Source organism: Syngnathus typhle, linkage group LG18, assembly GCF_033458585.1.
Source record: "Syngnathus typhle isolate RoL2023-S1 ecotype Sweden linkage group LG18, RoL_Styp_1.0, whole genome shotgun sequence".
In the NCBI taxonomy this organism is placed as follows: Eukaryota; Metazoa; Chordata; class Actinopteri; order Syngnathiformes; family Syngnathidae; genus Syngnathus; species Syngnathus typhle.
Window position 1 is genome coordinate 5,274,592 of NC_083755.1, and position 931,271 is coordinate 6,205,862.

General features: G+C 45.7%; 112 protein-coding genes, 10 long non-coding RNA genes and 12 other non-coding genes across 259 annotated transcripts; 67 read left to right on the top strand and 67 right to left on the bottom strand.

The window, feature by feature from the left end:
• The first annotated feature begins 3,403 nt into the window (after window positions 1-3,403).
• qki2 (QKI, KH domain containing, RNA binding 2) lies at window positions 3,404-14,531 on the top strand. 4 transcript variants are annotated; one of them, XM_061264644.1, is made up of 9 exons: window positions 3,404-3,545; window positions 4,591-4,739; window positions 5,769-5,885; window positions 7,871-8,014; window positions 8,834-8,921; window positions 9,101-9,385; window positions 9,673-9,696; window positions 11,325-11,402; window positions 13,256-14,531. In XM_061264644.1, exons 1-9 carry the CDS (start codon window positions 3,404-3,406, stop codon window positions 13,276-13,278), a joined length of 1,050 nt encoding a protein of 349 aa, XP_061120628.1. In that variant the 3' UTR covers window positions 13,279-14,531. The 4 variants fall into 4 exon arrangements, with proteins under 4 accessions (XP_061120628.1, XP_061120629.1, XP_061120630.1 ...); XM_061264645.1 differs by having other exon boundaries at window positions 11,328-11,402; XM_061264646.1 differs by lacking the exon at window positions 9,673-9,696.
• A 4,014-nt stretch (window positions 14,532-18,545) lies between these two features.
• Window positions 18,546-20,124, top strand: timm23a (translocase of inner mitochondrial membrane 23 homolog a (yeast)). The gene is made up of 7 exons (XM_061264930.1): window positions 18,546-18,901; window positions 18,996-19,054; window positions 19,133-19,226; window positions 19,324-19,408; window positions 19,491-19,549; window positions 19,623-19,733; window positions 19,801-20,124. The coding sequence occupies exons 1-7, from the start codon at window positions 18,796-18,798 to the stop codon at window positions 19,923-19,925; spliced, it is 639 nt and encodes a 212-aa protein (XP_061120914.1). The 5' UTR covers window positions 18,546-18,795; the 3' UTR covers window positions 19,926-20,124.
• A 15-nt stretch (window positions 20,125-20,139) lies between these two features.
• zgc:112285 (uncharacterized protein LOC561476 homolog) lies at window positions 20,140-21,401 on the bottom strand. The gene is made up of 6 exons (XM_061264931.1): window positions 21,305-21,401; window positions 21,134-21,243; window positions 20,970-21,064; window positions 20,628-20,908; window positions 20,392-20,555; window positions 20,140-20,323 (listed from the first exon to the last, which is right to left on the bottom strand). The coding sequence occupies exons 1-6, from the start codon at window positions 21,399-21,401 to the stop codon at window positions 20,144-20,146; spliced, it is 927 nt and encodes a 308-aa protein (XP_061120915.1). The 3' UTR covers window positions 20,140-20,143.
• Window positions 21,402-25,015: 3,614 nt separating this feature from the next.
• On the top strand, window positions 25,016-26,675 carry syt15 (synaptotagmin XV). The gene is made up of 7 exons (XM_061264893.1): window positions 25,016-25,209; window positions 25,269-25,390; window positions 25,455-25,735; window positions 25,799-25,966; window positions 26,066-26,174; window positions 26,243-26,428; window positions 26,536-26,675. The coding sequence occupies exons 1-7, from the start codon at window positions 25,016-25,018 to the stop codon at window positions 26,673-26,675; spliced, it is 1,200 nt and encodes a 399-aa protein (XP_061120877.1).
• Window positions 26,676-26,916: 241 nt separating this feature from the next.
• nat9 (N-acetyltransferase 9 (GCN5-related, putative)) lies at window positions 26,917-28,994 on the top strand. Its single transcript, XM_061264832.1, has 6 exons — window positions 26,917-27,090; window positions 27,402-27,511; window positions 27,579-27,719; window positions 27,782-27,841; window positions 27,984-28,078; window positions 28,183-28,994. Exons 1-6 carry the CDS (start codon window positions 27,014-27,016, stop codon window positions 28,351-28,353), a joined length of 654 nt encoding a protein of 217 aa, XP_061120816.1. The 5' UTR covers window positions 26,917-27,013; the 3' UTR covers window positions 28,354-28,994.
• Window positions 28,428-30,613, bottom strand: lrrc59 (leucine rich repeat containing 59). Of its 2 annotated transcripts, none has more exons than XM_061264830.1 (8): window positions 30,439-30,613; window positions 30,256-30,362; window positions 30,100-30,159; window positions 29,689-29,847; window positions 29,505-29,609; window positions 29,359-29,431; window positions 29,087-29,296; window positions 28,428-28,865 (listed from the first exon to the last, which is right to left on the bottom strand). In XM_061264830.1, the coding sequence occupies exons 2-8, from the start codon at window positions 30,355-30,357 to the stop codon at window positions 28,582-28,584; spliced, it is 993 nt and encodes a 330-aa protein (XP_061120814.1). In that variant the 5' UTR covers window positions 30,358-30,362; window positions 30,439-30,613; the 3' UTR covers window positions 28,428-28,581. The 2 variants fall into 2 exon arrangements, with proteins under 2 accessions (XP_061120814.1, XP_061120813.1); XM_061264829.1 differs by having other exon boundaries at window positions 30,256-30,366.
• A 184-nt stretch (window positions 30,614-30,797) lies between these two features.
• LOC133143103 (5-hydroxytryptamine receptor 3A-like) lies at window positions 30,798-33,393 on the bottom strand. The gene is made up of 10 exons (XM_061264861.1): window positions 33,320-33,393; window positions 33,083-33,243; window positions 32,661-32,705; window positions 32,466-32,575; window positions 32,162-32,331; window positions 31,901-32,052; window positions 31,625-31,835; window positions 31,420-31,548; window positions 31,255-31,325; window positions 30,798-31,185 (listed from the first exon to the last, which is right to left on the bottom strand). The coding sequence occupies exons 1-10, from the start codon at window positions 33,366-33,368 to the stop codon at window positions 30,955-30,957; spliced, it is 1,329 nt and encodes a 442-aa protein (XP_061120845.1). The 5' UTR covers window positions 33,369-33,393; the 3' UTR covers window positions 30,798-30,954.
• Window positions 33,394-33,816: 423 nt separating this feature from the next.
• On the bottom strand, window positions 33,817-42,341 carry rnf157 (ring finger protein 157). 5 transcript variants are annotated; one of them, XM_061304648.1, is made up of 20 exons: window positions 41,562-42,120; window positions 40,854-40,999; window positions 40,548-40,666; window positions 39,561-39,649; window positions 39,245-39,394; window positions 39,055-39,172; window positions 38,912-38,978; window positions 38,791-38,834; window positions 38,673-38,720; window positions 38,527-38,598; window positions 38,287-38,446; window positions 38,096-38,208; window positions 37,800-38,029; window positions 37,625-37,727; window positions 37,446-37,554; window positions 36,885-37,102; window positions 36,693-36,743; window positions 36,576-36,624; window positions 36,232-36,342; window positions 33,817-35,588 (listed from the first exon to the last, which is right to left on the bottom strand). In XM_061304648.1, exons 3-20 carry the CDS (start codon window positions 40,638-40,640, stop codon window positions 35,464-35,466), a joined length of 1,950 nt encoding a protein of 649 aa, XP_061160632.1. In that variant the 5' UTR covers window positions 40,641-40,666; window positions 40,854-40,999; window positions 41,562-42,120; the 3' UTR covers window positions 33,817-35,463. The 5 variants fall into 5 exon arrangements, with proteins under 5 accessions (XP_061160632.1, XP_061160629.1, XP_061160627.1 ...); XM_061304644.1 differs by lacking the exon at window positions 40,854-40,999 and adding an exon at window positions 35,742-35,776 and having other exon boundaries at window positions 35,450-35,588; window positions 41,562-42,341; XM_061304645.1 differs by lacking the exon at window positions 40,854-40,999 and having other exon boundaries at window positions 36,885-37,003; window positions 41,562-42,121.
• Window positions 42,342-42,422: 81 nt separating this feature from the next.
• srsf2a (serine and arginine rich splicing factor 2a) lies at window positions 42,423-45,224 on the top strand. Of its 4 annotated transcripts, XR_009718762.1 has the most exons (4): window positions 42,424-42,952; window positions 43,255-43,555; window positions 44,316-44,412; window positions 44,813-45,224. XR_009718762.1 is itself a non-coding variant. In XM_061304654.1 (3 exons), exons 1-2 carry the CDS (start codon window positions 42,627-42,629, stop codon window positions 43,529-43,531), a joined length of 603 nt encoding a protein of 200 aa, XP_061160638.1. In that variant the 5' UTR covers window positions 42,423-42,626; the 3' UTR covers window positions 43,532-43,555; window positions 43,836-45,224. The 4 variants fall into 4 exon arrangements, 3 of the variants coding, with proteins under 3 accessions (XP_061160638.1, XP_061160637.1, XP_061160636.1); XM_061304654.1 differs by having other exon boundaries at window positions 42,423-42,952; window positions 43,836-45,224; XM_061304653.1 differs by having other exon boundaries at window positions 44,316-45,224.
• A 271-nt stretch (window positions 45,225-45,495) lies between these two features.
• Window positions 45,496-48,139, top strand: LOC133171348 (matrix-remodeling-associated protein 7-like). 3 transcript variants are annotated; one of them, XM_061304650.1, is made up of 5 exons: window positions 45,496-46,124; window positions 46,590-46,742; window positions 46,824-46,857; window positions 47,037-47,145; window positions 47,786-48,139. In XM_061304650.1, the coding sequence occupies exons 1-5, from the start codon at window positions 45,849-45,851 to the stop codon at window positions 47,898-47,900; spliced, it is 687 nt and encodes a 228-aa protein (XP_061160634.1). In that variant the 5' UTR covers window positions 45,496-45,848; the 3' UTR covers window positions 47,901-48,139. The 3 variants fall into 3 exon arrangements, with proteins under 3 accessions (XP_061160634.1, XP_061160635.1, XP_061160633.1); XM_061304651.1 differs by lacking the exon at window positions 46,590-46,742; XM_061304649.1 differs by having other exon boundaries at window positions 45,498-46,124; window positions 46,590-46,857.
• Window positions 48,140-49,057: 918 nt separating this feature from the next.
• LOC133142602 (alpha-N-acetylgalactosaminide alpha-2,6-sialyltransferase 2-like) lies at window positions 49,058-52,527 on the top strand. Its single transcript, XM_061263925.1, has 9 exons — window positions 49,058-49,255; window positions 49,728-49,968; window positions 50,026-50,188; window positions 50,255-50,417; window positions 51,210-51,348; window positions 51,414-51,517; window positions 51,713-51,796; window positions 51,871-51,970; window positions 52,041-52,527. The coding sequence occupies exons 1-9, from the start codon at window positions 49,158-49,160 to the stop codon at window positions 52,254-52,256; spliced, it is 1,308 nt and encodes a 435-aa protein (XP_061119909.1). The 5' UTR covers window positions 49,058-49,157; the 3' UTR covers window positions 52,257-52,527.
• Window positions 52,528-52,668: 141 nt separating this feature from the next.
• On the top strand, window positions 52,669-59,674 carry trim8b (tripartite motif containing 8b). Its single transcript, XM_061263924.1, has 5 exons — window positions 52,669-55,061; window positions 57,122-57,217; window positions 57,293-57,558; window positions 57,626-57,741; window positions 57,817-59,674. Exons 1-5 carry the CDS (start codon window positions 54,456-54,458, stop codon window positions 58,476-58,478), a joined length of 1,746 nt encoding a protein of 581 aa, XP_061119908.1. The 5' UTR covers window positions 52,669-54,455; the 3' UTR covers window positions 58,479-59,674.
• Window positions 59,675-60,416: 742 nt separating this feature from the next.
• On the bottom strand, window positions 60,417-62,538 carry arl3b (ADP ribosylation factor like GTPase 3b). Its single transcript, XM_061304767.1, has 6 exons — window positions 62,378-62,538; window positions 61,824-61,967; window positions 61,581-61,697; window positions 61,456-61,506; window positions 61,161-61,346; window positions 60,417-61,070 (listed from the first exon to the last, which is right to left on the bottom strand). Exons 1-6 carry the CDS (start codon window positions 62,378-62,380, stop codon window positions 61,023-61,025), a joined length of 549 nt encoding a protein of 182 aa, XP_061160751.1. The 5' UTR covers window positions 62,381-62,538; the 3' UTR covers window positions 60,417-61,022.
• Window positions 62,539-63,089: 551 nt separating this feature from the next.
• On the top strand, window positions 63,090-67,375 carry sfxn2 (sideroflexin 2). Of its 3 annotated transcripts, none has more exons than XM_061304764.1 (14): window positions 63,090-63,332; window positions 63,658-63,693; window positions 64,446-64,521; window positions 64,846-65,048; window positions 65,124-65,294; window positions 65,371-65,469; window positions 65,542-65,617; window positions 65,675-65,760; window positions 65,944-66,004; window positions 66,077-66,143; window positions 66,210-66,259; window positions 66,337-66,386; window positions 66,479-66,526; window positions 66,777-67,375. In XM_061304764.1, the coding sequence occupies exons 4-14, from the start codon at window positions 64,891-64,893 to the stop codon at window positions 66,874-66,876; spliced, it is 966 nt and encodes a 321-aa protein (XP_061160748.1). In that variant the 5' UTR covers window positions 63,090-63,332; window positions 63,658-63,693; window positions 64,446-64,521; window positions 64,846-64,890; the 3' UTR covers window positions 66,877-67,375. The 3 variants fall into 3 exon arrangements, with proteins under 3 accessions (XP_061160748.1, XP_061160749.1, XP_061160746.1); XM_061304765.1 differs by lacking the exon at window positions 63,090-63,332 and adding an exon at window positions 63,953-64,006 and having other exon boundaries at window positions 63,389-63,693; XM_061304762.1 differs by lacking the exon at window positions 63,090-63,332 and having other exon boundaries at window positions 63,390-63,693.
• Window positions 67,376-67,737: 362 nt separating this feature from the next.
• timp2a (TIMP metallopeptidase inhibitor 2a) lies at window positions 67,738-74,403 on the top strand. Its single transcript, XM_061304766.1, has 5 exons — window positions 67,738-68,095; window positions 71,663-71,763; window positions 71,826-71,934; window positions 72,140-72,264; window positions 72,334-74,403. Exons 1-5 carry the CDS (start codon window positions 67,966-67,968, stop codon window positions 72,529-72,531), a joined length of 663 nt encoding a protein of 220 aa, XP_061160750.1. The 5' UTR covers window positions 67,738-67,965; the 3' UTR covers window positions 72,532-74,403.
• Window positions 74,404-76,159: 1,756 nt separating this feature from the next.
• On the top strand, window positions 76,160-83,889 carry LOC133171225 (cytohesin-1-like). 3 transcript variants are annotated; one of them, XM_061304383.1, is made up of 12 exons: window positions 76,160-76,457; window positions 79,916-79,998; window positions 80,837-80,901; window positions 81,140-81,206; window positions 81,315-81,433; window positions 81,541-81,734; window positions 81,810-81,958; window positions 82,203-82,315; window positions 82,706-82,784; window positions 82,851-82,922; window positions 83,003-83,157; window positions 83,422-83,889. In XM_061304383.1, the coding sequence occupies exons 1-12, from the start codon at window positions 76,361-76,363 to the stop codon at window positions 83,498-83,500; spliced, it is 1,272 nt and encodes a 423-aa protein (XP_061160367.1). In that variant the 5' UTR covers window positions 76,160-76,360; the 3' UTR covers window positions 83,501-83,889. The 3 variants fall into 3 exon arrangements, with proteins under 3 accessions (XP_061160367.1, XP_061160369.1, XP_061160368.1); XM_061304385.1 differs by lacking the exon at window positions 76,160-76,457 and adding an exon at window positions 77,699-77,900; XM_061304384.1 differs by lacking the exon at window positions 76,160-76,457 and adding an exon at window positions 79,133-79,291.
• On the bottom strand, window positions 83,349-91,006 carry LOC133171223 (CDP-diacylglycerol--glycerol-3-phosphate 3-phosphatidyltransferase, mitochondrial). Of its 2 annotated transcripts, none has more exons than XM_061304381.1 (11): window positions 90,873-91,006; window positions 89,929-90,124; window positions 89,618-89,695; window positions 87,975-88,074; window positions 87,703-87,892; window positions 87,448-87,626; window positions 86,387-86,589; window positions 85,843-86,134; window positions 85,527-85,597; window positions 85,317-85,437; window positions 83,349-84,209 (listed from the first exon to the last, which is right to left on the bottom strand). In XM_061304381.1, the coding sequence occupies exons 1-10, from the start codon at window positions 91,004-91,006 to the stop codon at window positions 85,318-85,320; spliced, it is 1,563 nt and encodes a 520-aa protein (XP_061160365.1). In that variant the 3' UTR covers window positions 83,349-84,209; window position 85,317. The 2 variants fall into 2 exon arrangements, with proteins under 2 accessions (XP_061160365.1, XP_061160364.1); XM_061304380.1 differs by having other exon boundaries at window positions 85,527-85,675.
• Window positions 89,521-97,081, top strand: socs3b (suppressor of cytokine signaling 3b). 4 transcript variants are annotated; one of them, XM_061304390.1, is made up of 3 exons: window positions 89,521-89,718; window positions 93,149-93,434; window positions 94,045-97,081. In XM_061304390.1, the coding sequence occupies exons 2-3, from the start codon at window positions 93,306-93,308 to the stop codon at window positions 94,558-94,560; spliced, it is 645 nt and encodes a 214-aa protein (XP_061160374.1). In that variant the 5' UTR covers window positions 89,521-89,718; window positions 93,149-93,305; the 3' UTR covers window positions 94,561-97,081. The 4 variants fall into 4 exon arrangements, with proteins under 4 accessions (XP_061160374.1, XP_061160373.1, XP_061160372.1 ...); XM_061304389.1 differs by lacking the exon at window positions 89,521-89,718 and adding an exon at window positions 90,941-91,079; XM_061304388.1 differs by lacking the exon at window positions 89,521-89,718 and adding an exon at window positions 92,021-92,352.
• Window positions 97,082-97,226: 145 nt separating this feature from the next.
• On the top strand, window positions 97,227-102,989 carry tha1 (threonine aldolase 1). Its single transcript, XM_061304382.1, has 7 exons — window positions 97,227-101,104; window positions 101,515-101,598; window positions 101,693-101,781; window positions 101,894-102,079; window positions 102,194-102,331; window positions 102,412-102,604; window positions 102,675-102,989. The coding sequence occupies exons 1-7, from the start codon at window positions 100,804-100,806 to the stop codon at window positions 102,971-102,973; spliced, it is 1,290 nt and encodes a 429-aa protein (XP_061160366.1). The 5' UTR covers window positions 97,227-100,803; the 3' UTR covers window positions 102,974-102,989.
• Window positions 102,990-103,454: 465 nt separating this feature from the next.
• Window positions 103,455-103,536, bottom strand: trnal-uag (transfer RNA leucine (anticodon UAG)). Its single transcript has one exon. It is a non-coding gene; the product is annotated as a tRNA-Leu (tRNA).
• A 517-nt stretch (window positions 103,537-104,053) lies between these two features.
• eef2k (eukaryotic elongation factor 2 kinase) lies at window positions 104,054-111,161 on the top strand. 5 transcript variants are annotated; one of them, XM_061264655.1, is made up of 19 exons: window positions 104,055-104,312; window positions 104,890-105,138; window positions 105,611-105,667; window positions 106,415-106,515; window positions 107,363-107,423; window positions 107,489-107,526; window positions 107,595-107,766; window positions 107,838-107,987; window positions 108,056-108,188; window positions 108,251-108,378; window positions 108,452-108,650; window positions 108,766-108,833; window positions 108,899-108,976; window positions 109,090-109,146; window positions 109,633-109,764; window positions 109,853-110,041; window positions 110,114-110,238; window positions 110,356-110,534; window positions 110,715-111,161. In XM_061264655.1, exons 2-19 carry the CDS (start codon window positions 104,896-104,898, stop codon window positions 110,822-110,824), a joined length of 2,220 nt encoding a protein of 739 aa, XP_061120639.1. In that variant the 5' UTR covers window positions 104,055-104,312; window positions 104,890-104,895; the 3' UTR covers window positions 110,825-111,161. The 5 variants fall into 5 exon arrangements, with proteins under 5 accessions (XP_061120643.1, XP_061120639.1, XP_061120642.1 ...); XM_061264654.1 differs by having other exon boundaries at window positions 104,056-104,317; XM_061264658.1 differs by lacking the exon at window positions 109,090-109,146 and having other exon boundaries at window positions 104,055-104,317.
• Window positions 111,162-111,443: 282 nt separating this feature from the next.
• On the top strand, window positions 111,444-111,525 carry trnal-aag (transfer RNA leucine (anticodon AAG)). The gene has a single exon. It is a non-coding gene; the product is annotated as a tRNA-Leu (tRNA).
• A 138-nt stretch (window positions 111,526-111,663) lies between these two features.
• On the top strand, window positions 111,664-117,955 carry polr3e (polymerase (RNA) III (DNA directed) polypeptide E). Its single transcript, XM_061264704.1, has 21 exons — window positions 111,664-111,818; window positions 112,688-112,763; window positions 112,844-112,894; window positions 113,017-113,094; window positions 113,168-113,283; window positions 113,524-113,606; window positions 113,778-113,885; window positions 113,959-114,008; window positions 114,110-114,229; window positions 114,307-114,392; window positions 114,698-114,742; window positions 114,822-114,913; window positions 115,081-115,201; window positions 115,273-115,354; window positions 115,505-115,564; window positions 115,690-115,847; window positions 115,918-115,979; window positions 116,206-116,654; window positions 116,966-117,043; window positions 117,163-117,285; window positions 117,373-117,955. Exons 2-21 carry the CDS (start codon window positions 112,725-112,727, stop codon window positions 117,427-117,429), a joined length of 2,058 nt encoding a protein of 685 aa, XP_061120688.1. The 5' UTR covers window positions 111,664-111,818; window positions 112,688-112,724; the 3' UTR covers window positions 117,430-117,955.
• Window positions 117,956-127,109: 9,154 nt separating this feature from the next.
• Window positions 127,110-131,717, bottom strand: LOC133143112 (uncharacterized). Of its 3 annotated transcripts, XR_009710364.1 has the most exons (5): window positions 131,366-131,717; window positions 130,474-131,295; window positions 129,045-130,271; window positions 128,001-128,986; window positions 127,110-127,949 (listed from the first exon to the last, which is right to left on the bottom strand). It is a non-coding gene; the product is annotated as an uncharacterized LOC133143112 (long non-coding RNA). The 3 variants fall into 3 exon arrangements; XR_009710362.1 differs by having other exon boundaries at window positions 128,001-130,271; window positions 131,366-131,716; XR_009710363.1 differs by having other exon boundaries at window positions 127,110-127,929; window positions 128,001-130,271; window positions 131,366-131,715.
• Window positions 131,718-131,851: 134 nt separating this feature from the next.
• LOC133143110 (rho GTPase-activating protein 44-like) lies at window positions 131,852-147,674 on the bottom strand. Of its 5 annotated transcripts, XM_061264870.1 has the most exons (23): window positions 147,562-147,674; window positions 147,145-147,234; window positions 146,133-146,524; window positions 141,261-141,300; window positions 141,052-141,171; window positions 140,799-140,875; window positions 140,599-140,710; window positions 140,334-140,410; window positions 140,134-140,251; window positions 139,987-140,055; window positions 139,839-139,920; window positions 139,605-139,732; window positions 139,385-139,496; window positions 139,218-139,299; window positions 139,061-139,141; window positions 138,487-138,600; window positions 137,949-138,040; window positions 137,693-137,873; window positions 135,571-136,059; window positions 134,805-134,911; window positions 134,343-134,726; window positions 134,162-134,198; window positions 133,189-133,329 (listed from the first exon to the last, which is right to left on the bottom strand). In XM_061264870.1, exons 3-22 carry the CDS (start codon window positions 146,183-146,185, stop codon window positions 134,191-134,193), a joined length of 2,526 nt encoding a protein of 841 aa, XP_061120854.1. In that variant the 5' UTR covers window positions 146,186-146,524; window positions 147,145-147,234; window positions 147,562-147,674; the 3' UTR covers window positions 133,189-133,329; window positions 134,162-134,190. The 5 variants fall into 5 exon arrangements, with proteins under 5 accessions (XP_061120853.1, XP_061120856.1, XP_061120855.1 ...); XM_061264869.1 differs by lacking the exon at window positions 134,162-134,198 and having other exon boundaries at window positions 131,852-133,329; XM_061264872.1 differs by lacking the exons at window positions 134,162-134,198; window positions 147,145-147,234; window positions 147,562-147,674 and adding exons at window positions 136,739-136,930; window positions 137,185-137,202 and having other exon boundaries at window positions 131,852-133,329; window positions 146,133-146,783.
• stx4 (syntaxin 4) lies at window positions 146,757-149,967 on the top strand. Its single transcript, XM_061264873.1, has 10 exons — window positions 146,757-146,974; window positions 147,592-147,696; window positions 147,772-147,871; window positions 147,966-148,040; window positions 148,206-148,276; window positions 148,375-148,483; window positions 148,570-148,643; window positions 148,906-149,043; window positions 149,129-149,239; window positions 149,308-149,967. The coding sequence occupies exons 1-10, from the start codon at window positions 146,945-146,947 to the stop codon at window positions 149,383-149,385; spliced, it is 891 nt and encodes a 296-aa protein (XP_061120857.1). The 5' UTR covers window positions 146,757-146,944; the 3' UTR covers window positions 149,386-149,967.
• srcap (Snf2-related CREBBP activator protein) lies at window positions 147,314-168,957 on the bottom strand. Of its 2 annotated transcripts, XR_009710361.1 has the most exons (34): window positions 168,728-168,957; window positions 167,352-167,428; window positions 164,854-167,159; window positions 164,344-164,574; window positions 163,906-164,232; window positions 163,588-163,780; window positions 162,878-163,047; window positions 162,626-162,719; window positions 162,402-162,491; window positions 162,080-162,259; window positions 161,792-162,003; window positions 161,524-161,701; window positions 161,303-161,439; window positions 161,061-161,230; window positions 160,616-160,945; window positions 160,352-160,538; window positions 160,098-160,267; window positions 159,804-159,994; window positions 159,432-159,647; window positions 158,996-159,154; window positions 158,776-158,904; window positions 158,327-158,644; window positions 157,878-158,098; window positions 157,334-157,650; window positions 156,922-157,124; window positions 156,539-156,708; window positions 156,161-156,357; window positions 155,894-156,008; window positions 155,688-155,813; window positions 155,389-155,565; window positions 155,173-155,256; window positions 152,877-155,084; window positions 149,284-149,489; window positions 147,314-149,175 (listed from the first exon to the last, which is right to left on the bottom strand). XR_009710361.1 is itself a non-coding variant. In XM_061264867.1 (32 exons), the coding sequence occupies exons 3-32, from the start codon at window positions 166,942-166,944 to the stop codon at window positions 151,125-151,127; spliced, it is 11,343 nt and encodes a 3,780-aa protein (XP_061120851.1). In that variant the 5' UTR covers window positions 166,945-167,159; window positions 167,352-167,428; window positions 168,728-168,956; the 3' UTR covers window positions 150,275-151,124. The 2 variants fall into 2 exon arrangements, 1 of the variants encoding a protein (XP_061120851.1); XM_061264867.1 differs by lacking the exons at window positions 147,314-149,175; window positions 149,284-149,489 and having other exon boundaries at window positions 150,275-155,084; window positions 168,728-168,956.
• Window positions 168,958-169,584: 627 nt separating this feature from the next.
• On the bottom strand, window positions 169,585-180,301 carry fbrs (fibrosin). 5 transcript variants are annotated; one of them, XM_061263966.1, is made up of 18 exons: window positions 178,543-180,301; window positions 177,398-177,574; window positions 177,151-177,177; window positions 177,004-177,033; window positions 176,886-176,934; window positions 176,301-176,637; window positions 176,011-176,234; window positions 175,623-175,918; window positions 175,499-175,543; window positions 174,883-174,984; window positions 174,573-174,686; window positions 174,385-174,423; window positions 173,827-173,898; window positions 173,582-173,735; window positions 173,292-173,372; window positions 173,125-173,208; window positions 172,773-172,989; window positions 169,585-172,678 (listed from the first exon to the last, which is right to left on the bottom strand). In XM_061263966.1, the coding sequence occupies exons 1-18, from the start codon at window positions 178,843-178,845 to the stop codon at window positions 171,115-171,117; spliced, it is 3,915 nt and encodes a 1,304-aa protein (XP_061119950.1). In that variant the 5' UTR covers window positions 178,846-180,301; the 3' UTR covers window positions 169,585-171,114. The 5 variants fall into 5 exon arrangements, with proteins under 5 accessions (XP_061119950.1, XP_061119951.1, XP_061119949.1 ...); XM_061263967.1 differs by having other exon boundaries at window positions 172,773-172,992; window positions 174,573-174,656; window positions 178,543-180,300; XM_061263965.1 differs by having other exon boundaries at window positions 172,773-172,992; window positions 178,543-180,300.
• Window positions 180,302-180,542: 241 nt separating this feature from the next.
• Window positions 180,543-182,388, bottom strand: mrm1 (mitochondrial rRNA methyltransferase 1 homolog (S. cerevisiae)). The gene has a single exon (XM_061264969.1). The coding sequence runs from the start codon at window positions 182,218-182,220 to the stop codon at window positions 181,162-181,164; it is 1,059 nt and encodes a 352-aa protein (XP_061120953.1). The 5' UTR covers window positions 182,221-182,388; the 3' UTR covers window positions 180,543-181,161.
• A 227-nt stretch (window positions 182,389-182,615) lies between these two features.
• Window positions 182,616-184,666, top strand: chmp2a (charged multivesicular body protein 2A). Its single transcript, XM_061304845.1, has 6 exons — window positions 182,616-182,763; window positions 183,284-183,451; window positions 183,532-183,711; window positions 183,799-183,929; window positions 183,991-184,052; window positions 184,161-184,666. Exons 2-6 carry the CDS (start codon window positions 183,284-183,286, stop codon window positions 184,280-184,282), a joined length of 663 nt encoding a protein of 220 aa, XP_061160829.1. The 5' UTR covers window positions 182,616-182,763; the 3' UTR covers window positions 184,283-184,666.
• msl1b (MSL complex subunit 1b) lies at window positions 184,533-189,280 on the bottom strand. Of its 2 annotated transcripts, none has more exons than XM_061304838.1 (9): window positions 189,127-189,280; window positions 187,676-188,281; window positions 187,157-187,356; window positions 186,713-187,023; window positions 186,523-186,647; window positions 186,374-186,441; window positions 185,986-186,110; window positions 185,844-185,916; window positions 184,533-185,707 (listed from the first exon to the last, which is right to left on the bottom strand). In XM_061304838.1, the coding sequence occupies exons 2-9, from the start codon at window positions 188,243-188,245 to the stop codon at window positions 185,617-185,619; spliced, it is 1,563 nt and encodes a 520-aa protein (XP_061160822.1). In that variant the 5' UTR covers window positions 188,246-188,281; window positions 189,127-189,280; the 3' UTR covers window positions 184,533-185,616. The 2 variants fall into 2 exon arrangements, with proteins under 2 accessions (XP_061160822.1, XP_061160823.1); XM_061304839.1 differs by lacking the exon at window positions 189,127-189,280 and adding an exon at window positions 188,413-189,109.
• A 300-nt stretch (window positions 189,281-189,580) lies between these two features.
• On the top strand, window positions 189,581-191,754 carry snf8 (SNF8 subunit of ESCRT-II). The gene is made up of 8 exons (XM_061304843.1): window positions 189,581-189,935; window positions 190,180-190,230; window positions 190,317-190,455; window positions 190,527-190,631; window positions 190,705-190,777; window positions 190,870-191,011; window positions 191,086-191,160; window positions 191,224-191,754. The coding sequence occupies exons 1-8, from the start codon at window positions 189,882-189,884 to the stop codon at window positions 191,359-191,361; spliced, it is 777 nt and encodes a 258-aa protein (XP_061160827.1). The 5' UTR covers window positions 189,581-189,881; the 3' UTR covers window positions 191,362-191,754.
• calcoco2 (calcium binding and coiled-coil domain 2) lies at window positions 191,674-196,927 on the bottom strand. 3 transcript variants are annotated; one of them, XM_061304842.1, is made up of 11 exons: window positions 196,689-196,926; window positions 196,214-196,358; window positions 195,872-195,974; window positions 195,322-195,386; window positions 192,859-192,984; window positions 192,691-192,795; window positions 192,521-192,631; window positions 192,339-192,455; window positions 192,148-192,271; window positions 192,044-192,075; window positions 191,674-191,980 (listed from the first exon to the last, which is right to left on the bottom strand). In XM_061304842.1, exons 2-11 carry the CDS (start codon window positions 196,355-196,357, stop codon window positions 191,816-191,818), a joined length of 1,092 nt encoding a protein of 363 aa, XP_061160826.1. In that variant the 5' UTR covers window position 196,358; window positions 196,689-196,926; the 3' UTR covers window positions 191,674-191,815. The 3 variants fall into 3 exon arrangements, with proteins under 3 accessions (XP_061160826.1, XP_061160824.1, XP_061160825.1); XM_061304840.1 differs by having other exon boundaries at window positions 195,214-195,386; window positions 196,689-196,924; XM_061304841.1 differs by lacking the exon at window positions 192,044-192,075 and having other exon boundaries at window positions 195,214-195,386; window positions 196,689-196,927.
• trnaw-cca (transfer RNA tryptophan (anticodon CCA)) lies at window positions 193,078-193,149 on the bottom strand. Its single transcript has one exon. It is a non-coding gene; the product is annotated as a tRNA-Trp (tRNA).
• Window positions 193,322-193,393, bottom strand: trnaw-cca (transfer RNA tryptophan (anticodon CCA)). Its single transcript has one exon. It is a non-coding gene; the product is annotated as a tRNA-Trp (tRNA).
• On the bottom strand, window positions 193,570-193,641 carry trnaw-cca (transfer RNA tryptophan (anticodon CCA)). The gene has a single exon. It is a non-coding gene; the product is annotated as a tRNA-Trp (tRNA).
• Window positions 193,816-193,887, bottom strand: trnaw-cca (transfer RNA tryptophan (anticodon CCA)). Its single transcript has one exon. It is a non-coding gene; the product is annotated as a tRNA-Trp (tRNA).
• trnaw-cca (transfer RNA tryptophan (anticodon CCA)) lies at window positions 194,064-194,135 on the bottom strand. Its single transcript has one exon. It is a non-coding gene; the product is annotated as a tRNA-Trp (tRNA).
• trnaw-cca (transfer RNA tryptophan (anticodon CCA)) lies at window positions 194,338-194,409 on the bottom strand. Its single transcript has one exon. It is a non-coding gene; the product is annotated as a tRNA-Trp (tRNA).
• trnaw-cca (transfer RNA tryptophan (anticodon CCA)) lies at window positions 194,590-194,661 on the bottom strand. The gene has a single exon. It is a non-coding gene; the product is annotated as a tRNA-Trp (tRNA).
• On the bottom strand, window positions 194,838-194,909 carry trnaw-cca (transfer RNA tryptophan (anticodon CCA)). Its single transcript has one exon. It is a non-coding gene; the product is annotated as a tRNA-Trp (tRNA).
• On the bottom strand, window positions 195,059-195,130 carry trnaw-cca (transfer RNA tryptophan (anticodon CCA)). Its single transcript has one exon. It is a non-coding gene; the product is annotated as a tRNA-Trp (tRNA).
• Window positions 196,928-197,842: 915 nt separating the features above from the next.
• Window positions 197,843-204,709, top strand: ttll6 (tubulin tyrosine ligase-like family, member 6). The gene is made up of 18 exons (XM_061264602.1): window positions 197,843-197,971; window positions 198,646-198,850; window positions 198,993-199,124; window positions 199,259-199,369; window positions 199,429-199,469; window positions 199,532-199,647; window positions 199,764-199,894; window positions 199,965-200,121; window positions 200,230-200,373; window positions 200,438-200,523; window positions 200,593-200,818; window positions 200,879-201,057; window positions 201,146-201,334; window positions 201,793-201,937; window positions 202,453-202,659; window positions 202,728-202,793; window positions 203,502-203,616; window positions 204,008-204,709. Exons 4-18 carry the CDS (start codon window positions 199,260-199,262, stop codon window positions 204,196-204,198), a joined length of 2,103 nt encoding a protein of 700 aa, XP_061120586.1. The 5' UTR covers window positions 197,843-197,971; window positions 198,646-198,850; window positions 198,993-199,124; window position 199,259; the 3' UTR covers window positions 204,199-204,709.
• A 2,147-nt stretch (window positions 204,710-206,856) lies between these two features.
• hoxb6b (homeobox B6b) lies at window positions 206,857-208,718 on the top strand. The gene is made up of 2 exons (XM_061264443.1): window positions 206,857-207,469; window positions 208,140-208,718. The coding sequence occupies exons 1-2, from the start codon at window positions 207,007-207,009 to the stop codon at window positions 208,400-208,402; spliced, it is 726 nt and encodes a 241-aa protein (XP_061120427.1). The 5' UTR covers window positions 206,857-207,006; the 3' UTR covers window positions 208,403-208,718.
• A 333-nt stretch (window positions 208,719-209,051) lies between these two features.
• Window positions 209,052-210,631, top strand: hoxb5b (homeobox B5b). Its single transcript, XM_061264439.1, has 2 exons — window positions 209,052-209,820; window positions 209,886-210,631. The coding sequence occupies exons 1-2, from the start codon at window positions 209,223-209,225 to the stop codon at window positions 210,131-210,133; spliced, it is 846 nt and encodes a 281-aa protein (XP_061120423.1). The 5' UTR covers window positions 209,052-209,222; the 3' UTR covers window positions 210,134-210,631.
• Window positions 210,632-215,267: 4,636 nt separating this feature from the next.
• Window positions 215,268-216,177, top strand: LOC133143244 (homeobox protein Hox-D3-like). The gene is made up of 2 exons (XM_061265086.1): window positions 215,268-215,473; window positions 215,534-216,177. Exons 1-2 carry the CDS (start codon window positions 215,320-215,322, stop codon window positions 216,061-216,063), a joined length of 684 nt encoding a protein of 227 aa, XP_061121070.1. The 5' UTR covers window positions 215,268-215,319; the 3' UTR covers window positions 216,064-216,177.
• An 872-nt stretch (window positions 216,178-217,049) lies between these two features.
• LOC133143243 (homeobox protein Hox-B1b-like) lies at window positions 217,050-218,360 on the top strand. Of its 2 annotated transcripts, none has more exons than XM_061265084.1 (2): window positions 217,050-217,614; window positions 217,742-218,360. In XM_061265084.1, the coding sequence occupies exons 1-2, from the start codon at window positions 217,137-217,139 to the stop codon at window positions 218,041-218,043; spliced, it is 780 nt and encodes a 259-aa protein (XP_061121068.1). In that variant the 5' UTR covers window positions 217,050-217,136; the 3' UTR covers window positions 218,044-218,360. The 2 variants fall into 2 exon arrangements, with proteins under 2 accessions (XP_061121068.1, XP_061121069.1); XM_061265085.1 differs by having other exon boundaries at window positions 217,745-218,355.
• Window positions 218,361-224,904: 6,544 nt separating this feature from the next.
• On the top strand, window positions 224,905-249,228 carry skap1 (src kinase associated phosphoprotein 1). 2 transcript variants are annotated; one of them, XM_061265052.1, is made up of 13 exons: window positions 224,905-225,071; window positions 225,708-225,813; window positions 226,150-226,175; window positions 226,394-226,510; window positions 236,259-236,339; window positions 236,482-236,565; window positions 236,642-236,766; window positions 236,864-236,927; window positions 237,645-237,857; window positions 239,457-239,510; window positions 239,594-239,700; window positions 246,058-246,160; window positions 248,572-249,228. In XM_061265052.1, exons 1-12 carry the CDS (start codon window positions 225,032-225,034, stop codon window positions 246,148-246,150), a joined length of 1,110 nt encoding a protein of 369 aa, XP_061121036.1. In that variant the 5' UTR covers window positions 224,905-225,031; the 3' UTR covers window positions 246,151-246,160; window positions 248,572-249,228. The 2 variants fall into 2 exon arrangements, with proteins under 2 accessions (XP_061121036.1, XP_061121037.1); XM_061265053.1 differs by having other exon boundaries at window positions 239,597-239,700.
• On the bottom strand, window positions 246,410-250,414 carry snx11 (sorting nexin 11). 2 transcript variants are annotated; one of them, XM_061265051.1, is made up of 7 exons: window positions 250,275-250,414; window positions 249,329-249,433; window positions 248,913-248,999; window positions 248,351-248,451; window positions 248,111-248,206; window positions 247,817-248,044; window positions 246,410-247,708 (listed from the first exon to the last, which is right to left on the bottom strand). In XM_061265051.1, the coding sequence occupies exons 2-7, from the start codon at window positions 249,341-249,343 to the stop codon at window positions 247,075-247,077; spliced, it is 1,161 nt and encodes a 386-aa protein (XP_061121035.1). In that variant the 5' UTR covers window positions 249,344-249,433; window positions 250,275-250,414; the 3' UTR covers window positions 246,410-247,074. The 2 variants fall into 2 exon arrangements, with proteins under 2 accessions (XP_061121035.1, XP_061121034.1); XM_061265050.1 differs by lacking the exon at window positions 250,275-250,414 and adding an exon at window positions 250,085-250,268.
• On the top strand, window positions 250,346-254,312 carry cbx1b (chromobox homolog 1b (HP1 beta homolog Drosophila)). 2 transcript variants are annotated; one of them, XM_061265055.1, is made up of 7 exons: window positions 250,346-250,487; window positions 251,759-251,847; window positions 251,952-252,033; window positions 252,234-252,390; window positions 252,490-252,643; window positions 253,614-253,708; window positions 253,859-254,312. In XM_061265055.1, the coding sequence occupies exons 3-7, from the start codon at window positions 251,985-251,987 to the stop codon at window positions 253,998-254,000; spliced, it is 597 nt and encodes a 198-aa protein (XP_061121039.1). In that variant the 5' UTR covers window positions 250,346-250,487; window positions 251,759-251,847; window positions 251,952-251,984; the 3' UTR covers window positions 254,001-254,312. The 2 variants fall into 2 exon arrangements, with proteins under 2 accessions (XP_061121039.1, XP_061121038.1); XM_061265054.1 differs by lacking the exon at window positions 250,346-250,487 and adding an exon at window positions 250,715-250,911.
• A 221-nt stretch (window positions 254,313-254,533) lies between these two features.
• nfe2l1b (nfe2 like bZIP transcription factor 1b) lies at window positions 254,534-261,063 on the bottom strand. Of its 3 annotated transcripts, none has more exons than XM_061265047.1 (7): window positions 260,880-261,063; window positions 259,279-260,028; window positions 258,924-259,118; window positions 258,692-258,781; window positions 258,402-258,533; window positions 257,648-258,289; window positions 254,534-257,553 (listed from the first exon to the last, which is right to left on the bottom strand). In XM_061265047.1, the coding sequence occupies exons 2-7, from the start codon at window positions 259,825-259,827 to the stop codon at window positions 256,909-256,911; spliced, it is 2,253 nt and encodes a 750-aa protein (XP_061121031.1). In that variant the 5' UTR covers window positions 259,828-260,028; window positions 260,880-261,063; the 3' UTR covers window positions 254,534-256,908. The 3 variants fall into 3 exon arrangements, with proteins under 3 accessions (XP_061121031.1, XP_061121032.1, XP_061121030.1); XM_061265048.1 differs by having other exon boundaries at window positions 258,692-258,742; window positions 258,924-259,151; XM_061265046.1 differs by having other exon boundaries at window positions 258,924-259,151.
• Window positions 261,064-261,634: 571 nt separating this feature from the next.
• cdk5rap3 (CDK5 regulatory subunit associated protein 3) lies at window positions 261,635-264,662 on the bottom strand. Its single transcript, XM_061265049.1, has 14 exons — window positions 264,520-264,662; window positions 264,382-264,427; window positions 264,031-264,162; window positions 263,828-263,928; window positions 263,702-263,750; window positions 263,428-263,606; window positions 263,224-263,360; window positions 263,010-263,154; window positions 262,844-262,939; window positions 262,640-262,718; window positions 262,486-262,574; window positions 262,119-262,324; window positions 261,819-261,990; window positions 261,635-261,744 (listed from the first exon to the last, which is right to left on the bottom strand). Exons 1-14 carry the CDS (start codon window positions 264,523-264,525, stop codon window positions 261,679-261,681), a joined length of 1,503 nt encoding a protein of 500 aa, XP_061121033.1. The 5' UTR covers window positions 264,526-264,662; the 3' UTR covers window positions 261,635-261,678.
• Window positions 263,036-267,264, top strand: LOC133143221 (proline-rich protein 15-like protein A). Its single transcript, XM_061265056.1, has 5 exons — window positions 263,036-263,164; window positions 265,119-265,240; window positions 265,394-265,430; window positions 265,498-265,755; window positions 266,717-267,264. Exon 5 carries the CDS (start codon window positions 266,742-266,744, stop codon window positions 267,039-267,041), a length of 300 nt encoding a protein of 99 aa, XP_061121040.1. The 5' UTR covers window positions 263,036-263,164; window positions 265,119-265,240; window positions 265,394-265,430; window positions 265,498-265,755; window positions 266,717-266,741; the 3' UTR covers window positions 267,042-267,264.
• Window positions 267,265-267,902: 638 nt separating this feature from the next.
• On the bottom strand, window positions 267,903-273,190 carry si:ch211-183d21.1 (uncharacterized). 2 transcript variants are annotated; one of them, XM_061265058.1, is made up of 13 exons: window positions 273,002-273,190; window positions 271,926-272,462; window positions 271,542-271,837; window positions 271,295-271,475; window positions 270,843-270,982; window positions 270,092-270,660; window positions 269,759-270,032; window positions 269,495-269,687; window positions 269,242-269,426; window positions 269,078-269,164; window positions 268,856-269,014; window positions 268,688-268,781; window positions 267,903-268,610 (listed from the first exon to the last, which is right to left on the bottom strand). In XM_061265058.1, exons 2-13 carry the CDS (start codon window positions 272,450-272,452, stop codon window positions 268,547-268,549), a joined length of 2,769 nt encoding a protein of 922 aa, XP_061121042.1. In that variant the 5' UTR covers window positions 272,453-272,462; window positions 273,002-273,190; the 3' UTR covers window positions 267,903-268,546. The 2 variants fall into 2 exon arrangements, with proteins under 2 accessions (XP_061121042.1, XP_061121043.1); XM_061265059.1 differs by having other exon boundaries at window positions 270,092-270,657; window positions 273,002-273,189.
• Window positions 273,191-281,575: 8,385 nt separating this feature from the next.
• sbk1 (SH3 domain binding kinase 1) lies at window positions 281,576-284,832 on the bottom strand. Its single transcript, XM_061264953.1, has 4 exons — window positions 284,825-284,832; window positions 283,656-283,906; window positions 283,377-283,579; window positions 281,576-283,116 (listed from the first exon to the last, which is right to left on the bottom strand). The coding sequence occupies exons 1-4, from the start codon at window positions 284,830-284,832 to the stop codon at window positions 282,286-282,288; spliced, it is 1,293 nt and encodes a 430-aa protein (XP_061120937.1). The 3' UTR covers window positions 281,576-282,285.
• Window positions 284,833-288,549: 3,717 nt separating this feature from the next.
• LOC133142630 (retinol dehydrogenase 13-like) lies at window positions 288,550-290,690 on the top strand. Its single transcript, XM_061264003.1, has 7 exons — window positions 288,550-288,719; window positions 288,967-289,085; window positions 289,196-289,351; window positions 289,415-289,519; window positions 289,618-289,830; window positions 289,937-290,038; window positions 290,174-290,690. Exons 1-7 carry the CDS (start codon window positions 288,655-288,657, stop codon window positions 290,479-290,481), a joined length of 1,068 nt encoding a protein of 355 aa, XP_061119987.1. The 5' UTR covers window positions 288,550-288,654; the 3' UTR covers window positions 290,482-290,690.
• Window positions 290,691-291,206: 516 nt separating this feature from the next.
• Window positions 291,207-293,761, top strand: decr2 (2,4-dienoyl CoA reductase 2, peroxisomal). Of its 4 annotated transcripts, XM_061264006.1 has the most exons (11): window positions 291,207-291,257; window positions 291,350-291,388; window positions 291,663-291,764; window positions 291,854-291,922; window positions 292,015-292,066; window positions 292,127-292,262; window positions 292,418-292,542; window positions 292,619-292,712; window positions 292,781-292,885; window positions 292,955-293,207; window positions 293,422-293,761. In XM_061264006.1, the coding sequence occupies exons 3-10, from the start codon at window positions 291,664-291,666 to the stop codon at window positions 293,173-293,175; spliced, it is 903 nt and encodes a 300-aa protein (XP_061119990.1). In that variant the 5' UTR covers window positions 291,207-291,257; window positions 291,350-291,388; window position 291,663; the 3' UTR covers window positions 293,176-293,207; window positions 293,422-293,761. The 4 variants fall into 4 exon arrangements, with proteins under 4 accessions (XP_061119990.1, XP_061119989.1, XP_061119988.1 ...); XM_061264005.1 differs by having other exon boundaries at window positions 291,246-291,388; XM_061264004.1 differs by lacking the exon at window positions 291,207-291,257 and having other exon boundaries at window positions 291,264-291,388; window positions 292,955-293,143.
• Window positions 293,762-294,743: 982 nt separating this feature from the next.
• LOC133142632 (uncharacterized) lies at window positions 294,744-295,981 on the bottom strand. Its single transcript, XR_009710227.1, has 3 exons — window positions 295,870-295,981; window positions 295,691-295,797; window positions 294,744-295,606 (listed from the first exon to the last, which is right to left on the bottom strand). It is a non-coding gene; the product is annotated as an uncharacterized LOC133142632 (long non-coding RNA).
• On the top strand, window positions 295,502-308,197 carry rab11fip3 (RAB11 family interacting protein 3 (class II)). Its single transcript, XM_061264002.1, has 14 exons — window positions 295,502-296,893; window positions 298,824-298,917; window positions 299,420-299,496; window positions 300,736-300,908; window positions 302,555-302,755; window positions 303,482-303,619; window positions 304,161-304,196; window positions 304,257-304,350; window positions 304,423-304,667; window positions 304,795-304,876; window positions 304,962-305,099; window positions 305,170-305,325; window positions 305,396-305,536; window positions 305,611-308,197. The coding sequence occupies exons 1-14, from the start codon at window positions 295,502-295,504 to the stop codon at window positions 305,722-305,724; spliced, it is 3,081 nt and encodes a 1,026-aa protein (XP_061119986.1). The 3' UTR covers window positions 305,725-308,197.
• Window positions 308,198-308,481: 284 nt separating this feature from the next.
• telo2 (TEL2, telomere maintenance 2, homolog (S. cerevisiae)) lies at window positions 308,482-314,125 on the top strand. Of its 2 annotated transcripts, XM_061263931.1 has the most exons (21): window positions 308,482-308,621; window positions 309,078-309,419; window positions 309,498-309,775; window positions 309,863-309,931; window positions 310,154-310,301; window positions 310,383-310,485; window positions 310,555-310,623; window positions 310,734-310,875; window positions 310,955-311,091; window positions 311,155-311,240; window positions 311,370-311,447; window positions 311,595-311,683; window positions 311,751-311,842; window positions 312,080-312,196; window positions 312,298-312,369; window positions 312,449-312,607; window positions 312,677-312,768; window positions 312,852-312,951; window positions 313,034-313,098; window positions 313,186-313,301; window positions 313,592-314,125. In XM_061263931.1, exons 2-21 carry the CDS (start codon window positions 309,094-309,096, stop codon window positions 313,711-313,713), a joined length of 2,460 nt encoding a protein of 819 aa, XP_061119915.1. In that variant the 5' UTR covers window positions 308,482-308,621; window positions 309,078-309,093; the 3' UTR covers window positions 313,714-314,125. The 2 variants fall into 2 exon arrangements, 1 of the variants encoding a protein (XP_061119915.1); XR_009710224.1 differs by lacking the exons at window positions 313,034-313,098; window positions 313,186-313,301; window positions 313,592-314,125 and having other exon boundaries at window positions 312,449-312,602.
• ift140 (intraflagellar transport 140 homolog (Chlamydomonas)) lies at window positions 313,775-330,470 on the top strand. Of its 3 annotated transcripts, XM_061263929.1 has the most exons (33): window positions 314,530-314,886; window positions 315,334-315,493; window positions 315,586-315,807; window positions 315,917-316,038; window positions 316,100-316,230; window positions 316,364-316,539; window positions 316,619-316,710; window positions 316,794-316,900; window positions 316,985-317,127; window positions 317,190-317,393; window positions 317,530-317,602; window positions 317,803-317,894; window positions 317,979-318,106; window positions 318,176-318,293; window positions 318,368-318,489; window positions 318,571-318,706; window positions 318,800-318,931; window positions 319,430-319,644; window positions 325,564-325,741; window positions 325,817-326,007; window positions 326,349-326,444; window positions 326,516-326,648; window positions 326,718-326,861; window positions 326,963-327,091; window positions 327,294-327,476; window positions 327,537-327,740; window positions 327,900-328,109; window positions 328,184-328,347; window positions 328,430-328,571; window positions 328,645-329,102; window positions 329,274-329,385; window positions 329,862-330,057; window positions 330,143-330,470. In XM_061263929.1, exons 2-30 carry the CDS (start codon window positions 315,347-315,349, stop codon window positions 328,825-328,827), a joined length of 4,317 nt encoding a protein of 1,438 aa, XP_061119913.1. In that variant the 5' UTR covers window positions 314,530-314,886; window positions 315,334-315,346; the 3' UTR covers window positions 328,828-329,102; window positions 329,274-329,385; window positions 329,862-330,057; window positions 330,143-330,470. The 3 variants fall into 3 exon arrangements, with proteins under 3 accessions (XP_061119914.1, XP_061119913.1, XP_061119912.1); XM_061263930.1 differs by lacking the exon at window positions 314,530-314,886 and adding an exon at window positions 313,775-313,908 and having other exon boundaries at window positions 328,645-329,385; XM_061263928.1 differs by having other exon boundaries at window positions 328,645-329,385.
• Window positions 320,248-325,263, bottom strand: tmem204 (transmembrane protein 204). Its single transcript, XM_061263932.1, has 3 exons — window positions 323,989-325,263; window positions 323,608-323,763; window positions 320,248-321,207 (listed from the first exon to the last, which is right to left on the bottom strand). The coding sequence occupies exons 1-3, from the start codon at window positions 324,266-324,268 to the stop codon at window positions 320,963-320,965; spliced, it is 681 nt and encodes a 226-aa protein (XP_061119916.1). The 5' UTR covers window positions 324,269-325,263; the 3' UTR covers window positions 320,248-320,962.
• A 5,005-nt stretch (window positions 330,471-335,475) lies between the features above and the next one.
• On the bottom strand, window positions 335,476-339,843 carry metrn (meteorin, glial cell differentiation regulator). The gene is made up of 4 exons (XM_061263922.1): window positions 339,527-339,843; window positions 338,341-338,783; window positions 337,144-337,203; window positions 335,476-336,824 (listed from the first exon to the last, which is right to left on the bottom strand). Exons 1-4 carry the CDS (start codon window positions 339,613-339,615, stop codon window positions 336,511-336,513), a joined length of 906 nt encoding a protein of 301 aa, XP_061119906.1. The 5' UTR covers window positions 339,616-339,843; the 3' UTR covers window positions 335,476-336,510.
• Window positions 336,747-340,300, top strand: LOC133142600 (uncharacterized). The gene is made up of 3 exons (XR_009710223.1): window positions 336,747-336,879; window positions 336,946-337,051; window positions 340,147-340,300. It is a non-coding gene; the product is annotated as an uncharacterized LOC133142600 (long non-coding RNA).
• Window positions 340,301-343,734: 3,434 nt separating this feature from the next.
• stub1 (STIP1 homology and U-Box containing protein 1) lies at window positions 343,735-352,520 on the top strand. 3 transcript variants are annotated; one of them, XM_061263918.1, is made up of 10 exons: window positions 343,735-343,751; window positions 344,677-344,745; window positions 346,454-346,516; window positions 348,759-348,990; window positions 349,072-349,270; window positions 349,358-349,523; window positions 349,606-349,681; window positions 349,764-349,820; window positions 349,976-350,092; window positions 350,943-352,520. In XM_061263918.1, coding segments are annotated over exons 1-10 (1,107 nt in total). In that variant the 5' UTR covers window positions 343,735-343,749; the 3' UTR covers window positions 351,069-352,520. The 3 variants fall into 3 exon arrangements, with proteins under 3 accessions (XP_061119902.1, XP_061119903.1, XP_061119905.1); XM_061263919.1 differs by lacking the exons at window positions 343,735-343,751; window positions 344,677-344,745; window positions 346,454-346,516 and adding an exon at window positions 348,021-348,178; XM_061263921.1 differs by lacking the exons at window positions 343,735-343,751; window positions 344,677-344,745; window positions 346,454-346,516 and adding an exon at window positions 348,031-348,182.
• A 137-nt stretch (window positions 352,521-352,657) lies between these two features.
• crp1 (C-reactive protein 1) lies at window positions 352,658-354,795 on the top strand. The gene is made up of 3 exons (XM_061263923.1): window positions 352,658-353,494; window positions 353,560-353,626; window positions 353,797-354,795. The coding sequence occupies exons 1-3, from the start codon at window positions 353,483-353,485 to the stop codon at window positions 354,405-354,407; spliced, it is 690 nt and encodes a 229-aa protein (XP_061119907.1). The 5' UTR covers window positions 352,658-353,482; the 3' UTR covers window positions 354,408-354,795.
• A 10,275-nt stretch (window positions 354,796-365,070) lies between these two features.
• Window positions 365,071-369,857, top strand: prr35 (proline rich 35). Its single transcript, XM_061265082.1, has 4 exons — window positions 365,071-365,116; window positions 365,831-365,882; window positions 367,259-368,684; window positions 368,815-369,857. The coding sequence occupies exons 3-4, from the start codon at window positions 367,390-367,392 to the stop codon at window positions 369,587-369,589; spliced, it is 2,070 nt and encodes a 689-aa protein (XP_061121066.1). The 5' UTR covers window positions 365,071-365,116; window positions 365,831-365,882; window positions 367,259-367,389; the 3' UTR covers window positions 369,590-369,857.
• Window positions 369,858-371,042: 1,185 nt separating this feature from the next.
• Window positions 371,043-375,402, top strand: LOC133143185 (uncharacterized). Of its 4 annotated transcripts, none has more exons than XR_009710376.1 (5): window positions 371,043-371,157; window positions 371,228-372,027; window positions 372,228-373,453; window positions 373,512-374,503; window positions 374,580-375,402. It is a non-coding gene; the product is annotated as an uncharacterized LOC133143185 (long non-coding RNA). The 4 variants fall into 4 exon arrangements; XR_009710374.1 differs by having other exon boundaries at window positions 372,228-373,436; XR_009710375.1 differs by having other exon boundaries at window positions 372,228-373,432.
• A 4,097-nt stretch (window positions 375,403-379,499) lies between these two features.
• Window positions 379,500-401,360, bottom strand: mpp2b (MAGUK p55 scaffold protein 2b). 3 transcript variants are annotated; one of them, XM_061265008.1, is made up of 19 exons: window positions 401,073-401,132; window positions 398,058-398,133; window positions 397,169-397,231; window positions 396,771-397,077; window positions 394,048-394,148; window positions 393,419-393,571; window positions 393,174-393,329; window positions 392,869-393,096; window positions 392,002-392,133; window positions 391,823-391,925; window positions 390,977-391,045; window positions 390,743-390,904; window positions 390,456-390,658; window positions 390,245-390,373; window positions 388,143-390,172; window positions 383,717-388,069; window positions 381,463-383,646; window positions 380,397-381,385; window positions 379,500-380,318 (listed from the first exon to the last, which is right to left on the bottom strand). In XM_061265008.1, the coding sequence occupies exons 4-15, from the start codon at window positions 396,889-396,891 to the stop codon at window positions 389,996-389,998; spliced, it is 1,734 nt and encodes a 577-aa protein (XP_061120992.1). In that variant the 5' UTR covers window positions 396,892-397,077; window positions 397,169-397,231; window positions 398,058-398,133; window positions 401,073-401,132; the 3' UTR covers window positions 379,500-380,318; window positions 380,397-381,385; window positions 381,463-383,646; window positions 383,717-388,069; window positions 388,143-389,995. The 3 variants fall into 3 exon arrangements, with proteins under 3 accessions (XP_061120992.1, XP_061120989.1, XP_061120991.1); XM_061265005.1 differs by lacking the exons at window positions 396,771-397,077; window positions 397,169-397,231 and having other exon boundaries at window positions 401,073-401,360; XM_061265007.1 differs by lacking the exons at window positions 396,771-397,077; window positions 397,169-397,231; window positions 398,058-398,133; window positions 401,073-401,132 and adding an exon at window positions 397,738-398,048.
• On the top strand, window positions 384,808-389,559 carry abi3b (ABI family, member 3b). 4 transcript variants are annotated; one of them, XM_061265026.1, is made up of 7 exons: window positions 384,808-384,943; window positions 385,164-385,331; window positions 385,425-385,750; window positions 385,832-387,318; window positions 387,846-387,885; window positions 388,206-388,431; window positions 388,701-389,559. In XM_061265026.1, exons 1-4 carry the CDS (start codon window positions 384,809-384,811, stop codon window positions 386,238-386,240), a joined length of 1,038 nt encoding a protein of 345 aa, XP_061121010.1. In that variant the 5' UTR covers window position 384,808; the 3' UTR covers window positions 386,241-387,318; window positions 387,846-387,885; window positions 388,206-388,431; window positions 388,701-389,559. The 4 variants fall into 4 exon arrangements, with proteins under 4 accessions (XP_061121010.1, XP_061121011.1, XP_061121012.1 ...); XM_061265027.1 differs by having other exon boundaries at window positions 385,425-385,604; window positions 385,650-385,750; window positions 387,846-388,431; XM_061265028.1 differs by having other exon boundaries at window positions 385,425-385,604; window positions 385,680-385,750; window positions 387,846-388,431.
• A 163-nt stretch (window positions 401,361-401,523) lies between the features above and the next one.
• pyyb (peptide YYb) lies at window positions 401,524-407,255 on the bottom strand. Its single transcript, XM_061265044.1, has 4 exons — window positions 403,021-407,255; window positions 402,714-402,904; window positions 402,102-402,182; window positions 401,524-401,791 (listed from the first exon to the last, which is right to left on the bottom strand). The coding sequence occupies exons 2-4, from the start codon at window positions 402,890-402,892 to the stop codon at window positions 401,767-401,769; spliced, it is 285 nt and encodes a 94-aa protein (XP_061121028.1). The 5' UTR covers window positions 402,893-402,904; window positions 403,021-407,255; the 3' UTR covers window positions 401,524-401,766.
• Window positions 407,256-407,404: 149 nt separating this feature from the next.
• tut1 (terminal uridylyl transferase 1, U6 snRNA-specific) lies at window positions 407,405-412,071 on the bottom strand. Its single transcript, XM_061264991.1, has 10 exons — window positions 411,843-412,071; window positions 411,427-411,617; window positions 411,142-411,348; window positions 410,910-411,024; window positions 410,648-410,772; window positions 410,355-410,581; window positions 410,163-410,272; window positions 409,610-409,732; window positions 409,315-409,407; window positions 407,405-408,960 (listed from the first exon to the last, which is right to left on the bottom strand). The coding sequence occupies exons 1-10, from the start codon at window positions 411,916-411,918 to the stop codon at window positions 407,870-407,872; spliced, it is 2,358 nt and encodes a 785-aa protein (XP_061120975.1). The 5' UTR covers window positions 411,919-412,071; the 3' UTR covers window positions 407,405-407,869.
• A 478-nt stretch (window positions 412,072-412,549) lies between these two features.
• On the bottom strand, window positions 412,550-419,641 carry mki67 (marker of proliferation Ki-67). Of its 3 annotated transcripts, XM_061264978.1 has the most exons (15): window positions 419,453-419,641; window positions 419,051-419,153; window positions 418,769-418,850; window positions 418,534-418,649; window positions 418,124-418,269; window positions 417,629-417,841; window positions 417,324-417,550; window positions 416,644-417,232; window positions 416,375-416,505; window positions 416,127-416,304; window positions 415,913-416,056; window positions 415,055-415,830; window positions 414,846-414,969; window positions 414,446-414,772; window positions 412,550-414,352 (listed from the first exon to the last, which is right to left on the bottom strand). In XM_061264978.1, exons 2-15 carry the CDS (start codon window positions 419,137-419,139, stop codon window positions 412,809-412,811), a joined length of 4,686 nt encoding a protein of 1,561 aa, XP_061120962.1. In that variant the 5' UTR covers window positions 419,140-419,153; window positions 419,453-419,641; the 3' UTR covers window positions 412,550-412,808. The 3 variants fall into 3 exon arrangements, with proteins under 3 accessions (XP_061120962.1, XP_061120961.1, XP_061120963.1); XM_061264977.1 differs by having other exon boundaries at window positions 417,629-418,269; XM_061264979.1 differs by lacking the exons at window positions 418,534-418,649; window positions 418,769-418,850; window positions 419,051-419,153 and having other exon boundaries at window positions 417,629-418,269.
• A 1,332-nt stretch (window positions 419,642-420,973) lies between these two features.
• On the bottom strand, window positions 420,974-493,035 carry raraa (retinoic acid receptor, alpha a). 8 transcript variants are annotated; one of them, XM_061265016.1, is made up of 14 exons: window positions 492,769-493,035; window positions 492,604-492,679; window positions 489,340-489,735; window positions 480,706-480,775; window positions 471,348-471,473; window positions 461,191-461,428; window positions 460,874-461,045; window positions 430,502-430,650; window positions 426,986-427,127; window positions 423,394-423,554; window positions 423,143-423,319; window positions 422,822-423,026; window positions 422,587-422,745; window positions 420,974-422,518 (listed from the first exon to the last, which is right to left on the bottom strand). In XM_061265016.1, exons 7-14 carry the CDS (start codon window positions 461,025-461,027, stop codon window positions 422,322-422,324), a joined length of 1,344 nt encoding a protein of 447 aa, XP_061121000.1. In that variant the 5' UTR covers window positions 461,028-461,045; window positions 461,191-461,428; window positions 471,348-471,473; window positions 480,706-480,775; window positions 489,340-489,735; window positions 492,604-492,679; window positions 492,769-493,035; the 3' UTR covers window positions 420,974-422,321. The 8 variants fall into 8 exon arrangements, with proteins under 8 accessions (XP_061121000.1, XP_061121001.1, XP_061120998.1 ...); XM_061265017.1 differs by lacking the exon at window positions 480,706-480,775 and adding an exon at window positions 487,390-487,532; XM_061265014.1 differs by lacking the exon at window positions 480,706-480,775.
• On the top strand, window positions 487,953-493,795 carry LOC133143213 (uncharacterized). Its single transcript, XR_009710380.1, has 3 exons — window positions 487,953-488,330; window positions 493,083-493,107; window positions 493,266-493,795. It is a non-coding gene; the product is annotated as an uncharacterized LOC133143213 (long non-coding RNA).
• A 6,605-nt stretch (window positions 493,796-500,400) lies between these two features.
• Window positions 500,401-510,241, top strand: gpx9 (glutathione peroxidase 9). Of its 6 annotated transcripts, none has more exons than XM_061265036.1 (7): window positions 500,401-500,452; window positions 504,381-504,454; window positions 509,167-509,262; window positions 509,435-509,528; window positions 509,604-509,734; window positions 509,809-509,939; window positions 510,013-510,241. In XM_061265036.1, exons 4-7 carry the CDS (start codon window positions 509,456-509,458, stop codon window positions 510,068-510,070), a joined length of 393 nt encoding a protein of 130 aa, XP_061121020.1. In that variant the 5' UTR covers window positions 500,401-500,452; window positions 504,381-504,454; window positions 509,167-509,262; window positions 509,435-509,455; the 3' UTR covers window positions 510,071-510,241. The 6 variants fall into 6 exon arrangements, with proteins under 6 accessions (XP_061121020.1, XP_061121023.1, XP_061121021.1 ...); XM_061265037.1 differs by lacking the exon at window positions 500,401-500,452 and adding an exon at window positions 501,537-501,742; XM_061265035.1 differs by lacking the exon at window positions 500,401-500,452 and adding an exon at window positions 502,159-502,365.
• Window positions 510,242-510,491: 250 nt separating this feature from the next.
• ndufb8 (NADH:ubiquinone oxidoreductase subunit B8) lies at window positions 510,492-511,830 on the top strand. Its single transcript, XM_061265041.1, has 5 exons — window positions 510,492-510,639; window positions 510,853-510,979; window positions 511,162-511,261; window positions 511,355-511,510; window positions 511,680-511,830. Exons 1-5 carry the CDS (start codon window positions 510,549-510,551, stop codon window positions 511,770-511,772), a joined length of 567 nt encoding a protein of 188 aa, XP_061121025.1. The 5' UTR covers window positions 510,492-510,548; the 3' UTR covers window positions 511,773-511,830.
• A 162-nt stretch (window positions 511,831-511,992) lies between these two features.
• On the top strand, window positions 511,993-530,066 carry sec31b (SEC31 homolog B, COPII coat complex component). 5 transcript variants are annotated; one of them, XM_061264985.1, is made up of 28 exons: window positions 511,993-512,111; window positions 512,793-512,889; window positions 512,980-513,103; window positions 513,185-513,380; window positions 513,474-513,569; window positions 513,655-513,795; window positions 513,876-514,018; window positions 514,116-514,215; window positions 514,285-514,446; window positions 514,563-514,715; window positions 514,790-515,020; window positions 515,117-515,191; window positions 515,537-515,629; window positions 515,749-515,860; window positions 515,935-516,113; window positions 516,199-516,325; window positions 516,399-516,544; window positions 516,918-517,091; window positions 517,174-517,302; window positions 517,432-517,612; window positions 517,683-518,075; window positions 518,183-518,221; window positions 518,555-518,613; window positions 518,734-518,859; window positions 518,931-519,050; window positions 519,324-519,395; window positions 521,897-521,959; window positions 530,040-530,066. In XM_061264985.1, exons 2-28 carry the CDS (start codon window positions 512,811-512,813, stop codon window positions 530,049-530,051), a joined length of 3,525 nt encoding a protein of 1,174 aa, XP_061120969.1. In that variant the 5' UTR covers window positions 511,993-512,111; window positions 512,793-512,810; the 3' UTR covers window positions 530,052-530,066. The 5 variants fall into 5 exon arrangements, with proteins under 5 accessions (XP_061120969.1, XP_061120964.1, XP_061120967.1 ...); XM_061264980.1 differs by lacking the exon at window positions 530,040-530,066 and having other exon boundaries at window positions 521,897-525,000; XM_061264983.1 differs by lacking the exons at window positions 521,897-521,959; window positions 530,040-530,066 and adding an exon at window positions 519,854-520,676.
• On the bottom strand, window positions 524,524-529,051 carry scd (stearoyl-CoA desaturase (delta-9-desaturase)). Its single transcript, XM_061265032.1, has 6 exons — window positions 528,892-529,051; window positions 528,440-528,720; window positions 526,991-527,121; window positions 526,710-526,915; window positions 526,078-526,310; window positions 524,524-525,906 (listed from the first exon to the last, which is right to left on the bottom strand). The coding sequence occupies exons 2-6, from the start codon at window positions 528,681-528,683 to the stop codon at window positions 525,707-525,709; spliced, it is 1,014 nt and encodes a 337-aa protein (XP_061121016.1). The 5' UTR covers window positions 528,684-528,720; window positions 528,892-529,051; the 3' UTR covers window positions 524,524-525,706.
• dnajb12b (DnaJ heat shock protein family (Hsp40) member B12b) lies at window positions 530,055-535,508 on the top strand. Its single transcript, XM_061265022.1, has 9 exons — window positions 530,055-530,307; window positions 530,938-531,106; window positions 531,192-531,337; window positions 531,409-531,576; window positions 531,647-531,717; window positions 531,966-532,075; window positions 532,152-532,324; window positions 532,392-532,545; window positions 532,808-535,508. Exons 1-8 carry the CDS (start codon window positions 530,175-530,177, stop codon window positions 532,511-532,513), a joined length of 1,092 nt encoding a protein of 363 aa, XP_061121006.1. The 5' UTR covers window positions 530,055-530,174; the 3' UTR covers window positions 532,514-532,545; window positions 532,808-535,508.
• ddit4 (DNA-damage-inducible transcript 4) lies at window positions 534,437-536,300 on the bottom strand. Its single transcript, XM_061265040.1, has 3 exons — window positions 536,145-536,300; window positions 535,344-535,506; window positions 534,437-535,229 (listed from the first exon to the last, which is right to left on the bottom strand). Exons 2-3 carry the CDS (start codon window positions 535,501-535,503, stop codon window positions 534,757-534,759), a joined length of 633 nt encoding a protein of 210 aa, XP_061121024.1. The 5' UTR covers window positions 535,504-535,506; window positions 536,145-536,300; the 3' UTR covers window positions 534,437-534,756.
• A 2,668-nt stretch (window positions 536,301-538,968) lies between these two features.
• Window positions 538,969-540,073, bottom strand: anapc16 (anaphase promoting complex subunit 16). 2 transcript variants are annotated; one of them, XM_061265042.1, is made up of 4 exons: window positions 539,933-540,073; window positions 539,590-539,734; window positions 539,233-539,307; window positions 538,969-539,165 (listed from the first exon to the last, which is right to left on the bottom strand). In XM_061265042.1, exons 2-4 carry the CDS (start codon window positions 539,729-539,731, stop codon window positions 539,056-539,058), a joined length of 327 nt encoding a protein of 108 aa, XP_061121026.1. In that variant the 5' UTR covers window positions 539,732-539,734; window positions 539,933-540,073; the 3' UTR covers window positions 538,969-539,055. The 2 variants fall into 2 exon arrangements, with proteins under 2 accessions (XP_061121026.1, XP_061121027.1); XM_061265043.1 differs by having other exon boundaries at window positions 539,914-540,052.
• Window positions 540,074-540,151: 78 nt separating this feature from the next.
• ascc1 (activating signal cointegrator 1 complex subunit 1) lies at window positions 540,152-542,852 on the top strand. 2 transcript variants are annotated; one of them, XM_061265024.1, is made up of 10 exons: window positions 540,152-540,287; window positions 540,375-540,477; window positions 540,556-540,653; window positions 540,735-540,913; window positions 540,982-541,115; window positions 541,191-541,310; window positions 541,376-541,500; window positions 542,200-542,273; window positions 542,560-542,677; window positions 542,765-542,852. In XM_061265024.1, exons 1-9 carry the CDS (start codon window positions 540,170-540,172, stop codon window positions 542,674-542,676), a joined length of 1,068 nt encoding a protein of 355 aa, XP_061121008.1. In that variant the 5' UTR covers window positions 540,152-540,169; the 3' UTR covers window position 542,677; window positions 542,765-542,852. The 2 variants fall into 2 exon arrangements, with proteins under 2 accessions (XP_061121008.1, XP_061121007.1); XM_061265023.1 differs by having other exon boundaries at window positions 542,560-542,852.
• A 200-nt stretch (window positions 542,853-543,052) lies between these two features.
• LOC133143203 (nuclear distribution protein nudE-like 1-A) lies at window positions 543,053-546,563 on the bottom strand. Of its 3 annotated transcripts, none has more exons than XM_061265030.1 (9): window positions 546,443-546,563; window positions 545,899-545,995; window positions 545,506-545,659; window positions 545,191-545,339; window positions 544,982-545,118; window positions 544,730-544,864; window positions 544,536-544,630; window positions 544,320-544,462; window positions 543,053-544,147 (listed from the first exon to the last, which is right to left on the bottom strand). In XM_061265030.1, exons 2-9 carry the CDS (start codon window positions 545,982-545,984, stop codon window positions 544,054-544,056), a joined length of 993 nt encoding a protein of 330 aa, XP_061121014.1. In that variant the 5' UTR covers window positions 545,985-545,995; window positions 546,443-546,563; the 3' UTR covers window positions 543,053-544,053. The 3 variants fall into 3 exon arrangements, with proteins under 3 accessions (XP_061121014.1, XP_061121013.1, XP_061121015.1); XM_061265029.1 differs by having other exon boundaries at window positions 544,697-544,864; XM_061265031.1 differs by having other exon boundaries at window positions 544,316-544,462; window positions 544,697-544,864.
• LOC133143212 (uncharacterized) lies at window positions 545,173-549,285 on the top strand. The gene is made up of 5 exons (XR_009710379.1): window positions 545,173-545,314; window positions 545,396-545,820; window positions 547,157-547,328; window positions 547,399-548,265; window positions 548,336-549,285. It is a non-coding gene; the product is annotated as an uncharacterized LOC133143212 (long non-coding RNA).
• A 1,263-nt stretch (window positions 549,286-550,548) lies between these two features.
• On the bottom strand, window positions 550,549-560,926 carry LOC133143197 (cerebellar degeneration-related protein 2-like). 4 transcript variants are annotated; one of them, XM_061265009.1, is made up of 14 exons: window positions 560,787-560,926; window positions 560,594-560,697; window positions 559,288-559,505; window positions 558,229-558,362; window positions 557,138-557,197; window positions 556,040-556,142; window positions 555,926-555,958; window positions 555,810-555,863; window positions 555,010-555,103; window positions 554,436-554,548; window positions 553,786-553,934; window positions 553,509-553,658; window positions 552,610-552,838; window positions 550,549-552,529 (listed from the first exon to the last, which is right to left on the bottom strand). In XM_061265009.1, exons 5-14 carry the CDS (start codon window positions 557,176-557,178, stop codon window positions 551,996-551,998), a joined length of 1,500 nt encoding a protein of 499 aa, XP_061120993.1. In that variant the 5' UTR covers window positions 557,179-557,197; window positions 558,229-558,362; window positions 559,288-559,505; window positions 560,594-560,697; window positions 560,787-560,926; the 3' UTR covers window positions 550,549-551,995. The 4 variants fall into 4 exon arrangements, with proteins under 4 accessions (XP_061120993.1, XP_061120995.1, XP_061120994.1 ...); XM_061265011.1 differs by having other exon boundaries at window positions 550,550-552,529; window positions 556,040-556,137; XM_061265010.1 differs by lacking the exon at window positions 555,810-555,863 and having other exon boundaries at window positions 550,550-552,529.
• Window positions 557,640-564,418, top strand: si:ch73-127m5.1 (neurotrypsin). Its single transcript, XM_061264990.1, has 14 exons — window positions 557,640-557,852; window positions 559,267-559,309; window positions 560,472-560,714; window positions 560,810-560,948; window positions 561,026-561,204; window positions 561,342-561,489; window positions 561,610-561,788; window positions 562,019-562,160; window positions 562,289-562,509; window positions 562,657-562,798; window positions 562,970-563,260; window positions 563,475-563,597; window positions 563,677-563,939; window positions 564,030-564,418. Exons 1-14 carry the CDS (start codon window positions 557,775-557,777, stop codon window positions 564,416-564,418), a joined length of 2,580 nt encoding a protein of 859 aa, XP_061120974.1. The 5' UTR covers window positions 557,640-557,774.
• A 2,082-nt stretch (window positions 564,419-566,500) lies between these two features.
• Window positions 566,501-592,671, bottom strand: LOC133143195 (calcium/calmodulin-dependent protein kinase type II subunit gamma). 12 transcript variants are annotated; one of them, XM_061264992.1, is made up of 24 exons: window positions 592,543-592,671; window positions 589,989-590,208; window positions 588,172-588,266; window positions 583,889-583,948; window positions 582,934-582,988; window positions 582,731-582,796; window positions 581,694-581,766; window positions 580,508-580,610; window positions 579,821-579,904; window positions 579,359-579,453; window positions 578,936-579,058; window positions 578,737-578,820; window positions 578,377-578,419; window positions 577,671-577,733; window positions 575,003-575,043; window positions 574,418-574,501; window positions 573,240-573,284; window positions 573,109-573,154; window positions 572,861-572,941; window positions 570,992-571,141; window positions 570,355-570,430; window positions 570,188-570,282; window positions 569,750-569,986; window positions 566,501-569,417 (listed from the first exon to the last, which is right to left on the bottom strand). In XM_061264992.1, exons 2-23 carry the CDS (start codon window positions 590,051-590,053, stop codon window positions 569,754-569,756), a joined length of 1,860 nt encoding a protein of 619 aa, XP_061120976.1. In that variant the 5' UTR covers window positions 590,054-590,208; window positions 592,543-592,671; the 3' UTR covers window positions 566,501-569,417; window positions 569,750-569,753. The 12 variants fall into 12 exon arrangements, with proteins under 12 accessions (XP_061120976.1, XP_061120977.1, XP_061120978.1 ...); XM_061264993.1 differs by having other exon boundaries at window positions 566,501-569,460; XM_061264994.1 differs by lacking the exon at window positions 577,671-577,733.
• Window positions 592,672-593,981: 1,310 nt separating this feature from the next.
• On the bottom strand, window positions 593,982-603,998 carry sec24c (SEC24 homolog C, COPII coat complex component). Of its 5 annotated transcripts, none has more exons than XR_009710378.1 (25): window positions 603,824-603,998; window positions 602,579-602,755; window positions 602,285-602,365; window positions 601,976-602,105; window positions 601,732-601,898; window positions 600,994-601,569; window positions 600,765-600,919; window positions 599,823-599,931; window positions 599,632-599,759; window positions 599,406-599,544; window positions 599,206-599,321; window positions 599,013-599,137; window positions 598,643-598,834; window positions 598,474-598,567; window positions 598,286-598,402; window positions 598,005-598,175; window positions 597,828-597,924; window positions 597,314-597,459; window positions 597,101-597,239; window positions 596,901-597,019; window positions 596,559-596,738; window positions 596,303-596,488; window positions 596,092-596,181; window positions 595,494-595,885; window positions 593,982-594,054 (listed from the first exon to the last, which is right to left on the bottom strand). XR_009710378.1 is itself a non-coding variant. In XM_061264986.1 (24 exons), exons 2-24 carry the CDS (start codon window positions 602,745-602,747, stop codon window positions 595,745-595,747), a joined length of 3,567 nt encoding a protein of 1,188 aa, XP_061120970.1. In that variant the 5' UTR covers window positions 602,748-602,755; window positions 603,824-603,998; the 3' UTR covers window positions 593,982-595,744. The 5 variants fall into 5 exon arrangements, 3 of the variants coding, with proteins under 3 accessions (XP_061120970.1, XP_061120972.1, XP_061120973.1); XR_009710377.1 differs by having other exon boundaries at window positions 594,914-595,885; XM_061264986.1 differs by having other exon boundaries at window positions 593,982-595,885.
• Window positions 603,999-604,722: 724 nt separating this feature from the next.
• LOC133142892 (uncharacterized) lies at window positions 604,723-606,290 on the bottom strand. Its single transcript, XR_009710295.1, has 3 exons — window positions 606,154-606,290; window positions 605,585-605,682; window positions 604,723-604,859 (listed from the first exon to the last, which is right to left on the bottom strand). It is a non-coding gene; the product is annotated as an uncharacterized LOC133142892 (long non-coding RNA).
• Window positions 604,742-611,716, top strand: synpo2lb (synaptopodin 2-like b). The gene is made up of 4 exons (XM_061264507.1): window positions 604,742-604,874; window positions 605,973-606,358; window positions 606,541-606,908; window positions 608,754-611,716. Exons 1-4 carry the CDS (start codon window positions 604,773-604,775, stop codon window positions 611,069-611,071), a joined length of 3,174 nt encoding a protein of 1,057 aa, XP_061120491.1. The 5' UTR covers window positions 604,742-604,772; the 3' UTR covers window positions 611,072-611,716.
• A 1,091-nt stretch (window positions 611,717-612,807) lies between these two features.
• Window positions 612,808-616,618, top strand: myoz1b (myozenin 1b). Of its 2 annotated transcripts, none has more exons than XM_061264509.1 (6): window positions 612,808-612,977; window positions 614,120-614,206; window positions 615,125-615,291; window positions 615,356-615,422; window positions 615,535-615,715; window positions 616,150-616,618. In XM_061264509.1, exons 2-6 carry the CDS (start codon window positions 614,122-614,124, stop codon window positions 616,382-616,384), a joined length of 735 nt encoding a protein of 244 aa, XP_061120493.1. In that variant the 5' UTR covers window positions 612,808-612,977; window positions 614,120-614,121; the 3' UTR covers window positions 616,385-616,618. The 2 variants fall into 2 exon arrangements, with proteins under 2 accessions (XP_061120493.1, XP_061120492.1); XM_061264508.1 differs by having other exon boundaries at window positions 612,809-612,977; window positions 615,353-615,422.
• Window positions 616,619-617,118: 500 nt separating this feature from the next.
• usp54b (ubiquitin specific peptidase 54b) lies at window positions 617,119-640,284 on the top strand. The gene is made up of 20 exons (XM_061264821.1): window positions 617,119-617,258; window positions 622,101-622,574; window positions 623,680-623,772; window positions 625,569-625,703; window positions 625,819-625,932; window positions 626,012-626,094; window positions 626,160-626,265; window positions 628,419-628,565; window positions 630,449-630,598; window positions 630,891-631,083; window positions 631,664-631,846; window positions 632,011-632,230; window positions 632,312-632,689; window positions 632,762-632,889; window positions 633,129-633,281; window positions 635,254-635,407; window positions 636,986-637,665; window positions 637,750-637,877; window positions 637,965-638,102; window positions 638,483-640,284. Exons 2-20 carry the CDS (start codon window positions 622,419-622,421, stop codon window positions 638,567-638,569), a joined length of 3,426 nt encoding a protein of 1,141 aa, XP_061120805.1. The 5' UTR covers window positions 617,119-617,258; window positions 622,101-622,418; the 3' UTR covers window positions 638,570-640,284.
• A 12,228-nt stretch (window positions 640,285-652,512) lies between these two features.
• Window positions 652,513-656,993, bottom strand: meox1 (mesenchyme homeobox 1). Its single transcript, XM_061264820.1, has 3 exons — window positions 656,180-656,993; window positions 654,205-654,377; window positions 652,513-652,942 (listed from the first exon to the last, which is right to left on the bottom strand). The coding sequence occupies exons 1-3, from the start codon at window positions 656,667-656,669 to the stop codon at window positions 652,820-652,822; spliced, it is 786 nt and encodes a 261-aa protein (XP_061120804.1). The 5' UTR covers window positions 656,670-656,993; the 3' UTR covers window positions 652,513-652,819.
• Window positions 656,994-683,957: 26,964 nt separating this feature from the next.
• On the bottom strand, window positions 683,958-687,903 carry sost (sclerostin). Its single transcript, XM_061264860.1, has 2 exons — window positions 687,595-687,903; window positions 683,958-685,342 (listed from the first exon to the last, which is right to left on the bottom strand). Exons 1-2 carry the CDS (start codon window positions 687,800-687,802, stop codon window positions 684,927-684,929), a joined length of 624 nt encoding a protein of 207 aa, XP_061120844.1. The 5' UTR covers window positions 687,803-687,903; the 3' UTR covers window positions 683,958-684,926.
• A 5,731-nt stretch (window positions 687,904-693,634) lies between these two features.
• dusp3a (dual specificity phosphatase 3a) lies at window positions 693,635-700,013 on the bottom strand. Of its 2 annotated transcripts, XM_061264597.1 has the most exons (4): window positions 699,674-700,013; window positions 697,519-697,751; window positions 696,653-696,858; window positions 693,635-694,125 (listed from the first exon to the last, which is right to left on the bottom strand). In XM_061264597.1, exons 1-4 carry the CDS (start codon window positions 699,865-699,867, stop codon window positions 694,111-694,113), a joined length of 648 nt encoding a protein of 215 aa, XP_061120581.1. In that variant the 5' UTR covers window positions 699,868-700,013; the 3' UTR covers window positions 693,635-694,110. The 2 variants fall into 2 exon arrangements, with proteins under 2 accessions (XP_061120581.1, XP_061120580.1); XM_061264596.1 differs by having other exon boundaries at window positions 693,635-696,858.
• A 6,682-nt stretch (window positions 700,014-706,695) lies between these two features.
• arl4d (ADP-ribosylation factor-like 4D) lies at window positions 706,696-709,503 on the bottom strand. The gene is made up of 2 exons (XM_061264859.1): window positions 708,865-709,503; window positions 706,696-708,282 (listed from the first exon to the last, which is right to left on the bottom strand). Exon 2 carries the CDS (start codon window positions 708,196-708,198, stop codon window positions 707,593-707,595), a length of 606 nt encoding a protein of 201 aa, XP_061120843.1. The 5' UTR covers window positions 708,199-708,282; window positions 708,865-709,503; the 3' UTR covers window positions 706,696-707,592.
• A 2,807-nt stretch (window positions 709,504-712,310) lies between these two features.
• On the bottom strand, window positions 712,311-715,268 carry tmem106a (transmembrane protein 106A). Its single transcript, XM_061264064.1, has 8 exons — window positions 715,036-715,268; window positions 713,982-714,163; window positions 713,774-713,837; window positions 713,548-713,701; window positions 713,139-713,279; window positions 713,010-713,053; window positions 712,891-712,944; window positions 712,311-712,821 (listed from the first exon to the last, which is right to left on the bottom strand). The coding sequence occupies exons 2-8, from the start codon at window positions 714,136-714,138 to the stop codon at window positions 712,713-712,715; spliced, it is 723 nt and encodes a 240-aa protein (XP_061120048.1). The 5' UTR covers window positions 714,139-714,163; window positions 715,036-715,268; the 3' UTR covers window positions 712,311-712,712.
• Window positions 715,269-715,438: 170 nt separating this feature from the next.
• On the bottom strand, window positions 715,439-722,521 carry nbr1a (NBR1 autophagy cargo receptor a). 2 transcript variants are annotated; one of them, XM_061264063.1, is made up of 22 exons: window positions 722,280-722,521; window positions 721,981-722,043; window positions 721,881-721,899; window positions 721,728-721,750; window positions 721,179-721,361; window positions 720,786-720,863; window positions 720,448-720,716; window positions 720,261-720,380; window positions 719,901-720,191; window positions 719,380-719,539; window positions 718,807-719,055; window positions 718,626-718,742; window positions 718,482-718,557; window positions 718,291-718,392; window positions 718,036-718,221; window positions 717,869-717,958; window positions 717,693-717,778; window positions 717,220-717,608; window positions 717,070-717,146; window positions 716,854-716,941; window positions 716,680-716,771; window positions 715,439-716,593 (listed from the first exon to the last, which is right to left on the bottom strand). In XM_061264063.1, exons 1-22 carry the CDS (start codon window positions 722,379-722,381, stop codon window positions 716,463-716,465), a joined length of 2,991 nt encoding a protein of 996 aa, XP_061120047.1. In that variant the 5' UTR covers window positions 722,382-722,521; the 3' UTR covers window positions 715,439-716,462. The 2 variants fall into 2 exon arrangements, with proteins under 2 accessions (XP_061120047.1, XP_061120046.1); XM_061264062.1 differs by having other exon boundaries at window positions 716,680-716,779; window positions 722,280-722,520.
• Window positions 722,522-722,574: 53 nt separating this feature from the next.
• Window positions 722,575-725,000, top strand: psme3 (proteasome activator subunit 3). The gene is made up of 10 exons (XM_061264898.1): window positions 722,575-722,740; window positions 723,112-723,144; window positions 723,211-723,273; window positions 723,394-723,498; window positions 723,577-723,625; window positions 723,698-723,816; window positions 723,888-724,024; window positions 724,093-724,147; window positions 724,234-724,320; window positions 724,381-725,000. Exons 1-10 carry the CDS (start codon window positions 722,699-722,701, stop codon window positions 724,459-724,461), a joined length of 771 nt encoding a protein of 256 aa, XP_061120882.1. The 5' UTR covers window positions 722,575-722,698; the 3' UTR covers window positions 724,462-725,000.
• A 638-nt stretch (window positions 725,001-725,638) lies between these two features.
• Window positions 725,639-728,293, bottom strand: g6pc1a.1 (glucose-6-phosphatase catalytic subunit 1a, tandem duplicate 1). Its single transcript, XM_061264348.1, has 5 exons — window positions 727,440-728,293; window positions 727,268-727,377; window positions 727,063-727,168; window positions 726,875-726,990; window positions 725,639-726,815 (listed from the first exon to the last, which is right to left on the bottom strand). Exons 1-5 carry the CDS (start codon window positions 727,655-727,657, stop codon window positions 726,322-726,324), a joined length of 1,044 nt encoding a protein of 347 aa, XP_061120332.1. The 5' UTR covers window positions 727,658-728,293; the 3' UTR covers window positions 725,639-726,321.
• Window positions 728,294-728,484: 191 nt separating this feature from the next.
• g6pc1a.2 (glucose-6-phosphatase catalytic subunit 1a, tandem duplicate 2) lies at window positions 728,485-730,297 on the top strand. Its single transcript, XM_061265083.1, has 5 exons — window positions 728,485-728,739; window positions 728,803-728,912; window positions 728,985-729,102; window positions 729,309-729,424; window positions 729,504-730,297. The coding sequence occupies exons 1-5, from the start codon at window positions 728,507-728,509 to the stop codon at window positions 730,007-730,009; spliced, it is 1,083 nt and encodes a 360-aa protein (XP_061121067.1). The 5' UTR covers window positions 728,485-728,506; the 3' UTR covers window positions 730,010-730,297.
• Window positions 730,298-731,038: 741 nt separating this feature from the next.
• Window positions 731,039-768,240, bottom strand: LOC133171314 (ankyrin-3-like). Its single transcript, XM_061304567.1, is given in 47 exon segments — window positions 731,039-732,135; window positions 732,137-732,238; window positions 732,324-732,369; window positions 732,781-733,087; window positions 733,271-733,405; window positions 733,478-733,574; window positions 733,646-734,168; window positions 736,616-736,759; window positions 736,834-736,965; window positions 737,712-737,786; window positions 746,254-746,335; window positions 747,105-747,227; window positions 747,385-747,510; window positions 747,588-747,816; window positions 747,883-747,979; window positions 748,048-748,255; window positions 748,328-748,539; window positions 748,600-748,754; window positions 750,253-750,477; window positions 750,983-751,089; window positions 751,395-751,497; window positions 752,456-752,579; window positions 753,484-753,519; window positions 754,165-754,224; window positions 754,376-754,448; window positions 754,640-754,735; window positions 754,821-754,919; window positions 755,017-755,115; window positions 755,197-755,295; window positions 755,362-755,559; window positions 755,824-755,922; window positions 756,005-756,103; window positions 756,173-756,370; window positions 756,598-756,696; window positions 757,171-757,269; window positions 757,363-757,461; window positions 757,854-758,051; window positions 758,116-758,214; window positions 758,295-758,393; window positions 758,600-758,698; window positions 759,484-759,507; window positions 759,723-759,908; window positions 759,977-760,075; window positions 760,356-760,454; window positions 760,530-760,628; window positions 760,714-760,815; window positions 768,008-768,240. Coding segments are annotated over 47 exon segments (6,174 nt in total). The 5' UTR covers window positions 768,074-768,240; the 3' UTR covers window positions 731,039-731,936.
• A 4,667-nt stretch (window positions 768,241-772,907) lies between these two features.
• Window positions 772,908-776,835, bottom strand: acsl5 (acyl-CoA synthetase long chain family member 5). Its single transcript, XM_061304566.1, has 20 exons — window positions 776,762-776,835; window positions 776,097-776,268; window positions 775,927-776,038; window positions 775,795-775,859; window positions 775,613-775,714; window positions 775,456-775,555; window positions 775,159-775,337; window positions 775,055-775,087; window positions 774,915-774,966; window positions 774,775-774,848; window positions 774,615-774,692; window positions 774,407-774,541; window positions 774,197-774,331; window positions 774,042-774,137; window positions 773,820-773,981; window positions 773,634-773,750; window positions 773,418-773,561; window positions 773,255-773,356; window positions 773,113-773,184; window positions 772,908-773,044 (listed from the first exon to the last, which is right to left on the bottom strand). The coding sequence occupies exons 2-20, from the start codon at window positions 776,250-776,252 to the stop codon at window positions 772,913-772,915; spliced, it is 2,046 nt and encodes a 681-aa protein (XP_061160550.1). The 5' UTR covers window positions 776,253-776,268; window positions 776,762-776,835; the 3' UTR covers window positions 772,908-772,912.
• A 775-nt stretch (window positions 776,836-777,610) lies between these two features.
• On the top strand, window positions 777,611-783,143 carry gucy2g (guanylate cyclase 2g). Its single transcript, XM_061264954.1, has 22 exons — window positions 777,611-777,955; window positions 778,016-778,364; window positions 778,431-778,540; window positions 778,667-778,840; window positions 778,894-779,038; window positions 779,095-779,230; window positions 779,305-779,408; window positions 779,483-779,649; window positions 779,712-779,852; window positions 779,922-780,005; window positions 780,070-780,174; window positions 780,238-780,309; window positions 780,378-780,546; window positions 780,793-780,948; window positions 781,014-781,188; window positions 781,338-781,478; window positions 781,535-781,727; window positions 781,794-781,968; window positions 782,033-782,131; window positions 782,205-782,296; window positions 782,364-782,468; window positions 782,534-783,143. The coding sequence occupies exons 1-22, from the start codon at window positions 777,611-777,613 to the stop codon at window positions 782,600-782,602; spliced, it is 3,306 nt and encodes a 1,101-aa protein (XP_061120938.1). The 3' UTR covers window positions 782,603-783,143.
• On the bottom strand, window positions 782,621-784,869 carry tectb (tectorin beta). The gene is made up of 9 exons (XM_061265128.1): window positions 784,806-784,869; window positions 784,440-784,630; window positions 783,744-783,895; window positions 783,613-783,685; window positions 783,357-783,544; window positions 783,093-783,255; window positions 782,951-783,029; window positions 782,832-782,864; window positions 782,621-782,755 (listed from the first exon to the last, which is right to left on the bottom strand). The coding sequence occupies exons 1-9, from the start codon at window positions 784,867-784,869 to the stop codon at window positions 782,676-782,678; spliced, it is 1,023 nt and encodes a 340-aa protein (XP_061121112.1). The 3' UTR covers window positions 782,621-782,675.
• A 515-nt stretch (window positions 784,870-785,384) lies between these two features.
• On the bottom strand, window positions 785,385-788,638 carry LOC133143091 (dickkopf-related protein 3-like). Of its 4 annotated transcripts, none has more exons than XM_061264851.1 (6): window positions 788,499-788,638; window positions 788,247-788,392; window positions 786,214-787,878; window positions 785,973-786,147; window positions 785,699-785,900; window positions 785,385-785,605 (listed from the first exon to the last, which is right to left on the bottom strand). In XM_061264851.1, exons 3-6 carry the CDS (start codon window positions 786,364-786,366, stop codon window positions 785,545-785,547), a joined length of 591 nt encoding a protein of 196 aa, XP_061120835.1. In that variant the 5' UTR covers window positions 786,367-787,878; window positions 788,247-788,392; window positions 788,499-788,638; the 3' UTR covers window positions 785,385-785,544. The 4 variants fall into 4 exon arrangements, with proteins under 4 accessions (XP_061120835.1, XP_061120836.1, XP_061120833.1 ...); XM_061264852.1 differs by having other exon boundaries at window positions 786,214-786,355; window positions 787,762-788,392; XM_061264849.1 differs by having other exon boundaries at window positions 786,214-788,392.
• plxdc1 (plexin domain containing 1) lies at window positions 788,611-792,908 on the top strand. The gene is made up of 13 exons (XM_061264848.1): window positions 788,611-788,745; window positions 790,180-790,283; window positions 790,689-790,832; window positions 790,896-790,965; window positions 791,041-791,163; window positions 791,233-791,351; window positions 791,408-791,507; window positions 791,652-791,747; window positions 791,810-791,891; window positions 791,951-792,011; window positions 792,074-792,191; window positions 792,252-792,400; window positions 792,474-792,908. The coding sequence occupies exons 1-13, from the start codon at window positions 788,676-788,678 to the stop codon at window positions 792,597-792,599; spliced, it is 1,362 nt and encodes a 453-aa protein (XP_061120832.1). The 5' UTR covers window positions 788,611-788,675; the 3' UTR covers window positions 792,600-792,908.
• A 591-nt stretch (window positions 792,909-793,499) lies between these two features.
• Window positions 793,500-793,571, bottom strand: trnac-gca (transfer RNA cysteine (anticodon GCA)). The gene has a single exon. It is a non-coding gene; the product is annotated as a tRNA-Cys (tRNA).
• An 888-nt stretch (window positions 793,572-794,459) lies between these two features.
• Window positions 794,460-797,263, top strand: LOC133143048 (LIM and SH3 domain protein 1-like). Of its 2 annotated transcripts, XM_061264789.1 has the most exons (8): window positions 794,465-794,619; window positions 794,776-794,899; window positions 795,219-795,313; window positions 795,391-795,475; window positions 795,822-795,929; window positions 796,456-796,525; window positions 796,618-796,694; window positions 796,839-797,263. In XM_061264789.1, exons 3-8 carry the CDS (start codon window positions 795,258-795,260, stop codon window positions 797,010-797,012), a joined length of 570 nt encoding a protein of 189 aa, XP_061120773.1. In that variant the 5' UTR covers window positions 794,465-794,619; window positions 794,776-794,899; window positions 795,219-795,257; the 3' UTR covers window positions 797,013-797,263. The 2 variants fall into 2 exon arrangements, with proteins under 2 accessions (XP_061120772.1, XP_061120773.1); XM_061264788.1 differs by lacking the exon at window positions 794,776-794,899 and having other exon boundaries at window positions 794,460-794,619.
• On the bottom strand, window positions 797,176-800,395 carry LOC133143047 (kelch domain-containing protein 1-like). Its single transcript, XM_061264787.1, has 13 exons — window positions 800,159-800,395; window positions 799,723-799,793; window positions 799,525-799,642; window positions 799,350-799,462; window positions 799,183-799,273; window positions 799,018-799,116; window positions 798,810-798,884; window positions 798,677-798,735; window positions 798,502-798,614; window positions 798,361-798,433; window positions 798,105-798,189; window positions 797,647-797,726; window positions 797,176-797,520 (listed from the first exon to the last, which is right to left on the bottom strand). Exons 1-13 carry the CDS (start codon window positions 800,255-800,257, stop codon window positions 797,391-797,393), a joined length of 1,206 nt encoding a protein of 401 aa, XP_061120771.1. The 5' UTR covers window positions 800,258-800,395; the 3' UTR covers window positions 797,176-797,390.
• Window positions 800,396-800,817: 422 nt separating this feature from the next.
• Window positions 800,818-806,349, bottom strand: plekhm1 (pleckstrin homology domain containing, family M (with RUN domain) member 1). The gene is made up of 12 exons (XM_061264748.1): window positions 806,138-806,349; window positions 805,460-805,549; window positions 804,873-805,102; window positions 804,184-804,795; window positions 803,777-804,065; window positions 803,475-803,637; window positions 802,276-803,211; window positions 802,069-802,214; window positions 801,818-802,011; window positions 801,685-801,748; window positions 801,448-801,605; window positions 800,818-801,381 (listed from the first exon to the last, which is right to left on the bottom strand). The coding sequence occupies exons 2-12, from the start codon at window positions 805,511-805,513 to the stop codon at window positions 801,273-801,275; spliced, it is 2,955 nt and encodes a 984-aa protein (XP_061120732.1). The 5' UTR covers window positions 805,514-805,549; window positions 806,138-806,349; the 3' UTR covers window positions 800,818-801,272.
• Window positions 806,350-806,677: 328 nt separating this feature from the next.
• cd79b (CD79b molecule, immunoglobulin-associated beta) lies at window positions 806,678-808,109 on the bottom strand. Its single transcript, XM_061264128.1, has 5 exons — window positions 807,938-808,109; window positions 807,462-807,770; window positions 807,267-807,385; window positions 807,112-807,165; window positions 806,678-807,047 (listed from the first exon to the last, which is right to left on the bottom strand). The coding sequence occupies exons 1-5, from the start codon at window positions 808,107-808,109 to the stop codon at window positions 806,952-806,954; spliced, it is 750 nt and encodes a 249-aa protein (XP_061120112.1). The 3' UTR covers window positions 806,678-806,951.
• Window positions 808,110-808,284: 175 nt separating this feature from the next.
• Window positions 808,285-819,484, bottom strand: scn4aa (sodium channel, voltage-gated, type IV, alpha, a). 3 transcript variants are annotated; one of them, XM_061264123.1, is made up of 28 exons: window positions 819,343-819,460; window positions 819,225-819,259; window positions 817,141-817,459; window positions 816,919-817,039; window positions 816,757-816,844; window positions 816,564-816,692; window positions 816,380-816,471; window positions 816,039-816,314; window positions 815,912-815,975; window positions 815,688-815,829; window positions 815,399-815,596; window positions 815,178-815,321; window positions 814,997-815,105; window positions 814,411-814,649; window positions 814,169-814,342; window positions 813,747-814,103; window positions 812,785-813,186; window positions 812,675-812,716; window positions 812,459-812,594; window positions 812,242-812,396; window positions 812,004-812,177; window positions 811,820-811,942; window positions 811,308-811,589; window positions 811,183-811,236; window positions 810,978-811,115; window positions 810,806-810,910; window positions 810,402-810,672; window positions 808,285-810,330 (listed from the first exon to the last, which is right to left on the bottom strand). In XM_061264123.1, the coding sequence occupies exons 3-28, from the start codon at window positions 817,408-817,410 to the stop codon at window positions 809,081-809,083; spliced, it is 5,535 nt and encodes a 1,844-aa protein (XP_061120107.1). In that variant the 5' UTR covers window positions 817,411-817,459; window positions 819,225-819,259; window positions 819,343-819,460; the 3' UTR covers window positions 808,285-809,080. The 3 variants fall into 3 exon arrangements, with proteins under 3 accessions (XP_061120107.1, XP_061120106.1, XP_061120108.1); XM_061264122.1 differs by lacking the exon at window positions 819,225-819,259 and having other exon boundaries at window positions 819,343-819,484; XM_061264124.1 differs by lacking the exons at window positions 815,912-815,975; window positions 816,039-816,314; window positions 816,380-816,471; ... (4 more) ...; window positions 819,225-819,259; window positions 819,343-819,460 and having other exon boundaries at window positions 815,399-815,619; window positions 815,688-815,814.
• dydc2 (DPY30 domain containing 2) lies at window positions 819,419-822,974 on the top strand. Of its 3 annotated transcripts, none has more exons than XM_061264125.1 (7): window positions 819,419-819,559; window positions 820,301-820,454; window positions 820,596-820,700; window positions 820,896-821,015; window positions 821,191-821,292; window positions 821,435-822,637; window positions 822,839-822,974. In XM_061264125.1, the coding sequence occupies exons 2-7, from the start codon at window positions 820,308-820,310 to the stop codon at window positions 822,866-822,868; spliced, it is 1,707 nt and encodes a 568-aa protein (XP_061120109.1). In that variant the 5' UTR covers window positions 819,419-819,559; window positions 820,301-820,307; the 3' UTR covers window positions 822,869-822,974. The 3 variants fall into 3 exon arrangements, with proteins under 3 accessions (XP_061120109.1, XP_061120110.1, XP_061120111.1); XM_061264126.1 differs by lacking the exon at window positions 819,419-819,559 and adding an exon at window positions 820,153-820,233; XM_061264127.1 differs by lacking the exon at window positions 819,419-819,559 and adding an exon at window positions 820,155-820,196.
• On the bottom strand, window positions 821,013-824,220 carry LOC133142690 (uncharacterized). The gene is made up of 3 exons (XR_009710235.1): window positions 824,079-824,220; window positions 821,408-822,706; window positions 821,013-821,335 (listed from the first exon to the last, which is right to left on the bottom strand). It is a non-coding gene; the product is annotated as an uncharacterized LOC133142690 (long non-coding RNA).
• Window positions 823,347-824,843, top strand: LOC133142689 (peroxiredoxin-like 2A). Its single transcript, XM_061264129.1, has 5 exons — window positions 823,347-823,642; window positions 823,960-824,051; window positions 824,117-824,257; window positions 824,337-824,501; window positions 824,569-824,843. The coding sequence occupies exons 1-5, from the start codon at window positions 823,498-823,500 to the stop codon at window positions 824,653-824,655; spliced, it is 630 nt and encodes a 209-aa protein (XP_061120113.1). The 5' UTR covers window positions 823,347-823,497; the 3' UTR covers window positions 824,656-824,843.
• A 242-nt stretch (window positions 824,844-825,085) lies between these two features.
• On the top strand, window positions 825,086-830,754 carry LOC133142723 (PDZ domain-containing protein 7-like). 5 transcript variants are annotated; one of them, XM_061264190.1, is made up of 18 exons: window positions 825,086-825,195; window positions 825,254-825,302; window positions 825,632-825,997; window positions 826,066-826,203; window positions 826,267-826,441; window positions 826,528-826,704; window positions 826,764-826,911; window positions 827,252-827,312; window positions 827,381-827,558; window positions 827,633-827,841; window positions 827,903-828,061; window positions 828,153-828,280; window positions 828,355-828,446; window positions 828,536-828,627; window positions 828,692-828,763; window positions 828,898-829,236; window positions 829,315-829,415; window positions 829,477-830,754. In XM_061264190.1, the coding sequence occupies exons 3-18, from the start codon at window positions 825,829-825,831 to the stop codon at window positions 829,648-829,650; spliced, it is 2,412 nt and encodes an 803-aa protein (XP_061120174.1). In that variant the 5' UTR covers window positions 825,086-825,195; window positions 825,254-825,302; window positions 825,632-825,828; the 3' UTR covers window positions 829,651-830,754. The 5 variants fall into 5 exon arrangements, with proteins under 5 accessions (XP_061120174.1, XP_061120179.1, XP_061120175.1 ...); XM_061264195.1 differs by having other exon boundaries at window positions 825,636-825,997; XM_061264191.1 differs by having other exon boundaries at window positions 825,096-825,302; window positions 825,632-825,715; window positions 825,771-825,997.
• Window positions 825,664-828,932, bottom strand: LOC133142726 (uncharacterized). The gene is made up of 4 exons (XR_009710251.1): window positions 828,670-828,932; window positions 826,748-826,875; window positions 826,094-826,653; window positions 825,664-825,988 (listed from the first exon to the last, which is right to left on the bottom strand). It is a non-coding gene; the product is annotated as an uncharacterized LOC133142726 (long non-coding RNA).
• Window positions 829,688-833,052, bottom strand: LOC133142725 (leucine zipper putative tumor suppressor 2 homolog). The gene is made up of 5 exons (XM_061264197.1): window positions 832,623-833,052; window positions 832,018-832,545; window positions 831,765-831,887; window positions 831,545-831,691; window positions 829,688-831,421 (listed from the first exon to the last, which is right to left on the bottom strand). Exons 1-5 carry the CDS (start codon window positions 832,758-832,760, stop codon window positions 830,735-830,737), a joined length of 1,623 nt encoding a protein of 540 aa, XP_061120181.1. The 5' UTR covers window positions 832,761-833,052; the 3' UTR covers window positions 829,688-830,734.
• A 2,238-nt stretch (window positions 833,053-835,290) lies between these two features.
• On the bottom strand, window positions 835,291-839,829 carry twnk (twinkle mtDNA helicase). The gene is made up of 6 exons (XM_061264196.1): window positions 839,743-839,829; window positions 838,861-839,479; window positions 838,065-838,767; window positions 837,371-837,719; window positions 837,165-837,306; window positions 835,291-837,079 (listed from the first exon to the last, which is right to left on the bottom strand). The coding sequence occupies exons 2-6, from the start codon at window positions 839,458-839,460 to the stop codon at window positions 836,759-836,761; spliced, it is 2,115 nt and encodes a 704-aa protein (XP_061120180.1). The 5' UTR covers window positions 839,461-839,479; window positions 839,743-839,829; the 3' UTR covers window positions 835,291-836,758.
• Window positions 839,830-840,449: 620 nt separating this feature from the next.
• Window positions 840,450-841,289, top strand: mrpl43 (mitochondrial ribosomal protein L43). The gene is made up of 3 exons (XM_061263858.1): window positions 840,450-840,709; window positions 840,769-840,875; window positions 841,044-841,289. Exons 1-3 carry the CDS (start codon window positions 840,579-840,581, stop codon window positions 841,244-841,246), a joined length of 441 nt encoding a protein of 146 aa, XP_061119842.1. The 5' UTR covers window positions 840,450-840,578; the 3' UTR covers window positions 841,247-841,289.
• Window positions 841,290-841,803: 514 nt separating this feature from the next.
• mfsd13a (major facilitator superfamily domain containing 13A) lies at window positions 841,804-845,248 on the top strand. Of its 3 annotated transcripts, XM_061263856.1 has the most exons (11): window positions 841,832-841,964; window positions 842,214-842,263; window positions 842,357-842,411; window positions 842,610-842,833; window positions 842,893-842,972; window positions 843,065-843,514; window positions 843,593-843,713; window positions 843,801-843,897; window positions 843,988-844,159; window positions 844,230-844,423; window positions 844,499-845,248. In XM_061263856.1, exons 3-11 carry the CDS (start codon window positions 842,360-842,362, stop codon window positions 844,738-844,740), a joined length of 1,632 nt encoding a protein of 543 aa, XP_061119840.1. In that variant the 5' UTR covers window positions 841,832-841,964; window positions 842,214-842,263; window positions 842,357-842,359; the 3' UTR covers window positions 844,741-845,248. The 3 variants fall into 3 exon arrangements, with proteins under 3 accessions (XP_061119841.1, XP_061119839.1, XP_061119840.1); XM_061263855.1 differs by lacking the exon at window positions 842,214-842,263 and having other exon boundaries at window positions 841,811-841,964; XM_061263857.1 differs by lacking the exons at window positions 842,214-842,263; window positions 842,357-842,411 and having other exon boundaries at window positions 841,804-841,964.
• Window positions 845,249-845,416: 168 nt separating this feature from the next.
• Window positions 845,417-854,224, top strand: arhgap27 (Rho GTPase activating protein 27). The gene is made up of 17 exons (XM_061263854.1): window positions 845,417-845,566; window positions 846,074-846,486; window positions 850,042-850,434; window positions 850,662-850,886; window positions 850,970-851,215; window positions 851,368-851,454; window positions 851,858-851,925; window positions 852,032-852,119; window positions 852,281-852,382; window positions 852,448-852,546; window positions 852,630-852,726; window positions 852,794-852,925; window positions 853,002-853,100; window positions 853,182-853,259; window positions 853,320-853,451; window positions 853,531-853,636; window positions 853,734-854,224. The coding sequence occupies exons 2-17, from the start codon at window positions 846,109-846,111 to the stop codon at window positions 853,909-853,911; spliced, it is 2,508 nt and encodes an 835-aa protein (XP_061119838.1). The 5' UTR covers window positions 845,417-845,566; window positions 846,074-846,108; the 3' UTR covers window positions 853,912-854,224.
• A 383-nt stretch (window positions 854,225-854,607) lies between these two features.
• vps25 (vacuolar protein sorting 25 homolog) lies at window positions 854,608-856,248 on the top strand. Its single transcript, XM_061264809.1, has 6 exons — window positions 854,608-854,720; window positions 855,068-855,213; window positions 855,430-855,483; window positions 855,551-855,639; window positions 855,746-855,821; window positions 855,916-856,248. The coding sequence occupies exons 1-6, from the start codon at window positions 854,674-854,676 to the stop codon at window positions 856,026-856,028; spliced, it is 525 nt and encodes a 174-aa protein (XP_061120793.1). The 5' UTR covers window positions 854,608-854,673; the 3' UTR covers window positions 856,029-856,248.
• Window positions 856,249-856,386: 138 nt separating this feature from the next.
• wnk4a (WNK lysine deficient protein kinase 4a) lies at window positions 856,387-869,762 on the top strand. Its single transcript, XM_061264803.1, has 22 exons — window positions 856,387-856,639; window positions 856,787-856,863; window positions 856,992-857,537; window positions 861,235-861,407; window positions 861,674-861,894; window positions 861,965-862,122; window positions 862,616-862,704; window positions 862,767-862,983; window positions 863,322-863,628; window positions 863,773-863,903; window positions 863,996-864,069; window positions 864,127-864,262; window positions 864,329-864,445; window positions 865,011-865,184; window positions 865,407-865,461; window positions 865,528-865,659; window positions 865,918-866,600; window positions 866,669-866,747; window positions 867,501-867,924; window positions 868,051-868,259; window positions 868,344-868,435; window positions 868,504-869,762. Exons 3-22 carry the CDS (start codon window positions 857,031-857,033, stop codon window positions 868,504-868,506), a joined length of 3,981 nt encoding a protein of 1,326 aa, XP_061120787.1. The 5' UTR covers window positions 856,387-856,639; window positions 856,787-856,863; window positions 856,992-857,030; the 3' UTR covers window positions 868,507-869,762.
• On the bottom strand, window positions 869,287-870,690 carry LOC133143060 (cytochrome c oxidase assembly factor 3 homolog, mitochondrial). The gene is made up of 2 exons (XM_061264810.1): window positions 870,408-870,690; window positions 869,287-869,976 (listed from the first exon to the last, which is right to left on the bottom strand). Exons 1-2 carry the CDS (start codon window positions 870,601-870,603, stop codon window positions 869,879-869,881), a joined length of 294 nt encoding a protein of 97 aa, XP_061120794.1. The 5' UTR covers window positions 870,604-870,690; the 3' UTR covers window positions 869,287-869,878.
• Window positions 870,691-870,715: 25 nt separating this feature from the next.
• Window positions 870,716-875,326, top strand: cntd1 (cyclin N-terminal domain containing 1). The gene is made up of 10 exons (XM_061264805.1): window positions 870,716-870,854; window positions 870,935-871,112; window positions 871,786-871,861; window positions 871,986-872,148; window positions 872,210-872,372; window positions 872,485-872,629; window positions 872,722-872,818; window positions 872,885-873,310; window positions 874,643-874,824; window positions 875,194-875,326. The coding sequence occupies exons 2-8, from the start codon at window positions 870,968-870,970 to the stop codon at window positions 872,987-872,989; spliced, it is 894 nt and encodes a 297-aa protein (XP_061120789.1). The 5' UTR covers window positions 870,716-870,854; window positions 870,935-870,967; the 3' UTR covers window positions 872,990-873,310; window positions 874,643-874,824; window positions 875,194-875,326.
• A 69-nt stretch (window positions 875,327-875,395) lies between these two features.
• tanc2b (tetratricopeptide repeat, ankyrin repeat and coiled-coil containing 2b) lies at window positions 875,396-913,462 on the top strand. 6 transcript variants are annotated; one of them, XM_061264800.1, is made up of 30 exons: window positions 875,396-875,601; window positions 882,172-882,273; window positions 887,040-887,111; window positions 887,903-888,100; window positions 893,711-893,815; window positions 897,742-897,890; window positions 899,251-899,434; window positions 899,514-899,768; window positions 901,359-901,490; window positions 902,517-902,555; window positions 903,076-903,354; window positions 903,436-903,560; window positions 904,415-904,646; window positions 904,717-905,165; window positions 905,236-905,403; window positions 905,476-905,636; window positions 905,797-905,905; window positions 905,989-906,111; window positions 906,195-906,431; window positions 906,500-906,706; window positions 906,859-906,952; window positions 907,031-907,164; window positions 907,227-907,350; window positions 907,414-907,589; window positions 907,656-907,788; window positions 908,329-908,358; window positions 909,198-909,289; window positions 909,442-909,588; window positions 909,651-909,751; window positions 909,848-913,462. In XM_061264800.1, exons 2-30 carry the CDS (start codon window positions 882,207-882,209, stop codon window positions 911,910-911,912), a joined length of 6,387 nt encoding a protein of 2,128 aa, XP_061120784.1. In that variant the 5' UTR covers window positions 875,396-875,601; window positions 882,172-882,206; the 3' UTR covers window positions 911,913-913,462. The 6 variants fall into 6 exon arrangements, with proteins under 6 accessions (XP_061120784.1, XP_061120785.1, XP_061120780.1 ...); XM_061264801.1 differs by having other exon boundaries at window positions 903,079-903,354; XM_061264796.1 differs by lacking the exons at window positions 875,396-875,601; window positions 882,172-882,273 and adding an exon at window positions 883,951-884,230 and having other exon boundaries at window positions 899,248-899,434.
• Window positions 913,463-913,516: 54 nt separating this feature from the next.
• g6pc3 (glucose-6-phosphatase catalytic subunit 3) lies at window positions 913,517-916,391 on the bottom strand. The gene is made up of 6 exons (XM_061264804.1): window positions 915,970-916,391; window positions 915,290-915,396; window positions 915,115-915,205; window positions 914,687-914,805; window positions 914,406-914,547; window positions 913,517-914,002 (listed from the first exon to the last, which is right to left on the bottom strand). Exons 1-6 carry the CDS (start codon window positions 916,185-916,187, stop codon window positions 913,660-913,662), a joined length of 1,020 nt encoding a protein of 339 aa, XP_061120788.1. The 5' UTR covers window positions 916,188-916,391; the 3' UTR covers window positions 913,517-913,659.
• A 99-nt stretch (window positions 916,392-916,490) lies between these two features.
• lsm12b (LSM12 homolog b) lies at window positions 916,491-920,319 on the top strand. The gene is made up of 5 exons (XM_061264808.1): window positions 916,491-916,655; window positions 918,011-918,144; window positions 918,431-918,540; window positions 918,615-918,741; window positions 919,628-920,319. Exons 1-5 carry the CDS (start codon window positions 916,502-916,504, stop codon window positions 919,718-919,720), a joined length of 618 nt encoding a protein of 205 aa, XP_061120792.1. The 5' UTR covers window positions 916,491-916,501; the 3' UTR covers window positions 919,721-920,319.
• Window positions 920,320-920,755: 436 nt separating this feature from the next.
• Window positions 920,756-922,508, bottom strand: tmem101 (transmembrane protein 101). Its single transcript, XM_061264806.1, has 4 exons — window positions 922,344-922,508; window positions 921,646-921,826; window positions 921,430-921,576; window positions 920,756-921,302 (listed from the first exon to the last, which is right to left on the bottom strand). The coding sequence occupies exons 1-4, from the start codon at window positions 922,472-922,474 to the stop codon at window positions 920,994-920,996; spliced, it is 768 nt and encodes a 255-aa protein (XP_061120790.1). The 5' UTR covers window positions 922,475-922,508; the 3' UTR covers window positions 920,756-920,993.
• A 117-nt stretch (window positions 922,509-922,625) lies between these two features.
• Window positions 922,626-923,725, top strand: gngt2b (guanine nucleotide binding protein (G protein), gamma transducing activity polypeptide 2b). Of its 2 annotated transcripts, none has more exons than XM_061264812.1 (3): window positions 922,626-923,224; window positions 923,299-923,383; window positions 923,477-923,725. In XM_061264812.1, exons 2-3 carry the CDS (start codon window positions 923,300-923,302, stop codon window positions 923,603-923,605), a joined length of 213 nt encoding a protein of 70 aa, XP_061120796.1. In that variant the 5' UTR covers window positions 922,626-923,224; window position 923,299; the 3' UTR covers window positions 923,606-923,725. The 2 variants fall into 2 exon arrangements, with proteins under 2 accessions (XP_061120796.1, XP_061120795.1); XM_061264811.1 differs by having other exon boundaries at window positions 922,629-923,224; window positions 923,295-923,383.
• A 630-nt stretch (window positions 923,726-924,355) lies between these two features.
• Window positions 924,356-928,444, top strand: LOC133143250 (uncharacterized). The gene is made up of 4 exons (XR_009710389.1): window positions 924,356-924,457; window positions 924,528-926,572; window positions 926,637-927,523; window positions 927,595-928,444. It is a non-coding gene; the product is annotated as an uncharacterized LOC133143250 (long non-coding RNA).
• The last annotated feature ends 2,827 nt before the right edge of the window (window positions 928,445-931,271 follow it).

Genomic DNA, 931,271 nt, shown 5'->3' on the forward strand with positions numbered 1-931,271 from the left:
AGCTGAAAATGAACCAAAATGTTTGATTAAGTCATCATTGACAGATACTTATTTGGGCATTTATGACTTGTCTAGGTATTTAGTTCATTGCTGTCCCCTGATGCAGTGAGCATGAAAGAGGCCGTCGGTATTTCAGTTGCTTCCAAAGCACATAAAAAGCAGGACTGAGTCAATAAGGAGCCTAATCGGATTTGAGATTAGCTTGAGTCCCCGTCAGCCAGGTGAGTGGCTGATGTCCAACCGCAAGCACTTATGCGTCACATATTGGACATGCAAGAGTTAGGGAGCGGAAGGCCCACGGGGGAAATAAAAAACAGGGAGTGGAGTTGACTTAATGCCACCAGCCATCTGTTTGTTTATTTATAGGGAAAAGTATTTCCCTAGATTATTGAATACATTACATCCAATATATATAAAAATATTTTTAAATTAAATCCAGAGTAAGCAATTATTTAACTAGCGAGTTTAATAATTTTATTTTTATACGGAAAGGTGCTGCCATGACCTTGTCGCTATGTCGCCCCCTGTAGGCGTTTGTAGGTAATGCACTGAAACGTTTACTTGGTTTGAGCTTGTTGTTTTAGAAATCAACGGCAACAATTTGCCACATCTACATTTTAAAACACTCACCTTTTCTGTGTTTTCCTCATTTTTGTTTCTTCTTCCACATCTTGACCCGAGACAGTTGCACCCATTGTCCACAAGAAGGCGTCTTTTTACAAGCCTTCACTATGAAACACAAATGTGGAAAAGTAAAGACACTTTATTTCAAAAGTCAAATCATGTCAAGTTTATTTATATTACCCTAAATACAGAAACACAAATTCGTTGGCATTGATAGGACAAACAGGAGACAGGCAGTCAATATTTTTGCCCTTTTTATTTTGAATATTTGTGTTATTCATATTAAACTTAAAATGTTTTCAAATCCCATCAAGATATTTCTTTTACATTTTTTACCTGAAATATTTAGGTTAGTCAGACGTAAAAGTCCTGAAATATGAAGGGACATCTTAATTATGGACACAGTATACACTAAAATAATTATTTAATTCAGTTAGGATTTAAAATATTTAAGTGGATTGAATCTATGTGAAAATTAATTTGTATTTCAAAACGTGTTTAAAAAAACAGATAACATAGCCTTGTTGACTTTCTCGACATTTGGATGGTGTATCTATTGGGTTCCGCTGGCTCTTACATATATGACATACTTGCATGTTAGCGTTCCTATGACGTAAACATTAGATGGAAGATCAATTTTTGGCACTTATACATAAAACGTCATCGGTTATTTGTAGATATGCTTGACGGTAGCTGATTATTTTTGAACAAGGTCTTTCAGAACTCACAAGGAGCTATAAATTATTCAGCGTGTAATGACGTATGTAGGGAGTATATACTATATGTCTTGGCAGCTCCAGCGTGAATGACATGTGCTTGAAGTATGATGAGTGAAGGGGTGGGTGTGAGGGCGGCAGGGGGTCTCGAGCTGCTTGACCTTCGTCCAAATGGTTCGGGGCACGCCGGGTCTCACAACAACCATCGCGTCTCACTTTACGCCTCGTCCCGGCTGAATAAATATGGCCGATTGAAAGCTAAGCAACAGAGAGAGGACGAGCGGGAGGCCCGTGACTGGTGGATGTGTGGCGAGTTGCTCAGAGGGGCATTGTTGGGGAGCCATGAGAGGACAATGCACAGCCCCCGCCCTGAATACTCGCCATACCAGCTGACCAGCCATTACCATGCTGCCCCGTCACAATTGACACACACAGATATAGACAAGGCTGTATCCAACCCTCAAGCAGCCACACACATTTATTGTCTCACCTACGTGCGTGCGCTTGTGATTTACAGCACGTTATGTTTAGACTCTCGCACCTATCTGTTCCTTCAGCGCTGACATTTCAGGCAGCCACCCAGCGAGAACAAGCGCACACTTTGCGCCGCTTTGTTAGTTCAGCAAAGCGTCCACCTGGTTGCACAGCCGCAGGACTTCGGGGTGTGCCGCCCCACTGGCCTTATTTCACTGGAAAGACAACAGAAGATTGAACACATTATCATCACTTTTTTGTCTTAGACAATAAGATAAACTATACAGTGCAACAACTATCCAGAATAATCAAACTAGCTATCAAGCGAAAGCATGATGGTTAGTTATAGTTACCTGTGCTATGTTATTTTTAAATGTTGCTTATGATATTGTAAAACAGTAGTCTCTGTCAACACAAGTTATCAAGCCAGACCATAACATTCATATCTGATAGTTATCCTAGTTCCTAATGCTAAGATTCTTAAATGTTTTGCATCATGTTGAAATTCAATTTATCAATATATTGATTGATCACGTGGCTAGTTATAGAGATCGAACTGTACAATATATATCTAGTAAAGCTAATTAGCTAATATACTGTATAATTAGCTGGTTTGCTATGCTATCGCTATGCATACTTATGTTAAAATGTATCATGATACAGCGAACCTCTTCATATTTGTCCTTTAACATTCACGAATTCACATATTCACATTTTTAACTAATCCTACATTATTTGCGACAATACGCACTCACATATTTCCCGTTTTTCCAAAGGGGCTTCATTCATAAAGCTAGTTAGCCAGCTATGCTAAATAAAGAAAGACAATGTATCAGTAAGTCAAAATATAAATTAAAAGTGAAGAATATTTATGTTAAATCAATAAAAAAAAAAGTGTTGTAGTTCGTAAAGTAACAGTATGCTAATCGATGTCGCAGGCTAGCTAACCTTCGCGCTAAAGTAGCGCGCGCGCGCGCCCCAGGTCGAATTAACGCGACAGTTGAGGTGAAGCAACAGATGCGCATACCTTCACGTTCGCTCGTACGTATTGTGCGTGCGCGTGCGCGACGCCACACGGAAGGGAGGGGAGGAGGCGTTTGTAGTATGCGCTTCTCAATGGGGAGCGCGAGCACGAGCCTCCACCCCTCGGGCGTTGGCGGTGACGCGCGGCGCGCTCCCCAGAGCCCCACTCGTGCTCACCCGCACTACTGTAATCATATGATAGCGATCCGGGGTCCGAAACACCGCAGCCGACACCAACTTGTTCGCGGTCCACTTCGAACAACTCTCAAGGGAACTTTTTCTCCCACCCCCTCCCTTAAAAACAACTTTGGAGTCGCCGGGGGTGGTCGAGGAGGGGCTCGCATCATCCGGAGACGAGTTGGGCTCGGAACCGAGCAGGGGGGGGGCGGCTGTGATTTGAAGAATAGCCGCTTGAGAGACACGCTCGTCGGACGGAAGACCCGTGGTGTCCGTTTGGAGACTTTTTTGTTTGTTTGCTTGTTTGATAAACCCCCCCACCATCGCTCCACCATCCAATATTTTTGTAATAAATCAAACCAGAGTGCTTTTGCATCGACGCTTCAGCCATGGTCGGGGAGACAGAGGTGAAGGAGCGACCCAAGTCCAACCCGGACTATTTAATGCAGCTGATGAACGATCGGAAGGTTATGAGTTCATTGCCAAACTTCAGCGGCATCTTCACGCATCTGGAGCGGCTGCTGGATGAAGGTAAGGTGGGTGGGACAGGGGGGGGTCTCGAGCGTGTCAGTTTGAACAAATCAAATGCGACATTTTTAAAGTTGACATCTCATATAAAATGCTATTTTCTGTGCTTTATCAGTTACGCACATGCTGAGTGAATGAGTGAGCGTGTGAGTGAGCGAGTGAGTTGGTGATGGGAACAAACAGACAGTTGTTAGTCTTTGCCAGTGACCTAATGCGCAGGCTTATGGTGGGAGTGATGCAGCCCATCCCTGTACTGGAACGACACAACATGTCACTGGGCAACTTGTTCCATTTCCAATTTGCAATAGTGTCCTTTTGTCATCTGCAATCTATTTTGTTTTTCAAGCTTGCTGCTCTTGGAAAGAAACCAATTGTTACAACTGGTCAAGTGACAGTCATTATTTTAAAAACACAAAAGCCACGCCACATGTTAGCGTGAGAGCCACGTTTAGAATCAAAGTGGCCCGTGTTCGGCGTGTTCTGGCCTGGCCAGAGTTATGTGGACAGGCGCCCAGATCAGACACCCGCACACACTTTAGTCCATATTCTGACGACACACGCTGTACTGTGTATCAAATGTTGCTAATTGACATGACGACTATTCATTTGTAACATGAAACTAAACACGTCTCAAAGTGTGTCCACGCATGACCCAAAAGCGGAGGGTCACAATAGGTTGTTAAGGGTTGCTGAGGTCAGACGATATTTGCACCTCAAGGCGAGCCATTGGCTCGTGTTTGTGTGCGTGAGTGCGCTCGGCATGCAAGCACTTATTATTGCGCCGGGGTGTCATTACAGAGGCATTGTGGGCCGCCGGGTCGAGCCTAAACAAACATTACAAGCATGACAGTGTTTTAATGGGGCCTCGTAAGAGCAGACATTGCACGTTTTTTTCAAAATGAGCAAATCTGTTCTGTCCAGTTTCGTTATTGGGTCACACTGAACTCCCGAACATATTTACTGGGTTAAAAGGGAACAGCATGTGTCAACATAGCAGGAGAAATTGTCAGCGCTGTCTCATGAGTCACTTTTTTTTCTCGCCCGGCAGAAATCGGGCGGGTACGCAAGGACATGTACAACGACACGGTGAACGGAGGCATGTTCAACGGACGCGATATGGAGGAACTGCCCGAAGCCGTCGGACCCGTGGCCCAGCTGCAAGAGAAGCTCTACGTGCCGGTCAAAGAGTACCCCGACGTGAGTTAGGGACGGCGGGTGACCTTCGAACTTTTCTACCAGTTGTTTACTTTTCCCTTTTATCTCCTGTCGGTGGCGTTAGGGAGGACGAAAATTCAATTGGGCCTCCCTCAACCCATTTTAAATTTCAGGAGACAATTAAGACGCCATCATAATAAGAAATGACGCAATTTCTTAAAATCAATATGCGAAATGTGCCAAAATAGTAAGAAATTAATTTCTAGAATTAGCTGTGATGTCATAAAAAGGTGACAAGCCCAAGAAATGGTTTTGACTTCATCCTAAAAAGTCAAAACACTGTATTCATTTCCCCAGTTTTGTTTGCTGATAAATTCTGATTATTTATGCCGTTTTCCCCAGCGTGACGTCGTATCTCATCCATATTTAGAGGCGTTTAAATAGATGGATTAAGCCTTCTCCCCTGCCGTAAATATTCGGCCCGCGTGCATCCGGCACATCGTCGCCACTGCTGCCAAGTACAGTTAAGTACTCCAATATGAGTCGTGTTGATCCAGATTGAAGGGCTCACATGATTTCTTTGCAATAATTTATAGTTTTTTTTTATTCCTTACCCTTCACTTCCCCTCCTCCACGCATCAGCTCGCCAATCAGCCAGTACAATGACAGGCTGTCCTCACTCACATGACGGCGAGGCAAACGCTTGAGATCAAGGTTAAATTTAGTCGGAGCCGCTCGTCTCTATCGGTGTGTACGCGACCATGTGAGTCAGAGGTCAGCGCGCCATCGACGTGTAGCCACTGTGGAAGTATTGTGCGTGCGCTTGTGTGTTTGTACCGTGTGTGAGACGAGTATACACACACACACGGGCCAGCTGTCTTGTTAATCACTCAGTCGCCGTGACAGATAAGGTTAAGCGAGCGCCGCCGTCCTCTCATGCCACCTATAATGATCTATTTTTGGGTCTCGCTTGGTAACGCAAACACATCACACAAGCCGACCCCAAGTGGGCTCGTGTCATATGCGACCACCTTGATGTTATTTTTATTTATTTTTTGCTTTGGTCCACAGTTTAATTTTGTCGGGAGGATCCTAGGCCCGCGAGGACTGACAGCCAAACAGCTGGAGGCGGAGACCGGCTGCAAGATCATGGTGCGCGGGAAAGGCTCAATGAGGGACAAGAAGAAGGTACGCGCCGCTCTTTAACGGTCTCCAGGGTCGTTAGCGGATCTTGTTTTATTGCGTTTACTAAAAAGGATCTCATATTAAAGGATCTGTTAACTGTGGCTCCAGGGCTCCCCCTTGAGTTGTGACATCATCTCATCAGTTCCCCCAAAGAAGCCTGGCTAATGGACAGGCTAAGCGCTAACAGGATATTTTATTGTTTATTCTTTGTCATTGGACAATTTCTAAAAACGTCAATTAGGAGCAATTATGAAGCATCCTTGATAGAAGTTAAAGAATCCAATGAATGCAACGGTTCTGCTTGTCCTTAATTTATGGCAGGAATGTTTGCGTGCATGATTTAATTGAATTTATTGAAAGGAGTCACGAAAGGAAACTACTCCCCTGATTTGTCCAACCATAGCAAGTCACAATGAATAGCAAAACATTTCAAATGTATTACTTAAAGGTTAAAACTAACTATTTCTGCTTAAAGGTGACATTGCGTTTATCAGGTCAATAGCGAGGTCTCACTTCCCGTTCTCACACAAAATGTTTTTTTCTTCGACACGCTCAAAATAATTGTAATGACTCATGCGAAAAAATGTCCAGACATCACAAGTCAAGATTGCACAATAGACGATCGTCGGAAATGGGCGAAACTACAGAACCGAATAAAATTGGGGGTTGCCTTCAGGGAGCGTTTGAAATCACAGTTTTCCTCACATCTCTATCCCTTTATCCATCTTTCCATGTATAGTCGCCACCCACAATGTGATTTCACTTTGTCCCGCTGTTTCGTCCATCTGTCTTTTCTTCCCTCTCCCCTGTTGTCTCCTCCCGTTGGCTGGTTCCAGCTTTCCAAACGGCAGGTGGAGCAAGTCCAGCATTCCATGCGACGCCCCCCACCCACCTCTCTTTCTCTCCCTTCCTCTCTCTCTAGAACATTCCCTACCCCGCACACCCTCTGAGAGACACACACACAGAGGAAGGAAAACAGAAACACAGTGGGAGAGGAGGCCAAGAGAAAGATGTTGACTTTTTAGTGCTCTTCAAAACGATACATCTCACTTGACAAAACATTCGCAGAGCGGGCCGTCTCTCAACCCAGCGTGCACGCCCCACACTGCGACGGACGCTTTCGTAACTTCTTTTTCCGCCAGCATGTGGTTGCAGCCAATATTCGTCTCCTATTACCTTTTTTTTCTTTTTTTTTCCAAGTTATGAAATATGAACTAGAGTCGAGATGCTAAAATTGTTCACGATCCTTTGCCTCAATGGTGTTAGTGTTTAGCTTGGCCTTGTTTATCAAAGTATTTAGTGCAATGCATCCATTTTCTTTTTTTTTTTACTGCTCATGAAGAGCCTATCAAAAGTGACACTGGGATTTACTCGCACTTTATGCAAAGAGCCAATGGTGCAATTTTTCTTAATGACATCATAACATTTTTTATCACAAGCTAACGCAACAAGCTTAACCTAATGCAACCCGATTGTGTCACAGTCTTCCGAGATAAATGACACAATAATAAGGGTGTCGGAGCAATGATGAGGTGTCAAAAAAATTTGCGAGAAGGCTTCGTCATTTGGGGAGTTTCAAAAAGTTGCACAAGTTATTTCTAATCAACATGCCTTTGTTTCTTGTAATCATATCTCATTATTAACACTGAAAAACACATCACAGTCGGGATCAGGTGACGACCAATCACGGGTCACCTCTTTACTAACTTTGGTCATGTGACGGTCATTATGTCAAGAGCAAGTGCCAAAATGGCCTCTGCGATGGATAAATGGATTTTGCCTCTTAATTCATATTGAATGAAACACAATATGAAACTTTTTTTTTTTTTTTTTACTTGACTTCCTATTTAAAATGGGTCACATTGCCCCGTAACATAACAGGATTAAAAAAAAAAAAAATCAGAGTCTCATTACATGTAGCTCGTGAATGGGAAAGGGCCCACGCCGTGCATACAAACCAAGCGTGCTTGTTTGTGTACTCCCTCCAGGAGGAGATGAACCGAGGCAAGCCCAACTGGGAGCACCTGAGCGAGGACCTTCATGTCCTGATCTCAGTGGAGGACACGCACAACCGCGCCAAGATCAAGCTGCAGCGGGCCATCAACGAAGTCAAGAAACTCCTCATCCCCGCTGTGAGTATCCGAAACAAAACGGGGATGAGGGTTTAGCATTTTGGTATGCACGGAAGGGGGGGGGGGGGGGGGTTGGATGGGATTGTCGGTCCAAAAGTGTGTGTGTGTGAGTATGTGTAAGGGGTTAGGGTAATTAGGGAACACGCACAAAAAGGGGTTGCCACGGCAACACCGGGTTGTTTGAAAGGCTGCGCGAATGAATGGCGAGTCTGTTCACTCGTTCTCCCCACTCCATCACTCCTTTCACTCGTTCACAACTCACTTCATTCCAAACGACCGGCTACAATATTCCTTTTTTCTCCCCCCCACCACCACCCCAATCTTTTTTCGTCGTCATTGTTGTACGTGCACAAGGGCCCGTTTTGATTGGAGTCCTCCGCATCGCTCGAATTCTCCGGCGCCACCTACATAGGCCCCGCCCTCCCTCCGCTGCTCACATGTGGAATATCGCACACGCATAAGCGTAGATTGCGAAATCGCTTCCTCTTGCAACAACTGGGTCAGAATGAAAAGATCAGCGGGGGGAATTCTATTGCCGTCGAGGCGGAAAGGTTAAGGCCGTCAGACGTCGTGGTCGCCAGGAGCACCGGCACCTTTTCATTCCCTGTTAGCGTTCATGTGCGCTGGGCTCCGACTAACAATACGTGTTGGCTTAACCGGCGCAACTTTGCCTTGAAGCAGTAAATCAGAGCTAACGTGCAACTAGCTTGTTGGACACACAGTGTCTAGCTGGCGCTATCGTATGTGTTCTTCCTGTATATCTGGGAGAAGTCTCATTGTTGTGGTGGCGTCCATTTTGAGATGTGTGTCTTTGCGTAGGCTGAAGGCGAGGACAACTTGAAGAAAATGCAGCTGATGGAGTTGGCCATTCTCAATGGAACCTACAGAGACGCCAATGTCAAGACACGTAAGGATCACAGCACAGGATAGGAGGGACCGCGAGGGTCTTTCACAGGAGACCACTGTATATACAAACAATGCCTCTGTTCCTTGTAACATAGACTGCTTGTCCCTTCTTCGTCCCCTGTCCATTGTGTTTAGGTGTGGGTGCGTACACACAATCATTGTGCATCTTGTGTCCCGCAGCTACCGCCGGGTTCCCACTCGGCACCCCGCAGGCCCCTCGCATCATCACAGGCCCCACGCCCGTCCTGCCACCTGCCTTGCGCAACCCCGCCCCCGTGACCACGCCGACGCTCATGCCTCTGATCCGTCAGATCCAGAGCTCCGCCCTCGTGCCGGGCGGCAACCCGCATCCGGCGCTGCTTCCCCAAGGACCCGAGTCAGGGATCATCTACACGCCCTACGAGTACCCCTACACATTGACGCCCTCCATATTGGAATACCCCATCGACTCGACCGGCGTATTAGGTAAATAATCGCCACGGTTCATCATGTTCCTACATGGACAATGGGTGTATTATGAGACCTCGATACTTGGCTCCAAATCATCAACCCAAAAAGCGCACGCAGATATTAGGATCAGAATTTACGAGTTCTGGAAACTCTGCTGTGAGCTCCAGCTTTACAGATGCCTCGTTTGATTCCTCGGCTTTTACTCGATCAATGATGACAATGCAGCCATCAGTGTCCAGCTCTCGTAATACATCCGTCTACGTGTATCCTCCGCATGCAGAAGCTTATCGTCGGGCTAATAGTCCCTTCGTCCTGTGTTTTCGCAGGTATGGCTTTCCCAACCAAAGGCTAAGCGATTAGCTATACGTCTTAGCGCACACGGACTGGCTTGCAGAGACCCCCCCTCCCCATCTCCCCGACCTCTCCCCTTCCAGAACCAACACCCCAATCCCACCACCCCTTCCCTTTTAAACGCTTCCAGTTTGCTACGGAGCAAAAGCTCGCAGCTTGCTCACACTGTCGGACGACAGATTCCTCGCGCTATAGTCGAGTGTCCATGCCTTCTTCTCGCTCGTGACTTCTATTAGCTGACTAGCGTGGTGGTGTGATGCCTTCAATTCTAACCTTTTCTTCTTCAAAAAAAAAATATTCCGCTTATAATTGTAACATTTTTTTTCTAGCGTAGATGTTCTAGCGCGCTTTTTGTGATTTAATATATCTTTTTTTCTAAAAAAGACAATTTTATTCATTCCAGTGCCTCATCAGTGTGATTTTGAAGCTACTAGTGAAACTTTATTTTGGATAGAAAGTAGTGGTTTGGATTCATTTTTAGAGAACAGAAGACCACAACACGATATGACGGTCCTCTTTGAATGACTTAACCCTCCTGTTATGTATGAACGCTTATCACTTATGGCTGAGGTGAAATAAGGTGTGTGTGTATGTGTGTGTGTGACAGAATAGAATTGACCGTTTCTGACGTCTCGTTTTTAGCCTGTTGCGTCACTGCCAGGTTATGTATGAGAAAGGAGGTATTTGCAAATTATTTTTTAATATATAGGAAAAATGAAGGCCAGCACCTCGAAATCCCAGTTTAATAAATGCAAATTATTATTATTTTTTTATATATAAAAAAGAAGTTAAGCTTGAGTAAGGCCAGCATAAGAATTCTTTTATTCTGCAATTGTTGTCTTTGTCCCTTACCAAGAATGTTTATGGGTCAATGTGACCCACTCTATGCGTAATCAACATGTAAAAAAAACGTGTATATTTTTAAATTATTATTTTTTAAGGCCAGAAAAGGGAAGACTAGAGAAGTACATTTTTCTACAAAATAAATTTTTGAAGTGATCAGTTTGACCCGCAGAATAATAAGAATCTTAAAACGGGTTGATTTGAAGGGCGGCTCGGTGGCGCACTTGGGTAGCACGTCCGCCTCACAGTTAGGAGGGTGCGGGTTCGATTTCACCTCCGGCCCTCCCTGTGTGGAGTTTGCATGTTCTCCCCGGGCCCGCGTGGGTTTTCTCCGGGCACTCCGGTTTCCTCCCACATCCCAAAAACATGCTTGGTAGGCCGATTGAACACTCCAAATTGTCCCTAGGTGTGCGTGCGAGTGCAAATGGTTGTTTGTCTCTGTGTGCCCTGCGATTGGCTGGCAACCGGTTCAGGGTGTCCCCCGCCTACTGCCCGATGACGGCTGGGATAGGCTCCAGCACGCCCGCGACCCCAGTGGGGACTAAGCGGTACAGAAAATGGATGGATGGATGGGTTGATTTGACCCACATCATAACAGGAGGGTTAAAATCTTCAACCAACCGACCCCCCCCCCATCCCACCCACCCCCTTTTGTGCACGTTGTCAAATCTCCCAGAAGTGGCGGCTGACGTTGTGATGTGTCTTTTCTGATGAGTAACCTTCTGTATTCTGTTTTGGCCAACGTCATCGCGCTTGTTAGCAGGTGCCATGACCGCTAAGGTACGCCGCCAAGACAAGAGAATCCATCCTTACCAAAGGGTAGTGACCACAGACAGAGGTTAGTTAGCTCACCAGCCACTTTGTGTGTGTGTGTGTGTGCGTGCGTGTGTGCATGCAGACCAAGGGACCAGTTATTGTGAGTTTGTCTTAGCATGGCATGCCAAGATCAAATGTGAAAACAGTCTTGTTGCAGTAAGGGTGACATTTTGGGAGGAGCCATGTCAGGATGAGGGGGGGTGCGCTTATTTCTTCTTCGATAACCTAGGCGGCCCGTCTTAATTAGTGTGAATCACTCCATTCATGTGACTCCCTTCCTTGTGACTCCTGGACTTGGGAGTCCTTTTTTTTTTTCCTTTTTTAAATCTCTGCTACTTCTTTTTACCCAGTACGTCCTTTGGGAACCTATTATTTATACAAGATTTCATTCCACTAAGTTCCCGTATTTTGGTGTGAATGATCAAAAGTGTTGTGCCCAATGACTACACGTCACTTAATCCCGTTTTACTACTAAAACACAGCGTGTGATGACTACTGAAGTCTGTGTTCCAAGCTCTTTTTTTTTTTTTTTTTTTTTTTGGTATGAAATACTATTGTTTGTGGTCTTATCAGTCGCCCACTGGACTTTATCATTGGGACTGTTTACATCTTTCATATTATATTTCCTAGCCAGAGTGGTGCTGTTGCCATGTATTTAGCTGCAAAGAAAAGAAAAATACATTTGTATATAGGGATTTTAAAGTGCTTATATGAAGCTAATGGAACAAAATCGCTTGAAAGTATTTGTAGGTTGTTTTTTTTTAGTTTGTACATTTTTATTTTTACGGTATGCTTTTTATAGATGAAGTGTCTCCATGTAAAACTTCTATTCCGAGTGTGTAGCTTCCACTGTTCCCTGGAAGGCGGCGTTGTTGCTCTAGTGTGTGTGCTTTTGTTTTCGTTTTTGATTTTGTTGTTTTTAAAAGATGAGGTGACCTTCTCAATGCACAGGCCTCATGACTGTTTTATGCAATATAGACATGGACTAGCTAGCTGCAATATGTATGTGTGTGAGCGGTGGTGCTCCTGTTGTACAAAACAAGCAACGGAAAGAAAAAAAAACAACACTAAAAGGCAATAAAGACGACTATTGAGAACAAAATAAATCTCCAAAGACAACCTAAAGACTCTAAATTCTTGTAGTTAGACTGTCTATTTTGAAATCACCATCTTTTAACCTCTCATTGCTGTCTCTTACTATGGCACCTCTCTGCTCACAGTAGCCATTAGTCGCTCTGCTAATACTTCCTAGCCGATGGAGCAAAAGCATAAACGATATTAATAATATTCAGTCAGCCTTACTCGCAAATCTAGCTACTTACAACGAGAGGGTCACGCTCTCACTTACATGTAATCATGCCGTCCGTGCTTACCCAAAGTGCAGGTGGTGATAAATCTGCAACCACATGGACAAATGATATGCCGTAATCACAAAAATGCAAATTTTCATGGGGAAATTATGCGACTAATAAAGTTTTTGTGAAAAGGAAAAACATTTTCACAAAAGGGTACATAAATACACTGAGATAGAGTAATCATTTTTTCGATACACTTTAATGATCACACCCCCACATGTGCACTTTGGGTAACCACAGCGTCTCCTCCTCTGCCTCATGGTTTCACCGTCTGGTAGCATGGGTAGCGTCACGGTAGCGGCGGTCACATGACGCTGGGGGCAGCAAAGCATCTGCCCCTAGCACCGTGTGAAACCGCCGTAAAAAAAAAAAAAAAATGCCTTGTTGTCATCCCGACGCCACTAGCTGAAACTAATCTCTCTTCTATCTTTTGTTTTTCTTTTTATGTCCCCTTCTGTGTGCCCTCTTTTTTTTGTTTCCGTTTCCTTTCCTGGTCTGTCTGTGTCCCGTCTAACTTTAGCTGCCACGGCAACTAACCCATGACACCTTTTCCACCCACTGATGACCCCCCGACCCCAACCCGTTGGCCAATTTCCCCTCACTCCCGGCCCCACTGCCCCCATCCCTCCGCGCCCCATCCCAATTCGGCTCAGCCAACCAGAAGCCGGCGCCGGGAGCGACCCTTCGGTCTAACCAGCAGCGGATGGCGGTGGTGATAACCCAGCAGGGATCGATGTTTTAGCCCACGTGCCTTCCTCTTGCATATCGCCCACCATCACCATTGTGGGGGTCCAAACGAGCTCCTGCATAAGCAATAATTATTACTCTTTTATAACTCAACTACTGAAGACGCTAATTGTTTTCACCCTGCACTCAAACTATCCACAGAGAGAGGTGTTGATTAGTCTGCATTCTACTTCATTTCCAGCAACAAACAAATGCTAACAGCATTTGATAAATTCTTCGATGTAAATACCCAACCACACGGCAGGACGATCCTTATCGTTAGCATACCAACTGTTATCTTTCATTTGAAAAAAAACGCTAATTAACAGGCCTGGATAAAAAATATTTATACATCATTATTTTATGATAACGCACAATCTCACATCTAAATAATACCAACAACAGAGATTAAAACAGTTCCACTAAGGTTTTATTTTATATGATTTGATTAATCCTTCCTTTAAAGAAAAACAAAAAAAAGAAACTCAAGGCTTGAAATGTTCCTCGGTTTCTTTTAAATGTCACTAACGTTTTAAGGAGTGCCTTATTGAATTTTATGCTTCTGTTAACCTCGTCAAGTGAAGTAAAATGCCAACAAGGCGAATCCTCTCTCTCGCTCCGCAAAAAAAAAAAAAAAGTGAAATCTAAAAAGGCCAAAGTATCGGAGTCATCAAGTCAAGCATTCTAATGCTTCTTTCGCAAGTCTGTGAAACAACACGCCGGGTTTAAATGCCAAGTTGAAAGGAAGCTTGCACAACAACTGAACAAAAGTGCCTTTAAAAAAAAAACTCACCAGTATTACATTTATATTACAATTTACCTCTTTACTGCCCAATCCCTCCCTAAGTGCCACACAGTATTAACGCACTGATGTCTTTTCACTTATGTGTGAGGATGGAACACTGTTATATGATTTTTTTTTTTAGCCCGCACATATTATATAAACGAGCACATGCAACACAGCCAACCGAGGCCTTGGTATCAAACATCAGGGGGTCGTGACACCTGTAATGAGTTTATATGTATTTTTATATGCTATTTTGTATATTAAATGAACTTTTCAGAGTTGATGCCTTCCTATATATATCTATGTCCTGAAATACTGGATATGTTTTATGTGTTAACTGGAGCCTTGGAGATGAACACCACCGCTTGCCTCTTGTGCCTTTGTTTTATTTTTATTTTTTGACAATTAACAGTGTAGTTCCATATTAATCTGCCCTTCAGCAGCCACTGTATAGGCTCTACTAAACATTTCTGTGTTTAACCACTTAATTGTATCTGTCTTTTTGAGAGGGGGGGTTCTTGAAAAAAAAATAGCTATGGTAACGATGGACTCTTTAACATTGTGAACAGGAATAACATTGTAATCATTAAAGTTGTAAAAACTAACCAACTTTGTTGCTTCTCTCACTCTCTCTGTAGCACTTAATTATGCAAATGAGCTTCCTTTCTGCATACTAATCACCAAAAACAAGGGCTTTCCACACAATAAAAACACACACCCCTTGAGATGAAATGCAGGGAAAAGGCCATGAAAGTTCCGTCCCACTTCCCTCTTTTTCTTGTCTTCTCTCCATCCTGTCTCCCTCTAAAAGAGGGCATTGCACATATTTGTGCAATAAGAGAGAACAAAACACACCCGGGCTCGCCATGGTTTCTGCGAGGCATGCACATGTATAACAAGGAGGTGGGGGCGAGTGTCAGGTTTGAAATGTCGAGGGAATATAAGGGAAATTGATTACGCAAGCGCGCCCTGAAACATCTGCGCAGGATCACAGCGAGTAGTGCAACTCCTACAACAACAGCTGGTCCAGAGATTCGAGGCGAAGACGGGAGCATCATCATCACGCGTTTGTCCCAGCTTCGACTTTATGGGGCTGAGATTTTATGGCGTCCAATTTTGCAACCTTGTTCCGACCACGCGATATCATGAAAATTTTAAATTATCAGCAAATCAGTCTTGAAATTTGCTTGTAATAGGATAAAATGGCCACTTTAATCCAACATGGCCGACTTCTTGAGTCTTAAATGAAACTGACTTTGGAGGCTACTTTTCTCAAAATGGTTGCTTCAAACAAAACTTGGATTTACTTCTTTTTTTTTTTAAGTATGGGAAAGTCTTTAAAGAAGGATAAAGACAATAAGCACTTTCAAGAGGGGCCTTCTTGGCACACATTGCTCGGGCCCTGGACGTAAAAATATAGTCACGTCCCGTGCGCTTAAAACAAAGTTTCCCTTTAAATCCCAAAGTTAAACAACAACACAGCGTTTTCGGCGGTGAATGCAGCCATGGGTGGCTCATTCGTCCTCTGCCTGCCCTTCCTGCTTTCATTGTGGAGTTTTTGTTGGGGTGGGGGGGCTGGAGAGGGGGTGGCGGGGGCTTGATATTGAACTTCAGGCTTGGAGTTGAGCCTGCTTCACCCCCCTCCCCTGATCACTGAGAGAGAAAGAACATAATGTGACCGCCGCTGACAGTCCTCTGGACAGGAAGATAGCACTAAAGGGAAAGGCTTTTGGGTTTTTTTTTTTCTAAGAGGGGTGTGAGTGGCTGGGAAGGGGGGTTCCGTGCATGTTTTGGGATGGGTGTGTGCACTGTTGTCTCTTTTTCCTGTTTTCAATCGTCTTCTAAGCCTCTGGTTCCATTTCTCAGGAAGCGCAATAATGTTCTCCGGTCAATTTGACCTGAGGCGGGTTTGAATTGTCAGAAAGAAAACATACATTTCTTTGTTAACTTGGGAAGAAAAACTCACAATTGAAAAAGACAAGTTTATTTTACTCGTGGCCTTCGCTAGGCTAAACATGGTCTTGTACTTATTATTCTGCAATATGAATTAAGAATAAAACTCCACCTGTTTTTATCCATCTGGGGAGCGGCCATTTTGAGTGAAAACAGATTTCACCCATCAACACAAAAAATCGGTGGACATATCTACAATGCTAGGACACTTAAAAAGGTCTAAAGAACATATGGCTGAATTTGGACAGAACCATTTTGGTTTGGAGCAACCATTTTGGGCTTCATTCTGTCAATTTGCTCCGACGGAAGCGAGCTTTCATTTGTGTTGTATTTCTTTAACTTTCAAACGGGTTAATCTGACAACACAAGGGGGGTTAAATCGCTTCGCTAATATATTCTGCAGTCAGCTCCGGCCAGCGAGCCAACACACACCAAGGCTCCCACCACAATCAAAGAGTGTGTGTGTATGTGTGTGACAGGTTGATTTAGACTGCTATGCATTCTCCACATAATGAACAGCTCTACATTTCCTCCGCTCGGTAAATATTTGATGCGGCGGAATGATTTTTTAGCAGCAACGACGAGGTTGGTGGGGAGAAAAAAAAAAGTATTTAAAATCTGCAATCTTCGCTCTCACCCTTGTCCTCTTCCCATGTAAATAAGCCCCCCCCCCACCAAAGAAACTCCACACACCCCTCAGTGAAGGCAGTTTAAAGACCCAACACTGTCTCCCCGGCAACCAGCATACACTGGGGTCCTGTCGTGGCCTCCCCTTGTCTTTTGTGTTTGGGAGCTCAGAGAGAGAGAGACAGAGAAAAGGGTAGAAAGACAGGAGGAAAAGGAGAGAATGAAAGACAGTGAGGGGATGAAAACAAAAATAAAAGATGACATCACGGCTATGTTGCAAAAAAAAAAAAAAAATGATGAGGATTATAGACAGCACCCCCTCCTCCCAACGGATGCAGAATAAGAACGAAAGAGAGAGAGAGAGTGGGAGAGTGAGGCCCCGGGGCCTGAATGGGGCATTGTGGGAAGACAGTGGGCACACTGGGCAGCAACACAGAGAACACTAACTCACAGATGATGCCAGAGAGTCTGAAAAACACCCACACTGGGCGACAATGGCAAACTTCATCGCTCCACTTGGCCCCTTGTGAATACACACACACATACACACTCTCTGTCACAAACTCACACACACACAATGGCAGAATACCCGGCTAAGATGCCGTGTTATTCGGGAAATTCGGCAGCGCCACACTGAATTCCTTCAGTGGCGCTTTGAGCAGCAGATGGGCCTCCAGGGGGGCCCGCGGTTTTAAAACGTGCACGTATGGGAGCGTGCGTGTGGTCCATTGCATAATGCGGAAAAAAAAAAAGGTGTGAAAAGGCCTACTGACATGTACCCAAGTAAAACACCTTCTCTGCATCATGTTAAGCAAAGAAAACTGTTAAACAGGTTAAACAGAAAGACAGTGGAGCTAATTAACATAACATTTCTCTACCAATTACATGATTATCTTGGCAGGACACAGTTCTAGAGTGAACCACTTTGATTTAGTGCAAGCATCATATCAAAGCCCTAGGGTAAGCAGAGCTGCAATGTTAGCACAGATTATCTTCTGTTAATAATATACTGTAAATTCAGATAAGTTGTGTATGTGGTACTACTATGAAGCAACTCTGCAGAAACTGAAAGAAAATGGAAGGTCTACCTTGTGGTAAAAGTTTGGAAGTTATATTAAAGTTATTAAAGTTATATCTGCACAACCATTCAAAATTTTTGGACACACTAGTAACTGAATGAAAAACTATCAGTGCTAATGTACGTATGGTTTGAAAAAAAATACAGGTCAGTGAATAGTTGGCGAGATAAGGAAATTGTACGTTATTAAAATGCTTTCTTTTGTTATCAATATAGCTGACAAACACAGATTAGTGAAATGTGTAGGGTATGGCGCCCTCTTGTGGTAGATATGTAGTAAACAAACAATACTGAGACAAGTTTCAAATTTATGCAGTGCACACTTTTAAAAAAAACGGTGTGTTTTAAATGAATAAATGCTTGAATTCTACATAAATATCTCACAATATTAAGAAAAAATATTATTATTGAGTTTTTGGGCATCGGGCTACCTGCCGTAATTCATCCTCACCTGCCGTAAAACAGATGTAATATTCATGGCTACTAAAGTGAACGAGACTTACCTTAAACTGTGTGAAAACGCCTTTCGTGGTTCACTTACCTTACTTATGGGCGTGAAACTTCAATATTTCAACTTCTATCTTCTACAACACCGTGCTCTCCTTCTCTCTTGGTGACACCGGGTTGGTGACGTAAGTTGACAAAATCGCTTTACGGCAAGAGCGTGCGGCTAATGTGTGTGGAGGTCAGAGGCAAGACAGAACAGCGAGTTCTTGATACAAATATGCTGCTTTCTTAAAAAAATAGAAACGAGCCACCAACTATAATATTCTTTTTATTATATTGACGTTGATCACAACAGTTCAGCGTGGATCATCTAAGTCGTTACATCATAATTAGCGTTTCTTAGCCAAAGCCTTTTTTTTTTTTTCCCACCATCCACCTAAACATGGACAACAACCCACAAGGCTCCGGGGGACTGAAGGCGAGTCTCGGTGGTCTCTTCGGAGGTGGATCACCTGAATATTCCAACACGGAGCTCTCCGGTGTTCCATGTAAGCAACCTGGTACCTCCACTGCTAGCTTAGCAACTCACCGGCTAGCATGCTAAAATCAGTGTTGACGATTGCATTGTTTTTGTCATTTTAGTGACTGGAATGAGCCCTTTGTCGCCTTACCTTAACGTCGACCCTCGTTACTTAATTCAGGTAATGCAGAAATTCACATGAGACAATGTACTGTGATGAAATTGTGATAAAACAATGTCAATAATTGTGTGTTTTCAGGATACAGACGAGTTCATTCTGCCTACAGGCGCCAATAAGACAAGAGGAAGGTTCGAGCTGGCTTTCTTCACAATCGGAGGTTCTTGCATCACAGGTAAATGGATCTTGAAGCGACTCGTCGGCAATTCAACTTCACATTCCGACACACAACTGTTGTGTTATGTTACAAATTGCCCTTTGTTTTATTACAGGAGCTTCTTTTGGTGCTTTAAATGGTCTCAGGATGGGCCTGAAGGAAACCAGAGACATGGCTTGGTCCAAACCTCGAAATGTACAGTGAGTATGGCTCCGAGTGTTCTGTATCATCTTAGTTCATGCAGCAGAGATAAGATGATGAAATGTTCTGTTGTCTCACCAGGATCATCAACATGGTGACAAGGCAAGGTGCTTCGTGGGCCAACACTTTGGGTTCAGTCGGTAAGACCCAACGCGGTCTTATTATGCAAACAATGTCGTTTATGCGCCATTGACATCTGTTATTGTGTCGCAGCCTTGTTGTACAGCGCGTTCGGCGTGGTGATCGAGAAGGTCAGAGGAGCTGAGGACGACATCAACACAATAGCAGCCGGCACGCTGACGGGGATGCTCTTCAAGGCAGCGGGTATGTCTCGAGTAAACCCAATTAATAAAACAGGATGAATAATATCTGACTATCTCTGCTTTGGCAGGCGGCGTCAAGGGTGTGGCCCGTGGGGGTCTGGCCGGTCTGGCCTTGTCTGGGGCCTACGCCGTCTACAACAACTGGGAGCATCTGACGGGAACGTCGTCACCGTCCTCCTCTAGGCTTTACTGAATTCCTCCTCCTCCTTTTCCTCTGATGTTAGGGCCAAATTATCTGCAAGTGGATCTTCTCATGATGAACTTTGCCTTACAGTCGGTTCTACTCTTGTATTTATTTCACCGTGATTGTCATCAGAAGCTGAACACGAATGCGTGTCTCCCGTTATTTGATGTAATAGTTGAGAAATACCATTAAAAAAAAGCAAACATTTTATTGTTGTGGAAGCGACGTCAGTGCAGGAAGAAGTCTCGGATGCGTGTGGCCTCGATCCAAGGGATGTAAGCGGCGGTGCGGGTGAAGACGCTGGGTTTGTTCTCGACCGTGCAGCCGATGGGGCCGAAGCTCACCACGCCATGGACCTCCCAATGCTCGCGGCCCAGCTGGCACAAAAGAGGCCCTCCAGAATCCCCCTGAGAAGAACGCCGCTCTGATTTATAATTTGCCCCCCCGCCCCTCACGAGGGAACACAGAAGCCAACCTGACAGGCGGCGGGCGGATCCTCGATGTCCCTAAAGCCAGCGCAGATCATGGAGTCTCGCACGCGGTCACCCCAGAACTTCTTCTGCCGACAGGTTTTGAAGTCGATGATGGGGAGGCGGGCTTGGTTGAGAGCCTCTGCCAGGGAAACGTTTTCCTTCCCACCTGATGTATTTCAACAAAACATCTGTCTACTTTTCCCCAAACAAAGATCTTTTCGAGTTCCTTCAGACTCACCCCGAGTGTCACCCCAGCCCGTCACCCAGCAGTAGTGTCCCGGCTTAAGGCTGGTCTGCTTGCGCGGCAGGCAGGCGTAGCGGATGAAGTTGGACGGGAGGATGTCAACGGCTGCCTTCACCAAAGCGATGTCATAGTCCAGCTCGCTATGCGCCGGGTAGCGGAAATTCTCATGCCGGTAGATGCGCTTCACTGGGAAGACCCTCTCGGCCGTTTCGGAGCGCCTCAGCCGATGTTTGCCAAGCACGATCCTCCACGAGCCGGCGTCCTCAGCTTTTCCCCTGAAAAATCGGTTTTAATCCCTTGAGTCTCTAACAGAACCAAAATGTGCTTTTTATCTACTTTTGGAAGCAGTGAGCAGCAGTGAGGATCCAATTCTTGTGGATCAAAGTTCCTCCACAGACGTGAATGTGATGTTTACTACCTCTGGGTCGAACCTGACAAACAACAGAAGAAGAAGCCTCAGTAGGTGCATTATTAATTACTAATATTCATTTTTCAAATACCTGCAGAGAGACTTGCCAAGGCCAGGAATGCGGTCTAGCCTCGTTGCCCGACACGATCCTCTCGACCATGTTGGGTTTGAAGTAGGCCATCCCGCAATCTTTGGGCCAATCTGGGAAAAAAAAACAACATGTCAACCCTGTTGGGATTTTAATATGTGTGTGTATTCTCACCCAGGTGTAAGACCTTATGCTGCTTGCCAGGCGTGTACGTAGCCTCCCGCAGCAGCGGCAGCAGCAGCAAACACACCACATGAAGCGCGGCGGCCATTGTTTTCCGTGCAAAAATCATCAGGCCGCGCGCAACCCGCCGTTTTTATAGCAGCAGGTACACGCGCACACAAACACACAATGAGTTGGATCACAACAAGGCGCTGGATTGTTCTCCTGCTGTGATGACTTTTCACACAAAAAAAAAAAAGAAAAAAAAAAGCCTTTTCACACACATACAGTAGTAGTCGTGAACACAAACATCATGTCAGGTGATGTACTACAGTGGCATAGTGACCTTTAAATGACCTCTGGGGATAAACAACACTAACATTTGTGTATTTTATGGACAAAAAGTGAACCACCCCTTTAAAATAAAAACACTTTTGCGCTTCTACCGATCATATGATAATGTGAAAGTATAGAAAAGGCTATCTGGAAATCACCAGTGAGTTTTTGCTGTTTTTTTTTGTTGTTTTTTTTACTCTGAATGGGAATGTGCACGCTCATCTGAAACACTGAATGGTCGCAGCACCTCAATACGGTTCAACAAGCTGACTGTCGTTAAAGAGCAGAATATTAGGTACACCCGCATCATCGAACTAGGCCATGGCTGTTATTCTTGTAATAGTAGAAGGTCGTGATGATATTTAGAAAATATTATAAAATATTATAAAAGCGGTGCAAAGTTCAACACCACTTGTGCTAAACGCAATTAATTTGTTTATCTACTTTTTTTTTTAATTAAACAGCTAGCATCACCCAACGAACTGAAACAAACGTTCTATCACAAATCAAGTTTGATCACAATAAAATCATGGAATTATGCATAAATGATAACATACAAAATAAATAAAATAATACAGAAATGCCAAATATTATTATAAGAAATATAGGGTGGACCAGAATTCATGATGATATCGGTTATGTTACGCCAACAACATTGTGCTGCTCTTATTGCTGTTCCCTGTTTGGCCACATGAGGGCAGTATAATACAGGCAGACGGCTAAATTAAGTTAGTAAACTTCAACCGTGAGTGGCAATACAGAGATTGAATGTTCTTTTTTGTAGAATTGTTAATTATTAGCAACTCTCTGCAACATTTTGTAATGGATTTTCTTGTTTTGCATTTGTTAAGAAATCGATTAGTGCCTGTGCAAAGAGCAGCAATAGAGCAGCCATGTACATTTAGTACATTAATAACAAAACATCACTTTCAATGTGACTTGTGTAATAAAATGCAAAGTGCAAAACAGTGTATCTTCATGTACCACAATGTTGCAATTCTAAAATGTTGCTGTTGAGACCTTTTATCAACTCTCAATTTTTTTTTTTTTTTTTTACATTGCATATTTGAAATCTGTTGCGCTGCAGTAATCAGTGAATTTACTCAACATCTTCTGTCTTAGTCTTCCTTTTTCGAGCCTCCACACCACCCTGGTCTTAGTGACCTAATAACACTCCTCTTCCGTATGGTCCCACGCGAGAGCGAGGGGGATTTTGGGATGTTGTCATTTACCGCGTCTCCTTCCTCCTCCTTTTCGGCTCCTTTGTCTTGTATCATCTCCTCTCCGTTGTCTGGAGGAGTGGCGTCGGGGAGCACCACAGGAGGAGGAGCAGGAGCTTTGCTCTTCTTCTTCGAGGGTCGTTTGACAGTTTGGGGGCTGTTGTGGAGTTCCAGGTGCTTCCGTATGGCCGCGGTCAACATTTCCGGCTCCAGGGTTGCGCCGTGGACGTCCCACGTCATTCCGTCCTCGTCCCACTGCACCTGCTTCATGCTGCCCCGCCTCCTACCCCCCGGCTCCTTCTTCTCCTCGCCGGCCTGAGTCTTAAGGCACGACCTTCTACGCCCCAGAACGTCTTTCAGCTTCTCGTCCTCCTCGCTCTCGCTCGGCGGGATCATGCTGGAGGAGGGTGACACCAGGTTAGAGTTGGAGTCCACAGAGGCCTTCAGGTCCAGTTTGGATCCGGGAGGCGAGCCCAGTAGAGAGTGGGAGGTGTTACTGTGGATATCCAACCATGAACCCGTGGGGGACAGCGTCTGCACGGCGGCGTCCACCATTTTCTGCTGGGACTTTTCCTTGAAGATGGGCTCCCTTTCAGCTCCTCCTCTGGAGCATCTGCACCCCTCATCCAGAAGCGAGTCACTCAGCGAGGAGACCAGAGGCGACCTCCTTGGCTGCGGTTGCCACGGCAACTGGAGGTGGCACACCGAAGCTTCTTCATCCAGTTCTCGCTCCTCATCCACTGAAGTTGACACCTGAACTTGGCCATCGGATATCTGGGGCGTCTCCTCATCGGGGAGGCATCCAGGGGATGGTGAGACGCCTTCCTCTGAGCACACGGACGACGCCATTGGGGAGGGATACTGAAAATAAAGCAAGCGGTTACCGCCGGAGGTGTCATCTTCTGTACTCCTCACCCGAAAGAAGGGCTCAGGAGGCAGGGTGGTGGATGCCAGGGGGGACCCTGGAGAGTCTCCGTGCTCAGGTATCAGCGTGGTAGCGGACTCCAGAGGGGACGCCGGGGACAAGGCGTATTGTTCCACGGATGGCAAAGTGGGTGTCAGCAGCGGGGAGATGAACGGGGAGATGAATGGCGAGGAGGTGAGAGTGGTCGAAGAGCTAGAAGGGGCGCAGCAGGCCACGTCCTTGGCCAGGCTGCCGGGTCGCGACGCGCTGCCGCCCCACACCACCGTGTCGGGCGTGCTGCTCCGGCTGTGCACGCTGCCTCCGCCACTGCAACGGCTCCAGCGCCGCATGTTGGCCACCAGCCGCTCGCTGATAGCGGCCGGGTTGTTGCCATCCGACGACTGCAGGCTGCCCACGCGCCGCCACCCGTGCAGCTCCTGCAGGGTGCCCCGTTCGACGTTGGCGCTGGAGCTGCGGCATAGATCCAGGCCGGTCCATATCGGGTCACGCTTGAAAACATCCATGGAGCTCTTGGAGACTGAGAAGATGGGTGTGTTGGCATCACCGTCGTCCATCGGTCCTTCCGTCAAGATGGAGTAGGACACGGATGGACTGACGGAACAACACACTGCCGGGTAGATTTCGGAATGGGGTCGCACGGGCTTCATTGCCAGGGCAACAACCTAAGAAGTACCTAAATTGGATTATGTCATTTTTTAGACAAAAAAGATTATTTTACTGGAATAATAATTCCTAGTTAACAACACTCCAATGGGAATATAATCTTCATACCTTAAAGTGATGTCCTCTTCTGTATAGCTAAATGGTGTCCCGTTTCCCCTCCGACATCTTTCCAGTCCCACAAACACTTCTTCTAGGTGAACAACCTGTAGCATCAAAATGGTGGCGATCGATCATCAGTGCGTGCATGAGTGAACGAGTGCCGTGGGTTGTGTCGCATCTTGGGCCCCGAGGATTAACCGGCCACCTGTCATCCCATTAGCTGACAGCCTATCTCTGGACTCCGTGTGTGTGGCTAAAGAGTTAAGATCAGGTCAGGTGGCAGGATTCCAAAGCATTTATTCTTGTACAGGATAAGAATAATCAATCTTGAAAATTCTGCCTTTACATTTGCTTTCCAAAGTACTGCCCCTAATAAAATGACTGACCAATAGAGGGCGTGTGTACATGTGAGAAGCAGCCAGCTGTGTCCACCTCACACATATGGACACACATTTTGACTTCTCCTGTTTTTCGGGTTCGATGGTTCCCGTTGGCCTCATTGCAGGACTTCTGCTTCTTTTCATTCTTCTCCTTCTTGGTTTGGTGATGTTCTGTCTGTGGAGGTGGAAGAGGAGGCGTGATCGCAGACAATACCTGGAGTTGGTCGCTGCCGTACCTCACGTCCCATCATGGACCCCTCTGGTCATCCCCGTTTCGCAAGATTCCTGTGCCAAGTCAGTACCGTCAGTAAGTACTGTTGACTCGTTTCTCACAATTTGGTGTTTGTCTTAAGGCCCGGCGACATTCCGTTCATGTTGCCTCCTCGCTTCCCAATACCTCGGGAAAAAAGCGAGGATAAGACGGAGGTGACTAAGATGGACCTTCTGGCTCACCGGGGCTCTCTTTGTGTTCAAAGTAAGTCACCACTGCTTTTATTCGGGTTGGTAGCTCATCCCATTTTCAATTTTTAATGTTCCAGGTTGGTACCCACTGGGGACTGTGCTGGCCGGTTTGTATTCTGGGAAGGTGGAGGCGCCACCGCCCGGCATGGCAACGCGTCTCTGCTTCTCAGTGGAGTACCGTTACGGCGGCGAGCAGCTAGCCGTCTCCTTGTTCCGCTTGGGCAACCTGCCGCCTCGTTTCCATAGTAACGTCACCCTGGTGCAGCTCCGCCTCCTACCCGATGACCGGCGTCCCCGCCAGGCCAAGTCCAGGGGCACCAGGCCTGACCCGGAGTTCAATGACTACTTCCTGTTCCAGGTGAGAATGTGAGCGTGCGCACACTTGATGATGTGACCCCAATCTTGTCCTCCACATGACCAGGTGACACCAGCCCGTGTGTCACGGAGCACGCTCAGTGTGTCCGTGCTGAGCGTGTCACATGACGGCAAACGCCACGCAGTGGGCCAGGTGCTCTTTCCTTTGCAAGGAGAACTGGGACAGGCTGGTAGGGTACTCTGGAGAGACTTGGACACTGAAAACCACCATCATGTATGTGCATAGATGGCATAGTTATTAATTTAATAGTGATTACAAATAACAATTAATAAATTGATGTTCATATTGAAGTTTGTTACGTGTTCCTGTCAGTGTTCAGAGCTCGGTGAGGTCTTGGTGTCCCTGAGCTACAACCCGACTCTACAGCGCCTATCAGTGGAGGTTCCAAAAGCTCGAGGAATGCAACCTCTGATGGATGCAGGTGGGAGGTCCTCTGGGTGGTCTCTTTACACTCAATGTGCTTTATTTCAACATATCTTCTGTTCACAGGTGTGTGCGTGCGTGCAAGCTTGCAAATTCACACTCAGGTGGTGAAGATCAAGAGCAGCGGCGCCGTGAAGGCCGACGGCGAACCGGAATTCGAGCTCAGGACGAGTTTCAAACTACGGGCCGAACACGTGGACGAGGCCTGCCTCCGCTTGGAGGTGCGGCGGCAGACCGATCACGTTCCCTCAGGTAACTCATCATCTTCTAGAGGGAAGTTACACTTTTATTGTACTGTCTAAACGAGCAGGATAACTCAAGCTTTCTAACTAGTTTAACTATTTCTCCTACACACCCAGAACCTTCAGTTCCGCTGGGAGTTGTGGTGCTTGGTCCATTTATGTACGCCAGGGGTCCGCAGCTGCAACACTGGATGGACATGGTCAACACACCACTCAAGGCGGTCAAAGTGTGGCATGGACTCTGCACAACCACTTAAGGCATTTGTCTGCAATATATTTGACATATACACAAATATATTTCAGTAAAGTGGCTAAATAAAATGAAAATATTCTGATTCATTTAAATTGAAAAAAATAAATAAGTGTTTAGATGTTTCAGGTGAAATTTTTCACTCAAAGAGAGAAAAGGTGTTGAAATGCAAAAATTGAAATACCGCTGATGTCCACAAGACGGCGCAAGTCACCTCTTGTGCCGTTAAATTAGTAGCGTAGAGTGAGAAGTAACCCGGAAGTGCGTCAACTTATACGCCCTTCTTGTAAATTCTTGTAAATTACGAAGCCACGTTTCATTTTGACATTAATACAGATTTTCATCATGAAAATAAATGCAAACACGTTATTGGAAGGACATAAAGTCATGTTGGTCCCGTACAATGCTGAGCACGTGCCAAGGTAATTGCAACTAAAACGTAACTCAAGAATATTGATAATTTATCCACAGAACAGAATGGTTAGGTCATCAAAGATGTACTGTGTTGTATAAAAAAAATGTTTTATATATATTTCCAACAGAGTCCATCAAGGTAGGTTTAAGGCAAGAATAAAAGGAAAGGAGGATGAATAGTCTTAAGTAAAGTTAGGAACTATGCAAGTAATTGGGTCTGAGCACGTAAGGATGGAAGGCAGAAAGGTAGGAAGGATGCATGAATCAAAAGTAGATCCTAGGAAAGGAAGAAAGGTCTGTAATTTATTGCTTTGTTTAGGTACCACGAGTGGATGAAGTCTGAGGAGCTGCAACAACTGACTGCTTCAGAACCTCTGACACTGGAGCAGGAATATGATATGCAACGCAGCTGGAGGGAAGACGCAGACAGTAAGTTGTTTGGCAAACCGAATTCTTGATCGATAGATTTTCACTGCCTGATGTCCGGTTTTCCCAGAGTGCACCTTCATCATCTTGGACAAACGGCGCTGGGCGGATTCTGGAGCAGAGGAGGTGCAATGCATGATTGGAGACGTCAACATCTTCCTGACCGACCCCACGGATCCTTCCCAGGCCGAACTGGAGATCATGATAGCAGGTCAAGAAAGAACCGAGATTTGCTTCTCGTGTCTCTCCTTACCTAATTTATTTTATTTACAGAGCCCAGTTACAGAGGGAAAGGCATCGGGAAGGAGGTGACACAAATGATGATGAATTATGGTGAGCTTTTACTGCATGGTTTTTTTTTAGGATGAAAAATAACACTTGAAATAAAAATTATAATGTGAGGGGAGGGGGCGTATTTTCAGATGAATTTATTAAAAAATAAGTTTTCACTGATGACTGCCTTGTCCACCACCAGGGGTCACTAAACTTGGTATCAGCAAATTCCAAGCCAAAATCGGCCTGGATAATGAAGTCAGCATTGCTCTGTTCAAGAAACTACAATTCCAACAGGTAAAATCTATATTAATAATTATAAATTTGGATAATGAGGTATTATCTTTTGAGATATTATTTTTTCTGTATTTTATCGAACGGTTTGCATGATGATTCCGTAGGTATCAGTGTGTCAGGTGTTCAAGGAGGTCACTTTGGAGACAGCGGTGGACGAGTCACTCCGCCGGATGCTGTTGCAGCAAGTAGGTCACATGACCGAGCGGGACTACCTGGCAGCTTGCGGCCGAAGACTGGAACCAAAGTCACAGACGGCCACGGACATTTCCAAGTGAGGTCTTTTGACAGAGGCGTGGAGTCAGCACGTTTATTTCAAGACGTGATCACATTGTAAGAAGAATGCTGCAAATTGGCGTGAGAAGACAGAATTTTTTTTTTATTTTATTTAAAAACAGACGGTTTTACAAAGAGCGACAATTCCATAGGAATTTTCACACGTTTTTGTCTCTCTGCGTCAACGACAAGCGGCCATCTTAATGAGAAAGATTCATTTCAAACCCAGTTTAGCTTTTAGACATTTGCATGGATTCCACAAAGTCCTTAACAGCCGCGGAGAGATTGCCGAGGAGCCGGTGGACGATGATTTCTTGCTCACGGGCCCAAGTCAGGCCCCGGTCCAGGGCGGCGTTCAATGCCACGCACACGTCCTCCCGCCGCAGCTCCGTCAGCCGGCAGGTGGCTGTCAGAAGGGCCATGCCGAGCAGCAGCAGGAGGAAGAGCTTGAAGAGAAGACCTAAGGCTGAGCGGCGAGGCTTTGACGCCGACACCGCTACGGTCTTTTTCCCTGCTGAAGTGACACAAAGACAGGAGATTGTTTTTAAAAACAATGGTTACCTGTTTTTTTTTTAAATGAAATATTTGGATGTATGCCTGATATTGACAACAGAAATAAATATATTGCCCCCATATATGAAAATGTTTTTGAGTAACATTTTTCTTCATCTAAAAGTATAGCCCCCAAAAATGTATTGACAAATATGAATTTACAATGCAAAAAAAAAAATTAACCTGTGGCAAGTCCATTCTTCTTCTTGCTCTTCTTCTCCTCGTTCTTCTTCTTCTGTTGCTGCTGCTGCTCCTGGACGGCGGCGGCAGCGGCCACCTGGGCGTTGTATTCCTTCCTCCGCTTTTCTTTCTCCTCTGCCTTCTCCCGCTTACGCGCCTCCTTCTCACGGGCCTCACGTTCCCGCTTCTTAGCCTCTCGTTTCCTCTCCAACTCTGATGGAAAAGACGTTTTTAAAACTTTCTAATATGTGAAAGATCAAACATTGTTTCCTGACCTTTCTCCCTCAAAAGTCGCTTCTCTCGTGCGAGGTCGGCCTCCTCCTGCAGCACCTGCATGTACTTCAAAACCTGACCCAAAAAACAACAACTTTTGACTAACTTGACATCTTTTGCTGTTTTTTTTTCTGCATTTCTTTTATACCTTAGTAGCACATTGCTTGCACTGCTTCTCATCCAGGCAATCTCCCGCCACTTTGTCCAGCCCCTCATCCAGAGGATTGTCCTTCAGATCCAACCACTTCAGACTCTGACAGCAAAAGAAAAAAAAACGGTGCTATTAGCTTAGCGACAATGAAAACTTTTGTCATATATGCGCTTCCACTCACCCGCAGCTGGGAGAAGCTAACAGGCAGCGTGATCAGCTTGTTGTTGTACAAATCCAAGTGCTGCAGACTGGTAAGGTTTCCAATGTCATCCGGCAAACAGGTCAGTTGGTTTTTGCTCAGGTCCAACTTCACCAAGTGGGTTAGGTTGCAGAACTCAGGCTGCCATGTGAAGAATACACAGGAAAATTAGTAGCCCGGGGGGTAGAGTTTCAACGCAAGGGTTATGAGTGACGTCAGAGAATTTTCAAGTGGGGGGTTTAAACCGGGGTTATAAATTTCAACACAATGTTACATAGACGATTTTATGCTGTTTTTTTTAACATTTCAGCAGATGAAAAAAATATTATACTAGAAAATTTACTCTTATTGCATTTTTAGAAAACAGTTCTAGGTTTTAAAAAATGCACTTACCGGCATAGAGGAGATGTTGTTGCATGACAAGTCCAAAAACGTCGCTTTGGTGAATAAAGCCTGTTGGTATTAAGTTATTATTCGTTTTTTTATATAGTTTTTTATTAATATTATGAGTGAATTTTGTAAGCTCACCCCTCACGCGCGTGAACTCACCAGCTCTTTGACAGGCACCTCGGTGAGGTTGCACAGACTCAAATCCATCTCCTTGTCATTTAGTTTATCTTTTAAATTAAACACTTTGTTGCTTTTACTCATTTTGCCTACCTGTGCAAACACGTAAAATGCATCAATTCACGGCTATTCGGTGGCATTTTTTTTAGTTAATGACGCACTCACCTGTTTATTACACCGTGTCAAAAATGTCTCGAAGCAAGGTTAGCGACAAAAAATGACAGGAATTCGTTGTAAATATAAGAAAAGTAACGTAAAATCAGGCGTTGAAGTGCACTGTAGTGCGAGTTTCGGGGCGACTCGGACATTGAATGAAAATCCACGTCACTGATTTGTGCCGCACAGGGGAGGCGGGTCAGCGAGCAGCACCCCCTACAGTATCGGAGGACACATTACACCCACCAAAAATTCATTTATTTAACAATTACTCCTTTTATAAATAGCATTTAATATATCAAAAGTGACTCTAAGTGTGTTTAAAAAAATAACGCAGCAAATTGCATTTGCGTGGATTACATTTTATAATTTCATAAATGGTGAACATAGATGCATGAATACAGTTTTTGTTTCAGGCATGCTTGTACTGTTAAAAAAACACGTATATTTTAAAGTAAATCTGCATCAAGCAATGGCATGCATATGCTATCTAAAGCCCGCTGTGGTATCGCTTTAATCAATCTTTTATTCTTGGTTTGTATGCCAAAAGAAGCTCAACACGGTTAAAAACAAAGACACAGCAGTGATGTAGATGATGAAAAAGATTCTGTTGATTTTCAAGGCGAGTCTGGTCCAGTAGCCGGGCTTGTTCTCTTTTTCCTTCCTGCTCTCGAGAAGCAGCGTGAGGGCCTTCATCAAGTCCCTCGTCTCGTTGGAGAGTCCCTCCAGAGAGTCGGACTCGGTCAGACGGCCATCCTGCAACGGATTTTTTGGGTTATTGTGAATATCTGACTGATAAAGAACATTTTGCAGAGTTATAGAAACCTTGATCATTTCAGGTGGATTTTCATCCGAGGACCCTTTACAGATGCATGCACAACTTTGTTTTTTCTTTGCTGCAAACAAACAAAATGAGATGAATCAGAATACCATGGAGCATATTATTGGAAAATCAATTTTCAAAACACCAAAACAAAAAGCCCTGTTCACCAGTAGCATTTTGATCCACGCTGACCGTGACATCCTCCCCGCCATTATCTTTTTCCATCAGGTACATGACAAAAATGGTCTCCAGCAGGCTGACCAGCATCAACGCAAAGATACCGATGCAGTAAACGGCTGAAGGGAGCAGACGTACGACGTCAATGAATATGAAAAGCGAGTCATTTTATGTTTCATTTCACATTTGGCTGACCTATGAGAGGGATTCTGTTGGATGAGCAGGGGAGGATCTCGTTGAGAATGAGCTGCATGACAGTGACGGCTAGCAGCACGGTCACCTTGAAGCTCAGCTTTTCGCCGCCCCTATCTGAGATGAAGAATGAGGCCAAGTCCAGGGCCAGGAAGAAGAGGAGAGGCAACAGGAAGTTGATGATGTACAACACCGGCCTCCTCTTCATGTTGATCTGTGACATCCCATTGGTGGTAAGGAAAAGTGATCCTCAAAGTGTATTTGTGACAAACTACTCACAGTATAAACAACTTGCTCGATCCCGAACTCGCTGCTGTTGTCGACAACGGTCGCGCTGACAAAGATCCACTCGTTCTGCGTGCGCATTCCCTCCCGTGACCACTGGGTGGCCTCGGCGGAGCTGATTGCATGAAGCAGCTGGAGTTCCTGCGCTGAGAGAAGTATCAGCAATACTCGAGTATTTATTGTTCTGAAGGTTTTTTTTACATTCACACAAAACAGATTTAGATTTGCCATATGTAACATTTTGGTGAGCCTTACATGAGTGGACCACAGACTTGAAGGTGAGTTTGCAGCTCTGGTGGTCAAAGGGGAACTGGTAGATGTCCAACTTGCACGTGCTGAGCAGTACATGGTTGTTTTGCATGACCACGAAGCCATCGTGGAAGATGGTGAGGTGAGGGCTCGGGGGGGCCTTGTCCTTCTCGATCCTGCATGGCAACATCACGCTGCAGATGTCAGGCATCAGAATTGTATCAAATTTTAGTTGAGGTTTAGGGTGGTTGGGTTACTGGGTTAGATTAGGATTTTAAGATTAGAATGTGAAGATGTTGGTTGTACTTACATTTCTTCAATGGTCAGATCTGGTTTCCAAAACAATTCGATAGGGGCAGAGATGTTCATAATCCCGCAAAACTGCTCAGGATCCCAAAAGATGTGATCATTGTACCAGCTCTGTGCAAGAAACACAATTAGAATAATTACCCCCAAAAAAGTCTGGCAATTTTTAAATCAACTTGAAAAAATGTTTTGAAAGAACCGTTAAAATCCAAACATAGGGAATGAAGGTCTGGTCAATTTCCCTCTGTTGACAAAAAAAAAAAAAACCCATTAACAATTGCATTCAAGAAAGGATAACCTACCCCCAATCTGCCAACCAAAAAAGCATTCCAGCCTTGGTTAATTATTCATCCAATATGATGGAAGCCACATATTACAGTTTAGAAAGCCATCAAGCAGCATCAGTGTCTGACTGATTAACCACAAAAGGATTTATGATGTCACCTGGCAACCACTGACTTAATTTACTGCATTTATCATTTAGTGAATAGCATCCCTTCCTCATATATACATATATTACCATTTTTAACACTTTAGATTGGTCAATAATTTGTAAAAATAACATATATATATATACAAATAAATACATTTCTCGAGATAAGTCAAGAAAAAGAAACTAACCACGTCTAGAATGGCGTATAGAATAAGCTGCAGCGAAACTAAAGTCGGCCTTTTGTAGTCTTTGACCGGCCTCGTCATCTTGTACAAAGTCGTTTGTGTGGTCAAGTTGAGATGATTCAACACATCATGGTAAGAACACACTTGCTCCGAGGATTCCACTCCTGCATAGCATGTCAACATTTGGCTAAATATATTCCAAGAACAATACAATAAAAATAAAAAGCATCATAAACTCACCTGTGAGGAAGAGCATGAAAAAGAAGATGAGTCCAGAAGCTGGCATCATGATGTAGTGATTTGTGAGAATGTTCTCTTCGGTAGCTGCGGATTTAGAAGAAAAAAAAAAGAAAAATGGGCTGGACCACATTTAATTCCCACATGTCCAAAATGGAAATGCAATCATTCGTGGCGCCAGTAGATGCTCATTGCCTTCTCGTTAATGGTCATATCGATCCCTCTCTGTCTGACTGACCACTTTAATCACAGTTTGATAATAAAAAATTATAATTGTATTTTATTGTGGTCAATGCAAGACTGGCCGTGTTGTTTTGACAATCAAACATAAGGAAGTGATCAACTTTTTTGAAATTAGAGGCAGTGTTACAAATGTTATTTTTTAATATGATCAATTATATAATTCTGAATTAATCATAATCTTCATCGATAATTATGGCCCATCATAAAATGAACATACAACCGTTGCTTTCTGTCGGCGTAAATCAGGTTTAAAGGACTTGAAGTTCAATTTATGTTTTATTCGTTTTTAGAAATTTAGTTTGAAACATGATACTGTGTCGCCGTCTTGTGGCCACAATCGGAATTACGCAAACACGGAATTACAATGCAGGGTGGATTACTGTATTGTAAATCATAGATCCTCATTGAAATCAATTATGCACAACAGAATCTGTGCATTTGATGATAACCTTGCACTTGAACCAGCACAGCATTACTTTAATAGAAACATCACAGCTAAAATATGAAAATAATAATAATACTTTCAAACTCGATTGGTCAGTTGCAAAAAAAAAAAAAAAAAGAAACCAACAACTTTATTTTCCGTCTCACGTTCACGCCTACAATCCTACAAAAAATTCGGATTCACGACACATTCAGTCTGTGACCGATCATGTGACAGCTCGGGAAATTGAGGGCCACTTGACACCTAAAAAGACGCGAGACCAGCCACCTGGATGGATCATGCTTCAACTTCAGCCTCATGCAACGTTACGTCGCCTAGGAAACGGCTAATAGTGCATTAATATCCCTTTACAACCAGCTACAGTACGTGAGTTAAGTGTTGAGCATGTGTAAACCTTTACAAATGTTTCAGAGTTAAATCCACATTCTAATTAACAACACAGTGCTTTGCAGCGGATAAAAACACAAATCAACATTGAGAAGAGGTTAACTAAAAAAATACAATACAAGAGCAAAAAAAATAATAAAATTTAGCCGTTCAGTGCAAACTGATGAGAAGATGAAGCCTTTTATTATTGCTGGGTGGTGGCTTCAAGAGTTGCACTGCAACAATACTGACATGCTAATACGGCTGGGTGGGCGGGGCTTAATTCCAGTTCATTGATGTAGCCAGGGATGGGCATAATCATCACGATCCAAATGTTAAATGTTTCAGTATATATATTTGTATTTGATATAATTTGCTTTTCTCCGAAATCTCCAAAACGAAGCTGAATGGCAAAATCATCAGGTTATCAATCAGGTTTCATCTTGCAAGAGTCCAAATACCGGTTTTAATTAGTGGTCAATTTACTTCTTGTTAGAGAAGAGCAAATTGTACAAAAGCATTAAAATTTTCCCGGTTCAACCCAAATTCACCTTGAGAGATTATATTGCATTTTAGATTCATCCTAAAATGTATCAATTCGTTTTTAGGAGTACTGTATATCAATGAATTGATTATTTGCATGCTAATTTTCCACATAATGACGGAAAAAGATGCCCATCCAGCCCTTCTGGGTTCCTACATTCGTTTAATGTTCAGCTCCATGTCTGCTTTTGTTCGTCCAGAGAGGAGCAGCACTGAAATCGCCCACCTGACATTGTAATTGATCACAGTAACCCCTGACTGATTAGCTGGTGGTGGTGGAGCAGCAGCAACTTCTACATAAAGTCACAACATGAAACTGTCACAGGTAAGTTAGATCTATGAGTAATAAATAACAACAGACCGGGGGGGGGGGGGGGGGGGGGAATATTTTGAAAAGTGCTCAGATAATGCCTCATTGGAGAAGAACCTGGAGGTGGTGGTGGTGGTAGAATTCCCTGCTCAGCCGTTATCCAGTAATGAAGCACTGAGTAGGAAGTGCAAGTAGTAGTCGTAGTAGTTGTGTTTAGGTGTGTGTGTGTGTATGAGCGCGCTACACAATGAGGGGTCCACGGCGGGGGTGTTTGGGACTCTGGCCCTCCCGGTTCTCCACCCCTTGTTCCTCCCGGTTGCTGGTGGAGTCCAAAACGGGTCTGTAGCCGCCATGATACATCAAACCTGAACGAGAGATGACAAATGGAAAAAGACGATGCTGTTTAAGTTAAGAGAAAATAAACGTACAATTAAGTTAAGCTAAGACCCAAAATTAAAAAAAAATAATAATATTGAAGAGCAGTTGTCAGATCTCGAGTCTCAGCCAACACTGCATACCTAGTCCTCAATATGTACTGGGCACGACTCCTCATCTTTCCATCCAAAAGAAGGCGAGAGAAGGGGAAGAAAGGGAAGGGAGGAGGAGAATACGGGATGGGAGGAATTCACAGGAAGAAGGGAGAGATAACAGAAGACGTTTTACGACACAAAGAGAGAGACGACATTTGAGCTAAAAAAAAAAAACGCAACACATGGGGAAGGAAAATGGCTTTGTGAAGAAGATGGCGGACGTCAAGGCGAATGTTCATACAAAGCAAATGAACACACTTGACGGAGAACATGCATGTATGAAGCACACATGAACACAAACACATCAGGGCTTAAGGATGGAGGGAGCGCGCAGTTACTTGGTATCAACAAGCAATAAAGCAGCAAAGGAAAGAACTGACTACTAGGAGCCTGCGTTAGCCTCTGCCGCCATTCTTTCTCCCTTGTGTTAGCCTAGCAAGCTAACTTGGAGCATCGCTTCTGGTCGGCGTCCACTCACCGGCAAATCGGCCGTCAGGAGCCTGCTCATTGTCCAAGCCCAAAGAGGGCGTGTCACACAGGGCCACGCCCTGATTGTTATTGGCCAACTCGGGACACCTGCTCCGCCCACCTGCAAGCGAGGGCATAGGTCAAACAAGAGCAGCCAAGCACAGCGGGCGGGGCACGGGGGACAGGCGGGAAGGGAGGTGGTCGGCCATGCGAGAATGAAGCATTGCTGAATGTGTTGCGCTTCGTGGTGTTTTGGTTTTTGCAATGTGCACTACCGCCACCAACAGGATTGGAGGGGAACTGCATTGACCGTGGCTTTATTTTTAGTTTTTTGTACAACGTGTCAATGTGTACCTTTGCCATTGGATGGCGAGGAGCGGTCCTCTTCTGTGACATCATTTCCCTAAGAAAACAAAGCTGAAATAAAAAGTTTCCATGACGTACTCATGCGAGTCATTATAGGCCAGTCACCTCAGAGTCCTGCTCATCGACAGCCACGGAATAATTCAATTCTGTTGACTCCTTGGAAAAGGGAGAGGATCAGAAATCAATGAAAACAAAATGACTATAGAGGTCAAAGGTCTTTTTTTTTTTTTTTTTTAACTTGGGCTGGCAGTGAATGAGATTTTAATTGCTATCAGAAATTGTATTTGAATTTTTTACCCCTTCCAGCTGCGAGGGTCCTCGGCTCTCCATGCGGGTGTCCCGGTTCTCCTCGCCCTGGGCGTCAAGCCCCTCCTGGCCCCCCCCGGGCTCGCCGTCCGCCCCAGCCAGGTAGGACCCTGACATGGAGGACATGGTGTCAGTGCTGATGTGGGAGTGCTGCGAGTGGGACGAGGCCATGGACATCACTGACTGGGCCAGGCTGCTGCTCACTGGGTCTGGCAGACACACGGAGACACACATCACGGTCCGACGCCGTCTTTAAAAAAATCCTCCCATCGGATCCGCTCAATGCCGCGATGGCACCGTCTTATAATTTATTCATGTTAAAACGCTCCGTGAACCGGACGGAGGGTTTTACTTTCCACATTTTGTCTCCATTTCAGAAATATACAACTTGCCCTCTACGACTCAAACGTGATTGGTCGATACTACTGAAATGGAAACCGTTCGATCTTGGAATCTTCTTCCCTACTTCTGCTTTTGACACGCGATAAAGTATTTGTAGAGATAGCAGCTTCCTTTGTGAGATGTCTTTTCATGGAGTACGTTTTGTGTTACCTTCAGGGGAAGTGATAGTGGAGGAGAGCGGCGTTCCAGTGCACGGCGACTGGTCGATAGCCCCGGAGGAGGAGAGAGTTAGATTTTCACTGTCTGGTGTGACGCCACACTGTAAAACCAAAGCGGTCGTTGTAACAGGAGCTTCCGACCTGACGAAACATCTGTAAAAATATACACACCTCCTGCGGATCCACCGCAAGTTTGTGGCGACGAGCTTCTAATTCACTACAGGACTTCTCATCCTCCTCCTCGGGAAGCACTGAGGAATTCTGGGAAAGCGACCTAAAATACGCAGACCTGCGGTTTAGATCGGCTTCAAAGAAGTAGAAAAAATAAATAATGACATTCACTCACTTGGAACCGCTTTTCTTGAGTTTGAGCCCCTGACTTGAGTTGGAGTGCTCCAGAGGGGATATAGAACGGGCCGCCGCCGGGTGGGCTTCGCTACCGTACGTGGGCAGCGCCCCTGACCCGTGACTGGGGCCGGAGTGAAGGGGGGGCTCCACGGAGGATGTAGCAAGGGGGCCGTTGAGAGCCTCCAGCAGGGACACGGCCTCGTAACCCGGGGGGATGTGCTCGGATGCCTTCAAAGAAAAAAAACAAATGGTCACTCAAATCCGTGTCCAAAGGTTAGCTCATATTAGCCGTACCGAGTGTTCCTCCGAGTCTGACGTCTGTGAAGTGATGACGGGGTTAAAGCTGGTCGGCGTCAAAGGACTGAGTTTCTTCCTCATCGCTCGGATCTGCAGCAGAGCTCTGAAGGCTAAAAAAAAACAAAAAAAAAGAGTATGGGAATGTTTGGCAAAAGAGCACCTCCCCGTATTTGCAAGCGTGGACTCACGCAGTCTGCAGATGGGACAGCAGTTAGCTTGATAGCGCAACGTGTCGGCGCAGGCGTTGCAGAGACACAAGTGCCTGCACGGCAGGATGAGAGTGTCGCGCACGTCTGACAGACACACCACGCACTCTGCGCTGTTGTCACTGATTTCGTCATCGGCAACCTGGAGATGAATGGAACCCCGTTGGTCGTATCAGCTCACGCAAGCAGAAGAAAAAAAAAGGACCCTCTCGTCACGTTTACCTTTGATTCTTGGCTGTTGTATTTGTTCTCGATCCCGTAGATCTCCTGCAGAAGATAACTCACTCCATCCACCTGGGGAATGGAAGACAAAGAAATGATGTCACGTCTCCAGGGGGATATCAAAAACCCATTTGACAGGTGCTCACCACTTGTTTCTGCTTCAGAGGCTTCACACAGTAGCTGCCATCCATGTGCTGCCATAAAAAAAACAGACTATGAGGAATTCAACTTCATCTTCAAAGACCTTGTTGCAATCGAGTTTACCTTCTCAAACGTGGCCAGCAGGATGTGAGAGTGGCCCAGATGTTCTGCGTGGAGAAAAACACAAAGACTTTCACTCACAATGTCATTTGAAGCCACAGGTCGGCGTCGGAGCGGAACTCACCGTCGCTCTCGTCGACCACGGCCTGCACCACCATGGGGAAGATCTCCCTCTCCATGTCAAAAAGCAACTGAGGAGTACAAACAAGGGACGTGGGTACTTTAGCACACACGGCGGAGATCTTTGTCTTCCGTAAAGTGTATCACCTCTTCGTCCGCCCACTCGCTGAGGTTGACGGTGTGCGAGGGAAGACAGAACTGCTGGCTCACCCCCTTCTTGAAGTGCACCGTCTCCGACTGCAGAGAGCTGTCCTGGGGCAAGTAGCTAAAGGGAACCAACATAAATCCAAAATTCAAGCTCCACCACCGTGTTCTCTCTCCTTATCTCAGAACCTACACTGGCACGCCGTTGTGAAACTCCTCTATGGCCTGGTAGTAGATGGTGATGGCCACCTGCGTGTCGGCATCGAAAGTGAACTCCACGTTGTAGCAGGCCCGCTGCTTGCCCGCCTCGTCGTCGCCGGGCAATTTCAGGTCCTCGCTGCATCTGCAAGGTAAGAGCAACAACTTGCAGTTGATGCTAGCTCGACACTTTTTGCAAACAGCCTTTTTTGCTAACTCAATTCCAAAGCCTCGAGTTAGCGGTTGCTGTTCGTTCTTAGTCAGCATTTCTGCAAGGGGAGGGGGGGGGGGGGGGTTGTGTTACAACGTACCGTACAAGCCGCAGTGTGTCCTTGCGGATGTTTATAAGGCTCCGTAGCGTCTTCACCGGTTCCTGAGGTGGAGGGGCTGCGTATGGGAACTGAAAGCATTTGAGTCAGTTTAATAAAGCCACAAGCTGCTGACTGTGCAAAAAAAAAGGAGGACCAATCTAGGATGTGGCAACATAACTCCACACACTACGCAATATCCATGTGCGGCGTTACACATCTGGAGCTCGGTGAGAGTCGTGCTCGTAAAACACACACGAGCCTTTCAGTAGACGACAGTGGAGGGCTTATTAGAAATGTCACAGCGGCCATTCATGCTTGTGTATATGAAACAGCTTTTGTAAACACTCGATTCCTTATGGGAGATTATTGCCTGTGAGGGAATCTGTGTGTGTGTGTGTGTTTCTAAATATAGCTTGTCCGTGATCGTTTTTGCAAGAGAGCCAGAGTGCAATAACTCAAGCCGGGTTTATGATTTTACCACGCCATCTGCTCACAAGCCACCGAGCGTTATATAACGTCTCATTCAAAGAGGGATGAAAAAGGGGGAGAAATGATTTTTGGTGAATTCTGAGCCCGCGGGAGGATTTAAATGGTCTCATAATCGGGGAGGAAAAACACTACTGCTAATTTTAGCCTGAGTCTAGACATAAACAAGACCACAAGGTTGACTTTAAAATGTGAGTTTTTGGTGACGCAATCGAGACCCCCCCCCGCAGGTAGACGGACGCCTCATTGCGTGACATTTTTAATTACACTGATAAATTTGCGTAAATTGCAATCGGGCAGAATGTGGAAGTGTGGACGAGTGAGTTTGCGTACTGCGCGTTAAAAGTCATCAAGTGGATTGTGTCAAATGAATAATAAAAAAAACCAAATATATCAGATTGATTTGATGATTTTATAGACTTTTTTTTTTTTTTAAATGGTCGTAACAATTCAAGGATAGCGAGCTAAATTGACTTTACAAGTTACAGTGAGAATACTCACCGCTACTGGTCTGGTCCCGAGGAAATTAAGATCTGTGTTTTCTCCAAACAGGTAACCTTCCGGGTGGGTTGAGTCAAACTTCTCTCCACCCATGATGAAGTGGCTGGCGAAGTAACTTCCTGTGGACCCAGATGAGAGATTGCAAAATGAAGATTGACAGTACAGACCTCCAAATTTGACTTGTAAAATATTCACATGTATTTTTTTTTTGCGGTGCAGCTGGCTTTGAATCATGACAAGAATATAATAGTAACAATTCGAATAAATATTTGACAGGCTGTGGGAGGTGTGGATCGAGTCTGACACCTTCAAGACTTGTTTCACATGCCTGCAGACTAGAACAAGAGTGAATGACAGCTCCTGAAGCAGGTCAGCAGCTTTGTCACCAGATCCCGCTGTGAGGAACTGGGTCTGACAGATCAGTTTCATCGACAACCTTCGTTCTTCTAACACTGACGAGATGATGAGAAACAATGATTTGCCATAGAATTACATTTTAATAGGGGCATATTATTGGAACATTTAATTTATTTATAAGCCAACAAAGGAAAATTAAGAAAATATTCGGTTCTGTATCCACGTGATGGGGGGGGGGGGGGTCTCTTATGGGGTCCCATTCAAGCTAGGACCGCCACTGATTGCACGGGGTAGGTGAGAGAGAACTGTTTGTAATATTTCATGAAATGCAAAGATCTTATGCAGGTGACGTTTTATTTTTGTTACCTTTACAGACACACAGGAGGTTTGTGTTCCATTCACCAATTATTATTATTATTTACAGTAACTGTAAAGCAATTTTACACTCCAAAAATATCCCACGCTATGTCATGTTGGCCTTGAAGGCTTCTCAGTAGCTCTTTTCCAGCTTCTCAGCAGCATCATGTTGGTTTTACTTTTTCAACATTTTAGCGCAAAACACAATCCGCTGCAATACGCTGTGCAGGGTGGTAAACACACACTCCAATACACGCTCACATACACACCCATTGGGCTGACCTGTTGTTAGTGTCTTACCAGATTTCGGTGGATAACGGTACACCGAATTTGATGGAATATCCACTTCTTCCACGCCTATGTTTTGTCTGCTCGCGAAAGCCCCCATCTCCAGTCAAATGACGGTAATAAAAACCAAATGGACATTCAAGGTTCGCTTTGTCGAACCCCCTCGATGACGATTACTTCGACTCATTTAATCCGCTTGATCCTTGTCTATATCCATTTCTTGTAAAAAAAAATAATAATAAAAAGAGATCGATCTCCCCCTTCTATACCGTGGATGCGACCGTCCCGGGGATTTTCGACCGGTCCGCTGGTTGTTTGTTCTCGCCGGTCAACGGTGGAGCTCGGTTGGTTAGTTGAAGGGGGTAGGGGGAGCAGAAATCGTGGGATTCCCTTTAAAAATAATAATTTGGACTTTTAAAGCACCAAAAAGCAGCAGTGCGTCGATGCTGTCAGAGGGCTGTGGATCCTGTGACGTCACAAAATCTGGACCCTGGTTTTGGCGCAGTAACCCCCCCCCCCTTTCTCTCTCTCTTAGCAGCTAGCATAGCCACCTCATATGTAGTAGCCTAAGCCCCCCCCACACGGCGAAGACTGCAATGCAGGGACAGCATGCATGTAGCAGTAAAACACTACCGAGAGAAACTTAACTTGATCTACTTGTGCAAATAATTGTCTCTTATATGTAGTAAAAGCTAAATAAAAATGTATGATTTGGTTTTATTGCTTGGGTAATGTGAAAAGTTGCTATATCTAGCAACAACGGTGCTAAGTATCGGCAGGTTATAGCCATGTAACCTCCTCGCCACAAGGGGGTGGTGAAGCGCATCCAGGGGTGCGAACGCGTGAGGCTATCAGCCAATCAGAGAAGGCCACCACGGGCGGGGAAGAAAGAGAGGAAGCTTTGTCGCCGCCATTTCGCGTACTGGTATAGCACGGATCTAGTTGCGCACATGTGCGCGGTTCAAACTTAACTTCGGATTTGAGTCTCACTAGGATTCCAGAACCACCGTCGACTTGTTATTTTATAGCTAAAAGTATTTTTTTTGTTAGTGGAGGTCGGTTGGTTCTGCACAGAAAATGAGTTATGGTAGGCCGCCGCCAGACGTGGAGGGGATGACCTCCCTCAAAGTGGACAACCTGACATACCGGACCTCGCCGGAGACGCTCCGCCGCGTATTCGAGAAGTACGGCCGGGTCGGCGATGTGTACATCCCGCGGGACAGGTACACTAAAGAGAGCCGCGGCTTCGCCTTCGTGCGCTTCTTCGACAAGCGTGACGCCGAGGACGCGATGGACGCCATGGATGGAGCCCTCCTCGACGGCCGCGAGCTCCGCGTGCAGATGGCCCGCTACGGCCGTCCGCCAGACTCTATGTACAGCCGGAGAGGAGCTCCACAGCGACGGTACGAAGGTTAAATTAAGATCGTAATTGAGTTATGCAGTGAAATTGTCACGTGCTAAATTGTGGTTTACTAGGTCGCCGTTTCCGGTAACGTTCTTTTAATTCAATGTTTTGTAAACGTTAGCCGCCATTTTGTTTTCCTCGGAACGTGCATCGTTAGTAGAAGACATCTAGCTCTATTGTTTTTATGTACTAATCAAATGGTAAATAAACAGTTGCAGTTTTTCCTTATGACTTTGCCCTCTGCAGGCTACAATAAAGCAATAATTAAGATGGAATGTCATTCACTGTTTCTCTTTGCAGACGTTCAGCGAGCCCCCGTCGCCGCAGACGCAGCCGTTCCAGGAGCCGTTCCCGATCCAGGAGTCGTCGTCGTTACTCCCGTTCCAGGTCCCGGTCCTACTCCAGATCCAGGTCCCGCTCCAAGTCTAAATCCAAGTCCAGGACCCCAAGGCGTAGCAAGTCCAAGTCCCCCTCCAGGTCAAAGAGCCAAACCCCTGCCTCCAACCGCGGTTCCAGATCCAGGTCCAAGTCCAAGAGCCGACCCAAGTCTCCAGAGGACAACGGGACGGAGCCTTAGCGCCAAACTGGATGCGACGTGATGGTATATAGTGAGATGGGTTGAATGTCATGAATACATGCGTGATTAGATGTTTAGTATTCTGCTCTCTTAAGGTTGCACTTTCAAATTTTATACAAGCAACCAAGTCAGCAGAATTATGTCTAATTCAAAACTACAACAAACATACAATTTGGCTCTAGCGTGCGCGTTGTCACAGTGATCCCAAACACACGCTTAAGAGGGATTGAATTTGGCTCGTATGAGTAAATATGGGTGTGCTTCACTCCAAACGTTCACTTAATGTGAAATTCTTTCCTCCAAGCTGCTGAGTCCTGTTTGCAAAGAGAGGAGGAGCAGGAGATGGGGGTGTGGCAGTGTGAGAGCAGTTATAGTGTGTGAGCTGGCCATGTCACCTGCCCATTGCTGGGGGGGGCCACGGCGGTTGCTCGGGAGCAGGTCACCCAGGCAGCGCCTGGTTGTTCAGGAGCAGGTCGTCATGGCGGCGCTGCAGGCCTGTCAGTTGGTGTTTGAGGCGGTGTGGTGAGGTACGTTCGCGGGGAACGGGGGCGGACCCTCCACCCGCCGCCTGCGCTTTGCCCTCCTGCCTTTCGACCCAAAGGTTTGTTTGAAAGTAATGCCCCCGGTACCAGTCCTGTGTAGAGCTAGTCTTTGGGGATGTGGTACCACGGAAGGTGCGTAAACATACATGAGGTGTATTCGTAGAATGTCAATGCACGGGTCGGGAGTTACGATGGGGTCTCTTTAGATTTCCTTTCTAACTCTGTTCTATCTTTTCTTGCAGATCTCTCGGATGTCAGCTACTTTTTGTTGAGGACGTCAGGATGAGTCTCGCCATGCACAAGGGGACTCCACTTTTGCCACTGAAAGATAATTGAAAGGTTATTTGGAACTTTGTCTAAACATTTTCAAAATAGTTCATTTTACTTGCGCAACCTATATAAATGTCATGTTGGTTGTCTGCAAAGTTGAGCATCTCAAAATAAATGTGTGTTTTTGTTCCCTCTTATAGCTGGTTTTATTTTTGAATTTATACTCTCCAATAAACCTTTTTGGAGTTAATTTCTGTAATGAAGACCTTGTCATCTTCTCTTGGCAGGAGGTTGTCAATTAAAAATATTGGTTTGTTACCCCACTCAATTGGACAGATATGTATCATATGTAATCAATGGGTTTTCATTTTTCTTGATGACATTTTGTTCTCCTGTCAACTCTTGCTGTCTGGTTAAGGTTGCTTCCTATGACTCTAACCCTCTTTCTTGTGTATCTTTTGTGCACTAGGCGCAGTTGTGTAGCAGTTGAGTAATGCTGGTTAGCTGTTAAGATGCGGTGCAGTGCAGTGGTGACATGGTGTGGCGTGTTGCGGTGCTGAGTGCCCGGTCACTGTTCCGGGGCGCTCGACCCTCCGCTGCTGTTTGCCGGTTTGTAAGGTCACAGTTGTTGCAGATCACCTTCCGTCCCCGTGTCCTTGTTGATTCCCACCCTCTTCACCCCCCTCCATGTCTGGTTCATCACTTGCTTTTTTTAGGGGGTGTGGGTCCAGTGGGGCTCACATTTGAAGGGTTTACTATTAAGAAAAACAGTGGGGGCTGCTGCACCCCCTTCATTAATTTTTTTGTGCTACGCATTCCCCGTTAACCTCTGTTTTTGTGCATTTTCTTTAGGTGAATGCTAATAAATGTAATTGAAAGTAGGTTGGTTGTGTGTTTATTTTGAAGTGTAGCAATTTATTGGTATTGTTTTGACATGGGTTTGTTTTTACATTCATACTATACCCTACTATTTATACATACTAAATAAAATATCAAAATTGCCATTGGCACAAAAACAAATGCGTTTGTGCCAAAATTAGTTAAAGCCATAAATGCGTATTGAACGTGTGTGCCAGTTGTAAACAAAATAGTTTTTTTTTTTTACCACTGTCGTCATGGGAACAAGTCACGTGATCCTACCCCGGAAGTGTCAATCTGGTCTGGGCGAGTCTTCCGCTGACCTGTGCATGACTTTTTTTCTTTCTCACCCTGCGCCTACACGGGTGCTGCCACAAGCTATCCATCCGCGGTACATTGTGGACATTGGTCCCGCTGATGAGCTTAACATCGAGATGACGGGCCAAGCACGTTGCTGGCGCGCCTGATCGCCATTGGAGGAAGTGGGCGGTGCCAGGTGTTGTGACATCATACCCGAACAGAGCCTCCCGCTTGATCCAGTAAACGCTGCTTGTTTAGCCAGCTAGTCTAGAGGAGATTATCCTCAAATCGTCGCTATGGCTGCCGGTGGAACCTCGCCGGACAATTAAAGAAACTAAATATCAGCTATGGATGTGACTTTCATCTTATCAGCCGTCATCTTCACGCTGCTTGCCCTGGTGGTCGCGACGTCGTTGCTGAACGGTTCCTCCAGGTCGTCATCGTCCGGGAGTTACCCGTCTGAACCGATCGCGGACGCCGGAAAAGGAGACGAGACTGTGGCCAAGCAGAACGGACACATACCGGAGAACACCAAGCAGGGGAAAGCTAAGGAGACGGCAGACTGGTGTGAGCTGAGCGGCAGCTCCCACGACCACTGGGACGTGGTCAAATCTGTGCTATCAGTGAGTGTCCTCCATCCACACTTGTTTGTTGTGCTAAAGATGTGATGAATTACGTCACTCTCTTAAGCTGTTTACCTTTACCTCCCACTCTCCAGTCAGGACCAACAGAAGTTAGTCTTGACCTGGCACATTGGAAATCATTTTATTACTGCAATTCAATTTGTTATCACTTTTGTGCCAGAACAAACAAAGGCCCTGTGCACACAAGTATTTACTTTCTCTCTCATTTTCTTACAGTTTGTCACACTGTACATAGAAACAAAGACTCAATGCAAAATCACTTATTTATTTACCTGTTTTTGTTTTAACTAATAATAGTGGGAGCCTATAGAAACAAAAGCGCAAATCAATTATCAAGTCAACTTTCAATCATCCGAAGAGAGATGCCGAGTAGCCACATCAGCATCCCTCCAAGATGATGCCTCTTCTCTGCCTCTTGTCCCGCCGCTTCATTCTGCCACACAGGAGGAGGCGGAAACCCGTCCCACCAGCGAGGAGCCGGAGCCAGCGCCGGTTGCGGCGGCCGTGACCGAGCGCTCCTCCTCCTCCTCGGCAGCATCCAGCCTGTCCGTACCGCAGCCCGACTCCAGGCACGCCAGCTTTGACTCATCGTCCGAGGCATCGTCAGGGCGCGGCCGGCGCTCCTTCATCGGGCTCTCTGATCAGGAGCTCCTAAAGTGTGCTTTCTCTTCCCCCCAGACCAACGGAGACACAGAGAGCCCGGAAGTCAATGGTGAACCTCAAATTAGAGCTCTCGTTACAATTTAGTAGGTTACACGTAGCTGTCAGCTGGATTAGATGTTCCTCATTCATACTCACAGGATGGGCAGAATATTAGGAACACCACTTTAGTTGACGTGGGGACATTTTTTGCATGTTTTTTTATTCAACGGTATCCTTTTTTTCCTGCAGATAAATCAGAGTTCCAAGCCAACAACTCTTTGAAGTACATCCCCGGAAAGTCACGCTCCCACCATATGGAGATGATGATGTCCAAAGAGGAGCTAGAGGAGGAACAAAGGTCAGTTCAAAACATGTTGTGACCTTCTGTGCTTTCACTGGCGGCTTTCAGCTCTTAAGCTGCCGTGCGATGCGGGCTAGACTCACTTAAGGCCAGATTGAGTCCCTGCCAACTTGCAGGACGTTTGACCGGAGGACGTGACGCCTAGTGTTGACTCACCCTGCGGATTTTGCTTAGAAACTATCACCTCTTCGTGTTGTTTATTAAAGGTGTCACAGATCCGTCCAAGTGTTGATTGGCTCTCCTGGAGTCACTCGCTCATTTGTCCTTCTGATAATGAGCTCTTGTGGCCACAGTTTTCATTGATTTGTGGCCAGATAATTAATGTAATCTGTATGAAAAATAATGCCTTTACAAAGACAAATTATAGTAAAGCAAAACAAAATACTTTAAAAAAAATGATAGTAATTTATACCCCTGCATGGACTGCCCCTAAGTGACCGCTAGAGGATGCTATAGTCGCCTTTGAAAAACGGCCGCTACTTCGGCCGAATCAGTGCGTCTTTTTTTTTTTTTTTTAAGTTTTTGTTTTATTGTGAAAGGTGTGTGCTTGCTGATTTGAAACGATGTATCATTTGAGAAATGAAAGATTTATTTAAAAAATGTAAAGTAAAGGATCCCCCCCCCCCCCCGCCCCCAGGGTGCAGCGGGAACAGCTGGCCGCCATCTTCCAGCTGCTTAAGGACAACACGGAGACGTTCGGCGACGTCTCCGAGGGCGACATGGAGGATCAGCTTCGTCTCTACTCCATTTGAGGAGGACGAGAGACAACCACGACGTCACTTGCGCTGCCTTACCTCGCCGACCAAATTCACTAAAACACTTGGGTGACAGTATTCCAGCAGCCGCTAATTTGTTATGACAGAAACAAGTGGTCCATTTGTATTATTTTGGCCGTTGTTCCCCGAAACCAAGTGAGCAACTCCAAATATAAACTTAATTTTCACCCGTGTAGCACTTTGCAGTTGTATAATAAAAATAAACTGAACATGCAGGTGGAATTTGTGTGTTTGTGACCACGTTGTGGTCTCGCCGGGCAGGTGTAAAGTGACGCGATGGTCCGCCACACCGCCAGGGTTTTTACCTGGTTGAGCGTCGGCTCCCTGGGCATTGTTGTTTTTGTTTTATTTCAAGGAGACCCCTCTGTGAAAGTCAGGTAAGTTGACTTTTTTTGCTGGTAACATCCATATTGCTTTTGAACAAGTTGGGAATAAAAAAAATAATAATATAACTCCCCAAATAGCCTAGCAACTAGCCAAGTACAGTTCTACCGTACACTATCTAGAGCCGGGTGGTTTTCTACGCAAATCACGACTACATTCTGGAAATGAAAACCTGGGAGAACCTGCACAACAGTAAAGTTATGCGTCTCTATCAAAGAACTGAAAAGGAACCCCGTCAAAAGACCTAACTGGAAACAAATACTAAAGTGGCAGGTTATGGCCAGTCCTCTGCTGGCCTAAACACTACCAAAAATCAATGAGCATTTGTAATTAACACATTATTTTTTTTACCCACCAGTCCATTTTTTTTATTCAAATGAAATAGTAAACTTCACAGTAGATGTATTCAAATCTGCGGAAGCCTTAATTCACCAGGAGGGGTCGCTGTTACCCTCTCTTAAAAAAAGAAATCACCCTTTTAACAAACAGTTGGTCAAAGCGGTTCAGTACTTCACAAAAGCTTCATTAGACTATCACTTTTTTTTTGTTTAATCACTCACACATATATCACCATTGTTTGCCTGGTTAAATAAAGATTTATAAACAACTATGTGGGAATCGAAATCATGGTGCCTCCACACATGACCATCACTTGTTTTCACTAGTTCCGAACAATTTTTTCTGGACTATTGTTGTTATATAGGTGTGACTTGTTATCTACACTCCAGTGTGTGTGTGTGTTTGCATGCATGTGCAAGTGCTCAGTCGAGGCCCTGCCCAGTATGTATTTGCCACTAAGTGCCACTTCCACCTCAGTAGAGCAGTCATTTCTCACAGGTTCCAGGTGACATGACCTTCCCTATATCCAGAATTTTTACTTGGCTGATTGCCATTTCCATTGGATTTCTATTTTTTGGTTTCTTTCAAGAAAATTTAACAGGGAACAAGTAAGTTTTTTTGGGTGTGATTTGAAAAGGTTTGACAGGGCTTGTATTTGGGCGGTGGGAACGATGATCTAAATGTATGATTTACACACTGCTCAAAACAGCATGATTATTTTGGAAATGGTCTGGTTTAGTGAAGAGGTCATAACTTTACGTGGGGTGATTAGAAATATGGGTTTTTTTTTAAGGTACAAAATACAGTTGTTTTTTGTTTTGAGCAAAATTCTAGCTTTTCTTTCATATATTACAATAGCCTGTTTAGCTTAATGTTAGCAAATGATGCCAAATAGCATCAGTGTCACCGTGTTCTAACAACAGACGATATACCGGGCATATGATGTATTCATCTTTTGAGAAAAAAAATAGAGAGGAATATCACCAGTTAATTAAGTCATTTGTGAAACTCAATACCTACTAAATTTGACAAACGATCCAAATTGCAGCTTCATTGATTTCACTTTCTTTTCCAATCCAGCTGGACCACATTCTCTAGGAGCTTTGAGACTATCACCTCAAAACAGGATTATAAAGAAAGCGTCACCAGACGTACCACCTTGAACGCACTCGTCACAGAGTTGGAAACAACAAAAGAAAATGTCTCCGCACCTGGCATCGATCCGAACACCCCCATGCCCATCCTCTTTAGATCCAACTTCTCCAAACTTCCTGTGTGGGATTTTGAAGACGTGTACAACCAGGATGGACCCGCAAGCACAGTAAGTACACACCATGGGATGAAAGAAAAGAAAATTTATATTTTTTCCCCCCCTTAGATGTGCCAACAATCATTGAGGTATTCCACGGACGAGACCTTCAGGAAGGCTTTCCTTCCTAAAATACGCTTGTTCCTACACAAGAACAACCTCAACATGAGTGAGTGGAACAGACTCTCCCATTTCAACAACCCGTTTGGCTTCATGGATTACTCTTATAACGGTAAGGCATTTTCATTTTGTCCATTAAAGATTTGCCATGACTCTAATAATTTCCTATTTTTGTCAGATGTAATGTCCTCAGTCAAGTTGATCCCGGAGCCAAAGGAGCCCCTCCTGTCTCCGAAGGCTGGCAGCGACGGTTGTATTCGTTGCGCTGTGGTGGGTACTGCCGGCATCCTGAACGGCTCCAAAATGGGCAAAGAAATTGACGCCCACGATTACATCTTTAGGTAAAATTTTGTTTTGATTTCCAGCCATTTGTTTGATTTATCACCTAGCTGTTTTATAATAAATACCAATGATATACTGGATAGCATGCATTAAAAGGGAAGAACATCCTAAAGTGGAGTGAGTTTACACTGAAGACTAATTCAAAATAATTACAAGTTGTCATGCAATATGATATCAGTCAATTATCTGAGCTTGAACGTCAGCAGCAAGCATTCTTAACATCCTCTAAGCTCCAGGATGTTTTAAATAAATATTGCTCAAATTGCGCGTGCACAACACCACAATGCACAATGAGGGAAATGAAATAGGAAAACCAGTTTTCCAGCATGCATCATTCAGAAGAAAAGGTTTGTACATGGGTTGGTCCTGTACCACACAATGGTGAGATTATGTGGGAATTACTGTCCATTCAAAATGGGTAGAATAAAACATCTGCATTTATTAATTGACATGTAACTGTGAAGATTCATATGCCTCCATTGATGATGAGCTGTCCGCCATACTTTAAGCTGTCCTGTGACATTGTTTTCATGCCGGTATGCATCTCAGGGAGGAATGAGCAACACATACAATGGTATCAAATGTATCAGTGACAAAGGATTGCTGTTTGTTTTCAAATGACAAGTTCACAATACCAGACAGACAAAAGTGTCCTGCTCGTTGGACAGGAGAAGTGACATTCTTGTCCAGCCAGGTATTTGAATCTTATCATGCTAACTTCTCAACTGTCTGGTTTTCATCATTGTGTGGAAGTGATGACGACACAAAATAATGCTAATCATGCTTGTCAGGATGAACGGCGCGGTAACCACGGGCTACGAGGATGACGTGGGGAACAGAACATCCGTCTACGTCCACACTGCTCACTCCATCACTACGTCTTTGTATTTGTTCAAGAAATACGGCTACAAGTCTGCCCCACACGACGAGGTAAGCCTACTCAATTTACTTATTCAATATCGCAATTGCTCACTCATATAGCTTATTTTATGCAGGGCATCAAATATGTGATGATTCCAGAGGGCATGAGGGACTTCCAGTGGCTTCAAGGACTCCTCCGTGGAGAGAGGGTGCAGTTTGGCCCGTACAAAAACCAACGGTGATGAAGCGCCTGGCCGGAATGTTATTGAGCATGTCTTATCTGATTTTAGGAGATTTATTATTATTAGAAAAGTATAGTCATGTTCTTCAATAGTCTTAAAAAAATCCAACTACGGGTTTTCTAAAAGTTGTAAAATAAATCTTTTGACTTTACAGCTGTATTATTCCAGTTTTTTTTTTTTCTCACATCCAGGCCCCGGACTTACTACTCGGGCCAATACAACGAGAGCCGCTTTTATGTCCTGCATCAAGACTTTCTGCGATATGTGCGCAACAGGTCGAGCTTCACTCATTAATCATGTTTCATGACCACGCTGTTCCTACTGCAAGTATATTTGCGCCACTTTTCAGGTTCCTGAAATCTCCCAACTTGAACAAACCTTACTGGGCAATAGTCCGACCAACCAATGGTGCTTTTGCACTCTTCCTGGCTCTCCACACATGCGATATAGTAAGTAACACAATCATTTACTGACTGACTGAAATTCTGATCATCGTCCAATTCTTTTTGTTCCACACAGGTTGATGCATACGGCTTCATGACGAGAGACTACGCAAAGTACTCCAACTATTATTTCCAGAGGCATGACAAGAGCCGGGTGGTTTTCTATGCAAATCACGACTACATTCTGGAAATGAAAACCTGGGAGAACCTGGACAACAGCAAAATCATGCGCATGTATCAAAGAAGCGAAAGGGAACTCCCTTCAAAAAACATAACTGGGAAGAATGGGTGACAGGTTTAGCTTTATTTTAAAACACTATTTATTCCTTGTTTGGCATGCACTAACTTGGCCGATAAAGCTGATTCTGATTCACTATTTTAAAAAAAGATGAGCTAACAGGCAGCATGACGCACGGGGGTGATGGAGACGACTCAGAAATCCTGTAATCTCCCAGCATGCTTTGCACTGTAAGACTCTTATTTCAATGATTTATACATGTTTGTTAAGCATTTTCTGACTTTGGTGTATTTCTCTTGTATGAAAATTATTCTTTTCACTATGATGCGTGGATGTCGAGTTAGTTTTTATTCAAAGATCATTAGTTAACATTGTATGGCTTCCAATAAGTTCCCTTGCCTCGTGTTTTCACGGCAGTTTAATCTCGTTTCTCTTCAAACCATTCAAATTAATCGCCTTAAATTAAAGATTTACGTGGGGAGGAACAATAAGAGTCTCTTTCAGTTTCTAGACGCCCCGTCATAGAATAGAGACATGCTTTACTTTGAAAATCGGAAAAAGGAAATAGTTAATTCTGAAACGCCGGAAGTGACCTGTTGGGGCCCTCGTCAGTATTGACGCTAACGGGAGGAAGCGTCTAGCTCGCCCGCATTCCTCCTCTGTCGACAGCCTCGTTGGGGCAGAGTGAGGCACAAGAAGAAAGGAGGCCATCAAAGAAGAAGGCGTCAAATTATATTTTTTGTTTTCCCCCTTACCACCAAAGCGAGTTGGATGTTTATAAATCAGGAATAGTCGACTCTTACACCGGACCGTGTGACCAAATATGGGCCGTGACTAAATAGCAAGTACGTCAGGACTGTCGACTTTTGGACCTGAAGAGAGAAGAGTATGATCAAACAGAAACCAAAAAAACCCGACCGTTTTTTGTCACCGCGTCGTCGTTAATATTGTGTAAATAGTCGAAAGGCTCCAACCTTTTTCACGGTGGATATCCTCTGTATTATTTTTTTTAATATCAAGATGGCTGATGACAGCAGCTAGCCCGTATAACAAGGACAGCGGAGCGACTTCCCCTTTTAATATCCTCATATTTTTATATTCTAACCCTGGAACGGTTACAAATATATATTTAAGAAAATAATGTATATATTGTATGCAAGCAAGGGATGCGTTTGTGAGGATAGTGTGGTTTAAAAAATGTGTACCTGTGCTACAAAATGGTGAGGTGAGTCATTTCGTTTTTTTCCCCCCCACGATTTTTGTCGAGATAAGTCGATTAAATATGTTGTTGGTCGACGGCGGGGGCGAGAGCAGGCGAATAAGCAGAAAGTAAGATTTAAGTCATAATTTAAGAATAATTGTATTTTTTTTTGTGAAAGGAGGGAGGAGCTTATTCGATCGATGAGTGTCGAAGCAAGCAACATTCCTGCAGATCCTTAAGCTAAATAAATGCTCTTTTGTTCAGAGGTTTCGATTGGAGCCCTTAAAAAAGCGACAACTATGCAGTGAAACCGCATCCAAAGCAACGGCCCGGCTATGCATTTATGATTTCTCCATCTAATAAGATTAGTAGGCCCTTTTGTTATCGAGTGGAAAGTGCCAGAGAGAGCCGCGGCCTTGTCTGTATGTGTGCGAGTGTTTGGATTATTATTCATCTCATGGAAATGGCGTTTCACGTCAAAACAAAACCGAGGCGTTTTTAATCGGAATCTGTTGTGGGCCGCTGTGCACTTAACCGAGCCGAGCCTCCTGTGCTGCTCTGTTAGGTATTTCTGGAGAGTGACTGTTATAGGTTTAGTGTCAGGTTTAAAAAAAATAAAAAGCATTAATCAGGGTGTGGGAGCAGGTACACGAATCACGCCCCTGGCAGCTGTCAGTGCACGTGCAGGAGGTCGTGTGCTCATTTGCATATTTGGCTGCCCCCCCTGGCTTAGTTATCTGTGCCTTGTTTGGATTCCAAGGTTTTACCTGCAGGCCGCTTCTTCCTGTAGGCCACACAAAATCACTCCCTGTGTGTTTGTGTGTGTCACAGTTTACAGTAATCTCGTAACGTCAGCCTCACTGTGTGTGTTCTCATTTTGGTCAGTTTTCCGGAACTTGCCGCAGCAATAACTAACAAGTCAGGGTGTCAGCGCAAAGGTAAACGCACACTTTAAGGACAGTGTCAGGTTTTTTTTTTCTGGGAAGGGTGGTGCGGGGGGGAGGCTCGGGTTTCGTGAGAACACAGACCGAAACCCCGAGGCATTTTTTTGTATGCCTGCTCCCGCCACCATGGCGTCTGACATGGCCGAGACGTGGAAGAACTGCTTCGAGGAGGAGCTCATCTGCCCCATCTGCCTGCACGTCTTCTCCGAGCCCATCCAGCTGCCCTGCAAGCACAATTTCTGTCGGGCGTGCATCAGCGAGGCCTGGGCCAAGGACTCCACGTTGGCCCGCTGCCCCGAGTGCAACCATGCGTACAGCCAAAAGCCCAGCCTGGAGAAGAACCACAAGCTTTCCAACATCGTGGAGAAGTACAATGCCCTCAGCGTGGAAAAGGCGTCCGTGCCGCCCCCTCAATGCATTCTGTGCCGACGCGGCCCCCCGCTGCCCGCCGTTAAGGTGTGCCTGCGCTGCAACGCGCCGTGCTGCCAGTCGCACGTGCAGACCCACTTGCAGCAGCCCTGCTCGGCGCTCGGGCATCTGCTGGTGGAGGCCGAGGCGGTCAAGGCGTGGACGTGCCCGCAGCACGACGAGTACCGGCTGTATCACTGCGAGGCTGAGCAGACCGCCGTGTGCCAATACTGTTGCTTCGCCCGCTGTCACCCCAGCCACGGGCACGCCGTCGCCGACGTGGAGCTGCGCCGCAACGACATCAGAGTAAGACATCCGCGCACTCACCACAGTCCCCTCGTAACTGCTATTTTTAAGGTTATTGTGGACTTGACCATGTGAGTCAAATTTGGGTTCTTGAAAAGTCCCATTGATAATTTAACTAATGCCGAAGGCCTTGGGTAGATTGAATTCATGCACACGGAGGCTGGAGCAAATTTTTTTTTCTCCTTACCACATTGACCTAAATCTACGTTATCTATAGAAGTGAATGTCAGACATCTTGAGGGAATTCTGTGAAGTTTATCCAGAATCAATAAGTGCTTTTGTGCATTCTTGGAAGGATTGCATTTTCATTTCGTGAAGTCACCAAGCAACAACAAGCACATTTAAATCGGGTCCTTGAAATGGTCACATTTCCGTTGCAAAGGCCGCAATATACATCCAGCTTGCTGCAGTCGTCCTTCTCATCTGTCGGAATGCCACACAATGCAGTGAGCGGCGGAGGGGACAATGAGGGTCCCTCATTGTGAAGGGGGGGCGGGTTTCTTATCTCCCCGCCACAGATGCATCCTTGCGCGGGGATCGCCAGCGAGGGATTATAGTGATTCGTCACTCGATTGTGTGGATTTTATTTTTAAATGACATCTTGGTTTCCTGGTGTTTTGACCCCCCTTTTTTTTTTTAACACGCGGACATTTTTCAAAGGAATATGCATGTTGGGGGGGGGGATTAGTCAGAGAGGGGAAACGTGAGGCGTCGACTGACTCATGACGCCGGCTTTCGGTGTCAACCCTGTCACGCCGCCTTGTACTTCCTGTCGCAATGAGTCAGCAGGAGGGGTGACAGGGGTTAGGGTTGGGGGCGTGGTTGCCCATCTGAACTGTGAAGCCATGTCGCCCTCCCCCCCCCCCGAAAGAAAAAAAATCTTTGCCATCTTTTTCCTACATTATTAATGCTCTGGATGGTCGCTAATTAGAGCCCGCTGAATTATTTAGGGTCGAATATTTACACTGTGTTCTGCATTCATGTATGTAGATATGAGGGTCTATTTAACATATATTTCCATATTCACCAAATCCACCTTCTTTGCCAGCCGCCCCTTTATGCATAATCGTTGATTCCAGCTCAATCAGCCATCTTTAATATGATTTCAACCCCCTCGCTACGCCATCCCCCTCCCCTGCACTTCCATCAGCCCCGCACGTCTAATTCACCTCCCTGCACCTCCAGGCGCGGCCAGACCTTCTTCATGGCCCCCCCTGGTCCTGATGGAAAAGACACTGTGCTGAAATGACAGCTAAAGAGGGGCCCTCCCGAGCCCCCCCCCCCCCTCCCTTGACTCCCAGTGCCCAATCTCACCCGCCCATCCCCTGCCTGCCCTACGTATCCATAGCTGCAACCTCCCTCTGCTAAGCTTCTTCTCCTTCGACCCCGCAGCTTTTTTTCTGCTCACAGCCCGACTCAATCAATCAGCACAACCAGGTCACAGTCCTGCATGTAACATGGCAACCATGTGTGTGTCTGTGTGTGAGATATCTAGGCCAGTGATTTTCAGCCAGGGAACCAATGTTAAAATCAGCTGTCTGTTTAAGATTTTTGAACCATGTCGGACACTTTTGCAATCCCATCTCCACTCGTTGCAAGGGCTAGCATGCTAGCGTGCTACACATAGTGGAATCCGGATAAAGATGGGCCCAGTGAACACAGAGACATGTCTGTCTGCTGACATTAGCATTTAGTTGGACTGCCTTGCCCAAATAAAACAACCCGCTACAACTAGAAATGAAAAGCATTCCATTCTCTCTTGAATTATGAAAACATGTCATGCTTTTAGCTGGCCACTAAAGCGGAGGAGAGCTTTTCCTGCCGGCTTATGTTGGTTCATTTATCAATTCAAACCCCCCCCCAACACAAACACGCACACACACACACACTTGTGCAAGCACAAAACAGCTGCGGGTTGCCATGGCAGCATGGTCCTCCCCTCCTGTGGGGATTGTGCGTGTCGGATCGAGACTAACTAAGCGGGGATGGAGGGGGGGGGGGATTGTTGCACTCTTTAAAGACCTTCTTTCCTCTGCTTTTCTTTTTCTGTCACCTTGCAGCAAAGCCTACTGAAGCAACAGGAGCGTGTGGAGGACCGCGTGCAGGAGATCGAGGAGCAGCTATGCAAGCTAGACTCGGACAAGTGCGTGGTGGAGGTGTGTTTGCGCACTGTGACCGCACAATTCAGCCTCCATTTTGTGTTGACTCTCCTTGTCCTCCTCCTCCACAAGGACCGTGTGCTGGAGCTGAAGGAGGACGTCCGCCTGCAGTACCAGCGCATGCATCAGCTCCTGGATGAGGACCTGGGTCGCACGCTGGAGGCGCTCGAGCGGGCGCAGGCGCGCTTCTGCCAGGAGAACGCCGCCCAAGTCTTGGCGCTGGGTGAGCAGCGGCACGAGGCGCACAAGCTCCTGAGCGCCATCAACACGGCGTTCGGAAAGGCGGAGGAGCTGGGCTTCATGAAGAACACCAAGCCCGTCAAGATCCTCACTGACAGGTATAAGGGGTGTCAGCGTTGCAGTCTTATGGCTTGTACTCGGGGTCTCATCTGGAATGTTTTGTAGGTCTCAAGCGTGCGTGGGGAGCACTCTGCCGCCCTACAAGGTGGGCAATTTGAACGGCAAGCTCTTCCTCTCGGAGATCTCCAAGCGGGAGAAAAGCTTGAAGAGAACGCTGGAAGGTACAAACTGGGAGAGGTGTCAAAATGTCCTTCCTGAAGTGTTTTGCATGAACATGTTCTCGTGTCTACCCTCAGCTCCGCTCACCCCTCCCTCCACCTTCCTGCAATCTGTCCCGGCCTTCCCCAGCTACCAAAGCTCAGCCTCGGGAGTAGAGAAACGGAAACATTCCGCCGCCTTCCCGGAAGGAAACTCGAGCAAAAACGGCACGGCGACTTTCAAAGATGGCTCTTCTTCCTCCTCCTCTTCTTCCTCGAGCAAGCAGCCCTACCTGGGCTCCTCCTCGTCCTCCGGAGAAGGTCAGTCTGCCAATCAGCCCTGCGGCCCACCGCACATCACGGACGGCGCCAACCACCATTCCGGCTCAGTCTTCGGCTCCTCACACTTCCCCCCCGGCGGCGGGGGCGGCGGCACCGGGGGCTCCTCCCACTCCTCCCAGCAGACCGTGCTGCCGCAGTACGGCGGGCGCAAGATCCTGGTGTGCACCATGGATAACTGCTATTGCTCCGGGGTGCCGTCCGTGTCGGGCCACCGCGGCCACCCGCCGTACCCGCGCTCGGGCTCCTTCCCCTGGGTCAGCGCGCAGGACTACCCCCCGCCGCCCGGCCTGGCCTCCGGGGGGCCGTCCATGCAGGGCCTGGCAGTGCGCGACTGGATCGACGCCTCGCAGTCGCACAGACACGCCGACTTCTACGGGCTGTACGGGCAGCCCTCCGCAAAGCACTACGTCACTAGTTAACACACACATACTCATGCATACAGACCACACACAGCAAATTGTGTAATCCCTTGCTATTTGCAAAGAATGGGTGACCTCCTAATAGCCTGGATTAGTAGTTTAAACTGTAAATCTACCATCAACAATATCATCACATTTGTCCCCCCCCTCGTTTCTAACTCATTTTACATTTCCTTTCAAAATAAATTGGCCCTTTTTTGTTCAGAAAGAGCACAAAAATTTGAACCGCAAATATGCAGGGGATTACGATAGACTGCTTTAAAGCCGTGATAGCCTACACACATTTAAACTGTACACACACACACACACACCTCTAGAATACAATGTATACACATTCGGGGGCAGGGTCGATTGCTTTTTAGTTTTATTTTATTTTCCGCCAGTGTTGTAAAATGTACGTTAAACTAAAAAGAAAGCGTTAAAAAGGAAGCATTGAGAAACCCGAGCGACTGTTTTAAGAGACTCTGAGGGAGGAGGCAGAAGAGGAGCTGTTATTTATAGAGTGGGAGATGAACTTTTAATGGGTGGGCCAAGAAAAAGGAAAAAGACTCAAGTGTTCCCGGTTCAGCATCCACCGAGGTCCGTTGCCTTACGTCGTTGTCATGAAAGCCTATGATTTTTTTTTTTGGGGGGGGGGGGGCGGTCCCCTCTGTTGTGGCACTTGTTACTGCTTCCCAAGCGCTTCCACCCAATACCCACAATGCACTTGTAGGACGCTTTCCCGTACCCCCCCACCCCCTCAACTTCACGAGAAATAAGAGCCCAGAGTGGCGAGACCAAACCAATCAAGCGTCAAGTGGAAGAGGATCTGACGACGCTGTTTCACGTACTTCCTTCAGGGCGATGATGTCACTTCCACTCAGTAAGCACACACACTCACACATACGCGATAGCGCTTGGCTTCCTCTTTGCTGCTGTAAGCATGCAAAGGAAGACTTTTTTTTTTTAAGCACTCAGAAGAAGAGACATTGTATGCAGTTAAAAAAAAAAAAAAGGACTGTATTATGATCTACTTTTTCTAAAAGAATGACAATGGACCGGTCATCCTTCTTACATAGAAGCCATTAAGGACACTTGACTGTGAGAGAAAGTACAAAAAAAAAAACTTGAAAGTATCTTTTTTTGTAAATATTTTGTGAAATGGAAAAATGACACGACATGATTTGGAGAATTCCAAATAAAGAAACAAATTTAAATCTTTCCTGCCTGGTTGATTAAAGAGACAACAATGTTTCACAGAATTTTCACAACAGTTAATATTACAACTTAATCTCCTTAATTCTTAAAATGGTAACAAAGTTGAAGTTTCAAGGAGAAAGAATCAGTGAAGAATCGATGGTAAGTAGAGCTGCAATCTTTGCACAGATTAGCATTGTTCATTCTATTTGGCAAGCCTTGTTAAGAACACTACACATTCCTGACCCACTCTCCTGCCACTCCCACCTATGTGTCCCAACCTTCCACACAAGTTTTCTTTTTTAATGATTCGTCTCACTTCCTACAGTACACCCACATAGTAATAAAACACTCCCTTATTTCTCTCTCCTGACATTCTCCCATGCGAGTATGCACAGCTGTCGTGCAGCTGTCGGATGCAATGGAAAGAGAGACATAGTTGCCCACCACTCACTTGTATCTTTTTTTTTATTCATAAATTAGTTAACCCCGATACAAATGTCAAACATATAGTATGTATCGTTTATCTATTTTTTTCATGCACGTGTTTGAGTGACGAACCAAAGGGATGTTTGTATAAGACGAGCACTTTAGCCCACGTTAAAAACATTTTGCCTTTTTCATGATGCTATGACCTAGATTGCGCAATAACGCACCACGAGAGCATTTGAAAAAATCCGTTTGAGTCGAGCTGTCTCCCACACGCAGCGCCGAGACCTCTTCACTGACACCAACAGCTGATAAGCACAAAAGGCAAGCGTACACTTTTTCTTTCTTCTTTTATTCACATACAGTACCTTTAGCACAGATTACATTCGAGAATATCGATCTAAATCCCCCAAAAAAGTCACAGAAGTGAAACAAAACCAATCTGCAGGTACAGTATGAGGACTACAAAATAGAGCCGAGTAATGCGCGTAAAACATACCAACGCAGGGGTGGGAGGGGGGGAACCCCACACTATTTACAGTGGATTTAAAAACTCCTCTAATTCATCTAATTTCTTTTTATACATATCATATACAGTATCGTTCTTTACGTGGGTTTAGGGTGGTGAAAGCACACTCTACTTAACTCTGCCATAAATAAAACGCTTACAAAAATAGAAGACCTCACGTCAAACGGAGCCATGAAAGCGCACGTGGAACGATTCGAAAAGAATGACACTTTGACTTCCAATCTTCCTCTTGAAAGACAGCAGCTCGACGGAAATAGTTAAAAGTGTGACGGGCGGGAATGCAGCAGTTAAAAACCCTCTTTGTTGGATTCCTTGTAGTGTGTACATTCGTAAGTTGTACCCCGGAGTGTTTAAGGCTCAGGAGACGTTGCCCCACGTCCTCCTGAGGAGAAGACGACTGAATAGATGAGCTACTTCTTCTTGGAGTTGACGCTCTTGCACACCCAGTTCATGCCCTCCTGTGGGTTAAGTGAGTTTGAAAAAATGAAAAAAAGAGGATAAGAATGGAAAAAATAACTGCTTGATGATAAAAGGAAAAGATGGCAGACCTGGATGCCCTCGCTGGTGAGGGCGGAGCATGACTGGATTTGCCAGATGCGGTCACGGATGGTGTGAAGGTTGAGGCCCTCGGCGATCTCGGAGGCCGGCGCCGCCGTCAGGAGGTCCTGCTTGTTGGCGAAGATCAGCACGGGCACACCGCTCAGCTTTTCCTCCTCCAGCAGCTCGGCCAGTTCCTGAAAAGATAATACAACACAAGTCAGTTGTCATAACAGGGGTTCTCAAAATGGCTGCCATCAGATGATGGTTACAAAAGTTACCAAAGTCTCAAGTAACCTCACATACCTGCCCCGTCTCCTCAAATCTTTTCCTGTCAGCGCTGTCGATGACATAAATCTGTAAACAAATAACAAATGACCATACGAACCCTGACGCAGTTCCAAGACGTGTCGATAATGTTACGAGCTTACGAGCACGTCAGTGTTTTCAAAGTAGTTCCTCCAGTAGGGCCTGATCTTCCTCTGGCCGCCAATGTCCCAAACGTTGAGTTTGAAGCCTTGCGACTGGACGCTCTTGATGTTGAAGCCCTGGAGGAGGAGAGAAATTGTGACTTTTTAGGGGAGCCATCACGGGACCATGACATTGTTAGCTTGCTTTGGTAAAATAGGCAAGCATTTTTAAAAGTGGGACTGCCAAAGTGCATCATTGCTTACCTGGGTGGGGGTGATGTGGCTGATGTCCTCGGAGGCCAGCTGCTTGAGCAAGGTGGTCTTCCCGCCGTTGTCCAGGCCCAGCAGCAATATCCTCACCTCCTGGTCTGGTGTGCTCTTCAGTTTGCGCAGGATTGACAGCAATCCCTGCAAATGGCATCAACGAACGTGTAACAACGATGGCTGCCATTGTTGCACATCTTCCAAACGTGATTGTTGATAGGGCCAAGATTCGAACCCCAAACCTCAGAACTGTGATGCAGACATCAGTGCACAATCTAAACGCGTTTACTCTTCATAACATCTGAATTAGTGTCCTTTTGTCTTTTCACTGACTGGCTTTGGGCCCGGATATCGACGGTACGGAAGATGCTAAACGCGGCTAATTTGCTAATCTCCCCCCCCGGCAATTGAAGCTAACGCAACAAGATGGTTTTTGAGGATGGCTCCAGCGGACAGCTTTAACAACTTTGCAATCCCGACTATGTTTGAATGAGCACATTTTGACCCGTTTTTACCTAGTTAACGGTTATTACGAGGGAATTACGGATACTCACCATCTTGTTGTCTTGTGTCGTAGAGACGCCGCCGCGGAGGGTTACTAAGGACGATGACGTCACTCGCACAGGAACGCGCCCGAGTAAGTGGCTATTATCAAGCCGGTAAAGTGCTTGGATAACACTTTAATGATATTATCCCCACGTCTTAAATACGATAAGTGGTCATACTTAAAAAGCGATTGTAATAAAGCGAACTACTGGACGTAAAGATTCAATATGTTGTTCACACTCCCATCCACAGGTGGCGACAGTGAGGCCGAAGTTGCTTGCACCAACTGCTTTGTGTTTTACATTTAGTCGCATAAATCAGTTCGTTTTATTTCGTCAATGATTTAGGACTGGAGTGTGGCGTCACGCGGAGTAGTGGTTTATGCTAGCTGTAGCTTTAGCTGTATACATATAGCCGATGGAGTACAGTAAACGTAGTACTCTTTTACTGCACGTCGTTCTTCGCAGCGCTCATTTAAGAGCCACGAGAGGGCGACAGAGCAATTCAAAACATCCGCCCATTACCAATTCACATGGTTTCGCAGTCCACTGCATTACATATATATGAATTTTTGCCCCGCAGGCTATAGCAACCAGACTCGTTTTAATTATTGCGGACTTAAGGACCCAGGCGACTCTCTGGGAGCTACGATACCACGCCACACCAGAGGTGGCGACATCGGGGCTAATTTCTCTGACAACAGCCAAGTAAGCGCATGCAACCACCGTGTCGTGCCTACATGTTTTTTGTTTGTCATACCGCAGCAGTAAGAACGACTTTTAAAGACACTGGTGATTTTTCTGAGGTTTATTGCAAATGTCCGATGGGTTACTGTTGGGCTCGTAATCTACGAAAACAACAATTACTCGACTCACACGCTAACGCGTTCCACATTTACTTGCTTCCGGGTTCTCCACCAATCACAAGCCTCTCGCACGCAGCCCTCGCGTCTTGTCGCTTCACGTACCCCCAGATTTTAAGGTTGTCGTTTCTCTTGTCTAGCATATACTTTCAAATATATGTTTGTCTATCTGTTAGAGGATTGTGTAGATATAACTGTATGGTGTTTTGTGACTCTGCGTGTTATATGAATACAATTTTGGGAGTGGGTAGGCGGTGGATTTTTATTTTTAAAGATTTTAACGTTTTAGTAAGCGCAAATACTGAGTGAAGTTCAGGCTTTAGGACCCAGCAGATTACTATGTCGCGGGGAGCTGCCCCACCATGTCATTGGCGGAGAGCTTGCCACGTGCAACAATTCTTAATGTTTCTTGACTCGACCTGACAGCTTTTTACACAGAGGCAGCGGACCACCCGCTCAAAGGTGAGTTTTGCGTCCTAACTTCTAATCTAAAGCATCAAAATGTCCCGCTTCCATTTTCTTTTCCTCGTCGCCGTGGGCAGGGCGCCAGTAACACGAGACACAAGTTGCATCAGTCTGCCTGACATATGTTTTCTCTCCTCTTTTTGGCATCACCTTCCCAAACCCACCCAATTCTGTCAACTCTCTAATGCAATTAAATCACAGCCTCGATTATTTTTTCATGCAATCAAATTCGTATTTCACGCCTAACCCTTCTAAGGACAGTATGGACTTCATCCAGATGCGCTCCGCCTTGTAGATCCAGTTTGTCAAGGTGCGCACAGAAGTGCTTCTTTTAATAGCTATACTTTTAATACATGTATTAATTAAGAGAGATATGTTGTATGAAGTTACTCCAATCGTTTAAAAGCATGATCCGTGCGTTTGTTTACTAACTAAACACCTGCACACCTGAACGTTACAACCTCGAAGAAGCTTTTTTTTTTCTCCAACCTCATCTTCTACTTTCTACGTTCATGCGTAATTTCCTGCAGAGGCCTATTCGTTCTAATCTTGTTAGTAGAACTTAGTGTTGGGGAAATTATTGACTTTGGACGCAAGCTCACATTTTTAAGTAAACAGATCCAGAACCATCCAGCTCAAGCCTGGTGAGGTTGCACAAAGTCTCTGAAAAGCTGCAATTGCTGGAACATCTGTGAATAACTTCACATGTGAGTAATTTGTATTTTATGTTTTTATTTTTTTTCATTTAGGAAGCTGGATTCTGCCGGTTCTGGTCGGGTATTGGAAGGCTGCTGCAGCTAGAGAACCAGAGGAACCATTCACTAGGTGCTTGTCAATTATTTCTAGCAGAGGATTTGGTTAGGAATTTGTCTGAAGAGGTAACAAAGGGCACATTTCCCCCTTACGAACTTTACAAAGTCTTCTTATGTGACGATTCTGGGCTGTAGTTGAATATTAAATGAATGTCTTAAAGCAGTTTGAATTAAAAAAAAAAAGTGGCTTTTTTTTTTTTGCAAGCAGGAAGCGAATTTAGGTCATTTCCGTTATTTGTCAAAAGATTTACTTTTGTGTGCTTGCTACTGAATTTGAACCCATAAATCAACTTCTACTTTCCTCCTGGTGGAAATGTAATTGCTCTTCCTTCCTCAGGTCTTTGGTCAAACCTTTCTGGAGGACAAATATCAGCGCTCCACCATGGCACTGAGCCCCACGTTTGACATTGACGCCCCGCGATGGGACCAGTCCACCTTCACGGGACGGCTCAAACACTTCTTCAACATCACCGACTGGCGGACGGCGCTCCTGCCCGACTCGCGCTTGGATGAGGCCAAAGCCTTGGTGGAGAGCTGCAGGTTGGTGACACGTCCCCCTAAAATAAATTTACTTTTGTACATGACATGGGTTTGATTGCACCTTCCATGTTCCAGGGCGGGTTCGATCCCACCGGGTACCACCGAGGAGCAACTCCACTACGCCAAGAAGCTGTACGACTCGGCCTTTCACCCCGACTCGGGCGACCGTATGAACATCATCGGCCGCATGTCCTTTCAGGTCCCCGGCGGCATGGCCATCACCGGCTGCATGCTCCAGTTCTACAGGTAGACGAGTGCAAACTTCACCACAAATGTTGTGTGTGTTAAGGGACTGAAAGTGTTTTCACGGCTGTCTTTCTAGAACTGTGCCTGCGGTGGTCTTCTGGCAGTGGGTCAATCAGTCCTTCAACGCGCTGGTCAACTACACCAACCGCAACGCCGCCTCGCCCATCACCCCTAAGTAAGACGTCAGGCCTTCGTTACAGCCGCCACCATTGCAGGCTTGGATTGACATCACCATTGTGCGCCTCAGGCAAATCGGCGTGGCCTATGTGACGGCCACCAGCACGGCTTTAGCCACGGCAGTGGGACTTAACCTCTACACCAAGGTACGATTGTCACGAATTATGCAAAGTGCGTAAGTGTGTAAAGTCGCTCTGTCGCAGAAAGCCCCCCCGCTGGTGGCACGATGGGTCCCTTTTGCGGCCGTGGCAGCGGCCAACTGTGTCAACATTCCCATGATGCGACAACAGTGAGTCCCTCAAACACCTTTTGAGGACTTTTAAGATGAGGAGCTTTTTCTGTGGCACTTTAAATGGTAGTCGGTGTGCTCTGACAATTAGCCAGGGAATCAACCCAAAGACTCAACTGTTTAAAATAAAAAAGCCAATTTAAACAAATACATATTTTCTCCTGACTGAAAATCTGTCTTCAGGGAAATTTTGAACGGCATCGCTGTCACCGATGAAAACGGCAACAAGCTGGGCCACTCACAGGTGAGAATATATATTTTTTGTCGATTATTGAAGCAAAAACTGGTCTTTATCGTCCTTAATTCACTCCTGCAGAAAGCGGCGATGAAAGGCATCACACAAGTGGTCGTCTCCAGGATCACCATGGCTGCACCGGGAATGAGTATGTATAAAAAAACAACAACAATTCTTTATTTTCCCGCCCGCTCACGTGCACTCTCCTCCGCAGTCATCCTTCCCATCATCATGCAGCGGCTGGAGAAATACAAATTCATGCAGGTTTGATCCTCTTTTGCACTTTTCCTCCTTTTCTTTGTTGAAAGCGATCCCGTGACTGCTTTTCTTCTCCTTTGCAGAGAATCACGTACCTCCATGGGCCCATTCAAGTGATGATGGTGGGCGTCTTGTAAGTACAACATCTGGCGGCAAGGGCGATGGAAGGACACAAGTTCTCGGTGTAGGGGTCAACTCTCTTTTGTTGTGCTTGTCTCGAAACAGTTTGACCTTCATGGTACCGGCAGCCTGCGCTCTGTTCCCGCAAAGATGGTAACTCATGTCTGATTTACTTTGGATACTTATTATTATTCCAGAAGTAGTTGTTGATTGTTATTTTAGATATAATTATATTTATTTACATGTGTTTAAAACAGTATATTACATTTTAATACTTTTTTTATTACATTTGATCATTTAAAAATAGTAAATAATGCAGGCCCAATTTGATTGTCTGTCTTAACAACTGAAATATTTATTTTCTTTTTCAAATGTATGTAATTTTATCGTTTTTGTGTCGCAGCACCCTTGCAGTGTCGAAGCTCGAGCCCGAACTCCGCGACTCCATTACAGCCAAGTGCGGCGACAGCGTGCAGTGCGTCTATTTCAACAAAGGCCTCTGAGAAGCCCACCTGCAGGACTCACTGCCTCCTTATACTCCTTCTTTCCTCAATTGTTACTCAGATGTATAAAAAGGTGCTTATTATGTGGAACTAATACCGTATACACGAGGGATTTTTTGATGAATGCTTTTAAAGTCGCCTCTGATGAATTTAGTTAATCTCTCATTACAAACCAAATAATCTCTTCTCAGGAATTTTCTTTTTATGACTTTGCAAGCTCGTAACTGAACAAAACAACTCAAAACAACGGTACATTTTTTTTCCACCCTTAAAACATTTACGTGCCTTGGACATTATTTTTAAAGCAAAAAGGCCTCCTGGACATTCTTAAAACACTTCTGTGCACGGCTCAAGATGGACAAACGACACAGCTGGTTTGAAAAAATAAAGGTGTTGTGCAAAATGGAGGACTGTAATTTGCATTATTCATCTGAAGTTGTGTGCAAAATTGATACCACAAGCAACAGTGTATGTTGGAATAAAATATATTTAAAATTAATTGCTGTGCATGCAGATTTTATTTGGTTTTATTGTCAACAGTGGGACAAAAAGTATTTATATATTTATTAATAATGAATATATTTGGCTGCAGGAATACGCATGATGGATTCGTCTTGTTGATGCGACCAAAAGTATTTATATATTTATTATAAATGAATATATTTGGCTGCAGGAATACGCATGATGGATTCGTCTTGTTGATGCGACCAAAAGTATTTCTATATTTATTATAAATGAATATATTTGGCTGCAGGAATACGCATGATGGATTCGTCTTGTTGATGCGATCATATTTACTTTGGCCTTTTCCACTTGCCGTAGCCATAAGGGGGCGTGACCAGGCAGTATAAAAGAGTCGCGCATCAGACGATAACAAGAGTCCTTGAACGGCACTTCGAAGCTCCATCAACCCTGCATGCAGCACGAAACTTCTCATTTGTGACATACGCCGTTGTCGTCTTGACTCGCTCTATGAGGGAAAAAATATTTTAAGCAAAAAAAAAAAACCCTTAAACGACTCACTTTTCATTCGCATCTCTAACGCTGCCAAAAAAGAGATAACCTCGCATCGCGGTGTCTGCATCAACAATGCCGCTGAGCGTGAACGGCGTTCTGTGCACGCTTGCACTGCTGCTCGTGTGGCGGGCTGAGGAGCTGACCGAGGCGTGCAGCTGCGCTCCGGTGCACCCGCAACAGGCATTCTGCAATGCCGACGTGGGTGAGTACACCGCCCCTCTCATGCCCGGACACGCTTGTGGTGATGTTGTTGTTGTTGTTTGCTGTCTGTGTCTGTTCCACATGCAGCAACCAAAAGCAGCCTAGTCATCGATCTGTTTAACGTTCTAGTGGTGGGTGTGCTGCTCAAGGCCACGACTCGGTTTGCATGCTGATTTGTACAGCAGCACCCCTGCTCTTGCAGACCCCCCCAAACGAGACCCCCACAGACCTCTCTACACTGTAAAAACCGGGCTTACATGGAGAATATATTAATTTAGTGTAAATCTGCTAGCCAATGAAGAAGGAAACTTTGGCAAGATTTATTGCAAACATAGCTTGCCTCAAAACCCAAATATGATAAAGCTAGTGTAGTAAAATTGTAGTCAAGTAAAATTACCCGAGTAGGAACTTTTGTCGAGATTTTTTTTCAATATTTGTATTTGTTATGGTATTGTTAAGACAAACTGGGTCAACAAATTTGCATATGTCAATAAATGTCCCACAAATTAGAATCCCCACTTTGAAATATTCAATATATTTATAATATTTATTGTGCTGTATATTTTTTATTTTGAAATATTCCATGCTCATTTGACATTATTCTTAAAAATAAGTACTTTACGAATTAATTTGTACCCCTCAACAACTCAGCTGTTAACTGTTAACAACCCAGGCTAAACTTGGCTCCTCCCTCACAAGGAAAATATATTTTATTTTTCAAATATGGTTCAAATCTTTAGCCCATTCTTCTAAGCTCCCTTCAGTTTAGGTGGGGAACATTTAATACAAAATAGTGATTCAGTTGTGACATTAAAGTGTATGCATAGTCAAGTGACCTTCAGTGTGTCTGACTCTGCTTCAAGTTGCCTCTGAAACAACATAATGAGTGTGATCTTTGTGAATATAAATGAATGAATAATATTGTGTCCGTAGTTTTGACTTCATGTTCTTCCTCCATTAGTATGTGGAAGCCAAACTTTCCGCCTGCCTGTCATTTTTTTTTTCCTGTCTGTTTTTTGTTTTCGGTAAGTAAGCGCAATCTGGAAATGAGATGGCGCCTTTACGAGGCCTTCGGGATGCCGACGCGGCTCGGCTGGGTCAACGTGGCATCGCGGAGGGAAAAGAGAGAAGCAGTGTGGAAAGCTTTGGTCTCAAGGTTTAGGGGAGGGGGGGCGTTTGAGAAGAAATCGAATCTCAACCACACTGCAAACTTTCCTCTCTACCTAGTCTGTCTTTTGACTTGATTTCCACTCCTTTTTGTGAGGAGGGGTTTTGGAATTACTGGAATGCTTTGCAACTTTAAAACCCGCCCAACAAAAAAAAAAAACATCAGTAACGCTGGAAGTGCAACGCATGATGCGGAGCTCTGCAGCTCGGGTGACATCTGGATGACATCCAGGGTGTGTTTTCAAGTGAGGGGCTGGGCAACGAAAGTTCCAGTGTTGTGTTGTTTTCCTCAGTGCGGATGTACGTTGAACTCTAGCAGCAACTAAAACTATAAACACATCCCGACGAAGAAACTTTTGATTTCTTGCCTCGACAAACAGGATGTGTTTGGTAAGCCGGTGTGTCTTTCGTGAGTCAATAAACCGTTACAGGAAGTCTAAAATGTGGTTTGGAGTTCACACGTGATACAGCAACCAAGTTGTAGACAGGGTTTTTTGTTTTTAAGCCGCAAGTCTGCCTGCGCTTCCTGCAAACGCACTCTGTCAAAAATGATGCGGTGTTTGTGTAGTGGCTTCCATACTGTAAATAACCAGCGTGTATGATCAGCTGTTTTTTTTCGTGCTCATTGATGCTGCAAGCCGGCGGGTATGCCTAGTCATCCTCCCGCCGCAAATCTTGGAACCAATACTATACTAACTTGCTCGTTAGTGCGGCAATGCTTCTCTTGTGGTTACGCGGCTGGCTCGGCAGAATTTGTGGGACTCATGCCCAATTATTTATTTTGAAAAATGGTCAGTAATGCTTACAATGTCGTTTCCATTTCAACTTGGGCCACATACCAGGTTGGTATCACTGGTAGCGCTCTAGAGTGGTTTCCAGTTTTTATTAGTCTAGGTGTTACGCAGGGATCCGTTTTGGGGCCCTTGCTGTTTTCGATGTCTTCCTCGGTTCCATCCTACAAAAATGATGATAGATGACCTCTGCCCTGCAATATGTCACAATTTAATTGCTAATATGTTATGTACAAATGGCTGCTTTGTGTAGATGGCAACGCAGTAGACCAGAGCTTTCTTTTGTTAGAATCTAAAATGATGCAATGAACATCGCCCCCCAAAAGAGGAACATTTCGATTTCACCATTTAACATATGGTGAGCTTAAGTCGTAAATGAGGAAGTCGAAACCCAACTGGGACATTTCAAAATAAAGGTATTTGTTCACATTAGCGTCGCAGACGGAATACGGCTGACGTGACGGAAATTACAGCTGACGTTTTAGTTTCAGAGCAGTCTGATGTAATTGGCTCAACATGTGGAAAAGGAAGAGGGTCGTCATGGTGGTGGTGGGCTGAATGGAGGGGGGGGGGCGTCCTGCATGGAAAAGTTGTCCAAAATGTAAGTCTGAGTCATTCTGCTGCATCCTGAGAGCGCTAACAATCGAAATGTGGGTCACTTGGTGGTTTGTTGTCGAATTGGCGGCCTGGCGCAGATCACATGACCTTGTGGTGTTATATCTGCAGTCTGTGATTTGTCTTCTCCTATTCACATTGTCTTCTTCGACTGTTAGGATCTTCTTGTGTAGTCTCGATAGACCAGGCTGAGTGACTCTTTTTTTTTGGGGGGGGGGTCAGGTTTTTGCCTTACACCGTGCATATTGCCAACACTGCGAATTTAACAGCAACTTCCTATCAGCTTAATCCTGTGCTTGTTGCAACTCAGAATGAGGTCAGGAAGGGAAAGTGTGTGTGGGGGGGGGGGTAAGAGGAATGCAAGCCATAGCGCCAGCCAGGTACAACCACACTCGTGTGCATGTGTACGTGCTGGATATTTGCAGAGTGGGACTGAAAATGCCGAGGTCTGCAAACAGTTCCGAGCATTGAGCATTATTCAGCCCGTGCAAAAAGTTTGCATTCAAGTACCACACAGTGCCGACGACTGTTAAAGTGCCAATTATGTTGGAAAAATGACATCAATGGAGTTACAGTATGACGTTCAAGTGTGTGAATAAACTTTGTGAGTGTGTCCGTGCGTGTTTTTTTTTTTCTTTTTTTTTTTTTTTTTTTTTTTTTTTTCCTCTCCCCCCCCTTGACTCGCTTGCTCACATTTTCCATTGAGAATTTAATGTCGTACGCATAGCTGAAGCTGGACGTCGTCGCTCGCGCGCACACACTGTTTTCGTATCATCTTTCAGGTTCTTTTAATAGAGCAGAATGAAAAGCCTTTTTTAGTCGTTATATAGCAAATTCAGCTCGGCGTGTCTGGAAACAGGAAGCCTCAGCAGCGCTAAAAAAGCCCCTAGCATGTTTTTTTGTTTTTTTTAAGAAGGCCAAAGGTCATTAGGTCCAATCGATCTCATACTGGCATGGAAAATCATTTTACATCAAATTTGTGTTTTTGTTAACAGTGATCCGAGCGAAGGTGGTTGGCGAACGAGAGGTCGACTCCGGCAACGACATCTACGGGAACCCCATCAAGAAGATTCAGTATGAAATCAAGCAGATCAAGGTATATGCGAATCGATTATCGAGTGTGTGTTGTTTGCTCAGATTTTTTCTCCCGCATCGCAGATGTTCAAAGGACCCAACCAGGACATCGATACCATTTTCACCGCGCCCGTGTCGGCCGTGTGCGGCGTCACCCTGGACACCAGCGGCAAGAAGGAGTACTTGATCTCTGGTGTGTAGTCGAGAAGAATGAATTTTCCGTACTAAAATGACAAGCAGCCCGAACGTTGCCATTTGATGCTGCCATGACTCATCCTCCTCTGCAAGGAGCGTCGTCAACAAAACGGGAGGCTGCAGCAGCGCTCGGAAAACTGCAAACGCAGCAGATGTTTCCAAAAAAAAAAAAATTGATTTGTCGTCCTCTGTGTTTTTCACAGGCAAGTCTGACACCGGTGGGCAAATGCACGTGACGCTGTGCGATTACATCATGCCCTGGGACTTCTTGAGCAACACCCAGAAGAAGAGTCTCACCCAACGCTACCAGATGGGCTGCGAGTGCAAGGTAGGATTTTGCGACTTTATCGCGTATCCTTTGAAAAAAAAAATGTTTATGATTGTGGTGGGCTTGCAGATCGTTCGCTGCCCTTCACTGCCCTGCGAGATCTCCGCCCCCGAGGAGTGCCTGTGGACGGACCTGATGATCGATAAGCAGGTGTACGGTCGTCAGGCCAACCACTACGCCTGCGTCAAGCGGGCCGACGGATCCTGCTCCTGGTACCGCGGCGTGGCCCCGCCCAAGAAGGAGTTCCTGGACGCAGAGGACCCCTAGGGCCTTGCAAGTATTCATTCACACCCCCATGGAAAAAAAAAAAATCAGGCCATTTTGATTTAGAGAGGGGGGGGGGGGGTCTGTAGCCTCTCTGTGTTCATTTTAAACCAAATGAGGGTTCTTTGTCTTCTCACGTTCGAGGCATGAGACTGGTCAAGTGATTTTATTTTTATTTTTTCCTCCTGAGGCTGGCGTCAGGAGGACATAACTTTAGTTTTTTCTTTTTTGGGGGGAGGGGGGGGCAGCAGCAGAGCACTTCCTCTGAAGCTCTTTTCCTAAGTCCAAACCAATCGATCCCTGAGCTGCGCAAGATGAGTCATTTCAATGGCCTCCATTTTATCCAAAGCAAATATTCCAAGTTGCCTGTTTTTTTTTATTTTGCCTTTTTTTTTTTTTTTTTAAAGCGCGCCCACGTCAGGCTTATCTCCTTTCGAAACGACACAATTCAGTATTTTCGTTTGGTGACAAATGACTCACTGGACCAGTCTATGATGTGCGTGTGTGCATGTGTGTGAGAATGTATACAGCCAGAAAGGTCGACATTTCTTTGCTCCCGTTTCCCATGGGATATGTGAAATGGGGGCAAGACTTATAATAATATACCACGTTCTATTAAATCAACTAATAATTGCGTCACCTTCTAATCTGCAGTGTCCCACTCTACACCTATGCATTTTAGTCCTTACTTGACTATTATTTTTGATGAATTATTCACTGCGTTAGTTTACTAGATTTGCACTTTTTTTTACCCCCCCCCCATGCAGAAAGACCTGAACACTGATTTCACAATTATTAGGATTAGTAGTATTGCTATGCACGCGTTCACAGAGCTTCCCAGAGGCTTGTTGAAAGGAATTAAGACAAAAAGGGATTTTTTTTTTTAATTTTTTTATTTCATGGCTTATACTAGTGTTCTTTATTGATTGTATGTGCATTTTCACCGTTTGCCAATGTACAGAGGGTCCGGTGTGGCCGTCCCCCTCCTTTTCTACATCTTTTCTCCAACCAAGTTACTCGCTACAGCGCTGCTTTACACGCAAGGAAACATTTGAAGAAAAAGCAAAACACACAATTGCATACACTTTCTAGTTTAAAAGGTACTGTGCCCTAAGATAAAAACCAACACAATTTATTTTAACACCTATTTCCAAGGAATTGTATAATATATACAGTGGATTTAAAAAGTCTACACACCCCTGTTCAAATTTTTATTAAAATGACACCAAAATAAATCATTTTAACAAAACCTTTTGTGACCTAGTATAACTCGTACAACTCTATTTTTAGAGGCAAAATAGACATAATGTTGGTTGCAAAAGTGTGCACACTCTTATAACTGTGCATGTGGATAGTAGGTTTTTTTTTTTTTTTTTTCTTCTTTCCTGAAGGTTTTGTGCTAGCACTGATTGATATTTGGAACTGTTCATAAATTTCCCATTTATCCACTGTAACTATTCAAACTACAGTAAAGCATCCCCAAAAAAAGGTAATGCTTTGTTGGTTTTCTTCAAGGCGTACCAGATAAATTGGCAAGTGATTGTTTATATGCAGTATAAATGTAAAGGAGTATTAGAGGCATAATTTAAACTCAAATTTTCCATTCTGTTATCTGTTTTGTGTGCGTTTTTGGCGGTTTTTCCATAATCATTGTCTTAAAAATGTGTTTAGCCGTCGAGGCGAGGTCCTCTTGCGCTGGAGCACCGTGAGAGTGAAGAGAGAATAGTCATCTCTTTTTTTTTTGTGTGTGTGAATAATAATAATAATGATGATAATAATAGACCACCGTGCATGTGTCTGAGGCTTTGTGTACGTCCGGTAAAAAAAGGACACACATATTCCATATTATCAAATAAAAAGACATCTTTGAAAGGATCAATGTTTTCTTGCATATTCTTTCTCTCGCTTTGCTGAAAATACAACACAGTAAAATTAATATAAGGAGTACAATAACACATTTTTGAGAATAATTTGTTTTCATGTAGTTTACACAAAGTAACTTCAAACGTACATACAAATAAATCTTTTTTTTTTTTTAATTGCTGTTTATACGTTTCTAATCCTCAGTTAGGTCGCGAGCAACTGTGAAAGACAGAGCAGAAAAATCACTAGTTACTTGACTCCAGTTGGAAAATATTTGAAAAATGTGCAGCCCAGCCCAGGGAGCAGGTTTTGTCATTTCTGTTCATTCCTGTCAAGTTTTTTTTTTTTGTGGGGGGTGGGGGGGATATTGGAGCTTGTGATGGCGTGAATTTGTGCTTTTGTTTGTGCACGCGGATGCTTTTTTTTGTGACTGTGCTTGCATGTTAAGACAGCCGCATGTGATCTGCTTTTGACTTTGCCCTTCGGATGTTTGCTGCAAAATGGGTCAAACGCCCTGCTTTGCGCCCCCCCCCCCCCCCTTTAACTGATTTTTATGCTAAAAACTCTTGTTTATTTCAAAATGTCTTGGCGTTTCCGAGGCAGGATGTAAATTCGATTGTAAAAGACGTTTGTATTATAGTTAGTCGGTATAACTACTCATTTTTTGGTTTAAAACTTTTCCAATGGAATATCTGTGACATGTCGCCCTCTTGTGGCCACCCGAGGTAAAATCACTTGTGAAAGCCCATTGAATGACGACTATAACAGTACAGTAGCCGTAATGTGAGTCTTTTACTTTATAAAAAAAATAATACGTACTTAGAACCGTATTGATAGTAACACTGATACGTAAATTATATGTGCTATTGTCTTTTAAACCGGGAACGCTGCAATTCTGGAGATATTTTGTTACATTTTAAGTTGACCAAAATGTGTCTATTTAATATTCATTCAGTTGTAATATTTGATTCTTGAATTAGCTACATTTGCAGACAAAATGGAAAATGAGGATGCAAGAGAGGATTCTGATCATTTTTGAAATTCTTTCAGTCTTCTTGCTTGTTTTTTGACCTTGTCTTTCAACACCAAATTCCTCCAAGGAAACACTTAATCTTTTCGGCTTCTTTTCCTCTGAAGAAAAAGGGAAGAAAAGTCTCCCTTAGTCTACACTTTTCTCCCTATACTTTTCCTGATGAGTCATATTGTTGGATTGTTGTCTTTAGCTGCATGCAAATGGCCAGGCCGAGGCTGCTTGCATTTTGCCGCCTACACGCACAGTTGTCATTACCATAAAGCAGCAGAAAGGGAAAATATTCAACTGTGAAAATAGATGAAGATAAATAATCAAAAAGCAAAAGAAGACCTGTGAAGGGAAGAGGTGAAATGTCTGGTGGCAGAAAAGTTCAAGAGAGAGGTCATCAGAACGAGGTCAACCCTGCAGGGAAAAGAAGAGTTATTATTGGACCAAAATAGTGCAAGGGAAAGTGAATGTCAGTATGACACAAAAACTTAATATGTACGTTTATTTTATTTTTCATTTTACATCAAAAATATATATAAATATTATTTAATCTAATGTTTTATTGGTCCAGAGTAAACATAAATTAATATTAGCCAAGAGACAGCATAAATTCTTGCAAGCAAATTCCTTCACGTCTGATATTAAAATAGCTGCGTGTATGTATGCGCACGCGAGTGGGAGAAAGAGTTGGTGTGCATGTGTGCACGCCCATTTGTCACCATCACTTCCAATAATACTTGAGCAACTGTTCAGAGTGTCATATTGGGTGTCCATGTGATAGTGTGTGAGCGTGGATGTTGAGAGTCAGGTCAAGTGTGTGAGCGGTGGAGAGAGAGTGAGATGAAGAAGAACATGTTTCTGAAAGAGTCCATCGCAAAGTGATGGTGTCAGTGGACGGAGAAAAATTCTGATGTTGCTGTGAGTCTTCAACCAAAGAGGGATTGCGTTATGGGGAGTGTTAGCGAATTGTGCGCTTTCAGTTTTCAGGCGTTTTTATGCCCGACGATACGAGCTCTGGAGTCTGCTGCTGCTCCTGCTCCTAAAGGTGAGTAATTGTTACCTTAATTGTCATTAGTAAGATAATCTGTGTAATAGAATAACCATATCCTGTTGAAATCAAATCAAAACAATCATTCTCAAAAAGCTAAGTGTGACCGCACATTTGTAAATCAAAACAATTGCCGAAAGTCAAAACTATCATTCCTGATTGATTACATCTTGGCTGGCGTAATAAAAAAAAAAAAAACTTCAAATCTATATCTGACATAATCACACACAAAATCTCAATAAAAATAATCGTCCTTAAACTGTGTGGCATAACTACACTGTATACTGATGTTGTCAAAACAATCAAATTGAATTTAAACACAGTTTATCTCCATCTCTCATGTAAATATAAGGGCAACATGTTGCAGCTGTTGCCGTGGTGATTTCCAAGAGTGTGTGTGCGTACCATGCTGTGTTTAGTTCATTTGTTTATTTGGCATTTTGTTGTGCACGCACACGCATGAGTCAGGCAAAAACCTGCGTGCACGAGATGGTGGGCTCCATTTGAGAGCGTGACGCACATTCATCATCCTCTCAGGCCCAGAATGGATCCTCCTCTCAAGTGGGTGCCCGAGTGGTACCATCTCCACGACGGTCCATCGCTCTCGCCTTGTAGCCTGTGTGTCATTTCACCTCATTCAAACTCCATTTGGGACACACAATAAATGATAAAAAGAGTGGACCTGGATTATGTGCATATTATTTGTCATTTTGTCTTGTTTTACTGCAAGGTTTGCTCCACTCAGAGGTTAGATTGAATCTAACCTCGTTTTCTTTGTCAGGAAAAAGGCCATCAGCAAGTTCCTGAGATCTTTCTTTAACCCATCCTCAGCATATCCTGTTGTTATCGTGTCCAAAATGGCTGATTAAAGTGCACAGCTGCAATTCTTTTTGGCTTCTTTGCTTCCATCCAAACACATCCAATACGACAGCTGCATCCCACACAGAAAATGACTGAAAAAGTGTTTTTTCATAATATATCTGCTATAAGTTAGTTATTCAAATAATAATAATGTGTTTAACTGGCAATTTACCTAACTGTGGCACAAAAAAACAAACTTATTAGTACTTGTTTGATCAAAAAGTTATCTATTAAATAAGCCGAATGAAAGCTCAAATCAAATCATGATCAAATTAAATTGTTTTAATATATTCAACTTTTTATTTCTATTCCTCCAATCAGATATTGAGTCAGATACAGTCACCTTCTGATTGGCTGCCTCTGCTGAAGTCACGCCCCCTTCGTCTGAGCCTCAACGCCGGCTGTCTTGATGGGATACCGTTGTCAAATTTTCACTCCATCCAAACGCTTGTACAAATCCCCTTTTTAACCTTTAAAGTTACTCAAAGTTTTTAATTCTTGTCCCATTCGCGCCTTGCTTCATCTGCGGGCTGTTGAACAGCGACGCGAACATGGTTTTAAAGTCGGAAGACGGCGTCGGTAAGTTGCCTTGGGGGTCCTTTTAATTTGAGCGAGGGTAACAAAGTTAGCTCAGCGAGTTGGGCTAATTAGCAGCTAACGTGATGTAATTCAGAATACACCATCAAAATAATCATTCGCGTTTTTATTTAAGTAAATATCTCGTCTCCGACTGTGTCTATAAAAGCTCTTTGTGGCCACACAAGTCAGCCATTATTTGTCAATTTGGACCGAGGCCACACTTGATGAGGTACTGTGCTCATTTATTAGCACTTTAACCACAGCATCCATTTTGAGATTTTTTTTTTTACGTCGTTAAAGGATGTTTTGGACATTATGACTTTTTCTGACGTTTTGTAAAAGTGTGTTATGTTGTGTTGTTTGTCCATCATTCTATCAAAGTTGGTCCGGTCATTTGTGTGTTAACACAAAACAAGTAGGTGTATTAAAAAAAAATATATATATTGCCTTGTTGCTAGGGAAATGAAGCCTAAAATGAACACATGGGATCAACAGAATTGGTGCAGCTCTGTTGGTTTAAAACAGGAAATGTTAAATGCAATTGCAATCATATTTCTATTGTTCACTACACAAAGAGCAGCGTTATTTTTATGACAGGTGTTTGTGAGGTTGGGTCTTCCTGCAGTTTATGTCGTTTGTGCCATTTGTCCTGCATCCCAAACCAACTCCATCTCATTCCTCATTCTTTCTCTCTGGCCACATATCTGCTGTTGAATACACGTTGGACTTTCTGGTGAAAAATACTTCCCAGTCTCCATGGGGAGTTCACCGTAACCACTGGATTATATCACGCCGTGCCCAGCCAGTTAGCTTCGGGGCCAGCTGCCGTGGCAAAGACAATCCTCGCTTTATGCGTGGAGCGAGACGACCAAACACATCATTTTCTTTTCTTCCCAAATAAACCCACTTGGCCTCGGGTGCCATGTCAGCTGCGTCTGAAGGTCCCAAAGGGGTAAGATGGACAAGATCGTGCTGAGCCGAGAAGGCGGCGCAATTTTAATTTGCGGTTGCTGGCATGTGATGACCACCACTGTCCGGGCTCCTCGTTCTGGTAAAAAAAAAATGTTGTCGTGGCGGGAACAGAATTTCCCGCTGAATTTCAATAGAGCCAACAACATGGAGACTTTGTGCCCACATATCGGCAGCTACCAATCTAACTCCACTTTTGGCCGGCTCATGATGCCCAATTCGAAGGTCACGTTTGGAGGGAGGAGATGGAGGGAGGAGATAGACTTAAGGCAGGGGGGCGGAATTGGGGGAGGGTGACGCTAAAGGGTCTCGCCCCTCTTTGGCTGTCGCACATCAGTCTGTTCTCCCATGCTGGCCATGATGTGGAATGATCAACTCTCAGATTAAGACAGGTGGATGGGATCGGACTAACTCTTTCATGGGTAAGAAGCAGCGTGACATGTGATAGGCGCCAACTTCGGTGCTAACATTTTCCAAATCGATTTGATTCATGTTTTTGTGCGTGTGAACCGCTATGACAAGAAGTCCCGCGACATGCACAAACACAATGAGTGGTCTGTTATAACTTTGTCATTTTCAATGTGCCTCCGTCAAGTGTTTTGCACAATTTTCTTTCTCACAATGGTGTGCTGTTATTTTTGTCCTGGGTTATAATAAGAGCAACTTCAGTCTGGTTAAGTACATCTGTCTGGGAGCCGTGTGCATGTGTTTGCCCTTTTTAGAAGGCGTGTAATGCCGCATTCGTTTAGCCAGCGGAGAAAGTTCCAACCACCAGATCACAAGGGAAAATCACTGTGTTGAATGCCAACGCCGGGTCAAAGTGACAATTGCACAATCAAGATGGAGCTAATTTAAGAGCTGTCGTTTTGTGTCTTCAGGGTTTTGCGTTTGGAAATGGTTAGATAGCTGCAGTGTTTGTTTGTTTGTTTGTTTGTTTTTATGATATGAATTGAGATTTTGATTTGCATGGATGTGGGTGGGATAATACATAATGGTTACAAAAAGTTGTCAATTTGTTGTATTTATACATTCTTGTTGGCCCTCAGTGCCCGATGACCTCAGTCCAGAGGAGAGAGAGGAGCTGGAGAGCATCCGCCGCAGGAAACAGGAGCTACTGCAGGACATACAAGTAAACACAAACACAGATGCACACAGTCTACCTCGTGGCAAATACTTGACCAATCAGTCTCACTTTTCTGCTAGACGTAATGTTCTCCACAGACCGGATAATTACGGGAATGGGATAGGTTGCACATGTTATTTTTCCCCATTGAAAATAATGCAAAATGAAATGGTTCATTCTTATTCAAGCTGTTTTTTGAAGTCATTAACTGCCACACAAGTGTTAAAAGAAATGAACGGAAAATTAAGAAAAAGCATAAAGCACTCACAGGAATTGAAATGTTTCTTGGTAAGTCTTGAACCTCACTTGTCTGCTTTAAGTGTGGCTTCCACGTGCCCTCGGGACAAATGGGCAATGGGCCGTCAAATATTCCAGTAATGGAGACACGGGACGCTGCTGCTTTATAGGGAGGGGGGCATTTGTCACCAGGGTGACACAGACTGGATTTATTTACTTGGGGTGGGGATTGTGTCTGGGCAGCTCCTAATCGGAGACACGGTCCTCGTCCTATTTTTTTTCCTATCATGTTTTTGCTCCTACAGGCTGTCGTCTCTTTATTTATCCTCTTTTTCTTGCCATTCCTCGTCACTGCATTCCCCCCTACTTACTCCATTCCGGGCCAACTGTCAGGGGGCTGTTGAAGGAGGGAGGGAGGGAGGGGGTGTTGTCTGGCCGAGCAGACTCGTGATTGTGGGTCAAAGCGTGAGGAGAGGGGAACCAAGGTCGCCGGGCTGAGCCAAGAACAGGTGCTCCAGCTCCCACAGAGGAGTTGAGAGTTGTAGGGTTTCACTCAATCTATGTTTGGATTTTTTTTTTCTATGTGCTTTTCTTTATGCTCTTATAGAGGCTGAAGAATGAGATAGCCGAGGTCACCAGTGAGATTGATAACCTGGGTCTGACTGAAGAAAGGTAAGAGGTTTTTCTCGAAACATTTTTGTGTGGGAGTGCAGACTATGAAAGGTGACACCCAGAATTCAGGGCACCATTTTGTCTGCTTATTTGCGAGTGGCCTAGTTCCATTTTTCTATCCAGAATGGACTTCAACTCAACTTAATCCAGATCTGCATTTTGGCACTTGTACATTATCATGGACAGCGTTACCTTATTATAATATTTTTGTCGCTGATTTTATTTTCTGCGTCATTAGGAAAAGCATGCAGAGGAATAAACAGATGGCCATGGGGCGGAAGAAGTTCAACATGGACCCCAAGAAGGTGAGAGTAGTCTTCATGTATTTGAGATAAAAAACAACAACTTTGTTTTCACAACTGCACATTTGAAGCAGTAGCTCAATTATGACTGTATGCATTTGTAATATTAAGGGGATCCAGTTCCTGATCGACTGCTCGTTGCTGAAAAACACTAGTGACGACATCGCACGCTTCCTCTACAAGGGCGAGGGCCTGAACAAAACGGCCATCGGCGATTACCTCGGAGAGAGGTCAGTGTTTTTATCGGATGCTACCTTCAGCCAATTCTGTGATGCTGGTTACTCAGTGTCTACTATTTCGAGTCACTGATTGACAAATCTGTGTGTGTGCGTCGCAGAGACGATTTCAACATCGAGGTGCTGCACGCCTTCCTCCAGCTGCACGAGTTCTCTGACCTGAACCTGGTCCAGGCCCTGCGGCAATTCCTGTGGAGCTTCCGGCTTCCCGGCGAGGCGCAGAAGATCGACCGCATGATGGAGGCCTTCGCCCGGAGATACTGCTACTGCAATCCCGGCGTGTTTCAGAGCACGGGTGAGTGGGCGAGATTCAGCCTTGGCATTCCGATGGGTCTGCACTTGTAACAACAAGGACTTTTTATTCGCGCAGACACGTGTTACGTGTTGTCCTTTGCCGTCATCATGCTTAACACCAGTTTGCACAACCCCAACGTGAAGGACAAGCCCTCCGTTCAGAGATTCACAGCCATGAATCGAGGCATAAACGACGGTGGAGACCTGCCAGATGAGCTTCTCCGAGTGAGAGACTTAACTTTCCCTGATTTTCCATCATTTTGTTTAGTCCTGTTGTGCCAGGCGATCACATGAATTATATGGTAGTAGAAACGGCCATCTGAAAAAAGGCATCTGCTGACCGTAGTTGAGAAACCTTTTGGAATGTACTACATTTATCCTAATATTTCTATTGTGCTGCAGTGCGACTGTTATTGTGAAAACGTGTATGAGCTCGTGCGTAACGCTTTGTCTGGCTCTCTGTGTGCAGAACCTCTTTGAAAGCATCAAGAACGAGCCCTTTAAAATCCCAGAGGATGACGGCAACGACCTCACGCACACTTTTTTCAATCCCGACAGAGAGGGCTGGCTGCTCAAACTAGGTACGCGTTTGCCGGGAGCGCCACCTGGTAGATTCTCTTAAGAGAAGCTCTCGAGATAACGTGTGAACGCCAGCGGGCGTGACTGGAAAAGAGTTGACTGTTTTCTCTCTCTTCTGTTTTTCTGTTTTATGAAACCAGGAGGTAAGTACCGCCCATCTCGGCTTTAACGCACCGATCGCTTTTGCCTCACCTCACCGCTGTGTGCAAATTAGCTTTGAGCTCATGCGCTAGCACCCAAACTACGTCACGCTTCCATCTCCCATGCTGTGCTTTTAATCTTACAAACGCTGGCTTCTGATCCCCTCTTTTAGTAGCATTTTTTTTTTTTTTTTTAAACCTGCTTTAACCGCAAATATGAAGGATCTTCACGCCTGACCTGTCGTTTGTCCGCAGGCGGTCGAGTAAAGACCTGGAAGAGGCGCTGGTTCATCCTCACAGATAACTGCCTTTATTATTTTGAGTTCACAACAGTAAGTACACTTTAATAACATTTTGCGCCACTCGCCCTAATTATGAAATGTCTTTTCTCCGCAAAGGACAAAGAACCGCGAGGGATCATTCCCCTGGAAAATCTAAGCATTCGTGAAGTGGATGACTCAAAGAAACCGGTAAAGTCTTTGAACTATGCAAGCCGGGTGTGGTTTTCAAACAGCTCACTGACGCTCATCCTCCTTGTCCCGTTCCCAAGAACTGCTTCGAGCTCTTCATCCCGGACCACAGAGATCAGGTGATCAAGGCCTGCAAGACGGAGGCGGACGGCCGCGTCGTTGAGGGCAACCACACTTTTTACAGAATTTCCGCCCCCACCGCAGAGGAGAAGGATGAGTGGATCAACAGCATCAAGTGAGTTTTATTTGTCGTCTTGATGTAATTGTGCTGAATCAATTGTAGCTATCACATACTTTAACCATATTTAGTAACTAAAGCCAAAATACCATAGAACCATGTGACTCGTGTTGTGAGGTACGCAACCTTGTGAGATCCCGTCTTAAATTCTAGTAGCCATTTGTATATAAGACAGAAACAAAAGTCAGTTGCACAATGTGATGAACTTTTATTTCATTTTCATCCTGCTCCCATGCCATGTCCTCCATGTGCCTCTCGCAGAGCCGCCATTAGCAAGGACCCCTTCTACGAGATGTTGGCCGCTCGCAAAAAGAAGGTTTCCTCCTTGAAGGGCGTGTAGTGTGCGCAAACACTCAGGTTTGACTGATGAGTGCTGCTGGAAACAAATGGAGCTCAAACTGTCAAATCAATGAACCACTGTTGCACCTTCAACTCATTTCCTTTTTTTTTTATACGCATACAGTATGTTTGAGGACCATCCTCTGCCTGTTTTCATCTGTTGCTTCTGTGGGTGAGAAGCTGACTGAGCATTTTACATTTCATGAAAGTCGATGGAGATATTCATTTAAATTCGGCACAAAAAAGAAAAACTGGATCTCTTTTCACATTTTGTCCCTCACCCCCCCCAATGCTTTCAAAGCACAATTCGTGGAACTGGTGATTGAAGGTGTTGCTTGGTATTTATTTGTCCTTATTTATTGTTTTGTCTGATTAAAAGTTTACAACCAGGTTCTTTCTATATCTGCATTCTTTGGGGTGAATTTCACAGGAGGGCTTTCACACATAACCCCACACTCCTTTTTTTATCATACAAAAGTACATCTGTAATTGAACAATAACACATTCTTCTCCTTCACTGTGTCCATTATCTTCTTGAAGTCCGTTTCATTTCTCCGGCGCAGAAGATTTTCTTTGAAATGTATTACGGATGTGAAACAGTATGTATATATGTGTGTTTCAATTCCTGGAACATGTTGGCAGGGATACGCAAGTCTGTCTTTGACATGTGCAGTATCAGCAGAAACGGCATTGCCCTCGATGCTCTCCACCTGCGCAACGACAACACAGACAGGCTGGTGAGGTTTTTCAAAAAATAAAATTTGAACTTGAAGTCTAAAAAGACAACATGAAGTGTCTGTTTGTCTCAATGGCTGAGACAATTCCTGTTTTCACCACTAGAAGGCATATGACTCCAGGCTGGAGTCACAAAAAAATTCTGCCTGTGGAATTCTTACACAAAGCCTGGATTGGATCCAAAAGCTAATTTCCCAACCTCCTGACAGTGCTCTTAACAATAACACCGTCCCGTCTCTCAGCAGATGATAATGATCTTCACACTTGTCTTTTTTTAATTGTCTGGTGCAAAGGTATTGATTGAGTGCTGCCATTTTTTGTTTTTCCTGGCAGGGACAACAAAATAGCAGAAGCAAAACACCGTGTCTAGCATACCGTGTCTAACAACGCCTCCTGTTCTGAGGTCATACAAAGGTAGATGCTGTTTTCTTATCAGATTTTTTTGAAAAAAAAAAATTTAAATGCAAATTTAGAGAAGATGCTAAAAATATATATATTTTAAAGACATTTTAAACAAAATTAGTAAGCATAAGTTTGGGTAAAATGTGATAAACATCATAGCAAAGTTTTGACCCTGACTCAAAATTATTTTTCCACAATTTACTGTGGTCACATTCTTCGTTGCCACGCACACCAAACAGTGTTGCCGACACTGGAGGTAAGCCTCCAAAGATGGCGGTCATAAATAAATGTGAGTGAGTCAAAACAAGAAGGGGTGAGTCAGCCGTGGCGCTTTTTTGGGTGGGGGGGTGTTCTGCTGGGAAGACGAGGACAGGGGTTCGGGACGGGCCGCAACGACTCTGGAAGTTGCTTTAGAAAATTGCCGGTTGGATTCTGGTGACTGTGCATCAGTCCAAGACTATTAATCATTTCCATGTATGGATGATGTCACAGAAAACATTCAAGCAAGCCAAACTCGAAAGAAGTTTCAGTGTACTCTTCTTTCCAGTGCATTAATCTTTTATGCACTATAGATCCTGTATAATGACAGACAGTATTGTATGGGTTCATGCTATCCCCCTGCCAAGCCAAAAGGTAAGCTAAGCTGCAATGTAGGTACCCAAGCATGTTGGTCCTATTACCTTAGAAGAAGTTCTTGATGAACGGCGTGACCAGTTTGACCCAAAGCTTAACGTGACGGTCTGGCTGCTCAAATGTCAATCCAGACACCTCTGAGGAGCGTCGGTATAACATTTCCTGCTCCTGTTTCATGACACAAGACGGTCAAATACCTAAACGAGACTCCATTGGAATGTCGTCTTACTGGGGTGAGGACGGCATAAAAAGCAGACCTCTCGCAGTTGGTCCTGCAACTGCTCGTTCTCTGTGACGATGGCGATCTGGGCCTCCAGGTCGCGGTGAACTGAGCGGTAGCCAAAATTGGGGGAGCCGATTAGTGTGAGACATGGCCGGTCCTGCTCGCTGAGGTAGTACCACAGACCTGGAGGACGAGAGCACAGAATCACCATATAGGCTTTATCAATGTGGAGTGGGACGGCACTCGGCCGGATGATTGAGAAATAATGAAATTGCAATTCCCCTCCTCCCTCGATATTGTGATTGTGATACATTTGTATTTTTTTTCAAGGAGATTGAAAATGAAGTCACCTTTGGCGTGGAAGGTCCACTGCGGCCTGTGGTACTCATGCAGTTGCACGCGGCCCTGCTGGCCCAGCTGACGCACGCGCTCGTAGAACTGCCTGGCGATGTGCGTGTAGGCGTCGGGGATGGCGCCGGCGACGCCCTTGGCTCCGAAGAAGCCGTTGACCTCCGGCGAGGCAGTTAGGATGCGGTAGCCCGCCCCCGGCCCCAGCACCAGATGCATGTAGGCCCGCGTCAGGTTGAAGTAGCCCGATGTCAAGTAGATGGTGGAGTCCGGGCCCGCGTCTCGCAACAGACGCTGGAGGAGGCAAGATTGTCTTAATTCTTTCCTTACATTTATTATAAAATATTCTGGAAAGAGTTCGAATACATTGTGCAAACGAAGCTTGCAGTGTTGACGCACTAGTTTACATTCCATTGCGCTGGCGATTGTTGTCTGAGTTGATGCCCAGAAAATGTGACCTAACTGTGCTCAAATATTCCGCTGTTAGTCATCTTTTTACTCTGTGAGTCACGCGCGCAGGGTTACAAACACGCCACTCTCGCCCACCTGTGTGACCTGCTCGTCCACCCGGATGCCGAGGGGCTTCATCTGGACCAGAGGGAACACCCAGGTATCCTTTTCTTCCTGTTCCTCCTCCTCCTCCTCGGTGTGCTGATGCTGGCTGAGGAGTAGCTGCTGGCGCACGCGAGCCATGTCCACCACCTCCATGATGTGCTTGCTCGCCGCCGCAGAGAAATCCTGCCTGTCACCTGGTTGAGATCCAAAGAGGGTCAAGACAGCTGAGCATGTATTGTTGGTTCACGCATCATACTAGAATAACACATTTTACACAGCACCTCACTTTCTTACAGTATTTTTATGTTTTTTTTTACCTTGTTCCAACATGAATGATTTTTTTAAACTATGCAATATGCTGGAATGACAAGCAAACGTTTTGAGATTTTTGCAAGTGTATTAAAGTAAAAACAAAGTGTCAACGCATGTTCAAAAGTATTCATCCTATTTTGGAATGGGATGAACATAAAAGCGAATAAGTCACACGCTTTTACCTACTTCCCGGATGCTTTGTTAATAGTCGTAATTAGGCAAACCCAACCTGTTAAAAACCTGTTAATTATTCTGTGATGAGTGATAAAAGCCGCTTTGGCTTTTATCCCTCATCACAGAATAATTAACAGGTTGGGTTTGCCTTCATTTTGGCTCACTTGTTTCCTCATCTATGAGGAAATGCCAATTGTATTTTCCATCAATTAACTGCATGTGTGTGTTCTCTCCCAGGGCGTAACGTCACAATGCCGCTCCCAGCAGACATTATGTCATTTGCAGAGGTGGCATCTTTGAAATCTGTATTCCGGTTATGCAAGTAAGTGAGTGCGTTTGGGAGACTCTTCATTAGGTACTCTTGTAATGAGAGAAGCAAAACTAAAAATGTGTTCTATAACACTAGAGGCATCCAGGGTATATTAACAACTTTTTACTTCTTCCAGCTTTATTCCAAATTGAAAAAACATTTCTCCTCTCTCAAAATTCTCCACACATCAGAATCAGCTTTATGGCAACCAAAATAATACAAACACCTGCATGGTTCAAAACAGCCGAGCATTTACCTTGGTATGGGTGTACCATGCCATCCTGCATGGCCACCGAGTCATCAGGCCCAAGCTGCAGCGAAACGTCCCCAACAGCCTCCACCAGCTCAGAGAAAAAGTCCGCAAGTTCGCCGCAGTCCTCCAGCAGGACGTAGCGGTCCTGACGATTAGTGAAGTAGGAGTCGCTCAGATTGGCCCTGGAAAAAAAACATCCAAGCGTTTTATATATTTATTGTGCCTCCACGCACCAAAATGATAAATACATACACCTACCCGCTAATGATGAAGCTATCGTCAAAGAGGTAGACCTTGATGTGCTGCACGCCGATGGTCTCGTTGAAGCGCTGCGGTACCAGCATCCTCAGCAGGCCCCTCAGATCGGGAGTGTGATATAAGGACACGCGCATTTGCGAGGCGAAGCGCTGCAGCAGAGGCAGCAGCATGGTCCTCGAGTTCACCTGCCCTGCGGAGAGGAACAATCGGGGAGGATGAGCCCCTTTGTCCCTCTGGTAGACTTATTCGCGGTGACGGGGACGACCTCTGACCTCGAGAGCCTCGTGTATAGTCCAGCAACACAGAGACTTTAAGGTCGGGCGCGTGTTTGTTTTCCTGTGAGTTTTCCAGCGCTTCCTGCATGCAGTCCACCTGCAACACAGTAACAAAAAGCACTAAGAAATGTACTCTGAAAGCAGTCAAAGCTAAGTTTTCAGAAATTTCCCTCGGGGTGAAGCGCTACATGTCAAGAATGATTTAGAAGAGGCTTTAATAGCACTGTGGCGCTTTTAAATGTGTAACAAGCAACATTGTGTGCAATGACAAAACGGGCAATGCCGGTACTTGATTTGTTTTGGCAATGTCTGTCCTATTTTATTTATTTGGTTGTTGTTTTTTTTGCTTTCCAGGCAGCCAGGAGAGGAGCGTTTTATAATGATGACTCAAGTAGAACATCTGGTGCCCAAATGCATGCAGCCAACTCCTTCCTCTTTCTAGCAGTGACACGTAGGTACACTCCCCTGAATGTTAATGCTTCATCTTAGCCACACGGTTTTGCATGCCTCCAACTTAGTGGGAACAGTGTGGGGAAGGCCAGGGCGCAAAGAGTGGAAGTTGTTGTAGCCGCAAAGGAAAGCAACCGCGTATTTTTCCCTTTTATACCATCAAACATTTATTTTCCAGGTTAGCTGTTATTTGTGATTCCTAACCACAGTTTTGTGACTTTGGTCCACACAGAGTCACACACACGTGATTTTTTTGATGCCAAAATTCTTTCCTAACACAGCCCACTCGTTTAATCAGGTTTGGCAAAGTAACAAAAAAAGATTTCTCTATTATGCCAGCTATGTATTGTGAGATGCAAAACCAGAGGCGTGGTGGCCATTGGGACTTTCAGGAAAGTGTTTGGATTTTCCTGAACAACCGGTGTGTTTCTCAAACTGCACAACGGTGGAACTAATTGTTGTTTCAGTAAAGTACTTTTTTGTTTTTGGTTTGCCTGATATTTTCCCAATTAAACTCTGATGTAAGGTACCGACGTGGAATTGGGGTGGTTGAAGTTGACCCAATGTTGTACTTGCAGAATAACAGACGGAAACTCCCTGGCTAGACCCTGCTTTGTTAAAAGTACACCACAAATGTAATTATCGGAATGGCGGTAATGTGCTTCGTTTATTATCATATTTTGCACATCATCACAATCTCATACACAACAACGACGACGCCTGGGATTTCTTCAGAGGGGGAAATGACTCATCCTCAAAGACTTTGGCAGCGACGCCAGCTCACTCGGATTCTTTTCGCCGTGTGACTCAGCGTACTTTTTGTGTATACGTGTATGTGTGTGTGTGTTTTTCAAACAAAAACAAAAGGAAAAGAGCTGAATGTGAACTTCAGCCCAGACTGTGGTTTTCATACTGTTATGCTGGGCTTCCAGGCATGGAGAACAGCACGCCAGCACTGGTGTCCTTATACCCGTAAAACCTCAACTCTCTGCAGTCATTGCTTTTGGTTGGTGCCGGGAACGTTTTCATTCTGCACCTCTTGTGCTAGAGTGAACGGTGACTCACATTTTCTGGCATCTCTGAGGGCTTCTTTGGCCAGGGCCTGTGTTTTGATATTGCTCTCACCTGCCCAAACTAAAGATGGCCGTTCTCTTGAGAACACACACACAGTAACACCACGTCTCTCTCACCAGGTCCTGTTCCAACTGACCCGTTCCCAAATACAAGGAAGCCAACACCACTCGTCTCTTGGCGGTCCTGACACGTGCCTGATGGGGAAGAAACCCTGAAGGTGAGTATAGCACGAGATGTGAGCGTGAATTTCATCAATAGTTTCATTCATATGCGACATTACTTTCAAGAGGTGCAAAAGAGACAAGTTACACTCAAGAACTTTAATTAAATAATTGTACAGCAATTAAACACGACGGAAAGTATTTCCTCAATTAGTCGAAGCGGAAGGGGAGGACAGACAAAACACAGTATTTGTCTTCCAACTGACCTTCAGCGTCTGGTAGAACTGGTCAGGCGAGGTGAGCACGTGGACACGTGCGCCGTTGACCCGGAAGGCCGGTACTCGCTCCGCCATCCATCGGAAGTGGGCGTGAAGGCTATGCGGGGCGCCTGGCGCAGCAGCGGCGCTCTCTGGAGCAGGCTCGGCTTTGGCCAGCAAGGGCGCTAAAAGCAGAACGGAGGAGCTGCGGCAACAAAATGTGAACATTTATTAACCAGAGATAGAATGCTGAAAGCTCTGTGCTGAATACTAATGCGAGGATGTAATACGCAGGCTAAGTAAGAAATGTCTAATTGGACTCATTGATAAATCCATTATTTGTGTGGCAAAAGCAGTTTCTAATAATTTAGACAAAAAAATAGTAATAAATGTGATTTTGTATGGGGGGACTGTATTATAGTGTAATTACAAATAGTCATTTTTCATTAATTTTCCGAATCAATATGGCGGTTATTTGTTTACATCGGATACGTCACAATGTTGTTGACTTTACAAAGTGGGCGGGACACACAGGGAATCCAGCCAATGCCGTCCCACAGCATAACAACCAATCAGGCATCAGAGCGCCGCAGCAGTGGGAGAGCCGATGATTATCGAGGAGAGCCGAAAAATAACGAGTGTCGTTCGAAGCATTTTAAATAGCTCACGAGTTCTCCCGATTAACGCAACTTCGTGAAACGATGATCAGACATCATTTTATGGGAAACACATTTTTGTGTCTTTTGGTGGGAATATTTTGGGGGGACTCTAAAGCACTCCAGCCAGGGATAAGGACGTTTAAAGCTTACAGCAGCATTTAAGTGGCACACACAGTGTTACTACATTAGCATTCAAAGGCTGCAACTGCTTCTGTCAACGGGATGCTTATCTTACTACACGAAACGTCGGATTTCTCTCTGATTTCGGCATTTTATTTGGACATCGTTTCTTACCCGCCTCGTCGGTCCCGTGCGCGGAAGATCCGATCAGATATTCGCGTGAAAACCCCGGCCAGGGCCGGCGAGTACACGGAGTACACCAGCCTCCTCCACGACATGGGGGCCGCCATTGCTATCGCAGTGACCATTTGAAGAAAAAAATAAAAACACGCAAAACTTTATTGACACGAAGCGGTGGACACTTGACAAGACAACCTGCGAGTGAGTAGAGCAAGCCGGCATCGTTCGACACAATGATAACTTGAGTAAATGTCACACACAAGGTGTCAGCCTCAACCGGATACAGCATTTGCATTTTCTTTCATAACATTGTACACATCCCCCACGTACCCGGATGCACTTGTCACGTATTATGCCCTTTACCGACAAAATGGTTATATTTTCTTATATAAATCCTGATTTTGTGTGTGTTTGCACACTTAATTCATATGCAAAAGAGAAGAAATACGTTTACATATGTACGTGTATTATTGTAGATGTGGGATTGTGGTGTATTGCGCAAAACATAGGTTTTATTGAGTGAGGTGACATATACCGAATCTGGACACATGAGTATGAAAATAAATCTTTGAAAACTTTCAATGGGTACTCTAGCTGGACTGCAATTTCTTATTGACTCAACATAAATATTGAATCAAACCCAGTCGATCTTAAGAATAAAAAAAATGACTAAATCGGTTCTTAACTATACCTAATAAGTCCTAATTTACAAACACATATTTTTTTTAATAATTGATGAAAAAATGACAATACATGATCATTTCATTACTCAAATAGCTTTTTTAATCGTATCAACAAATTATCTTTCCATTTTAAACGTCAAAGGAGAACAAAGGTTTGCCCACCCCTGATATGTGTAATTAGCCAGCAGTTAATGACAGTACCGTCTCATATGTGCAATGAGTGCGCAAATTTAATGGTACAAGTACGCCTTATAACGAAAGAAAAAACGCATACAGAGTGATGAATTATCACGATGAATATTTCATGCCGTGTAAAATGCGCATGGAATTGCTCGAGCGGTACCAGGAAGCGGACCCTGCTGCAAAGGTCACCGCGATTATTTACTGGCAATCCGCCAGAGCGAGGGCCGCGCGAGCATGCACGCGTGCACGCGTGCCCGCGCGCCAAGATCGTGCGCGCGCGCGGACCCGTGCGTTTACTGGAAGAACCTCAGGACAGAAGGGGGCGGGGCCTTACGATCGGCTTTACTCACTGGAAACAACCTCCGGTAACCTTCCGCCACACTCATACACACACACACGCATATGGTCTGTCTACCTCCTGTCCCGCAGACGGCAGCGCCGCCGCTGACGAAAACGACCGTTCTCGGCATATGTTTTTTGCGGAATATTCCGGCGGGGGGATTTTAATGCCTGAGCTAATCCTCCTCCATCTAGCACTACTCTCGGGTAGTTTGCCGAGTGTGTCTTTTGGCGACGAGCTGCGGCGAGGGGCTATATTAATCCGCAAGGTAAGTTACGGCTCGTGCGCAAATTAGACCGCGTTAAAATATGTTGAAAATTCAGCAGTGGGTCTTAGTTACTTTGTAGTCTAAATGGTTTGGCTGAAATGGCGGCTCCGAGCTGGAACAGGGGTCTAGCCGGGGAAGCCCCCCCTCCGCTTTTCCGTACCCCTACCACCAGGCTCCAGTGCAGACATGCATGGGGCCCCCCTATCTGTGTGTGAAACCGGAGAAAGGGGCCACTGTGGCTGTAATGCAGACGGGCTGGGGTGAAGGGGAGAGAGAGAGGGCAGTGACCCCGTTATTCTTTAACGCCCCCCCCTTAACGATCGATTGCAATCAGGCTCCAGTTGCTGAATGGGCTGCAAGGTGAATGACAATATCTTATTTAACCCTTACATACTGCGGGATCAAAATTTCTGCCCTCAAAAGTGACGACTTTTCCAAAAATAACCCCCTAAATATGCAAATAAATTGTGTATGCAATTTTTTAGCAGTGAGGCTGTTTTTAGTTTTACCAGTGTCGAATCAGTCCTGAGAACTATGTTGTTGTCACGTTTGCCTAGCTTTGCACAGAAATCTGCACCTGTTGGTCTCTAAAGGGCCACAGGGGAATCTTGAATTAGTACAAATGTAAAACAAGATAGTCATAATCCATAGTCATGCATACGACTGAAATTGGCCCACAAAATACTCTGCATGCATGGAAAATGAACAGTATGAAAGGCTTAAGTCGTGCACCATTCTTGCATCTGTGCCATTTGACTCGCATTGATTTCAGGAACAGCATCTGTCTACTGTGCAGGTGTGTCTCTCCCAGCCACTCTCTGGATGCATCCAGCTCCTCTGCCCCCGGGCCCTGGACCCGGTGTGTGACCCCGCCGTCCTCCCCTTTGTCCCCCTCCGCGACCGGCGCCTTCCCGCCGCCCGTCCTTTGCCCAGAGGCGGCGGACCGTGGCGCCATGGTGGCCTCTCGTCGGCGCGAGCCCCTCGCCATGAGCGGCGGGACCCCCTCGGAGGGACGGGCCCCGCAGTCCGACTGCACCCCGCATCACTTCAAGCCATTCAGCTCACATGCACACTACCAGCAGGTTAGTGATTTTTTTTTTTTTTTTTTTTTTTAAACTTCCCGTTACTTCTGTTTAGGGACATCTCCCAGCTGGAATTGTCTGCAAAACAAAACATAGAGAATTACATGTAGTTATATTTTACCAAACTGCATAACTTTGCCCAAAGTTCACGTTAACACATAATAGGGAACAACAGAGATGGTCTAGCAAAACTAGTGATACTACTGCGGTAGTTATAAACAACTTATATTTCAACCCTAATCATACAAGCAGACAAATAGTCTTGATCCTTTGTAAAAAAAACGACTAATATTTTTGCAATTTAAATGAATTTGTCATCAAATCTACATGTCGTTGTTGTATTTTACTGCCTCCTGGTGGCCAAGGATCAAACAACAGAATGAGCAGCACACGATGTCAAAACGACCACAAACACAACCACTATTTACCATTTCAATCGTCTCGTACATTAACTTAAACAAATCGTGTTCCTTGATCATAATTATGAAATATTTCTCCAAATAAAATTCATGCCTATGCAGTAAAATCTGAAATGAACTTAGTAGTAGTTGGGTTGAAAGATTCCCAAAACGAAGTAAAATAAACCCCAACAACAAATCACTTGTTTCAGGTGATGCGCGCATTGGGTAAGCTCCAGGAGAGCGGCTTCTACTGGGGCGCGGTGGGGGGCCGCGAGGCCAGCTCCCTGCTCCGCTCAGAGCCCCCCGGGACCTTCCTGATTCGGGACTCGTCGGACAACCGCCACTTCTTCACGCTGTCGGTGCAGACGGCACTCGGCACTAAGAACCTGCGGGTCCACAGCGAAAGCAGCGGCTTTTTCCTGCAGCCCGACGCACAGTGCACTCAGGAGCCGCCGCGCTTTGACTGCGTGCTCAAGCTCATCGCGCACTACATGGGGAAAGGCCCCGCCGGCCACGCCGCCGAACCCGGCTCCAGCCGCACCGTTTATCTGATTCACACTGGCGGCGAGCGGATCCCGCTGGAGTTGCAGCGGCCCCTCCTCAACTCTCTCTCGTCCCTGCAGCACATATGCAGGAGGACCCTGAACAACCAGGGCCTGGGCGGGGCCGAGCGGTTGCCACACACGCTCAAAGACTTCCTGGAGGAGTACGACGCCCCCATATGAGCTAGCAGACGCTAGGCTCGGACCAGTTCTCGGCGGTGGACGTGACAGAGAGAAGAGGTAAATGGTCAACCTTCTCCCAATGACTGACTTAGACGCCGAGCAAAGCCTCATAGAAGACTAAACAAGAAGAAATGTACACATGTTCACATGGGACCAAACTCTACTTTTTTTCTCTTTAATCCAAAACCGGCTGCAAAAATCCACCATCATCTTGCAGATGGAGAAACCAGAAAACTAGCAAATGGGATTAAGAAGTCGTCGAGGCATAGTCGTACAAAGAAAAGACACCTTGCGCTTCGAGGAAATGACAGGCAGATGCCCCAGAGTCAAAATGGCGTCGAGTCTTAAGATGTTTTTTTTGTTTGTAGTTCTCATCTTATAAAACACGTGTGTCCAGGCTTCTACAAATGGAGATAAGGAAGGTCCTTGGTTTACGACACAGTTCCGTTTTTATGACAGTGATGTAACGTGAATTCACCATTTGCAATGCGCCAAATCACTAGTGTAGTAAAGCCAGAATTACTGTTTGCAAAAACACAGTCCAACGTCTAGCAGTAACTGAGCGTGCCTTTTTATTTGGCCTGACGAGATTCTTATAGCGTAGCACAAATTGGATCTTTCATTGCGTGCCATTTGAATCCTTTTTTTATTTTTATGTCAGGACCATCGTAAACCAAGGAATTATAGGAAATCAGATGTCAAAATGTCTTACTTTGCAGTACCACCAGAAACTATGGGGGGGGCAGTGTTGAAATTAGAATAATTTGCCGAAAGGTAGTTTCTAAGAGCCCATCACGATGCAATTTAAAATAACATAATTGCGATACTTGGCCGACAATAACATCACGATTCGGCTCTAATTAATATCCAGGGTGTCTTGAGTTTAGAGCGACTCAAGCCAAATTTTTACGCCATCGCTAACCTATGCTAGCACAGTAGTGGCTATCACAATTAAATACGGTAGTAACTGAGCGTGCCTTCATGTGACCACATATTCTAATGAGTTTATCGCATGCCATTTGAAGCCTCGTATATCGGGACATTCGTAAACCGAGGACCTCTTCGGCAGGTCTTGGCCCTGTCTCCAGACTGACTGATTGACACATTGCGAGATTAATTGCGACAGTTGTTATTTCAATAGAAAAGCAACCCAGTAGAAAACAGTTTAAAAAAAAAACAAAAAAAACTTATGATTTAGTTGCATGCTTTGAATGGGGTAAAAAAGTAGCGCCATCTGGTGGACAAACTTGAAAGCCAATACAGGGGCATCCTTAATTTACAAAAGTTTTGTTCATACATCACAGATGTAACCCGAGTTTATGCAGAGTCATAATTTCAGAAAACGATTGTCTGACAAACACATTTAGCTCATAAATATAAATCAATGCAAAGAAAAGCAGGCACCTTGAGACCTTATATTTTGGGACCGTTATAAATCAAGGGACCCCTGTACGTGCTTTTCAAATGATGATATATAAATATAGCTATATATACACGTACATACATAGATGCATGAGTGCTGCCCCACGAGGTCCGCGCACTTATTTAGTGTCCGTATCATTAATTCATCAAAGGCGAGCATTGATTAGTTGATTTAATACGGCGCAGTTGTTAAAAGACTGTATAAAATATTAATAATGAACCCAGACGCATGCTTTTCACACAAAGTATGAGTAGGAACCGGTTACTTTGTTCATTATTACTCCCCACATTTCAAAGATCAGCAGTAAAAAGTTTTTTTTTATTCTCTTTGACACATGACGGTCACCAAATTAAAGGTGCAATTACGACTCAGTCACATGCCTGAAAGCTCAAGTTTTTTGAGCCCTGGTGGAAATGTATGAATCGATGGGGTCTCCTAACATGACCCTGCTAATGCCTGCTAGAAAGTTAGTCAAATTTGGCCCCGGACACCGGTTTCACTGATCGACCTAAAATATAGCAGACAAGTCTAACATAACAGGACGCACATAAAAGTCTCACGGGCCGTTTTGGTTCAAAGCAGCCAATCCTATTGTGACAGCGGGAGAGCAAAGTGTGTATTTTTTGTTTTCATCCCACTCAAACCTCTCGGCAGCACGTCTACCCCTCTCCTTCAAAAAAGGGATTTCTTTTTTACTTATTTTAACAGTCATCTTTGCCAAAAAAAAAAAAGCAAAAAAATATTTCTTGGAACGGCGCGAGCTAACCTGTGACCTATTCAGCAGCGGAGGCTCTCTGCTGCCGTCCCAAACACTAAAAACAAAATAAGAAAAGTCACACATTTGTGCCGGTGGACCTGTCTGTCAACGTCACGCCATGTGTATGTATGTAAAATTATTTTGTCTTTTATAAAGACTCTACTTAACCGCAGCAGGCTGGTGGCCACTTAGTGTGGCACAACACAAGCTGTAATCTCTCAACAACAAAAACAAAGCAAGAAGAATAAATAACAAACAAAAAAATGGAACGTTGCACATATTTATATTTCTAAAATATTTCAATAATTTATATTAAAGAGCACTATTTTTACAAAAGCCAACTGCCTTTGTTTGCCTGTTCCTTTTCACAGAGAGCTTTTTAGCTTAGCTCGGGCTTCCCTCTTGTGTTAGAATTGTTGTTTCCCCCCCCCCCCCCCCCCCTCTCCTCCTCAGCTGCTGCAAAGCCTTGTGGGTAAATTCCATAAAGCCAGGCCTATAGGAAAGGAAAGAGGGGGAGGAAGGAGGGGTGGCGGTAACAAAGGGATTACCAGAAGAGCCCTTGCACACTTGGACACAGGCCTTACTGTGCAAAACGCTCACTTTGGGCCGGACCTAACTGGAAAGGAATGCAGTTGGGCTTTTATACATCCTGCCCGAGGGGCTAAGGATGTGTGCATGACTGTAAAGGGCGGGTAGATACATGTATGCATGTATATATTTGGGAGTGTGTACATGTGAGGCCAAATGTGTGAAAGGGACATTTCCGACATTAGCCGAACATAAAACGTCCGTCTCGAAGGTTCACGTAAAGCGGTTTCAAAAGTGACGCACTCATTCACACACACGGGAGCGCGCACGCTCACGCGCATACACGCGGTTCCCATTCCCTGCATACCTAGTGTTTTGTGTGTGACTGGCTTCCAGGAAAGAGGCACTTTAATTGAGTTGAGTTTTTACGGCTTGCCTGGTGTTACTGTGTGTGTGCGTGTGTGGCTGTGTGTGTGCGTGTGTGGGGAAAGCGTGTGTGTGTGTGTGTCGGGGGTGGGCTTGACGTGGAGAAAGAATACTTTTTTTCAATGACGCAAAAAAAGTCCTCAGCTGCGGAGAAATGATGTAAAAGTCATTATGAAGCGCATTCCTGGCACTCAGGCGCGCGCACACACTCAGACACACACAAAGACCCACTTGACTGCAAACAACTATTCGTTCACATGCAAATGTCGCCCAAGGTTAAGCGGTAAAATAATGTCACACCAACGCAGGTAACACAAGATATTAAAACAACTAAATTGAATCGGTAAAAAATTAAATTTTAATTCAACATTTTGAAGTACTACTGTAATGTCAAAATTTAAAAATGCATTTTTTTTTAAATAAAAGCATGACGAAATTAAAATAAAAAAACACTCACTTTTGTATATTCTTATGCCCTTAAATGTCTATAAAAGTCCGAAAAGTTTCCGTCCGTCCTTTTCCTCCTCAACACTTCCAAAGCAAAGAGTGCAAGTAGTCTAATGTACAAAGGGGCTCAACTGTGACTCAAGTTCTCCACATACCATAATTCTTCCCTGCATCATTTTCGCCAAGTCGCAGTCTTTCCAGCCCGAACACTGAATCGTTTGGCGGCCCTAGATTTTATTTTTTATTTTTTTTACTTAGCTCCACTGTTCGGTCACAGTATAGGTGGAGGTGCGCAACGACTCGCTCACGTTTTCAGAATAGATTACGTCAATGTTTACTTTATTTCAATCAAATCATTGATTAATTGAAAATGTGTTTCAAAAATGAAAATCGGGAGAAAAAAAAATCCCAAACTGTCGTATAAAAATACGCAAAAGGCGGCTACTCTGAGCGCGCCCCTGCGACGAGCGCTCCGGCGGCACTCTTCCAGGAAGAGGCTTTGCTGATTGTTTCTTCCAGGAAGGCCTTTTTTTGTTGGCCGATCAGCGCTTATAGGAAAGCCGTTCGGGGCCGGCCCATCAGCGCCAGTATTGTCACAGCCGCTTCTGATAAAGCCCGAGCAGCTTCCAGGAAAGCGGAGATTTACCCTCCAAGCATTCCATCATTCCTTCAGCGCCATCTCTGCGCGCACAAAGTGAAGGAGGCGGGTGGGGGGTATAATAAGGATGCGGATCAATAAAAACCATATGGTGAGCATGCACACGCTGTATCGTTATTGTGCCGCCGCCAAGTGTTGACCTCGCTGTGGTCACTCCGCGACCGCCCTCGCTTAAACCGCATTCCCGATTTTTTCCCCCCGATATTCTCGTGTGTGTGAACTTTGCCCGCGACGGTGGGATGAAAACAGTCCGGGATGCTGGGAAGGCCGGGAAACTCCACTGAAAACAAACAGGGCTTCCCAGTCAGAATACTTTTATTTATCTCCTCCCTTTCTTCTATCTTAACGTGAGGGGGTCACGCTTCGTGTTCCCGTCAGTAGAAAACAGGGGGTCCTCTGTGTATGTGTGTGTGTGTGCTGCATATAAAGAGCCAATCACTGTGTGGTACGGAGACTAAGCCCCCCAAGTACTACTGGTTTATAGGGTTCGGCTTCAGAGAAGTCACGTGACTTCCCAGCGAGAAAGCGAGGGAGGGTGACGATGGTGGGGGAGACTGATGAGTGAAAAGGAGGTGACAGAAAGGGTCAAGGGAAGGTAACGACTGAATGACAGGTTGCTCAAGGTGGCGGAACCCGCAAGGTCATCTTAACCTTGGTACTGACGTGATTCCTGGAAACGGCGCGTTGCTCGTATGAAGATGATTCACAAAATTGCCATGAGACGCTTGTTCCTCTTGAAGTGGATAAGTGAGTTGCGAGGAAAGCGCTTCAAGGCTTCTATGGAAACATCTTTCATCCCTTTGCCCCGCCGCAAATGAACAGCTCATTCATCATTGGATTGGGATAAACTATAATGGAGCGATTATATGATTCAGATTGTGGGAGGAGTGTAAAAAAAAAATCCCATTTGTAAGCGACGTTACGAAGGTGTGTCCCAATATTACAATTTACTGGACGGGTGACACCCTGAATTATGCCGCGTTGGGAAGTACCCTGAAAAGTCTCTGTGAGGAAGGGATGGGTGAAATGGGGCTTAATGCGAACCAGATGTGAGCAAGTCTCAAGCATTAATGTCAACACCTTTTAAGCAAAGAGCATCTTTGCCTCGATCTGCGTGTGTGTGTGTGTGTGTGTGAAGACTTCCCATAAACACCTGCTTTTGTGCAGCAATTGATAGCGAAAGAACCAATGAAGGGATGGGCTGGGGTGGGTGGGTCTATTTCGGGCCCCCAACAGGCTTTATGGTTATTGGAAAGGCGTTGCCGTCTCGTCATTGCTTCTTCCCAGAAAGGGGTCAATATTTCTCCTGCTTCATTTCTGCCTTATTCAATATTTTTCTCTGTGAGCCATGAAAGTCGCTGGCCACAAAGACTCGAGTGTGTGAGCGTCACGCAGCTGGATGGCCCCATTACATTACAAGCAGACGCCCGCTTACTGGCACTACGTGCGCGCGCACACGCTCTTATCAAGTGATTACAATCGCACAAGAGTGGGAAGTGCGTGCGTGCGTGCGTGCGTGTCTGCGACTGGAATTTGATCCCGTGGATTCACGAGTCCCACGCTAGTTGACGTTTTGACATGTGCAGCTGTACTGCAGTGTCAGTGCGTGTGTGTCGATAGCAGATGGTCCATAGAGGGCGCTCGTGAGCCACACCGCCACTGACTATCGTCACCAGGTATTCATTTATAAGTTATAAATTACTGTAATACGATACTGTACATTATACTGTATAATACATAATATTGGTTGTTTTGCATTTTTTGTGTTATAGTATTATAGTTATAGTATTATGATTATTATGTTAACATTACGCTAGAACATTTAGTATACAAATATTTTATTTTAAAAAAGATAATATATTTTGTATCATTCAAGTACGTTATGTTTGTATATTATAATGAGTATGTGGCGCCACCCAGTGGACAATCTTGACACGTGCAATTTTGACCAGCTATTCGGGCATCAGTTAACCGTCCTGCATGAGGTCAAGTAAATGATTATCGATGCAATCGATCCAAAGTTCAATCCCGATTTTTCAAACGGTTTACACTGCAGCAATGTCCCTCAAAACAGTTTGTTGTAAGTTTCATTTTTGGGGTCGCGTCGTCGCTCGACCAAATGCCGGAAAACGAAGTTACTACAACAGCGGGAGCTCCGGACCATCCGAGTCCTGCAGGGCGACTCGTGTACGGGTTGTGGACCTCCGCAGCGACACGGTGACCAAACCAGGACCAGCGATGCGCCGGGCCATGGCTGAAGCCGAAGTCGGAGACGATGTGATGGGCGAAGACCCCACAGTGAACGGTAGCTTCGAATTACGAGTTAGTTAGCCCGGTAACCAGCTAGTACCAAACACAATTCATTCTTTTGTCTTGTGTATTAAACTATGACTTAACAAAAAAAACGAACCTTGATGTTTTGTTTTTATTTAATTTGATTTTTAATTTAATAAAATAATGGAAAAAAGAAAGCCTGAATGTATAAGATTATCTTTTTAATTGTTTACGATTAAGAAATTAGGATTTTTAAATTTAGTAAACAAATCGCAAAACATGAGCATGATTTTATTTAACTGTTTTCTGTATTTTATTTATTTATTTTCATTTTATTTCCATATAATCCGTAATCTTTTGTTACTATTATGGCACATTTTCATTCCAAATACATACTTAGTGTTACCATGCATGAAAAGGATTTATGCCTCTTTATTGCAGAGTTGCAGAAAATTGCAGCTAACATGTTTGGAATGGAGGCAGCGCTCTTTGTCCCCTCGGGAACAATGAGTAACCTCATCGCAGGTGATTTGAAACACTTTATTCTCAAATATTTTATTTTTTGGTCGGGGGGGTCGGGGTAGAGATTGAAATGACCATCATGCTTCGGTCACAATAGTGATGGTGCACTGCAGGGAGCGTGGCGATGAGATAATCGTAGGGGACCGATCCCATTTGCACATCTACGAGCAGGGAGGCAGCGCTCAGGTAAACTGAATTTAGATTAATTGTGTTTATATATGTAATATATTTATACCTGCGTATGCAATATATCATATTTTTTTCAAATACATGGCTTTTTATGTTGATGTCGACACAGCTCGCCGGCGTCCACGCCACGACAGCCAACACTCTCGCCGACGGCACCTTCGACCTGGACCAGCTGGAGTCTAAGATCCGCCACGACTACCCGGACCCCCACTACCCCCGGTCGAGACTTATCTGCGTGGAGAACACGCATAACGTACAAGGAGGACGTGTCATGCCGCTTAGCTTCCTGCAAGAGGTGTGCGAGTCCATATAGTATCCGTGGGGCATTTATTTATGCAACTGCAGATGAGTTAGCCGCTGTTTTGGTTAATAGCTCCTCGACATCCACACGTGTGTTCTCTCTCCGAAGGTGCGAGCTCTCGCCGACAAACACGGCCTGTCAGTGCACATGGATGGAGCACGCCTGATGAACGCTGTAGTGGCACTGGGGGTCCCTGTGACGGACATATTGCAGCACACACACACTGTCAGCGTGTGTCTCTCCAAGGTGACATTTGCTTGTTAGTCATCAGAAGGCTAGCTAATCCTAGAAAGGAATTACGGTAGTTGTGCGTGTGAATTTAACAGGGACTGGGTGCCCCGGTAGGAACCATGCTGGCTGGGCCCAGAGATTTTATCTCCCAGGCGGTGAGGTGCCGTAAAGCTCTGGGGGGTGGGATGCGTCAGGCCGGCATTCTGGCAGCGGCAGGGAAACTGTCTTTGCTGGACATGGTCGAAAGACTACAGGAAGATCATGATAACGCAAGAACCTTCGCTCGAGGTGTCTTTGAGAACACGCACACTGTCCTGCTATCCGTCGCCATTACAACAAAATGTTTTCCGCTTAACAGCCTTGCAAACATGCGAGCCGCCCCTGTTTGCCGTGGACATGGCGGCAGTGGAGACAAACATTCTGCGATTCGGAATCCGAGAACCCGCCTTGAGTCCCGCCGAGTTCTGCGATCGCATGGCCAAAGTTGGAGATGGAGAGGAAGACGCGCTGGGCCAGGGAGTACAAGTCCTCATGTACCCTTATTTTCGTAATTCTGTGAGAGCCGTGTGGCATCTGGGCATATCTGGGCAAGATACGCAGCTGGCCATCAGGAAATTGCAATATGTTGCCCGGCAGTGCTTGAAGAATAAACAATAAAGGGGCTTGTAAAATGTTTGTCTCTTCATAAACAGAGGAACCTTTAATTGATCATTTACACATCAGTGAAATTGATAAATCAACAAATTGTTAAATGAGATAAATGAAATCAATTTAATTATTTATTTACTTTTTTCTAAATTATAATCAATAGTAGTAAAATGAAGTTACAAATTATATGTATTTATTATATATTTACATACACATTTGAACTTTTTTCACTCAATCTACAGCCAACCTGGATAATCTGTTCTTTTTTAAATTCAAATGAAGCCATTCACCACAAAAAAAATTCTTATCATAACCTAATATATGTCCATGAATTTTAAATGCAATTTTTCATTACTTTTAATGACATAGTTTGACTATAGCCAGCTACGTCCCAAACATGTCGATAATAATTTTATTACTCAACAACCTGAATAAGTTTAGATGTGTACTTTTATTTGTTTGTTCTTTTGACAAGTGTAGAAAAATGTACTGGCAGCGGTGGGATTCGAACCCACGCCATCGAAATGACTGGAGCCTAAATCCAGCGCCTTAGACCACTCGGCCACGCTACCGTGGACGTTAAAGTGAGCAAATATTTGTAGTTAAATGTATGACCAAAAAATAGCGACGGCTTTCGTTTCACAATGTAGCCATGTTTTTATATGTCGAATTAGCGAATCCGAAATGTAATGAAGCAGCAACAAGGCAGGCGACAGAAGCCGAGGCAAATGGTGTTTGTTGAAATGACACTGTCGAGGCAAGGCATGACGTTTGAAGGGATTTTCTTAGACAAAGGCTTTGAAAAAACTATTAACTGTAAAAAATACCACAAACCGCTAAGTGACGGGGCTTTGGCTTTCAAGTGTTTAACGTGCGACCATTTCCGCTACACAACTCAAAGCTCTTCCGTGTTCCGAATTATACATCTCTCCATGCTAGTAGGTGTTTAAAAGTGTCACATTTGTATAAAATATGTCAAATGTGTTTTAATTTATCAATAACTTCCATTGCATCTATTTATTTATGTATTTATTTATGACTGCCTCTCTCGTGGGGCGTTTGTTTTGCCCTTTCCGACAGCCTGAAAAGGCTGCAAACCGTGTGGGGCGGGGCTGTCACTGAATTGTTACGTGCCGACGGTCCACATCGGTGTGGCGGCTGGCGGAACCGTCGCGAGAAGCCCTCCCATCGAACCGCTTGCCTCGGGACCCAAAGGGCTCGCAGGAGAGGCCGGGAGGAATTCGTCGGGGAGAAGTCGTCAAACTGCGTGACAGCTTGTCGCCGAGAGTAGTGTTTCGTTTTTTCGACTCAAGAGGAGCGCTTGTTCACACACAGTGTCAAGATCCAGGTTTGGTGGGTTCATTTAACGCATGCATATCATATTGGATGAATCTTGACGCCCGTTTTGAGTTTGGAGATTCTCTTTGCAGTATGCTGCAATTGAATATAGTGGATCCATGACAAGCATGGTCCACTTTTGTCCCAGCTGCAGCACACTATTCAAAACATGCAGAATCAGCTTGCAGAATGGTACAACAGGGTGGATTAGTGCTAAGCACGGACGTCTCCCATATCACTCCATGTTTGTATATATCTTGCATATACTACTGCCTTTTCTTTATATTTAATATTCTTTTTACATGTTTACATTTTATCTTGTGTTCCGAATGCCCTTTTATTTATATTCTTTTTACATTTTGACATTTTAGCTTGTGTTCTGAATGCTCTTTTATTAAACCGTCCTTAGGTTCAGGCTTTTTTTCTTTTTTGCTTCCTGCGGCCAAATTTGGTCTTGACTGATACATTTATTAATATATTGCATGCTTTGAATGGGGGGGAAAGTTGCAGTCTGGTGCACTCGTAAAAATTAATTGTTGCTGTTCCACCACTTACAATAATGTAGTCTTTTTTTTTTTTTAATTTAGCACACAATGGAGGACGAACTGATGTTCAGCATGGAGGAGGAGGGCAGTAGCAGCAGGTCCTCAGACAAAAGGAGTGCGCCCAAACATCGGGTGTCCTCGCTCACCGACGACGATGACGGTGAGGAGGACGACGGTTTCATCTGCTCCATCCTGGACGACCCTGCCCGAGACATCTGCCACTACATGCAGAACATGGTCAACAACCACCAACTTTCAAACTCGCTGCCCAAGACAGAATTCTTGTACAGGGTGAGAATACGTCGCCCCCGTTATACATCTTGAATCCTAATTGGTTCTTATTTGTCCCTAGTGAAAACAAAATACACAAAAGTGCTGTAAAATATTTTGTATTTGTAGCCACTTTTGAAAACGTTTTGAACAAGAAAGTACCTTCACAGAATATACTAGAAAGTGTGACATTTTTGCTGCATGCTTTGCATGTGAAAAAAGCAGCGCCATCTAGTGGACACGGAAATAAAATTCACGAAACAAAATAGAAATAAAACATAATTTTGTTTTTAGAATTTAGCTTTATTTTATGTTAAGATAAAGCTGGGATTAAAAATGCCATATTTAATTGATTTCAATGGGACTTTTTTGTCACTAGGAACAAAATGTGTCTGTTTTTTTGTGTGTGTAGCTTTGCTGAAGTTTGTCTTGTTGCATTTTGTGCTCTGCTGATGAAAAGTGGTGCGTTTTCTCCACCTTTTCCCTCACATAGAATCAAACAGAGCATTTGGCGGAAGGTTCGTACCACGTTTTGTCTGAGAGTGCACGGGTATGTTATACAACTTAAATTACTTTTCTGTATCGTCCTTTCCGACTGTCCTTCACTATTTTGGGATGTCTAGTTCCCTGTGTCTGTAACCTTTCACATTTTTCTCTTCTCATCTGCGTAGTTTATTATTTATAATTCATTAAATACACCCGTATATATTGTGCAGGTGTACCTAATGTTGTGGCACATTCACAGTTTTGCGGTTCCACGTGGGTCATATTTTGCAAGGTGGAAACGTGACATTTTGAATTTATGTCCGACGTTTAGTAGTTAGGGAACGAGGCGACGTACGAGGGAGACGTGCGCCTTGCCCCCGGGCGGTAATGCATGAACTGACTTGACATGATGAACGACCAACCCCGCCCGTTAGGGAAGTTATTTTCAGACACGGGTGCAGATGACTGCGAGAACTCACACAACGTGTCATCCAACATGCTTCCTCGACCAATACAAACAAGTCGTACTCGCGCTTGTTTACGTCGGTGTGTTAGCAAACCAAAAAAGTCAATTTGGCGTTAGAATGTGCAACTCATAAACATGTAATGATCAAAACAGTGCAACACTTTTTGTTTTTTTAAATTACAGGAATAAATTAGAAAAACTATGGTCGCAGTATTTTTAAAAATCAGTTTCTATCCACTTTGAACACACTTTTAAAAAGTACTTTGAAACTGAAACTCTGAAAAACAAAAATACAAGTTCATTTTAATTGTTAATAATAAGAATGTTATGTGCTTGTTACGACAGGAGACGTGGAAAAACGCTATTATGAAGGCCAAAGCCATGCCGGACCCCTGGGCCGAATTTCACCTGGAGGACAAAGAAACCGAACCCTGTTTGCGCTACAGGTGGGAAGAACATTTTGAAAAGTTTGTGCCAGTCAAAGATATGACATCATCTTGTCTACATGTACTTATCTTCTTTATTGCTTACATTCTTGCAAGCAAAATGAGAAGTGGCCTTTGTGTGCTATTTTGGGACACTTTTCCCTTGTGAACAGGAAATGAACTGAGCAAAAAATAGAATTACTCCTTTGACCTAATTTATTTTTACAGTCTTACAACCAGTATGAGAAAAGAGACGAAGCCCGGAAAGCTTCAACGCTCGCATCTGATTCAGACACGTAGCACCATAAAACGCATTTGGCAGACGAACAATTCAGGAGGGATTTATTTCACGTAGAAAGTCTTATATAAGCCACACAAAGAGGGAGAAATTGAAGGACTGGTGGCTATTCATGTGCTCTCCTCCTCCTCCTCTTTTTTTTTTCATGGGCACTTTAGTATCGCAGAGCCAAAAAGCACATTGTGTTCTCTGCAAGGCAAAAACAAGACTTGAAATGTTTGTGGAGTTGAGTTCCTCCATTTTGAACAGCGTTTACTCATTCCCTCAAACTCACATCAGTGCCAAGATAAACAGGCACGCTAACCTGCTGCTACGCATACACGGAAGGTGGCAAAGATTAACTTTGGAGATAATGTCATTCACTTGTTTAAATACAACATTTTTCCATTTTAGTTAGATGCTTTAAAAATATATATCACATCTTTTTGTTATAGTCAGCCATTTTCAGTGTTTTTTTTTTTAATAGATATTGACTGGCTTTTTTTTTTTTTTTACTTACAACCCTTTTGTCGATTAGAAATATTAGATGCATCCATTTTCTCATGCTTTAACGATCAAAATGCATTACAGGTATAATGCCATCACAGGCGAATGGGCCCAAGACCGAGTCCACATCAAGATGGCTGCACAGGTATTAATTATCATGTCATAAAGAAAGCCGCAGTTAAGACTTGATTATTTTTATCTCCAACACAGCCATTTGGCAGAGGAGCCATGAGGGAGTGCTTCAGAACGTAAGTGGAACGAGTTGAGTACCCATGTTTATGTTTTTAAAAGCCGTAAAACTGGTCTCGGCTCTCAGGAAGAAGCTGTCCAGCTTCTCGCACAGCCACAACTGGAAGACTGCCTGCAACTACGTGGCCAAGCGTTACATGGAGACGGTGGACCGGAACGTCTACTTTGAAGACGTCCGGCTCCAGATGGAGGCTAAACTTTGGGGTGAGGAGTTCAATCGCCACAGGCCTCCCAAACAGGTAGATGAGACCACGTGACAAAATCACGCTTTGAGGCAGAGGAGGTCGTAACATCTGGAAATGTTGGCCAGGTGGACATCATGCAGATGTGCGTGGTGGAGATGACCGAGAGGCCCGGAAAGCCGCTCTTCCACCTGGAGCATTACATCGAGGGCAAGTACATCAAGTATAACTCCAACTCAGGCTTTGTGAGGGACGACAACATCAGACTAACGCCGCAGGTGAGTTGATGGCAAAACTTCAAATCATTTCTGCCATTTGTGAATCCTTCAATCCGATCTGTTGTCAGGCTTTTAGTCACTTCAGCTTTGAGCGTTCTGGGCACCAACTGATCGTAGTGGACATCCAGGGCGTTGGGGATCTCTACACCGACCCTCAGATTCACACAGAAAAGGGAACCGACTTTGGCGACGGGAATCTGGGTACGTCTCTCTACTTTTTATCATCATATGGGTTGAATTCAAAGAATATTTTGCGTGGCTAGGCGTGCGAGGCATGGCGCTCTTCTTCCACTCTCATCTCTGCAACAAGATCTGCAAAAGCATGGGCCTGACGCCTTTCGACCTGTCCCCGGTCGAGAGGCAGCAGCTGGACTGCACCAACAAACTTCTGGTTGGCGCCCGCCCCTCGCTCGCGGCTTCCAACCTGCCTCAGCTCTCCTCACCTTGCCCTTCTCTCACGTTAGAAATCAGCCAAGACGGTGCTGAGAGGCTGCGAGGAACAGTGCGGTTCCCCTCGCGTTCGCACCATGTCCGGCAGCCGGGTGCCGCCGCTGCTGTCCCGCCTGTCCGAGACATCGTCCATGGACGAAAGCATGAGCGACACGGACTCGGTGCCCTGCTCCCCGCTGGTTGCGCCCGCCTACATGGCAAGGTCTCCGGCCGGTGTGTATCCCAACTATTGCTAATTTAGCCATTACTTTTTCCAATAAGGACTAATTTATTCGATCATGTTTCCCAGTCAAATCAGTTCGAACTTCACCATTCAATCTCTATTCAGCTTTTACAGGGTTATCCTTCACCGGGATGTACGAGCAGGAACGAATCGACAACGCAGGGGAACACAGGGTAACCAGATGAAACTTTTTATGGTGGAGTCCAGCGTGCTGAAGACTCACATTTTGGGTGTGTAGGAGTCGGACAGCGGCGGGGACAGCGGATACCCCAGCGAGAAGAGAAGTGAGGGCGATCCCAACGACCGCCCAGATGGGGTAAACAATCCGACACAGACATATTTATGTTCAGAAATGTTTGTGTGTTTTACTCTCTTTTTCTCCACACGCAGTCGTTTTTATGATGCATGTCTTATCTCAAAACACCGTAGGTCCGCCACCACTACCAAAGACATTATTCTGAGTCGGACGAGGACAGTGTCAGACGGGTAAAGCAACATACGCGACGCCGGTGTGCTGTATTTAATCAACAGATCATCATTTCACCCCTCCCTTGTTTGTGCACTAGAGGGTGCTGGTTGCGATACCGAGAGCCTACGAGAACTTAAATTCAAACAAAAAGCATGCGTGGCATGTCCCTGTGGAGCTTTGTGTCTCTGATGCCAAATACAATATGGATAAAAGTCTTATGAGCAGCAAAAAGCCTGTCCCAAAACTTTTGTCCTTGTAGTGTTGATCCACATTGAAATATTTGGTTGCAATTGTAACGCACAGAAAAATCAAACCAACCATCTACCTCTTGCGTTATTGTGTGTGTTGTGTCTTTGTTGCCATGTGTGTGCGCGCACTCCCCATTCATACCTGCCATGTGCTCCTCAAGTTGATCAAGGGGTACAGCTAGTTGAGGGTGCTTCATCGATGGTGGCGCCATTAAGAAGTCGCCTATAAACTGTTTGTGTGCATTTTCCACACAGCTGACGGAAGAAAAGTGGAGCTTCTTCCACTCGTCCCGCGCTCACGTGCACAGATCCTCCTGCGTTGCCACCGAGATGGAGCGAATCAACTCGCTAATGCAGAAGCGTATTGGGCAGTCTATCCTTGGAAAGGTAAAAAGACAAAACTGAGACAAATAATCCACGTGGCCCCAAAAAAATATATGTATGGTGTTGTGATTTGAACATTGCTGGTGTCCAGGTTCACCTGGCCATGGTGCGCTACCACGAGGCGGGACGCTTCTGCGAGAAGGACGAGCAGTGGGATGAGGATTCGGCCATGTTTCACCTGGAGCGAGCCGCCCAGTGCGGCGAGCTGGAGGCCATCGTGGCCATCGGCCAGTGCTGCCTGCAGCTGCCCCACCACATCCTGCCCAATATGGAGCTGGAGGTGCAGCTTCCTTGTCCTATCTCTTTTCTCTCTGACCTCAGTTTGACCGATAAGTTGTTGCGCCGCTTTCAGGACAACGCCGGAAACCGAATGAAAGGCTTCAAGTATCTCCTGCAGGCTGCCGAAGCAGGCGACCGATCATCCATGATCATCTTGGCCCGAGCTTTTGACACGGGTGTTAATCTGTCGGCAGACAGGTGGGTAGAGCTCTTTGAGGCCTATGCCTCATTGTGTGAAGATGTTCTAACACTGCCCCCTAGAGGAAACTGGAGACTAGACTGAGCCTCAATGCTATCACTTTTTTATTGCAACAGACATCAAGACTGGAAGGAGGCAATCCACTGGTACGACAGCGCGTTGAACATGGATGAGCACGACGAGGGCGGCGAGTTCGACGGCATGCAGGACGAGCCTCGTTACCTCCTGCTGGCCAGGGAGGCTGAGATGTTTATGGTGGGGGGCTACAACCTCATGGCGGACCCACAGAAAGCAGGTGAGAGCCACATAGAGAAACCACAACAATATAATCAACTTTTACAATTAGTCACACGTACCGCAAGATGGCGGCAAAGCACTATATGAAGCTCCTCAACTTACTTGAACATACTTGTTTGGCACGAAGATCATTAGATTGAACCCCACCCTTAACCTCTTGCATCGTCTTTCCTTGCAGGCAACCTGTTTACAGAAGCCGCAGAAGCTGCCATGGAGGCCATGAAAGGACGCTCGGCAAACCAGTACTACATGAAAGCCGAAGAGGCGTGGGCGCTAGTGGAGGAGTAACTCTACTTGTGCACACTTTTACCACAAAAGAAAAGCGCTTCAAGTGTCCCACCTGACTCAAAACGAGTTGCGTTTACATCATTTTTTATATAACAGGTTTTTAGTTAACAGTGCTTTGCAAGTTTGCATGTTTGATTAAGCCTTCCAGCATTTAAGCTTCATCGGGTTTTCTGCGCAAGATTCTCTTTTTTTGAGGGAAAATTGCTGTTTCCATGTTGAGTTTGTCTTCTGTGAATGTTGTCCATGGAGCCAAAACCACATTACTATTAGAAGAGTGTGTTTGAAAACAATAATTACTGATGTGACCGTAAAAAAATAAAGTTCGCATTGAATTTCATGAATTCCGTCACCCTATTGAGAAGTTGTTCAGAAATTGGATGGATGGATGCATAATTATTGTAGAATTTTGGGGAAATTTGCTGTTTGTTAAGTCGAACAAACCAAGAAATATGCCTTTTGCAGCAAGTAAACCCTTTAATGACATAATTAATTATTTCAAAGATGAGGAAGTACTTCCATTTTGGGTTGAAAATTACATACATTTTTAAAGTGAGACTAAAGCTAGGCAGATTTTGTTTTGTGCAATTTTATTAGATGTATGGGTCTCAGTGTTACCAACGGTAGCGTGGCCGAGCGGTCTAAGGCGCTGGATTAAGGCTCCAGTCTCTTCGGGGGCGTGGGTTCGAATCCCACCGCTGCCATTACTTTTGGACTCGCATCTACTGAAAACACACATTTAAATTCCTACATTTAAAATAGCCCCCTGCTCCTGACAACTCCCCACGAATACAATAAACAAAATACTAAATTTATATTTTAATATTTCATCACGCTTTGCATTGTGGGCTCATCTCCGCTCCCCACGTGTCCGATGTGGATCCGAGTCAACATGGTTCCCACTTCATGTGTGTTTGTGCTTCTTCCACTGTGCTGTCCGCGTTGTCGGACGGATGTCACGTTTCTGAGATAGCTCAACACACTCGGAAAAGTGCAGGTAAACGTATATCACGATGGTACAATATTCTAGGGGGGCTAATTTACGCTTAAAAGTCCGCTAGCTTGATGTTATTTCAACCGGCGTGTGTGAGGCAAAGCTAAGTAGCTAGGCTAAAGTTGCTAACCAGTGGCTACTTTAACTCATTTGTCACTTTTACGAATGTTACTAGAACATAGAACTTTACGTGGTCTTCGTGCAGCTGGTTTTACAATACACACGGTGTGATATTTTGCTTTTTGATTTTTCACTAGTTTGGCGGAGTTAAGTGCAGGCCTTCTGGGCAATTTGCTGTGTTTTGCTATTGTGCTAACACACCTCAAAATTGACATATTATGGAGAACAATGATTCAAAAGGCATTACAATCAATAATATTCGCTGCCCAGTGTTGTGAGTTAGATTGTTTAAATGTTTTTAGACCTTGGAATGTAATTTGAATTCGATTACGGGACCTTGCATCATCATTTTGACCTCATCATTATCAGTGTTTACCTGCTTCCCTCAGCATTTTACCCCTGAGCCATCACATTGTTATTTTTAGACTAAAATACATTTTTTTCACGTATAGCAGTTGATTTTCTTGAACTTGAAACATTGTTTGCGCTGCTGCTGCTGCCTACAGAATTGGGGAAAATGTTCAATTAAAGCTGTTTTGTCTCCTTTTGAAATTGACATGGAAAATTGAGTTTTTGACGTTTTCTTGCACATATATTTGGTTCTCTGTATTCTCTGCCCCCGTATTAAGTGTAAAATTAAACAACTCGTAAAATTTGTATTTGCTCATTTTCAAATATGTGTCTACTGCAATCATGATCAGCTAATTGCTCTGTTTTTAATTGTTAAAATAAAATAAAATTCTCTTTAAAAGGTTGGATTCACTCTCCTTATATCACCTTCCCTAAAATATGGCCAGCGGGGATGACGACGACCCCATTATAGAGGAGGTATGTGCTCAGTGGAAAATCAAAAATACTTGCTGGTTAGTCAAGCGGCACTGATCACTTTTTTTTTTTTGCTATTGCAGATTGACGTCTATCTCGCCAAAAGCCTTGCAGAGAAACTTTATCTACTCCAGGTGGGTTTAGTTGGTATTGCATCCCATGCAAATTAGTTGCCGCCATGACCAATGGAAGGTCTTTATCTAAAATAACTGAAGTACAGAAAGCCCTTGCTGTCATTGATTATCTCCCATTTCAGTACCCCGTGCGACCATCCACTATGACCTACGACGATGTCAACATTCTGGCTGCTAAGATCAAAACGAAACAGCAACGGGTAAAATGAAAACCTGACTTTACTTAAAAACTATTCCCTTTAGGCTTAATTGTGGCGCTGTTTTTTTTGTTAGGTGGAGTTGCAGATGGGTATGGACACCAAGAGCCCCAACTACTGCAGCAGCAAGGGCGAGCAGATTGCACTGAACGTGGACGGCACTGGCTATGAGGAAAGCAACACATATTCAGTGTACGTTTTGCGGCAAGTTGACCTTGCTGGCGAGCATTTTGACTGTGTCGTGTGTTATGCTGGAACATCTCCACTAGATGTCGCAGTGCACAATTCAGTGGCCCTCCTAACAAGTTTCTAACAATGTGTATTTTTATGCTTTCTTAGGTGTCACTGAACAAAATACATTTTCTTATTGTATTCAATACAACAGCAATTAAGAGGTAGTGGAAGTCAATTCTCATTTATTGTTTTGTGCAGGAAACTGATGGACAATCAGACCTTCTCGTCTATCCAGGCCACCACCAACACTAGCCGATACGCCGCTGGCATCTTTCGAAAAGGTCTCAATTTGTTCTGTTTCTTTAAAAAAAAAAATCAAAATGGTATGTGACAGAAAAATGTCCAGATGGATACATGATGGTCATTTAAGAATTTCCTTATTTTAAATAACCTAGGTGAAACCATTTGGTTCTTTCTGATTGTTTTGATTGAATTGTGGTTGTTGTCCACAGGTGAGCTTCACTTGACCCCGCTGACAGGGATCCTGCAGATGAGGCCCAGCTTTGCATACCTGGACAAGGCCGATAACAAAACCCGAGAGCGAGAGGCGGACAACGAGGGTACCACTTTAGTTTGTCCGCCCCTCTATTTGTCTTTTCTTTTCTTCCATTTGCTGTATTCCCTTCCACACAGGTGGGGACTCGTCCCAGGAAGAAGGCGAGGAAGAAGCCAAAGCCGTTTCGGTGTGTGCTCGCGTTTGCACACAAACAAGTGCCACCCCATCAACTCAAAGCTTGTCACGATCTAACTTCACAACCACCCTAACCCCCCCTCGTACCCTCAGGTGAGGTACTCTCGGCCAGAGTCGGAGCAAGCACGGCAGAGGAGGATCCAGTCGTATGAGTTCCTCCAGAAGAAGCAGGCCGAAGAGCCCTGGATCCATTTGCAGTATCACGGCGTCAGGGTAACTTGTCACCACGAGTAGCCACCAAGTATAGTCAGAATTGCTACTAATAAGTCCGCCATTTTGTTTTGCCTCAGGACGGGCGGTCGGAACATGAACGTCAGTATTTGTTCAGTCAGCATGTGCACGCCTCTGACAACACTGAGCTGGTTAAAACGCCCAAGTGAGTTCTCCAACGCGTCTTTTACGTCACGTGTCCAAGTTGGGAAGCGGATTTTCCTCAATGTGCCCTTTGGACCATTTATTTACTCAACTTCCTTGCAGACATTTCTCTTCCACAGTATTAATCAAATATGAGGTCTACGTCGTCGTTATGTAAACTTAGCAGACCTATCAATAGTTACGCCGCTGCATTGAATGGAGCTCCGTTACAATCTGATGTCTCCATAAAAAAAAAATAATAATACAGCATAATTGTTCATTCTTTCTGTACGTTGCAATAACTATGAAAATTCTTTGTCCCGTCAGGGAGTACCTTACCATGCTGATGCCGCCTCCAGCAGAGGAAAAAGTGTAGGTCTTCATCTTTTATTTCTCACCGTCGATTTGGCACAAGGATGTTCACCACCCGCCGTCTTGTTCTCCGCCCTAGCGTGAAGCCGGTCGGCCCGAGCAACGTGCTCTCCATGGCCCAGCTGCGCACGCTGCCGCTCGGCGAACAAATCAAGACTCTGATGAAGAACGGTGAGCGAACAACACAAATGAATGGCATTAGCGCTCGCGTGCATTTACGTTATCAAGACAATAAGGACTGTTTCTGAATATTTGTACAGTCTCAAGTCACAATATAATAGTTACACATGCCGCTTGCTGGCTTGTATTTGTCTTTGTCCTTGTGTGCATGTCTGCAGTGAAGGTGATCCAGTTCGCCAGCCTGATGGGTCTTTTGGCGTCAGGCACCGACGCTACTGCAGTGCTGCGCTGCATCCAGCAGGTGGCGCTGCTAGTCCAGGGCAACTGGGTGGTGAAGAGGTAACAAGGCCCAGCTAGCTCAGTGACAATCAGATCCGGCTTGGTTTCAAGCTTTCGGTGTGTCCTTTCAGTGACGTCCTGTATCCCAAAAACACGTGCAGTCCTCACAGCGGTGTCGCAGCGGAGGTGCTGTGTCGGGGGCGAGACTTTGTGGTGAAGAATATTTACGTTGTTTAAGTTTGCTAGAAAACATTTGCGAAGCCTTGGAATTAACTGCATGTCTTCATACCTCACTCATAAAATCTGATTTGATAAGTCAGTGTGTTTTCCCCATTTAAAAAAAAAAATATATATACTTGATAGATGTGGCGGTTTACGCTGGAGCGCTCCCTGATGAGGAAGGAAGTGGCGGCTGTGATCAAAGTAAGCCCTGGTGGTTTAATTAGCCTTATGTAGCTACCTTAGGTAATAGATACGAACAAAACAAAAGATGGTCAAACGGTATAATTCTGGTGAACGTAATGTTAATGTGTTTCCTCACCTTGCAGCTTCCTCCGGAGGACGTGAAGGATTTTCTGGAGCAGGTGGCGGTGCCGCGTGTCAACCGCGGCTGGGAGTTCCTGCTTCCCGCCGACACCAACTTTGTCAAGAAGCACGCCGACGTGGCCCAGCGGCAGCACATGCTGTGGCAGGGCATCCAGAGCAAGTGGGTCGTGCCTCAAGTTTTCCCTGAGGAAATTCTTTCAACTTATATTTTTGGTCTCTCGACTTTCAAGGTTGGAAAAGGTCTTCCACTTCTCAAAGGACGACTTTGTGCCCAAGAATTCCCCGCAGCCTGGTGCGTAGTGAGCAGCTTCACGCAGTATAAACATTGACAAGTGAATAGAGCCTCCATAGAAAAATTTAAATGTCATAGCGGCTTGTTTAATACTTGACTTGAAACTACCAGAGCCAAATCGCTTATTGCTTTTTTTAAAATAAATGGATAATAGAGCTGATTCCGATTCTCACGGTATGGTATTTGGAATATCAGTGTTGTAAGCTTTGGGTGTGTGCTCTCGCAGCGCCGGTCCACGTCAGTGGCGAGCAGCGGCTCAAGTCGGCCAAGGACCGTGCGCAGGAGAAGCAAGCTTCTCTCCAAAAGGACCTGGATGCCAAGCGAGCAGGAAGCAGCGGCTCTGACATCCCCATCAAACAGGAGCCCCAAAGCGACGGCGAGCCCGAGCCCATGGACACGTCCTCTTCGGGCATCCCTAACGGCTCGCTCAATGGCTACGCTGGCATGGAGTGCGTAAACGGCGGCACCCTCAGTAACGTGCCCTCGCCGCGACTGCTGGACTTTGTGACAGAGACCTTCGGGAAGAATCCCGTCTTGACGCTGAATGAGCTCAAGAGGCTCTTCAGCCTCCACCTGGCCACCGTGCCGGCGGGGCACATTCCTTTTGGACCTGTGTCGGACCACATGCTGCAGGACGCCGTGCTGCTCAGCCGCTGCAAACGGATCATGGTGCCTGTGCGTATTTTAGCCATTTCGAAAAAATCCAATTTTACAAAACTGTCTTTTAGTAATTTCAGAAAGCTCCTACTTTTTAATTTCGTTTGCTTTCAAATGTTCTTAAATCTTTTGGTTGCAATTGTGCTTAAACGTCAGTAGTACATTTAACAATTTTAATTTAAAAGTAGCTTAATTTGTTCTATGAATGTTATCTATCAGTGGTTCTATTTGTTAATGCTTTTCGATTTTGTGTGAAGCACATCGAGTTGAAATTTAAATACAAATCGTTGCCTTGCCAAAACCTAACACTGTTTCTCCTCTAAATATAGTTCCCCGCTTTGACCACAGCTTCTGCCGACGAGCAAAAGGTGTTCGGCTTGTGGGAGACCGGAGAAGACGTGGACAAGGTAAACCGAAAGGGTGGGAGGTGGGGGGCTAGTACAATGGATAGGTTCCACTGTAACAAAAGTAATCAAAACCTCATTTTTACGATAAATTAATTTATTTCCCCCGGGGTTGGGAGCAGCACCGGCGCCTGCTCTACGAGATGTTCACCAAATCGTACCACGTGAGACGGAGCGCAGTGCAAGCCCGGCTCACTGAAGAGTTTGGCGATGTCTCCAAGGCTGACGTGGACCGGCTGCTCAAGGTGAGCACCTTCCACCAAGTGTGGGTTCTTTCATCCGTATATTATTTAAAAAACGGTCAAATGATCGTTTTAATATTTTTTAATCAGGAATGCTGCAGCAGTCATGCCGGCATGTGGTACCTGAAGGGAACCATCCAGTCCTGACCCAAGCAGCCCACCCCCAAGGGTACTTTTAGCCAAACACAGTGTCCCAAGGGAGCACGGCCGAGGTGAGAGCCGGTCGCGGCTGGTCACGACAATGATGGCTCCATCGTCTGTCGCTGGGAACGATGAAAAGAGGTGTTTGAAGGAGAAACACGCGAAACACATAATGCCTCATTATTTAAGGGTTCTTTTTTTTTCTGATGGATGTTTCTGAAGGCAAAACGGCTGCCATTTTGCGTTCATCTATTAACATGTGGACATACTAGAATGCAGCAATCCACCAGACACAAATAGCGTCAGTCCTATAAATCACCTGAAGGCACTTTTTCTTTTATCACTAACCCCAAAACAAGACTGAAACCGTTAAAAGGTTAATTTCCAAATGATCGCATCGCTCGCTGCCTGTGGTCAGAATGGCAGTGATTCAAAAGATGGGACAAACCTTTGACAGCTGCATTTTGTTCCCTTTTTGATTGAATATAAAAAACGGTTGTGGCTGATCAATAAAATCAAATCATGTAAAACATTTGATGAAAGACGTCATGATTTATCAGTTTAGTGAGTGTGTTAGCCATTGTTGTAAGTATTAAAAACTGGAACAAATGCCGAAGGCCCGCGCTATCTGTGCAATGATTGCAAGGTCGTCAAAGCAGTCACCTGGTGGCGCTCGTGTGCTAAGCGGCGTTGGTCAAGCAGGAGAAGAAGGTTGCCATGGATTGGCGGACGTGACGTCAGGCCCTTAGGTAAATTGATGACCGGTGTGCACAAGTTATTAAACACAGGTGAAGCAAAATGGCGTCCTTTCGCGTGGCCACTTCGCAGGTAGGTCTGCTCACGAGCGAACGTTTGTCGTTTGCTGCCGTTTCTCACGATGCCTTTTTGCTTGTTGCAGGATTTTCACGCTTGAGGAACGCGACAGCGTTTGAGCAAAGCACAGTAAAGTCACAGTGCACTTCCATTTGCTGCAGGTAGTACGGTGGGCTCTTTGGTTTTTGTGCCATTATTTCGAATGTTTTTTTGTTTTTTTTTCACGCTGGCCAGCTCTTTTTTTCCCCCTTTTCTTTCCCACGTGGTTTTTTTTTACTCAAAGGTTGAATGCAAATGTTTGACAAATTGTCGATTGTTGCGAATTCTTATCAAAACCAAATATTCGTCCACTTTCTGTATTCGTCTACTCAAGATTGACAAACTCGTACCTAAAACAAAAAAAGAAAGAAAAAAGAAGTTTGCAAACATCTTTTTCCTCGGGTTTCCGCCTGTACGGGACACGCCATCTTTGGACAGCTGAGCTCCATTCCGCCAATTTTGGACTGCAAACTTGGATCGTGTTTGGACTCGAGGTAGGTTGCGTTTGGAAAAGAAAATGTCCCGTCTTGTGCACTTGCGTCGCTCAATAAAACTGCCGACGAGTAATTTTGAGGTTACTTGTTAGATGTTAATTTGCTTCCCGTCATAATTGCGCAGCTCCGGCGGCAGGTACGATGCTGCAAGTATAATGCGGATAAGAAAATGTTCCGGCTTGTGCACTTGCATTGCCGATGAGTAATTTTGAACACATTTTATTTTACCATAATGGCGTCGTTCGTGCTGTACGTACGATGTTGCAGCTACATGCCGTAAAATAACTACTGCAGCTTATATAAAGCGAGAAGCAAGATTTGAGGAGGTTTCAATGAGGACAGAGATAATGCACTTCAAAATGAGGTGAGTTCATCTATGGTTGTCACATTCTCATGACAATTGAAGTTACCAACACAATTAATGGTGATGCATGATTTGCAGGCTGGCAGAGAACCGAATGGCATGAGGAAAGGAGAAATTCTACACCCAGTCAAAAATCAAGCAGCACGCAAAAGTTGACGTGGAGATCATGTGATCAGGAGGGGGCAGTGTGGCGCTCTGGGACGCGCTTTGGTTGTGGGTGCACGACGGAAAGGTTGCCTTGAAATGAGGGCAGGTGTTTGGGGGTCTGATGGTTGGACTTGCTTAAGAGGTGCGCTGTGGTTGTAGTTGAGGTTGTGGCTTGTCTGGATCCAGAGCAGCTTTGTCTTGTGTGAGGATAGCGGTTGAAAGCCGGCCGGCGCTTTGGGGGAAGGACTTCAATTTTTGCACACGCAAAGCCCTTTGAGACTTGACTGTGGGCAATGGAAATGAGCTTGACTTGACTCTGTCCGTCACACCGATCGACACAACCAAATCCTTGTCGTGTTTAACCGCTTTTGTTTCAGGTTTTGTGGAGGAACCAGCTTGGGTACCAATAGCAGAAGCCCAATGCCCAAGTTTGCTGTAAGCGCAGCGTTGTCTTGTGCTAGGATTGCTATTGATGGCGCATTGTAACCTTTGTATCCATCGACGTCACGTCACAAGCAAAACTTTGACGTGGAGCTAAATGTCAAATTTTGCAATATGACTTGACTATTGTAACATTTTGTCATCTTCTAACCTACCACTGTCGTACTTGCGTTTTTTGTTCTCCCCTCAGTGTAGGGCGACGTTGGAGCGAGCCAGTCCTGAATAGTCAATTTTGCAATATGACTTGCAACATTTTCTTTTTCTACCCTACCACTGTCGTACTTGCGTTCTTTGTTCCCCCCTCGGTCTAGGGCGACGTTGGAGCGAACGAGGTGCCGGAAACACAAAACAAAATTTTGCCGTGGCGCTGACTGTCAGATTTTGCGATGTGACTTAATAACTATTGTAACGTTCTCTTTTTCTAAACGATCAGGCATACTTTAGTTCTTTGTTCTCCCCTCGGTGTAGGACGACATTGGAGCGAGCTGGTTCCGAATGTCCAATTTTGCAATATGACATGCAACATTTTCTTTTTCTAGCCTACCACTGTCTTACTTGCGTTCTTTGTTCCCCCCTCGGTGTAGGGCGGCGTTGGAGCGAACGAGGTGCCGGAAACACAAACAAGAGTTTGCCGTGGCGCCGAATGTCAGATTTTGCGACATGACTTACTGACTATTGTAACGTTGTCTTTTTCTAAACGATCACCGTCGTACTTGAGTTCTTTGTTCTCCCCTCGGTGTAGGACGAGATTGGAGTGAGCTGGTCCCGAATGTCCAATTTAGCAATATGACTTGTAACATTTTGTCTATTTCCTAACCTACCACTGTCGTACTTCCGTTCTTTGTTCTCCCCTCGGTGTAGGGCGGCATTAGAGTGAGCCGGTCCCCGAGGAACCACTGGTCGAGGGTGCTCAAGACATGACGCGAGCAGTGCACAACTCGTTGCATGTTCTGCCTTTTGCAGACTGGATGCAAAAAAGGGGGACGCATGGCCTGACCCGGCGATGGTAAAGAGTAGCTAGCCGCTGTAAGCAAGTGTGACCTCCAACTTGGGGTGCTCTGAGTTTCACATTGTTTCTGCAGATGGCGACCGGGACGCGAAACAATCGGATCAGAAGCTGTGGCATCACTGAAGTATCCTGCAGCCAGCCAGGTTCTGAGGGAGACCCGCTTCCCTGGAGGCGTTGAGCTTCAATGCGTGAAATTGATTTTTTTTGTTCTTTTTTCAATTCACACCAGTGGTGTCCAAACGTCTGAGTGCCGCATACGGAAACAAATTCCTAATTGTTTGACCTAAATTCATTAAACACTCGAATCAATCATGACATTTTGCTCTAAATATTTTGTGCTACTGCTACAAAACGGTGTTTATTTTGAAGGTCATTTATGTGGTGTCTTGATAAACCTGACGTAGACATAGCAAAAATGAGGATTAACCACTACTGTGTCTGAGTGAAATTTGAACAGAGGATTTGACTTGTAAACATATCTTAATATTTTGATGTCGTTCATCAGTCGTATTTTGGCGCTCCCCTAGTGGCCTGTAGGAAAAAGCCCCTAGGCTGCCGTTTGGACACTAATGGTGATGTGTGTAGGGCTGCACGTGTATTGGAAAACTGCCATATGGTGGTATGTTATTGACATGCACTTTAAGAAAGAAAAGATGTTTTTTTTTAATGTGACCTAATGAAACGAGCTCTGTTTTCTTGCTTGTAATTATTTTAGAAGGTGAAAAGTCATTGATGCAAGTTAACATCTAACTGATCACATTCAGTTCAAATCATTTCTATCCCAAGTTGTTGCATGACTTTGCTCAATGCAATGGTCTGGCCCAATGCTGCCATATTACTGGTTTTCCAATATGTTGTGCAGCCTTGATTGAGTGCAAACGCGCAGCGACGGCAAGCGACCGCGCAAGCGAGACTTTTGTGCTTGTGTCTTGAAAGGTGGATGAGAAGCTGCACAAAATGAAGAGCCGGCGGATGGAGGTCACGAGAGATTGGCGAGCAAAGGAAGAAATCACCCCAAGAAAAGCAGTTGCCATGTGATGAAGAGGAAGTAGCCTGATGCATGGCTGGCAAGAGGTGACATGGCAATCAAATGTACAAGGAGAGCATACACTATTTTTAATTTAGTTTCCTTATTTGTCCCGCAGGGCTCGCTCACGTGGCGTCTGAGGGACTGGAGCAGTTCCTCAAATGAAGATGAGTACCATCTGCCGGTCACTGAGTACGTCAACAGAAGTGAACTGCATGCAACGGAGTGCCGTCTTTCTTTTTGCAGTTGTGCGAGGCAGAGGAAGAGTGCAAACGTAGAACACATGCCTGGAGTGGACCCGAACCTTCTGCAGACCTTTGCCCGTGACGAGTGGCCTACATGAGGCGTGTGCAGATGCGGCGAGGCTGGGTGGGCAAAGCAGCCAACATTTAGGGAGAGTATGCTTTTGTTTTTCCTTTCGCACTTTCTTGCTCTCCCTTCCTCCACTTTCTCACTGGGTGTGCACACTGTCTGTCTGCATGGTTCCTCGCTTTCTTCTAAGCGCTGTTATTGTGCAATATTGTTTTAAAGTGTTTTTTTTTAATACATGGAGTGAACTGTAAAGTTTGCACTGTAATTGTGTGCCTCTGTACCTGAATTAAATTGTGAACTGAATTCAAGTGGTCCATTTAACATTGGCATGTGTAGTCTAGTTGTGCGTATTGAGCTAAATGACAACATACAAACTAAATTTTTTTGAAAAATTCACTGATAAGGCAATTGTGAAATTAGTCTCAAACAAATGAGTACAAATATGTAATGTTAAATATAGTGTCAGGCCTTTTTAGGGTGCAAAGAAAAGCTAAATGTATTCTAAATTGTTGACAAAATCCAAGTAGCCTGACACACATAGATGCAAATGACAAGCGTGGCGAGTAAGCGTAAAAAGTCGACGTTGCCACCAATGAAATTTCTTTTTGGCAAATCTTTTTGCAACCCTGCTGTAAAATGGCCACTGAATTCAGAACCTGACTCCATTTTGATGCACAATTTTTGTACGCGTAAAAAGTTATCTTGTTGAAAACCAAGCCTTTTTTTTTTTTTTTTGCGGTTAGATTGTCATGTGGGTGTTTCTGTGAATAAAGTTGACTTTGGTGTGTTTTGTTTCTGTGGGTGGTCTTTGTAAATAAACTTTGGTGTGTCAGTTGTCATGCACGATGGGCCTCAGTTGATGGTGCCTCTCGAATATGAAACTAATTGCAAGTTTTGTTACAGGTCTTGAAGTCTTCATTTGCAGTCGGAGTACGAGGAAGGCCTGTCCACTATACAGTGGAGAGGGCTGCCAAAGTGAATTTATAAGCATTACATGCAACTTCCAGAATCTGGGCCTTCAATTCAAAGCACTTAGTCTCATGTTGCTTAACAACACTGCCAACCTTGCTACCAGTACTGTGATAGCATCCAGTTCAGAGTTAAGTCTGCAAAAACACGTGAGTAAAGGCCACACCGTAACCTGTTTAGATGGTGTTCAAGTGAGCCAGAAAGAGGTGATCTCATTACCGGCGTCTTTATTAAATTGGCTTTTGTAGACAGCTTAGTTGGATTCCGAGGGCTGCCATCTAATGGTGGCAAACTTGCCCTAACCTGTCCGACGCACCATTTACTTATATGCGAAAATACTTCATTTTTAACTTTAAACTACACTATTAAAAATGCTACCTGTCTCTCCAATGCGCATGTGTAAAAAATACAAAGCAATGACATTAATTTGCATTACTTCTACTAAACACCTGCTGCAAATATGTGATATTGCTGCAGTAAAAAATACAAAGCAATGACATTAATTTGCATTACTTCTACTAAACACCTGCTACAAATACGTGATATTGCTGCAGATATCTTGTTTCTTTAGCTTGAGAAAGTTTTTCTAGCACTCGCTGTACTCGAACCCGTATCTGCGGGTTGTACTGTCGCGCGTCGAACCGCTCGGCCATCAGTGCTGCGAAACCACACCTTTGGCCGACATGTCCTCAACAATGCAGCCTTTTGCGCTGGTACACCATATGGAGTATATGACGGGATTTTTTTTTACCTCGTTTAATATGCATCAAGCATACGAGCTGGTGTTTTAGAACAGTGTAGGTTTATGTAGTTCACAAAAAAGAGATTTTTTAAAAAATGGTTAAAATTCATAAGAGAATTGGTATGTCTTTCTTTACTGTTGAGAGAAGCGCGCAATGAAGAGATGCTAGTGCTGCTGGGAGATAGGTCTGGTTAGCGTTACCACATGCATGGTTAGTACAGCGTTAGGTTAGTGCAGTGCATGGGTTAGTGCAGTGCATGGGTTAGTACATTCATGGTTAGTACATTCATGGTTAGTACGTTCATGGTTAGTACGTTCATGGTTAGTACGTTCATGGTTAGTACGTTCATGGTTAGTACGTTCATGGTTAGTACGTTCATGGTTAGCACATAGGATTGCATTTCGCAGTGGTGGAGAATCGAACCCTGGGTCTCAGGTGTTCTAGCGCAGCGACGGAGCCACTCGCCCATCGTGGCGAGCTCGGCGGTCACCCCGCTTTCACTTCGAGTCATACTTAACCGTTCAATATTACGTTCCGCGCGCGCTGGGTAAGTACAAAAGAGTGCAGACGGCCGCCAGCTGCCAGGTCGAAATGCTCGACCGGTTAGTGACACGGGCTCCCACCCCGACAGTACCTGGTTCGATCCCAGGGCTGAGCATGTATCTGCCGGTGCTTTTGCAATTGGAATCTGTGTACGCATATGCAATTAAGATTTGCATATGCAAGTATTTATGTGTAAATACATAAGGTCGCCCCGCCCCCCGGGAGGAGCTCCAGGCCCCGCCCCCTGGGTGCAGCAGGCCCCGCCCCCTGGCCGTGCAGGCCCCGCCCCCCGGAGGAGCTACAGGCCCCGCCCACTGCCCTGGTGTAATTGAGCAGGGGGCGGGGCGAAGCCCCGCCCCCTGCCCTGGTGTAATTAAATAGGTCAGTGGGCGGGGCGAAGCCCCGCCCACTGCCCTGGTGTAATTGAGCAGGGGGCGGGGCGAAGCCCCGCCCCCTGCCCTGGTGTAATTAAATAGGTCAGTGGGCGGGGCGAAGCCCCGCCCACTGACCTGGTGTAATTGAGCAGGGGGCGGGGCGAAGCCCCGCCCCCTGCTCTGGTGTAATTAAAAATGAATAGAAATCTAGTAGTGTAGGGGGCGGGGCGAAGCCCCGCCCCCTACACTACTAGATTTCTATTCATTTTTAATGTAAATAAAAAGCATACATTTATCTTTTTATAAAAAGAATACATTTATCTTTTTATTTACATTAAAAATGAATAGAAATCTAGTAGTGTAGGGGGCGGGGCGAAGCCCCGCCCCCTACACTACTAGATTTCTATTCATTTTTAATTACACCAGAGCAGGGGGCGGGGCGAAGCCCCGCCCCCTGCTCAATTACACCAGGGCAGTGGGCGGGGCGAAGCCCCGCCCACTGACCTATTTAATTACACCAGGGCAGGGGGCGGGGCTTCGCCCCGCCCCCTGCTCAATTACACCAGGGCAGTGGGCGGGGCTTCGCCCCGCCCACTGACCTATTTAATTACACCAGGGCAGGGGGCGGGGGCTCAATTACACCAGGGCAGTGGGCGGGGCCTGTAGCTCCTCCGGGGGGCGGGGCCTGCACGGCCAGGGGGCGGGGCCTGCTGCACCCAGGGGGCGGGGCCTGTAGCTGCACCCAGGGGGCGGGGCCTGTAGCTCCTCCCGGGGGGCGGGGCGACCTTATGTATTTACACATAAATACTTGCATATGCAAATCTTAATTGCATATGCGTACACAGATTCCAATTGCAAAAGCACCGGAAGGTCCATGCTCAGCCCTGGGATCGAACCAGGTACTATCGGGGTGGGAGCCCGTGTCACTAACCGGTCGAGCATTTCGACCTGGCAGCTGGCGGCCGTCTGCACTCTTTTGTACTTACCCAGCGCGCGCGGAACGTAATATTGAACGGTTAAGTATGACTCGAAGTGAAAGCGGGGTGACCGCCGAGCTCGCCACGATGGGCGAGTGGCTCCGTCGCTGCGCTAGAACACCTGAGACCCAGGGTTCGATTCTCCACCACTGCGAAATGCAATGCTATGTGCTAACCATGAATGTGCTAACCATGAATGTGCTAACCATGAATGTGCTAACCATGAATGTACTAACCATGAATGTACTAACCATGAATGTACTAACCCATGCACTGCACTAACCTAACGCTGTACTAATCATGCATGTGGTATCGCTAACCAGACCTGTCTCCCGGCAGCACTAGGAACTCTTCATTGCGCGCTTCTCTCAACAGTAAAGAAAGACATACCAATTCTCTTATGAATTTTAACCATTTTTTAAAAAATCTCTTTTTTGTGAACTACATAAACCTACACTGTTCTAAAACACCAGCTCGTATGCTTGATGCATATTAAACGAGGTAAAAAAAATCCCGTCATATACTCCATATGGTGTACCAGCGCAAAAGGCTGCATTGTTGAGGACATGTCGGCCAAAGGTGTGGTTTCGCAGCACTGATGGCCGAGCGGTTCGACGCGCGACAGTACAACCCGCAGATACGGGTTCGAGTACAGCGAGTGCTAGAAAAACTTTCTCAAGCTAAAGAAACAAGATATCTGCAGCAATATCACGTATTTGTAGCAGGTGTTTAGTAGAAGTAATGCAAATTAATGTCATTGCTTTGCATTTTTTACTGCAGCAATATCTCACATTTGTAGCAGGTGTTTAGTAGAAGTAATGCAAATTAATGTCATTGCTTTGTATTTTTTTACACATGCGCATTGGAGAGACAGGTAGCATTTTTAATAGTGTAGTTTAAAGTTAAAAATGAAGTATTTTCGCATATAAGTAAATGGTGCGTCGGACAGGTTAGGGCAAGTTTGCCACCATTAGATGGCAGCCCTCGGAATCCAACTAAGCTGTCTACAAAAGCCAATTTAATAAAGACGCCGGTAATGAGATCACCTCTTTCTGGCTCACTTGAACACCATCTAAACAGGTTACGGTGTGGCCTTTACTCACGTGTTTTTGCAGACTTAACTCTGAACTGGATGCTATCACAGTACTGGTAGCAAGGTTGGCCGTGCTGTTAAACAACATGAGACTAAGTGCTTTGAATTGAAGGCCCAGATTCTGGAAGTTGCATGTAATAATTATAAATTCACTTTGGCAGCCCTCTCCACTGTATAGTGGACAGGCGTTCCTCGTACTCCGACTGCAAATGAAGACTTCATGACCTGTAACAAACCTTGTAATTAGTTTCATATTCGAGATGCAGCGTCAACTGAGGCACATTGTGCATGACAACTGACACACCAAAGTTTATTTACAAAGACTACCCACAGAAACAAAACACACCAAAGTTAACTTTATTCACAGAAACACCCCGCATGACAAATCTAACCGCAAAAAGAAAAACAGGCTTGGACTTCAATAAAATAAAGGCTTTTACTCGTACAAAAAATGTGCACCAAAACAGAGCCAGATTCTGAATTCAGTGGCTATTTTACAGCAGGGTTGCAAAAAGGTTTGCCAAAGACATACTTCATGGGTTGCAACGCCGACTTTTTACGCTTTGACACACTTGTCATTTGCATCTATGTGTGTCAGTCTACTTGACATTCACCTCATTACGCACAGCTAGACTACACAGGCCAATGTTGAAAATGGACCACTTGAATTCAGTTAACAATTTAATTCAGGTACAGAGGCACACAATTACAGTTCAAACTTTACAGTTCACTCTATGTATTAAAAAAACACTTTAAAACAATATTGCACAACAACAGCACTTGGAAGAAAGAGAAGCATCATGCAGACAGACAGTGTGCACACCCAGTGAGAAAGTGGAAGGAGGGCAAGAAAGTGCAAAAGGAAAAAAAAGAAAGTCATACTCTCCCTAAATGTTGGCTGCTTTGCCCACCCAGCCTCGCCCGCATCTGCACCCGCCTCATGTTGGCCGCTCGTCACGGGCTAAGGTCTGCAGAAGGTTCGGGTCCGCTCCGGGCCTGTTTGACGTTTGCACCCTTCCTCTGCCTCGCACAACTGCAAAAAGAAAGACGGCACTCCGTTGCATGCGGTTCACTTCTGTCAACGTACTCCGTGACCGGCAGATGGTACTCATCTTCATTTGAGGAACTGCTCTAGTCCCTCCGACGCCACGTGAGCGAGCCCTGCGGGACAAATAAGGAAACTAAATTAAAAAAAGTGTATGCTCTCCTTGTACATTTGATTGCTATGTCACCTCTGGCCAGCCATGCATCAGGCTACTTCCTCTTCTTCACATGGAGACTGCTTTTCTTGGGGTGATTTCTTCCTTTGCTCGCCAATCTCTCGTGACCTCCATCCGCCGGCTCTTCGTTTTGTGCAGCTTCTCATTCACCTTTCAAGACAAGCACAAAAGTCTCGCTTGCGCGCTTGCTTGCCGTTGCTGCGCGCTTGCACTCAATCAAGGCTGCACAACATATTGAAAAACCAGTGATAAACTGGGCCAGACCATTGCATCGAGCAAAGTCATGCAAAAACTTGGGATAGAATTGATTTGAACTGAATGTGCTCAGTTAGACGTTAACTTTCATCAATGACTTGTCATCTTCTAAAATAATTATAAGAAAACAGCTCGTTTCATTAGGTCACATTAAAAAAAAAAACATCTTTTCTTTCTTAAAGTGCATGTCAATAACATACCACCATATTGCAGTTTTCCAATACACGTGCAGCCCTACACATCACCATTAGTGTCCAAACGGCAGCCTAGGGGCTCTTTCCCACAGGCCACTAGGGGAGCGCCAAAATACGACTGACGAACGGCATCAAAATATTAAGATGTGTTTACAAGTCAAATCCTCTGTTCAAAATTTCACTCAGACACAATAGTAGTTTATCCTCATTTTTGCTATGTCTACGTCAGGTTTATCAAGACACCACATGAATGACCTTCAAAATAAACACCGTTTTGTAGCAGTAGCCCAAATATTTAGAGCAAAATATCATGATTGATTTGAGTGTTTAATGAATTTGTGTCAAATAATTAGGAATTTGTTTCCGTATGCGGCGCTCAGACGTTTGGACACCACTGGTGTGAATTAAAAAAAGAAAAAAATAATCAATTTCACGCATTGAAGCTCAACGCCTCCAGGGAAGTGGGTCTCCGTCAGAACCTGGCTGGCTGCAGGATACTTCAGTAATGCCACACCTTCTGATCCGATCGTGTCGCGTCCCGGTCGCCATCTGCAGAAACAATGCGAGACTCAAAGAGCACCCCAAGTTGGAGGTCACACTTGCTTACTTGATCACAGCAGCTAGCTACTCTTGGTTACCATCGCCGGGTCGGGCCGTGCGTCCCCCCCTTTTGCGTCCAGTCTGCAAAAGGCAGAACATGCAATGAGTTGTGCGCTGCTCGCGTCATTAGTTCTTGAGCACCCTCGACCGGTGGTTTCTCGTGGACCGGCTCGCGTCAACGCCGCCCTACACCAAGGGGAGAACAAAGGACGCAAGTATGACAGTGGTAGGTTAGGAAATGACAAAATGTTGCAAGTCATATTGCAAAATTGGACATTCGGGACAGCGCTCGCTCCGACGTCTCCCTACATCGAGGGGAGAACAAAGAACCCAAGTATGACAGTAAAGACAAAATGTTGCACTAGTCAACAAGTCACATCGCAAAATTGGACATTCGGCGCCACGGCAAAGTTTTGTTTGGGTTTCCGGCACCTCGTTGACCAGTTGGCTCCAACGCCGCCCTACACCGAGGAGGAAACAAAGAACGCAAGTACAACAGTGGTAGGGTAGAAAAAGAAAATGTTACAAGTCATATTGCAAAATTTAACATTCTGGACCGACTCGCTCCAACGTCGCCCTACACTGAGGGGAGAACAAAGAAGGCAAGTACGACAGTGGTAGGTTAGAAAATGACAAAATGTTACAATAGTCAACAAGTGTAATCGATGGACACAAAGGTTACAATGCGCCATCAATAGCAATCCTAGCACAAGACAACGCTGCGCTTACAGCAAACTTGGGCATTGGGCTTCTGCTATTGGTACCCAAGCTGGTTCCTCCACAAAACCTGAAACAAAAGGGGTGAAACACGACAAGGATTTGGTTGTGTCGATCGGTGTGACGGACCGAGTCAAGTCAAGCTCATTTCCATTGGCCATAGTCAAGTCTCAAAGGGCTTCGCGTGTGCAAAAACTGAAGTCCTCCCCCAAAGCGCCGGCCGGCTTTCAACCGCTATCCTCACACAAGACAAAGCTGCTCTGGATCCAGACAAGCCACAACCTCAACTACAACTCCAGTGCACCTCTTAAGCAAGTCCAACCATCAGACCCCCAAAAACTCTGCCCTCATTTCAAGGCAACCTTTCCGGCGTGCACCCATAACCAAAGGCAACCAGTGCACAACACTGCCCCCTCCTGGTCAGATGATCCCCACACATGACATGTCCACATTGGCATGCTGCTTGATTCTTGAATGGGTGTGGAATTGGTCCTTTCCTCATTGCTTCTCTTCAACCCTGGAAAAACACGCAAGGCGCCATTAATTGAGTGCTGGTAACTACATTTGTGCTATCGCATTCATGTACAAAAAAAAAAGGACCCATTCCCATCTCAGGCACAGAAACTCTTATTGATGTAAGAAAGCTATCTTGAGGAATTACAACCGCTATCCCATTGTAAAACACCCATTAACAATAAAAGCAAAGACAAATTTCTTACCATTATTCTCACTCAGTGAGCTGAGCTTTTACAGTGAGCATGTCACTTCAGCTCACTTGTTGAATTCACAAGAGCAATTGTTTTGATGCGGCGCAGATCAACATTGCATATTGGTATATAGTCTGGCTCTCCTATTGGACAAGGACACTCGGAAGGGCAGAGAAGAAAAAAAGACTAATAAAGAACTGACTGTTTTCATTGCTTTATTTTTCCATATATGAGCCCACAGTTCACTTAAACCCTTACATCTGATTAAAATTAACCAATCGGGAGCTAGCGGTTTAGCCGAATGCAAATGAATGAGTAAATGTGTACATTTTCAAAACAATTGTAAATATAGATTTTTGCAAATTAACTGTAGGAGTCAACTTGGCATTTAATTTACCGTTGAAAGCCGAAAAAATACACACTTGCAAATAGTTCCAACGTATGAGAATGAATGCGGGCGCCGTTTTGGTTAATTTGTGGAGCGGAAGGATTTGATTTTGAGAAGGAAAAACTCGCATTCATATATACGTTGGCATAACGTGAAATGAAATAGCACCGTATTAAAAATACAATAAATAAGAAAGTTATATTTTTTTATTTGTTTGACTATAGTCAAACAAACATTGACTAGAGTCAAACAAACACTTATAGTTCAAGCCCCAAGTAAAAGACGTCTCATTCATGAGTTAAAAACGAAAGAAACGAAGCAGAGCTGCCCAGCATTAAAACGAACGAAAACGTTTTGAAACACTGCAAAATGATGCAAAGGCAAGTGCATTGACACGCGCTGCGCTCAAACCTCAAACGCAGTTACGTCCATTGAGTGCGAAAATCCTGCAACAAGCAAAAAGGCGTCGTGAGAAAGGGCAACGGCCGACAAACATTTGCTCGTGTGCCCGCTTACCTGAGAGAATGCCACGCGATCAGGCGCCATCTTGCTTCACCTTTATTCGATAACTCCCTTGTGCACACCTGTTTTCAATTAACCTGAGGGTCTGACGTCACGTCCACCGAGCCAAGGCAAACTTCTTCTTCTGCATGTCAAACGGCGCTTTGCACACTAGCGCCACCAGGTGACCTGTCGAGATGACCGCTTCGGTTTACCCTGGAAATTAAAAAACGATCGAGCAACCAGGCTATTACACATCACTACATTGTTTTCAGGCGGCACGCTGTCGCCATCTCCTGGTCAGCATGTGAAATGCAGTTGGTGACAACTTCTGGGAATCCCAATTAAATAGAACCGTGTTTCCATTTTCGTTGGAGGACTAAATATTGAAAATCAAACTGTAGATTGACTTTTCTCTCCTCTTATCAGACAAAAAAACCCCGAGAAATATTATATTTCAATTCTAGTGTTCCGAATTCAAAACGAAAATGAAATATCCAGTCATTTTTCCATTTTTAATATCTGCTTCCAAATGAAATATCCAATGACCAAAAGAGACACGGACCCTCCACCACAAAACACACACAACCTGCCAGTTTTACATTCCAGTGAATCGCGTAAAACACAAACAACACAACATAAAGGCGGGTGATTATTTGAATTGTTCTACAGTAGGTTTAATCAAATATTGAAATTGTAAACATTGCAGATTAGCCGTCAATTCATATTGAGAATCGAGCTCTGGTCTGTTTTTGAACAATTCAGTCCCACTAATTTACATGTCCAAGTCAACATGTATTGTCCATTTCTTTTATCAAATAAATATTAAAATCAGCCCAAGGGGGTTAATTGTGTAAAACAATAGACTAATATGTGCTAATGTGAAAAATGGAGACAAAACAATGAGTGTTATCTTCATGTGTTCATTTCAATCCAGCCAGTATTTCTATACATCTACATATATATTTATACTGAAGTCCCTATATACATAGCATGTATGTACAACAACTTATTTACAGTCTTCTTTTTTTTTTTTTTGCGTGTGTCAAGTGAGAGATATATCTGGTCCCATGATTGAAAGCTTCTCCTTGCCCACATGGGTGTCAAGTAAAAAGCTTTTGCAAGAAATAGATCTGTATCATAAATACTCTGCTGAAAATAAACAGGATGCTTTGCACATCTATGCCTTCACATGTGGTCATCATCCATGTAGAAAAAAAGTGCATCCATCAACTGGGACAAAAATAGTAGGGCCCCCTCTTGGTGATGAGAGCATGTTTTCTTCTCGTTCACTTGAATGACCTTCTCGATCAAGTGTGGTGCGCAAGCTCCCTCTAGCGGTACACTAAGGAAACACTGATTTAAATGGTCAATCTGTGTAAGTTACAGCGTCTTAAACGTCTTTTCCGGATGTATTATGAGTTCTCCTGTCAATATAAAATACGATCTGATGTTTGATTGGAAATCATAAACTCTGCAAATGTACAGTATAGACAATAAATAGTTTTCACTCAATTAAATTTAACCACCAAGATTTTTTTTGTTTGTTATTCAGCTAAGTATCTACAACGTGCATGTCGGTTGATAATACGCACGCGCACACACATGCAGTGCACACTCAGGCTGATGTCCATGCCGAGAGGGGAATAGTTGTCGATATTCCTTGCAGAAGATTGGCGCGCTTGTGTGTTCCTTGTCTGGCGTTCAAGTCATCAAATAAGGCAAATAGAAACCAAAAAGAGAGGGGGGGGGGCAATCCAAATGCAGGAATACATTAGGGGAGAAGGAGGAAGGAGGGGAGAGGCTGCGGCGTCATAGGACCGTGCTCTCCGAATCCTCCCCCCCCTCCGACTCGGTGCTTCTGAGGCGGCTCGAGTCCAGCAGCGCTACCGAGTGCCTGAGGTGGGAGATGTGAGCCAAGTCCAGAAGGCTGTCCAGCTCCATGTTAATGACGGGAATATCTAGGTTGCAGAAGGAATCTGCAGGAGCAAGAGGAAAACATTTACTCATCATTCAGAGAGCCTTCAGGTTGGGATGCTGAGAAGATTCCAGGTGGGGGTTGGGGCCATGCTGGGCGAGGAGTGTGCGAGTCCAAATCAGGCATGGGGAAGGAAAATAATATCACAAGATGACCAGAGAACGTTTTATAAGGTTTCTACCGTGTCCCCTCATCCGTTATGTAAATATTTGATTTTATATATTCAAGACTGAAGAAATGACACTTGGCTACGAACGTCATAAAGTAGTCCAAGTACAGCTTGTACAACAATGTACATTTACTACTCCCTCAAAATAACTCAGATAGCCTAAACTGTCCAATTTGGGTCAAAGTGTCAACATTTTTAGGGGCCATGATTGTTTTTCCAGTATTGACTTAAAAACTGATGGGCATGGAGTTTAACAGCGCTGCATGAGTTGGAATGCTCGTCAATATTTCCGTGAAAACATCACAGAGCAGAAGGATGTAACTTTCTGTTATACAAGATGTACACCGACTACCTCGTAGCAAAGCCCAGTCCAACATGAAATAATATTCCATATATGCACACATGGAGGAGTGGGAAGTGGGAGGGAGGGAGGCGGTGGCAAAAGGTGGGAGTGACGCTCAAAGCTGGCAGCAGGAATTAGAGGGACCAAGCTGTGTTTAGCTTAGTTTCATTTTGTGCACCCATCGTGCCCGCATGAGCCATGCAAAATGGGCGCAACAAGACGTTGGCTCTGACTTATGGTGGTGGTGGGGGGGGGGGGGGTCGCCATGTGGCCAAGATGCAAGTTGGAGGGATGGTGGGGGTTAAATGAAGTCCTGCTTACCCTAAAAGTCCCTCAAACAATACGACGGCTCAAACGGCTGCAAATAATCAACAACAGTTTCACATCAGAACAGTTCAACCTGTTGAGTGGTCATCTAACACAAAATACCGAGTTTGACCCTTTGAGTTTTGATACTCTTGTAGTGGAGTTAAATCTTATTGAAGAAAATGACAGCTCGTACCTGTGGACATGCTTTCTCCAGGAGACAAACCATCCAGCAGGCCAGACGAGTGCTCCAGAGGCTGGGGGCTGGTGCCGGGTGTGGAGGGCGGCTGCGGCGGAGGCAAGCTGGGCCTCTGCCGGGGCGGCTTGGGCGTGGGCCGGACTTTGGTGAGCGTCCCGGCCAGCGAAGGCGGCGAGGACAGAGACGGCGTGCCGGCCATCTGGACGTGTCCCAAGGAGCCAATAGTGGCGTAACCCTGCGGGTAGCCGAAGCCGTATGGCGAAGGGGTGCTAGGGGGCGTGGGCGACAGGCTGACAGGAGACGGCTGGCCCGTGGATTGCTCCGACACAGCCCCTGTCTGGCTGTAGGGGACTTTAGGCGGGATTGGAGCAAGCTTCTTTGCTAGGGGATGAGATAAAAAAAAAAAAAACATCCAAACTTTGAGGTTAACTAGAGGCATATGTGATGACATCATCTTACCTCTCCGTAGCGTGTGCGGGCTGTGCTCAGACTGGCAGCTAGCAGAAAGTGTCCCCTGGAATCCCTTCTGCCCAATGACTGGAGACAGTTCCTTGTTCTTCAGGGTGCTGAAATGAAACAAAAAACATCTATTTAGACTTAAAGATGACCTCACCCATCATATTTGCACCCTGCATTATTATTACAAAAAGATCTCACACCTCAACTTACAGGATAGCCATAATGAGGGCTGAAGGGCAAAAAAGGCTGGACAGAAGTTTCCAGCAAATGAGGATGACTGCGGTGTTTCAAATTAGGGGCGGAGCCATGCAAATGAGTCTTTGACATTCACATGATACGACGTCACAACCATGCTTTCCTTATTTTTGCGTGTGTAGTGGTGGAGTCTCACACATGCTGATGTGACTCATCACCACCCACTTGTCATAATCAAAAAGTTCAAGCTTTTATTTTGGACCCAGGCCCAAAGGTAAGGTAGAAAGTAATTGGTTAAATATTTCTGAAATGATACAAGATCACTCTGCGGACCCCTGTTTTCTGCCCACACGTAATCCCCCTTTCATCACAGAAGGCTTTGACTCTTCCTTGTTGCCTAGCAACTGCCTCCTCCGCATTTCCTGGCAACCAGCACGTAGCAGCGATGACTTGCATTAAAGATGCATTGGATAACGGCAAAAAGAAGAGAAAAAAAAATGCTGCTGCTATCCCATCACCCACCTCTTACCTGTGTGGGGGGGTAAAAAAACAAGGATGTTCTTGCATTTACCTAGCGGCCTTGCGTCCTCGTTCTCGGCTACAGGTGGCCCAAGGAGGGGGGGCGGACAAGGGCGTGCCAGGGGGTTTGGGGGAGCCCAGGAATAAATCGTGGCGAGTAAGAACGAGCGGGGGTTTGATGTAGAGGGAGGAGCCGTTTGTGTCGGCAGGGGGCGCATGCAGGGGCTCGGCCAGGGAGGCCTGCTTGTGCAAGGGCGGGGAGCTTTGGGCTCGTGGGTTGGAGTTGATGTCAAGGGGCTGCGGGGACGGGCACAGGGAGTGGAGGAACGGGGGCGGGCTGTAGCCCGAGCGGCGGGGGACGGGCGACGGGCCCGCGGGCACGCATTCGGGACTGCGGGAGAGCGGGCGCATACCGGGGGGTGCTCGGGCGGAAAAGTGTTGGGGAGGGAGCGAGAAGGGTGAGGAAGACGGGTAAGGGGGGGGCGGCCTCTCCTCCTCGGGGGAGGGGTGAGCGTTACAGGCGTCCGAAGCGTCATCCGAGCTGGAATGATAAAAGAAATCTTTTACGGCGAGCGGGGAAGCTGTTGGAGAGGAGAAATGGGTAGGAAACATCACCCCATGGTGAGGAAGAAAAAAGAAGCGTCACCTCATCCACTGCAGAGCCTTGCGACAATGGAAGGTGAAGCTGTGAAACATGCGGGGGCTGACGGCCAAAAGACAACATGAGAGCGCCGCACGTGCAGCCGTGGCCCCTTTCACGCCGACGCAATTGGCACATCACGGGAGTACAGTTGCATCGCCGAGACTTGCGCTTCTTTTGACGTTATCTCGGTGCCGAGGAACTATGTTGATGCGAGAGGAGGAGATTGCAGCCTTCCCACGCACGGTTGCAATTTACTACTAATTCATTCATCTCTTAGCAGAGTTCTGGAATTTATTCGCCAATACGGACTTAAAAAAAACAAAATCCTATTATCGCAAACCTTGTACCATCTTGTGACATCTTACAATAGCTGCGTAAACACTCCACCTTAACGCCTCCAATGCGCAAATATGCTCGGAAGGCAGCGTGAAAGGGGCTAAAAAAAAAACATATTCAAGCATGTCTGGGGTCAAAGGTTAAAAAGTTGAAGGAAGATCTTTGGAGGGGCACTAGTATGCGGTCAGCTGCGGGGCGCAGGTTCGGGGGGGTGGCCTTGGGGGTGGCACAACAGCCTTACCTGGCTCGCTCGTTGTTAGTGGGAGGAGGGGTGGGGGAGGGCGACCCCGAGGGGGTTCCGGGCGGCTCGGGGGTGAGCGCGTCCGTGGGCGGGGTGGGCGCCCGCACGCTGGGGGGCGTGGATGTGGTTTTACGCGAGGACGACGAGCCCCTGCGGGACACCCAAGAGGTGTCCATCACCCTGACTCCCATGCTGTAGTGGGACACAGACGCACAGCCAATCACTGCAAAGGAGGGCTTGAGCTTGGGGGGAGGGGCTCGGTCACGGGATCAACTTCCGACGTAAGAACACGGATGTTTTAGGACTGGAAACTGTCTTCCCGTCGAATGACCCCAAACATCACAATGATGCAACTTGGATACACAACTTGGATAACGAGACCACCCAACACGGACACAACACACCGAGAATCCGTAACGAGAGGGGTGAAAGGGTGATTACGCTACCTCTGGATCTTCCTGATGCTGCATGGTTCAAATTGAGAGAAAGAAGTAGAATGAGGACACAAAGAAAGGTCAATCTGTGAAACTTGTGTTGGGGCTCAACAAAGTTGTTCTTAAAACAAATTCAATCCAAAACTGGTTGGGACGACTTCATAGAGGTGATTCATTCTTCAAAATAATATGAAGAAAAAGTATTAAAGAGGGCCAAATAAGTTGAACAATTTGAATGGATACAAAATTGATTAGTCGTATCACGCTCAGATACTTTCACGTCAAATCCTTTACAGCTAAGACTGCCGCTGGCTACGGATCAGAGCCGGGTCCGGGTTAATTAGCCGAGCTGCGCCGAGACGCCCCGGTGGGAGCGATAAGAGCTTTAAAAGAATGGTAGGAGGATCACAAAAAGGGAGAGAGACATAATCCTTTGTCACTTTTGACTTCAAGTCTCTTTCAGAACCACGAGCTATGTTAGCCAATTGGAGAGTATTTTTTTGAAAGCCAACAGTCCTACCCATCTTTCTTGTAGAACTCCAGCATCATGTTGTCGGTGGCCACGCTGAGGGGTCTGCGGCTCTGCTCGTTCTGCCGCCGCTCCATCTGCTCCATGTCGGGAGACGGCATGGAGCTGTAGTTGGCGTTGTGGTTGCTGTGTACCGGACTGCCGTAGTTGCCCGTCACGTTGAACTCAATTTCTGGTTATAAGAAAAAAGGAGCGTGGTTGATGGGAGCGTTGGAGATGATATTTGAGCAGGTGTTGAGAGCCTCACCTCCGGGGAAGAACCAGTCGGCGTGCTGGATGATGGGCTCGATGATGCCGACGATTTGCAGGGACACTGTGGTCATCATCTCCGTGATGTTGCTGCAGAGGACACAAGGTGAACGACTCGCACGATGTCTTGGACCAAGCTACCGAAACAGATTTGGTCTAAAATTGACAGTCGTTTTTTTTTAAGCCCAAGTATTTGTACTTGCCACCCTCTGCAGAGGAAACATTAGCAAAGCTGTTGCAGAGCTTGATAGATTGATAGCCGAGACATTTCGAAAGACGCCAGGGAGGGCGACTTCTTCTCAAACTGCTGCGTCACCATCGTAAACGGACCCCAGCTCGGAAACGGGCGTCCGGAGGTTTTTATCAGCACATCCGAAAGGACGATAACAAGTCTGAAAGGTGGTGCTACTGTCTTGAGACGTCACCGTGGGATTTGTAATTGTTCAAAATGACAAATATGGACGATCATTTTTAAATGAGGTCTAAAAAAAATGATTCAACTGAATATTTTCTTTGTAAATGTAACCTGGTCCTACCCGTCGCTGTGCGTCCACAGCAGGTTGGGCCCCAGCACGATGGCGATGTTCCCGGGAGTCATCTTGTTCACGTCCTGGTATTCCGTCAGTTTGGACAGGAACTTAATCAAATATCTGCAAACATGTGGCAGGAAGTAAGAGCAAGGTCGTCGTGCACATTTGCATAACCTACTTTTCTCATTTCTTCTTTTCCCGGCGGAGCCACAAGAAGAGAAACACGAGACTACTGAGCTGTACAAGTTTCCCGACAACCAAGTGGAGCCGCGTGTGATAAACTTCCATAAAAGCCTCCCAGAGATAAACACAACTCCCCATTTGAGAAGACCCTTGAGGACACAAAACTGGGCCAGTGGGCCGGCCGTGTGTGCTCGAGCGAGCATCAGGCGGCTTCGCTATGGTGAGCGACGCTGTCTGACATCTCCTCTGAGAAGAGGCGCTATAAATAAACTCCATTTGTAAAATGCGACAGATACGCCCACGCGTGCAGTTTGCGCTCCGTCTCCTCACTTTCATCACGGGCCTCCAGCAAATATCCATAAGGAGCCAACAACTTGAAGCCTTTTTTCAGTCTCACCTGAAGTTGTTGTTGCTGGCTGGCGGTAGTTTGTCACAAGCGCCGCGGAGAGCCTGCAACCTTTTGTCCTGGTCTGGGATACTGTAGGAAGCAGGAGCAAGTTAAAAAAATAATAATAATCACACAATTCCACCCCGTAGATGTGAAGGCTCCTTACTTTGAGGCCTGAATCCAGTCGTTGTAAAGCTCAAAGGTCATCAGGGGCTCGGGGAGCTCACGCAGGTAAGATTTCAAAGCGCCTACAGGACAAAGATGGAATTTACGTCAACGACCGTGCTCAAATAAAAACATTCAAGTCATGAATGTGGCAACGCATGAGCTCACCTGCGATGGCGTGCGGGTCGGCCGAGTACTCCTGAACGTCCAGCACGCCGCAGTCCAAAGACGCCTTGAGCTTCTTCAGCTTGGAGGCGGATGGAGCCACTCGGAACAAACCCTGAAAACACACCAGAGGGCACTTTTGAGCCTCATGGAGGTCATGTCAAATGATCTTGTGTGCGCGTGCATGACATCATCTCAGTTAGCACACGTGTGTGTGTCTGACCTCCTCTTCCATGCCGCACTCCAGCAGCATGGTGACACAGGCTTCGATGGGGAAAGCAATATCTCTCCCGCTGAGCTCTAAGTGCTCTTCCAGCGGCTTCCCGTAGCAAGGCTTCTCCGCCCACGACTCTGACAAAACACACACGCACACGTCAGATGCACAGTCAGCCATAATACAGTGTTCCCCACTATACTGCTGATTTTCCTATTTTTAAAAGCAGTGTGTGTTGTTTACCCTGATGAGCTTTAATCTGAGGCAGAATGTTCTGCAGCAGCTCCAGTGACTTCCTGTGGTACTCGGCCTGGACTTCAATCAGCTGCAGGACGCACAGCACGCGTCAGTACGCGTCGGCGTGCGCTACGCATTTTTTTTTTTTACATACGGTCTGGAAATAGCTTGCATAGTCGAGTTCTTTGGCCATGGAGCTGTACATGTCGGCGGACAGCTGGTCCTGGTGACGGCGAGCAAAAACAAATGAATATCGGGTCCATTTGAGAAGTCAAACATTGCGTCAAGGTGAAGCCCTGACCCGACAGATCTCCATGCGATTGGCGGCCTCCTCCATCTCCTCCCTCAGGTGCTCGGCCTTGCCGCCGCTGGGCTGCAGGTTGCTGGACAGGCCCGACGACTTGCCGGACTGATAGTACCTGTGGTTTCAACGCCGGGGATGGAAAGCATACTGAGCTCAGCTTTGTTTCTCACACACATCTACAATGGTGCAAGACTAACCGCGTGCGAGCGGAGTCCATATCCAGGACCAGTTTGGTTAAATGTTTCCTTTGTTTCTGGATGTTTGGGATTTCCACCTGAGGGAGGCAAGGAGAGTTGACTTTTGTTGTCAGCTGCGACACACACACACACAGCTCTCATGCGGATTCTTTTACAGGCATGCAGGTGTCACATTGAGGTAGAGCGGCAAACGCAAGGTCACAAGCATTTCATTACTCCCCCCCCCCCCTCCTCTCCTGCCAATTTTCAAGCGTGGCTATAGTACCTCGGCGAGGTCATATAGCGGGTCCATGACGTCTCTCTCGATGGTGCCTTCGAACAGGACGAGCTCCTGGGACAGTTTGTCCTGAGTCTCGCCGCACAGCTTCAGCATCTTCCTACGGCAGCAGAAGCGACGACGGCCATTTAGGACTGGGAGTATGCCAAGCACTAATAGCTTCGCCACCACCGATTCCGTGTGCTCACCCAAGCATAGTCTCGTCCCCGAGCAACGCCGCCCCCTCCACCATACATTGTGCTAGCGTCGCGAGAGGAAGTTTCTTCTACATGAAAACACAAAAAGGGATCACAATAATGACCGGCTTCACATGAGACTTGTTTTACTGCCGCTTCTCCTCTTCCTTCTGCACGTCAGTGCCACCTACTGGACTGGAGTCCAGCAGGTTTAATCTCAGGTAGGTCAATGAGGTCAATAAACAAGTGTGTCTTGTCTTCTCACCGACGGCGACCTGACCGACTTCTTGTCCACCTCCACATTCTGCTGACCCTGCAGACACGCCGCCAACTTCTTGTGGGTGCTGTGCGACACCTGCTTGACCAGCTCCAGACGCTTCTCCGCCTGACATGCAACAAAGAAGAAACTTACAATAAATGCATCAAATCATTTTCATTCATTTGAAATGAGCGCGTGTGTCCATTAGTACATACCTGCAGGAGGTCTTCGCTTAACACTTCGGTCTTCTCAGCCCTGCGAGGGAAGAAAGAAATTGTGAGTCAGGCTCAACTTGGATGGATATGGTTGCCATAGCAACTGGGAAACAAGCAGATATTACATGCATGTCACAATGCCATCCGCTGCATTTTTTATGAATATTGTAGGAGGCAAATGATTCATTGCTAGTTTCAGTGTTGACGCAGAGACTCGTGGGAAGCCCCCCTCCCACACACACACACACACAAGTCCTCAATGGAAAACCATGCATTCTCGCTGACGTCCGTCTGTCAAAAAGACGACTGCCTCAAGCGGCAAGCGATCAAGAAAGTCATCAGCCAGCCCACTTGGGTTCGTCCTTCCTCACTTTCTGTCCGACATAATATTTTTAAAAAAATAGCAAACTCACAGAAGTGCAGCTCGAGCCCTGCTCATCCGTAGCTTTCGCTTCCACATGCCCTCACCAGTAGGTGGGACAGCAACTGCTTTCAGGCCCGTCGAGGCATCAAGTAAGGAGGAGGAGGAGGAGGAGGAGGAGGAGGAGGAGGAGGAGGAGGAAGCATAGGGAAGAAAGAATGAAACCTGACTATCTGGTCCTTTCACGTTACCTCATCAGCCATCAATCAATCTGCCACCCAATGGACATATTTTTGTGTGTACATATGCTAGCCAGTGTTAGCATGCACGTGTGTTAGCGTGCGTCTACTTCGTCCACCTCCTCACAGACACACAATGTCAGGATTAGCAGTGATGTGACTAATAGGTCTTTCAATCTGAGCCCATTGTTAACCAGCCAGTGGTCTCCATGGCAACCGCAGAGCGGGAGGAAATACTTTGTGGGATGATGTCACCGACAGGCAGGCAGAATAGTAGTAGCAGTAGCAAGTGCAATATTAAGACTTCTAAAAATTGATTTGGGGCAAAACTAGCGCATCCCCTTTGCCCCCTGCACTGGTGCTGCTGGTACTGTACTGGTATTGCATGACAAACATAGGGGTCACGTGATAATCAAACCCGGCCCGGAGCTGGAGCTGGCCCAGAAAGAGGAGCTCATGAAAATGCTGCTCACGACCCAACGTTGCCCCCATCCCTCCATCCCCAAGGCCTCACTTCTCCAAACTCTCAGCACATAGACAAAGCGGGCTGCGCTCCAAATTCCACCGCCGTACCCCGACCCACTTTGGTGGCAAGACCCTTTTTAAACATGGCGTCCAATCATAGCTACCATCTTCCATTTCATTGCGTAGCTCACCTGCAACCCTACCGGATAAACGGAAAGTTTCAACTCCCCATCATGGAGCTGGTGAGTAAGTGCTGAGGTTCTGATTCTGACACAGAACTTGCTGCAGCAGCTCCAACTTAAAACTTTAATGTTTCTCTCAACGACAGCATCAATAATTCAGCCGGGCTAAAAATAACAACAACACTTCCACGCCTCTATTCAATACAGGAAGTAGGCAGCGTATAAAAATGTGCGGCTTTTAAATCTGGACTTTATCCCTCAAGGTTAAAAAAGAACAAATAACCACACTTTCTGACATTAATTAATAAGTGACAGTCAAAACGGTGTATCTCATGAAAGGCTTGTTTGTGGTTTGTTAATGACATTGTAACGTGCTTGATTTACAAACAAAATGTAAACGGGTGACGATTGACGAGTAGCTCAAGGTTGACATGTACTTAACTATGGAGGCAGGCGTCCGAAAAAAGCAAACATTCCAATTCCGTCCCCTAAAAACAGCAAAAATCTATTTTTAGAATATTTGGGGAAAAATAAATGCTCAATTTTTGACGACAGATCCTGATGTTACCCCCCCCCCCCATTTGACCCCATCAAGCAGGTGTGTTGCAAGCACAAAGTATCACTAAGCAACATTTTCAAGGACTCTCTCTCTCTCTCTCTCTCTGCTCCTCTCTCTCTCTCTCTCTCTCTCTCTCTCCTTTTGTGTCAAGGCAGCTCAGCATGTTTGGTGAAGTAAAGAGAGAGGAGGATTCTGTGCGTTTTTCAAAGCGCCAACTGCCCTCGGGCTCCCTCTCAGCTCCTCTGGGTCCGCGTGGACTCGTTACGGCGAGCTCCCAATAAAGCAGCGGGCGCCATTTAAAGCAGGGAGATATTTACGGCACTCCCCCGCAAGGCCTCTCCTCCTCGTTACGACCCACATTCCTCGTTCCTCGATGTTATCAGGAACGTGTAGATTTTGGGGCCCCCTTGCTTGCCTGAAACTTATGAAAGATGGAAAAATCGAGAATATGTCACGATAGAATCGAATTAATGGCAGCTAATTAATACAAGTACAAATTGTGTCAACCCTTATGCTACTTTACAAATACATCCACAGTTGTTCCCAGACAGATGCCCTCATCAGTCCTGAGAAGGAACGAGGCGGACGGTGGGAAAGTCCACTGAGCTCTGACTCATCTGAGCCTGACTCACACGAGCCGGCATTCTGGGACTTGACTTTCTACAGATCGTATCGTGTAAATGAATGATGATAGTACATAAACATTGCTCGTGAGCAAAAGTCAAGCATTTTTCTTGGAATAGAATTTTCGGCGACCAACGTAAATTGTAATATTAATATAGCTAAGTGCTACAAGAGACACCTTTGCAATCTGACACATTTGGAGCCGACTAGCTACGGGTGTCGCCCACGCGTCATGTGATGAATGCCCTTGGGTCGACTTTCATCAGTCGACCATCTCAGTATAAAACCACACTAAGACGTGGACATGGGGAATCACATAGATAGCCGTTGCCATGGTCACAAGAGGCCACAACCGTTGCCATGGAAACGCCTAATCGAGGTCACGCATTGCAAGACTCGACAAAGGCCGCCCTGATTGTTGCAACAGCTCTAAATAAAAGATGCAGCTGCTTTTCGACATTCCTCAACAAAACATTTCGGAGGCGGTCCTCATCAAGGGTCTCCTAGCGTGTGATGTCATTTCCTGTCACGTCTGTGGTCTCAAGAGCGCGCCGACAGTACAGCTGGCTGGCTAACGTCACCTCGAGACGACCGGGCCCCGGTCGCCACGGCAACAAAGGCATGTTCCGCCACAGCTGCATCAGACACACAGTCGACACGCTCGAGTTTTAAGGCTCGCGTTGGAAGGTCACAAGTCACCAGAGTGCAGATGTTTCTCAACAACACTACAGGAGAGCACACATGCACGAATAGATCACGACTTGAAGGGAGTAATAGAATGTTTGTCATGAAGCTAGCATGCCAGGTCAATTTTGGAAAGTTAACAGAAAATCAAAATAGCAGAATAGCCTAAATTGAGACTCAAATGGATTCTGTTTAGGAGGTCGCAATGTGAAGAATAGCACCAAAAAAATGGAGCCATTAAAGGAAAAAGTAATTTCAAGTTGTGTCTTCACTCACAGGAAGGGGCAACCGCTAATGACTTTAAAATGCCATACAATTTCTCCATTTTTATAGCCTGCAGGCTTCAATTGGTTCATCAAAATAGTCATTTTTGTACTCTTACTCCATGCTTCATTAGGTGTACTATGCGGACAAAATAATTACCAAGACGTCCAAATCCACAAATCAGTATTTTGTGCACACATTATACCTCTTTCGTGACAACAAATTCCTCACGTCATACTTTCCGTCTCCATCTTTCTCTTGATGGCATCGTTGCCATGGAAATAGTGAATGAAGTAAGAAGAAGACTCGTCATCCTCCGGCACTCATCATCCCCCCCCCCCCCCCCTCTTTGGCTTAACACTTTGTCGCTCAGTCACACAGTCTAGGCAGGATTAACGCTGCACGCTTGCTGTTTTGGAGATGAGCTGAACTGCGTCTGAACCTCTGGCGACCCACATCTGGATTGGAGCGACGCCATTGGGGGGAACAAGTTTAGGTGGGGAAAAACATGGTGGTGCTAAATAAATGCAACAAACTCTTGGTAAGACAAAAGCATGATGATGAGTTTCTGTGCTTCACTAATATCTTTTCATTCAGCGCCACTGTCTGCAGGCCGGCGGTCCCGGCTTCCGTTTGAACAAACACAGCTCGTTGGTCAATGAGAGGCGACAAGTCGACCCACTTTCTTACTGTGTGGTCGACACGTGCTCCAACAACATGCAGGCCTGTTCCACACCTCTACTATAGTGGAAATTGGGCAAATGTAAAACCCACAGAAACTAAAAGATTTCAGGGGGCACCATGGAGATCCAGGTTGTTTTCCACAGCAAGACAAAAAAAAAAGAAGAAGACAGGTAGGAAATGGCAAGTGTTTCTATACTTTGTGGATTTAGGCAAGATGAATCACATCTCTCATCAAGCGTGACGTGTCGCAGTGTTTAACTGGTACGGCCACAAAATACTTGGACAGCCGGTTCAAGTCGGCGATTAAAAAAGCTTTTCTGGAATGCAACAACTGAAGAAAAAACAAAATTGCATTTTGTCTGTTGGTACCAATCTAAACAACAGCAAAAAGACGCGTTAACTTCATAATCTACAATGTCGCAACAATGATGCACATTGGAAAACGTAAGAAAAAATACTACAACGGAAACACTTGTATGACACATGTCGAATATCATCAGTCACAATTTCAAACGCACATACAGTCATTTAGGTACACCATCTAATGAGAGCCAATGACAAAAACAATGTTTTCTTTTGAACGACTATAGTGAACGTCATCAAATGTCCTCAGTGGTGATTGTCAGATCAATACGTGACAGCCATGCTAGTGGGACCATCCACCCCCCACCCCCACTTATCACTGCAGGGTGCCGAAAGGGTGGGAGGATGGGGGGGGGGGGGTGCCCAGTCATCCACGGGCATCATGTCCGCGCCTGTGCGTGTACGCCCACGCCATCAATCACACGACCTCCATTCATTGCAGCTTACCTGCCCACTGTTTGGTTGGCGAGCTGCCTCATTCGGTTGAACTGCTTCTTCATCTTGTCGTCGTCTTCTGCGCCACACAAGCTCCGCGGGGTCTCATGGATGACGTCCGCCGCTGTTACATCCACGCCGAGCAACCGCTTCTGGCTTCATTGCAGCAGCGGCGACGAAGGACGACGACGCGGGCGGACGGCCGGCGTGTGTCCGTGGGTCGCCTCCCTCACTCGCTGCTCCCGAGGTGTTCACGGTGGTGCTTGTCGACCGAATTTGGACGTCCGTGCTCGGCCACTGACAGCTCTCGCTCTCCCTCCCACTTGCGCTTGACGCTGGTGCCGCGGTGCATCATGGGAGGTGCAGTCCATCAAATCATGAACGTTCAGTTGAGCCCAGTAGCACTGTCATTGAAAGTGTCGAACAAAACATTTGTCTTAATAAATACATATAAACTTTGAGATGTCATATCCAGGTCCAAAAAGTAGAAACCCTGCCAAATATTGGGTTTTAGTCAAAGGTGCTTATTAACCGACGGTTAAACCGGTTCAGAACAGGTACTACACTCATTTGTGTATGGTGAAATTACACTGTTGCGCCGCTAGACGGCGCTAATGAACCAATCGTTCGTCTCTGATAATCAGCGGAGGTGAAGAAGAAGAAAAACCGAAGCCCACAAGTAAACTTGTTGAATGACAACCAAACTATAAACTTTTCCACATTTTCATCGCTGACGTTACTTCACCCCGCTGACAAGTCAACACACTTCGGCGTACAGCTGCGGCGTCTCCGGCATTACTCTGCGCGGTTAGGAGCCAACGAAAATGCGGGATCGAACTAAAGATTTGGGCAACGTAAGTGTGAGAAATACTACTGGACTGCAGGAGTGTTTAGCATTAGCACGCTAGCATGCATTTTAGCAGCCAATCGAGTAACGGTCGCACATTTTATCTTTCACCCCGCGACAACTTTCCCATTGGGACACAATCGAAATGCGTTTGAAATGCCCTTAAGATAATTTGACCTTTAGTTTTGTCTCGACGTCCGCTTTGGGCGTTGTTTTATCGGCGACTTCCGTTGGAGGATGTGCAAGGGCAGTAGGACAGTCGTAGTTCTGTATCAAGGCACATCATGATTTGCATACGAAAAATCTAACGGCACACAATATACGTCACAAAAACTGGACATTCGGGTTAAACGTACTTTTTGATATGTAATGGAGAAGCTCATACAATTATGTCACTTTAGACTGGGGCAATATTGCAAATACAGTATTTTGATGTAAACAAAAAACTTACGGTCAATTAACCCTGCAAAATCGAAACAATTTTTACACACAAAAAACCCAAACTAAAATTAACCCTGCAAAGTTTTAATTTATACACAACCCTGCCTAAAAATCAAATAAACTGCAAATTCTTAAACAACTTTGTTGTCTCACTCTGGCCGTTTTCTTTTTCCATGTTCGCAGAAAGGCAATGCTTCAGACGATGAGGATGAGGGCAAATCGCTGATGATCAAACCTGGAAGCTCCTCAGCCAAGGAGGAAAAGGACAATGAGAGTTTCCTTAAAAAGGTGAAGACAATTTTTCATGAGATTGTAAGTGACTTAGAACAGTGGGTCTTAAACTGGGTTGTTTGTCGTGTGCAGGCACAAGAAATCCACGAGGGTCTCTTCAGCCTGAAGAGAATGGTGTGCGATCTTGAGAACAAGCAGAAAACGGTTCTGGGCGTGGCGCTGCCAGAAGAGGGTGAGATGTGCTTGTTGTGTTTTTATGTGCAATGTGTCTAATGTACACAAATTAGACACAACTTTGTTTCTAAGGCGCGGTGTCATCTTTACAGGTATGAAGAAAGAGCTGCAGACGCTACGAGACGAGATCAAGACGCTGGCCAGTCAAGTCCACAAGAAACTGAAGAGTAAATGTCACACTTGAAATTAACTGGAGTTAAGAGGTTTAAGTTTCTCAGATGACATGCGCTGCTTCCATTAACAACATGGCCACATTCAGGAATCATTTTATCAGAAAATTTGAGATGGGTTTTCTCCCTGTGTCCGATTGACTGCTTGTTAATGCAACGCAGGCATCGAGTCCAAGAAGGGAGACGACGATAGCAAATATGTGTCCGTCAATGCTCGCATGCAGCGAACACAGGTGATGCCGTGCATTATTTTTTTTTTTTATTATTATAAATCTACTCCTAAGCATTTTTTGAACTGAGATTTCCTCTCCATATCTTTCTGTGTGCACAGCACGCCATCCTGTCCAGGGAGTTTGTGGAACTAATGGGCCACTGCAACACCATCCAGGCACAGTACCGAGACCGCAACGTGGAGAGAATACAGAGGCAACTCCGAATTAGTGAGTTCCACGTATTGTGCCACCTCTCGGCCGCTATTAGTGACTCATGAGATTATTTAATAAACAACTTTATCTTGTTTTTATAGCTGGCACAAAAGTGACAGACGAGGAGCTTGATTCAATGCTGGAAAGCGGCCAGACAGACGTTTTCACGCAAAATGTGAGTATGGGATGAATGTGTTGAGAATTTATGTATAATAAATTTTATATTAGTTATTATTATACTACCGATGTAATTTATTGCTCGTTTGTTAAAAATGAAAATATGACATTTAAAATCCCAATATTTGGGAAAAGAAATCCCCCCTGGATTATTTCTCAAAATCGTATAATGTATGAAATATTTTATAGGTATCATATTGGCAAAAATATTTGGATCTGTCTCTGTATTCCTAAAACCACGTTTTTTATTTGTGGGGCAGATCCTGAGCGACGCCAAGGCGACCAAACAAGCACTGAACGAGATCGAGTCACGGCACGACGAGATCCTCAAGCTGGAACGAAGCATCAGAGATCTTCATGACATGTTTCAGTATTTGGCCATGGAGGTGGAGGCTCAGGTGTGACATTCAACTTCTTACACACACACAACTCAAACACTGTACATTTCATTTAAAGTGCATGTAATTACCTCGTGTCCCGCAGGGGGAGATAGTGAACCAGATTGAGCACAACATCAAGCAGTCATCCAACTATGTGGAAAAGGCCAAGGACAACACAGAGAAAGCAGTCACGTATCAGCAGAAAGCACGCAAGGTAATGTTGCTTCCTGTTTACTCGAGAGGAGGGGGCACACTTACACGACACTTTTTACTCTCACGCAGAAAAAGATCTGGATCGCAATCTGCTTGGCCGTGGTCATCATCATCCTCGCCATCTCGCTGGCCGCCACCTTCTCCTGACGCAGACGGCCACCTGAAGCACTTTCTCCGGCTAAGCTGAGAATGTGCCCAGCGCCTCACGTTTGCCTCTCTAATATAGTCGGCCTTCCCGGTGTCGCTCGTCCCTGTAAAAAAATTTCAATCCATCAAGAGCAGGACTGTTAAACCCCCCCCCCCCCCCCCCCCTTCCCTGAATCAGACTGGAGCCTGACCGGTGTTGATCGATCAGTACTCAGGAACTTTTTTTTTTTTTTAATTGTACATACTGTAATGTATGGTGCTGTTCACACAAACTTTTTAAAGCAAACTGCCTTAGTGTGTAAATACAGATGTTTGTACATCCACCACCCCCTTTAATAGCATCACGGACCAGCTTTTGTATTTCTCACTTGAACTTGGGACGTGTGAGGAGCACATGAAATTCTTCTTAAATGTCTCATTGTGCACTGAAACGGTCTAAACTTTTTTTTTTCCTTCCTCTGCTTAGTCAAACTCAAGATGCAATTGCATTGAAACAAGTTGGGAGTTTCATTTTGGGAAAAAAACCAAGTATTGAATTGTATCACTGTTGCTTTGGTCTTAAAATAAAATGCTGCCATCTTCTGTAGTTTCTTGTCATTCAACGAGAACAAGAGTACAGGTGCCCACAAATGTAAACCTTGCTAAAATAATACAAACTTTTTGACATTTAACATTTTAGAGTAATTTGATTATTTATAACAAAATGAAATAGTAAAAAAATCCACATGTGACATCTTAAAGCAAATATTCAATTAGTTGTATCGAATGCCTGACCCATCCCTTGCATAAAGTACTAATTAATTTTCAAGTTCAGTACAAAATACACAACCTAGTCTGAAAAGGAGTAGAAAGAAAACCTTAGTATTGGGGGGGAAAAAAAACAAAAATACATTTTTGGTCTTTTTATTCAATAGTAACTGTCTTAATTGTTCAAGTAAAACAATGTGGAATTATTACAAGGGATTGAAGGAATGCAACAAATAAATTTACAACCCCCCCCCCCCCAAAAAAAGACCATCACCGAAACTAAATGAACCGTCCTGCACCCTCAATCCCACACCCAAAAATAAATTCCATCACTGGTCACCTTCCATTCACACATTTGTACTCTTTGTACTTTACACAACAAAGACGTGACAAATAAATCAATTTGGTAGTACGCAGAGAGGGTTTCTTGATCATTCCCAATTTTTTTTTCTTGTTTTGATGAGGTGGGAGGGGGGGGATTTTTTTTTCACAAGAGAGAAACGCTCAACACTCCATAATCAAGTGCTCCACAAGGCAGACAACTCCGATGGGAACTTCTTCACAAGGCCCAAGAGGCACTGACGCACTAGAAACACTACAGTAACTTGGCCTTGGGGGCTGCTGGGACCACATCACACATCTTTGCTGTGATGAGATGAACCGAAGATGGGAGAATGGAAAAGAAGTGAGATGTGCAAATCAGAAGACCAGAGAAAAAGCAAAGAAGCTCCAGCTAGAATCCATCTTTGCAAAACTTCTTCAGTCCTGAAATGATGACATTACACCGCGTACACGCTTCGCCTCCACTCGGCCTGCTCTCAATGTGGATCTTTTCTACCCAGTCCGGCCCCCCTGAGCCGCTCCCCGGCCATCTTTGCGTGTATAGGAGGGGGAGAGGGCCTAAGATGCCGGGAGGTCCCTGGGCTTATGCGGAAACCCCGAAGGTCCGGACGCGCTCTGTGTCGACACCTCATGTTCCAGGGCTCTGGCGCTCATGTCTTGTTGTGGCGTTGCTGGTTGGCTGAGGATCGCGTGCTGGCCGCAGGGGACCGGGCCTGGACGGCCGCCGCTGCCGCCACACTCCTCAGGACGCGGTCCGGCGTGCCGTCTGCCCCCAAAGCGCCCGCAGCCTCCTGTGATAGCCTCTGAGATTTACGGCTGCTTTTTCGAAGTGCATGCCGCTCGACGCTGCGGTCTTGGTCACTGCCAGAGGAGGCGGCGCGAGAGCTAGCCCCCTTGCGGTCCGTGTTCCGGGAACTGACACTGCGGGCTCGCCGGCTGCTGTCGCTGCTGCTTCGACTTCGGCTACTTTGTGGCCGCCCGACATCTGCCCCGACGCCACTGCTGTTGTCAGACCGCCCACTATCCGGCCGCTCGACGTCCACCTCACCGTCGCTACTGCATGCGCTGCGGCCCTGCGCCACCTCCCTGTCGCCCTCCTTCGCCTTTGCCACCTTTTGACTCCCGGCATCCTTTTCATCCACTTTGGGTCTCTTGTATTCAGGCCCCTCCAGAGGGGGCACAAGGGACCCCGGGCACTGCCTGGTGGAGCGAGGCACGGAGCGACTCGCCTGATTGGGCGTCGAGGCTTTGCTATCACTTTTACTTTTGGTAAAAGAATTGTTTTGAAGAGAATCTGTGACAGTTTTACTTTTGGATTTTGGGTTCTTTTGGTCAGGAGACGCAGCAGCGGCAGCATTCCCTGCTGCTTTAGGGTCCTTACGGGGGGTGTGACCAGGGGTGTCCACCCTTCCTTTCATGGCGAGAAGCTTGGCGGCTGCATTGAGTGCAGAGCACCGCTTCCCCAGGACTTCAGGTTCCGGATGCTGTGGGGTCACGCGGCTAGCGGCAGCTTTCTTTTCTCGAGAAGACCCTGCTATTCTCCTTTTGATCCTCGCGGACGAAGAGTCGCTGCCAGAATCACCGCCAGTGGATGTGTTGGCATTACTGTCGGAGCTGAGGGCGGGCTTCCTCTCCCGACGCTTGCTGCTCTGCCCCCTGACTTTGTCCTGGTTCTGGTCCCAGTCTGGCAGCTGGTGAGTCAAACGGCACTCCTTCTCCCTCTCATCGTTGTCTGAGTCACAGGAGGACGAAGAGCCGGATCTTCCTTGAGATAAAGCAAGGTCCCGCTCGCTTTCGTCCTCTTCCGGTTTGCCTGCCGTTGCCGTATCAGAGGTGACGTCCACTCGCTGCTTCTTGGTAGGATGTCGGTTCTCGTACGTCCTCTTGTGGTGAGCGTGACGAGTGAGAGTGGACGTGGAGCAACTGGACGAGGGCGACGACGAGCAAGCAGACTCCTGGCTGCTCTGACGACTGAGGGATCTTTTCGGAGTCTTGAGCTCCTCACTGGGTTCCTTGACTCCACTCTCAGGAGAGGAGGCCCTTTTGTCCCCCTCGGCCACTTGGTTTTCTTTCTCAACGGGCTCTGCCTCGTCACAAGTCTCCACCTTTCTTCGCTTGATATCCAGCTGTGTGTCCTCTTCAGCCTGAAGACCACCCGCCTGGCCTTGATTCTTTTCAGACAAGGGTGGGGTTGACTCTGTACGAGAAGGGTTCTTTGCAGATTTGGACGAAGAAGGGGCTGCACCTAAGGTTTCCGCTTGTGACAAAGTGACCGCGGACGTTTGAGGAGCGAGTGCTGTCGTCAGTGGCGTGGCCGAGACTTCTATGTGGGCCGCGCTCGTCTGTTCTTCGCTGGGTGTTGTGCTACTTGTGGGAGACGGAGTGACGAGTTTAGAGCCTACCTTGTCAGATGAAGCAGCAGAAAAGTCATCCTGGGAGGTCGAGGTTGTGACTGTGCCGGTGAATGTAGAATCTATGGTGATCGCTGCTGCTAATGGAGTGAAGGTTGGTGAGAGTGGAGCCGATGTTGGCAAGGTTGGATTTGCAAGTGGCTCGGTTGTTGACGGCTCCGCAGGGTGCTGTCCGTCAACTGCACAGGCTACACTGACCATTGCCGACGTGGGTTCGCTGGTCTTTGACTGCGCAGACAAATGTCCAATCAGGTCTGGTTCTGTGTCCTCCGCTTGGCTTGATGAGATGGGTGAATCGTGGTTGAAGGTTTCTGTAGTGTTGGCTGGCAGATTGGTAACAGTGGCTGCCTCCCGCTCTGATGTCGGGTCTGCCGGTGGTGGTGATGGACAGCAAGCAGATGAGGTCGCACCAGTGGTGCTTTTGGCAGAGTCCGGTTCTTTTGATGGCTCGGATGGAGCATCAGATGATCCAGCATATACTGGCGTGAGATGAGGTGACAAGACCAGGCTCACAGATGGTGATACACTTGTGGTACTTTCAGGGATGAGGACAGTGGAAACCTCATTTGGAGTCGCCGATATAGTGTCTTTGTCCGCGGATGGGATGGAGACCGGATCAGAGGAGGCTACCTGAGGTTCTGGTGCAGCATCAGTTCGGACTGTTGAAATCGAGACTGAAGAGGACGTTTCATTTGTAGGTATTGTCGGCAATGCAGCTTCCACAGTTTTTGAGTCCGTTTCTTCAGCTTTGGCAGACAGGATTTGCTGATGCGTGTTGTCCGACTTCAGTGGATCGGGATCGGATTCAATGGAGTCATATGCAGCAGGGGTCACTTTTTTAGATTTGTGTGAATCTGAAACAAAGTCTGGAGGATTCATGGGGTCTTTTCGGGGTCGACCCCGCTTACGCTTCGGGGAAAGGCTTCCATCCTCACACGGTGAGACGTGTTGCGTACGAGGAGGAGATGCTGTAGTGTTGGGATCGGGAAACTTGGAGGGACATTTAGGGGGCCGGCCCCGCTTTCTTTTTGAGGGCGTCTCAAGGGAATTCACACTGGTCTCGGGGGAAGTCTCTTTACTCAGCGGAGAGTCCGTTTTCTTGTGCTGGTTCTTCCCTCGACCCGCATGCAGATGCTCTCCAAGCTGAGCCGCCATGCGAGATTCCGTTTCCAGCCTACGACGCACCGGAAGATTCCTCAGCACGGGCATGTCCGGGGACAGGTGGGGAGGAGAATATGGAGGATAGGCTCTGACGGGCTGGAGGTGCACAGGTGGACTCGAAGTAGAGTCTTGGTCTGGGCAAGATTTGGTCAAAGTGTCTTTCAAGCTGCTGTCAGAGACCAAAGATGGAGTGTCTTTATTTGGCTCCTCGCTTGAGTTCTCCTCCACTGACACTTCCTCTGAAGAGGCTCCAGCTCCACTTCCTCGCCACCTCTTCTTCCTCGGCTCTTTATCCTCCACCACAGTGACGAGTCGACCCGGAAGCTTCCGCAGGACTTTGGCTGACGTTGAATCATCCACAAGGCCCTTCAGGACTTCATCGTCGGCGGACTGGCGCTTGCGAGGTGAGCGACAGCTGGTGGAGGGAGGAGACATGGCGCTTTGGTCTTTAGCCTCATCATCTTTTGCTTCATGGTCCAGCGGACAGACGGATTCCAGCGAGGACTCAGAAATCCCGCTTTCCTCTTTGCCTCTCTTCGTAGTCTTGCTCTCAGTCTCTGCCGCACTCTGCTGCTTCCCTCCGAGGGGCAACATTGAAGGGGAGGAAGGCACTGGACTGGTCGGAGTCTTGATTATGACGGCCTGCTGGTCTACGGCGTGAGATGACGAGGCTTTGGAAGATTTGGAGGGATCCTGCAGCCTAGTTGTCGGTGTCTTTGGAGGGTCTGGGCGAGACGAGATACTAGAGTCTTTGGCAGGGGGGCGTCCTCTTAAACCAGCACGGGCAGGCACTTCTCTATGTGTTGTGGGCTCGGGCTCAGTTTCAGGCGAAGCCCCACGCAGACGACCACTAGTTCTTGTTGAAGTGACAACCTTCGCTTTGTCCTTGGGCTTACGTCCACGTCGTGCGGGAGCAGGCTGAGCGGGCTCCGCAGAGGCTTGAGCCGACAAAGCCTCATCTTCATCAGAGGACGCATGCAGCCGGAGGCCGCCCTCCTTGGCCTGGTCCAGACCCTTTCTGGCAGCTTCCACTTGTTCCTGACAACACAGAAAAGATCCCATGTAGAAACTCTCGTTCAAACTCAAGTGCTGGGAGCCAGTTTCCACCAGGCTACCCAAGACTTACCTCCGCTTGTTTCAGTTCTTCTTTGCAGACGTCTTCCAAGGAAGCTTCCAGAAAGTTCATAGCGTAGCGCTCAATAGGAGTGAGCTGGAAACATTAAGATGATAATTGGGATGTTTAGGAAAAAAAGTAACAGGTGTAAAATCATTTTTTTAGGGGCAAGAATCATTGTTATTATTGTTATGTGAATACAAGCGGTAATGTTACATGACAATTCACCTGTTCCACCAGAGCGGCTATTTCCTGCTCCGCTTTTGAGAGCTCCTCCACTTCTTCCTGCTCGCCTGCGTCGTCCAGTGGAATGTTCTCGTTGAACTCTGCCAGCTCTGCCACCTGCTCGGCTTTGGCTTGAGAGGCGGCCACGATGTCCTCCTCGTCTTCCGCACGACAAAGCGCCTGCAAGATGGTTGTGCCACTTTGCTCAACGAACTCAACTTTGTTTATAAAGCACTCGAAAAAGAAGCATGTCGTCGGTCCTTGAGGTGGCACTCCTGAGGGTTAAGAATGACTAATCTAACCTGCTCCAAAATGGTGGTGCTCTGCTTGTTGCCAGCTTCCTCATCCTCAGCGTGAGGCATCGACACCTCCACGGCCGGCTCCCTCCTCTCACCATCGTTGACGTCAAACAGCTCACGGATAGTTTGCTGAGGAACAAAATCGGGCCACATTTACTTCGAAGCTTTTCACACGTCATTTCATCGGTTACGTGGGTAGGAATTTGTACCTCTTTGAAGAAAGCAGTGGTGAAGTTTCCTCCTTCGATGGCCATATCTCCCAACATCCTTTTCTGGTTGGCTTTTTTCAGAATGTTCTCCTCCACGGTGCGTTCGCTGATTAGCCTGAAGACAAGGATCACATCACCATCGTCATCATCACAAGTACTGGTAACGTGTATGTTCTTGTAATGTGGAAGAAAGCCAGAGTAAAGCACGGGGGAAAAGATGAAACCCCCACAAAGGAAGGCACTTGGTGGGATTTGAGCTGGGCCCACCTATAGATGTGGACGTCTCTGGTTTGCCCGATGCGGTGGCACCGGTCCTGGGCTTGAGCATCCATGGTGGGGTTCCAGTCACTGTCATAGAACACCACCGTGTCGGCACCCGTCAAGTTTACTCCCACGCCTCCGCTGCGAGTTGACAAAATGAAGCAAAATATCCGCCGATCGGCGTTGAAGCGCTCCATCAAAGCCTGGAAGAAAACAAGAAGGTTGAAACTCATGTCCAGAAACAGAGTTGGGAGGAAGTAAGAAATATTCGTAAGTCTTAACCTTCGACTCACAAGCAAGAGCCAAGTTACTTTGGCAAAAATCAAGCAAGTAAATATTAGACAAGACTGACGTTCTCCTCCCCTCAAAGACATCTGCACCAACCTGTCTCTGCTCCACTCGTGTGCTGCCGTCTAACCGCAAGTAGATGTGCCCGTGATAATTGAGGAACTGCTCCAAGATGTCCAACATACGAGTCATTTGCGTAAAGATCAGCACTCGGTGGCCACCCGTCTTTAGGTTTCTTAACAGCAGGTGGAGGGTCTGCAGCTTCCCTGAAGGGAGACAAAGGCAAGGTACAAAGTCAAGACCATGACTGTGTAAGCAGTACACGACCTCAGAGAGTGGGACAATTTGGTCTTAAATTAAGACCTTAGGACTGGAGTTAAGGTTTTTTCTCTCCTTCTTTAGCTTCCCTTCAGAATTTATTTGCTTCATTTCTTCACTGTTTCAACACTTAAGTTTCGTCCCAATATGCAAAAACTTACCACAGTCATACTGGATAAGCCTCAGATCGGGAAACTGGGTCCTCATGCTGCACTGGATGCGATGGAGACTGCGAGTGAGCGGTGCCACGTGGGCCGAGAGCTCAGAGGAGAACACCCCCTCCTTAAGGCTCAGAGAGGGAGGAGGATGGCAGCAGTGCATTGCGATGCGAGCGGCCTCCACTGGCGGGATGACAAACGTAAACCTGACAATAAGGAGCACAATTTCGGTTTTTCTACACAGCCGCTTGGGTGAAGTTAAAAAACAAAATACTCAGAAGCACCCAATAGAGTGTTAGATGTTTTAAATTTGTGCCATAGTGACATTTTAGCTGTATCAAAGTGCTTTACGCAAGTACCGTTTTAGTAACGAGCATTATCTTCCAATTCAAACAACTGAGGATTAGAAACCAACCGGTCCACGATGTCTGACAGCAGCAATAACCTCTCCTCGATGCTTTGGATGGCATCTCCCACTGAGTGACTGTGACTGCACAAGTCGTGCGGGTGTCGCCACTGTGACATCAAACAGCTGCTGTGGCCCGAACGCCTCCACTCGGCCTCGGCGGGACGCAGAGCAGCGGGCGAGGGCCGGGACCCGGGTAGGAATGTCAGGAAATCCAGAACTTCCTTGCCAAACACAGGCTTTGCAGCGGAGTGGCGCTCGCTGACCCTGAAGATGTGGTCCAGTTTGCTGTCACGTTGCTTCTTGAGGGTCTCGGCCAGCGAAGGCTGTCAGGTGGGAGGGGCATATATGAAGAGTGATGACAGGATGAAGACGACACACTTGACAAACTTTTTTTTTTCTTTTAAACACTCCTGAAAAAAAATGGGCTATTGAGCGTGTAATATTTGTTCTAAAATAAATGGCATCTCAGGTTTATGTGATGATGTCATGACAATAGACGTTAGTCCACTACAAGTTGCATGTTGGTCATTTTCAATCTGTTTAAACTTACAATGTAAAAAGGAGAGCGAGGAATCGGTCGAGGCCTTCTCCTGGGTGCTGCTTTTGGAGCAGCACTGGGTTTAGCCTTTACTGCAGCTGGCGTCTGACTCGTGCTGGCGACTGCTGCGGTGCTGGTAGTGGCAGTGGCGGTTCTGGTACTTGTTTCTTTGCTGATGCTATCTTGAACGGCCGGCTTGGATGCAGCATACGACGTTGTCGCCTCTGCTGGAGCTGAAGTTGAAGAGAGCAAAGTCATCAAATTAAATGGTAACTAATCAAACAGTGGAAGAGTGACGTGGGGAAAAGAGGACTGAAGATCAGCTGCCAAGTGAAAAAAGTTTTGCCACCTTTCGTCCAACTCGAGTCAAATCATGTGACTCGAGTCCCCCACTTCTGGTGCTGATCCACATCTGCTCATGCACATGCCATATTAAGAGACAAAAAGTCAAGTTCTCTCACCTGGCTTCTCTGTGCAAGGTGGAGGAGGCTGCACTATTTTGAGGATAGGGGCCTGGGGCTGGGCTTGGTTGGGGGTGGTGCCGGGAGTTCTAGGGGGCGCTAGAGTGTAGTGGACGGTGGCAGGACCGGGGGTGCGCTGGGCGAGCTGCAGCGTGGCCGTGTTTCGGACCGGGGTTGCGCTTGGGCGGGGGTGGGAGGGAGCCACGCGAGGAGACGGGGCTACGGCCAGGGTGGGAACGGGGCTGCCATCCTTGCCTGCTGCCTGACGCACCACGATCTTCACCACCCCGGCGCTGCTCACCACGGCAGAAGGTGGCACTGAGAATAATTACATGAAATATTTAAAATCTGGAGCTGTCATCATATGTACAACTTGTGAAGATACAATTGAACTCAAATATGAAACGTCTGAAAAACACTGCAGTAAACAAATCTGCCGAGACAGACACCTTGAGAGGAGGCACTGGGAGTAATTCGGTGGGCAGGGGATGCAGTAACCGGGCTCTGGACGGTCAACTGGGCTGGTTGGCTGATGAGATGATGATGCCCTCCGCTGGACAACAAGTGCATCACATTGCCTGCAGGGCACAAAATTTGCAGGTCAGGAACCAAAAGCGGGTTGAAGACAACTTTTAAAAAAATGACAGTGTGCCCTAAAAATTTACATACCTTGTAAAGGACGTGGGGGTGGCGCCTGGTGTATGGGCGCTCCTGAGAGGGTCAGTTTGTTGCCCTGCAGCTGGAAGGTGACCGGCTTACTGCCCTGACAAGACGATACCGGGCGCCCCGCCAAGGAGGCCAGCTGCGCTATGCTCACCACCTCACCAGCTTGGTGCGGACACAAGGAAATGACCAATTAAACCAAGGGTATTAAAAACCGCTCACATTTTTTAAAATAGTTTAATGGAACCCTACTGAAGACAAGGCATTAATGATGTTACTGTTTGGTTTGGTTGTGTCAATATACAGAGTTGATTCTCTTGTTTGATGCATCAATTTTACAGTAAGCTTCAGTTGGGAGTGAAAAGTAAACAAATTGAAGCTAGCACATCGATTTCTTGTCATTTGATGGCAGAATGAGCTCGAGTTAAAGTGAAGGACTTACAGGGCAGCCTGGCTTGCATGTCCGGACTGAGCAGAACCCTTTGTGGCATGATGCTGCCGGGCTTGGGAGTCGGATGAGCGGGAATGCCGGTGGTGCTCGGAGCAGGGGGAGGGCGCACTGTCAGTACCTGCTTGGGAGCGCTGGATCTCACGGCCGTTTGAGCACCGGGAGGCAGAGGGGTGCGGGGAGGGGCCGCGGTTGTCACTGAACAAATCACTGTAATGAAAGAAAAAATATATAATTCAAACGAGAGAATGCAATTTCTGTTCAACTTGTGTGTGGGTGTAATGTCGAAGTACAATAGTGCCTTCACTTGCAAGTTGAGTTTGTCTGAGAGAGAAAATGTGATGTCATCACAAGCATAAGACATACCTTGCTGAACAGCAGGGGCTGGTGGAGGCGCAGGCATGGGTGCTGGTGTAGGTGTGGGCACAGGCGCAGGCGCCACTGTGGCCTCTGGGCTCGGAGGTTTGGGCGCCTGAGTTGCGGGTGGCACGGAGCAGGTGGGTTTGCTCATCACAGCTGCAGAGCGGCTGTCGCCTTTGGGAGGCGGGATTGGAACCCTGAAACATCAGATGTCATCATTGAGTCAGCAAAAGCTCCTCTCCAAATGTCTTAAGATAAAAAAACAACAAATATAAATTTGTTATAAATATATTTCTGTACCTGTTGACTTTCAAGTGGATCGCTCGAGGTCTTGGCAGGGGTTCGGGAGACTCCGTAATCTCCTGAATGAGCTGGCGACTGACTTTGCGGTTTGGTATGAAGACGTCAGCCTGGTAGCGGGTCACACGGCCCTCCAAACCAATGAGGTCGAACATAGAAAGGTCGCAGCGCTGCATGCGGATGAGAGAGAGAGACAGAAAGGTCTTCAACACAGTTGCAAAAACCTGACTTTGTATGTTTTTGGGGATACCAACCTTCAGAGGAGGCACTTCCAAGGCGTCCAGCGCCAGGGAGGCAGTACGGAAAACAATCGGCTTAGTGATGAAGGGCGATTGGATGGGTCGAGGGTCAAACAGGTTGGGATGGTTGCACACTTTCCGGAGCTGCATCAGGATATTGATGACGGACATGAAATGCCCGCTAGCTAGGGTCTCCTTGGTCCTGGTGAGCAAAGAGATGTTTAGAGGTGAGACTCCACAGAGTAGAGACCCAAAAGTTCCAACGTGTACTTTACTCACGAGGCCTGCGCCATGAAGTCATCGTAGAGGAAGCGCTGCCTCTTGGAGAGGCGACAGCGCACCACGTGCTCGTACTTCTTGGGCATTTGCTTCTCCACGTCGGCCTTGATCCTCCTGAGCAGGAAGGGCCTGAGAACCTTGTGGAGCCGCTTGACCAGGCCCTCGTTGTACTCCTGGCTGCCCTCGATCATGCCCGTCAGCGGGTTGGAGAACCACTCCTTGAACTCACGGTGCGACTGGAAGACGTGCGGCATCAGGAAGTGCATCAGAGACCACAGCTCCATCAGGCTGTTCTGCAGAGGAGTTCCTGTCAGCAGTAGACGTCTGTGGCTGAAATCGAGAAGACAAAGCCAAGCTTTAGCCGGACTAATTTGATTGTTGTTGACACCGATACGCGCACTTGGACTCTTGATGGAATCTCAAGTGCTCGTGCGCATCGAGAGACCTATTGAAGTTCAGCAGGCTCTGCCAGCGTTGCGACTTGAAGTTTTTGATGTTCTGCGCCTCGTCGAGGATCAGGTAGCGCCAAGACTTGCGGCGGAAAGCCTGGTGATCCTGCAGCACCAGCTTGTACGACGTGATGCAAACGTGGAAAGCGTTGGGCTTGGTCCAACCCTGTCGGGAAAAACAGAAGCGCTTAGAACATTGTGTCTCAAACGTATCCCTATTAAGACAACGACGCATTACCTGTCGCTTCAGCTTCCTCTCCTTTTGGCTGCCAAAGTAAGTGAGGATTTTAAAGCCGGGACACCAGCGCTTCAGTTCCATCTCCCAGTTTAACATGACACTGGTGGGGACGATGATGAGGTGAGGGCCCCAGTTACCTGCACGAAAGACATAAATGATCAGAAAACGTTCATTAAGAAAAAAAAAAAAAAAGTGTGTTTGCGAAAAAACATCAACGCTACTTTTTTCGCAAGCGAGGTGAGCCAGGAGCGCGATGGTTTGGATGGTCTTGCCTAGACCCATCTCGTCAGCCAGGATTCCATTCAGCTTCTTCTCAAACATGGTGACGAGCCAATCCAGTCCTATGTGCTGGTACTCTCGTAGCGTGCCGTGAAGCAGGAAGGGGATGGGCGTCTTGACCTTGACGACACAGTAAAGTGCGATCCAAATGATTAATTGTCACTTTCTGTACTCAGCTCGTGTCCATTCGATGATGTACAGCAAGTTCACCTTGGTGGTGGCTAACGTGTAGCCTTTGGGCTGCAGACTCTCCGCAGTGGCGGCGATGTGGCTGATCTCTTTCTTCGGCCGTGAGCCTGATGAAGACGGGCTGTGGTCTCCCTCCTTGAGCAAGACCTCCATCCCTTCATCAGCACCGTCGTCCTCCTCCTCACTCTCATCTTTCTCACTGTTTTCCTCCTCATCGCTTTCCCCTGGAGAGTCTGACAAGACACACTCGTTTATCATCAGGGAGGCGAAACGCCGTTGGTTGATTCTCGCTAAGACTCTTGTCGATACCTGAGGAGGAAGTGTTGCTTTCCTCATCACTCTCATTGTCACTGTCCTCGTCCTCCTCCTCCTCTTCGTCGGACGCCTCCCAATCAGAGCTTACTTTGGAGCCAGAAGCAGAGGGCTCCTCGGCATCGGAGGTGTATGCCCCTTTGTACTTTTCCAGGAGCTCCTCCATGCTCATGTCTCCTACAGGGAGTAGACAGAGGTGCCAACCACCATGTAAAAGCAGACTGGATGCCAATGAAAGCTCTAATCTCACAAATTTGACATCCCTGCAAGAATGAAATCAAATATGGGAGCAGAGGGTTATTGAATAAATTCAACACACCCTCTTTGGCCAAGTCATCCAGTTCTTCTGCATGATCCACATCTCCCTCTGCCTTCTCCTGGGCAGCTATGGTGTCTTCCTGATCTTCAGCTGGAACACATTCAAAGCAGAAAATTAACTTAAATACCATCAAACGTGTGAAACTTTACAATCACCAATGTTTGACTTTGTAACTTGACAAACTTTCCACAATACAATGACGTTAATATTGAAGGCAATCTCACCATCCTCTTCATTGGCAGCAAATTCTCCGTCTTCCTCTTCTTGCTCTGCCGACGAGGACGATTCATGCGAGCGTTCTTCATCTGAGACGGAGTCCTGCGCAACCCAATCAGTCATTGTTCAGAGACTCGGAATGTGCCATTCATTCTCCACATTTTCCGCTATTCTATTTTTTAAACCGTCCTAACAAGAAAAACTGTCTGGTAACTCCTGACGATTATTTTATTGGTGATGGGCGCCGATGGGTGTCACACCTGCGTCTGTTGCAAAGTGCTGAGGAGTTGGTCCAGGGGCAGTGTGCTCTCTTCCTTCAATAGCTCGATCTCCCTGCGCCGGCTCTCGGCATCGTTGCCATCCTGCTGCTCCTCCACCTCGATGGTCTCCTCGTCGTCTTCCTCCTCGCACGGAGGCTCAAAGTCTCGATCTGCGCGAGAGGAACACGTCTTTTATTTAGCCACTGCAATGTGAGGCGAATGGAAATGGGAAATGCTTTTGAGGCCGCATTGGATGAAATCAGTGAAGTGAACACGAATAGAGATTCAAGGTCAATCTGAGCTCATGTAGTCGTCCTCAATCAAGTGCGAGTCATGTGAGGCTGCCCTGGTGGAGCAGGAATGATGCGTGAGTAATAGCGCGACGGCAGCGGCAAACAGGTTAGACGGGTCATGATGGCCAAGTCCTGCTCCTGGGCCTGTTGTGTCACTTTTGTCTGTCGGCTTCAAATGCATTACAATTGCTCAGACCGAGACTAAAGTACACTCACCAGCCATTGCTTCGATTACTCAGTGTCCGTGATGTGTAACTATGGAAACGTCCCTGCGGGAGATCGGCTTCACAATGAAGATAGAGATGTTTGAAGGAAGGTTTTTAACGTCTTTTGAATAAATCTCTGAATTGATTAAATAAGATCCCATTTTCTATTGGAATCGATCTTGGGCGAGCTTATGTGAACGACAGCGCTCACCATCTTCATCTGCGGTGGCGGCCACAGGAGTCTTGGAAGGCGACGGGTTAGGTTCGGGCCGAGCGGCGGGCGCGAGAGATTTGCTGAGGAGGTCAGAGTACTTCTCAGTCTGTCCGACGATGAAGTCCAGCTGGAGGTCCAGAGCCTTCTTCCTTTTTTCTTCCAGCCGAGACTGCTGCTTATACTGCACCACCTTCACGGGACAAACAAAAATGCAAAAGCTCTTAATCCTTTTGTCATCATCAGGCAGTTTTGCAACCTGAACCAAACGACACAACTTGGTGTGGGGAAACAAATAATTGGAACAGCATCCCGCACCTTCTCAACGCTGCTCCAAAAAGCCCGGACCTCCTTGGCGATGGAGGACGCTACTCTCCTGATTTTTGCATGCTCGTCTCGCTTGGCCTTTTCCTCTTTCTGCCTCAATTCCTCGTGGTGTCGCATCACCATTCGGACTACCTTCCTGGCCACGCCCCTCTTCCAGCGCCTCTCCTGGGCAAAGTCGGCCGACAGCCACTGCATCTCCTCGCACAGGTAGTCCCAGTGCACTTTGGGCCGTGGCGGCTCAGAGAGGCGGTTGAGGCGCTTGGTGGACCAAAAACCCTCTCGCTTCAGCGCCTGGCTTCGGTGCTCTATGTCAGCCTCCTGCGGGACAGCCAGAAACATCGGGTCACAAGAGTGATATTGCAGACAGCAAAATAGAGCATTAGAGCATCAAGCTAATAAAGCGACAAAGTATTGGAGTGGTCCACTCACATGCTTGGCCAACTCAGCCATGTCGGAGCGCCGCTCTCCACGCTGCCGATGCGGGGTGGACTGATCGGGCGGCGACAACAAGGAAGTGTATCCCCCGATGGAGGTGGGAGACACAAACTTGCCGTGAGGTCCTCGCAGCAGCGACGACTTGTCGCGGCGGGAGCCGGTCCAGTCGCCGCCAAGTGGCGGTTCATAGAAGGAGGTGGAGGGTGAAGCCCCATCTGCTCGCCACTGCCAACACAAAGAGGACGGCTGAACGAAAAAGTCCTTTGTGTAACAATTTTGTACTGCACTATCTAGTTTGACGATAGAAACAAAGTTAAAGTGTGATCGACAGCAGGGAAAAATATCTAGACCAGGGGATCTCTAATTTGGTCCCTAGGGAGGTTATTTGAACAAGAAAGTGCTTTTAACAAGTGAATTTTTAACTGCATTATCCTTGTAAATGTTCTATTTCATTTGGGGAAAGATGCCTTTCTTCCATAACATGTCGACTGTTTGGAAAAATACCTTGCGCGACGAGCTTTGTGTGGTCATTTCCGGTCTCTCCGCATCCTCATCGCTGCCATCTTCTTCACTGCTGACTTGTCGCGACGCGACATCCAAGGTCTCCGCGTCCCCCGTTGGTTCATCTTCGTCATCATCGTCATCATCGTCCTCTTCATCCTCCTCAAAGGGGGAGTCGCGCTCAGTCGCAGGGCCCTTGGCGCTGGATGAAGGGGTGATGGCACTTTCCTCACTAAAAGCGCGAGGTGTCAGGTTTGAAGTTTGAATGACATTCGAGGGCTCCGATTGGCTACAACGCAAAGCTGTTGTGGTCCTTCTGACGATTGGCTTCACTTCGCTTTTTCCGTCACCCACAACGGCAGGTGAAGAACCGACAGTGTGGGATTCGACGGACGGTGGGGTGCCCTGATTGTCTTCTGGTTTTGAGTCCACTTTCTGCTGGAGGAATGAAGTTGTTTGCTTCAAGAGAGATGCTGCTCCCGGTTGGATGAGCAACAGCTTTGGATTAATACCTCCCGCAGGGTGAGCGATAAAAGCCTCTGGTTGGGCTCTGGTGGAGGCAGCTGCTTTCCGGGATGAACCCTCAGACGGAGATTCTTTGGTACCTGCAGAAAAGGAAACGCAAGCCTCCGGCGTGGCGTCGGAAACTTCCTGCTCACTTTTTGCAGCATCTATGAGCGAGGGCTTGTCCTCGCTCACCTGCGGACAAGACGTCAAGACTTGGGTCGGAGTCTGCTCCATGGGGAACGAGTCCACTTCCAGCAAACACACCTGGTTAGAACTGGTGTCCAGGAGCAGGTGTTGTCCCACTGCAGCTACGGAGAGACTGTGGACATTGTTGGTGGAGCAAACCTGTGCTTGGCTTGCATCACGTTCCTGCTGGGATATAATGACTGTGTCACTGTCAGTAATCGTGTGGATAGAAGGTTCGAGGTGAGATTCCAGGTCCTCGGAGGGGTCCAGCAAAGCGTTAAACAGGTTGACCTCATATCCCGGAGAGTGAGGTATCTGTACACTGGTACTGACACACACCGTCTCCTCGCCCACTTCCTCCACAAGGCCGCAGAACTGGTACACCTCCACGTTTTGCGCATCCAAGCCCATGTCGGCCCGAACGCTCTCCTCGTACAGCTTGGCCTCGGCCGGCGTGTGCTCTGTGACGATGGCGGCCTCGCACACGCTACCGTCGGCGCGTTGCAGGAGGTAACCCTGCTTCAGGTGCACGTTGGACCAGCCGCCGCCGAGGTGCCCCGCCTCGCTGACCACCACGATTTCCTGGGAGTCAGCGGAATGCACCAGTTCAGTAATCACGGGCATTTCCGTTAAGGGTTGAGACGGTCCTGCCTCGGCCTGCAAGGACACAAGCAGGTCCGAGTCGAGCACCGAGGGGACGGCCGAGGACGTGGGGGAATTGTCGCTCTGTTCGTCAGTCACGCAGCGTGTGTGGGCGTGTCCTGTGCTGTTAAACAACACCGCCGTATGTGGAGAACCTGATCCAAGTTCTCCTGCGTTTGGAGTCTCAGGTGTTTCAGCCGAGGGAGGAGGTGCTTTGTTTGAAGCGTCCTCATTAATGTGGACAACATCCCGCTGGGCCTCTTTGAGGACCTGCGGCAGGTGAACTTGTTCCCCACAGTTCGAAGCAGCAGACAAAGGCGTCGTCGAATCCTGACGTGCGCTCGCTTGATCGGACTGCTCAGTGGCTGTGTTTGAGAGGGATGAGGCCGTGATGCATATCTGATCTTGTGCGGCAACAGTTCTGCCCGTGTCTTTGCTTTCAAGTTCCAAATGTGTTTTAGTTTCCGAGTTACACTCCAAACTTTCCTGCAAACCAACCACAAGTCCAGCGCCGGCTTGGGGAGGTTGACTATGAAGCGTATCGCTATTGGACATGTTTGTCTCTTTAGAAACAGTATGTAAGCCATGTTGCAACCCTTGAAACTCGCTGGTGTTTTGTGGATGTGAGGCGAGAGGGGCACAAGGTTTGAAGTCCTCAGGGTTGGACGAGCTGATGCCATCAACTTGGGCAATGCGCTCGCCCTGTGGGACGCAGATGTCGGCAGCACCGGAAATCGGGACTGGAGAAGCGGTCTCCATAACGGGAAATGCAGAGTGGACGCTCTCTGGCAAAGGAGGGAGCGGGCGGGGGGCAGCGGCGGCGGGCTGCGGGACATGTCCAGGTGACTCCCCAGACACATTGTGTGCGGCCTGGGGCTTGCCACCCAGCACATCCACAGCCGGAGAGGCTCGCTGCCGCACTGCCGCCTCCCCGCAGCCTCCTTCCTCGCTGCTGCTGCGGCCACACGTTGAACCTGGAGATCAAAAATCAAAATGACAGCTCGAGGAGGGAAAACAAAACTTAGACAGTTAGTCTTGACTATAAGTAACAGTGGAACCTGAATTTCTGACTTGCCTGTTGAGAAGAAAAGCGATGGACCGCGGTAACAAGTAACACTGTACATGCAATCACATTTGTGGACAATATTTGACCACATGCAGCTCACCTGTCTGTGTAGTGAGACACGGATCTTCAGAACTTTCTACTTCCAGGATGCTGAAATTAAGGTCCCCTCCACATGTTCTTGGGAAACATACAGAGACAAACAAGTTTATTTGTGCTGGATATTAGCTCTGAGCCTGTTGTACATTATGCGAGAAGTTACACAGAGGGCAGCTTAGTAAAGTGTCATCTCATCTCAAATGTCACAGGGAGCGAAGTGAATGAATAGCAGGCTAGCTCACTGCTGCTGCTGCCCCAGTGTGTATGGAGTGGGCATCCTGCAGCAGCAGTTTAAAAAAAAAAAAAAAAAAAAAAAAAAGAGTGAACTTGTGTTTGCTGCATTCGCCCACAGGAAGACGTCTGCAGCACGCACTTTCACACCACAAGCCGGCGATTCAGTGTTGCCCATTGCTCATACATCTGAGTCCTTTTTAAAAGGACCACCATCGATCACTGGCCGGACCTTGATTACAAAGACATCTCCATTGGAATCTGCATTTAACCATTTCACATCTATGCTCGATGGATGCACGAGCATTGGTGGCATTATATAAATTGCACAGACACGTAGCGATAGCGGTGGAAAAAAACAACACAGTCAAAGAAAACACCCTTTCCCCGTCATAAAAGATGACTTAGATTTGGTGTTTTCGCAATGCCGGTTTGGCTAACGCGGTTAGCTGGTGAGCTAGCTAGCGTTGTACAACAACAGTGCTAGGGTGGCACTAGGCAGCTAACTAGCAAGCTAACTGGAGTTAGTCGGCTGTGTTCGTGAGACGCGCAGGCGCCGCGTTCCCACCCGCACTTATGTAATGCTTTCATTTTTGCTTTAAAACGTGACAAATTGTTTTGAAATGGGCCACGGCGACGGAAAATGTGCCATTAAAACCCGCTTGTGCATGTACTTTAAATGGGGGACAATCGCTCGTGACGTCAGTACGCTGGGGGTCAAATGTTTTAACAAAAACTAAACACGCTTATTTTTTTCTTCTCATTTATCATGCCAGGTATTTCCCCTTGTAGTATAAGTGAAAATAAAAATTAAGTTGTTAAATTTAACATGCATTTCACAATTTTGTTAAGGGGGTTCGCTGTGTCCGACTGTTGGCTCTTTAGAAGCGACCACAACGATAGAAGACTTCAACCCTCGTTTCTTCAGATAACCACTGTTCAATTTAATCTCAAATTCAAACGTCGACGTAGAAATAACGTATGTGGCCATAGTTGCTTTTGAATTCAGACAACCACTTACGGGTGCAAAGCGAAACAATGTGCAGGGCGCTAATGTTGTGTCGTCAGTCGGAGCTTCCCCCGAGTTTCTCATGACTTCCTCTTTGGCCCCCTCCCTTTCAAAGTCCGCCATCTTAAGTTCCCACCTACCTGAATTTTCCGACCAGTTTTCTTTTACTAAATTCTCGCTGAAGGAGTCGTCATCCGTGTAAAATCGCACTCTATCCGTGATGCCGGTGGCCCAAACTGCCTCCCGGTACCCAACGAGGTAGCAGTCGACCTCGATGAAGAAGTTAAAATACGGACCGGGAGAGAGTGTCTTTCGGCTCAGAATGTAGCGGTCGCGGGGAGGAGACTTAGCGCAGCGAAATGGTGGAGTGGCGCCGCTCCTCGCAAAGTACACAACACACGCAACTCTCGCGATACTTCAAACGGCGCGACGCTTCAAACGTTGGCGAGTTTGGAGTGGAATTAGCGCTTTAAAATAAAAACAAAGCTCCGATTTGCAGTTTTAAAAATATATATATATTGTATTTAATATACTTGGTGTATTTTAAATAACTATTTATATAGAACTTTATTGAGGGAGAAAAAAAACTTACGATCCGGCCTGCCGCATCACACTTATTTACTAAATAGTTCTTGATAATTGGGAGTTTATTTTATTTTGGCAAAATGCTAACACATAATTGCTGAACTTTCTTTACTTTCAATAGAAATGAGCATTTTTAAACCAAAATCTTAACACAACCCGAACAATTATTGTATATTAAATATTTGCATTTTGTTTCCCATAACATTTCACACAAATTAACATTAAATATAACCAATTTCAGGATTAAGTACAGCAAATCTTTAATGGCCCTCCGTATGTGGTTTGCAATTGATTAAATGTAAACACATTTTAGTCAGCAACAAGTTTGACATTCTTTTCATTAACTATTTGACTGATATAGTTTTTAAGCCACCTTCTTATAAAACCAGACCAAAAGACCCACACCAGAGAGTAAACAACAGTTCATTTAATAATTAATCTTTGTGGTCTCTAGGGGAGGGATTGGAAAGGTATAAAATGGTCATATTAAAATAATCGACCCAGTCTTTCCCCTCTCATTACGCCCACTGTGGATGTCCTTTGTATGCCTTTTCAATTCTTCAGCAGATGTCCCACTCATCCAAGTATATAACTTATTTTTTTTTTGTCAGCAACACAAACTGTGTTCCCAGATCTTACTGTACAAGCCTCTACAACATCATCCCAAATGGATAAAACACACAAAGCAAGGGCACACAGTCAAATCTCCCTGTGAGCATAATAAAGGCATAGAGAAGAGATCCTTGAAGAGTCCAGAGGCTGCTCTTCAACCAACATTTCAACCTTTAGTGTGAAGCAAGCCTTTTTTTCCAGGATGTGCAGTATTACTACCTGGAGGGACAGAGAGAGTACTAGTGCATACCTGAAACAATGACAATAACATAACAGTGAATATATTTATTATTATAGAAGATAATGTTAAGAATAATAATTACAAAGGCATTTTGTCTAGACTACTATAATCTGGTCCTGCTCATATAGTCCAGAGGAGAGTGGGAAATGGAGGAAGCTCTAAGACGCTGTGCGAGTGAACACAACGCTGCACAGTTCATTTCGCCATCTATCCCCGGGGGGAACAAAACAAGCCCAAACACAAACTGAAAAGGGATGAATGAATTTCATGTTTCATGACGCTGAGACTTTGGGGATTTTTGGGTAAAGCAAGAAATTGAGGTACAATACTGACTCCTGGATTGGTCTCATCAGTATTCTGTCTTTTCACAATGACAAACGTACACACAAACACAACGTGCCTCTTAACCGTTTCATGTCTACACGCTCTCTTCCCCAGCGCCGCCACGTTTTACCCCCAATGAGAATCTGAACTCTTGACATTTTCAGGTGCACATGCCGATGGAAATCACCGCTGATCCACGGCGAAAAAACAACAACTTGTTAACAAAAAATGTGCCGCCAATGACGGCCTTGCAGTAACCGACTGCCCACAGAAAATGAAACTCATCAGATGCCAAGAATGTATCATGGAAAACTGTTTGAGCATTTACTCAAAATCCCTGATATCAACCCTCAAGTCCATTTACACTTTTTCTCAAGAGTAAAAGCTGTTGGCACATCTACTCCACGTAGCTCTTTGTCCTCTCAATAGCAATTTTTGTACCACGCAGTAGTCAACAAGTGCAATTTTGGACCTTAAAACATATCGGATAATAACACTCAAATGGGTTTGAGCATTTGTTTATCTTAGTGCACTGAATAGTTTTACTCGTGTAGACAAACACATCCGGACTTGAAGTCGGATCTCCAGAATAAATGCTCAAACAGTGATCCATAATGTATTCTTAATTGCACTGGTAACACATGGGTGAGACTTGCATCTCTGCCAGCAGCTAGGCTTCGCTTGCTGGGACTACTTTCTGTGAGAGACTGTGTTAGCGAGCAGCACAGTGATCCTGACATTTCCCTTCATCTCCTTCAACCTGTACTATCTGGACTCTCCGTCTTTGTGGGCGCCGAACAGCGTCAGCTCGCCGGGGCCCATCAGTCTGGAACCACGGGGCGGCGTGGACGCCCGGCTGGCAATGGACGGAATAAGAGGTGGCGGCGCCCCCATTGACAGAGCCCCCACCAAACCCGCGGGCGTTTTTGCCAGAATGCCGTTGGGCACGTGGTGTGCGTTAAGTGGGCCCAGACGCGAGTATAGAGACGCGTGATGTTGGGAGGCGGCGGCTGCTGCTGCGGCGGCCCCTGGAGGCAGGTGGTGGGACAGAAGGCCAGGGTGCAGCTGCTCCAGGTGAGCAGCGGTAGCAGCATGAGAGGGGCTGGAGAGGTGAGAGCCTGGCGGAAGATGGGGGTGCATGCCGAAGAAGCGCGCCCGCTCAATGTCTTCCCGCAGGATTTGTGCACGCTGCTCCTCGTCCATCAGGCCCCCTCCCGGCGGTCCTAGTTGGTGAGGTCGGTCGAAGTGGTGGGCCATGAGGGCGAGCTCCTGGCGGACCGCATGGCTGGAGGCAGTGGACGTAGAAGGGTGGTGAGCAACAGCCGCAGCCCTTTCCGCTTCCAGGAAGCGCTGGTGCTGGAGGAGCCGCGCCAGGTGGGGATCCGAACGCAGGCTGAGGTGCGGGTCGGATCGAAGTGCCATTGCCTCCCTTCGGTGTTGCTGATGCTGCTGGGCTGCAAGCTCTCTCCAGGGATCCCAGGTGAAGCTGTGGGGACCTTGCGCCGGTCCCTGAGGTGGCCCATGGGCGAAACGATCCCCGCCCGGGCCCATTACCAAACCGGACCCTGCCGCGCTACCGAAATAGGCTTCAAGGGCCCGGGAGCGATCCAACAAGGAAAGGTGGGAAGGCTGGTTGGGAGTGGGCGGAGGGAGGGGAACACCCGGAGTGGGAGTCAGTGAAAGGGAAGACGAGGGCGTACCAGAACTGTGGTTGTGTGGGTGGCTGTTGGGGCGGTCAAAAGCGTTGTTGGGTAGCGGGGCAGGCAGGGAGATGGGGATGTGCTCTGGCTCCTCTTTGCGCTCCTCCTTCACTTTAACCGGCGCCAGGACCAGGGGCGGCTTGGAGACGGGCGTCATGGTCCGATCAGACTTCTTGGCCTGAGATAAAGAAGTGACGGAGGCAGAAGCCGCCGAGGATGTGGGATGGGGGCCGTCTCTTTGGGGGTGTTCATTGTGATGGACGTGTACTGCCGGGCCGAGCTGGCGGGGGTAAAGGTCCAGTGGTGATTGGGCAGAGCGGCTGGCAGGCGGGGGAGTGTTGAGCACGGAGGAGGAGGAAGAGCGCGGTCTGTCTCTGTCTGCTACTAAAGTGGAAGAGCCATGGGGAAGCCCTCGTGAAGACACTGTCGGCAGCGGCCTCTTTTCCCCGTCCCGCTCGCGTTCTCTGTCTCTGTTGAGACTGCGAGCCGTGTCCTCAGCAGGCCCGCCTCCTGGGCCCAGGGAGCTGCTGTGGCCGTTGATGTGGGAGATCGGAGTGCTACTGCGGGGCTTAAAGGACGGCGCCACAGGAGACATCCTGACAGGTGGACGGCCATACAGCGTGTTGTCTCTGCATAACACAGTTTTACTTTTAGTTAATCAACTAAGTCTTTGGGTTTCTATGGATACAAAACCATTGAATCGATAAAAATGTGACATCCTACCTGTCCTTTTCATCTTTGATGTGTGGTATGTCTCTCCGCTCGGCGTCCTTGGCGCGGTCCCTCTCGTCTCGCTTGTCGCTTCCTTTGGCCCAGCTGGGGCCCGCCGGGAAGCCTGTCGGCGTGCCGTGGAGTCGGTTCCATGCATCGTGGTGGTTGGAAGCGTTGGATAAGCTTCCCACCACGTTGGCAGGTGAGTCTTTAGGACCGAACATGGAGCCTGCTGCAACCCAGATGTGGTCACTTTAACTGGGAGTCCAATCCGTTTCACATTGCTAGCTATCATAACTAATAATTAGTTGATTCAAGTCAAGCAGATGCCAACTCTTAAGAATAGGGACACAATGAGACTAACCAAGTGTCGGGCTTCCCAGTCCTCCAAAGGCACTGGAACCGAGGGCTCCCAGCGGGGTAAAGGGTGGAGATCGGCCATACGGGTCTAAAACGTGCACGCATAAAATGCCAATCCAACCGTTAGCCGGTGAGTGGATCAAAGCAACTCCGTCGAACGAAGACTCTTACCCAAATGTGCAGGTGGGGCGAGGAAAGACGAGTGCGGCGCTGATGGGGCGATGAAAGGAGCCGAGGACGGATTGACTCCACCTGCATGAAGGTAACGTGAGTCTTAAGACAGGAACGATCAAATCCAGTTTTTCCAACTACGACTCAGCGATGAAGCGCTTGTGATAGTGAGGAAAATTATTACATCAAACTTTTTAAAAAGTACTTCTCCGAGTCCGAATTTGGAATTGTGCGCTTTCAGTTTAAAGTGAGGTTAGTGAGTGTGCATATAAAATGTACAAATGCTGCACCTGTCGCTGAGAAGAGACCGGGAGGTCTGGTCAAGTCGTGATTTGGAGGCAGGGGTCCTCCCATGGGGCCCATTGGGCCGAGTCCACCGGCTCCAGGAAGACGAGCCAGCAGGTCACTGCGGAAGTCCAACTTGTGAGGATCAGCCTGCATCAGCTGTGGGGGGGGAAAAAAAGAAAAGATTACAGCGCAAATCAAACATCTGCTTTATTTTTTATTTGTTTATTCTCCTACTACTGAGACGTACCTTTACTTTCTTCTGATGGCTCAGGATCATCCAGGCCACATATACATGCATAGCACACCATTTTCCAGGTTTCTGCACGTTGGAAAAACGAAAAAAATTGGGGCGTTGTTAATCCATCAATTTGCCTGTTACATATGATTTTTTTTCTCTACTCCAGGAATGGGCAAACCTGAGTGCTCAAGGGCCCCGTCTGAATTTTAAAACATCCATATCAATCTTTGATGAGGTTTTAAAAAAACCTGTAAATGATTTAAAGAATGTCGGGAGCCATATGTGGGCCCCGGACCATACTTTGCCCACCCCTGGCTACTCACTCAAACTAAATGACACGTTTCTAAGTGATCTCTCGACAACTTTTTACTCTTAAGTGAGTGCGGCAATCGTGGGGACAGGAGAAGTCAAAAGCATTGTGCAAATATGAAATATCTGACTGGTGTGCAAGGCCACTGAGCGAGAGCAATAGCGAGGCAACATGTTGAGGTTAGTGCGGCGTGAATGAAGCAGTGAGAAAGTAAGATCAGTTGAGCCAGTGCATTCAAAACATCAGTTTGTGCTTACATTACTGATTTTCAACGATGTCCCGAATGGATCAGTTAGCTACGAGAGAACACAGTTGTAAAGCCACTTTAAATTTCTCACACTGCACAGGAGAAAGTTGTTTTGTTTGGAGTACAACTTGACAGGCTACATATTGTGGTGCAACGTCAGGTCGCCCGAGAAACGACATCGACTCAGGCGCTCCTTACCCGGTGATCTTTGGGCTGCATGTGGTGCGGCACGACGCCGAGGCGAGCGCTGAGATCCGGACCGGTTCCCTGAGGGACAAGAGGCTGTTGCACAAAACGAGCCGTCAGGCACCGCTGGCAGACCAGCAAATCAACAACTATGAATATAAAACGTCCAAGTGTGTCAAACGGTGTTATCAACATGAGGCCATGACTAAGTCTTCGAAGCGGAAGGTGAGCCATTTGCCAGATTCCTCATATGCGTTGGAGATAAAACGCAAGCGGCCGCCGCCCACTTTTGATTTCATGAGTCAGGACAGGTTCTTCTTACCTTTGGCTGAAATGCTCCTTGCAGGGAGCTAAAAGGCCCGGTGGGAGGAATCACAGGCTGGATGTTGGGCACTGAGGGCGGCGGCGGGTATTGCGGGAAGAACTGTCATGACAGACAAACCCATCATGACCCACTCCAACATTCCATCAAGAAGCGCTCGCAAACAACGCCTGAGACAAAGCACGTGCTTCCTTCCTATTTTCAGATCATCACACTAACCTTCACGTCGGACAAAATCGACCCGAGCAAATCTAAAATTCAAATCCAATCCAATCTCTGTGAAACCTATTTGGCCCCGGTGCAAAATAAGTTGTCGTTCCGCCCTTGGGAGCATTAACTCTCATTTATACTGCATTGTAACACAGCATTGGAATTACATTTCAATCTGGATTTTGACTTGGGTACTCCAAATTTTTTTTTTTTTTTTATCACTACAAACATTTTGGGCTGGGTGGCCATCAATTACTCGCACATTAGTGATGGCAATCTGTATTTACAAGGGAAGTCCACATTTAAATTTACTTGGTGAGCCAAAACATTTAGGTGTGATGATAAGAAAAGAAAAAAACCCAGAAGGTAGGTGCAAATACTTTTTTTACACCAGTGTGGTACTTACAGGATGCCGGTACAGCCCATCCATTTTGCCAGGATACTTATCAAACTGAAAAAGCCAAAGTGAAAGAAGGGTTAATCAACACAAATATGCAATCCAGTCCACATGTGACAAGGATGCTCCTCACCAGGGGCGGTGCGGTGGCCGTGGGGTGCAGGAAAGGCGTGAAGTGTTGGTGCGTGTGCGTATGCTGGTGCTGGTGGTTGTGCTGATGGAACTGGTAAGCCAGCGGTTGGACGCTGGGCTGGTTCTGCGACGTCCGACCCGTGGATCCAGGGGTGGAACTGGACGCCGACGCTCCGCCGGGAGTGGAGCGACCCGCGGCGGCGTTACTACCTTCCGGCCCGGGAGCGCTGCGTCGGCCCTCTCGCTCTTGTGCGTTCAGGAAGTGAGAGTTTAAATTCTGCCGCAGCATTTCCTGGTCTGTGGTGTATCGGATTACACGGCGGTCAAGATAATTAAAAAAAAAAAAAAAACACTTGGTGAAATTAAAAGTTATGATGTAATTACTGTACCTGCTGCTGAAGAGTGGGAAGGGCCCTGTAGTAGAGGCGGAGGGGGAGGCAGGCCTGGTGAGGAAGTAAACAAAGCCCCCGAGTTGGCTCGCGATGGGGGTCGGAGGGGCCCTGAGGACCCTGCGCCCCGGATGTAGGACATGGAGACACTGGTGGAGGGAGTCGGAGGGCGCATGGAAGATGAAGACGATGCAACAGACGGAGGTTTGACTGGAGTGTTGCTCCTGGGGAACGAAACAACAGAGTCACTCACACCTCTGCTACCTGGACAGTGAAAAAGTCAAACAAACCTGTTGTAAAGGGTGTGAGAGCGTCCCGGCAAGGTGAGGAAGGGCTTCGGTTTGGACAGCGGCGGGCTGCCGTTGTGGTGCCGCCCGCCGTTAACGTTGACAGAGCCGGCCCTGGGAACCGGCCCTGCCGCCGAGGCCGGGGAGCGGGAGGGCAGGCGGGAGAAGGAGGCGGAAGAGGTAGAAGACGAAACGGCCTCCGGGTAATGCGAATCAAGGCTTTTCTCCTGACTCCGCTCCAGGCCGGAAACTCTGGGCGTCACCATCAAGCGTGGGACGCCACTCCGCGCCGGCATGCCCGAGCAGCTTTTGTCCACAGTTGAGGGCGGAGGCTCAACAACTTAAAAGAAAAAGTCAAAATGACCAGTTTGGCACGGGCGCACAAGAATAAAAGATACGTGACTACAGGTTATGTCAGTCATCAAATAAATTACTTAGTAAACCTCTCTAACGGTGAGAACATTTTCATGAAAATAGGCCAGTCCCGAGTTGGGTGACAATCAGCTCTGCTGATCTAAATTTAACCTCATGCATCAGGTAAAGGTTATACTGGTGTCAGGTGGATGCGGCCCTTAATAAGACACCAACCTTTTCGGGTGCTGACGGTGAACACTGGATCCATGTCATGGTCCGAGGCCTTGAAAAGTCAAAGCAGCTTATCAGACCAGATGTCTAAAAGAGACAGGTGAGCGAGTGCAGCACATACCTTGTCTCCAGCATCGCTCTCCGTGTCACACTGAAACAAATTGAGATTAAAAAAGAAAAAAAAAGTCATTTGCAATACACCGATCCAGATCATGTAAGTCTGCAAAAATGATTCGACATTATCTTCAATGTTTAACTTGACACTTACAATATAGCCAGTCTCCAACGGGTGTCCCTAGAGCAGGAGTGACATTTTAGCGGTTGTTTATAAAATGACACTTCAGTGTTTAACATTTTAAAGGGGAACTCAAGAATTTCCTATACAATATTATACTCTACTTGCCCCCATGTATTAATCTGGCGTTGGCGGAAGAGGAGGAATTAAGATGAATATTCCACCCATGCATACCGTGAATCAGCTGATAGGACACCAGAGCCCGAAGGATTTGTCTCACCTCGAGCTTCCTCCTCTTGTTCCTACACTTGTTCCAACAGCTGCTGGAGTAGCTGTGCGGAACGCCTTCCTCCGGCTCGGACAGCGGCCCCCCGCCATTCTCCTCCGGACCCCTCTTGCCCTTGTTCCTCCTTCCCAGCATGTCGTTGTGCTGGCCTGGCTTCATAGAGCAGTCCATCTGAAGAGAACAAAAACATTTGGGTAAGCTTAAACAAGGGGACGAAGACGATAAAGTAAGCTGAATCATCGTCACCGCCATCATTAGTACTTCTGCACTGAACAATCGCAAGAAAACCATCGTCATGGGGTGGAATAACATGAATATGTGTTTGTGTGACGACAAATTGATCTCATGGATTTAGGTCTGCTCAGAATCATCCCACTGACCAAGTTGAACAGCAGCTGATGAAGGCTCAGCGCTGCTCCTGTTTGTGCCTGTCTCCATGGTAGCGCTCTGATTGGCTGTAATTAGCATCGAGGCTGACAGTAACCCTTTCCCGCCCACCAATCTGTTCAAATCAATCGACTTTTTACGGCTACTCCTCTTATGTATTCGTCAATAATGTACACGTGATTTCGGACTTATGATGATGATCACCAGGGCCAGTGCATTCAATTGGGAAAATCTTTGGGGAGAAAGAAAAAAAAAACACATTTGCCGGATGAAATTAAAAACTCACAGTTGCTGTGGCTTGACAGTGACATTTTTGTTGAGACACACAAACACATAAACGGCTGCGGGTTATTCCTCAAGCATTTTTCTTGCAAAGCCATTTGGCAGCTTATCAACACCTCCCGGAATGAGTGCATGAATAATTGAGGCCTCTTCTACAAGCCATCAACTGAGTGGAATGCATTTTCCAAGCAAGGAATGGTGTCAGGGTTGAGGAGTTCGACAATGGGTGTGAACTTAAAACGCACTATTATCTCTAAACGTGTGATTTAATTGGACATTTTCAACTTTTGAATACACGAGAGCAAATGTTCAGTAGTTCTTGCACAGCTTGCAGGTTCTCTGAATAGCAAAATGCACACAGGCCTTTGCACATTTGACTTTTTTTTAAATATGCCCTGGTTGAATAGAAGTTGGAAAACAACAGCAAAGAGTAAATGTTAGCTACTGTCAACATGCAAATATTTATTTACCTCCAACGCCTCCAAGCTGACAAAGCTGGCAATCGCGAAGCCATCGATGATGTCTTCCTCACACGACACCGACTCCCTCTTCCTCCGGCGCGGGGGTCTGTGTCGACCAAAACCTGGCCGGCCCTCTTTCTCCCCCGGACCGAGGACCTTAGTGGCCCCGCGATCCTCCCGATCAGAGCCCGACGACAGGGACGTAGCCCGTTCCTCAGGCAGGTTGACTGTCCTCCGCCGCCGCTCCCTGTCGCGCTGGGAACGGGAGCGTCGGCTCTGCCTAGATGCAGTGCTTCGGCTCGGACCCTCCATGTCCTCCAAGCCTTTTGTCCAACTCCGATGACGCCAAAGGCACTTAAGTTAAGTCCCGGTCTGGCGGAAGGTGGCACCTAACCGCAAAGAGATGACACCAGCCCCCCCGGGCCGTAGCTCGGAGCCCCAGTGAAAATGGCGTTAATTGAATAGTGGTCGTACTATTTCCCTTGCTTTGACAACAGTCTATTGGCATCGGGGCCTTTCTTTCGGCGGAATTTGAGAGTCATTTCAATTATTTGCAACGACCCGCGATGGAAGTGAAGCACAATCGCAACGATCAGGACATCTTCGAAGTGGCTAACATTAGCTCGCTAGCAAAGAAAATGAGCGAATAAGCATGTAAACAAAAACGACAGTCCCGCTTGGGTTGATGACTAAATCAACTAAACAGTCTCACGTGGGTTTGCTGTTGAAAATCGGGCCATCGCTAACTAATATTTCCGTCAACAATTTGCTGACAATTGATTTGAGTGCTAGCACAAATTTGACACGGTTAGCTAGTTAGGAAGGCCCAGAAGCCAAATACTGGAACGCCAACACACTGTCTGTCGTGACATTGTGATATAAAGTCAAAACGACACTAATTATTCACAAATCTCAGATTTAAGGAGAAAAATGTGGAACAATACCAGCTTGGTGCGCGACCGCCTGCCAAGCACTCGGCTAGGCTTGACTTCAGCAAATTAGCATTTGCTAATTCAGAGCGCACGATCTGGGCTAACTTCAATACATCACAATATATTCAGACAGCAACCTAAGAATAAATACGTTTTTTCCGACATCAACGCACGACTACCAACCGAACAGTTAAGCGCGTGTCTGAATAATAATCCCGAGTCGATTAATCTTTTTTTTTCAATTATCGATATGTTTGACGGGCGATAGTGAGGGTTTGAGTTTGTAACCCATCAAAAGAAAGACGTAATGTTAGCAACACAGCTAGGTTAGCATTAGCCAATCCAGCTGTTAGCTAGCGGGGGTTCATCCTTTTTTTTGCCTCCAAACGAAACTGGAGGAATGCGAAGCCACTTCTGACAATCACTCGTGTAATAACGTTATATTAGTCCTTCACGCACGAAAACACTTCTGATCCCCCTCCATCACTTGGAACAAAAATTCAAGGCCCGTTCTTGAAAGCCTCGGTGTCGATTTCCATAAACGAGGGTGTCGGCCGGCCAACCCCCGTTAGGCTGGGCAGCTCCACCGTGAAGCCTTCACTGTTTAGATCCAATGTTTAGAACAAGTTCAACCGGTCGCCGGCGTCCACTGCTCACGATTCCATTTCCTGACAAAATCCAGTGTGTAAAAACCATATGTGGGGGGCACGCCGTGTCCCCCGCCGCTTCCTTTTCACGCGTTTCCTCGGAATTGTAAATGTATCATGGACATCGGGGAATCGCACTCCTTGTCAGCCGTGCAATGCATTGTGTGCGCACGTCTTCTTCCGCCATACGACGAGTGGCTGATGCCACTACTGTTTGGTCACACTGCCCTCTTGCGGTAGGAATTGAGAAGTGCACTTTTTAAATGACACTTGTCCTGAGACAAAATGAAATTGGAGCTGTGCTAAGTCAAGTTGGACTTCTTATTTTTCGCTTCTTTTCACCTCCTGCCTTTCTCATCATAATGTTGTGGCTAACAACAAAATTCTCTAAAACAGCAATGCTAGAGCAGTGACCAAAAAAGGACATAGGTTCAGAAGCACAAAGTATTTATTTGTCTTTAGCCATCATTGTTATCACATTGCCATCCTCTTCTATTTGTTGATCTCGTGTTTTGGATAAACTCCTTTGATTGGCACTTAGTGACATTTCGCCTTGATGGTAGTCTTTGTCATTAAACCAGCACGCAACAAGATCATGTGACTACTTACCCTTTTTTAAAGCGTGGCTTTGATTTGACCTTCTTGTTCGTGTGGGTTGTACAGACAGTTTGCTGCCGAGTTTCTATTGCAGAGTTTCTGTTGCATTCTTTTTTACGGTATCTGCAGACATGGCTGACAACAGTATGGTCGAGAACTCGGTAAGCTTGTCCTCTGTCAAATGTTTTTTCTGTGTACACGTCAAATAAGCCATCTTTTAACTGACAGTGAGTGCTCCGCCAGTCTCCGTAGAATTCGACACGATCTTAACTGGATGTTTTAAAATCTGAGGCAAACTGTTAAAAAAAAAAATGTTCTTAAGTCCTTACTTAACCCACTGCCATAAATGTTTACCACTTGCATAACCATTATAAAGATAACAGACACCAGGCATGTGCTTTATACCAGGTAAATGTTAAAATGACCAATTTTAAATCGTGAAAACTGCAGTGTCAGTTCCTGATGGAAGCCAAAAGCGAGTGCAGTAGAATCCCAGTGGCCACAGACACGTTGAGCGACTCTATGCCAGGTAGAAGCTGTCTCCCAGCTGGAATGGTCACAAGCGTCTGACACAAACCCAAAAGCTTCCGGGACAATCCATCACCCTCTCCTCCAATCAGGAGCAAGGTCGGCGCGGTCATTCGGAAGTCCGAACACGGCATGACGGGAACGTTGGATTCCGGCGCCTCGGCCGCCACGGTACCGACTACCCGCCAGCCTTGCGCCGTCTTGACCCGGACCATGTCCTCCAGGTCTTTGTACCCGTACACGCCCATCACTTCCATGATGCCGGCGCTGGCCTTGCTCACCACTGGGGTCAAAGGGCAGCTGTTACGGATGCTGCTGGCCACCCGGTCCACGCCAAGAAAATACGCAGAGCGCAAGATGGCTCCAAGATTCATCGGGTCTTGAATCCCGTCCAGGACTAGCCAGAGAGATGTGGACTTTGAACTCGGGGCCGAGTCTTCAGTCAGGTAGCTCAATGGAGTAGCTTGCAGGCAAACTCCTTGATGAACCCGACCCAAAACCATTCTATCCAGGTCTTTCTTACTGACCCGCTGGATCGGAACTTGACGCCGGTGAGCCTCCTCGTAAACCTTGTGGAGCGATGACCTGTGCAAGGCCTCCCCGTCTTTCACGAATAGCTTCAGGGCCTTCCGGCGAGTCTGAGTGAGAGCCAGGTGACAAGGAGCGACTCCAAAGACAATCTCATGCTGGTTTGAAGACTCCATAGGTGGCTTGAGTCTCCCAGTCTTTTCCCACTGTGTAGACGAGTCCTCCACAGCCAGCTTCTGAAGCTCTGACGATATCCGTCTTTGATTATTACGTTTATTTGGCAATGCTTGATCATTAGGAAGCCTTCCTCCTGACATTTTAGACTTGCTGGGCGTCTTGAAATTGTTCACTCTGTTGTCCTTATGGTAGGCAAAGTAGGAGTCCACAACCTTGGGAAATCTCCACATCCTCATAAATAGCAACCTGTGCTTAGAAACATTATTGAATAACCCCATATTGGGGCGTTCAATAAAGTCCTTTAAAACGCCAAACGCAATGTTAGTCAAATATCAATTTTTTTTAGCACGCAAACGGATTATTACCATTTGACCTGAATGAAGACTGACTGAGAACTAGTTGTAACCACGTTGGTCTGTAAGGAAGCGATCGTGTTGTTATCCGGACAGAACGAGGGTTTTGCACTACAAAAATAAAAGTGTGAACAGTCAAATTGATGTTGCACACGTCACAGTGGTAATTTTATGATTGAAATAATATACGTGATGGACGATTTTTGTAGTTTTAACAACAAATTTTCAATTTAAAAAAAACTCAATGCTACTTCATCCACCTATAACCTTTATTTTGAAACAAAGAAATGTTTCTGAAAAGCCACTTCCGACCGATACAGATAACGTCACCTGTGACGTAATGGTGAAATCACTAACCGGAAGTAAAATTGGTAACGCGGAAGTAGCTGTAAACAACGAAACAATCGTTGTTTGAGAAGCTCGTTTGTCGTTTGGATTCTCGTGCTGGTTCGACTAGAGCGCATCAAGGTGAGCTGCGAGACTTTGTTACGGTTAACGCAAGTACTAGAAGCGGATGGGGATGTGTCGATGAGGTAATGACGGTCATAAATAGACGTCACCAAATGAAAAGGCCTTAAACCACTTAGTTGACAACAATGTCAAACTGGGTGTACACTTTATATCAGATCGAATTTGCCCCAAACTATCATTTGACGTAGGTTTTGACCTTTACACACCTTAAAATGGGAACTCCCCTCTCCGCCCTCTTCTAAAATGTAAATACCCCATTAAGAGCAGAATACAGAGAAAATACTCATTTAGATGTGTTGTTTCCCAACCTCAATTTCACATATGAACAAAAAAGTGTGCTTGAATCTCTGCTATGACGTTCATGTGTGTGGTTTCCCCTGTTCACTCCGTCCTTGCGTAATGTTTTCATCTCGCATTCCACAAACATGGTGAGAAGTCAATGAGGCTGGTGACAGGTTCCGAGGTTACGCCACCATGCACCATAGTGAATTTTAGTGTATTGTGTGCTTCCAAACAGATGGAATTCCTTTTCGGGAAGAGAAAGACTCCGGAGGAGATGCTGAAGCAGAACCAGAGGGCACTCAACCGGGCCATGAGGGAGCTAGACAGAGAGCGATCAAAACTGGAGCAGCAGGAGAAGAAGATCATTGCTGACATCAAGAAAATGGCCAAACAAGGACAAATGGTGGGTTAAGTCTTATTGGAAAGCAAAAACTGAAAATACACAAGCTGATCAAATCATGGTTGCGATTGAAATGTGTGCAGGACTCCGTTAAGATCATGGCCAAAGATTTGGTCCGCACGAGACGCTACGTGAAGAAGTTCATCATGATGAAGGCCAACATTCAGGCTGTCAGTCTGAAGATTCAGACTCTCAAGTCCAACAACAGCATGACGCAAGCCATGAAGGGGGTCACCAAAGCCATGGCCACCATGAACAGACAGGTCGGTTTCAGTCATGTCAAACACTCGAAGAAAACACGTGCAAGTGGTGCTAACCAATTTGTCGCATACCTGCCCGTTTCTCCGTAGCTCAAACTCCCTCAGATCCAGAAGATCATGATGGACTTTGAACGTCAGAGCGAGATGATGGATATGAAAGAGGAGATGATGAGCGACGCCATCGACGACGTCCTGGGGGACGAAGACGATGAGGATGAGAGGTGAGCCCCATGGTGTTTTTTCCTGTCATTTTTGTGCTGACTACTTTTTGTTTTTTTTCAGCGATGCCATTGTGTCCCAAGTCCTGGATGAGCTGGGTCTTAATCTCAATGACGAACTCTCAAGTAAGAACAAAACAAAGCTAAGAGTTAGCGCTGCTATTTTAAGTAGACGCGTGGGAATAAATTGATGTAGTTTGATCAAATGTAAATAGTCCATTGTGTTGCTTCCAGATCTCCCGGCGACTGGCGGAAGCTTGTCGGTGGCCGGCGGGAAGAAAGCGGAACCTCAAGCGGCCCTCGCCGACGCAGATGCTGACCTGGAGGCGCGGCTCAATAACCTCCGCAAAGACTGAACGCATGTTGACATTACGTCTTGGTATTTCTTTGAAGCCTGATGGTGGATTATTTTTTTCCTGCGGTGGTTTGTTTGATGTGGGGTATGTTATATCAAACTTACAAAATAGGTCCTGTCTCATTTATGACAATGCCAGATTTTGTCTACTCACTTTTTGTTATACTTTCAATTAACACTAATGATTAATAACCCGAGCAAATTTTTTTAATATTATAATCATGTGGAAAAAAAAAAAATCCAAATCCAAGTCCGTGAAGCATAGAGATGGTCATTTTATTCCAAAAAGAAAATTCAACTTTCAAAACTTTTCATCAACATACAATCATTGAATTTTGAATGTACGCAACACGTTCCACATTAAATAATAAAAAAATAACAGCCATGTTTTATGTACATTTGTTTGTGAAAGCTATGTACAGAGAACATTTCCAGACCGAAGCACTTGTACAGAATAGCGCTTGAAGCTGTCGCATCTTGGAACAAAACAAACCGACTGCGAGGGAAGAGCATGGCATGTTGTTACAACTACAAGCTAGGAACTTTACCTTCTAAAATGGACCCCTGATGTTGAGCAAACTGCTCCTGGAGGAGGAGGTCATTCACTATTTGTGCATTAATATTCTCCTACCCTCACTGGACGCTTGCAGCCCAAAAGTCATGCTTACGTCTTTTTATTTTGCTTCAGAGCAAAGATCCATCGAGGGGTTAAGCCATGCTACCATTGCAGCTAAATGGAACACATGCAATTCACATGTCTACTCACAAAAAACATTCGGGGTGAAATTTCATGATGTTTTGACGTTTGAACTTTTTTAAACTCGAAACTTTTCACTGTGCAACTGTTTTAACGTGTCTGTACTTTTTGCAGAACGTGGACAAAAATTGCAACCGAAAGCCCGTTTACCTTTACTTTTTTTGTGGGTGGTGTAAAACCAAAACAAGTAAACAGATTACTTCAAGCTAACATTAGGACCCGTCAAGTTTTTTTTTTTCTCTTTTTCACAGATTCAGGCTCCCCCCCCCCCCCCCTGCTCTATAGCTGGATGGTTTAGCCACAGATACACAGCACCACGGTTAGATCGGGACTTTTTTTTTTTTTTAACCAAAGTATCGCAAAATTTAAAGCTGTCCAACGAGTTCCAACATGATTTTTTTTTTTCTGGTCTCAGCCGAGTGCAGTAACAGTGACGCGATGGAAAAAGTGGGAACAGAGCTACCGCACAACAACGAGTGATATGTGTGACACGACCTTCACCTCCGCACAGAAACCAACCGTAGTTACACAGGCGCGTATAGAACTACCGATAAATGGCGTCTCCCATTCGGCGACATTCACTTGCGACAGGTCCGGTGAGGCGTGTGTTTCTTGGGCACCTCGATGCGACAGCGGCTGCGCTCGTCCAGCCAAGGCAGCTCAAAATTCCTAAAAGGGGGGGAAAAAGGTATTTATCAAACCTGAGTCTTTTTTTTTATTTTTTATTAGTCATAGTTTTAATTTATAGCCTAATGTAGGAAGTCACATGACTGATATAAAGGACTTACAAAATGTTCAAACTTACTCTTGTGAGAGTTTGGGCAACGGCCGACCAAATGCGACCACTGGCAAGAAGGGCGTGATCATAATTGCTTCAACTAGAAGGAACAACAAAGAAAATTCAAGCTCCGGAAAACGATTTTCCCCAAAAATAAACCCTGAGGTACCATCTTCAGTTTCCGGATAGAATGACGAAAGCTCAGGCTCCGTTTCCGGTATGATCTTCTTCCTGTTCATGCGTTGCTGCAGGCGCTGAAACATACGCTGCTCTCGGATCCGCTGGATGTCCCACCTGTGTGCGGGAATTAAAAGGAAGAGGACTAATTGATCTTTAGAAAACAATTGCACCAATCTATCTGTTTTAAATTCGGTTCGACCCTTATTTGTCGATAAGATCATCTTTTCTAGCCTATTGTTGCGCTTTAGCACCCTCCATTGCCACAAGGTGGCGCCAAAGCATAGCACATTAAAAACTGACAAAACAAAATCGCAAAACAAATTTCTTTTGATCACTCAATGTAATATTCTCCCCTTCAAAAATGACATTGTGGTCACCTCTTCCTCCTTTTCTCGTCCAGTTCCAGCTTGGCATGGCGCTTGAGAAACACGCCGTCATCCAGCGGCTGGAGGCACAACAAAATGCAGATTTATCGAGTTTGACACCTTTTTTGCCTCTCGCGCCCAAGCCGCTGCGACGTTCTCACCTCTTGCGCGTCGACGCTTAAATCCTCGCCCAACGCCTCGATGACGTTTTCCCGCCACGATGGAACCGAGAGGCGGCACGAAGACGGGAAAGGGAAGTTAATCATGGAGTGTGTGTTGGGTGGATCTGAAGGACATAAGCAGTGGAAGGTTAGGCTTATTAATTAGCATATTGTCAACTACATCACTCACTGGCCACTTCCTCCTCCTCCTCCTCCTCCTTCTTGGGAGAGGTCTCACGCAGAGGCGATACAGGCGGTTGGTTCCAGCAGCACAGGTACATCTCTGTAGTGGACAGGAAGGGAAGGTCGTCCATCTGGCAGCTCAGCTCCGCCGCCTCCTCTTTGCAGGGCGGCCTGGCGGGGGCGCTCTTCTCCGGCGTCTCCCTGCTGCGAAGCTCTCGCTGAGACGGAGACGCTGGTTGACTCTCCGGCTTGTGAGGACTCAGCTTGGCGCTTTTGCCACGAGATTTCTGGAGTTTGGAGTCAGCGAAGCAGGATTTTCTGTGGGAGAGCACATGTGACATGAAAAGCCGGAAGCAGTCAAATTGATTTGAGTAGAATACCGATTTTCTTGCCTTCTATTCTCACATTAGATGTGCTAACCTAATTGGATTTCAGTTCAGCATTTCTTTACCTCTTTTGACCTTTGCCGCCTCGACTTAAGGGCATCAGGGCAGACGGATTGGGCTGCGGGTTTTCCTCCACTTCTAAGTCCCACATGTCCTCCTTGTCGGGGGTCCAAGGCTCCAGCGGCTGGAAGAGGCGCTTGTCGCGTGGCGGGTCCTTTTTGGTGAGCTGCAGGCGACGCTCCATGCGTTCAATGCGGGCCAAAAGCTACACAAGCAGAGGAAAAATGTCATTGCAGGTTATCATTGCTTAGCTTAGGAATGATTTATAACCTGAAAATATAAACAAACATGTCTATCTTATTGCTAGTAGTCAATGGAAAACAAGATTTATTGAAATATTATTTCCTCAACAAGATTTAGCTTCATGCATGTAATGCACACTGCCCCTTAGTGGCCAAGATGTGCACAGCAGGTATCTATTTCTGTGCAGGGTTTTTGGCAGGGGTATGAAATTGGATTCCAATGACAATGATTTTGTTGAGAAGGTTAAAAAATGGCCTCAATATATTTACTGTTTTGCATACCGTCTCCTTGTCTGCTTTGAGATCATCAATCTCCTTGTCTTTCGACTGCAGCTGTTGCTGCTGTTGTTCGATGAGGTCCAGTTGCAGCAGCAGAATCTGCCGCAAACAGTTGGCCTGCGTGTGAGGGTTCGCCGGGCTCTTCCGGAGGTTCTTCCACTTGCCCTCGGATGACACTTCGATGGATGCGGCGCCGACGACACCGTCAGCATCCTTGGGCGTGTTGTTGTTTGGCGTCATCTGAGGATTTTCCATGTTGTCCACGGAGAGGGGTTTGCCTTTCACCGGGGTTCCCTCACCCCCCATTGGTCCGACAGGGGACAGAAGCCCCACGGCAGCGGTGGCCCGATCTACTTCGACGTCTTCCGAGACGTCACCGCTCATGTAAGTCTGCTCCGAGCGCTTGGACCTGCCCGGGATCTTTTCGGCCCACCGGAAGTCTCCTGGAGCATCCGAGGGTGAGCCACGTGACTCCCTCCTGAAGCTCACGGGAAGCAAAGAGAACGTCCCGCCTATGGCGTTAGCGTTAGGCTTGGATCCCAGTTGCGGACCCGGGGAGGCTCTCATGCTCATGGTGACTGTTCATGGTGCGACCGAGCGCGCTGCCCCCTGTAACGTGCACACAAAACAAGTTTATTCCACTTAGATATCACAACCCTTGTGAGAAGATAAGGGCCATAACCTCATCATCTAATAAACTGCTTTCCCACCATTTTTAGCATCAACAGGAAATGACAAACCTTTTAGTGTGGACGTCATGGTCAGAATGGCTCGGTCCTTATGTATCTTAAATGTGCATTACACCTTTTGGTTCTAGCTTTTCAGATGAGTCTCGTGAAGTACGAGGTTTTATCTTGGAAATGGAAACCGTCAAAAAAATTTCACAAAAAGCGTTTCTTCGAGCCTTGCATACAAATCTGTGATCAGAATTCTATCACCCCAACCTCAATTTGAACCAGGAAAAAGTCCCTGTAGACCTAAACAAACGTAAAGACAAGGTTTTGTCTGTGACACTCACTTACGGCCGCGTCGTGTCCTGTCTGAACAAATACGCTTGCCTTCATTTTATTACTTTACGTCAAGTCTGCGTTCCCCTTCCTTTTCATACGAGTCACACGCCGGGGTTTGAAATTCCAAGCTAAGCTACACAAGCACGACACACAAACACGCGAGAAATAAAATACTTCAACGACTTCAACTAGCAACAATCTAGCAGGAGTGACAGGGGACGTTCAAGGACCCGGGAGTGGCACTGAAGCAACCTCCATTTTAGTTCCTCCATTTTAGCTCACCGTGAAAAAAACAATAACAGCTACCTAGCCCTAGTGGCTAACCTGCTAGGTTAACCCCACACAGAAAAACGCGCGGCCAAAACGCCACCACCACCGCACCGGTTGCGTTTAAACACTCAAATTCCTCACAAACAATCCCATTGAGTTGTATTGTGAGCTTACCCGGGCTATTAGTGAAGTCCACCAACAATGCTCGCCATATTCCCTCCTCAAGTCAAGTTTTAAAGCGCTCTATACTGCGCATGCGCGGTGTGTTGGATAGCCATGTCTTGCTTTGAGGTTTCCATGAGGACACATTTCACTATCATTATAAGTCACCCCGGAAATATGACGAAATAGTGAGGAAATCCCGATCAAGTACAAAACGAAAGTCTTCCGCACACAACAGCATGCGCATATTTAAAATGCTAGTAGTTTTCATTTTTATTTCCTCGTGAAATCATTTTGATCGATTTCATTTTTTTCCCAGAAAAGATTATAGTTGTATTAAAATAGACACTGTAGATTTTTCCCCGCAAAAAAAATCTAATTTTCAATTAAATGTAACTGCAATGACGCATTAAAATGAAGGTGCAATAATCGCCGGGCCACCAGGGGGCAGTCATTAGAAAATAGCTATTTTATTCCAAACTGTCAAAATGGAGAGGCTTACACGGAAGTAGCTCCAACATCTGTCAATCGTAGCAAATTTTCGAAAAAATGTACAATTTTATAGCAGTTTAACTTGAAATACACAACTGAGTTGAAACCGCGGAAGTCAAAGGTTTTTAATAGTTGCGTCCCTCGGTGCTGTTACACTGATGTAAGCACTACTTGAGAGGTTTAGCTTCTTCGTAACATAGAAAACTGTCGTCATTTTGAACATAAACGAGTTCTCCTATCGTTTTAGTACTTTTCCCCCTTTTATTAAAATTAAAATGCACCGGAGAGGCGTCGGTGCGGGCGCCATCGCCAAAAAGAAGCTTGCAGAGGTAAGAACATTCAAATGTTTTGTAAAAATGTGAACGCTGAAAGCAAACCTAATGGTAAATAACTAAAACGGAATGCAATGAGCCCAACTAATCATCATAACCACGAGGACAGCTTTAAAATTTTAAACTATCCATCAAAGTCAAGTCTATACTTTGGCTGCAATTCAGGGAGCCTGCATGAAGTAAGATGTTTAAATGGCACTATTCTTAAGAGATTTTTGACTGACTTCCATTTTCCTTATAGGCCAAATACAAAGAGAGAGGAACGGTTCTTGCAGAAGATCAAATCGTTCAGGTAAGTGTGTTGGCTTAATTACATGAAATGTGTCCATCTTTGTACAAGTCATGTAATATTGGTTATTTTCCCCCCCTCTGTGTCAGATGTCCAAGCAGCTGGAAACATTCAAGTCCAACCTGGAGGAGTTTGCTAGCAAGCACAAACAGGAAATCCGCAAAAGTTCCCAGTTCCGGGTCCAGTTTCAGGAGATGTGCGCCACTATTGGAGTTGACCCGCTTGCCTGTCAGTCACTATGAAAAAGAATCTTTGAGCATATTATTATTTTATTTTGAAACATTTTGCTTTCTTGACAGCTGGCAAAGGTTTCTGGTCAGAGATGCTCGGGGTGGGCGACTTCTACTATGAGCTTGGCGTGCAGATTATTGAGGTTTGCTTGGCCCTCAAGCACAGGAACGGAGGTTAGTGATCAATGCCACTTTATCAACATCACCTTGGCGATAGCAGTGAAAGGCTTTTATTTTTTTCTGTCAGGACTCATGACTTTGGATGAACTGCATCACAGGGTTCTTAAGAGTCGCGGTAAATACGCTCAGGATGTCAGCCAGTAAGTGTTTCCTATACAGATTTTTTTTAAAAAATCAAATCCTTACACATTTCTGAACCTCACATTGCTTTATGTTTCGCACGTTTCCCCAGGGATGATTTGGTTCGAGCTATCAAGAAACTCAAAGTCATGGGCAACGGTTTCGGGATGATTCCGGTGGGCGGCTCCTACTTGGTGCAGTCCGTTCCGGCGGAGCTCAACATGGACCACACGGTGGTCCTCCAACTGGCTGAAGTAAGCCACACGTACCCCCAGAACAATCAATAAAAAAATGTCTGTACTTCAAACCCATTGTCACTACTTTGCAGAAGAAGGGCTACGTGACGGTGAGTGAAATTAAAGACGGTCTCAAGTGGGAGAACGACCGAGCGAGTCACGTCCTGGTGAGTCCACGCCAACCACATCCCACTCACAAGACATCTCTTGACCTGTGTTGTCATTGGTAGGACCACCTGCTGAAGGAGGGCCTGGCCTGGTTGGACTCTCAGGCATCGGGCGAGCCGCAGTACTGGCTGCCCGCCCTCTTCTCGGAGCTCACCTCCCGTGATGTCACGCCCGAGGAGGCCAATCAGATGAGCCCCTGACCAAACCCTGGATGAGGATTTAGCCCATACTGTGCCAGCGCAAGGGTGGGGGGGTGTTATGGACACACGTGACTAATGAACCCCCATGATCAGACACACCCGCAATATGTGATAGTTCACGATATAAGAACGCCAAAACACACACAGAGCAAACACTTCTCTGCCTCTTCTTCTTGCTCCTAATTACGCCACTTCTCTTCTGCAAGTTCTCAGTACTGCTCGTCCTGTTGTGTCACAATTTAATACTGGCTTACAAAACTAAATACTGTAAACACTGATTAAAAAAAAAGACATGCCTAAGAATCTGCAATGTAGCCGGAAAACAGTGTAATGTTTTCAAGAACAGTTGAGCTGTTTTCACATGAATAAAAATACATCTTGTGATTTCTTTAAGACTGTGCAAAGCTTTAGCTGTAATTATACTGCTTTTAGATTTAGCGGGTGTTTTTTAAGGTCACATCTCGTGACTGTAGACATGGTCTTCAAACACATTCTGCTCCATGTCGTCGCAGATGAGCGTGCAGAAAGGACACACTCTGTGATTGCGCTCGTGACATTCCACCTCCGCCCGCGTACTTCCTGGGAAGCTCTCCAGGCAGTGACAGCACATTAGGGTTGGCTGGAGGAACACATAAAAACAGATTTAAGATCAGTCTATTGACCAGTCTAATGGAGGGGTTACCTGGTCTTGCTCATCATTGTCAACAATGCTCACTGCGAAAAAAAAAAAAAAAAAAGCCAAACATCAGATTGATTTAATGTACAAATTTATCGTGCTAAACATACCAACAGGTGTGTCATCCGAAATGTCACACATCTCCGTTGCTTCTGGCTTCACCGAGCGTGCAGTCAACCGCTTTTGAAGGTCATCTAAAGTCTTGCGCAGCTCCTCCATGTCATCTGTGAGCTTCTAGCAATTAAATGGAGTCCAAAGTGAGGACAGCAGTAATGTGCAACATCAACGAGTAGGTGTTTACTTGGTTCTCTTGAGCAAGCTCCTGGTTGTGGCGTTTCAACACGGCCGTCAAGTTGTTCTTCTCCTCGATCACGGCGTCCTTGTTTGCAATCAACGCTTGAGCTTCTCGGAGTTGCAGCTGGAAGATCGAAAAGGAACGCATGGTCCTGACATTTCTGAAGTTCGAAATCTGAATCCACCTACCTCAATTTGTAGCAGCAGTCCACCGTCGTCACCTTTGCGATCAGAATCTGTGCACTCAGCAAGGTTCTGTTCCTGAAGTTCCACCTGATTGTTCATGTGGGTCAGCATCTCCTAAAAACAACAAACAGCACAATGTTGACCCTGTCTACAAGCGTAAGGCGAAATCAAACCTTCAAACGTTGGATTTCTTCCTCTTGCTCCTGCCAAGTACTCAAAAGACGCTCGTGCTGCTGCTTCGTCGAATAAAGTTCTGAGGCCAGTTCATCGTGTTTGTCCTGTGAAAGCGTACAGTCAACTGGCGCTCATCCATCAGCATCACACAAGTGTTGTTGTAAGACCTTCAAGATGGCGGCTTCTCGTCTCTCTTCCCGCAAAGCTGTTTCCAACTCTTCATTTTGCTGTCGGATGCGATGCGCCTCGTCCTTCAACGCTGCAATTTCCCGATCGCTCTGCTCCACCTCTTCCTGGTGGCGCACAATATCCACATGGGGATGACGATTATATACAGCTCTAGAAAAAACACCTTTTAGGTCACGAGATATGTCAAAAAAGGTCAGTGACCCTGACGTGTTTTGAACACGCAACCTTCTGATCTGGAGTCAGACGCGCTACCGTTGCGCCACAAGGTCTTGCTACAATAATTTTCATGGATACGCAGGGACATATAATTTTTAAGGGCGAGATTTCAAAAATTGTTGGAACATGGAGAAATTTGTTTTCTGTTCCTTGGTACCAGTGGAGAGTTACGGAAGAATCCGAACCGGCAGTCTTTCGGTCCATAGATAAATCAAAAGAGGTCACTGACCCTGACGTGAGTTGAACACGCAACCTTCTGATCTGGAGTCAGACGCGCTACCATTGCGCCACAAGGTCTTGCTTGAGTGGTCACCATGGATACACAGTGAGACATAATTTCTAAGGGTGAGATTTTGGAAAACATTGTTGGAACTATGGAGAAATTAGTTTTCTGTTCTTTGGTACTAGTGGAGAGTTACGGAAGAATCAGAACCGTCAGTCTTTCGGTCCCGAGATAAATCAAAAGAGGTCACTGACCCTGACGTGATTTGAACACGCAACCTTCTGATCTGGAGTCAGACGCGCTACCATTGCGCCACAAGGTCTTGCTTGAGTGCTCACCATGGATACACAGTGACACATAATTTCTAAGGGTGAGTTTGGAAAACATTGTTGGAACTATGGAGAAATTCGTTTTCTGTTCTTTGGTACTAGTGGAGAGTTACGGAAGAATCAGAACCGACAGTCTTTCGGTCCCGAGATAAATCAAAAGAGGTCTCTGACCCTGACGTGAGTTGAACACGCAACCTTCTGATCTGGAGTCAGACGCGCTACCGTTGCGCCACAAGGTCTTGCTTGAGTGGTCACCATGGATACGGAGTGACACATAATTTATAAGGGTGAGATATTGGAAAATATTGTTGGAACTATGGAGAAATTCGTTTTCTGTTCTTTGGTACTAGTGGAGAGTTACGGAAGAATCAGAACCATCCGTCTTTCGGTCCAGCGATAAATCAAAAGAGGTCACTGACCCTGACGTGATTTGAACACGCACCCTTCTGATCTGGAGTCAGACACGCTACCATTGCGCCACAAGGTCTTGGTAATAGTAAATTCCCAAGCATAATTAATGTGTCATAGTTAATCTCGTCAAGATTTTAGAGAAGAGTAATCCAGCGGCGTTGGTCAAGCAACTTGGTGATATTTGTGTTCTGTACTGAGGTTCTGGTGGAGAGCTATGTTTGTGTGGAAGAAACAGAATCAACAGTCTTTCATTTCCAAGATGAAGCAAAATAATCTTCTGATCTTGACGTGATTTGAACACGTAACCTTCTGATCTGGAGTCAGACGCGCTACCGTTGCGCCACAAGATCTTGCTACAATACGTAGTCACCATAGATACGCTGTGACACATAATTTATAAGGGTGAGCTTTTGGAAAACATTGTTGGAACTATGGAGAAATTTGTTTTCTGTTCCTTGGTACCAGTGGAGAGTTACGGAAGAATCAGAACCGGCAGTCCTTCGGTCCATAGATAAATTAAAAGAGGTGACTGACCCTGACGCGATTTGAACACGCAACCTTCTGATCTGGAGTCAGACGCGCTACCGTTGCGCCACAAGGTCTTGCTTCAGTGATCACCATGGATACGCAGTGACACATAATTTTTAAGGGTAAGATTTTGGAAACCATTGTTGGAACTATGGAGAAATTCATTTTCTGTTCCTTGGCACTAGTGGAGCGTCACGGAAGAATCAGAACCGGCAGTCTTTCGGTCCATAGATGAATCAAAGGAAGTCACTGACCCTGACGTGAGTCGAACACGCAACCTTCTGATCTGGAGTCAGACGCGCTACCATTGCGCCACAAGGTCTTAGTGGCATAGAGATTTCAGAGAAGAGTAATCCATCTGAAGCAGCTTGGTGATGTGTTCTGTACTGAGGTTCTGGTGGAGAGCTATGTTTGTGTGGAAGAAATGGAACCAGCAGTCTTTCAGTTCCAAGATGAAGCAAAAGAATTTTCTGATCTTGACGTGATTTGAACACGCAACCTTCTGATCTGGAGTCAGACGCGCTACCGTTGCGCCACAAGATCCATGCAATATAAAAATTAAGTGTCTTCCTATTCGGTTCTGAAGACCTGATGGAGCTCAACGGAGGAATTTGGTTCATGTGTACCTGCGTGGTAATGACCATCAGGTCATCATTGTCTGAGCCATTGGCTGCATTTTGCTCGTCGTTGGGATGCTGCGATTTGAAGCAGAAGGGCGTGCTGGCGCCACACACTTGTCCTGAGCTGTTCACGTAGCAGAACTGGTAGAAGTCCAAGTCATCCTTGGGCAGGTAGTATTCTGTTGAACAAATATAAATCTAATTTGAAGGCCATATCACCGGATACAGATGCCAATTTTGATATGCCACAATATGTGCGAATATAAATATAAATGTGTATTTTCACACTGATCTGCGCGACGATGTGAATTGATGATAAATAACGCTCACTTTCTTATAAGCGTGTATGTTTTGAATTGTACTGTCGCCCTCTTGCGGTGAAGGTCTGAAGCACATGCGCAAACCATCAAATACATATAAATAATATAAAAAATAGAAAAAATATAAAAAATATAAAAAATATAAAAAATATAAAAAATATAAAAAATATAAAAAATATAAATAATATAAATAATATAAATAAGATAAATAAGATAAATAAGATAAATAATTAATATAAATAAGATAAATATAAATGTATGCGTATGTGTATTTTTGCCCCACAGATATCTCCCAAAACAATACAAGTGGATGACTCAACAATTGAATAGTAGTGGTGTCTCACCTTTGAAATAAGCGTGCCTTGTAGATGATGGTTCTTGGTTCGAGTCCCCGCACGACTCCACCCACATAAAAGTGTGATAGTCCTTGATGGTACTCCATCCCACCTGGAGAAAACAGGGAAAACATAGTTCTAGTAGCTCAAAATACAGAAGGTCCTCAAATGCACCAGAGCCCGAAATAAAAATAAATAAAAAATAAAACGGTGATGGTAAGTAACCAAGTATAAAAACATCACCACTAAGTGGCTTTTTCATGCATCTAATTATGCAAAATAACAATGCAAGACAATTCTATTCATAAGACTATTCGAGTCATATACGTTTACCACATATGCAAAAATTACCTTAAAGATTCCGACCCAGTCGCGTGGACTTGGTTGGAAGTGTGCAGCGAGTGTGTAGCAGCAATTAATTGTGGTAGCAAGTGGGTACGATTGCGGGACGTCCTTGAACGCCACCTGGGAGAAGGCGTCAGTGGAGTTGTACATGCTGGAGTAAACAAACGCACGCAGGGATCAGGCTGGGTTGAGTGAAGACAGCAGGTGTTACCAAAACATAACAGTGACATGACACTTCCTTTAAAAGTCTCTTTCCCCTTGGTCGTCTTTTTACTGATTATTTTTTTAGCAGTCTTGTCTGCATTTCACTTTCTGTTTACAAAATAAATCAATAAATCTGCCGCGATTGTTTAAACAACTTGCACAATTTGGTCAGATGTAAGATAATGATTTCGTTTGTTATTAAGCGTCACACTGATAAGTAATAGGTCAAGAAGAGCTGATATGATGACGCAAAGCCTGGAAGAGAATTAAAACTTACATGTTTTTGTTGTTATCACTGCGCTCAACGAGTGAAGTCTGCAACTTGTTGTGTTCAGGGACCCTGGGACCAGTGCATTTTTCTGGCGATGTTCCACAAGACGGGTCTATTTGTTGCTAAAAAAAAATCTAAAGTTTGTTTTCATCCATTGAACGATGTGGAAGTCATCATGGCACAGCCAGCACCTTAAATTGAACTTTGATCATTACGCCACTAGATCGTCTAGTCGGATAACATTTCGATCGAAGTCCGATTGGTTACAGGATTAAATTTATTTACATTGTAAAGCGCCTGTCTACCACAAGAGGGAGACAACCCCATAGAAAAATCAGTTCTGATGGTCTCTTTGCACATTTAACTTTTAACTGATTAAAGTATAAGCAGATTGATTCATATTGTCTTCTTTTCTGAAAATCATATACAAGAGAGTAGGCCTACATTTAATTTAGTATTTGTACTCTTATTATGACTACATTGGATATTTTCGCCAAATGTAATTTGTTTTTACTTATTGTCTTATTTTTTATTATACGATAATATTTATTTTAATAATAGTTATTTTTATTCATTTTGTAATATTTCAGTTTGATCTAATATAAATGTAAATTCATACATATTCTTTAGATATACACAGAGTATACATTAATATTACATTACACTTGTATAATAATTTCATTTTATTTACGTGTCATTTAACTGCAATCTATTGTTTTTTCAGCTCTATAAATATACACTAGGTAATTCATTGAGTTTCTACTAAAAGAAAAAAGTATGACATTGACCTTAGCGACATCTTTTTAGTTAGTTTGTATTTTACAGATGTCGCACTTGATATATTGTAAAAATCGTCTCAATGTTTTCATTTATTTTTCCAATTTTTAAAAATAACAACACAACTAATAAATCAAACAACTTTAAAATGTGCTTTGATTGAAATAGAATATATTACTGTCATCATAATCACGGTACATTTAGGACATTCTGTATTCATAAACGATTGTAAAATATCATAGAATTAACCATAAATACAAAAAAAGAAACATGTTTCCGCAAAGGCCGCAGGGATCAACGACCAATCAGCGACGAGCCACCATCCAATCAGAGACGAGAAGGCCAGCGATGTGACCGTGTTGCTGATTGGCTTAAACCAGAAGCGTCCTTGTTCGCGTCAAACTCTAGTTGACTTGTTGACTCTTTGCCTGTTTGTGTCAAGAACAGCAACACCGAAGCCGAAAAAATCCAACCAAGCGGCGGCAGTCTGGAAACTCACTCAATCAGAGCAGGTTTGTGACGTTTAATCTCGTTTAAAGCCATTTTTTAAGCAAGAAAGCGAGCTAACCGGCTAGCAGCAGAGCGGTCTCCATGGAAACTCTGCAGCATTTGGTTTCCATGGCAGCATGACAGCAAAGCGTAAACTAGGTTTAACCTCTTTTTTTACTCTCGCAAAGTTTACAACCTCAATAAACAGGATATATGCGTGAGAAGTAGTTAACCTTGTGATGTTTTTAAATAATTAAACTCCTCCAGGTGCAGTCTGTGAATGATTTTTACAGGATTTCAATGATTTTAGCTGAAACACTTTTGTAAAATGCATTTCACAATCAAAACAGCATAGCAATTTTCACACTAACTGCTCAGGTGACCTAATGCATTTGGAAAGAGGAGCAACTCAGAGGTAAGATGAGGCCATTTCGAGATTTTAGAACAAATGGCCGAATCTTGAAACGAGCCCTAAAGTGCACAGGGGTCCGAAGGTCAGAGGTGAGTGGAATTTTAGGGCAGGAACACTTAAAATAGAAAGTATAGAGTAGTAATAGAGACCTGTAATAGTAAATGCAAATTTAATGTTGATTTTTGAGCTGTTGGTTGCCATGGCAACATTGGAGCACCATCTGATGCTACTAAGAGTGACTGACTTGCTCTCTGTCATCCTCGACACTTTCTAATCGCTCACCAGATCCCAGCGATGCTCGTCCGACCCGAGCTCGCCATGACAACATGACGCCTGCTTCCATTTCTCCAGGAGACCGCGGCTCAGGGCTTCATCTTGACCCATTTCGGCATCTCCTGCGTCGGCTCGGCCATGCAGGCGAAGGCGAGTGACTGAGAACACTACGGTCACTTGGAGGTTGAAATAAATGAATCAACTGTGAGTGTGGAAGGTAAATTTTTCTAATTCCAATTCATGTTTTTCATTCCTATGATTGTCTTTCTAATAATAATATATTCATCAAGCTGCGCCTGTTGAATGCGAAATGGTAACACAAATCCCGCCACGTAACTAAAGCCAGCAAATATCATCAGGCAGGCTAAATTGACCTTGAGCGACCCTGAGCATCATCTACATCATTGGATCCCAACGCTGACACCTGGCACCTTGAATTTGTACCTGCGATGCGCCCTCAAGCCCTGCCTAGCGTCCATAAATGATTCACAGTAAGAACAAACGTTTGTAAACTCATCCATCGCTACGCTAGACTCTGAATTAAATACTTTTATCGTTCATGACTACTACACTAACAAGTTCTCGTATCCGAGCTTTTTATTTTGTCTTAATTTCTCACCTTCAGGATGACTCTGCCGTTTGGATGCAAACAGCAAAAAAAAGGACAAGCAGAAAATATCATCCAAGCGCCAGGGCTGGAACACACCCTCAAGAGGCGCAAGAGGTCCAAGAGGAGGTAGGAGAGATCTCCTTACCTGCCGAAAGCGCTTTTGACCGTCATTTCCTTTCTTGCAGATATGTGTGGATTAACTTGAGCAACTGCAAGTATGAAAGCGGTAAGAATTGGAATACATTGGATCAGTGAGTGAACACACTAAGTTTGTCTTTTAAATCCCAGTGCGCCGCGCCGCTCGTCGCTACGGCCTCAAAGTGACGGAGGGAGACGATTGGACGCTGATGTGGTCCGACTGCTCCGTATCTCTAGAGAGGGTGAAAGCCATGAAGCAATACCAGGTAGTGGTCCAAAGGCAAATCTGGAGTACACCCTGGACTGGTTCTAAGCCCTTTGCAACTCTTTGTGGTGTCATCCAAAGAAAGAAACCTTCACATGTGTGTTTGCCACATTCCAGAAAATCAATCATTTCCCTGGAATGATCGAAATCTGCCGCAAAGACACTCTGGCCAGGAACTTGAACCGCATGTTGAAGCTCTTCCCGAAAGATTACAACATCTTTCCAAGGACGTGGTGTCTTCCCGCAGAGTGCGTTTGTTTTCCACCCCACCAAACCATCTCAAGTATTTACCTCGCCCTTCTTCCTTGTCTTTTGTAGCTACTACGACTTCCAGGCCTACACGCGTGTCAAACGGCACGCCACTTTCATCTGCAAGCCAGATTCCGGCTGTCAGGGACGCGGCATCTTCATCACAAGATCCAGGAGTGATATTCGGCCTGGAGAACACATGATCTGTCAGCTCTACATCACCAGGGTGGGTTCTCAACACATCCCAACGACTCACATAAACCGAAAAAGTAATATAACCTCATCTCAACACACACACGTGCACATACTCAAATTCTAAATGTCTTGAATTCAGCCTTTAATCTTGGACGGCTACAAGTTCGACTTGCGTATCTACGTGCTGGTGACGTCATGTGACCCGCTCAGGATCTTCCTGTTCAAGGAAGGACTGGCCCGCTTCTGCACCGCCAAGTACATGGAACCAGCACTTAGCAATATGGTGAGCACAGACGTTCTTGACGTTTGGAATGATCACAGATGAAATGGTCATTTTCTCTCATTAGGACGAAGTGTGCATGCACCTGACCAACTACGCCATCAACAAGCACAACGACAACTTCATCCGTGACGACCACACCGGCAGCAAACGGTGCATTGACAATATAACACGACGGTAAAACGAGCAAAGTTGTCAGCGGTCCGGTTTTGGTTCCTCCAGGAAGCTGTCGACTCTCATCCAGCAGTTGGAGGATGCCCGCGCCGACGCCGACAAACTATGGAGCGACATCGAGGACATGATCATCAAGACGCTAATCGCCGTGCAGCCCGTTCTCAAACACAACTACCACACGTGCTTCCCCCACCACACCGCCGACAGCGCCTGCTTCGAGATCCTCGGCTTCGACGTCCTGCTGGATCAACGCATGCGGCCCTGGCTTCTCGAGGTACCGCCGAGACCTTTTCACTAATTGAAAGTACTCAGCTAATTTGTGAGGTGTGGATAGGTGAACCACTCGCCTAGTTTCACCACCGACTCGCCGTTAGACCGTGAGGTGAAGGACGCTCTGCTGCTGGACACGCTGCTGCTCATCAACTTGAACGCCTGCAACAGAAGCAAGATCACCAAAGAGGAGCGCAAGCGCTCCAAGGAACGTCTGCAAGAGAACCGGACCAAAGCGGCAAGGTCTTTCTGCAAGCTCGTCTTTGTGTTTCTAGTCAAATCATGTCACTCGAGTCCTCTGCTTTTTTTCTTTTTTTTTTTTATCCGTAAGGACCGAAGAGCTGCTCCAGCGCCAGGCCGCCTCGGTCCAGCAGATAGAGACATACGAGACCAATCACATGGGAGGCTTCCGGAGGATCTTCCCCAGGGAGGGAGAAGATAAGTACGACAAGTTCTTCACACAGGGAAGCTCGCTGGTGCAAGCCACGGAAGCTTCCAGAGCGCGACAAGAGTGTGCCAGGTACCTGAGAAATTTCCACCAGCCAGCTATGGGGAGAACTTGTATTTTTCCGTATTATCCAAAACCCCAAAAAATTATTGGTTCATAGTTAAAAAGATCATATGGATCAATAAAATTAAATGGATTGTTTAAATTAATACAACAATACACAATTGGATAATTTAGTACAAATAAATAAATAAATAAATGAATGAATGAATGAATGAATGAATGAATGAATGAATGAATGAATGAATGAATGAATGAATAAATAAATAGATAAATAGATAGATAGATAGATAGATAGATAGATAGATAGATAGATAGATAGATAGATAGATAGATAGATAGATAGATAGATAGATAGATAGATAGATAGATAGATAAAATCTTTATGAGTGATTATTTTATCTAAAAATACTGTGGCTATATACATGATCAAATTAAATATTAAAAATCCCATTGCTGTTCATGCAAAGGCAACTACTACAAGAACTGCACGACAGGCAGAGGACCGTGAACACCGTCCGGAATCGGGACTCTCAGGGCGAAACGGCAGGAGAGCGCTCCAAAAATCTCAGACCTCGACCGGCACCACACAGAACCCCCCCCGCCAACGGGACGGTGATTCTCCAAAGTCGCCGCGAGAGGGCGTCCACACGCTCTTTTGTCCCAGGATGAATTGGTGGCCTTCTCTTTGACCCCGCTGGCAGCATTCAAATGAGCCAGATGATGCTTGCACACTTTTAGTGTCGCCACATGCAAATGTACAGAGACCCAGACGTGACATGGGGGGGGGGGGGGGGGGGGGGGGGTGCGGGGGAGAGAAAAAATTATCGTGGCCACGCTATAGATAGAACGTGTGCAAAAAAATACAAAGATCTTGTGAGGCCATGCAACACTAATTTGGAATAATATGCAAATAATAATTGCGTTCCTGGAGCGAACCTTATTCAGGGTCGTTTTTAGTGAAGGTGCGCTCCATTTATTCACCTTGATGTCCAATATTCAATTCACAATAGAGTATTTGTGCACATTAGACCTTTACCTTATTACATTTACAGTTTAGTTTTTTTAAAATTATTTTTAAATTGTACCTAGAAATATCAGCCCAAGAAAAGTATTTTTCCTTCCTCAAGTCTCCTCCTGCCGTCAAAACCTGCGAGGTAGATGAGGAGAATGATGAAGAGGAGGAAGAAAAGCGGGTCAAAGCGTTGATCCAGAGGAAGAAGCTGCTACTGGACCTGGGGCTGGTCCAGCACATCCGCCAGCTGCTGCAGCCGGAGGGCCGAGACGCTGACTTCCCCCGCCAGCAGGGGGCGTCGGTCGCGAGGCAACCTTTAATGGTGACTGGCGTGTCCGTGAACGCCTCGCCAAAGCGTTAATGTTGATTAACTCAGATTTTTCCCCACAGGTGGACTCTTTGACGCCACTTTCCGAAAAGACCAAGGCGACTCCTTGCATACTGCCATCTAGGCAGGTAAGTGGCTGACAAAAAAAAAAAAATCATCATTACACAAAGTATCTGAAAACATAAAAAAGGATGTTAAATGTGTGTTGAGTGTTTTATTTTTTTTAATAACAGCTCATCCGAGGATTTGTACATTTTGCGTCTCTCTGTAGCCCACGAGCCGTACTTTTCCCACCTCCTCATAAATCTAGCTTTTAGCGCCACCTGTGGTTTGGGCACTACTTCAGAGCTGGCAAATGTTTTGCTTTATTTGAACCAGTGGCTGATCCTGGAAGAGGGAGGAATGTTTGTATTTAGAAAAATGTGCATGTGCAAGATTTATGCACTCCACTGAAGTGGAACTTTAAATTGATGTTTCTTTTTCAAGAAAATAATATCACAGATCTTTCTTGCCTGGGATGATGTGTTTTTATACGACTGATCCACCGACCGCTAAAAAATAAGTTTTTTTTCTTAGTATTACATATTTCTTCTCATTTGTGTTCAATAATAACAAAACGTGTCGTAAATCTTAAATCATTCCTCTGTTTTGCTTTCTTATACGCTTGTATTACTGTGCAGTGGTATTTTTTTATTTTATTATTTTTTTTCGTTTTGTTTTCTTTTGTGAGTAACATTTGAGAAACTATAAGTAATGCCCTTATTGCACTTTCAACTGATGAGAACACTCGCCAGGTTCTGATTCTGATTCCAAAGCGTGTTTTATTGTCCCACAAGACCTCACTGAGGACTTCAAGTACCATCAGGAATTTTCGAAACGCCTCACTCCAGACAGAAGCCTGCCACAAAGACAAAGGATGGACCAGGACTACCGTGAAGGTTCCCGGGCCAGGTGAGGACCTGGACTTGGTTTTGTTTATTTAATTACAGTGACGTCACGGCCGCCATTGTGAGGAAATTTCAGAGGTGGCAAAATTACATAAGTAAAAATGAAGAAAAAATACTTTGGTAAAAATAGTTCTGATGTGCTCAATAAAATTTTAAGTGGGGCAATTTATCAAAATATTTCCAAGGTTTATTTTGTACTTATTTGTATTGTCCCCGAACTTAATAACTTAATATTTTATAAATGGTAAAAACGTATTTTTAGTCGTTCCAACTCAAATGGATGGATTGATTGCTTTTTAAATACTCTCATATTTCATATATAAAAATAATGCTTAATAATAATTATTGAGCTACCCAAGTTGAGTAACAGGCCTTTTTCTGTGCTCGTACTTCAGGCCCACGCTTGCCAAATGTCCGGGTCCCGAACCCGCGGCCTCTCGTGAGGGGGGTCCCCAAAGGACGGAGCTTCTGCGCACAACGCGACCCCGCGGACCCGCGGGGCCTCCAGGTCACCTCCACGCGCCCCCCTTTACTCCAGAGACCTCGCCTCGCCCGATGGCCCCCGCATCACAGGGGAGGACCCTGAAAAAAAAAAGGAATTTGGTAGGGGGGGTCAGCAGAGACCAAACACTGCATGCCCATAATTTACAGCAAAACTGTGAACGTCAAAATTCACTTCAACAAGATTTTTGATTGCTACTTTTTTGTGCCAATTTTACCACAACCAGACCTCAGGGCATAAACGTCTCACTGGGACTTACGGAAATAATAAATTCCTATTTGATTAAAATGAATGCTGCGGTCGTTATTGGGCCTTTCATTAAAACGCAAAAGTGAATTTTATGGGACATAGTCGTCAATATGAGGCTATTTTTAATTCAAGAAATTGTCATGTGATATTTAGAGCAATGTATCATTCTGCATTTTTTTGTACTGTGACCTTTTTTTTTATTAAATGAAAATGCACGTGTTAGCATTTTGTCAGAGGCCATAAAACTTTACAACGTTTGTCAGTTGTTATGTTTGCGCTCCGAAAACAAAAACACAACAAATTGCCCGCAACACTTGTCAGCGTTTTGGTGGCTCAAAAATGTATTTTATCGTGTTTAAATTGAACGTAAAAAAGGACGATTAAATTGTCCAGTTTGAAATGAAATGGGCTTTTGTTAAGGCATTAACATTGTCTTTATATTTTCGAACAATTTAAAAAGAAACGAAAATAAATCATTTTGCTCGATCAAATACATTTTATAAGCCTATTCAATAACGAATGCTATAATTGCACTTTATAAACCATGTCGTTGCATTGACGTCCTTATTTGCAAACATTTTCCGCTTTTTTTCCCCCTAAGTTTTTAGGGGCGCCTCAAAGCGACAAACGTGGAATGTGTGTCAGGAATTTATGGTTTTATTGCGTGTGTAAATTCCGGAAATCCTCTTTCATGCCGGCCCACGCCTGGAAAAAGCATTTGACACAAATGAGATGTCCAAAATATTAAGAAATATGATCAGAACGTTTTAAAGGATTTGGAGGAGATTTAATGTGAATCCAAGCAGAGGAAAAAAAAATCAACTTTAGCCTGAAACGGAATTGTTCAGAAAAAGATTTGAAATTTGGGAATGATCTAAGAACAAGACGAAAGAAACATATCATGGCAATTTCTGGTTTCATAGGATTTCTGATTTGCCCTTTTTTTTTTTTAATTAATATTATTTTTTTGCGTTCATTTTGTTCTAAATAAAACCTTCACGTTGATGTTATTTCCTATTCCCTGCAGAAATGCCGTAATAAAATAAAAATAACTCTTCATTACACATTTGAATATGATTTCCCGGCTTGGAGGAGGCTCAAAATGGCGCACATAAAAGGGCTGCACTTTATGAAAATTTACAACTTTGCCGTTGCAAGTTTTACGACTGGGGCGGCTCGGTGATTGGCTAGCGGGGATCATGTGCGCGACCAGAATGACAACTTCTTGTTCCCCAACAGCTCGTCGTGCAGCTGCTTTTTGCTTCTTATACAACCGCACTCTATTGCAAATTTGCAGCCGTATTATTTTATTTTTTTGCATGGGACGAAATTGGGTCAAAGGATTTGGGCCCAGAAAAGGACCGTGGGTTTTATTCTGAGGATATATACGAGTGGAGACATGGCGGCGGCCTGCACAAGGTGGGATTCTACTGGACTTTCTCGAGGAGACTGGATCCGTGTTGTTTGGGGGCACACGATGGCACGGTTGACGTATGTGGCACAGAGGTAAGGCCGCCATGTTGGCAGCAGGGAGTGCCTGCATGCCTGTCTCTGGCTTATTGTTTGGTTGCAGTATGTAAAAAAAGCAGTGGCTTGTGTTTAACATGACGCGTGCACGCGCAGCCCGAGGCTTTGCAGGTTAGGCGTGCACGCGCAGGTCCATTTTGTTGATTAGGTTCGAGTTCGGGATGGGAGACTGAGTGCTGGTTGCGTTCATAAACAAATTAAAAAAAGCAACCTTCAAGAAGCTTTATTGTCGATTTTGTAAAAATGTAAAAAGAAATATCCTAATGTGGCGTTGTAACATAAAAATTGAAGCAAAAAAAAAAAAAGAAAATGTAAAGGACACTTCTTGAATCATTAAAATAACAAATCATGAACAAGAATATATATGAAGCTTGATTGTTGTCGTTCTGCAGTCGCCATCTTGGCCTGCAGTGCCCTGCACAGTAAATTGATGTGAATTAATTCTTAGAACAGAACAGTATTGATTATTTTTTTTAAAGCTGCCTCGTTATAATCATTTGTGTTGCCTTATTAAATATTCTACACGACTCTGAATTTATGCTGCATTCTGGATTTGCATTTTTGCTTGGAAAAAAAAATGTCAGCAATGCACGATGAATTGAAGTGTAAACATCACAATATTCATTTGAGGAAGCAATTGATGATCATTGAAGCAATCTGGCCTGATTGATCAGGGGAAAGAAAAACATCAAAACAATCACGTTGTCGTTAATGATGTCATTGATCGGCTTGGGATGATTGGCGTGCCGAGTGATGATTTGCTGGTGATAATTTGGACGGAATTTTGGAATTCAACGCGTGATGATGACGACGATCCACGCTAACGATCGTGCTTTTTCCACGCACTTGATTTGGAGGCACCCGGGACACTGTGCGCGCAACAAGACCCCCCCACCCACCCCCACCCCAAACGGGCGCAGCCGTGCACGCGCGGACGCCGGTGATTGGCCAGAGGTGGATCAGATGGTACATTTCCCCTCTGTGTTCAGTGGCACCTCACAACCACCCCCCTCCTCTCAGCAAAAGGCAAATCTCCGATAAAGTAATGGCAAAAGCACTTGGACTATAAAAGACAACAAATCATTTTCCTCCGGAGTGCGCCCCGTTGTCCACCCAATGAGTTCCTATTTTGTCAACTCAACTTTCCCCGTGTCTCTATCGGGAGGACAGGACTCTCTCCTGGGCCAGATCCCCCTCTACACGTCGGGATACAGCGACCCGCTGAGGCACTACTCCGGCGCGGCCACCTATGGAGGCGCCGCAGCCGCGGCCGCTGCCGCCGTGCAGGACAAGGTCTACCCGGCCTCCTACTACCAGCAGACGGCCATCTACGGCCGGGCCGCCGGCGGGGGTGCGTGCGACTTCAACCCGGCGGGGGGGTTCTATAAGGACGCCGAGGGGTCGTGCGCCTTCTCCGGTCGCGACGACGCGCCGCAGCCGCCGCCGCTTTTTGGAGCTCAGGAGCACGGGCAGCGCAAAGGCGAGTGCTTGGGGGATCAGGGCGCGGGCATGAGCGTGGACGACAAGTCCTCCGCGCTCATCTACCCGTGGATGCAGAGGATGAACGCCTGCTCGGTCGGTGAGTGCATGGCACCCTCGCACGCACGCACGCACGCACGCATGCACACGCGCGTCTTTTGCACGTTTGCGTCTCTTTTGCGTTGCGCGCTGACACACGCGCACAAGCACACGGGCCTGCTAGACACAAACAAACAGCTGTCGCGACTACAACGAAAGGTAAAAAAAAAAAAAAAAAAGAGTAGACTGTAACATGAAACTACAGCGCGTAAAATTTCTTTTCGGGTTTGGACTGCAACTCTGTCCATCAACACACATAGACTATGATGCCATCTTTATTAACATGCATGCAAATATAATGTATTTTTAAAATAGAGAAATTAAGAATTAAACGAACAAGAAGTGCGTGTGTGTGTGTGTGTGAGTGTGTGTGTTTATAAAATGGATGCAGCAGCATCAGGCATGCGCACTAACACACATTTGCCTGATGTTGCAAATATGCAGGTATACAGAAACATTTTAATGACCTCGACATAATTTAATGCTAAATGTTATCGACTGAGTTATTAGATTTGATCTGGTTTATATATGCATCTATTTATTTAAAAAATGGAAGGCTAAATAAACAAAATCCTACGTGCGTCACCGGCAAATCTCATTGCTATTTCTGCACGACCAAAGCGGAGCACAACATGACCCAAACGTGCGTGTGTGTGTGTGTCCGAACGCAGGCCCGTTCGGCACCAGCGGTCGCAGGGGCCGCCAGACGTACACCCGCTACCAGACGCTGGAGCTGGAGAAGGAGTTCCACTTCAACCGCTACCTGACGCGCAGGCGCCGGATAGAGATCTCGCACGCGCTGTGCCTGACCGAGAGACAGATCAAAATCTGGTTCCAGAACCGCAGGATGAAGTGGAAGAAGGAGAACAAGCTTCTCAACCCGCCAAAGACGCCCGATGAGGAGGAGGAGGAGCAGGCGGAGAAGAAGAGTTAAAAAAAAGGACACTCGACGTGTACAAAACATGCTGTAGATATTATTCATGTGTGGCGTGCTATCTCCTAGAGCTGCTTTTAGATCTCTCTCTTTGTGCTGTGTCTTGATTTAGAGACTATGCAAACATGTACAGAAATTTGTAGTGCTTTTGGACCATGTCGTTCCTCGTATACGTCCTGTTGTAGGCCTCTGTGTTGTACTTGTTCTTCCAGCTTGTACATAAAATGTCCGCTTTAAATATCACGATGTCATTATTTATTGCTGTAACGTGTTTGATGCAATATTTTGTTCAGGAAAAAATGTATATAGAAAATAAAATGCCTTTTGATGTATAACCGAAAGCCTGATGATGTTTTTTGTTGTTTTATTATAAATATTAAATATGACAAAACGCGTGTAAGGATTGAAACAATCGAGGGATTGTGTCAAATCCGTCTAAGGATGACGGATGACTGTCGAGGCCCCCGTGACGAGTCGGAGGTCGCTTCTCTATTCAGCCACAAGATGGCGCCCTCGCCCCGCGCGGCTTTGCCGGTGCGCGCGGCGGGGAGGCACCATTGACTGGAGCCTAACGACCATTATTTCGTCATCATTTGTAAGCGGCGAGCATGAATTACCTCTTGAAGTCATCAGTGAGGATTTACGACTGGTCAACAAAGGCACGTGATTCCCGAGCGCGCTCCCATATTTGGCGGCATACCTGGCAAAGTACAGTAGGGCTTCATTGCTTATAATTCATGATTGCGTCCATAAATCGTGCAAGCACACAAGGATTATAGCGACAAAGATCTACAAATCGAGGCTTTAAAAAAGCAAGCAAATGAGCTCGTACTTTGTAAACTCGTTCTCAGGGCGCTACCCAAATGGCTCCGACTATCAGTTACTAAATTATGGGACTAACGGCGCAGTGAGCGGCTCCTTCAGAGACCCTGGCACCATGCACTCCGGGTCCTTCGGCTACAACTACAATGGCATGGACCTAACCGTGAACCGAGCCAACAGCGGCGGAGGCGCAGGCAGCGGAGGAGGAGGTGGCGGTCACTTCGGAGAGGACGCCCGGGGCTTTGGCTACCGCCAGACGCCCAATTGCTCGCTGTCGTCCCCGGAATCGGTGCAGCCTCCGCCGCCGTCGTGCGCCTCCGCCGGGCGGGACCTGCGGGAGGTGAAGAGCCCCTCCCCGGCGTGCGAGCGGAGCGCCACTTCGGCGGCCAACAAAAGCACCAACAACGGGGGATTCACGGATATTGAAGACCCCGCCGCCACCGCCGCTGCCACCGACACCGAGGACCGCGGTTCAGGCTCGGGCGCTGCTCAACAGGCGCAGGAGCCCAGCCACGCCACCTCGTCCGCCCCCGCCGCAAACGAGTGCCACGCGCCGCAGATCTTCCCCTGGATGCGGAAGCTGCACATCAGCCACGGTAAATAAACCTGCCAGGTGTCGCTCGAGTCAAATTCCACTTCGAAATTTTATTTATCCACGCAGATATGACCGGCCCGGACGGCAAGCGCGCCCGGACCGCGTACACCCGCTACCAGACGCTGGAGCTGGAGAAGGAGTTCCACTTCAACCGCTACCTGACGCGGCGGAGGCGGATAGAAATCGCGCACGCGCTATGTCTTTCCGAGAGACAGATCAAAATATGGTTCCAGAACCGCAGGATGAAATGGAAGAAGGACAATAAGCTGAAGAGCATGAGCCTGGTGACGGGCGCCAGCGCTTTCCACAACTGAGCCAAGACCGTCGCACATCCGACCCCGCCACGGCCAACCTCTGCAGCCGCTGCAATGGAGGTGAAAGCGTTCTAATAATATTCACAATGATCATCATAATAAGAATAATAAAACGGAGGGTAAAAAAAAAATACTTGTAACGCTCTGAAGCGCAGCACCTTGCAGCATGCTATTGTTATAGACGACAAAAAAGTGTTCTGTGGTTCTTTTTAGTGGTAGCGTGTAGGTGTCATGTCATATTGATGTAAATATTAATATTTGTCTCTTGGACGTGAGCTCTTTCTCCAAGTGGAGTGTTTTAAGAAAAAAAGTCATAATAAGAAGAAAAAAAAATAAAGCTGCTGCCATTTGAATGTAAACATGGGCCCATTGAGAAGGGTTGTTGTGCATACTCGAATTGTTTAGGCTGTCGGTGTGTGTGTGTGTGCGTGTGTGCGCGTATGTGTGCGTGATGTCAACTTTGTTTCCTTCTCGCCAACAAAGCTTTTTGTATGTAGCTACACGTGAACTCATAGCGCTTGGAAATAAAACTTTCTCTCTCATGCCTGGACTTTTCTGACACTTTTTCCGCCTGGTTGTATTTTAGCCGATAATATTGAACGTTTCTTACCTTGTGGTGGAATGATGTCCCCGTGGGTGTTTTTTTTCTCCATGTTTTAATCGCCCAAAAAACGTCCCCAAAAGAGAAGCGGAGATTGTCTTAAGCGAGTACAAGTAAAAAATCCCTCTTTGCAAAGATTGTAAAGGGCCTATATGACATACAACAGTACGCGGCAAAGTCACGTGAGCTCCATAAAGTTGCTTTTATGGTTTTGGGGAGTAGACAATGTTCTATATAATTCACGGGGGCTTGAATGAGAGTGACGGCTTAACGGCGTGCAGGGGACCGAGCTCGCGCGGACGCTCATATATGTGGACCCTCAATGTTTCAATAAAAGTATCGAGAGGGCCCGCGTTTTTATTGCCTTTTAATCGCATCTTATTCTATTTCACCTTACATCCTGCTTACGTCCACATTTGACGCAGCTAAATGGCAATTGTTTGACTTTTTATTAGGCTGACAATATTCCCTTTACATAAAAAATACATTTACACCGTTTTGTTTTGTGCTGTTGCAATTTGTGTGTGTGTGTGGAGAACTTGAGCGAGGTTCGGCAGTGATTGATGCCCACCAGGCGAGTCACTGGGCGGCCAAAGGTGGTGCCCGGGCCGCATCCATGCAGGCCTTTTTGTATATTTTTTTCCAATCCAAGATAGAAAAGTTCAAAACAGAAAAAGTGAGCTGGACATTTTGCACATATTCATAACAACTATATTAAGTGGCAATTTGGCCTTCCTGTAATGACTATTGCATATTGATAGGACTAATGTAGACCCGGATATTATGCATTATTCATGACGACGGGATCATCCGGGGGTCAGGAGACCAAATGGAGGCTGACATGTTTTGCACTGTCACTGTGCAAAACAATATTTAAAATCATTATTACAATTATTATTATTATATTGATATGTAACGTATATAGAACAGAATAAAAAAGGTGGGAAAATACTTTATCCCTCAGAAAAAACTAATTTAAATATTTAAAGCCTATACTGACAAATAGGCCTTCCTAATCATTTGACCATTTCCACATAATAATTAATTATGATTAAATCCTTTCGAGCCTCGACTGAATAATTTGCATTCTATTTATTATGACACTGAAAATAAACGAAACGTACTTGAAATGTATTAATTGGCCCGAAAGGAGACGTCAGGTGTGGTGTAATGAGACCTTACTGACAGCAGAGGACGCCTTAGACCGGCCTGCAGGATGATGGATGTTTTCTTTTTTCCTCTTTTTTTTCTTTCTTTTCTCTTCTTGGTCCGGGTTCTTATCTTGGCCAGGAAAAGGGGGAGGAAAGGTGGTGTGGGGGTCATGTAGGTTAGAGAAGCCAAGGGTTTCTTTTGTATTAACACTTGGATCCCTTTTTCTGTCGAAGCAGAAAAAAAGAACTGATAGGTCAAACTTAATCAGTTATGGGTCAAAAAGGGACTGACAGCTACTTAAGTCAATTTGACATGATTTTATAAATATATATTTTTTAATAGACATTTGCGAAAAGTGTGTGTCATAACTCAACTTTATTTCTAGAGCACTCTAAAGCAACCACGAAAGAAAAGAAGAAAAATTCCCACATGATTCCATCAACCTTCAGTCAGAAAAAAATATAAACCCAAACTGCATTAGAAACACATTTCAATGAATCGGCACACATCCTGGAATCGATTCAATAATTTGGCCTCTGATAATATTGGAAATCGGAAGGCAGAGAAATTATTTTTGTAGGGGATGAGGGAGCACAATGGGATATAATTTTCAGCCTTTATGAGTCCATTCATAATGGCGATTTCACTTTTGTTTGGGTTTTGCAAATGTGCCACATCACAAAGCTTTGGGATCAACTCAGAGATTTTACAATTGTCTGCTGCGCACACTTGCGGCAAACATTTCCCCAAAATGCTCCCTGTAGGAATTAATGACATCAAATCGACTATTCACGGAGCAATTGAAAGCCTTGTAATTACAAAAATGTGTGTTAAATATCAAGTTATGCTTTCCTCTGTCTTCAATTTTGTCTTGTTTACACAAGTAGGCTACATCTTGTTAGCATGAAATGTGATATTTTATATAACGTTTTAAGTGATGACCTCGAGAAGTTTCAAATAGGAGGAGGAATGAGGAAAGTGCTTCAATGCAATCTTTAGAAAGTCTTCAAATATTTATTGCTGATCATTATGCTAATTGGCGTTTGAGAAGCACCATATATATTTTTGGGGATGGCAGCCTTGCCTCCTGTGTTGTGCAGAAGATGGCGTGTGTGAAAGTTGCCTTGAATGGAGGCCATTGTTCGGCGCATCATTTGTCACCTCCTCCATTCACGTCTGGACTCCACACGAGGAGTTGGAGTGCGCTGGGGACACTCAAAATGAGAGAACCAAAATAATAGAAGCAAATAAACATAGTTTGAATAGTCAATCAAATATTTTGATCGGTGTGAAAGTCAATATTGAGAACGTCAACAATTTTGTGACTATAATTTTTTGTGTGAACTTGTTAATATAATTAATTCTATTGGAACTTCTTTGTGGTATGAAATATATTTCATAACGATTTGTTTTTCCATATATCACAAGTGTTTTATGGTTTGTTTGTTTGCCTATGAGTGTGGTCTCAAATGAGATGACCTGAGAAGCAATAAATCTAATCACGTGACTCCTGGAGGTCCTTGGAGGGGCGCTTGTTCATTATCTGACGTCATACTTGCCACTGAGATTAAAATTGTCTTTTTAAAAAAAACACGTGTCCTGTTTTTTTTACATGACAATTGAGTTATTAAGTCACACTTCACTGATGAAAGCGACTCGTTGGTGTCAATTAGTTAAAAATTACCTCGACCAGCCAATCACATCCATCGACATGCCCAGCGTGAAGACGAGCAGTCCAAAGTGTCTCAAATCGATGCTTGCGTCACTAAAGCGCGTCCAGGCCTCGTTTCATCTTCAGGTATCATTTTTCATTTTATTATTATAAATGGACAAATATTTGATGAGGTCAACGCTAAATATTTTGGAGAGAAGTGCTTATCTAAAGCCACTTAAATAACAAAAGAGTCCATCGTGATGCTGTTTAATTTCCACAAAGAGGCCATTGGGCGTTCATAACAATAAGAAAAAGCTTCATCTTATCATTGTTATCACGGGCTACATTAGCTCGCTCGCATGCATGATGACCACAAACGTTTTATTCGTTCTTCTCCCGTCTCGTCAAACACGCACGCGCAACGCTCACGCGCAGACAATGTGTGTGTGTGCTGCACAAATACTATCCAGTCCGTTCGCATGCACGCAAACGACCACAAATGCAGGCATCAGATTCTACCCTCGCTGCTGGATTATTTGAATTTTATCGTTTAAAATAATTTGAGGTGTAAAGGAAGAGGGACGCGTCGTTGTTTGGTACGCGCGCGGGGATGAATGGAGCTTTCCGAGGTAAGGCGGCCGCATGCAGACGCGCTGATGTGTCTTTATGATTTACGAGCTTGACTCGAGGCTGCTCGGTTCAAGCAGAGTTCATAAAGCTGCATGCCTCCACACTTCTTCTTCTCTTCGTCTTTGGCTGCTGCTTCATCTCATTAAGAAGACAAATGCAAAAATATATATATATTTTTTTAAATCCGTTTTAGATTTGAACAAAAACTGCTCCGCACAATGGGCTCTTGTTGAAGGTTATCATTTCGATAAATAACACTTCGATAAATAACGCATTATTATGACGTCATTAAAATGTGATTCTTTTATTTTATAGGCACACGATGGAACAAAAGGCAGAAAGCAAAACGATTTAATGGTTTCGTTTTTTTTTTTTTTTAGTGGGTTCATTTCTTGACATCTTGACAAGCGTTTATTTTTTTTTTATTTGTATTTTAAAAGATGCACTTTGAATCATTAGTTATTTGTAAATTTATTGAGCAGGGACAAAGCACATTGATAAATACTGCCGTTAGTGCGGCAGAATAATGCAGCCAGACAATTTAGCGTCATTTTCTTTCTGAGAAAAAAACCCCCAAACATAAACAAAATACAAAATTCTTTGCAAATATACAGGACAACAATGAACATTTAAAATGACCTCTATAAAATAAGTATACTTCCATGGTTGAGTCAAATGTGAAAATGTATTCCACTGTGGGCCATGCCAAGAATAAACATTTAATATATTTTAGGATATTTTAAAACAAGCATGTTAAAAGTACCTTTAAAATTTCTGAATTAAAAATCCATTCAACTCAATTAGGCTTTGTAAAAAGTAACGTTTTAAAATACAAAACTGGTTTACCCAGTTTGACTCCACAAAAAGTAACATTTTAAATGACCCATATATTTTTTCATGAAACCTACTTTTGTTTATTTAAACCAGCAGTTTCAAGGTTTTATTTGGAAACTTATGTCCCAGCCTGTAGTAATATCGTGCAGCTTGTGTGCAGGCTATTCATGTCAGCACACTATTGAGTTGATAAGATGGATCATTTGGTCTCCTCCCTGATTCTGCCTTCTTTCAGGCTCTCTGCAAAGCTGCCATGTGACATTTTGGCTGCCGGAGCCTCGTCACAAGGTCAAAGGGCCTCTCTGTGTGCGTGTCATGGAGGGCAGCCAGCAGCAAAGCTTCTCGTTGCGTGCTGCGTTTGCTTGCAGCAAGCAATCAGTGGAGCACAAGTTTCCCGCAAGTAAAAGCATTTTCCCCTGGATGAAAGAATCCAGACAAGCCAAGCTCAAACCCGACAGGAGACGTACAGGTTGGTTATTCACAACAAAATCCAAAGAATAAATCTGACTTTGCATTGTTGGTCTGGCAGACCTTGGAAGTCCCACCAGCACCAGCGACTCTCCCAGCTCCAGCACGCCGGCGTGCAAGCGCACTCGCACGACGTACACCAGCGCACAGCTGGTGGAGCTGGAGAAGGAGTTCCACTTTAGTCACTACCTCTGCAGGCCACGCCGGCTGGAGATGGCCGGCCTGCTCAATCTGGAGGAGCGGCAGATTAAGATCTGGTTCCAGAACCGCCGGATGAAGCAGAAGAAGGATGAGAGGCTCCTCCAGCATGCCTCCGCCTCGCCCTCCTCACCCAGCTCATCGCCCTCCGCCTCGGGCAGCCCCACTCTGTCCAGCCTGGGCTACGTGCACTTGGGCGGGGACTACCAGTCGACCTCACTTCGGCTGGAGTCCCAGCAGCAGTGGTACGAATATCCCGCTCCGAGCATGACGATTGACACACACTACGACACGCATAGCACCGCTCAGGCGCAGAACCCAAACGAAGATTTTCATTATTCGTGCAGCCCTCATGACAGAATCATGCACGCTCCAAAACTCACGCATTTGTAATTGTACTTTCATATACATGCATGCACTTTTAATATTAGCTATTATTGTAGCAGCATTAGACATGGATGGGGCAATTATCAATGTGATACAAGAACGAGCCCCCCCCCCCCCTAGTGGTAAGCAAAAGACTCACCAATTCAGTTGTATTTAACTTATTTCGTGTAACACATTTGCATTAAAGCTTTAATTTATTTTTGGTACAATTTGCATTCTAAAACATTTCAATGAAATCAGCTTAGCTGCATTTTCCCCCCTATTTTAAGCTCTCTGTCAATGTTCAAACAGCAGTGGCTTTCAATAATATTAAACATACTTGTCACTTTTGAAAAGAACACCTAGGCCCACTACACAACTGTATTTAAATGGTGGCCATGATAACGATTGTAATTTATTTACTCTGACATATTTCATTAATAAAAGTAAGAGGATTAAAATTCGTTTTTTTTCAGATTACCACTTAATTACAAGGCCTTAAAAGAAAAGTCAGTATGTGATAAGAATACATTTGACATGTGAGAAGATTGTCATTGTTCTTTTGAGGGTCACAGAAGCTGTCTTCTTTTTTTTAAGAGCTCATGATGGATCACTGCGCTCTCATGGCACAGTCAGTCCAAAAAAGGAATTTGTCCCGACAACACATTTCTCCCCATATAAAATTGCATTTTAAACATATTGCTATTTCCTGACAGGTAAAAAAGATAAAAGGCCACACTGAATGTGATTTTTACCAATCGCGTTGTTGCGATTTAGAATTAGTATATATTTTGAAGTCATGCACGAAGCTCATTAAGAATTTTAGGGGGGCAATTACTTGTCATTGCGCCTCGACGTTTGTCTTCTTATCAGATGGATGAGCGCGTTTGATTGAAGTGTTTGTCATGGAAATGCGAGCCGCTTGATGGACGAGCGCGTCGGACGTGACAGAGAAGCCGCTGGGCCGCGCTATTGGCCCTCCGCGGATCACGTGGTGTGTCAGGAAGGTGATATGAGGGGTAGAGGGCACTTTTTACAGCTTTGACATACTACCTCAGGGTTTGGGCGATTAATGACTCCTCTGGTTCTGAGCAACCACGATGAATTCCTACCTCGACTACCCGCTTTGTAACCGCGGGCCGAACATTTTCAAGGCCGGCTACCACAACCTCAACCATGGATACGTGACACCCAACGCGGATAGTTACGCTCAGGAGGGCCACCAAAATCTTCCCTTGAACCAGCACCACCAGGTCAACCTAGACCTGCAGTACGCGCCACCGCCGCCGGGGAACTCGCTCTACGGGTCCCCTGTGGAGTATGGACACCAGTACGGCCTGGCTCCCGAGCAGGACCGGGGCTACGTGTCGCCTCTCGGAACCAACATGCCGCCTTACACCGGGGACAGGTGCAGCGGCGCACAGTACGTGCAATACGGCGGCGCGGAGCAGAGGCAACCGGAGTATCCTCCAGAAAGTGTTTACACGGCCCAGCACAAGGACAGCGACGCAGAACACGTAGAGGAAACTTCCAAAACTTTTGACTGGATGAAAGTGAAGAGGAATCCTCCGAGAACTGGTGAGGCGAAGCGATGCGTAAAAAGTTCACATGCAAACTAAAAAAAATTCGTCCACCTTTCATTCATTCATAAAAAAGAAGTTTCACGTCTTCCATTCCATCCATCTCTTCTCCCTCTTGCACCCAGCAGCGATTCTGTCCGAATTTGGCCAGCACAACGTGATCCGCACAAACTTCACCACAAAGCAGCTGACCGAGCTCGAGAAAGAGTTCCACTTCAATAAGTACTTGACGCGCGCACGGCGGGTGGAGGTGGCCGCCAGTTTGGAGCTCAACGAGACGCAGGTGAAGATATGGTTCCAGAACCGGCGCATGAAGCAGAAGAAGCGCGACAAACTGGGCTGCGTGGCGGGCGGTGGGCCCGCGGAGAAGCTCCCGGGGCCTGACACCCCTCCAGCACCGCCCCCCAAGGCCAGGCCAACAGAATGAACTATAAATACGCGTGAAGGATTCCAAAATTGGTAATCAAACGCACGTAGACTTGCGGAATTTCAGGGTATATACTGCAAACTGCGAATGTGATTTTTTTTTTCCTTGCTTTTTAAAACTTAAAAAAAAAGTTTTGTTTATGTCCAAGCACTGAGCTGCTCAGTGTCACTGTTTGCACTATTTATTTGACAGGGTATTTCACAACCAGAGATTTTAGCTGAATAAAGATGATCAATTTAAAAAAAAACGAAACATTGACATTCCTATTCTGTTGAAAAATTAAGTAATTTCACATTTGTTGAAATTTTGAGTTCATCCAATATTGTATAAGTCGAGTTGGCAAAAAATGTGGTGGTCTATATTTATTCCCCTCTTGCATAATGTGACAAGAGGAATCTTTCACAACTCACAGGGTGGTTCCTGGTGACCTCTTCACCTCCAAATACCTCCAGGGGCTCTAAACATGACAACAAAGTGCAGGGTGCATGCAGGTCTCCATTTTTGTTATCCAAATCCTGCACTCGATCGTCGAATTATTATCAAAATAAAGCAGTACAAATTTTTAAGGAACCTATCATCTCAGTTTTCGGACCTTATTTACGCGTCATTGAGCGTGATGGCAAAGGAGGGGGTAGTGAGTTTCAATATTTGCACTGGGTGTTGGGTTTGTGCACAAACAGCCACACGCTCATACTGGCCCGGCAGCACCGGCCTGTCGGCGGCCTTCTTTGCTAACGCACGAGGTTCACGCAGAGTTCAGGCACAAATGAATGCAGAGTCAATCTGTCAGGACACCAGGGTGGCTGCAGGCCCTCTCTCGCGGCTTTAGAATTTGAGGGATCTCTCGTAAAAGTTCTGCATAAACACGGAAATTAGCAACCGCGTGAAGTATAACAACTGGATTTAAGATAGAATTTATTTAATGGGATGGGAAAAGGAAATTGACTTGATTTTTTTTGTATTGTGAAATAAATTGAGCTTATCTAGTACATTTGTAGTTTATAAGCTGTTTCAGATGAGTCACAAGGCCAAGTACCGTGCTGGTGGGTACCATCGATACGGGTCATGGTGGCACATTGGACAAGAAGGAAGCGGACGGCCCTGAAGACAAGTGTGGGATTTTATTCCGAAGGTGTGATCCCTGCCATCTCTGTGGGTAATACCTCAACGCTCCCAGCGGGCTTTCCATCTGGACGTGTCAGAGTCGGCGGCTGCGGCCGACGCCGCCGAGACAGATGTTCACCTCGGGTGGGGGGGACTCAGAAGACTTCCTCTGGACAATGCAGGATGAAGTGGGGGAGGGGGGGCACTGTTTTAGAATACTGCAAACAAATGGTATGGGTAATGGAAATTAGCGATGGCGTTCGATACCATTATTTCAGACCGATACCATTCTTAACAACATGAAGCGCGACATAGCTGATTTGATATCTGCCATATCTCCAGATGACCCCCCCCCCCACAAGCTGACTTTGAGGTCAAGCCAGTGCTGTTTGTACCCCATGCTGCTCGCAGTTGTTGCCGGCTCTTTTACAAGTCTATTGCCGGGCTCACTTCCTTGGGTTTCTACCAGTTCCTCTGTCGCACGTCACCCGGCAGGGACCCCCTGCTTCAAAGGACCAGCCGGGTCCAGTATTCATGGGAGAACCGGAGGGGGGGTTTCTCATCTCACAGATGCCTCAGAGGGTCTCGTGTTTTTAGGCTAATACGGTCACAGGTGAGCATATATTTGTTTACATGTTCTCAATCGAAACATGTGACCTAATTTTAAATTGTTTGACCCAGTTTTTATTAAAATTATGAACTGAAATTGTACAGTGAAGGAAAGCCGCCTCGTTACGATCAGCGCCTTCCCTTCTTTCTTTGTTGTGGAACTGAAGCTGCGTTTAACTCCAGACCCTTCCCCCATCTGTGTCAGGCTCTAATGGATGTGCAAGCCTCAAGGCCCGGCCTCTCGGATCCCCCCAGCGGCCGCATCCTTTCTCCGCACCGTCAGTGCGGTAACTGGGAGAGACAGGTGACTTGGCCATGGTTAACGTCTTAATACTCGCTGGGATTGCCTCCAGGATCCGTGCGGCGAGCCCTAATAGTTTTCCTCCTGTCGAGGCGGCAAGAAAAACAAGACTAGCAAGGAGGCGGAGCAGCGGAGCGGCACCGTGGAGTCGAGTGAGCCTCTCTCCCTCCGTCCAATGGCACGGCTGCTTTAGAGCGCCTCGTTGTCAGCTGTGAGTACACGCAAATTGATTTTTTTTTTTTTTTTTTAAACTTCTGAGTTGACTTGGCTGCTTTAGAGCGCCTCATTGTTGTGGCAGCAATTCATTGCTCAGATCTACAATTACAAATAAGCAATATAGTGAGGCGAGAGAGGCACGTGAGGCGTCAGGATGCAGGAGGATGTTCCTTGTGTGGACACTCGTGGAAATTGGAGCGGCTCCTTCCAGAACTCAATCAGTGTCACGTCACATGGTTCAAAGCGGCCAATTCGCTGGCGCCAGCAGGTTGAGAAATGCAAGGTGACAGTTCATTTTACCACTGACAGTGTGTCGGTCTCGCTTGCTGGTTCCCCAGTCAATTCCCAGCGAGGAGTGAAGGTTGCTGGAGACAGACAGCAGCACCCCCCCCCCCCCCCCACCTCCAACACTCCCCCATTCTCTCTCTCCTTCTTCCTCAACGTCGTTCCCTCATCGACCTCGCTCTGCTTTGTATTCCAATTAAGTAGACGGGGAGGGAGGCGGCAGGATGGCAAGTGCGGCCAGATACGTTCTCCTGGCGTCCTTCCAGTATCTCAATCCCACTTGTATCAATAGCGTTGGCTCACTTGTTTCAGCGGGATAATTCATGGATTCTTCTGGAGCAACCCGCCTCTAGGGACAATGTCTTGGTGGTGAAAAATAGGCTGCTCTCATGCATACATACATCACATGTAATGGAGGTATGTCATCACTCAGTGAGCGAGCTGCAATCGCTATGCTTAGCGGGCACCTCGAATAATGTTGGATTAATATTTGCACATGGCTCATATATTCTACAATAATACAATCTCCTCACCCTATACGGCAATGCTAGCGTTAGCTCTTATTGTCTTTTGTGTCCTCAATCTGTCATCGCTTTGGGAAAAAAAAAAAAAAATCCCCTTAGCACTGACGTGTGTGAGCGATGGGTGGGTTGGGAATACAAGTATTGTGAGGAAATACGAAAACAAACTGCTTCTTTTTATCTCCTCCGGCAGCACAAACATTTGGCGGCGACCCTCGGAAGTGTCGGATGGGACGGAGCGCCTCGCTGATTAGGGTTTGGATTTAAAGGGCGGCAATTGGCCATCAGGGTCAGCGAGGACAATTGGTGATATAGCCCCAATACAGGAACTTCACCTGAATGCTTCCCGAGTGTGTGTGTGTGTCACAGACACACACTCCAACACCCCGAGGAACCTCCTGACTCTCTTTCCTGGTGCTATCAGATCAGAAAGACCTGCTGTCCCTCCCCACACTGCAATGCAAATGAAAAGGAATGCGCTGATAAAAGGCCAGATCCCAAAGATGAGAGGGCAGGAGGAGGACAGAGCTGGTGAATCCTAGAAAGGGGGGGGTGGCGGGGGTCAAGGGAGCTGGCCAAGGAGTCAGTGTTGGTAGTAGTGGGAGATCATAGCCTCGCTCCCCCTCAGCGCCGTTTGATACAGGGCTTTTGTCGCTCTTTCAGCGGCGCATTGTTGCCTGGTGTAATCCCCGTCGGATTACAAAGGGCTTCCCTTTTCATATGGGGCTGACCCAGCAGGCAGGTGGCTGCGGCTCTGTGGAGCTGTCAAGGGGAGGGAACCTCTTTTCCAAGGGAGGGGACCCCAGTTCCTCTTACCTTCACAGGGGCTTTTTTCTGGGAGGCCAGTCAGGCGCAGGTCAACGTGGGGACAATTCCGACGCGGGACTCAACTCGGCCTGACCCCGCGGCTTCCTGCGGGGACGCGACAGTGGCCGTCATCGAACTGCACTTTGCATGAAAACCACAAACAAAGACACAGAGATAGATGTTATTGGAAAAGAAAAAAAACATTAGCATTATATGTTAGCGTCATCAGAATCAATTATCTAGTTTGTTTGAACATGTTGGTGTTATAAGTGTCAGTTTTACACTACTGCTTGAAGCATGCCCATTTTGCATCTTGATTGGAGAACTGTGGTCCATCTATATCACAGGTGTCAAACGTAAGGCCCGGGGGCCAGATACGGCCCGCCACATCATTTTATGTGGCCCGCAAAGACAAATTGTGCATCAAATTACTAGAATTGCAAATTGTCGTCACTTTTAATAATATCTTTTTTTTTTTAAATTATATTTAACCAGTTTTTACTCGTCTGATTTGAAAACGAGTTATTTGTCAGTTTGTTTTGTAGCTTCTACTGTTTATAATATGAGGTGCTGATACATTTATTTGGGTTGACAGTCATAATGGCCCTCCGAAAGAAGCTCTAACTAAAATGCGGCCCGCCAAAAAAACGAGTTCGACACCCCTGCTCTATATCATGGATTTTCACCTATTGCGGAAAGGTCTGGAATACATCCCACTGCTCACCGTTTACATAAAACAAAACACAGAGATGACGCAAGTCGTTACAAACACTAGATTACACGAACAAAAGCCTCAGGACACACCTACTCATTAAAAAGTCAATAAAGGGGTTGGACCAAAACCATCATGACTCTCAATCTTCATTGTTCATTTTATTAAGACAATTGTAGTCTTCCTGTGTTGTGGGAGTAGTTTGGGGATGTTGCTGTTCCCAGTGCACAAAGCAAGGAGGAGCAGATGATTAAGTTTCATATTTAAAAAGGAAATTAAAAGCTCGGGCTGAGTTGGTGCCGCGAGCCATGTGATTGAGCAGGGGTCATTTGATGGCTTCCCTTACCGTGCGTCGGTTGCGCTTTGCGATCAATAAAACGATAGGCGAGGCCCAGCGTGTGTTCTATTCATTTTACACTCCCTGTTCGCGTACAAATTGTTTTTGTTCTGTCACACATCTACTGCTGTTATAAATCATTGTTCAGATACTGTGAGGGAGCAATTTAGAGAAGCTTGTGTTGTCACAAATATCCTAATTAGTTTCTCAGCCCACATCGGCGAGCCATCATGATGGTCAATATGATGATTAAAACCAAGGGTGAGGGAATTAAATCTATTAAAGCATTTGCTAATATGTGCTCTTCTTGGTGAAGGTAATGTATGGATCCTTTCAAAACCTAATCGGCTATGACGAAGACCAAACAACAGTAGCTGTTGTGTGATTTCTAAACACAATGCAGCAGCCATTATTGACTGTGAAAAAGAGTAGGCTTAGCAGCTCACAAATCTGCATGGTAACTGCAATTGAGCATAATTATACCATTCCCAAGTGTTGGTGAATGTCTTGTATGCATACTCAAAGCAGCAGTATTTTCTCATTACCATAAACAGATGCAATAAATTCTTTCTTTAACAAAGCATCCAGTGAGGGTCTGCACTCGATGTCAAATATACCAGGACAGCCAATCTATAATGAAACGTTTTGTGGGATTACCTCTCTAAACGAAAAGTGTGGCTTTATTTTAATTGTGATTTCCGATTTTGCTAAGATTCATGAATGCAGCATTTGCAACAACACGGAAGTAAACGTCTCGTACGTATTTAACACCATTTTTTTAATTGCTTTTTTCTCGTGCAAGGCGTTTGATCTAAAAGTTTGCTCGAATTTAAATAGGCCTTTATATTTGACTAGTTTAAAGCAGACACTTGACATAATTTGGATTTGTGTAATGAACCGAAGAAAAGATGAACAAAACATGAAGCAACAACTGATACTGTGTAAAATTTTTAAAAGTTTGAAAGTGAAGTTTTGAAATTATTTAATTGTTCTAATTTTGTAAAATGTATTAATTTATTTTTAATTCAAACAAACGTTTCCGGGTTACTAATTAAGGTCACCTGGTTAGCCGATTAGCAAATGCGTCACTTCAAGATGGCGTCGGTCTCAAAACAGCGCCCGGTTCAACAAAAGTAACGTTCGATATGATTAAAAATAAAGGTAAATAAGTGTTATACATTTCAAAGTAGTTGTTACATATGAACAAGTGACCTAAAATTTGGTTCTGTCAAATGTAGGAGTTTGATGTTTAAAAAGGGACGTCACAACAGTGACTTCGTTATTTGTCGCCATATTCCAGATTTGATAACTAATAAATACCGTGATCCACAATATATTTATCGTTCGTTCGATATGATTAGAAATAAAGGTAAATAACTGTTATACATTTCAAAGTAGTTGTTACATATGAACACGTGACCTAAAATTTGGTTCTGTCAAATGTAGGAGTTTGATGTTTAAAAAGGGACGTCACAACAGTGGCTTTGTTATTTGTCGCCATATTCCAGATTTGATAACGTTAATCAATACCGTAATCCACAATATATTTATCTACTAATGTGAAAGAAATTGATAAAAACATATAGATAATCCTCATGAGATGTACTGCACGTTCTTTAGGTACATTTTGTTTCATATTTTACGTATATATGCCGGTGTTGTATACAGTAAAATGATATCTCGCTTTGTTTTTAATATGTATTCATAAACTTATTTTTTATTTTTTTATTCACACACCAGTAAAGTACGACAGGTACAGTAGCTTTGTTAGCAAATGACACCATTTGTACGCAACAATGTAGTGAGATGGCTTAATGAACCCTGACTTTTATATGGTTGTGATGCTGTAGTATGAACCGCGGCCTTTGTTTCCTGTCAAACCGGTTGTCGGCATCGACTGAGAAACCACAGGAAGTTATCATCTTGCTCGCACGCCCCCCCATAACCCATCGTCGCCTGTGCACCTCGATGCTTACTGCCACGGAAGTTGTGTTTCAGAGTGCAGGTGCTTCTTGTTTCTGTAACAGGACGCCAGGTCGGGTGTTTGAGTGAAAAGGAAAAACGAGAACAGTGTGTTGCAATTGTGGACGTGAGGAATGGGGACCATCCCGAACGACATCAGGAGACTACTGGATGGTAATTCTTTCATTACTTAGCTATACATTTTATTTCTTTTTTTTTTTTAAAACACATCTTCAGTGGTTGAAGTGGGCCAGTGAAAACTATAAAAGGCACTGTATAGCAAATTGGGAGGGATTCAAACCATATCCCTTACCATGCACAGCAAGAATATAGCACCATCCATTTGCATGTGTGATCTGGTGCAGGGTGAAAGAAACAAATCAGATTAGTGATGTGGGCCAACCTGTTTGTTAGCAGCATCACAGAAATGGCCACTTTTGTATGTGGATAGCGCTTCATGCATTCCATTAAAATCCCAAATTTCTTTCTGGAAAGTTAACGCGTACGTTGAACAATTGTTTTTGACAAAAATCCAAATTTACCCTCAGCGACAAAAGACAATGACCCTTTCAGTCAATGCTTCTCCTTTTTTATTTGTAATCAACTAAAAGATATTATAGATTTAATAATGATAGTACTCTGCTTTTAACCGTATGACATTATCCCCAAGAGTTTCATGACTCAAAAGAGTCTTGTTCCAAATTTGAACACACTAAAGCACCATTCACTCATTTTCCTAATGGAGCTAAGGTCTATTGAGTACTCGCCACTATTCTAACAAGTGAGACATTTTGTTTTATTTGTATTCAGACTGTGAGCTGTTTGTATCCGAGATACTCGAGGACGAGCGGCTGAGTGAAAATGCGTCCGAGACCCGCAAAGTCTTACTGAATAATTTCAGGGTGGTGCACGTGAGGTAAGAGTTGACATCATCCGTGTTTCGATATTTTTTTTCTTTCTTTCTGAAAGGTCCACTCAAGCGTCAGAGTGTAATTTCATGGCCCAATTATCTAATGTTTGTTGCTAATACTGAACAAGAACTCTAATTGGTGCTGTAATTGCCTTAAACACAGTTTGCTGCATTCAGATGAACTCATTGAGTCTAATGGTTTCGTTGCTTATTGCTGTTATCAGTTTTTACGAGAGAACCTTTTTCTTATCATTTCCTTTTAATTTGATTCAATTTGTGGATGCCATAGTGACATAACGTGGTACCAGAGAAACTTGAACGTTTTTTTTTTCCTTTTTCTAGAAACCCTCAGGAATTCCCTTTCCTCCGTAAGTATCATTCCCTGCATGTCTAACACATGACCTTTGTGTGCACACGCCATTTGCAACAACCTGGTGGGGTGGGGTGAATGTTTGTTAGCCTCACTGAGATGAGAAGATCAGACATTGGTATTTGTAGTATTGGTGTATTTATTTTACAGTCGTACTTTTACTTGAGCTCCGCTACTGTGCTTGACTGCAATCATTTCATCCGCCGCTTCATTCAGCCGACTCGAGGGAGGAAGACGGTTCTGACGACAACCGCAGCTCCAGCCTGGGTCGCTCTGCACCGTCGGACGACGCCTCACTGGCTTCTGACAACCAGGACGACGGGCCCATTGAGTGTGAGTGCCCACTGTCTCACTTTCCTTCTGTGTGCGTGTGTTCTGTTGATCGAGCGAGGCAATTAAAAGGAAGAGTTATCGTTGGTTTCCTTGGAGAAAGCTGCCCTGCCGCACTTTTAACACCCTCTCAGATGGCCTCTTCACTCCACAGGAAGCACACATTGTTGTCCTAATTTGAGAAAACAGATCACGCCATACGTCCATGACATCACTGACTCCTCCCTCTAAAGACCCCCCCCAGCCCCTTCTCTCCATCATTGGCCAGTGAGCAGGTGGGCTTTCTGCCGCTTCCTCACAGGGCCGATTGGTGAGCTAGAGCGCCCCCCGGTGACCGTTGGGTGCTGTCGGCAGCCCGCGCGGCCGAGAAGGCTGTGTAGCTGCGGGCTGCTGTCGTGATTGATTGAGCCCCGGCCCCTCTATTCTTTCACAAGCGGGTTTGAAATACAACACTGTACCTGAGGGGCCATGTGTGTCCTGGCCCTCTCTGGCTTTATCAATCTTCCCCTCCATCTTCCAGCCTCCCTCCTCGTCAGAATTTTTGTATTCCCGACTCGCCGCGCCAGCTAATCGCCCTTGACATGCCGCAGGTGGGCATTATTGACTCGGGCGCGTCTGGTGCCCATTTCTTTTATATTTATTTATTTCGGGGAGCACATGTAGACGATTCCGTGCGTGCGGGGGGAAAATGTTTACGGTGGTTTTAGCGCACTGCTCATTAATGCCAGCTGGTTGTCGTCAAATATGGCTACGTGAAGTCTTGCGTCTCTGCGAGGCGGGGAGAGTGGAGCAGATGGCGGGATGATCATAATTATAAATGTTTTTTTTACTTTACAAACTTCCTTTAAAATTGGCAGCGCGGTGGACGAGCGGTTTTGGCATCTGCAGAGGCTTTGGGTTCGAATGTGGACTCTGGCCTTCCTGGTGTGTAGCTTGCACGTTCTCCAGCTTCTTCCCATGTCGTAAAAACATGCACGTTAGGTTACTAAAAGACACAAAGTCTCCAGTTAGGCAAATAATTTCATCGCACTCAATATTGCATTTGCGACATCCGATTATTATTTTTTTTCTCGTATATTTTTGAAGTAACACAAGCAATACATTCATCAGTATTATAATAATCACAATTATATTATATAAAAGTCTTTGGTTTTATGTCACGTTAGGTATATGCTAAAATAAAGGCAAATGAACCAGGCATAAGACAATCTTTTTCAATTAGAGTTGGGAACTTACCAAACAGTTTGACTTGTGTACTGTAAATAATTATATTAAATATAATAAAAGCAAACGTGTACAGTATACACTGAAAAAATTCCAGCCTGCTAGCAAATAGGAAATCCCCCCCCTTTTTTTTTTTTTCTTCAAAATTTCAGTCTCTCTTAGTTCAAAATTGTATTCTATTACATTTCAATTTGAATTTGATTTAATAGTTCATCCCTAGAGCCAAAGTCAGCTGCGATGGGCTCCGGCTCGCTCGTGACCCTAATAAGGACAAGTACAATAGAAAATTGATGGACTTGCTTTAAAATGCCTTTAAATGCTCTCGAAGGATTCACTTTCAAATGTTTTCCGATCTTTGACGTACACATTATAAAACCTTGCTGGAAATGCTTTTTTTTTTTCTTTTTCTTTTTTTCTCGTCAATGTTAAATGTGAGCGATAGCCAATTACGCCTCCAATGTGCAATTTAGCCCAAATCAAACATCATCAGATAGCTGGACTTGAAACGTAAACATTTTAGCGTGGCATTAACAAGCGCAACCTTTGCTTCCCTGAGAGGAGCCTCCGGCGCTGTGTGCTTTTTTTTCTCATGATGGTGTTAGCGTAGTGAATGGCTTGTGTCCTCAGCCAAAGGGCATGCGGAGTTCAAAGTTCAACCTGTGTTCACCGGGCGCACTTTCTTGCAGGGGGGTTTAGAAAAAAAAAAAAACGCTTAATGAAAATCAGTGACATCATACGTCAGGCAGTGCTCATTTAAATTCCCTGGGGATGGATTTGATTGGAGTAGAATTAGTCGTGGTTGTATTCTTGGCTGTGGGTGGAATCCTTCACTCATTTTCTACTCTTTAATCACTATATAGAGATTTTTATGTAGCAGACTATATAATTCACTCATCAGTCGGATGAAAAATAATTTTGAAACACACGCTTATTACGTCATTGCAATTCGAGCTTACTGGGTCAGATAGATTAGCATCTGTAATAAATATTGACCAAATCGATAAATTCTAATAACATTAGGTTGTTTTAAACTGAGTGCATTCCGCAGAATTGATACGAGCAAATGGAGGTGCAACGGGTAATTGACGACTAATCGATTATCCAAAAATCTATTATTTTCAGATTGGATTTATTTTTTATTGATTCACTTTGTTTATTATTGTTAGTTGTATTTATTTGTTATTGAAGCGCGATGATCTTATCGTATTTGCGAGTTCCTCAAGGACAAGGATGCATCAACCCGGGCAATTGCCGGTCTCTCGTTCCGAACCGGAGAGTGAGCGAGTGGCAAGCGGGCGGCTGCGTTTTCTACGCCTCGGTTTGATGAGATGCGGCGGGCCCTTGTCTTCGTCGGAGCGGCTGACACCAGATTTGTAATGGCTGACGGGAACAGATGGAGGCTCCATTGTTTGGTCGGCTGTCTGCATGCTAATGTGAACTGAGTTTCACCCGTTGACCGCACCGCTGACCCCTCAGCTCGCCTGCGTCCTCGCCGCGGCCTCGTCTGACGCAGACCGTGCCCTCCACCTCGCGCTCGGCTATTTGGGACTCATGCACCGTGCACCATTTTTCACCCGCACACATACACACACGTGCAAGCCCCTCCTTTTTGCATGCATCACATTCCTGCACATCTAAATACATAAAAACAGAGGCACAATGTTTTGTCCTATGAAACAAGACACACACAAGCACGCATAGACACACACAAACACAAATAGGAACTAGACTGATGAGCCTGGTCAGTTTAAAAAACAAACAAAATGTACAATATTTAATTTTTGATGAAATAATGATTTATAAATGTGCAATTTATTCATTTTCAATTGTAATATTTTGAAATAGAAATTTCATTTTACCATTTTCTTATATTTCCAATCAACACTTACTAGACTGGAGGAGATAATCTAATAACATGACAATTCTAGCTCATCAATGAAATTAAAAATTGAAAATAAAAAGAATGACTTTACGATTCCATTTTAATTGATATGCAATTAATCAGGGGTCACCAACCAATTAACCCTCATGAGTAGCCTGTGGGCCTGTTCTAAAAATAATCCTTTGACGTCTTGGGTGTTGCTAAACTGTACCTTGTAATTGTCTTTTACTCTTACCCGACTTGCCTCAGCAATTCGGCAATAGTGTGTTAAGAGCTCTAACGTCATATATTTGGCGAGCGGGTAAGGGCAGGTGTGTTTGACGCCTCTTTAAGCAACGCCAAGCTTTCCTCCAGCAATTACAGTATTGGCAGAGGAGTTGAGCGGCAATATAACCAGCGCGAAGCGATGTTTCACGGCTTGCTCATTTGAATACGAGCGGCCAATCTGCAGTAACAACATTATTGCACCGAGCTGGCGAATGGAATATTAAATCTAAAGGGTGTCAGTTTGGAACGGCGTTACGAGGGCCGGTGCGCTCGAAAGCGAAATGTTCTCCATCAGCAAGCTTCTCCATGCCAACTGGTCACGGTGAACTTTGTGTGAGATTGTCTGATAGTTTTTTTGCTCTCAATTGTGCACAGGGCCCATTTTTATAAAAATTGCTTGTCTAGTCACAAAAAAGAAAAGATTATTTGTCGCGTGTTATTTAAGAGCTTCCCAGCGTTAGCGAAACCTCAAGTGTATAACAAAAATCCTAAATTAGCTAATTGGCTCGCATCCGATAGCTGTTCAATGAGGCGTCTCTTTCTCTGTCTTTATATCCAAGCAACCTTTTCAACTTTTGAACTTCACTCAACCCCTGTGAGGTGCCTACGTCCGGCGTCGGCTTCCGCTGTGAGTTTGCGACTCGATGGCAGCTCTGGCCACGTTTGGCGGCAGCTCGTTTACGACCGAGGCAACAACTATGCTAATGACCTCCACGCCGGCTCGTTCCCCTCCGCGCCGCGTTCGGGCGAGCGGCCATTACGAGGCGGCGACAAGCGCTTTGCATCGCTGCGACTGTTCGCCATCAGGGTTCAAAAGTTCACCGCGTTCCCCCGAGGGCTACTGTGCTGCTGTTGCTGCAGATGCTGATAGTCTTCTCTTCACACACCCCCCCTCTTTCTCTCTCTCTCTCTCTCTCTCTCTCTCCTTCTCTGTTTACACTATTAATCTTGCGCTCTCTCTCTCGCTCGCTCGCTCTCTCCCTATCTCACACACACTCATTCACACTGGCTGGCAAGACGAGAGCGGCTTGAAGGGGGGATTTGGACGTATTTAACCAAAGGGCATTCATCACTCTCATCTCATGGTAACCCCCCCACTCCCCTGCCATCACCCCCAACCCCAACTCACAACCGCTGTGCAGCGGTTGCATCCTCCCCGTTTGTCTCACGCAGCCTCGGTCCTCGTTTGCTTTTGTTTTATTGTCGCGCTCGTTCTAATTACAAGCGGCGCTCGCCTCCGGAGCGGCGCTCTCCAAGCGCTTGCGGTGGGGGGTGCAGGGGGGGGGGAGTAAAAAAAAAAAAGGCAGAGGGAAATTGTGCTGCAGTCCATCTGTAAGGCGGCGCGCGGGCAGAATGCAAAGTGGGAAGTCCTAATCTCCCCCAGAGCTGTCAATGTCACAGACAAATAGCAAAACTATCAGATGCGGCGGGTTCACGCAGAGGTTAGCGTTCCCAGGTACCCTCCCGCGCGCTCTCTCCTCCTTTCTCTGCCGCCTTGCTAATGAGAATTTGATTTTGCCCTCCACTGGAATCCATTTCTGGAGATGAATGGAGTTGCGATGCCAAGCCCAGGTGGCCTCACTGATTTCTTAGGGAAATAAATGAAGATGGGAGATTTGCGCCGGCCCGCTCGCGCGCACACTTTGCCGACTCCCTAAGCCTCTGGGATCCTCGTGTTTAATTGTTGCTCTAATGAGCACTTTAGGCTCATTAACATGCCCTTGTGGACTTATTGGAGGATGTTGACGATGCATCCCTCTCGACGCCGCCGGCCAGAGTCGGCGCCGCGTGTCCGAGCCAAGTGGGCCAGCGGAGTCGTGCCTTTGTTTTCTTTACTCTCGCGTTTCGAGTTAAAGGACGGTGTTTAGATGAATTCTTTTGGCATAGGAGAATGTCTTGTTTGTTAGCACTTTATTTAAAGGAGCCATGTGGTTCTTTTTTCACCTCGAAACGTTTTGAAGAGAAAGTGAAACCTATTTGAACTGGAATAACAAACCCAATTGAATGTATTTCAATTTTCAGAATTGTTTTCAAGTGTATTTTTTTATAATTGTAATACTTAGTGATTCTCACATTAAACGGTGTGAACTATCCAAGTAACAATCAAGCGTAATTACAATTAGTGTTTGGGATAAATTTCTGATCCATTAACATGGAGACATTTTTTCTTAGGAATTGATTTTTATTATGTATCTAGTTTCTTCAGTGGCAATTACATTAACTTTAAGCGTTTGTGTGTGTTTATGTAGATGTATTAAGATCTTTTACATCTTTAATTCAATTTTGTAAATATTTTCTTTTTTTTTAGGGCATTATGCTTTAAAATGACAAAAAATGGAATTTCAAATACATTTACATTTTTAATACCATGTTTGAATTTGACATGTCAAAACTAATCATAAGTCACAAACAACACATTAATGGTAAAATTAATGAAAACAATTTGTTCAGTTATTATTAAACTATTTTTATTTATGAATAGGAACTGTCTGGAAAATTCACACCATATAAATTCTGATAACACATTTATATCCTTCTAATTTTAGCAACTTTTTCATTTTAGTTTAAAGATAGTAAACATAAAACATGAGTGAGGAAATTATTGGAATTACACAAATTACAATAATTAATTTCTATCTCCTTAAAAAAATGAATACTGACTTTTTTTTAACCCAAGTGAATTTTTTTCACCAGATGTTAGTACTTTAAAAAACTATATTGCCATATATCTGTTATTGGAAATTGTTTAAAAAAATGACAGTCCTATTACTGAAGAACAGCAATAAGATAATATGTACTGAGTATTAGTGCCATTTCAGTGGCAATAAAATCAAATACAAATCGCAATAACTGTACATTTAAACGTGTTGGTTTTTTCCAATGTGTTTTAGCCTCCAGGCTGGTTTTGACGGCCCCGTGTCCCGTTTTTATCGCCCACCCGACGCCTCTCTTGTGGGCTGCGGACGCCTCCGTTGTTAGTATTTATATTCTTTTTTTTTTTCCACCTCGGCCGTCCAAGCGGCTGAAAAGCGTCCCCTGCGATTAGAGGATCATTGTATCTGCACTTAAGCATTTGAATGGTGGTAGTAAATCTACAAAAGGGAAATTTAGGGTCACCGTCGACGCCGCTTATAGCTGCCCAGGGGGAAGCCCGTGTCACGTAGTAAATTTAGCCCCTTAGTGTGCTTCGCGTCGGCCGTGTGCGGGTTAGAAGTGTCATCTTCTTTTATCCCATTGTCGAGATGAAATAATTCTTTTCAAAATTTCTGAAAGTACAGAGTTAGAGCAAAAATGATTAGTTTCTTCTGAATTTGCTCACATAACTGTTCAGTAATGATTTTACTATTTAATTTGCTTTCTGTGTGGCCACAATTGTTTGTTTTTTTGCGCACGTTATATCAAATTTATATTCCTTGTGTGCATATCTGTATTGTGGCCCATGTCAAGTCCCCATATTAAAGTGTTACTATGACGATTGGGGGAAAAAAAATCCTGAAAACTTTCTGTGATCAAAACTGGAACCAGGAAAAATTGCCCAATCACTTCTCCTTTGTATCAGGGCCTTGGAAGGCTTTTTACCTGCAGAGATTTGTGACTTAATCTTATTGACGCGCCTGATCAAAAAGCCCATCCTAAATTGCCGGTGCCATTAAAGCTGATTAGATGACGACGCAGGCATCTCCCAGGCCCGCCGTAATGCGTCGCATGTTTTGTGTGCATTAGGAGCTTCTAAACACGCTCTCTTGTATCGACGACTTGGGCCCTAATCAAATCAGGCCGAGGGGAGGAGGGAAGGGGAGGACGCGGTGCCCTTAACCTTAGTGCCTGTCGGTCTGCGCGCGCTCGCTGCAGGGACGCGCCGCAAAGGCCTCCCTTCCGTAATGAGGAAAAATGCGTCAATTTGGCCTGGGCCTGTGCGCAGATTGAGCACCGGGCGGGTGAAGGTCCACCCAGTGAATCCTTTTTCCTAATCAAGGACGCCATCGGAAAGGCTCTGCGGTCGCTCGCTCGCTCCCTGGAATCAGCAGCATTCCTCCCTGCAGCCCCCCTCAGGGCCGAGCCGCCCCTCTCTGCCTTCTGTTTCACCTCATCAGCAGGGTTCACGTGGGGGTCACCCCCCCCCCCCCCCCCCCCCTCAACACTGCATTCAATACAATACCTCTCGCATCCAAGGACTAAGCACAGGAGAGAGGAAACATATGACAACTTGACGCCTACCTGCGCTTTGTGACCTCCTGGGGATCATCTAATGAGTAAAAAGAATGACATGGAACAAAAAAATTACCGTAACGTGTATCATATTAAATATTACACGTCAACATAGAGAACACTGACAGCATTTAACGTCAATATTTGTATTCTGCGGTACGGCGAAATGGCCTTTTCCAAAGCACGACCACCTGCCGTATGTACCGCTCCACTCCCGCCGCAGCAGCCTCCCCATATTCTTCTGCATCAACTCATCTGGATCTCTGCTGCTCCGGCGCGTCGTGGTGGGCATCAACGCAACATTATGACCACCGTTAGTTCTAATGCGGCGTATTAGCTGCGCCGCCCGAGCATTTCCTTCCATTCCTGATTGACTTTGAGCTCGACCGGAGTGGATTTTAATGAGAGTAGTCATTAAGCTCCTCTGCCGCTGCCCCAGTCATCTGTCATCCATCAGCCTTCAGTCTTCTGAGCTGCTAACGTCACGCTGGGACGGTGTGAATAACCAAATGAGAGAGGTGCCAAACAGCTGGCCGCCCCATCCGACTCTCCTCAATGTGAAAATGTCTCACTATCCATCCATAGTGACCACAATTATGCTACTCAAATCATCTTTCACCATTGAAATGAATGGAAATACTATTAATCCGTTCCATTCTCACTAATTTCTACAAATCCAAACTCGCTGTTCATTTTTGATGTTTTGAGGCCTTTTGCTGCTACTCCGCATCACCTCCATTTAGCGAACACGCCGCATCCGTTCTCGTGTCTCTGCGGCTAATTGCGCTCCGCTAAATAGTTTATGCGGGAAAGATCGATACGTCGCCATCAAATTAATGTCAATAGCCGAGCTGTGGATGGTGCTAATTAAAACTCAAAAGGGGATGAAAATGAAGTCGTGCTATTGGCCTGAATAATTGATCGAGCAATTTATGATTTGTATGAAAGAGTGCAGCCGTCTGCGCGCCGATTTTGATGAGGCCTTAATAACATGCATTAGACTGCAGGGGTGGACAAAATCTGGCCCGCGGGCCATGTGGGATTCATTTTGTTCTTTAATCAGGCCCAATTTGTTTTTCTCGCATTCCTTAGGCTAACTGATTAATGCTCCTGTTGCGTAGTGCTGTGGATGCTGCTCCCTTGTGGAATCATGTAGAACAATCCCATTTTCGGGAGGCGGCGGGAGGTCAGGTGACTTAAGAGTGTACTTTGCGCCCAAATGTGTGATGTTTATTGACTCAAGCACGTTGCACCTACTTCGCCATTAGCCGGGCTCGACCTCTTGAGACGAATGAAGCGCGAGCTAGCAGACGGATGAGGGGATTATAAGGCGGGCTGCCGGCGGATAGATGAGGTGGGGAAGCGTAATGGCCGCCGTTTGTTATGATGGACTGAATCGGGTTCTTTGACAAAGCCGCCCCTTCTCCCACCACTATATTTATAGTGTCGGCGGTGAGTCCATCCACAAAGGCGGGAGGACGATTCGTTAACGCCTGTGCGACGCGCTCATCCGTCAGAATCGTACAACGCAGGAGACGTTACGGAAACTCCGATGAGCGTCCGGAAAGTTCCAACTGCACTAGGGATCGAATGCTCCCACCTCTAACACTGTATTACCCCCTCGGCTTGATTGTGGAGGAAGCTGAACTTTGTTTTTGACACGCGGAAACGACACATCACAAACCTGACCCCTGGGGCCCACCTTGGGTCAGTTTCACCATTTTTTTTCTTTCCTCCAGCTGAAAAAAGACACCAATGTACACATTTTCGCTCCCGGCCCTTCGATGCTAATGTAAACAAGTACTTATTAGCGACTTTGTCAAGTAGTCACAGATGTAAACATCGAAGATGTGACTTTGCAAACGAATCGAGCCGAGTCGGTGCGGCGTGAGCAGATGAATGGCTGCAGAGCTCAGCACCACTGTAAATGTATCGATCCCACTTTCCCCAAAGCCTTGCGGCCATGTATTTGATCCATAGTGCGGAGGGCTACATCGCCATGATGACTCGCCTCGGGAATAAAGCCCATCCTGGAAAGAACCGCTGCTGAATGAAAAGCTACAAGCCATGATGAATGGGCTCAAAATAATCATCAAACTTTGACACATATGCCGCCGACATCAAATGGCTGAGGCAAAAAGTCAAATTCCTTTTTTTTTATGTTTTCAGATTCTGAGGACATCCCCCTCACAGCAGCTCAAGACCTCGGCACGATCCTGAAGCAGGGCTACTTGGAAAAGAAACGCCGAGGTATAAATTAAGGAGGTCAGGGCCAGTGGACAAAGCATTGCTACCGCTTAAAACTCAACTTGATCGTATTTATGAGATTTGACTTGACCTAGACTCCCTCCGGTGGCCATTACCCTAAGAGGACTTTTGCCTTCCTCTGCAGATCACAGCTTCTTTGGTTCCGAGTGGAAGAAGAGATGGTGCGTCCTCAACAATTCCATCTTCTTTTACTTTGGCAGCGACAAAGGTTGGCTAGCAAAGGCACAAGCAGTGGGTGAGCTAAATTGGTTCATGTCTCTCATTCGCCGCATCTTCCCCTGCAGATAAACAACAGAAAGGCTCGTTTTACATCAACGACTACAGCGTTCGGCTCGTCAACAACCTGAGGAAAGACTCCAAAAGAAACGCCTGCTTTGAACTGTTTTCTCCTGGACGGAGAACTTACCAGGTTGGCAACACATGACAATTAAGTGCAAAAGTAGGGGCTTGGCGCCACTGAAATATGCTTGACCTATATTTTGGATAAAGTACCGTTTCCTCACCAGTTCACGGCCAGCAGTCCTCAGGAGGCTCGAGAGTGGGTCAACTGCATCAGCTTTGTTTTGCAAGGTAAGCGCTTTCGGGAACACACCCGAGGGATGGGCGGGATCAATTTGTTTAATTTTGGTACAAAAAAAAAAATTATGTTGAGACCAATCATCTGTAGTCTCAACTCTCAAACTAAGGCACATAACTTGCATGTCATTCTCCATCTCATACATTATGTCGACCCCCCCCTCGTTCCCCTCCTACTGAATTCCAGCTTACAGGAAATTGATTTGTAGCTGTTCTGGTTATTCTCCCGTGACATTGATTTCTGCTCGGACCTGATACCTCGTGTTGCAGCGGCCCCCGTCGCCCACAATGAGGCCGCTCGTTCATCTGGAGCCAGCGAAGGGCCGCCGTGCCCTCCCCGTCTACGCTAAAATAGGCTCGGGCTGGGGCCGCACCACTTGCGGGAATTAACGGAACACTCAGCAGTTTGTCTTCCTTTTTTTTTTTTGACGACAAAAAGCAGCCCGATGATGGATGGGCCTCCTCAATTCAAAAAGCTGCACTACATCTTCAGCTGTATTTCTTTCTTTCTTAAGAATAGCAGATCAGACCAAATATTTCTATATGGCGGATCATAAACAATATATCAGACAGTAGATTTAATTTAATGAACATTTGAGAGACCTTTTGGAAGCGCTCGTCATCTTTGTGTGCATTGACGAAATAATCCGAGCCAGATGGAGCCCGAAATCTAAACACAAGCTCTTTTTGTGAACATTCTTCTATCATCAGATCTCAACTCCAGCACTATTCCATTCGATGAGGACGAGGATTATGAAGAGCCCGATGAGGAGGAGGCCACTTATGACGACATTGAAGGGACAAATGGGCCGACCCCCACCTGGCCAGCGGCCCCTGTCACAAACCGGGCGTCTCACAGTAGCGCTGGAAGGCGAGAGGAAGATGACGATGACGACGACAGTGACATTTACGAGGTTCTGCCAGGTATGCAGTCTCAACTCAGATTTTTGCACACCTGCCTGGACATAATTATCGAGGAGGAAAAAAAAATCACAATCAGATTACGACCCATCACTAGAGCCATATTTGCAACGTCCACAAAGTAGAGTTTGGGTTAAAACTGCCCAGCAACAGCAATTTGGTGGGAGTAGTCAAAGTCGGTCTGGGCGCTTAAAATAGTTGGAGCTCTTTATGTCAAGTCTGGGATAAATTTGGGTGATTTGATGGAAAACGTCCCTGCAAGTCCTCTCTGAGGGCACACGCGGCCTCGTGTCCGGCAGAAAAAGGACAAAAGGCGCGATCGGATTTTCTCAGGGCCATCGTCCATCACCGCTTCTATTAAATAAGATACATCAAGATTCAGTTTCACTCAGTGAGTACATTACCTTTGCCAAAATCTGCGCTGAGAGGCTGATCAGTCTTGTGTGTGTCACGCCGCCGTTCAAAGCCATCTGGGAGGAGGTACAGGGCCCGACCACAGATGGCGGATCGGATGACGGCCTCTTTCCTTCACATTCTCACCCCGTCACTTATCAATCAGCGCGCGGCGCACTTTGCTCTCTCGCGGCCCGCACGCGCTCATTACGTTCTCTTTAATTCGTATTTATGGTTGTTTTCATGCGGCCCGATCGCAAAGACTAATGGAAGCGGCACGCCTTTGTAACTCAAGAGTTTACTTTTGCAGGATTGTCCTCAATTGTTGGCTTCGCCTTTGCACGTTTTCTGGAGCGCTTTTCAGGGGGGAGCAATAAACCAGGACCATGTCAGAATCATAGTACGAGCCATAACCATATTTGTAGTAACTGCATGTAAACGTATTGAACCATATCAAACCCAAGCATAATTTCTGTGGTTGGAACAATATTTTTAGTCCCATTTGAACTACTCCCTAAAGAAGCCTGCAATATTAGAACCGTGTTTTTAAGATTCATTCAATTTAGTGTTCTGTTTGGAGCAGAAGTTGCTGACTCAGGACAAACAAACCGCAAAAAAAAAGAAATCAAGCAGAACATTTGGACCGACAAATGTGTCAATCATTGTAGTGCGTGTGTGTGTGCTTGCGTTTGTGTGTGCGCGCCCTTCTCTTCCTGGAAGCTTGGGTGCAGCTTGCTGGCAGCCGTATAGTGTTGCCTGGCGCTGGCGTGGCTGTCATGGCGCAAGTGTCGACGATGGATGTGCGGGACCGACGACGGTATCACTGTGTCCCAGCTCGGTGCGCCACGCCCCCCCCCCCCCGGCCCCCTCGGCCTATGAAGGCGCGGCAACATCCTCTTTCTTATATTGATCATCACGTAGGAGGGTAATCTGCGGCGAGAATAACGAATCATCCTCCGCCGCATTCACGTGAATCTCACTTGGACCCCAGATCCATTTGATGTAGTCTTTTATCGTCTTCTTCAATGGATGCGCATCAGCAAATCTTAGCATTGAGCTGCGTCACTTTACGCGTCTTTTTAATGCCCGTGTGAAATGCTGCCCGTCAATATAAAGTGTCAATAGCAAAAGTGTTGTACAATTGATTCGAAAGAGGAGATGAAACCAAAACACTGACTGCCATAATAAAAATGGTCTTCATTTACTTAGATGAGGACTTTCCAGATCCACCAGCTGACTGCTTGGAGTCAACCAATAAAGCAGGTGGGAATATCACATATTTGATTCATTCATTGATTATTAAAATAAAAAATAAAAAAATACAGATTTCCCCTCTTTGTCCTCAGCAGAATTGGATTTTGCCAGCTACTACCAGGCTGTGTGGGACTGCCAGGGTGACGCGCCAGACGAGCTGTCCTTCCACAGAGGAGACCTCATTTGGATCCTCAGCAAGGTTGTGTTTTATTACACATTTAGCATAACAGCATTTAGCTCATCAACAATCACGATTCCATAGCAGCAAGGTTATTATCATTCACAAAATTGAACAAAATAACTTAAAGATTGAAAAATAAAAAGCCATAAATGGTTTTTTGAGGTTAAAACTAATGGAAAAAAAAAAAAAAGCTAATGAAAAGTCACATTTTGAATTGCAACCAAACTAGTGGCCAACAGTTGATCACGCGTCAAAACCGGGCACACAATGCCGTGTGGCTCGGCATGCTGCGGCTATTAGCGGCGGCATTCGCTGTCAGTGAGCAGCCAGATTCTCCGTTAGAAAGCTATGAAATTCGCCGTTAGAGAGGAGCGGAATACCTTATTACGGTAGTAACATTCCCCACAGAGCATGTGCGCCTCAGACAACTTAGCGGGGGCATCATTCTCCTCACAGGCACGATGGCCAAGTGCCACGGCGGCGCTGGGTAATGGCGCTGTTGTTCATTACGGCGACGCCATCTCGGGCCTTAATTGAGTCTGCCGGCAGCTTCTTTCTGTCTTCCTTCCCGTTATCGCATCTCCCTGCAGCACCCCCTTCTGGTAATCAAAGCCTTACTTCTGCTGCTTTTAAAATTGAAATGTTGTATTGTGAATTGTAGCTTGTATGTTTGACAGAAAATTGACAATTAAAACACACACACAGTGAATACGCAAACTACGATACAAACTTAAAAATAACAGAGATTTATTTTAGGGGTTAAAGTCTTGATGTCGTTTAAAATAAATGTTAGAGAAGTCTCCTTTTGAAAGTCGGAGAATAGCATCGGTGCGTAGCTGAGCAAAAGTCTCTCGAGTCGGCATTTAATCAACATTTAAAGACACTTCAGGATGTTTGCGGCTGACACGCAGGCACGTGAAAATAAGTTGGCAGCTCCTCCTGGCACCGCCAGATGGATGAAATGTCTTTTGACATTTGCCGGCGCTACTGATAGGCTGAAAATGTCAAAAGGGGCTGCCTCGCATTTGTCTCTCTCAACGTGCCGAATAATGACAATGCATTTCATTTTGGCCATGACTCTCGAGCGATAGGAAAATAAAATGCCGTTTTGAACACACATAATATTGTAAGAAAACCCGATGACTTGACTTCCCCTCTAAGGACGTAAAAAGCATCCGCGAACGGCCGGTGTAACTCAAGTCAAAGTTCACTTCCGCGCGTGTTTTGGAAGATGCGGTCGTAAATTGCACGCGGACAATCTCCTGTCGACTCCTAAGTGTCTGCTTTGATGACCCACGTTCGTATAACACCCCGGCTGAATAGCACCGCGCCGATTATAGCCCGGAATCGCCTATTTACTTTAACGAGCCCTCTGGGAGGACTTCCCCGCGTCTTGTGCGAGCCGTCGACTTTTACGGCAGGAATCCGAAGAACCTTGACCTCTTGCGGTGAAATACGGGCCTTGGGCTGGGACTCGAGTCTGTCGCCTATATAACTGGGAGCCACACACATGAAATGAGTGTAATAAAAGCTCATAAATTGTGTGCCGGGCGGGGGGGCCGCTTGTCCGCGCTGTTATGTCAACACGGCGCATAATTACAAGGTAATAAGAACACGCGCTAAGTGCTAAATCAATGGCGCTAACAACGTGTTGCGTCGAAGACCGAGTGTCGGCATTGGGGAATGGACACGCGGTGTCATGTGGCTGTGAACTGAGCGGAACGTGCCCGTTGCACACAAGACCCTCGTCCATCATTATTGATCTCTCACTTACTGTAAAGTGCGTACATTTTTACTGTATGTGTGTGCGCATATCAATGACAAAGTAAATAAATTAGGAAGATCACAACTCATGCGAATCCCATTAGATGGGGAGAATTCATCTTTCGGGCGCCACGACGCTCCCCATGCATGCGACTCGAAAGTGGGGGGGGGGGGAGGAACTTAAAATGTAGCCGCAGTGTAGCAATAGCATGCATGCAAAATATAAGGCCCAGCATTTTGACTAAATGTTTTCACCAGATGCAGAATCGTCATTATCTTTTGCCGATTTATTCTTGTAGGTCGATGACATTCGTCTCACAAAGAAATTGCAGATTTTTGCCGACTCGTCGCATCTATATTGTGACCAGTTTTTTTTTTTTCCACCTCCCTCACGTCAAGTGTGGGTTTCCATAGCCCGCTGCTCCAGCGCCGATTGATTATTGATTTACACGCGGTTCCGCTATTGCTTGAATTTGTAACACTGGCTAAAGGGCTGTTGTTTCACATGTGCCCCTCGCTACAACATCAGCTTGTCCCCGCATTCTGCCCCTCTAATTTATGTGCCCGGCGACGTGGACTCCACAGGTCAGCTGTCACATTCCAGTATTCCCACGGGCGCTCATGGAGAACGGCGGGATGGACTGGGAGGAGATTTATGGCGCAAACCCGCCTCTTGTGCCTCTCCCGTTTTTTTGCTGCCATGTCTCCCCTCTTCCTCAGAGCGGCGGCCAATCGGAGCCCGCCTGGGGCAAGGGGAGCCGACCAATGGCGGGCGAGACCCAAAGTGTACAGCCGCTTGTCAAAAGAAACTAAAGAGCGTGGACGGCAGCGACACCTCGTGGCGCCTTCCAACAAAATATTCAAATGGGAATAATGAAGTGAGGAAAAGATGGCGGAAAGGATAAAAAGGTGACTTAAAAAGACGGCCATAGGCACCTAAACAAAGATTTGTATTGTCTTTCAAACACAATTCGAAACCTTAATTACAAACCCAGGCCACAAATACTATTTCGAAACCCTACTTTGAAAGGCTGTTGCTACCTTGAAACCTTAATTTGATTTGTCAAGATTTTGGAACAGTGTATCTCCTTTTTTTTTTTTAGTACACACATTACATTTTTAAATTATAAATGTTTTTAATTTCCATCACGTCATTAAAAGACGCGACGACGTAAAACATTTAAGTTACACAACATTTCCAAATGATAAATTGATTATTAGAATTTTTTTTAATCAAATCAGTAATCGACTACTCTCAATTAATTGATGTATTGCACCTCTAATATTTTCAACTTAGTGCGTGCCTGCGTATCTTTTAAGTGATTCCCCAAAAAATCAAACCCGGGTTCGTAAAAAGTCAAAAGTGGGAGACAAAAGGGATGCTGAGGACTCCCTTTCTTCTTTTGTGTGAACTCTGTCACACCCCTCTGCTCTGTCACACAGCCATTTAAGAACCCCTGCTGCTATTGTGGCCATAGACACCAAGCAAGACATCCTATTTACCACCCCGAGTAGCAGGGGGTGAGTCTGGGGTCCGGGGTCACGCAGGAGGCAACGGTCACCATCCGGTCAACTACAGTACGTCATTATTCAGCCCGGCCGATAGCCCGATCCATTCCGCTTAATTATTATGAACGCAAAGGTTGGGGGGCGTAAACAGCCGTCATCATTACAGACGCTCGGTGGCATACACAAATGCTCTTTAAATGGCCATTAGCTTAAGCAGCCGCACATCGTCCCAAAGCACACTTTTCTTTTCATCTCATCTCGTCGTGCAGAGATCTTTGCCGAGCCTCTCCTTCGTCTTTCCGAAACGATTCACGGCACTAATTAAAAGCCCTCTCGGAACAAAGACGGACGCTAAGTGGCCTTTTGGATGTGCGGAGGTGCACAAGTGGCATTCATATTTCCAAAATGCTTCTTCATCTCTTTTGATACACGCTGATCATCTACTATACAGAGACATTTATTAATTTTAAATTAAAAAAAAGAAAGGTTTCGATTGCAGGTTTTTAATCATGTTGGATTTTATGTAGCAAAAGTAATTGAGTGACAACTGGTAATAAAAAAACTGGTACAACCATCCCTAGTTTTAGGTAAGCATTTTTATTAAAACACACATAATAAAACATTAGTAAATATGTTCTCCCCTAAATTGCAACTTTTCCATCAATCAAAGAGACCGCTTTATCTTCGTTGCGGAACACAAGTCGGTTGGCGTCCGTATTGTACCTGATTGCAAGTTACAGACGATCGGGCCTCCTCCATGTTTCTTTGTTAGCGTGATGGAGGAAGTGCCGTCTATCTTAGCGCAGGCGAGGAGGAAGAGGAGGTAGGCGGAAGGGGCGGGGCCGGGGGAGCGTTAGGCGGCGGGTTCAGCGGCGGGGCAATGAGAGACTTCCTGCGCTCCATCACTCCCAAGGCCTGCCTCAAGTCAGCTGGTGGCCAGCAAGCACCTCTCATGTACCATTATTAGCGCCAAAATTGCTCAAGATGGATAGCGCTAAATATCATGGATGGATACTAGAGATAGATATTGTTCAATCATTTACATACAGTAAATAAAATACATATTGCAAACTGTAAACTTTAACTTGACATCTGTAATAGTGACGTATTAATAGACAAATAGGGAAAGGCAGCAAATACGAGAAAGGTGGCGGCGGTGAGTGATGTGCCTATCAGGACGCCGCCATTATCCTGCCGCCCCCCCCCCTTCCTCGAATGGTAAATAAAGGACGGCGGCGGGCACACTGCTGCTGTTGCCATGGCAACTCCCTCCTCGCGGCAAGACCATTCCCTCGATAGCGGAGGAAGAAGTCACCGGGAGGTCAACTAGTTGACGCGCCGCCACTGCCGCAGCACGGCGCTGTTGGTGCCGCTGAATTCCCACATAAGCCACTTGACCCCTGAAAAATGACAAATAAAATAGATATGATGAGCATGTAGGTTCCTCCAAAAATTGCATTTTACATTTGGCTTCTCCAGTTGAAGTTTTTATTGTAATTTTATTACAGAGGAAATCCAGTCCAAAATATGATTTCAAATAATATGTGTGCCCCAATTAATATTGCGTTCATGGAATATAAATTAAGCAGAAAAAGATCATCACAGGGGGGCGGCCATTTTGCCACTTTGCATCGACAGAAAATGACATCACAGTGCCTCGGGGCTTAGCTTGCCAATGTCACATGAGCAAATTCGGAAAACAGGTAGGCCGTGACGGTCGTTACCTGAACCCTTTTGCATTTTAACGTCATTTTCACTCGACAGCAGGGGGTGGCGTAAATGTCAAAATGGCGGCCCCCTGAGATGGATAGTAACGGGTGGATTTTTACAATGTTAAGCGAGTTGCTCAATCACCGGCCCCCTCTCTCAGCCTTTGCTCTGCCCCCAACTCGGCCCTCCCGCCATTTCCCCCTTAAAAAAGGACATCACACAGAAGGAGGAGCGCGTAGTTTTTGTCATTTGGATAATTCACTCAGGGATGTGGCCATTACAGCAGGTGTACTCTGGATGAACCCGGCGCGAGCGTTTGGAAGATGGACTCTGCACGCCTGACAGACTCCCGCCGCCATTGGCTCCGCCACGCCGCCTCATACCGCGATGCTCGTATTAAAATGGCGCCACCGATAATCCAAAAGACCTTTCCGGCGGAGAATTTGAGAGTGTTTTGCACAGATGGATGCTGCAGATAAATACAATTCTCTTGTCGCTGCGAGAAGTCTGCGATGACCCCCCCCCAAGCCCCTTTGCCCCAAACGGAATTTGAACAACGCTAGCAACTGTAGTTTTGCTGAAAGTTCGTCCGCTGGCGAGAAACGTACAACGTAAAAATTGGTTGTTCAACAACAAAAAAAAGCACAAAAACAAATCACGTTGGTTCACATTGCTCACATACGATTATTTCCTCTTCTACTTCCCAAACAGCTTCGACACCAACGGCAGTAATGAAACAAAGTTCAATTAACATCTGTTTGTCCACCTGCTGGCGGCTAAATTGTTTCATTTAAAGTTAATTTTCTTCATATTGCGCCGCACAAATATATTGTTTAACCGCTCAAGGCAATGGTAGTTTAATACAGCAAATAACAGGCCAATGCGTTTTGATGTGCAATTACACATAAATCGGATCAAATGTTAAAAAAAAAAATTCTCATTTAACACTTGGTGAGTTGTTTGACATTTTGTAAATTTCCAAAAATATACAGACGTTTTTGCTTTTTTGGTTGATTACAGTTTAATTATGACTAACACAAAAATGATAGTTTACTTGTAGGATAAACTGTTTTTATATTAAACAATGTGTGCAATAAATGTACATGTACATTTAACATTTTAAAATGTTGTCTAATATTGATAAATAATTGATTGTAATCATGATATGATGTCTTGTAAATTTTTTGTAATCTTCACATCATGAAATAATTGGTTAGCTAACCATAATTGTATAACTAATTAATGTCATAAAATGTTATATTGTATTTCTAATTTTATTCTTGGTATATTTTAGATATTTCAATAATCATGTAATTATTTATCTTAATTTGGAATTGTTTTGAAATCCCCAATCTTTACGGTGGCATATGTGTTATGTTTCATTGCGTCCAGGAGTACAACATCCACGGCTGGTGGGTCGGCGAACTGAACGGCAAAGTGGGTATCGTCCCCAAGGACTTCCTGCACGAGGCCTATATCCTGTGAGCTGCAGCAGGTACGGAGCAACCCACAATCCAAAACAAAGTGACTTTAATTCTAAAAACAGACACCACAAAGATCTTCTCCCACCCCTATTCTCTAAATAAAATGGCATTATTTAGAAAGATCACTAAATAATGTAGATAGTCACTAAAATGCATTGCAGCCAAATATTTAGTCTGGTGGAGATGTTAGTTGCAGGTTTCAATGTTGGCCACAAGGCGGCAGGGTTTCTCGAAGTGATTGCAGAGTCAATGGAGACGCATTCAAACAGCAAAAAGTGTTTATTTGTGTTGATCACATTGACAGCGGACTTAATAAAATAAAAATAAAACTGTGCATTGGGAAATAAAATATCAGAGAATCTCCCTGATTAACATTTCAGCAAAATATTTAAGACTAATTGAAATCCATTTTTTGATGCATGAGAGATTAGAACTGTCCCTTTTTAAACATGACAAAAATTATATTTGAGTGGCTGCAATAAAATTGACTACATGTGGAAGTTAAACTGCACAGCTTAGGTGTGAATTTTGGGTTCCCTGTACTTGCATTGATTTTCTCTGGCTTTCTCCCACATAACAAAATCATGCACATTAGATTAAGTGACAAGTATAAATTGCCCTTCAGTGTGAATGTAAAAGCTTATTTGTCCAAATATGATGAGCTAACAGACCAGTCAATTTTTTGTAAGGGCCAAAAATGAATGAATTGCTTAATTTGGTGCACAGCTAAAAGCTTCCAGAGAACTTTAGCGCCCTCTGCGGTCCCAAGCGAGACATGACATTCAGAAATGAGGGGCATGGCATAGATGTATTTCTAAACCGTATAATTTTTCAAAAATATTTATTAGTATTAGGCTTATAAGCAAGAACTGAGGAAACTTGCCATCAAGCATTTATACATTTTTAGGTTTTAAAAAAAAAATCTTCAGTCTTCCAACTGGGAGTGTTTTCCGTGAGCTACGTCTGGAGCGGAGCTGCACCCCAGCACACTAAAGTCGTTCTCAGGAAAACTAACATCCAAAGAGTTACTCAGCTCCTGGTCATCGCGACCATTCACTTGGAGGTCCACGACGGTCCCGTCGGACACCTGCGGCCATCGATCGTCATCTTCAGGAGAGATCTTGGGAAAGGCGTTTGGTAACAAATGCTCGTGGTTAACCTCGTCCTCTTCATCGGTGACTTGTACGATGCTCTCGTTGGACGACGAGAGCTCCTCGCTAACCGCTTCCTGTCTGGATCCGACCGCCTCAGGCGGAAGCTCCTCCTCCACATCGGAATTGCTAACCAGGACCCCCAACCGAGCTTCCTCCTCAATGCCAGGAGAGTGGACCTCCAGGAGGGTTTCAATGCAACTACTCCCTGGCTCGCAGCTACTCCCCGGCTCAGCGTCTTTAGTCAGCGTCAGCTCATCCTGGCCGTCCCCCAAGTAGAAGATGGCTGGCGTGGCTTTGTCCTGGACGCTCAAGTCCCGAGGTTCAAATATGTCGTCGTCGTCGCCGGATGAGAAGAGCATCGGGCTATCACAGTTTTTGTTAGGGCGAGGCTGATGAGGTCCCGGGCTGTGGAGAACAAATGTGGATGGACAACAAGAGGAATTCAAGTAATAGTCAGGAATTAAGACTCAATATCGGTATCAGAAAATTCAACCCCGACAGCGACGCCCTCACCTCTCCATGGACTCGTAAGACACAGTGAGACTTGGCTCCTTGGCAACAGCGTCCTCCTCCTGAGCCTGAGCCCAGCCCCGATTGGATGAGGCATAGGTCAGAATGGCGTCTGTCACAGAGTAGGGCGTGTGACCTTGCACGCAGTCCAGGATATGGCCCACGGGCAGTTGTGTCTGCAGAAACAGGTGAAGCTGGCTGTCCGATAAACACACAGTCATGTTCACCACCCTGGAACACCAGAACAGTCACAGATGTAATCGAGGAAAAACAAAAGTGGGTGAAGGCGGGACTGACTTGTCCAGGAAGACTTGAAGTCCGTGACGCCTCCGCTCCAGGAAGTCCTCATTGCTGAAGGAGAAGAAGGACTTTCCAGGAAGGTCTGGAACTGGCCTAGAGAACCACAAACACTAGCACAGTTCAGCTAAGTGATGGATCCTGCTGAGCCTACCATGCCATGAGATGATGGCAAAGCACTATTTTTGTCTCAATGAAAGACCTCAACCTGCTTCAAAATATTTTCCACCAACTACTCACACCAAGCCGGCATACTTCTGCAGCCTCTTCTTAAGCCACGCAAACTCGCTGTAGCGTCGCCGCACACACGACGTCTTGGCCGTGAATGCCTTACTGTTAGTCTGCAACCACACGTAGATCAAAACACACTTTTAAGTTTCCAAGTCAGGTCGATAACTTCCGTTAACCTCAGTTACAGAAATGCTGAATGTTTTGTATATTTCTTTTGCATTTGTGTACAGTCACGATTCAAGCTGACGACAGTGACGCGAGATCACGAGAAGGGGGCTTGCTGCTGCTGCTGACTCGACAATGCTAAAGACAGACGGTAGCCGCGACGACAATACCAGGAAAGGAACTGCGAATGTCATCTGTCTCAAAGAAAAGATGTGAGATGCCCAGTTAATAGGATCAATCTGAACTATAATATTTGATATTATTCTAGAAAACCATTACAATTTTGGATATTTATTATTTTTAAAATAGGTCTTCCCTAGTGCAACAAGATTCGGAATATAAACGGGTGGTGGGGTTAACGGCGTCGTCTTAATGTTTTTTTTGAAGAGTTAGAACCGACACTCACGTGGAGGAAGATCTTGTAATCCACGTACGAATTCCACAAGCCTTCGTTCTGCACCCGGGGGTCTTGAACCCGCACAGCAACAAACTCCTGCATTGAGGTTAAAGGAAAAATAGCATTGTAAAGATAATACTTCACATGCATCTTTAAATATTTATAGATCACATCCAAAATTCTAGAATTGTTGTGTTATAACTGGAAATCATCATGGAGGGAATTACTTATAACATTGCCACTAATGGTGGTCACAGTTTGTCCCTGGAACAAACTATTTCCATTGTTGTATGACATTCTATGGGATAAAATCGATCTTAATGCATGCATTGGATGACATACTTCATTATAAAAGGACATGTGGTGGTGGGGGGGGGGGGGGTCATATGGGAACTTAAATGTCTGACTATGATGAGGTTATTTACATCTTCGTGATTCATGGTCAGTGGTGCAATAACGCTGGCGTGCGTAGAGAGAGGAGACACAAGTGGTTTCAATTCACATCCTGGACAGTGTGTCCATGACTCATCCTGTGAAGCAAAAAAAAAAAGAAAGTTAACTACAAATATTTTCCACATTAACTTCCCTCGTCCACAAATGGTGACTGATTCGAAGAATTTCAGACGTTTAGTACAAAGCTATTATCACACTCCCAAATTAACACAAAATACATATTTACCTTCTCGTTCCACATGTCTGATATTTCAGTTTTAAACTAATTTCCTCGCAGTTAAATTCAGATCCCCAGCACTCACGCGCAAGTTCTACAGCAACTGGTTTCCATTTCAACACTGACATCCAGCTCCGACAGCTGGCCATCACAAGGCCAGGGAGGGACAATAATCGATTGACATTAAATGAGTTGTGTTACTGTGACGTGGTGCATAAAATCAGATGGTTAGACTGGACCAGGTCTAGTTACCAAACGTTGTTTTTAATCGAATGATTACTATTCAAATTACGCTTCTCTTCAACGACTCACCTGTCTTGTTTTTGCGCGTCAAACAAAAAAATCTCGTCAACTTCCAAATTCTCACTAATTCCCAACTGGTTGACACAACAAAAATCATCTTGAAATGAATTTAGTCAAAAAAGATTACTGGTGCAGAAAAGCTGTCAGTGTTGTTAGTAGGTGTTTGGCAATGGCAAACAAGAGCTAAAGGTAATCCAGATGGACTTACTTTTTACGAAGAGTTTTGCTTAAATTAGCAAACGGGCGTATTGTGTTTAAAGTCGGCCCGCGCGTAGATGTTTTGTTCCTCTGATGAACAAGAGGCTTGTTAAGTCCAACAAGCTCAGATCTCCATTTCGCAAGTCACACAAAAATACAGTATGGTAGCCTGTGTTAGCCTCGCGACTTTATGACGTCACCTGAGAGGGTGTGTCCTCCACGGGGGTCCCCTGACTCCCCTCCACAGGGCGTTCCCTTCAAGCCTGTTACTTTTGGTGTTTTCTCGTGTTCGAGTCATTTAAACGGAGAAACTATTTCTCGGGTTTAAAAAAAAAGGGGGGGCAAACTGCGTTGGCTGCAACGAAAAGCATGTCGTCATGTCGGTGTTGTTCAAGCGACATCACGCGAGACTGGTGAGTGATTGGTGGAGAATAGGGAAGCGAGCGGACTAATAAAAATATATATTGAAACGCTAGGATTCAAACCATCGCTTTTCTGACTCACTCGTTGTTCATTTTACGAATTATCCAGGGTCATTCCGTTGAGCTAAGCTAAAAAAAAATTGTTTATACTATATATAAAGCGCAGACCCAGTGAAAGGCCATTGCGCTTGCGCAGTGACCCTCCTTTCTCCTCCACTGTTTTAGACGAAAAGGGGCGGGTACGCTAGGCTACCTTAGCTCCAAGCTAATCAAAAGCTAGCCGAGCTGTGTTACCTACCAGGTAGGGGAAAAAACACATTCAAACGCCGACATTATTGGCCTACAGTAAAAGCCTAGTGTGGCGGTGTGGTCCTTTATGGGCGGACGTCTCCCATAAAAGCAAACTGAGACAGCGGTGAGTTGATTTTTTTTCCCTCCAAAAGCCAGCGCTTTTCAACACAATGTGTGTGTAAGCGAGAAAGAGGAAGACATTGAAGCAAACACAACTAGCCATTAGCCACTTGAATTAGCACGTTTTCATTCAGCTGCACATCGGTCCATCACAGGAATGCGCTTTCATCGAAAAATAATCATAACAAAAAAAAAAAACTAAATCTAAATGACGTTAGACGACGCAGTGCATTGGACCGGAGGCGAAGGCTGCAAAACACAATATGGAGGATGGATGGATGGATGGAACGTTTCTCCTCCACGTTAGCCGCCGCTTGCGAGCATGCTTTTGTCGTGCTGCGCGATGATTCCCCCACGCTATTTAGCGGCGGCTGCAGCCACATATAATGCAGAAAAGCTTTGTTTTAATTTCCACATATCAATTCCCCGACGTGTTTGCTCCCAAGTGCTGCTCCGTTGTTCTCGTACAATATTTTTGCTTGAACAGGTGGTTGCTTGAAGCTTTTTTTTTTTTTTTTTTAGAAACGCATGCACTGGTTTTTGCTTTTATTATAATTCAAGACTTCTTTTTATCTTTTTAGTTTGTTTCCTTTTAACAGTTCTTAAAATGATCGACTGCAAATACTGTACAGTGGTGCAAATACTGCATCTCAAATCATCTTTCCCATTTTGAAATGAATGGAAAAGCCCTTAATCTGTTTAACCCATCACCCAAAAAGGAATAGGCAATATTTGTTTTTAACAAAGAGAAATGGGATCATATATACTTGATAAAACCATACATGCATACCATAAACAAAATGTAAACGACTAATCGTCTTTTGTTTTCCCTTCTTGTTTTTCTTCAACAGTCCACTTCAACCTGGAGGGGTGTTAAATCGCTTGAAGCCTCCTTTGTGAAGAATTGTTCACTCTTTGCAAACCCGCTTCTTGTTGTGAAGTAAGTGGAGTGAAGCACTTTTATATCGCGTATCCTGTTTGTCTCAGTAAGTGAAACAGATGAATGTTTACAATGCTCTTTTCTTCTTTTATTGCTTTGAGCAGGACCCAGCTGGTCTCCAGGTCTACTTGAAGAGTATGAGCTTGACTACAGAAACCCCCAATGATGGCCCCAGTGTTACAGAAGGTTTAGGCATTTTTTAATAATTTATTCAAATGTAACAAAAAAATGAATGTTTCCAATGACGCACAGCAGTGACCGTTTAAGTCTGGTACACATGCTCCCTCTTGTGGTATGCAAAAATCTGTGCAAGTTCAGTTGTGTTTACTTTTTAAATGTAAACAGATTTGCATAGAAATAACTAACTGTACGTTGTTGTCCTCCAGAGAGCAAGCAGCCCACGGTCGAGAAAAAGGACAAAAAGGCGGATGATGTAGCCGAGGAAGAGGAGGAGGAGGAAGAGTATGTGGTGGAGAAGGTCCTGAATCGGCGGGTGGTCAAAGGGAGGGTGGAATATCTCCTCAAGTGGAAAGGATTTTCAGAGTGAGTGCCGTTGAATTTCTTTGCACAAGCCTTGTTGTTGTTTTTGATTGCCACTAAATTGCGTTTGTCACGTGTGTGTGTCTCTTGCTTGTGGCGCAGGGAAGACAACACGTGGGAGCCAGAGGACAATCTCGACTGTCCTGACCTCATTGCCGAGTTCCTCCAAAATCAAAAGTCGGCACAGGAGGGCAAACGAAAGGCCTCCACTGATGGAGATGGAGAAGAAAGCAAATCCAAGAGGAAGAAGGATGATGTGAGTTGAAAATGTGGGAGGGGATCCAACTTGTTTGCATATGTTGCACCTTATATAATGACACATGGGTTATCAAATGATGTTAGTTTTTTTTTTAAATCTGCATCCCCCCTCCCCCCCATGTTTGCACATAAGACAATGGGTTATCACATGATCTGTTTTAAAATCTGCATTTTTTTTTTTAACACTTTACATAAGACATGGGTGATCACATGATCTTTTAAAATCTGCAATTATGACACGTAACTTAATGTGACAAAGTATTGTGTTTAAATATTGTGTGTAAGTAAATGTGTGTATATGTTCAGATAGATTATATACATTATAGATGTTCTTCTCTCACTGGAGGCTCTTGAATGTATCAAAAACGGAGATTCACTCTATCAAAAAAGTGCTTGGAGCGTTATCGCCCTGGACCTCACGTTGGCGTGTGCATATTTGTTTACGCAACCATATTAGGAGTATATTAGCGGCAACATGCTAACCCTGGCGATCAAATGAGCGTTCATCCGTCTGAGTGAATTCACATCTCACTTTAATGAAAGATGAGATACATGCGCAACCCGAACGAGATATTGACTTGATCGATCAAGCGCCAAAAATGCATTTTATTTTAATCCAACCGATGGAGAGAATGACCCGGCCAGATATCTACAATTATCTTGTCAAGTTTCCCTTCTTACTACAAAGGTGAGTGCTTGTGATTCTACAAAAATTTGGAAGGTTCTAAATTTGTGTCATCTGTGTGATCGCTATGCTATCTAAGATGTCTGTTGACATCATTTAATTGTAAACTATACGATTAAGCTTCATCGACATGATGGAATGATTCAGTAATTGATTAAGAAGCCCTCAGTACACAAGCAATAGTCGCCGTTTCTACTTGACGTCAATGTTCGGAGATCTATGTGAAGCCCTCTTCTGTAGAAAGGATTCCCTGTGACCATTTTTTTGGTTTGTTTGTTGTCAGACGGAGAAGCTAAGGGGCTTCGCTAGAGGTTTGGACCCGGAGAGAATCATCGGAGCCACTGATTCGACAGGAGAGCTTATGTTCCTCATGAAATGGTTCGTACTCGTATTAGTTATTGGCACATTGAATGGAGTGAAGTCCTGGTTTGATACACATTTTTGACAAAGTTTCTACTCTGAACATTTCTGTCATTTTGCAATCCTGCCGTCAATGCTCACCCCCCAAACAAACTTTTCTTTTTCAAGGAAAAACTCTGACGAAGCAGACTTGGTTCCAGCCAAGGAGGCAAACGTCAAATGTCCGCAGGTGGTCATTTCTTTCTATGAGGAACGGCTTACCTGGCACTCGTACCCCAGCGAAGATGAGAAAAAAGATGATAAAAACTAAAATGTAGTTTTGAACTTACTTGTACTTTGGGTTCCAAGGGAGGGGTCGGGGGGGGACATGAATTTAAGTGGGGTGAAAACACTTCAGTTAGTCTGATGTGATTTTATGTGTTTAGAAGGTCGTCGTCATGCTTGACACCGTATCCATGCAGTGTTAACATTTTCCTATTATGCTTAAGTGCCATTTTGCTTCAGTTTTATTTTTACATCTTAGCAATCGTTCTTCTGTGATGACTTCGTGCTCGGTGATGTTACTGTTGTTTTTCCCTCATGTTTCGCTGTCATTTTTGGACAATAAACTCACTTTTTGTTACGCCTTCGTCTTAGCTTGGTCATTAGTTGTGTCGTGCCAAAGCAAAATGTGATCAATCTAACTTGTATGATTTTCTAAATCCCAAAGGGTGTTCATCTACTATGGACTGGGAGTTGATTAACCCCAAATTCCAATTTCTGAATCTAAGGTAGGTCCACTAAATGTTTTAAACTTTATATAATATAAATTTGATACAATTGAAGCACTGACAATGCAACAGGTGGAAATAAAAACACTTTATGAATCCATAAAAACAATCTTGATTGCCAGCAAACATGGAACTACTTCTAAATTAAAAGGTGGCACGGGGGGGGGGTTGACACACAAATATTTACAGGACAGACAAAAAAAAGTGCTTAAGTTTTAGCAGGATGCAAGAGTTGGCGACAGTGAGAAGATTCTTTCGCAACCATTAATCTTCTACGGAGCCCCAAACAAATGTAAATTGGCCACAATTTAAATAGAACATGCGCACAAAATGCTAATTTGTGGCCACGAATTAGGAATAATAACGAGCACAATTTGCATATTAGTGGCTAGGAAATACTACAACCACTAGTGAGGTGTAACATGCACAAAAAATTCAATTCCTTGTCACAGAGTAGCGATAACTGTTTGACAGTTTGGTAAGCAATTACTGAATATGCGCTCGATTTTCATAGCCAGAGTTATTCATCGTAATGGTACTAAACCTGTCCGTGGCCACAATTTAATATTTTATGCCCAAATTATACTATGGCCAAAAAAACACCCACCCTAACTTCATCTCATGTCTTGGGGCTCCACTCTTCATTCACCCTTACGTGCTTCAATTTCATTTCAGTCAAACATCCGTACCAGACAAACGAGCGTCCCCGTCACAACACGACATTCCGAACTACAGTAGTTTAACCTCCATCGCCGACACGCGCACAGTGTTCACACTCACCCAAACTAAGAACAGTCCCTAAGATTTGAGACGGGATGCAAGAGGTTTATTTTAAAAACCTCCTGGCACTCCCCCTCGTCCTGATATTTGACAACTGAGGGGAAAAAAAGTCATGTAAGCTGACTTGCGTAGACTACAATAGTGTTCCTCGGACCACCCATGGTCCGGTATGGTGTAATTTGAGGGTTCCCAAATTAGCAATCCGTGGCAACATGTGCTTTTTGTAAACTGTTGTTTGCAGCTATGTTTTAAATTAGCATTGCATGTCCGCTAGCGACAATCAGTAACCCAACTTAACTGCATTTAATTGAATCTTTCTATCAAACTCATTTGAGGTGCAGACTCCAATAAGCCATTTTTGTTAAATTTTGATTTGACGTTCCACTATTAGATGACGCATGTTTAAAGTTTTAAGCATAGCTAGCTATGTTAGTCCTTATTGCACCAGATAAACAGCTTTAGTGGGTCACCAAAAATCATGGTAGACCAAATATGGCCTCTGGAATTTGAGTTTGACACCCTTGTATTAACAGTCCTAAATATCTACATTGAAATGTTTATTATGATACTGTATTTTTGATTGGTGGGAAAGTTATGGAGAGGGGGGGATCCTAGGAAAAAAAAAATGTCTCCCTGAACCCAAAAAGCTTGAAAACCCCTGGATTACATACTATGTAGAGTTAATGTCAGCAGAGAGCATCAAGCCAAACATTTTGGAAATGGCGGTACATGTGGATGGAAATCTAGAATAACGTGGATACACATTGCAAGGCAGCACTACTTCTTCAACCCCTTGGCAGACCTCCTAACCCAAAGACAGAAGACAAGGCAACCCCGTCTTCCTTATCACCTTCATCTCAGAAGTCCGGAAAGATGAGCGGACGAGCGAGGAGAGCGAAATAAGGAGCAGAAGCTTTTGACTTCTTGGTCGGAAGCTTGTTGAAACTCCTTCATTGGGAGATTGATGATCTTTTGTGATGAGGATCCAGAAGCTCTGGTGGAGGCAGTTTTTTTCCGTTCTGCTTCTTGGGGGAGCTGCGGATGCTTGGTGAAAGTGGATCGCAGCTCTTCAGAACCTTCCTCGCTGACTGATTTAATCCTGTGATCGGCCTCCACTAAGCATTCCTTTTTTCCTGCCTTGAAAGTCCACAATAAGTGGTCAAGCAAAGAGCTAGGTCAAAGAAGAGCAGCAGCTCAAGTTCTAGGCCAGAAGCTTGATGAACTATCTTAGTGGATACTCATGACCTCGTTGTCGGATCTTGATGATCGTGTCATTAGCAGTCTTCATGTTCATGGCTTGGTTTTGTTCCTGGCTCATGCAGGACTCTGCCCTTGAGCTCAGATGGTGGAGGTGGCAGTTTGAAGTTCTTGAGGAGTTCCGGGTACTTTATGAAAGTGAATCCCAGACCTTCACAACCTCCCTGGCTGACTTTTTGTCCTCAGACCGGCCTTCATAAAGCAACCTCTTGAAAAAAAAAAAAGTCCTTGCAATCCAGTTTCCCGCCTTGGAAATCCGGAAAGATGAGCAGTCAAGGGAAAATACTGAGGAGCAGAATGAAAAAGAAAAAAAAAAAGGGGGGCAAACAAACACGGAAAGTCAAGCGCGGGCAGGTTGGCGGGCCTTGCCTCCGGCGCGTGTGCATTAAGTCCCCTAGAAGATGGCTGGCCTCACTTCTTCTTGTCCTTTGTCTTCTTGTCCGACCTGGAGCGGGTTTGCTCGCTGCGCGGTACCACCAGAACGCTGCCGTCTGCGGCGTACTGAAGAGAGTAGCGACTGGGTGGGTAGGGCCGGCCCTGCTCGTCCCGGACTTGAGCGAAAACCTCCTGGCACAGACTCTGCATTTTCTGCTTCATTTGCCGGATACAACGTAGAAACTCCATCTTTTCCTTGAGTAGCCGGGCTTTGTCACGCCTTAGCTGGTGTACGCCGTCCTCCAGGTTGATGATGGTGTCCAGCTTGCGTTTGCGACAATTCTGAGCGGCCATTTTGTTTTTACCACGCCTGCGGATGTCTCGAACCAAAGCCAACTGCGCTTCGCTCAGCTGGTGTTTGGCCAGAAGCTCGTTGAACTCCTCCACAGGGAGGTTGACTATTTTTTCATTGGAGAAAGGGATCTTCATGGAGCGGGCTCGCCGCTCGTCCCGGCTCGAGTGCTTGTCCATTAGCTCAGATGTTGGAGGAGGAAGCTTGGAGTTCTTGGTGTTCTGCTTCTTGGGGAGCTCTGGGTGTTCGGTGAAAGGGTTCCCAAGTGGTAGGTTGTAGGTATGGTTGTGGTTGATTCCTCCTAACTGGGGGAGGCCGTGGAAGTTGTCCTGAAATGGACAGATAGGATTGAGAGAAGATGGTGAGATAGATGCAAAACAACAAGATAATATACTTAAGTGATCCAAAAGTGGATCTGTCAACCTGGAAGCTCATGCGGCACAGCTTGCTGTATTCGGGCTGGTATCCGCCCACAGCTCCTTCCTCCGAGTCGGACGCGGCAGTGCTGTAGCCCACGGCGCCCTCCTCCGAGAAGGTGGCTGAGGTGGATGAAGATGAGGAGGAGGATGTTTCTGAGCTGCTGGGCGACGCCGGACTGCGGCTGGAGTCCAGGGACAGGCCTGAATCCGAGTCCAGCTCGTCACGCAGCTGCGAGGCCTGAGCTTGGCTGAATCCCTCCTCCATGGCCAGGTCCAGGAGGCTGATCTCATCTAGCATGGATTCCTCCAAAAGCCCGCCAAACGGGTCCGGCGGGATGGGCGTGGAGGTTACGTTGGCACCAGTGGCATTGAGAACGGGGGGCAAAAAGAGTCCAGTGAGGTTGGTTGTCCCAAAAGTGGCATTGATGTGACTGGAGTTGCTGGAGGATCCTCTCATCCCGCCGGCCGAATCCAGATGAGGTGGGAAAACCGTAGGAAACTCCTGGCTGCAGCTGGCTAGCGAGGCTTGGTGGAGGCTCACGTCTTGGTGGATGGGTGCCACGGGCGGGACCAGCCCAAAGTCGGTCGCCAATGTCCTACTGATGTCAATGCTGCATCCTGCGCTGCTGTTGTTCACGTCCATGGCCTTTGACACAAATTCGGGATTTCAAACCCAGTATGAGTGGGTGGATTGTAGATGTTTTAACGAAGCATCAACAATTTGTGGTTGTGTAGAATAAGAGATGAGCTTTGCCTACTTGCAGCTCCATGACAGCCATGATATCCTGCCACTGCTGCTCCAAGTCCAGCTGAGGCGCCAGGCCCTGTGACGTGGACGGTGCTTCTGTACCGGGGGTCGCCACTTCAGGTGGTGCTGCAGGGGTGGGGAACTAAGAAGAAAAAAAAAAAGTTGTCTTTCACTGTAAAGCCAGCCGCACAGAGGGACACTACTAACTAATAAGGTGTTATTGCAAGAATTAATTTGGCAATTGTCATTTAGTTTGGCCGCTCGGTGTAGGTCTGAGCTTTACGTGGTGGCTGCCTTTACCTCGGGATCTTCTCCGAAGGGGAAGGTGGCCTCCAGCAGCCTCAAACACTCCTGCAGAGACAGGGATGTCTGTGAGCCGGCGGCAGGCAGCTGCACACCACGTACACCAAAAAGTAGAATGAGTGAGATGACACTTAAGATGCTGAAATTCGGCACTCGGCATCACTCTGGCTGGTACTATTTTCAAAATAATCTGACAAACAAACAAAAGCTAGGAAGCTATTTATTTAACCTGCTGCGGGATGCTCTCTCCCGTCTCAATGTCCACAGAGCGAAGCGTCTGGAGGTTAACGTCGTTCCTCCAGCTTTCTCGCTGCAGCTCCTCATTGTCCTTGCTCTCTTGGGCCGGGCGAGGCTTGACCTCCTCGTTGTCCTTCTCCCGTCTGCTGTAGTTAAACACCTCCCTGCCCGCGCCCAGGTCGATGTCCTGTCGCCACAGGATGTCAATCAGGTCGATGTCCTGCAGTGCAAGAGTTAGTATGTACTGTAAATGATTTGTGTATTTTCCCTCTCACCTTAAGTCATCTGGGAGAGACTCCATCTGATTTGAATAGTGATGTGAAAAATTTGATTAATTTCTCAACTACCTCTTTGCTGAGGTCGTCATTGTTGTCCTGCCCCTGGTCACCATCGGACGCCACTGCCCCGAGGCTGCCGTCGGCTACGTTGAGGTTATAGGTGGTCTCGGGTGGCCCCCCTTCGCCTTCTCCAGTCCCCCTCATGGCCGGGGCAGCGTCGAGGTCGTTCACGTCCTCGAGGCCGCCCCCATTGTCCAGGGCTATGCTGGCACCGCCCGTCTGTTCGCTCTCTGCGTCGCGGTGCACCAGCCAGGTATCGAGCTCGGGGCTGGGCACGGAGAAGCGATCCAGCTGGCGCACCCGATTCAGTAAGCGGCGGGTGGCGAAAAACTGGTCTAGGTCCACGCTCTTGGGGTGAATGCCATAGCCGTCCAGCGTGTTGTGCAGGTTGTGGAACTGAGTGGGCGTGTAGGCTGAGCTCGGGCCCAGGATTATCTCCCTCAGGGGTGGCAGCTGGCTACTCAGATAGGTGTCCACGTCCACCCGCACCCCGATCAGACTCAGAAGGATGGTGAACTGAATCAGGCCCTCTGTGAAGTACTTTTTCAGGTAAAGCATTTCTTTGCAAAAGGAACAAAAAGGTGAAAGTAAAAATAAAAACGAAATTTGGGCCTTGAACTAAGAAGTACAGGAGAACTTTGGATCTTAAAAATGAGCTAGGGAGAGTCCAGAGGGAAACGTTTTCATCTCTGGGGGGTAGGGGGGGTGCACAAACGTTTGTGAGAGTCCACGCTCCTTCTTCATATGATTTTCATCATCCTGGCAAGAGAAACAACCGTCAATGCTCCACGGAGCTCTGAGGAAGCAGCAGACATTGCAGACATCTCTTCAAAGCTCGGCTGGCTATATTTGCACATTTAAGGACAAGGCCGGCAGGACTCAGTCACTCGCCACACCGCAGTCAACTCCCAACAAGGTCGCTGTCATTCTTTCCTTTCAAAATAAATCGAGGAGCGCTTTGAGCATCACCCTACCTACCCCTCCCTTGACGGGACAACTTGCGGTGCGGCTGAAGGTGAACGCCGGCCGAGCAGCAGACAAGGTCCCTCCCTCCCTCTCTTCTTCCTCCTGATGGCTACCATTTAGCCTCTTTTTTTAACCTTCCGACTGTGCAACTCACGATGCAAGCAAAACTCGCCATTGTTATAGTCATTGACATGCACGTGGTACGATCACTGATTTCTATTCGCCTTTAAAACAAAGTGAGAGGCGTTGTCACCGTATTCGAGATGACAGCGTCAACAATCTCCTTAGCAACAAGTGGTGATTGACGTGAGGGAACAGCCATTCGCCGCAGCCCAAACGCGGAAGCGACACGCCAGTGCAGCCGTAAGCACCCAATTAGAAATAAAGTGTGGGCGGGACTAAAGAAAGACTCAACCTTCATTGGCACTCGCAGCTGTCACTCTGCAGTTAGCCTAGTCGGGCTACTTTTTGCTGTCAAAATACCAAATACCCCTGAAACTACTTGAAGGAACAAGTTATTTGACTGCGTAAATATAAATGTACTTACAAATATTGGTTCTTGATGCACGCATAATCTAACGTCACGATGTCTTTTGCCCTGATGTACCGGTTTATGCATTTAAAAACATTGCTTAAATACTCACGTCAAGAAGCGTTCTTTTTTGTCTTAAGTCTCCATGCCACAAAGTCCACGAAACGCCGCAATTACAATCCAGCCTGATCGTGTTGTCCTCGTCCCATTAAGCGCATCCCACCCAGCCTTCCCTCTTTGGATGGCCCAGCATGACTTGCAGAATTGCTAGCTCCGGCTAGCGTTAGCTTAGCTGCGGCGCTTGACAGCAAAACACGTTTTCGCACGGCGCATGCGTAGAACATTCTAGTCGCCAGCTTTCATCATCCGAGTGAAATTCCCCTCCACGGATTTATAAATATCATCAAGCCATACGCGTCACGGGGCAGAACTCTCCCCTCTTAAGAAAAACAGCTTCTACTCAGGTTCATATGACTCATATTTTGCAGTTGTTTTTATTATTGTTCCACTCAGTGATGTCATTCAGTGCAACATGTTACTGCTCTTGTTGCTTATGTCATCATCACCTTCAAACACGGTATTTTCTTACTTTTTCAATAATAACAAATTATTTTCATTGTATTTGGTTAGAATTCTGGTGACACCTTCTGAATTCAATTTATTTTAGACACAGCTCATGCTCTAATGCAGTTACTCCCAACCATCAAATATCCTATTTCAGTAAATTTGGTTATTTACTACAAACTAACCATTTTGCTAATCCATCTATACTAGCGGCCTGCGGTGACAGGTAGAAGAAAGTTCAATGAATTAACATTTTTGGATACCTCGGGAGTTTTCGACTAAACAGAACACACAGGGCGAGACTTTTTAACTCAAACAAAACTTTTATTTTGTCCTGGTTAAACTTTCTATATGATGACGCCCATCAGGTTGACTGGTCGGTTGTTGTATCGTTTGGAAATGTCACTTTCAATCTGTGAGGAATACATTAAATAGTGAAGCATTTATAGGAAATAAATAAAATAAATACGCCCAATAATGTGATTACCATTTTTTTTAGCTGCTGTGTGCGTTCTATCAGCAGGTCGACTCGAGGCTCCAGCCTCGACTGTTCCTCCAAGGCTTCCAGCCTCTTCTCCACCATGCCGATGGCCTTCCTCTCCAGAATGTCGGCCTGATTTATTTTCTGTCTTAGAAGCTCTGTAACGCGCTCCACATACCTGCAAAAATGAGCGGATTAGCTTTGGAGCTAACATTCATCTGCAGCCCCCCTGTGACACTGCAAACCAAACTGTATATAAAATGTTCCTATTCTGAGCCCGGTTTTTGCAACGCAGGGACAGCGTACCGCGGCGAGGCCAGGATCATGAAGAGGTGCTGCATCCTGAGCGACGTGAGCCGGCCCAGCAAGTCCTGAACGTCCGACAGCATGCCGCGAATGCGCTCGCTGCTCTGCATTTGGATGATGTTCGGCGCCGACTGGAACTGACTTATGGCTACCACGTCGCTCTCTTGGCTCATCTCGGAGAGGCGCTGGCTGAGGAATGTTTCCAGCTGCGTGGGAACAGGAACAGGGGGCTGTGACTGTCAACTTCTTCTGCGGCATTTTACCGTGAGATTATCAGGTATGGCGTGAGATCTTACCAATTTGTAATTCAATATATTTGATTGCTATAAAAAATGTTCCTGACTCAATATTTCTGCAGATACGTTACCTCCATGAGTTCATCAATGAACTGTCCGCGGGACTGAGCGTTCTCCAGAATGCTTAAGGCATCGGTCCCCTTCGCCACGCCCTCGGGACCTACAACGATGTACGTCGTTAAGAACCAAAAATCTTCAAGTAAGTCTAGTTGGAAACTCACTCACAGTCTGCGCCCGCTTGTACAATTTCAATCTCAACAGGAGCGACGTCGCCGTCCCCCCAGTCAATCGCATCTCCACCGCCCTGTTGGCAGACAACGTGAAGAGATCTCATGCATACGCAGTTGTTCAATTTTGCCACATTTGATTTTTATTATTGGGGAAAAAAATTCACAACCATTCTTAATATTTTTTTTTTATGGATCAGACCTCAGAGCTGGGCTCCACACTGATGCCCCAGTCAATCCCGTCCTCAACTGTGATTTCCGAGCTAGGCTCCTGAATGCTGAATTCTCCCCAGTCGATCTAGAGGACAAAAACATGTTCAAGGTAAAAAAATAATAATAATTGTCGTTGGTAGTATTTTGTTACTTACCGTGTCCTCTTCCGGCGCTTCAACAGGTGTCCCCTCCACATGCGGCCTCTCCACCACCGTGGGAACCTTCCCGGTTCTCCACTCGTAGAAGGTGGCGTTCCCTCTCTTCCGTGCAAAGGTCAACAGAGGAAGAACCGGCTCCGACCTGCCCACAGGTACTCCTCGGCTCAGGAGCAGGAAAGGAAGGGGCTTTTTTTTTTATGTACTCACTCACCACTCGCATACAAAGTTGGTGAAAGCGGTGTACAGTTGGATTTTATCTTCGAGCTTGCTGGCGTCTGCCCCGACTTTATCAAGAACATCTGGTAGATCTTTGACCAGAGCCTGCAACTCACGAGGAACGTTGTCTCCCTGAGAGTAAGCACAACGGGTTAGGGAGACACTAAACACAATTATGTCTACTTTTAAATGAAGTCACCTTAATGCCGTACTGCTTGCAGGCAGCGTAGTAATGCTCTCGCATGTTACCGGCCGAGCTCTGGCACTCCACCTCCCGCCGGCTCATGTCTTGCTGGAGCTGCTTGGCTTTGGCCAGCTGCTTTCTTAGAGCCGGACCCTCGTAGCTTACATTGCGAGTCAGCAGGCTGGCCACCTCGGCTGTAAAACAAAAATAACACAAAAAAAAAATCACTTTGCTAACTTCCTGCTCCTTTCCCACCATTTTTTTTTTTTTTTATTGATGCTGTACTCACCTAAATAGATGTTATCAGCCTGGTACAAGTGCAGAATCTCTTGCCAGTCCTGCAAACACACAACCAAAACATCAGGAATACTTTTGAAGTTATTCCATAAGAGTAGCAGCTTTTGGGTCTTCTCACTTTCATTCTCTGCGAAGAATATTTGCCAAAGATGTTCTTGGATGATTGTTCCGTCCCCTTTAAGATCTCCACTATTCTCAAGCAGTGAAAATAGTGAATGTCTGTGTAACGTGAACAATTGGGCTGTTATAAAATCTTGTATTTTACATAGTCATTGAAATCAAAATATGTCACACATATGGCAACCATGCATCGTGACTTACAGGAGCCTGAGAGGAGCTGTTTGATCTCCTCATTCTCTGGCATGTCTTGCATTGCGGAGTTGATTTTTTCTCGGATCCCTTTGACAGCATTCTGCCACTTGAGATTGCAGTGACGCCTATCTATCAGCCAATCTGCACATATACATGAATGCATATACACACACGCATATGAACATTATTTTTGCAATGGCAAATGCACAAATCCAATGTCGTTGCAATTAACATGAAGTTCGGATACACTGCTCTACGCATGACAGTGAATGCATCACCGACTACTTTAATGCATTGCATTTGAACAAAAGTAACTCAGTGTATGGCTTGACAAGAACAAAATATTGTTTTCAGCCTTACCTAGAAGTTTGCTGGTCTGAATATCAATTGGTACGTTCTGTATGTTCTGTTAGAGTGAGAAAATAATTTAGACAGCTCGTATTGAGCTTTAAAACGCTTCGCTAATTCTAATCGAGCTCGTTTGTTTATTCCTCCTACCTCCATTATGACTTGATCTTCTGTTAAAAGTCTGTTTTATAGCTTTATTTCATGATTATCTGAAAGCTTTCTCTGCAGAAGTAGTCATCATCCGGTTTTGACACGTCATGAGAGTGACGGCCAATTGGAAAAGGCGATGTTACGGTACCGACAGATCCCGCCAATCAGACCTCAGTTGGCTGAAAACGGTCTCTGATTGGTGATTGGCCGAGAATTTATTTTCGCGTGGTCTGCCAGTAGAGGGAGACAAATCAAGGTTTTGTCATTTGGCTCCACTTTAATGGGAATTAATACCCCGTTTTAATACTGCGTTTATTTAATTTTGTCCTTTTTGTCTGAGCTTTGTATTTTACCAAACAAGAGTAATTATTTTTGCATTTTTATTCACAACCGAGATGCCATCTTTTTCAATTTTATTGCTTGGATCCCGTTCAGCATCATCAAGGCTGAAGAAGAAAGTTAGGTGGGATTCGAAAAAAAAGTAAACTGCAATAGTGGTCTGAGTGCAAACATTTGACAAATTAATAAATACCATTTGTTGATACTAACTGGCAAAGATTTTTTGATACTAACTTGCAAATTCTTTTTTTTTTTTGCAGGGAGTTCAAGCCTCATTGTCATGGCGCAACCATGTTGCCATTACGAGTTGGCCCAATGTTGCACGGATGAATCAGGAAAAGCAACTTCTAAATCTGGATTTAGAGGAATATTAAGCTGAAAGGTATCTCCTCTTTTCTTCAGTGGTTCAATTCATTCAATGCATTTGAATGTCTGGCAAATTTGCAAAGTGTGCAAAGCCCACACACATTATGCAAAACACGACTGACTCTCCATTCACTTTTGTGTTTGTGTGTCTGTATGTGTGCAATCCCAGTTGCGAAACAGGAGGAAGAAAAGTCAAACACTTTATTGTGAGTCCAAATTCCACATTAGGGCTCGTCTGGCGTTTGAACCTGATAAAGGGAAATTTATGTGCAGTTTTGGAAAGCCTTCAGGAATCTCGACGTGGACCGAAGGAAGGTCTCACTGAGTCACCGTCACCCATGCCTGCACTCAGCTGGGAGGGACCAAGGCGTGTGTGTGTGTCAGGTGGCTGCAGGCTAACAAGGTAAGTCTGTGGTACAAGACAAGCGGACAAGAGAGATGCTGCTCACCTGACAGGAAGACCACAAAAGAAGGAGGAAAGAAAATTGAAGCATGGCAGCACACGTCTGACCATCTTCTTCAGCCAGCAAGGTAGGACATGACTGACTGACTGTGATTGGCTCAAATGTCTCTGCCTATTGTTTCTCTGTATCGACTGTATGAGTGTTATTGTAACCATGGTAACCAACTTGGATAACTTAAATCAAAAGTCGCAATCACAAAGCCAGCGTGGTCAGTGTAGCCAAGCGACTTGTATCGTCGTCAGCCGGTTATCGAGTTGAAAAAAAAAGACAAAAAAGGTACGCGCTGTTTTATTTTATTTTTTTGTCCGGCTGCTGCGATGTGTTGAGGCATGACAGAACACACACGGTAACTTATTAAAAGTTAACCATAGTTAGGCCTCCCGTAAGTCAACAGTCAAAAGTCCGACATACCAGGTGGAAATATGCACATTGTTCAAAGTTATTCTCCGGAACAGCTGACCAGGATCACAAAAGATGTACTTGCTTTTTGGGGCTCATTATTCCTCTCAATCACTAACAAACCAAAAACAATTAGGAAAAAAAAAAGACAACAATAAACACAATATTTATAACTTCAACGTTAAACAAAAACACACGTGACTTATTTGAGCTTGGCCCACAGCCCTCTTAGAAGCATAAAGAGAAATAAAACATTTACAACTTTCGGAGTCAACACTGCAGATCAAACAATGTGGGACCTTTGTGCCGACAGGTGTGCACGTCGCCGATAAGACTATTTGCATAGCTGCTCATATGAAACAGAGAATGTTTCATCGTCAAATACGCCACACAATCCTATGATAACAACTTCCTAAGTGTAATAATGCAATAGTAGAATGGGAACGATCGATAAGAGCTGCGTAGTGTTGTTACTTCATCCGGAAAGTGTTTGAGTGACATCACATCAGCTCATATGAACACAAGCTACTCATTCATTAAATTATTGATTCCATCATCAGTTGAGAGACAAGTGTCAGGTGACCCTACACACACACATGAACCCAACATCCTTGCTGTGCGTCCCCCAGGTCTCTCATCCGTCCCGCCGCCATCATGTCTGACCCCAGCTGGTGGAAGCTCAGCTTCTCCCGCAAGAAGAAGTCCGAGTCTAAGGTCCTGTACGAGATCCCGGCGGAGTGCGGCAGCAACACCAAAGACCCCCAGGGGGGCGGCGGGCCCACTCCGGAGGCCACCGAGTTCAGCGCCCGGTTGGAGAAAATCGTGGATAAGTCGGCCACTAAGGGGCGCCATGTCAAGGTTTCCCACTCAGGACGCTTCAAGGAGAAGAAGAAAATCCGGCCCACGCTGGCCGAGAACCCCGACTTGTTTGGCGAGCAGAATTTGGCTGAGTAGAACTACAAGAAGAAAAATGACAAGTAGCTGAAAGACTCTGGACCAACTTGTGCCGGGCCAACAGAACCAAATGAATTTATTTTAGTATCCTAATGTTTTAATCTCGTGCTCCACAATCAATACACAAGTGGAGGAACCAAAGCAGAGAAACATCTACAATTGTTGTACATATCAGACAAGATGGTGTCTTTTTGTTACATTCAACAAAGACATGTAAACGCTTCTTCTGTCTTTGTGCTTATTTACACATTTTCTTACTTAGTCTGTGTATGCATGTTAGGTCTCTCAAGGATTTCCATCATCCCCCCCCCCCCCCCCCCTCCCAGGAAAATCTTTCAGGACCGCCATTATATTTGTCCTGCATTTGACCTGCCTACCAAAAAAACAAGATGTCTTCATTCAAGCGTCACCCGTTCCTGCCTTCATTGCCACAGTGACGGTAAGCAGACACTTCCCAGGTGGAACTTTACACTGCATGTTGTCATACAAATTAATACTGCTCGATGTAATTAAATATCCCCTATAAAAATTCGAATTATCGGGGTGTACAACTACAATGCAATTTTCCAAATTCACTTTTCAACATTCAACAGCTACAGACACAAAAAAGATTTGACAGTAAATACATTGAAAATGATTTGATAGGATAAATTCTGATCAATATATTTAATAATAAATGCCAACATTTCCTTTTTAAGGAAAAAAATAGAGTTGAATTACTATAAAAAAAGAAAGATTGAAACTATGTTGCACTTTGGGTTGACATCTGTGTAATTGCTTTAAATCAGAGGATTGTATACAATCTAAAAATATATCTTTCTATTAAACTGCAGGATTTGAGATTTAAAAAACCCACACAAGGCAAAACGACAATTTATGTAGTACCATCAGGATAAACATAACACACCCACACTCCATATTTATTGTAAGTAAACAATTTTCATAAACGACTCAAGGCTTGCGTCCCTTTTTTTTTTTTTATCACAAGACAAGAAAATGTAAACAATTCGATTTAAGTGAGCATCAAAAGTGGTAATTCCTTCACATTTAACAAATCTTTGCAAGAGCTAACAAATGTAATGCCCTAATCTTGCCACAAGACGGCGCCGCTGCTGCTTCTAAAGCGAACTTTCATCACCCACTTAACAAAAAAATACATTGTAAATAATAAATTGTGTACAGTAAATATGTTTACACGATTTTCAGTCATTAAGTGGCCCTCTGATTGAAAATCACAAATACTGCCCTCGTTAAAACCACCAATAAGAGCAACTATAAACATTTACTACAAGCAAATTTACAAAGCAACAATCATTCTAAAGTATTTTTCTTCCACAAAAAGACTATTTCTGTCAAGTATTAAGCCCCCCCCCCCCCCTTGAGTACCCTTTTCTCTTTCATAGTAACCAGCACTGTTCACATTGACCTTTATAAAAAAATATTTTCTAAAACAGCTCATTTTTATCAGCGATCCCATTTGAAATAATCCTCTGATATTTCCTGGACTATAGATCTGAGAGACCCTCTGCATGCTCGCTCAGCTCCATGGTGGCGTAGTCCAGAGGACGCCTAAAAGCAGAAACAGATTTAAAAATAAAAAATCCTAAATCATTCCGATCGTAAACAAAAAAAAAAAGAATACGTACGTTCTTTTGTAGAAATACGTAAAAATAGCCGCTCCAAGCGCGAGTAGCACGAGCACCGCGACCACCAGACCAATCTGTAGACCCAGGCTGGATCCTAGGAAAAACCCAAATATAAAAATGAAACCATCTTTATTTTTCAGGTGTACCTAATGAAGCGACTTGACTGACCTGTGCTGGTGTGGCGGTCCGTGACAGGAGCGGCGCAAACATCAGCACGCGAGAGGTTCACAGTGGAGGTCTGGATGATGAGCGCCCTCTGGTGGTCCGAGAAGGCCCGAATGCTTCCCGACACTCGCAACCAGCCGGACACACAGGAGAAATTGGCCCCTTGAACAGAAAGTAAGCAATTTAAGTCAAAGTTACGTGATGATCCATGACAGTTGGTTTTACCTTGGAGTGACAAAGCGGATATTCCGCAGAGACACCTCTGCTCCAGATAATGGGCCACTTGGACCATCCTCCTTCCTAGACTGCAGTCTGAAACGCAGCACAAAGATCACATATTGGATTATTATTTATAGTTTGTTCATACTTTGCTATATTGTTTCATTCACCTCCTGAGTTTTCCGTCCAGCCGCTGGAAGGCGGTCCGAGGCAAATGTCAATGTGACTGGAGAAGTCCAAGCTGGGGCAGACGTTAACACTTTGAGGTGTCGACGAAGACGTCGTCCAGGAAGAAGGGCTCCTCACATCGCAGCACGCACAGCGGCTGACAGAGACCGCAGCGTTTTTGACAGACCTGGACACAAAGAGACAAAAAGTAATCACATCTTCAAACAAAAATCGTCCGAAAATGGAAACACTCACCTGAGGGCTGGAATAACCTGGCTCCCTCTAGTGGACGTTGATGAGAGCAGCATCTGGACGTCACTGAACATCAGCTCGTCCCGCCGACTGGAGTTGGTCAGGGCGGTGGCGGCTCTGCACACGCTGAAAAGGTCGTAACACAAGATGACCGTTCCCCGTGCCGGCACATCCACGCCTTCTGGGAAAGTCTGATCTATGCAGAGAAGAAACATATGAGCACGGAGAATGAAGGTACGGAACAATACTGGAGATGTCTGTGCTCACCGGCGTCAGTGACATTCCCGATTGTGTAATACCCGTCATGGTTGACAGCTCCGATCAAAGGAAGCGCAACGATCCTGCCGCTGTGTTCCTGGTCCAACACCACCAATACCAGACCACGCAGATTGATCAACGGAGGCCCGTACAACTCCACAAAGGACCTCTGCTGGCTGTGATTGGTCCAGTGGTGGCTGGCCACCTCATTGATGACCACGCCCTCGGGAGGCGGAGGAGGCCGAGGACAGCTGTTCTCCCTCAGCGGAGTAGGCGGACCCACCTGTGTGAGTTGAAAGAATCGAGTCAGAATTCACTTGATCATTTTTGCAGTATACTTACTGAAAATGCAGACAAGTCATGAGGGTAAAGTCCCCCGCAGCGGCTGAGCGCCTCATCACCAGGAAGAACCTCCGGGTCCTCCAGTAAGGGAAGCTGTCCAGGCGTCAGCGCCTTACTAAGCTCCTGCGCCTCCTGATCCGATCCCATCTTGCGATACACCACGGCATCCAGGAGCCCTTTGGTGGGGATCCCCCTTTGCTGTGACGACGGCGGGCCCAACGGGCTGCGGTACAGCGCCACGGCGTCCGGTCCGTTCTGGATGGTGTTGGGAGGTAGGCGGAGAGAAGGCGCCGGCACCAGCCTATCGCTGCCCAGCAGGAAGTATCCCTTGGCGGTGGTGAAGTGCCCACTCAGGCTGATCTCTCTGTAGGGTTTGTTGTTGTGGGCACTGAAAAGCAGAATCCAGACGCCCTGCAGGGACACGCGGCATCCAGAGGGGTGCCACAGTTCCACGTACTCGCCATCCTCAGCCGCGCCGGGGGTGTCCGTGTTCAGCTCGTTGATCAAGAAGTCACCGGGCCCCCAAGATGGCAGGTGAGGGGACGTATCCGAACCTCCTCCCGGAACTACTTAAACAGGTATTAAAAACAGAATTTTAAGCTTCATCGCCCAATATGATGATTCGGTATCTGATTCGTAACCACCAGGGGGCAGTGTAACACTTCCACAGAAAATGAATCATTTGTGCCAAAGCTCCTATCTAGATCGTAAATTATTTACGTGTATAACTGCAAGTTGACCCAACACTCACCCAAAGTGTGAGGGCAGATTTTTGGCCAGGGGCACTGGTTGGGTTGCCCCGGGGTTTGCGGAGCCTCCCAAAAGACGCCGGGATCTCTGGTCCACATGGCCATACCGCAACGGCTGAGGTAGAAGCCTCCCTCCTTTAAACTGATCCAGAAAATTCAGATATTTTAGTAGGCTTTTCATCTTTTTTTTTATGCTCTATTATATGCTCATTTAGCTGAAAGAGAAACTGTTGTGCCATAAAATGATGATCGCGTAGTGATGCAGCATGACTAAGTACGTCTTTAGGACACAAAAACAGGAAGGCGAGCTACCGCCAAGAGGAACACTGCTCACAAGATGACCATCAAAATCCCCTTTTCATACAAAAATTGTGTTGCAATTGTACTTTTTGGTCATTTACGTAACATTGTGTGGAAATGTGTCGTTATAATATCAATGCTAATTACTACTTGCCTGTTGCTGAGCTGATATGGCTGCCTGCCGGGGATGAGGGTCTCCGTAAGGTTGGCGCTGGGCTTGTCTCCGGGGCCGGCGAACACAAACGAGTCCAGAGGCTCGATCAGGCTCAGCGGGCCACCTACGGGAAACTCCGAAGTCGTACCGCTGTATACGGCGACTCCCCCGGACTCGTCTCCTAAAAGAACGAAAAAAAAACGTCACGATTTTGCAATTATAGACACAATTTTAATGAAACCTTTACCTTTCATAAACCTCTTGTCTACAGTGATGGAGATGAGTCCGTTCCTGGAGGTGCTCGCGTTCACGTTCAAACTGACACTGACTCTGTCCGTTTTCCCGTTCAGCACCACCAACACAAATGGCCCGGCCTCGGACGGCGACATCAGCTCCACGAAGCCGTCCACCTGACCTCCGCCCAGCTTCAGCTCGGTGAGGACGGGCCGGCTCAACGGCACGGCGGAGGGCGTGCAGTTGTTCCTCTGGCCCGGGGAGGGAGCAGAAACCCTGAAGCCCCAGCGATCTTCAGACAACAAACACCTGGATAGGTAGATGAATTCCACTTTGTCAACTCAATTTTATTTATTTTGCCTTATTAATTTTGCTAGCAAAGGGACGTCTTGAGTACCTCTCTATGGATTCGTCCCCCTCCAGGGCGCTTTCATCCTCGACAAATGCCAGCTCCCCTGGCGTGAGGATATCTGCCAGGACCTCAGCTCCGCCTGTCTTGCGTGTGGTATAAACAATGGCGTCCACCAAACCCATGGAGGTGACATCCATCTTCTCGACATACCGCGCCGCCGACGTATGATAGAGCGCGACGGCGTCATCCGGACCGTTCTGGACGGTGTTGGGAGGCAGGAAGATGGCGGGTTTGGGGAGCATGTCCAACGAGCCGACCAGGAAGAAGCCCCTGTCGTCCGTGCTGTGGCCATTTAGGTCTAAAACTTTATAAGCCACGTTTCCGTTCCCGTTGTAGAAGACCAGAGTGAATCCGTCCAGGGAAGACCGTTGTCCGCTGGTGTGGTACAACTCCACGAACTCGCTGGTGTCCAGTTGGGGGTTGTCGGCGTTGATCTCGCTGATGATGAGGCAGGGCTCGCCCCGAATCGGTGCCGCGAGGAGCAGACACAGCAAAGTGAGCACCATCATCATGGAGCACCTTCTGCAAAAACAAATTGTCTTATGTTTTTTGCAAAAAGACAAAACATTGGTGACTAGGACATAGTTTCAAAATTGATTGTGTCTGCATTGACATGTGCTGTGCACATGGTGCAGTGTTAAACATACGAGTGCATTGTATAAACTGAGATGGAATCAAAACATTATTAAAAAAAAAAAAAAAAAAAGGAGCAAATGTTGAGGTCCAACGTCCACTAGAGTCACTCATCATAACAGCATGAAAGAGTCCTCTGTGTGTCCGTGTGTGTGTGTGCGTGGAATGGTGACACCGGGCATTGCACGTCTTTCGCGTGAGTCATGCATGTCATGTTGCGAAATGGAAAGTTTGCATGCATGAACAACATCTCGACTAAAGTCGCTTCACCGAGTGGGAAATCAGAAAGGCGCCTCCAGATGGACTTGCGTATCGTGCATAGGAATGACCAATCATTATACGACTCTTATTCCGGTCACGGTTCGGCTGCCGTGCATGCATCTTTGCATCCTAAACCACACACACGCGTTAGAAATTGAGCGGGTTACCTAGCGTGAGCCCCCGTGTGCCGAGGAAGCTTCTTCACCCCGAAACGTGGAGGAAAAGAACGGCGTTTTTTCTTCTTTTGAAAAAGTTTGCTTTCTGCCCCTTCCGCCGCTCCCTTTATTCACAAAGCAGCACTTTCTCCCCCCCCCAGAGTGGGCGGGCGGTCAGACTGTCTAAGGGGGGGCTATGATGATGATGATGATGATGATGATGAGTACGACGACGCCGATGATGATGATGATGATGATGATGATGATGATGTATTCTTCATAAAAAGTTTTGTTATATTTATCTATGTATGTATTTTAAGCAAATATCTATCTATCTATCTATCTATCTATCTATCTATCTATCTATCTATCTATCTATCTATCTATCTATCTATCTATCTATCTATCTATCTATCTATCTATCTATCTATCTATCTATCTATCTATCTATCTATCTATCTATCTATCTATCTAACCATTTATTTATTTGTTTGTTTCTTTGTTTTTGTTTTACATAAAAGTCTACACGGTTAAAAACAAACTGCAGTAAAAGTCAATATGTGAAAAAAATATTGGCCACTTTAGGAGGTATGTGGATGTTTTGAATTGCTCTATCGCCATCTAGCGGTTTAAATCTAAAGTGCATGCTTAAACCATAATAAATTAAATTAAACTAAATGACGAATTAAATATATGACTCTATATTATTTTATATTATATATACATTAACCGTGTATTTACACGGTTAAAAACAAACTGCAGTAAAAGTCAATATGTGAAAAAAATATTGGACACTTTAGGAGAAACACACTGCAGGAAAAGTCAATCTGTAAAAAAAATATTGGCCACTTTAGGAGGTATGGGGACGTTTTGAATTGCTCTATCGCCATCTAGCGGTTCAAATCTAAAGTACATGCTTAAACCATAATAAATTAAATTAAACTAAATGACGAAATAAATATATGACTCTATATTATATTATTTTATATTATATATACATTAATGTGTATTTATACGATTAAAAACAAACTACAGTAAAAGTCAATATGTGAAAAAAATATTGGACACTTTAGGAGAAACACACTGCAGGAAAAGTCAATCTGTAAAAAAAATATTGGCCACTTTAGGAGGTATGGGGACGTTTTGAATTGCTCTATCGCCATCTAGCGGTTTAAATCTAAAGTACATGCTTAAACCATAATAAATTAAATTAAACTAAATGACGAATTAAATATATGACTCTATATTATATTATTCCACCATTAATATTATACATAATATATAATCAAACACCAATAATATATTATTACACATGATATTAGTTTAGATATATATTAAATTATATATATGTATATTATGTATTATGTATTGCTATATCTCTCTCTCTCTATATATATATATATATATTATATTAATATACAATATAATATATTATATTATGTTATATAACATAATATAATATTACATAACATAATATAGAATAACATAATATAAAATTATATCGAATAATATAATATAGAATAATATACAGTCATTTAATTTAATTTAATTTAATTTAATTTAATTTAATTTAATTTAATTTAATTTAATTTAATTTAATTTAATTTCATTTCATTTCATTTCATTTCATTTCATTTCATTTCATTTCATTTCATTTCATTTCATTTCATTTCATTTCATTTCATTTCATTTCATTTGTTTATTAAGCATGCACTCTACATTTAAACCGCTAGACGGCGACAGAGCAATTCAAAACGTCCACCCACCTCCTAAAGTGCCCAATATTTTTCTTTACGTATTGACTTTTACAGCAGTGTTTTCAATCGTATTTTTGTGGTCAAAGTTTGAATCACATGCTTAAAACAATAAATAAAATGAAAAAATAAAACAAAAAAATAGAATGAAACACCTTTTTAACAATTTTAATAAAATATAAAAAACAATATAATAGATTCAAAATTCTTTACATTTTCATTTACAGTTAAAGATGATTTAATTCAGTTTTATTTACCTACCATAACCATTCAGTATATTTATAATTGGTTTCATACTCGAGGCGGGGGCGAAGCTTGACTATGCTGAACTGCAGTTGACAGCTAATTCATTATAAATAGCACATAACTGGATTATGGCGCATCCATTCATTATATCAACTCCAATTTGTCACATCCTGTGGACTCTTAATAATGATTAAAACCACAATCAGGATAACCTGAACAGTTTCACAAATTTATGCTTGCCTGTTTTTAATGAGAGACAAACAGTGTTCATAAAATCAGCACGGTGAAAAGTCCGAGCTCAGCAAAACGTGTCATCTTTTAATGTGTCACTTGTTTGAGACTTGACAATACAGCGCAGTGAGTCATGTCCTGAGTTGTGTTGACTAGAAGCACAGTAATGTGATGGCCTTCATGTCTTTCCTTTGGAACATTCCCCTTCAAAATAACTTTCATCGAATCGTTGTCGCTCCATCCAAATCCTTTTGGCCTCCATTCAAATCCTCCTCGCTCAATTGTGACCTGGAAAAGACATCAAGCGTTTCTCATCATCACTGGCCTTTTCAATGATCCCTTTTATGTCGAGTATAAATACACAATGCTTAATCCCATCCCGAAAAAAAAAAACATTTCATGTTGTTGCTTCTAAAAGCTTCCCTGGAGATCCTGCAGCTAATTTTTCACCTCATTAGCCTGGACGGACATTAAAAGTGGGCCACTGTGATGACAAAGACAGAATTAAACAAAGGTTTGATAAGAAAGGCTTGGTCTGATTTCTCTCCCTACCACCACTCTGTCTCACAGCTAGAGAGGAGGCTTTATTTTTTGTCTTTTTTTTTTTTTTTCCTCATCAGCATTCTGCATGCATCGGCTCGCTCACGTGCGTTCACCATAGTGATGTGTGTGATGAAAAAAGACAAGCGAGGAGAGTCACGCTGAACCCACCACTAAGGTCAGGCATGTCAATAAAATTGCAAAATTGTACCCCCCCCCCTCCTCGGAGTTGCAAAGATTGCAGTCTTGTTTGATTCTCTGTTGCTATGGCAACCGGCACGGTGGCACCACACCTGACCTACATATAGGCTGTATGGAGAAACACTAACCATCTGTTAGCATCTTCTGAGGGAATGTGAGTGGAAGGACGCTGGACGGCTCGAGAAAACAAACAAGAGACGACGGGTTATTTTGTTGACTTGCGTCGACGTCGAGTAAACACTTGCTCATCCAAAACAATCTTCTCCGCTCATTGATTGGGCCCATAGCAGGTCACTTTCCCGTATGGCATTGTGGGTAATAAATCTCATTCCTGCACAGAGGCTCAAGGGAGAATTCTGGCCCACTTTTCTTTTTTTTTTTTTTTACGCCTAGACATATTTATCTGGAAAAATATGGTGGAAAGTGGGCCAAAAAGTAGCACTGAGTCCCAATTCTCCATTCTTCTACTTTGAAGCAAAATAAAATAATCCTAAATCCATCCACGGTTCTGGGTTTATAATTGGTGGATTTCTTTGATCCAGTTTCTTGGCATTTATTTGGGATGTAATTCCTTTAGTGACTACTAGATGGCGCCACACTTTTGTTTGACACTAAATTTGGGGAAAGAAGAATGAAAACAGGAAGTATTTCTGATCACATGACTTTTTTTTTAAAGGTCACAGCATGTCAATTCTGCTTTTTAAACCCACAGAAATCACCACTTGTAAGTTCACTTTATATTATACATCTTGATGATATTGTTTATATTATGTATGATCATTTTCTGTTTTTCAAAAACTCAAAAAATATGCCAGGGGTATAAATAGATTTTTCTTTTTTTTATATATCGGTGGATTACTTATTGTGTTAATGGAATCCCTATAACATTACATGAGGGGAATTCAAGTGAGAAAAAAAAAAAAGCATACCTTGAGGTATTTCAGCAAAAATGGGCTTGTCACTTGCACTTATGTTAAAGCAGCACAGCACCTGCAGCAAAAAAATCAGCCCTTTATTTCACAGAGACTTTCACATTTAACGCTGCCCAGGGCCAATATGCAAACTAAAAACAAATGCATGCGTGTGTGTATCATGCATTTTCAACACTTTTTATCTCTTTTAGCATTTGACATTAAAAAAAAAGCCTTTGGTCACACTGCCACAAGTGATCTCCACCTTGAATGAATAAACTGCCCGCTGTGTCCTTTTAAATCCAATTGTGTCCCTCGAGCTCTCCCGCACGAGTGCAACCTTTTCTCGAGGGTTCATTAAAATTTCAACATAGTTCACACGCAGGTAATTATGTAAGATAATACATCACCCAGTGAAAACAATTTGTGGTGAAAGTGAATGCAAGTCCTGACAAAAGTACTTTGGTTATTTTGGGGTTAATTTTAGGTTAAGGGGGTCTGAGGAAGGAAGGTAGCAAGGAAAGAAATGTAGGAAAGGAACTTTCAGGATGCAAGTTATGTCATTTCCGCTCGTATTCCCATCGCATATGTCCCAATAATATTTATAGTAACTTATCTTCGCCAAAAGCGCAGAACGGCGCCAAGGACAGATGGCAGCTTTTTAGTAAATGAAGTGGCATGAAATGTAAAATGACAGAAAATATTGTTGAATATAGTTTAGGACCTAAAAGATGCAAATTTGAGGAAAAAATCCCAGCTATTTTAAACCCGCGTTTGTCCCACTTTCTTCCCCGCATAGTTTACATTCCCCCCTTGGGATGATTATTAAGTGCTGCTGACGTATTGCCGCGGGAAGAATGACGCAGATGTGTTCAGAGGAGGAGGGGGGGGGGTCGTCCTCAGGGTGGAGAGAAGGTGCAGTGAGGGTGTGATGGGGGGGTGAGAAATGAAAAGAGACAAAATGTGTTGCAGAGGGGAGAGAGTGAGACAGACGAAGAGGGGGAGGGAATGTGTGCAGTGACAGATTGATGAATGAATGTTTGCGCAAATGGCAATTTACAAGCGAGTGCTTCAAATTGAAGACGAATCCCAAAAATGAACAGAAAAAAAAGGCCCCTAAAGTTTTCTACAAAGCGTGCAAGTTTCGATTTGAGGGTCAGCCCGACAAGCCCAAGCACTTAGAAAACAATTAAAATTTAAAAGGCCTCCCTTGCATTTTAATTTCATGGCAATGGTTTGAGGAAGCGCTTATATAACGTGACAACATTTAATCAAGCTCAGAGTGTGTTGTGTAACAAACGCACACACACACACATGCAAGCACGCCAGAACCTGAAAACAAGGAAATGAAGTATTGTGATTGGTGGTCAGGTCGAGGTCATCGGGGATCTGATGGAGTGATTGAGCAAATCATTTTGTGGATTAAATTCTCATTTCTGAAGATTTTAGAAAATGTGTTTTCAATTTTTCCACAAACTCTCCATTTTGATCACCTCAACTTTTAAATCCTCTTCTTGCAAATAAATGGCTTTGTGCGCTCTTGACTTGTTGCCAAGTCATTTGCAAGCAGAGATTTATCTGTGTCACCTTGGACTTTTATTTATTTTTATTAATATTATTAATTCAACTGTGCTTTCTGACAATTTGTATTAATAGAAAATAATCAACCAGGCAGTGGTGCGGTTGAATCTACTCCCCCCCCCCCCCGACCAGCCATTCACTATGTGATATCTTTTCCGAGCTCTCAGTAGGACTCCCGTTTGCTTCATTAAAAGCCGCATCTCGTTTCCGAGCGTGCCGATGAATTGAATTGACGACGGAACACGGAAATTCAAAAGAAACACTTGGAATATGTTTACATTAACGACTCAATGAGTGTGTGGCGTCAACCCCCCCCCCCCCCCCCCCCCTCCACACACACACACAAACACTCTCTAACAATACCTGACCTTAGCACACAGAGTTATCGACATCACAATCTCACAGGAAGCTCCGCACAGTCTTCACCTCATTACATTTTCTGCAGCTGTGACTCACTCAGGTGTTAGTTAACCTGCGGCATGGTGAGTTGTTTCACATTTATTCCGGGCACTATGTTTCTTTTTTTAGTATTGAGTTTGTTACAGTGTCATTTCACGTTGTTTATTATCATGGATTAAATTGTCACTTTTGAGACATCTTAATTCTTGAGAGTGGGAGAGCTGCGCCGTTGTGGGGGTGGTCACGGTTCAATTCAATCTTAGCCAATCAAAGCTGCTCGTTTCATTCCCTTTAAAGTCTCCTCTAATTATATGTGTCAGTTATTTCATAATAGTCAAGCCAAAGTACGAAATATTGACTCGTATAATTACACAAACTTGACATGAATCACTTTTAGCCGCCGTGTGACTGTCGCAGCCGCATAGCTTTACGCTCACCTTAGCCTCGCCCCATCTCATTAGCGCATAATTGAAACGAAATGATTGTGAGCTCGGCGTGAGCGCCATTCCCCGGGGTTCTTTGCCATTTTACACGCCGGTAATGACAAGCCCGCAAAGCTGGTGAACACAACTCGGAGATGTTTACTGCACAAGCGAGGAGAGAAAATAGCTTGGGGGGGGTTGTGATCCATAATGTTGCATTGCAGCATGATGAATTCATCCTGCTTTCCAAGCTCAGGCAGGTTCCTTAAGGAAATAAATCCAATCAAAAGATAACGTGACAACATTTCTTAAAATAATCGACTGCGTAAACACATTTTTTTTTTGTCACGCACTTGGCCAATATAGTTGATTCTGAAGATGCGGCGTTGTTTGCTATGCTCGGTTGCTATGGCAACCCCATCCGAGCACCACATAGTCTGAGAGTGTAAAATGAAATGAAAAAGGAAGTTGCACCAACAGATGTCATCAAACAAACACTTCCTGCATGATTCTAAAGCCATTTGTCTCACTCTGACCCCTCCCTTCTCCTTTTTCTCCTGCCAGACATTCATTTCCCTCTCTGGTCCCTTAGCTCACGTCTCCAGCTGTGATCTGACACGGATTCTCCCGATGTAGATCAGACGGAGTGGAAAGAAACGTCCCTTGAAACCATTGGCTGAGGTGACGATCTGGATATCTGGAGATGTTGTGCACAAATAAAAAAAGATAATTGCAATAGAGAAAGGAAAGCGTTGTCTTCTCAACGCGTGTCATGGATGACCTTTCCTTTCTCCGGCTGTCGGAACTGATTAGCTTACATCAGACATATTCCGCCAAATCTCTGTCAAAACTCATAAACAGTTCTAGCCGAGGTCTGCACAATAAGACTCGTTTTCAACCGTATTGAGAAGAAAAAAAAATTATACTGGGTTTGTGTTGAAGGGGCAAGTAGATAACCTCTTATCTGCAGGCAAGTTAATTGAACTCGGAGAAAAGGAGGAGATCATATGAAAGAAAGTCTGGGCGCCAAAGCATCAGGAAATGGTCTGTGATTTCAAACGGCCTTCATCTGAAATAGCGGGCGTCCTTCGTTGATGAGGTCAGGAGAACAAACTTTCAGGACCAGTGGCGCATTATTTGATTTTATTTCAACATATATTAACATCATTATTTTTAGTAAAGACACAGAATATTTACAAGATTATATAACGACTTTCGGTGGCCCCTCCCAAAAATTTGGTTTTGCCTATTGCAATGCAGATGATCGGGCAGGCTGAGGAAAATGATCTAATTTTACAGAAGTGGTCTGAAATTGATTTTTTTTTTTATGCCATATTAAGAATCTTGTTCAGCAGGAATTAAATGCACTTAACCTTTTGGATTCAATGGTAATTGGCCGTCATGAGTCTTCTCGATTGGATCTGACGACCTTTGACCTCTGTTTTAGCAGTCCATAAGACGCAACAATTTGATTTTTATCCTCAAATGGGAATGACTAATTCCTCCATTGCAGACAGTTGTATCAGATTGAAGGTGGTGTCTATTTCTGGCGCTATTTTTACGCCCTCTGACCAAATCCATATGTCGTGCACCCAAGCGAAATTTAGTGCTTGGGGGAAATTAACGTGGCAATAGAAAAGGTTATTGCCGCTATTGAGGGGCACGGACTGATTTTTATTATTTTTTTTTCCCTCGGTGGATCGTCTAATCGAGAGGAGGTGGGGATGACTCATCTATCTGAGGTAAAACGGTGTGAAACTTTTACTATTTGGGAATATTAGCTTAGCATTAGTGCCGTTTTTACACTGACGGACAAAAGAAAAGTCTCTTTACAATTTACATTTATTATTAGATTTATTCCATGTGCTCGGTCGTTATCGGATTTTTGTAATAAATGTTGAAATTGGACTGTTTTATCTTTATCTCTACCAAGCCCAATTAAACCGAGCAATTGTTCCGAAACGTCTGCAAAGTTCTTTAATTTGGGCTCAATTAGACTCCAGAAGGACAGAAGCCTCGACGACAGCGGCGGCGAGGCACTGTCGCTATGGCAACAGTGCTGATGGGCTGTCAGCGCGAAAACATAGAAGAGGGGGGGGTGATAAAAACAACACCAAACATGAGCGGGTCATCAGCTCATGGAACAACAATAGATGACCTGCTGGAATAACAAATATCTGGGATCCGCTCGGGAGGGGGCGAGAGGGTCAAATCAAATCAGCAGAGGGTATTGGCAGCGCTTTTCCACATTTTATCTTACAGCCCTATTCTAAAATAGAATAAATCATTTTTTATCTCTAGCCAGTCAACTGTACTGTACATTCCGTCCTATCGAGTTGCTACATACAATGCGTTAGTTAACCTGACAGTGACCGAATCCCCTGATTTTTCGAAAACGAGTACAGCTACATAGATGAACTACCTGATATCACGAAGTACTCAACTATATCTACGATATGGAGTGAGATTGTTCACCTTTTAAAAACATTTTGTGCTTTAGTGTCGGGAACTCACGCGTACAACACATCCGAGCGCTAACACGAGTAGAAAAGGAAAAAAAAAAAAATAGAAAACATATTCTCTCCCTTTTGTTATTGTTCGCACGTCTTCGCTCATAAAATCTTCCTGTAAATGGAATGGATGGCTAATGCGACGGGAAGTGATCCACTCGAGTGTCCTGAGGTGACCCAAGGAAAAAAAAAAAAACGTGTCATACACCCTGCTACATGGACGTCCATCTTAAGTGTGCTAATGTCGCCGATGATGAAGTCAAATGCTGCTTAAGAATCGCTGAAGTGGACTCGGAAGGTGTGAGAAACCCTGCTGTAGTGACAAGTCATGGAGAAGTCAGTGTCTTACTACGATCGTTAGCACCACCAGCGGCGTGAATAATGCTAGCCGTCACCATCTGGCCGTTCTTCGTTCCTCCATCCCGCTCGTACAAGTATTGCACCTTTTCCCCGGAGTCGGCTTTAGTTCCTTGACTGACCCAATCAAATTTTGGAATGTGGTTACACGCAGATTTCAATAGCAGTGGCCATCACCATCTGGCTTTTGTTCTTGTCTCGTCCTGAAGGTTGTTGCTGTCCAGCCTCCTCTCTGGAGTCAGAAAGGACGCTCCGCTTGAGGGGTGCTGGGCGAAGGCAGGAGGTTCCTGGAGGCGTGGAAGGCTCAGGGTGTCTGTGGGAGGCTCGTGAGGAGGAGGAGGAGGAAGAAGTGGATGAAGATGAAGTGCAGTTGCCAGAGCACACCCCCGAGCTGGAGCGTTCGCCTCTTTTGGCACGGTAGGACGCTCTACGCCTGAGCTCGCTCACCAGCTCATATTTGACGAAGCAAAAGACGTCCTTGACCCCGCAACGTTTTTCCGGCTCGGCGGCGAGAAGCCTTTGGAACATTCGCAGGGCGTCGTCGGTGAATCGGCGCCACTGAGACGGATACGTTCCCACGGGGCAGCCGGCTTTCTGCCAACGTCGGAACTCCTCGTAGAAGGCGTCGCTTAGCAGCGCCGCTTCCCAGGGGAAGTTACCCGTCAGCATGCAGAAGACCAGAACTCCAAAAGCCCACACGTCCAGACTGGTCGCCACCAGGAAACCCTCGGTGCGGCCGGCCCGGCACACCTCCGGAGCCGTGTAGGGGATGGTGCCGCTCACCCTTTTCACCCGACAGCCAACCCGTCGAGTCATGCCAAAGTCGGCCAGCTTGATGCGGCGACACTCGCGGTCGAACAGAAGCACGTTTTCCGGCTTGACGTCCCTGTGGACCAAACTTTTGCTGTGCATGAAATCCAGAGCCAGACCGAGTTGTTGCATGCAGCGTTTGACCATTTCTTCTGGAAGACCCACCTGGGAGGAAGACAAAAACATTGAGTTGTTCAAAGCAAAACACAGTTCAGGGAGAACACTGATTTTCTCCAATAAGATCTCCAGTCCCGCAATTTTAATGAGGAAGCCAAGCCGAGTAGTTCTAAAGCAAAGTCGGAGCTGCCGACAAAAGGCTCCGGCTCTCAGGAGAGCTTGTTAAAAGCGCTCCGTCTAGAACGTGATTGGAGCAGCTCTGTCGGACTCAAGATGATGATTGGTGAAGACAAGCGTGATGGTGCTACCTGTGGGGGAATGATGTCGAAAAGGTCCCCGGCGGGAGCGTATTCTTGTCCGAATACGTAGCTGTCTTCCGTCTCAAAAAGCACGTCCAGAACTTTGATGATGAACGGGCTGGAGCTAAGCGAGCCCGTAAGACTGTACTCCCGGAGGAAACTCTTGAGCTTGGTTTTATTTTTGGTAACAAATTTAAGTGCCATTTTAGTGCCTGGGAAAAACAAACAAACATGATCTTTAAATATTTTGTCAAATTGCTCAACTTGTATTTTGATTCAGGAACTCACCTTGGGTTCTGTGGGCCACCAGGTCCACTTTACCATACGTGCCCTTCCCCAGCTCACGAATCTGCTCAAATTGTTTGGCTACATCGGCAGCAGACAGCGAAGTAATGGCCAAGGCTTGCATGTCCTCCACAGGTACCCCGACTCCAGCGGGGGCCATTTTGGATGTCGGGGAGCCCCCACCACTGCCGCCACCCACCCGTCCCGGCCCGGTCGGAGAAAGCGACAGGCTGGCCTTGACGCTGTGCGGCAGACTGATGGAAAGGAAAAAAAGTTCAGTGTGACTTTCTCAGTTTTGTCTCATGATTGAACTCCATTTTTTAAATGAGCGTTTTTAAAACTAGGATATGAATGTGCCCCAAGCGCGGAATACATTTTTTTTTTTTTCCAATCACCAAATAAAATTCCTCGCTGTACAGTATAATAGGCTCCAGCTAATTGCTCTCAAGTATTTGCTGGCGCTTGTCCACATGTTCTTCTTTTCATATATCCCAAAGGACGACTAAATCAGAAGGACTTTAACAGACTCTCATTAGCATGAAATCCATTTCGGATGAGGGAGGTGGGGGGGGTCGGACATCGCTTTGTAGCGACGAGAATGACTAGTCTGGCAGCACTTACTGGCGCACAGTGATGGGAAAATCAATAGGAGCAGGTAGAAGAGCCATCAAATGGAGACAAATGGCTGACAGTTTGGAGCTGTATTCCGGTAAAATATGCCACGTGCTGTCTGGGAAGCAAAACATCATCATCTGTTGCTCATTGGGCTCTCTGTTCAATTCAATCTGGGGTGTAAATTGGAGAAAGGGTTTAAATGACCACGTAATCATCCATTCAATCCAGAGGAGCAATTTTGATGATGGCTTGTTTTGCTGTTCCAAGTTAACAGATAAGCTTTTTTCTCCAACCCACTTTCTAGGCCCATCCATTGAGCGCCAATCCAAAAGGCCGCAATTCATATTTTCATATTCTAAATTCTCCCAAAGCCTGTGTGGGTTTTCTCCCACATTCCAAAAGTAGAAGATTTGATTGTAGGTGTGAATTGTTTAAATGCTAAACCGATCAAATCCAAGAAGGGAGCCCGATCAAGTCTTTTCGGACTCCCTGAAGGCAACGCGCTTTGGAGTGGGCGCAGTCGGCGCGTGTAGGCAACGGGATTCATAGCGTCTTACATAATCATCTCCAAGACGTGTGATCAGTGACGATACGTGTACATATGGAAGACGTTTCTATTTTCTGCACCCGTGTTTATTTGCTTCCTGGACCGAAAGAGGGCGAAGCCAAGAACAAGCGATGCAAATTGTGACATCATGGTTGAACAAACAAATTGATTTATGCAAGGAGTGTGTTACTTTAGAATAATATCCGCAAACTGGAGTGCTGTGCTTTTCTGGCAAGATGATGTGATTATTTGGGAGGCTCAAAGTGGGACATAGAAGGGGGCCTTGTGTTCCCCCCAGCAGCTGCGATTAGAAGGGGCGTAAACCAACTAAGCACCTGTTTGGATTATTTTGTTGATGTTATTCATTTCTTTTTTTAAAACTAAAACTTTTATTATTCAATTTATCTGCAGATGCTATTCGTTAGCCTGTCTTTGGTGTTTTGTATTGTTAGCATTGCGTTAAACAAGCCAATTCAAAAGCTTTTTTCTTTTTTTTTTAACACACTCACTTCCTGTCCTCTCTCCAGGCACAGTTTGCCGTCTGTGGGTTATTAAATCCAGTCCTACTCATTCTAAATAATCTGTAAACAATTTAAAGCCGCTCACGCATTTGTTATACTTGTTTGTTTCCCCTCGACAAATTCTCAATCCCTTCAACATCTGTGTAAAATACAAATCGCTTTAGAACTCTATTTGAAAGCAAGTACAGACGAAAAAAAAATCTCTAATCCTCATTCTTGAATAATCCAAAATACAAGTGTCATCTAATTGCCCCCATTATATTTCACATAACAATGATGTGTCCAACTATTTTTGAATAGGCCAGAAATGACATTTGAGATGTTAAAGAAGATATAAAATTGAGGATATGATGAGGCACCCTATCATGTGCAACAATTGTATTTTAATATTCAGCAAGAACATTATTGTATCTAAAGTGGGCCAGGGGATCAGAGTCAGCAGCTTTACACTGTTTACCCTTTTTATAGCGCCGTCCTTGTCCCTCTTGTTCTTGAAAACAAACAAGGGACTCAGGAAAAAAAAATAGATTTTACCTCAGTGGTCTATCCTCAAACAAATAAATTATATTAAAAAAAATTCAATAATCTTTTTGAGTAGCACATGAGGAATAGAGGGGGAATCCAATGAGAGCGACGAGGGTCCCTCCCTTTGTGCTTCATGCTTTGATGGCTGGGGGTTGGGGCTAGCATGTGAGAGCTACTGAAATTGGGTCGGGGGGGTGGGGGGCGTCTAATGAAGGAGCCATTTCACCATCCACATCAAGGCAAATAATGAGATTTGGAAGAATAATGCAAAATCCCAAATTTCAACCCCCCCTCCCAACTATTTAACTAATTGCATGTTGTATGTGCAAGCACTGAGCAGACACAAAAGCGAGCAGCCCTCATTGGCACAAATAACGCTTTGTACAAACAAACCTCGCATGAGCTATTGATTGACAAGGCTTATAATGATATTATATTCCGCAGATGTTTCCTCCCAGATGGCGGAGACAGGTTGGCTGTTTCATTTCTTCGATGACACAGATGTTTGGAGACTTTGGAGGAAATGATATGCTCACTTGCACAATGTTGGACAAATATTCACATTTGTGCTAGTCTTGGATGATGATTAGGTGTTGTTGTTTTTTTTTTTCCTACTGTGAAACTATCTGTGGGAAAAGCAGACTTTTAGCTGCACAAGCTCAATAGTTCTTTTTTTTTAATCTAAAAGCTTTTCCTGCTCAGGTAATGAGCAGATGTAATGTGTTTAAGAATTTATGAAGCGGAATCATGTTCATTCTAAAAGTGTATGAGCACAAGAGAATTTGTCAAATATGAGCTGATGTGTGTAAGAATTTTCCAAGCGTCAATTATTCATTTGCGATAGAGACATCGTTGCTTCTCTAACACAATGTTGGTCTCTGCTTTGGATCCATTTGCGCTTTATTATTAGCGTACAATACCGGCCGACTGCAAATAAACAAAAATGAGTATTTCGACATTGCCCTCCCTCACCTGCTAGGGACTTGTCTCTCTCCATGGTCCTGCATTCTCTGCACAACACTGATCCTCAAGAACTTGAAGCGCACAGGTGAAATAAACAAAAAAAGAATAACACGAAAGAAAGAAAATCCTAAGAATCCTGTGCAGGTCCTTCAAAAAAAAAAAAAAAAAAAAAGCTTTTGGATGACAGACAGACTTGATGAAAAGCGCAGATGTTCTTCTCCCTCAGTTGACTCTCATTCTGTTCCTTGAAAGGCTTTGAGATGACTTGTCCGGAGGCGGATGCTGCGATCGCATCATGCTGGGTGCTGAGGTGTGCGAGCTCCGATCATCGCTCCTCCGGCAGAAGGGGGGTGGGGGTGGGGGGCTGTTTATCTTTGGCTCCTCCAGTGATCCTGCATGACCCACTTCAATCCCAGTCATTCACAAAGACAGAGGAGACAGAAGGAGCCCGCACATCCGGGGTTGATGACTTCCGCTCCGTCCGTGTGTCTCGGGGATAAGGAAGACGGCCGTGAGGTTGGAATGTGTTTTGTGGCTCTGATGTTGCTCCTGTGCTGGTCCTCACTACTCTCCTTTTCTTCATTGTTCGCCCTCTGCACTGCTCACATGCTCAGGGTCCTAGTGCCTCCCCTCAATTTAAACCACGACTACACTGAGAAATGCATTGTTTGCCATATTTTATATTTAAAGTTTTACAAAACACTACCAAGGGAAAAAAAAAAAAAGTCATCAACCTACGTCGGTTATTGTAGTGATTTGAGCTCTCGAAAAGGAGCAAGCTGCTCCACTCTTGCATAATTCAACAGTTTGAGCACTTCACGCGGTGGCTTTGCCAACTGTCCTTATTAGGCAATTAATTCACGGGACTTGCATGTCCCTTTAACTGTACATGATGAACAACAGCACTGCCAGCACTGTTTAAGATGATGCTAAGATGAACAGATGAGCCAGCTTGGACATGACAGGAATGACCTGGAAGAGCCATTTTGATCATTAGTAGGTGGCTGGCTGCTTGCTGTGCCAAAGAAGTCACACGGCATATGTCATAAAAAGTATTTCCTCTCAACTTATTTTCTTACAAATGCATTCACTCGATGAGTGAATGAATGTGGATGCATCTACTGCATTGTAGAAAAATTGCCAAGACTATTTTTTTGTGGGATCAGGGCTAGCACAGAAGCAGAGCTGCTGTTAATCATAGGGAAGGTCAAGCATTCACGCTGGCAGCAGGGGACACCGAAGGTCAAGCACACCAAGGGGGATAAAAGACCTTCAAACTATTAAAAGATAGAAACAGGCTGCTCTGCTCTGGTCACTCTTTCATCTACTTTTTGCCACACAGCGGGCTCATGGCCTAGTTTGCCGCGCATTAGGTGGGTCGCTTCAAGTTTCTACCTGGCCTTGTTTCTTACTTGTTCCCAAATCTTCCTTCCTGAAATTGCTTCTTGTGCCCTATAAACATCAGTGGAGCTACAGAATACCAGCTCAAGTTCTTTACTAAAAGATTCTTCAACAGCTTTTGGTTACTATGTTGCTATGGAAATAACTTGAGTAATATTATTATTATTATCATTATCATTATTATTATCATCATAATTATTATTATTATTATTATAATCACTATTATTATTATTATTATTTTATTATTATTATTTTTGTTATTATTAATTACTTTCTGAAAGTGCCTTCCGGCAATGAGACTACAATTCCCATGATGCCAGGTACGCCAATGACGTCATCAGCAAGCGACCCATAACCTTGTGTTGTGTACATTGCAGTATCAGCTGAGAAAACTGCTCAAAACGTTTTATGTAGAATATATTTATGCACAATGAACAAATATGTGTTGCCAGTTTCTGTCTTTGGAACTGTTATTGGAGGTGGCGTCTTACTGAAGTGAGTAGCTCTTGAATGAGCACTGTTTACCTTCATACATTACTCTGACTTACTGTATATGATTTTTTTTCGATTTGTTCGTCATACCAAGTCAAACACATTACAGTCCAGGAAAGACTAAACGTAATTGTGTGGATTTTAATGCTATGCATGAATTTCATATGCATTTCATTTGGGATTGTCTTAGATTCATGAAATATATGCTAGAAAAAGAACAATAAACTCTTGATTTGATTCTATTTTCCAGGAACCACGTGACTGGGGGTCGGTGTCCCAGCAAAGCCAAGCTAAATGGGAAGACGGTGATTATAACAGGGGCCAACACAGGGATCGGCAAAGAGACGGCACAAGAACTGGCCAAGAGAGGTATAGAAACGTCACAATTAGCGATTAGGAACCTAACAAATATAGCTAAATGTTATAATGACATATTGTCGAGTGTTTACTGGCTTTCCCTCACTTTTCTTTATGGTCAGGGGGCCGGATTATTATGGGATGTCGAGACATGGAGAAGTGCGAAGCGGCCGCAAAAGAAATCCGGGGCAACACCCTAAATCCTCATGTTTACGCCTGCCACCTTGACTTGGCCTCCATGAAATCCATACGGGAGTTTGCGGACAGAATCAAAGAAAGTCAGTACATACAAAAAGAAGTTTAAAAAAAAAAAAAATCTTGAACATGATATTGTCTTACAGAGGAGCAGCGTGTGGATGTACTAATAAACAATGCGGGCGTCATGAGATGTCCCGCCTGGAAAACAGAGGACGGCTTTGACATGCAATTTGGAGTGAACCACTTAGGTAAGTTAAAAGTAGAAAATCCATTGATGGATGGAAATGAAACGTGGTGAACTATTTTGAATCCAAGCCAATTAGAGTGATTCTTCTGTGCCATCCAGGCCACTTCTTATTGACCAATCTTCTGCTGGACCGGTTAAAAGAATCCGCCCCCAGCAGAGTGATCAACTTGTCCTCACTTGCCCACCTCGTTGGAAAGATAGACTTTGAAGACCTGAACTGGGAAAGGAAAAAGTTCGACACGAAGCAAGCGTACTGCCAGAGCAAGCTTGCCAACGTTCTCTTCACCAGAGAGCTGGCCAAGCGTTTACAAGGTAAGTTAAGCAGCATATGTGGGAGGGAGTACTGCTTTTATTTTTGTGTATCGCTACTTTTAGTCCACCATGTTTTGTCAACAGTGTTCCTTGTTGTTTGTGACAGGCACAGGAGTCACCGTAAATGCTGTGCACCCTGGCGTTGTTTCCACTGAGCTTGGCAGGCACACCGGGCTGCACCAATCCCAATTCTCCACCACGGTGCTCAGTGAGTACAGCAGAATTCTTCATTTAAAAAAAAAAAATGGCTATAATACTGAAAATAATAAATGCATGAAGGGGCTCAGTTTTGGATCAATTTACAATTCAAATCAACAACACTCGCCAATGTTTCCCCCCCCAGGTCCCCTTTTCTCCATGCTGGTGAAGAACCCCGAACTGGGGGCCCAGCCCAGCGTCTTCCTGGCTGTGGCGGAAGAGCTAGAGGGGGCGACGGGACGCTACTACGACGTGTTGACGGAAAAAGAGCCAGCTCCCCAGGCCATGGATGAGGAGGCAGCTCGCAAGCTGTGGGAGATCAGCAGCAGGCTGGTGGGTCTGAAGGAGGATGATGGACAGTCCAGCAATCCTTGCCAGGCTGACCTGCCAACACTAAGTCAACAGACACATGGACAGAACCCAGGACCAGTTGTTGGCACCGTGGGGTTGTAGCACGTCTGTTATATTGTCTCGGCCCGGCAGCGATATGGACCACAGCGGTGCCTTGAGGTACAAATTTGCCACCTCCTCATTGAAATGAATGGAAATGCCATTCCATCCCCCCCAAAAACACCAACAAAAATGTAACATAAACCCATGAACAATATTGTATTACTTATTTCAAAACCTACAGTAATAATAAATGAATGTGAAGAATTAAAGACTTTGCGTGTCATGATTTATTTTATGCTTTAATTCACTGAGCTCCGAACAAACACAGAATACCATTGTTAACTAAGCTGCAGTAATATTATTCCTTTCTAGCACAGGATAAAGAATATATGCATGTAAGTAATGTAGTTGCTGCAAAACGAGCCCAATTTGGTAATAACTTGTCTAGCAGCGTCACCTAGCGGTCATCAAGAAATTAATCTAATACATATCAATAGTTTCCCATTGTATTAAAGAGCAGTTTTCTAGCCCTGCGCAACAGAACCGACACTGAAAATCTTACAGCATATTAAAATAACTCATTATGACAAATCAATAATATTTTTTCAATGATTCATGTAAATATTTAAATATATGTAAGTGTAAATGTTCATCAAATATAATGTAGTAAAGTAAAACATTAAATAAACACGTAAAATCGTTCAAAATGACATCACCCAGAGAAATTATAAATATATTTTACTATATTTTATTTCAGTTTGTTTTCGCAACGTATCCCTTGTAGACTTCATTTCCCAGAATGCCCTGCGAACGGACGCCGAAAACTAGCGTCCAAGGTACAAAAGTAATAAGTTAAAAAAAAAAAAACGCGTACTTAAGACAAACTGGCAGACTAAGCTCGATAATTTGTCTTTTAAATCTTTCGTAGTTCTTTTCGACTTCCCTGGCCTTTTTTCCCCTTCGACAGGTAACGAAAACATAGGCTAAATTTAGCTAATACTTTCATTGCATAGCACAAAACCAACATGCTAACCCAAGTTTTGCTTCTAAAAGTCTATTGGTAGTATAAAAATAAGATTCTGTACGACTGTAAAACTGCTTTAATCATTACAAAATAGCCATATACCTCGAAGTGATGTAATTACCGTACTGTTGATTAAATGTTACAGTACATCATTGTGTACATCCATGCATTTGTGGTGGCTATCTTATTTAAATTCCTTTCCATATTTTTTTACTAGAATGGCAGAACCACAACGACTCTGTGACCTGCTACCTGAAGATATTGCTTCTGATGACTGCCTGACTTCATATACTCATATCTACAGCCCAGATTTGCTCAAGTAAGTATTCCACAAGTACTTTATTGGATGAAAGTAAACAATGGAAATCTGGCATGATGTAAAGTTACTCTCAAGTTTTTTCTTTTCAGAGATCAGGTCGCATTTATCACAGGTGGTGGATCAGGAATTGGCCTCCGGATAGCAGAGATTTTCATGAGGTGAGGGAAATAGTCATCAATTTAGCTTCTATGGAATATAAATTTAGAAAAATTGAACTCCCAGCATTTTTTGTTGTTGTCTTTTCTCTCAGACATGGCTGTGACACGGTGATCGCCAGCAGGAACAAAGACAAGCTCACTGAGGTCATCTCGCAATCATCTTTGCCATAATGTCAGTCTCTGATGCTTTTGTGTCTCTTGCAGGCGGCGAAGAAGCTTTCCGCCGTTTCTGGACGACGCTGCCTTCCGTTGTGCTTGGATGTGAGGCAACCTGAGAGCATTTCAGCGGCTGTGGATGAGACTCTCAAAGAAATGGGCCGCATAGACATTCTTGTTAACAGTAAGATGAGTAGCACAAGGAACAAAGATCAAAAATGAAAGATTTCAGCTTAATCATCAACTTTTATCTTTGCATGTCAAGGTCGTGCTGTTTGAAACAGGTTACCGGCGTTTCTTCTGACGTAACACAAAATAAGATTTGGCGTTATCTGACAGATGCTGCCGGAAACTTCCTGTGTCCTGCCTCTGCTCTTTCCTTCAATGCCTTCAAGACGGTTCTGGAGATAGACACCATGGGAACCTTCAACACCAGCAAAGTTGTTTATGAGAAGTGGTTCAAGGTACAGGGGTCACCACTATGGTGAAGTCAATAATTCATCATTTAACTTACTAAGAGAGTCTAATTTTTATTTTCAGGATCATGGAGGCAACATTGTCAACATCTCTGCAACACTTGGCTACAGGGGACAAGCGCTGCAGGTGCATGCAGGATCTGCCAAGGCTGCAAACGGTGAGATTTCTTTCAATGTGACTTCTTTAAAAATATTAATCCTCTTCTGCTTTTTCTCCTATTCCTAGATGCCATGACCAGGCATTTGGCTGTGGAGTGGGGGCCCAGTGGGGTGAGGGTGAACGCCGTGGCCCCTGGTCCTATCTCTGGCACAGAGGGATTCCGTAGACTGGGTAAAGAAATTTGCATCCTTCTCTGTGCAGGATTCAACCTCAACATAAAATGTCTTTTTTTTTCTTTAGGTGGTCCTAGTGGGGAGACCGCCGGTCTGTTCCAGTTCATTCCTTTGCAGCGATCAGGCAACAAAACCGAGATGGCCCACTGCACACTTTTCCTAGCCAGCCGGGCCTCGTCCTACGTGACCGGAGCCATTTTGGTGGCTGACGGCGGCTCGTGGCTGAGTTCAGCCAACGACGTCTCCAGGCTGATGGGTATAGCCTCCTCTAAATCTGCTAAACTCTGAGCCGGGGTTCTACTGTCCTCCTCCTGACCCAGGTGTGTAGGAGGAGGTGTAGCTTTTCCAAAACGCAAATGCGTTTCTTTGGCGGAAATAAATGTCACAGGCAGTTAAGGTTAATTGTAATTTGAGAGATGAACAAAGATACATTTGTACATTCATTATTTTCAGACCAATGATGATTATTATTTTTTTCTTCAATTTGCTTGCGTGTCACACAGCAAATAAAATATTCCCTTTCTTTTTTTCCAGGTTATTGGTCATCTGAAAAGAGAGACAAATAAAACCAAAACAGTAACACTACCCCAACGCCCGCAGTATTTGATTCAGGCTACCAAATTGGAGACTGATATACATTAGTATTTGTGCTTAATATTGTCAGTATTATACTGCAAATAAACCTATTTTAAAGAAATACATTCACATTTTCTTCAACTTTAATATGCAGATTTAACATCCTCAATATTAATCCCAGCATTTGTCATGCAACACTTTTAACCTTTATTGTGTTACTATGCATTCCATGTACACTTGTGTTCACATTGCATCATGTCATGTTCAGCTGCTTAATAAAAACTAAAAATATATTTAATATCGATTCCATTATATAGTATTTTCCTGAATGATCCAGCTGCTCTGGCTGCTTAAATGCAGTGATTCCCAACCACAATGCCATGCCTCATAATTATGGGAAATTAATTGTTTCACGATATATGTATATGTTTTTTTATTTATCATAATGTGTATTTAGTCATATCTATTCAATCGGAGAGTCAATAGTGGTCTATACCACGTGGGGGCGCTATAACACCACAAATAAAAACGATGCATCTTCCGCATCCACCCTAAAGTGCTTCTGTCGTTTTATTGACAATATTGCAGAAATCAAATCTAGTGTACAATTATTTGATGTATTTGTGCGTTTGTAAAGGGCGTGCAATTCTTGAGGTTGTTACAAGTTTGCCATATTTTCTTCATTTGATAATGATGACTCAACTGTGTTCCATGGTACATTTGACGTCTTGGAATTTATTAATTCCTACGAATTATTATCCATTTATTGTAGTTTTTAATTCACCATTATATATTACTCGTAAAATTTATGCTAATCAAACATATGAAGTCATATTCTGCGCTTTCATTTGAGCAATAAATATGCAAACTAAAAAAGACCATTATAAATCGAGATTTTGTAAATCTTTTGGGAATATCAACTTAATGGGGAAAAAAGGTGACAATGCGGAGTGTTTTGTACGCTTGCGTCAGACGTCAGCGTGTCTGCGGCGACAGGAGGAGGAGGAGGAGGATGACGAAAGGAAGAAGGGGAGGAGGGTCGGGATGCTGATGCGAGAGACAACTCGTACGTGACAACATCAGCGGCCAAACGATGGAACATATTCTCGTCATTTAATCCGTTTTTTATCTAATCGGAACACGGAGGCGGTTTGTGCGGAAGATTTTTTGGGGGGTAGGAATGTGCCGATTTGGCACGGTCTGCGTGGGTTGGCCGTATTTTTGAGTCTTGACACAGGTGGATTTCCGTCGTCAAAAACTAAAAAGGTACATACCATCGACGGAGACAACAAACTGACTTTGAAGCGGATTAGTTTTTTTTTTTATTCAATAATTTCCCCAAGGACTTGGATGGCGGACGGATCGTTTGGCCTGGTCGCGAGCGAACAGGCTAATTTAGGCTAGCTCGACAGCTAGCCAATGACAGGGGAGCGGTAGGATGCTGGAAAGGAGGAGTTATTCTTAGTGTTTTCTTTTTCCTCCATTTCTTCCAGGATAAACGCTTGACACTCTCGTTGCAATGCCATTTAAACGCCAATGTTCGGAATAATATTTCAATTTGGAAACGGTTTGTTATCCCCCCCACGCCCTCATCGTTTTTTGGAATCGCTCGCGAGGGGACGCGTTGAGGTGATCGGCTAAGCTAATAATGTTGACAAAATACATGCTAGCGTTTTTTGTTTCGCAGCCGAAGTATTTCTCACGTCTTTTTTGCTAATTTCTCCACTAAAACGTTTGACGATGTTTGGGCTGGGACGGCAAGATTTTGGAAAAGCCATGCGTGGAACCTGCCATGCCCGAAAGGCACCAAGTGAGTCAAAACAGCTTAAAGATTTGACAACTAAACATGGCTTATAGCATTTAAAAATGACTTTTATATTAGCTATTACGTTCAGTGAGTGTGGTTGCCGATCTGTCAAGTTAAAAAAAATTTAGTTCCTTGCTAAACATTTTCACACGTAAGTAGGATGCATTCATATGAAGTCGTATTAATATAAGATGAAATATGGCATGTGAGTTTGTTTTTGAGCTGAAATAGATGGAACCCACGGTGCTGTCTAGCCCTTTGGGGCATGCGCAGTGGGAATCGGAGCAATCGTTTCCTCTTGGATTTCTCACCCTGGACTCAGACAATGGAGGTGTCCTGTGTCAAAACAGCGGGCAGACAGGTTTGCATTTTGGCGACCCCGATCTGACATCCCAGAAAAGTGAAATGAACAAAGTCTACCAGGACACTCCAGTAGAGTTGGATCAACTTTTGTATATTTCCGATTATCCTTGTGGAGATTTGTTTTTTGAGGACCGCCACTCCACTGCTTCAGAGACTTCTCCTCCCTCGGAAGCAAACAAAGAACCCGATGAAACCAGTGACTTCATGCTCTCGTGGCTGTTTTCTCCTAAACTTACTGATGTGGTTGGAAAAAACTTTGCATTTGACGAGGCCTCACTTCACACCCTCAATGGGCAGACTGAGATAATAATCAACAGTAGCGCTCCGGTACTGTCGTCCCAATCCAAGTGGGATTCTGAATCAAACCCAGGAGAGTCCCTTCTTTCCATAGCTCCTCCCTCAGAAGATCAGACTTGTGTTGCCTCAGTATCATTGGGTGTGTCACATGATGTCAGTGAAGGACTGCCAGAAGTGTCACAGGAGGAGGCTCCAGTACAGAGCAGGGTGACTTTGTCACGTGAAACTGGAGACAAAGGTTTATTCCTAGATCAAGTGACAGCTCCGCTAGTAAACAGTAGTTTGACCCCGCAAGAGCTACCTGAGAACAGTCTTCCACGTAACCACAGCAGCACATCACCAACTTGTCCTTCAGAATCTTTATTGGATTTAGATGGTCTAGAACTTGACAGCGACCATCCAACAGGTGCACAGCTGGATTCAACCCAGGATGCCACCCAAACGGTATTCAGGACTTTAGCTCTCCAAGATCAGAGTGACTCAGCTCCTGTGATTTGGTCGCTGACAGACTCTCCAGCTGAGGATGTCTTCACCAACGGTGACCTCATCTGCGGGAGCTTCTGTGTGGAAAGTACGTCGAAAGATTTGATGGAAAGCAAAATATGCTCCTCGGCTGAGCATCAAGCCAATGAGGAAATGTCTTTGGATGGAGCGTGGAACTTACATCCGCCGGAGGGAGTAAATGAGGAAACTGCTCCTGTTAACAATCAACAGGATTTTAATGTCCTGGATTTGAGCGGTTGTCCTGAAAAGACTGGATGGATGATTGAGCAAAGTGTGGAGACTGTTTCCCTCTCTAAGATGGTGGGAGATGACTCACTGCCGATGGTTTCGGCTGTGAACGCAAAAGAACAAGATGCCTCGCCTCTCAAAACTGTCTTCGATGCGTTAGACCAGGACGGAGATGGATTTGTTCGCATTGAGGAGTTTATGGAGTTTGCTACCGCCTATGGCGCCGATCAGGTAAGATGTTAAAAAGTAGCTTCTAACCTTTCCACAGTAGGATGTCACTTTTGTGTATTTATGGACAGCTCAGCGTGACATGACTCAAATCAGCGCGGGATTATTATTTTTTTCCCCAGCATGAGGATTTGGGTTATCATCTAAATACGGCAAACATATTGCTTGCATGGGCCAGCTATTTCCTCCGTATGTCAAACGCTTATCTTCTCATTTGCATAATATTTGCATAAAGGATAATCTCCTGTGAAATATACATGCATGAGCCTCAACCATTTACGGCGTCTCACCCGTCTCATTTTAATTTAAAGAGACAAATCTGGGAGTGTTTGAAGTCTATTCAGTTCTACATTTCAACATTGAGCTTAAGCTAATTGGAGCAAAACAACAATGTGTGTGACTTTTACTTTTGTTTGATTTACCGTAATTTTCGGACTATAAATCGCGTTTTTTTTTTCATAGTTGGGGGGGGGGGGGCGATTTATACTCAGGAGCGACTTATATACATATATATGTTTTTTTTTTCACTTTTTCGGGCATTTTATGGCTGGTGCGATTTATACTCCGGTGCGATTTATAGTCCGAAAATTACGGTAATTAATTCTTGCAAATAAAGCGGCAAGACAACAGCTCGGTATTTGCCTACTTGTTGAGCATGCAAATGTTTTTCTCCAGAATTATTCGGGAATAAGGTAGCCATTATATTAAAATACAGAGTTTACTGCCATGAAAAAAGTTAGCATGCTGGTGTACCATTACTACTGTTGTGAAAAAAAAAATCTTTCAAATGTTTTCATCCTCTTGCTAACCGCCACGCTCGCTGCTTTTGACCCCAATTGTGCACAAAAGCCGCAGTAAGCCGTATTGTGGCGGCAACTGGCTTGTCCGTTGACACTCCCAACTTCACTTTGAGCCAGCCCCTGCTTTTATGTGCTGCCCCTCTAATCCACAATGGAATGTTCACTGGCCTGAACTGTCCCCCTTTTAGCTCCTCTTGTCTCGACTGTATGAACTATTTTTCCCCCCCTCTCTCTTTTGCTTTCAGCTTATCTGTCAACCCATTGATCATTTGATCAGTGCGTTGGAAAGGAAACTATTGTGAGCACACCCCCAAGGGAACCTCCTAAATTCGTTCTGAATAAGTGCTGGGGGGGAGGGGGGGGTGCACTGAGGCGTGCCCCATCACTGATTAGACACAAATAGAGGAACGAGAAAAACCACAAGGCCCTCGAAGCTCGGCCGACCAAAATGTTTACTTATGGATGGCTCCTCGGGGCTGTCTGAATATTTCACAGTGTCATCAGGGAAACGATAGTTTCGGTTAATCCACTCGTCGGATTAAGAATTGATTTTCACACAAAACAATGTTAAATAGCATTCGTTGATCTCTGTTGGAATTTGTTAGCCGCGTAAGTTTTCTTAGCCGCCTCGAGTCGGAGATCAACACCGCTCAGCAGATCAGCTTGCTCGTAAGAGTAACTGATACCAAATTATACGTGATGTGATTGTACGATAATCACAGGGTTGTGCGGGGGTCTGTTATTTGGGCGTCCATTTTGATTGTTTGCAATCAAAGGCAGGCCGCTATTAAACTGGCATCGGTGATGGGCCCTGGAGTTTTGGCACTTTTTTTTTTTTTACCCAACACATATTGCTCCAGATTTATGTTATTTTTATTCTCCGAGGTGCTCCAGCATGCTCTTGTTGCTAGGTTACCGCCTGATAAAATATACAGTATGTAGGTGCTCTTACGTAACACTAGTATGCAGATATTATTTTAGATGCACTTTGCACACATCAACATTCTTTATTTTTTTATTCTAAGGGTCATGTGGGGTCAACACAGGCATAAAAAATATTTTTGCAAGCACATATTTGTCTGTTTTGATATTGTGACATTTTCTGAATATTCTGCTGTGCTTCTGCGTTTCAGGTTAAAGATCTCACCAAGTTTTTGGATCCCAGCGGTCTTGGAGTCATCAGCTTTGAAGACTTCCACCGAGGGATTTCTGCTATCGGCAATGGAGGCGAGTGAAACGCATTGTTAGGTTAATTTCTGAAGGTAAACTGAAATATTACGACCAGATTGTTGCTCGGCTCAATCCACTCAGCCGTATTGATGCCATTAGACTTTTCCAGAGCTTTCCAGGTTGAATAGGTCTGGTTACCCTGAGACATTAATAAATCATGCACTTGAAAGCTTAAGCTCCACCAATACTCGGGGCATGTCGGAGAGGGCAGAGAGTCCTGTTTGCCTAAATAATTTAGAGCCCCCCTCCTTCTCTTTTTTTTTTTTTTTATAGTTCTTTTTTTTTTTTGGTTGCCAAAGATACAGCTGGCTTGTAAATGCACCTTCAGGAATCTCAGTCATGCCCGTGTTGCGCTATTTTGAAAACAACATGAGGAGCTTTTTTGCCACCTTTACTAAAGTGGTCTAATAGCAAAGTACGGCCATGTTTGCAGAGCTTCCTTTGCACAATGATGTCATGTTTACACGTATGAAACACGTGTTGCCTCTCCTATCCGCAGGTCCCGAGCCGCAGCTGTTCAGCGCAAACTACAGCCCGGGCGACGGAGCCGTCGGTTGTCCGGAAGAATACGACGAGGTGAGACGCCGCGCGCAGTGGTCACGTGCTACTTCCTGTCGTCGTGGTAACAAACCGAACTGTCGGTGCACTCTCACTCTTGCCGCCGCAACCGAGCAAGCTATCATTACCGCTCGGAGAATATTCCGCAACACCAAACAACCTGCTTTGGCTGACATTGAGTAGCATCTGGCAGGCTGAGCTTTCCAGGATTCTTTGACAAATATTGAATCGGGCGGATCACAAAAGAGTCTTACATGAGCTCGGATTGTTTTTATACTTGCGGTTAGCATATCTGGCATTCCTGACCATGTGCTCCGTTTGTATATTTAACCGCCATATTGTTGCTGGCCTCTGCAAAAATGTAAACGTTGTGCATTTTTTGAACGGTGGAGTGCGATAATTAGTGTTGCCTTCACCTTTTGCTGCGAAAGAAATGTAGGTTGTCTATTTTATTTATTTTTTTAAAGATAGGTTTTTGACTATTTTAAAATAATTGCATAATAAATGGCCTTGTAGAGTGATCGCAATCAAAGCAGACATTAATCCAAAGTTAATTATTGATCCAAGGCGATTGCTTGCCTGCTGGCTGTGAGCAACGTTTGAACGTCCTGCATCTTTTTTGAAGTAGTGCCACCACCTGTGTCCACCGACTTGTTTTTCCACTTTGGGGGGGGTTGGGGGGCAAAGGAGAGTGCCTCCTCAATGCTCGCACTGTTCCGCCACTGTTTGCTTTCAAAACAAGCGAGGTGACGCTGTACGGCCGAGGGGCAAGGACCTCTCCACCCAGTTTTTCCCCTTCACTCCCCATTTTCCTCCTCCTTTTTTTTTTTTTAATTAAATGCTTACATTTATTTTAAAATCAACAGCCACCTGTAACGACTGGAACGCTTACCTAACACTTTCATGATGTGCACTTTGAGATATGGTAGATTCATAATCATTGTAAAAGCCTAAGAAAGATTACGTCGTCGTCATGGTGACGGAACCTTACTGCTGACTAACTTTTATAGACTTTGGTCTCCTCCCCCCCCCCTGACCACCCAGCGGACCTGAACGTGTGTGTACAGTACTTTCCGTTTTTCAAAGCAGCTCTGTCTCAGTGGAGAAGAGGAAAGCGTTTTAGGATGCTGGAATGGCACGCCAACTTTTCCTGTCCTAGGAGAATGATTTTAGACATGGTGGCTAGCTTAAAGATGTTTTTGATGCATTTTAGATTTTGAAACTAATGATTTTTTTTTTTTTTGTGTGCGGCCGCAGCAAAATGAGGTGACGGACAGCGCTTACCTGGGTTCCGAGAGCACCTACAGCGAATGCGAGACCTTCACGGACGAGGACACGGGCGCCCTCGTGCCCCCTGAGATGCACGAGGATGTGGACACGGACAGCGGCATCGAGGCGGCACTTCATGATCCCGAAGAAGCCATAAACAGGTTGGTTCAAATTTTTTCTGTCCAAGGTGATTGAACAACCATCATGACTGAGCCAAAGGTTAAGCTTCCATTAGTAAGTTCAGTGACCCTTGGCTGTGGTCATGTGATGTCCCCGCCAGTCGTCCTGGGTAAGTGACTTCGAGTTCTATTTGGGTCAGCAGACGGGCAGATTAATGGGAAGGATAGGTTGCTATTCTTGCGCACTTTCTGGAATCCCATTTTCCTGAATGGCCAACAAAGTTTTCACGCCAGCCAAAGCTGCAGCACTTTCTCAAGAGATCCTTCCAAGTTTGTTAAACAACTCTATTATGTTGTCATTCTTTTTGCCCGGGAAAGGTTTGAGATAAGACCACAGAAAAAAAAATGTTCATGGCAGTTTGGAGTAACAGGTGTAATTTATTTGGATTTTTTTTTTCGCCCTTTGGATATTTTATTCTAAAACGTGTCGTCTCCAGTTTTGATAATGTTTAGGCCAAATGACAAGTGCTGACTTTGTGATCTGCCTGGATGACGGATGCCTTCCAACCTTGAATTCCAGGAAGTGTTGAGCTCAGCACTTTTGTTGTTTTCCCCCTCTTTTTTTTTCTTCTTTCTTTCTCTCGGAATAAGCCCTTATCCTCCATTGTCCGTTCAGGAACACTTCCAAAGTCCTGATGTCTCCTGACTTTTATTCATCCTTGCCAAATTTTGAACCTCATGGCTAGAATAAAAAATCAATTGATTCATTTCTGGCATTTTTTTTTTCTTCATCAAATTGAATGCAAAGATTCTCATTTAACTAGCAGGCACCGTCTTTAAATTGATTAAGGTTTTGCTCGGCGAGCTGGTTAGCATGCTAGTACTCACTGAGGAGGGGATTAAGACTGTAACAGGATTAGCCTCCCCCAAACCACTCCCCGTCCGTCTAAGTGTTGTGTGCCCGCACACATTTGGCCCTCGGTCGATCGGCCGGACTGTCTGATGACCGCTGGTTAGCCTCAAATCCGTACTCAGCCCCGATTCCGTTTACTGTGATGGACAACCTCGCCTGACATTTTACCAAGACCGTCTCACGGAAGCTTTGGTTTTGTTTGAAGTTAAATCGTAAAACTTCAGGATTCCACTTTGGTTGGCCGGGGTCGTAGCCCCAGTTGCTCCTCGGCTTTCTCGCCAGAGCATTGGAGGGCGTTTGGCGATGCGTTCTCTTCCCTCGTCCACCCTCTGCGTGAGGGAGATCAATTCCGGAAGATGTTCCAAGAACTCGGGGAAAGGGTAAGTGGCTTGTGAATTGGTTTAGTCTAATATTTGTTTAGAGCGGTTGAAAGTGCTTTTAACACCCACCCGTCTTGGCCTTCAGATAGGAAAACAACACTTGATTTGTGATGATTTGGTCATCCTGAGTGCTCTCGTCGGAAAAACAGGAAAAGGCTTCTCTCTTTTCAGCTTTCAAATAAAGATCAGCGGGCATTTTGTTTCAGGCAAAGCTGCCATTTAGGATTAATGTGAATTAGCAGATTAGCCACTTGTCCAGATTGCCGCTGTTCTTGTGGCTAGATTAATTGCATTTGACTGAATTGTAAAATTGTTCCTCGTCTGCCTGTCCAGTGTTTTTTTCTATTTCACAATACATTGTTGAATTTAAAAATGACTGTTTTGTCTATTTCTAGGTTCTCGCTCAACTCGGAGCTACACAACCCTTCACTAGTGGCGGTCATCGGTGGCGAGGAGGAGCATTTTGAAGATTTCGGCGAGAGCAACACCTCGGAGCTGCTGCAAGAAAGCGCCGAGGAGGGCGCCGATGTCGCCCTCGACTGCTCTCTGGCACAGAGCCCTCAGCAGATCGATGTCTCCGCTCTGCTCTCGCCGAGGTACGCTCTTGATTTAGTAACGACGTGGAAACATCATTGTGCCATAAAGGGAAATGTATGTGTTAAATCAGTCCTGATAAGCGATACATAAATAAATTAGCACAGTGTACACTTTTGATAAATAGAAAAACAAGCATAGATTGTTTTATTATGAAAATAAGCTAGTTAGCGTGCACTTCTTTATCCATGAAATGTGAACACCAAAGTTTTCCCACCCCTGTTTTAGAGACTCCAAGGTCAAAACATGATAAGATATCTTTCCTGGCGAAGGGCAAGATAAATATTCGCTACATAGTTTATCGTCTCTTGTGACACGCTCACTACAAGCCACGCTGACCAGAAAAAGTGTAAAAAAAAAATGATTTGAAAACAACCCACAGATTTCACCCACTGGGTGCGAATGCGTCATGCTTAGCAGTGGCGGCCCACACACACATGGATGAACTCCGAAATATCACGACCGCTAAAGAATTCGAAATACATCATTTTGACTTTTGGCTTTGAAAATGATTCATTCGAACATCTCGCAGCAAGAATGGAAAAACAACACGGACGGAAACGTTTTCTCCACACTGACTTTCCCGACATCCTTCTCAAGGAGTCTTCCTACCTCTGAAGTACCTCATGGGTCTTTTCCCAACCTTAACTCACCCCCTCCCTCCTCCCCCTGCTTGTCTGTCACTCACCACTTGCGTTCTCGTCCTCTTCCTTCCCTCCTTCTTCCAGCGCACCCGCTCCTCTCCCAGACTGCTTTCAGAGCTTCCTCAAGGAGGAGGCGCTGGATTTTTTCTGTAGCCAATGTCACAAACAAATAAGTCGTCTGGAGGACCTCTCCACCCGTCTCAATTTCCTAGAGATGACTAGGTAACGCTCGTCTGCTCTGTGGCGCCGTTTGCAGTGTTGCGCTGGTGTGTTAGATAACACGCATGCTCCCGTCCCGTGTGTTTGTTGTTCCCGCACACGTAGCATCAATATATATTTTGGCTACTCCCAAAAACGCTTAACAGATATCACAGGTGAGTCATGGCTTTTTGTTTTCTCCCGCTTCACATTTTGAGTTGAATGAAGCTTTTCGAAAAGTTGATTAGAAAAGACTTGCTGATCCAGGATTACTGGACCAGTAGCGGTGTTACGCTAACCCCCCCCGAAATCCCATTTAATCTGCCTTTGGTAGTAAAATGGTGCTAGAAAAAAAAACACATTTTGATCAATTTAAAGCATTTTCCAGATCCATTCCGGAGTGTTTGTGTTTTTTAGTATTTTGATAGTTTTAGAATACTTTGCTCCACAGTGGGGAACCCTCCGCTAGCAAAGCAGCGATGGCAGTGATAACAAAATGGTGTCTCCTTTCTTTATCAGTCTTCTCTTCCTGACCACTTTCCTGTTGTTGTTTCTCCCCCTCCAGCTCTGGCAAACGATTGTCCAGCAAGAAGGTGGCAAGGTAAGAAGATTTTGGATCTTTTCAATCTGGCCTAAGCGTGACGCTATGTTTTGCTCCTAGACATCTTCTGCAGAACAACTCGATAACGCTAGACACGGTCAGCGACCTCACCCGTGACATCCTTGAGTTGGCTGACAATGACATCACAGACAAGGTGAGCCGTCACACATTAGCCGCACGTGTCGTTCAAATAAACATCTAATCGTTGGCGTTTAATTCTCCGCAGATGCTACTACTTGAGCGTCGCGTGGCGGAGCTGGAGAAGGAGTCGGAAACTTCGGGGGAGCAGCACGCGCGCTTACGGCAGGAGAACCTCCAACTGGTGCACCGCGCCAACGCTTTTGAGGAGCAGCTGAAGGAGCAGGAGATGCTCGCCGACGAGCAGCTGGAGCACGAGACCCGGCGCCACAAGGAGGCCCTGAGCAAGCTGGAGAGGGAAAGAGGTCTGGAGATGGAAAACCTGCAGTCCAGGTACATAGAATATGTTATGATCCTGCTTCCAGCGAGTAAGTCAAAATGTAAACTGGCTCTATACTGCCCCCATGTGGCACTGAGCTGCAACCCAGAATTTTGACAATGCTTTGTATCGGCTCCACAGATTGCAGCAGCTGGAGGAGGAGAACAGCGAGTTGAGGTCCTGCGTTCCTTGCCTACGAGCAAACATCGAGAGACTAGAAGAGGTTAGCGTAAAAGTTATTTTCCTACCGCTGTCCATCGAAAACATCCCAGTCGAGCTCGGCCTTCAATCTTTATTTATTTTCACAGGAAAAGCTGAAGCTGGAAGACGAGGTAGACGTCATGAACGACAAATGGCGGGATGAGATGGAGACCCGACAGAAAATGGCCGACAAGCTGAGCCATGAACGCCATCAGAACCAAAAGGAGAAAGAGAGCACGCAAGAGGTGGACCCGCTTTGTCCACGCTCGGGGAATAACGGACTCCTAATAACCCCTGTCCGTCTGTCTCCTGCAGTTGATTGAGGACCTACGTAAGCAACTGGAGCACCTGCAGTTGTACAAATTGGAGGCGGAAGCAAAACGGGGCCGCTCGCCCAGCGCCGGACTGCAGGAGTACCAGACCCGAACCCGGGAAGCAGAACTGGAACAGGAGATCAAACGACTCAAACAGGTAGAAATTTAGAGTTTTTGTATTTCAGTTTTTTTTTTTCTCCGCTATCACCGTCCGACTCCCTCCGCAGGACAACCGCAGCTTAAAGGAGCAGAACGATGAGCTGAACGGCCAGATCATCAACCTGAGCATCCAGGGAGCAAAGAGCCTGATGTCCGCTTCCTTTTCCGACTCCCTGGCGGCCGAGATCAACTCGGTGTCCCGCTCTGAGGTGATCGACTTGGTTCAAATTGAATCACTCTTCTGTCTTGCTCCATTTCTGAACTTCCTTCATGTACATCACAGTTGATGGAGGCCGTCCACAAACAGGAGGAGATCAACTACAGACTCCAGGACTACATTGACAAAATAATCGTGGCCATCATGGAGTCCAACCCCTCCATCCTTGAGGTCAAATAGGCTCCGACTAGATGGCGGGGCAAGAAAAGCCACACAGTGACCTCATCATCTAGAATAGCAACAAGTCATCCAACACCATAATAGAACATTATGATATTTGTGTGTGTGTGTGCCTGCGTGTCAAGCGCTCCTCAGGTTCTGGTGACTTCCATGTATTTTGGTCAGAGGAACCCGAGCCTGCACGAATGAACGCAGCACCCCCCCATCCTTGAACTTTGAACTTCAAAAGGAAGGACAATTGTATACCTTGAAGGCCTTAAACGCAGAGGTGATCAAACGTAAACCGGAAGCGTCGGGATTCTTGTACCAAGCTGCTGACTCGTGAGGATGAAGCACTGGTCAGATTTTTTTCTTTATTGATGAAGGACCTTAGTGAGTTATTGCATCATTTGTTTCTGTTTGTATTTTTTTTTTTTAAGCAATGAAACAAGGGTCCTGGTCTTCAGGTGGGATGGAAAGTGAGAAGGAAAATCACAGTACAGTTCCAAGTAAAAAAAGAAAATTATAAAAAAAAAAATTCACGCCAATGAAGTGGTGATGGATAATTTTCCGCAGTGTTAAAAAAAAGAAAAGAAAAAAACAGCTCCCACCTGATTCCAGCGTTCTCTTGCTGAGTGTTTATGAATTATTGTCAATGAAACTGTCGAGACTGAAAAGAAGTTTAACTGGTTATATGTGAAGAGTATGAAAAACCGTTTGAGCATTTATAACGAGAAAGCTTGATGAGTGCAGTTTACGAATAAGGTTTAATCGTGCACTTGTAGCGGGAAAAATGTTACGATTTAATTCGTTCTATACAAACGGTTTTTATACTGGAGTAGAATGGTTGCACTTTGCACTAAATTTTTTTTTTGCTTATATTGTGTTTTTATATATTTTTGTCCAAGGGATCAAAATGTAATTCGACAAGTTTGCGGGAATTTAAAGCACGCTCAGGTGTGGGCTCACGCAATGACCAACCTACGAGGCAATCATAACTGCCACATTTCATCGAAAAAGACTTCGCTAACTTCGCGCAGTCGCGCCTCGAGGTTTACGTCGACCGTGGACTCGGCCGAAAGCCCAACCTTGAAGTTTTCTTTCACCCACGTTGCACACAGATGCTGCACCCATGTGGACAAATGAACAATTGAGTAAGTCTCAAATCTTGCTGGGGTAGGGGAAAAAAAAAAAGTCCAGCTTTGCTTTGTGCACAAAATGTCCTCATGCTCACTTTGTCACTCACAACGCTTTACCTGCCACTCCTCGGAATATGGCCTTGGATGTAAATGACTTGTAAAGTTTTTTCTACGCTCATTCTAGATTGTAGGTATTTTTTTAGTCAGATGAGAATAACACCAACAAATTATTTTCTCATCTCCTATGGTGAGGAAAAATTGCTGAGGCTGCCTATATTCATTTCTAGCATGTAGCGTGTACAGTTTATGTTCTCTTGGAATCACACAGATATTTATTCAATATGTGACACAGACTTTTTTTTTTTTTTTGTTATTTTAAGGCAATATGGAATTTAAGGTGACTAAGAAATGTGCGTATCATCTCAGCTCGTTCGTAATAATTCGCTGCAAAAGGTTATTAGTTGAGGTATTCTGTATATTATCGTGACCCCTCGAGGGTCTTTCTCATAGCTATACAACTTCTAGAGTCGTCTTCCCGTTTGGAGTCAGGTACTGCATGGAAACACCGATTTTCATTGTATACTTTTTCAATATTCAGGCTACTGACATTCTCACTTTCACTGCGATTGGAACTTTGTTTTTTTTTTTTTTTACAGATGTGGTTCTCAAATGGTTCTGAAACACTTTGAGAATGACTTCAGTGATTCCAATTTTACAAACAGGACACGGAATGATGCCAGCTTGATGAGCATGAGTGATGGTTGACGCACTAATACTTTAAACAGTGACATGCAACATTCCTTTATTTTTTTTGGGGCAGAGCTGATTGCACTTTAACCACATTTTATTCTTTAAAAGTAAATATGTGCTAATATAACCCCAGTTCATCCAAACAGGAAAAAAAAAAAATCACTCTGCTAGTCTAAAACACTGCCTATAAACAGGCCTGGTAGGAAAAGCACTGACCACACACACACACGACATTGTTAAATCATCAATTGTAAAACCTTTGGTGTAAATATCAATTGTCATTTTTGTGGATTTGACTCCCATGCTCACTTCCAGTGTCCAAAGAAAATTCCAGGCACCACCATCACTATGCGTAGTGTATGATTTGACATTTATTGTATGACATGGAAAGATGAAATATTGTAGAAAGAAGAAATTGTAAAACATAGTCATATTTTGCAAAATAAATGTATAAATTATATCAGTATGGGTTAAAACAATGCTTTATTTTTATGTTTGGAATAGTTCCTGTACTTGGGGTAAATATAATTTCAGTCATTGTAAAAAGAGAAATTATAAAAGTAAGCAGTGAGCATATGAGTAGGAAAATAAAAGGAATAAAGTTACTGGCTGGGTCTGATTTATTTTTATTTCAATATCATACATATTACATAATTTGTCCATTCATTGACAACTCCTTACTGTTCCCACAGTGAAGATATTTACAAACAAAAAAAATGTAAAAAATGTCAAATAAAGTGTCCAGGTTTTGAGTTCTATTTTAGGGCTATTACCACTTGATTAAATTGGCACGATTGCAGCAATTAAAACAATAATGTATGTTGAATAAGTATTAAAAGCGTAGTTAACACAGAACCGCGATAGGGGGCAGTGGCGTGCAACATGTATGTCTTCCAACCAAGAAATAAAACAGAAGAAGATGAGTGACGATGCTTGCTAACATAAAAATGTATTGAGGTAGCACAACAGTTGAGAAATTACTTTTCTTTCCCATCAAATTATGTGAAAGGCTAATCGGAACACAACCAAGTAAGATGGTCATTAAGATGAATATTTTTTCCTTCTTTTAAAGGTATACGAGTATTACGTTCGAGCGATAACGTAGATGCTAATTTAACTATTTCGAGAAAAAAAAAACTTTAATTTCATACAAATTCGTCCCAAAAACAGCAATATAGATAGACGTCATATATTTTTGTAAATTAAATAACTTGTATCATTTTAATTTACCCCTGTTGGAATAAATAGAAAAGCCAATAATCTATTTCAGCCACCCAAAAAACACCAGCATTTTATTATTGTTTTATAGGGCTGAATAATTAATTGCATATATTTCAGAAGATGAATCAATCACAGTTGCATTGTTGAGGGGGGAAAAAAATCTCAATTAGGTCTGAAATCAACCAACCGTTCTTATATCTATCCATAATAAATAATAGCTTGAAGAAAAAACAGTTTATGATATTTCTTCCTTTTTCCCCAAAGGAGTTTTTCTACAAAGATGGAGTCTCCTTGCCTGACTACTGACATCCGCCTTGAAGTGTCCCAGTGTTTCCGGAGTCTAACCTTGTCAGCCTCAAAACAAGATGCCATCCGTGCCCTCCAAACCCTCCGCTCATACTTGGAAGAAGCTCCTGGGAATGCGAGCACTTCGTTCCAAAGGTCTCACTTCACTCGCACGCTTCAAGTCCTGATAAAGAACATGCAAGCCGACTGGTTCCACGATTTGACAGTGGCACAGCACTCTGAATTATGGGATGTCCTTTTCTTGCGAGGACCTCCTGAACAGGTTCTGCTGGTGCTGATGGAGGGAATTGGTGAGCTAAGGTACGAGATGAACTGATGCGTTTTTTTTAACAAAAATGAAAGAAATCCAATTTTTGTTATCTATTATCACCTTTCCAGACCTGGTTCAAATCTGGACCACTTGGTCAGCATCACAGAGAAGTTCCTCCAGAGCGGCCGTCTGGCCGACCTGCTGTGGTCCTACTGTCTGACCACGGGTCCCGTTGACTCCCCCCAGCTCCGAGAGACCTTGCTAACACGTATCGTGGCGCTGCCTGACCTCACTGCCAATAAATTGAAGCACAACAACAAGGCCGCCTTCCTTCCTCAGCACTACTATCCTCTGTTGGCTAAAGAGATGCTCACTGCCTTGGAGCGCACTTGCAATGCACTCAAAGGTCAAATATTTACGGAAGCGGGTTGCAAACTGTTTCAAGAGAGTAGATTCTTAGATTTTGTTAATATTCTGGTGTTATATTTGACAGGTGGCACAAGCTGCTCATTGACGTTTGTGGCTCAGACACTCGGAAAACTCTGCGCCCATGGACATAGTCGTAAGTTTATATCGAGTACATATTTAATCAAGTTTTAATTTCTCAATTTTTCCTAAATACTATGTGTATTTGGTGCTTGAGGAATTGAAAAAATATTCATGAATAAATAGATCTGGATTTGAGTTTAAAAAAACACATATTTGAGAGCCATTTGTCTCCTCTAAATTCTATTGACCAATTCTCCCCCCCTTTTTTTTTTTTTTTTTTTTTTACTTTTTACAGGTTTGTTGTTCGCCGTGATGGCTCCCAAAATGTCCAGCTCCACGCGCACAGACATGGTGTGGCAGAGGGTTTGCTGCAAGCTGCTGGAAAATGTTCCCCAGCGCTGGACGGAAAGCGTAATTATCGGGCTGGTGCAGGCCGTTCATGGGTGAGGGCGCTCATAAACACAGTTTGGATGTGATCTAAAATGAATGTAATTCACCAATCTTATGGGTCTTTCATTTTTCAGGCCTGATGCGTTGGGTCGAATCATGAGCAATCTTGTGTTGACAAATAAGACAGCCCAGTTTGTCATCACACATAAACTACTTTTGCTACAATACCAATACGATGTAAGATCTCACTTGGAGCGTAAATCGTTGAATAAATTCGATTTTTCAAGTTTTTATTTTTTCATCCAGACGGGAATGTTGAGAGTTGTTCTGGGTTACCTTGCTGCTGATAAGGACAGAAGACCGCTGCTCATCCAAGTGAGTGCACAGCGTATCTTTTTTATTTGACAAGAACATCAGTAAGACTAAAATAAGTTGTTTTATTTTCTCAATTTATTATACAAAAGTCTTTTTTTTTGTGTTCTTAGGTGTTGCGCTCCGTGTCCCAAGCGTGGGCCAACCCAAGCGCAGTGAAACACACTCCTGTGGAGCAGCAGTTGTACGTCAGCAAGGCACTGCTGCTCTGCGTCTGTCTGCTGCATGATGCTGAGCTGCAGGAGCTGCGTTCAGGTGCAAGTCTTGCATGTGCCTAAACAGGGTTCTCCCTTTTAATCTTATGAACCGAGAAATTTTTTTTTCACCCCTTCAGAGCTTCTGCAGTGCCTGCTCGGAGGCATGCAGAGCCACCTGGACAGCAACGTGGTCCGCATCAGGCGTATGGGAATGGTCGTGGGCGAGTGTCTGAGCTCCCGCATGAATATCAACGGAACCAAGCTTAAATTTGAGGTCAGTTGTTTGATTGAGGTGTTGTCAAGTGCAAACCTCATTTGTACTGTTTGGGTATTATAGTACGAAGAGGATGAGGAAACACGAGAGCTGCTTTCTCTTCTGACTCCTTTCAACGTGGACGAATCAGAGCCTGAATCTGAAGACGGGTAAACATCTGCACAATTTCAAGCTTTTCACCGTATATGCATTTATATGGTACCTAAATCTATCAGTAGAAAAACCTTGCAGTGATGTATGGCTGTTTGTGTTTTTTTTTTTTTTTTTTTATCCTACAGTGTCAGCCCCCCTGAAGAGATCAGAGGAAATCCATCAATGACATCATCAAAAACTGAGCCAGACTCCGACCTTGATAGGTAAAAGTATTTGCAGCACATACGTACACCATTCCAGTGGAAGTCTGATTCATCCCCAGTCTGGTGCTTTTCTTGATTCTCAGTTATGCGTCACAAGATCCGTGACATTTTACTCAGTATTGTTAAGAACTTCTGTTCCAATTGCAGCGATGATGAGTTCACGCCTTACGACATGTCTGGAGATCAGGAAATAAATAAGGCGTCGCCACCACGCTACCTACGAGATTGTCTGGAAAGTATGTTCCCACGCCGGCCCCCCTGTCATAGTATCATATCCTGCCTGACTTTTTCTTCTGCATCCAGATTTAATTTCCTCTGAAGATCCAGAGCGCGTGGAGTTCACTTTACGGGTTGCCGAGGGACTGGTGAGAAAGAACGCTTTTGCGACCAAAGAGGTATGCACAGTCTACATAGTCCAGACACAAAGGAAATATGTCTTGCTTACACAGATTAAATATGGAAACTGAACTCTACATCAAAATTTTAAGAGGAGCTTGTGTTCCTTCATCAAACGTCTCTATTATACTGCCCCCTGGTGGCAAAAGCACGTACACCAGAATGAGTACAATGGACATTGAATGATCATGATGCTTAGTCCAGTAGAAGGCAGCATTGTATCTTTTTTTTTTCAGATCAGTGTCCAGCTAAGCAAAGTTCTTCTACACATGGAGGATAAGTACAGCATCAATGGCTTCCTAGCTCTCAGGCAGGCCACCATGGTGGCGATTGTGGTCAGTGACTGTATCCCGGTACGCTTCGCCGCCTTTTCCACATCAGAATATCACACGTTGATTTCATGTCTTTCTACATGCCTTACTTTTTTTTTTTTGTGTGTGATGATTGATTCCAGGTGACCGAGTTCCTGAGCACGGAGTTCTACTCCTTAAACTACAGCCTTCGTCAGCGTCTGGATATCTTAGAGGTTTGGGGGGGGGAAAAAAACACGTCAGGCCAAATGATACTTAGATTGAGTCTCAAAATAATTCTTTCTTATGCTCCAGGTTTTAGCTTTGGCAGCTCAGGAGCTGTCCAAGCCAAACCCGGACATCCCAAATCCAAGCGTCACCGCAGATTTAACGCCGTACTCAGCTGACAACGCTGCACACTGGCGGCAGGTCATTGAGGAGCGCATTCAGGCAAAGACCAAACGCATCAGTAAGGTATTTAAACCACATGCACTACTGTTAAAAAAATATATATATGTGAAAAAAGAAAATATGTTGTTCCAGGGAGCCTCCCAGCCTCCAACAAAGGCCACAGCTAACCGCTATGCGCCAGTTGCTGGATATTTCTTCTTTCCTTTACTCAGAAATTATGACAAGTGAGTCCGAAATTTACCGCCCCCTTCCAATACTAATGAAATCGAATATGAACTGAAATGTACATTCTCCTCGTGCTTATCAGGCCTCAGGTGACCTTCGACTTATTGGGAAGTGACCACCTGGTTTTGGGCAGGCTGATCCACACCTTGGGTATCTTCATGCATCTGGCAGTGAATGCACCGGTATTTGAATCAAAGCCCTTGTCTCCAAAAGTCACTTTGCGAATGGTACCGATGACATCATTTTCATTTTCCCCCTCTGCAGGTCGCTGCACAAATGGGTCGTGCTCTGCTGGACTTTGTGTGGACGCTGCGTTACCACACTGACCAGTAAGTAAATTTTTTTTTAAATATATAATGTTCTGATTTAGACTGACGCGGGTGTGCCTGACACCCATCTTTCATTATTTTTGGAAGGATGGTAAGACGAGGCATCCTCTTCTCCGTCTGCTCCGTGTTCATGAGCATGCCCAGTCAAAACATTTTGGTGGACCTTGCAGACCAGCTTTTTGAAACTAGATCTTGGCTGGCAGGTAAGAAAAAAAAGTGTTTCCACAAAAAACACATTTTCAAAATGCACACGCAGCTGCGCTCATTTCTGGGAAGAGGACGAGGATCCAGGATGTCCTGTAATGCAAGCTATGACGCAATCGGTCTATTTATTTGTTTGTTTATTAAATCCATCCTGCAGCTAAAAATAGTTTATTATCATATTACCAAGGGGCTGAAATTTGAATGACCATAACTTTAATTACCATACACTCTGAGAAATAAAAGGTTTATTTTTACGATTGTTTGCTATGCTATCTGTTATGTTGCCAAGATGTGGCTGAGGGTGACCTGGATGCAGATTGCAGGAGTTTGGCCATGCAGAGTCTGGTGTTGATGGATAAGAGCCTGAAGAAACAGCTTGAAAGTCCGCACGCCCTCAGCATTGAATCATGAACAAAAATCCACCAGGTCAAAGTGAGGACTCTGTCCTCACAAAAGACTGCAGATGTTGGTTTCACAGTCAAGGAAGTGGATGACATCAAACACCAATGTCCTTAAAGGTGGGATGACTTCTTCTCTTCCTGGAACATGAGGTCAAGCAAATGAAAATGAAAGCTTGTGTTGACCCCTGGCTCTACATATAAAAAGGTACACACTTGTTCAAACCAATTGTGGCTTAAATGACGAAATATTTTTCGTCATTTAAGCGAGGATATCCTGAATTTAGTTGAGGTATATTCTTTTGTCTTTCCTGTACAAGCCGATTGGGTTTGTTTGTCCGCAAAGGACATCCTGTGAATATTTATGTACAGTACGTAGTCATAGACACACTATAAAAATAAATGATGCTTCCTCCTGTGACAAATGGATCCTTTCACATGAGAATGAGTTCTCTGGAATTGTTTATCTTATGAGAAAACTGCGAAAGAAGATAGAATTATGTCATTGTCAATAATAAGACATTACTGTTATTGGGGAAAAAAAGAGACAAAGTACAGTACAGGCAAGCGTGTAATGGTACATATTTGTATTTGGTACACTTGTGTCCCATAGAGTTCACATGGTGTCAGCAAAATTAACATTTGCTTATTTTGTTTGTTTGTTTATTTAATTATTATTAAGTATTGCAACAGTTGCAATACTTTAGAATGCTATTTTTATAAAAACAAATTTTAAAAAAGTTTTTTTGTGGGGCTGAAATGGATGAATGACATTTCCATTCATTTCTTGGTGAAGTGACTCGTCAGACCTCGGCCATGTTCGTTAATTTCCGTAACTCCTCCTCCAGTTCAATCTCGGATGTTGTCCGTGGCAACTGCCAGGGACGCTCTCGGAGCCACACACAAGCGAGAATTTTTGACAGATAACGGCTATAAATTAACATATAACTTGGTGGTTTAGGCAACTCTTGTTGGGAAAACAAATCCGTGTCTTGATATGTTGTTTAGAGGAGCGCCGTTGAAGGTTTTAGCTAAGTTTGGGTAATGTATCCAAGCTGACCGAGGTGGTAAAATCCAAAATGGATGCCGCCTGGAGAGTATATGTCGAGCTAGCTTCCGAAATGTAAGATACCTCAAAAAAGGAACACCTCGGATACTGCGTTGGGAAGGAAAGACGCTTTTGAGGGTATGTCTATCGTCTCGTGTGAAAAAAAAAAAAAAAGACGTAGATGACTAATTTGTAATGCGAGTCGTGAAGTGTTCGCCCAAACAGTAAATAGTTATATGAAAACATTTCTGTCGTTCTTGTTCGATAATTATTTAATAGGAATAACTTTTTTCGCCACTTTAAATTGCAAGCAATGCTCATAAACTCAAACAAGGAATCATAACATTTATAAAGTTGGTAGCACCAGGATGCTAACATGCCCCATCAGTGCAAAGCTATCAAGTAGTTGTGTCATATTAATTAAAGCATACTACAACTACAGATAAAGACAATAGAAATCCGTTCAAAACAAATAATTTAACATGTTTTTGACGCCATTATTGTGTGTTAGTGGGTAGCATTTCTTCCTCAGCAGATTCCTTGTATAAATTTGACATGTCATTTATCTTTACCTCACCAACTTAGGTACACTGAGAACATGGCGGTGTATTTCGACTACCGCGTTGAGACCCCTGAAAATTGCGAGGAGCCCATTCAGTTGATTTGGCACTCAACTCTGTCCATACTGGCTGTGGCCTCGCGAAACTCCACCACTGGAGGAAATGTTAACATCTACTTACAGCAGGTAAATAGGCATGGAGAATGTCCATCCATTATTTGACAAATAGTTTCTCTCTGTCTTCCCATCCATTTAAACAACTACCTCTCCAAATGCAGGGCGAGCGTGTGGAGAGCTGTCACGTTGAGCGTCCTCACCGTCCCACAATGCTTTGCTGGCATCCCATAAAGCCCGTGTTGGCTCAGGGTTGGGAGAATGGCGAGGTGCTGCTTCTATTGCACCCTTCCGGAGACCAAAATGTCCTGCCGAGCACGCACACGGCACGCATCACGCTGTTGGAGTGGAGTAGCTCGGGAAGTCGCTTGGTGACTGGGGACCAGGTGAGTGTCTTATTTTTCCAAAATGTGAAGTAAATATAAAACTACAGATCTGAGGATGGCAACATTGAAGACCTGCTGGTTCCTAATAAAAAATTGTCTCCACCTTCAGAGTGGTGCTTTAGCTGTTTGGAAGGTGGATGCCAGAGGGAGACTTCAAGGGAACCATCAAGTGAAGCATGGATACAACTCCCCCATCACTTGCTGCTTATTCAAACCTGCTCTGCCTGGAGAGTAAGTAGGATATACGATTAACACAATATATTTCATTGAGTATAACTTTTTTTTTTAACAGCGACGTGAAAATGCTGGCTCGTGCGTCAGTGAGTGGAGATGAGAACGCTTTGGACATGTTCAGCTGGAAGGGCGCGCCTCTCAAGATGGGGCCGCAGGAGGGCCTTGCTTTTTACGTCAGCACTGCAGATGGTAAGAACAATTCTGATTTTTGAAGTGAATTTAGAAATTTGTCTAAGGCTACGGACGCTGTAGCTTAATTCCAATTTTTTTTTCCTTGGGTAAGAGTGCACTGGTTGCTTTCTAAAATCATAATTCATTATAGGTAAGGTGCACAGCGTGGATGAGCACGGGAAAACAAGCATGCTCCTCAGGATGGATGGTGCCATCAGAAAAATGTACTACCTGGAGACCAGGGAGGTTCTTACTGTGATCACTGACAGTATGATGCTGTCACAGTACACTCTGGGACCAGAGGGGGATGCCCAGGAATTTCAAAAGGTGGGCTCAACAGATAAAAAAAAAAACTTCTTCCATAGTACCTACACATTATATTGTTCTCTTGAAAATACTTTTCAAGGTCAAGCTGAGCAGTAAAAGTGGGCAAAGCGTGGACATCGTATGGGCGCACAATGGTCTTGTTATCACAGCGACAGGGGAGCAACTTCTCAGGTTGGCATTCTGTACACTCAGCGGACGCAAATACACACTAGCTGGCTTTTCGCGTGATGTTCTGTCCTGATTCGGTTTCGTAGGCTGTGGGATCTCGAGCGAAACGAAAACTACACCTTGTCACTTGATGAGAAGCTCGGCTTTGAGAGCGGCGAGATGATCAACTGTGTTTCCTATTGTGCTGGGAAAGGTCAATAATATGTTTGACTGATTAGTCTTATCACATCACTGCAATTTGTCAGCTCACATTTCCCATTGCCTTTCACTTCTCCAGAAATTCTGGCTGCAGGTACCAGTCACGGACGCGTAGCAATGTGGAAAATGACGCTGCTTTCGGAGCGTAGCAGAAGCGACACAAAAGCCCAGTGGAAGCTTCAGACGCCCACGGAAATCGAAGGAAACGTTACTCAACTGCAGGTACTCCCTTCACACACTTTTCTGTCTTGTTGCGTTTTAGTAAATATCTGCTTGCCTTTTAGTGGGGCACCAATCTGAATCTGCTGGCGGCCAACAATTCCAACACGGTGGTGATCCTGCACGAGCACGTGATGTCAGCCCACTGTAGCCAGCAGGTGGCAGCGGTGCAGTTGACGCCGACCCAGCTCAGCATCACTCAGTTCCACACAGGCCTGCACTTGGCTCTGCAGTCCGAAATGCATATCAAGGGCGTGTGTGTGACAAAGGTAAGCAGCCGAGGCCATTTAGAATCCGATCAGTGGATACAGATGGATGTAAATAAAGCTATTTGTTCTTTTGACTTTTACTAGGTCCTGAAACTTTCAAACATTTCTAATTAATTCTCTCTGTTCCTTGTGACAGGATTCTGCCACAGTTTGGAGTGGCAAACAGGTGACTGTGTTTGAGATGTCGGGGGCTGCCCTACATAATAAAGGTACGGCGACAACACCGATTCCGATACTTGTCAGACTAAAATTCCGACAACCAAATAATTAGCCGATGAACTGAAAAATAAAAATTTGCCATTCTTAAAAGAGCTAATATCAGCAAATTAAATTGATCAATCTGTCCGTCCACGTTTTTATCTCTCCCATTTTCAAGAGCAACCATTTTTTTCCTCTGTTAATTCCGCAGGATCATTCCCTTGTGACTCTCATGTAGTAGCTGTCCATGGTAGGAACCTTTACATGGTGGAACCGAACAGAGTCCAGATCCGCACACCGCAGGTTTGTCGACCCTTTTGGGGAAGCTGTGGGTTGACCGATTGAATAATTTAACTAAATTATAACCAACCCATTTCCCATGTTTAGGGCACAGTGAAGCAGCTCTTGACTTTCTCCAAGGCTGAAGGCAACCCAGTTCTGCTCAGCGTGTGCCAGTCTTACCTGGTGGTCGGCACAGACACATCGCATATCCGAGTTTTTGATCTCACCCTGAGGTTTGTTAAGGTCAATATTACTCTCGGTAAAATACTTGTTTTGAATCAATGTGTGTTTTTTAATTCTAGAGATGCTAAAGCTCACTGCAATGCCAAGAACCTGGCTGATCAGATTCCCAATTTGGGAGCCCTGCGTTCAGTCAAGTGTAACGCCAACGGTAGCCAAGTCAGCGTTTTAATCAAACAGGTGAATGAACAACACCCATTCTCGATTTTCATCCATTTAACTATGAATTCACCAATGCCGCACTTTCCTCTTAGGTGAACGGTCGACCCGACCAGAAAGTCTACTTCTATGACATTGAAATGGACACCGTCACACACTTTGACTTTTTCACTGGCAGACCATCCAGTGGTATCTCACAGCCTGAAGACTGTGAAAGGTAAGTCGAGGTGCTTTTGCCCTTCTGAGTCAGATTTTTAATTTTTTTTTTTTTTGAGTCTGGTTCTGTTTTGTTCCCCAGACAGCAGTTTCAGGAGAGCGAGCTTAGGGGCCGATGCCCCGTATCGCACTTCTGGGACGAGAGCGAACCGCGACTCTTTGTGTGTGAGACGGTGCCGGTCAGCTCCGAAACCTCCTCCTCTGGTTACTGGGAGACGGTAAAGTTAACATCTTCTGGTTAAATCAGCTTTTAGAGTGTCATTTCTCTACACGCAATTGTATATAGTGTTTACTTAACTTTGATTTCCCAGGTGGACGTGTCGGTGGTTACGCTCTTCTGTACTCAGGAACACGGCCTCCTTTTGCAAGACTGCTACCACAAACCAGCAGGCCTGCAAGCCCTCCTTGCTCTTGACGTGCCTTATTATTATTTTAGCTGCAAGGTGAGATTGGACAATCCTCTTGTTCCTCAGCCATGCTGCTTCTGTTTGGAAATCTCCGTTCAAATCTTTGCACCCGCCACTACTACTCTAATGTGCGACTTTGTTTGGTCTAACGTGCACCCCAGCTATTATTTCGGAGGGGTGGTGTCCTTCAATCAGACGTGAGTGCCTGTCCGTTCCTTTCCTTCTGAAAACTAAACATTGTTGATTCCCGGCAGCACAAAAGCGTCCCTGTGTGGTGAATATAGCCTGGTTGTTTTTTTTCCAACGCTGTAGTTTGCTTTGACTCCTACTGCCTTACACCAAAATGGTTTTTGAAATTGAAAGTTTTCAGAAGCCTTAAGATGATGTCGTGATAACACTGACTACTATTTTAATTTTCGTAATGACTATTTTGGCCATCATTCATTTTGGGAAAAGGCTGTGAAATGTGGAAAAGGTGAATATGAATGTCATTTGTATAAACCTCAAATCATGCTCCTCGCTTGTGTTCTAAAGGAGGTTTCCGCCACATCAGCACCAGCAAATAATGGCCAGCCATCACGGGGCTCCGTTGCCCTCTTCCCCCAAATGGTCTCCAGGCGAGCGCTCAGGGACTTTGAAGGCCTGGAGAACTGTGACAAGTCCACACGCGACGCCATGCTCAACTTCAGCTTCTACCTCACCGTCGGCCACATGGACGAAGCCTTCAAGTCCATCAAACTCATCAAGAGGTAAGAAGTCGCTCGTCCGGTCAGCTCAGAGAGTACGTTTACCCGGTCATCGTGTTCTTGGGCAGTCCGGTCCACGGGGGCTTTAGTTCAAAGACGTGACTCAAGATCAACAGGGGGAGTATTGTCATGTTCGGCCTTGACTCTCTATTGGCGTTCTGCACAATAGTTTGACTAACTTCCTCATTGATAGCTATTTTTACTGCTTTTCAAAAGACTGACATTGTGTTTGATGAATAAAAATGTGCATCTCTACGCGCTACCCTTTTGGTAATGGATGACTCTGAGCAGAGATCCAGAAACTAGTCCATCTCACTCAGACCTCCTGTGGAATTCCCAGTTGTCTTATTAATATAAACATATGTAGCTCTACTGTGAAAATGCTTGACATAATTCCCCGAAATGGATCAGCACTATCAGATACAGACTGGAATGTTTCCATCCCAGACTCGGCAATTTCCTCTTATTCATGTCGTCCTTGAGCTGCAGGCTTATCACCCACCTACTGTCTTTTAGCCTTCGCATTGCAATTTAGAATATCGACATCAAAACAGAAGGCGCAATGACAAAATGTTCTGTAGAATGATAAAACACCACGATAACCGACACGTTTAACTTTGACATTTATTGAATTGATAAAATATCTGTATTTATTCAACCCTCGTGTGGTTTGAAGTGTGGAAGATCCCCAGGGGTTCTTTCCAGATGTAGGATATAATAATGGCAAATATTACTACACCTTCATGACGGCCCTGTTTAATAGAGTTTACAAATATTAAATTAGTATATGGATGTACCACAAACAAATGATGTCTAAGTGGATTACAAAAGGTATTGCCTGCTTTTACGTAGAAGTGCATGTCGTCTTAAAGTTTAGGAATAACTTATCCCCTTTCGCCTTAACCATAACTGGACTAAAATGCAAGTTTCCTATTAAATATCACTTTGACGCATTAAGAAACTTTGCTAGGATGACTCGAATGTTTTAACCTACTAAAGATATAGCAACATTATATTTAGATATCCCGAAGGGGAAGTAGGCGAGGGGGAGAGGTATTATGTTATTATGCTTTATATTCATTCTATCACAACTCCAATTCATAGTCATGGAAGAGGACTTTTGAGTAAGTGCACGTAAAATAATCAAGGTCCAGCTTGATCTTCTGCTTGGCGGGACTTTAAACATCTCAGGCCTGGTCCAAATGTAGCCACCAAGAAATCATACTACGTCCAACAGTTGCAGAGCAGCAAACCAAGCACGTTTTGCGTCGAGGTATGTTGAGCCGCCGGAAACCCAAAGATTGAGCCGAGGATTTTCTGCTCAACACGGCGAATCCACGTAATCGTTGTCCAGGCGGGGGTGGAAAGGGGACGTGAGCGAGCGACTGATGATGATGACCCGCGGCGCCAGGCAATCGTCACGGCGGTGTAAAATGTTCCAGATGAGCATGGCCGCCGCCATTGTAGCCAGCAGGCACGCGGCGATGTCCACATAGCAGGAGTAGGACAAGTGTGTGTATGGCCCGATCCTGTAGAAGGTCACTAGTCCAATCACCAGCACAAAACCTAGAAAAGTGCAAAGAATCAGATTAGCAAGTGACAATTTGGCCACGGTTTTAGATGTTAATCTGGCTTTTTTTTTTTGTGTAGATCGTAAATTAACTCTGTTGTGCACTAACTACATTGTGTCATATCTTTAGTGTTGCGCCATGAATAGACATGATAAGACATTTACAAAAATATGAGGGGTGTTCCTTTGGCACAAAACTGTCTCCCAATTAAATAAACTCCGTGATAACATTAAAACAAAGAATTACAAACATTCCACTGGCTGCATATTGGTGGTTGTTTTACATGGTTACTCATTGATGGCTATTTTTACCGGTGCATTGTGTTTGATTCCCGAAATCCTCCACCCATGCGATTATACATTGCCCCACCGTACTAACTTGTTTCCCAACTGCATCATTTTACGGCAATTTTACTATGTAGGCAAGACTATCAATCAATCGTCAGCATCCCAGTGTCAAAACGTTCCCAAAAATAATCGCTGGAAATGCACGTAGTCGGTAACTGAAACTTCGCAGTGTTTGCTCAGTGGCTCGGTGTTGAACCCGCCTGGCTCCTCATCCAAGAAAATGAGTAACCTCGTCGCGGCCAGGGTGGGCTGTGTGAACCTCTCGTTTTGGCACGCACTTATCTCGTCAGCTTCCTTCCCCCTCTTCCTCTTTCCATCCTTCCTTCCCACCCCTCCACACCCTGGCCTTCGAGGCTCTTACATTTACTGGAGGTTTGATGTTATCGCTCACAGAGAAAAATCTGAATAACATTCCTCTTGAAGATCTTTTTTTTTTTTTTTAAATTAACAGTTTCTAAATGCAAACAATTTATGACCAGCAGTAATAGTAGAAAAAGTACAGTCTGTAAATGTAGTGGAAATTAAATTACTACCCTATGACCTATTATGACCTGACTTTCAACACGCATTTGAAGTTCCAGGGGTGAATTGGTCAACTGTACAGTAAGGGGGGGGGGGGGGGGGAAATCACTGAATGGACCTGAATATTGTAAGCTCAACAGTCTGTGAGCGTGCTTGGCACGTATCAAAATGAAAACAATCCAGTGAAAGAAGTTGATAAGGCTTAAAAATATCTCCATTCAAGCTGGCACTCCATTCACTACTACTAGTGATGATGGCTTGCGGCCCAAATTTAATTTCTAGTATTATACTGTTATTTCTAATCTTTTTGAAGGAATATTTTTTAATAAGAAAAATAGGATTTGGTAGAGTCCTACTTTATATACCACAGTCAAGTCGACAAAGTTTATTTTTCTTTTTTCAGAACTGTATAAGAGTGCCTGGCGCCCAATCTACATTCTTGTCCATCCCAAAGGTCCTTCCGCAAACGTTTCCCACAAAGGCATTTTCAGCCATTGCAGGATTAATATCCGTTGTTTGGTTGGCTTTGCATGTCATCCTCAAACTGCTTTTTCCAACCATATAAGGTCAGACGCTGACCTCGGAAGATGCCATTTTTTTTCCCAGGAAGCCTTTCTAAATTTAAATAGGAAATAGGTGTGTGCTATTTCCACCGTATTGTCAACATACGTGAAGACGGTGTCATTGATCATCCCTGACTATCGCTATAAATAGCTACTTACTCATCTCCTAGACATGTTGAATGTCTTTTGGACAGGCCACTAAGTCTTGCAATGTGATTCAGTTATTAGTGGGGGTGTGGGGGGGGGGCACTTATGATACAGAATTCCTCTAGTGGGAAACTCGTGACTTCTAAAATCCCCAATCACAGCACACACAGTGTCTGAAACAAACAGTATCTCCAGGCAGCGCACACACACACACACAACACACAGTCCCTGTCGAAAGTGTCTTTCCCGTGCATTCCCCCTCCCGGCTTTTTCCTTCTTCATCTCGGGGGTTTGCATAACAGGTAGTCACAGACATTTCCTCGTCCTGAGCAGGGATATCCTGGCGCCCACCAGTCGCTCCCTGACTCGCTGCAGCTCTGCCTCATGGGCTCTGGATGAAGACTAAATTTAGACCCCAAGCAGACTGATACAGAGCCAAGTGACGGAGTCTCCCTCGCCATGCGGAGTGGGACAAAAGTCTTGGGACACGACTTCTGATTAAGCAATTAGTCAAGAGTTGGGCTAGTTCATACGAGAAGTATTAAATGAGTAATTGATTGGCGATCAATTTCCATCCAATCGCTTCATTGCCAATCGGTACCTTAAGAAGTGTGAGTGGATTTCCTGACGCTTTTTTTCTGACCAGCACAAGTAACAATTTGCCCCCAACAATTTTTTATTCATGCCTCCAGTATTAGTGTCAGGTATCGGCGGCATTCATGAGGACCCGATAGTTTCAAATAAGCGGGCGTCAATATTTTTGAGCACATTTCTCCTTCTGACTTGTAGTTGCTTTACAGAGGTTTGGCCACTTACTGGCTAACTGGAAGAGTGCAGCAATGGCCTCCTCCCACCACTGAGATTCTGGCGTGATGAAGGGCAGCTCCATCAGGCCTAGGAGGAAGATCAGTTGACCCGCCGTCAGGGCCACGGTCGCCATGAGGTTACACGCCCGCATCATGTCGAACTGCACTTGAGGGACCACAGGGGAGACTTGTGTTATACCACCAACCATCCATGGGCATGCTTATTGCACATTGGATGAAAAATTGAGGGCCTTGACGTTGTATTTGACACATTGAGACGGTTTATGTACAGGTTATATGAATTAATACAATGTCAGTCTTTTGATAATAACCAACATCTAGTTATCACGTTCAGTATGATGAAACAAAGTATATGTTGTATGATGCTTACGTTTGACAGAGCTGCGGGATTCTTGATAGCCAGCATACTCAGAGCCCCATCCCAGACCTTCACATTGTCTCTGTGCCACCTGAGCCGTTCGCCCCGCCTGAAGCTCATCCCGGCCCCTCTCCCCTCCGGTGGGGCACATCTTCCACAGTCCCACGCTCCTCTTACGCCCATCTTCCAGGGCTTGCAGGACCCAGCTAGGGGTGAAGGCGGCCACATTGTTTAGGACCAGGGACAGCAGTGCGACCGCGACCGCCGCAGCCACCAGCCTCTGCACAGCCATGTGACACCCGGTGCCCGCCACTACTCCTCCGCCCTCCCCCTCGGCGGGTTCCGACCCTCGTCCTTCCTCCGGGTCGCGGCTGTTCCCTCGCCTGTCCTCGGGAGAAGCTCCGCGGTTCCCCGGAACCGCCTCCTCCACGGCTGCCACCACCTCCTCCTCCAGCGGATCGCTTGCAAGTCACACAAACGCAGAAGAGGCGAGGGCGTTGTCTTGATCTTTAGCTAAAGAACATCTCCGTTCATCCTCATCCACCAGTCGCCAACTCCTCAGCCTTCCTCTGGTATGCTTGGATCGATCCGACATACGCTGAGGTCCATTCCACTGGCTCCGGTTGGCTGCAGCTTGACTTTCGGATGTTGGTTCCTTGGGTCCTTTTCTTGCTGCCTTCACATCTAATCTTGACTTGTGTGTGTGTGTGCAAAGTCCTCAAGAAGGATAGAGTCTGCACTGTTGCTAAGAAAAAGCCTGCAAGAAAAAATCCCTCAAACCCACCTCCCCCTGCTTCCTTCTACCAATGCCCCTCACAGCAAATTCGACGAGGCTCGAGTTGATTTGTTGCAGATGTTCAGCGTGCATTAGCAGCGGGTCATAAGCGGACAGCTCCCTCCTTCACAGCCGCTTTAAATGTGCGTGCATGCCAAGGTTTTGCTTTGGCTCAAATCTCCAAAAAGACCCCCCTCGTGGACGTCACAGTCACGGATTCTTTTGTCTGAAGCCCGGGAGGAGGTGTGTGTGTGGCGAGGGGGGGGGGTTCACTTGAAGTCCTCTCTTGTGTGCAACAAACACGTCGGCCACCACAGTCGGCCAGCAACAGGATGTGTTTCCTGAGAGGAAAAGAGGCTGGGAAGAGGGGCCAAATGTGGACCTGTTCCTTCTCTTGTCTTTCCTTTTCTGGCTCTGGAGATGTTGCCGCTCCCCTGCTTTTGGAAGCATTTCTCTCATTGTTTTTGGGCATCCATACAAGGACTGACTATTTCTGACAGGTTCCACACAGAAGTCTGATTATCTGACTCGCCATCGTTTTAGTTTGTACGCCGTTGGCCCAATTGTACATTGGGGGGGGGCTCAAAAGATTTCGACTATTTCCTGTTGCTCAACTTTAATAAACAGCACACATCTGTAGCTGCTGAGGCAATGCGGAGGGGGATAGGGGCAGCCAAATAGGGAACAGATGGCTCAGGAATCTGGAATATGAACGTTACACAATCACTAAAAAGGGTTAGCCTTTTGATTTACAAGTTCAAATTGAAATCAGTCTGTAAATATAACATTTTGCTGATTTTTTTTCTCGCCAGCAAAGCAGTTTGGGAAAACATGGCACGCATGTGTGTGAAAACCCGCCGGTTGGACGTCGCCCGAGTGTGCCTTGGCAACATGGGAAATGCCAGGGCAGCCAAAGCGCTAAAGGAGGCCGAGGCAGAACCGGAGCCCGAAGCCCACGTGGCAGCTTTGGCCGTCCAGCTCGGCATGCTGGTAGGACACCAACCAATCAAAGCTGTATTTTTCTTCCTTTCCTTCATGGCGCCTTCCCTTGCTGTTCTCTTACAGGAGGATGCCGAAAAATTATACAAAAGCTGTCAACGCTATGACCTTCTCAATAAGCTCTATCAGGCGGCCGGTCAATGTGAGAAAGCGCTAGAAATTGCCGAGAATCATGATCGCATTCATTTACGCACCACCTACTACAATTATGCCCGTTATCTGGAATCCATGGGTGACAAAAACTTGGCCCTGGAGAAGTAAGATGCTTTTGTACTACAGTAGTCACATCCATATTTGCTGTTCAATATTTACTAATCATATCTCGTCACTTTTTGTGGAACCTCTCTCCAGCTATTCACATTTTTTTTGGTCCTCTTTTTAAAACATTTATTTTTCAGAGTAATAATTTAGTCATAATTTTATTTTTTAAAGTAATAATTGGAAAAGGAATTTAAAAGTATGCTAAACTGATTTTGGATAAAAATTCCAAGTATATGCACATTTAAGTTATTAACAATTTTTTTTTTTATTGTATATACTTAAAATGCTGCCAACAATGTTTGGATTGCCCTTCTAATTTGTCCACTCATTGTTCCAGTTATGAGAAATCCGACACCCACCGAGTGGACGTGCCCAGAATGCTTCAGGATGACCCTTTGTCTTTGGAAATCTATGTTAACAGGATGAAAGACAAGTATGTCTACTTCGTGTAAACAGACACAAATATGCCCCGATTACATTTCATAACATAATCAATCAACACAGGAACCTCTACAAGTGGTGGGCCCAGTATTTGGAGAGCCAGTCTGAAATGGATTCAGCTCTGGACTTCTATGAGTCGGCTCAGGATTACCTCTCGCTGGTTCGAGTTCACTGCTACATGGGGAACGTTCAGAAGGTGAGACAAATTCTTTTGGACACAGTTTAAAAGGTAGTTTTTTTTTTTATAAATGAATTTGTTTGGCAGGCATGCGAGATAGCCATCGAAACAGGGGACAGGGCAGCGTCCTACCACCTGGCTCGGCACTACGAAGGTCACGAGGACATCAAACAAGCCGTTCACTTTTACACTCGAGCTCAGGCCTACAACAACGCCATACGCCTCTGTAAGGTGAGATCATTACTAGCTGGTGTTTATTGATTATGTTGAGCTGGGGAACGAATTTTCTTATTTTGTGAAATCTCCACTTGCATTGCCTTATTGCTGAATAGGAGAATGGTCTGGATGACCAGCTGATGAACCTGGCTCTGCTTAGCAACCCGGAGGACATGATGGAGGCCGCCTGTTACTATGAGGAGAAAGGGGTCCACATGGACCGAGCGGTTTCGCTCTACCACAAAGTATGTCGACTGTTGGTTTACTCCAGGAAGAATTCTCGGGTTGTTTGCATTCCTTTGTGTATTCCACAGTTCTCCACAAGAGGGCAGCATTAGATTGGATTAGCATAGCATATGATGTTCTCTGTTGTGGGCTAGTATGGATATTGAGGACCAGGTGATGTAGTCTTTGACCTGTATTGTGGCTACAATTTTTTTTTTGTAGGCTGGTTACGTCTCCAAAGCCCTGGAAGTGGCCTTCGCCACAGAGCAGTTTGCAGCACTTCAGATGGTTGCCGAGGACCTGAATGAAAGCTCGGACCCTGCCCTCCTGGCGCGCTGCTCGGAATTCTTCATCCAACATTCTCAGTACAAAAGGGCTGTGGAGCTGCTGATTGCGGCCAGGAAGGTAGCGGTCTTCGTCCGTCTTCAAGCGCTGAATTTCATTTGACTGTGTTCTTGTTCTTAGTACCCTCAGGCTCTGGAGCTGTGTGTAAATGAGAACCTGACCATCACAGAGGAGCTTGCTGAGAAAATGACCGCCGTCGATTCGAAAGACTTGTCGGAAGAGGCTCATAAGCAGCTGCTGGAGAAGATAGCCGAGTGCTGCGTGCGTCAGGGAAACTACCACCTGGCCTCCAAGAAATTCACTCAGGCCGGAAACAAACAAAAAGTAAGCAATACTTTGAGGTATTTGCTTAAGAATGTGTGATTATTCTTGTATAGCTTTATTTATTCTAAAATATATTTTTATGGTGCATCTAAAAAAAATCCTCAGGAGGAGGTGGAGAAATTTCCAAGTTACCAAAGCAATTTTTCATTTTCCTAACAGGCAATGAGAGCTCTCCTGAAATCAGGCGACACGGAGAGGATTGTACTTTTTGCCAATGTTTGCCGTCAGAAGGAACTTTTCATCATGGCTGCCAACTACCTCCAGTCGGTAGACTGGAAAAATCCAGGGATCTTGAAGACCATCATTGCTTTCTACACAAAAGGGAGAGCGCCGCACCTGCTTGCTGGCTTCTATGAAACCCGGGCACAGGTAGGACAATGTTCCATTCGCCATTCAACGAGCAACTATACAGACTTTTTTTTTTTTTTGTAACCATAACAAAGGTGGAAATCGACGACTATCAGAACTACGAGAAGGGTATGAATGCTTTGAGCGAGGCACTTAAATGCCTCTCCAAAGTAAAAAACTCAGACGGACAACAGGAAACCAAACTGACCGAGCTTCAGCGAAAAATCGCCCTCATTAAGAAGTTTATCCACGCACGCAAGTAAGCAGACGCACTGTTGTATCTGTCAAACAAAGACATTGACCTCCAACTTTTTTTTTTTTCTTGATTTTCTTGCGTGCAGGTTGAAATCCGAAGATGCTGAGGAGGCACTTAACATTTGTGAAGGCTTACTGAAGGAACCCGAGTTGGACGCCGCTGTCAGGGTCGGGGATGTTTTCGGTTTCCTGATCGACCATCACTGTCAGCATGGCAACTACAAAGCTGTAACTATTATTATTTGGTTAAGCACTCAAGTAGCTCAATACATGTCCTAGCTACCCTGTATGCTTTCCCCAGGCCTACAGCAAGCTGGAGGAGCTCCAGAATGTGGTTCCATCACAAAACATCCGATACTATGTTAAACAGGCCAGCTTGGACGCCCTGCACAAGCACATGGGTCTCACTATGAATTCTGGGGACCACAGAAATAACGAGAAAGAGGAAGATGAAGTGGAAGAGGACTTGAATGAAATCACGTGAATGATGTCAGACTTTAAAACAGAAGAATTCACCGGGTGGCGCTGTTGTCCACGTATCCAAGCCATGCAGACAGTTGCTTCCTCATGCCCACATGACTGAAATATAATAACGAAAAATATATACTATACCAGCCGAATTGATTTTCTGTGCACAAAATGTTCCGTGTGTAGATAAATGTTTTGATGCTTTTCTACAAAGAAAATGGGTCATTTTGTTGTGAAGACTACACGTTGTGGTGTATTCAACCTTGGCAACATTTCGCTGAAGGACACACGGTGAGTATCAAATACTCTGCAGCACTTACTGAAGAAATTGTCAATATGGATCCACAAGAGTCTTGGTCATGTTCAAATGAAGTTGGTGACCAAATTCAAGAGGAAAACGTGAGTCGGGCATTTTGCATATCGATACAATCGTGTCTGCCTAATTTGATTATCCAAATGTAGCCCCAAGTCAAGAATGAGGAACTTTCCATTAAAGTAGACTACCTGGACAGCACCTCGGGAACCATAAGGAGATGCTGGACTACTTGAAGTAAAGGCAACTCGGGGAGAAGATGTGAGGAATGTTTTGAATTATCTTTCTAAAAACAGAACAAGCTTGTGTAGATGGGGGTGTTCACCCCAAATGCGCATCTGTTCTTTGATTTTCTGTTGTGGTCTCTTGACTTCCTCTTGTGATGTGTTTTTTTTCCTTTCTTCTGTCTTGCGGTTGTAACCGATGTTTGGCCATCAGTGGGGCGATGGGAAAAGAGCAGGAAATCCAAAACAGCCAGTAGAAACCATCTGAAGAGACTAAGATCACAGTCAAGTTCAAACTTTCCAAAATTGAATTCGTTTTGCAATTCTAATCAGCCTTTCCTGTAATGCAAAAAAATACATGTATATTTTTTTTATTAGCAAGAAACATGCTCGTGCTGTCCGAGTAAACTGAAAGAGGTCGTTTTGGTTGGGACAATGTTTACACATTTGTTTTATAAAAAAAAAAAACCAATAATATTAATCATAGGACACGTTGGGCTTTTTCTTTTCCAGGTGGCAGTCGTCAAAACGCCGACCCGTTTGACCAATCAGCGATGAGTGTCGTATTTCTGTATTTTGATATGTGACGAATGTCATCAACTGTTCACGAAAACTGAACCTTCAGCAGGATGCCAAAACCGGAGCAGATATTCCAAGAATCCCGGTTGGTCTTGAGAAGCAGCTGAAGAAGATAACGGATTCCACAATGGTACGTGAAACCTTATCAGCTCTGCGAATCCGCCGTGCTCAAAGATCTTGCATCTAATGTTTTTTTTTTTTTTTTTTATTAACAGGGGATCTCCAACACTTCTCACCATCAGAGCAACAGGTGTCCCAGTTGCAAGATAACAAACATCTTGACAGGTCGGAAGGTCACACGATTATTTTAGTGACTACTTTTAGACAAAATATCAAGTTAGACATTCTGGTATAAACAAGAGATTGGCCGCACTTAGCAAACATTAATTAGCTACATATTTTTTTCTTTTGCAGATATTTTGCAGAACAAAAAATATCCTAATCTAGGAAGCAATATCTGTTATTTTAAGTACGCTACCAATGCTTTTCCAAGAAAATGATAGAATCCATTAGAAAAAAATAAAAGTACCCCCCCCCCCTCCCTGGTATTTAAAATGCACATAGGACTTAGTGAATTCCCAAGTGCCTGTTTTAAATGTGAGCTGCCTGGCATGGTTTGGGAATGGCATCCCATTCCACATTCATTCATGTGATCACTAGGTGGTGTGTTTTTGCCCCCTGTGCTCTGCAATTGCCAGGAAGAAATTGGGCCTTGAGAAAAAAATGTCTGGAATGTTTGTAAAGCTTATGTCAATTTCACGAGCTGGGGAGAAGAAAGCGCGGCCACAAAGAGGGGTCACCCTGGTGAGAATAATGTCATTACATGTTACCCAGACGGGTACACGCCCGTCCGTGAACACTTACCCCTTCAATGCTCTGATGTGAGCGCTGGCATTTTTTCCTCCCTCAATGAAAGTTCATATTTATTGCCTCACACTAGTTGTGAAAGGCCAAAGACTCCCTTTAAATCTCTTTAACCCTTTTGTGGGAATGCATACTTTTTTTATTACATATGATTATTATAATACCGTTTTTAAATGTTTTAACCATTATGCTATACATTAAAAACGTTCTACTCATAATATAGAATATAGACAAGAGTTTAAATTGCATTCTTCAAGCTTATGACATTTTTCTAAAGTCTACACACCCTTGTTTTAAATGTTAGGTTTTTGTGACGTAACGTGAAATTATTTCAAAATCCCACCTGACCTGTACAAAAGGTAAGTAAAATGTATAACTGTGACAACTGGTGACCGAGCTGTTTGAAATTATTCAGACACATTTCAACTTGTGTTAGCACACCCCCTGCCACTAAATAAAGTATCTCAATACAAAGCAAAAAAACTACAAATGTTCTATTTGACTTTCCCGTCTTACATAGTATGCAAATATACCCACATAAGTTGTATTATTCATATTTACTGATTGTGTACACTCGCAAAGTGCATTACATAACTCACTTGTGGCTATTTCAGTTGATTCAAGTAACTAAGTATGTTTACTATGAATAAATTAAAAAAAAAAAAAAAGACTTTATTGACATAACACTATGTCACTAACGAAAGAGCCAAAAGGGAAATCTGGCTTGAGTCATATAGATAGATATCTTCCAATTGAACCAGTCTGGGGAATTATGGGAACATTGTCAGGGAGTCATACAGACATGTCACCCCAATCCCCTTTTGAGGGGGCACAGCTGCCCCCATCAGAGGAGGGGGTGTGAAAAGTTTGAGAGGAATGGGAAGTGGGATTTTGTTGGTAATGTATTACACTCCCAGAGCCCTGGGAAAGAGTGTATGTGGTTGGGCTGGTGGTGTCGGGGGGTGCAGCTTGGGCTTGTGCCAACATAGTCACTGTGCCAAAGAGCTTGTGGGAAAATCAAAAAAAGCAGGTTGCTTCTTTGCTGACGTGCCAACAAAGACGCTGTGTCGTAATCTGTGTGAAAGAAACTTCCGTACATGTCATTAAAAAAGGCAGGAGAATTGTAATATACTTCAAACTTTATTTACAGTACATGTTTACAAAATGCTTAAACGGAAACAGAACAGATAGTTAAATCGGCGTAATATTGGAATTGTATATATTTTATATATATACATCAATGTAAAAAAATTTTTCTCAATTTAATTCCTCTTTATAAAATTACTTATTGACGTGCAAAGACTTTAAAAAAATCAAATCTAAGTCTTAAACATAATTTAGCATTTAGCTATTTAGTATCTCGTCCTAACTCGATTCCGTCTCTGTTCTGTTTGGTTGTTGATACTTTGCGACCAGATTTGTTCTGTGACCAGCATAGTGCAGGGGGGGGGGGGGGGGATAAAGCTTCTGTCCTGCCCAGGATGGGAAGCCATGCAGAGGAAGTACCTCGCATGGGCCGCTCGTCAAGAGGCCCTTTGTTTTACGAGGTTAATGCCTAATTGATACGGGCTTAATGAGAACGGGGCTCGCGGGCTTGCAGTGTGTGAGCCCGGGGGCCGGACAGGCCGGCCGTAATTGGAACGGACAAGCCTTGTGTGCCCCAGTGCGCCGGGAAGGGATTTATTGGAACGCAAGGAACAGCCGGAGAGAGTGGGAATGGGGAAGGAAAGGTGACAGTGATGAGGAAGAATGTGGAGCCAGTGGGAATTTGGGAGGTTGGGAATATCATGAGAACCAATTCTGGTAGAATGGCAAGTAAACAAGTAGTAGTAGGTGTATGGAATTAGTAGTTGGGTCAAATTTAAATAGGTGGCGAGCGAGATAGACAGAGATAATTTCATCTAGTGCAAAATGCTGTAAAAGAGCTAATGGACAAAATTGATTTAAGGAAATTGAGGTGTGATCTTTGCCACAAGACCAATTAAACTCAAGGTCAATCGTATCAACAAAATGCAAAACTCCTCCATGGTTAACCTCAACTGCAATTTTCTCCCACACCTGTCTCTTCTTTTTGGACAAGTTGTCTTTTTGGCTCTTGCTTTTGCATTCGACTATTCATGCAAAGAGTCCCCCCAGCTTCTCTCCAGACAAGCTTTCAGCACCCGGACTGGAGAGGCACTAAAAGGGTAGGGGAGGGCGGGGGGGGGGGGTTGTTTGATGGGGGTAAGGGGTCGCTTGCACTTCAGCAAACCTTGAAGAATCGAGAGTGAAAGCTATAGAGATTCTGGGTGGCTGCATGCAAAAAGAAATAATGACAAGTAAAATAATAACAAAAAGAAGGACGAGAGGGGAGGTTTGGAAGGAGAGCTTGACTCAAATAAAAAGTAATTCAGAAAAGGAAAGAATCGAGGGTGAGAATAGTAAAGCCGAGATACAGTGAGGGTGAGAAAGACAGACGGGGGAGGGACGGACCCGAGCGAGTGAGAATGAGGCTGAGGGAAGGAAGGAGGAGAGAGACCCCTCTGCTTTCCCACACTCACGCCTGTTCCCACACTGGACCTGGCTAATCCCGGTCTTAATTGGAGGAGAATTCCAGCGCACATGTTTGCTTCGGCTGAGCGAAAGGCAAAGCTGGAAAGATTGGCCGGATACTTTGGGACACATCATCTGTGCATGTTCCAGCAAATGTAGCAGTTATTTATAAAAACAAGTCGAGGATGCTGAACATTATTGAATGTGAAATCCCCGCAAGCATCGTTATTAATTTATATTTCACAACCATTCTCGCGTACTTTCCAGTCAGTATCAGTTGACGCATTTTACCCGGAGGCTCCAAAACAGGAAAGGGGAGGAGGGAGTGCAAGGAGATACTAGTAACAGAACAAAACAAGCTTGATTGGCAGTTTCGTTCCTTCCTACCTCTTTACTCACCAACAAGTCGTACAATAGGAGGTAACTTAAATCTCCTCAGTGCGGGACAGTACAAAGGAACTCAAACTTTCTCATCTTTTAATCCAAATTCTTGTGATTAGGGGTGTGTAGACTTTTAAGATCCACTGTAAATACTTGTTGGGCCACCATGAGTTGAAATCTGGTTCATTGGCCACAATAATGACACGCTTCAAATCTCAAAGTGGCCTTATTAGTGTTTTTTTGGTTTTGTGGTCGGACCCCTCTGCTGACTCACGTCCGCCTCAGGGATGGCAGCTGTGAGGAGTTTACCCCTTCATCATTCACTCCTTTAGCCTTTCATCAACTATTTTGGCGGGAACATTCCCCAGCACGCTTCTTTGACCCCCCCGCCCCCCAACTCTTGGGCCACCTCCACGCTGCTCCCCATGTCCACTCTTGTCTTGATGGATTTTCGGTGCACATTTTGGAAGGGATTTCAGCCATCTGCAGCCTCTTGAGGAACAAAAGGGGCCTCCTCACTCTTCTCCCTTTACCACTTCACAGGGATAACGTGGCCACGTAAACGTGCCGCTGCTTGTTCTCCATTCTGACCTCACCTCTCAACCCACCCTGACCACCTTGAACTCGACCCCTTTTTCATAAGTGGCACACTCAATGCATAGGAGTCAATAGAAGTCCACCTGCACAAAAATGTGCAATTTGTAGTCCACTCACCATTCTAGAAAATTCCGTGCGTGTGTTTTCCAGTGGAATAATCAGAAGATTAGATGGATGAAACACATCATCCATCAACGTCAGTTTTCCTGTAGCTTGACGGATGGAAATGATTGCATGGCCGCGTCACAGAATTCCCAGCCTGCGGTTCCAGCTGTCCGATGGGTGTAATGGGAATCCGGGATGCCAGTGTGCTTGCGCTCAGCTGGTGGCGGCTGATCTGAGGCGGACACACTAGACTTGTCCTGTCTGGTTGCCAAGGATACAGCTGTTTATTCGTCACTATTAATCAACCATATGCTGAAACGGGACACAAGCCATTAAATTCCTTCCTTCTGTTCTGGAGAAGATGAATCGTCACATAATAGTTTAAAGATTTAGAGGCATTTAAATGGCAGGGGAGGGGGGGGTCCCTTTTTTCAAACTTCTTCATTGTGCTTTTATTCACCACAGTGCCATCTGCTGGATTGGGTAGGGCAGTGCCCCAATTGCCCCGATGCAAAATGCCCACTGGTGAAATTACACGCCAGTTTCTGGCCATTTTTTTTCGAACTTGCCGTTCAAGAAATCAGCAAGTCCGATTTCTAATCCCAAAGTGTCTTTTGTCAATACGATTGCGCCACGCTGATGCGTCGGCTGCACTTTTCAACTTGCCCTTAAAACTGACACACACACAATTCGCTCTCGCTCACACACACACAGTCAGGATGGAACGAGCGACTGTGTGGCACCTCAGCTCAGACGTGGCTGCCACAGCGCTCGCTTGATGGCAATTTATTGCTTCCTTGCTCCTGAAAATGGCAGAGCCAGGACAACAGAATTCCAACGTCTGTTTTCCAACACGCGCGCACACACACACAGGTTCACACACTCCCTAAATCTTGCTGGCCTTCTAGTTGTGTGCCTTTCGAGGTCGTATTCATGGCTACTCAAAGTGACTTATGTGTGAGAAAGGTTTAGCCTTGAGCTCAAACTGAACCTGAAACACTTTGAGCTGACTTTTTCCACCCTTCAATTCGTGTTTTGGAACGGCAATAAAATACACACACGTCAAAAGTGTTTTCTTAAAGTATATTTGAATAACACAGACTGAGAACATAAAAAAAAAAAAAACATATAGACAATAGTGACATATTTAGAATTTCTTATCCACATATTTACATTTGTTTGTATTCACATATACACAGCAAATGGGCACTTAAAAGTCATTTGGTACGATCTCGTTAATGATGTAGTGCACATGAGAAAACATTTGTCAACTTCCCCCGCCCATTCTTGATTTGCTTTCTCCATTTGAAAACATTTTGTCAGCAGTTCCATTGAATAAACTTATTTACATGTGATTGATAAAAACAATCAGAATGGGACAACGCCTTATTATTTCTGCTTACAATATCGGTATGCACATATATTAAATTCTTAGCTGCACGTCTGTGCTACATATTCTTGCTTTTTATATTTATTTTTTTTATTTTTTGGTTTTTTAGTGTTTGCAGCATGACGATTTGTTCCCTTTCTTTCACTCAGTGCAATTTCCTCTTTCTTCTAATCTCCTTAATACCAGCAATTGTCCGCTCATGTAACCAACTAAAACTCGTTTGACTACCGGGAAGTATCCTGTATCCCGGCTGAATTCATTTCCGTACATTCCCTGAGTTTCAGTGACTCTCAACGAGTCTAAATGTAATTTTTGTTTTGTTCTGTAAAATTGTATTCATTTATACGCTCATGATTTTGTAGCTTATCTCAGAAATGTCTTTGTCCAATTAGATTTCAGCCTCTGTGTTGCCGTGTCGATTTAATCTGCCTTCGGAATCGGTAGTGCTCCGTTTGATATAAGTGGGGCAGTATTGTTTTTTTCGATGGCCCATCTAGCTGAAATAATTTAACCCCTAACAAACTGCTTCCATGGCAACCAGGAAGCTGTCGACACAGCTCCACGAGTTGTTATTGCACTGAAATGGCTTTTAGGAAAAGTCCATTTTTTTCACAGCCCCTTTTGTGTGGTTTCTCCCACAGGTTGAATGAAGCGGGCCGACCCGGCGTTCCACTCCGCCTCGGTTCTGCATGGTAACCAAGCGGCGACAAACTTTCAGTCTACAGGAAGTTCGCAGGGAATCTGCTGGGCCGCTTTGGCGGTGGTGTAAGCCTGCAGGAAGTCCTTGTAGCGAGGGGCGCAGCCCAGCCAGGCCTCGCCGAAGTGGACCCGACCGGTGAAGAGGAAGCTGCCGGGCCCCGGTTTGACGCCGCACTGCAGAAGGGTGCGGATCTCCCCCCGGGCGGCCATGCGACCGTTGCCGATGAAGAGGGCGTACTTTTGCCGGAAGACCTTCGTGGCGCTGACCTTGATGACGGCGGCGCGCAGGTTCTCATCCTCTTCCACAGTCCTGATGTTACCTCGCACCACTGTGGAGAAACAAAACACGATATAAGTTGTCACCATGAGAACAGCTAAACCCAGGTATAATGTGTTTTGTTCTCTCAAGCCATTTTGTCTGCTCATAATCTCAATAGTTCTTCTATGTAGAATCTCAAGTCATCGCCGTCATGATCATGCACTAACATTGCATGGAGGCAACTGGAACCTTCTTGAATTTTTATGAGCTGCCCTGGTGGAAACCCTAAAATTAGTGGTGAGTCTTTTCCTTCCATGTCTCCTTCCTAAAAATGACTTGGTTTCAATTTGATTTTAAATCAGGGCCAAAATTCCCAATAATAGGCTTACCAAAGTCGCTGGTACACACAGCCATGAGGATCTCCGTGTCATTGCAGGGTCTGCACGCTTCTGAGGATGAAACAGAAGGAGAATCGGTTAGAGAGCTCGCATAAATCTTTAAAAAAACAAAAAAAAAAACACCTACTGTGCATACTAATAAGGGAATCAAGATGAAAAGCACATGCTAAGGAATGTGCGCAACAAAGCAAGGGCCAACCGCTAACAGGCAGCTGCTACTTTTACAGTTGAGGCTTTATAGGTGCACAGTCTCCACTGCACATTTACAGGCCAAACTAACCCCCCCCCCACCCTAAAAAGAACTTTCTGGGTGTCTGCAATCACACCTCGACAAAGCTTCCAGGGGCCAAAAGAGAGGGAGCAGGGCTGGACTTCAAAGATAAGAACCACAATCATAGTCATAAAAAAAAAAAGGAAAAAAAGAATGACTTTTACTTTAAATAGCAAACCTAAAGCCAAACCAGGGAATTTAAGTGTCGGGGGGGGGGGGGGGGGGGGGGGGGAAGACACATTTTAATAGTTCTTGTGGTTCACTGGAGGCCCTTATCCCACCCTACACATTCTCCACAGTGAACCCCCTCTTGATAAATGAGATTCCTTCCTCTCCAGTCCCAAAGCAAACTTAATGTGATCGGCTAAGGGGGGGGCTGTCGGTCTCTGGCTGCAGACAAGTCTACCCACAGCGAGGCAGCTCAACAAAAGAGCGGAGCATCTCAGCTGGGGAGAGGGCTCTGTTACCTAGGAGATGGCAGTAATCCCAGAATGTTTCAGCAGCATGCATTCAAAGAGCTGTGGACTCTGGAGAAAGCCCCACATAGTGAGCTTTTGTAACCCCTCCCCCCCCCCCCCTCATCCCAATTCCCCACTTTTTCTTCTCCAAACCAACATGCCTTTAGTCTTGGGAGAGTTTACCCACTTCCTCCTGGAAAATCCAATCAACCCACAGAGGCCTGCTCGGAATTATCAATCAGGCGTTATGAGGTTTTGGGGTTACTTACTTTCCATCATGGCTTGTAGTCGGTCATTCTTTGCAAGAGGATAAAGAATATATGACTGCTTACGTATGATATTATATATTATATTGTTTGTCGTGTTCAATTTGTTCCATAGCATGGCAAAATACTGTACGTGCTATTTAGCACTAGCATTAAGGTAGCAGCCTTTTTGGCCTTCACTTGAACAACTCACCAACAGTACTGATCTGGTTGGAGTCAAGTGACAGTCGGGCAGTCCAGTCCCCCCTCAGCTCATATCGGAAGGACGCGATACGCCGGCTGATGTCTTGGTGAGGCGTCGCTTGCATAAAGAGCGCCACCTTCTCCCCTGGCTGGCGGTTGAAGCAGCGCACCCTCGGCGGCGGGGACGACTCGGGCCGGTCCCCGACCAGCAGCTCCAGCACACCGTCCCTCTCCAGGTAGAGTTGGGCACCGTGGAAATGCTCTGAGGGCTTGACGCAGGCCGTGATGAGGCCCGAGCCGCCGCCCGCCCCGCCCCCGGGGCCTACCGCCACCGAGGGCAAGCGGGGGGATAACGTGAGGCGAAGGGCTCCTTTGGGGTACAGCCAGTCCAGGGTGCCCTCGGAGCAGTGGAGGGAGATCTGCTCCACGCTGCCTTGCTGCTGGGACAAACCACTGAAAAGAAGAAACAGGAAAATTATTTGACCAGGAAAACTGTAGACAATTTTAAATCGGAGCTTCAAACCCAGAACAGCAAAACTGTGAGACGGAAATGCCAACCACTATGATACCGTGCTGTCACTTAAAATTTTCATTTTTAACTGTGACAGGTTAATTGGATTGCTAAGCTCCGAGGTGAGATTCAAACCCAAAACTGCGAGACAGAAATGCTAACCGCTAGTACACCATGCAGCCCATTAAAATACAAATTCAAACTTTAAAGTTCCATTTTTGTCGACCTGACATATTTAATATCATTTAATCCTTTATTTTTTTCCTACGAGCTGTCCAACTGACGTCACCACGTGTTCCTTCATTAAAATTCAACTTGACAGGGTTCTTAATTAAGAACTACTGAGGCCGCCTGTTGGCAAGTTTGCGAATCACAGCCCTGCTCTCCACGTACAACCCCTCCCCCCCTTCCAGAATCTAACAGTTGGAATATTATTCCTAGTCCCGCAGTGCATGAAGAGTGCAGGCTCTCAAATGAATCCCCTCAGTCTCCTGTGTGTCTGGACCCCTCCTGTTGTCAAACCCCTCCACCACCATGAGGACTTGAAAACATTTCGATGGCCCCTAATGGCCAACACGTCTCAACTTGTTGCGGTCAGACAAGCAGTGTCTTGCAATATTTAAACCAACCACCTGCAGCACCGATGTAATTCCAAAATAACCATTCAGACTAAATGAATACTTGCCTCCCTCTCCAGCTACACTGATCCTCCGAATAGTTGCACAGGGTTGCGTGGAATAAAATCCAAATGGTGTAAATCCCCAAAAGATGCATCCTCAAATATAGCTGATGCAAGCTTTAAAACAAACTAGATCAAATAATCCAAATAAGAGCTCTTTTATAAAACCAATCTAATGTTATCTGACTTCACAGCCATAGTGTTGCATCCTCTTCAGATAAGAGAACTTGTCTCCTAACCGACCGACCCGCCTGTCTGTCTGTCTGTCTGCGCCACACTGAGTCAAGCTCCAAAGTTTATTCCCCCCTAAAGAAACTTCAGCCACCAATCAGAAGCGGAGGCAGGAAACTTTAAACCACTCTCACAAGTGGGAGGGCGAAGGGTGGAGTTTGGAGGTGGGGCACTCACGAGGGACTCAGGACCAGGGGGTGATATGGTGTGACCTGAAGAAGGAGTGCACAAGTATGTTACAATTCTCCATTGTGTTGCCCCCCACACTGTAACAATGCCAGCGAGCCGAGTTTTCCTCCCTCTCCCCCAACTCTATGTAAATGTAGTTTAAAATATTTGATCTCAATTTGTGTTAAGTGATGATAAACATTTCTAATTGCTAATCTTATTTTCAGATAAGTGCCACAGCGTTGGTGATAGGCGGTCCGGTGAACCCCCCCCGCCTTGATGCCGAGGTATTTAGAAGCAAATGAAATATTCTTTTGTCCACCTCCATCCATTTCGCCGACTTAGTGACTTTTGGGTGTGCGTGATCAAAGTCAAGGCCCGTTGATGGAGTTATGACAAGGCCGCTGGGCCGGCACAAAGGCTCATGTGCAGAAATCCAGCTGCTTTATTGTCTCCGGCGGGATGGAGCTTTGGTGTTCCTGCGGGTTATTTCAAAACACACCACAGACAGGGGGGGTTGCAAAAATGAATCCATTAATGTCAAAACTCGGTGATGTCAAGCGATTGCGTGGATTGACAGACCTGACCGAATTTATCAATGTAGCTCAAATACAAACATCGTATAGAAAAAAAAATATCGTGATCTGCACATTTTATATTTGCATTATCTACCAGTATCTAATAAAATGCTAGTTTCGGTGTCTTTTCCACTCTCCGTCCAAAACAATGCTGCTTTTGATGGCACACCGAATTCCCAACGTGGTCTCACCTGCACGCCAATGACAAGGTCTTCAAACAGCGTCGCTGTACGCATACGAGAGTTGCCGTTCAAGTGTGAGACGTTTGTGTATTTGCTCAGTGTTCTGTATTCCAGTGTGTGTTTGTGCGAGTGCAAACATGGGGAGGATGTAGTAACAGTGCGGTGTCAACAGTGTTTATAGGACCTTGACATGTGTGTAACTTTCCCTTAGCACTTCCTCATGCTGAAACATTTCCCAAAAGAATCGTCGTGGGAAGTTTTGCTGTGGGAAAAGGATGGCTCGTGCCCTTCTTTGTTCTTGAATCAGGTACCAAAAATAGTTTTCAAAATTTGTACATGTTGCTTAATGTAATTGTTTTCCAGGAATTGGTTTATTAAAATGCATTTATTTTAAAATTGTATTCGCTGATCTCGATGATTTTTAATATAAATAGGTCATTTTTCAAATATCTTTTTTATATACACAAACCAATTTTTTTTTAAAATAATATCAGTTGATGAAAACTGATTTTATTCATTTTATTTACATGTAATTTGTGAATGAGTAATAACATTCATGATGACTAAAATAAATTAGGCTTATTCGAAATATATTTTCTGTCATTATTGTGAAACGAAACTGGCCTTGCCTGCTTTCAAAATAATTTGTGACCCTTGAACTCAAAATTTGATGCTGGTATTGAGAATTTCATTCAACGATGGAAAGTGAACATTCAAGTTAGGCTTGACTGTCTCCAATTCAAGTGGATTCTTGCGCAAGATCTCAATACGGCCAAGTTGAACTTGCATCATTTGAAAAAGCGTCCGATGCAAACTTGAGCATTTCCCATGACTGTTGGCTCGCTTCCCATGGCACATCAGCGCTAATCCGTCTGATCTGGCCTGGCTCCTGTTTGTTTTCCAGCACTAAGTCATCTATCTATCTGCTGGTAATGAGATCTTGTCGCGCCGCGCCGATAATCAGCATTCCTGCACTTTGCTAGCAAACCTTGACTGCTTGTTTTGCATCTTTTTGTTTGATTTGCTCGCTATGGTCATGGGAAAGCCAATGAAGGTTTTTACATGACCTTGTCATTTTTTTTTTTAATGAATGAAAAGCCCATTATGTTCTAGCCTCCTAAAAAATTTTAAATCCGTTTTTATTCCACTTTCCAGAAATTGAACATTGTGCTGCAGCCTGCCTGGACGTCTCAGTTTATCTCAGATCCACACAGAGGATAAAGAATACATGACTGTGAGTACTGTTTCCCTTCATGTATTAGCCATAGCAGGAAGACAGATTTTTATTGTTTTATTTTTTTTTGTCTCGCCCCAGTAACTTGGGACTTGCTTGAAACTTGAAGGCTAAGACTTATGATTTACTCCCACCTCTGATTTTTACTCCCAAGCCCCCCCATCGTGAGAATCACATGTGAAAAATGACACCTACTTTCTCATTGCGCTTTCTCAGGATCTTGATGCGCGTTTGTTTGTTTGACAGTAAATTTCTTTTTTTTTTAGGGGGGGGGGGGCGAGTACAAGTCAGCAGATAAACAGAAAGCCCGGATGGCAAACGCAGCTGGAAACGCACAGAGACGCCATGAGAACACCCCCTAATGCTTTTCCAAACATGTAATAGATCACTTAGCTTCACTGTCACAATACTCGCATGTCACCCTGGTGTGCTTTTTATCTTCTCCATTAAGATCCCACCTTCAAATATCTGATTTTGGAATCTTTGTGGTAGATCTAATGTAATCAATGCTAGTTTTACTTTACTCATTTAATCCCATCCATCATTGTTGTACCGAATATTTCAGTCTCTTGAAAACTACTTTTCCGTTCGTGGCCTGCGCTGCTCTACCCTTTGACTTTTTTTCCCCACTTTATGCATCCGTCAGCTCTATATATAACCTAATTATAGCGTCTGGGTTCAGAGGTCACAGCTGTGTGCCCCCGGGGACAGTCCATTTGTCGAGTGAAGGGATGAGGCAGGCCGCAGGTGTCCAAAATGAACACAAGAGGGGCTTCATTTAAAAACAAGCCAAAAAAAAACGATTCTGCATATTACAAATACGCCACCGGAGCGATAATACGCCAAAGTAAGCGTTTCTGACGTTTTTGTGAGAGGTCATCCTGAACATCTTCATATCGTTATCGACTTCTCCTTTCTTTGTTTCATTTTGGAGGCAAACCCGCTTGCGCTTTCACTTCCCGGCTCTCGTTGGAAACCTCGACTCCCCATCCCGAGTTTTGGAATCCAGCTGAGTGTATTGTTATCTGCAAGCCAGCCTCAGGCCTGCCGGGGGTCTCGATAGAGGCTGTTGTTTGAGCCCAGCTGGGTGTGGTGGGGGGTCAGACAGAGGTTCACCACTGTCTGCAAAGTCTTTAGCTTTTTAGAGAGGCCACCCCCATCCCCCGCCACTGCTTCTAATTGGCCGGATCAATTTGGAGGGAAACTTAACTCAGGACGCAGGGTCCCTCTAAAAAATGACAATGGCTATTCTAAGTGCTTTGCATATGTCCACAAGGAAGACAGATGTTGGCGTTGCCCACCACGTCCACATTTGAATAGGGCGTTATCGAAACACAATGGCGGAGACGACAAAAGCTCGGAATTTTGGCGCTCAGGCCAGATGCATCATTTTGGCGGGCAAAATCGGTCCTTCGATTGGTCCCATTGCGAATTGATTATTTAAAATTTCAAAGTCATCTTCATTTTTATGGATTGTGTAATCTATTTGTGTTTAAACCCCGGCCCGTAGTTAAATCACATTTTATTTATCTGACGGGTGCACACTATCTTATCCAAAAAAGGCTTCTATTCCCTCTTGGGGCATTTGTCTATTTAAAAACAGCTTCCAAGGCAAGATTACAGTAAGCAAAAGCATTTTATTATTAATTTTTATGCTGACTTGGACTCATTTAAGTGTCGACAAATTTCACCCTTGCACACTCAAAGTGCAACAAAGTGCAAAAGAATGCATGCTCAGTTTTTCCTCCTTTTGTTGCAGGACTATTCTTCATCTCCTCCTCCTCATCCTCCTCACAATTGAGTGCGGTCAGGGAAGGTCATCCTGGGCCGTGCACAATGTAATTAGCCTTCCTGCACACATGCACAAACAGACTTGGAACGAAACTTTAAGACCCCCCTCCTTCAACGAGACCCTGCACTGACAATGGACACATGCCAATGCGCTGACCTTTGAGGGCCCATTAGGGACACATTTCGGAATTACATCTCACACACTACTGAACTACCAAATTTAGTAGTGTGTGTCCATGTGTGTAATGCTGAATTATATCCCTGATGGCCCCTCATACTAACCTTGACTTCATCCCCCTGTTCTAACATTACACACAGTCGGGTCACGTTTCATGCGGCAAAAATTGATAAAGAACTCGACAGCTGCTCAATCTCACCATTTTTCCTGTGGAGAATGCGGACGGCGGTCGGCGTGACGCTCGCCGCCGTTCCCGTGGGTTGAATTTCATTTTCGAGACTCCATAAAATTATACGACTCTGAAATTTGCCTCGTGAAACAATGCACGTCGTGAAATTACTTTTACGACCACAGTATAAACAATGTACGCGTACTCTATCTATCCATCGAGCTAGCTAGTTAGCGCGCCATCATGACTATATAACTACTAATATTACACGATTGGAATTGAAAGTAGCGACTAGAAATAACACAATGACTCTAATGCTTTTTAAAAAGTAATTTGGGAGATTGAAGCTCGCCATAATGGTCCTCCAGATGATAATTCACCTTTCAATGGACACTGGCTGTGAGCGTAATTGCACACCAAACATGAATGTGAAGCCTCCGTTTTATGTCGCGCTATCTTTCATCAGCGCCATTCAGTCTACTTTGGTGACCTAAACCACATCCCAAAGCCCCCGCCCTGCCTCTCCCCGGCGTTGTCTTTGCTTTATTACCACCTGCACCTCCAAACAAAACAAAAAAAAATCACCCGCGGCTCATCATTGTTACCTGTCTTTTTTTTTTTTTAGGTGCATCCACTGGTGCTTCCATTGTCAAAAGAAAATAGGGAGCCCTGGGGTGACTCCCTGTCTCCACCGGTGAGTTCCCCCCCACCTGTCTCTTTCTTCAGGGGTATCAGTTCCCTCGTCCCTCAGGGTGCATTGGTGTTTGGCGGCAACGTTCTCATGCAGGCAGGTGGATTTGAAAGCTTCCAACGGGTGTGGACGACAAGTACACACACACCTAATGTATCTCGAAACAAACCCGATAAAATTATTCAGTTGCGTTTCACTTTGGTACGAAGGAAAAGCGGATGCAAAAAGGAACAGAATAATTGGAGCATGGAGGATTGGCCTGAATGACGCTGACACATTCACGCACACACACACACACACTCGGTCTGGCGGATTTTGGGCCTATCTGCACATGTATGCAGGCTAATCAGGGCCTCTTCACCGCCAGAAAGCAAAGGGTCACTCGGGGTGAGATGTTTGTGATGGAAATTTGGACGGCAGGCGTAAGAAAACAAAGCTCGTAGACAGAACGTTCCGACATACTTTAATCATGACGTAACGCATCTCGGTTTTGGGGGAAAACACGTCCCCTTGATCAGGATAGCGTAGTTCCTGGGATTAATGATAACGTGAGGCAAAGTTAGCTGATCGTAGTTATAAGAGAACTTTGGGAGGTGCAGCGTCGAGGCGAGTGCATCGATTGGAACCTCCATGCTACAAGGAGGAATCACAGAAGGAAACTTTTTAATGGTGCTTCGATTGAGCGGCTCTGAAAGCTCCACCTTTGACCCGCCCGCCCCCGCCAGTCCTCCAGTCCCTGAACCATTGCGACTCCTCCTCTCCTTCAGGGTTCGGTGCTTGTCATTGGTCATTAGTCAAACCCCTCGCGCTGATCTGATTAGCGTCCAATTTGGAATCTGCCGACAACACACTTCCAGGTTGAAGACCGGCCGTATTCAGTGAGGTTGAGTTTGAGAATGACAATTTGATGACTTTATAAGACGTACCACATGATACATCCAAAAAGTTAGAATTGCATACTTGTCATGCTCACACACAATTAGCCCCAAGCTCATTATGCATGTCTTTGGGTGGGGGGGGTGATTGGTGACCCTGAGAGCATGACCCAAGGGGACATTCGGGAGTTAAGGGGATAGGAGGTGGAGGGGGGGCAACAGTGCGGTGGTCCAAAGTAACTTCTGGGTGCCCCTGCTGATTGCATTCACAAGTTTCAAGATTCCTCATAGATTGTGCAAATGTTAAAGAAGCGTTATTCAAGTGAGCCTATATCTTGATTATCTCAACTGATGTTTGATACTAGCCAAAATAGTCTTTCATAAAAAGTCATAGTACGTCAAACTTCACTTGGCAATATCCGTAACCTGGAAAGGATTTAAATGTTTTTTTTTTTTTCTCCCAATCAGAAATTAAGATTTTTTTTTTTTTTAAAGATAAGTAAAAGATGTGATGAGAACTTTCCCTCCGCATCCCCAGCAGAAGTCAGTCCCAAGAGGTTTGATTTCCCTCCAAAATTTTAACTCCATTGTGGATGAGTCCCCCTCCTCCACCACATGCCAGTCAAACCACAACAGCAGCCGCAATCCAGCCCCCAAGCCGCCACATATCAATCCACGCTGTGTGTTTTACGAAGGTGCTGTGCATGTGTGTGTGTGTTGTCTCTCCCCCTGCCCCCCAAGGGCTGTGGAGGTTTTTTGTAAAAACAAAGCAGCTTTTTCAAAACAAACAAAGCTTTTTAAATGGAACTCATTGTGTGTGTTTTTTTTTTTTACAGGTTTCACGCGAGTGAGCCAGTCAACTTGCTGGAGAGGAGCTGCAATCATCTTGTAGAACGAAGGTGTGTGTGACTTTTGCAACACATTTTTGTCAGGAAGGAAATATAACTAATGATAAACAGTGAAATAACACTTTTTTTTTCTCAACTATTTTAAATTTTCCTTTTCTGTTTGTATGCAAATGTCCTCTCCTGTCATGTAAAGGGCGGTTGCAAACTTTGTGAGCAGGTGTTTAACATTTGCATTTCTTTTGACACATTTATCCAAAAGGTAAACAGTTTGCCCCGTGTCGCTCGTGTTGCGGGTAAAACATTGGAGGCTAATTAGCGGAACCACGCGCGCTTTCTGAATAACCAAGTTTCCTCAACTTGCATCATTATTTTACGTCGGCGTTCATCGTGCATTCAACCACTTTTGCAAAGAGTCTATGAGCCTCTTCCTCGGTCAAAATGAGCAAGCCCACTCAGCAAAGGGCCGGCCATATAGATGAATGCTGCTTTTGTTTTGCCCATTTGAACCTGAGAAGACTGTGTTCATCCTTTTTGGCTTGTCAGGCGCTTTTTTTGGCACCATAACCAAACGGGAGAGCGACTACGGCTCACATAGGGAGAATCAATCAGGAAGTGGCTGCCTTTGAGCTGTGCCAGAGGAGCTGGGCAACTTCCTCATCTTGTTGCCAAGGTGACGGGAACCTCAGCCAGCTGGTGCAGCGGGTTTGAAGGGAGTGGAGCGGCAACGGCGGTTGGGACAGAAGACACAATGACGACCGGTTTAAATGTAAACACTTGAAACGACTTTGGATTGAAAACTGAAACTTTTCAATGCTCCCAATCTATTGCGATGACCTTGTAGCCAAACATTTAGCATCCCTGTGCTAGTGGTCCTAGGTTGGGTCGGACTTCTGTAGGATCAGACTGCCGTAAAAAAGTAAACACAGCTGGGGACACACACAGCAGTGGTGCATGTACCCCCCTTCGCCCCCACTCCGCCCCCCGCCTTTACTCCACTCGTTTATTTCCCAGTGTGTTTGCTTTAGGGATGTGCACTAATCTTCACTCAAGCCTTTGCAGAGGCTTCGCAACCTGGGATAAAAGTGACAATCACTAGCTTGCTAAGTCACCCCAGGCTAAATCGGAATGTTCTTTGTATTCTGAAGGCCCATAGAGGGCACAGGAGGTCATCTATAGATTGATGTGTGTTGGCTGCATTTTCTTCATGGGTGGGATGCCCCTAGAATTTTTTTTTTATACTGATTCTACTTTAATATCATTGCACAGGATCTTAAGCCATAATAATGGGAACAAGTCAGAACCTATCAATTAAATAAAATACCACTGTGGACTAGTGGTAAAGCATCTTCCTCATCTAATCCTAAAACAAAATTGATTTGTAATATAGATGAGTGTAGAACGCCCTCTTTTGGTTCTACTCTGTACTGCAGCTTTTGAAATATGCTCAGTTTTTTTTTTCTGTGGAATAGGATATGGTCTTTCTCTTTCAATACAGGATACTGATAGATATACACGCAAAAGATGGACTTAAAAGAATGAAAAGCCATCTAAGTAATCAAACTAGCGTATAAAGTGCCCATTCCGGCTTCCGTCGCGTGACGTCAGCAGAACAACAACCTGTCATGATTGCTCACGAGAGAGAAATTTAATCCAGAAACATTGTAAAACCAATATTTATTTTTAAAAAACAGTTTGAATGTGAGCCGTCTCTCGGTAGGTGAGCAATTTAACTACCGCTATTTAACACGAGTAAACTGAACCGCTGCCCTCGCCATGACATAAATAAGAGCCACCGAACGTTCGAGCTAATTTAGCGTTGTTGTTAGCTTAATGCTAATCGGGTTTTTAACGGCCCGCTGTTATTTTTGCATGACTGGCTTTGCCCAACTGTGCTTTCATTAACATTTAATTGTCTGCAGTGTTAATAGCATTTCTTCGTCTATTATGCGTCGCCAAGTGAATTGTCACGATAGCATTGTGCTAGGTGGCTAACCAGCGAGCGTCCATTACTCAGCGTAAAGTCAACGCTTTGATAAACGGACGCAAGTGGCAACCTTTCCACTTGCTCCGTGTGTGTTCTAAACTTGAAAGTGTTTTTTTGTTTTCTCGAGATATTACTGACGTCCGTCTCGCGAAGAGTTAACACGTCGGTTGTCCTCGCCCTGCTGTCTTTAATGCCTGTCAGTCAGCGAAATAACCCCCAAAAATCCGCTTTGTTGTTTGTTTGCAAAAAGGACACGCATTGCAGTTGCGTTGCGGGAACTAACCCACATGCTGTCTTTGGGGTGGACAGTGTTGGAGATCCAGGCGGGGACAGGGCCTTTTTGAGCCTGTCTGTTGAGCCAGCCGAAGAGACGGGGAACAGGATTGGGAAGCAGGGCGAGGCGGGCCCCGCGGAGCCGGTGGAGAAGATGGCCGGCAGCCCGGAGAAGAGTTCCACCGCGCAGGAGCTAAAGGAGCAGGGGAACCGCCTGTTCCTCTGCCGCAAGTATCAAGAGGCTGCGACATGCTACAGCAAGGCCATTGTGAGTAAATCCTCTTGTCATGAACACATATGTTCCTTCGAATGTCTATGTATAACGCTGGTGTGATGTCCTGCCTTCCAGAACCGTAACCCCTCCGTGGCAGTGTACTACACTAACCGAGCCCTTTGCCACGTGAAGCTGCAGCAGCATGACAAGGCTCTAACCGACTGTAAGCACGCTCTGGAGCTGGATACCCAGTCGGTCAAGGCCCACTTTTTCCTGGGCCAGTGTCACCTGGAGCTGGAGAACTACGACGAAGCCATCGGGAACCTGCAGAAAGGTCCGAATAAACTCAGCAGTGGGGGAAAAAAATAAATCACAAATGTCTTTAAAATGTGGTTAAAAATGTGCTGTTTATTTTTTGTAGCATACAATCTGGCAAAGGAACAGAGGTTGAATTTTGGTGACGACATCCCCGGCGCTTTACGCATCGCCAAGAAGAAGCGTTGGAACAGCATCGAGGAGAAGCGCATCAACCAGGAGAACGCGCTTCACGCCTACTTGAGCAAACTCATACTAGCAGAGAAGGAGCGGTGAGGGCGTCTAGTGAGCAAGCCTGTTTTTTTTTTCTTCTTCTTCAACAGATGACTAATGTACTATCACGTTGTACCGCAGACAACTTGAAGACTACAAAGAAAAGCAGGATGACGATCACATTGGTGGTGATGTGGCCAAGATTGCATCCAAACATGTACGTTTGAATATGTCGGTGACCTCCATTTTGTGACCGTGATACACTTTAATAATTAGTTCCTAATCTATGACCCAATCAGGACAAGTACTTAATGGACATGGATGAGTTGTTCTCGCAGGTGGATGAAAAGAGAAAAGTGAGTACCATCTGCAAAGAAATCGTGACACTTTATTTTTTTTTGGTTGATGATGATAATTGAAATTTAGAGGCTGCAGTCACTAAGGGCCTTTTTGTACAAATTAAAATTTCACAAAGTGAGTCCCAAGCACTGCACGCATCCTCTCCCAACAGAAACGGGAGATTCCCGACTATCTGTGCGGAAAGATCAGTTTTGAGCTCATGAGGGAGCCGTGCATCACACCGAGTGGGATCACCTATGACCGCAAAGACATTGAAGAGCACCTCCAGGTACCAAATACACTCACTTAGCAGGGGACTAGCCCGACCAAATGGCTTTCTGGTCAAAGTTGTGACTTGTTAGTGATTAGTTGCTTTCAAAGGAAACACAATTCAACATAGCAGTTATTAAGAAACCTGTAGGCAAATCTTAAACATCAAATACAGTGGAGCATTGATTTGCCCCAACTTGAAAGTTTTTAAGTTACAACCCATTGCTTGGTTGAGCTAATTTAACGCGAGTGCATCGATACACAAAGAAATTAATTTCTTTGGTGTTTGAATGAAATGTCTTGTTTTCAATACTGTCAAGTTCATATGTTTAAAAATGACCACAAGAACCTCATTGCATTTACCCTTTTGAATTCTGCTGCATCATATTGAATCGAATCATAATTCTACTTGATTGAATCGTTGCGCTTGAAAATCTACCGTTCTTGTATTGCTGCGCATGTATGGAGATGTGTATCGAAATAATCTTTCAAGAAGCTCTGTTTGCAATTTTTTTTTGCAACCGCGTGCATAATGTTAGAAGCCCTGGCAAAATACCAACATTCTCTGAGTGCAAGCTCTCGCGGCTCAGTGAGGTACGGGCTTCATAAGACACTCGGCATATGGTTGGTCCCGAAAGCAAAATGGGGAAAAGAAAAAAAATTTTTTTCCTCAAACTGGTAGTAATGAATCTAAATGGGGGAAAAAAATCAAGCAAGAACCAAACTGAAAGTAAAATTTTAAGTTGCAAAAAGGCTGTTTGCCTCATATGCTACGCCCCCCTCCTTCCTTGGTTTAAAGCTCTACTCGCGAGTAGAACAAAAGTGTTGTAGTTTTGCGGCAATTTCAACATCCCGTTTTAACCCTTCAGCGAGTGGGCCATTTCGACCCGGTCACTCGAAGCCCCTTGACCCAGGACCAGCTGATCCCCAACCTGGCCATGAAGGAAGTCATCGATGCCTTTATCCAGGAGAACGGATGGGTGGAGGACTACTAGATGGATCCCCTCTCCTTTTTTTTTGTCCATCTGGAGTTTATGCGAGACTGTAGAGATGTGGCGCCTTGCCTGGATGTGAACTGTCACAATTTGGCACCGGGAAGCCGACGCGGACCTCGTAGCCCGTCCCGTTCTCTTTGCGTCCCAAATGTGTGAGGCTGTGTTTGTGGCCCGCTACTCCCTTTAACGTTGTCTACTTCAGTTTACGTTTTCGCTCCCCAATGTATGGTCGCTCTCAGGTCTCTTCCCTCTACTTTTATCCATTTTTATCTCCAGTGCCACAATCACCGAATGCTGAATGCTCCCCTGTCGGTCATGTGACTGTCAAAAGAAAACAAATCAGAATTATTCATTCTTAACACTTTGACCTGAAATGGTAACTATGCCAAAAAAATAATCGTTATATGTGACCACTTTGTATGCAAGTTTACACAATGTCATTGGGGAGTGGTGGTTAAAAAAAAATATATATATATTCCAAGTTAAACTGTGTTTATCAGTTGTCAGCTCCGCCTGTAGGTGGCGCCACAATCCCTCACCCCAAGCTGTGTGCGTTGACATTTTTAGTGAGTTCTTGTCGCATCATGCATGTGAGCATTTATTCCATATCCAGCTTAGGAACTGTGTACTAGTATCCTCTTTGTCTTCTTTGAGTAGGACTTCTTTGGTGTACCAGAACACGTTACTCGTGAGGTGAATTTCACATGAATTGCACGCTCCAAGATCTTGACAAGAATAATTTCTATTTCTCTTTTCACCTCATGCACATTTTTGCCTCACCAGTAACATGTAATTGTCCCACTCGTATACCGAAGTTGTACTCACTGAATTTTATTAATTAAAGCAAAGAGTGTAGTAGTACATGGACCATAAGATGGATATTAAGGCTTGCTAGCCACTTAAGTGAAGACAATTGAGATGAATGTATGCATTCTGTGTTTAGCGCTAAAAATCTCTTTCAACAGGACACTTTTTGAAATCAGCAGCGTTCACATTGCTGCATATTCCTTAACGTCAGCTGAGGTTGACCCATACACGTGCTTTAAACGGCAACGTTTGTCACTTGCGCCGTGAAATCTCCCCCAAAGTGACTGCTCTCTCTACTAGAAACACAAAAAAGCATTTGATTTGTCGGACCCCTCTCGTCATTGCTGTTAATTTGAAGCGTCTCCTTGACGGCTAGCAAAAACAATCACCAGTTGGGAGCGAATCCAGAAGCCTAAAACGTCCGTGTCATCCTCCAAATTGTTAAAAATGCTGGAAGCGCATCGTCTGTCACGCATACTTCCGTTTTCCCGGAGGTTCTGTAACAGTTCTTTACGGAACTTCTAGCCCGGTGGCTCTCAGAAGGTGTAAAGAATTAGCTTGTCTTAGTTTTTGACAAAAGATGGTTCTTTGATTCTCTTGACGTATTTCAGCTTAAAAGTGTATTAAATGTAGATATGTTGATAACATGAAGGTCCTGTTTTTCTTTTTACTGTGGTATTGGACACTGAAGTATCATTTGAGAGACATCAACCCCCAATTTTCTTGGATATTTTTTGTGCAGCCCGACGAGCCGAAACAGCGTTAAACAGGCAAAATTCCCCATTTTTATTTTTTATTATTAATCCATCTCGGGGAGACAATTTTGCCACTTGCAGTTGACTGAACCCGTTGACGGCGACTGGCAAAATGGCTGCCCCCAGTGATCAATAAAAACTGGTGAATTTTGTTGCTTAACTCATTCCACAAATCCAATATTAATCATTTGGAACTAGAGGGGGCACATACAAGTTATTTAAAAAAAAAAAAAAAAAAAAAAAAGAGGTTGACTTTCCTTTAACCCATGCTCCACATTGGTATCGTATTTTTGGTATGACTTCAATTCAGAAGGTTAAAGGTTACGACAGCCATACGACATTGCAGATGACATGAACCTGTGAATAAATGACAGTTATTTCAAATATTTTGGAAATGATTTGTTCTCTTATAGTTTGCATTGTCAAATAAAGGTCCAGAAATCGTATCTTCAAAAATCACGTTGCTTCAAAATTGTAATTTCTGAATACCAATGTTAACTTCTTAACGTCCTATTCAGCTCAGTACTTACTAATTTTAGTTTCACAGTAAAAAGACTTTAATTATATATTTTTTAAAAAGTGCTAGACTGCTAACATTGACCTGCAGCTATTGAACTGTTTTTAAAATCCTTCAAACAATTTGAAGCGGGCTCTCCCCTCTTGCTTTTATTATGATGTAAGTGGCATTGTGACCCTCGGTCGCAAAGGGTTGGCCATCAACACACATCTGTGAAGTCTGTGTGTGCGCGTATCAATCCCTCACTGAGCCTATTGTCTTGGCTGACATCACGGCCGGTACAAGGAGGGTAGAGGACAGAAAAGGCCATTACTTTGACTAGACCCGCGCACATCATGGCCATCATGGTAAGCGGATTTTCCAACAAGATTTGGTGACTTGTCCACTGACTACTGGTGTGTGTTGTTTGCAGAATATCCGTATGTTAGCCGTGCTTCTATTTGCCGTGTTTCCTTTGGCCTACTCCTCAACTAGGAAAGGTAAAATGATCCTGGTTTGGTCGTGTTGCTTTGGATCTGTCTTGCAGATCAAGCCGTCGAAGATGTTGTGGCCTAACTCGTTAGCGGTATTCAAAAACACTAACAGTCGTGTCACGTGGAGTCATGCGATTGTCGGTGACAAAATGACCCGCTTGTCCCATTTGCTCCAGTGGGTCTCGCCAGCAAAGTCCTGGTCTTCCCTTACGAGACGGATTTCAGCTACGTGACGCTGATGCCGCAGAAGGAGATGGCGCTCAAGGCCTTCACCCTGTGCATGCGCGTGGCCACCGAGCTGCCCGAAGAGCGGCAGATCATCCTGTTCGCCTACCGCACGGCCGACTACGACGAGCTCAACGTGTGGCGCGAGAAGGACGGACGCGTCTCGTTTTACATGAGCGGAGACGGCGTTTCTTTCGCCCTCCCGCTGCTGGGCACGTTTCGTACCAGCCTCTGCCTGACCTGGGAATCTGTCGCCGGCCTCGCTGCCTTTTGGGTCGATGGGAAGCGCAGTACCTACCAAATATACAAACCGGGACACAGCATCCGCCCCGAAGGCACCGTCCTCTTGGGGCAGGACCCCGACAAACATCTCGGTGGCTTGGAGGCCCTGCAGAGCTTCGTCGGGGAGATGAATGACGTGAATATGTGGGACTATGTCCTGTCCGGGAGCATGATCCAAGCCTGGCATTACGGCCACAAAGTCCCCAAAGGCAACGTCTTTGATTGGGCCACCATTGATTATGAGCTTAATGGCAATGTTATGGTGGTGCAGGATGACTGACTAACTGTGGAGTCCTGTGGAGAGAAACGGGACATTGGAGCTCCTCTAATATGCGTCCTCGCGTTAATTACATTTCGTCTTACTTTACATTAGCGTTAGTGGGTTTTGAATGAGTGTCTCCAGACAGCGAGGGGTCGGACGAGCTCTCGTTTGGATGATTTTTTTTTTAAATGCATGTTACTTTTTGGGTGTAATGAAACACACTAAACCAAGTTAACGATCTTGTCTAAATTTACACTAAAATGTAATAAGATCAAAGTCTATTTAAATGTGCAGTGTGTGTTGTGGGTTTAGTTTTACAGTTAAATATGAACATAATTTAAAAAAAAAAAAAAATTAAGCTTCATCTATGACCTGGTCCATTTGTGTTAATCGAATAAAAATCCAATGTGGCTATTGAGCACCAAAGTTTGCCCTAGTTGGAAGTCGATCACATTGCTATTGTTTCTTCCACTTCGTGTTTGGCGAGAGAAAAAGTCCCCAGTGACTTTTTCTTGTCACCAAGATGTCAGGCCATGCGTTCCTCAGCAACGCTCGCCAAAGACACCCCGTAGTTACATGTAACGAGCAGAAATGAAATCATATGTCTCCGCTTGCCTCCCAAAGACGTTCTCCATCCGAGTGTAAGTTGCAGCTCGCCTTCTCCATTGGCGTCCATGGCTCTTTGCACTCATTACCCCAGCCAGCATCGTGACCTCCTTGCAGAAACCACAAAGAACTTTCTGCCGCACCGTAGGGTGGAAAAGTGCCGCGTTCCCAGCATGTATGTGAGCGCACGCGTGTGCCGTTGGCGCCGTGGCTGCTGCTAAATAAGGAGAAGGCAGGGCCGATGAGTTGTGACTGCGGGTCAGCAGCCAAATGTTCCACCTTCCTGGATGTTGCAATGCATCAATCGCCGTGCCCACTCACTGTGTGCTAGCACCTTTGTGGACCATCTGGTGGACCGGGTCTGGCATTTCAGCTCTCGCATACACAGCATGGACGCCTTTATGCCTTTCCGCCCCAAAAGGGATGCTAACAGTACTTGAGAATTCTGTGTAGACTTTTTTTTTATTTTTTATAATCACCCTTCAAACCTTTGAGAGTAGAGAGGATAAAAAAAGATAGAATAGTCTTTTATAGGTGGTTTTAGTGGAGGCTATTGTAAAAATATTCCTCATGCGGGTTCCGTGCAAACAGTCGCAGCCCCCCCACCCCCTCCTCTCGTCCCCCCAGCCTGCACGGGGCCTGCCAGATCTGCATATTGGCCCCACGGTGCTCGGATCGGAGGTGCCGCAAACTCGGGTGCGTGCGGAGCTGGTGAAATGTCTTCCACGCGAGAGGAGCTAGACGAGAGGAGCGCGTGAGCCGGTCGAGGGGAGACAGAAGGCGGGCCGTTCTGGATTCCTTCGAGCAACTCCAAATAGATTTCCAGGCAAAACATATTTGCATACGGCAAGACAGTGCTACGAGCTATCCCGGCGAGCTGAGGCGTGTGTGCACTGAACAGATGGATAATGTTTTTAGAGCTTTCTTGCAGAAATTTCAGCCCATTAAATTGAGATCTTGGGCATTATTCAGCCGGCGTTTGTTCACCGACATGACAAAGAGGCAAGCGGATCAAGCTGCTCTCGTTAATCACACATCGTTCCCGATAGACCAGGCCCGGGTGGCTTTTCGGCTCAAGGGCCACATTTGATTTGGACAGATGGGCCAGGTCAGTCGGAGATGAGCATTAAAAAAAAACAATGCAATATGTTAATGGTTGCTTTAAATAATAAAAAGAGTTTATGGTTCTTCAACCAATTAACCAAATAAAAATAAGTATTGTTTTGATTTTTTTCTAAATGAAAGATTTTTTTATTTCTAATAATTAATTTATGATTAATAACTATATAGTACACTGTACATTGTCCACATGTATCACTATTGCCATTTATTTTATAAAATAATACACTTTTATGAAAATCTTTAATGAAGTAGTTTAGCCATTTAATTGTACACAATTCATAATAAAAATGAATTAATCTTTAATATTTCGTGTTTTGTTTTTTATATACAAAAATTGCATTAATAAATACATTTTAGGGACACAAAAATGATGTTCAGTGTGTCAGTCCATATGCAGCTTGCCAGCAATATTTTCCCCACCTTTGCTTGCTTGCGAAATAGTAGGAACATAAAGACCTCAATGTTAGTTCAGCCCTTCCTTCCCTCTCTCTCTCTCTCCAAGAGCTTGTAATGCGCCAGTATGGCCCCTCGTCGTCCCCCTCTGGGCTGTATGAAAAATTCACCAGGGCCTCCCATTAGAGTCATTCCGAATCAGGAAGCAAAGCGTCTCGATGGGCCCACACCACACTTTAACATCTTCGCACTTATCAACGCAAATTGTTCTATTTACAAAACACAAAAATCACAGCCGGTTGGCCATTATGGTTTTTCACAGGATTTTCTTTTCCCCACATTTATTTATGTGTACGATTTTTGCAGTGCTTTTGTTTAAAAAAAAAAAAATGAAAAAAGCTTCGTCAGTCATGAACATTTAAAAGCAGATGGACAATACCATTTTTAGCGGTCACCTTTCACACTGACTGTGCGAAGCCTGACCTTTCAGAGCGGTGAGGGTGAGAGTTCTTGGCTTCCACCGGTGCAATACCTCCAGGCAGGGACACCCAAGCCAGTCGCTTATTTTAAAGTCTTTAAAGCGACAATATAACTATTTGAGTCTGCATCTTTATTTTCAGCAATGACTTATTTCCAAATATGCCCATGCATGTTTTAGAATTGGCCCCTTAGTGGCGTGCCTCCTCCAAACATATGAGCGCTGCCACAATGCACTATGCTGCCAGGCGTGTCGTGGCCTCCTGATTAAATATTACAAGCCTCTAAATGGATGGAGATTAGCCTATGTGGGAATGTTAGGGTCTAATTTACCCCCCGGCCAGAAGAGTCCTCTGTGTGTGTGTTGTGGGGGAAAAAAAAGTAGGGAGTGCAATACATGGGTGAGAAGTGTTTTTTTGCAGGACGGCAACAGGAAGTGCTTTTTAATTCTTTCTATGTATTTCAATAGTGACCTCTTATGCTGTCAATATACTGCAGGTATTTAAATCCTATTTATTTCATTACGAATAATAGGTCAAGTCTATGTAAATGAGACTGCAGGGCTTTGTGTTTAGCACATGCTGAACCCGTGTTCAAATGTGACACGGCAGGGAAAGTGTTCAATTCCCACTTGCCATTCAAATTTCGCGGAATGTTTTCAGTGTTGTGTTATGCCAGCTCAGCATTGGGTCCTGAATTATTGATGCCTTGGTTTTGTAGTTCACCACCTATAAAATGCTTTTAAGGACGCGAGTGCATGTTTTGAGGTCTTTGCATGAAATGCTTGAACTTTATTATTTATAAACAAACATTTTATGGAAAAGGGAGGCTTTTTTTTTTGCCCATGTTATCTCGAGCTAATTTGTGACTACAGTTTCATATTTTTGAAATCATTTGGTTGCTCATTACAGTCCCCTAATTGGTACAAATTAGTACTTTGCGGCCACAGATTAGCGTTTTGCGCCCATGTTCCAACGAGCTAATTCATCTACGGCGACGCGTAGCGCATGTAACACTGCCAGGCCTTAATTCTCTCTTCATTTTTTGTTCATAATGGGCAAACACATCCATCACACACGGATGTTTGTGCAGCATCCTCAGACAATAACCGCACACACACATGCACACACCAGCAGTCTGCGCCACTGGGCAGAGACTAGCCTGAAAGATTGAAAGCAATTAAAACTATCATCTGCAGTGGCTCTGGGCTGGCCCGTGGCTGCGAGGGGGGAGCTGCCACTGTGCATCAGCCTCTCGGTCGGTCTCCACGACGCTCTGCCACGGGAGAGCCCAAGTGGCAGCACACAAGAGCTGACGCACTCGGCAATACAGCGAACCCCGTTTAGCGCAAGGGTATGTTTCACACCCATCTGCAATAGTTCGACAAAATACAAATCATTTTACCACCTAGTGAATTAACATGTTAAGACCTACGACGTTTTAAAAATGTGTGTTGAGAATTGTGTTGTTTTTTTGTCTACTTGTGTTGCCGCAGCGTTTTTATAGAAGTCCGTTGATTAAAGCGTTCTAATGCGATGCATTTACCCCTCCATGCGTCATTTGTTAGCATTAAGCTAGAAAAAGGCAAAAAAAACAGTGAAGACGGAAAAAGTTTTTTCGAAGCGATATGAAAACTTTGTGCAGACTGCCTGCAGTGATATGCGCGTCTTTTTTTGTAAAAGTCGGAACTCCATCCCAACTCAAAGCACACCTGCATAAACACACACACACGGAGCTCGGCAGTCAGATATCATTAAGTTGGAGTAGCGTAACTCCAAGCTGTTTGGGACAGAACCCCAAGCGTCTTCCACGTGTTCCGCCGTCTCGCTCTGTTCGGATTGGCCCTCAGCAAGTTTCCTCAGGACAATCCCACCGCCGCCATTATCAGCTACCGTAACCGCTCTGTCTTAGCTCTCCGATCAGCTCTCGAGCTGTCACTCTCACTTACCGTCGACATTAGCACCGGTGCTTCCCTCATCCTGGTCCTCCCCTCGGTGTGTTTGAGTACATATCTCCGCTATTCGGCCTCCTACTTAATTTGACAGTTCCCTGTTTTGTCAGTGTGACAGGCCCATAGCGAGACACTAATAGGCCACGGAGACCACCAGCAAAGGCACCAGCCACGGAGGGCCCCGCGGTGCCAGTCCGCATCACCCTCCACGTCTCTCGGGGCGATGCGGGCTGGAGCGAGAGTGGGTCAGGGCTGGAGTGGTCAGGCGGCATCGCTGTCACAGCAGACTGGACGCGGCCTCAGTGCTGACACCCGTCACTATACTGTAAGCAAAGTCGCGCCCCTCCACCATCACCCAGACAAGGGGAGAGTCAAAAGAACAGCCAGTGGGGGTATCTAATGACTAGGCCTGCCAATCTCAGACAGAAATGCAGTCAGGGAATTACCTCCATGTTGTGTGCTATTTATTATCTGCGCGAGACAAGTTTGATGCATGAAGCTGGCAAATCTGCTTGACACAATGTACATTAATACTGTACAATGGCGCCTTGAGATTTTCAAGTGCTATGGCGGCAGTGAGCTCAACTCTCCTGACTAGTTTGGCAAATACATTGACTTTTTTTTTTCCTCCCAAAAGGCCTCAAATTATGACTTGTAACAGAAAACGTGCACGATGAGCTCGTTGTTATTTTTCTGTCAGGGAAAAAATTGTAATGAAGATCAATTCAAAAAATGTGTTTTATCGACTTTGTTAACAGAGCACAGTATTAAAGTGTGACAGGAACATGGGACGTGGGGATCTGCCAGGGGGGACTTTGGTGTGGTGAATTATTAAGGTTTACTAATACTTGGTAAATCCCCTCTTTGTCCTGTCCATTACCGACCTGTCACATCCTCTCACCACTGCTAGACTGACTCACTTGCTTCATCTAGATGACAGAAGTTAAACTGTGTTCCGGAGGAGATGGGAGGAGGGGGGTGCAGTCGGGGATGATGGGGGGGGGGGGGGGGGCACTGTAAGTAGGCTCCAGGGCTGGATGGTTTGGGTAGCCCACACGAGTATTTAACGCTGCCTTGTGCATTGCTTTCTTCTAACCAAACTAGAGAATGCAATTTGCGCTGAAATTGTTTTTCACTCCTCCGCCGACATTTGTCACACTTGATGTTGAAGAGCATTCACATAACGATGCAAAAAATGCTTCTAAAGACAATGACGCAGTGGCTGGACGAGCTTAGCCAACTCCTTGTCCATCCTATCTTCCTCATGAACTCCTCTCGCATCCACACCAGCAGCTCCCTCCTTGTGATGCGCCCCCATCGCCCCCCCCCCCCCCCCTCCTCCCAAAACAGCAAACCTTGCCTTGCCTCAGTGCGTGCCTGGCGGACTCTCTCGGCGGTCTCGACAGCCGAGCTGGTCGTTGCCCCGAGCGCCGTGAAGCTGTCGCCTCTTGTTAGTGTCACCACGCCTGCCTGCTCCTTGATTAGAGGGAGAGGTGCATGGAAAGGAGTATGTGTGTGTATTTATGTGGTTGTGCTTCTTTGCTAAAGCATGGGGGTGCGTGGTCACTACTAGCCCCCCCCCCCCCCCCCCATGCTTTCGCCTTGTCCCCGCAGAGTTGCTTTTAAAGATCAGTGATTTGGTCAATTGGGATGGCAAGTCCAATCCCGCGGAAGGTCACTGATGACTCAATGGACCGGTCAGTGAGGCCGGCTGTCATGTCATTATTGTGTGTGTGTGTCTGTGTGTGTGTGTGTGTGTGTGTGTGTGTATGTGTATGTGTAAACTCGGGTTATTATAGCTAATGAAAATTGAACAAAATGAAACTAAAATAAAAAAATAAAGAGAAATCCTGTTAAACAAATAAAAAAATAACTAAAACTACATATTAGCGCTATTGTAGTTTAATTTATTTTATGAGACAATACTTAATGACTTTCTAAAAAAAATTTTAAATCTTGCAACCCAACTATTTCATCGTTCCTGCCTCATTAGCGCTTGTTTTTTTGTTTTGTCACTGGAATAGTTAAAGCAGAGCGTGACCTTGGTGCAAACTTTGGACTGATGTGATAGTCAGGTCAGTGAGTTGCTGCACCCCGAGGGGTCCAGAAGTGTGCTATGTGCACGAGTCCACTTCCTGAATGTCGTGCCCAAGGCGCAGCTGTCCATTTGTGGACAATTTCTCTGCCCAAAGGGACCACTGACTGTGGTACTCTCTGGACCTTGTATACACACACACTCTTTCCATCTGTTTGGCTCTATCTATCATTCACCCCTCTGGAAAACACAAGTAGACATCTTGGTCCATCATGAATTTAAAGTACCGACTGGACTATGACGATTTATTGGAGTGGACTCAGGAGTGGCTTTGGTTTCCCCCCTCTCTTAATAACTGAGAAGAAAACTGAATACGTTATTGCAATGTGTTCACTTTGTTGTGACTAACAGATATACTAACTTAGCTAACGATGAGCTTGTATTTGTACTTTTTACTGCCCGCCTCTGAGCTTCCAGTAGCAGCTTAGCGGCAGTGAAGAGGCACGAGGCTGACAGCCTCCGAGAAGCAAACAAGCCTTTCCCCCCCCCAAGCTATGGCTTCCTGACTTGTTTATTTGCTAACTGGCTGAGAGGGTCTGTGCTGCTGCTCTGCTGGGGGGCAGAGGGAGAACATATGGTTTGCTAAAACATGAACTTGTAGTTAGGAAGCCGAAGCACCCTAAGGGATGATGCTGACGGCCTTTGGTCCCTGTCTCCCTCGATTCCTGCCGCATGAAAAGCCAGCGACGCACGGGCCTCCTCCAGGAGTTGGCGCTCTCTCGCCACCCCCCAACTAAGGAAAAGTGATGGTGGGGGGCCGGGTCGCAGCTGGGAAAGTGACTGACACCAGGCTCCCCAGAGTGTGATGCTCCTGCATTACTGGGGGAATACAAGCCTGGTCCCGGCATGAGGCCGCACTGGTTCGCGGGTCCCCACACATATGGACGTTTACCATGCGGGTCGTGTTTCGATTTTGACGCATTTGTCAGGAAATGCATCTTTGGCGCTTTGGGAATTTCTCAGGTTAGATTAGATCCAACTGTACATCATAGGAGTGGAGACATTTTTCATACAAGCTCGCTCGGGCACAACATATTAGCCACTTTGCACTCTGTGTGTGTTATTGCATTAGTTAGCTAAAGCAACTATACGTCATCATGCGCGTCTAGATTATAAAGTGGATAACTGGTGAGCGAGTTCAAGTTGTTGAGGGTGGTCGTCCGCCGAGCTGGCGGCTATGTCAGCTAACTTACACAGATTGCTGCGTTGACATGGAGACACACACATGCACCCCCGCGAGGTGTTCACTCACATACACACGCACACACACATGGTCTCGCACACCCTACATTGATGAACAAACACATGCGCTCCCTGTGGGTCAGTGACTTAATATGCACATACTTACACATTGTTGATACAGACACACAAACACACACACACACACCCTGAAGGTCAGTGCTGTGATGGACAGCAGTGGTGATGCGCTGTGACACAATCAGCTGCTTCCCTTCATTCCCTCTCGCTTTTCCCCCGTCAGGTGACACCCATGAAATAAATAAATTAATAAATAAATAAGTAAACAAATAAAATACCCTACCTCCTGAGGGTATAATGGGTGCTAGTGTGTCAAGTCCAGAAGCAGCAGGTTACCATCTCGTCAGTCCTTAAAGGTGGTTGCAGACTACCGAACAATTTTTCATTGGCTTTTGAACAAGGACTTTTTGTAACAGTGTATGAAAACAATAATGATCTCATTTACTTTTCCAGAGTGAAATCTGAGCCCGTTTATTTGAACACAAAGTTATTTCTTTGTTTTATGAATGGCAACAGGTGGATACCTTTCGCCATCTAGTGGAAGAGCATTGAATTATTCTTCCTGTCACTACATGTCACTGGCATAGATAGATGAACAAATATACAATATGTGTAGCAAATAAATAGTCATTCATCACAATCAATAATCAGTCATAGTGTTGGGAATGACTGTGTTAATGCGGTTAGCATTGCAAAGAGTAGCAGGTCGCGCGGAACTAAAACATCCAGTTTGAGACCAAAGAGAAGGGCAAAACTGTCTGCAGAGGAAAAACCCCAACGACTCATAGGTCCCGTCATAGCTGAACCTTGATATCTGCCCTTTTCACATATGAAGCCAGCAGACTTTGAAGGGCTGCCTTTTTACAAGCTGGACAGCGGCCAACGCTCGTCCGGCCCTCATCTGTATAATTTGCCTTGTGTGTTCATTTAAGAGTGAAAGTGGAAATGTCTCATTGTTTGCTCCCAGCGGCTGCAACTGACATAATGTGAGGGCAGGACACTTTGCAATCTTGGTATCTTTCTTTATATTTAATATCAGCATTCAGAAATCTCTCGGGGAATTATTCTTATGCAATATTTGCTCCTATTTTGACTTGGATAAAAACATCTGCTCGGCACCTAACTTGCCGTTAACTTAGCCTACCCTAAAAATTCAATTTCTAGTGTTGAAATCTTTTTTTTTAGTGCGGAAGAAACATTCTACTGCCAGAAAGTGGACAGTGGAGAAAGTGGAGTTGCCTCCACCTAAATCTTCAATAAAGCAAATGACTAAAGATTCTCAGCAACATAGAGCACGGAATAGCTTTGGGGTGTTGCTTTCCTTTGATAAGGAAGTGGGGAAAGGGGCTTGGGGTTCTGTGGTGAATAATTGATAGTGGCTGAGAGCGATATGAGTTTAGTTAATGTGCCCAGCAGCGCACGCTCAGAGAAGAGCTGTTAGCCATCCCACCTCAGGCCTCAAACTCACAGAGTGGAAGGAGAGAGGAACACTCATCTCGAGTTGGAGGAGACTTTTCTATTTTAAACAAATAGTCCATCTTATAAGACATGCGGCAAAAAGTGTGTGTTTGGATGCATGCGCACAGCTGGCTCTGCCTGGTGGGCGTGTTGTCGGAGCCCTCCAGTTCCTTTCTCAGAGCCGTAATGGACTGCGACTGTCAGGCTCCGCAGATGCCGCTCCATAAGGACGCTTAGCTCATCCTTGTCTTCATCCTCCTCATCATCTTTCAGTCTCTTTTCAATTTACCACTGCATCAGGAGGCCCATTTTAGTATTAATATTGGAAGAGAGAGAGAGAAAAAAAAAATCATTCATTGTACAAGGCAAGCTCGACAGTGACAATAAAATACAGAAATGATGGAAATAAAAAAAATAATATTTAGACTAAAACCTTGAATTAGGAGAATCTCAAGAGTAGCTTCTCTCTGTAGCAGGACAAGAACCTGATGTCTGAAGTAGACATGGTCCAGCTTTTTTCAGAATCTTCTGCCATGGCAGTCTTGCTCAAGAGTACGTCAAATGTTTAACATCAGGGTCCCCCCCCCCCCGCAAGTCAGTCATCTAGTCAGGGACCCTTCGAGAGGCATCAAGCTGCCTGTCGTGCCGATGCGGCCAAATGGAGGCTGACAGGCCGCTACATAGAGCCTAACCATCTGGAGCAAATGTGACAGCGGGGGGAAGACCATGTCTGCTCAATCAGGAGGAAGGGCAGGAGAGCTCGGTGACACGGACGACCAGGAGGAGAAGGTAGATATCTCGAAAGGCACACGGGAGTTCCTTTTTTTTTTTTCTTCTGAGTCGAACAAGCTGTTTGTCTTTCACCGTGCACGACAGCTCAGCAATATCGGAATAGTAGGTCGGTTGATGGATGGATCGCTGTAGATAGCTATCCAGATATCTTTTATTAAATGTATTGGTCCAGTATCATTCAGCTTACTTTCAAAGTGACTAAATGTGTTGGTAACGAGGAAAATAGCAATTAGTAGTCCTCATCACGGATGAATTGAGAATCACGTCAAGTATTAAGATGCCATCACTCACTGGTGTAACCTTTAAGCTCAACTTGGCTGCAAGGTCCGGAGCACATTTGACAAGGCAAAGTGGAGGTGCTTGCAGGGTAAAGGGGTGTAAGGGTGGGGTGGGGTGGGGTGGCTGCTTTATTGTAGTGCCTGAGGGCGACGCTCCCAGTCAATATAAATGTGCACGCTCGCTCCTGCTGTGCTCCCATTTGAGTCCAGGGACGGACGAGAGGCAGACAGACAGCACCGGGCGGGCGGGCGGGATAACAGCATCACTCTGATGAGACGCACACTTCACACTTTTCAGGTAACTTGTATTGTTTGTTTTTATTACAAGTCTTCTTGCGTGTCTGGAATCATTCAAGAGACACAATATTAAAAAGTGGCTTTTATTTATTTTTTTATCTTCAATGAAATGTTAACTAAAAGTAATAATGGCAATTTTTGTTGTGGTTTAATGCTTAGGAATATTAATATCATTTTGTTAAGTAATCCTGCATGGACTGCTAATGAAGCACTTTGCGTGTGTGTGTGTGGCTTTGGAGACATTTAAAAGTCATTCATTTTTTTTATGTCACTTTAGTTTGAACTGAAATAAATTATTTCAATGACTTTGTGTTTTACATTTTATGCAAATATTGCATTTTATATTTAGATTTGTATTCAATTTAATTATAATGAAACGTGTGTGTGTGTCGTGAACGGGGAAAATGGAAAAGAAAAATGAAATGTAAAGCTGGGCTTCTGCTTGGAAGCAATGGATGGATAAATGAGATCACTTTACAAAAAGCAGTTTTACAAATGATAGTTAATTTTTCACAAGTGTGATTTTAAAAATTGCAAGGAAATAGTCATTTCAATCATAGACGGTTAACTAGTAATATTAACTGAATTACAACATTAACAATAATACTAATAGTGATCACTTTTATTGTTATACATAATCTTTGAAGAAAAGGTGATAAATTAAAACCAACAAAACTGATCATTTAACAGTTTTTTTTTTTTCTTTCTGTGCCAGGACCGTTGTGTTCTTGGAAGAAGACGACTCCAATCCCCGAAATCATAACAAGGTACTTGAATAGAAATAAATCCGTGGCCATTTTTGAAACGCTCGCCCGCAGAGTGTCACTTTTCTGTCCACTGATGCATGCCAAAGTGCTTCGAGTGTGTCCGTAATTTTGACAATAGATGTTCAAGTGCTTCATCGACTTTAAAAGCCCAAAACAAGACCGCAGGCTTGGGATATGGGGTTGGGGTGGGGAGGTGGGGGTCTCAAAGTGCACAGTCAGATAGCGAGTGATCCAGATATAGTGGCCTGAAGAGGATGAAACTGTACTGTAAAAAAAAAATGTTTTTATTGATTGTCTGGTAATAGCAGCTGTTCGGCTCCATTATGAGATAAAAGGGGAGGGGGGGGGGGTTCAGAGCCCCGAGGCGGACAAGCGAGTCGATGAATCGGGCTTCAACAGAACAACGAAAGCCACCAGCATCTCCGGGCAGAGGTGGTAAAAGTACTCTAAAGTATGGTGACAAAAAGACTAAACTTGTTTTTCAAGTTCAAAATAATGAATAATTCGATTTCCTCATTTGACACGAGCCCAAATGACGTCCTCAGACACGCTAACCACTCGCATTGTGTCGCCTGTGTTTGGCTTCAATTAATATATATTTGAAACATTTTTCATATCTTCAGCTCTTTTATCTTCGAATGGCCTGCGGATAAAGAAGAAATGAAAGCCTTAAAGCGGAATCTTTTAAATGAAGGCTCCTTGCATCCGCATTCAGCGCCGAGCACTCCCTAAAGTAAAACAAGATAATCGTTTCTTTTATCGTTCACGATGAGAGGGATGCCGTGTCAATTTGTTTTTGACGGCAATGAAAATAAACTTTAGGGCGTAAAAGTTCGAGCAAAATCAGACCTAGTTCAGGAGCGCTAGTGAACTTATTCACCGTGTCTTGACCCAGATCCCAGTCCTGCCGCTAATGATGCCCCTCAAGGCAAGTCCTCATTAGTAACCACCCCCTACTACTTTATCTTCGTTATCACAGTCTGGACTCATCTTGCGTGTTAGTTGGCCTTCAAGGTTTCTGGTCCCGAACACTAGGGGCCATCCCTAACCCCGCCCAGGTGCACAGCCCCACCGTCGTGTCCCATTTGCCTCCGAGGCTTTATCCTCACTCTGGCCTGGTATCCTGGTGGAACTAATGAGGAGTGGCAGGTACAGTGAGAAGCTCAAGTTAGCTTCATGGTGAGATGACCTTTTCCTCAGGTAGACAACACATGCAGTCTTAGAGAAAGAAAAAAAAAAGACATCATTGCACCTCAAGGGTGATGTGTAAACTTTTGTGCTCAAGGGCTGCGTTTGATTTTTAAACGGACAGATGGGCCAGGTCAAATGAAATGTCAAAATGTAACATTCAAGAAAATCATCTTGTCTGTTCACAGGCACTAAGAAAATGCATCGGAACATCATCAACCGTCCTCAAAGCTGAGGGGGCAAATGATCATAAATCGATTGCAACTAGTCTTGTGAATGATCTTAACCTGCATACATTTCCCAAATATCGAGAGCAGTCATGTCCAAGGACGACGTTTGCAAAGTGACATCTGCCAGCAAACACAAGGAGCGCAAACCCAAGAAGCCTCACTACATCCCTCGTCCGTGGGGCAAGCCCTACAACTACAAATGCTTCCAATGTCCCTTCACCTGCATGGAGAAGTCCCACCTGTACAACCACATGAAGTACAGCCTGTGCAAGAACTCTCTGTCCCTGCTCATCGAGTCAGACTGGCCCTACAAAAAGGGCAACAATGTCTTGCACTCTAATCAGCTGCGGCCGCTACAGCAGAGCCTCCGCGGGGCGGGGAAAGAAGCCCAGGACCAGGCGACACAGATTGAGGAGGGGCAGCAGAGGAGCGTGGAGGAGCAAGTGGACGATGGGGAAAACCAGAGACAGGAAGCAGAGGAGGCTCAGACATTGGCGAAAGAGCGCGCCGAAAAAGGAGACGCTGGAGAGTGCAAAGCAGATTCTCAATTGTTAATGGCAGACATGCTCTCCCTGGAAGACCAGCTCCTGCGAGCGCGCTCTGTGGAAGTGGAGGCCCAGTTGAAACATTACAAGACACTATCCAAGACCTGTTTGACAGCTCCCGGGTCGCTCTCAGACCAGTGGCGCCTCCTAACCGCCACCAAGGCCAAAATGGAAAGCGCTCAGGCGGGAATGAACAGTTCGATCCCTTGTTACCCTCCCCCGTCAAACCTGGCGGACTACCAGGACCCCAACGGGCTCAACCTTTCCGTACTCGGGGTGGGCTATCCCATCGGTCCGAGTCTTTTCTCCTACATGAACTCTGCGCTTCCCTCCACTCCAACCCACGCGCAGCTCGCCCAGCTCCCGTTCCTGGCTTCTGCCGCCCAGCTGATTCATCCAGCCTCTGGCAGCCACACAGACAGAACTCTCATCCCCTCACGGCTCTACTACCCTTTCCTGTGCGAACACAGCTTTGGACTGGCGTCCAGTCAGAGTGATAGCAGTAAAGGACACAAAACATCCTCAAACACTGTCGATGCACTTTCTTTATCTGGTTTCCAGCCCAAAGTCAATCTGTGGAAAGTGCCCGCCTTAAGGCCTGGGGCCGCCACGGTTTCCCCTGTCGGTCGGATGTCACCTCAGGGAGGTTCTTCCGACCCGGCCTACAGGCTGGGGGATAAAGCGCAAGCCAAAGAAAGTAAAACGACTTGGGCTCTCAAGAGGACGGGCGGACCCATAGAAGTTCCTGTCGAAAAGAAGCCGACGATGGGCTTCCCTTTGGAATTTCTCAAGAACACCCAGACAAGTCCTACTCTAAATATGACATCAGACAAACTTGGGTAAGTGACTGCAAATTATTTTAATAACAGCTGAAAAGAAGTTTGCGACAAAAAAACAACAACCATAGAGTAAAAGCAGAATACTTCAGAATCACTCATTTTCTCTTCTTTGTTACATTTCACTTTTCAGTTCACAGAATTTGCACCCCAAGACCAAGTCATCAGAATCCTCGTATGCAGATCATCTCACCAGTCCAAAGAGAGAAGTATCCTCTCACAGCGGCCAAGATCCCATGACCACGCTCCCCAGAGGGGACGGGGCCTCGGAGTCAGTGGCCACTCTCCTCAATGACCTCTCAAAGGCCTTGCAAGAGTATCAGGAAGCCGAGCGCAACATCTCCCACCTGGAGAAGGAGGACCTCCCTGTCCAGTACCATCTTTGGGAGCACCTGAGCAAAATCCGAAACGAGCTCTCGCACATCCATCAAGCTCTGGAGCGAACGACTCGCCAGAGCGACGGCCCGTTGGACCTTTCGTTCAAGAGAGACTCCACCGACTCGAAGGGTTTCAGCCTGAAGGACACCATCGCAGAGACGGACGAGGAGGAAGAGGAGGAGGAGGAGGACAAGGTGGAAGAGGAACGGAAAGCCACGAGAGCTTCGCTGGAAACTCGTAAGCAGTCGCTGGACATGCTGATCAAGATAAGTAACCCCGGAGCATCGGCGGTGACCTCGGACGTCCTGACTCAAGGAGCGCTGGCAATCAGGCACAGCCCCGCCGAGGCCTTATGGCCAAGCAGAACCACAAAGTGCGAAGCAGACTCCAGCGTGTTGCTCTGCCCCGACGGCAGATCTGTCATGTTTGCAGACATCCCGTGTTCGACCAAAGCAGCTAAAAGACCGACGTCCATACAGCGAGCGGAGGGGCAGTGTCCGCAGAGCCCTTTGCAAGCGGCAGACAATTAATCACTTTGCGGCCACAAAAAATATCAAGTTGTCTAAGGCTCTGTACATTTCCGATAAAAGACACGTCTCACACACGCACTGTTAACTTTTGATTGTCACGGGGTTGTCGGCACAATCAATTTGAGAATCATTTCCACCACTTTGTGAATAATGTGTAAAGAAATCGTACACTCTTTTAAAGGGTAAATGATTTTATGAAGACAATTTTATGTCTGTTGTGAATTCACTGAAAATAACATTGTATTATACACACTTTACTTGGAATAAAAACAGGAATAATAAATTTGAATGTCATTTCAAAGGGGCGAAACTCAACTTAAAAATACATTTGATGTCCTTTTTGTTCAATACTGCAATTTTTTCTAATATCAAATGTGTGCCTCATCTCATTGAAGGCTGGGTAACACTGACCTGATGAAGCGTTAAGGTCTATCAACACTCCGCTATGAGGTCGGACGTAGTCAAAAAGTCAAGCAGCTCCCCAGGCTAAATCACCATGACTGTCACCTGAATCACCTCCTGCAAAGGTCAGTGATCCCCAAGTCCATCAGTAGCAGGAGAAAGAGGGAGAACGGAGGACACCCAATAAGGAGCAGAGCTGCGTCCTGTGGCCTCTTCAACACCGAGCGAAAGGTCAGCTGACATAACCGCTAAAGCCCAACTAACTATTCACTTTGCTTTACATTTTGCAACTTATTCCAAGGTCATTTTCATCGTCCACATGTGAAACCCCGTAATGACAAAGGGAGAAATGCTTTGTTTATTCAAATTTAAAAAATATATATTTTAAGTCAAAAGTCAAAGTCTGCTTTATTATTATAAGAAACGAATAATAAAGGTCAACTGTGAGCCTTATATTTTCTCTTATTTTATATTATAGTTTCTGTAGCACTTTGAGATTCTTTTATGAAAAGCGATTTACAAATAAAATTTATTATTATTATTATATTGACAGGTGTGGATTGCCAATGTGAGCATTTAATAATGGAATACATCTACCAGTATTCAGAAAGAAAATGTAACTGTCACAGTTCCCGAAAAAACAAAAAAAACAATCAGGTAGATTTATTAAAAATGTGGATTATTGTACATCAAATTTTCAAAATTGTTTCCTAAATAAGCTTTCTCACATTATCTGAGTCAGAATAGAAATATGACTTGATGTTTTCGTTTTTTGTCTGAAAAAAGGAGGAAAAGTCAATCAGGAATTTGATTTGCAATTTTAGTCCAACAAAAATGGAAAAACAGCTCTACTTCTTTGGGATTCCGGAAGTTGTCACCAACTGCATTCTACATACTGACCAGGAGATGGCGACAGTGTGCCGCCTGAAAACAATGTAGGTTGCTCGATCGTTTTTAATCTCCAGGGTAAACCGAAGCAGTCATCTCGACAGGTCACTTGGTGGCGCTACTGCGCAAAGCGCCGTTCAACATGCAGGAGAAGAAGTTTGCCTTGGATCGGTGGACGTGACGTCAGACCCGCAGGTAAATTGAAAACAGGTGTGCACCAGGGAGTTATCAAATACGGATGAAGCAAGAGGGCGCCCGACCGCGTGGCATTATCTCAGGTAAACTGGAACACGAGCAAATGTTTGTCGTCCGTTGCCGTTTCTCACGACGCATTTTTGCTTGTTGCAGGATTTTCACACGCGATGGACGCAACCACGTTTGAGGTTTGAGCGCAGCGCGCCTCAATGCACTTGCACTTGTGTTCCGAAACGTTTTCGTTCGTTTTAATGCTGGGCAGCTCTGTTTCGTTTCTTTCATTTTTAACTCATGAATGAGACGTCTTTTACTTGGGGCTTGAACTATAAGTGTTTGTTTGACTCTAGTCAATGTTTGTTTGACTATAGTCAAACAAATACAAAAATATAACTTTCTTATTTATTGTATTTTTAATACGGTGGTATTTCATTTCACGTTATGCCATGAATGCGAGTTTTTCCTTCTCAAAATCAAATCCTTCCGCTCCAAAAATTAACCAAAACGGCGCCCGCATTCATTCTCGTACGTTGGAACTATTGGCAAGTGTGTATTTTTTCGGCTTTCAACGGTAAATTAAATGCCAAGTTGACTCCTACAGTTAATTTGCAAAAATCTATATTTACAATTGTTTTGAAAATGTACACATTTACTCATTCATTTGCATTCGGCTAAACCGCTAGCTCCCGATTGGTTAATTTTAATCAGATGTAAGGGTTTAAGTGAACTGTGGGCTCATATATGGAAAAATAAAGCAATGAAAACAGTCAGTTCTTTATTAGTCTTTTTTTCTTCTCTGCCCTTCCGAGTGTCCTTGTCCAATAGGAGAGCCAGACTATATACCAATATGCAATGTTGATCTGCGCCGCATCAAAACAATTGCTCTTGTGAATTCAACAAGTGAGCTGAAGTGACATGCTCACTGTAAAAGCTCAGCTCACTGAGTGAGAATAATGGTAAGAAATTTGTCTTTGCTTTTATTGTTAATGGGTGTTTTACAATGGGATAGCGGTTGTAATTCCTCAAGAAAGCTTTCTTACATCAATAAGTTTCTGTGCCTGAGATGGGAATGCGTCCTTTTTTTTTTGTACATGAATGCGATAGCACAAATGTAGTTACCAGCACTCAATTAATGGCGCCTTGCGTGTTTTTCCAGGGTTGAAGAGAAGCAATGAGGAAAGGACCAATTCCACACCCATTCAAGAATCAAGCAGCATGCCAATGTGGACATGTCATGTGTGGGGATCATCTGACCAGGAGGGGGCAGTGTTGTGCACTGGTTGCCTTTGGTTATGGATGCACGCCGGAAAGGTTGCCTTGAAATGAGGGCAGAGTTTTTGGGGGTCTGATGGTTGGACTTGCTTAAGAGGTGCGCTGGAGTTGTAGTTGAGGTTGTGGCTTGTCTGGATCCAGAGCAGCTTTGTCTTGTGCGAGGATAGCGGTTGAAAGCCGGCCGGCGCTTTGGGGGAAGGACTTCAATTTTTGCACACGCAAAGCCCTTTGAGACTTGACTGTGGGCAATGGAAATGAGCTTGACTTGACTCGGTCCGTCACACCGATCGACACAACCAAATCCTTGTCGTGTTTCACCCTTTTTGTTTCAGGTTTTGTGGAGGAACCAGCTTGGGTACCAATAGCAGAAGCCCAATGCCCAAGTTTGCTGTAAGAGCAGCGATGTCTTGTGCTAGGATTGCTATTGACGGCGCATTGTAACCTTTGTGTCCATCGACTACACTTGTTGACTATTGTAACATTTTGTCATTTTCTAACCTACCACTGTCGTACTTGCCTTCTTTGTTCTCCCCTCAGTGTAGGGCGACGTTGGAGCGAGCCGGTCCTGAAATTAAATTTTGCAATATGACTTGTAACATTTTCTTTTTCTAGCCTACCACTGTTGTACTTGCGTTCTTTGTTCTCCCCTCGGTGTAGGGCGGCGTTGGAGCCAACTGGTCAACGAGGTTCCGGAAACACAAACAAAACTTTGCCGTGGCGCCGAATGTCCAATTTTCCGATGTGACTTGTTGACTAGTGCAACATTTTGTCTTTACTGTCATACTTGGGTTCTTTGTTCTCCCCTCGGTGTAGGGAGACGTTGGAGCGAGCCGGTCCTGAATGTCCAATTTTGCAATACGACTTGCAACATTTTGTCATTTCCTAACCTACCACTGTCATACTTGCGTCCTTTGTTCTCCCCTTGGTGTAGGGCGGCGTTGGCGCGAGCCGGTCCACGAGAAACCACCGGTCGAGGGTCCCCAAGACCTAATGACGCGAGCAGCGCACAACTCATTGCATGTTCTGCCTTTTGCAGACTGGACGCAAAAGGGGGGGACGCATGGCCCGACCCGGCGATGGTAACCAAGAGTAGGTAGCTGCTGTGATCAAGTAAGCAAGTGTGACCTCCAACTTGGGGTGCTCTTTGAGTCTCGCATTGTTTCTGCAGATGGCGACCGGGACGCGACACGATCGGATCAGAAGGTGTGGCATCACTGAAGTATCCTGCAGCCAGCCAGGTTCTGAGGGAGACCCGCTTCCCTGGAGGCGTTGAGCTTCAATGCGTGAAATTGTTTTTTTTTTTCCTTTTTTAATTCACACCAGTGGTGTCCAAACGTCTGAGTGCCGCATACGGAAACAAATTCCTAATTGTTTGACACAAATTCATTAAACACGCAAATCAATCATGACATTTTGCTCTAAATATTTTGTGCTACTGCTACAAAACGGTGTTTATTTAGGTCATTCATGTGGTGTCTTGATAAACCGGACGTAGACATAGCAAAAATGAGGATAAACTACTACTGTATATCTGCGTGAAAGTTTGAACAGATGATTTGACTTGTAAACATATCTTAATATTTTGATGCCGTTCATCAGTAGTATTTTGGCGCTCTCCTAGTGGCCTGTGGGAAATAGCCCCTAGGCTGCCGTTTGAACACTAATGGTGATGTGTAGGGCTGCACGTGTATTGGAAAACTGCAATATGGTGGTATGTTATTGACATGCACTTAAAGAAAGAAAATATGTTTTTTTTAATGTGACCTAATGAAACGAGCTCGGTTTCCTTGCTTGTAATTATTTTAGATGACAAGTCATTGATGCAAGTTAACATCTAACTGAGCACATTCAGTTCAAATCAATTCTATCCCAAGTTTTTGCATGACTTTGCTCGATGCAATGGTCTGGCCCAGTACTGCCATATCACTGGTTTTTCAATATGTTGTGCAGCCTTGATTGAGTGCAAGCGCGCAGCAACGGCAAGCGACCGCGCAAGCGAGACTTTTGTGCTTGTCTTGAAAGGTGGATGAGAAGCTGCACAAAACGAAGAGCCGGCGGAGGGAGGTCACGAGAGATTGGCGAGCAAAGGAAGAAATCACCCCAAGAAAAGCAGTCTCCATGTGAAGAAGAGGAAGTAGCCTGATGCATGGCTGGCCAGAGGTGACATGACAATCAAATGTACAAGGAGAGCATACACTTTTTTTTAATTTACGTAGTTTCCTTATTTGTCCCGCAGGGCTCGCTCACATGGCGTCGGAGGGACTAGAGCAGTTCCTCAAATGAAGATGAGTACCATCTGCCGGTCACTGAGTACGTTGACAGAAGTGAACCGCATGCAACGGAGTGCCGTCTTTCTTTTTGCAGTTGTGTGAGGCAGAGGAAGGGTGCAAACGTCGAAAACCGGCCCGGAGCGGACCCGAACCTTCTGCAGACCTTAGCCCGTGACGAGCGGCCAACATGAGGCGGGTGCAGATGCGGCGAGGCTGGGTGGGCAAAGCAGCCAACATTTAGGGAGAGTATGACTTTCTTTTTTTTCCTTTTGCACTTTCTTGCCCTCCCTCCACTTTCTCACTGGGTGTGCACACTGTCTGTCTGCATGATGCTTCTCTTTCTTCCAAGTGCTGTTGTTGTGCAATATTGTTTTAAAGTGTTTTTTTTTAATACATAGAGTGAGCTGTAAAGTTTGTACTGTAATTGTGTGCCTCTGTACCTGAATTAAATTGTTAACTGAATTCAAGTGGTCCATTTTCAACATTGGCCTGTGTAGTCTCGCTGTGCGTAATGAGGTGAATGTCAAGTAGACTGACACACATAGATGCAAATGACAAGCGTGTCAAAGCGTAAAAAGTCGGCGTTGCAACCCATGAAGTATGTCTTTGGCAAACCTTTTTGCAACCCTGCTGTAAAATGGCCACTGAATTCAGAATCTGGCTCTGTTTTGGTGCACATTTTTTGTACGAGTAAAAGCCTTTATTTTATTGAAGTCCAAGCCTGTTTTTCTTTTTGTGGTTAGATTTGTCATGCGGGGTGTTTCTGTGAATAAAGTTAACTTTGGTGTGTTTTGTTTCTGTGGGTGGTCTTTGTAAATAAACTTTGGTGTGTCAGTTGTCATGCACAATGTGCCTCAGTTGATGCTGCATCTCGAATATGAAACTAATTACAAGTTTTGTTCCAGGTCATGAAGTCTTCATTTGCAGTCGGAGTACGAGGAACGCCTGTCCACTATACAGTGGAGAGGGCTGCCAAAGTGAATTTATAAGCATTACATGCAACTTCCAGAATCTGGGCCTTCAATTCAAAGCACTTAGTCTCATGTTGCTTAACAACACGGCCAACCTTGCTACCAGTACTGTGATAGCATCCAGTTCAGAGTTAAGTCTGCAAAAACACGTGAGTAAAGGCCACACCGTAACCTGTTTAGATGGTGTTCAAGTGAGCCAGAAAGAGGTGATCTCATTACCGGCGTCTTTATTAAATTGGCTTTTGTAGACAGCTTAGTTGGATTCCGAGGGCTGCCATCTAATGGTGGCAAACTTGCCCTAACCTGTCCGACGCACCATTTACTTATATGCGAAAATACTTCATTTTTAACTTTAAACTACACTATTAAAAATGCTACCTGTCTCTCCAATGCGCATGTGTAAAAAAATACAAAGCAATGACATTAATTTGCATTACTTCTACTAAACACCTGCTACAAATATGTGATATTGCTGCAGTAAAAAATACAAAGCAATGACATTAATTTGCATTACTTCTACTAAACACCTGCTACAAATACGTGATATTGCCGCAGATATCTTGTTTCTTTAGCTTGAGAAAGTTTTTCTAGCACTCGCTGTACTCGAACCCGTATCTGCGGGTTGTACTGTCGCGCGTCGAACCGCTCGGCCATCAGTGCTGCGAAACCACACCTTTGGCCGACATGTCCTCAACAATGCAGCCTTTTGCGCTGGTACACCATATGGAGTATATGACGGGATTTTTTTTTACCTCGTTTAATATGCATCAAGCATACGAGCTGGTGTTTTAAAACAGTGTAGGTTTATGTAGTTCACAAAAAAGAGATTTTTTAAAAAATGGTTAAAATTCATAAGAGAATTGGTATGTCTTTCTTTACTGTTGAGAGAAGCACGCAATGAAGAGATGCTAGTGCTGCTGGGAGACAGGTCTGGTTAGCGTTACCACATGCATGGTTAGTACAGCGTTAGGTTAGTGCAGTGCATGGGTTAGTACATTCATGGTTAGCACATTCATGGTTAGCACATTCATGGTTAGCACATTCATGGTTAGCACATAGCATTGCATTTCGCAGTGGTGGAGAATCGAACCCTGGGTCTCAGGTGTTCTAGCGCAGCGACGGAGCCACTCGCCCATCGTGGCGAGCTCGGCGGTCACCCCGCTTTCACTTCGAGTCATACTTAACCGTTCAATATTACGTTCCGCGCGCGCTGGGTAAGTACAAAAGAGTGCAGACGGCCGCCAGCTGCCAGGTCGAAATGCTCGACCGGTTAGTGACACGGGCTCCCACCCCGACAGTACCTGGTTCGATCCCAGGGCTGAGCATGTATCTGCCGGTGCTTTTGCAATTGGAATCGGTGTACGCATGTGCAATTAAGATTTGCATATGCAAGTATTTATGTGTAAATACATAAGGTCGCCCCGCCCCCCGGGAGGAGCTCCAGGCCCCGCCCCCTGGGTGCAGCAGGCCCCGCCCCCTGGCCGTGCAGGCCCCGCCCCCCGGAGGAGCTACAGGCCCCGCCCACTGCCCTGGTGTAATTGAGCAGGGGGCGGGGCGAAGCCCCGCCCCCTGCCCTGGTGTAATTAAATAGGTCAGTGGGCGGGGCGAAGCCCCGCCCACTGCCCTGGTGTAATTGAGCAGGGGGCGGGGCGAAGCCCCGCCCCCTGCCCTAGTGTAATTAAATAGGTCAGTGGGCGGGGCGAAGCCCCGCCCACTGACCTAGTGTAATTGAGCAGGGGGCGGGGCGAAGCCCCGCCCCCTGCTCTGGTGTAATTAAAAATGAATAGAAATCTAGTAGTGTAGGGGGCGGGGCGAAGCCCCGCCCCCTACACTACTAGATTTCTATTCATTTTTAATGTAAATAAAAAGATAAATGTATTCTTTTTATAAAAAGATAAATGTATGCTTTTTATTTACATTAAAAATGAATAGAAATCTAGTAGTGTAGGGGGCGGGGCTTCGCCCCGCCCCCTACACTACTAGATTTCTATTCATTTTTAATTACACCAGAGCAGGGGGCGGGGCTTCGCCCCGCCCCCTGCTCAATTACACCAGGTCAGTGGGCGGGGCTTCGCCCCGCCCACTGACCTATTTAATTACACCAGGGCAGGGGGCGGGGCTTCGCCCCGCCCCCTGCTCAATTACACCAGGGCAGTGGGCGGGGCTTCGCCCCGCCCACTGACCTATTTAATTACACCAGGGCAGTGGGCGGGGCCTGTAGCTCCTCCGGGGGGCGGGGCCTGCTGCACCCAGGGGGCGGGGCCTGCTGCACCCAGGGGGCGGGGCCTGTAGCTCCTCCCGGGGGGCGGGGCGACCTTATGTATTTACACATAAATACTTGCATATGCAAATCTTAATTGCATATGCGTACACAGATTCCAATTGCAAAAGCACCGGCAGGTCCATGCTCAGCCCTGGGATCGAACCAGGTACTGTCGGGGTGGGAGCCCGTGTCACTAACCGGTCGAGCATTTCGACCTGGCAGCTGGCGGCCGTCTGCACTCTTTTGTACTTACCCAGCGCGCGCGGAACGTAATATTGAACGGTTAAGTATGACTCGAAGTGAAAGCGGGGTGACCGCCGAGCTCGCCACGATGGGCGAGTGGCTCCGTCGCTGCGCTAGAACACCTGAGACCCAGGGTTCGATTCTCCACCACTGCGAAATGCAATGCTATGTGCTAACCATGAATGTGCTAACCATGAATGTGCCAACCATGAATGTGCTAACCATGACTGTACTAACCATGAATGTACTAACCCATGCACTGCACTAACCTAATGCTGTACTAACCATGCATGTGGTATCGCTAACCAGACCTGGCTCCCGGCAGCACTAGCAACTCTTCATTGCGCGCTTCTCTCAACAGTAAAGAAAGACATACCAATTCTCTTATGAATATTAACCATTTTTTAAAAAATCTCTTTTTTGTGAACTACATAAACCTACACTGTTCTAAAACACCAGCTCGTATGCTTGATGCATATTAAACGAGGTAAAAAAAAATCCCGTCATTTACTCCAGCGCAAAAGGCTGCATTGTTGAGGACACGTAGGCCAAAGGTGTGGTTTCGCAGCACTGATGGCCGAGCGGTTCGACGCGCGACAGTACAACCCGCAGATACGGGTTCGAGTACAGCGAGTGCTAGAAAAACTTTCTCAAGCTAAAGAAACAAGATATCTGCAGCAATATCACGTATTTGTAGCAGGTGTTTAGTAGAAGTAATGCAAATTAATGTCATTGCTTTGTATTTTTTACTGCAGCAATATCACATATTTGTAGCAGGTGTTTAGTAGAAGTAATGCAAATTAATGTCATTGCTTTGTATTTTTTTACACATGCGCATTGGAGAGACAGGTAGCATTTTTAATAGTGTAGTTTAAAGTTAAAAATGAAGTATTTTCGCATATAAGTAAATGGTGCGTCGGACAGGTTAGGGCAAGTTTGCCACCATTAGATGGCAGCCCTCGGAATCCAACTAAGCTGTCTACAAAAGCCAATTTAATAAAGACGCCGGTAATGAGATCACCTCTTTCTGGCTCACTTGAACACCATCTAAACAGGTTACGGTGTGACCTTTACTCACGTGTTTTTGCAGACTTAACTCTGAACTGGATGCTATCACAGTACTGGTAGCAAGGTTGGCCGTGTTGTTAAACAACATGAGACTAAGTGCTTTGAATTGAAGGCCCAGATTCTGGAAGTTGCATGTAATGCTTATAAATTCACTTTGGCAGCCCTCTCCACTGTATAGTGGACAGGCGTTCCTCGTACTCAGACTGCAAATGAAGACTTCATGACCTGGAACCAAACTTGTAATTAGTTTCATATTCGAGATGCAGCGTCAACTGAGGCACATTGTGCATGACAACTGACACACCAAAGTTTATTTACAAAGACCACCCACAGAAACAAAACACACCAAAGTTAACTTTATTCACAGAAACACCCCGCATGACAAATCTAACCGCAAAAAGAAAAACAGGCTTGGACTTCAATAAAATAAAGGCTTTTACTCGTACAAAAAATGTGCACCAAAACAGAGCCAGATTCTGAATTCAGTGGCCATTTTACAGCAGGGTTGCAAAAAGGTTTGCCAAAGACATACTTCATGGGTTGCAACGCCGACTTTTTACGCTTTGACACGCTTGTCATTTGCATCTATGTGTGTCAGTCTACTTGACATTCACCTCATTACGCACAGCTAGACTACACAGGCCAATGTTGAAAATGGACCACTTAAATTCAGTTAACAATTTAATTCAGGTACAGAGGCACACAATTACAGTACAAACTTTACAGTTCACTCTATGTATTAAAAAAACACTTTAAAACAATATTGCACAACAACAGCACTTGGAAGAAAGAGAAGCATCATGCAGACAGACAGTGTGCACACCCAGTGAGAAAGTGGAAGGAGGGCAAGAAAGTGCAAAAGGAAAAAAAAGAAAGTCATACTCTCCCTAAATGTTGGCTGCTTTGCCCACCCAGCCTCGCCGCATCTGCACCCGCCTCATGTTGGCCGCTCGTCACGGGCTAAGGTCTGCAGAAGGTTCGGGTCCGCTCCGGGCCTGTTTGACGTTTGCACCCTTCCTCTGCCTCGCACAACTGCAAAAAGAAAGACGGCACTCCGTTGCATGCGGTTCACTTCTGTCAACGTACTCAGTGACCGGCAGATGGTACTCATCTTCATTTGAGGAACTGCTCTAGTCCCTCCGACGCCACGTGAGCGAGCCCTGCGGGACAAATAAGGAAACTACGTAAATTAAAAAAAAGAGTGTATGCTCTCCTTGTACATTTGATTGTCATGTCACCTCCGGCCAGCCATGCATCAGGCTACTTCCTCTTCTTCACATGGAGACTGCTTTTCTTGGGGTGATTTCTTCCTTTGCTCGCCAATCTCTCGTGACCTCCATCCGCCGGCTCTTCGTTTTGTGCAGCTTCTCATTCACCTTTCAAGACAAGCACAAAAGTCTCGCTTGCGCGGTCGCTTGCCGTTGCTGCGCGCTTGCACTCAATCAAGGCTGCACAACATATTGAAAAACCAGTGATATGGCAGTACTGGGCCAGACCATTGCATCGAGCAAAGTCATGCAAAAACTTGGGATAGAATTGATTTGAACTGAATGTGCTCAGTTAGATGTTAACTTGCATCAATGACTTGTCATCTAAAATAATTACAAGCAAGGAAACCGAGCTCGTTTCATTAGGTCACATTAAAAAAAACATATTTTCTTTCTTTAAGTGCATGTCAATAACATACCACCATATTGCAGTTTTCCAATACACGTGCAGCCCTACACATCACCATTAGTGTTCAAACGGCAGCCTAGGGGCTATTTCCCACAGGCCACTAGGAGAGCGCCAAAATACTACTGATGAACGGCATCAAAATATTAAGATATGTTTACAAGTCAAATCATCTGTTCAAACTTTCACGCAGATATACAGTAGTAGTTTATCCTCATTTTTGCTATGTCTACGTCCGGTTTATCAAGACACCACATGAATGACCTTAATAAACACAGTTTTGTAGCAGTAGCACAAAATATTTAGAGCAAAATGTCATGATTGATTTGCGTGTTTAATGAATTTGTGTCAAACAATTAGGAATTTGTTTCCGTATGCGGCACTCAGACGTTTGGACACCACTGGTGTGAATTGAAAAAAGGAAAAAAAAAAATCAATTTCACGCATTGAAGCTCAACGCCTCCAGGGAAGCGGGTCTCCCTCAGAACCTGGCTGGCTGCAGGATACTTCAGTGATGCCACAGCTTCTGATCCGATCGTGCCGCGGTCGCCATCTGCAGAAACAATGTGAAACTCAGAGCACCCCAAGTTGGAGGTCACACTTGCTTACTTGATCACAGCAGGTACCTACTCTTGGTTACCATCGCCGGGTCGGGCCGTGCGTCCCCCCCTTTTGCGTCCAGTCTGCAAAAGGCAGAACATGCAATGAGTTGTGCGCTGCTCGCGTCATTATGTCTTGAGGACCCTCGACCAGTGGTTTCTCGTGGACCGGCTCGCGCCAACGCCGCCCTACACCAAGGGGAGAACAAAGGACGCAAGTATGACAGTGGTAGGTTAGGAAATGACAAAATGTTGCAAGTCGTATTGCAAAATTGGACATTCGGGACCGGCTCGCTCCAACGTCTCCCTACACCGAGGGGAGAACAAAGAACCCAAGTATGACAGTAAAGACAAAATGTTACACTAGTCAACAAGTCACATCGCAAAATTGGACATTTGGCGCCACGGCAAAGTTTTGTTTGTGTTTCCGGAACCTCGTTGACCAGTTGGCTCCAACGCCGCCCTACACCGAGGGGGGAACAAAGAACGCAAGTACAACAGTGGTAGGCTAGAAAAAAAAAATGTTACAAGTCATATTGCAAAATTGAATTTCAGGACCGGCTCGCTCCAACGTCGCCCTACACTGAGGGGAGAACAAAGAAGGCAAGTACGACAGTGGTAGGTTAGAAAATGACAAAATGTTACAATAGTCAACAAGTGTAGTCGATGGACACAAAGGTTACAATGCGCCGTCAATAGCAATCCTAGCACAAGACATCGCTGCTCTTACAGCAAACTTGGGCATTGGGCTTCTGCTATTGGTACCCAAGCTGGTTCCTCCACAAAACCTGAAACAAAAGGGGTGAAACACGACAAGGATTTGGTTGTGTCGATCGGTGTGACGGACCGAGTCAAGTCAAGCTCATTTCCATTGCCCACAGTCAAGTCTCAAAGGGCTTCGCGTGTGCAAAAATTGAAGTCCTCCCCCAAAGCGCCGGCCGGCTTTCAACCGCTATCCTCGCACAAGACAACGCTGCTCTGGATCCAGACAAGCCACAACCTCAACTACAACTCCAGCGCACCTCTTAAGCAAGTCCAACCATCAGACCCTTAAACACCTGCCCTCATTTCAAGGCAACCTTTCCGGCGTGCACCCATAACCAAAGGCAACCAGAGCGCAACACTGCCCCCTCCTGGTCAAATGATCCCCACACATGACATGTCCACATTGGCATGCTGCTTGATTCTTGACTGGGTGTGGAATTGGTCCTTTCCTCATTGCTCCTCTTCAACCCTGGAAAAATATGCAAGGCGCCATAAATTGAGTGCTGGTAACTACATTTATACTATAGCATTCATCTACAAACAAAAAAAAGGACCCATTCCCATCTTAGGCACAGAAACACTAACTAATTTTTTTTCACATGTTTAGGAGTGTCCTCCTCATTTCTGAGACCCCTCTCGTCACTGTCCACAGGCGGGGATCCCCAGTTTGAGGTTGTCCTGCTCGCTGCATCCAGTTTTAGTTCTGCAGGGGACAAAAAACAAAAACAAAAAAACAGCCATTACATACAAGTTACTTTTGTCTAAGGCTGCAGTTTCTAAAGACAATGCGTCCGGGTTTTGAAAGCCATCTAGATGCAGCAACCTACAAACACCCGGAACAACGCCGTTAGAGGATATAGCAAATTAGCATCAACTTAATCCATCAAATAGCTTCCAAAGTACTTGTTACTGACATTCTACCTCATGTTAGCAATACGAGTAAAGATTTGGACATATTTATCCAAGTTAAAGTCCAAAATTGGCAACAGAACGACTATGGGGTACCAAATCCAACCGCGAAGCAGAACAATTAATGCTTGCTAAATGTTTCGGGGTGTGCGTTGTTCGCGTGTCAACCGGCAGGGAGTGGAGGAATTCAGACGTGATTTTTTGGGCTATATTTGCAGCCGAAAGTTTTTGTAGTATTTTGTCACATTCGGTGTTTAAACAAATTATTTGCAAATTAACAAACAGTCAAAAGAAATGAATTGCATTAGAATGAACAAGCTACCACAAATAGGAAAATGGGGGGTGAGCAGTCGACATGCATATAAAACATTTGAAATACATATTAATCAGGGGGAGAAAAAAAAAAAGCTGGGCAGCACAAAAAAGAAACTCTTCAGTGGAAAAATAAACAAGCTCAATATGCTAAATCAAATAAATGGAAATAAATTGCGACGAGACACTCAAACCTCAAACGCTATTGTGTCCTTCGAGCGTGAAAACCCTGCAACAAGCAAAATAATATCGTGAGAAACGGCAATAAACGCCAAACATTTACTTGTGTGCTCATTTACCTGAGTAGGTCCCACGCGGTCGGTCGCACCTGTGCACTGCTGCACTTGATGAATCTGCGCAGGGCGTGCCGTGAGGTCCACCAATCCAAGTCAACCTTTTTCTGCGCATGCTCGCTGGAAGCCATAAAAAAAAATCGCGCATTATTTGGTGGATATAAAACAAAATGAAAAACACTTCGAAATCCCGCATAAGTTTGTGAATCTCAAAATCTCATCAAAATGACGCATCTGTTTGAGAAAATGCACCAAATGTTTGAGCGCGTGGAGTGAAAGTGTGTGAAAGCTGCAGAATTTGAACGGCGCGTGTTACGTCATCTACTTACCGCCATGTTGGATATGCCTCAACGAACACGGCGACGACCGGTGCTATTTTTTTTAAGGCAATTGGGCTGCTTAAATTGAATTTTAAACTTCAATAGAGTGATTGTAAAGTAAAATCTCGTGCTCGGGCTTCCAGTCGACGGCAGCTATTACTCACCTATTGCACTAATTTGCAGCACCTGCGCCAGGTACTGCGCACGCGCAGATGATCTCTTCTGGACGGCAATCACATTGGGACAAAAAATTAGGTGACTACAAAAGACAAGTAAAAGTTTGTGATTTGGAATTCATTTTAAATGTAATAGCATAGAAGATGCTAGTTTGATATTTACAATCGAAAATACATTGTTTTTCGGGACACGAAAAGTGTACGTGACCGTTGATCCGCGAACGTCCATCCAAAAATTCACAAGCAAAATAAAATTTTTGCAAATGCTCACACGAGATTAACAAATTGTAAATCTCACATATTTGTCAATCTCAAAAACACATGCCAAACATGAATATATATGTGTAAATTATTCTGACAATTCTCTCCCATGCATCAATGTTGCTGCTTCTGCAAATTTTCATTCTGCGTGTGATAAATCAATTCTTCCCAACAATGAAGTTTGCTTAAAATTCCTTCAAGGAGTGCAAAATAGACCCCCCCTCCCTTTAGTCCCGCCTTCCTCAGCCAGTCAGAACCTAGAACCACAACCATCCTCCTCCTTCAAGTAGCAACATGAAGTAGTCTGAAGTAAAGGATTTTTAAAACACTTTTAAAGGGCAATGGCGGACACGAAAAACGTTTCTCAGGTTATTTCTCAAATTTTTGAAGAGGCGCCAACGGCCAGGAAGAAGCTGATTGAGAACCAGAGCAACCTGCAACAAGTTGCAGACTACTGCGAAAACAACTACCTGCAGGTGACAAATGAGCTTTTACCATCCACTCAAACATGCAGGACACTTCATTAGGTACACACAAGATAGGTCTCTAACAAATTACATAATGATGCTTGATGCTTCGTTTTGAGGCAGACTGTCAATCCATTGAGTACATGGAATATTATGTAGCGTAAATAAAATAATGGCATTGCAAAGTAATCGGAGTACTCTTTGAGGTGTTTGTAATGAAATTCTGCAGGCAGATGAGCCAACAAAGGCTCTTGAGGAGGCCAAAGCTTTGACCACGCAAGCGTTGGCAAGCGTCACCTATCAAATCAACAGCGTGGCCACTTTGCTGCTCCGACTTCTCGACTCCCAGGCCATTCAGGTCAAGAACATGGAGTCCTCAGTTAATCTCATGTCACTGGTAAGAAGCGCCGTTAGCCATGGAAACATTTCCAGTGCCTGCTTTCCACCAGTCCTACTCAAAGTACAGTGTTTTTCCCCGCCTTTGGTCCAGGCTGCTTCCATCCACTACGAGAAAGTAGCCAGGAGAGAAATCAGCATCTTCACTACATCCAAAAAAAACACACATGCCGCTCTTGTGGCTCCGCCCACTTCGGGAAAGGAACTGGAGAGAGGCTATTCACGACTCCCCATATCATACTCTTGCTTGGACACCACTGGACACAGTTTCCAGGTAACTTTAAAGGTCACATGTCGAATGTCATATGTTGCTTGTAAGGCGGAACATCCTCTGGTGACCCCCTCACAGGTCTCTCAAGAGCCCCCCAGAAGCAGGACAGGGACTACTGACAGCATGCAGAGCAATGCAGATGCCCCCATGTATGTCAACAAATATATATTTTTTAATGCATGTGCCAAGGTTGAATACAATACAATGAATACATTTCTGTGTTTGTTTAGATCCAACCAAGGCATCGCTGTGCCTCTGCCATCAGTCCCCACCTTGCCTGCTGAAGTTAACCTCACTGATGACCTCCCCCCACCTCCTCCTCAAGCTACAATTGATGCCGGTTCGTCTACTCCTCCACCCCCTCCTCCTCCTCCTCCTTCTACCAGTTTGGACGGCGGACTACCCCCTCCACCTTCTTTGACCTCACCAACATGTCTGCCACCACCACCACCACCACCACCAAGCAACCTCTGCTCACCGGACTCACTTCCCCCTCCACCTCCTCCAGTTGCAGGAGCTTTTTCTCTTCCTCCTGCATCTGTGGCGGGAGCTGCCACTCTTCCTCCTCCTCCACCACCACCGCCGCCCACTACCACTTCTAGTATTTTGCCCCCACCTCCTCCCCCTCTGCTACATTAACTTTTTTTTTTGTTTGTTCGTGGATGAGCTGTCGCCAGTTCCAGCTGAACCGAATGCCAGCCAATGGCAGGGCAATAATTGTTTGAAAGTTTTACAATATACAGTATGACAATGTACAGGTCATATCCTAGATTTGTTCTATAGAACAGCAGCAGAGATATCTTCAACATGTTTCAACACTGGCCCCATGACATTCCATAGCGACAAGTTCAAACGGATTCCTCACTTTCTCCTTCATTGACTCATTCCTTCCTTCCTTATTAGGTCTCTGTTAGAATTGTTTCTACTCAGCAAGTCCTTAAAAAAACTGTGATGACAAGTGACAGTGATAATATACTTATTAAATGCTTATCTCAGCACGTCATGATTACTTTTTACATGCCGTGCAGGGGCTGAGCCTAAAGGGAATTGGTCATTATCATGCAATCACGATTCGGTAATTTAGGAGCATATTTTCATTATGTGTAGTTGGCCCAGGAATGAAAGCTGATTATAAGCTTTTATTTGCCAAAGGGTCTTGATTTACTATCCTTTTTTGTGGTTGTACTTTTTAATCAAAAAGGCACTCTAGGCAATTTTTGCACACATAGGAGAAAAGAATACATCACAAGGATATCCTGCTACATCATTTTATATATGGATAATTTCTCTAGCAAAATAAATTGCTACAAACATTTGTTTATCTTATTTCCAGAGCAAAAATACGATATTGAGTTTGCCATCAATGTCCTTGATGTCATCACCTATACTGCTCACAACCACTAGAGGGCGTCTAGCACATTTACTACGACTGCAGTGTCTTAGGCCAGGATTATACAGTCATGCAGTTGAGTCAATGCACCTTAGTGGCATCAAACATGTTTTCCTTTTGTTAAAGTGGGACAGTTACACATTCATTGAGCAACATAAACTTCTGACATCTACCCAGGATATGTCCTAAACAGGAAGTCCTGCGGCTTTAAATGAGACAATAACGCTATAAAAACCTGTCTTATGCTTGGAACACATTAACATTACCTTTTTGGAGCCACACACAGAAGAAAAACATTTTAGGTTATGTGAAGACTTCCCCGATAAGGTAAGACTCAATATATGCAGTGTATATATTTGTCAAATATATTTGGTTTCAAGTTTTTCATAGAGTTATAAAAACTCAGTAGATACTGAAAGGCACAATGAGCTACCAATTTATAGGATGAAGGTCCAAAGAGTATGTTGCTCATTTCTGTTACAAACACATTTCCAATGGTACACCCATCTTAGTGTTTTTAAATATAATTGTCAGTGTAAAGCCTGCAGGGTCGTTGTGGGGTCACAAAAATATGATCTGTTCTAGTTTGTTTGCATAAAAGGAGGCGTGACACAATGTTGGGACATTGAATAACCTGCAAGGCTGTGTAGTGTTTACATTTTTTGCAGCACGCTTGATTTATTTTGTTAGGTAAAGTTAACGTTGTAAAGAAAATGGACACTTTATCGTTTTATTGGCTTTGCTGTGCAAATGTTCATTCGCGTTGCGGTTTTGATATGCGCTAACTAATGCACACACTGTATAACCATATTCAATCCGATTTATATATATATTTTTGGTTTCATTTTCAACAGTGTGCGGGACCATGACCATCGTGAATATATTTCAATATGTGTAAGTAGCCGCCGTGCCGAATAACACAGCAGTGTCTTGAGATACGAGTGTGGCAACTTAGTAGAAGTTTTACGAGATGTTAGTTGCCAATTGTGTTGCAATGCTTTAACGAACAAAGTTTTTAAAATAAAATAAAGTAATACTCACATACATATATTCTTGCTCTTCTTTTCGATTCATTTCACTGGGGGGGGGGGGGAACAATTTCAGAGTGTTTCAAGTTAGGAGCTTGGTCATATAATGAATTCAACTCGTACCTCAAGACAGTGCAGAACACAAAAGTAATCACATGATCCAAGTAGACCAGAACTTGTTCCCAGATTCCCGAGCTTGGTGGTGTCCATCGCCGTGGTGCTGCTCTGCTTCTACTTGCACGCCAGGAAGAAGAGAGCGGTGTATAACATCACCGTGGCGAGCGCTCAGGAGGACAGCGGCGTCTCCATCCAAGCCATTTCGCTAACAGAAGCTCAGGAGGGGACGGCGAGAGATTACGAGAGACTCCCACCACGCTACAGCACCATTGATTTTCCGCCACCTTACTCACTGGTGGGTAAACCTTAAATGAACAACTTTGGACTAGGGACTTTATTTGTGAAGAATGAGAGTGTTGAACTCACCAGTGTCGGTCTCCTCGTCTGCTGCCACGATGGTTTCAAAAAGCACTCCTGGTGCTTGATAAGGATCTGTAACATATAACTTATCAGATTGCACATGGATTTCATTTTAGACTAGCCTGTGCTTGAGCCACAAACTAATAGGCTGTTAAATTGTCAAGAATTCTTGAGCGGTTTATAGAATGTTGAAATTCCTTTCAGTTTGACCCCAAACTGACAAACGTTTGGCCAGGGGGCCCGCCTCCCGCCTACGAGATGTATCCCATCACGCTGCCTCTGGCTCCTCATCACTGGAGGACCGCCTCGACCAGCACTTGCGCACACCCACCAACGTTTCTATGACCAATAGATTTTTGTTACTGTGCATCAAAGTTGAAATGTAAAAAGCTACACCGACACTTGTCTGAGTGATGGTATAGTTTTTATTACACTACTTAAAATAAATATGAAGACGTTGCCAGTATTGGTGCAACAAGTATTTAAATATTCAGTAAATCCTTGGCTTTTTAAAACAATGTTAAGGCAAAATATGTACTGGACTGCTTGTATGTGACAAATAACGACATCAGCTCTGATTGAAATTTGTAATGTTTGTCTTCAAATTCATTTGTCTACTATCTGCTTCTCTAATGTTAACCTGCTTTGCAATTCTCAGTAAACCCAACAGGTTGTGGTCAATATTGGCTAGTTTGTTGATATTGATAACTGTCGCATTGTGTCAATAGGTTCCTATTGCTGTCTATTTTCCAGATGAGTGACGAAATACAAATAGAGCACATTTCTTAACAAATACAATCATACTAGTATATGGTGCTAGGGTGGGAAAATACATGGAATCTCATACAAATATCACATTTGGTATGTGACCGTCTGTCTTGTAACAATTCAATGTAAACATGACACTACGTTAAGTATTTGAAATTTGGAAGGCTAAAAGATTTCGACCCATGACTGACCTACCTAAAATACATGACTCTTTACAAGAACTGGCCATTCCACTACATTTTCTTGGTCAACTACTAGTAACAATCAATACTGATTAAATGTTGATTTTAAAATATTTGTAATGCCAATTTTTGAATGTTCTGAACTCCTCCGCAAAGGTAACGTGGATAGCGCTCAACGTCCTATCGCTTCTTGCCGTTGTTGACGGAACCAACAGGGCCCCTGCTGGCTACAGTCAAGTAGTACGCTCCAAGTGGAAGATGGAAGTTTAGTTTGGTTTTTCTTTTGCCTCCCTATATGGAGCAAATTATGTCCCGCCCCTATACTACACATTTCTTAGCAAGTTGGCGCTTAGCACACACCCACTCACACGACCGCGCTAAAAACCGAGAGCCAACTCGAAAACCGCTTCAATATCGACAGAATGATGACAAATTAAGTACAACACCAAGTCGGTCCAAAGAAACCACTTCACATTTATGCCCCCCTGAATGAAGGGGGAAGGGGTGTCAACGGGAATGGTCCGCCGTTCTACAGCTGTGCACTGAAACTCAAAAGACCCAGCTGACAGGCACCCACTGTTGCCCGTTTGAGAGTTTTTCCATGGCGGAGCGGAGACTTCGGAACGTGGCTTCTAGGCTGTCGTTGACGATGCAGAGGTCAAAGTAATGTCCGTAAGCCCTCTTGATGCGCTCGCTCTCATCCACCGTCCTCTTGAGCTCCGAGTCCTGAAGGGAGCACATCAAAAGGGGGATGCGTATAGGCCGTTTGGTTGTCTTGAGTTTTACATTGGCACTCACCGTTAACTGTTTCGTGACCACTCCTGACTCGATCGCCGACCTGTTCATGGCCTTGAGGACCTCAAAATCGGGAGCCTCGATGAACACCACGTAGGGCAGGAACTCAGACGTCCGTAGGATTTTGAGAGCCTTGGAGAAAATCGTGATTACTGCTGTAGTCAAAGAGTTCACGTTATCCTGAAAAGTAACTTTCGTGCATGATTCCACCTACCTGGGGGTTGACATCCAGGATGCAGATCTTTCCCATTTCCGTCACCTCGTGTATGGAGTTGATTTTCGTACCGTACAAGTTGCCGTCGTATTCGCCGTGCTCCAGGAAACGGCCGTTTTTGATGTCACACTCCATTTCGTTGCGTGTCATGAAGGAATACATCTGACCGTCTGTCTCGTCAACCTTTGGTTTTCGGCTGGTGACTGGAGACACAAAAGTCAACTCAAGAGATGAAACAACATGATCAGGACATGCAGTTGAGTACGTTATTGCACATTTGCACTCACATGGGATGGTGGTGCCGTACCGCTGAGGATCGAGCACCAGCAGCTTGTTCTTGAGACTGCGACGCCCGACGCCCTGCGCACCAATCAGAACCAGCGTCTTCCTTCTGAAAGGGGGCACCTTGGCGACCTCCTCGTAGATCCGCAGCTCGTGACGATCAAATTCTTTCAAAGATTAATAATTGTAATTAACACGCAGCCCAGTCCAAGACCCTCTTGTGTTGGGATTTCAAGTACCTGCGTTCTTGGTAGTTAAATACATCATCTTTTTCTTCTTCTTGCCACCCATTCCAGCACACAAAGGTCCTGTGAGAAACCAAAACAGATTGCTTGTTTTTGCCAGCTCGTTCCATAAAGTGTCAGCTGTTATAAGAGCAGATGTTATATGCATATATGACCACCAGATGTCGCTGCACAAACGCTCTCTACGTGTCCTTTTGTGTTAGCTAGTTAGATCCAGGGAATGGTCTCCTTTGTGTTTACAGCTTTCCTTCCCCCACTGGAACGACATTGGCAATATTTTGAATTTGTTGCTTTTAGAATAGGACGATAGGAGCTCTTAGAGTATGTCAGTGGCTGTTCTCCAAAAAGTGAAGCGCTATTTTGTGACTCACCGCACAGCTTGGCTTTTTCTCCGTTGACGAGTGCAAAATTTTGAAACAAGACTGGGCAAGGTTTGTGCTCAAGGGCCACATTTCAATTTGAAAATGAACAGATGGGCCAGGTGGTTCGTTATTTGAAAGGTGTATAGAACACATTTTATTTGTAATCGATAAAATGCCAGCCAATTTTTATTTGTGAAAAGATGCACATCGGTCGTCAATGCAAAATCCTAGCCCTGCGGATTTTAATAACCGCCATCTTTAAGTCCTGCTGGTGCTCATTACCAGAATTCGGGGCGCTCGCAGGCAGACTGGAGAGGTGACAGCGCGGGTGAAAAATGCACGCATGTCGTCGAGTGGAACAGATGTTGTCTTTGTTCCCTGTGTGTTTATGCAGCAAGGGGTCGAATCTGCATAATTGAGAAGCGTTCGCTCTGTTGTTTGGGCGCCGCCGAGAGGAGGCGTGTCGTCTCGGCCGTACCTGAAGTGACGAGCTCCAGATCTCGTTTCACAAACGCTTTCCTCTTCTCCTCGAGGAGCTGACTCGGAATCAAACCGGCGCTCCCTCCCTGGATGTGGCAGGCCTGAGAAAAGACGCGAGTTGAGAGCAACAAACGGGGCCCCCCCTGTCGTGTCGCATGTGTGGGAGGCTGTACCGACCTGCCACCAGTTCAGGTCTTCCTGATTGAAAATCTGCAGAATGTCTCCGCTGCAGAATCTCAGTCCAGCCTCTTTACATGGAATCAGGGTATCGTGCGACGGGTCGTAGTCAAAGTGACATTTGACAAAAGCCTGGAAAGACATATGGTGATGATCTCCAAAGGAGTTTAAAACAAACAGGCACATACTTTGCATACTGTTTTAATTAATTCCGCGCATGACTGAGCGTTATTGAATTTGGCAGAAGAACAATCAAATCTACTCTCCGTCACAGTTTAAGGCTGATAAGCGCAACGTTCAATGATAGGACACCAACAGAGAGAAACAAGGAGAGAGGCGCCAGACAACTCCAGCCAGAGCGAGCCAAAACGCATCGCCATGGAAACCATTCCCTGCCCTTTCTGCACTTGACGCCTTTTCTAATACTCCAGTGATGTATGATCATTATTATTAAAAAAAACACACACACACACACACACACACACAAACTATATTGGTGGAGGTTCGGCTCGGGACAAAAAGAGGCTTTTTAAGCAGAGCGCTGATGTTTATTGGCTGACCAGACACAATTGGCAGCCACTTTCCTCTTGGCTGAAAAATGATAATATTAAAACGCTGGCTGCATATTTGATCACATGGGAGTAAATGTCAGACAAGGAGTACAACGGCAAGCGAATTGGATAACTGTCTGTTTCGTAAACTGCAATTTCTGGGCCATTAAAAGGTCACTTTGCGTTTGGTTAAGTGACAAAAAATATACAATTCAGAATTAGGTTTTGTGAGGCTAATTAAATAAATGCCTAATTCATTTTCCATCTCTCCCAAGAAATGTCCCACCTAAGATTCCAACCAATAGTCTGGACTGACCTGTCTGGGTGTGTGTGGCTCCTGATAGCTGGGCAGGATCTTCAGGACCACGCTGCCGCTCGCCTCCTTCAGCATCTCCTGCAGGACTTTGGGGTCGTTGCCCACCTCCTTGCCGTTCACCTCCTTGATGATGTCCCCCACGTGGAGCAGACCTTGCTGGTCGATCATGCCGCCGTGCAGGATTCTGGCGATCACCAGCTCGCCGCTCTCCACGCGGAAGGTCACTCCCTTTGCACGCAAGTGTTTTGTACTGAGCAAAATGCAATTGCGTCCGAAAATCCAGTGCAGGTTTCTCATCCACTCACCAGGTGCTCGCCGGCCACCTTGCGGATGCCCACCATCCTCACGGCGTCAGGCGGCACCGGTTGGTTGTTAAGGGCTGCGTCCATGAAAGTACAAGGGCTGGGAGGCGGAGTCTCGTAGTTTTTAGAGGCCACGGAGTCATGAGTCTCCAGGAGCGACTTTTAAGGCGGCGAGGGATGACAGAAAATGTTGATGGCTCCAACACTATCTCCAAATCAATCATCACGGTGAAATTTCCTTTCCGCACCTGAAAGTGAGGCTCCTTCAGGATGCGGACCAGCTCGTCGGCTGCCTGGCTCCTGTGCGCCAGTGGGCTGAGCTCCTTGAGGATGTCCTGGACCAGCTCCACGTTGTTCTCCCTCACCGCCTCCAGCTTGGGCTCCTCAAAGCGCTCGTGAGCCTTGGCACGGATGAGGAGAAAGCAGATGGCATCCACACATTTGTCATGACATTATTGACACACGATAGCTCTCATGTTGCGCTTCTGATGACTTCAATCACTGATCTGATTCTGTACACGGCTAAATTGCTTGAATCTATCAAGAGCGCCGGGCAATCAATGCAATTCACCATCGCACACGGAATCCCTTTTTCCCCCCTCCATCTGGCTTCCTCGCTCGGCACGCAACAGTGTTTATGGATTTACCAGTGATGTCAAAAGTGCCTGTATCAATCAACGAGCCGCTTTCACTCACGGCATGCCTGAGCAGATTAGCCTCTTTCGGTTCATCGCTAAATTTCCTCCAAGGTGCTTCTACGCTGCTAAGCCTTCAATGGCCCATTTTAACTGGATTGCAGAAATAAATAGTCGAAGAAGACTTCTCACAAAGTACCAAAATGCATCTAACTTCCTGGCAACTATGATTTGGCTCTCACCACTGGGCTCTCCATGATGCCTTTGAGGAAGATGAGGTCCAGGTCGTTGGCAGTTGTCGAGCTGATGCTGTCACTCAGCGTGTCCAAAGCCTGATGCATGACTGCAAACAAGACGCAAAGAAGAAAAGAACTCATTCCCGCTCCAAATTCAAACAGTTTGGGGTCCTTTCAGTGTAAACACATAATGATATAATTCCCAATGAAATGAATTTACAGCTACACAGTCGAGACAAATATTGTTTACTGAGCCTGTCGCCTCAAAGTGCTACATTTACTTACAACTAGAAAATATCGACTGGAAGGAAAATTCAGAATCCATGTACAAGAAAAAATTACAGAGCTTTTCTACCCGGCGCAATTCCCAACAGAGAAAATGAGGAGACTGACACTTTATTCGACAAAATTTCCATTGTGAGCTTGAGTGATTACAAGCACGTGAACAATGCCCACTTCTCTTCCGTAGCGCAGCTTAAGCTGCCTCTCAAAGTCGGAATAAGAACACAAGTCACATCTTGGCTCTGTCTCCAAACGAGACACAAGCCAGGCGGGCAATAACAGTGACGGAAGCTGACGACCTTGATCGCTCATCATTACGCAGCGCTTCCTTTTGTTTCAAAGTGAATTAAGTTACTAATTGCACGAGGCTTCTGCAGCGAACTCTTTTTCTTTGTGCTTGGCCTCCTCTGACAAGAGTTCTGCTCCATATTGCCAGATTTGCACCTTGCAGAGCACATCAGAGCGCCAGACTCCGTTTAAAAGTCTCTTTAATCACATCAGCTTCTTTCTAATCACACTTTTTGTGTGACGCTCTCTGCTACACCCAACAAACGTCACAACGTAAATCACTTTTTACCAATACCCAATTTAAACATCTTCTATCAGCTCAGCCATTGAGATGTAAATTCACCAATAAACGCATGATTCCTAAACACCCTCAAAGGAAGGATCGCTAATAATAATGATGATAAAACAGCGTGATGTCCTCTGGCATCACTCAGCAATTACAAGCATGGCAAATTAAAGGGAGCCGTTGTGCCCTCCGAGAAGGGCTACAATTAAAGCCAATGTCACGGAGGCCCTTATTGTTTGTGCAGGAGGGGAAGACCGTGAACCTCTTACAAAGCATTTAGTGAAGGTTGCCTTGTTGCTATGGAGCGCCGTGAAGGGACTCCGAGAGGTGCGCAGGGCTGATTGTCAAGGGGGCCTCGCAGCCACAATGGGGTGCAGAGTGTCATTCGAACTGACAAGATAACGTGATTAATAACTCAGCTTTAGCTTCTAAGAGAGAGGCCGTAACATTTATTTGTGGTTTGAGTCACCGGATGAGTCATTTCTGACTTAATGAGGTGTTGAGACTTTCCATGCTGACGCCAATCGGTCGGGAGCTGAAATACAAAACAATTACAAGTGGAGGCCTTCAAAAGTTATTTATGGCCATTCTGAGGTCATTCAATTATAATAAGTTAGTCGCCAAACTTACAAAATAGCACACAAATTTGAGGCAACAGGAAGCATTTAAAGGAGGACTGGCTGACTCCAAAATTAGCTATACGCTAACTCAAGGTCAGCCACATCTGCCATTAAAGCTGCCCGACACTACAATGCGGCCACAAATGTCACAATAAGAATTTCATCCCCACCAACGCGTAACGCCATCAACTTTTTTCTTACAAGCCTGTCCGGTTTTGTGTGCAGCTCGAGCGCTATAATATATCGCCATGCGGTCAATGTGGGCGAAATAATTGTAAGTGTCAGCACATTATCACGTAGACTGAGCCCGAGCCCATTTCAATTGTCCTATTCTCAAGAGAGCCCGCAACGATCTCTGATGGGCTAAACCGACAAAGTGAAAGCAAAGCGAGCGGCCCGAGTTACACCCTGAGTATTGGAGGATTTCAAACGGATGTAAACAATGTGACCTGGTGTCTGATTACAGCATGATGGCATATGAATGAGCCCATGGTGAATATACGGACTCAGACGCTCCCACCCCCCCCTCCTGAAAACCGGATTCATTATGGCTGCCCCTGCTGTCAAGTCACATTACAATTGACAGGCTTTGTCGCAAGCCAGCACCCAGTGTGGCACATGCACTTTCAACAATGGAACTTCATGCGTATTTAAATGGACGCCGTGAGCCGTGACACCACCTAACTTCATCTGGCAAGCACGTTCGTGCCTTTAACAATTTACGCCAACCCATACGTGGGTCACGCGAGCCAATTTATGGATGCATAAATAACACAGGGGATATTCATGTGCGGTATGAAACAATATGCAATATTAATTTGTCAATTAGGAATAGTTGTCTATGGAACTCCAATGTAGTTCGACATTTCTAGTTTTGAAATGACCGATGATCTCAATCCAGCCGCGCAGTTGAAACGGTCCCTGGAGGAGAGATCAGAGAACTTTCCGCAAGCACGCGCTAACTTTCTGTCTCGACACAATCGATGCAATGCAACCGCCCCCGACTCCGTTCTTGCCATCTTTCTGCATCCACGGCCGCCCTTGTACTTTTGCTCCTCCCGTGCATGCCAATGCCGCCCCGGGGCCTATTCTGTCGCGACTTGTCATCGTCACCGAAGATGTGGCAACAGATATTGACTTAACCGTGATCTTAACGGCTTTGCTGCATTTATATCATGTACCTGTGCTAATTAAATCCATCCAGGTCATCCTGATGAACATGTCGCAAAGTAGACAACTTCTGGTGGTCTTACCTTCTTCCCCAAGCTTCATCTCCAGGCCCTCCAACGAGAAGGCCGAGCCCCCCTCCTCAAGGGAGAGTCTTCCAAACAGACTGCCAGCCATAGTGACCAACACCTCACTACACACACACATACACTCACGGCAAGACGCCCAATACTGTGTGTGAGGCTGCGCTCCTCCTCCTCCTCCTCCTCCTCCTGCCAAACGGCTCCTGGCTCTTTTTCCTCCGTCTCCACCTGCTCTTGACGTGTAAGTGTGTGAGCTACGCACGCCTGACTGAACGTCCTCTTCTTCGCATGAATGAATGCGGACGACAAGCTTGTGTGCAGGAGTAGACCGGAGAGAGAGAGAGAGAGCGAACGACACGTAAAAGGGGAGCGGGCAAGAAAATAGAAAGTGTGATGCTTACTCGGGAGGAGGAGGAGGAGGGGGGGCTGGGCAATTTTCCTGGAGGCTTCCCTGTGGGGGTTAGCTGGGCAGAAGAGTAGCACTGAGCTGGCTTGTGAAGAATCATAAATGAGCAATAAACAAACAGGGCAGACGTCAACGCTAATCGTGAGCCTCGCCGACGTGCGGCGAGAATAACGACAATTCTCTTTGTGCCAGAGGGAAGGAATTTAAGGGACGGCGGAGAATAAGTGACCGTTTCTCCATTTCTCTCTTCAAGTCTGTTTTAAAAAAAAAAAAAAAGCTTTGTGAAATATAAAAAAAATACTTACTCTGCTTGTTTTGTAATGCCAAACTGAGCCCTTGGCTCGAGGACAACTCACACATTTTAAGCGGCTCCCTCTGAACCTGACTGCTTTGTGTGAATACTTAAGAGCAAAACAATACACAGAGTACTCAGTAACATTAGAATGCGGATAGAATGGATTTTTTTTGTTCTCTAATACTACAGGATAAGCGGCAGGGAGAATTGATGGGTGGCGCCGTGTTTTTGCGGTTCAACAAACTAGAATCACATGTCTCTCAGCCTACCTGTGACGTAGATTGCATCAAAAAAATCCTTGAGGCGTGACTAATTTAAGACGGGAGTTGAAGCGAACCATTCGCCAGTTCATTAAGTCACATTAGAACTGGTGAGATGAAATCCACGTCTGGAGTGTGGGATTAGCTCCAAAGCTTTCACTATCACTCGGGCTCTTTTGACGTCTTGGTCGTTCCTCAAGGCGCTCAACGTGATAGCTACCGCTGCGTTGTCGAGATCTTCTCCGACAGTGACCGTTATATCTCGAATATAATTTTAGTCTCGTGCCAAATTGCAGTTATAGCGAGCGGATGTTGACAAAGCCACTTACCGGTATCAGAAAAAGTCGTTGCCACGGGCATTTTAGGACGTCTTCCTTGTGTCCTCCGGCAAATTTGCTAGGTGACCTGCAAGAGCAAACAGACATTAGAGGGGAAAAACTCCAGACAAAACTCAAGTATTGATTAGCAAACGATTGCAACATCTCCGGCAGGAAGGCACTTTGGCAGAAAATTATTTCCTCCCATCACAGAGGGCCCAACTATCGTGTTTTCAATCTGCCTAAACAAGCTTCCCACCCACATTAACTGCGATCCAACTCACTTAGGAACTATTAATAGACGTCCCTGCAGTCAGTGCCTTTGTGTCCGTGGGGGGGGAATATTACGAACAGATGGAAAGATTGAACAAGCGGGTGAGTGAGCAGGCCAGCCAACGTTTGGCTTAGAGAGGATCTGTTGATTCTAATTGATCCATTTAACATCAGGCACCATGAGAACCAAAACCGGGAGTTCCAAAACTGGATCGTCAGGTGACCTGGTAATGTAGGAATGCAAACAGAGAATAATCAATAGTCACGTGATTGGGGGGAAGAAAAAAAGACTGCTAGTAGTGGCAATATGTCAAGTGGGCGGGTCGGACACGAGGAGAGTGGGTTTCAATAACAGGGATGAAGAAAGTGCACAGCTGTTGAACTGGAGATGGCGGCAGGAGAAGATGCAAATTTTTGGTTGCTATGACAACATATCGCAACGGTAAAAGCAGTGCTACGGCAGCCACAGCAATGTCACTGTAGGGTCACACTTGTGTACATATCTGAACCTCAGATTCAAATTTAAAATGATTGTGCGCACTGAATCGCACAACAAGGAATACAGTTCGACAGATGTGTTTACACTACAAGTATTGATGTATTGATTAACATTATCACATGCTTAAAGAGCTTTGGGGGAAAATAATCAATATGGATTTGCTCTTTAATGCCACATGAGCCTTCCTTCCTTCCACCCGAGGGATGTTGTGTTTGCGCAGGGAAATGCGGAGCTTGTTAAAAGTATAAATACAAGGATTTCAGCAGAAATTGTGGAACTTGAAACATGGTTGGGACGATGAATTTTTTATTTTTTTTATTTTTTTTAATGCCCTCATTTTAGCATTATGGTAAAATGAATTGGATTGTGATTGATCGCTCTTTGCTGGTGACACATTTTGGCTTGTATTTTTTTTATGACCTTTGCAGGTATCCATACAACAACCACCTAAAGGCGGCAGCATGTAAACACGCAACACACATGCACAAAAGCAGCGGCCAAACAAGACTTAATCCACATATGGAGCTTGGCGTCAGGCCTAAAAATAACCCCGTGCTCCCACAGGTTCAACTCCTCTCATTACTTTACAGGGAAAACTGCCGTATCCAAGACAACTGTGAGCGGCTCCTCACTACCCCCCTCCCCTCCCTGTGCATTGCCATGGCAACAGGGGAAATGGCGTAAAATAATGACGGAATTAAAACTGATGCTATTTAAAGATGTGACTAGCTTAATTAGAGTCGATCAGATTTACAGTACATGGCATATTCGCATAGCAGCCACAAAAAGCTCAAACAATTCTACATTTAAGTGGGAAATTAAAAACGGAATAATGAACCAGATAAACACATAGCATCACCACACATCAAGTAACCGCCATAGAATATGAGGAGCTAATAAAAAATGAAAGTCATGTATACTGAATAGCACCATCTGGCTCAAGGAAACAAGCTGAGAATCCCCCCAGGAGAATTTTTTTTTGTATTCACCAACCACGACTAATGCCCCCATGACAGACCATCCATTAGTTGCTGAGATGTTTTGGTGTGTGTGAGCGTATGGGGCGTTTGAATAATTTTAGCATAAGATAAGATAAGATAAGATAATCCTTTATTATTCCCTCAATGGGGAAACTCCTGTGTTAGCAGCAGTACACTTAACATATACACACACACACGCATGCGGGGAAGGGGGTAAAGATTTTAAGAAGTAGAAGGTATATATAATTAAAAAATATATAATTAAAAAAAATATTTTTTTAGCATTTTCTAAAAGTAAACGTGCTATTTTTAACTGCGTATAGTACGTAGTACTAAGAGATGATTCAGTCAGAAGGAGGTTCAAGCGATGCTGACGACTGTTATGAATAACACCAAAACATGGCGCTATAAAAAGGTACCTCTATGATTAAATAGAATATATTTAAATCCCGCCGTGGGAATCTGAGGTCAAGAACACACTTTTTAAGTACTGCATTAAGAAAACACAGGAGTCATGGAAAATTGTAACATTACACTCAAGAGATTTCAGAGCCAATTTGACTTAAAACCTCAAACATCCAAATTAAAAACTGATATCTTTATTGGCTCTTTAAAATGAAATTTATGTGATATATGTTGAATATAGGATCATTTTTGTGCTTTTTAAACATTGAATACAACTGAGATCATATGGTTGCACAAGTGCGCACACCCTCTTATAACTGAGATGTGACCTGTGTTCAGGATTAACCCATCATTCAAACTCATATGACGATGACCACTTATGAATTCGGTTTTCGTCGACGCCAATGTATGCAATGGGGGTCCAAAACAACTGTGCACGTGCCCTGCAGGCGCGCATGCGCACACTCCAGCGTTTTTAAAAATACTTTGGATATTCAAATATCGACGTTTACAGCTGAGAAAACCGTAATAATGTAAAATACGACTAAACTGCCAATGTTGTAATTGGATAATCAATACTGTACTTCAGGGTAAAGGCGACACATGACGTCACTGGACAGGTGCAATGAGGCAGTTATGCTCACACAATACATATTTATTATTTATTACGCAGACTATTTAGCCTGTTTAAAAACATTGGGCGGAATACATGTAGCTATTTGTGCGTTACTGTGGACTTACAGGTTCGATAAAACACAATTACTGAGAGAGAAAAAAAAAAGACAAAAAAAAAAGACAAAAACGCAATGATAACAAATTGGCCGTTTTGGTGATCGACGTTCCCTCCATGGAAGGGACTTGCCCGCTCACCTTGATCCCCGAGTCGCGTTCCTGAGAGCGGCTTGTGAATGCCACTCGGCTCGGTGCAGCTGGTGTCGGCGGCAGGTCTTGGTTAATCCTCGCAGTTACTTCCAGACGTCAACCGCAACCCACACAGCGCGCTTGCCTTAAGACGAAGAAAAACACTTATTTGACCTTTGAATCGTACCGTTTCTTCGATCTTGTTCAATAAGGTTTGCAGATGGAGAATAAACGTGACGGTGCAGTACAACAATACACGCACATAGGCGAGTCGACAATGGATCGGCACCTCCTGTCAGCGGAAATTAATGAGCTGCCTCTTGGTAGAACAGTGACCTCTTGTGGCGCTATTGTGCATCACATCCATTATGGATTACATCTAACCAGTTTTAAATTGACAGACCGTAATTAAAGAACAGAGTATGAACAATCCAAAATAAAACTGTATTAACTCATAACCTTCATGCCATTATTTCCTTTATTGTAAACTTATTTTTCTCATACAAATTATTTACAATGTAGGCCACAAAAACAAAGAGGTGTACAAAGAGAAGCAATGCAGACAAATAGAACAAAAAACATGCATGCATATCGATCAATTGAAATAGATTATTTAGATGCAGGGTGACCCTCCAGGAAAATCACAGCTTTGATTGTTGTTGGATTTAGTTTTTTTAGGAGGACGAGTCAGCGTTTTCATCAATTACCATCCACTGTTATAGTCCAAACTGTAAACAAAACAAAAAAAAGAGAGAATAATGGTTAGGCACACTGCAATCACACTCATTGTCATAAGTGTAATGCAATTGAATATAATTAAAACAATATTTAGATGAACAGCATCGTGGTGGATAAGCATACTCCAAATGTTTTTGAAAATTAAACATTTGCAACCATTAAATGTATATTTAAAAAAACAAAAAAACAAACTCTTGCTTGGAATTCTGAGAAAAAACATGATACATCTGGGGCCCACTGTGATTAAATTAGGACGATATTTGATGGAATTTAGTGATGATCTGAATCTTGATCACTCACCGTGGTTCAGTGTCTTGGCTTGGATCTGCACCAAAAAGCAGCCAGGCCATCGCTCCCTCAGGGGATGACCTTTTCCCATATCTGAAAAAAAGAAAAAACTATTACAGAATACTATCATATTGGAAGGACTCATCTTGTAACTACTCGGCACAGATTCGGACAAGCTTGTCTGCCATTGTCTTGCTTCCAGAAATCGATGCTTGACTACTGAGGAGTAAAAGCCGCATGACACGATGATAAATCTAGCCTGTGTAATTACACAGCAGGAGCATAAATGATGCCTAGTGTACTAAATAACACCCCATTGTGTGTGTGTACACTCTTGTACTGGTGCGACCAGTTTCCACTTAATGACTCCAATCGGTGATGTAATGTTTGGCAAAGCTGAAATATGAGACTTTGTATTTGATCAAGGAGCCGTTAACCTTTTAGATGAAGACACTTTATCACAAATTGCTCCTATAAGATGTCATGCGGTAAAATGACAAAGCTGCTACGCAAAGTTCGTTGAAACAAAACAAAAAATCAAAATCAAATACCGCGTAGAGGAGGGAAATAAGTTTTGTAGCTTTCTTCTAATTATGCAGAAAAGTACAACATGCTGTGTGTCACCTCTGCCTGGTGATGAGGTTGACATAATGCCTGACGGCGGCCTGGTACTTGGCCCACTCCTCCGGGGAAGCGTTGGTGCCGGGACTCTCGGGTTTGGGAGGGTAGGCGTCGGCCAAGCCGCTCCAAAACACCAACAAGCACATGAGGAGTGCGGCGAGCATCATGCACGGTCTCAGCATGTTGGATGGACCCTTGAAGAAGAACAACGGAGCAGTCATGCACAGTCCTTCTGGGTCGCATGGTTGTATTAATAAGTGCCATATATCATCACATAGTTGCCATATATCAAAACAAAATGAAAACCTACTTGGTGGAAGTCTCCTGGAGAGTATTGGAAGGTTGATAATGATGCTGGTGGTGGTGGTGATGCTGGTGCCCCGACTTGCTCCTCTCCTCCGTTTGCCGCCCTTTTATAGTGAGGCGCGCATACCTGATGCGTGCTGCTGAGTAACACTAAACCACACCTCTTATTTTTCCCGCTACTCTGACAGCCACGCGGCAGTGCATTGCGTAACTTGGAATCATCCGTTCATTAAAGATTATATATGCTATTGCTCATCATCATTTTTCTTTTTTTTACAAAATATTTTTGGTGACCATATTAGCGCAACGTATTTTAAAAAGCTTTCAGGACGGTGTACAATTTATGAAAGATTGTACATTCTGCCCTCTAGTGGATGAACATGGAATCGTTCTGCCTGTCACTATACGTTGCTATCATAAATATATGAATAATCCATCCATTTTCTGTACATCAATGATGAACACATTTAGATTTTTTCTTTTTACAAAAAAAAAAAAATACACTATCAATCTGTGCTTCGGGTTCATTTTGAGGGAGATTGTTGTCATCAGGATCACTAAATTGTTTTGACTAATCTGCAAAGACCGAACATATTTCTCTTGGTGGTAATGAAAGGATCAAATCTCTCTCAGGTGGTCAAACTAGTCGATTATGGTTTTTTTATGACCTTTGCAGAAGCTCCAGTTTATCTTGGATCTTCACAGTCTGCTGTTCAGGTTACTTATCGTTGTGCGCGTTCATCTGTTTGCGTTCGCGACAGAGATAGATATGCGCATCGATGCTTTTGTTATTTGCCTTTTTTTTTTATTGCTTAATCGCTAGGTGACATTTCACAGGGTTTATTTGCTTGCTGTGTTGGGGACACTTGCTATTGCGTTTATTGTTAAAATGATGCTACGGAAGCAGGAGCAAGTTTTTCTTACGTCACCTCACATCTCGCAAAAAGTATAGAAACGTAGGCAAAAAAGGGGCCATAACGGCGGTCACTATACACCAGTGGCATAGAAAAGATGAACAAAGCAACAACTCATTTGTATCATTTCAAATTATATTATCTGGAGTAAAAGAATAATGATTGTCAGACCAATTAAATCAAATTGGACAATTTCACGCGGCACATTAGTGGAGCGCTGGTGAGACACACACCACCTCTAATGGGATCCGACACAAAAGTTGCCGTAAAAATTTTGCCATTAGGAAGATATTAATAATCACTGCCGAGTGACGCCATCGGAGGTATTGCAATAACAAAACACGTGTATTGTTGTGGTTGGAGGTGCTTTGGGGCTAGGAAGGATGATTTTATGAATTCACACCACACGGAGTTTAAGATAAATATTACGGGAAAATGTGGCCCTTTAAGTTAGTTTGTGTATTTGTTAAACTATCAAGTAGCAGCCAAAATGGGCCTAATCATGTTACAAAAATAGTCGTTTTTAACAAATTGTCCATTTATATTTGAGCGAGTAATACACACGTTGCAAATGCAACTTTAAAAATGAATTTGAAGGGATAAAATTCTGTTGTTGCTTAGTAAATGAAAGACACGTGTTGTTCCGGGGGGCTCCCATGAGACATATGACAGTCATCAGCTGTTTATAGAATAGTAAAAAAAAAGAACAACAAAGCTTTCTTTTTTTTGCTAGGGTCGTCCCCAAGCGCTTGTCAAAAACACAGGTCCATTTGGGCCGAACTCTCAGCTGGTGGCCTCTGTGGACCTCATGCTGGCAATAAACAAGCAGTGCCATAAAAGGCTGGAAGTGGATTCTAAGATTACTCATTGATTGCTCGGACCATCTCTCAGCAATAATTGCACCATCATTCAAAGTATGATTAGAGGAAAGCCCAACTGAAGTGAAAATGGATTAAAAAAATAAATTAAGAGTAATCCCGGGGTGAAGTCGCCCTGTCGTAACTATCTGATCCTTAACGGTGGCCTTTCCGGAACATTTCAATTCTACTTCAGTAATCAACATCTCAACGTTGACTCTCCGGTGCTATAAAAGTCAATGGGAAGAAACAACGATGTGCACAGGACAAACTCATTAGCTGTCCGCAGTGTTTGCTTGTGAACAAGCCAGATAAGAGCAAAGAGGCAACAGTTCAATTTTTCACACGCCGCTAGCGCTTAGTTAAAACCCTCCCGTGGAGAAGCTCTGATAGAAGGAAACTTTACTTGATCGCCAACTTTGCCATGCCTGGTCTGAAATGTGACCTTTTTCTTCGACGTCAAAGTTCCACTCCAGATGAAACATCTATTTGCATTACTCAAGCAGTTTACACGCGCAAGCATGATGGAAGCGCAATCTCCCGGGAGAAAATCAGACTCCTTCCTGTCAAACGCGTGGAAAAGGGGGGTAATGATGTGTTTTTATTCCGTCTTATCTCTGTCAATGAGACACTAATCTGAACAAAGTGCTTTTTAGTCGGACATGACATGGTGGAGGGAAAAAAAAAAAGAAATAATTGCCAGAATCGTTATTACGTGCACATACAATGAATCGGAGAATTTCAAATGGTAAAATTCACCTCGGTGTTTCGCGACCCTACATTTAACTTTGTTGCATTATTCGCTAGTCATTGTCCACCATTAGCAATAACAATATTTGTCATTATGTACCCCAATGGAGGATTAGCTAGCCAGATGCAGCTCGCATAGGGAACGTTAGTTTAGTACCTAGCATTACCCCATTTGTTCTTTTAGTTACATTTGATTTTTTTTTTTACATAACGAGGCTGGGGTCATTGGGAGACAAACTGGGGAACCGATGATAATTTGTTGTTGTATACCGTATGTTGGATCCTCTGAGCGTCAGTGAGGAGCGACCGCTGGGGGGAAAAATGCTCGTCATATTTCTCCGGGCTAGTATGTTATGGACACTAGCTATTTACTGGCATAAAGACTGAGACCGTGCACGTCAGTTGTTTTCCCAAATAGCGGCGTCTCGTGTGATTCTCCCGTCCCAAGAGGAGAGCGGCTACTCAAGACTGCTTCTGACTAAGAACCATTTGTCTTTGCCGGGAAGCAGAGCGGGCCAATTACAGCGGCGGGCCCGACTTACTGATGCTTTCATGAGCAGGCCGGCAGCTTCAGGTAACTCTGATGGATGACGCAGGCGACCGGCCTTACGAGGCTTGATGATTTGATTTCGAGGGCGGTTCTATGTTTTCACTCGTCGGTACCATGTTCAAGAGAATATTTGAAGGATGGAATCAGCTTTTCATATCTTCTCCATCAGCCTGTTATGATTCCCTGGCAACTTAGTATTTGCGTTTGGCTAGTAAGAAATGCACCTATTCAGATTTCTTTGTAGGCTTTGCAAGATGCCACAAGATGGCGCCACATCTACTAAGTCTAATAGTAAAAATTGAATTGATATAATGGAAAGGGGGGGGGGGGTGCTGGAGTGACCATCTTATTTCAGCTAAAAATTTTTACATGTAAGGGAGGAGCTAAGTTTGGCCCGGGTCATTAGCGGAAGATACAAAACATTTTTTCAGCTTATATTGAGATTGTAACAATATCTACAAGAACAGAATAACACGCCTCGATCTCGATCAGAAATGGCGCGAAGCTTGACAGTAAAATCAGGTCAATATTTACTTAAAGTGGAGAATAAGATTGACGTTACCTGTTTGAAGCCACGAAAACCTCGAGTGTCTCTTTTTTCCTCTTCCCGTGCTGATGGATCTAGCAAAATCGATTCTGGGAAGTAATTACAACAAGTGTGATCCACTCAACAATGAACGCCGTTAACAATGTTCAATAAGAGCAACTTACCCTTTTACCTTTCTATTCCAAGCAGCAAATTAATTCATTCTGGTTGAAAGTGAAACTCAAGGACTTTTGTATGGATCAACATTGGTAGTTAATATCTGCTTTCTTGTTTTGTGTCACCTGAAACACACTCATAGTTTGATATCAATCACTTTGACTCTGGCTCGGAGGTACGAGTGTACCCGATTGGTCTTATATCATTAGTGGCTTTAAAGAAACACAGACGGGTAATATCAGAGTAGCCGGAAGCGGGTTTGACAGACACTTGCCTGAGAGATAAACAGAAAAATATTGAGAATTCAGTCCATGAAGACGTACTGTTGGGAAGCATTGATATACTTATATTTAAGTGGTTCAACTTGAACTTCTTTTTCTTGTAACTTTAGATATTCCTCCATTTTCCTGATTGGAAAATTTAAAATGCAAATAAGCATCTCGTCAGCTGCCTCGTGTGTGCCCTTACGTAAACGTGAGATGAATGATATCAATCGGGCCGGGCATCTTTCACTTGCACCAATAAAAACGTCTGCTTGAGTAAGTAATGACTCTCATTTGTCTGTGCTGGATCAGCGACCGAGCTCACTGGTGAAAAAGTTATCACGCTGCCAATACCACAACCAATCAAGCGCTTTATAAAGTGAGACATCACAATACAAATGATTAATTCTTTTCGAAGACCGCTTCAAATGAGTTTTCCTCAGAGCAGCAAAATTTATGAGCATTATTTCTACCAACATAAATACACAAACAGAAAACTATCAAACTAAGCAGCGAAATATACATACTCTTTGACTGGCCATGATTATTCTTGTTTTTAATTTGTTTTGTTGTTTTTAATTGTGTAAAATGCACGGTCAGAACATTTGCCGTTCAATTTCTTGTGAGACAACACCGAGCTGGGAAGAGAAAAAAATCGAAACAGTTGGACGTGCATTTAAAAGTTTAGAGAAGGTCAATTCAACAAATTAACATCCATCGGAGGGGTTAATTTCAAACCACTCTAGCAATTAATTACATTCGTAGATATCTATGCTCATTCTGGATGTCCATTCTGCAGCCAAAACAAAACAAAATTTAACAGTGATGTCCCATTTTCTCCGCTTCTTCAGCTTCTTTCTCCAGCAGCGACTCCACCATCTTGGGAAGGAAAGCTTCAAGAAAATGAACCAAGTCCTGAACAACTCCAGCTGGGTCGCTGCACGGCTCCAAGCTCAACACGACCTTTGTGCTTTCTGCCTCACCCACCATGTGGGGCTGAATCTTGAACTCCAGCGGTCTCTCGAGCGCCACTTCTTTCTCAATGATGCGATCTGTGACTTGGGCCTCGAGCTGCATGCAGCTGCCTTCGGGCCTCAGGTCGGTGTCTTTGATTAGTTCACGCCGTACTTTTCTCCTGCCGGCCCACACGGCGTGTTTCTGGCCCCACAGCCAGTAGGGGGGATCCCGCTTGCCCCTTTTGGACATCCTCGGTTTTTTGCCTTGAGGGGAAACCGGCATGTCGTCGTCGGCAGCAGAGAGTCGCCGCTTGGCGCCCACCGCGGCGGGATGCTCCATGCTGCCGTTTACCGACGTGTCGAGGGACCCGGAACTGGTATCCATTTCTGCCGAGACGTCTGCGGCCGAATCCCCAGAAAAGCCAAAACCCGATGAGACAGTGAGGTCACATCTGAGGACACTGTGGAAGATCTGCTTCACAGCAGCGCACACCTTTTCGAACCACACCGGGCGGAAATCATCTTTGGCCGTGCGGAGGGCTTTGGGAAGTGTGGATGGTTTGAACGGAATGCTGATTTTCAGCTCGTCTTCTTTGGTTTGCGCCACTCCGCCGTTGGGGGTGAATAAACGCACAAGGCCCCAGGACTTTCCTTTGGTGGACTTTTGCAAGTACTGGAGGCTGCGGCAGTACTTCTCGGCGTCCTGGCAAGCCTTCTGGAAACATCTCTGGGAGCGCTCATTCAAGTTCCCTGCTACGTTGTGGGAAAGCTCAAAGGGATCCAAAACATTGAGGGGGCCCAGTTTAGGTCCACGCTTAGTGGGGTTTTCCTCCTCGTTATTTTTGTGACTAAAGTCTGTGACTGGCATTGCATCCCCCTCCCGCAATGATATAACACTACTTGCAAAATCAAACTTGGCATAGAAGGAGAAGAAACCAGCCAAAAGGGTGCCTGGCGGAAACGACATCGGAATTCATCTTAGGGCTGAACTATTTTTGAAACATCCTCTAATTGCAATTGTTTTCTGCAGTTGCGTTCTAATATGTAAATTATTTTTTTCAAGGTCCTCTTTCAACGTGTTATTTTAATAATCACGACGACTTCATTTGTATTGCAATAACCTATGTCAGAAAAACTCATCTGTTGTTCCTTGTGGAGTGAGTTGAGTTCATTGATACCTCAGATGTTTGCGCACAAGTCAGATTGCAACTCGTACCTTACAAAAACTTGCGAATTGGGTCTTATCCCAAGGCACCATTGTACATTAAAATAATGACGGAATCACGGTACGATGGATGGACTTACAGAGATCCTGGCTGTTTCCACTGGGGGGCACCGCGATGGGCTGACTGGGGAAGGTGCAGTTCCATCCTTCAATCACACATTCCTCTTCCTCACCTACAAGGTCAACAAACACTTTCACACATTGGAACTGGTACATGCCGGTCACACTTGCTTTTCTCATGACTTGTTCAGAAACATTTGTGTGCAAGTTGAAAATGTTGCAAAACCCATTTATTATCTACATTATGAGAGACAGCAAATACAAGTAGCATTACTATGATGAGCTCACTATTTGGCAGAGCGAGTCAACACTTACAGGCCATGTCTTTGAGGCGCGCCACAGTGGGGAGAACGGGAGGCTCACAATTTTGCAGGAAGAAGATGACAAGCAGCGTCAAAGCATAGTTGTTGAGCAGTGGACCGGAACCGCTGGGGTTACCTTTGGGTTACAACACTAACCATGTGACAGGAGATTTTACTGGAATACTACGTTATCAGCCAAATCAAAGAGTGACTGTTATTATAAAGTTCTGGAGGCAAAGACAATGACTTCTCAGCAGGACTTTTAATTAGGTTGTAGGCTGTGTAGTATTATAAACAAAAACATTTTAACCTGTTTTTAATGTACTACATGAAGAAATATGTAAAATGACTTATTTTAAAGGGGAAAACATTTTTAATGCAACACGCAGCACAGGATTTCTGATCATGTAAAATGCCCAGTGGGCCAGACAGAATCCAAATAAGTAAACAGAAGTGAATTTCTACTGACATCTAGTGGCCAAATATATAACAAAACCTAAAGAGAAGAATCAAATCAATGCGTGTATGTAATCCACTAAAAATTCTCAATGAATTGGAAATTTTACCTGCCAGTTGGTTCTGTTTGGCCCAGTAGCGTATTGTGAACACCAGAGGCCTCAGTCTCTCGTCTATTCCTGAGCATAGCTGAAGGAAGCGGGTGTTCCTTACGGCCAGACTGAGGAGATGAAACAAGTTTTTAAAAATATTAACATAAAAATGAAAATTAAAGAGCATGAAATATAATCATGTAAAACAACCTGTTGTTGATCGTGATGTCCCCTTGCAAGTTGAGCTCGCGGTGATGAAATTTGACCACCGGGAGGCGGGCACTGCTGACCACGTGGACTTTGTGCACACTGGGCACGCAGCGCCTCAAGATGGTCGCCACCAGGTCTAGAATCTCGGCGGGGGAGGCCGTGGACAGGTCGATGTCAGACAGGATGGAGTCCTCCGAGTGGCCATCATCTGACATGCACTCGACTGCCTGACACCGAAGGAAGACAAATCAATCCAAAGTAGAAGATGGACAACTATTTAAATTATGTCGCACCTCTGATGTACACTTGGCACGGGCCTGGAAGACTTTTGTGTTCTCCAAGTCCAGAACCAAGTCCAGGTCACAGGCGTGAATGCCAAACGTGTTGACGGACGAGCCGAATGGCAAAATCTGGCTATCTGTAAGTTGCACATGACAGGAGACTTATAAAAATAAAGTTGGGGGACGTTTTTTTAATACAACTTTTTTGAGTTGAGCCTTTTTCATTGCCAACTCCAATTGAAAAAAGGAAAAATAATAAAAGGATTTTGGATACCTGGAAAAAACTCCACAAACACCTCCTGCAAGAGTTGCACCAGCAAGTTTCGAGCCTTTTTCTCAGTATCTGCAAGCTGGAACCGGTCCTCAATGTACTGCATCTGAGCATTAACCTAATAAAAATCACATTAGATAAAAAAAATCAAGTCCAAAGAGAAACTAACCTGTCTTAGAAGTCCTTGCTTTGGCCTCACTAGTGAGTTTAAGGATAGATTTTTAACATTACTTACAGAAGGAAGCTGACAGAGTTGTGGTTTTAGGTGATCCAAAACTTGCTGCAAGTTCTGCAGGTCACATTTCATTTTGGGGATGAACTTGAATTCCTTCTTCTCCCGGGGTTTGACGCGCAGCTTGAGTCCTTTCATTTTGTGCTCGACGCAGGACAAGGCAGCCTGAATGCTCTCTGTCTGGTTGAATTGCACAATGGCAAAGACGCCCTGAAGATGGAGAAGGTCACCGCGTAAACAATTTGAACTCCGTTTATGAAGAAGATCAAATAAAAACAATTGCCTGACTTTATCTTTGTCCACGATAACGTCGGAAACGGCTCCAAATTGCTGGAAGTAGTCCACCAGGTCAACCTCTGAGATCTCCGGTTTTATGCCGCTGACAAACACGCTGTGCTGCTCCTGGGTCTTCCTGGTGGTTCGCACATTGCTTAATGTTTGGTGCTTTCGACCTTTGACGTGCTGATCCACACTTGATTCTAAAGAAGATGGAGCACCACAAACAGAAATCATAGGGAGAAATACAGAAGAGGAATACATGGCGACTAGGCTTCTAACTATGAGAATTCGTTCCACATGGCTTAAATTTCACCACCTAGTACTAGTTATTTGTAAATGAGTTATTTTACTTTCACTTCAAGGTTTATGTTGCTGTGTAAAAAAGCTAGCGAAAATAACGAAGCTCATTTAGTGGCATTGCTTACGGTTTGGTAGGTTGACGTTGCATAAGACACAGTGAAAACCGCTAGGCGTCGTTTTAATGTCGCTTTTGGATTCCATAACCTATTTAAAAAAAGAACCTAAATTACAATTATCTTATTAAATATGAAAAACTGACGACAGAAATACTCAGTGTTTCATGTGTCGCTCAAATCTCCCTCCAACGCGGGACAAACGTTTGTTCCGGGTTTACCTCCAAAATCTTCCGGGTTGTTCCAACTGCGCTTGAAAAGGTTCCGTGAATTTAGAATATCAAGTACAAACAAAAACGCATATTTTAAGTACTTATACATAAAACATATACACACCTATACATAAAAGTTTATATAAACACTTCTTTTCTCAAAGGTGTAGCTCATACTGTGAGAAAATCATAATTATTGCCAATCACATTAGTCTTAAGAGAAAGCGTCATTTTGTTTTTAAAATTCTTGCCCTCTGAAATTGCAATTTTTCACAATAAATGAAAATGATTCAAATAAACCCCCACCAATTTTATCTTGTCAATATCTAGCAAGAATAAAATGAAATTTTAGATTAGCACTTCTAATACTGGAATCTAGTCTAAGACGAACTCACATGATGCAGGAGTTCATTGTGAAGATACTTCAACCAGTTTGAAACACTTTGAGGGCCTTGACAGGTGGAAAACCTCTAACTCAAGTGAAAGACGTTGTACAGCAGAAAAAAATACACAATAACGCAATTTTATTTTCTGCCACAATTATAACACAGCTCAAATTCATGTCATGACAGAAATACCCTTGAAACGTAATTTAATTAAATTCCCTGCTGTTAAAATGACAACAAAACACAATGCTTAACTTTTCCTCATAAAAATTCAACATAAGACATAATAGTGCCAACTAAAACAGACTTAAGGTTAAAAAAAAAAAGGGAAATTCTGAAAAATTGCTCTAAACAGAGGTGCTCATTTCTACCGCTTTTACTCATTTCTTAGCTGATCTTCCTCTTCTGGTTTTCGGCTGAGCCTCCGTCTCATCAGTGTTGACCTTGCTGGTGGATTCATTTGCGACCTTTGCCCCTCGCCTAGCTCTCTTGGCAGGCTGAGGCTCGACTGCTTTTTCTGGGAGCTCATCTTCAGTTTTATCCGCATTTTCAGACTCACTCTGGCTTTCCGTCTTGGTATGCACACCAGGGCTTGACCTCTTGCTTCTGACCACTCTCGTGGCTCTTTTAGGGATCTCTTGGACTTGGACCTCCATGTTCCATTTCACTGTTTTTTGTGGTTCTTGCACAGTGGCGTTTGAATGGCTGGTGGCACGGGACTGTTTTTTGTCAGTTATAGCCAATTCTGTTGAGGATTTAGCAACTGGTCGTCTCTCCCTTTTGACTGGTTCTACTGACGCTGGAGCTAACTCTGGAACTGTCACTGGAGCTTTTTGGGCCTCCTCGCAGGCAGAGGCCAGCCCTCGTCGCACTCTCTTAACCGGAACGGCTTGTTTCACGTCATCTTTCAAAGTGGTTTCTATTCTTCTCCCCCTTTGTTGCTTGTGTTCATCTTCCGTTTTATCTTCTGGCACCTGTGAGATGGGAACATCTTCGGCAGGTTTTGCTCTGCTGCTTCTGTGGGATTTTTTGGGCGGTGTCTCAATTGGGTCATCTTGGTTCTCTGCGGGAGGAGGCTCAAGCGCCGCTTGCTTTGGTTTTCGCACGGCTCGTTTTGTTTTTGCAGAGGCAGGTTGACTGATCTGCTCTGGTTCAGAAGCCTCTGGCGCTTCTGCTTCAACTGGGTTAAGATTTTCTCCATCAACATTTTTCTCAACCTTTCTGCCACTCCTCAAAGTTTTTGTACGCCGCGGGGTTCCAGGCTGTGCTACCATGGAAGTCTGCTCGAGCTCTTTTTCGCGCTTGGCGTTCCGTCCTCTGGTTCCTCTGGCAAGAGGCTTGGACTGAGTATCTGTTTCCTCAGAGGTGACTTTGAGTTCTTCTGGCTCAACCGTCTCAGTGATGACTTTCCTGCCTCTTCCTTTTTTGTTCGTGGGTGCTGGTGGCGGAGCTTGTTCCATGTCAAGTATTTCTCCTGGCTCGGTTAGATCAATGGGCGCTTGCTTCGTTTTCCTGCCCCGGCTAGGCTTCACGATCGAGTGCTCTGCGGGAGTCTTGGAATCCTCTCGGCTGGTGTTAGTTTCTGAAGTTTCGGTCACCGCATCTCTCTCTGGCACTATTTCAGGCAGAGCGTCACAAGTTTCTGCCTTTGTCTTCCTACTTCTGGTAGTTTGCCTCCCCGCGGTGGGCGCGGTTGCTTGAGCTCTCGTCTTTCTTACGGCCCTGATTGGAGCAGAGAGGACCTCCTCTTCCACCGGCTTGCCTCGTCTCCCCCGAACAGACTTCTTTTGAACAACAGGGACGTCGTCCTCGGCTGCAGTCTCCACTTGTTGCAAACTCTCAATGGAATTTATGGCTTTTGTTTCATGGTGTTCAGTTGCCATCTGCTCCGGTTGGTCATCACTAAGTTCCTTGACATCTAAAGCTGGTGAATGCAAATGAGAAACATCGGCGTAATTTAACTTAAGGGGGAAAAAAAACATGTTAGCTCATCAATGATAATACAACGCAGGCTCACCTTTGGGCTCTGGCAAAGCTTCGGCGGCAGCCTCAACTTTTTTAGCATATCTTCCTCTTTTAGGCTTGGGGGCAGCTTTCGGTTCTTCAGCGGGTGGTTCAGTTGGCTCTACTTTTCTCCCCCTTCTTCCTCTGACAGGAGCAGAGACAACAGGTTCCTGAGATGGTTCCACTATCACCGGTTCTGCCGCTTTGGCTCTTCTGCCACGGACGGGTTTCTTGGGTTTGGTTGACTCGATGGAGGCCGTGTCCATTTCCGTCACTCCGGAAACTTCAGAAGACTCACAACTAAAGGTTGGAACCGCTGCGAAAATCTCAGGTGTCTCTTCTGAAACAAGATGGGGGTGGATAATATTAGACATCTTTAAGTTGTGCGAGTCAATTTTATGATTATGACGTACCTTTTATGATGTCCGTTTGACAAGCGCTATGGTTCACACCTGCTGAACTGTTGTCCTGTGCTTGGACAGAAAGTACCATACCTTCTGATACGTCCATCTCACGACTCACAAGCTGATCTCTAAACTGTAAGAGATGCATAAAATGGAGAGATTAGCAATGCGTGCGGCCAGATATCACTCCAAGTTCTGTCCCTCATTCCATCCTTCACCTCAGCAGGTTCCTCCATGAGCTCTTGAAGCCCCTCAAAGTCCTCCACGGGTTCAATACCCCGCAGTCTGGGTGACCTCATGAGCCGCTTGATGCCAAAGTGCTCATCCACCGGTTCACTTCGCACTTTGGGAGTCTTCATGAGCCTGTCGATTCCGAGGGGGCCTTCAATGGGAGCGTGTCTTTGCTTCGGTGTTTTCCTGATTCTCTTGCTGGCCGAGAGGCATTCCGCAGGGGAGCTGGTCACTTTAAGAGTTGACGGCTCTTGAATTTCTTCAGCTGTCGCTGGTAGCTCCTGCAAGGCCTTCGCCGGTGTCTTCGGAAGGTTTAGCACCCCACTGAAGGAAGCATCGGCAACTTCAGTTTTGAGGACTTTCTCTTGCAGGTCATTGGCTTCATTCTGTTTTGGAGTGGTGAAAATTCTTCTGACTCCAGTGAGGCATTCTTGTTGCTCAACTTTTTTCTGCTTTGGTGTTTTCAGGAGGTTCCCTCTCAGATCCTCCAGAGGTTCAGCCTTCTGTTTTGGGGTCTTCAGGAGTCTCCTCACACCTGTGAGACACTCTGGGAGCTGCAACTTCTGCTTCGGGGTTGTTACGGCACTCGTCTTCATTTCGGTGCTTGGCTGTTCGGCAAAATCGGTCATCATCTCCATAGATGAGGCACCACTGATGAAGCTGGAGTCTTGACTGCCATTAAGGAGGCGTTTCACCGCCTCTTTGTTGTATCGGCCCACTTTTACCGTGGATCCGAGAGAGAGCGGCGACACGGCCATCTCACCTGGAAATGGGTCGAGACGTGATTTTTGTTTTTCTCCTCCCACTTGTTCAAAGTTCACATTCGGTCAAAGCGGACACCTTACCTGGCTCCTCGGGAGTGTTCAACACAGAAGGATCAAGTCCAGGTTGTTCATTAAGTATCAACGGAGCCGTCACAGAACTGCTGCGGTTGACTTCCGATCTTCTCTTGCCCACTTTTGAAGGCGTTTTAAACATTTCCGAGATTCCTAAAACAAAACATGGTATATATAAAATGGAGGCCCAAGAAAACAAGACCAGGCGTAAGAATGTAATTACCTGACAAATCCTCATCCGTATCCATTTTCGCCCTTGAGATTGCCGTGTTGAAGATGACTTTTGGCGGAGCGGCAACTGGGTGCGGAACTTTCTGCGTGAACGCTCGGCCCACAACAATGGTAGCAGGCGAGTCGGCGTGTCCGGTGCTCGCATGGCCCGGCTGCTTTCTTAGCGGAGTCTTCAAAAGTCAGACGTGAAAAGTCAGCGCATGAAAAGATAACCGTGCTTTGCTTGGACAGTAAATTTACCTGTGCTGTGGCCGCCATCTTCTTCGCAATCCTTTTTGTCGTGACAGTACTTTTCACTGCATTTCTAACAGGCACGGGCGCTTGAACTTTGGCTTGGCCGAACTTGACAGTGTCAGCCCAAGACATTGTAGCTGAAACGAGGAAAAGAAATGTGGAAAAGACGCTATAATGTAAATAAAACAGTAAGTTGTTTTTCCTGTACTCTGCCAGAAAGTTATTTTGATGACATCATCATCATGTTTTCGTTTATTAATGCAAGTTAGCGATACCTTTCAGCGATGCTCGGGAAATGCCGCTTCTTCTTAAGAATTTAATGGCGCTGTTAGTCAAGGGAGTCTTGCATGACTTTCTCTTCATGCTCTTCCTTCTCAAAGGGATTTTGGGCGTCGCCGTGACAAACTGCACCGGATCACCGGCGTCTTCGGCAATCGGTGACGGGGTTTCGACGCGAGACACAGAAAACCGTCCTTTCAAGGATGGAAGCTTCTTTTGGGAGCCCTGGGGTGATTTTTGGTTGACATTTTTCTGAGGGGTAGGCTTGGGGGACAACCTTTTCACACTGGTGCGTGTTTCCTTGTTAGTTGAGCCTTTGGGCAAAGGCGTTTCCAATTTGTTGCCGGAGGTCGGCGTGTTGGGTTTTGGTGACTTCACAGAGGCAGATTTCTCTTTTGAAGAAGCCTGGGCTGAATTTGGTGACTTACTACGAGGAGAAGGTGTACTACGAGGAGAAGGCGTCCTGGGTTTTGGAGTCTTCTTTAAAGCAGATGGCTCTTTGGAGGATGGGGATTTTCCCTTTGGAGAGTTTTTGACAGGCGTTTTAGGAGATCGAGAGCTCTTCTTTGCACGACTTTCAGCCTCCTGCAAAAAAACAAAAACAAATTGGATTGTCAAAAAAAATTAAATAAAACAAAAATCGCACCATGCACAGGTTCAACCACAAGAGTCTCACATTTGGCACGCCGATGACTGACGCTCGTCTCAGCAGTGATTGTTTGGCTTGATCGAGATAGAAGCTTCTTCTTGGATTCCCGCCTTTACGCAAGGGAGAATCGGGGGGCATTTTTTTGTCAAACAACTCGGGAACAAGGTAGCTTCCAAAAGAAACGCGTTTCTTTTTCATCCGTGATGCCGGCAGATCGGGCAAAAGCTCTTCACTTTTGCGTTTTCTTGAGACTCCTTGAAGAATAAAAACAAATTGAATGAATATCAGTTTGATGGGGGGTGGGGATAAATCGTCAATAATGTAACGTTTACCTTTTCCAGTGGTCCTTGGTGAATTTTTGTTCCGTGGACTCGGCATCACTTCGTCATGCTGGGTCGGTGTGACTTCCTGACTCCTACGTGTCATAGGCGACTTGGGCGTTGGAGTACAAATTTGCTGAACAGCGTCACTGCTGCTCAACTTCTGAGTATTGACATTCTGACCCGTCTGCAGCGAGCTCACTTCGGACTTGAGATTTTCTGTACCTGGAGTCACCACATCAGAGACAAGAACCCGAGGGCAACTCTTACGCTTTTTGTCAGACATCGGGGTGACAATCGTACTCTTAGTCTCTGCTGTGGCTTCGCCATTAGAGACTTTGGCCTCGGCCACCGTTGATGTGTTTTGATTTGTGGAAACATTGCTTTTTCTCGGGGTCTGGAGGAAGCTGGCGGAAGATTTCTGAGGGGTCTTAACATCCAGAGATTTTCTGATCATTTGATAGAGATCACTAAAAGGAGACGCCGTCTTGCTTTGCTGCACTTTACCATCTCCCTTGGGGTCCTCCCCCTTAGCCTGCTCCAGTGACCGCTGGATGCCGCGGTTGGTTCCATCTTTTAGATGGGGGTTGGGGGTTCCGGGTTTGCTCCCTTTGGCAAATTTCTTCGGAGTGGGAGGCGGAGGGTACTCAAACCTGAAATCAAAAAAATGCATTCAGTATAGACCATCCGTTATCCATTTGGACTTTGCTTCTTTGTAATGTCGTTTGCCAGGGCATTTGCGCCACCTTGTGGCTACTTGCCAAATCACATGTTAGACAGTTTAAAAAGCGAGTTCCTGGAGATTTAAATAATGGCCAACATTTTAAGGCTCAGCGAGTACTTAAACAGATGCAGGCACAAAAACAAAAGAATGATAAGCCGTTGAAATATGTATGCCACCATTTTGCATAACTCACCTGAAAGAACGATCAACAATGGTTATGACATCTCCACCCTTTAAACGCTCAGGCTTTTGTAGCGCCTCCCCATTGATACGGGTCGGGTTCACTGAGCTCAGATTGGTTAAAATAACCTAGAAGAAACAAAGGAAAAATTAAAATGCTTATTTTTAACATTAGGACCCCAATTCAATGAGGAATGAAATAAAATGTATTGAGAATAATTTCAAATGTCAAGTGTCACTTGAGTTACCTCTTTATTTTCATTCAAATCAATTCTGCAGTGTTCCTTCGAGACTTGGGGAAGCTGAATACGAATGTCACAGTCAGCTTTCCTGTTGCAAAATGGACGCGTTGAAAATAATAAGTCGAACTACATAAAGGACTTGGCAATATTTATAAAAGTTGGAAACTTGAGGTAAGTATGAAAAAAAATCACGAGGATTTTGAATGATACTGAAATCATGTTTAGAAATAACAACAAATGAATGGTACAGTACAATAAATAATCAACAAATTGTGCATTTGAGCTCACCTTCCAAACAAGCACGATGCAGTAAGAGGAAATTCAGTGCCATCTCCTCCAGTCCGCTTAACCACGACTATCTTTCCATGTAGTGGCATTCTGGCAACCTTACCTTTAACCAAGAGAAATACATTTGTAATCGTTAAACAAAACCTGAGCTAATTGGGGAAACACCAAATAACACAAACAAATGAACGATCATCGAGCGAATTATAACCTCGTGTACATTATAGTACGTGTTAGGAATCATTTGCTTCAACTCGAAACATCGCTCTACATCTCGCACAGAAACTTCAACAGGCAATTTAAATAAAAAAATGGTTTATAAAATATTAGCAGAAAGACAGTAAGTGATACTCGTCAACTTCGTCAGCCATGATATATTTAATAAATAATAAAAAGTAGGCTTACCTGGATTCTTTTAATTACACGTCGACCTCGGAAAATCCATACACGTACACACGGGGGTTGTTCCGCAAATAAATGTTTAGTAAAATACTAAGATCATTACAAAAAGAGACTAAACCCAAAACAGGTTAACCACGCGTAGCTAACGCAAAACTACTTACTACGAAGCAGCATACACTGGTTTTCTTTTTTTCTGAGCGAAGCTGGAGTATCCCTCCGCCTGTCTGTACAAAACGCAATCTTAACATCAATATAACATGCCAACGTATGTATCGTGGTGATTTAGAGAATGATTAATTTTAACAAATTAATTTAAAAGCTTTTTAGGTAGTCTTTCTAATATTCAATCGTTCTTTGAAGAAAAGAACTATATTGTTTACAAATTTCGCGGAAGGATAACCCTTGTCTTATAGCGCAATCCTTTCAAAACATTTGAAATTCCGCGCGAAGGATTCTGATTGGTCAAAACGCCACTCTATATGGTAGGCGGGGCCCGTCAAATAACGAGACTTTTTTTAAAAGGACGTGACGTATAAGGCGTGACGCATTTATGCACAATAATTTGATTGTTACGACAAGATTACAGATATAAATAAAGATAAAACTGATCTCACCCAGAGAGCAATTTTACCATTTCAAATGACTGAATGAATGCATTCTCAATTTAACACAATTTAGCCAAATGATTTGTACTTTTAATCAAGTGAATGGGGTTGGAAGGGGAAAAAAGCACTGAAGGAGTTGTTGAAAGAAGAAAATACACATTTCTGACACACACTGACCACACAAACATTGTATTATTATTAAATGTTGGTTTTATTTTATTTATATATTTTTTTATGTTTTTTTTTAATTTTCTTTCTTCTTTTACCCCCCAAATCGCTTGATAATCTTGACAAAAAAAATGCAACATATTCCATATTTCTGTAGTAATCCAGATAAACCACAGAGTCGAGTTGCACGCTCTTTTTCGGGCAGTCCTGCATGTCGAGGGAAGCAGCTTGGACCATATGGATGTCGCTGGGTCGCTTTCAGTTTTTCTTATGTGTGACTGAAGGAAAATATCAGGGCTCAGTAGCAGAGTCTGTGTGTGATGGAGGGGAGTGCAGTACAGAACATATACAAAGGACAGGCCAAGCATACAAAATGATTCCTTCCTGAGACGTTGGCGTGCGTGTGTGTGTACATTAATGATAATCTAATCACGATGGAAGTGAAGGCGTTTTGGCGTAAAGTGATCACAGGGTGCAGGGTTGGTTAAAAAGTCATTCTTGAGGGGGTACAAATCAGGTATCGGGACTTTAATGGAGTCTTTGGACACCCACTATAGCAGGGGTAGGGAACCTATGCCCTGCGGGAACATTTTAACCAGCCAATTCTCGAAAATAAACCCTCTCAAGGCACCACTGCATCAGATAAAAGTTCCCTACCCTTGCACCACTGACGCAAATCAGCGATAAGTGAGACTCCCTTGTGTTTTTAATACAGTGTGTACAGTCCACCACTCTTCACATTTGAACTCTGAAGCTGCAAACCTGAGCCTGAAAAGCTACAAGTGGCATCCATGTTTTTTTTTTTCAAGAGCAAAAGAAACCACCACATTTGTTTCTGCTACATGGCCCAAAAAATGCTGGAGTGCTACTGTTATGAACACACACGCAAAGGGATGTTTGTGAGGACCACATTGTGGACAGCCAGTGATGTGGAGTGTGTGTGTGGGGTGGGGGTGTTAAGGGTCCGTCCAGTATTTAGTAGGACACAACATGAAAGAAATTCCTTCAGTAAAGTGTATTTTTTTCTTGAATCACAAACCCATGAACAAAACACATAAAAGGTATTCTTTAAAAAACAAATCATGTGAAGCCTAAAACTCTTCATAGTTTTAAAGAAATTAATACAGCTTATATACACAAACTCAAAAGGCTACTTAACCTTAATAATGAATCTTCATTAATTGGATTTCTTGAAAGGACCTGTGACCATATCATACAACCGAGTTCATACAATCATTTGTTTCCATGTTCCTGGAGGCAATAAAATAAGAAAGAACCTGGAAGAATAGGAAGAGATGCTCATTGCAACTTGTTTTCTGTGCATATTAGTGTGTGCGTGTTTGAATGTGTGTATGTGTGTGTCGTCATCTGAGGACTGGAAGGAAATGTCATTCTCTTTTGCTTTTTTGTTGTTGTTAATTAGAATAATGTACACGTGTGAGCAAACTATTTTTTTCCTCTCATGATGGGTAAAACAGTGAGGGGAGTACAACAATCTGTAATCTCAGAAAACACGCCCTCGTTACGGCCTCCCATTCGATCACGATAATTCCTGAACTTTTCTATATATTTATATATATCTGTGTACGAAATCTGTTTTATTTTTTTTATTTTTTGAAGCTGGGAAAAGAGAAAAGACCCAGAGTCTCTGAGGTGGAAGAAGGAGGCAGAAGAGGAGGAGGGTCTTTTGACAAGTCCCGAGCTTGTAGTCTGCATCTTCAACAGCAACGACAACAACAACGAAAAAAAAAAAAAAAAAAGTGTCTGGTGTTGGTCAAATCTGTCCAAAAGTCTATCACATCCCATCCTGGCTGCTCTCACTTCCTGTGGTGCTTCAGGCGACTTTCCAACAGCCTTCTGGAGAAAGATGGTGGAGCAGCAGTGGGAGGATGGGAGGGGATCATCAGCAGAGTTTACGGTGTTGTCTCTGGGAGGCGGCGCGGCGATCCCCCGGCCGTACCTCCCCCTCACACGAGGCAAAGCAGACCAGGGGGGAGGTCTCCATCTGGCATCAGTCAAGGACTTCTCCTTCACACCTTCTCTGACTGACCGGCGTGTGTGAAAACAAACAAAAACAAAAACCCTAACGTGGGCCGTTACTACGGCGATTGTGTGGCTGGACTGCTTTGGGCGGAGCTCGGGGACAAACTGGGGCTGCAGCTGCCCGGCGGAGTGGCGCAGGGACGGCCCCCCGAGGCGCCGCTCTCCAGGCCCTCGGAGTTCTCCAGCATCTCCTGGATGAGGGGAGGCATGGAGCCCGGGATCTCCATCTTTAGCGTGATGACACGCTCAGCACCTATTGAAAATAGGTTAAAATTAAATTAAATAAGCAGGATTGAGGCATCCCTCATGTTGGGTACGCACCTTTCGCGCTGATGCTCCTCAAATCAGTGATCTTCATCAGCATCTTGGGGAACATGTGCGGTTTGTGTGGCCTCCTCTTCCTCACATAGATCTTCAGCGCCTCCAGGAGAGGTTCCTGCAGGACGTCCACCTTCTCTGCTTGTTCCAGATCCTGACGATCTGTCCAGGAAAAACAAATTGGTCACGTCTCCAGAAGGCCACCAGATCTGCCATGTCTTGGGTGAATGTCGCGTACCACCACACAGCAGGCAGATGGCGCTGAGTAGCCCGGTCTCAGCATCGTCCATCTCCAGAGGGATCAGCTGGTTGGCGAAGGCGAAGACCAGGTCGGTGAGCGGTCCAAAGCCGGCGTTGTGCATCTGGGTTCGGTTTAGCGTGAGTCCGTCTGAGAAGGTCATGGTGTCTTGCTCTGGCGTGTAGCGCGTACAGATCCGGAGTATCTGTGGACGCGGGGGACAGAGCTTTGAATGAGGTTCAAAGTAGGACAGCCTGACATTGAGGATCATGAATATTTCAAACGTGCGCTCATCAGCCAGTCGCAGGCTGTCGTCCTCACCAGGATGTCCAGACAAGCGGCTTTGAGCAGGGTGATCTGATCGGCGATGGTGAGCGTGGTGAAGCCGGGAAGCTGCTTGGCGAATTCCACCGTCTTGATGATACATTTGGTGGACAGCTCGCTGAACTTGTCCCAGAGGTCCACGTCCAAGGACACGCGTCGCTCTGAGCTGTTGTTCTATCCGGAGATAAATACAACAATTAATTCCACGCTCGCACTTATTACGACATCTCCGGCGTCACGTGACCGACCGTAGTGTATTTGCCGAGCTGGCAGAGGGAAGGGAACGTTTCCTTGTGGGCCTTGCGCACCCTGTCGATCATCTGCTCCGTGTCGGGACTCAGCACGTAGCTTTCCGTACATTCCTGCTTCTTTTCGTCCTTCTTCTTCTTGTTCCGGTCGTTTCTAACAGCTTCAGAAAAAAAACAGGGAGAAATTATGAGGGGGGGGGGGGGAGCGGCGTGCACCCTAGAGGGCCAAAAACACAAGATAGGGTGTTTAGCATTGGAATCCCATTACCCCCCTACCCCAAGGCATCCAGAACGTGGTGAAGCTTAGCCTGTGCGTGGGTGGTTTGGGTGGTGCTTGATAAATAGTGCTGGGGGATGAAGCTATCCATAAGGCTGACAAATCACCACAGCTTTCATTAGTGGGTGCCGGCTAATCTAATAACATGATATGACAAATATCCCGCCTCTAATGGTTTTCCAAGGGTTGGCTTTTGGAGACGAGAGCGGCTAAAGCCTTCGAGCGCCTCGCTCTTAATGTGACGGCGGGTGCCAATGGTAACAGACTTAGAGTATATTCACCGGAATCATTTGAGTGAATCAGGTTTGTCTCTTCTGCCCTCCAGGAAGCTAAATTTGATGACCTTGGATCAGATTTAATCCTAACCTTGATTGTTAAGGGGCAGAACATTGGGGCCGATGGGAGATCAGCGACAGAAGGGCCTGGCCCGGGGCCACGGAGGAAAGCGCTCCTCTGTGCCGCGACTCGTTCATCAGCCCGCCAGGAAGAACACGAAGGCGGGTACGACTCTCATTATTCGGTGCTGTGTATCTTATTGTAATTCCGCTTTTAAAGATCATCCCTGCTCCCCGGTTACATAAAACTGGAGAAAAGCGGGCAAACCAAATTTGGGTCAACAGCCTCAATGTCCAATTAATTCCCAAATTAAAGTGGGGCAGCCCTTAGTGCGCACGGACATTACCCGCGCTGACAAATTGCCGGCGCCATCATAAGCCGCACAACACAATTTAATGAAGTCATTAAAGAACTATTAGGACTGACTGGCAATCTGTCACGCTGAATTGCCACGTGCAATAACTTGAGGAGGAAGGCGGAAATGGAAGAAATATGGCCTATTGTTTCGCATTGTTTTTGCCAGTGAGAGCAATACATCCATCCACCCATCCATTTTCTGTACCGCTTAGTCCCCACTGGGGTCGCGGGCGTGCTGGAGCCTATCCCAGCCGTCATCGGGCAGTAGGCGGTGGACACCCCGAACCGGTTGCCAGCCAATCGCAGGGCACACAGAGACAAACAACCATTTGCACTCGCACTCACACCTAGGGACAATTTGGAGTGTTCAATCAGCCTACCAAGCATGTTTTTGGGATGTGGGAGGAAACCGGAGTGCCCGGAGAAAACCCACGCGGGCCCGGGGAGAACATGCAAACTCCACACAGGGAGGGCCGGAGGTGGAATCGAACCCGCACCCTCCTAACTGTGAGGCGGACGTGCTACCCAAGTGCGCCACCGAGCCGCCGAGAGCAATACATCGTATGAAATTAACAATGCTAATAGAGAAACTTTATGCATAAGGATTTTTTGTGGCGGAAATGATTTACAGTAGCTGCCGAGGACGGAATGCGCTAACACACAGCCATCATTCCGTCATTTGTTCTGATGCGAATCTTGCCTGAGCCTTTAGTTAATAGACAATTCCTGTTAGCGCTCATGTGTGTGTGTGTGCGACACTGAGAGGTGTGCAGACGGGGATAATTCGAGTGAGGGGAAAATTAAAGCGCTGGCAGCTCGTCCATCACGCAGATTAAATTCAATGAAAAGATAAAAGTGTCAATGTTCCCGCAGTGCGCCGACAATGATGAAACTTTCCCTCTCTTTATCCTCCAAAGCTCGCGAGGTTTCTTCTCACGCATTCAGTAGGCTGAAAAATGCCATTTTGTGAAGGGGAATTATAAAAAATATATACAATAATAATAATGATTTTTCTTTAATGTCAATGATGAAAGACAGTCATGCCAATCCCATAATAGTGATTTTTATTTCACGCCCCCTCCTCCAATTCTGCTCTCTTTGGCACGGCCACCTGGCCACAGGCCTGGCGCTGTCGTCTGGAGCTGTCTGCCGTCGGACACAAGGTCACCCAGACGTCCCCTGGCTCTCGCAGGAGCTTCACCTTCTGTGCTCGAGGAGGGGAGGGGGGCATTGTCAGCGAGCCTGTGCCGCCTTGAGCCGTTTGAAGCGATATCTTTATTCATAGACACCTTTTTATTTGTGCGTGTGCAACGTGAAGTGCGTTAATGTGTGCGTGACAGGCAGAGACAGATCGAGACTCCCTACTGTGGCCAGATGGCATGCCTCTCCTTCCTCACCCCCCCAAATTCACTTGCCAAAGTCACTGCTGAGGACACGGGATAAGCAATCTGCACAATTTACAATAAGTGACCAAAAAAAAAAAAAAAGGCGAACACAAAAGGCAGTAGAAATCAAGCAAGCAATCTTGTTTCAATTTCGGCTCTCAATTTCAGCCGTTGATAGAAAGATCCACCACTAGGTGGCTCTCTAGCTCCATTTGAGAGCGAGCTTGCTGCTGAGCTCCTTCTAACCATGATTAATGGCCCCATTCAAAGGTAAGTAGCTCAGAGGATAACTTCTTTTACTGTAAGCCACAGAGCGGTGGCATGGGGAGTGCCCTCGCCCACAATGTGACAGAGAAACGAGCTAAATAGCACAGGGAAGATGGGAAAATGACCATGTAAGGGAGTGGGGTCAAATTCTGGCCCGCAGGCCAAATTTGGCCCACAGTGTCATCATATTTAGCCCGCAAAGACAAATTGTGCATCTTTGTGTCAATGCTACAATTGCAAATTGTCTTCCCTTTATAAAAATAGAGATGTTGCAAAAAAAAAAAAAAAAATACCATTTGTCTTTTTAAAAATTTAAAAAGTTCTTATTGATTTCAAAACTAGTAAGTCATCAGTTTGTTGTGTAGCCTATGTATACATGAATTATAATTAATCGACAGTATTAATGGTCCTCCAAAAAACTAGCTTTGACACCCCTGAGTCGTAAACTGATTAGAATTGAAGTGTGTTAATCAGTACAAATGGGTGGTGCACACATTGGGGTCATGTATAAAATGTCATCAGGTCTCTGTTGATCACACCTCAGACAATTATTTCATCGGGTCGAGATGTGGATGTGTGTGTTGTCACACAACCCCCCCCCCTCCTCCGCCCCCCATTACACGCCTGCTCATCCGCTCTCGGCAGGTGAGAACATATTCATCAGCGGCCTGCCAAGCCTGGCGTCACCCTGACGGTGACTGCCAGACTGCATCACGTTTACACTGAATATTCTCGGCGAGGCGCGTTCACTCCAACCGGAGCATTATGGGATGTTGGGATGAACTTGAAATGCACTTTTGCTAGTAAACTTCATTCGACCTTGAAAGGTATTAATTTAAATATTATTATTAAGTGTATGGGTGGAGCTGGTGAGTGACGTGGGTGTCATCTAATGAACGCAAACCCATGTCAACGACAAATCCTCTCTCCCCTGCGAGCCAGGTGTGTCAGCGGGTCATCGTGTACTCACACTCCTTGGACATTCCGACTTCCAGGCACTTCTGAAGCCGACAGTACTGGCAGCGATTTCGGGTGACTTTGTTGATGATGCAGTTCTTCTCGCGATGACAAGTGTACACCATGTTCTTCTGGATGCTTCTCCGGAAGAAGCCCTTGTGTGGTGGGGGGGGGAAAAAAGACGAACGAAAGAAAGGATTAGTACTATTGTTTTCCCCTTTTCAACACGAGCCGACAAAAAAGTCCCCGGTGACATTTATAAATATTCCAGTAAATAGGCCAAGTAGAGCGGATATGGCAGCTGCAGTTAAAAGGCGATGAACATTTTTTTTTTTTTACATTTTAACATCCAAATCATATTATACCAATAAAGCCTACACTGATGAAAACCGAATGTCCTTGTCTCAATGCAATGATGTCATGTAAAATAATCCAAAGGCTCAAGGTCACGTTAACATTGTGATTGTGCGGAACAGAGGGGGGAAAAAAAAGTTCCTGTATTTCTCCTTTAGAAGGGGACAGGATATAAACAAGTGCGGTTGTTTCGTTAAACAATTCAATGAGATCATCCAGCTTGGTTCGATAAAAAAAAAAAAAAAAGATGACAGTTGATCAGTTTTGTAATTCAAATGAAAGCCTTTTTGCACACGGCGTGGGGTTGTAAGCCGCTCATCAGTGCTACAAGCCCCCAATAAAATCAATGTTCACCTCAGTGGCTGCATTATTGCGGTGTCAAAAAGATAAAAAGAGGTTAATGCAGATCAGCCACAAGCGAGTGAGCCCTCAGTAGTGATGCAAACACGCCGCTGCACACATGCAAAACAGGTCAATGTCGCTATTGATCACACGCAACGGGACGCTAGTCTTTGGAGGGGCGACTGGTGGTTGGGTGGGGCAGTGTCCAGCCAGCCCCCCCATCACGCTACGGGATTAGCGTCACTTGCCAACAGATGGCCGCTGGACCTAAACCCGCAACTTGCTTTTAACTGATGGCGTGAATCCCGGCGGAGCGATTCATGTTTCGGAGCGTGGCGAGCGGTCGAAATAAATAAACATCAGTCCACTAGATGGAGTAACTTGCACGGGCTGAAGAAAATGTGTGTGGCTTGTGTGTGTGTATTTTGACCTATTTGATCCAACGGTGCCCTGACCCTGACCTCGTTGGCACTAGGGGATTGACCTAGTCCCGCTCAACAACACCAGGCTCAGGTGCCCTCTGACAGGACCGCCCCAACTCGTGAGCCAGTTAATTGTCCCCGCCCCCTCCCCCGTCCTTTTCTTTCAGGAGTCATTGCTTCCTGCGGGCCATAAGCCTCTTTTTGTATCCGCGCTTAATCCAGCCGGCGACAAGAGCCCTCGACGGCCCTGTCAGCCACCCTGCAGCTTTAGAGCAGATGAGCGCCGCGAGGAAAGGAACGGCGAAGGGGGCGGGGCTTGCCAACGGTTCAAAAACGACTTTCACGACCTCGGTACCTGATGTGCGTTTACGAGCCTTCGCCTGGCGTGTGTGTGTGGGAGGGGAGGGGGAGCGTGGAAGGGGTCGGCGAGTTCACGAAGGAATCCTCTCTTACGTGACTTTCGCATTTGTTGCCAGATTAAGAGTGCTTCCCAGCCACCTACTGCGTTTTTCACATGTGCGTTTTTATGCGCCACGGCTGAAAACTCACGCTTTAAGAATGCTAAAAATGGATGACGGATTTGGAGGCCAAGAAGTAGTCAGACGACTTGAGAAAAGAAACACGATTGATGATTTATGATTTTGTTGAAACAAAAAGACAACAACCTTATTGGTCGTGCCCTCATGATTATAAATGGGAATAAATCGCCCCACTACTGGTTGCATCATTTTTATTATAATTTCGAGATTAGAGGGACATAAACCATTTTTGTTGACATAAAACAGCTTTTTCTTATGATTTACAAAACCAATCAATAAATCAAAAGTGTCATGCCAAGTGTTTGTGGAAAGAGTTGATTTGCTGCTCTGCCGGCGGACACGAGGAAGCGAGTTTCCCTGCTCGCCGTCGTGCCCCCGAGACAAAACCATAACTGTGACGGTGTAAGCATGCATATTTAATGTTCAAGTCTTAATATCTAAAGGTGCAATGCCGTCGAGTGTGTGCTGGCAGTGGGAGTTGAACAACAAACAAGGCAGCTGTCTCCAAGTAAGAGAGCTCAACCCCCCCCTTCCCTCCCTCCTCCATCAGCATCTCACTCCCGTATTCGCTGCAGCCCGCAGGAAATGCCTTTGTAGTTTGGCACGCTGCAGCAAAGTCGACGCGGCTAACCCTCAACTTACCCCAGTCTCAAATGAGACAAGCATATACGTTCTCGCCTCGCGTTGAATTATTGAATACGCTTTGCCAAGTCATCTCCTCTGTAGTCAGAGATACGGAGGAGGCATCTTGAATTTTTCAAATTAGCACTGCGGCTGGGCACTATGTAGGCGGACGGCTAGCAAACAGGGGGCGCTATGTAGCGGGACTCAAATCTTATTTATTTAAGGAGGCAATTCAGTTTTTGTTTAGCGCGCTGATTCCTAACCGCCCCGGGAAATGATCCAGTTTGACTAAATTGGTCTGAAAAACTATTTATTCAATTATTTATCACGATAAATAATGTACGCTTGTTTATCTATTTATGCCAGTGGCATATGAATGTAGCCACCTGTTAAGAATAACTTTGTGTTCAACGACAAAGGCAAATGTCAAATTGTGAGTAAACTCAGGCAAGAGTTTAATATTAGTTTAAACTCATTTATATGCCCCCCCCCCGACCATATGGTACATCCTTCCGTGATGTCATCGGGTTCAACTGCGGCCCCTCGACCCCAACTAACTGATTTGCAACCCTTCAAACCATCCCCATTTCCTTTCTTCCTTCCTCTCTGCATGTCTGTCCACCACAATCCCATCGTCTGTGCCATCTAAGTGTCTTTTTTTGTGAAAGTTTTATTTTATCGTGTCTTTTTATTTGGTAGCTTTATAGACTCGGGGTGGAGGTTGTTCCCAAAAGCCAAAACACCTGGTACTTACATTACATGTGAGTGAACACAAATAACGAAAAAGCAGAATGCCAAAACCCAAAGGCTATTTTTTTTTTCTTCTTGCCATTTAAAATCTCTAATAATCTTACAAAGAGCGAAAAAATGTGAACTAAGACTTTTGCACCACTGTACCTTTGACAGCAAGTGATAACACAGATGTGCACACATCAGCAAAAAAAAAAAATCGACGTGACTGCGTGTCGTGCAAATGTACACACGTACTGTATATGATGATAAGATATGGATTTCCTCTCCATTTTGAAAATTCCATCTGTTTGCATTATAGACTTGAAGACTCTTTGTAACTTCCCCTAACAACACAGATTAATTTAGGATCTTATCACACAAGAAAAAAAATTGCACTCCAAAGTGTTGTATGACACAACCCCCCCCTACCCCGTCAAGACTTCAAATGACGGTTATGAGGCAATCAAATAAAATGGCTGGCGAAGCAGATTCCAAGAAAAGGGCCCTGAATCTCACCTTGCAGCCTTCGCAGGCGCTGACACCATAGTGGTACCCTGAGGACTTGTCCTGGCACACAAAGCAGGGCTTGTAGACGCGGGGCGGCGGGGGAGGCGAGGGTGGGCTTGGCACTATCTCCTCCGAGCTGGTACTCTGCGTCTCTATCGCTGCGGGGAGAGAAAAAGCAACAATGAGGCGGGGGGGACGAAGTGGGGGACTAAACCAAAAAGCGCTCAATCGATAAACGGTGACATTCACGGAGCGGCACCTTGAACACGCACGCACTGCTTGAATGTTCGTTTTGAGATGCGGCACGCACCAACACACACCCTGATCATCAAAGACATAGCGAGCCCACCCTTTGCAGGGTTTTTCTCCCCCCTTGGAGCCAAAATGATGCGAGGAACTGCATTGCTGGCAGGGTTCAAACAAAGTGCTTCCCTCTGATACACGGCCTGCAGTTGCTCTTTTATTTATTCTTATATAATCAAGCCTTTAAGTCGGGATGCTTAGCAACTCACTCCTCGTCGGATGAAGGTGGGGGGGGAACTGCAAGCGAGTCTAATTGCATCCCCCCCATCCACATCTAGACTGGGAACATTGCGAAAACTTGAATAGAGTATACGAGTCGTAAGAATAAAACATATATGCTTAGCTGTTGTCTTCATGTAATATGTATTGGACTTTGACCTCAATATCCTGCGTGAGCGTTGACAGTTTTTGTGCACGGCGGAACACGGATGTCAAATATGAAAGAAGGCACACACTGTGGTAGAGCAAATAATGCCATAATCCCCGCTTGAGCTAAGTGCACGCATGCAACTAGGCCATGTTGTCTTCCACTTTTATTCACATGCCAATATGATGCCTTGGAATAACGTCACGCTCAATACGACGTCGGATGGGATAGACACGCGAGACCACCTTCCTGTCAGATCTTCGCCAACGTCTCAGCCCAGCTTGCCAACCTCCGTGTCGGCGAGGCAGATGGTGCGCGGACGCGAGATTATGTTCGCCGCTACTAAAATAAACACTCCCAGATCTATTTGCGGTTTTCCTAGAAGAAAAACATCTTGCCTGCTCAGCATCAAACAATGAGCAATGTTTTTTTTAAATAATTCAGACCTAATTTGGAGACCGCAGGCAGGAAGTGTCCGTCCTTTGCCTTTCATTGCACCTCTGTGGGTGTCATCCGGACCCCGCGGCGCCCGTCACGCTGCCGGGACCGCACGGGCACTACACCCGTGTCAAACAAATTAAACCCCAAATAGAGCACGTCTTACATAACGTGGCATATTCTCTCATTAGCAAGCGGCCATTCACAGTTTTTGAAGTGGACTAATTAAAGCGCGGCTTTATTCCAGCAAGAGCGGGCCTCTTCATGCACATTAAAAGCTGCCTTGATTAGAAACGTATAGACAAACATACGCTGTGACCCCCCCGCCCCCGCCTCGCATCAAGATTACATCTTCATCAACACATCCATGGGATTTTCCTTATCAGTGGACTCTCTCTCTTCCTGTCTCTCGCACACAGTCTTAATGAGAGCATCCATGGAAATCTGGGACACGAGGACATGAGTCTGTGAAGGGGAGGGGGGGCTGGCAACTGTAATTAAATACAATGGCTGGCTTCTGGAGTCCCGTCAGGCCGAGACATGAAGCAAAACAATGGCAGGCCTGTGGCTGCAGAAGCTTCTCGCCCAGCCTGCAGCTCTCCACCGGCTATTATTCAACACCATCCAGTCTCTCAATCAACACTGCCTATTATTGTCCGAGTCGCACAATCATACAGAGGAGGAAGTGACTCACGTCGCCCGGAAAGCAACTTTCCGGGTTCTTGCAACATGCTAAAAACGTTTCAAATGTACACAGGCGAGTCGGACTTGAACATGGGTTTGAGAAGAGTCCAAAAAAACGGTCTGTCACTCTCTACCGCGCAGCTAGCGTGCTAGCTTAATGGAACGTGCTGCTTTCAAAGCAATTATTTAATTACGTTCATGTGTGAGCGGTTTGTAATGGCGGTTTTAAGATTCACTTGACTAGCCACAAGCGCACTTAAGGGGGTGGTGGGGTTGGGGTTGGAGGGTTTGCACTCAGCCACATCCTCCTAAAACAATTACGGCATAACTCCGCGCAAACGGACAAACATGCGCCAGACATCCCGATGATGAAGCGGCGCGTGCAGTCGTTCCGTCGTTGGAGTAGTCTGGCGAGCGTCAAGCACTTCAAAAGGAATCAAAACACACACACACACATAGAAGAAAGCGCCAGACTGATGTTTGTCTCGGTCCTGTGCTGCCGAGCAGTTCTGGAGGTTCAGCTTTGGGTTAGCCCGTGGAGATTTGATTAGCTTTCATCCCCACTGGTGACCGGGTCCAGCTGTCCGCCATATTGATGACATTTCACCGTCATTAGGGGCCGGCTAACTACGTTAAGCGGGCTGGCTGCTGGGCTGGCGGGACTCTGGACGAGAGACTTGAGGGGTCTTGGACTAGGGTCATCCACTTGTCTTGTATTAGGTTATGTGAACACACACACACACAAGTGAGGGACACGTCGAAGAATATAAAGAGGTCCATTTGTCTTGCAATGCAGCGAGTGCACTATAGAAGAGATCCTAGACAGACCCCCACGCCAAAGGCTTGTAAGTCGACTCAAAATAATGAAGTGGGACAGCCAATGAAAAAGCCTCAGGGGCGCAAAAGAGTCCAATGAAAGGCAGCCAGTCGTGGGCTCATGCATCAAACAACTGGCGGCCATTTTTTGCTTTTATACGCGATGAAAGTGCAACAAGTGAGCACCGAAGGCCATTAGTCATTCATTGACCGTGTTTGAAAAATAATTTTTTGGGGGTCAATCAAGATGAATCAACAAATATGCGCATTTGGGTTTCCGTGAAGGCGAGTTAGGAAGATTAACAAAGCCCCCCCCCCCCCCTCCACCACCGTCTAAGCTGCTACATGTTTATCTTGCAGTCTACCTTCTCAGGATAGTGACGTCAACAATAGCAGCATTCAATGCCCTGAGAATAAAAAAAATTCTCATCGATGAATGGTATATTAACTTTGATTTCATTTTACTGATAGAGTAGTCATATCACGCCATTCAATTATTCGGACTTTTTTTTCCCCGTGGCAAATGACACGTCATGTTTGACGTTTCAAAGAAATGACAGTTTAATTTGCAAGCGCTGCACTTTGCGCATATTGCAGCAGGAGCACAAATGGATGTGACAGCTCGACTTGTTAAAGGCCCCCGCGCAGTATGTTTGAAGACCACGCAAGCCCCGACACCTAAATTTTGATGGATAGTGCGGCAGATTGGCTCCAAATGATTAATGCCCCCCACTATGAGGATGGAAAAGCACATGTGTGAGTGATAGATGAGGGTCCGAGCAGAGGCCGAAGGGCAGGGCGTTCTGGGCTAAGGAGTTTTTCTAGCCTGTTACCGCCATCCCAGGAAGTGGAGATGTTTGTGTTGGGCCTGAAGCAGTAGAAGGGGGGGGGCGTTTAGCCAGGACACGTGTGCTTAAAATATTGTGAAAATGTGCAATAAATATGCTGTTTGCATGCTGTAGATATGAAAATCAAATCTTGCAAATCAACATCGGCATGCTCCGAAGGGCTCCCAGATAACTTCCAGAGCTCTGAAATAACAACATAGCTATCAGCACCGCCCCGGCAAATGGGGGCTGCAACCGAGAACATGTGTGGATGAACTGGGGGAGGGGGCACCAACTGAGGGGATGGAGCAGATGGCAAAGGTGAGGTCTGCAGGGACTCAATGTTGTGCAACAACCGCTGTAGCTCCTCAGAGTTGCTGCTGCTGCCTTGTGAGTAAATTTTTAAAGACAATAAAGCGCTGAGCACGTTGGACGCAAATGCAAGAAATGAATTATAAACAGCAGCCGGTCGGTTGTGTGTTGTTGGGGGGGGGGGGGGGGGGTGCAGCAAGTTCCCTGGCAACAACACGAGGAACATGGTGCAACTCTAACCGGCAGCTGTTTGAGTGTGCTGAGTGACAGAGAGTCGATGCCAGTTGGCATTTGCCCCCGGGCGGCTGAGGACACTTGGCTGGAGCTGATGAAGCGGTGGGCACACCATGTGGACACACACACACGACTGTATTTTCGTAAGCTATACAATACGGGTACAAAAACTTGTCAAACTAGAAGACTTCCTTCACATTCCTGCAAATGGACGCTAGCAAATATTTCAAAAAGAAAGTCCCTCCGCCCCTCCCTGAACTCCCCAAACAAAGCTGTGCACGCCGACTTGTTTACTCTCTGACACGCACACACGCTCGGCTGGCAGAAGGCGTAGCCGCCTAACCTCCCTTTGTCAACTCTCGCCAAGTGAATAAATCGGCCGTTGGTAAATCAAACTCAGGGTCGTCGCTGGATTATAACGCCAATCCCGCTGCCTTTTTACAACGTTTTTAATCTTAAAAAACGAAACATTAAATTGCCTTAATTGTAGAATATTGTCGCTGCACCAGGGGCGGCGCTAGAATAAAAAAAATCAAGATCATCTCTGTATAGAACATGACCTTCTTTACTTGTACGCAATGTCAACCTAGCACTGCACTGCCATCCGTATACATTAACCAAACTCTATTCAGCTTTATCGGGCTGGGTGTCACACACAGTGCCTCTCTGTGTCATGGGGGGGGGGGTCAAAGGGCCTTCATGAATACTCCCGCTTGAGTGTTTACTCTCCACTCACTCTAACAGAGAGGTTATCAGCACATTGATACTCGCTAATCCGACGTGACTGACAGCATTGAAAGCCTTCGTCCTGATTCTTAAGCGCATATTCAGCAGGAGTCATAAATATGAGGAGCTATTTTACATGAGAGGGCTGAAGTGGACCTGGAGAGGAAGCTCTGGGAAGCTCATCAGAGATATGGAGAGAAGAGAAGATCACCGGGGACAAGCTTTGTCATGTTAAAGCACTTCTTTGGACTCGGTTCTCCCTTTGCCCTCCTCGCTCTTTCCCTCGCTCCCCCGCTCACACTCTGGGCGGATAACACAATAGTCAATCACAAGGGGAATAGATCACCGAGGTTTGATCTTCTCGACTTCAGAGCGGAGGCATGACAGTGGAAATGAGGGAGAGGTCAGGAGTGCAGCGTGTGCGTGACTCCCGACGACAGTGTGTGCAACGATGCTAAATAATGGCCTCGCACGGGCCTTTTCTCTTAAATTCCCAAACGCGCTCGTGTTTGTTACCACGGATTCGTCAACGCTCGCCGGGCTACATGGAGGTGCAAGCCCCGACAGGCTGAAACGCATTCCATCCCCTAATGATAACATGTCCCTTCATAAATTAGCTCAAAGTGTCACGCTCGGCGTTGAAAGCATATCATTGCGCATGTAAATGGGAGTATTTGCGCAGGTGCAGACACGGAGATGCGGCAAACATGGAATTATCTTGTCACTACTTTGTTAAAGCGCTTCTTGATTCCAGAAAGTTTGTACGTCGTTAAAAATGTGTCGACAACAAGATGTACAAAATACATCGCAACACATCAAAACAAACGACCTGGTCATTTTTTTCATTATTTTTTCTGATTATCTGAATTAATTTTTTAAAAAAATTCAAAATTCAATTTTAATACATTGGTTTTAAATATTTTTTTAAAATGATTATTTGAATTGTTTTTTTTAAATGAAGTTTTTCCAAATTACATTTGATTACATTGTTTTTCATTCATTTAAAAAAAATATTTGAATTAATTTTTTTTAAATTAAGTTTTTTCCAAATTAAATCTTATTAAATATTTTTTTATAAAACATTATTATTAACTGCTAAAAAAGTGCTGCCTTCTTTTATATATATAATTGATTGTACACACAAAAAAAATAAACTACTGCTGTCATCACGCAAGCAAGCAAGTGTATTCTTTTCAAGCTGCGGCCGCAACGTGAGCAAATCTTGGCAGCATAATCAACCGCAGCTAAAAGCATCAGGATCCCCACGATACCTTTTGCCGGCAGCCGGCCACCCCTCTCCTAATGATGACTGATGACACGCAGTTGACTCCGCTGTCTGATGTGCGGCGTCAGGGGGCTCCTTAGCGGAAAATTTGGAAAAAAAGAAAAAAAAAAAAGCGAGAGACAGACTCATTTGTCTTTAGTCACGTTGGTATTTGAGACGATCGGATTTTGTAGACAGCATCAGGAGGCTAAGTTAGCAGCCTAGCGGAGTCATCGAGAGAGCACAGTGGGATGTTACTCGAATTTAATGAAGGACAAGTTAAGCTTCTCGTCTGTCTGTGCTTCTGCAGACACCAATTTCCTGCATGAATCCCTGACCTTTCCGTGTAGCCTGGAGGGAGCCATTTGATCATTTCCAACACACACACAATTTTCTAGCCTCCTTATGACGACTGGTTTTCGTCAGCCGTGATATTTTGGGTGAGGAAGTCGGTCAAATTCCGCCACCTCGGAGGAGCGCTGTGTGATTTAAAGTCACTCGTGTGGCTTCTTCCAAATATTCCGTCAGAGCTATAAACATGGCCGATTTACCGGCGGGCTTCTTGCAGATAACTTGAACCGAGGTGTCAGGTGAGCTTCCACTTCTCCCTTGGCTTGTTCTTTGTCCCTCAAGGGTCCAGTTAACCCCAGCCGCCCTCTGTTGCCTGTTCCGTCTCTCGGCCTTACGACCGGGGGGCCTCATCCCGACCTTGTGGGAAAGCATTTATTGTGACCCACTTGGACGACCAATAGGAGCGCACACCTCTTCCCAGTTAACTCTGTCCATTAAGCTAAGTGGGGCCCATCATTTATTCAGCGGTTGTCGATGCATAATTCAGGGAACAAAGAGGACTGTCATAAATCGGGCAACACGCACGTGAGGCTTTGCACGCATCTGCAAACACTTGCCACTCCTGACTCTGCAGGAAAATGAGCGTTTAACTGGAAGCAAAATCAAGTGAGGGAAAGCAAATTTGAAGTGCTCCCCTCCTTCTCTCTCTACTCATGAGCACGGGTCCTGTGGGAGCCACTGATGTTAATACAGTTATTAAGCCTCTCCACTGAAGCTGACTCCACCTCTTCAACCCTGGGCATGAAGGGTTTCTCTCTCTTTCTCGCTCTGCCTGCCAGGCAGCAGGCTAGCTCACTGGCTTCCACAATAAGATCAAAGAGTCGGAGCAGAGCAGCTCAAGGGGAGCCTGTGATGGGGTTTCCCACTGAGCGCTGAAGCAGGTTGGGTCGGATGCATCGAGCCCACGGTGCATCCCAGCAGGCTTTATGGAGGGAGGCGGGGAGGGCTTCCTCCATCCTTTTAAGTCATCTGACAGAGATTCCCATGCATGTCTTCTAAGGTGTTGGGGATTAGAGGCATGAAAGGCGAGTGAGTACTCGCCAGTGGATCTTACCGGCATCCAAGTTGATGGCGAGTGGAATAAGGGGTGGCCAGGTGAATAGGTAAAGCTGTCCGCTTTTTCATCAAATGTGGCATCGGTTTGATCATCTGCATTACGTGCAATGCATTATTTACATGAGTGGAGCAACTTTGGGCAGCCATGCACACTGCACGCACTGTGCTTGATATAAAAGGGCCGACTGCTCACATACTAGACGAGCCTCTTTTATCAGCCGCATGACCTCATTTCAAGAAGGCGAAAGGTAATGAGGGGTTTCCCATGAAAACTGGGCCACACACTGGCAAAATGGCAGCATCCATGCGGCCTTTTCGCTTTAATCTTGACGTTATAAAAGGGACGGAGGCAAATACTTTGCATGGTTTTAATAGGATGAGGATTTGGGTCATTTTGTACCAGCCTGTTGCTAGCCATGGAATGCAGGCCAAGTCTGTCACACTCGGGAAAAAAAAAAAAAAGACGTGTTGAGCAGCCAAGCCAACCTCCTGTCTACCTTTACTCCGTTTGCTAAAAATATATCCACAGATATCATTTGAAAATGCCAGGCCTCCCACGGATCAGCCCGACCCCCCCTCCCTCCCCTGCTGCCTGAGATCTCTCTGTCCTCGCTCTCGTGTTTTCTTTCGGGCTGAGAGGTGCCGACAGCCCAGACACAATAATCCAACTCTATTGTAAAACCGCAGGCAGCACTGTGAACACGGTTCCCAGAAATGGGGAAAAAGAGCCATGAGAAGATGGAGCCGGATTATTGAGCACCGCCAACTATTTTGGTTCAATTTACAAGCGATGGGCATAGTCGATTTCCTCAATTAAAGGATTGCAAAGGGTTTGCTTAAAACATAAAATTCATTAGAGGTGTCCCTCAAGGATCAACCTTGAGTCCACTTCTTTTTATGAATGACCAACACATTCATACACAAACAATACAAGAGCATTTCTTCTATACTTTTTTTGTGTAGGGTTAAATAAGATATGTTTTAATAAGTGTACATGGTTGCCTTGTCTGTGCTCTTAACAGGAGCCATTTTGTATGAAGACAAAGGACAACATTAAGAATTCAAGCATGCACAGAGGATCTATGACAACAAAGAGAAAGGGGCACACAATTACCAAATAAATATTTCAAACATATACTTGAGATTAAGTGTCGTGTTTCCTATCAAGCATTTATCTATTTGGCTAAACATGAAAAGCTTGGGCTGCTGCATACAAAAGTCCCCTTATCACCAAGTGGCTCTATTCATAAACATAATCCCCCTTCTCCGGTGTCCTGTTTTAACCTACATGTGTTTGGAGTAGTCAAGCTTCAGGCCATCTCTCAGTTGACACAATACTTCTATCACAAACAAGCGGGCCGGCCGGTAACCCGATCGCGTCTGCCTCCGTCGTCGCGGCAGACCGTCCAATCTATCACGAAGCGCTTATGCACTCCTCCTTTCCATCTCTTCATGTTGGCAGTCTATTTCATCTGGGTCCCAGGTGGGCCTTTAAGAGTCAAATGTCGGGAGGCCGAGTTCCAGACGTACAAGTAATGAATATGAAATGATTGAAAAGGGGCTGTGGGAGCACAGCGACATTCGGAGGGATTGAATCAAGATGGGCCAGTCTGCTCTGGTCTGGTCTTGTCCCGTGACGGAGCCAAAGAGATGAAGATACACAGTATGTATATCTAAAGTTACATTACAAAAAAAAAAAAGGCTCCATAAATCCAGACATAGAGGAGGTCCTTGTCTTCCTCCAGGAAGGCACTTAGACCAGATATTACGATAGCCGGCCTAAATCAGGACAGTAATGAGATTATCTGGCAGAGAGCAGTTATCTTGTCTATCTTAGAAGGAGGAATGCTAGCTAATCAAAACCACAATTGTAGCAGGGGGGGGGTTTGTTGCACAAATAAAGATTAAGCTTTGAGTAATCCCGTATGCGCTTTTGTTTCTTATAAAAGACACAAGGCAGGAAAAGGTTGGTTCTTGTGCCTGCTGACTGACTTAGACGGGCGCAGTAACGCCGTGCTATTTTCTGCGCAGACAGCAAAAAAAACTACCGGAGCTTTTTAGTATTTTTAGCACGCTAAGCTCGAGCCCATTTTCTTGGCTTCCCCACTCTCTAAACAGGATGGCATTCCATTGTGGTGTTTGCGTAGGTACACCCGACAGTCATGTGACCACTCCTGCTTTTAATGTAGATGATTTCCCAGTCTTATTTATTAAATACAGAAAATTAAAAGGTGCACGGGAAGGTATGCATTTAAGGATTTATAGTGACACTGACTGCCTAGCTTACGGGCTGGCAGGTTGCAAATTTTACCATATAGATACGCGGTGGGTGGGTTGGAGGGGGGGGGGGGAGATAAAGTGAGCCGGAGAAAGGAGACACTTTGGGAATGAAAATGCCTCGCAGATGAATTCTGCGGTGATGAATGTACCAGGTTCAATAGCCAGATGAATTTATATGTGTTCCATTATGAGAGGATGGCTATGGAACATGGAGATGGGAGGGGGGGGTGGAGAGAGCCCTCCGTGGGTGTACTGAGGAGCTAGCCATGCACGGCGCATTGCGAGCAAGCCATCTGTAGAGATAAGTAAAGAAGTGATTACAACAGGGCCAGCTCCATTTCTGACAGTTGACGCTTGGCTGCGCCCATGCTGCGAATTGATTTAAATGAAGAAGCTATGAATATTTTAAGGGGCACAACCCTCAACCCCCCCCCCCCCCTCTTGCACAACACCAACAGACACAAGGGGGAAAGTAATTATTGAAAGTGAGATTACAGTTATATTCAGTCCCTCTATGATGAATCAGGTGTACTCCTACATAAAAACAACTGTTCGCACAATTTAACGCACATTTTTTGGAACGTGGGACGGAGAAAACCAACTCAAACAATTGTAAACAGGAAAGCCTGAGCTGAGATTCGAACCCAGAACCTCTCTGCGGGGCATAAACGCTAATCTGCTAAAATTCCCCCTCCCAAAAACTTGATAATTGAAAATATCTCAATACGATATAAAACTGTAATATTAATGCTATTCGTTAGCCTGTCTATGGCATTTTACATAGTTTGTTAGCATTAAGCTAAACAAAACGACAGATGCGTCTCATTAAAAAGGTGCAGCGAGTAATTTTGAAGGTTGGTGACAAAGTGCTGTTCCGGTAGCGAGTGATGGCAGGTTGCGAAACGTCGCCCCACGGCCTTTACGGCAAGAGAACTCCCTTCAACATTTTGCTATTCCGAACATACCCCGATGACAAAAATGGATTATTGACGTTCAGCCGCAGGTGAAAGCAGGTGTGTGGACATAACTCGAGCCCACGCTCTCTTTCTGTCAAGTGTTTGCAGCGTTGCAAGCATTTGGGCCAACTAAATCACTGTCGCCAATGGCTGAAAAACAGCTCGGGCATGTTGCACAATAAGGGGCCTGTCTGACGCCCCCCTCACCCCACCCTCCGGAAGAATAGAGGACCTTGTCTCAATGCCACTTCAACATCTGCGACCGTCCACGGGTCGCTCTCTCAATATGGATGCAAAAGAAAATCTTCGAAGGCCGAGGTTTAGAATATTCATTTTGGGGGATTTCCCGACTTTATGTCAACACGGTGGCAAATTGCAATTTTCCTGAAGTAGAAAGCTGCTTTGCCAAGAAACCCTTAAGTGGATTAATGACGAGTGTAGTACATATTAAATGACCTCTTAGTCCGGATGTTTGGGATCGCGAAATTCCCGTCAATGTCAACGAACTGAGCGTGCAATCACTGTTCCAAATAATATGGGGGGGGATGTAATGTTCACAGTTTGTTTGCATGCTTGACACTAATCTGTCGGCCGAGTCTAAACACATCACCCGCCGCCTTTCCATGTTTCCGTCTGTCAACCGTGAACAAAAGGACACTTTAGATACAAATCTTTTTTTTCCTGATGAAAAAAATGTCGGACTGACCTCCCTTGGCAGAAGAAAACAAACTTTTTTTGTTCTTGCCTCCTGCAAGGCTACTTCTATCCTTAAATAGCACATGAGTTAGATTAAGCCACAATTCATTTGACCCCCCCCCCTCCTCCCAAGCTACCCGCTAGCCCACTTGGCACTCTTAACTTCAGAAAATAACCTAGCTAAAGCCACGATGAAAAATCCCTGGTGAGCACTTTGTTGTCATTCACAGGACAAAACCTTGCAAAGATATTAAAATAAATAAATAAGACAAAGCACAAGACGCCTATGCGCTGTTGAGCCCACCATGCAGCATAACCCCCGTTTGTGAGCGTGACAGTCATGTGAACAAGGCCACGCACATTCTTTCATGCATGAGTCCGTAATTGCTGGAAGGTTTTTGACGGGCATTTTAATCAGCCTTTCATTCCACACATTCAGCATTATGACGCTTTGGGTTGGAGTTGACAATTGACATTTATTCAACTGTTGGTCAATTCAAACGGTGGTTTTGATATCAACCATCTCGAGGCTTGTCCTGTGCCTCTTATTTGGTAAACAAGAAACCAGCACGTCTGAGGAAAAACAAATCAGAAAAGGGGGTGTGGCTTATGAGGTGTCCACCATTATCTGTTGGACATGCAAAATCAAACTTTTGTAGTAATATGAAAAATCTTCTGAAGCCCTACATAGCAGGTCATATTTGTATCTATACATTCCCACATATATAGATGCATTAAAATAAAAGCAATAATTACAACACTCACTAAATAGAGCTAAAACCTTGACTCCCTAAAATTAAACCCAAACAAGCACAGAACATAACATTACCCAGAAACAAGTGGTATTTTAAGCATCAGCTTTTTACAAAGAAAGAAAAAAGGGAAGGCCAGAAAAACAGAATACCAGCTGATGTTTTGGCAAACTGTTTTTGAACCTGGCTGCTTGGAATTCCTGCTTAAGATGCAGAGGTGACGACAGAGAGCTGCTCTGTTTTGTTTTGTGGCTCTTCTGATCTAATGAGTCCCACAACCATGTGATGACACCCGTGCTGTCTCCACTAAACCCACCACCGCCTGTCCCCAGTCGCCCACTTTTTTTTTTATTACCTGTGAGGCAAACAGAGGCTATAACGCCCCACATCGACCCACCCAAGCTCTGACGCGCAGCGAATGCACAGCAGAGCTAAACAATGTGGAGGGATCAGAGGTCTTTTCCTGGGCCAAACCCCCACACGGTCTCAACCGAGCTCACATGGTTCGAATCAATGCTGCCACTAAAGCTGTTTAGTGGGCCAATTCAATAATGACTATCAAGCTCGGAGCATATCATGTTGTGCTGCTTTAAGGCCAGAGGGCGGTTATTTGCGATATTAGACAAACACAAGATAGTAGCAGAGTAGTTGTGTGAGCTTTTATTGCCCCCGCCACACATCAGAAAGTCCCTTTAAAAAAAAAATTCCCTTTGTCATGTGCTTCTAAAGTCTCGAGTCAAGGAGGAAATTGCCCCTTAAGAGCCTGTGGAGATTCCTGCCTTTTTTTTTACACTCCTTCAGCTGTGAAAGACAACAGAGGCATCTCTGGTTTAAAGGTCTGCCTGCAATTCCTCGGTTTTGCAGAGCTGCCAAAAACACTTTGTTGTTGTCATAAAACTCGATTGCAGCGCCACTAAAAAAAAAAAAAACTTGCCATGCAGATACAAACTATTCCCTTCAACTCGGACACCATAATATGTTCATTTGCGTGTTTTTGGGACACGTGAAAGCCACAGGATCGCTCGGGAAGTGTGACTTGTGACCACAGAGATTACCAAGATGCAGCTAGGAGCGGTTTGATCTAATTAAAGTCGGCGTGCCTTGCTGAACCATGTTTGTATGAAGTGCATATTTCAACCTTGTGGCCCCAGACTGAGGAAAAAGAGCCAACACGGATGCACACACACAAGAAGGGGAGGGGGGGGGGGGGGGTCAAAGAAAGTGGGTCAAGTATATATAATGCAGATATGAAGCTCGGGATTAGTGTGAAAGGGTGCACTTGTGGAAATAAAATCAAAATATAAAGGCTCTGGATTAAATTCCATCACGTGAAAGGTAATCCACACAATTCAATAGAAGTGTGGGGGAAAGGGGGGTCAGGGGGGGGGTACCTACAGTGATTGGAACCGTTCCAATGCTGGTTTCTGACGGACGAGCTGTAAGGATGAGGAGCCCCAGGCACCAGTCCTTTCTCCGGGAGCAAACACCCTCTGCTCTGGTTGTAGTAATCCATCATCAAAAAGGGGTTCGGGCTGGGGTTCAGTCCCACTACGTCCACGCTTTCGTACATCATACGGACCAAACAGGGGGGTCGTTAACCCACCCCCCCCCTGCCCTCCCAAAAAAAAAAAGAAGGTATCAAACTAGTGCGCACACCAGCCGAGGTAGAAACAGAGAGCACCAAACGGGATCAGAGCAAAAGTGATAGATCCATTTGAACATTTGCCATGTTGTTTTTGATGTGAAGCTACTGGAGGACATTTAGATCATTCTGCATGCTGCGGCAGAGACGCGCGCAAGAAAAAAAATAAATATGCGCGCAATAAAATCCCAAAGAGGAACGCGCACGCAAAATAGTCGAGGGAACCCCGTCCAATTGCAGCTTTTATTTTTATTCTAATTATTTCTTAACAGTCCGCTTTAGTCTCCCAGCCTGGCGCGCGTCGTCCACTGCGCGAGCCCGCAATTCAGCAAGCCGACCCGGCGTCCGTCCGCGGATTCCTCCGTATCAGCGCGTCGTTTGCGTCCGTGCGCGTACAAGGATCAAGCCCGCACGGAGGGAGCGTGTCGCCGCTATCATGTTCTGCAGCAATGTGACAAGGCGCAGCAGCTGAGGACTGAAGCTCCACCCCCCCCCCCCCCCACACACACACACTAACCCCCCTCTCCATCACCCCCTCCTCTCCGCATCCGTTGCACCTCCTCCGTTTTAACCCATTCAACGCGTCACGGCGCTTCTCCACAGAGCATCCCGAGAGAGGCACCACCGCAAAAGCGGCCTCCTTTCGGTCTACTCAAAGTTCTTAAAAACATGTGATACTTTCCAACATATTTCCCATCCTGGTCCTGTCCGTCTATCTGGTTCAAGCCGGTCCACCCCCCTCCTACCATCCTCTCGTCACTCCCAACCCTCACATTTTTTCCCCCAGTCTCCCTCATTTGCCTAATGCTATGCAGCTGAACTTTTCCTGAACCCCGGCAAGTAGGCAGCCTCACCTCCTGGTGACCCGCCGGATGACTTGGATTCGCCTCTCCGGCTCGCTCTCATCTCACCATTATTCAAGGGTTCCCACCTTCAACACTCAATGCAACACTATTACACCTTTTTTTTTTTTTTCCTCGAGTGTGAGGCGCCTCACTCGGGAGACCCGAGCATTTAGCATCCAGAGTCAAGGTGACCGACGCTTTTTTTTTTTTCTCACAGTAATTACAGCCTCGGTCCAATCCAGCTGCTTTCCATCGGGCCGCCAACTTGCGTCACATCCCTGAAAGTCGGCGTCGCTCCTCCTCGACATTGCAGCATTCCATACGACATGTGCAACACGCACTGACTAATTTCTTTATTTAGATTTGGGAAAGCACTTTTTCCCAGAAATAATCTTAATCGGGGTCAAACAGTCACCATTATAAAACCATTCTAGATGCTGGATTTCCAATCTCTCTGTGTCATGTGATCCAGAGTACAGTTGCTGGTTGGTACAGCTCATGCGTGCAAAGGTATTTATTCCATACATTACATGTCATACTTAATATTTTCTGTACTATGAAAGACGTTAAGCCTGGACACTGGAACGGCTGGGATGCTTCTTCGCTTTATCAGCACGACTGAATCACCTATCCCATTACCTCGACAATGCTCCCCCCCCTTGACCAGAACCACAGCTGGCTCTCACCAACAGCACTTGGGATTATCTGCACAGAGGGGTGTGTACGTGAGGGGGATGTGCTCCGCCCCCCACTCGCTGTGACACTTCATTCAATGCAGGCCGGGCTGTGTTTACTCAATGCGATAAGAGCACAGTGTGCAGGCCTGAGCTGTGGCGACAACCCTGACCCCCCCCCCCACCTGCACTGATAGCACACTCATGGATTCCTTGACAGTATTAACAGTTGTCAGAGGATGCTAATTTCCCGTATCATGCCTAAGGTGAAACGGCTTCAAGCAAAGTCTGATAGCGTGAGGTTAAAGATCTGATAGCTTGATAGGAGACGGTCAGCATCAGTTGGGTAGAAAGTTCAGGCAAAGCGCCGGGTCCCTCCCGATTAAAGCATCCATCACACGTGCGGCAATCGGCGCTTATGTAAGCGTTCTGGAGCAAAGCTGAAAATGAGTCTTTGGTGGAGAGCGAGGGGCGAGGGAGGGAGAATGGAACGACGAGGGGGTGGTGGGATTTTGGAATTCAAAAGGGTTTTATGAGCAAGGGTGGTGAGGAGATTGCTGGCTGGACCTTGAGGGTGTCAAACTATTTTTACTACTCCTTCTCGCTGCCTTTCTTCAGGGGTGCGAGGGAGCAGTAAAGAGCGCTCCCAAAAACCATTCCTCTGCTGAGGAGATGAGCCGTCAGGTTAAAACAAACAATAGGTCGTTATGTCATCTGGATTATTGTGCGTGGTAAAAAAAAAGAGTGGAGGAAGAGCAGACCAAGAAGATCTCGGGAGGCCTGTCAAAGCGCTCAACACTTGGTTAGACTAAACACCGTCCCGTGACCAGATAAGTCCGGACGTTTTTGAATTCGACGAGGACTCATTTTGGACTTCCTGTGCCCCCCACCCCCGTCGAGCTCATGTGCCTGCAGATGGCTAATGCCCAGGCGCTAAAGACATTGGGGCAAGCCCTAGCAAAGCCTTCCTCTCTTCCCTAAATCTTCGCAGCGACCTAATAAAGCAGCTCAGTGGGGCAACATCGGGAAAGAAAAGTAGCAAAGGAAGTCATACAATGGAATGAAGTCAGAAGAGCATGTGTACTTAACACGTACGGGCATGTCCTCCATTTTCCGGCAAGTGGTGTCAGTACAGATGGAATTGATAATGGTGTCATTCAAAAAAAAAAAAAAAAAAAAGTCACTTTGCATCCAGTTGTCAGTTGAAACTGTGGAATGAGAACGAGAAGCGTTCTGTCGATCTACATATTCACACCAAAAGGGAAGAAAGAAAAAAAACACAGGGACTGAAGCCAAAATGCTTTACGGACCTCTTTGCCATAATTTCCTTGGCGACCTTCTTTGGAAAGCTCCTCCCTGTCATTATCCCTTTAATGCTGCAGATTCCAGCATTTATGGTACAGGCTTATATCTGCCCATAAAGCCTTTTATTGTTAAGTCCAACTCTGTGGTGACCGTAACCTGGTTTTCCCATTTTTTATGGGGACCTTCACTATATCACACCGGAGGAGGACAAAGCCGTCCACCATCGGTGTTTACCAAAGTATGGCCCGCTCATAAATCCATCATGGCCGGCGGCATTCTGGAAATACCTCAGCGGAACGAGGGAGGGGGAGGTGTGTGTGTGTGTATGTGTGTGTGTGTGGAGGGAGGGGGGGGGTTATATAGCTTATTGTATTGCTTGTAATCTTCCACACTCTGCGGCCTTGAGTTGGAGAGTCCATCTCGGCGATGACCATTTAGGCTTCTTTGAGACCATCACTCAGCAAATCAAAGAGAAGATTGCTACGGAGGAAGAATAGCTCAAACCATGCGGGACTCGGAAAGCCCCGCCCCCATCCAGTTGGCAAGTTTACATATAAAGAAACAACAAGATATCTAGATAAGGAAACGAAAGAAAAACACTAAAAAGTGCCACGTTGGTGTTAATCCCATGGAATCAGTGACTTGCAAAAAGACGGAACTGATGCAACCGACACATATGCATGCGTCGAAAACGGAGAAAGGCTGGAATGGATGAAGCCTGGAATTCAATCTGACCTTCCCTGACTCATAAAACACTCAGTTGACGTGCACAGTGGAAGCTTTCTCTGATGTATTCCGAGTTTCCATTCTCTCAGTCTTGACAACGTTCCTTGCAAAGTTTCTTGAAGGTATCCAGTTAGTTGAAGAAACGATAGAAGCGGAAGAAGCGAAATTTGCTTGAAGATTCTTTTTTTTTTTGGATGACCCCCCCCCCACCCCCAAAATGCAGAGCTGGTTCAAATGTTAATGAAATGTGAAAGGCCCTCTGCTTAGCCAGCAAGTTGGGATGTGGGGACAACAAAGGCCATTGGGTGGGGGGTGAGCGACAGAGCGCCACGACTGCGAGCATGACAAATGCCCCTGCCATCGCCGCCGCTGTGGCCTCTGTTGCCCTGCATCATCCAGCAGGGCGGTTAGGGGGGGTCCGCCTCATTCGTACCCGGGGAGGCCAGCAGGAGCAGAATTAATGGAATGGATGACTCTGCCGCTTTAAAAAGAGAAGGTGATGACGGTGAGGGAGGAGGAGGAGGAGTGATCAGCATTTCAAAAGGGAGGACCGCTGAGAATGGAGATGGAGCAGCTCAACTCTTCTGTTTGTGTGTGTATTGTTGTTTTTGGTTGCATATGAAAGGAGACCTAGTGTGTGTGAAGGTCATCCGGGAGTCCCGCACGGACACCGCTCTGACAATGGAAGTTGTGGCAAGAGCGCTTCATACAGGAACTAATTCAAAGACGAAAAAAGGAAGTGGAAAGCGGCCATCGACGTGCGGCGTGTTGTGTCAAAACGTGAATCCGCTTCTGTCAACACCAGATGATTGATGTGCCGTTGCTCAACAATCTTGCGCATACCTTCGCCCAGTGCCAAGGGCAACATTTTATCTGCCCAATCAGTCTTCTCTGACATTATTGCGTCTCCATTTCAAAATCTGAAGCTCCACTCCAGCTATAAATTACAACGCACGTCCGCCAAGGCTGAAGTGGGACGACAACATAAGATGTTTGAATTCCATTTGTGGCCAAACTTCCCAGAAAGTGAAAAGAAGCACAGAGGGGCTCCGGGGCTGACAGAAATGAAGCTGTGCAGTCACTATGGCGACCCGAACCATCTGTGTTGCGAACCCATCGAGAGGGGGAGCGCCTCAATAGTAAGTAAATAGGCTAATGCGAAAAGTGAATGGCTCTGAAGGGCAGATCATTAGCGGGCCGCGTCTCCGCCATTCTCTCGGCGTGACCACGACGGGCGGGGGGCCCGGTCGCCAGAAAGAGCCCTGATAATATTTAACCAACGCAGATCTATCATCAATCTGGACCCCCTCCTAGTCCTCACCCCCTCCTAAATCTGGCCTATTGTCATTCACACCCCGACTCCCTTTCACTCCTTATTCAATAATTTTGAGCCATTGTTCCACCTTACATGCCCCCTTCTGAACTACATTACTTCTCCCACTCAACTACGAAAGGAGCGAGGGCGGCGGTCCGAAAAAAAAAAAATCATACGTCACAATGTCAAGCCGAACAAAAACGTCAGCCGGCCATGGTTTTTCTCAAGACTGTATCCCAGCTTAAATCGTTATTTGCAATAAGACGTTTATTTCTCCCTTCCATCTTTTTTTTTTTCCAATGCTGTCAGGGAGCCTTGAAGACACGAGAATATTTGCGCCGAGTAAATAGAGAATGAATCATATTTTAACACACGGCGCATTGCTAAGAGCCCGACTGTCTAGACCACATGTAAGAAAAAATTGAATGCTTTCAAGTCTGTGTTTATCTGCTATGCAAAGTTTGGATGAGACAAAGCTTCTCGCTTTTTCCCCCTATCCTGAACCCAAAATACCCGATGGCAGAACCACATAAGTAAAACATTATCTTCATTGCAGCATTCCCGACTGCTGATAAGGTCCGATATAGGACTATTCCGCTGATAAGAAGTCATTTACGTCCTCTGAGACATAATAACGTGCCGGTGAACAAATGACAAGGGTCATGTCAACAAAACATTTGAATTGGGAGACGTAAGACTCAACCCTCACCATTCTTATCCGGAATCATGTTCTTGTTGCGAAATGGCTGGACGCAACCCAACTCAATGACGCAATACAGTATAGGCAATACACAGAAAGACGTCAACACAACTTGCTCACGAGCAAAAACAGTGTCTTGACTTCCTCTCTGGTCTCAATATAGACTCTAGTCACGCATAAAACACAAAAACACTCCAATAAGGAGCCATTGAAGTGGATTAAAATAATTAAAACACCAACATGCAAGGAAGAAACAGCCTCCCGTAATACAAAGGTCTAAACTAGAAGAGCACCAAATAAATGATGGAGGTACATATTTGCATATTAGAAGAGAAAATGTTTCTAGTACATCAAATATTGTTGATACTGGCTAGAAAGCAAAGTGTGGGGAGTCTCTGTCGCCAAAAGACACATGTCCAATCAGAGGTTCTGCTTCATCCTTGACAATCGCGTCATGTTTTTGCGCTTCAAGTGTATTTTACGTGGAGTTTCGAATCAACACGGCAACGTCCATTCATCTTTAGATCACCTCCTGGGCTCATGCAGAAATTCTCCCTTAGCGAGATTACGGATTCCAATTTGGGAATGGGTCAACATCGCATCTGGCTAATCAGTTGGAACGCAAAGGACTGCTCTCCGCGTTCCCGGGAGGCGTTGCGTTGCTGACGTATTTCCTAATCTATAACTTAACGGATGAACATCACGTTGTCGAATTTCCCGACGCTAACGATTACCATGTGACATAGCACTTCAAACCGCGTGATAAGACCAGCCTGCTACCGGTGTCCGGGTAGACCAAGCAAATTAAAACAGAGTCGTCAATACAAGAGCTCAAACAATCAATGATGTTATTGAGCCGCAAGCCGCAAAGGAATAGCCCCCCCCCCCCCGTGCCGGGCGACCTCATTTCAAACATTGTAAATCGTTTCAAAGTGAGCCTTCATGTTTGAGATTGGAGTCCGGCTTGTCATGAAGCCACGTAAGGTACTTTGTTACAATCCGCCGCTATCGCACGCGGGCACTCGCACACTTACGGACGACAAATGCCATCATCAGCACAAAGCAGGTGCCCGATTATTCCAGCAAAGGAGGCAACAATGGTGGCCGCCCGCTGTCTGCCTGTGCCAAAAAAATTCAGCCGTCTGGCAAAAAAAAGCTGAGTACGGGCCGCATCGTCCAAGGTATTTCTGTTGTGCCAAACAATGGTTGACCGCTTGTCAACATTGAAACGCTGTTCCCTCTAACACAAGTAAAATACCATTGCAGTACTGAAGGAATACAATATCACACTACCTCAACGTGGCAGGTTCTTATTTATAAAAAATGTTACAAATACTAAAAAAAATATATTCCTAAAAATTCTGTCATGTAATATGGAGACCGATAAAAATTAACGATGGCGTTACGATTATACAGCCCGCTTCCATTTCCTTCCCCCTCCGAGAGCTCCATTGGGTCCCTCGTGCCGGTGCCCGCCCTGAGGAAACCTCCAACTCTATATAATCAACTTAAGCGCTTTGCCGTATGCCGCTATGCTGAGCCGCCATGAGGTTTGCTGGTCACAGGACCGCACTGGCTCGGCTTATCTCGTGCAGCGCAGCAGTCAAGTGGTAGCGAAAGAGGAGCCGGCCCTCTCGGTGGTTACGCCGATTGAGTGGCTAACAAAAGAGCGTATGACAGCGTGTGTGTTTATGTGTGTGTTAAGAAACACTATATTTAACCATGCGTTGGTTTTTAAAAAGAAACAAAAAGCCAATTCTGGATTTTCTCTTTTAACCATGTAAGTGGATCACGGTGGCAGCACTAATACTGTTTTTTTTTAAAGTCCTGAACGACCTAAGGGTATGAAGACAACTTTCGACCGCTTATTTAAATACAGCGAACCTTCCAAATTGCACAAATCAACCTGCATTTGCATCATACGGTTATGAAATAAGATCCGTTTGCTGTTCGCTTGGTAATACAAGTGCCAAAAATAACTCGGGCAACATTTGTTCTCTGCCGTCGTATTTCATCGAAAGGAAACGCTGGTGAAGGTCTGGTTTCCGTTCTCTGTTATTGTTGCCAAGTTGCAAAATACTGCCAGCATTACAAAGCACACCCAGTTTCCTAATAATGAAAGCCACCTTTTATAGGCGGAGGGGGGGGGGGGGGGCTGCTTCTGCTGTGGTACCACGAAAGACATTTTGCATCATGGCGGGATAAATTACAGTTTGTAATAACAAGACTGCAACAGGATGTTCCTCCAAAAAATGTGCATGACGAAAAAAGGTTGCTTCACATATCATCGCCTTCGTCCTTTTCGATTCACTCGGCCCAAAACTTTATTGGCTCTGTGTCCTTTTCCGCCTCTTTTGTCGCATTCTCTGCTTCTCTGGAAGCCCAGTAAAATACCTTTATCTCTACCACCCGCTCTCACCCGCCTCGCTTTTGGGGGAAGATCAGTGCCGGCGACGAGGTTTATTTGTGTAATTTACATCCCCTTCGACAGCCTTGCGCGGCCCCCTACAAACCCTTGGCTTTTACAGCAGCCAGACCCCCTCGTAAAGCAGCGGTTCTTTGTGATGGGCGGGCGGGCCTGGCTGACGGAGCTGCGATCCAGAGAAAGCTGGTTGTAAAAAAAACAAAAAAAAAACAAGGCTATTGCTTGGCTTCCTGTCTAGCCCGGTCTGTGCGTGCATACACGTGTGTGTGGGCCGTTCGTGCCGAGCCGACCCCATACGACCGAGGCGGGTGGGTTACTTGACTAGGCACAGTAGATCCAGCGATCAGGCTTTAATCCTCCAGCCATCAGACACCATCTGTACTAGGCCACCTCGCAGCACTGGCGAAAGGTCAAACGTTAATCCAATTAACAGGTGATACGGGCTCACCTGGAGAACCGGCGTCAAGACCAGGAGGGAAAACAAATGAGAAACATGTGGACACATGCTTTTTATGGAATCCATCCTCAGCTGATTGGGAAATAGCTACATATAAAAAAGAGATCATTTCAATGTTGTGTTAATTTTGCCATCTTAATGCTAACACCGCAAATTAGCTAACAATTAGCATCCGTGTTCCATGTGATGGGGTTTTTAAGGAACAGATATTTGGCCATAAAACGCAGACAAACTAACAATGCTCACAGGCGTATATTCTTTATCATCTGCAAAAAAATCTATTACTGCAGATTCTTGAGTCACTTACAGTAGTTTAGTGGTACTGCTGGCTGGTGCTAGCATATTCTATCCAATTACGTTCTTACGATGGGTGTCGAAATTACCACGTTAACAATGAGTGGCAACCGCAAAAATAGTTTTGCGCTTCGCCCCCCCAGAATATACATCGAGATTTAAAGTGTGGTTGGATTAAAGAAAAAAAAATCATCAAAAGGAGTTGAAAGATACGATCGTGAAAGAGAGCTGCGCTAACAAGTGCGAGAGAAAGCCGAATGGAACACAGTAATGAGGGCAAAAAGACGCATGTCAATGAGAGTCAGATGAAGAATCGGGGTGACCTTGTGGAGAGGAGAGAAGGAGACAAAAGCCGCCGTGAATACAAAAACTGAAGACACAACCCCCCTCAAAATTTTAAAGGGGGGAACGGATGAGCACATTATCAAAAAGCAGTGACCCAATCGCCGTGATGCGTTAATGAGCCAGTCAAAATACACACACAAGCGGAGCATCGTATCCCTGGACTTCGGGGAGAACAATGACCTCTGGTGGCTGTACTGACTTACAGTGTCGATGAGGACTCGGGAGCCAAAAAAAAAAACCTCATTAACAGTATTTGGACACTCAGCTCAGAGCGTCTAAAAGCGGTAAACAAGTTGTGCGCCCGCTCGACAATGTCACGCGCACACGCGGCTCGGCGCAGCCCGCCTTCTTCTGCAGGCGACGGCATATCAAAAGGAAGTGCGGCTAATTAAAACAGTGCAGACAGCGCCATATGCATCCTCCTTTCATTACCCCGCGTTCAGATCGGTCTCGGCGATGTAAGGGATCGGGTAGCAAAAGTAAATGTTGCAACATTGCTGTAATGGCCGTGAGGGGGCAATGGCAAAGACATTACAAGTACACACAAACAAAGTAGTGTCAACATCTACCTCTGCTTAAGGCTTGCTAGCTTAATGCTAATGTAGACAGACAATAAACACACTCAAAGTCATCTATTCTTTATCCTCTACGTAGAACGCCTCGTATTAGTGCCGTACTGATGAGCTGAGATGCTTCAGTAAACCGTATATCAGGCTTATACTGCCCCCAGGTGGCCACAATGTTCATTAAATTCATGCACCGTGACCAAAGTGGTTTGTTTTTATTCAATTTAGTTTAGTCATTACTTTTCACACTTGAGGTTGGCAATCGCTGTTGATTCTTGACTTGCTGCAAAATGTCATTGTGGCGCACACACAAACTTAATTACAGCTAATCTGAAAAAAATGAGTGTCCCCTCACGTTAACATCACAGCGGAGCCATGCGTATCGCCGGATATATTATTTTATTCCGCCCGGCCTGCTCCGATTAATTATTCATCAGGCAGGTGAATTGGGACGCCCACAGGTAGAAAAAAGGGAGGAACACAAAGTCCCTCTGATTGAAAGCTTTAGGGAGAAAGAGAGACGAACCCAATTGAAGGCGATGAAGGGCGTGCCTGTCCTAGTTTTATCATTTTAATATAGTAATACACACACACATGCGCAGAGTGAGGCCTGCGACTGTGTGTGTGTGTGACTGAGCGAGCACGTGTGCCTAAGCAGCTTTCAGAGCGGAGACAGAAGGCAAAACAGAGCGCCCCCGCTGGCATTCTCAGTGGTGTGACACAGAAAGCTTGTTGGTCGGGGCATTAAATCTTAATGCACAGCAGTGCCAGCGAGAGGATGGAGCAAATGAGAAGATGAGTGGGAGAAAGTGGAAGGAAAGGAGTATGAGGTAAAAAAAAGTCGAGTTGAAAAACCCCCAAAAATTTGATGCGCTTTCAAGATCCAGAAATGGTTCTTGTTCTATATGCAAATGAATCCCTCTCTCGACTTTTTCCTTTCCCCGCCTTCCTCGGCTGAGTGATAAACGCCGTCTACGGGTTATAAATCCAGAGGGAGTCCCGACAGGCGTCCCAATAAAGCGCTCTATTTTCTCCCTGTTTGTCGGCGGCCTAGAGGAAGTGAGATAACATTAAGGGGGGATGAAGAGGAGGAGGAAGAGTGAAATTTCATCAGTGGGACACACACACAGGCAGGCACAGGCACACAAAGGCCGAGCGACAAACAAACGGAGGGGAGAACAAAAGAAGATGCATGTGTCGGCGGTGTCCAGTTCGCAAAATGCGAAAGCTCCTTGTCGTCAAGCCATCCGAGTTGGAATGGAGCAAGGTCATTACTCGTCATTCTGTCGTCCTCCGTGAAAGCAGATTGACCTTTTTTGTAGTCAAATAATTCAAGTTATTAACAGCATTGACAGCTAAAAATGTTCAAACTTGCCTGTACAGTGTAGGGGACAGTTTGATCTATTTTCCAAATCCTTAAAGGAAAAAAAAACATATCAAATTTCGAACAAGTCCGAAAGACTTTTTTTTGGCTGCATCACTTGTGACAATATGAACATTCCAGCAATGCATGTCAAAGTATTTGATGTTCTGGCAGCCTTTCTATAATGGCTGCAGCAAGCTTTGGCGTCCGTTGAGTCCTTCAGCCCGCTGCCAAGTACATCTTTAAAAGTTATTATAAAAGTTTGGAGAAAGCTGAAAAGTAGTATCGGAGCGAAAACGATTAGCTGGTGTGAATGTTTAGTTGTTGCCGATGGGCGCTTGCAAAGTCCTCGCTCATGTGTTTGCAGTTATGCATCCCCACGCAGAAATTTTATCTTAAGAGGTTGAGATATGAGCAAGGGTGAAAGCTCCGAGGATTCATTCCGAGTCCTCCCCTGCTCCAAAGAGGATTCCCACCTGGTAACAATTGAACCTCGGCCCGGTGGAGCAGACCCCGATGAGCGAAAAAAAAAGCGGTTTCACTTTTCAATCAAATAAATCATGACCTTACAGAAAATCATTTTTGTCTTTTAATGGGCTCCCTCGCGTTTGAAGTTCGTCGGGGGACCGCTCGGCTTTGAAGTTCCCGAGGAGGCGGAGCAAACTTCCCACTAAGCGAATGTGCGTTTGAGAGCGAGCGAGCAATCATATCGGCCTCCTCCACACGTCTCGCAAAAACGAGAAGTCCTCGGCACATGATAGTTACCCCGGCATATAATTTGCCTTCACGGAACTGGAGACAAAAACACAAGCAATAATCAGAGTAGTCCGATACCAAGCCCCGAGTCCAATAAGACAATCTAACTTTACGTCTTATCTCGAAACCATGAGTAAAAATGGCTCATTGTGGTTTTTATGGCAGATGACCAACTGGAAGCCAAAAATCTTCCGTCCATTCATAAGCGCTGTATTTTTGTTCGTTACCAAGCTACAATTTGAGAAAAGCTTCGCACAAGAAGTGCCAGAATATAGATAGTAGCAATCCTTTCATGTTTACATTTTGGCAAAATGGCCATAAGCTCATTTATGGAGCGGACAGATGCGCTAATCCACGCAAGCAACAAGACAAACTTGTGGGAATACAGTACAAAGAGTCGTCCGGGCGTGCCTTCCCGATAAAGACTTAAATATCCCTTCAAAAACGTTTCCCCTGGAGCGCTCGCACTACTTTCCGTGTGTACCTTCTGTCCAAGCGATCTGCTTTTGACATAAAGGCGATTCTTCAAAGGTCTGGAAGCGGCCCACTTTGACAGCACATCTGCCCGGGACGGAGACGCCCTCGCTTGTCGGCGTTGTGGGAGGAGCGCGGCGGCCATATACTTGTCTTTCCTGTGCACATCTAGCTAATTTACTCCCCATAGCAAGCCTGCACTTGCCGTTGGGGCAGGAGTCACGCTTCGGATAGAAGTAGTATACGGCGCCGGCTTCACAAAGACTGACACGCACTAATTTATAGACTTTGGGTAAGAGAGGGGGGGGATGTCCATTGAAGATAAAAAGATTTTGAAAAATGAAAAGCAGATGATGAGAAGGGGAGACCTTGAGGAGATAAAATAAAAGTAAAAGGAGGGCAAAGCAAGTAAGCTAAAGTGCTGACAGGAAATTGTCGTGTTTGGTGGGTAAATATTGAATCGGCGAGATGTCAACTGTTTCCTTCCAGAGTCGTCTGTGTCAACGGCAAATAGACGCTTTGGCATCAAAACATAACGTGTCAACACGTTTATTTACCGAAACGTCTGGCTCGGGTGTTGGCAACACAAAGGAAGGGTGAAAACTAGAAGAGTATTCTTTTTTTTTTCCGTCAGCACATGTCTGGAATTTGTGTGTGTGCTTATCGGTTAGATTCTATCTCGACAGCGGCTGATCGGTCAATGCCACCGACCGTGGAATTCCTTCGTCCGACATCTGTCGACAGTTTCGGCGCAAAAACAACACGAGGGTTGCCGGACTTCATCGCTGTGAATGTTGCGTCACCTTTTTTCTGTTTTGTCCAAATGCATGTAAAGGTGACGAAACACATGACATGCTGCTGAAAAACCACCGCAAAGGTTTTTATGTTCAAAAAGTGTCAACTTATTACAATTTTTGTAGGTGTTTATTGTAAGCACGTACATATAATTCTAATAAAAGGGACATTTGGGCGCCAGAAGGGAAGAAGAGGAGCGAGGGGAAAAGAAAAAAAAAAGACATCCGTGAAATGAAGAAAGGAAAAAAGATCAAGTGAAAATTAATTACAGTGAGAGAAAAAAAAGCAATGATTTCAGAGAGTTTCCTTTTATTCAAAGCTAATATTATTATTTTTTTTCTTAAAACTGCAAATATTGATGCTATTGCTAGCCGCGTGATTACGTGTGGTGGCCGGTGCCAAGATAAATCCGGTGGCCCCATAAGCTGCAAGCCCGGCCGAGCTCCTTTAGAACTTTTTGCACAACACAGCCCGCCATTGTATTAGAAGAAAAAAGCGCATTAGCTGCTGAGAAAAGGGCTTTCCCCTCTCAAACCCCCTCGGACAACAAGCTTGATAATTCAATCGCTCTCGGAGGCCGAGGATCCATGAAACCGCTCGGAATCCACTCCCCCCTCCCATCACCTAAAAACTCCTTTCCCTTCCTCCACCGTCTCCTCCATTAGGTAAGCGGCCTATATTTTGATCGATGTCGTCATTCCCGGCTTATCAAAGGACAATAGAGGAACGCCGCCTCATTGACATTTGAATGTATGCGGCGCGGGTGAATTATGACGGGCGTCGCTTAAAGGCCGCTAAGGAGATAGCCATATGTATTTGTGTGCGGACGAGAGATAAAAGAAAGGAGAAAGGGGGTCAACGTTAAGAACGGGTTGAAGGAAAGGATACACGCTGAAGGAGAGGGCGATGAGAAGAAAAAGGAGTTCTTATCGCGTTACCCTTGTCTTGACTTCCTCGCGGGGGATTTGATGAGAAGAGAGAAAAAAAATACTCTCGCTGGCACATCCGATTGAGATGATGCCAGCGTTTAGCCAAGTGAGCGCCGCGAGGCCGCTAGCGACAACCTGCTGTTTTTCAACCAATCGCGGCCCAACCACGGCTTAGCCGCTCCTCGTGTAAATGTTCACCACAGATACGATACCTAATAGACGATGCCGTCCGGCTCCGAATGAAGCCGTCCGCCGGATTACGAGAAGACAGCTCGGCTGGGATTTGCATAAGCGGCCGTGGATGTAAGAAAAAATTGAAAGAAAGACGTAGCGAGGAAAGAAAACACAGAGAAGGGGGCTTAGAGAGTGGACCACACTTGCCAAGTCACTCGGGGGTAATCCTGCGGTTAGGATCAAGTATTCCCGGCAACGATCTGGCCCCAGGTTGCCTCAAAGCAAAATGGAAAATAACAGGCTGGGAGTAAATAGGTGGCCGGGTAATGATAGCTCTGTCTAAAGTGGAAGAGTGCGGACAGATGAGGAGAATATCGGGAAGGAAAGTGTGGGCCGAGGAAATGCGTCGAGGGAGCTCGGATGACAAAAACGGGAACGGGGCGAGCGGGATGCGCTTCATTTTTCAAGCTTCCGATAACAGTTAATTAACAAGGTCAATAAGCCAGATGGGCGGCCATATTGGCACGCCGTCTTTAATAAGCTTCCGTTGTCGCTATCGGACGTATCGGCGGCCTTCCAATGGCTTTCCGATAATGACAAGCACCTCCTCCAGCTGGGTTCTTTTTCTTGGGTCAATCACATAAGACACACACACACACACATTGGACGGCTGCCAACGGGGAGCACCTCACGAGCATCATTATATCCCGAGTGTTTGTATATTTTCGCCACCCACGGAGCTCGCTTGCGTGTCCCCCCGCTCGAGTCGTGCGGACCACCGAGGCAGAGAGGAACCACCTGTCCATCCAGGAAGCAGCGCGCACTCACACACACTCCAGCCAAGATTAGCATATCCATATTTACTCACGGCTACCGCGTGCCTCGATGGGTTTCTTAATGGCTTTGCTTCCTTAAGGTCTGAAAATATTCGAAAGTAGGTTTCTCAAATCGTTTTGAAAACAGGTTCCCTTGCTCATCTAATAGCGACAGACAATGGAAGGCATTAATGATAAGAACGGGATCAATAGCCGGGCTCGGGTTATTGCCTGCAGGCTCCGTTTTCATCAGGGCGAGCGTCTGGAAAGCTTTTTAATTGAAAACGTTGCGCCCGTGGAGTGTAATGAGACATTTGATTGGCTGTGTAATAATATTTGTTGAAGTTCGATACCAGCGCGACGGCTCCCCGGTGATGATACTCGGTTAAGCGTTAAAGCTCCGGGCAATAAATGTGATATCAATACCTGCTCCAGAGTGTAACCCGAGCCCATGATGACTATCAGATAATGTAAAGACGTAAGACGGGATGCTCGAGGTGGTGAGATGCTGACAAATAGCGACAGGGGGAGACTGGCCAAAGCCTCGGCTCAATCTGTCCGACTGAAAATCCCTCTCTCGGCAACGTCGAGAAACGACTGGCTCGGAACTCGAGCGTCTTTCGTCGCTTCTCAGCGGCGGATTAGCTTGGAGATGGTTTAGCTGCGGCGTATCTGTGACGGAATATGGGGGGGGGGGGTCTATATGTCTGATGCGGGCAAAGACTGTTGACGCTTTCGTGTGTGGCAGAAGAAATGTGCGAGGAAGTGTCCCAAGCTCTCTGTGGTGTTTACTGACAGGAAATGTTTGTCCAGGCATACGAGAGGGGAAGCTTGCCGCCCCGTATCGCAAACACTGGGAAAGTGGCCCAGCACACACACACACATCTACACACAAGCGTGTAAAAAGGGGGAATCTGACGGAAGCGCCAGTCTTTGTGAGGGAGGCGCAGCGGGGAAATGGAAGCGGGAGCTCGGGCGACTATTGCCGCGTTCCAGAAAAGCGGGAAGTCGGACATTTCCGACCTCGGAGAAGGAAACATGGAATAGAATGGAATGTCACTGGCAGTTGAAACGAATGCATGCACTTTTTTGAAGAATGCCCAAAATAGCAGTTTGGATAATTTTTCAAAAGTCCCAAACTATTATCACTCGTTGCCTTTAAAATATCTTTCAATCTTGAGGCAATAATGCTGCCTAGCTGTGAGGCAAGATTTTTGTTCAAAACTTTCAATGGGTTCATAATGTGAGGAAATGACAGTCGACATGCACGTCCTCCCTTATTAGATTTGTTTTGATCATCTTAAAAGTTGGAGTTGCGAGAAGAGCAGGGCTAACTTTTGAGTCTGCGCACGACTGCAGCGACAATCTCTTTTGAAAACAAACTTTCTCACCTACTTAGACGAGAAACTTTGCGCGACAGTTCTCCCGGCTTATGATTGATTGCGAAAAAAGAAGTTGGCAACAATGATCGCGCCCGCGCGTGCGCGTGTGTGTGAGAGGTTTATCCCGGGAGCGCTTGCCAGTTTTTGTCTTCTCGGCTGTCCTGGCTGATGTTTTTATTTGTGTGTGTGTGTGTGGCTCGTAAACTAAAGGACAGCGCTTGAGGCCGTGTGAGCACGTGGGCGTGCATTCGTGTCTCTATCAGTGACGAGAGGACGCTCACGTGTGTGAGTTCGGTCGCACCCGCGTCACGGCGAGACAAAAGAAAATTGGACTTACTGGCTGGCGACGGCGTGCTGTAGCCGCTGAGAGGAAGTCCTGGCAGAGCCGGCGGCGACAAACTCCCCAACATGTGAGGGAAGAAGTAGGAGTAGGTGGGCATTGGGAAGCCGTTGAGGTGCGGGCCCGGCATGGGGTTGCCCTTCCCAGCCATGACGCGTGTCAAACCCCCCTGCAGTTTGTAACAGAGCCAAAAAGTGAGTCAGTGTCGTTCACTGGGCTGCTTTAATCCCCCCCCCAATGGGAATGCGGGATTAGTGGCGCGTAATCCAACAGTGTCCGGCGAAGGTCGGCGGAGGTTAAAATCCCGTACTTACTGAGGGAACAATGGTCGGGGTCTAAAAAGCAGCGCCAGGGTGTTTTTATCCTTGTGTGCCGCGCTGGCTCATGAGGAGGTCGGGTCCGTCGCTTCCGTTTCGACAAGGTGATGCTGATGTTGCACGCTTTCTCTACGGGGTTCCTTCCTCGCTCAGATCACATGATGCCACCATGTTCTCCCGGGACGGGCCTCCTCCTCCTCCTTCCCTCCCTCCTTCCCTTCCTCCTCCTCCGCCTCTGTCGAGAGAAATCAAACAAAAAGGGATCATTCGGGTTTTTGTTTTGTTTGGTTTTTTTTTAGACAGAGAGCTAAACCGTGCTTTTGTTTGGACGCTAATTAACGGTAATGTCTCGACTGAAACCTTACGAAAACAACCCATCTGCCTTAATTACCTAATGGCGTGTTAAAAGTGAGGAGAGCGGCGGGAGCGGGATGTTTTCTCGCAGCTTTTGCGCGCCGCTCATTAACAGTGACAGCCTGCAAAATAGTACGCGAGACGAGCGAAAAAAACACTCAAACGCCAACACAAAAGAAAAAAACTCGGCTAATTACACGAGTTGCCGAAGCCAGAGGTGAGACCCAAGGTGCCACTCTGGGACCATCAGAGATTTGTTGCTGCAGAGTTGACTTTCAAAACAAAGATACCGAGTTGTTATCGGCGGAAGAGAGCGAACGTAATTGGTATCGAGAGGTACGACACGGCGGCGTAAACAAGATTAAGAGAGTAGCGGGGCTTCAAAACAGCTTGTCACAACACAAGCGAGGTTTATTCTTTCCCGTAATGAGCCGTTTACGAGTCAGGGAAAGTGGAATTATTGGTGAGGGGCGGATATCTTTGCATGAACATTGTTGCACTGGAGCATGAATCACAAATGAACTCTTGGGAAGGGAGAGAGGTCAAGGCAGACATGTTGCCGCTTGTTTGGAGTGCGTAAACAGCGGGGAGCGTCAATCACTTGGAGACGATAAAAGGGAAGGAATTGAAATCGACGTTGCAATTTTGTGACGTCATTTTCCAGCTGCGACATATACATGGTTACAACAAGAGCATTGTGTCACCTCGAATAAGTCTCTTAATCAAACCGAGAGGTGACTTTACGAGCTTGGCCCTTTCTACTCGCCGACTTATTTTTATTGATTGTTGTGCACTCTTGTCACTTTGTCAGGGCGAGGTGGCGTGCGCTCCGGTCAGGCTAAAGGCGGAGCTTGTATTCGTCTGAAAGCTTAAACGCCATTTTTAAAAAATATATATATAACCCATGGCAGGTGGTTATTGTTGTACCGTAATTTTCGGACCATAATTTTCGCACGCTCAAACATGGCGAATAAAAAACTCTTGAACTCTTGAACTCTTGATAAGTCGTGTTTTTTTTTCATAGTTTGGGTGGGGGGGCGACTTATACTCAGGAGCGACTTATATACATTTTCACTTTTTTGGGCATTTTATGGCTGGTGCGATTTATACTCCGGTGCGACTTATAGTCCGAAAATTACGGTATTTGCTTTTAAAAGCCACTCTCTATGCTGCCATTAAATCAAAAGTGAGCCGAGTTAAGCGTACAAGTGATGCTAGCGTACTTTCAAAGCAGAAATATTAAAAGCAACGTGCTATAGGATTCAAATGAGCAATTGTGATGCAGCCTATAGTTGCTGGATTCATGCATTGAAGATTTTCAACTCTATTTTTAAAGCACTATCTTTGCCAAGCACATGTTATCTTCATTTCTGTATATGTTCCCTTAAGTGCACAACTGTACGGCGGCGGCGGCGGCGGCGAGCTCCAAGGGGATCCCAAGTGATCACTAACAGTAGGGGAAAAATAAACAAACAATCTGGGTCACTTGGTCTTTACTGTGGCGGTGGCATGTAACAGCCAGAGAAGAGGAAGGTTCAGAGGTCGCGTGGCACCAGAGAGCGTAATTGCTTGTGACAGCAAACTTTGAATTAATCATCGGCCAAGCAGCAAATGGCAGAGCGAGGTCGGGGGTGGACGGGTGGACAATACGGAGAGCGTAGCCACGGGGGACGACCGATGCAACGCATGACATACAGTATATGGCGCGGATATAAATAGACACGAGCAGAAAGCTTATACAATCCTGACTGAAACTGACATAAAAAAATAACAGCAGATGCGCTAACCTGCCTGTTGCTGGACAAAAGGCCCGCTTAGCAAGCGATGAATGAAATATGAAATATCGTCCTTCGGTTTTAAAGCGACATCTGGCGATACTCTCGTGAGACTACGTAGCGAAACCCGCCGGATGACTTTGAATTTCACTTTGAAGGCTTAAGTGTAAAACAGCCGGTGGGGGAGAACACAAAAGGCTGTTGAACTTTTTTTTTTTACATGTGCTCCATCATCCATGTATGGCAAAGGTGCCAGTAATGGAAGTCGCCCGGGCATGACGGCTTCAAATTTTCATGAGGACCGCTTTTGTAAGCTTCGATACATGTCACCGGATTCAGTAGCGAACGCGCGGATGTCCAACAAGTCTAGATTTTTTATTTTAATATTATTCAATAACCTATTTTTGTCCCTCGTGGAAATTCACTTGAAGCAGGCCCACACTTTAAGGGTGCAAGAGCAGCAAGTGGGGGGGGGGGGTCGAGTATGCGAAAGTCTGCTAAGTGCACATCCAAGCCGGTGAGAAGCGTCAGCTCTTTTGCCAAGCCCCCCCCTGTGGCTTGGATGCACTTGTCAGCGAGGCAGGCAGGGTGACATTTGTGCCTCACCTCAGAAAGGTCACACGCTAATTATCTCAAAGGACAGCGAGTGGCCGTACCTGCAAAGAATAAAAGTCCGTGCAGAAATTGACCATCTGCACCGCCCTGGATACACACATGATATCATATTGAGGTATACTCTGTCAATATTTGCAAGAGGTTATGGTTACAGAAACCTCACATGCTCATAAACACACAAGCCTGGGAGGTGTATACACACACACACACACACACACACAAAAAGTCCCACTTGTGCTCAAAGAAAGTCGGAGTTACAAAAAGGCCATAGATCAGCGAGAGCAACGGCCCGCGGCAAGCTCCTTGTGTCTCGCTCTTCTGGACATTTTTCCAGCTCTGTAAAAACATGAAGGGCTGGGCTCCATTGTTTACACAGCTGGCTCTACCGAGCCGCTTGCTTAATATGAAATATGAAGAGAGCGGAGAGGTGAGAGGGGGAGAGAGAACGACGAGGAGAGCCAGGGTAGAAAGGCGGGCCTTTTTCGGAGGGGCAATCCAAACGCCAAATGACCGTGATGAAGCGCTGACCCGATTCTGACACGATAAATGTATAAAAATTCTCTTCAATAATCGTTTGATCTGACCTACATACCAGATATGAAAATTGAATTCTATTCTACTCACGGAGAAAACAAACAAATGTTTGTTATTTGCTTGACCTTTTGTTTTTAATTGCAACATGACATTTCCGATAAAGATTTTAGATTTAGACAAAGTGTTCGTGTCAACCCGAAAAGGCAGAACATGATAAACACGTGACGTGTATCCAATATGTTGTAACCTTATTCCGACATGTCATTTTTGAAAAAGTGCTTTTTTTTTTGCGTCAAACAGGCTATGAAGTCATCAGAGGCCATTTGTAAACACTCCACAAAGTTAATAACCACAAGGTCAAGCCAGCTTTTTGCAAAACCCTCGCAACAACACCATCCACTCAAGCCAGCTCATATTAAGCTCGTGTTTCTCACGAGAGCGTTAGCAAGGCGACACCATCGCTAACCTTGTTCCAGTTAGCCGGAGAGGCCCTGCGTAAATGGAGACCACATTTCTGACCGGGACTCCAAATATACAGTACCGAGTCAAAACACTCGGTATTCATACACACCTCCGAGCCAGATATTTACACGACTTTGGAGTCTCACAGGGGGGGGAACACAACACGGATTGTTGGACACACATGCGTCAGGCGTGCTCACGCAATCAGCATACATCCGCGTCGGCACACAAGGTTGTGTCACCTTTGAGTACCTCCATCCAGGATGTCAAGCGAACAATGTTTTGAGAAGGACCTGAGCACATATTTCAACACAGAAGATCCGATGACACGAGAGTGAATGACGCACTTGAAGGCAGGGCCCCCTTCCTGTTTATGCCGCCGCTCGCCCGCTTGAGGATCAAGAAAGAAGCGGCTGTGCACTCTTGAAGGAACGACTGCAAACAACCTTTTTTTTGCATCACAGAAAAAAAAATCACTGTGATTAGTTTTTAATTATCATGCTTTTGCTACGCTTAGTAAAATGGAAATATAATCTGCAATTCCAGCAATATGAGTAACATGCCAACATAACTGGGCGCTCACATAACAAACACACTGTGACCTTTCTAGGACACACACGCAAAGGCTAGTAAACACAAACAGCAAGGATCCGATTGAGTGACCCAGAGGTCACAGATACAAATAGAAAAGCTTTGGGATTAAGAGCACGCATATAGAGCACATATATCTACTCGATATTTGTTTACATACATACGGTATAACGCTGAAATCGTGCCAGCTGGAAGCATGCGAAATAAAATTCAATCATTCGATTGCAGCAGCTGGATGGCGCCAAGTACGACCGAGGGGGCTTTAAAAGGCGGCTGCGCAGGAAAATCTGATCTTTTTTTTTTTTTTTAATCTCGCGTGAGTGTGAGCGGTGACTCTCAACAGCTCCTGCGTGACTATTTATATTGTCTGTCTACAAATGTTGCTGCATCATTTGTGTTGAGCCCTCCTAAAAGGCACAATGTAGGACTCTGAAGAGCAAGTGGGACACTCATCTGGCCACAGTTAATCCCCCTCTAATAGAAAGACATCAACAAAGACGAATCTCTCCTTGTCCTCCATCGGCTTCGCTCGCAGAGTCATAAAACTCCCATTTGAAAATGCATGGGCGCCATAAGCTGCCAAGCCTTTCTATTAACCGCGTTATAGCGTAGGTGACTATAGCTGCTGACGACAGCCGGGGAATTCGGCTTTCCATTAGGATAGGGGGAGGGAGGGGGCGAGGCGGGGGTAGATGAGATGCGAGGATGAGAAATGAGACAGAATTGAGTCATTTTTCTCTTTGGCACGGCGCTGCAATCCAACGCCTGGATGCTTGAGCGCGTGGAAAATGGCAGCGCTTATGAAATAAGCTTAGCAGCACATTTGCTAATCGTTAAAACGTGCGTATTTATCGGGGCGTATTTACGAAGTCTCGCGCACCTCTGCGGCGACGGCGAAGATGGATTGATTGGAGGGTTCCTCTGAGATCACGACACCCTCACAGCGTCCTGAGGCGCTCACCAGATGACTATTGATCGGTTAATTGATTGATTGGCATCTGGCCGACAATGAGTCAACAACATCATCGCTCTTCCGTGGACTCGGGCGCTCAGCCCCCCGCGCGACAAGAAATTTAAACAGCTACATCCTGAAGACAAACGTCTGCACGAAATTTCTTTCCCCTCAGGATGACGTTCAATAACTCTTTGATGCCAAACTTGTGGAGATAGTATCTTCCCTGAAACCGCACTAGACTTCCCCGGCAACAGATACATAAAAGGTACTATTTATTTACCCATAAATCTTTTATAATCCAAGCGCGCGGCAATTTCTCAAACCGGTGTCCTTGAACGTGACACTAAACATCAACCTGCACTTGATAAGAGCATCTGCTTAATGTCTTTGAATTAAAATGTAAATGAGATTTCAATGATTTGGGTGAGACTCCGACATGCCAGCCTGCATTCTTCCCCTCATAGTTCACCTCGTCTAATCCCCGCCTCCCTTTGGCGCTCTAGTCAAACACGGACTATGAAAATTAATGAGCGAGCTGCTAAAGCAGGGCTGACACTCAAGAACAAGGCCCCCGTCCCCTCTAATGGACCATATAGACAATGTCGGACGCATTTCAATTAACAGACAATGGGATTACATGATATCGTAACACATAGGGAGGGTCATGTGACACGTGACAAAAGGACTTAAGAGGACAATGGCGACGTAAAGGGGTGAGTGACACCGAGGAGAGAACATCTTAATGCACCGTCGCCACGGCGATGAATCGGGTCCGGCGATGGGGGGGGGGGGGTTGAGCGGGATCCGAAGGCCGCTAACGGCCGCCGCCGCTGTCTGACTCGCATTAACCTTGAGAACAGCCAGGGGAGCGTATTAGCCCCGCTGACCTCGCCGCTTCACACACGCAAACACACAACCTCTGTTGTGTATGACTGAAGGGTGTGTGCGCGCTTTGTCAATCCGCTCGCCAGTGTCTTATAAGCGCCATCAGTGGGATTAAATCAGTCCATCAAAGGCTGTCTGGGTTGAAGTGAATTGGCCTAAGTCTTTCCTTTCGCCCCCGAGGTGAAGGTCTGTGTCGAGAAGTAATAGCACTCCCAAAGCTAATTTTGTGTACACAGGTGCGCCCGCCGGCGACCAGATGCGCTCACGCTTTGACAAAGACGATGACGAACATTTGTCCGAAGTCTATGGAATACAAACAAAAACTTCCATCTGATCCCAAGATGACTTTGAATTCAATTGAGCTGTGATAATATTTGGATTTTCACTGGCCTATGCAGAGGAAAAGAAAGTAAATATTTTGTGTTCCTTTTTTTTTTTTTTTTGCTCCGACGGACATCAAGGCTTGTTGTCGACTTCCAACAAAATACACGGCCGCTTTTGTGCCAGCCTTGACATATTTTTGCCCACCAGACTGTCCTTCACTCACACTCCCAAGGCCTTGAGGGGGGGGTGCAAAAAGCTTTTAAAGTGCATTTGTGCCTGAGTGGCCAGAACATTGCGCTGCTGTCGCTTCACCACGCCGGACGGCGCTAGCGCGCATCCGCACGGATCCGAACGGTATTTTTAGAAAGCTGCTGACAATATCATGTGTAATTGTATTATGCTGGAGGTGCTAAAAGCTTTGACTTGGGGAAAACGCGTCACAGCTCTCAAGATGAGAAGCTTTGAAGAAAAGTCAGGAGCGGTGCGTGGAGGACATGCATACAAAGTCAGCATTAAAGAGAAAAAAAATACTCCGGGAGGAGGAAGAAAGAATCCTAAGGGGCCAGTTTTCTAAGAACTCAAGAGAAGACAAAGGAGGATGATTTTCCATTTTGTGTAGGGGGTAGGGGCGGGGGGGTACATGTTGGATGGCGCTTTTGGTATCGGCAGCTCTTGAAGGTTCTTAACGGCCCTGTGATGATAGATGAAAGACTGAACTTTAATCAGAATGGTGCCTGAAGCATTTTCAGGGAGGTAAACAGATTATCAGTCAAGCCCTCCTTCCATCTTCCCTCTCATTCTGCCGTCCTCCTTCCTCGGCACATGACCACTTCTGACACCGGCGTGCCATTAGTCTCTTTCCCATCAGCACCTTCCCTCCTCCACCATATGCCCCTCATTTTTACCTCCACGCTACTTGTCAGGAGGAGAGACCACCCCCCTCCCCCTTGCAGTCCGTCGGAACTTCAAAGCGCCTGCCTCATCATCCGATTTTTATATCTCATAGCTTCATCCACCATGAAATTATAAGGTGTGAAATCTGTATGAAAACACGGGCTATTCATAGGTTCTTGTAATGGATTATTGTCATTTTTTTTTCCCCCACTTGCCCGGATTACGTGATGGAGCTAATCTGCAAGGACGTCCATTTTTAAAAATGCTGTACTGAAGTTTCCCCTCCAAAAGAATCAATAAAAACTTTACAGGCAAGCTAGCTGTGCGTGAGAAGAAAGCTCCATGTTCTAATTTGGGAGCTGTCAAAATGTGTCTTCTTCTTCTTCTACCCACCATCATTTTGTCATGCAAAGAATTGCACACGTTGCCTTGCATAACGACGCCGGCATCCGTGTTTCTCGTTTGAATCGTACACAAAAGCACCTCAGGAGAAGGAAAATGCTAATAAAGCTATTAATGATAGATCGGCACGTAATTCAAAGTGGCAGCGAGCGAGGAGGAAGACAAGATGGGGAGCATCGTCTTAAGAGAAAACCGGCGGGAAAAAAGGGAACGTGTGGGAGTCTAGAGAAAGCCGGAATGGGAAGAAAAAAAAAATCGCTTGTCGGGAAACTGAAAAGCTAGTTAACACGTAAGCACTCGCATGCTCGGAGATAACGCACTTGTACATTTAATCAGAAGGGGAGGGGGGGGGTAGTGTGAATTGAGGCCATTATCTCTTTTTCAACAACTTCCCTCTCAAAGCATTAATTGTTTTTTCATTATCTGGTACATTCCAGCAAGCGCAGTCAAATGAAGGATGCCAGATCAGAAACTCGCACAAAATGTCCACCTTGGAGATAAAATGCGGCCATTTCTCAATTGAACGGCGCTAATTCGAGAAATGCAATCGCTATTCTACATGCATTTATTTAAGAAGACCATAAGACGGTCCTGACTCAGGGAGAAAGGCTGAGGAACATAATCTGCAGAACAGTAACGAGTTTGCCGATTCGTTGGAAAATTTCCGACCCTTCCTGTTCCCTAAACAACGACATAGCTATCTTATTTTGTTTTTTTGAAGCGGATGAAGTCTGCTAAGAAAATGAACGAAGACTTTGGTGACTGCGGGAAACTACTCAAGTGGAGCTGAAAAGGAGAATAATAGGTGGCTCTTAAGAAGGGAGGAAATGAACAACTGAAAATCAATGAAGCTCCAGAAAGAGAGAATAGGAGAGCGACAGCAGATGAGACACGCATTGATTTTCGTAACGAGGCCGAGCGGCGGGCCGGCGTGAGCGATGACGGCCGAACCCGGCCCTAAACAACCAAAGTGAAACGGACGAGATGAAAACAAAAGAGAACACAGGAGCGTAACAAAGAGAGACAGGAGGGGAGGGGTGGAGCCAACGAGTGAGAAAAAGGTACCTCCTTTACCTCCGTCTCAATTTGCACAAAACTTTCATTACTACCAATTTGGACCAGGAGCCGGAGGCCGGGCCATTAGGCAAACTCGGCATCAATCAACCTAATCGCCCTCCCAGGCTGCTAAATTATAGCACCCGCTTGCTTATTAAAATTTGTCGCCTGTCTTCTAACGCTGTTGGGGATGAGATGCCCCCCCCCTCAGACAAATGGCTTCTAAAGAGAAGAAGCGAATAGGAAGGATGGGACAGTAGAAGGTTATAAAAAAGAAAAGAAAAATGGGCTCGTTGGGACTGAGAGGATCACAGAGCGAGTTGGGAGGGGGGGGGCGATTATCTGGCTTGATTTATACACTCAAGTAGATGTGCTGTGGGTTCACACACACACACACACACACACACATTCTCCCAAATTCATGCTTGTCAAAAGCAACACACACACACATTTGTAAAGGAGCTTTGCCTATTGCACACTCAATCAAAGGCGCTCGGCAGATAAGACACATGATGAATGGTGTAATTGAAGGCGGCGGTGGCGGGGTAATGCCGAATCGCTCCAGGTTCAGGCGGGAGGGTGGAGAAGAGCGTTGAGTAAATGATTAGCCGGCGGGATTTATTTTTATTGCCCGGTATTATTATAAAATAGTGACACCGCCTGCCTCGCCTATTGTATCACGCCTCCGGATTCAATTTTTGGATGTGAGGTCGGATCAACAAATCACAAGGTTATTTAGTAGAGTGGAAGGAGGCTTTGCTCCATCATCTAAATAATATTTAATGTTTGATCTGTCCATTTGTCACGGGCTGGACTGTCCACGCGGTTCTTCTGCAGAAGGACTCGCTCTTCATCTGTCCTCTGCTTGTCTGGTCCACGGGATGACCCTGATTTACTGCGCTATACTTGTCGGCGCTTAATCGCTCTTAATGGATCTTGATTTGCGGCACATGAGGAGATCATCTCGATTAAGGAAGCACGCTAAGTTGTTGACCTTCTTGCATCATTTGAACTAGTCAGTCTGAGGTGGCCAATTATTTACACATTTTGGACTGGGGGAGTAAAAAAAAAAAAAGTTCATTTTGGTCGGACATGGGTGATGTCACATGACACAGTGCTTTGCAAATCAATTGCCGAAGCACTGGCGGGACAAAATTACAAACACGTGCTGCGGTTGCAAGAAGCGTGTCGAGCATCAACACGTACAGGACACGGTAAACAGAACGAGGGGGGAAGAAAACCACATCGCCCTCAGTGTGCCAAGCGTGACCTCACACGAAAGCGGACTCATCACACGGTATTTCTACCTCTGTTGGTCTGCAGCGGTCTTTTTTCTGTGTTGAAGTTCACACTGATTAAGAGCCACTCTGTTCAGCCAAGTGGGCATCCGGCCGGCAGACTACCCGCATCGATTGCTCGGACCGCCTCGCCTCCTGGAAGTAGATGGAGGGGGGGGGTGAGACGAAAAAGGGGCAATATTAGCTTAAATGAAAGTTTATTAGCTGCATCAGTCAGTCAGGTGGAGGGGAGGGGGGGTTGCCCCGGGCTGTTCTCTCTCAATCTATTTCCCACTCACCCCTTCCTTTCTCATGTGTGAAGGGAGGGGCAGGCATGACGGGAAAACATTAGCTCGTTGGCAAGCCGCTGGTATACCATCCAGTAATTGGCTTGGGTAATGCTCCTGTCCAAACAAATGGTGTGCGGCCTAACCTTGTTACCAGCAACCCGCCCTCATCGTGCAATCGGTGAGCGCTGACGTTTTTCTGTTGACATCTTTTATTCAAACATACCCAAATTGCATTTGAGGGAGGAGGCGCCATCGAGACGCGGGAAGAGGGAGAAGTGCCATTTTTTTTTTTTTATGCTCTGCATCTCATCACCCGGCTGTCTGCCTGATAGCAAGCTGAGACGCTAATGTCTGGTGTGTGTCTGTGTGTGTGTGTGTGTGTGTGTGTCTATGAGTCATCTCCATCTTATCATCTGGATAGTACGCGAATGAAAAGGAGACAAATAACTTGCATATAGTGCAATGGTGTATGCAGAGCCATGTGTGTGTGTGTGTCATGGCAGCCCTTCACTCAACCAACTATCATCTCCCACCAGACGGGCCCCACCGAGCTGACCCAGCTGGATAATGAGATCCATTATGATTTACGTGCCAAGAGGACAGCGAGACAGAACAAAGACACGCACACACATCGTCGGGGTGTACATGTCAAGGTGTGCGCCGATCTTCCGCTGGATGTGCTGATGAGCTCTGCCGCAGTTTCATATTTCACTTTTCCATTGTGTGCGAGTGTGAAGAGTGCAAGTCTGGTACTTGGACGACTCGGTGCCGGTGAAACCGGAGAAGTGAGACTCCACGATGCAAATTCACCCTCACACATTGCCCAAGGGGTCTTAGAGGCCAAAAGCGAAAAAAAAAAAAAAAGGAAGCGGGGATGTGTTCCCGCCAGGTATTTGTGGATGTGTGTTTGTGTGTGTGGTCGAATTTGTTGGCGCTGCAGTGGCTGTCGAGCAAATTTCACAAATGCAGTCGACACATTCCGAGTGCGGAAGTCGACAATTTGATATAAAATTCCTCAAGTTGTTTCAATGTGAAAACAAAGAGTATACACAAAGATGATTACGAAACTGATGATTATTATGAAACACAAATGACCCCCCCCCCCCCCCCCACACACACACACACACCATTCTTGGTTGCGGGAATCCCCTCCTCGCACAAAAACATCAGCGCTTTGAAAGCAGGGCAAAGAAAACAATGGCAGGATTCTCTGCTGTTCCTGCTTTGCTCGGGATTCAAATGACGCCAACTTAATTAGTGAGCCTAAATGTCAGGAGATGAACATTGCCAATAAGGACACACGCCCAAAAAAAAACGTAGAAACATTCCTGCAGCTCAATATTAAATTTTTGGACACACACGGGGTGAAAAGAAGGTAGAGAAGCTCAGTTTCAATAAGAAGGTCAAACTAATTAAAACAACATCTAAGTGAATGAGGATGAACAGCGCGTTGTCGCTAAGAAAATACGAGGCGTGATAATCGCTGTTAATTTAATTTTAGCTTTATTGCTCTATTGACGTGGATTCAACTCAGTGAAAGTATCACGAGATGGCAAACATTTGTTCAGTAGCAACTTTTTATGTATCCCCACTAGGACAAATCCGGGCAGCAATATCCTCAAATATTCAAAATTTCATTTTGCCAAGTATATATATTTTGACATGACTTAAAAGTGATTTGGAGAGCAGGCTATGCTAGTTTCATAGGATTAAAAAAAAAAAAAGGTATGTGGTATTTTTCTATGATTTACAAGAGGCCCGTGATGGATTTCCACGAGATGTTTTTTGGATTAGAGTCTTAGAATACTCATAAATAGCATGTGAATTGTATCTTGTGTTTTTGGCTGGAGCAAAAGAAGCATACTGAATTTCATTGGATGTTTTTATGTTCCAAAAAACACGCAGCAATAAAAACTCGCAACCCATCTAGTCATTATCTCAGTTCTGCGTGCGTATGCAGCGATACGCTATCCCTAAACGGTCAGCTGCTCACGCTGCTATTTTCAAAGTGTTTAGTCTGCTGGGGGACTTTTGGAAGCCATATTCACGCTGTTATGGCACCGCTCGGGCCCAAGTGCGCACGACCAAAATAAGTCCCCCGGTGACCGAGCGCAACAAAACAGATCTCGGGAAAGGTGCGTCAATACCCCCCCCCCTCTCCTCGGCCGCTTAAGAAAACTCACAATGGTGCCAAATCTAATCGCTTCCTTCAGCGCCATGTGGTTTTCATTGACGGAGGTCCGACGCTCGGACGGAGGAAATTGGCTCCTCGGCGCGCGTTTATTGCTCGCCCAATCCGGAGAATGAGTTCCAAACACCTTTTTCCTATTACGCCCCACCATTAAGCGCCATTGTGCGGAATTAGACGCAGTCTACAGAATAAGTGGAATCTAATTCATGGCCTCTTTTTCACGGCCAGTGGCTGTGCTAATGAAGAGGATGAAAGAGAAGTGTTAATCAAACTTCATCTGTGGAGAAGAAGGAGTGGAGGAGAGATCTCAAAGTGGCTCCTCGGGGATGTTTGCTAGTGTGCAGGGGGGAGGTGCGAAGGATCCCCAGCATATTTATCAGTTGTGTTATTATTTTGCTAAACGAACACTAGCTTTGTAAACTGAGCTGTCAGTTCAACAAAATCTAAATAAAACAAGTCCCCGGGCCCTGCCGCTAATAATTGCGCGGCGAGATCTCCACGGGGGCCATCCCTGTCCGCTCGCCGCCATCGAATCCCTCCCGGGCTCGTCTGTTTTGGAATACCGGCGCTAACGAGGAGGGTCTGATTAGATTGAAATGTCAAGAGAGATAGGGACAATACAGTTATCTTCCGAATTATGGCCCATTAAAGGGCCCAAGCGGCGCGCCTCCCTTTTCGACTAACTAATCACCGAGTCCATTCATCATCCGCAGACAGGGGCGTCATTTTTGGAGGGCACATTCCTTTATTTCGGTAGAATAAATCCGCCCCGTCATGTTCAACCCGGTTGAACGTATAGAAGGACTGGAACTCGCAGTAGTTGCAAAAGCACGTTATGTTGCAACCGAGGCCCAAAGTCTGCAAAAAAACAGCCAAAGGAGGAGCTTGGAGTGTCATTTCTCTCTCTGTCAGCTCCCTGCCTCCCCCGTTGTCCCCCTCTTCCTAAGTCCCCCATCACCCCCGTGAGATGTGGCTGCTTGGTGGGGACAATTACCGACTGACACTTCATCATGGGCCGCCCGACAGGCGCTGACGGCCCTCGTCCAAACAAATGATGCCGGGGTCGAGGTTGCGGGCCTGCCTCCGAGTCTGCCTGCCTCCAAGCCCCGAAGCGCGGCCCTGCGCCGCATTAGCCAACACGCACACACACTAACATTAAGAGAGACTCCTTTAAGAAAAACACATTTATCAGCATGCGGTGGTGGCGGGCGGAGGGGGGGTTCGGGTGATGGAGAACGGGGCGCTCGGGGCGCTACACCGCCGTCAACTCCCATCCTCCGCCGCATTCATACGCACCCGGCGAGATTACACATTTAAATGTAATCATATGATGGGGTTAAAAAAGCCAACAAGGCAAGATGGCCATCAATCAGCGGCGCTGCGACAAATGCAGGAATCAATTAGCCTTGACATCCCTCTCCCCAGGCTAACCATCCACTCAGCCATTCGCCTTGGGTGAGGAGCCGTCACCTTTATGCTCAAAGTGGGTCAACAGCTAATTGTCAAAGGAGAAATATTGCGGTTTAGATGAGCTCACAAAAAAAAAAAAAAAAACAGGACTGAGAAGAAGCCTATTAGACGCAACGGGTATCGACACATACTGGTGGTATCGTTACTTGGTATCGGCGACGACTCAACAATAACTCGAACTAATACCAGTGGAAAAAAACTAAAACAACTATCATCAATCATACGAAGCAAAGCAACACCGCCATCTAGGGGGCTCTGTAAATTATTACAGTGATTTACAAACCTGAATCCCAAAGACCCGATTATAAAGACCCTCTTCTACACACACGTTGAAAAACCTCATGAAGAAACCCCTGTCTAGATGCCTTCAACATACTTCCTTGAGACCAATGACTACTTTCCTACGAGTCCAGGGTTTTGGCGCCATCTTGTGAGAGCAGGGTGGAAGTTCAAGAGTAACAAGCAATTTTCCACATCCAGTGAGCAACCGAATGCGCTTTCATATGTCTTTTCTCATTATTCTGCCATTTCCACCCCCGTTTTTATCATCACATTCTTTTCATCCGTGTAACTGATGCTTTCCGTATTGGCTGACCCCAATTGATAAATGTGTTTATGTGTTTACAAGCCACTGTCGAAGATAAATAAAAAGCCGAGGTACTGTGGTGGGAGGGTAAAAATGAAGGGGAAGGGAGGAGGGGGGGGGGGGCGGAACCAGAGTCATGCGTCATGTTGGAGCGGCCCTTGAGAACACTCTCAATCTTTCTGTCAATATTCAAGCGCGCCGGATTGTGTACGCCATCATTAAAAAACGGACACGTCCCTGTTTATTCATCATAAGGACAGGCCCTTGTAAACAAGTTGGGTGTTGCCAGTGTGTGTGGAGCGTCTTTGAAAATGGCCGCACGTTGGACAGTAATCTCTACCGCTCGCCTACCACATGTAAATTTAAAAACGATGACATCATACAATGGCTTACTTAAAGACCAACAGGTGAGAGTGGCCGCATCCATCAATGCCACGTGACCCGCAGAGAAACAATCAAGGGGGGGGGTCCGTGCTTGACATATACGATTCATGTGGTGGTGGTGATGTTGACCTGCCAGGGTCACTGCTGGCTCATTCCTGCACACACAGCCCCATCATCTGTGTAACTGGACACTAGCAAAACAGTGACACGCACACATACATCAGTCACTCGGTAGAAAGGAAGACAAGCGGAGCATCCCAGAGGTTGGACCACATAGGTGGGCTTGAGTAGAAAAAAAAAAAGACAAATGTGTTCAGTATGTGGTGTCAGTGTGAGAGCTACAAGTCGTCTTTAAATATTATGCAGGTGGGTGCATTTTTTTTTGTCCACCACTTCAAAAGCACGCAAGCCCGTGTTCACCTCGCACTCAGCAACAGGCGACTTCATACGCTGACAGCTTTGTGGTAATAATAGAGCACGGGCAGGCGGGCGGGCGGGCTTGGGCCCCTTGCTAGTGCGAGTGGCATGCTCAGTCAAGCGGAGACTTTGCCTAAGAGAACCCGCATGGACTGTAATGAGACCGCGGGGAGACGAGAAGGATGGGACAGTAGAGGAGAGACCAATAGTTGGGAAGAAAAACAACCAGGCCAAAGTTTTGAGGTTTGGGATTGGATGATGTTGTGATTTAAAACATTCTCAGTGCAATTAGTAAAATCAACAAGATTATGCTCTGGGAAACAAAATGGACTTCCTAAGCTGAAGTTTCCACATTAGAGGTGAACCTCGATGGTTGAACAAGAGTTAAAACGTTATCCAATACAAGGCCGTTAAGGCCTTAGGCCATAGACTAAATCTGACATTGAAGCAAAGAGAAAAGAGAACAAGGCAGGCAAATCTCGTAAATTATAAAGCGAATAGCTCCGCCCCCCTCGGGGATAGGCGATAAAGACTAGATTGGGCACATAGTATCTTCGGGTAACTAAGAGGAGTCTGATAAAAGCTATGACTGTGGAAAAGTGAAACAAACCACAGAACTAAAAGCCTTTCAGTGTGAATTATTAACATGTTCACAGTTTAATTCAAGAAACACAACCGCCGTTGTCCCATTTGACCATCAATCCTAATCAGCGTGTCTATTGTTAACAGTCCCCAGCGTATTTCCCACATCAGCTTTTAAAACCACACCAATGTGTGTCAAACATTCGGGGATTTGGATGACGATGAATGCGAACCGCAATATCGGCGCGACCCTGTTAGTCAATTTCGAGATTTGTGTTAACCTAAAAACACATGTGTGTTACGAGCGCCTTATTGTCAGCCCCGAGTGCGTGCGTAATACGGTGAAGAAGTCACTAGGTTCTTGAGGGGAAAAAAAAAAAAAGCAAAAGTAAACATGGCAAGTGTGAACACAACCTAACTGGATCAACAACAATAACTTTCTGTTGGACGGCTTCAGTTCCTGCATGGCTGCTCGCTGCCTGACTTCTCGCTCGGCTCCCCGCAAACCACAGTTAATCCCCGTAGAGCCAAAGGAAGGCCTCAAGATCATCCCGCGGGAAAGCCGAGAGAGGGAAAAAAGGCCGGCGAACGACTCTTCTGAAGTCCTCCGTCTTTCCTCTGGTGTTGCTGTTGGACGGTGACCTTGCTGACCAGCTGCATCGTCTCTCGGATGGGTCGGCCTAGCTGACCCGCACCGCGTCCCTGCTTACCCTGGCACGAGCCCTGAATGTTGGGCGGAGGCGCTATTCGTGTAACGTTGAGGTTTTTTCGACAGGAACATCTCGTTCTCGATCAAACCGGGAGGAATATTTGGATTTGGAATTATTAGGAGGACCGTTTCAGGTCTTCATCAATGTATGGACAACTTGTGACTACTGCAGTTTCTGTCCGTCCTCTCCTTCTCCCCCCCAGGGATTCCCCGGGGTTGTCCGGAGCACATGTGTTTTGGTTTAGCTCCATCGGAGTCCTATCTCAAACCCGGAGCGGGCCAGAGGCTTTGTCAGTGGCACCATTAATCAAGTGTCCTTTAACAAAAACAGAAAACCAGATGAGAGACAAAAGGAAGAGGCATAGGGGGGGTGGGCGCTTATTTAGGTGGGGGAGAAAGGGGGATGCTTGACCCAGATAGACGCCTTTAATAAATCAAGCAGTAACAATAATAAGCAAAAGTTTTCACGTGGCTCGAGGAGGTATTAATGTGGGAGTCTTACAGTAATTGTAAAGAAGCTCTGGAGAAAACCGGTTTAGGTTTAGGATCTCAGTGCCTGTTTGGATTAATTAAGGAATTCGTCTCTGCAGAGTCTGTCCAAATGCCAATATAAATCGCCATCCAGCCAAAAAAGGATTTCGAGACGTCAAAGCGTTAGCTAAAGTTTTCCGCTAGCCGTAGAGCTCGCAAGCTACGATCACATGAATAGGTATCAGCATATTTTACACACACACACACACACACTTGTGAGCGCCTCCTTTCTCCGTTCCCAGTAGTCCCATCTCAATAATAGCCCCCCCATCGATCCTGAAACCTTCTTGTCCGCACTCATTGCCCATCGATCGGCACCTTGCAAAGAGTCTCCGAGGCCTCCTTCACATCCTCACCTTGTGTGTGTGTGTGCTCATCACTTGATGCTGTCTTGGATGGTGGGAGGTTTTACTTGATGCGAGTGAGCGCTTTACACATGTCGGGGATATACAATGCATGTGGAAGCTAATGGCGTCTCTGGGGAACAGGTGGCACATCCAGCAGCCCCCCCCGTCCTGGCTTGTGTTCCCAATATCTGTTTTAGCTCCTTCAAAAGTCCTATTTTTGTTTGTGATTGTGTTTTTGGGTACAAATCACAGCGTGAGGTCGCTTTTGTTAGAAGAAAATATTCTTGACTCTTTTATGGAGAATGAACGTCGCGTTCATATTAACGGTTTACAAGCTAGGCTAGATGTTCTCCCGTCGTTGTAACCACGATAGACCGGCTGGTTTTCTGTTTGAGCAATCTGGGTTCTCTTTGGCTTTGGATACGCACCAAGTCAGGCTGCACAATACTCTACTGTGTTTGGCGAGCGGCAAAGTGTACGGCGGAGACATATGTTACGCGTATGTCGGGACCTGGATGGCACGCGGGAGTGTATTTTTGTTTGGACGCCATTCCGAGAATGCGTGTTTTGGATTGGAAAGCCCGTCGCTAGTTACATCATGATCGCCGTGGATTTGCGCATATGCTTTTTGGGACACTTGGCAGAAGGTTCTTCCCCCTGAGGCGGCGGTAGATCGCGGGAGATGAATGACAAGTGCAAGGAGAATCTGGGAGTCCAATAGCTGACATGTATGGCAACATGTGGGAGGGAAGGGGAGGGGGGGGGAGTGCACCGCCCAGCCTGCTTGCCCACCACAGGGAGTTTGTTTTTGTTTCTGGCTGCCAAGTTCCTGTCAGGAGGCGCCCCAAAGAGCAACTGCAGACTACTCCGCACGGTCGGCTACACCCTCTCGTCTACACCGTCGAGCTGATTTTCGGGCGCTTGCTTTATAACAACGCTCCAATTTAAAAAAAAAAATCCAAGGCATACTTTGAAGAACTCCCCCCTTTTTGTTTGGGGCCTTCACTTGTAAGCCGAGTTATAACTAAGTGTGATTCCAGCTTGCTAAAAGATTTACACTAATTTACACTTATAAACGTGGGGATAAAACTGCACTTTACGAGGCCATTTGTTATGTTGCGGCGATCGTAAAAAAAACAGCGCGCACTAAATTAAACTATACAAGAGGTTTCTGGCTATTGTAAAAATGGAGCAGCACTACATAAAAGCATATTTAGTCAAGTGATTACGGTGAAGAAAAAGCGGAATGATTCAATTATTCGGTAATCATTTTGTTTCGGGTGCCAAGTGGAAATATTTCGCTGTAATTGAAAGCATGACAGCAGTTAGCGGGATGCGCACATATGTGTTTGTGTGAGCGTGCGAGTGAAGGAGAGGTCAGACGTGGTCACGTAAGGAGCCGAGCTATCCGAGAAGGCGAGACAAGAGGAATCGCTTCCTCTGTCTGTATGGAGAGAAAAAATAATTTGGAGCAAGAGAGGGAAAAGTGGATGGGATGGCTGCGGTTGATGGCACAAGGTGGAAGAAAAAAAAAACTTCATTCTGATCAAAAACAAATATGGAGAGGCGGGAGTGCCACGCGAGACAACGAGGTGGGCAGGCGAGGCAGACCGCCGTGACCTACAGCGCGCCGAGTGTGAATCACTGGAGGCATGTGGACCACATCAACCGCCGGGGCCACTTCCCAACCCACTTACAAGTCCCCATCTAAATCATGACTGGAGGGAAAGAAGGAGCGAGATGGGCTGGATGGAAGAGCCAATGCCAGTGTTTGAAACTAAAAGTATAACCTCACAATGCTGAAGATGGAGTTTGATACAGAAGGGGGGGGGGGGGGATCCAATTATGTGGAGTTGACAGGAGCGACAAATTCGAGCTTACCCCCAAAACGTCAATCTGGCCGTCTTTGGATGTGGAAATCTCCCCTCCAATCGATTGCGGCTTTTAAGCTCTGAGAGATGGAAAGAAAGAAAGGGGAAGATGTGAAGAGCTTTGTGTGCTCCTTTAGCCACGTGTTCCAGCTTTAGTGACTCTGTCGGTTTTTTTCCGATCGCTCGGACCTTCTCGCGCCTCTTATTGGGACTCCTGTTGTCGTCGCTGAAAATGTGGCCTGCTGGCGTCATGACCTCGTTTCCTTCCTTTACTTCCTGTTTGTGGATCTTAAGTGTGTGTCGACTATACTTGCTGGCGTGAAGCCATTTTGTGCAATGAGGTGGTCTCTGCACGATGATTGGAGTGGACAGCAATGGAGTCTTGGGGAATCACATCTTCATCCCTGATGATGGGTGAAAGCAACGTACTGCAGACATTCACCTTTAATGCACACATAAGTAGAAAATGGGGCCCCATCGCTGCTGGATCCCAGCCAGCTCGGTCCATCTGCTTTTCAAACGCGACACCATTTACCACATGTGAAGGTCTCAATTGCGGCAAGCGGAGAGCGGTATCTCATGATACTCAATGTCAGACCCATCACTGGCACCCGAGACTGTGATTTGTGTTCCTCAAGAGCTGCTGGTTAAAAGGGTTTCATCGTAGCCGCTTTCACACTCAAGTGAAATCAATCATCAGTTGCGGGACGTACTGTTAGTCATTGTGACAGCGCTAACCCGCCACTGCCAATCAGGAACCGGGAGAGCGCAGGTGTCAGGTCACGGCAGCCCATCAACATGGAAAGCCACAATTTCAATTTCACCCGCCCCCCGCTAACAATCTGGCTTCGGTAAAACCCTATCAGCAAACTATAAACACAATCTGAGCCTGCCTCTGGATCTCAGCAGTGGAAACCCCCTTTCGTCACATATGGATCACATGAGCTTTCTCGTCAGAGAAGATCCCAATGGAAGGATGCAAATTCACACACGCTCCATCCAGACTCGCCTTTGTCCTTTTAGTCGGCCGAACAGAACAATGAAGAGGGTCATGCCATCCTCCCCTGCGGGATGGAGCACATCCACACTGAGGAGAGGAAGAGGCAGATGTCACATGGTTGCCAAAAAAGAAGTCACCAACGTCCTTTTTGTGATCAAATGCAATGGCGGGGTCATAGAAACAAAATGAAAATCATTCATTATTAATCAATGAGCTCTTTCGATGCAGCAATGAATTATTTCTAACATCCTAAAAGAGCAACTTTATTTGTGGTGATGTGAATCATTCATTACTGCTGACTAATACTTATTTCATGACTATCTTTGTTGTCATTATTCATCAACCACAAAACGTAATGTCGTTAAACGTAAAGTGTTGACAATAGATTTAAAAAAGACGGCGGTCCTCCAAACTCACTTTCATATGCAAATGAGGCTTTGCAGGCTTGGTTGGAAATGATTTAGGGTGGCAACCAAGCTGGTCTAGTCGCGGGCGCTCGTATATCACTCCTGATCATTCATCAATTAGCATCTCGCGGCCACCTGTCAGACACATCCTAGCATAAAACATTCCAGTTGCTATACGACGGGCGAGAAAACACACCGATGGATTACGTAACCGACATCCCAATGACAAATACTTGGAGTTGTTATTGATTTTCAAAATGTGGAGCCTACGCAACCTCAAAAGTTGTCTAGTTTGTTGTGGAAAATTACACAGCACCAAGTATGTGAAAGGTAAGTGTTAAAAAAAAAAAAAAAGTTGTGTTTTGATGTTCCACCAGGCTTTATGATCTCAGCGCCCGGAGCCTCCCGAGACACTCCGTGATGGGAGCAAAGGCAAATAAAACATTTCTCAAAGACTTGCGGAATTTTAACTGCTGCCTTCCCAAGCTACACAGATCCCCATTTTTGGAGATTTGTATGCAAATTTGAACTTTCATGCAAAGCCCCTCGCTGGCACTAGACGATCCTAACACCGCGCCATAAAAGCCCTTCAAACTTTTTTTTTGGTATTATTTAGAAATACTAAATATGTAGTTGAGGAGATAAAGCAGTAATAGCAGTACATTCAGTGATATTAATTACAAATAGACAAGCGGACATTTGTGCCGCTAGCAATCAAAAGTGCCTTCACACCAACGTGTCACCTCCTGAGTCAAGTCTGTACGCTGAGAAACATCTGAAGGTCTGCCGTAACATTGCACCATGCCTTGAAACCGGATGGAAAATTCCACGGACTGGTCAACCACACCCCGGACTGGTCACCGGGCCTTCTCGGGGAACGTAAAAAATCCCGCTGTGATTCTCCAAATGGAATCACCTTTCGAATCAATGAATTTCCAGAGGCTACGTGGAAGATAAACAATCTCACACTTGGCTGCAGACAAGGAAAGTGCATAGCGGTGTCATCTGGACAAAATATTGCCCGAGCAAGATAAAGGCTATCCGCGGGGTGCTGTTTGAAGACAGCAGGAAGGAGGAGGGTGATGGGTGACCAGGAAAAGGCTTGACCTTTGGGGCCAATAGGTGATTAGTAACATTTATCATACCTGCAAATCTGCTAAACGAGCAGCCGGACAGCTTCTCTCGGAAGGATTCCGCCACACGTCAAAGTAGAAAAGGAGCCCACCACTGGCAAGCCGTGTTTATGAGACGGACAAATATTGGAATCCCTTAAGTGGAAAAATATGTCTTGCTGGCTGGCACACGGCAGCGGCAGCGTTACATCATTGACGCCGTTTTGAGAGCACGGCCTGGGTTGGATCACGGGTTTCAATAGTGCCAAGCGAAAGCCGTGTATTTCATGCATGGTGAGCCAGGCTTCAAACTCGGGTTCATTGGAAATGAAAACAATAGTCGGAGGATGAAGAGACTTTGCTTTGTGGTTAAATAGGAGGCTTACGCCTAATGAAAGCCAGGCAAGGTATTCGCATCTGCACACAAGCGAGCCACAGAGACACGGTTCAGTCACATGGAGGAAACGACAAAGAGCCAATTGAGAGCAGGAACCAGTTTTGGCTCCACCCCCCCCCCACACCAGCAGCGCCCCTGACAGCCACCCGCTAAATTCATGGATTCTTGGGCTTGGTGCCAAACAGGAATGAGAAAATCCTCCCGACCTGGGGCACTAATAACAAACTCTTACGCAACGAGCATCCTTCAAATGATTTTGTAATTAAAACAAACACAGTGGAGCAATTAAACACTTGCGCTATCCTACTGGACATAAATTAAACAAATTGGAAGTGACAGTTCTATGTCATTTCCCACACTCCGACATACATATCCTAAAAAAAATAATAATAATAGGAACGGCTGAATGCAAGTCAAATCACCGTGGAGGAAAAAGGAGCCCCGCCTGGAAGCCAGTCAACATATTTCAAACATGTAAGGTGTAGAAACAACACACTCGGGGGCGCCCGCCTTCATTTAGATGAAAATACACCTCGACATGAGGAAATAAAAGCATTTTGAAGCCCCCTCTTGCTACCGAGCGGCCTCCCGTAATGTGCCCAGTCAATGGACTGTGGGTCTATTCAAGTGCAGACGGGCCTCAGCACAGCTATAAATAATGTCGGGCGGCTCGCGTGAAACCCTAATCACCATTGTGCTGTCAGCCAGCAGACAGGACCGCTTGTTTAATTTACTGCGACACATCTGTCTCAGTTCTGCCCAATTTAATTCGGCAATTTCAACGAGTAACTTTCGCGCCGATTGATCGATATCCGTTACTGCGGCGAATCAACAAAAGTGCAATCTTCATGCATCTTCGTCGGACGTACTAATGCGCAGGTGTCAAACTCAAGGCCCCCGGGGGCCAGATACGGCCCGCCACATCATTTTATGTGGCCCGGGTAGACAAATTCGTGTGTCGTTTCTAGAATTGCAAATTGTCTTCACTTTTAATAATATCCGTTTTTTTTTTATATTTGACTCGTCTGATTTGAAAACGAGTTATTTGTCAGCCTGTTTTGTCGCTTTGACTGTATATAATATGAGGTGCTCGTACATTTATTTGGGTTGACAGTCATAATGGCCCCCCGAAAGAAGCTATGACGACAATGCGGCCCGGATAAAAAAATGAGTTTGACACCCCTGTACTAATGGTTTTGTAGCAAAGCAGTTGTCATGCGGCGAGAAGCGAAAACAACAAAAAGGCGAGACTGACGCCATCAACGCTCGATCACCACACCTCATTATTGGTCATATTACCCGCACTTCATTACATTACGATTCCATTAGCGTGGCTGCATTTGCGTACCGCAATCACCTTTTTATGGACGCCACGATAAAAAATGATTACCACAATACAAAGATGAAATTGTGTCGGGATGCCCAATAAATGTATGGCCGGAGTATTTGAAGGCAAGTAGCTCCACAGGTAACAAGTTGCACACCAGCAATCACTTCACTCAATCGTACGAGGCGGTAATTCAGGCTCGGCAGCTGGGAGCGGAGAAATCCAGCCATCCAAAAGGCTCTTCAGTGCACCATGACAGTGATAAGGCCTGATGGCTCATCACCCAGTCTGGCTGCACCATGACGACAGCCCGCACAGACAAAATAAGTGGCTCACTAGCTTTATAGTCGTGACGCTCACGAGCCGAGGCAGCGGTGCAGTACGGGTGGGAGGAGGAAAAGGGGGGGGGGACACTGCCGCCGAGGACATGCTAGCTGCCGCGGCTAGCAAGGACTCATCATCGTCCTGGACCCATTATCGCCCCCCGCCGCCGTGCTCGCTCGGTGCTGATGAATGCAAGCGCGCAACTTGAGCTAATGTGCAAGCAGCTGCGACTGCACCAGCTGGCTAACACACAGTCAACGCACGGGAGGCACAATGGAGAGGATTTGTTCCAGGGTCGGAATGCTTTGCACTGCGTCGTGATTGGAAACTGTGCACGTGTGTCATGTTTTTGCAAGGTCTTCCAGAGGCTTTACGAAGATGAAGGATAATGCAATCCAGACAATAACTGACGCCATCCGGTGCAAAAATATCTTGTCTTTTTGCAATTCCTCTTTAATACGTGGCCTCAAATTCCATTGTATATTAAAAATTCATAGCCCTGTTGGCTTTCTGATAACACAACATCATAACACCAATAGAGCTCTTTCACTTCCAGTCATCAAGCTAGGCTAGCCTTTTGCGTATAGAAAAAAAAAACACATATTCTTTATCCTCCGCGAAGAACGACTATTACTACAAAGCTGCTGCATTGTACTGCCCCCTGGTGGCCATGACAAAACAGCAGGGATGAATGTTTCAAGTTACGAGTGTGGCGGCAGTACAGAATTTGTATCTTAAGGCCACCGCTTTCATGAGTGGATCCGTTCTACCGACAGAAAAGCAATACAACAACTCAAGGCAACTAAATGTGTCAATGATTTCAAGGTCGAGCAAAGCAATTTATGCCGTGGAACGCAGTCCCAATCGATAAAAGGATAATGTGTTATATGGGTCTTTATCTCAACCTCATTAGGGGGGGGGGGGGGAACCTGGCCTGATTCTTGAGGCAAATTAACATAGTTGAAGAACCTAAAATATCGCCAGCGACGATCCATTCTGGGACACTTTGTCACGAGACATGCAATGGAGAGATTAGCCACGGAAACGCAGACTCTTGCCGTGTATTGATGAGCTTCGACTCTCAGTAAATGGACACGTTTTATCTCTTAAGGCTTCACGGGAATTATCTTCTAATTTGTGCATATGAGCCGCCTCCATCTATAGAAACGATTTGATGAAGTCATTTCGAAGCAGAAAGGAGATAAATGTAATTTCCACAGATACAATATAATTTATAGTATGCAAATTTGGGCATCAATCTCAATATATATGTTGTTAAAGGTTATCTTCCTAAAAATAACCTTGATCGACCGTAAAAATCGATTAAAATTAATCAGACATTCCTTGGAAAGACACAAGGTTCTTTCAGCGTGTGCTTGGATAACCCCGCCGGCCTCGGACCGCTTTGCAAGGGACCCTCTCCGGGCTTGAGGTGAATATCAAGCACGAGGTGTCCTGCCGCTTTAAGGCCGGGATGAAACGGTTATTCTACCAGCCTGACCTAATTGCGCTCTCGCTCCGCTGACGCGAACACTGCGAGCGGTGCACTCTGACACGTAAAGATTATTTAATACCATCAAAGCCATCAAAAGAGGAATGGAAGGAGAGTTAACCCTGGCGTGCCTGAAAAATAATCAGAAAAAAAAACAAAACACATCAGTATGCACAAGTGGGCCTGCCTAAGTGCCGCCGGCCAACATGAGTGGAGCTTTCACATCTCGACATCACAGACTCTTCTCCTCTTCCCCAAAAAAAAAAAAATAAATCCCACTCGGCTGCAGCTACATTCTCTTGGTATCAGCTCCCGCCCTTCTTCCCTCTCACTTTTCCCACACTCACCCCAGTCCCTGAGGCACTGACGACGTCATTGGACACCACAGCCAAACCACTGTAATATAGCAATTTATTTTAACTTACTCGGGCAAAGTCGGCCTTGTTTCGTTTCGTCTGCCTTATTAGCGTCGAATACTTTTAGTTACTCCGATTTGAACTTTTGCAAGCGATGCTTTGAGTGAAAACAAAGAGGAACCAAAATAGTACATTTTGACAACGTGGGGGCAGGACTGGGTGGAGGTGTTTACCATTAAACAAGCTCTAGGTGACATCTCTGTAGGGAGCACGTCTCACCTGTCAGTGCTTGGTGTGTTTGTGCTGCATGGCCACAGCTTTGGGTTTGTCAAAAAAAAAGAAAAGAAAAGCAGGCAAGCGGCTTGCCGTGGCGAGGAGACGCGTCCAGCGCTGCAGGCCAAATTAAACCAAAGCACCTGTCACTAGGAGAGACAAAAAGCAGAAAAGAATGAGACAGGGGGGCTTTTCCACCTCCATCCAAACTTTACCACTAGTTCAGTGCTTCTCAAATAGTGGGGCGCGCCCCCCTTGGGGGGCGCGGTGCTATTCCTGGGGGGGCGCGTGTGACCCTGGGGAACAGGCTTTTTTTTTGGCAGTACTAGAATAAAGTGTAATTGCGCGTTTACTACAGCAGGGGGCAGTGGCGCTCTCATTGTTACTTCTGTCACGTTTGCGACAGTGCAACATTTTACGACTTACAAGACAAGTTAGGATAGTCACGTTGGGGAGGGGGGGCGCGAATAGTTTTCTTCTTGCTAGGGGGGGGCGTAACAGAAAATAATTGAGAAGCACTGCACTAGTTCAACGAACGCTTCCTGTTTTCGCGACTTTAAGCTGCACGACAATGTGACAAAATGTCATCGGGGAGATTTGTGCCAAGCGAGATGAGGATACAAGATATGGAAACAAAAAAAGTGACAGTACTGACATGCAGTGTCCAGTAGTGGAGAAAAATATGGCAGGCCAGTAGGAAGACATGAGTGGGCACTTCCAGTTTGACACAGACGCCACCCTGATGACACATTTAGTCCAACGTGATAACCAAGGCGACCAACGACACCCCGTTGATGCGTGTCAAAGAGGCCCAGATGTATGAAGTCGATTTACTCCCAACTCAAAGGGCAATATCGTGAAATATTCGTGTGGAAAAATACATTTCCGTGATAATCGAACGGCATAACGTGCAACTACGAGCGACACCCACCAGGAAAAATGACAAGGTAGGAAAACCCTCAAAGACACTAAACTTCCCAAAAGATGACAAGCTGTCAACCGCATCGTGTCTGAATGTCACCGGCTGTCAAAGGAAACAGGAAGTGGGCCGAGGTGTCATTTGATGTGTCGCAGGAACGTTACAATTCAATAAATCAAACGTCGTACAGTGTGTGAGGTGAGGCGTGTAAACACAGCACAAGTGCTTGTTACACTTGTTTAATAAAATCTCCACAGACTATAATCTGTACTTTTTACGAGATGGAGTTTTACAAGATAACTCTGCCGGGTTACAAAACTCCAAACAGTGCTGACATGTTGGCAGGGTTTAATGCGAGGTGTTTACAAATGGCTCGGAATTGGGATTTTGAGCCAAGTCACTGATGCAAGAGTGCCTTTCGGGACTTGACTAACTTTCACCCAGTTCAAAATTGCATATTGTATAATTGAGTAGCTTGAAATAACATGCTATCTTAATGCGAACACAATGCAAGACACTACAGAATAGGGCGGCGCCATATTGGAAAAACCTGCAATATGGTCGTTGAATATCACAATATTGATATTATTGCCATATGTTATTACTGTTATTATTATGACATGCTGCAAAACAAGAAAGCTACAAATATTCTTAGCTTATTAATTGGAATTAAACTTGATAATATTCAACTACCAGATGAATACAATTGTATGTCCAGAATTTATTGACTTCAGGGACAGTGCATATAAAATATTCCCAACTATGGTGATCAATTTGTTTGTGCAGCCAAGATTACATTTCCAAGCCAAGCTTGCTGACAAACAATCTAATCGACGCCGCACAATATTGGACAATAAAAGTCCAATTTTCGCCGACTTTCACACAAAGCAAGCCGGTGCACGAATGTTTATTATTTTTAAATAAAACACACGTCAAATTAGCGAGTGTCAGTCTGGAGCGCCAGGTGATGGAGGTGGCCGGCGGGGTTGAGCCGCGCGTTATCAAGTGTTGACAAGCTGTCAGAGTTGGAGAACTACCTGGGACCTGTTGGCTCCTCCTCGATAGTCCTCCTCCTCCTGATCCCTTCCGGGGCTGTTCGGTGGAAGTTCGGTCACGCAGCTTTGCCTCCACCCCCGCTTGTCCTTCAAACTTTGCCGGCTGGGGCTCGATATTGTCCTCCCGAGCAGATCGGTTCGCTCCCCGTGCGTAATGAGAACCAGTCGGTGCGTAACGGTGCGTTTAGGGCCGGCGCACCGCGTTGGGAGAACAGACGAGTTTGGAGCGCAGCTCCTCTCGATGGCAACCATCGGCGACTCGCTTCGGTTCGGAAAGCCAACCCCGGCGTTGAGCCCGCCCCTTTCCTCTCATGAGGTCCAGTGGTGGAGAGTGGACGTCCTGCACTTCTTCGCTCCACTCCAGATGTGCACGGTGCTCTGCACGAATAATATTAATAATAAACCATCATATTAAACCTTTGCACATTATGCGCGTTTTTTTTTTCGCAATTTAAAGTGATAGAGCACTTATTTGGCTATTTTCCGCAGTAGAAAGTTCATATTTTTACTATAATTATTTTTTGCTAACGTGACGTCACAGAACAGCTCATACACGCTCATTTTCAGAAAAGCCTGAGATTTTGGTTGTTGTTTAATTTCATGCTTGATGGGAGGGTCGGCACTCCAGAGACCCAGCTATTTATACACAAAAGTCCATTTTTCCATAATATGTCCCCTTTGACATTCCCACAATCATATTAGGTTTTGAGTCAAAGGGTTGTTGTGTAGCTCGAAAATGTAAACACAAGTTAAATGCGTATTACTCTGCAGGCTATGTAAGCGAGCTGGAAAAAAAAAAGATTATATCACCCATCATCATAAAATGGAGAAAATAAGTCAGGGAGTGTTCCGAATGTCTAAAGTACGGGTGGGAAAACTTAACTCACTGTACATGCAATGTTTTAAATTATGGCAAATTGTCTTTTTTATGTTTGTATGCAAACAGTTGGGTCTCTGGAGAGGACGCCCACCCATCAAGAAGGAAATTAAACATCTGCCTCTGCCTTATGCAGACCACAAATATCAAATGCACCACACAAGTTATAAAATATCCAAATTAAAGCCTTTTGTTCACAAAACTTGGTCAATATCGACTCTGGCTGAAAATCAAACCCAAAGAAATGGGAACAAAAGCAGGGAGCCTGCGCTTCTAAAAACGAATAAATTCTCAGAGCAACTGCCAGAAATAGCCACAAATGCTTACAATATATATTTATTTTGCCATCAAATCATTATTTTCATGAATTTAGTAAGGTTTCTCATTTCTGGCTTCAACCTAAACAATCAGATTTTGTCGGTTATCATAAGTTCCCGATGCCATTCCACTTTTGAGCCCAAAAGCAGAGAAACGATCACTTTGGAACGGCAAGATGCCTGGCTAGCGTTATGGCTCTATTCAAATACGTAGGAAATGTTTTGCATTAAATTTTAAACAACCTGGTCCCTCCTCTGTTGCGTGACTGTGCCGCCGTGTCCTGCTGAGAGTGCCATTAAAGCTGAAAATATCCTCCACAGATTCTGCAGTGTGACTTTGACACAATGTGCCTTTGGCTTTTCTCCCATTCTGTGTTCTCATGACAAATACACTTCCACAGTTGTTCTTTTTGTGCGCACATTCATTCAAAAATTTGTTCAAAGATGGCATCTGGCTGACGTCAGTTGGGTTTAGTTTAGTCGTCAATGCTTCGTATAAATGAATAAATAAGATACGTTGTCATTCCTTGACACCCACGGCACTCACCGGACCAGGCCCCGCCTTTTAAAGCCGTACACACTCAAAGTCACAGGTACAATGTGAGAATGGCAAGGTCAAGTAGACGAAAAATGTCTCTTGTATCTAAAATGCACATTGTGCAAATTTTATTATCGTGTTGATATGGCTACAGAGAGCGTCTTGTTTCCTTTGCCGTCTTAAGAAGCTCTTATGAGTGGCACTAAACGATGTCAGTTGTCACACATCACCATGTATGTGAGGAATGCGGTGCTCGAGGGGGTGACAGGGCACGCACAGACACACACAAGTAATGTAACATCGATGCTAAAAGCACACACACTGGTAGAAGTGGTCGCTTTACTTTGACTTGCTAGCATTGAGTACCAACCTCGCTTGATCTCCTAAAGCGCCAGTCAAATGAAGGAGATGAGTTTCCTATAAACACATCATGTTCATCGGTTGAAGATATAACCGCAGATAGATCCGGGTTAGTTGAACTCAAGCGGAAATACGCAATTATATCTCTGTGGCTTCAACTAAAACATGCAGCAACGGTTAGATCTGAAAAAAAATGGCGGGGGCACCAACCACTTTGGTGGGGCACATACCACAAAAACTGCACAACTCTGATATGCTTCATAAAATCTGGTTTCAAAAGCATTCAATGCACATGAATTGAAATAATCATATATTAAAATATTATTATTTTGATTGGCTCTGAAACTGCAGTTCCATTCGATTTATTTTTAATAACCAAATTTGAATGATTCAAAACAAACCTTTCACTTTACAAGCTTCCTTACACGATCCGCTTTGCTCCCAACCGCGAAACGGCCTCGGCACGCATTTACTATCCGGTACGAAAGTGCAGAACTATTTTCAAAGCGTTGTAACACTAGCCGACCCGATCGATTCTTTCACACACACACACCCCACCCCAGCATGGAGCCGCATACCACATGTGACAGGGTGGCAAAGATGGAGAGGGGGCTTTCCCCTCTGTGCAGCCAACAAAAAGCTCACCAGCTCCCTTAATGTCAGTAAACAGCGGGGCATCCAATGCTAAAATCTCGGGTGGAATAATAGCAGGTGTCAATCTTCTCTGGAGTGAGTGCGGCTATAGTTGCGGCAAGCTTATGTAAAGATTTGTCGGATAACTTGAGGTTGAGGTCATGCCAAGGTTTGGTGGTCAATCACCATCCACTGAATTTTCATTCCTCACTGTCTGTTTAAAGCCGCATATTTATTTCAAACTCCAGACAGCCTACTATGCATCACACTGTAAACTCGCTTTTATTAGTTTGTCATTCAAACTATAATGGGGTGGGGGGGTGTCACTATTTTTTTGTGGTAAGACCCAAGGCCACAAAGTTAACTAAAAGCGTGAAGATATGGACAAGTTGCACTGAGTGCACTGAAAAGCTACTTGAATTTCATTTTGTTCCTTCTTATAGTATTGGAGTGCCAAGATTAAGAATAAAATGGGGTTGATGAGATTGCACGGAAATAGTTGGAAATGCCCCGAAAGTTACCTTTGAACTGTGTGAAGCTGGCCACAAAAAGATGTTTGCAAACATTTTACCACACACAAAGTATCCACCCAATCACCTGCAAGGGCAAAAAAAAAAAAAGCCATTATACGGTTTAATTTTCTCATTCTTTCCCTTCCCGGTAAAAAAAAAAAAGATTTTTCAAACCTCTGACAGCCGAGTCTTTCGCAGGATTTAGTCCATCTGAAAACATGTGGTAAGCCTTGTGGAATGTTTCAAATGATTCCCAGATGTGGCTCACAGACAGGTTTAACCCATTCTTTTCCGGTTCAACGGCAACGAGGAAGGAATCCGGGACGTCTTGGACGAAGAAAGTCTGTGCCGTATCAAAAATGTTTATCCCGTATTATCTCCAAGTTTGTTGAGCTGTTCTCAAACGCCGTAAACGAAGCTAAAAATGTCATCTTATGCTGGATTACTCAGGACAGAGTGTAAAGTCATTGCTTTTTTTTTTTTTCCAGATGACTCAGCAATTGCAGGGTTCCGGTAAAGTACTACAAATCAATTTTATAACGAACAAAGTGACACTTTCTCACTGTATTGCTTATTTTCCCCTCCACAATCTCTCATGTATGCCATTATTATGATCTGATGTTTTTTTATCTAATGCAAGACTATTTAAAGGCTTTCTTTTTTTTTTCAAGGTGCAGACTTTGAATTGCCGTGATGGATTATTACTGCTGTAGGAGCACCCCCAAAAGATGGCAATTTCAAGATCGGGAGGGCGATTAGAATCGTGCCAAGTGAGCTGCGAGATATGAGCAAGAAATTCGTGTGAACTCACCCCCCTCCACGCTGCCTCTCACCAACCCAGCCATCTATAAAGTAGTTGGCCTACATAGTCGTCAAGCAACATATTGGGGAGGCCGATTGTTAGCTAGTGAATTGGACTGTACTCAATCATCCATATTTGATTGACAAGTAAGGCGGAGCTTATCCCAGATGACACCGTTTCGGAAGAGGACCAAAGTGAAATCGATTAAAAATCGGTTAAAAAATATTAAGCCGATTTTTGCAGACTGTGTGATGCGGAACTAAGCTAGCTGCAGGAAAAAAAAAAGGAGAACATGGGAGCTGTCACTGGAGAAGCAGGATACTGTAGGCCATATGAGGCCACAGCAGGCTGGGAAAGCTTGTTACTGCTTTGAGCTTCCACATGTAAAAGCACCACAACTCCCCCCCCTCCCCTCCTTTTCTCCCTTTTAACCCCCCCCCCCCTCCCACAAGCCTCCCTGAGGAAAAGAACTGTGTTTTAAAAGAAGCGCAAACAGCTGCCAACTCATTTGCCGCTGCGTTCTCCCGTTTTTCTATTTTCTGAAGGAGAATCGAGATGTAATTCATGCAGAATGAGAATGTCTTCATATGGAGATGAACGAGGTTGATGCAAAAGACATCTTTTCATATTCGTCACAGATACAGATTTGGCACACGAAAATGCAAAAAGTAACCATTGGAGCGCAAACGCCGAAGCAACACACGTAGACAGATAAAATCGTAATATGTACAAGCTTGTATTGTTACGACATCTGGATTTAAACGTTTCTGCGCGCATTTTGTGTGTATCAGTGAACTTTATCAGCACAGGTGGGTGTTGTTTTCTTTTAAATCCTGTCAAGCCAGCATTTTCCCGAGGGCGTCGGTGTTTATGTACAATTGAAACCAAATGACTGAAAGTATTCTGGCTCCATACGCGTTGCCTTACGGTGTTCTTGGCAAAAATCCGTCCGCTTCCATATTAGCTTCTGCTAAATCTGGCAGAGATGAACACAACGCGGCAATGAAAAAGATCCCCCTCCCGGGCATCAATCCCAAACAACCATGTCATATGATAATGTCCTGCCATAAAACATGACTAGACGTCTTTCCCAAACAGCCCCCCTGGCACACAAAACGTTAAGTTACTGACTTTCCCATTTTGGATCACCGGGGTGCCAGATGCCAACATGTTCCCCTTCCCAGCATCTCATCCGAGGAAACCCAGTGAGTATGTCCCTTTAATTAGGCCGCCCGTGAAAATAATGGTGCATTAATGACATTTCTAGGGGGGCCAATGAGCTGGAACAACTGAGAAAAAACTAAATCACAAATCAATTCCAACAAATGTAATTAAGGTTTAATTAGCCCCAAGGGTGCCCGCGGGAAGCCGTGGATGAGCACAACGTGGAGGAAGAGCTAGAGGGGGAAGTCAAAAAGAAATTTCGGGAAAAGGGAAAGAAAGCAGCATCCGTGTGGGTCATGAATTGCTTGGTTTCTATTCCAGTAGTGTGGCGCTGGAGCAATAAAACAATATTGACCGGACAATGGTTGAAATCATAGCTTCCGTATGCTAAATGTGTGGCTGTTGGCACGTGCCTGGTCGGGGGGGATTTAAAAGCGCTGCGTTGGGACGTGCTAATTCTCCATAAAAAAAAAATAAAAAAAAGCAGCAGCGTGTTACGCTTAAAGCGCAACAACATTGTGGTGTTAAAAAAGAAAGGAAGGGGGTAGAGGGAAAGAAAGAACAAGAGTGGGAAAAAAAACATGCAAAAACCACAGGGAGGTTTGGAGAGGACTTGGTCCGCCTCTCGAGATGCCAGATCACACAAACTCACATTCCCACGCTAATGAATGAGCTCCATAAACTGCAATTAAAACCCCGGGCACTAATTAAGTGGAAATGGAAGCCTGTAATAAAAAAAAAAAAAAAAATCGAAAGACAAGCGAATGAGGTGCTAGCGCTTAAATTGGCTAAACGTTAGCTCATATCCCACGACAAGAGTGTAAGTTGACAGTTAATATGGTCATCAGGCATGAATGCTTGTGTCATGTGACTGCTAAAATATCAGCACTCTGGAAAAACCGCGTCTATTCCTTGCACAAGAGCCGCTATTCCTTCACACAGGATGGGTGGTTTCAGCACCTCTTCCTGCTTTAGGTTATTGCCAAGTATCGCCTGACATCGGGCGAGCTCGTCTTCCCTCTTAAAGGCTGATTATAACCCACGAGGCTTTATTATAAGCTCTATTTCTTCGTGCTACTTGCACGTGGAACTTACTCAAATGTCATCTGTAAAATTACAAATAGCTCCGTGAAGTCAATAAAAAAGATCAAGTATCCCTAGCTGAGTGAGTTTTTTTGGTTGAAATTGTGGAATCTGAGCAGGATTGAGTCGCTTTAATAGCAGTCCGACGTGGTGTCCCGGGTCACCTTTCTGCTACAGGTTGTTTAATTGATTATTGATTACTGTGTCCTATTGTGGCAGTAATTTAATGACCCAATGAAGATTGCTGATCATAATATGTCTGACACTAGCTTCGAAGAAAAGGCAGTCAGACTTGACAATAAAAATAACTGCATAAAAGGTTCTGTAAAATTGTTTTTAATGAAATTGTTTCTCAAAATCTAATGTATTATGATTTGGTGTACCACAAGGCTCTTTCCTAAGCCCTTTCCTATTCAAGCAAAAATACATTATGTTTTATTTCGCTGTTGTTTCTAAACTATTCTCACATTAGAGCACTACGAAATATTATATATTTTGACCCTAAAAACGGTATGCCACAAGGCTCTGTCCTCTACCCCCACTCATTCTTGCTAAGACATATTTTGTATTATATTTTTCATAGCTGCCTCAGGGAGAAATAGGTCTTTCTGATTAATAATGTAAGATGTGCATTAGGAGGCGGCTGTTACAACACACCGGGATCATCACGTCGACAACAAGACACAAGGCGAGGTGCGAAGGAGGCCGCCATGATCGTGCATCTGGAGTTGACCAGATGCATTCGGAGCTCAGTGACAGGCGTAGAGATTAAGGTCACACTGTCTCACTTGGATGAGCGCCACGCGTCACATGATGCTAATGGCTCGGCAGAGGCAAGGCGTAGGTAGGCTGGCAGATGTCCACGCGAGGCTCCATGTCTCCTCCGCAAGCCAGCTCTTCTCAAGCCAAACAGATGGATAATGATATACAGAACCTCAGCCAGAGCTTTGAAAAGTCCTAAAATATTCCAACCAGCCTTCCTTTATTATAGTACACACTGCATCACTTTTGTTTCCCCACTTAGCTGCAAAAACACTAGTGTGCGGACAAAAAGAGGAAACGGAGAGGGGATGTCAATTTAAAACAGCACGCGACAACGATAAAATACAAGCGACGCAATATAAATAGTAAACAGTGTGTCTAAACGGGGCATCATGACAAACATTGCTGCTTAAAGAATAATCCTAAATTGATTTTGGGATATATTTAAATAGACAAGACGTGCTCACTTGCGCTTCAGTGATCCTAAAAGCAGACAACATGAGAGGCGGCTAACACAGAGCAGGAGGACAGTGGAAGCGGCCGGTGGGCAGAACTGAACTGACTGCGCTTGTAGTAAGCAGCCTCCCGGGAATCACTGGAAACAAGATCATGAGTCCACGTTTCTCGACAGTGACTGTCCTAGTTTCAGGGATACAGTCTATCCATTTTCTCTCAGCCCCCCCCCCCCTCTCTCATTTTTTCCTGTTTTGTGTCATTGTTAGCAACTACATGAAGTTGGCTATCAAAGGTCACCGGATCACTAAATGACAATCCAAATTTTGATAACTTCTCTCTCTCGCTCTCTGTCTGCCTCTCACTTGTCCACAATTTTTGGCCACCAGAGTGGAAAGTTGGGCTGTCACATGATATTATGGGAGACAAAGGAATATTACGGTTGGCATGGAAAAAAAAAAATCCCATCTGTGTTTTTTTCAGGTCATTGATTCCAGTAGTTGTGAAACTCTTCTTTGATTTTTTCCATATTAATGCTCTATAATGCCCCTTAGTGGCCAAGTCGGCACGCCAGCATTGTATTACATTGACGTTCTATTTCCAAAGGCTTGTTTTCTTATTGAAACATTCCAATTTTTTTATTGTTTTTGGCAAGGAGGCTGGAAATGATTGCTGTAATGGCATCCATTTATTCCAATCTTTTTTTTTTTCAAAACAGTTTTGTCACAATTGTGCAACTTTTTTTTTCACTGTGGCTCAAATGCTCCTGCAAAGGGGATATGTTGAGCAAAAAAAAAAAGGAAAAGATAGAAAAATCCAACCAGTCCAGGCAGGCAGCATTAGCCTGCTTTTCTGTCAGTCTTTCCCTCCTTTTTAAGGATGTGAGAAAACCCAGCCAGAAGAGAGGGTTTAAAAATCCAAGCGTGGAAGGCGCCAGGAGAGTTTTTCGAAACAGCTTGTGTAAAAAGAAACACTCAACCTAAAAACTCCGCAGAGGTTACACGAGGACTGAAATATTCACAGCGTGTTCTAGTTTAGTTTAAAAAACTAAAAAGAGGGGAAGGGAGGACAACAGGTTTGTTCATTTGTTAATCCCCTAAAGCTCTCATCTGTTCATCCCACTCTCTCGCTCCACGAAGACCCCCAACCCACTTTAGTATGATAAGATTTCCCCGGAGATGCTTAAGTATTCAAGGTCACCTCTTGACAAAGTATAACAAAGCATTTTGCAATATTTGACGCATTTTGCGGCCATTTTGATATGTGGGATAAATTGTTTCAAATAAGCTCTTATGCAATTGTGATATGATATAAAACTCTTATTCGGACACACGTTAGCCACTGACAGTGACGTACGATTTGCGGCCGTCAGCCAAGCGAACATCGATCAGCGCCGGCAGTCGGCAACGCACCAGCCAATCAATCACGTCTATTGATCGAGCCCTCGTTGGAGGAAAATATGTGTATAGTCCAAAATGGCCGCTGTCTGCTGGTATAAACAGGATATAATTTGAGTGTCAGGTTTAAAATGACAAGAAATGAGTTGCTGAGAGACCCAAATAATCGGCAAGAGGGATTTCAAGCACGTGTGAACACGTCAAGGCCTTACTCAAGGTCTCCATACATGCCCTTGCGTGATGTATGCAGGTTATTATCCGGGACAAGGACGCTCCGTTTCCCCATTAACGCAAATATCACATGACCTACAAGTGAGGCCCAACGCAGTGAGAAGAACCAAAATTGAATATGAGCCCATCGTTCATCTTCAAAGTTCCAATATCAACACAAAACACCAGGATGGGACCTTAACCGATCCAAATCATATCTTATGAGCTGCTCCGCTCAGATTCGAGCAAACTCGGTATTGCGACGTGATGAATGACAAATAAAATGTTATTGGAACAGCGGTGGAAAAAAAGATTATGCGATTTGGGCTAGAGACTGCAAATTGCGATTATCTTGCCTCATGCCCCAAAACAAATTAGAGCTGATACTTCTCTTGGCGCCTCCGGAGTGTGCAATGAGAAAGACAGAGTGGGAGAAAAGATCGAAAGACGAGGAAGAAAACACAAATGATGGCTCGCTAGCGGGGGTGAAGTGCACTCCGGCTCATCTTATGTATCCGGTGGGGGGGGGGGCAAGGAGCAATCAAGCACGGGGCCTTAAAAAAATGCAGCAGGGGAAAATTAGAAGACCTTCCCCTTTTTGAAAAGGCCAGAGGAGAAAAGCCCGTCTTTTATGGGTCGTGAACAATATCTTTCTGAGAACTGCAAGACAAGGCGCTTTGGCGTACTCCCCCCCTCCCTTCCCGGGCATCCTCACACATATGTTGCAGCACATAGGTGTACACACACAAAAAGGCACGTTACACATGAAAGGATGTGGGCTGGCTGTGAGAGTCTGTGTCTTTTTATCAGGTGAGGGCCAAGCAGGGAGGGGGCGGTGTAAGATTTATCTGCTGCTGTCGGAAAACTTTGACCCCAAAGTTGTAAATCTGTCAAAGGAGTCTAGCCAGCTCAACAGGAAACACGGAGAGGAAAGGGGGAGGGTGTGGAGAGGGAGGGCACTGGGGGGCAAAAGGCACACCCACGGGCTCAAGCGTTTCAAAAGGGCCACCCTTCAGAGTGTCCCTCCCGCCATGTTTACAATCCTGAAAGTGATCTCACACAGCTGGCAAAAAAACACCCCGTTGCCTCCAGGCACCCCCCCTCGCCCACCTTCGGATTCAGCACAGATTCATTTCCATTGAGTCAAGTACAGGACAGAGAACGAGGATAGTAAACAGCTCGACTGCGATCACACCCACAACGGCGCAAACGCCCCTTTCTGTCGACAAAAATACCAAAAGATGCATGTTTAGTAACAAGATAATTTCACCGTCAAGGCGTTGAATAGAAACACCCCACTCGGCCCCTCCCACTGTGGAAATCCAAAAGTACAGTTCCAAACAATTGCACGGGGGAGCTCATTTTACTTGGGCGGAGTTGCGGCACGGGTGGCGTGTTATGACCCGGCATCTTCCTGTGCCAGCTGTGGGGGCCAATGTTACACATTCGTTGAGGGAATAACAACATTTATGAGTGTGTCCTGGGAAACCTCGGCACCATGGCAAAGACTGGCATGCGGCCTGGGAATAGTTCAGTTAACCATCTGGCGGCAAGCTCCACTTTACAATAGTGAGTCTGTGGGGCGATTTGCAGATTTCCAACAAAATCTCAAAATCGTTTGCTGAGATCATCCCAGAGCGATTGCTCAACATTAACCTTCACATTGCATCACCTCCATCCCCTCCCGAGAACAAAACGACAATGAAAATCTATCGTGTCACCGAGTTCAACGGAGGACATAAAGTGTGGCGGCCCGGTGGGATTGCACATAAACGAAGCTGTGAAGTCCAACAAACAATGGCCCGCTGTTTGCTCTGCCTTAATTTGGATTGACATGGCTGCCTGCTGACAAACAAGGGGGGTGGGGTGGGGGGAGTCCACGGCGGCAGCTATTCCTGCATGTGCGTGCGTGCACAGTACAGTTAGTGTGTAAATGACAAATAGAGAAGCCAAACCGGGTCAGAGCTCAGCTAGACAGACACTGAATGTAAGCGCACACACACACACTTCTCACATGACTATGCACGAGGGATTTTCATGCTTTCACTGACTGAAAGAGAGAAAGAGAGGTGTGAAGCCTCAGTCACGCGATGCCACTCTGTCTGGCCTGGTTTGCTGCGTGTGTGTGTGTGAATGTGTGTTTGTGTGTAAGTAAGGGTGGTGCAAATTCAGCAATACGACACAAGCACACAGGAAACCATCATTCTGACTCCACCTTTTTTATTCTTGAAAAAAAATTCAAAAGTAGCAAGAATTTGCACGACTAAAAAAAAAAAAAAAAAGGGGGTTATTATGGTTTGCTGCCCAAGTCAAATTGAAATACGCCATTTAGCAAAAAAAAACGCCACGACTAGTTCTTCCTCCAGACTTGTCGGCAGCAGACTTGGAGCATGTAAGCGTGTACACAGGCACATGTGTTGGCACGGCGGGAGCGACGGAGCTGCAGAGGGCATTAGAGGCCACGTTTGGGGAACTTGTTATGGTAACAGATACATGCGTGCTTTCATACGAGGGGAAGTGAAAGCTGAAGGCTGCAGCTGTTGGCTTCTCTGCGGTTTCTGCATGCGTTAGTGTGTGTGTGTGTGTCACCCACAAGAGAAAGGAAGTGAAGAGCAGAAATTGCTCATGTGCCACAATTATTGGGATCTGGGTATGACACTTCTGTTTTTTGTTTTTTTTCTTTGGGTGAGCACATTGGACGGCCACCAGAACGAAGACATCATGTACGCCCTGAGTCATCTGTGCTCTGAAATTTTTAGTACTTCATAAGGTCATAATGACTGCTACTTACAAGCAAGTCCCCCCCCCCCCGAGAAAAAAAATGACCCCATTGTTTTTTCTAATACGATACTGTGCCCCTCATTTATAGGAGTGAACGCGATTGTAGACAGAGGAAGAAAACACGCTTGCATTCATACGAAAAAAAAAAAAAGCAGGCACACAACGCAGACTAGTTGAGCGAGGTGGAGGTTGACGTTGGCTTGAACCCAAATACCCCCGCATTTTACAACCCCCCCCACAGACTCCCACTCTTAAGCCCCGAGCTCCACTATGAAATCAACAACGGGGCTTGCAGGAAATGAGAGATCTCCACAGGAGATAGTGAAGGAGGAGACGGCTCGGAAAAAATATATAGCCCAACTTTTCACTATTTGGCATGCAAATGCAAAACTGTTTATAATGTGCTTGATGTGCGTCTGGCCTTCTTCTTGTTTTTTCTGGCCGCCGAAGTCAAAGTGGGCGAGCGAGCGAGCTTTTCCAACATCTCTAAGAAGAGGTGGGTGACTCAAGTCACATGACTGGACTTACATTGTTATATGTAAAGCGCTTTATTGCAACTATTGCAGACCTACTCCCGCTTTTACTCTCCCGCCTCAACGACGTGGATTCCGGGTATGGGAGATATGATTATAATCTTTCCCGTAACTCTCACACGCAGTGGTTCCGTGTTGTAATTTTCATGTACGCGCCGCAGATAAGCAAGCACCCACGCACTTGGGAGGGGGGGGGGGGCTTGGGGGCTCGCTTAATGGCTTTTTAAATTTCCACCGAGTGAGTGACTTACAACTTTGGAGGAGAACAGCTGTTCCTGATTTGGGGAACAAAGAAAGGGGGGGAAGGCAGCGATCTGAAACTGGACTGGCCTCTACTTTAATGGCCTAAAATCCGCCTGTGTGTGTGTGTGTGTGTGTGTGTGTTTGTGGTCATCTTTCATGCTCTGCTGTGTAATCTCTCCTGTGTGTGTGTTTGTGCACGTGTACACGTTGGAGGGCAACAGGATACGAGTCCACAGCCATAGATTACCGTCACAGAGCGAGCGAGAGCAGAATTACGGCCAAGCGACACTGAAGGTCAACTCATTTGGGGCTGAAAAGAGAGAGAGAGGAAACAAGGGAGAAGGTGAGATTCTAAACAGGGGAGGGAGGGGGGTAAAAGGGAGATGAGGAGAGTTTAAGGCCATCCGAGCATTGAAAAATCTAACATCAGCCAGGTGGAAAAAGTCCAAGTTGTTTTGATCCAAGTCGAGCGAGGCTACGGGGCGGCAAGTTGAAACGTCGTCTCGCCGGCTTTTTGGAGTCAAACCTTTTATGGCCCGGTTCCATCTCCTGAAATACTGCGGCGTGACCCCACCCAGCTCACGCTCACTCGCTCATTTTGGGATTTTTCAGAGGCTTACAGTCATTTCCGGGAGAGTAACCTTAACTATTTACTTGCTCAGACCGTGACTCTCTCCTCATTGCGGTCACTTTATCCAGGGGGGGGGTCCTTGGTTTACGACAGCGTGCCGTTTCTATGGCGACAATGTTTTTAAGTCATAATTAAGTGTATGAAAAACATTTTAAATGACTCCGACTCTGACCAGTCAACCTCCTGCTAATTGTACATTCTCTAATTAAACTGCATGCATTTTACATTTAATACAGAGCAGAAGTGTGCATCGTCAATAACAGCCGATTCAACCCATTTATATTAATGAGCTTCGGATAATTTGCTGAAATTTATTGCCTACTCTTAAATATATACCTAATGTGTAATTAAGTGCTTGGTCAAAAAATAAAAGTGACCAAACGTCTAGCACGCTCCAAAAACGGAGACCCACAAGTGAACAAGCTGTCCCTAATTAAATGCACGTTGGTTTGAAACATGTCCATGAAAGTCACACACACACACACACACACCCCACGCTCGGTTTCCTGCCGCTTGCTTTTCCTCCGAGGCCCCCTTGTAAAACTGAGTAGGTCATGTCCATTTTTTGTACATTTTCCACTTTGTGTCGTTGAAATCACTCGAACGTGTTTGAGATGCTTCAAATCCAGTGAGTGATGACGCTCCCTTTTCGAGACACCCGCCTCTCGCTCGACCCTGACATGCATATGGCACACACTCATCCTGGTAGTACTCAAAGAAAACGAGAGAGTACCTTATGTAAAAAAAAAATAAATAAATCACTCGTATGTCAAGGCAGCACTTTGTGACCTTACAAAGGTCACGGGCTGTCCCTTCAACGTCAATGCGGTTCCTCGTCTGTGTCACGCATGTCCTCTTTCAAGTATGCACCACTTTGTCAAGATGAAGTCTGTCAATGTCACGCCGGTGATGCTGAAGTGTCCTTTGCAAATACCTTAACCCCGTCGTCCGCCTCCTCCTCTCGCTTCATCTTGCTCGTCCCACATGTCAAATCGTATTTTTTTCAAGCAGCTCCTTTAAAAGGGCAGAAGCTCGGTGAATTGATGCGGGTCGCTCACACGGGGGGGGCAAGGACGAGAACACTTGAGCGAGCATCGGGGGAGGGGAGAATAGGTGGACAAAGAGGATGCGAAAAAAAATTCTAAATGCATACAAAACAAAAAGTAGAGGACTCACTCAAGCTGATGGCTCTTATTATTTGGAGTTTGCAGTCAAGCTGTGCAAGGACAACCCCTGTTGGTGGATAATGTGCACTGTTCCAAAATGGCAACTGGATTATATTTTTGAATTCCTTGAAATATTCTGCTTGGCTTTTCTGCCATCTAATTGGTTAATGGAGGGAAGAAGGGCTTGGTGTCAAAAGGGAAATCCCATGCGCCTCTCAGGCTTGCTCCATGCCCACTGGACTGGAACAAGGCCAAAATACAGTAGAGCCAGCCTCACATGCCATCCACCCACGCGTCCACTGGACTGGAGAAGATCCAAGATGGATGCCTCCGGCGGGTGGCAGTGCTGTGAAATGCACACTATTAGACATGGAAGTGGCCAGACAAGGTCATAGCGCGTTTAAATCGAGCACTTTACATAAACCCCCTGCGTCAACAAAACGCTCTGACTGGTGACGCCAGATTCCACAAGTGGTGCCGCCAGCGTGTTGGCTTTTAGCAAAAGTAAAAACACAGGAGTTGTTTTTTTAAGATGCTGCCTTTTTTTTTTTTTCTTTCAAGCGCACTGATCCACAATGCTCGCAAGACGTCCCCCGAGGAGAGAGAAAAACACACAAGATGGATGCAAGGAGGAGGTAGGGAGAAAATATAGACAGGGTGTTCCGTCTTAATATAGATTTGTCTGCATGAAAGGTCAAGATTGGAAGCACGCTTCAGCCATGACACAAAATAACTTCAATGCACTTAAGCACAAACAGTGGTTTTAAAATGTGCACAATTTCTGATATATTTGTGGTCTAAATGTGTGGTGAGAATATTTTTCATGCCCTCTGTGTGGTGCAATAACAAGATGTCTTCTTGCATAGGAAAATCCGCAACAGGCTGCAAAATATTGAAAGTAAACTTTCAGTAAAGACGGCAATATGAGGCGAAGTGTTGCACCATCACTCAGCTTTGACCAGACACTCGCTGCCAGCTTCAAAACTTCTCCTTGTCTGGTGTGAATATATAAAATACAGAAAGAAGAGAGCGAGAGAGAGAGGAAGAGAAGGATGGTGTTTAATAATCCCGCTCTCCTCATCTGACCATCAGTGAAGGCGCAGAGGTTAAAGATAAACCGGGGACAGCCTCCAAAATGTCAAAAGCCTGAATGCCGAGATGTCTCGAGAGGCCGGGTTGATGAAGATATTAAAAAAAAAAAAAGAAGAAATCTTGCATAACAGGATGTTGCATAATGCGTCCCACTTCTTACAACGTCACTCTCGGATGCACGTTAGTACCCCACGCGAGACGCCGAAATGGGGGTTTGGAGGGGAGGGTGGGCTGAGGGGAATATGGAGTCTTCTGTCTCCGAGCAGAAGATGTGGAGTGACGGAAGTAGACAGCCAATAGGGTGCGGGCGCCGTGCAACACAAGGGTGTGTGTGTGGGTGGGTGTGTGTGTGGCGGTGGGTGGGCAAGTGTGGTCCGTACTGGTATTTCTGCCTTGTCACATCGTGTTAGTGGCCAGCCGTGCACAACGCAGCACTCTGCACACAAACACACACACACACACACTGTAGATACCACAGGAGGACATCCAAAGCAAGTACGCACCACCTTCCCTCCCATCCATCCACTCATTTATCCATCAATATGGCAGCCCATAATAATCCTCATCCTCAAGTATTTTGCCCCAGTTTGGAGTAATGTCAAATTCTTTATGCGTCATTTTAGGAATAAAATAAAATTATATTTTGTGGCTCTTTAATTCTATTTTATTCTTATTTTTTGCATTATTTTATTTTTAATTTATTTAATTTTTAAATTTCCCTTTGAGGGATTTTAAATTCTTATAAAACATTCACCAGTTACACTATGAGTACACAATATTTTAAGTTGGGATACTGAAAATCAAAATTAAGCCTTAAAAAATGCTGAATATTTATAGAACATTTAAAAAAAAAAGGAACGCGGCTGTTTGCAAAGAAACGAACACGGCGTAAACAGGAATATTTTATGGAAATTCATTTTCCACCTGCTGTATACAACTTTTTTTTATATATATATATTGCATGCATTACACCACGCATGACAAATGGATTGCAGATAAATGAGAAAGACCGGTGAAATATGGAAATTTGCAAAGGTGGGTAATCACCACAAATTCATCAGTTGGCAGACAAGGAAATCTTTTTTTTAAAACCGCATACATAAAATCACTCAATTGTATGCAAATTGAGTTATTTAAACATCTTATAATTAAAGGTAGTTTTTCCCACCGTGCTGATTGGCTCATACTCGACAAAGTCCCGCAAGCAGCCTGATTAGTTTGGCACCAAAGAATGAGGCGGCAAAAGTCAGACACACCTTCCTCATCATAATACTGCAGAATTTGTTCGAGTGGGCAGAAAGGTTTAATGTCAGCTTGGGGAGGCAAGTAGGCAGCTTCTTAATGTCTCATTCGAGTTGGAAGCAAAAAAAAAAAAAGAGAGCGAGAGACACCTCCAGAAGGATTTCATCACTTCCATCTCCCGCTGCATGTCGTTTTGAAACAAGGCGACGACACGACCTACATTTTTGAGGCGGGCTCCGGCGGCAAGGCCCTGCGCGCAATTCAACAAAAATAAAATAAAATTAAAACACACCACCAAAGTGTCATCATAGGGGAAAGAGTTTTTTTTTTTGATGAGTGGGGGGAAAAGGTAGAGGAGCAGACGAGACAAGGAGGAAGTTTTTGACGCTAATCCTCCTTCTCCTGTTTATATAACGCACATCTCCTATTCTATTCCGTGCACTTCATAGCTTTGCTAATCTGCATATATGATTCATCCAGGGAACAGCAGGAGGTGTGTGTGCTCATGCAAGTGTGTCTGTCTGTGTGTGTTTACTTGTGGGAAGAACGTTTGAAGAGTCCTAAGCTTCTTTGCAGCGTATTTAGACGACTTTGGATGCGTGACTGCTCAAATGTCCTGTAAAGACGGACGCCAACGGCGGAATAACACAAGCACTGGTATGCAAGGAAATGAAAGTATCAGAGGTAATAATTGTCATTGGCACATTTGATTTTTGTAGAAATCGCTCCAAATTTGAAAGTTTGGAAAGGAGAATTTGTTTTGAGGCCGTATTACATTAGCAGGCATATGCTCACATAGCCGCTAGGTGGTGCTCAAGTATGAACGACCGAAAAATTATTTTTATTTTATTTCTTAGTCATAAAACCTGTCCCGAATTTAATGAACACTTAGGCCTACTATGCTACTATTCTAGTCGGGGTAAAGGGTTGGAAAAGTCTTGCTATCGCTGCACACTGACTTAATTGCTGACTTCACACAAGATTTCACTTTTTCTTTAACTATTCCCCTTTCCTTCCTGGAACGATTGGAAAAAGATAAATCAAAACCCAATTTGTCCATTCTTCCATGATAATTCATTCCACTGTGTGTTCAAGTTGGAGCCGTATCATACATAAGCCGATGTTCTTGGCGCCACGCTTTGATCAAAACAGGAAATCTCTTGTTATGAGAAGAAGCCCTTCAAACACAGATGTTGCACTGACGCGCGAAGCAGCACACTAAGCATAACAATTTACTTAATGGACGCGTATAATGCAGAGCCAAGACGAGCAGCCAAGAAGTATTGTTTGGTGATTGTCTTCGTCCCTTCTGCTCTTCCTACACGCATGCACACACAAAACGAGGTTTAGTGGGGCCTAGCCCGAAGGCCTCGTGCAATATTTTTCTTGAGAAATTGAGGGAGACAGCATGAGAGGCAGTGGCAATATGTCACTGTAAATGCTGCCATCACAAAGCACACCCTGTGGCGAGAGAAGAGAGGTGGGGAAGGGGTGAGGGCTGGAGGTGTGATGTGCGGTGACGTCGTTCACTTAAGAGGTGACATTAGGGCGGAGAGATGGGGGAGGTATTTCGGGTCCTCTACTCTAGTTTCATAGTCCAAAAAGATTCATGACAGGCTAAAGGCTAAATTCTCCATCTATTCTGTACTTTGGTTTATTCTGCTTGGTGCCATGTAATGGAAAATATAAATATAAATAGCGCTCACTTTCTTCAGAGCCACGCTGTGGGGCAAAATGCCACATACACGTAAGGTGCTGGACTGCGTAACTGGGTGAAATAATGACTGAAATGATGTTTTGCATTGTACTATCGCCCTCTTGTGGTTAAAGTTTGAAACACATGCTTAAACCATTAAATACATATAAATAATATAACTAGTGTAACTATAATTATCACTATAACAAGATAAATATATGAATATATATATAAAATATAGATAGATATAAATATAAGTATGCGTAACCATGTGAAATGATGAATGATGATAACTAATAATATCACTACAACTATATAAATATAAATATTTTAACTCGTCGGGGGGGTTAGTGGTGCGTTCACGGTCATGATCTTGGGTTGGCAAATGAAAATTGTTTTTATTTATTCATATATCTATCTAAATATAACCATAAATATAAATATAGTAAATGTATAAGTGTAAGTATGAGTTTATATTTATATATTATTATTATTATTATTATTATTATTATTATTATTATTATTATTATTATTATTATTATTATATCATTATAATATAATATTATTATATACTAATATGTTTTATTATTATGTGATATATCATTATATAATAATATAATAATATTTTTATAATATTATAGTAATATAATAATATATTGTTATATATTATATATTTTTATATATATTTATCTTGTTAGAGTTATAATTATAGTTACATTAGATAAATTTGTTACATGTATTTGAGTGATGTATTTAAGCATTTGTTTCAGACCTTCACCACAAGGGGGCGACAGTACAATGCAAAACATCATTTCAGCCATTATTTCACCCGGTCACGCAGTCCAGGGCCTTACGTGTACGAGGCATTTTGCCCCGCAGCATGGCTCTGAAGAAAGTGAGAGCTAAGAACGACGTGTGCAGAACAAGCGTACTAGTTTACGGTACTCCATATAGACTATACTGATATTTATATTTATAGACCCCCTATAATCTGGCCCTAAATCCACTTGTCAATGTTTTGTGAGTAGATTTAAATTCTCCAATGTAGTCTACATTTATTTTGATATGGTTTGCACCCCATGCAGATGTCATTGTCCTATTCCTGAACAAATGACCAATGTCCTGCTTGCTCACCTCTTCCCACAAGAACAAAACATTCAGTCACGCCGAACATTTGCTGACCCATGTGATTGTTTCAGTGAATGGAGTCGCTTAGTAGAACTGCTCACTCCCGGGCCGGTGTGTGCTAGCAAAAACATTTGCATGAACTCAAATAGGAACATGGCGAATAAATCGATCTACGATTTTTCTGCCGAGAATCTTGACGGAATGATTGTGCCGCTGGGCGATTTCCGGGGTAAGGTGCTTCTCGTTGTCAACGTGGCCACCTTCTGAGGGTCAACTATAGAGGAGGTAATTATATTGCATCAATCTTCCAGACTCCATTTGATAGATTTTTGTTGTCCATCGTCTGTGTTCAGCTAATCTTCCAAAGTGCTTCAGAATCAGTAGCACTGGCTGATGTACCATAATACACAATGTTAGCAATGGAAAGTCGATTTTTCTATCCTCTGATTGGTTTTAGTACCATCGACTTAATGCACTCATGGACATGTTTGGTGACCTCAACTTCACCGTGCTGGCCTTCTCCTGCAACCAGTTCGGCCTTCAATCGCCTGGTAGGTCCAGTCATTCTATCGGGGCCATGTCAGTCCTCCATGTCTCTCTTGTATTTGTGCTTTTTGTCTTTTTAGAGGTGAATCATGAAACATTAAACCTCCTAAAGTATGTGAGACCTGGAGGGGGATTTGTGCCAAAGTTTCCCATATTTGGTAAGGTGGAGGTGAATGGAGTCAATGAGGAACCGCTGTTCTCCTACCTTAAGGTATTACGAATGAGTCAACCCATTGAGATATTTATTGTAAAATGGCAGCTTTTATCATCTACCTCATCTCACAGGAATCATTGCCCTTTGTGAATCCTGTCATTGGGGACATAAAGAAGTTCTACTGGTCACCAATCACGGTCAATGATATCCGATGGAATTTTGAAAAGTTTCTAATCACTGCTGACGGCAAGCCTTTCAACAGGTAAAGTTGCTTCAAGTTGTTTAGAGATAATGCACACAATTTTCACAAGAGTGCTTAATTCACTTTGCCACAGATATGAACTTCATTGTCCCATTGACAAAGTTGAGATGGACATCGCCGAGCTTCTCTAACCGACCCTTGTCAGTCTATCAGCGGTGGCAGCGTGACGATCCCTCGGTAAATGTACATTTGTGCCCCTGAGTTGGATCTGATGATGAGTAGGAACAGGTCTCAGAACTAGAGTGCATTCACTTTGGGAACAAATTCCTCTCCACCACCAATAAAAGACTATTAAATATGAATGAATCAATGCTCTGCTTTCTTTTATCACACTCAGAAAATAATAATCATTTTTTTTATTATAATATAAAACCAATAATCATTTTATTATTATATTTATTATAATAAACACGCAATTATTCGAATTAGTGTCATGTCGTAGTATTGTAGTAAAACAATCGACTTTAACTAGCATTAATAATACATATTTACAATACTGTACTGCATAGCGTTATGACGGACTATTAGTTTTGGCTCTAACGGAGACCCGTACTTTGGCCTCGCGCATGCGCATTTTCTTCCCCGTCGGTCTACAAGGCAACAGTAAACATGGCCGTCGTTGGTTTACGGCGATGGGCCCAAGCTCTTTCAAAGGGGCGAGGGTCCGGAATTTCAGCTCTTCTTTCTGGATCGAGAGCAGGTAAGAATAGCTGTTGCGTTTAATCATGTAAATTGTATTATTATAATCAAATAAACGCGTTTTGTCCACTGTGTGGGAACCTAAATCGACATAACCTTGACATGCTAACGTCAGTTTGAGCTAAGCAGTTAGCGACGTCTGAGGGTGAACAATTACAGTAGTTATTGCGTTCAGCGTATTTTGAATCGTGTTAATGTTTTTTTGTTTCTTCAGCATCTGGTGCTTCAAAGGCCGATCTACCCGGCGCGTACCCTAAGACTGCAGAGGAGAGAGCTGCTGCAGCAAAGAAGTACAACTTGAGGGTTGAGGACTATGAGCCGTATCCGGACAAAGGAGAGGGGTACGCCTTGATTATTGCAATATTAGTTTAATTTGGTTGAATGTAACTTTTATTTATGGGATTTTACATTATACTCCACTGTATTGTGGGAAAATAGGCCTACTGTCACCAGTGCAGTTTTCAATGCCATTTTGTTATATGTTTTCTCATCATGAGCTCTTTCATTTGTTTGATTCTTGCAGCTATGGTGATTACCCTAAACTTCCTGACCGATCTCAGCATGAGAGGGACCCCTGGTATCAATGGGACCACCAAGACCTGAGGAGGAACTGGGGAGAGCCGGTAAAAAGCACAAGATGATGATCAACTTTTTGTTCTTCCAGATAGAAGTTGTGTGTTACAGTCAATCAGGCATCTTTCTATATATATTTCTAGCTACACTGGGATTTTGACATGTACATCAGGAATCGTGTGGATACATCTCCCACTCCTTTGTCCTGGAACAGCATGTGTAAACAGCTGTTTGGTTTCATCGGCTTCATGTTGTTCATGTTTTACGTCGGGGAGAAATTTCCTTGTTACCAGCCTGTTGTAAGTACAAAGCACTTAAATGTTTACATTGTCATGTACCAATAGACCCTTCTACTGTGTTGTCACTGTTAAAATTGTTGTCTTGTTTTATGAAAAGTTTAATGATGTATTGTAATTAGTGGTATTTTTAAGTGTTTATTTAATTATACAGTGATTTTCTCCATTCCAGGCACCCAAACAGTATCCCTACAACAACTTGTACTTGGAGAACGGTGGAGATCCTGAAAAACAACCTGAGGAAGTCAAGAATTATGAAATATAAATGCTATTGTCCTCCATGTGTATATACATTTGTCAAGAATAAAAACTTCTACCTAGTACACATTTTTTTCCTGTCGTTAGTTTAGCATTTTGCTTGTCGTACCAGTAATATTAATACGGTAATGTAATTTGTCTCAAGTGCAAAATGACTTCAGATTAAGAAGTGTAAATGTGGTTTTGAACAGGTTTGCGTACGGACAACCTATTGCTCCATGTCGGCCGCCGTAGCCGAGCGACAAATCGTCAACACTCGGGTCAGACTCCGGCTGCTAAACGTTTAGCTCGGCTTCAGCTAACGTCAGCTCTGCTTGTGGGCTGTCCGACTGGCATACAAACTGTTGTAAGTGACAGTTACATGAATTATTAATGTATTTCGCTTGGCGAGTTTAACATTTTAGGCACGCGTCGCTTATTTTTCTGTGAAACTGAGCAACAAGGGTGTTGGCTTCTTAGCTGTGCTGTCATTAGCCGCATAGTGATAGTCGGCTCAGGTTTAACATGGAATTATGAATGCGGCGACAGCGCTAGCTCGCAGCGAAATGTCCACGACTATGTCTAATTTCTTGAACAATTCGTTTTTAAATGCGTTGCTTCTTAGCTACCAATTATTAGCTACTACTCGTGTGGGAAGCTAATGCTAATCACTAGCCTGCATTGACTTCGACTTTACTCAAGCGAAGGTATTATTCGCCACGCTCCGAAGCGGCCTTATGAATTATTTTCTTATTAATTGCAAATATGCGCTCACAAACTTTTTGCTTGCTTGTCATTTTTGCCGCTATTTAAATGACTCCCCAGTTTACCCACATTTTTTAAGGAATTATCCTTTCGAGTCCGTTTTATTGTGCAACAAAATGTGTTGAGACAAATGCTCAGTTATTGTCTAATGTCATTTCATAACCACTCACGATACTCTAGTTTTTTTGTCTGAACACACATTGGCCATTCAAAGACCTACTGTAGTAGGCAATGCCATTTATCTCAAATGTACCTAATTACAAATAAGGTCATATATTTTAAGTGTTCAAGGTAGAGGAAGATGCGGCTGAAAGAGATTCAGAGGACTGCCCAGCAGGCGTGGAGTCCGGCCGGACACCATCCCATCTGCTTGGCGTTAGGTACCTGAACACAGTCTTTAAGAATAAGTGACTTCATTCTGTCCGTGGATGTTTCGGTCAACTGAGCATACTGCGGTTTCTCTTCAACAGGGACGTCGGCGCAGCAACTCGACGCTTCGTTCAACACCACGTCGGCCTTGGAGATATTTGAACAGGATTTTGCTGACCCGTCTCTAGACATGAAGCTGAGAGGGTCACTGAGCACTACAAACAGGTAAATTGTAATATAGGTCATGGAGGAATGTGCCTCAGATGTTGCCCAAGCATGTTTTATCTACTGTACCGATTTCTACAGGTTGCACAGTCTGGTGTGGGTCGATTTTGGGATGGGTGAGGATGCCACTGGAGGGAGGCTGATAGCAGGCAGCGAGAATGGCACATTAACAGTTTATAACCCGGAGGCCATCTTAAACTCCGGTGCTGAGGCCGTGGTCGGACAGTGCGATAAGCACACAGGACCCGTGCGAGCACTTGACTTCAACCCTTTCCAGGTTTGTTTTCCCGCTGAATACAGCAATGCATGTTTTTGAAAAGGTCTTTGTGCATTACCATATGGAAATAATGTTGCCCGTGTTATCCCTCAGAGCAACCTCCTTGCATCTGGAGCGAATGATTCCGAGATATATATTTGGGATCTCAACAACTTCAGCAGTCCAATGACACCGGGTACAAAAGCGCAGGTGAAAATGTTATTACGAGCATTTGAAAAAGTTGAAACTACTTACTGGAGTTCCTGTAACCTGTGACTTCCTTTTCACTTTCCAGCCTGCAGAGGATATCAGTGTGGTGTCATGGAACCGGCAAGTGCAGCATATCCTGGCTTCGGCCAACCCCAGCGGCAAAGCTGTCGTGTGGGACCTGAGAAAGAACGAGCCCATCATCAAGATCAGCGACCACAGCAACCGGGTTTGTGGGCCCCTTGGATTCGAACGCTCTGCGTAGCTCAGCAGTCGCTTTGAAAATGTGTCTGGTGTGTCCGACTCCAGATGCATTGTTCCGGGATGGTGTGGCACCCCGAAGTGGCCACTCAGTTGGTGCTGGCCTCCGAGGACGACCGCTTACCTGTCATCCAGATGTGGGACCTCCGTTTTGCCACTTCTCCTTTTAAAGTGCTTGAGAATCACACACGGTGAGGTTAAAATGGATTGTAAAAAAAAAAAAAAAAAAAAAAAAAAGAAAAATCATCTTTTTCCAAAAGACTAATTGTTTCCGTGGTTTCCTCAAAGTGGGATTTTGTCCGTCTCCTGGAGCCAGGCGGACCCTGAGCTCCTCCTGAGCAGCGCTAAGGACAACCGCATCCTCTGCTGGAATCCAAACACTGCAGAAGTATGGGAACAGAAAATTTACTGCCTTGTTAATTAAGTTAGGTTAGTTAATGTTTTTTTTTTTTTTTAGGTAATCTACGAGCTTCCTACGACCAACCAGTGGTGTTTCGACGTCCAGTGGTGTCCCAGGAATCCCGCCCTGCTTTCGGCAGCCTCCTTTGATGGGAGAATTACCGTTTATTCTGTGATGGGCGGAAGCTTGAAGGCTCAGCACCAAAGTACTGCTGATAAGGTAGAAGACTCTATCATACAAAGTGTGCCATGGTGTACTTGTACTTCCGCAAACGTTTTAAATTGCAAAGAAAAAAAGCATCATTTCACATTTGTTGACACTTTTTTTCGTTTCAGATTTCGTCCTCATTTGATTCAATGGATCCCTTCGGTACAGGGCAGGTGCTCCCTCCCCTGCAGGTTCCTCAGCCGAAAGTGCAGGACACCATAGTTTCACCTTTGAAGAAGCCGCCTAAGTGGGTGCGCAGGCCAGCGGGGGCCTCTTTTGCCGTAAGTGAAAAAGCTCCTCAAGTGCAAAGCTGCGTGTCGCCGTTGCTCCCGATTCAACGTTTGTTCTGTCGCAGTTTGGGGGCAAGCTGATCACGTTTGAGAACCCCAAGATGGCGCCCGTGCAGACTCCCCAGCCTGTCCCCAGGCAGGTGTTTATCAGCCAGGTCACCACGGAAACGGAGTTCCTCCAGCGCTCCAGAGAGCTGCAGGTGGCACTGCAGTCTGGTTCTTTTAACAATTACTGCCAGGCCAAAATCCACAGCGCCAAGTCCGAGGCCGAGCAGGACATATGGAAGTTCCTTCTGGTAGGGCGCACTTTATCCATCTATGTGGAGACCCTACATCACTGTTAAGTTACTGTTTGAACCTAATTCCATTTTTTGGGGGACGGGGGTTCACAGGTGAATTTTGAAGAGGAAGCGCGTATCAAATTCCTGCGACTTTTGGGTTTCAATAAAGATGACCTGGAGCAAAAGGTAGCGAACCTTTCTGCGACATCTGGAAAGTATTCCACAGAGCTTTTTTGTCAAGACTTGAATTCAAAATTAAAGATAAAAACCCTACACAAAACACCCACAATGATGGGATAAAAATGAAATGTATACAAATGAAAGAGTTCAATTTTGAGCTTTATGGAAAAAACTAAAGAAAACATTTTCCTTCTGGGGTGTATCATCTACTTTGGAATCAGGCTGTTACATAAAACTAAAGGGCTGTGGATACTTTATGGATCCATTACAATCTATAATTTAATTTAAAACTGAGAAGCGTTGAATACCACAATGTCATTAAGAAGCATACACACTACTAATATCCAACAGATTTCTAAATGCTTGGGTAAGAATTTTCAACCCAATGGACACGCCGTGGATGCTGAGGACCTGGCTAAAAAAATGCTGCAGCTCTCCACTGAGGTCCGTAACTCACTCACTAGAACCTCCAAAAATTCAGACTAATTCTTTGGACTTGAACTACAAAGTTCTGGTTCTAAAGATCTCTTGTAATGTTTTCACTCTTCCTGTTTTGTTCTCAGCGGTCCAAAGAAGCAGAAGGCGATGTCAGGACGTCAGGCTCCGTTTCACCTGCCGACTTTTTCAGCCAGGATCGACACGAAATCTCCAACTTTCAGATTCCCGTTTCATGCGGTGCGCTCAAGCAGATCTGGTGATGGCAGCAGACGAGCGGCGTGTGGCTGACGAGCAACATTCCTTTTCATCAGATACGGACGGTTTGATAAGCCAGGCGCTGCTGGTAGGCAACTTTGAGGGGGCGGTGGATTTGTGTCTGAGCGACGGCCGCTACGCCGAAGCCATCCTGCTTTCCATCAGTGGTGGAGAGGAGCTGCTCAAGAAAACCCAGCACAAATACCTGAGCAAGCAGAAAAACAGCATCTCCATGGTGAGACAGAAAATACATCCTGTTGTAAGAGTTCTATGATGTCAAATATGAGCATTGTTTAAATGGGTGTGCTGTTTCTCTGTAGCTCATATCGTCAGTGGTGACACAGAACTGGAGTGACATCGTGCAAAGCTGTGAGCTGGACAACTGGAAGGAAGCGCTTGCCGCTCTTCTGACCTACGCTCACCCCGAAGAATTCGCCCAGCTGTGCGGTAAGGTGGCGCGGCCTTGGCAAAAATGGCGCCTGGGCTTGAGACATTATGTAATTTTGGGTGGCCGGGCTAGATACCCTGGGAGGCCGCTTGGAGCGTGGGGGGACGGAGAAACGCTGCCTGCAGGCGTGCTTGTGTTACATCTGCTCCGGAAACATCGAGAGGCTTGTGGAGTGTTGGGCCTTGCACAGGGATTGCTCATCTCCTCTTGGCCTGGAGGTAAAAAAAAAAAAAGTTGGGAATGTTCATTATATAACATTTGTTTTTACTTCATTCATTTAATAAACTCTTATTTTTTTTAATGTAGCTGTACACACATCTCTAGTCATGTACAATTGAATACTCCAATTCTCATGTTTTTTTTGGTCCATGCAAAAATTATTTTAGGAATTTATTTGTTGTTTGATTCTAAATAAAAAAACACTTTTATTACTGTCCTGATAATTGTTTGAAAACGAACCAAATTACAAGATAAACATTTTTACGCATCTTCTGTTTTAGCTACCTTAGATTCACTTTGGATTTTTGAGTTGTTTTGGTTGAATCCTTTAACTCTGAGTCCGTTGTGTTTTGTCCTTTTTTTTTTCTTCAGGATCTGGTGGAAAAAGTCATGATGCTGCGCAAGTCCATCGAGCGCCTCCGCAACAGCGAGGTGGCGGTGCAGAGCCCCGTCCTGGCTGAGAAACTGACATGCTACGCCGGCATCCTCGCTGCAGAGGGCAGCCTGGCCACGGCCATGTCCTACCTGCCCGACAATTCCGATCAAGTAAGGTTTTGTCCTCATTTCCGCACCAAGTCAAATTTGATTTGGGTTCTGATTTATGTATGTGCGTGTCTTGTCTCCCCAGCCTGGAATTTGCATGTTGAGAAACAGACTGTTCCATGCTCAGGGAGAGGTTACCAATCCACAGCAACCTCCAAGCACAGCCAAGACTATTGCTGCATCTCGCACTTTTACACAGAAAGCACAAGTCATGGTAGGGATTTGCTCCATTTCTCTATTGCACTTTATCATTTGCGTCCTTGCTACGTGCAGTCTGCCTCTTAAAGGCAGATGCATGGACTCTGATGCTAAAATCAATACGTTATTGTTCTCTTAAACTAAGGATCAGTATCAAGCTCCTACTGCTGCTCATCACCAGCAGCATCAGCAGCCTCCCATGCCGACATCAGTGCTATTCCAGCCTCAAGTTGCTCCAAGTAGCTCCGGCCCTGGCCTGCCCCCCTCTTCTCATGTGCTGCCATCCTCAACCATGAGGCCCCCGTACCCACAGCAGCCAGCACCAGGTACGGGCAGACGGTGATTCATCTGTCACATTTTCAATTTCTTATAATTGAATTCATTTGTGTCTTCTAGGTTTTCTTCCACATCAGCCATTCCAGTCGTCCCCCATGGGCGGACCCACAGCCTTCTCCCCTCCAGGCCCCTCCATGCCAGCAGCTAACTTGTCAGGGCCTCCGCTGCTGCACCCGTCGTCGGCCCCCGGGGGCCTTCCGGCCATGCCCAGCCCCGGTGTACCGATGACGAGCTTCATGCCTTCTACCTCCATGCCGGCGGGCCCCATGCCATCTAGCTCCCAGCCTGGAGCCCCCGTCCCCATGTACCCCGGGGGGCTCCACAGCCAGGGGCCCATGCCCCCCATGACAAACGCTCCCTATGCCCCTCTTGGAACAGGTTACCCACAAGGGGGCCCCGGCGCTCCTGCAGCAAAGCCCCTTGCAGCTTCAGCTGTGGCTCCTCCTTCTGCAGGTTGGTGCCCCGTCGCTCACCTCAGCTTCAATCGTTCTCACCTCAGCCCATGTACGTATCATTAGAGATAGCTATGTTACACTCAGCTGTCCTCATGTGACTTGCAGGATTCTTTCCATGGCTGAATATCGAGTCTGACCCTCAAGGTGACAGTGTTAGCAATGCATCTGGGATAACTGTTTAAGTGAAGCCAGAAAAATAGAAACAAATCTGACAATTCGCTATCATGTACTAATTTTTCTTGACTTTGGCATTGAAAGCTCTATTTTTCTGGACAAATATCGTATGTTTGCCGCCGCTTGCTTTTGCTGATGGAAATTCTATAAGTATTTGCTTGATTGCTGTTGGGTGATTATTAAGCAGGCGCACCAATGATTCTCGCCAGCTTATTTGTTTCTTTTTTGCTTGTGAAGATTTTTTTCCCCCATTGAGTTTAACAGGATGTTCTCAACATACAATTTTTATTGTCTTTGTTTTAGCATCTCAAGAAGGTTGGAATGATCCACCAGCAGTACGAGGTGGACCCAGAAAAAAGAAGGTCAACTTGAAATAGCTAAAAAGCTTTTCTCATTAATCTTACAGAATTTTACACCACTATCACACAAATAAAAAAATCCAGATATACCTTGCCATTTTAATAGTAGCGTGTTTGAAACAGGTCCCGGACAACTACACTCCACCCGCCCCCATCACCGCCCCTGTGATGGGTTTCCCAGTGGAGGCCCCTCAGCCACACAACAACGCCCAGGTGCCCCCCGGAGCTCCCCAGGAGCCCAACATGCAGGTCAGTGTTGGTGTCCTGCAGCATACCGTAAGCAATCATACAAATTCCACCTGACCCTGTGTTTGCTACAGCTCCTCCAGCAGTTCCCAGCAGAGCGAGTGGAGCAGAAGGAGATCCCCGCCGAGCACATGGTCCTCAAATCCACCTTTGACAATCTGGTGCAGCGCTGCCAGCTTGCAGCAGGAGACCCAGTAAGTCTGCCCAATTATTCACCTGAAGGAATTTATAATGTAGAGTGATACCTTCGCTTTGGCGTATGCCAGCCACGACTAAATAAGCCGAACCCATAAGACCGGACCGTTTATCTGTTAAAAATCTGATATTGTTTGTTGTGATACAGATTTTGTCGTTTCAGTTTATCCCAAGAAAATCGATTTTATACTTAAGTAAATGGGGTTGTTTGGAATGAGGTAAACTTGTAAGTCAAGGTGTCATTGTATTTATTAAATTGCTCTCTTTCACAGCAAACAAAAAGGAAGCTCGATGACGCAGCCAAGCGTTTGGGATGCCTGTACGACAAGCTGAGGGAGCAGTCGGTAAGGAAAGGATAAATACATAAAGTCGTTTTCCCATAAGTTATCTTGAAGAATCGGCTTCACTTTGGTTGAATAATCCAGAACCATTGTTAAAAATGTTGCCAATCATGAAGGCTTAATTAGCGCCTACATTGAATTATATTTCCTGGCAGCATATGGTGCTATCAAGATTTACGAGAAATCCAAAGTAAACATTTAAAAGTTAGGTGCTACCGCACATTTCTAAATAATGAATGTCAAAGCGTATTTAATTTTATGATTACAATCATTGAAATTGGGGCGGGGGGTTGCTTAATCTTGAACCAACGGGATCCTTTTGACGCTGTCGGATCTTTCGCGACTTGATCTCTAATCCCCCAAACGGAAGCTTCATCTTTCTCGTCACCGCCATCAACGTCATCTTCTTGCGCTCTTAACGTGTGACCCCCCCCTGTTGTGCATCGGCGATCTCTTCTCAGCTCTCGCCCAACATCCTGAACGGCCTGCATGAGATCAGCCGCTGCGTGGCCGGCCAGCACTACCAGCGCGGCCTGGAGGTCCACACGCTCGTGGTGAGCAGCAGCAACTTCAGCGAGATCTCCGCCTTCATGCCCGTCCTCAAAGTAGTCATGACCATCGCCAACAAGCTAGGCGTCTGAGCAAACAAACCAATACCATATTTATTTCCGTTTCTTACGTGAGCGGATCTCATCGAGGGGTGGGTCAGATGAATGTATCCCGAAAGTCGCGGCGGCATAAACGCAAAGCTCCATGTACAAAAAAGCGAAACAATTGTGTGCTTAAATGCGTTTTTTTTTTTGTAGTTGCCAGATGATTTTATAGTGACTCAAAAAGGCAGGCATAGCAGGACGTATGAAATAAAAAACGATGCGAGCACATCAGTAACGATGCGCGGATCCGGTCATGAATTGTGCCATTATCTCTTTCACCCCGTTCAGTTCGTTATTTAGCAGTGTATAAATCACAAGCGTATTCATTTCATTCGACGTTCCTGCTTTAATCCCCGCCCGGGTGTGTCTTCTCTCTCGCTCTCCCCCTTTTTTTTTTTGTAACGCATTCCTACAGTAAATGGCCTAGTTGGAAAGCAATGTGTATTCTGGTGGGATTGTTTGCCGTATTGTGGAAGCAGAAGGCAGTAAAGTGCCTCCCTGTGTGATTGAGTGCTCATTTTTTGTCGCACAAATGTTTATACAATACAATCCATTGCGCTTATTTAACGCGGGTAAGACTTTTTTTTTTTTCCCCACCTTTTCAAATAAAATGTACCTTCTTCAATTTCAAGGGTCGTCGCTCTTCTATCATGCAGCAAAAAAGTAGAATTTTTGCATAGAAGTGCCTCAATGTGAGACTGCAATAGGAAAATTTAAGTTACTTTGTGGAGACAACTCTAATTATAATTCAAGAAACTACCATTAGATTTGAAATACTTAAATATTGCTTCTTAATTTCATTTTTTAAATGCTTTCTCCCAAATACCATTATTAGAACAATTAACTTTGAGTATAAATAAAAATATGTAAATGTAATATATGTCACTAAATAGCACTATACCCATTTTATTTTTTTAAATACTTTTAGAACGTGCCATTTTTGTGATTTTGTAATTTATTTAAACTAAAAACTAAGCTATAAAAACACATTTTTTTGTTTAAAGTAATTTTTGACAAGTCAAATTAAAATGCATTGTTTACAAAATTCAAAATGTAAAAATTTGACCATTCCTTATCATAAATAGAATCATTTTTCAATTATTTGTAAGTGTGTCATCACTGTAGTAAAAATGTGGCAATTAGATTTCTATTTGCATTAGTCTAATCCAGTCACTTAAAATTGCAGTGATATTTGTAGTTGTTTAATGTTAGACCAATTTTAAATATGGGAATACCAGATACATGAGTACAATTGCAGTTTGCACTTGAAAGATATCAGCCACACAATTTTTTTCTTCTTCTCCCAAATACTTTCCCATTTCACACCTCGCTTATAGGTGCTTCAATGCACCACCTGCGGGATGACACAGTGTGCCGACTTCGAGGTCCTATTACGTAACCAACATTGTGCATTTAGGTTATGTTGAGACAAAAGTGCTCCGCTGCCATTGGTGAGAGGCTGATCATATGTCAGGAACTCAATTCCTCATTGGCCACTTGCAGTCAGACTGTGAACGACGGCACGTGTGTTCATTCTGGAACACTGAACTGTAGTAACCTCCAGTCATAAAGGCGTGGAGGTGGGTTAATATCCCCAAACATCACGCCACACGGAGCAGCAGCCTGAGTCATGCTTTTCCTCTCAGACTGCAAGCACTCAACTATGAACCCAGAAGGGGGTCATCGTATTAAAATCGCAAATGCAAAACCAGAGCAGGGAAATTACTGTTGATTAGTTAGAAAGGAAAAATGCAAAAAATACTCTAGACTGAGCTGTTGCATTATCAATTATTTTTAGCATTGTTTCCAAAAAAGTAGTTAACTCAAATGATTGTGGTCCTTGATACCCAGATGGGCCAACCCCCACCCTCTGAAATTTTGGACACAAGCACTGTATTCATCCATCTATCAGGGGTAAGTTACAAAATAATGTTACACAATGTGTGCCCTCTTGCCTGCACCAAGGCCTCCCTCACATTCCTCTCTGTCCTGTGCAAAACCATGAATGTCATTTTTAGGTTTCTTACTTCGCTGGCAACCTGTAAAACACTTCTAAGTAGCCTATTCAAATCAAGTTTCTACAAAAAAAATTATTAATAGTTTTGTGCTCATCGTTTTTCAGCCTAAGAAAAACCCTTTTCACAAAATTCCCAATGGACACAAATGACACACGCCTTGAAAATATTGTGAACTTTAGTTGTACTAGGTTCATCTTGTTTTTTCTTTTTCAATTACTTCTCTGGTTCTTCTATATCAAACAAATTTGTTTTAGGTTCATTTACCTGACATGTTTCGGCGGAATCTTCCGCCTTCATCAGAGTGTCACTGATGTGTTTGTGACGCGTCTTTATCAGCTGATGGATGAAGGCGTGGCTCACCTGTCAGATTTGACAGGTGAGTCACGCCCTCTGCTGTCAGTTCACCTCTCCAAAACACTGTTCCAGGTTGTAGAGAGCATGTACTACGCAATGAAGTTGCAGGGATATTAAAAACGGCTAAACCACCACCCAGTAATATTACAAAACAGGAAGCAAACGCAATGATCACACTAGCGAAAAATAAAGACATTACAATCCTCCCGGCGGACAAAGGCAGAACAACAGTGATTATGGACACGGACACTTACGAAGAATCAATGCAACAGTTACTACAGGACGATACCTATGAAGTAATAAAAAAAGACCCAACAGAAGACAAGAAAAATAAACTCAAAGCATTACTCAAACCACTACTCATGGAAAATAAAATAGACAAACAGGCATACAATCACCTAATACCCACAGCAAACATCATCCCCAGAATCTATGGCACACCAAAAATCCATAAACCAGGTACACCTCTCCGCCCCATTGTAGACAGCATAGGGTCAGTCACATACAACCTTTCAAAAGCACTCATAGAAATAATAAAACCACTATTAGGACACACGGATCAACACTGCAAAAACTCAAGACAGCTTGCCACGGAACTCACACACATAAAAGTACAGAAAGATGAAATGCTCATATCACACGACGTCATTTCACTCTTCACAAAAACGCCCACACAACCTACCATACGCATAGTACATGACAGACTATCAACAGACAAGACACTCAAGAAACGGACAAATCTAACAGCACAAGACATCACCCAACTACTTCATTTCATCGCTACCTCCACATACTTTCAATACAGAAACACAATATACAGGCAAAAAGAGGGATTCCCCATGGGAGACCCACTTTCTGCCATCATGTGCAATTTTTTTATGGAAGATTTAGAACAGAAGGCACTCTTAACAGCCCCGGACACATACAAACCCACTCTATGGAAACGTTACGTCGACGACATTCTGGAAAAAGTAAAAACAGGACATACACAACACCTCACAGACCATCTCAACACCATAGACACCACGGGTAACATCAAATTCACCCATGAAGAGGAAACAGCTCGATCCATAGCCTTTTTAGACATTAACATACACCACACAGACAATGGTGACATAAGAACAAAAGTACACAGAAAACCCACACACACCGACCAATACCTCCTCTGGACATCAGAACATCCCACTATACACAAACTGTCAGTAGTCAGAACACTATACGAACGTACAACAATAATCACAGATCCGGACGACATAACACAGGAAGAAAAATACATACAACACGCACTCAAAAAATGTCAGTATCCACAATGGGCAATAACCAAAGGTGCAGAACAGGTAAAAAACAAAAAATACAAAACACAGGAGCAAAGAAAGAAACAAACAAGGAAACAGGAACCCAGCGGAATGGTGACGTTGCCGTATGTGAGAGGAATTACGGAACGCATCAAAAGAACCATGAAAAAATACAACATAAGCACACCTATCAAACCACATATAACACTCCGTCAGATACTGGTCCACCCAAAGGACAGAGTAAATCCGGAAAATAAATGCAATTCCATATACGAGATTCCATGCAAATCATGTAATAAATCATACATCGGGGAGACAGGGAGGAACTTCATCACAAGAAAAATGGAACACAAGAAGGAATGTGAGAAGGAGACAGCAACAAGACAAACAAGAGCAATAAAACTACAAGCAGAACAGGAACACTACAAGTCAGCCATCACCGACCACTGTAAAAGGGAAAACCACATCATGGACTGGGAGAAGGCCAGAGTCATCCGCACTGAAGAAAACAAACATCAGCGTTGGATCAGGGAGGCCATTGAGATCCGCAAGCGGGGCCCGAGGACCATCAACAGGGACGAGGGAGCATACATGCTCTCTACAACCTGGAACAGTGTTTTGGAGAGGTGAACTGACAGCAGAGGGCGTGACTCACCTGTCAAATCTGACAGGTGAGCCACGCCTTCATCCATCAGCTGATAAAGACGCGTCACAAACACATCAGTGACACTCTGATGAAGGCGGAAGATTCCGCCGAAACATGTCAGGTAAATGAACCTAAAACAAATTTGTTTGATATAGAAGAACCAGAGAAGTTATTGTGAACTTTATTCCCAAAATGAGCAGTTTGACAAAACAATTCAAGAATTCCAACCTTTCAGTGATCTTTGTCACTTCTGGGACGATGTAAATTTGGGGCGGGATCTGCTTGCGCAATGTGTGGCATCGCTAAACAGTTGGTACATTCGTTCTGAGTGATCCGGAGGGCAGAATTTTGTATGTGACCTTTGATTAATAGAAATTTTCCCCCCTCCCCCAGAGTTATACAAGTGCTACTTTTAATTGCAGTGCCAACTATGTCTATGTAAACATGGACTTTCAGTTTTGTGGGTTTTTTTTGTCGGGACAGAACGTGTAACCATCAGGAATGGATTCAAGTCATAAGGCATTTGGTAGTTTCCTGACTTTTGTAAAAGGGGGGAACGGGAGGGAACAAACTAAACAAGCGCTCCAATTCCAGATAGAAGATACGAAACAAGTTACAAAGGCTAGCGTTTATCCATTTCAGCCGGTCCCAAAAAAAACCTCTGCAACAATAAATACATAAATAAGACCGTAGAAGCATTCTGTAAAACCAGACACTCGAAAAAGGGGCTTGAGATTAACGCCGCTCCCCGAGAACACGTACGGTATACCATCATCATCCTCATCATGCACGGATGGCCACATGGTCACATGACTCGGCTGCTACATCTACCGGTGGGGATGTTGCATGAAACTCCGCGTGAGACTAAGCGAAGCCACAAGAATATCCAAAAACATCCACAAAGCGCACTAAAAAGGAAAACCAAAATAAAATTGGCACTAAATAAATGGCTCGTTAAATTTCATAACAAAAGGAACCGTCTGGTTTCGTTGTCATCACGGGACGATATATGGGGTCAAATGTGGGGATTGTCTTTTTTTTCTTTTAAGCAACCTTTGAATACACAGCAAAGATATTTTTTTTTTTATTCACTTCAAATCCAAAAAACATTAGAAAGTTGAGAGCTTAACTAGAAGGTGTTTATATTATTTTCTTAATTGGCTTCACAAATTTTAGTAACTGCTACGAAAAAAAACACAAAAACAAGCAAAAATGTGGTCGCGGCCCCGTCGTGAAGCGACTTAAGACTCCACGTGGTGGATGAAGAGATGAAACGCCGTCCAAAAAAAATGACTTGTGGAGGTTTTTATTTTCCGTCTCAAGCTCGGCAAGGTCGCTCGTTTGGGTTTTAGCCACTGCGGGAGCTGCCGTCGCCCGTACGCTGCACTCTCGCCAGCACCATCTCGTGGGTCACTCGTTTGCGGTCCTTGGCGAGGCCCAGGAGGCACATCAAGTCGATGAAGCAGGTGGTCAGGTTCATCTTGACGCCGAACTCGCTGGTGGCATAGTCGTACGGGAAGGTGTGGTGGTAGTTGTGAAATCCTTCTCCTGGACCAAAATACATTAGGACACTTTATGAGAACAGTAGGCTGATAGTCAAATAATAATATTCAAATAAAGATGAATTAAAAACAATCGCTGATTTTAAATCGATTCATTCAACTGCTCAAAAATGACTTCAATTTTGAATTTAGCATCCATGTTTGTATTGTTCCATACCTATGGCGCTGAACGTGACAAACTTGTTCTCCCGGGGGTTGATGCTCTGGTCGTACGGCCGGTTGCCCCACATGTGCGCGGCGCTGTTGACCAGCCAGGTAGCGTTGAGCACTAGTGTGTAGCGCAGCAACGCCGGCACAAAGTAGGCCACCCACAGGGACTCGCCCCAAAAGTACCAAGGCACGAACATGGGCACCATGAAGCACATGAGCAGCACTGACTTCTTGTAGTGACTGTTGGGAGAAAAGCGATAGACGGCAGTGAATGTGTGCCATCCAAACTAATAATCACATTTTATACGTTTAAAAAGCAACAATTAACAATTTTGCCTTCGCTTAACCCCAAAATACTAATTACATAAAAATATCCCAAATCAAAAGCTCTTAGAATTGCTCATTTTTGTGACTTTCAAACTTGGCTAACTACATGAGGAAACAATGATTCTTGAAGAGCAGAGAGGTCATTCTAAATTTTGTATTATCGTCAATGAGTGCATGTTTTTCTTATCCAAATGGATGCACTTCTGCCCAAAAATTCATCCCTACCAATAAGCGTGTTTACAAGCAACCATAGCAACACGGAATGAGATAATCCCCTCAAAAGCAAAGTGTTTTCCATGGTGAAGTACTCACTTCCTCTGAAACATGACCACCTTGTCGGCCAGCAGGTCATGAAGCTCCAGCTTGCGTCCCTTCTCGATGACATCGGGGTGTTTGCGCACCAGCAGCCAGCCGATGTGGGCGAAAAAGAAGCCGCGCACGGCGTTGTGAGGGTCGGCGTCCGTTTCAGAGTACTTGTGGTGGACCCTGTGGTCGCGAGCCCACTCGTAGATGTCGTTCTGCCGAGCGGGGGAAACATTTTAAGATTAACAACCGAAGCGTGATAATAGATTGGAATTATTTTGCGAGGGTACCTGAAAGGACATGGAGTTGGCCATGGCCAGGAAGATCTTTAAAGGTAGAGTGGCCTTGTAGGACCTGTGACTCCACAGGCGGTGAGCACCTGCCGTCACTCCTAAAGCACTTATCACAAAGCAGAGTGTGGCTGCAAAGAGACAAAATGCGCATCAATACAAATTCGTACCGCTCTAAAAGCTTTGTCTGAAAATCTGCAATAGGGAGGCAGCCTTTAAAAATATGCAAAATATTTTTGGGCTCATCAAATTACTCCAAATCGTATGTTAACATCTATTAATTGACAAAAATAATTATGAAGCCCTAGTCGAGTTATAAACTTTTTTCAAGTTACAAACTTTTTTTCAGAGGGGAGGTGTTAACTGTAGTGTTTTTTAAAAAGCCAACCGTGTTTCACATCCAACTGAATTAGCGGCGGGCGCGTCAAGGCATGTTACGCAGTAGTGTGACCTGAGTCATATAGCACATGATCACTGTAGCATGATCATTTTATTCACTTTTCACAAACAGCTTCTGCAACGTGCATGTGGAGATTTACCGGGAGGAAATCCATTTGAAGAAATAAATTTGTATTTTACAATATTAGACGATATTAGATTCTGATGATAACTGAGCAAAAGATACTGCAACATTACGTTATAAGAATTAAAGCTCTTACGATGACCTTTTATGAAACATTTGGGTAAATAACTTCATAGAAAATCTTACTTAATGAACTCTTTGAAGCTTTGGTTAAAAGGTGCAAAGGACCTTTGTTATTAAAGTCTAGAAAGCAATGCTATGCCAGTTTGAATGAGATGACTTCCAAGTTTTTATTATTTCCTAAACACAACTTTGAGCAAAGTGAAAAGACTACGACGACTTCTTAGGAAGTCTATTTTCCTTCATTTGCTATGGATAATTTTTGATTATTTTTTAAATCTTACGTAAAACTCACACAACCAGTTTTATTGCCCCTGGGACAGAATTAGTTTTTTTTAAAAAAATCCCCTGGAAAAATTGGCAACAACATTACACCCTATTTCAAGGTTCTGCTGTTTCCCACAAAGAAAAATTGAGCACGATATATATTATGCCGCTTTGTCATTAAAGTCAAGAGTGGGTGTTTTGACTTTTCCATGAATAATTCCAAATTTACATCAAAGTCAACATAGTATCAAAGTGTTTTAAGGGCCAGAGTTTGGTCATTGCATGTCCCCTAAGGCAATTGGACTGAAATGGGACCATGGCATTCACCTTTCACGGTTTCCGCTTAACTACAAAACATCTACTGTCCCGTCAATGTTTAGTATTGATGAATAATGACGTTGGACATTCTTTTAAGGTGTGTCTGTCTCAAATCGTCCACGTTGGTGCTATTCAACAAAGTTTTGTAGCATGCCGGTGTTAGGAACGGACGGAACACATGATAGTGAACAAACGATATGGCACGACAGTCGTGCACTTACACCAGAGCAGCGTAGAGAGACTGGCGCTGGGGATGAGGAGAACGCCGTACAGCGCGCCTATATGCAACAGGGTCATGAGGACGACGTTCCTCCATACGATGGTCGTCGGCGGCTTGGGGCCTTGCTTCTCTTCGTATGTGTGGTCGAACGCGTCTTCCGTGCAGGAGGCCTCCATCGGAGAGCCGTTGCAGGATGCGGGCTGTTGTTGTTGTTGCTTCTCCGTTTGCTCCCCCTCCTCCGTCATCGCGGTGCTGTCGGTTTGCTTTGACTGCAGAAATGCTCTTCGAATCAAAAATACAAAATGATGACAGGCGTTAAGAGTGGTGGCGAGTCCAACGGAGGCAAGCGGCGACAGAGACGGTGATGCTCAGGCCACTCGGAAACGTTGCATAACGTCAGTATGACAAGCTCCTTGAAAATCAAGCAAGGGGGTGGGCACTTTCGCAACTCACCGGAAGCGGGATTAAAGAGGTCTGTGAAGCAGCGACAGCTAGACGATCGTCTTGTTTTAAACGCAAAATTAAAGAGAACGAGAAGTGTGTCGCATCAAAACCAAAAGGGATGGGGAAGCGCGAGGTGCCTCAGCGGCTCCCCCAGCCAATAGGCATGGAGCTCCCTCCCACTCGCCACTCTCTGAATGGCTGCAGGCACATCTGCTGTTCGCCACCACTTTGGATCTCGATCCAGATGTTTTATCGTGTGCCCCCAGTTCCCCCACGCACCCACTTGTGCCCCACTGTCACAGCACCGGAGTTAGATGTGGGAACGGAATAGTTGTTTTAAATTGGGAACGGCTCCAACAGTACGTAAACGTGCATGCAAATTGACGTACAAGTTTGGTATACCTGCACGATCCAATCAGATTTGAAATGAAATACGTACTTTAAAATTTCTTTTAGGCATATTTTATTGTCAATTTGACCCAACTTCCTTGGGTTGTTTTGCACAAAACAGCCCATTTTCTGATCAAAATCACTCAAAAGAATTTTTGTTTTGGTAAAATGTCAACAGCATAATGAGAGGACTGTTTCGATGCAAATTAGAACTGAACCGTGAAATGTATTGGTCAATTAGTGCGGCTTAAACTGGTTTTGTGTTTTGTTTTCATTTTTAGCTTCTTTGGGAATAGCAAGGTGAGCAAAAACTATTAAATCAACGTACAGTTGTGCATCCAAAATTTAGAGGTCAAAATAAGTTCACTTGTTAAGTTAGGTTCTCCCTGAAATTTCACCTGAACAAATATCCTCAGCTTTTCTAGAATAGTACAAATAGAAATTTAAAATAAAATACTTAAATACATCACAGTTAGAACAAATGAAATCAACTCAAAGAATGAATAATATACCTACACAATTATATGATCAAATAAAACAACATATAAACAACAAATAAAACAAAAGCGATAGCTACTAGTTTGACTATACCTTGTCTATGAATTAGTTGGATAAGTCCTCACTGGGTGCCAACCGCTGAAAATTCAGCTTTCTTTGACCTATATATATATATTTGAATATTTGTCTCCCTCTAACGGACAACCTAATCCACCACACCATCGGTCATCCCTCGCTAACTGTGCTAACCCATTTCATTAAATCCCCAGTTATACGTTTGAAAGGTTGCAAAAAAAAAGACGTCAACTCCACTGCGTTTACCAGCGTCAGCATCTGTATGACGTCACCATCACGTCGCTGTCGACTTCCGGTCCTGCTGCTAACCACCGAGGTCCACCACCACCATGGAGGTGAACCGGGATGAGGCGGAGCGGTGCATCGACATCGCCGCTGCGGCGCTGGGCAACGACCAGCCGGACAAGGCGAGGAGATTCCTGGAGAAAGCCCAGAGGCTCTTCCCCACCGAGAAGGCGAGGGGTGAGTCGAGTCTGCTATCACTTGAACGCATCACCTGTTTTTTTTTTTGTTGTTTTGTTTTTTGCATGGATGTCGATGTGAAAATACAGTATGATGTACAGTACATGGAAGAAAGGGGGCGCTTGGTATTGTAACACTGCAAGCTAAAGCTATCACAACCAATGAATCACCTGCAATGCACAGAAATGCATATTTCAAAACCAATTCATTTAAAATTAGTGCTTGGACCAGAGGCCATTTTGGACAGTTCAGTTGGAACAAATCAGGTCAGGTTGTGGAAGAACAAGCTAAACAAATAAGCATTCCCAACCCTTTATTAATTTATACTGAAAAGAAAAAAACGTTACCAGAGAGTCTGTTGGTAAATAACCAAAATAAAGAATTATACATAAATTACAAGTTAAAAAAAAAGTGACCCTTCCTGTTTATTTCACTTCGTTGCAAATATTTATGAAATCCTAGTCTTCAATATTTACTGAAAATCTTGCCTATGAAATACCCATAAATGACACAAGGTGGCGTTAAAGTCTTGGCTAATTGAAGAGTCCATAGTTTTCCCCCTTTGTGGAGCAAGATCAAGAGTGAACAAGACAAAAACTGTCCGCAAAAGCCGTTGTTGTTTGTCCATAGTGCTACTGAAGCTCATCTCCAAGAATGGCTTCACACCCAGACATGCGGACTTGAATGGAGACTCAGGACCTCGTCCACGACAGAACCAAAGTGACGGTAGCAGAGGTGAAGAGAAACCCTCTGAAACTTCAAATTCCTACACCGCAGAGCAGATGGATTCTGTGCGAAGGTATCTAATCAAAGAAAAGAAAATGCAAAAATATCACTACTAGCACAATGACTTTGTATGACAAATCCCCGCGTTCTAATTGCAGGATCAAGAAATGCAAAGATTTCTACGAGATCCTCGGCGTACAGAAGGACGCCTCTGAGGACGAGCTCAAAAGATCATATCGGAAGCTGGCCTTAAAATTCCATCCAGATAAGAATCATGCTCCCGGTGCAACGGATGCATTTAAAGGTAACACGTCTTTTGATAAACTTTTGCACAACCATAATAAATATGTTTGTTACTGGTTTTCAACTGAGCAGCCATCGGGAACGCGTACGGCGTGTTGAGCAACGCAAACAAAAGACGACATTATGACTCGTGCGGTGAGGAGAAGCGGCATCCTTCCCGACAGGCAGAAGCCAACTTTGACGCGGATATTTCTCCTGAGGACCTCTTCAACATGTTCTTCGGAGGAGGTTATCCAGCAAGTGCGTCTCACCGCTATCACCTTTCAAATTTTGTGTACCGTTTCATTATTCAGTTAGTATTCTGATTTAGGTAGTAACCACGCATACACAACCGGGAGGATGCGTCAACAGAGGCCACAAAGAAGAGAGCGACCACGAGACGTGAGTATGCTTTGGACATCAGGAGGCGTTATTGAGTCATGTTTATATATACTTTGGACACCAGGGGTCAGTATAATGAAGCTATTCATAATAAACGAGTTTCAGATCTGAGTAACTCAGCAAAGCTGCAGTAATAGGAGTTATTTTATTGAAAAGGATAAACAATATATATTCCTTTGAGAGCGACATGAGGGGTCTAATTTGCAAGCTAATTGCTATGATCATCATTTTTGTTATTGTTTCCTCAGGGGGGCCTCGCCCTCTTTGTGCAAGTCATGCCCATCCTCATCCTGGTTATCGTGTCAGCTCTCAGCCAAATCATGGTCAAAAGTCCCGTCTACAGCCTCAGCTATCGCCCGTGAGTTAGAAAATGACAGAAACTTTACATTGCCCCAGATTCGTCACCTCATATCTCCTTATCACGCACGTGCCAGGTCAGCAGGCCACACACAAAAGCGGCTGACGGAAAACCTGAAAGTGGCCTACTATGTGGCAGAGCACTTTCCCAAAGATGTCACCGATGGGAATCTCAAGCACTTGGAGCAGACGGTGGAGGACGATTATATCTCCAACCTGCGTAACAATTGCTGGAAGGAGAAACAGCAAAGTAGGTTGTAAATTCAAGAACCAGGTCGCTCCATTAGGTTCATATTTGCGTTCTCTGTCTTGCGCAGAGGAAGGCATGCTCTACCGAGCACGCTATTTCGGTGACACCGATCTGTACCAGAGGGCGCAGAGGGCTCGAACGCCGAGCTGCGCCAAGCTGTCAGAGATCACCGCGTCCGTACACGGCTGATGTCGCCCTCGCCTTCCTCCTTATTTTGACAAGTAAGCATTGGATCTGTCGATTAATATACACCTTTGGGGTTACAAAAGTTGCTATACACAAACTAATTGTCGAAATATAAATATGTGCACGTTTGGGATTGTAAGGACTTTTTGATTGGCGTCCATTTGGTTGAATGACACCGGTCGATCCAGCGAAGGCGGAGCTTCATATCGACTTAATGATTTATGTCGGGCAAAAAGACAACAAAAGGAAACAATTATATGTTTGTATTTGATTTATTGATCTATTTGTCTTTTCTAGGCTGACCTGGCTGTAAATATCAGCTTACCTTCTAGACAAGACAATTTGACATGCAACACAAGACAAAGCAGCGCCTGCTAAACTGGTTAAAAGCCACGAAGCATTGCGAAAAACGGTAAGGATTAGCTCTAGGCCGCTAAGCGAAACAGTTTCATGAGCCTGTGGCGCGGGACTTCTTTTTGGGGCCGTTTAATTTAATCTACAAGAAAGTTTGAGGCATTCCGCTTCAGTCGTACCTTGGAAGCTAATTTTTGAATCTATGCACAAGTCATGGGAAAACACACACGTGTATTGTCCGTCACGTCAACTCCAATGTTGTCACTGATGTCTCTTCCACAGTAATGTGCAAAGGTTTTATGAAATGCACTATTAGATGAATTGTCGGTTATCACATTAGTAACATTAGCGGTAAACCTAATCCTGCCCTAAAAACCCAACGCTAACCTTTAACCAGCGGTTGTCCTATATCCACCACTAACAACCTACACCCATACACGGGCCCATCATCTCTTCTCGCATCCATTTGACAGAAGGTTATTCCAGAAGGCGACAGAAGGGTGCAAATTCCCCATACAACCGCCAATGATTCACATGCCACCGATAGCAATAGAAAATTTGTTGCACGTGTCTTGGCATCAACAACAGACAACTCACTGAAAGCAACCGCCCCGCACACAAGCATGTGGAAATGTTTAACTAAAAATGAGGCCAGTATCCAGAAAAGACTTGCAAAATATGCAAGTCTATCCTTAAGTATTGTAGAAACAAGGTGGAACGATAGTTGACATGTTACTATTGACTATTTATTAGCTTGCTACTTAAGCTTTACTGTCTTTTTTTTAACCTCAATCAGAATTGTGTTATTCAGTTCTTTGTTCGTTTCCACCTGATCATCTTGTCCTCTGCCCTAACCCAACCTCAACCCTAACACCTAACTCTTAAATCCTTAACCCCTAACCTTAACCCTCTAACACAAACCTAACCGTTAACCCAACTCTAACCTTTGGGTTAATCACTCTTACTGCAAAAAAAAAAAAAAAGTCATTCAAATGAGTCTATCGGCGGCTTGAGACTTTTGCACAATACTTGTTTTTAATGATTATTTGGGTTGAGAAAAATGGTATGATAAGCCCCGCTTGAAACTCTTCCCACCATGTTTTTACTGCGCGATACGGGAAAATAAAAGTGGAAATGCTCAACAACGACGTGGCCGCTTTGTGTTTCGGAGTTGAACAAACAAGAGTTAAAGCAAAGCACGCAGTCAGCACTTTTTTCAAGGCCGCAGCTGGGATCGCCGCTCCCCGCACGTTCACATTACTTGGCCGACGTGCCGCATGTGCTCGGCAGGAAGTGCGGTGTCATGTTCTCAAAAAGGCCTTCCTCCTGTGTCGCCAGGCAGATTTTGGCTTCAGGTGGTCATAGTGGGGGTGAACTTCATGAGTAGTCCTCACTAGTGTTTTGATCCATAAAATTTCCCAAAATATTCAAATAATTTGAAAGACCAATATATGCCAATATAAATTTTCTCTATTTTAATTAAGCCAACCATCATCAAGAGTATATATGATTGTTCAAAAGTGTGTTGCGCTTTAAAATCACTGATAGAATGCAGGAATAAGAAGGACTCAATTTAATAAAAAAAATAATTTATTCTTTGCGTCTGTGTAAATACAAAAAGCAAAACAAAATTTGTGCAAACAAACTGCAATGTCATGAGTATTTGAATATCAAATAAATAAGCGTCCACACTGGTATGGAATGATGTCTGATATGAAGCTGTTATGGCAAATGATATGGTTTTGTTTTCTAATTCTTTTTTTTTTTTTTAATGACCACACATAGCTGTAGCTGCCATTTGGGCGGTTTCCATAGAAACTGAGGTACACACTTGAGAAAGCTTCACTCGTACCAGGTTGACATCCTTCTTTTTTAGAAGGTTACAGTCATCTTCAGCATTCCTCAATCAGCAGATCCTCGGAACAGTACAGTTTTTTCTTGATGACGCGGAATCCGGTGCTCAGCTTGATGGCTTGTCTTCCCGCTGGCACTTTGGAATTAAAAAGTCCTTGGATCTTGGGCCACAGCCCACCGGACTCTAGCCTAAGCACCAGAGTCAGTTGAAAGGTGGGCACCAGGTAGGGGTCCGCCGAGAGCTGCGCCACGCTCTCGCACAGTGCCCCCCGCTCCACGCACAGGTCCACCAGGGCGCCACGCAGGCCGCACGGCTCGCTGGCCGCCAGGTGCAGGAGTTCGCCCCCAATACGCTCCAGGAGCCGGTCGGGGATGAGGAGCTTGGCGCAGCGCAGGGCGCACGCCGAGTCCTTTGCCTCGCGCAGGCTTCGTTCGATCAGCTCCACCACCTTCTTCAAGACGGCCTCCTCGGTGGGGTCATAGAAAAGATCCTCCTCTGACAGGTCAGACGCTGTTGGGATCAAAAGGATAACGACATTAGAACCCAGACGGGGCGAGTGGGTAAAAAAAACAACCCCGGCGTTCCCACTGAAGTCCTCAGTACCAAATTGCACGTTTTACCCACCCGAGTCAGAGAGGTCGCTCCTGCTGCTGTTGTTGGACCTGGACTCCATACTGTCAGTCAGTCTTTGCACCAGGTTGCCCCAAGATAGCCTCCTGGGACTGCTGTCCACCGGAGACGGGGGCAAGCTGCCGGTTTGCACGTTTGAGGCACTCGAATGCATCGCCTGTGTTGAAAAAGAGGCCACCAAACAAGAGGATGAGATCACTGTCGAATTTGCAGAAAGGCTAACAAAGGAAACTTGAGCTCTCAGAATGGCACTTAATTATGGAGCTCCTGGCATGATGTTGGGGGAAATGTTTAATAAATTGTAGCTACAACGAACATAGAATAATCATTTGTGGATGCCAAATAATATGCACACAAAATAGTAATACAGATTATTAATTTCCCCTTCCCCCCATACTTATGATTTTTTTTCCTGCACGGTCTTTTGAAAAGTCACTGAGCAGTCACTGTGCACTTTTTTTTTAACCGCAGGATACAGAAGGTGCAGTACATTAGAATCAAATCTAAACTATACAACTCTGGAGTAAAACTTTTTTTTTTTTTTAACAAAAGGGATATTTTTAAGTGTTTTGACCATTTTCCTTTCCTTTAGCTAAACGCTCCGAATGATACTATTTAGAATGCTGTTAACAAACGTTAAAATTATAAATAGCAAAAACAGAGAAAGTGATCATTTTGCAGCGCATTTATTTTTACAGAGCTATCCGTTTGAAAAATGAAAAAGAAAAAGTAGCAGTAAGTGCACAATGACTTTGCGAATACAGTGCAATCGATTTTGAATATCAAAGTCCTTACCTTCAATGACAAAGCAAAAATGTCAGTTATTCGGAGTTTTATTGTCTGCAGAAAGCAACCATCGGACAACTTCCTCGTACTCTCCTGGACTTGTCAACCAGCTGTCGAAAAGCTCTGCGGCTCCGGATCAACCCGCAACAATGTTTATATAGTCTTCTTGAAGTCACGCCTTCTTCGACGGCCTACCAACCAATCAAAAAGAATAGTCACGCCGGACACGCCTCCTAGCCGTATCTTGCCTGGTAACACGCCAGCGATGAACAAAAAAAAAAGAGAAAAAGGGGGGCTCGTGTTGAATAGCATACCCCCGCTGCTGTGGAAATGTACAGAGACTTGCTTGGGCTTGTCGGTAACCTTTTTTTTTTTTAATCTTTTGTTTTACATCCAATCTTAGCGGACATTAAATGACAAAAAGTCGCTATCCGGTTAAGCTGGGAGCGTATACTGTACGGCTGCAAAAGCATGACATCACCTGTTTTGCTCCTAAAGCATTACATCACTTTTTTTTTGCTGCAGAGCCTCGAAAACAACACTGCAGCAGCAGCTGCTCCGTAAAATGACAATAAAACGCTCTGTTTTAACAAATATCCATGACATTACAGCTTTATGTTCATGATGCACATAAGCATAACATGTCATGTCCATTTTTGTAATCCATCTCAATTTACATTGCCAATCATTGGTCAAATGTGACTATAGAATAATTGCTGTATAAATAAACATGAAACATTTTACATACAAATTGCATATCATTGCGTGTGTAGAATGTAACCTGCAATTGCGCTTAAGCACATTTCAGTCTGTGCTTTTTTTGTCTTTTCCTTTTACCAAATTACAAGATTTGATTACTTTTGCCAGTATGTTTTTAAAACCTGACTTGACTTGAGTACTTTTGGCACCTCTGCTCTTTACCCCTCCAATTCTAGTCAAATTGTAGGAACAAAAGATTACAAAAAATGAAAGTTGCCCTTCAGATGCTTTAAGACACGTCAAAGTCAAGGCCCGGGGGCCAGATCCGGCCCACCACATCATTTTATGTGGCCCGCAAACCAAATTATGAGTGTCAACTCAATGTTACTAGTTTAAATGCCAAAACTCTAAAATTGTCTTTCCTCTTAATAACAATGAGATATTGCGATGATCTTTTGTTAAAGCCGCACTTTCAAAGTAGTGCAGTAATTCACAATCCTTTTTTACACTAAAAATAATATTGTAGTCAACGAGACTATGTAACAATCTGTCTGTCTGTTCTACAAATGTTCAACGTCAACGTTGCATCAGCCATCAGCTGACTGCTCAAAAACATGTTTTGCAGCCTCTCAATGCCATAAAAATGACACTAGCAGCTGATTTGTTTGTTATGAGTTGCGCACGTAGCATCACGATGGTCAAGTGGTTTGCATGTCTGCCTCACATTTTTGAGGTTTGGGTTTCAAGACTCATATGTTATCCCTTCATTTTCCTCCAACATTTCCAAAACCTGGTGTTGGGGTCATTGAAGACTGGTGTCATGGGTGTCAATGTGAGTGTGGATTGACTGGCGACCAGTCCAGGGTCAGATGGAAGATGTGCATTCACGGTGTTAAGTTGCAAAAGAGGAAGCTGTTGGTGTGTGTGTGTGTGAGAGGAAGTTGGGAGCAGTACTTTGGTGGGTACACGTGAGTGGGCGTGGCTGTCTAAACAAGACAAACACCACAAAGCACACTGTGTCCCAATAGGGAGGGCGGGGGGGTTGGCCCACGTCTTAGTGTGGTGCGGCCCACTGGCGTCCCCCCAAGATTATGTAGGTCAATCTTCTTCGAGATTTGATAGTCATACGGTATTTTTTTAAGACATATACTTTACACTCCTATGTATGTACACTCTTTGCCCAACATTACAGCATGTCTATCACAAAAACTAACATTTGAAAAGGCGTGTGAAGACTTTTCATATCCACTTTTTTTTTTTAATTTAGAGGACAGAATTATGTTTTTTTTTTTTTTTTTTTTTAATTACCCCAACACACACACACGTTTCCACGTTCATTTTTTTTTCATGTGTGTGCACTGAGATTCCAAATTTGATCACATGAACTTGAGATGGTTAACTTTTATTTCCTGACGCCTGACTTGTTGACGAGCACGCCAAACTTTTGAACTCTCTCCCTGGGATTGAATTCTGACTGCGTGCCTTTGCCAAGCGCCTGGACAGTTTTTCTCCAAGTACATTCTGTACGCTCCACACCCTCCTCACTGTGAATTAAAAAAAACACACACACGCTCATTCACTAGGAGGAACAAAACAGCGTGTTTGCTCGCTGTCAACACAGCACGTCTGCTGATTGATACGAGACCCGTGACGTCACACTTCGTTCAACTAGAACATGTTTGTGAAAGAGTGCAGTTAAACTCAAAATAACAAACAGCTGACACAAAGAATGTACGGTTTTTAATTACGTGCATGAATGGATTGTTTGTGATGGCTTCTGTGTCACGCGCTCATATTATTGTTGGGAAGGGGGAAAAAAAAAGTACAAATACTTAGTTACTGTATGTTGAATTACTATTATTCCTTCCCTGAGCATGCTTGTGATTGTACTCATCTCAAATCGTCGTTTCCTATTAAAAGGAATGGAAATGCCATTCATTCATTCATTCTAGCCTCTCCCAAAATAAAAATGTTTTTTATCCGGGAAAATAGAACTTTTAAATATTCTATGTTACCGAAGCCTATGAATAATCAGGATGTTAAGAATTAAACAGTTTATACAATCCTCTTTTTTCCTGACATTTTTACTTCCTACATTTTAAAACAACAAGTACCTTAAAGAACAGAGTGTAGATACTTTTGCCACCTCATTTTATTAGATAAATATTATATGAAGTCCTTGTTTTCTCCCCTAAAAAGGCATCTCAGTGTTTACTTTTGTTTACGACGGCGTGAATCCCAGGAGCTGCTCGATGGGCTTGTACCGCCACTCGTCCGCTTCCAGCTCCTCCACCAAGCTAGCCAGTTTCTCCATGCGAGAAACTTGTTGATCTGCCGGGAGATCAACAGTCAGCCAAAAAAACAATAACATATTTAGTGCTGTGGTTCAGTCACATACCGTGTTTGACCTGCTTCAGTGCAGACGCCACTTGGTAGCTGAATACAGACTCGCACAGAAACCTGTCTGAGCCATCTGTAAAAGGGAATACAAGAGAGTTAGGCAACTTGTACATTGGTGTAATGAGCAAGTTCCGGATAAAGTAAACTCAAGCCCTCACACGTGGGCAAGGAGAGCCAGTTGCTGATTCGGCTGAACATTTGCAAAAAACTGCTGTAGGCCACAACTCACATCCAGCCTCACATTGAGACATCCCAGACTCTAGCACCTTGTGTCACTTACTTACTTAAATATTTTATTTATAATTTTTTTTAACAAAATTCCTACTGAGGAGATTCACACTATCCCTCTACAAACCTTCCATCATTTCACCAGCTCCCTTAGGGTAGGTGTACAGGACCTTCCTGGGAGGAATGAGTTCGGAGGCGCTGAACCCCGAACCGGTCACCGAGCTGCCACTTACGCCTCCGGCCGAGGAGGACGAAGAAGACGCCGCCATTGCCTGTGCAACATTTTTTTCAAACGCACTTGTCACTTGCATTGCAATCGGACGTCACTCAATAAAAACACCAACGTTAGCTCGCTTAGCATTGGTTAACGAATAAAGCAGCCGATCGTGGACATAGCAACATTATCACTTTGTTAAACATCGTAATTTGATCATGTGTCAAAGAAATTTACACCCAATGCGCGTGATAACCTGGAAACGTTGACGTTAATCCGTCCAGTTGATGCTGCCGTTTGTTTCGCTGAAAAGATACCTTAGCTGCACTTTACGACAAAGTCGGCCGTTTACGGCAAATAACAATATGGCGGCGATGTCGACGTAGCAACGAGCACAAATTCAAAACAACTTAAGATTTCGTGACGCGTTTGTATCGCGTAATTTACTTGAATTGCACTGCTTTACTCTGCTGGGATAGCTCTTGTTAACAAAATGGACGTTTTACGACCTCCTCTTATTAATATAAATGGAAGAATATATCGAAGGAACGTTGTTCAAGAAGAACAGTATGAGGACGAAGAGGAAGATTTCTCCTACATGGGAACACCTGGTGGGTGTAACATGCATTACGGACTCTGGGAACAAGTAGTAATAAAAACTACAAAGTAAAAATTCGTGGTTCTTATTTGTCATGCAGTGAGCGAGGAATTCGAGGCAGAGGAAACCTGTGATGCTCACTTGATTGAACAGACTGAGAGAGGATTCCGATGTGCCATCGACGTTCCAACTGTCTTGTACAAGTGAGTCACACAAAAGTATAAAAAGCACACTCAAAGCTCTGAGAATATTCATCTCTCTGATTTGTCCTGTTCCGACAGATACATCATCGGTAAAAAGGGAGAAACTCGTAAACAGCTTGAGTTGGATACAAAAACGTCGATTAACATCCCCAAACAAGGTGTGGAAGGACAGATAGGTACGACCTCACTGGAAATTCTCTTTTGAGAAGTCTAAAAGTAATTATAATTGTAAAAGTAATTTATTTCCATGTTTTCAGTCGTCACAGGGCCGCACAAAGCTGCAGTCTCCTCTGCCATCACGAGAATGGAAGTCCTCATTGAAAACTTCCGGAAGAAGCAGCCTTTCACGCACTTCCTGTCGTTCCCCCTCAATGACCCCAAAATCCATAAGGGATTCTTGAAGTTTAAAGATGATGTCTTGGAGCAATGTTCACAGGTACAATAAACGTAGACTGCATGTGAAAGGTATTTCTACTTTTTATTTATTCATTTATGATCGCATAGGACCACGGACTCGATGAAAGCATCTTTCAGAACCCGGCAAAGCTTCACCTGACTGTCGGCACTCTCACGCTGTTGGATGACTCGGAAATTAAGAAAGCATGCGAGCACCTCCAGAACTGTCAAAACTTTATCAGGTATGTTTTTGATTTGTATAGAGCTTTAATGAATTAAAAAAAAAAAAAACATTTTCAGATTTTTTTTTCTGTCAGGGACATCACAGGAGGAAAGCCTCTGCCTTTACAGGTGGCGGGCATCGAGTATATGAACGACGACCCCGCCATGGTGGACGTCTTGTACGCTAAAGTCAACGTGACGGACGGCTCTGACAAGTAATGGAAGTACCAAAAAAAAAAATCGGATTCTTTGCATTCAAGTTTATTGCGTACTGCTACAGGTTGCAGGTGATTGCGGATCACCTCGTGGAGTATTTCGTCTCCGTGGGCCAAATGACGCAAGAGTGGGACAGAGTCAAGCTGCACGCCACTGTGATCAATACCCTGTTCAGAAAAGACACCACTGGTACATCACATTGGCAATACCACACACGGTTTTTCACTATAGCTCTCGGCAATGCTTTAAATGGTTGGAATCAGTCAATATATAATCATACACTTTATTTCTATACATATCTCAGTCTTTGTATTTTTTTTTAAGAATTACTTTGGTAACATTCTTAGGAAATCACAATGCAGTATTTTTAGAACAGGCCCGAGATTAGCGCTTATGACAAACGAAACCAAAACAAAAAATTTGAACAACCGACTACAAAACATTTTCCCCCCCATTTTTGAGGGCCAACGTATGTATATAGAGATACAATTAATAATATGAAGTAGTATAATAGTAATAAAAAATGAAAAAATCTTCAGCATGTTTTCAACTGTCGAGCTGCAATGTCGAAATTCCGCCAGAGACATTTGTGGCATCCGCAGCTCCGTTTACATGGCACCGCAGCATGTTTTTCCAAGTACTGACAAAGACTCGATTCATCTTGGCCTGGGATCAAGCCCTCCCCACCCTCCAGATTTCCCAAGCATTTCCCAACATGTTTACCAGCGCATGGTCAACGTCAATTATGGTCTAAATTCCAACCAATAGAACTAACCTTGATTTTGTGCCCGCTGCATCAGGGTGGAAGCAAGTCGATTTAATGCCGTGTTGTGTTTGGAAGTCTGATCCCAAGCTCCTTGTTTCACATTACGCTTTTTCTTTTTCCAGTGGAAGAGGCCAGCGGGTCAGGAAGACACGGCAAGAATGAGCGAGAGGCATTTGATGCCAGAAATATATTAAAGGTTAGAGAAAAATGCTGTAATAAATTTCATTTAGAATTCAACCATTCCTAAAGTTATACAGGTGGAATGATAAGAGAATAAAATCATAATGTTATCAGATTAATGTTTGAGAAAACAACCAAGGACAAAAGCATCGTGTTAGAACAAATCTTTAAGAAAAAGTCATACCGTTAAGAGAATACATGGTACCGTTACAACAATAATTATTTTCTCTATTCTATTCTATTCATTCTCTAGTCCACAATTACGTATCCCAAGCCCTTTTGTGTGTTGTTCTCGATTGCAGACATTTGGAGCTTATCATTTCGGAGAGCTGGATCTGAACACGGTGTCACTGTCGCAGCGATATTCAGCCGATTGCACGGGCTACTACGCCTCTGCGGGAAGCATCAGCTTCTCCTGAGGTATCGTTTGACAGACTCTTCCAAGCCTCCATATGGATTTTCTTTGGGACAACAAATCTTATGTTTCCCTTTCTCATAACCATCAAGTGGGCTGCCACTGAATAGAAATGTGGAATTCATGCAAATAAAAATCATGCCAATATCAACATAACCTCCTTGGCAGAGGTAAGTGAAATCTAACTGTGATTTGTGAGCTTGATACAAACTATTTTGATCCCTGCTGTTGGTTTCACTTGACGGCCCACTTGGAATTGTTATGTGACCCACATTGAGTCCCAACTTTAGCCTTCAGCTGTCAGCAATGAGTAGTCTTCATTAATAAATCTCAGCAGGGTAAGTCACACGTCTGCGTTGAGAACAAAGCCCTCTCCGTCATAAAAAAAAAAGTTTTTTTATTAAACAGTTAAATATCAAAAAAGGAATTTAGGACCCATCAGGATTCAGTTTCACCGATTTCATTTGATTAATAAATAGTGCAATTACATGGCAACAGGTAGACAAAGGCATCACAAATGGACACTCATGTTTAATGTTTCCTTAGAAACTAGACTCATTGGACATCATTGGTGACCTCAATGTTTGTTCACCCAGAGCCATCTTTATTGACAAAATAAAAACACATCAGGAGTTTGTTTCTGGCTTTGTCAAATAAAGATTTCTCTTTGCCATCCTTTGTCCAGAAAAATGCCATATACAACTGATGCATTATTAGTAGCGGTATTGTATTAAAAAAAAAAGTCATGCTCCTCAAACGGGACCCTGCAAGTATCACGCAGTGACCCAATTTAAAATAAGCTATCCCTTTTTCATATTTGGGATTTTTTCAGTTTCTTGTTGAAAGATTTGCATTTCCAAATGAGCAGAAGGTACGCAAAGTTATGAATTCATTAAAATACCAAATCATTTTGGAAAAAAATCTTAATTCAATTGAATATTTCCCTACATTTTTTTTTAACAAATTTACTGTTCAATCACTGACATTTAATGAACACTTGTGATAATTCCAATTTTAATGAATTACACATTAAGTCACACACATACATATATATTATTTTAGTCCATCATAGCCATTAACTGTTTAAAGTGGATGAATTGGTTTCCTGCCACCTCTAAGTGGAACGTAAACGATCAATATGACCAAAAGCGACACACATTTGAACAAAAGGTAAATAAAATGAAAAAGACCACCTCTCTGTTAAGACTTTAAACATTTACAATCCTCAATAAATAAGATAGTTAGTCAGGAAACACTCCAACGCGCATGTGAACGCTCGCTTTGACTTATTGCCGAGTGATGAGTGAACACATTTGCATATCAATTTGTCTCGTGGTGCTGTGAGGTCTTTGTTGGGGGTCTGTAGTGGTTGGTACGGTGTTCAAATTGTGAGGGGCACCAAGCTGGTAGAAGAGGCAGCGGGAGGGACCGTGATGACTGTGCGGGTCCCTGGATCAAGGCTGCTTGCCCCTCTGCTGCAAAACCAAAATGAAGTTCCGTTAAATATCCCTCATTTCCCATTCAAATTATTTCCAAATTCATCCTCTTAACTTCCCAAGTAAATGACCCAGAAATTTTCCACCCTCTGAATTTTTTTACTCATCATCCCGTCACACACAAAAAACAAATCAAAAGAGACTCACTCACGCTTTGTCCAAATAGGTGATACGCAGTGACTGGGAATATGCGCTATTGGCATTGAGGATGTTGCCATTGTCCAGAGCGTAGTTTTTCTTGGCCTGCTGCTCTTTAGCCAGATTCCTGCACGCAGCTAGTTTGGCCTCCAGAACCTGCCGGACATGAGGTTTGTAAGGACCAATAAAACAGATTCGAGGGGTTTATAGAAACCCAAAAGCAACTTACTCCGACTTTTCTCAGTAGGTCGCTGACGATGTTGAGCGCTGATATCCGTGCTGATGGAGTCAGTGGCGAGTGACTGGTGTAACTTGTGCCAAGTCCTGCAAAAAGAACCGTGTCCCATTACTTCTGTCCAAAAGCTGCAAAATATGTGAGGCTGCACAGACCTGTGCCATCTGCGAGGAGCGCGTTGTCCAGACCTTTACTGAGAGGCGTGGCAGGCGTGGAGAGCGACGGCGAGACCATCTTGACGTCGTCATGCGTGGGAGAGCCGGAGTCCGATGTCCGGCTCACGTCCGCCTGACGTTCACGCACTGCAAGCTCCTGACGCAAGTCTGACCAAACACAAACCTTCATTAATTAGTCGAGGTAAAGATGAAGAACTTCCGATTTTCTTTTCTTTATTTTTTTTTAGCTTAATCATAGGCGACCCCCTCCTCCCCAACTCTCACCTCTGGCTTCATCTTTGAGTCTCTGAACGGACTCGAGAAGCGACTCCTTCTCATCCAACTCGCTCTCCAGAAAGGCGTTCCTCTCGATGGCCTGGTTCAGACGCTGATCAAAGTTCTCCAGGGACATGATGGTCGCTCTGAGAAACAAAACAAAAAAACCACAAGGTCAGAAGCAAAATACAACGCTGACCAGCAAAATGTTTCCAGACCTCTTGGCTCGTTCCAGGTCATCGTTGGACTGTTCCAGTTCTCGCACGTATTTGTGGAGGTGCTCCTTGATACTGCGCGTTTGCACCAGGTCGTCCTCCAGAACGGATATCTGCTTGTAGCTCTGTGAGTACTGCTGCTCCAGCCTCTCCTAACATAGCATATTAAGTAGCCTCATACATTTTTCATAATGTTTCTTGTTCTCAGTTGTGACCAACATTGATAAACAAAATAGGCAGAGTGGGTACAATAAAGCCCAGGCATTCACAACCAAGGCTTGTGATGAAGATATTCCAGATATCTGGCTCCGCCTTTACCTTGAGCGACTCCACGTCGTTCTTCAGCCTAAGGTTGTCTGATTGGAGGTCCTTCAGACGATGCTCGGCCTGTCCCAGCTGAGCTTCCAGTTCAGCTTCCAGCTCCCTGCTGCCCTCCTGGAACTCCAGCAGCTCCTCGTGCGCCTCCTGGTAGCTGCCGGCCGACAATAGAGAGGACAGACAAAGAGAAAGATGTCACGCTAAAAAGAACATTCTGATGAACGAAGAAGGCGCATCTGAAAATGGAATCTGCTGGTGTGATGCATCTGTCACATCAGCAAGAATATAAAGCCTGCTCTCCTCAACTGACAAGAAGTAAGCTGCACTTAAACTCCACATTTAATCATCAAAAGCTTAAATGGGCAAAAACTCACAACGTTACGTATCACATACTTTGCCTTATACTTGACGTAGAGCGCTTTCCAAAAGTTGATTTCCTCATCCTTGGAGGAGAATTTAGGTATCTTGTCCGCTTCCATGGCAATCGCATCTACGCAGGAAGGAAGTTATCGCTATTACCTATAATCTCAACTGGTTAAAAGGGTCTAATGAACGATTAAGATTTAAAATGACTGGAGACACCTTTGCATTCACTGTACAAATAGCCCAGTAAGTAGTTCGCTACATACAAGGTGTATTATCCACTCATTTGACGTCATAGTGCCTGACACAGATTTAGCTCAGACGACGATTAATGTTTAGAGACATGTGATAGGCAAATATAAAGAAAACATAAGCAGATATTCATCTCAAGGCATTATTGGGAGTGAATAAAACCACAAAAACTGCGAAAAGGCATGAGGATAACTGACATGAATCGACACGAAGGCAAAACGTCAAACATGGCTGAATCATTTCAAAAGCAATCCGCCGTGAATTGTTTTAAACAATCGCGCTTTTACCTCGATGTTAAACAAGAAATAAGTCGTCAGTTTACCTGCTGAACATCACCTCATGTAACGAGTTATTTGTCATCTAAATGAGATATTTATCGGAACATTGAGCTCGAAGCTTGTGAAAATTGTGCAGATGCTTCTTGCTCGTTGAGTTAAACGGTAGCTGGGGAGGATACAAAATGCAACATTGGCGCCCCCTGCTAGTCATCCTTTGCAAGTGCGCTACTCTGCCAGGGAGCATGTTAGATATTAACTGATAATAATTGTTCAGGTTTATAAAACACCTTGTTTTCTTTGTCTTAATGCAAAAATACATGGGCGATCACTATGTTTATAAGAGCTTTGATACATTGCTGCGTGTGAGTCAAATATACGATACGTGCTGTAACCTACGATGACGTCATTACACGGTCCGTGTCTAAATCATACAGATTTTAAAGATCGGGACATGAATGGTTATTTGATTTGGAAGCAGATATGAAACGTGGAAGACAACTGGTTATTAGCTATTTAAAATAGACCAATAGGACTCACCAAAATTGGACTACAGTCTAATTTTTCATTTGATATCGGGAATAAGGAAAAATCATCTGTTTGGTTTTTTTCAATGTTTATTCTGACAACAAAAATTTAAAAAACAGAATTGGTCACTGATCACATGTCGCATGCTGACCAGGAGATGGGAACAGCGTGGCACCCGAATTGTGTGTCTGTGTGTGTCTGTGCGTGTGTGTGTGTGTGTGACCAAAAAAAAGCCAACGCACGGCAGACATCATGACAGGTCACCTGGTGGCGCTAGTGTGGAAAGCGCCGTTCGACATGCAGAAGAAGAAGTTTGCCTTGGCTCGGTGGACGTGACGTCAGACCCAGGGCGTTATTGAATACAGGTGAAGCAAGATGGTCCCCGACTGCGTGGCATTCTCTCAGGTAAACGGGCACACGAGCAAATGTTTGTCGTCCGTTGCCCTTTCTCACGACGCCTTTTTGCTTGTTGCAGGATTTTCGCACTCAATGGACGTAACTGCGTTTGAGGTTTGAGCGCACTTGCCTTTGCATCATTTTGCAGTGTTTCAAAAGGTTTTCGTTCGTTTTAATGCTGGGCAGCTCTTCTTCGTTTCTTTCATTTTTACCTCGTAAATGAGACTTCTTTTACTTCGGGGTTGAACTATAAATGTTTGTTTGACCTAAGTCAACATGTTTGTTTGACTATAGTCAAACAAATACAAAAATATAACTTATTTATTGTGTTTTTAATACTGTGGTATTTCATTTCACGTTATGCCAACGTATATATGAATGCGAGTTTTTCCTTCTCAAAATGAAATCCTTTTGCTCCAAGCATTAACCAAAACGGCGCCTGCATTCATTCTCATACGTTGGAACGTTGGACCTCCAACTTGGGGAGTTCTTTGAGTTTCTGACATTGTTTCCGTGTTTTTTTTTAACGTGGCCTAATGAAACAAGCTTTATTTTCTTGCCTAATTATTTTAGATGACAAGTGATTGATCCAACTTATATTTAACATCTAACTGTTCTCATTCAGTTCAAATAGTTCCTTTCCATCCCAAGTTTTTGCATGACTTTGCTCAATGCAGTGGTCAGGCCCAATACTGCCATATCACTGATTTTCCAATATGTTGTGCAGCCTTGATTGAGTGCAAACGCGCAGTGACGGCAAGCGGCCGCGCAAGCGAGACTTTTGTGCTTGTGTCTTGCAAGGTGGAAGCGAAGCTGCACAAAACGAAGACCCGGCAGACGGAGGCCCTGAGCCCCTGGATTGGCGAGCGCAAAGGAAGAAATCACCCCAAGAAAAGCAGTCGCCATGTGATGAAGAGGAAGTAGCCTGATGCATGGCTGGCCAGAGGTGACATGGCAATCAAATAAATGTACAAGGAGAGCATACACTTAATTTAGTTTCCTTATTTGTCTCGCAGGGCTAGCTCACGTGGCGTCGGAGGGACTGGAGCAGTTCCTCAAATGAAGATGAGTACCATCTGCCGGTCACTGAGTACGTCGACAGAAGTGAACCGCATGCAACGGAGTGCCGGCTTTCTTTTTGCAGTTGTGCGAGGCAGAGGAAGAGTGCAAACGGAGCGGACCCGAACCTTCTGCAGACCTTCGCCCGTGACGAGCGGCCTACATGAGGCGTATGCAGATGCGGCGAGGCTGGGTGGGCAAAGCAGCCAACATTTAGGGAGAGTATGACTTTGTTTTTCCTTTTGCACTTTCTTGCCCTCTCTCCACTTTCTCACTGGGTGTGCACACTGTCTGTCTGCATGATGCCTCTCTTCTAAGCGCTGTTATTGTGCAATATTGTTTTAAAGTTTTTTTTTTTAATACATGGAGTGAACTGTAAAGTTTGTACTGTAATTGTGTGCCTCTGTACCTGAATTGAATTGTGAACTGAATTCAAGTGGTCCATTTTCAATATTGGCATGTGTAGTCTAGCTGTGCATATTGAGTTAAATGACAAACTGAAATCATTTGAAAAATTCTCTATAAGGCAATTGTGAAATTAGTCTCAAACAAATGGGTACAAATAGGTAATGTTAAATATGCAGTGTCAGGCCTTTTTACAGTGCAATGAAAAGCTGAATGTATTCTAAATTGTTGACAAAAGCCAAGTAGCCTGACACACATAGATGCAAATGACAAGCCTGTCAAGGCGTAAAAAGTCGGCGTTGCGACCAATGAAATTTGTCTTTGGCAAACCTTTTTGCAACCCTGCTGTAAAATGGCCACTGAATTCAGAATCTGGCTCCATGTTGGTGCACATTTTTTGTACGAGTAAAAGCCTTTATTTTGTTAAAGTCCAAGTCTTTTTTTTCTTTTTGCGGTTAGATCGTCATGCGGGTGTTTTTGTGAATAAAGTTAACTTTAGTGATTTGTTTCTGTGAGTGGTCTTTGTAAATAAACTTTGGTGTGAGTTGTAAAACACAAGCACCGTGCTCAATGAAGCAAAAGAAAGTGAAATGTGACATGCTGTGCTCACGCCTCAAACGCGACTGCATCCTCCAAGGGGGGCGCGGTGCTATTCCTGGGGGGGTGCGTGTGACCCTGGGGAACAGGCTTTTTTTTTGGCAGTACTAGAATAAAGTGTAATTGCGCGTTTACTGCAGTAGGGGGCAGTGGCGCTCTCATTGTTACTTCTGTCACGTTTGCGACAGTGCAACATTTTACGACTTACAAGACAAGTTAGGATAGTCACGGTGGGGAGGGGGGGCGCGAATAGTTTTCTTCTTGCTAAGGGGGGGCGTAACAGAAAATAATTGAGAAGCACTGCCCTAATCCAAGACAACCTTCTCCACCTGCTGGGTGAACCGCATTTTGCACACTGGCGCCACCCGGCGGCCTCTTAGGATGACTGCTTTGGTTTACCCTGGAAATGTTAGCTTTCAGGGCACAGAATAAAAGTACATCCCGTGCCATAAATTACAGCAACATATCGTATTACAGAATACATTGTCTTCAGACACCACGCTGTCGCCATCTCCTGGTCAGTATGTGAAATGCAGTCGATGACAATTTATTATAAAATATTCAATGACCAAAAGAGACGCAGCCTGAGTAATTCATGATATATTTGGTGAAGTCATGAACCACACCTACCTTGAAAAGCGTATTTCAGTGGCTAAAGGTAATTAATTGGTCTTTTTATTTTTTTTATTTTTTAATGCGACACTGATTCAGTAAATATGCTCAATTAGATATTATGACATACTAAGCAATGTAAAAAAAAATCTTTACCGACATGCACTGGTTCCAATAAGAAAATAATTGAGAAGCACTGGTTTAAATAAAGGTTAACCAAAAAAAAAAAAAAAAAAAAAAAAAAAAAAAAAAAAAGTGAACCCTGAACTTTGAACCCGCGGTGACCCCGCGGTGACCCGTAGTGACCCCGTGGTGACCCCGTGGTGACCCCTGGGTGACCTTTGAACCCTGAACTTTCAACTCAAGTTAAAAATCGAAAATGTGCACATGACCCCGTGAACTTTGAACCGACCTTTGACCCCTGGGTGAACTTTGAACCGTAAACTTTGACCTTTGACCCCTAGCTAATTACGTTTTTTTTTTTTTTTTTTAAACCGGCATAGCAGAACGATCCATGGTCTTCAGCTGCCGCGCTGTCGCCATCTCCTGGTCAGTTAGTGAAATGCTTTTGCTGATGTTTTTTTTTCTCTCAATTAAAACAAATCAATCAGCCAGTTGGTTTTCTTTATTTAATATCTATTATCAGACAAAACCAAATTGTGAATCAGTCACCTAGGCTATAGCAGAACAAACAATCCATGGTCTTCAGATGCCACGCTGTCGCCATCTCCTGGTCAGCTAGTGAAATGCTTTTGCTGTTTTTTTTCCCTCTCAATTAAAACAAATCTATCAGCCAGTTGGCTTTCTTTATTTAATATCTGATATCAGACAAAACCAAATTGTGAATCAGTCACCTAGGCCAGTGCTCAAATAGTGGGGCGCGCCCCCCTTGGGGGGCGCGGTGCTATTCCTGGGGGGGCGCGTGTGACCCTGGGAACAGGCTTTTTTTTTGGCAGTACTAGAATAAAGTGTAATTGCGCGTTTTACTACAGCAGGGGGCAGTGGCGCTCTCATTGTTACTTCTGTCACGTTTGCGACAGTGCAACATTTTACGACTTACAAGACAAGTTAGGATAGTCACGGTGGGGAGGGGGGGCGCAAATAGTTTTCTTCTTGCTAGGGGGGGGCGTAACAGAAAATAATTGAGAAGCACTGCCCTAATCCAAGACAACCTTCTCCACCTGCTGGGTGAACCGCATTTTGCACACTGGCGCCACCCGGCGGCCTCTTATGATGACTGCTTTGGCTTACCCTGGAAATGTTAGCTTTCAGGGCACAGAATAAAAGTACATCCCGTGCCATAAATTACGGCAACATATCGTATTACAGAATACATTGTCTTCAGACACCACGTTGTCGCCATCTCCTGGTCAGTATGTGAAATGCAGTCGATGACAATTTATTATAAAATATTCAATGACCAAAAGAGACGCAGCCTGAGTAATTCATGATATATTTGGTGAAGTCATGAACCACACCTACCTTGAAAAGCGTATTTCAGTGGCTAAAGGTAATTAATTTTTATTTTTTTTATTTTTTAATGCGACACTGATTCAGTAAATATGCTCAATTAGATATTATGACATACTAAGCAATGTAAAAAAAAATCTTTACCGACATGCACTGGTTCCAATAACAAACTCGGTGTCAACAGCTCATCTAAAAAAGCAGTTTCTAACTTAAGTTGCTCGCTCCATGGAGCAACTGTTACTTTGCATATGTCAAAAAAAGGAGCCTGGAGGAAGGCAACCATGGAGTCATTGACAAAGACACGGTGCTCAACTGTATGTTGCGGAACAACAGAGAAAATAGCAGGAAGAATATAGCAGTTTACATTGAGGCCAGATCGCCTGACCCAAAAGAAACGGCAATAAATAAAGGTTTCCATTGGAATTCATAGCGTGTCCAATGAACTCCAACAAGTGCTGAGGACTAGAAGACTTCACTCAACTGCACCTCACCCACCTGCCCCCTTTCCCTAGCATGTGCTTCAGAATATTGCATCAGGTGCAAGGTGGCCTGGCCCTTTTCTCCAGGTCCTCTTTGGTCTTCTGGATGCGAGCAAAAATCTCTCGGAATAGTTCCTTGTACTCAGGCTGGTGAAAGCCGCCGTTGTAGTCCACTGTCTGGACAGTCTTGTGACTAAGGTGCTCGTGCTCTTCTTCTTCCTGATGTTGCTGTAATCCAAAGCGCCTGAGCAGCTTCTCATATTTGACCTGCAAAGCGCTGTACTGCGCGTCCACCTCGTTGAGCAGCGAGATACCGCCACGCTCCGCTTTCCCGCCCCTCTGGGCGCACCAGCACTCGTGCTCACCCGCGGGGTCGGCGCTGTGTTTGGTCTTGAGGAGACGCTCGCTTGCCCATCGCTTGAGGGGTCGCTGGCTTCGGAGGAACGGCCCACTGGCTTCCCCGTCACGCTCCTCTTCCGCCTCCTCCTCCTCTGGGAGAGCGTATGCCACGTTCAGCCGGGAAAAGGATTCAGACTTCCAGAGGTGGCGAAGTTCCTCGGCTTCTCGCTCCAACTCAGACACTCGCATCTGCGCGCACAAACACAAACCGAGTGAGAAAGGCATACATATCCATCCATGCATAAAATTTAAGCGTGACCCTGCCGTACCCTGCACGTCTCCATGCCAGCCAGCTGCCGCTCGAGTACGGCCCTCTGCCGACTCAGTAGCCCGGCCTCGCGCTCTGCCTCCTCTCGCCGGGCGCGTTCTCCTGCGTACTGGGCCTGGAGGCTGCGTAGCGAGCGGCGCAGCGACGCCTGCTGCTCTTCGTGCCACCGCTGCACACCGTCGTGCCCCTCAACACCAAGACGAGGTTCTTCCGGATCGCCGTCACACTGCCTGCATCATTGTCGAAGAGCAAAGCACAGAGCATTAAAATTAAGAAGGTGATTATAGCATTACTAAATGCACAGAAAAAAAACATCTAAAAAAAAAATATCCTTTTTACAAAAATCTGAAAGGCTGAAAGTCACAATAACCTTCAACTCAAAACAAACATATTAACAAGAGTTTTAAGTCGAAGTTTTATATGTATCTATTACGGCTGTATGGTTCTATTACTGAGCTACATTTGGTTCAAAATCTCAGACGTGTACTAATCAAACGAAGAAATGATAGGAACTCGGTTTGGAAGCGGAAAGTGAAAGTCCAGTGAAGAGAGATGATGAAGCAAGCACTTTGCACTCTTGAGGTGACACCATTTTCCATATTATACAGCATAACAGCCATCGTATTTAAGTTTTATCTCCCATGTCCTGACAAGCAGGAGGCGATAAGCTGCTGACGTAACATTGAGAGTGCAACCGCAAAGCATTCACGTCCCTTTCCCAAGTTTGTTTTCTATGTATTTTAGAAGAAAAAAAAAACCCAAACATCCACTTTTCCATAGTCAGTGTCTTTCAGTGTGACCTGGCTTCTTTTAGTCCCTGATTACTCTCACAGAGAATTAGCTAGACATGCCGACACAGCGGACTTCCAACAGGTCAGTCACAGGTGAGCATGATCAAACCTGAGTTTTTGCAGTTCCTCCAGACTCTGGGCGCCGGGCCACCTCCGCCGGCCCCCCTGGGCCAGCTGCGAGGGTCCCACTTTCATGTCGTCAACTTGCCGCTGCAGCTCGTCCACGCGCGTCTGCAGCGCTTCTACCGTTTCCATCAGCCTGTGTTGACAAAAGACACTTAGGACACTTTCTCGTCAATTGTTTGAAATTGTAAATCTGATTTGAGCTCTCCATTCACGTCTTCAAATCCAACAAAAGATGGCATTGTGTTGCATTGTGCTCGAACCCGCGGATCTTGTGCTGGGCACTGCGGTTGTCCTGAGTTAGCTTGCGGTTGCTATGCTCCAGCTCGCGAGACGCCACGTCCAGCTGCTCGAACACTTTGGCGTGCTGGTCGTTCACCTGCCGCAGGAGCTCCACCTGCTTTACCAGGTACTGCACCGCAACGACAAAACCAGAAAAAACAAATTGCCGTGGGCTTAAAAACTGGGCACAAAACTACTGTGCGTCTAGTTTGGGATGCAAGATTTAGCAAAAACACAACTTGGTCATTAGGTACATAAAAATATTTAAGCGATTAAGATTATCGACAAAACGCGTCGAGTGAGCGTAAGCAGTACAGAGGACGGATGACCTTTTATCTTATCAGACAGCAATTAGGGACATTGCCTTCACTCGGTCAACAACACAAGCTCAAGACGCACCAACACTGTGTGTGCCTTCACGTCAACAGTTAGAACGTGGATTACTTCAACATGTCAGCGTGGAGAAGGCCTCTTCACTCAGACAAAGCCGATTTAAGGACATTAAAGTAATCCACACCAGTCCAAACATGCTGCTAAATATTCACTTCCGCCTTCAAACTGGGAGGTGGGTGTGGATCATCTGCTCTTGTTGTCGATGCAACGTAATCAGGGTGTCTCTAGGGGGTCTTACCTCGATCTCTTGCACTTGCTCCTGATTGGTGGAGTACATCTGCTGGAGTCCCTGCTCCAGCTCATGGTTCCTTTCCAGCAGCGACTTGCCCAGCTCTGCGGCCAGCTGGAGGTCTATGGGAGGAAAAACACGCTTAGATACAGACAGCGATTGGGCCCAGGGGGATGGCTCGATATCAGATCGAGACGCTATGCCACACTCTAACAAAAACAAAACGCTGATGTGGACACTTACAATTTGATCACAGACAATATGGACACCTAACGTTTGTACATCAACACAGACGTGATCCACTGACCCACTAGTAGGACCTAATTAGGCCCATTGGCACAAAACTAAGCGTTCCTCAAATTAAATTATAGTCAAATAACTAATAAACAAACAAAAAAAAAGCATGGTTGAGGTGTCATTTCTCCTCCAGTAGATCTTTTCAGATAAAACCATGCTGAAGTCAAGCGAAAGCATCCACATTGCATAATAAAAGCATTAAATTAAAAAGGTACCAAATTAAATGAGATCCATTTGTGCGGGCGTGATTAAGTGAGTTAATTAAATAAAGGTTGCAAAAGGTTACCGTGTTCGAGGTCATGCTTGTCGTACCAGGGTTCTTCCTCCTTCAGCTCGAACTCCTCTTCCACGCTCACGTCCGTTAACATCTCGGCGGACGGCTACGATTACAAAAAAAAAATAGAGTTCGTATCGTGTCAATTACTTCTCCGTAATAGCATGGCGAAAGCGGGAATTCGTTTTTTTTAATGATGATTTTATGGGAGCGACTCGCTATTCTGGCTCTCTGCTGCCGGTGCACGGTCGCCCGAACATCACCGGATAACGATAAATACAATTGTCTTAAGTGTCAAGTGCTAGCATGTCTTGTTAAGTGACTTCAAAATAAAGGTTTTTAATACAAACCGCTTAAACAGGCATGGTAAATCACTTCAAATACGTTTAAAAGCACAACTTGTAGGCCCGACTTAGTATCCAACAATATTATTACAATACTTAGGTTTTTATTGACCTATATCATGATTTTTAAAAGAAAAAAGTTTATTCATATTATTAGCATTTGCTTTTACGCTGAAGGTTCGGCGTTATTTTCCGGTATTGCAGTGCCCATAGATAAACTTAACGTTCAGGTTGCCGGCAACTGCAGTCATGTAGGTGCATCATTAACTGTGCACTAAGTCTGTGTGTCCACAGGAGGGCGCTGCTACAATGACAAAAGAATAGATGCTGAATGAGTAAATCAAGCTGTACTGACAAACAGTAAATTAAATCTACGGCGAGACATAGATTACATTATCCATTATTTTATATGAAATGGGGAATATTGTCTAAAAATTCGGTTCAATCTACATTTCATTTTTTTCCTACCCCTTGTAGTTGGAGCTTGCCCCAACTGACTTCAGGCAAAAGGCAGACGACACCCTAGAGTGGTCATCAGTCAATCACATGGCACATATAGAGAGATACAATCCATTCACACTCACCCTGTCACTGTGCTGGAACTGAAGCCACTCTGCCTGCACAAAAGTCAGGCCAATGGACCACTACGCCATCAGTGACCTTGTGTGTTTATAATTCATTACAAACAGTGTTCAAACCTTAATCATGCTTTGGATGTGAAAATAATCAACAACATGCAGCTTTGGACGCCAGCACCCATTTGTCAGTCCTCCATCCATCTTCTGTCCTCCTCCATCTGTGCTTTGAGACACATGAGAGGGGATAGTGAGAGAAAGCACATTACTGATTTGAAAACACCCTCTTGTTTCCTCTCTTTTCAAAGCAAAACGACAAAGTCACCGACAGGCACTCTTTATTTGATACATTTGTGTGTGTGTGTGTGTGTGTGTGACAGAGAGAGAATGCTATCTGATGTATCTTCAAGGGAGAGGAAGTCCGATAAACACCAGGGAAGAAAATTGAAACATCACAGAGCACAGCGAGGGTTAGCACATCTTGTGTGTGTGTGTGTGTGCGTCACAATGTGTACCCCTCACACTCACATTGTTCCTCTCACCGACATTGACGGTTACGGCAGAATTTGCTGCGTCGCCATGCCGGTTGCCGTGGCAACAAGCATCACGGGACAAGGAGCGTGTAACTGGATTGGCGATAAAAAGGCCTCGAGCGTCAACACAGCGTGTGCGTGTGTGTGTGTGCAACAAACTAATTTATGACACATTTATAGATTTTCTTGTCGATATACAGTACAGGCTCATTTTGAAGGGAGGCTGGCATGTTGTCGTGACAACCAGCTTCTTTTTTTGGGTGGGGTATGACCTGAAAACATGAAAGAGACTAATGCAAACATTTGCATGTTATCATTTTATCTGCCTTAGTGTTTCCTTTACCCAAAGTGTTATCTTGCTGTATATTAGCATACCAACTGCTAACATAAAAAAATATTCTAAATGGCACCCAGGCGAGATAATCAGAGCATGGAAGTTGAAACAATTTGGGTTTGCCAATGCGCTTGTTTGCATTGGCAGGGGGGGGAAAAAATCCCCATGAAACTTAAAAAGAAAATCAAAAAAGTTCATCTCCCAGCCCGCAGCGAGTGGGTACAAGCAAAATGTGTGAAACGGATGAGTTGTGTTAAGCTCACAGCTCCAAGGCATCGCGGCATGCAGAAAGAGAGATAAGAAAAAGGAACAACAAAGATGTAGCTTCTGAATATGGATGAGTTTTTGACCTACTAGCCACCTGAAGGAAGGAACAGCAGGAAGAAGTTGATCATTTGACTGCACAGGGGTCACCTAAAAAGACAAAACAAGGTCACAAACATAAAAATGCGTTCTCACGGAAAATAAACAATATTCTTGCAACGACTGCAAATATTAGAAAATGCAACAATACATGGGAAATATTTCTGTGACCATTGAATTCAATTTCTTTGGTACACACATGATTTATTCTTCACCACATACCATTCATGAATAAGTTCCTATCAGTGTGACCCATTCAGAAAAGCATCAAAGCTCACCCCCTTTCAACTTACTCACTTTGGTGTAATGAATGCAAATATATTCAGGTTAATAATTTATTTTTTCATATACTGTAGTCTGAACCCCCCACCCTCATTCACACACAAGGGGAGGGAGAGAGCGATGTAAGGGGGAGAGGGTGCTTTCTGCAGAGCTCAACACTATTCCCATCTAGATTGGATGTGTGTGCGCGTGCACTCTTGCATCCCCTTCTGGTGCCGCACCCTCTGCTCGGTCTAGAGCTCTCCACCGCCACCAGCATCCTTCACGTCCTCGTCGTCACACGTCACTTGGCGTGTTGTTGTCTGCCAGACACGGACGCGGAGGCGGCCACGCAAGGCGGGAAAAGATGTCTCCGAGCAGCCGGCCGTTTTTGTTCCTGATTGGGGCCGCCTGCCTGGGGCTGCCCTACCCGCTGCGCGCTCAGGTACGATCGAGCCCTCTTATTATATTTACGTTCGTATGTGTATGTCCAGTACGTATGTCGATTGAGGATAAGGAGCATGATGATGCGTGTTCTTTGACAAACCAATAGAGGGGAGGAAGGAAAAGAGGAAAACTAGCTCATGGATTGATATAAAAATCCTAAGTGGGGTTGCAACTTTCACTGACAATGGCAGTAAAATTGATTTTGATTCAAAACTAGCATATCGCACAAAGTGCAGTTTGCGCTGCTGTGGGTGTGAACACAAAAATGGTTCCTTTTATTGACTTTAAATGTGCCACACACGTCTGTGTGGTGCCGTGGTAAATGTCTTTTTCTTCTATCCAAATATTTTTTCCATGCTACAGTATTTTCTCACCGTGGTCATTCTCCACATGGTCCAATTAAGGTCACATTTATGCTTTTGAACGCTCCTGGTTGGAGATCCTCCATCTCTTCCTCCTCCTCCATCTCTTCTTCCTCCTCCTCCTTCCTTCCCCCGGTCGACCCCATCTGTGTGAAATCACGACAGGTTGGGAATGAGACAAGTCAAGCCGCAGATTTTCACCCTTGGGCTACAAAATGTTTGAATTTACTTGAGAGGACATTAGCAAACGATCAAGGACTCAATTAATCGGGAGATAATATTCATTTTCGCTTTGGTGCTGGTGTTGTACAAGTGCGTGTGTGTGTGTAATCATTAGTAGAGAACATGGTGCGGGAAATTAATGATACTCATCAAATAGAAGACGGCAGCCGAGTAGATTTCCACGATGTCGCTAATGAAGACAACAACAACACAACAAGCCGCTCAAGATGTTTCTACAAATAAACACACTTTAGTTTGACTTGCATGATTTGACTCTTTGGTAACCTGTTTCATTTCAATAGACTTACTTGTGAATATGATTTTTATTCAGTTTAATTTTTTAGGTCGAAGTTGAATTCAATATAAATGTTTTTAAGATACATATTTAGAATATAAATGTATAATGTTTTTAAAATACAGAGACGGAATACAATATTTCTACTAGCCATTCAAAATCAAATTACACATCTATTTTTTATATATATATATATATATATATTTTTTACTATCACTCAGCGTCCCTTCTGGGACCTTCACTTGAATCAGGTGCTTCCATGTGTGTATGTGTGTGTGCGGAGGTAGCAGGTGCAAGCGCATCAGAGCACATTAGGTTGGTAGCGGAGGCGTGCGATTGACATGATTGGCGATATTGCCATCCGTGTTCTCACCAGCATGGGTCACAAGTTCCTGCTCTCATGCTATTATAGCTGTGCTGGTATGCGTGTTTATCAAATGGGAACATCATCAAGCCATCAAATGCAAGATGAAAATTAGAAACTGGTCTTGTCATATATTTTTGCTCTAATTCATTGTCGTGTGTGTGTTCAGGTGGTAGCTGACGACACGTACTTAAACGAGGTCCAGAACTCAGGTACGTAACGGCACGCATGATGCTCTCCATTCCCCCTCGATTCACCTTGCCGCCATTTCCTATTCTTGCATTGTTTGGACTCAAGGAGGCTGCTCTTCTTTCTCCTTCCCCTCCAGCTGGAAGCCTTCCACCATTTTTCAATTTCGCTCTTTTCTTGGAGGAGGGGGGTGAGCCGCATCTCGAAGGGGGTGGTGGTCTGTGATGGGGGTAGGGAGAGAAGCTCGTAAACGCTTTCACACTCAGTTTAATGTACACCTGCAGGTATTTGCGAGTGAAGCCATTAATACACATTGTGGTGTGTGGTTTCGGGTGGTGGATAAACACCCAACCCAAATCAAATGCACCCCCTCGCCTTGAGCTAAAGACTCCCCCTTAATACAGCAAGTGCGGAGCGTGTCAAATGTGCTTTGTGGCGGGGAAATGGATTATACGAGCAGGGAGGCTGAGTGTTCCCATGGCGATGAGGAGAGGGCTGTTGTCGTGGCGATGATGGAGAGAGAGAATGTGTGTGTTTTGCAGGATGGGGGAGGTGGAAGATTTAGGTCTGGTAATTGTGTTTTTCATCTTTTTAAAAATACATTAGTTTTAGGATGTATTAAAAAAAGAAAAATCACTCTTAAGAGTCCGAGAATCATTTAAAAGTTGCACTCACATTGTACTTTTGTTAGTGGAGCATCCTGACATGAATTAATGATGAAGTGCAAGATAGTCGAGTGATACGCAAACAGTCGAATTCTAGCGGGACACAAGCTGCTGCTGAAAATACAAGCGCGCTACGTCACCGCACGACAATACCAAACAATCGCAACGCCTTCCCCTTTGGTGGAGTTGTTCATTCAATCCTCATTAACTTGGCAAGCCGAGAACGATTCATCGTCTCCTCCTGTTTGCGTACCGTCTATTGATCTTCGCTTTTGGTTCTTTCTTTGCTTGTTTCTCTCTGATTCACTTGCTTCCCCTTCTGCTAACTTGTGTCTGTGTGTGTGTGAGTGCGATAAGACAAACGCCATTAATCACAGTTTCGATGCAGTCTGGCTGCAGAACAAACAAAAAAAAAGAACACCAAAATGCAATGTCGCATGAAAGGAAGACTAATAGCCAATAGTGGTCTACTTGGAGGAGAATCCATTAAATGTCAATTTTCATGTTGTCATCCCCCCAGTCCCTCTGTCCTGCTCTGAGGGTTTCACCGAATTGGGTTACTACAACGGTACCGTGTCCCAGACGGACTCGGGTGCCCCGTGCCTCAGGTGGACCGAGTTCCCCGACTACGTGGTGCAGTACCCGGGCCGTGGTCTCGGCGAACACAGCTACTGCCGGAACCCGGATCGCGAGTCCAACCCCTGGTGCTTTTTCCGGCAGAACTCGGGCGCCATCGGATGGGCCTACTGCGATTGTCACCAGGGTATGAAACGTTTTCGATGTTAGCAAATAACAATGGTTCACTGAAGGTTGTAATTGTCTGATGTTTACATACCTTCCATCATCCTCATCCGCTAGGTGCCACCAGGCTTGTCGGTGGCTCGTCGTCCAACAGTGGGCGTGTTGAAGTGTATCTGAACGGCCAGTGGGGAGCGGTGTGTGACTCTCACTGGAGCGACCGGGATGCGAGCGTGGTCTGCAGGCAGGTGGGCTTAAGGTAGGACGATTCCATCTTGTCGCGTCCACATCAGGGATGTCAGACTCACCGGGGCGTTTTTTATTTGTTCCGGGCAGTGACATTGGCACGACATTGCGGCACTCTCAGTTGGCCTCGGGTTCTGGCCTCTTCCACTTTGAGCGTCTGGGTTGCCGCGGCGACGAGAACAGCGTAAGCGCCTGCAGGAGCAGGACGTTCGTCACTGGGGACTGTAACCATGGAAACGAGGCGGCTGTCTTGTGTGCCCCTCCTGAAGGTCAGATAACAAAATTCTCACACACACTCACCTACACACAGGCAAATAATTTCATCATTATCAACGAGCTCACTAGTTGGTTGGTCACGCAAAATACTAACCTTAACTATAACGATGTACACCGTGTCATTTGGCAGGCAGCGGACCTCCGCTACGACTGGTTGGAGGTGAGGAAGACTTTGAAGGACGCGTGGAGGTGTTCCACAGCGGGAGGTGGGGCTCCGTCTGTGACGACCAATGGGATGACAGAGACGCGGAGGTGGTGTGCCGACAGCTGGGCTTCAGGTGGGTGCTGCCAATTCACTCAATAGGATTACAACCATGCATGCCAAAAATAGGTAAAAGTATCCAATCTACTCAAAACCTACCCAATGAAGGCTCAAAATATTTTGGTGTGCGCTTTAGCGGCGTGGCCAAGGCGTGGTCATGGGCTCACTTTGGTCAGGGATCAGGTCCCATCCTGCTGGACGCCGTCAAGTGCACGGGAAATGAACTGTTCCTGGATGAGTGTCCACACGGACACTGGGAGCAGCACAACTGCGACCACATGGAGGACGCCGGAGTCTCCTGCAGCCCGTACACAGGCATGACGCACTCCCACGCACAATGCATACGCTCGGCTTTAAAAGTTTCTATTTATACCCTCTGCACATCAATAAATCATTACCAAGCAAAGAACAGCTCTAGTGATAGACTGGCTGCTTAACAACACACACACAAAATATTAGGTTACATTGTCCTCAGAGCAAAGGCCCATAGATGAAAACAGTATACAGGAATGTAGCTTAAAAAAATTTGATTGGAACCATTTCAGATGGGGTGGTGCGTCTGGTGGGAGGCGACGATCCCTGGGAGGGCCGCGTAGAGGTGCGCCACAACGGCGACTGGGGGACGGTGTGTGACGACCACTGGAAGCAACAGCACGCCCAGGTGGTGTGTGGACAACTGGGATACAGGTATTTGTACACATATGTGAATATTAGGGTTGGCTGAACACTCTTAGTGTGAATTATTTGCCAGGTCAATTTTTTTCGACAGTTATCTATATTTCAAGGAGTTCACCGTCCCTTCTCTCTCCTCGAAGGGGTCACGCTGAGGTGGTGTCAGGCGGGACGTTCGGTGAGGGCGCTGGTCTCATCCTGCTGGACGACGTCCACTGTACCGGCTCAGAGACGTCCCTGTTGGACTGCAATCACGGCATCTGGGGTCACACCGACTGCTCCCACGCTGAGGACGTCGGCGTGCGCTGCAGAGGGAAGCCCGAAGACGAGACCAACGACGTGCCCGTCGTCGCACCATCTACAGGTGAGGCTGGCTGCGGAAGAGCATATGGCATGTCGATATAAACTAGCAATAAATTATTCTAATAAAATATTTACTAACCCTCGTGTAGTTGGAGTATTCTTTCCCCACTGCAATAGAAGCTCATGATATTTTTCCCAATGTTGTCAGGTCCGCTGCTGCGTCTTGCTGGGGGCGTCAGCAGAAAGGAGGGGCGCGTGGAAGTCTATCTTCACGGTGACTGGGGGACCATTTGTGACTCAGGGTGGAATGACCTCAATGCCGCTGTAGTGTGCAGGCAGCTAGGCCACAGGTGACAAGCAACACTGCAGCTGCTAGTTTCAGCTTTAGCTTTCGATGTAAGCTTCCAACATGACCTCTGAGGTTATCTTTAGTCTTCCATCGTAGGGTTGCATTAGCAGCTAACATAGGAGGCTAACTTCAGATCTGAAGCTAACCCGTACGGGTCTTCCTTTTTCTCTAGTGGCGGAGGTCTGGCGGCTGGGGGCTTCGGCCAGGGTAAAGGACCGGTCCACCTGGACCAAGTGAGATGCACTGGCAAGGAGGAGTTCCTGGGCGAGTGTCCCTCGCTGGGCCTGAACATCATGGGTTGTAGGCGGGGGCAAGCAGCGGGGGTCAAGTGTGACACCTCCGCTGCTTCAGTGCACGACCCGATGGCTCAAGTCCGCCACTTGGAAGACAGCTGCGGTGCGAGGAAGCTTCAAGAGGAGGCCAGTGAGACCAAGACCCAAGAGGGAGACGGAAACATGCTCAGGTTGGAGCTATTCCATTTGAGTTTGCAGTTTTTAAACCAGGGCTCTATCTGGTGGATTTATTGGGTCACTACATGTTTCACAAATGTACCTTATTCAGCTACATTTGGACAAAATGCAAAAAAAAAAAAAATCCTGGATGAAATAAAAATAGAAAATATATTAAATAATATACATCAACAGATATTTTGATATCATGCTAACCTCTTATTGCAGGACATCATGGCCTTGGCAGGCGTCTGTGTGGCTTCAGTCTCAAAGTCAAGACGGCGGCCCTCTCTGCAGCGCCACTCTGATTGGCTCATGCTGGGCACTCACGTCCGCCACCTGTTTCGCCAGGTAACACACACATGTAAACATCAGAGTATTAACTGCAAATATCAGTGATGAGCATCTAACATATATGACCCTCCATCAGGTTTGGAACGGAGCCGTCCAAGTACGTTGTACGGATAGGGGCATCTGAGCGGACCTTGACCCCGGAGCGCATTGTGGTCCACAAGAAATTCAAAGGTCAGAGTGGAGGTCACGACCTGGCCTTGCTCAAGCTGCCCGGTGCCCAGAAGGGTCACTGCTTCACGTTTGACCCCCACGTCAATGCCGCGTGTCTGCCTGATGACGACCACAGCAGCATGCCGGGTGCCTGTGTCGTCATGGTGACCACACGATGGAACACACCGGGTGGGTTGCACAGTTAAATTCCAACATTGAAAGCAAGCAGTAGTTTAGAAGCTAACACTGAAAGCTAATGTTGAAGCTTTTGTGTCCTAGACTCTGTCCTGGCGTCGTGGGTTCCCGTCATGTCGTCGTGGCAATGCAAGAAGCGTCATGGCGACAGCTTTTCCAGCCACGGCACCGTGTGCGCCGGCAGCCCCCCGGACACTAGTCTGCTCCACAGCACCGGTGACAGCTGCCGTGGCAACTCCGGAGGCGGGCTGCTCTGTCAGGGCGAGGCCGGCCGATGGGTGCTGACGGGGGTGGTCGCAGGGGCCTACGGCTGCGAGGACCCCTCTACTCCGGCACTGTACACGCGCGTCAGCCGCTTCCGCAGCTGGATCGACGACGCCATCCAGGCCGATTCCCAAAATGGCCACCGAGGGGAGGAAACAAACGACATTGGACATGTAAAACACACACATCACTCGCAGGTGGTGGTTTGAATCGAGACCTCATTGGCTGTGCCACGGGACACCAGAAAAAATTGTGACTGATTGGTGGACGCCTTCCTTCCCAACAAGGTCAAACAAAGACGGGCGATCAGCATGTGCTTTTGCATCCTAAATTATCAGTAAATTATCTGGCAGGGTGCTCAATTAAGGCAACAGTTAGCATCGGCGCTAACAGCTAATTCATGTACAGCTGGTAAACATGCAACGACGTCAACAAGAAAAGGGCTCTTCTTAGCAGGCTCATAACGGATGACTGAGTGAGTTCCAATATGGACCGTGCCAGTGTTTTCTACACCATAAATGACAAACAACCGTCCATTTTCTAATTCAAGTCAATCTCCAGACTCAAACCCTACAGAAAATGCATTTTATCTTTTAAATAGGAAACTTGAATGGAGTACCCTCCCTTTCGCCCAAAGCACTAACGTACAATTGTGGCCAGTGAGACATAGTAATTAAGGTTGGCATAATTGCAGTATTTGTGGTCGATTGTACAATATAGAATATATCCTATTGCCATGATTAACGTGTTATTTCATTTTTGTATTTACTTGAAATAACAAGACTTAAGAGCTGCTTAACTGCATTGCATGAGATTTATGAAAGACAATCGTTTGGCCTTGCCTCACTTACCTTTAAAATGGCGGTCTATGAAGCAGGCAGGCATCTGGAACGTAATCATGAAAGGTGTAATCATGATCAATACAAACACTGGCATGGTCCTTAAATGTACAGAATGTGACAAAAAGCCATTGACAGTGTTTCTGATGGTGCAGCTAGAGTAGAGCTACATTTTTGTGTGTGAATGTGGACTGTGAATATTTTCAATGACAATATTGCTTCTGAACACTAGATGGCTCAATCGCCTTTTCTTTTCTACTGTAAACTGTGCGCTACTTGTTTGGACTTTGTGCATCCTGTGCTGTGTCGTCCAACATCTTGTCACCGGAGACAACCGGTATTTCTGATTGTGGACATAATAAACATTAATGCTTCCATCAGCAGGTCAAAGGTCTTGCGATTCTGTACATACAAGCTTCCAACAGCAGGTCGGCAAAGATCATCCTAATTATGTCTGGTGAACTGTAAATAATAATCATTTCAATTCTGAACGTAATCAACAGTGTTTGATTCATCAACATTAAAGCTTCCATAGATGGGTTAGTGTGTCTTACCTTTTTGGAAATGGGAGGGTGAAGTGGAGGTCTTCGCTTTGTGGGATCTTTAGGCACTGAAACAAGAACTCTATTGATTTTAATGGAGTGTTTAAAGAAACTTTAAACTGCTTTGATTTGAAATGGTTAAAGGATCTGTGCCCGATCGGCCAAAACAAGAACCCTGATGATTTTTCAACCGTTAGTTAAACTATTTTTGTTGCAGTTTCTCGGTTTCCCAATCAGCGACCTTTCCCTGACTTGGAGTTCACCGCGAGCTAACCAGAGCGCGTCCCTGCAGACTTCATTGACTTTGGGTGTCTTTGAGAGAGGAAAAAAAGAGCGCCGTGGCTCATTAATCACGGACCCCAGATGAACCAGGGGGAGCTGTCCTACATCGCTTGGACCGCTGTCATAAATAACATCTTTATAAAAAATAAAAAAAAGCCCGCCCCATTACTCAAGACCTGAGAAGAGGAGCAGCGAGTGATGAACAAACTGGCAGTGGTTGAGGCCTCACAGGGGTTATTTAAGGGGATTAGTTGTTGTTTTGCAATCTTTCAGTATTAATTTATGGGGAAAAAGGATTTTTGTAATTACTGAGGTTATGGCTGCATGGTGACTTAATGGTTAGCTTGCGGTGTAAGCCCTGTCTCTTCAAAGCTAATAGGTAAGCAGAGCTGCATTAGCATTAGTTTCTGGTCCAATGTTCGGCTAAGATGTAGACTGGGGTGGGTATTTGTCTTTGGTGATGTCATGCGCCACACAGCTACATTATTTGACAAGTGCTCTCTAAGTGTGTGTCTGAGGATGTAAAAATAATTCAATAATTCCCGATCATTTGACAAAAGGATGTCAAAGGCATTGTGATTGAAAAGAAGAAGCAAAGGCAGCGCAAATGAGGCGGGCGGGTCCGGAGCGGGGTGCTGAAATAGTATTTTTATTAAATACTTTGAAGATCCAAGTCTGAAGAATAACAAAGCTAGGATGAAGACCAACTAACACTCAGACAAACACTTTATAGTCGTCAATTCAAATGGTTGTTATTTCATTGTACATCATGATCATGCAAAAAAAAAAAAAAAAAAAAGTCCAGCGTCCGCGTGAAGGCTGGGTAAGGTAAGGTAAGGAAAGGTAAGGTAAGGGTGGCAGGGAGGGTGGAAGGGCAAGGGGAGAAAATAAGCGCAGCCCAAATATCATACCATAAACAACGCAGGGGGAAAAAACATCGAGGGCCTCATACCAAGCGTCGGCTCCGGCATCCTTTTTTTCCCCTTTGTTTTTTTTCTTTTTGATTTAACAAAAAAAAAGTTTATTTATCATGTCACCTAGTCAACATTCGAGATGGAGGAAATCTCAAAAGATGCAAGTATCGTCATAATATTATTAACACTAGTAGAGCTCCGTCCTCATTCAGGTAGGTACATGGTAGAAATGCGTAACTGAAACATGCATAATAGTAACTAGTGCTCTTGCTCGCTCTCTCTTTTAGAGACTCCCCCACCCGTCCAGAACAGAGCAGGCACAATTCTTTTTAAAACCACCAGAGGTCGTTTTTCTCGGTTGCAATCGTAATCAAATACGTGCATGTGTGTGAGTATGTCGCAATCACTTCCTAGCCCAACTTCCTGCGGGTCGCGTGCAGAACTCCAGCTTGGCAACTTGGCAATTAAAAAAAAAGACAAAAAATTGACAGCCACTGACAAAACATTGCCAAGACAATGGAGGCAACATCAAAGTTCAGGAGGGGCAGACAAGTGCTAAGCTTTGGTGGGGGGGGGGGGGGGGGGGAAGAGCACACAACATTGTGGGCTGGGATGCAGATCATACAACATTGTGGGGCGAGTGCAAATCACACCAAATAACGAGGCGGTGTCCATCACAATGTTTCGGCCCGGTTTGGAGGACAACACTGTGGGAATGGAACACATCACATTGTGGAGTGGGTGCTGATCAAAACCTTTTGGGCCAGTGTGTATCACAACATTTTGGACTGGTTTGGCTGACAACACTGTGGGGTGTGCGCACCTAACGCAGTTGGGTGGGTGCAGATCACGCAACATTGTAGGGCGGATAACAATCACAACATTATTGGACGGGAGGAGACGAAAACTTAGTGAGAAGCAGTGGACCACAATATTATGGGTTAGCTACAGATCACCAAAAAAAAAAGTGTGGGACAGATGGGAGGATTAAACAAGATTGTGGGAGTGTAGATTACACAACACTGTGGGACAAGTGAAGATCACAAAATTATGGGGTGGCTGGGGATCACACAACATTGTAGGGGGGGGGGGTAGAAGATCACAATGTTTCGGGGTGAAGTGGACCACAATGTGATGATGGGAGCAGTCAAGATTACACAACATACTTTGGTGGCTGAAGATCACACAAGATTGTGAGGCGTGTGCAGATTACGACATTAAGTGTTGGATGGGGATCACAACATTGTGGGGTGAGCTCAAATCACACAAGATTGTGGTGGTGTGGCTCACAACAGTGGGGTGATGAAAACATTGCAGTGGGTGGGGGGGACCACACTACAAAGTGGTGCAGGTGCAAACCAAACAACATTGTGGGGCGGATACGTCAAACAGCACCAGGCGTGCGCGTTATGACGTTTAAAAAGTGGTAGGACACAAAACTTTGGGCCGCCCAAAACAGAAAAAAAAAAAAAATGTTGAATGGAAACCTGCAAAGTCGAAGAAACTGCTGAGGTGCACAGGATGCATGTACATATGATACACATTTCTACATACATCTATACACACACTGTATTTACACAGTGAAAAGGAACAAACCAGGCCCAACAGGAAAATAACAGACCAGAAGGCGAAGGACGGACGAGGCGGTCAGGGCGCGCATGCGATCGCCTCATGCGAGGCAGTCCCTTTCTCAGCGGCGCCCTCTATCTGCCGCATTATCAAACCCATCCACCCCATTGCGGCATACGGACAAGACAGGACAGGACGTGCGCGGGAAGCGTTTTCAAACTCACGATAAAAATCCTTCTTCTGATTTTTTTTTTTTTGTTCCTTCTAAAAAGCACTTTTTAAAAAGTAGCCAGTCAGACAAACACAACAGGACAAAAAATAAAATAAAACGAGGCTCGTCACAGAACTCTAAAAACAACACAAGCTTAAATCGGCTTTCCAAAGTGTGGGGGTGGGAAAACGGTCTAAACACGCAAAACGCCTAAAGTTCTACACTTTGGTGCTTCATGATATCAAGTTTTGTCGTCACCCTCTCGGGCTCGTCCACACGCTCCCCGGTTCCCTTTCATAAGCCACAAGGGCTTTTTACGCCGCGACAAAATCCAACGTCTCCGCTTCTCCCTCATTACACAGACGAGATAAATGCTTGCTGGGGTTTTGGTGGGTTTCTGGAACATCTAAGTCATAATTTACATAGTATATTCATAACTCATACTCATAAACTGTCACAAGTGTAAGTCGCCTCCTCCCCCGCGACGCCTCGTCCGGCGCGGGCGGGGCTGAACAAAGATGGCCGCCGAGGGGAGGCGCGAGAGGGCAAAGACACGCCCTCCGCGGTCAGGCGGGCGCCAAGATGCATGCATCACATCCCACGTGGGAGGAGGGGGCGGGCGGCAGGGGGGGCCGGGCGTTGTCTTGTGCTCGGCCGGCGCCCCCCCGCGGGGTCAAAGGAGGACACTGGGGGGGGTCGGTTGGTGGTCGCGGAGAGGGATGCCGTCTGGCCCGGCCGGGCTCCTGGCGCTAGCCGATCCACGCGGGGGCGTTGGGGCCCCCCAAACACACTCGCCGGAAAAAAACTGCCCCCCAGAACGCCTCCACCGGCACAGTGGAGGCTCAGGACCACTGAGGGGACAAACGACACCGGGACGCAACGTCACCATGAAATCTTTAAGAAAAAAGAAATCAACGGATATCAAAGTAGGATCAATTGGGAGGGACACTGTCATTTAAGTTGACAGCAGACGGCGGTATGATGTCATTAAGGCCGCCTCGGGGATGAAAATAAATAAAAAGGCAAATGTTTTTCTGCTTAATTCATGTTTTGACTTGACTTACCCTTGCGTGAAAAGCTTCAAATAAAGATGTGCACATTGAAAATGCCACCTAGTTTTGACATCTTGGTTCCCTTGTAAGTGGAGCCAGGTAAGGTGTAGACGTGGTCCCATGAGGCTTACCTGATCACTGTAGTGGCGCGGCGGGCGCTCCCGAGCAGTGGAAGTGAACATTGAGCCACTTGCTGTCGCGGCGGTGCCACACGCGGGTCTCCTCCGACTGGCTGGAGCGCGGGCGGCCGCCCGAGTCCACGAACTGCGTGAGGCGGATGTACGCGATGCACGCCGCGTCCTCGCCGATCAGGTGCACGTGCGGGTTGAGCAGGGTGGTGTGCACCGGCTTGTTGTTCTTGCTCAGCACTGCGCTCATGCGGACAGACGGGAATTGAACACGCGGCAGGGTCGTTAGTGCTGCTCTCAATTCGTGACTGCTAAACCTAAAGGACATTTCGAAAGACTAAATCCCAAGAGGAGCTTCCCCCCCCTAATATTATTATAATACAAATGCACAGTCAGGGTTTCAAAAAATTGTTTTGATCAAATGTGTGCATGTGACCTCACAGTTTTCAAAGTAGAACTTGTGGAAGTCCATGCCCTCCACCAGGTTTCCCAGAGCCTCGGGTTCGAAGGAAGTGAGCCCGGGATCACAAATCCTCCTGACCAAAGCAAAGAGGTGTGCGAATTAAAGGACGGTAAATAGTAAAGCCACAGAGCGCGCTGTCACTTACGTGTAGGCGTCAAAGTCGCCATTGTTGATGGCTTCAATCAGCTGCTCGGTGATCTTGATGATCTCCTGCTTGCGGCCTGAGGACGCAGTGGTGGACAGACTGGGTGACAAATGCTAGCCAAGCGCTAACAAGTTTGCCGCTTGTCTTGAAAACAACGCGAGACAAGTGTCAACTGAACTCGCTCTCTGCAATATCCCGTCTCGCAGACGATCGCCAGCAGGCGTCCAGCTGCAAAGGACGCCACCGTACATCGCAACTATACTCACGCAAGGGCGGCGGGAACCAGTCGGGAAATGCACAAAAGTATTTGGACACGACTCATTGTCAAGTTGAACATGCAGTCCTTCCACAAATAAACTGAATCGATCATTTCAGACAAGTGAATTCTTCACAATTCGTAGGATCAGTCGGCCAGCGTTCAAGCAAGCTAGCAAAGGGAAGGAAACTTCAATCCCGTGTTGGTTTGGAATTAGGGTTAGGATTTTTAAATCTGCTTTCAAGTCGGGTTTAACTTGTTTCAAAGCATGAAGCGGTTGGTGAGCATTACAATGGCCAGCAGGGGGTGGAGTTAGTAAGTGGCAGGAGAGGTAGACAGACAGGTGGTAGACCGGTTGGTCAATGTGTGATGTGCTCTTACTCTGCTTAACATTGCTTTGAGCAGCGGCAGAGTTGTTGCCCCCTACTGGAGCGACGGTGGTGGCGGCGGCGGCGGCGGGCGCGCAGGACAGTTCAGAGTCGCTGTTGCCCGTGCTGTTCCAAGCCATGCGCTTTACGTCATGCGGTGGTACTGAAACAAACAATGGATGGTCAACACCCACACATGCGTGGAAGGACAGACACTGGGGAGAGGTCATGGAAATCATCCAAATGCTCATCCCATGCAGTTAAGAGCAAGACCCGGATTTGTTCGAAACGAGCAGGTCACCAGGAGAAACATTTGTTCTGTCCATTTTCAATTGGCAATTAAAAAAAAAAAAGACAAAGTGAATCTTGCTTTTAAACTTTGATTATGACAAGTTTTTAATTTGCCAATTGGAAGAACAAATGATAGATAGATTCAAGGGGAGAGGGAGGGCAAGATGGCAGCTGGTAGCAGGATGAGTGCGGCTCCGCTTATGACGTGCGAGTCATGCAACTGCTGGCCCTGCGCACTCTGCTCTTAACGCTTGCCACGACGCAACAGTGTCCTCTGAGGAGAAAGGACAGAAGGCGACGTCGGCGTTGCCTGGGGGTAAGGGTGGGGTGGAGTGGGGGGGGGGACGATCGTGCAGCTTTTTCTGACAAGACAGGGGAAGATTAGGACGGAGCTCTTCGAATACAATAGAGGTGGGTTACAAGATTAAGGCTACGTCCTAAAATAATGCCCGTGCAGCAGGTGGCGCTATCAACCACAAGGTCGTTACGTTAAAACCAAATGCGAATCGGCAAAATGTGCCTTCAGTGACCTCTTTTAACTTTCACTTCAGTACACTATGTCGTTTATAAATAATACAGAGTAGCAAATCACTGCAATAGGCTACGGCCACCTCGAAAACCTACAGGCGAGGTGAAGTCCGCCTAGGAACAAGTGAGCAGGAAATAGTATTGCAGGTACGTATCATCTCGAAAATAAAATACAACAAATACAAATATAGAAAGGAATCAGACATGTTTGGGGTATAAAGTGGAAGAAAGAGTGAGTGTGAAAAGATTCACAAGCACGTGGGTGCAAGGGGAGCAAGGGCGTCGTCCAGCTGGAGCTGTCACATTAGGAACAAGAGGGGAAAATGCAGGGATAACACAACACACACACACTCAAAACACACACTCACACTTCAAGGTTCCCACAGTGGCCCTGATGGCTTTAATTGCTTTGTGCCTGGAGTGTATGCCAAAGCTGAGAGTACTCACTATTCTAGGGGGGGCTCAACACAAGTTAGGGTCCCAACTTTTTTTTTTTTTTCCATATAATTTTCAAGGAGCCAGAGTTGGTCAAGATGACATTTCATGACACGATTTGGGAAGACGCTGACACCGCCGGAGCGGCTCCGGCCTCGGCTGGAAGCTCCAATTATTGTATTCCACGCAGCGGCATCGCACAAGTGAGGGGAAAGTGAACTCGGCTATTAAAGCCAGTCTGTACATTTGGCCTTGATCAAATCCAAATTAGTAACCGGCGGATTAAACTGACATCTGTGCTTGGCATCCAAATTGTAGACTGACTGTCAGCCTCATCCGGTTTACTCAACCGTCGCATTCATTTTGTACGGAATCACGAAAGCCGCGACAAAACAAATTGATCACAGGGTTGTCCGAAGCGTAAAACGTATCAAAACAAAAACGCCATAACAGTGGGAACCCGCAGCTTGGCGGGTGAGTGAGTGAATGTGCACGAAATCGCTGCTGGTGACCGCAGGAAGAAGTGACAGTGTTGGGTGGGAGGTTTTAAGGTTTAACTTAAGGGGAGAGCGGGGGGGTCTTGCTTGTTAGCTCCACCAGAAAGCTTCCTGTTTTAAAGCAAACTTACTGGCAGGTGAGCTTTGAGGTGAGGGCAGAAGTGGGGGCATCTCCTCGGTGGCGCTGCTCAGACTCAGCGCTGAACTGTCCGCTAGAACACACACAAACGCGCGCACATGTGCGTACGGACGCAGCCAGACACACAACATGTACAGAGACACGATCAAGAGCGTGTCTCCCCAAAAGAACCGTGCCTCGATGGATGGGAGAGCAAATTAAAGAGAGTCAAAAAGCAAAAAGGGAGTACACCTTGCTTACCTTTCATTTCTTCCTCGTCGTTGGTGGCGTTGCTCTCTGTTGACCCCTGAGGTAACGTCAAAAAAAAAATACCGTTATGACTGCAACCGGTTCCAGGTGACAAGCATCTGTGTTTTCAGCTTGCATCTTACCTTGATGCCATCGGGAGGGTTGTGGACCACCGTGCTTTGAGATTCCTGCCGCGCAAAACAAAGTCATTCATGCTGATACGCTAGGCAACAAAAGTTTGCTTCATTTACAAGATCCAAAATGAAACTGCTAGCATACATGAACACATGTACTGTTAGAACCCTTAAGCTAAGTGCCAGCTACTCCCCCCCAAAAAGTCCCTACATCGTAGCAACACAACAGTCAGGTTTAGCAGGTTGCGGAGAGGAGGAATGCTGGGCAAGCACCGAAATGTGGAAGATGACGTTAGCAGATGCTTAGGAAAGGGTTATTTATCAAACTGGATAGAATGCGCTACTTGGCAAACTGATCGGGCTCACGTTGTAGAATAAAAATAAGCAGGGCGTGGCGAGTTGAACCCGGTGACGTCAAAACGAGGTGAACATGTGCATCCTGACATTTAAATGTCATCAGTATCCCATCATGGAAAGAAAGTAAGGGTAAGGCTATTCTTCTGGATGACTTGATAGATAATTCCAACAAATTCTTCCCAGAGGAGTTGGAGCCAGGTGGCCCTACTACGTTTTTCTACGTCCTAACAGGTCACCATTAGATTCAACATACATTTCTTTCTTTGCTGGTGGAAGTCTACAGGGAAGAGTCAGGCCTACTTGGAATGTTGCCCAGCCAAAGTTTGCCTCAGGTCGGATGCATATGCTCACCAACTCCTTTCCAATTTTTACTTGGCCCCCTCCTCCCATCCCTGAGTGCTTGGAGGAGCTTCAGGGCCAACGCTCGGGCCTAGTCGGAATTTTGCCCGTACAAGAGCTGCACGCGCTGACCAAGTATTTTCCAATCTCTGGTTCTTCTTCACCTTTCTTGATGATCTCCCCCTGTACTACACTTTTATTCATCATACGCATCATTAAACTTGGGCGCTGTGGAAGGGGGGGAAAAAAAAGAAATACTCTCAGAAGAAAAAAATAAAAAATAGCGCTTTAAGATTTGTCTGTATTTTGAATTCAGGAAGCACATGCGCACCTCAGCGGGGGAGCCTATGGAGGGCGCGTGCAACACTTTCTAAATGGTGGCTGAACAGGGACGACAATCACAAACACGATGACAATGGCGCTCAAACATCTACTGGGGGGGTTGGTGTTAAAATGCAGGGACCAACAAGACTGCGACGGGCCTACTGTACCATCTGGGCGTTGGTTGCCATGTTGCTGTCTTTCAGGGCATTGATGGCGCTCACTATACTGTTCTTACTGTTGTTGGTGGAAGGCTGGGACAAGAACGCAAACACTCAAAGTGAACACACACAGATTAGAATGGTGCTCCGTTTAGGAAATGGAGGGCTAATGTTAGTCAAGGCTGGCGAGCTGTTGAGAGCTAACAGGGCAAATGAGCGGGTGAGTGCCACAGAATGGCCTTTAGATCATCCTTTTTACTGCCTCAATAACTCTCTATGCTTCGACCACTTAACTGCACAGAGACCCCAGGGGCAGGAAGAGGAGGACGAGAGGTAGGCAGGAGGAGGGAACGATGCGTTATAGTGGACAAAGATGGATTTCTTGAAAGAGAAGCGGTGAAAAAGCTTCCGAAAAAATATGAATATTTTAAAAATAAAAAAAAGACTAGATTGATACATCAAAGGGGTAGGGGGAAAAATCCAGTTTTGGGACACGAAGGATTTTCAGGAGTCCACTTAAAATGAGTGGACACGCGAGCTAAAAACAGGAACAGGAACAATCGACTCAATAAGAATAATTCAAAGGACTCTTACCTTAGCAGAGTCGGATTTCTTGTTGAGTAAACTTTTGCATGCTGCAAAAAGAAGGAGAAAAGGGGGAAAAAAGAGAAGGATAGAAAGGGAGAGAAACAGGCAGAAAAATTGAGTTTCATATTTGGCCATGGACTGAACGGTCGACAGGATGATGTCACCCACGTGGAACCTACAAAACGTGTCGACCGGGCGGATCCCCCCCCCCCCCAACCCTTCAGCTACATAAATTGGCTAACCTCTTTTCAATCCATTCCCATCATAATCCATTCATTGTCAGCTGGGGATACGAGAAGAAACCCGAGCGCAGTGTAAACTTCCTGAATCCATTTCCTGTCTGGAAGGAAGGACCCCAGCACAACTAAAAGGAAAGCCGTGAGCTGGCTTAATGTATAATCATCGATTTCTCTTAAAGGGCCCTGGTCACCTTTCAACCGACACAATGTTAAAATTCACACACCCAAGTTAAAAAAAAAAAAAAAAAAAAAAAACAATCTTGTGTTTCTTACCTTCCAGAAGAAAAAGTAAGGAAGAGGGGAAGGGGGGGGGGTTGGACACAGCAGAACAAAGATAAGGGGCACAGAGTTGAACGATGGCCAAAAAAAAAAAAAAAGGCAAGTCATGCTTTGTATTCATTCTTAGCTGCTTTTAAATTGTCTTTATCTGAACCTTGCCATGCAGCAAGCACAGAAAATCATTCCTGATAACCAGGGTCAGGACATTTTTCAGCCATCCAGGGCCACCCCTTCACCCTCGCCAAAGTTAAGGCGGTGGCGGGGGCGAAGGGTGGACGGGATGGTTTTAACACATCGGCAAAGATATTGCCTCCGGAGAACATTCCATAAAACACACGGGAACCTCTAAACGTCAAATGTCCCAAAAGTAGCGCAGGTGGAATGACTCTCGCTCTCGCTTTGATTTAGTCAATGTGAAATACAAATCAGCTAACGGGTATTCTGTTGAATTAGTAGCGAGTTAAAAAATGTCCCACCAAATAAGTCCAATTAGATGAGGATTACGTGTGCGGCGTCTCGAACTGATTGCATTTGACCTTAAAGGTTCCGCGGTACGGCGCATGCGAGAAGCAGCAAGGCAAAACACTCCTGCATGGAACCTAATACACACTCGTGTGGCATTGAGGCAAAAATAAATAATAATAATTAAGGCAACATGATGCTCAAGCTGTCACACCCTGCGTCTGCAAAAAGGGGGTGCAAGGAAGCAGTTTAGAGTATCAGTGATGTATATCACAGTGATGAGTGATAGCATCCGCGGGGAAGGAAATGCAAGAGCTAAATAACAGGAGAGCTCATGTCAAACTTGATATTGAGGAGGGGGTGGGGAAAAAAAAAAAAGAACAACTTACAAAACTTGGTCCAGGGAGCCCGCAAACCTTTAAAGGGCTGCACAGCTGACAAGCAAACCTTCACAAGCACCCGCTAGAATCTCAGCGCACCATTCAGACATTTCCCAAAGCCGCACCTGCCTTCCTTTTTTAATCCGCCTTCATACGCACTCTGATTCATGCAGTGTAGAGCAGAGCAGACCCTCCCGTGTGGAGGACAACGATGACGGAGAACCCGCTGCGCTCTACACTGTTCCTGCGCTCAAATCTAATGGAGCCACCATCGGAATCGCCGACCTTCAGCGCACATTCCCACCCGGCGGGATGAGAGCTGTCTGGTTTTAGTACTCGACGATTCAAGACAATCCATGCCGTTGTGTGTAGTCCATGTTGGGTTGCAGTTGGGCAAGAATGAATCACATTCAGCCCAAAATTGAAGCATTCCTTCATGACGGCATGTGGGGCAAGTACTAAAAACAGACCACAGGAGGGGGGGAAAGGGTGGGGGAACAAGAGAATCATCCGGAAGCCCGTCTTCCGTCTGAATTCCCCAGAAACCCCTTCCCCCTTTCCGTCATCCACGTCTTATCCCTCCCCAGGAAAACCCAGGTCCGACGATGGCAGCACGCCAACCCAGCTCTTGCCGGCCCCCTGCAGTTTCAGTTACCCGCCCCCAGGATACATCGCCCCTCCTCATCCCCTCCCGCCCCCGAGGTCTGGGGGTCAGCAGGAAGTCGGAATGGAGCTTGTCAGATGTGGTGACATGGCTCGTTTCTGGGGATGGAATTGGCGTGGTGGGAAAAGGGCGGGGATGAGGGGGGGTGAGGAGGCAGAGACTGAGAGGTGAGGTGAGTTGTCGATGTGGAAAGGAAAAAAAAAAAAGAAAGTGCTCTAGAGGTGAACCGATGAGCAATAAATGTGTTTTTGTCGCATTAAATCAAATTGGATAACCATTTGATTGTGGAAAGGGCATCTGCGTGTTTTAAAAAAAAAAGTCACTTTTAAAGGCCTTGCACTTATCAAATGTGACATTTGGAGAGGGCCATATGGCTTTAATCATCTAACAAACATCTCAATGAATTAGAATCTCCACGACACTGAACCAATATTCTAATTTATTGAGATGCACATATGCGTGGATATTTTTCACGTGTAGACGAGCTTAATGTTTGCGCATGCAGATGTGTGGTCCTGAAGATGCCAGCGGAGAGTGAAGCCCCATGCACCAGCCCCATGAAACAAACCAAAACAAAGTGTGTGTGTGTCTGTGTGAGTGAGTGAGTGAGTTTAGAGAGGAGGTGGATGGGCGTGTCTTCTGGGACGTACCTTCCTGAGCCAGTGAGGCAGTGGAGGAGGCGGCAGCAGCAGAGTTGGTATGCTGCCGGCCCACTATTGGACGAGAAACGCTACAGTTGGGAGGGGCTATGGAAATTATACTTTTTGACCGTGGGGGGGCCTAGGAAGCCACGGGGGGCGCGTGGATTCAAGCCAGACTACATCACCGTCGCTGGATAGATGTGGACTTGGACTGAAAGCAAAAAAGATGCGCACCCCGTGGATTCCTAGGCCCGGAGTCGAAATGTTACCCATGGAATAAATAAAAGGCCCCAAATCAAGCCAACCTCAGCAGGAGGCTCAGATAAAAATCCTAATCTTGCTTTTATGGCATCACACTCGTCCCTATGTATATACATCAAAAACAAAACAAAACAAAACAAAAAAAGATTATCTAGACTATCTCGCAAACATGCAAATTCTCCACAGGCAGCAGAGAAAAGGAAGACACACACACACTCTCACTCACACACACACACAAAGGGAGAAACATATTAGCATGGCCAAAGATACAAGTGGTGTCCACATACAGTCAATAACACGATATATGTTATGTTTATGCATTAGTGTGTGCATGTGTGTGTTAGGGAGGGAGGGAGGGAGGGAGGGAGGTGGGGGGTGAGGAGGACTCCGACTATCCAACTCTCCTTGCTCTGCGTGTGCTGCGTGGGGAGCAGAGGGCGAAGGGCACACCCACCTGAGAAGTTTCTGGACACCAGCATGGTGGTGAGGATGGCTCCCTGCAGGAGGAGGAAGAGGCGAGGGAGGACATTAAAAGCAGCCGATGCTTCTTCTCCTTCCTACCTCTCTGTGTTCCATTTCCAAATGTTACTCGGGACGCTTATGTGATTAAAGTGACTACCGCGGCGCCTTTGAAATGTTTTTAGACGCGCTGGATTTGTTCAAAGCTGCCTCGGTGACGTACCAACTTCTAGCTGAGTCAAATGAACTTTGTTCGGGATATATTGTGAAGTGAAACGCTAAATAAAGACAATTACAGATGGCTGTGGGCCATATTTTAAGTCATAGTGAAGAACGCAAAATAGAGCAAGTGTACCTTGAGTTTTCGGCGAGCGTTAAACTTGCGGAGGCACTCGACAGTTTCCTGTCTGTGCATCATGGATGCCACAGTGGAGCGGTGCTGCAAAGGTGGAGCAAGAAAAAAAGATTACACATACAACAAGGCTGTTAAAAAAAATCGTGGGCATCCATTCAGACATTTTTTTTCGAAGGGCGGGTGATTCAGAGTTACTTACGCAGACCCACGGGTGCTTGAGAGCCTGCTCGGCAGTGATTCTCTTGGCCGGGTTGATGGTCAACATCTGGTTGATCAGGTTCTTGGCCTCGGGGGTCACTGTGTCCCACTCGGGAGAAGGAAACTAAAAAGAATGACAAGTGGTTACTAATAACCGATGCAATGTGTATTTGTGAATTCATATACATTCAAATGTATAGAATTTAAATTGAGTGCGCATTGTGGGGTGGGTGATCTTTTTTTTTTTCAGACAGAGCGAGCGACCACACACGCCTCTGCAATGCGTCAGGGAGGCTGACTGGATCAATAGCTTTGGACCAATGCTCAATTGGACACTATTAGACATTCCAAAACTGCTTAGCAAAGCCCTGCACTGCACCCGTGCAACGTCTCCCCCCCATTACACACGACGGCGGACACTTACGTCGTAGGCTCCGGCTTTGATCTGCTGATATAACTTGTGCTGATCCTCATCCCAGAATGGAGGATAACCAACTAACAAGATATAGAGAATAACACCTGAGAGAAAACGGAGAAGCACTGTTAGATGCAATCCCTTCATTTGATTAAAGACACTTGATAAATAAGTCCCGAAAAGAGCGGCGCGATAAATAACAGTCATTTACACCAAAATCTATTGCGGTAACCAAAAGTGACAATTCCACTCGTGAATTGTGCCCGCTAAAAGGGAATGAAATTGATAGGTGGAATCTAAAAGTAATGCATTCATTGCTAGTAGCATAGATCACTGAGTAAGTAAGCGTGCGCTTGTCGATGGGCTGGACTGGTGACTGGTAGCACGCTGTCCCCATTTAACGTCATTGGAGCAAGCAAACCATCTTGTCTCTGCAAAATTAAAAGCCATTACTCATGGAAGACGACTCACCGCAAGCCCATATGTCCACGGGCTTGCCGTAGGGGTCCTTCCGAAGGACTTCCGGAGACAGATAGCCAGGCGTGCCCGCAAAGCCTGCCAGACAGGGGGAAAAGAAAAAAATGTCAGCGGACACAACGAAGCAAGATCTTTTTTATTGCTCATCAAGAATATTTTACTGTGCTTATCTGAGGAGTAGAGGGGGGGAGAGTCGTACTACCTCGCTGACCCTCCCGGAATCTAAAGCAAGGCCAGATTATGACGGCGCCGAGTCACAAGCGAACGCCCGTTAATCATCTGGCTTGTGCTTAAAAGTCAGCCAAATGCTGGCCGCTCGGCCCGGCGCCAAGGCACACTGAACTGAGCGTGAACTGGAATCAGTGTGTGTGTGCACGCGTGAAGAAACAAACATTCACACCAATTTGCTCACACCAAGTTTTGATCAAATGCTCCTCGTGCAATGCGGTCACCGGGGCCCTCGTTGGCATTTAAATCTCCTGACTAAACTGCAACTTATCATACGACTTATTTATTCATTTTTTACTTTACATGTCATTTAAATGGAGCACATATTCAACCAGGATGAATCCATTTGCATCTTTTATGAAAATGTGTTCACGTGTGTCTTGAACAATACTTGTTTTGTTTTTTTTATGCTCCGCATTGCCGAGATGAGCGTTTCCGTTTGTGCTTTCTCACCAAACCAAGCCTGCTGGTCTCCCTGCACCTCAATAGCCAGGCCGAAGTCTGCCAGCTTCACTGCAGCTCCCTTCATCTTACTGGCCAACAACAGGTTCTCAGGCTGGGGAAGGAGCACACAGACACACACACACATGGTGAAGCAGAATGCAGGACAGAAGATCAAGACTGTGAGAGACAGCAAGTGACAGCCGCTCGCCACCGAAGCCATTTTTCAAACATATTTGATAAATTCAATGTGGCGCGTGTGTGTGTGTGTGTGTGTGTGTTGGGGGCGGTAAAGGTGCGAGAGCGCGCAATGATGGCAGGGAAAAAAGGGTGGGCACGAGCGGAGAGCGGACGAGTGGGTTGAGAATCTCCACAGCAGCAGCCGCAACAGCAGCCTTATATGGATGTGAGCCCGTCGCCATAGAAACCACCGGGGAGTTATTTAGGCAGCGCCGTAGACGGCATGCTAAATGGAAAGTGTACTTAGCGAGAGGCGGCGAGTGTGGCGGCGCTCTAAATGGCCGTTGTTTGGGCAGGAGGACATAAAGGGCCTGCGGTAAAAGCCCACTCAGGATAAAAGGCCAACAAATCAGACGACCAGACCGCATTGGGATAATAGCGTGGCGCTCCAAGGGGAAGAAAAGAAAAAAAATCACTTTTTTTAACCGCAAAATTATTATTATTTTAACGATCCTTACTTGAGGCCACGTTGTCATCATCGTCTCAAAGTAGCTTGACAGGCAAAAGGAGCCGTGTAAGTCAATCAGCTCGCCGACGAGACACTAAGCCCCTCCCCCCCGCTCACTCCGCGGGTGGCGTGATGTCATTCGAGTTGTCCTGGCAACTTCAGGGGTTCATCTATATTGCCAGCAACCACCCACGTCAGTGTAATGTGTGCATGTGTGTCCTTGTTTTTTTCCTTGCCATAGGTGACACACACAAACGCACGCGCGCACACGCGCTCTAGTCACGTGGCCATGACTCATCAACTGAGAGAACAAATATGGAGGATGAACCAGCGGATGCGAAAGGGAAGAAGAAGAAAAAGCAGGACGGGGAAGAAAAAAAAAAGACGAGCCACAGAAAGCGAGCGATGGAGCAACCGGGAGCCATCTGTGTGTTGCCATGGCCACGAGCAGAGGTGTGTGTGCATGTGCGTGTGTAAGTGCGGTTGTCACGGAAACGGGCAGCCACTCACCTTGAGGTCTCTGTGCACAATATCATGCTGGTGGATATGATTGACACTCTCCAAGATCTGACTAATGCAATGACTGTGGGGGGAGGGGGGGCGGGGGGCAAAGAGACACGTCAGATGCGGTAAAACAAAAATGTTCATCTCACAGATGCATGACTTTGCATTTGTCAAATATTCAAAGAAATCGAAGAATGGGAGTTTTCACTGGCGCAACTGCGGGCGCAATGAACCATAATGGGCCGCAACGTTAATGGCGGTAATGCGCATGAAATCATGTCCAAACGCAAGAAGAAAGAGCGCACTCTGCACTAAGTTGCGTAACGAGCCTTTAGCAAACAAGGCGTTCTCCCTCGGAGACATAACACAGGCGCTGCGGTTTAAACAATCGATACTCCCGGAACGCGTGTGGGAAGCCATCTTAATAACGGGGGCGTCCGCGCAAGCTGCCGTGCCGTTATTACGCGTTTTCACACTCGCCTTGTGAGGACAAAAAAGAAAGAAAAAAGAAAGAAAAAAGAAAGAAAAAAATCCCTCTGGCCAGCAGCCCCGATCGCGTCATTACGACCGCCCTACGCGGATTGCAGTGTCAGGCCTCGGCGAGTCCCCGTGCTCCGGGCTCGTGTTTGTGTCACGTCTCTGTAAAAGGTCAGCGTCGGCAAGGTCGCCGGAGAACAGCGGCTCAGGCCTAATTCGAATGTAGGAGGGTGCGGGGGGGGGGGAGGGTTGTATCTTAAACTCCCTACTGGTGTGCAGGGACACACAAAAAGCGCTAATCGGGTTGTCCAGCAACACTCTCTAAGCTGCGCACCACCCAGACAGCAGGAGAGAAAACTCGAGGAGTTAAATGTCAACCAAAATGGCAGGAAAGCGTGGCGAAATATATTCAAGGCGGCCAGCGCGCGCGAACAGGGTGGCCCCGGGCCGGCCTCGGAAACGCCTCATTTGTCATCGTGAATGGCGACGTTGAATTTACAAGGCCTATAAAAGAGAGGCGGGCATGAAATATAAATGACGCCATTGATGAAGGGGCGCGTGCGTACCTGGCGTCGGCCTCGCTGTAGTACTCCCTGGCTACGATATCTTCAAAAAGCTCCCCTCCTGTCACCCTGGGGGGAGTCGAGGGGGCGAGGGGGAAGGTTAGCAGGGAGAGCGTGCGCTTAGCATACACAAACAAGCCGCAGTCACGCGCATGGACAAAATGTCAACGTGTGTGCGCGGGTGTGTGTATTCACAATATACTCACAGGTCAAAGACGAGGTAATGAAAGCCCTCTTCTGAAATGCTGTCATGCAGTCGCACTGAAAGACACATGCAGGGCGACTGTTATGTTCACACTTGTGGATTAGTACAATTCACACTTCAAGAGGAGACACTATTATTTGTGCACGGGTTCCACACAATAAATTGTAACACCAAAACTTGTACTTTTGACTCCAGTCAAGCGGGTAAAACATTCTCTGTTGGGTTTGAGTCTGGACACTGACTTTGCATGTCTAAGACTTCAAACCTGATGAACTCCTTTGTGGTTTTGGCAGCTTGCCCCTTGAGTCGTTACAGAGCATGCTTATTCGATTTTGTTCCAAGTGCTTAGCACGTTTGCCGTGTCAACTTCCTCCTCTTTCACTGCCCTGCTATGATGTCGCTGGTACACCTCCCGCCATCCAAGCTGAAATTGCGTGAAGTGGGTATCGTTCAAGCCACACGCAGCCATCCGACAGCCAGGCCGAGACATGGCGGAGGGCTTGTGTCAGCCTATCGAGGCTTTTGGTTACGTAAAAAAAAAAAAGAAAAATATCACTTGTATAATATGGCCAAGTAGGATGGCTGGCCCCGCGGCGAGAAACTAGAGTGGCTGCTCATTCCTTCTCCTCCTCCATCTTCTCGCTCCTTCCTCCATCTGTCTCCTTGTCCTCGCTCGCGTCTCTCCATCTGTCTCTTTCTTGTGCCCTCTTTTGTCCTAACTTTCGACGCAGCCGTGCCAAAGTGTGTCAAGATCGAGAGTGAAAGAGCAAAAATCCATCGAGCGAAAACAGGAAAGGAGGACAAAAAAAAAAAAAAAGTGGGACACGAGGACGTGAGCGACAAGCGCCACCAGAAAGGTGTCATTGATTTAGTCATTTCCTCTTTCCTTGCCCTTTTAACATCTCCATTAGAGGCGAGGCGTCTATTTGGTGTGCGAGTCACTGGAGCAAACTCACCGATGTTGGGGTGTTTGAGGAGCCGGCAGATGCGAGCCTCGCGCTCCAGCTTCTGGTGGTCTGAGGAGACAAGATGGAGGGTTTTACTTCACACAATCTCATCGACTGTTAAAATACTATTACACAAATAAACATCAGATCAGATGATATTGCTTGTGACATCTTTCACGTGCGTAAAGGCAAATATTGCAGATAATTAATATTGCAATCATGCAGCTGAGGAAAAGGTGCACTGAAGCGGAGGTTTGAACGTGCGCTCTCATTTAAGCTAATTTAACGCTAAGCGGAAATTAATGAGGGCGTGTACCGTCCCCATGTGGAATATTGCTGTGTTTGCACTTTTTGGATGGGAAGGCGCGCACACATAGGCTTAAGGATTTTACAGATTTTGCTCTATGTTTGTATGTTGTATGAACATGAGTACAATAAATCCTTACTAATTTGCAAAACTCCTTTCACATTTTTTTTGATGTTCGGAAAGGACTATCGTGAGATCTGCAGGACTGTGATCAAGAATTAAAGGTGAAGGTGGGACTGCATCAGGGATCCCTTCTGAGCCCCTTCCATTTTGACAGTCTAACAAATGGCATTTTTAATTTACAATATGAAGGAGCGTGTCCATGACTTGAGATTTTCTTCGCTATTCCTGTAAGGTGCCCGTCGAGGGCTCACTGTACACGAGTTTTTTTTAAATGACCTCCTGCCCGTGACGGCTTGAGATGTTACCACTAAAACATGTAGCGACGGGTGACCGGGGGTAACCGGATCCGGTATGAGTCAGAGTAGGCGTGTGCATGTTATACGCTGCAGCTAAATGTGCCCCCCCGCCCAAGGCCTCCGCGCACAAATATTTGCATTCGCTTCTTGTCAGGCGTTCACTTTCGTACGCCAAGTCGCTCACCTGAACCGTTTGCGGGGGGGACAACAAGCACATTTAAAGGGGCGCAATAAGAGCGGTATGGTATGAAAAATAAAAAATTAAACAAGAGACACTCCTCCACACTCTCCAGCTGTCATGTGGCTTCTTTGTTTCGCTTCGTCCGACCTGTTGCTCTGTTGGAGAGCTTTTAAAGCCGCAGTCTGTTATTTCGAAGCTGTCTCTCTTTTTTTTTCTTTGCCTTCCTCCCCGCAAGGTGTAGATTTCCAGAGATGGAGGGAGAGACCCGAAGCGCCGCCTAATTACACCGCTAACGCAGGACGCCGAGACCGACAGCGAGAAGGAGGGAGGATTACACGCAGCGTCCATTTGCTAGAAGAGGATCACACGCTCCCCTGAGTGTGTGTGTGTGTGTGTGTGTCCCGCGTGGTGCAGTGTCATTGCAGCATTCACTAATTCATTCAATCTCCCCTATTTGTTGTGTGTGTGTGTGTTAAAAGAGAGGGATGGAGGGTAATTACACTGGCACTTCCTGCTGCTTTCTAATTGGCCATCTGCGATGCCAAGGGGCGGGCCCCGCAGCCATCTTACATCACGGACAATCGGAGGCGCCCGATCTACTTTTGAGCAAAAATTGTGTAAATGATATTTTTTTTAAAAAGATCCCCATATAATATAATTATTTCGGAAACACGCAGACATCTTAATCATTTTGGGGATTTTACTGGATTGTGAAGCTGCGCCAAACATGGAAATGACGTGCCTCCCTGAATGCCTTTAGTCCGGAAGCGCTCACAGAAAGTACAGAGGAAAAAAAATCTTGAGCTTTTAACAGCACTTCCTTTCTGTTTCCATCGCTTCCGTTTGCCTCGCTGCTCAGCCCACCCCTTCCTCTCCTCAGATTACTGCAGTGTTTACCAGAGCTTTGAGAGACTTACCCACCAGGCCACGCGTGAGGTCACACTTGCCCCATCAGGCTAAAAGAAAAAAACCTACCAGTCAAATCCTCATGCAGAGCCTGCCTGGGAGTCACTAGTACATGTTGTGTTTGCCGTAGTGCGTGTAGGTGCATGTCACTGCAGCCACACACTCTGCGTTGCTATGTGTGTGTATGTTTCTCCACTTGACTCTATTGTGTGTCCCGCTTCACCTTGATGTCCCACTGCGACGAGCCGATGATCTGCCCTTTCTAAACCACTCTCACCAGACAAAATATTAGGTGCACCAGCCTCATTGAACGAGGACCAAAATATTTAATAAATCAATTAAAAATAGGGTGAAACCTCCAACAACCATTGGAAAAAAAAACATCTCACTTTCATGAGCCCGTCTATGGCTTTGTGTTACGTTAGCATTAAGCTAACAAACTCTCGCGAAATGAAATCACATGGTCTGGTTTAACATTTGTTTTCAAATACACGCTGTTTAGTTCATTTGGTTTTACGAGTCAGTTTGACAGTACGCTTTAACTGGGAGTGGCGAACAGCTTGAAGCAAGCACACTTTTCTTCTTATTTGCAGAACTGCGCAAGTGAGAGCGACAAGGAGCACTGTTAACTCTAAATGTCCATAATGCCCGTGAGGCAAAACTATCCCCTGTTGACTGAGCATACTAATGACTTGACAACTTTTACATTTCTACTTTGACTGGCAAGGGAGTATTTTCGATACTAGCTTTATGGTGACAGTGAAAACTTACTCCTCAACAAGCAGCAGTTTTGCAGATAGTAAACGATTCTTCAATAAAGAGTCTTCAAGCTGTTCAATGCCACTGCCGGTTAAAGCTTAGCGTCAAACCAAACCTAAATAAAGACGATGATTCGGTTGTATAGATAAACGAACCACAAAGTTAGGCAAGTTGACTTAGCTTTATGCAAACAATTTAAACAAGATTTTATTTTAAGGCCATATCGCCCAGCCCCGCATCAAGAAGCCCGTCGCTGGACGCCAGAGATGGAACAATAACTGTGGCGACATGCACACGCAGATGCATGCTATATTCGTGTTGCTTCACGCGCACACATACCGACAGACGACGGGAGGGCAAACAAGGAGGCGCCTATGGAATCTGTGGGGTCTTAGTGTTTGACGAGATACATTTAGCATAAGTGGATTAGCCTCAATCTCCCTTTTACAGCAAGACAAGAGAGAGGCCACCAGGAAGACAAGTGAACGACGGACTTGATGAGAACAAAGGGAGACGTGTGACTGTGTGTTAATGGTCGCAAGAAGCCTATGGTGGTGGTGTGGGGGGGGGCAATTAGGGGAGGTGCCACACAAGTCCGCGTCACACTTACAGCATGGCAGCAGCAGGCGTGTGTGCACGCACGTGGGCGTGGAGCTGCGCGGCGATGCGGCGGCATATAAAATTCAGGCCCCGAGAGCTGCAGTGCTACGCAAAGACGCCACAGCAACAATTACATTGATTCACATCCTGCCCCTCCGCCGCTACCGCTGCGTTTTTTATTTCATCCTCTCAAGCCCAGTCGACAACACACACACACACACACACACACACACACACACACACACACACACACACACACACACACACACACACACACACACACACACCCAACCCGCGTTGGAAATTTGGATCAATTGACGGCACAGACGATGTTGGGAGAAACCGAGTTATTTAATACGGACATTTGCAACAAAAAAAAACAAAAATGCAGAATCATTAAAGTGATCACAAGACCTTGTGATTAAATTGGATATCGCCTCGGAATTATGGACACAAGCGCGCTGCGTTGAAACATGCGGCACTCACTGGACACTTCATTAGGTACACCCGCACCACCTTAATTGCATCCTCACTAACGACGTTTGAATGGACTAAACAAAATATTCAAATTCTTCGTGGCGTGATGCAGTGCAGTCAAAGTGCAGTCTGCCTGTTCAAAACAAGACCGCGAGAGTCACAATGCCGTTTTGTAGTGGTGTGCATCCCTCCAATAAAAGACAATTTGATACGCATCTCGATGCAGGCAGTGCGACACGATTTAAGGAGAGAACATTTCCAACCGGAATGATCTGAGTGGATTCAGTGAAATTACAGTTAAAACCGATTCCATATGGCTGAAGCTTTCTTTTATAATCATTCAAGTATATTTCATTTCGGCCAATTAGCAAATCGGGCTCCTGACATCTCTCACTAGGTCACACCCCTTAAAGGCACATCCAACACACAAATACTGTACATGCTGGCACATTGGCACGTTTTCGCATTTAACAAACCAATATGCGTGAAACAAGGGATTATATTTATAAAATAAAAAAAACATCTTTAAGAACTTGCGTTCTAATTCAAGGAGGATTAATCGGGCTTGAATGCACCGTTGAAAGTCGACAAACAGAGCAATGATGTAATGCGTGTATTTCTGTGCGAGTGTGTGTTAGCATACCTCGTGCAGATAGCTTCTTGGTGTTGATGATTTTGGCGGCGTATTCCTGCCCGGAGGATTTCTTGACACATCGGCGCACCACTGAAAAAGCTCCCCTATGAAAACAAGACCACAGTGTTATGAAATAGGCACTTCACAATCGACTCGACAAACCAAACCTTCCTAAAAGCCGAAACAATTGCAATTATAGCTTTTATCGATCAGGACCGCATGCAAAATTCAGTTTTGGAAGGATTACGCTGCTAACCTTGAGTTAACATCCCAAGCTTGGTGAACTCTCAACATAAGGACAGCAAAAACTAGTATGAAAACTTTTGGAGGGACATTGCATTTTAACTTTCAAGGTTTTTCCCGGCTCAAATTTGATCATACCAAACTGCAGACAGTCGAAGGGCTGTCGTTGAGCTTAAGTCAGGATTTAACCACTCCGCACCATGCCGCCGCCATGAAATGAACCGGACCTCTCATGGACGACCAAATACTAATCTTCCATAGACATGCAAACGCAACTACAATGCTACGATGGAATTACATTTGTCACAATCATACTGCCCAATGTTTATTCTACACACGAACCCCAGATGGAAACTGCACCCCCCGCCCCCCTCACGGTCTACCACAGTCCAATTCTGCGCCATCATTTTCCGTGCACTATCATCTCCTGCGCAAGCACTCTGTTGCAGGGGAGGGGGCTTCGGGCGACCTGTCACTCCATGAAAGCGTCCACCACTGCCACCGCCGCCGCCACACTCAACTCCCCCGCCACCGCCACCAGCACTCTCCTCTTGCTTTCAATTATTTAGCAGCAAATGAGAGGTGACGGCTGACAAGAGGCCCCACGTGAAACAAGTTGATGATAATGACAGATGGCGGAAAAGATGCTTTAGGGTTCGAAAAAACAGTGGTCAGTGTTGAAGGAGAGCCACTATTCGAGATCTGCAAAGACGTGGCTGATGCTGCCTTTTTAGGGAAGGGTGGCGATGATGATGTGGAAGAGGATGATGATGATGAAACAGCAGCAGTTGTGATGTCGTCATCAAAATACCGAGAAAACGCGCGTCACCACTTCTTAACGTGCGCGTGATTATTAGCTCCAATTTTAAAAAGTGAGAGAGAGAGAAAGGCACTGTGATGTGTTCACAGACCTGCGCCGGGGGGAACAGCTGGTGCGCGGGGCGTTACGGCGCAAACATTAATACAAGCGGCCGGGACCGCATGACTTCCTCATTAGGTGATCCAGGGCTATGTAACGTTACTCAACACGGGAGCACAAATCATCTGCAGCTGCTCATTGGGGGTGGGTGGGTAGTGGTGGTCTGGGTGGGGGTGGGGGGAAGGGGGCAGAAGAAGAGATCGGCCTTGCGAGTACAGCCTCCGGACGAGGGAGCCCGCGCGGAGCTGTCAAAAAGAAGCCTTGGGCCAGGGGTGGGGGTAAAGGGGGGGGGGGGTGTCAGCGGCTGAAGGGGGCTCCGCGAGGGCACAAAATGGTGGTTGAGTCTATGTTCACGAACCAACATTCGGGGGCGTTTAAAATTTTGAAGAGGGGCTAACGCGGCTAGTGGAGCACCGCGATAGCGGCGGGGCTGGTGACCGAACACAAGCGCTCTCGAGCGGCTAGCCCGTCTAGCTGCAGCCATTAGCGGGGGCGGACAAGCGAGCGAGCACGACATATTGCAAAAGCCCCGGAGGTCCCTCCCGAAGCTACCCGAAAACGTTGGCCTGCAAGCCGGCCAGCCTTGCATTACAGTGAGACGAGGTTGTTGCAGGGGTGGGGGAGACTGGAAGACGAACACGGTGCATTTGTGTGTGCCGCTTACTTCCCGAGCTCCTCGTACAGCTGGTACTCGTCAGTAAACCGGGTGGACGTTCCGGTGGTCGCCATGGTTGGTGCCGTGAGGGGCAAGCCCAAGCCTCGGGGGAAGGGGGTGGGGGTTCGACGGCGGCTGGCTCTCCGTGCGGTGGTCCGACAGAGGGGTGCGTAGCCTAGCTTTACGACACAAGCGAAGTGACAGGCAGGCAAGTCTGAGGAGCAGAGCCCTGCACACGCACACACAGAAAGGGAGGGGCTATTGAGAGGAGGAGTGACGCGAGTTGCGCGTGTGAGCCGAGCGGAGGAGTTCTCGCGAGATGTGCTGAAATGAGCCCCCCCTCCCTCAACCCAAAAAATAAACTGTGACCATGTGTAAGGCTTGGTCCTTTGCTTTATTAATACGGAGAATCGACTATTTTATTTAATGCTGACATATCACAAATACTACAAAGAGACCAATGTCATGAAAAAGAAATCTGTATGCAAGTTGAGAGACAAGCATTCACACTAAATGAGTGGGAAACCTAATTTGAATAAATGAATGCGGAGAGACGTTCATATGAATTTTGATTCCTTTTAAAATAATTTGAACATTTTGAGGCACTAGTATTACAATTGCATCAATTTTATTTGGGTCTAGAAATGGTTGAATGTTGCAAGACAAATGTTCAAGTCTAATGTTAATGCTTGTAAAAGCAGGTGAATGCCAAGACAAGCAGTCACACTCTTGCTAATGTATGTTATAAATGCTGAGAGGTCAACTTTTACCATAATGCTAATGCTTATAAAGGTAGTTGAATGCTGAGAGACAACCATTCACACATTTCCTGAGTGTCCGACTGTTCTCTGTCACACTTGACTGCAGCAGCAAGGCAGCCTCCTGCTCAAACACACATCCGCACACACACGTTGCATAGGCAGATAGCGATACACACAGCATGGATCAATATTGATTAATGCAGGTCTTGCTCTGAACATAGTTGCCCTTTTCCAAGTCATTGACTTTGCTTTTGCATATGGCTCTGTGTCAGTCAGGGAGGGGAAGTGGGGGGCAAAGTTGGGGGGTTAGCAAGCTAGCAACACGCAAATGGGCTGCAGCACCGTGAGTTGGCCGGCTCTAAAAGACGCCGTCGCGCGCTATCAGAGTGTCTTGCTAAATGTTTAATGTGGCGTGAGCGGGAGGCCATTGCTGGCCAGGGTGGGTGGGGCTGTGGAGCTCTGGAGGGAGATCATGATGCCCCGCAACTCACATGCTTCGCTGCTTATAGTGCAGCATGCAGTGTCCATTTTGGCTCTAGTTACCAACTACCCCTCCCTTCTGACTTTTGGAGACTTGTGGTTCCTCCATCTAACGTCGAGCGAGGCCGAGGCATGCAGTGTGTGGTCGTCGAGCGCTAACAAAGGGCTGAGGAGTTGAGCATTATGTAACAGCGTGTGGAGGCTGAGGAGGTGGCGGAAGAGGAGGCGAGGCGGCCGGGTTCGCACGTAGGAAAAGGAGGGCAGGAGCGAGGCCATCAGCCTACGTTTTCTGCGCGCAGCTCATTTGTCTTCACGCACATACACGGCCGCGTGCGAGAGATTTTTCTGCATCGCGCGCACGCAGATAGCACTTCATATTTGAACTTTTCCATGTTGCGGCTTTTCTTTGTGTGTTTGCATGCTGACAAGCCTCGGGGAAAAAAAAAAAATAAAATCAGCTTTTTCAGAGTGCTGAGCAGGCACACAGAGGATGCTCGCACGTTGCGTTCAAACACCGACACGGAGTAGGAAATCTGAGCACTAAGTCAACAGACAAGCACTGGAAGAGTGATGGTTTTGTTTAGCCATCCATCCACTTTGTAAAGCGAGCGTCTTCATTAGGGTGCTTTCTGCAATGGCCTATCAATAAATCTATGGAGCTGTCCGTGGTACTGAAGTAGCAGACATTATTCAACACACCCTCTCCTCTTGACATTTGTTTGCGATACGCTTATCTTTCCTCAGTAGTATTACAAATTGTCATATACACAGACTGACTGCATATGCAAAGGCAAGCACATTTGGAAACGAGCAAGAGTAACAGTTCTTTTTGGCAAATAGTCATTTAATGAATCACATAAGTCCTCCAGTCTGCGTGTGTGCGTAGTCCACGGCTATTATTAGCTTTAAGAGGAGGCGTCAAAGTGAAAAGTAGTAATCGTTTTGGAGCACAGCGTCATGATCGACACGGCATTTTATTTGATCGTTACCTTTGTGTCTTTTATGGGTTTCTAAAAAATAAAATATTGTGACTGATATTAGGGGCCACGACGCAATCTGCGCGTTACATCACCGCATGACGATGATAATAATGAGAGGGTGGACGGGGCCACTGGACTGAGTCATAACACGCTTCCTTCGCTCCTGCCTCTTGTTTTTTTTCCCTTAGGTTTAGACTATGAAGACAATGAGAACAAGGGGCGGAGTGAAAAATAAGTTGTCGAAATTGTTTAACATGACATATTCTAGGAAATGTAATTTTTGAACACTTGGGTTCGCCATCCTCACGTTTCATTGTGACTGAGTGTGTGGCTGTAAAAGACCTGTTGCGTGATGTGGGCATCAGCAGAGTGTAGCGTTGGCTGGTTCTTCATTTGTTGAATGACACTGGCTGGACTGTGTCCCAACTTATTTGTCCAGTCTATGCAGCCACTTCTTCACGCTGATGGACTGTCAAATTTGCAGCAAGGAAGGAAAAAAAACAGAAAAAAACATTTAAGCACATAAAAAGCTTGCTACTCACTGATTGACTCCATTATCGTAAGGAGGAAAAAGTGTTTTATTGATTTCAAAATGCCATTTGGAAAGTTGGGAGTGATTTATCAACAAGGAAAAGTGTGCTTTTGCTGACCTCCGGTGGTTTTTCTGCTGAGGTAGCCAAATGCTGCTATTTTTCTTATTTATTATGGAAAATGGACTTTTTAAATGTTTTGGATACAAATCGTTGTGTCTGGAGTCTCTGGGCTGCCTGTAAAGCCATCAAGTGCGCAATTAAACAACTCAGTCAGCCAATTTCATCAGGAAATGAGTATATTTCCAAAATGGAAAAAAAATTGAAGGTACATCATTTTTGAGAGAACAGTTTTAAATCCACAATGTCTCCTTTAAAAAGATTTAAAATGACTGGACCCACACACACATTTACTTGTGGCGTGCGGTCAAATCCTGCCCAATGTCAGCCATGCTCACTGAGCTGGAACAACAACCTGACAGATGCACCATAAATATCCTCTTGGTTGAAAACCAGGAGAGTGAGTTAAAATTAATCCATTTTTTTTCCTTTGTTTTTTTCTCTTTCTAACTGATAAGGGTTTGAGTGATTTGTTTATTTCCCGTCACTGCGGCTTAGCGGGCTTGGGTCCTCTGCCAAGTGCAAGTTTGAATGACCTATTTGAGGGGAATTCTATCCCAGTTGTATTATTTAAGAGGAGGGTATCATCGTGCACTTTGAAATGTGGCAATGTGAATGTTTTTTAGAGCTTCTCAAATGAATGGGGGTGATAATGTGAGCTTTAATTTTCTTAAATAGGCTAATTAGGGGAAATTGCTGATTTATTTTGACCTAATTGTAAGTTATTTCTAAACACATACATTTAAAATCAAGCTATTTCATTGATAGAAATATTTACACTTAAACATGTTTGGGATGAATTCTGTCGAGTGCCTTACAATTAAGGTAAGACTATTTTTACATCTGTAATTCTGACATTTTCATATTGCTATGACTTATTCTATTTTTGTATATGTATTTATTTACTCTATATTTGATTGCTAGAATATTTTTTCAAATCAGACAAGAAATAGTGATAACAGTAAGACGTATTTTAGCATAAATAGTTCTGATTCATAAGGATTATAGTTGTATTGATTTGGGGGTATACCTCATGGTTCTTTTTACAGCCTTACAGTACTGCATCCATTTTAGAGGTTGGTGGCTGCCATGTACAGTTCTCAAAATGAAGCCAGCTTGGGAAGACGTGTGTTGAATTTCACTTTTGAAACAATCATTTTTATTAGCAGTCCCGAGAGGCAATGAGAAACGGGGGTGGCGGGGGCTACAAAAAAAAAAAAGGGAACAAAACAAGCAAGATTATACAGTGAAGATCAATCAAAATAACAGAACAAAAGATTTCAAACACATTTGTACATCTTTTTGTTTGCAAAGGAACATAAGGTGATTTTGACTTGGATTTTGGTAGGTTCGTTAGAGGGTCCCTCTGTTCCTCAGGCGAAATTTCACCAGGACCGACACACGCATGCATGCACTCACTAAAATAAATCAGTCGTGACATTAAACCCCTTTCATTAGTAAAAGCCATTTTCTGTTTATGATGGCAAAACAATCCATCAGAAGGCTTCTTCTCTATGAATTCTGTACAAATTATATATTTGATATAAATTTATGTATATATATATATATAAACACACAGACTACTCAGTGCAGGCCCATTCGTCCGCTCTACTCGCGCCACATAGAAATTATGGGGCGAGAAGGCCTGCAGCTTCCCCACAGGAAGTGAGAACTATTAGGGACACCACCAATCGGACCTACCAACCTGGAGCTTTGCAAAAAATAAAACGCTTAGTTTGTTTATTTTTTGTTAATTATTGCAGTTTCCTCCATGTGTCAAGTGGGACACCTCAGTCAGAAGAATCAGACACAAGGGGGCGTCACACACACAAAATGTGGTTGTGGCGTGACTAATTGATCACGGTTGGCCAATGCGTGAGAACGGAGGACAATTACGTACGAGCAAAGGTGTTTCCATTAGCCGATGCTTCCCGTCGCATTAATAAACCAGCTCTAGCTACAGAAAGTGGGGACACTTCATTAGGTACACTTAATGAATGCTAATAATAGTGTTACTTCTCTGGTTCTTCTATATCAAACAAATTTGTTTTAGGTTCATTTACCTGACATGTTTCGGCGGAAGATTCCGCCGAAACATGTCAGGTAAATGAACCTAAAACAAATTTGTTTGATATAGAAGAACCAGAGAAGTAATTGAAAAAGAAAAAACAAGATGAACCTAGTACAACTAATAATAGTGTTGTCAATGAACAACTTTGTATCAATCAGAAACACAACGGCCATTATGAAAGATAAAGCTCAATTTTGGTGACATTTAAGAGAGCAAATGTTAATTAGTGTGGCATTTATCTGAACCTTTTTTTTAAAATAAATACAGCAACAGGCGCACACATACATACAGAGGAAGCGGATTGCTCTAAGGCGATAAATGATTAAGGGGAGTGGCGGAGATCAGGTTACAGTATTTATTTGATTTCATTGGTGTCTTGCTAGCACGGAGACCTCCTATAGAACGGGATTGGACTCTATATAAAAAGCCATATATGAGAGAGGGTGCTTTAAACAGCCTTTAGTCAGTGCTAGTCAATACATACAGTCCTGTTGCATACATTATTCTTCATTGTGTGTGTGTGTGTGTGTGTGTGTGTGTGTGTGTGTGTGTGTGTGTGTGTATATACATACATCACCCTCCCTCCTCCCCCTCTTCTTCGTCCTCCCTCGCAGTTGATTTGAGGCAGAGTGAAGCTCTATTAACACCAGATTATCTCACACCCACACAAATTTCCTCATACGCTCACACAATGTAATGTGCCAGCTGTGGCGCTCCGCTGACGATGAAGAGATCATTAGGTTTAAAAAACAAAAACAAAAAAAAAAACATGGGAAGAAGGGGCAGAATAGAAGGAAAGGAGAAGATGGCGGCGTAGACCAATCTAGCTGAGGAGCTGGCGAATTTCCTTGTGCATGTGACACAGGAAGTCCACGTAGGAAGCGCCGCCACTGGCGCTTTTGTCCTCCATCAGGAAGTGTCGGAAGATGAGCTCAGAGCGGTCCTCCTGCTTCACTACCACCAGCTGTGAGAGCAGAGTGTGTGTGTGTGGTGGAACAGCACAAATACTCATATTAATTTGTTAAATTCTGGCAGTTATTTAAGTTTTGCATTTTTGTTAAACCCCAGACAAAATGTTTGAGGGACACCCTGGAAATGGCCATGACTTCAGATGAATAGCCATAAAAATGGTGAGTGCCCCATACCTGGGTTCTAAATCTAGAGGTATACCTTCATGTATCGTGACCGCTGTGCTCTGAAGGAGTCAATCATCTCTCTGAGTCTTAGCGAGAAAGGATTATCCAAGACAGGTAGACACGTCTGAAACATTTAAAAAACATTTAAAAATCGTTTCTTCAGGTAACACACATCCGGTTCAAAATACCATGCTGTAGAAGAGAAACATTCAAAATGAAAACACAACCAGCATTTTCTCACTCACCATTGACGCGTCGATCTGGCCAAAATTAGATGTTCCAAAGATGTTGAGCAGCAGCTCTTGCTGCGCGTTGGCCCCCACCCACAGGAAGAGGTGCAGGCCCGTCTCCAACAGGTATACGCCCCCTTTGGACAGCCTCTCCTCCGACGCCCGCACCGCCACTGGCAACGAGCCGCTCTCCAGCTTCATCTATGGAAAAAGTAACCACTCTTAGAGATTTCCACAGTGCAAATTATTTTCTTTCTTTCAAATTTCATACCAGCGGCAGCAGCCGTGGGTAGAAAAACACGTGCGTCTCGGACACGTCCATGCAGCTGATGAGCTGTCGTAAGTAGGCCCGGTCATCCAGCGACACGTCGGCGGCCGGCAGCAGCAGGTCGCTCTTCAGCACGCAGTTAAGGTAGACGGGCAGCAGTTTCATGCACTCGGGGAGGATCAACTGGAGAAAAAAAAAATGATTCCAAACGTTGGTGAAGAAGCTATAGACAGATTGTTGTATTCCATGAGGGGACTCAATTATAACAGTTTAAATTTATAGCATTCCTTCAAAGGGACTAGGGATTTTTAACAATATCTTACAGTGGACATTTTAGACTCCTACCTGACCAGCCGACGAGGGACTGGCACAGTTCTTGCGATAGCAGGCCAGGATCTGGGCACACTGGTTGACCAGAGTGTCCCTCACCGCCTTCGTGGGATTGTTAAGGATGCCGCGGAAAGCTGTGATAAAAGACAAACGCGATATGTGGCAACTGCAGAAAATGAGCTCAAAAAGGTTCAAGAGAGAGTGCGGGTCCTCACCATATTTAGAGAGAAAGTTGATGATGGTGTCCGTCTCACAATTGCGGTAAAGGTCGGACAGTTGGGAGCAGCAGTTGACAGCCATGTTGTGGACACGGAGGCGCCTTTGGCCGCTGCAGTTGGTGTACAACACGGCGCACTGCGGGGGGCACAAGCAACAAGTTGAGAATGAAAGAAACAATCAGTAGCTTCCCGGGAAGAATTACAACTCGCCTGCATGAGCGCCCCGGTCTCCTCACTGAGCTTATCGTCGTGCTTGAACTCCACCGTGACTGCCTTGTCGCAGTCGAGCCCGGCGAGCTCGACGTCGGTGGTGTTGCTCATGTAGAACGAGCCAAAGAAGTCAGTTGCTCGAATTCCTAAGGAAAACAAGAAATGAAGAAAACAAATGAGTCAAATCGCAATGTATTTGCAAAAATAAAAGTAAATAAAAATTTGAAATCAATTCGGTATTTGATAAATAATTGAATGTTTTTGTGCTCAAGCCTTGTCTTTGCCGCTATCTTGTGGCCTCATGATGTTAAATAACTATGTTGAAGTGAGCAAAGGAACTTCCTTTCATATGCCCGTAGCCATGTCTGAACGCAAAGTTTTCCTGCCATCTTGTGGCATTTGTCGGCAATTATTAAATGTTTTAGTGGGGGTGTCCATTACGCAGAGATTGTTGTTATTCATGAAAGGGCTCAAGCCTCATCCCTCCCAAATAACAAATGTAATAGTGACTCACCTGTGCTGGTTCGAACCCTCATGACAGCATCAAAGCCCATCGGCTTCTGAACGTCTCGTCGAAGGTCGTTTAGGAATCTCTCCTGGTCCGACTGAGCCTGGAAAGATAGAAAATATAAATGAAAGCTTACAGGATCTGAAGAAAACTTTCCAGGGTGTAGCCTGAAGAATGTCCAACCTGGAAGTAGGTGTACTTGTAGACTGAGCCTCCGGTGGAGACGGGAACCACGGCGAGTGTCGCCACGTCCACGTACTGGTTGGGGAAGAGGAAGAGGTCCACGCAGCAGCCCTGTGCCACGCACTCTTTTGCCAGTGTGTTGTAGAAGCCCACCTGAGGCTGAAACAAAGACTGGACAAGACACCAAATGTCACATATCAAGTCAGATTTCAGACGTATTTGGAGATGGGGAGGGCCGCACACATTTATACAGTATGTCAGGGAAATATTGAACTTCTTACCTTTTCCTTATCACTGCCAATCAGCTTCTTGTCTTCTCTGTTCTTGAGTTTGCCGGGGGCCTCGGCAATGGGCAACGAGGTGTGGAACACAAACAGCTTCCCAGAGCAGTCTGCCGCCTAAGGAACATCATGAAGTATTACACCCGTCACGGCACAGAACCACCGAAACCCGGACAAACAAAAATTACCTTGAGCGCCTCCAGTCCGGCCTGTATAACAGGTCCAAAGACGGTCTCAGTCTCTCGAGTGTCTGCAAACATTTCCGGGATGTGATCCAGCAAACTGCAGAAGATGAAAGACATTATGTCACATGATACATTTAAAAGTCATTGCAAAACATTTGTTCTTTTTGCCCACCTCTCAATGACCTGCCGGCTCTCCCCAACGTTAACGAGGAAGCCGTCCAGCAGTGGCACGAACATTTCTGACACATCCGACACCACCAGCATCTGAGGCTGGGCCAGGCTGGACTTGACATTGTAGAAGTGCAACACCTTGTTGTAGGTCACAAAACCGACTCGCACTGCCGAGTCCAAGTCTGGGTTCTCTCTGGAGAACAAAACAATGAGATTGAGAGCAAACTGCTGCCAAATAGGTAATTGCTGAAACATTTTTTTTTCTGATCTACAAATTAGATGCTGAAAGGGTTTCGTGTCTGGAATGTCTCAATGCACTCTATAAATATAGTCGAGTGGTTAACAGGAGGTTTTCTTCCATGAGCACCGACCTGGGCAGCTGGTCCAGAAGCGTCTTGAGTTCTTGGCAGACAATCTTGACCATGCCGCTCTTGACGGCGTTGTAGGACACATCAATGAAGAAGATGAAGGCCGGGGGCTGAGGAACTTTGTTGTTCTAAAACCAAAAAGCGACGTGAGTGACTTGTCGAGTATGTTAGGATGTCGCAAGAGCGGAGGACTCACTTTACAGTAGTCAACGGTGGCCAGGAACTCGTAGCTGCCCAGCGAAAGCTCCGGTCTGTCGTAGAAGTCCACTCTCTTGCCAGTGTGGTCCAGATGCTGGAAGTAATGAGGAGGGACTGGACACACACACACACACACACACACATATCCACAAAGAACATCAGCAACTTGCATTAAAAGCATAACACGCACACGCTCACCTTCTGTGACACAAGTGCAAAAGCCGCACTGGAAGCGACGGCCTCCCTCGATGAATTGCATGTACGGGCACATGTAGGCCTTGCAGCGGTTGCAGCGGATGGGACCTCCTTCACCATGGTCCACCAGGTATGGAGGCACCTATCACACAAACAATTGTGTAGTGAGATGCTTTGTACGGTTCTCTTTTTTGACATGCACAAAAAAAATCTGAGTTGCACTCCTGACCTCGTCCGGCGGCAGAGTGGCGAGGGGCTTGATGACTGCGGCCAGCGGCACCTGAGACTGCTTGGCCATGTCTGCCGTGCAGGGCATGTTGTATGCGGTGCAGCGGATAAACCTGGGGCTGGCGTTCCCTACAAATTCACAATCGCATCTTTGAGCGATGACCAACTCGGGCTGGATGTCGGAGGTCTCACCTTGGTCTTGGACGTGGAAGTCGGTGGTGACCAGTGGCGGCGCTTGACCCCTGACGCCTGTGCTGAATGGCTCTGCGCTCTTGGCTTTGTCATCCTCGATTACTTGGATCTACAAGATGGACACAAAGATTGTGAGAAAAAAATAAATACAACGGCAACTTTGAACTAACATGCCGCATTGACTTAGTAAGTCAAAATTAAATGAGCTACAATAAAAAAATCCAAAGTCTTACGCAGCCTCCCTTACATGACCTCCCTCTATCACACGCACGCACACATTTCTGCTTTCAGTCATTGACCTTCCAAGGACACGCAGTTAAGAATGTTGACGTAAAACAAAATTCCATCCCCAAGAAAGAGGGTAAATCCCACAGGCATGCAAGTAAAGACTAACATGCAGCAAATGGAGAGAATGTAGGTGAGGGGAGCAGGGGTGGTCAAACACTGATAAGACTCTAAAAATAAAAGCATGTGAAGACCAAGAGATCCAAAACACACACACACACAAAAAGCAGTGTCCTTTTTCACTGACAGGAGGTGCGAGGTCAAGCGGTGGTGGGGATGCGTTTGGAAAGCCAGCACGAGGGCAAGGGAAAGAGCCACACGTGGACACTTACTGGGCTGGGAATCGCGTCTGGGTCTATTCTATGTCTTGATTTCTGCACGGCCGGCATGTCAGACGCTTGCTTTACATTCAAAAAAGTTTGTCCGGCAAGGTTGTGCAAAACAGGACAACAGTTAATCAACACCACAGATTGAAAGACACAAAAAAGGAGCAGCAGTGTGAAAACGTAGCGAGATGTTGCAAGAATTGTTATTCAGACAGAAATTGGTCAGTAGAAGCGTTGAGAGGCTATTGCTACTGTCCGTCATGCGCAAGTAGAGAGAAATAATACAGTGACGAGAAAGCTTGCGTGGAGAATGTGTATTGTGGCTTCTTACTGGGCTAGGAATGGCATCCGGGTCCAGTCTTTTCTGTGCAGGTGGGGCAGAGCCAGGGGCAGAGCCAGGCGCCGGTCCCGGAGCGCCGTAATTGGGTTGGCCAGGATAAGGTCCCATTAAACCGGGCTGAGGCCCTCTTGCCGGACCAAACGCACCTGATGGAAGAAAAATAGAGAGCAGATAAACACGCATGTACAGTAGAGAGGTGAACTGCACTCAGTCTGCTCACCATTCTGATGGGGAGGGTACCCTCCTGGCATGCCAGGTTGGGGTGGGGGCATCTGCTGCGGCGGTCCAGGAGGACCGAGCGGGCCCTGTGGTCCTGGAGGTAAGTGGTTGCTCTGAGACATGGACGAGGGGGGCATCTGAGGTCTGGGGGGAAGGGGACCTGAGGGGAACGAGGGTTGCTGCTGAGGCGGCAAGGGGCCTGGGTACTGGCCGGAGGGGGCTGACGTCGGAGGATACTGAATGGAGGTGGGTGGCTGGGTGGGGGCGAAGGACTGCTGAGGCTGCGACACGGACGGCGAGGGAGCCTGACCCGGTGGGGGAGCCGAGTACGCGGGAGGAGGAGCAAAGGATGGCTGATTGCTAGGCGGAGGAGGAGCAGGGGAGGTGAATTGCTGTTGAGAAGTAGGATGCAAAAATGAATGGGAAGGCGGAGGGGGGCCTCCGTAGTACTGCTGAGACACGGCAGGTGGCCCCTGGGTGGGAGCGGATGACGCAGGGGGCGGAGCTTGCGTGTAGGTGGGCGGAGGCGCGGCTGAGAAGGACCGACTGACGGGAGGCTGGGAGCTGTGAGGTGACGCTGAGGAGACACACACGCGATATCCAAATGAGCAGAGTTTCAAAAGTAATGATTTAAAACCCTCATCATACTTTGACTTCTTTACGTATTTTTGACCAAAGAAGTTTAAACTGCAATAACTGAAGCGGCAATGTTGTTGGGTGCACAGATAAGTGTTTGTACCGTATCCAGGCCCGGCGGCGTTGGGCGGCCCAGAGTTAATTTGCAAGCCGCTCATCTGACTCGAGAAGTGTTGCATTGTGGGTGGGGGTCCGTAGTTTTGGGGGTAAGAAGTGGGCGGCCCTGACAGATTGGCTGCTCCTTGGTTGAAAGACTGGGATGCAACTGGCCTGGAAACACAAAACATTCAAATTCCTGTGCCTTTTTTCACATTGACTATTGGAATGAGAGAAAATAGAATCGGTACCTTGGGGGTGCCTGTGTCAAGGGCGGGGGTCCGTTCTGCATGTCACCCTGATGATGACCGCCATACTGATTGTACACTTGAGGAGCAGATACAGGCGCTGGCCCGGAAGTGGGAGGAGCCCTGCCGTGACCTGGAAGACGAGTGGAAATTCCATTTGAGATTAATATAACAACAACAACAACAACAACAACAACAACAACAATCCTCATCTGTCCCTAAAGTCTGATTTTGTGGAGCGCATGACTATGCCTGCAGGTAGGGCGAGGACTGGATGATGGCAGAGTGAGAAGAGTGAGAGAAGGGCGTTACCTAGGTCAAGAGGAGAGGACAGCTCTGAGACGGGGTTGGCTGGTACAGCCTTAGAAGGGAAGGTGGTGAAAGATGAATAACCTGAAATACAAGAGTCGAACAACGGGGGGGAAGGTTGGGAGGAATGATGGGGTGAAAATATCAGGCCAAGTGAAGGCAACTCAGATTGTGATTAGTGTGATAGAAGACAGCAGAACAAGGTTACTGGTGTGAAAGCGCCATCATCTAAAATTAAACATCAGTAAAATAAGGACCTAGCAAAATTGCCCTAGCCAGGCGTGTGCCGAGTTTTACCTTGCGGTGGCACTCCAGGCTGGTAGGCTGACATAGGGCCATTGTAAGGTGCGTAGGGCGGCGGGCACCCGCCGTCCAAGGGTGCAAAGGCGGGCTGCTGCCCATAACCAGGCTGAGGCTGGACGTAAGGAGAGGCCATGGGAGTGTGCTGGTTTACATTCTCCTTCATCCCTAAATCTGGATGACACAGAGACAACATTATCAACTGTTTAGTGCTAAATAGATGGCGGCTATGATAAGACACGTCAACTATCTCCAAACTAGCTTAGCATAAGATGCTACTTTTATAAATTCCCTGACAACACCTTTATTTGCGTAGACTGGAACACACACTCTCCACTGAATGCCACTCACATTTCCAGGTCAAAGAAAACCATAGTTACGTTGTGTATGATGGAGACAAGAGTCAAACCACGAACCTCATCACTGTGAGAAAGATGTGCTAACAAATGGTTCCGAGTACTTTATTTAACCCAATACAGACAACAGACACAAAAAAAACATTACAATCTATTCAGTGTCAATCACTCAACAAACAAATGTGCTCCAATGGCGGACGTTTAGGCACTTTAACTGGAGAACTGACTTTTACATTAGGGTATCATCTATCAAGAATAACACGGGATAAATGAGCGGGGTTTTAAATAATTCAACTACGGCAAGAAACACAATCGCCGTGTTGTTATTTAGGAGCGTGTCGGGGCCTGTAGCGAGACACACAGTGTTGGGACTTTCGAGGGCGTGTTAAAATAAAAACACAAGTAATTACGAAAGATGGGAAGTGGCTGATGAGGTAAACACAACAATTGAGAATGCTATTGAGGCTAACAGCGTGCTTGCTTCACTGCGGCATTACGGCTAATTCGCTAGCCCGGCGAACCTAACAGAACCGTAGCAACAACATACACAAGCTAATACATACTAGTTTGACTGGCGACGACGGGTACAAAGTACTGCACTGTTGACTTACCAAAAGTCCAGAGTGATGTGGCCGGCTAACTCGTGCTACTCGGCCAAGTCGCGTACGACAGCGGCGTTGCAATCAGCTGTGCGCACCACCACCACCACCGGAGCTAGCACGTTAGCATGCTAGCTAAACCCAAGTGTCATCCATTTGCTTACACGGCAACTACTTTAGCTAATGCTAATTAGCATTAGCGAGCTAACAAGGCAAAAAAAAAAAAAAGAAGCCGGACGTGGATGTCACTCTCACATGTTACACCATTTTTTCACATCAAAACCTACCTCCAATGTGTGAATAGTAAGGCGTCACGTTGCTCGTCGTGAACCGTTGACTCGGCTTAGCAACTGGAGCTAAAGGAAAAATGGATGTCGTCCCCGGGTGTCTCTCCCTAATCCCTTGGAACGAGAAGCGGACATTCAGCGGAACTGCTGCAGCGGTATGCCACGTCCACTTCCGCACTGCGCGGAGCCACTTCCGCCTCCAGGTCCCAATTTCACCTCATTTAGAGGTGATTGAAGTATTAACATTATTTATGTAGATATTTGTGTTAAAACAAATATTAAAAAAATTAAAAACAAACAGCTTTTTTACAATAGCCGTTTTACTAACGAATAAAAAAAAAACTTCTATGCACCTGTGATGGAAGTACTTTTTTCACTGTAATTAAGTCGACTTTTCAAGTACTTTTTTTGTGCATTTATTTGTCTGAAAACATTTTTACTTTTATTACTGACCAACAAACCTATAGTTTCGCAAATAGCCATGTTCCTTTTGTGAGAGTGAAATAAGGTCAACCGCATTAATGACAACATATTCATGGTCCTATTCAAGAAAACAGTTTGACGGCATCATCTAAGATAGCCCAAAAGACGATACACCCAGAGAAATTTTAGACCCACCCCTACCCAGGCCCCCTCTTGCTGAGCCCCCCCACAAAGTATGAGTGTGTGTGTGTGCGTGGGTGGGCAGGGTTATTTCTGGATGGTGTACGAGCAAGCATCCCCTCAGAGAATGACATGGCATGTGTTGAATAGAAGGGTGTGATGAAGGCACACACACTTGCATAGACACACAGACAGACAGACAGACACACACACACGCTGCTTACCCTCCAACGACGCATTCCCGTGGAAGCAGATGCAAGTCAGCAAGGCCCCAACGCCTGTCGTTCCTCGCAAAGTGTGAGCAAGCGAAGACCCTCGCACCCACACAAGAAGACCTGGAGCAGGGATGGTGGCGGAGGAGATCGTGGTCTCCCTTTCTGGGGGCGTCCCGTGGGGCTTCAGGCTCCAGGGAGGAAGGGAGCAGCAGAAGCCTCTGCAGGTGGCAAAGGTATGGCACAGGCATCCATTTTAGATGTACGCTACTAATTATTTGCAAGTAAATTTCAACTGGGAGTGACAAACAGCTTGAAGCCTGTTTTAGAATAATTTTTAGAAGAAATATTAATGCCAACAAAAAAAATTCTTTCATTACTTGAATCTCCAAAAACTCAGGTGACCCTAAGGAACCGCTCTATTAATATATCAGCAATACATTTTTTCAGATTGTTCAGTTGCTTACAAGATTTGTTGTTTTAATGAGGGAGGTTTTTTTTGCAGCATTGAGAACAATATAATAAGCAGTAGGAAAGATCGAGAAACATGACTGGTTCTCTTTATTTTTAATCTTCTGGCTATGTTCTCTATGTTCTTAATCTTAATCATGAAGTGGTACTCAACACAACTCAATATCTTATTATAGTGATGCCAACTGTGGTGTTTCATTTGTGGGTCACAAAACAGTGTGTGTGGCACACGTTGGTTATGGACTCTAGTTTCAAACCGAGCCACGTACAGTGGTAGCTGTTCGACCTTAGATCGTGAACGTGCTTTGGATTTCATGCATTCCATGCTAGTCTGAAAATGAGGTTGAATCATCTCAATGCATTCTGTAATAAGGACATTTGGATTGTGACCTTGCTCCCGCCCTCTGACGCTAAGCGTGCATCCAGCTGTTGATGTGTGTGTGTGTGTGTGGGGGGGGGGGGGGGGGGGGCATACCTCAGATAAGCCTGGTCGGGGAATGATGGGTCACAGAGCTGCAGGATAAGAATAGCCTCTTTAAGAGGAGTTGGAAGCCAGTCATGGAAAAAGGCCTCCTGTTCACACACACAAAGATAGACACATCATGCACACACGTCACACAGCACAGCACATATACATGTTCGTCGTGTATTTTACTCATGTTACTTTCCACATTTCCTTTTGATTTCTCCCAAATAGGCTTTATTCTGGGTATGCGGGCAACATATGGTTGAATGACAGGCATGCCCCTCTCTGGGCTTTACGGATGATGCAGCTGTCCATTATGCTCACATGTGCTGCGTGCCAATAGATTGTGAGTGTGGGTGTAAAATTGCAAACATTCGAGATGCAGTTGTTCTTGCAGGTACGCCGTCGCAGCAAAGCATGCAGGGCGGGGCTGAAGGAGCACGACGAGCTGGTTGCCATCGGCGACCACCCGTGCGCTGACCTCAGCCACGCCCAGGCCATGATCCTCATCGATACTCAGAATGCTGCGCTGCACCTGAGGGTCAAAAGGTCCGCATCGTACCCGGCTCGCTGCTCACCTCCGCTTCTCTCTGTGAGTTCCTCCATCGAACCCAGCGGCGTGACCTCGCCGCCGGACAGCGAGGCCTACTACGGAGAGACGGATAGCGATGCCGACACGCGCTCGCAAGCGCACCGCCGCCAGCGCCGCACATCTCCTCACGCCCGCTCACCCGCCCGTTACGACAACCGCGGGGAAGAAGAGGAGACATCTGAGATGAGTGGGTAAGGAAGAAAGGACAGTAGGATCACAGTCAAAGTCAATTCCAAAAATATATTCCGATAAAATCATGCATATTAAAATGGTGCACAGCTTTCAAGGTTTTTAACATTTGCCGCTTTGTGAGAACATTATTTTGGAGGATTAATTGCATTTCCATTCCTGATTTGCCCTTTTGACCTTTAAGCTATGAGAGTGCTAACGAAGCTGGGGGACCAATGCAGGGCCAGTGGCACGGTGTCCCACATAAGGACTTCATCTACCAGCCCCCGCAGCTGGGGTGGACCACCCCAACCTCTAGCGTCACCCCGCACTCACTCACCCCAACTCCGGAGCGGGCCCTGGCGGAGACTGAGGGCGAAGGAGACAGCGGTTTCCAGGACGCGGGGGCCTCCGTGGGTCTCGCCGCCTGCCCACCTTTGGTGTCTCCCGAGCGGGCTAAGGAGGCTCTGATGCTGGGGTCTGGGAGTCAGCTGGTACCCATGGTGGGACCCCAGCAGGGGCCCATGAGCGAGGAGCTCACCGCTACCTACATGGACAAAGCTCGGCAAGCCAGTGAGTAAATAAAATGCCAACTCAATCAACTGTTTTTTTCAGACGAGCAGTGACAAAACAACAAATGTTTCCTTACTGCCCTCCAGTGGCCATTCACTGCAGTTACCGCATGACGTCAAGGTCTATTCCAGGCCTGAGTGATTTTGTAGTACTATGCTAAGCCTTATTTACATAAATATATTTATAGAATCACACCCTGAGGCCACATGAATGCACATACTCTCCATGATCATAAATATGTATCATCTTGTTTACATTTGGGATGTTTAGGTTTACAATGAGTGGGATAAACCACATCTTAGGCAGTCATGTTGTGATAGTTGATAGATGTGACTTCATGTGTCATAAAACGCCGAATATATATGACGTAAGTAGGGGTAAAATATCGCGCGAGGCGTTCAGGGACACGCCGTTTCTCGTGTTACACATTACACATTCAGCAATGGGAGACAGCCTGTCTTTGATAGTAAGTGACTAGTATTTAAATTAAGCAATGAAACAATTATTAACAATTATGGCTAACATATTTGAGTTAAACATGCAAAACATTTTGGCACACCTCTCCCCGCGTACTGTATTAGATTCTTATTTGCACGCATGCCCAATGATGACATGGCTCCCTAAATATTTCCAAGTGAGGGGGTCTCCTGGTTCTATGTGTGTGACAGGTGTTTAATGCTGGTCAGGCGGACAGGAATAGTGGCTTGACATCATTCGTGGCTTTGGGTGGCGGGACGGAGACAACAAAAGGTCTTTAACACCGAGAGAGGGAGCAGCCACTAAGTGTCTCAGGGTAGCACAGTGCGTGAATGTGTATGTGTGTGAGCGCTGTAGGAGGTCCCGGGGGAGGTTTAACATACGCACACATAAAGTTAGTCTTGAAAAATGAGGGACCCGACATCTCATTCAGCACTTGGACACACAAGCCGACACAAAGGTAAGACAAAAACGATCGATCAATATTTATGAAATCAAAAGTGTCATGTTGCATTATTTTGATTTAGAAGCTATCATAGGTTTTATTTAATATTTGTATTTGGAGCTTTAGGGATACATCTAAAAATAGAATTAAACCAGCATATTGTTTAAATAACAGCCCATGCATAATTTTGTTGCTGTTCAATTAAAAGCATACAGCTCTAAATTTCGTGATTTAAACAATACATATAAATTATTTATGTTCAATAAAAAAGAAATTTAATTTGGGACTAATATTTTTTTCTTATAGTTTTGTAAATTTCTGTTCATATTATTTCAAGACCAATTCTTTCAGAATAGTAACCATACAATTTGGTGTTTCTGTTTTCATCCTTGTAAAATTTCAGATCAGGAGGAAAAAAATTCAAAAAACTAATTGGGCAGTGACAATATTTAATTTTCTTGTGTTTAAATTACTATCTATACTATTATTTTGTATGTAATCCACGTGAAACTAGCAAAATGTTATCATAGTTTTAAATAGTGTCAGACTCAACAGGGTTACATTCTGTACACAGAGGACAAAACAGAATGGAGTCTGATCTAACCATCCTGGACTGTGTGGCTCATCGTTGGAGAGCAGCAGGAATTCTTTTTTGTAAATCCTAAATACATATGGCTGTCTGTCACCGCTAAGCTTCCCTGTCACCGTTCAGAACCAGAAAGCCGGATTAGGGATGGGCGTGTACTAATGCCAGGTATCGGTATCAGGCCGATACGACTTTATTTTAAGGTATCGGGGACTGGGGGCAGCTTCCGATACCAGCCACCAATACTGCAATACAATAGCAGTACGCTACCACAATAGTCTTGTGACTTTTGTAACTACTTTTGCCTGTCCTGACCTTTTACTTTGTTCTCACACAGAGCTGCAGCGTGGGGAGAGTTTGGTGGAGAAACAGGTTAAAGAAGCTCGCACCAAATGCCGCTCTATTGCCTCGCTGCTGACTGATGCGCCCAATCCAAACTCCAAGGGGGTGCTTATGTTCAAGAAGCGGCGCCAAAGAGCCAAGAAGTACACGCTGACCTGCTTTGGCAAGGCTGAGGACGACCAAGGGGGTGAGAGCACGGAAGGGGAGACGGAAGAGGAAGGCGGGAGCTCCATCCAGAGCTCCGAAGTGGACGAGGAGGGTTTCTCAGCCTCGTTTGACCCCACGTGGGATAGCGGATACTTAGACCTGCTGGACAGGAGGAGTGCCGCCTGCCCGTCTGCCACTGTCAATCACAGCCCGGGGTTCGATAACTTGACCTTTGTGGCCCCTGTCAGTCAAATTCCAAGCTTGGAGGTGTTCGACCTGGAGACCATGAAGCAACCGAACACGGCTATGTCTTCAGCTCCAAACGTACCTCTTGTTAATGGGGGTCCAGTTGCCATAAGCCGGGCCAGTGTTACATTAAGCCCCCCTTTGACACCCCCGCTTATTCAAAACGGCACACATGTCAATCTCAGTCCAAGTCCAAACCTTGACCACCAATTAAGTCCCGCTGCTCTCAATCGGACGGCTCGCCCCTTCACCTCCGGTCCGGCGACGCCCGGCTCGTCCGTGACCTCTGTGATGTTCCGCCCTCCACAGCCCAAACCGGCAGCAGCCGTCTCCATGGTGACCATCACGCCTACTCACTACCCAGCAGTGGATGGGAGGAGAGCGGTGTCCAGCGCTTCACTCTATATCCCGCCTCGCAACAATGGCGTTGCACCCTCGGCCCTCTCCCCTCCTTCGTCTATGTGTCCATCTGGCCTCGTCACTCCTCATGATTCCCCAATCTACGCTGCTCAACCCTTCTCCCCTCCGCAGCCATTTCACTCCCCTCCTTCCTTTCAAACGCCTCCCACCTCTGCACTGTCTCCAACTTCCCCGGTTCAAGTGTCCACGGTTCCCCCCACTCGACTTTCCCCAGCGGCCCATCCCTGCATCCCAGCTGCCAAGAATACAGCATCAACCCCTCAAATCTCAGCCTCTGATTCACTGGCTACTCGCGAGCAGCGCATCTCGGTGCCAGCTGCTCGCACTGGCATCCTGCATAACGCCCGCGGTCGCAGCAACAACAAGCCAATGTTCAGTGCCATTCGAAGCAAAGAAGTGTCTCCCAACCCTGCCTTGATGTCCATGGTGCAAAACATGGATGACCGCTTTGTGAGAACAGCGGGCGTGGAGTCAGCTGTTGTAACAGGTGGTGAGGCCGGCCACGAGTCCGGACCTGAGGAGGACTGGATGCGGCTGGGGGCAGAGGCTTGCAACTTTATGCAGGCTCAGCGGAGACCCAGACCGCCCCCTGTGGCTCCAAAACCGACCACCCCTCAGACACCTCAACTGGGAGGGAAAGGGGGTCAACTGTTTGCCCGCCGACAGAATCGGATGGATCGCTATGTTGTTGAAAGGAGTCCCTCCGCTGCCCCGGCACCATTCTCTCCTTCCCAGACCAGGGAGCCTTCACCCACACCGTCACTCCCAGCCACCTGGAAGTACTCTTCCAACATCCGTGCCCCTCCTCCCATCAGCTACAATCCTCTTCTGTCACCCTCGTGCCCTCTCAAAGCCCAAAAGAAGGTGGAGGTGACAAAGTCAGGACCAGCTGGATCCAAAGGGAAGAAAGGCACCAAAAAGCAGGTGGATGTCATGAATCACCAGCCCTACCAGCTTAACTCGTCTCTGTTTACCTACGGGGGTCCACCAGATGTGTCTGCCAGTCAGCAGCAGAGTGGTGGTCCTCAGAAAACGGCACGAGTGTATGAGGTGAAACGCTTCTCCACACCCCCTCCGAAGGCCACCAGCCCCGCCCTGAAGGTGATCGTACCTCGATCAGCCACAACTCTCGGAGAACCACTGTGGCGTTCCGACGTCGCCTCCCCGCCACCCCAAATCCCCTGTCAAACTCAAACGCCTCCCACCACCTACCAATCTCAGTGGTCCCCAGGGCCTCTGTCCCCTCCACCTCCCCCTGCCCCCACAGCTCCCCTCCCTCAGCTCCCCACCTTTGCAGTCCAGTCCCCCATGTTCTCCTATCCCCAGCAAGCTGACAGGCAGTTTAAAAGCGCCCCAGATCTGAGCCCTCTTGGACCCCCTGGCACTACCCGGCAGACATCTACTGGCAGCCAGTACACCAGGGTTCCCAGACCCAGATTCAGCACTTCCAACCTGGGCCTACAGCCTTGCGTGTGGCGCCCCGGCTCCACCGCGCACTGAGCTCACACATTCTAGTCTGGATTGAATATAAACCATTTTATTTTAAAATGGAGTCCACATGTTTTGAGTTTGGTAACAGTTGTTCTGTGGAGACGTGTTTGATCGAAGAAGATCAAGATCAAGATTTTGCAAATGTACCAGAGATTAGATTAAAAGATGAGCAGATTTGAAAGTCAATGTAAAGATGTCGAATAAAGTGTGGAGGATGTGGGAAGGAGATTTTGAGTTTTAGTTGAGGATCAGAAGGTGGATGAAATACGATAAGATCCAATGAAGTCTCATGAACTTCATGTTGTAGCAACATTCAAAGTAGAAGCACCAAGTAGGCATACCTTTTGCACCTTGCTTGTAATTATCCAAACACATGCTATGTTATTTTCTTTCTAATGTTATGAAGTATTGATATGATAGCTTTGGTTTCTGTTAAAGGTGAGTCACCAAGTTTTGAAACTGGGACTATCCTGGCTAAAATTTATGAAAACGACTGAACGTGACTTACTCCCACCTCTGTCTTCTGTAGTGTTTTCCATAAATGTCACACAAAAAGCGCTAATTGCACCTATGTGGAACAAGAGGCGGACAATGTGTCTATTTTGTTTCTTGTCCACCGAGACAAGGCGGCTAAATAAAAATAGACATGACTCACCTCAGCTGTCACTCTTTTTTTCCCCTGTTACCTACGTCATCGGCCCCTTTTACACCGGATCTGCCATCAATCCTCCTCATCTCTTTCTCACGTAATAGGTGCAAACTTAATTTGACAGCACCGTTTTAATTGTACTGTACTTTAATGCCTATTAATTTGGGGGCCTTGAGCGTTATTTCCGATCACCACCACACGGGGGCAGTGTAAGATTGTTCAAGCTCACTGCTATATGTTTAGACCCGAACTGATTGCCGCCTTTGGCAAAGAAGCTTGGACTCACTGTTTATTGGGGCCCAATCACAGAAGAGAGAAAATATTTTTATCATACACAAGGGTGTCCAATTCACACCAAAACATGAGTCGCAAAAATCAATAGAAAACCTATGCTGTGAATGGAGAACCTGGATTTGCTAGACGAATGGATGGCAGTTGTGAAAGCTGTGAGTTTTCATCATCGGGTGAGAGCACGTTTGATGATTCCCCCACTAAAAGATGACTTCGGGGCTAAGTTTGGCTCCTAGTTTTTGCCACCGCATGCTTGGCACCAAAATGGGCTGAAATTAAACATGTCAAGGGACCGGCTGGCTTCTTGAACCACTTTTTTTTTTTTTTTTTTAAAGCGCTATGCTCTTCCCTATTAAATCACGGCTCACTGCCTTGCGCACAATCGGCCATTTCACCTATTTTTGGAGCCGTTAATCTGCGGCTATTTGCCACGGTGTTAAACTCTTAATTCTGATGGCTTTTTCGCGCCGTGCTTGAGAACGAAGGGGTGAGGGGGCTCATCTTGTCCAGACGCTTGCCTCTGTCCTCACGCAACTGTTTTCATGTCATTGATTGTTTAAATAAATATTAAAGGGATATCGTACGTGCAATTTGTCATTTGTGTCTTGAGCAGTGGAACTTTTGGAACTTTCTAGAAGTGCCAGTAGATTTTTTTTTAATATATAGCACACATGTGATCATTTTGATCAAGTCAAATCTGACGACAGGCTTCCATTGGCGTTTCCTTGAGTGAGACCATAGGTCATCAGTAACCTGCTTCTGAACTTGAAACAACACACCCACCACCCTGGGTGACCCCACCCCTCTTTCACACCATCCACAGGAGGACACATGTCCACAGCTAAAGAGCGACCCTTCCGATAAGGTTTCACTCTGTCTAGTGGCAGCGCAAGACTCGAACAATCCAGTCAACCTGGAAGTGGGGAAAACCTCACGGGACCTGAGACTTCCTGTGTTTTACATCAAAGTTCTTAGGTAAGACGTACGTGTTTGTATGTGTGGGCGACAGAAGCCTTGAGCGCCGATCTGGCACTGAGCTGTTGAATAATTCAAGAGCCAGTTTAAGTTCAAGGACTTGTTTACAGTCAAATGCATTTGATTTGTGTGGTCAGCAAATTTTGGCAAGGCCTTGAAAGAGACAACCCCACGGCTACCAATTTCGTCTCATATGCGGTTTATGTATTCGGGAATAAGGAAATGACCGATGCTCAGGTATGTTTCAAAAGACACCAAACGTAGGCCAATAGTAGGAAGTAGAACTTTTAGAGATTGGAGTGTACTCATACCCGTGAAAATATACGTCTCCATGGCTGACTTTATGCCACCCCAGCTGTCCCCTTCCAAGAATTATCTCAGAGCTAAAACAGGTATCTGGGTGGGCGGGTGTTAAGTGCGGTGGAAGGGTTATGTGGTAACAAGACCTCTCCTCACTCCTCGCACCTCGCTCAAAGCAGAATATTACTGAAAAGCAAAAAAAAGCGGTCATTATGGTGTTTTCGTCTTAACGCACACGAACAAGTAGCTGAATCGCAGGCTTGGGAAATGGCTTCAATTACAGAGGATGAAACGCAATTACATTAAGCGGTCTCCCTGTGGACGAGACCCCTTCTACCGCTAACAGGGACTCACCTCCAGTCGTACGTAATTGCTTTCGACCGACAACCCTACCAGCGTCCTCGACATAATCATGGCGGAGTTGGCAACAAGTTGTGTAACATTATCAACAACATTGTGCTGTTATATTTATTAACGCTGTAGCCACATTCCAGTCTTAATTGGATCACATTTCACGAGCACCATGTTGCTAATTCTGTCATGACACCCCCTCTCCCTTGATTTACCCCCAGCCCCAATCGTAAAAACGCAAGTCAACATTTAACCAATAATAATTGCTGATATTCTTAGTGTTGTTTTACGTCTTCTTGTTGCTGGTGACAAATCGCCGTCCAAAAGAGTCAAGCCCACTTTTTACTTCCCTGTGTCTCTCTAATTGCTTTAAATGGTTGTCTTCAAATGAGTTTAGCTCTAAGAAGAGGATGAATGAGTGCACGTAGGCAAAACAACACGCTTAAAGACTGTCAAGTCAACTCTTGTCTTTTTTTTGTGTGCTTCCTCAGCCATGTCGCTGACAATTGCGGCCTCCTCCAACAAGAGGAAAAAGGCCAATAAGATTATCACGGACTTTACCAACATCAGCCAGAATGGTAAATATCTTTGTGTAATATATTTTTTGTGTCATTTTTGTTTTGTTTTGGTGGCATGTAATGTATCTAACATCAAATACGTACTTTGGTTGTGACCTGCTGTTTCTTTACGTCTTCTCATTGTCATCCCATCTGCGCCAACACGACATTTGTGTGTTTTCGCTCATGCGGCGGCTTATCCCGCTTTATCCTCGTATTTTGCTCCAGCTAATGCCCACTCATCCATCCATCATCTCTTGTCACTGCAAGGCCTTTCATCCCCCCCCACCCACCGCCTCCATCCTGTCCGTCTCTCTGAAACCCCCTAAACAAAAACCCCTACCTCCACCCGTCTGTCCATTTTCCTCACAGTCAGCAGTCAAGCTCCGCTTTCACATTCTTCTGAATTAACGCTCAAATCAATATCCCCACGGGAGAGTTCACTTTGCTCAGCAGCCTCAATTATTTTCTCTCTCACCTCACACACACACACTCAATAGACACCCACTTGCACAGGTCTGATTTACGAGCCCCCCGGCGAACGTCTCTCCGCAGCATTGCAATGCCAACTCCCCATTTTGTAGGAAGCGGAAAAATCCATCACATCCCTTGGAGAGAGAGAGAGTGGCGCCGTGGTTCAGGATTTCCCACTGTCCAAGCATGAAAACCAAACCATGACATCCCCTCCCCAACCTTCTGATTACTTTGACCTACTGATTCTTAGTGTTCCCCCCGGTATCACAAGTCCACATCCCCTAACGTCATTCGACAGGTTTTTGCTATAATTCAGTCAGAATAAGGCCAAAAAATGGCTTCTAAAAATATGTCATCCTAGTTTTGTGCTCAGGCCAAGACAATAAAAGTGTTCCTTTGGCGCCATCTTAGTGTTGTTTTACGTGATGATAAAGAGATTGGTTGTGTTTCTCTGCTGAATGTCAGATGACGAGTCTGACCCCGAGGCTTCCGAGCTGAACCTGGGCACCAAGATCAAGACTCCGAAAGACGTGATGCTGGAGGAGCTCTCGCTGCTTACTAACAAGGGCTCCAAGATGTTCCGCAAAAGGCAGCAGCGGGTCGACAAGTTCATCACGACCAACGAGAACATGGTGGGAGAAAAACATCCAGTTGTTGGCAGGCTGGGACTAAATGTTATTTTCTGTATTCCAGCAGAACCTGCAGAACCTTCTGATGTCACCTCCCCCTGTCCCGCCAAAGCCTGAGATGCCAAAGCAAGATGGTGAGGCTACATGGACTGCTTTTCATGGACTGACCAATAAATTGTTTTTTTCAATAAGCTTTGAGAAAACATATTTTTTTCTCAGTCTATTTGTCTTATCGCTCGCCCTCAGCGGTTCCTGAAGATGAGGCCAAAGAATCCGAGAAGGAGAAGAGGAGGAGGGAGCATGTTCGCACCTATGTGTCGCCATGGGAACGAGCCATGAAGGGCAATCAGGAACTGATGGAAACCATGAGAGCCAGTATGCCTGGACCTAGCAGGCTCCAGCTTCCTCAGTACAAGAGCTTTAACAGGTACATCCCAAAATAACTAGTCATTGTTTACATTGCCGCCAATTTCTATGCGTTGCTAAGACAACAGAGAGAAAAGCTTTTTTGTCGGTGCAGCGCAAACACACCTGTAATGAGGTTTCCCACCGAGACAACAAGTACGGCCCAGACGTGATTAACTCAAACCTAATGTGATCCCTTGATCTTCTCCTAAGGCTCTTAATGGTGGATGCGGGTGAGAACCACGCTGTGGCATTAGGAATCGCAGCAGGCGTACAATGACATTTAAAGGACAGGAGGTGGACAAAAGTATTGGGACAAAACTGCTCATTGATTAATTAGACTTAGACTTAACTTTTTTGCTCCCTCAAATCGAAATCTGACCACATCTTTGTCCTTTATGTGAAATAAATACCGTATATAATAGTATCATAATAAAGAAGTTCTTTTCGCGACAGGACTGCGCTGCCCTTTGACGGCGCGGAAAAGCGCTACAAGTTGATGCCGTTCAACCGGCCCGACCTCGGCGCCGACCTCGATGAACTTGAGCCGCTGCCCCTCCTACAGGCGGACATCCGCTTGCGACCCTCGTTCAACCGCACGCCCATCGGCTGGGTGTGCAGTGAGGACAACACGCACATCCACATGGACCTGGACGCCATCCCCTTTGACGGAGAGAGTGACGATCTCTGAACTTACACATTTGTTTATATCAAACAGATTCTGTTTAATGCATGGGAATGAAACGTGACTGACTACTCAATGTTATTTTTCTTAAAAAAAAAGAAAGAATTGTGGAGTGTTTTTGGTGGGGGCAATCTGAGAGGAAAAATCAAACATTATTGGCGGCCCCTGTGGTGAACTCTGCCGAGCCTACCCCAGACTGGTCAACACATCTATTTGAAAATAAAAGTAAAAATCCCCTGCCACTGTCTAGAATGTTTATCTGTGTGTGTGCAGTGACATTTTTCTGCCTTAGTCGAAAAAAGGTTGAGACTGTGCCTAAGATAATCGCCCACCGGCATTATTAAATGAAAGGCCAGCAAATGGTGATGGAAACAGGATCCAAATCGAGGAGTATTATGGTACGCGTGACCTCTCACGCTCGGCGGCTCAGGCTGTGGCTGCAAAGCGAGGCTGGCGGGTGTCAAATTTTGGACAGATGTCCTCTGCATGTCGCTGTCAGCAGCTCCAATCAGTGTGTGTGAGAGAGAGAGAGAAGTAGTAGCAAGCGCACACACATGTCCCCTTAAACTGCCACTGTGAGTGAAGGCTACGCAGGTAACCCACGGCGATGACGTCACCCCTCGCGTATTTGAGCACCTCAGCTTGCCCGGTAGGCGGCGGCATCGCGATGAGCGCACACTGGAAGATAGCAGGAGCAGGAGGGGGAGGTATCGCGAGAGCAGCGGCACACCGCGCGACCGCAGCGCTGGATGGATGGCGCCGGTGGGGGCTGCGTGGAGCCGAGCTGAGCGGATACGCCCACGGCTCAGCCTCCTCTCCGCCGTTAAATCACACGGTGGGACACGCGAGCGGACGGAGACTGTTGTCGACTTCATCCGGGGTGAGTAATATTAACAGATTGTGGATGTGCGCGTGTGTGTGTGCGCACTTGGCTCTGTGGCTGATGCTGCAGAGGTGCACGCGTGTAATGGGGATTTAGTCAGTGTGTTGCCCATCATCATCATCATCGTAAGTGCGTGCGTATGTGTTGCAGGGTCACTATTTCGTCTTGGTGCAAGCGCATTTCCCCGTAAACGTGCATGACATCCTTTCCAAGTTCATCCTGTCACAGGTGTCCAGTCATGTTCTTACGCTTGTGGGTCGGTCTTGCTTTCGGTTGGAGGGACGCAAGGGGGGGCTGGACTTGTTGATGGATGAGCGACAAATCTTTTACCAGCAATGTGTGTGTGTGTGTGTCTGTGTGTGTGGTAGGCGGGGAAGGTGCAGGTTGCAGGGTCACTACTTTCTCGTGCGCATGCTCATTTCTAGACCGGCATCCTTTCAAGTTCACCCTCACGTCCAGTGCATCACTAGATGTGACTGTGAGGTTGTGAGGAGTTGTGTTGGACTTGTTGATGGATGGGCAACAAACCGCAGCCTCTTACCGGGGCCCAATTCACGCTACACTGTCATACGCTGCCGGGTGGCTGCTTCATTGATTTAACGTTGCGGTTCTGAGATTGATGACTTTGGACGCCATTGCTGCTGCGATGCTGCTACGTAATAATAATAATAATAGTGTCATCTATTTTTTTTTTTAATTGAACAAATGATCCAGTGTTTGTTGGTACTGAGGCTCATCCGGCGGAAAATATCCAGTGGGGGGTGGGGAGGGAGTTTAATCCTAAAAATATTCCATCTTTAGGAGCGATTCACTTGATTAGACTAACAGTGACTGCTGACAGTCTGAGTACACGGCAAAACGTCTTTGTAAGGAAAGTTTCAACAGCTTGCGTGAAGCCGATGACGGATGACAAAAAAGCATTTTAAAAGGCACCTGAACTGTTTTATGAGCGTCTTCTTTTAACACCAACATAATGGCTCGGTGAATTTACTGTATGTTTTTACAGCCTGCCGAGATGTAATCAGCCTATTAAACGACTTCTCCGTGGTCACCGGGAACGTTGTTTTGATGTAGTGCGGGCCGGCCGGGCCTACTCAAACAACCTTACTGTCAGATGCCCTTTGGGGGGGGGGGGGGGGGGGGGGGGGTCTTGGAAACTATCATTTTAACTGACTTTTACAAGACTTATTATTTTTTGTTTTGTGGTCCCTGTTATCTCTGGTAAGAAAATATTCCCGCTGTGGCCTTGCGGTTTTATGCCGCTTACCTCATCTAATATTAAACACAATTAACAGACCGTTCGCGAAGGACGGCATGCCCTCGAACACACGATCGTCGTCTTTTACAAGCTGCCGTTGGAGTTTAAGTCGATACGATATAGCAGGCGATGTTTTGATGCTTCAAGTTGGGTTGCTGAAAATGTGTGTTTCAGCTCTTCCACTTTCGAGAAGAAAGTTCTCAGGTAAGTAATGAATCCAACTTTGCATTTTGAGAGGTGAACTTTCCAACAACACCAGCCGTGTCCTTTTAAAACATGAGATAGAGTCTGAGGCGGGATTTTGGTTGTTTCAGCAGGACACCGATTCTTACTAAAACCGAAAGTTGTGCAGGGGGTAAAGTCTAACGCTTCTTCCCACATGTTTAGTCGTGAGCTTGAATGTCCTTCAAAGTCTGAGTCGGGGTTTGGCCGTTTCTATGGTCCATGCATTTTTACATTTGCAAATTGTAATGGATCTATTTGTCAAATCTAGACATTGCTTTTATATTTCAGTGTGTAAAATCAGTCAAACTGCAGCACTCCTGCCTCAATGGTGGACCCCCCCGCTCCACACACACCCAGTCTGCATGCACGGGATTACACAGACGTTTTGGTTTAAGAGGGAGCAGATTAGACAATAGTGAGAGGATGATGTAGGAGTGAGGGATAAGGAAAGCACGCTTCAACGTCTCCTTTGACCTTAACCATCCCCGGCCAATGCGCCTTCTCTCTCCACCCCACCAATCACGACAGGTTGAATCTAACACCCCGCTCATTCCTATTGTCCGCCTCTTCGATTTGTTTTCTGCGCGACCCCAACATCTTCACGTGACGTCCCGTTATGTAACGGGCTGCGTATTAAACGCATCCTCTGGCCGTTTTCGATTTGCTGCCCGTGTGATTGGACATGTGCCGCGATTTGCTGCGTCTCGCTTGTGTCGTGCGGTCACGCAGTCTATGCGGGAAAATGACCTTGAAGAAAATCCCAGACTCTGGCTGCACGTTCGTTCACACGCCTACACGCTGCACGAGGATGTATAAGTTGATATAAAAGTGGAAGGGGAGGATGAACTTGAGGCTCTCTCGCTATTGTCAAAAGGGGTTATTTGAAGTTACACATAACCCACTTACAAGGAAACCCACTGTGCACGTGAGGTCACACGTGAAGTTTTCTTTTCGGAAAAGAATGATGAATGCGGGGAGTAGAGGTCACTGGAGAGAAAAGTGAAGAAAGCAACAAGGAGAGCTTCAATTCAGGTTGATTGTTTTTTCTTTCTTTCCGTGCACGTGTCAATGAGCTTTTGTTCCCGGCGACACTGGTACACTGACACGCTGACCTGAAAACAATGGCCGAAGTCAGATGTTACTGACAACGATCATGTCCGTCCTTAGTGTTGTGTACTTTTTATGTAATGTGATTAAATAGCACAGGTGTAGCTTGTCACATCTGCAGCGCACATGTACGTTTGCGACGCGATGTTCGTGCTAGCGGCACTTGTGACGGTTTAGCAGAAACAGATGTCTTTCCTCAACGCTTCCGGCCGTGCCCTATCGATCGGCGAGTAATCATCGGTTGTCCCGACAAAGCGCCCGGGATTATTCTGACATCCCAAGGCGACGTCACGACTCTGCGGTGTGACTCACGCTGGCCGTGCTGATTGCTCTTCACGGGTTTGAACGTCATCATGAGTTCACCTGCTGTTTAATCACATCCAGTTGAGAATATCACACGTCAGAAGCGAGTAACTTTGTGTTCAGTTTGAACTTGACAGCTTTTATCAATCAAAGTTCTGGATGATTCTGAAAAAGAGCAAGCTTCGCAAAAAAGCCACGGACGTCTGGCTTAATAGCAACAAAGGCGATCCCGAATGCCTCATTGGGTAAATTTGCTGCCGCTCCTCTGCTTTCCTAATGGCTGCCAGTGCAGGGTCAGGGAATTTGATTGACTAGTGCCTTGACTCGCTGTGGCTTCCAGGAACTCTCCACCATCAATACAGATCATCATCATTCGCCGGCCCCATGTGTCTGTGTGTGTGCCCGTGTGTACCCGAGTGTGTTTGTGTTAATATCACATGGTTCGGCTTTTCTTCCCGCGTGCCTGCTGCTTGGCCTATTTCCATGGTAACGAGCCAAATACTGGAATACATACACGCGCACGCACACAGGCCATCGTTTATAACAGCACTTGTGCGTTGCGCGAGGCTGTAGGCTAGCGTCAGAAAGAGGATGTGTGATCGCAGTTTCCACACCCACTCAGCGGGGACCCGCATGCTCACGCGCACACATGCACGCTTGCTAGCACACACACACATAAGGGCCGGGCCATAAATAACAGCACTTGAGTGATCTTGGTTGTGTGAGATTGTAGGGTGCAGTCAAAAAGAAGATGTGTGATTGCACTCTCTGCACCTACTTGGCGACACACACACACACACACACACGCATGCACAAACAGTCACTGTATGCTCAAACAGAAGTTAGTGATTCTGTTTGGGAGAGGGAAAATGGAAAAACAGAGCACTGGCTGCCAAATCCCTCCATAAATCCGTTTGGCAAGTTGGAGTTTGTGTGTTTATGCCCAGCTGCACTGAAGGTGATTTCTTTTTCTTCTAGATAGATCTAGCAAACTAATTAGTTATAGGTAGCTAGCGGGCTAACTAGTTATCTAGCTAAATAGCCCTCTGGCCTCTTTCAAAGAAAAGTAGGGTGCTGTGGCCGCACTGCAAGCTGGCAAAAAGACGGAAGGGAACTTTGCCAAAAGTGGCGAAAGGCACTGCGGCTCTGCTAGCTTGCTGCCCCGTGGTGTTATGCAATTGTGTGCACTTGTGTGCTTACTGTGTACACACACACACACACACACACTCGCTGGCAGTAGCTCCAGGTTTGTCATTAAATCGTGATTATGACTAGATTTTGATTTCCGTGTCCCATTACTGATGCAATTTTAGACCTCCGAAGATTCCAAATTCGACCATGGAAGCTGTTCTCTGTTTGTACTGTCAAATATGCATAGCGGAATGACGAATGAAAACGCCACTGGCTGCCAACAGTGTCCATTAAACAGATCAGTCCACTTCAGACCTCACCAACGGTGGAGCAACACCGCTATGGCAAGAATCATGATGTTATTGTTTTAATAAACAAACCTTCTATCAGTGCAGTGTAACGGACACAATGTTTTAGTTGCTATTTTGAGTTGATAATGAGCAATAAGGTGGTAATTATTCAGAGCAGAGTCTGCTTGCTGGATGCAGGCGATTGGATGGCCCGATGAGCTATTAAACTTAACTAACCATCCGTCAAGGTTACCTGCTTCCATTTGGGGCTCATTTGACCAAATTCCTGCGCAGGACTTAATTAAAGCCCACGCTCTGGAATTGGTCCAAAATGGACAACTTCCTGACTTTCACAATAGGGGTCTGCATTAGTCATGGTGGCGAGTGGCAGTTGATTCCTCCATTCACCTTTCAAATCACCGAGCTGCCTGTGGGAATTCCGGTGTCTGTTGTTGTTTACCTGCCCAAAGTAGACAGCGTTTGACCCACGCGGCCTGACAGCTGGGTCTTTTTTGTGTCTCGCAGGGCAGGAAAGGACATGGGAGCGTCTGGCCGGCCCAAACAACATTCGTTTGACAGGAGCCGCCAGAGGACGACTTGCCAAAGGACGAGTGACAAACAGATGCCAACAGCGGCTCTGGCAGGGAGCAGGCGGATTCTGAAGAAGTAAAGCACGGCTGGAGAGGGGCCGGCTTGTATGGGGGCCAAATCCCCGTCCAAGACACACTGCTGCGCCTCAGTCCACCGCCTCCGTCCTGCCTCCTCTTTTCTCCCATTCGCCTTCTGTCACTCTCATGGGAGTGACATAGAAGCCTCCGAAGGAACGGGGGCGTCCACGTAGGGATGTCGTGGAAAAGGAACTACTTTGCGTCCGGCGGCGGAGCGGTCAGCGGGGTGCAGGGGCTGGCGACCCCAAGAACCATGACCTCTATCGCGCCCAGCAAAGGCTTGAGCAATGAGCCGGGACAGAACAGCTGCTTCCTGAACAGTGCCCTGCAGGTCAGTGACGCAGTGACTCGGAAACCATAAGCCCTCACCTACAATGACCTTTCACCCTAACTAATTCCTAACCCAAAACTCAAAGCCCTACCTGTGTTTGTTTTCTACAATAATGCAGCATTTCTTTCTTTACTTTGTTGCCTTCAGCAAAATTGCTGGATGTTCACCAAAATGACAACATCTAGCTTACTTCATTGCAAGTGTGACAACTCCGACTAAGATGCACACACACACATTGCCGTTAACTGATAATTAAACATGGCAGCCAGATAAGCTTTGTATTAATGAGTGTTTGCATGTTCTGCTTTGCTTTTGGCACCATTCAAGCGACTGTGTGTTTGTTTGCGGAGATGCTTACTCAGCTCGTGCGTGCGCACAAACACACACACGTGGACCTCTCAAGACGTCCAGCTGGCACGCGCACACACACCTCCATGCTCCAGATGAGGAGATGGAGGATGCAGTGATGAGCTAAAGCAGAAGCTTAGTGGAAGTTGGAGAGAGTGCAGAAGAGCTGTTGAAGGAGGAGGGAGGAAAAAAAGAGGGATGAGGAAGGAAGAGTGTTGATTGCCCATTCAGGTCACAGTCAGTCCAGCGCATCTACTTGATGTTACGTGAATATTTTTTTCTTATCAATTAAAAATATCCACCAGCAAATTGGGTTTGTTTTGCTCTTTGTTATCTGCTCTCATTGTCATTTTTATTTCTTTATTTATCGCCAGAAATTCCACTGATAATGGCCGCCGCTTGTCGGAACAAATGATCCCCTCGAGTAGTTCCGCCTCTCTCTGGCTTCCTCGCTTGCTATTTTTTGACTACAGCAAAACGCACCTGGACAGGCAACGTGCTGGGAAAAAGCACGTCGTGTTTCCACGGCAACTGTGTGCCAGCATCAAGCCACAGCGCCAAAGGTTTTGAGATGTTTACATTTGATTACCGTTGAGAGAAGCGCATGAAATAGCGCCCCATCTTTGGCATTTCCCCGCTTTTCTAAAAAGAGGACGCAAGGAAAATAGAATGGGTTTGCACACCTCATGGTGAATCCTCAAAATGAACACATTTAAACGCCACTATAAAACTACTTTGCCTTTGTTTTGTTCTTTAGGTTTTGTGGCATCTTGACATCTTCCGCAGGAGCTTTCGCCAGCTGACCACGCACAAATGCATGGAGGATTCTTGCATCTTCTGTGCACTCAAGGTAAAAAATATATATATATTTATTTATATTATATATTTATACTGTGGTTTGAAATACATTATGGGGAAAAAAGAAATATATTTTCTCGCCCATAATGCATTTCAAACCACAGTGACAGTGGCCCACTCTGAGTGATGAGGATGGCCAGTGATGGCGGGCAATTAGTTTGCTTCTTCTGGTAAACCATGTCTTGGTTACTAGAACACGCTAGAAAGTATTATTTGCTTGGGTACAGAGTGGATGAAAGTGAATAAACAGCATTTACAATATCAAAAGAAGTGCGAAATAACATAGGGGTAAAATATGTTTAAAATGTTACTATAGCTGCTCAATGAGACATTTGTTGCTCCGGTGGTGACCAACATGTGGCCCGAGCGAAGGCGTAGTGCCGTGACTAATGTGCTGTAGTGCGGCAGCAACACACTGGTGGGTCTCCACAGCACTCCACTGTAATTAATTGGCCTGACTGAAAGCGCTGAGCTAAGCAGAACCCACGCACGCACACACTTTGCCTCTTACACACACACAAATCAGTCCACGCGCATCCACTTTTGTGCGTATGTGATGAAAATGAACGATACATTTAATCCCTCCGGACCAAATTTATATTCACGTTTCGGGACGATGGATTCATATTTTCGCAAGCTATCGATGAAAAAGTTGAAACGTGAAAGTCACGCGGGAGCTAGCCAAAATGGCTACGTTAGCATCCTGTGGCGTTTGGCCCAGTGAAAATTGCTGCAACACTTCATCTCTTTCCACTAGAGAAGGAGAATGGAATGGGAGGAGGAGGAAGAGGAGGGGAGTGAAGGAGAAAGATGAATGAATGTGGGAGTTGTTGTAGATGGCTGCAAACTTTGCAATTGGACTGCCGCGTGCACACACGCGCACAAACACACAGGCACGCACGTACACACACATGCACGCTCACTCACTCCACCCCATCCCTTCCTTGTTCCCTCCTCTTCAACCCCCCTCCATCTCCCTTTCTCTCTGTAGGGTATATTCCCCCTCCATTCTCCTTGGCGCATTGCTGCAGTCATAACACACACACACACACACACATACACACAGTATCAGCACGACTACATTACTTTTCCCAATGCCAGCTAAGCCCCTCAACTGCTTTAAAATGTCGTCTTTCTGTAGTATGACTGCAGCCATCTTGTTCCGCCGCCTCCCAAATGTTGAGTAATGGAGCGCCACCTAGCAGAGATTGTAGCTCAAGCTAGCTATTAGCTACTAGTGAAGTGATTGTAGACAAAGTTGAGACTAAAAGTATTTTGACGAAAGCACAAAATAACTGGAATTCTTTTTAATTGTGAAAAAACACATCTGTGTTAAATTATTTTCCAGGCATCCATTTTAGATCTGGCGATAAACTTCACTATTTTTACGTTTGTGCCCACTGCCACGATTTGGGGTCAGACAAAGTCTGTTGTAAAGCGGTGTTTATTTTTGTGTGTCTGGCTTCTACACATACTTTTTCGCCTTGCAACAGTTTGCTTCGCTTTTCTATTTTGCCACTACAAAGCACTCTGCGGTCTGTTTTTGTCGGAAGAATAAGCGCAAATGTATTATTGATGGTGTCTGCTACTACGGAGGCCCGGCCGCCTCCGTCGTCTACACATTTGTTGCTCGGCACTCTGACGGGTTCCTTTGCTTCGGTTCCTGAATCATACTGGTTTGAGCTTTTACAAGAAATATATACGGCATGGCCTAACCTTATCAGTTTTGGCTCCACTATCTTTTACACGGTGATATTTTTTTGACTCCATCTGATTTCAAATCCACAGAGCATCTTTGCCCAGTTCCAGTTCAGCAGCGAGCGGGTGTTGCCATCCGACGCGCTTCGGAGCGCCCTGGCCAAGACCTTCCAGGACGAGCAGCGTTTCCAGCTGGGTATCATGGACGACGCCGCGGAGTGCTTTGTGAGTCACACAATAAGCTTGCGGCAAAGTTAGATTGAAGGAGACCCGATGATGCACTCTAAATTGTGCTGCGGCGAGAATTAAGCGGGATTTCATACAGCTTTTGTCTTGTTAGGAAAATCTTCTGATGCGGCTACACTTCCACATCAGCGCAGAAAGCCGAGAAGATATCTGCACGGCCAAACACTGCATCCCGCACCAGAAGTTTGCCATGACCCTGTTTGAGCAGGCGTGTGCACACGAATACACACACGCTAACATCTTAATATGTACGTATATTAACTGAGTGACTGTGTTTCAACCCGCAGTGCGTGTGTACCAGTTGCGGCGCCACGTCGGACCCGCTACCCTTCATTCAGATGGTTCATTACATATCTACCACGTCCCTATGGTAAGAACGCACACACACACATGCGCAAATAAGCGCAATTACGTAACGGTTGTGTGTTGCCGTAGTAACCAAGCGGTGAAGATGCTGGAGTGTCGCGAGAAAGCCACACCGGACATGTTTGGGGAACTTCTTCGCAACGCCAGCAACATGGGAGATCTGCGCAACTGCCCTGTGAGAGCGCCTCGCCACACACACACACATTCACCAGCGGTTACACACCATTTTAACGCAGTTAATTGAGTTTGCAGAAAAGTCATCCATTTTATCTACATCCGTTTAATAATAAAGACCATGAAATAATAATGTGTGCATTATATAATGTAATCTCTGATGTTTTTGTGTTGCTTACATAACCAAGCGCTCATTTGCATGTTCGACAAATTTCTCCGCCCGTTTTGTCACCGTAAGCATTTTTTCCGGACCTGTCCTCATCGACCCGCCGGTGTGCTGTAAAGCGAGGCTCTATAAATGTATAGCGTGTGTTTGTGTTTGGAGACAATTTGGAAGGAGAACATTCAAGTGTTGTTGTCGAACTTAGCAGAGAATTTTGGAATAGATTGCTAAAGGGACTCCATGAGGATGGCGTGTGTTGTGCTGCCACATTGGGGAAGCGAATGGATCCAGCTTGGCTTCAAGCGGCGGCAGCCCTTCGCTGCCAAAAAGTGTCCCCCACAAAGAGGCTCCTCTGTGAGATTTTTTACAAAGCTCTGGAACCCCCTGGACTATCCCCCCCGCCCCATCCATCCTGCCTTCATCTTGAGCTGCTGCTGCTGCAACAACTCTCCAAAAATGCTGGGAAAAATAATGCACACTTTTGATTGACACTTGTAATGATAAGTTTAAGGGATTAACGTTAGAAGCAGCAACTGCAACCTTAAGATATCACTGAGGGAACACTTGTTTTGAGCACCTTAAGAAATGACTGCGAGAATGTTTGTTTTTGTCCACTTTAGGACATATCACTGATGGACTGTTTGTTTTGCCCGACTGAAGACACCAGTGAGGCTCGTTTTGCCCCGCTCAAGTCATCACAGGGGGGCTGCTTGTTTGGCTTGCCTTAAGACTTATGACTCGGGGAGTACTTGTTTTCTTCACCTTAAGAGGATGTCATGAGGCAACGTTGTCTTACCTAACTAAGCGCATCAATGAGGGAGCGCTTGTTTTGGCTATCTGAAGACATGGCTGAGTCTCTATTCTGCCCAATGAAGTCATCACTGAAGGAGAGGTTTTTGCTTTTGGTATAGTTTAGGACATATCCCTTAAGGAGCGCTTGTTTTGCATAACTTAAGACATATCGCTGACAGAGTGCTTTTTCTGCCCACCTGAATACATCACAAGACTTGTTATGCTTACATTAAGATATTTCACTGAGGGCATGACAGTTTGGCCCACTCAGGGAGTGATTGTTATGCCCACCTTGTGATATCACTGAGGGCGCGTTTGTTTTGCCGACCTGAAGACTTTACGGCGGCTTAAGATGGCCAAGCACCTTAGGTCATTATTTAGGCAAGTGCTTGTTTGGCTCACCTTGAAACTATAGTAAAGTACTAATTAATGAAGTGTTCTATGCATTATTTAAAAAAAAGAATCAAAAGTGTGGCTGCATAGGTTTTGTGCAACCAACTGTATTAGTTCGATATAAATTTGAATATTTGACGTGCTCTATAGTTACAGATTGGCTGCTTTGAAGATAATAAATCATCATTAGTGCTCCTTCGTTTCGTGATTGATTAAATGTGGATTATCTCCTCGCTGTGGTGTCTAATGAGTTGCGAGGAGTTTCCATGATCAGTATTCTGCAGACCAACACTTTCATTTGACCGCCAGTATAATTATATAACATGCTGGAAAGGTCCTCTTGCAGACCCTGGCAAAGGATCAGCCAAGCAAGCTCCCCACCGCCAACCACGCCACACGAGTCCCACAATTCCTCAAAGAGAGTCCACTGTGTACTGCATATGTGTGTGTGGGAGGCTTGTTTTGGCAAAGCCCAACGGTCGCCGGGGTGTTCTCAGGCTGCTTCCGTGGTGGCTATGCCAACGCTCTGTGTGTATGTTTGCGTGTGTGTGTATGTGTTTATTTGTGTGCTCTAACTCTGTGGTAGGTCATGACTCAAAAGGAAGCATCCAGTACATGCAGTTCCGAACCTGGCAACGAGCTCCAGGGACAAATATGTCCCTGTGACGTCCGCACCCTTTCACCATTATTAACATCGCCGCTATCCGCAGACGTCACATGACATGTGCAAAACGACATACAGGAAGTGAAAAGGAAGACTCTTCTAATACTTTTGTCCTTTTCCCACTGAATTTTTGATTTCCCAGAGTAACTGCGGAGAGGTGTTACGTATCCGCCGCGTGCTGATGAACTCGCCAGAGATCGTCTCTATCGGGTTGGTGTGGGACTCGGACCACTCTGACCTGGCTGAGGACGTCATACACAGCCTGGGCACCTGCCTGCGCCTGGGAGACGTAAGTGAGGTTCTTCTACTCCAGTCCAGTAGGTGGCAGTAATTTACAGTACAAATTTAGGGGCTGACAGTGTCAAACTGCTTTTTCAGCGAACTGCTGGTTTGCTGCCACAACTTGGCTTCAGTGCAAACAGATATCACTGAGGGGAAGGGCTTGTTGTGTCTACTTTGGGCTACCTGAAGATATCAATATGGTCAACTAGTCAAGATTTTTTTTCCTGCAACCTAAGACATACTCCTGGGGGAGTGTTTGTTGTAGCTAAACCGGATTTGGTTTTCCTGACATGCTCCACTCATACTATCTCAATATGGAAAAGTTCTTCGTCTGACCTCCAGAGGACCTGTCGGGAGAGGCGGCGCTTCCCTAACCTTGAAATTGAGGACAGAGAGGTGGTTAGTGGCCTGAGCTGATAAAACCCTGGTGGACAGTGTGGCATGGGAGGAGGGGATGTGGTTGTCATGCCAACAGGGCATCTTTTTTTCACCCGCTGTCCAGTTGGCTTTTGACACATTTTGGGAGCTTCTGTTTTTAAAACTTGCTCGATGAGGCCAGTGAATGAATTCGCCCCTGAGGTAGGGCTTTGTTTTTAAAAACACCTTTAGACATAGAATGATTGTTTAAAACATATCACATAATTGTGATGGACATAACCTTTGGCTCTACTGAGGAAGTGATTGTTATGACCACCCTCAGACATATCACTGAAGAAATGGCACAATCATGATTCAGGGACTTCCTCGGGCGGCCCTCACACAACACGCACACGTGCACACGTGTTGCAAAGCAGTGTCATGACCGAGCAATGTCGTTGCATTTCAATGCCGCTGTAACATCTCAGGAACACTCATTCTGAAGTGATTCCCATGAATAATGCATGAGTCAGCATTATAGCGTGTCAAATACTTCTACTGCCCCCCAACACCACCACTGTTGCCAACTCCTCCTTCCATCATGTCGGCTTTTCTCCGCCTGCTGTCTGTCACTCCTCAACCCTGAGATGAAGCTCGTCGTCGCAGGCGTGATGTGATGCCTTTTGTGCTTTTATATCACAAATACTGGATCCATTTCCCCCCGCAGCGCTGCCTCCACTTCCTGTCATCGTTTCTTACGTCTTTTCTTCGTCGCCGAGACGATTAGCCCATTTGCGATAAATAGAAGACAATTTGGATAATCGTGTGCGTTGTGCCTCTTGAATGAGACAATGTGCCGCTTAACACGCTATTTGACGGAATCGCATCGGGTTTTGAGACAAAAGGAAGCGGTGGAATTTGGCTCATTTGGAATATTCATGAAATATATATCAGGACACCTGGGGAATTACTATAACAGCTTCTAGTCTTCTGGAAAGACAAACAGAATTTTGCAGCCGAACATTTTTGAGGTTGAAGGTCACTGATGTGTGTCTGTGTGTTTTTTACATCAAATCTAACAGAGAATGCTACTAAATTATGAGACTCCTTCACATTGAGATGGTTTACATATTTTGATTTTATACTCATAAAATAATAAACACAGGAACAATGGCAGCTATTATTGACCCATGTACAGTATTGATTACAACTAAAAACATTCATCAATCAATCCAACCACTCATTTTCTGAACTGCATACGTTTGTAAATACAACCGTAAGAGAAAATATGTCTATAGTTATTTACAAATATTACAAATAGATTATTATTCCTGTTAGAGAAATAAAACCACAATATGACAAACAATTGGAAAGACTGCGCAGGATTACTGCATACGGCATTGTGGTGCAAAGAAAAGCAGAGGAAAGAAAAATTGCTGCTGGCATTCACGTGAACTCATCTGTCTCACGCTGCACACCTCTCCCTCTCTTCCCCGCATCCCTCCCTCTGCCTCCCTCCCTCCCTCGCTGTAGTTGTTCTACCGTGTGACAGAGGAGCGAGCTCGCCAGGCAGAGCTCTACTTGGTGGGCATGGTGTGCTACTACGGCAAGCACTACTCCACCTTCTTCTTCCAGACCAAGATACGCAAATGGATGTACTTCGACGATGCCCACGTCAAAGAGGTGACTCCGGCTGTGCGTGCGCGTGTATGCGTGTTGTTGTCCACACATGATTGCGTGTTAAGGTCGTTTAGATGTGAGTGGTATGAAGGAATGTGCCAGTGAATGTAAGTGAAGCTATACGTCCTTGTTCACATGACAGCAACACTGCAGATGTCTCTGACCTTCTGCTTCAGGCGATAAATTCAACACGGTCTTTCTTAGTATGGATTCATTTACTCGCCTTACATATGTGTGTCTATGGGCGGGTGGCGGTGGGGGGGGTGGGGGTGGGGGTGTTCCTATGTATCTTCAGATTGGCCCTAAGTGGAAGGACGTGGTGTCCCGCTGTATCAAAGGCCATTATCAGCCACTGCTTCTGCTCTACGCCGACCCCCGTGGGACGCCGGTGATACTGCAAGAGAGCGCAAGCCCCTACGCCGGCACCGACCCGCAACTGGAGCTCCAGCACGGCAGCAGCAAGGCCGGCTACGACAGCGAAGACTCGGGTACATGCGCTGCCACACATCGCATCACAGGGAAAAGCAAATAAACTAGAGTTACGGACTCAAACATGTTTCATTCAAACCGCAAATCTACCACAGACTATCATCCCAAACTACTATGATATATATTCAAACACCTTAGAATTCACTGCCACTACACAAATGCAGCAAAGACTCTCCATAACTTTGGCTCCTCGACATGTAAAGGTCTTAAACAGTCAAGACAACCTACTTCTTTGACAATTACTCCTACAAGCCAAGACTTTGCCGCCATCTTGTGGCATTTAGGACATTGCAGGAAGAGCCCATTACAGGACTGGTGACCCATTCACGGTGTAGCGGTTATTTGGATAATAAACAGCTTGTCATAATGTATCATTTCATACGTCTTCTTCAAATGGTCTAACTGTAGGTATTGTAGAAAAGTGAATAAAAATGTGCTTGATCTCAAACATTTGCCACCCCTGGATTACACATGTGCATTGATCATCCGGAGGTCAACCTTCAACCACCTAATCCCCTCGGGGTCAGTTCTCCTAAACATATTGGAGTCGGGGATTAAGCGCCAAAGGTCTGTCTTTAGGTCGAGAGCCCTCCATTTCTAGCGACACCCGCACGGACTCATCGACGGACAGCTCAAGCCACCGCGCCTACCGCAGCCGGCCGCTGCACCAGTCCACGGGAAGCCACCTGTCCAGCGACTCTCAGACCACCGTGGTCCCCAATTACGATCTCGGAACGCCGTCACACACTGCCGACACAGGAGGTACTGTTTCATTATTTGCTGAATGATAGCGTGTTGCTTACTCGAACCCAATCTTGAAGCCATGCGAATCTTAACATTTTAGATCATTTTGATCTATGAAAGATTAGACAACGACATTTAAGATCCTTCCTCCCCTTTCCTGACATAACTCTGCCTCCCCCCAGAATTAGCAGTGGAGGGCCCTCCCCGGCCTCCCTCACCGCCCCTGCAAGAGTACAAGGAGACGGCCGTCTTCCTGCTCTCATCACGGCGGCCGCTCACTTCCTCTTCATCCTCCTCTCGGGCCCTGTCCTCCTCTTCCTCTTCGGGGGTGGGCGGCTGCGAGAGTGGGGTCGGGGGGCCTCACTGGGAGAATGAGAGCACCAGCAGCGAAAGCAAGTCCAGGTACTGACCGTCTTGTAGCAAGTACTGGAAAGCAATGCTTGAAATAAAGTATCTTAAATAAGATTTCTATTTGTGGTTCAGTTCCTCTGGTGGCTGCTACCGCCCCACCTGGAGGCCCCGAAGAGAAGCTCTGAACATCGACAGCATCTTCTCAGGCCACAGCCAACGGATCTGCTCTCAGGGGTACCACACTATGCCGGGACCCTCTCACTTGCCTCCACCCCAGCCGGCCATACCCTGCCTGCGGCCCACCACGCCTACACCGCGGAGCTCACAACCCTCGGAGGGCAGGGAGGCTGCAGTGCTGGAGGCCAGATCCAGGCTGATTGGGCAGGCCAGATCTACAATGGGCCCCCCTGCTCCTCCGCCTCTGAGGGGGGTAGAGCACCAACCTCGCCTGATACAGAGGATGGAGAGCGGCTACGAAAGCAGCGAGAGAAACAGCAGCAGCCCTGACAGGTAGCAAAGTACTCGCCTAACGCAGCCGTCTAAACAACTCAATTATCAGCTTTTTAATTTTCTATTCCTCAGGGAGGTGGGGCAACAAAAACGGGCGCTAATGTCCGGACCATCATGGCGCTCAGTGCCCAAGTCAAAGAGCACCGGCGCTATCCTACAGGAGTCACCTTCACCCGGCTGGTGTCGCACCGCCAACCCTGGTAACGCTCATACTCGTCTCACGTTCAGTTCAACTAACTCAAAGTGAACATTTTCAAGCCTAACCAAGACTGCTTTAGCCTTCTCTGAAAACCTCAAGCCCAAAGAGAAGGAAGAGCATTTTGCATTCACATGTTTTAGCCAAGCAGGTCCCCAAGTCATAAAATTTACAACTTACTGTAAGTCTTCCCAACCATTTTCCCAAAGATTCTCATCAAGTGACTTCATTTGTGGGTCTCAGGACGCAGCGAGCTGGATGAGCTCCAGGAGGAAGTGACCAGGAGAGCCCGCCAGCAGGAGCAGCAGAAGCGCAAGGAGGCAGAGCAAGAGGCGGCCATGGGCTTCAACCCCAAACCTAGCAAATACATGGACCTGGATCAGCTCCAGCACCAGGGTAAGACTAACTCCACGTCTGTGGGGTAGCAGTAGGGCCTCTAATCGGATAATTCAGCCTGATAAATTTTGGCTTGTGTGATGTCACTGCGAGGTCACTCACATATGTAAATGTCTCTGTCTGAGCTCCGCAGGCTCTCCGGTCCCCATTCCCATCTGCTCGTCTGTCTCTTCCATTTGGTAACCAACCAATGCTTATCTTTTTGTTACCGTGACACACACATCTGCCGATCGAGATTAAGATTCGCAGGGAGATAATAGCATTAGCTTCGTTTAAACTGCAGTTACTCCTTGAAGTGGTTGGATGGGCAGCATTATTTGAGTTTGGAGATGTTTCCATACAGGAGAAAAATGATTCCATATTGTTGGTTGTTTGTTAGTTTTCCACACTCTGGGCTCGGCTATTAGAAGCAAGTAGCTGGCCGCAGTGAACATTCTCGGTAGAGCAAGGCGGAAGAGGAGATGGCCAAATGCCAGCAGGAAGGAGCCAGCAAAATGCAACCCACTGTCTGCCAATCTAATGAAAGCTGTGCTTGCCATTGGCCAAGCAGTATGTGGGGCAAGATGGTGGCTGGCTCAGTGTGAGACAGAGCCGCCCCTAAAACGAGCACATTTAATCACATGTGAAATATGCTGGAAAAATAGGTCTTGATCCTTGAGGTATTTTGGAAAAAGTGTGCCACATGTTTTTAAGGCACTTGGTAACTGCTTTAAATGGAAAAGAGAAAAATCCCTTCAAAGCTTCAAACAAACTCAACTTGGTCTCTGTAGTTGATGAATTTACATATACTTTAATTGCCCCAGATATGAAATATTCTGGAACACGCTATAATTCCTTGAGTACTCCCTTTAAAATGCAGATGCCTGAATAATAAATTGCACGCAGCACTCTGGCATTCCATTTGCAAGAGTTCATTAAAAAGGATGTGAGACGGCATGAATTAATTCAGCAAAAATAATCATGAAAACATTTGACTCGACTCGGAGTGGCGAGGAAATGCATGTTCTCCAGCCTGGTATCCCTTTTTGGAGGACATTATGGATTTGCGTGTGTGATTGGAAATGAGCGATAGTGCTCTACTACCCTCGAATGACAACTTTTGGTTTTGCCCCGCTCTAGCCAAAAGACAAGTTTGTTTACGCGCTTGTAGCCCACAGCAGAGAATTCCAAAAATGCAGCCCTCAAAGGAATATAAAAAACATATTGTGTGTGTTTGTGGCACACGGGAATTTCGATTTTTTTTGTGGTCTTCACAGCGACAAAAAGTTTGAGGCTCACAGCTTCGAAATTGCAAAACGTCATCTCCATAGAAGTACTACAAGGACGTGTATGAATGTCTCTTTGTGGCCCACACAGCAAAGAAGTGGCGAAATATGGACATGCCATTTGTGTATGTTTGTAGCCTGCACAAGTAGTCATCACTGAGATTGTTGTGCGTGTGTGTATGTGCCTTCTCTGAACTGCAGGTGTGAAGGTACCCCCCTCCCTCCCCAGCTCAGCACTAAGTAAACCTGTACGTGGGATTATTCGATTTATGTCCTGTCTGTCCTCCTGTGCGTGATCGCGTGTTTATGTGCGTATGCTTTAGCGTGTTGATGAAACTAAAACACACACACCTCCACGAGTACAAGTAACCTTGATGAAGTGCGAGGACGACAAGCGAGAGGACAGATGGCTTCTCTATCAGCGCGCTTACATAAGCCTTTGCTCCGCCGCGCAGTATCCGTATCGACGCGTTCAAGGCCCCTCGTTCAAAACAGTCTCTTGTCCCTTGACCTTGAATTTTTGACTTACTAACCGCAGGCTACATGATGACGCGTCACTACTCGCCGGGCGCTTGATTAGGTACACCTGCATCACCCCGCCTTCTGCATATAACATCATAACCACTCTTCCTGCTTCTTTCTCCTTTTTTGTCATCCTCTTCTTCTCTTTTTCCTCATCACTTTGTCCTCCTACGTGGCGGGTTCAGCTGTGCTCAGACCCCTGCATGAGGCTAGCGCTCCGAGCGGCTCGACCGTAGCCGCGTGCATGAGGAGCGCTGGCGGCCCGCTCAAAGGCAGGCAGGAACAGGAAGCGCAACAGCGGGAGTCAGGAAGCACCCCCTGCCCACAGGGGCCTCGCAGGTATACACGCCGCCACTGTGACCCACAAAGACCCACCTGCCTCCCACCGCAACCCTGCTGGACTCCTCGTCTTTGTGTCAGTGTGTGTGTGACCTGTTGTGTAGCTTGGCTGGGCTAAGAAAGAGAGTTGTGTATGTTGTTTTTTTCTGCTTTCCCTCTTTGTAGCACTCTGTGCCGTGCCATGGCGGTTGCATTTGTTTCGTGTCGTGTTGTACGTTATGCTGCTGTGCTTCAGGGCTACAGCGTGTTAGCCTGCAGAGACCTAGAAGGGGTAAAATTTAGACATGAGATGGCTGGAACTACAGCTTTTTAAGGATTTTTTTAATTTCTATTTATTTTCCTCAGTAAAAATAATCAACAAAACATTTTTCTGATTAATCTGAATTTTTTTTTTTACTTTTTTTAACGATTTCTTTTATTTCTATTTATTTTACTCAGTAAAAATAATTGACAAACCATTGATTTTTCTGATTATTCTGCAAAAAATATTTTTTTACTTTTTTTAATGATTTTTTTAAAATTTCTATTAATTTTCCTCAGGAAAAATAATCAACAAAACAGATTTTTCTGATTAATCGGAAAAAAAAATTCAAAAATGTCATATTTGAACTGAAAACATTTCATAGCTTTTGCAGATGGGCAGGAATTGATGGTTCTACTGCCTCAAAAGTGTAGCCCTAGTTTCCTCTTCTATTAAAAGCCCCCCATTTACTGTTCAAGCCAAACTGCTTGCAGAAAGGAAGACGGGGTGAAATATTCAGTGCTCTCTGCCTCGCTCTCCTTTTTTTATTTTTTTATTTGACATCACACCTATTTTCTATTGATCAACATTAGCATCTGATTTATAGCCGCTGCTGCAAAGCCTTCTGGGTAATTACTAAGGCTGAAAAGAGTTGATAAGGGTGCTGGCATGTGTGTGCACGTGCAGACACAAACACAAGAGCAAAAACTGATGCACGAGCTGTTCACACACACGCGCGCACACATACACAGATAGGCGCAAATAGGATCCACTAATGTTGCACATACATCCTTTGCCTGCATGTAAATCAATGAAATGGTATGGCGGCCTGCTGAGAGCAAATTACTTTACGCAGCGTTGACGTACGACGCGCTGCTCTAAAATGGCTGTTTGGAAAGTCTGATTACAGCGCATGATATGCTGGCATCAGGATGTGTGTGAGTGTGTGCGTGTGGGTTAGTGTTGTTACTGGAGCTTACGCAGCAGTTGTGACCATCTCCATGTATATTTCTATCTCTGTGTTATACTGCTCCCTGGTGGTAACGGCACACAAAGGCAGCCACGCAATTAATCAACCATGACTATTTCATCCCTTACGTTCTATTAAATTTCTTGTTATTGTATGTTTTCATAATTAAGACACAATAGAGTGTTTGTATTATGAGAGGGTCCTTGGAAAAAAAATAATCCTGGACCGAAAAAGATTGAGAACCCTAGCCATACATCACCAGGCTGCGTGTGTGTTGCCGGCTTGCTTACCCTGCTGTGTGCTTGTTGTGACCTTTCCACAAACCCGCTGACAGCCAAACATCTCTTTGTGTCCCCCCTCCCTGCAGTGAACAGCCAGGCCCGGTCCAGGTACTGCTGACACCCAATCAGAAGGAGGAAGAGGACTATGACCAGGAAGAGGACGCAGCTTTGAGCCAAGACCCGCCTCCTCTGCCTCCACCTCCACCCTATCGCCACCCGGTGACTCCTCCCCATCCAGCGCTAACCCTCAGCATCACCCACCCGTGCGCCCCCTCCAGTGACGTCAGTGGGGGGGTGAGGCTGTGTGAGTTTCTCCAAGCTGGGGGGGTGAGCGTCAGACCCTTGGGGAGGCACTTGGCTATTTCCCTGCCGTCGCTTCCGCTCTGCTTTTGGGAGGCGCCGGTTACGCTCCCCCCGCCTCCGCCGCCCCCCGTCACCAAACCTATCACGCCTCTCTGGCAGCCCCCCCAGCCCAGTTCCACCTCAGCCCCTCAGCATTGGCCGCCCTCCGACGGAGCCACCCGCCATTGGTCCTCCTGGAGTCTAGATCGCCCTGACGCCATGGTGACACCCTACGACACCCCACCGGACCGCTACGCCGCCATCCCTTTGCAAGCGCCCAGGCCTGGTCGGCACCCAGCTCGGGGGAACTACGGCTCCCAGTATGCCTCGGGGCAACACGGCTGTGACCGTGAGGAGCCGGAACTAACAGAGCTCACGGAGCTTGACACCCTTTACCAGGCCAGTCTGCAGGCTGGGAAGACAGGTACAGACCTTGGCCAATTAGGGTAAGGTTTAAAAGCTTTACTAACTTACTGACACTCCTAATATTGTTGTCCTTCCGGTGCAGGCTGCAGCCCATCAGAGCGACTCATCTCCAGGGTTGGAGGGCCAACTCGCTCTAGAACCCCCAACGCAGACATGGAGAGGAGCGTGTTTGGGCCAGACGGCGCCAGCACCCCCACCTACCTCAACAAGGTGATCCTTTCTCCATGCCCTCCCTCACCAACCTTGTCACGATTTTCATCTACGTGCCTGACATGTCCTCTTCCTCTCTCCCTGCAGCCAATGATGTTGCAGGGACTGCGTTTAGGGGCGGGGCCAAACGAGGAGGGGGACAACCCAAGGAGAATGGGACGCAGCCTGAGCGGCACAGTAGTGGTGACCCCACGACACGCACGTCTGACCGCCACCCGCAGCTTCGTGAGTACCGCGCTCCGTCGCCCCCTTGTGGCTGAGCATGACGACACACTGCTACTCTCCTGGTTTCTTCGTCTCGTGTCTTCTCCTTCTTCCTCTTCTTCTTCTTCTGTCTGTCTCGTCTCCAAGGCAAAGCAGGCTGATGTCAGTGCCTCCTCCTCCCATTGCTTGCTTCCTCTGTCCTGAGTCCCTGTTGCTATTCCACCGCCATCACCTCCTCCATCCTCTTCATCACCAAAACCCTGTCATCACCACCTCCCTTCTTTACCTCACAGGTAAACATCACACTGCGTTGCCGCTTTCTAATACTGAACAATGTAGATTCTATTTTTCAAAAACTTGTGACTTTCTAGTGTCTACATTTGGAACGTTTGTGATTTCAGGAGTTGTCGGGCAGCGCTGGGAGTTTCTGGCTGTGTCTGACCGGCGTCAAACTGTCCTCCAACCAGGGTCGTGCTCAGCCTCACTGAACCCTAAGAGCCCGCTTTGACGGGTGTGGATCGGACAAAAGATGCTCCTCTCCCGGAATGCCGCTAACACGCAAACACCCACGCACGCGCACACCCACCTGCAACGCAACGTAGAGACCCCCTGCTTTGCCCCCTCCCTCGCCACACCTTCGCCCCTTGCCCCACTACTCTGTCTATGCAGTCACAGTTGACCCTGACAACCTCAAACTTCTCCTGATGTTGCTCCCCTTACGACACTTTCCTGGGGCAGATGTGGGGACGCTCCGAGTAGCCACGCCTCTTCCTCTTTCTCCACGGGCATTTCCTGGCGGACGCACACACGTAGCAGCGGAACTGTATATCTGATAGACAGCCATAATTTCTCTTTTTGTTATGTTTTTTTGCCCGAGGCCGTGTACAGAACATGTATGAACTCTATGTTAACAAATGAGACCTTATGGAATGTTAAAGAATATTCAACATAGAAGTGGGGGTGCACTTCACAAGTGTCGAAGCAGGACATTGTTTGCCCCCCCTACCCAACCCCACCGCCCTCCTCCTCTTTCTGACCCCCAAGCTCACCTACCTGAATGACAGCTCTCCCGTTTCTACCGGGAGATTGAACAAGAAAAGCGTCTCTTCTGTTAGATCTTATCATTTCTGACACCTTTTTGAATTCTTGCTCTATTGTCATCCAAATAGGAGGGGTTATGTCAGACTAATTGTTAGGCTTTGGGTTAAGGTTGCATAAAAACAGTCTAGGGTTACGTACTGTGGATATAATTAGTCTTCACACCCTTCTTTAAATGCCATTTTTTCACAATATAAAAAATAGATGAAGATAAATTCAGATTTACAGGAGTTTTAGTGTAATTGGTGGATCAGGGGTGTGTAGACTTTTTATTTCCATTCTGTGTTTGTCAGTCTAGTCTGGGTGAACCTTAACCGTAGTAGCGAGGCGTGACCAGGTGAGAATGTAGCATGGGCTTTCTTAACGGAACCAAGCTTTGACTCTAGTGCACTTTGCGAAGCGGATGCGATGGTAGAAGAAGTGCACTTTTTTCAGGAAGGCTGCTTGAATGAAAAGGGGATGCTTGTTTCACTTTTAAATGGTCCTCAGGTTAAAAAAAAATAAAACGTGATAAACTTTATTATACTGAATAGGCTAAGATGTACACGTTGCTTTATACGCTGTATTAAGAGGTCTATTTTCAGCCGGTGACGCGCTGAGATGTCAAGCAGTTGTACAGTCACCCCACCCCCCCTTTACTAAGCTACATTATTATGCTTTATGCTGTTCGTGTAAAAAAAAAAAAGAAGTGCAAATAGATCGTTGTAACTAAACCAAAGGTTGGCATTATTTACCAGAGATGTTTTCATTTCTCTATTTTATTTTCAATGTTATTTTGAGGTTGCGGGAGAATGTAGCCAAATTGTAGCGCTTCAGTCCGCTATGCAAGTCGAGCCTCCTCAGGAGGACCATCACAACAAAACGCCCACCACCCAACACAAGATTTCATGTTTAATGCTGCTGGTGAACTTTGTTGTTCTGCATCTATTTACGCTATAGTTTCAACCAATGGAATGCAAAAGCAAAATCGCTAAAAGAGGGGGATAAGTGAGAAAGAGAGGGAATGAATGTAAACTAAAGGATCAGAGCGTACGAGGAAGCAAGGGAAGCCGATGTTTGTGTGTGTGTGTGTGTGTGTGTGTCAAATTAAGGGGGGGGGGGGGGTAGTAGGGTGGTGAAATGGGTTAAAAAAGGAACCTGTATTTTTGCAATAAAGTTATTACTAATGCACTCCCACAGGGAGTATAACCACCATAACAAGGCCTCTATTGCTGTGTCTTTGCGTTACAAAATACAAACTCTGTCCAATGCACCTCCAAGTTCCTCCAAACCGCCCACAAAAATATGTTATCATCACAATTATGTATTAGAACATCCAACAGCAAATCAACTTTATATGAAAAATGCTTTGTACTGCAACAAAGTGACCACTAGGTGGCAAAGGTGACCTCCTTTTTGTATTACCCAGCCCAGCATCAGCTTGCACAGAGTAAAAGCACAACTATTTAACGTCATACAAAACATACATACAAAATGTTATCTGTAAATGAGCCAAACAAAAACTTTTGCTATTATTTTTGCTGTTAAATTAGGCATTAACAAATTAATGAATCAATGTTTTATTAGTTATTACAGCAAGAAAATAACCCCATGATTTTTTCCAAACGTACTGTATATGTATGTCTATAGTGTCTGCAGTCGTTTTTTTTTGCTTGTTTCACTCCCGTTTCACTTTTCACCCCCAGCATGACCTCTGCAGACTGCGGCAGCGATGATGTCACTTTTCCAAGCCTATCAAGAGCAATTAGACGGCCGCACAAGGACGCTGGCGCGCACACACGCGCTATAATTAAGAAGTAGTCTTACATAAACAGAGTAATACAATATCTTAAAACCCATTTGGAAGGAGCCTTTGGCTTATTGCATTTGTCAGCGCTCCCGAACTGATTGGCCCGTCGCTCGCTTGGCCAAGTTTTCAGCGCAGAATCTGTGAGGAAGTTTTGACATATAATATAAAAATATTAGTGGTAATAGGGGGCTTTTGGAGCACTAATATTGCAATATTAATGGGGCTTTTCGGAACCAACCCTGAAGCTGCTCGGTGTCAAATAACACTCTTGACGACTACTGAACTTTAGATTGATGGATGGATGGGTGGAAAGGGGTCCTCCTGCTTATTTAAATGTCTAAAAAATACATAAATAAAATGCATATTGATTGGATGAGGTGCAGTTTAACGGCAAAGCCGTTAAGGAGGAAAAAAGGCTGTTTTAGGTTCATGCACTTGCAGCCGCTGCAGAGCAGGAATGCAGATTTACAAGCTTGCACAGGCATGCAGATGTGGAACCAAAGAGCAAGTGTTATGGTCAAACCCCTGGTGTGCACAACGCTCCCCTCCCACTCCCCTACCTCCCCCCATCCCGTGCGTGACCTCCCCGCTACACCCCATCTTAACGGTGGTAGCCGCAGCATCCCTGCTGGGTCGGGCCTGTTTATCTCTTCCGCAGCGGCCGTGATTAATGATGCCCCAAACACATCCTCTCTTCTCTCTGGAGTTGCGCAGCTGAGTAAACAGGACCCTCCGCTACCGTGGACGCCGTCCCGGGCCCGCCGAGACCCTCCCCCGCCCTCGTGCCCCCGAACCTGGCGACAGGTAGCAACTGATCCTGTTCTGAGATTTGCCGTGTGATGCGCCATGACGATAAAAAAAATAGGAGCACAAGGAAAACGAATAAGAAATTCAAAAGTTTGGCCCGAGTGTCTCTGACATTCCAAACTGGATTACACACCTGTATACACTGCAGGCCAACTGGCAGGAGGAGGCATGCACGCAATGGTATAAAATATTTTTCAAATTTATGCTTCCTGATTCAAAGTGAAGGACGCAAATGAGATATGTGGATACGATGATCCCCGACATTCATTCTAAAACACATACTTTTATACACTTTAAATTCAATCCCAACAGCCACAAAATAAAAGTAAAATCATGGAAACGATCACACAGCATAAAAACAAATGAGGAAAGACATTTTTATACGACCTTTTTATTATAAGGATCTGATAGTCAGACTCGGACTCGCCATTAGGAAACGCATGCAATTTGTGCATAATCTCTCTCGTTGCTGAAATACGGCTTTGACTTTTCCGATTTTGAAACATCAACAATATCATTTTTTATTATACACTTTTTAGTTGATGATAAATATTAATATTAAAAACCTTTGTAGGACACAAATGCAAAACATGAGGGTGTGTAGAATTTTATAATCCATTGTATTGACATATTTTTTGATCTTACATATTACTTCATTGACTTTATTTCATGCCTGCATGACCATTTCATGTTTCGCATTGATTGTGTTCAAAATGTCCCATTGTGTACAACAAATTTGTGCTGAGTAGCCTCGAGTCTCCTTCAACGTCCAGCTGAGCTCACCGTTTGTACAACAGTGCCAAAAGTTTGCGTCTGCCGTGTCAAATGTTACACATGCCTCCGACGGCAACATTTTAGTGCCGCGCCGACCTTTGGGACCATTTGGTGAGGCCGTTTTGTGTAATTGCTTTCAAAGTGAGCAGCATCACACTCAATAAAGACTTTTTAAGATAGCGCCCGCTCTGATGCGGAGTTCTGAGACCGCTGCAATCGTCTGGACGGTCGGTGTGGGTGGGGGGTTGCCGGGCCCGTCTGTCCCCATGTCTCGGCATGTGTCTCTGGAGGCCGGGCGGCGGGGAGGTGTGGGTTGAAGGATGGGGAGTGGAGCACATGTGCCGACATTAAGTGGTGACATGGTGAGAGGCTGTGAGAGCGCCGCGCCGCCACCGTCGCTGGAGATGATTGACGCTGATGTTTTCCTCATAGTAGGTTGAGGTTTGGTGTATGTTGAAGTACAGTAGAGCAGAGGTTCTGCTGCGGTGGGAGCCGTGAGTCAGAAGCAGCTGCTGCGAGCTTCCACATGAGTGTGCGTCGAACTCAAGATCTTGTTTCAGCTCCGCATGCGATGTAAATGATGTGTGTGCTCTTTGCGTATGTGCATTGTTTCACGGACGTTCATGTATGTTTGAGGCCAGATGATCACGTCCTGTCAGTCTGCAGCCTCCCGCAAAAACCTGAAGCCCCCCCCCCCCCCTCCATCTCTCCCGGGGGACGCCGTTGGAAACGCGCACTGACGCTCTTCCTCTCCTGCGCGTTCTTGCCTTGGTGAGACACATATTCCCACTTCCTGTCAAACTTCCAGTGCTGCTTTTTCCTGTCAAAATTCCACAGCCATTAAACTTTCCTGGCAAGCGTTCAGAAAACAGTTTGGGATGGGGGAAGGAGGGCGGTGAGGGGGGATGGTGGGGGTCTTGGGTTCCACCCTTCGACCTCCTCGTCTTCTCTCCTCTGGAGATCTCACATCCTGCTGGCCACCTTCAATAAAGATCTGACTTCATTCTTGTTTTCGCTGCTGATCGGGTTTCTTCAAAAAAGTGTTTTTTAGAGTGTGTCCAGACGAGACGTCCACCCCCTCCAACGGTACTATAACCCCCCCCACCCCAGTCCCTCAACAACACCACTGTCCCGCTTTTCCTTTTGCCCGTCTCTCGTCCAAGATAAAGCACGGCAGGGATTAGTCTGAGGCAAATATGGAACTGGAGACTGTGATTTTGTCACGCTCTGAAACCATTTATGCAAGACAAACAACATGGTCTCCCATGCGAGGCCAGGAGGAGGTGGTGGAAGACGAGGTAGTGGTGCTGGTGTTGGAGCTACCGTGTTGAAGCAAGTCCTCCTTTCTGATCTTCATGTCACAGTGGAGTTTCTGCTTTTATCCAAAGGTTGCTTTGTTCCTTTCTACCTTTAATTACTACAAAAACATTCATGTTGTCTCCACTTTCCACACATAAGGGTGAGGTCTTAGTTTTGGTACACTCTGTGTCTAGTTTTAGGCTTAAGATGTCATCCTGGGTCTTGATTAAGGTTCCGGGCTCAGGTGGCTGATGAATGTGTAGAGTAGAACCTTTCAATGTTTACATTTTGGTCCAAGTACTGATTTGGGTCTTGCTTTGGATGCCCTGTTAACACTGAAGTTGAGGTTGAGGCCTATACGGCATTGGTTTTGGTATATCGAAGCATCTCAACTCCCCACTGAGGTTTGCGGCCCAAACCAGCTGCTCACACTTGTAAAATTCATGTGTGCACGTGCGGGTGTGAGTATATGTAGCCCTCGACCCGAACTGGTCCAAATGAGAACAATCTGTTCGGGCTGGACGCCGGAGCGGGAGCGTGGGAGGCCGCCATAGTTTCAGCGCTCGTCAAAGGAGAGTAGGACTGACAGCAGGAGGACCAGCCAGGTCCAGACACCTGCGGCGGAAGCTCTCTTTGATTGGAGGGGGCAAGGGGGGTTTGTCCAAAGCAGACCACGTCGGGCTGAACAGGCGTGTTGTAATAACTAAGAGACTGGGGTTGTAAGCTGATAGCCTGGCAGGAATTAGTTGACTAGCTGAGACTTCCCGTTCAGACCAAAGTCAGGACGGAATGCGATCGGTGTTCCCGTTCTCAGTGTTTGTGTGAACAGAGCGGCCGAGAATGATGGAGCGGGGGAGCCGCACTGTGCAGAGTGCGAGCTTATGAACATTGGTGATGATGACAGTACGCCGAGATTGAGGGGGTGTTCGTGGTTGGGGGGGTGAGTCACCCTGAGGTGCCGACATCCTTGGTGAAAGTTCTGCCCTCTGCGGGGACGGCACCGTGCAACCCGATATGGCCTTTTGGTGTCCCGTCAGCTGGTGCCCGCCTCTGGGCCCGTTTCCTTTTGATGCGGGGTTAATTCAGCGCTCATAAAAAAAATTGCAAATCATTTAGGGAGTACTGTACTACAACATTTTGTACAAAAATGCATGTTGTGAGAGCTTAGAGAGGAAGAAAGTGCAGAGAGGATGGCGCGGTTGACTGCCTTACGATGAAAAATGTTATGTTTGATGGTGTTATTCACGGCTGACGTGACTCGACGTTAAAAGGGCCTCCAGGAACTGCCGACAGCACGCTTCCTCCGCGGCCATGTTGTCTTTGCTTCCCTCTGGACGGAGCACGGCGCTGTTTTCGGCGCGGTGGGTCAACGTGAATCCACGTTCACAGATGGTTGGTGCTAATGGCTCGTGTTGCTATCGCTCGGGGGCAGTGGGGTAAAAACCATGTCCAGGGAAAACAGTGAAACAAACACCAATGTGATCCCGCGCTTGTTTTGGTTGGAGCTAACTCCTGCTGACTGGCATAACAAACTGTCGGGTCGTTCAGGCTACCATCAGATGATATAATTGTAACGTGTCTATTGCATGCTAAAAGAAACGAGAGAGGGAACAAAAATGAACTCTCGCTCTCTCTGGGAGTGTGTGAGGACTTTGTTCCCAGTGCAATCATTGGGCGTGGATGTTAGCAGCATCACACAATGGCCTTAGACGCATATTGTTACGCTTTGACCCATTGTGAACCCCCTACAGTGGAATTACCTTCCACGCTCTCCGGCCAGCTTTCCTGCTCCTTGTTCCTCACCCAGACTACCTTCACTCACCTTTCCCCCCCTCCCCCTCCCTACTTCCCATTTCCCATCCCATTGCCTGTTGCTATTTTCCTCAATTTGCTTCCAGACAATTAAGAGGACGTGAGCCAAATGTCTGTCCAGAAACAGACACCAAGGGTAGACAGTGGACGGCTATCGTCTTGCCCTTTGTCCAACAAAAACTTGGCGTTCCTCAACCCCGGCAGAATCCACATCCGACCTGACAAACAATGTCACGGCGGAATAAAACCGTATCCAAGATGGGGGAGGCTCAGCCGCCAATTCGCTAACACGCAAAGTATCCGCAGAGCGCACACGTGTCTGGAACGCCGTGCCGTGTCTCACTTGTCGGGGAGGCTGAGGTGTCACAGGAAGTCGGAGTGCGATTCCAACGGCCCTGCAGCTGGCTGACGGCTGCGCTCTGAAGGCTTAATCCTTGGGGTCTTAACGAGGATTTGGGTCGTCGGAGAAAAAAACGCTTCCGGCTTCATAAAGATGTTGAAAAGAGGACTTCAGTGAAAATTTGATGCTGCTATTCTTAGTTATGCCAAAGGGGTAAAAAGGAAAGTCTGGAGAGTCTTTGACTGCCTGCTCTGCTTTGTCATTGGTTAAATCCACATCACGTGATTTTAAAAAAAATTAACCAGCATCTCCATTATCGAGCAGTCTCAATTTATTGGGTACCGGTGAAGGTTGCCAATATTAGCCATTGGTACTTAAGGCTTTTGGCTGTACTGCAACAGATGAGATTTGAGGGTTCATGTGTACGCCGCCACGCATGGAAGCGACGTAATGTGTTTTTACTCTTTGCGGGTGTGAAGGATGCTGACCTCATTCCCGCCCGTCTCGTCCTCCTCCTCCGGCTCGAGGCCGATACTGACAGCTCGGCTATTGTTCCAGCGAGTGCGTGGGCTCGCGGGGCTCCCATGTGGTAGAAATCATCCGCCCACGTGCTGCAGCCGACGGGGGCCCGAGACCATGAAACCGTATACCGAGTAAGAGCGAGAGAGAGTCTGTGGGCTGCAGGACGACGTTCTGATGAAAGACAGTGTGAGTGCGGGGAAAAATAACAAACGCCAGGCTCCCGCACACACTCGAAAGTCACGCGAGAGGCTTTGCAAAGGCCTCGCGGGGCCCCGGCTGGTGGACGGGCAGATGCGGGGCTGGAGGTGGGTGGGACACAGCCGCCTGGTTCTCCTGAGGCTGCTTTGGATGGAAGCCAGGCCGAGAGCTGGTGCGCCCTATTGGCTTGCACGCCATTATGAAAAAAAAAGAAAGCGAGCGTCTGCGCCCTTTCAAGTGGGTGACTGCATGTCCGTTTATTGAAGTCAGCTGCAACGCCGGTGAGGTATTATTCCCCAATACAGCCAATTACCAGAGGTGGCAAAAGTACTCACACTTTGTTCTTAAACAGACGTGAGTTATGTAAAAAAGTGGAGGGTAATAGTTGAAGTACTGATTTAACTCCTTTACCAAATAAGAGTGAAAAAGTACAGAGACTGATTTTTTTTTAAATAATTAATTTTAAACTGCAATTGCAACTTAATATTATTTTTTCTCCCCATGTGTTTCTTTTTAACAAACAAACAAACAATAAATTAAATCACATTGACAATACAAAAATATTTTTCTTTTAGGTTCGGCTTACGCACAAATAAAGACAAATGAACCATGAAGTTCTATGAAAGCTAATTTATTTAAGTTGTTAATTTACTCATCACTTTGACGTGCAGTCCTTTAGGTTTTACACAACAACTTTACAAAATCCTTCCAAACAAGTGTTAGCATTCCAAGCACATTTTGATAAAGTAAGTTGTAGAAAGTACAGATATGAGTTTTCAAATGCAAGGAGTAAAAGTAAATAGTCCGGAAAAAAAAGGGAGTACAGATACCTGGAAAATTGACCTAACTTCTCAGCGCTGCCAATTATTTATAAACATGGTTAGAATCCCAATGGAAGAAGCTGGCGTGAGTCCACATGCAGACATAAAAATATGGCTGAGGACATTATAAAAGCTTTGCCTCACTGTTCCCATGACTAAAGTGTGTTTACTGTGCTCTGAAGCCCGGCAGCACATTTTCACCTCAAACAAAAAATGTAAACCTACTTGCAGCTTTTTTTTTTTGACAGCATGACCTCATGCGGTTTTGGGTCCTCCTCCTCGGGTTTTTTTTTTTTTTTTTAATGACAACACCTGTACTGGAATAGCTGCCTTCTCAGGGTCTGAAAGTTTCTGTGGAAACCCAAATCCCTGGAATTTATTACAAGGGGGGCCGTTAAACGTACGGCTGATGCTCAGCAACCGTGAGCGGCCCTGAAACGCGTTAAACTGCCTTTCATGCTAACGTAAAAGGTTAATTGGTGATTAACTCCGACTGGTGACATCATACGTGAACAATACGTCAGGGAAAATCACGTTTTGGGTTCTTGACTGTGCTGTTGTTGAAACAGCACGTGAAACGGTCCCCCTGCATGCCGAGACTATGAAGCAAAAAAGGGGTGGGACACTAATAACTCACATTCAATATATCCAGTTTTTATAAAAGCAATTTATTTGATCTTGTACACCAACTATAGTGGCAATCCTTTTATTCTGTCTGGTGTTACAATATAATCAGAAAAGGTGCCCAAAAAAACAATTCAGAAGAGCGGACAGTAAAGAATCCAAGCCTGACCTCTTCAACTTTCTTATCTAAACAGGACGACCTTTACTGGCAGTCCTGGTGGTGATGGTGGTGGTGGGGGGTGCCATGGGGTAGCAGAGGACTCATCCATCACCTGTCAGCTCCCAGAGTGCACTGGGACTACTGGGGATTGCCATCATAAAAGTGTCACGGCTGCCGGAGAGAGCCTGGGACAACTAAAGACTAACACGGCCTCTTGACTGGAAGCTGACTGCGTTAAAAAAAAAAAAAAAATACTCAGGGCTCCTCAAGTCTCCAGCAGTGCGGGAGACATCTGTCATTGTAAAAAGTCTCAAGGACCCAAGCTTGAAATGGAACGGAAAGTTGGCGATGTTGGTTTGGAGCCCATTTTGGGCACATTCCAAACTTCTACTTAAGAAGCAGCGAGACCAGGGATGGGACACTGGAACTTATACATGGTCCAAAATAGGGATGCACCGAAATAAAAATTCTTGGCCGAAACCGAAAACCAAAAATGAGGAAACCAAGGCCGAAAACCGAAACACCGAAAGAAATGTCAGTTATTAGAACCACAGCATTTATGGCTACATGTGTACTAACCTCACTAAAATCAAGGCATTGCAATAAACCAGTTACGAAAGTATGAAAATATTTATTTAGCACTGACAACAATGCACAATATAAATTAAAATTCAAAAATAAAATGTTTAACTTGACCCAACTCATGTGTACATTAAATAATAATTTACAGGCTTATAACTGACTGTAAAATTAAATATGTTCTCTTATAAAAACACAGAGAACTTTCTTGCCTTTTCAAAAACGTCCCCCACAGACGGAGTGGGCGTGCTCGGTGTCAGTTTCCTTTTCTGTGTCGCCTTCTTCTCATATTCAGAATGGCGATCGGGATGTTTGGATTTCAGGTGATGAATTAAACCCGACATGGAGAAACTTTTTGCAGATGCACCCCTTTCAGCATTGCATGTTTTGCAAATCGCTATCCGTGGGTCTTTCTCTGAGATAGTGAAATCAGTCCACACCGCAGACTTATCCCGTTTTCCCGCGTGCTGGCTGCGCTGTTTGCTCACGTCATCACAAGTTTCGGCCGTGTTGTTTCGGTGATTTAGGTCTTTCGGCCAAAAACCGAAAATGCACTTTTGGGTCATTTTCGGCCGAAAATTTTCGGTGGCCGAATTTTCGGTGCATCCCTAGTCCAAAAAGTACAAAAAAATTACAATGACATTTGGGAATATTTCGTAGTCGGACACTGAGCAGTCGCCAGCGTGTGAGCTTCCTGTCGAACAAGGCCTTCAGTGTTTTCACGCGGTGATGGAGCGGTCGGTCGCGTGATGCTTCGCAGAGTAGAACCGTCGGTCGAACTTCCGGGGGTGTCGGGTGAGCATCAGCAAACGCTGGAGTGGGCGGGACGCGACGTCCAAAAAGCAGGAAGTCTGATAATTTAAGGTTTCGGCTTCTAAGCTTTGACGGATTGCGCTGCGGAAAGTGTAGTATTTATTCCTCCTGAGGGACTCGCCAATCACATGAGACGATGGAGTTGGAGGGTGATGGCGGGATCCTTCTGCATTATGTGCGAGGGTCCACTCATCAGGTTGGATTTTTTGCCCGCAGGTACTCACAAACACATGAGCCACAAAAGAAGCTCAATGGCATGCAGACACACGCAAACACATGCTCCTGATATGCTTCCCTTGGACTCAACGGCCATCTTGGGAGGATGTGCGGCCGACACGCCATACACTAACTGCCCCCCAGCAACCCCCGTCACGCCTGCCCTTGGTTGGGTTCTGTCTAACATGTGTGAGAGGATGAAAGCGTACATAGTACAAATCAATGAGAAACGGAGGGTGAACATTTTAAACAGGGGTCTTCACTAACTACTTTTATAGCCTTTAAATGTAAGAAAATGATTTGGTTTTGAGTCTGTAGACACTTTTGGCTATTTTTGGATATTTGAATGAACAAGTTAGGACCGGTTTGAAAGGTTTTTGACCACAAACAAAATCTGAAGTAGCGCTACGAGATTGTTGCTGCCAACAAATCAAATCTGAAGTACACGTTGCGAAATATTCATAATTTGTTCCAGTAATTTTCAGTCTTCTCAACTTTGCAGCGGCCTTTGACGCCTTGTCATGAAAGCGACTTGCTCGGCATGAATCATTCATCACTGGAAACTTTTTTTTTTTTTTTTTTTTTTTTTTTAAATGGAAAGTGCACAGCTGCTCTCACAACTGCAACATACGTTTGCCGCCACAAACGTGACATTTTCAGACGTCTATTCAAAAGCAATTAAGGTGATGTGAAAGGATGAGTACGTTATTAAGTATCAAGGAATGGTGAAGTCTAATAAAAATGACTTAGACCTCATTATTACCTCATTATTCACCATTACAAGCAATATTTTTAGTTTGGGGGAATCATTAAACCAATCACACCTTATTATTAACTCCATTATTCACAATTTCAATCAATATTCACACTTGATTACACCAATGACTTCACCATAGGTCAATTTCGAGCCACAATTTAGCAGGCGGGTTAAATAAAGATGATCACACGGCCTCATTTTCATTCAAATGAGGTCATTACAAATCAGTAAAAAAAAAAAAAAAAAAAGAAGCTATGAGATAATATTTAGTCTCTCCCGCAGCTAAATGGAAGAGGAAACCAATGTTATGCCTACCTCAACATGCAGCAATCACACAAACCGCCAAACTCAACTAATCCATTAATTTGACCGTGCTACGCCTTTAAGAGGAGCCTCCACAGCGCAAGAACAACATTCCAGCCTCATTAGTTTACACTGCTGATATTAATACTATGATTACAATTGGACACGGTTTATTTGGACTACTATTAGCCCTAATACAATAATAGAGTCTGAAAGAGGTTCAGATGTGGGGTTGGCACAGGATCTACCCCCAGCAGCTGCAAGGGGGGTGGGGGGGCTTGCACCGGTCAGGCGTACAGTAACACTTGACCTCTGCTGTGTGCGTGTATTCATCCCCCTCCCGCCAACACGGTCCCTGCAGACGGAGCCAAAGGGCAGTAACCTCCAAAGGCTTTGTTTGGTGGGCCGCGGGGCGAGCATAGGCCCACTATTGTACGATCGCGCCGTTCAAAAGCTTGTTTTCTTTGGGAAGCAGGAAATTGGATGACTGGCTACCTGCTACAACAACATCCTGTACTTGAGAAGCCGTCCTCTCGCCCATACCCACCTATTATTTCCCTTTTCCATCATACGCAAGTGGTCAGGCAGAAAGATTCTTTTTTAAATCTCCCTCTGGTGCCGACCCACCTCGCACTCCCCCCTCCCTTGTGCGTGGGCTTGTCTAGTTTCACTCAGGTTGAGATCAAATTGGCCTCATCAAGATGCTTCCGTACTAAAGAGTGTGCGGCGGTTTCAGTTGTGGGAGTCAGACGCTGCCCGGAATGATGCTATCAGACATATACGCACGATTTTATTTTATTTCTCCATCCAAGTATTCTTTCTAAACGATGACGTAACAGCCTCAGAGGTACCTTTTAGGACAGGAAGTAGCAACACCCTCAAGGTCAGGCTACAAGTCCCCACTATGCCATATAGTATTGACAGACACACATACGTATATAAATGAATAATAAATCTAACTTTAAACAAGAATAATGTCATCCGAGGACACTAATGCTGACTATAGGGTGCACTGTCAGGTGTGAGTAATGCTTCTTGCAGCGTGAAAACATTTCCTGGGATTAAGACGCATTACAGGATGACGGCGACTTGATGAGCACTCATTCCGAGAGGATTGCGTGCCATCACTAATGATAATTACGCCACCATGGGTAGGGATTTATGCGACGCCTTGTGTTGGATGGCCAGCCATGGTCCCCATTAGGCAGGATGAGCTCACGTGACCCCCACACAGGAAGACTTGGCCGTTGTACCCGACCTGGGATGTCCAGGAGATACAGATCAACTATCTGACACGGACAATGGATGGTGTGCAACTGAAATCTTATGTATTATTCTCTTACGAGACAAAATAAAATAATTTCATGAAACTCATTTTGCTTCTGATTGTGCAGCATTTGAAATAAATGCTGAGGGTATTTTGTTTTATTGCAGAGGATTTATTCTATTTGCGCAAAAAAAAACCAGTCAACATCTGTTTTTATCGCTAACATTCAAACAGTATTAAAAAAACATGGAAGAAAAACAAACACTTTTTTTTATTGAGTCTCTGCAGATTGTTGCAGTCACGTGACAAAGATGGCGATGACATCCAGTCTTGCCCATCCAGAAGGCTTCTCACAATATTCAAGATGGATGGCTCACAAACAAAACTGAGATCATGGTGGACATCAATCAACTATGTACATTGGAAAAGCACACATACTTCTCTTCCTGGGAACACAAATTAAAAATAGTCTTTGGAATTGTTGGATTCCTTCGTAGCGAGGTCAGACTTGACCAGCGTTCCGTCTTGGTGCCTTCTCTTTTTTTCTTTCTGCCGCCTCTCAGTCAGAGCTGGGTGAGGCGGCCGAGTCCATGTCGTCGTTCTCCAGGTCGTTGGGTGACGACGACTGTCCGCCTTTCACCCGCTTCCACTTCATCCGCCGGTTTTGGAACCAAACTTTCACCTTGAGAAAAGATACAAGATATATTATTAGTATTTTTTTTTTTTTCTGTATCACCGTATTATGACAGAATCAGAATTTTGCTCAGTTTCGACTTTTTTTTTCAAAAAGTCTTTCAGTCAGCTCGCGCCCAGACTGTATTTCAACATATCATCTCGTTTACCGACACAGGATGTCGGTTCACTCATCTTCCTTACTCGTCAATAGGAAATACTTTGACACCGAGAATAGCAGCGAACGGCAGGAAGTTCTTCATAATGGATCACAACAAATGAGGGGTTGGTGACACTCAAGCGCTTATTGCTTCGACTCATGCTTGCTTTATTTTTTTTTTAATTATGAAAAAACGAGCATCTAAAAATAGCGTTTAAAGTGAAATATGCCAAATCAAAACAAGAAGGCAACTCGCTGTCCTTTTTTCTATGGAAAACTAGAACTTGATCATCCTTTTTATTTTTTTCCCCTCAATTTTTGGGGATCAAGTTTGTAGAAGTTGGACATGGACACTTCCTCATCCATCCTCATCTGATGTGTTCCAACATCCTGATCCCCCTTCTATGCCGTCCACTGTCCTTCGTGACGACTGATGGAAAGGACATCACAACAACGTCGAGGATGGAACACGGCCGCCGTCGCGTTCCAGCTGTCTGGGAATTCCATTTTGAGAAGCAGACGGCCGTTCCGTGCGGTCACCGTGGCACCGCTGTCTCATTAGCCGGGACACCGGACTTTTTAATAGAGCCGGCCCGGTTTGATGGCGCCCCCTCACTAAAGCCTCACGTCATGCGGAGAGAACCGCAAGAGTCCGGGCAGGAAAACATCTGCTCATTGTAATTTGGACGACGGCAATGACTTCGTGTGACGGAAGGAGCGGGAGAAGAGGTTTTATTTTCGCCGATTCCAGTTGCATTGCAAAAAGAATCCTGGTCAAACTTCATTTTGTACTGATGAAGTTTTCATCAATTTGTGCAAAAACAATTTTTAGTACAAACTGAGAAAAACAGACCGAATAAGCCAATTATTTTTTTTAGCTTTCGTCCTCCTGCATTTGATTAAAACAAACTGCTAGCATAGTACGTAATTGTAGGCGATGTGATGCAATTTGTTTAAGTGCCTTTAAGAGGCGGGGCCTGTTGCATTGAATGTGATGACCGCAAGTCTGCATGTGAGTGTTTGGGCGTGAGCTGTGGCTGACAGCAGCTCTTCATGAGCGTCTCTCCTTTCCCACGTATGGAGACTTATCAACATATTGTTTATGGTCTCACTTGTCTTTCTGTGAGGTCCAGGTTGACTGCAATCTCGTAGCGGCGCAGCCGAGTCAGGTAGTTATGGTGGGTGAACTCGGCCTCCAGTTCCCTCAGCTGCTCTTTGGTGAAGGCCGTGCGCTCCTTGCGGGCCTTGCAGTTAGTGTCGGCTTTGCACCCTGACTCCGGTGTGTCTGGGAGAGGATCAGAAGAGAAACTCATTGGGCTGGGATATTTTTTTAAGCAAGACAATACGGTGAAGGGTATAAAAAAATAAATAAAAATAGCGCCTTTAATTTTTATGACACCAACAAACTTTAACGCTCAGGGCACGGTAATTTTAGGACCACCGAGAATCGCACACAGCGGGGTCGACATTTGGCTAATTTGTCCATTTGGCCATGCAAGCCACACGGGGACCGACTTAGTGGAGGAATGCGGCGGAACATCGTTAAAGCTGCCAACAAAGGAACAAAGATGAGCGTGTGTGTGTTTGTGTGTGTGAGTCCCGCGGAGACCCCTACATTAACTCAGCTCTACCTGACAACACATCCATCACGAGATGCCTCAAACGTCTCCACAGGGGTTGGCATATTTTAACAATGTCACTTTAAGGCAGAAAAAGCCACAGTAAAAATAGCAGTTTTAAAAATATATTTATTTCATAATAGTTGCATTAATATAAGATTGTTATCATTATTTGCAATTTGAAGCTGATCCTGTGACAATGTTATTATTCGATTCTAAAAGAGCAACTTTGTGGCAAAAAATTCAAATGATTTTCTCAAAAAATCTATTATAAAAAACAAACCTTCCCCCCCCCCCAAAAAAAACTTTTTTCAATGACAACTTTGTTTTGAATAAAAACAAAAATCTAAAAACTTAAGTTGTTAACAAGGAATCATTTAATGAAATGTTGCTCCCTGAAAAAACTGTCCGTTAAAAATTGTAATCGTCGGCCTTTTATTATTATTATTATTATTATTATCATTCTCTTTCTAAATTTTGGGGTTCCTTTATGTGCGCAAGAAAATATATTCAATTTGTTTTTATCTTTTCCTTTTTACAAATACCGCATTTAAACCATTAAACAGAAGCTCTTCGGTCTGCAGTAACTATTAAAAGTGTAAACAAATCACGAGTGATTGAATATTACGGAATACAACAAAATGACGTCATCGTATTTAACTTTCGAACAACGCTAATTTGACAACTGTTAGCCTTGCCAGAAGTTCTAGCCAGAGAGTGAACTTCTGCAAATCCAGATGTGCATTTAATACACGTGTAAGTGCAGATGGTGCACTTAAACAAAACAAATCGCCAGAAATGTCACACTTAAGTTTAGGTGTCGGCGCTTAATGGCGTTCGGGTCGGCCGGCAGCGTCCTTGCGGGACCGAACACCTGGTGGGACCTTCCGACACCCCACCCCCAATAAATATTCCGCACAGCCAGCTGCTGTAAAAGCAAGCGGGCGGCGGAGGGGCACGCAAACTGTTTGAGTGGAAGCCACAAATTGTCTGTGGACCAATTAACATCATTTGACAGCCAAGCACAGAAGCGTGACTTCACAGATTACCTATGCAGGGGTAATTTTACAACCGTTGCTGCCAATTAATTAAAATAAATTAGCTGCCGTTCTTATGACATTGTGGGGCGAAAACTACCATTGCCCTTTGTGCATTAAGACAGCTCAATAATAGACTAACTATTATTTGCACATTTGGAAATTTTACAATTATTACACATTAGGACCTTTACCATGAGTAATTAGTAATTAAAAGAATAACAGTTTAATGATGCTATCTATTTATCTCGCTACAGTAGCTAGCTATCGAGCTAGCAATAGAATATAGCAATATCTTAGATACATTTATAGATATTTGATATATTTGCTACATATGCATTTCTAGCTCGATATACAATAGAATCTAGCTATCAATATTAAATATGAATATTCAATAAATTGTAGAATTGTTACAAAGTGTGTCCGCTCACCTGTGCCATCTCTCTTCCTCTTGCCGCCGCTCTTCTTGTCGGAGTCGCCCGATGCCACGCTCTGAGGCGAGTATTCCCCCTCGGGGCACCCAGGCAAGGTCCCCGGCAGTCGCTCGGCTCCCACACTGTCCAGCTCGGACCCCGCGCCCTCCCCCACTGCGGCGGAGACGACCACGGGTGGGCAGGCCTCAAGGGCCCGACCCCGCGTTTCGCATGGGTTGAAGTGCCAGTCGGGCCTTTGGTAGCCTCCCTGGCTGTCCGGGTAGAGCCTGTCGTCACGGGGGTAGGCAGCGGCATGCGGCAACAGACAGGAGCCGGAGAAGTCCGTGTAGGCCAGAAACTCTGGCTTCTGGTGCAGGGAAAAAGGGGCTTGCTGGTAGGGTGACTGCAGGTTGGCGCCTGGGACGCCCGAGTGAGGGTTCCGCATGCACCCCCAGATGGGGCTGCTGGGGTGGGCGCTCCTCATGCAGCTGCTGGCCGGCTGGTCCATGGTGGCACTTGGAAAAAAGTCAACGAAGTCCCTCTTGACGGCGTGAGGACGCGACGCCTCTGTGACCCCCCCGTCGTCGCTCGCACTCCTGCGGGGTCCTCGGGTGCTTTCTGGGACTGGCTTGCTAGAGCTGGATGCTCAACTGCTGGGCTGAGGCGCTGGGGCCGGCCCTTTTCACAGGTCTGGTGAGGCCTCCTTGACAGTGAGCCCTCCTCTTCAAGGTGGGAAAGCACGGCCAGTTTATGGTAGGGGGAAACGCGACACCCCGGAGGCGGAGTCTGCAGGCTTTCGGCCACATGTTGGAGTAGCTGGCCTGCCGCATCCACTAGTATTAATCACAAGGGAAATTTTATATGCACATCTAATGGGCTTTCCAGACGCCGCCATTTTAAAAGGGACATTGTCTGCCGGCGAGAAAGCAGCCACCCACGTGGGAGCAGTCCAGTCAACTCCTTTCCAGCTCCTTCGTGCTCATGGACACCCCCCTTAAGTTGCTTTTTGACACCCGGATGCTGTCTTCTGTGTTTCAATCGCGCGCAAATCCACCTGGCGGCATTCCCTTTTTTCTCTCCCACATCGATGACATGCACGATATGGAAATTCAGGGCTGTGATTCAACAACAGGAGTGGGATGTTGGCTTGGGGAAAAAGGAAAGTCTTCTGGTGGATGCTTCCTGTTTTTTTCAACACACAGCAAACAGCTGTGGCCGCATGAACCAAATTTGCTTACCCAAACCCGTGTCACAATCACGTACTTCGCTCAAGTATCACCAAATTTTAAAGCACTCAATAGCACAAGGATGGATGGTGTAATACGCATGACTCAATCGCCTGATGTGCCGCAATGAATGGCCATCGGTAATTTTTTTCAGAATTGTCCAGTTCAGCCACTTTAAGCCTTCACACCACATGCCCTTGTAAAGCTTACTTTTTAATTGTTGTGAACTCGGGCTTTGGAGCGTTCCCACAAAAAGTGGAAAAGGTTCCAAAGTCTGAGGCAAATGGGAGGACGGCCTTTGCGTTCACCCGGTGAATTGTTGAGCCATGAAGCATCTTTTTACTTTTTACCTCTTTTTACTGGCCCCACGGCGGGGAGCCAGCCTACACTACTCTTGTGGTCACGCAAGCCGCCGGCCATCTGTGTGTTGCCATCAATTAGAACGCCTCTCTCCGTGTGTGCTGAGTAAATACACGCAAGCCGCAGTGTGTGTGTCTGTGTGTCAGCGTGTGATGGGAGTCTGGGTCTATTTGTGTTGATAAGTTCCACACCGCTCCTGTCATGATCTGTCGTCAACAAATCCCAATTAGAAGCCATGAAAATAAACCATAACTAATGTTAATCTCATAAGGATGGCCTGCAAAGCGGCAAAACAAATGCTGTGATGTCGTCTGGTAAATGTGAAACAGTTCCACAACATACAATGCTAAGCTTATAAGCCAGCTAGCTTCAGAGAAAGAAAACACAGGATGAAACTGATGTTGATTTTGTCAGCTGCTGATCACTGGTCATTTTTGAACAACCAAACAATATTTTGGGTGTTTATTTCAATTTATTGTGCACGTGTTTCTTTTAAGAGAAACACACCTCAGTAATATGTGTGACGCATTGCAAATAAATGAACTGGCCATGAGTCACATCTCCAAATCCCCTGCCAGGCCCACAACCTGTTACTGTCACTCTCAGCTAGCCTGTGTGCATGTGTACGTATTCCGTCACAGTGTCAAGATTAGGAGTCTCCATTCATCTCGACCGTCTGACAGTAAGAATCCCTGGTGAAACTATCTTCACCTGGGAACTGACATATCTGTCTGGGCTACTGTGCCAGGAAGGTCAAGTTAAAAAAATGGAGGGGGAGAGGGTCATAGATACTGCCGGAATAATATGAATTAGAATTTAAAAAGTTCGGCAAGTTAGTATAACAACTCTATTGGGGGGGTTAAAACTTTCCAGTAGTAATGTGCTTTGGCGGTTTTGTCCTTCAAAACCAACAATAACAAAGCAGGCCATGTGTTTGTCATTGGGAGCTTATTATTGAGCATTTGGTAGCACGTTTCCATTGTGCGCTAGCCATAAAGTTACTTTGCAATTAGGTTGCATCTTTAAACGTAACGGAGGAAGTGGGAGATGAGGTCACAAACTATCCACGTGGTCAAATACCTCAACCATGACCAGTGCTGACATTTCACTTTCTGTGACATCACAACCCACTCAAGAAACCCCAGAAGTCTCGAGTAGAAATTACGCAAGCGCGACATCACGTCTCGCTTGGAAACGACGTTTAGCCAAACATAGACAACATAATTACCATAATGGTCCAAGAGTTGGCTACCGAGACTACTGTAGCTTCATAAAATGTGAAAACACTACTACTTACTATAATTTGCTTTATTAGCTCCAAGGCTCCATGTGGGATTCAATGAAACATATGCATATTCCCTCCGCTGTGTTTACATTACCCACATTAAACGCTACGTGTGCGCACGTGTGGCAGGGGAGATAAAGCACTCACACGTGCAAACGATCATGCATGATTGCAATCATGTGCAGGCAAAGGTTCCTTCACAGTGCACGTAGTGAAGGTACATTAGTGGCGTGTCATGCATCCAAGGCTAAGTGACGTTAGTGAGAGTTCGCCCGCAACTTTGCGCAAGATAATATCGACTGTGCCAACTTTTCCTTGAACTGAGGGTCATAAAACTGTTTTTTTTTTTTTTTACTTTGCATATTCACAGTTACTATATCCGATCACAGTTCACACTGACATTCTGTAATAAGCATGCCAGGCCAGTAGCTGGCGATGTGTTTTGATAAAATGATGGATGTGAATGCAACAGCAGCAGCGTTTCCGTCGAAATAAGTTCTCGCTTAAGTGCCTCAAATGACTTTGTACGTGTGTAAAGAAATGACCTTTTACACCGACGAGGGAAGTGATGACACAATCTTGTGCATTGTGAAGAAGTGCTAACGTGACCTAAAAGTGCTAACGCAACAATGTACAAACTCAGACATGAGTTAGGACTGTAGTTTGTCTTAGGAAGAAATAAAAAAACAAAGACGACGTCACACTGACCACAATCGTGTATGCGAGTGTAGTCCGTGTTGTTTTGAGTTACAACAATGAAAACATCTCATTGACACTGCGCCACAAGATCTCTTTTTTCCCCGGCCTGCTGCGGCACGCTGAGATGTTCCTGGCAGCCGTTTCGGTTTTTCTTCCAAACACATAATGACTTAATAGCTGCTCCGCAAAGACTGCTCTCTAGCGGTTTGTACTTGGAACAGCTTTGCGGCTCTTCGGGACAAATGAGTTGATTTTAGCAACTGATTGGACTGATTGGAACCTTTCTTCTTTTCCAGTGAAAAAGCTTCCTTGTGGAGTTCATGCTCACAACTGGCTTAAGGGAGGAATCTCCCGAGATGCACTTCTTCTCATCCGTGAGTTCACATTCATAATGTTCACTTCATTTGTCATATTACAATACAACAGTGGCTGCACAGTAGGACAGCATTGCTGACGCATGTCTCTGGTCCAACAAGGCAGACGATTTTAAAATGGCAATAATGCATTTGTATGTTTTGTAGCTCTCTGCTATTATGTAGTAATCCAGATCCTATTTTATTATTAAAAGAGTGATTGCTGGGAGGTGTCTCCAGACCACTGGCATGCGTGGGCTTTGGCATTGTGACATGATCACAGATCACCTTCCTTCCCGCTTCCAAGCAGCAGCACAAGGCTGGACATCCTGCTTGGGGAGCAGTCACTCTTTGAAGAGGCCCGCATTGAGCGAGCCGCCTCTCAGAGGAGTTGCTCGGCAGAACCCCTCAAACAGAAGCGCATCATCTTTGAGGGGTTCCCGAGGCGCCTTGCAGACACGCCGGCTGAGTTTCAGTCATCGCACGCAATGTATAGGACACCCTAAAGTGCCACAAAGAGACAGGAAGTGTCTTTTTTTAAGCCAAATCTACAAAGGTACTCAAATCCTTTCTTCTTCTTCAAAAAAGAATCCTGACCCCCATTGGAATGACTTCCCATAAAAATCCATGTCAGACATAAAGAATTTACAGTTAGGAAAGAGTAGGCCTAAAATACACTCATACGTAGTGTACAAATATTTGTGGTTCAATATTCAAAGATAGAAAAATTACCTCAGATTTCTTTTGGTTTAGCTTCGGAAATTTTTGGTTCATCCACTTGCCAGGAAAGCAGGCGGACGGGCAGATAGGCAAGAAATCGCTGTGGTAGCCATCATGGTCCAATCAGAGTTCGGAACAGAAAGCTCAAACAGTCAGGCAAGGCGTAAGGACTTAAAAGACTCACTAAGAAGAAGAGAACCACGGCAGCAAGAACTGGAAAATTCCCCAAAAGGCACCCAAAAAGGTCTGCTACAGAACATCAGTTTATGCTTGACACTGTGTAGAAGCTACAATTAGAAGTCATGATGTCATTTGGGCAATGAAGACTTAAGTGATTTTGATAGGACAGTAACAGTGTGACATGAGTTGATGTCAATGACGAGTGACGCCCGCCGTGAACGCTCGCCATCTTGTGCACTCAAACATTTATCTGTCTGATGCTTTCACAGAAGATGAAGAAGACGAGGAGGAGGGAAAGCAAAGAATATTCCAGATGTCAACAGTAAAGTTCGTCCAAGTCCGTCCGGTTTGAGGCCACTGGAGCTTTGCGTGTATATGATGCTGCTAAACGCATTAGCTGGCCGGGCAGCAAAGAATTCTGGGAAGACTTTCAAATCCTCATCTTCCACGTCCCTTTTGGAATCAACAACTACCGCTTCGTTGGGTACAGCACACCTGCACAGCAGCTACAATGCTAACTGTGCTATCGTAAGCGTATCAGCATAATTTATGAAACTACTAAACACTTAGACTTGCTAAAAGTTGCTTATTCCTGGTTTTCCCAAACCGTTCAAGCCATTAGGCTAATGATATAATGATTAGGCTAATGTTGCGTCTTTCATGGTCTTAATGTGTAGAGCTGATGGCAAGGCAACCTCAACAAAATACTTGCGGCTAAGAAGCAAAAACTCCGGGCCAAATATTCCCAACTTGTGGATATATGACCGTTTTTACAATGTATAAATAAATGTCTTTCGCAATAGGCTCATTTCTTGTCATATGGAAAACAATGTGAAAACTGATTCCGCTTATGTTGTCCATTTCTCAGCAGGAATTTGAGTTGCTAGTTGCTTTCTTGAAAAATGGCCGCGAGAGGGGTCGGAAAAGTCGCAGACTTGGCAGCACTGACGGTGCTTTTGTAAAATAGCTCCTTGCTGGTCACAGCTACGGGTAAAATAAATAACCCAACTTGACTTTTTGGGGTATTCATTTAACCCAAATGAATAATATATGGACTGATAAGCTTTTGTGCTTAAAGAGAGATTATAGGTCACTTTTAAGCAATTAAAACACATAAAATTAAAACAAGTAGAAATAGAAAACTGAAATAAATGTAATAAAACATCATTTTCACTTCCTGCCTTTAGCTCTATCAGCAGCACAACCACAACTCCCCCCCTTGAGAGGACAACATGTCCGGCATCATTTTCACTTTGACCTGAGCAGAAGCAGACACGGCTCGCCCACGGGCTCGTGTGTTGGCGGCGGTGCCATGAGGCCCGTGTGGAGACGAGAGACGACCAGTAAACGCATATGATGTAAGATCTAACCTGATACACGGCGCACAGGTCATTATGAGGGTACAAAACATTTCAAATTGTGCAATGTTATATTTTCAAGAAAAGTCCTGGATGTATTTTCTGTCTGCTGACATGACGATGCTGAACTGAAATTAAGGAGAAATAAGCGACAGAGAAATGTGCAATGTGGGAATTTGTAAAGTTTGAAATATGATTCGTCTTGGACAAAATAGCAAAAATTTGTGAGAGAATTGTTTGTTGCGGTTTATTGGAAATTATAAGACAGAATTAAAACCTTATTTATGTATTCACACCTTGCACCCTTGAGACCTTATTTTTGGTAACACATTTGTAGGGTTAAACGGGAAAACGATGCAGGCTACATTCATTTGGATAAACATGCAGCATGAGAAAAATAATGATGGATGCATTGAAGGCAGTTTGGAGGACAACACTGCCACCTAGAGGTGAAATGTGGCCTCAAGTAAGTTTCTAAAAAGGGACATTTATCAACCATCATTGAAATTATATGCTTTAAATTTATTTTCTAAGCAATAGAATGACATACGTCCATCTCTTCACTGCTTGTCCCCAATAGGGTCAATAGAATGTAACATTTACACTGTTAGCTGTCATCATTTTCAATAAAAACAGCTAAACATTAAAGAAAAATTGGCAAAAACCACAAACAAGCCAGCTGGCCATCTAACAGCCATTGGGGGACAATTATTCAGTGCGCGACCGCAAGCTGTGTCCTAATACTTTTGTCTATCCAGTGAAATTGTGAGAAAATACGCATTTGTACAGCAGGGGGCGCAGTGGTGCACAATTGTTGGTCTCCTGCATGTGGTGTGCACGTGTTGGCACGGTTAAAGGTGCAATTAGCATAAAAAGTGCATGTTGGTGTTTTATGTCTTGTGTTTATTATTAGCTTTGTGAAACCTTGGAGAACGGACAAATATGTTTGATAGAACACAATTAAGATAACGCGAGTGAGAGTGACTTTTATTTCGTCCAATAAAACGATTCCCTTGATATAAAAAGGAGAGGATGGCAGGAATTGCAATTATACGTACGCATTTTATTAATTTAGTTCTTTATTTTCGATAATCATTTTCGAGCAAAATTAGCTGAAATAGGCCCCAGGTTTCTGGCCAGCCACCTATGACGGTGTCCTTGTCTTCTGGCCACAAACATCTGACTCCAATTGATGGCAAACCGAGCGCGACCGCATCGTACACACAATTTGTGTATCATGTTTGTTTAACGCCGTTGGACCCACGAGGCCCCCAATACCCCACCGGCGCCAGGAAGGGCCGAGATTACGAAACAGTGCGGTGCCATTTCCTCCCAAGTGGACTTCCTGATGGCTCGCGAGCTTTGTTTTTATTCCCAACTTGGATTCTGATGCATGTTTGCACACAGCGCCACCAGTGGGAGCTGTGGGCAAACCTTTGAGTTCAAGGGCATTTTGTTTTTTCAATACACAGGCTAAGTCTATCCTAGTGGAAAGGGTACAAATGAAGACAATCAAATTGTAAAAATGAATCTTTTACTTTAGATTAAGAGCGTGGGAATATCTCAAACATGTGGTGTCACTAATGACACAAATTTCAATTATCCACACACTCAAAGCCAGTCTGTGTAACACGCATCACTATGGACATTGAGGTGATAAAAAAGTCCTTTTTCCAATGAGGTGGCCCTTCCAGATCAATTTAATTGACTAAGTGGTCCTTAGTCTGCGCCAGATAACACTAAAACGAGCCATAAATGTGAATAATACAGCAGACTGATGATGAGCCTTTGAATAAATCGTCTTCATGTTCTTGATAAGAGTACAAAGAGTAGTGATTTAGTGTTCTTAAAAGAATTTGATGGCATACTTGGCTTCTGTTACGTGCAAATTCATAAAGGGAACACATTAGATACACGTCATATAAATATCAAATGTGAATTACACTTGGGGATTTTAACCCTGAATAGGCAGGGTTTGAGATAGTGTACCTAATGAAGTGTCCAGGTGTTTCAATTGAGCATGATGGAGTGTGGCGTTTGGTTTAAATGCGGTGTGAGACACAATCTTGGAAATCTGCAGTGTATGGTTGGCCCAAAGCCTTTAGCGCTCTTATCTCTGCCTTGCACTATAATGGCCCACTTCTAATCAGGCTTGTGTTCCTCTGATAGCGTGACAATTTCCTCTTAGTCACCCCGACGGCTCGCTTTGACTTCCCCTCCGCTCAGCATGTACAGTACCCCCCTCAACTGCCCCTTGACCCCTCCCTCAACCAATCCCCCGCCAACAAGCGCCATGATGTCAACGGCGCGGTGCGGAGTTGGCGGCGTTTCCTGCTGACTGGATGGTGCGCTTGAGGAGCGACAAGTTTGACAGTTTAAACGCCAGCGTGACTGATGATGATGCTAATGGCAGTCGCTGACATCATCTCAGGTCAGTTGAGGGAATCACATGACACTTTCGAGCAAGCCGCAGCATCATTGGCCGTGGAGGGATGTGGCTTCCTTTAAAGAGTGAAGTCGCAACATCGTGTACTTCAGTCCACCTCTACTCCAAACGTAGTCCGGGGCCAGCGTCGCCATGGCAACTGGCGGACCCCCAGAGTCAGGTGACATTGTAAGGGGAACATTGCCGTTCTGGCACCTGCTGCAGGCTCTATTCAGGGGCGGACTTTAGTGGTCTTAGCTCATACGGAAAAACGATTCCAGAACTTGCCTCATCTCTCACATGGTTTTAATCACCTTGCGCTGCAAGGTTGCAGGTTCTGAGAGAGCAACTGGTTCCAACACTGAGAAGGGAAAACCATCCCTTGGGGAAGAGAGGAACTATCAATCCATCGATATCTATAGCAACTATCCAAAACCACACGGGAAGAATGAAATTTCAACAAACGAGGGGCAAAGCAGCGTGGGAGAAATAACTCGGCGTGTCGGACACACGAATTCAACAAAAGGAAATTTTTTTCCCCGTCCCAACCAGCCGGAACAGGCCGCCGATGGGGGCCTTCACATCATGTCCGTCAGCGCCGCTTTCCCTAGTTTTGGCGGGCGCGGTGGATTTGTTTGCATTCTCGCTGGGGTCGGAAGTATTATTTGGGTTTCAAATTAGACTGTTGGTGACTTTACTTGATGGGAACCATGTAAGGAACCTGGCAGACACGCAACTAATAGAAGTACATTAGCACGGTCTAATCATGTTCACCGCAGGGTAATTCATTACTAATTTTGCATACACATTAACTTCAAAAGTAGATTGCAACATTATTTTAGCGGTTAATTGCCTTTTAAGTAATGAAATAATAAATAAAAAGTCATATGATTAATAAATCACTAAACAGGATGCCTTTGAAAAGAGATTTTGGCCGTCGAAAAAGTGGTGATCTAATCACTCTAGGGGAGCGCAAGATTGAAATGAAACTTTACATAAGAAGTTCACTCGCTCACGTCGGATTTTTATATTCCCCTCGAGACAAAAGAACATTTTGGGTTTTAGTGCATGCTGCTTTAAAGGCATATTTTCATTTGATGTGAGTTTGTGTCAAGGGTTCTGCATGAGCAGGGAAAGACAAAAAGGCATACATTGAATAGTAGAAGCAATGGAAGCAGAAAAAGCAACATCAATGGCAAGAATATAAATATACTGTATAAACAAGAAATTACGGCCCGACCGATATGAATTTTTTTTAGGTCGATGCCGAAATTTCAAAGAAAAAGAAAAAAGGTGTAGAGCCACTGTTCATTTCACAGACTTACCTGTTGGAATGCTCCATTCTCAAACTTACCTTTTGGAATGCTCCATTCACTTTGTGGACAAACAATGTAAGGACATCATTCTGCCTTACTCAGACACCATTCAGCATGTACGAAATGTTTTATGAAAGACTAACGCAATAATCAGCCAAGTTTGGGCCGATGTTGATTATTTTGAAAAGAGCTCTAATCGGTTGATTTAATAGGCAGAATGATTAATCGGTCGGGCCCTAATAGCAGCGGTGGCAACAACAATGACATCAGTGGCAATGACAGCAACCACCAGCAAAAACATGAATAGATAGGAGGGAAAGCGTGAGAAAGTTCTTTAAATCAGGGGTGTCAAACTCATTTTAGTTCAGGTAGGTTGTTAGTTAGCTGGGTGTCAGTGCGCCCTCCTGTGGGCAAAATTAACAACACATTCCATTTGCTCTATTTGTGTCATATCCACACGGACTGGTTCTAGCCCACAGGCCTTAAATTTGACACCCCTGCTTTGTGATGTTCAATGTGAATGTTTGGGCAAGGGTCGGAGGCAAATTGGCCTCCAAATGGGAAATGTTTAGCTAGCTCAATGACCTAGTCTTTGTGTTGGTGTGCAGGTGTCTTCATGCCTGGATGGGAGGATGATGCACTTACCTTTACGTCAAAAGTCTTGATAGTTTGGGTCTTGAGACCCCTTGCTTTGTTCAATGTGAACGTGTGGGCAAGGGTTGGAGGCAAAATGGCCTCCAAATGGGAAATGTTTAGCTAGCTAAATGACCTGGTCTTTGTGTGTGTGTCTTCAAGCCTGGATGAGAAGATGATGCACTTACCTTTACGTCGAAAGTCTTGACGGTTTGGGTCTTGAGACCCCTGCTTTGTGATGTTCAATGTGAATGTGAATGTGTGGGCAAGCGTTGGAGGCAAAATGGCCTCCAAATGGGAAATGTTTAGCTAGCTAAATGACCTGGTCTTTGTGTGTGTTTGTGTGCGTGGGTGTGTGTTAAAGCTTGAAAGGGAATAAAATTGCCTCTTACTTTTACGTCGACAGTCTCTCCAGCAGGCTTTTCACGAGATTTGTTTTCCCAACTTTCTCCACAAGATAATCGTCGATGTCCAACAATGATGACCGTGATGTCATTGGCTGACACTTCTGATGGTTTGGTGTTGTCAGGACGTCATGCATGTGTCACCGACAATCAGCCTGAGCTGATATATTTGCAGAAGCACATGCTAAGTAGTATGGTTTTCTCACTCTTATGGGGAGGTGGACCTTTTTGTAAATATTATTTTTAATATTTGTGTCTGCTGACATTTTGGGTGCAGTTAGTTTGGTTTGCTGGCTCGCTCGGCTCCTTCCATCACTTTCTTGTTGGATCGCACCCAGTTAGCTTGCAGTGTTCAGTCTCACTAAATCCCCTCTGGCTGTGAGTGCACAAGTTTGCCGTGTCCATGTCGTCCACCTCCCAGAGAGGAGTTAGGTCATACCTCTCCCTCCAAGGATGTATTTCCATGTGCTCTGGATTGCGCAAATTTGAACAGAGGGGCCGATAGAGATCTGCTGCATTCTCCACCAAACGCCCGAGTTTACTTACTGGCCAGCAGACATAAACACATTGAGGTGCTGAGGGGGTCATTTAGATACAGCGCCATCATTAGGCCCGTTTGGGTTCACCGCCGATCAGTCCCCGTGCGCCCGAATGGAGAAAAGCGCAGGGCAATTACATGTGCTGCACTCAACTGGCAGCCGAGCAGGAAATGAGGGAGGAAGTGGAGGTGAAGTCTGAGCTGCGAGTCGGCCGCTGGTTTTGGATTGGAGGCGAGACGCCGGATCGCATGAGACCACTTTATCCATGTCCACCACGACAATAGTCCGTGGAAAACTGGCATTGCAGCCTTTTATGTCCTAAAAAGAAGAAAAAAAAATGAATGGGGCGCTTTTCGGAATTCAACACCGTTGCACATTTCGATTGAAGTTTTATAATGAGAAAAATAGAGCTGCATTTTTCTCAGAAGACAGGGCTGAACTATTTCATAATTGATTAAAAAGAAGATGATTGGTGTTGGACATTTTTAAAAAGATGATGGTGCCGTAGTGGTTTGCAGCTCACCCTGCATCGCAACAGACTCCTTGCGAATCGTCGGGAATCCCACGACTACTCAATGCATTGTCTTTGTGGAGGACTGCAGCGGGGCGGTCACGCTCGAGCGTCTCGGACTGGCCGCGGGCCAGAATGTGCAGATTGCTATCGGCCGTCCAGTCATTACAGACGTTCTGTAAATAGCAAGAGGAAATATCGCCCATCAAGTCACAACACACACATATTGTGCTGCTATCAATGAAGTTGTTTCACAGCAAACGCTAATAAGCCTCATGTCAAATTGCAAAATCACCAAAGCAACGTCCACGTGGGAAATATAATTTTTTATGTTTTACTTTCCTTTTTAAATACTACTGCATCCCTAATGTTGATGTAGTCTAAGTGGTCTCGTATGTCCATGAGCGTGTTGAATTAAGGCTCTGGAGCGTTTTACATCCCAGGTGATGTGCAGACACAACTGTTATTTGCAGCCTCAGCAGCACAGCGGGAATTCTTGTGACCCTTTGACAGCACACACAACAATATGCCAAGTGGCTGCGGCGCGGTCGTTAATCCCGGCGAGTCGGCGCGGATTTGCTCGCCAACGTCGCCGAGCTCCACCTGAGTTTACTCAGGGAATTAAAAGAGCTTCTCATGGATCTTCATGTGGTTTCCCCTCACATCAGACTAAAAGGGACTTCTTAGAGCATTTTGGTTTGATTAGAAAATATGGCACGTATGTGCTGCTTTGCTGGCTGGGAAAATAAATGGTCAACCACATGAAGACGTCTTTGTTAAGGTTAAGAGACCACATGTGCGCCACAAAGTGCCGAGAAACAGATGTTGCGCTTCAGTCCCTGCGAGCAACATGGCCGCTTTCTGCTGAGTGAGTTGGGGGACTGCAAGCGGTGACGTTCCCGAGGCTTAAGGATTCCGGAACCCCGAATGTGAAAGGGAATTTGAGCAATCTGTCAATTGTGTTGCCAATAATCACTGGGAGTACTTTGTAGCATTATAAGACAACGCTAACTTATTAGCTTCCGGGCCTAGATTTCTCCCAAATTTTAAAAACACGGCAAGCAAAACTTTCAAACTATTATTTGTCTTTTTGAGCTCTTTCTGACTTTTTTGTTGGTTTATTTAAGATTGACACGGCTACTTATTTTGATGTTGCTAACCGGCTACGTGTGTGCGCATGTGTCTGACTCCAACCTAACTGTGGGAATCCATCCCAGTGTTATTGTACACGTGGTGGGCTGGCCATGACGCACTCGCGCTCAAATAATGGGAACATTAAATATTTGGCCCAAATTATAATCATCCATTTCCTGGACTAATCGCAGGAACAGCAAAAGTAAGCAAAGGTACCGCCAAACGATGGCATTTAGCGATTGCGAAGGTCGGCGCGCCCTCGGGCTGTTCGTTTTAGCATTTAGCACACGCGACTGGTAAAGTCAGCATCTTCAGCAAGAAGCGTGCCGTGCGGATCCTCACGCCCGCGGCAGGCGTGGTGAAAGGATCAAAAGGAGGCAGGAATATAAGACTATAAACACGTGGACGGCCGCTTGCGTGTTAAATGGAGTCGGTCCAAGCTTTCCTGTTTACACCAGGAGAGAGCGGACTCGGACCTCCGGGCGAGAGATTGGACGGGAAGGGGAGAAACGTGGCAACGCCTTTTGGATTCTTGGCATTTCTCCCCCAAAAAGTTTGTTTTCTGATGGTATGATTAAAATAAATCTGCCAAGAAGATCGGGGATCGGTGTCGTCGGGGTTTCCGTGAATCAAGTCGGGCCACGTTCCGCTCAGGTCCCGCCCGCCTCGGCCTACCAACACAATTACAGTATTCATGATTAATTACGGCTAGCTGGCAGCGCTTAACCTCCTTTTCGTCTTTATTAGTAACAATATCCTGCACCGTGACACCCTCCCCAAACGCCTCAATGGCAGTCAGGTAGAGCAAAAGGGTGGGGCCTTCCTTCCTTCCTTCCTTTCCGCTTTGTGACATGTTTAGTCCAAAAATGATGGCTTGTCTTTGTCACGAGTGAAGCCGTGCGGTCTTCTCTTTCACGTACACAAAGGAGGCTCTATATTATCTCCATGGAAACACTTTGCAGAACACTTTAGCTCGCTCTTTTTGTTCTCTGCTCTAAATCATAAACGGGTTCTAAAGCTCCTTTTTATTTGATTGTTTTCCCTCGCCCCAATCATGTCCCAGTGGATGTCAGAGTTGCTTTCTCCGCAAACAGAAAAGGAACTCGCCCAAAACAACTTGCCTAATATGTCTTGCTAGGATGACCAATTGGGATTCAGGCTGTCATCCAACCTCGGCTTTATCCATTAATTGACTGTCTCATTACTTTTGTCTGTCTTGCTGGCTTTGAAGGCGCTCATCAAGCAGGGATCAAATGGGATCACGTCTTGATTGGAAGCCAAAAGGCCACGACGAACACTAACATGACATCTTCCATTAAGTCAATCAAGAGCGATGTTGTGGTTTTTAAGTGGGGGGAAAAAAATCCCCTGGAAAGCTTCTCTTTGTTCTTTTGGATTCCGGATTCCTCCCTCTGAAACAAGGGAAACACAAAGCAGCGGCGACGGCTCTCGGTGTCGTCTCACATTTAACACACAAATGTTTCTGCGCTGACTCCACATGGCAATGAAGCGTCCGGGCGGCGGCTGGCGGCAAGATCAAAAGCGGCGGCGGCGAGGGGCGAGTCGCTTTGTTGACGACGCACAAACAAAAGCCGACAGGAAATACGCACGGCAAATGATGCAAACGTGGCAATGGAAGACTTTCCAGTTTCTTGTCTACCTGGCAGGTAGTTCCTTGAAGTCAACGGGAGTTGAAGTGGAATTTGTTTCCAATCAAAGAAAAAGCAGTAACGACAAGAGAGAAAAGTTGCGGCCAAACAGTTGGTTCTCATGTTCTCATTTCCTCCGGGACATCCCACTAATCAGCAACACAAGCGCGATGAGATTTGGTTCTCAGTGCCTCGAGCACTTTTCCTTGAAATGTCTTTCAGTTTGCCTCAATGAAGAAAAGCGCTGATTGATAGCTGCAGTTGTAGCGCTGATGGATTTTTTCCCAAGGCTCTTGAATGCGGTTATTATATTTGATACACGTATGTGTACAATATACGGTATTATATAATCAAGAGCTAATACGAAAGACAGAAAGAAAATAAATATCTGAAGTTTGGTAAGCTGAAGTGACAAGTACAAGTGTCTACAACGGTAACAATCGCCAACAACGTTAGAAGCGACAATTGTGAAAAGTCAACAACTCCACACCTCGTCCTCTTCTCGGATGTTACCCGACCCGCCGCCTTCAAGCGGCACGTTTGAGGGGCCGGACAATGAATGAACTCAACGCTCACTTTACGCTCGCTCAAACGCACGCAAAGCTCCGATTGGGCCGCCTCCTCCTTGGTGGCCACTTCCGCTCACCGGGGATTATTTTTCACCTCACTGACGCTTCATTTTGTCACTTGAGGCTTTAGCGCAGGAAGTGGAAACAAACAAAGATACAGTGTCATCGGATGTTGCCCCAAGGCCCGTCATTATTCTAGAACTTCTTTTATAGATTTATTTCCAAACAGTCAGGATATCAACATGCTGTTCGGACATCAAATATATTTATTGATGTTCCAGCAAAGGATGATTGGCAGTTTTGTGGTCAGGTCCCATGTTCGAGTCTGAGCCGCCTGGTTGAGTCCTTACAAGTGTCACTCAAGATGACCGAGTGACTCAAGGGAAGGTTTGATTGATGGGATGATGAAGGGTTTTCATTGCGTACTTCAGTTGACAGCTAATCCAGTCATGTCACAATGTTGCTGCTTACAGACCGACCACATGACTGCAGATGGGATCAAAGCAGCCACAAACTCTCTCCAAATTACAAATCCAAATTACAGCAAGGAGGGCTGGGACCATATTAGGGAACATCAAGTATCCTGGCACGGGGGCGTTATGAGGGGGTCCCGTTAGGACCAGACTGTTGGCCTTGGCACTCACGCCGGCTGAGAACCGGCCGGCCCCGCTAACCTTTGGCAGCGTGGCACCTCCGAGACGGCAGGAGTGCCACTGGGAGCAGAGATTAAAAATAGGTGGGGGGGTACTTAAGGTCCCCCTAATGAAACAATCACATTCCGGGAGCCCGGCTGGCGCAATAGCTTTTGTCCTTTTGAGGTTCCCAGTGAGACTTGGAGCAAAATATTTGCGCTAAGCGTGGGCACAACTCTCATTTGAGCGATGTGGTTTGTTTTCTGGATAAACAACATTTTTCTCATTTTATACCCAGCAGTTTACTTTTTGTTTGTTTGTGAGACATTACTCTGGCATGAACATGATTTCTCATAACCAAGGCTTGCTAATGGATGGTAAGCTGAAAAGAGGCGATGATCCACAATGAGGTCAACCAGGTTTGGATACGAAACATTAATACCACCTTTGTCAACTTCAACTGCTGTGTGGAAACCAATTTAAGACAATCCAGGCATGCGTCACTACTGGCTCACTAGTGGATGCAAACTTAAAATGATAAAGGGGCTACTTCAAAGTCCCCTCACATAGCTCCAAATCCTTTAAAAAGCCCATCCGAGCGTCTCCGCGGGGACACGCCCTCCAATAAACGAGCCTCCTCTCAAAGCGGCGCCTACCAGGAATTTACGTGATGGCGGCGTCTGAATTCAAACACTTGGGGAGGATTGGGAGCGTTCCACAGCGTTTCGACGAGGACTCAAGACCACTTGGGTGGCACTCAAACCCCCCTCAAAAAAAAGGTCCACAACAATGGCAACCTGATTACAATTTAAAGCCCCTCCAGAGGAGAAGTAGCAAACAACTAGCATCTTGTTTGAGACCCCAGTTTTGAAACTTACCTTTGTCTTGGAACGCTAATTTGAAACAATTTCCCAAATTTCAACCCTCGTTAAAAAACCCAATGTGAAACTAGTCTGAGAGACAAAGTTTGACCATATTGTGTGTATTTAAAAATCGAATCCTGTTTAAAACGCTACTCCAAGGCTTGAATTGAATTGGCCTGAATTAAAACCTTACCCTTGTCTTGGCCTGGGAGTGCGAGTGGCCGCATCACCATGGACACTGCACGGGATGGCAGCCGGGGACTTTTGCGAAAGCGGAATTTCCATCCGTCCGTCTATCCATCCATCACGGACTGTATGCGTCAGCATCGCCAACCTCACGCTGACTGGCCTAAGTGTCACCACAGGCACACACAGAGCAGCAGGGAAATGAATTGATAGCATTAATCATTGTCAGGGCATGATTATATTGAATATAACATCTGTTGTACATGTACAATGACGTGAAGGTTCCATCATGTCACCCGTGTCAGCGTATTGCGTGCGCGAGTGCGTACTGATTACAAACATGTTGTTTGATTCCGAAAAGATTGCGCTGATTAAAGATGCTTTTCTGTTTTGATGAGATACACTGATTGGAAGCATATTTAGGACACGCCCCGGAGCAAAGATCGGCTCGTGTTGAGCGTTCACTTCTTTTTTTGTTGCTGAGTATTTGTGTTGCGCAACTTTTCACCTGATGTCAGTCTGATGTGTACGGTACATAAAAGAGTATCTGCACTACATCTTAATGTACTGTAGGGGGCGATAGAAAGAACCCAAGCACCTGCGCAAAAGGTTTCCAGCTCTTTCTTGGTTTTCTAATCTCTAATTTACACTTTTATTTTTTTTTGACCGATACCAGAACACGGATGAAATGAAGAATCGGATTTCCTGCAAACCCAATTTAGCGTTTATGGTATTCCATGGAAACGCCGGAGTCAGAGGAAGCATCCTTCACTCCCGGTGTGTGCTTGTGAGTGTGCGTCTGCATTTTCACAGTTCACCTGCTCTACACGCACACGCACAGATGAGAGTGTTTAAGACGGCCTAGTTAGGATATGAATCCCGATGTTTCCAATCAGGAGCTCGACTTGAACAAAGTGAAGACACGCCCTGGACCACGGTGCGCACGTGTGAATGTGTGTGTGTGTAGTACGTAAGATGCAAGAATCTGAGCTCTTTAGCCAAATGAAGAACACCAGTCCAATCCCTCCCATGGGTCTGAACATTTTTCCTCCCTAATTATGATCGTGATGATAAATGCGATCGTTAAAAAGCTTTGAGATGTTTTGCGTCTGACAAAATCCAAAACAACCTCGCGTTCCGCCGTGAGCTTTTTTTTTTTTTTTGCTTTGACTTCGGCATTTTAACACGCTCGCGAACGCATAGGAAGACGAGGTGGAGGATGTGATTCCGAATCCCAGCTGTCGTTTTAGCCACTGAGGAGCCTTGGGGCCAGCGTGATGTAACGCAATCGCTTCGACACGCTTTGCAGCGACGCAACGTTAAACACTTTGTTTGCCAGCAAGGCGTCGACAAATGAAAAAACGGGATTGACTTAGAATGATTTGGAATGGTGTGACATGTAAACGACATTTGGTTGGCTGATCCTTGCCCTGTGAGGTATTAGATGACATTCTTAGGTTCAATTACTGCATTTTCTGACCTACATTGTTCAGGATTGGGGTATCAAGACAGAGATAAGGTTTCAAATAAAGCTTTCAAGTTGGGAACTTGAATTTCGAGCCTTGGTTAGAGTTTTAAATTGCAATTTCAGGGACAAGGGACTCTTGAGATGCGTGGCTAACATGGGACGCATTAGCATAAAACATTAGCTTGATGTGCCGTAAATGTTTTTCTAAAGTCATAATTCTCCTCTCAAAGGGAAAAATAAACACATTTAATTGTTTGAGATGGATGTCAGTGATCATGTAGCGTGTGCGGGCCGGCGGGCAGGCAGCTTGTTGCTCTTACAACTCTTCTGGGACAAAGTCAGAGTACAAATAAATCACCGGAGCTGACAGACGAGTGTAAACACGTCCTGCCAGGAAGCAAACTTCCTGAGATGGAAACGCCGGGACCGCGAGCGATGTCATCGTGGCAGTCGAGAGAGCATCGCTACGCGTGACGGCATTTAATTTTAGCCGCTTCAGTGGAACCTCGGAGGGATTTGGGGAAAGGGGGTTGTCCGTTTGACATCAAATTAATTTTGTTTGTGGCCTAAAAACACGCAAAATAATTTTTTGCAGCCGGAAATTGTCCAGTAATTAATAGATAAATAAAATAATCAATTCATAAATAAATAGAGCCGTAGTAATAACATGTTGCTCGCTCAAGTGTGTCATGCACGTTGTTAGCAAAACTAACCTTGTTATTGTGATATGATGTCGAAGAGGAGGGGGGTCTTCTTTTCAAAAGGGGGTATGATATCACATCAGTGGGGGGGTGCAGTGGGGGGGGGGTCTTCGTGTGGCCGTGCTGGCCAGCAGCCAGCAGGATGTCTTGCAAAAGAGCTGCAAATGCACAACAAAGACGCATAAACGTCATCGGCAGACCAGCAGGTTGAAATACTTGACGTGTGCTGGTCTTTGTTCTGCTTTTTTTTGCTTCCCATCCTTTATTACCCGTCGTTGTTTAATCAACTGCACTCTGGACGCACTTCACAGGAAGCCTTGCCAAAATAAGCACGTTAAATTTGTCCAATAAGCGACATGCAGACGCATCAATTCCCAGCGTCTTTTTCAAAGTGAAATATGGAACTTATCATAAAAATGAGCCATCACATCCATTTCAATCTTTGATGTGCTTTTGTTCTTCATTCCTTTCATAGTTCGGGCCAGGGCGCCGCTAAATTCACTTGTTGGATTGTCACAAAAAAACTTTTTTCACATAGTTGACTTTGAGGCCGTTGCCGTGGGTTACAATTCAAACACAGGGTCCTTTTTTTTTTCTGGGATTACAGCAGAGTTGAGATTTTAAATGGAGACTTCAAGTCCGAGTTCCAAAACAGGTTAAAGGTTTCAAGGGTTTGGGATTTGAAGTAGAGTTTGAATGTAGTTGAATCCACTTCATGTGAAACCCGAGTCCCATCTTGAAACTTTATCAGATGTACTGTAAATATCAAAGCCATCCACCGGCGACCAGTTCGGGATCTATTCATCTGGGGTTAGGTGACCCTGAACGGCATATGGAAAATAGATGGCTTGTTGCCGTGGAAACACCTGCACATTAGATGGCAATCCAAGAACACAAGCGAGCTGATCCAAAATTCTTCCTCATTTATCTGCGTGTTTTTGTTTCCACAACCCATCCTCCAAAGAAAAAGGGAAAGATTTCCGACGTTTTTGATGAATGGGGATCATCAGACGGGAATGTGAAGGGAAGAAGCTGGCGGTGGAATCCAACAAGGGAAGCTTTGCTCATTTTTACAGCACACATATCTGGATGAAGTGTTACTGAAAACGACTCGTGGTATAACAATGTATAAAAGAATATATAAGCTTCATAATACACTAATGAAGTCTTTCGACCTCAAGCACAGCTGACCACTTTAATCAGACCCCTGGAGGCAAATCTACAGGGAGACAAACTTCACATACATCAGACCTGACGGGGTTCCCGGAGGCCTTGCTACAACGGGGGACACCACCCCACCTCGGTGCTGCAGGTGCACAATGGCGTCAGTCAGTCAGGTCACGGTCGCAGATGAGTTATGTTCTTTGTATTAGCCTGTTGTGGACTTTGCGTCACGCTTGGTTAGCTGGCTACGCTACATTGGCTTGAATTCTTTGAGTTTAGTTTTGAAGCAGCTTTCAGAAGACTAGAAGGGGATTTATTTTTATTTTTACTTTGTATCAGATATACTTGATATGATCGATAGAGGCGACAAAAGAAGTTATGCTGGAAAACAGAGCAACAGATGCCGGTGGTCAGGAAGGAGTTTAGATTCTGGATGTCGTGTCACGCCTGCTTTATCTGCTACATAAACATCAGGTGGACACTTTTATGACCCTCGCCTATGTTTTTGACGCAGTATGGCTTCACTGAAGATCCATGAAGGCACCTCGGGGAAATATGCTCCATTTTGGAACGGCTTCCAGAATACTGGACAGGGACAAGATACTTGGTTTTGCGCTTTGGATCCGATATTTTACGTGACAGATCTTGTAATGAGGGAGGCTACAAAAGACTTTTTGTTGGAAAACAGATGCTGCAGAGCTCGACAAGCCATCCAACAAGGAGAACGATTCTCTTGACGATGTTTAACTGATGTGCCATCTTCCTCGGCTCGTCCGCCTTTCCTAATGGATCCTGCAGCGACGCGGAACGACGGTGGCCGGGAACGTCAGTCCCATCCCCGTTGCGAGCTTCGGAGGATACAGGAGGAGTCCGATTGCACTCGGCTTCTCGTCCCCGCCCAATGCAAAGATGCGATGGTTTCCCATCTGGGGGATCTCCGGTTTCTGTCTTGAACGGCGTCATACTGTCGCTCACCAGAGGACGCGTGTTTGGAACATCAACGGGAATGTTTGCTTGGCTATTTTGACACTTGTAGCTTGATGAAATTTGTTGGCGCTCTTCTTATTTTAAATTTGAAACATGAAATCGACCTGAAAACGTTTGTTTGGAATCCCCGGGCTTGCGAAACACTCGGCTTGACCGGAGTTGTGTTCTTTTATTAAAATCAGATGCTTTATTTCTCATTATTCATTTTTTTGTAAGTCTAATGTATTAAGTACGATCATAAAAATACAGTTAACTGCTTGTTAAGATAAATATAAGATTTGATTTTTCCAACCGTATGTCCTGCTGTTTGTGTCTTGTTGCTCACCTCTGACGGACGCCTCACCGCTCCTCCGTAAATTGACGCCAGCTGTTGACGGTTGCAGTGAAGACAATCGTGGAGCACATCAAACGCAAGATCATGAAAGAGAAGAAAAAAGAAAGAAGAGGATGGTCAGCGTCAAATTATGTCTCTGGCTCGACGGAGGAAACAGACGCGACCTCTTTCGCTTTTATCCTTGGCTCGGCTACACATGTTGCTCTTGGGGCTAGTTGTTGACACGTGTGACATCTAAACCCTCTCAGGAAGAACACGGAAAAGCTCACCTAGCGATGACATAAATGGGGGCTTCGACAATGAGGTGGTCCAGACGACGAAAAGGCAACGTGTAAACACCCCTGTTCAAAGGTCATTTCTTTATACTTGACACTGACAAATACTTTAAAAATGTGTATTTATCATTGTGACCTATGACCTAACTCCTACTGGAAGGAATGGAAGCCAACAAGCTAAGTCACCAAGGACGGTTACCAGAGGAAGAACAAGGACCGTTGAGAATGTTCCTTAAAACAGTCGATAAAGATTTTATGACAATGACGCTTTGACCCCGGAAACCAACAAAAATAAAAACAACAAATGGGCAATTTTCCCATGCAAACCTCTCTCATTGACGATTTAATCCACAGAAGAAGTGAAGTAAATTTCAAGCAGTTGTCTTAAATCAGGAGCATAATGTTCCCGAGTTGCGGACTAAAAGCTTTAATTGAAAAACCTGTTGACGTGTACACGAGGACCTTTTGGGAGGTTCCCACACTGCTGGGAACACGGAGGCTTCCGGACCCTCAGCTGATGGATGAACCAGGCCGCCATCTACACGGGGAATATTTATGGGCGCGCACACGTGGCCACATGTGCCGCGTTTGAATGCCATGGCTCAACTTGTAACAGTTCAGACTGAAGGTCAACGCGGGGACATCCCAGAGGTGGACTCCAGCCCAAGAACCCCGATCCGGTCTGTTTCGGTCATCAGCGCTCATGGCTCGTTTTTAATCATCATCATGCGATTCGGGAAAACTGAACTTAAAGGCCCGAAAAGAAGACATTTATCAACTGCAAATATTCTCATTTGTTATCTTCACCGGCCGAGCAGGTGCACTGATCATGTCATTTGATTTATATATCAACTCCGTCCAATGAAAAGCATGCGCGGTAATCTATCATAATCTATAAATATGTTGTAGTTTATGGTGGTACAAATCAACAGGAAGCACGATTCCATTGCTCCTCCACAAAAAGTGAACTATTTGTGCACTCGGAAAACACTTCTGTTGATATCGCAAAAAAATGAAACTAATAGAACCTATGACTGGAATTAAACATTTTAGCACCAGAGCTGCATGTGACTTTTCTTTTGTTTTATAATCCTTTCGTTTGATCAGCGTCCAGATTCAAGAAGACAAACTCACTTTCCAGTTTGGAGCCAAAAAATAAAAATAAAAAATGGTGCGGCTGATTAACTGGTGACACCACCCCTGTCCCCTCTTTATATTTAATTGCTTCTATTTCTTAAAGTGCCTGGCGCGCTAGCCAAGTGGCAGCAAAAAAAGATGACTGATGGCATCGTAAAAACAGCCTCGTCCGCCACTTTTGCGAGGAGACGCTTGGCGCGGTACTCCGCAAACCGTATTTCATCTCGCGTCGAACGCTCTTAGACAAATTTGTTGGTGAGGAGATGCTAATGATAGGGGACTTCCTGTCAAGTTAGGGTCATAGCTTTTAGTTTCACATTACAAATGAAATTATTTTAAATCATATAACTACTAGTGTACTGTCGTTTTATCCTATGGAGTAAAAATAGTCAACATAAAGTCGACATCAACATTTTTTGAATTTCCCAAATTTAGGGTCGACAAAAATTGAGTCATTTATTTACATGTCAATGTCATGATGTCGTTTACAAATTTGGGGACTCGGAGGAGGAATCACATTTCCCCTCACCCAAAAATAATGAAGAAAATGCAGAAAGAATCGCAATATTCTTCCTTCTCCTTCCTCGCACTTAATCTCCCGGTCTGGTGGAACGACAGTTTAATGACAACTGAAAATACCGCCGCCGCGTTTTTGCGGGCGGGGTCAACACCGGGACAGGGCGTTTAAGGTTTGTGGGGGAGATGCGAGAGTGATCGTGATCTCCTAAGCTGTGGAGATGGAGGAGATATCTCCCGGGTCATGTAGCCTCAGCCACAAGGATGGGAGGCAATCTTTGGAGCTGATTGCGCTGAATCCTCATCCAAAGGCGGGTTAGGATCAAGTGAAACTAAAACCGTTTCCATGTGGGCCCGAGAGCCAGCGTGCTTATGGGAACGGGAAATATTATCAAGTGGGAAGGAGGAAAACGCTGCGACAAACATACAAACAAGCACAAAGGCACCGGCCTGTCTGCGCGGGCGGACACGACGCCTTCGGGGTTTGTTGTTTTGAGAGGCGCCCTACGCCACTGGTTACCGTCTCCTTCGATATCGCAGCCGAGCTAACGTGGCGTCTGTAACTTTTTAGATTAGGGCTATTGGCAGCGTCCCAAATTCGTTTTGTGACCGAGCTCCAAACTAATTTAGGGGAGAGCGGGGTAAGATGCCAACCATAGCAGAAATAAGAAGCGAGTCATGCTGCATATGTAGCAACCAAAGCTAATGTCAGCTTGTTTACAGAGCACATAAAGTAAGGCTACATGAAATTTTTGCTAACAGGTTTAAAACTGCAAACTTGAAGTATACTTCACTTTGACTTTTAGCAAAGTGTTTTTTCAGAACAAACTGAGAATACCTTTGCCTCCTCTATTACCGTAATTTTCGGACTATAAGTCGCACCGGAGTATAAGTCGCACCAGCCATAAAATACCCAAAAAAGTGACAAAAAAAACATATATATGTATATAAGTCGCTCCTGAGTATAAGTCGCCCCCCCACCCAAACTATGATGAAGAAACCCACGACTTATAGTCCGAAAATTACGGTAATAATCAAGTCCAAACACAAACTAGTTGAGGTTGCTCGTCAGTTTCCAAAGTGTCTTTACGTGCCAGAGGCGTCGTGAAGCATTAGGCCAAGCAGTGTGATGGCGGGGAAGGTTCGCCAGTCGCAGCCTGTCTGGCTCCAGCGTCATCGCGGTTAAAACTGATGACATGGAGACGAACCGTTTGACTCATCGTTTGCTCGCCATTCAAAACGGGAGGAGAGGTTTTGGTCGGGCGTCGGACGATCTCCTGTCAAAACAAGCCAGACCGCCGCCCACACACGTGCTGGTTCCCTTTAAATCTTCCATGATTGACTCAAGCTGAAACCACTGCTCAATCCTGAATTCTACTGTATGAATGGAGTCCTTTCATCCCTATTAAATGCTAACATGCTAGCCACTTAGCCTCGTGACGCAAGGCAAAAGGGTGGGAACACAAGCAAGAATTTTCCCTGGGGAAGGCCCAACTGTCAAGACCTTTTAACAAGAGTTGACGCGGCTTTTCGGAGGTGTGTTTCGAGGCAGCGCCTAGGCTGGGACCTCGGATGGGTGCAGCACCTAATGAAACTTGATTACGGTGACGTTGCGAAAGCCCTTGGAACCCATGGAATTTTTAAAGAACAATTACTTAGATGATCTTAGACGATAATAAGAATTCAGCAACAACGGTAGAGAAAGACAAACACAGTTATTGAATAGTAACTCAAGAAGCAAGTTACGAACTCTCTTTAGGGACGTTGTGTGTATGGTCGGAGTGATCTCTGCAGAGTCAACATCCGCTCAGTACGCTAACTGCCGAGTGACATTGTGTAAACTCCCGTTGCTACTTTTGAAGCTTATCCAGGATTGCCGCAAGTAAACACGTCACGCCGAAGCTCCGAGCCGCTTTTCAGGTCAAACATGTCGACTAGTAAAACAAACTGTGCTTGTCTAATCTCGCACCGAACATATTTCACTTAGAAGCGTTACGTTTTTAACAGGATCCCCATCAGGTGATGATGAGTAACGACGTGGAAATTCCTGCAGAACTTCATAAGAACTCTCCCGTTGACAGCCACTTCCTCAACTCCTGTCTAAGACGCTGTGGATCGAACAAATGCAATGCTTTGCCTCAAGAAACTCAGTTTGATCATCCTTCACCGTACACACGTCTTTGATTCCAGCTGTCGTTTGCAGTCTTGGGAAAAGCGTGATTGAAAACTACTGCGGGGGCGGAATCATCTTGACGTGGCGTAATCGCCGCCGAAGGTCGGCATGTTTGCAGTTCCAGTAAAATGTATTTTCATCTACGCAAAGCCTCCTGGAGAGCTCTTGCTTGCACAAGCTGTCGATGGAGAAATTTGACACATTACCAACTTTTATTAGGTTAGCCTTTGGCAGGCAGCAGGAATTGTTTTGTAAAAATGTTTTTGATCGATCCCGTTTCATGTAGACGTCACTTGTATTGTTGACGTACTCGTTTTTATGAGTTGAATAACTCTGGCAAGGCATGCATTTGATGATAGGCTAATAAAGAAAATTCTGGCAGGTCTAGTTAGTGCTACGAAGCCTCCTTTCACCTCAAAGAGTTCTTGTCCAAATAAGAAGTATGGTAACAAAGCAGTACATGCTGCTACCTTTCATGTAGCAGCGTAAGTTAAATTCTTTCGCAGTGGGCCAAAACCGGATTAATGGGAACATTTTGTCATCTGGCCTAAAAACAAATCAAGCAAGTGGCCGAAACAAAAGAGCTCAAATCTCATTCAATCTTCTTCAGACTAAAGTGCTCCCTAGCGCCAAAAATGTTCAAGAATTCCAAACTCCAATTCTCTAGAGGTCTTCAGATTTTAGGAATCACTCCCCAAAAATGAGACACGATGTAAAGGATTTATGCTACTTATAAAACAGATGCTGCAGAGGAGATTTGGCTTTCAGGTGAAATTTCAGGATGAACCTTAAATGCACTATAACGTGATAGATAAATTTCATTTGACCTTTTCTAAATATGTGAAAGAAACTTTCAAACGTGTTTAGAGTTTCAAGACTACGCCCTTGTTGTTCTCAACAAAGGGGCTGAACGGCAAAATTCACAGCAGGTGTTAGATCCATAAATTGACCAATACATTTCTTGGTTCAATAAGAGCAATCATCGTGCAGTTCACATTTTGACAACATGAGACCAAAACGATAATTGATTGGCAGTATTGACCAAAGATTTTTTTCGAGGTGGTTAAACAAAACCCCAGGTTCTAAACAAACAACTTTGGGAACGAGGCTTTTTTGCAGGAGCATGTTTTGTACGTTTGTCTGGAGTTACAAATGGTACAATGGAGGCGTGATTGAAAACCCGCCGACAGCTTTGGGACCGACTGAATTCCTCCCACTTCTCTCACTTGCGTTCCCACATCAGGACAAAGGAAGCCCGCGAGCATTTATTGTGGTCAACGTGTCAGTTCTATAAATATTTTCTCAAGGCCGACAGCATTTGCGGCGATATGAGGAGCCGGTTTTCCGAGCGGGACCTATGGGACGTGTGCACCTGGAGTTCCGAGCGCCTCCGATGACACTTAGAGCGAGCGCGGTGGACATGATGCATTGGTTGGGAGTAGATTGCGCTTGACGTCTCCTACACCGCGGTTGGGAAAGGGTCACTGGGAGTTTGCGGTGTTGTGCGCACGTTAACACGGGACAGATGCTTTGTCAGCGACACCGCGCCGTAGTCTAAGGTTTCCTAAGGGACATACTCTTCACTCTGGCCAAACGAGCAAACGATTGGGGGGCATGTCTGTTCTCTCCAGGAAAACAAGACTTGGCAATGACATAATGACCACCCGCTCGGGATGATGTCGTGAAATCAAATGCTGCCAGATAACGCCCACGGTAGAGTTGTTTTGTGCGTGCACCTTATATTTTTGAAAGACTGAATAAAAATTGCATTCCTAAATGAACTGCATTCAGTGGCCAGATGGCATTTACAGGGAGTCTCTGGATTATGACTAAATTTAATTCTTAGGTTAGCAATAAACAACAGTATGACAGTTTTTGACTTACCTGTAAATTTGGGAGTCACAGGTACCTACGGTAAAGCAAGTTTGTCACGAGATCCAACGTGAAAGTCAGTGAGACACATTCGACGCATGACATTTGAATAAAACAAGCACACCAATTTTCAAATGTATCTGCGTTGGCTTTATTCATGTACTGCACAGTATTTCATTGCGCTGTCGTACTATATGACAATAATGGCGTTTATTACATACTACAAAAAAGGTTGCATAAATAATTTAAATGTGGAAAAAAATAAATATGCAGTTCTTTCGTTAGTGGAAATCGTCCCCTCTCGCCAGTCACTGGTTCCCACCTGATTGCCCCCAGCCTGGTAAGGGCAACACTCAGGTATGCACAACCAGTGACAAATGTTTTCCACTTGCTTCTTTTTAAAAGTCCCCCAAAAACAAGCAAACATCATCAGGATGCTTTGAAATCGGTGGGGAAAGACACGTGCGTTGGTAAAGGGGGTATGTCTGGATAAATGCCCACCTCGTCCACAAGAAAAATGGCGAAGCGTGTTCTTGGCGTATTTACAGAATGGCAGGAGGAGGATCACTCTTCTATCAGGTCCATTCGTGGGCTCACTGAATTGGTAAATCCCAGGAATGCCAAGTGCTCGCCACGGGGCTATTGAGGCCTGGGGTGGGGGGGGGGGGGCAAAGAGGTGGGAGGCCTCTTTGCGAAGCTGTCACCATCCCTCCTTTGGAACCCCTTCACCCTCGTGAGCTGCCAGTGTCCCGTTTAGACAGATGTACATGGATTACGGCCCCTTTGGTGCACCTTGTCGGTCTTAAATGCAGCAGAGGAGAGCTAGCGTCGTGTGTTTGTACAGATGGCTTTGAGGGCCCGGCGGGGAGGATGTTTGCTACGCTTGAGATGCATTTATATCAGGACGAGGACCCACTGCGACGTCTTCTCATAGCGAGTCCCGGACATTTAAGCTTTGTCATGCAGAAAAGTAAACTGAGATTGGCAGAAAAACACTTGAAGTCAGCTCAGCTTGTGAAATCGCTCTAGGGTGAAATCGCTCTTGCATTTCCTCTTCAATAGAGATCGGTCAGGTTTGTGTGTACTTGGGAGATTCTTAATACGAGTTGTCTGTCAAGGCCGTGTTGTTCTTGTTTCCGTCCTGGGACGAGCGGCCGTGCTTCTTCTTGCGGGGCAACCGCGGGACCTCCTTGGCTTCGGACTGGTTGTGGTGCGGCCGAAATCGCTTGCACTTGCAAGATGTGATCATGCGGATCTTGTGAGTCCGAGTGTTGCCGTTGGAACAGTGCAGCTGCACCCGGCGCGTTCGCGAGTGCGCCGGGATGCAACGGTAGTCCGAGGTTCCGCCGCCGGTCCTCCACCACTTGCCACGGCCGATTGAGTTGGGCATGAGGTGTGAGGGCAGACACTGGCCCGAGCACACTAGCTCTTTCACCGGCTTGGCGCTACGACAGGATCCGTCTGTGATGTAGCGGGTAGAAAGCAGCTCCCTGCAGCTGAGCTCCGAGGCGCCTGAGAAACAACAGCGGGTTATTGCCGTTACGCTCGCTTACAAGACAAACACTGGAAAAATACATCGGCTAACTGCCTCATCACTGACTAACCTGATGGTCAATGACTCAACAGTACTTCATTTAAATAGAGTGCTAAAGTCGACCTCTGCTAAATTTGTGACTTATTGAGATCTTGGCGGCGGAACATGCAGCAGGAGCATTGACATCAACAACAGATTTGAAGAACAAATATATTTTCCATCCATGGCTTTATTCGTGGCAAATGTGTTGTGCCAGCCTAAAAACCACCAGAATTAGAATTTTAATATGCTCATGGCTCCAGTTACCCATGGCTCAAGGTGTATCAAAAATTAATCAGATTTTTTTTCTAAATGGGAATGGCTTGACGCCTATCTTAATGTTTGAAATACCCATCCCTAATCGCAAAAGTAGGTCAGAACATTAAAGCGCGATTTGCTTTTCGAGATTCGAAAACAACCATATTTAGTCGAGTGTTTGTTAATTTCATTTCATCCACGCTCCCTGGTGGCTAAGGCCTCCAGGCGCAGACATCCAGCTGGCAGCCATCAGCTGATGCGGAAGAGCCAGTTAAGCACTCCGTCAAAATTAATGGAGCTCTGAGCGTGGCACATACAGTCGTGCTGGCCCTCGGTAATGTTCGAACTAAAGACTAAACGGCCGTCTAAAGCAACAAACACAACCGAGAAAACAATGTCATCTCCATTTTCGGCCGCATCTTTATAACTGACGCATGCAATGGCTATTGTGTTGTTGTTTTGTGAGTTGTCTTTCTTTTAGCGGTGTATTAAAAGGACCAAACAACGGGCGAGGGATCTGCTTTCCTGTGGGCCCACTTCACAAAAAGATGCATGAGAAGTAACCTCCGTTTTATTCTCCTCGGGAAAACCCGATCCCGATGTGTTTTCTATGGCTGCAATACACCACGACGGCTCGCACGATCGCTCGGTATCCGCATTTTTAATGACTCTGGACGTTTAAGGAAAAAGTGACCCACAGCCACTTGAGGGCATGTTGAAGATGTAGCTTCAATTTAGGGTTGGTTTTATTACCTTAAAATAATTACGGGTGTGCATTGCTACTAAGAGACGATTTGATACGATTCTCGATACAGGGGGTATGATACGATTTTAAAAAAGGCTTTAGGCTGACACTATGCAGTTGTCGTGAATTATGCTTGGAGCTGACAAAGAATTTTCTGAAGTAAAGCCATCGATGGGGAATTCGCCAATACTGTTGTCATTGTTGTTAAAGCTCCCTAGTGGCATTCCTCTATGATGCTGCTATCCTATTATAATAATATCTGTCTAAAAGCCAAACCACAAAGTCATCAGGAAAAAGTTAAAACCTTGTGAGGTTACTGAAAACGGCAATGTAGTGTTTTGGAAAGCATACAAGCAAAAGAAGACCTCAAATCTGACACTTGGCATTTGGTTATATCTTCATTTTCCCTTCTCAGGCCACAGGTGGGAATCATTCTCAAAGGCAACGTAGCGTTAAAAAAGCAATTTCCAGAGCCCCTCATGGAAATACGCAGCCAGAAGAAGCCCGGTGTTTTCTATTAAGGCCGACATGTTACCGCAATCAGAAGCTTGCGTCCCTAAGCGGAGCTTGACTAATAGTGTCAAGCGAGACGGGCAATAAACTGATGAACAAATAAGGGGTTTCCGATATCTGTGTGCAGGCTCCACTTCCACCCGTGTCAGAAAGGAAACCGCAGGACTGTGCGTGTAAATTTGATTCTGACATAATCAAATCCGATGGAAAAAAAATAGAGTTGAAGTGTGATAACTAAGATGGCTTTTTGTTAAATATTTCAAATGGTCAAAATGTGATGTACCAAAAAATTTTGCTGATAAGCAACCTAAAGTTCAAGCATTTTTTATAACTAAAATAGAAAAGGTATCAATATAATTATAATTTTAAAAATGATATTGCCTTGTGCTGAAATGACTTTATTATAGTTAAAGGCTTGTAATGATTTTGAATCACTTTCTGGACTTAACGAGTATTTAAATTTGATGTAAAAATTGTCAAAGCTTTGAGCAGGAATATTCTACTTGGAAAAAATCTGGTGGATTTCAGGTCTTTTGTCCTTTCGCCTGTGGGCTTTCCAACAATCAAATATCTCAAATAAGCACACCGTGGATGACACTATGTGAGATTTCCTATCTTTGTCTCGGTACTGAAAAACGTACAGGCATGAGGAATAATGATCAAGAGGACACTTACGGTAAGAGACTGAGTTGCTTGTTCTTCCTCCTGTTTTGGCCCTGTTGTTGTTATTCATGGTGTTGTTATTGCTGTTGTGCGAGTAGTCCCGTATGAGTTCCGTGCCGTCGTTGGACACCTGCCTCCAAGCCTTGGCGGCGGCTCCGGAGGCGCAGCAGCATCCGCGGAGCAGCAGCAGGCTGAGGAGCAGCGGGGGAGCAGCGTGCATGCTGCAGCCAGGAGGACGACAGCAAAGTGGGGCAACTGGGGGAGGTGGTGGTGCTCGGTGGATGGGTGGATGGGTGGGTGGTCTTGTTGTGGAGGGCTGAGAGACGCGCTCACGCCTTTTAAAGCCTCTGGCGAGAGGCTGCCAATTAGGCGGTGACGTAGAGGGAGAGGGAGGGCACCAAGCCGAGGCCTCAGACTGAATTCATGATGTTGCAGGTTTTTCCTTTTGGTGGGCCGCGCTGTTGCGTCACCGCATTGCGAGTCCTTCAAAAATCCTGGCACCACGGCTTTTCTTCTGGTCTTATTTTTGCCCAGATGTTTGCTGTCTTACTACACCTTAAAAACTGCAGGGTAAAAACTTCGACCAACCCAGAAAGTCGGGTCAAATTGACCCAACGTTGGATTGTTCTTAACCCTGCATTTTTAAGCATATTGCATTTTTGTATGGTGGTTATGTTTTCTATAAAGGGTACTATTTGCAAAGGCCGCTGCTGTTTATGGATCTGGTTCAAATTAGACCTCGTTGACGGAGAGCCTCTAGGCATCCTCTGCATGTCGGCGCTTTGACGAGCGTTGACAGATGGAGAGTCCTCGGAGAAAAGGGGAGTATTCCAAATTAAGATCTCCGCCACGCTTTCCCCACGGACTCGGTTTAACGTCAGGATGACATTTCGGTTTGTTCCCATTCACTCCCGGAGACGCAATCGTCCCTCTTGTCTTGGCCTTTTTTTTTGTTTCTCTGTGCTCCTGACTCTCTTTGATTCGTCACACATAAAAATCAAGGATGTAGTTGACAGAGCCAGCCAAAGTCAACTTGCAGCCTGCGCAGGTTCACGTCTGCTCCTTATGAGCTCAGGAGTAAAACCATTGCCCTTTCTTTGCTCCAAGTGACTTTTTTTGATTCATTGTTTGGCATTTTATCACCCTCAATACAGAGTGCAAAACAAGGTGAATGATTGTTTGATTAAGAGTCTGATGCATGGGTCGGGTGACTGGGGAAACACTGCCCCCTAGCGAGAGAAAGGGCAAGGGCAATGTGCAAATGTTGAAAATAAATTGAAATAATAATTTACTTACGGTAAGATCTGGGTCTGTTTTGTTGACTACTAAGCCATTATTATGTTGAGCATACACTGGTTAAATCGATTTTTTTTGTGAAAGAGCATTTCATTGTTCTGCCTATCATTATTATAGATAGTGCAGTACTTTATAAAATTATACATTAATAACATACTTAAGCAAGATAAATAATGAAAGTTTGTGAATGATGACAAGTCAATGGGCATTGCACATTCATATAATACAATGTATACAGATGTAATGCCTGAAGATTTGATGCAGAAGAACATGGCAAATAAACTGCAAAAAGTTTCATTTTGGCAGAGGATAAAGAATATATGCATTCAACTGAGATAGCAACAAATTTGAAGTTTCTCATTCAAAAAATTCAATACAAAGAAAGGTCTGTGTGCTTAAAGAAAGATCTGTAGTACTGTTTTTTTTTTTACAGGTTACATATGATTTGTTTTTATCGTATTGTCTCACAATATAGCAGTTAATTCAACCGTGTTGGTTTACAATGTGCTCTATACATTTGGATTGAATTAAAGTGATGGTGACCTTATATTTGTCATATCATTTGATGTCTTGTGTTTACATGCCGGTATCTTCTATTACGAGAACACAAAGGCATGGCTAGAAGCTTCCCATGTGTCGTTTAACAGCGAGGAGATGCTGCGTTATGTTGTGTGAAGTAGTGCCAAGCAGGGACGGAGCACCTCGCGACAGATGTCAGTCACAATCTTCATTTGGACCTTTATGGTTTCTTTCACAGAGCCCCGGGGGTCCAGACGAGCGTTTTGTTTTTTTAATTATCATTGCAGTAAAATAACAATCACGTGCGTTGGAAGAAAGCCTCCGGCGTTGCAGCTGATGGTAGACTGCAACTTCCATTTAAATAAAAAAATTAAAAAAGGCATTTTGCTGTCTCTAATCTTAATATGTTATCATTTTGTTTAATCCATTTACGTACACCGACGGAATAGTTCAATCGATCATTTCAGTCTTTATATTAAAAAAAAAAACTGGAATATGAAACAATCAAATGAAAAGCAGTAAAGAGTGATTTACATAAACATTCTGCAAGTGTAAACCGTTCCGCTCGTAAAAACTCTCGTCGACGCAGATTCTATGTTGCATTTTGACGCCCCGCGGTTCGCCCCTGGTATGCGATGCAATTGCGAGCTGGGTGTCAATCAAGCTGCAATCGTGTCGGCATTAGTGTTGTTGTTGCACCAACATGTGGCCGCAATCAGCACACGCAACCACAATAAACACCAGCAACTAGCGGTCGCACACACTCGCAGGCCTCAGATATGTGAAGCACGCTGGATGTAAATGTGCCGTCATGTTCTCGCACGAGCTCGGCCAGGTCCTTCGAACAAACTGCGTTTTACGCCGACCTGAATTTATCAAGTGTGACAGCAAAATCTCAAGTTCAAGAGCCGACATATGGCAGCCCATTTCCAGGGATCTCGTACTAAAAAAGCTACTTGGAAAAGTAAAGGTCTGAATGTGAAAATATTACTTATCTTCATATCTTTCAATGCACACCAAAAGCTGTTAGGTTCTTATACTGTTTATCAGTTAGCCTGTTTTCTGGGGTCTTTGGCAGTGAACGAGGTCAGCCGGAGTTGAGTGCCTGCTACGAGGCAGTAAAGGCACAATAAGCGCAAAAATGGATGCTCGCAGTACTCTGATCTTTTACGAGTCTTCCACGCAGGAAAACTGGAAATTTAACCCTGGCGGCAGTAAATCCCCAAATTGTCATTGTTTGTCTGCAGACTATTCAGAATATCTATCGTACTTCCATTGAAGCTGCCAAGAAGGAAGTTGGCCTGTGGGAGCGAGGCTGGCTGGACTTTAGACACTAAATGGCGCTCTTTCCAAACAGCCCTGAGGCCTTTGCTTGTCGGACATGTGTTGTTCTTAAGTCAGCTAAACATTCCCAGAACATTGATCACAGCTTTTGATATAACGACTCTAACGCTCCTGAAATCTTTCTGTTTTAGGGGTTAATCCGAGAAGGCCCATTGTCTGATTATATCTTTTATCTATATCACAGAATTTTTATTTTAGGATAGTTCATGGTTATAGGTTCTCTGGGACCAATTTGACTACCGTAATTTTCGGACTATAAGTCGCACCGGAGTATAAGTCACACCAGCCATAAAATGCCCAAAAAAGTGAAAAAAACAACAACATATATATGTATATAAGTCGCTCCTGAGTATAAGTCGCCCCCCCACCCAAACCATGAAAAAAAACGCGACTTATAGTCCGGAAATTACGGTATATTGCAGAAAAGGGAAAGTATTTCTCGGCATAAACATTTTTAAAAAATTCCAAACAATCTGCAATGAAATTTCTGAACCGACGATTTAAAGGGCAGCGTAGTTTCCCATTGAATGTCAGATCTCCGGGAATTGTATACCAAAGGCGCTAATTGAGCATGTAAGTACAAGCAGACAAACGCCAATACGACACGTGGTTATTTTCAACTTTTTTTTTTCCCTTTTCCATTACAAGATCAATAAGTCAAGCAAACCAGCATGTGAGAATAATCTAGCCCCTGCGGTGTTTAATTCAGCGAAGGATAATGACAAGCAGAATGTCTCCGCGGCAGTAGTGCGTTGTCTATTGCAAGACCACCCACGACGTAGCTTCCCTTCGCGGACGCAGAAACATTGCTCGCTGGCATCTTTCTATCGGGTATGACGGCACCTTTGGGCAGAAGCCAAGGTGTGACATGACCAGTGTCCTGCTGCCTTAGTTGACAGCAGCACCACGGTGATGTCAGGTTGTGCTACAAGTGTACAAGGGGAATAGTGTTCTTCTACTTCTCGTGGATTTGGAAAGAAATTTTTGATCTATATACAAATTAACACTTAAAGGTGAATGTTACACAAAGTTCATCCGGAAATTTCACCCAACCTGAAGGCTTGTAAATCAGAAAGCTAGAATAAGCAGAAGTTGGGTTGTCATTACTTGGATTGTGGGTTGTATTGGATCTGGCTCCTTAAGTCTGATGTGTGTACGTCTGGCGCCGCATTGTGAACATTTCAAACGCTTTGTGTAACTTGCATTGTTCCGTGTCAGAGGTGTGACGGCGCGGGCAGCAACATCTGGTTGCACAACAGGATGATCATGCGCAGCCTTTAGCAATTAGCGAGGCAGCTAAAAGATATGTTTGAAAGCTCCAACCGCCACGCAGGTCTGCTTTTTAACAACGCCACCTGACTTTTTACACTCCGCCGATAGTGAACGTCAACAAGGGACACTTTAGAAATTCAGCATAATGTTGGAAGAAGGGTGGATTCAAAGTGAGACTTGTTGCCAGGCACTTTATCATTCTCTGGAGCTGTTTCTTTCTCTACATTTAAGCTGTTAAGAATTATCGAATTAATCGACAGCTAATCGTCAAGAGCCATTTCTTTTTTTCTATTAAATGGTCTAAATCCTCTACTTACTTATTTTTAATCACTAAACAAAACTAAATAAACAATACATGAGGAAAATGGTTTTGTAGTACACTTTCATGCAAGATATTTTATCCAATTATTTGATTACTCGACGGAGCGATTAAATTCGAGAAAAGAATTTTATATGTAATATCAATTTTATCAGGTGGTGGCAATTACTCGCCACTAAGTGCTTCGTTTACGTCAGCATTTTGAGATGCTCGTCCTCCAGGGAGAGAACACTGATGGAGGGTTTTAAATGAACGGACACGCGATGGTGTTAGGCGTGATGTTGTGGTTTTATAATTGTACTGGCAGCGTTCACGAAACATCCACATGCTGTGCAGTCCAAAAAAGAAAAAAAAATCCAGCGCAGGATGAAACAAGCGGCACTGCGGGCGAAAGCACTTGGAAGCAGATCTGAAGAGATGGATCCTACGCTCCCTCCCGCCTTCATATTTCCTGATAAAGCAACGCTGTGCCACAGATGTGCTTCGACAACGGCCTTGAAGCATCACTCACTCTCTTGATAAGCAACGCAAAGCAAAAAAAAGGCAATTTTTGGAAGGCCGGACATCAGGAGGCCGACAGAATTCCGCTGCCAATAACATTCTCAGTAGTGACTGATGAAAATGTCAACAGCAAAAATACCTGCGACTGATTACATGTCCTGTTTCTCACTCGTGAATCATTTCCTCCATAAACAAGCATCCGACATCAGGTGGCGTTAGCTTAGCGGATATGAGCAAATGAGCACATGACTCACGAAAATAAACACGTTTCCAGGCATTTGAGATATTTGAGCCTAACAAGTAAATCTGAATTGACACCAGCTCGTGTTTCTTCAAGCAAACCGCAGGATGCGGTCAGCTCTGATTTTGGCTCGAGTTGTAAACATTTCCAGTCTCAAGCAAACACACTGTTGGAATAGTACATGTCACTTCATTACGCTGATGAGACTGGAGAGCTGTTTTCGAATCAAAGTGGCAGTGAGGGACCAATAGAACCTGCTTGGATACATTTCTACTCGCAGTGCTTCCTGTCCTGTGCTGGGCTCCTGGTGCCTGGCGTGTTTCTTCACTGGACCCACCTGGATGCGGTTGTTTTCAACCCAAAACAGCAATTTCTGAGCTTCGGCATTAATGCAAATTAGACTTTGGATTCAGGTTTCCTGGTTGGCTGGTACCCTCGAGGGTCCACACAGCTGCTCTGTTCAAATACATTGCATGCACGGGAAAGACCTGGTTTTCGGAGTGAAGGACTCCCAACACCTAGATTTTGAGAATCACAAGTCAAGAAACAATTAGGCCAGATGATAACTCAGTAGTTTATTTTTAACAAAGATAAGAAATAACAATCAAACAAGAACAATCTTAAATCAAGTGCACTTCAACAAAGCCTCGCCCTCCCGCCATGTGAGGTGAAATAGACACACTGAACGACACACTGTAAGGCTTCAGGTGGGCTGCGTCGTTTGGGTCGTCGGCATTGTCGTGGTCATCAGAATGGGAACCGGGACAAAGCAGGAGACAGGTACAGCGGACTCCTTTTGTGCGAAATCCATTCAACGATAGGGGCGTCCACACTTGTATCTGCACTCCACCTGGCCCCAACTCCCACTTTGTTACTCCTTTCCGGCGCTTGCTTAAAAAGCTCTCAGGTGGGGAAAAAGTGTCGAGGGAAAAGGTGAACGGGTTCAAGCCAGATGAGTTTCCACGATGTGCGGAGTATCGGTTATCGGTCGCGCGGGACTTCCAACAAAAGGAGACTTCAAGCGCAGATGTCCAAATTACACCACGGGAGACTTCACGAAATAAAAAAATAAAATAAATCACAGGAAGTTATCTGGGAGTCAAATGAGCCGACTTTTCAATGTTTCACAATGCTCTAAACCAGCAATGTGGATCCATTACAATTACAGATAAGGGGTCCGTGATGTCAGTTTGTCAGAGAAGCGCCTTTCCCACCCAAAACATTTCAACTAAGATACACGTACGTCGTCCCGTGTAAGCGCTTAACCGAACGTTACTAACGGACCGATATGTCAGGCCAGCTCGGACATTGAATGCAGCAATTCACCACTTAGTGCATGTTACATATTACATAGTATAGAACGATATACAATTTGACATTCGCGGTTGTGAAACCAACACAGCGGAGCAAGTCCAAGGCTCCCAAAAGTGACGCCGGCTGCGTGTTGACGTTCAACGAGAGATGAATTGTACACTTGGAAACGACTGATGCGGAAATTACAAGGAGATGAGTTTTGGAACAGGTACAACCAGTTGGAGTCAAGTTAAAGCATACAATTGACTGGACAGTAGGTGGCAGTATTTGTTTGCGAAAGCGTCATACAAATGGATTATAGTTTGATGGCTAGCACAAGATACACAAATGCTCAAACGCAAAGTCACAAGCATTCAACGGGGAAGATGTACATTGGTCCATTTTTGAGCGCTTTAAATTTTGGCTGCTGAGAGGAGTTCCATCACTCACAAAGGTTCAGGTTGAACTTGAAACAAAACATAAACTTTACCGGTCAACTTTGGCCTTTGAACACACATGTTGAACTGTTGAATGTTTTAGAATATTTGACGAAATTATATTAATTCAAACGAATTCGATTAAATAGGAATTTTACGAAATGGGATCGGTTTGATAGATTTTGTGGCTTTAAGGTTCTGTATCCGTGAGACATTTTGTGTTGTCTTCAGGACGTGATGAGGTGCGGAGGGGTTAACCACAACGTGACACATTTTTGACAAAGATCTCAGCTTGTTGAACGAGTGCACCTGATGGTTGTTGCCAAACATTTCGGACAAACACAACCGAGCGTGCGCAGCACGCAGCGCCGTGCTGGCTAAAGGACAAATAGTGGGCGAGGCGGGAAGCGAGGTGGGGTCGAGCCAGAATGGGGGAGACTGCCTTGCAATGCCCCGCTCGATAAGACTTGACCTGCCGACGCATGTTTGGACGTTGGCAAACGCCGCTGCTGCAAAACTGTGATGCATCTGGCAGCGTTTAGTCACGTCTGCGTCAAGTGGGGGCCCAGTCCTTGCCGCTGGAACACATTTGGTTGGACATCGACCAAACAACCACTGCAGTCGCAGAAGACCTCCTGAAAGGAGCTGCTTTCTGTAGCGTGATGGAAGGACGCTCCCTAGTGGAGGCTCCGTATAGTGTTTGAAAATGAATCCAAATCTTTTAAACACCTTCTGGGCACATCATGGGCGTTAAGAGTCGCTTTGGGAAAAGCGACTTTTGTCGCTCAGCGACAAGCAGATATGGATGCAATGACATTGTGAGCACGATCTGCCGCCCGTGTCGCAATGTGAACGCACAATTCATGAGTGCGGATCACACGATTGTGGTCACGGGGAAAGTTTGACATGCACATCATATTTGAATATTAATATATTGTAGTACATGTAAATGGACGATGATGAAATTTAGTCGTATAGACGAATATATAGTGATATATAAGACACACGGACGATATAACTACACGTTACAGACACATTGCTCATACATTCATATATGTCAACACGTACAGTAAATACTTATATACAGTACGCACAGTACATGTATATATTCATATGCATATATTCATACATATAGCAAAGGAGGAATAAATAGTGAGTTGATGAGATGAGCGACACACTAGGCATGGTTGAGAACGTTAAATAACTGACAAGATGTCCTTACGTTCTACATATACTGGATATAAGATGGGAGTATTGACATATATTGCAATGTTTCACCGCACTCAAATTAAAAACCATACGTGCACGGTATAGGATGTGCCAAGTGGCAGTGGATAAAATGAATTGCATCACTTTTGCTCCATGATGCATTGGGATAGTGTCAAATGGAGGAGGCCTGTAGGTGGGTTTTAGGGGCTGCTATGCTAATGGATTCGCACGGACCACTAGTGGTTGAAAAGAAAAATTGTTAAATCGCATTGCCGTCTGCCGTACATTTTACTGTTAAGATTCTGACATTTGCGGCAGTGAAACCTCTCGGGATGATTGTGCTGTCCTCTTTTATATTAGGAATCTTGGGAGTACGGGGCATCGGAATGCTCGAAGTAGCTCAGTTCTATGAGGTCTAAGTCTATTGAGTGATTAGTGAGAGTTTACGGCAGCTCGTCATGGCGATTGGAAGGTAAACATGGACATTTGCGTGCGCGGAATGATCGACATTGATAAAAAGCATGTTCCGGAGAACCCCTCAGACGGGTGCTGGTTTGTGAGTAGGGTCCCGGAGCGCAACGGGAAACCAGTGAAAGGCATGATGCGAGGTGATTTTCATTTGGTCTTAAGTTTGCCCACCTCGCCGTTCAGCTTGCCCTCACGGTCCAGTTTCTCGTTGAGTTGGCACAGCAGGCGCAGGAAGCCGTCATTGGGGCCGATCTCCCTCTTTTGCCGTACGGTGGCCACTGCCTGCCGGGCGTCCATTTTGTGGCGCAGCATGAGGTAAGCCACCACCATGGTGGGCGAGCGGCTGTAGCCTTCCCGGCAGTGCACGTACACTTTCCCTGAGAGACACAACAACGGGAGGAGTTGAACACAAGCCCAGCCGCAGTTACTTAAAGGTTTAAGCTATTGACTTAGCCCACAAGATTTTTCTTTACATCTCTAAGTGATTAAACGTGTCGTAAGTGTTGTACGGCGGCAGATGGGAAAATCCTCGCATACAAGGAGACGATGCCTGCACTGCAGCAACGGTGATGCTGCCGCTCGTTAAAATGCTCCAACCTTCGACCTTTGACAGCTGGCTCGCAAACAACACCCACAGAAATGAGCCGATAATGTCGCGCGCAGCAAAATCTGACACTGCGGCAAAACAGACCGGATCTTGGCTCTGAATATTCAAGTGGGTGCAGTTTTCTTTTGAGTGTGTATTTCACGGAACGCTGATACTGCACCTTTAATATCTAACATTTCATGTCAAACATAGGAAGAGGAGAACAATGCGTTGCTGATATCCAGGGACTTGATCTGATAATGGAATATGGAGCAGGGCTCTGGAGTGAGTCGGAATTAGCCACAGATGATTGGCTGCTGCCTTTAAGAGGACAATGCAACACATCAATTAATAAATATTTGGTAGAGAAAGGTGTGATTAATGTTCTTACGAAACATTTTTATCATCCTATATCAATACAGAAGGAATTTAGCTGAGGTGGCGGTGTCACCTTTGCCATTGTTGTGCGCAAGGGCCTTGTCAATAAAATCGGCGCCCTCCTCAAAGAAGGCACTGAGGTCAAACTGTTGAGTGTCGTTGGCCTTGATGCCGTGGTAGGCGATGCCCGTGCCCGCGTAGAAGTCGGCGCTGGTGTTGACGTGCATGAAGGAGGTGCCTTCCGCCATGTTCAGCACGTGGGTCACGCCCAGCTTCTGCAGGCGCATTGCATTCTGGGCCACGAACCTGCAGAGGAAGGACACAAGTGTTTGGCAAAATAAAAAACATAAAGCACTGAAACAGCACACCGGAGGGATGATTGACGAGTGGGTGCAACGAGAAGCAAATATCACACTGCAGTGATAAAAAAAAAAAAAAAAAGCAGCGTGTCAGCACAGTGTGTTAAAAGTGATATATATGCTGCATCTTTCATATATATATAGAAAAAAAACACTTTTAGCTGAAGCAAGCCTGCCTGGTTCTATCTATTGTTGTGGGAATACTAAATATTAAAAAAAAAAAAATGTAATTAACCTTCCATTCAAATTTTCATCTTTTTTTGAGGTTCCTCAACCACTCACACATCTAAAAGCAATTTGGAGATAATTGCTCTGGTTCAAACTATGGATTGCCTATGAAGGCCTCAAGTGGGTCAACTCCTAGGGGAGCCTCTCAGAGAACTTAATGAACATTTTCAAGGACTGAATCATCTTGTCTGCCCACACTGTGAGTCTCATGTGAAGACGGCAACAGAAAACAACAGCCGTCTATGGGCTCTGATCCAATTACGGTTGCGCCGAAGCAGACCCGTCAGCATAAAAATGCTAGTTGGGTCCTCGAGGGGGTCACAAGCTTTAAATCGCCAATCAATAACACCACGTCTTCATTTTAGACACGCCCACTTGGACAGTGCACTAATTACACAAGGCAGATTAGAGGCAAAAACTTTGCTGCCTTGTCGAAATCACTTGGTTTCCAGACTTGATTGGCATGTTTTTATTGATCTCGTTGTAGCGGCGATCCATTAAAGCCCACGCAGAGCATCCTTCTTCCTGTCTCAAAGGCGATCCAAGCCGAAATACGGAGAGCAGGACTCTAAGATGCACGCCTGTTTCTCTAGTAGTGATGTCCAGACCTGGCATTTCTCGTTGAGTTCGAGTCGGTGGGTGCATTCAAGGATCAGTTGAAGAACATAATTTGCTCCCGATGGTCCAGTTGCATCTAGTTCAAGTGCGTCGCCTGGTGTGGCGAGCTTGAAAGGTTTGCGTTGAACTAGGAAGCGACTGACCGTGACCTGTGAGATGTAAATCCTTTGCCTGAAGACACATTTCATTGGAAAGCCGATAACTGCTGGACAGCTAACAAGTTTATATTTATGTTTCACCCTTCAGTTTCATCTGCTACACTTCCCGCAAATGACTACATCAACATGATACTTTGAATTTCAGCAGAGACGATACGCACGGGAGATCGAGTCTGCAAAGTTGTTTTGAGAAATAGTATTGATTTTAATTTAATCCCACTCGTAACATGAAACATAAAGTGGACATTTATGGTGACACTGTAGTGGTAATTCGGGGACACAAAGGGTTCGGAAAACCATGACTCAATTCCCGAAAATATTTCCACGACCTCTTGATAGATGATAAAAAGATGATCCCCCTACACTCTGGACCACAGTCTTAGTTTTAGGTATCGGTCTATTTTTAGGTGTGGGTCTACCCTAAGGTTCAGGTCTAAGTCAAGTCAGGGTGTAGGTTTAGTTTTTGAGCTATTGATTACAAAGAGATCGAGTCTCGGTCTAAATGTTGGTCTCGGTCCTGCCCTTAAGATATGTGGTATGAGTACAGGGTTAGTTTTAGGACTATCTTGACTCGGTATAGTCATTTAGCTTGAGTAGAGCTCAGTCGAGGTTCAGATCATTTTACATTAAGTATAGGTTTTGGTGTTAGGCTGGCTGTAGTTCTATTAAATCTATGAATGCAATCAATCCTATTACTTTTATGCGTTGTTGTGACGTCGTTACACAACACCCACTTTAGAGGGCGCCCCAAAGGTGTGTCGCTCGCAAATAAGACAACAACAGGCGGTCGCTGGCAAGCAGCAGTATAAATAAATAAACACACGCACGCACGCACGCACACACCCACAAAAAGGCAAGCACTCACGCGTTGCCAATGTATATCCTCGGGAAGACCTCGTTGAAGTGCTGCGTCGGGAGGCTATAGAAGCCGCTGCCGTTGGACAGCAGCTCATTGAGTTTCTGGACGGTCACCTCACCGCCCTGAGTCGACGCCGCAACAGCCGGCGGGACGTCTGCAGCCGCCGCCGGCTGCTTTGCAGGACTATGGTGTTTTTTCATGACGCCACAAAATAATGAAAGGTCAGACTGCAGTCGTCGAGGAAGCGGCTAATCTTTTGCAGTCGTTTAAGCTCATATTCATATCGACGCGTGTGAGTCGTGCGCGCACTGTCTGGTCTATCAGGTTTTTGACAAGCGATGACATTAAGGTCTGATACGTGTTGCTTCCTGTTTGCACACTCAAACTAAAAGTCACACGAGAATGGTAATGATTCAAATAAAGTGTTTGTTAAACCTCCAAAATAATTTACACCGGATTAATATTATATTTACTGTATACATATGAGAACAAGCGTTCATGAGTTGACATTGCATCAATCAGATATAGACACCGCCTTTTAATTTGAAATGGAGCTTGGTCACGTTCCGTTCGTCTGTCACTTCCTAGCAGGCACGCCCCCCTACCGCCGGTAAACACACGCCCTGCAACCCGGTCTGTGTTCCGCATCAGACGGCCACACGTTTCCGTCAGTGCGGCTTCCCCAAGAACGAAATATGAAATCTGTGAAAGCGTCAAGGTGATGGCACGAGATGATAAATTAGCTCACGCGTACTACAAGGGGTACTTGTATTAACTGTGTCTACCGCTAGATGTCACCATTTCACTATTTATGGTTTGGGTGACGTCACTTTATTTGTGGACGTAAAAAAGCAGGTTTGGTCAAAAGTAACAACAAATGTCTCCAGATTGTTGCAAATTACTTTATTTAGAAAGTATACTTTTGTAAAGGTCGTTGGTGTTGTTTTTTTATTCATCATTTTGTATTGATTTATTTTTTATTCTTTATGTATTTTATCCATTAAATTATGAGTCAATTAAAGCTGTTGCAAATTTATGTACAGTTTTGATCAATGTACAGTATTTTTTTGTATTTTACTGCATTATATTTATATATATATATATATATATACACTTTTGTCTATCTGTCACAGGTATAATACATGTTGGTCTGTTTGACAAAATATTAATTATTTTTTGTGAGGTATTTCTGGAAAAATAAAAAGGTGGGGTTTTTTTTCTTAATGATGGGAGCTATTTTGTGCTATTATGATTATTCGGTTTAAGATGACTCGCTTGTCTGCTGTTTTGAGGCCAGCCACAGAGAGGCAATAACTTCCCATTAAATCTGCACACATCAGTGTGCCACAACGGATGCCTAAAAGCCTGACGTGACCATTTTTATCCAGGCAATGAGCAGTGTGCAAACAAACAAGTTATCAATAATCATAACATCCTGATAAATGGATGGTATAACCAATTCAGAACCTGGATTGGTTACTACCCAATTCCAAGACGCAAGACAAACATCAGATCTTACAATCTGATCGACAAGACGAGGTTTAACATATTCTCGACAGTTTTTTTTTTTTAATTGAGCTTTGGTAAATGATTGCAATGTAAATGAGGCCACTTCATTCAAATGACCACACTTGTCATCATTTTTGCGTTTCTATGGAAATGTGAGTAGATCCAGACTGACACCATGGCAACAACAACAACTGAGCAATCAGTCAGTAGACCGACGCCATGTCGAAACTGGCTGTTAAAATTTCATTTAGGAGACATTAGAGGGGGCTGCATTTATAGTTTGGCTTCATAAGTGAGATCTTGTAATGGCCTCATAAATTGTAAGAGACACTCCAGTAAAGTAGGATAAAAATGCATTACTGATAAATTATAGGCAGGGGGGTTCAATGACATCCGTGTCCCTTGTGGCTGAAGATAAGACTATAAGCATTGATTTAGGATCTTTTTTAGAGACATTTTCCCTCCTCATCCTGCATCCACGCCACTTAATTGGACCAGGACCACCTGAGTCCGTCTGCAAATCAGCTTGCACTGACAAGTGGGGGAGTTCCACCAAATGGAGAACTGCCTCAACCCCCAATGTTGGATTTCCTTGTAGCGAATCTCAATATACTTCAAATAAGTCAATTGACTTGAATACAAAGTGAATAGAATTGTTGCTCTCACGTTTCTACTATTCGAGGTCCTCACCTTCTGTGAACGGTCGGTGTTTAGGCACTGTATATTAAAATATTTGCTTGCCACTGTTTTTCGTGACTTATAGAAACCGGAAGGATGGATAGCTTAAGAAAATGTCTGAATATAAAGCAGTCATTCAAAATCCACATGAAGCGGAAAGAGACTTGAATGATGCTTTTAACAACGTGCGAATGGATGGAGTCCATTTAACTAACACGCATTCATCTTGACATCAGTCTTCAGGAACACGTTAAAGCCGTCACATAAAACAGAACAAACTGCAAAGACTGACATTGTAGCGTCTAAACTGTAACTTCAACACTTCTGGCTTTTATGGAAATTTAGCCCTTACTGTGCAAAGGAGTTTTTATTAGGCTCTCTTCGTAGATTCTTGAGGACTTCTCCAGATGGTCTCGGCACGCATGACAATAGAGCGTGCACGTGTTGCCTTCAAGGCCTTTTGAAGCATCTTTTTTTTTTTATAGTAGAAAGAAGCCATCTCAATCAATGTGAGCCGCATTCACACACGGGCTTTTGTAAGAGTCGGTGATTCGTCTTGGGCTTCGACAATGGACTTTTCTACACGAAGTGATGGACACAACCATCTGTGTCACCCCCCCCCCCCCCCCACTCCCTCCATCAGATAGATTCAGTGCTAAACTGGTTCATTAAGAGGAGGAACAATTGGAGGTGTGCTCATACTGATAGAAAAGGAAAAATCCCTGGATCTACATTTTCCTTCCTATTTTTTCCACTGGCTCCTGACATTATTGACATGGTTTCACAGTCAAAATGAGGTAGTGTGAGATACTATGACAGAATTTCTAGAATTTATATTTTTACTAGACCCGAACATTTGGTGCAAAGCTTTTTTTTTCGGACAGATAATTGGACCGAGGTTGGTGGACGCTCGTGTTGAGTTTGTGCAACCTTGACAAGCGGCGCGCTGAGTGCCTGCGAGCGCTGCGCTATCTTTAGCTTTTGTTCAAGCTTTTAGCGCTGGCCTTCTCCTCCTCCTCTTCCACCCACTCTTGCCCACTCACTGCAAACATACACGCTGATGCATGCTTACACATGACCAACACACTCATAGATGCGTGTTCTATGAGTGTTACTGGGCAGATTAGAGAAGGCAACCTACTTCTGAGATGAAAACATGAACCCAGTGTTTTGGTTTGGGCATCTGGAGGCAACACAAGCAGCTCTCTTGACACTGCACGAAAAAATCTTTCCTGACGTCAGGAATGCACACTACCAGGAGCCAGGAGTTATTTTGCATTATACCCAATGTGCCTCAAACCTTCAAACCTTCATGAGGCAATAGGGGATTCCGTGCAATGTTGCAGTACAAGAAAGAAAAAGCAGACTTGTCATTGCACCTGTAATTGTATATCTGTTTCTGCCGCTTCCTCCTGCACTGCAGCAGCTGAGGCTGTCAGGGGAGTTCACGTCATGTTTGCCCCGAGCGGAGCGCGACTGCCAGGCAACCGAGCGCCTCCCGCGTTGTACCTCCTGCTTCACCTTCGCCGCCGAGCTGCTGTCTCGTGACAGCGACTGGCAGCGATGATGAGAAAATATGATTTTAGCTCGGCGGCTGGAGGAGATTACATCCTGATAAGTGATAAAGCGTTCCTCCCCCTGCCGCGGCAATAACAAAGGCGTAATTGTGATGTTCCCAGCTCTAGTAGGACTAAAAAAAAAACATGAAGCATCATTTGCCTATACGAGCAATGTGACTTTGACAGAACTTCACACTTCTCTGAGTTTAATATGTTCCTGATGAAAGAGGGCTGGAGGCTGTTTTTGCCACAGATCATTGGAGGCAACATAAGGAGGATTAAAATAAAGGCCACAAGGACACAATACAGGCATCTCCGTGCACCCTTCCTTCTTCCTCCATCTTATTATAATCATGGATGCTAGCTCGGTGCCTTCAAATTCACTCTTTTTGGTCTGGGGGGCCTAAGTGGACTCTACACACAGTGCCATCTTTGATACAACAACATGAGAATAGACCAAACAAAAGGAATGCCGAGCTTGGATGCGGACAAACAAAAAGGCCACTATGGTGGCCTCATTTGGATGATTAAGCCTCAAATACCAGATCTGCTCTGCATGGGTTCCTCTTCAGAAAGTCCTAACGTTTGCTCATTCTAAGTTGTGAGGGTACAACCGAAACAGGCCACGGTGATTATCGTGTTCGGTCCCATGGCCAACGTTTTTTGTCACGGTCTTGGTTTGGACAATATTTTGAGGAAGAGGATGAAAAGTGGTAGAACTTTCATGGTAGATCCAAAAAGCACACAGAAGACTGAAAGAGTTTCTCGGAGCTGATTGGGATTACAAGACGGGTGAAAGCTGAAGAACAAAAGTCAAAGTCATAAACATGTTTTTAGGTTCATGATTCCTGAGAAAAGCTTGCATGGTTGGTGTTGACACCATGTGACATGTCCTCACTCCTTTCACAAGGTGAATAAAAAGATGAGGCCATCTTATGCAGCTGTCCCCACATCCGACCGAGATCCGAGCAACCTCCTCAGCTGGCGTCTCACCTTTTCGCCGAGTTTGGATCAGGCTCGTCTATGCAGGACATTGTGTCAACAAAGACCACGTGCAAAGATTAAAGTTCACTCAGCTTTGAATTGAGTAATCTTTGTAGTATGTGTCTTAATTTCTGGACTGGATCGACATGAGGTGACAAAGCCTGCATGCGTAATCCTAACAGGATGAATCGTTTCCAAAGAAAACACACTGCCAGATGTTCCAAAACCAGTTGATAGAGCATCACTTCATCAGTGCATCAGAAACGTGACTCAACGTTCACCCAGTGCAAGGACAAAGGATGAGGTCATCCATGAAGTCATGTTTCAACCCTGCAGCTGGACAACGGGCGAGTTTTCAACCGAGTGCATCGTTTTCACGTGCTTCCCTGGAGCAAAGAATGACATGCTTTTGGAGTTTGCATTCTATTTATATTCATAAATAAAAATGAATGTCCTTTTTATAGATGAATCAAAAAAAGTTGAAGCCATATGGCAGTAGAGAGGTGACAATGTCACGCTAAAGTCACCGAAAGACTGCCGATAAAGTCGAGCTTCGCTTTCGCTCCCAATCCCTTCCCCGCCACCCTTCAATCAGGCGTACAAACCTCTTAAATGGGAGCCAAGTGGCAGCTTTACGATCTATGAGGGATAAAAGCTCGAGCAACTAATCCAGCACCCCCCACAAACCTTCCTTTTCAACCTTTTGCGGACCCTTTACGTCCGGCAAAGATGACCTTCCTCACAATTCCGGAGCTCCTCAAAGGGTGTGAGAAATTTGAGACACGGTCATCACGTGACCCTACCAACATGGACAGTGAATACGAACAAAAGGGTCAACGGATCTCATGACTCCGGTATTGATCTTCTCCTCTAATAATCTCCCTGCCCCCTTGGTAACCTCCGCTGGATCGGACATGCTGCCACAAAAGCATTTTGACCCCTTCATCGCCCTTCGGGGACTGATGAAGTCAGGTTGCCGGGGTGATAGAAAATTATGTCTCACGCCTGTTAAGGGGCGTTACGAGGTGCTGGGGTCTGTATTTCATCATGTGGACTTTGAGGAAGATTACGCCAAAAGCTACAGGGCCTGTTTTTCCTGAACATGGCCTTCAGAGACACCCCACTGAATGAAAGATTTGGGATCAACATGGGTCAGTGATTCGTGGTTCTTCCAGAGATTGTTACTTTGGCACTGTGATGACAACTGAGGTCCAAAGACACCGGGGTAACTAGTTCTCTCCCAAAATCTGTGGTTGAGAACAGTACCACAATCTGTCACAAAGACTTGGAGTGACGCAAGCACTATACATTGTAGTTTGGAAAATATCCCTAACTTCAGAAATCATAAACAAGACTGAGTACTGGGATAACATGCTGAGAACCAGACCCCGTTTCATTTGAAAGCCCAGAGATGAGCTCTCTGCTTTGCGTCCAATAATTCAAGGGATCTTTCCTCAACCAAAACCACCCTGCAGCCTCCTGCCCACCTGCTGTGGATCTTGTCAAGAGCACGAGGTAAGAAACAACGGGAGGGCCTGAAAAGTAAACTATGCAAAACAAAGCAAAGACTGTGCAGAGGAGACAATGATCAGTTTGCCTCCGCAGGGGAGGGAACCATGATTGCAATACAGTCACATGCTCAGTGTGAGGTTGGTACAACTCCTTGTAGCTTACACCAAATGTATCCATTTTCGTTATCTTGAGTGAGCCAGAATCCACCCCAAGTGGTTTTGGCAATATGTCAAAACAGAAATACTGAATATGGATCACTTAACGACAGGGCACTAAAATTAAGACTTCCTAGAAAGTAGTCCAGAGTCACAGTGTGTTCTGGGCTGATTGACACTTCCACAGTATCTGTCGTCTGCTGCTGCTATCTTACAATGCTAATGAAGTCAGCGGGCCAGATGCTCTGTAGGGACGATTGTGCTAAAGACATCCTTGAGAAACTTTTGTTTTTTTAATGAGCTTGCAGAGGCAGGTAGTTTGGACAGGGGGGGTCACACAAGTCCAAGTGCAAAATTGCCAAGGACGAATTGGAAGTCATTACCCACTGCAAGAATACAGACACACAAAAATACACGGCTTAACAATGCACTGCTGCTATTAGGCTTTGTTGCATAACGCACTTGTGACAAAGCAAATTGAATTAAATTAGAAATTATGTCAATGTACCCGATGCTTCCACACCTTAAAAATGTTTTGTCTTTACACCAGCCGTGTTGGATTGGTTTCGGTATTGATTAAAGGATCCATCACCGCATTGGCATATGCACTTGCACAAAAGATGACAATGTCTCAAGTGTGGTGCTTTGATTTATTCATTCACCAGGGTTACAAAAACAAACAGATTCTAGGTTCCCTTTGTCGTAGCATTCTGATCGCATGACCACAAACGGGCGCTAAAAAGAGTACATTGCAGAACAAACAGCAAGATGGTTAAAAACATTTTCTACATGACTCACTTGGTGAAGTCTATAAAAATGTCACTAAAAGTTTACTAGCCAAGGAGACCAGATAATATTAACGAGCTTATCAAAAGAGGTGACTTTTTTGTGAGCTAGGTTATCAATTACTTATTGCGGCTCAAAATTGAATACATTTGGTCTGGCAGATTGGAAATATGTTAACAATTATCTCGTATCCTCCTCAGTCATCATGCTGCCAGAGGAATACAGACGTACTCATCTAGCTTTGTAGGTTTATTAGTTTTGTTAAATAAAAATAAAAGAAAACTACTGGAGAAAAACTACTTAGGGAAGACCAATGCCATAAAAGCGCCTATTCACTTATTTATTTTGGAACCTATTGTAAAAAAGTTGCCTTTACATGACTTCCAGAGAAAGTTTTATGTTTGTCATGGAAAGATGCCTTAGGATAGGGTCAAAGCCCTGGATAATAGGAAAGTAGTAAATGGTGTCATGCAAATATGTTATGACGCATCACAGATGTTCTTTCTGACCTTTGCATGTCGGGGTGGAGCCAAAATTTGCCAGGATTGTTCGTGGAAGAGACTACACCACACCATTTTTAAGGGCTATGTTGCAAATTGAGTTTGACATTAGTTGATATTAAATTGGGTTGTGATTGCAGCTCTTTCCTATGACTGTAATTAATCTTCTTCAGCGAGTGGAACTGTGCTTCTTGCTGCCACCAGTCAATGCCGTGATCTTCCTCATCCATACTCCATGCTTTTCATCTCTTCCTCCCCCTGCTGTGCTTGACCACCTTCCTCTTCCTGAGAATCATGTCGTAAAGTTTCTCCAGGCCCTGCTGCACGCCACGGCCGTCCACTGCGCTGCAGCTATGCACGTGGCGTAACGTTCCAGCGCTCAATTCCTGCACGCCCAGCAACTTCTCCACCTGGCCTACGGATAGCGCCGTGTCCAGGTCCTGCTTGTTGGCCAGGATCAGGACGGGCACACCCTGGTTCTCCGAGCTGCGGCTGATCTTGTGGAGCTCCACTTTGGCCTCCTCCATGCGCTCGGCTTCGGCGGCATCCACCACAAACACCAGGCCGTCGGTGCGCCTTGTATAAGACTTCCACAGCGGCCGCAGCTTCTCCTGGCCGCCCACGTCCCACACGTGGAAGGTGACGGCTCGGGAACCACCCACCGATACCTTCACCTTCTCTGTGTTGAAGCCTTTTGTGGGGATGGTTTCCACAAACTCCTTCAGCTTCAGCCGATACAGCAGAGAGGTCTTTCCAGCTGAGTCCAGCCCGATCACTACAACATGGAGGCACTTGAAGCCAGGCAGTAAGGAGCCGGGAGGCGGCATGTCACTCAGGAAGTTACCCATAACTCCGTGGCTTCCGTGAGGATTCCTAGTTTGATCCCCTTGTGCTTTTTTTACAAGGTCTGCATGTCAGATGGGATCACCAACCTTAGCGAAAAATAAAGATAGAAAGTGCTTAAAAGGTCCACAAATAAACACAAGAGATATGACAGTGAATGCATCACATTAGAGCAATTCTCAAATTAGTCCAAAAATGATCATTTAAGAACAATTTATGCAGCTTTGTTTATGCATGCTAGTGACATGAGGGACTAGCAGATAATACAATACTCCTTTGCGAGAGTCAAAAGCAAGTTAATTGAGGCGTCCGGTGTCTCATTTACCAAAACTAATCTTCTTAAAAGGATGTTCAACCTCACACGTTAATTTCACTGCAGCACTGGACTGAATGCATCCATGCATGCAGATGGCAATGATGCTTTAATCCGGTTGTTGACATCCTGATTTCCATCAAAACCTCTCTACTGCTTGTTTATACGCATTTATTCAAAACGTTGACAGCGCTACAAAAACTGAGTTATGCATCCACGTAAGTAATAAACGTCTATTCAGGTTTTAATGGCAGTCTGGGTTAGGGTTTAAAATTAAATCAATGCAAACAGGCATACAATTGTTACATGGCTAAAAACATTAACATTAAGCAATAAACATTTAGCGTTCAGTACGTACCTTGAACGAGGTCTCTCTCTTCCTCAAGCCCGAGAACGCAGCGCCAGGCATAAGTATGACTTGCCGACGTGCGCAAGGACATAAATGTCTTCAAACGCATCCATGTTGCACTTAGTCATCAAAACACGGCTGGATTGCCCTGCCGCGGTGGTCCACGAGCAACACTGAGTCGCTCACTTCTCGGCCGCCGCCGCCGCCACGAACGCAGTCCACTCAAGAGCCGTGGTGACGTCACGCCACATCAGAGAACTCACGAATGCGCGCTTTGTGGCGTCTTTTCTGGCATTTATCTCGTTTAAATGCGTCATAGGACACTTTGTGGGGACACAATTGCTAAAGTTTTTCATGCAATCCTAAACTCCATGCAAATTTGTTTCATCTAATCGGTATTCGATGACACTGATACTTTTTCATTCGGTACAAACCAAGTCGTTATTTTGGATGGACAATTAGTGACACCTAGTGGTAACCATTGCACACAACAATAAACTTGACAGAATTAAATGTGTACACAAGAATGCGTAACTAAAAGGGGAATTATATCACGCAAAATTACAAAATATTTTTTCTAAAACATATATCACTCAAACTTACATTTAAAAACTGCATTTTCCTCTTTGTTTTTTGTCTGATCTTTATGTTAGATAATTAAAAATACAGAAGTGAAGAAACGACAAAAAATATGAATATAGGCAATATTTGGGGCAGCACTGTCTGCCGATAATATGATCAAACAAAGATGAAAATATGTTCATGTTTGTCTCTCACCTCAACATCCCAGATGTATGTCCTCTTTGGGATCTTTGGAGGTTGCTCTCCGATTCGCACTGGTCAGATCATCGGCTGGACCAAGTGCTGGTCTGGTCGTGTTTCGGTCCAGAATCGTGCTGAATGTAGGTGACCATCTCTTTCATTCGTTCCACCATGATGAACTTGAGGTTGTTTGGCTTTAATCGGCAGAGCTCTTGAGGGCCATTCGGGCTCGTCAGGCACCAATTGGATTCTGCTCATTGCAGTCTGGAAGTTCTTCATCAAGGAAATGTGAGAGGGCGACCATTTCTCTGTTGAGAGCTTCAATCTTTTCCTTGAGAATCTGACTTTTCTTCCACTTTTCCTCCCTTCACAGCAGACAACTTGACTTCCTCCTCAACCTGCAGAAAGTGATGAAGCTCCTCATACTTCTTCCTAATTTTCCTTTCAACACGCTCTCTCTACACCTTGATGTACGCTTCTTGTTCACTGCAGCAATCTCTAATGTTCGTGTAATGTCCCATTTTTTTTTCTTTGCTTCCTCAAGTTCTTACTGGATTGTCTCTGAGATATTGCAGAACTTCAAGGGGACAGACGTGGCCAGTGTGGATCTTTGCATCTCAGCTGATGAGGCGCACAGAGCCCCGATGGGCTAAACAGACGAGCCTCAGTTTCTCTTCATGTAAGCTGCAGATGTCCATTCCTCAGTGCCAAGTTGGGAAGTCAATCCATGGAGTAGCATCTTCTTCTACAGACTGGACACACTCCATTTCATTTTCCCTCCGACCACTGCTTCAGACATTTCGGACAGATGCTGTGATGACATGGCAGTATGACAAGATCTTTAAAGTTCCTGACAGGCAGTGGAAATTTTCTTGGACTCTCCTCATCATGGTCCTTTGTGAAGACAAACTCAGTTTTGGCTTTTTCTTCAGCCATGCAACACATGAATATCTGTAATCACACGGATTATTTTAATTACCAGTTATATACCTTCGACACAAGCCACAAAAGGAGGCAATAAAAATCCTTCATCCTCGAATATTGTATTTCAAAATTCCATACGATATATCCACCATTTTGATATTCAGTACAGGTGCTTGGAATTCATTCATTCATCACTCATATTCACAATTAGACAATTTGGAGTTTTTGGAACGTGGGAGGAAACCGGAGTACACGTAGAAAATCTACGTCGACATGTTTGTAGCAAAAATAACTAACTTTCACCATATTGGACGGCGACGTCCATCTTTAAAAAAACAAGTTTCCTCATTAGTTTTTCTGGTCTTGAACACCGTAACACAAGCGTAGCGTATATGTTCATATCTATGTTTGTCCGTGTTGTACTTTTAAGAAACAAAAGCACATTACAAGTTAAAAAATAAAAATTGTAGTGAACTGGTGCGCCATCTTACCCTTCATGCTTCCCGCCCAATTACATAGGGAGTGGGCACGAAGAGTGACGTCGTATGCCGCATCAAAAGCGGAAGTGACGAAATCACTGAGCGACACTTGTTTTTTTTATTTTTTTATTGAACGTCTGTGTAAAACATCAATTATGCTTTCATCATAGTGAAGTAAAAATATTAAAACGGAAAAAATACAAATAAAAAGGAAAAAAATACAATGCAATGAGAAAATATGACTGTGTAAGATTCATATTTACTAATGTATCTTATATCCTTGGATATGTAACACAATAAAGCTGACTCTGACTCTGACAATAATCCTTCCAATCCAATGATTGCACAAATTTTCAAGGAACATTTGGCTGGATGGAGTTTCCATGGCAACGTAGCGACGTCAATCTTTATCGGGGTACCATTATTTTTGTCCAGACGTGTTTCATGAGTTTATTTTTTAATAAGGCCGTCAAAGCACAACTCTGATATTAATTTTGATTTTCAATATTATATCATATCCTATTATTATCTCTCTTTATGTGACAGAAATGTGCCAATAATTTTCTCTGCGTATAGATTGCTCTGTCGCCGTCTCCTGGTCAGTATGAGAAATGCAGTCAGCGAAGATTTTCGCGTATCCAAAACAAATATTTATGTCGCCGTTTTTATTTGGATTTGTGTCTGGTGTACTATCATATTGTTATTTTAGAAATAAAAACATGAAAATCAGTGTTATTAGGATACATAATATCTTTATCCTCTATGATTACCTCTTGTTGATATTTTTATGCTGTAGTACTGCCTGCTTTTTGTTTTTTGTGCTGTCTTCAGCCTGTGAGAATAAACACCTTTTGTTGGCACTCTGCACACGAGTCCTCTCCCTGATCCAAGTGTGAAAGAATTGTACCTAATAAAGTGTACGGTTATTCGGTACAGCTCAAAATACGTTTTCGTAATACAAAAAAAGTTATATAGAAGTTGTTGTTAATGAGCTTCTATCATATTTAGGCACCTTTATCATTGTTTCAATGCAATTCCGATTAGACAACCTGAAAATGGTCAAATACTTCAGCTACAAACGGCTAACTTCTCAATAAGGAGATTAAATAAAATTGGGCTCTTTTTGACTGTCTTCATAGTGCCATTAATGAAAATCTTTGCATCAAATATAAACATTGGCAACGCTTGAGTTTGTATAGTAGTCACAGTTAGGGGGAAAAAGATCCTGAAAAATTAAAAACAAAAAATTATCAATACAAACAGTAAATAAAATGGAAAAAAAAACGAGTGTTTGATATATTTCAATATTTAAATTTATTCAGTGACTAAAACAGCACATTGAACAGTTACACGTGAACACAATCAAAATAATGATCATAAATACTGTTAGTCATCTAAATACTGGACATTTCAATTTCCATACACAAACTTGGATTAGTTTTATTCCCTTCAAGGTGTCAAAACTGAAAATGACTTGGCACATTTAAAAAAAAAGGTGCAAAAATATTTTCTTTAGATTAATCTTGCATTCAAGTGTCACAAAGGTGCATCTTTGGTCACAGCAAAGCAGGGTGTGTGTGTGTGTTTACTGCTCATCTAATCCACACAGCACACCGGACACCTAACTATACTCCTGAGTTCTCCCATGAAAACTGATCATGAAATACAAAGACAAAAAAAAAAAGCTCATGTTTATCTGACAGGATGCGGCATGGTGGAGTTGGTGCCGCAGTCGATGTACTCAAAGGTCTCCAGGGAAAGCTGCTCGGTGTGGGACAAGTATGAGATGTTCATGGTCATCCTGGGAACAAAAGCGGAGTTAATTAAAGCTGGTGCCGTACGAGCGCCCTCGTGTGGCCTTGAGACTTACTGCAGCTCCAGGAATAAGGTGTGGATCTTGATGATGGTGGACTGGCAATAAGTACTGGAAGACATTGACTGTGTTACATCACCTCCACGTTAGACCACTAGATCTCAATGTTCGCTCACCTGAGGCCTTTATCGGTGACCGGCAGGTCAATTTTATATGTGTACTGTCAAAGTGGGGGGAAAAACAAAAGTTAAAATAGAAATAAAAACACATTTTGACTTTTTAAAAAATATATATATATATTTTACCGATTTGTCCGAGCGTGATGGGATGGCCGTCATGTTGGACAGCTTGATTTTGCCCACCACCACGCGGGAGATCAGACCCTGGACATCCAGCGCCATGATTTGGACTGGAACAAAGTTGTCGTTGATGACTCTGATGAGATTCTGAAGGATGTAAAATAAGGCCGTCATGGAAAAGTCTTAGAGGGGAACTTTGACCTTTGTCCCCTTTTACAGGAGTCTGTCATGTGAATGTAATACAGTAAAAGGCAAAAAGCCACCAATCGTTCATTTTATGAATCCACTGTTTTGATCTAAGGGATATGATTTGGCATTTTAGTTTTCTATAACACACAAGTGTTGGCAAAGTGGAAGTTGGTGTTTATTTTGGGGTCGTTGCATATACGATGATGTCATTTGAGACGTGACTCACCGTGACTTCCATTTGCACTGTGTTCGGAGTGAAGTAGACCATGACGGACAGCACCGAGACGGGGGTCAGCGTGATGCTCCGGGGGAAGAGAAAGAAGAGGATGAGGCAGCTGAGGAAGAGACACAGCGCCATGGACACGCACACGTACAGCTTCCTGCGGTGGAACGGCAATATTAACCATACGAGTGATAATATAATAGTCACGTTTGTGTTGGGTTGCTCTTACGTGCGTCTGGGTTCGAGTCTTTTGTCATTGCACGGGATTACGGCAACCAGTTGGTCTTGATGACCTGAAAACGACCATCCACATTGACACTTATCAGAACGGAAATAATATTTTCACAATTCAAAACAATTTTAAGGTGGCTTAACATTTCTGCAACATTTTTTTTTACTATTTCCATCATTTACTCATTTTTAAGCATGAAACAAACCTCTTGGAATTCGTCCAGTGCCCCGACAGGTGGGGCAGGTATCGCCCACGATGGAGCCGTACCGTGGGAAATGTTTCATCGCCTTCAACGTTTCAGACTCGGTCTCCCCGTCCGGAGTTGACTCCCCACTTCCGCTTGTGCCCTTGCTCAGAACCATGACACCTGTCTGGGTCACTCAAACCCTTCAAAAACAAAAGTAGTGGTTACTGACTTTTTTTTTTCTCCTTATATATGGAAATAAAAATGCAAGTGGACTATTTTATGTACCATACAGAACCAATAAAAAGACCTTTGTGACATGTCATAGTCCACGGTGGTGACACATTGAATACATTTTTATAAACCCATTAACGAAGATATTCATTCTGCCACAAAAATGTCAAATTATTAATTGTATAAAAATGTCACATTATATTTAAATTCCAATAGAATAGGCACAAAACCGAGAAATCTGGATAAATTTTGTTTGTGAATAAAAAAACTTAGCTGAGCTTTCGGAAATATTTATTTATGTTTATGAGCAACGGGAACTACTTTAATTAGACTCTCAAATAAATACGTCACTTTTCTGAACACTCGCTATCGCTCCGCCATTACCCGATCTCGTTTCTGTGACGTTTTTTTTTCTAAATTTGTTAGAACGCATTATACTGTCCTAAATATATTACCGCTTGAACAGGAAATTAAATTATTCGTATTAATTCGTTTGCGTCATTCCTATTAATTGTGGGCGTCTTCTCACCACCCCGTACACGTTTAGTTTTGTTAAACGTTTGCAGCTTTGTACAAATGATTTTGCGTTAATAAAATAAAATAGACTATACAATACACACTGGTATTAATCTTTAAAAATATATATTTCTGAATACTAGCAAATTTCACTGCATGACTCGGCTGTTTTTTGTGCAAATGCACCACTTCGACCTGTGCTTGCAATGAAAATGTCACCGATCGTTTGCAATCAAACGACATGAGAGGCTTGGTGTAGCTTTGTAACATTTTTGAAGCTTATCTGGAGTGAAATGTGTTTATCGAGGGGGTCAAAACTACTCACCAAAATTCAGCGAAGTCTTCCGTTTCAAACTGCAGATATCATTCTCTTTCCAAGCTACTTCGAGACCCGCAACTTCCAAAAAACAACAACCTTTTAAGCGACAAAATCTCAAGTACTTTCCTTCGAGGTTTAAACTCTTATCTCGTGTTGTCCTTCGTGTTGTGTCATTCTTGCTATAAACAAATTAAACGTGGCAGGAGCACTTCCGCCTTCTTCGTGTGTAGATCTACACTGCCATCTAACGGCAGAAAGTGTGTACTACATCTCTACAGTGATGACTCAGATGAAGCTTCATTTCCATTCAATTCAGTTAAATTTCTCAGCATGGTCATTTTGCAGCCCTGTTTAAGTAATATTTTCAAAAATAAAACAATAAATCCCAAAACACACCAGTGAGATACAATTCATGTGCAAATTGTTTATTTGGGGATCTACAGCAGAAGGGTTGTGAAAGTGTTTGCGAAACATGTGACAAGCGGAACTTGACAGTCAGCACAACACGGACAGCACGATACCTCAAAACCACACTCACTCCAATAAAGGAATAGGAATCCGCTTCAAAACCACACAGCGCAGAACAAGCAACTCTAATAATTGTGATGAAGCTTATATGAGGGGGGGAAAAAGGCAATAATAAAGATAGCTATAATAAAAGGTGTTGGTATCACTGGAGCTTGAGGAATGTGTTGTTTGCAGAGACATCTCAGGTTGCTAATACGAGCTTCGCTAGGTTTTGGTGAAAGCGCGGGAAGAAGGCGTCAAGCGGACCACCGGAAAACACCACTCGAAACTCCCGCGGTAATATAGATTTCGGTATATATTCTTTGTATACATTCCACACGTCAACGTCTAAAAGAGAACAGTACTTGGATACAAAAAGATTGCATTGTTTAGGCAAAGTGGACTACGGTTATACGGAGAAAAGGGTTGCGTTGCTATTTGCACTTTTTCTACCAACATTCAAGCGTTTGTTCGCACTCGCATCGCTTTTCCACCGAGCGGTACCAGCCCGCTTCAGCAGAGGAGGCAAATTTGATCCAAAGAGATGAATTAAGCTCAAATCGGTATTTGGAACCCTGTCGAAGCAGAAATTGGTACCATCCAATGGAAAAGGGATACTAGCACGAGCCCCATCAAAAAAAGAAGACGTCCGTAGAAAAACACTAAGACTTCAATTTCCGTCCCACGTATAAAGCTAACCACCAATCGGAATCATCTACAAGCAGCTCTTCACTAGCACGCTTGGTCCAAATGAAAACGATACTCTGCTCACCCTCTAAATACGTTTCGACATATTATCGAAGAGGAATAAAAAGAAGTGTGGGGGGGGGAGGCAAAAAAAAAGACATCATGGAGCGCCTTTTTGTCAGTGGGGTGCCTGGACGGCGCGTGCGGGCGGCGCGTCCTCGGCCCTCTGCACCAGCTCGTTAACAGTGTGCAGCAGGTTGTAGCCGTGCTTGCGCAGAAGACGCTGGTTGAGACGGCGGTCTCGGAAGCCCATCTCCAAAAGCATGGCCATGAGGGAGGGGTCCTGGCGGGCCGCCGGGTCCACGCCTCGCTGTAGAGCCACAGGACATGTTAACAGATTGGATCAATTTGGGAAAAGATATTGCTCTCTGCAAGTTGAAGGACCACGTGATATACCTGGATGGGACAGTTGGGTCCAGTAAACAGAGCCTTGTATGCAGATGCGGCCACTGAGAGAGCCCCCTTGACCAGGCCCTCGGTGAGACCTCCTTGACCCCTGCAATAACGCAAGTTAGCCGTGATAATGAAACGTCATGAAGATGAAGAGGAGCAAAGTGAAGGTAGATTCACCTCGGCTGCAGCGCGTTGCCGGGTCTGGGGTTGTATGTCTCAAAGGCGCTGGATGCTGATCCAGCAGATCTGGACAGACCTGATGAAACTGCAAAAAATAAGGAACAAGAAGAACAACAACACGCTTGTGTTAGATAAAGGGCCTTTTCTGCCGACGCGGCAAATCACCAGAGGCGTATTATTTCCTTTTCACTCAAACGGCCCTTTGTCTCTCACCGTTGGCGTGGACCCTCGGCGTGTGCGACTCATCGACTGTGTGACAAGCGTCCTCTGCGAGGTACAAAGCCTCCGACCTGAAAAGGCAAAAAAACCAAAAACTTGAGATATTAAGCAATATCTAGATTGCGTTGAGGAAGCACGCCTCACCTGGGTGAGTAGATGGCCGGGGGCGGGGGCACCACTTCCGGGGTGAGCGTGGCGGCGTCCAGGGTCTGCGAGGCGCACAGCATTTGGTTGACGCTGCTGTGGATGACGAGGGCGGGCGACGGTGGAGCGTCGCACGCCACGTTCTTGTCATCCTCCATCCGCTCCTCGCCTTCCTCTCCCGGCGGCGGCGAGTCCTCGCCCTCGTCTGAGGCGTAGTCTTCCTCTCGCGAGGGTTCGGGGCTGGCTAGCGTGGCGGTGACGACGGCGTCGGGCTGCGACATGGCCGAGCTGTACATGGACTCCCCCAGCGGACGACTCATGTCGAAGCAGTCGGGGAGGACGATGATGAAGTCGTCGCAGGAGGAGGAGGATGACGTCTGGCTGCTCACCTGAGGAAGGTCCGATGATGAATAAAACTGTTGTGCGCCAATTTTTATTCTGAAGGCACTTTGGCGGTGAAACATGGCGGTTACCTCATCCCAGTCATCCACTTTGTCATCCTTCTCATTTTCATCTTCATCTTCATCATCCTCGTCGTCGTTTTGCTGTTCCAGCTCAGCTTTTTGTGAAGAACAGAAAATACTCGTCACGTGATGACACAGATTGTGACAGGTGATGCGTTTTGGGGACGGAAAGTTGTTGTGCCAACCTGGCGGTGTTGTCAGCCCTTCTTGCTCGCCGTTCTCAGGCGACGGCTCCTTCTCAAGACCGAAATGTGGACCACGTGAGAGGAAAGAAACTGAAGAAAGAAAAAAAAAAAAAATCAAACACTTTGTCTTCTTTTCTGTCGTCAAGTAGCTAACGCAGCTTCCTCACCGTGTGTTTGGCGGCCAGCTTGTTGCTGGCTCCTGCGCAGCGGCCGGTGGTCGGGGGCCTCCTCCAGCGCGAGGGAGCGCATGACCGTCTCGCACAGGAACTGAGCACCGCTGATCTCCTCCTCGTGCTCTTCGTCCTGGGCCGCCGCCTCCCATGGGTGCTCCCTCGGGTGCTTAGGTTTTCCTCCTGAAGAAACAAACATCCTTCCTAAATATGTACACCAACAGCGCCAAATTGACCCTTTTAGGTGCTTACCAAAATTTTTTTGGACTTGTGTGTCGTCTTTAATCTGTGCAGTGGGCGCCTTCTCCAGCACTGGTGCATCATGAGGCAGAGGGGAGATGCAAGGCGTCAGATCTAAGCGGGGAAGAAAATCAAATTCAAAACACACCGAAGATGAAGTTTAGATCAGTGATGGGGGAAAATCCAGTTTCTGCTGCTCTTACCCACGGGAGTGTTGTTAGGAACCTTCTCCAACTCCTGCACGATATTGATATCCATCAACTCAAAGGACAAAAGATCCTGAAAGGAGGGGGTTCATATTGAATCTGTCATTGTGTGTGTGTGTGCGCGCAGTGTGAAGTGCACACCTGAGCGGTCAGTAGGTCCACGTAAGGCAGGAAAAAGCCGTTGTGGCTAATGTCCACGCACAAACCCTCCTTGGACCGGACCTCCTCATCCTTCGTCCCCGGCTTCAGCTGCTCCTTCTGTAAAAGCACAATTGGCAACGTTAGTGACACTACGGGTGTTTTAGAAAACAGAATGACTCACCAGCCGTTTCCGGTGATGCTGAAGCGCCTTGAGGCCGTTGCCGGGCTCCACCACGATGCTGCACCACACGCGCGGCCCAAACTGGTGGCCGCGGTGCGCCAGGCGCCAGTGGGAGGTGTATGTGCCCTCCATCACAGGCGCCACAAAGGTCACGCTGACCACGCCCACTTGGCCCGGCAGCAACAGGGGGACGGGCACCGACCTCCTCTCCTCCGATACCAGGCCGAGGTTACCCCACATGAACACCAGCTGGGCACACACACGCGCGCGCATATATACACATATGGGACACACAGAATAACAGGACGTGCACAAAGAGGTGCGAGATGTCAAAATATACGCAACTCAAACTAGACACCTCCCACCTTTAGCATAGCCCCAAAATGCCCCAAGACAGACTCCGCAGTATAAAACTGGAGCAGTTCATCCTGAAATCTCACCCGAAATCGAATTTTTGTGAGGAGATTAGATGATCAAGAAAATGTTAAGAGGAGAAAAGGAGCTCAAAGTGGAAAAAGTAGGTCAAAGAATGAAGGCTGTCCTCTGGATGGGCAGATGGAAAGCGAGGGGTACCTTGGTCTCCGGGGTCCAGCTGATAGTTCCCGAGTTCTTCATCTTCCAGTATTTGATGAACTTGGTGCCGGGCTCCAGACGGGTGCCGTCCGGCAGATTTTCATCCAGAAACAAGGCGGCCATAGTGGGCAGCAAGGAGGCGTGCGAGGCCCCGGGTCCCCTAGTTTCAAGTGTACAGAGCATTGTTGAAAACAGCCCTGCGTTCTCACTCATCTTTTTTGTTGTCTACCGTTTAAAAAAAAAAAAAAAAAAAAAACGCCAGGGGCCCAGATTTGAGTGCGGGCAGGTCAAAAGCATTTCTCTTAGAAAATCTATGAAGCAGCAGCAGCAGCAGCAGCAGTTTTCACACCGAGGTAGTTCCGACAATTCCCCACCAGCGCAGAGCAGCCAGCGACACACTCATACGGACTAGATTACAAAGGTGGCATTTTCGTGGGGGGAGAAAAAAAAAGACTTTTTGCATCCATGCTGGATTTGAGGTACCCAGCACTTGTTGGACGCCCCTCCCAGGCGGCGCTTACTCTGGACTGGAGGCCTGGGGGTCGGGGACCGGGGCAGGGGCGGGACCTGAGGCTGTGTCTGATGCAGCGGGCAGGGGTGGCGGGGCGGGGGCCTGGGTGGAGGCGGAGGCCATGTTAGTCAGGGCGGCGGCGGCTCGGCCCGAGGTGGAAGGTCCGCTCCACTGCAGGCCCCGCTTCTCCAATCTGAGTTTCTTCTTGATTTCCTTCACTTCGGCTCGCAGCTGCCTCCTTTCCGCTTTGAGGCGCTGTCGCTCAGCCTTGCGCACCGTTCTGTCTCCTCGCCTTGGGAACCTGTGTGATCAGGCAGACCTTTGTTAATCTGTTAAAAAAAAAAATTAAATAACAATGGTCGCGGCTTACCTCAATTCTCCTGACATTCCATGCTCGGGGATGGACAGGGGTGTCTTGGTTCTCACGAGATTGTGGCTGGGGTCGTGGCTGTGGCGACACATCTCGCACAGGATGCAGGATGGGCAAACACTGGTAGGAAAAATAAGAAGGCAACATGAGCAGAGAAGTGATGTGGTGCAGAGGTTTCGCTTCCTACCTGCACTTGTAGGCTCCTTCGAAGGTGAGCTTGTTGCAGCTGCTGCAGTTTGGGGTGTAGCCAAGAGACCCGCTGGAGGTGGACGGGCCCGGCTTGGGCCCCTCGGTGGTGGCGGGGGGTCCTGGCCTGGGCCCCATGACTGGAGCGCAACTGGGCCCGCTGACCTCAAGAGGCGGTGGCGGCGGTGCGGGAGACTTGTGCGTACAACACTGGCCGGAGAAGTCGCTGCACATGCGCTCAACCACTTCCTTCACCACTTCATCTTTAAACTGTGGAGCGAGGACATTAGCGCCAGGGTGAAAGGGGAACGGTAAATATAACGTGAGGACCACCTTTACCTTCTCCATGTAAGATCTGAACCACATGGGAGGAGGCTCATCTTCTGCTTTGGAGCCCTTGTTGTCCTTGGCAGTCACCTGAGGACCAAAGCGAACTTCAGCCAAGACGGTCGACACCTCGTGACTATTCAGCAAAATGCACTCACGCAACAGGCTCTCAAAGTGGAAAAACTGGTCGGCATTGTTGTTAACAAAGCTGTCATTGACACCAAAGCTGGACAGTGTTGAAGACGTGGACATTAATAACTTTTTGTTGGTTCAAATTTGTTTTAGTGTTATCATGAATTACGATAGCTCATTTTCCTGTCCTAATGTTTACAGTTTTGCAATGTCACAAACGTCATTCATTGACTAGGTGACCTATGACTCATACGTGAAAATCCGGTTCCTTACAGCTTCTCGCTCCGGGGTGACCTGCGTGCCCTTCTCCACTGTCTTGACACGCGACGGGTAAGGGGGTGCCGGTCGGAGGTCCCCCTTCAACTCCTTGACCTCGGTCTTCAGAGGTCCACCGCAGGCCTGTCCCTTCATCTTGTAGACGTTCATGATGAGGTGGTTGCCTTGCTTCTCGGCACTCTGCTCGTAAACAAGCGCATGAGTCACGGTGACGCACGGTAAACAATAGAGCTTGTCTTAAAAAAACAAAGAATGAACTTTATCATGCTTAGCAACGAACATCAACAGACAAAAATAAATCGCAGATTTTAGTCATGGTCTAATCTGGATTTTCAAAAAATACATTTATAAAAACACGTGGCAGATCATTTCAACTTAATAAAATCAAACATTCGACCCGCCCTTAAGCTAGAGATCATAAAAGAATGACATATTTCAGTGATGCCATGACAACATCATTCTTGTCTGTTCTACTACTTTTCAATTTTCTATCAGATCATTATAACAATACAGTAATAACAATAGAATCAGTAAAATCAGCAGTACCTTGATGGCTTCCTCGTACTCGTCTGAAATAACAACAACAGCATTCTTAGTCAAGTAATTTGAAAGGCAAAATAATACATCACGTTGCATCCTCTATTTCATTTTCCTAAACAACATGGATCAGCTCTGGAGGAAGAAACAAGTATTTCTCACCTTGACTGTTGATGCAAATCTAAAGAAATAAAGAGTAAGACATTTGAGGAAATCATTTAAAAAGACAATCACGTGTCAAATCGGCCTTAAATATGATTACCTCTTCGCTGTCCTCATCAAAGTACTTGACTTGAAAGTGGTTAATTCCGAATGACGCTTTAATCTGGAATGAAAGCAGACATATTTGATCACCATCCGTTAGCTGCTCCCATGCAAAACTCGACCTTTGCAGCTTTGTTACAACTTAAAATCTCGCTTGCGTTTCCCGTACAATGACTACTTTTTAGAAAAGTGTCCGATTAAAACATTGCGCGGCGCAATGCGGCCACTTTCGAGGGTAGGCCACGTCTGGGCCTAGTTCTCCCCGAACTGCGCCAACACGCTCGGCTAGCAGCTCACCCAGGTTTCCACCGAGCTCCACTCCAGTTTGTCCAGGTCGCCTGCTAGGAATCTCTTGACGTTCCCTCTAAAATTGACTTTTATAGTAACAGGGAGCCCCATCTCGGGCCGATCGCGAGCCCACCCCCCGAAAAAGTGTCTTTGGATTCGAGTTGTCGCCGGTGAGCTCGATTTCCCTGTTGCGCTCGACTGTCTTCTCTTGTTTACATCGTCAGCTGCGTAGAGAAAAATACAGTGACGTATTAAGCGCATGCGCACTTGCAACAACTCCCCCCCCCTTTAGGATTGTCGCGTTTTAATGTCGTCATCAATACGCTCACCAAGTGTGGCTGGCAAGGTGTAAAGCCACACGTTTCCCCCCCTCCAAGTCCATTTAATGCTGTTGGGACGATCGCTCATCGCCTATCCGACAGCATAAAATGTCTTCACTGCTCAAAGTGGATAATGAAATCAAAACTAAGGTACGATTTCGCCTGCAGAAAGTCCACCTGAAGCTTTAAGTTTGCTATTGCGCGTTAGCTTCATTTTAACTAGCATGATGTGAATGATCGGGCCATGCTAGCCGGCTTGTTTTCCATTCAGTCCAACACAGCCGTCTAAGCTTTTAAGGATTTACTATTAATTCACCAGCAAAGCGTATAACGTGATCTAGAGATTTTTACGCCACTCACCGGGTCGGAAGTGTAATTAATGTTTCGGAACGCATGTAGAGAAAAAGGCCATCTTGGATAGCTACCGGGTTAGCCTAATGGAGCAGACGTAGGGGACATGAATGGGTCATCTTTTCTAGCGTCCTATAAGATAAGTAAAAAAGACTTTTTTGTGTGTTCAGGTTGATGCATTCAGAGAACGTATCACTGCAGAGGTAAGTGAGAATTCCCCAGGGCATCAACCAGCAGAAACTTATTTTATTCCTCTTTCTTTTCATTAGGCAGAAAACCTAGTTGCAAGTTTTTTCCCCAAGAAGTTACTGGAGCTTGATCAATTCCTCAAGGTCAGTAATTATTCAACTTTTATCCATTTTTAAAAATCCAAACTAACACTGGCATGGAAGCCATCAGGTTCTTCTTGTGATTTGACATCTGACTGGCTTTTCTTTTTGTTTTGCGTGCAGGAGCCAATCATAAACATTGTCGAGCTGAAGGAGATCCACTCAGACATCAACCTTACAGTGCCCGACCCCATCCTGCTCTCCAACCTCCACGATGGACTCGATTCGGTGAGCCTCCAATAAACCGTGACGTCATCACCAGTGCCGAACATGTTGTTGACTTTTCTCACATCCGTGTCGTTTTAGCAAAATGCCAAAAAGAGAAAGCTGGATGACGGAGACGTCGAGGACAAGGGTGAGTTCCACACGGCGACCGGCTTGTGTGGAGAAAAATGTCCCGCCACTTAATTCCTCTTCTCCCATTCAGTGACCGGCACCAAGGTCTTCGTCATGCCAGGCGGAATGATGAAGAGCAACGGCAACCTGGTGGATCTCATTGAAAAAGTCAAACCGGAGATCCGAACGCTCATCGAAAAATGCAACACGGTGAGTGTCAATGAAAAGGAAACGGCAGGTGCTTGAGGGGTCAGTCAGCTTCACATTCTCGTCCCACGCAGGTCAAAATGTGGGTGCAGCTGCTCATTCCAAGGATAGAAGACGGCAACAACTTTGGGGTGTCGATCCAGGAGGAGACTGTGGCCGAGCTGAGGACGGTGGAAGGCGAGGCGGCCTCTTACCTCGACCAGATATCCAGGTCGTTCCAGTCACTACCGAATTCTATTAGCAACCTTAACTTAACACTTTTGTCTCATCTCGTTGCAGATACTACATCACTCGAGCGAAGCTGGTTTCCAAAATAGCAAAATATCCTCATGTGGTGAGTCTATTTGTAAATCAGCGAAAGTAATTTTAGCTCAGACGAGCGCAATAATAATAAGAAATATGCTCATTATTGTTTTCCAGGAGGACTATCGGCGTACGGTAACCGAGATCGACGAGAAGGAATACATCAGTCTGAAGATCATCGTGTCGGAGCTTCGAAATCAATACGTACGTCTTCTCGGTATGGGTTGGCTATTTTAGGATGCTCACGCCCCGTTTGTTTTGCAGGTGGCGTTACACGACATGATTCTGAAGAATATCGAGAAGATCAAGAGGCCTCGGAGCAGTAACGCTGAAGCTTTGTACTGAGCGCTGCCAAAGTGCAAGCACGCACCTTCCGTCATTTCAATACAATCAAGCAAAGCCCGTACATGCAGATGGACGCCACACCTTTTTTTTTTTAATGTAAGAGACTTCCCCCCCCCCCCCCAGGTTTAACGAGCTCAAATGCTCGGGAAGTCGCATTCTCCACACGAGTGCACCTTTTTTTTAATTTGAGAACGTTGGAGTGGTTTGATTTGTAGCGCTTACATGAAGGTTCCAGAGCAACTTTTGTTCTGTCTGAACAGTGGCTAACGAGGAATATTGTGTCGTGCAGTCAGCTTTTAGGTTCACGAAAAAAATCACCTCGTTAAAATATTGATCTTATTGATTTTTTTTTTTTTTAAGTAATGTGGGATTTTATTTCCATCTGCTTCACGTTGCAGTACAGGCTTTGGCCTGTAGGCGCCAGTGTGGCGTAGACAAGTTAAAGGACTCAAAAGAACATTAAGTTAACACCCTGAAAATAATTGTTCTCATCACATGACACCATTTTCCCTCAATAAAATAATTTTTTTCTAAAAACACATTTCTTGTAAGATTCTTGCTTTTCTTATACTATGCTGTGGTGAATAATCAATTTATTGGGATAATTCGACTCGGACTTTCTTCATCAGCTCTTAGCCACGCACTTGTGACGATGTCAATTGATAAAGTAAGAATATGGATTTTTTTTTCAGAGAGCTCTTAGTTAATATCGGACACATTTAATACATGTTGTTTTCCCCCTGAGATAAGATAACGTGTGAAAACAAGCCATACGCACGCTTGGCAAAAACAACTTGCTGTTGTGCAACCTTGCCAACGCTCGCTGGTCATTCTTTGCCGCCTTTCTTTCATTGCGGTATATGTTGACGTGACTATTACGACACGGCTCGCAGATAAGACGCCCGCAAAAAAGGATCGGGATTCGCCTGCGGCGGAATGTCACAAGGTTATTACGTCATACACGTGATGCTCTCCTCGAACCTTGTCCAACATGTAGCAACATGTACCTTAATAAACTTTGCTACTTTAATTGTAATTAGTTAGCGGACTGCAGATTTCAAATGAATGAGTCACAAACGGATTAATAACTTAAATAGGAATTGACCATAAAATGATGAATCTGACATTTAATTGACTTCTTAATGCGATGGACATGTCATTTAAGACACTCTGTGCTTCATGACCCCACGTGGCCGTATGGTGGAGGCAGTGTCACTATGTTGGCCGGCCGAGTGAGCGACGCATGCTTGGGTTAATGTTTAATGTGCACAATTAATCAGTATCAGTGCAAAGTGTCCCGTGGAAAAAAAACAATGTGCTATTACGGGTAGCTCTCATTAGTAAGCTAATGACTTTTTTTTTTTTTTTTAATCCAAACAGTGACTGGCAAGCTAAAAAAAGATGGGGAGCAAAAATAGAACTAGGACACTGACATTTGAGTTGTTCTATACACTTAAAAGAATCAAAACAAAAGGAAGTTTAAGATAGGAAACAAATGAAACAGCAAAGACAATCGCTTAGCGTGTCGCTAACTTGACCGCTGGTATTTATATTTTTGACCATTAAGCTCCGGGGGTCATCGATCCCGCCACCCCGTTAGTCCCGCCGCCCCATTGGTCCCTCCCTCTGCACGCCCCTGACCATTTGAGATTAACTATAATGAAGCGCTTAGCATATAGCCAATTAGCTAATGGCTAGCTTGTACTTTAAATCCAAACTATTTTGAAGCATCCGGCATGTGTACACAAGACAATAACTCTTAGCAAAACAACAAAACTGGACTACATTTTCCATGCTAACACACTAGCATTAGCTAAAAGGTCCCATGTGCGTAATCAACACAAAAATCAATCCCACTGATCACAAGTTTTTACTGCTTGCACCTTTTGTGATGATCCAGCGGAGCGCCCGAGGGCCCAACGCGGTCGGTATTAAAAGTGCAACCGCGCTCTTACCGAAGGACAAGCAGTAGAAAGCCACAAGGTTCTCAGAGGAAAATGTCCATGAGTCCAAAACCCCAAGCAGCCCTAGAGAGACGACAACGCACCCCGTCTTGAAAGCACCCGAGGTGCCGAGCGGAGGCAGCCAGTGCAGGCCCAGTCCAAGACCCAAAAGGCTGCCCATGTTTCGTAGGAGGCTGGCGAACGGCGTGCTGTCCATGTGCACCCATTCAGCCCTGGTGCACCACCTTTGGGCCTTCTCTATGGTCCACAGAAGGTCCACACCAAGAGCTTTAAGCAGCAGGTAGAAGCCCACGGCAAAGAAGGTCAAGAAGAGGGTGGTGACGGCGTACGTCCTGAACCTGGCACTGTAGATCCATTTCACCTTTGACATGACCTCGGCCACCATAATGCCTGACGAATTACAAGACACTTTCAGACTCTTCCGAATTATACCAATACGGCCGACTAACCTGTGACCAGCCCGGCGAGGACTTGGTGCGGGAAGTGGGCTGCCATGTAGACCCTGGACATGCAAACTACCAGCACCACCAGACCCATGACAACCCATAGAACCAAACGCAGGAATCTGCCAGAAAGGACAGGGGGAGTACCAACAGCCGACATCTGACAAGCCAACGACCATATTGTCGTAACTCACTTGTACAGAGACGGTAGACATCGTTTCTTTGCCGCAATGTTGAGTATGGCCGTCACCATGACATACCAGACCCCCGCGGCACCCATTGCGTGACCAGAAGGACTTCCTGCAATTGTATTGACTTGAGTAGGACTGAACTTTGGAAGCGAGTCAAACGTGATACAATCATGAATGAGGTTCACCAGATCACAATGAGAAGGCCTACCTGGTCCAGTTTCACATGTAATCGGGAACTGTTGCAGCAAAGGGGCCCCTTTTGCCCCATAGAAGTCGGTCTCATGAACCCACCAATATGGTCTCTCTCCAAAAAGAACCCTGTCATAGAAACAAATTTGAACTCCAAACAATTCTTACTCAACTTCTTATCTGAGCATTACCATTTAAGGACCAGGTTGATCCAATCACCGATGACAGCCACCCAGATGAGCCGGATGGCCATGTCCCGCCGCAGATGGAACCAGATAGGGAAGAAAAAGAAGAAGGTCGTGTGCAGGTCAGCCACAGTGGAAGCAAAACTAAAAAGGCCTTTGTAACCGCCGTATTTGGTCTGCAGGTGCAGTACCAGCTCGACCCCCCAGCTGTGTAGCAGATCCATAACACCAGACTTTTCCCCGAAACGTTTGTTCTCTAGGGTCTTCTTTTCAGTGGTCAATCAGGACACCGTGCAGCTCCGTCGCCTCTATTAGGTTTGTGTGTGTGAGATCCCCATTGGACTTTACTCAAGGCTAACAGGCTTGTTTGCCTTTTGAACAGTCCAGATAGGTTCCTTAACTCCGTGCACTCCCCCCCTAGACCTCCTCTGCTGGAATCCATAATTCTAGAACTCTATGGCCGACACACACGGAGTTCCTAGAAAACATTTTCTCCGCTTAGTGACTGACGCCAAGTTTCTTTGCTTATCCTTCTTGTGCGGATGATGCTGATGTTGTCCTTCTGACCTGAGGATGTCCTTTCTATCACTTATTTCCGAGTTACCAATCAGCAGTATCCGTTTTATCGGACTTTATCATCATGCAATCATTGATGGCCTTATGCAATCTACAAGTAGACAACATCGAGAGCAGTAAGATATTTTCTCCAGCTCATCAAAAGACAATTACATAACTGGTAGGTTCTTGAGGAAGGAGGGAGAATACGAGGTCAAATGTCAAACAATATACAGTCCAAATAACTCACAGTGGGTCATTTCCGAGACAAACGTTAATTGTGCCACTTCTGGTAAATTTGCAGTTTGTCTTTGACGTCGCTGGTCCCCCCCCCCCCCCAACTCAGTGTTTGTGTGCCAGCGCTGCCAGACTCTCCCGACTCACAGTGTTTTATTACACATGTGCAAGGTCCAAAGATCAACATGAGCATGCGTCTAGGTGGTGGTCTCCCCCGGCTATAAAAACAAGCAGCTGTGTCACCGCCGGCGACACTCAAGAGTGACTCGTCGTCTGCAACGATGCTTCACGCCATCATGGACGCTATGCAGGGCTTTGGGGTGAGCAGCACCCGCTACCTGCAGACCAACTACCAAGATGCTCAAGGCTTGTTCCTTTGGGTGTCATGGGCAGCAGACCTCAGGAACACTTTCTTCATCTTCTTCCCACTCTGGTTCCACTTGCGGCCTTCGGTGGGCATCAAGCTCATCTGGGTGGCTGTCATCGGGGACTGGCTCAACTTGGTGTTCAAATGGTAAGGTGGGAAGAATCCCATTAAAGAGAATTTGAATGACTAAGTCCATGTTTCCGTTTTCAGGATTCTGTTTGGGGAGAGGCCCTACTGGTGGGTCCACGAGACACCGTATTACACCAACAGCCTTCGCCCTGAGATTCAGCAGTACCCTATGACCTGTGAGACCGGACCAGGTACAAAAAACTCCAAACTGGGACTTGGTACGAGGGTCGCCATACAAACTAACTTTCCTTTTGGCTATCCAGGAAGCCCCTCGGGTCATGCTATGGGAGCGGCAGACGTCTACTACACATTGGTGACGTCCATCCTCGCCATCACGGCTCGTAAGAAGAAACACGGTGGCAGGAAGTCCTCCAACAATAGGTGAATCCTAAACTCTACATTTTGTTTACAGTTTTCTAGCCTGCGCTTATCACTGAACCTTTTGTCCCAACACGTGGTTGATCATTGACTCTTTGGGTATCAAACCGTTTGACATCCAGGCAGCTGAAGTTGTCCCGATAAGTCAACAGTGATGGCGTTCCTAAAGCATCCTTTACTAACATGATCCTGATGTTCTTTTGTGGCAGCTACCTGAAGGTCATCCTTTGGACCATCTTCTGGGGAGTCCAAGTGTGCGTCTGTCTGTCTAGGGTCTTCATCGCCGCCCACTTCCCCCACCAGGTCATTGCTGGAGTCATCTCAGGTATGGCGCAAGTCATGAATGAATCATACAAATTCCTCTTCTTCACCTTCACTCAACCTCACTTGGTCTCTCCATCCAGGTATGATTGTGGCGGAGGCCTTCAACAGAACACAGTGGATCTACAGCGCCAGCATGAAGAAATACTTCTACACAACACTTTTCCTGACCTCCTTCGCCGTTGGCTTCTACCTACTTCTCAGACTTGTGGGCGTAGACCTCTTGTGGACGCTGGAGAAGGCCCAGAAATGGTGCTCCAGACCCGAGTGGGTCCACCTAGACAGCACCCCGTTCGCCAGCCTCTTGCGCAACATGGGCACGCTCTTCGGCCTGGGCTTGGGCCTGCACTCGCCGCTGTACACCGAAACCAAGCGCAGTAGCAGCAGTTCCGTGTCCAGGGCCGGTTGTATTGTCGGCTCCCTGCTACTGCTGCACCTCTTTGACTCCTTCAAGCCCCCCACGCACACTGCCGCCCTCTTCTACCTGCTCTCCTTCTGCAAAAGCGCCACCGTGCCCGTGGCGACTGTCAGCATCATTCCCTACCTAGTCAACAGCGCACTGGGCCTGCACAGCAAAAAGGCCGCGTGAGCCAACTGCTTAAAAAAAAAAGACTTTCCGAAACAGAAAGCACAGGCTGACCTCTTCCTGTGTAAAGACTTGGTGCTAACTACAATTATTTAAAAAAAAATTGCCAGGCGGAGCCGACAAGAACAGGAAATGGTCATTTGAACGTGTTCAGGTGACACTTCCCATGATGCTTTGAGGCACCTGCAAGAGCTTAGTAGCTAAGTTGCTAAATATGCTATATGTAATATTGCTGTATTTTTGAATATTTCAGAGTATTTTTAATTCTTCTTAATAAAATATCGAAAACAATGCCTGAAAGGAGGTCAATACACAAAATGGATGGCCTAAAAAAAAAAGCCACCAGAACATCCCTGACCTTTAGCCCTGAATTCCTGCAATGACATCAGCATGTACGTCACCTCGCATTTTATGCGCATTGCAAGTCAGACACTCAATATTTACTCGCTTGTCGATTTGCCAAATGACCTACAAACACACGTTTGTGCACATCGGTCAAGCGTGGGTTAATATTTAATAACAGATGGATAGAAGATTGATAGATATGTCATATCATCAATATTCTATATTATTTCACTTACTTGACGCAGATATTTTCTCAGATAGTCTCATGACTACTAGATCCAGCTTGGATAATTTGTCGTCCACATCATACGTTTAGCAAAGTGCCTTGACCTTCTCTACCTGTCGGGAAAATGCAATAAATATTATATTGTTAATATAGCATGGACATATTTTATAAGTGGATTTTGCTCATTTCATCTAATTCACCTTCAAGTTGATGACCTCATCCGTGAGCCACTCCACATCAACCTTTTCATCATCATTTATTTTTGAAAACATTTGTACTCTCCTGCGTTAGTCGTAGGCTAAAATTACCATTTCTGTCCACTAGACGGCGACATAACGGTCCAAAAATCCCACTGCCCCTTTCAGTCATATTAAGACTTACCTGTTTTTTAAAAATATTATATACATATATATAGGTCAGGTCAATGGACAGAATGAGCATAAACACATCATCAACAGAGGTTTCCATTTTGAACACAATTTATTTTTGTTTTGCTTAAATAATGTCTCGGGATCATCCAGTGTAGGCTATGTTGGTGATGGTGTCATACATGTCGATTTATCAATCATCAGGGAAGGTTAAAGATGCTTTTCGAATGCAGTTTAAAAAAACAAAAAAAACAATTAAAGCTTCACGCAGGAACGTAAAGATGATTGTTTTTTTTTTAAACAGTGTTAAAGTACCAGTAAAAAGACATACATTTGGAGTATGCAGGTAAAAATGTGATTATCTCTTTTTGTGTTAGTTAAATAAAAATTCATGTCGGGCAGCACGGTGTCCTAGTGGTAAGCATGACTGCCTCACAGTTCGGAAATTTGCATGTACTTCCTCCCACATTCCAAAAAAAAAAACATGCATGTTAGCTTCATCGAACACTTGAAATTGTCCATATGAGTGTGAATACTTGTCGACATGTGCCCGGCGACCGATCCAGGGTGTGCCTCCGCCTCTCTCCCCAAAAGTCAGCGTTGATAAACTCCAGTTACCCAAACGAGCGTGCTATGCAAAATGGATGGATAATCCGAATAATAAAAAAAGCGCAAGAAAGAAGCTTTGCGTTATTATTTTTCTCCTCATCATTATTGCAAAGACAAAGTATGTGCTCATTGTTGCAGCCGCTCCGAATGTGTTCCAGTGCTTCAGATTAAGCGAGGGGAGAGAAGTAAAGATTAAAAAACAAAAAAAAAAACACAGTGGCCTCACATGCGGTCCACGCGCACACACACACACACACACAGCAGAGAAGTCTCCTTGCCACACACACTTGTTTTTCGTCGAGTCCAAGTTTCCTATCGGTGCATAAACGAGTTTGTGAAGCGATTGTTTCATCCGTTGTTTAAAAATTAAAAAAAAAATTCATCACCACACCGTCTGGTTCCCGGTGGAAACGTGACCAAGTAAGGCGTCCCGCTGGTCAAAATGAGAGCATCCGTGAGCATCCCGTTTTTGGTCGCTCCCGTCAGTCCGGAAAAAGGTTCTTCGGGTGTGTGGACATGCTCGCTCATGCCAAACTGAAAAAGTTTTGTCCTGCTTGGGTGTAAAGAAAGAAAAAAACAAATCGTGCCATTGTTGTACATGACCGGACGCCGCCCGTTTTGTTCGTTTTCCCTCCAAGCTCGAGTGTGGTGGGTGAGTGAGTGGTGACATCACTGGCAGCGGACCTGTAAATGTTAATTTAGAAAAAAAAAAGTTAATTATAGCTTAGAACTTGTATCCCTTCAATTGCATATTCATTAGCCAACCTACCAGGGTGCTTTGGGAGACGCTGCCGTTACGAGTGACTCTTCTTTCCCTGTTCCCGATTGGATAGCAGGAAGCGACAAGGCCCAATCAGAGATGCACAAAAAAAAAAAAAAGACACAGAAGAAGAAAAGTTAGTTTTGTGGTCTTGGTCAGGCTTGACGTAAGCCAACAAAAAAGCTAGAAGCTCACGTTGCTATTGCGGGTGACGTTTTACAATTGCTAATGTTAGTTGAGTTCAAAGAGGAAACGCACAACAGCACTGCAGAAACGCGCTACGCTACTAGCATCAAAAGCACAACTACACGTTTCGACACACTCGCACAACAATACAATAAAAACACTCGTGGAAAATATCACAAATGTCTTCTCCACCTGCTGGCCATGACAAACAATGCATTACTGTACAAGACCCAATATCGTAAGTACTAGCACACACAAGCTACGTCATGAACACGGCAACCTTGTGGCCCTGCCGGGAACGTTTGCCCCGCCTCTTGCCCTTCCCCACTACGGCGCCGCCGCTCGGCGCTACGGCAACAACGGCACCCGATTCCTCGCCAACCTCGTCCTTTTGCTCTGAGCCAACCACGCGGCGCACCACCTTTCTGATCACCTGCGTGAGTAGACGGGAGAGTGAAAACTTGGACGTCCGTGACTGTGGAGTGAAAAAATGAAGCTGTTACTTTTCGAGTGACCAGATTGCCGTCGCTGTCAGTGAACTGCTCCTCTGTCACCGACTCTCCGGGAACATTCCGAGCCTCCTCTCCCTGGAGGAGCCGAGTGGGAAGGTCAGAAAGGTGCGTCCAGACTCTTAGTTGCCATGCCAACACAAATTTCTTTTTGACAATTGGTTTGACTTACGAGCTGAAATCATGCCACACACAAATTCGAAAGTCCAAACTTGGTCACACAATGACCTCCTGAGGGTCCACACAGCGGAGGTCACACACCTTCAATATAACCCGCCTGCGAAACACCCTTGTGGTTACAGTGGTCTCCTCAGAGCTGGACTCTTCCGCTTCCAACTCTTCCTCCACTTCCTCATCATCATCAAAGACATGCTCACACTGGACATTTTGCGCCCACTACGAGCCACATTTTAAAGATGTTCATTGGCGCCCCACTTGGAGCTTCCCTGATATGGTGTGATTTGTCACCTGGACTCTACGAGCCGACCGGTCGCCTCCTTGCTCCTCTTCTTCTTTCTTGCTGCTCGGAGCCGGCTGTTCCAGCGAGTCGGCCAGACTATCAGGACTGGAGAAACATGTACCGTTATAGGCAGTATAGCCTTACAGTAGTACCAAGCTAGCATATAGCGCCCGTACCTGCTCTCCTCCACGGCGTGGCCGGGCTCCGCCGTCGCTTCATCTCCAGCGGCTACCGCGTCGCTTTCGCTCCAGCCTGGAAGTGAGCAAAAGTCTTTTTCTGCCTGCCGCACTTGCTCCAGGATGGCATGCACCTTCTCCTCCGTCATCTCCTCGTCCTCCAGGCCTTCCTCCTCCAGTTTGATGTCCTCCAGGAGACTCTGCAGCCTCTCCTGGGTCATCTCATCCTCCTCATCCTCCTCCTCCTCTTCCGGGCGCCCTCCCTGCCTCTCATAGGGGGCGTAAGCGCCCTCAAACATGGTTCGCCGCTGAGCCGCCCTTCTGTCGTTGTCGGGCGACTCGCTGGTGTCCTCCACGCGCACCAAGGGGGGGTTGCCCACCAGGAGGAGCTCGCTAGGCCTGCTAGGGGAGTCTACTACGCCATCGCCGCCTTTGCGGAAAAAGTCGTCGGAGCACAGCGGGGTGGGGGGAGCGCAGTTGAGCTCAGGGGGAGTTCGCAGCTCCGCGTCTATTTGGTGATATCCTGCGTGGATGGCAGGAGGACAGGAGGGTTAGCGTGGAGGGAGGGGGAGCGGGGAAGGTCGGAAGATGGGGATGGAAAAAGGGAGGAAAGTGTGATGGCGGTAATGAAATGATGGGGCGCTTGTTCAAAAGCCACACAAAGCATGTCACTTAGAAATGTGCTTATTTTTTAAATAAAACTTTTAACCCCCCCTGAAGATAAAATAACAATAATCCAGAATGATAAAAAAAATAACTTAAAAATGAAGTACATTTCTACGTGACCCCCACACTGTTGGTAGGATGCAACAGGTGTGTTTTCATGGCAAACAAATTTTCTGGTGACCCAAAACTCAAATAAATTAAAGGGGTTGCCCGATTTGCACACAATGGCTTGATGCATCCAGATGAGGAGGCGGATTAGGTTAATAAGCAAATCGGGTCTAGATGTAGACCTCGGGGACCGAATGGTCACGCTTGAAGTGAGGTGGCACGCCGGGAGGGAGGGGAGAGGGGGGGGAGGAGGAAGAAGCAGGGTGAGGAGGAGGTGGCGGAGGAGGAGGGAGGGAGGAGAAAGGGGGAGGAGGCGAAGGGTAGGAGAGGGATGATGAGAAAGGGGGAGGAGGCGAAGGGAAAGAGAAGGCAGAAGGAGGACGAGAGAAGGTGGGGGAGCAGTGGAGGGGGCTGCAGGGCAAAGAGGGAAGCGCGGGGGAGTACGGGAGTTCGTCCAGGTGGGGCAAGACTGGCGCGACGGGGAGGAGGTAGACAGGCGAGGAGGAGGGGGGTGAGGACAAGCCGAAGACAGAGGGAGGAGAAGAAGGAGGAGCAGAGAAGAACAAAGAGGTGGTGGGAGGAACACTGCAAGAGGAAGCAGAAATGGAGGGGACGTCGGCGTGAGACGTTTGGGGACACGGGGCCAGTGTGGGAGAGCTGAGAGGTTTCGGAGCTGATTTGAAGCGGCACACAAACACGACAAGTAAAACAATGGACAGAAAATAGCAATGTTAAAATGAGGATGAAAAGACAGCAAACAAACAGGAAGTGAAGGATGAACACTTGATCATGTGATCAAGATTGACTGTCATGTATCATCAATTTTATATTGTAATTTTTAAAACAATAGTTTGATTTCTGAATAAATGACTATTTTGTTGTTTGTTTACTAATTCTAACATATTTACAGGAATTGACCGGCGCCGTGAAATAACTAGGACTGATTAGAATGAATAAACGAAAAGCTTCGCTGTGTTCAATTTGGTAATGATTTGCAGCGTGGCATCTATTCTGCAGTCGGTGCATTGCGAGTGCAGTGTGGGAATTTATCTTGGGGAGGGGTTAAGGGCGCCGACTCAGGGATTCTTTGCAGGAGTTAGTCTGAGGAAGAGGAGGATTAGGAGGGCCGGCCTCGGAGAGGATGAAGCTGGGAGGAAGCGAGGAGATGACGTCTTCACACACTCTAAGGAGGTGGAAAAAAAAAAAAAAAACGGCGACGCCTTTTCAACGCGTGTTGGAAAAGGCGTCGGAGTTAGTCTGAGGAGTTAGTCTTTTAACTCATCGCTGCCGCCATCCCGACCTCCGACCTCCACGCGGGACCCCTTTCAGACTACAATAGTTGGCGAGTCATGAAACGTATCATCCGCGTGGTGTGTCGGCGGCAGTGAAGCGGCGGCAGAGGGAAGAGAGAAAGGTAGCGGGGGGGGGGAGTGCCAGCAAAATAATGATGTCTTTGGTAAAAGTAATAACACAGTAAACCCCCGCCGCAAATAGAATAAATACCGGCGAGGGTTTTACCGTATTAAAAACTCAAAACTGGTGTGAGTATACACAAGTCATGCTCATCAATCAGAGAAGCAAAGAACACAGCAAAAAGATGCATCAACACATTTTCATATCAACTCATCGTCAACATGCACCACTGTGAACATTGAAATTCATATTTGAAAAAACTGATAACCACTATGAACGAGTGCCAATTCTTGTCTTGCTTGCTAAAGTTCCACTTTCTGTGCCAATAATGGCCATGGCCCGATTTTTTAATAATGTATGAATTATATAATTGAGCAGACTAGACAATGTCTTTTTCTTTTTTTTTTTTTAAACAAGAAAACATAGCAGTGGAGTTTTAATGCACATTTAAGTGCCATTTTTGGGCTTTGCTGACTGAACCCGACGGCGTGATTGGCTGGAACGATTCGGGCGTGTCCGGCTGAGGCAGAGAGAGCAGGTGAGGAGCGGTGAAGGAAGGGGAAGGCGATGGATAGACTAAAAGGCCTGATTTACTACAGATTAGCACATGCAAAAACGGGCGCTAACTTGACTGCGCACGCTAACAGATGATGGACTAACCGGGCGGACTTGCTGTTAAAAGTGTGTGAGCATGCAATTTAGCGCCCGCCGTTTTTTGGGTTTTAGTAAATCAGGCCGTAAAAGAGTAAAAGAGTGTAGGAGCTAGGGTGGACAACAATTTACCATCGCACTGATCCGGGATTACTGCGTTATCATCGGCAAAGCAGCGAGTGCCTGAAATGTTACCGTAGTCAAATATGGGCCCTTCCAGCAAAGTCACAATATCCAAGCGATTGATCTTATTCAGCACCGCCGTTAAAGTGTCCGCTGGAGAGAAGAGGACAGAAGGGATCTTTAGAACTTGGGACACCACGACACAGATGACGGCGCCCTCGTCTTACTTGTGGCGTTTTTACCGTCCCTGTGCACCCATTTTTTTAGCAGCATGAAGCTCTGGGCCGTCAGGGAGTTTGGGTTCTCCACTCGGATAGAGTTGATCTCCTCCACTGAGAAGTCCAGCTCCCGGGCCAGCTCTGAAACACATGCGGCAAAAGCTTTCAGCAGAGCAGCTCGATGGCGACTTAAATGACGACCGGTAGTAAATTCAAGGTGGGGAGAACACGGTGTTCACTTGTTGACTGCGGCACTGCACATTAAAAATGGATCACAAGTGCGGGCCAGACGGGCGTGTCCTAAATGGAGCACACGCACAAGGGGGGGCGTGGGCCGATGCTGCAGTGCAGGTGGTCCGGCTTGAGCTGGGCTGCAGGGACCACGCCCTGAATGCCTCGTGTGCAACATGAGTGGCATCATTGCATTTTTCGTGATTTAATGTCAACATTATAAATAAGGGTGGGAAAAGTACACAAATTTGAAGACAAGTATAATAAATGATAAGAAAAAATATTTAACATTTTATTATTCTATTAATTTTTTTCATTATTATATGATTCTTTATTATTTTATTTTTATTATTTGATTTATTATTAAGTATAATAAATGATATGATTTTTTTTAACATTTTATTATTCTATGAATTATTTTGTAAATTAGAATTCCATTTTTCCACGTCCGAAAATGTCCTGGCTCATCTGTACAATTTAAAAGTCTAATAACGTCCTCGTGCATAAAATTTGACCCGCCCATGTCTGGTAAAGAGCCTCACATGATGACACCACACCATTGCAGCACATGTTGATTTTTATTTTAACTTCACCAAGCCTCCACTAGGTAGCAGTAGATACCGCAGAACAAATACTTGAATCATGTGTGGACTCACCCGTCCAGCTGAGTCCCAGATGGTCAGCGACAATGGCCATGCGGAGGTCCGTCCTCTCGCAGGGACTCTGAGGACCTAAAACCGGGCAGTGCAGCACATAAAATAATTAGAAATTGCAGCTGGATGAATAAATTTAACAAAAAGAGAATGCTGAGAATGAGACGACACACAAAGGCGCTCTGGTGAGTCATTAGTTGTAGTGTTGGTGGATAAAACGAAGAAGACTAATTTGAGCTCACTGTCTCAACTTTTCTGGCCAAACTATTCTCGATCACTTTCAGTTCAAGAGTGGACACCCCATGATATTTATTATGATGCATAATCCATGCACGTTAGGCCAGAAAAGCACTTAGGGTGTAACGTCGGCTAATATTGTTAGTTTCACATCACAAACCATCAGGCAACATTCCCCCGGCTGACGAAAGCAACTACCGGCCGGCGCTTGACATCAGGAGGCTGAACTCACGCAAAGTGCCCGATTGTCAAGTTGGGGTCGATGAATTGTTTTCGTAGCGCACCCAAGAGTCCAAACATCACCAAGATCAGGCAAGCAGACTTAAACCAACACGTCTCAATCTGACAAATCATCCGACAAATTGACTACTTTGAGAAGGCTAGAAGTGAAAACCTAGACAACTTAAAAGAAAGACTTTCGCTAATTCCAGACCGCACCTTCCTCTAAAATATCAAGAACAGAACTCACCCTGTGCAGGGCTTCATCAGACAACACAAGGATGACACAAACAAGTGAACGCTACACAACAAGAGCACCCACAACAGCTACATGCATAAGAGAAGATACACAAGGTGTTTACAAAAAGTTTACAAACTAGTCGTGTTTGCCGTGACGGGAATCGTGATCAAGCTCACTCCCTTCATCCTTCTGCTCCTCCCACTCGATTGTCGGCCTACTCTTCCTCCCGCTTGGACGCTCAACCTCAGCTCTCTGGGTGCTAGCAGAGGGTGTGGATGTGGTGCCAGTGGTGCCGATGCAGGTGGAGCTAGCGGTGCGTGCAGGGCAGAAACATCTAGAAGCTCGTCTAGATGGTTCTGAAAAGGACGTGTCCCTGCAGTTCTCTCGGTCTTCAATGGAAGGTGATGCCCGGTTCTGACTTTTGTTCAGATTCCTTGGGAATGGTTGGGTCCAGAAAGTAACCTATTGATATGTCCTTTGCTTGTGTGTAAATATGAATCTTAATTGTGCGAGTCTCCAATGGCTTTCACGACTGGGATTTTAGATAAAAAAAATCTATTCTGTCAAAGCCTGGACTTGCATATGTCTGGAGTCTGTGCTTCTTAATGCTACATTCGTAAAAATGAATAAATAAGGGTAATCTCAATACCAGAAACCTAAAACTGCCAATCTGTGATCTTAAACAAGGTGGAGGTCGCTACCGGTGTTTAGTGTTTGTTGGTCGGTCACTTCTTGAGAAGGTGCAGAGGGAGAATTTGGGTTACCCAAATCCTTGAAAGTGTCCAAAAGTTTGTCCAAAGGACTTGTGTCATTTATAAAATAATCTGTTAGATAATTCGAGCAATTTGCATAGTTTACAAGATCAGAATTTGAACCTGAAGCTATGTTATTAAAATCATCTAAAGTGCTTGGACAGTCAAAACGACTTTCAGTAGTTTTATCAGATGTTCTGAATGTGGTGAATTTGGTGTTGGTGGTTGTGTCTCCGCCAGCGGCGTTTGGTATTTCTAATGGGACCGTAGTCGCCTGTACAGGGACTTGAGGGAAAACTACAGGGACACACATGGGGTCTTGATCGCTGTCGTCTACCTCTGTGTCCCTGACCCTGTACTTGCCCGCGGCGTAGGAATGCTCACCAATTTGAAAAAACTGGAGCCTCTCCTCCACCATGTCCCTCTTGCTCATGTCAATCGCACCACTGCGCGTCATCTCAAACATCTTTCCCTCGTGGAACGGGAAGGGGTTGGGCTCACTCGTCGGCGTGCTATCGTCCGTCGGCGTGCGAGCAGTGGTGCTGTCAGGCGTGGTGGCCTGAGATTGCTCGTCGACGGCTCGTCCGAAAGGCTTTGGCTCACCGTTGCTGGCCTGCGTTCCTCCCATGTCGACGATATCTTCTTCAGCGCCTTTACTCGGCCAGGGGTCAAAGTCCAACCCTTTGGTCGCGACAGTCTTAAAAGGTGAATTGAACTCCTCTTCTAGCTTATAACTAAAGTATGTATCGGAAAATCCTTCTTTAGCTGAAAGTTTCTGTCCATTCATTTCAACACTGTCTTTTGGAACATCATTCCCACCATCTGATGCTATGTCTTTCTGGTCCTTCAGACATTCTTCTGGGGTTTTCTCCTCTTCAATAACTTCTAGTTTAGTTTGAGGAAAAGAGCGGTCTAAGGGCCTGAAAGAGTCCGTCGCCCAGACATCTCGCCTGCTGTCCAGACCGGCTAAGGATTTCAAGTCGGCTTGTTCGTACATACCATCGTCCTCATCTTGAAGGTCGTACCCATCTAGGGAGTCTATCTCTGTGGCGTCAGTGTCGTGAGAAAATTCAGCTGTTGTGGCTAGCGAACAGTCCGTTATGGACTGGTCGTTTCCGTTTTGTTCACATTCATAGTCCTCCCCGTTGCCGTTGGAACCATTGGAACCGTGAGAACCGTTGATTCCAATCAGAGGTTCATTGTTGTTTCCATTTTTGTCATGTTTTTTCTGGTTTTCCTTCTCCCTCCTCTTTTGATCCTCTTCCCGAGGAGCTTTGAAAGTAAATTTCTTGGAGGGAATCGGGTGAAAGACTGACTCTTCATCAGCGTCATCGTCACCATTGGACTGACTGTCGTCCACCTCAGGCGGCACTGGGGTGGGGGGCTGAATACGTATTATTGGTTCAATCAGCATCTTCTGTTCTTCCTGTAAATTCACCTCCATCATTTCTGTCTCAGTTTCTGACGAAGCACAAGAACCTTTTCTGTCTGGATCAGACGTTTCTGAGAGGTCCAACGGCGGTGGAGGAGGAAATTCAATGTATGCAACACCTTTGTCTTTAGAGGTCTCCTGTCCAGCTTTCTCATCATATCCATTAAGGATGGAGCTATTCTCTAATATCGGATAGTTATCAGTCATTAGCGCTTCCTGCATGTTAGCATTAGCTAAGTCAGCACTGATGCTAGTTTGGATTTCAGGTGTGGTCTTCTGAAAAGAGATGATGGCTTTTCCTTGGTCATCTTGTTCCAATTCCTCAGGTACCTCCATGATTGGGCTGGGTTTATCTGGCATCAATTCCATAAAGCCATCAGGGGTCTTGGCGGTGAGGTCATAGCTGACCTCTTCAGAGCTCGGGGTGTCTGGCGTAACGGGGCTTTTCCCTGAGCTATCTATGAAGGATATCTGTTCTAGGGTGTCATCATCTGGGCTGAGGGGACCAAGTCCAGAAACTGACTTTTGTTTCACAGCATGGAGCCCCCCTCCTTTGGCCTCCCTTTCAGCCTGGCGGCCAACCTGAAGACTAACATAAACAGGTAACCTTTTAATGCCTTTGAAATTTTCTTTGGTCGCTGCGGCAGCTGGAGGCGTTATGACTTCTTCCAGAATGTCTTTGGAACAGAGTAAGTTATTCGAATTTGAATCTTTGGGGATGTTATCAAGGATTTCAAATGTAACATTTTCATTTGGTAGGGTGGCGCTTGCCCCGAGGCTTTTATTTCTAGATAACGTGGGAATCTGTGAGGGTTGTATTACCGGATATTTCTTCGGCGGGTCATTGTCATTAGAATCGAATGTGGTTCTTATCGGAATTTGAGTATCAGACTTTTTCCTTAAGTTTTTATTTATTACGTCGTCGCTATCTATTCTTGAAACGTCTGTCGTGACTTTGTTAGCGTCGCTATCTATCTCCGAAAATGTTTTATGTGGTGACACATTTGTGACGTTTTTGTTTGAAAACAGTTTCGGGGACTTGGGTGACGTCAAAGCCCTATCTGCTGTGTCTTCATTATTATTTCGGATTCTTTCCTCCTGTGATGTTTCAGTAACTTTTGATGTTTTTCGATCTGTAAAAAACTGGTAAACTGGGAGTTTGCTTTCCTGTAATTTCTTTACGGAGGGTTTTGGTTGAACTGGAGGGGGTGTTTTGCTTGGCCGAGACTGGGATTGTTTCTGAGACTCAGATTCAAACTTCATCCTCACAGAAGTAACTTTGGATGTTGATTTTATGTGGGAAGGAGAGGAGGGCTCAGACTCACAGGTCTTAGATTGTTGGCTTTTCTGAGGACTACTTGGCAAGCTAGAACCTTTCTTTTCAGCAGGTAAAACTCGACCAAATGTTTTAGTTACGGAAGGATCCGCGAGTTTGGTTTTACTGAACGCTTCATCCCCCGCCTTTGTTTTTTGAGGGCTGCTGCATGCTGAGCTCGGCCAGGACCTGGGCTCTTTGAGTTCTCGTCGGACGGGCTTTCTTTCAGGCGACTGAAGTTCATCGTTCAGCTTTTCTGTTTTATCACGGAAAAATTGGGAAACCTCACAGAGTTTTTCTTCCGCTTCTTTTACAGTTTGATCAACCCTGTCCTCATAGAGGAGCTTGTCCCTGCTCCTGTCATGTTTATCCTCAGTAAATCTCATCCAGACTGCATGTTGGGGGCTACCTTGTTCAGTTGAATAATGGAGCACTGTAACTTTATCAAACTGGGGTGATTCGTCTCTTTGCATAAATGTTCCTGCTTTCGGGGAGCCATCTTTTGAGGACTTGGATACAAACTCCCTTTTAGGACTGTCTTGCTGCTCAGATGTTTGGTTCCTGTCAGTCTTCATTGCCGAATCTTCTGAAGCGTCTGATTGACGTGTCGAGGATGAGTCGAGTTTTTCGGAATGGAGCATTTTTTCAGCAAACCTGTAGGACTCGCCTCTGACCTCTGATAGCTCATCGTCACAGTATTCTATGGAATGCTGACTCAGCAGTTTAAGGGCTTTGTAGGAATCATCAGCTATGAGTTGAGCAGAGCTCGGCCGACTGTCCTCTTCCTGCGAAACCGGTGTATTAACACGAGATGTCTCCAGAAAATGGGGCAGGTATTCTTCAGCAATCAGTTCCTCCTCTTCCTGTTGGCTCTCATCATAATCAAGCAGTTCCTTTATAGACTCCCCTTTATAGACGTAAAGCTCAGGATGTTTCTTCGTTTCCCTGATATAAACTTCTGTGGGCTCGGATGTGCAGTGACCTTTCTCAATATGCACCTCAATTATCCGCTCGACTTTGGGTTTGGATTTATTGTCCCTGTCGAGAAATCTCGGCGACAGCTCGTCGCCTTTGACCGAGTCTTGGTTAGCTTTATGCTCAAACAGGCCTGCCAATTCTTTGGACGGGTCCCGACCAGACTGGAAGGCTTTCATGATGTCTCGCACTGACATGCCTTCCTCAATCCCCTCTGTGGTGTCAGGCTTATGATAGACCATTCTGGTTGTCGTGGTAATATGTGTTTCTTCTTTAAGACACATGCTCATTGAGTCCTCATCTGGAACTGTCATTTGGATGGGGGCGACGGAGCTTCCTGAAGCTGCCCCTGACTCAGCAGAAGGAAGAGCAGACACAGGCTCTTCCACAAAGAAAGGCTCATCTGAGATGCTCTGACCGTAGAGATCTTCTAACCTGGTCTCAGACACACTGGGAGGGATGGAAGCATCAGTAAATAAAGGCTTGGCTTCTGTACTTTCTGCACTCTGGGGAGCAGAGGGGGTCTTTTCACTTCTAGTCTCAAAACCGCTGTCAGATAGCGGACTCTTATCCTGCTCATGAGACAGCTCCTCTGGGGATTCGAGAATGGTGTCACCCCCTGGATAAGCCTCGGCTAGTTTGCTTAGGTCTTTCTCAGACGGAGACCTGAGCATGCCAGACACCGGCGGAGGCATTTTTAATTTGTGCTCCTGTATAGTCATGGAAGGCTTCAGAATGCGTTTTTGTTTCTCTTCCCCTTCCGTCTCCTCGTACCTGCCCTTCAACTCTGCCATTTTAGAGAGAGAGCTAGCCCCAATAGTGTTAGTTAAATAGTCGACCACTTTAGCTAAATCGAGGTCATTGTTCGACTGGTGCTTAAGTAGACGTGAGCTCTCGTCAGAGAGAGCGTTTCTTCGGGCCTCCTCAATCTCATCTAGAGAAAATTCCTCCCACCCATCCTCTACATTCTCTTTACTTTCATTCCCAATGTCCTTTTGTAGGATCTCGCTCACCTTCACTAAATCTTTCTTCACTTTCTCAACAAGGGTGTACGGCTCATCGTCCTCTAACTTGGTCTCACGAGGAGTGCTTATGCGTGACGTTTGGACCGTTTTGGCAGCCGTCTGTGGGTCTGTCTGTAAGATGGCTGTCATTCTCATCAGGTCTTCTTTCATGTCTGCTACATCTTTTAATATCTCCTGGTTGGAGGTGGCGGCAGTGTGAACGATGGGCGGCGTGATGTAGGGAGGCGATTTCAACTGGGAGTTAATTTTGGAGGCTGTAACGCACGACGACATGGAGGAAGAGGTGCGAAGGGAATCGGGAAGCGCCATTTTGAGAGAGCCTGGTCCTGGTTTAACGGGGGCCTCTGGCATGACGCTAACCAATGAGTAGACAGGTACGGTCACTGTGTTTGAGGTCACTGCAGGTACTGAGGAGGCGGCGGTAGATCTCAGAGAACTGTAAGCAGAACTTGCTGGAGCAGATCGAAGAGGGGATGACCGTGATTTAAGTGTGCCATAGCCTGTTGCGGAATAAGAGTCAATGGCTTCATTAATGGCGGCACTGATGCCAGATGTGGCTGCCTGGGTGGTGGCTTGAATCCTCTCTTGGAGGCTTCTCTCCGATAGGAGCCGAGAAGAAGGTGAGGAGGGCGTAGATGAGGACGAGGCATATTTGACAGGTGAAACGTTCCCATTCGCCATGGACAATTCCGACGATGCAACGGTTGTCTTTCCGGTCGAGGTCAAAGATGACAAAGAGGTTTTCCCTCCTCGTGTTGACAGGGCTGAATCAGAAGAGGTCTTCAAAGAGGACAGGGTGGAGAGGCTTTTAGCAGAGGCAGGACTTGCTGTGTCTATTTTAAAAGGCATACTCGAACTGTAGATGCTGTACGGTTTCTTTGGTGAGACGGGAGTGGTTGTGGACTTGGCCGGTACGTAACCGTTGGGTATGGCGTGAACTGGGGAGGTTCTTGACGTGTAAGGACTTTTGATAGAAGCAGGTTCTGTTGCAGATTTATATGGACTTCCAGAAGAAACAAAGGCGGGGGAAGCCTGGACAGGATACTGACCCTGCTGGATAACAGTTTTAATGGGCGATGGTATAGTCCTGTAAGACCTCACAGGGGACGAAGGGAGGATGTCGTGGGATGGTAGGTTGGTTGCTTGCAATGGAGCTCCCATGCTGGCTCCAATCGGAGAACATGCAGGTGTTGGGGAGAAGGGCCAGGACGATTTCAATGGAGAAGCAGCTGCTGAGTTGGCTGGTGAATCGGCAGCGATGACGGGACCGCCCATTCCGCCGACTTTTGCTTGGCCAGAGGCGGTAAGAGGAGCAGTTGACCATGGGGGGTAAGGTCTGGTTGGAAAGACAGGTTTGTGAGGGTGACCAGCAGGCAGTGCTCTTGTGGCTGGTGTGCTTCTCTCAACTGCTGTTTCTTCAGCGGAATTTAATGAAGGAGAAATAATGGGAAAAGAAATCAAAATGGATGTGGAGTAACCAAGAAAAATGGGAAAAGATATGAAGAAGATGCGGAGGAAGAAGAAGAAGAGATCAGAGGAGGGAGAGTTGGTCAGTGAAGCAGTTCTGTTATTAAAGGAACAACAAACAGCAGTTTCATGAAGATATTTAGGAATTGACGGATTTCATTCAAAACTGTCTTCAGATGTTGCTCTCTCAAACACTGACAACAACCACAACAAAATGGATGATTGAAATCCAAGCCCAACAAAGCAGCAAAGTAAAAAAACAACAACAGTGGCACTGAATTGGCAACGGAAAGATGGCAGGGATGACTTCAAAAGCAGCTCCTCTTTTCGGACATGAGATGTTCAGCGTATGGATTCTGTGTCTAATTTCAAACCACTTTAAAAGTGCCTTTTATCTGTTTGGTCCCAACACATGGCAAATTTCCTTTAACGACAGGTCAGACAAACCCTTTGCCTTAACCCTCCCCCCCCCCCTAAACTGACAAAATGTCCTCCAAAACTGACGTTTGGTCCATTTTGTCATGCACAGTCAATAAAAAGATGGTGACAAGCCAAACCAGCCAAACTCAAGAACCCTCCTCACATGCATGGCTCACCCACAAAAAGCTTCAAAATTCAAATGGGACAAATGAAAAAGTAAAGTTTCTTTGACCACCCCTGTCGACAATGAGAGAGTCAAAGAAAGAACAACCAAAAGCCGGAAGAACTCACAAGCACAACAATTCCAAAAACCAATCATGCAAAAAAAAAAAAAAGTACCATGTCGTAAACAAGCATGTGGACAGTGCATGTTGCGTCAAGAAGAGAAACTTTACTACAACGCCTCGGACATTTTTTAATTTTCTTGTTTGGGATGTTGTTAGTGAAAATGACAAAACTCACTCAGTGCAGGCTCGGCCAGATAGCTGTAGCGCTTACGTAAGGCTAGTGAGGCAAAGGTATGACGTCGCTCGGGCTTTTCAGTCTGCAACAATAGCAAACAACACAAGTTGGCTATCAGGTGAACGCAACTTTGTCCTGACTATTTACAGATTGATTTTTGGGGATGAAACAATTGGAACGTGGAACCAATTACGTAATCTTCAATAGGTATTACATTGGATTTATGATGTCATGCAAAAGTCAGCATTTGGTACAAGGGAAAGTGTTACATTTCCCTTGGGGGTAGCGGGCGAGAGTAAGCCTATGCTAAGCAGAGCATGATGGGGGGGGAGGGTGTAGTTTACCTCATCCTCGCCATCTGACTCCATTTCCTGGTTCCCAAGATGCATTGCAGAAACGGGCGGCGAGGGGCGGGGCAAGGGAGACGAGTAACATAATGGAAAGCAGGAAGGGAGGAGGAAAACATCAGCGTGTGGAAAAAAATAAATAAATAAATAAAAAAAGAGAGAGTGATTTACAGAAGCGCCACTGTGGGCAAATGCAACAAAAAAAACACACCAATAAATCAAAAAGCGCCATGAGAAATTGCGAGAACATCAATCAAGTCAAGCCAGCCTGAGCAAATGAAAAGTCTTTAGCCCAAAAAAAAAAGAAAAAAATCCAAAAGAAAAGAAAACAGCCAATGAGAAGCAACCACGGCGTACAATAAAGAACCAAGAGAAGCCTTAAACAGATAAAAGACACACTTTTGGACCTTGGATTTTTTTTTTTTACCCTAGCGCCACCGCTACTTCCCTGACGGTGAGGATGCTCATGGAAGTGACAAGACAAAAATGACGACTTGGTCTTACCTTTATGGCGGCGGGTAACGTGATGTTCAAGTTGCACACTGCCGTTTGCGGCAGGCCTTTTGTGCTCTTACACTCTTTGAGAAAGGTGAGACGGCCGCACGGCTCCTGGCTGGGGTCTCGAACCTGCGGCCAGGGAGGAACTTTTTTTTATGCCCTGCTTTGTGTGTCCTAATTAAGTGACCAAGCGGGAAATAGGATCGATTGTACACATCGGGTCAATCGATGCCTGTGAACGGCGGCCATTTTTTTTTTTTAAAGTAGTAGTGTGCATTTGTGGTACCTTGACGCAGAACGGCAAGCGGTTTTCTTTGAAAGCGTAGAAGTTGAGAACTAACTGCTGACCGCTTTTGGTCAGAGGAGTCAAGTTTCCATAGCAATCCACATAAATGGGACGACCCTCCAGGACCTGAACACAACCAAAACCGGCCAGAACCGGGAATTTATAAAAGGTTCAAATACACAAGGATCCTTAAGAATAGGCACCTCAATGTCTTTGCTCCTGGCCACCTCCTCAAAGTTCTCCTGCTGCTCCAGGGTCTTGTCCACTTTGTCGTCGGTCATACAGAAGCACCTCAGCCTGGACTCCACCGGGTCGTTCATTTTGGCAAAGACAACAAACTTGGCCATGTAGGGCACGCAGATTAACTCCCGGTATAACTGCGAGGCCAAGCCCACCGTCTCTGGGATTTGGTGGCAGTCGGCCAGCCAGAACCTGTTCAGAACCACCCGATAAGCGAATGGAAATATATGCGAGAAGAGGCCCGGCCCGGATTCTCACCGTGCTGAAACGTTGGTTGTGAAAGACACGCAGTCGTTGACAAAGGTGAGGGGAGTCGTGCCGGTGATGTCTTCCCACTGTGCCGGCGATGTTCCACCTACAAGAGAAGGATTGGGTCTTGGGTTCTGGTACCTTCCAAAAAAAACCCTCCTAAAACCACTTCACCTGTGATGCTGCAGAGAAGGCGGAGGCAAGGTGTGCAGTCTCCTTTGTAGCCGTTGGAAAGGCCCTCGCCCGAAAGCGGCGGGACTGGGATGGTCATGGTGATGGGCTTGTGGAACTTCCTCCGTCTGGGCTCCACCGTCACGATGGGGCTGAAGGTGGCACGGTTGCCGAGGATCTTCTTCACAGTTTCGTCGGGTACCGGCTGAGCCTGAGAATCCAGAAAGGGATCAGGGTATTTATTTCACGGAAAATCCAAAGGCCTCTAATGTGTTAGACTTACCTGAAGGCCAACTTTGATCTTTTTGGTAAGCGCCCCCTCGGGGAAGGAGGCCTGAACCAATGGGACGCTCCGGCTGCACACAGTCCCGCCCTCGGGTCCCATCTGATGCGTTTCCTGTCTGATGCGGGACACCACGGCAAAGTACTGTGGGAAATCTTTGGTGATGATGCGGCAGATCCTCTTCCTTTGCAACTCCTCTGCACTGTCCAGTTCTAGAAGAACATCCAATGACATTACAAGAAGTGACATTTAGAAATCCTGAGGTCTTTTACCTTCATCCATGCCGTTGAGGAGCTGGCGGAGCTCCTCGGTCTTGCAGTCGTACAGATGCTCCTTCCAGGTTTCTCCGTTCTCGCTTCGCAGAAAGATCAGTTCTCGCTCTTGTCCTCGCATGGAACCAAAGTGGGGGATCTCCACGATCACCGGCCTGGTAGGGAAACGAATCGCATATTGACTCAAGCGACGTTCAAGGAAGATCTCAAAGTTGTTGCTCTACCATCTACACAGACTAGAGAAGCACAAAAAGTGAACGTGTGAATGGATACGGGTTCTGCCGGGTGTTCAAGCCACGTTTCCACCAAGCTCGGTGACAAAAAGCATTTTAAAATCCGCTTGGCAGAAACGAGGATTTCCATTTGTTCAATGGCACATTGAGATAAGGGAGGTCGAGGAGCAAAACCTTGGAGAAGCAAAGCATGGTCGCACAACACATAACAAGCATGAAAGCACAAGACGACAAGTTCACGGCGAGAAACAGAAGAGCAGAGGGGCCACTGGAGGCTACAAAAGATGAAATTATTGACTTTAGGTGACCCAGTCTTGGTTTTTTTCCTCTGAGCCATCCCAAGAGTTTCAATGTAATTTCTCCGACAGTTACGCCTTCACAATCCCAATAGAGTGGTTTGTCTTTTCAGTCCATATACAAAATGGACATTGCCTACTTTTCATTCATCAAAAGTCACATGCCAAAAAAAAAAAAAAGCAGTCCAGCCCAAAACAAGCCAGTCTGTGATGTCACAGGCCTTGCCAAAAGAAAACAATGACCTGGAAATGAAAGTAGTCAAAGTAATTTGATGGATTCCAAGCTCCAAGATGTAGTTTTAGGAAGAACGAAAAGAACGATTTTTATGTGACGGCTGTTTATTTTTTTCGTAACGATCATTTAGAAATAAGTTGAACTGAATTTCACCTTCTCTCTTCTTTACATTTCGTGCTCGAATTCTTCCCAAAACTACACGCTGACTCGATGTTTGAACTGAAATTCAAGGCGGATAATGTGAAACAACCATGAGGTATCAGCCTGCTGTGTCGGGACCGGGGTGGCGGGGGCGGGCGTGGGGAAGAGCGGATAATTATCGGGATGCTATGTTGTTTTTTTGTCGTTTTTTTTTCCATGTTCCTACCCAACAAATCTAGTTCCTCTGGGTCCCAGTTGCAGCACTGCGCTAACGAGGCTCTCGCCTTCATTAAGAGCTGGCGGCATTCTGGGGAGATGGAGCTTACTGCGTCATACACAAACACACAAAACACACACACGCAACACAATTCGGGTGAGGTCAATGAACGGAGACGTTAATGAGATGTCACTTTGATGGGTGATGGGCGCTTTGGTTGCGCAAAATTCCAGCAGATGTTCAAAGTGAGGAGGAAACGGGAAGGTGGCGTTGCTTTGTGACACGTTTGAGTTTTTTTTTTTACTGAATTTCAAGTTGAAACAATCTAACGAACTATACGGAATGCACGGAATGGGCTTTGACTTTTTTTTTTCTGAGGGCAAGTGCCTGTCTTCAAAATTTTGGTGACAAACACAGACACGCAAATGGCGAGAAATGGTGGCGGGCAGGAAGCAGAGGGAAGATGTCATCAAAGCAAAGTGCGCAAAAGCCGCTTAGCAAAAACAAAAAAAAAATATCAGGAAGTCTCACCCCAGGAAGTGCGCTCCTGCCGGGCCCACCTCCACCAGCCGGCTAGCCAGACCTTCCCCCTCCACCATGGGGGGCGGCGACGCTAGCTTGTGCCGCTTGACCAGGCGGCAGGTGATGCGCGTGGGCGCCGTGCACTTCCTGGGCGGGATGATGATGCGCATTCCGTTGTGGCGGCTGCCTCGCATGGATCCGCCGCGGGCGTCCACCATGAAGCTCACCAGGAACCTGCAGAAGAGGAGGACAATGAATACAACAGGAAATGAAGGTCATTCTGGGGCGCTGTGGTGTTATTAGTGGCAAAAAAAAATAATCACTCAGTGTGCGGTGTTATTATCGTGAATACAAAGAGCACTTGGGATCTGTCCTTCAAACACGACAAAAACTCTGGAAGGACACGTGTGACGTAGGAGGAGAACAAACAGCAGCTGCTGTGAGTGGACAAAAGGGAGGGAGGGGGTGAGGAGAGTGCGGCGGATGGGGGTGGTGGGTGAGCGGAAAACGACACAATCCGGCTCGCGTGGCGGCGGCCGACAACAACGGGGACAAATCCAAATCAATCAATCAATCAATCACAGCCAGTTAGTCGTCACCTGCTGTCGTATTGCGGGAGCGGTGAGGAAAAACTGCGGGATGGACGACAACAGAGCCCCGTCACACAAACGAGTGACGTACGCGTGACGTCATTTGATCAGTTCGAAAAGTGTTTAATAAATCGAACATCATTGCTTACCCGGAGTGGACCGGCGAGGAGACCAGATTGACGTTGTCCATGGCGTCCGGCGTCCAGCTGTATCTCTTAAGCGAGTCGTTGTCGCAGTCTTTAGCCATCGCCAAACGCTGCCCGCATCACACGATAAACGTTAGGTCGGAGAAAGAATCGCCGACGTCAAAAGATGAAAGTGCCCAAAGGTTACGCGCTTTTAACGGATGGCTTGTTATGATTTGAACATTTTTGATGTCATGCAAAAGCATATGTTGACATCTACCTTGTTGTGTTCTACAATGAACGATTTTTCCTTACAGAGCATCTGCGGCAGCGTGGAAGCAGACAAGTTAGTCCTTCACTATGCAAATTTGAGTCGGCCCTCGTTTCGTGTGCCCCCCCCCTCAATAAATATGAAGAAGGTGATAAAAGTACATACCATTTCTTTACTGGGCGCCAACATCTCTTCAATCATCATGCTGTCCCTCGTGAAGGAGCTGCGGTTGAGCGCGTTGGACCTGTCAGAACTGAAGGAACGCAGGCTTGGGCGCGGGGTCGGAGCCGTGCACAGGTTACGGAGACAACGGGCGGAATGATGAGGGGGGGGCAGGTGAGTAAGAGGGGAGGGGAGTGAACAGAAAAGGGGGGAAAAAAATAATCACATTAAATGCATGCAGCTTCCAGGAACCAGAACCATCACAACATTTTCATCCATTGGAGTGCTTCGGACAGAAACTACACATTTGAATAAAAGAACAATTAATGGACGCCCCCCACCCTTCTACCCAAACCACAAAGAGCTACTTGTCTGATCAATTGTCCTCTATGCCAGCGCTTGAATGAAGTGATGCAGTGTATGAAAGAGAAGCAGATGAGGGACATCATATTCCATTGCTCTCGATTTTCTCGAAATTTACAGAAACTACAGAATGTTGCAAAGGAAAAGGAAAACAACGGGGAAAACAGGTTCGGGTCCCCGGAAGCTCAATGGAGGAAAGACAAAAATCACAACACCATCACCACCAACAGGGCTAGAAAACATCAAGTTAACTAGGAAGTTAGGACGATCTAAACTAGAGGGGTTAGAAAGGGGGGGGGAGGTTTTGGCGGGGCTTCAGCAGCATGCCATCAGCCTTACCTGACTTTAGGACTAACACGCATCGAGCGTACATGAAGGAGAGAACACAAAATCATGAGGCACAAAAGCAGGATGGATTAGGATGAGGTCACACACGCTCGCGCTGTGTTCCGGAACGGGCAGATTTCCCCCCAAAAAAAATCAATAAACGCTTCGAAATCAGAACGAGTAAAGTCGTCGATACTTCTATTCGACAGTATTTTCCTCATGTTTCCAATTTCCTGAGGAAAAGAAGTATGTCACTGTTCAGACATTCGGTGACGCACCCTTTCAGCGACCCCTCCCAAATGTTGATTCCGTGTCAATATTTTTGCAGAGAAATACATTTGAAATTTCAATAGAGATTGGGGGGGGGGTCTCACCTCTGCGAGCGTGCCCCCACGCTGAACCCCATGTAACCCTCCTGCGGCAGCGAGTCGTCGCCGAGCTCCCGAAGGTCCTGCGGCGCCAGGTATTTATCCGTATCCCCCGTCATGGCGTCGTCGCCTGGGGTCCCCAAAAACAAAAAAAAATGAGGACTATGTATAAAAGAAGCACATGCTCAAGACCTGAAGAAGTCCACATCGTCACGGCAACCAAACAGCAAACATCAGTCAAAGCGTATTGCGAAAATTAAAAAGAGACCGTTAGAAGTGCACTTGTTGCCGAGTTGGAAAAGCGGAGAAAGAAGCAAGTGCACGCGGGCCGGCGAAGGAGAATGAAAGGGGGGGGACGGCATTCCAGCAGCCTGTCACCCTCCCCCCCTCCCTAAACTTTCACAGACCCCTTCTGGTGACATTCCAAGCTTTTCTCTTTGGGATCCACCGTGACTCACCTCTGCCTCAAAAGCGCTTTTTTTTTTTTCCTCCAACTTTTTTTTTTTCAGGAGGGGGGGCTTCCCTCACGCTGTCTCTCGATCAAAACAGATCCGCTTTCTGTCGCCTACCCGCCCCTGCTCCAGGATAATCCACTCTGTGTGTGCGTGCAGGACACAAATAGCAAGCAGGGTGTGACTCACACTCAAGTTGTCTAACTTGATTAAGCCGGCGTCTGCCTGTAACTAACTAAATGAATTAAGTTGAGGCCGTATTTACACACACGCACACTTGGCAAATTATTAGGGAAGCGTAAATAAAGAAAAATGGGACATGCTGTCATCTTTAAAATAAAATAGTTGTTTTAAAAAAACAAAAAACATTGGGGGCAGGCCGACACCAACAGTTTGCATAAAGTGTGTGTGTGTGTGTGTGTGTTATTCACGACCGCTATGTATGCTTGCGTAAGCCCGTGTTTGCATACAGTTACACACGAGCCAAATTTAGACATGAAAAAAAAAATTGCTCACACGACATTATGGTTATTTGAAGTTAGTCCTTGCAATGTAACCCGCTGTTTCACTTTTCAGACTTACACGAATAGCTGATGCAGATGCTTTCGCAATCCATCTCTGTTTGAACAAAAGAACAAACACGCCATTTGAAGAGCTCCGCTTTGTCGTTGGGTGGAACGACCGTGACGTCACCTCATTAAATAGCGATGGAAGTTTTCATTCCTAGTCTGTCAGTTGTTGTTTTTTTTCTTACAGTATCACACTTTTGGGTTGATTGGGGGTCCACACACACACAGGAAACGTCTATGTTTGCTCTGGCCCGATTGTGTAAAGTGACACTAACAATAGATCAAGTGTGTGTGTGTTTAAAACACGAGCACCCACTCCGTGCAAACACCCCGTGCACACTGTATCCATGGCAACAGAGAGAAAAGGCTGACTCGCTATATTTTGCCACCCCGGCGAGAAAGGGTGAGATAGCTGAACAGCAAAGAGATCGTGACAAAAGGGCTCTGATATTTTTTTGGGTCACATAATACACAGGAAAAAGAATTATAGCACACTCAATAGCCACTTCTCACAGTTTGGTTGAAATTGCTGGTTACCGTGACAACCGGGGTTGGTGCTCGGGCACGTTCCGTACTATTTGGCAGAGACTTAAAGAACTATTTGCATAAATATATCCCGGTTAAATGAAGCGGTAAATGAGATGATGATAATAGACAATAATAAAAAAAAAAAGGATGAAAAGATGACAGGTACCTTCATCAACATCGGACAAATAGTCCTCTGTGATCATTTCGGGAGCATTGGCCTTACAGGCTGTGTGATGGGGGATGGAGGCAAGCGTTAAAGAGAAAATATGCAAATGAAGTCAAGGAAACAATTTATGACGGCGTAAAATGAAATATGAGACAGAGCGGGACTATAATGGAACGTTTTATAAACAATACAGAGCAAGAGAAGCTCTTACCGTCATCGTCTGACATGTCCAGCACCTCGTTCATGGTCTCTGGAACGTTCATCTTGTGCTTCTCGGTGACCGTCTGCGACACAAAACATTCCAGATGTCAAGCTGAACATGGACGCTCTGTGACCACGTGTCCTGCTCTTATCCAAACAAATAAGTCAATTATCAACTTCTGTGCATGGCGAGCCAGCAAAAACAGTCTGGTTGGGGTAGGGACAAAAGTATAGGGACACCTTCAGGAAGTGGAAAAAGAAAGAAAATGCATACCTGCGTGGTCAGCGTCTCCTCTGTGACCACTTTCAGGGTGTCCACCACGGAGATGTAGCCCAACCTTCTGGCAATGGACAGAGCACTATTCCCATTCTGCATAGAAAGCAAAAAAAAATTGCCATCTGGTTATTCGACCTATTAACCCCCGTATATAGAGTGCGTGTGTGTGTGTGTTGACCGTGGTGAGCTCATTGGGCGACGCTTCATGATGCAGCAGCAGATTGATAATGTGTGTGTGTCCCTGCTGGGCGGCTTGATGAAGCGCAGTGTAGCCGTTCTGTGGGACGCCCAGAAAGAAATGAATCACATACTGTGCTGGATGAAAATAATCACATAAAAGTCCCTCCAGGCTGCCAGCCAGTCCAATAAATTACCTTGGTTTTACCGTTGACCTTGGCCTGGTTTTTCAACAGGAAGTGGACCATCTTTACGTTGCCGTAGTGACAGGCCACGTGGAGAGGAGTGTAGCCCAACTGAGGACAGAGAAAGAAAATTGTTCAGCCAAGAAAAATAAATAAATAAAAAATCTCAATTCAAGATGGTAGTGGGGTCACCTTGGTCTCGGGGTCTATGGTGGCTCCATGGTTGACCAAAACCTCAGCCACGTTGACCTTATCCTCCTGGGCAGCCAGATGGAGCGGGGTCAAGCCGTACTAAACGCCAAGGATGATAAGTTAACTTTATGATTTGGTTTTTTACATCTATTGTTGAAGTCGAACCTTGTTGCCGGCGTTGACCGAAGCGTCCCGCGCCAGTAGAAGCGTCACGACGTCCACGTTGCCCTCCTGCGAGGCTAGGTGCAACGGTGTGATGCCCTGCCGCGTCACGCTGTTGGTGGACGCGCCGTACTCCAGCAGCGTGGTGGCGATCTCCAGTTGGTTCTTCTTAGAAGCGATGTGCAGTGGCGTGTAGCCGTTCTGGGCAAGCGTACAATTTCAACATGCTAATTTTCTACCATTAATTGCAGGATGATTTATTTGGAAGCGATTTAAACCATCCGCTTAGCCTCACTTTCTGTATTGAAATGGAAATCTATATTTTTTTCCCTCCAGACCTCTAGATGGCAGTAATGCACAAAATGTGTGCCAAAGGAAATTTGGTATCTGTGCTTGAAATGTGGACCGAATTTGAACAAATTACATTTTCAGACCATCACACTCATCGACGAATTTTCCTCTCACCTTGGCCGAGGCATGCGGTGAAGCTCCTTGCTTGAGCAACAGCAGCGCCACCTTCTGGTTATCGTAGTGCGCAGCCACATGCAGTGGAGTTAGTCCACTCTGGACATAACAGTTATTAGTGGCGGGTTAGAGATCAATCATGACACCCGAGTGAGACCAAATGGGGGGTGGGGGGTCACACCTTGCCTGCGGCATCCGCCGCGGCGTTCTTTTGCAGCAGGAGGTTGGCCACCTCCAGCTTGCCGTATTTCGCCGCCACGTGGAGCGGAGTGAAGCCCTTCTGCGAGGACGCAAGAGGATCGCAGTTACCGAATTGTATCAGCGACTGTTGCATGCCGACGCCGTTTACCTTTGTAGTGATGCCCAGACTGGCTCCTTGGTCCAGCAGCGTCGCCGACACCTCTCGGTGACCCTCCCGGGCGGCCAGGTGGAGGGGCGTGTACCCGGAGCTGGTGGTGGTGTCGGGCGACGCCCCGTTGGCGAGCAGCAGTTGGACAATGTCCAGCTTGCCCAGACGACTCGTGATGTGAAGCGGCGTCTGCTCGTCCTGCCCGGAAAAATCAGACCGATGGAGTCAAGTGACATCATTCTATTTTTTTTTTGTCTCACCAATTTCTGTGCCTGAGCCGAGTTTCAAACCAAGAACCTCTTGACTGCGAGGCGGCTATGCTAAACCCTTTTTTACACTGCTTTAAAATAAACATCTGCACAAACTGTATTTACATGACACATAAATGTCATGCGACCACACACCCACACACACACACACACTACCTTGGCCTTGGCATCGACTCGTGCGCCGTTCTGGACCAAATAGCGCACCACGTTGGATTGTCCCGCCCTTGCAGCCATGTGAAGCGCAGTCTCCCCTCTCTAGAAAAAAAAAGACATTACTAAATAAAATACGACTTCATCCAGCTGCTGAATCTCCACCAGACAGAAAGGTGAAGAAATGAAGCGCTTCCAATTTTTTTTTTTCTATAATGACGTCCCATAACGCTCGTCGCCCCGGTAACCCGGCCACAGACGGCGTGGGCGAGCAAATACTTGAGGTTGATGAGCTAACTCTTTTCCCCCCTCTTTGACTTGTTCACTCTCTTCCCCCCCCTATTCCTCTCTTTTTTTTTTTTGCCCTCCTGGCACAAGAACCTCATCAGGAAGTTTACGGTGTTAACTTGCCCGGATGAGAGGAAAACACATGGAATTAATCTACTCAAACAAGGACCATTTCTCAAAATGGAATATTTGAGGATTTTTCCGCACTAGCTAAATAAAACTATTCCGTGAAAAACAAACTTATCCAAAGAAAATGAGGCTAATGAACTTATTGTTTTTTTTCTTACTCACCACATTGCTGGTGTTAGGTGAGGCGCCGTGGTTGATGAGCTGGTGGACGATGTTTTCGTGTCCCATGAACGCCGCGACGTGGATGGGAGTCAGGCCGGACTGGTAATTAGTATCACAAAATATTTCAATGTAAAAGTCCCCCTTTTGATTCATTCAGTCCCAATACTTTTGCTGTCTAGATGTACGACATACCTCAGTGACAGCCTGTATGGAGGCGCCGTGCTTGAGCAGGAGCTCCATCACCTTGACCCGGTTCTTCTTGCAGGCGATGTGCAGCGGCGTGAAACCATTCTACAAGCAAAGCGAGGACAAAGACGACTTCAAACAAACGATCCGGGAAAAGAAAAACGTTGCTGGAACAGCGCGTGGAAAAATCCACACTCTCCTTTTTCTTCCCCCCACGACGAGGAGCGCGCGTGGAAAGAATTCCCACTGAATGCAAAGAGTTTGCGCTCTCCTCTCTTCTTCCTGCTTCGAGTAGCTCGATCCAATGACTTCATGCCATTTTTTCTTTTCTTTACTCTGGACCCTGGCGGGCTCTTTAACCACACCCTGACATCTCTCGTTACACAACCGGCTGTCTCCCTCTGGGACAGCCGCTCAACGAAGTCACCAGTAAAAGTAAAATGATTAAAAAAAAAAAAGAAAATAGCACACGTAGGAAAAGAAATCTGCTTCCATACCAGAGCCTTGGCATTGGGGTTGGCTTTTTTGTCCACGATGACTTTGGCCACCTTGTAGTGCCCGCAGTGGGCGGCGACGTGCAGCGCCGTCAGGTAGTCGTTGGTCACGTCGTCCACGGGTGCGTCGTGGTGCAGGAGCAGCTGCACGCAGTTGAGGTGGTCGCCTTGGGTCGCCATGTGGAGCGGCGACAGACCGTTCTGGGCGGGGAGAGGTCTTAGCGTGTTGCTAAGTGTCACGCGGAAGGTTGCTTTGAGGCTTTACCTTGGTTTTGGAGAGAATGGGAGCGCTTCTGCTGAGCAACATCTCCACCACCTGCTCATGGCCGCTGCGGGCTCCGCAGTGTAGCGGCGTCAAGCCGTCCTGAGGCATCAAACATTTTTTTTTTTTTACACTTTTCTTTCCATAGTGACAAATGCCTGTTAGCATGTTAGCATACAGACCTTAGTCCGTGCTTCTATCTTAGCTCCTCGCTCCACTAAGAGGCGCACCATGTTGCCGTTCCCACGCTTGGAGGCCACGTGCAGTGGCGTGATGTCATTCTGGACACAAAATATGATATACCATTCATTTTTGGAGGTGGCGGGTGAAAACCACCCAAAGTCTTATTTTACATTTTGGTTCTGGTTTGTCGACTGACAAAGTACGTGCAACATGAGTGTTCTTTAGCAGAGTGACACAGACAGCTGGCACATACTTGTGTCACAAATGCGACCGTACACACACACACACGTACGCACGCACTAACCCGTGCCTTGAAGTCCACGGCGGCGCCTCTGTTGAGCAGCAGCGTGGCCACGTTGATGTTGCCGTAGTGAGCGGCGATGTGGAGAGGCGTGAAGCCGCTCTGAGGCGGGCGCAGAAGGACACACGTAAAAAAAAATAATAATTGTTAAAATAATGCGGCAAGAAAGTTTTTCCTGTGAGAGCAGGGGACAATGGGAGGCAAAGCTGCAGCAAGCTCAGGAACGTGTTTTTTTTCTTTTTACATAAAGTGCATTGGCTGCTGATAATTGAAAAGCATGCAAGAACATAAAAGTTTTTTGTTTTTTTTTAGTTGTTGGTAACAGGCTGCAACAGAAGCTGCAACTAGGATTAAATCAGAAATATATACATGCAGGAAAGCATGCATTTGCCACAAACGTTAATCACTGCGCTAAAAACATTGTTGCCAACTATTTTTTTCACTGGACCCTATTTAGTGAATTTTCTGACCACTCCCGGAAACAAAAGTGAAAGTTAGTTCCTGCTAAGAAAATGACAATCTGACCCGAAAAATGTTCCTGTTGCGTACGTTACAAAGTAAACAGTTCTCTAGTCCTTATCTGCACAGAGATGAACCACATTAAAAAGAAATGAGATTAGCCGCATTGATGGCAGCAAATTCAATCGACTGTGTTCACACCCACAACGGCGCAAAATACTTTTTTTTTATTACACTAGCTTACACACACACGCACACAAGTGTAAATGAGATGCAGGCTTCCGGTGTACAAAAAGTGAGTCTGCAAAAGCTTTCATGCTAGCATTTAGCGTTCATGCTAGCAGCCTGAAGGCTTTGCGATGAAACCATGGGGGAGGAGGAAGAAGGGGGGAGGAGAAAGGAAGATTAGAGCAAGAGAATGTGTGTACCTCTGTTGTTCTATTCACCATCATCTAGAAACAGAAGGTCAAAGGGGGAACGGGGCGAGAAAGAATGTGGGGTGGTTAGAGTACCACGACGACAGCGACACCATGGCGGCACCAAGCGGCGGGATGGGTACGCACTCCATGAAATGGCTAAAAACGAGAGCGGACGCACGAGTGGACACCGCGACGTCGCTTCCTTCTGATCAGATGTCAGTAAAAAGAAAAGATCGCCATTGGCCTACCTTCGACTCCACGTCGGCGTTGTGGTCACTCTGCAGAAGAAGGGCGGCGGCCTTGGTGTCGTCCTTCCTGGCGGCGATGTGAAGCGCGGGGAGGCGCACCTTGCCCTTGGTGTCGTTCTCCAGGAGCAGGGACACCACCTGATCGTGGCCCTGCTGCAGCGCCACCGCTAGCGGAGTGAAACCATCCTGCGGAAACAGGCCGAGAAAGCGTGAGCTCATTCGCTCGTCTTCCTTTGGTCGATTTGCATATTCACCTCGGTGGCGATGCTCTGACTGGATCCGTGTTCCAGCAAGTAGTGCACCACTTCCAGGTGATTCTCCTGCGCCGCCATGTACAGTGGCGTGAAGCCATTCTGGAACCAAAAAGATTATTAGGTTATGAAATAACTTTTTTTTTTTTTTTAAATCACTCAGTGTCTATGGTGCGGCATATCACACACACTCTCTTTACACATAGTGTCACCTCTCGACATAGCTAGCACCTGATAACACAAGTGTGTGCATGTACGCACGTGTGTGTGTCATAACATATTTTCAAATCTTCACGCTAAAATGCCAGCAGTATAAAAGCCTTAAACATATGAATTAATTTGTTATTTCATTGGCTGCTTTTAGTTTTTGTTTGCTGTTTACCTGCGACTGCGCGTTGATGTTAGCGTTGTGCGTCACCAACTCTTTCACCACTTCCATCTGGCCGGCGAGAGACGCAATGTGCAGCGCCGTGTTGCCTTTCTGTGCCAGGGATGAAAAAAATAATAAAATGTGAGCGCATGTACAGGTTAGCCTCATTTTGGGGATGTGACGCACCTTGGTGGCAGCATTCACGTTGGCTCCCTGCTGAAGGAGCTCGGCCACCACCTCCACATGGCCCTCTTTGGAAGCCAAGTGTAGCGCGTTGAGACCATTCTGTTGACACAAACACACATTTCAGAATTTGGGTCGTTGTCACGGTGACAAATATCCCTTTTAATTGTGAGGATTAAAAACGTACCTGATTACAAATGTTGATGTCCACGCCATTCTTCAAGTAGTCCAACGCTTTCTCCAAGTTGCCGGCGCGAGCTGCTCGTAGGTAACAAGCATTCACGTCCGTCTGCAAAACAAAACTTTACATTTTAAACACCGTTAACTTCTATTTGCAACCGTTTCACCCGATCAACTCAACAAGGGGACTCTGGACGACAACATGAACACAACATGACTGGCGTGACCTTGTTCATGGCACCCCGAAGCCTTCCGATGAAACTTGAGATATCCCAAGAATGCAACCTTGGCTCTTTCAACAAACATTCCAGTAGGACATGAGCCAGCAAACATGTTTACACGCCGCAAATGCTCAAATGTTATCGTTGGAAAATAAACAAAAACAAAAAAGAATGTCCGCCATATTGTTTTGAAGCAGCCATTTTAAATTTGTGTGTCCATCAAAACCAATTTTGTCTGATTGCTCGCATATTTGAATCATTATTGTACCAGGTTAGTGGCAACATTTGATGACTTAAAACAGGAAACTCAAATAACTCCACAAGGTCACACATAGCTTGACAAAAGAATTCAACCCAGTTTCAATTAGCCATGTTATTTGGTAGGCATGTCAACCATGATGAGACCCACCAAAAAGTCACCTTCAAGTTTTGCAGCATTCACTTAACCAAGCAGATCTTGTCTCCCAAGGTCAGGTCTTTACCTCCATGCGTGTCTGTCATCATGCACCCAAATCAAAACACATCATCCTCCTCATCCTGATGTGGGACGTACGCAGGTTCAAGGCTGCACCGAGGCAGCACCACTGCAGAGCACCACGACCCCCACAAAAACGACCCCGTAATGGGCCTTAAATGTCTCGACCCGTCTCCGGGGTGGGGGTCCATCTCATGCTCCCACCCAAAGATGAAGTCTTACCACGGGATAGTCGACCGCCTCCTCCACGGCCATGTTGATCCTCAGCCTGCGGCAGAGAGTGTGAAACCCGAGCGCCGGTTGCTAGCTAGCACTACACTGACTGATGAGGAAGAGAGAGAGAGTGGTCGAGAGAGAGAAGGAGAGGTAGGGGCATTATGTCAAAGCTAAAAATACCTAGCATGCAGTGAGAAAGTCCAGTCGTCGAAAGTCAGGAGTTCCGGTGCTAATCTTAACTAGTGGTACAAAACAGTGCACGTGTTTGGAATGTGCACAGAAAGTACAACAAAGATTGAAATATAAACAAATAGTATGATCCTAATTTTGCGACACTTCCTTGTGAAAGGGACAGCAAAACAGCATCCGGTATCACTCACCGACATCTGCCGCTTTGGTGAGTACTGCCGCAATCTAAATCACCTCCATTAAAGACCACCTTAGTGTCGGGTTTGGACTTGGCTAGGCCCCATCGGGTTTGGCATGGAGGAAGAAAAATGTGGAGCTTGGCTCACCTTACAGTCCAAAATAGTGCAGACGGACACAAGTGCAGAAAAGCAGCAGATGAGGCTTTGAGGTCAAACAGATTAGCAGGATTTAGAAGGTGCTTTCAGGTATTGAAGGAGCAAAACACTTTCGAGGAGACTAATAAGTTCTCGGGCCCGAAATGGGCTGGGGTGACAATTATAATAATCATTTTTATTTTAATTTTTCTTTTTCATCCATTTAAATATGTGCTGCAATAACAAATGAACATTTATGGGACAACACAGGAATGATCCATCCTCCAGCATTTTATGACAAGCATCTATGAGGGACAGGTTGCCATGGAAACGCCGGCTCCTAAAATTTGCTGCGGAAATGTTGCGGAACTTTCCGGTTGGTGTTCATCATTTCAGTATTTACGAACGCAGAGTGTTATGAATGATAAACGCCACCCTTTTCTACTATCTACTTTTATTTCCTACGGGGACTTCACGCAGTCTATTTGAAATATAAACATCTCTCTGTGAATAGTGATCAATAAAAATGCATGTAATACCGCTTTAATGTTATGAAATCATCTTGGATGGGAACAGGGTAAAAAAAGGTGTGTGTATGTGTGTGTGTGTGTGTTTAGTCCTGCCTCTGACTGCTAGTTGAAACCCTGCGATCTGATTGGCCGGCGAGCTACCGCAGTCCCGGCTCTTCAGCTTCCGATGGAGGAGGATTAAAAACACTCACACCCGCGCGGGGCGTCTATAAAACACACACCTCCTCTTTTTTGCACGGCGGCATCGAACGGCGGACAAACGCGAGAGTGTGTCTGAGCGGTTTGTGTCCGTGACGCTTTGCTGCATTGCCAGCAGGCGGCCATGTTTGCCAGACACCAGCATCAGCCCCTCCCTGGGTTAAGAAGTGAACACTCAGTGTAAACAAATACAATATAGAAGTACAATCTCAAAGTAGAACAAAAAACTGGTTAGTATCGGCTGCTGTGGTGCAGCCGCGGGTTAATCTCCTCTGAGGCAGGGCGATCATGAATAAATAAAGACAAAATAACACACTGACTTGACGGGAATGTGTGCGGTGCAGCGGCCCAGCGACATGGAAGCACAACACAAGAAAAAGCAACACAAATCGGGTGTTTTATTTGACGGTTTCAGTAGTTCGAAACCCGTCAGAACTTTTTGCATTTGGATTTACAGTCCAACGCTGACTAGCTTCCTCGATCAACCGCCCCGCCGCGACCCGTGTATCCTCCGCCCTGTAATGGAAGTCTTCTATAATTCATAGCCCCCCGCTCCAAAAGAGAGCGTCGGCTTGCATGACTTTGCTCTCAGAAAACACAAAAATGGTGGAAGAGGTTGCGGGCTGCAAGTCATTTCATATAATTGGCTTGGAAATAGAATAAAATAATATATAATAAAAATAAAATACAATGAAATAAACTAAAAAAAAAATAAAAATGCAACTTTAAGGCAATTCATTATAGTGACAGCTGTTCCTAATATTGTGACTTCCCCCTGTAGCCCAAAGAGAGAAAGGTGTAGAGAGAAAAAGAGAGAGTGAGAGGTAAAGTAAGTCTAAAAAAAAAAAAAAAAAAACTAAATGAGGCCCAGAGAGGAGATAGTGAGGATCATTTTTCCATCATGGTGCCAAGAAGAAGCGTCCTGGGACAGACGACTCTGGATTAATCCTGGCATAGCAGATACGGCTTCACTACCACACTCACTGATGATGTCACTACTCCACGCTTAGACACAACAGTGACACAGCAACATGTTATTCCCGTTAATTCTCATTTTCAACCTTCAAGTCAAAAAGGTCAGACTGCCACTCAAGCAAATGATTATTGATTATGGCCCATCCGGTATTAGCCACCTCGTGCATGTTTCTAACTTTGCCGTCCAGGTTGCACGCACACGCGCACTAATGTGACACGCGGCGAAGCGCAGGGCGTGACTGCTTCCAGCACGAGCCTCGTGCGCAGACAGACGCGTCCAAAGTCCATCATCGAGCGATGACGGCAACCGACGTTGCATTTCGACAATTTGTTCAATTCGTAACGAGGACACAATACACCAACCGAAATATTAATAGCACCCAAGTGCCTAAAATATCAGCCTGTCCTCTTTCCTCCGTCGCCACAACCAAAACACAGCCCTCCATCTTCCTCCCTTTCTACCTTTTTCTTCACGTCTCCTCCTCGTTGCCTCCTCCTGGCCCGCTTACGCTCCTTCTCCCGCTCTTCCTCGGCCGCCACAAGGTTTTCGTCCGCCTTCTTCTTCAGCTGCGAGGCGGCGTGCGCCATGCCGTCTGCCGCTTAATCCACACAGGTGGGCGAGAACAGTGCTGCTGAGGGATCTTCTCCACCCACTCCTGATGATTTCCCTTTTTTTATGGAGGTGGATGGCACACCTCCTCCTGGTTGTCAATTAGCTTTTGTGCTCGGGGTCGGGATGTTCCCCTGGAGATCCTGCTCAAATCTGTCCTTCATCCCCATCTCCCCAAAAAAATTTTTTTTTAAAAAAACATAAAATCATCTCCGGGTAGGATTGTCCTCTTGTAAAAACATCCCTAGTGGAGATCCTCACATCCACAGAGAAGCTCAAGCCGCATGGCGTGCTGAAGAGGAGGGGGATGCAGACTGGTTCCTGGCGCCCCCCTGGAAGCACCTGAGCTCGACACGAGCCATCCGCTCCAGCATGTCGCGACAGGACGTATGAGCGGGATGGGAACGGCGGCGGGAAAGAGGTTGAGAAAGAGAGCGAGAGGTGGGAGGATAGAAAGGGAGAGGCTGGAGGGGGCTTCGAAGGGAGGGGCAAGGGGAGGGGGTGGGGGTGAAGAAGAACCTCTGCTTGGTAACATCAGACACTTCATGGAGACAATGGAGGATGCTGTCACTGCTGTCTTAACATTTTGCATTCATTTGAATGTGCAGATCCGTGCATGTGGTGCATGCAGCTGACACTTCACCAGATCCTGCAAAACTTCAACTCCTGGACAATTTCACCAAGTAATCAGAAGCAACAAGGTCTTCAAATTGTGATGTTACAACTTGGCAACACACTCCAGATTGTAGTGAGTTGTCACCGTCGTAAAAAACAGCAACGTTAGACTGAGCGTAAATAGACCACCAAATAATGAGCGTAGGAAGCAAAATAATATGCAATTCCAGTGAATTAAAGGATCAATTATTCACGTCCTCATGAATTATTCATGAGATATTGACGGATGCTGCGATTAAGCGGAGGTGACCTTGAGGCATTGTTAGAGTTCAATGCAATTAGCCGCTTTTCCAGGAGGGAGAAAGCTTCATGACAATGATTCCCTCGAGCATCAATCAAATTTATGATGACTATTATTTTAATACATTAAATATGCTTTCTTGTTGAGCAATATGTGTGTGTCTGTGTGTGTGGGCGTGCATGGGTGCTATAAACTCATGTCTGGGGATTGCAGCCCCCCCTTCATAATATAAACATCTTGGCAGCATGCGGGGATGACGTCGCAAGAGAGCCGGCTTCCTATTGGTTCAGAGGACAGCGACCGGCCGCTTGGAACGGAAGGTCCCGCCCACTGCCAGACAATAACAAAAGAAACAGCAGGCTTGGGGGAAAAAAAAGGGTTGGTTGTAATGTACTATTTGACCGCTAGAGGGCGGTATTGCATTAAAGACCAAAAAAGGGGAACTAAATGTGGTTCTGGAGCACAAAAGGTTGCCCACACATGTTCTGGCACCTCCCCTGAGAGCCACTTCACATCCAAGCCGAGGCACTTAACTGCAAATGGACATTTTAAAATCAGATAAAGCAACAACACAATTTGTCCCATTTGGTGTTTGGAGACGCGGATGGAAAGCACCAAGAGATGACATTTAAACAAAATGGAAGCGAAAACCAGACACATTTGTATCTGTCTGTCTGTCTATCATTGTGTGCGTCTGTCTGGAGGTGGGCTTCTCCTGCCGGGCACCCTGCCAGCCGTCTCCCTGGCAACGGTTTACACAGCCACAAAAATAGCACCGCTCCGAGTGCAGAGTATCCCTTCGCCGTATCGAGCCGACCGCGTCACGCGCACCTTCACACCCCGCGTCCTTCCATGCCGACAACTAGATCCCTGTCATGGTGAATTCCGAGCCAAAAAAAAGGCCCTAGTCTGAAGTTCTAGCAAAATCCATCTTTCTTTTCCGGGCTAGTTCACATTCCTTGGGTTTAACAAGCGCTGATGGGGATGATGTGTAATTACTCGGGATTGTACAAGCACACTTTTATCTCTTTGACTTGTGACAACAAATCCGCAGCCTTTCCAAGCGCTAATCTCCACGGAATTATAACCCCTGCGTGACATGATGAAGGTTAATTAGATAGGAACTTTTCCTTTTTGAGATGCTGATAGCTCATGGTAATCCAGTCAGGATGAGGGGCCCGGTCTGACTCAGCCGGGCACGCACAAAAACGACACCTTGGCAAGTCGTCATGGCAACGCAACAAGGCCTGTGGCGGCTGGCAAGATGATCGGGAGGTGACGGGAGGGAAACACGAAGGCCACCTTTCTGGCACATTGGATAAAAATTTCATTTTATGACTATTTCTTAGTTCTTCTGGAAGTAAACACAAGCGCATCAGAAAAGTATGACGGGAAACAGAAATGGACGCCTGTTCTCTAAAAGCGCTGACATCACCCTTGGCACACTCCCGTCGCCATGACGACCGAGGTCCATTAGCCTATTCGCGGAACTGTCAAGACACCTTCTTGCTCTGCCCCTCTCTGAGCTCCACGGCAGGACCTCCACAGTTAGCCACGCGCGATAGGAAGTCAGAAGTAGAAAAGGCGCACGAGCCCACCGGGGCTTCATCCGGTTCCCGGGAAGTGTGGACGGATCCCGGCCAAGCGTCCTGCTCGGCACAAACAAACAATATGTTGGCACGCTGGCAAGTACGGCTCACCCGCCGGATTATCAGCCGCTCGCTTCTGCGGCGAGCTGCTTCGTTGGCCAAGATAGAAGAATGCTGAGCACGTTTGTATTTTGGGTCTGTTCATAGTCACCTATTGATTTGTCTACAATCAATCAGATGCTGGACCAAACTAGTTGTATACAAATTCTACCACAATTTGGGAAAACAAAAGTCCTGTTTGGACAAGTTTGATGTGGAAGATAAAAAAAAAAAAAATGAGAGGATGTATGACATGGAAGGTTTGTGGCACGCCAAGGGCTAAACGTGGGCAGCCATCTTACATAATCCAGCCATGTCCACATTTGTGTGTTTGAATGAAGCGTTTGCAAAGTGCGCTAACACAAAATGACCGCCTCCCTCATTCAAGTCAAGCTCGAGCTTCTTTTCTTAAGCATTTTCATTAGCGTTGGAGCTTAAGGATGTCTGAGTGGGTGTGGGACAGAAAGAGCTGACTAAACAAATAAATGCTACATTCTACAGAACAACCATTCTTGGCCAGCAATCCCCCCCCCACTCCAATATTTTAAAAGAACATCAATCAGACCCGGCGGAGAGATTTAAAGATTAAAAAAAAAAAGGGTTTTAAATGGCTTCATGCCATCTTGTTGGAGTCATCCGAGGCCAAGTGGAGACTTCATGATGAGCAGGTTGTTGTTTTTTTGGCATCAACAGGCTGCTGCTGCAGCAGCCGCGCGAGCTGAACACACCCCGGTAGCTAACGCACAACTATAAATCCCATTTTCATCAGTGGGGCGCGCACGCACACACACTCCTATAGACACACATGTAGATAAGAACATGTCAATAGAAGTGAGTCACACCTGCACTTTTGTGCTTCTAAAAAGGTTTCAAGTTGTTAAAAACCAGACGGGCGGGGGCAACCAAAATGTCCATCAACAAAGACGCACAAAAGAGTGACATTTCAAATAACACCGAGCCTCTTTCTACCTTCTTTCCTTTCTTCTTGCGTTGAGCCGACTTGCCCGCCGCCTTTTCCCGAACCTCCTCGCTCATGGCGGCGGCCGTGAGGGTCCCCGGGGGCCCTTTGTTTACATCCCCAAGAAAAGCACCCCAAAAGGAAAACAATAATAAGAGGTTCTAATCCAGCATGGATGAGTACAAAGATGTGCATGTGTGTGTGTGTGTGTGGTAAAGACACACACACATACACGCACACAGAGTGGCGCGCATACACCAGCCAACGAGGCGGACTGACTGGACTGGGCGGAACCAGGAGCGACGCCTTCTCGCTCTTTCTCGGCGCGCGCACACACACCATACACACACAGACTCCACAAGTGGGAGTGGATATAGCAACAAGCAGCTGATTTCTACATTTTTTTTTATTTACTAATTGACTAATTAATTAGACACATTTTGAAGATCAGTTCATTCTGGATAATTGGGCGGAGTTGATGGATGAGGCATGATGAAGCGCGCACGTTGGCTGCCACCAGTAGAGGCACTATTGACTCAGCGCAGACTGGTTTGCAGTCTGAAGAAGTGACGCCGAGCACGTTCTCTTCATTGCTCAGCATTATTGCCTACCAAGCCAGCAAAGAAACAGGAGCTCAGGACATCCTCTTTAATTGATGTTATGATATAAAACTTGGTTGTGTTTGTTTATTTTTGGGGGTCTCAATATTTATTTGGCCCCATATTTTTGTATTCTTTTGTGACATTTGCCAATTTTTGGATTGATTTCTAATATTTTTTTTGTATTTTATTTTATAATGTATTTTTTCTGATTTATTTTTGTTTATCCCTAAAAAAAAGGACTATTTTTCATCTTTTACGCTGATATTTCCCAGATTTCTTATTACAATTTTATCTAACATGTTTCTATAAATATTAGTCAACAAATGTACCCCATTCACAAGCCCTTAACAACATCATGCTAATCATGCTAATACTGACGATAGCGCTGATCATTCGGCGCACTATAATAATGATTTGACATTTTCATGGCGCTTCATCCGTCTCTCTCTCTCAGCAAGACCAACCAGCTTGGAGCACGCCCAACTAGAATAGAAGCCAGTCTGACATCTAGTGGCCACATCTTGACACGACAACAATTCCCTTCAAAATACACCTCTTTAATTCACATGCAAGACGGTGGGTCTGAGCCAGTTTCAACACAATCCAAACACAAAGACAACAAGCACTCAGGTAACACAATCCTTTTATGATAGCAGTCCACCATAAAAGGCTTTGTGGGGAAACCGGGAGTGGCTTTCCACACACGCGTATGCATACAAGTCTTTAAGTGCTGCACGACACAGCGGTCAGAACCGGCCTGTGGTTGGAGTGACAAACAGGTTTGTAAGTGCTAGCGCGTCGCTAATGCATCCCAGCATTTGATTGGTTCGATAATGTGTCGCTGTATTGGTGACTGGTATCGGAAGCCTTTACGAGTACCCGATACCTTCAAATAAGGCTAATCTCAGCTTGATATCTGGTATCGGTACTCGCCCACCCTAAATATTAGGAACACAACCCACAAATATTTCCCCGATTTCCGATGAGGTCGTCTTGGGGTATTTAAAAAATGCCTATCAATCATTTTAATCGGGACCGGACTCTCAGAATGATGACTTTCTTCTCCATTCCCACAGAGCTTGTGCTTGTATCAGACGGTGTAATCAACACCATCCCTCCATTAACCAGCACCAGCAAAAGGCCAAATGGTGATGGAGTCACACTGCACAATAAAAGATCCTTTATAGAAAGTGAGCCAGAAACACAGTCCTCTTTTACAGGCTTCCATTCGGACTGCAAAGAACAAGAGTGATTCTTTACGACATGCATCTCTCTGCCAGTGTGTGTGTGTGTGTGTGTCGCCTGAGGGCAAAGCATCAACTGACAAACGTTCAGCGTGCAGACCACCATGAGAAACGGGAAGCGAGCATCATCGAGTATACATATTACAAATTATATTACATGCATGCAAGTATGCGATGGTTTATGAAATCAGCTATGCTAATTTGCGCGGAATTAGAGTCATCAACAAGCGGCACAAACCAAATATTGTCGTTTGAGGCATCCATTAGTGGTAATTAATGGACTTTGGCGGTCGCCCTTAATGGACATATCGGCAGACGTCTTCTTGTTACGCAAGAACATCCTAAGCGTTATTGTTTTGGTCGCAAAAGACAGCTCCCATCCTTCTGTGATGCTACACATGCTAGCTACATGCATCCGGCCAAGAGGAAACAACTTTACGTGTATTTGGTTGCCACGGCAACACTACTGTGGCTGCTCATGGAAATAACAACAACTTTGTCGCCGTGGAAACCACATCAGAGAAATCAGGAAGAAGCAAACGGCTCTTTGTCGAGGATTCCTCGGCCCTGAAATGACTCCTTTTCCAAAACGCCACGGCGGGAGGAAAGGTTATCGTGGAATAAAAGAAGATCATTTACGCAGCAGAGGAGGAATCCCTCGCGAGCGTGCACACACACACACACACACACACACACACACACACACACACGACAAGTGAGATAAAGCAGACACACAAACATGAGTCACAAAGAGACTTTCCATGTTTTACAATCCGTCTTTGTCTCGGCACAAATGGCGTCAGACGTGGTTTCAACCCAGCACTTTGACAAACTATCATTATTGAAAATTATTATTTATGCTTGCTTTTCTGCAGTATTATGGATACACAATCATAACATGTGAATATTTTTTATTAAATCGGCAGTAGTTCAAACGGAATTCTTCCGCTCTTTAAATTTAAAAGGGAAAACAGGAAGTGAAGACAATTAACTTCGTTGTCTAGTGACCTTAGCTCGCCGGAGCTGAGCTGGTGTTTACTGGTTCCATGACAATAGCCGGCACGGCGAGGCACTCGCCGCCGCTGCCGCCACCAACGAAGCGACGTGCTGAATCAGCGCAACGAGACTTTTCTCCTCACAATGAGGGCGGGCGACTGTGAATAGCTCCGCAGATGTAAATCCAAACACAACGGCCGGAGCTTTTGTGCGCCCGCTCGTGAGCTTTCACAGTGTGAAGGCTCAGCGTTTAGAAAGCCAAGAAATGAGGGCGTAAAAGTTGGTTCCTGCTTACGTCATCTCAAAATGGCTGGCCAATTCATGTATTGATTAAGAATGCCATATCGACAAGCTCAGTGATTGGTTTTTGCCTCAGAGTCACAGGTGGAGCCTTCTGGTATTTGCGGCCATTAGCGCTAATGCTAGCGGCCTTCAACGAGCTGAGGTCAACCATTAAACCACACAGACTGACAAACATACTGCTTTGACTTGTACGACAGCTCTGATTCGGACACAAAAACAGACTTTTTTTTTTTTTTTGCACATGTGACACTTGTTTGACTTTCCAACAGCAATTACACTAAGAAAGAACAAGATCCGAACATCCGCTTGAAAATAAAGAAAGACAAATAAGCCTTGGATAGATAAGTGGATCACGAAAAAGCTTCTGTCAGCACACATTGTATTGTCCAAAAAAAAAAAACAGGTCAGTGTGTACAGAATGACACCTAAAACAATGAACATTGACTCCAATGAAAAGTGATGATTAACCAGGACTAGCGTCAGACTTGCACCTTGGGGCATTATGGGAAAACCACTGTGTTTTCCCATTTTATTTGCCGTATGCATGCATTTTTCCACAAGGTTTTATTTTAATTGGGGATTGTAATATAAATTGATGTCAATGTGAGTCCACACCACCTCTCATCTCAAGTGACTCAGTCAAACTCAACCCACTGATGGCCCTAATGAGAACAAGTGCTGCAGAAAAATGGATGGATGATGATGGAGGGGTTATTTTAAACTGCGTTATTTATTTTATATATATATATATATATATATATATTTAGAGACACCATGATAATATGGAGTGAATGCATTCAATGGTTGATCCTCCCCTTTTGGGCGCACAAGTAATTCATGTCATGTGCAGGATGTAAGCTCTCAGAAGACTCAATTTAATTAAACAATTTGAATATTTGTTGACAGTCTATGGCAGACATTTGCACTAACATTTGAGTTATTTTTGTTTTAAAAATAGACAACTGGTACGTCGTCTCCTTACCTGCAAACGGCGGACACCTGTAGCGTGAGAAGCCATTTTGGCTTCCAGGTGACGAAACTCCTCCACCACCAAATCCTCTTCCATCCAAAAATGGGGAATAGGGGAAGAGGAGATCCGCGCGTCCGGAGAGATCCTCAGTGGGTCGGCCGGCAGACGAACAAGAACGTTGTGACTATTTCCTCCTCCAGTCAATTGCGGGATCAGTGACCCAACACACCCACTAGTGTTGGCTCGTGAGTGAACGAGTCGATCAAAAGAACGAATCTTTTCAGTGAACTGATTCTAAGGATTCAACACTCCCACCCATCCGGGTCACATGGAGACGTCCACATGCGACTTGTGACGTCACACCCCGGACATAAACAAACCATCCCAATATGAAATATTGCATATATCTTCAATGTTTGGGGTGGTTAATGAGCTATTTGCCTCTAAATGTTACTGTGTTCATTTAAATTCTTAAATTAAAAATATAAAATAAGCCTTTCAAACAGTGTGCCCTCAAATGCACAAATTGCTATTTTATTGAAAGTTTCGGTTGAGTTTTTATTAAGCAGACGAAAAATAAATATGTATACAAATATGGGTTAAAATCTGGGCCTTCGTTTACATGTTTTCCACATGCTTTCATGGTCTCGAGCCTCCTAAAAATTCAAACTTAACATTTGTGCTACCATGTTCTACCACACGAGAGCAGTGTTTGCCTATTGCATGAAACGTGCATGCTTCCTGTGATTACTACATCTGCAGTGAAATGAAATATGACAACGTGCAGTAAGTGGAGTTCATTTAATGTGCATAAAGTTGATCAATTTGCATGTGGAAGAAAGATTTCAGCTCCGCTCTCTTGGCCTTCAGCGTGGGGGTCAAGAGGCCATTCTCAATGCTGAACTGCTCTGGGTGCAGATACACATCCTTCACCTGAACAGGGATGACATTTCACAAAGTTAGGTTTAAAACATTACTCTTTGTAGCCGAGTAGCAGTTACCTGCTCAAAGGACTTCAGTCCAGCTTCTCTTCCCAGACTGATCATGTCTGAAAGAATAGCTTTTTTGATTTCCTGCAAAAGCACCAAACAAGTATCAATGAAAGACTTGATCACATTTCTCACAATCACACAGTAGTGTTACCTTGTTTTTGCAGAGTTCTTCAATGGAGCCTTGGAATCCAAGGGTTTTGGCCAAACCTGGGAGGACCTCTGGATCAGGTACCACAACTGCGACCAGGAAGGCCTGGGGAGAGGGGGTTAATTTTAGAGGCCGATTGATATAGGCACAGTCGTGTCAGTCTCACCTGTAGACTCTCTCCATGCACAAAGACTTGGGCCACAGGGCCACTGCGCACGTAGACGTTTTCAATCTTCTCTGGTGCGATGTATTCACCCTGAGCCAGCTTAAAGATGTTCTTCTTGCGGTCGATGATCTTCAGAACTCCACTCTGATCAAAAACAGACCCCAATTGATTGTTGTGCAAAGCAAATGCAAAATTTAAAAAGATCATGTTCCTCACTGGCATCCATTTTCCAATGTCTCCAGTGTGGAGCCAACCATCTTTATCCAAAGCTTCAGCGGTCTTCTCTGGATCTTTCAAGTAACCCTTGAAGACATTTGTACCCTTAATGCAAACCTGTAAAAGACCCAAAGAAAATGAAAACAATCCATCTAAGAATAACTGATGCTTCAATTTTGAACTTGCCTCGCCTTCCCCATTGGATGAAAAGTAATTCATCTCTTCCACATCCATCAACTTAACCACATTACAAGGCAGAGGCACACCAACATGACCTGAAGTGGCGTCTCCTGGCATGGTGAACGTGCAGGCAGCCGTGCACTCCGTCTGACCGTACGCCTCAAAGATCTACGAGATGTAAAACAGAATTGATGCACCGATCTTCACTTGAACTTTTACATTAGTTACCTGGCAACCGAGCGAGGCCCTGAGGAAGTCGAGCACGGAAGAAGAGATGGGCGCCGCCCCCGTCACCATGACTCGCACTCGTCCACCCAGCGACTCCTAATTAGATTGCCGGGTCAGTAAAGGTCAAGGTTTTGTCCAGTCACAACCAGTCGCACCTGCACTTTGTGGAAGATGAGCTTGTCCCAAATGCTGTTGCTGCGGACGATGCCCTCCCGCACCTCAGCCAGTTTCCTTTGCGCCGCGAAGTTGAGCAGCCATTTCTTAAAAGAAGTCGTGGCACCGCTCTGCACCTGGACAACGATAGCATAAACCTTGTGGAGACATGAAATAAATAAGAGATGCATCAAGCACAAGGCACAGCTTACTTTATCGTAGACCCGGTTGAGAAGTCGCGGCACGACAGGGAAGATGGTGGGCTGCAGGGTCTTCATGTCATCCGGCAGTAGTCTGATGTCCCCCTGGAAGAACCCGACTCGAGCGCCAGCACCATACATGACAGTCTGGAGGGAAAAAGAAATAAACAATTCATGGGGGAGAGAAATAAATAAATCACCATTAGGTTAACCATCTTACCTGCACGACTCTTTCAAACATGTGCGCTAATGGCAGGAACGAAATGCTAACATCCTCAGTATTTGGAACAATGGCCGTCTGTGGGGGGCACAAACAGTTTGCTTTCCAGTTTTAATTTACATGCATATTTCAATTTTAAAAAATAATAATTGAAAAACACCTCAAAGGTTTTCAGGACACCGGCAGCATCAGCGACGACGTTCTCGTGAGTGAGCATGGCGCCTTTGGGATTTCCTTTGAAAGTTAAACAGATTAAAATCAACATCATAAAACATTTTTTTATTTTTAAAGTGTATGTACCTGTTGTTCCGCTAGTGAAGCAAACAATGCTGAGATCCTGCGGCTTTGGAGGCTGTGATGGACAAGCAGAGTCTTAGCATGTGCCATCATGAAATTAGCACCCTACTAATGGTGAAATTTTTTTGCTAAACATTGCTTACCACTGGCTTCTGGGGTTGGTTTTTCCCTGCAGCCTGCAAAAAAGAAATAGAGTCCAGTTCCTCATTAAATAGCCTGTCCCATTACTTTTGTGACCCTTTAATACCTCCACATCCTGCATGGACACCACATCCACCCCACATTTGGCTCCTCTCTCAGCCAAGTCCGAGTCGAATGGGTCCATCACGATGACGGTTTTGAGCGCAGGTGTTTGGCCTTTCTCACGGTTCTGCAGCAGAACTTCGACCTTTTTCACGTTGTCGCACAACACCGTGGTGATTGCGGCTAAAATGCAAAACAAGTAAAATGTTGTGCTCGTTCTCTAAATTATTTTTTCAAAAAAAACTAGCATTGACATTGTTTTGCCCGCTACTGGACTGTAATTAGCAGCGTGTCCAATTACCTTGGTCGATAATGAACACCAGCGCCTCGGGACCCAAGGTGTCGTACAGAGGGACCGCCACCATGGAGTAGGTGTAACAGGCCAGCTCACCAATAATCCACTACAAACAGAAAGATTAATCTCAAGGGATATGCAACCCGCTAACATTTTAGCTCACCTCGGGTCTGTTCTGAGCAAAAATGCCGATGAAAGTATTGGGAGTGGGCGTCAAGCCCCTCTGAAGGAGCCCCGAGCCCAGATGCTCCGCTCTGTCAGACACCTTCAAAAAGTAGGAGAGGTTTAAATGCTCTACCTCAAACTGGATTGAAACCTAGTGTGATTTATTTTTTTTTTTTTTACCTGCTTGTACCTGAGCCACTGGTACGGCCTTCCCGCTTTCCTGAAGCCCAAACATGGCCCATTACCTGCCAACACCAACAATGAGCTTTAGAGAAAAATGCACACATTTTATTGTAGTTTCATTTTGCTTACCTGACACTTTCATGCCTCTCTGGAACACCTCATAGATAGTCTTGGCGTCATCATAGTAGTAAGCTAGCAGGTTATTGTTGTCCTTGAGCAAGGCTACCTTCCTAGCTCCATCCTAAGAAGGAGATGTAGGACACATGATCGAATATTTTAAAGGCGGCGTTGCGTCATACCTTGATGCCCAGGGTTTGGCAATTGAGGTCGGCAGGGGACCGCAAGGGGTTGGGCCTGGTGTAGAGGTAGAAGAGCGTCGCGGCCGCCAAGGCAAAAAGAGAGAAGACGGCCGGCGTTGGAAGAGGCGAGAAGAGCAGCTCGATGAGGGACTCCATGATTTGCTGGGAGACTCTTTGGCAAAAAAATAGAAGCAGGTCGAGTCAGGTCGGAGTGCTTCGACTCCGTGAATTGGGGTCAAAGTCGACGCCTTGCACAACAAACTGTAAATCGCAAGATTGTCACACTGTCAACAGTGTAATACAGCTGAATCATCAGATAAGGATTAAAATCAATCAACAAGCGTCAGCGCAAATGCATTTCCCACCATTTGTCGGATTATATAAAAATACATTTCACACTATTATTAAAAACAGTAAAAAAAAAAATCTGAATTCAAACCATACTATTTGTCCTTATCTCTGAATGAACAGTCTAATTTGCATATTTAAAATCAAATAAGTTCTTTGAGCACACTCATGAACAAACACCAGTAGTCAGACAACAGACCCCTGCGGGACACCACCACTAACAACATTTGGCAAGTGTAAACCACCTAACAAAAAGTATTAGGGGTGGGCTTATTAATTTGATTTATTTAGACTGCTATACATCAAAATCTTCTTACCAGTCCTTGGCTGGTCCTGTCAGCGTGGACACAAAGCAGAACCTCTTCTCACCTCTTCTCCCGTTCACAAGAAGGAAAAAGAACGTGTAGTGGTCATAAAAGTCAAAGAGCGACCTTTAAACTTTGGACGTGTGATAGAGCAGCACGAGCAGAGCCTCTTTATCGACTTAATTGTGTCTTACAGCCAATAAAAATAAGAAACCATCTCCCAATAGTTATTGTCTGCATGTTTATGTGTTGTTGCTTACCTGGCGGTACAAGCAGAGATGTTTGGGTGAAGATCCCTGATGGAAACACGGCCTGGCGACCACCATTAATGTCACACAACATGCACACACATTTTCACTGGTGTTCATTAGCACCTGTGAGTGCTTGCACCTGTGCACGTGTGTGTGAGAGTGTGTGTGTGTGCGTGTGCACGTGTGTGTGTGCTTTATTTCCTATACATTCAATTGCAAAAGCAAACAAATTAAAAAATCATTTTTCACACTGTGTGTTCAAAGTGATGAACTTTGACGCTAGCATTTATCAACAAAGTTGAAAATTAACCTTTGGAATTTGTTGATAAAATCTTATCAGGACCATCAACTATGCTCTTATCTTTTTTTTTTATTTATCTTTCAATCTCTCTTGCTCTCTATACAGTAAGATACAAACTGATTAGTTGTCATCAATTCAATGCAGGGATAATTTCCTAATATTTCAAAATAATAAACACACACCCCTCATTATGTTAAGTCCAAATATTTCGAGCAAATTCGGCCCCTCCTGTCCAGCATCACTTTCGGCTGCGAGGATGGCGGGGTCGCTATTTAAGCCGTGTGACATCGAGTCACTCGTAGTGTGAAGATGACGACGAGTAGATCATCCTCGGGTGTCACCCAGGTGCTCCACCTGATGCTCGCCCTGACAGCCGGCGCCGGTCTTGCGTCGACCCCTCCCAAGCTCCTGATCGGCTTCCAGGCTCCTTGGAACTCGTCGTACCCCTTCAGTGCGCAGCGGCTGGGATCTGCGATCCAGATCGCCGTGGACAAGGTGAACACCAACCCGTCCTTCTTGGGAAACTACAGCTTGGGTTTCGTCTACATGGACACAGCCTGCAGCCCTAAGTTGTCCTTAGGGGGCTTCATTCAACAGGTGTGGAGGGACAACGTGTCCGCCGTCTTTGGTCCAGCGTGTCCTGAAGAAGCTGAGGTACGCCTTTTTGGATTTATGTGGTTCCATTTAAGATGCTACTAATATATTTGCGTCAAGGTGACCGGCTTGATCGCGTCGACGTGGAGCATCCCGATGTTCGGTTTTGTGGGACAATCATCCAAGATGGATGACGGCAAAGTGTACGACTCCTACATCAACCTGGTGCCGCCGCTCAAGAGGAGCTCCGAAGTGCTGGTGAAGACCTTGGAGTTCTTCGGGTGGACGCACGTGGCCATGATTGGCGGCGGCTTGGACTCCAATACGTGGGACAAAGTGGACGCGCTGTGGACGACGGTGGAGACGCTGCTGAGGTCAAAGTTCAAGTTGACGGCCGCCGTCCAATTCGACACCAGCGACACACAATTGGTTTACCGCAACGTCGAGTACATCGCAACTGTAGCCAGAGGTGATGATTCACTTTTAGATTTTATTTTTATTTTTATTTTTACACGTGTGTCGGTGTGCGGTGCAGTGATCGTGGTCCTGACCAATAAGGAAGACTCGTCGGCGCTGCTGCTGGAGGCCGAGCGGCAAGGTTTGATGGGCGGCGATTACGTGTTCTTCCTGGTGCAGCATTTTGAGGTCAGTGGCGGCGTGGTGAGTGAAAATCTCCATCAAATAGCAAATAATCCAAGCTAATTACAAATTAGCAACTTGCTTCATGCTCTTCAAGGTGTGAATATGGTTCGAATGTTTTTCACTGAGCAGGACAACGTGTGGAAATACTCAGTGGACAGCCAAATGAACCTCCGAGCCTTCGACATGACTTTCATCATTGGCCAGAAGTCGTACGACGGCTACGAGTACTATGACTTCTTTGAGCAGGTGTATGAGAGACTCAGAGGACCTCCATTCCACAGCAACCTGACATCTGAACGAGAGGTAACAAGATGGAAAAGGAGGAAAAGAAGGAATATTGATTGCATCCGTTTCAGGTGAGCACCTACTCGGCCTACCTGCACGACGCCGTGCTGCTCTACGCCATGGCTCTGAAGGAGGTCTTGAAAGATGGCAAGGATCCTCGCGACGGACGTCAAGTTCTGGAGAAACTGAACAACAAGAACAGCATTCGCTTTCATGGTAAATGAGCTTTCAAATTTCAAACGACAACACACTGAGCGAGGCTCCTCTCGCAGGAGCTTCGGGACTGGTCCACTTTGACGAGGACGGGGAGAGGAACTTGGACTATTCCATTTACGACCTGCAGTACTCCAAGGACACCGCCGCGTTTGTCCCCGTCCTCCATTTTGACAGCCACAGCAAAAGCATACAGTAATAAGCAACACAAAATTTCATTTTGTTGAGCTTTAAACAAATATGGTTGGAATGTAAAATGTGGATTTCAGGCCGACGCCCATGTTCGCCGCAGTGACCTGGCCCAAAGGACGACCTCCGGCCGACAACCCCGAATGCGGCTTCAACAACGAACTTTGTGAATGGCTGAGTAACGGTATGCTTTGTGTAGAGAGGGGAGGGGCGAGCAGTTAGGAGGACTACTAACCTAACACGCCGGTGTCATGTAAGACATGGCCCTTCTGGCTCTACTGGTCACGTTCCCCGTCGTCGGCGTGTTGGCCGTGCTGGGCCTCGGCGTCCTGCTGCTGCAGAAGTTGCGCTTACAGAGCAGCCTGGAGGACTCGCGTTGGTGGCTCATCGACTACGGTGACATCACCATCGTCAGAGAGGCGTCGGTACTTACCTTTGTCGTCAAACGTAGCATATTGTGGCTTTGTTTTGAGTGGTCTCCTTCTAGGCGGTCCAGGCCAGGTCAGTGAGCACCACCAGGACTCTGAGTGGCAGTGGAGGTTCGCGTTCTACTTTGTCCAACAGGAGTTACTGCTTCAAGGATAAAATGGGCAAAGAGCACGTCTACACCACCATTGGACTCTACCGGGTACTGAAGTAGAATAAAATCCAATGAAAAATAAATCAACAAGTATTTTCTTCGACTTTTCTAACGCAGGGGAATTACGTGGCCATTAAGTACATCAAGAGAGACGTTTGCGAGAAACTTCAGGGGGCCTCCATCCTCACCGAATTCAACGTGGTAATGTTCTTCAGAGTACTTTTTCAGCAACCCGCCTTGCTAAATCGTCTACACCTCTAATTAGATGAAGGAGATGAAGCACGAGAACCTGGTCCAGTTCTTTGGTGCCTGCGTGGAGCCGCCAAAGGCCTGTCTGGTCATGCAGTACTGCAGCAAGGGCAGCTTGAAGGTCAGTGAGCTGTGGTCCTCTTGAAAAAATAATAAAAATAAAGAGTAGTGTCGTTGCTTACAGGACATTTTGAAGGCTTCCGACGTGGAGCTGGATGGGATGTTCAAGCTTTCCTTCGCTTACGACATCGTCAACGTTGGTATCGCTTTTCACCGATTGTTTTGAGACCCCGCTCTGATGTGACAAGGTGTTACCTTTTGCAGGGAATGGACTTCATCCACAAGAGCAGGCTCAAGTTCCACGGAAACCTAAAGACCAGCACCTGCATGGTGGACAGCCGGCTGCAGGTCAAACTCTCCGGGTTCGGACTGTGGGAGTTTAAATATGGCAGTAAAAGCAACCGAGGCCCGCCGGGAACTCCCAAATATGACGGTTAGAGGAAATGTTTGAAGTCCTAACATGCGAGAAAGTTACAAAAAAGTTTATGAGATTGGACCCAAATTAGAACCACATACACGAGACATTGTGTGACATTTCAATTTTCATCATCGCATGCGAATGGAGCATGGGAGCAAAGTTTGGTGAATGCCTTCAAAACCAAAACTGCAACCACAAGAATGTTTTGGAATTCCAGCCTTTGAACAATGTGAGCAAGAAACGAGTGACGTGATGTTTCAGGGTTGTTTTGGACGGCTCCGGAGCTTTTGAGACAAATCAGTGCAGATGTCAACGGGACCCCCAAAGGGGATATCTACAGCTTTGCTATCATCCTGTGGGAGCTCATGTACAACTCCAAGGGCGGGCCATTCCATGATTTCAACATGGAGCCCAAAGGTTACTATGAAAATATTTTGGCCTCATTTTTGCAGTCGATAACGATTGTCAACTTATCTCCGCAGAGATCATCAATAGGCTGCGGGGGCCAATCTGCGGCGAGCCCCTCAGACCGGCCCTGTCTGAACTGTGCGATGAAAACATCAACTCGCTGATCAGGATCTGCTGGAATGAAAATCCAGAACACCGACCACCGTTTAGGTCCATTCTAAGACAGCTGAAGGAGGCCAGCCCGGAGAGGTTTCAATAATATTTTTCCTTTGCCAACACTGGCGGCGCTAGGATGTTTTTTGGGGTGGCAAGGGGGCACCATGAATATCTCAGAGGGGGACTGCAAAGGAAAACAAAAAATTATACAAATTGAGTGCTTTTTCCCTTCCGCGCTGCAGCCATTCAAACATTCTTGACAACATGGTGGAGAAGTTAGAAAAATACGCCAATCATCTGGAGGATGTGGTGGAGGAGAGGACCAATCAACTGGTCGCCGAGAAGGCTCGCACAGACAAGCTTCTTTCCAGCATGTTGCCGAGGTAACCACGTTGACGACCGAGTCCCCTCGGCGTTGACGCGTCCGCCGGTCTCGTAGGTACATCGCGGACGAGCTGATGGCGGGGAAATCAGTGGAGCCTCGTAGCTACGACGTGGTGAGCATCTTCTTCTCCGACATCGTGGGCTTCACCTCCATGTGCGCCGTCAGCTCGGCCATGGAGGTGGTCATGTTCCTCAACGACCTCTACAGCCTCTTTGATGACATCATCCGGATGTACGACGTCTACAAGGTGCACGGCCTGAATATAAGTTTTTGTATTTTCTTACTCGTAGTTATTGATGAGTTCATCTTCCAGGTGGAGACCATCGGCGACGCCTACATGGTAGCAAGCGGTCTTCCCATCACCAACGGCCAACAGCACGCCGTGGAGATCGCCACCATGGCCTTGCACTTCCTGAGCGCCATCAAACGCTTCCGGATTCGCCACATGCCCACGGAGAGCTTGGCCATCCGCATCGGCATCCACTCAGGTGAGAAAAAAAGAGATGAAGCCAAAAGGTTTCACATAGAAGATGGCGGCGTTTTTTTTTCCAGGTCCAGTTGTTGCCGGCGTGGTCGGGAGCACGATGCCTCGCTATTGTTTGTTTGGCGATACGGTCAACATGGCTTCTCGAATGGAGAGCAACAGTTTACGTGAGACAACCTGCAGAAAAATGATTTGCTTAGCAAACAACTGGTGTGTATGACCTACTTCCTGTTTCACCAGCCTTGAAGATTCACATCTCGCAGTGCACCGCTGACATTCTGGTCCAGGTGGGCTCATTCGAGCTTGAGGAAAGGGGACAAATCGAAATGAAGGTGATTTGAACGCACGGGCTTGGGTTTGACACCCATATGCTAATATTCGGAACTTTTTTGGCATCAGGGAAAAGGCTGCCAGAAGACCTACTGGCTGTTGAGCAAACAAGGTTTCGACCCTCCTCTACCCAGTCCTGCACAGGCGAACTCGAGCCTCCAGGTGGCAGCAGAGGTACACCCGACACCCATCTTCTTCTGTTGTGTTTCGAATTACCAAATTTTTTGTGCTGTGTCAAGAAAACTGGAGTGTGCAGCACCAAGAAACCTTCCGGGGAGGATGTCACCTTAGTTCCAGTGGACATTTAATTTACCCGGGACACCACATTTATACTCTTCTAATATTTATTGAATTTCCAAATAGGCTTCAAGGCATCTTCCTTCAAGTTTCGAACATATAATTTGTGTAAGCATGACAGTATGTGTTGATTAGGATGAGCAACAGGAGAGGTGGAGACACTCCTGGACAACAAACAACAAAAGACACACACAATTACACAACATACACACACACAATGTGTGCAAATTGTGTATTTACCTATAATATGACCTTCATTGGCCGATCCATTAGCTGTGAAGACAATGGTGATTTATATTATTTGTCATTAATTGAAGGATTTTAGTGGTTAGTTTTTTCCAACGAGTACCGAACTGTACCTCTGATGTAAAATTCAGCAGTCAAGATGCCACCGTTTGTCTCCGCTTTGGATGCCAGTCTTCTGGCTGGACATGGACTCTTCACACGGGAGGAAATGCAGTTTTAAGAAAAGTTTTCTTTAACCGAGACGTTCCGACTCACGGGTTGGCAGACGAGTCGTTCGCTGTCGCAAACGTAAACCTCGCAGTGAAGCCACACGGTGGACAACTTTTCCTGACCTCCAAAGCGGAAAGAGTTGAACTTGAAGGTGGAGCGGCCATCTTTGGCGTTTTCGAAAATGTTCACGGTGTCATCAGATGGGCAGCTGGAGGGACACGGATGAAAGATTGATGTTACACCACAGAAAAAAAAACAAGACAGGTTAGCTTGGTCGCTGGTTGCAAGACAGACTTTACATTTCCATACCTGTTGATGATGAGGCTCCACCTCCTCCTATCTGTGGAGTATGGCGTCGGCGTAGCCCAACAGTTTTCGATGACTACGCGGAAACGTCCACTCAGCCCTTTGGCCTCCACACCGACAAAGACCTCTGATCCAATCTCGGAGGTGTCAATAACGTACGGAGCTTCTTTGGCGTACAGGAACTTGGCGTTCTGGGGGGGGGGGCGTCAAGTTGGAGTGTCAAATGATCCGCCATCTTTCCAGGATTGGGGAAACTCACCGTGAACACACCCATGGACAGCTGTGACATAAAGGAGCCCAAAGTTCCGTTGCTGACGTAGACGGTGGCCACTCTGGAAAAAACACTTGAGTCCAAACTCATTCCAAGACCTGAACCAGGTGCTTACTGACCTCTGACTGAAGACGGCGTTGTTGACCAGATAAGTGGCTCGGTACACGCAGCTGAAGGTGTAGTTGACCGGCTGGTTCCTGAGCGTCAGGGATGTGTCGTTGGACACCACCCAGTTCAAGAAGATGTAGCGGGCATCTTTGCCAGGGATGTACTGGTCCACAAAGTGGGGAAAACACAAAGCCACGTTTGGATTGGAAGAAATTCTTAGGGACTTAGACCCAATTCTAACCCAAAGCAACTTAGCCTTACCCAAACACTCCTAACCCAACCCCAAGTTCCTTTTTTCCGGTATGTGCGGGGGCGAGGGGGTGCGCCATGAGATATTAAACAAGCTTGCATGACTTTGAGAATTTCTGTTACTTCTCCATCTGCTGTGTTTGCCTGTTTTTGTCGGATCAAAGTGGGTCAAGCAGCAGTGTGTTGTAATGTTGGCTGATTTTGGCCATCATTCTAAAGTCGTATGGGCGTCACGCGGCGGCGGTCTGACTGCGCGCTGAAGGCGAGCTATTTGGCAGTAGCCACGGAAGAAGAAAAATAAAGTTTCCTTTTAAAGCTATTGCAAAAACATGGAAGTGTCATCCAGATGGTGCCTTGACCGACAAGCCTCAAACTGGACCCAAATATTTTTATAGTCTGCGGGGGGTAATATTTAGCGCAAGGCCATGCTAGCTTGCTAGCTTGCTAGCTTGCCTCACCTCTGACTGAGTGCCGCAGTACGAGTGGTTCTTGGGCGTCAGGTCAGGAATGATGAAGCGGTAGTAACCAGAGCTATGCACGCCTGTGGAGCACACGCCCCCCAGAGAGAGCTGCTCCATCTCCCAGCCGTATGGACACTCGGGCACGTTGGCGATAATGGCGTTGGGGAAGCACGACACCATCACGTAATCTGAAACGTCGGACAAAGAAACACGCTGTTTAGTGAGCATCCTGGGGCAGCGGGATCCCTGCCCCAAATGACGGCGAAAGGTCGGCCGGGTAAACTGGGACGCACGGTTCTTGATGCTAGATGAATTTCATGAGGAGCAATTGTTTTATAAATCAAAAATCCAAAGTTATTTTACCTGCTTTCTGGGGAACACAGGTCAACACCACAGGAAGCATCACGAGGAGCAAAGCGGCGGCCATGATCCCATGCAGGACACAAATGCAAATATTTTGGGAGACTGTTCACCTGTGTGCTGTCCCTAGCATTTTATGTGGCGGAGGTGGTCCACGTTCCCACTCGGAGAGCCTCCATTGTGGGCCCGCCAACAAAAAGCCTTCTGTGCTGCTCGGACATTCACTTTTAAATGACTGTCATCTCTCGGGACGCTCGCTCGGCCGCTTTTTTTTTTTTTTTGCAAAGATGGACCTGATGGAAATGTGCCATTTTACAGCAACAATAAAAAGAACCTTCTACAACATTGACGAAAGGCATACAAATGTTCCGAAATATCCATACACTTAATTTTGCGGCTGGTTATTCACTTAAGATTGGAGCGAGAGAATCAAGATTCCTACGAACGTCTCACCGCTGCTGATTAACATCAAAATGAGTCGCGTCGATAGCATCTAACGAAAGCTCGGGTTACAGCAGACATGTCATTTGAGTTACTAAAAGGACCAAAGTGTGGCTCATTCGAGGACACATTCACATTTTTATTGGTTCTATTGGAATACAGCAGAGTTATTACGAGCGCAGGTCAGTGGAGTGCTTCAGGTCACAAATATTACAAGAAATAATCAAAACATGGAGACATTTTTTATATACACAATCCTGTACAATAGGGTTAATAAATAGTGTTAGGATTGAGCTCGGCGTTAGCTTTTGGGAACTTGGCACGTCCAGCTTGTGTGCTCCTTCTGGTAAATAAAATCCCTCCTGGAAGACAACCAAGTCGGAGTTAGGTCACGTCGACATGAGAAAAACTAAATATTTAGAATGATTGTAATCTTGGATGGTAATAATACTCACTCTCTCCTGTGTGGGGCGATATTCTCCCGACACAGCAGCCCCTCGTCGCAGGGGCAGATCTGGTTGATGCTGAACGCCAGGCCGCCGTCGGGGACGTAGCAGCCGTCGTCGCGCATCAGCCGCCGCTTGCACACGCGTTCGCCGTGGTGGCGTGCGCAGCACATGGACGCCCCGCAGTCGCGGTCCACCTTACATCGTGCGCCTGGGGGATTCAAATTGTTATTTCCGATTGGAAATAAGAAATAATGCTTAGATTGAAAAGTAGGTCGCTTACCCTCTTGCCCATTGGGAATGCTGCGGTGGCATTTGCCGAACATGCAGCTGAGGCCTCGCACGCATTGAGCGTCCCTGCGGCAGTAGTGCCCCTCCCCGCGGAGGGGGACGCACAGGCCGAAGTGGCGGTCGCAGGAAAAACCCCGCCCGCAGGTCCTGTCGTGGTGGCACATCGCCTGTGGACAAGCGTGACGCGTGTTCAGGACTTTTTGGAAAACTAGAAGACAAGAAATAAATCTTACCGTGGTGGATCTGCCAGGGGCCGCGACGTCCCGAATAGCCGCGGTCCCGTCTTTGGGTGGACTGTGGGGCATGTTCAGCATCCACGCCCAAATGTGCGCCTCGGTCCGAGTGAAGCACAGACACAGGCTCGCCATCCACACGCTGGGCAACATGGCAGACAAAATGGAGGGCAAATCAAGACCAGGTCGGGAGTTTTACAACTTGGTGTCTTGGAGGTGGCAGCAAAAATCTCAGCGTCAGCAAGTGACAGTGTCCGAGCTCCTCTTTCACTTATAAGGCTCCAAGTCGACCCCCCTGTGGGTAACCCCGGCCCCCTCCCAATGGGCTGTTTGTTCAACTAGCGAGGGAGGAGGAGACAATTAGTTGTTAATGGATTAGCTAAAACAACGATTCACCGCCCGACGTCCCCCCTAAAGTTGGGAACGACCACAAGAGCTACTCGTCACTGCATGACTCCCCCCAAAAAACAATCTGGGGACCTAAACCCCAGCGCCCCCCTACCTCAGACCCCATGCCGAGACCAATTTGCAGGAGTGCACCCTGCAGACGACCCCCTGATCTCATTAAATGTAATTACCATCAGCTATTAGTTCTCAGGGATGGGGGACTGATGGGGGTCAATGGGGGGAGGCATAAATGGGGCTGAGAAAAAAAATCTTGGCAAAGCAATCACACATTACTTCAAATCTAACAAATGTATTTGCCTGCATTTCACATTTCCTAAAACAAATCCAATTTTCTTTATCAATGCTTTTGTTGGCTAACCGTTGATTAGCATTCAGTCCTTTCCTCAGACTGATGCCAGGATAAATCCAGGACTCCTTTGCATATCGTTGACGGCAGACAGAGGTGATTGCTATCCTGCGCCGGCTACTTAAATCCTTTATCAAAACATGCTAACACAGACTAATGACATAATTGCTGCTCAATTAGCTGACACAATGGCCGCAACTGGACCCATTAGCAATATGTAAACATGGCCTCGATGGATTGAAAAGATGAAATTCTTGCGTATTGTAACAAAGATAGAAACGCCACTAAAGTTATGTTTTTTTTACAAACACGAATTAGGATTCGAGTTTCACAATGTCAACTCTCTTTTTGTTGTCCATTCGTAGTGAGACCAAGATGGCCGCCGCTTGTATTTGTTTAGCCGGCAGATAAGTGTGAACATGCTCCCCCAGTGTTTGTGACTCCGCTAATGACCTCCGTAATGAACGTGCTCCCTTTTCTCAATCAACATGCTAGCGAGGCGGGGAGGAGAAGGGGGGGTATGTAACAAAACAACCTTCGGGGCAGGGTGATCTTTGCCCATTGTAATGGACCTTGACCCCCCGCGGGGAGCCATGAATGCTGACCACAGTAGGGCGGGCGAAGATGCTGAGAGGAATCACCCCCAATTTACCGGCCTTGCAAATCAAAACAATGCACATTTGTACATTGTTGCACAATTGAAACTAAAAACACACTCATCTTTTGGATACATCTTTTTTCGTTTAATTTGTAGTGTCCGGGCTCTTTGATAACATCCTTTATTTAATCCTCACGTGAGGTCTGTCTTTCATCTCGGTCGACTCCATATTCTCGATAGCCTGTTTCCAATTGGGACAAGAAAGGCCAATGTGATTCCTGCCGTAATGGGAAACAGCCCCGACAACTTCCCCCTGTGCCAAAATTGAAACGCCGCGAGGGCGAAGAGCACAACGTGCAGTTAACAGTTGTAAATCAATGAGGCTTCCATCAAAACTCTGACGGCACAGCAACAGTGAGTCAACAGATGCGACCCAGAAAAGTCTCCAGACATTGTTTTGGTCATGAGCGCACATTTGGATCACATTTGTGTGAGCCACCAAAAAGTCCGATTTGCCGATCAATAAGCTAATATAAATTAGCCATGATGGGTTTTGACATTCCCACTTGACTTTGAATGGCCTTGTCATCTTTGATGCATTACTGTTGCGGTGGCCTGTCTGCGGGTGCATGTGACCACAAGGGGTCACTGCAGGTGTGTGACCAATTACTTGCCAATTACTCTTTAGAGGTGATCTCCATCATGGCCCATGTGGTGTTTTGGTGACAGCAAAACATGTTTTCTTCCAAAATATCATCATGTTTGTTTGGCTTCACACGAGGGGGGTAGCCCCTCCCAGACTCCTCATTTTTTTTGGCCCACTTCTCCTGAATGAGAAAAAAAAAGCATAAATATCTCCTTCCTCTTTCAAACAGTCAGAGAGAGAGAGAGAGTGGAGAGAGGGAGAGAAAAAAAAAAAAAGAGTCTCCTCACTCGAGCTGTTTTGTCAACTCTCCCGCTGTCATGGAGCCGCCGTCCCAGATGTTCTTCTGAAGGAGCACGGAGCAAAGCTGCAAGGGCAAAAACCTTGGCTGAGGAGAGGGAAAGCAACCGCAGGCGGTGAAGCCCAGTGGAAGTCGAGACGTGGGACTGACGACAAAGCGAGCGGAGATGGAGCTTGGCGGACTTCTCCTCGTGTGTCTCCTCCAGGTTCAGTTGGGGACCCTGTGGACTCATGAAGGTAAGCCCAGCCACCAAGTCCATTCCAGAGTTTATTGGAATTCAAGAAAACAACAAATTCCCTGACTTTATTCCCAAAGTTTAGGATTGTCCTGAACCCAAAAACTGAGCCCAACCCCTCAACACAAAAGCATCCAGAAAATGTTGATTTATTAACATGTCGTGTTTTTTTTTTTTTGGTAATTCCTACTTCGAAGCTGTCCTGTGTACCTACTTACCTTCCTGCATGTACAGTATGTATTTCTGTTCTCCTTGGAGATTCTATATTTTTAGCCAGACCCCGTTCTTCAGCTCCTCCTCCAACAAATCAGCGGTGCTCCACTTTCCTCCTCTGGCCTCCCTCGTGATCACCATCAGAGATTCTGTTCTCATACCTGCCAACAACATTGAGAGAATTCTTAACTCATTCACTCCCATTGACGGCTATAGACGTCAAATATCCATTTTGTGCAGGCACTTAATGAGTTAAAAAAAACATTTAGTGAGGTTATTTATTGGCAGGATGAACAGCCAGACATTTTTTAATCCCAGTCAAATTAGGTCCTGCTGTGAAACTCCATCACGTGAATACAGGCATGAGCTCAAGTTCCTTTTTCAGTTTCAGTTTATAATAACAATAATAATTCGTTCAATTTATATAGCGCTTTTCAAGGACCCAAAGACGCCTATGACTTGAGCTGCCAGAACTGTGTTTTTGTGGCTTCAGCCCACGCCAAGAGCACCTCTGGATATTTTGTAATGCACATCAGACACTCTTGTATAACACAATATGACTTTGTACGCTACTTTGCGCGCTTAGCACATTCAAGACAGATTTTCTTTTGTTCTGACAAACCTAAAGTGCCCTTCACACTTTGTTTTTTTCAACTGCCTTCATTTCACCTCATGTTAGAGGAAATGTTTTTATCATCCGTGGATTGGTGGGCTTCCAAACAGCCGGAAAGAACATCAGCTTTTGTTTTCCGCCAAGACATTTGGTTCCGTATTGTAACATGTTTAAAAAAAAAAAAAAGGTGAAAATGCTGTTTGTTTAAATGTCAACAGAACTGACCGATGAATCATTTTTGGGACATTGCTGTCGGTGAGATCCAGTTTTCCTAAAATATGACCTTTTAGCGGCACCTAGTGGTGGGGTTGGACATGACAGTTGAATCACAATTGTAAACAATTATGGAAGAAGTTTGGGAATAAATTTCAGTCGTAGCAGAAACTCTGGCACTCAAATATGCTAATTAGGTAATTGTTTTACGAGCTTCTCCATTACAAAATCACCCACGCCTGCGCATAAATTAAAAGTTGCAGTGCTGCACCTTAAAAAAGTTGACTCCGAGTCGAACCAATAAAAAACAGATGTACCCGCACGCTACCAAGTGTGTCCGTGTAGCTTTAAAACTCCTTCTTCAACTTTCTCACATGATGGGATTTCTTATCGCAGAGAGCGAGACCGGCCTCCGACGGCCCAGAGGCTCTCGCAGCGTTCCGGCGCAGGGAGGACGACTGGACATCACTTTCCTGCCTGACAACATGACCCATATAGTGGTGAGAAGCCAATTATTAAATATCTCCATCCTGTTGTGTTCAGTAGTGCGGATTTTAGACCTAGCTTGAGCGTCGTGCCTCAACCCTTTGTTTGATCCAAATGGAAAAATAGAGCAGAGGTCCTGCCAGCTGACGTTACTAATGATGACTCACTTGGACAAAGCTGACTTCTGGACGGCCAGTGCTGGTTTAAAGGGAGGGAGTGGGATTTAACAATCATGCAGCTGCAATGCCAGTGAATGCCCCTCACTTAGGAAGCCCCCCCGACCCCTCCCTTCCAGGAAATGTCGACTCAAAGGCAAAAAAATGGGTCGCCGGCTGTATGTGGAGCAACGAGTTTAAGCGTTCCATTTTTCACTGCTCTCCTTCCACGATAATAACGCTGTCTCACCAATATTTCTTCAGGAGGACTCGCAGCGCTACTACAGCTGGCAGAGTTTCGGCCCCGACGACAGGCGTACCCGAGACCTGTGGGTGGACTTGGACTCGTTGCACAAGAGCCAAGTCCGAATCCATGGCATCCTGTCCAACGCACACCAGAAGGCGGCGGTGAGAGGCGTCGCAAATGCTAACTTGAAAATATTCCCCTGATCATGTTGTTTTTTTCTCCAGAGGGTGGCGCTATCATTCGACTTTCCATTTTATGGACACTACTTAAGACAAATTATCGTCGCGACCGGTGGTGAGTTTCAGCATCATCCAAATCCGAGCCATCTTTTTGGACAGAAGATGTGAAGTTCTTTTCTCATCCCGCAAGGTTTTATCTTCATGGGGGAGATCACCCACCGCATGCTAACTGCCACCCAGTACATCGCCCCCCTCATGGCCAACTTTGACCCCAGTTTCTCCATGAACTCCACCGTCAGGTTTTCAGATAACGGTAAGCGTGGGAAATGGAGGGGAACATGTGACCAGTGTGACCAGAGAGGGCGCTCTGGTGTGTGTCCAGGTCATCTGTTTGTGGTCCAATGGGACAAAGTACGATTAAAAGACCGAGAAACCGAAGGAGCTTTCACGTTCCAGGCGGCGCTGCACAAAAACGGAACCGTGGTGTTTAACTACCGAGAGGTGAGATTCTTCTCCACATCTGTCGTCCAAATTCACTCAACGCTTTTGTTGTCCAGATCCCGGTGCCGGTGGAGGGGATTAACTCGACGGAGCATCCCGTCAAAGTGGGAATGTCGGACGCGTTCGTGGCCTACATCCCATCTCCGGAGATTGCAGGTCATCTTTCAACTTCCTGTCAAGCCAAAATGTTTGTGAGCAGAATTGTCCCCGTTAGCTGTTAGCAAAATCGTCCTGGTCGTAGCATCTTAATGATCCTAGCGCAAAAAGACGGAGATCTTACAGAATGCTTTTGTCTTAAAGATGCAAAGCAGAGGACCATCTACGAGTATCACCGGGTTGAAATCAACACCAGCACCATTGCCAGCGGATTGGCTTTTGAGTTCACGCCGCTGCCAAGTACGTAAAAAACATGGCAGGAAAAGACGCTATTGGGTCCACTAACTCGTTTCGCCTTTCAGCTTGTCTTCAACACACGTCCTGCGATCTCTGCTTGGGGTCCAACCTGACGAGCGGGTGCGGGTGGTGCAACACGCTTCAAAGGTACGACTACGGTGGTCCAAATTGCAACCCGCCCAGAGTAACTCGGGCTTCCGCTTCAGATGCTCAGATGGAATCGACCGTCTTCGGCAGGAGTGGCTGGATTACAACTGTCCCGAAGAGGTGAGAGACTTGCGAAGCCTTCAGATGTTCTTCAGCTGAGTCACGTGATATATGGCGCTCAGGCTGAAGGCAAATGCGAGGACTACTACACGGCGTCGCCTGAAGATCCGACACTATCCTCGTCGTCGGCTGCTCCGACGTCATCTTCGGCCAAGATCCGCGACGACGTGGTCACCAGGGGTGAGTTGAGTGGTCTCTCGTCTCTGGAACGTATTCCATGGCTGACTCTCCCCAAAACAGAACCTCCAGACCACACAAGGATGACTGAGAATGCGGCCATCATCGCCGGTGTAGTGGGGGCTCTCGTGCTAGTGGTGGCGCTAACCTTGCTAGCTGTGTACTACATCAACACGCACCCCACGTTGGCGCCGCCCTTCTACCTCATGCAGGTGTCCACATACGTCACAGACACTTTAAATATTTTTCATTTCGCCCTAACGACTTGAATGGCTTGTACCGCAGCGACGGAGCAACAACTACTGGCCCGCTACGAAGTTCCGCAACCAGGACTGCCCGTCGAGCTACGGCGAGGTGGAGCTGACGGGTCACGAGAAGGAAGGTTTCATCGAGGCGGAACAGTGCTGCTGAAGGCGGCCATCTTGAGGATGGTAACAGATGAACAGAAAAATCCACTCACCAACGATTGGCAGCTCTTCCTGGCCTGCTTTGCGTCTCCTTGACACACCGTCGGCAAGGTCTAAAATGAAAAGAAGAAAACCCCATCAATCCAAAATAAAATGTCAATGGACACGTCCCATCTGTGTTTTTAAAGCCGGCATTTTGGTTGTTACATGATATTACTGTAGATTCTATAGATTAAGAAACTGGCATCCTTTCTGTGGTGTTATTTTTCAAGGTCAAATGTCTTATATTAAAAAATGGTTTCAGAGAGTTTAATGATATGATCAAGTGTGTTTCCCAACCTTTATTCAGCAAGGCACTTGCACACAAAGCTTTTTGAGCGTTCAGCTATGAATGAAATGATGGAAATTCTGCCACCTAGCGGATAAGTATATAATTGTTCTGCCTGTCACTATACGCTGCGTCATATGGGTCGTAAATTATTTTATTAATTATTATTTTAAATGATTTTAAGACTAACGGATAATGTCCTTCAGCATTCTTGATCTTCTCTCACAACACAGTGGTTTTGAATTACTGGGAATGGAGACTTTATGCATGTTTTACCTATTCAAAACAATTCCTGGGTGTGTTCACTTGTCTGTTGAGATGCTTCATTATATTAATGACTTCCATTGTTTCATCAAAGTGGACCAGAGTGCAGAATAGATACATTTATAAGATAAATTATTAACTAAAGATTTCGTTGGTGTTTATAAACTCCATTTGCTAAGTGGGTAGACACTCCAGACATATGGTTTCTATATGTAACATTAAAGTCAATTGCATTTAAAAAAAAAACACAAAACAGTCAATTATATAATATGGCACTTAAAAAAAAGATTTAAGTAGAAGGTATTGAAAAAGAGGGGGCACCCGGATTTGAACCGGGGACCTCTTGATCTGCAGTCAAATGCTCTACCACTGAGCTATACCCCCGATGACGATCGTAGCGTAAAATTAGAAATTAATAAATATTGAGCAAGCGTTTAGGCACTCGGTACTGCGTCAAAATACGTAAACTATCCTTCGAATCCACCTTTAACCGCTGGGTTTAAAACATAATACAAAAAATAAGCGTAGTACTGCAAGTGTCCAGCAAATCCAGCATAATACATACTTAAATCTGAATTTATTTGTTGCAAATAAATGTTCTCAAATGTTTTATTTCATTATATTACGTTTTTTAATTTCATTTAGTTTTTATATTATAGTAATTGGTTCAAGCATGCGCTTCAGAGTTTAGCCGCAGGGGGGCGACAGAGCAATTCAAAACATCAGCGCACCCATTAATTGACATGGGTTTTTGCAGTTGTATTACGTGTACGTGTATTTTTGACCCGCGGCATTGCAATAAAACAAAATACAATAAAAATAAAAAAAGAAAATAAAACGTCAATTAATATAGTTTCGCAGTCGTGTAATGTGGATGTGTATTTTTGCCTCGTAGCATGGCAAGGGACGGTAAAGCGGGCCCAACACTGATAGAACCGTATTAAAAAATGATGTCACTACAAGTCAACCCTGGGAAAAAAAAACTCATGGCATTTATGTGTATTAAAATATGTCACTACTACACCCCCTGAAAAAAAAAACTGAAGTGATTTAACCTATAAGCATTGGAAGTCATCTCGGATGTTTACTTCAACTGCCTCAACTGCTGTAAAGTGCATTGATGATAAAATAAATGTTTTACTACAGCAAATAAAAGCTCACTTTCATTTAATTGGCTTTAAGCAGAGTATTTGCATTGCATTACAAAGTTGTTTTTTAAATAATTGTGACTGCTCCGGATGGAGACACCACCTCCTTGTGACGTCACGTGCGTGTATTAAACATGCGTGTGACCAGCTCGGTCCATTCATCCCCCACACATCTTGCGACTCCTTTTGGCCCTTGTGGGGGGGTGGGAGAGAGAATGAATCCGCCGTGTGGGAGATGCTCCAAACCGGTTTACCCCACAGAGAAAATCAACTGCCTCGATAAGGTAAAAAATATCTACACTTTGTTTTCCCCTTATGCGTTGTGATGCTCTATATCACTATTTTGCTGCAAAAGTGACAAACTTACATTTTAATTATTTAATTTATATTTAATTTGTTTCTTAACATTAACATAATTTTTCAATTTAATTTCATTATAGGATGTTTCATGTCGGATTTTGAGATGAAAACGCCGATGCAATTAATGCTAGGGCAAAAATGTTTGCTGTCAAGAGAATAATTTGAGGAATTCCTATAAACCAACATCTCTGCTTTTATTTTAAGGTAAATATTATTTATGTAGTTAGATAGAAAGAGACCAAAGGTGATGTGATCGGCAGAATTTGAATTGATGGGGGCTACGTTTATGTTCCACTCAAAAAAGTCAAACAGAGGATTGTTTAGACAACGTGCAGACCACTTCTGGAGTAAACAATTCATATTGTGTTTATTCTATTGACATTTACAGCCCACACAATTCCTGATGTTTTCCTTACCTTTAGAAAAGCCGCAGGTTTCCCACAGTTTTGAATGAAAGGCCTGTAGAAGAAACGAATTCGACAACAAAAACAAATTGTGTTTGCATGTGTGTGTGTGTGTATAGTATTGGCACAAAGGTTGTTTCAGCTGTGAAGTGTGCAAGATGGCGCTGAGCATGAACAACTACAAAGGCTTCGACAAGCGGCCTTACTGCAGCATGTAAGTTTGAATTAATGACAACCTTCCTAAAAATGGGAAGCTGTCATGAGATGCGTGTGATGCTCACCTCTTCCAAGGCACTACCCCAAAACATCCTTCACCATCGTGGCCGACACCCCTGAGAACCTGCGCCTCAAGCAGCAGAGCCTGCTCAACAGCCAGGTAAGGCTAAAATTAAAAATAGTTAGCAGCAATAATACGTTGGGGGGGGGGGGGTAAAATGTGCATCATAATCTTTTTTTTTTTTTATCTCTACCTGGTAAGAAGTGAGAAGAAGCAGTAGCTGCCTCTTGTGTTCATGACCATAAAAGTCTCTGCAGAGCAGCACTGCTCTCTCACGACCTGCAAATATTCCTCATAGCCACAACATGACTCACATATACAATCCAGCGAGTACAATTATTTTTTCTGGCTTAGTTCAATCGCACATTTTTTTTTGTGCATACACACATCAGTTGATTATTTCATCCATCAATTGTGTTCAAAAGACTGCAACTTGGAATTTTAGGCCCTCTACAAGGAGGACTTTGAGAAGAACAAGGGCAAAGGGTTCAGCGTGGTGGTGGACACGCCGGAGATGCAGAGGCTGAAGAAGACTCAAGAGCAAATCAGTGATGTAAGAAATGCCCCGAGTTGAAGTGGATCAGTGAGTGCTTACACAAGTTACACCAGTCCTCCTCTGAAGTCCAAGAGGGGAGTATTTCAGTCATTTTGCTGTGCACAAGTCGGCGGCCCTATATGGTCAAAACATCTCAGCTGTGGACACACAGTGAACATCCGCTCTCACACGCACATTCCACACAAAACCAAGGCGTGCACACACACACACACAGGAAGAGACCTTAAGCTGTGCACATCAAGATTTTTCCACCGATACTTCACTTGTATAGTTTATCTTTTAAATGGGGCAGACAGTTGATTTGTAATTGGATGGCAAGCGGACCAGTGGTCACTCAAATCATCTCAAGAATGTAAACAAACTCTTTATAAATACCCTGGAAAAAAAAAAGCTTTCAACAATTTAAGTCTCTTAAAAAGGAAACATTCAAGTGCTCAGTAAAGCTTTGCCAGTTTTATTTTTTTTAAGCATGTAATATTGCCGAAATTTGGAGAAATGAGAATTGGCCCCATCTTGTGTCTAGATTAAGTACCACGAAGACTTCGAGCGCAGCAAAGTACGAAGTGACGCGCCGCCTCCGGAAAATAGGCAAGGTGACATGACAACTTTTGACTTTAAAATTAATTCACGTATTTTAAATATTAATTTTAGTAAATATCTCACGGGTCTTTTCCCCTCTGTGAAGAGGAACCGACGAATCAGGGGAGGAACAGTTTAGACGCACAGATGCGCTCTAGTCTTGTGGCGCCGTCTGGCGGAGAGGTGAGGACATTACACTTTATTTTTTAGTTTTCCTCAATGTTTTTATGGCCACTCATAAGTTTATTTACAATAAAATCAATCCAATGCAATAAAAGCATTCATGCGCTTTTTCAAGTTCTTACTTGGCTCTCCACTCCAACACAGAAGCGCTACCAGGCCTTGTACAGCTACACGGCAGCGGAGGCGGACGAGGTCTCCCTGCAGGAGGGCGACCTCATCGGGGACGTGGAGTTCATCGATGCAGGATGGCTGTTTGGGAGCAACCAGCGCACTGGCCAGCGGGGAATGTTGCCCGCCAACTATGTGCGGCCTGTGTGATGACAAAGATTTTACAGTTTTGTTTTTACCCGGAACAGGACGTTTGAGCTTCACAGTCACAGGGCTTCTCCCAAATTTCTATGATGAGAAAAACCAGCATCAAAATTTGCTTTGACATATCAAAAATGTGACTATAAAATTCCAAGAACGACAGAGACTAATGTATAACAAAATTAATAACTTTATTCCAAAAATGTAGATAAAAATTCTATGAATAACTTTTACATTAAAACAAGACCTTTACTTACAAACTGGTGTTTTTTTGTGCATGTTAAATAATAAAAATCACCATGGTTGTCGAACCCTTGCAAACGAACGTTAGCAACTGGCTCGTGTCACTTAAAATGAAGAAAAAAAAAAGAAAGACCGGGTTGATGGTCAAGAGGTTACAAGCGGCTTGGAGAAGAACGAGATTCTCTTGACAATTTTGTCACGTAGCTTGGCCGGCAGCCTGCAAAGGTGTTGCGAGAACACCTCGGAGTTCCTTCCCAGGAAGTCCTCGCACAATCTGGAGGACAGAAGAGTGGCTTACTCAGCTAGTAAGTAAAGCTCATTAGCGCCAAAGCACGTGCGTGGGTGTTTATAAATAGCTTGCTAAAAACTTTCTTGAAAAGCACGACACACTCGTTGCTACCTGAAGAGCGAGTAGGGCTGCGTCTGGATCATCAGCACGTCACCGCTGTGAGTCTGCGACGGGCAAGTCAGCACGGTGATCTGCCGATGACATGTCACGTACACTACTGAGGTACAGGAAATTTGGGGAGGACCGACATTGTCTAAATTCAGGCCCAAAAAGAAGACTTGAGTGGTACCGACAGGAAGTGTTATCTAAATTTAGTTTCAGGGGCAACTGAAGGAAGCTCTGAGGTGGAGTCTGAAATTCTAAACACATTCGACTGTTTATTTCCAGGAAGTACCAAGATCCTAAATGTTGTTTGAAAAGGAGTTGGAAAATGCTGGTTTGACCTTTGGATTTTTAAACTACTTAGTGACGCATTAACATAAATCTGCGCAAACATTCTTGGGATTCAAGAAAACCGTCGAAGCAATTTTCATTCCTTAAAAAAATAAATAAAAAATGACATCACCTACCGAATCCATTGTGATGGACAGGTTGCTGCTCCCTCCAAATATGATGACATCATTGTCACTCCCCAGACAGGCACTGTGACACACCCTGCACAAAAGAGAATGCCAGAAGGAACAGATAGAACAGTTAGACAACGCAGGAGATATGATATCACGGGTAAATTGTCACTCGCCAAACAGGAAGTGCAGCTTTGGGCTCACAATGACATCCCCCCCCCCCCCCACTTCGCCCAGCCCTGGTGTTATGTGATGCAGCTACCTGGGCTTGTCACCATGCGGGTGAGTTATCTCCCGCCACTTTCTCGTCAGAGTATCGAACTGCCAGGCGTCATCTGGAATAAGAAAATCATAAGAAAAGCAGTTCCTGGATGTGACCTTTAACCTCACGCACGACACTTACTAAGCGTTTCCCCGTCTACGGCTAGACCGCCGAATACAAAGAGGGTGTCGTCAGCGATGGGCGTCATGGTGTGCATCGAACGGCCCGGCGGCATGCGGGATGACAAGGCCACACTGGAGAGCAAGGAGACAAATGAAGCAGATGTCCACACATAGCAGACAAGTATGGACATTACATTTGTGTCCAATTCCACACGTCCAGGTCCAAGCAGTACATGTCCAACTCGGGGGTTTCCTGAAGCATATCGAAGGGGGGGTGAAATAAGACATGAGGTTTTTAAAACAGGAAGTCTTAAAATGATCACTCACCACGCCGCCACAGACGTAACCTTTGTTGCCCAACACGGCGCCGGCGTGGCAGCCTCGGGGGAGCGGCGGCACACCCTGGTCAGGAGAGAACCCAGTTGGACCACCATCAAACATCTTTATTTTTTTTAATGAGACTACTGAAACTTTGAAGAGCCGACTTTAACTCTGACAGTATTTGAGCGTCAGGGTCAAGTGACTCCTGGCTAACCTTGCTCTCAGGAACGCTCCAGGTGCTGGTCAACGTGTCAAAAACGTCGACTTCGTTGTGCCAGCCCCAGCAGCGAAACGACACGTCACCGATGGTGAGCTACACAGGCGGATGAGGAGAAACATTTCAGCGCACCACTGACATGGATGAGATAAGGGGCTTTACCCAGGTCATCTCTTCGATGATGAAGTTTGTGGACTCCATGTTCCTCGCCTCCCGCAGCGTCTTGCATCCGTAGCCTCCAAAGTAGACCAACCTGAACCCAAGGCCAAAAAAATAGTAATTTTTCCAGCCAATTTGTCCACAATGGTCTAATTTGGGTCATTTCCGACCTGTCCCCATGCACCCAGCAGCTGTGTTTGTTCCTCGGTGAGGGCGTCGTTCCTTTGGCTTCCATCACCTTCTTCCACGAGTAGCATTGTTGCGTGAGGTCCACGCTGAACATCTAAAAAAAAATACATTTCTATTATTTCTGCGGGGGATTGAATGGCTTTCCTCCTATCTCACTTGATTGCTGTAAGTTTGGCCGTCGTATCCCGCAAAGATGTACAGCGAGCCGTTGATGTAGGAGCCACAGAAGCCCATCAGGGGAGGGGGCGTTTCCCCGCCCATCTCTCGCCGCTGCCTGGTACAATCAAAGGAAGCAGCCATTAGAGTAGAGAATGTAATCAAACACTGCCACCATTTTTTTTTCTGTTTATTTACCATGTGCCACTGTCCAAATCGCATAGCCAGATCTCATCACTGGGGAGCATGACGTCTTCGCTGCCGGAGGCCTTTAAAGACAAGTTGGAATGCATGACAGCCCGAAAAAAAAAAAAAAAACATTTTAGCGTGCAAGTTGAGCAACATTGTAACAAATCACGTGGACAAATCATTTCCACTTAATTGGTGATGTCAATTTATAGGATAATACCACGTATAGGAGGAGATGCTTTAAATAATTTTGAAAATTCAAGGCCGTTTAACTGTCTGAAATAAAATCAAGGGGGGGGGGGATTAATTCAGTTTAAGGTTGTTATACTAATACGGACGCTCAATCAAAATGAATTAATAAACAAGGATATTCTATTTAAATTAATGACGCATTTGTTTCTGGGTTAGTTTGTTTGTCTAAAGGACTTTTGAAGTTTTCTCCTACCTGGAAGCCCCCCCACACGTACAGCGTGTTGTTGCCGTGGATGAACGCAGTGTGGGTGCTCCTCTCCAGCCTTCTCGTCGACGCCGGTACGCCCGCCATCCCGCTTCCCTTAAAAAAAATGTAAAACAAAATCGAAAAAGGGGAAGCGAGTCTGGAGAAAATCTTGTAGATGATCCTGACACTGCTCCTTCCCTGTCGTTCGTGCAGCTGTTTACCTGCACGTATCCTGCCTCTTTGCGCATGCGCACTTCCTCAACTACATTTATGACTTTTTAATTGATCATTTCGGAGTTACACAGGTGACTCTGATCACGTGATTGGGTTCACAAAAATATGATTTCAAATAATTAAAACTGAGAAATTATGTTACTCATACCCCGTTATATTAAAAGGTTGCCCAGTACTAGAAAATAATTCTTTATTCTGTTTTTTTTAAATAGCATATACAATTACAAAACAGAGTAAAGGCCTGTCTGAGCAGCTTACCTTTCAACTTCTTATGGAATGCTTCCAAATTTCGAGAAACAATGCAGCTTTGGTACTATTCTTGTATATCAAGTTGAAAAACAAGCAGATTATTGTTGGGGTATAAAAATCTGACATTTAACATTGACAAAAAGTTTCACAATGATAAATAACGAATCAATTTTATCCAAACAGAATGTAATAAGACGTTTATTTGACTTTTAGACATCAAAAACAACAGACGTTGGCGAGTGTCCAGTCAACAGTCGGAGCTCAGTGCAAAGTGTGCAAAATTCTTGGACGACTTAATTCGCTAAATGTGAAAAGTCAGAAAAGTAGGGGGCATTGCACCAGACCAAAGAAAAGTCCCATTGGCGTACAAAGAAGGGGGGGGGGGGGGAAAGTATAAGGCACATTGGGACATGTTACTAATCTTGTTTTTTTTGTGTAAACTGTTAACTTCTCATTTAAGACTAACAAAGTTCCTAAATAAAATCTCATGGTGAAGATTCACTGTGGCTGCTCAAGTCAATAAATTAGGATCAGTCCATCTGTCACTTTTACTCATCATAATAATTGCACTTGAGGTTAAATCATTTTTGGGCTCCTCTTCCAGAAGAAGATCAATGGCGCCCTCTATTGGCTTCTTTTAGTCCTGCAGGTCTCTCTCCAGATACTTCCTCATTCGCAGGCAACGAGGACAACCCTGATCTGGCACCATGCAGGTCCGATGAAACACCGCCTTGCATTCCTTGCACCTGCGTCACACAAAAAGGTCATAGGTGAAGTCATTATTATGATGATAAGATGCGACGGGACATTACCTAGTGGTGCTGTCAAACTGGAAAGGGAAAATAATGTCGTCGCTGCGGCACATCTGGCAGATGAAGCCCCGCTGCGTACACAGGTTGCAGCTGAACACGTGGCTGCTGGCAAAATGGCACAGGGACGTCAGATAGAGGGTGTACTGGTTCTCGGCGATCTGGAGGAAAAGACATTTGATGTGATTCCAGTCCCCGATTTCTGGGAAAAGGTTCTTCAAAATGTCGATCGGCCCACACCTCCCGCAGGTCCCTCACGCTGTACAGGCTGCTGGACTCCAGTAAGTAGGTTCGCTGCTCCATCCTAGTGGGAACGTGTACAGAATAACACCGTCACAAATCCTTATCAGCATTTTTGTTTGTTTGTACACACCTGGCTTGAAGCATCTTGCAGGCTCCGCTGCGGCAGGTGAGCAGGTACTCGCCCAGTAGCCGCAGCCTCCGCCGCAGGTTGTGCACAAGAGCCATGGTCTCGGAGTGTGTCAGCAAGTCGGGGTTGAGTTGCTCCAGGTTGAGCAGAGGCTCCTGCTCCACCTGAGCCAGCACCCATTGCGCCCTCCTCGACACCTGGAAGCGACACGTGTTAAAGACAACGAAAGAAAGTTGGCCGAGGCGCACGCTGACCTCGCGTTTATTGAGGTCCCAGTTGTGGAGCATGCGCGAAGGGATGATGGTGGTGTCGCCCCGGTGACAGGAGTCACAGTAGTACTGGCCGGAGAACTCGCACAGGCGGGCTCGTCCCAGCGACGGGCCGATCTGCTGGGAGCAGCCTGGACAGATAACTCCACGTGAGTCCGTGGAGAGTTTGAGATGAATACCTTTTGTGGTTACCTGCACATTTGAAGCTCTGTGTGTCCAGTCCATTTTGCGAGGGCACGGTGCACAAATGCACGAGGAGCGGGCCATCTTCTTTGAGTCTGTGCTGGACCAGTCTGTGCAGGTTTCCATCAAGGTTCTGGCCGACCGCAACCGTCTCCTCCCCGCTCTCCAAGTAGGAGTCCAGAGCCCCGCGGATCAGAGCCCTCCAGGAGCGCGCTTCCTCTGCGCTTTCCGCCCGCAGTCTAAGTGTCTCCCTGAGCGTTAGGAGTTTAAAAAAGTAGGGTCCGCCCAGCGCCACGTCGGGGACCACGTCCCGCACTTCCTGGATGGCGAAGGCCATCCGCAGCAACTTGCTTCCTTCTTGCACCCGGAAGCCTTTCAAGGCCTCCAGGGAGAGCGAGAAGACGAGAGGCACCCACGAGTGAGCGTCAGCGCTCGAGCAACAATACAGCACCGCTTCCTTGATAGCGTCCCTTTCCAAATCCGCCGTGCGAGTCCAGTTGAACTCCCGAGGGGGAGGGGGCGAGGCGCATCGCTCCGGGCTGCACGAGGCGGAGCACGGGAAGGAAACGCTGCCGACCTCGGAGCCGTTCTCACCGGGCATCTCCAGAATCTCCCACTGCTCCTCCACGTGGGACATGGGCCGGCACTTGTTGATCGCCTCCACGACGCGGTCCACCCAGTCCTCCGCCTCATCCCGGTTGGCAGCACGCAGGTAAAGACGCTTGCCGGGAAAAGCCAGCTCGAAGCGGCCGTCGGGCGAGGTCAGCCGGGCGTCCTCGCAGCGCAGCAGGGAGCAGTTGTCGCAGCAGGTGCGCTCCTCTGCATTGAGGTAGAGGCAGAACTCCAAGGGGGACAGCTCGCAGTAGTGGTCTCTCCACATCCCCATGGCGCCACGGCGCTCCAGGTGACCCAGCTTCAGCAAGCCTCGGAAGGGGTTGGAGAGGCCTAGAAAAGCATGAGACAAGAAGCAGGGAATGGAGGCGTGGCCTAGTGATTGACATCAGGAACAAGTGATGATCTGAAAATGAGTTTGGATTCTTAATTGTTAGTTATGATAGATGACATCACTTCCATTTCTGGACTACCTCAGAAGCTCGTCTGACTCACTTGGTCGACATGCGGAAAGACAAGATGGAAAGCGATTGCTGGAGGGCAAGCACCCGCTCTGGTATCTCATGAGGTCACCGCAATCAGGGAGATTGAATTACCTATTTGACGGCGATGTACAACGCTCGGTGGCAACTGCGAGCCTTCGGGAGGAGCAGGAAGAGGAGCAAGAGGGGGAGGCGGCGACGGTGGCTCCTCGCAGTCCGGCTCTGATTCCACACGGGGCTTGTAGATGTCTTCGTCGGAGATCCAGGAGCGAGAATGCTTCAATGAAAAGGGGGGGGGGGAAGTTAAGGTGTGTCATGTGATTACAACGACAACAAAAAAGGATATTTAAAAAATATATTTTTGTTCTGCGATGGATCCTGCCAAAAGTCACAAATGTTCTGCGCTGCGCACATACCGTGAACGTGTCTGATGACACCTCCAAGCAGAGGACGTTCTCAACTCCTTTCTCTCCGCTGTCCAGCTCCTTTTCTGGGACCGCCGGGGCGGCAGGCTGCATACGGTCAACATGATTCCGGCGGGGCGATGGCGGGTCAGCGAGGGGCGGAGCCGGCGGTTCTGCGTCGGAGAGAGCGGAACTGGGCGGCTGGTCGCTGTCGGAGAAGTGGTCGGCGCCGGAGCTGGAGACAAAGGAGTCCTCACGCATGGAATCCTGACTGGAGTTTTCTTGCTGCTTGGGTGGCGACCTGAAGAGACCATCATTTTATTACTTTTCACGCCAGCTAGTATGAATACAAGTTTACCAGGAAAATGTATTTATATATTTTCTAATGCTTTGGCTGCTTTAGTCAATGACATGCTTACGCTTTCAAGGGTGCTTTGGCGCTCCGGCTGATGTCACAAGAAGACCACTGCTCGCCGGCGGGGCTTCGGTGCTCCTGCCCCTGGAGAAGGCTGTCCGAGCTCGAGCTGGAGGAGAGCTGCGAAGAGCCTGCGGTGTCCAGGCTCAACGTGGACAAGTTGAGCGCTCCGGTGCCACCACGAGACCCTCGAGAAGCCCACAAGAGCGGCGGCCCCGTGTCAGTCGATCCCGACGATTCCGACAGCGTATCCCATGAGTCTTTGCACGCCACCCCGTTGAGGGGCGCTTCCGGAGAGTCGGCCGGGGACGGGGCGCAGAGTCCGGCGAGGCTGAGTGGCGTGGTGGTCCACTGATTGAGGACGGCCGACTTGTACGAAAGGTTGAAGGTGAGCGAGGCCAGGCCCTGCAGGTAGCTAAGCAGCACCTCGCGTTCCTCGCCGTTGAGCAGCAGAGCGCCGGGCTGATAGTGCGCCCGCAGCGTGCCACTCTCCCGGAACAGCGACAGTAGGTAGCATTCCAGCAGACCGTGATTGAGGGCCAGACGAAGCCATGCTCGGCAACGTCCCACGTCCGTACCCACAAAGTTGATCTTCTCCAGCTCTGTGATGACATCGCTGCAGATGGGGGCGGGCGGGTTATCTTAAATAATCACCCCGTCCAAAATAAACAAAGGTGCTGGTGGTGGACTCACCGATGGGTGACGGTCTTAAGGAGATTCCAGAAGAAGGGCTGCGGGAGGGGTCCGCTTTCTCCTTTCCTGGCCTCCCAGCGGACATACTTGCTCTTGATCCCGTGGACGAAGATGGCCTCCAGCGCGCAGCACAGCAGGTTGGCATCGCCGTCCTCACTGGTGACCACCGAGTCCGATGTCACGTAGCGCCTCTGCAGGGATTTGAGCGACAGCGCTAGCTTCTCCTTGATCTGCAAAACAGGAAGCAACATGACTTACCACTTCCTCCTTTAGTTCTGTTTAAAATAAACAGATGAATAACTTTTGGCGCGCCGAGATGTTGTGCAGCCAAAAGTGCTGATCAAAACCACTCACAGATTTCCTGGAGTGATCAATGGCCTTATGCTTACATTAAAGCCTGAAGTCACGTGATGCCAAGAAAGACGTGAACACGTGATTAATGATCAAGGCAACTCTGCTGGTCATTCCTGCCTCTTTACCACGGATTACCTGTTAATCTAATTCCAGTGACACTAATAATAGAACAGGAAGACAGGATAGCCAACCACCATTTTGTCGTTATTTTCAAAATTGACATTAAGACTTACCTGCTTGACATGCTTAGCTTCTTGCGGCGCGTCAGGCGTGTGCGTGGCTAACATGGCACCGTCTCCAAGATTCTATAACCGCATTGCATGCTGCAAAAGAATCACAAGGAGAAAGATTACGAGACACTAGCGTGACATGTGATTAACCAACTTTAGCTTCTCCTTCCTCACTGCCATTGAGCCACCTTTTCCATCATGAGTCAGATTTTGGAAGTGCTTTAAACCCTCCCAGAACATCAATAATCCAGTTAATTACAATTGTACAAAAGTAAAGACTTGGGATCTAAATCAAAAGATGAATATGAGAGAAAGTTCTAGATGTGTGCAACAACTAAGAGCAAAGCACCACTTTTAAAGTGAGCAAAGGTATTGGAATTAAATGAAGTCAATGTGACAGGAAAACCGCTTTATTGCAACAATAAAACAAAATAATGCCCAGTCATGTGACTGAGTTCACAACTTCACATGATCATGTCTGGATAAGACCAATCAAAAAGCACAATGATTGGACAATTTACAAAGAGTTTCACAATCAAACAAACTCGTTTAAACTCTTAATCAGTGTCATCTAGTAGAATTTAATTCTCGTTTTCGCCCCTGACGAAACTCTCGTTAAAAATGAAGAATTTAAACGAGCCGAGTAGCTACATGTCATAGTTAGCTTAGCCGGGTCCTCACCGAGATGCAGATTTGACTTTCCATTTAGATCAAAAGGAAGCCAAAAGGTATAAACCAGGTAGGAGGATGTCGGGTCAAGTCAGTCCGTGCATGTTTCTGCCATCGCGCCACGCCTTAAAACTTTTTTTTCAGAAAGTAACGAAATGAACACCGCCAGCTGAGGTTTGTTTACCCTCGACGGGAACGAAGTGTACGGGCGAGCAGAGAGGTGCATCACGGGAAAAAGACCGTGTCCACAAGAGGGCGCTAATTCTCCTTCTACAATGCGCTTGTCAGAAAGTGCCACTGTTCTGTTCAATTTGCAAAATTGAGAAAACGTCGATACAAATGCTGTAGGGAGCAATAAAAAGACACAATATGAAAGAATAATCTTATGTATGTATTGTGTGTAAACAACACAAATGACCTTACGACCCCAGTGCCCTTCCCTGGTGACCTGTACGAGCGAGCGGCCAACGCTTCAATAAGCCTTTGAAACATTCAACATGCCATACTTATCAAGTTACTATTTGTTGTATATTCAGATGACGAGAAAGAAGAAACGCTGGAACAAAAAACTTTATTTCAAGAAACTTTCAAGTGAGGTCCTAATACAAAATGTTAGTTTATCTATAATAAATCAATATGTTTATGCAAATACTAAAAACTAAGTAAGTAGTTGTCGTACAATGTCTGCAGAAGAACAGCCCGGAGGCCTGGGAGAAGATCAGATGTGAAGCTATAATTTACATTTGGATTTAAAGAAAATATTTCTGAGTGTAATAAAATGGCATCGTATTTCGTTGATAGCACGCACACAACAATAACCGTGACGTCACTCCCACGGGGCCTCGTCGCAGTCATCCGTGGAGGCGTAAACAGTCAGTTCCTCGTACAATTCCCCTCCTCCGCACGCCTCGATGGTCAGGCCCTGCACGCGAACAAACATGCATTGAGATTATAACTTTTGTTTTTAAGTTTGTGACCTAACTCACCTCGTAGATGTGTTCGATTTCGGGCTCCTCGTAGATGTGCTCTTTAGTTTTCAACTAATCACAAAAAGAAGGCAATACACTTTTAATACCCCAAAATCATCCAACGAGGAGCTGCCAACTAGTGACCTGTGCTCATTTCTTTTTTTTCTTCTCACCATTTTGCCATTACGGCGAAGTAAAAGCGCCACGATGACGGCCAGCATCAGGCCCTGGACGACCATAAGGGCGTCTTTCACGTTGCTTCGACGTACTGCCTGTGCTCGGTTGATGGGCCCTGTCATGAAAAAAAAAAAAGTTATACATAAACTGGTGATGTTATAGCATTAATGGTAGACATTATTTCAACTTACTAGCAACTTGCAGCTGAGTGCCGCTCCCCCACGTCTTGTTGATGCGACAGAAGTAGACCCCGCTGTCCTCGAAGCTCAAATCATGGAGGATGAGGAAGGCGTTGAGTGTGAGGTCTTTATCACGAGTCATAGCGTCATCGAGCAGTCGCCATTGAGCGACTTCTTGGTCATGGCGGTCCGCCTTGTACCAATGCACCTCGGCCGGCAGGTGCTGATGGGATGAGGCGCAGTAGACGGTGACGTAGCGGCCGGGCCTGACGCCGTAGAAGCGCGGCTTCTGGGTGATGGCGAGCTCGCGGGAAACAGCGACTGAGAGGACCAAAGTCAAAATATTAAAGTCCACTTTTTGCAACCAATAGAACAATACATAAAGAATACTACTAGACCAACTTCCTCTTTCCTCCAGATGTCCAGGAAGTGAAGCGAGTCCCCCCCCAAAATAACACACAAAAAAAAATAATTAAGACTTATTCTACCTGACACGTGGAGCAGCGTTAACGCGCACAGTCCATAAAGAAACCAGATCATGATGCAAAGACACAAAAAGCATTCATCAAAATGTTGGTGGTGTGAAGTCATGAAGAGAAGAGCAGAGGAGGAGAGACAAAGAGGGCGGAGCTGCAAGCTCCCAAAAGTCAAATGAGGCATTAAGGCATTAAAATTACTGTATTGTGGAAAAAAAAAAGGGAGATTGCTGTTACATTAAGGAAACGAGCCAGTAAATGCCACAGGTTCCTTCCAGGAATTGCTCCAGGTAAAAAGATGTTTTTCCTTTGTTATTGCGACCACCAGATGGCGCCCTTTAGACATCCCCAAACAGGAAAACACTTTCCTCTTTAATTCAGATTTTACAGTAACAAATAATACCCAATTCAGACGGTACAACACACACGGCTGGGCATGCATCTCCACTGCTTCCCAAATGTAAACAAAGTTTGAGTCAGCATTCAAATAGGCTGGTCAAAGTTACCGACGGTAAATAACCCAAAACTGATTTCTTCCCCTTAAAAGGACACACTAGTTTTGAACAACACATCTGCGTATGTGTAGGTAATATTTAAAATAAGACCTTTTCAATTAAGACAGTAAGTGAAAAAAGAACTTTTGTGAGTCACCGCAGCATCAACGTGAGGCCAAAAGCGACTTGAAGAGTTGACCTATTAATAATATGATTAATATCATATGGACATGTAAACATGAGTCCTGTCCTTTCGAAGGCCCCCTGGCACGACAACAGGAAGTAGACAAAAACATCTATCTATCACACGCGCTGATGGGCGAAGTTCGCTTTTAGACGCTCATCATCCCCATTGGCTGCAACTGGACCTGGACAGGCCCAAAAATAAACGTAGTGCAAGATTCGAGCGGCTCTCGCTAAATGTTAGCTGCTGCTAACGATTGGCGATGTACAACTTCGACCATTTTTTTTTTTTTGTCTGTGTCCAAAGTTTGATTCAGAGACTCCCAAAAGTCATCTTAAGACTGGTCTGGAGAACTTGAACATGACAAGCAAGCCTTCTTGCATTCATCAAAACATTCATTTGAGTTTTGAGGGAGGATTGAGATCTTTGGATCCTCGTAAAAATGTCAACGAAAAAAGTTTTTTTTGAAGATTTTGGTTACACATGCGACTCTCTGATGTGTTCTTGAAGGCTGTCGAGGACTCGGGCCGGCTCGGGGGCAGAATGTAGCACCACCTCATTACTGATTTCCACAGGTACCGACATGACACTCGACCTAGGCGCGCCAAGACCTGGTCTGGTTCCTGGTGCCACCAGAGTCTCATTCTCCTTGGTGAGGTTCACACAGCTAGCATACAGCGCTTCCATTTTGCGTGCAATCAAGCCCTCCTTCTCCGCCGGGTCTTGGACCTGGGCGGTCCCTCTCTTGGAGCGGCGCAGGAAGGCGGCGTGACGGAGTCCGCGTCGCAGCAGGTGGCTTCGATAGGCCCGCTGGATGACGGTGGCGGCCCACGTTTCCTCCTTGTGGCGTACGGTGGTAGTGATGGGCGCGAAGGAGTCCGAGGTGGGGTTGCTTTGGAGGAACTTGGTCTTGATGCTCTCCCGCATGGCGGCCATTTCCAGCGTGTCTCCAAGAACCATCTCCGTGACAGCCATCAAGATGTCCAGGCAGTGGATGCGATCGCCGATGACCAGCGGGAGGTCCATCTGGATCAGACGAAGGCGGTTGGGCTTGGCGACCCTCAACGGCTCCTGCAGAGCGTCGCAAAAGTCAGAGAGGCGGGCGTACTCGATGAACATGGTTCCGTCCGTGTCAAACTTCTCCCACGTCTCGTTGAACATCTCAAAGTCATCCTCGCACAGCGCGTCGCTGCTCTCCTCCTGCGCCACGTTGAAGTTCTCCAGGATGATAGCGATGTACATGTTGACCACCACCAGGAAGGAGATGATGATGTAGCTGCTGAAGAATATCATGCCCAAGCCCGGGCTGCCGCAATTGCCCCTCACGTCCGTGCCGGGGTTCTCAAAGTCGGGATCGCAGTCGGGGGGCTCCCTGTTGAGCATGGGAAGCAGGAGCCCATCCCAGCCGGCCGACGTGGTGATCTGGAAGAGGCAAATGATACTCCCGCCAAACGTCTCAAAGTTGAAGATGTCGTCCACGCCCGCCTCCTTCTTGACGTAGGCGAAGTTGGACATGCCGAAGATGGAGAAGATGAACATGATGAGGAAGAGCAGCAGGCCGATGTTGAAGAGGGCGGGGAGTGACATCATCAGGGCAAAGAGGAGCGTCCGGATGCCTTTGGCGCCTTTGATGAGACGCAGGATGCGACCGATCCGGGCCAGACGGATCACACGGAAGAGCGTGGGTGACACAAAGTACTTCTCGATCAGGTCCGACAGCATGGTGCCTGCACGAGAAGAACTTCATGAAGGCTTCAGTCGAACACGATTGACAGATTTCATACGGCGACTTTGTCACCAGCAATGGAGAGGATGACCACGATGAAGTCAAATACATTCCAACCGTTGGTGAAGAAGTACTGACGCAGAGCGAAGAGCTTCAGCACGCACTCGGTGGTGAAGACCGCAATAAAGGCCAGATTGACTTTAAAGAGGAAATCCTCCTTCTCTGCGCTTTGGTTGTCCGTCTCGACCATCATGGTCACCATGTTGAGGCAGATGAGCACCATGATGAAGATGTCAAAGAACTGCTGATTGGTGAGGTCAAACACCAAGCCCTGGAGAAAGTTCTGCCAGGGGAGGGAAGAAATATAAGTCCAAGGGGGGTCACGAGTGTTGACAAGACATGATGACAAGCTGAGCTGAGGTCTTGAGATTGTCGACACTCACTGAATCGTTTCGAAATGTCTTCATAAAACATACCGTGGGACGTGGAATTGGCTTCTGCGGCTTCTTGGAACCGAGTTTCTTCATGGCTTCGTAGTACTTCTTCTGCTCTTCCGTCATGAAGATGTCTTTATCTCCCAAGTGCAGCAGCAAATGTCATCATTATAAGAATTATTATTAGCTTTAAGACAAACATGTGAACACTCATCTTTCTCTTCTGCTGGTTGAAGTTGTCAATGATAACACCGATGAAGAGGTTGAGCGTGAAGAAGGAGCCGAAGATGATGAAGATGACAAAGTAGATGTACATGTATAGGTTGATCTCGTACGACGGCTGCTCCTCCACCTGAGGAGCGTCAGCAAATCGTATGAATGGAAAGAATTCGAGGCTTGGTGAATAGCGAGGTACGTACTTCTCTGGAGTCAACAGCGGCATACATGATGTCCATCCAGCCTTTAAAGGTTGCCTACAAAAAAATATCAAAATGATTTGTTGTTGTTGTTTTTTTTGAAACGGAGAACATTTTAGGTGACGCACCACTTGGAGCAGCGACAAGTAGCCTTTCCCCACATTGTCGTAGTTGACCTTGATATTGACCCAGCGGGCCTCCCCCGTGGCCTCCTGCAGGGCCAGGCACTCGCTGCGGTTGTTGACTTGGGCGACGGCGAAGGTTTCCTCCGTGGTGGTGTTGATGCAGCGGTAGAACTTGCCGGCAAACATGGTGACCCCCATGATGCTGAAGATGAGCCAGAAGATGAGGCAGACTAACAGGACGTTGAAGATGGACGGGATGGCGCCGACCAGCGCGTTCACCACCACCTGGTGAGGGCAAAAGCATGAGAAGCTTGACGTCGAGGCGAGGAACGACGATCGACATCGCGACACTTACCTGGTTGCGCTCCCGTGCATGCAAGCTAGGAGAAACGTCACACGTGTCAAAACGTGCAGGTAGCATTCTGGTTAGCCACTTAGCTTAATTTTAAGTGCAACATTACACAATGACAACCAGGCGTGCCAATCTCAAGCACGGCCGCTTCGGCGCCACTTACCCTCATGCCTTCGAATCTGGAGAGAGCGCGAAGAGGCCTCAGCGCCCTCAGCGTTCTGAGGGATTTGATTGGGCCCAGCTCGGAGAATCCCATCCAGTTGGCCACCAAGCTAATCAGAGAAACCTACAGCAAAAGAAGCCAGTTTGTGACCCCGCCAGACCCTCGAGAACATCTGAGAACTTACATCGACAATAAAAAAGTCCAGCCAGCACCAGGCGTTGGTGAAGTAGGTCTTGAAACCGTACGCCGTCCATTTCAGGATCATCTCGATGACAAAGACGACGGTGAAAACTTTATCGGCATACTCCAGGATAATTTTGATGATTCGCCGTCGCTCAAGATAAACGTCTTCAAAAGCCTGTCCAAAGGTAGCGTGACAAATATGTACCGGCGAGAAACGTTGCCGTGTTCCGAGGACTTACCAGAGCGCCGCTGCTTAGTAAGATCATAAAGATGATGAAGGTTTCAAACCAGTCGTGCTCCACGATGGCAAAGCAGGTCTTGCGGAGCTTCCACCATCGCTTGCCTTTGGTGCTGTCCACGTCCACGGTGAGGCACGGCCAGCGGCCAATGCAGTCTGTCGGTGAGATATCATAAATGGTTCCAAATGGGACCACGGTTCAGGTTTTAAATTCTTACTGTCGGTGAAGCAGGCTTCCGGCTCCACCGGCTCCGGTTCTTCCTCCTCTTCTTCTTCCAGTTCGGGTTCAGGCGGTTGATAATCGGCCGTGCTGCACATTGACACGTCGGCGTCCTCGATGGCCACGCCCATCAGCTGCTCAGGCGCGACAGAGACAACGTTGGATCAACAGACACGAAAAGACAATATCCTTTTTATGGAGAGAAGCTACTCACTTTGACTTCTTTGATAAGACCAAGATCATCCTCGAGGCTTTTCTAAAAAAATTAAAATGACAATGGCTTTAAGGACTTTGGAGATACACGGTAAAGACCTTCATTCTTACATCGTCATGAAGGCTGTCGCCACAAGTGGAAAGATTGGAGTCATACTCGTCGTCATCATCGTCCAGAATTTCAAAGTCTGACTCCCCCTGAGCGATGGGCACACCGAGAGCGAGCTCTCCATCCAAACCGGCGCCGGAAGCCCGTCCCGGCATCCGACAATTTGCTATCCCGTCTGCCGTTTTGTCTAAGTCGTTCATCTCCACCGTGTCCTCAGTCGCCTTGGGTATTTTGCCCAGGATTCTCCCTGGAATTTTGGTGACATTAGCTTTGAGCCAGTCAATGCCTTGCGTGATCCTCCCGACGGCGATCTGGAGGTTGTTAAGCTCGCCGTCGTCATCCGCCGTCGACAGGTTGTCGCCGCTGAACGAACTGAGCAGCAACGCCAAGAAGAGGTTCAGCACCTGCTCAGAAGGTCGACATGTCCCGAGTCTGTTAGGGTTAGCTGCTTCCCCGTCATGCTAACATGTATCAAATCCTGGATTAAGCCATATGATCGGAGCGATATGATCAATTACAGTCGAATACGCCATCTCCGATGACTCCCCCTTCACACATGCTCGGCAGCTGTTTGCGTGGTGGCAGCACGCCGACCTGATCTGGATCTTAACACAAGGTCAAAACCAGAATTTGATTTCTCAAGTCACTGGATTTAAATAGAAGCGTGTACTTTTTTTTTTCCCATCCGCGTACATAACGAACGCTAGCTCAGCCCCCCTGAGATGGCGATTTGAGGAGGAGGAGGGGTGGGGGGGCATCTGGAGAATTTGCCACTTGGCAGTCGGTGCTTTTCAGCTCTCCTGCTGATGAGCTATTTCCTTTTCATTTCTATGAATAACCTACCAGGAAGTGCTCATGACATGGTCACTTCTTCTGACATCAAGATCTAATTTGGACGTTTTCCAAGAGGAACCAATATTTTTATATTGAAACTGTACACACAGAAAAAAAACAATTTACTCACCACGAGATTTCCAATAACCATGACCAACATGAAGACGATGAGGCACATTCCCGCCCCGGATACCTCCATGCAGTCCCACATGGTCTCGATCCATTCGCCACATAAGATGCGAAAGACGATGAGGAAGGAGTGGAAAAAGTCGTTCATGTGCCAGCGCGGCAGCTCGCAGTCATCGGAGATCTTGCATACGCAGTCCTTGTAGTTCTTGCCAAAGAGCTGCATGCCCACCACGGCGAAGATGAAGACGATGATGGCCAGCACCAGCGTCAAGTTGCCCAGGGCGCCCACGGAGTTTCCGATGATCTTGATCAGCATGTTGAGTGTGGGCCAGGACTTGGCTAGCTTGAAGACACGAAGCTATCGCCGCAGCACAGAAGATGTGAATGAGTGAGAGGAAGTGTGACCGGGTGAGTGGCACTCACCAAACGGAAGGAACGCAGGACCGAGAGCCCTTGAACGTTTGCCAGGCCCAACTCTGCAAGACTGAGAGTTACGATGATGCTGTCAAAAATATTCCAACCCACTTGGAAGTAGTAGTAAGGATCCATGGCAATGAGTTTAAGGACCATCTCCGCTGTGAAGATCCCAGTGAAAACCTAAGAGAAGTTCCAGAAGTTACGAAAGCCAGCATTATAGAAATAAACAGCAGAAAGTTTGGTCTCACCAGGTTGCCCACGGAAAGCATCTCATCAAATTCTTTGGTCATGGGGTAATGCTCCATGGCCATGAAGAGCGTGTTGAGCACGATGCAAATGGTGATGGCCAGGTCGAAGAAAGGGTCCATCACAATGACGTACAACCACTTTTTGAGGGTCATCCACGGCTTGCAGCAGTTCCACTTGAGGAAAATGTTGGCAAATTTATACCAGCCTGGTGGGCACGGCCTCTGAGCGTCCTCCAACTCTGGACAAAAAAGAAAAATTGTCCAGAGCAGTTTTGAAAGTTAATACCCAGGAATAGCTGCGCTAATGCTCCAAACGTTCATCTTGTTTCTATAATCGCTGTGGGTTGTTTTCACCGAGGTGACAACAACAGTGGGAAAGCCGCCAGACTTTAAGTCGCATGACTTAATTCTCCCAAATGAAATGAGCGCTTGAATGTTGACAGAGATTCTTCCTAATGAATTCTGACTAAGTGCAATATAATTGTGCCTGTGCTGCCACCTCAGCTCTGCTTCAAACTTGATGCCACGTTTATCTCTTCGCGCCCGCAAAAGGGCTTAACACCTAGCGAATGGGACCGAGCAGTACCTTCCATGGCGCTAGTGGACCTCTGCCTCTGGCTCTGATCGTCCGGATGAAGATCATCTGGATTAAGCATGCCTGGAGACTTCTCCCTGAGCTCCTCGTCATCATTACACTAAAAAAAAAAAATCAAAACAGCTACAATGAAGCTTCATAGTTGATGACTCGGAAGACGACAGCTACTAACCACGACCATGGTGGGCGGTCGGACCATGAGGCTTGGGACCATCTTGCCGTTACAGTCCTTGACAGCTTCGTCGCGCTCCGGGCTCGAGTGGCGACTTGGCAGCTTGCTACTGTTCAGAGATTCTCGACTTCCAGACTGCTGAGCCTACAAGAAACAGTTTGGTGTAGAAGCCCACCAAGCACCTTTTGAGGAGTCAAGTTCAGCTAAAGTTAAGCGCGTACCTGCTCCTGGTTCTTGAGCTGCTCGAGGATACGCTGAAACTCCTCCTCCTTCTCCTTGGCCTCACGCTGCGTGGCCTGGTTCTGCTCGTCGTACGCCATGGCCACCACCGCTAGGATGAGGTTGATGAGGTAGAAGGATCCCAGGAAGATCACCACCACGAAGAAGAGCATATACGTTTTGCCCGCCGCCCGCAGGATCTGCGTTTGGAACAAACGAGAAGCTACGACAAATAAGGAGGCGTTCTCCACGTCCGGTGAGAAGGAGAGGAAACGCCTGCGGAATTCCAACCATCTGGAAGAGGTTTTCCCAGTAGTCCTGGGTCATGAGTCTGAAGAGCGCCAGGAAAGCCCAGCCGAACGAGTCGAAGCTGGTGTAGCCGTAATTTGGGTTCCCGCCGGCCTTCATGCACGTGAAACCTTCAGGGCAGACTCTAGAGTTAAGTCACGGAGGTGTAATGAGTGAAGACCTCATCTCAGCTGGAGTAAGGTGAAGAAATGATGTCAAGATCATACCCAGCATCGGAACCGTTCCCGCACACAAGAGGATCTTTGCTGCCATCCAGAAAGTAGTAGTTTTCTGCACACATTTGAACAGAATCCTGTAAAGATGATTTAACGTAACACCTATGATGCAACATACCCGAGTTCTCGATGTACTCTGCAAAATTGAAGGTGCCGTTGGAATAATCGCTAGCGTTGAAACCGACCGTTTGGTTGTCGAGCGCTAACGTGACGTTGAACCACTCGGTCGTGTCGTTGCTGTCGATGGGCCAACGCACGCACTTGTGCCGTAGGTTGCCCATGAACAGCTGGAGGCCGACCAGCGCGAACACGGCCAAAGCGAAGACGGTCAGGACCATCACGTCCCCCATTTTCTTCACCGATTGGATCAACGCGCCCACGATGGTTTTTAGACCTGCCGGGACCAGAAAGCGTTAAATATAACTGTGGTAGGAAATGGAATTAAAAAAAAAAGCGTACCGGGAATCACAGTGATGGTTTTAAGGGCTCGTAGCACACGGAAGGTCCTGAGGGCGGACACGTTACCGAGATCGACGAACTCAGTGATGTACCTGCAGAAACATCCAGAAATTAAAACAAAAGAAAAAAATCAGAAGGTCGCCTACTTGGCGGAACAACATGACGGAATACTCGTGTTGCTTACGCCATGCTGATCACCATGAAATCCAGCCAGTTCCACGGGTCTCGGAGGAATGTAAACGAGCCGATGCAGAAGCCTCTGGACAACACTTTGACGGTAGCCTCGAAGGTGTAAATCCCAGTAAAAGCGTACCTGAGGACGGAAAGAAAACTCTACGCATCAAAATCAACGCTCGCACGTACGACCGCGTACTCACTCGACATTTTTACTCCAGGCTGGCGGGTTGCTCATGGTCATAAACACGCAATTGGATAAAATGGTGATCATGATGAACATGCTGAATAATCTGAGGCGTCACGTTAAGGAAACATGGATGATCTTAAGGGAGCGGGTTGAAATGAGCGGTGGCGTTAAGGATATGAATGGATGAGGATTTTGATGGATCCTCTTCTCACAATGCTGAAGGGGCTCAGGAGGTAGCACGCCGGCTCCGCGTTGAACCTGAAAATGGTGTTGCCTTTGCTAAGCACGATGAACGTCTGAAAAGCACAAACGTAACCTTCAGTAAGTATCGGTACTTAGTATCGTACTCAAAGAGTGAGCACTCGAACTCGAAAGTGGTATTTAAAATCCGATTGACCTTCTGAGCCTTGTAGAAGGGGTCCAAATCCTCCAACGGTGTGTTGATCATCTCCGCCGGAGGGTCTCCGTAAATCCACGGCAAACTCTTGCCGGCCTCCAAGTCGGCGTTGGGGGTCGCCGGCGCCTTCTCTTCCGCCACCTCATCGTGTCCGTCTACTGGGTCTGCCTTTTTGCGCTTTTCCACTTGAAGCCTCTCGATCTCCGCCAGCGATTCTCGGGTGAAGGGGCGGAACGCGTTGGCGCCTGAGGGAGGGAGCGGGGGAGCCATCTTGGCATTGCGAAGGGCTACCGCCGCACAGGGGTCACCCTAGGTGGAACTGCGAGGTGGAAAATGGTGATTAGGTTTTTGGAGCATATCAACGAGGACGCGAGCTGTGGAAGCAATCAACCAATGAGATCCATCAATCACACGCATGAATGGCAGTTGCCCACCTACATGCAGACGCATTCGCAGAGAGAGAGTGATAACACAGCGGATGATGCATGCCCACATGTGAGCAGGATTCGGTGGCCCCCCAGCTGCTAGCGGCTGTCAAGACCAAGCGTCGAGTTACAGGAGCCGAATGACTGCGCTCATTCCTTCGCCCGCCTTCACATCCCCTCCCGATCAACAGCTCGGATCTCCGACCCGACTACACTTTACACGACACGGGGTGGGGGCTCCGAACACAAGTGCGCTTCCGCCTTCGCACCCCCGAGTGCACTTTGCGAGCCCCCCTGGCCACGAGACATGTGATCGTTCACCATCGCCTCCACGTATTTTATACCCAAGACATTGTTGGACTGAAAAGGACAAGAAATGCTTGAGTTGAAATCCCCAGTGAATATCTGGGGTCAAATGGACAGTAAATAAACAAGTTGCTTAAATAGAATGGGTAAAAGAAGACTGCAATATTCGTTAGCGATAAGCTATCAAACAACGTAAAGACCAATTTGTGTGGGCAGACGCTTGGCCCCAACGCTTTCTTTAACATTCGCCACGTGCCTTCCCTGCTGCGTTCTCACGGGGTCAAATCACTCCCTGTCAGCTGCCAATCAAGCCCGTATTTTGAAGCCTATAGGGAGTCGCCGCCGGACTAATTCCAAGCTTTACACCTGTAAACTGCGGCCTGCGTTTTACAGCATCGTGATTGGCCGCAAGGGTCCTCTGGATCTGATGACTCTGGAAATATCTGCATGCATCGCGCGGTTACTGCCGAGAGGGCAGCTGCTTGCGGCGCCGTGGCATCGCGTAAAGACCAGAGCTAAGCCGGCCCGTACGCTCTTGAGGCCCCACAGACATACATTGGAGCCTCGTGATTAATAGACTTTGACAGGAGCACATGCCTCGCATTTGTATCTGCATTAAAAGCAAAAATTGGTGAGTAATTGAACGGAATCAGAATTTGTTCTTGATGTGCGGTTTTTCAAACTCAGCCTCTGACCCATTTGGCCTTTGCTCGAATGGCAAAGTAATCTGAGTAGATTACATGTGGGAAGAAGTAAAACAGGAGGAGGGCACCGTGTCGCCATGAATCAAGAAGTAAATTTGATCCAAGACAACCAGTGCAACTTGTCTTCCAAGAGTCCGTGAACGTGTGAGGGCAGATGCAGTAAAGACACTTTAGGTGGTGGACGAAAAGGTAAAAAAAAAATCAACATTATGGAGGAAGCAGGATGGTTTGGGGAAAACAAAATGGAGTTGCTGCGGTATGACAATACGACGGTGGACGATCTCGTCGTCAACGGCACGCCCTGCTAAGTGCAGTGTGAAAAGGGCACAATAGAGGTACAATGCAAAGGAGAAGGTCCACGATGGACATCAAAATGCGAGACTTAACACACACATGCAAAACCACGACAGAGAAGTCTCCCCATTCCAAATATGACCCCAAGCTCAATTACAGGTCTATGCTTATTATTAGAACAAATGTGAGCTAACTATATCTTTAATTCAAGCCCAATAACTTCAACTGTGGACCCAAACAAATCAAACTTTCACATTTTGGCAGTATCATTTTTATATTAATGGAGAAAAAAAAATGGAACTCTTGGGGTTGTGCGGAAGTGGCCGTTTCAATCTCCTAAAGTGGACGTAAACACCTCAATGCAACCTTTTCACCTCAGAAGTTTTCAACCTGTAGCACGAAATGAGACTCATTAAAGTTAATGTAAGAGAGAAAGAGAAGACAACACACGAGAAAGGTAAAAGGTCAAATACCTGCCACGGTAGTGCAAAGGATCCCACAGAATCCAGTCTAGTGGACAAGAAGGAAAATAAATCCTGTCGTCGTTGTCGTCCTGAGGAAGACGTGCTTGTGATTCGTGACTGCCCCGGCCGGCGGCAGTAGTAGGTTGTGTGATCTCTGTGAGGGGCAGCTGCTGCTGACGCTGACGTACCACAGCCTGAAATCGGAGGCGTCGCTCCTCCACGGCAGGTTAGCATCATTCACATCTTCTCGGCACCCACTTTCCTAGCCGCAAAAGCAAATGAAAATCCATGTCAATTAAGAATGCAAGATAATTTGACTAGGTGTGTGGTTTATTTTATTTTTTTAAGCATGTTCCTATATAAAATATTATGGATTTTATAAAGTAACAATTGATTCAATTATGTACAAATCAATAAATATTAATAATAACAATAATAGCTTGGCTAAAATAATATAATAATTAAAACCAAAATGAAATAAATTACAACATTAAAAACCTATGTAAAAAATAAATCACACAAATGTAAACAATGTGAAAAGCATTACAGCATTAAATAATACCTTAGAATTATTTACTACACTAATTGAAAATACTAAAGAAGACTAAATTAATATTAAATTATTAATTCTGTAAAGTTGAATAACAATGGCAGTACCTTAGAATTATTTACTACACTAATTGAAAAAACTAACAAGATAGACCAAATTAATATTGATTTATTAATTCTTTAAAGTGTAATAACAATGGCACAGATTAGTCGGAACTCTTTCAAGGCAACTCTGGGGACTATTAAAAAAGCGACACTGTTACCATAGAAACACAAACAAACACATCCGGAAGTGAAGTCGTGTTTGGCAACTGGTTTGTTTCATCCTTTTCTTTCTTGTCATCTTAAAAGGTCAGTGGATTTATTTGGAGAGAATTACAATGTAGCTAATTATTATTTTTCGTTTACATGCTGACAGTCAAAACATGGATTCCGAGTTCGTCAAGACTCATCTGGGTTCATGTCTGGCAGAGGGGCTTGCTGAAGTGGTAGAGCAGCGCCCCATGGACCCCATCCAGTTTTTGGCTCACTGGCTGTACAAATACAACTCCAACGTTGAATATGAAGAAAAGGTCAAACATATAAATAAATGAATAAAAAGTTTAGTTTAGTTTGTCAATAGATGGCGCTGTTGTCTAACGTTTTGAGAGTGGTAGTGTTTTATACTACCATTCAAAATTGTGGAATATTTATAAAAAAATATCTTTTTACAGAAACAGACCCGGTTGGCACTTATGGAGAAGGAAAGAGCTAAAGCCAGGGAGAAGGACACTAAAAAGGATGCTGGGAAGGACGCCGAGAAGGAGCCAACTGTAAAAGTACCTAACTTTTATTCTAATTTATGTTTTGCCATTTGGTGTAGTCGCATTCCAGAGGTCAGTCAGCAGTTAGAAAGCAGCAAGTTCAGCCAAGAGTTGGGATGAATGGGAGCTGAAGAGCAGGCAAGGTGAAGGGAGAGAATCAGATGGAATGTTGAAGCTTTGAAGAGTATTTGACACTCGGCACCTTAACAGCTCTCTAAAACGGAGCCTACAGGACCGGAAGATCATGTGGGAGCCACACACGAACCTGTGAGCGACCCCCATGAGCAAGAAACCCAACAGCAAAGTGGACCTCTGGAACATGATCAGGAGGTGAAAAAACAACAACTTCAAAACGTGTTTGGTGGTGGTTCTTCTGCATGTGCATGCAAAGTGTGTTGACCTATGAGCATGGGGTTAGGGTGTGCTATGTATGGGGGAAGAAAGAGAGACCTTAGCTGGTTTGGGATCCATCTTGCGGAGAGACACGTGTTCATTTGTCCACCAGGTGAAGACGACTAATAACGTAACTGCTCCAGTTGTCTCTCCGCCGACCGGCATCATTCAGCAGGACCAGCCCGAAGTGGAGAAATCCCGAGAGGAGAACGTGGTGAGTTCAAGAATGGTTATATTCAGTTGAGTGGAGAACCCAGCTGGGAACAGAAGCATGGTGCAAGTTGAGAGACACAAAACCAGATGAGAGGAATGAGGACAAATTAACTTACAGAATTCTCCTGACACCTTTTCACCAGAAGGACGAGAATGCTGAATCTGCAATGATGGAATCCTCATCCCAGATTGAAACCACACCAGCTGGGACCTCTCATACAGAGTCTTCACAGATAGAGTCTGAGCCATATGAGTCTGCAGAAATGAAATCCACCCAAGTTAAGTCCATGGAAGGAGAAGCTAAGCAGGGGGAGTCCTGGCAGGTTGATACGTCCCAGGCAGAGTCTATAGAATCCATCCAGGCTGAGACCTACCAAGCAGATGTCCCAGACAAGTCCTCCAATGTGGAGTCAACACAAGTTGAGAGCTCCCAGGCAGAGGATGTGCATTTGGGGTCCACGCCAGGGGAGTCTGTGCAGGCCAAGTCCATGCAATCGGAATCTTCTCCAGCTGAGAGCTACTACTCAGACTCTGCAAAAGCTGAGACTTCCCAGGTTGAGTCTGCACAGGTGGAGTTCACACCAGAGGCATCTGCACAGGCAGAGTCCATTCCGGTTGAATTCAGAGTTCAGAGCCCCCGGGTGCAATCTGGGCAGGTGGAGTCCATGCAATCGGAATCTTCTCTAGCTGAGAGCTACTACCCAGACTCTGCACAAGCTGAGACCTCCCAGGTTGAGTCTGCCCAGGTGGAGCTCACATCCGGAGCATCTGCGCAAGCAGAGTCCACTCCGGGTGAATTCAGCCAAGTTCAGAGCCCCCGGGTGCAGTCTACACAGGGCGAGTCCATGCAGAAGGAGTCCACACTGGTGGACTCTGTGCAGGCTGAGACCTTTCAAGCTAAAGTCTCCCACATGGAATCTGAACAAGCTGAGACCTCTCATCCCAAGTCTGCAGAGATGGAATCTCCAACGGTGGACCTAGCTCAGTCTGAGACCGCCATTTCCGAGTCCTTTGAAGCTGAAGTCTCTGACATTGAATCCCAACACATTGAGACCTCAGAGTCTGCACTGGTGGACTCCTTAATACTGGAGTCTACGCAGGTCCAGAATCCAATTGTGGAGTCCACAGAGGCTGAGTCCTCTCAAGTTGAGTGTGCTAAGTCCGAGTCTATGCAGGTGGAGTCAAAGTTGGAGGCGCCTACGCAGGCCGAGGCTCCGCAGGTTGAGGCCCCACAGGTTCAACCAACTGAGTCCAACCCAGTCCCGGCGGTTGACAACCAGTTGGCGAAAACTGAAGAGGTGACCCCTGATTCAAATTCAACACCAGTTGTTCAAGACTCGGAAGAGGTTGGTGAAATACATTTTGGTTGCTAACGCGTTACGGTAACGCCACAGGTCAATTCGGCACCCGCACATCTGAAAAAGAAAAAAAAAAGAAGCCATCAAAACTATCGTGAATGTTATTCATGCATTTTTTTAATATGATTTTTTTTTGTGATTGTGACACGCAACTGTTTAATGGTGACTAACATTTGTGTGGCTTTGCAGGTAGTAACAGAACAGCAGGGAAATGATTAAATCGCTGCTTGAGGGTCCACTGATGAACAATTTTTGAATATCCTACATTCATCATTGCATATGAGCCTATGTAAAAAATGCCCTCTGAAATATTCAAATAAACATTATGTACTTCAAACAACACCGTGTGCTACTTTTTTTGTATAAGTCAAAAAGTTTCACTGCATTTTTGGTGAATATCTTTCTCAATTTGTCTGCCATGCGTCACAGGTAATTTGCGGATGGTCCCTAAAACAGACGTCCGTTTGACATGTCACCCGAGGACATTTAATTTGTAGACGGTCTCTAAATTAGACAGATGCTTGCGCATGTATATTTGAACGAAAATAGACTAAAAAGTCAAGTTCGCTCAACGAACAGGAAACGATTGTGCTCATTTTAAGGAAGGACTGTACTCCTATTATCCCTGGTGACTTTTAAACCAGAAAATCGTCGTTGCACAATGAGTGCTTTATGACGTCACACCCCCGTGCACCACCCGATGAAATAAAACGAATGAAATTGTGACGTGCGCGTTCATGAAGGCGTCGCGGTGACACGCACGGAGCGTCAGCAAGAGAGCTGCGGACGAGGTGATCGTCAAACAATTTCCGGGGTAAGAAGTACAGAGAAGGAGCAGGAATAGCGGAATGGATGTCCTGGTCCAAGTCACAACGGCTGCGGGTGGCCTGGTGGCCCGATTTTTCAACTTCGTGACGGATATGTTCCTCACGAAGCCGCTGAAGGCCAGCCTCCAGTATCTAGAAGAAGCTCAGCTCACGACTTTGACTGCAGGTAAGTGTGTTCTCGCAAACCTTTGCCGAGAAGGATTTAGAAGAAAAAAAAAAAGTGACTTTGTTGAGTTTACAATGCGGCTGCTTTGTAACCCTTTGCCTCCTTCCTTCACTTTTAATCCGTCACGTGATTTCTTCACCCACCCATTCCTTCTTGGCTTTAGTCACTTCTTTCAATTCCTTTCTATCAATTCACCCTTCACGATTGCTTCACCTATTTCCTTTCACCCGCATTTCAAAATTGTCAAGCCTGACTTTTCTCTCTTTGCTGTCACTTCATCCCCCCTGCAACAACTTAATATCCACCTTCAATTTCAGAGAAGACAAAGTTGAAGGCCAAGTCTCTATGGGAGCAGACGGGCGCTGTCATTATGGCGGTGCGCAGACCAGGATGATTTCTGTGCAGAGAGGTAAACATTTTGATGGATGGCACTTACCACTTAGCATGATGGAAGCTTAACACGCTGTCATCCAGGAAGCTGCAGAGCTGTCCTCTCTGAAGCCCCAGCTGGACCAGCTTGGGGTTCCACTGTACGCCGTGGTCAAGGAGAACATCAGCGATGAGGTCCAGAAATTCAGGAATTATTTCAACGGGGAGATCTTCTTGGATGAAAAGGTCTTTTGGAGGAAACTATGAAGTTCATCTTGTGTTTCACTGAGTCTGAATTTTCACGCTGTGCTTCTGTCCGTCGCAGAAATGCTTCTATGGACCTCAAGAGCGACGGTTGGGCCTCCTGGCGTTCCTTCGTGCCGGGGTGTGGATGAACGGCCTCAGGGCATTCGGAAAGGGCTTCAAGGGCAATATCTTGGGAGAGGGCTTCGTGCTTGGCGGCGTTTTTGTCATCGGACGTGAACAGCAGGTAGAAGTGACACAATTCAATCTGTGGTTAATCAAGTCGGGAAAACTGTTTTTAATTTCCCTCCCAGGGAATCCTACTGGAACACCGAGAGATGGAGTTTGGAGATAAGGTCAAAATTGAAGATGTGATGCGAGCTGTCAGGGAAATAACATAAGAGCTCGTGCCCGTGGAGAATAATGTCACTGAGTAACCTAACCTGCATGCATAGATGACTTGTGTAGCAAAAAGCCTCCCAGTCTGTTGATGATGGTCTGTTTTCAAACTCTACGGAGCAAACAGAGTTGATGTTTTTAAGACTTGGGATTCCTTTTCTTATGCAATAAAATATGTCATGGCACTTGAGAGAGCTTGTTATTTTACATACAACAGAACTTTGCATATAATCACTGACAATTTCAAACCGGAAAAAAAAAAATTATATATATATATATATATATATAATATAAAATATGGTTTAAAATTCACAAAAGGTTAATCATATAAGGTCATCCGACTTGATTAGGGTGGTTGTTTAGTTTACAGTGCCGTCCAATCGTTTACCTCGTACTCAAGATCGACCAACCAATCAGCGTGCAGCAGAGGCGGGTCTAATGTCGAGTCCGGCCGGGTGCGACGGACGTCTTTGCTCAAAATAGATCCACTCGGTCCGACCGAACGACTTGGATTAGCGTAGGGTATTTAAATTTAAAACAAGGTAGAATATTTTTAGTGTGACAATTATTTTCACTTTCTTTACATGATTGTTTTTGCAGCTTTCAGGCAAGGACAGATGGAAAAGAGACTTTGTTTGTATAATGCTCGGTAAGTTGTTCATTAATTGGAGTTACTGAGTTTCGTCTGTCTCGATATCGGCAAAATGGCTAAAGCGGGTATTAAGTTACGCTAAACGTATTTGTATGTTTAGTTTTGCATCGCTCAGGCTTTTCGTTGACGCTGTCCGTGGTTCTGGGGGAAGCCCTGGGGTGATGTCACGGGTGTTAATGCGTTGCCATGGCAGCGCACCACGTGATCACCTGACTTCTCTTAATTACTTCGCACAAGCTAATCCCACACTTTAGAATAGCGCAATATGGTTGGAATGGAAAAAAAAAATGTCTCGAAGTACAGTAATAGTATTTGATATTCACCAGGAAGTTGAGAAAGATGAATCATGGGAAAGAAATGCGGGACTTGTGACTTTAGGATGCCAAAAAGTCAGCTGTTGTGTCACACAGGTAAGTTTTAACCTGTAAATTGACATGTTTGAACACAGTGTAACAAATGTGCCAGTCTGGCGGCTTTCCTCCCCATTCTGTGCTGCTGAACGAGGTCGGCGGCGGCAGGCTCCATGGCTCAATGGTCGGACCCCTCCTGCAGGGAGAAGGTCCCCGGCACCTGGGGGAAGTCACACTCGGCCGCACGCAACATGGTACGCAAGAAGGAGCAGAGACGGAGGCGAGGAATCCGATCTTCCTCGCCCATGGGCCGTGTCATCATCATCAACTCGCCTGTGGATGGTGAGACGGAAAATAACAGGATTCAGAGGCTAAAACATGAAGACTTTTGTCAAATTGCACTTCTTCAGGAGGTGATGACAGCGAGGACCTTCACACCATCACAGTGGATAAAAGCGTGGATGGCAAACTGGGCTTCAGCGTGCGGGGCGGCTGCGAACACGGCCTGAGCATCTTCGTCAGCAAGGTGGAAGACGCCAGCACAGCAGGTGGGATGCCGTGGCGGAGTCAGGTGACCTCAGCGTTTATTTACTCCCTGTTGATTTGCACAGAGGAAGCCGGTCTGCTGGTGGGCGACAAGCTGGTGGAAGTAAACGGCGTCAGTTTGGAGAGCATCACCATGAGCAGCGCCGTCAAGGTCCTGACGGGGAACAACAGGCTGAGGATGGTGGTGAGGCGCGTGGGCAAGGTGCCCGGGATACGCTACTCCAAAGAGAAGACCACCTGGTGAGCAGTGGTGAGAACAAGCAACGTACAATTATTTTCTTCATGAATTTCTGGTGATTAGAAAAATTCTACATATGCTTTTCCAGGGTGGACTTGATACACAGGCGCATGGTGGTGGAGGAAAGCGGGCGGACGCCATCGGAGGCCAGCGCTGGTAGCGCCCTTCGCAGGATCGTCCACTTGTACACCACCTCCGATGACTACTGCCTGGGCTTCAACATACGTGGCGGGAAGGAGTTTGGTTTGGGCATTTATGTCTCCAAGTAAGTACATAGCAACTCGATAGAAAAACTTCTCTTTACGCACCGTGGATTCCTCTCAGGCTGGACCCCGGCGGTCTAGCCGAGCGGAACGGGATCAAGATGGGTGACCAAATCCTGGCTGCCAATGGTGTGAGCTTTGAGGACATTAGCCACAGCAACGCCGTGGAGGTCCTGAAGAGCCACACGCACGTCATGCTGACCATCAAGGTGAGATCCCCCAAACATTTTTATTAAACGAATCAATCTGAGAGTAGTGAAATGTCCAATGAGTACAACAGCACGCATTATTAAAAGATGCCGACAGTGTGAGACAGCTGGCGCACGTTGGTAATATTCCTCCTGACTTGTCTGAGCTTGGGTTTCGCCGTGTTGAAGAAAATAGCCGAGCCGTGTGCATTATTCAACAGGCGGAGAGGATCGGGTAGAGACGAAAGTGCGACATCTTCCCTCGTGTGTTACTCCCTATCAAGTATAGCGTAGATGCCATCAAAGATTAATATGAGTTGATGTACAATACCCCCCCCCCCCACCCCCCCACCCCTACCAGGAGGCCGGCCGCTATCCGGCTTACAAGGAAATGGTGGCGGAGTACAGATGGCTCAACAAATGTACGTCCTCGTCTTATTACGCTCTTGTTCTCTCACTCTTCAAGAATCATTCAAGTTTTCTCTCTCAGTGGCCAATGGGGGTCAGAAATCTTCCTCACTGGGATCCGAGTCCAATTCGTCGGCGTCCTCGCTGTCCTCGGAAACGCCGGTCAGTTCCCTGAGTGGCCTGTCTCAAGTCATGTTCCCGCCTAGTTTGCCGTTTGCTTCCGACATGGTGGACGTGTGCATCTCCACAGAGGACCAGAGGTGTGTGCGGGATGTTTTTTGGTTTTCTCTCTCCTCTCTCATGACTACCGCGTCTTTTTTTTCCCGCGTGGTAGGTTTGAGTCAGAGCGCAGCGAGGCCGCCATCCAGACAGACACCACCCGCAGCCGGGGGGCCACCACGCTACTGCGCGACACGGCCATCCGCCAGGAGGACGAGGATGAACGCGGTCCTAAGAGGGAGTCCCACAAGACAGCGGTACTGCTGGCCCTCAGCAGACCCAGCCGACCCATCAGTCGCTCGCAGAGCCAGGTCACCATAGCAGGTGTGTGACTTAAGTTTTTGTGTGTGTGGGGGGGCTTTTACACAAATGCACCTCCATGCAGAAATCAGCCAAAAAAAGGCCAAAAAGCAGAAAGGAAGTAAATCCTCGGGGGAAAAGAGCGCACTGCAACGATCCAAGACGTTGGTCAACTTGCTGTTTGGGGGTGTTCGCAAAAAAGACCCTTCCAGGTCACGCTCCAAGTCACTGTCCACCGACAAAGGTATTCCCTACATTGGCGTCCCAATACTTAAGTCTACATGGTGATTCTTAATAAAAGTTTAAAAAAAAACAACAACTCTGTCTTGATCCAGGTGTGAGTCTTGGAGGAGGGCCCAGCACTGAACCGTTCCCAGAGGAGATGCTGCGAGCGGTGGAAGAGTTAGCGCAGCGTTTGTTGACAGAGGACGAGACGGAAGCGGTCATGAAAGCTTGTCGGACGGTATGATTCTGACAATCTTCCATTTGTGCCATCGGTATGAAAACTAGTGACACCACTTGTGCCTCCATGCTCAGTATTTGGATGAAAAGTGTGTGGAGATGTTGATACGCCACCTGCTGGCCGTACTGGACAGGCCTGAAAAACTGCTACTGCTCAGGGAGGTCAGGTAAATACTGCCAGAATAAATATTTTTCTTATGGATAGAATATTCGGAACTAATATGAATAAATTATTGAATGCATTGTTTCTCGGCAGGTTGATGCTTCCTGCTGCTCACCTCCATGAATTTAACAGCGCAGTGGAAGCGGTGGAGGTGGAGGCATACGACATCCTCAAGTACCGCTCAGGTGTCCTCAAGTGAAACACATGCATACAGGTATGCCTCTTACCGCTGCTTTTTTTTTTTCCCAGTCCGAACGCCGCCTCTTCGCTCGCCCGCATCCGGCCGAGCGCCCAAACGCCGTCTCATCACACCCATCCCAGGTTGGTGCTTCAAGTCGGTTCCTGTATGCAAGAACCCATCCAAATTTAGCATTTGGTACAATTTTCACAGAACATAAAAAAAAAAAAAAAGTCAGCTTTGACAGGCTGTGTGAAAATTAAATACTGTGATTTAGATTTGCGAGGAGGCTTCGAGCTGCACAGCGCTGCCATAGTGGAGAAGCAGAGCCACTTAGCGGACAAGTTGGAGAAACTCAGTCTGTCGGGGCCACGGGCATCCAGAGAAAGGCGGCGCCGCCCTAACGCCCCCTTCTCGCCATTGCTAGACATTCCAGTAGATGGGTACTGGTTCACAGAGGAGCATAAACACTCGCCTGAAGGTCACCTGAGCCCTAACTGGCTAGTTTCTGAAAACCCTGCCGTCGGAAGCCAAGACGTCTCAGATTCAAGCCGACGTTCTCCACAAGAGTATGAACTGCAAACGGTCAGCATCTCCAAGACTAAGCAGTCGCTGGGTGAGTATGTGAAATTTAGAATTGAGAAATTTCTACCTGTGGCCCTTGAAGCAATTTGAACTTACAGTGGTGTCGCAGGCATCAGCATATCCGGCGGCATCGAGTCCAAGGTCCAACCTGTGGTGAAGGTGGAGAAGATCTTCCCAGGAGGAGCCGCCTCCACCTGCGATGTCCTCAAGGTATACGAGAGATTCAATTGCCCGACCTTAAAACCAATTTCTCCTCTCTCATCTTCTCCAGGCCGGATTCGAGGTGGTGAGCGTGGACGGCGCTTCGCTGCAAGGCGTCACACACCAGCACGCCGTGGACCTCATCCGAAAAGCCTTCAGCGATAAAACCAAAGACCCCATGGTGCTGGTAGTCAGAGTGCCCCGCCCTGCAAGTCTCCAAAAAGACATCATTAGCATAGCCTAGTGGTCAATGATGGCTCCATTTCAGAAACAAAACCACATTTAACCATTCAGTGTAACTTTTAATAAAAACACAAAATGTACTGCAAGGTGAAAATATACATTTGTAATTTCTCCATATGTGCCGTGGAAGCCCGACAAACATCGAATATGAAACAAGGCCTAGCGAAAACATTTTTTTGGTCTATTCACAGTGACCAGTACACACAGATTTGTTTACAGTAACAAAACAGCCCCAAGTTGCTTAAAGTTTAAAAAAAAAAAAAGAAGTGCTTTCTCTTGGGGCCCTGGTGAAAGAATGTTAATTGCTCACATGTGCTGAAAAGGTTTAGCCATATCAATGAATCTTGGAGGGCAGGGGTGGGCGAAAATTGATACTTAAAAGGCCCTAGTCAATTTTCTTTTGAGAGATGGGGCCAGGTCATTTGAAAATAATGTAAATTAGAATGTGCACGCAAATTTGATTATTTGAATACAAGAATTCACAATTTGATTGAGAAATTAAACAACTATTTCAGAGTTTATTTAAAACAAATAAAATTCTCTGATTGAAATTGTACAGTATGTAACTACTTTATTCCAAAACATTCAAGTTAAAACAATCTAATACTCACCCTACTTTTTATTATATAATTATAATGTATTACTGTTGTATTTTTAATTGTTTTCTATATTTATGTATGTTTAAAATTATATAATTATGCAATTATTTACAAAAATATAGATTTTATATTAAGATGTCTTATTAATTCATTGTTAGATTTTTTTTTTATTTAAACGAACTTTGTTTAAATTAATTAAATTTAAGAAAATATGTGGTCCCCGAGCCATAGTTTGCCCACCCCTGTAGTGGAGCATATGCCCACAGTGTGGTGCTGTTCGAGCGCATATTGACGTGTTACTCTATTCAAGAACTGTAGCACATGAGACAGTAGTAAATTTGTTTTTTTTTAAACTGGCTGCTATCCTCACCATTCATTACTTTCAGAGTAACATTTTGAACTTCTTACTTCCAAGCCGTCTGGAAAGCAAGACAAGCTCCCACCCGTGAGAAAAAAAAAAATTAAATGTCAGTGGCGGCAACCTCATCAGACGATTTCATTGCCGCTGCTGTCATCGTAGTCACAGTCTTGGCTCTCCTCTTGGCTCTCCTCTTGGCTCTCCTCTTGGCTCTCCTCTTGGATCTCCTCTTGGCTCTCCTCTTGGCTCTCCTCTTGGCTCTCCTCTTGGCTCTCCTCTTGGCTCTCCAGCTTCTGTCTGAGGTCCCTCAGGAGGAGCTCCTGCTGGCGGTTGCGTTGGTACATGGTCAGATAGTTCTCCTGCAGATGCTGCTGGTAGCGCAGCACTTTGTCCTTCTCTTCCTGCCACGTCCGCCGCTCCTCCTCGAAAGCGCCCGCCTGCCTCTCGGCCCGCTGCCTTTCCCAAGCCAAGTCCCCACGTATACGCCCGACCATCTCCCGGAGTACGACCCGCTCTTTATCCGGCTCCCGCAGGCGCGCCAGCTCGTCCTCCAAACGCGCCGACTTCTCCCGCAGCAACTCGGCCTCGCTTTTGCGCCGCTGCAGCTCGTTCTCGCACACTTCCAGCTCGGCGGCGCGGGCGCGGGCGGTGACGCCGGCCTCCTGCAGGAGGGCCTGGGCGTTGCTCAGCTCGGCGCGGGCGTCCCGCAGTTGCCCACGCAGCGACCCGGTCTCACTCACGCGCCCGGCCAGCTCGACCTGCGCCTCCTTCAGCTGCTGCTTCAACAGGGAAATCTCGCCAGACTTCTGGCACACCTGACGTTGGGGGGGGGGGAAAAAAGCACAGCGGATGACAACACTGCCAAAACTGGTTACTTGCCTCTGTTCGTTCTTTCAATTTTCAACTTTCAAAAGTGTGAGGACAGCAGCGGTGCTCACCTCCCATTTGGTCTCCTCCAGTCTCGGAACCATCTGAATCTTGTCGTGTTCGTAAGAGGTGCAGCGCTCCTCCAGCTGCTCACGTTCCTTGAGGAGCTGCGCAAAGTCTTCCTGAAGCTTCTTCTTCTCCAGCTGGAGCTGATGAACCTGCGAGAAAGAGAAGTCGAGAGGCGGTTGCCGGCGATTTCTAGTGAGTTCCGAAGCAAAACTGTTCTGCCACCTGCATCTGAAGCACCTGTTGGGCTCGCTGGGCTTTGTGGGAGGTGGCCTGCATCCTGGTGGCGCAGCCCTGCCGCAGCTCCTCTAGCTCCAGCTCAAATTGCTTGTGCTTCTCCTCGTAGGCCTCAAACGGAAGTGGACACTTCATTAGGTATACCAATGCAAGACTTCTACCAACACTTGTTGCTAAGCAATTTTAACATGTTGCCGCTCCTCAACTGTAAATGATGAGTGATTTCTCTATTTCCTGATACCTGACAGATGGCAGCCTCATTGTCATTCAGATTGTCTCGGAGTAGCTGGAGCTCCGCCTCACGCTCCCTCAGCTTGTCCTCCAAGTCCCTGACCACGCCCTCGTAGCTGTCCGCCATTCCCGGCGAGCGCCCGCCGGACCCGCAGTCCGACCGAGGCTGACTTTGCCCGCTGACCGAGCCGGAGCCGGGGCTCTTGCTGGAGGACGAGCGGCCGCTGTCCGAGTGTCCGTAGACGACCGCAGAGGGGGCGCTTTTGGGCGCTTCTGAGTGGCCCCCCGCCAGACTGGAGAGCGAGTTGCGTTCCGAGTCGGACAGTGAGCAAGAGTGGCCGCTGCTCCCGCCGCCGCCGCTCCGCCCGGCGCTGTACGAGCTGAGTCTCTCCGAGCCGGAGGGCGACAGCTCCCGGTGGGCATTTTGGATCTCTGGTGCGTTGGCGCTGTGTCGCGGGGACAGGTACTGCATGGCGTCACGGCTCTTAGGGACCACAGGTTTGAAGGCGGTTGGCCGCAGCACTGATTTCTCCATGTTCTACATGCAAATAATGAACTCTTTCTCAATTATAATCCTGTTACTTGCTGGACAAAATGTCTGCCGTTCACGCTCACCTTTTCCAGTTTTCCTGAGACCGGTATGAGTCTGGGTGGCGGTTCCCCGACATTCCCATTCAAGCTTTCGTTCATCTCGTCTTGGCTTCTCATCGGGCTGTCGGGTGCCATGCGTTGGGCCGTTCCAGTCGTCAACATAAGGGGGAGGAAAAAAAAAAAAAAAAGCAATGACTCGCTGAGAGACAAATTCTCTATAGCGCTGGTGCTTGATGGCTCAGATGAGACGCCCTCATATAGATTCTCATAACAAGCGGCGCGGACGTGGGAGCAGAAAGCTAGGCCAGCGTACAGGGGGGGTGAGCGGGTCAACGCTCCCACTGGACGCTGTTGCTAAAAGCGTCCTTTGGAGCAGGAAGCAATCTGCTTGTGCCTTTAAAAATGAAGCGAGTAATTCAGTCATGTTTCTGACATTTCTTCACACGCGGAACCAACTCACCTGTCAATGGCGCTGTGAATTCAAAGGCCACATAAAAGCATCCTTCCAAGCTGATCTTCACTCTATCGACCGGCGAGAGGAAAGAAAAAAAAATGCACGTTGTTGTCAGTAGAAGCCGGGCAGTCGCACTCATAAACATTCAAATGGGCAGAGGGGGGGGGGGGGGGGAAAGAAGGAAAATATGAGTCACGGTGGCCGGGCTCACGCGAATGAGGGGATTTTCCGAGTCAACGTGAATGAAGAGTGAGCGGGAACGCACCTTCACGCCGTAACCTTGCTGTGTGTTTTGAAGCAAGACTATTTTGTCTAGTCAGTTTGGCTTCAGGGGCTGAATTTTATTTAAAAGGAAAAAAGGCATACATGTTGGGTAATGTCAAACGTCTTCAATCCGGTTCCTCTGGTTAGGTTAGCGCTTGGCACATTAGTCGCCACGGGAAGTCTACGCGATGCCGCTAGCTGTTCACACGAAGATGCTGTTATCAGTTGGCTCAGGGCTGTTTGCTCAACTTAAGCGATGCGTGCTTGTACTCAAAACGTGTACTACCCGATCACTGACGTGCGCCCCCCCGAGAGCGTGTTCATAGGCCGTCTAAATCTGCTCAAATCTGCTGGTGATTAATGACAGATGCCAGCAGGGGAGGGGCTGGATAACACTTTAATCTCAAAACAATCTCTTCAGAATCTGTTCTGTCCAGACTTCAATTTGGGAGAGTTCACCCTGCAACATGAGAAACATTTCACCCATATTAACATTAATTGTAAAGTTAACAGTGGCCGCTAATGATCATGGTAACTTGCTCGGAACATTTGTCATCGATGGAGAGTTCAGATACAAATATTCCACAGTGCTTTATTTAACTACTATATGGGGGTTATGGAATATGCTCAATGTAGAATCATGAGACCCCATCCACCACCAACCTTGGGCAGCATAAGCCCTTATGTAACACAAGTCCTTTCACCACCGTCAAGCATCCCACAACATCCTCGACTAACCTCACACCGCCGCAACGTCGCCGATTACGTGTGCTGACCAGTTGGTGGCCTCTCAGCTGGAGAATAATCAGGCCATAAAAAAAAAAAAAAAAAAAATCACATGCGGCGTGAAGAAAAATTTATTTAAAAATACCACACACGCAACCTCAGGGAGAGGTCGCCCCACTTACACTAAGTCCACTTTTATGCCCTGACAACATCTTAAACAGAAGAATTATGCAATTAAGAGATTACATTGTTATTAATGTAAGTATTGTCCACCTGTCTATTATACATGGATCAAATGTGTCTTTTTGTCAAAACCTCAGGAAAAGGTGACCCCAAACCTGCCTGCTTTAAATCAAAATGTCTGACTTCCTATTTCATTCCACGCATGGCTTCGAGACTGTTTTTGTTTATTTCGCGTCACCTAGAAGATCAACTATCAAACCGGGTGACGCAGGCTGCTGTTTCGGTCTACTTACAAGGAAAGTGGGCCATAAGTCAAAAGGGAAGTGAGAGAATATGGAAAGAGATGAAAGAAATCTCCATATTAATGACACCCATGGCGTGGACGTGATCAACTGTGCGGGAGATGAAGAGAAAATCAAGGAACATTTGACTTTGTTTATCGTCACACTCACTAAACCTGTCTTGTGTAAATAAACAAAGAACGAGCACGCAAACAGTTCTCAGTATCAATGTCGTATTGTTCACTAAAGTGGGTTACTTTTATACAATTAGGACCAATTTGATGACAATCTCATCCAAACTATGGGGTGCATTAAATGTAATTTCCCCAACAATGTTCAATAATTAAGAAATCCTAATCAACTGATCGATTAATTGGAACAGATTCTTCTTCTACTATAACGGCGTGTACGCACCACACTGCCCCAACAGGTTAACATTGGTACTACGACATATTTAGGCGTGTTGGTTATATCCTACCTGTACTGTACACACAATAAAGCCAGGAATGTCAAGCGTCTATTCGTTTCGCCCGGGGTCTCTCAAGTAAAAAAAATGGTTCAGATGTTGAAATATAATTGTGCTCACCGCTTCGGCAACGAGAACTCGTTTATTCTGTAATATTGAACCCACGCACGCACACAAACACCTTGACGACGACGACGAGTGGTAAAAGTTGACGCGACTTCGTCACTGTCGACTACAAACGACACTAAGTACATCTAACAATGACATCACATAAATATTACTATTTTTTTAAGACCCCCAAAAAGTAGATTACCTACCATGGACGACGGTTTAATGTTTGGGTACCAAAAAATCCAAGTTTAGTCGTAGTTGCTTCTGTTGTTAATTAAAAAAAAAGTAATGCCCAATTTGAGACTTTTTAAAATAGTTACGTGGGTGACAAATCATTATTCGACGCCGCACAATGAAGGAGAGTTTGTTGATGTGTTCTGAGACAAGCAGCTGTAAAGCTTGCCAAACTCTAAGAGACACGCATCCGGTCAGTCCTTTCAAAATAAAGGTAAGCTACATCCGGATGTCACAACAATAAAACGTATCCATGGACTTGACGTAATGCGCACGACGTATGGAAACGCAAATAATAACAAAACAATAAGATATTTTTTATTTAGATTTTTGCTTTGAGTATTGTTGAACAATTTTAACATTAAAGTTTTAAAATGTGAAAATGGTTAACAATTGAGAGCATTTATTCTAACTAAAATCAAAATGTAATCAGTTATATTACTTGGAGAAACTAATAGTTACGCCACTGTTTGGCTCTGCTTTTATTTTGAACGCCTCATTGCAAACATTTCCTGCTTTGGACTCCCACTCTGTTTCTGGAACAAACCTGTTCTTTGCTCTGCATTCTAATTATGCTGAAAAGAGGTCATCACCTCAGCACAGTGCAAAAAAAAAAAAAAAAAAGAGAATGTGTTATTCTAACCCTAACCTAAAATTCCACCATGCTTCTTGTAAATCACAAGACATAGCTGGCACACCCCCACGTGTTGAGGTGACCCATATTTTTACATGACCTCCATTTGCTCGGTGGGCGTGGTGCCCCAGCTAACAGACAGGACAAACATCCCTGTGCAGTTAAAAAAAAAAATACACTTAGTCCCCCTAGCCAGTCGTCTCCAGATGCCCCCGAGTGAGCCCGCCCCATTCCAAAGTGTGCCGGATGCACATAATAGCTGCAAGGTAATTGGAAACAATTCTGCGGCTCATTTCACCCTCAAAACTGGCCCTGCTGGGTCATACGAGAACGTAGAACATTAGTTCCACCTGATGCCATTTAAAGCCTCAAAATCCATCCAGTTTACATGTTGCCGATCTTATCGTTTCCTTTGCAGGAAGTAAGAATTTGAAATGGGCGTCTGCTGATGTCAAGCTCGGCACGCATGATTTTATCACGTTTTCAAATCAGTCCAGCATTGCAGCATTTAGGGGGACATGTGTTTCTTATGCATCTGCTAATCAAGGACTGGTCCTCAAACAACTCAAATGAGTCTCATTTGCTCCAATTCACAGACTTTGCCAAGAGGAAGTATCAGTCAAATGTGATTTTTTTTCCCCCCCTTGAAATATCTAATTTAAAAAAAAAAAAAATGCAGTAGTGTCATCTCAATATAAAACATTTTCCTAAAAATATTTGTAGGTGTGCCAGTGTAAAAATTGTCACAATATCAGAAGTCACTTGATTGTGACTGTCTACTGTAAGGAAGGTCGTAGTTCATTCACCTCACGTTGGTGGTTGCTTAGCAGCCCGTGTTGACTTTGGCGTTTTGCTTTGCTGTTTATCCGCCTTCTCTCGTTTGACCGAGTCCTTCTTTGCGGGTGCCTCTTCGCCCTCGTTCTCCTCGGGCTTGGTGGCAACCTTCCTCAGCTTGTGTTTGCCCTTGAGCGGCGTGGCGAAAGTGAGCGAGGCCTTGATGAAGTCCAGCGGGAAGACGCCCACGTCACCGTCAAAGCGGTTCTTGGTCACCTGCAGTGAGCGGCGCCCCGGGCACGTTACCAGCTTCTTTTCCTGCAGGATCAACACGTTGTCCGCCTCTTGGCTGGCCTATTGGGTCACAAAAGGTCACACCGATCGCTGGTCGTCTCTCTCTTCTCTATCACCCAATGGGAATGAAGTAGCCAGCTCGTACCTTTGCCGAGCCAAATATGGAGGCCGTCTGCAATTCCCGGTCGTCCTCCTCCTTCCTGGGATGAATGATGAGTGTGATGTGGCAGCTGGAATTGGTGGCAAATTTCCTGAATGCACCGATGATGTGGTCCTGGACGGCAAACCTTTAAGTAGAGAAATAACCTCGGTTGATGAGTGAGCCGCATGCTGCTTCACCCCGTCACTCACTTGTCGACCGAGAGGTTCTCCTGCCCCATCATGAACTGCAGGTTGTCGATGACCACGTGATTGATGTCGTAGAGGTAGACGGCGTGCTGCATGGTGTCCAGCACCGACTTGACGTTCTGCTGGCCGTGGAAGGTCATAAAGTAAAGTGGCAGCTCCTCGAACTTGTCCGCCCAGAAGTCGTACTGCTCCAGGTTGTCCTCTAGCCGCTGCATGGCAAACTGTGTCAGCATGATCTTTGCCAGACGCACGTTGTTGATCTCAAAGCTGCCCCACAAGGTGTTGACACCCTGCATGCACAAGTCCAGGGCCAGCTCGCTGATGAAGGTGGTCTTCCCGCTTCCCGTGGGACCTGTACATCGAGACGCAACACACAAGTAATGTTAGGGCTATTCAAATTAGGGACCGACTGATATGAATTTAGAGAAAAAAAATCAGATATCTGATTTATTGACCAATTATTTGGTGGCCCATTTTAAATGAATTTGAATGTTGAAGCACGGTGAATGACTTGAGTATAGGCGGCCCAAAAACTCAGTCCAATGCTACCCTCTAGTGGCTACAAATAATAATTACACTTTTTAACTTGCATGGAAAGCTAACATGAGTTTTTTTCAACAGAGCCTTGTAAAATACTTCCCTGGATTATGAATCTTCATTTTTTTTAAATTGCAATAATTCACATAAAAACAATTACCGGTAAAAACCGTGAGCTCTCCCTTGCGGTGTCCCTTCAAGATCCGGTTGAGCTCAGGAAAGCGGGCCCACTTGACGCCGGCCACTTGCTCGGTGTTCATCATCTCCCCGTACACATCCTCGCGGAGCTGTTTGAAGGACACAATAGACTTGTGCGCGGCGGGGATGGCGGTCGCCACAACACGGTTCAAGTTCTTTCCCTGTGCTAAAGCCTCCACAGGACAGGGCTGGAACTCCCCGGGCCGCACCAGCCAGCAGCGGCGCAAGCCAAGCTTGCGTGAGAACATCTTGGACGCCTCCCAGGAGCGCATGTCGCCGCCCAGCCACAGCGTGACGCGCTTGAACTGCTCCAGGTAGGGCAACAGGGCGGGCGGCAGGCTGCCCACGCCTCGCGGGAGGGCCACACTGGCTAAACCCGTAGCCTGGCTCACGGCCAGCGTGTCCAGCTCGCGGCCCGTCAGGACCACGTTGGCGTCCATGCGGCTCAGCAGAGGGAGGCCAAACAGGTTGTTGTAGGAGCTGCACTTGGGGACCATGGCCTCATTGTAGCAGACGGCGCCATCTTCTGTCGTTTGCGCCGAGAGGAGCTTCAGCCCCTTCAAGGAGGAATCAGAACCTCCCAGCCAGGGGAAAACCAGACTTTTAGTGGGCTTGAACAGCCTCACGCCAAACTTCTTCAGTGTTGCATTAGAGATCTTTGTGATCTACAAAAAAAAAAAAAGCAAAACATGTTAAACACAAATACACTGGTGAAAGTATCAGAGAGTTTATTTTAAGATCCCAGTACCCATCTTTACCTGGAACATAGTCTTGATGAGCGTCGCGTCATCCTCTGTGAGATCCGAGAAGGGCACAGAAGCGGACCAGATGCTTCTCACCTCCCTGGCGTCCCTCTCGCTCTGTTCCTGCTCCTCGGCGCTCTCTCGGTAGCTAAGCAGCACCTGCGGACTGAGGAAATCTCGCTCCTCCGCCTGCATCACCTCCAGGCAGTCCTGGAGGTCCTCCCAGCTCCCATCCACCTGCGTGTCCATGCACAAGAACTGCCCGGTAGTCTTGTCCACAAACAAGGAGAAGCGCTCGGCCCTGGCAGCGACGTCAACAAAGATACTGGGAGCGTGCAGGCAGCTGAAACCGTCGTGGAAGGGGACGTCCTTGGAACGTAGGTACTGTTTGATATCTGCGACCGTGACGGGACTGGCCGGGAAGTCCACTGTGGATTTAGCATCTTTTTTGTAAGCCCTGGTCAAGAAGGAGCCCGTGTCCCGCAGCGTGTAAGCCCACAAAGTCCGAGTAGCTCTGCTATGAGTGAGGAGACAGGGGGATGAAAAATGTCTTGGAGAGATCAACTTTGGGGTCCCTCCCTGAGAGAGACCCCTCAGTAGCAATCTCATCCACATTGGATAAAGTGGATTGATCCTGCAAAAACACAGAAGATAACTCAGTTTGGATTATTTTTGGAATATATCCATTAATTATATAATTGTGGGAAAATGTGTAATTTTGAGAATATGTCTCTTGAATTTGAATGGTTAAACGAGAAATATGGCGTGAATGGTAAAAATATATTTTTTTCCAAAGCATAAAATCGTTTGATCTGTGTTCTTCTCGAACATTGGCGTAATGAGAATAATTACAAGGAACTATTAACTCCACAAGTGCCCAAAATTTAAGCATCTTACGCGTTCAGCCACCGATGTACGTCACTGTCTTGTCCTCCATGCGGAATGCATAAACCCGGGCTTTTCTGTTCGTTTCCAAAACACGTCCGTATGAAACGTGCACGAAAAATGAAAACACCGAATTTTACATTTAGACTTTAGATATTCACAGGGACTTGACAAATATAACAAAAGGATTTTATAAAAAAAATAATAGTGGTGTTCACCAAAATTATTAAAAGACTTTAAAGCGTCAAAATAAATTCGCCGCTTAACCAATGTTTCATCCGAAAATATAAAATTGACGGACTGTACGAGCACCAAAATAAGTTCGTGTAAAACGTGCACCAAACGGGAAGGTCTGTTAAACACATTAAGCGTGAAAATAAATACGTCTAAAGTTAATAATTTTCAAAAAATTAATATTAACCACATTGTAAAATTTTCAAAATCAATTATTAAAACACCTCAAAGAGTGTAAACACATACGATCCTTGACTAATGTTTCACCCGAAGATATAGAATTGACGGACTGTGCAAGTACCAAAATAAGTCCGTGTAAAACGTTCACCAAACGGGAAAGTCTTTTAAACACATTAAATATGAAATTATATTCGTTTAGTTGTTAACAGTTTTAGCCAGATTAAACTTTAACCACAAAATACATTTTCTAAATCAATATGGTGACGATGGACGTTCACTTATGTAATTAAAACATAAACAAAATTATTCTATTTGTTTCGCCCGGAAATACACGATTGGCGCACCATTCGTTTCGTCCTCTGCCAATGCTGTTATATGTCTTAGATATATTATGCTCTCTGATTGAATCGTTTTGCATTTCCTCTTGAATCAAGATGACATCCAGGGGGACACCGAGTCGCTTCCTGAAAAGCGTCCTCCAAAACGGTGTGGGTCGTTACGTGTGCCAGCTCAAGCGAATCTCCATCATCTTCTCTAAAAAGGGCGCTAGCTCGTTAGGGGTCAGGTAAGAACGTCCTTCTCCACAAAACATATGTCCACAATACCATCATTGTTTTTAAACAGGGATTATATTGAAAATGGAGTGGTGGATTATGCCAAACAGAACCCTGGTACCGTCGTGTACGTGTCCCCCGAGTTGTGCAGCAAACCCAAAATTGTGGCCGAATACTGTGAGTAGTGTTGGTTATTACTAGTATTTAACATCCACTCAGAATATAAAGATAAAAAATCAATTAATTAATGAAGGGAACATCATCTTTTGCTGTACCAATTATTATGTACTAATTCATCCTTTTTGGCTGAGTGGTGTTTAATCTTGTTCTTATTCCGCCCCGCAGTAAACGGCAACGTGAGGGAAGAGATCGTGGCGAGCAAAACGTCCTCACAAGTATCAGATATTCTTACTAGGTTGACTTCTCAGTCGGGCCTAGATGTGATCCGTATTCGCAAGCCCTTCCACACAGACAACCCCAGCATCCAAGGCATATGGCATCCCTTTACCAACCGTCCCCTCACGTCTCAGAATAATGACAAAATGTGACGTTTTGGTATTTCTTCTATTAAATCAAGTTTTTTGTACAGTATTTTGCCTCTGTCATTGCAGTACTGCAGGTGCTTTTAGGCTGAAAATTGTTAGCTCACTTTTTCTTGCTTGCCCGTCCAATATTTATTTCATTTTAGTTCGCGTAATAACACAAGCAACATTTATAATGGGTAGTTTATTGAACTTGTTAGGTGTCACTAAAGCATGATGTTTTATTTTTTCTACACTCTCAAAATCTATAAATGTTTGCACATTTATCATAATCATTTGCTGCTTCACACACATTATATTTTAAAGCTGTGAATTGTTATAAAGCTGTAAATAGTTAGAACTATATTTTATTAAAAAAAACTACATCAGTTGCAATACACATTTAAAAAAAATGTCTTACATGAATGCTTCATGTAAAAAATTATATATATCACGACTAATAAAACTAATGCAAAATCGAGACATGTACGTATTCAAATATATTTAATCACGGGAATTTCCCCTCGCATTTTTGGTGAAGGAAAATCCAACTACCAGTTCAGCACTTTTGCCGCGAGGGGGCGCTGCCGCCATTCATTTTGGCAAATATGCTCCGTTGTCAGGGTGACAAAATTTTTCGCTGCCGTTGACATGACGTGTCCGCCCGGCCTTACTGGTTCGAGATCTTGACGCGACGGATTTCCATGACCTCGAAGATAGCCTCACCCTGAGCTCCTATTATTTAGTAGGCGTCGTTTAAATCTCCCTATTTTTTTCAAATCGATAAATATATTCACCCGCTTCCGGTTTACCGGCTAGCTTGCTAACACGTACCCATGGCTAACTATAGCTAGTGTAGCGTTAGCCACTCGCACATTTTACTTCCTTAACACCATTATTATTTATTGAGATCAGTTTGGACATGTTTGTGATATTCCTCCTTGAGCTTTCGCTTCGAACTTGAGCTTTTTTATTCTTGCTAAAAACTCAACAGGTGTTCCAGTTTTTAAGCAGGACTATAATGCTACTGTTAACTAATGTTAGGTAATGAACTTGTCTGATGCTTGGTGGTGGGAAACTTATTTTCTTTTTGCATGCGCTGATTGACAAGTTTGCCTCCTTTTGTTGTCCTGTTAGTGCATGGCCAACAAACCTCGTCGGGGCCAACGTTTCATTGCAGTGTCTGGTTACAGTAAGTTTTGTTGATATGGATAAGTGTGACCTCTTGGAGGCAGTGCCCACCATCCAGCAACAGCTAGTAAGGGTCCCAATGTAGACCAGTGCTTTGTTTTGGGCCAATGTCAGCTGTCCCTCAGCGCTTCTGGTTTCGAGTTTAAATGATATCATGACAATATAACTACTCTAAGAATGCACGTCTCTTTCTTTGCAGACAATGAGAAGGCGGTGACTATCTGGGGTTTGAGCGACGGCAGGGGGAAAGAAAGAATGGGCCGGAGCACGGCGGACTACTGCCACGGCAACATCTCTACCGCGGTGCTCTATGGCTCCTTGGCCCTCTTCACTTCCATCCTTCACAATGTCTTCCTGCTCTACTATGTGGAGACCTTTGTATCTGTCTATAAGATCGACAAAGTCTCCTTTTGGCTGGGCGAGGTGAGCGAGGAGTTAATGGCGTGTGCTACTTCTTGTTCTGAGACTATGTGTCATTCCAGACGGTGTTCCTGCTGTGGAACAGTTTCAACGATCCTCTGTTTGGCTGGCTGAGCGATCGCAGCTTCCTCAGCTCTCCGCAGTGAGTGTCTGCTGCGTCCTCCTCTCTTGCTTTTTGCACGGGAGGTAAAAGCAAAAGTGACAACGTCGACTGACTCATTTGCCGCGGTCCAGGAACGCCGACCAGGTGACGTCTCCAGAGGTGGTCCTGAAGCGGCTCCGTGCGCTCTCGTCTGGCGGGCCGCTCTTCGCCCTGTCCTTCCTGGCCTTCTGGGTGGCGTGGGCCAGTCCGGGCCTCCAGTTCCTGCTGTGCCTGTGCCTCTATGACGGTTTCCTGACCATGGTGGACCTCCACCACAGCGCCCTCATGGCCGACCTGGCCGTGTCGGCCGCCGACCGCACACGCCTCAATTTCCACTGCTCGCTCTTCAGCGCCATGGGCTCCTTGTCCGTTTTCCTGTCCTACTCCTTCTGGGACAAGGAGGACTTCTACGCCTTTCGCCTCTTCTGCGTGACCCTCGCCGCCTTCTCCAGCTTGGGCTTCTTCGTGGTCTCTCGGTTGCTACGGCGCCGCTTTCAGAAGGAAGTTCGTCCCAGATTGGATGAAGCACACGCGCTCAAAGAGTAGGTTCGCCAAAACAAGTAAAAGCAAAACTTGTGTTTGTTTGTTTGTGTACATACATTTTCTGTTGCACTTGACAGGCTCAGTGTTGGCCACGCCCCCTTGACCTCATCAGAGCGACCCGTCACTATCTGGGAGTACTTCAAGCAGCTCTCCAGACACAGAAACTTCATGTGGTTTGTCTCCATGAACCTCCTCCAGGTGATCCCATCATCCTATTTAAATGCTCCACTCACATTTTGATTTTTAACAATGTCCTTTTACTGTGTGTGTGCGTTTTGATTTCAGGTGTTTCACTGCCACTTCAACAACAACTTCTTCCCACTTTTTCTGGAGCACCTGCTGTCAGACAACATCTCCGCCTCCACGGGTTCCATCCTCCTCGGTAAAAGAACCAAAAAAACCTTCTGGATCTCCATTAGCTTCACGCAAAATGTGAAGACGACCTTTCGTGTATATTTGCTGTTCGGCGCAGGTATCTCGTATGTGGCGCCGCACCTGAACAACTTGTACTTCCTGACGCTGTGCCAGCGCCACGGCGTCTACCAGGTCATCCGCTGGCTCTTCCTGCTCAAGCTGGCACTGAGCGTGGCCATGCTGCTGGCCGGTGCAGACCACGTCTATTTACTGTGCATCTTCATCGCAAGGTGCGCTCTGTTTACTGACATGATGAGTCATTCAGACCTACACTCATAAAATTTGCCGCCACCCCGCCAGCAACCGAGTGTTCACGGAGGGAACCTGCAAGCTGCTGAAGCTGGTCATTTCCGACCTGGTCGACGAGGACTTTGTGGTCAACCGACGGCAGCAGGCGACTTCGGCGCTGCTCTTCGGCATGGTCGCCCTGCTCACCAAGCCTGGGCAGACGTTGGCACCGCTCCTCGGCACCTGGCTACTGTGCGCCTACACAGGTGGGCCATGTAAACGTTGTAAACATATAAAGGCTTGAGGTATCAATCCCTAATAACTCACAATGTTCTCCCCAGGCTATGATATTTTCCAAAAGGAACCGGCGAAAGACTCCGTTGTGGACGCGTCGTCAGGTGCGGGGATGCCGCCGCTCCGTCTGGGTTGCTTCCACATGCTGGTGTTTGTGCCCATCACGTGCGCTCTGCTGCAACTGGCTGCCTGGTCACGCTTCACACTGCATGGGCGCAAGCTGCAGGGCATCAAGAACACCAGGCAGGGCGCCCAACACGGCGGCATGGTGGACGTGAAGGCCATATGACATATGGCGCTGAGATGCACACGGACACTTTTTTTCAAGTTGTCTTTTTAGACTTTGAAGTTAAAAAAAACACACACACACAAAGGAGACTGTGGCACCCTTGTGTGCAAAGATGGAAGGGAAAACAGCACAATGACAGATTGATCTGCACTTTTGGTGTAAAACTTGGTTATAGTTGAAAGAAATAACACTTGCCTTATTTTTTAACAGAGAATTACATATATTTATACTGCAGAATCAAGAGTACACTTTTACTGCCAACCGCTCATTGTTTATGATGATCGTCCATTTAGTTTTACAAATATTTGGATTTTATCGGATTTTGTCTGCGTGAAGTTTGAAATAATCAGTTGCAAGAGTTAATGTTTACATACAGCATTGAAGTGTTTTCAAATACTATTGATGTTTTATTTTATTTTATTTTATTGCACAAAACTGCCATTGCCGTCGCGATTACAGGTATATGTGCCATTGCCAAAATTATTAAATGTCATGACCAAAAAGTCAAGTAGTGGCTGCTGCATGATTTTGATTTTGCCTGGGAAGAAGAACATGACATTTGCAAAAAAATATATATATATCATTAGCGTTTTTTCTATCAGACATTATGATGACACGTGATGTTCACCTTGATGTGTTGCACAGCAAAGCGTTGTTTACAAATCGGGAAGTGTCATCTCTTACTTCCCACTTTTCTAGCTGTAAACGAAGTCCCGTGGGACGGTAGACAAGCAGACTGGCTTCCATTCTCACGATTCAAAGCATTTTTAAAAGAAAAAAAACTTATTTCGAGCAAGTTTAGCCTTTGTTGTCTCGTTCTTGTCAGGTGAGTACAAATTTATGCTAGCCGAAAGTTCAAATTGGTGTTTTTCATTTGAAACGTATGAACGAGACTCGTGAACGTTTTGAATTCCCTATTAAATATGATTTATTTTAATTTACTATGTATATTTAGCAAACTATACTGAATAGGTGATTGTTGATGACGTCAGACTTGCTCAGTTTTGCACGCATCTCTACACAAAGATTAAGAACTACAATTTTCCAGCGTGACGCCTTTTACAATTTTTATTTCAGACCAATGATTGAAATATTTTAGATTTATAAGTACCACCATCTGATCAACTTTCAAATACAGTTGTGTAGTAGGTATAAGTGTTAATCAAACGAGTACAGTCATTAGGAAATTTTGAGCTATTCGGTTTTGATTTAATTTTGGAGTTAAACTAATAGGTGATGCCGTTTTTTGATTGTGATTTTTTTTTTCTTCTTCCATTGTGTCAGACAATTTATGTAGTTGATCGTGACCATTTCTCATATCTTTTATCCTCAGCCTCATGGTGTTGATTCAATTTCCATCACCAAAGCATGGAGCAGGTGTCAGTGCAGCATGAGTTTGAGTATAAAACCAACAACGGCCGCCTCGTGTCCATCAAGCCCAACGAAACCTACTTCCTGCTCTCCAGGACCAACGAACACTGGTGGCAAGTCCGCACCAAGCAGGAAGACACCGAGCCCTTCTACATCCCAGCCCAGTATGTGCGCGAGCTCGATGCGTATATGGCGACAAGGGTGGCCCGGGAAGCTCAAGGAGATGCTAGCCGGTTCTGCACCTTTGGTATAGGCGGTGCCAAAGCTGAGGTGACACCTAAAAGTGGCCTGCACAATGGAGGGGACGCACCACACGGAAAAGTGGAGATGATGACCGTTAGAACAGACAAGGAGGATCCATCATGTGAAGTCAAGGTCGGACCAAAATTTTTCTTTCTAAGCGTGGGTTACATAAAATCCCATAGAACACACATTAAGTCATTTTACTTTATTTTATTTATAATAGCGTTCATGACTTTTTTTTCTCTTTCTGAAATGCCCTACAATTCCACAAGAGGGCGCCAAATCCGCGTTTTAATCGGAAAATACTGTTGTTCCATGTTGTGTGAAATCTCGACGTTCGCCTTAAAGTTCAGAGGTGCATTTTTGGTGTCATAGTTTCATCACATTTTCACTCATTTCAATGAGGAAAGAAATTTCTACTTGAATGAAGTGAAGCGGTGAGTTGGGAGTCTTGTAATGGAGGAGGTGTTTGTGCTGCCAGCCCATCAGCATGCGAATGAGGAGGAGGTTAAGGAGGAGCCTCTCTGTTATGAACACCAGGTTTTGAGCCCCCCCCCCCCCCCCCAAACCGCTTCATTGAGACTTTGGATTCAATGGGGGCCTTTAACATCCACCGTTTAGTTTCCAACCAGGAGAGCGTTTAGGCACAATTACGCAGGTGACAAACAGGTCCTGTGGGCTGGCTGGCAGGAAGGAGTTAAACTCGGCAGCCGCCACACCCAAACTAAACTGCGGCTTCCCGACCGTGCACCCCCCCATCCTGCTCTAGTTCCCGCTCCCGCTTCCAAGGAACATGTTGTCGTCACCGTAAAGCTGCCGGACGTCACCTGTTTGCACGACAGGTGAGCGCACCTGTTGCCGAGGACAAAAAAGTGACATCAAGCCGCGCAGGTGATTTTTTTTAACTTCTTCGTGTCTGCACGGATTCCCAAGGGTTTAACTTTGCTTGTGAATGAATGAGACCCTCTCTGTCAACATGCCAAGCGTATTCCCAACCTACAATGGAGCACCGTCTCCATGGCGATGTCAGGGGAGAGCGAAGGGGAAAGGGAGGAGGGTGTGCGTGCAAGCGCGCGGCAATACAGAAAGCCCAAATTCACTTTCTAGGACTTCGCTGACTGTTGTATAATCTGGGAGATTGAGAACAGATGCTTGATCTATTAATGGAGAATCAATTTCCTGCTTCAGGTATGTTCATGAAGAGTAGTTATTTTCACATTATTGTGAAATTTCTCACAAGATGATGGAGAGCTCACCTGTCACACGACATTAGCTTTACACTTTTCGATGGACAGGTTTCTCCCTACCACTGCATCATACTGAAGAGGCGTTCCTAATGTTTTGACTCTTAAATAATAACATCCCCCAATGGGATGGATAAAAATAATTCATGTTTCGCAGTAGCCGTCGATCAAAAGGGCTTTTGTCAGGTGTACCTAATGGAGTGTCCGCGGGGAGCCGTGGTTGAAACACTGCATGCCGATAAACTGCTCCAACAGGTCGTGGCGGCGCTGCCTGTCTTGTCACACCTTCACTCTCTCGTTTTAGCTTACACACACATACACACACTATTGTGCTCGTTTGATCTTGTCGACAAAGTGACGTCAATTTCTCAGCCATCTGCAAGCTCGCCTTAGTTTGTCTGAAAACTATTCAAGGCTCAAGTGAGTTTATAATATCATCACGCCGAAGAATTATACTCTTATTCCATGTGTATAAAATCAAATTGTTGTCAGTGTTGTTCTGATAAGTGATGTTTATTACTTTTGTTTCATAGTTTTCTATTTAAACAGCAGCTACTTTTTGTGGAACTAGAGAAAAGGAAGGTCATTTTGTGTGGAATATTTTCTGTCATGGTGGTCTTGCAGTCAGGAAGTGCTACCAATTCAGTGCAGGAAGTCCCAGTTTATCGCATGAGTCCCCCTTGGTTTGACTTTTGTGAAATGTTTTCATGGCCTGGCTTTGCTGTAGAACTTACATAGAACATCTCTGGTGTTTTAATGGATGATGAGATGTGTGAATTGAGTGTCGAGAAGGAAGGGGGGGGGCAACTCAATAATAGTCCAACTGTGTCCACGCTGTGGCGTGATTTGGGCCCCAAATGGGTGTCCCATTGTGGGACTGCATGCCTGCTAAAGTGGTGAACTAATCAGGCAGGCTTCGTGAGTCCCGTCTAAACAACATAGAGGAAGCTAGTTGAAACCAAATACATTGGTAAAAAACCTGGTAAAAATACCAGTGGAAAAATTGGTAATTCATACTATTGTAAAACCTTTATCAACTCAACAGATGTTTGAAGTCATAGGCTAACATGTTAGCTGAGTGTCATATAAGTTTAAATAGAGGTTAACCACTGTACAATTTAAATGAAATTTATCCTTTGAAGCAGTGTAAAAACAACAAATATTGTATTTTGTGTAGCAATACTGACACCTAGTGGTCTGAGAATAGGACCTACTATATTTATATATTTAGTTCTTTGTATTTTTTGGTATTTTTATATATCTTTAATATTTATATTGAATGGTTTAAGCATGCGCTTCAGAGTTTAACCGCAAGGGGGCGACAGAGCAATTCAAAACATCAGCGCACCCATTAATAGACATGGTTTCGCAGTATATAACGTGTATGTGTTCGAATACATGTGAAATTTGTCTAAAATTGACTAAGTCGACAGTAGGCTTGTTGTTATGGTTGTAGTTGGATGTTTTTAATATTTTGGCAGCCTTCATTTTGTGTCACAAGAGGTTTTCTGGGCTTGAGTTACTCATGACTTCCTCCGGATTTATCACCCCAAACAAGGCGCACATGCTCTGTCTGCTTTCTGTTTCTGCGCTTGTTCAGACAGTTACCCTCTCCCCTCCATCCTCACTCATCACACGCCCACCTCAACCCTTCCTGCTGCGTTGCTCGCAGTTCTCCATTCTGTCTATCACAGATTCACTTTACTTGTCTGCCCCAACGGTCGTAGTCATTCTATTTGACCTTCATCTCCGATGGAGGAGTTGTTGTAGACAAGCATGATGGACCTGTACGCCGGGATTTGGCCGGGTCACCGGGCCCAGCGGGGTTTGACCCGCTCAATGGCATCGCTTCAGGTAGGTGTGGTGAGTTTTGATAGTGAACGTCGGCGTTTTTACTTTTGATACCTGTTGTCGAAACAACGTCGCCTGCTTCCTGGTTTGACGCTGCGAAAGATGGTGCCAAAAACGGCGTCTTTAAATGTGTCGCTTTCAGAGTCGTGTGTGAGACGAGGTTTTGAAGTGAAGTATTTTTGAAGTCAAGCCACATTGTGTTGGTTTTTTTTTTTGTTCCATGGAAGAAAGTGAAAGTCAGATGCAGAAGTTTGTTTTGTGGAGTAACGTCTGAACACAGAGTTGACATCTCTAAGGAAGTCCCCTGCTATATTTTTGTTTCCTAAGAGTTGAGTTCCTGCGAAAGAACCACTTTGACACGGCTTACAAATCAGTATCATGTAAAGTGAATGGTAAGCAAAGCTCCAGTGTTAGCCCAAAGTTAGAAAAGTAGAAATGTGTCTGTTCCAAAATAATCATAGTTAGAAAGTCTAGAAAAAAAAAAAAGCTTGCGTCTCCTTTAAAGCTGTCGGTGTTGGAGTTTCGACACAGCCTGTTGCAGCATGCACACAACATAGCAATTCTGACAACCCCCCCCCCCCCCCCCACACAGGTGGACGATGACAGCAAACACGCGCCCATCTACGTCAACGTAGCTCAGCTTCACCAGGACTCGACTACCTCACCCCCCCACCAGGAGACTGACAAATGGGAGGTGCACTTTGACCCGGAGAGTGGTCAGGACTACTACTACCACCCTGCCACGGGACAGACCACCTGGGACAACCCCCTCGCCGAATCACTCCCAGAACCGAGTCCCCCTTCGCCCCTTCCATCTCCTATCCAAACGTCGGATTGGGAGCAGCTAGTGGATGAGCGCAGCGGGTGCCCCTACTTCTACAACGCCATGTCTGGGGAGACGTCTTGGGAGCCACCGGAGCTGCTCAGCCCGTACCCGCCCTTGATGGAGCCCATGAGTGTTCACCGCTTTCACCAGGACGATTCGGTGAGCTGCTCTACTTCCTGATTCTTGTTTTAGCTTCCCTCAGGGGAAGTCGGCTAATGCAGCCTTCTATTTAATGGATTTAACCCTTAAGGGATGCCAAATGTTCCCATTTGACAGCAGCAAGTGCTCTTTGTAAGATGTCTGTCCTAGTTTTGACTTTATGGTCTGGAAAAAAAGTTAGAGGTCGGAGGTTAAGGTTCCATTGTTAACATCATTCCTCTCACCAGCCTCAGCTACCTGAGGAAGACTACAGCTCAGCAGATGGACCTGATGTCGATGAGGATCCCCTGGCCATGAGCTCCCCTGCGTCCCACAGGGAATACGACCTGTCCTACGTGAGCCGTGCCGTTATCCCACGGGCCAGTTTGGACCGGAGCACGCCCTCCGGCTGGAGCCTCAGCGTGGAGCCCGACGGAACCTGGGTGTTTACCAACGATCACTCGCTAGAGCAGGTAGCTTTGGTGTTTCCGACTATTCTTCTCCTGCCGCAAATTGGTGGTCCACTGTATCAAGTCTCAGTTGTGATTGATCACAGTGGGTCAAGTCCGTAGACGACCTGGGCCGAACTTACTATTACCTGAAAGACGGCACCAAGTCGCAGTGGAACCTGCCCAATGTAAGTGGAACCTTTTCAGACGGCCTGCTGGTTAAACACCCCACAATTTCTCACCATGTCATCGCCCAGGACGAGAACGGTACGGAGGGCGACGAGGTGAATGTCTTCAAGAACTGGAGACAAAGCGTAGGACCAGCCCAGCACGCCTCGGTTCAAGACGACGCGGTAGGAGCACTCACACACCTCTAGAACATATTATTTAGAAATGCGTGAGTACCGATACTGGGTAGCGATACCGGTCCCAATACCAGCCTTAATTCAAGGTATCAAAATTTCAGCGCATATTCTGACACTCTGCTCATATTACTTCTTGGCAGAGGTTCGTCCCGACCCACCAGAGGACCACGTCGGACTACAGCAGCGACAGCTCCAGCACGGGCAACTCTCCCGAAGCGCAGCCGTACGTAAGTGACAAAAGGCAACTCGACCCCAATTAGATTTTATGATTTTTTTTTTAAAATATGATATTCTGTGCCCTCTCAAGGCTTTTGGGTTTCAACAATGGAGAAACCCTTATTACCTGACCACCAGGTGGCTACGCTATAACGTGGGTTGCTAGCATGAGCGCTATAGAAAAAAATTAGCCATAGAGGCCATGTCGCCCAGCCCTACCTTTTTTGTTTCTTTGTATCTCTCATTCATAAGCATACAATAACAACAAATGTGCTTCTTTTTTTTTTCTTTTTTTTGCAGTGTCATATAAGACTTTTTAATTATTATTTTTTATTCAGTTTGCTTTGTTCCACATGTAAGATATCACGTTAGACACTTTTTAGACACTACTAAAAAAGTAGTCTCCGGTTTCAGGTGCAGAACTTGGAAAAAGCTGGAATCCTGAACAAAACAAAAGTGTCTGAAAATGGCAAAAAGGTCAGGTGAGTGCAGCCGCCTGCTTCAGGTCATATAGGAGAAAATTTGATATTTTACTAGTGGGAATATCTCTGGTTATACATTTGCCCTTGGGCTTTGCTCTGTGCACAGGAAAAACTGGACCCAGACCTGGACGGTTCTGCATGGAGGCACGCTGACCTTCCATAAAGACCCCAAATCCACATCGCCGGGCTATTCGGTAGTTCATTTTCTCAAATGTTATACCGAACAGATATGATCGAATCCCTTATCCACGTGACTCGGATAACAAGTTGACACTGTTACACTTATGTCGCAGGAATGCGGCACCGCCTGTTTTGCGTCAGTGCTCACATGTTTTTTTTTTTCCCCCATTCAAAGAACAAAACCAATCAGATCGTCCCGGAGGTGTCGGTGGACCTGCGAGGCGCCATGATCACCTGGGCCTCTAAAGATAAATCAAGCAAGAAGAATGTTTTAGAGGTACAGCGTTTTGCATGATATGAAATTTTGGCAAATTGAAACGTTCTTAACATTTGCTCTTCCAGTTAAAAAGCAGAAACGGTCTTGAGTTTCTGATCCAGTATGATACTGAGAGCATTATTACCGACTGGCATAAAGTATTATTGGACACCATACGGCAACTGGTAAGTCGTTGCTGAATTTTATTTTATTTTTTGCATTTATGCTATTCATTTGCTATTTATCAATTTAATTAATTTTCTTGCAGGAGTACCAGGAGCACCACTCCGAGGAGGAGGATAGCAGCGACGTGTACGAAAAGATCGGCGCGGCGGAGCAACATTTAGCCAGCGACTGGCGTAGGGGTGAGCTCCAGCCATGTTGTGGAAAGTCATCCACGGCTGCCTTTTTAAATCAACTTTTTTCGGTCAGGTTCCAGACCAAGCGTCACCAGCGCCACCACCGGTGGAGAAACCGACCCAAAGAAGGTTCGCACTAAGTTGATGAAGTTCCTTATGAAGCGGCCTTCACTTCAAGCGGTTAAGGAGAAAGGATACATACGAGGTACAGTGAGTGTTTGCTGTCGTCAGGTCCCACCTCTTAAGACTTTTCATAAGTACATATTCTGTCCTGCCTCCAGACAACGTGTTCGGCTGCAACCTGGCCACGCTTTGCGCGCAGGAGCAGACCACCGTTCCCAGTTTTGTGGAGAAGTGCATAAAAGCTTTGGAGAGGCGAGGTAACCTACAAACCCCCCCCCCCCCCCCCCCTCCTGCTACTAACAAATGCAGCTGACTGACTTTTAAGCGTTGACCTCCAGGTTTGGATATCGACGGACTCTACAGGGTCAGCGGGAACCTCGCCGTCATCCAGAAGCTGCGTTTTAAAGCAGATCATGGTACTAGTGACATTATTGTAATGATGTTGTTGTCTAGCCACTCATGATGCTTCCCAACAGAGGAACTGGACCTTGAGGACGGCCAGTGGGAGGACGCTCACGTCCTCACCGGAGCGCTGAAGCTGTTCTTCCGTGAGCTTCCCGAGCCGCTTTTCCCCAACTGTCTGTTTCCTCAGTTCGTCTCCGCCATCAGTAAGGCAAACCTTTGGCAGCAAACAAATAAAGCAGAATCATCTCTTATCAATTTTTACCCTCCTTTTTTTCGTTGCAGAAATTTTTGATTACAACACAAAGATGTGTTGCATTTATGAGTTGATCCAATCTCTTCCCGCCCCAAATCACGACACCATGAAACTCCTGTTTGGACATTTACGGAGGTCAGCGTCCATTTTGTGTTCACATCTTGTACTACATTATGCTTTCTGTCAAGCCTCGCTCTTCTTGATCTTATTGTTTTGATTTCTTGTGTCTCAGGGTCATCCAGTGCGGCGAGGATAACCGCATGACGGGGCACAATGTTGCCATCGTGTTCGGGCCCACGCTCATGCGGCCTGAAGCAGAGTTGGACAATATTGCTAGGAACACGGTTTACCAGAACCAGATAGTGGAGCTCATCCTCAACGAGTATGAGCGCCTCTTCCATTCACGCTGAAGGAGTTCATCTCTTTATTTGAAGATTTAACACAAAACATCTTGTAATATAGAAGTGTATACAGCTATTAATATCAACAAGACATTGTGAAATAAATATTACATAGAATGTTTGAATTAAACAGAATATCTATGCTGTATTGTTAGTTGTCTAACGACACCATAGAACTACTGTATATAAAACTCAACAGGCTGGAGCGGTGGCCATTGAAGGAAATGTATTTGTTGTAAATAATAATAGAAAGCATTCATGTGCTGAATGTTGTCAAAACTATATGCAAAGTAATTCCATAATAAAATAACTTTGTAAAGAAGATTGATTTTTTTTTTATTTTGTGATCTTGCTGGGTATTATTTTATATATTATTATTATTATTTTATTATCATTATCACTATTATTATTATTTTATTATTAGTAGTAGTAGTAGTAACGACTAATCAAACTTGTACAATAAATGCCAAGCTATATTTAGTTCCGCGTAATGTCGTAAATCGGAACTATTTTGCAGTCGGACGCTCTTTCGGAAGCTGTCAAATGGAGGAAATTGAGTCCATTCGAAGTTAATTGAGAAAATCGTTTTTTCTTAATTTAGTAAAATTGAAAAATAATTATTTTATGCCATTTTTAATTAATAACGACTAACACATTGAATCTCAATTTAATTAAATATCAGGATGAATTTCGGCCCTTTTTAATTCCGAGCACTTGTGTTCTGCCGGAACCTATTTGTGGTTGGACGTACTTCTCACCACATCCGCCGCAATGACTTTCGAGTGGCCATGGCAATACAATTTTCCTCCTTTTTTTACGTAAGTACACATTTTAAACCCTATTAAAAGCACTAAGCTTCCCTTTCTACGTGTTGAACATTTCAAGTGTGTTTCCTTTGACTGCTAGCTTCATGTTAGTCGGCTTCATTAGGTAAACAAGCCCAAAAAAATACGGAAGTGGATTCATTCAAATTAGTGGCTCTTCAAAAATCTGCAGTTCTCGTTAAATCCAAACATGACAGACATTTTCTGATGTTTACTAAACGAGACTAGTGAAGCTGTGTGCCTTGGAAAAACAAGTTAGCCTTCAACGCATCAAGATGATGTTGATGCCTGTCATTGTGTGTCTTGTCATTGTTGTTGTTTTCCTAAATTGTTGTGTGCAGGCTTCAACCCAATGTGGACACGAGACAGAAACAACTGGCAGCGTGGTGTTCGCTGGCCCTGGCCTACTACCGCCATCAAAAGCTTTACACGCTGGATGTAATGGAGGCACAAGAGAGCCCCGTCTTCAACAATCGCAAGATTAAACGTATCCTCGCAAACATTCAATGAATCCTTCCCTTGTATGTTGTCTTAGCCCGTCTTTGGCATTTTGTTTTGTGTTAAGGCAGCAGACTTTGATCTGATTGTGATTGACAGTAAGCACTTATGACATGTGCTTTATACTCAAAGCTGCTTTGTCTCGTGTAGTTGACAAATTGACCAGTGAGGTATTTATTTTGCCCCCGCCTTAACAAAATGGCAGGAAAACTGTCCGTGGAAGCGATTCAAGTCGTATTTGAGGAGTTGAGGAAAAAAGGTAAGGAGTGAATTTTATGTCTGTTCTTTTTAATAACACTGGGCTCTGTGTATTTGTTTGTGGTCAGGCAACCTGGAGTGGATGGACAAGAACAAGTCTAGGTGTTTGGTGATGTGGAGGCGGCCTGAGGAATGGGGCAAGCTCATGTATAACTGGGTGAGATTACATTGATTATTGACTAAAATAATGAAGATACTATTAGAGAAAAGTTCATGACTAAGAAAAGTAAAAAAAAATGATGACCATGCTTTTGTTGCCTCAGGTGTCCAAAAGCGGAATGAACAACACGGTCTTCACGCTTTTTGAGCTCGCCAATGGCGACGACACAGAGGGCGAAGGTACGTTTTTTTGTCGCCGACCTTAGCCGCACACGCCCAACGTCCCCGACGCACCGTGCTCATTTGACCTTCTGCCTTTTTACGTGTTGCGCAGAGTTCCACGGCTTGGAGGAGTGGATGCTCCTGCGCTCGCTGCAGGCGCTGCAAACGGAAGGCAAAGCCGAGATCTTCAGCATGGACGATGGCAAAGGCGTCAAATTTTTTTGAGGCGGGGGACATTTTGGACTGTGGAGGGTTCCCTGCTCTTGTTGCCATCGCTCACCTCTGCCTCTGTGTGTTTTTAAATACCGGAAGGTTTTGAGTCATCTGGAGGTAACTTGAATCGACTCAGCCCAATTTATTCTTAATAATTGGAATAGTCCACAATCAACCTATTTCCTATTCCCTTCATATCATGTGTAAAAATAAATAAGACTTGTTTGATAAATTGGACTTTGCCGTGCATACTTGTGTGGGGGGGAAAACAGCCTGAGCCAAATTATTAGGCACACCTCTACCTGAGGGTAAGTTTTTCAAAGGAGAAATATTATGAGAATATTTTAGAAACAAAAAGATGTACCTAATGATTTGTCCTGTGGGAAAGTTGCATAAAGTGTTGACGTCAGCACATCGGTGGGCATGTTTTTATCCGCCTGTGGGGGGTGTTAAAGTTCTGGAGAAGCCTCTTGCTTGCTTGCGTGTGTTCCAGATGGTAAATGGGTCTTTCACTTGTATAGCGCTTTCCCACCTGTTAATACCCCTTAAAGCGCTTCGGCATCTTGCTGAAGGACACGGACATGACGACCCCCCAGATGAAGAAGATAAAGCGCCTCCTTGTGGTAAGTCATCGAAAGCAGTGAGGAGGGGAGAGTACAGGACAGGGGCGGAGCTAATGGGAGAGAAGGAGAGTGCTCTTGATATATCCTGCTGCTGCTCACACATCTCTTCATATATACACGGAACAGACCTCCTCGTTGCTTTTCCAGGTGTGGACTCTCGCTGAAGACCAGCTTGGACTATTTCATGAAGAGGAACATGTATTTTGACGCAGCTTAAGGAGCAAGTGAGTAGTTCTATATTAATTGTTCATCTTTTCTGCCCCAAAAAATGGCATCAACCCCCCTCAATTTTTTATTTAAATTGATTTCATTGTATTTCTGAAAGTTGCAATTGTATCGTGTCACCGCAAAGGCACCTTCAAGTCCAGAGCTGCTGGTGGCCAAGCGCACCATGTCACACGCTCAGGTGGAGCTCCCCGGATGCGGTTTCCCGGGCTTGCAGCCGCACGGCCTGGGCGCACGCCGCAACTCGTACGGCTTGCACAAGATCAGCGTGGATGTGGACTCCCCCCTCTTCAGCGGCGCCCTCTCCAAAGCCCTCTCCTGGTCGGCCGAGAACATCCTCAGCCTGCCCGAATCCCGAGCCGAAGAAGAAGAAGAGGAGGAGGAGGAGGAGAAACCCCAAGATGACACCCCACCATGCAGCCCCCTTCCGGATGTCGCCGGGTCTCGGTCCAACTCGCCGGGCGAGGGTAAAGGGCGGGTGGTGTCGTCTCGCCTCAACTTTGACCAGCGGTGGGAAGAAGAAAAGGAGGACATGGAAACTAAAGCGGTGGCGACGTCACCTGACGGACGCTACCTCAAGTTCAACATCGAGATCGGGAGGGGGTCCTTCAAAACTGTCTACAAGGGCCTTGACACAGAGACCACGGTGGAAGTGGCCTGGTGCGAGCTTCAGGTAGGATGACATCATAGCTTGGTCATTGAGTCTTTAAAAGTTCCGACATTCAACATATCACACCGGTATCGTTCCTTGCTGACCTTGGAGCGTCTCCATGTCAAGTTTGGTAAGCTTTGTTGTCACTGACAACCGGCCCAGCTCTCTGCATGCCTTCAACACGCTTGTGTGTTATTGTGTGTGATGTAAACAACTGAGAGCAGCAGCTGCCTCCTGCCATGCTTTGGTAGCTCAATAGAGGATTTAAAGGTTTAACATTGACGGTGTCACTTTAGCCTGGCAGCCAACTGCCACTTTTGAGGTGCTGACCTAAGCCACAGACAAAATCCCTTCACCACTGACACACACAGTTGTAATTTTGCTGGCGACATTAGTGTCTAGGACAACAAATAATCCAACGTATTCATTCGAAATCTTGGCAGAGGTCATCCAGTTTTAGTTCCCGCATGGGTTCTCGGTCCAGTTTTTTCCGAGACCCCACCCATGGTCCTCATGCCAATTATACAAAAGGACCATGTGTCCCAGGAGTTAGTCTGTTTCGCCCTGAGAAGTCTACCTGTCAGGTGTGTTGAGGAAAAAAAAAACAAAAAACTTTTCTACCCCTTTTAGTTGGTGGCCATGTTTTTTAATCTCCGCTAATGAGCTTAGAGGTGGTTGATATGGTTACAGCCCATGGTGGGTTAACCTCAGCATCTCCACCGGAAATCTCCACCTAACGTGACACCCGCCTGCCCCGGAGTGTGTTGGCTAAACAGGACGGAGGCCTGCCATGTTGATGCAGCAGCAGGCGTAGGTTGCCCAACCTGCAAGTCACCTAGAACGACGCGGAAAGGTGAAGTAAAAAAAAAAAAAGATGTCTCCCTCTCAAATGTCAGATGTTGCCCACTTCTGTCTTGGAAAATTTATTTGTTGATAAGGAAGCCTGAAGGAGGGACAAATGATAAGCGTTTACGAGATGGACGTCAGAGCTCATGTTGACACACACACAAAAAAAAGAACGCAGAATCAACGTTGACCGGACAGTAATTCAAGTGGTGGCACCTTTATTACAACTCTTACATGTCGGCCTTCTATTTGGTAGAAGGGTCAGTCAAAGTGTTTTCTGTGTGAATTTTTATTTAACTGCCGCATTTACAAATTTAGTCGACACGCTTCACGCTGAGTGGAAAGTTGGCCCGCCGAGTGACACTGAGGCTTTGTACATGCGGACCTTTTTTTTTTTTTTTTGCCACGTGATGAATCTTTTCCATCTTCCAGGAAATATACCTGACCACAACTGCGGTGCTGTGGTTAAAACGCATAATCTCTATGTATAGAAGAGGAACGATTAATTGATCATTCTTTTAAAATCGATTCAGTCACGTTGCAGTTAAAGTCAGTACTGATCACCGTTTTTGGCGGGCTGGGCCAACGTCATTCCCGCCATTACCCATTCCGGAGAGGCGTGTTTGTACCTTAATGTACTCTAGTCGGACTTTTCTCGGACGCCACGCTCGCTCCTATTTGGTTCTCGATCAATCTTTCATGCGTGCCCCGTCACGTGACGAGCAGCTTTTGCATAGCAGCGCTTTGTATACCAGATCCGCTGGGACCTGATCCGTGTAACTCGAGTCCAACCAGCTCGCAGAAGCAGAGACATTTAGTTTTAGATGTTTGTAATGTCGTTTGAAGAACCAGAGCAGGTCAGTAGGAGCGTAGGTGGCGGGATCAGTGGCAAAAGGCTTAAGTGCAGTTTATAGACCGCACCCTTAGCTAGTCCGTGACAGTAAACGTTAGCCAGGTTCAGGCCCGTTAAGAATAAACGAGTAAATAGGCTAATCTCGGGCCCTCTCGGACATGGTGACGCAACACTTCCTGGGATGTACCGCATACAAGTACACATCACTGCTTGTTACATGACAAATTTGGAAAACATGTTTTGAGATATTTGGGTTGCGTTTTTAGCCCGGCTTGCTTATTGCGGCGTTTTTTCGTCAAGTCCACGTGAGCGAGGCGAGTTTAGTTGAAACTTGTCAAACTTTACGAGGTGCCGTGTACGTGCCCTCGGTGTGTTCCCCGGAGACCGAATGTTCACCTCCCCGACCGCACGTCACATTGGGCTTGGAAGCGGCACACTGGCACCTCAGTTCTCACTTGTAACTTGCATCAATGGCGACACTGTATACATGAGTGTCAATACAAAGTGTCAGTCAGACCTGCTCGGTTCACGCCTCTTTGTCTTTGACCTTAATCTGAGATTTGTGGAGAACCTAGGGCTGAGCGATACGGACTTAAAATATATATTTTTTTCTCGGCCCACAAGTGTTTGCTGCGGTTGTCACAATAGGGAGTAAAGAGGGGGGGGCCGTCCTAAAGCCAGTTTAACGCCACTCCATCCCACTTATGTAACATCGCTCGTGTGGCACCGACCGGTCCCCCCCCACTCCCCTAACCCCTTAGACCCCCTCTGCTCAATCAACACTGCTCTCTCCCGCTAACATGCAGCTGCAAGAGATGATGGAAAAGCTGAGACGCATTCACAACACTGCGGGATGTTTACTACACGTTCCTGTGCATTATGCAACACCACAATTATATTCCGATTGAATGCAATTGGGGAATATCCAGCTTCAAGTGTGAGAGCCCGAAAATGTTTTTTTTTTGTGGACATTTTCACATTTATAGTTGTTTTCTAGAGTGTTTGTGTTGTGGGCCTGAATGTGTCATGGAAAAGTTGGACAGTTGCACGGCCGATTTTATCCAAGCCATTCCTTCTTTGGCTTAAAGTCATGCACGATAACTCTGTCTGCCAATAAATGTCTTGCCAGACATTAGACAACTCCCGCCTCAATACAAGCACACAATTGCAATGTCGCAAGTTGTTGCTTCCTTGAGATGGTTGGTTCCTCCATTGTTTCATTTTTGTGGCTTTCAGTGGAGAAGAGGAATGTTATGCTATATTCATGGTCCGTAGTGGAAAGTCCCCCTGGCAGGACTTTTCCAACAAATCCTTCCAATTTGTGTACTCTGGAGGATTGCTCTCATGCGTATGAAGCCAAGAAAAAAAAAAATCTTGCTGTACATGTTGGCTACAATTTGCTGACTCTAAGCTGATTTTTATCTCGGCCTCGGTGCCCCCGGGCTCCAGGAGGCCCTTTGAGAGACACTCTGACAGGTAGGGAGGTAGGAGCGATGGTGTGCCGGGTTTCCTCGACTTGATTGTAAGCGCAAACACACACGAGGAGGCGATGTTTTTTCTTTCTTCCTAGAATTCATCCTGAAAGCGGGATTCATGGCGGGCAAAGTCTCCTGAGATGTTTCCCCTAAGTTCCTAAATTGCTCCATTCAGGGAACACGGAGGAAGCACAAGAAATGTCTTTGTCCGCATGGCGTCATTGCAGTGTTGAAGTGCATGTATGAATTGATGGGGTTGGGGGGGTGCTTCAAACCTATAATCCCCCCCCCCCCCCCCCAACCTTTTTGGAAAATTGCTGCGATTATGCAATCGAGGGTGGATGAGCTTGTGGTTTCCACTGCTGTTGCTAATTACTTTAGGTAACAGCCATTTATCAAACCACTGTTTGTATGGAATCACGTGCGCCCCCCCCTCGATTCTCCCCGAGGATGTTGTTGACGTCGTGGTTAATTGCTAGCATATGCTAAGTGTCCAGTTTGCTTTTATTTCGGTCCACATTGCAAATGAGAATCTTTTTCGCAGACTCTTAAACTGACCAAGGCGGAGCGTCAGCGTTTCAGCGAGGAGGTGGAGATGCTGAAGGGCCTCCAGCATCCCAACATCGTGCGCTTCCACGACTCGTGGAAGTCGACGGTGAAGGGACACAAGTGCATCATCCTGGTGACGGAGCTCATGACATCAGGCACGCTCAAGACGTGAGTTGCAAGCCTGGGATAAGAAACCATTCAAGTATCTCTCTTTTATTTTATTTTTTTTTATTTTATTTAGATGTCTATTTAAATTATAAATTATAAATATATGTTTAGTAATTTATATTATATTATATTATATTATATTATATTATATTATATTATATTATATTATATTATATTATATTATATTATATTATATTATATTATATTATATTATATTATATTATATTATATTATATTATATTATATTATATTCTTTTTTTCTGTAGTTATCTAAAAAGGTTCAAGGAGATGAAACTGAAGCTGCTCCAGCGCTGGAGCAGTCAAATCCTGAAGGGGCTCCATTTCCTGCACACACGCACGCCGCCCATCATCCACCGAGACCTCAAGTGCGACAACATCTTCATCACCGGGCCCACCGGCTCGGTCAAGATCGGCGACCTCGGCCTCGCTACGCTCAAGAGCGCCTCCTTTGCCAAAAGTGTCATCGGTGAGCTCTCGGGACAAAAAAAGTCCCGTTTCTGTTCATGTTTTAACATCCCTGATTAATTTGTCGACAGGAACGCCTGAGTTCATGGCTCCCGAGATGTACGAGGAGAAATACGACGAGGCGGTTGACGTCTACGCTTTCGGGATGTGCATCCTGGAAATGGCCACTTCCGAGTATCCTTACTCTGAGTGCCAAAACGCCGCGCAGATCTACCGCAAAGTCACCAGCGTAAGTAGCCAAGTCCAATTTATGTGTCTGAACTCAAATTCAAACACGGCAAACGTCTGCACGTAGGCACGACGGGCGGGAATGTGTTTTGGAAAATTGTGTTCTGCTCGCAGAAACGTCTGTTTGTGCTCGCTTACATCACATATGCAAAGTTAGAAAGTGTCCGGAGGACGACGTGCCGATTCAGGCGTCGACAGTTTTAATTGCTCACCTCATGCCAGAGAGAGTCGGCGGAATCACAAAAAAATATTCCCTGGAATCAGAGCGACGTCAGATAACGACACGTTTGTCGTGTTTTGACTTCACCTCGTGAATCTTTTTGACCTCGCTTCCACCTCCTCCTTCTTCCCCGCCGCTTATCTTCACTTCAGCAGGCTGCGCTAATCTCAACGCGTTCTCGTGATAACGCTCAGAGGAGGGGGGAAAAAAAACAACAACTCCTTGACACTTTTTATAATTCCGAAAGAAAATCACAATAATGTGTGTGACGCAGGGCATCAAACCCGACAGCTTCTACAATGTCAAAGTGCCCGAGCTCAAAGAGATCATCGAAGGCTGCATCCACATGAACAAGGACGAAAGGTACGCCCGACATCACGCGTCATCTCCTCCCGAGTCGTAATCAAACAAAACACCGCCCGTAGGTACACCATCCAAGACTTGCTGGAGCACCCCTTCTTCCAAGAGACCCACGGCGTGCACGTGGAGCTTGCCGAGGAGGACGACACGCTCAAGTCGGGCCTGAAGCTTTGGCTGCGCATGGACACCAAGAAGCTCCATGGAAAATATAAGGACAATAACGCCATTGAGTTTCTCTTTGAGCTGTACAAGGATGTCCCCGAGGAGGTGGCGCAGGAGATGGTGAGGACCACCAATAAGAACCGAATGAAAAATAGAACATGGAAATAAATGATGCTAATCACGATACGCTAACGTGAGGCCTGAAGAGAACACTCAGTCGCTCAAGGGCACAGCTTTTTTTTTTCTTTTTTTTTTCTTTTTTTTTTCCACTGGCATGAAATGTGAGTCGGAAGGAGGCCTTTATTTACACCGTGTCCGTAGAGGTGACTTTTAATGAAAAAGTGTTCGCTTTTCATCGAGATTCAATTTCTAATCAGATGTTCTAAGACCGTACGTCCCGGTCCGTGTTCAGTGTTATGCCCTGACCATGTGTGTGCGTGTGACTGACATGTCTGCAGGTGGTCCTGGGCTTCGTGTGCGAGGCCGACTTCAAGCTGGTGGCCAAGGCTATCCGGGACCGGGTGACGGCCATCAAGCGCCAGCGGGAGAAGCTGAGGAGGCAGGCGGAGGAACGTTCGTCCTCCCCGCAAGTCGGCGATGCGGCGGCCCCCGATTCCCCCGCGCCGCCCGCCCCCTCCCCTTCCCCCCTCCTGTCCCCCATCACCAGCTCGGCGGACTCCGCCGTCAGCTCCGGCTGCCCCGCAGAGACGGAGGAACCTGAGCAGCACTTTAACTTCCGCCACAACAGCCTCTCCTCGGCTAATTGTGCGTCCGCTTTACGTAATCATCATACACAATCGGCAACCGAGGCGTGACGTTTAAAAAAAAAAAAAAAAAAAATGCATGTAAATATTCTGTAAGCTCGGGGGTCATCGAGTGTGTCATGTGTGCATCACTTTGTTGGGACAGCTGACTGCGAGACGGACGGCGACCTAAGCTCATCGGGCCTCCAAGACCCCCTGGAGGCCACGCCTCCTGCCTCCTCCGCCAACTCCCCGTCCACAAACGGCCTCCCCATCCCGGCCCTTCGCTTCCCTTCGGTGAGCGGGCCGTCAATCAACGCACCCAGGCGGTCATTTTGTTTTGTACACACGAAAAGTCAAAGTCATTCTCCCCCCACGTGTCTCGACAGAGCATTGCCGTATCCAACAACATGGAAGCCATCAAACCAGGATCTCCGAGCGGCTTCAACTCTCCCGGGGACAGGTACGCAACTCCTCTTCCTCCACTTCCACATCGGCCCACAATTTTTTTCTTCCTCAGCTACGCCTCCGACGTGACTTCCAGTCTCAGCGACGGTTACGAGGGCACGTCGGAGAAGAACGAGAAAACAATCACCAGGCGAACCGCTGCCAAGCTTTTCAGGAGGCGGGTACGCTCCAGGCTCCGCATCACCGGGGTATGATGACATCACATTTCGGGTGTCCTGTCACACTTTTAGCCTCACCGCTAAATCACCCCTCAGCTCTCCGACAAGGTGGACCGAGTGGTGGAGTGTCAGCTGCAGACGCACAACGACAAGATGGTGACGTTTAAGTTCGACCTGGACGGAGACAACCCGGATGACATCGCCGCCGTCATGGTGGGTCACAATCACCACGATGGATTTTGAACATGGGAAAAAGGAAATCAGGTTTAGATGACACCACGGGATCATTCAATCTCACAGCTTTTCATTTTGGGCTCTTGATTGATTTCAAAATGGACGGCCGTTAATGGCATCTTGGCACAGCAGCTGGAGGTGGAATGAAAACGCGCTGAGAGCTACTCGCTCGTGACGTTGGAAACGTAACAGCAGCTCACTCACGCTGGGAGATGTTTTTCCCCGAGAAGGAGTAATAAGCGAGAAGTAGGAGGAGGAGGAGGATGCACAAATAGAACGTCCTGTCCGCTTCACGGTCACAGTGCATTTACTCACACGCTGCACTTGATGATCCATTTGTGTGCACTATAAATACAAATGAAGTACTTTTACAAGAAGGAGCTGGACTTTGGCGATACGTGTAAACACATTAGTGCAACTAAAATGGTTTGACTGGCAAATTGCCCAAACCAATCATTTAATTTTATTTAATTCATAATTTAAATTTTATTACGATTTTATTTTTATTCATTCGAATTGTATTGGACTGCTGTTTTCGCCGCAGGTGCACAATGAGTTCATCCTGCCGTCGGAAAAAGAAGGCTTCATCTACCGAATGGGTGACATCATCAAGCGGGCGGAAGCCCTCATGACTAAAGAACAGCCCGTGCACCCGAGTGGGCAGCGCCCCCCGCAGCCTGCCTTCCACAGCACAGCCAACCCGCTGTCTTCCTCCCAGGTCAGCGAATGCGGTTGTGGTAACCCGTGACTTTCGGTCACATCAGAATCTCGTGTGTCTGACCAAGTGTGAGGCTTCCCAGGTATCTGTCCTGTGCTATTCTGAGTCTTAGTAAAGTTCTAAAAAGGAGTTGGACAAACTCTTGAGGTCTCAAGATGGAAATAGTCACAGACTATAAAGTGTTCTTGTGTGATTGAATTCACTCCCGGATTTTCTTTGCAGCCGGATCTGCACAGTCAGAACCTCCCATGTACTCACTTCTCCTCCTCCCTGCCGGGTAAATCAGTTCTTCACGTTTTCGGTACATGTTGTCATCGGTTCTTGACGCTCATGTGTTTGTCAGACTTTGCTGCGGCTACCCCGTGCATGGTGGAACGCGGCTCGCCTCCTTGCGCCAACGGCGACGTCTTCACCCCGGACCTGACGTCAGCCGGACGACCGCTTGTCCGTTCGCAGTCGTTCCACAACACGCCGGGTAAATCTCCAAATTCAGGAGCAATTCTGGGAATTTTCCAAAACCCCCTGTCGGTGTGTGAGGTCTTAGTCCAAAATGAGATCCAGAAGGACACATGGGATACATTTGCACGTTCCCCCTGCAGTCACGATGGTGACGGGGTTGCAATTACACACGGAACAAAACGTCGTTGTTGAAGTTATGCCGCACATGAAGACCAGAGGAAAGACTGTGCGTCTTCTCTTGTCCGTGTGGATTGATTGCACATTTGTCTTCCAGGGTCTCCTCTTGCGTACCACCACACGGCCTCCCTCCTGCCCCATTACCACATGCCCTACATGGGCAGCTTTCCCTTCCCGTACCCTGGCAGGCCGGCTTCCGCCAAACCAGGGCTGTTAGGGGGCGGCGGCCTCCATCCTCCCCTCACCCGCGTGTGCAGCAGCCCCACGTTTCCGTCCGTCCCATCCCCTGTACCGCCGGGCTCCCCGAACCTCCTCAAAGACAGCGAGAGCCCACCCGCTCCCCAGCATCCCGGCATGTGGCCCCCGCACAGCCAGCCATTGTTCTCACTGGCCAACGTCATCTCCATGGCAATGAGCATGGCGCAGTCGTTCATCCCTCCCGCTCAGCAGGGGATGCCCTCCTATGGGGGCTTCCACCCCCAGACGGCGTACCCGTACCCCCCGCACTACCAGATCCCCACGCTAGAGGTGCCGTACCCAACAAACATCTACCCAAACTCGGGGAACACGCCACCCATGGATGGATTCCCTCAAGGTTGGCAGGACACATCCCCCACTACCCCGCCGCAGATGTCACCACAGCAGGCCGGACCCCCCACTTCCCCCAACCCCATACAGGAGGATCTTGGAACCTTCTCGACCCAGGTCCTATCTCAAGTGCACAATTCGACCTCGTCGTCGGACCTGTCACCCTCGCCGATGGACAGTCCAGAGAGCACGGTGAGTGTCCATTATCTTCTTTAACATCAACAACCAACACGTTACTAATATTTTCTTCTCCCGTCTAGTTATCATCCATCAGCACTCTGTCTGGACTGAACTGCGGTTCCCCGACAGCCCCACAAGTGTCCCAATTGAGCCCCTCAGGTAATAAATGATTCCAATTTGACTTGTTTGCAGGCCAAACAAAAAGGCACATGTGCTTGTTTATGCACACACAGCGGCCATTTGGACCATGTTTCCCCTCTAAATACTGCTTTTGCCGCCTTTCCTGACACCATTCCCTATTGCCCCCAGGAGCCATTGCGTAATCTCTGGTGTGGTAGCTAATGTTCCGTCTTGTGTGGGAGTAGGAGCCATGTCGGCCCCTACCCACCGACGGTGACCAATGGGCGCTCAGACGTGCTCATTTACAAGCCTCCCCCCCTCCCGCACTTGTGTGTGTTTCTCGACTCGAAACAGAGTCCTTCTGTTTGCATGCGTCCAACCTCAACCCTCACCGTGGTTTATTGCTACAAGGACGTCTCGTGGACAGGATATTACGAGTGATGATAACCACAGAGCGTATCCAAATGTTTCCAAACAGATGCTAACATGGAGCTAAAGGACTTATAATGCACTTTGTACATTTGATTATCCAAATGTGTACTGAAAAGTTACATAAGCCTCATAAACCAAGACAGTGTTTGTTATCATGGAAAATGATCTGATGATTGATTAGTCCAACTGTCCCAAAGTAATTGATTGGTCCTTTGTGATCAAACCCTTGATTCGATTAAAAACAATGATTAGCAGTGGAAAATCACAATCACACCCACATGTTCCAACTCGTGGGCTGTGAGAGAAACATTACACCAACAAAGAAGCCGATGATGAAGATGTTTTCTTTTTCCGTGGCAGGTTGTCCAGCCGCTACGGTGACAGTGGGGCGTTTCCAGGTGTCGCCCAGCGCCGACGTGCCGGTTGTCGCCTCGTTGCCGCGAGGAGATGCGAGCGGTACCGAGGAAGGGCACGGTGAATCGGAAACCCAGAGGAAGGAGGAAGAGGTGGTGGTAGAGGAGCGGCCGAGGACGAGGAGACGCGGGCAGAGGCGGGCGCACAGCCTCAGCCTAATGGGCGCATCCGCTGACAGCGGGCTGTCGGTTACGGCGCCCGAAGCGGACGGCCGGTTGTGGGACGGCGCGGTCGGAAGCCCGCAATACGGCAACGCGCTCCACCACCTGTGGAGCATGACCTACAGCCACGGTGCGTCCTACATGAGCAGCGACGACTCGGATAGCGACGACGAAGACATGCTGGATGAGCTCCAGGAGCTTCGAGAAAAGTGAGTGACTCTTTGCGGCCAAGTGGGGCAGAGACCCAAAACAAAAATGGCCTTTAAATTCTGTTGATTCAATTATCCAGCTGTGCGCCACTATTTGAGCTTAAAGTCACGTTGCTATGGTTACAGACATCTGTCTGAGGTTCAAGAACTTCAAGCGGCTCAGAAGCAGGAGATCGAGGATCTGTACGAGAAGATGGGCAAGGTCCCGCCGCCGGGCATCGTTTCCCCCGCCGCCATGTTGTCCAGTCGCCAGCGTCGCTTGTCTAAGGGCACGGGGGGGCTCCCACCGTCACGTCGGAACAGCCTCCAGCGCTTGGACATACAGCCCTTCCAAGGTGACAGTTGCTATGATACGCTTCACAAGCCGATTTGGATTAGACTTGTAATCTTTTTTTTTTTTTTCATTTCGAACTTTTCAGGTATCATCAGGAGAAATTCTCTGGGAGGAAGCAGCAGCAGCTCCCAGGACAAACCCAGCAAAGGCGTCACCTTCTCCGACATCAGCAGAATGGTGAGAGTCCACGTGCCCGTCGTGCGCTTCCTCTTGTCTTACCATCTCACTCTTGTTTCTTTCCCCAGTAAGAAACTCTCGGCCAGCAAAACGTTGAACATTCCGGACTACCTCATCTGACAAAACATTCAGACGACGACGTCTCTAATCCGACGGAATGTGAAGGAATTTCATTTATTTGTTACGTGTTGGGAATAATAATGTCACGCCTGCTCGGTGAGGAACATTTCATTTCAAACAGCCACGTACAGTCCACCATGTTTCCTTTTTTTCTTTTGTTTTGACGCCAGCCATCTTGTGACAGGCAGTGAGGTCAAACCGTAAAATGGCTGAAGACAAATTGTTCAAACGTGGAGACCTCCGCCAAGGAGCGAATAATTGCAATTTTAAATGCACATCTTCATATCATGTGATTTGGAAAGATCAACAAAAGTGCATTTTCTTTCCATACTGCATTATGTGGGTAAGGCTCACTAAAATTTAATACAAGAAATTAAAGTGCGTTATGATTAAAAATTTAATTGGCACATTCCTCCGAGTGCAACTCGACCATAACAAATCTTGGTATTAACACTTATCATTGTTTTCAGAAAATACAAATATTACAATATCACATTCGAATAAATTCAATATTTTATTAGTGCTATCAAATATGCTTGCAGATTTTTTTGGGTGTGTTTTAATCTACTCGCTCCTTGGCAGAGGTTATTTGAGCCAGTACAAGATGACTATAGAAATAATTTCCAAAATTTAATACTGGCTTTTGATTGTACATGTGTATATACTGTACATGGTAGAGTGCATTCGTAGACTGTTTACACAATGACTGTCATGCACAAAAACAACAAATATATATATATATATACACATTTTAGTTTATTGGAATAGATCAATCAAGCACCTCATGCACTTTAGCATTTTCATTTAACACACTTCTTGTAGGTCAAACTGTGTCCATTTATTAATACAATAAAACAAGGGAGAATGGCCGAGCTGTCAAAGTGCCTTAGCAAATAGTCACACTGGATATTGAAGAAAAAAAATAATATATTCAAAGATTTGTACAGTAAACTGTACAATTCAGCTGCTGCCATCCGTGCCTTTACGGTCTTATTTTGTATTTCTATGATGTTTCATTGGATGTTCACTCTAGTGGATTTCCCATCTCAATAAATACTAATTAAAAAAAAATTACCCGAGTGTGTTTTTACCATACATCTGCCGTACATCACTTTATTGACAAATACAGTTCCTTACAACCATTTTGAGTTGTTTTAAGTGCTGTGCATTGTCCGCTACAGAAGGTCACTTCAAATCTTGCACAAAATGGTTGCAAAAACATTCAGCAAAGTCTCTGCCAATGATAGGAGTCCAGTGCTATCTCTGAGATGGACATAGAAAAGCTGGTTGAGGTGTCCATGAAGAATCTGGATTTTGGACACCTCAGTTGGCGCCAGTCTTTGGCGTCCGGGCACGCTTGGCCTCCTCGTCCAACTCGTCCATGATGCGCTCTTGGGAGACGGAGTAGAACGTGTAGCCGTCTGTATGTGGGTGAAAGCAGTTAAGGGGGAAAACATCAAATAGCATAACTGTAGATGAAAAAAATAATACTGGAAATTATATTTAGATCCAAACAAAAAGACTACAGAGAATAACTATGAATACACAAAAAACAAAACTGCATATAACATTCACATCTTAGTAATAACTTTAGTTTTGTTTATATAATTAAAATCAGACAATGCATTTTGTATAAGATGAATTTAAAAATAAATTGATTTTAATGAATTACCGCATTCTCCAAATTGCTTTTGCTTTTAATTCCAGTTGTCAGTATATTAAATACCGGTATGCCTAATCATACATTGATCATCGTTTTTAAATATATATGTATCCGATCTAAACACGAATTCGTGACAGTAGTGAGTTCACCTTGCGCTGTCGTTAGCATTTAGCATTAGCAAAAGGATACAGATGCCCAGCACTAGCGCCCCAATGGCGATCCCGGTCACCACGTTCCGCGTGCGTAACGTCTGCGTCTTCTTCTTCCACTGCTCCAGCTCCACCTGCCTGATGAAGTGCAACTGGTCCCGGGACAGTTCCTCCTTAGCCGGGTCTATCCTGGTAGCAAACGGGGAGTCGGATGGCTTCGGCGCCTTGTCTGCCATGTTTGTCGAGCTAGTTAGCTAACCTGCTTGTTTCGCAAGTTGCTCCTGCAGAGTTGCAAAGCATCGACACTGTGCGCGACTATGCAGATAAACGCTAAAGCTCCGATCCATGCTATTGTCAGATCGGATCAGTCTAATGCAGCTATTAAACATGTCCGGCGCGAAACATTCACCGGGTTGTGCAACGGAAAAACCGTCCCCCCGCCCCCGGTTTTACTCACGCCTTCAGTTCCGAGGTCACAAACTCCAAGGTAAGAGCGCCATCCTGTGAAAATACGATAGAAGACAATTGAAACTTGACATTTAATTGAATTTCATTTTAAATTCGTAGGGACCGACCAAATTGACGACGAACAGGGAAGATATGGCGAGTCCTGAGAGTTTAAGGTTTCGACAAACCTCTGTCGAAATCCTGAATGACTTTTTCATCAATCTCAACGAGAGAAACAAAGATAACCTCCGCAGTTTGTCCACCTGTAGCGGAGCCTTCAAGGATAAAAGACTATTTGGTAAGTAATAAGATTAGTTGGTGAACGTTCAAATGGTCATTATTGATAGTAATACTTTTGACAGATCATTTCGAACAGCATTTAATTTATTCTAACGCTGTTCGTTATTTTTTTTTCTAGCCCAAATTAGCCCAAAACTTAAAATGGCGGCCTTTCAGTTGTCGAGTAAATTCAAAAACCTCAAGTTTCCTTCTGACCCCAAGTGGGCACCTTGACGTCCATTTCAGTAGACACCAGGGGGTGGTGCTGCATAAATTGTCAGCCTAATTGGAAGGCTGGAAATGGATGGTTTATTCTGCTCAATTCATATTCCGCATACGCAATATCAAAATGTGTTTAATATAATAAGCATCCATCTAATACATTTCCTGAACTCCTTAATCCTCACGAGGGTTGAGCCGGAATCTAACCCTGCACCTCTGAACTGTCACTGTCCTCAAATTGAACTTGTGACCTTATGCACTATTTGCTGTTGTGCATTCCTGCACCGTATGTTGAATTAGCGCCGTGCTAATAAGGCACTCCTGAACAGAAGCGGAACAATCGATAACACTCTGAGACTTAATGGCCGATGTTTCATTCCATCAGCTGCCTCCGCATGTACCGTAGACTGTATAATATTTCATTGTTGTTGTATATCAGCTCCCTTTTGCTGACACGCATGTTTCCGCAGAATACATTCTGCTGATGTGTGAGGAGCTCCGACTGGACTTCCCCGTCGCTTATCACGCCGTCGTATTACTTCGAAGGTAAGAATCCGTTTTTCCTGTGCCATTCAGATTGAATCGGAAAAATACTCATAAGATGTACTTGGGTAGAATTATTGATACTCATGATTTGTTTCCCACAACTGGTTTTGTTTGGACATCTCAGGTTCATGGTCAAACACGTCACACATTTGCTGACACGCGGAAGTGCGAGAGAGGCCGAAGCGAGTGCCCGCGAGGACGCCGCGTTCAAGAAAATCCGGGACGACTTCGCCTTGATGGTGTTGTCCTGCGTGCAGCTGGCCAGCAAGTTGTCACTGCAAAGCCAGGTAAGACAGAAATCGACTTACAAGCTCAATAACACATCCTGAACTTGTCTTTTTTTACCAGATCGTTGAAATCAACAAGGCTGTACGTTTTCTGCGCTCAGTGGGGCTCAACTTTTCCAAAGAGGATGTTCTGAAATCGGAGCTGATGGTCCTGAACGGTCTGCAATTCCGACTGGACCCTCCCAACCCTCTCACCTACGTGGAAGTACTTCTGGAGGTGCTCGGTATGGCTGGGCCGCCTTTGAATAATTTCTTGAGATTTAAAGTCATGGAAAAAAAAAATCGGCAGAATGATTAAAAACTGAAAAACCAAATTTCTCCATCCCACATCCGCAGGCCACAACGAATCAAGCGCCCCTGTGGAGCGCCTGCACCACATCTGCTGCCACGTGCTCCAGTTCGTCAGCTTGCAGCACGACGCGCTTTACGACGCTCTGCTGGCCGTCACCACGCAGAGCCCCCGTCCTACCGCCGAGCAGAGGTGCAACAGCTTCTTGAACGTGTTCCACAGATCGCCCAGAATATCCTTCTGCATTGACGCTTGTAAAGGTGACTAAGCTATATGAACAATAGAGAGAAGTTTATGCCGGTGACAGAAGACTGCATGCTCCTGGGCGTGGGCGTCATCGCCGCCGGCGCCTTCATCCTCCACGTCGGAGACTGGCAGCAGGTGAGAATCTTGAAACTGGAGCGCTGCCGTTGGCGCTCATTATTTGTCTTTTTTTTTGCGCTGCAGGTTGTGCAAGAACTGAGCCACATCACGGGAATCTCCACCACCAGCATCTGCAGCTTTGCCCGAGTCACGCTCGCGCTCCTTATGGGAACCCCAAGTGATGTTTAATGCTCTCTTCTGCTCACGTCATTGACGAGAATAAATCGCTCACCTCAGAAGCGACAACAGTATTTGGTTTGTTACTTTTGCTTCATTGGTAAGTATTTGAAATCCATTCGGCACAACAGTGGGCTCCCTCGACGGACGTTAAGAGCAGTGTCCCAATACTTTTGCCTGTACAGCGCATGAAAATCGTTTCTTAGAGAAGGGAACATCCTCTTAAATAAACGTTCCGCACTCTCCCTAGTGACTCGAAGGCCCCCAGGTGGTCTTTCCACTGTGGCGAATCATTGAAGTGGCAGCCCACTCTCGCTGCCGGTCACGCTGGAGGTTAGTCTGGAGACAACACGGCGAGCCTTGAGCTCCGTTCGTTCCGCTGTGGCGCCTGACTCGGCGGCCGCAGGTGGCGCGGAGCGTGAATCAACTCTTTCGCTCTACCTCCACCATTTGACTACATTATCGCTGTGCAATAAAAACACGCTTTTGTGAGAAGTTGACAGCCCGAATATGATTGGATTGATAGCTGCTAAGCACCCTCGCCGTGCATTTTTGTCCACATGACATCGTCTGCGTGGTGATAAAAGCCCTCGCCTGACATGAACGTTTGACTCCGGCGAACATTTAGCATTTTATTACAGACGCAGACATCCACAGGGAGTCACCTTTTGACAAGGACTTGAAAAGCGAGCGAGCAATCTCGCCCCTAGCGACTGTTGCTATGCGTGCTGTTGCTCCACGTTTAAATAGGTTACAGATCCTGTACATCTACGTTATGTGCTTCTTCTTTTTTTTATGTGGCCTTAAACAGCCTCATATATTAAGTTCTGTCTTATTTATTTACATTATTCACAACAGAAAAGACAAGTCGCGTTGAGTTGCGCGGTAACCACGGCCACCTGTGACCACCTCCATCGGGAGCAACGCGGTTTCCAGGGGCCTCCGTCGGGTATTTCTCATTAGGGAGAGAAATCCTTTTCAATATGTCCCTTATGGAGTTTTGACAAACATGGTGTTAAGGCTTCAGACTAAAGGTTATATTTAGCCACATTGTTTACAAGTTGACCTGGTTGATGGATGTTGTATACTCGCAAACACAGCGTGTCCCAAAAGCCACCACTTCTTTTTTTTTTTCCAGTTTCTTTTCAGGTCTCCATGTAAGGCCATCAGAATTTGACGGCTTAGACTTTGTAGATTCTGAAAGCGGAGCATTCCCTTCCCCGTGGCTCCGCGTTTAACACGGCAGTTTGAGAAGCTTTATGACCGTCACATTGCTTCGACTCACAATATTCAGTAAAAAAAATAATAATAATGGTAGCAAAAAATGAATAACATGAAATAAATAACTTGAGGAAAAACAGATGAATTAGTGCAACAAATATCGATAGATTCATGCTCCCTTTTTAAAAAAATATTCCACATAAATGTCATCAGAATGCATCCTTTCATCCGTCCTAACTCTAATGTATGACTTTTTAATCAGAATCCAATTGGGAAAAAAAAGCTTTTAAAAATCAATTTACTCTCCTCAGACTATCCACATTTGATTTTCTATCTTTGTACCTTTGACCCCTCCTGCTTTAAATTCATCCCATTCATTCATTTATTGCGTATGTGTGTGTGTTGGTGTATGTTAATCACACACGCTTTTGTCGCATCTCGAAGGTTGTAAGAGTGCCTGATGGCCCTCTAATCATATCGACGGAGGAAGAGGTGCACGAGAGCCGTGACCGGCGGCGACCATCGATCATCTCGTGCATCAAACGCTCGTCTGAGGAGGGAGGAGGAGAATTGAATTGTGATTGACATCCACCGGCGCTTCCCTTTAATAACGATGAAGGAGTGAGGTATGAGTGCGCCCTTGCATCATGCATAATTCACCAGGCGAGACCCACTTTACACCCCCCACCATGTTGGAGCCCCCGTTTGTCTTTTGTGGCCTTTTAGCATCAAGTGGCTTGCCACAAGGAAGTGTGCGACTTGAAGATGCTAGAGGGGACATATTATGTTTTGCGTCATTTAAATCAGGTCCTTTGTCTCTTAATGTAGATCAAGAATTAGACATGGAAACCGCAAATACAAAGAAGTTAGGAAACACGTGACTATTTTGTCTATAATTGTTGACTTTGGAGTATTTGGACTAAACAGACATGATTTGGAAATAGTCTTATGGCGCTCTTATTTTGAAATTGTCTAATGAAGCTCTTAGTTTGTAGGACGCTACCGGAAGTGGAGCGTGACAGCTGCTGACGCTTGCCACTTTGGCAAGTCCTGTCAGCAGCAGCGTGTTGTTGCGGCGCTGCGTGGCACTGCTTGCCTGGGACTGCTTGTGATTGACGACCCCCCCCCCCCCCCCCCACACACACACCGCCACCGGCACCCATGGCGCACATGGCCCAAAGCCTGACTCTATCAGCGTCGCGGAGCTAGCTTCAACCTATCTCCCATGGGTGTCGCTGCCGGTAGCGTCCTGCATGAGTCGTCGTCCGGTGCGGCAAACCACCGCAGAGTGGCTCGGCTCGCTCCACCGGAGAGATCGTGTGTCGGCCGGAGAGCAGGACGACGAGATGTGATGCCAGAGTCGGGTTGCAAAACAAAGGTCCGAGTGTAGGAAAAGCCTCCAGGTAAGCGAGACATCTTTCTTTGTATCTTCCAACTTCCTGCGTTCTCTATGCGCATGTTTAGAATAGAACATCATATTGCTCGTGTGGTGTTCTCCTCATAATCAAACAAGCCTGTTCAAGATAGAACACGACCCCCACTCACCCATTATGGAGTTTTTAATGAGGAAGCTTGTAGAAAATAGCAAACACATTTTTATGCAGGCTGCACAAGGCAACATGTGTTCTTTTATATTATAACCCTAACCTCTGCAATGTATTGTTCTCATTTGTTAGACACACACACACACACACATCTTTTTTGAAGTAAACAAAATGAGTGACTGTGGTCTGTCTACCTTCTGATCTTATGCAATGGGAATTGACAGCACAGGGGGGCTAGTGGTTAGCACCATCTGCCTCACAGTTACACCGTCGTGGGTTCGAATCTCTGTTCGGTTCACTTGTTCTATTTGTGTGGGTTCTCTCCTTTCCACATTGTAGGTGCATCTTAAACTAATCATCCAGAAAGTCTCCACGTCACCCTCATGACAACACGCACTATAGGAAATAGATGGATGGAGTCTAAAAGGGCCACAGGGTGAAGGTTTGAATTTCGGCTCTAGAGTTAGCACGCGCTTCCCGGTAAAAGTCGAAAGTTAAAAGCCAAGAAGCTGTTGTTACTTGTTGAGTGGCTGGAGGCCAGTAAGCTATTATGCGACATCTGCTCCATCTTCAGACGTGTGCTTTAATAGCATGTTGCAACAAAGGCCTGCTAATCAGACTAATGAAGGCCCACCACATACCGGACGCTCATTCTTTTACCGCCAACAAGCTTTTGTTGGCCTTTGCGTGGGTTTTACGACGGGAACAAGACGCCATCAGTAAAAGTAGGTCTGCGACGCCAAAGGTGGTTCTCTGCGCTGTAGATAAAAGACAGTCGGGCCTCAAAGGGTCCTCTGATCACATCATGTCTCGGTTTGACTTATCTTCTCAACCTCTATCATCTGCAAACACGCTTTTCCATTGTGCTGCTTTTTCCCCCCCTCCTCTCTCGCTAAAGTTTTTTTTTGATCTGTTGGTCAGACAAAGCCTCGTTTTTCCACCGGACAAGCCAAAGCTGCCATGCTCACAAGGTTAAAAAAGCAAATGAATCTCGTTTTAGCTTATATCATGCTTCCAGAGCTGGAAAGATGCGGGGCTCTGTGCTATCAAAAGCCAAATATTCATCCAGAAGTCACACGCAATGAAACAGGATGTGCTAACTCAACATTCGGTGTTTATGTTGTCGTATAGTCTTGGCTATGCGGCAGGCAGTTCCTCTTTTATGACAATTTATTGAACTCCTTCCCCTCAGAGTGCCTTTTCTCTTCCCTAATTTACTGTCCATTTACAAGCGACACCTGCTGTGCTTTATAACAGTCGCTTTTGTCAATATCAATCTAAAACTGCATTTGGTTTCAGGAACTGGCGGGTAAAAAAACTGTATCAGCATAGACCTCGTGAGATCTGAGATTTCTTGCTCGTTTTTTGTTCTTGTAATCAGAATATTAAAAATAGCTCTCGTGATGTACCTCTCCAGTCCTGATTCCCAAAGATGCCTTAAAAAAAGAAATGTGATGCGAGGAAGGCTTTATTTATTTTTTTATCCCCCCCCCCCCCAACTCTATTTCACGTTCATGTCTGTTTCTCATCAGAGAATCTATTTTAGGATCAGTCCGCTGGATCACAGCGTGCCGCTGTTTCTGCCTTCTGCAATAGCGGACAAAAAGACAATTCCGAGGCCTACTTAAGGTTTTCGGAACAATACGATTTCGGTAAATTAATTAAATACCGACATACACAAATGTCGAACCTTGTTCTTGAACTTGTCTAGATGATAAAACATTATTGAATCCTCCATACATTATTGTATTAAAGCATTCAAGGCTTGTGCAGTAAAATGAATTATTGACCTACATAACCCAGAGGAAGCGACTTCGTGGAATGAAATATGGAAAAATGCAAAGCAGCCTTTGTGTTGTACAAAAAAAAACAATTAAATAAACGTAGGCAATATAAGAATCTTCGAATGTATTGCACCCCATCACAGCTCCATAAAATACGCCCCAAGGAGGATAGTCATTGTATTAATGCAGTGTAGGTGAAGGAACCTTTGTGTTGGGACTGTGATTAAATCAAAGCGATATTGTGGAGCATTGTATTCACCCCACAAACATGTATGGGAAAAAAGGTAGTAAATGAACCGCGCCCTCTGTTGGCCTTTCACAAGTAAGAATGCGGATTTAGAGCGGAATGCCATTTGCTAGAATCAGGACCACAGCTGCTAGCTAAAGTAACACAAGTCTGCCTGCTAATTTTGACCTCCGCTAAAGTTATTACGACACGTCTCGCTGCCTTTTACAAACCGGACTTGCATTGTAGCCTTAATGAATCATGTTAATCCCTTCTTCTCCCGAGTGCTGTGAGCATTTTAGGCTTTTGCAGGCGTCCTCAGGGGGGACCCGCTTAGCCTGTTAGGCAGCTGTTGGACCCGGGCCCAGCTGCCGCATGGGTTTCGGAGGAGAACCTCCTGGCCAGAGTCACGGCAGAGTCGTCAACGGCTTTGCATTGTCCAACCCTTTTTGACCTTTTTTAGTGCGCAATGAACGGCAAAGCCTTCAACGTCTGTGTGGTTCTCCGTCCCGTATCCCACTCGCATAGATCCGCCCCTGGACTAGGCAGCAGCAAATAGCGTTCTTCAAGTCTGCGTGGACCGCCGAGCCACCACCGTGGCTTGACCCACCTCCACGCACACTGGCACTCTGTAGCACCTAAATGGACGCTCTGTTCCTCGCCCCTCCCCTCCGTAAACGTGCGCAGCAGGAGACCTGGGTCGGAACGGCATTCGCAGGTTAACTCGGCAGTAAATTGCCAGGCGCGTTCCAGGGCGAGGACAAGCGGCATCGTTGTTGCGAGCACAGCTGTTTCCTTCAGCTTTGTGTGCAGAGGCGGGCGGGGCGGTGGGCCTAAATAGAATAATTCCACGTGTGGTCACACTGATCATTTTTAGGCCTTGACCTTGTTACTCTGCATCCAGCTGCTTTATTTATTTATTCTTTTGGACTAGGGCCCCCGATTTATTTATGTAATCAGCACGATATCGCGGTTTCACGAGACATGCCATATTTTCCTCTGAACCTCCAGGAGAGGAAGCTCAGGTGATGTAACAGTCTCCCGAGGCTGGCAACATGGCGCCTCAAGGTCGCCTGGTCTCGCAGTGGGTAACCCCCGGGGGGGAGGTCCACGTTCTCTTGGAGCCTAATGAGCGTCTAATTGATATCCAGCTGGAAAACGCCACGGCCGCTTAACGCTGCTTGCGAGCAAAACATATTCTATGCTCTTTTGAGTTGAGCCGGCATGACACGGGGGGACCGAGGGCATGCATTTTTAACACAGCAAGCCCTGGAGGTAATGACTAACAATCACACTGGCGGCGCAGGGAACTTTTTTTTTTTTTTTTCCCCTTCCCAAGACGACACTTTTGTGTGTATTTCTGTCCGGCCAGCTCTTATCATCCAGACGACGAGAGACAGAGAGCGAGCTAGCGTCGCGACGGCCGAGCAGCATTCCCCGCGACGCCTCGTTCTTTATGAGTCGTAATGAAACGGGCTCAAAGGACGAGGCTAATCCGAAGCGGCTCGCTTGAGCCGTATCTCATTTGCCACGCCAGAAACGCCGACGCGGCCCCGCGGGGACAGCTCTCCGGCGTTTAATCAACAGTGAATGAGATCAAGTGAGCGGTCAAATGTTAGATGCAAAAGTTGCCTCGGTGCCGCTCCGATATGGCCTTGAAAGATTTTCAAGACTTTACCAAATCCGTTCCGCCTGTTCATCAGACATTCTGACTCGAGGGATTGAACCGATTTAAGATGGATTTACACCTCATCATTTCCAGTCTCAGACTAAAAACTGAAAGTCAGAAGAAAGATTTAGCGATTTTTTTTTTACTGGAGTCACAGCACGCCGCCGTCATCTCGTGAGCTAGCGCAGTAATCTCAGCGGGAAATCGACCTTGCTAAATGCCGCGTGTCTTCATGTGGCCATTTTTCTTTTTAACCTCAATCATATCAGCTATCTTTGGCTGCACACCATGTGCTCGTTTGCATAATGAAATGGCGCAAATATTCGCTCACAGAGGACAGTATTTTATGAAAGTATTAAATAAATTTACCGTTTTCTTGCTTGGTTGAATTCTCCATTCAGGCAGTTTGTTTCGACTCCCATCAACGGGTCGAGCTTAATTATAGGACTCACCCAAAGAGCAATGCGGACGCACACCCTCGAGGAAAACACAACGATTGCGTCCACGACTTCTTTGTGCCGCACTTACAATCGACTTCCTCGCACTTATTTACTCGTCAATTGGGGGAAGTGAAGCGCTCAGGCACCACGTGTGATTTTGTAAAATTCAAATCAAACAAGGCGGCCAGTCAGGAATCTTAATGGGATTATTGATCGGAGATAGCGTAGCTTCCTATCGCGAGTCGCTTATCATGTGATTGGGGATGTGCTGAGACTTCTGATGACAATCCGATTTTGCTCGGATGGCTCTATTAAACCGTGAATGTGTTGTTTCAGGTCCAATTTGAAACATTTTTGTGGAGGCGTTTTTTTTTTTGTTTTTTTTTGTGGCAGTTCATTATTCCCGGCAGGGCTCTGTCACTATTTGTATCTCACAAGAACGTGCCAAAAATAGCGTTTATTTTTGTAGGTCTGCTGGACTTCAGCAAGCTTCCCGAAAAAAAGAAAAAAAAAAAGTCCATGCAATTGCCAGTTTATTGGGGAGACCTCAACTTGCCCTGTGGGATAATAACGGCCATCTATCAAGAAAGCCCTTTGTCATCAACAAGGAGAATTGTGTTTTTTTTTTCTCCCCCCCCCATTTGATGGAGCCTGGTGACTACGCCGCATTTGATGTTCCCCATCTCGCCGGCTGTAAAATTGACTCCGTGATAAATCCAAGAGTCAAATCTTTCGAGTCTAGTGCAGCCAGAGTTATTCTGAGTAGGCGAGAATGTCTTCTTATGAGGACCGCACAAAAAAGTCGCGTGTCATCTAATTCACACGTGACCTGGACAAAAGCACACTCAGACCTTTCATCCCGCGTCATTCACCGTGATTGACAGCTGCCGGCGGGCTCGTGCGCTTGACGTCTACCCGCTCGCCGTTTCTCGTCGTCCTTGAATGGTGCGTGCGCTCGCGTTTGATGTGCTTACCTGGCGGGGCAGGAAACGCGGTTAATAACTTCCTCTTGCCTCGGGTCTCTCAAGTCGTGTCATCATCCTGCACAATTGATGCATCAGAGTCTGAAGAGAAGACCAAGCAACCTGCTTGGGTTAATAATACCTCCTCAGAATTTTATATCAATGTTTCGCTGTCCCTTTAATTCTCACATTGCTTCACGTCAGTAGATCTTTTTTTAATCGCCCTCATGCAAATGTGGGCCGGCGTTGATTACCTGCCACGAGCCGGATGACCTTCCCGCCCCGTTTCACGAGGGCTCCGCCTGCTCATCTTTAATAGCCGCCCTGTTTGTTCAGAGCGCCACAAGGGCGGCCCGGTATGCAAACGAGCAGACGTGACGGACACCTCGACGGTGAAAGGCGACGTTTTCAATTAGGTTTCTGTCGCTCAGCCCAACGCCGCTTTTGTCGCCGGCAAGTGTGGCGGCGAGCGCCTGCTGTGGCAAGTGGATTTAAGAGCGGGATTAATCACAAAATCCACTTTGCAGGATTTCAATACCTGATTCAGTCTTTGATTCTGTCGTAATGATGCTTGAGTCTCTCATCCCTTTTTTTTTTTTTTTTAGATGAATCATTCTGATTCAAATGCAAAGTAGAATTTCAAACCTGGGCTCGGTTTTCTTTGCATTTTATTTTCCTGCTGTGCGTGTGTGCGTGTAACACACATCTGTCAGCACACACATCTCGGAAGAACCCGAAACCATTGCCAAATGTGGTTTTCAGCGCGTTGGTCACAGATGGTCCTCTGACATTGATTCTCATGCGTCAGCGGCACACTTTTTATTTGGAAGCATTGTCCCATTGCTGCACTTTCACTGGTAATAAAATGTCTGTGAAACTGACACAATTGCCTCTGCCCGTAAAAAGACAAACAAAAGAGCTTGTGCGTTAAAAAAAAAAAAAAAAAACATCACTGCTGCAACAGTGTTGAGAGGCAAAAAGTCCTGTTCAATAATTCATCGTGATATTAAATTACACGGAACGCGCTACAAAGCGATGATTTGGTATTCCATCTGGAAGATGTCTTGGCTAACCGTCCTGGTTGCGTCTTCTTAATTTTCAGGCCGCGGGGCTAACGGGAGATAAATCCAATGGGGGCGCCCCCGCAAATGTGCCCTTTGCCATTAAAGAAGCTTTATTGATTGTAAATAAGCTTAGTAATTAATGGATGGGGCAGACGGGAGGACCTTGGGGGGGAGGTCCTGCTTGCACCTGCTGCATGCAGTCTTTTGTCCGAGTCCAACATGCTGATGTGCAATGTGACTGTATGGCAAATAATAATAATTGTCATCCACCCCTCCCTTAACAGATTGCGGTGCGACGCATCCGGCCATCCCTCCCGCCATGTTCCGGAACAGCTTGAAGATGCTGCTCACGGGAGGCAAGGCCAACCGCAAGAGTCGCAGCAGCGGTGAGTCAAATGACTTTCCCCATCCTGGAAAGGTTTTTAGCTCCGGACCCTTTTCAAGAATCAGTTGAGTTTCCCCCTCTCACGTTGCCATGGGGACGGACGGGGCGGCATAGCGAGTCTCGGCCAACTGACAGGACAATTAGAGCTTGTGGCATTGCTTGATTGGAAAATATGAAAAGGGGTTGAAGGTGGATTTGTCTTGATGAGCACTCGCACGACTAATTAGCGTGCCGGACGGACGCCGATGACACGCGACACGCTCGCACACTCCCAGCAGCTCACCATATCCGGCCCACAAACTGCGACTGCAATGCTTCAGCACAATTTACGGCGGAACCAACTTTATACGCGTTGTGTTTTGTGGTGTTTTGCTCATGTCGGTTTGTTTAAGGTACAGCCGTGTGACTAACTCACCGAGAATCTTTTTCTTCCGACGTGCCCGTCCAAATAATTCAATAAAAAAAAATCAGCCAGTCGTGTCAAAAGTGTAGGAGGAATTTGACAGGAAATGGCGTCGCTGTCCTTCTAATTGACGGCTCATCTCCAACTGGAGGCGGAGAACGCTAATTAGAGATCAGCAAAGATGCTTTGGCAGTGCTAGTTACAGTTTTTGGATGAATACAAAAAAAAAACCTGCCGTTTCTAATATTTTGCACTCAAAACAAGAGGGTCCGAATATTGGATGATGCCAGAACCACAGCAATCGTCACAGTGGCAACGCCACACGATTGGACCCACTGGACCTAATCCAGCCTGTGACAGATTGGCGCCCGCTGGTCCACAGACGCTGCGCTTCCTTCCTTTTCCACCCGACCAAGGAAAAAAAGCACCATGAATGAAGGCAATGCGGCCCAGCAGCCAGGCATGAATGGGAAATATCCCCACATGAAAATTCAAAAAGTGTTTGTTAACCGACACAAACGCCTCGTCCAGTTATCCTGCGTCTTCTTCCGTCACGGGACTGTGTCTTTAGCGAAAGAGAAGTGCGCTCGCTTAATTTTTTTTACCAGGAGCATGTGGGCAGCGTGGCGCGTGGGTACAAAAAAAGAAGAAGAAGAAGAAGATGCAGCACTTGTCTCCTCCTCTTCCTCCTCCACGCTCCGGTTGCAGCGTCATCGCCGCGCTGGTGTTTCCTGTTGTCCCACTTAGGTCTTAAAATTTGTCCTCTTCTCAGAGATTCAGAACTAGCTGGTTAAAGTTAGATAGCTTGCTAACATTTAGTATTCAGTAAAAGTGTTTTCATTGCTTTGGTCACTGAGTATTGACAAAAGTATGAGGTTGACCAAAAAGTACCCCTCCAACCTCACGGCATTATTTTAACCTTTTATCAGAAGATATCGCCGATAGCGCTATAAACTAACGCCAATCTGTGCTGCAGCTCTGCTTACCTTTAAGCTGTGACATTACACTAGTTGTTTTTTTTGATCATGCCACTGTTTGGTATCAGTTTAGTGCAAGACCAAAACACGTTTTATTTTCACACTTATATGTTTAAAATGACGTGTGGGGGGGGGGGAATTATCGCACTATTAAGAGATGCCATTAGCTACGACAACAGAGCTGTTGATGAGCTAGTGAAGGAATTCTGCTGCTGGCGGAAGGATGGCAGCGAGGAGGAGGCAGAGGGGGTGCGAGCTTGTTTCCGTCTGTGTGTGTTTGTGCGTGTGAGCTGAAGCGCGACTCGCTGAGTGGATGCGTCCTGACACCTGGCGCTCCCTCACTCGCCGCTCACATTCTCGCTTCTCAAGGCTTGTCTGGTCCGTCCTCCGCCTCCTCCTCCTCCTCCTCCCTTTATCTTTTGTTCTCTCTCTTTCTCCCTCACTCTCTCTCTCTCTCGCTCCATCCGTTATTCCGCCTCGGTTCTCCGCCGGCCTCCGCTCCTTTTGTGTCAGGATCTCGCCTCGCTATGGTGCAGGATTTTTACGTCCGGGGGCGACGAGGCGCTCGGCTGACAAAGGTGAGCCGCGGGGATCTGGTTGTCGAGATGAATGAATGAACGGATGCATGGATGGACGGCTTGCTCATCTGTTGATCATTCCTCAGGATTTAGCGGCGGCACGTCTCAGAACTGCTCGTGAGTGGCATCTTAATCTGAAGGCGGAGCTCGGTCATTTTTATTTTGTTAAGATCTTCAGCTTCCTGTCTGAGTCGCTTTGGTCACCTTGACCGTAGCGCCACACCTTCATGGTGCTGGTCTACATCACTACTTGCTGTTTTTTCTGTTAATGGAACGTTTTGTTGCTGTCCAATTTAAGGGTGGGTGGGGGGTGGTCTGTATTTAAAAAAAAAAAGAAAAAGAATTGTTAAAAATAAAACGGATCTGCGAATATATTTTTTCAACAAAAACAAAAAAAGTATTTTGGTTGTATTTATCAGAAAAAAAAAGGGAGATACGTGCTTTGCATTGGAAAGTAATTTGGAGAGTGACAATGCTGAATTTGAAATTTTGGGGAATTCACCTATTCGGGTTTTTTTGAGTGTGTGTGGACCCTACTCTTTGTTCATCATGAAAGAAAACTCGCCTAATCAGGAATCTAAGAAGTACTTGTGTCGAAATGTTTTGCCACCTTTCCTAGCCGCCCACAAAGACATTAGCAGAGAACAAAAAGAGCAAGAGATCACGCTAATGAGTCTCAGCCACATCCGCCCTTGCTCAAGTCTGCCTTTTGCCCTCATAAACTCCAACTTAGCCTTCTCCTTACGCTTGCATCTCCATTCATCTTCCGCCTCCTCTGCATCTTTTTTTTTATCTCCATTTCTCATCCCATCCGACTCCCTCTCGTTTTCCTTATTTGTCAAATCCCACTCTCGCCTCTTACGCCGCCCCCATCGTCATCCACTTAAGCTCGCCGTCATCATCACACGCTGCTTTGCTTTCACGTCGTCTCGAGAGCTTCGTTTCACACAGCGTGGCAGGAGATGATGCGACCGTTTCCTTTTTTGATCCTAGGTAGGTGGTTAGAGAGAGAGAGAAACAATTCTTTAAATTCTATTTGTTTGAAGGTGCTAGCTCAAGAATTGAGTAGATGGACTGTATCATTTTTATTTTGGGAAAGAAGGAAGGCCTAAATCGACATTCGAACCCTGAACCTCAGAACCGCGAGGCGGATATGCTAACGTATGAACTCAACGTCACAGTAACCCCGAAAGTAAAGTGACCAAAAGCATCCGTCATTGTGTTTTTTTTTTTTTTTTTTTCCTCCCGCGCTTCCTTCTTCGTGTCTATTTTTGCCGCCTGTGATGTAACAACACATTGATGTGCTGGAAGCCTCGCCAGCTACTCTTCATTTTTTTCTTCCCATTTTTATTATTTTCTTTTCAAAACCAAGACCACCCACTTGCGACACAGCTTCCATCAGCCTCTTGTGGCAATGTGGGAGTCTTCTTTTTTTTTTTTTTTTTTTATATATAAAAAAAATAATAATAATCATCCCCTCATAACACAACATACCCAACACACTTTTGTCCTCCATCGGGAATTTAAAATACGTTTGATTAAAAGTCCAAAATATTATGGAAAAGGCCTTTCGACACCTCCCATAATGATTCTTTGTCCCAGTGTGAAAAAGTCCCAACGCTTAGCTATGCCGTCACCGCAGCGAAGAAAAGCCAGCAGACTGGAGTGCGCTGTTATGTCGGCGGCGTAGGAAGCGGACAGAGGGCAGATTGTGTCACTCTGACTTGACTTGTGTTCTTCTGTAGAGGCCGCCACATGTTTTGTCTCGTGCGCCGGGATGGCATGAAGACACGTCTCTGTCCTCGCACAGTCAGAGGTTCACCTCCTCCTTCTTTTATTCAACCCCCCACCCCCCCACTCCCGCTTCTGAAAGAGGCCACTTGTGTGCGTGCCACAACATCCTATTGTGATTACGAAACAACAGATAAATCTGCCGCAAAGAATGGACGCTTTCTCTCTCTCTCTGAATACATACGCCACAAAGACGCGATTCTCCAGCCTGACAAGATTTGGATGAGGAGGGAAAAAATGGATGGACAGTCATCCCAGCATCCATGTCACTTCTTGCCTCTAGTTTGTTTTTGTCGCCCAGCCTATTGGTGTCAATCTCATGCTAGCCCAGTTCCCACGCAAAGCCCTCGCCCCCCCCCCTCCGGCTCTTTGAATCCTGTCCATCGACCAGCTTGATCTTTCCACCAAAGCTGCGTCGCTGATACACTTTCCAAGTCGGACCGGTTAGTTTGGGAATATTTGCGGCTTTTTTGTCCAGCACGAGACGAAACAAGCGAACACAAAAGCAATTTTTGTCGATCCGAGTCTGCTTGCCTGCTACGATTTAATTTGGGATGATTGTGCTTCATCATAACAAACAAACCCCGGGATGAGACTGGCCGCACAACCGCCCCTCCCTCCCTCCCTCCCTCCCTCCCTCCTCTTTGCAGCTTCATCCACTGTGGTTAATTCCGGCTGCATTGCTCCCTTAGGGCGTCATTGATCGTGAACTGTATGTGGATCTGAGCGCACAATTTCTCTGGTGGGATCAGACTTTACAAGATGGCTGGCAGGAGGAGGAGGAGAAAGTGGAACTTGGCACGATCCACGTCTGCCACCGGCAGGGGTCACTCGGGTTCAGGCAGGAAGGGGGTGGAGGGTCTTTGCTTGAGCAGCCTCACAGGGGTCCTGATGTCCCACTTGTGGATGGTCGGGGACCGACGCACGACTCGACTGCTGCGAGGCCTCGACGCCGTGCCGGGGTCACGCCGGCAACGCCGCGCTCACTCGCTGTCCTATTTGTCCTCGGCCTTCACAGATGGTGGGAGCGAGGAACTGGCAGAGCCCCGCTCACCCGGTCTAGACCCTCACCTGAGCCACTTCGACCAAGGTAAGCATACCTTTACGAATGCCTCAATAAAAATAAATCATTTTATTCAGTAGTTTTTCTGTTAAGTTCTCCAAATATTTAGGACCACTGATGGGAGTACTGGAGATGTTTGATCTTGTAATTTGCTTTTGAAGTAGGTATACTGGAGAGTTTATCAGCAGTTGGGAGGAAATGTTTTCCATAATTATCCCCCACCCTTCTCCCAATGCCCCCCCCCCCCACCACCACCACACCCGTGAGCATGTTTGGAACATGTCAACCAGTGTGGGCGTTTGTGTTTGTTTAGAGTCACGAAGCGGCCTAAACGTGTGATTATCGCATCACATTGTAGACTAAAATACTTTTTTTTCTTTTCTACTTGCATTTAGAGTCGAGACGATCTAAAAATTCGAGATCTTTTTAATCACCATATGTTACGGAAATGCCACCGAGTGCACTTTGTGCCACTTAAATCAGAACTGTGATTTTTATTCGTCGTTTGTCACGAAAACAACAAAAGCTATAATTTGACTTTGTGTTACAGTTGATGTGGTTTTATCTGAAATTGTTTCAGACCAACACGGACTGAATTTGCATCGTAAATTATAGCGTTGTAAACCTAACATAAACTCTAGTTAGCCACGTAAAAACATAATAGACTGCATTTTTATAGAAGTTGAATCAACATTCTTTTTCATTTTTTCTAATGAAATACCCGCCGTGATTGCGTTTGTATAATCCGACAATATGTTTTGTAAATCGAATGAAATAAAATGCCGATTCATGCCCGTTGCGCCTCCCCCATCCCGCAGGTGGCAGCTTCGACGGCGACTGCGCCTTTGAGGTCGACTACTACGCCGCTTTGCCGCCGCCTCCGTCGCCGTTCTCCATGGCCGAAGGTGTCCAGCACATTCGCATCATGGAGGGCGTGTCGCGCTCGCTGCCCTCGTCGCCGCTGCTCGGTCACCAGGCGCTCGGTATCCGGCTGCAGGCCGTCAAAAAGCTCACAGGTGGGATTGCACGATTCTTTTTTTATTCTTTATTTTTGTTTGTGTGAGGAAGCTGCGGGACCTGCTTTGTGATTGCATTTACAGCAGATTTGACTTGGTGGAATTTTATAGTCGGCCACTAGGGTGCACCAGATCATGCAATGGTTGATGCTAATTTCTCCTTTTATCCAAATGCTGCAATTCATGTGTAATTATGGTGGAGAGCTCAGGCCGCTTTTTGGTTCTTCAGGTAGAGGAAGCCTACTTTGGGGGGGGGGGGGGGGGCTTTGATCAACTGGAGGAGTCTGGATGCGTTTTTTGGTTCTATTATTTTTAAGGAAGCTTCCATTAAATCTGTAGAATAAACCAAAGCTGTTTGCAGTGCTGGGTGCACTCTGTTGGACAAATGTATTGGGTCGCAACGACTTTGCTTGAGCTTCATTTGTCCTTTGTTGCTGCTCACCAGAGCAACATTTCATTTCGTCACTCCGGGCTTTGTCACCCTTTAATTAATCCAACTCGGCGGCACGTCCCGCACAGCGTGATAGCGCCAAATGCGTGCGTACGTGTGCGCTCTGACGTCAAAGGCCGTAGTTCATCCCTCACTCTACTGTCGATGTCCATGCAGGGTTGTAATATTGTAAAAAAATTGTAGCCTACGCTCCCACTTTTGTGACATCATATCTTGTCACTGGTTTCACACAAATCCCCTATTTTTAGTCTGCAGCCACGGCTCATTGTAAGTGTGGGGCGGTAAGCGCTGATGACTCACTTTGACACTTCGCCGAAGTGGTGGATTGACTTGATTTATTGATCGACAGGCATTAGAAATGTTTCGAGGTAATTATGTCTGTATTCTAAGTAGAACTGGCAGGAAGTCTTCAAAGTATTTTATTTTTTTTAATGAGAGGCGATTCTGTGGATTATTTCAAATTTGTCACGTACACACAAGGCTGCTTGTGACTAAAGCGTCAGTCGCCTCTCGCCTGTTTCACGCCGAATGTCGTTGGGAGTGACAACACACACTCGACTACCAAACTACAAATGTGTCTCCAGTAATCGTGACGTGCGCCTACTCGCAGCCGTTTTGCACATTGACGAGACTGTCCGACACTCACAAACCCGTGACATTTATGAGCCTTGTCGGTCAGTGTAAAAACTCTGTCTGGGGAAATAAGCGTGACTGACAGAGATGATTAAAATAGAAAAAGAAAAAAAAAAAGTGCTGCTTTAGGCATTAAATGGCCTCAAAGATGGCTGCACTTTCAAGGGTAAAACAAGGACACGCAGGAGGCGACAAAATCGTCCCCTTTGCAATCCCGCGTGTCCATCAGCTGCAAGACCGCGCTCCTTTTAATAACAACGCCCTCCTCCCACCCTCGTCGGCTTTTTTTGTTTTTTGATTATACCATTTTCTTCCCGCTTTCCATTCCCACCCTTTTTTTTCCTCCCCCTCCTTTTCTGCTCGCTGGTTGCCATGACAACAGCAGCACTGCGCCATTCATCCATCGGAAGGACCCAGGCTGGTGTTCCTACTCTGTACATAACGGCGCTAAAGGCGGACGAAGGCACTCGCTTTCTTTCAAGCTGCCGCATCACTTCTTATTTTTTTGCGGGAGGGTGAAGGTTACCTGCTAGGCTTGGGGTGTCACCTGTGTAATACCCTCCTCGGACCAGCAGCACCCCCATCCATCCCTCCCTCCCACCACCCCTTCACTGAGACGCAACCGCCTTCTTCCTCTTCCTCTCACTCCTCCCATCGTCGCCGTATCGGTTACTCGAGTGCAGCATCGCCGTTCCAAAACCTGAGGAGATCCCACTCTTGTCCGAGATAGGAGGACCCCCCACCCCACCCCTCATCGCTTGACTTTTCTCGCCCAGCCTCCGGGAATGCGGGACCGCGCCTGTTGAGAATGGTGAGCGACCGCCGCGCCCTCGTCTCTTGTTCGCACGTTGTCGGGGTCGCCGGCGCGGGTCATGTGACGCTGGGCTTACGGGAAGCGATTTGATGCACTTGTCGGCGGGGCGCTAATGACGCTAACGTAGGCTGGTGGAGGAGCTGTGAATCAAGCGCTGTGATCAAGTGCTTTTTGTGTGTGCGTGTGTGCGTTCGCGTGGGTGAGCATTCAATTGTCTTTTGAGTGTGTGTATGTGTGTCTAAGTACAAGCTGTGGGCGGCTAATGATGCACTTTCCCAAGCATAACATCAGACTATGTACCATATGCTTGCATAAATAGCTTCAAGTTCTCAGGTGGGAAGGAGGCTAGATGAGTTTCTTTGTTGGATACCCACTTCCACCGGCTCTGTTTTTGCAGGCTGCCGACAAGCTGCTGTTGAGCAAACGGAACAAAATGTCTCAATAACAGCAGCCAGACGTCATCGCTTGCCTCCGTCGGTTGGCACGGACGCCCGATGTACCGATGACGAATAGAAAGCCCGAACCTTTCCTCGTTCTAACCTTCTCCGTATCAGTCAATGGGGAACACGAAGTTCATGCGTTCCCTTGCAAGTTTCAAATTGTACTTTTGAGTCGGAGCAAGCGTGACTTTGAATCGCTCGATTCATCCAAATGAAGTTACTCCACGTTACCTTGGTGTTAAGCAGCCCCTGCAGTGTGCTATTAATAACCCTGAGAGAGGTTTGCTTACAAAACAGAGGAGTGGGTTACGTGCATCAACCAGAGCTGAGCGCACACACAAAAAAAAGGTGTGTGTGCGTGCACTCGCCCAAGCGTGTCCAAGGCTTTCAGGCCTGCACAATGACACCAGCGCCAGCATTAGCATTCAGCGCAGCTCTGTCTGCTGCTACTGCTGCTGGCACATTTGCTCCGTCATTTCACGGCTGCTTTCGTCTGGTCGACGGCGCCACCTTCGCCCGGCATCCTAATCGGCTCTGCTTGTCTTCTCGAGATCTTTTCCAGTGACAAGAAGGGCGTGGTCCTCAGGTTTCAGCAGGCCCGACGGGGATCAACCTCGGCGGCACGGCGCCGAGCTTTACTCCGGCTAGAGGTCAATACAGCCTTGCTATTATTAGGTGTTTGTATCACGCGCGGGACTTGGCACGTACGCGTCTGTCGCTTCCCGAAACCTCTCTGCCGGTGAGTGGAGTACACACCTTGAGAGATCACAAAAAAGAAAATTACCTTCGCAGACCTGGTGCTAATACTGCTGAGTCACAGGAGCGCTGACCCAAAGGAATCACACCGCTGTTTACAACCATCAACGCAAACTTCCGTCTTAATTTTGCCGAGTCATGAGAGCACAGACTCTTCTATCCCCCTTTTCCTTCTGACTTATTGCTGGGAGAAACTGCAATTGTACATATGTCAGTGCCTTGTCAAAATTCCGCCCGAGTTTCACCTTGCTCGCCTCCCACGGCGGCGATGATTGAACCATACACTCATATTTGCTCGCATACACACGTGCGCTTGCATCATAATTGGAAGAGGCCGTCTGGCTAATGGACTTGCACTTGCTGTTCTCGGTGATTTGCCGTCTGAGCCTCGTTATCGTAAAAAAATATATATATCCAGTCAACCAATCAAGGTGTTACTGAGATGACATTTTGGAGCATGTGACAGCGAAAGCTGTTGTCGTGACGACCTGGGTGGCGTGCTAGCTTTAAGCTTTGCACACACACGGTCCAAAGTATGTCATTGTGTGTGTGTGGATTTGTATGTGTGTCTTGGCAGGGGTGGAGCCGTATCCTGTTGTGATTGTAACCTTTTTCCCTTCTCCTCGTGTTGACCCGCGTGACGACGCTATTGCGAAATGTTGCCAATGTTGTGTTATATTTTTCACTAGTCATTAACACTACATTCTTTTCACGATCAATTGTAATATTAGTTTGAGTTGTCTGGCATTTAACTTAAATGCATTGCTGGCCTTTCAAAAGACAGCAATGGCAAAACAACACATTACAAAATCATATTCTATTACAGACGTATTTCCCTTTGTAGCAACTCACTAAAACCAAATCCTATTGTTTGCATTTGAATGTTTTAATTCAAATCCATTTCCTTTTATGCTCGCAAACAAAAAAAAACAACAAACTGTAATGAATAACATTTATTTACGAGATTGCCGCTGCTGCTGCGATGTATCGCTCGTGATAAACAAGGGTTCACTGCAAGTAACAAAATTTCGGAAGAATGTAATCATACTAGCCCTCACTACTGTATTTATGTACCCACAATGTAGGTGTAGTTATTCATAAGCTCATTAGAGGAGTGGATTTGCATCGCTGCCATCCATCAACACTTGTCAACCATCCTCGGCTTGGCACGCGCTCACAGCGCAACGCCACCGCAGCCGCCAGATTTAAGTCGCCGGGAGCCGACGCCGCAGAGAGGATTTACCCCGCGGGGATAGATAGCCGCGCCCCCAACCCTTTCACACAGGTGAAAATCCGGGCGAGAAACAAACGCTGCTTAATCTCCGGTTTAAGCCGCACGCCGATGGCGCGCTTGGTCGATGGCGAAGGTGGATGCGCGATACGAGTCGCCGCTGGCTCTTTCGCCGCGCCTGCAAGAGAGAGGAGCTTATCGGGATAAGTCCAAATCGAAGTGGATTGAGGCAAAGCTGTTTTGCTGCTGCTTCCTGGTCATGTGCCAGAGCCACCACTGCTCCTATGCACCAAAAACATCTAAGCGATCATCGTTTTCTGCCTGCTTCACCAATCGACACGGGATTGTCATGACAGGAACATCTAAAACATATTTTTTTTTTAAAAAAAAAAAAGACGATTAAAATTATTCAGGCAAATCTGTAAGGCAGACATAGTACCACTTCAGTCAAATAGAATGACCTTAACTAAACAAAGCCCCAAATCCTTGCATCTTCTCCAAAAAATTGAAATTTGCACAACAAAGCTAACTTTAGCCTGAAGCTAGCTAGCAGCCCATTTGCACCAGGTGTTATTCGGGCATTTTCAAACATAATTTGAAACGTATCACAACTTTCACAATGGAGTCTTATGGCTTTTCAGTATTCATTCAAGGAAATAGGCAGTTTGCCACAGCTGCAAGGTGCCCAGATGCACTCGCGTCTGTCCCGCTTTGAAAATCTCTAAGCCGAAACGATGAATGAACCCATCTCGCTCCGGTCGTTGCCGCTCGTTTCCAGCAACTCGTCTCATGTCTGTTTGCACAAAAGTCCGTCTTTGTGCGCTCAGTCAAAGCCAGACATTTGGAGTAAACAAGCTCGTGAACACATTTCGAAGGCAGATGGCAGCGGCGGTCCGACGCATGCTCGCAAAATTCGCCCTGCTGACTCAACAATGCTGCGGAGCTGGCATTTTAGTTTGCAGACTCCTCTCATGGCTGTGATACATTTCTACTTGGTACTTTGTTGACGTTGCTTTGTATAGGCGATATGTTGTGTTCATCCTAAAACAAACCGGGACCTCAATCAGATCCCTGTGGAACTCCACTCATGATTAAGATGCCTGTGCCATGCCTGTTTTTATGGACCTTGCTTAGTTGGAGAGAAAAAAAAAAAGGTTCTGGTAGTAAAAGTAAAATTGCTGCTTTATAAGCTTTCTGTCTCCCCCTTGTCTCACCCTCCATCTCCCTAATTTATATATGTGTGTGTCTGTGTGTTGTCTCCCTCCGTGTGATTGTCTGCGCCCAGCCCCTCTTCGGAAAGCAAAGTTCGTGGAGAGCCCTCGCGTTCCGCAATCGGAGCTCGGCTCCTCCGACCCAGCCGGGAATTCCCACCTGGACAGATTGTGCCTAGGTAAGTTTTTGGCCCCCGCCCCTCCCTCCCCTTCTCCCGCATGTCGGCTTTGTTGCATTGTGCGAGCAGCAGGGGAAAGTGTTGCTTGATGGCGTGAGGAATGTTAAAGATTCAGGCTCCTAATCCTACACAGCTCTGCTTCCTGCAGTCAGCAGTTGGTCTGTAATCCGCACGCCTGTCCAGTCTCTGTCAAACATCTATCCCAATCGGACCCCGCTCCGCCCGCCTCGTTAAAGCAGGTCACTCGAGGATCTGCTTCGATTTCGCCGTGGGTGGAGACACTGTGAAACTCAAAAGGTCCTTTGCCGATGCAATTTGGTGACAAAATGGTGGACTTGTCGGTTTGTCAGCCTCTCCTGTGGAGCCTGTGCCCCATGGGAGCTCCAAGTAGGTGCTTTTGTCGTTACACTAGAAGATGAAACGGTTTACCCTTTTGCAATTGTCGTATTGTGATAAGCTCACTCGAATTATAATATCACTATCCCGTTGCTAAATTCTCATCTGGGATTCATTGATGTCTTCCGGCACCTTTTTTGTGCATTTTTGGCAATCTCAAATGAAGTGGGAGTCCGTACAGGCACACGTGAGTCACTGCAGATGCGACACCTTTGGTAAAGTTAATCAACGGCGCCGCTGAGGCGAATAGAGCGCTTGATTTCAAATGGGATGGCGAATGCGTTGCGGAAGAAGAGCAGGAGAGGCGGCGGGCGAGTCGGGCTTTTATTTCTCGGGCGGACAGATGGACAGCTCCTGGCACAAGTCACGGCAGGGTGTCGACTTAACACCGTGCTTACTCGTGACGCTTGTTTTATTTGTCGACTTTAAAGCTACCCACTGGAGATCCTGTCCAATTCATGAGTCAGCACTTTTTGGATAACGTATTCTGTGTCATCTAATACGATTTTAACATTATTTTTTTTTCCCTTGCCGGATACTTGCATGAAAGCGCAAAATCGAATGTTTTCTTCAAGCTCTCGTGGCAATTTTATAGTAAATCTTAAGTGATGCATGGACAATAGAAACGAATCTCGAGGTTTCAGCGTCGTCTAACAATAGCCGAACACCTCACAAAGCCTCGCTATCGTTGCCAGTAGCCGCAAGTGGCTGGTATTGTTTTCATAAGTGCGTGTGTGTGTGTAATCTTATCCAAACGAAGCCTTGGTAAAACTCAGTGTAGCATGAAACTCCACGATGGAGGTTTGTGGTAAAGGATGACAAAACCGGTCATACATGCTGGTACATTGATTTGAACCCCCAACAAAGGAGCCCTGGGATGAGTAGAAAATAAGAATAAAAAAAACATCCTACGCCGTGTCCACTTGATTCCCTGACGTCATTGGCTGAAAGACAAAAGAACGGAGTCACTGCAACTTTGGTCTTTTGTGAACAAAAGTTACATCGTTGAACTTTTGGATCTTTAGTAGCTGAAAGGGTCCATCCACATCTGGAAGGTTTCGGGAAATAAGAGAACTAAATGTTCCTTGTCTCGAAACGTAACGATAAACAAAAAAACAACTGAGGCAATTGTTTTGGAGCAAACAATCATTGGAATCAATCATTTCAAATGTTAAGTTGTTCCAACTGAAATTTTAGATGATAAAATTGTAATACTTTTTAGACAAAAATATAAGTTGTCTTCTTTTTCCACAGTGTATGGAAACGATCAAATTTGGTGAGCAACTTTAAATCGGACTTGCCATGAGCATCCCGAGTAGGGTCTTGTCATTGCTTTCAGGTGTCTGAATGAAATTTTTTCAGAAGATAACATCAGAGGAATGCGATGGTCCTGATTGTCTACCACGCTGATACTTTCTCGGCATGCAAAATATTGGGAACCATCGGGAAAAGTGAATTCAGCGTAGTCAGTTTTCCTGTCACTCTCATGCGTCCAACTTGTTTATTTATTTATTTTTGCTGTTGGAGGTGTCCAGATGAAAGGCGAGCATTTTTCCCAATATTAATCCGCTTTTCCCGGAATGCGCGGACACGCATTCCTAGCCTGTGCGGTGAAAGATAGTTGCCATGGCAACCATCTGTCTCCCCTTTTTGCAGCTCAGGAATCTAGCGGGTGGGGTGTGTGTGTGTGTGTGTGTGTGTTCTGAGATCTTTTCATATGCTCTCGTTGGGTCATTAGGGAGCTCGAAGGCGTCACGGTGATGAGACGACGTTCTTGCTCAGAAGTTTTCTTGATGATTTTTCTTGCAGATGAGAAGCGTGCGCGTTGAAAGAGTGTTGACACTCGTGTTCTAATCATTAGTGAGCTAATTATTTTCTATTTGTTTCTAATATGATAACATCCTTATTGTCTAGACCGACACGCATGATCATATCACACAAGTCTGACTATACGTCGCAGTGTGTAAAAAAAACATTGTTGATTGGTGCTGCTGCCTTTTCTGGAAATGGCTTTCTTCGGGCTTCCAACTGGCTAAACAGGCCATAAAGTTTGGACTTATGGCTTTGACATTGCTTTTCTAACATGTTTGCGATTACATCGAGCAAGTTAAAGTTGTTTTTATGGCGGCTTAAATCAAGGGTTGCCCTCTAGAGGCATTTATATTATACATAAAAAAAAAAAGTGTATAATAACTTAGGAGTTTTACAGCATGCCAAAAATCATACTTGGTTTACTCCGCATTCAATGCAGGAAGGGAACAAAAATTCCAAATTAAAAAAAAAAAAAAAGCCTTTAAAGTTTTCTAGCTGCGTGAGATTAAAACTGTATTGGTAGATAAGTCGAATGTCATGACTTGACATTATTCTGCCTTGTGTCTAACGGAAACACTACAATTACACTTGGCGGTCTGGTCCGACCTGCCCCGCTGGAAAACGACAACAACAGAAGCCGCAGCGTGAGCATCTCCGCTGTTTATTTAAGATCCGGCCGTCCCGTTCGCTCATCCAATTACATCTGCTGGGCTCGGGAACACTCCAGGGAGTAAAGGTAACCTGGAGGGGCGTGCTGCAATCTAATGATCTAATATAATAGCGTGCTAATAAGGAAGGAGGCTGAATAATACCTACAGTAAGATTTCGTTTTCTCCATTGCCTTTCCCTTATGTGTCGTTATTGTCTTTGCAGATGTATTAGCATGAGATATGTTAGCTTTTAGCAAACGCCACTGGCTCGGATTAGCGTCATAGTAGCTCTGACGTGAATTTGTGCTTGTTTGCAATAGTGTGAAAGCGGCAACCGTCAAGTTAAATACCTAATTAGATTACTGGCAAGGAGCTGATGTAGGCCACTACTCACACCTAGATATTCACATACAGACTAACCAACGCCAGCTTGTGATAAATGGTCTACCTGTAATTCTTTATTGTTTTAGATGTAAAGGGACCCAAAAAAAGTCATTTTGTTATTTATATATTTTTTTAATTCTGCAGCCATTTAATCGTTTATTTGAATCACAATTATCGGAATTGGATGTACTGTTATTTTTTTCATGTTATACGGTTCTACAATTTTTTTTTTCTTTCATTAAAATGTTCCCCAAAAAGTTTTTGGTGGTCCCAAACGGTTTTATTTCAACGGGAAAATTGGTTTTCAACAAAGTGGAGCTTTTTTTTTTTTCTTTCTTTCCCTCGCCACTGCAAAGAGCCTGTGCAAACAGCACAGAGGGGCGTCGCCTCGCCCGCTTTGTCTGGCTTCGTCTAACAGGTGAGCGCCGTATCTTGTTACGCCGGGCGTGTTGTCCCAGAAGAGGTGCGGCTGTCAGCGAGTAGGCACGGGTGACGTTTGCTTCTCTCAAAAGAAAGGCTCGTGAATGAAGTCACTTTGGACTTTATTAAAAACATCCGGGCAGCGAGCTGCCTCGATCCCTCCAGGTGGACATGGTTACCTTTTTGTTTTAGCGACTACCGCTGTTTTTTGTTTGTCCCCTCCTCCTAACTCCCTCTCTTCTCTGCTTCTCGCCGCCTCTGCAGGGGAGTCGAGCCAGGAGCTGGGCCCCCCGCCCACGGTGGATGAGGCCGCCAACACATTGATGACGCGCCTGGGCTTCCTTCTGGGAGACAAAGCGAGCGAGGGGCCAGCCGGTCCCCACTACAGCATGGAGGAGCCCGAGGCCAGACAGGTAAGAAGCAGCGACTCTTATTTTGAAAGGCCCACGGGCAGGATGCAAAACATCATTCAAATCACCTGAATTATTGAGGTCACAGTTGGCCGTTTTGTTGGAATGTAGGTCGGACTAAACTTTGACCTGTGTTTAATTGCCATTAAAATGACGAGGGGCTCCTTGCAATGAAGTTTGAATAATTACGATTTCTTTGAACCCCTCTTCATATTTTTCACAGTACAGTCAAAGCGGCAATGAAATCATTTGATTTCATAATTCCACTTCATTGTTGAATTTTTTCACGATGACTAAATCCTAGTCGCTTGTGGCCAAATAATACAATAAGATGTTATTGCGCTCTGAAAGCCTCATTCTACAAACCAAGTTTTTTTTAAATTACATTTTCCACTAGTACATGTGAAAACGATGCCATTTAATCTCAAATGTTGGGCACGAGGTGTTGCTGTTATCTACTGTACGTGGAATCCTTTATTGCCGCACTAATAATCTCATTCTCTGAGCCCTGACTTTATCGAGTCACCTTTTCCTCAAGTTTTAAATGATGGCGTTTGATTTAAAAACTCTTCCTCGCTGAGATGTGTCCCAGGAATCATATTTGCGTCTAATTCCACGACCCCCACTTGCACGCATTTTGCATAAGGGTAGCATTGCGTGATGGAGCGACTGCTGCTTGCAGCGAGAGCGTTGCTGTAACGGCGGGGGTGTAGAAAGCGAGAGAGCTTGATTCAAGCGCCTCTTTTTTAAGGGACGTGACTCACGCCGGCCGCACGCCGTGTACGCTTGTCTTTTTTCGTTTACCCTGCCTCGAAGTACAACGCAAACATTTCGGGTACATTCGCTTTGGATTGCATAAACTAGGCGCCTATGAAATTGCTATGCTATTAAATGATTTCTGGTATTGGCTGTTTTAGTGTAAACATTGCGCAATAGACACCAGGTTGCCAAGACCATGAGAAATGGAGACTCTTTTGAGCCTTTTGTACTAGCTCGTGCGGAGTTACGTCATGTGTAACTATCACGAGTGTGTTCCACAGTCAGGTGGATGTAGCCTTGAGCACCACTTCACCTTTTCCTCTCCTCTTGATGGAGACCTCCACGCACTTGAACACGCACGTGCATGAATGTTTTATGTTCGGGTGCGTCTGTGAGGACTCGCGGCAGCAGGAGCAGCAGCAGCCGCTTTTTCTTTATATTTTTGGTCCCCTGTGGAGTGCGGTCTGCTAACCCGAGCTGACACACTGGGGACTCACTGCAGGGAGACAAACAATGAGTCTCTTCCTATGTTGTCGGAAAAGTCCCAGGACCGGTGTCACAAACGATCCATTTGGACAATGTCTGTGTGTGTTTGTGTCAGCAGGGTCAGAACCAGCGCATCAGCCCATGCTCCACGCTAACCAGCAGCACCGCCTCGCCCCCCGCGGGCAGCCCCTGCTCCACCCTGCCCGCCACCATGTCGGGCCAGCCGGGCACCAGAGAGTGCGCCTACGGCTCCGTCACCAGTCCGACCTCCACGCTGGAGAGCAGGGACAGCGGAATCATCGGTGAGAGCGCCCCCGAGCCTCACGTTTGGGTGTCGAAGAAATGTCAGGGGTTTCCAACTAGTATGATTTGTCTCGACAGCAACGCTGACCAGCTACTCTGAGAACATGGAGCGCGGCGGCGGCAAGCACGGCTGCGAGGGCTCGCGTGGCAACCTGAAGCTGTGGCAGTCGCAGAAATCAGGCATGGACTCCTTCCTCTACCGCGTGGACGAGAACATGACGGCGTCCACGTACAGCCTCAACAAGATCCCCGAACGCAGCCTGGAGAGCATGTCCTCACACTCTGCCCACTCCATCCCCTTGTACCTCATGCCCCGACCCAATTCTGTGGCCGGTGAGTCCCCTCCAGATTCCCTCTGTCTTTCCCTGTGACATATTTCAATACACCTTACCTCTTTGCTCCTTACGCTTTTCCTGCTTGGTCTCCTCCTTCAAGTGAAAATCTGGTTTTCACGCTCGCACTTGTTGGCGGATGTCCGCATACTTCGACTTACCTTTCTAACCTCCTCCTATCCACCAGTTTCCACAGCTTTCCCCTCCTCTTTCCCTTCCCAACATCCTCCTTCCTCTTTCTCCGGCCGCCAATGTGCCTCAGTGCAGACTTAAGCCCGTTGGCACAGCAGCAGCGGACGTGATGCGAACAGACTGCTGCATTGCAGATAGACAAGATGAGCACACAGATTGGAGTCCCTCGCATTGAAAATTGAGAAAATGGAGCCTTTTCAGCTCAGTGGCCCTGAGTCATTCCTCCTTGCTTTAGCAGCAGATTAATGTCTCCTCTTGCTCTTCTCAGAGACTAAATTATAGAACCCCCCTCCTCCTCAACACGCCCCAATCCCTTCGGGGCCAAACTGCTCAATGTTCTCATTTGCCGTTTTACTTGCGCTTTGGGATGTTGGCGCAGCTCACGTTTTGGCCCTCAGAATGAAAGTTGATTTGTCAGCGGAAGCCCGATGGCACTTTGAACCGCAGGAAGGACGAGGGGCTGCGGTGTCTTCCACTACGGGTCAGTGGGATGCACTTACAGGACTACTAGGACATGCTAAAATGCTGTTCCGGAGGTATTAAAAACTCAGTGGATGAACTGATTTGAACTCAAATTGGCCTTTAACTATCAGTCTGCTGAGTTGTTATGTGAGTACAATGATAACAACTGTGTGCTGTCGCTTGGAGATTTTAGATTACATCTAATCTGAAGTGGATCTGCTTGCTTTGAAAGAACAACAGCGCTCCGCTTTTTTTTTTTTTTTTTTTAATTGTTTCCTTGCTTCTTCAGTCAGTAACTACTGGTGGTGGTCTCCTCCATTTTTTTTTTGCTAGTGGCGTTTGTTGGGCTGTCACGTCGACTGGCAAATCTAATTTCATAGCATATTGGCCACGAAACAATCAACAGCCAGCGCCGGGCTTCATGAATAAGACATTCATCTGCGCAGCTAATTAATCCTGAGAGATCTACCGAGTGACAGACGCCGACTGAAGGGAATTCTACAGGGCGGCCGATCGCATCCTCCGAGGCTTCCTCTGGAGTCCATCTTGTTGCACGCGCTTTACTAAAACAGATCTGTTGTTACCTGAACTCTTAGGAACTGGAATCGTAACTGGGGCCCAGTTCTACCAATCCACAGCAAATTGAGAGAACTTCATCATGATCTATCATATCAAATCTCTAGTAAAAGCTTCAAGAACCTAAGCGCCTAAGTAAACAGGAAGTCAGCCATTTTGTTTTGAAGGAACCATTTTGGGGAGATCTAAACGCCTACTAGGGAATTTGCCCAAACGAGCCACAATTGGAAGCTTAGACAGATGGGCGACTTTAATTTGCCAAGCCTCTTGGCCTATCATGTGTTAATGTGGGCGGGGAATGGTGTCAAAGTTTGATGATTATTTGGAGGAGTTGCCATTTATTTTATTTTATTTTTTACAGCCACCAGCTCGGCCCACTTGGAGGACTTGGCCTACCTTGACGAGCAGAGGCACACCCCCTTGCGCACCTCCCTGCGCATGCCCAGACAAAGCACCACTTGCGGACCTGGCCGCCCGGGGCAGGACCTGAGAGGTCAGTCCACACACACACAAAGCCGAGCAGAACAGTAGGTCCAGATTGTGACATTCAGGAATGATCTGTCAGGCGGCCATTTTGAAAGTTGTCATTGAGACACCTCCATCAATACTGAGCATTCCCCTCATGGTCCCAATATCCTTTTCCTCCCTTTTTTCATCCTCCCTCCGTCCTCCCCTTCCTTCCTCGCATCCTCCTCGCATCCTCCTGCTCGCGACCGCTGAGCCATGTGAGTCATCGTCACCTGGTGAATAATTCAAACGTCTGGCAGTCGTCTGGCCACCGAGCTTTCTGTGGTTGCCGGTGATGGAGGATGCGGAGGAGGCGGGTAGCGATGCTCAATGTCATCCTAGGGTGGCAAAAGGTGCCTTTGGGAAGTGTTTGATGACTGATGAAGCATCCATCTTTCCATAAACAACTCCCCACACCCTTTAAAAGCCTCAAAGCCCTAATTTGTAGCAATACACGCTTGAAACTTTAACTCACTCCCGTTTGAAACCCTAACTTGAGTTTGGAAACTCGCAGCGGCTTTGAGGCTCTCCCTGAGTGTAATTGGATTAGCCACACTTAAAACACTCGCCCAGAATTGAGTTTTTGTTGCATCACATTCTTTCACCCAAACGGAGTGCCCTTACATCAGCACGAGTATGGCACTTGCTTCCTTTTCATTAGGGTTCCTGGAAACTTTACTAGCAGCACTTTAGAGACAACGAGAGAGCAAGCGACTGTATGCGGCCAAGGAAAACGATCACGAGGAAATATGGGCTCATTAGCGCACCTAGCCGGAGCTCTTTAGCTACGAGCCATTCGCAGAGGGCACACTAATGTACTTTGGACAACCCTGCCAAACACTGTGCATAAATGCTGCATGCTATACAGACGCCATTTTTTTCTTCTTCTTCTTCGAAGACCTCAAAGCCACGGTGCGAGCTCTGCTCCGAAATGCATTTCATGCCATCTTGACACTCCATTGCACTAATTGAGAACCCTTTTAACACACTTTTTTGTTGCTGTTTGTTTCAGGTTCCGCTAGCAACTCCCATCCCTGGCAGTCGCAGTCACGTAAGTAACACTTCTTTTCTCTATGCCCCATAATGTTTTCTGCTATGTCCCATTGTTTCCCATTGTGTTCCATAGTGTCCCATAATATACCCTATTGTGTCTCATAATAGCCCGTCATGCCCCAGTATATCAGATTTTGCACTGCAGTACCCATTGACATCCCCTAATATGTCCCATTTTATTCCATAGTGTCCCATAACGGCCACTATTGTTTCTCATCATTTCCTATTTTGTCTCTTAGTGTCCCTTCATGCCCCCTTTATGTCCCATCACATTCCATTATTTCTCATTTTAGCCCACAGTGTCCCTTACATTGACCCATCAAAAAACGTAGTCTAGGAACTCCCTCTAGTGGCAGGAAAGGGCAGTGACAAGTAGCTCCCTCAGGCTGCATCAAAGACCAAAACTTGTTGTCTGCTTCAATTCAAATTGAAACTTACACCTTGATGTTGTTGTTTGCTATTTTGTTAATAAGTGAAACGCTGTGAAAGTGAAATCTTCATTGTGTTTTCCGACCCAGCAGTACGTTTTGCGCCGTACCGGCCCCAGGACATCGCCCTGAAACCGCTGCTTTTTGAGGTACCGTCCATCACGGTGGACTCTGTGTTCACTGGACGCGAGTGGCTCTTCCAGGAGATCGACGGCCACCTCAACCGGCCCGGCAGCAGCCGCGGCGTGATCGTGGTCGGCAACATCGGCTTCGGCAAGACGGCCATCATCTCCCGCCTGGTGGCGCTGAGCTGCCACGGCACACGCATGCGTCAGATCGCCTCCGACAGCCCGCAGGCCTCGCCCAAACGTAAGAACTCCCCAAATATGATATTTAAACTGTTTTGAGATACAGAATTTTGATTGGGACTCTCTCCATTGCCACGTCCAGATGGCGAGGGGCTCCCTCTCAGCCAGCCCCAGCCCACGCATGGCACGCTGGGGGGAGGCAGCTGTCCCGGCACCCCTGAGATGAGACGGCGCCAAGAGGAGTCCATGAGGAGGCTGGCTTCTCAGGTACACGCCCCCACCCCCGCTCCCATGCTGCAATCCCAACAAATCTAATTTTCAAATTTGTCCTCATAATTGTCGGAGTGGTGTCGCGCGTCCCACGTGGACTGTACAACGTGTGCGGACAGCGGATCCCCTGCCACGGCGCATGCATTATGCACGTGTGTTGAAGAAAGAAAAAACAACTTAGCCAGGGAGTCTTATGAAATATTAATCCATGCAGAATGTCACTTCCCAGCCTTACTATTAGATCGTGTTAAGTCTGCATATTAATAATTGAATTTACTCGCTGTTTCACCCCCAACTTAGTTCTACTCCATTTCCCATTCTCATTCCATTCTGGATCGAAATTTGCATTTCCTTCTGTCTTTTTTTTTTTCTCCATTGTTATAGAATTTTATTTTACTTTTTTGTGGAGAACAACTATGACTACAAACCAGAATAAATTATTATTTAACTGATAAATCCTTTATCCAATAATAATATTGATCATGGGATGAAATAATAAAACTATAATAACAAATAATAAAAGAGCGTCATTTGATCAAATAATAAAGATTCAATCGTATCAGTCAGTCAGTTTATTTATACCGCTTTTTTCATGCAAAATATGCAACTCAGTGTTCAGTGAGTTTCTCTCAATTGCAACGTTTTCATTCAAAATCTTCTTGTAAATTATTCATCAGTAGATGTTGCTCATTGTAAAATGTTACAACGGCTTAACGCTCAGCTCCTTACGGCTCCCGCTCGAGCCAGACGTCTCTCCGCAGACGAAAACCGATGAATTATTAACATCTGAAAATGAAAATGGAACAACTGTCCTGTTTTTCCACCTTTGACTCCTCTATCGCCCCCTTCAGGTGGTGGCTTACCATTACTGCCAGGCAGACAACGCCTACACTTGCCTGGTGCCCGAGTTTGTGCACAACGTGGCGGCGCTGCTGTGCCGCTCGCCTCACCTGGCGGCCTACAGGGAGCAGATGCTGCGCGAGCCGCACCTGCAAAGCGTGCTGAGCCTGCGCTCCTGCGTCCAGGACCCGCTGGCCTCCTTCAAGAGGGGTGTGCTTGAGCCCTTAGATGCTCTCTACAAAGGTAATGGTGACACGTGTTTAGATTTTGGATAGATTGCTTTCTACATATCAAATTTTTTTTTGCTCTCCAGAGAGGAAGATCAACTCCGAGGAGGACCTGATCGTTCTCATCGACGGCCTGAACGAGGCCGAGTTCCACAAACCCGACTACGGAGATACCATCGTCTCCTTTCTCTGCAAGACCATCCACAAGTTCCCCCCCTGGCTCAAGCTGGTGGTCACGGTACGGACCACCTTGCAGGAGATCACCAACCCGTTGCCGTTCCACCGCATCTCACTGGACGGTCTGGAGGAAAACGACGCTATCGACCAGGACCTGCAGGGTTACATCCTGCACCGCATCCACAGCAGCCCGGAGATCCAGAACAACATCTCGCTCAACGGCAAGATGGACAACACCACCTTCGGCAAACTCAGCGGACACCTTAAGGCCCTCAGCCAGGGATCTTACCTGTACCTCAAGCTCACCTTTGACCTTATCGAGAAGGGCTACCTGGTTCTCAAGAGCTCCAGTTACAAGGTAACCTCTAGCACGACCATTCCAACCCGTCCAAACCCGATACCTGATGTTCTGATCTTTCCTACCTCAGGTGGTTCCGGTCAACCTGGCCGAGGTGTACCTCCTGCAATGCAACATGCGCTTCCCCACGCAGTCCTCGTTCGAGCGGGCGCTGCCGCTGCTCAACGTGGCTGTGGCTTCGCTGCACCCGCTCACCGATGAGCAGATCTACCAGGCTATCAATTCCGGCTCGCTGCAGGTACGACCCGTTGGGCGCTCTTGACACAAAATGTTAAAGGGCAAAATGGTGCTAACCATGGTGCTAATTTAGGGAACGCTGGACTGGGAGGACTTCCAGCAGCGTGTGGACAACCTGTCCATTTTCCTGGTGAAGAGGCGGGACGGCACCCGCATGTTCGTCCACCCGTCTTTCCGGGAGTGGTTGATATGGCGGGAGGAAGGCGAGAAGACCAAGTTCCTGTGTGATCCCAGGTGAGACCGGAGCCTTTGTTGTTGCTTTTGTTGGACGTGAACATTCCTTTTTTGGTTGTCAACGTTCATTTTTTTTTTCTTTTTCCTTGAGGAGATCCCACCTGCCAACAAAACAAGCCTTTTCATGCTGAGTTTTTTTTTGCCGTTTATGCATTCACAGGAGCGGCCACACCCTGCTGGCGTTCTGGTTCTCACGGCAGGAGAACAAGCTGAACCGGCAGCAGACCATCGAGCTGGGCCACCATATCCTCAAAGCACATATCTTCAAGGTACTATTTTCTTGCATGTGTATATTGTACATAAATAAAAACACACGGACAAGTCACGACTGAATCGCGCCATCTGTTCTAAGGGTCTCAGCAAGAAAGTGGGCGTGTCATCGTCCATCTTGCAAGGCCTATGGGTGTCCTACAGCTCGGAGGGTCTGTCGGCAGCGCTCTCGTCACTGAGGAACCTTTACACTCCCAACATTAAGGTGAGCACGTACGCCACAAAAATGGTTGTGCTGGAGCTTCCCATCTAAAAGCTACCCTACCATTCATGCGTGTGTGTTTACAGGTGAGTCGGTTGTTGATGCTGGGAGGGGCCAACGTCAACTACCGCACCGAGGTGCTCAACAACGCCCCCGTGCTGTGCGTCCACGCCCACCTGGGCTACATGGACATGGTTGCCCTGCTGCTGGAATTCGGCGCCTATGCCGACGCCCCCTCCGAGAGCGGCCTGACGCCGCTCGGCTACGCCGCTGCCGGGGGTCACATGGCCATTGTGACAACACTGTGTCACAAGAGAGCCAAGGTGCGTCTTATATGATTTGACCGGGGTCGAGCTTTATGTCCAGTGGATCCGACACTCTATGCATCCAGGTGGACCACCTGGACAGGAACGGGCAGTGCGCGTTAGTGCACGCCGCCCTCCGGGGCCACATGGAGGTGGTGAAGTTTCTCATCCAGTGCGACTGGAGCGGCGGGTCGGCGCAGCACTCCCCGCAAACCCAGCAGCAAGCCAACTTCAGCAAGAACCACGCCGTCCAGCAGGCCCTCGTCGCCGCCGCCAGCATGGGCTACACGGAGGTACCACTGCCGAGGGATCCGACTCATGGCTCGCCACAAAATGAAATGAAATCAATACAGTTAAATGCATTTAAACACGTTGAGTGACAATTGCATATTAAGTTCTGTTTGTCAATTCAAAACCCGATTTTTTGGCTCCAATTTCTCCTCAGATCGTGTCCTACCTGTTGGACCTGCCAGAGAAAGACGAGGAGGAGGTGGAGCGAGCGCAGATCAACAACTTTGACTCGCTGTGGGGTGAGACAGGTGAGTTGCATTTGTTCATACTACTACTACATCGCTGTTAGCGTATTTGTCATTTTGTTCCTTGGCCTCCTCGTCCAGCTTTAACGGCTGCCTCAGGCCGTGGGAAGCTGGATGTGTGCCGCCTGCTGCTGGAGCAAGGCGCCGCCGTGGGACAGTCCAATCGGCGAGGCATCGTGCCGCTCTTCAGCGCCGTTCGCCAGGGCCACTGGCAGGTCAGCGTCTTTGAGAAGGATTACCATAAGAATCAGAAGTAATCGGAATATTTCTTTGTCAGATAGTGGACCTTCTCCTGACACACGGTGCCGATGTCAACTTGGCCGACAAACAGGGCCGCACGCCTCTCATGATGGCCGCTTCGGAGGGACACCTGGGAACGGTGGAGTTTCTGCTCTCGCAAGGTCGGTGTCGATAGATGTCCAGCACCTGATTATGTGAATTGATTCCATTTTCTTCCTTCCCAGGAGCCTCTCTGTCTCTGACGGACAAGGAGGGTTTGACGGCGCTCAGCTGGGGCTGCCTCAAGGGTCACCTGCCGGTGGTCCGATGCCTGGTCGAGAGCGGCGCCGCCACCGACCACGCCGACAAGAACGGCCGAACGCCGCTCGACCTGGCCGCTTTCTACGGCGACTCTGACGTGGTCGGTGAACTCAAAAAGTTGAAATGTCGACAAGGGCTCCTTATTCACATGCATGATCCTCTTCAGGTGCAGTTCTTGGTGGACCATGGCGCCATGATCGAACATGTGGACTACAGCGGCATGCGTCCTCTGGACCGGGCGGTGGGCTGCAGGAACACGTCGGTGGTGGTGGCCTTGCTGAAGAAAGGAGCAAAGATAGGTGAGACACATGGTCTCACTCTGTGACGCATGGCACAGCAGTCACTCAAATCGCAAGACATTTATTTTCGATGTGCCACTTGTCCTCATCAAGATATTATTTTTTGGGTCGTGCTCAAAACAATCGAAAGTTACCAGGGCTCACATTTGCACAGAATCTTCGGATCGCCACGCCGACAAAAAAAAACAAAAACGCGTGTACATTAATGATGTAGTGTACGTCATCTCCGCTTCCCACCATGGCTGCTGTTATTTATGTTTATTTTCACCTTTCTTTGGCTTTCCTGCATGTCCATCCTTTTCTCAATCGCATTCTTTCTGCTCCTCAGGTGGTTAATAGCGCTTGTGATGTATTTCTTTTTTGTTTGAATTATTTTGCTTCTCACTGCTGCTTTTTTGTGTTTTTTTGTTTTCTCACTCCTCCACCTCCATCGCCTCTTTTTTCCTCTCTCTTGTTCCACACTCCTCCCCTCACTTTACTCCCGCCGCCACCCTCGTCTCGCCTCGCCTCGCCACGCCACGCCTCTCTCTCCGGTCCCAGGATGTCAGACGCTGCCCAGTCGGCCCCGAGGTAAAGCCGAGGCTGTCGACATCCCACCCCAGCAGGCATTTTGACAGCTCTATCTCCTTTCTCTGTGTTGTCTGTGTTTCCTCCCGAGCGTCGGCGAGCCAGCTTTTAACTTTAGCTAACTAAAGTGACTAATAGGTGTACGCTTTGAGGTAGATGGTCCTAGCCGCTTCCCGGCAGCATGGATGCATGACAGCAGCCTCCGAGCGACACTGACTGCGTGGTGATTTTGTTGTTGTTTTTATTTTTAGCAGGAAGTGCATGCACGACATTGTACCCGCCGCCGCCGAGGTCGCTCGCAGTCATCCTGACGTCACTCGACGGCCCTCTGCGCCGAACACTTGTGTTTTCCTGTCGCCTTGTCGTTTCTTGTGCCTTTGTGACGTTTTGGTTGTTTGTTTGTGTGCATCGCTGATTTCCGATACGCTTCAAATGGCGCAAATGGTGCATCCAGAAAGGAAATGCATTCGACATAACAAATATGAATGATATTTAGGGTGGTTAACCCTTTGCGGAGAGGTTGTTGTAGTTCTCCATCGACCATTTTTAGCTGTTTTTACTCGTTAAAATGATTTATTGTTACCGTACCCCACCCTGATATACTGGATTGGTTGTTATTTGCTTTTTGTTTGTCCTATTTTGAGACAATCACCTTTAAATTGTATTCACTTGAACGTGCAAGACAATCCAGGAGGTGTCTGGTGGGATACGTGCATTTTTTGTTCATATGATTGGTTATGTGCGTGTTTGTGTGTGTCGTTTTGACCTTCTCTTCCTTCTATTTCTTGCTTGATTTCCAAGTGTGCCGCCGTCCTTACTTTCTCCCCCCTCTTGTGATGCAGGTCCAGCCACGTGGGCCATGGCCACCTCCAAACCCGACATCATGATCATCCTGCTCAGCAAGCTCATCGAGGAGGGCGACGGCTTCTACAAGGTGTGAGAACAAATTTCCTTTGATTGATTGTTAACATTGATGCATTGTTCTTTGTGAATGGTTGAAGATAGGAGCATGTGAATTTGTTCACGGTGAGTTGAGAGTATGCAGGGATCCGCTGTAAATGTGCTTTTGTGCGGTTCTCCCGGCAGAAGGGGAAGGTGAAGGAGGCGGCCCAACGCTACCAATACGCCCTCAAAAAGTTCCCGCGCGAAGGCTTCAGCGAGGACCTCAAAACGTTCAGGGAACTCAAGGTTTCGCTCTTCCTCAACCTGTCCCGATGTCGCAGGAAAATGAACGTGAGTCTGCCAAATGAATGTTTCTGTTGGCTCAGAATCAAGTGTCGCTGTCTTGTTTCCAGGACTTTGGGATGGCTGAGGAATTTGCTACCAAGGCCATTGAACTAAAGCCCAAATCTTATGAGGCCTACTACGCCAGGGCCCGGGCCAAGCGAAGTAGCAGGTACGAAGTCCGAGGAAACTGATGTTTATACATTCCCACAATTTAGACCAAATAACAGACTCAATGATGCAGTCAAATGTTCTGTTCCATTTTTAGGCAGTTTCCTGAAGCCTTGGAGGACCTGAACGAAGCCATGAAGCAATGCCCCAACAACCGAGAGATCCAGCGGCTGCTGCAGCGCGTGGAGGAGGAGTGTCACCAGCTGAGCCAGGGGGAGCTGCTCCAGCCTCCAGACTTGGAGCTGGAGCCTCCCCCCTCCCCGCCTCCCACGCCTCCCCCAGAGGATGAAGATTGCCTCTCCCTGCCTCTTCCGCCTCCCCCGGAACCCCGACTGGAGGACATGGAGCCTGTCCAAGATCTCTTTGAGGATGAGGACTACCTAGAGCAGGAGCTAGAGGCCATGTCCATGGGACTCCCCCCGCCGGAGTCCCTCAGCAATCCGTCCAGTCTGCCCATCATTCAAAGCCCCCCACTGTCCCCGACAAATGCAGACCACATCTACCTAGGTGATGGTTCTCCTATGGGGCAGCCTTATGAGTACCACCCCACGTCCTCCTCCATGTCCTCTCCTACTCGCGGGTCTTACCAGACCACGTCGCCCTCCCTGTCCCCGACGCATCACAACTCCCACTATCGACACAGCCCGCACACCTCCCCGGTGCACCAACCGTCCTACCGTTTCAGCCCCCCGCCCATGGGCAGCAGCGGGCAGGGGATGGACCGCCAGAGCCCGCCGCCGTCCCCTCTGCGCCGGGCTGCCCAGTACAGAGCCAGCCCGCCGGTGGAGAGCGTTTGTTTGTACAGATCCCAGTCGGGCTCGCCCGTACGCTACCAGACAGAGCAGCACCCCGGGCGACCCAAATCGCCCCTGTCTAAGATGAGCAGCCAGCGCTCCTTCCAGCTCAGCTCTCAGCCCTCGTTGTCGTCCCAGCATCACCAAGCCCAAGGCCTTCGTCTGCAGCCGTCCATGGCCCAAATTGTGCGCACAAACCAGCCCAGCAGCATGATGGGCAATAGCGGCTATGGGGGGCAGATGGGCCACTCCATGGCTAGCCGTTACCAGGGCGGCTCGGTGGACGTAGACAGCCGACTGGTGTACCAGCCCTCGCTGGACGGGCGCTCTGTGTCGCAGGTGCAAGCCAGCCTCAGCTCTGGCGCCCTATGTCAGTACGGCGGCCGAGGAGGGGTCCTGGAGTCGGGCCTGTTGAAGGATGAGCTACCCCAGCGCCCCTCCTCTGCCTACCGCGCCAGCAGCGGGGGTCCGGCGGGCATCCGTTACAGTCAGACGCCTCAGATCAGTCGCAGCCAGTCCGCCGCCTACTACCCCGTCTCCGAGCACGTGCTGGAGCGCGCCAATGCCATGCCGCCTTGTCAGCTGGGCTCCCCCGAGGTCCCGCATATGGTGAGACGCCCCGTCAGCGCCAACACCACCGAGATAAAGCCGCACGTGCCGACCCCTAGGCCCCTCATCCATTCGCAGAGCGTAGGCCTCCGTTTCTCCCCCTCTAGCAACAATATCTCCACCGGCTCCACCTCAAACCTGGCACCGGGCTTCAGGCCATCCTCCTCCATCCAGCAGATGGAGATCCCCTTGCAAGCCACCTACGAACGCTCCTGCGATGACATGTCACCCATCTCTCCCTCGCAGGGCGGCGGGAGTATGTATCAGGGCGAGCCCACTCGCTCTCGGAACACCCCCTTCATGGGCGTCATAGACAAGACGGCGCGGACTCAGCAGTACCTGCACCAACCCTCTCGATCCCGCGCCATGGATCGTATGGACTCGGCCGTCAGCCCCACCTCGCCCGGCCAACTGGTCCAGCAAGGGTCCACCTACAGCCCGCCCACCTCGCTCGGAAACATCGCCTACTACAACAAGACCAACAACGCACAAAACGGACACCTGCTGGAGGACGACTACTACGCCCAGACCCCACCGCCCTCACTGGGCAAACTGGCCAACGGCTCGCGGGGCACCGGGGACATCCTGGAGCGGGTCAGCCAAGTGCCCACTTACCCGGACGTGAAGGTGGCCAGGACTCTGCCTGTGGCGCAAGCCTACCAGGACAACATGTACCGACAACTCTCCCGAGAGACCCGCACACAAGGGCCCTCCTCACCCATCAAACCAAAGAGACCGTTTGTGGAGTCCAACGTGTAACCGCCGCTCAGACGGCGACGCGCAGAAAGAAACTCTAAGCAACAGGAAAAAGGACTCGGAAAAACTCATGCGAGAGGGGGCTACACACTTTTAAGGTCTTGGACTTAACTGACCGATACGCCGTGACTTCACCAACCTGAAACGCTCACAAGCTTAAGTCCAGGTTCTGGACAACAACCAGTGTGCTTCTTTCAAAACCTGCACAGAGACGACACGGACAACTCCTCGGACTGCTGGACTCGTATCTTGTGTGCTCTTAACCACGGTCGCTAGTAGACTCTTCAATGTAATACAATACGATATGTTCAATACTGTACATTGCTCGGCAGAATACAAAACAGCTCAACAGCTTAAGTACTAATAGAGAAGAAATGACCATATTTATAATTAAGTTATATATTGTACATAGAAGCCAGAGGAAGCATCGTTTGAATCGTATACCGTTCATGCTGCCTTGGTGTCCCACCGCTGGTCCAAAGAGGGACGGTCATGCTAAAACTCTTCACAGAAGCTCAACATTTTCTCTTTTTTTTCCCCTCAGACGCATGTGGTGCGTTATTTTCCGCCACATTTTACATGTTCTTCACAGACCAGGAAGTGTGGGAATGTGCCAAACAAACAGGTTGAATCGCCTTTTGAGTTAACACACTTAAAACGTCGGTTAAATCAGGCCCTAGGCGGCGGCGGCGGCGGATTAAAGCGATTTACTAACGTTTGCCTTTGCAGAGCCTCAGAGAAGGCTTCGATGAAAAGCAAGCAAATGTGCTTTTATCCCGCCTTCCTTCCTTCCGTCTGGTTTCTTTCCAACACAAAGGCTTAAAAAGGTAAGCTCCACTTTGACTTTGCCATTTCTTCCTTACTCCGATTGTCAAATGTAAGTGGCCACGTCAGATTGTAATCGACGATACTTAACAGAGATTAAGATTTACGAGGACGTAAAGACTTTTTTGTACAGGTGCGGCCTGATGAGCATTTGAAATGTTTTGCTTACGGCACGGCCACAATTAATAATCTGGCTTTGTTTGAAAGAGTGCGATTTTAATAAGCGGTACTTGACGCCACCAATCACCAACCAACCCCTAAATCCCAGCATAAGGGAGTTCCACTTAGTACTGATAACATCCCGCTTCATTTTTTCTGAGCTGGTGTTGCCTGTATTATACTTAGTTTCAGATGTTCTAAATTGAAGCTATCCAAGAGTGTACGGTTCAAATATATGTATTAGTTGGCTGTAAATAGTCAGATGCATGTTTTATTCTTCTCAAGCGGAAACATGTATAGCAGACTGGTGTGCTCCCCTATCATCCCCCCCCCCCCGAACCTGGTTTATTTTATGATTAATGTATTTGCTTGCTGAGCAGAGTTCTCTTGTCTGTACACGTGAGCTTTCAGATCGCTGTGATATATTAAAAAAGAAAAAAACGACATAATTATTAAAAAAAAAAAAGTTCAGCAGAATGTGTTTTTATCTCATGCGAACTGATTGTAACCTGTACAGTACAATGTATTGAGAGGAGAAAAACATATTTATAAATGGTTGCCTACTGAAACACATGTTTAGTCATTTATTATCTAATTTGTTGACTTCCGAGACGACCGACATGTTTAGATGATTGCAAATCCTTTATTATGGTACACCACAACAATTTAAGTGGCATTCTCGCATTATAGTTCATGTACCAGTAATATAATTGAAAGCAAAAGATAGCAAAGACATTCTTGTCGAGAAGAAAAAAGTAACAAGCGTCTAGGTCCTTTTCATCTTTCGCATCTCGAAATGGACCAGTCCAGGCACCAGCATCACGATCTGCGGCACCATGGCAAACTTGACAAAAAACAGCGTGTAGTAGAGCATCGGTGGCCTCAGCGGCAACGGCGCGCTGTACACCAAGTACAGAGCCATGGACGACAGCGCCATGGACATGACCTGCGGCTTCATGGGCAGTATCGGCCAGCCACCGGGCTTCCAGTACTGGGCCATGCCAAGACCCAGCAGGACCCCGCAGTCCCGGGCCAGTGAGGTGAACGGTGCCACGTCGGGCCGAACCCACTCGGAGTGGCTGCACCACTTCTTTGCCAATGTCAAAGACCTACAAGGTGAAGGAGATTTTATTTCTTTATGTAGTTTGTATTTAATACCTGACCCAAGAAAGGGTTTAAAGCAAAAAAACAAAATAGCCACAAACTACAATACCGTATAATGATAAAAATACCCTTAAAGGACGGCATAACAATTTCAAAAAGGAATGCCTGCATTTTTTCTTTTGTTTTTAATTTACATTTTGCATTTTCAGCAGATTTTTGGAGCATGTAAAAGAAAATGAGTTGCCCACTGCTTCTCTCAAGCACCATTGAGCAAAGGCCCAAATCTGACAAACGTAGGTTAATTATATACCTTGCACAAGAGCAGTTATTTGTTATGTCACTATATTCTAACGTCAGTTTTGAGCAATTGTTTTGCAATCAAAAACCAAGGCAATAAACGGGTTTTACCAGGTGGGGTCGACGCCAATCCACTGCAGTCCGGCGTTCAATATCAGCGTTCCGAGCAGCAAGGCCACAGCGACGCTGACGAAGAAGCGGAATGGGCGCCTTTCTGGCACCCTGTGGTTCAGGTACATTCCTACAACGAGACCTTAAGGAAGAATTAGACGATGTTTGTCAGGTCAATTTACATAATGCGCACATTAAATAAAGCCAGCGTAGTATTTGTCAGTTTGACACACCCCAAAATGTTTTTCTATATTAAGCAAACGATTGAAAGGCAAACAGACCTGCAATGGAACCGGTTACCACCTGATGTGGAAAGTGGGCTAAGACAAACACTCTGGAGATGCCAACGACCACCAGCAATAACCCGTAGAGTACGTAAGGTATGTAGGTCACTGGTATGCTGAAATGCAAAAAACAATAATACATGAGTAAAGAAATCAACTTATGCAGATGTGAAAAGTTTTGATTATTATTTTTTTTTTAACAAAACTAGATTTTGTAAAAATGTAGGTCAACGGTTCTCACTCTAACCGCTTTATTGTGGCAATTAAGTTGTCGATTAAAATCGATATATGAAGAGTAGTGTAGCTACAATTGGCACTCCTAACCTTTTTTTTTTTTTCCTTTTGGGAGAACCGTTTGTTCATTAGTTCACCTGGTAAAACCAGTTTCATCGGATTATGTTTTGTTACGGAGTTGAGCAACTCACCTGTAATTACGGCGGTACAAGAACGAGCGCAGGGAGGACGCCACCACCCACCAGACCGCCGCAGTGACCATGGCGTGTCCCGATGGACTGCCTGATGAGGGGTTACACATTCAAAAAAGGTTAAGAATCGCATGAGGAGTTACAACACAGATGTCTTAGAAAAGGTTCTTCTCACCAGGGCCATTTTCACATGTGGAGGAGTACTGCTGAACCTTGGGCAACTTGTTGGAAAACATTTGGGATTCGCCAATCCACCAGAATGGCCTTTCACCAAAAAGCACACTAGAAATTACATTGAACAAAAAAAATCATTGAGGTTTTGGGTGAGGCACAATGTAGTAAAATTCCATCCTTAAATCGCAAGTCTTATTTTCATCCTTGTCAATTGAGTTGTAGTTTATTTCATTACACTGTTAATTGTTTCATATTTGTTTCACGATGCACAAAAGTGGAGATACTGGTTGCTCATCTCATACTGTGGTGTAACATTTGATTGTTTTTATTGTTAGTTTCCCAGATTGGCATAAGTAATTAAGAATTTATTTTTAAATCAGAAAAAAACCCGTATTTTTTGTCAAAGTATTTGACATAAGTTCTTGTGGGCCACAGCACACTGGTTGAGTATCACAATACCAACGTTGTTGTTTTTCAAATCTTGCTTTTGACAAAGTGTGTTCCATATATTTAAAAAAATAGATAAAAATTCTACTAGACAAAAGAAACATTTATAAATAATACCTATTGAGCATTTTTTTTTTTAATCTAGCTTTCGACAAATATATTCCATATAGTCACAAAATATAAAACTACTACTAAAGACAAAAGAAATATTTAAAAATAATAATTAAAAAATACCATTTGAGCATCAGGTTGAGCCATTCTGTCACCGCGGCCACCCACAACACCGCGATGCCCGTCCGCCGGCAGAAAAAGTATGCGCAGGGGAAGACGAACAGGAAGGCCGGCTTAGGGCCGCCGGCGTGGGTAATGAGCAGCCAAAGTTTCTCCAAGCCCTTCGTCCTGTGCTGGAGGCTTTCGGCCATCCATATGCCGTAGGTGTGGATGGAATCCATCGCTGGTGGTTTATGAGACTATCGCGATGAATGGGGCGGTTTAAGAACAAGGCGAACGTCCGCCTCTCGTCCACTAGAGTTCGCTCTCACATGAGTGTAACACCACGTGAAACGTCACACTTTTCATCGTATACACGAGTTACTATAACGGCGTTCATTACAAAGAACGTGTGGCGGACGAGTAGCCGTGTGACGTTATGATTTATTTCATATTTGTTTTACTGTAATGTTGCGTCGGGGGGGATGCTGGGCGGCGTGCGACGTGACTCACGACACACGCCCCGCCTACGTCATCACGTCGCGCTACGTAAGGCATGCGCTCCGGTTCGCTCGCGGAGAAGATGGCGGCTCCTGGACCGGGGGAGTATTTCAGCGTCGGGAGCCATGTCTCTTGCCTCACCTGCCTGGGCCAGCGGCTGCAAGGGGAGGTGGTCGCCTTTGACTACCAGTCCAAGATGTTGACTCTGAGTATCCTTTTGGTTTGAGAGCCAGGCGGCGTTTGGCCGGTTGGCCGGGCCCCGCTACGAGGGCCCGTCGGCTCGCCGAAATATGTCAAATAGTGCTCCGCGCTGGCGTAATTGGCGCTAGCTGGCTTCAACAACGCCTATGTGCGTTTTAAAGGCACGACTCCGGACGCTGTTGCACGCGTGTGCGTTCGTGGGAATCGGGACGCGTCGCCGGACGCGTCGTCGTGCCCGCTGCGGCCAGTAGAAGTGTTTTGAATCTGCTCATTGTGTTGCCCGTGCTCGACATGGATCACTATCTGGCATGGCAACGTCAGGCATCATGGCTGTGTGCGCAAACTGGGGCTAGCTAAGAAGCTAACGCAACCGGCTAGCTGTATGTTACAATTTGACCGCGGTCGCGCATGTTTACGTGGAGGCTACGTGCAAATATGAGGCGTGTTTGGGGTCGCGGGCTCCCCGTGTGCCCCCCCCCCCCCATATTCCCCTCCTCGCCACAATGAGGGGCTGTGCCGCACGGCTAACATGCTAGCTAAGGCTCGGTCAAGCTCTCACTTGCGTTGGGTTGTACGAGGTTGGTTAAAGTTACCCACGTGTCGGGTTGCGCCTCTTTAAGTCAAGTCGTCTTTCCAACGAAAATGCTGACAATTTTAGCAGTTGAGAGACACGTTGTTTAATGGTAGGCCTTCTATTAGCCGCTAGCTCCATGTTGAGCCATTCTGCAGCGCCTTGTGGGTGGGTGATTCTACAAGTGGCGTGCGTCCACTGCACCCTCATCCTCGATACAGTCGTTTTAGTCTTCTAAAAATGAGTATCATTGTCACTTTTCATTGGCATTTGTGCATCCCTGCGATAAAGTATCCGGTTTACGTTGTGTCATTGAAAGCATCAGGTGTGTATGCAAAGTCAAACTAACCCAAGTCACTTGTGTGTATTTGAATCACCATGCCACAGACTGGTCATTCAAGGTCACAGTTGTTACACACCAACAAACACAGGCCATTTGATACTGGGTTGCACAGAAAAGACCGATCCAAAAATGTTTATCATTGGAGCCTGGAAAAAGTGTTACTTTGTCAATCGGGTGCAACGCCTGGCGCCAGTGGTACGGAAAGTATGCCCTCAAACTAGCAAAAAAAACCCTAATTTGCAGCACTTCTTCAGGAAAAGGAGCCGGACAAATATTGTCGGATTAATACAACCCTTTTCGAGCTTTGGGGTAAACAAGCCCAGACATCCACTTTGATGCTTGTGTATAAATAACTGAAACAGAACAATTGGACATGTTCAAAATTTTAGAGAAGCTCAAATGAAGTTTGCCTCCTTTTGTTGCCATGCTCCTTGACCTCCCGCCTCCAGAATGTGCTTCCTCCAGCGGCAAGCCCAACCTCAGCGACGTCGTCCTGATCAACTTAGCCTACGTTTCCGAAGTGGACATCATCACTGACCGCACTGAGACTCCGCCCCCTCTAGCATCGCTGAATGTCAGCAAGGTCGGTGTGGCGGCGACCAGTCATCTTACACATGACCTAATGGGGAAACAGCGGCGTGGAAAATGGATAGATGAACATTTTAGGCCTTGCATGGAAGCACTCAACATGGTTTTTAAAAGCTAACATGGTAACAACTAAAATGAAGCTATTATAGTAGACGTCAATTAAAGTAGATTCCAAATGTGTTTTTTTTCGTGTATTTTTTTTTACAGGGGTGTTGTAGCTAACTATGTTAATACATCCCAGTTCTTGTTTTTTTTAAATATTTTTTTCTCCTTCTCTGCAGCTTGCCAACCGAGCAAAGACAGAAAAAGAGGACAAGCTGTCCCAAGCCTATGCAATCAGCGCTGGGGTGTCTGTCGAGGGCCAGCAGCTATTCCAGACTATTCACAAAACGTAAGCGCGGCTATTTCGCCTCCGTTGTTGTCCTCCATTTTGTCGGCTCAACGCTGTCATCTTTGTGTGCGCAGCATCAAAGAGTGTAAATGGCAGGAGAAGAACATAATCGTGATGGACGACGTCGTCATCTCGCCGCCTTACCAGGTGGACAACTGCAAAGGCAAAGAGGGAAGCGCTTTAAGTCATGTACGCAAAATAGTGAGTACATTTCTATCTTGAAGAAGAGTTCTGCTTGTATTGTTTACATTTGAACAGTCACAGTCTGATTGGCTCCTTGAATGTTGTGTGGGTGACTTTGAAAACCAGTCCACTCTACTTTGGAATAAGATTTTTTTGGAATGGTCCAACTATTAGCAGCCTCGCCTGAATAAAGTTGTAATAGAGTTGTTCTTCCTCTTCGGAGAATGTCTGTATGATATAACTTGTACTATCTTAAATCAGGGTTGGGCAAATGTTTGTGTTGAACAGACTACAAGCGCTTGATCTTTTTTTTTTTTTAAATATGAATGCACAAAAGTCAATTTGACCAATTTTTATGAAGTGTCAAAAAAAAAAGTAATTGTAACCGGATTTTGCTGTTTGAAATTGCCTCCTAAATTGTTGAATGGAATAAATGACAATACTACACTACTGTGAATAATCAAATATGATTATACCAACCCCTGCTCTAAATACAACATAAGCATAAGTCAGACCCAGCCGGCTACCAATGCGGCGTTTATTCTGTTTCATAATAATACTCCGTATTATTTATAATTGTATTTGTACCTGCAGCTTGAAAGCAAAGCAGGAAGTACGGCTGCATTCAGTAAACAGGGCGGTGGGTCATTCCTGGCAGCTTCTCAAAATTTCCCCACGCTTTTTTTTTTTTTTTTTTTATGCTCACTTGTGACAATCCACTTCTTCCTTGGCAATTGCACCATGCTTGCGCTTCCGTAAAAAAAAGAAAATCATAGTATACTGCATGTGAAGCCTCAAAAGTCAATACAGTGGACATCTGCTTATTGCAGGGGATAGGGGCCATTCTGCAAATCATGTCATTCATACCCACGCCTCCCCCCTCCCCTCGTGTGCTCCTGCGCAGGTGGAGAAACATTTTAGAGATGTGGAAAGTCAGAAGTCCGTGCAGCGTTCACAAGCACAGCAAACACAGAAGGACTCAACTTTATCTTCTTGAGGCGCCGCCGCGGGGAAGCCGGGCGGCGGGGGGGAGGGGGCTGGAGTCCCGGGGAGGGCGCCGCCGCCGTTCCCGTTGCCGCCGCCAAACCGAGTCGGCATTCCTTGTCCTGAACGCGGGCGTCCGCTACGAGGCGGTACGCTGAGGTTCCTTCCTGGATCATGAAGACGATAAAAAGAAAAAAACTTAATGGAAAAAAAAAAAAAGAAAAAAGAGAGAAGATGAAATCTTAAATTAGACTTTATAAAAGAATAATTTAATCCTGAACCATAAAGCCACCATAGTTTCCTTGACTAACTTGAACCCTGCCTCCTGCTCCTCCCTCACTCGCCTCCCGTTCTTTCTTCCTTCCTTCCTTTATTCCTTCCTTCCCTGTCTTCGCCTTCAGTTCCATTTCAGAAAAGACAAAACCTAGCGCAGTCAGAAAGGCTTGTTAGCTTTATTTTCTGTCATCTTTTTTTTTTTTTTGTTTTGTTTCTTTTGCCCGTCTCCCATGTTCTACTGTCTGTATTTTCTGTATTTTAAAACAAAATGTGACTTGAAACGCCACACTTTAAAGGACATTTTCTAAAATAAACGTAACAAAAATTCTGACTGTATATTTCAGCCACTTTTTGAAAAGCAGAGCGTTTTTTTTGTGTCTATTTCACTCTTTACAAGACATACTTAAATCTAAACACGATGAGAATCAGCCCACAATGGAATCGCTCAGTCTTCTAAAAATGTTTTCCGTAGGTTTTCAATATTTATTTTTCAATTTGGAGTAGCCTAAATGTATTAATCTTTGTTAGTGTGACACCCTACATTTAAAGGGATCTAACCTATGTGTAAATAGTGACACAAAAAAGACTTAATTTTTAAAATTAACCAAAAAATGTAATTTGTTTTCTAAATGTTAGTGCCTGGGCACACATTTTAGTGTACATACACAACATCCAAATATTTTATTTTACAAAATGAAGAGAAATCTAGTTTTAGTTGATTAATGCCTACTGAGATTTGTTAGCTTCAAATGTCACGAGTCCACACAGTGAGTTTACATGATCAGGTCACTTTAATGACGTAAAAATAACAATACAATTTGTAGAAAAGGACATATTTACATCCAAAGCTTGCAAAGAAAAAAAACCTGTTAAATAATAAAAAGAGCGCTGTTTTCTGGCATCTTTCAGCATGGAGTTTCCCTTTCAGACTAATTGAAGCCTGAAGACGTAAGCAGACCAAGACTTGGGGAGCAGCGTGTTGACACTTTTAAAGTCCCACAGGCGATCTCTTAAGCGTCCGTCGCCAGGATGAGCGTAGCGCCGAAGATTCCCACGTTGTGCCCGATGAGCTTCATCTGGTTCCAGAATTCAACTTTACGCGTGCGATGCCAGTAGCCCAGGTTGCCGTCGATGAGCAGCACGATGAGCGGGAGGGCCGTGGCGAGGACCTGCGCCGCCGTGCGCACGTAGCGACCCGACAGGAAGGCCAGAGCTAGCACGCCCAATGCTGCCGCCAGCAGCGCCAGTGCCACTTCGCCGCCTGGCAGATGGTTCAAGTAGGCCAGCCGGTCCTCCTTGCTGTGCTGCAGCGAGTACACCTTCAAGCACACAATTTGTTTCTTTTAACAGCTGCCCACTCCCGAGGAAACAACTCAAAGAAATGTCTATTTTTTCTTTTTATCTATTGTAGGAGTCCCAAGATGAGCGTTACGAGAAACGTCTTACCATGCAGATGAGGTAGACACCCAGAAAGATCTGTCCAGTGGACTGCAGGGACCTGCTGCGCGCTTTCTGCCGGTACACCTCGCCCGCCCCGCTGGCCAGAACCAGGAAGCTCCCGATGATGGCAAGCGCGCGGGAATACATGCGTACCTGTGAAGGGACTGGTTATTTGTCCGCTTCATTTGATGCCGTTTGACTGACAGCCATGAAGACGCTCACCTTGAGCCAGTCGCCATAGTGAACCTGCTCGCCGATGTACGACACATAGTTGCTGACTGCCAGCTGGACGGCGGCGGCCATGGCGAACCAACGCCTCTTCACTCCGAACGACATGAAGCTGGCGCACAGCACCGCCGCCCCCATGTCCACATACAGGTACGGCACTTGGATGTCTGGCTTCCTGTGGGCCACAGTTAACTTTCTTTTTTTTTTACATGCCATTTATGCGTTTTATTGTAATACAGAAATGATCATATCTTGCAATTTTTGGGGGAAGCCAAATACACTAAAGGTTGGCGTTTGATTTATTTTCCTAAAATAATCTAAATCGTGTTTAAATTTGGGTTTTTTTTTGTTATAAATTTAAATGCGTCTAATAAAGAAAAGTTTGGGGGTTTTCTGCATTAATGCACAGAAGCTGGCTGAGAATGAGGCTCTGCCGTAAAGACGCACGTAATTACAGGACGCACATTCAAACGACACACCCAAAACCACTAGTGGACCACCCTAACAAGAGATCCCGGAATCTATTTTATGCATTCCACCAGGAAATATACGTAAATCGTGTTTAACTCAAACTCAACTATTTTGACATTGCATCATAACGAATGCTAAGAGTTTAATTTTCGGCTAACCTAACCAAACACGGCGACTTTTAATAACCTCCTGTTTGTCACAATTACAATATTTTTTCTTACCTTTTGGAATCAGCTCGTTCGGCAAACAGCATCAGCATACAGAAGCAGTTCCAGAATCCAAATCGGGTCAAAATAAAGGCGCCCAACCTGCTGAGAAACCTCAACAGCTGCTTCCTACTCGGCGCCGCCATGTTGGCTGTTGACGACGATCGCGTCACATCGGACTACATCTTTTCAAAATAAAAAACGATTTCGAGTTTGACAACAGGAACCTGTTGAAATAGAGTTGCCCTGGCGTCTTACTTTGAAAGTGCGAGAAAGGCGTCTTGCTATTGGCTTAAACATTTGCGGAAGATCCTTGACGCTGCGTCACTGCCACTTAGTGGAGAATTACAGCCAAGCATTGGTGTTTTGGCATCTGTTGTACTTACCCACTTTAGTTAGTTAGTTAGTTCGTTCGTTAGTTAGTTAGTTAGTTAGTTAGTTAGTTAGTTAGTTAGTTAGTTAGCTCATGCAAGCTGATTTGAACAATAAGAGTTGTGAGATTTTTATAGGTATAGATAAAACATGATTCCTCATGATCTAGGATTGCTTTGCTACCTCAGGGCTTGGACTGAAGAAGAATCTAAGGTCATCTGGCTGGCCAATGAAGCCCAATTGAAAGCACAGAAGTAAATCAACAACGGAATGGCTTCAACAAAAGAAAATGATCCATTTGAAGGGGAAGTCAGTCCTGTCATCACCCTGATTGAGATGCTGCAGCCTTACGATTCCTGATTATTTAATCCAATCACGGCGGATTGGTGACGTCGGGTGATCAGATGAGCCGGGATGAAGAGCCTCAGGACAGGACGAGTCAGTCAGTTGGTGTGAAGACCGTTCATGAGCTCTTACTAGGATACTTTTCTCTTTGCTTGTTGGGGATCCCCGTCATTCCACAGGTACATTTTTCTTAATTTTCTTGTTGTAGTAGGAATGTTTGGATTGAGGATGGTTGGTTTCTCTCTTCAGCCAGGATGGCTCGGGATATGTCCGATAAGGAGATCCTGAAAATGGAATTGGAGCAGCTGAAGAAAGAAGTGAACACACCGAGGACACCAGTATGTTTTTTATTTTTTTATTTTGTTGGTTCCATTACACCCCTTACACTGCACCCCAAATACTCCCGATCCAATATTTGACTTCTTTTCCAGGTGGGTGCAAACTGCACAGAGACAATCACCTTTGTGGAGGCACTGCTTCCCAACGACCCCCTCATCAAGGGCGTCCCAGACGACAAAAATCCTTACAAGGGAGACAAGGGTGGCTGTATAATCACATAGCATGCATCCGGAATTTTCTACCCATATCTGACAGAATTCCCGCAGACGCAATGTACAGCACGGTAGCAAGACAAAATATGTCAATTGTGGCCATTTGTAATTAAACGCAACTAGCTTAAAGAAAAATGAGTTGTGGCTGGGATTTTTTTAAATCTCTTGTATTACATGATGTGTTTTTTCCTGCTCATAACACCCAAAGACGTCTTTAGTCAAACTCTTAATAGGATTTACTTGCCTGTGGCAGTGTCACAGCATCACTTCCTGCTTCTCTCTGAAGCTTCTCTTCATCCAATTAGCATTTATCCAGCTCAGGAACCAGCTTGTGACTGGGTCAAATATTAAAAGCAGGCAATACATCGATTTATTCAATATTTGACAGTTGTTCTTCTCAGCGCTCATGCTGCAGGGCAAAAATACTCAGCGAACCATGTGAATTGATGGTGGGCGGATGTTTTGAATAGCTTTGTCGCCCTCTCGTGGTGAATGTGAGAAGCATATGATTAAACCAATATAAATATAAACAATGATGATGGCGACATTGTGGGGCCTGAAGATAATGCGATGTTCTCTTTCAAACCATTCTGATTTATGTGGCGTGAAATTGACGCAAACATTTTGATAACTCACTCTAATTTATGTGGCGTGAAATTGACGCAACCAAAGCAGTCATCATGAGAAGCCGCTGGATGGCGCTAGTGTGCAAAGTGCGGTTCACCCAGCAGGTGCAGGAAGTTATCTTCGATTGGGAAAGTGACGTCAGGCATTCAGGTGAATTGAAGACCGGTGTGCACGAGAGGAGTTATCTAATAGAGGTGAAGCAAGATGGCGGGCGACCGCGCGGCATTCTCTCAGGTAAGCGGGCACATGAGCAAATGTTTGTCGTCCGTTGTCGTTTTTCACGACGTCTTTTTGCTTGTTACAGGATTTTCGCCCAAGGAGGACGCAGTCGCGTTTGAGGTTTGAGCACAGCACGTCACAATTTCCTTTCTTTTGCTTCATTCAGCACGGTGCTTGGGTTCTTTGGCCGCTAGTATTTCCTATATTTTTTTCATGCTAGCCAGCTCGTTGCATTCTTGCATTCTAAGTAAAATGAAAGACACACGTGGTGGCTTTGTATTAGTGGATTGAGCTATAAAAGTGGCGTTTTGTTTGAACGTTTGATTAATTATCTGCTCTTACTGTGCATGCAAAATGTTTTTTCACTCCCTTATATGAAAAAGGCCTATTGCATTTCAGTGTTTCATTTTGGCAATTCATGATTGTCAAATCCTTGACGCTTCAAAGCCCTTCCGCTCCAAATAAAACCAGATTAAATGAATGGATAAATAAATGCATAGATTAATACATAAACCATTAAATGAATACATAAATGAATAAATGCATAGATAAATACATAGAAACACCAATAAATAAAAATCCCCATAATAGATTCCTCCATGCTGGTTGATACATGACCAACACAAACTTGCGAAGCTTTTGCGAGCACCCTGGTGTCCGGTCGAAAGGGACGCATCATTTTCGGACCCCGAAACGCTGCATGTGTGTTTTGCAGGCTGGAAGCCAAAGGGGATGTGGAAAAGGACCAGTTTTGAAGGCTGGATGGAAGAGGAGCCAAAGGGGATGTGGAAATTGAACACTTTTGCAGACTGGCATAGGAGCCAAAGGGGATCTGGAAAGGGAACAGCAAGAATCAAGCATCAGGCAAAAGTCGACGTGTAGGGATGGTGTGACCAGGAGGGGACAGTGTTGCGCTCTGGTTGCCTTTGGTTATGGGTGCACGTCGGAAAGGTTGCCTTGAAATCAGGGCAAAGAGTTTTTGGGGGTCTGATGGTTGGACTTGGTTGTTCTTGCTTAAGGAGTGCGCTGTGGTTGAGGTTGTGGCTTGTCTGGATCCAGAGCAGCTTTGTCTTGCGCAAGGATTGCCATTGAAAGCCGGACGGGGCATTGTAACTTTTGGGGGGGAGACAGTCACGCCGATGGACACAAACAAAACCTTGACGTGGAGCCGAATGTCCAATGTTGTGATATGACTTGTTGACTATTGTAACATTTTGTCTTTTTCTAACCTACCACTGTCGTACTTGCGTTTTTTGCTCTCCCCTCGGTCAGGGCGATGTTGGAGCGAGCGGGTGGGTCCACAAGGTGCCGGAAACACAAACAAAACTTTGACGTGGAGCTGAATGTCCAATTTTATGATCCGACTTGTTGACTGTAACATTTTGTCTTTTTCTAACCTACCACTGTCGTACATGCGTTTTTTTGTTCTCCCCTCGGTGCAGGGCAGCGTTGGAGCGAGCCGGTTCATGAGGTGCCGGAAATAATAACCAAAGTTTGACGTGAAGAAGGATGTCTAATTCTGCAATCTGACTTGTAACATTTTGTCTTTTTCTAACTTACCACTGTCGTACTTGTGTTCTTTGTTCTCCCCTTGGTGTAGGGCGACATTGGAGCGAGCCGGTTCCGAATGTCCAATATTGCAATATAACTTGTAAGCTTTTGTATCATTTTCTAACCTACCACTGCCATACTTGCGTTTGTTCTCCCCTCGGTCTAGGGTGGCGTTGGAGCAAGCTGGTCCCAAATGTCCAATTTTGCAATTTAACTTGTAACATTTTGTCTTTTTCTAACCTACCACTGTTGTACATGTGTTCTTTGTTTTCCCCTCGGTGTAGGGCGACATTAGAGCAAGGCGGTCCCGAATGTCCTATTTTGCAATGTAACTTGTAACATTAGGTCTTTTTCTAACCTACCACTGTCGTATTTGCGTCCTTTGTTCTCCCCTCGGTGTAAGGCAGCGTTGGAGTGAGCCGGTCCACGAGGAACCATCGGTTGAGGGTGTTCAAGACCGAACGACGCGAGCAGCGCGCAACTCATTGCATGTTCTGCTTTTTGCAGGTTGGACGCAAAACGGAGACGCACGGCCCGACCCGCCGACGGTAACAAAGAGTAGCTAGCTGCTGTGATCGAGTAAGCAAGTGTGACCTCCAACTTGGGGTGCTCTGAGTTTCTGACATTGTTTCCGTGTCTACAGATGGCGACCGGGACACGACTCAATCTGATCCGAGGTGGACCGGGTGGCATCACTCTGCAGCCAGGTTCTGAGGGAGACCTGCTTCCCTGGAGACGTCGACCTGCGCAGCGGCAATGCGTGAAATGGATTTTTTTTTTTTTTTTTTAAATTCACAACAGTGGTGTCCGAACGTCTGTTTGAGGGCCTCGTACTGGAACAAATTAAGAATTCCTTGACAAAAATTAATTAAAGATTCTAATTCTAATCAATCACAACATTTTTCTATTAAGTGTTAATATCTTGTGCGTGTGCTACAAAACGGTGTTTATTTTGAATGTTATTCATGTGGTGTCTTGATAAATCAGACCGCAAAAATTGATCAGTTGTATTTTGGCGCTCAGAGTGGCCCGTGTCCAATGGCCTTTTGTGACAAAGAGCCCCCATGCCGCAGTTTGGACACCAATGGTGACGTGTGTGTGTGTAGGGCTGAACGTGTATTGGAAAACTGCCACTCGGTGGTATACTTTATCGGCATGCACTTTAAGAAACAAAAGATTTATTGATCCAAGTTAATGTTAACATCTGATCTCATACAGTTGACATAGTTAAGTTCCATCCCAAGTTGTTGCATGACTTTGCTCAGTGCAATGGTCTGGCCCAGTACTGCCATATCACTGGTTTTCCAATATGTTGTACAGCCTTGATTGAGTGCAAGCGCGCAGCGACGGCAAGCGACCGCGCAAGCGAGACTTTTGTGCTTGTCTTGAAAGGTGAACGAGAAGCTGCACAAAACGCAGAGCCGGCGGATGGGGGTCACGAGAGATTGGCGAGCAAAGGAAGAAATCACCCCAAGAAAAGCAGTCTCCATGTGAAGAAGAGGAAGTAGCCCGATGCATGGCTGGCCAGAGGTGACATGACAATCAAATGTACAAGGAGAGCATACACTTTTTTTAATTTAGTTTCCTTATTTATCCCGCAGGGCTCGCTCACGTGGCGTCGGAGGGACCGGAGCAGTTCCTCAAATGAAGATGAGTACCATCTGCCGGTCACTGAGTACGTTGACAGAAGTGAACCGCATGCAACGGAGTGCCGTCTTTCTTTTTGCAGTTGCGCGAGGCAGAGGAAGGGTGCAAACGTCGAAAACCGGCCCGGAGCGGACCCGAACCTTCTGCAGACCTTAGCCCGTGACGAGCGGCCCACATGAGGCGGGTGCAGATGCGGCGAGGCCGGGTGGGCAAAGCAGCTAACATTTAGGGAGAGTATGACTTACTTTTTTTTTTCCTTTTGCACTTTCTTGCCCTCCCTCCACTTTCTCACTGGGTGTGCACACTGTCTGTCTGCATGATGCTTCTCTTTCTTCCAAGTGCTGTTGTTGTGCAATATTGTTAAAGTGTTTTTTTTAATACATAGAGTGAACTGTAAAGTTTGTACTGTAATTATGTGCCTCTGTACCTGAATTAAATTGTTAACTGAAATCAAGTGGTCCATTTTCAACATTGGCCTGTGTAGTCTCGCTGTGCGTAATGAGGTGAATGTCAAGTAGACTGACACACATAGATGCAAATGACAAGCGTGTCAAAGCGTAAAAAGTCGGCGTTGCAACCCATGAAGTATGTCTTTGGCAAACCTTTTTGCAACCCTGCTGTAAAATGGCCACTGAATTCAGAATCTGGCTCTGTTTTGGTGCACACTTTTTGTACGAGTAAAAGCCTTTATTTTATTGAAGTCCAAGCCTGTTTTTCTTTTTGCGGTTAGATTGTCATGCTGGGTGTTTCTGTGAATAAAGTTGACTTTGGTGTGTTTTGTTTCTGTGGGTGTTCTTTGTAAATAAACTTTGGTGTGTCAGTTGTCATGCCCAATGTGCCTCAGTTGATGCTGCATCTCGAATCTGAAACTAATTACAAGTTTTGTTACAGGTCATGAAGTCTTCATTTGCAGTCTGAGTATGAGGAACGCCTGTCCACTATACAGTGGAGAGGGCTGCCAAAGTGAATTTATAAGCATTACATGCAACTTCCAGAATCTGGGCCTTCAATTCAAAGCACTTAGTCTCATGTTGCTTAACAACACGGCCAACCTTGTTACCAGTACTGTGATAACATCCAGTTCAGAGTTAAGTCTGCAAAAACACGTGAGTAAAGGCCACACCGTAACCTGTTTAGATGGTGTTCAAGTGAGCCAGAAAGAGGTGATCTCATTACCGGCGTCTTTATTAAATTGGCTTTTGTAGACAGCTTAGTTGGATTCCGAGGGCTGCCATCTAATGGTGGCAAACTTGCCCTAACCTGTCCGACGCACCATTTACTTATATGCGAAAATACTTCATTTTTAACTTTAAACTACACTATTAAAAATGCTACCTGTCTCTCCAATGCGCATGTGTAAAAAATACAAAGCAATGACATTAATTTGCATTACTTCTACTAAACACCTGCTGCAAATATGTGATATTGCTGCAGTAAAAAATACAAAGCAATGACATTAATTTGCATTACTTCTACTAAACACCTGCTACAAATACGTGATATTGCTGCAGATATCTTGTTTCTTTAGCTTGAGAAAGTTTTTCTAGCACTCGCTGTACTCGAACCCGTATCTGCGGGTTGTACTGTCGCGCGTCGAACCGCTCGGCCATCAGTGCTGCGAAACCACACCTTTGGCCGAGATGTCCTCAACAATGCAGCCTTTTGCGCTGGAGTAAATGACGGGATTTTTTTTACCTCGTTTAATATGCATCAAGCATACGAGCTGGTGTTTTAGAGCAGTGTAGGTTTATGTAGTTCACAAAAAAGAGATTTTTTTAAAAAATGGTTAAAATTCATAAGAGAATTGGTATGTCTTTCATTACTGTTGAGAGAAGCGCGCAATGAAGAGTTGCTAGTGCTGCTGGGAGGCAGGCCTGGTTAGCGTTACCACATGCATGGTTAGTACAGCGTTAGGTTAGTGCAGTGCATGGGTTAGTACATTCATGGTTAGCACATTCATGGTTAGCACATTCATGGTTAGCACATAGTATTGCATTTCGCAGTGGTGGAGAATCGAACCCTGGGTCTCAGGTGTTCTAGCGCAGCGACGGAGCCACTCGCCCATCGTGGCGAGCTCGGCGGTCACCCCGCTTTCACTTCGAGTCATACTTAACCGTTCAATATTACGTTCCGCGCGCGCTGGGTAAGTACAAAAGAGTGCAGACGGCCGCCAGCTGCCAGGTCGAAATGCTCGACCGGTTAGTGACACGGGCTCTTACCCCGACAGTACCTGGTTCGATCCCAGGGCTGAGCATGGACCTGCCGGTGCTTTTGCAATTGGAATCTGTGTACGCATATGCAATTAAGATTTGCATATGCAAGTATTTATGTGTAAATACATAAGGTCGCCCCGCCCCCCGGGAGGAGCTCCAGGCCCCGCCCCCTGGGTGCAGCAGGCCCCGCCCCCTGGCCGTGCAGGCCCCGCCCCCCGGAGGAGCTGCAGGCCCCGCCCCCTGGCCGTGCAGGCCCCGCCCCCCCGGAGGAACTACAGGCCCCGCCCCCTGCCCTGGTGTAATTAAATAGGTCAGTGGGCGGGGCGAAGCCCCGCCCACTGCCCTGGTGTAATTGAGCAGGGGGCGGGGCGAAGCCCCGCCCCCTGCCCTGGTGTAATTAAATAGGTCAGTGGGCGGGGCGAAGCCCCGCCCACTGCCCTGGTGTAATTGAGCAGGGGGCGGGGCGAAGCCCCGCCCCCTGCCCTGGTGTAATTAAATAGGTCAGGGGGCGGGGCGAAGCCCCGCCCCCTGCTCTGGTGTAATTAAAAATGAATAGAAATCTAGTAGTGTAGGGGGCGGGGCGAAGCCCCGCCCCCTACACTACTAGATTTCTATTCATTTTTAATGTAAATAAAAAGATGAATGTATTCTTTTTATAAAAAGATAAATCTATGCTTTTTATTTACATTAAAAATGAATAGAAATCTAGTAGTGTAGGGGGCGGGGCTTCGCCCCGCCCCCTACACTACTAGATTTCTATTCATTTTTAATTACACCAGGGCAGGGGGCGGGGCTTCGCCCCGCCCCCTGCTCAATTACACCAGGTCAGTGGGCGGGGCTTCGCCCCGCCCACTGATCTATTTAATTACACCAGAGCAGGGGGCGGGGCTTCGCCCCGCCCCCTGCTCAATTACACCAGGTCAGTGGGCGGGGCTTCGCCCCGCCCACTGACCTATTTAATTACACCAGGGCAGGGGGCGGGGCCTGTAGTTCCTCCGGGGGGGCGGGGCCTGCACGGCCAGGGGGCGGGGCCTGCAGCTCCTCCGGGGGGCGGGGCCTGCACGGCCAGGGGGCGGGGCCTGCTGCACCCAGGGGGCGGGGCCTGGAGCTCCTCCCGGGGGGCGGGGCGACCTTATGTATTTACACATAAATACTTGCATATGCAAATCTTAATTGCATATGCGTACACAGATTCCAATTGCAAAAGCACCGGCAGGTCCATGCTCAGCCCTGGGATCGAACCAGGTACTGTCGGGGTGGGAGCCCGTGTCACTAACCGGTCGAGCATTTCGACCTGGCAGCTGGCGGCCGTCTGCACTCTTTTGTACTTACCCAGCGCGCGCGGAACGTAATATTGAACGGTTAAGTATGACTCGAAGTGAAAGCGGGGTGACCGCCGAGCTCGCCACGATGGGCGA

Excerpts from the sequence above, each read along its gene's own strand:
- LOC133171225 (XM_061304383.1), top strand. The coding sequence starts at position 76,361 with ATGGGGAGTGTTAGCGAATTGTGCGCTTTCAGTTTTCAGGCGTTTTTA. Across the intron at positions 80,902-81,139 it reads CTGGGTCTGACTGAAGAAAG|GAAAAGCATGCAGAGGAATA; the intron begins GTAAGAGGTTTT and ends CTGCGTCATTAG. Across the intron at positions 82,923-83,002 it reads TGGATGACTCAAAGAAACCG|AACTGCTTCGAGCTCTTCAT; the intron begins GTAAAGTCTTTG and ends CCCGTTCCCAAG.
- tmem106a (XM_061264064.1), bottom strand. The coding sequence starts at position 714,138 with ATGGTTCTGAGCAAGGGCACAAGCGGAAGTGGGGAGTCAACTCCGGAC. Across the intron at positions 713,280-713,547 it reads CAGTGCAAATGGAAGTCACG|AATCTCATCAGAGTCATCAA; the intron begins GTGAGTCACGTC and ends TACATCCTTCAG. Across the intron at positions 712,822-712,890 it reads ACCTTATTCCTGGAGCTGCA|GATGACCATGAACATCTCAT; the intron begins GTAAGTCTCAAG and ends TTTTGTTCCCAG.
- cdk5rap3 (XM_061265049.1), bottom strand. Across the intron at positions 262,575-262,639 it reads TGTACAAGCGGGCGCAGACT|GTCCCGAGGGCGTGGCGAAG; the intron begins GTGAGTGAGTTT and ends ACATCGTTGTAG. Across the intron at positions 261,745-261,818 it reads CACAGCAGCTAAAAAAAATG|ATTGAAAGTGACATTTCCAA; the intron begins GTAATCACATTA and ends TATTCCTCACAG.
- LOC133143091 (XM_061264851.1), bottom strand. The coding sequence starts at position 786,366 with ATGTTGCCCAGCGTGTGGATGGCGAGCCTGTGTCTGTGCTTCACTCGG. Across the intron at positions 786,148-786,213 it reads CCCCTGGCAGATCCACCACG|GCGATGTGCCACCACGACAG; the intron begins GTAAGATTTATT and ends GCTTGTCCACAG. Across the intron at positions 785,901-785,972 it reads CATTCCCAATGGGCAAGAGG|GCGCACGATGTAAGGTGGAC; the intron begins GTAAGCGACCTA and ends TGAATCCCCCAG.
- dydc2 (XM_061264125.1), top strand. The coding sequence starts at position 820,308 with ATGGATTCCGAGTTCGTCAAGACTCATCTGGGTTCATGTCTGGCAGAG. Across the intron at positions 820,701-820,895 it reads AGAAGGAGCCAACTGTAAAA|CTCTCTAAAACGGAGCCTAC; the intron begins GTACCTAACTTT and ends GCACCTTAACAG. Across the intron at positions 822,638-822,838 it reads TTGTTCAAGACTCGGAAGAG|GTAGTAACAGAACAGCAGGG; the intron begins GTTGGTGAAATA and ends GTGGCTTTGCAG.
- anapc16 (XM_061265042.1), bottom strand. The coding sequence starts at position 539,731 with ATGGCGGCGTCTTCTTCGTCCTCCTCGGCCGGAGGCGTAAGTGGCAGC. Across the intron at positions 539,308-539,589 it reads AGCTGGTGAAATGATGGAAG|ATGGCTCAGACAGGTTTCTG; the intron begins GTTTGTAGAGGG and ends TCCCTTTTACAG. Across the intron at positions 539,166-539,232 it reads ACTGAAGCAGGTCAAACACG|ATCAACAAGTTTCTCGCATG; the intron begins GTATGTGACTGA and ends ATCTCCCGGCAG.
- LOC133143244 (XM_061265086.1), top strand. The coding sequence starts at position 215,320 with ATGGAGGGCAGCCAGCAGCAAAGCTTCTCGTTGCGTGCTGCGTTTGCT. Across the intron at positions 215,474-215,533 it reads ACCCGACAGGAGACGTACAG|ACCTTGGAAGTCCCACCAGC; the intron begins GTTGGTTATTCA and ends TTGGTCTGGCAG.
- sec24c (XM_061264986.1), bottom strand. The coding sequence starts at position 602,747 with ATGAAGGAGAATGTAAACCAGCACACTCCCATGGCCTCTCCTTACGTC. Across the intron at positions 602,106-602,284 it reads GTCCTCTCCTCTTGACCTAG|GTCACGGCAGGGCTCCTCCC; the intron begins GTAACGCCCTTC and ends CTCGTCTTCCAG. Across the intron at positions 596,739-596,900 it reads GTCCCTCGTCGGCTGGTCAG|TTGATCCTCCCCGAGTGCAT; the intron begins GTAGGAGTCTAA and ends TTTTTTCTCCAG.
- chmp2a (XM_061304845.1), top strand. The coding sequence starts at position 183,284 with ATGGAATTCCTTTTCGGGAAGAGAAAGACTCCGGAGGAGATGCTGAAG. Across the intron at positions 183,452-183,531 it reads TGGCCAAACAAGGACAAATG|GACTCCGTTAAGATCATGGC; the intron begins GTGGGTTAAGTC and ends AAATGTGTGCAG. Across the intron at positions 183,712-183,798 it reads TGGCCACCATGAACAGACAG|CTCAAACTCCCTCAGATCCA; the intron begins GTCGGTTTCAGT and ends GTTTCTCCGTAG.
- eef2k (XM_061264655.1), top strand. The coding sequence starts at position 104,896 with ATGGAGGACGAACTGATGTTCAGCATGGAGGAGGAGGGCAGTAGCAGC. Across the intron at positions 107,424-107,488 it reads ACATCAAGATGGCTGCACAG|CCATTTGGCAGAGGAGCCAT; the intron begins GTATTAATTATC and ends TCTCCAACACAG. Across the intron at positions 108,977-109,089 it reads CCAACGACCGCCCAGATGGG|GTCCGCCACCACTACCAAAG; the intron begins GTAAACAATCCG and ends AAAACACCGTAG.
- tmem101 (XM_061264806.1), bottom strand. The coding sequence starts at position 922,474 with ATGGCGGCGCCGAGTAGGAAGCAGCTGTTGAGGTTTCTCAGCAGGTTG. Across the intron at positions 921,827-922,343 it reads GAACGAGCTGATTCCAAAAG|GAAGCCAGACATCCAAGTGC; the intron begins GTAAGAAAAAAT and ends TGTGGCCCACAG. Across the intron at positions 921,577-921,645 it reads ACTATGGCGACTGGCTCAAG|GTACGCATGTATTCCCGCGC; the intron begins GTGAGCGTCTTC and ends GTCCCTTCACAG.
- arl4d (XM_061264859.1), bottom strand. The coding sequence starts at position 708,198 with ATGGGTAACTTCCTGAGTGACATGCCGCCTCCCGGCTCCTTACTGCCT.
- LOC133142723 (XM_061264190.1), top strand. The coding sequence starts at position 825,829 with ATGGCTCAATGGTCGGACCCCTCCTGCAGGGAGAAGGTCCCCGGCACC. Across the intron at positions 826,442-826,527 it reads TCCAAAGAGAAGACCACCTG|GGTGGACTTGATACACAGGC; the intron begins GTGAGCAGTGGT and ends ATGCTTTTCCAG. Across the intron at positions 829,237-829,314 it reads CAAGACTAAGCAGTCGCTGG|GCATCAGCATATCCGGCGGC; the intron begins GTGAGTATGTGA and ends GTGGTGTCGCAG.
- calcoco2 (XM_061304840.1), bottom strand. The coding sequence starts at position 196,357 with ATGTACAACTCCACTGACGCCTTCTCCCAGGTGGCGTTCAAGGACGTC. Across the intron at positions 195,387-195,871 it reads AAGGCACGCTTATTTCAAAG|AATACTACCTGCCCAAGGAT; the intron begins GTGAGACACCAC and ends TTTGTTCAACAG. Across the intron at positions 192,796-192,858 it reads GAGAAGCCGCCATCTTGAAG|GACAAACACGATGAACTGGC; the intron begins GTCTTACAACAA and ends ACGCTTTCACAG.
- scd (XM_061265032.1), bottom strand. The coding sequence starts at position 528,683 with ATGACGGAGGAGGGGGAGCAAACGGAGAAGCAACAACAACAACAGCCC. Across the intron at positions 527,122-528,439 it reads TCTCTCTACGCTGCTCTGGT|CCACACTCTGCTTTGTGATA; the intron begins GTAAGTGCACGA and ends GTCTCTTTGCAG. Across the intron at positions 526,311-526,709 it reads GTGGTCATGTTTCAGAGGAA|TCACTACAAGAAGTCAGTGC; the intron begins GTGAGTACTTCA and ends TTCTCCCAACAG.
- qki2 (XM_061264644.1), top strand. The coding sequence starts at position 3,404 with ATGGTCGGGGAGACAGAGGTGAAGGAGCGACCCAAGTCCAACCCGGAC. Across the intron at positions 9,386-9,672 it reads CGACTCGACCGGCGTATTAG|TCCCTTCGTCCTGTGTTTTC; the intron begins GTAAATAATCGC and ends TCGGGCTAATAG. Across the intron at positions 9,697-11,324 it reads TTCGTCCTGTGTTTTCGCAG|CAGGTGCCATGACCGCTAAG; the intron begins GTATGGCTTTCC and ends CGCGCTTGTTAG.
- LOC133143060 (XM_061264810.1), bottom strand. The coding sequence starts at position 870,603 with ATGGCAGACAAGGCGCCGAAGCCATCCGACTCCCCGTTTGCTACCAGG. Across the intron at positions 869,977-870,407 it reads GGCGCTAGTGCTGGGCATCT|ACGGCTACACGTTCTACTCC; the intron begins GTATCCTTTTGC and ends ACCCACATACAG.
- nbr1a (XM_061264062.1), bottom strand. The coding sequence starts at position 722,381 with ATGGGGCTCCCTGTTACTATAAAAGTCAATTTTAGAGGGAACGTCAAG. Across the intron at positions 720,864-721,178 it reads TCACCCCGGAGCGAGAAGCT|GTGACTGCCAAGGACAACAA; the intron begins GTAAGGAACCGG and ends TTTGGTCCTCAG. Across the intron at positions 718,393-718,481 it reads TCCTAACAACACTCCCGTGG|ATCTGACGCCTTGCATCTCC; the intron begins GTAAGAGCAGCA and ends TTCCCCGCTTAG.
- LOC133143103 (XM_061264861.1), bottom strand. The coding sequence starts at position 33,368 with ATGATGCCAGCTTCTGGACTCATCTTCTTTTTCATGCTCTTCCTCACA. Across the intron at positions 32,706-33,082 it reads TATACGCCATTCTAGACGTG|AGGGAAATTGACCAGACCTT; the intron begins GTTAGTTTCTTT and ends TTTTGTCAACAG. Across the intron at positions 31,836-31,900 it reads TCGAGCAAGTTGTTTATACT|ATCAACATGAAGAGGAGGCC; the intron begins GTGAGTAGTTTG and ends GGGATGTCACAG.
- mrpl43 (XM_061263858.1), top strand. The coding sequence starts at position 840,579 with ATGACATCCAGGGGGACACCGAGTCGCTTCCTGAAAAGCGTCCTCCAA. Across the intron at positions 840,710-840,768 it reads GCTAGCTCGTTAGGGGTCAG|GGATTATATTGAAAATGGAG; the intron begins GTAAGAACGTCC and ends GTTTTTAAACAG. Across the intron at positions 840,876-841,043 it reads CAAAATTGTGGCCGAATACT|TAAACGGCAACGTGAGGGAA; the intron begins GTGAGTAGTGTT and ends TCCGCCCCGCAG.
- trim8b (XM_061263924.1), top strand. The coding sequence starts at position 54,456 with ATGCCTGCTCCCGCCACCATGGCGTCTGACATGGCCGAGACGTGGAAG. Across the intron at positions 57,218-57,292 it reads CGGACAAGTGCGTGGTGGAG|GACCGTGTGCTGGAGCTGAA; the intron begins GTGTGTTTGCGC and ends CTCCTCCACAAG. Across the intron at positions 57,559-57,625 it reads GTCAAGATCCTCACTGACAG|GTCTCAAGCGTGCGTGGGGA; the intron begins GTATAAGGGGTG and ends AATGTTTTGTAG.
- synpo2lb (XM_061264507.1), top strand. The coding sequence starts at position 604,773 with ATGGTGGCGGAGGAGATCGTGGTCTCCCTTTCTGGGGGCGTCCCGTGG. Across the intron at positions 606,359-606,540 it reads GAGACATCTGAGATGAGTGG|CTATGAGAGTGCTAACGAAG; the intron begins GTAAGGAAGAAA and ends TTGACCTTTAAG. Across the intron at positions 606,909-608,753 it reads GGACAAAGCTCGGCAAGCCA|AGCTGCAGCGTGGGGAGAGT; the intron begins GTGAGTAAATAA and ends GTTCTCACACAG.
- sfxn2 (XM_061304764.1), top strand. The coding sequence starts at position 64,891 with ATGGCACTGAGCCCCACGTTTGACATTGACGCCCCGCGATGGGACCAG. Across the intron at positions 65,049-65,123 it reads GCCTTGGTGGAGAGCTGCAG|GGCGGGTTCGATCCCACCGG; the intron begins GTTGGTGACACG and ends TCCATGTTCCAG. Across the intron at positions 65,470-65,541 it reads GCCTCGCCCATCACCCCTAA|GCAAATCGGCGTGGCCTATG; the intron begins GTAAGACGTCAG and ends TGTGCGCCTCAG.
- zgc:112285 (XM_061264931.1), bottom strand. The coding sequence starts at position 21,401 with ATGGCCGCCGCGCTTCATGTGGTGTGTTTGCTGCTGCTGCCGCTGCTG. Across the intron at positions 20,556-20,627 it reads GGGCTGGGGTGACACTCGGG|GTGGGAAGGAAAACGTTTCC; the intron begins GTGAGTCTGAAG and ends GAAATACATCAG. Across the intron at positions 20,324-20,391 it reads ATCCGCCCGCCGCCTGTCAG|GGGGATTCTGGAGGGCCTCT; the intron begins GTTGGCTTCTGT and ends CGTTCTTCTCAG.
- pyyb (XM_061265044.1), bottom strand. The coding sequence starts at position 402,892 with ATGCTGAGACCGTGCATGATGCTCGCCGCACTCCTCATGTGCTTGTTG. Across the intron at positions 402,183-402,713 it reads AACCTCATCACCAGGCAGAG|ATATGGGAAAAGGTCATCCC; the intron begins GTGACACACAGC and ends TCTTTTTTTCAG. Across the intron at positions 401,792-402,101 it reads AGCCAAGACACTGAACCACG|TTTGGACTATAACAGTGGAT; the intron begins GTGAGTGATCAA and ends TTTTGTTTACAG.
- LOC133171348 (XM_061304649.1), top strand. The coding sequence starts at position 45,849 with ATGGATGTGACTTTCATCTTATCAGCCGTCATCTTCACGCTGCTTGCC. Across the intron at positions 46,858-47,036 it reads AGAGAGCCCGGAAGTCAATG|ATAAATCAGAGTTCCAAGCC; the intron begins GTGAACCTCAAA and ends TTTTTCCTGCAG. Across the intron at positions 47,146-47,785 it reads GAGCTAGAGGAGGAACAAAG|GGTGCAGCGGGAACAGCTGG; the intron begins GTCAGTTCAAAA and ends CCCCGCCCCCAG.
- LOC133143195 (XM_061264992.1), bottom strand. The coding sequence starts at position 590,053 with ATGGCGACCACCGGAACGTCCACCCGGTTTACTGACGAGTACCAGCTG. Across the intron at positions 579,905-580,507 it reads AGACCAGCAGGCTTGGTTTG|GCTTTGCGGGCACGCCTGGC; the intron begins GTGAGAAAGCAC and ends CCTGTCTGGCAG. Across the intron at positions 572,942-573,108 it reads CGACGAGGAAGAAATGAAAG|CGGACAGTTCAGCGCTGAGT; the intron begins GTAAGCAAGGTG and ends TGTGTGTTCTAG.
- myoz1b (XM_061264508.1), top strand. The coding sequence starts at position 614,122 with ATGTCGCTGACAATTGCGGCCTCCTCCAACAAGAGGAAAAAGGCCAAT. Across the intron at positions 614,207-615,124 it reads TACCAACATCAGCCAGAATG|ATGACGAGTCTGACCCCGAG; the intron begins GTAAATATCTTT and ends GCTGAATGTCAG. Across the intron at positions 615,292-615,352 it reads TCACGACCAACGAGAACATG|CAGAACCTGCAGAACCTTCT; the intron begins GTGGGAGAAAAA and ends TCTGTATTCCAG.
- si:ch73-127m5.1 (XM_061264990.1), top strand. The coding sequence starts at position 557,775 with ATGTCTCCGAGCAGCCGGCCGTTTTTGTTCCTGATTGGGGCCGCCTGC. Across the intron at positions 560,949-561,025 it reads TGCAGGCAGGTGGGCTTAAG|TGACATTGGCACGACATTGC; the intron begins GTAGGACGATTC and ends TGTTCCGGGCAG. Across the intron at positions 562,161-562,288 it reads TGTGGACAACTGGGATACAG|GGGTCACGCTGAGGTGGTGT; the intron begins GTATTTGTACAC and ends CTCTCCTCGAAG.
- LOC133143197 (XM_061265009.1), bottom strand. The coding sequence starts at position 557,178 with ATGATCAACTTCTTCCTGCTGTTCCTTCCTTCAGGTGGCTA. Across the intron at positions 553,935-554,435 it reads AGCAAGTGCAAGAGATCGAG|TACCTGGTAAAGCAGGTGGA; the intron begins GTAAGACCCCCT and ends GTTGCGGTGCAG. Across the intron at positions 552,530-552,609 it reads CTGGCATGGAGACGTGCAGG|ATGCGAGTGTCTGAGTTGGA; the intron begins GTACGGCAGGGT and ends TTGTGCGCGCAG.
- nfe2l1b (XM_061265046.1), bottom strand. The coding sequence starts at position 259,827 with ATGCTTTACCTGAAAAAGTACTTCACAGAGGGCCTGATTCAGTTCACC. Across the intron at positions 258,534-258,691 it reads CCTTCGGAGAAGATCCCGAG|TTCCCCACCCCTGCAGCACC; the intron begins GTAAAGGCAGCC and ends TTTTCTTCTTAG. Across the intron at positions 257,554-257,647 it reads TGTGCCGCATGAGCTTCCAG|GACAACTTCCACGGCCTCCC; the intron begins GTTGACAGATCC and ends TGTCCATTTCAG.
- usp54b (XM_061264821.1), top strand. The coding sequence starts at position 622,419 with ATGTCGTGGAAAAGGAACTACTTTGCGTCCGGCGGCGGAGCGGTCAGC. Across the intron at positions 631,847-632,010 it reads ACACACTGCCGACACAGGAG|AATTAGCAGTGGAGGGCCCT; the intron begins GTACTGTTTCAT and ends GCCTCCCCCCAG. Across the intron at positions 632,890-633,128 it reads GTGTCGCACCGCCAACCCTG|GACGCAGCGAGCTGGATGAG; the intron begins GTAACGCTCATA and ends TGTGGGTCTCAG.
- snf8 (XM_061304843.1), top strand. The coding sequence starts at position 189,882 with ATGCACCGGAGAGGCGTCGGTGCGGGCGCCATCGCCAAAAAGAAGCTT. Across the intron at positions 191,012-191,085 it reads TGGTCCTCCAACTGGCTGAA|AAGAAGGGCTACGTGACGGT; the intron begins GTAAGCCACACG and ends ACTACTTTGCAG. Across the intron at positions 191,161-191,223 it reads ACCGAGCGAGTCACGTCCTG|GACCACCTGCTGAAGGAGGG; the intron begins GTGAGTCCACGC and ends TGTCATTGGTAG.
- stx4 (XM_061264873.1), top strand. The coding sequence starts at position 146,945 with ATGCGGGATCGAACTAAAGATTTGGGCAAC. Across the intron at positions 147,697-147,771 it reads ATGAGAGTTTCCTTAAAAAG|GCACAAGAAATCCACGAGGG; the intron begins GTGAAGACAATT and ends TGTCGTGTGCAG. Across the intron at positions 147,872-147,965 it reads CGTGGCGCTGCCAGAAGAGG|GTATGAAGAAAGAGCTGCAG; the intron begins GTGAGATGTGCT and ends TCATCTTTACAG.
- timm23a (XM_061264930.1), top strand. The coding sequence starts at position 18,796 with ATGGACAACAACCCACAAGGCTCCGGGGGACTGAAGGCGAGTCTCGGT. Across the intron at positions 19,055-19,132 it reads ACCCTCGTTACTTAATTCAG|GATACAGACGAGTTCATTCT; the intron begins GTAATGCAGAAA and ends GTGTGTTTTCAG. Across the intron at positions 19,409-19,490 it reads TCCAAACCTCGAAATGTACA|GATCATCAACATGGTGACAA; the intron begins GTGAGTATGGCT and ends TTGTCTCACCAG.
- rnf157 (XM_061304643.1), bottom strand. The coding sequence starts at position 41,649 with ATGGGGGCTTTCGCGAGCAGACAAAACATAGGCGTGGAAGAAGTGGAT. Across the intron at positions 40,667-41,561 it reads CCGTTATCCACCGAAATCTG|GAAGTTACTTCGCCAGCCAC; the intron begins GTAAGACACTAA and ends CTGGGTCCACAG. Across the intron at positions 36,625-36,692 it reads TCGATGAGCAGGACTCTGAG|GGAAATGATGTCACAGAAGA; the intron begins GTGACTGGCCTA and ends TTGTTTTCTTAG.
- hoxb6b (XM_061264443.1), top strand. The coding sequence starts at position 207,007 with ATGAGTTCCTATTTTGTCAACTCAACTTTCCCCGTGTCTCTATCGGGA. Across the intron at positions 207,470-208,139 it reads GATGAACGCCTGCTCGGTCG|GCCCGTTCGGCACCAGCGGT; the intron begins GTGAGTGCATGG and ends GTCCGAACGCAG.
- hoxb5b (XM_061264439.1), top strand. The coding sequence starts at position 209,223 with ATGAGCTCGTACTTTGTAAACTCGTTCTCAGGGCGCTACCCAAATGGC. Across the intron at positions 209,821-209,885 it reads GAAGCTGCACATCAGCCACG|ATATGACCGGCCCGGACGGC; the intron begins GTAAATAAACCT and ends TTATCCACGCAG.
- ift140 (XM_061263930.1), top strand. The coding sequence starts at position 315,347 with ATGGCGGTGTATTTCGACTACCGCGTTGAGACCCCTGAAAATTGCGAG. Across the intron at positions 317,895-317,978 it reads TCCAGATCCGCACACCGCAG|GGCACAGTGAAGCAGCTCTT; the intron begins GTTTGTCGACCC and ends TCCCATGTTTAG. Across the intron at positions 318,490-318,570 it reads CAGCCTGAAGACTGTGAAAG|ACAGCAGTTTCAGGAGAGCG; the intron begins GTAAGTCGAGGT and ends TTTGTTCCCCAG.
- rab11fip3 (XM_061264002.1), top strand. The coding sequence starts at position 295,502 with ATGGAACCCACGGTGCTGTCTAGCCCTTTGGGGCATGCGCAGTGGGAA. Across the intron at positions 296,894-298,823 it reads CCGCCTATGGCGCCGATCAG|GTTAAAGATCTCACCAAGTT; the intron begins GTAAGATGTTAA and ends TCTGCGTTTCAG. Across the intron at positions 304,668-304,794 it reads ATGGAAAACCTGCAGTCCAG|ATTGCAGCAGCTGGAGGAGG; the intron begins GTACATAGAATA and ends TCGGCTCCACAG.
- sbk1 (XM_061264953.1), bottom strand. Across the intron at positions 283,580-283,655 it reads GGTGGCCCACAGAACCCAAG|GCACTAAAATGGCACTTAAA; the intron begins GTGAGTTCCTGA and ends TGTTTTTCCCAG. Across the intron at positions 283,117-283,376 it reads TCGACATCATTCCCCCACAG|GTGGGTCTTCCAGAAGAAAT; the intron begins GTAGCACCATCA and ends TCTTCCTCCCAG.
- gucy2g (XM_061264954.1), top strand. The coding sequence starts at position 777,611 with ATGACGACGAGTAGATCATCCTCGGGTGTCACCCAGGTGCTCCACCTG. Across the intron at positions 780,175-780,237 it reads GCAGCAAGGGCAGCTTGAAG|GACATTTTGAAGGCTTCCGA; the intron begins GTCAGTGAGCTG and ends CGTTGCTTACAG. Across the intron at positions 781,728-781,793 it reads GGATGTACGACGTCTACAAG|GTGGAGACCATCGGCGACGC; the intron begins GTGCACGGCCTG and ends TTCATCTTCCAG.
- cd79b (XM_061264128.1), bottom strand. The coding sequence starts at position 808,109 with ATGCCTCATTTGACTTTTGGGAGCTTGCAGCTCCGCCCTCTTTGTCTC. Across the intron at positions 807,771-807,937 it reads AACGCTGCTCCACGTGTCAG|TCGCTGTTTCCCGCGAGCTC; the intron begins GTAGAATAAGTC and ends TGGTCCTCTCAG. Across the intron at positions 807,048-807,111 it reads AAATCGAACACATCTACGAG|GGCCTGACCATCGAGGCGTG; the intron begins GTGAGTTAGGTC and ends GTTCGCGTGCAG.
- metrn (XM_061263922.1), bottom strand. The coding sequence starts at position 339,615 with ATGCATCTTTTGGGGATTTACACCATTTGGATTTTATTCCACGCAACC. Across the intron at positions 337,204-338,340 it reads CAACCAGATCAGTACTGTTG|AAGCGTGCAGACCCTGCAAT; the intron begins GTGAGTTGTTCA and ends TTTCATCCTCAG. Across the intron at positions 336,825-337,143 it reads TGTGTGTACCAGCGACTTTG|TGGTGCGAGGTAACATCAGG; the intron begins GTAAGCCTATTA and ends GTTTCTCCACAG.
- prr35 (XM_061265082.1), top strand. The coding sequence starts at position 367,390 with ATGTCCAAGGACGACGTTTGCAAAGTGACATCTGCCAGCAAACACAAG. Across the intron at positions 368,685-368,814 it reads ATGACATCAGACAAACTTGG|TTCACAGAATTTGCACCCCA; the intron begins GTAAGTGACTGC and ends TTCACTTTTCAG.
- decr2 (XM_061264006.1), top strand. The coding sequence starts at position 291,664 with ATGGCAGAACCACAACGACTCTGTGACCTGCTACCTGAAGATATTGCT. Across the intron at positions 292,263-292,417 it reads CATAGACATTCTTGTTAACA|ATGCTGCCGGAAACTTCCTG; the intron begins GTAAGATGAGTA and ends GTTATCTGACAG. Across the intron at positions 292,543-292,618 it reads TTTATGAGAAGTGGTTCAAG|GATCATGGAGGCAACATTGT; the intron begins GTACAGGGGTCA and ends TTTTATTTTCAG.
- srcap (XM_061264867.1), bottom strand. The coding sequence starts at position 166,944 with ATGGAGACCGCTTCTCCAGTCCCGATTTCCGGTGCTGCCGACATCTGC. Across the intron at positions 164,575-164,853 it reads CACAAAGCTCGTCGCGCAAG|TGGCGAGCAGATGGGGCTTC; the intron begins GTATTTTTCCAA and ends TTGTGTTGGCAG. Across the intron at positions 159,155-159,431 it reads CATGCAAGCCAGGCTGCCCT|CTGGTGAGGTGGTGAGCATA; the intron begins GTAAGTCCTTCA and ends GTCCGCACCAAG.
- crp1 (XM_061263923.1), top strand. Across the intron at positions 353,627-353,796 it reads CTACTCCTCAACTAGGAAAG|TGGGTCTCGCCAGCAAAGTC; the intron begins GTAAAATGATCC and ends CATTTGCTCCAG.
- gpx9 (XM_061265039.1), top strand. The coding sequence starts at position 504,395 with ATGCTCGCAAGACGTCCCCCGAGGAGAGAGAAAAACACACAAGATGGA. Across the intron at positions 504,455-509,434 it reads AAGATGGATGCAAGGAGGAG|TACCATCGACTTAATGCACT; the intron begins GTAGGGAGAAAA and ends GATTGGTTTTAG. Across the intron at positions 509,735-509,808 it reads CGCTGTTCTCCTACCTTAAG|GAATCATTGCCCTTTGTGAA; the intron begins GTATTACGAATG and ends CTCATCTCACAG.
- g6pc3 (XM_061264804.1), bottom strand. The coding sequence starts at position 916,187 with ATGGATTCCATCCACACCTACGGCATATGGATGGCCGAAAGCCTCCAG. Across the intron at positions 915,206-915,289 it reads CACATGTGAAAATGGCCCTG|GCAGTCCATCGGGACACGCC; the intron begins GTGAGAAGAACC and ends ACCCCTCATCAG. Across the intron at positions 914,003-914,405 it reads ATTGGCGTCGACCCCACCTG|GTCTTTGACATTGGCAAAGA; the intron begins GTAAAACCCGTT and ends TTCACCTTGTAG.
- psme3 (XM_061264898.1), top strand. The coding sequence starts at position 722,699 with ATGTCTTCACTGCTCAAAGTGGATAATGAAATCAAAACTAAG. Across the intron at positions 723,145-723,210 it reads GAGAACGTATCACTGCAGAG|GCAGAAAACCTAGTTGCAAG; the intron begins GTAAGTGAGAAT and ends TCTTTTCATTAG. Across the intron at positions 723,817-723,887 it reads TCATCGAAAAATGCAACACG|GTCAAAATGTGGGTGCAGCT; the intron begins GTGAGTGTCAAT and ends CGTCCCACGCAG.
- ttll6 (XM_061264602.1), top strand. The coding sequence starts at position 199,260 with ATGACTCTGCCGTTTGGATGCAAACAGCAAAAAAAAGGACAAGCAGAA. Across the intron at positions 199,895-199,964 it reads ACGTGGTGTCTTCCCGCAGA|CTACTACGACTTCCAGGCCT; the intron begins GTGCGTTTGTTT and ends TGTCTTTTGTAG. Across the intron at positions 202,660-202,727 it reads TCGCGAGGCAACCTTTAATG|GTGGACTCTTTGACGCCACT; the intron begins GTGACTGGCGTG and ends TTTTCCCCACAG.
- skap1 (XM_061265052.1), top strand. The coding sequence starts at position 225,032 with ATGGGGACCATCCCGAACGACATCAGGAGACTACTGGATG. Across the intron at positions 225,814-226,149 it reads TTCAGGGTGGTGCACGTGAG|AAACCCTCAGGAATTCCCTT; the intron begins GTAAGAGTTGAC and ends TCCTTTTTCTAG. Across the intron at positions 226,511-236,258 it reads GGACGACGGGCCCATTGAGT|ATTCTGAGGACATCCCCCTC; the intron begins GTGAGTGCCCAC and ends TTATGTTTTCAG.
- mki67 (XM_061264977.1), bottom strand. The coding sequence starts at position 419,139 with ATGCCACTACATGGAAAGATAGTCGTGGTTAAGCGGACTGGAGGAGAT. Across the intron at positions 418,650-418,768 it reads ATTTGAATGAAAATAAAGAG|GTTATTTTAACCAATCTGAG; the intron begins GTAACTCAAGTG and ends TGTTTCTTCTAG. Across the intron at positions 414,773-414,845 it reads TCAAACGGACATCATAAAAG|AAGAGACACCTGAGATTTTC; the intron begins GTACGTCATAAT and ends ATCTTGTTTCAG.
- polr3e (XM_061264704.1), top strand. The coding sequence starts at position 112,725 with ATGGCCAGCGGGGATGACGACGACCCCATTATAGAGGAG. Across the intron at positions 113,284-113,523 it reads GAAAGCAACACATATTCAGT|GAAACTGATGGACAATCAGA; the intron begins GTACGTTTTGCG and ends TGTTTTGTGCAG. Across the intron at positions 117,286-117,372 it reads ACGTGGACCGGCTGCTCAAG|GAATGCTGCAGCAGTCATGC; the intron begins GTGAGCACCTTC and ends TTTTTTAATCAG.
- dusp3a (XM_061264596.1), bottom strand. The coding sequence starts at position 699,867 with ATGAAAAAACACCATAGTCCTGCAAAGCAGCCGGCGGCGGCTGCAGAC. Across the intron at positions 697,752-699,673 it reads AGGATATACATTGGCAACGC|GTTCGTGGCCCAGAATGCAA; the intron begins GTGAGTGCTTGC and ends CTTCCTCTGCAG. Across the intron at positions 696,859-697,518 it reads TGCGCACAACAATGGCAAAG|GGAAAGTGTACGTGCACTGC; the intron begins GTGACACCGCCA and ends TGTGTCTCTCAG.
- tha1 (XM_061304382.1), top strand. The coding sequence starts at position 100,804 with ATGCAATCGATCCAAAGTTCAATCCCGATTTTTCAAACGGTTTACACT. Across the intron at positions 101,782-101,893 it reads AGCAGGGAGGCAGCGCTCAG|CTCGCCGGCGTCCACGCCAC; the intron begins GTAAACTGAATT and ends ATGTCGACACAG. Across the intron at positions 102,605-102,674 it reads CGCAAGAACCTTCGCTCGAG|CCTTGCAAACATGCGAGCCG; the intron begins GTGTCTTTGAGA and ends TCCGCTTAACAG.
- tmem204 (XM_061263932.1), bottom strand. The coding sequence starts at position 324,268 with ATGGCTGTGCAGAGGCTGGTGGCTGCGGCGGTCGCGGTCGCACTGCTG. Across the intron at positions 323,764-323,988 it reads ATCCCGCAGCTCTGTCAAAC|TGCAGTTCGACATGATGCGG; the intron begins GTAAGCATCATA and ends TGGTCCCTCAAG. Across the intron at positions 321,208-323,607 it reads TGCACTCTTCCAGTTAGCCA|GTTTTGTGCTGGTGATTGGA; the intron begins GTAAGTGGCCAA and ends GCACTTTTCTAG.
- si:ch211-183d21.1 (XM_061265058.1), bottom strand. The coding sequence starts at position 272,452 with ATGATGATGGTGCTCACTTTGCTGTGTCTGCTCCTCGCGGCACCGATT. Across the intron at positions 270,661-270,842 it reads AATCTGCCCTCACACTTTGG|TAGTTCCGGGAGGAGGTTCG; the intron begins GTGAGTGTTGGG and ends TACCTGTTTAAG. Across the intron at positions 269,165-269,241 it reads CTGGACGGAAAACTCAGGAG|ACTGCAGTCTAGGAAGGAGG; the intron begins GTGAATGAAACA and ends GCTGCGTTTCAG.
- LOC133142630 (XM_061264003.1), top strand. The coding sequence starts at position 288,655 with ATGAACAAATATGTGTTGCCAGTTTCTGTCTTTGGAACTGTTATTGGA. Across the intron at positions 289,520-289,617 it reads ATTTGGAGTGAACCACTTAG|GCCACTTCTTATTGACCAAT; the intron begins GTAAGTTAAAAG and ends TGTGCCATCCAG. Across the intron at positions 289,831-289,936 it reads GCTGGCCAAGCGTTTACAAG|GCACAGGAGTCACCGTAAAT; the intron begins GTAAGTTAAGCA and ends TGTTTGTGACAG.
- cbx1b (XM_061265055.1), top strand. The coding sequence starts at position 251,985 with ATGAGCTTGACTACAGAAACCCCCAATGATGGCCCCAGTGTTACAGAA. Across the intron at positions 252,391-252,489 it reads AAGTGGAAAGGATTTTCAGA|GGAAGACAACACGTGGGAGC; the intron begins GTGAGTGCCGTT and ends CTTGTGGCGCAG. Across the intron at positions 253,709-253,858 it reads CTTATGTTCCTCATGAAATG|GAAAAACTCTGACGAAGCAG; the intron begins GTTCGTACTCGT and ends TTCTTTTTCAAG.
- mfsd13a (XM_061263855.1), top strand. The coding sequence starts at position 842,360 with ATGGCCAACAAACCTCGTCGGGGCCAACGTTTCATTGCAGTGTCTGGT. Across the intron at positions 842,834-842,892 it reads TCTCCTTTTGGCTGGGCGAG|ACGGTGTTCCTGCTGTGGAA; the intron begins GTGAGCGAGGAG and ends GTGTCATTCCAG. Across the intron at positions 844,424-844,498 it reads GCTACTGTGCGCCTACACAG|GCTATGATATTTTCCAAAAG; the intron begins GTGGGCCATGTA and ends TGTTCTCCCCAG.
- tectb (XM_061265128.1), bottom strand. The coding sequence starts at position 784,869 with ATGGCCGCCGCTTTGCTCCTCGTGATGCTTCCTGTGGTGTTGACCTGT. Across the intron at positions 784,631-784,805 it reads CTGTGTTCCCCAGAAAGCAG|ATTACGTGATGGTGTCGTGC; the intron begins GTAAAATAACTT and ends CCGACGTTTCAG. Across the intron at positions 783,545-783,612 it reads TGTCCATGGGTGTGTTCACG|AACGCCAAGTTCCTGTACGC; the intron begins GTGAGTTTCCCC and ends CCCCCCCCCCAG.
- wnk4a (XM_061264803.1), top strand. The coding sequence starts at position 857,031 with ATGTCACACGCTCAGGTGGAGCTCCCCGGATGCGGTTTCCCGGGCTTG. Across the intron at positions 864,070-864,126 it reads TTCAACTCTCCCGGGGACAG|CTACGCCTCCGACGTGACTT; the intron begins GTACGCAACTCC and ends TTTCTTCCTCAG. Across the intron at positions 865,660-865,917 it reads GTCGTTCCACAACACGCCGG|GGTCTCCTCTTGCGTACCAC; the intron begins GTAAATCTCCAA and ends TTTGTCTTCCAG.
- meox1 (XM_061264820.1), bottom strand. The coding sequence starts at position 656,669 with ATGGACCAGCCGGCCAGCAGCTGCATGAGGAGCGCCCACCCCAGCAGC. Across the intron at positions 654,378-656,179 it reads GAGGAAGAGAGATGGCACAG|ACACACCGGAGTCAGGGTGC; the intron begins GTGAGCGGACAC and ends ATCCTCTCCCAG. Across the intron at positions 652,943-654,204 it reads TGGACCTCACAGAAAGACAA|GTGAAAGTTTGGTTCCAAAA; the intron begins GTGAGACCATAA and ends TCTTTTCTCAAG.
- syt15 (XM_061264893.1), top strand. The coding sequence starts at position 25,016 with ATGGTTCCCGTTGGCCTCATTGCAGGACTTCTGCTTCTTTTCATTCTT. Across the intron at positions 25,736-25,798 it reads ATGACTACTTCCTGTTCCAG|GTGACACCAGCCCGTGTGTC; the intron begins GTGAGAATGTGA and ends CCACATGACCAG. Across the intron at positions 26,175-26,242 it reads GCAACCTCTGATGGATGCAG|GTGTGTGCGTGCGTGCAAGC; the intron begins GTGGGAGGTCCT and ends TTCTGTTCACAG.
- LOC133143047 (XM_061264787.1), bottom strand. The coding sequence starts at position 800,257 with ATGGCGGGCGTACCGGCGTCGACGAGAAGGCTGGAGAGGAGCACCCAC. Across the intron at positions 799,794-800,158 it reads ACGTGTGGGGGGGCTTCCAG|GCCTCCGGCAGCGAAGACGT; the intron begins GTAGGAGAAAAC and ends TTGTCTTTAAAG. Across the intron at positions 798,434-798,501 it reads CGTAGACGGGGAAACGCTTA|ATGACGCCTGGCAGTTCGAT; the intron begins GTAAGTGTCGTG and ends TTCTTATTCCAG.
- abi3b (XM_061265025.1), top strand. The coding sequence starts at position 384,809 with ATGGCGGACACGAAAAACGTTTCTCAGGTTATTTCTCAAATTTTTGAA. Across the intron at positions 384,944-385,163 it reads GCGAAAACAACTACCTGCAG|GCAGATGAGCCAACAAAGGC; the intron begins GTGACAAATGAG and ends GAAATTCTGCAG. Across the intron at positions 385,332-385,424 it reads CAGTTAATCTCATGTCACTG|GCTGCTTCCATCCACTACGA; the intron begins GTAAGAAGCGCC and ends CCTTTGGTCCAG.
- LOC133143203 (XM_061265029.1), bottom strand. The coding sequence starts at position 545,984 with ATGGAAGCGGACAAGATACCTAAATTCTCCTCCAAGGATGAGGAAATC. Across the intron at positions 545,660-545,898 it reads TACGTCAAGTATAAGGCAAA|CTACCAGGAGGCGCACGAGG; the intron begins GTATGTGATACG and ends GTCGGCCGGCAG. Across the intron at positions 544,865-544,981 it reads ACTCAAAGATGAAGCCAGAG|ACTTGCGTCAGGAGCTTGCA; the intron begins GTGAGAGTTGGG and ends GTGTTTGGTCAG.
- scn4aa (XM_061264122.1), bottom strand. The coding sequence starts at position 817,410 with ATGGCTCCCCCGCTCCCTCCCTCAGGCGCCAACGCGTTCCGCCCCTTC. Across the intron at positions 817,040-817,140 it reads CCTTCTACAAGGCTCAGAAG|ACGTTCATCGTGCTTAGCAA; the intron begins GTCAATCGGATT and ends TGTGCTTTTCAG. Across the intron at positions 813,187-813,746 it reads TGGTTATTGGAAATCTCGTG|GTGCTGAACCTCTTCTTGGC; the intron begins GTGAGTAAATTG and ends CCTTCTGAGCAG.
- raraa (XM_061265013.1), bottom strand. The coding sequence starts at position 444,127 with ATGATGTACGAAAGCGTGGACGTAGTGGGACTGAACCCCAGCCCGAAC. Across the intron at positions 423,320-423,393 it reads AGCTCGGCAAATACACTACG|AACAACAGCTCAGAGCGACG; the intron begins GTCGGTCACGTG and ends ATCTCCGGATAG. Across the intron at positions 422,746-422,821 it reads CATCTGCCTGCTGTGTGGTG|ATCGTCAGGATCTGGAACAA; the intron begins GTACGCGACATT and ends TTTCCTGGACAG.
- snx11 (XM_061265051.1), bottom strand. Across the intron at positions 248,045-248,110 it reads CTTCAAGTCTTCCTGGACAA|GGTGGTGAACATGACTGTGT; the intron begins GTCAGTCCCGCC and ends CTGGTGTTCCAG. Across the intron at positions 247,709-247,816 it reads TCTTACGAGTCCATGGAGAG|CCCGGGACCTCATCAGCCTC; the intron begins GTGAGGGCGTCG and ends TGTTCTCCACAG.
- twnk (XM_061264196.1), bottom strand. The coding sequence starts at position 839,460 with ATGTGGATGAGATTGCTACTGAGGGGTCTCTCTCAGGGAGGGACCCCA. Across the intron at positions 838,768-838,860 it reads TCATCAAGACTATGTTCCAG|ATCACAAAGATCTCTAATGC; the intron begins GTAAAGATGGGT and ends TTTTTTTTGTAG. Across the intron at positions 837,720-838,064 it reads AGAGCTCACGGTTTTTACCG|GTCCCACGGGAAGCGGGAAG; the intron begins GTAATTGTTTTT and ends CTCGATGTACAG.
- LOC133142602 (XM_061263925.1), top strand. The coding sequence starts at position 49,158 with ATGACCTTCCCTATATCCAGAATTTTTACTTGGCTGATTGCCATTTCC. Across the intron at positions 49,256-49,727 it reads GAAAATTTAACAGGGAACAA|CTGGACCACATTCTCTAGGA; the intron begins GTAAGTTTTTTT and ends TTTCCAATCCAG. Across the intron at positions 51,971-52,040 it reads CTCTCCACACATGCGATATA|GTTGATGCATACGGCTTCAT; the intron begins GTAAGTAACACA and ends TGTTCCACACAG.
- plxdc1 (XM_061264848.1), top strand. The coding sequence starts at position 788,676 with ATGGAGCTTGGCGGACTTCTCCTCGTGTGTCTCCTCCAGGTTCAGTTG. Across the intron at positions 791,352-791,407 it reads TGGTGTTTAACTACCGAGAG|ATCCCGGTGCCGGTGGAGGG; the intron begins GTGAGATTCTTC and ends TTTGTTGTCCAG. Across the intron at positions 791,508-791,651 it reads CCCATCTCCGGAGATTGCAG|ATGCAAAGCAGAGGACCATC; the intron begins GTCATCTTTCAA and ends TTTGTCTTAAAG.
- g6pc1a.2 (XM_061265083.1), top strand. The coding sequence starts at position 728,507 with ATGCTTCACGCCATCATGGACGCTATGCAGGGCTTTGGGGTGAGCAGC. Across the intron at positions 728,740-728,802 it reads CTCAACTTGGTGTTCAAATG|GATTCTGTTTGGGGAGAGGC; the intron begins GTAAGGTGGGAA and ends TTCCGTTTTCAG. Across the intron at positions 729,425-729,503 it reads CATTGCTGGAGTCATCTCAG|GTATGATTGTGGCGGAGGCC; the intron begins GTATGGCGCAAG and ends CTCTCCATCCAG.
- socs3b (XM_061304387.1), top strand. The coding sequence starts at position 92,543 with ATGGGGCCCCCCTATCTGTGTGTGAAACCGGAGAAAGGGGCCACTGTG. Across the intron at positions 92,713-93,148 it reads GTTGCTGAATGGGCTGCAAG|GTGTGTCTCTCCCAGCCACT; the intron begins GTGAATGACAAT and ends TCTACTGTGCAG. Across the intron at positions 93,435-94,044 it reads CACATGCACACTACCAGCAG|GTGATGCGCGCATTGGGTAA; the intron begins GTTAGTGATTTT and ends CACTTGTTTCAG.
- srsf2a (XM_061304654.1), top strand. The coding sequence starts at position 42,627 with ATGAGTTATGGTAGGCCGCCGCCAGACGTGGAGGGGATGACCTCCCTC. Across the intron at positions 42,953-43,254 it reads AGAGGAGCTCCACAGCGACG|ACGTTCAGCGAGCCCCCGTC; the intron begins GTACGAAGGTTA and ends TTCTCTTTGCAG.
- LOC133143221 (XM_061265056.1), top strand. The coding sequence starts at position 266,742 with ATGTCTGACCCCAGCTGGTGGAAGCTCAGCTTCTCCCGCAAGAAGAAG.
- dnajb12b (XM_061265022.1), top strand. The coding sequence starts at position 530,175 with ATGGAGGTGAACCGGGATGAGGCGGAGCGGTGCATCGACATCGCCGCT. Across the intron at positions 531,577-531,646 it reads CGGAGGAGGTTATCCAGCAA|GTAGTAACCACGCATACACA; the intron begins GTGCGTCTCACC and ends ATTCTGATTTAG. Across the intron at positions 531,718-531,965 it reads GAAGAGAGCGACCACGAGAC|GGGGGCCTCGCCCTCTTTGT; the intron begins GTGAGTATGCTT and ends TTGTTTCCTCAG.
- lsm12b (XM_061264808.1), top strand. The coding sequence starts at position 916,502 with ATGCGCTCCGGTTCGCTCGCGGAGAAGATGGCGGCTCCTGGACCGGGG. Across the intron at positions 918,145-918,430 it reads CATCGCTGAATGTCAGCAAG|CTTGCCAACCGAGCAAAGAC; the intron begins GTCGGTGTGGCG and ends CCTTCTCTGCAG. Across the intron at positions 918,742-919,627 it reads TAAGTCATGTACGCAAAATA|GTGGAGAAACATTTTAGAGA; the intron begins GTGAGTACATTT and ends GCTCCTGCGCAG.
- msl1b (XM_061304838.1), bottom strand. The coding sequence starts at position 188,245 with ATGAGCATGAGAGCCTCCCCGGGTCCGCAACTGGGATCCAAGCCTAAC. Across the intron at positions 187,357-187,675 it reads TCAAAGCAGACAAGGAGACG|CTTTTGGCCCGCATTGAACG; the intron begins GTATGCAAAACA and ends CTGCTTGTGTAG. Across the intron at positions 185,708-185,843 it reads TTGCCCAAACTCTCACAAGA|GAATTTTGAGCTGCCTTGGC; the intron begins GTAAGTTTGAAC and ends CCCCCCTTTTAG.
- acsl5 (XM_061304566.1), bottom strand. The coding sequence starts at position 776,252 with ATGGAGTCCCTCATCGAGCTGCTCTTCTCGCCTCTTCCAACGCCGGCC. Across the intron at positions 776,039-776,096 it reads GCCAAACCCTGGGCATCAAG|GATGGAGCTAGGAAGGTAGC; the intron begins GTATGACGCAAC and ends TCTCCTTCTTAG. Across the intron at positions 773,045-773,112 it reads GACTGAAGTCCTTTGAGCAG|GTGAAGGATGTGTATCTGCA; the intron begins GTAACTGCTACT and ends ATCCCTGTTCAG.
- tut1 (XM_061264991.1), bottom strand. The coding sequence starts at position 411,918 with ATGGAATCCAAAAGCGACATTAAAACGACGCCTAGCGGTTTTCACTGT. Across the intron at positions 410,273-410,354 it reads GACATCACGATCAACAACAG|TCTGGCCGTAAGGAACACCC; the intron begins GTTGTTTTACAT and ends TCATCTCCTCAG. Across the intron at positions 409,733-410,162 it reads CAAACAGAACCAACTGGCAG|GTAACCCCAGCGGTTCCGGT; the intron begins GTAAAATTTCCA and ends TGTAACCCAAAG.
- ddit4 (XM_061265040.1), bottom strand. The coding sequence starts at position 535,503 with ATGCATTCGAGTGCCTCAAACGTGCAAACCGGCAGCTTGCCCCCGTCT. Across the intron at positions 535,230-535,343 it reads GAGCGACCTCTCTGACTCGG|CGTCTGACCTGTCAGAGGAG; the intron begins GTGGGTAAAACG and ends TGATCCCAACAG.
- cntd1 (XM_061264805.1), top strand. The coding sequence starts at position 870,968 with ATGGCGAGTCCTGAGAGTTTAAGGTTTCGACAAACCTCTGTCGAAATC. Across the intron at positions 872,630-872,721 it reads CGTCCTACCGCCGAGCAGAG|AGAGAAGTTTATGCCGGTGA; the intron begins GTGCAACAGCTT and ends TATGAACAATAG. Across the intron at positions 872,819-872,884 it reads ACGTCGGAGACTGGCAGCAG|GTTGTGCAAGAACTGAGCCA; the intron begins GTGAGAATCTTG and ends TTTGCGCTGCAG.
- arl3b (XM_061304767.1), bottom strand. Across the intron at positions 61,698-61,823 it reads GCCACATCACCCCCACCCAG|GGCTTCAACATCAAGAGCGT; the intron begins GTAAGCAATGAT and ends CTCCTCCTCCAG. Across the intron at positions 61,347-61,455 it reads GATTTGAGGAGACGGGGCAG|GAACTGGCCGAGCTGCTGGA; the intron begins GTATGTGAGGTT and ends TTATCTTTTCAG.
- tanc2b (XM_061264796.1), top strand. The coding sequence starts at position 883,966 with ATGCGTCCTGACACCTGGCGCTCCCTCACTCGCCGCTCACATTCTCGC. Across the intron at positions 899,769-901,358 it reads CCGACCCAATTCTGTGGCCG|CCACCAGCTCGGCCCACTTG; the intron begins GTGAGTCCCCTC and ends TATTTTTTACAG. Across the intron at positions 908,359-909,197 it reads GCTGCCCAGTCGGCCCCGAG|GTCCAGCCACGTGGGCCATG; the intron begins GTAAAGCCGAGG and ends CTTGTGATGCAG.
- LOC133142725 (XM_061264197.1), bottom strand. The coding sequence starts at position 832,760 with ATGTTGACGACTGGAACGGCCCAACGCATGGCACCCGACAGCCCGATG. Across the intron at positions 832,546-832,622 it reads TCTCAGGAAAACTGGAAAAG|AACATGGAGAAATCAGTGCT; the intron begins GTGAGCGTGAAC and ends ATTTGCATGTAG. Across the intron at positions 831,692-831,764 it reads AACAGGTGCTTCAGATGCAG|GTTCATCAGCTCCAGCTGGA; the intron begins GTGGCAGAACAG and ends TCTTTCTCGCAG.
- mrm1 (XM_061264969.1), bottom strand. The coding sequence starts at position 182,220 with ATGGGGTTATTCAATAATGTTTCTAAGCACAGGTTGCTATTTATGAGG.
- LOC133171223 (XM_061304380.1), bottom strand. The coding sequence starts at position 91,006 with ATGGTCACTGCGATAGCAATGGCGGCCCCCATGTCGTGGAGGAGGCTG. Across the intron at positions 89,696-89,928 it reads AGTTCTACCAGACGCTGAAG|GCACGTGTCAGGACCGCCAA; the intron begins GTCAGTTGGAAG and ends CTTCCCCATCAG. Across the intron at positions 87,893-87,974 it reads CTATACACGAGGCTCTCGAG|GGCAGGTGAACTCGAGGACC; the intron begins GTCAGAGGTCGT and ends TCCTCTCCGCAG.
- arhgap27 (XM_061263854.1), top strand. The coding sequence starts at position 846,109 with ATGGAGCAGGTGTCAGTGCAGCATGAGTTTGAGTATAAAACCAACAAC. Across the intron at positions 851,216-851,367 it reads CCTCGGTTCAAGACGACGCG|AGGTTCGTCCCGACCCACCA; the intron begins GTAGGAGCACTC and ends ACTTCTTGGCAG. Across the intron at positions 852,926-853,001 it reads GGAGAAAGGATACATACGAG|ACAACGTGTTCGGCTGCAAC; the intron begins GTACAGTGAGTG and ends TCCTGCCTCCAG.
- fbrs (XM_061263965.1), bottom strand. The coding sequence starts at position 178,845 with ATGGAGGGTCCGAGCCGAAGCACTGCATCTAGGCAGAGCCGACGCTCC. Across the intron at positions 176,638-176,885 it reads CACCGTCAGCACCCGAAAAG|TTGTTGAGCCTCCGCCCTCA; the intron begins GTTGGTGTCTTA and ends TTTTCTTTTAAG. Across the intron at positions 174,424-174,572 it reads TGCAGCCCAAAGATCACCGG|CTAACTGATCCATTCGGGAC; the intron begins GTAAGGAGCGCC and ends GTTCTCTCGTAG.
- plekhm1 (XM_061264748.1), bottom strand. The coding sequence starts at position 805,513 with ATGTTAGCCACGCACACGCCTGACGCGCCGCAAGAAGCTAAGCATGTC. Across the intron at positions 805,103-805,459 it reads AAGCTAAGCATGTCAAGCAG|ATCAAGGAGAAGCTAGCGCT; the intron begins GTAAGTCTTAAT and ends CCTGTTTTGCAG. Across the intron at positions 804,066-804,183 it reads GCCAAAGCACCCTTGAAAGC|GTCGCCACCCAAGCAGCAAG; the intron begins GTAAGCATGTCA and ends TGGTCTCTTCAG.
- LOC133143110 (XM_061264872.1), bottom strand. The coding sequence starts at position 146,185 with ATGAAGAAGCAGTTCAACCGAATGAGGCAGCTCGCCAACCAAACAGTG. Across the intron at positions 140,711-140,798 it reads GGGGACGAGACTATGCTTGG|GAAGATGCTGAAGCTGTGCG; the intron begins GTGAGCACACGG and ends CTGCTGCCGTAG. Across the intron at positions 134,727-134,804 it reads CCCGCACACGCTACGGAGAG|CAAAGAAGCTTGCTCCAATC; the intron begins GTAAGATGATGT and ends CTCATCCCCTAG.
- telo2 (XM_061263931.1), top strand. The coding sequence starts at position 309,094 with ATGGAGTCTCCTTGCCTGACTACTGACATCCGCCTTGAAGTGTCCCAG. Across the intron at positions 310,876-310,954 it reads GCTGCAGGAGCTGCGTTCAG|AGCTTCTGCAGTGCCTGCTC; the intron begins GTGCAAGTCTTG and ends TCACCCCTTCAG. Across the intron at positions 312,370-312,448 it reads AGCGTCTGGATATCTTAGAG|GTTTTAGCTTTGGCAGCTCA; the intron begins GTTTGGGGGGGG and ends CTTATGCTCCAG.
- gngt2b (XM_061264812.1), top strand. The coding sequence starts at position 923,300 with ATGGCTCGGGATATGTCCGATAAGGAGATCCTGAAAATGGAATTGGAG. Across the intron at positions 923,384-923,476 it reads TGAACACACCGAGGACACCA|GTGGGTGCAAACTGCACAGA; the intron begins GTATGTTTTTTA and ends CTTCTTTTCCAG.
- vps25 (XM_061264809.1), top strand. The coding sequence starts at position 854,674 with ATGACTTTCGAGTGGCCATGGCAATACAATTTTCCTCCTTTTTTTAC. Across the intron at positions 855,484-855,550 it reads TGAGGAGTTGAGGAAAAAAG|GCAACCTGGAGTGGATGGAC; the intron begins GTAAGGAGTGAA and ends GTTTGTGGTCAG. Across the intron at positions 855,822-855,915 it reads CGACGACACAGAGGGCGAAG|AGTTCCACGGCTTGGAGGAG; the intron begins GTACGTTTTTTT and ends CGTGTTGCGCAG.
- sec31b (XM_061264980.1), top strand. The coding sequence starts at position 512,811 with ATGCGGCTGAAAGAGATTCAGAGGACTGCCCAGCAGGCGTGGAGTCCG. Across the intron at positions 514,447-514,562 it reads ACCAAAGTACTGCTGATAAG|ATTTCGTCCTCATTTGATTC; the intron begins GTAGAAGACTCT and ends TTTTCGTTTCAG. Across the intron at positions 518,076-518,182 it reads TGTGGCTCCTCCTTCTGCAG|GATTCTTTCCATGGCTGAAT; the intron begins GTTGGTGCCCCG and ends TGTGACTTGCAG.
- ascc1 (XM_061265023.1), top strand. The coding sequence starts at position 540,170 with ATGGACGTTTTACGACCTCCTCTTATTAATATAAATGGAAGAATATAT. Across the intron at positions 541,116-541,190 it reads AACTGTCAAAACTTTATCAG|GGACATCACAGGAGGAAAGC; the intron begins GTATGTTTTTGA and ends TTTTTCTGTCAG. Across the intron at positions 541,501-542,199 it reads GTTCAGAAAAGACACCACTG|TGGAAGAGGCCAGCGGGTCA; the intron begins GTACATCACATT and ends TTCTTTTTCCAG.
- ndufb8 (XM_061265041.1), top strand. The coding sequence starts at position 510,549 with ATGGCCGTCGTTGGTTTACGGCGATGGGCCCAAGCTCTTTCAAAGGGG. Across the intron at positions 510,640-510,852 it reads TCTTTCTGGATCGAGAGCAG|CATCTGGTGCTTCAAAGGCC; the intron begins GTAAGAATAGCT and ends TTGTTTCTTCAG. Across the intron at positions 511,511-511,679 it reads TTCCTTGTTACCAGCCTGTT|GCACCCAAACAGTATCCCTA; the intron begins GTAAGTACAAAG and ends TCTCCATTCCAG.
- sost (XM_061264860.1), bottom strand. The coding sequence starts at position 687,802 with ATGCACGCTGCTCCCCCGCTGCTCCTCAGCCTGCTGCTGCTCCGCGGA. Across the intron at positions 685,343-687,594 it reads AAGCAACTCAGTCTCTTACC|GCGCCTCGGAGCTCAGCTGC; the intron begins GTAAGTGTCCTC and ends GTTGTTTCTCAG.
- mpp2b (XM_061265008.1), bottom strand. The coding sequence starts at position 396,891 with ATGTGTGTGTGTAGTGAGGTGTTGGTCACTATGGCTGGCAGTCTGTTT. Across the intron at positions 391,046-391,822 it reads TCTGGAGCTCGTCACTTCAG|GACCTTTGTGTGCTGGAATG; the intron begins GTACGGCCGAGA and ends GGTTTCTCACAG. Across the intron at positions 390,659-390,742 it reads GTACGGCACCACCATCCCAT|TCACCAGCCGAAAACCAAAG; the intron begins GTGAGTGCAAAT and ends TTGTGTCTCCAG.
- g6pc1a.1 (XM_061264348.1), bottom strand. The coding sequence starts at position 727,657 with ATGGATCTGCTACACAGCTGGGGGGTCGAGCTGGTACTGCACCTGCAG. Across the intron at positions 726,991-727,062 it reads TGTCTACCGTCTCTGTACAA|ATTCCTGCGTTTGGTTCTAT; the intron begins GTGAGTTACGAC and ends CCTTTCTGGCAG. Across the intron at positions 726,816-726,874 it reads CCTCGCCGGGCTGGTCACAG|GCATTATGGTGGCCGAGGTC; the intron begins GTTAGTCGGCCG and ends GTAATTCGTCAG.
- stub1 (XM_061263918.1), top strand. Across the intron at positions 348,991-349,071 it reads CATGCTACAGCAAGGCCATT|AACCGTAACCCCTCCGTGGC; the intron begins GTGAGTAAATCC and ends CCTGCCTTCCAG. Across the intron at positions 350,093-350,942 it reads ACATTGAAGAGCACCTCCAG|CGAGTGGGCCATTTCGACCC; the intron begins GTACCAAATACA and ends TTAACCCTTCAG.
- timp2a (XM_061304766.1), top strand. The coding sequence starts at position 67,966 with ATGCCGCTGAGCGTGAACGGCGTTCTGTGCACGCTTGCACTGCTGCTC. Across the intron at positions 71,935-72,139 it reads GAAGGAGTACTTGATCTCTG|GCAAGTCTGACACCGGTGGG; the intron begins GTGTGTAGTCGA and ends TGTTTTTCACAG. Across the intron at positions 72,265-72,333 it reads AGATGGGCTGCGAGTGCAAG|ATCGTTCGCTGCCCTTCACT; the intron begins GTAGGATTTTGC and ends GTGGGCTTGCAG.
- LOC133143243 (XM_061265084.1), top strand. The coding sequence starts at position 217,137 with ATGAATTCCTACCTCGACTACCCGCTTTGTAACCGCGGGCCGAACATT. Across the intron at positions 217,615-217,741 it reads GAGGAATCCTCCGAGAACTG|CAGCGATTCTGTCCGAATTT; the intron begins GTGAGGCGAAGC and ends TCTTGCACCCAG.
- nat9 (XM_061264832.1), top strand. The coding sequence starts at position 27,014 with ATGAAAATAAATGCAAACACGTTATTGGAAGGACATAAAGTCATGTTG. Across the intron at positions 27,842-27,983 it reads ACAAATGATGATGAATTATG|GGGTCACTAAACTTGGTATC; the intron begins GTGAGCTTTTAC and ends GTCCACCACCAG. Across the intron at positions 28,079-28,182 it reads AGAAACTACAATTCCAACAG|GTATCAGTGTGTCAGGTGTT; the intron begins GTAAAATCTATA and ends ATGATTCCGTAG.
- lrrc59 (XM_061264830.1), bottom strand. The coding sequence starts at position 30,357 with ATGAGTAAAAGCAACAAAGTGTTTAATTTAAAAGATAAACTAAATGAC. Across the intron at positions 30,160-30,255 it reads AGGTGCCTGTCAAAGAGCTG|GCTTTATTCACCAAAGCGAC; the intron begins GTGAGTTCACGC and ends TAATACCAACAG. Across the intron at positions 29,297-29,358 it reads GCGACTTTTGAGGGAGAAAG|AGTTGGAGAGGAAACGAGAG; the intron begins GTCAGGAAACAA and ends CTTTTCCATCAG.
- LOC133143048 (XM_061264788.1), top strand. The coding sequence starts at position 794,470 with ATGCGTGTGACCAGCTCGGTCCATTCATCCCCCACACATCTTGCGACT. Across the intron at positions 794,620-795,218 it reads AAATCAACTGCCTCGATAAG|TATTGGCACAAAGGTTGTTT; the intron begins GTAAAAAATATC and ends GTGTGTGTATAG. Across the intron at positions 796,526-796,617 it reads GCCTCCGGAAAATAGGCAAG|AGGAACCGACGAATCAGGGG; the intron begins GTGACATGACAA and ends CCCTCTGTGAAG.